Source organism: Camelus dromedarius, chromosome 6 (assembly GCF_036321535.1).
Source record: "Camelus dromedarius isolate mCamDro1 chromosome 6, mCamDro1.pat, whole genome shotgun sequence".
Lineage (NCBI taxonomy): Eukaryota > Metazoa > Chordata > Mammalia > Artiodactyla > Camelidae > Camelus > Camelus dromedarius.
Window position 1 is genome coordinate 33,386,130 of NC_087441.1, and position 1,008,132 is coordinate 34,394,261.

The 1,008,132-nt window shown below is 37.0% G+C and overlaps 1 protein-coding gene, 2 non-coding genes and 2 pseudogenes across 8 annotated transcripts; 2 read left to right on the plus strand and 3 right to left on the minus strand.

The window, feature by feature from the left end:
* Positions 1-22,678: 22,678 nt before the first annotated feature.
* Positions 22,679-23,265, minus strand: LOC116154258 (protein lin-28 homolog A-like; annotated as a pseudogene).
* A 17,466-nt stretch (positions 23,266-40,731) lies between these two features.
* Positions 40,732-891,465, minus strand: NKAIN2 (sodium/potassium transporting ATPase interacting 2). 6 transcript variants are annotated; one of them, XM_064486723.1, is made up of 8 exons: positions 891,193-891,465; positions 485,575-485,712; positions 419,841-419,921; positions 185,308-185,508; positions 154,136-154,195; positions 66,318-66,378; positions 46,086-46,167; positions 40,732-41,892 (listed from the first exon to the last, which is right to left on the minus strand). In XM_064486723.1, exons 1-8 carry the CDS (start codon positions 891,244-891,246, stop codon positions 41,883-41,885), a joined length of 687 nt encoding a protein of 228 aa, XP_064342793.1. In that variant the 5' UTR covers positions 891,247-891,465; the 3' UTR covers positions 40,732-41,882. The 6 variants fall into 6 exon arrangements, with proteins under 6 accessions (XP_064342793.1, XP_064342792.1, XP_064342794.1 ...); XM_064486722.1 differs by lacking the exon at positions 891,193-891,465 and adding an exon at positions 836,520-839,093; XM_064486724.1 differs by lacking the exon at positions 891,193-891,465 and adding an exon at positions 699,553-700,195.
* Positions 250,592-250,660, minus strand: TRNAP-AGG (transfer RNA proline (anticodon AGG)). Its single transcript has one exon. It is a non-coding gene; the product is annotated as a tRNA-Pro (tRNA).
* Positions 813,938-814,357, plus strand: LOC105088366 (histone H3.3A-like; annotated as a pseudogene).
* Positions 891,466-891,843: 378 nt separating the features above from the next.
* LOC116154405 (uncharacterized) lies at positions 891,844-897,435 on the plus strand. The gene is made up of 3 exons (XR_010381244.1): positions 891,844-893,853; positions 894,104-894,323; positions 896,772-897,435. It is a non-coding gene; the product is annotated as an uncharacterized LOC116154405 (transcript).
* The last annotated feature ends 110,697 nt before the right edge of the window (positions 897,436-1,008,132 follow it).

The window sequence follows — 1,008,132 nt, forward strand, 5'->3', positions numbered from 1 at the left end:
CAGAGGACTTAGCTCAAAAAATTCTGATGACTGAATTAACTCCAGCTTGGGACATGCAGTGCCTGATAAACTGCTCAAAAAAAATGTTAGGTTTTATTAGAATTTGACATTGACTTACCATTATCATGATATAAACAACTCTCTGTTTTTAGTATATGTGCTGCTGAAGTGTGCATAAAACAATCAACTATCAATTCTACGTTTGAGAAAGTTTTGATATGGACATCTGATTAATAGAGTTTTCAGTATGTGGTTGGTATGAAAATGCAAACTTTAATGATGAAAGTCTCATAACATTAGAAAATAAGAAAGCCGTTTATATTGAGCTGTTGTGTGACAGGCACTGTGTGAAGAACTTTCACATACTTTATCTCATTATTATCTCAGATTTCACATGTATTATGCCACTTTGTATGCACAAGTGTCACGTGGGATAGCACTGTTGTTTTCATGACAGAACTGAGATAAGAGAAATCCTGTTTCAAGAGCCACACAGATACACAGTGGTAGAATCATATTCAAATCCCCCAAGCCTCTATTTTTACTTCCTTGTAGAAAATGTGATTAAGCCATAATTTTGATTGGAGATTAACTTTTCCTCCTTTTCATGCTTCCACTAGTTTAACTGATTGAAGCAGTTCATGATATGATCTTCTGCTCCTGTTGTTGTGTATGTAACTATGCTGGAAATAAGTCAGAAATAATTATTGTTTCCATAGTTCCGGTTGATTTCATAAATTGTCAATATATAGGTTACAAGGTTTGACTTATGAAATTATAGTTAGATAGATAGATAGATAGATAGATAGATAGATAGATAGATAGACAGACAAATAGATACATATAGCTTCTAGGAAAAGTAAGAACCAGTCTAGTTTGACCATAAATGGATAAAAGACTAATTTTGCTGAGAATCACAGAGCTTGGGCATTTGTAAAGCCTTAGGAATGTGCCCCTACACTTTAGCAACCAGAAGTTAAACTAGCAGAAGGATGCAACAGAGGGGAAAATGACCCCACCCTCCACAATTCCCAAACATTTTAAACATCAAAAATGACATATCACAATAAGCTCGGAAAACTTTTAAATACTTGTACATTCAAACAGTAGACATGCTGTTTTATAAGCATGCATCGAAGAAATACTTTGATGTTAATAAAATTAGAGTTTATATTGCATTTGAAAAAATAAATTATTCAATACTTAAATATTGGATGAAGACAGATTTTTTATGTTTTTCTGAGTTTATTATAAATTTAGGTGTTTTGAGTTCAGAGTTTGCTTATATTGAAAATTTGATGAAGTTTCAGCTTTAAGAAGGCTGGAGTTTGTATCCCAATCTTAGTGCTCCCTCTTCTGGTTACTGATAAGTATAAACATTTTAAAATTTGATCAGTGGATTTCAAGATTTGTGTCAACATTCCTATTCACTATTTTTATAGTTAAGCTTCTGAAATGTGACTGTAAATCACCACTTTTGATAGTTGGTGATTGACCAGTTTACCTGAAATACAGTGTGTGATGATCAGGAACCATTTGTATGCACTGGAATCTCTAAGTAGCTTACATCTTGGAGCCAAGATGCTTTGACTCTTAGGGATCAAATGGGGACACCATAAGGGAAGAAGAAGGAAGAAAACAGATATAACTCAGCAGTTGATATATATTAAGTGAAGTGCTAGGTATTCCCCAGCCATCATCTCAAAAAGGTCAACGGTTGCTGATTTGACAAAAAAGGAAATTGAGGTGCAAAGAGTTTAAGTGAATTCCCCAAGATCACATAACTGGTAGAGCCAGGCGTCTGAGGTTTTCTTGACTCCAAATCCTGATCTGTCTCCATTAATACATAATAAGAGGTAGAGAAGCAGAAAAAGAGTGATGTATGACAGAGAACAGTTTGTGATTCATTTACTCACTCATTTAACAAGCATGATTCGATTTGTGAATTGTAGAGAATATATTGTTAAAAATAATTTAAATGTCTTTTAATTTACACTATTTTAGTAGGCTGATAGATTTAGCTATAAATATTGCCAGAAGTCAGATAATCTCTTCATTACACAATAATAACACAAAGTAACAAATAAGAACAACTAAGAACAAATTGCATTCTTCTTATTTCTTTGTAACACTAAAAATTGTCTTTTTCTTTTTTCCCAGAGGAAGGGGGGAAAAAAAGAGATGGATAGAAATACAATGCTGTTTACCTAGTGCTGACTAGATGCTAAGTGTTTTATTTATGTTATTTTTATTAATTGTCGCAACAACCCTGTGATGTGCAGCACTGATTTTTAATCATCCCAATAAGATAACCATACATCCTGGCTTGCTGGACAGTCTTGGTTTACTCCTATTGTCCTGGGATAATTATTAATAGTGCCTCCTTTCATTCTCCAAAATATCCCCATTTGGACAATGTATTGTATGTCCTTCCAATTATCTATGTTTTTAACTTGTGGAAACCAGGACCCAGAGAAGTTAAACAACTTGTCCAAAGTGACCAGTTTGCAAGCTGCCACGTGAGGCCTGGGGGAAAATTCTGCCTGACCTTAAAGCACATACACACGCTTCTTGCCGAGCCAAGGTTGTGTCTGTCACGTCTTCAGAATTTCTTCAGGGCCTTTTTGACTCTCCCTTGCCTCCTGAGGCATATGCTTTCATTCTTGTCTTGTAGCTTTATAGGCCAAGTCATAACTGTGATTAAATTTCTCACGTAAAATATAATTCCGTTTTCAAAAGGAAACCCAGATCTTGCTGATAGGACCACCCGCGAATGCTGACAGCCTTTGTAACTGCTGCCTTGAGTTCTTTGTAAAGCGATCACCATACAGTGCTTAAACAGTTCATATCAAAAGGTTCTTGTGATACTGAAAGGTTGTGCTTGCTTTATTTGATATTCTGCCCTTTCTGCAGTGCTCTCTTGGATCAAAGTGTTAACCTTGTTGAATAAAAATTTTACTAATGAGTTCCTGGTAAAATCATGTCATTGTTAGAGGGGAGAGAATCCTTTGTGTTAAAACCTTCAGTGCTGGGATCGTCAAGTGTCAAGTAAGTCGGATCCTTGCAATTCATCCTCAGGACACTGGGCTGCAGGTGAAGCATGCTGTGTGAACGCAGAGTCGGAGGTGGAGGGTGGGGAGTAAATTGAAGCCAAAACGTTGAAGCCAAAATGCAGCAAGGACACCCTTGGGGGAAGAACTTACAGAAAGTCATCGTAGGGCCTGTATAGAAGGTGTGTACCTCTTTTGCTTCAAGATAGCTGAGGGAGGGGGCTCTGAACAGCCAGAGAGTAAAATACTATACTTATAAAACTCATCAACTTTAATGTGACTTAACACATTTCTTCTCCCAGGAATATTTTAAAAACTGAGAATATAAACAGAAATTTCAACTTCGGTTGACAGCCTAGACATATTTCAGTGAGGGGTCTACCTGGAAAATCTCAGTTCAGAGGTGAAGGCTGTCTACACTGACAGTTGGTAGCATGCCTCTCAGGGCAGCAGCATGCATTTGGATGGGCTAAAAGAAACACCGTGAATGACGATTTTTAAAAGCTCCCTTTCAGGGCACTGTTCCTGACATAAAATTCTCAATTATATATGCCTTTTCTTTTCTCTCTCTTGACTTAACATAACATATACATAATGTAAGTGTATCATAAGCTTTCTCCCTTTTGTGTGAGAAACAATTTGTGTTTTATGTAGGGAGAAAAGGATTTTTTGGGTGGATAATGAAGGAGAAGGAGAGAGAAATATTTCAAAATCTGTGCTTTGTACAGAGAAAAACCATCCTGGATTTCTCAAAAGCACAGTTACAATGTCAGCAAGCTGAGATGCTCTCCAATTTTTGCAAAATCCAACTGGAAGAATTATTTATCAGCATCTTCTTTCTTATCTTGGCTTGTTAGGGATTGCCAAAAATGTATTCCAAAATACATTTTAAAATGCCTCCTTTTCTTTTTCTGCTCACATGTCCTTGTGTCTAACCCTTAATAGCCCATAATCAGGTGAATTGTTTATGCTGCTGTTAAGTGAAGATGGTCTTATGCTGAAAGTTCCCTGGTGTGTTGCCATGGAAATGCCAGGAGCACTGATTCAGCATTAGGATTTTTGGCCATACTGTGAAGATAAGCATAGAGAGCAAGCAAGTTGAGATTTTCTTTAAAAGGATCCCAAATAACCTCAGTGATACTTGTCCCTTGCTTATGCAACAGACATGTCCTTCAAAAAGTTTATTTTTCATATATAACTTAAAAAAATAAAATCCTGTTATAGGTATGTTAAAGTAGCCTGATAGTTATAGTCAGCTATTCTGGAAACAAATAAAATGTGGTTTTTTTATTGTTACTATTGTTGTCAATGATAACAGTACCTATTTCCTGGTTATATTATTTTAGAATAATTAAATACTATAATATATGCCAAGCATTCATGGTGTAGTAGGAAGATTTCTAAAACTTCCCCTTAGGACTTCCATCCCCTGGTTATTCAACTAGAGACTAACCTAGACATTGCTCTATAAAGCAGTCTAGAAGAGGCTTTACAGATGTAATTAAGGTTACTAATCAGCTGACCCTAATATAGATTGTTCTGGATTACCTGGATGGGCCCGCTGTAATCATCTGAGCCCTTAAAAGCAGAAGAGGAAGGCAGAAACATCAGAGATGTGGCAGAAGAAGTCGGAGCTATCTGAAGTGTGAGAAAAACTCAGTCCAATGTTTATGAGCCAAGGAATGTGGGCTGCTTCCAGAAGCTGCCTCTGGACAGCAGACAGCATGGAAATAGGTTCTCCAGTCCTACAACTGTGTGAAGCTGAGTTCCACCAACCACCAAGGGAGCTTGGAAGCAGATGTCTCTCCAGGGCTTTCAGAAAGGAATGCAGCCCTGCTAAACCTTAATTTCAGCCTTGTGGGACCCAGAAAAATGATCTGACTTCCAGAACTATGAGATAATAAACTCGTATTGTTTTAAATAGCTGAAATTTGTGGTAATTTGTTATGGCATCAATAGAAAACTAATACAGGCACAAAGGAAAGATCAATAGATGTCTTCCCTTTTCTTCCCCCCAACCCAATCCATCCACTGATTCATCATTGTCCTCTTCCTCCCTTATTGGTAACCTTAATTTGTTGTTACATGCAATCAGAAGAAGTAAGAGAAAACAAATCTTACTCTATTTTTAGAGTCTTTTTCTGCCCCTGCCCTTTTCAGAGTGCTCATTTCTCCCACACTCCTTTTTCTTCCTCTCCCTAGTTTTGTTGATCCTTGTCCCCTCTTTCTCTGGCAGGTTCAAAGTGATAGGTAGGCTGTGATGAGCAGAAGTATGACCACGATTATTTAGGGCATGAGGGAAGAAACATTTTACTTGTTTCTTCTCGCAGCCCCCTTCCCTGACCCCCATACTCTGTTCTTAGGTTAAAGTAAGCTTGAATTAAAACAAAGGAAAAAGGTGAAAGTCTCTTAAGAATAACTCGTTTCTAATGTAGCACTTGCTTATTTTCGTAAAACATAGCAGAGGTGATTTGCAATCATCAGTTTGTAAGAAAGATGGAAATCTATGAATGTCCTCATCAAGGTCAGAGTCATTAGTGCCCAATGTCTGCATTTGCCGTCGAGATTTCCTCATCTTAATGGGTTGATGTTCAACATGTGAAGTCCCCAGCTCGACTGCAGTACTGTAGTGTAGATGACATCCTCAGAAGACAAATGCCTCCCTTAGATAAAAACAGCTGATGATAGAAGGATTTTGATATGTTTAAGTGGGAGGTGAAATGGATCTGGAGAGTTAGACCATATCCTGCAAGACCCTAGTAGATGTCTCAGTGTTGGGGCCTCTCTGGAAACCAATCTGTCTTGGTTGTGTTTTCTCTTCAGCATATTCAGCAGCTCAAATTTAAATAAGCAGAGGTTTTTCCAGATGAGCATTTTGGGAGTAGAGGATATTTGCAAAACATCGAGCACAATTTTGCACCATAAAGTCTAAGCTGATCATAGAGGAAGGAGACTCCTATGCTGGAAATTATCGCACTGGGGTAATAAAAGTTTACACTTGATACACGAAAGGGTGATCGAAGGACAATAGTGTATAATGCGAGAATGTACAGCTTAGAATAAAGAATTTCCTGGAGCTGGACTTTTAATCACTGTTATTAATGATACTAAAAATACTTAGTGAATGTAGAGAGCTTTAGAATTTATTTTTAAAATTCTCACATATAAAACTGTATTTCTCATAAGAGCACTGTTAGGGAGATATCATTATTATTTCCATGTTACAAATTGAAAGAAGCCAAGTCTCAGATAGTTACATCACTTGCCAAAGGTCCCTCATTAAGAAGTGGTGAAGATGAGACATTAATGCTTTCTGACTCCAAGGTGGATGCCGTTTTCTTCTGAGTTCTCAACTGCCCCCCACAAAGGTACTTGGGGAAGACTAGTGCATAGTTTTTTCTCCTCCTCCATTTAAAAAAACTGTTGTAAAATATATATATATAAAACATAAAACTTACCTTTAACCATTTTTAATTGTACAATTTGGTGTTATTAAGTATATTGATATTGTTGTGCAACCATCACCATCATCCATCTCCAGAGTTCTTTTCATCTCCCAAAACTGAAACTCTGTACCCATTAAGTAATAAATCTCCATTGTCCCCTCCTCAGCTCCTGGCAACTACCATTCTATTTTTTGTCTCCATGAATTTGAGGTACCTCATATAAGTGGAAATATATAGCATTTATCTTTTTGTGACTATATAGTTCTTTTTTATTGAAGTACAGTCAGTTTCAATGTGTTAATTTCTAGTGTACAGCACAATGTCCCAGTCATGCATACAGTGCATATATTCATTTTCATATTCTTTTTTATTAAAGGTTATTACAAGATATTAAATATAGTTCCCTGTGCTATACAGCAGAAACTTTTTTAAAATCTATTTTTATATATAGTGGCTAACATTTCTTGCAGACAAAGTAAACAATCTATGGTTGCTGGGGAAAGGGGGTGGGAAGGGATAAATTTGGGAGTTTGAGATTTGCAGATTAACTACTATATGTAAAATAGATAGACAACAGGCTGCTACTGTACAGCACAGTGAACTATACTCAATATCTTGTAGTGACCTATAAGGAAACAGAATGTGAAAAGGAATATATGTATGTACATGTATGACTGAAACATTATGTTGTACACCAGAAACTGACACAGCATTGTAAACTGACTATATTTCAATTTAAAAAGACAGAAGACAAATCCATTTCCCCAAATGGAACATTTTAGAAAACAACCATAAACAGACAATTTTTGCTGTGCTATTAAAAAAAAATGCTTTAAAAAAATACATGTATATGTGACTCAAGATAAGGTGGCTACTTACCACTTGTTAAGCAATTACTTTTTACTGGGTATTTTCTCATAACTGCCTTATAAACTAGGTGGATATTAACTTCTAGGTTGATTTCTATGAAGATAATATGCTTTAGAAAAAGTAAATTCCTTTCCCAAGATCACACAGATGTTGGATGGCTCGAACAGGATTTAAATCTAGGCATTTTTATCTCCAGTGTCCATGCTCTTACTATTATATCTTAAAAAAATTTACTAGGAAACTCTGAAATAATACCCAGAGTAGATATAATCAGACCTCATATTTGCTAACATAATCAGAGCAACTATTGAAACAAAATTTTGGATATGAATAAGAATAAGAGGTCATTAAATTGTTTAATCTTTACCAGATATTTGAGGGTATTAAAATATTAATAACCAGATATTAGCTAATAAAAGTATATATTAATGTTAAGTAATATTTTAAAATTTTACAGTCAGTGATATAAAAAAATATTGCAGATATGATAACTAAGATAGAGAAATGGTAAATAAATGGTAGACTTTCATCCAAAGATGAGTCATAAATCTTGAGCAACAGGTCACCTAGAATTGTCACTTACATTAAAATTAAAAAAAAAAACAAACCTCAACATCCTGCTTTCTGATTTTATTTGATTTAATGAATCAAGTCAAAAGATGGAAACCAGTGAGTTAAAGATAGACCCACCATTCCTAAGAATTTAAAGTCAAATAACCACAAAAATAAACATAAAATTTTCCTTGAAGAGAGAGGTATATAGAGTTCTGAAAGAAGGTTTTGCACCAGCTAGAGGAGGCTATGGGAACTTTGAGTGAGATACCTTTGTCTGCTGTTAGGTAAAAAATTGGCCCAGTTTGATGACATGAGACAACCATTTATTTTGCTCATAAATTCTGTGGGTCATGAATTTGGTCAGGACATAGCAGAATTTGATTGTTCCTGCTCCGTAAAGTCTGGAGGCTCAAATGAAAGATCCAAAGACCTGCTCTGTGTGTGTCTGTGGGTGTGTAGGGTGGATTCTAAGGCTGGAAGTCGAAGTGTCCTGAGTACTCAGTCACCCACTGGCTATAGGCTGGGACTTCTGTCGAGGCTTTTGACCAGAGTACCCACAGGTAGTCTCTCCATAAAGCCTGGACTTCCCCTGCATAATGGCTGGGTTCCAGGTGCCAGCGTCCTGAGAGAGAATGAGCCAGACAGAAGCTGTATCACGCACGGCGTTCCTTCTCCTACATCCTGTTCTCAAGGCAGCCACAATGGCCAGCCTAGGAACAAGGGAAGGGGAAATCGACTCTGCCTCTTTACAGAGAAAGGTGAGGTTCTGGGGAAGCCCACAGGGGGCACGAAGTATTATTATGACCATATTTGTAAAAGAACCTATTACAGATCTGAAGAATGAGTAGAAGTTTCACCTCATCAAGAGATTTTTTTCTCCACGATGCTTCTTGGTCTCTTAAGCCAAAAGTCCCTGCTGACCCCATCCCTCTGCTCTCCAGGCAGTAGTGGATGTGTCCTGTAGGGGCACTACCCAATGTCAGCCTGCTCCCCCCGGAGTCCCTGAGGAAGCGTGGGCAAGAGAACGTTGAGAATCTTTGGGGGACAGTTATCCATAAGCTCCGGAATACCAGTTAATGATTTTCACCATTGCAGGAATCTTAGAACTTTAAAAAATGAAACTGACTTTTGGTGAATTGTACACTAAGATTCACTGTCTTATATCTGAAGGCATTTTTTCCTCCTTTTATAATGACACATTTATTTAATATTTAAATATTTATTTACCTTTGTCATCCTTTATACTTTGTCCTAAAAATTGTCCTTTAAATCTGTAAAATGCCTCAAGCTCTTTTGTAATGAAGAAAGGATTTCAATGTTACATGAATGAACAAATGAATGAATATTTAAGTAGGTAAAACACTTTGTCTTGGAGAGTTTGCAGTGAAGACCTAGAAAAAAGAAACAATTATTTACATTATAGAGGAAATCTTTATGAGGCATCTTGAAGTTTATTTTTATGTGTATGAAAGGGAATGATGAAATAATATTGAATTTCTTTGAATACAGGGCCTCAGAAAATGATCTTGGATATTTCTTCAAACTGAAATATATTTGACATAAAACACTGTATAAATTTAAAGTGTACAACATGTTAACTTGATATTTTTATATATTGTAACATGATTGCATTGTAGCGATAATTAGCACCTGTATGATCTTGAGAAAAATCATAAATACCCAAGAATAGAATATGTACTTATTAGGAATAATTTTTGTACAAAGAAAATTGTGAAATATTGGAAAGAATTAATGAAAGTAGTTGTGATTTGGTCTTTTTAGATGATTCTTTAAAATAATGTGTTTTCTTCTGCCTGAGACTTGCAATTCTATGTGGAAAGGAAGATAGAATAGATTGGTCAAACAAAAATAATTTTTACAAATAAAAGATACAAATAATATGTGACTTTCCAATAAATTTATTTGGGGAAAATTTTTTTTATAATAGCATTTGGTTTTAAAGATAAAACTTTTGGTTATATAATAGCATCGTATCACAGTTGAAGCAATTTTTAATGGGATATTTAAAAGAAAAAATCATGAATTATGAGCAAAACAGAATAACAAGTCAAATTTATGAGTTTTTTTCTTGCTTCTGTCTCTATAGTCAGCTTGAAGACTAGTGTTCTAACTGATTATAAGTTAGACTTGCAAGACCAGATTCAACCATCCACTAAAACCAGAATGCATATTAGAGTTAAAGATGTAAAATTAAAAGAAATATTTGGGGGAAGTTCTTTTCATGTTGCAACTCTAATCAGCAGGTGGAATGTAATAGCACCTGGATTAAGCAGAAACTAATGAAGTAAAAATTGCTTCCTTTCTACGTACAAATTTTTTCTCATTTGCGCTAGGAATGTTTAAAGGGAGAAATCATTCAGAGTATATTTTTTGAGTACCTAGAAGGTATAGCAAATTAGGTGAGAGCCTCCCACATGACACAAAATATAAATGCTTTTGGATCAGAGATGAATTCACAACAAAATGTATTCTGTGGTGCCACTAGTCAGAGGCTTATCTGTGTTGCTTGTCACTTAATACACACAGATTCTCATACACCCATGCCTACTGCTGCTGCTGCTCCCCAAGATTCGGTTTCAATCAAGGGAATTTCCAGCCAGGCCTGCTCACTTGCCATGCTCTCCTGTTCTCCTCCCTTGGGACTGACCAGCTTTCAGTATGTCACACTCTTGATTGATAACTTCTTGAAGTAACTTATCTGCTGTTTCCGTAACTTCCTGGGGGACCATAAACATTAAGTCCTGTAATACCTGGTATAGTGGTTCCTGGCATGTGCAGGCTTGGACTAGACCGAGCAGTCTGGGAGTGGCTGCCTCTGCTGAGACAGGCAAACTGAGACGTGTGACTGTGTGACTGAGGACTGAAGAGGGAGTAACCACCTCCACTTAAAGCACCAACTTCCATCCAGTGGGAGCCATTGCTGGGTCACACTGCGGCATCCTTACCAATGCCTTTGTGAGCTTAGGGGAGTGCCGTTTGCTACTCTGAATTAATAAAAAAAAATTAGTCTAGGGTAAAATTAGAATATTTTCTGGATCTTGTGGTATTTATAGCTTTCAAAAATTTGTAATTTGCTTTGACTTTGTTTCTCAGTCTGAATCGTCTGATTCTAAGAGCAATATGAATTGAATAGCCTGTAAATTCAGCTGTTTTATGTGGTCAACAAATTAATAGTAAAAGGAAGAGAAAGACTCTGTTGCCTATCCCTTGAGATTTCTCATGGTGACTGTAGAACTTTTTAAAAAATTTTTAGTTTAATGTTTCACACATCATAATAACATAGTTTAAATACATTTGTTTTGTTAAGCTAGTGTTTTCTGTTATAAGATAAAAATAGTAAAACCAAGCAAGCTATGTTGTTGTGATAAAATTAAAGAACTTAAACATTTGGTTTTGGTGATGGTGATCACAGATCTTCTGATTTGCTAAATAAAACCTTTTGCTTTTAATAGATCTATAAAAATCATATACAGCTTATTTTCAGCTTAGTTTGAATCAAACATAACCTTCTAGACCTAAGAGTCTATAAAAAAATGTGCATTTCAGTAGGAACTAGTCCCTTTGTCTTATGGCAGGTGAGGTCCTGACTGACATGTCCTGTAAGAATGATGAAGGAATGATTTCACACTTTTCACTGCATAATAATTAATTTAATTTCTAGACGCTCATATGACCTTACAATCAATTGTTTTATTGTCAGCATTTAATATAAAATTTTAGATGGAATGACTGGGATGTAGAATCAAAGAATATATGTTGACAAAAAATTTAAAAGTAAGTTGTTTGCTTATTTATTTACATCTATGGAGTCTTTTAAACACTAGATGGCACTAAAATATGTCATGATAAATTCTGTTATTCATCAGGAGGAAATATTAATTTTATGACCTAAGTTGACGCATTTCTTTGCTTATACTTTTTAAACATTTAAAACAACTTAAGTGCTACTAGTGCAATTGATTATTGAAATAGGTAACAAAAATCACCAAACTGTAGAAATATATAATTTGTAATTAAAATTGTTCAAAGTATTACTTCAGTGCCCCATAAATACTGCCTTACAGCAAGCTTCTTCATCACTGGAGGTTTCTCCTCTCCCTATGCACTAATAGGAAAAAATACTTTACAAATGGAAATAATGAATAGGTTCTTGAACTGTTTGATAATCTGATTAATGATGAGGCATGATGTATGAACACATTGGTAAGAGATTTTAAGTATTGACACATAATACTCCCACCAACAAAGACAACATAAAACTAATGACATGCCACTACAGGAGGACATCATGAGTGACTCATGATTGATTTGTCATCAATCCTAGGAATATTTACAATTAGTCACTGCACAGAAGGCTTTGAAATGACCCGAAATATCACACAATTTAAAGGGTTTCCTAAATTTGACAGTGTTCCTAACATTTTATCCGTTATTAATAGATATTTTGTAAAGCTGAAAGAAACTTTTATGTCCTATTGCTAATGAACACATTTTGATTAGCTGTGCTAGAGGAAAGCCTGAGTTATCTTCCTGGTCATATGGAGGCAGGATTGAAGATTGTAGCCAGTCACTGGGGAGAGGTGCATTAGACAGTAACATAATTCAAGTGTTTCATAGTTTCTGGATCTTGTGATATTTGAAGTATTTGCCTGCTTTTAAAAGTTTCTCATTTGTTGTGATTTCTTTTCTCATTACAAATATGCATTCGTTTTTGTATGCAATTTTGTATTCTTTTTTTAAATAGGGCTCAAAAACTACGTGAGCTTCAGATCACACAAAGTAATTATGCATTTTTATTCCATTAGTCTATCTTTTTTTTTTCCACTATTGGACTTTTGTGTATATTCTTTCTGTTTTTTATGCCCTTTCTCTCAGTATTGCCTTTCTAATTTCTACTTGCTTAGGTCTACAGGATCTGGTACATATATCATTTTCTTCAAAAAAGGGTTCTGCTCTCTCTCCCAAACTTCCACAATTCCTCCAGTCAGTCAAGAGTAATTTCTCTCTCATCTAGAAAAATGTATTTTTATTTCCCTGTGACATATTTCCTTGTATATCTTGTATTATGTTTATTTATGAATATGTGTTATTTTCCCTATTGGGCTCTTAACTTCCGGATGAAAGAGTACTAAATCTTACCCATATTTGCATCCTATGTAGTACCTAGCACAGTAATTTAATACATCATAGGCAACCCGCAAGCATGTGCAGAATAAATTAATGAAAGCATGAACATTGTTTGATCTGAGGGTCACAGCATAAATTTTTCTCTCTGTTTTTGAACTCTGAATATTCTTGTCTTAGGTGTATGCTTATATTTAAAATAACATATGCAACAACCAGAGACTCTTGGAGAAAATAAAGCAGGGTATTTTCTTTTATTTTTATAAGGAATCATGGTCCTATCTTGATATCTCTATAGACAGGCAACATTACAAGACCCCAGATCCTTTTTCCTGCATATTTTTAGTCTATATCAGAAGACAGCAAACTACAGTCCTTGGGCTAAATTCAGCCAGCTGCCTGTTTCTGTAAATAAAGTTTTACTGAAACACAGCTACACTCATTCATTTTTCTCATGTCTGTGGCTGTTTTCAAGCCACAACAGCAAAGTTGAATAGTTGCGACAGAGACTATTCAGTGAGCAAAACCTAAAATTTTTACCATCTGGCCTTTTAATTTAAAAAGTTTTGCTGACCTCTAATCTAAATCTTGTTGGTAGCTACGTAGGTGGCTGACTAGAAAAGAGAGTCCAAAGCTTTTCTTTTTCAAAATGAGGTGGGAATAAGAGAACTACTAACACTTCAGTTTTAGCGCTATCACTTTTTCAGAGTGAGTGAGAGGTTAGTGTCCTCTTGGAGCGTGCTCATCTCACTGGGTAGTGGGAACTGCTCCACCGAGGGACGGGAAGGACAGAGGGTGCTTTGTAGCATTTTTGTTTCTCTTTGCTTAAGTTTGGTATGGAAGTAGGGTTAATTTTTCTTAGTGGAACCTTTGTAAACCCCAAAATAACTCAATGGATTTTACTTAGGTCTGTGCAAAGGAATAAAGTCACATTATCTCCCTTCCAATAGGTGATATATTAATAGCCAAAACATTAGTACATTAACAGGAAATGCACCATTTCCTATAGTGTTACTGTATTAGTGTGTTATAAGTTTATATGTATTTGTAATAGAAATTTATGAGTATGTGCAATAGAAAGATGACATCAGATTATAACATATATCCTGAAAGAATCTATTTCCTCTTATATAGCTTAACTTAGTGCATTAAAAATTGACTCCCAAACATTAAGTGCAAACTCCAACCAGCTGTTGGTCTCCCTACACTGTTGACCATCTCCACCTTCTTCAAACACTGCCTTGGCTTCTTACTAAGTCAACATACAAAAACTAATTTTACTCCTATGTATTAATTTCTATATATTTAATTTTTGTATTTTTATTTGTATACACACACCTATGTAAATTAGCACACATCACCATCAAATATCTTGGAATAAATCTAAAGAGAGATGTATAGATGTCTACATTGAGGAAAATGAGTTTCTGAGACAAATTACAGAAACTCCAAATAAACAGGGAGATGTTCATATTCATTGATAGAAAGGCTCAACTTTCCCCAAATTCATATATAGATGCAATGTAATTATAATTAGCATCAAGTGGATTTTATTTTAATATTTTTAAGACATTGGTATGCTGCTTCTAAATTTTATATGGAAATGAAAAGGACCCAGAACAGTTTAGGTAACCTTAATGAATAACAAAGGTGTAGGTCACTACCGAATATTAAGTTGTATTATAAACGTGGAATATTTAGGACAATGTGATATTGCTGTGAAGATAGACAGATAGACCAATGGAACAGAATACAGAGCTCAGAAGTAGACCCTCACATATACAGATACCAGATACCTGGTTTAAAACAAAAGTGCGACTGCAACTTACTGGGAGAAGAATGGCCTTTTTATAAATTGGTACCAGATCGACAGGATATTCACTTGGAAAAAATGATCCCTTGTTCCTACCTTAACTATACAAAAAAAAAAAGCAATTCAAAATACATCATAAACCTAAATGATAAAGGAAGAACAATGAAGCTTTGGAAGAAAACATAGGAGAATATCTTCATGAAACTGGGGTAGGCAAAGATTTCTTAAACAGGACTCAAAAGGCACCATCCTTAAAAGGAAAGTTTGATAGATTGGACTTCCTTTAATTTAAGAAGCTGTGTTCATCAAAAGACAATACAAAAAGAGAAAAAGCCAAGCCAAACCAAGCCACAGATTAGGACAAGATATTTACAACATATATGTCAAAAAAACTTTGTACACAGAAATATAACCAACTCATTCAAATCAATTAGATAAGAACACAAAACAAAATTAAAAAGCAAAGACTTTTCCAAAGAAGATATCCAGATTACCAATCAACAAATGAAAAGGTGCCCAACGTCACTAGTCATGAGAGAAATAGTATAAAAACCAGATTGAGACACGACTACATACCCACTGCAGTGACAAACTAGAAGAACTTGTGAACAATAATAACTGTTGGGGAAGATGTGGAGCATCTTTGCTGGTCAGAAAGTAAATTGGTACAAAAGATTGGAAAACCACTTGGCAATATCTTCTAAAATAGATGACAGATAGATAGATAGATAGGCAGTCGGACACGCAGACAGACAGACAGATACTACCAAGCAGTTTTCAAAAGAACCAATTTGTAATTGAATGTGTATCCAATACTTACTATCTATTCATCTATTTATCTACTTACCTACCTACCTGTCTCCAATAACTGAGCAACTCTACTCCTGAATATATAGCAGTTACTCTTAACAGCTTCAATCCTGACACTACCCAAATATCTTCAGTAGCAGAATGAATAATGATGTTGTGGTATATTCACACAATGGTGTATTAAGTAGCAAGAAAAATAATCAAATACAGCCTATGGAAACAACCTGAGTAATCACAGACGTAATACTGAACAAAAGAATGCTGGCACAAAAGAATACGTGCTGTGTCATTCCATTTACATGAAGTCCAAGAATAGGCAAAACTAGTTTATGATCACTGAGATCAGAGTAGTGGTTTATTTGGAAGGATAGGGAAAGGGTGTACGACTAAACAGGGACATGAGGAAATCCTGATGGAAATGTGGTGCTGGAAATGTACATTTTAATTTGGGAGGCAATTACATAGGTGTAATCAGCATAAAAACCTTTTGAGCTATACACTGCAGATTCATAGTTACTCTAGGTAAGTTATGCTTTAAAAGATCATCTGCTGAGAATGAGAAGGGATTAGCAAGTAGGAGTTTTGTGACATGTGCGGTGTATTTGACGTTGTTACTGAGGGAGAATGAGAGAATAAGCTAGCCAAAACAACAACAACAACAACACACACACACACACAAAAGGGTCATTCAGAGACCAATGCGACTGAAAATCATAGATTTTCACAATAGTTTTCTCAGTGCCTTTGATATAAGCCTAGAGATGGAGCATAGCTGAATCTCAGACAGATTTAGTAGAAATACAGTACGGAGTGAATATCAGGTATTTGCAAGAGAAGGGTTAGAATTCTTCACCTTAGAATTGCACCTGGACAAGAAAGGCATTAAAAACAGGAAGAGAATGATGGGCAGAATAGTCAAGAAATGAGTGATTTATGCAGTCAGTAAACAAATGTAAGGGGAATATCTTACTGAGAGTGCTGAAGGGAGAACGCTGTAGTTAGAGATTTGACTAAAGTGACATTTTAGACATGCAACAATTTTAGTCATTGATATTGCCACAGCTTATGTTTCCTGGGAATCAGTGCCTGAGAAAGAGATTAGAGTGCAGGAAATTTACTGGAGAGAGCTCTGGGAATTAATACCTGAGGGAGAGGGATGGAAGCAGGACTGGGCAGCCAGAGAAGCTGAACTGTGATGAAATCAAAACAAAAGCCTCAGTTAATTCTACAGGGAGCTTTGGGGTTGGGATGGAGCTTCAAAGTTGAGGCAAGGGGGCTGGGCTATTATGTCTCCATGTTGTGCAGTCATTGATTGTGGGCTTTGGTGACGGGAAGGTGGTATGATCGTGGATTAAGTGGCTCTCTTTAGCCAAGGAGATGTCCAAGGGAAGGTCATGGTAGAAAGCTTCCAGCCACTGATGCTCTCAGAAGCTAGAGTAATCATTGTTTCAGTCCTGAAGGGGGATCCTAGATAGTTCATGATATCCCCCCTCTGCTGATATATTCTAGGATTGGCCATGGGCTGGATAGCTAAAGAGAAGGGTAGGAAAGGTCCCTAAATATGGGGCAATCAGGGAACCAAGAGGCCAGAGGGTTGGGTGGATTATTCACATGGTTGGAGGTCATCAAAGATGATGTCAAGACGGGAATGTCAGGAGGAAGACTATGAGTAAGTGCCAGGTTCTCCTACATCACATTTGTCTCAGGTCTGAGATGTGGTTAAGTGCCCTCCCTATTTCCCAAGAAATGTTGCTTCACTGATCTTGCCTTCTCCAACTCCAGCTCCAGTTTTATGCTAATCTGCTAGGCTCACATCAGTTCCTCCTCATCACTGATGACCTCTGGGTCACGATCAACCTTAACACACAGAGTCCTCAGGTCATCCTTAATGACTTAAACTTCCATGTAAGTATCCCATAAAATAACCTAGCTGCTTGATTCTTTGATTTCTTCGTCTTGGATAACTTCCTTCTCCACCTCATTCTACTTTAGCCAACCATACTGCCATGGCCATATAGATGCAACAGTGACATCAGCATGCAGGTAATACAGATGATGGTCAAAAACAGACCCATCTGAGAATAAAGAGTGTGAGTTTTTAGCGGCACCACATTATTAAATCTCCTGGAATTTTTTTCTTATTCTTTTAAATAGAACTTTTGGTAGTATTCAACAAAAAGTCGTAGAGAGAAGTTTTGCTCCATGAGAGTGACTGGAAGCTAGTCATGCTAAATATTTCAAGGAACTACTGATGATCTCAGAGCCCATGATAACCAGGGACTTAAGAGAGCTGAACAAGGAACTGATAGATTGGAATAAAATGGAAGGACCCGTGGACTAGAGATCTCTTTGAGGTCAAAGGCTGCATAGAAGTCTTGGGGGCATGAGAGGGCAGTAATGACAAGACAGTATGGTCAGAGAGTGGACAACTGAAGCTTAATGTTTCTGAGATGGAGCAAATCCTGGTTATGAGAAGAACTAGGAGGCAGCCTGAGAATCACTGGAGTGGAAATGGGGGTGACAGCCCTCCTCTTAGGTAGGGCCATCTCTTCTGGTGTTTGGATACAAAAATATGAGCTCTGATTGCTGTCAGGACTTCCCTGAGACATGAATGTGTGCATTTCAGTGGTGAGAGCTCTCTACCCAAAGAAGATGAGTAGCTAATTTGAAAGCTAATCCATCTTAATAGTTTAAGAAATAAATTCTTTATGAGAGCTGTTAAATTTGTTGTTCTTTCTTTCTAAAAGTCCTGAAAATTTTATATAACTTTAATTTAGCATTTAATTATATATATATATATATATATATATTTCTAGCTGTTTTTAAACTGTTTCTTGTTATTTAATTCTTATACACTCAAATGGCAGGAAGTTTTATTTTTATTCCCAAAGACAACTTTTTTTTTTCTTTAATATCTTCTGTAATAAGCCCAAAAAAGAATACGGAGTAGGTACACAAGAAATATGGCACTTTTTTGGTGATTCCTATTCTATGATTTCTGAACTTATGTGTTTTTATAATTGTTAATCTTCTTTCATCTCTAATCCTAGAGTAGAGATGGGGACGACTGTCCTAATTGGGTCTCCTGGGTCAGCTTTACTTTGTCATGAGGTTCAGAGAAGTGATCAGGTTAACTTGGAGAACTTTGTTCTCACTGCACACTTGCTACTCCATGGACAACACTTTATTCGGAATTTACCTTCTCTAAGAAAGTATTATTGACAACATTCACCTAATGCTGATTGCTCCTTTGCTCTGGTTGTATTTGTTCTTGTGTAATGCTTCCTATAAAATTAAATATTTTTATTGTCTATTTATAAATGTATTTTTTATTTGTTTTCTTCTTTGGACTGTAAGTTGTAGGGGTGTAGCTTGATTCTTCTTCTTAAGCTTGGGAATCAATACCAAATGATTTATGCTGGAACTTGGAGCAACATGAGAGATAATGTAATTCATATTATCCACCCCTTTATTTTATAAATATGGAAACTGACACAGAGAATAAATAAATGATTCAAAGACTTGTTTATGATCACACAACCTGTTATTGTGTAATCTCATTTGTACAGTGCATATTCTAGGAAATCCCCAAAATCATTCTGTACAGTAAATGCTGTCAGAGCTAGCCCTTAGCAAAAGATGGGGGTGGGGTTAGGGTACATTGCAGCAAGTGGCTGCATTGAAGCAAGAGGGAGATCAGTTTAGAGAAGCTGAATCAGAAGGGACCCAGCAGGAATATAGGAAATGAACCCTGGATTGTAGTACAGTGGGCCAGGCTCTCCAGTCTGAGAGCTAGCCTTGGCAGAGGAATGGCTCAGCCAGTACGTTATCTGACTGGGTGTCAAAGATCAAGGTTGGATCCCATAAAGAAGTTGTGATACATATATATACATATATATGTGTGTGTGTGTGTGTGTGTGTGTATACACATACCTAAGTAATACTACTCAGCCATAAAAAAGAATAAAATAATGCCATTTGCAGCAATGTGGATGGACCTGGAGATCGTCATTCTAAGTGAAGTGAGCCAGAAAGGGAAAGAAAAATATCATGGAAATACGTAGAATCTGAGAAAAATGAGACAAATGAACTTATTTACAAAACAGAAACAGATTCACAGACATAGAAAACCAACTTACGGTTACCAAAGGGAAAAGAGGTGGGAAGGGATAAATTGGGAGTTTGGGGTTTGCAGATACTAATTAATATATATAAAATAGATAAATGACAAGTTTCTTCTGTATAGCACAGGGAATTGTATTCAATATCCTATAGTAACCCATAATGAAAAAGAATATGAAAATGAATATATGTATGTATATGTATGACTGAAACTTTATGCTGTGCACCAGAAATCAACATTGTAAATTGACTATACTTCAATTGGAAAAAAAAAAAAAAAAAAAACTCTATGCAAAGGGATAAAGCCTTGGGGGAAAAAAAAAAGATTGGGTCCCAAGGCAACCAGCAGGAGTATGACCTTGGTAGTGCAGAACAGAGACGCCAAGGGCATCTGGAGTCAATACAAGAGGAAACCAGGTTGTTGGGTGGATCGTCTACCTGGATGTTGAAGTCTGCAGGAGTAAGGATGGAGTTGGGCTGGAGAGAGATGCTGAAGTCAGCACCAAAAGAGGGAGACAGACTAGGAGATACAAGATGATAACCAGGAAGAATGGTTCCATGGTAAAGCTGACATACACTGCAGATGATCTGGGATTTTTAATAAGAATGGTTAAGTGCTATTGGTGAGAAAGGATACACCCAACCAGCATGCCTTAAGAAATGTAAGGTATGGGAATGCAAAGTCTTCACACACGAAGGGAAAGAGAGCCCTCAGAGATTTTCATAGAGGAGTGGTTTTTAAAATGTGGCTCTTGGGTAAGTGAAGAGGGTATGGTAGAAGTCAAAAAAAACGGTTGAAAATAGGAAATAGGGGAAGGGGAACACAAATGAAAGAATGCTTTAAGACCCCTACTTTGAGAAGAGGAGCCCCTGAGCTTACATTTCAGTTCCTCTTCCTGGTGCAGAGACTATTGTCAAAGATGCTTTAGCTATTTTTCTCTCAATCCAAAAAAGAAGTTTGTAAACAATAAAACCTCAAAAGGACATGGAGAAAGACCAACACATTATATTTCCACAAAGTAGGCCAACTAGCAATCGCCAAGTCAGTAACTTGTGAAGTCCTACAAAGCCCAGACAAATGCCTCAACTAGAGGGGGCAGCGGTTAATCCGGGGTCAGACACACAGCACCCAACGCGCTGTTACATTCGCCCCTTTCAACACAGTGAGGCAGGTTTGCGGTGATCTCGCAGCATGTGAACGAAACCCCTTTTCTCCCTGAGCTACCAGCACTGTTAGCTGCTGCAGCAGGGCAGGCCGCTGGCTCCTGGCCCCACGAAGAAGCCATCGCTGTCAGCTCTCTGGAAGCCAAGGAGAAAAAGTCCAGAATTTTTAAAGGGTAAGGATTTCAGTCCTTACTTCGTATATCCATCCCCGGGCAGCACCAGAGGGTGTTGTTCTTCAAACCCATCCTTATCAGGTCGCATTTTTTGGTGGGGAGAGGAGGTAATTATGTCTGTTTGTTTGTTTGTTTATTTAATGGAGGCACTGGGGATTGAACTCAGGACCTTGTGCATGCTAAGCACGCATTCTACCACTGAGCTATACCTTCCCTCAACTCTCTCTCCCTCTATATATATATTTTAACAAACGCACACACATATTCCCTGGTGTGCTTGGTAGGCCTGGCCCAGTCCAGCGAAGGATGGCTCTGGTATGTAGAGTGAGTGCTGTGCCCTGAGATGAGAGTTCTGGAACGAGAGACCTTTATCACATAGACAACCTGCAGCTATGCTTGGCTTCCCCTTGGTGCCTGGCACCTGGCCCAGACTCTCCTAACCTCTCTGCACCACCTGTTCCTGTTCAGACCAATTTCCAATCTTCCAGGAAGAGAATCAAGTCCAGTTAAAACCTACTCTCCCAGGAAACATCAAAGGTGGAGGGGTTTCAGGAGGACACTATAGCAGAAAAGCCAGCTCTCACTGGCAAAAATGAGGCAGTTCAATAGGCTATGCACTCCAGATAGTTGTTCTCCACGGTGACGGAATGACAACAAAAAGTCAAAAAGCATCCCTGCTGTGCTGACCCGGAGCTGCTGCCTACTCATGCCTGAGGTTTCTCACATACCTGAGAACGCCATGCAGGAATGAGGGTGTTAGATTAAAACACAAATCAGAATATTAATATTAAGAAAACAAGATAAAATGCTCAAGATATGCCATTTGCACACAACTAGTGCAGTTGGCATCCTGAGACAGCAGGACCCAAGGAGGTGCAGTTTATCCAAGGGAGCAAATAAATGCAAGCATACTGGCCCAGTGTGCCATGTGGGTGGGAGAGGGCACGGGACAGTAGGTCTGCAGATGCTCCCTCAGCCACCCCTTTGGCTTATCATCACAACCCGTTTCTTGGGACAGTTCCTGGCACCGTATCCCAAGAGTGGTTTATGAAGAGACAAGACGTGGAAAAATCTGGCCTTACTCCTAGGATATTCCCTCCTACAGAATGTAGTGGCTGGGGGGTTGGACCCATCAACCTGGTCGCATGCTTACTCTTTTCACTCTGGCAAAGCAAACATTATTGTTACATAGCCTTCTTTAAAAGGAAAACAACTTCTCTACTCAGGCCACTTTCAAAAGCAGGAGATTCGGAGAGTAGAGACTCTGATAAAACAGGCAGCCTCTAGAGGGGCTTCCCCCGAAGCCCTCCTGTGCGTTTGGACAGAGCGGGGTTGGAGTTCTTTGCCTGAGTACTACCCTAACCCGAGTGGGAGGAGGGGGCGATGGTGTGGACCTGACCTGTCCTGAGAGATGGGACAGTGCCAGCTGCCCCTACCCACCCTGTCCCCACTTTCTCCACTCAGCAGATGGATGGATGCCTGCTCCTCAACACCCTCCCGATGGCAAAAGGATCACCCCCACACTGAGGCTCAAATCTCCGCCTCTGGAAACAGGAAAGGGCAGTGGATCTCTTCTTCCCCCAGGAAGTAGGCTGGTCTCCCCTGTGAGCTGGGGGCTTTCAGTGGACAGGAGACCAGCACATGGCTGATTCTCTGGCAGATGTGGCACATCTGGGCCAGGGGTGGCAGTGTGCACTCCCAAGCCTGATAGTCTCAACCTCCACAGTTGGAACATCTGTCTCCCTTTGACTTTCCTCTGCATGTTCCTCCTGTTTGGCCACCTCTCACTCCCAACACCGAACACGCATCAGGGCCACTGACACTGAGAGATTCCAGTTCTTAAGGAAACTCCTTAAGAACTGCCTCACCACTGCCTCACCCTCCTTCAGGTTCCAGAAGCCCTCCAGGTGCAGTTTATTCTGGGGCACAAAGTACAGTGCAACCTTGGTGCTGGTGGTGACAAACAGGAAGCACAACCCAGGCGTCTGGTGGGACCACTTACAGGGCTGGCCCCAGGCTGCAGCAGCAGCTCTCTGCTGCCAGTACCGCGTCCTCCATGCCTCCTCGGGCGCCTTGGCGCTGCCACCTACGAACTGTTGGCCAGACACTAAGTCCATGGGAGTTGGTTGAGCCCCTGATAGGGTGGTTGCTGGCCCCTGAGAAGTCTGGGGGCAAATGAGGGGCAGGAGGAGAGGCTCCTACAGCTTCTCCAGCACTCCAGGCGATGCTTACCACATCAAGGTTTGAAAATTGTGATGTAGGTAGCGCAAGAGGGTGAGGAGCATGTTTAGAGAAGTAAATTTATAAGCATGGAAGAGAGCTTGCTGATGGCAGACCTGCCACTTCCAAAGCGCACACTGGGCAGGTTTAAGAGAGTGGAGGGAGAGTGGGATTTGAGAAAGGACTGGGTTATGGGCAAGATATCAGGTGTCAACTAAAATAAATGCGCAGCCTAGAAGTTGAGAGTTATGTTTTATTTGGCGGGAGGACTCGATCCAGGATGACAGCCTCTCAGACCGCTCTGAGGGACTTCTCCGAAGAGGTAGGGGAGGAGCTAGGATATACAGGAGCTTTAGAACAAAGACCAAGTTGTTGGAACAATAAAAGCTTACTTGTTATCTAAAGAAAACCAGGCATCTCAAGTTAAAGAATTTAGTGTTTTTCTATGCATGGGAGGAAGCAAACATTTGGGGTCATTGAATTCATTCCTTTGACAAGCACCTGGCTACCTAGGGCCAGTATCCTGTCCTTTCTTATTCTGAGGCCCCTCAGGGTGCACCATTGTGAGTGGCTGTAGAGGCCAGGCTGAGGCTTGTTTTCACTGGGGGGTGGCAGCAGCCGCTGATGACTTGATGGTTTCAGCATTCTTTGTTTACTGATACTGTTAGCAGTATTTTTCGTTCACACAGGCGTCTAGCATCTGGACTCTGATGGGCTCTGGGAGGGTGAACTTGGGTCTGGGGTGTTTAGGAAGAATCTCAGTAACAAGTATTAGAGGTGATGTGTCTGAAATAATTGAAATGAGAATAAAATTGCACTTAGCTGTGAAAAACACTCTATTGAAGATCCAGTCATAATTGTAGATCTACTAGCTCCCACCAGGTCTAACTGTGGTCGCACCAAAATTGAAGTTATTGCTCTTACTATTCAAAGAACACACACTTCAGCTTCCTCGAGTCTCGTGTTTCAAGTGTGTCTAACATGAAAACGAATGTATTTTTCTCAATACCTATGTGAACGAAAATACTGCAATGTGAATGAAAACACTGCAACCATATCAGTAAACAAATGCTGAAACTAAGTCATCAGCGGCTGCCGCCACCCCCCAGTGAGGACAGGCCTGCAGCCCAGCCTCTGCAGCCACTCACAAGGGTGCACTCTGAGCAGACTCAGAATAAGTAAGGACAGTATACTGCCCCTAGATAGCCAGGTGCTTGTCAAAGGAATGAGTTCAGTGAGCCCAAATGTTTGCTTCCTCCCATACATAGAAAAACACTAAATTCTTTAACTTGAGATGCCTGGTTTTCTTTAGATAACAAGTAATCTTTTATTGTTCCAACAACTTGGTCTTTGTTGTAAAGCTCCTATATATCCTAGCTCCTCCCCTACCTTTGGGGAGCAGTCCCTCAGAGCCATCTGAGAGGCTGTCATCCTGGCTCGAGTCCTCCCACTAAATAAAACATAACTCTTAACTTTTAGGCTATGCATTTATTTCAGTCAACACCTGGAATAGGGAACTTTTTTTTTTCCATTTTTAATTTTGAGCCCCCTTTGGTCTAAATCCTCTAGAACTAGTTAGCCAACACATAACACATGCTTGAGTCAAGCCCTCTGGCACCATCTAACCAGAACCAGGATAGAGGTTTCTGATTCTTCAACTATTCTGAAAGTAAGACAAGACAATACAAAAAGATAGAAACCTTTGCATAATTGCAAGTTATTTTGGTCTCCGCTCCCTCATCTCCTGGCCACCCTGTAGTAGCGTTAGAGCAGGCAGATAGCTAGATGGGACAAGAACCTGGAACAGCAGTTGTATCTATCGGCAACAGTAGGCTTGGAGGAAAGATACAAGATGGGATAGAAGGAGAAAAAAAAAGAGAGCAAAATGAATTTTACATTTTCTTCATTTGACTGCTTTGTTCTTTCTACTGCTTACTGATACCAGATTATGAACAGTTTGAAAGTTTTTCTATAAGTGCCTATCATCATCAAAGCTATTCTGTTTTCCCTCACTAAGACCATTCACTCTTACTTGCTTAGTGACATTGAAGGAGAATTAATAAAATGGCCACATGTAGGCTAACAGATCGCTTATTCTTATGCTTGCCCTTGCAACAGTCAACTGACGTTGACTGACCGGTTGCCACTCACAGCTCCAGGCCCATTGTGAAAACTATAAGCTATTGATCTTACTGCTTCTACTTTATTCCATTAATCAAAAGCTATAATCATGCTTGGTCTCTGAGTCTCCAGGGAGAAGGTCAGAGAACTGTAACCTTACAAAGTAGGCTAAATACCAGGAAGACCACACCTTGAGTGCTTAGGAGATAAAGAGATTGAAAAAGTGACAACCACTAGCCTCTATAGAATTGGTCACCTGGAGGCATCATGATGCCATTCTAAGTATTCTGATGAGAAAATGATTCTGTTGATTGTTATCGATGCTTTGTTGTTTGAGCTCTGGCTATATAACCACCCCACCCCATCCCCAAGTTGGGTTCACAGTTTTGCAGGCACTAGCCGGCTGTGAGTCCCCTTTGCCCGGCAAAGCAATAAAGCTGCTTCTTTTCTTCTAAGCTCCAAGACCCGGTCTCTGAGTTATTTGGCTCATCAGGGACGGGGGCTGATCTTTCGACAACAAAATTGCAGTAACATGCAAAAATCATTGAAATTTAGACTATTTGTTTTTAGCCATGAGTGGTTCTGACCAGCACGCGCATCGGTAGCACTGCATATTTACCACACATTATTAATTCTTTTGTTCACCAAGGCAGGTATCTCAGTCTTAGTATTCCTTTGTATCCCATTAGATTTACGGTATATATTGAATCCTCAATACTTATGAGTTAATGTATACAGCTGTGAAAGAGGAATAGTTTCAAATTCATTGATAATCCCACTGGGAAAAAAGGAGGGCTGTGCAATTGCACATGGATGAACATTTATAAGTGGAGTTTCTGGTGGGGAATATGAGACTAGTCTAGCAAAAATTATTTCTGAAAATTGGGCAATGAGAAATTTACAAAAGAATAGTGCTGTATTTCAAAGCTTGTCTTTATAAGATTTGTATTCTTAAGCATTTTCCCAAGTTAGAGAAAAAGATATATGTTATAAATCCTTTTTGGAATCAAACACGGTGTTTCACCGCAATCTTTGCTGCCGTTTTCTTACACAGATACTCTCCAGAGAACTTTGGTTATCAATTTCTTCTTATTGATGGAGACACAGCGATTGTTGCCTCCCTTGCCGACCACACCTTAGACATAGACGGCGTCTGTCAGTAACACTGTTCGTCTTCTGTGTGCTCCGTCCTAGGCAGTACCCACATAGGATTTTCTTTGCTTTGTTTCTGGATATAAATGTTTCTCTTTCTGAGTTGTTACATTAAACATTGGGACTATTTTGAAATATTAAGAAACAAATGGAAACCCCTTTGGCAGAGATTTTTTTAAAGACATGTTTATTACCGTTATGGGAATGATAAGAAGCTATTCTGTCTTCACTGAGGACAAAGTAATTGTCCATATGTTTAAACTGCGGAAAGTGTACCTAGAATGGACACGAGGACGCATTTCTCTGTAGGGAGAGTCATTAGGCTCTTGAATGGGTGACACAGGAGGTAAGTCACCCCAGAATAGATTTTTATTAATAAATCTTGAGTGTCTTACTTGATAAGATATGAATGATTATAGACAAATGTGCATGTCTCATATTTTAAAAATAAAACCAAAATTTCTCACCAAAATGTCCTTCCTCAAAGGCCTCAAATCTTCCCAGAACTAGTGATAATCAAAGGCAGTGGACTAGATTTCACTGAAGACCCATGAGTGCTGCTCTGGAAAGATCTTCAAGGAATTTTGTTAAGTGAAAAAAAGCAAGGTGCCCTCAGGGCATGTATAACTGGCTACCTTCAGAAAAGGGAAGTCGAGCATTAGAGGACAGGGGTGTGGGAGAGACTTTTTGATTCTGAACCAGGTGCATGTATTGCCTATTCTGAAATGAAAAGAATCAAATGTAAAAAGCCCTTCGTTACTAAACAACAATAACAAAACACCCTGAATCCATCTAATGTTGACCAATAGGGAAGTTGTTAGAAATGCTCCATCTACTGGAATAAACTCTTTATCTATTAAAAAGAGTGCGGTAGCTAGGCACAGATGAAGTAGTAAGTGAACAAAAGCAAAGTGAGGTTTGTGCAAAGTCTCATTTCTGTACATTTTTAAGAATCACTCAAAGAACATTATGTACATATGCTATCCCCTATGCCAGTGTTCTTTTCTAGAAGGACACACATGAAAGGATGAATAGGGATTAACTGTGGGGAGAGGATATAGGGTCTGCATATGAGGAGGATGATTTTATTGTCATCTTATAAATTTTTGAGTATTTCTAGTATATGTGTATATTATTTTTATTTAATGAACACTTATAAGTTGATTTATGTTTTGCTTCTGTGAAAAATGTTCGGTGACCTGTTCCATATTTTCTAAACTGATAAGAATCCAAGTGGGTGTGTTATATAATATCATAGAAAATGCCTGTAAAATTTTCACAAGGAAATAGTAGCTAATCCTTTCTGGACACTTTCATTTTCTTTTCTTTTTTTCAGTCACACAGACTTTAGAAGTGATTTATTAAAAATGATTGGATTTCCCAAATTATTAGCAACAAAATGATGCAGTGGAAATAGCAGGAGACTGAAAGTCTCACTGTGACTTTCACTTGGGCATCTTCAGCCTAAGATGCAGCAATCTTCCATGCTAAAAAGACGAGATGACTGGTTCATCTTTAAGATTCCGTTGCACCTTTGAATTTCAGGATTCTAACTTGTTGCTAGAAAGCAGAGGATTCGATGCTGATTTAAGTAGTTCAATGAACTCTGTAAAATTTTTTAATATCCTAGATTATATTACAAATCAGCAGTTAAGAATGCTGGCTCTTTCCCCAGGGTGTGTGGGGCAGTGCCTAGGCGGAGAGGTAGGTGATCATGGCTGGTAGGATAATGGCTTTCCAAAGACGACCATGCTTCACTCCCTGAAGCCCATGAGCACATTTCCTTACACAGCATTTTGTAGTCCCTTTTGCAGATGAGATTACTTGAAGGATTTTGAGATGGGAAGATTATCCTGGAATATCATAATCACAAGCATCTTTGTAAGGGGGAGGAGGTAGGATGGTCAGTGTCAGAGCAGGGAATGTGAAGGTGAAATCACAGGTCATAGAGTCAGAGAGAAATTTGAAGATGCTACACTTCAGACTTTGAAGCTAGAAGAAAGGACTTCCAGCCAAGGAATGCAGGAAGCCTCTAGAAGCTGGAAAAGGCAAAGAAACAGATTCTTCTCTTGAGCCTCCAGAAGGAACAAAAGCCTGCTGACAACTTGATTTTAGCCCAGTGAAACCTATTTTGGACTTCTGATTTCCAGAAGGGTGTCTTAATATCTTAATACGTTTATATTGTTGTAAATCACTAAGTTGTAGTAATTTGTGATAGCAGCAGTAGGAAACTAACACAGGGATTTACATCTAGAATTACAATTTGAGGGTCATAGCAATTGTGTGTTTCCACTGCCTTTTGCTACAAATAGAAATTGCCAACCAAAGCAAGACTGAAGAAGATGTGTGACCACTTACTAACAATCAATAATACATATAAAATGCTGTTGACTTTTATGGATAAAATATAAGAAAAGATAAATCAATAGGTAAGTTTTTAAAGGAACTTGCTTGGCTTTTCATTGTAAATGTACACTATTTCAGGAGGAGAAATTGCTGACAGCTATTTGATGAGAGAAAGAATGAGGGACTACCATTAAGCTGGGGATGGATGGTGGAAAATTGTAGCAGATGGTTTCAATTTTTTCCTAGCTTTCTAATGTAAATAGTCATTTAGGAAGCTGTGACTTTTTGTAGTGGTACTAAATCCTGCCTGTAAGAATGAATGACACTGGTACCAAATACTTAACAAGTCCTGGTTTACTGTCCATCCATATCCCTTTCTACTGTAGCTCAGTACTGCTCAGTTAGTTTCAAATTTAAATGTCAAGCATAACCCAAGTGGGACTTATGGAGAAGGGAATTTATAAACATATTACAAGTGTCTTGTTTTCTTTCAGGATTGACTGTGTTTACCAAGATTTATTGTGCTTTTCTTTCTCACTGTGCTTCCCCCCACCCCTCTCCCTCTACAGACAGTGAAAGAATATTGATGAGAAAGGTCCTATGGTCAAGACACTTTTAAGCCATGGAGGTCCTTGGGGAAGGATAATTCCAGAGTTTTCCTCTGAAGTCTACCCTCTGCCTAGTGTCAAAAAATCTCATTTCATTTCATGTTCCAATGAAACGTATTTGAAGGGGTAGGGTGGGTGGAAGGAAGTGAGTTCCTTGTTTAGGGTCAGGACCACAAACTCTGTGAATGAATGAATACGAATCAACTACAATCAGAGAGAGAGATCTTCTTGGATGTCAAAGGAAAACCTGGCTACTCACATCTGCCTACTGCTCTCAGGAGACTTTATTAGAGGTTAGAACTGTGGACTCTGTGGACAGGCTCTCTGTCTAAAATTTGCATTTGTCACTTAGATGCTGTGACGATGTAGAATATTGTGTGGTGCTTAGCATATCCTTAATATTATCTTACACTGCAGACTGTTGACCATAGAAAAAAGAGTAAGAGAGGTAAACTTGCTACTCTAACACTTCCGATATGTGCCCACATAGGGAACTGTGATGGAAGAAAATGCTACATCTCTCAATTACATAAAATGTATCATCTCAATTTACTCTTTTGATGCATAGTGTCTTGATTCATGATGCATTATAATTAGGTACATGTTCCATTTCTAAATTCATTTTAACAAGAAATCCGTCTGATTTTAAATGTAGTGGGCATATCCTATCACTAACTGCAAAAATTCTTATTTTGGAATTTTACTGGGAGGGACTGAGAAACAACCCTTGCTGTTATTCCTGTAACTTATTCTTAAACTCATGTTACCAGGTTGAATTAGAGCCATGAATCGTTGTCAGTGCCCAGGCACGGCACTGGATTTCAGTTATCCAAACAAAATCTCTTTCTTAATTAGAAGTGTAATAAAAACCCAACTAATCATACAAATAAACAGTATTTGATCCAATTCATTTGAAGTTCTCAAAATACACACCAGCTTTGGTATCCAAGGTATCCAATCTATTTTTTTTTAAACCATAATCATTCTTTCACTCAAAAAAATACCAAGGATATTTTTAATAATAAATGAAATATGTCTTTATTCTGTCTATCTCAGTAGCAAAATGGGGATAAGTGTGAAATGGGGGTAGAGACAGAAGAAATTTTTACTCTCAGCTTTTATAGCCAATGGGGCTAGCTTTATGGGGACACAGTGTGTATCACACATGATCCTCACTCTCGGAGTCTGGTGCTTGGTATAACGCTCTACTATTCTCCCCATGAAATTCTTACTATATAATTTTTGAGCATGTGGTGAGCAGAGGAGATACCCTAGGGGGCAGCCCACATGAATGTTTGTGATCTAGCATGAGTGCCCGGTGGCTCTGACTCAGGCCCCTGGGCACAGCAAGATACAGGCACAGCAATTGGCCTGGCCAGCCTCAGGGCAATCTCAGGAGCCACTGGGCTGAATGGGTGACTGGGAAGGGTCCTGGGACCTGAGTGTCAGTGGTGACAGTGGCAGCAGCAGCAGAAGTGACTACCGTACCCCAGGGGAAAGCAGAGGCCCCAGGCAGCCCTGGGAACTGTGGGAGGCCGGCTTGCCAGGTAATTCCCCCAGAGAGCCGGCCCCTGTAGCTTCTGCACGAATATTAACTATGCTTTCGTGCTGGGACAGGAACTGCTGGTGCTCAGGCCGTAGACTTTGTCAATAAATCATCACAAAAGAAAAGCATACACATGGATGTTGCAATAAAGCATATCAGAGCATTATTAGAATTATTCAAGGAGTTTAGAATCTCTGGGTTTGAAAACTGCTGCAACATTATAAAACAAGTATCTGCAGGCTTATACATAGAAATTAAAAAGTTTGTAGCTAGCAGTAAACAGAAGTGAGCTCTATTTTCCTATGAATGAACAAATTACTAACTAGGAAGACAGTTTCAAAATTATTTTTCTTGTAATTGAAGATATAGCATTGATAACATAAGTAGGTGTTTTCAATTATATAGAAATTATGAAGCTATTTTCAGCTTCTTGAACAACCTCTACAAGTTACAGGAAATGTCAGAGAAAATAATAAAATGTCACTGTATAATTTTTATGTAAAATTAAATTTAAATTCCCTGAAACTGATTTTATGAAAAGTTAAATCTTTTAAAAAAAATTGTCCTGTGAACCATTAGCTTAAATAAGTAAAATTTGTATTTCAAAATAATTTGTCAGAAATATATCTAGTGCTGTCACTGTTTATAAAATATTCTTCACAGCTCCAGTAATAGCTGTATCAGTAGAAAGATTCTTTTCAAAATTAAAAAATTATAAAAAATCAGTTGTGGTCCATTGGCCAAGAGTGACTGATACCATATTTATTTATATCAATTAAAAATGAATTGGTTAAAATCATACATTTTGATGACAATAAATATAGTTGTAGAAAGATGAGTCAAAAATATTATGATCCATCAAGATACCCACTTAATAGACTAATACATTTATTGTATTATTTAAAATTATAATACCAGAATATTATTTTTTATGATTTATATTTTATATTGTTATTTGTGTGACTATTACCTTTATTATATTTTATAAGTAGGAAAATCTTTTAAGGAAAAATCTTTATATTTTTAGTACCTTTAGCAGCTCTTTTTTCCTACTCTTTGAACAAGGGAACCCACATTTTTATTTTGCACTGAGCCCCACAAACTATGTAGTCAACCCTGATAGCAAGATTTAGCATTGATGCTCCCCTGCAGATGTCTTCTCCTTGAGTTCTTATTCTTTACAACTGGAACTGACAGATAACTTTGCCCATTAGAAATAGAAATGTTTCATGTTTAGGAATATTTGCCTTTTAACACTCAAAAAACACATTCACAGAATTTGCTTTGTTTTTCTATGAGTTATCAGCCTAGGCCTCAGCATCTCAGCCCTCTGGCTCTTCTTTACCTGCCCACTTTTGGAGACAGGAAGGCTAGTTTCGTGGTGTGTGGAACACAAGATTGTTGCCTCCTTACCAATGGAGGATTTTTCATAGATTTCACTCATTTTGATACTTCCCCATTGACCCCCTCATTCACAATTCCATGTCCATGTGTTTGACTTCCTCCTGAGAGTCTTGGCCAGCCTGACATAAGGATGACAAGCTCAGGTGTTCTGGTGGTCTCCAGTGTGAGGCTTGGAAGATTTATGTCTAGACAGCTGTGTGCAAAAACCTCTCTGCACATGAAGATCAACATATCCCCAAAGGATATGACGAGTAAAACTGGGAGAATAATGAAGAAAAATGACAGGTGCATGGAGGGGGAACAAACAGGGTATGCCTCTGGTAAATAACTCCCTGAAGGACTCTTAGAAAAGACTTACTGATTAATTGAATCAATCCATCATCCTTGGGGTGACAGCATCAATTTGCAATCTTTTTTGGGAGTTGTTTTATTCCATTGCTGTTACAGCTTAAATTCTTATGAGGGCAGAATGAGAGGTTAAAAATATACACCTGTTTTATTATTAAGGTACCATAATTCTGTGCTCTCATTGTAGAAAAGGCTTATAGTGATTTTAATAATGGTGTAAACTGTGTCAGAACATCAACATGTGGATTATTTCCTCTCTGAATTTGTCTTACAGAAATCAACTTTCAGTACCCATCAAAATTTTAAGCTCATTTGCTTCCAAACTCCATAATGTTTAAGGATTTTTGAAAAACAATCTTCTTTATAATTCTAGAGAATATGAAAAGATCTGTCTTTATCCCCTTTAGGAGGGACTCAGCCCCGTTTTCTTTCTGGTCACTGGCAGTCGTAGCTCATGATGCTTGTGCAGATTTCAGCAGTTAATGAGGCCCTTGAATATATTCTCTAGTTCAAGCTTTTATTGAATTAAAAGGCATAGAGTATATGCATGTCTTGGAGATTTTGCTGTCATTGCTATTACAAGTGATTGTTTCAAGACATTAGCATGTTTTAAGTTGGACATAATATATCAATCACAGATTTTGTTCTCTCCTTCCTTGGGAGTGGGTGGAAGGTAGATGTAATACAAGGAAAAGAAGACTGAACATGGATCCTAGTAAAGATTCACACATCATGAGAATGATTTTGTTAGGTAGTTTAGATAGAAATGAGCATGGGGCAGGGGGAGGGGAAGGGGAAAGGAATAATCCAGAACACAAGGAACCTGAGCTGTCAATCAACCAGAGCGTGGGGAACCTGAGTTGTCAATCAATCAATCAATCAATCAACCATGAAACCAGGATATATAAAAACAGGAAAAACAAAGGAAAGACGCCATTTTTCCTCTCTTGGAGTGGCCTGCTCCCAGTTCTCGGGAGGGTACTAGCTTTCACTATATTTTTTTATTTCACTAATAAAAATCTTGCTTATATCATGCATTTTGTCTCTTGTCAAAAATTCTTTTTTGGGGGGGTGACTAAGAACCAAGGTAATTCTTATTTCCCTTTTCTCAGTAGCATTAATTTTGGTGCCATGACTTGATGGCATGCTTAAACCTAATCTTTCCTCCTTCATCCCCCACCCCCACCCCAAGACCAGCAGAGCACAAGCTCCTGGGCGATTGGGGAGGCTGGAGGAGGGCCCCAGCGGGCTCTGCACCCCCAGACCCGCCCGCCAGGGAGCTCCAAGTGGAGATGACCAGGCTTACTCCAGAGCCACAGTAAACTGACCACTCCTGGCCTTACACTGGTCTGGCCTATAGAGAAGACTACTGACCACCTTAAACAATGTTCAAACAAAGGAGAAGCTACCAAACCAGGAAGAGAAGGAAGATGACATTTGGGGTGGGCAGCTGACCCCGGGTGCCAGACCAGGCCCATATACCAATTACTTCATCACTCACACATTTATGTTCTGGCCTCCATCCTTTGCTGAGGATCCTTACTTCTGCTTTCTGACCTCTGCTATGGAGTTCTCAAAAAAACATCCTCCTTCAATCTCTCTCTTTCTCCCACTGGTCACCACAGGGTCCTATGGCTCTGACAAGGGTTCCTCCCTCTTGGGCTATTTCTAACTTACTCTGCAACCTAAGAGGAAACTCTCAGTTCCCTGAGGCGGCTGGGGCCATGCCCCTGTTACCACTATTTCAACCTGTGGTGCCCTGGGAACTCTTATAACCATACCATTTGTCTTATTCAATGGGCCAGTAAGTATTTGGCCACCTCTCTCATACGTGGCTTGAGTAACATTGTCCCTGGTGGCCTTTTCTAGAAAACACCACTGAGGACAGTAATCATGGGCTGTAATGTCTGACTCCTTTCTGGCTTCATATCCCTCTAGGGACACTTGCTCAGGCAAGAAAACATCTCTGCCTTAGAAAACTGAGCTGCTGGAGTTCTAGCTCAAGTTCTCCTCTCCTGCTGCCTTCCCCGTTCAGGAGCTTCCATGTGGACCCTCTAAGCCTAACTCACTCTATTTTGGCTCCCCTTTCTCTGGCTGTCCCGGTAGAGCAGCTCTCCTGCTCCTGGATCACTGACCACCTGCGGGATTAAAACTATTTCCTTGGGCTGTGGAGACTCCCAGCTCATAGTAAGACTGCGGCCGCTTTCCCCATTCAGAGAGAACGCCAGGATGCCTGGTCCTCCTTCCATGGGCCAATGACCCTGGGACGCCAGGCCTTTTTCAGTCCATGGCTTCAGGGTACTCTTGGCTACAGGCAGAAGACTGAGGTGTCAGACTATAGCCTGTGGACATCACCTCGGGATGCTGAGCTCTGAAGACCCTCCTTCCCCGCAGTATCCTGCCCTTCAGAGGGAAAGCCAACAGTTGATCCCTGCTGGGACTCCCCTGGGCTGCATCTCAGCCAAAAGCATGGCCCATAAATAGGAGCATAAATTCAACCACTTTGCTCCAGATTAATCTCTTCTACAATACACAAGGCAAATGGTCTAAAATACTGTATATCCAGATTTTTTATTTGCTGAGGGACAGCAATTATCTCCTAAAGAAATGCAAATAACCACCTTGGCCATGGTTACTATCAGTGACCTGCTGTCCCCAACACCTCCTTGAGGGGGGGACTCTCTTAAACGTATGTCCTCCCCTGCTCTCCCTACCATATACCCCTCATTTAAAGGATAAATTTCTCACCCAATCTGCCCCCAATATTAGACAAGAACTCTAAAAGGCAATCCAGGAACCCAGAGTAACTCTTGATAAATGCTAACCATTGCTGCCACAGATTTGTTTGTTTGTTTTGTTTTTTCAGGAGAAGGAAAGAAGGAAAGGGGCCAGGCATGCCCAAGTGATTACAACCCTTCAAGGGCAGCCACCGTCCCTAAACCCCTGGCCCCCAGCAGCCTCAGACAAGCCTGATGATCAATACAACATCTGCCACTGACCTGGTCAGTGGGCCAAGAAATGTCCCCATAAGGACATACCTTCAAGATCTACCTGTTTTTGGTGTAACAAACAAGGTCATTGGGTGGCCCTCTGTCCCTCCAGCCAGATGGCCCATGAAGGAGAACTGGCCTGCGATCTGCAGGTGGTTGTCTGGGACTGGAGAAGCCACCTCCAAGGACCCCTGGCCTGGGGGCTTCCAGATCCCACAAGGCCCTTCCAGTTCTATGTTCATGAGAGAGGAGGAATAGCCTTGGGGGTCCTCACCCAACGGCTAGGTCCTACCCAACAGCCCATGGGATACCTCTCCAAGCAGCTAGATCCCACTGCTTGAGGCTGGCCTTCCTGCCTGAGTGTTGGGAGCCCTCTCCAGTCTCCTGGAGGAAGCTTTTAAACTAAATCTGGGGCCCCTATACGGACATATGCTAACCACCAAGTTTCTGATCTTTTAAAGGCAAGGGACATTTCTGGCTCTCAGATGCTCAGCTTCTTAAATATCAGGCATTATTATTGGAAAACCCAGATGTCACTGTCTCCGTTTGTGGGACACTCAATCCTGCTACACTATTACCATCACCAGATGAGTCTCTTCCTTTTCACCTATGTCATGAGACCCTATCCATTTCTCTAGGAGCTAGAACAGATCTCACCAACCAACCCCTGGAAAACCCTGATGAGATCTGATTCACCGATGGGAGCCACATATTCTTGTGAATCTCCTAGCAACACTCCGGTGAGACTGTTACATCGCCCTAGGGGATTATGGATCCCTGTTAGATAAATCTCTTTCTTAAATGTCTACTGGCTCTAATCTTTTCTCTTTTAGGGATCCCATCAAAGTGTTTTAATACTAATTTAAAATGTCTCTGACATAAGGGTCCCTCTTTTTACTCCTCCTTTAGTTCACTGGACTAACATTCCAACATCTGCTTTCTAAAACCTAAACCAACAAAAAGCACAGAAATTAATCTTTTAAAGACAATTTTTCCATTTAAGTAGGTGTGACCCTTGTTTGCCTCCTTCATTCCTTGGCTAGGATTAGCTCTATATATTTGACCTCTATCTTTTCAACCTTCCTATGAAATGTGTTTCTTGTCTAGAGATCAACTTCAAATGGCTATACAACAAGGTAATCAACCAATCAGCCAAGACATCTTTTATACAAGCCCCTCGATGGACACTGACCCTTCACTCACCACCTGCCCAGTGACAGCCAGCAATTCTGGGACCCCAACAAGCTCCATCATAGCCCCAGATCACCTGGAAGCTAGAGTGGTCATCACCCTATATGTCCCAAAGATTTGGGGTCCTATGACTAGAGGGGGGAATGTTAGGTAGTTTAGATAGAAATGAGCATGGGGCAGGGGGAGAGGAAGGGAAAAGGAACAATCCAGAGCACAAGGAACCTGAGCTGTCAGTCAACCAGAGTGCAGGGAACCTGAGTTGTCAATCAATCAACCAACCAACCAATCATTCAATCAATCAGTCATGAAACCAGGATATAAAAACAGGAAAAACAAAGGAATGGCACCATTTTCCTCTCCTGGAGTGGCCCACTCCCAGTTCTCTCAGGAGGGTACTATCTTTCACTATTTCTTTACTTCACAAATAAAAATCTTTCTTATATCATGCTTTTTGTCTCTTGTCAAAATTTCTTTTTTTTCGTGTGACTAAGAATTGAGGTAATTCTTATTTCCCCTTTCCCAGTAACAATTTGGGCTTCATCATTTTTTTTTTTTTTTTTTGGTAATGTAAGGATTTTAATATCAAAGCTTCCTAATTACAGGCATTGAGTGCAGTAATTTTACCCAAGACTGATAAAATGTCTGAAGAAAGATTATCTTGACAATCATAGAAAGTATTGAAGATGGAAGAGTTTAAGTAATCTTAATCTTTCTAATATTAGCTATTCATAAATGTGTTATAAAAGAAATAGAAAAACTTCTAACCCCAAAACTGAACAAAATTGGTTGACTAATATGTAAGAACATATCATATATGCATGTTTACATATGGATATGTGTTATTTGTATTTAAAAGAACTATAACATAAAAAGCATATTTAACATTGAGACTATACTGAACTTAATGCACAATGATTGACAAGCATTTCCTCATCTTACACTGCCTTAGAGTTTTCCTTATCAGGGTCCATTGTGATTTCCACAGTCCAGAGTCACTTGGCAAATCTGTTTTCTGGGATCTAGTTTATTCTATTCTGACCAGAGTACACACACTAGGATGTGTTGTAGATGATGAGGTATTTGCATTTTCATGATAAATGGTAATCTTGAGTAATCTCTTAACCTCTGTGGGCCTTAGTCTAATGTTTTTTGTAGTGAATGGGTTTATATCTCAGAAGTTTGTTCTACAAAGTGATCTATTTAAAATGAGTTTTTATTTCTGAGTTTAAATAGTCCACTTGTTATACTACAGTGGAGTGTTGAATATTTGCTTCACTGTATCAGAGATTATGTTTTTTAATAGTTACCAGATGAAGATCCAGGTGCCACATGGTATTTACCAAATACACTCCTTATTTAATGGAGAACTCCAGAATAAAGAATATTTCCTTTAGATCATATATACATATGTGCATATCCTGTGTATATATATGTACATATGGTCTATTCTTAAGAGTTGATCTATTAACTGTTGTCTCTTTTTACATAACTGAGATCTTGCATGCATTTGCCCTTGCAGCAGGAAGCACCATCCTGAAGTCATCCGCACCTCCTGCCATGAACCTGCATCAGCATCCTTTTCACATGGGGAACAAAAGTGAAAACAGGCTTGATCATTTACAAGGCTCTCACCATGTGAACTGCTCCAAGTTGATCTTCAGCTTCTTGGAATGCTGCCTCAAAGTCTTATTCTCAATCATTTCTGGCATTTCAGCTTCTGGGGGCTGGTGTGTGTCTGTGTGCTGTGAGAGGAAGGATGCAACCTCATCAGCTGGGGACAGCCCAGCCCTCGGTCCCTTGAGCACATGCAGTAACCTCAGCAGAAATTGCAGCTATTCTATCACAAATGCCAAGGGTTAAGCTTTTCTCCTTGCCTATCCTACCCCTACATGCTTCACCATAGCTGTCATCAAAGGGGTAATAAATGAATAGTTTAAATGATTTGATTTTAAGTAAGTTGGCATCCCCAAAATGAGAAACTCTACCTATGTTAACCAAAGGTTTTGAATATAGTGCCTTCTGTCAGCTATTAGCCCAATGCTAACTCTGAATTCCAGGCAGAAGAGGAAAGAAAAGTTCTCCAAATGTCAGCAAGTCTATTCCAGATAGTCTTGTAAAAGAACCCTTAGTGTCAGGAGATAATGAAAGTACGCGTTACCTATGACAGAGCTAAAATGGTGCCATGACCTGGCAATTCCTTTTTACGGCAGACACATCCCCGCACAGCATCGAACAGCAGCACCACCTCCACGTAAATGGAATAGGGTTTCCCTGTCAGTGACACTATCAAATACACTTTGAGAAGGAACAAGGGCTTTCAGGGATGGCTCAGAAACTTGATTGGTTTTTCCATTTATTTTTAAAATGCAAATTACACTAGTAAGTCAAAAAAATCACTCTGTTAAAAATACATTCAGAATTAACAAACGCAAAAAAAAAAAAAAGACACATCAGGATTGTTAACTCTTGCCTTCTGAATATTAGGTTTATAACAAAAGCTCAGCCTAGAAAAATAGCATTCTTCACCAGATTTTGAGGAGGATATAGCTGTACAACTTAGATGTTTTTTCCAGATAGAATCACACTACTGTGCTCCCTGTCCACTGATTCCTTTTTAGTAGTCAACAACTGTTTTTGAAAATTTTGGTAGTGATGAGTAGTGATTAGATGGTGACTTGGCTGCAACTTAAAGCAGGACTATGAGGGTTTATTTCTCTGTGCATTTGAATCTCTATCCATATACATGTCTTCTAAGGTGGAATCTCATCACAGCACGAATGTACAGTGAAACCTCATTCTAATAGTCACATTAATAGTCACATTAGGATAGTTTCTGGCATGTATAGTATTTATATTTTAAGACTCAAAGGACGATATATTGGTAAATATTTTTCTCATACATTAAACATGCATGTCACTATAAAATCATTATTTGAGGTTTCACTGACATGTTTGCAATTGTGTATTTTATACATGTATATATGGACAAACATATACAAACCACCGAGAAAATTCAAGCACAAGTGCTGGAACCTTTTTTTTTTTTTTTTTGTAGCTTATGTTCTAGTAGTAACCTTTGTTACTTTATCATTTTCAAATGTATATGTGTGGAGATCACAGACATCATGCAGACACAGGAATGGGACAGATTTATGTAGATTTGGATGGGTTAATATCCAAAGTAGGCTAATCCAATGACTGAAACTTCATAGAAACAAAGAGAAAAAGTTGTTTCATGCCAATTTATAACTTTTCAAGTCTGAATTTCACTGCATTTAAGGATGGTGTATTAGTTAAAAAACTTGATTTTAGTGTCTCAGGTGGATCAAAAACAAAACAAAACAAAACAAAAAACCATGACTCATCTGAGTTACTGACAAGCCTGAGCTAATTATGTTTTCCACTAATGAAAACCAAATAATGCTTGAATATATAGAACAAAATTTCCTAGGAATTCAGAATATTCCATAAACACATTGACCTACTATTAAGTTTCCAAAGGCATCTTGTTGCCAACTACTTTAACAGCACAGTTTTTTCTGCCACAATAATACAGGAGGATTAAAATACACTCTAACACACAACAGATCCCCCAAATACCACAAAGAGATCTCAAATATTTCACCAAGGTAACTATTGCTCCCCCCCCCGCCCACCCCAAAAATAATCTCGTACGCTGAAGTTAGGAAAAAAAGTTCACCTACATAGGGTCTTTGATTTGAATTAGATATAAAAGAGTAAACATAGCTAATACATAATCAGTTGGCCTCTGTTGATAGAAATCCACAGCTGTTTCTGTGTTAATAAAAGACATTTGTAGATACTTATAAAAGCACCTAGAGTGCAATAAATAAAATCAGTGAGTCAAGACATTTCTGCTCTCTGCTTCCAGTAGATTAATGAGTTTAGTAGATTAATATGTTTTACGTTGTCCCACCCAACCCCTTCAAGAAGACCTTATGGAAGAATTATAAAGATGAAGATTATTACTGTTGTTGTTATTGTCACTTGTCTCTTTTTGGCCACCATGGAGGCTCAATGGTAAAAGCACTTGGCTGACAGCTGGCAGTTTTCATACACAGACACACTGGAGCTGCTGAGCTATGCAGTCTTGTTTCTTGACGTGAGACACACAGACTTGAACTCATTCGGAATTAACAGCAGTGTGTTAGCCTAAAGGAAGTGACTGGGGGATGTCTGCACTGAGATTCTCAGGCGCACAACTTAGGTGGGTTAAGGCAAGTATGGACGGTACAGCCTTTAGGGCAAACAATCTGCCATTTGGAATACAAGGTCGTCATGGCATGTTTTGTTTGTTTGTTTTTGCAATTACATTGCCTACATAGCTGTGGTGCTGTTGAGACTTATGGAGTGCAGAAGACAGGGCTCTCAAACTAACGTGCCCCGGATGAATTTGCAGCTGGCAGAGGCCGACTGGCTGGGCTGCTGAGGAGTGAGTGACGGCCAGCAGAGGGCACCAACACGTCTCCTTATGAACTTTCCAAAGGCCTGGGAGAAAGCAGCCTGCTTTCACGAAATCCACCATGGGCGTGTCCTGCATATTTGTCTGTTTCAGTTAGAAAGAGGAGGCCAAGTAGAATTGATGTGTGCCGGCCTGGGTGTGTGTGTGCGTGTGTGTGCATGTGTATGTGTGTGTGTCCTAGTGTATGTGGAGGCTTTATGTTTTGTTTTGTTAATATGTATATATTTAAACTCAGTTGCTTCTTGCGCTTCAAAAAAATGCAGGAGGCCACTGCGAAACAAGTTCTTTGAAAGGTCCAGGAGCTGATATACGGAAGCCATTTGTATTATTTCGACCTAAGAGAGAGACAGAAAAGATATTTTTAGTCAAGAGGGAGAGCTCAGCCTCTTTCCTCACCTCTCCAAGCACAAGAGTAAGCCAAAAAAAAAAAAAAAAAAAGTCTTAAGCCCAAATTGTGCTTTAAATAGACAATTTTCCTCTCCTTTTTTCTCAGTGCAACCTTCTGGATAGAGAGGCCACTTATGGTCATATGAAATCCATTTTCTGGGGTCAAATGAATATGTATGGCTGTACAATTAGGCTACCAAAAAGAATGCAATGTTTTCAAATGTGGTCAGATGTGGTCTGATATCCCATGGGATAGCCTTACACTTACACTGCAGGGAGCCCAAACAGATCGCGGCCTGCTTTGGCACATAGGTTAGTGGTGGTCAAAGCACCTACTTTGTTAGAAAATTACCCTGTGGATGTGGGCATGTTTCTGTGCAGCAACTTCATAGTCATTATTTGTTTCAAAAAGCTTTACCAAACTAAGAAAAAATCAACAAAACCTTTTTCCTTTTTAGGTGGATTAGAGACAATCAGAAGAATTATAGGCCAAGAACATTCATTCAACTTAACTTAAAAAAGAGGATTGTCTATTCATTGACTCCAGGAACAGAAAGAGGGCTGAACGGAAGTCAGGGCAGTTTTCAAAGCTTCATCCAGGCTCTCAGCCACAGAAGATTTACTGGGTATAATGGAAACCCTACAGCTAAAACTGTGCATTGCTTTTAAGCATTTGCTTTCCTTCTAGGGAACTGCTTTTATTTCCAGTTTCTATATAATATCATTGGGGTGCTTGCAGTGGCCCATGATGCTAGATTACTCTCGCTTTATGAGAGTTCTTTATGGCAGGTTGACAGGAGAAGTTCCACCCCAAAGGACAAAGACACAGGAGATGCTCAGGTCTCTGCCTTCCAGCAGGGAATGAAGTTTATGCAGGAATCAGTTTTGGTTTTGCATAGGACTTTAATAGGCAGTGGCTCTCCCATGACTGTTTCTGAGGATTACACAGTTGAAAAAGCTCTTCAACACCACATAATGTGAAATCAAAAGGGAATAAAGGGAATGCAGGAGAAGGGGAGGGTGCAGGCACGTATGGAAGTATGACAGCTAAGTTACTGTGAGCAAGTAAAGATAAGTAGTTTTAAAATCAGGGGTTGGGGAGAGGGTATAGCTGAAGCAGTAGAGGGCATGCTTAGCATGCACGAGGTCCTGGGTTCAATCCCCAGTGCCTCCTCCAAATAGAAATAAATGAATAAACCTAATTACCGCCCCCTCATAAAATAAAAGAAAGCAAAACAAAAAACAAAAATAAATAAGATGCTAGAGCAAACTCACAGTCCATCCAGGAATTTGAAAAAAAATTTAGGGGTCAGGAAAACTGGCTGATAATCAGGGCTGCTCAACTGACAAGTTGCATGACCTGTGTTTTCCTTTCCTTTCATCCAGTTTCCTCATCTCGACGTGAAATCCTAGTGTCCTAGTACTTGAGGTCCCCTGGGGGATGTTTTGTAGAAGGGATGGTAGTAGTATTTTGACTGGTGGTTTGTTAAACACCTTAAGTATTGTGAAATTTTTAAATTTGAATTCTGTTAAACATTTAGCTTAATTCATGCGACTTGAAAGCTTTTATATAATTTTACCATTCCCAGGCAGTAAGGAGGCAAATAATATTTTTATTATCTTTGGTTTGGCATTTAAAGTGCCCTATTTAATAAACATGAGAAGTTTTGTCTCCAAGGAATTTCATGCTGGATATTAAATTTGAAGAATCCTTTCTTTAAAGATGATATTAGGATGATAAATGCCTGATTGGAAACTATATACTTGATTATGTATAATTAGAATTCTTACATTATAATCATAGCTGGGCCTTACATAGTGGTTATAGCTGATTTATTCTATTTTGATCATATGTATTGATCATTCATATTGACCGCCACAATGGAATGTTATGTGATAAAAACAGTACGCGATATTGTCAGAAGCAAGAAATTCCAGGACTCACAGGTATTCTGGTCTCTACTCTTGAGCACAGACATATTGCTACATGTTAACTTGGGCTGATATATGTGATATGTTGTTTACAGAAATCTTTTGGGAATGAAATATAGTATATGCTGATTTCTGACTTGGGAAAGTCTTTTCATGAGTAACGTCAGTTAACATAAGCATTGTTACTACAACTAATAAATTATGTTTATTAAGGTTTCGTATGTGACATGTCATACATCATACATGGTCTACAAGCATTATTTTATACAAATTCAGAACAATTACATGAAGTACAAAAACTACCATCTCTATTTTGCAGGTGAGGAAACTTAGGCTTGGTGAGAATACATAAAGTTATTCAAATAAAGTTATATGTCCAAGGTCACAAAGAATTTTATCTTATGCCGTCTGCCTTCAGTAGGTTATCTTAACCACTACTCCTTACTGCTGTGCCCTTATATTGTAATAGAACACTTTATACAAGGCTATATTACAATATTGAGAAGAATGGTAAATAGTTGAAAGGATTTATCATTTTAATTTTTGTTTGAGCTATCAAGTCCTTTTGGGAAGATAGGAAAGGTATGGCAATAAATTGAAAACAACTATAATATGGGACAAAAGAAAGAAGAAATATCAAAGGAGAAAGAGATTAAGAAATGTTTCATAAAGGAAGTACAACTTAAGATACAATTTGAAGGGTCATAGGATTCGAAAGAATGGAATTTGAAAAAAAAAAGAAATTTAGTGTCAAGAGAACTGCATGGGCAATTGGAAAAATACACGTCATATTTGCAGAAGGCAAGAGTTTTAGTTTGGTTGGAAAAAAATATATCAAGGGCGATATCAGACTACGTGTGCCCTCAATAGATGACAAGCTTCAAGAAGCAGGGGACCGTTCTTATTCATCATTACATTTCCCCAGTGTCCCCCAGCAAGACGGTTTTGGGGCAGGGGCCTAATGTAATCAGAGTGGTACCTTAAGAAGATTAATTTGGCAGTTACATGGAAGATGGGCGGGAGTTCTAAAATAAGAAAGAGACTGGAAAACTGAAAGTAATAAATGCCTGAATTAGGGCAGTGGTTGTATGGATGTAAAAGAGAGGATGTGTGCTATACTGTTTACAGAAAGGATGCTTTGAATGATGTATAGTATTGGCTGATTTCTGAACTGATAGAGCCTTTTTTTATGCGTGGTGTTACCCAATGCTTTTAGGGAACTACAAGACAGACACACACAAAATGCAGGCATGACGCATAGATCATTCTCTTTGTAAAGAGAAGCTTAAACGGGGATGTATAAGGATTACTTTCATCTCTGTGGAGGAGAAATATGCCCCCAAATCCTATATTTATTATCCTATACACTAACAATACTGAAAGGTAAAATGATTCAATGGTGGAGGACGACGACGACAAACACATATCTTCAAAGAGAGAAGCTCACATTTCAAAATGAATTGGAATCTTACTTTCTATTTTGCTCTTCGCTTGCAATTCAGCATATCACGTGATGCTGATATATAGAATTTGTTATCAGTTGTTATCCAAGGGAATTTGCCTAAACACAGATATAAAAATCAGGCTCTGATTGTATGTCTGCTGTCTTGAGTGCTAGAGTTAAGGGTCTGGTAAGTTTCAGTGTTAATATTCTGGTTTCATTTTCACTTTTCACTCTAGAACAAGGATAAAGAGTATTATTGCTCAGTTCTTCACTTTTTAAACACTACACAGAATGAAAGTGATAAGCTGTCATTTATCATCCAAATGAGAACACTTTTGTGAGTAGTAGGGAGTGCTGGTAATAATGCCACCAGGACAACCCGTGTAAACTGAGACTATACTGGGAAAACCAGAATATATGGTTTATATATCATTACGTATAACTACCTAGCATGTTATATCATTTTCAAAATACACAACTTTTGGGTAATTCAAAGAAGTTGTACATTATATTGGAGTTTTAGCTATGTAGTTGATACTTATGTAAGACTATAGGTAACTTTAGAGATGGCTTTTCTGGTAAGTTAATTTAAAAAAAGTTATGAATAAAATGTTATCAGAATTAGCTCAGTCAAAACAATATTAACAGAAGAGAAACTACTGGAAGGATATGAGGGAGCTACACGCCATCTAGCTTGTGCCACAGTCACATTTACTGAGTCAATGTTAGTATCCCAGAAGAGCATCTCCGCAGTGGGGTACTTACATGTACATAGGCTGTAGTTGTAAATGAGATGTCTTCTGAGGCCCCTGATAGCCATAAGAGTCAAAGCCACCTATGAAATCAACTGGAAAGGGACAATTGCCTTAGTTAGTTAATGTTTCCAAAGAGATAAACATTCACGATCAAGGTCTTATACAAATTACTAATATAAACCTTTTAATAATCTATTAAACCAGAAGTAGCTAATTGTGGAGGAAAAAAAGATAGTTCCTTCAAGGCAGTGATGTTTTTAGTCCCCTCAACTGTGAGATTCAAATACTGCTTTACAAGAATGTATCCACTTGGAAGAAGACATTATGTACTCCTTTGAAGCAACCAAGACCTAATTGGAGTCATAAAATTCACTTGCACCGTAAGGATGCTCTATGTCTTTTTGGTTAGCGTGAAGATTTTCTGCAACACATGACAATATAAAAAATAACGATCGCTCAAGTGCATGTATCTATCAGCAATTGCGGCACTAGTAATAATATCATGTGCTGTGAATGTCAAGTGCAAGATGCTGTGGCGGAGCTCATGTAAATTAACCCAACATGGCTGTCCCTGCCATTATGTGGTTCATGATCTCAGACAGACAATCAGAAATAAAGATGTGGAGCAAAGTCTAACCAAACATTCAAATGCAATACACACCTAGATATTTAAGATACAATGAGCTATATAACAAGAGTTACTATAGTAGGTTATCTTATCCAGAATGGCTGCAACAATATCTCCTATTCCGTATCTGCTCATAATGTGACCTTGACACTCATCTTATCCTGTGGTTTGGGTCTCTGTCCCTTCTTCTCAAACCTGGGTAGAGCTTTGTGGCCACTGTGACCAATAGAGTGTGGTGGAATTGACACTATGTGACTTCCAAAGCTAGATCAAAAAAGGTCTTGCACGTCCCTTTACTCTTGTGGGATGCTCTCTTCTGGAACACAGTCACCACGCCCGAACTAGAAGTCCAAACCGGCTGGCGTGGAGAGATCAACGGAGGGCCTCTGGGTATGATTTTGGCTGACAGGCTAGCTGAGGTCCCAGCTGATAGTCAGCATCAACCTCTGGTCACGTGAGAAAAGCTGCCTCCAAATGATTCCAGCCCCAAGCCATTGAGTCAACCCAGTGTTGGAGTCTTCCCAGCTGAGGCCCCTGACATCAGGGCTAGGAGACAAGCCAGCATCACTGTGCCCTGTCTGAATTCTTAACCCACAGAATCCATGAGCATAATAATGGTTATTTTAAACCACTATGCTTTGGACGTGATAGTAACTGGAACGGTAATTAGTGAGAGTACTGCGCAAAGTTTTGTGTTTGTTTTTTCTTTTCCATTCCTGGATGTGGAGGTTGTATGGTGGGGCTACAAGAGGCAAAACAACCAAAAGCTGACAAGATAGATGACAGGAAGGAGAAAGAAGGGGAACTATAGACTTTAGGATGCTGGAGGATATCTTTACTTTTTTCTAAAACCGTATTCTATTGGCTTAGCTTTGACTAGTTTTTGTTCTCTTTTTGGTATCCTAAGTGCTACAGGTAGAAATTGGAGCAACTAACATAAAGTCCATGATGTCTGTTGGGTGGGGAAATCTTTTTTTTTTTTAATATTTTATTTTTTAGAGCAGTTCCAGGTTGACAGCAAAATTGAGAAGACAGTATTGAGAGGTTTATTTACCCCCATCCTCATCCCCACATGCGCACAACCTCCCCTACTGTCAACATCCCACACCAGAGAGGTGCATTTGTTACAACTTATGAAACCGACACTGACACATTGTTATCACCCAAAGACCAGAGTTTGCATTAAGATGCACTTTTGGTATTTTATATTCTATAGGTTTCAACAAATATGTAATGACATTTTTGTATCCACAATTGTATCCACAATTTTAGTATCACCCAGAATAGTTTCACTGCCCTAAAAATCCTCTGTGTTCTGCCTTTTTATCCTTCCATCTCCCCTGGTCTCTAGCAACCACTGATCTTTTTACTGTCTCCATAATTTTGCCTTTATCAGAATGTCATAGAGTTGGACTCCTACATGATCTAGCCTTTTCTGATTGGCCTCTTTAACTTAGCAATATGAATTTAAGTTGCCTCCAAGTCTTATAATTTAAAATCTCATTTCTTATTTATTTATTTATTGAAGTATATTCAGTTACATTGTGTCAATTTCTGGTATACAGCATAATGTCCCAGTCATGCATATATATATATACATATATTTGTTTTCATATTCTCTTTCATTAAAGGTTATTTCAAGATACTGAATATAGCTCCCTGTGCTATACAGAAGAAATTTGTATTTTTGTCTATTTTATATATAGTGGTTAACATTTGCAAATCTCAACCCCCCAAATTTATCCCTTTCCAACCCCTTTCCCCCAGTAACCATGATTGTTTACTATGTCTGCAAGTCTGTTTCTGTTTTGTAGGTGAGTTCATTAATGTCTTCTTTTTTCCTTTTTTTCTTTTTTTTTTTTTTTTTAGATTCTACATATGAGTGATATCATTTCTTTTTATCATAAAAACCCTTTTACCAAGGAAGAATTTGTCTTCTGGTCAAAAGTGGTATAGCACAGCAGTCCCCTGTTATCTGCAGGGGGTACATTCCAAGACCCTTAGTGGACACTTGAATCATGAATAGTACCAAACCCTATATGTACACATACTATATTTTTTCCCATGCTTATGGATGGGTAGCAAACACAGCATGAATGTGCTGGACAGAGAGATGATTTATGTCCCTGGAAGGACAAAGCAGAATGGTATGAGATTTCATCGCACTACTCAGAATGGCTCACAATTTAAAACTTATGAATTGTTTACTCCATTTAATCTTTCCATACTGCAGTTGACCACAGGTAACTGGAACCCTGGAAAAGGAAACTACAGATAAGGAGGGACTATGGTATAATGAAAAGAACAGTGACCCCGATGCTAGAAGGATCAGGGTTCAAAACTGCTTTGACCACTTGTCAGCTGTGGGACCTTAGAAAAATCACGTAACTTCTTATACTTAGTAATACTTATACTATTAGTATGAGGATAAAGTAAGGAGTGTAGAGTCCTGGGTGAGACCAGGTGTGGAAGAAGAAAATTAAAAGCCCTTGAAAAAAATTCAGTGTTTTCTTTATAATTCTTCTAAGCCATGCAGGGTAGGAGAAAGAAAGACAGAAAGCATTTAATTTGGGACTATAGAACTCTACCAAGTATTTTTATCAAAAATGAGTTAAAAAGGAGAAAACTTCTTTCATTTTCTGAATTGCCCACATATGCACATTAGCTAATATAAATGATATTGGAAGAGTTGTACAATAATTGAGTGGCAACTATATTTAAAGTTTGCATTTTGAGATATTATTTTCCATGACTGGGGACTCATTGCAGATAGTGCCTAAATTCCTGTTCATTAGGGTTCACTCTTGTCAACATTGAGACTTAGTTTCCTCAGAGTTATTCACAGCATGAGAGTTTCCTCGTTCTGAGGTTCCCTTAGTAAGACGGTCCCCACCCTGGTACTAGAGAACTTGAGTGGGTTAGAGCAAGCCAAGTTCAGGGCAGATGCAACTACCATGGTCTCCTCCACTCTAAGCGAGATCCAAGTCAAGCTGAGGGTTATTAGCGTTGCTATTGTTGTTTTGAAATATTTCCTTAGCCCGATTCTAGAGATTTGAAATGGATGGCAGAAAAAGCGAGATGGTAATTATGAGTCAGAAATTGTGGAGCGAACCAAGTGATAACTTGAAGAAGGCAAGACTGAAAGCAATCTTCAGGTCCAACAGACAGAATCAGGACAAAAATGGGAAACAAAACTTGGGTCCAGAGCAATGTAGACCTTCTGAGACACAAGAAAAGGCCAGAGGGAACTGAGATGTGTCTGAGAATGTGCTGCTAAATGGAGCTTGAGTTGTCTGGGTCTTGCTCTTATTAGCCACTTGTCTGGTGGGTGGGTTGACTGGTAGATCTGGTTTACAACTACCCCACCAGGGAAGGTAGGATGAGAGCTTTGGTGGAAGGACTGCTATCATTCTGATCATTCTGATCACTCAGATCAGCTGGGGCCAGGAAGGGGCTGCCACAGCGGGTGACTCAGAACCAAGACGAGAAAAGAAGAGGATCTGAGTGTAACCAGGATGGATTTTTACCATTTCACTCACGAGGGGGCTTCACATTTCAACCAGAATCAAAGGGTGTATTTTCTGTAGTGTATTTTATATGCATGCCTGAGTTCACAGCCAAGGAACTTATGTAAGGTCAACTTCCACATATTCTCCTTCTCAGTAACTGTTTGGATGCTTTCCTAAAGACCTGAAGGAGAGGAATAAGAAGAGCTGGGTCTAACTGACCACTGGAATTAAGAGTATGGTGGTCAGGGTAGGTAGACTTGATTTTTGGTATTGTTTACAAAATGATGCGTCAACTACATCAGGAACTCTTTGGGGGATGCCATGTGGGTAGAGATCATAAGTAGAAGAAATTATGTTGTTCTCTATCCAAAAATTGAATGACTGGGTTAGCTTACATTTTTAAAACACCCTTAACACCACTTTGGTCTGTTTTCTGTTTCTTTTATATAATTACATTAATTTAGGCTCTAAAGAGGCTACTGAATATTGTGAACCTTTTCTGAGCAGTAGGAGTCATAGAACATCTAACAGGTACTCCTCCAAGTGATTGCGATGAACCTAGACATTTGGCTCATGGCTTATCTCTGCATCATTTAGAAAAGAAGATCTTTTATTAGTCAGGAATCTCCTTAATTCCTGAAAATGAAAATGAATTCCCTACAAATGCAAAATACTTGATTGTCCCTAGAGCGCCTTTAGGTGATATCATTTATCTTTACAGTATTACAGTAAGGTAGGTGGGAATAATTATCCTCACTTTACAGACAAACACAGATTTACTTGACTAGTTCTGGGGGGCACACAGCAGCTGAGGGTGGAAGTAGAAGCCAGGCGGTCTCTTTTCTTCCTAAGTATACTGAAAAGTGATTTCTTTTCACTTATGCCCTTCCAGTAAGCTCCTGGAAGTTTATCAAAGGTTTTGCATCACATTTTGGATTATATCTAAAATCTTAAGTCTATTGTTTTCTTTTCTGGGGGATAATTAGGTGTATTAATTTATACATACATATATATATTTTAATGGTGGTACTGGGGATTGAACCTAGGACTTCACGCATGTTAAGCACGTGCTCTATCACTGAGCCATACACTCCCCTCTCTTGTTTCCTCTTTATATGATTCATTTAGTGAAAGTTCTGAGCGCTTGCTTTGAGTCTTCTATTGGTTGTAGATGCCTCTCATGTTTATTCTCCAGTATCTTTCCTCTGTTCTTTCTAGAAAATTTGCTCTTTCATCTTCTTCTCATCTCCAATCTAATGTTCTAGGAACATTTTGATGTGAACAATAACTGAAGAAAAAAACAGCTGTATTAGATTTTGCCAGTAATAGCTGCTAATGAGATGCCTTGGTTTTCCGTAACAGATCTTTCAGATGAGATAAGGTGAACATCCCTCAAGTCTTACTTCATTTCCTTTGTGCCTGATAACTGATGAGGGCACCACATAAACATTCAAACAATCCTTTCTTCTGAAATCTATATGCTCAGCCCTCTCTTGCAATACTGCTGATTACAATGATGTTTTTTCAAAGTGAGAGAGGATGTTTTCTTTATAGCCCTCTGGCATAATGTATAGTTATTTCAATATTTATCAGAAAATGTGAAAGACAGAAGAATTATTGAAGGAGTGAATTAGAATTTCAAGAATGAGAAAGAAAAGGTGACAATCAGTGTGAGATCAATGGATAAAGAGGTAGAAAAAATAGGACATGCCAAGTATTTTAATTTGACAGAAGGGGAGGAAAAGGCAAGATTCAAAATCAACTCAGAAGTGTGTTGTCTAGGAGAATGTTGCTGCCTTTAACAGAACAAAAAGGAGTGACAGGAGGGACTTGGCTGTTGGCTTCATTGGGAAATGCAGCATGCAAGCTGTCAGTGGCACATACAAATGGCAAAGCCCAGGAAACACTTGGAAAAGGGAAATGTAATTGTAATTGCTGCAAGGTGACTTGGACACTTGCTGGGATTTTAGAGATGAATTTCTTTTTCTTCACCCAGCTTTATTGTGCTTCATTGAAACCTGTCTCCACCTGACATATTATGAATCTACTTTTTTGTGTGTGGTTGATTCCATCACTATAATAAAAGCTGCATGGGATTTACTGTTTACTACAGTAGGCCCAGAACCCAGAACAGTGTTTGTCTCATAGAAGACCCTCAATACATATTTACTGAACAAACCCTTTAAGCCCATTAAGCTGTAAAAAAAAAGAAAAAAGAAAAAAGAAAAAAATAAGGCAATTGATTGAAGCATGGAAGATGCTGGTAAAATTTCTAGGTGAAATTTGACTGAGTGCATTGACCCTCAATAAGGTCTTGAATGAAAGGGAAGACCTTTCACAGAAAATCTAGAACGTCAGTGATTGCTTGGGTCCTATGAGATAAAAGAAACCTTTTGGACACAAATGGGAAGGAGCCACCACTGTAGTCTCTTTGGTCTAGAGAAGTAGAAGGAAAGAGGCTGGGACATCCTTTGGCATCAAAATGGCTAGGGGGAGAGAGGCATCCACTGATGAATGCTATCGAGTGTTGCAAATGTCAATCACTGGTAGGAAAAACATTGTTTTCTTTCTGGCCAGTTCATAGCATCCTAAACAGAGGTACATGACTGAGTCGATGGTGACAAAATGAAATAAAATTGGTACTTGCTTAATCTTTGCCTCATTGGAGCGATTTGTCTTTGGTCCTTTGAAGACAACTCAGGAATGTTATCACTTTCTCTGCAATTGTTACTGCACTTTCTCTTTGCCTTAGTTTTCCTGTCTGCAATATGGGTGTGTTTGTATCTACTGACCTATGGAGGCAAGGGGAGGTCCAATTATTTTAAATGACTAAAGTGCCATATCAGTTTAATAACTATGATTTAATAACATTAATAATAGTGGAATTTAGAAATTACCAAGTAAGAGAAAAATGCTTCTGGAATAAATATTCTTCACTCTAATATGTTCCCCTGTGGTGAGCTTCCCTTCTATTTAAACCTTTTAATCGTGAACACAGAGTTCAGCAAATCAAACTGTTTTTTTTTTTTCAATACATGTTGGCAGTGAGGTATTGTAATATAAAATTGGAACTTGGTTATTAACGACAAAGCCACTAGTCAACATAACTCTCTTTTGGAGGCAGAGCTGGAAAAGACCATGAAGGGGAGTTTAAAAAAGCAGGTCACAGTAAGCCAAACCTCAATATTTGGAAGAACTCACTGAAAGACATGAAAGAATTTGTGTGGGCCTAGGAAAATAGAGTGTAAATCCATTAGCTCTGCAGGTGAGCATTTCAAGGGTACTAATCTCCAGCTGCACAAAAGGCATTTAGAGCATAACCAACCATGGGCCAGATTCAAAAGACCCAGCTTTCTCCCGCGCAGACTGATTTGGTAGCAGCATTGCAGCTTCCATGTGAGCCTGGCGTGTTCAGCCTGGACTAATATCTCTGAGTGGACTCAGAGCCTTTTTCTTTTTTTCTGATTAGGAAAACACAACCCTTGGTAGGGGTACTTTGTTCTTTGTTGCCTGAAAGGTCACTCAAGTGTGATGCTACAGAGAGCTCCTGGCAGGCGAAGCACACGTGGAATGGAATGAGACTGATTAGCTAAATCACTGCAGATGCTTCCCGTCCTAACCTTGTTCAGCAAATAACATTTTCTTGGGGTCTTAGGGTCCTACTTTCCATGCTTCCCTCTTAGTTGTATCAGAGCCAGATCTTCAATCTTCTATACGTGGTTACACATTTTACATATGCTAAAAAACGAAACTGGAAAGCAATGACCACAATGGTGTAAGAATGAAATATTTCTTTAGTTAGACAACATTTGAGTAACCACTTTAAGCTGTTGGTTTTAAAAACTTAAAAAACTAAAAAGTGAAGTATCAGTTTCCATTTGAGAAACTGTTTTGTCTTTTTGCTCTTGTCTCTTTCTGCCAATTCTCTGTGAGGCTGGTACCTTAGGTGAAATTTGAAGAAACACATGCTGGTTTTCTGCTGAGACCGGGGTCTTGCTATTGAATCATGTTCTAGTAATCTGCTGCCGTCGCTGGTACACCACAGGGAAGCCGCGAAGTAGTGTCAAGATCCAGGGCTTGGGAGTCAGAAAGCCTGGGCTCAGGAGTGCTTTCTCGTCTTACTAACATCAAACCCACAGGCAGGTCGCAGTTGCTCTGAGCCTTAATTTCTTCCTCTGTGAAGTGGGGGTAAAAAACAATTCCAACTCCACAGAGTTATACGTGTGTAATACTTAGATGTGTGTATTTTATGGACTCGCTGTAGATTTCATCTCTTTTAGCAAGGGATTTATCTAAAGAGAGTGATTCGAATTATGCTTTAAAATGCATATTTAGGTTCTTTACTGAGAGAATGAGAACTTTTCAGGCCAGGAGAGCAGGTGGAGATAAGGTACAACGAAGGGAACCTGATATTCGAAGGTCCTGGAATTTTGTGTGGAACGACGGAAGCGTGGAAGTCATCAGCAGAAGCTGAGGAGAGCGAGGTGGGTTTAAGGAAACCCTTCAGGTGCCCACTCAGTTAACTGTGGCCTGACAAGCAGCAGGAATGGCCTGTGTGACATGAGGTAGGAAAAAGGGAAGATCTTTTGTGTTTTTAAAAAACTCCACTGAACTGAGTTTCCATATTTCACATGTTTTTGGAAATCACTTTGTATATTATCTGACAGGCTGGGGAGAGGCTCGGCCTGGCCTGGTTTGTGGTCAACGAGGCTTTGGCCCAGAGGCAGGGAAAAGGAACTAGCCGATGGGGTGGGCGAAGGTGAAGACGCCGAGAGCCCACGGCCGGGCTCAGCAGAGGGGTGAGGCCAACGCTCGGCGGAAGGGTTCTCTGGACAGGAAAAGCTTAACGCGCCTCTCAGGCTGGGGCAGGGTTTCAAGACGACAAAAGGGTACTTGCCAGCATAGAGAAATGTTGAGGGTCTGAGGGAAAAAGGGAAGGCGTTTATGTTTGATGGCTTTGGTTTTCTCAGGTTTGGCTCCTGGGCTTAAGGAACCTGGAAGGATTTGGAACAGGCCCTGTGGTGAATACGGCCCACGGTCCGTGGGAGAGAGCGAAAGCCTCGCTGAGCAGGAGCGGGCCTCCGCTGGGCCTGGGCGCTCTCTCCCGCCGTGTGCGGCAGCCCAGGACTGGGAGAGGACAACTGCACCTGAGCCGTGTCAGGCAAGGCTGTTGAAACTCCAAGCATGAGGGAGGAGACCGCAAGGAAGGAAACCAAGGGTGCGCGGGAGAGCGTCACTGCCGCTGCGGACCCGGGAGCCGGATGATGAGTAGAAGGAGAAACGACGTTCCCAGTGGAGGGGAGCTCCTAAACAAAGGCGAAGAGACACGCCTCCAGGAGGCAGGCAGGAGAACACGGAGGGAGGAAAACGGGCGTTTACAGTCAGGCGGAGAACTTCAGAACCGGCGATTTTAGAGCAGCCTTCTTCCTCCGTAACGAAGGCGACCCAATCAGCCCCCTTGATGAAGGGAACCAAGCGGCCGGTGGGGTGAGCGGCGGCAGAGCTGAGAAGGTCAAGCAGTGGTAAAGCTGGAGACGGGAAATGGTGCATCCAGGTATCTTTAATACTTTCAACAGATGTGGGGGTGCGTGCAGAATATGATGAAATGACTAAGCAGAAGTGACTTTAAAGGTGCCATGCCATTTGGCTGGATGAGAGTCACCATAGATTCATCTCTATTTCGTGCTCCCCTGTTAGAACGGCTTTCAATTACAGGTGACATGCCTTTCAGTTGAAATTGGAGAGCACAGTTATTACAAGCTAAAGGCGAGCTGGTGAGACATGATAGGGCATATCTTCTCTGCTGGCATCCAGGATATATCTAGAGTGCACAGCCCATGGAAATGCGGTGGTTTTAATTAGGGTGTGGGCATATCAATGTATATATATTAAGGAAAATAAAAAATCAAGCATGTATGCTAAAATCACCCAATAGAGAACTATTCCTCCCCTTGTAATTTTTGCTAACATGATCTTCGCATCGTTTTGCAGCCTCCAGAAAGGACTGAACTTAAATGAATCATCTTTATAGAAGGACAATAGCGGTTTGAAGTAAGAGAATGTGCAGGGGCTACTCTAACATCTTGACTGATATTTGGGAAAGTTGGAACTAGATTTGCTATATGGGGTTCATTAAAAACACGTAAGATTATTATTGTGTGGATTACGGTATCCATTTGGTTAATATGGATGGAAAAAGTAGTTGTCTTTAAAAAAGACACTTATTTTTGTTAAATTCTACATCTCCCTCCGATTTAGCCTTTAGGTTTCAGTGGAAACGTCATTCCTTCAGTGAAGAATCTCCTGGTCTTCTTAACTGGATGAGGCACACCTGGGGTGTGCATTCCCACCGCCCCCTCTAGTCTCCTTGTCTGAACGTCATCACACTTTGGTGTGTTTCCTTGTGTGAACTGTGTGCTGGACTGTAAGCATCAGGAAGGCACACAGTGTCTGCTGCATCCCTAGTGACTAACACACAGGCTGCTCAACAAATACGTGTTGGAAGACTCTATCTCGAGTCTCACAGTGAAATGATGTGGGACATAGACCTGGCACCGGGAGACTTAAGTTCTGCTCCCAGCACTGCCTCCAAATGATTGACTTGGAGCAAGTCAATTTCAGTGTTCCTTTCCTCAGCTGTAGAATTAGAAGATTAAAGCAGGTAATTGCTAATATTGTTCATCGCTCTGCGATCTGCACAATTCCGTATTTGTGGGATTGGTTTACATACCGATAATAGCAGTCAAATATTTAGAATGAACAAATCTGCAAAGGCATAATGAATGGAAAAAATTAGTGTAAAGGAGTTGTTTCCCCTCTGGCTGTTACTACTATTATGCAGTGGCTTCCCTAAGCAAGTTTCCAGGGAGCTGAACTGCTGAATAGAGTATTGGAACCTGCGACATGAGACCTGACAATTCCCAAATGGAAAACAGAGTGATGAAAAAGGTGGGACCTGGGAGAGGAGAATAGGATTGACAGGTTTGGAGCCAACAGCAATACTGTTGCCCCCCATTCAATTTCCTGCCGAGACGAAGGTGTATGGATGAGTGACTATGTGCGTCATTTTGCCTCTCTGCTCTTGGGAATTCCTTTAACATCAGCTTCATTAGTTACAAAGGCAGCAATCCATATCCAATTTTCTTTTCGTGTCAGGGTTGTTCATGTATAAACTAGCCTCCTTTGTTGGAAACCTTTGCAATTAATCCCATAAACAAACAGACAAAAAATGCAAATCTTGCACTGCCCTAGCCAACCCCACTGACTCTGAGGCCGGACCACCATCTATTATACACAAAAATGAATTGAAATTTCCACTTTGGGTCTAACCTAATTTTCCAGCGATAATAGGATTCCCAGAAGCACTCGTCGCCTCTTGATAGTAACATCCTCATTTCCTTTCCTGGTAAATGTTTTAAATAAGATTTTAGCACCAAAGGAAATTAACCTTTAAATTAATTGTAATTATAAAATGCCATCACTGATTTTTGTCTTCAGCCTAATTACTTTCTATTATTTAAACAAACCTTACCTCCTGTGAGCTTTAAGTTTGTTTCTCCTTCCCTCCCTGCCACAATGCCAGCCCATCCTCACGGAGGCCTCCCTGATGCTCTGCGACTGGAACGGCCTCATTTAAATGTCACACAGGATTGAGGGCTCGCCCTACGCTGCCTATTTACAAGGCATTCTTTCGGCGCTCTGTGTTAGGCTGCTCCGCTCAGATGTTTTCGTTCCACCTACCTGGTGGCCATCCTTAGAGATGCAGTGATTTGCAGTCCTCCTGCTGTTAAGGAGATAACTAAGCCTGGCCTTCTGTTTCTATTAGATGCCATTTCCACCACGACAGCACAACTGGTTGTAATGAAGTTGGCAATGGCCAGCGTCATTTATCAAAAGACTAAGTTTGAATATACAGTCCTCTGTCTCAGCACGGCTCAGCTGTGGAGGGCGTTTCGAGTTGTTTCCTGTGCCGGCTCTTTGTCTTGTTCTCATTTGTTCTTTCAAGGTAGGACTAAGGGATCCCAGCAGCTTGACTTTGTGAGCATGCACATAGGCACTAAAGGCATCCGACTTTTTCTGCAACTTAGCTGCTTTCCATTATCGACAGGGGCCCAGGGAGAGATGGTGAGGAAACGCGTGCAGGACACCCAATGCCAGTGGACTAGGTGCTTCAGAACTGGAGGAAGCAGAATAATCAAAATGGAAGAGGTTTCTTTGAATCATTTCTGTAAATGTCACCACTTCTCCCTTTCACGTGATCCGGCTTTCTTTTCCACTGAGGCTGATTAAAACAACTTGGATATTATTCATCTACTGGATCATTTCAGTCTTCTGCATAACACACCCTCTTCACGACACCCCAGTTAAAGGTCTTCCTTTGCTAGTCTTAGTACTGTTACTTCAACATTGATTCTTCAGAAACAGGGTCCTGATTGTTTCAAATCAGCAAAGGATAGAGAATGAATCAATTTCCTTCCCTGGTATTTTTAATTTTGGAACACTGGATTTATTTAAAGACAATCATTTATTTTTAAAGATGATAATCACGTATGCACATGAGTAGGGGTGTGTGTGTGTGTGTGTGTGTGTGTGTGTGTGTGTGTGAGTGAATGTATGTGATAAGCAGTAGAGTATAATGGACGAGACATAAAGAGAGAAGGGAGAAAATACGTTGTGATTGTTAAAGAAGCAGACTCAACTCAGACCTGAATGTCCAGTTTTAAAAATAAAGGGCATATGTTTTCTCTTTAGTGACCACAAGAGGGAGCAATTTAACAGGAGGCTGAAAAAGAGACCAGCACTAATTTTGGGAGACTTACTGTAAAAATTATATCTCACTGTTAGGAAATGCTACTGTCACCAATAGAAACTCACACGTGACTGACAGGAGGCACACAAATAGGCAGGCATTGGTTTCAGGGGTTGATCGTCTCTTCTGCCTTTTATTTCTACATATGACAGCATATCTTGTTTTCTCCATTTGTTTAAAAAATGACAAAAGGTGCTTTAGTCTAATTGGTTATTCATTTACTTAGAATAAACTGGGGTCTAAGAAAATGTCACATTTCCTTAGCAGTTTCCATGTAGTCCAGGAAATGGCTGTGAAGAGCTGATTTGTTGATTCATTTACTTCCCAGATACTTACTGAGTCCTACTCCAGGCTGGGGATGCTAAATGCTGAGGATACAGCAATGGTCATGACCGGTGTGGTCCCCAATGGCATCCCCTGACACTCTGCTCTCCTGAGGGAGTCACTATGTGCTGTGTTATGTTAGAAGTTCACCGGTAAGCTCAGTGACCTTGGGCAAGTCATCAAATCTCTATGAATCTTTAAAATTCAACTGTTGAAATAGAGTGGTAGGCAGTAGTCTTCCATCCTTTCTCAACTCTGCAGTATTCTTAGTTCAAAAGAAATCTTAAGCAGAATCAAACGTTGTAAAATAAAATAAACACAGAGCTCCTGTGCTTCTGGGGTCTGGGGCAGGAGCAAGGGGACACCTTCTATGTTGGTCCCACCATGATGCTGCAGAGCATTAGCTAGAGATGAGCAGCATCTGAAGTCTGGGGCTCCAGACTCTAATAATACGTGATTCTGTCCAGAGATGGAGAATAAGAAATGGCAAATTTTGGTTTTGTGGGAGGCAGGCAGATATGGACACAATCATTTCAGTCAGTCACCTTCAGAAAAAAGCAAATGTTATATAAAGAAAACAATAATATACTGTTCTTTCATTTGCTTGAGGAGGAGACTTGAAAACTGACATAGACACATCATTCTCATAACTCTGCTTGTCAACCTCGCGCTTAAGAACTTGGCACCTTTTCTGAACTGCTAATTGCCCGCCCCTTAGGTTATGTTTGAAGAGTGATTTATAAATAACAAGAAAGCAAGCTCAGGTCACCGAAAAGAATGTTTAGTATGGCTCTAACAACCAGATAGAAAAAAGAGAGAGAAAGAAAGCAAGCAAACTAGGGAGGAAGGACAGAAGGAAGTGGGGAAGGAAGGAAGACCAGGAGACATATACCCAAATGTTAACTGAGAACCAGAATTCAAAATTGTGAAATCATTCTATTTTTCTTTTCTGTTTGTTTATCTGTATTTTCTACACATTCTGCAGTAAACTTACATTCCTTTATAAATAGAAAGAACCAAATACTTTTTAATGGCTGAGTACTCCTCCTTGCCCACCTCCACCCTTCCCCATAGGTGGGAGAGAGTGGCCATGTGCTCAAAGAATTGCATCCAAACTCAATGATCCTGTTAAACTGGAAAAATGATCAAAACATACAGAATGGAGTTCAATACACAGAAGTGTGGGCCAGCAGGCTTTAGAAGAAAAATCAAACAAAAATAACAGAAAATTATTAGCCTCAGAGAAGTGAATAATTTCCTCCAGTTTGCTTTTCAAATGAAAGGTTCTGTAAATTGATTACGACTTTTATCCCAAGGCCAGTTTATTTTGGAGAATTCAGGACATGATTTTATGCATTCGCACTTGGTTGGTGGGTTCATGCATGTGTGCATCTACAAGTTTAAACATCTAGAATTAATTTTTCAATATTTTCTTCCAAAATAAGTCCCCTTAAGATATTTTTTAAATGGCATTCTGCATATTTTCCTGGGATATTTGAATATTTAATAACATTTGCAAACACATTGGATCTGTTTTAGAAAAGACAGTGACTGCTTAGAAAAATGGATCCATTTTCTCAAGGACTGATGTTTAGTTTTAGTTTAACTGCTAAGGCAAAGGTTTATAAGAAAACATAGTAAAAATTGAGACATCATATGATGGCTTTTGTTCCTATGATGGATTAGCCATATTTTCCACAGCTGCACATCTTCCTTTTAATTGTCACATGTAACAGCACTAATGAAGCAGAAGGATAGGTTCTTAGTTCTATCTCTGTAAGCGGAGGTTGGATTCTGGTGCAGAATTGCTGAGGATTAAGGGAGAAGAGAGCTACACACCAGATGATAAATCCTGGAACATTTGATTTCCTTCACAGAATATCGTCCGAAAGAGCAAGCAGAGGGGAACAGAGAAGACTGGAGGGCATAAGGAGAACTCAGCGTGGCTGGCGACAGATGATACAGGGGAGAGCCCGACCACAGAGACAGCTCCGCCAGGCGTGCCCGCTCTCCTGGAGGAAGCCTTTTCCCCTAAGACATATCGCTGCCTTTTCATGCACAAATACAGAAAAGTATGTTGTGAGGGTTGCCCCACTCAAATAAAGTTCAAGTATCAAGGCACACCCTCTGGAGCAGGTCCCAGCTGTTTTTCTGGTGAGGAGCCTCTCATCTGAAGGCAGATCACCCCAGCCCACAACAGGAGATGCTGACCAGAACGCCTGCATCTTGGCAGGGAGCCTGGATCCGGGAGGTGGGTCTTATTACAGATTGGAGCTTCTTACCCCCAGGCGTTTGATGGGCCAGTGAGCTGAAGCTAGTCCCACTCTGTTCCCCTTAGGTATTTTCAAATAGCCAGGAGCCCCATGGGGTGTGTGTGTGTGTGTGTGTGTGTGTGTGTGTGTGTGTCTACAGATATGGGATGTTATGGACTGAATTGTGTCCCCTTCCAAATTTATGTCTTCAAGACCCAACTCCTCATGTGATTGTATTTGGAGATGGGGCCTTTAAAGATGGAATTAAGGTTAAAGAGGACATAAAAGTGGGACCCTAATTCAGTAGGACTGATGTCCTTAGAAGAAGAGGAAGAGGCCCAAGGGCACTCACAGACAGAGAAAAAAGGGCAAAGTGAGAACTCAGCCTTCTACAAGCCAGAGAGAGAGGTTTCAGAAGAAGCCAAACCTGCCGACACCTTGATCTTGGACTTCCAGCCCCCAGAGCTGTGAGAAGATACACATGTATGGTGTAAGCTACCCACTCTATGACATGCTGTCATTGCAGCCCTAGGCGACCGATACAAGGGAGCAGGAGGGCCCACATCTTCCTGGTTGAGATCTCTGGTCGAAGGGTGGATGTCACCCCCCGGGAGGCACAGCAGAGGGCAGTGGTGCCCTGTGACTGTGCACAGCCGGCCTCTGGTCAGCCTGGGGCTCCGGCTTAGTTAAAGGAAGGGTCAGAACCGTAAACTCCAAGGTCCAGGCTTTTCATTGGGAAAATAACAACTTTGCTTTGAAGTGTCTGTATAAATATCAATCAAACTGGCCTCTAGAAAAGTAAATGAGATACTATTTAAAAGGAGAAATCAGGGGAAGAAATCAGGCATTTGATGTGCCTGACGTCTAACTCCCTCTAGTTCAATGCTGATTTATGGTTATTTTGTGGAGTCTAAGTTTGAGAGTTCGCTCATGGAGCCTGGACCCTCGCCTTAGCTGTCAGGAGGCTTGAGCCCCTAAGGCTTTCTGGCCACACTTGCCAGCGAGCCTGAGATAATGCAGCTGAGCACAGAGCTGGTCTGTTTCCTACTGACGTCAAGGATACTTCAGTCTTCCAAGAGCCACGATTAGGACCTTATCTCCACAGACCATTCTCAGCACAGTTATGGAACCCAAACTATCCGCTGTTCCTCGCGAGGCTCTTAGGAATGGAAACTTAACTAATATGGCGAGTGGGGAGCTGGTCCCTCCTCCTGCACTGCACCCTCATTAGGATGCTTCACTGCAAATCCGTAGCAGATAAGGATAGTCCCACAGAGGCTCCTTTCCCTGTTTGTATATTCATTAAACTTTTCTCATATTTCAGGGTTTCCTTTCTGAGAACCTCTGTGTGTGTGTGTGTGTGTGTGTGTTTTACTTTCATCAAACCAGAACACCTTTAAAGGATCAAAATAATTTTCTTTATAATTACCAAATATTAGATAGAAATTGCAACCTTTTTTTACTCTTGAGCGTTGGAAGTCATATGTTCCACAAGGTCTGGAGGTGAACATACAGGCAAGTGATTAAAATAATGATAAAAAAGGGTAAATGTGAATCTAAAACATTTCACTGAACAAATATTCATAAATGTCTGTGTGTGACCACACACAGTGACCACAAGTAAACGAACCTAACTGGACAGAACCAGCCCAAACGAGCATCTCCTCCGGGCTATGTAGTAGTCTACTTGACTCATAAGAAAAATAAGAAAGTAGCTCATACCTCACCCACTAAGCAAAATGACAAGAATTAGAAAAATTATCTGTGAAACGTCTGCTTGTATTTTATATTAATAAAGGCAGATAAGGGGTTGTGGTCAAAATACATATAAAGACATAAGCATTATTTTTTCGAGTTTTTTGGAACATAGTTTATAAGATGCTTGAAAGGTAAACCTGATCTTCAAAAAGCTATTTGTGAGTTCATATTCCCTTGGACTTACATGGCTTTGACCAACATTTGACCTAGGGCAGAATTTCCTAAAATGAGTTCCCTGGAAGTCTAATTCTCTGGAATACTCAGATTTCTTATGAAAAAAGGTTTGATGTTCAAATGTTTGTGATATTAAGCATACTTTTAATTTCTGTAAAATGCCTTAACAGCTACAAAATGACCACTGGCTGCTCCCAAGTGAACCCTGGCTCACTGAAAAGCCCCAAACCTTATTCTCTGACAGTCACAGTGAAAAAGAATTTCATGGGGACCGCTTTCAAATTTAGCCAATCCTAAACGCGCCAGCCTGCCTCGCCTGTTCCTGTCCCTGGGAACCACAGTAAAAGTACTTGCCCAGAGTTCTGCTCTCTCTCTCTGCCTCGTGACCCACCTGGTGCTTCCCTTGAGTGGCCCGGTGTGGCACGCTGTGTTCTCCCCAGGGAACCGTGAGTATAGTAAAACCCTTTCTGGTTTCTCTCTTCCATCTGCTTCTGGCCTCACTATCTCTCACCCAATGTAATATGGTTAAAACAAAGTGTAGATTAGGACAAATTGGACATACTTCTTTATTGAAATACTCTCAGAAATGTTAATATGTAAACGTGCATTCTAAATGTTCAGTGTCAAACTTACTTGGCTTTGGAATTTTTTTTTTTTTTTTTTTTTTGAGCAGTATATTTTACAGACTAGCATTTCTGGGATCCCCTTAGGGAGGCACTAGTCTGGAGAGATACCGATTATCTGTCTAGGCAACTTGACGTGTCAGTATTTTCTGATGATAAAAATGCAGACATCATTGTGAAATAAAATCAAACATTATAGTTTAGGGAAAGCTCAACTCCCACATGAAATTTAACCTATAGACTCATCAAGGACCTGGCACAATGACGCTGAATGGTAATATCTGAGTAAACTCACATAGTTTGTGGAGTCCATACATTTTAAAATTCATGTATCTTTTATGCTTCCTAATCTTTGAATAAAACTTTTGGGGATAGGACAGGTGGCTACTTAGTGTCTTCTCATGCATCTTCATTAAACACCTCAAACTCAGTCTCCCCAAGCTGAACCAGCTGTTGCATCTCCATTCTACTTTCCCCAAGTGACATTTCCATCTGCCCATTCACTCATATCAGAAACCCAGAAATCCATCCATCCCTTCCTTGTCCTTTACAGAGTACCCACCCATGGCCCATTAGCCACTACTGTTTTTACGTTTAATAACGCATCTATCCTCTCCATCTCCAGCACTGGTCCTAGTCCAGACCCTCATCCTCTCATAGCACAGTCCTCCTCATGGTGTCCCGATCGCTCTCCCTTTCCCTAATCTTGCCCCTCCCATCCAAATCTGTCCTTCGTACTGATACCATTGTGTTTTTTTCTAAAGTGCATTTCTGATTATGTTATTCTCTTTCTGTTAACTACCTGCCAATTGATTTGCCGTCATGCTCTACAAAATAACCTCCAAACTCTTTACTCTGTCGTAATCTTTTTTCTATGATCTCATCTGTGCTTGCTTGCAGTCTTCTCTGGGCACAAACCTCTAGCACAGAGAATAATTCAGTCACATTAACCTGACTGCCCAGCCCCCAACACGGCAAGCTGTGATACGTCGTGGCGTTTGTTACCTCTGGCCTGGGATTCCCTTGCTCGCACATCAGCTATCCAACAAATACCTCCTCATCTTTCAAGACCAAGCTCAAGAGCCTCTTTGTCAACGAAACCTGTCCTGATTCCTTTCTTACCCCCAACATTATACATTCTACAGGGTTTTATTATACTTCTTTGTTCACATTTTCCCCTACAAAATGGTTAATTCCTAGAGGTAAGACTGCATATTACTCATCTTCAAATATCCAGAGTCTGACATGGCACCTGATACACTGAGGAGTGTTTACAAATGCTTATTTGTAAAGGACTATCATTTCCTTTTGCACACAACATAATACAAATTATACACTATATGTTCCTGACTTTACACCACGTGTGAGGATGGCTGAGAGGCTGCTTCCTCTAAACGAATCACAGGGTACTGCCTCCTCCTTTCCAGTATGACTGGAAAGTAAAGAAGAAACACATATTTCTCTTTGGATATTTTCCTCAAATCATCCTATAACAGAGCAGTGGATTCTCATCTTTCCCTCACTGTCTCAAAATCCCAATCATTATGAATATTTTTGGCAACCAAGAAAAATGATCTCCGACCCTGACTTTTCCTCAGAGGAAATACAGCTGCATGGGCAAGTTCCCAGAGAGCACAGAAGTACTGTTGCCTGACCTCCTGTTTCAGATCCTTAGGGGGCAAGGAAAGAGTGAAACCTCCTACCTGCCATTTTTTAAGAAGAGCAGAGGACAAGGGACTCACCCAGAGGCTTGTGGGAGGGCACTGCTGTCTAAACTCTGGATCAAGCAACGGCACTGACTGCCGAGAATCTGACATAAAGGTCCAGCCATTTGTATCAAATTGTAAGAACAAAAAGGAAATATGAACATTTGGTTTTATGAAGACTAATTTCTTGAATTAATCTGAAGTCGGTTCTTGTGAGAGTTTTAGGAACTATCGTGAATTGTCAATTGTTGGGATTTGTAGTCCTGGGTGAGACTGATTCGTGACCTATATGCTGGATACTTTTATGAAAAACACTTTAGCCTGGTGAGCACAAAGGGCTTAGTCCCTGTTCTAATGATGTGTTAGGGGATGTGGTCTGAGAGGTAGCAAGGCTAGGTAGGAGGCAGTAAAGAAGATGCTCTGAACTTGAAAGAAACAGAATAGAGCTTTAATACTTACAGCTGTCCTCTTCTTCAGTTATACATTTCACAACATAACAGGCGTAGATGAACCCTGCCAGCTGAAACAAAACAAAGATGCTTTAGACACGAGGCAAAGGCAACACGACTGGAACTCACTGGGGAGTGACTTTTTGAAGGCGGGCAGTCTGTGACTAGATTCAGTGTTCCAAAATGGTTCATCAGGCTGGATCTGGACTCCAGTGTGGATTCTTGATTCATGTAATGTCTACCTGCCTTACACATGAATACAGTGCTCTGTTTTCCTCCGCTCTGCTTTTATGTGTAAGATTTGTTAATTGCCAGGCAATCTATAACGAATTATTTTAGGTCTTGAGAAAAGAAAAGAAATACGGCCATTCATTAATGGATTAACATTTCTATTTGTGCCAATCAACTTCTAATTCTCTTTTCATTATCCCAGAACCTAAGATTCAAAAATTGGACTCCTGCTGACTACCAGAAAGAAATGGTTTGAGAGAAAAATATTAAGAGGATTCCATGGAATGTTGCATGAACACTTTGGAAGTAAGGGAAACTCTTATTTAGACCAGTAACAAGAAGCGGGACATGCCAAGTATGATTAAGATGACATGACATGTTACAGAGGAGCAACGGGCCAGGCACCTTCCCGGGTGAGGAGCCTCACAGTGCACGGGACTGGGACTGCACACATCACATCGTCTCTCTGAAACATGCAACAGGGAGGTCCCTGTGCTCAGGGAAGCCTTTGCTCACTGAAATCAGGACCTGGGAAGGAGCACGCAAAGCCCTTTGACATCTACCCCTCAGATGGTGTGGTTTTGTATCCCTCATGTACTGTAATTACTTAGTCATATTAATGAGCACTGGTGGAGGGAGCAAACTAATATAATTTCCTGATATGTAGAAAACATTTTTTCCCCAGAATAATCTAGTTTGGGGGAATCCTTCAAGGTATGTCCTCACGACAGTGATGAAAATTATTCACGATGATATTTCAGACAGGCATTGATCTAAGTATTAACCCTTCATGATAATATTTGGCAGTGAGGAAGAGAATCTTAGGAAAAAGGCTACAATTTTCAACCAGGAAGCTAAGGCACAGGGCAAAAAAATTGCTGTTGTGATAAGCCTAAGAATTGTTTTCCATGAGCTGACAGAGAGCAGTCTTTCTGGAAGATGTGAATGGGACATTTTAAGTCAGAGCATAAACTGATAGGTCTTTAATCAGCAGAACTCTTTGGCGACAAAGAGAGGTCCAGGGAAAAGGAACTTTAGAAAGTCTCTGATTTGGGTTTGAGAAAGAAGCATGCTCTGGCAGGCGCTAGCTCTCTGCCAAAGAGAACTGGCACGTGGCAAAACCGTGGTTTTCCTGGCACAGAAGCAGTGACCCTGCTTGAGAGAGAAATGGATGAGGAAGAAGACCTGTGCAACCTTTCTTCATGGGCTTTTGTTTTCAGATTCCGGATGAGAGAGACTGGGGACCCCCTCCCTCCCATCCGCCAAGTGTAGTATCTGAACCATTACACAAATAATAGACAGATAGAGTACGTACTATTGATGCTACAATAGCCCTTAGGTTTTTAAAAAAATATATTAGAAAAGTCATCAAGTGAGCATTTTTCTCTTAGAATTATATGTTGTATTGGCAATAAAATTGTGATAATAAAAACTATTTTCTTATATAATAGAATCTCCAGGGTCACTATTTTTATGGGACGTGTTTTTACAGTACAGGGTACTATGTGTATGTCTCCTATGTGGCTCTAGCAAAGGTTTTGATTTGACCAAAAAAATCATACCGTGATTTGGGCATTTTCATGGGTAATGGAAAAATAGATGATGTTAACACTTTTTAATCCTTTATCTACCAGGGCCCATGAAAATGCTCTAATCACCTAGTGACCCCGGTCCCGTGGGTACTCTGCTGTGGGTACTGGATCTGACTGGCTAGGTAAAGAGGCTATGGGTTTGATTAAATCCCCTGGGTTCTGCATTTATCTCTTCCTCCACATGAAGTCCTTACCACTGTGGTTAAGTGCCATCGATTTATCCGTAATCTCTTCTTTTCAGTTTAAAATACTTACTCCTTGAATTATCTACAAAGCAACTTTTCTCCTAATCACAAACTTTCCTTTTGATTTTCACTCATCACTTAACTACTTTGAAATGAAAATCTAGGTAAATAACAAATTTACCTAGGTTGATAAATTCTGAGATTCAGGTCCAATGGGTTTAAACTTCTCATTAAAGTGTCACTAGAATCTACATTATTAACTGCACTCCTCTCCCAGAATGCAGCCAAGGTACTGTATTCTGCTTACCAGTGATCTTTTAATTGTATTCGGTGGCATTCTCTAACTATCAGGGGAGCTGCTTTGATATAAAAGTAAATCCTGCTGCATTTCATTACAAAAGCTTGCTGATTAAGAGAACTTCAGCTTTTAAATTGTTCACCTCTAAAAACAAATGGAAATTGGTTTCCCCCCAATTAATCAAGATTCATAAACCCCTGTTATGTTTCAATTTTCCTACAACAAGTAAATTTCTAATTTAATTTTTTATTCCCTTACAGCAATTTATAAATTTACCTACGGAAAAGTGGTTTCAAATATAGCTCTGAATACTTTCTATGATGTGCAACTCTGCTAACTGCTACCCAGGCTACAAAGATGAATCAACCCAGGGTTTCTCAACCTCTGCACCACTGACATTTTGGGGTTGAGTAATTTTTTGTGGGCTCTGTGGTGCATTATAGCATATTTAACTACCAACATCCTACAATTAAGAAAATTGGTAACTGAGATAATCCAAAAATGTCTCCAGACATTGCCATACATCCCTTAAAAGGCAAAATTGCCCCCCCTTAGAGCCATTGTTTTAGATACAGTCTAAAGGATTTTGCAGTCCTGTAACAGGGATACACATATAATTGTAATTCAAAGTAGATTAAGATAAGTGTCAGGAGGAAGGAAGGAAATTGATTGTCTCCTGACTGACCAACAGTAAACTGGGTTCTTTCTTGGTTAGCTCATTAATCCTAACAACCACCTTTGGAAGAACATTGTAGGTGTTTTTGCAAAGGAGAGGTAAAATGCGACTTGTTTTTCCTGAGGGACTTCATCAAGCAGGCAAATTATAGGTTGTGTTCAAGGAAGAGTCAGTAGTTCCATCTGATGAGTTTGTGGACTTCATATTAGAGCACTGGAAATAAAAGCTGGGAAGGCAGATTAGAGCCAGAATCAGAGGGCTTTCAGTGTGTATCAAATTGAAATTCTAACTATGTCATTTCTACACAATACACTTAAGGAGCATCCCATCTTCTACTGAAAAAGTGTCAATTTTTTTATAAAATACCATCTCTTCCTAATGTGATACATAGCTCCCTTTCTAGCCTCATTTCCCACCACTCCTAGTCTCAGAATTGATGCCAATATTATTAAGAGGTTAGTAGTTGGCTGACATATATCAGGTGGTTGCCCTCTGTTCTTTCACTCATTAATAGTCCTGCCAACAAAACATGCAAATGCCCTACATCTCCTCCCTTCCTTCTCCACTCAGCCTTGCACCTTGGGATAATTCGAACTCATCCTTTGAGACTGGATTAAAGTGTTGCCTTTCCAAAGAACTGGTAATCCATTCCCAGGGTAGGTGGTAGGGTGGCATTGTGGAGATAGACATGGAGAGATGGGGATGGGGGACTTTGAGAGGGAATAACAAGGGGAAAGGTGAGATTATCTTCCAAGCAGAGCTCAGGCAACCTCTGCCAAGATGTGGATTATGTTCAGGGAGGAACAAATGGCCCCAGTTCAGAGCGTTTGGGCAACGTTAAGGGGAGTAATGGTACCCAAAGCAGGAAAAAGTGACCCACGTTGTCATGAGGAATACCTACAAATAAGTGGAATTAAAAAAATATTTTATTTTGTTCCTTATTTAAGGATTGAAAAGATACATACACCCCAATGTTCAAAGCAGCACTATATACAATAGCCAAGACATGGACACAACCTAAATGGCCATTGACAGATGACTGGATAAAGAAGCTGTGGTATATTTATACAATGGAATACTATTTCACCATATAAAAGAATAAAATATTGCCATTTACAGCAACATAGATGTTCCTGGAGAATGTCATTCTAAGTGAAGTAAGTCAGAAAGAGAAAGAAAAATACCATATGATATGACTCATACATGGAATCTAAAGAAAAAAAAAAAAGAAAAAACAAGACACTAATGAACTTATCTACAAAGCAGAAACAGACTCACAGACATAGTAAACAAACTTATGGTTACTGGGTGTGGGGAAGGAGATGGGAAAGGATAAATTGGGAGTTCAAGATGTGCAAATACTAGCTACTATATATAAAATAGATAAAAAACAAATTTCTTCTGTATAGCACAGGGAACTATATTTAATACCTTGTAATAACTTAAAATAAAAAAGAATATGAAAAAATATATGTATGTATATGTATGGCAAACATTATGCTGCTCACCAGAAACTGACATATTGTAACTGATTATACTTCAATTAAAAAAAAATGGCTAGAGTAATAACAAAAGATACCAGTGGAATTACACGGGCAAACATACAATTATCCACTTGTAAAAATCCAGAATATTCCAGTTATTTTAGTCTTTGGCATTTAAAGCAGAGCTAAGCCTACATGTTTTTATTTTTATTCATCTTTTCACCTTGATACATCTAATTTGATTTATTCACTTCTAATTCACCTGATAGGGAATTACATGTATCATCTTGATATCATTACTGGCTGAAAGGAAATATTATTTTCTCTCTATGACTAAATCAGATTAAAATTCTTTTTTGTATCTACAAACCAAATTATGATTGTATGTCCCAGAAATTCACTTAGAAGCTAATAGATAAGAGGAAACTGAAGCCTTTTGGTAAGTATTTTAAAAAGATTCAATTGTGGTAATTGAAAATGTAACAACCTTAGTGCTTAACATACTATCTTTTGGACTTCTGTTTTCAGGAAGTTGGAGACAGATACTTTTCCCTATCCCCACCCGCCAAAGTACAGCTGAAAACCCTGGACATTACATACATGAAACAAACATTCTACCACTCTGAAAGGTGGAAAGAAGGTAGACTTGCTAGGAACCTTGGGAACCCAAGGAAGGACAGGGGAGTAAGTTCCCCATTTTTCTTTTGTCTCATACGTACCATTCTTGAAGTTGAAGGAGCCTACAGCCCAGAAATGCCAAGGGACACAGATTAGAAAGCCTGCTCTCTCTAACCAAAGGACCAGGAAAGGGAAACACTAATAAAACAAAACAAAACAAAAATTAAGACAATAGAGCCCTTCTTTAGCCAACATCACAGAAAAAACTGCAGCCCTACTCCCCAGCCACAGATCTTCCCACCTGGCCAGGCTGTGGTGTCTGAGAAGCCAGGCAGGGAGCCTGGTCTTTACTCCTGTCAGGAAGGAGGAAGCCCCCCTCCCTAGTGTCTGTAGAGACCACAAAGGGGGTCTAGACTTCTAACCTCACAATGCAGACAGAAGGCACCCCTCCCTTCCCGACTAGGCTGTGCCAGAGGAGGCTTAGTGAAGAATCAGGACTCTTACCAATGCTCAGCAGTAATGAGTTCAATGCCCTGCCCCCACAGTATCAGATGAGGCCAAGTGGGAGCCACAACAAGGTACTCCTACCCACCCCCTCAGCCATGGAAATACCAGTGAAGGCTGAGTAGAGAGCAGGAACTTCCATTGCCTCTGAACCTTAATGCGAAGCCCTTTCTTTCTTGGGTTTCAACAGAGTCTGAGAGGGGAACCTGGACTTCTAAACCCTACTCAGAAGTAATGAGTCAGTGTCTCTCCTTCCCCTGCCACTATCAGAGGAGCCAGCCAAACAGAAAGTTTAAGAAAGATCTAGAGTCTCATAACATAATATCCAAAATGTCCATGTTTCAATTTAAAATTCCTTATCATACCAATAAGGATAAGGTTCTCAACATGTATGAAAAAAGACAATCAACAGAAGCCAATACAGAGCTGAATGACAGAGATGTTAGAATTACCTAGTAAATATCTTAAAGTAGCTGTCACAAAATGCTTCAATAAACAATTATGAGCACATTTAAGATAAATGAAAAAGTCTCAGCAAAGAAATAGAAGATATAGAGAACTAAACTAAAAAGTTAGAACTGAAAAAAAAATGCAAATAACCAAAAAAAAAAAACCCCCAAAACCCAAAAAAACCTCAACCACAGAATGGAGGAGTCAGAGGACAGAATCAATGAACTTGAAGACAGAACAAAAGAAATTACCCGACGTGGATAAGAGAAAAAGTAGAAAAAAATGAATAGAGTCTGAGGGACCCATGGGACTATAATAAAACATCTGATGTTTGTGTCACTGGAGTACTGAAAGGAAAGGAAAAAGCAGTATTAAAAAAATACTTGAAGAAATAGTGACTATAAACCTCCTAAACTTGACAAAAGATCTAAACTTATATATTCAAGAAGTTGAGTGAAGCCCAAACAGGACAAATTCAAAGAAATTCATTCCAAGATCCATGACAGTCAAATTTTGGAAAACCAATGACAGAAATCTTGAAAGTAGAAAGATGGAAACATTCATGTATAGCTACTCTAGAAAACAGGTGGAAGGTTTCTTAAGAAAACTAAACACACAACTACAATATGACCCAGCAATGCTCTCCTGGCCATTTATCCCAGAGAAAGGAAGACATGCTCACCCAAAAACATGTACACTAAAGTTTACAGCAGCTTTATTCATAATAGCCCCAAACTGGACACAATGCAGATGTCCTTCAGTGGGTGAATTGTTAAACAAACTGGTATATATCATGGAACACTACTCAGGAATACAAGAAAGGACTATTGATATATGCAACAACCTGCATAAATTTCCATAGAATTATGCTAAGTGAAAAAAGTCAATTCCCTTATATATTCCATTTGGTTGAAATTCTTGAAATGACAAAATTATAGAAATGAAGAACAGATTAGTGGTTGTCAGGATTAAGGTGGGTAGAGAGTCACAGGATGTGGCCATAAAACAAAGCAACATGAGGGATCCTTGAGGTGATGAAACTGTTCAATACCTTGACTGCATCAGTGTCAGCACCTCAATAGTGATATTGTACTGAAGTTTTGCAAGATATTACCAGTGGGGGAAACTAGATAAAGGGTACATAAGATTTCTCTGTATTATTTCATATAATTGCATTATATATCTCACAATTATTTTCTGTGTATTTCTATAATTATTTCCCAATGAAAACTTAATTTAAAATACTATATTTTAGGCAACTGTCATTTATGTTAAAAAGGCCTTTTGTATTATAATTTCTAAATTTGCAAATGTATTTAACAAGAGGAGTGTACTTGTTTTCTTAAGTACAAAGACGCATTTTAATTCTGGGCACTTATATCAACAAAGAAGTCCATAATAGTTTTTGATGCTGATACAATATAAAATTATTATTCAACACTCTTTTCTGACTGAGAGTGGAGATGAGGGTAGCAAACATTAGTTTTTTATCTGCAGTTATCCCGTTCTCAAATAGATTAGCTCTATGTTTCAAATAAAATCACCTATTTTTGTTTAGAATTCATAATTCAGATTCTATCATCCCGTGCTTTTTGTACTATGAATTTGAACAGGATATTATGCCCTCACAAAATATACTTTTAAGTTGCAAATGATCTTACTGATTCTTTTGCATCTTATTCCGTTTATATATTTTGAGATTGCTTTTGTGACGTGTTCTAATATGATTATGTCAGTTTTATTAATGAAAGTTTTTTATATGAAGTATTTTTTATGAGGGCTGGTGTATCATTTCAGTCGTTCACTAGTAATTCTTCTCCCAAACTACTGCACTGGCTGGACTATTAAGGATCATGTTGCAAATTTTCTTTGCTACGAATAATCCAGGTGCAGTTATCAACCTGCAGTAACTCTTGGAGGATTGCCTTTAGGGCTATTGTGAATGTTCACAGCCTACTGAGTCAGAAAAGCTTTTCAGAGGATCAGAAACATACCTTAATACCAGCCTTTAGGTATTGTGCTGCATCATCAAGCATGACCGTATTAAACACTTTCTAAAAGATTAAATAAAAGTAGATGTCCATGCAAACTTGTATTATCTACTTAAGGCTGGGAAACAGACTGAGCCAAATGCCAACACTGGCTTAACCAGTAATTCCCGTTGTACATTGGTCTCTGGAGCCTGGTAGATTTCTTCAGGCCAATCTTATCAAAAAGTTACCCGAGTTCACAAGAGCCTAATGTATTAGCAACATTGGCAGAGCAAGAGAGATTCAGGCAGGGTAAAAGATGACTGATAAAATTCAAATGTCAGCATGGTTAATACCTCTCTCAGAGTTTAAATATCACATTAGTTTAAAAAATTGTGTTGAGAGCAGTGGCTCTACCACTCTGTGCAGATGCCAGCTGGGAGGTGATCAAGGCAATGGCCGATCTAGTGCAGCAGAGCTGCCACAAGATGCCTTCAGTCTTTGAGGCAGGACCCATAATGGGAGTGTGTAACCAAAACTGTTCGTTAAAAATAACCGGCATTATGTTATACACTTAAAACTGATAATATGTTATATATCCCTTACATCTCAGTTGGAAAAAAAAATGATTGGGAAATGCAAAAAAGCAATCTATCCACAACACCCTGCTATTCTGTTAATAAAACTTTAATATTGTGTATGTGTCACATGTAATAGGGACCCTGATTTATTTACAGTGAAGCATTTGAGAAAGTGCAATTTTACAGTATTTTGTACAATGTAAACAATCGATACTGTCCAACAGCAACTTTGAACAAATAAGTACATAATTCTCTTGTGAGCAAATGGTACAAATAGCATAATTTTTGCTCAGAGATAATAAGGAACCTAAAGCAAAATTAATTGTACAACAAGTGAGACATATGCCAAAATAAATTAGCCCATCTTAGGTCTGTCAACATTAACAGACAAGGCTAAATATGTTCATTGGAGAGGGTGTGATGTTCCAGTGATGACAGTGGGAGTATAAGGCCAGATTCTTCTGAAGAGACTGGGAGAACTGTACTGGAATACCAGTTGCAAAAATAACCTATATTTTTTAAAAAGGTGCTAAAACTATGCTAACATTTCTCTCTTTTTCAGAGGTGCTAGATAGAAGATAAGGAAAATGTGGAATATAAAACTCACCTGGGACTTAACATTACATATTTTTATATCATACCACCATATTTCAAGAAATCCTCAATAAGATGACATCATGAGAATATGTATATGTAAGTGTATAGAATATGCATGGAGACTGTACACGGGATCTGTACCTGGTTAAAGATCTAGACCCTGAAAAGGGCCATGATGAAGAGATCAGTTTAGAACTGGAGGACAGTTTTAAGAAGCATGCTTTAGGTGTCTCACTTTAAGTCTTGTTCTGCATGTCATTTAAAAATTCTTGAGAAAGAACAACAATGATCTGATGATCAAATTCTCTAAAATATGAAGGATGCCTGAACCAGCAGTTTGGTCCTAAGTTATCTGAAGAGAATGACTGCATGTAGAACAAGAGAGGTGACTAGCCCCACTTCCTTCGGGTCTTGTCAGTCAAAATGCTGACAGTGTTCAATGCTGGTGCCACAGCTGAAGAGATACTCAACAGAATTGTAACCACACAATGAAGGGAGACAGAGGAATGAGATATGATGAGTAAACTTCCCAGTTCATAGGAAGTTATCAATAAACATTGTGATGATGGTGATGATGTTGATGATGATGATAGAGAATTCCCCATGCAACCGATGGTTGCCTGCTTCCTGGGAACATCACTGAAAACCACATGACCCTGTGATCACTTCCTCCAGAGATTTTAAAAATAAGGAATGAGTAAATTATCATTGTTTAGAAATAAAAATTTAGAAATAGTCCATTCATATGTTTTCTGTATAGATGATGTTAAATTAACATTTAACAAAGAGAAAAGTGAACATTTCTACCCATTTTAATTTAGTAAATATACTGTATTTTTCCATGTTAAAGTAAATGTGATGAAATACAGTAGGCCAGTTAATATTTGGGTGATGGTGAATCAGACATTGTCTCTGTCTGTAAGATTCTGTCTTATCCACGTTTCCAGGGGAGTCTAGGATCCTTAGAATAACACAGCTGTATTTACGTGGGCACAAGTCCTCTGTTTAGGCAGAAGTCATTCCTTCCAATTTCATCTGAGGATACTAAGCAGATTGGACTCCACTGGAGAACTTTCTGGAAATGACCAGTTATCATCTTCCAGACTGGAAGCTGACTTCCCTTTGAGTGTTTTTTTTTTTTTTTTTTTTTTTTAACTAAAACAGGAGTTGAGTCAAGAAATACAGCTGAGACTCATAAACCTCATTGGACAAACTGCAAGTCTGACCTCAAACTCCTTGCTGGCTCTGTGGATGCTTTGTCATGGCCAGCTGGAACGTCCCCATGGCTTGCAAGCACATACTATCTTCTCATAGACCAGAATTTTAGTCCAGCCTGGCTGGTTATGTGGTGGGGGGTAAGAAAGAGCTAATGGTACCCAACTTTGATGAATCCTCATAAATCATTTCCTCTTTTGGCAGATAATGAGTGTCAGAAGAAGTGTTAAATGACAAATTCATCATTATGAAAGATATTGATTAACATTATATCAACACGATGTCAATAAGAACAGTATTCTCACTGTACTAAAAAAGAAAAAAGAAACTAAATAAAAAGGAAACATCAATGTATACTAGCTAGAGAGAAAACTTGCTTCAAAATGTTATAGTAAACTTAGATGTATTGTTAAGGTTTTGAAAATATGGTTAAATAGGACGCTTAGAGCAACTGGTCCCTTTACCATGACGTCTGTGGGAATAAGCTTTATGCTTATGAAAAGGTATTTTATGGAGCATTCAATGAAGCTTCCTTCTGAAGCCAAGTTGTTGCTGTAATATGTGGCAGGGGAGGATGAATGGGAGTGAAGGTAGTAACAGAAAAAGAACCCCCCAAGGGGAGCAATTTTGAAAGGCACAAAACTGAATTAAAGTGTCACTTAAAAGGCCTGTCAGCTCTGTCCACGGGTGGCAGGGCAATCTAGTTGGATTGAATAACTTTGGAGTCAGAACTCAGCTATGAATGGTGTTCTTCACTGTCCTCTCTTCTTTTCTCAGTTGCCTTCTTTTCAGGATAAATCCTAGATTACCTCCTTTCTACAGATCACACAGCCAATATGAGGGTGAAAGATACAGCGTCAACACCCTCAGAATAAAAGGATTTCATTAATTAACGTAACAAGATCGTTGCCATCTTGGGAATATATAAACTAGGAAAAACTGCAGCACTATTTGTGTGTTTTACTTTTTCATTTTCCAATGTTTAAACTTCAAGCAACCAATCATCTAACTAGCCCCTCACATCCTGGGAGGTAGAAAAGGAAAGGCTAGTTATTACTCTGCAGGGTAATAGCTGGCATTGTTGAAGTGCTCACTGTATTCTGGGCATAAGCTCATATCTTTACAGATTTGTCCTACCTATTCTTTCCAAAACCAAGGAGAGATTTTTCTGTCATCACCCATAATTTATAAATGAGAAAGCTGAGGCTTAGGGGAATTAAGTGATGCTCCAAGATTAAGAGAGAGTAAGGAAAGGACTTCAGTCCAGGTCTGTAAACCTGAAATCCTGTTTTTCACTCTTACATGGTATTGTTAATTTCTCTAACAGGCAAAACTGACAATACTCTCACGTGAGGGGAAAATAAGATTCTAAAACCCTAAGTGAATTCACACTCAGAAAGGAAAATCATAAAATTAAGTTCACCTACTTTCCCAAGTTGGAAATTTGAACAGAGAGGATAGTATTGAGATTTGCATTAGCAGAGCTTGGAAATCAGGAAGAAAAAACCCAGCTCAGCTAGCAGACAAACCACAGAGGAGTTTAATGCCACTCGTGGGGAACCTGGAGTATACAGGAGAACTGGAGTGTCCCTCCTACTCATTTAATTACCATTTCAGTTCTCTTACGGTGGTTCCAACTCATCATGATTTTATAGTCCTCCTCTGAATTGTTTATATACGCTCCTACACACCAGAGTGGGCTTCTTATATTAGAATATATTGGTGAGCCACTAATTACCGTCAGTTTACTGCTGGTGAGCAAGGCAAGCCTCACATTAGCTGGATGGTTATAGGGGTGGTATGGTTTTAAAAGCCTGAAAAATCTAATCAATGGCTCTCCTTGCTCATAAGATTAAGACTTGACACCAAAGCATTCAAGAACATGCACGACTGGTTCCATCTTATGATTCCAGCCCCAACTCTTGTGACTTCCCTTTATTCTTCATATTAAATCTCTGGGCAGTTACCCCCACATATATCTCATACTGTTTGATACCTTCATGCTTTTGATTATGGCATCTCCCTATCCAACAAATAAAATGTAACACTATATAGTGAGTGCCTACATGCAGCATGGGCTACTTGAAGGCTGCTTTTCAGGGAGGTATTCCTAAAATGTCAAAAGGCACAGATGGGTACTCTTTGCTCTCTACTCATATAGCACCTTGTTAAATACTGTTATACAACTTAATTCACTTTATTTTAATTTTTTTTTGCATATTAACTCTTAAACTGGGCTATGAGCATCCTCAAAATTCCCCATGAATATTTCTATTATCCCAGAAAGTTCCCTCTGGACCCTTTCTTGCCACCATTCCTCCCATTCCTACACCACCCACCAGGCAACCAGTGTTTGGATTGCAATGGCCATATAATAATTTTTCATACAAATAGAATCTCACTGCTTTGTGTCTAGCTTTTTCCATTGAACATATCATTTTTGAGATTAATTCAAGATATTGCATGTGTCAGTAATTTATTCTCTTTTAGTTTCAACTGGCATTCCATCATATGAATATTCATATATCAGTTAACTTTTGCTACATAACAAACCACCCCAAAATTTAGGGTTTGAAACAGCAACTATTCATTTTTTGCTCATTGTTCTGTGGGTTGGCAATTTGGGCTGAGTTCAGATGGACAGTCCTTTTGCTAGACTTGGTTGAGTTCACTCATGCATCTGTGGTTGACTGTCAATCATCTAGGTAGCTCTTTCCTTGGAGTTGGCTGATTGTTAGTTGAGATGATGAGAACAAATGGACCACATATTTGTGGTCTCACATATTTAATCATCCATCAGGGAAATCTGGCTTGTTCAAGTTGATATGGCAGATTCTCAGAGCAGTTAATAGTAGGCTGAACTTTCCAAATTTCTGTTTGTATTATTTTTGCTATCATCCCAATGTCAAAATGAATGGATTGTCATTACAGAAAAAAATCTCCCATGTTACCACAATTTACTTATCTATTTATCTGTTGAAGGAAATTAGTGTTGCCTCCAGGTTTGGGGGGTACTATGCCCTAAATATTTTCTAAAGATCTCTTTGTGAACATATATTTTCTTTCACCTTAAAGGGATACCCATTAGTGAAATTGCTGGGTCATTTCAGGGTAAGGACCTTGGCTGGACAGAAGAGGTCTGGACTTTTGGAAATAATTAGCAGAGAGAATTAACAGTAGATTCTTCAAGAATATAGATTACTGTTATCCAAATTTTATCTTTATTTTAAATTTTTGGTATGTTTGTACAATGTGATCATCTTCTCAACATCTCATTATGCCCTAAACCTCAGTAAAATTTTGCTCTGCGTTCTTACATTAGCAGTACTTTGGGGAACTAAAGGAATCAAGGTGACAATGTACAAAGAAGAGATGTAAAGAGATGACTGAGAATTCAATTGAAAGAGTGGAACTAGGAGTGTCAAGAAAGGCCCTAAGATTCCCCCCGGGATATTGCAGAATGCACTGTGTCTGGGATGGGAGTTTGGACTACTTTTTAATCCCAGAGAACAAGTTTATCCCAGCAGATGGAAGGCTCTCATTGGCAAACGAACAAGCATAATGCCTAGCACTTAGTAAACTCTCCAGGATTGACTAGGTTCTGTTCCCATCTAGTTCCAATCTTGCATCTTGGGCTAACTCACATAATTATACTTTAAGATTTTCTGATTAAATAGCAATAGGAAGATATGTTTCATACAGTTTACAGGTCAACGTGAAGACAAATGAAGTCATAACTATGAATGTACTTTGAGCTCCTAGGAGAATATCCTATGATTTAATCATTCACATCATCTCATCAGACTTAGACTCTATTCAACCATTCTCCCCAAGAAGGAAGGAGGTCTTTTTATTTATTTTTTTCTTGTCCCCAGATGTATTGTTTCAAGTGGTTTCTGTTTCTTTCCCCTCTTTTGTTGAACTTAAAGGATGCAGAAGTTGAAAACTGTCAGCTAATTTAGATTTGTGGAAATATCTTCTAAAATTGAAGTATAAGCATAAGGATTAGAATTGTTTCTCTTACTTCCCCAAATTTTAAAAGGACTTTGAAAGATATCTACTTATTCTTTATTAGTAAATGTCATTCATATTTCTGAGCTCAAGTATTACTATATTTATATCAAACTAATTCTATCTGGATTACTAGTTTTTATTTTCTCCCTCTAAATATTATATCATTAAAACTTTCTCATTATACACTTGTCAAAAATTATCAAAGAGAGTACAACATTGATGACTCCATTAAAGAAACAAGAGGGGAAAAGAAAACAAAAGAGAAAAAAATAGGATTTGGTAAGTTTGTAAAGATAAAAAAAAAAAGAGACTGCTGAGAATGGCCCCCATGCAACAATTTAAAAAAAAATCATTATTTAAAAATTGTGATCCAGATGCTGTAAGAATCAAGTTTTTGTTTCTTTAATTCAGCATATTCACATTTACATTGACTTGTAGCTCTTTCCCTCTAATCTGGGGAAAATGTTTTTCATTCCATCATATTATTTATTATATTTGAAAATACATAAAGGAGCGTGCTCTTCACGGCCACAGCCTCAGCTCAGAGGGAGAGAGAGCCGTCTGCTTTTTCTTACCTTTAAAGATGCTACCATTATCAGTTGTTCTCGCAGAAAAGTGAGGCTTGATGACAGTCTGTCTTCTCAATTTACCTTAATGACTTCAACATTGTTGAAACCTCATTACTGAATGTCATGGCTGCACGTGTGTATATACGTGCATATGAGTATGAATGTGGGTCTTAAGAGAGCAAAAAATACTGAGTAAGAGATGACATTCTGTTGATTTTCATGGTCTTTATGAAGGTTGACTGAGTTCTAAAATTAAGCCCCGTCTGCTTCTGCAGATCAACTTGCTAAAATTAAGACAATTTAAGAGGTACATTTTCTACCCCTAACTTCCCTCATCCAATTCAAAAGTGCCCATCTAGAATTTGTTGGTGACTAAGTACGATGCCTTCTAAATCCCCTTCTTTAGATAGCTGATTCCAATTGTTTGCAACTTCACTAGCCCCATGGGATACCATCCTCAATTTTCACAGCTTCCTGAAAAAGAAGGCAGACCTTGCTGCTCCTCATCTCTGATGAACATCTTCAATCTGAGAGTATTAATAAATAACAAAATTAACATCTTTCAATCTCCTCACAATCTTTATGAGGTAGGCATAATTATTACATCTTCTTTGTGTTCGGGTTATAGAGAAGTTAAATGACTTCCTTGCAGTCACTTGGTATCAAGGCGTAGAGCTGAGATTCAAACCCAAGCTAGCTGGCCCCAAAATACCCACTCTTAACAGCTACTCTGTGCTGCCATTCCAACCTAGGACACAAAAGACTGCGTTCTCCAGGCACTGCGGCTTTGTAGAATACTCACTTCATGAATGAAATCTGTCCTTTGAAATGTGGCCGGTTAAGAAAGGAAGCATAAATAAGTACCCACAAGCATGACATTCTTTCTGGGCTTCAACATTATTTATTAAAAACCTGAATTATTTCTTATATTTAAATGCTTAGGCAATTAAAAAAATCTGACCGCATGGCAATATATTTCCTGATTACATTTTATTTTGCTGAGGTAAAAATTTCAGGCTCAAATCAACTATTTCTATTTATTAGTCACAATCAACAAATCAAACACACACCGAAACCTCTAACTTAAGTTGCATATCTACATGTAAGAGGAAACAAACTGTGGTGAAGATGAAATATAGACACCTAGCAGTAGAAAGAAAGGAAACTTTCAATTTTCCTGAAGGCAAAGTCACTGAAAAAAAAAAAGGCACAAAAATACATGAAAATTGTCAATATAGAGTTCCTGTAATTTGACGTACTCCGCCTATTGTTGGAGAAAGTTATTGTAAATATGAATATGCTGAATTAAAGAAACAAAAACTTGATTCTTAGAGCACCTGGATCACAATTTTTAAATAATTAATTTTTAAAATTGCTACATGGGGGCCATTCTCAGTATCAGTGCTGGGGAACACAAGGCAATCATAGGACTAAAACACACGGCCACAGACTCAAAAGCTTACACTACTTGGGAGGCAAGGGAAACACACGGATATACAGACACACATACATCACATACTACTTGAATCAGGCGGAACAAAGGACTGGAGGGATGGTGCACTTTTTCACTACCTCTCTGTGGCTATGGTTCCTTTTCCCACCGTAAAGGGGTGTATTGAGTGATTGGAGGATGGATGAAAAAGAGAGCTGAAAAAATCTACTTCCTGTTCTCAGCTCTTCTAGCCTCGAATTTCTGCTCTTTTTCAAATGCAATAACGTCAGTCTCAAGCATGGTGTGTTCAGTAGAAACCGAGTGTAGTGTGCAATAAACCCCAGGGTTTCTCTGGCATTACCAGAGAAAATCCAACACTATACTATTGGGTAGAGATATGAAGTCCGAAGTTATGCAGATGCACCTGTGGAGGGTTAATGAACAACCAAGGCAAGCTAGGTTCAGTCATCTCTCACAGGGTGGAATGACTGTGAGCAGAGATCCCTGCACACCGTCTCAGGACGGAAATTCCCCCAAACCAACTACAAACAGACTCAGGAGGATGAGAGCTGATTTTCTTTTCTGCCAGAAATGTCAGCTTTAATCAAAAGGAGCCGGGTATTGAAGCTGGCACGGCAACCGGGGCACTTCCACGTCAGTTACTCAACCTTCCCAGGCTGGACCACTTCAGATTTCTTTCTGGTCCTCCTGGCCCTGACTCTTTGGATATTCTCAGTATTTCAGCAGTTTGACCTTTTTAAGAGAACAGAAATGTTCAGGATAGTAAAAGAAAAAAAAATCTTTATTTCAATTAAACCAGTGTCAGGCTGCTCATTGCAATAACCTTGACTGATACAGCCTGATGCCTCCCAGTGTTATCTTAGGATGGCAGGGTCACTGCTCAAGATGAATGAAGGACTGGAGCTACGAGCATTTTCACACTTCAGGGATAATGTTCTCTTTATGGTCACATGGAATTATAACACATTTTTTCATGATAAATTGCAAAGTTTTACCTGTATAAAACTATCCTATTCAAAGAGATTTTGGCGGGGGTTGGGGGCCGGGTACTGGGAATGAAATGGGATTAAATGAACAAAAGTGATGCAATGTTTTCTGGGCGGTCAAAGTTTCCTAAATACTTTAGAACTTGAATATATTGTTTGGAGATGATCTCCATTTATAATGTAGGTTTTAAAACCTGTCCTCTATCAATTTCTTATTTAAACCGTTAATCCAATGGGTGAAAATAGGAATTCCCTTTGAGAAGATTAAAGGCTGTCTTCATACCAAGAACGCTGCAAAAGAAATTTTGGGGTGACTTGGCCCAATTAGTCTCCTGGAACACTGTCAGATACAGAACTGGCTTCTGAGTTCCATTTTTGTCTGTCTCAAAACTGTCGCATACCTGCTCTTGCCTTTACCGTTCAGTCCATCGAATACTTAATATTCCAAAACCCTGTAGTTGAAAGAGAGGAAGCATTTTCTCTTCATGGAAGTAAAAAAAAAATGTGCTTGAGTTACTTGTTTACAAAATACAGACTGAGCCCTTTCCACATGCTATGCCCTAGAGCAGTGGGAGTACTAAGAGTTGAGAGATTGGGAAATTAACGTTTTCTCTCCTGTTCCTTTTAGAGTTGGTAAATTTGCTTTTTAAAAATAATCATCAGGTTCCTTGACAGAATCTCTAGAGCCTCATACTTGTCTTTCCAACTGCCTACCAGGCACCTCCCCTCGGGTGACCCAGTAGACATTACAAACTTCCCATGCCCCAGACTAAATTCCTCCTGCTCTTCTCCCTAATACCGGAGTGTAACCACAGCAGTTTTGTTTCAGGAGATGACATGCCATCCTTCCAGATGTTAAGCCCCAAAGCCAGTGGATTCCTCCTGAACTCTTCTGTCAGACCACAGGACCGATCTGTCAGGAAACACTGTAGGATCTGCCTCCAAAGGATCTCTAGATTCTGAACACTTTTAGCCCCTGTTGTCTCCCAGGTCCGAATTGCCATTTCTCTCACCTGGACTGCTGCAGTGGTCTCCTAATTCATCTCCCCACCTCTACCCATGATCTACTTGTAACACACAGCAGCCAGCATGACCATTATAGGATGTAAGTCAGATCATGTCACTTCTTTGATCAAAACCCTCCCTGCTCTCCAGTTTGTTCAGGGTAAAGAACAAAGTTATTACAATGGGGCCCAAATAGAACATAATCTGTCCCCTCATTACCTCTCTGACCCGATCCTTTCCTCCTGTTCCCTTTGTTCACTCTTCTCTTGCCACCATGAGCTTTCTGGCTATCGCTTGAAGAAACAGGCCAATGGTAGCCTTTAAGCACTGCATGTTCTCTCTGTACCTCTTTCAAGTTTTGTACAAATGTCACCTTCTCAGTGTCACCTTCTTATCTTAGCTGCCTATTTTCAATTGCACTTCCTTGGCACTTTCAATACCTCTAACCCTGCTCTATTATTTTTCCATGGTGATTTCATCTGATGCATGAACAAGTCCTTTTTATTCTATTTCCAAATTTAATTGTGTGGTTGACCTGGGTTATTTTGGCACTAATGATCTAGATGGAAATTGTTGGGTCTGGTTCCTCTTGGGGAAACTGAATGTAAGCTATAATTGGTCCTAGAGTCCTACTTTGAGAAAATTCCACCAAATCTCTTCTGTGTTCAAACCTACCTCCATCCCTATCCTATCCATCCTGAAGGCCTATGATTCCCTAAAGGTGGAGCCTTCATCCTCTGGGCCATAACTGATCCTTCCACCATGGTTTAGATGCTGGATCCCCCTGCTTCCTTTTTTCTTCACCTACTTTTACCTCCACCTCTACCCTTAAATGTTCCCACTCCATTGTTTTTTCCCCTCTCAGGAAAAAGCCACTGAAAATTTAAAAAGCCTTCCATTGATCTATGTCTGCCTCTGTCTATCTCTCTTTCCCATTTGCAACCAGGTTTTTTAAGGATTATTTCATACTTGCTCTTTATGTCTTTCACCCCACAATCTAGAGAAATCGGGCTTCTATCTTCTCCTCTATTAAAACTCTTCTCACTAAGACTGAAATGGAGAAGGACCCTATGGGTACTTCCCAGGACAGACCTCACCCTCCATGTCCTCTGCCTGTCTCTTGTCTGTAGAAAAACTTTAGTCACAGAATAAATTTAATCAGAGAAATAATAAAACACAGAAACAAAGGGAAATAGTCAAGCAAAACAAAGTAATAACAGTTTAGTCATCAAGCAAAGGCAAGGACCTTTAGTTTCTCCTCAAGGGCCATACATAATATTCTGAGCCATATCCTTTGGCTAGTCTTAGAGATACTGAAACCCTCACAAGATGGAAGAAGTTAACTACACGATGACCAGACTGTAGCCATGACATAAGCTGCCACAGGGCTGAGAACTGTCCTCAAAGAAATGGGAACAAACTGATGCTAGAACTGAATATTAACTGTACTTTAAAAAATTAAGATGCCATTGTTCAGGCTGCCACATAACTAATTTCAAGATGATTTTTAGAGCTGTCTCTGCTGTCTTAGGTAGCCCCCTCCCTCTGCCTATACATCCCTGGAATGCCCCTTTAAAAGCTCTTGCCCACTGATCAGTAGAGGGGTGTTGGCCTTTGGACATGAGTTCACCCTCTCTCCCAGTTGCCAGCCTCTAGAATAAAGAAAACTTTCCTTTCCACCAACACTTGCCTCTTGACTATTGGCTTTCGTGTGGTGAGCAGCTGGACCTGAGTTTCGGTAACAAGATGATATCCGATGACTTTCAGGATGCTGAGACCATGGACAATATTTAATATTTGTCATGGGCAAATCACGATTACTTGGCTTGGCTTCAGTTCCAACACCACTGAAAAATGCCTAGTGTCTTGAAATTCTCACATCCCTTCACCTTAGTGATGACAGTCACTTCTGGTTTTTCTCCCACCTTTTGATAAATTTCAGTCTTCTTTCCGAGTTCTTTTTCTATTAACAGAACATTAAGTAATTGTGATTCCAAAGTTGCCTCCTGGGCCTTCTTTTCTTCTCACTTCACATACTTCTGTATTCATTTTTACATTTTGTACTGTCTATGAACTTTGGATACAATTTCAATGAGAACAGTATTACACATAGAGAAGAAGGTGAAAATCTGATTGCTCTGGTTTGTGGTATGAAAGTCATATGAAGACACAAGTACAGAATAATCCATCAGAAACATGGCTGCAAATGGGAAGACTTCCAAACTCATATCTGCTGCCCGATCTCCCTCCAGTACTCCAGACTCTAGTGTGCAGCAGCCTATGGGCATCTTCCCTTGGGTGAGCTGGGGGTATCTCAAATGCATCTTGTTCAGTCTTGAGTCCTCTTTGCCTTCAACTCCTGCCCTCCTCTTGTACTCCCTGTCTCAGCAAATTGCACTGTTATCTATTCCATGGCATTCGCCTGAATTTCAAGCTTTACTGCTGACACCTGCAGCCTTACTTCCAGTTTACTAAGTCCTAAGTTTCTACTTACTCAGTATCTATAAGCTCTGTTCTCTTTTTTCCAAACACATTGCCACTGCTTCAGTCTGGGACTTTGCCATTTCTTGCAGAGTTTACTGCAATAAGTTGCCAATTCATTTTTCACAGTGCTGCCGGAGTGATCTTTCTGCAAATGCAATCTCATCATGTCAGTCTTCTTTCGAAAGAAGCGTTCATATTCTCTCAGGACTAAATTCAAACTCTTTCACTGGCACATATGGTATTTCAAGATTTGCCTCCTGCTTACCATACCAACTTGATTTCCTTTGCACTGTACGTTCTAGCCACACTGAGCAACTTGAGTTGTTCATAAATGCCATTCTCTCCTACAGCTCCCTCCACCTCTAACAGCCCTTGTCCCTGCTCTTCCTTCGGCCTGAAAGGGAACTCTTGTGTTCAACTTGAGAACTCCTCCTGTTTCTTCAACACTCAGCTTAGACATCAGCTCTTCAGTCTTTGTTTGGGGTCCTTACTTTATGAGAGAAAACCTTCTTTTTAAAATTTGGATTTAAATTTCATTAAGTTCATAATTAAGCTAGTTTCATTACACATAAACTAGAAAAATAGAAATTACTGATACTTCAGCCATATACTTACTCTGTCAACATACTCTTACCTATTTTATTTATTTATCTATTAACCTATCTATCCATTAAAATGTATCTATAATATACATATAAACCTATAATTTTGAAAAATGTTACATACTGTATTATATATGCTGCTGGGAGCCCACTCTTTCCTCTAAGCAAAAATGTCATGAAACTCTTTCAATGACAATAAATAGAACTCTTGATCATTTTTGGGGTAATGGTTATATTTTCTCCATTATATATATCAGTATAATTCACTCAATCCCCTATCATTTTCAGGTAGCTTCAATTTTTTTCCATTAAAGACAGCCTATTAAAACATACCTGTTGGTTAAATTATCTAATTATTTCTTTAGGACATATTTAGAATGGAATTGCTGGCATGGACACTTTAAAAATTTCACATCTTTTGCAAATTTTCATTTAATCCTTCTATAAACAATTTCAAACTGTATTTTAAACATAGCCTAAACTAGATAAATCATATCAGAATACTTTTTGAACTACTTTAAAGGTACAGGTTCTTCAAAATGTCTTATAGTAAAGAAGCTGTCTTAGACAACACCCATTTTTCTGTTGGTTCTGGATGCAATTAGACACAAGGGCTGCTGGACTGGCCAACATGCTCGTGGGACTTCAGGGAAGCCGTGGAGGGGTGTGAGAAGTTTTAAAAACTGAAACTTGGACTAACCAGTGGTTGTTAAGTAATGGTGAGGAGGGCTATTCCTAGATTTCCTCTTGTTCTGTTTGTTTTTTCACAACGTAGTGGTTCTCCTGATGTGGCAAAAGGAAGAACTGTGGATAATTTATTTATTTTTTTTTTGGATATTATTTTAGTCAAGGAGGGACAAGGGTACACGTGGAAAGAAAGCCCCAATGAGGGCATCAGACAGAAAACAAGTGAGAATCATTGGCCTAATGAGAGAGTGCCACTCAGTCCTCTGGAGGTTTAATAGTCTTTTAAGTAGCCTCTGGTAGACTCAGATGATAGGAGATGAAATAATGAATCAGAGGGCAGTTAAGAAGCAAAGGCAAATTTTAGGCAGTAAAGAGAAAACGGGAAAAAATAAAAGAAAGAGAAGAAAGGAAATTAAATGTGTAAACTACACAATGAAATCTGGAAATGGATGACCTGCAGAGGCAGCTAAAATAAAAGACATTGTCATCCTTAAAAAAAATGGAAGCCAAATCCCTTAATACCTCACTCCAGGAGGTCCAATTCTGTGCGGAAATCCAGATGGGATTTTAAGGTGTTTATCAGCACATTGTCCGCAAATACACAGCTAGAATTTTGCTAAGAGATTAGTGAAGTTTTATTACCTCCTTTCTCAGAAAGACTGAAATTAGTTTGAGAGTGTGAATGGAGACCAATAAGCGGCAAGTAGGACATTCCCAGGGGCCGGACTGTCTGGCAGGAGGGAAGCAGAGCCCGGCCGGAGGAGGGCTGAGCTTGCTCGAGGTACGGGGGAACCAGCACCAGATTGCAGATGGAGGTAGGCATTTTGAACTTTAAAACTTGGTGCTTCCATATGTTTAAAGGAGCAGTTTAGTTTGTTAATGTCTTCCTCTTCTCCTGTTAAAGCAAATATGTTCCCTGTTTTCTCTAACCCCTATTGAACGTGACTCCTCTCATCTGAGGGAGTTATTGAAGTGCTGACAGAATGCGTCTCTAGAGAGGACTGCAGCCTGCCTTCCACGGGGGGAAGACACTGAAGGAAAGGACTTAACTCCTGAATTTCCAGCAGCAGGTGAGAATTAAGCCTGCATGGACCATTCCTCCTTCTTCCCTGCTCCTAAGTGTAAAACAGGAGTGTCATTTAGAGTGTGCTCCACGGACCGAGAATGGTCTCCCCAAGGTGTGACTCTTCATGTTAGATTTAGGATTAAGGGCTTTCTTTTTAAAAAAGCAAATAGGTCTTGAAGTTGCCAGGTAAAACCATCAGTCCCTTGTAATTAATCCAGCAATCTCAACAGCCTTGAATATAATTTCAGTTCGTTTTCTGCTTTCATGCGCCTGAATTAGAACAATAGATAAGAAAAAACCAAGAAAATGAATGAGTGTATCTCTTAGGCGGGTGACTTGAAAGCGGGAAAACAGTCTCCCTCATGGGAAGACATGGGAAACTCTGAGCCCTTTTACATTCTTTTGAAGTTAATCTGGTTGATCTTCCCACACAACAGATGAAGACACGAATTCCCAGGAAGCAGACACTTAAAAAGTGATCATTTCTCCCTTTCTGAATTCTTTATTAATGTAATAGCAGGAACGACAGAGGCAGAGGATGGGAGTTGGAGGGACAGAAGCACATACAGAATGTGTGAGTTCTGTTCTGGAGAGTTTTTTTTTTTTAGCACTAAGTATTCTAAACATTTTTTTTTTTTTTTTTACTGCTTTGTCTTTGGGGAATTACAACAGAATGGTTTAATCATCTGGCTTTGGTATCTGACGGCCTAGGGCAGCTGTAGCCTTTCTTGTCACTATGTTTCGCCGTGTGTCACCTTTCCCAGACAGCTATAGGATCAGGGTAAGAAAAATTGTTTCTTTATGCTGTAGATCTAACAAAACCACAGGCTGCTCGCAGCCCATCACATGAATGCCTAGCATTTAAAATCGACCTTAATTAAATGAAGCAGTTGATTATAAATGCTAGACACTCAATTTAGAAACTGTGGCTTAAAGAAAGAAACAACATATGACTGTGGACTGTTTCTTTTGCTTGAGAGGAAAAATGTGATGTTATGACCAGAATGAAATATTTCCTGAGGGGGTGAGTGAATTCCAATAATTTTTGTGACCCAAAAACATCTTCATAAATGTGAAGCCAAAAAATGGGTATTTAAATGACATTTATATCAATATTTCCATCTCTGAAAGAAGCACAGCCCATTTGAGGACAAGGGCTGCATTTGTAATTCATATACCATTTCGATTATTAAAATACTGCAAATAAGGCAGAGAAAATCAAACCGAAGAGTTTTTTTTTTTTTTTTTAACCCTAGATAGAAAAATTTGAAGTATGAGTAGACGATTCCTCTATCTAGGAAGCGATTGAGAAGATGTATTTGGTGATTGAAATCTGTTTGTAATTACCTCAAACATGTTGTATATGAAGGTTTTGATACCACTTTTTTGGCTTAAGAAGCTCTGTAGGATCAGACTACCCTGATCTGTTATTTTTCTGATAGTGAAGGTTGGAAGCTACGTTGGAAGGATGCTTCACAGAATGGCCAGTGAGTGCTGCTATGATGACAGATTAAACTGATGTCTAGATGGAGAGGAAAGAAGTTAGCTGAGGGGCTGTGCAGCATTATCGCAGGGAAAATTTATTACTTCTCCACACTGACAGAAATGCAGAGTTTGTACATGCTTCCTTTGCAATATAATTGGATGCGGAACCTTAATAAAGGGTTCATTAGTTCCATCCTGGTCTGTTATATTCAATACTTCCGCAGATTACAGTGGTATACAAGTTAAAAATAATATAAATTTACATGCAATTTTTAAAGACATCTTCTTTAAATAGTTAGCATTTTTATTTTAAATGTCTTGGACACAAAGATTTACTTTGAATAGTATTGCAAAGATTAACATGATTATGATTTTAACTAACATAAAGCCTTTGTCATATGGTGTGATGTAAGATATTAATAGTCAGGTCAGGTAATTATTTCTTGAATATCTACTAGGTATTATACATGACATCATGTGCTGAAATATAGTAGTGCCAGGTAGAGAAATCTGTTCTTCTAGAGATTATACTTTAGTAGAAGAAGCCAGACAAAAATACAAATAAAATATGAATGGTCCAATAAATAAATGGGCAAGAGAAAGGTGCACCACCTAAAACTGACATAGGAAACCACAGCCTTATTTGCTTCAGGGGTCAGAGGATGAGTTCAGGATCTCCAGAGTGTTGGAAAGGAGAGAGCAACAGTGAAAGATAACAAAATTTACCTACAAAATTCTTTCCAGTCCTTGGTTTACCCTTTCACTGCACATATGCATATGATGTTCCAAGTTGCCCAGGGAGAAAACAATAGCTGGAAGGCTAAAAGAACTGAGAAGATATTTTAAAAACAAAGGTAAGGAAATTTGGAGTTCAAATCTAGCCAAGCTTAAGGGGCTTGGTAAATACTCAGATGTTCCACATGAAGATTACATCAAGGACTAAGTAATTTCCTTGGATTAGGAGATAAATCAACATAGTCCCACACATAAGATCAACCCCTACAAACTGAAAATAATCTGGTAGTCATTTTAACTCCCTGGTAGAAAAGAACTCAGTAATCTTCAGGTGAAATTACAAAATCTTAAGAGTTGACAACATATTATTTACAGTGTCTAGAATACATCAGGAATTAATAGGCATGTGAAGAAATAGGAAAATGTGAGAAAGAGGAAAATAGAAACAGAGTAGAATATGACCCAGATTTTGGAATTTTGTAATAAAGAATTAAAACTATTAATAATGTGTTAAAGACACTATACAGAAAGAATTTTATAATAGATGATGAGATGGGAGAATTTCAGGAGAGATTTGTAAAAAGAACCAAATAGAAACCTTAGGACCAAAAAATACAAATCTGAAATAAAATATTTATTGGATGGGATCAACACACTCTATGTAACAACAGAAGAAAGGATCATTAAACTTGTAGTTTAATAACATACATAAACAGCACAATATATATGCTATCCAAGTTGAAGCACAGAGAGAATAAAATGGAAAACAATTAAAGAAAGATTCAATAATGTTTGGGAGAGTATCACAGACATAGAAAACAAACTTATGGTTACCCAAGAGGAAGAGGGGGAAGTGATACATTAAGAATTTGACATTAATAGACACACACTACTATATATAAAATAGATGAACAACAAGGACCTACTGTGTAGCACAGGGAACTATATTCAATACGTTGTAATAACCTATAATGGAAACAAATCTGAAAATTAATATATATGTATATATATATAAAACTAAATCACTTTGCTGTACACCTGAAACTAAACACAATATTATAAATCAATTATACTTCAATAACAAAAAAGAGCGAGAAAAACTGTATTTGAGTTGGATATTATTAAAGACTCTCCTGAGAGGGTAACATTTAAACTGTGACCTAACTGGCAACAAGGAACCGGCAATGTGTAAATCTGGCGACAGTGCTTTCTGGGTATAGGGCTCAGCATATGCAAAGGCCCCAAGGTAGGAAAAAGTCTGGCATCATTTGAGCACCAGAGAGAAAAATCAGTGGGGTTAGAACTCCTTGAGTCAGTGTGTGGTGGGAGCAGGGTTTGAAAGGGAAGGCAGGAACCAGTTAGGAATTTGAAAGAAAACATGCAAGCCTTCTATTAGAATATGAATTTAACCTATAGAAGGATATTAGTGCTTGGTTCTATTAGTCATTGGTAATTTAATTTTTACATATCTGAACATAGCTGTGATTTCACTTTATTTTTAGCTAGCATAATTAAAACTAGCAAGTAAACTATTGGGACCTGTATCACTAAGCATTTTGTAAAGTTGTCTGGTTGCCTAGAATGGCAGGATATAGAGAAAAGATATGGAGAAAGCAAGGAAAGGGAGCACATGACAGAAAGACAGGGCTTGAGAAGACCTGGGTGGGAAGCAAAGCCCTGCAGAATCTTTACAAGTTGTGTGTGCGTGTGCGTGCGTGTATGAGAGAAGGAGTCGGGGGGAGCCGGCAAGGGGAAAAAGGAAGCATTTTTGAGCATCTGACATCTCACATACCCCTTCTCCAAGATTTAAAAGTAAAACATACAGAACATTCATGTGGAATTTGAATATGACAATGTCCTTAACCATGAAAGCAAAAGCACATCCTGTTGCCTCCTTCCCTGAGTATTTCTTCATGGAATACGATCTTATGGAATTGCAAAGCAAAATCTATATTCCATCGAGAAGTGTCTTGAAACAGCAGTGCCAAAAAATCAGGAACGCGAACAGTGTTGCGCCTTTTCCTTCCCCTTCTCCCTCATTAACACCCGAAGTAACATGGGAAGTGGGCATGAAGCACAGTTTGAGACGTGTGAAGCACCAAGTGTGTCCTTTGGAGTGAGAGTACTTAATAAAGGGAGACAATTCTGGAAAAGCATGTAATCTAGAGCCTGTCTTTCCTTCGTGACAACATTCCACCATGCCGGAAATTGTGTAAGTAAACATTTAAGCGAGAACTGCCGTATGGGCAGCATGTCCCCAATGTAAGGACGCTCCCTCAGGGGTGCTGGAACAGAGCACTAAGGGTCTGAATGTCTCAGCAGAAACAGAGTGTAATCTAGGCAGATACATGACCCATGATTGCGGTTTTATTAGTAGGTGGCGGAGGGGAGGGGGAGGGACAAGTGTCAGAGAACGATTAGGTTTCAGCAGTTGGAATATTTGTGAGTGGAATCAAGCACCACACCCCCAGGGCTTCTTGTCTCTGTGTCTACTATTACGAGGCAACTTGGGAGCCTTTTCCTCTCATTTTGGGCAACAAAAGTAAAGTTCATCTTGACAATCTCAAAAGTCTTAAGAGGTACTTTGGGCAAGTGTCTTAGAGAAGGCTGTCTGGTCTCCTGAGAGTCCAGAGCTTAGAAAGCTAGCACCCTGGTGATAATGTGAAATCAGCTAAAAGCTCAGTTATCATACCCTCATTCTCTTTTAAAATAACACCCATTATTTTAGTTGTGTCTTCACGAAACATTCTGATGGGGAAAGAAGAAGTTGAGGTCAAGGGCAGGATGCAAAACACAAAGCAGCAAATATCTAGATAGCTCACAAAAATTTAATTTTGTTTTAGACGTGTAGCAGGATAGGGACGGCTTCATAAAGACACAAGGTAGAATCAATTATTGATTTCCCCAGAGCCCCGTAAGAAGACCAATTTAAGAGCTCCCTTTCAGCTCCTGGCCTGATGTGTAATTCAGTTGGAGCAGCAATCGTAAATCCCACATTTACCACATGTTTTTTTGGTAGCACTATAATTTAATTTAATAACATTAAAGAGAACACTTCAGTTTTTAGAGATTCAAGTGGTGGTACAGAAGAGGAGGAACTTCTGCAAAGAAATTCGGTTGTCGACCACGGAGGCTGGGATGACCAGGCATGAAGGCTTGTGTATGTTCATATTCGCCAGCAGGCCTTCCACAGTCTTTCACAGAACATCTTAAGAGGAGTGTGACCTAATCTCAGCCTGGACCTCTTTGGCAGGAATAAAGGCTGGGGAAGATAATTTAACTGGCGAGACATCAGCGGGTCCTGTGTGACTATATGAAATGGTATCCAAGTCACACAGGCATCTTTTAGGACAGAAGGGCTGTGCAGCAGCTTGATAAAACCAGGTGCTAAAGTGAGCCAAGAAACAGCAAAACACACATTTCCCCCTTGACTGTTGAGGTGTCTCTGTAAACGCAGTGAAATCACTAAGGGAAGCTTTAAATATTGTTGAACAAACTGGTCAGGGTCTCATTGGTTAAAGCCACTGGGATTTCAGCACGCTATTTACTGAGCCTCTATTCCTTCTCACAGAAAGGAAGAGGAGCAGGTTATTTCTACTGCAACCTGCCTTGATTGCATTTTCCTATGCTCAGGTCATTTGCAAAGAATGGTAAATGTTTCCGTGAGATCCGAATATCCAAATATTTATGAAAATAATAATGATTGTAGTTTGTACTTCTACAGCAGCTGCCATCTGAGGTACTCAGACATTATTTCATTACCTTTAAAAATATTATCTGGAGGTTGGTTAAGTGGAAACTATATATTTACATTTTATCCCTCGTGGAACTCAGTTAAAGGATATGCCAGAAAGTTGCAAGCATTTAGGCAAACTTGTGATAAGTGTCTTTAATGCTGAATTTCACCTTGAAGTAATAAAAATCAAGAGAATAAATAAAGTTTTTTTGCATTAACATTTAATTGATAGAATTTTTCCTTAGTCTGCTTTACTCCTCTCAACCCGATTTCCTCCTGCCTGTTTGACTCCAGGGTAAACGAAATAAAAGAATCCATTTGCAGTCAACTTTCAAGTGATAAGAAGCTGTCTAGGAAGGCTCAGAGGCATCGACTCAAAGAAGTCTGATAAATACAGAAATAGATGGTTTAGTAGGCAAAGCACAAGCCTAAATACAGGTTTCTTACAGCAAGGAGAAGCAGTAATACAAGGCAGTTCTCTCTGCCTCCCCCTCTGTACTTGAGTAATTTATAGACTCCTTCTAAAGCATGGATTCTTAACCATTTTTAACTCATAGAATCCTTTGGCAGTCTGGTGGAGCTTATGGACCTTCTCAGAATAATGTTTTTAAAAGCATAAAAATTAAACTGAAAGACTTACAGAGAAAATCAATTATACAGAATTATAATAATCAAAATATTAAAAAGTCATCGTGGTTAGTAGAGGTGCACATTTACTAACACAATAAATAACAAGATCTAGACAATAATTGTAATGCCCTATGAAAATCTTTTTGTGTCACCCATATTTATTGTAGAAAGAAATGTTATGTTTCAGTTACAAGCTAGTGAAAGCAAAACATGGAATCATTTTCTTCTCAGTCTTCAAGAACCCCATGTTAAGAACCTATCAGTTAAAGAAAAATTATTTTCTTCAACTCCTGAGAATATTTAGTTGAATAAAGTATAAAGGGTACCTTGTGAACCTTTCACAAAGTACATGTATTTTGGAAAATTGGGGAAGAAATGAAAACAGATATTCCAGTAGATTTCAATATGAATCAATATATGACAGTGACAGGAATGTTGAGGTGTGCAGAGCAATATCATGGCAAAGCAAATAAGGTGTCAAAAACCACGAACAAGTCTATACTCTGTTGAACAAAAAGAAATGCAGGAAAAACAAATGTGGAAAACGAGAGGATGATCGCATCAGAGGCCACCTAAATAAATGATGCTTCAAATACATATTTTAAACCTAGTGGAATAAAATGACCTCTAGTATAAAATTCCAGTTTGTTAGCAGCAGAGTTCTTCTTTGCCAATAAAAAGAGGATAGTGGACAGAATTAAAAAAAGATTACAAATGAATACACAGAGTTCTGACAATTCACTAAATTTTCTTTCACACTGATTTCATGAAAAATATAGATACAAAGTAGAAAAAAACAAAAGTGAAGCAAATGATTTTTGAACATCTGTAGAAAAAGATCGAAAACTCTATGAGAGCCAAAATAAAATTTAAAAACAAAGCAACGATTTTAAAATACTTAAACGTGTTTTGCAACCACAGAGCAAAGAAACAAAACTAAATGACAGTTCTATAATACATAATATGAAGGAGACCAATGACATGAAAGGAACCAAAAGTAAAGAAAAAAGGAGCGGCTTTCAACAGTCTGAAAATCACCAGAGCTCACAGTCGAATCAATGCCACCATTCTAATCTACTGTACATTCCGTCATTGCACGTCTTGATTTTCCTTACTGTAAGTTGCCCTTCTGCCATATAAATATTCTTTTAGTATCCACTCGTATAGAGGGCTAGCATTCTTGACTTTGGGAATTTGCAGAGCTGGTCGTAGTGGCAGGATAGGTTAAGTCCTAGGTCCTAATCTTTCCCCGCTTCTCCAAAGAAATACAAATGAGTTTACTCCAGTGACTTTAAAATATCCCGTGTTAAAAGTGGAGGAAAGAACTTTTCCTGACCCTACTGCCTCACTGTCACACTAACAATGAGGAAAGGGCCTCAGGCAGCCAGCCCTGGCTTTTCTATTATTTTGGGTCTTCTAATCCAGAAATTTTGGAATAAAAAGAGGTGGAAGATCTTGGGTAACACACCTAAGCCATCACTTCTTTTGTTTGGTTGCTTAATTAATTAAAAAAAAATACAGTTGATCCTTGAACAATGGCTGGAGGTTAGAGATGCTTAACCCCGTTCCCCCCACCCCTCCACCCCGCCAGCCCCACAGTTGAAAATCCGCATATGATGTATAATCGGCCCTCTGTATTTGCAATTTCTCCCTATCCACGGTTCCGCACTTGAATTCAAACAACCACGTGTAGTATCCTAGATTTACTACTGAAAAAAGTCCGCCTATAAGTGGACCCTCACAGTTCAAATTCCTGTCCTTCAAGGGTCAACTGTATATCTTTTCTAATGAGTACATTGACAAAGAGGCACAAAATGAGTTTCGTTACGCAAATTAAGGTAATTCTCCAAATGTGTTAGTCTCAAGTGTGGGTATTAATTAACTCAATAAATATATATGTGCCAGACACTGGCTTAGGTATCAGAGCAGGAAATGGCAGGAGAGACATAATCTGTAGCCAGAAAGCATTTCAAAGTGGATGGAAGAATCAAATAAGGAACACCTTATTTAATATTTTCAGTTTTTATGCCCAGCATTTACTCAGTGACCAGCAGATAGGAGATTCTGAATAAATTCCAATTTAATGAATTAAAGGATGTGATGAGAAATCAAGTGAGACAAGGAATTCAGTGTGCCAATTAGTTCAGTTTGCTGGTGGCGTTCTTCAGAACTTTGTTTGTTATACTGAGTTTTACATTAACTACATTTACCACCGTAAATACTGGCTGAGGTCATCCCAACTGACTTCAGGTTTCCAAGGCTCCCTGGCAAATCTCTCAATAGCTTCGGTGCAGAATTTGCAAGCTCAGTTACTTGGAACCTGCTACTGAGGCAAGTGCACAGGAGAAGCAATCGAACAAGTGTTTTGAAAATTAAGCCTTTGAGGGATTTACTGAGTCATGGAAATTAGCGCTAAGGAAGATCTGATTGTGCTCTGTAATCCATCCCCTGAGGACTGGTATGAGATTGTCTTTTACTGCCTATTTTTCCATATATTTTTCTACTTGAAGTTTGAATGACTCAAACAAAAGGGCTTCTAATACTTCCAGTGGGACAATATTATAAAAGACCTCATTATTAAGAAGTGTTTCCTGATATACATCCTGAATTTTTCTTTGTTGAATATCATCCCATTAACCCCAATTACACCTCCCTGGGGCAACACTAAACAATTTCAGCTTCTCCTCTGACATTGCACTCTTCAGAGATCCCCTACTCTTCACCGGCATGATGGAGCCCGGCTGTGCAACTGAGTTCCTTTAGTCGTGTTCAAGGGCCAATCGTGGCCTTCTAATCATTTTTATCTCCTTTCTTGGACTACTCTGTAATCTCTAGGAATTGTGACTCTTGATATAAATCCTCATATGCTTTATACTCATTGTGGTCCATGCATGTGAACCCTGATCAGAACCTAAGCCATTTTTCTCCAGGTTGAACTGGCAATAGGAATGTGAAAAAAATCTTAGTGGAAATGGCACGTATGAAAAGCTAACCCGATAGAAATCACACTCTCGTTAGGATTTTCGTCTTGCTGAATACAATTTTGTGCTAAAGAGATTATCTTAGGAGGTTGTGTCTGCAGTACTGTTATTGTACTAGTTGATTTATAATCAGAGTGTGCAGTTTAGCAAAGCTGCGTCCTTCATTCAGAAAGAGATTCCGCTCTATAGACAAGGTGACATGAAACACTTGCCCTTCTAAAAGAGGATTAGAGCCTTTTACATTTTAAAGCCCATTTTGGTACAATCACTAACATGAAGCCAGTTTCCAATTTCACATGAGAAAGATCTCTAAGGCGATATCTGGCTTAATTAACCGAGAAATGACGAATAGGACACAATTTCACACTGATAGAGTGTGACTTACTATAAAGACCCTAACCTCACCTGACCTCTTCAGTGAAAACTGGCTAAAAAATAGTGTTTAAAAATTATGGCTGAATATGGGCATTAAGAGCCAAGAGGACAAGAGAGCGAGGATGAGTAATTTGGATATTTTCTTGTTCATTCTGTTGATGCGTAGTCTAGGAGACACAGAAAATGTATATATGCATGTGTATGTATAACTGAATCACTTTGCTGGACACTTGAAACTAACATTGTAAATCAACTACACTTCAATAAACATTTAAAAAAATATCAATTAGACAAAAAGAATTCATCTCATAAGTATAATTTCATAAGTAGATTTTTTTCATAAATAGAATTCACTTGTTTCATCAACAGAATTCATTTCTACCTTTATAGAATGTGTGCTTACATATATATTTTTTGTCTAACCCATCATTGTTTTATGAGCATAGGGAGATGTGCATGAGTTCTGCTGACCCAACCAGAACTCTGGCCAAGCTCTGCCAAGCAGTCATTAAGTAGTAGTGAGATAACTGTGGAATTGCTTCTCTACAAAATTGGTTGGTTAATATAAACCATCACATTCTCCAAACAGACAGGCATGCACACACACTATATCATTAATCAATATCATTTTGATAATAGGAAAGTTGATCATGTTCAGAATAGAGGAAATAATAAGGAGTGAATGGGTGTAAGAATAAAGAGAAAAAGAAAAGAAAATCTGAAGAAATTAAAAGAATATAAACTGGGAAGAAGAGAAGCAAATAACTGTTTTCCCCTCAGTCTCCACTTTTCATTTAATGCCTAGAGTATGTTTTAGGGAACTGCAGAATCAGCAGCTCTGAGTAAGTGTAACTGTGAAGAGTAGAGGGGAAAGCTGCCTAAGATACTAGGATTTAAAAATTCTTCCAGAAGATGCCTGAGGTCAATCACAATCTCTCCCAAGAGTGCTACCCTGGCTTCCTCTTCTATCTCATCTCTTCCTGCCATTAGAAGAACAGGAACGAACTGAGGATGTGGGCCAGATAGAGGGTTGTGCCCTCCGCTGCCTTTTAATTGAGAAAATGGGAGTTGAAAAACAAAACTATGTAACATTTTCTGAAGCAATAATATTTTCTGAAATATAGACACTTTTGTATATATGTTCACATGATGTCAAGTTTAAAAATCTATTTTTTAACCCTAGTATTCCTTTGCACCTAAGGGTTTGGGCATATACCTGCTCCACCTCAGCCAAGGGCTTGCTAGGTTCAGTTTGCATGTCAATAGACTGCCGAGGTGAACCAAGATGGATAGATCCCATTAAGGAATTCACTCACCCATGCTTCACCTGTTTTTCAAGGGACATTTCTAACTCATCCCTCCTGAAATACACACTTAGGTTCCCACTAACCAAGAGGGCCTTTACATTCCCCTCGGCTTGACTCAACTTTAGACACACTTCTTCCAGACTCTATGCCCCTGACCACTTACTTGAGAAAACTTACATTTGTAAATTCTTTCTCTGTCCCTTTGGGATATAAATCTTTTTTAAAAGCTTCTTGACAATTTTATAGCATAGGAATGTCTTTCTCAAGGTCCTGGGAGCCATCCCTTTGAAAAGTAATGATCAAGGAAGACAGCACCTCTATCTTCTAGTTTCTGTGGGAAGATACGAGCTTAACTTCACAGGGCACCTTCCTGAACATTGTAAAACCTTCTCCTGTCTAAAGTTACTAGAAAGTTTACTTTTTCTCTGGCTAAGGCCAATTAACAAACACTGGTGGCTTTGATGACACCAAATACCCAAATATTTCTCATTGTATTTAGGTCAGCCCTTAGTAAGTGCACCACCAAGAGCGTCAGCTCTTGTCTACCTAGAAAGCCTAAATATTAGTTTAAAAAAAATTGTAGTATCTTTTTTGACCACTCTGAACACTCACTAAGTATAGAATACATAGGCTTGTATGAATGAAGGTAACAGAGAAATGAAAGACACAACCTTTTAGGAATTTACTATTGTTACAGGGATAAAAATACAAACAGACAAGAATTGCCACTGAGTAAGCAAGGCAGTGAAAAAGATAAAAAGATAAAATAACACATAGTCAGAATAGTATGCCTACAAAACAGATATATTTAATTTAAATTCAGCATATATTTATTAAGTATGTGCTGTGTGTTAGTTACCACTCTAGGTTCTACATTAACTCCTTCATCCATCCATCCTTCCATCCATCCAAATCTTTCATGGATGACTAACTTGTACCTTTGGTTAAGTGTTATGAATAAAGTGATAAACAAGACATTCTTGCATTCAGGATGTTCGTAATATACTAGACGGCGTGGAGAGGTATAGACTTCACCCTAAAAATGACAGAACTAAATACACACAGTTATGGACGAGCCAAGGCTGAAGCTTGACTCGAGGGATCAGGGACTACTTGACAGAAGACATGGTGAGCCGAGGCCTGAAGGAAGAATGAGGTTCTCTAGGGCAAAAGAATAACATTTAATTAAGGTCTATCGTATGACATCTGTTATATGCTTTTATGTATATTATTTGAAAGCCTCAAAATATCCCTGCAAAGTAGGTTTTAATCACATTGTACTCCCCAGGCCAAGGAGGCATCTGGCAGCTTCAGGTCTAGTAAGTAACAGGGTGAGTAGTTTACATTCAAACCAAAGTGACTTCCAGGCTTGTTCTATTTCAATTACACCACATGTCCCCAAAAAGGAGAGCAGAGAAAGTTCCATCCAGGCAGGAAGAAGAGCACATGCAAAGAGGAGCAGGGAACAGAATTTTGCAAGAGTTTTGGTGGATTGGAGGCCATGAATTAGAAATCGTGAGAATAGGGGCTCAAGAGTGGGATGGGCCCAATTTATCAATTATCAGGTTTGCCAGACAAAATAAGTTGGATTTTATACTGCAGAATTTGTATCTACAATAAAGAATTTTAGACAGAGGACTAGGGTGTGGGTTATCTATGGTGGCTATCTGGAGGCTGCATTGGAACTGGAAGAGTATTTGGAGAACAATCCAAAAAGGTCGGCGTACCAGGATGATCCCAGCAGAGACCCCACCCACCATAAGGGCTCTTTGACCTTTCTGGGGAGTCCTCATATAATTAGGATCTCATCCAAAAATGTAAAGGTACTGATGTATGTTTTTAAGTTTTTATCCAGCATAAATTCATGGATTTCCTGTCGTGGTAGGCAGAATAAGGCTCCTAAATGTGCCACCTCCCATTTCCTGGAACCTGTGAACATGTTACATTATGTGCCAAAAGGATCTTTGTAGATATGATTGCAGTTACACACCTGGAGCTGGGGAAATTATCTTGTATTGTCCAGGTGAGCCCGGTGTGATCGCACAATCCCTTAAAAGCAGAGCACCTTTTTCAGTGATGGCCAGAAAGATGCAGCATGAGAAGGACTCCACCCATCATTGCTAGATTTGACAATGTAGAAGGAAGCCACAAGCCAAGGGAACCGGTGGCCTTTAGAAGCTGGGGATAGCCCTCAGATGACAGCAAGGGAACGGGGACCTCAGGCATGCCACCTCTAAGACCTGAATTCTTCCAATCACCTGAATAAGAAAAGACACAAATTGTTCCTGAAAGCCTCGAGATGCAGCCCTGTTGATGCTATGATTTCAGCTCAGTGAGACTGTGTGTTAGACTTCTGACCTACAGAAGTTGTGACATAATACATTTTTGTTGTTTTAAACCATTAAGTTTATGGTAATTTGTTACTGCAGTAACAGAAAACTGACACACTTGTATCCTTAATGTCAGCGCTGAGGGAAGCATTAAATGGTGCCAAGAAGAGATATGAAATATTTTCACAGAGGTGCAGTAAACCAAACAGGGAAAAGAGAGAAACCCAAAAATAAAAGTGCAAGAGTCCAGCATTTTTAAGATCTCGGAACAGCAGGAACCAAAAGGCCACGTCTGCTATATTCTGGAATCTTTTGAAGGAAGTGAGGAGAGCATACCAGCTACCCTAGGGGGTAGAAAGGTGTGATACATATTAGCAGAAATGTTTGTGTTCCTTATTCATTCATTCATTCATTCAATAAATACTTGCCCGGCACCTCCCAGTCTAATGAGGGTGTGCCAAACTATAAACAGTTGCAATGTGGAAAAAGCTGAGTTAAGTTTTTACTGTAATTGCTGATGACAGTGCTGTTCAAAAGCGCCTGTCTGGGAGTTGAGTGTTACTGGTCTGTTGTAATAGTGTGCAGAGCTAAATGTTAAGAAACTTTATAGCAAATCGACAGAGTGATTTTATGGCTGTTGAAGACAGTAATAAAAATGGGCTTATTTTAATGTTTTTTAAATTTAATATTCGTAGTAATTTATTTTTCTTCCACTTTATAAAAACATCTGCTGTGATGGATTGGGAAAATGAAAAAAAAAAAAAAAAAAAAAAAAAAAAAGAGAGAGAGAGAGAGTTTGAGAAGCCCTGGTCTAGAATTTAAGTTATCAAGACTAGACCAGGTGAAAATAGAGGGAAGGAGGGGAAGTCGGGGTTGTCCTCTCTCAGCTCTTGATTTGGTCTGAGTTTTTTATACTTTCAGGAAGCCACATTATAGAAAAATATAAGGAATATCCTTGCAGCAGCCAATGACTCTCTGTTTGTATGTAGGTCCTCCTCCACCATTTCTTCTGTGGGCTCAATTCTTTGGAGAAACTTGCACATTGCAAAAATGCATGCAACTATTCATCCTATCAATTAAAGTTTTTGAAATAGTTCCTGTTTAAGTAACACTCACCCAGTAGCTGAGCACGTTTCCCTCTTCACCCTCTGTCCTAGGAGCTTGTGCTAATTTTTCTGGCATTTCTGCAGCTCTGGCTTCAGCATAACTTCTCTCCTTTACACTAAGCTGTTCTCTGATAAGGTGCAGCTGGGGAAAACCATTCCTCTTTGGACCAGTCAGGTTTTCACATCAGTTAAGTTAATTGACAGAAGGCTTAACATATTTCTTAATTATGGCTACAAAGTCATTACTGGAAGAATCCTCCAAATCATAGAAAAACAGTGTTTTCTGAAACACTGGTTATGAAAATGGCACAATGAAGAAAGCAACACACGATTTGATGGGATTCTGGGAACTGAGAGTCCTGTTGGAGGTCACCATCAGGTAACTGTGTCCCCCAGCTCTGATCTTATGCCACATGTCTCCACCTTGGGTGCCTTTGTCCTACAAATCTTATGAGCTATTATATAAAAGTATTGACTATTGCTGTTAAAATTATTTTGGAAATGTAATATTATTATAAATTGATTGAAGATATTATTCATAGAGAGAAGTAGCCACTGAGTTGTGGTTTGCTAAAAATGCCTACTAGGCTTACTGCATATGAGATAACTTTTGTTGCTACTAATACTTCAATTAGTCTTTATTTTCTTTGGCTATCACACAGTTAGGAATACATTATAGATTCATAAAATTATTCAAGTGAAAGCATCCTTAGGAGGTGATCAAGTTCAATTTTCTCATTTTATAGATAAGGAAGCTGAGACTCTGTGAGATTAAGTGACTTCCCCTAGGTCACTTAGCTTATTAATGGTAGAACCAAGTCTAGAAGTTTTCTTATTTCATGGCCTGAAAATTTCTTTCTATGATTTAAAAAGTAATAAATGCTTATTGTAGAAAACTTGGGACATGCAGAAGGTGTAGAAATAAATTAAATCTGGTATAGTCCCACAATTCAGAGCTCTGCATTCTTAAAAATTTCTTACTGTACATAGATATAGATATAAAATTTTCCTCTGAAATTAGGATTTAATTCCATAGTTTTTTATCCTCCTCTTTCGTTCAACATTAATATGTCAAAAACTTTTTTCACTGTCATTAAAAAATTCTCTAGGCTATGTTTTTAATAACTGAATAATATTTATTGTCAACATGGCACAATAAGTATAAATACGTTGGTCACTGGTGAAGGGGAAGACTGTTAGCTCCCTATACTTCTTTTTAAACTAGTCTTATTACTTTCCTTTTTCCATTTTTTCCCCATTTTGGATCATATCATTATTTTCAGTGACTTAAATGTTCTCTACCTATCAAGGACAGTAATTCTCTTTTCTCCTACCTTCATAAATAGAGGATTAGAAAATTTTAATTTTTTCTTATGATTCTGGGTCACCATTTTGAATTTCAGCTCTTACCATAAGCTATATTATGGGTTAAATAACTTGCCAAGATCACACAGCTGTAAGAGGCAGACCTGTCATTGAAAAAGCAAGTGTGTCATACCAAAACCTAGCTCTTTCCTAGTATGCGACACTGCTTTCCTGTATAGCAGAGATCTGAAAAGTAGGGCTTATACCCAATTGCTGGACAGCCAATGAGAGATTTACAATACAATTGGTAAACCATTCTGACAAGAAGTAACTAGCAATTCAATAACCTATATCTTTTACTTTTCATTTTGATTCTCTTCGATACCTGGAACTGAAAAGATCCCCATATTGTTCAACATTAAGAGTGACATTTGTCTAATAACTCAACTTTTCTTTTCCATTTATGCCACAGGATGTCTCAAGATTAATGAATAACTCCATAACCTATTTTTATATTATTATTATTATTATTATTATTATTATTATTATTATTATTATTATCATTTTGATAATTGGGGAATCTAAGAGAGAATGTTTATATGGATTTATGGACTAATGATTTGTCTGATCTTTGGAACACAGCAATGTCTAAGTAAAGAATATACATAAATACAATTGAGAAATAAGTGAATCATTCATATCCTTTTTGGAGATACGTGTGTTCTTATTTCAGTATCTATGATTGTTCTAAATTTGATATTACCACAGATCTCAGTAAACAGTTTTTAAAATAATTTTTAAAAGCAAGAAAGAAACTTGAAAATTTGTAATATTATCATGTTTTTAATTCTACAATAATTTTTGTTTTGAAAAACAAGGACAATTTAAAAAGTATTAGAAATTCATAGTTCAAAATACAAGATTTTAGTAAATTTCTGATACCTATAAAATTTCCACTAATGACAAATATCCTAAATATTAGATTCATCTTTAAATTTAAGTCTCAGAAATTTTGTCACATTAAACGTTTGTTAAAATCCCACGAGGTGATGGACAAATTGAATGCCTCTATGTGTTTGTACATCTACTTTGATATTTTCATTTTTAAGCCTTTTTGTCAAATCATCTTTAACTTTATGTGAGAATATTTACATATTCTGTCATTCACTTTCCCATTTCAATCTAGTTTTGATTAAATTCCTTCCTTTGGGACCTGGCCATATCTTTTGCAGTAATTGAACATTTTACAGTATCCTGCATTAGACTAATTTATCTTCTCCACTATAGTAATAGGTGTCTGAAGAAAATTAATTGGGGAAAAAAAATCAGAAGTGCATCCAAAGATCTCGCAGCAATCTGAAAGTGGTTGGCATCCAAGCCAGGCATTTTATGAGTTGATAGAATCTTTGTTAATTGTGAGGGACTTTTGCCCTTTACTGGAAAATGGAGTTAACATGTAGCCAAGGACGACATCTCCCCTGTTTGAACTTCACCATCTTGAAGACACTTCTTGGAAAACATTTTAGTTTTATGTTTCTAAATGGATAGCATCTATCTCTTTAGTGCCAATAGGAAAGTGCTGATAAGAAGATGTTGAAAAACATCTCTGCTGAAATCTCTGTGTTCCCTAATCATCACCATTGTTAACTTAATAGAAAGGATGTGCATCACCATTTAATCAGTTGACGGGGCCCCTCTGTGACCCCAAATGCATAAAATGGACTATGCGTTATGTTATTTGGTTTCGAGATGGTTGAGAGTTAATTATTAAATTACAAGCTTTCTGGAAATGTCTGATGGCCATTACATGGGTATAAAGTAGGACCTCTCCATACCCCCAAAGTTTGAGAGAAAACAGAAAAAAATAAACAGATGTAGACCTACTAGTTTTTTTTTTAACAGAGTAGCAGAGGAAATTTAGAAAGTCACAAGTTCAATCAAAGTCATTTGGATGAAATATGATGGAGGCATTACTACAATGTAACCAGGAAAGTTATATATACTCACCATCTTAAGTGACTCAAATGGTCTTCCTGTAATCCAGATCCACCCCTCTTCCCACCAAATTAATAAAAATAAAAGTCCAGAGGGTAAGAATTTGTCTGTATTCCTCTAGCACAAAAGTACATAAGACAGGAAAATTTGTGTGCAGTGGCACCAAAAATATTATTCTGATTTATCCCTGCAGTACAAAGGGATGAATCAGGCCACCCTGTTACAATTCCATCAGCCATTAATCAGAATAATCACTGTGCTCTGTTTCCAAGCTCATCTTCAAAGAAAAGAGAAAAGCAGAAAAAAAAAGAAATAAAAATTTTTCTTGCTGTAACTTGCTTTTTAATGTATATTTTCCCAATAATTTTCCTAATAAAACCAACTGGTCACAATTACCTTGTCTGCTGGGTAGTTTTATTTTTCACTAGAAGTGGATAAATGAGTCATTATTAACATTTTTATAAGTTAATAAATACCATTGACTCTGCAAACACATTCTTCTGGCTGTGATCTTTGTCTGTGAATTTAGTGAGTCCACCGCCCCTCATCTCCTCTGGCTGCCTTGAATGTCTGAGAATCTTGAACAGTAAGCTAAATAGACTGACAGGAATGGATAATATCCCCTTCTTTGGGTTGGGGAACAGAGAGCTTACCAATACAATACCTCTAACTTCTCTAACGTCAACACGGCCTCTCAAGGGTCAAGGAATTCACAGAAGGGGAGAAACAGGAAAGAGAACAGAAACAGCTGGCTACATCTTTCCACACATGGCACAACTTTAAAAGGTGGAATAGACTGGAATTTCAAAATTGTAGAATAGATAAACAGGATTATACTGTATAGCACAGGGAAATATATACAGGATCTTATGGTAGCCCAAGGAGAAAAAAATGTGACAATGAATATATATATGTTCATGTATAACAAGCATTGGAATTTGATACAACATTGTAAAATGATTATAAATCAATAAAAAATGTTAAAAAATAAATAAAAGCTGGAATAAATGGGGAGGCAGGGATTTTTAACTCATCACACACACATTGTTCTCAAATCTTAAATAATTCATCTTCAATATTTACAACACGTTGAGGGCTTATGGCATTCTAAGTTTTATTTGTGTCGTGGTTTACTGAATCTGACAAAAATCTTTTGGGGCAGGTGCTCTTTGCTTTCACAGACTAGGATGTTTCCGTACAGCGAGGTTAGGTAGTTTGCCAAGGTCACATGGCCAGGAAGGGGCAGAGCTACGGTTTGTCCCACTGGATCTGACACCAGAGTCTGCACGATGCCTGCCTCTGAGATGCCACGGTGCCTGTTATCAATGGCCCACAACGGGCCGGGCATAATGCCGGAAGCCAAGTATGAAGCAGTGAAAAACACTCACACGGTCCCTCCTCTTGGAGGCTCAGACCAACGCTTCTGAATTCTGAAGGAATTGACTTTTTGAATGAGTTATATTTTTAATATTTTGATCATGTTATAAAATCTCCATCGTCTCTTTTGAAAGAAATAGCTCTGTGCTTTTAAAATCTGACCTTCTTCCAGGGAGCAGAACCCCAGGCACACAGAGGCCCATGGCTGGGGTGGTGTTCTGGGGTCAGGGTGTGATGGAGGGCTGAAAAGGCACACGTCAGGGGACTGCAGTGGAAGCTGCTGGGGAGGGGAGGACCCAGTGTATTTGTGACTGAAGGAGTCAGGTAAAGGCAATCTGTCTAAGTGATAAAATCAGAGCCAGGGGCGCACAGGATCCCAAGGAGGTCTTGTTTGCTGCATTTGAGAGCCTAGCTACGGCGTGGCTTACAGGAAGTCAGGAGTCAGCGAGGGCAGCATCCCAGCCCTGATGCTGACCCTGTGGGGATACGAGGGCTCCACGCTTGCTGCTGGCTTGCTGGCGGCACAAGGCAAGTCAGTGAACCTCCCGAGGCCTCTACCCTTCACCGATCAAGTTAAACTTGTACTGCTTACCCACTAACTGACTCAACTTGCTTATTACAAAACATTTGTTTCTGTGATTTGTATTCTAAGGAGGATCACAGTGGCTTACATGATAAAATAGACATGAATTAGGACAATCAAAGAGACCAAAAAGCACACAAAGAGAGTAGGCTGTGATGGATTAGTAAAATCAATTATAAAGCAGTGTGCCTTCGCAGATTGCAAGAAGAAGGTGCAACACGGAATCATAATCATGATACATAATGACAATAGCCGTCCTCAGCTGCTTTTGCCCTGAGGTTCAGTGCAAGTTCAGCCCCTCGTTTTTGGTTCTCACCTGACTTAGCGTTTCTAGTCAGAGATAAGCACGCATTGCGCTCCTGTCTGAGGGGCCTTGTACTTCAGTAGCGGATAAGTCAGAGCCTGGGTAGCGTAGTATTTGTGATTCATGCTGGTCTTATTTTCAGCATTCATCTCTATTACTTAAATATCCTGAGTTGTAGCTCCTGTAACACCAGCGAACAATTTCAGCCATATTTCTACTTCTTCTTTGAATGAATTTTAACGGCAAAACTGAGTCATTATCTTTTAATATTTAATCTTTTGGATCTAAATGCTGATGAACCCCAATTTTCTTTTTTCCAGCACCGACCTCTCCATTGAGCTCAGATTGATACGTCCACCTGCCTGCTGAGCATCTGTGCTGGCCTGTGTGGTAGACATCTAACTTGCTGTGTTCAGTCCAGAATTACTGACTCGGCTCCTTCACATCTCTCCCATCTAAATAAATACCATCACTATTTGACTGTTATCTATTTAGGAGTTATCTGTGATTTCTCTTCTTCTCATGTGGCCATTGGGGGCAAATCCCAAAATATAGCCAGAATCTGAACATTTTTTTTTTGCTGCTCCTCTGCTTTACCACTGTGGTTTAAGACATCATCTTTTCTCAGCTAACTTAAATTTGACTGCATCCAAACTGGTATCCCTTTGGAATTCCACTCTTCGCATAATGAATTCTTTACACTGTGGTTCAAAATCTTAAAAAAAAAAATCTTCCTATTATATAATTAGATCCAATCTAGTGGGTCTTTATCACAGCCTTCACCATCTCACTTGATCTGGCTTCTTCCCCAGATCTATCGCCTACGGGCTTGCTTCTCACTCACAGCTCTTCACAGACACTGGCCATCTTGCAGTTTCCTGAGAATGACAAACTCCTGTTCTTCTTTGGACTTTACTCTTGCTTTCCTCTTAGCTTGGAATTTCCTTTCCGTAGATATTAACATGGTTCACTGCCACTTTATTCAGGTCCTGACTCCAGTGTCATCAGAGATGTCTTCCCTGCCCTTCCAGATCAAACCCCTCCCAACATTTTTCATTTGTTTCTGTACATTTCTCTATTTGTCTGCAAAGCACCTGTCACTGCCTGACATTGTATTATGTATATGTTCATTTTCTGTCTCCTTCATTGAAATGTGAGCTCCAGAGGGTATGATCTTTGTCTGTCTTGTTCTCTAATGTATTCTTTGGCCCTCAGTGATTAGTACTAATTAGGCACTCAGGAAATATTTGGTGGAATAAATAAATACTTACACACATCGATTCTCTGGGTGTAGACTATGCGGGCTATGAACTAACCATGCCTTCACTACCGGCTCCTTACTACTACTTTTCCTTCCCTAGCTATTATAATACACTGCACACTTCAGTCACACTGAGATGATGGAAAGGGAAGAAGAGGGGTAACCAACCTTTGGTTATTTTGAATGGGAACCTTTAAGGGAACACTAGAGGAAATATAATTGACGTCTGGGCACGAATGGAAGCACCAGCCATTAACCAGGTGCCTCTCTCGGCCCCTTTGTCTCAGACAAAACTAAGCTGGAGGAGCGCCCCCAAGACCACAGGGCACTCACAGCTGTCCCAGGCTTTCCTTGATGACTGGAGCAGCCTGTCTCCCACCCACCTTCCTTCTGCCATTACACACTAATTGTGAGGGGGCTACTCAGACACCATGAGGTCCCTTTAGGAGAACCGACCATCTCCCACAGAGGCAGCAGGAACACCCAGGCTCTTTTGGAGTCATGAAGTGTGTTGTTCTTCTGCTGGCCTGGGAGTCAGGGTGCTGCTGGTGCTAAGCCTTTGATTCCATTCGTGGCCTGGTTGAAAAGATCATAAACTCAACCCATCTTCAAGTTGTGTATGGTGCCCCTACATTTCTTCTCAGGCCCTCAACACAGTCAACTAAGCCTTCATGCCTTCCACCTCCCCCAGTACCCTCAGAGATATGCCTCAATGACAGTGGAATGTGTAGGCCTATGCTGGCCCCAAACATCACCAGGGATGCCTCTCAATGATCACAGTATGAAAGGGCCTCTGGCCACAATGCTCTGTAAGCCACCACTGTAAGTCACTTCCCAGTTACCTGTGAAGGGTGATACACACAGACACACACACAGGGAAGAAAACAGAACTTCTAAATGGCTTAAGATCAAATTCGGTCCATGCTTGGCTGCCAATACCTCAAGAATCAAAATATGAACAGATGATGATAAGTTTTTACACATTTTTCAGTAATTGTTTTTGGTAGTCATAAGCATTATGTAAAAATAAAAATTTAAGAATTAATGAACATAATTTTGAGTTGAAAGTCACTGGGAATCATTGTGAAAAAAATCCATTAAAAAACCCAAAGATATAAATAATCACTAATGTGTGCAATACATTGCAAGTTGCAGATCATTTTCTCATACAATTTATCTGTTAATTCTTGTAACAATGTTATAATAGAGATGTTGAGCTGTATTTTGTTACGACAAAAATGAGACTGAAAGAGATTAAGTGATTTTCCCCAAATGACTCTCAGAATCAGGATGCCAATTAAGGTCTTCTGGTAACTGCTCTTCATAGATGCACAGTCTAGGTGAAGAGAAGTTGCAAAATTTGTGATTGATAAGAACAGTATGACATATTGCTAAATTGTGTGACAATATAATTTCCATTGTTTTTCCACTTTTAGACCCCAAAATATTGCATTTACAAGATAATACTATGATTTTGCTTTGTGGACTAAAAATAGGGAATGCATTTTTTGAAGCCATACATTATCGAACCACTCTTGGAGATTAAAAATGATTTTATTTCACAGCAAAAGAGAATTTGACAATGAATGTAAGTATGTTCATGTATAACTGAAAAATTGTGCTCTACACTGGAATTTGACACAACATTGTAAAATGACTATAAGTCAATAAAAAATGTTTAAAAATTATTTTATTTTAAAAGGTATTTTCATTTTTCCCTTGTTATATTTTATTACCCAAGGGGAAGAACTGTGTTCATACTATCTTGACTTATTTAATTAGACTGCTTACGTAACAACTTTTAAAATGGCAGGCATTATGCCTAGCATAGCAAAAATTTTAAAAAATAGTTGAGCTTACTGTTTATCATAGCCAATATTTCTGCAACTTTTTTAATACTCAAGGTTTAATGCTAATTGATCTAATGCCAATATCAAATAGGATATGGATGGAGATAAATACAGTACCAAGATTATTCTTCTACAGGATCTAGGCTCAGGGTTAGACCACATTCATTAGCCCTCACAGACCATTTGAACCTTAAATCACATTTTATTTTACTGTTCCTCTTTCCCTTGAAGTATTTATGTCCTCATATATTTCCATTACCCTGAACTTCCTCTGTGTTTGTGCATATTGTTACTTATTATGTTATCATAATGCCATTGGGATTTGATCTGTGGAATGGCTTCTTTAACTCAATTAAATACAGCTGACAAACTGTATGAAGTTCTAAATTCCAAGGGTTTATTTTTAACCGTGACAAGATGACATATTCTAATCGTTCCCTAGCTAAGCCAGATTGGAAGATACTGACAGAGCAGCTATCACTGGCTGATGTGTGTGGATAACTGTAACTGAGAATGTATCATGCTGTTAAGCCCAAGCAATTGGTTTGCTGCTGTTATAAATGTGGGCTATAGGTAAAAATAAGAATTCTTTTCTCAGAAGGGCTCCTCTTACCTCTTCTTCCTTATACATTTTCACACAGTTCTAACCATCTTGGAATTTTTGAGAAAAGGTAGCTGTGAATGTGTTGGTATACAGTTTGGGCTGTTTCTTACCAAGGTTAATGTTGTGCTTGGTTAACTTCCATCAAGATCAGAAGGCAGCAATTTCTTAGGACTCGAAAATTAGAAATCTACACTATAGAATCCTTTATTATTGAATGTTTTATAATTCTGCTTTCTTGAAAAGATTTTGATTTATTTCAGTCCTTCACTTCACTTGTTTTGCAAAATACATGTAAGCCTAATGGGAGAAAAACACCAAACAGCTCCACTGTCAATTGAACAATCATGCTAACTGGTCTCAAGGCCCCTAATCCTGTAGTTAGCCCCTCCCCACCACCTTGATGTGTACTTCCCGTTATTTGGGAGTCCAGAAGGTCCTCCCCAGTCCATCTCCCCTCATTCACCCTCCCTCATCAGTGGACCCCTGTAATTTTCTCTAACAAACATTTGGCAGGCAATTATCTCCTGCCTTCCAGGGCTACTTAGCTGCTTCATGGCTACATTACGCTTCTGAGTATCACGAGCCCTTTTGATATTTTCTCGTGGGCTTATGCCATCCCTTAGTGTAATGCCTAGTAATTGCTCACTTACGACTTGCTGAGTAAAGAAAATTATAGTGTTTGCTTCTTTATGTTTAAGATAGTCAGGTAATAATGGAGAAGAAAATAAGTATATCATACTTCCAAGCAGAACAGGTTTAAAACTGGGATAAGAAAACTTCCAGCACAGCATCAAGGAGGAACAGAATTCCCTGAAGGCGAGCATTTGGCAAAAGGAAAGAGAAATGGTGGGTGGGGTGAGCTGTGTCAGGAATTCTTTGTGATTTTGAGCATCTTAATCTATGATTCAGCGATTCAGATACAGATTCTAGAGGATCTGCTTCTCTGGAAAATGAGGAGGCTGGTTTAGGTCCCTCTCTTATCTGTCTATGAATCTGTGAGTATTTTAATGAAAAGTCATACTGAGTATCTCTTCGATGCCAAGGACTGTGTTAGAGAGTTTCACGGATATTATCTCAAGGTCAACAAAAATCAGAAGAAAGGTAATCGAGTTGAAAAGCACATGGAATTATTCAGGCAACTTCAGTTCTGGCCCCGGAGATTCCTATGTGGAAATGCACAAGAAACAGCCAAAGAGCAATACCCCAGATGGCAGGGCAGCAGGGGGGATGCGCAGTAAGGCGAGATGGGAAGCATCATTCAGTCAATGGCTTCTGCACAGTAGGCTGTATTTAGCTTGGAAGCAATTCTATTCTTGCCAAAAGCCATAACAGCACTCCAACCCTTTTGTGCACCCTTGCAGGCAGGGCTGGCTTCATGGGCATGAGATCCAGGCAGTCACACAAGGCCTCATGCTCAGAAGGACCCAATACTTGGCTTACACTGCTTTTCTGTCTTGAAATTCTTCATAATTTTTAAACAAGGATCTCTGCCTTTGCATTTTACATGGGGCTTTCCAAATTAGGTAGCTGGTCCCCCTTACAGGTCAGAGTGAGACTGAGCAGGGATGTCCGAGCACAGAGAGCAGACATAGATCAGCTCGAGAAGGCTGTCCAGGCCACAGCAGGTGCAGGCATTCTGCAGCGTATGCCCTGCACAGTCGAGCATCTGCAGCAGCCGCCTGACAGCAGCCGTGGGAAGGGCTGACCAGAAGCACTGAAGCACAGGTGGGGAAGGACCTGGACTTCATGCCTTCAACTCTGAGCTACTGTAGAAGGCAGGACAGAGAATGTAGGACAATCAAAATAAAATCCAAGTTTCAAGGAAATAATTATTTTAATGCAGGATGATATGGTATGTACACAGATAGGACACAAATAATAAGTGAGAGAGACAGAACTACAATGGATAAAAAAAGATAAGGATTATGTACGTGTATGACTGAAACATTTTGCTATACACCGTAAATTAACACATTGTAAACTGACTATATACGTCAATAAAAAAATAAAAAAGATATGATTTAGATATGACAATATATATCTCCACTGTTTTTCTAATGAATGAAGCATATAAGCCACATTATGTAATTGTATATTAGCTCTGCTTTGTGTTATTTATATTTATTTTCTCATATACCTGTTTGTTCAGTATATGTATGCATATATCCATATGTACACACAAAGTTAAGGTAACTAGCTCCTCTCTCTCTCTCACACACACACACACACACACACACAGTGGATTCAGTCATCACATCACTCTTTCAGGCAAGTCACCTGACTTTCTTGGGCCTCCCTTTCCTCATCTATATTTTGAGAAAATTAAATTAGACCTGTTTGGTTCTTTATATATGTAAAGGTTTGTGTTTCTTTTTTTTTTTTTTTTAATCTGAGGAAGAGAAAAAAATAATAATCTAATCTCTTTCAAAATGTGGGTATTGTTAAAAATAAGAATTTCTCTACAGGGAGTACAGAAAGCTGTCAGCTTAAGGCCAACCTGCCTAAGTTTTTGGCTGGTGATAAGAGAAATATGAACTTGACTCCTGGCCTCATGTTCCTCATGTTGGCCAGTCCTCTCCATGAATTTATGTACAGAGCACATGGGTGTTGAAGGCTTGTATACTGCAGATGTCTTTTCTGTTTTGACTTTGCTGTCCTATGATCTTTTCAAAATACAATGCCCTGTATAACTTCCACATTTACACCACTGTTAAGTTTCTGCAGCAAAGTATATTTTATGTTCTGTGAATACTTCCTGTACAGTACATTTGCACTTTTATAATCTTTTTGTTCACTTTTAATAACCTCTCTGTGGTTCTAGCCTGAATTATGCCCTCTAAAATATGTTCCTATCGTGCTTTAGGAGTTTTTCTTGGCCCATTACAAAGAAATCTCATGCTTTACTTTCATTTTGCTTGTGAATTTAAACTATTTTCAACATGAATGGAATATTTTTCTCTGAAGAACGATAAAATGTTTGTGGATTTTTCCTACAGGGGGGAACAAATAGAATATGAATCTCATGAGTCTGAATAGTGCAGCTCCTATCTGATTTGACTCTTTGTAAAATTTTATTTGCATATATTTCAAAGAGTGCTATATAGCAAGTGCATTGGCTATACAAGAGAGAGCAGTGTAACTATTCCTCCTTCCTTGAAAAGTTAGTAAAAAAACTCTCTCTCTGTGTCTGTGTGTATATACACATGCATACATGCATATAAACACATTTATATATATATATATTTATAAATATCTTGTATGTGCATATGTAAATTCTGATCTTCTCTGTAGATAGGGAGATAACTGAAGGAAGAATGCTGTATTCCTGCTGTTTAATACAGCACCAGGCCCATAGTAGGGAAAATAAACCCTTAGTGAATGCATAATGAGTGATTAGCTATGATTAGCTACTTTCTCATCTTTAAAAATTTACTACATATGGTATTTCAGCAATTCTTAGACTTGTCATTTTGAAGTAGTTGTGATGTCCCATAAGATCATTTAATATTTTGACCCTAAGGTCACCCATTTAACCTCCCGCTAACGCCCTCACTGACAACAATCTTGATACAGAACCAAATAGCATCTACAGATGTCTACCAGCAGCAAGGAAGGATGCCTGGGTGGGGGAACAAAGTCTTTGCCTTAAAGTTCCTACAGCTTTGGGTGAGGAATGGGGGCGTAAACGGCACAGAATAAATAATCAAATTGTTCTATGTCACATGAGCCAAGTGAATGAATTGGAAAATAAGTCCTATGCATATTCAGAGTAAAAGGTTTGCGGGCTTTGGTGAAGGGTCATGGAAGAAGTCCAGCACTTTTTACTGAAAAGCAGGATGCCTTGAGTGAATCTGAAAAACTGTGACTAAGAAACATAAACCAAGGCTTCGGTGTAGAGAGCTTTTCAAACCAGCCTATGGCATTCAAATGTTATATGGTGGGCACTAAAATGCTTTGAAAAGGATGGGTGGTAAAAATGCAGTGCAGTTTGGCTTGGGAGGAAAGATAGATGGCAGTAGATGCAAAGACCTTGAGGGAATTATTGCGATAGTTAAAGCACTAGCATAGTATGCACACTACAAAGAATCTGATGAGTGGGTGCAGACAATGGAGAACCAGGAACATGAAGATTTCAGAAAGGTCACCAACATGTATAACCTGGAAGAACTGAGTAAATCTAGAAGAGATTATTTGATTGAAAGTCTGGTTTTAGCCATTGTTTTAGGTTGAATTTTGTCCCCTCAACAGATAGGTTGAAATCCCAACCCCCAGTACCAGTGAATGTGACCTTATTAGGAAATAAGGTCTTGCATAAACAATCAAGACAAGATGAGGTCAGTAGGGTGAGTCCTAATCCAATATGACTGATGTCCTTAAAAGAAGAAGGAAGTTTGGACACAGAGAGGGAAATGCCACGTAACAAAGAAGCAGAGAGTGGAGTGAGGCAGCTCTAAGCCAAAGAATGCAAAGACTTGTTGGCCACCACCAGCAGCTAGGAAGAAACAAGGGAGGATTCTCGCCTTCAGGTTTCAGAGGGAGCGTGGCTAAATTCCAGATTTTGGCCTCCAGAACTATGGGATAATATATTTTTTGTTGTTTTGAGCCAACCAGTTTGTGACACTTTGTTATGGCAGCCCTAAGAAACAAAAACAGTAATGCTGAGCCCGAGCGGGATGTCTATGTGGAAATATTTACCAGGTTGTTAAACACAACAGTGGAGGTAAGAGGTGAGTTTAAGGCTAAGTTTTTTTTAACCACTTCACTGAGATATGATTAACGTTTAAAAAGGCTATACACATTTAATGTATACAGCTCAGTAACTTTGTAGATATACACCCACGAAACCATCACCACCATCGAGGTCATAGATAAAACTATCACTTCCCAAAATTTCCTCCCACCCTCATTATTATTATTTTTTAGCATTAGCATTAGTATGTATACGTGGTAAGAACACAATGTAAGATCTACTGACTTAGAGAATTTTAAGTATATGATATAGTATAGAAAGCTGTAGGCACTGTACTGTATAGTAAATCTTCAGAACTTATTTACTTGGACAACTGAAACTTTGTACACTTTGATCATCACCTCCCAATTTTCCCCTCCCCCCAGCCTCTGGTAACCATCATTCTACTCTCTGCTTCTCTGAATTTGACTATTTTTGATATCACATATAAATAAGATCACGGAGTATTTATCTTCCTATGTCTGGCTTACTTCACTTAGCATGATGCCCTCCATTCCATCCATGCCATCACAAATGACAGAACTTCCTGCTTTTTAAAGGATGAATAATATCCAATTTTGTGTGTGTGTGTATCACATATTCTTTATCCACTAATCTGTCTATAGATATTTAGGTTGTTTCATATTGTAGCTATTGTCAGTAATGCTGCAATGGACATGAGAGTGTAGGTCTCTCTTTGAGATCCTGATTTCAGTTCCTTCATGTATATTCAGTAGCAGGATTACTGGATCATATGGTAGTTCTATTTTTAACTTTGTAAGAACCCTCTATACTGTTGTCCATAATGGCTATACCAGTCTACATTTCCACCAGCAGTGTACAAGGGTTCCTTTGTCGCCACATCCTTGCCAGCACTTATCTTCTTTTCTTTCTAAAATAATAGCCATGTAACAGGTATGAGGTGATATCTCATTGTGCTTTTGATTTGTATTTTCCTGATGATTGGTGTCATTGAACACTTTTTAATAAAGCTGTTGGCTATTTGTATGTATTCTTTGGAGAAATGTTAATTCAGGTCCTTTGCCCATTTTTTAATTGGATCATCATCATCATTTGCTATTGAGTTGTGAGTTCCTTGTATATTTTGAAAATTAATTCTTATCAGATATATAGTTTGCAAATATTTTCTCTCATTCTGTATGTAGGTTGTCATCTCATTTTGTTGATTGTTTCCTTTGTCGTGCGGAAGCTTTTTAGTCTGAGATGTGGGAGAAGTCTGAATTTAAGTGAGAGTTGAAACCATGAGGATGAAAGGATTTCTTAAGGGAGGAAACTTACATAAAACCACAGTTAAGACTTCGGTCAGTGGTGTGCTGATAAATGTTTAACCACACTCTCCAAGAAAAAAAAAAGTCCTAATATCCAGCATTTGCTCATTCCATGGTATAAATAACCCCATCATGGCTGATGTCACTGGGTTGCAAAATTCACAAAAATTTAACAAGTGACTCTTTATGAGCTGGTTTGCATTGTTTTCAGCATACCATGACTGTGGTATATTCATATTTAGGGCACACATGGAGGAAATGGTAACATCAAATGAGACAACAAAGTGACTAGCCAGGCATTAGGACCAGGATAGTGAGTAATTATGAAGGAAATCATAAAAACGGTTTTTAAGAGGATGATTTAGGATTTCGGTCCTTTATTCCAAATTTACGTCTAATATTAATAGCACAACCATGCTCCCTAGGAAAACTAATCTGCAGTTTGTTTCTTCCAACGTTCTATTACTTTTATTTTTAATTCTATACCTTTGTTAGTAATGACAAAACAAAAGGACAGTGGCATTGTTTTTAAGTAACTAAAGTTTCTAGAGTGATTACTGTATGCTAAAATTCTTTACAGAAACCATTTCACTTATTCATCACAAAAATGACACTATTTTTGAGAGATGATTATCCCAACTTTACAGCTGAGGACAGTAGGGTACAGAGAGCTCATATAATACACCTAGGTCCACCCTGTTGGTACCTGGTAGAATCAAGACTCATGAAAGTCTGTCTGACTCAAACTCAAAAGTCTACAGAAGCGAGAGAGGTAAGTATTTGAGAGGATTTGGCCAGCTGCAAGTACCACTCTCTTCTCACAGAATGTTGCTGTGCATAAATATAATCTCTGAATCATAGATCTTCACATTTTTCAAAGGAAGCCAGAAATCCAGATTTAAATGTGAATTCTCCATTTTTAAAATGGTTGCTCAAATTTTTATTACTTAAACATTGTGGTGGCCAAGAAACTATAAGTATATGCCATCAGATTCCGTTCTGTCCTATAATGGTCGTGCCAGTCAGCCTTTCTAGAACAGTAGAGAAGGCAAGAGGAATAAGGATGGGGGAAACTTCACAGATATTCTAAACACATCATGTAAAGTATTTTCAAAAGTCTGAAAGAGAATTTCCATGCAAAATGTATAAAGCACATGCTCTGTGTAAAGTACATTGTTACCATCTTTTCCCATGAATCATGACGTAAGCAGAAATGTTCTTATTTCTATTTTCCACCTTTTTGAACTGATTTCAGTTCTTTTCAATAAATACTTATGGAACATTACCCATTTACTCTGTGCCTTGAACTAGATGGTGTCTATCATTTGCCTGCTACTAATTTTTCAGACATTCCACCAATTTTCCTCATTACTTTCTACTATCTACTCTTGGAGTGTCAGTCAAGATCTGTTAGAAAGTCTCTTCTGGAAGCTCTCTTTGGATGTAAACTGCTTTTGTCCTGGATTATAGGATGTCTGTGTTCTGTCAGGGAGAAAGGGAGGAAAACACTGATAAGGTAATCTGGGGTCAGATTGTAAATGGCTACATTAAGGAATTTGGGTAGGGAGGAGCCATTGAAGGGTTTTAAGTGAAGGAGCAACATAGTGAGAGCTATAGTTAAAGAGGTGATTCTGGCTCACTTTGCAAAATACAGCAAATTGTAGACAAGGCTAAAGGCAGGGGGCCCAGTTCTGAGGCTGTGATAGTAGTTCAAGGGGAGATAATAAAACCCAGCAGAGATAATAGCAAATAGGGTCAAGATCCAAGAGAGAGAAATTTAGAGTGGAATTGACATACCTGTTGGATATGGGAAATGAGGATTAAAATCCAACACTGTTATTATGGACTGAATGGCTGAATGTTTGTGTCTGCTCTCCCCGCCCCTGGCCCCCAAATTTATATGTTGAAACTCCAATGCTTTTGGGAGGCAATTAGGGTTAGATGAAGTAGTGAGGTTGGGAACCTTGTTTGATGGCATTAGTGCCTTTGTAGGAAGAGACACCAGAGAGTTTCTCTCTCTAATGTGTGCACACGCTGAGTAAAGGCCATGAGAGTACGCAGCAAGAAGGCAGCCATCTGCAAGCCAGGAAAAGAGCTCTCACCAGAGCTCGACCATGCTGGCAGCCTGATCTCAGACATCCAGCCTCCAGAACTGTGAGAGAACAAGTGCCTGTTTTTAAGCCTCCTAATCTATGATACTTTATTATGGCAGCCAGACCAGATTAATACAACTACTTTATTTTATTGTGTAAATTGTTCCAACGTTGGCCATTAATAGTTGGTGCTTGCATTTTTAACATGCCCCCAATTGTTGGTTTTAAACATATGTATACATTTCCTTACTTTGGTATTACACAGTATTCCAGGCTCACTTAATATCTCCTGTCCCAGTCCTAGAATCACTTATTTTTTCAAGGAACCCTGGTTTTTCTTAGTGGGGAATGGATTAGAAGCTAGTGTCTTGGCATAAGATGTACTCATTTCTATGGGCATGTCATTTCTTTAGGTCCTCTTAGCTAACAGCAAGGAAATATATGTGTATATACTAACATGTGTATATGTATGTATGTATACATGTGTGTATATGCATAACTGAATATATATTTATATATATAACTATACGTATCTATATTAAGCTAAACAGGGGTTTGTACTGATATCGCCAACGCTAATAGATTAGATCATTCTAATGATCTTCTCTTCTCTTTTATCTGTAACCTCCCGCTACTGCAGTGAGAAATCTCACTCCTATTATCTACAGCCATTTTCTTAATTGTTCAATTTCAGTACACATGTGTAGCAATATCAGAATTATTAAACTTTGCCCCCTCAGGAAGCAACTTTATCAACTAGAGTACAATGCTTATGCACAGTTTCTTTTTTTTTTCAGTCTCACAGACTCATTTCCAAAGTTACTTAGCACCTTTCCCCCATTCCCTTCAGTGAAGTTGTTTCATACATTTGTAATGGTTCAATTCTCTCCTCGCAGGCTGCATTTCTTCCTGGCATTGCTGAACCTTCAAAACATTTTTTCATACATTAAGGTTTACTCTTTATGCTGCAATATGGTATGGGTTTTAACAAATGTATAATTTCATGTATCCTCCATTACTATATCATAAAGAATAGTCTCACCAACCTCAAGTAGCCCTTGAAATTTACCCATTCAGTTTTACCCCCTATATCCACTCTCTCTTGGCAATTACTGATATTTTTCACTGTGCTATAGTTTTGTCTTTTCTGGAATGCAATATAATCGGAATCATACAGTACACAGCCTTTCTAAATGGCTCTTTCATTTAGTATATGCATTTAAGATCCATCCATGCCTTTTGTGGCTCATTTTCTTTTAATTCTGAATAATATTCAATAGTTTGGACATATCACTGTTTGTTTATCCATTCTCCATTGAAGGACATGTTGGCTGCTTCCAATTTTTAGCAATGTTGAATAAGGCATCTATAAACAGTGTGTAGGTTTTGTGCGGACATAAGTTTTCAAATCAGGTGGGTAAATGCCTAGTAGAATGACTACTGGATGATACGGCAAGACTGTTTAGTTTTGTGAGAAATTGTCAACTGTTTTCCAAAGTAGCCATGCCAGTTTGCATTCTCACCAGCAAATTTTTCCTGTTTTTCAGATCCATGTTGGAATTTGGTTTGCCTGTTTAAAAATTTTCTTAGCCACTCTCTTCTGTGTGTAGTAGTTATCTTAACTTTTAAAATAATTGTTATAATAAATAGAAATAATACCCATTTTAAAGGTGGCAAAATCCTTGCATTCCAGTTAATCAGATATTGGGTTATTTTCCAAATAGAAAGTTGTTATCAAAATATTTAATTTTATAGCACTTTAACTTATACCCAAGGATCAATTAAACACATTTATATAAGGGGATCAGTAGTATAAATAATCCAAAGGGAGATAATCTAAATATGAATTGTGTTAACCTTTTGAATGCATTTTATGATCCATTTTGTAATGTCAAAATTACTCTTGTAATTATGGTAACTTTGAAAATCATCATAGCTATATATTGCCAAAATAGCTAGTTTCTTACTAATTGGTTTGCATAATTAATTAAATTTAACTTACTACATTTATCTTTAACGTTCTGATCTGAGAATGTGTAGCTTCAAGTTTAGGCAAAATTAACGTAGTTTTTGCATTCTTTCTACACACCAACCAACAGGTGGAGATGGAATGATAGTTCCAGGAACTACCTTGGATTAAACAGCTCCAAAGATACTACAATATGCAAAAAGCAAGAGTTGGCTACATTGGATTTCTTATGGAAATATACTCATAAAAAGTTAAAGTTGAACTGGATGCTGAAGAAATTAAGTTCCTCTTGTGCGTATTGGTGATTTGTAAGAGCCACCTCTGTTTGTGATACAAATAATTCTACAATATACTGTTCTAATCCTAGTTGATGATAAAAGTGTTTTGACTTCAATAATTCATTATAATTATTGCTATAGTCTTAAAATTTATGATAGTGGAAATTTAAGATTCTGTTGAATATTTTATATCTATGTATATGTTTATTTTTTATGAAAATACTTCCTGTAACAGTTTTCATTGTTATACAATGTAAATTTCAAAAGAACAGCAAAATAAATATAAAGATTTCCCTGTATTTAGCTCTATTCACTGGGAAAGCAAATTAGATATTAAAGTTGGAAGATTCCCAAATGATCCATTAGAAATTGAAATTGATTTTAACTTACTTTATGCTGTTATTTATGGTGTTTTATTTCTACTTCAGCTCAGTCCCTTATCTCAACCTCATTATATTGCTGTTCTTTATGAGAGAGGTATGACTTAAATAATGGCAATTTGCTAATGATGTGTGGATTGCCACATCTACTGCCCTAACTACTAAGCGTTGTTCTGCAACATCTAGAAGTGGTGATAAGTAATATGCAATATATTTCTTAAAATAAATGCTGTACATAATGTAGTAATATACGTAGAGCAGAAATCAGTACTTGGGGTGAGAAGTTGCTAGCAAAATACTGACTTCTCATCCAAGGTGAGCTGAATGCTTACCAGGTGCCCACAAAGCTCTTGACTTTATGATCTACTTTGCCATGACTATTGTCTTCCTCTTACCAAGCCAAACCCCCAAAACAGCCACAGATAATATAATCCATACTTCCAGTGTAGAAATTCCTCAAGATTTTTTAAAAGGAGCCAGTTGATAACCTCTTTGTCTGCATTAGAAATTCATGTGAATTTAAAACCACATTCTAATCCAGACAGCTCTGACAAAGATCCCATGAGTCTAGGGAACTAATGATAATTTTACTGGTCATTGAAAGTTTGTTCCTGATTGCATTCTTTCTGTGGAAGGCCTGCAGGAGCAATAATCAAATACCATTAGTTATCTGGTACTGATCATGCAGGGAAAAAATGTGCGTAGATCAATGTGCTAAGAAAACCTTTCATGACTAATGAGTAAAAAATGTCATCTCGAAACCTCTCAGCAGTTTTCCTAAGAGACTGAACTTGCACTATATCCTGAGAACGGATGGATGTAGGTATCTAAATGTAAGCAATGAAACCACACAGGTACCAAAGACAACGTGGGTAAACTGCTCTTTAACACTGGTGTAGGGAAGGGCTTTCTATGACTCAAAATTCCAGGCATAATAATTAAAAACTCTTAATAATTTTGGCCACAGAAAATTAAATTTTTTTCCATCACCAAGAACACCATAAACAAGGAGAAAAGACCGATGAAAAACTGGGTAAAAATATTCACAACATATATGACAAAGGGCTAATATTTATAACATAAATAGATATTCCTAAAATAAATGAAGAATTCCTAAAAATAGAGGGTGCATTGTTTTACATGGTTTACCCCAAAGGTAATATCTTGCAAAACTGCAGTAAACTATCACAACCAGGATACTGACATTGATGCAATCTACCGATCCTATTCAGATTTCATTAGCACGGTTTTACTGGTACTCACCTGTGCCATTATTTTTTTAATGGGAACTACAGAAAAGGGATATTTTTCAGTCACAGTCTCTTCATCTATATAATAGGGAGTAATAATACAAATTTGCTAGACTCCTATAGGGACTAAATGAGCTAATCATTTAGCATGCTTATCTCAGTCTTGGCACGTAGTGACCATGCAAATATCCCCTCTTCCATCCATCACCATGATCCAACCTTCTGTTCTTATTTCCCTCCCAGCCCTAGCCCTGTGCTTAACTTCCCTCCTGTTTCTCATGTCACCAAACTCTGTCCTATTCCTCATCTCCCTGTAAAAACCTAAATCTCCACTCCTTGCTCTTTTTTTCTGCGGTACCTAGTATGTTCTAATGATCTCTTCCTGTCTGGAATGCCCAGAGGTTCAGTAGGATTGAGGGAGGCTATTTCCACTCAAGAGATAAAGGGAGAGATAGAGACAGTAAAGGGAGAGCTGGACATTGTGCTAAAATTGTAGCAGAGAAAGATGCATGTCTTTTATACTTATTTTGAAGTTCTATAGACTTTTCATGAGAAATACGTTGATAAATGGAGGTTACAGTGTATGACACTATTAGAATGATGATGCACCTGCATGTAGGCTAAGTAGAGTAGGCCTTTAAAGCATTGCCTGAGATTCATTTATTATAGTCAATCTAACAACCAACGTTAATTCAGTACTTCTTGTGTGTTTATTGTATGTGGACTTTACAGACACTGTTATGTAGACACTGCTTATAGTTCCATAGACGCGATCTAGTGTTATATTGTTATATAGACACAGAGGAAGCAGTGATTCAAGATCTCTTCTTGCATGTAAGGCAGGTAGATGATTAGCTCTAGCTGTAATAAAGAAAGTAAAAGAAGTCCCTGCCCCCACAAAGCTTCCGTCTTAGTTTTTATTTGGAGTAGTGTTCTAGCGTGTAAAGACCTGCTTAGACTTTCAGAACACAACCCCCTTGTACCCTGTGGAATACTCTTGCTTTAAAGGAACTGTCACAGCCAGGGATGGGTGATAAAGGAAAATCAACTTGGCATATGATATTCAGGGAAAGCTAGGAAACACCAGAAGTCCTCTTTTTGAAAAGGAACTATAAACAGAACAGGGAACAGAAATATTCTGGGGTGGTGAGAGCCCTCAAACATAGCTCAAAGCAAACACCCGAGTCAGTTTGCCAGCATCCAAATTGTGACCTAAGAGTGGGATATTTGTGGGTGATGGGAGGCACAGTGGGTAATTCAAGACAGCTAGTGAACATAATGGCTCATTTGGAAAAATGCAGAAAGTGGGTCTAAGCCAAAAGCTATAGAGAGAAGAAAGGGAGAAGACAGAATTCCTAGTAGACTTTAGGCAAATTGTAGCGGAGTTTGTGAGAGAGTTGCACCAAAAATCATTTCAGTTTTATAAGTGATTCTTCCATTCTAAGAGGATAAAATAGCTATTAAAAGAGAGTATCTCAACCTGGGACTGCAGGAATTTAGGGAAGATTATTCAGAAGAACAAGAAAGTGAAGGCCAAGGTCTGTGAAAGGATTTATGGACCAAAGAGGACTATTAAAACCAAGACAAAACTAACCCAGCAAACTCTGCTTAATTAATTCATGCATTTAGAGTTTGATTCTTTATTACATGTAACAAACTGTGCCAAACACCGAGAGGTATGCATATAAATAAAACATAATCTCTATCCTTAATTCTTATATTATTAATGAATTGCTCCCTATCTTTGTAATGATGTTGAGACAGTAACTATATTAAACTGAACTAGAGCAAATGGAAGAAGCAATGAAGAAAGGCAGGGACACCCAGTAGAAGGAGAAATAACTTTGATTTTACCCTTGGGTGAAGGCACTGAACCGAGAATGTGAATTATATCCTAGTAAAGATAATCATCACCTCTAATATCTGTTCTTTAAATACCCCTGAGAGCAAAGTTTTCCGCACTGAATTGGCAACTGCACTTGTTAAGCTATGACAGACAAGTCGTGGGGCCATCCCTTGCTGTGTTCTGGTATAGCTCAGTGGTTGCTTTGGTCAGAAAATTATTCATCAATTTCTAAAAGCCACATAGGGGCTTAGCATTTAAAACCTCCTAGAAGAGCAGACTGTTTAGCTGGAATGATATAAACTGGAACAAAAGACAGCCACTCTTCCTGGCTGCCTTGGTGTTGGCTCATTGGATTCCACGGTTCAGTGACTCATAGCTGAACAGTATGAAACTTTATCACAAAGAGTTCTATTCTGCTTTAAACCTGCAGATGAAAAGTAATTTAGTTCATATGCTGCAGTGATGCAAATCAAAACCCATAACATTTTTATTAATTGCTGAAAGCAGACCGGATTTCAGAAGCACAAAAGTACCAGCAAAGAACTACAGAAACACAATAAATTTGAAGACTAGGTTTGGAAAGATGCCCAGTATTTTGGAAGTGAAGGGCCTGCTTATACACGATTTCACAAATCTAATTTTGCTGATGCAAAATCAGTATAAGTAGTCTGAATTTTTAAAAATCCTTTGGCCTAAACTAAAGCTTCTTAATTCAAATCTTGACATTAAGCACCTTTTAGCTTATTCTTCATACACAGTGGAAACTGATTTTATTCCTGTTCGGCTCATGTCCCTACCTGCTGTCACTTTGGACACAATTTCATTTTGGTTCCTAAGGTATTCTCTCATAATAACAAGCACCTTCCCAAAAAGCTAAGGTCTAAGGCACTGTGTACTCTGTTTATAGAAAATGAACAGCGCCTAGCGTGGTAGTCAGTGTGAGGGACTCAAAACATCGGAAAAGAGCCAAAATTTCAACTCTGACTTGTACTGTTCAAAAGAAAGGAAATAGATACAAATAAAAATCATTGCCAGTGCAGAAGTAAGTCAGAGCTCATTATATGTCTCACTCACACACACACGCTCATGAAATGAACATAATGAAAGTGCTTATAATTTTCCATCAATTCAGTGGTGATAACAGTAACATTCAACAAGCACTGTAAAGTGTCCCCATGTGGCTCAAGGACTTAGTTATATTTGCAAAATTACACATCAAGAGGTTGACAAATTATTAGTTATTTCCATGGATTCTCTATTTATCCAGATTAAAAGTGAGTTTTGATAGCAAGTGTTCTATTCAACACAGTATCTATAGGACTGGCGAGGTGTTTTCTTTATTAACTTGAATTGCTTTAACACCACATCCATCCAATGAACTGAGTTCAATGTCAAAACTCCTCAAGAGAATCATCTGAGGAACTTGTTAAAATATGTTGAGATCCAGTTTCCAGATATTTAATTCAGGAATCGGAATGTTTCTAATATGTTAATTAAGTGATTCTGATGTATGGCATTTGCAAACCACACTTTGAAAGGCTGTCTAAAATCATAGGTTTAAAAATGAACTGCTACTTCATAGCTATTAGGATGGCTACTATAAAAAAAGAAAGAAAATAAGTGTTGGTAAGGATGTGGAGAAACCCTGGTGCACAGTTGGGAATGTAAAATGGTGCAGCTAGCATGGAAAACAGTATGGTAATTACTTAAAAATTAAAACTAGGATTACCATATGATCCAGAAATTTCATTTTGGATATATATTCGAAAGTATTGAAAACAGAGTCTTAAAGACATATCTGTATACCTATGTTCACAGTAGCATTATTCACAATAGCCAAGAGGTGGAAGCAACACCAGTATTCATTGACGATGAAATGGATGAATGGAAAAGCAAACTGTGGTATATACATATGATGAAATATTATTCAATCTTAAAAAGAAGGGAAATTCTGACACATGCTACAACTTAGATGACCCTTGGGGATGTTATACTAAATAAAACAAGCCACACAAATGGACAAATATTTTATGATCCCACTAATAGGACCTAAAGTAGTCAAATTCATGGAGACAGAAAGTAGAATGATGTTTGTCAGGAGCCAACTGGGGAAGAGGAATGGGGGAGTTGTTTATTTGGTACAGGTGAAAAGAGTTCTGGAGGCTGGTTGCACATTGATGTGAATGTACTTAACACTCCTGAACTGTACACTTAAAAGCAGTTAAGACAGTAAATTTTATCTTATATTGGCTGTGAAGGGGAAGTGGGGATGGACAGTGGTTGGAAGGAGAACAAAGATAAAAGGATTTCTTTTTTTGAAAGGAAATGTCTTGTAAAAGACTAAACTGAAGGAAAGGACTCAGTGAAGAGAGAAATGTTGATAACCCAAGAGAATTGAATGTAACATAACATATGTAAAACATATTTGTAATTCACAGGTAAAACTTGGCACCTGGTAGGTTTGCGATATCCTTAATCTTTTCATGTGCACTTTGCATCAGAGAGTGAATTAGGTAAAATGTCTGAGAGACATTCCAACTTTCCATACTCCCAAGACCTAAGAGAAAATGGGTGGGTATCATAGTCAAAATCCTCTCATGTGACTGGACCTGTGCTAGCACTGAAATGCTGAATGTTTTATTATCAGTTTCAGAAATGCCAAATGTAAAACGAGGTTCATGTCATTGCTCTTGCCCTGCACACTCTTATTCATAAAATGAGTTAATGATAATGATTTTATGAACAAAAAGGTGACTAATATTTCTTGACATAGTAACTTTGGCAATCTCACTATACTGCTGAGGATAAAGAACACAAATTCCAATACTGGGAGAGAGTCTAGAAATGTTCTCATATTGAAGCTTCTAGATCATCCCATTCTTTCCTCCAAATGGAACAGTCTCTCTCCCGAGCTTCTCTGGGCTCTGGGGAGGGGAGGTCATCTAGAGCCAAGGTGCTTCTTTGCACGCACAAAGCAGGACTAAAGCATTCATCTTGGCCAGCCTCCTAGGTCTCTAGAGAAAATGTAAAGAGTATTCTACACCTAGTGCACCACTGGAACACTAGGAAGTAGATGTTATTTTCAGAAGGGCACACATTGCCACTAGAAATTTCAAAATGTGCTTGACACAGGGCTGAGGAGTATTTGAAAGGTAGCAATTTAGATATTTCAAGATCCTAAATAAACCTATTTTTGCATATATTTACATCATTTAAACCATGCATATATCTTTTTCCCATTATAATTTGTTCCACTTAATTTGCCAGAGCTTACAATTAATCGATCTACTCTCCTATATTTAGTGAAAAACAACAACAACTAACTTGTCAGTTGCTGACTGAGGTGTGAAGTCCTCAAGGAGTCCAGGGAATCATAAAGAGGACTAAAATTTCCTGACAGCTATGTTGGTCTTTGCAAAAAGTCTAAGTTCTCCACCCATCTATTACTATAGAAGAATCTGACATGTGGTCCTTGTACTGCTTAATTACACATTTCTTTTCCACTCGTTAACATATTTCACTTATTTGTCATTTCTAATATTTTAGCTAAAATGATGCCATTTTCTTTCTTTCAGTTTGACTGATAGCAGGAATTCTGATTGCTGGGGAAAAATAATTCAGTCCTCTAAAGAGAAAAAATGAAGATCTAATCAACATAACGTCCTAAAAGAACCTGACATTCTCTTTAGGGGATGATTGGCTGCCCATAAATGAGAGAGCGTGTGTGGGAAACTTCCTTAAGTCTCTGTTATTTGATTAACTTGTAAAGGCTAAGATCAACTGACAAATTCAATTATACATTCAAATTATATTTCTAAATTGGCTTAATTTTTTAAAGTGATGAATGAACCATGGGGGAACAATTCCATTATAATGCGAACGAGAAAGAATAAGTCTCAATATTAATAGTGTGCCAGTGCACACAAACTTCCCTATTTCTCTTGATTAGCAGGATAGGTTTAATGAACAGAAATATCTGGTTTATAGGTCTGCTGTGGTGTTTACGTTCCAGGAAGAGAAAGCTCTCTTTAGGGTACAAACGGGAGGAAAAAATGATGGTGTCCTTGGAAAGTAATAAAAGTCCTCTTGGGCTGACTTTACCTTAGTAAAGCAGATCATAAATAAAGAAAATTATTTGTCTACAGATTGTCTCAAAAGGTACAGAATTTGCTTATGACTGCCTGGTAGGAGCAATTCAGGAAGAAGTCATTGCTGATTGTAAAAGACATTTCTGAGTTAGATTCTAATACAGTCACATAGTGATAAGTAACATGTTGCTAAACATTTGCCCCCTCTGGAGACTTAATGTACCATAGTCAGGAAAAAAAAAAAAAGAAAGAAAAACATTTCCCATATATTCTCCTATTAAAATTTGAATCATTGTCATCAGCACTTGAATATAGTAAATTTCAGTTTTATGGAATAGGTTGAGACCAAGTCTGCTACATAAAAATTGATTTTGACACAAAATAGAAATTAGCAATTTATCCTAAGAATGTTACTGAAAAAAAGTCTATGTGACTAAGATAGATGATAAAACACACCACAATTTCTCCTTTTTCCTTCTACATTGATAAATTAGTACACACAAAAAATGCAATAAAATTACATTTAAACTCATATTTAAATCTTTACTAGTCAGTCATTTTCATTTGTCAAAAATGGCATGTTAAATTGAATTTTTACAGTATTAACAAACATTATGGACTGCAGCTTTTTAGTTCTTCAAATTTTACCACAAAATTTAGGTTATTTGTTTTGACTAAGAGAAGTCCTTCTCAACCAGCCATCTTGTAAGATAGCTGTGAAGACAGACAGGATAAAATGTTCGTAAGTTTTTTGAATCTCCTACATAAACATCATTTTCTTAGCACTTATTTACTGCTAGGACATGTTGCAGATGAGGAAACAGAGCCACAGAGAAGTTAAACATTGTATGCAAAACCATACAGCAAATTGGGGTTTGAGTGCTAGATGGCATAGTTGCAAAGTTTATGATTTTTCTCATAGTACCTGATATTAAAAGACAATGAACAAAAAGTCACGCACAAATGTTCCCAGCTGCATTATTCAGAGTGGCCAAGAAGTAGGAACACCCAAATGTCTATCAACTGATGAATGAATAAACAAAATGTGGCACATTCTGCAACGGAACATATTTGCTGATAAAAATTAATGAAGTACTGATATAGTACAACATGGATGAACCTTAAAAACTTTATGCTAAATAAAAGGAGTCAGTCACAAAAGATCACATACTGTATGATTACACTTACATGAAATATCCAGAGTAGGCAAACCTATAGAGCTAGAATGCAGATTTATGGTTTCCAGGGGCTGGGGAGGCAGAGATGGGGGTGGGGGCGACTGCTAATGGGCACAGACCTCTATTTGGAGTGATAAAAATGTTCCAAACTTAAACTATTGTTATGGTTGTACAACTGTGATTACATTAAAAGTCATTGAATTGTACCCTTGAAATGGATGAATTTTATGGTATGTGAATTATGTCTCAATAAGTTGTTAAAAAATAATTTGGTTATTAAATGTCACAATAATCCCAGGATTCTTCTTCCTTCTACAATATTAAGTAGATATGTCCTCAGAGATAAAATGTAACTCAGAGATCATTTGTGAACATGCCTGGGAGTCACATCTCTACTAGAATTCTGAACAGTCAGCTTCCCTCCTCACTCCCCTTTACTCTTTTATTTTACAGAAAAAAATCCAACGTTGACCTTCCTCCTATAGAGCAGGCAGAGTGCTTTACTGATGGTCAGAATGGGAGTGCGCCACCCTCTCATGTTTATGAATCCCAGAACACACGATTAATTCATAAATACAGGCTTTTAATTGTAGCGTCCCAATCATCCTGCTGGGAGAGATATACTTGCTAATATAATGTGGCTGAATTAGTGCTATTCCTTTCAAGGTCGTTACCCAGGGTGGATCTATACATGCTCTAAATATGTCTATTGATTGTAGTGCTTATTATTATTACAATGATTGTTACTTTCACTCTGGAATTGTTTTAGAAAGTTTTGATATTTTCTCTTGAACAGTGGAAATAACTTCTTTAGGGGCTGAATTTTATTTTTGAGGGGTTTCAAAAGTTATTAGAATTCAAAGCAAATGAATATGACTAGTAATCACAGTGAGTAATGCCCTTTGGGTTCAAAAATCAATATCTGGCTTCTCCAAAGGAGGAATTCCAAATTATTTTGAGTAATTGCTGTGCCATTCACTTGATACATCACATGTATTTATTGGGTCTCAACAATATCCTTAAACACTGGGAAAATGTATTGTTATATAAGGTGACATCAGTGGAGAGAAGACTAATGAACATTTACTAGCAGTACAATTTATAAAACAATTTTCATAATTTATCTCAAAAATTCTTAGAAAAGCTGCAAGCTTTTTATATCCCACTTTAATTGTGAGTAAATTAAACAATAATGAGAGAGTAACAGAGCAGGGCTCAAAACTAGATGTGTGTACAACAGTTCTGCACCTTTCTCTTTGATTAAGATGTTACCTTGCACTACAATTTTACAAGATAACACTTGTTTAGCTACACCTACACATATATGATGGCATTCATTCATTCATTCATTCACTCAACAAATATTTACTGAAGGCCTACTATGTGCCAGGCACTGTTCCAGATGCTAGGAATACAGCAGAGAATCAAAGTATTTTGTATTTTGTATTCCTGCCTTCATGGAGTTTATCACCCAGCAGAGAAGATGACCATAAACAAGGCAAATTAGCAAAATATATAGTATGTTAGACAGCACAAGTGCTATGGAGAAAAAGAAAGCAAGAGGTGAGGGAATCTATACTAACTACTGTATATAAAACAGATAAACAGCAAGGTCCTACTGTATAGCACAGGGAACTATATTCAATACCTTGTAATAGCCTATGATGAAAAAGAATACAGAAAGACATATGTATATATGTGTATAACTGGATCACTATGCTGTACACCAGAAATTAATACAACATTGTAAACTGGCTACACTTCAATTAAAAAAAAATATAAAGTCTTAAAAAAATAAACAAAGAGGTGAGGGAAAAGGCCATGGGGAATAATCGAGGGGGAGAGTTCCAGGCAGAGGGAAGAGCCCAGGCCAAGCCCTAAGACTGGCATGCTCCTGGCACATTCCAGGAGAAGTGGGCACGGAGATAACAGAACCAGATAATGAAGGTGATGTAGACACCACACTGAATTTGGCTTCGGCTGTAACGAAATAACATGGGGGAGCCACTGCAGGCTTTTAAGGAGAGGAGCGATACAATAAAACTCATGTTTTAAAGGGATCAGCATTCAGTTGTGTTTAGACTGAAGTGGGGCAACGGCATGTTTCCTAAGGAACCATCTCTTTATTCCAGGATCACAGCTGATATTCTCAGACTCGGCAGTTTTAGTGCTCCTCACACCACAGTTTGGACTCAAGTGTCTCTGGCTCTGCCCATTCATAAAGCTCCCCCCAGCTTCCCTGCTTTAGGGAGTAATATATAAAAGTTTACATGGGAACCCAAGGTGGAAACTACCCTGTAATTCCTGTACCTTGTGGGTGCAGTAGATATGCGCAGAAGTCAAAAGAATGTCCATTACCTAAATATTATGTCCTGAACCTTGAACTATAATCACAAAGCAAGATGAAGTCTTAAATATACAAGTGTCTAGCTTCTTTTAGCATCTTAGGTTATCCCCATGTGTGTGTTTTAAAAAATAACCTTTGTTTACCAATAGACCTCAAATCCTTGATTTCAGAGCCTATTGCCATGAAAAGAGGAAACAAAAAGAAACTTTATCAAGTTGACAGGAAAATATCAAGGAATAGCCCAAACAAGGGCTCTACTTGTAGACATTGCTCTTATTCTGGGCAAAAAAATGTGCAGTGAAATTATTTCAGGGCATATCTCCTTTAACAGCCATATTTCCTTAACCTAGCCATATACAGAGCACCAGACACCTCTTCCTCAAAGAGGTGGCCGAGCAACCATGTTAGGGCTGGCAGGCCATGTGACCTCCCTGACCCCTTCACCCCACCCCAAGCCTGCTGCACCTTGTTCTGGAGGGTGGAGAGAGACTCTACAGCTGATTCTCATTCTATTATTATTATTATTATTATTATTGAAGTATAGTTGGTTTACAATGTTGTGTTAATTTCTGGTGTACAGCATGGTGATTCAGTTATATATATATATTCCTTTTCATATTCTTTTTTCATTATAGGCTATTACGAGATATTGAATATTGTTCCCTGTGCTATACGTTAGGACCTTGTTGTTTATCTATTTTATATATAGTAGTTAAAGCTACAAATTAGGGAAAGTAGCAGGCGTGACCCAGCTAGGAGAAAAGAAAACGGAAACTGTCTGTCCTGGAGAGAGCTTCAAGGGTGAAGGGCACCGGGTATAATGGAATGAAACCCACTTTTTCAGAGCATTTGCAGGAAGTGGATGGCATTAACAGGGTGAAACTGCCTAATGAATTCCGTAGCCTGGGTGCTCAGCACCCTGAACCATTCTGTTTTCTCAAGGGTCCTGGGATACTGGCATTGCTCCTCTGACATGAATAAATGCCGCCTGCCACAGCTGGGCTCTGGCTCTCCCAGTTCAAATGAGGAGACTCCCATTACTCAGTCAGGCATACCTGCTTCCTGCTTCGGAGCCTCCGTTTCTTGGAAATAACCTGTCAGGTCCCATCTGCTTCATGAAGCTGCCAGTCCCTGGAGAGGAGGACCTCCACTCTGATCTCCTGTCAGATGCTGGAAACCCAGAAGGGAATAATCCTTCCAATCTGCCAGAAACTGCTTTTGTGATATCAAGGCCTGCCTCAGGGAGCCACAATATACTACACGCAGATGGAAATTAGATTTGTAAGTACACCACTCTCTTCCCTGGGTGCCCTGCAAAACTTCTTCTCACCTTTGTTTGTAGAAAGGACTGCAAGGGCTTTAAATTTATAGCCATTGATAAGCAGGAGTCTGCTGAACACACATATTGTTTTTCTATATCAGGCAGGTGTGGAGAAAGCCGCAGCATAGACAAAGGTCTTTTCGCCAGTGAAAAATGAACGTTCAACTCCATGCCAGCTCCAAGCATGAAGTGGATTCTAGCAGGTGCAATTAATTGCCATTACATTTATTGGAACCTTGAAAACAATTAGCAAGTGTCCTAGTTGATATGACAGATTCATTAATCATTTAATATATTCCTGAAAATTGATTTATCAATCAAAGAGCTACCTCTGGTTGAATAACTCATGACTGTGCTTATGGCTCTATTCATAACTCTGGGCTGTTTTTTAAAGGAAACCAAGAGGCTTTAGCTTGATTTAGCTCCCTCAGCTTCAGCAGTTATACAGATTACATCTCAATCCCTTGAAGGTAGAGCAATTGAAGGGGTTCACAAAGCAGACATTTGAAAGGGCTGGAAATGACGTGTCAGGGTCAGGTATACGATCTTCAGGAGGAAAAGTTACATTGACAGAAAGGACTCATTCAGGAGAAGCTCTTGAGGATGATGTAGTTGGGCCTCAGGAACAGCTAGACCTTGTCCAAGTCAATTTCAAATTTGCTAAATGAGCAAAAAGGCTTCTTGGAGATAAAACTCCTCCAGGTCCCTTGCTTATCCTCCTCATAGTCATCTCTGGCAGGTGACCAGATGTTTCCTTGAATCTTGATAATGATGGAGTGCTCACTTGCATTATATTTTGAAGTGGTTTTGATGATCAGAATTATTTTTCATTCAGCGTAAAATTTTGCCTCCTACCCCTGGAACTACACAGAGTAAACCTTACACCTCTTCCGGGTGACAGCCTTTCGAATATTCGAAGACAGTCAACCTAATCTCTTGAGTTTACTCGGCTCAAGGATATGATTTTTCATGCACGATGGCTCTGAAAATCTCTTCCACATCTCCATCTTTAAGTTGTATTTCCATTTCCTAATGTTCCACCTAACATGTGATGTTCAGAAGTGACCACAGTACTCCAAATGTGAGGGGTGAGTGCTAACCACCTCTATTGTTTGAAATTCTGAAAGATTTCAATGCACTTAAACTTGTTTTGTCTTTATTTGAAACCTTCAGCACATGTTGACCCCTATTAGACTGGCTGTCAACTAAAAATCTATGAGGCATTTTATTTGATCTCTATTAAACCATATCAATCCTATCCCATACTCTGAGGCTATTCTTACAGGCTTTCTTAGGAGGGAACAAAGCTTAATACCAGTTTATTATTATTAGGGTGATTAAGAGTTTTCTGGATTTGAAAGTTTGCTTCTCTGCTTAATAGCCACGACCAAATACAAGGAATTTAATCTTGCTGAGCCTCAATTTCCTTATCTATATAAGAGGGATCATAATAACACCTATATCTGAGGATTGCTGTGAGGATTAAATGAGCTTTGTGAAGTGTTGCTTTGGAGTGTTTGATTCATAGCATCCATAAATGTACACTAATGTTATTATTTTAAATGTTCACTCTGTCATGTATATATTGGAGTTTTTTCCCCTATCTCTACTATTTCTTTACATAAGGCAGAGATAAATATTTCAAGTATAACTAAGACAAAAAACCCTCAAACACTGTAACTTAAGATCTAAGCCTCTTTTTCACTACCTACCGTGAAACTTGATCTCTTTTCTTATATAGTTAGATGTGATGCTATTCCATTTAACAGTAGAGTTTCTTAAAACAAGGTATAAAAAGAGAAAACTCCCTTTAACAAGTTCAGTCATTTTATTAATTTAATTTAGTTTAATTTAATTTAACCCTATTTTTTTTTTTTTTCATTTGGGCATTCATTATCCCAAATAAAGTGTTAGGGTCAAGTGACGATCTGGTGCCACGTGGTTGTGGTGGCCACACTGAGTGCCTTCATGCTCTTTGGCCTCTTATTTACAGTGACAGTTTTCTACCTGTTTCCACTAGCCTTGATTCCTGCATCCAGCTCCTTGAGTCTGAATTTCTTTGAACCTGTCAGTTTATTCATTTTGTTCTCTAGAATTTCCAGATTTTCTGGTACCTCTCTACCTGGATTTCCTGTCATTTACTCTTTTTTCCCTCCAGTCTTTTATAGAGCAAAGAAAACTATCTCAGCTGCTATAGAATCAGGCAGGATAGAATGTTGCTCAGTAGCATAAAAGATATAATAACAGTGGGCAGCTTAAGCCTTTGAATCAGAAAGCCTTGGATTTGAATTAGAACTTCCCCACTTAATTGGGGGTGACCTTGACTAAGGATATGGCTAAGCCTTATTTTCTCATCTGTAAAATAGAGGTAATAATATTACCTTGATCTTAAAGGCATGTGATGAAGTGAAATAAAGCATTGTAAGATATTTAGAAACTTCTTGAACAGAGTTATTATTAGTTATTATGTAATTAAATTAAAACATATTGATGTCCTACTAAGTACTAAACACTGAACCATGACAATGGACAAAACAAAAATGGCTCCTGTTCTCAGGGGCTCATGGATCCTTGGCCCTATCACCATCACCATCATCACCAACACCATCATCACCACCACCATCATCACCACCACCATCATCATCATCGCCAAGTCATCATTGCCTTGTTTTTGTTGTCATTATCATCAATTTCTTTAAAGACCCAAAGGCTGTCAACAATACATGTAGAGGAATTTGTAGGTACCTCAGTTTAGTGAGTCCACATTCTCACTAAGCTTAGCTCTTTTGCTTCATAGCTTTTAATGCTATCTTTGACTTTTTCTCTTTTTTTCTTATATATAATACATGCTTAATTAAGTTATTTCCATGAACTCTTTTCCAGCCCTACTATTTTCAGCCTTAGTTATCACCATCTCCATTAGGTGTTCAAAATTCTAGGTTTAATAGTATGTCTTATGATTTTACTGTGACTCTAAAAAGCTTATTTGTCTTTTTTTCCCTGAAAAATCTTGTTATAGCTTCTGAAAATTAGTACATAGTTTGCCTGTTTCTAATCTCCCAATGCCTATATCCTAGTAATTCCCCAGAAGTTACTGATAGCATCTCAGCAATCTCATTCACAAAGTTTTTCAATACCCTAGGATGCAATTCACTAAGCAAGAGACTTGAATCTATTTAGAGTTTCTAGATATTCTTTTATCCACCCAGGGTTCAATTCTTTTTTACCAAGGTTCTCTCTCCTCACATCAGTCTATAACAAAGAAGACAAGAACAAGAAAGTGGCTTGGAATTTCTTGCATTTTCCATGTCATCTGATACCACTTTGTCAACCATCTTAACAGCAGATTTCTCTTATTTGTATCTTGTTCTGAACATACTAAAAAGTCATTTTTATTATTCTATTTATTTTTCAAAGGCTGTAGCTTGTTCTACTTAATAATAACTAAAGTACTTCCAATCTTTTATATGTATTCCTTTTCAGTGAGACTTCACAGAGAACTCTTCGCATCCAGATCATTCATCTACTAAGCTAACTCTCCCTAGTATTATCAAATATGTCTTAGTATGATCAAGATTTTGTTCTGGGGTGCATCTAGTTTCTTTCTGAGCAATATTTGTGTAAGAGCTTTTGGCCATTGGCTCCTATCTGTCTTTCAGCAGAAACATTTTTAAGAGCAGAGGATGTATTTGTGACTCAATCACACATTTCTTTCCATAGCTGTTACGAATATTAAGATAATATTATCACATTCGCAGAGAGTTGCCATGCTTCCATTTTACTGTTAATTGGTTCCTCTTGGGTGGCCAGAATTGAGTGCAGATAACACTCCCCCTGTTGTTTCCTCTTTCTGTTGACAAGCAAAATCATCAGGAAGGTAAGTAGCGAATTTTTTAGATCCTCCAGTTCTATCAGGATATAAATTATCATAGCTATCCAGATAATGAAAGTCTGTCAGGATTAAGATATTTTGTTTCATAACTGGTATTAGGAGAATCTAACCACATAACCAGAAGGATTGTGGGGTCACTTATTTCTCAGTCTCTCTCTCTCGCTCGCTCTCACGCTTGTCTTGTGTTCCTAATCAAATGATATCCATTATTCTCCCACAGTAAGATGATTATGGTCTCCCCTTATAGTTATATATTGGAATATACACTCCTTCTTCATTATGATGTTTTGAGGAAAAAATTAGCCTTCCATTGCTATTCACTAGTCATAGACTATTCTGGTCAGTTGTGGTTACCTATTTCAACTTACATTGTTTATTTAAATTCCATGAATTGGAATACAGATATTGTAGTTAGAGCATTTATGACCAGTGAGCTTCATCTCTTCTAATTTTTTTCTAATGTTTTTCTAGGAAGTTCCTAACACTGTCTCTATTACATAGGATTATTTCAGCAAATGTTTGAATAAATACATTAATTTTATGCTTTAATCTCTGTCACATTTCTTATTGGTTTTAATTCAGAGAGGTGGTGAATTTTTCTCCCTCAAAATCTCTTCCATGCTTTAGTGAGCATCATCCCAAAAGGAATATTGGACCATCCTTGTGATTGACACAAATATTTTCTAGGAATTCCCATTTTGTTATCTGTAATCATGGTCCAGAAAAACAAATATACTGCTTTCTAGCACCAAATATGTGTATCTATATAGTCAGTTCTTTGTTTCTCTCCCTCTTCTTTAAAATTTTTTTTTTTTTTTTTTTTGGTCCAGAGGTAAAACTCAAATGGTAGAGATAAAAATCGCACTTATATGCTCCAAAGTATTTTTCTTCCCTATATGACACTGAATTTACTAAACATATATCCATATCTCTTTTGGCATATTTCCGATTTACCCACAAACTATCAGAAGTAAATATTTGTTAGTACGTTTTATATTCTCGGTAGGTTCTCAATTATGTCTCACATTTGTATTCTGGCAAGATAGCTTATCTCAACAGACGTGTCAGAGCTCGTGTGGGGTCACTTTCTTACTCCTCAGCTAAAGGCACAAACCCTGATGACTAGTCTTGCGCTCCTGGGACTAACAGCTATTTTCTGCACACTTGTCAGAGCTGCCAGTTTAAGGCATGTATAATCTTCTAGTGTTACTTTTCTCTTGCTTATAGTACCACAGCTTAAGGTACAGCATTCAACTGAATGCAGGAATTAATGTTATTAAAACACCATGTGAAAATCAAAGAAATGTGTGCATTAAGTAACTCAAGAAAATAGAATTTTCTGCTATACAAAGTCATCCTAGGCAAACAGGTTCCAAAGTTGCCCAAGAAAGGAAAGGATGATAAAGAGTGATTATTGCTCATGTTTCAAAAATTATGCTGACTTTTTGAGATCTGGAAGGAATTCTCCCACACAGTAATTTTTTCCCCCTCTTTCAGTTGTTCTCACTTTGGAGAGTTATACCCACCTCTGAAGATTCCCACAGTCTTGAAGGATCATTGGTTTGTTTGAGAAAGCAGTTTTTATTTTTTCATGACAATACATTTATAAAAAAGCTTATGACTTTCCTGACAGGCACAGTACTGGCTGAATCTGAATTTAAATATACCCAGTAGAATGATGGAAACCAGTAGTAATGCCTTTTTCTTGCATGCAATATTTACCCTATTCAGCACATGAGCTCGAGATGACTTCTAACCCACAGAGCTTATTTTTAATTCTTTTTTAAATAAAAATGTTATCATGTCAGTAGAGCAGTGAGCCAAATTTAACTTTATGAAACCATGCATTTAAGGAATAGATTCGATTTGGAAAATTACCCACATAGCACTGAAATAATCTCACGTATTTTCAATGCCATGTTTGCATTTTTAATGACCAGAGACTCTGACTGTCGCTGGGGCACAGAGATATAATGACCAGTACCAGGGCATTTGTGCTGTCAGTTTATCTTTTGACATTTTACATTTTGCAGCTCCCAGAAAGCTAATAAACATTGCTGATTTAACAGGAAAAGGACAATACTAGCATCAAGGCAGGTGAATCGGGAGTTTGATGAATTGAATACGAAAGTTGGAAAGTGTCATGAGTCTATTTTTTTTCTCCCTCTTCTCCACATTTTCTTGGCTACAAACTGCCTTTTTCTGACACTTTGCTTAAACTCTGGAATGTATCTAAAGAAGCCCTATTGTGAAAGAAAATGAAAACAATGTTGGCAAGAATTTTCTGGCTCTTCATGTTAGCTAGATACGAGATTCATGAAGACAATTCACAATGCTTACTAAACACTAATGATTCAAGTCAACAAAGGTCTTTTTGTTGTCTGTCCTTATACATTTAAGTACAAATATGTCACTTCCATAAATTTGAACTTTCATATCTAAGGTGAAGATTTTCATGAAATTTAAAACATACATTTTTTGTTTATCTATAGAGAAAATAAATATTAAATATTCAGAAAGGATTCTAAAGCGGTTCAGAATGCTATGTGTGTCTGATTTGGATATTTTATGGCATTTTTATCATGTATATTTGGTATACAGGCAGATATGTATATTTAGCAGTACTTGCATTTATTTGTATCTGTCAGTTAAATGTAACCTAATATTTCTTTTCTCTCCTTTTTAAAGGAGGCACTGGGGATTAAACACAGGACCTCGTGCATGCTAAGTACATACTCTACCACTAAGCTATACTCCCGACTCCCCCATCAACCCAATTTTAAACTATTCTCTAAGTGGGACTGTTTTAAACATCCAAACGGATCAAACTATAGCGACGTTCAAGGTCTTTGACTCTCCAGAGCCATACTGGGTGGGCTCATGTAATTCCAGAGGTCAGCATGAATCCATAGTCCAATTTGGGATGGAGAGACAGAGCTAATCTCATTCACAAAGCATCCTAAAATGGTGTGACATCTTTATTTAGATATTTTTTATTGGGTTATGCAATAATCCTGATAAATATATAAAGTAAATGGTCCTCATGGCAGAACTGGTGATGGCCAAAAGCAATTCCAAAAGCTACCAGATTCTTAATGTGAAAAATACAAAAAACTCAAACTTTGGTAATGACACAAAGAAAATCAACATATATTAAAATACGTTGACTCAAAAAAGAATATTTTGTTCACACTTATTATCATGTTCCTTTTTCCCCTCAGAAACTATTGTTAAATCAATGTTATAGGTAATAGATTCCAGTTAAGCAATTATATCTGCTTAACTTCTGTTTCTTTTAATTACTTGCTTTTCCATTTATTTTTTGATGGTATTATGTGGTGGTGTTTGGTTTTTATAAAGTTTTCTTAGATTTTCAGTAGGCAGAGAACAAATCATAAATAAATATATACATAACTAATCTGACTATTTTTCAACAATAGATATAAAACCCATATTATGGACAGATGTTTGAGGTGAAGCAGCTCAAACAAAAGAAGTCATGGTCAATGAAATGTCCCTAGGAAAGAATTTATAAGATGACACAGTTTACTTTCCTTTTCTATCATTAAAATATTACAACAGAAATGAATAAAGGAAAACAAAGATAAGACATTATAAAAAAGGAATAAAATTCCAAACTTACAGTCCAGATTTTTTTTATAGGTATGTGGTCTGGCTTATAGATGTATATATATTTAATTTTATTAACCAGGTTTTTACTTTCTATGCTAAAATTTCTAGATGACCGTACTCCATGAGTAAATAAAATAATTTACAATAAGCTTAGTTTTGAAGCTGTACAGAATTCAGTCTTCACAGTTTCAAAATTGTAAAGCACTATCTAAAAAATGTTCTAATTTCAGTATTTACATATCAGGAAGGTGATTTCTGCAGGAAGAGCCTGAGAATTTCTTTTCCTTGGAATCCAAGGAAAGTACCCTAATATTATGTTATCTGAGCTTGGGAAATGAGGTGCGTCTTTTTCCTTTAGTTTAGTCTCTGTAAAGTATCATACGTGTCACTTATTCTAAATGTCTGTAAGCCAGCTTCTAGGTAAACGTCACTAAGCTGACTTATATTGGTTTTGGGGGACACCCTTTCACATCTTTGGTCAGTGGTGGCTTCTATCATTTAGCTTAATTATTAGTTTATCTTTGAAGAAGTCTGGTAAAAAGAAAATTGTGCTAACAATTTGCAAATTGGGGCCCTAGTCAATTATCTGACATTCACAAGAGGCTGAACTGTGTTTTAGACATAAAGTGCTCCATCTTGTGACTATAATTTAATTTCTCAGTTGTGATGAATCATTTGCTTTTAGCAGAGTTACTGATGTAACTCAACACCTTGGGTTTCTATTAATGAGATTCTGAGAGAACAAAAGTAATACTAATCAATTCAGAGGGAAGTATATTTTTAAATGCTCTTTCCCACATCTTGGTGAGGTCCTATTAAAATATTTAATGCATGGGTTATTTTCCCTTGTGACTTCCATGATTTTGCCTGATTTTTCATCTAACTCCCATAATGTTCATCTGTAGAACAATGATTAGAGTAACTTACTCAAAGAGTGAAAATAGGTTATTCTGAATAATAGTAATGAGATGTGTTGGAAGTCATCAAAATGTGAAATTAAAAATATATCAGTGAATCATTTTTATAGACACATATTCCTTTTTCTATTTGCTATGGGCAAAGAATTCTGGTGGATTCTAAGTCTTACTTAAATAGCACAGTTTAAGAAAAAGAAAGCTTAATTTTCCCTTTATTTGTTTTTAGATCTAACACCAATAAGATTGTACCAATGTAGTTTATCAACATTGTTTATCTTTATTATATTTTTGGCAGTATTTTTGACTATAAGAATAAGATTTTGCATATTAAATCGAGTTCTTTTTCCAGCAACGTGAAGTTCAAATAAAAATACTATGCTTTGGCCTGAGAGCTGTTTCAATTTTTTAAAATATGATCACCTTTTCATCACTTAAGTAAGATTTGATAAACTACTGGCATTGACCCATTACAGAACAGAGACTCCCCATGCCATCATCAGTCCTCACAGCTAGAGGCGACAGAGTGCTGGAAAAGGGCACAGAGGAATGTATTGTGACTCAGCAATACGGAAAGCTGCTCAAGAGGAAAATTTACACCACTGATAGGCTATGAAGAATATGAACAGAGTGAATGATTACATATTCACCCAAGCCTGAAAAATCAGTAAATGTTTCTTTTCCCCTGTCTGCAAGAGTCGGTACAGGTTGAAAATGTTAATTTCAAAATATTGGAAAAAATGATCAGAGTTACAAATAGCACAGAGGATAAAGAGACCAGGACACAGTGACAAATATTCCAGGCTTTAGAGGGCAATATTAATATGCACCATTTATTGAGAGCTCAAGATACGTCAGGCTCTGCTCTAAATATTGGCCTGGTATTGCTAACTCATCTAATCCTCCCCCAAGCCTTATGAGGTAGATGCTGTAATTATTAGCCTGCGGCAGATTTTATTTCCCAAATTTGATTGCAATGACCTCTCCCAGCCCACATGCTCTTCTACAAAGTGATCTTGCCACTCCCTCTGTCAGGGTGTGGAGTCTAATTCTTCACCCCATGAATCTGGGGCTTAGAAGCCTAGGTCATAAAAGATTTGCAGCTTCCTCTCGAGTCTCTAAGAAGGCACCCACTTGAAATACTCTTGCCCTCCAAACTAAGCTGCCATGCTGAGAAGTTCAAGGTATGCGGAGTAGGTGAGTAGGCAGGCACTCTGGTTCACCTCCTGGCTGTGCCCCAGTGGCAGCTGGCCTCAACTGCCACCCTTCTGGGATGCCCAGTCCAGACTACTGCAGCCCCAGCCCCACCCTTCATCTGACCGAGCTCCATCAACCCACAGAACCCTCAGAGATAATACATTATTGCTTTAAACCACTAATCTTTGGGGTCCATATATAACTACAAGCAACTAGATTGCTTTCCCATTTCACAGACAGGAAAGCTGAAACACCAAAAGGTTAAAAAGTGTACGCAATGTCCCACAGCTAATAATTGGGGTTGCTAGGACTGGAACACAGGTAACAACTCTCCAGTGTTACCCTACACTCCCCTTACACCATTCTAGAAAATATTCTGTGTTGTTACTGGCAGTGACAGCACTGTAGACTGCATGGATGACTCGGATGACCTTCTGGGGCAATTCTTCTGTTCTTAAAGAGCGTCCCTTCCTTTTTTTCTATTGACAGTGACTTGTTTTTTTGCTGCTGAAACATTGGAGTTGGACAGGGAAATGAAAATGGCAAATCTGATACAGCTCTGAAAAATACAGTACATAAATTACTATCACATTAAGATGATTACAGCATAGAAGTGACAGTCAAAAGTAATGAGAAAAGGACCTCTTCCTAGAGAGCAAAGCAATTATCCTGCACGATTGTAAGTTGGCTGTAAATCTAAGACCCACTGCCTGCCTGCTTCTTACACAGACCTGGTGTTTCTATGTCATTGTTATGTTACTTAATGATACCAATTATTTAAAAATTAAGCACAGGGTACTTCATGACATGGTATTTATTATATCCAAGTGGAGATGGTTTCAGCTTTTCCTCAGGGTAGCACAGCCGTTCATGATTCCTTCCCATGTCTTTCTTATTTTCCCTGAAGCTGTACTTTTTTTTTACGCTAACACGTTTAGTGGAAATTTCTGACATAAAAAATTAAAAAGGTCAATTTTACGAGGTAGCACAGTAGCTTAGATATTCTAAATGGCACCCTAGCCTCAAGAAGCTAATTGCTTTTTCACAGCACAACTCTCTCAAGTGCCCACACAGCAAACTGGCCTAGACAAAACCCAGGAAGCATCTCTCTTCTGTCTCAAGGTCCACTGGGACTTCCTGAGCCGAGTGAAGCCATAAAAATATAGAAATCACCTGGAACCTGGGAAAATGATAATCAAGTAAAACTTACAATTGTGACAATCTTAATCCATCTGTCTCTGTGTATTCACTTCATGTTTCATCACCTGTATGGTCACAGGTGTACTTTTAATCAAATCAGAGACGGCACAACCCCTCCTCACTAAGACTTCTGAGTGTAGGACACACAGATGTCATTTCCGGACCATTGAGATTGACCAGATGCACAGCTTACAAGTCCATGTACTGCCAGCTTGTGAGATATAAGAATTTAAAGAGCAGGACAGACTGAGGCCTGGGTTCTTTCTAGAGGAAGTGTTAGAGCAGGCAGATAGCTACATATGAGCAGAGAAAGGGGGACACAGACCAAATGGCACGAATTGGGCAGAAAGGAGGGGCACAAGCCAAATGCAGGAAACCACACATCATGTAAGCAGCAGTGGTCCTTGGGCAGAGAAAGAAAAGCAGGAACCTTTGGGCTGATAAGGGATCATGGTTTTTGGGGTGACAAGTGGCCTGGAGAAGAACAAAGTAAGGTGAGAAAAGACAGGAATTTCCAGTGTCCGAATGCAACCTTTTGCTCATTATGCCCTCGTTTCAATAAAATTAGCCTTGCAGATCAGAAGTACCCATCATGTACTGACGCCATGACACTTCTGATCCAGACTAAATAAGGACAAAATTCCCTCCCCCTTAGGGAAGGTGGAGTTGGGATGATAATCAGAGAATACGACCCCAAACCCTTCCCTCCCCAGTGAATATTCTGCTCATTCATTTTTACACCCTATGTAACTAACTTGCCAATGAAACTCAGGGCAGCCGCTCACCTGAGCCTGCCCGCTCTCCCTTTGTACTATCCATCCTTTAATAAATCCTCACTTTACCTTTTTTTAACCACTACGTCTTGTCTCTGAATTCTTTCTGGGACGGGACAAGAACCTGGAACACCTGTTTAATCTATCGGCAACAGAAGTGTTTCCTGAAATAATCCTGTATTGATTTCTGTTAGTTCACAACAGAAATAGTACTATCCGTAGCTTGATAGGAATGATAACATTTAGCAATTTGGCGTAGAAACAATACAGGTAGGAAATGTTAGCTTAAGTGCTCTGAGTAACAAATGCCTGTTAACCTACATTTATTTTGCCTGAGATCCTGTGTTAGTTTCTACCGTGTTTCACAAAAGCGCTGCTTATGCAGACTAAGTATTAAAGTGTCATGATGTTTGTCATTTAGGAGAGCTCTAGTGTAATAGACACACATAAGTGTACTTATAGCTGTAATATAAAAACAATAAATATTTCATATAACGGAACAAACGATGAGCTAAGAACTCAGGATCTATGTTAGGTGTTAGGTAGTTAATGAGCCATTAGATTAAAAATCTATTGAGTAACCAAGTAGTAAGCCAGAAACATTATCTAATTAATTTAATTACCTTTATCAACACAAAACATTTTCTCCTTATTTTTCTTCTGAGTCCCACACATTCTGCCACCGTTCTTGTCCTGTGTGTTACCTTTGGCCAGTCACTTCCATTTGCATTCTGAAATCTAGTTGATTTGCTTTGGCCACGATAAAGCCGAGGGATTCTGCAGAAGCTAAGGCTATGTGTTCTGACTATTAGACTTTTAGTGATTTTACTGCACTTTAATTTTTAAAAAAAGCTTTTCAAGGCTTAAGAAGGCCCTAGGAGAAAACTGATTAATATTATGATTTCTAGTTTATAATGGAGGTGATGTGAAAATAACTCACTAAGGGTCATGCAATGAGTCAACAGACAAGAAAAGATTCCTTTTTTTTTTTAGCCTTGTTTGCTGACTGAGACACTTACTTACTATGTCCTGAGTGAGTCTGTTTAGAGCCCACACGCACCAAAGTGACAAAGGAAGAACAATGGCCTAAATGAGTCCTGGTTTTGCCAACTGTTGAACAAATTACCTAAATTGTTTTATTTCAGTCTTTTTGATCTATACAGACACTGCTAGATTTTTTCCTACATGAAATAGACCCTCTTACTTCTTTTTGTATATATATATATATATTTATACACACACACACACACTCACTCAGGCTCATGAGATAACATGTCAGTTTCTTTGATTCTCCAAAAAAGACTTAAAAGTGGTTGCAGTTTCAGTAATTTAGCTTGTTGGGGTGACAAAGAGAGTTAAGTGTTTGCTGCTGTTACAGGGGATTTGTTTGGCGTCCCATGATGATGGCCCAAGAAAAGCCTGCCATGTAACACTATTGGGCGGGAGAGGGGAATGCCCATTATCCACCTGGGGGCACATTTTCAATCCCACAGGCCTCCGGGCACTGGGGTGCGTGGCTAGGACACAGGGCAGGGAGAGAACTCTGCCTTTGGCTCCCTTTCTTCTATGAGCCAGGTGTTCTTTGAGTCCTCCCACGTTAGCAAAATTTGCCTTCCATTTTCATTTTCTCTTAATGTGATTCTAAAATGGGGTAATTTTTATGCACCATAGTCTTCTGGAAGTAAATTCCCTCTTAAGTCACAGGGAAGGTTGCCCAGAGTCCTCTAGGAGTCTTGGCTTAGGATGGACATGGTCTAGAATTTGGTTGTTTCGGCCACTGGTATCAAGACGGGACTAGTGACTTCATAAATGCACAGAACAAGAATATTGAATCCCCTTGAAGTTCTCACAAATCAAGTCAATAGGTGGGACTGCATTAAAAATATTTATAACAAAGTAGTGGAATGTTTATATTTACCTGAGATTCATTCTATTGTGCAGGGAAGACTAGACTTGCCCCAGGAAACCCCTCAGTGAGTTTAGGAAGCTGGGATTCTAGGCTGGTTCACCTCTCTGACATCTGTATGTATCTAAATCTTCTGCGGAATAAGTTATTTTCAGAAGCAGGGTAGAGAGGGCAGTTTATTAATTCCTGACAGACCACAAGGTGTTGTCCATATTGACAATCTGTTTTTCCTGGGCAGGCTATAGTAGCAGTAAATCTTATTAACCTGGTCAAAGTCAAATGAAGACATTAAGAGAACAGAGAACAGTCTTTCCATGCACTGCTGAAAAAGCACTCTCCAAAAAAAGGGGGTGGGGCAGAGAGGTTCAAAGGCATGCATTGCATATCATAAAAGTACTACTAGAAATGAAAACAAAATAAACAAATCCAACTCAAAAAAAGAAGATGAAACTTTTAGTCACCTACTTATATATTTCAGGTAAAACAAAATTCAAACATTTTTATTAAAGTTATTGGCACATTTAGCTGACTGTGCAAATGTAATCTTCATTTCTGTCAATAAATATTCATGTTAATTTTCTGGATAAAAAATCAATTTCATGCTAGCCAGATAATGTGGAAAGTGGTTGGATTAAACTATGGCTCCCGGCTACACGTTTCCAGCACCAAAAATAACCATATGGCACTGAATGTGTGCAGGTCACTGTGGGGATTTACGGTAATTATGTCATGATGTGCCTATTGTTATGGATTCAGCAGCCTTTCTTGCCTCTCTACCTGCTTTGTTCAACAGCAGCTGCTGGCTTCAAGCTGTTGTCTGTTTCCAGCACAGAGGCTGAATGAAGAAATGCTTTCTAGGGAAGTCATGTTCCAAAGCAGGAATAGCAACAATAAGCGGATTCAATGGGGGAAGATAAAGTTCACTGGACAAAAGTCTAGTAATCAGCCGGTGCTAATTTAATGCTGCCAGTTCCAATTGGTAAATAACACTGCCTATGCAATTTATGCAGAGTTGAAAGGGATGAGCTATGTATTTAATGGACAGAAGAATGAAATGCTGCTTTGCAGAGTGCCTGATTGTGATGGTTTCATTAAAATGACTGCATGAGTGACCCTCCACTACTATTCCTACTAACCATGTGTGCCAAGACAGCAGAACTGTGGATGCCGGGGTGCAGGACATTCCATTATTTTTTTGCTAAAGATTATATATATACACAAACACATATATATACACACACACATATACTTGTTTAACTACATTTCATCTATTAAGTGTTCATATACACAAACAGAAGTGCTTTTAAGCAAATGCCTAAAACACTTGATATAACGGTGTGTGTGTATGAGATGCAGATTTATGCTAATCACTTCGGATAACCGACTTCATGGCAATAGTATCTGCTTCCCTTCCTTTTTTTCTTTAATATGTTTTAAAAATTGTTTTAAAAATGGACCTTTATTCATCTTACAATTTGCAAGAAGGTAGGTCGGACTGAAACAGATGCAACTTAGGAACTTTATTTCTCACGCCAGGTCCCCCTGGATTCTTAGGGTACTTTCCCCACAAGTCCTTAGACATGAAGTGTACAAATAGTGGGGGTTGGAAAGAAGGATGTGCTCATGCATCCATGTCCAGTGTGTCTGGACCCTTTTGGCTTCTCGTGGCACGTGTCCCACAGAGCAGTCCCTATGTGCCAGCCACACAAACACTGGCTTTTCTCTTTTCTCCTTTACCTGCTGCTCCTGGACAGCTACTTCTCATCTTCAAGGCTGAGTCAGAGGGACCTTCACCCTTGTTTTCCTAATCTCAAGTGAGTTAAGTGTTCCTTATCTGAGTTCCCTTATTTTCTGAGCCTTTTCCTGTAATACTACATACAACACCTTGTAATATTGCCTTTGAAGATGCTCCCAAGGGCAGCCGGTTGTATATTTGTACACAAAATGATGCTCTCCTGACCTTGGTGACTTCCAAATGAATGCTTTTCTAAGAATGTGACTTGAGAGAGACATACAGGGTAAAGCACAGGCTAGATCATGATTTCCTAACACCTGCATTGTGATGTGGCCCCCTCATTGTAATGAGTCCAAATTATACTAATTGCTCCAACGAGCATGTTGGGTGTTTAAAACCATGAAACAATTATGTTTCCCATATCAAATGCATAGTTTATCTTGGGTTAATACTGGAGTCTGCCCCCCATAACTGACTTTTTCATAGTAAGTGATATTAATACATGGGGTCCTCAGGGCCTTCATTATATTCATTAAAAAAAAATCTTAGTTTCTATGAGAGAAACAACTACCTTATTTTTTAAAAGTAATTTTATTTCATGCCCACTTAACTCAGTTAACTTTATTTTTATTTTATGATATGGGGGAGGGTCAAATAGCACCTTTTTGAGAATATGAATACTTTAACTCAGTGACTGTTACATCATCTACAAATTTGAAGTTGTTCACATAAAAATCTGAGAAAAAATAGAAAAGATATTTTTGCTTATTCCTTCCACCCTATTTTTATGGTTCATGAAAATATTAAAAAGTAGAGCTGGCATGGAATATTACTTCTCTGATGTATTAGTGAATTATGATTTACTAGTTATAATAGGAGTTAAACCACTATTTCAAAGAAGGGCAAGTGTATTAGTAAATGTAGTACATTTTATAATACAGGTGGTTTTAGGTCCCTTTAATAAGAGATAGCTAAACATTCAGTTTTGTCCAGATAACACATTCCCGATTTTTATCCTGTACCTTTAAGTACCAAAAGATAACTAACTACATTTTGATCATCTGATGACTATAGGGCAATCATAGTACACCAGACATAGGAAAGAGGTTAGAAAGCAGTGATCTGAGTTCTTTAAGACTTATATTCAAAAGAGAAACTATAAAGCACATTAAAATTTGTCACTATGTGCCTTTTTCCACTGTGTGTTTCCTGACTGTGGTTGTTTGGTTGTTCTGTATTACAAGAGGTGGTGAATCTTTCAGAGTTGAAAAATCAAATAGATCAAATTTTTCCATGGATAATTCTGGGTATATAATTTTTCTCTAGGCTTATGTGGTCAGGATGGAGTTCCTAAAGGGTCAGCATAAAAAGGAGTCCTGCATAATGCAGAAGGGAAAAGAGAAATGTCAAGCTAGTGAATTGATGTAGGAACCAGTGGCTACACAACCTGAAGATAAGGGACAGAGATGGAAACAACATAAGAGGCCATGGACTTGGGTTTCCCTGAACTCCCAGTAAAGCCACTCATCTGAAGGGCCAGAAAAATCAATTGTGAAGAATTTGAATTTTATACAGGAGTGATAGGGAGCAAACAGAATTTGGGGACTGGCAGGCAATAAAGCTGGTTTTGGCAGCAGTATTTTGTGCTGATTGGAAATGAGATAAATTGAGAGCAGGGAGGTTAAATGAAAATTAAGTTGAAGTGGTCCAGGAGTGTAGTGATGAGAGTGGAGATCACCATCTGTTCAATGGGGATGGAGAGGCTATTTCTACCTTTTGGTAGAGGTGATCGGGGATTTTTGAACAATCTGAATGAGGCATAACAAATATGGAGGTAAAGACAAGCTTAATTCCATGCTTGGAATAAAAGTAAAATTTCCTATAGTGCAATTTGGAAAAGGGGGATGTTAAAGGGAAATATAAAAAGTTACCAGTTAATCTGCAGCCTTTTGTTTTGTATCCTTTTCCTTTGCAAGAAGTTGAGAGAGTAGCATAAGGTAAATAGACAGTGGGGCTTAAATATTTGATTCTGAAATGACAGGCAAAAGGAAGTTATGTGACAATATGAACACAGTTCTTAGGAGGAAAAGTATGACTAAGATGTATAGAATGACAGAACAGAAGAGGGAGGAAGTGGAATCAGTATCGTGGAAAAGAACGCTGTTAAAACCACCCAAGTGAGACGAGATGAGAGAGCAAGGATGGCGAAAGGGAGGAAGGCTCAACCTGAGATGCATCGTAGATGAAGGATAGGTAGGAAGAATCAACAGGAGCATAAAGGGGCTGGGAAGAATTCTCTTAATGTTAAGAAGACCTGAGGAATCAAAAAAACATGTGGCTCAAAAAGACACATTCAAACTTAAAGACAGAGTAAAAGGATGTAAATGTAAAATCTGCTGAGGTAAAGCACTGAATGGGCCAAAAGAATGACAGTCAGCTATATTGTTATTTTTGTTAACACTTGGAAAACAGCAAAACAGAAGAAAGTTAACAGAAAATCAGTGACATCATTAAACTGGAGACATTAGAAATGTTTTGTATCCAGAGGACACTCATTCTCAAGGTAGAGGACAACTGACCTGTGCTGAATGAAGTTGGCTATCAAACCGTTTTCCAGAAAAGTAATAGTCAGTTGACTGCTAGAAACAAGAAAAGAATTAGTCAGTATTGAAGGAGCAGGAGTATTGAATAAACTGAAGCTCTATAAGCTCTTGTAGCAGAGACTCCAGGCCGGCCCCAGTTTACGGTCTTACATAGGGTTTGAGTGTGGCCTGTGGCTTGCTTCTAACCAACAGAACATAGTGAAGGTGATGAGACGTATGGGATTGCATATTCACAATTATCTACATCAGATTTTAGGGCCTGCCTTGCAGGATTCTCTCTCTTTTCTTGCTGGCTTTAAGAAGCAAGCCACCATGTTGTGGACTGCCTACACAAAGATGTATCTTCGCCAGTTTGCACTTCTATAACAAAATTCCATAGACTAGGGGGCTTATAACCAACAGAAGTTTATATCTCACAGCTCTGGATGTTGGAACTCCTAGATCAAGGTCCCAGCATGGTTGGGTTCTAGTGAGTGCCCTCTTCTGTGTTGCAGATGACCAACTTCTTGTATCCTCACATGGCTGAGAGCACACAGAGCTAAAGCAAGCTCTCGTGTCTCTTCTTATAAGGGCACTAGACCCATTCACAAGGACTCCACCTTCATGACTTAAGTACCTCTTAAAGACCCTACCTTCTAATTCTATCAAATTGGGGATTAGGAACTCAACATGAATTTTGAGGGGAACACAATTAGTCCATCAACAGGAGACCCACAGGACAATGGATTGCATGCGGGCAGCCTCTGAGGCTGAGACCACTGACAGCCAGCCAGCAAGAAACAGAAGCCCTCAGTCCTATATCCCCACAGAACTGCCTCACTGAGCTTGTAAGTGAATCCTTCCTCAACCAATCCTCAGAAGAGACCACTGCCCTTGGTTATCACTGTGTGAGAAACTCTGAAGTGGAGGACAAACCCAACATATGCTAGAATTCTTTCCCACAGAAACTGTTAGATAATAAGTGTGTGTTGTTTTAAGCTGCTTCATTTCTGGGAAGGTGATACAGTAGCAGTAGATAATTATTGCAGACACCATGGTATGATGAAATTTCTGGCCTAATAAGAAAAAAAAAAAACTGTATTTTAGTAGTCAAGGTACATTACCTGTCCCAGTCATGGTTTGCCTTATTCATAATGTGAGGGAGTTGGACTAGAATATCTCTCATGTCCTTTCTAGCCTGAATTTGACCTAAATGAAGTTTTCTAGTTAAGAAGCTTTGATAATATTGTCTATATAGAGATTTTAAAATATTGTGTATTTGTATATTTTGCTAGGCACCTCTTTATATATATTTTCATTTTGATTTCTCCAAATTTTTTTATTATTACCCTCATTCTAAAAGATGAGATGGAAAGCCCAGAAATAAACCCACACACTTATGGTAAATTAATCTATGACAAAGGAAGCAAGAATATACAATGGAGAAAAGACAACCTCTTCAATAAGTGGTGCTGGGAAAACTGGACAGCTGTCTGTAAAAGAATGAGATTAAAATGATCTCTAACAACATATACAAAAATAAACTCAAAATGGATTAAAGACCTAAATGTTAGATCAGATACTCTAAAACAACTAGAAAGAAACATAGGCAGAACACTCTTTGACATAAATTGCAGCAATATTTTTTTGGAGTAATCACAACATGACTCTCCTAGAGTAATGGAAATAAAAGCAAAAATAAGAAAATGGGGCCTGATTAAGCTTAAAAGCTTTTACACAGTGAATGAAACCATAAACAAAATGAAAAGACAACCTACAAAATGGGAGAAATTTACAAACAATGAGACTGACAAAGGATTAATTTCCAAAATATACAAACAGCTCATATAGCTTAATATCAAAAAACAAACACCCTAATCAAAAAAATGGGCAGAAGATCTAAATAGACATTTTTCCAAAGAAGACATCAAGATGGCCAACAGGCACGTGAAAAGATGCTCAATATCACTAATTATTTGAGAAATGAAAATCAAAACTACAATGAGGTATCACCTCACACTGGTCAGAATGGCCACCACTAAAAAGTCTACAAATAATAAATGCTGAAGAGGGTGTGAAGAAAAGGGAATCCTCCTACGCTGTTGGTGGGAATGCAAATTGGTGCATCCACTATGGAGAACAGTACACAGGTTCCTTAAAAAACTAAAAATAGAGTTGCCATATGATCCAGCAATCCCACTCCTGGGCATATATCTGGAGGAAATTCTAATTCGAAAAGATACATACACCCCAATGTTCATAGCAGCACTATTTACAATAGCCAGGACATGGAAACAACCTAAATGACCATTGACAGTTGACTGGGTAAAGAAGCTGTAGTATATTTATACAGTGGAATACTACTCAACCATAAAAAAGAATAAAATAATGCCATTTGCAGCGACATGGATGGACCTCGAGATCATCATTCTAAGTGGAGTAAGCTAGAAAGAGAAAGAAAAATACCTTATGATATCACTTATATGTGGAGTCTAAAGAAAATGATACAAATGAACTTATTTACAAACCAAAAATAGATTCATAGACATAGAAAAACAAACTATGGTTACCAAAGTGGAACGGGGTATGGGGGAGGGATAAATTAGGAGTTTGGGATTAACATATGCACACTACAATATAAAAAATAGATAAACAACAAGATCTCACTATATAGCACAGGGAACTATATTCAATATCTTGTAATAAGCTAAAATGATTTGAAAAGAAATACATTTATACATATATATATATCTGAATCACTTTGCTATACACCTGAAACTAACACAACATTGTAAATCAACTATACTTTAAAAATAAATAAATAAATAAAACCATGAGAATGCTAACATCAGAGGATATACATATTTAACAAATGCACAGAGCTAATGTGTATCAGAGCTATGATTTGCATGCAGATCTATACAATCATCAAGTCCATGCTATTAACTGACCCCCTCTATGAGAAGATATAATGATTGGAGGATAGTTCAGACTAGAAATAAACTTTGCCTTTATGGATTCCTGAGGAAGCCAGGGCCAAGTAGATTCTGGAAGAGAATCTATGAATTTTACATGTGATCAATATGATTATTGAAATTCCTAGAGGAGCCTAAAAATCTTTAGGGTTTTTTCTCCATATTTTGGCTTTCTTCTTTGAAAAGCATCCTTTTGAAGTCACTTCACTGCCATCACGGGTTGACCAGAAAAATTCTGGAAAATGTCTTCCAGTTTCCATGTCCTCTGTGGTATGACTCAGATGACTTGTTTTGTACAACTTCTTGCGAACAATTTCATATATAATATGGTTTACAATTCTTTTGTGTTCCATTTTGAACAATGACAGATTGATCATACTTTGAGAAATACTTTGCCTTAAACAACTACATTTCATAGTTAATGTATATTTTACTATTTATTGTAATTATTCTGTATCTTTTAGCTTAAAGTAGAATCCTTCCCCTCTCCACAGGGATTGAAATAGGCAGAACTTTCATGCTGCTCAGGTCTCTGTAGTAGCCTTCCATATGTTTACTTCAAATTTCTTGTGTGATATGAGAAATATTCCAAGCACCTAATTATTTATTTAATTTGCCAGTTTCTTAACTTCAGAAGCCCCCAACCTAGTGGATTTTAAACCTCTAAACAGATGTGTCCAAATGTATCGGGAGCTCAGAAATATGATGAAGTGACTGGCTTCCTAAAGAAAAAGGCTAGAGACATAGATAGGGACCGTATTGTGAAGAACCTCATGTATCAGACTAAGCAACTTGTATTTTCACCCTCTTGGCTAGCAGAAACCCATTGCAATGATTAATCAAATTTTCATTCTGGTTTCTGTTTGATGGGTTCTTTATATGTGTTATGAAATTTCTTTCTATTCACGGTCCCCCTAAAATGTTTCAAAATAACATACGATGGGAACTGTTCGTTAACATTTCGCATTTGCTAAGGCAGGGTTGTCAAACTTTAGTGTGCAGCAGAGTTGTCTGGAGGAGTTGTTAAAGCAGATTGCTGGGCCCATCACACCATTTCTGACTTAGTGGTCTGGGGTGGGGTCTGAGAATTTGCATTTTTAATAAGTTCCCAGGTGCTGCTAATGCTCCTTGATCCAGAGGCCACATTTTGATAGACCCAGTGCTAAGAAATCTCCACTACAAGTCATTAGGCTCCTAACTGCAGTTCTATTATTTTTTAAAATGCAAAATATTTTCAGTAGATTTGTATAAATGCAAAACTTCAAGCAGACATATAGTTATTTTCTTATTGCCTTTGAAGATACCAGATTGCAAGTATAATCAATTTTGTGGAATTGGTACATTGCTGAAACTTTATTCATATGTTGAATTCCACTTTACATCACTAAGGAAACAAACTTTGGTTGAATTATCAAGAGAGAAAAAAAATTTTATGATAGAAGCACTCCTCCCTAATTCGCTGGTTTGTATGTTTTTATTGTTTTGAAACTTAATTGCTTCTTATATGGGGACTCACATGTAAAGAGCCCATTCTTCTTTAGAAATGCAGTGATTTTTCCTGGATCACAGGGGGCCCCAACTTTCTACGATACTCTCAGAGTCCCATGTAAAGGAGCCAGAGACATGTGGGTTTCATGATTTAGTGCCAAGTCCCAGATCTCTCTGAATAGTGACTGTTTTTCCCACTTGCTGGGAATAAGAACAGCTGCCCCTTTTGTCTTTGCTTTTGAAGCCAGTGCATATGCTTGAGTGACTGAGCAGAGGCTGGTGTCAGTTCTTCATGTGCTAAAGCAGGAGGGAGATCAAATCTAGTGCTTGCACTCTGGTCAAGTACCCACCCACGGAGCTGATGACAGTGTGTGACGTGCTGGTGCCCAGTTCTCACACACTGTCCTCTAGATGGGGTTCCTATCTCTCTGAGCCTTTCATGTGGAATCTGCTTGGTAGATGCATTATTAAACTCCTGGGGGAAATTTTGACATGTGGGCAGCACAGGAATGACAAAGGGATTCGGATTTAGATAAAGAGGTTATTCAGATGAACATAGGCACTTTAAAGTATATGGAGATACAGACATAGAAATCAAAGCTTTGGTTACCAGAGAGGAAAGGGGGAGGTGGAGGGATGAATTGGTATTTGGGATTTGCAGATACTAACGAGTATATATAAAACAGATAAATAACAAGGTTCTACTGTGTAGCACAGGGAGCTGTATTCTATACCTTGTTATAGCCTATAATGAAAAAGAATATGAAAAGGAATGTGTGTATATATATACATATATATATAATATGTGTGTGTGTGTATATATATATGTATATATATATATATGAATCATTATGCTGTACACCAGAAATTAACACAACATTGTAAACAGACTATACTTCAATAATAAAAAATAGTATGTGGAGATGTGAAGAAGTCTCATTAAAGAGTCCCCATTGAGTCCACACTGAAATATCTAACTTACCCTGTCACCCAGAGCAACAGAAAAGTTCCTGCTTCCCATGGTGACATCAAAAGGGACGGGAATAGGTGATCCTTTTCCTGCCAATGGGATGTGACTGCAGTAGTGAATTAACACTTTCTACTTACAGCTCATCCTGATTCAGCGCATGGCCCAGGTGACATTTCACCTGTCAAGAGTTTACTTACGTTTGTTCTAAAATGTGTTTGAGGGAAGAGGGTGGGTGGGAAATCAAGTCTGATCGTGATCAGAGAACAGGGTGCATTCTTCACGTAGAGCTGAAAATTTAGCCTGACATATGCTGACTGCACAGTCAACACTTCTCACCGCCCACAGCTTCCAAAGCACGACAGGATCACTCTGTGGGGGCTGCTGCCTCGGCAGGTGCAGTTTGCTGTGCCAAGTACAGGACTTGAGTAAGGTGGAGGTAATGCTTTGAGCTGGGCCTTCCCCGTGTAGAGTGATTAGGGAGGTTTTTTTTTTCTTAATCTCAGTTCACAAAATATTTTTTAAAAAGCATTGTTTTATCCAGTTTATAGCTCTTTAATGAGAATTGGTCATAATTTTAAGTTGGAATATGTCAACCTTTTTATTAGCGAACATGGATTTATACTACCCTTAAAATGGAGATCGAGAGGAAAAATTTTCAGTCAAGTCAGCAAATTGTGTTTGTGCTTTATCACAGGTGCTGGGAGTAGTTTCCTCTCTGGGCTGAAGTGACTTTAAATATTAGTTTGTTTACACAATTCTTTGTGAGACAATACCGAGCTGATACAATAATGCCCTATAGTTGTGAGTTCTTACAAAGATATTGGCCTCTACTATAGGGACTTTATGTCACATAGTCTTAAAGTTTCAGCTAATAGAAGATTTTTAATGTTTTTGCCCCTCGTCAAATAGTGTGACCCTTTTACAGGCCATAAACAAATTAATACTGTGACTATTTTCAAGTGTATGGTATCAGCATCTCTTTCAAATAGCCGTTTTAAAGTTTTCTAACTTATGACTCTAACTTTCTCCATTCTACACGGGATGCTAGTGATTAAAATCTGCTGTGTCTCTGGTCATAGTCCTCTGGCTATTTCACGATTAGCCATTTCATGATCATTTGTCCTCTGAATCTGCTCACCATTTTACTTAAATGTGCCACTGAAAAATTTTATTCCTAAGAGAAAAGCTTGGATGACTCCATGTATATACATGCTTTGGGGGTTTGAAGTAAATCTTCGCTTTCTGGAAGGACGTGCACGTTGCATTCTTTGCCAGTGTCTGCCCTCCTCTTTCCCTTTCTCTGACATCTCCCCCGCCTTTCTCATCACTGTGCCCCTCCCTCCATTCCTTTCTTTCACTGTGTTTCTCTTTCCTGCAAGTTTGTCTGCTTCACCGGTGCTCAAGATATCGAGTCTGAATTTCAATGATCTCTCAAGCCTTTATTTCTATTTCTGGTTTCTCACTTGTTTATAGGTGAGGGTGCTTAAAAGATAGAATTGTAAGAAACACAGAAGTTTTTCTCACATGGAAAGGAAACCAGAGGGATTCTAAATTATATCCAATTATAGATTTCCCAAGCATTCATTTTCTCTATCCCCATATGTCTCCATCTCCTCTCTTCAGTCCTATCTATAGCAGCAGAGCACATACACTACGCATATACCTTGGCCATATGCAAAGTAACCAGGATGGAACAACAATCACAACATAATTAACCCCTCCGGAAAAGACATCATCCCATAGCAAGCATCAGCCAAAGGCAGCAAAGACAGTTATCTGAAAACACCAATTAAATTGCTAGATTAACAATATACCAACATGATGCATCAAACTATTATTCTATGAACTTAGATGATTCGAACATGTAATCTATATTCATTCAGAGGTGTTTTCCTAAATAACATTTTCCCAAAAAGATGGTAGAAGGCAGTTAAGTGGTGTGATCGCTATTAAACAAGATGATATTCTTAGTGGAAAGTAGAAAAGATGGGAAAAAGATGTTAAAACAAATTTCTACTGCTTTATAGTTGGCCTTGAAAATAAATAATATGTAAATAGACCCCTAGGTCATATTTCTTACAGTGCTAACAAGATAGTAGGTGAATAATAGAAACAATACAAGGATTTGGAAAGAATATAGGGCTGTAGAATATAACTGGATTCCAGTGCAATCTCAGCCACTAATTGTTGGGCCAGCAAAATGGAGATTTTCACAGATCTGTAACAAGGAAATATGTACTGTTGGGGTCTTATTTCTATACATAAACACTTTACTTACTCTTAAATTGCTTCTTAATCAAGGGCGTTAACTAGAATACAGTCACAAGTTAGGAAATGTGCAAAAACACCTTCAGCATCTGAAACACTTCACCAATCCTATGCATTTTCTTCTTTGGGATGGCCCTCATTCTGTGACCTAAAAATGAATCATTGTTTTTTAAAAATAATTCTGATAATCTTAGTTTTCCTGTTCACAGAAGACTAAAAATAGGAAACATATAGAAGCTGGATAAGCAGAAAAAAGATGATTTTGGTCAAATGAGACAGACATAACTCAAATGACAAAAAGTGAATTATGACAGATCTATTGGAAAATGACAGACAAAAATATAGCTACCATATATAAGGACACAAAAATTCCTATCTATAGCCATGTGATTCAAGAAAAGCATTCCAACACATTTTCAATAGGCCTTGAACATGCTGTCGTATTTCAAAACAGTTCATTAAATAACTGATGTCTTTACTGAAAGTCTACTACGTAGTATCTTAATTGCTTAAAAGATGTTACTTTTAATTTAAAAAAAAACTTTAAAAACCTTTTAAATAATATTTGTAATAGCATGCAAAATATTTTAAGGTTAATATTATAATGTTCATTTTGCAGATGGAGAAACTGGAAACTGTACTGTTATTTGCTCAAGTGGCAAGAGCGAAATAGCAGTGCCTAATATTAGACAGGACCTAATTGTCTCTGAAGACAGCACTCTTTTCTCTTATATCTGGCTGGAAAACAATTTTTTTTTTAAAAGATAGAATTATATCCACTTTCCTCTGTTTAAAAAATCATGAAAATACGTCACATATTTTAGGACAATTCCTACCAAAATCATTGTAGTCATTTATAAGATGTTTCTAGTCAATATAGTGAATGGAACACAAATAGGAATTCCCTCAGGTGATATGGAATTAAAAGAAAGTCATGGCTAAGTTTAAAAGGAAAAAAAAGGAAAGCTTCAAGACTAGTGAACAATGGAATTAAAACCATCACAATGAATGGAGCTAAAGTTTTAATCTTTGGGGGTATGGAGATTAAATATGCACCCTAAGAAAAAGAGTTTCACTGCACTACGGGAACTGGGATCAAAAGACTCCAGTACAGTGAAGAGATGGAAGTGTGCTTTGTTTCAAAAAGAGAGGAGATGGAATATGGCAGTTCTGACCATGACTGGGGACTAATTTAAGGAGTGGCCTTGGATTATAGGTGGATAGGGCCAGCTGCAACAGAAAAGAACAAATCTGACTCCATAGTAGATCTGTTTCTTTGGCTTTAACCCTGTGCCCTGTTTTCTAGGCTTAGTCTTGTTAGCTCTGCATCTTTTGTAAAAGAATATTGCCTTTAGCCTGAAATATACAGGAAAGCCTATTTTCAAGGCTCTGACCTTTAAGGATATTAACACTTTTGCACTTACGTAAAGATAACAAGTTGCAGAATGGAAAATAATATTTGTTTTGTGAGGTTTTACAGGTGCACCATGATCTGATCTACATGGACAGCTACAAGAACAAAGAATTCCTACATCATGAAGTTTGCAACAACCAACCACACCCCCTCCTCTTTTTAGTATAATAGGAGCCTGAATTCTGACTTGAGTAAGACGGTCCTCCAAGACATTAGTCTGCCATCTTCTCAGTCTGCCAGCATTCTGAATAAAGTCACTATTCCTTGCTCCAACACCTTGCCTCCCGATTTACTGGCCTGTCGCGTGGCGAGCAGAATGAGTTTGGACTCGGTAACACAATCACCATGAAAACTGAAGCCCTATACTGCAGCTATGCATAAAGAGGGGGGCTAGATTTGAACCGCACACATAGCTGTAGGACACTAGGCTAGGTAAACACAAAACTGCCTTCCCACGTCAAAGCAATGGTAGAGTCTTACTCAAGACAACTCCTGATAATGAGATGCTAACAGCAATTAATTACAAAGTGTGTAAGGTACCCCCAGCTGTGGAACAGATAGCAGATACAACAAGGATCCTCAGCCTAGTGTCTAGATCTATTACCTAAAGATAACAGAGCAAATAAAGTATGCTTTAAAATGAATACATTGAAAATATGCAAAAAAGGAAGAAAAACCAAAAGAAGAATATTTAACAAATGGAGCAGATTTTTAAAAGAATTTATATAAATTTATTTAAAGGAAATTATATAAAAGAAAAATACACCTACTAAAACAAAAAGTCCATCACAGAGAGAAAAATGTTAAAAAATATGAAATAAAAGTTAAGTACAAGAAGCACCAACACACAAATGAATTTTCTGGAGGAAAATATAAAACAATATTTGAAAAGAAAATGATGTAGCATTTTCCTGAATTAAAGGAGGACGTGAAAAGGCAAGTTCTGAGTATCAAGCAGAAAATAAGTTTTAAAAATCCGTGTCTAATTATGTCCTTCAGTGATATTTCAGAATATCAAAGATAAAGACAACATTTTTAAAGCTTCTGAAGGAAATAGACACATTACCTATAATGCAATGACAAGTGGATTCAGAGCCAACTGCTTCTTTGAAACAACTAATGCCAGACAACAATAGAATAATTGTTTTAAGTGCTTAGGAAAAATAGCTATCAACCTAGAATACTACACCAAACAAATTATCATTAAGAAGTGAGGATAAAATAGACAATGGTTTTGATATATGAAGACTGAACATTCATTACCCACAGAAGCTTGTTAGAGACAGAAAAATGATATACTAGCAACAAGAAAATTGATTATAGATGAATGGAGTGTGACACTAAGAAGCAATACAAGACAGAGTTCTTCAAAACATGCAGGAAAACATAAAGAATTAAAAATAATAAAAGTAACAGTGAATTAGAAAAGTTGTAGAAATAAAGTAGATATAAAATAACAGACAGCAAATCAAAGGATACAGAAGGTTAGAGTGTTTGGGGGAACTTAGAGCATTATAAATGCATTGTATTATTCAGGAAGATGCTACTCCTGAATGTATATGTACTGTTTATAAACAGCTTTGCTGAGGACGCAGGGTAAAATATAGTGCTAACCACTAATAAAAGCAAGTTAGAAAATATAACTCCCTAAGTACAGAACAGAAGAAGAATGTAAAATTCAAAAAATCCAAATAAGGCACTCAAAAAAAGTAAAAACAACAAAAGAAAATCATAGTAAATCAAAAACACAAAAGGAGATGTTAAATATGATAAATATCTCAGTAACTCCTAAGACTTTTAAAATCCTGCTGTATACTGTTTATATAATGCCAATGATATTGAAATTAATGTAATAGATTTAGATTTGTAAGCAAATATTAAGAAAAAGGTGATGTGGTAATACTAAATCTAGACCCAAAGGAATTCAATATGAAAACATTAATAGTTAAGGAACCACTTCATAATGATAAAATAAATAATCCATGAAGAAATTATCATTATGTTACATGTTTAGAATTTTAAAATAAATTAAAAACATATAAAGCAAATATTACTGAATTGTAAAGAAAAACAATCTGTTCATAAACACAGTATAAGCTTTTAGCAAATTATCAACACCTGATATATTAAGCAAACTAAAAAAAAATTTAGGGTGTATCAAAGGTTTAAACAATAGAATAAGTAAATGTATATGATAGTGATGATATAGAAACCTGCATCCAATCTAAAAAGAATACACATTATCTAAAAAAAAAATACACACATATGGTACATTTATAAGAATTGACCATGTTGTAGGGTCATGTAGGCTGAACAGAAATATCAAAGAAAAAATTATCTGACCAAAATAAAATAAAAGTTTTGAAATAAAAAAAAACCTCCCTTATGTTTGAAAACCCAAAGCACAAACTCCAAATTAAGGCATAAACTAAGGGATAGTTTTAATGTAAATTATAAATTGCTTAGAACTGAATGACAAAACATTATTATATAACACATCTTTGGTAAAGCAGCTAATATTATCCTTAAAATTTTTAAATTAGAAAAATATGAAGATAATAGGACACAATAACACCTCAAGGAACTGGAAAAATAATGGCAGAAAAGATACAATAAAAGTTAAAGTAAATAATAAAGCTAAAAGCAAATTTTATGAAGCTTAAAAATATACATAATTAAGAAAACAAAAGGTGAGAATTTAGAAAAAATAATAGACCTCTGGAAAGACTGATACAAATAAATTGTATTAATGAAGAAAAATACACAGTAATAGTAAAAAACATCACGTATGAGCTACATATTTAAAAAATAAGATAGTATAAAATATTTTTCCAAATATTTTCAGAATTTCAATAAAATAAAAAAATTTTAGAACAACATAAATTACCAATTTCTGTAGTCTCAAGAAGTGATAGAAAATATGAAGATATATATATAACAATTAGATATATGAAATTCATAGTAAGAAGTCTGCATTTTTATTTCATTTCTAACAGAAGTAGCAGGCCAAATTTTCTTCAGGTGATTTTAATAAATTTCAAATATACAGAAAATGTCTATGTGACATGAGTTCTTTTAGGTTTTTGAAAAAGAGGAAGTGAAATCTAATGCTTTTTGAGACTCCACTATGACCTTAATACTAATACAGTGACAGATTGTACAATAGAAAATCATAGATAATTTAATCTATAAACATAGATTAAATATGTCAATTAAAACATCATAGTTAATCTATTTATTTATAACAAAACAACAACAAAATGAAAATACCTGATTTTTCTGAGGAATGCAAAGATAGTTCAATTTAGAAAATTTATCATAATTAACCACATTAAAGATTCAAAGATAAAAAATTATATGATCATCAAGGTAAATGGAAATGTACAATAATTTCACAACTATTTTTAACAAAGAAGAGAAGGAAACTTGACTTGATAAAGAGTATAATACCAGAAAAAAAACCCCAGTAAATACCATCCTTAATACTAAATTTTAGAGCACTTACAATAAAAGCCAAAAATGAGACAAACATGCCAGATTCCTGCTATTAAGTCTACAGTTCATTATCACGCTGGCAAATACAAGAATACCACACAGAGACGTAAGTCAAAGGAAAAGAGAGGAAGGAAACCTATTATCATTACTTGCTATGTCCACCTACATTGAAAATCCAAGAAAATGTTTGGCATGCTTTTAGAACATGACAGAGTTCATGAAGGTTGCTGAGCATAAAATCAAAATTATTTCTAAATCCCAATATGTACAGTTGTAAGAAGTAATAGAATTAAAAAAATCAAATTCATAGTTCTAATAACATTTCAGATACCTATTGATGTCTGCTAGATACAATAAAAGCTGTGCTAGTCTTTAGTGGAGATTATTATTAAATTTGTTGCTATATAAAAGACCTGAAAATTACAGAGATATGACATTCATAGTTGGAATAATCAATAATAACACAAAGAATTTGTCTCTACTTAACATCATAAGATATTATTTATTTCTTAATCAGTCTGGAAAGTTAGTGCAACTTCCAATACTGTTTTTCACAGAACTTGATGCACTAATCTAAAATTCATATGGAGGAATGAAAGCCTATGAAGAGCTACATGATTCTGAAGGAGAAACAAGGAATGAGGAGTTCTCCTATCAGATATCAAAACATACTACAAAGCTATAATAATTAAAGAAGTCAGGCGTAAATACAGACGTAGTCAGAGCAGCAGAACAGAGTAGAGAGCCTGGAAACAAACCCAAGCACATAGCTAAATGAAAATAATAGAATTAGCAATCAGCAGGGAAACAAAAATTGTTCACTAAACGATGTTAGGACAACTGTCTATTCTTATGGGAAAAAAAATCAACTGGGTGTTATTCAAGCATCACACTAAAAACGGAAAGTAAATTCAAGATAAATTAAAAGGGTAAGTGTGAAAAGCAAATGTTTAGAATATTTGTTTAGAATAAATAGGAGTGTATTTTTAAGATATCTAGGTGGGTAAAATATTCCTTAAGTAAGGTTTAAAAAAACACATGCCTTAAAGGAATATATTTGATAAATTTGACCACATCAAGATAAAATATTTGGCATGATGGAAGAAAACATAAAGCTAAAAGATAAGGGAAAGACTGGAATAATAATGACCTCAAAAAGATTTTTTTTTAGAATATATGCTTTAAAACTAACGAATATTTTTTTAATCTGAAAAATGGACAGAGTATGCCTAGAGAGCTCACAGAAAGTAAAACCCGAATTTCTGCAAAGTGTATGGAAAGATTCTTATGTTTCCTATTAACTAAGGGAATAGACTGAAACAGGCTAACAATGTCCATTCTGAGATTATGGAGAAACTTTTCAGTTTTACTTCTCTTAGCTTTTAAGGTCTTAGAGAGGAGAGCTACATTAGGATTTGTTGTCGTTTTGATCATTTCCTGATTGACCTGTGGGCATTTGGGGGCATCAGCAAGCTGCACTGCGGGGTGGGTAGTTAACAGGAAAGGACAAAGGGAGAAAGGAGGCTGTACCATGATGCTGAGGATGAGCCCGGAGCCTAGGAAAGAAAAATGCCAGTGCTAGCCTACTTTTTAGGTAAATCTCCAAATGGGACCTGATATAAAGCTGGCACTAGATGTGTAAAGGTTTTTTTTTCCCTTCTGAAAGGATCTGAAGAATGACCAACATTTTTAATAAAGGTAATTAAATCTTGCTGAACTCTTCCCAAGATCCCTATGCACTGAACATAAATGACTAATACAGAGAGCATCTAGTTGGAGGTCACTTTATTTAATCTCCTTTGACTCATGTTTCTTATCTACTTAAAGACTTGCCCTTTGATTACAAAATAAAGCAAAATAAAAGTGAAATGAGATTACATCATGGGTGTAATTTGTGATCAAATTGCATCATGGGCCTGCTATCTTATCCCAGACAGAGGATACGAAGGGTCATTGCAGGTTTCTCTTTTGCTGAATTGGAGTCTGGGCAAACTTGCTGAGATAGGAGTTTGAGGATATGATTTTCCATCTTTTTTTCAGCCAGAGTGAACAATGCCATTTGTGGAATACAGGAGCAAATCCCTCAGCGAATTGGAGATTCCCAGCTTTGGCCTGAGTTGTTATGGGGGCAAAATTAATCATTGAATTTGTTGAACTCTTCATCCACTCTCTGGTCTTGGTGTTATGAAATGTCCATATATTTTCAATTAAATAATCAAAGTACATTTTGGCTCAGAGAGAACTTTCCAAGATTGGCAGACTAAAAATCAGTTAGTTGGACATTCTTGCAGAGTTGTGTTTGTTATTGGACAAGGCTCTCATTTTTAAGTTAGACTCTACAGGGACAAGATTTGCAGTCATGAAGGCTTATGCTCTCTCTTTTGTTTTACTATTTGCCAGAGAGCCCCAAAAGATTCCATATACTGTAATTACTCATTCAAGATCAATCTGATGTTCAGTTTTGTGTAACATAAACATGCTACAATTAAAGATCCTCTTCTGTTCTTTGGAACTGGAGATATTTCTTTTCCTTCTTCCAAAGTTTCAAGAACATACAGTGAAAAGCACTGCCCCATTGTTGTAAACTAGAAAGACAACTGGTGAGGATTCAGAAGCAAACATACTTTAGCAAAACCTAGTTTCGGAATTTTTTTCCAGAAAATTCCTTTTAATATGTTAGAAATAGATGGAAGCAGTGCCTACATAAACATTCTTGGAGACACTTTGGCAGGAATTTATTTTGTGCCCAATACTCTCAAAAGTCATCATCTTAATGATGACCGTGATGATAATGAAGGTAACTTAAGTTTCCTGGCTCACAAGATTTGATTTCTGCTATTAGCTAAAATCATGCCTCATTGCCGATTTGTAATTCCTTCATCTAATCTCTCTGAGTCCTAGAGCAATATCTACAAGTCCTACCAAAGATGTTAATGAGGCACAAAAAATGTATAACAAACTTTTCCTTCTACATTTAAGAAACGAATCAGTGGTGGGAGACGTAAGAATGGTATTCTAGTTCACCTCTCAAATATTCAGAGGAGTTTTCTCTTTCTCTTTAAAATGTGCTCATTGTCAAGAAAAAAGAAAAGTTATTATATAGTTCTTGGTGGACAACCTAATATTAAAAGTAACTATTTCTGTACTTAAAATGACCTCAGTTTGTAACTACCTGGATTGCCTCCAGAATCATCTATAATTTAATTATGTTTATCCCAGCTCACCTAGAACTCAAAATGAAATGGTGACTTTGGTTTCTGAGGTCAGAATCAATAGCCATTAAGAGAATGAGGAGATTTCTAAATCTGGGGGGAAAGCAAGTACTTAAAAATATCCCTTGCATCAGCCTCAAAGTTCTAGGTACTCAGACAATGCAGACATGATAGAATTTTATCATGATGCACTATGTCTGGAGAGAGAGGAGTTAATACAAAGACTGATTGTCAATTATAATATGAGCTAGAAGTTCAGCTTTCAGAGTGTTCTGGACTTGTGTGGCATGTTTAGAGAGGCAGACAGATCCCAAAGACGGACTGAAATAGATGAAACCTATAGATAAGAAGAAAATTCTATGTAAGCCAAGTGTCTGAGTTAATCTAATCATGTCATTGGCATCATGTAAATGCCAGACACCATTCTGTATACAGCTTAGATACAGCAGATGTTGGCATTTAAGTATAGGTTGCTCTGAGAGAAAATTGCCCTTGAATGGAAGAGGAAGTTTACTGGCAGAGAAAAATGATTTTCTCAGTTAACAGTTATAACCCCAATAATAGAATTGTTTTCAACCAGAGGTTGCCGGGTGAGGAAGGGGGAGAGATATAATGATACCTCAATTCCTATCTAAAAGAGAAAATCAGCTTCAGTTTAAATTGCAGATGTGTGGGTTGTATACATAGAACCTTCTCCTCCCTTTCTTCTCAAACCTCAAGGCTTCACGTTAAATGGAACAAATCACATCCTTCGTGGTTCTGCTCTGTTTGGTACAGCTGCTTGCTGCAGGTGGTGCCCTAAAAATATATTGTTTGTTTATTTTGCAATATAGCAGTCTGCAGAGTGGCACCTAAAAGTGCAACAGCTCCCTTCTCCTTCTGTCAGTGAACCGCATGATGAAAGACTGAGACCTCTGCCAAGCTAGCATGGAAGGGCCCAAACAGAGGCACCGGCAGTGCTCAAGGCTCATCTTCTGATAAGTTCCATATTCTTTGGATTCATGAAGCAAAGCTGACAAGCAGACTATCTGTCATCAAAGCCTCTGACTGGGTTTCAGCCAAGCAAAGCCAAGCAACAAACTGCCTTTGTTGGGAGAATCATTATGCTTCTCTGGAGATTAACATCTGTAAGCATATGGGGTTTAAAGGGGAAAAAAAAACTGTAATGGATCACAAAAGGAAAATAAATGTGAAGATTCATTTCAGGTAAATGTTCAAGTAGATACATTTAAATAGGGCTTTCAAAGGTTTTTTTATTTGTAACTTAAATGATCAAGTAATCATTAGAGACACATTGGCAGGGCATTCAGAGTTAATCCTGTTTATTTTATTATTGGTGAATATAATAGAATAATTTGTATGTGAAAATACACACTGTAGTTAAAATAATGATACACAAATTTATATTTTCATTAATATTACTCTAGACTTTTCCCATTGAATGAAACTTTAAAAAACACTCTGCAAATTTCAAGATTTATATGAACTAATTGGGACAAAGGGATCACTGATGACAGAGTCAGGACGATTAACCTTTGGCAAGGCATTGCTTACTGTAAATCTTACTTAACATCAATGGGCTTGTGAGGAACAGATTTTATAATCTAATAGATGAACAAGTAAAATATAACACTAGAAAGGGTTTTCTAAAGAAAATTTGAAAAAAATATTGACTTACAGCCATCAAATAACTAATATTTTTCTAAAATTCAGTGATACAGAAATGCACTGGGTTATTAACATGGATGGAGCCATATTTGCAGTTAGCATTAATCAAAATAATCATGTGAGAAAGAACCATCTTATTAAGTACAATAAAATAAAATATTGTGAATTGTTAGGAGAAGAAGACAAGGGAAAAACATACGTATATGGAAAGATGTGATGTTGACTCGAAGATTTGCTGTTTGCGAGGAATTTGACAATGGGTGGGAGTCGGGACAAATGGCAGAGGGGAACAAATAGAGTCAGGACAAATGCAGCCATGGAGCCACAAGGACAGGAATAGGCAAGAGAAACAGAGAACTGGGAATCATAGACTCGGTTGTTTGGGAGGATGTGTGGGTTGAGAACAACAGGTTTAAATCTAATTTGTAGGATAGGTAAAAGCAAAGCGTACAGAAGGAACATTACAGTTGGCTCTTTTTTTTCCTACTGTGTAAACAATATTTAGCTTAAGTGTGCTTGCCCATATTTTTGTTCTTTTTCACTCAAGTATAACATGCTAAACAATAAATTATCCCTCATATTATATCTGTCATTATAAATCATCTTTACATCCTACTTTTGAGAATGCCTTGCTGTTATTTGAAAACATTAACACATTCTACTATTATTCTATCTATCACTGTGTGTAGATGTTTCTGTGAAGAGGGAATGGTCATCAAAGACTTCTTTCTTAAAAATTTTTTTTGTCATAATAATTGATCATGACCGGGAAGACATTTTAAAAGCAATAATATTATATATGATAAAGGAAGATGGTAATCTTTGTTCAAAAGCTTGTCATGCTTTTCAAAAAATACTCTATTTTATTATATTTTATATACTTATTTTGTTCTGAAATAATTTTATGATTATAAAATTAAATGTAAGAAATAGGATCATACATGGTTCAATGCACAATATTTTATGGAGATAATTTTGACTTAAATCTAATATTATTCAAGAAAATCCAATTAATGGTGATTTGCAACAGGCTATAATCCTCACTACCACTGGTATTTTTATTCCATGATGTTTCTAAGCATTGTCATAGATCAAGAGATTTTATGCGTTAGGGGTAAGCAAGTGCTTCAGACATGACATACAGAAGCAGATATTGCACATGGATGATGATGGTTGATATGGGATAAAATTTGCCACTATGTAGACCAGTGTGTCAGGACAATAAATAGCATCACAATAGCTTTAAGAATCACAGTTGTATCTGGGGAGTAAGTAAACTTAGTAGGATTTTGTTCATTTTTGCACATCACTGTGAGTTAGCCTGAAAAAATAAAGGTATGTTCCATGAGCAGTGGAAGAAACTGAGCTAAGGAGAAAATAAATAATACCACCCTTATTGTTTTAAGGCAGTTTCTTAGACATTATCTCATTTAGTTCATAATTACAAAATAGTTTATTATACAGCTGGGTGTAAGATTTAAGGATTGTTATTCCCAGACTGTGAATATTTTACCCGATATTTCTGAATTTGCCTGTAGGGAATACCAGTGAATATTAAAGGCAAAAAAAAAAAAAACAAACTTAGATTTAATTTGACTTTAGAGGCTGTTCAAGTTCTTGCGTTCTGCTTGTTCACAGACTCACAGAACTACTCACCAATTTACAAGGTCACCTTTCAGGAATAAAGTAAAATAAAATAAAGGGCATGATAACTGATTGTTCAGGGTTTATTTTTACCAAAACTTGATTGACATCTGTGGCTGAGACATTAAGGTGTTACGCTCTGAAGGGAGTGTTCAAATGAATTTGTTATTGTCTAGAGGAATTGAGAATAGATTAGAAATGTAAACATGTGCCCATTTCAAAAGTATCAATTAGTCTTGATATTTCTTACTATTTAGGGATAAATCCAGTTGGAGTTTTAAACTTACTCTGTGGAACACTGTCTATATGTTTTGCAGCATTCAACTGTGCCAAGAAAAGTCCTTTCCTGAATCTATTTAACACCTTCATTCTCCTAATTAAGCAATTTTGTCCCTTGGAAAAATCCCTTGTTTACAATTGTGATGTGGTTCTCTTTTCCTTATTTTTGTGAACATTTGTATAAACTCTTCTGATGTTACAGAAAGACAAATCACATTTTTTTTTTATTGACAAGTAGATTTGTATATCTGGTTACCCAAGTGAATAAGATTTGGAGCAGAGCATATTAATATTTGAAGCCAAGTAGCAAAGTTGTTGACCCATCCTAGGAGCTAGGAAAGATGATGAGTGCTTAACATTCTGTCCATTTCCACGGCAGGCAGCAAGCAGTTTTACCCTAAGCAGAAAACTGTTGTACAGTCTTTGACATTGGACCAGAATCAGAAGACTCAGTTTGTTTAAGAGAATAAACATGGAGATCTAAAGGAGGAAATCAAAATCATAAAATTTGGGAGAAAGGAGTAAGAAAATGTAGATTTTCTTTTTGTTCTTCTTAGGATGTGTATAAACCTGTATGATTACCAGTCTAAAGCAAATAGATATAGTAATGGGTTAAATACTTGAAAAACAGGGTAACTACAAATCAAAAGCCTACAACAGAGTCACAAAAACCAAAAAGAAAAGAAACCAAGTTAATACAAAACAAAACTATCAAATCACAAAAGGAAAAGCAAAAAGAAAAAGAAAGGAACAAAAAAGAAATACAAAATCAACTGGAAAATAAAGTTTAAAATGGCAATACAGACACATCTATCAGTAATTACTGTAAATGTCAGTGAACTAAATGCTCCAATCAAAAGACACAGAGTGGCAGATTTGATAATAAAATAAAAGCCTACAAATATGTTGCCTATAAGAGACCCACTTTAGGGTAAAGAACACACATAGACGAAAGTAAGAGGATGGAAAAAAATATTTCATGCAAATGAAAATGACAAGAAAGCAGGGTAGAAATACTCATATCAGACAAAATAGACTTTAAAACAAAGGCCATAAAAAAGATAAAGGACACCATACAATGATAAAAGGAGCAATACAAGAAGAGGATATTACACTCCTTAATATATGTGCACCCAATATGGAAGCACCTAAATATAAAATGGGAGAAATTGATGGCAACACAATAAGAGTAGGAGACTTTAACACCCTACTAACATCATTAGACAGATATTTCAGACAGAAAATCAATAAGGCAATGGAGATACTAAATGACACAATAGAACAGTTGAACTTAAGTTGATATTTTTAGGACATTACATACCCCAAAACCAGGATATACATTCTTTTCAAGTGCACGTGGAACATTCTCTAACATAGACCACATACTCGGGCACAAAAGGAGCCTCAACAAATTTAAGAGGATAGAAATGATTTTAAGCAACTTTTCTGACCACAATGACATGAAACTAGAAATCAACCTAGTTGAAACACGAGAAAAAAACGACTGCATGGAGACTAAACAACATGCTACTAATGAGCCACTGGGTCAACAATGAAATCAAAGAAATTAAAAAATACCTTGGGACAAATGACAATGAAAACATAGCCATACAAAATCTATGGGAGGCAGCAAAAGCAGTCCTAAGAAGGAATTTCACAGTAATAGAGGCCTTCCTCAAAAAAACAAGAACAATCTCAAATGACAACCTAACCTACTACCTAAAAGAATTAGAAAAAGAAGAACAAACAAATCCTAAAGCAAGCAGAAAGTAAGAAATAATAAAGATCAGGGAGGAAATAAATAAAATAGAGATAAAAAATAGAAAAATCAATTAAATCAAAAGCTGTTTTTGGAAAGAGTAAACAAAATGGACAAACCTCTGACCAGGCTTGCCAAGAAGAAAAGAGAGAGGACACAATAAATAAAATAAGGAAGTAAAATGGAGAAATTACAACCAACACCACAGAAATATAAAAAAAAAAAATAAGAGAATGCTATGAACAAATATATGGCAACAAACTGGACAATCTAGAAGAAATGGACAGACTTCTAGAAATACATTGTCCACCAAGACTGACTCAAGAAGAAATAGATAATTTGAAGAGATCAATCACTAGAAGTGAATAGAATCAGCAATAAAAAACTTCCCTGCAAACAAAAGTCCAGGACCAGATGGCTTCACTGGGGAATTCTACCAAATATACAAAGAACTCATACCGATCCTTTTCAAACTCTTCCAAAAGATTGAAAAGGAGGGAGTACTCCCAAACTCATTCTATGAAGCCACCATCACCCTTATACCAAAACCAGACAAAGACACCACCAAAAAAATAAAATTACAAGCCAATATCGTTGATGAACACAGATGCAAAAATTCTCAACAAAATGTTAGCAAACAGAATCAACAACATATAAGATAGATCATACACTATGATCAAGTTGGATTCATCCCAGGGACACATGGATGGTTCAATATATGCAAATTAATCAACGGGATACACTACATCAACAAAAGATCACATGATCATCTCCATAGATGTAGAAAAAGCATTTGATAAAATTCAACACACATTTATGGTAAAAACTCTTATCAAAGTGGGTATAGAGGGAACATACCTCAACATAATAAAAGCTATTTATGACAAATACACAGCCAGTGTAACATGCAGTGAGGAAAGGCTGAAAGCCTTCTCACTAAAATCTGGAACAAGACAAGGATGCCCACTTTCATCACTTCTACTCAACACAGTAATGGACGTCCTAGCCATAGAAATCAGACAAGGAAAAGAAATAAAAGGGATCCAAATTGGAAGAGAAAAGGTAAAATTGTCACTATATGCAAATTATATGATACTGTATATAAAAATCCCTAAACGCTCCACACACAAATTACTAGAGCTGATAAAAAAAAAATGGCAAGGTAACAGTATACAAGATTAACATATACAAATCAGTTGCATTTCTTTACACTAACAATGAAATGTCAAAAAAGGATAGTAAAAAAAAAAAAAATCCCTTTTAAAATCACATCCAAAACTATAAAATACTTAGGAATAACTCTGATCAAGGAAGTGAAAGACTTATACATGGAAAACTACAAAATGTTGAGTAAGGAAATTAAAGATGACCTAAATAAATGGAAAGATTTCCCATGCTCTTGGATTGGAAGAATTAATATTGTTAAAATGGCCATACTACCCAAAGCAATCTACAGATTTATTGCGATCCCTATCAAATTATCCAGGTCATTCTTCACAGAACTAGAACAAATAATCCTAAAATTTATATGGAATCACAAAAGACCCAGAACTGCCAAAGCAATACTGAAGAAAAAGAATGAAGCTGGAGGAATAACCCTCCTAGACTTTAGACAATACTACAGAGCTACAGTAATCAAAACAACATGGTATTGAGACAAAACCAGACACATGGATCAATGGAACAGAATAGAGAGCCCAGAAATAAACCCACAGACTTATGGTCAATTGATCTTTGACAAAGGAGACAAGAATATACAATGGAGCAAAGACAGTCTTTTCAGCAAGTGGTGTTGGAAGAACTGGACAGCTGCATGTAAATCAATGAAGTTAGAACACTCCCTCACACCATACACAAAAATAAAGCCAAAATGGCTTAAAGACTTAAACATAAGACAAGATACTATAAACTTCATAGAAAAAAACATAGGCAAAACATTTTCTGACATAAATCTTAGCAATGTTCTCCTAGGGCAGTCTACCCAAGCAATAGAAATAAAACCAAAAATAGACAAATGAGAGGCCTAATTAAAATTATAAGCTTTTGCATAGCAAAAGAAACCATAAACAAAACAGACAATCTATGGAATGGGAGAAAATATTTGCAAATGATGCAACTTAGAAGGGTTTAATTTCCAGAATATATAAACAGCTCATACAACTTAATAACAAAAAAACAAATAACCCAATCTAAGAATGGGTAGAAGTCCTAAACAAGCAATTCTCCAATGAAGACATACAAATGGCCAATAGACACAAGAAAAAATGCTCAATATCACTAATGCCACTCTTGAGCATATCTGGAGGGAACTCTAATTCAAAAAGATACATGGATTCCAAAGCTCATAGCAGCATTATTTTCATTAGCCAAGACGTGGAAACAACCAAAATGAGAATTGACAGATGACTGGATAAAGAAGTTGTGGTATATTTATACAATGGAATACTACTCATCCATTTAAAAAAAGAATAAAATAATGCCATTTGCTGCAATATGGATGGACTTCGAGATTGTCATTCCAAGTAAAGTAAGCCAGAAAGAGAGAGAAAAATACCGTATGATATCACTTACATGTGGAATCTAAAAAAATAAATAAATAAATAAACAAACAAATAAATAAACTTATTTACAAAATAGAAATAGACTTTACAAAGTAGAAAACAAACTTATAGTTACCAGAGGAAAAGAGGGTGGGAAGGGATAAACTGGGAGTTCATGATTTGTAGATACCAACTACTATATATAAAATAGATAAGTAAGTTTCTACTGTATAGTACAGGGAACTATGTTCAATATCTTGCAGTAACCTATAATGAAAAACAGTATGAAAAGGAATAAATGTATATACATGTATGACTGAAACATTATGCTGTACACCAGAAATTGACACAACATTGTAAACTGACGATAATTCAATTTTAAAAAAAGAGAGAATGAAAATAAAGATCAACTGCTGCTTCTAAAAAAAAAAAGACTCAGTTTGCAGTCCTAGCTCTACAGTGTGGAGACATAGTAGACACAGTGTAGTTACACAGATTCACAGGTTACCAATGTGATGGGCTTGGCCCTGCAGCACTGGAAAGGAAAGGACTCTGAAAGCCCAGAAAGGAGATGATGGAACAGCCAGAGCTGTGGTACCACATTAGCATATAGAATCATCTTCCTGACCAAACACATTGTGTTTCTGTGCAATTCAGGACGTTAGACGAATCAGTACTGAAAAGAAAGGTCTGGGACTAATATTTCTGGTAAAATTTTGAAAAAATATACCCATCTAGGCCCTACCCAATGCCTGAGGACAAAACTTTCTAGAAGTACGTTATGTTATGGTAATTCTTTAAACAACTGGGCAGGTAATTCCTATTCTCAGCCAGTGTTAGAACCACTGTTTTAGGGGGACGGGTAGGAGCTCTAAGGGGACAGGGGACAGGGCTGTTAGCCCTCCCTAATGATTAAATGCCTATTCCCCACTCCGTGGCTCTGTCTTTGGGGACTGTGGGGGAAAGAAGAAAGAAAGAACGAAAGAAAGAGAAAGAGTGAGCCCCTGCTTCAGAATAATTATCTTGGAACATTTCTGCTCCCATATATCCTGAAAGAAATTTTTAAATATTCACTTGAAACTATGTACATTTGAGACTCATGTTTGATATTTTTCATCATTAGTTTAAATGGCTTCAAAAGCGCTATTTATTTTGGCATATTATCAATATTAATATATTTTAAAGAGAGATATTATTTACTCATAAAGACATCCAATGGAATTTAAATACCACTATGATTTGGAGTTCACTTACTTTCATTTAAAAACATCTGTACATACTTTTCTATAATGATCATAAATTTTATGTAGTTCTATTTCTTTTTGAAATTGTATTTCCACACCACTGCTTCCATAGATTTATCACCTAATGTAGTATGTTTATTTACTTGAAAGTTTTATATTGATCATTCTACCATACTTCTCTAGACAACTATATATATAATATATATATAAATTTACATGTGTAAAATCGAATATGTATAAATTTAAATTTGATCATTCTTTCCCATGTCCATAAGGCATTAAGTGTTAAAAATGGGATTTTTTGACATTTAAATTTTTTTCAGCTTTATTGAGGTATACCTGACAAATAAAATTATGATATTTAAAGTGTACATTGTGGTGATTTGATATTCATATACATTATGAAAGGATTCCCACTATCTAGTTAACTAACACATTCATCATCTCACATATTTACCTTTTTTTGAAGGAGTGAGAACATAAAAGTATATTCTTATTTGAGCCATCACCACAATTATTATTTTACAGAATAGATCAAAACACTGTAGTCTATGAAAAATGTTGATCAAAATCATTACATAAAGGATACAAATTTATTTGAAATGCATTTCTTATTGATACTAGAATGAGGAAGAGTTCAGCATGAATTCTATTCTAGTTTGTTTTTGTTTTAGATTTAAGTATGGAAAAGTCTTGTTCTCTCAAAAACAGACAAGTATTGAAGGCCTTTTGTTATAATGACATCACCCAACTTCTGCAAATCCTTCTGAATTGGGTCCCACATTTACATATTTATCTATCATAAAAATTATTTCACATAATTTAACAACTGACAAATCTATTAGGTTTTCTTTCCATTTTAATGAAAGCAAAGAATTGGAAATTGCCCAATTTGCAAGAGTAACTTCTGGGCAATATACAAAAAATATCACCAAGACATAAAACAACCATTACACTCCTAACTCCTCTTAGAGGCATCTAGATTAACATGATGTATATAAAAAGTGTGTGGGAAATATTATTTAATTTCAGTATATTTGTTGATATAATACTTTATGTCAATTTAAAAAAATATGTGCTTTGAGTGTACTTTTATCAAACTATGGAGCTATAGGTCTGGCTAATTTAGTTTATGAAAAATGGCAAAAACCAGTAACATAACCTTAATGGCTAAATCATTTTTCACTGTGAAATAAATCAACCACATCAAACTTACTTTTTGTCTTAAGAAATCTATCTTAGTTTTTCAACTCAAATAAATATAACAAAGAATATCCACTTTGCAACCACTGCATTTCTGAATGCAGCAATAGCTGGGCAGCAGCTCATACCATTGCCCCACCTAGCCCTTTAAAAGGAGTCACAGCTTAGATTTAATATTTACCACTTTAATAACAATATTCTAGGCTACATGAAGACCTGAACCCAAATCTTTGACAATCAAACCTCTAAGAATAAGTGCTTCCAGATTGTAGGAGTAAAATTTAGCGTGAGCAATTAGACCCTTCACCCTCATGCGTGCGTAACACACTTCAGCAACATCCAGAGAAACACCGTGTGCCATGCTCACACAACCTCAAGGCAACTTGGATAAAGGCATTTGAAATTTTGCAAATTTCTTTACCAATGGTATTCCGAGGCAAGTCTTAGAAACCAAATGGCAAACGTGTATCATTAACTGGGAATAAGTGGAAACATCAGTGACTCCATCCTTCTGAAAGGCACATATTTTACCTTCAAAATCTTTTACCACAATATGTTGAACAATGATTTCCATCATTTTATGCACTTTACAAAGTACAAAGAGTTATGAGTAGGGAATAGAAATAACTGAAGCATAAACTTGACAGTGAATCTACTTTTAGCTACGAACAGCAAACCAGAACCTTTTCTAAAGTCTTCCATGACTCCTCTGATAACTTGTATACAATCCCTAAGCCAATTTTAATGGCTGTGGGAAATAGTCAGATTATTTATATTTTTACCAATATCCTCCACTGGTCTCCTAAAAAAAAATAATAGTCCATCTGCTATGAACTTAGAAGTGCGTCAGAAGTAAAGGAAATAAAGGAAAACAGAGCCCCGCAATTTTGATTGGAGAGATTCATATTCTATTTAGAGATACTGGTCCTCTGGAGGTAGCTTGAGAAAAAGGGATTAAGTATTTGCTTTTGTTTTCCGACGAGTTATTTGGAATTTTAATATATGTTTCAAAATATAGTTATTTCAATTATTGTAATAAAAGTTCACTTTAATGGTTCACTTATTATATTTTTTTGTAAAACAGACTCCCTCTTCATTTTGTTGGTTACAGGAGGTGAGGTATAATGTGTGCTTAATAAATATCAGGTATCTACACGCCTTCTTCCCCTCACTTGTGGCAGACATAGCTAATCAATCATGGCATCCTTTGCTACTGAAGAAGTCTGCATTTCTGGGTTTCAGGAATCTGTTGTCCATCAGCTGATGCTGGCATGCAAGTCTAAGCCTATTTCCTTTCATTTGTACCAGAGAAAAACTTAGCTTAGTATATCCATCCTCCCTATTGACTAGCTAAGAAATCTTGAGGAAGGCTTTTAATCTGTCCTGCTGCCCTCACAGGACTGTTACACAAGTCAAAAGATTTAATTCCTTTGAATGCATTTGTAAACCGTGCAGTTGCCATTACACACTGTTTGAAGAAATCGGATTAATTTTTTTATAATATGAACAGCACCATCTCTCTAGTTAATCTCCTCCCTGGCTCTCCCCAAACATATTTATTTTATCTATTTTGTAAGTACGAATTTTTTTTTAATTTTTGGTTTATTAAAACTGCACACCTGTATTCCTTTTGAATGCGATATTTGATCCTAACTAGAAGAAAATGCTCCTGGAGGAGGAGAAACTCGAAATTTCACACCTGGCTCGTCATTATGGTGTTCTGGCAGTCCTTTCTGCTCGGTCAGATGCTGTGTGATTAATGGCCCTTCTTCCCAATTATATGGATATTATACTCGTCTTCCTTTGGCTGGAGATAGGAGATATCTTATGCATGTGTGATGCAAATTTGGGCTTTGTAAATGCTAATTTCAAAATCAGCTAGCAGTTGATTGGCAGAAAACAGAACAATGGGGTGACAGGCTTGCTGGGGGTCAGGAAGCTGTGAAAGAGAGGCTGAGTGAAGGTGGAGAAAAAGAGCTAGAGAGATTTGGAGTTAACCAAAAGCAGTGGCTGGGACTGCAGCAGTTTACGAAAGCAGATCTAAGCCAGTTATCCTAGAAGAGGGAGGGCAGCTTTAAAGACTGGTGAAACAGAGAGGCGAGAGTTTGGCTGACGTTACAAAGTCAGGATGCAACTAAGAAGCCACGATTATGCCAGCAACGGCACCAACAGTATTCTCTGTCTACTGCATTCCCGAAATGTGTCTGTTTGCACCTGGTTTGTACCCTGAGGAACCATGCCCATTTCTGACTATGACATACTCAAGGTCAGAGATCCTGTTATCTTTTCTTCTAGATGCCAGCAGGGGCCAGGCACTCAGGAAGTGTCCACTGGATGGAACAAAATATTGGATTGTCAGGAAGATGACTTGGGTAACACATAAAGGGGAGATGTAGAGAATCAAGCCGTATTTCAGCCCTTAAACAGGATAGCAGAAGTGATCACAATGACTATAGGAACGTTGAATTGGGACGCTTCCAATCACTAGGTGGAGCAAATTGTTCAAGACAAGCCCCATTTTGGTTTGCATTTCCAAAATTCTAGTTAAGATTAGCTAAGTTTTCTGCATGGCAGATGCTTCCAGCCCAAGGCTGGTTAGACAATAGCAAACCCAGAGACAGAAAATGTGTTGAAACGTCTCCAAGAAGTTGGCTTGGGCATGCTGTCACTAACGTACTCTTTCAGGTTATCCAGTCAGCATAGCAAAAGAACGCCCCTAGAAGGCAGACCAGGTGGAAAGGGGAGAGGTGAAGGTGCCACATCCTGTGATGGCCTCTCAGACTGTTTCTCCACTCAGCTGGGGGCCATGTAGACAGGAAAAGTGAGTGCCAGCAGCTTGATATATTGGTCACATCTGCTCATAGGGACATGCCATCCATCTTCTTTGTACTCTAGCCTCTATGTCTTTACAGATGGTTTTTACTTATGTAAAAATATTTTTTCCTGGGACAGTATGTCAGCCTTAACATATGCTTCTGTGTCCAAATGTATTTTTTTTTAGATTACCTGTAAGCCAAAACTTTATGTGGGGTTCATTAAGTCTGTGAATATAGCTTATACATACACACATTAATTCAAATAACTCTCCAAAACAGTCACATATAGCCAGCTATGCAAACAAACTATATGTTTACAGCATCCCTGACACATGAGTGGAAGTTTTCCAAAAAGTGTGGGTACAGCAAAAAAGGGAGTTCCAAGGAGGGGATCATTTACCTAAGACTCCTCTCTGACACATGCATGAAGACATTTTATCTGTCGCCAAATACCAGAAATATTTTACTTTTCCTATATGAGAATGAATACTTCATGTAAATGAATTTTAAATAATGAAATGACTACTTCCATCCCGTCAAATCTAACTTATCTTTACTTTAAGAGAATCAAAATGAACAGTTTTAGAGTTTAAAACTATTTTGGAAGGTTTTTTTAAAAAAAATATTATGAAGAAGTGCTTCAGGTTGGACAGATTCAAGAGAGATCATTCATTGCTTTAGCCAAGAACATAATTCATATATTGTAGAATTTATGCTGCTCTCCAAATATTTACAGTTCTCCCTCCTTCCTGGCCAATTTGTGATTGGGTGGGGCTGGGTGCCTAGTTCTAGAAAATGAGCTATAAACAATGAGCTTCTCCCAAGGAGGAGCTGTTTCGTGCCAATGTAGGCACTCCAGATCTGCCTTTGCTCTCTGGCATGGCAACCCCATGACGATTGAGATGATGGCTTTACCACCAGCCTTGTTTCCTTAGTGACAGTGATTCTTCTTGACCCATGAGAATAAACAGTTGTGATTTTTGGTCATAGAGATTTTGGAAGTGTTTACTAGCAATAGCATACATAGCCTATTGTAATTATATATGTGTGTGTGTATAAATGTTACATAGATATTTATCATTTTAAAAAATCTAAAAACTATATATTAGTTACATAATCTAACATACACACACCCCCATATAGTTTTTTTTAATTCCAGAAGAATTTTACATGAACCAATTTATACTATTCTACCCAGAACCTTTTATGTCTTATTATTTAAGAATTGTGAGTTAATATCATTCTCAAAGTAATTAACTAAAGGCAGAAGTAAAAAGCAGATTCCACTTGTATTATTTGTTGTTAACAGTTGTAAGACTGTGCACATCAATTGCAGGTCTACATGGAGTCTAAGAAAAATTACATAGATCTACACATACACAATCTGTAATAAATAAATGGAGACATGTATAATAAAGTTGCCTTATGAATCCCACAAAATTATGCATTTAGTCTTAGTGGAAGTTCTTGAGAAGGGGGTATGTTTATTTATATTCTTTCCATAGTGATGCAGGGTAAATAATATGTTTCATGTAACACAGAAATAAACAAATATGTTCTATAAATATATAAATACAAAGGAGCTATTTCTAACTTCTGTTGCCTTCTTGTAGAGGAAGGGTTTTTTTATCAGCATAATACTATGGAAAATGGGGGCATGATGGTCTAGAAGTAGAATTTATGGAAAAGATGAATTGTTTTGTAAAAAGAAGGGAGGTCAGAAAAGGTGATGGGTAGTACCTGGGGGAAATCTAGGAAGAAGATGGAGGAAAGGGAGAAGAAAATTCAAAGGACTAGCAGCACAGCCAGAAAGAAATACCGAGGAAGAAGATATCCATTGAATCCTGTAAGTTAGGGTATGGTACCGTGTTAGTTGTGAAAACTCTCTGATCTTCCCTCCAGCATCTTTGGAAGTCTACGAAAAGCCAAATAATAGAACCTTGACTGATTGGAGTTTTTACACAAAATGCTGTGTTGATACTAAAGTCTACTTACTGATCGTTGAAGAAAATCGGCACATTCAGTCCAGGGCACGGGCTGGTCTAACCTGACAAATTCTTATTAAAGGTGGCACTAGTTAGGAAAAGCAAACAGCCACATTTTACCCACAGGTTCCGACTGTGTGCACTGACTTTGCGCAGAAGGGAAACAATTCCAGAAGCACTAGAAGGAATGGTTGGCTGTCAACACTTACTGCGAGGACAATCTGGAGGGAACTGTGAGCCACTTCTATGTACTGGTACTCCAGAAAACACCCTGACACCGTGATGTAGCGATGGTCTTCTGGGGCCCAGTCGGGGGCAGGTGTCACTGATGTCACCGTACATCCTGGTCCATTCTCCATCCACCAAGATCGGTGCATTGAAATATTAAAAGTCAGGATTAGGTCTGTTTCCTGCAAAAAGGCAATTTATAAGGAATGAGAATTATTTTATAAATGTTAGTTAGCTTATTTGGACTGACTGGCTTTGAGTTTCCCATTTTGAAATATGTTTTTTCCCCTTCCCTTTGCTATATTTTATAGGCAGAAAGAAAGCATCTAAGGTAAAACTATCAGTCCCACCTGAAAATTATGTCTATTGACTTCATTTATGAAGGTCTGCCTCACTACAATAATATAAATAAACATATTTATTAGTAAAATTATCAATGACTTACATTAATTGTAACACTGGAGAGTCAGTTTTTAGGACTTGTAAATATTACAAAGGGAGTGATTTAAACTATTTTATCAAGTGAAGTTCATCTTATTTTAAATCTGCTATTTTCTTTTTTCTCAGAATATTTACCTTTTGCTCATTTTAAATATTAAAATTATACATCAGTTTGGCAAAATTGAACACAATATTGTGGCTAGTGTTAAAATATGTAAGACCTTTACTTAATAAAACACAGTATTACTTTTCCCTCATTTTTTTTTTTTTAGAAAATCAGGATCTTTCCAATCTTGCCAACTCTTACTGCAAAGTTGGTCAGAATATTTCTTAGAAAATATCATTAGCAGATTATTAAAGGATGAAGACAGTAAATCAGCAACTTGTTAGATGAGGTTCAGGTGATGTGCAGCTTCAAATGGAAGGAAAGGAAGTTTCTGCAGTAGAGACCTGAAATCACATGCACAGATGTGGAGCTATCAGCAGGACATGGACAAGTGCTGTCTTCCGGGAAGAGAACGGCTAAAAAGAACGCATCAAACACATTCTATTATTCAGCAAGTCATGAGGGAAGATGAATCCTAACAGAGAGGAATGGTGGAAAAGGAGTTATTCAGTCTCAGTGGTAGAGCCACCAGATAATAGATGCCAACTACTCTCACTCCCAAACGAGGTGCTAGATTGACCAGGCAGATCCTGCATAGAAAATATTGATGTTTACTTACACCAGACATAGGAAAGGGCTGAGCAGAAGTGGTCAGCGAATTTGGAAATGGGAAAGGGTATTCCTTTGGAGAAAGCTGTTATGAGTCTCATTGTCTCCATAAAGTGGTGGTGGGGAGAGGGTAATTTCTTTTCTCTTCAAGCTCATTGAGAAAGGCTTCAAATATCCCTTGGGATGTGGGAGATACAGTAGACTAGTTTCTGACTCAGGACTGATAAATCTTGTGGCTGAAGCTACCTACTAAGTGGCCAAAAAAAATTGTCTGTTAATTGATTGTGTTAGTTGATTTTTGAATGGTGAACTAGTCTTGCATAAATCCCACTTGGTTGAGGCATGTAATTATTTTTGTATATTGATGAATTCATTTTGTTAGCATTTTATTGGGGATATTTGGATCTGTATTTACAGAAGTTATCAATAGATAGTTTTCTTTTCCTGTAATGTCTTTGGTTTTGGTATTAGGTTAATGCTGCCTCATAGAATGAGTTAAGAAGTTTTCCATCTTCTTCTATCCTCTGGAAGAGAGTGCAGAAAATTGGAATAATTTCTCTTTTAAATGCTCGATAGAATTCACCAATGACCCCGTCTGGGCTTGGTGCTTTCTGTTTTGAAAAGTTATTAATTTAATAATATGCATATATATATATTTTCAATTTATTTAACAGATGTAAGGTTATTCAAATTTCTTCTTGTGTGAATTTTGGAGGATTGTGACTTTAAAGAAATGTGCCTGTTTCATCTAGGTTAGCAAATCTGTAGACATAGAGTTGTTAATATTCTTTTATTATCCTTTCAGTGTCCATGGGATCTGTAGTGTTGCCCCTGCTTTCATTTCTGATATTAGTAATTTGTGTCTTCTCTAATTTTCTCCTAGTTACGCTGGCTAAAGGCTTATTGATTTTATTGATCTTTTCAAAGATCTTTTCAAAAATCTTTTCATTTGACTTTCTCTATTGATTTTTTGTTTTCAATTATATTTATTTATTTTCTAATTTATATTTTTCTTTTCTTTCGCTTATTTTCAATTTAATTTGCTCTTCTTTTCAAGTATCTTAAGGTAGAAGCTTAAGTTATTGATTTTAAATCTTTCTTCTTTTCTAAAACATGCAATCAATTCTATAAATTTCCCTTATGCACTTTCACTGCATCCCACAAAATTTGATATTTCATTACATTTAGTTCAAAATAATTTTGTTTCTCTTGAGATTTTTTCTCTGACTGATGTGTTATTTAGAAATTTGTTGTTTAATCTTCAAATATTTGGGGATTTTTATAATTATATTTCTATTTTTGATTCCTTTCCATTTTTTGTGGCATATTTTTCACTGTCACTAGTATTTTTAAATTGACCTATAGAACTGTATGTACTCATTCAATATGAATTTCTACATGATCTAACACTTCAGAATCAATCAATTCCTTTTTCATTTGTTTGCTCTCTTGCTGGATAGATATTTCTCCATTATCTTCTAGTTTTACAATTAAGATATCTGATAAATTTTGTTTCCTGCAATTTTTTATGTGACCTCTTTTCTTTCTTCTGGTCCCTTGTGTCTTTTGTTTAAACTGAAATATTTCAAAAACATCAAAAAAGTGTAGAGCATATTATAATAATATCATTATACCCACCACTCAGTCTCATTAAATCTTATGCTATTTTTGCTTAGTCATTTTCTAAACAAAATTTTACACATATAGATGATGTAATCCTCCTAAATATGATTTCTGTCTCTCTCTCCACAGAAAATTACTATCATGATTTTGGTATTATTACTTTCATGAGAGAGTTTTGTAGTTTTACTGAATATTTACACATTCATTAATAATATAAAATGCTGAATTTTAGGTTTTACAATGTATATATACTCTATGACTTATTTTGGTTTATATTATATTTTTGAGGTTTATCAATGTTGAAGATCTTTTCAGCTCCAAGTTCTGAAATTCTGCAAGACAATACCTTGATGAGTTTCTTTTTCACTTAGTTTATAGAGCATCTGGAAGGCCTTTCCATCCAAGAGCCCTTTCCTTAAATTCTAGAAAATAACTGCATTATATCTTTCATTGTTCCTTCCACTCTACTTTTTCTGTTACTATAGGAACTCCTAATAGTCCAACATTTGACTTCCAGGATTAATCTCTTACATTCTTATTTTTTTCTTTTCTATTGTTCATATCTTACATTTCTTTTTACCAAAATTTTCTTTTACTTGGAAAGTAATTTTCTTTATCTATTTTCCCACACTTAAATTGAACTATATCTTTAATTTGTAATATTTTGAACTTTTAAGAGTTAATTCTTCTCTAATTGTTGCTTTTGTATAGTTAATATTTTTGAATTGTTTCTGGGCTATAACTTTTCTTAGTTCTCTGAATATGTAGTCTTTTAAAATTATGTTTCTTACATTGTTTTTGCTTCATGCAAGTTACTTATTTTACTAAATAATTAAGCAGATAAATAAACAATATTTACCAAGGATCTACTATGTGTCATAGGCAAAGTCCTTACCCTTATGAGTGTTCATTTTGGGGTGTGGGAAATGTACAACAAATACATAAATATATCAAAATATCTATAGTGATTAATTTATTGAGAAATATAAACTTAAGTAAAGAAATTAGAATGACCAAGAATTGGGTGTGAGGGAGAGTGTAACACCATATTAGAGATAATAATTTAAGAAAAGATATCACGTTATTTTGCATTTGCACAGATTTCTGAATGATGTGTTGGAGTAAAGAGAGCAGACATTGGGAAGAGCACTCCAAGCAGAGGGAATAGCTAGTGGGAATGTCCTGAGAAATTTTCTATTTCCTATTTTCCTGTTAGAGCTGCTCTTTAGAAGTCCTTCATAAATGTTGTCCTTTCATACCAAAGAGAAACTAAGACTTGATTGGCAGTTTGTAATGCATTAGTGGTCAGCTGGTTTCCTTCACATATGATGACTGGGGAGTGCCTTCCAATTGCTTAGTCTGTAGGAATCAGTAGGACTTCATTCTGGGACCTCCAGTTTACATATGGGGTAGACACCAGACTACAGCATCCTTAGTCTGAACTGGGAAGGAGCTGATGGTCTGTCTACATAACATGTTGACTTTTTTTTCAGTATGCAGTCTTTAACTTAAAGCTCATGTAGTCAAAAACTTAGCTCAAGCGACTTGAACTTCAAGAGTCTTCCTTGTTCAGAGGAGAAGCCTGGTTGCACAGACTAAAGGGAGAGCCTGGGCCAGTCTAACTGCCCCTTGAACAGATTATTCAATTCATTACCATTTTCAATCCTGTACCTCACATACTCCTTCAACCTCTAAATCTTGACTTTCCAAGGGTTTTATAGGTCAAATCTGTACAGTGGAACCCACTGCATAATCAAAACTTTAAGGTTTTTCCACTTTGCTAAGTCACTTGCTAATCCTCTGTCTATGTTCTATCTTCCAAAAACTGTTGACAATTCTTGTCCTTTTTACTATGTGTTTTTCATTTTTTTATTCTTTAATATCACTTGGTGGAATTTCAGGATGAAATGTAAGTACATATATTCAACCAGAAATCATTAACGGAAGGTTTCTGGCATTATCTTATATCCTTATTTATTACCTTGTAGACGTTTAAACAAAAAGTCTCTGTGGGTATGTGTGCATTATTTTAACCACAAAATATAAATTCCTGCTTGTAAAATAGACAGTAGAAAGGCTTCCTTGAAGTCCTCTTTTAAATGTAAAAGAAATTCCTGAGTGTGATATGCTCCACGCATAATCAATAGATTATTTAATTCCCATATATTTTGTAAGTTTGAGTTCAAAATTATAAGGACTTCTGAGACAAAGAATGAGTCTTGATGGCACAAAATAAGGCAGAAAACCACAAACTAAATCTTGTACATTATGAATTCCTAATTCAAAACAGATAGGCTCAGAATCGCAAGATTCAAAAAATTTTATATCTAAAAAATCCTTAATAATTGTATGTCCAGATCAGTGTAATGACAAAAAGCACCTTTGTATCAATGTATTTATTCATCTCTCTTAGTAAATCTTCAAAAAGTTCAGATTAAAGGGCCCCATCATTGGTCCTGTCATTTTCCAAAATAGCAGGGTCTGATGTGTTGCATGAAAGCTTCTATTAGCACTAAAAGTTTCTGATGGGGTTGTACATATTCAGGTCAACACAAGAAGCTTAATTACTCACCAAATAATAAGCATTTGATAAAAAAAAAAAAGGTCAGCAAGTAAATGAGAAAATGATACTACTAACAACTAAGAACTTCAACAAAAAACTAAAATTTACTTTCACAGTTTATGGCATTTGAAACATATATCTGCTCTACTAGTAAGATATGGAGGATCTGTGCAGAGATTAGAAGGTGAAACTAAGAGTGAGAAGCTCTGAGTTGCAGTTTAAGAAATCTGAAATATTTTCTTTCATTTCCAGAGTTTTCTATTACTTTGTTCTTCTTTTGGAACAATATTGAAAATTGATATTTTCCTATTTATAGATTACTTAGTTACTATCTAAAGGCAAGAAATCACACTTCTTAGTAAATGACAATTAGGTTATAGTGATCAGTACAGTTACTAAGAAATATTAATTAGTCATATACCATATGCAAAGCACTCTACCAGGCCATAACTATGTGGAGAGACCTAAAGTGCAATCCCTAACATTGTGGGGCTGTTGTCGCTTTTGAGGAACAAGATGTGGAGACAAAACATAACAATACAAGGAAGCATTTGGTAGGTACCTAATGAGAGATGGGGACAATCTGTGTACAGGAACTCGGAGGGTGTAATGCCTGTGGACTCTGGTGGGACAGCCTCTTAGAGATGGGAATTCTAGCTGGGGCCTAAAGTAAGTCACGTTAGATAGGTCCACAGTCTGGGGGAAAAGACCATTTTAAGTAGAGTGGACCAAATAATCAAAATTGTAGAGCTAAGGATACTTGTATATTTAAGGGCAAGTAAGTAGGTCTTAATTTTATGAGATGAAAGTTTGAAAGAAGGAGTAGTATCAAATGCTTTGGAAAGAAAAGCTGGGGACAGATTGGGGGTGATTTAAGTGCCAGACCAAGCATCCTAGCTTATTGAAAGATTTTTGATTAGTGACAGGACATTGGCACTATCAATCATGAACCAGGAGATACTATAATAAACCATCAAGTCTCCTGCAGGACTGGACTGGACAGTGCAGGAAACACATGGTGAGACCAGTTTAGGTGCTGTATTACACAACAGTCACGATGGAGGTGATGACACAGATCCTGTGACCAATGCTTGACCTTGATCACCCCAGACTATTCTGCTGAGTTCCCTAAGAGTCCCGGGGTGTAGGACCAGGACCGTTTAGCTTTAATACTCTCAGAGAAGGAATGGGAACTAGTCAGCATTTGCCTTTCCTTAAACCACAATTCTGATGATGATATTAGAGGAATGCGAAGCAAGCAAATTTAATGGTAAGAAGCAAACTTTAACAACCACTAACATACTTTGGAAGGTCAATATATTTGTATTAATAAAAGGATATATATTTAGTCACTGGGACTAAGAGAAGTAGTTAGAAGACCTTGTGATTGAGTGACACCTATAATTAGCTCAGGATGCAGGAGTTGGGATAGTGAGGAGGGCTGCACTTGACATTAAGAATTGTTTTTTTCTCAGTGAACTCTTATTTATTTACAACCAATAAACACTGGATTAAAGTTTAAAATATCATCAGAAAGCACTGTGTTACATCTCATTGCCAATATCTACATGTAGATACTAATTCATGGGAAATCCTAAATAATTCTTCAAAATTATCATCATTTGTGGCTTATTTCCAGCTGGTGAACTTAACATTCTAAACCTGAATATAGATGTTTTCCTCTGTTAACACATGCACACATCTATGCAAACCTGCTCATACGTATAAAAACCCTAACACTGAGTTTATCCTGGTAACACATGAGAATCAGGGACAGCAAATCATAGTTTTCAAGATGCCAGGAAGTAGGAACTGAGAAAATATGGTTTTGAGGAGATAAGCAAAAGTACAAATACACTTTATTTAACATGTTGAATGAATGTTGCAGCTATAGGAATGTGGCTCAGAACAGAAGGAAGTTTCCATCTACAACTCCAAAATCCAAAGATGTGATTCATCCTATTATATGATGAACTTAAGAAAAGTAGATGGAATATCAGCTATGCATTTGTGCCCCTACTTTCTTCTGGCATCCTCAGCTATAGATAATTTTGGGATTTGGCTGACTGTGGATCATAATTCAATATGACACCATAGTTAGTGTTAACTCCAGTTCCTGGTTCCTGTCATTAGTTATTCAAGAAAGGGTTAAGAAAATATTTCTGTGAGCATGAAAAACATTATAACCATTGCTCTAAAATCAGATGAGAAAAGTCTGATGATATTAGGATTTCTAAAATCTAGAGTCTTAAAAACAAAACATGTTTCGCCCCACTATGTAGAAATATTCATAAAAGATTTAGTGTAGTAAAATGCTTAAATATCATTATTATTATACGGTTTCATTGTTTTATATATATAAAGAGCAAAATTATCTTGGTCCATTGCTTTCTTCTTGAGGGTCAAGGGGTATGTTAAACTCCAATGTAGTCACAGTGCCTGTTCGAGAAATGCATATTAGCTCTGCATCTATAATAAGAAGAGTTTTGTTTTAAGGTGGTCCTTGTAATATTCTGAAAGAGCTGGAAGGGAGGGAGGAAGGAAGGAAGGAAGGAAGGGAGAGAGGGAAGGAAAGGAAAGGAAAAGATGAAGAGGAAAAGAAAGAATTCAATAAGAAGCTGCCAAGCTATGCTGAAGGTAATAGAACCTCCAGGCTCAAAAGTCTTGATTATTTTTTTACTTCTAAAGTTAGGACTCATCAGCTATGAGTGGAAACTGAGTTTGGCAAAATGAGTCTTCTCCCTTCTCTTTCACACCCTTACTAGCAGATGCTAGAGGCAGAATTTTCTCAGCTGGTTGCAATAATGAAAGATCAACTTCTCACTGACTTTATCGTCTTCGATGTACTGAAACCTCTTCAGGCAGCTTTTCCTGCTGTTTTCTCACTTTCTCGTTTGTTCCCACCCTGTAGGTAACTTTTCCTATCTTGCGAGTGTTCCTTTCCTGTCTAAGAGCTTTGGAAAGTGATCTGCATTCACTCTAGGGGCTTAGGGAGGCAAAGACCAGGATAGCTATCTCAAGTGAAGATGTTACTGCCATTTTGGCACTCACCTGAAGGCCACCATTTCCTTTGTTTTAGAAGCACATTTATGTGGATTTTTTTTAATCCACATGGAGGCACAGTGGTGCTAATGATACTGAAGGCTTGGTAACATTTCAGGAACACTGCAGTGTCCTCAATTGTTCCCCACCATTACTGCCATCATTACCCCACCTACACGTGCAGCCCACCCCTGGTACTGACACTCATTTTCCTAGCACTGGAAATTCTGGCTTGGATAATATCTGAGCTTGCCTCCAAAGACTTTAACTTGTCAACAGAATTGAATTGGGAGACCAATCATATTTTGATACATAGTTCAAAATGTCTCAGTTAAATTTATTACCAGGAATGCTAATAAAGTTTTATGTCCTTTCACTTCTTCATTCATTCTCTGGGAGAGAACAATTCATGGGAAATGTGCAAAAATGGTAGCAAGAGGGACATGAGTCAAGCCTTAATGTTATTTATGCAGGACTTCATAGAGTCATTTTTCCATTACTGAGACTGACCATAACTAGAGATGAAATGACACTAATAAACAGAAAATTTCTCTGTAAAGTCTCTGTAAATGTTTTCATTTTGAAGATAAATACATCTCTTACTCCATCATAAATTCTTTAGCTTATTGTTAAATAGGATACAACATATACTGCAAAAAAGAAAGGAAATAAAACTTACGCATCTATTACCTAGTATATACCTCAACAACATTTAGAAATTGAGAGATTATCATCCTTATCTAACAAAAGAAAAAATGAGGCTGAGAGTGCATATATACCTGCATCAAGTTATTTTTATTAAGGATGAAACTAGGTTTCAAACCTATTTTGTCTGATTTCATGCTTTCCCACTGGGCTTTGTTGCCTCTTAAGGAAATTCTCTTGGCCACCTAATCAATCATTGCCAAAACACCATATTTGGTGTTCTTTAGGAGAATGTTCCAGAAAAAAAAAAAGATGGATTCATAATTCATACAATTTATTTAAAAATTTTCCAAGTGCTATTCAGAAACCGACACGGCACTCTACAAGACCTTGACATGTCCTCTTAGGTGGTTTATCAACACTGATCCAAAATTCATTGCACTCGGCATTTACAGTAGAGTTATATTAGTCATGCATTTGGAATGAAGAAGCTTTTACAGATATTTTAGTTGTTCTTTATTCTCATGAGAGAATTTTTTTTTTAAGTAGTAAGATTTGTCTCTTGTCTTGTTTTATCCTGGCAAGTACATAGATCAATACTGCTTAGAATTTGTGGAGACAAATATAAATAAACCTCTAAGTCTAAACAAAACACCTGTAAGTGTATGTATCTATTTCATTTGGACTGCTTCCAAAGAGCTCTTTGTAGCTTTTGTAGCACACAAGGCCAAGAGGCTACTGGTGGAAAAGTCACTGTGTAGAAAAAACATTGAGAAACAGAAAAATATTCATCCTTACTTTTATAGAGAGAGCATTTAGTTCCTTAGTCTCCTTTACAAAGAGGGGATATTCTTCCCAGAAGTATAAGGGGACATCAAAGTAGAAGCTGGGGACACAACTATGGGGAAAGAAACAATTCAATAATTTTGCTGCAGTGGTGAGAAGACGAGCATGAAGTGGGTGGATGGTGCTGTCACTGCAGCAGCATTGGTCACAACTTGGTCCCTCTTATTTAAAAAAATGTGATTCCTTCCAACTCTTTTCTTTCTTCACTTTGCCTACAGAAAGGCATTATCATTTATCAAAATGGCCTTTTCTATTTATTGATGACTATCTTCTTAAGAGGACCAAAAAATGAGAAGTCTTGTGAAAAGAGAAATAGCTTAATAATTCCCCATCCGAATGTTCATAGCCATAAGCAAAGGGGCCATTTGAATTTACATCATACATGTTAGCATGTCCAAAGCAAGGCAGGAAATCTCATAAAGAAAAACATCATGGTATAATTTTAAGTCACGGGTGGATTTTGTTAAGCTACTTCAATGAAGTGTGATATCTAATCTTCTCATTCACCTAATGGATTATTTACAGCCTCCTGGTCAGACTGTTTCAGAGTTTGCATCTGAAAACAGACACAAAACTGCACCCTGACTTTGTCCAAGGTAGTTGTAGGGTCTTTAAAAAACCATGTCATATGAGGAATTTTGAGAGAATTTGTGTTGAATTGTCTGGAAAAGACTGAAAGGATCCTTATAATTGCATTCAACTATTTTAAAAATATATAAAAAATCAGAGGGATCAGACTCATTTATAGTTAATTTATGGGAGGAGCCAATGATTCAAGCTGATGAATTTATCTGGACATAAGGCAGATAATCCTTTGAGGATTGGAAGTGCTCCCAAATAGAATGGGTGGTGTTCTGAGTAATGAATTCCTGTGGCTAGTGGTATCCAAGCATAGACTGGATGGTCCTTTATAAGTGAAGGCTGCACTCAAAACTTACAGTCTCCTCCCTCAAAATGATTCTGTAATTATGAGAGCAGAGAGAAACTAAAGATCGTATATGATATGATTATCTGTTGCCTAGGTTTATTCAGTACCACTGAAATAGACAGGCGAATGTAAACTTCTGAGTGTATCACTCTATCTAGCTCATATGAAGTAACTTACAAAAATAAACTATAGTTTTAAGTCGACAAATGACTAGTTTATGCCCAACCTGTTAATAATCTGCCTTTATTGACAACTACTCCTTTTAGCTCTTAAATATACTGGACTGTGCTGTACTTGACAATGATTACATATAAATTCTCAGCATCAGACACTTGGAGAATCTCTTTAGGAGCATAAAATCATTTAAACACTCTTATGAAAAGGAATACTTTTGATAATTTCTCACCAGTGATTGGTCACAATTGGGACCAAGGGGATGACTTGAATTTACACACTGAATCTGAAAAGAGTCCTACAAAACTCAAGCAATTTAAGAATTTAACCTAGTTAGAATATCATAAAGGTTACTTGCCATTTTAGAACATAGCTACATGGTTTTGAGTAACTTTGCACTTTAAAAAATCCAGTCACAAAAGAACTGAAATTTATTGTAGATCCTAAGGCTAAATTCAAACCTGACATATCTGACTCCTTTCACTCTGAAATGCAGTAATTAATTTTTCCTGGTAATACATTGTCACTTAGCACGGATTGAAGCTTTAGTTTTTATTAACTGTATCATTTGATTTCTCCCTAGTTGAGTCCATGTTAATCGTTCTCCATAAAGAAAGATGTATGCGCCTGTCTGAGATCACTGAGAATAAGAGAAAAGAAAAGATTAAAAATATTTCATGTCCAGGAAAATTTTGAAAGAGCTCATGTAATTCATGGCAATCATGTGTTTTCTTTTCCTGGCCTAAATTATCCAGATAATTGTGCACTTTCTCTGCTCTGTTCACCAGTGGAAACTAAGATAGCAGGACTGGTGGGAAAAGTAAGACTATGAATGAGAAAATTTGAGCTCACGGCCTCGGCCATCATTCTCTACGTTGCTCTCTCACTCCGTTATACAGAGGAGATAATGATCACTTTCCAGATAACTGAGAACAAGACAAGTGTAATAGGAATTGTTACCTTGAATTAGGATGAATTTGGTCTCAGTGGTAAAATTCTGCAGGATATGGAAATAAGGAGACTTCTGGCAATTTGTAATAATTAACCATTTTAAACTGAAGAATCCTACCTATAAATGGAAATTTGCACAAAGCTGAGAAACTTTTCCCATCACTTTGAGACACTTCCCTCTATAGCAAAGAACAGTCTTGACATGCTTTTACAGGATTAGTGCCCAGATCCTGTTCCCCTGCTACTCCACTTTGTCACTTTGTCCACGGGGCGGCGCCTGGGAGTTCAGGCCGAGCCTGGGCTACAGGAGGGGGTTTGGTGCGGGCACAGTCCGCGCCTGGGTTCCTCTGAGGAGAAACTCCAGAACATGCAACGTTTCCCCTCTCAGTCTCAGCCAGAGGAGATGCAAGAGGACTCTCCCCCATCACCCACTCTATCCTGACCTCTGCCTGAGTGCAAGGAGCCTACATTTACCTCTACACGTCTCTAAACACAATATTGGCTTACCTACCCCGCTCGAAACCTTCTCCTCTCCACTCTAACCCAACACTCCAGACTCCGTACACGGAGTCACAGTACCTACACGACACCTTCCCAGGCTAGCTGTATTCCTACTTGTAACTTCTGGCCAGCGTGATCTGGATTCCAATCCTGGGCCTATAGTCCTTCTGCGCTCCACTGCTTTCCAAGACCCCATGCGCATCAGCATAGAACCTGGTCTAATATATTCAATAACTAATTACCAGCATAAATGTCTCTAGGACACTGCAATTGTCTAGTGTACATTCTGAGTTGACATTTATTGAGTCAATAGGTTTCATGTACTCAGAATGAATATTTAATTGTCATGTGAGTGCTGTCTCTTTATAACTTGGTTTAACCTTTCCTTTTGACTAAAATGGATTGCTGGAAAACATATAACTTTTTTGCTATATCTTAATGATGAAAAAGGTTTCAAAGATTTAAACCACAAACAAAGCAGCTAAAGGAAATGAATAAGAAACTTGTGCTGAATTAAGGGAACTATATTCAATATCTTGTAATACCATTTAATGAAAAATATGAAAATGAATGTATGCACATGTATGCATGACTGGGACATTGTGCTGTACACTAGAAATTGATACATTGTAACTGACTGTATTTCAATTTAAAGAAAAATAAACTTTTGTTCAGTTAGATTAATGATCCCAAGTAAGTACAGCTTTACTTCTCTTAAGCTCCAAGGTACTTATTTTCTTCCTCAATGTAAACAGAAAACAACATTTCTCTTGTTCACATGGGTAAATTATCCCTTCCCATGGGCCAAAATAAATAAGAAAAACATCTTGATACACTAGTTTTTTGGGGGCATCCTTTGATATGGGAAATAGGACTGAGTATGCATTTGGGGGCTAGTGGAGTCTGATAGAAATCATTTCAGAACCTTCTAGACATAAAAGATAAACTGTTTATCAGTATCTGAGGAAAATGCCTAAATTTTCAAAAGTTAGTTTTTGGGACAAAAGTGAAAGCAGAAGGACTGTTCCAGTTGACTTCTGATCCCCTCCCCTGGAATGATTATTTCCCTGGGGCTTAACTTCCTAGAACTCAATAAATTAGGAGGAAAGAAAATGTACTCATTTGCCACTCTTCAGTTTTCAGAGATGAAAGAAATTCCGTTCCATTCTTCCTCAGGGAGACTCATGGGAGACGTGTCCCTTGCATGTCTGTCTCTCCTCTCACTTAGCCCTACCAGCTCCATGAAGAGTGCCTTATTTGATGGAGAAGTTTGGCAAAGGGCCTGAGCATGTGTGGCTCGGTCACACCTCTCTTATCCGGAGCTGCCCATCTGCAGGATGCACACAGTTTTTATAACTCCACAGGATGAAATCAAAGGCACATGCTACATCTTCTCTGTAGTACTATCCACATGGATATTTCATAAAAATAAGAACAGTTTTATATTGTTACCCTTTGTAAAGATATGCAAGTCAGCTGAATTTACGCCTGCAAGCTGAGTGATACTGAAATGCAGGTTGGGGCATGGAAACAGGAGGGCCAGTTTTCACAAGTATTGACCAGAAGTCTAAAACACTCCAAGGGCCCACCATGCCTGTGGCCCACTTTTGATGAATCCTGAGTGTGAGACCCAAAATCCATAACCTATACAAATGGAAATCTTATACTAGACAAGGATCAACAGAATCGGTTAGATTCTGTCTCTTGCCCAGGCTGAACATAGTACATTCAGGTAAAATTAGCTGCGTATTACTAAAACATCCATCCCCACATCATTAGGATTCTAAATATGTCTTGGTTCCTGGGAACTTGAAAGGACCTCACAATTTTATGAAAATTAACTGAGATTACAGTTCTTCTAGATAATGAAGGCCATCACTAGGAAAGATAAAATATAAATAAGACATGATTATAGCCTTCAAAGACTGTGCAATCTGATATGCAGTCAAACAGCACAAGCAATTACATCATCAGGGAGACCATGGCTGTAACCTTAGGAAAGATGAAAAAAACAAAACAAAACCACTTTTGAAGATAAGGTCACATCTGGTTGAGTTATCATGAAAGGCGTAATAAGGAGTTGATATTTTAAACTAGGCCTTAAAGAACAGAGAAGATTTAAGTAAGAAGGGAACTGTGGGCGAAGGTACAAAGGGAACAAAGTAATTCAGAAAGAAAGTAAGAAATGGTGAGTTGGGGCTACAGTGGTTTGCTTTTGCATGTGTGTGTATGTGTGGGCACAAGTGTGTAAATATGTGTGAGTGGGCACATGCAAGCATGTATATATGAGTGTGTGTGTGAGTGTGTGTGTAAATGTGTGAGTGTGAGTGTGTGAGTATGCACACGGCCCCTGGGGCATCACTGTGGCGGTAATAAGCCAGTGAGTGGGGTGTGCTATAGGAGAGATGTGAATCACAGGACAAAAGCAGAAATGGCCAAGAGGACTGCCTGCCTTGGAACCAATAAGGAAGGCATCCTTCTGAATATGATTCCCACATGTAACTGGGATTTTGAGTTGACACAGTCTAGGAATCCAGCTTGGAGGACTGAGGATTTAGACTTGCCCTGCATAAGGAAAGGTGATGGATGGAAATGACATCTGTTGACATTATCTCATCTCATTCTCACTACAGTGCTTTGGAGAGAACATTCTTACAAGGAATGAGAGAACACTGAAGCTAAGTGATCAAGTGACTTTCTAAAGGACAACCAGGACCTGATGAATGCACACTTGTCTTACTCCAAAGTTCATAGTATCCCGGCAGTACCAGTGATTTCCCAGTTTTAATTACTTGCAAAATATCTTCCTTGGTTTGCCTTATTACTATTTGCACTAGTTTCTTAATATTTTTCTTGTAATTAACATATACTTATACTTTAATTAATTTATTTTGAAAAGTAAATTCATATCACTATTTGATGTGTTGGTTATGCTTTTTCACTGCAAATGAGCGTTCTTCTATAACATAGCATCCTCTAGCCAGCACACAGGGATCACTGTAATAACCCGACGATGCCCCCTGGCCCCAAGGATACTGGCTTAGCTTAGCTCTGATTAAAGATGGGGCTTGGTGAGCAAAACTAAGACTGTATTTCAGCCTCCACTTACCCCTTCAGGCAGGTGCCTTGGGGGCAGGTCTGTATGCACAGTTGTATGTAGCGGCCCTTATTAAACCTATTAAATTGAAAACAAAAAAACCTGCCTGGCCAATGGTCCCCAATATAATCTAGCACTCTTAAGGAAGTACTGCATTTCACAGAATAAGATGGGTCTGGTCATTTGTTTTGATATCTGTGAATTCCTCTTTCAGACCACTACTTACAAAAGGGAAGCATTTAAGGAGGTATGAACCGTTTCACAGAATGGATGTCCTAGATGTTAGCACATCTTTCAATTTTGTGTGTGAAATACATGGATCTGTAAATGCTGCCTCTTTGGTCCATGAATCTCCATTGTATAAAGTTGATAATAACAGCTCAGGTATCCTTGGACCTGCTTCTTCATATGGTCATATTGTGACTCAGTGATTCATTTGCTGCATATTTTGTCAGAAATTTCAGAAATTCGTTAATTCAGAGCTGATCACAACACAATGGGACTTTTCGAATCTGGTCCTTCACCTCTGCGTTTAGTTCGCTATATTTCTTCTTAGCTCAGATCCTGGCAATTACTTCCACTTTAGAAATTCATGCAAAAAGCAAAAAATATTCTTTTTCCCATTTTCAAGTGGTAACACAAAGTAAATCTGGTGATTCTGGATATGTATTTAAAGAAGACAGTGTGTCACAGTAAAAAGAGTAGGGGCTTTGGAATGAGACTTGAATCTGGCATTTGATGGTTCCTATGTAACCTTAGCCAAGTTAATTAACCTTTCTGTCTTCCTCTTTAAAATGTGGATAATATTTTTAAGTTTTTCTGTGAGACCAAAGTAGGTGCTCAATGAAAATAAATTTTCTCCTTTCACAGTAACTTCAAATTGTACAAAGTGAAGTGAGATAAGCTATCAAAGAATTCTGAAAAACACTTTTGATGTATGGCTGGTTCACACCCAACGACTTGGTATTATTAAATGAACAAGAAATTTCCAGCCTGCTATCATTTCAAGCAACTACCTCTCACCAGATAAAAAATAAAACAAGGGACTATGATTTCACATGCCTGAATCATAAGATCCAGCATTTTCTTTCCCTGGTCACTAGGGTCACAACCTTCGGGAAGAGCAGAATCTGCTGCAGGCACCCAGCCCCCTGCTGTGGCAGTGAGGGGAACTTGACTTAAGAGACTCACATGTTGTCCAATCTCCCATAGAACTTGCGTGGTTTAAAAATTAGATTTTTAAGAGAGGATATGTCCCAGGGAATGAAAGAAATTATGCTCAACTATGATTTTGCGATTTACGTTTAGACATTCTGATGATTGTATTTACTGCCTAAGCGGAATGAAGGAAACTTTAGTGTCAGGAAGATGGAGGAGGCCAACACAGATCAATATTACGGGGGATGCTCAAGGAAATGACTTTTCTTCCTACCTGGTATTTTTAATATGTGAATGATGCATCTTAGTGATTTCATTCTTTTCATTTATAACAAAATAAATATAGAAAAGCCATATTTGAGAAACCAAGACGTTAAGATGGAACATTTTAAGTCACTAAGCAATAGAAATGAGCCACTTTAGTCTATTTAAAAGAACTAATGAGGAAATACGATGATGGATTTCATTTTTTAATTTAAATAACCTATAACCATTTGCTCTAGTGATCTTTTCAGAATTCAAATCTCTAATTTTAATAAATATGACAAACACATACCACAAATAGGATCAAACTTCTTGAGGACAACATATTGCCAGAATTAGAAGTCCTGTCTTAAAAAGGGCAATTCTGTTCCCTGCTTCTGGAAAAGTTTAGAGAATAAACAATCTTCTGACCATAATTTGTAAGGCCTCCCCATGGTTGGGATTAAAAAAAAAAGTATGCCTATGAGAAGACCTTTTGCTAAACTTATTCCTCTCATTTCAAATCATCCCACCATCTCATGATAAGTAAATTAATACTTAAGCATCAGAACTGAGCTGACTCTATTCCTATCTTCTCTGATTTGTGTAGCCCTTAGAGTCTTAACGCCACAGAGATTACAGTATCTCCTGGTAAGGAGCACAACCAGATGGAAGTCCCAAATCTCCTAAATCTTATTCCCATGTTCCTTTTCATTCTTCTAGACCAAATAAACCATGCACTCATCCTATCAACCTTACAGGGAGCATCATTTAAGCAAAATGCCCTCCTTTTTCTCTTCTTTTCTCCAACATCTGGAATTTGCTATCTGTAAGTCAGCTCGCTAACTACTTCTATTGATCCCTTACACTGATGTCTTCACTTCACACAAGTCCAAGGAGGTTTTCTCTTCTTAAGAGCATGTAACAAGGTATTTGTTTATATTTACCTGTCTGACACCCCTTTTTCCTTTTTCTGATAACAGGGTTACTACTTTTGCTTTGGTAACTGCCTTGCCACATGATGTTAAGTTGACCAATCACAGTACTTCATCCTCCTAAACACAGGGATTTGTGAAAAAGGAAAGGCCCTGTTTCAAGTAGAAACTATCAGAGCCCATTCTGGTGGGCTGAGGTGGACCTCAGAAGAGTGAGTGTCTCTTTTTCCAAAACTGAATATACTGAAGATTGTGAAAACCTGCAGAGAAAACCTAGTGCCATCTCTCCTACCATACCAGGGAGCATGTCTAAGAGTGAAGCAGCAACACAGAAGGAAACAAATCAGGACAACAAATGAAGAGAAGGAAAGACAAATTCCTGATAAGTCCATATCTTGTGTCATTGGATTCTGCCGATCCTGCAGACAGCACCAGCTCGTTACATTTTCCAGTTCATGAGCCAATGCCTTCCCTCTTTTCCTCTTAAACCATCTTGGGTTGAATTCCTGACACTCGGACTTAAAAAGTTTTAATACGATTGCATTCTTTATTTGCATCTTCAAATTTTCTATAACTAACTGTTAATACACACAGTCATTATCCTCTACAACTCTAAGATCTAAGGAACTAAGCCTCCTTTTGTTTTTCCTTTTCTACTAACATTTTTAAGTTCAGTGCTGTGTGTTAAGCCCTGAGGAACTTGTTTTTGTCTTCTGCTGATAAGCTCTGCCTGCGTAGGGAGTTTCCTCTTCTCACAAGTGAGTGTTCCCTTTCCCTGCAGATGAGGTGTCCAACCTACCCCTTCCCTTGCAGCACACTGAGGCATGTGGCGAGCCAAGAACAGTTCTCAAGTGAAAACCTATAACATGTTTTACTTCCCAGCATAAAATAAGCTGAAGGGCAAGGAGCATTGTGATGGGTTGAATGGTGGACTCCTGAAATATATCCATATCTGAATCTCCAGAACCTATAAATACGACCTTTTTTGGGGGGGGAAAGGGTCTTTTCAGATGTAATTAAGTTCAAGATCTCAAGGTGAGATCGTTCTGAATTACTTGGGCACATTCTACATCCAGTGACAAATGCCCTTGTAAGAGCCAGAAGGGAAGACACGAGATACAGAGGAGAAGACCACATGAAGATGGAAGCAGAGATGGGAGCTGTAGCTCTACAAGCCAAGGAAGCCTGGAGCTAGCAGAGAGGGAGGAAGAGCCAGGGAAGCCAGGGAAGCCAGGGCCCTGCCCGTGCCTTGATTTCAGACTTCTGACCTCCAGAACTGTGAGAGAACACTTCCGTTGTTTGTGATTTTTTTCTTTTTTTTTTGTCAGAGCCACAGGAAATGAATATGGGCATTATAAAACATAAATGTAGAAATGATTACTTTAGGACCAAAGAATATGTAGGTTGTTATTTTTGTCCCTGAGGTTCTCAGCCTAGGACACAGCCGTGGCCTGTTTTTGGACAGAATCAGGTCTGGAGCAAGGAGAGGGAAGAAAAATAAATGCAGAGCAGTGAGGAGGGGAAGTGCCTCCAGCTACAGAGTGGGGAGAGGTTTTCAGATATAAGCAGGGGCTTATTAATTCTCAAATTCTTCATTAGGTGAGAAGTATTCCCCTGCAATCGAGCCGATAACCCTTTCCTGAGACAGTGATGTGTGGTAACAGGTGCCCTATCATCAGACAGGCCTGGGTGTAAAGTACAGCGCCAGCCTCCGCTCTGAATAGTCTCTGATCCCGCAGAGCAAACGGGACTTCTGCTCAGAGTCTGGGAAAGAAACCCTTGCTCTTCTTTTACAGATTCCAGTGAGAGAAGAAGGTAGGACTGAGAGTCGCTGATTTATCTCCGGGCTCTGAAGGGACACCTCGTCTTAGAATGGAGACAACCAGAAAATTGAAACCAAGACTGAGACAGAAGTGAGACATTAGTTACACGATCTAAGATTTTGAATTCAGCTCTGCTGTAACCCCCTCTAGAGTTTTTTAGTTACAATTGCTAAAATCATATTTTGTCCAAGACACTTAGCCCAAAGAGTGTTAGTATACTATGTAAAGCCACTTAAGACAGTTCCTAAAATGAAGTGTATACATTATAAATATCAGTGTCCTGGAATTCCACCAATGTTTTTCCAAAGAAATTGCCTTGGAGTAGTGATTTTTCAGCCTTGGTTCCACATTAGAACCACCTGACCAGCTCTTAGGAAGTCCCCACACTCAGTAGCCTCCCAGATGGATAAGTCTGAGTGAGATTCAGGCCTCACTATATTCTTAAAACTCCCTAGGTGATTCAAATATGCAGTCAAAGTTTAGAACCACTGTTTTACAGCTACCTCATAAACAGGATTTGTAGGGAAAGGAAAAAAACAAAAAACAAAGAAGGCTTTTACTTTAAATAGCAACCCTAAGTATTGCCTATTTATTGTGTCAAGATTTTGAAGTTCACTACCTCTGTGGAGACAGCTTCTAATCTTGTTTTTGTTCCTCTGGCAAACTGTTACTAGTTTTCTTTAGCAGGAGTTAGGAGAATACCTTTTTAGCCTTACTAGGCTATGCTCATTTATTTTTGTTCTGTGAAAACCCCTCCAAGCTTTCGAGCTCGTTATTTTATTAGAGACTAATAAATTTAACTTGCCCATCCACACTGCCAAAAGACACAGTCTTCCAGATGAGGCAGGCCAACGGACTGTGTTATCCTTAAACCCTCCAGCTTAGTTTATGGACGGTATTAGTGCTACATTAATAGCTGATGTTAAACTGTGTGCAAATTATACATTTTTTAGGTCCCAGCCCCTATGGCACACACAATACTGGAGATCCTTATGATGACCCTAGACACGTCTAGAACAGTAGGAATCTGAAGCTCGTGTGCGGCACAAGAGCAAGCAATGGATTTCAAGTTATAAGACAGTTCTTTCTACCACTGAGTAGCTGTGTTTGCTACTTTGAGCTTCAGCTTTTTTCATCTTTAAAACAAAGTGAGTAATACTTCATCTATAACTCTTACAGGATAAATAAGCTACAGTTATTTGGATGGATAAAGTTTGTAAACCAAAAATAAAGATAAAATATGTCAGAAATTTTGGAAAAATAGAATCACCATATATGTGGGTTGTACCTGTATGGTTTGAAGAATAAAGATGCTTCAATAAATACTAAACTAATACTTGTCCCAAAGGTCATGTCTTGTGGGTCAGAGAAGAATCGAAGTCTGCAGAAATTATCTGGGTCTATGGTATCGTGTCATTTGTTTCTGTTCATTGTCAGTCACATCAAAGGGAAAGGCCTGATATTCGTAGGCATCTATAATGAGCCAGGCAGTTTTAAAACATCATTAATTTAACATTATTTATTTGAGGGCCTGATAGGTACCAGGCACTGTCTCATTTAATCCTCCTAGCAAGTAGGCGAGGAACCCAAGGGATGTTAGGAAATGTAAGGCTATATTAGAAATAAATGGCAGAATCAGAATTTAAAATCAGGTTTTAAATCTATAGCCATTTGTTGGCAATGATGTCACCCTGATTCCCAGTTCTAGCACAAAGACAGTTTTTCATCTAAAAAGAGATAGGATACACTGGCAATTATCACACATTTTTCCTAGCAATTATTTTTCATACTGCGGGTTTGGAAGGTACAATTCAATGCAGGGGATGTACTGGTGAAGATTCCTTGTTCCCCAGGACAAACTGTTTGTCGGATTTTAGTTTGTCATCTTAGCATCTCACTGAAGCTCTCATCACCAAAGAAGTAGTGCTTTTCAGAGATACTTGCCTCTGTAAAAGTAAGAGGATTTTGCAAAATGTATGCATTCTGGTTTCTAACCAAAAATACTTCTTTTAGGCATTTTGGATTTCTTTCCCGTAAGTGAAGTGGAATGACCAGGTCAAAGAATTGAATGCTTCTCTTATCTATTAAATTTGTTTCAGAGATTATACTGTGAAAATGAAATATTCTATCTCAGTTTCAAAAGAAAGATATTTGAAGCTTAGGAATTTGCAGCAATGGAAGAAACATATCTCTTAATTTGGTAAAACCTTTTCTTTACCCACAATCTTCAAAAAGTCCCACTGGCTTCCAAGGAGTATAAAAAAATGACTTACTTGGTAATAAACCTTCTCTTCCATTTTAACAGGAAGAGAATTATAATTGTTAACAGGGCACAGGTTGAGAATCTTTGCAAACCTGAGGAAATGGGACCCCACCACCCCAGCTCAGGTACCTGTCATATCTCCTTGATCCTCAGGTAATGAATCAAAAGTAAAAATAACTTTGTATTCATGTTCTAATTATGCATTGTAATTCTCTTCTTTAAATGTGATGATTAATGTGAAAACCTTTTCGGGAAATTCTGGGAGGAGAGGAAGTGTTTTGTATTAAAAAAATTTGTAGAAATCTTAGATTCAGTGCCTTTTAATTTTAAATTCACCAAAAGGAAACCGGTATTTTATTTTAAAAAACTCATTTACACAGAAACATCTGGCCCAGAAAATGATTAATGTATTAACAATGTTGCAATGAACTATTCAGAAAAAATGCTTTATGGGCATACTATATCAACCAGTTTTATCTCTGACTCCTTCGCATTTAGTGGGCCCACAATCTTGCCCTGCCACAGTCTCAAAACCATTTTTTCATCAGCTGTTTCCCCACAACCTCATCAAGTTATTTAAATAACCTATGACAATTGCTTCTCATAGCCACCTGCTTATAACTATCTTTGTCTTTTGGAATTGTAGTATGTTTTGTTCCTTTCAAAATTTAGATTCATTATTAAGAGGATTTCAGATTTATTGGCTTTTGTCTTATTTGGAGAACAACCTTATAAAGCAAAATATACTGGCAGGAACATCTAAGTATCTAACCATGGACATAAGAAAGCAATTTGTAGGGAAATGCCAAAAAAAAAAAAAAAAAAAAAAGGAAAAAGAATTTGTTTTCTTATTCAAACAATTTGCAACAAGATAATATAATATCTTACTACCAGAGTCATTCAATGAGAATTACTAAAGAATTAGTGACTTTTGAACAGGTGCTATTGATGATAGAAACCTGCACAGGAACTGTGCCCTATTATGCACTACATTCATTATTATGAATAAAGTATTTGCTTCTGTATTCATTTATCAAACTGCAAGAAACAAATACTTCATTCTCTGCCTTACCCACTCCAAAGTTGCCTTAATTAGACTCTTCCTGGAGCCCAGGTATACCTTAGAATTCTCCATTTGAATGTCTAGGTTCAGCTGGAGATTTGAATTATCCACAGATAGTTATAAATACAAAGAAAATTTAATCTTTTATTAAGCCCATATATATTAGTAAGTCCCCTCAATACAATTCTTCTAATACATGGCACTCAAATCATGGAGAGTTATAATAGTTGCCATTTGTATGACCACACTAAGGTTTTTGAATTTACAATCCCAGTTATGACTTTTATAAGCAGCGTATATCCTCTTTGTTCACTCATCTAGCAAAAGTACTGGACACGAGTGAGTCCTTGTACTGAAGGAGCTAATAATTCAGCAGATAAGGCAGCTAACATATGTCTATGAAGTACTATAATATGAGCTAGAACCTGAAAGATACATAAGGAATGTAAAATTCTGCTGAAGAGATTTCCAAGAAAGGAAGATTATAGAGGGTTCCAGTGTAGATATTATATTTAAGCTAGCCCTTAAGGGATATTTAGGAATACATCAAGTAGAAATGAGAAAAGAAAAGAAAAAAAAAACATGGTTTTGAACAATGTTATTGTACTGGGCAAGCATGAGACATGTTTGGGTTAAAGAGAACAGTGTGGTTTGAATTGTGTAGATGAATTTTTTTTTTTAATGTGAGAATAGATGGGAAACTACTTTGGAATGAGATCACAAAAGAACTTGAATCCAGAAGGAAGAAGTTTTGTTTTATGTCTTTTATTTTAAAGTAGCTACCAGTCACTGATCACTGACTATGTACCAAGCACTAAGAGAGAGATTTTATTTGTAACATATCTATCAATTCTCATAACAATTCTTTGAGATAGATATTATTCTCCCTGTTTAAAGTGATGAAACTAATATTCAGATAAATATTTTGCCTAGGGTTATATGGACAGTGACAGATCTTGAACTCAAACCCAGATTTACATGACTCAAAAGACTGTGTCCTATCCATCACATCACATTATTGGCCTTTATTCTTTAGGAAATTAAAAGATTTTGAACACTTCTGAAGAAGGGCATATCGCAACCAGAGTCATTCTCTTGCACAATCTTTAGGAAGTAACATGGCCACAGTGGTGTACCAAGGAGGATAATCTGCCAGTGGTGTGTAGGGTAAAAAGCAAGATTTCTAAATATAGATATGAGGCAAGAAGAGTTTTACCCAAAAAAGATACAGCAGAGAATAGGATATAGAAGTAATAAGAATTTACCAAAAATAGGACTTATGTGTTGAATACTTTCAATGAAAACAACAGGGATATATTTTGGTTTCCAAAATAGTTGAGTAAGCTGCTGCCAGACCAACACTTTTGCAAATAAATAAACTTTAAGCAAAATACAAAAAGCCTGAAGGCACTAGGGAGTGAAAAAAACACAGTCAAAAGTGGAGAAGAGTTGACACTTGGACGAAGGGAATGGCATATTGCATGCAATATATAAAACTCTAATAAAATTCAGAGTTTCTGGCCAGAAGAACCAGAGGACAAAGTACAGGACAACCACAGATGCTGGGAAATAGGGAGAGAATACAAAAAAAGAAGCTAACCCAAGAGGGAAACCCCCAAATTCCATGTATAAATCTGCCAAAATCTCTTGGCTGTGCCCTGAAACACAAAGGCACAGGGCAGACTCCAAGCTGTATAATGAAGAATTAAAGAACAAAATAGAGATTTGAGACACTTCTCAAGAGATGGGATTTGATTTGCAGTTTGAATCCAATCAAATTAATTGACTATTAAAACTAATACATAAATGAGATGTCAACACTCTTCAGAGTAAGATAACAAAATTCTGAGACTCCGCAATATAAAAATGACAATAGCCAGGTTAAAGTCCACAATAAATTTACATGTGAAGATTCAAGAAAATATTACTCATTCTGGGGAGAAAATCAACTGAAATCAATTCTGTGATAACTCAAATTTTGGAACTAACAGACAGAATTTTAAAATAGCCTTTATAACCATGCTTAATGATGGGAATGAAAATATGTTCATAATGAATGAAAATATAGGAAATCTCAGTAGAGAAGGAAAAGCTATATATATATATAAATTCTGGAACTAAAATATACAATATATGGGAAAAACACCCACTGGACAGGCTTAATATCAGAATAAAGATGGCAGATGAATGAGTCAGGGAACTGAAGAACAGAAAAAGCTAAAAGAGAAAAAACGACCAGAAAGAACTTTAGGAATTTGTGTTATAATAACAAAAAGTAATATCCACATAATTGCAATCCCAAGAGGAGAGGAAAGAGACTGCACTGGAAGAAAAATATTTGAAGAAATTATGGCTGAAAATTTCCCAAGTCTGGGGAAAGACATACCAATTCAAATAGGAAAGATACAAAGAAAACCACATCTAGGCATTTCATAGATAAGCTGCTAAAAAGCAAAAATAAAGAGATTTCCGATGACATACTTTGCATCAGAAACAACGGAATTGAGATTACCTGCTTAAAACTGGTGTAGCAATAAAGCTGAAAGACTGAAATAGTAGCCAGTGTGAATAGCCCCATTTGTTTATTCCACAGGTATTCAATGGCATATTCTGTGTTTCAGGCACTGCTTTAAGTACCAAACAAAGGATGATGAACAAAACCAAGCCTTTCCTCTTACATTCTTGTGGGGAATTAAAAACAAAGAAATTAAATATTTATTATTTCGTAATTCTGCTTGAAGTCTTTACATATATTGGGTCAGTATAGCCTGAAAGATATTGAATGTGCCCTCCTATTTGGGCATCCTCCTACTCCAAAATTAACTGGGTGCTGACATACATAAAATCAGATTATTTAGATTCTCTTGGTGGATCTTCTCTCTGTATTTAAAAAAAAGAACGGTTGATGAATGCAGTGCCATCTAAACAAAAGCCAACCAGGTCTGGGTAAGAATTCCCTGGGTAGTGCCTTGATTAACTGCCTCATCCTAAAATCTGGCTTTCTGCTTTGGATGACCAGACATTTCTTGGCATCTATGACTTTTCGTGCTCTAAGTGTCAGTTTATGTTAACTAAATGTCATATAAGAATGGAGTGCTTGTTTATTAATTTATAATGAGACATACACTTATATAGACAAGAATAGTCGCACTGGCATTATCTCTTCCCTGTGATCAAGCACATGAGAAGTCAAATAATAATCAGAAACTCATTTTAATTTTCCACAAGAAATCACTGATAGGCACAGGAAATATTCAAAGTGCGAATCCTCAGTATGCTTTCTTCCAGAAGGCAGACATGCATGAAATACTAGCTTATAATCAGAAGGCAGCTTGGTGAGCAGAAGTCAGAACAAAGGGAGTCCGATGAATGGAAGGTCTAAGAGCACCAGGGTAAGATAACCTGATGTATTTATCTCACAATGATCTTGTTATTGACATGGAAATACTTAAAGTGCTCATTCTCACTCCCCACTGGATTATGCTTGCAGGGGCTCTGCCACCATTTGTGCACTAACTCTCCTTTTTTCTATTCTTTGAAGGCTGATTAATTCCACTACTGCACATTCATGCTTTGGATATACTGAAACATTCAAAAAGTTACATTCCAGTCCTGCTGGTGTGAGAACCACCTGCTCCCTGTTGGGTGACTTTTGTATTTTTCAGCTCCTAAACATGTCACTTTGACAGTGTAATTCCCCAAAGATTATCCTCTTTCTCTCATTTTTGTGGTTGATTCTCCCAAAACTCAGATGTTCCTCCAGACTCTCCCATGCAGATAACAGATAATAACCACATCAGTCCTTATCATCAGAGATACATAGTTGGAAATGATTTGAAACCAAATACTCTTTAAGATTTCTACTTACTTTTGGGTAATGTGATTATATCTTTCCCAGGCTTTTTATTTTTCCTTTTAATCCATATACTCATAAAAGTGACATTAGAGATCATCTAACTCAATAGCTTCTCTTTATAGGAGAGAAAAGTTCTGCTTCAGAAATTTTGAGTACAATATATAAATTATACATACTGGAAAGTAAAGTCAGGGTCCACTGACTTTTAGCCTCCCCTATTCTCTGCTACCTTAGGGGCATAAGACCTCAAGAATTAGATTTCCCTAGAGATTTACCCTGTATTCTTCAGGCTGGTAAATCTATCTTTTGAATATTTTTGTTTTTTAATATTTCTCACCCAGCTTGAGCACATTAAACAGATCAAACCAGGCAATACTGCTGTTAGTTATATGAATTTAGTTTATCTAAAATAAATTGCTGCTACATCACAAATAATAAGGAAGAAATTTTTTTCCTTCTTTGATTAATGCAGAGAAACCTTTAGTACTTGATCCTGATTTTTTTTTTTTCCTAGCAGTTTTCAGATAAAAACTGTGTTTCTTTAAATAAGACCTTCATCTATTACAATGACATGGGTTGACTCAAATGAAAACTCAGCGCGAATTATATAATCAAACCAAAACACCTATAAATTATGGGAAGGAGGTGAATATTTACTGAAAAGTATAAACAACAGTCTTCATACGAACTTTGAGAATGGATGGCAGTTCCAAGAAGTGAGAAAAAATTCCAGTGGAAATACCCACTGCTTGTTTCTTCACCTGCGAGACTGAAATCCACTGATGCCTACACATCCTGTAGAGATTGAAGTTGATAAATAATTTACCTTCTAAACTGTACTGACAGTAATGCACTCAAAACACCCCCCATCTTGAGTCCCAGTCAGATTATGGGGATCGCAGGAGAGAATGGCAGGTGCAGTTTGGCCTCAAGAGGGAGCCACACGCAAGCTGTCTTAGCAAAGCTCTTTATATTATAAACATCCAAGGGAAAGGAGACCAGAATTTCTGCTAGTGTGTATTATATATAAATACAGCCCTTGTTATCTGTGGGGGATTGGTTTCAGGACTCCTACAGATACCAAAATCCTTATATAAAGCAGTGTGGCACAATGAACAGAGTGGCCCTCCTTGCCTACCAGTTTCACATCTGTGGATTCAACCAACCAAATGCAAAATCATGAAATTTCAATCCATGATTGGTTGAACCTGCAGGTGTGAAACCTGTGGACAGGTGGGGCCAACTGTATCTCCTTGGTGAGACATATCTACACAGATGATTGTTGCATTCTACCCTATCTATTCTGTCTACAATTTAAAACAGAATGTTCACCTCTGAACCTGTTTTTCATATTATTTATTTTCTTTATCTCTTTCTTCTCAAAGGTTAATAATTCATAATTCTTTAATGTCATTAAAGAAGATAAACAACTAATCACAACAAACTAGTGAAAATTTATTTAAAAAGAAGTAGAATTTGGATCATATTAAATGAGTTATTTCTAATTAAGAAACAGTTAAAGATGCTTGGTTGAAATATTTTCAGGCATAAAATAGTGTTCTCTAAATTTTTCTAAATGGCCTTTGATTTAATGCAAGTAAGAGTTTTTTAGACTGAAGTCAGGAATTCAAAAATGGTAAGAAAAGTCTATCCTTTATGTGTATACTTATTAAAATAGGCCAATGGTGATGTATAATATTACAGTGTAACTTATTCTGAGTCATCTTTTCTGAATTATAAATATTCTATTGATGGCCAAGCACCTTCCTTGCAGAAAAGACATAAAATATACTGCATCAGGAGAAGTACCACTTAGAATTTTATTCATTTTTAATCTCACCTACAGTGTGGTCACATTTACTGATCTCAGGGAAGTAAAGTACGTAAAGTTGTTACCTGCTTCCTCTTTCAGTGTGAACTGAGACAGAGCAAGGTTGTGTTTGGGAGATAAGGCTCCAATGATCCTCTTGCACTCTAGAAAACTAAAGTCAACAGCATTGATATTATGAACTTAGAGCAAAATGCGGGATAAAATTGTATTCAAAATTGGGAGAGTCAGTTTACTAGCGAGAGTGTGTGAAATGGTGACGTGAACCAACATTTTACCCAGTAAAGATAATGTCTCCCTGGAAAAGCTGTTAGGGCACCCCGTGCTGTGACACTTATGAAGTCAGAACTCACAGAAACACAGTATTCATTCCGATGTATATTTAATCCGAATGCAAGATGTGAAAAATGGTGAGGATCCAGCTGATCTTTTGTGAGTGTCTGTTAAGTGTTAGGCACTGGGATGAGTACTGGATAATATAACAAAAGCATAAAATCTTGTTTGTGCCCTGAGTAGCCCACAGCTTAGGATGATATGTAAGTAGATAGTACAGTACATCGTCTTAAGCATTTGTTAGTAAAAGGTCAAACATAGCAGTTTGTTTTAGAAAGCAGCTGCCTGACAGTGCTGTGAACTTCCTTTGGCCTGGGGCTCAGGCGAGCTTCATGGAGGAGGAGATGCGAGAGAGAAGGACAACAGTTAGCCCTACTCTGTGTTTCCTGCGTGGCTAGAATGCCCCCAAGTACTTCACAGCTACTACGTAATTTAAACTTCCAAGCTGCCCTGTGAGGTAGGTTCTACTATTATCGTCTTTATTGTAAAGACAGGAAACTGAGGCACGAGGTCACACAGTGCAAAGGATGCAGACAGAGAAAAATCTCAGGCAGTCTAACCCCAGAGTCTGAACTCTCAACCACCATTCTGTCTCTTTCCAGTGCTTTTAGGAGATGGGTTTTGAAAGGTGAAGAAAGGCGTGTCCAGATAGAGGAGAGTCTTAGCCACATGGATGCAAAGTATGTGAGTTCAAAAGGGATGGGCTATGTCATGGAAAAGTAAGACATGTGGGGTGTCTGGAGGCTGGGTACCCACCGGTGATGGAGGCAAGGGAGGAATCAGAAGGCCAGGAGGGGACAGAACTGGAGACTCCAGGTCATCCATCTTCCCTTCCTCCTATCCCACATGCCAAGTTCTCCAGGTGTCTTTTTAAACTTCCCCTGTATCATGACTTCTAGCAGCCCAACAACTGAATGAGTTTTAGAAATATTCTATTAAACAGTTTTTAACCATTGGAGAGTCTATGATTTCTCTTCATCACAGATTCTTTCAAAACCTCCTAAAAAACCATTCTAGAGTGAATGATGAAAGAATAAAGTAAAACTGACTTTAGCCTCAAGCTCTGCAGTGATTATTTTGGCAATCTTTCTTTTCCTTTTTTATTTTCCCTCTCTCAATATGGCCATAAGAGGATTTTTGCCTTTTCTTGGAGGTGTGAGAAACAGTATTTTTTCTTCATCAAATCATTGAAATTGAGCAGAAATATTGGTCAGGTAAGTAGAAGCATTGTTCGCATTCCAGACAAGTGAAATTAGAGGCGGCATCCCGGTTTCCTGCCTCACTCGTACATCTCCTCCCCAAGTAGCTCCTATGTTCACTTACACTGAGGTTTCCCAGCTCTTAAACCACAGACATTCCCCAACCCAGTGTCTCGCCAGACAAACCACAACAGCAAATAAGAGACAGCTGATTTTCAGCCATTATGAGACTACACACAGATTGACAAATCTTCATGGACATATGCATTTCCTTGCTCAGATGTCCTTAACGCTACCATCCTGCAGCCAGGTGACAGTGAGGTGAAGAATTACCATCTCTGGGCACCTGCCTGTGTCCAGCAGTGCTGCTTAATGAACATTTTGATCCTCTGGGTCAGGCTTTTTCCGCTTCCCTGAGCGAGAGCGAAAATTGTCAGGTCCAGGGTAGGATGTAAGCCACAGAACTACTTTATCTTTTATTTTTTCCTATTAAAATCAAGATTTATTGTCTTAGTGAATAAATGAAGAGACATTTACAAGTAAAACGTCTTTAAGTTTCTCTAGAAAACTTAAAACACATAAAACTTCCCAGGCTAAAACTTCAGTACTTCTAAGACCCAGCGGTCATGGCGCAGGGGTTCAAAAGCAGCAGTTAAAAAAAATATTTTAAATTGTTAGCCAATATTTAAAAATTAGAAGTTTCCACATAAATATTGGAATAGCTAGCTTCTTTGCAAAACTTGGAAGATTTGGCAGCATAGGGTTCTGTAGGAAATCAGCTGGAACTGAATGTCCACAGCCCACTTTAGGGAAGACACATTCCTTTCACTCTAATCACCGTCCCTTTTCGTGACTACGTTGCCTGCCTAGCCCTAGAAGATATTTGAATTATTGCCCTCTGTTGCTTCTGCTACTTCAGATGGTTACACTTTTCTCCCCTCAATATATTACCATTTATTACCTCCATCTTGTGGAGGGGAAAGATAAGGAAGGCAATTGAGTTTAATCCATGAAATACTTCCCTAGTGCCTGGTTCGTGCCAATAATATATTAAGCACTGAGGGTAGGGAGACGCTGACATGGGTAAAATATTTTTTACCTTTAAGGAACTTACAGACTAATGGTAGAAGGAAAACAAACAACGTTGACAGAAGATCATAGTAAAGCAAAAAGCTTTGATTCAATTGGTAATGAAAACATAAAGTTATCACAGTCAGTTCCCTCTTTAGCTCATGATTGTGAGAAAGACATCTATATCCATACATCTACCTATCTCCATACACATAGACATCTACTTATTCACATACAGACACACGCACATGTATGTGTGCGTAACAAAGATTATGCTTTGCCATCAAGCGGGGCAGCAGTTAAGCTGAAGGTCATAGGTATATAGTAAAATCATGCTCTACAATCATTTACAATGAGCATTAGAGTCTAGTATCTTTATAGAGACACTGAACTATTGTAAAACTGATCTAAATTATAAGTGACAGTGGGTTTTCACGGCATCCCAAGTTCACTTCTCTCTCTCTTTATCCCATTTAATTTGTGTTTTTCAGAAACAACTTGAAGTCCAAGGAGCTTCAGACTTTCCCCTCCATTTCACTTTTCTCTGCTGCTGACAGTTCAACCTTACCTTGATGGATGACCTGACAGTGCCATCTGCTTAGCAGCCTAGGAAACGATAGTTAATTCCCCATTTATGTGAGCCGATGGTTGCCCTACTTAATTGTTAACCAATTTAACTGAGGTCCTTTATTGAAATGTCATTCAAAAGTATGGATCCTAAACCCTTTCTTTCGAAGGAGCAAGAACAGAGCTGGTGATTCACTGATTCACTTTTATGACTGCTGTTTACTATTACCATTACTGACTTACTTCATGAGGATAAAACTACCGTAAGTTCTCTTTCCTTTTACTTCTCCACTTTTCCTCATTCCATCTATCTAAACTACTAGAGTATGTTTTAGGATATATTATTATTATGCATTTATCACCTACTTTAAATGCTAGAAATTGTGAAATTTTCACTTTCTTCCTCACTGAAAAGTTCTCTTCTTTTTCGATATCTCTTATAGGTGTACAACTAAAGACACTGTTGAAAAATTTTATGAAACTGTTCAGTAATGCAAAACTCTTTTAATAGTTACATTTTTTAAAAAGCTACAGTATTGAAAACTACAGCACTGAGATATTACTAATGAAATGAACAGAGCAAGTAGAGATATGATTTTGAACTTATTCAACTTTCTGCTTCTGCTCTTTCCCCCTGTAAAAAAATGTCTCCTTTGGATAGAAAATGAAGTTGGCATGAAATTAAAAAAAAAAAAAAAAGCAGAAGTCTTCTGGGAAAAGTCAGCCCTGGGATGTTATCTCCTTTTCTTTGCTCCGAGATCAAGGCATTTCCAAGAAATAGAATATTTATGAATACATAGTTGTAAGAGGTGAGAAGAGGTACTGCCACTTTGGGAGGATTTATAATACAGGACAAATGGAAATTTCAAATCTGTATAAAACCTAAATGATGAAAAAAAATAGCACCAACCTAACGTGAGACTTTTACTTTTAAAAATTCTTTCCTAAAATCCAGACTCTTATCTTTCAAAACCTTGTGTATCCCTAAAACATTTATCTCAGGAAAAAGACGTGGACATTAGGATCATCACACAGAAAACAACTGTTGGAGGCACAGGTTACCTGGCACTTCCTGCTATAGCAACTCCACCAAAAAGACTGGTCTCTGTTCTGTAAACTAAAGGCATTCAGAACAAGCATTGTCAGCAAACACAGACATTTTTAAAGAAAATCAGATTTGTTTTGTTTGTTTTTAGGTAGCTGCGGTAGCCTGTCCTAAATTCATGAAATAGGGGGTTCTTTAAAATAATACGCAGAGAAAGACTATGATATAGAAGCACATTTTCTCATCATTTTACATGGAACGCTTGAGATAAAAATTTTACTGGGGAAATACCCCCCATTATCTTCCCCATAATACCGTTTGAAATCCCGTGTCTTCCACCTTTAATTGATTTTGGCATGCTTCACTATATTGGCAGCCAGCATCAGTCTCTCCCCCTCTGACTTCTTTTCTTTCAGAATTATTAAGGAAAAATGTGCTTAATTACATACAATTTAGCACTTAGTCGTACACAGTCTTACACTGTTCTTTAATTATGCTCTGAATCTTGCCTCCCATCAAGGTTGCACACTACAGAGGAAGGAAATATGTCATGTACTTCATCTCTTTTAAATTAGCTAATGTCATTTAAAAATTTTTTAAATAGTACCTTGCTAACAGTAAGGATTCAGTAAGTACTCTCAAAGTTCCCTAACTGTATCCTACCAACCTTCTCTGAGATTCAGGGAATAAAAATAACAACCACCAGTCCATACGTTTCCTGGCAATATTTCAAATTATTTGTTTCTTCAAAACATTCTGTTCTGTTTTCCAAGTCATAACACTTACAAAGATTAAACTTTCCTGTTAAAAATATTGTCAGAAATCCACACAGAGCAGGGGTGATTATTCTGATTTATGCCATGAAAGAGTTTCTTTATGTGTTGGATTCACTCCTGAGGCCAGTGTGACACGTTAAGAAAAAGCCCAGGTTTTTCTTTTCCTCTGTTCATTCATCTGACAAATATTAATGGGTGTCTTCCCTGTACAAGACATTCTGCTAAGAGCTATTCAGGATACAAGATGAATCATCAGAGTTCTTGCCCTGAAGTCTTATGATGCTTTGTTGTACGGAACACTGTCAAAGCCAGGTGGTAAGGCCACTGAGACTAGAGTCCTGAAATCTGTAACCAACAGATTTCTTAGAGCGTTACATGCAAATGAGTAAAGTAACTGCAAGAGTGGATTTCATTGTTCAACTCAAATAGATAAAATGCTTAGAGGAGTACCTTTCAGTTGGGGAAAGGAGTGTGTATTGTCACTTTTCCATTTTATATTTTTATTAATATTTATTAAAAACACATTTTATCTTTTTCTGGTGGAAATAATGAGGAGAAATGATCAGGCATGGAAAGAAAGAGCTAATAATGACCTATTTAATTCTTATTAAAAGAGAAAGAAGGCAGGAAAAGAAATAAAAGAAAAGAAAGAAGGAAAGGGAGAGGGAAAGACAGAGACGCTGGGAAAGAAAGAATTTTAGAAAGCCTGAAAATGCTTTAATTTAATCTGAATTTATGGATTAAATGCAAATTAGTGGAGAGTTTTGATACTAAGATTGCAAATAAACGAAGGAAAGGATTAAGAACGTAGCAATTAGGGATTACATCACATTTTAGTATTTGTATTCAATATAAATCAGTGGTTCTCAAAATGTAGTGTGACTATGAATCACTTATGGATTTGGTTAAAATTTCAGGTTCTTGGGCCTTTTCCTAGAATTTATAACTCAGTGGGTGTGGGGTGGGGTCTAAAAATCATCCAGTAGTCCTGAGCTAGGAGGAGTACGAGAAATACTGCTTAAGGCTTTGCTCTGGTCTAGCCCTTGGGAGAAAGCTACGACCTTGATCCTCAAAGAAAAATGTATTTTATACACTGTTTATATCTCAGACCTACAGCTATGACATTGCTGTCCTCCAATGACAGCAAAACCCCATTAGCTGAGACTATTTTGAGAAAGTGATTAAGGCCCCTGTGAAGTTAAAGCTTGATGACACTTTATTTCCTGAGACCAGCATTGCTGAGAATGATCTTGGATTGATCCTCTTGAGTTTAGGTAAAGGGAAACAATCATATTCATTGCTGTAATGTGACTTCAGTCTCAGGTGACCATGCACCTTGGTTTTCTCCGGAGAGTCTATTTAGCCCTATTGTCCCATTTCCTTGTTCCTTCTTTTGCTCTTAAAATGTACCAGATCAGACAATAAATTATATGGTCACTTTATGTAAATATAATAAATGGGAAGAGGGAAGTGAAACTATGAAAACCCTGATTTGTGGAATAACTCAATGAGGAAAAGTGAATTTTGATGTACCTTGGTTTATCAAATATTCTATCAATTTATAACCTTAAATCATTTTGAGCTGACATACAGACACAGAATTAAAGCTAAACTGATGAAGTAATTTCTGAATTTTATATACATGAGACAGTTGAACAAGTAATTCTTGATTTATTTCTCTGAAGAGAATTATATACTGTTAGCTAAAATATATGTAATGAAAATGGAGATGCAGAAACTTGAGGGAAATTAATATAAAAATTGACTATAAACAAAACCATTTCAAATGACAGTAGTAATATGAATATATTCATGTATATTTGATAAGAGCACCATTTTCCTTTGAAATTGCCATGCAGAATCATTTTCAGAAGCAGGGAAGGGAAAGTAACAGGATACATGGAGTTACGAGATCTTATAAAGTTATGGGGCTTTTGTGAATTTGGGCTCATTTTTGGGGGGGGCGCTCTTTTTTTAAACATTTTTTATAATTTGGGCTCATTTAATCTTCGTGACTGTCCTTTTGTCTTCCGCAAAGTGGGGATCATATCTTCTATGAGGGTTTTTGTGATGATTAAATTACAAAGGTGAAATCAAGTAGTACATATCATAAATACTCTGTAAATCCTGGTTACAAAGCACAAGCTTGTCTAATCTTCATGCTCTTCATTTCCATTGCTCAGTGTTTTTGTCACTAGATGGGACCCTTTCATGATGTATGATGGTAGCTGAAGACTTCCTAGGTGTGCTGACTTTGGATTAAATATCAAGAGCAGCAAGCACATGTGACATAAGGACCCTGCAGAGATGGGGGGGGGGGTGCAGAAGGACTTGGTTTCAGGGAGGTTATGGACAATGAAAGTTCTACATAGCAGATTGTGAGTGATGCAGGTAAAGAAGTATTTAGGACATTTGAATCCTAAAATACATGTATTAGAAAAAGAAAAGTGAGTCAACAATGCCTGAGTTTAATCCCAAAGAAAATAAAATTAAATCAAAACTTCCTTCACTGTCATAGTTTCTGGCCTCTTCCTTAGCGTTTTCTTTTCTTTTCCCTTCTCATAATCTTGCCTTCCTTTCTCTTTTTCTTATGCAGAGCACTTTATAAAGGCCTTTATTTCAATCCTCAAAGTTTTTCTAAAAATGGCTTATGATGTGTTACCTAAAAAGATATTGCTCAGAGAACCCTGGTAGTAGCTGTTAGGTATTTATCATTTATACCTGTTACAAATAGAAAACTACCTCAGTAAACCAGAGTAAAAAGATGTTAAATACAAAATATAAACACAAGTTGTACGTGAAGAAATCGTAAAGGCTATTTAATCTTTACCCTATCAAAAAGGATTTTTTTCTCAAATGCAGTTTGTATGAAACATGTACTGATATAGATTCAGTTTTAAAATTGCAAGCACATGAGACCACATAAAACCTTAGAGCCACTGCACTCCATTCATTCATTTAGTCATTCATTCATCCAATGTATATTCAGATTTAGTGAGTCCTGATCATATGCCAGGGATAAAGGTAGAGGACCCCAAATGGCAGCCCATGGGCAGATTTAGCCTCCAGACAATTTCTCTGATGCCTACACAATGGTCCTAATACCTAGAAGTTGGGAGATTCACATCAGTATCCAAATGTGGGGCTTATTTTGTAGTTGGAAGGAATGACAGCACTAGTTCTAAACTCCTGCTTGGGAATAAATGGCTGAACCTGAGTTGTTGCTGCCTCCATGGGTGGGGTGCTCCAGTTTGCTACATGGCCCGCCAGTCCTCGTTATCTGACTGTCAGTGATGCCCTTTTCACTCAGTTGCTTTACAAGCCTGGACCATGTCAATTCTACAACCTAAGCATCACTGGAATTCCTTCATTTTCCCTGCATCTCCAATACCTAGATCCCAGTCCACTGCCATTATCTGCAGCCTGGATATCTTCAGTAACCTTCCAGCTGGTACCTCTGCTTTGTATCTTGCCCTGACACCCACATTTACTAATCAAACAGCTACTGTTCAGACATACTGCACTTCCTACAATAAAAACGTGACCATGTCACTATGGTTCCCTCATCCTGAGCTAAGCTTTCCATTTACTTTTGCAAAACCCATGGCTGGCACTTCTGAACTGTATACATTAACTATGGGAAATAAGCTTGAAATGTGGCATGTCTAAGAGTATTAAGATAAAAACATTTGTCTCAGATGGACAAGCTGATTAATTTGAAAAAGTAGCTTACTTGCTAATCCAGCACTTCAGTAGCACAGAATCTTGTAAGAACTAGGCAGGGTAGTTGTCAATGGACACAGGCATCAGAGCTTGAGTTCAAAAGATCAAAATCAATAGCATTAGAGAGCATTCTTTCCAAAGTATGGTAATGGTATAACTCCCTTTGGCTTTAATGGAAGTCATGAAGCTAACATGCCATGTAACCTTTTTAAAATGGAAGGATTAGCATTCAACTGGAGCTGCCACATGGCGTGTCTATTGACAGAGCATTATGCGTAGAACTTGCATTGATCAGAGTGACTTAAATTTCTTCTCTTTCCTCTTTTGTAAACTGAATGCCATATTATCCTCCCTACCTATATGATCATGATTTGAACCTTCAAAATGGAACTCACTGGGGACTCAAAAACTGCCATCTGCAGTGGGAGCTCAATTCTTTCAGTGTGTGATTCATATACTAGTAATAATACCATTTGTGATTTTTTTTTTTAGATTATCATTTGTCTGATGGTTCTTCTCCTTTGCTGATTCATTTAAGAAAAATATAGAGAAGGCTTATGAAATGCAGGGCACTGTTATTTACTGACAAAAATATTTCTAGTCAAAACTGAGAGAATTCTCTTACTCTTCTACCCATAAAAATGTTTGTTTTGCCAAAATATGTGACTGAATTATTATCTACAGGTTTACATGGAATTTCTTCTGTGACAAATAAAAATAAAAGGGGTTCATCAAAATATTCTGCAACTGTAAAAATTCAAATATCCAATATAGGCTAGACAGATTTCATCCTTTGAATCCTATTTGCTGCTACCCATGGATTCCTCAAGTACTGAAATAATTTCAAAGTAAATTATCTTGTTTTAAAGGACTAAACATAAAAATGAGGATACAAAAAATGAATTGTAAACATGGATTCCTGAAAATAAATATCTTTAGTAGGGTTCTGGAGCAGCTCACTGTCACATAAAGTGTTTAATACAAGATAAATCATGATTGAAAAATAAATTTCCTTCGTAAAAATAAAATTTAGGTTCAATAAGGTTGACTGAACTTATATTATAAGAGCACATAAATATGCCATTGGTTTCATATGCTTTTATGGGTTGCCTTGAAAAATAGTTGTTTCCACTTGAAAAAGCTACATACATGGATGGCATTTAAAACTTAGCCGGATGGTAACCTCTAAATGTTCACTAATCTGTGGGTGTCCATAAGCAGTCACTTATTACAGCCTCCTATAAACAACACCCATTACTGCAGTGATGGTGTGCAGTCCCTCCACAGCTGCTTGGTTTGCTGAAGTGAATGTTAAGACTCTTTTGCTCACTGTAAAGGTTCTCACTCAAACAGTGGCTCAATCCTTCTGCTTTCACATATATTCCCCAGGATAATGAAATCCATCCGGGAGCTCTGGAAACCTTAACCAGCAAAGATTCAAGAAGTCATGCTGCCAGACCCTGTAACAGGCTATTTGATGCTCTGCACCACTTTGATTTAGACAGAGCCTCTGACACAAACAAAGCTTGTCTCATATATTCCAGAGCCTTATATTCTACATTTCCTCATACCCCAAGGATGTCACTTATCATCATGCAGAGCTGAAAGGACAGGAGAGGTAGATGGGCTCTGCCATTCACAGCTGGGCTTCTCTTTGGCTGCAAAAGAAAGCTGCTTGGTGCCTTGTGGGCTATTTCTTAGCCATTTAATGATATTCAGAGAAGAGCAAAGAGCAGCTTTTATAAAAATGGCATCTCAACTACTCTGCCTATTTTTATTTCTAACCCTCGCCCAAGAGGTATTCACCATCCTAAGACATAAAATATTGATTCATGAAGTGATGGAGAGCTGACAATTTTATGGATCCTGATAAAACCAAAGAAGTGTTAGGCTCCTGATTCCTTATGAAAAAAAAAAGATGAAAATTATCATATGAAACATTCCATTATTTACAAAGATATAACCAATAAACATAGAGCCATTCCATTCAGCAAGATTCACAACTACTTTTTCCTGGAAATGTAATAATTAAAATGGTTTCATCTGTAGTTTCTCAGAAGTACTTTTTAAAGAAGAAGTCACTATCTAGGTAATTTTTCATAAAACGAACGTATGCTTTGAATTTTCCCAGGGAAAGTTAGACAGCTTCAAAGTTAGATGTTTTAAGAAGGGAGAACTAATGACTGTTTGACAGGTTTAAAAAGTCATACTTGACAGCATGGTTAGAGCTGTTTGATAGTAAGACACAGACGCTCTGCTCTATTGAATGTCAGACAGCAGAGCTGAAAGATCATCTGAATAACTTCTCCTCTGTAAAACCAGCAATTTTTCATTTAAAAGCACAAGAGTCCTTTTAATCAAATGATGATTCCTAATATCCCTTATAGCTCTAAAACGTTATGATTTTATGAGTTCAAACCATTTGTTCAAGGTTAGAGGAAGTCAGAATTTCACTTCTGTTATTTCTCTCTGAACTGGAAATCTGGATATCAAAAGTCCCTTAGAATTCCGGGGGTCACTCTGAGGTGGACAATTAAATGGTCTCACATAAATGTTAACTCATTAACCACAAGCATTAAATGGCTGCTATTCCCAATGCATTTCCACCACAACACAGAGTACAACTATAATTTATTTTTCCTATACAGGCTATCAAAAGAATGAAATCAGCATACCTGTCTAATTTCCTGACTCAAATTATCATTCATTCTGGTATACGAGAAAGTAGTAAGGTTGCCAGAAACAACAGGGGATGCTCATTTAAATTTGAATTTCAGGGAAATCATAAATAATACTTTAATGTAAGTAGGTCCCAAATATTGCATAGCTCCCTTAACATCATGGTCTCATTAAAGAGGTTTTTAGTCATTGTCAGCCTTTAAAAGAGTTTTAACTAATTATGAAGACAAATTATGTTCATTTTTAAACTTCTGGAATTGGAATGGTGTGGTGGTTAATTTTATGTGTCAGCTTACTGGGCCACAGGGTGTCCAGATATTTGGTTAAACATTATTTCTGGCTGTGTCCATAAGGGTGATTCTGGATGAGATTAACATTAGAATTATAGAGTAAGCAGACAGCCCTTTCTAGTGTAGGTGGGCTTCTTCCAGTCTGCTGAGGGCCTGAACAGAACCAAAAAGCTGAGTAAGGAGTATTTGCTCTCTCTGCTGGATTGCCTTCAAGGATGGTCATCAGTCTACTCCTGCCTTTGGACTAGGACTCAAACAGGAATTTACACCACTGGCTCTCCAGGACTCTGGACTCAGACTGAAACTGTACCACCTAGGTCTGGACTTCTCAGCCTCCACATTTGTGTGAGCCAATTCTCTATAATAATCTCTTTTTATATACACACTCTATTGGCTCTGTTTCCCTGGAGAACCCTGCCTAATACTAATAGGAAGAAGAAAGAAGAAATACACTCTTAGTATAACCGAAGATAGCAGATTCGCCGTGCCCTCTGTCGGTCTGCTCTGCTAATCCTGCGTATTGTACGTGGGTTTGTTGTGGGGGAGGGCAGGGACCTCAGTACGCTCTGCTCCTGGGGGGACCCAGTCTCAGGCAACTTTCCTGAGCATAGGTTGTCTCTTCTGACATTCAGCCACAACAAGCAGCCACTACCACTTGGGGTTCTAACCCAGCATACTGCTCACACAGAAAAGTGTAAACCTTTCTATTTACCCTGTAAATCTGCAATTCCTAATCCCATCCACAGTCTAGGACCCAATGCTGAGAAAACATATCAATTTTCACTTCACATACACTTGGGGCACTGGGACCTCTAGAGGGTAATATTTGATGACCTCTACCTTCCTTACCAACATTCCTCCACAAATTTAGATAGTAACTGGGCAAGTCATTAAAGCCAAGGTTAAGCAGACATCATCTGGAAGGCCAAGACATCAGTCTTTCTCTCTTGCAGGCAAGCAAACATGCCCAGTAATTCTGCTGGGGTTCCCATGCGCTTTCCCAAGGACAACAACTGGCCCAGCCTCTGGGAGGGCATGAGATGAGAGCCACTTTGGATACTGCACTTTCCCAACTGGACAGCTCTTCAAACTCCCCTTCCTCCCCTCCCAGCCTCCCCACCCAGCCCCACCCCTGCTTTAAATATCTGATGGCCAAATCAGTTTGATCTCTCTAGTTGCTGGGAACCTTGGCAGTTGTACATTAAGGAATGGACCTTCTGTGAAACTGACTCTGGAGAAGTCAGTAACATCATCCTTCCATCATTCTCAAAGCTCTGCTGTAATCTCTGCACTACTCACTACTTACCTGGGTGGGAAAGATGTCAATAAGGAACACACAACATCCTATTATCAAAAAGAGGCTAAATTTTATTAGAAGTTGCATTCCTTATCATGTTTAATTTGGTTTTTATTTTTCCTTCTCTTTTCCCTAAGTGTAGATATTAAAGTGAATTTAACATTGTACTGAAAAAAAAAATAATTTCAAGAAGTTCCCTGATATATCTAGAAATGCCCTGGGGCTTCATCAGACCAACATTGGTGATCACTTGCTCAAGAAAGGGTTGCTCTTTCAGATTCTCAGGAGGGGCTTGGCTGGGAGCCTGTCTTCAGGCAAGAGTTAGCCTGCAGTTAGTTGTCAGGACATCAGGTGGATCAGAAGTCAGGTCCTGCAGTGTTAACACGCACGACCAGGAGAGGGCAGGCAGGGTCTGTGGACAAGGCTAGATCAGCGATCTGGAGCCCCAGACTGAAGCAGTGTTGAGAAGGAGTTGACTTGGGAGACTGAGATCAAAGATGAGTGGTCCAGGTAAAGTGGAAAAGCATAGAGATCAGAATCTAGGCAAGGAGTCGGAGCAACAATCCTAGGCATCTGCAGTAAGAAGAAAGCTGCACGGTGAAAACAACAGACCTCGTGAAAAGCAGCCACCAGAAACTGATGATTTCTAACCTCAGTTGGGTCTTTAGGGCTGTCCCCAAATCTTCTTCCATCAACTTAGATAGCTCTTCTTTTATTCTGCGTTTATTTCCAACTTTTAGATTTCTCTTCAAACTTCCAACACTCTTCACCTGTCTCTCAGTCGATGACTCTGGTTCTCACTTCACTGAGCCCGTCAGGAGAAAAGTATCTCAATTTTCTCCCTTAGCAACAGTATTTATGTCACTACCTGTGTTTATCTTTTCACCTTCCCTCCTGGGACGGGGCGGAGGTGCTCTTCTTCCTGTCTAATGTCATTCCTCTTCCCTTTCTCTGAATCTCCATCCTGTCCTCTGTCCCCAGTCTCCCCTGCTCTCCTCTGCCTTACTCTTTCACACACACATACACAAATAAAAACAGGAGAGTTAAAATCCTTCCAGTTAAAAAAAAAAAAAAAAAAGAACTAACATTTCCCTCTAGCCACACTCATCTCTCTTTCTTTTTTCTCTCAACCAAAATTTGGAGAAAGAAGTCTCATTCTCTTGTTGCCTCTCTTCCACAGACCTCAACGTGCCTAAATCAGGCACCGCATCCCGTTACTCCATGGAAATAACCCCAGGTGTACTGATCAGCATCCCCCTTTTGACCGAATTCGTTACACACACTTCAGTTCTTATTCTCATTAAATTTCTGCAGCACTTTGCAGTGCTGACATTCCCTCCTTTTCTGAACTCTTCTCTCTCAATGTTTGCGGTTATCCTCTGAACGTCTGTCTACCACGTTTCACCTGTCTTAGGTTCCTCTGGCTCTGCCTCCTCCCTAAACATTGATTTGCTCAGGGCTTTGTTCTTAGTTCAATCATCATTTCACTCTATTTATACTTAGGTAGATTTAATGATTTAAATTAATGATTTTCACTGTACTTAAGACTCTTCAATACATAGCCCCAGACTAACTTGTTTAGTCGAGTGTTAGGTTCTGCACATCTGACCGAGCATCCTAGAGGGGGCCCACTTCTAACTCAAAAAGACTGAAACTCAGTTGATCATGGGTTCTTACCTTCCCTCTTCTCCCTCACACTAACCTTAACCTCCTCTTTATAGTCAGCATCTCTGCACATAAAAGTCTTCATGCCAAGAATGGTTTAAGGCACTTTAACTGTACTAGCTCATTTAATCCTTTCAATAACCCCATATATTAGGAACTCTAATTATGACAAAATATAATAGCATTAGTATTTACCTTCTTGCTCAAAACAGAAACCCTGAGGTTACTTCAGGCTTCCTTCCCACTAATACCCTAAGCTTTCCCCATGTCTTCCTTAATCTACTTCCATAACACCTCTCGAATTCTCCATTTATCTCCAGCCTAATTGGGTAGAGCCGTTAAGTCATATGCAGCAATAGTTTCTGTAACAACTTCCACAGTGTAGTCACAGGAATTTAAAATTCAAATCTGATTACTTCACCTTGATGTTCAAAACTCTTGAGTAGCTCCTTATACCTTTTAGAATAAAGTTCAAATTTCTTAGCTTAGAAAATTGTTTAAGAACTGATTCTATTTTTCTATCAATTTTCTCACTTTGGAAGGAAGTGCCTCCTTGTCTTTGGAAGGACGATGAACTTCAGCCCTTTGGAAGGTGATGTAAAGACAGTTTCTTCCTTCTGTGTCCACTGCTCCCTTCCTTTCCCCTTCTCAAACTAATGGATAAGATTGGGAAAAAGATCAGCAGAGGTTCACACTTTGGATATTTATGCAGAGTGATACATACAGAGGGCAAAAATCTTGGAGAAAACAAAGGTTTTAGGGAAGAGGGTGAAAGACCAAGGTCATGAGGAATAAGAATGCTGAGAATCCCTTACTCCTTTCCTCACCTTTTTGGCCTTTTGCTAGGTGAGGCACAGAAAAGCCCCCTCCTTTGGATGGCTGAACAGAAAGTATAGCCATTAGAAATAAAGCTCAATTTCAGTTAAGAATTCTCTGGGGAAGAAACTAAGGGTTTAGAAGAATTTGTATACAATCAAAGTGAAGTTCCAGAGGGCACAGGCATAGGATGCAGAGAACAAATGGGCAATAGTGAGAAGATGTTGCCAGAGGGAACAGTACAATGGTTTGTTGATAGAAAAAAGAAAATAAAGATCCTTGGAGGAAATTTTATTTGGATTTTGGGGGAGGAATGGCTAGTAGTTATTTCTGAGTTCTTACTATATGCCCAGAATTTGTCCAAGCACTTTACCTGGAATATTCTGCTTTCACGTTTCAGGTGACAAAAACTAAAACAGAGAAACATGCTTAAACTGGCATAGCTACAAAGTGGCAACTGCAGGAGCAAACCTAACCACTGTACGGTAAGAGAACCGCATTGTTAGGTGGGCATTTTGCTAGCATGGCTTGGGACCAAGTATTGGAATAAATATTTTCATTGCTTCTGCAACTTAGCTCTGGGTGAAAGGAGAATGTGAATTAGATCTCTTTAAAATTCCCTAAAGCAGAGCTTTCCAAAGCTTTATAGCTCAGGCAAACTTTGGCTTCCCTTATAGTCAATTTATGCCCTTTCCACAGTTAAGTGTTAGGAATCAAAATAATTATGGAAAAGATCATGCAGAACAACTCTATTATGGTTTAAATGGTGACCTGTGTATTTCCAGGGTTCAGAGGGTCCTCAATTCCTGCATTTCACCAACGACATTAACCATGTATTAATGTAAACCCTCACTGAAGTATTTTCTGGCCTGTAACAGATACCAGTGAAGAAAATATTATGTATGTTAGACTGTGATCATGTAAAAACAACTATCTAAAATTCTAAAATCTGGCCAATTCCTAAAGTATTTTTGTTGTTGGTCACATTGTTTTCTTCTGCCATCAAGCCTAATGAATACAATGTTTAGCAGACTCCAAACTTAGCTCAAACTCTAAGTTAAGGACATTTTCATTAAAGTGACCTTGCTTCATCCTCATCAAAGTTGAGCAGGCATGAATTCTTGACTCTTTTGGGTCTATTCTCTGCAGAAGAAAGATTGGTGTGGGGGAAAGTGTATTTTCTTTTTCTTATTCATCAAGTTCTACCCTTGGTTTTTACTCTTTATTAACTATGTGACCTTAGGCAGGTCACTAAAATTCTAAGCTGGTTAGGGCTTTACCTGAGACCACATCCTTGCTCACTCTTCATCCATTCCCTCTCCTGCTTCACTCACTCTGTGATAGGCATTTCTTGAAGTGTACTTCCCCAATAAATCCCACAAATCAAATCCTTGTCCCAAACTCGACTTCTAGGGAACCTGACCTAAGACACTTGGTGTACTTCCATTCTTGTTTTGTTGTTCACGTCGGTGATGGTTGTGGTGGGGATTTTTGTTTGTTTGTTCTGATTTGGTTTTCAGCTAAGAATTTCCTTTTCTGTGACCAGTTTGCTGATACTATGACCTCGACCAGTGCTTTTTCTTCTAGATTTCTGATGTACTTAGAATGCACTTAATATTGTAACAACTAGGCATTTCATTGTGATTCTGTGCACTTCTCTCTTCTAGACTGTATGTTTCAAGAGGACACTGCAATCATTTTCCCTTTTTTTAGCCTCAGAGCTTGGCAGAGTTCCTTTATTCACAGGATATGTGAAATGACAGTGGAACATACAGTGACAATGGGGAAAAGAAAGCAGAGAAAAATAGTTATTACGTATCTGGTTCTCTATTTGTTTTATTAATATCCTTAACACAACAGTATCAAAAACAGGAACAACAAAAATCTTTTCAAATTGCTTTGGTAACAGAAGAGAGGCAGAAAATTGTATGAGCAATGAGCAGCGGTAAGTAGAGACAGGGAAAGGAGCAGACAAACCAGTCTCAGTGGACCAAAAGGCAGAGTATGGGTGCAAATGACTAAAGGATGTGGAACATCCTCAAAAGAATATACTGGCTGGAGGGCTTGGCTCCCACAGTTCTTCATTCCTTCATCTTTCCATCTTTTCCATATTCAATCTCATACTCTCCCGAGAGTTTTCCTCTCTACCCTTCACACCCAGTGAGGTAAGTTCCTTCCCTACCTGTCATATGGGCATTTCTGTCTGCCTTCCCTCAAGAGTTTCTTGCCCCGGACCAGGAGTAGAACTTTGGTTACTCCGTGTTTTCCCTCACAACGATGGTACATTCCAGTTTGGGACACCATAAACTTTGAAAACTATCACATGTTTGTCATTTCTTGACTTCTCTAGAATTTTCCAAGTTCTCACAAGGAAGGTCTGGTACAAGTGTCCGTGACCTTCAAGTTCCGACTGACCTGCTCCTGAACAAAAAGCAGATCAGGGCCCCACACCCAGACCCCCACCCCGACCGCTCATCCTCATTGGTGATGGCTGGGTTTGCTCTCTGTTGCTGACACACCTGGTGTCTGTCTCACAGAAGAGAGAAATCCCAGCGTAAGTGATTATATTCTCTACTCTTATCTTGTTGATGCAGTTAGAAAAACTGGGACTTTCCAGAGTTTCCCTTCAGGGATTCTAATCACAGCTGGAACCTAGCCACCTAAGTGGAACCACGGCCTGCTTCTGTGGAGCTTAAAGACCTTGGCCAGCTTTGTTATCTACTGTCCCTGGGGTGATAGAAGTTGTTCCCTCCTTTCTTCAACTTCCAAGAAGCTACTGGCTCAAGTCCTGCTATAAAGAACTCATGCCAATGCTTCCTTCATGACTTTGAGAGTCACCCAAGACTTGCATTTCCCCTCTGACTTAAGTTCTCATTCTCTTCCACCCTCTGGAAACATCACCATAATGCTTGCCACAGATATAAGGCACAGTGCCAGGGGCCTCAAGGCCACTGGTCCTTACAGCAAGGTGAAGGTGGCACCCCTCCACCCCACGTACCCTTGTCCCTGAGATCCCAGCATACCTCCTGATAGAGTCAGCTCTGAAATGCACACCTATAGTGTTGACACTTTATAAATTTCTTTCAAGTGATGAGAGCACGGGATTGTACAAACTTCAGTAGTCTATATAAAAATTATTCCAAAATTCCTAATGCAGTTAACACGCTCTTCCTCCAAAGTGCAAGTTCGTGGTCACTGGAACATAGTCCTGACACTGGACATGACACGAAATCTCTAAGCACAGAAGCAATTGTCCCAAAACTTCAGCACTAAAGTATGGCCTTAAAGTCTCCTGGAAGAAACTGACTGCTACAATTAGCACATAATCATTGATTAATTTGTGATCTGGGTTTCTCAACTCATAGCCAGCAGCTCAGGGTAGCAGCAAAATAGGAGGAAATGGACAGGCATTTACCCCTGGAGGCAATGAAGGTGAGACGTGACAACTGAGCATCTGGTGAGGAGTGAGAGGAGGACCAAAAGCAAGAGCATTTTGCTGCATGTTGGGGAGCATTTTAAGAATTCATAGTCTGCAACTGAAGATGTAATTTCCTCCATGTCTTAATGTTTGAAATTGACATGCATGCATCTTGTCAATTAGTGTATTTAATATCAGTTTATTTCTTTAGGAAGACCTGTTTTGGCTGCAATGGTATTCCCTAGTATGAAGAAGTCTTAAAATTGAGGAAATGGGATATTTAATAGTGACCCCAAATTATTAAAAAAGTTTAAATTGTGGCCAATGTTTTTTGTTTGTTTGTTTGTTTTACTAGGGATGATCTTACAATATTTAATGAATATTAGAACATTTCCCACAGGGGAAAAGAGCTTAAGCAAGTAGTTTTGAAGATTATTGAAATTCTAGTTCAGTTATCTGGGAAATTCACTTACAGAATTCTCCAGCAGCAGCTGAAAAGGTTTATGCTGAATAAAATCTAGTGCTTCAGAAACTAGTGCCCTCCTTTAACAAGTGAAAAGAAGACATTCTGCAAAATGACCTATATTCTGTTAAAGCATTTTTGCTCAATTTCTGTTCCTTTTATATTGATTTATAAAAGATTAGCATGCTATATTTAACTGTATAAATATATATATTTCTCTGATTCGTGAGTATATCTTTTGCCTTTTGCTTTTAAATGATTGTACGGTAGAGAGATGTATCTATTCTATATACAGATGAATAAGGAACGTAATAGCACCATTATAAGAAGACATTAAAGAAGTATAATATTTTATTTACCATAATGAGAAAATACCCAAAATAGGTCACCAAAGTCGTTTCTCCCAATTGTGAACAATACTTTTTTATTATAAGTGAAGATAGGAAATATTTTCCAGAGGTTGCACAAACAGACTAAACCACAGAAACAACATTATTTCAGATATATGATCAATCTCTCTATGGTCCCCGAGGCTTATTTTAAAGGAGCTTTCAGCCGGGGGTACACTAGAAAGTCTGTGATGCATGTAATAGAATCAGGAGCTCCATCACAATCCCAAATTGGTAGCACCTCTGAGCATCTCTGGGCTCACTTTCTTGAGAAGGATATATGGGCCCAAAGTCCCAAATAACTTACCATAGCTCACCCAGTTATTAGTCTACATAACTGAAAGTGAATTTCATTTATTGAGCTGACCCGTCCTACTGGTTCATTTGAAAACCTGATGTATCATTTAAAATGGAGGCAAAAATTCAGAAATAGTGAATTCAAAGAAAACATAAAAGTGTTCAATAAATTAAGTGCATGATGATTACCATAACAATGATTAACACAGGCCTTATATTTTACAATTCTTGTATTTTCCAATTTCTAATTGTCCGTGAATATTTTTAACATAAAAATTTTCTTAAATTATGAGAATCTTAGTAAAGAATCTTAACAAATTCTTGGGAGCAGAGGGAGGTGATGGATGAAGGAAACTAAATTATAGGAGATACATATTTGTAGCTATACCATCCTTTTAACAGAAGTAATTTTTAATTAATTATATTATGTCCATGATGCTGTATTAGGCACTATTCATTGATAATTACACAGATGTATCCTGGGCTGCTGTAAAATCTGAGACCATGAGAAGTCACTGAGACTTAAATGACATGTAGTCAAGGGGATATTACAGTGGAACCTACATAATTTACTTGGGCTACATGTAAGCAATAGAGAAAGCTCATTTAGTGATTTCTTGCAGGAAAAGGAGTTTTCTAGAGATAGTGCTATTAGGAGGATTGGGCACTTGCTGCAAAAATCCTCTTTTTATAAGCCCTGCTAGTTATGGTTTGTTAGGTTCCAATATATTTAAATTTTTCATTAAAAAAAAGTGTTTGGCAATATGAGCAGAGAAATTTTCTTTCCCATTTTTGTTTCCTACAAAGAGAGATTTTCCCTGGAACAATCCAGACTCATTCCCTACCTCCTACTCCTCCAATGGAAGTGAAGCAAGTTACCTGATTGGAGGTCTGGGAGAAGACCATGGTACCTGAAGGTCAGCTTCTGCCCCAGCCTTCTCTTTGGAGTCTACTTGCAGACAGCATGTGTTCTGATCGGCATGAGTCATTCAATGGGCTTAAACTCAGCAGCCTGGCCCTGCAGTAAGGTCTGGCTCTTGCTGACCAAAGTCTGTGACTTCAGTAACTTGCCTACAGATGGACACTGCATTCTCTGCTATTAGCCTTAGCAGTAATAAAAGAGGAATTGGGATTGGGGTCTTCCCTCTACCTTGCCCCTTCCTCCTTCCTTTGTATTTTTTACTTTTCCTTCCAGTATTATTATTATTATTATTATTATTATTATTATTATTATTATTACTACATAATTTACATGCAGCAAAATTTGCTCTTTTCAGTGTAATTCTGTGAATTTTGACAAGTCAATAGATAGCAGAGTTCCATCACTCTCCACCCTCCAGTTCAAAATCCCCCTGTGCCCCTTTGTGGTCACCTCCTCCTCCTACCCGAGGGAACAACAGGTGTGTTCTCTGCCTCTGCAGTTGTGCCTTTTCCAGAATGTCATATAAATGGAGTCATATCAACGGGACTGAACCCTTTGCAGTGTGGCTTCTTTCACTCGGCATCAGACATTTGAGAGCTATCCATGTTGTAGTTTGTCCCATTTTATTGCTAAGTAATATTCCACTGTATGGAAGTAGTATGGTTAAAAGAAATACGTTTTTTTTTCAGTTATTGATGATTATGAATACAGCTGCTATTAACATTCACAGATTTTTGTGTGATCATAAGTTTTTATTTCACTTAGACAAATATTTAGGCATGAGATTGCTGGGTCACATTGAGACAGGAGGGAAGGGGCAGGGCACAACCACTGAAGAAATGACACAGCCATTGAGGACAGGACAAATTGGTTAGAACCAAGACAGCAGAAGATTCAACTTCCAGTAGACCCTGAGCCTCATAGCACCCTACAGGTGCCATGACAGTTTCTAGGCTGACCGTAAAGGGTTAAAAAGTAGGCAGGGGCCCAGTTCCTGGAAACCTCTGCCCCTTGCCCAAAGTAGTTGGAATAGCTCTCCTACTCATTAGTATATAAAATTACTGAGTCCATAAAACCTAACAACTCCACGCCTCGTGGTCACTCTCTCTCTTGCCTTCTGGGACTGCCCGCACTGTCTATGGAGTGTGTATCTCTCTAAATAAACTTGCTTTCACTTTCCTATGCCGTGAATTCTTTCCCGTGTGAGGCAAGTACCTATTTTCCAACAACAACATGGTAACTGCATATTGAACTTTGCTAGACACCGACAAACTGCGTTCCAAACTGGCTGTGCCAACCTGCATTTCGCCCGGCAGTGTAAGAGAGTTTCATTCCCTTTGCACAGTTGCCAGTGCTTGTCATTGTTGGTTTTCTTTTTCATTTTAAACAGTTTAGCCTTTTCACTAAGTCTGTAGTGATAGCTCACTGACTGTGCTTTTAATTTGCATTTCTCCAATGATTAATAATTTTGGACATCTTTCATATGATGATCTGCCATGTGTTCATCTTCTTTGATAAAGTGGCTGATCAAATATTTTGTTCATTTTTTTAACTGGGTATTTACTTTCTTAATTTTTGGCTTTGAGAATTCTTGTTACTGTCTGGCTAAAGTCTTTTATCATATATATAATTTGAAAATATTTCTCTTTATTTGCTTCTCCATATTTGAAGGTTTAAATTTTGACAAAGTTCAATTTTCACAGTTTTTTTTTTTTTAAATAGATTGTACTTTTGGTGTCTTCTCTAAGAAACCTTTGCCTAAATAAAGCTCATGAAGACTTTCTCCTATGTTGTCTTCTAGAAATTTTATATTTAAAGTCATGTAGGTTTTACATTTAGGCCTAAAATCCATTTTGACTTCACTTCTATATATGGTTTGAGGAATGGCTCTTTTTTGACTCAATACTATAGTCAATAATTATTAGTTTCTTAAAGGTTAGTTGCAATGTACAAATATTTGCAACCCTAACAGTGAACTTCCCAATGTTTGTTACAGTACAATTTACTGGTCTATCTTGCATGTTACATGGGTCTTTTACCCAATGCACAATTTTGTGAAATCATATATTGCTCATTTGGGACATACTGATTTACTGAATTCTTCAGATTTTCAAAAATCTTGACACACTTCGTTATAAGATATCAAAAAGTCATACATTTTTGGATCGCATCAAAATCTCTATATCTCTATAAATCTCTGTCATGCTCACTGTGGTTGATGTAAGTTTCAAAAGAAAAAGTCTACTTCTTGCTTGAAAGTTCAGATATTATCATTGGCATCAGATTTAAGATTTTTGCCTTCAAGTGACAGGTATTTTTGTTCTTTTTTAAAAAATGTCTGCACAACATAAGTTTGTATAACCATATTTCATCAGTTAGTTTTTTAAAGTAAATATCATTTTCTACGAAAAAAGTGGCTAGTTCAGCTTGTAGTTCAATCAGACAAATACTTTTCCTTCCAGAAAGCCACCATACTTCAGTACATGGTAGGAATGTTTTATGCATACTTCCCATTTTGTGACACAGAACACTAAAAGGATGTGTCATCCAGGGTTGAAATTTTATAAAATTAATAATTTTCACTGCTTGATCCAAGGTATCACTAAGTGGAATTGGCCTTTTCTTTTCTGTAAATGCAGGTTGGTGAAGACGCCAGTACTTACCAGGACACTTAGTGCCACTGTCTGTCTGGGCCAGCAGTTTAATTTACCACTGCTTTTGCACTTCCAATGCACATATCAACACTGTGCAAAAGGTAAATAACATCTTAGCACTCAAAAGAAAATAATTTTTACCTCAGGGGCCCCCAAAAGGAGTCTTGGGGACCTGCAGGGGTTCACGGACCACACTGAGAAACACTGGCCTCGGATATTGAAAAGGCGAGAAGAATAAAAGAGAAGCAGTACCAGCTTTAGAAACATCCACGAAAGCCCCATTTCAGGACTCTACCCAAACATAGATGAAAAAAAGAACCTTCCTTAGAAGGCAACGTTCACAGGCACAAGCGGTTCCCTAGCAGGAGGCATGGGAAACCGGCCTAGTGGCACAAGACTGGAAATGTCTGCTCACAAGAGATAGCAGAGCTGTGTCAGCTGACAGGGTGCACATTCACTGCAGAGGCAGGTGACAGAAAGTCATGGCTCAAAGGGAAAACGGAAAGTCAGGAGGTTTCAGAAGGCAAGACACACACCTTAGAAGCGGTCAAGGCCTGGGGCTCCCACGGCTGCTGGTGTCTAAGCGTTGCACCATGACAGCAACTTTGCAGCTGCCACCTTCAGAGAGAGGACAGTTTGGATGGAGGCATTTACATTTTTATCCAAGCTATGATGATTGTACACACCTGAAATAACACACAATGGAAAGGATTTTCACAGATCTAAGAAAATCCATCGCAGAAGGGCTGGGGTTTACAAGTACCTCCTGGGACCATGGCGGTCCCTAGGTCGTGGAGGCCAGGATGAATTAGGCACTGCCATCTTCCCCAGGGTTTAGAAGTCCAGGCTTAAGCAACAAGCTTACAAAAGGAAGTTGTTTGCTTTCCTTCTTTTCAGAAAAATAACTTTGCAGTGTAACTCTTGATGAGTTGGGCATAGAAATATTTTGGCATTTACATCTTGTATCTCAAGGACAGGCCTATGGCAGATTTTTATACACTGATACTGCGGTATCCCGACCCTGTGGTGCTCACAGAGCAAACGCTAATCCTTCTGCCCTTCAGAGACACCGTGAATGGATGTGTGACTCAGCATGTCTTACAATGGTGACTGGTAGATAAATAGTGAAAACTAACTAATCGACCCTTCACCAGGCACTAGGCATTTTGTGTACTTAAAAAAAAAATTAGTCACTCCAATAACCCCATGAGATCAGTGTCAAATTTTATAGATGAGGGAATTCTGGTTGAGAAAGGTTAAGGAGCCCAAGATGACACTTGCCAGTTAAAGCCTGGAATTAAACCCAGGTCAGTCAGACTCTAAAGCCCATAAATTTTCCATTTTCACCAGTATATTTTTTAAACCACAGTTTTATTTTGTTTTAGCAGAATTAAAAAAAAAAACACAAACTTGAAACAGAACACTAAAATGTTAAAGCTCCTTATATGGCATCAACATCCATGAAATCCTAATCAAATATTTGAAGAACCTCAAAAGCACTTCCAAAGGGCTCTCCAGACAGAAAGCAGCTGCCCCGCAGCTGCCTGCTCGACGTGCCGTCTCTGGTTTGACATCTGCTACTTGATTTTTCGCCTCTCTCTCGCTCGCTTTTTTAAATTGCCCTCAATGCCTAAGATTGTTCATGCCAATGCATGGAGCGTTTCCAATTTATACCCAAGCTGAAGGAACTGCTTCTGGTTATATCTAACTGCACACGAGTGGAAAAGCCTCCGTTAGCAGAGCAAATAGGCCTCGACCACTTTGTTATCCAAGCTGGAAGGCACAAGTGGCTTTTCCACCCAGCCTGGCTCTGAATAAAGTTAGCTGCACTGACAGAAGGATCTGAGTGGCGCACTTTATCTAGAAGGAGAAGTTAACATCACTGCAACATCCATGAATCTCACACTGTGCGGTCTGTCGTCTGCAGATTTGGCATTTGTTACATGATGCTGGGTACTCTGTCTATGTCATGCCAGGCCTCAGCTTCAGATCTGACAGGGATCCCACTGGGTTGTTCTGTCTTAAAATCAACCTTAAAATTTCCTTGCCACGAAGCAATAAAAAGATTAAAAACAGGAAGAAAACTATGAACAGCTTTGCCTTTGAGAAGTATTACTTTGTCAAGAATTTACATTAGCAGTTAGATGGAGATAAGGCTAGAGGGAAGAAGGCCATTTCAAAAGCCCAGAAAAAAAGGTGAGATATGAGGAGTCAGTTTCAACATTTTGACAAGAGGGCAGAAGCGGGAAGTGAATCGCGGAAAGTCAGGAAAGAGGGAATCATAGGTCTCAGTGCATGGAACACGGGAGAAATAACGGGGTAAGATATCCTTCTGGTCTTTTAGATCTTGGTTCCAACTCCAACAGGAAACACTGAGGAAGGGCATACGCTGGGGCTAGAACTTCCCAAACAATATTACGGCAAGAGTAAAAGCCCGTGCAATATATTGTTTCACCTCTTTGTGACTATACCATGCTATTGAGGTTTTAAAATATAAAATCTTTAGGTCTTAAATTCTTTGTTGTTAGATAGGACTTTTCCTAGCCCCTTTTTGTTCATGTTTCTTTGAAATACAATTTCCTATGTTGTATATAGAACTTGTATGTATTTTTATTTATTATATCTCTTGTAAAGAATAGACTGGATTAAAACCAAAATGTTAAAATCTGAGATTTCTTACCCTCTCATAAAGAAGTTTAAATTGCTTATGCTTACTGTAAAAATATGATCTGACTGTCCTTCTTTGTTTTGTGCTTTAAAGCATGTTTTAGTGCCTTTTCCCCCCTATTTTTGTCTTTTTATAAAGAAAAGAGTTTTATTTTCTATCTGTTCTGCAATGATATGGAAAAGTAGATGGTCATTTTAAAATTACTAGTTATAAACTTGTTTTGTTCATGAATCTTCTTAAATCCATATTTATTTAATTCTAAAATTTGAAAGCCAAACAATAACTTAAGCACTCCACTTATGGAAGATGAAGGGTTTAAATATTTTGCCTTCTCTATTCCATTTCCCTTATTCTGGTCCCTAATTTGGGATCAGAAATCTGATTTGAAAAACTAAACCTTCATTTTCTAGATTTCTCCAACTATTTTTGTTTCCAAAGTTAGAGTGGTCATTTAGTCTTTGTGAGATCAAGAGTTGCCTCCGCTATCTGATACCGTTTGGTTCCAATAAAGCTCATCCTGGCAAGGAGGATGGAAAGCTGCCAACATAAGAAAGTCTAAATGTATATCCTGAGAGCCAGAAAGTTCAGGCCACAAGGTAAATAAGGAGAATGTCACTGGGTAAACACCTCAGCTGGGACTGCGTCTCTGTGGCACATCCTTATGTAACAAAGCAGGATCGGGGGGGGGGCTTTTGGGGCAGACCCTTCTGCCATGGTCTCTGCTTTATCTCCTCTCTGAAGTACCAAGATAATAGATCTGATGCACAATTCCTGGCTTGTTTTACAGATGCGAAACCCTCCACCAAGTGGAAAATGTTAACAACTCGATGACCATGAGCACAGAGCCCCCAGGCTTCCTGGAGTCCAAGGATTGATATGACCCCTGTGACACTGCCCTGTTACCTCGCCACCAACCAATCAGAGAACTGTGCAGAAGATGATCACACACCCTGCAATGCCCCTCCCTCACCCGACCTTTAAAAATGCTTTCCTGAAACCCTTCAGGGAGCTCAGGCTTTTTCAGCACTGGCTGTCCCAGACCACTTATATGACCCCTTACAATAAACTACACTTTCCATCGCCACAACCTGGTTTCAGTAGATTGGCTTTACTGTGCGAGGGTGAGCAGACTGAGGCTTGATTCAGTAATACTTGAGGGGCCTGTCTTCTGAGACAGGAATGGGACAGAGAGACACAGTTAGATTTTAGACTCCATTCCTCTTGCACAGCCACATTATGAACTTTGAACTTTGACTCATTTCTTGGCGATCTTTTGGGAAACTTTCCCTGGACATTCTTCACTTTGAACTGCTCTTTTTCTACCCCTGCTACACCCATCCCCTGCAGGCACCAGGTGAGCCATTACTTCCCTGTACCTCCTCCACACTTCGTGGGATATATATATATATATATTCCTTTACTACAGATACCAAGTGGAATTCAGTGATTGTTTACTTTCAGTCACTGTGAGTCTGCCATGGTTGGGTAACATTCTGTTTAATCACTGTATCCAGTGACTGGCACGCAGTAGGTCCTCAGCAAATGGTGCTGTATTGAAAAATCACTACACATTGCTGAAAGAAAAGGTACAGGAGAAGAAAGGAGAAAATGCTCGTATGCTGGGAGAAAGACAAGAATCCATTGAACACACAGCAAACAGTCCTGAAAGGTAACAAAAGAACCAGCATAGTATAAGAATCAAGAGAGAAAAAACACACAGGGTGAGTGTTTCAACAACAAGTGTTGTAGGAGGATGAAGATTAGGAAAATGTCACTGGTCTTGGCAGTGGTGGTCACCGATCACTCTCAAAACAGAAGATTAAATCAAATGAGGGAATTGGAAACCAAATTGCAAGGGTGGAGTGAGTAGGAGAAGGGGCGGGCAATAAGCAGTAGATAAACTATCTATGAAAAGATTTCAAATACATATTAGTGCGTTATATCCTAAGAAGTCCTGCAGTAAAGAGTCTTGTAAAACTTTAACTCAGGGTTTCACAGCCATTTTTGACCACCAAAACCTTCCATTGCTTAATTCTATTATCCTGCTGAGGAAAACACTTTAGCCAACAGTGATGTCAGCTAATCAATTGTATTAATGTATCTGAGGAAATACTGTGTCAACAGGAGGAAAAAGGGATTCATTGAGTCAAAAAAGAGGAGCCCCAGAGCAATTAATTCACTGATTCATGCCTTTGACAGTTTCTGAGCACCTGCTACCTGCCCCCGCAGAACACAGCAAGTACAGCACTGCCTCTACCCACAAGCTAATCAGAGAGACAGGCACAAACTGACAAAATGAAGAGCTCCCACTCAGAACGGTGAGTGCTAATAAAGGTCTATACTGAGTTCTTTCCAGGAAGAGGAACCTGCCTCTCTACTGGACTTGGGGTAGGGCGGGGCTGAGTGAAAAAGGGAAGAAAATGCTTTATAGGAGGAGGTAGGACTTGAACTGGGCTGCCTTATCTGTAATTTACTTTAAAATTTTTGCACACAGACAGGTTGATACTAATTGCTGGTTGGTTTAAGTTTCAGGTTGGGGGGCAATCAGGATTGGAGAGAATCCTCACTCCAGTGGTAGAGTTTTATTAGAAAAGCCGTACTCCAGAGGTGGTACTGAAAGTCTTCCATTAATCAGATCTTGATCAGGACTACAGGCTTAGCAGAACTAATATATTTTTATTGCTGAATTGACTGTGTTTTATTTATCGTAAGGAATATGAGACAGAAGCACTCATTGGTGAGATTAAATATATTCAAGATTGGCTAAAACATGTTAGAGACATATCCTATCCTATGAATGGGATCTGAAGCATTTACCCTTTGGAATCAAGCTTTTAATACGCTTCCATGGAAATCCTGGATGCAGCCATTGTTAGAAAGATTTCCCGTCTCACTCATCTCAGGCCTCTTCATCCACCACCCACACCCACCAAAAGGAAACCTATGCAAGGGCAAATCATATGAGGTCAGTGTCTAACAAACTCTGGAAAGATGCAGGGATGGCATGAAACAGCCTTATAAATTCAGGGAATTCTAAGTGGTTTCACACAGGATGAAGGGAGAAGTGAATTGAAAGAGGAAGATTAAATCTTTAGCACTACCCAGGGAAAACTGGGCCTTAATCACATATTGAGATACAATATCTTTTTAGAGTGGCAACAGACACATCAGATTACAGTAGTCTGATAAAAAACACCCATTTAGACAATCCCACTGATTTCCTTTGCTTTGATTATATGCTGGCATCTCATAGAGATTGTATTAAAGTGAGTGAATGAACCAGCTAATGCAATGATTGAAGTCTCTTTGGAAATCATATTGCTCAGTAAAATGTAATGCATTGGCATTCTGGTGTAGGTTCAGTCTCTTTGGGAAGGTTAATATTGAACATTCCACTGAGTCTGGTCAATTCTACCTGCACTCAAAAAATCAAGTTCCTATACATGCAAAGCAGAGGGTCAGAACCTTGGCTCTTGTGCCTCTACTGCCCTGTGAGACTCTCCCTGAGTTCAGCGACCCTCCAACCCCCGATCCCAGAAAAATCTCCTGCTCTTATGGGAACCGTTGGAAAAATGGGAAATGTGGGAGCTTTTATATAAACTGTTGAGATTTGGGTGGTGAAATGTGAGAAGCTGGTATAGTCTGTAAGCAATAAGAGTCAGTATGAGAAAACTGGGGGAGATAGTAACTGGAATGAAAACATGTGGGTCCTGTGTACTTCGTGTATATTTAATGTGGAGAATCAGTTTCTAACAAGATGCACATCTTTCCCTTTTGCAACCATTTTGCTACTTATAAATACGCCAACCGTGTTTCTATCCTGCAAAGGGTGAGAGGAGGGTATGAACTAGAGCAGACGCAATCTGAGAGGAGGTTCAGAGAGGTGACGTACAAAGACAGGAGCAGTGGAAAACTGAATGCAAATTTATTTTAAAAATAGAAAGATTACCTTGAAATATTTTATTCTTGATTAGTGCTACTGTTGCTTTAGGTCTCAGTTTACAGCTAATCAAAATAATACTAATGTTCACAAATTATCCAGGGATTCAAATCTTTTTAGAAATCTCTAGAGTCTAGTGTAGAGGTCTCAAAGTGTGATCCAGGGACCCTTTCTGCAAAACTATTTTCATTAAAATACTTAGACTTCATTTGCCCTTTTTTTGTTGTTGTTCTCTGCTAAAAGGACAGTAGAGTCTTGCAAAAACTACCTGATATATGATATTGCAACAGAGTAAATGCAGAAGCAGATATTAAAATGAACAATTTTCTACTAAAGCGAGCAGTAAAGAGATTTGCAAAGGATGAAACAATGCCACTCTTTTCATGATTTTTTTTTTTTGCTTTGGATAATAATTATTTTTCATGAAAATATGTTTCTTATAAGAAAGTCTAATAGGCTTATTTTTATTCTTTAAAATGAATTGATAAAAATTTTAAACATTCTGCATTTTAATTTTTAATATGGTAATCAATACCAAAACCACAGCTCTTTGTGGTCCTCCATAATTTTTAAGAGGATAAAAAGGTCTTGAGACCAAAAAAGTTTGAGAACATCCAGTCCAGTCAGATAATTTGACACTACGCATTTATTTTCTTCTGTTTGAATTAAACTAAGCCATGGAGGAAAGTCAGTTTCATGTGTGCCTCTTCCATTGCAGGCTGAGACTGTTGCTCTAAGGGGGTCTGAAGGTACTGGCGAATTTGCACTTCATTTTTTATTTGAATGAGATGGTGTCTCAATGGCACTAGACTGGAGGGAAAAACCTTTTTACTCTTTCTACAGTGGTAAACTTCTCTTTTTGATGACTTAGCATATCCAGCATTCATTCCACAGTATTATGTGTATTTCCAAATGCTGAAATTTAAAGGAATTTATGTTGATTGTTAGACTCTCAGAAGTAACTTGAAAAGTCACTACACATTTACATAACTATGAACTGAGCTTTCAGAAAACTCCCAAAGGCACCAGATCCCAGAGACTTAAATCTTAATGGCAAATTTCTCTACAATGGCAGACACTAAAACAGCACAGAGATAAAATATGAGATCTGCCCAGATTGAGGTCCTTTCACTCGAATGGAAGGCGCCATGTGCATCACTTTGACTTATTATGGGAAGAATTCATGGCCATGAATTTGTTGACTGCTTTCCAGAGAGCTGACAGCTGCGGATGGATCTGCTTGTTGTTAATAGTCCAAAGTACAAAAGAGGCACCCAGTATATTTTTAAAAACATGGGCTATTTCAGCAGAAAATAATGTAAGACTTGTCTCCTTTCAGAATACATTTAGCATTAAAATAATGCAACGGCTTTACACAAAAACTGCCTCCCACTTGCTCTAGCTTGTGGGGTAAATCTTACTTTTTTTTTTCCAGCTAGAGATTAAGAAAAATAAAAAATAGTACATCTTAACCACTGTGATCCTTCTCTCATTAAGCCTTGTTACATAGAGAATTGTACTGAGACAGAGGGAGACAAAGAGAGAGAGGGAGAGGAGAGAGAGACACACAGCTAAACAACAAAAACAAATTTAATGTTTTTTAAATTTTTTTTTTCCCGCAGACCAGATTGCAATTTACAATCGTGCCATTACATCAAATGCTGCGACACTTCACAATGCCGCCTAAACGCAAAATTGGCCAGGTTTAACATAATAGCTGGCTGCGTAAAACATGAGATTGCAAATGTCACCGGAAAGAAATGATGAATGGCTGTGGGATATTTATATACACTCTATAGATATGTTGGCTAAACTGCTGAAGGAAAATCTGTTAAAACTGATTATTTCAGTTACAGATTTGGGCCCCCAACAGCTTCTTGTATTGCAGGCATCTGGGGTCCTAAGGTCTCTCCTAGGGTAGCGTAGTTTGTCTTGCTCCAGACTTTCCTCCAGTCATCACTCTGCTTGCGTCAATGTTGCTCTGTGCCCCGAAGCAAGACAATGACTCACATCAAGGCTGATGAGGGCACAACAGATAATTTAGCCTCTGCTTCTAGGTGACCTGCCTAGAAATTCTTGCCTTCGCATCACCTCTGGGTCTAGAAGGTTGCTGGGTCTGCCTGATGCCTCCTTAATCATCTGCCTACTTCTGAGGCATCTTCTAAAAAGCAGAGTCACATTCAGGACGTGGAAAGTTTCAAATGATCGTGGCATTAAATGATATACACATTCTATGTCATTTTTCAGGTCTTGATTCCAAGAAAGAACAATACTGCGTAGACTATTCCAGTGTTTCCTTTGAGATATGATGTGATAAAAACCAAAAATCACTATAGTTTACACCTCTGAATTTGAAGGTGAGATTTTTTTTCATATGAATTTAGTGTTACAACAATAATAGCCAACTCTTATATTGTGATTACTATGTGCCAAGCCTTGTTCTCATTTAATCCTTGTAACATACACATGGGTGGCCTCATTGTTATATTCATTTTAAACATGAGGAAACTGAGACACAGAGAAGTTATATAACTTTACCAAGGCCACACAGCTAACAAGTATGAGATTCAGGATTCAAATTCACAATGGCAAAGAGTTCATGCTTTTAATGATGATGATATATTGCCCTGCTAGTAAATAATACAATACTCAAAAACACAATGCCACGTTTGTAAAACCATATATAGTCATTAATCTCAACTTCTGACCTAAAGGTCCTTTGACTGGGTACTGGTGCTGAGCTAGAGGACTTGAGACAGCACACACTGAAATGTGGGCAGATGTATCAGTCAGACTGGGCTAGGTTATGTTGTGGTAACAGACAGCCTTATTATCTCGGTGGCTTAAGGCAACAAAGGTTTATTACTCACTCCTGTTTCCTGTCCGTCATAGGCTAGCCGGGGGCTCTGCTCCAAATTGGCATTGTCCTCACACCAAAACCCAGGAAGACCCAGGACTTGGTATCCACTCCATGGTAACAAGGTTGGAGGAAGAAAGAATGTGACAAAGCATTTGCCAACCATTAAAGCTTCTGCCTGGAGCTGATCTATGTCATTTTCCCTCACATTTTATTGGCCTAACAGAATCATATCACCCCATCTAGCTCCGAGAGGAAGTACAGCCCTCTCATGTGCCCTGAAGGAGAGAAAGTTGGGCTATCTGTAAACAATCCTAGGGACAATCTCAGCACGATCATGTTGAGAAGGGGTTAGTTGAGACAGCACCTGAGAGTCATCTTAGTTTCAGTGTGTCACGTCTTTGGGACAACATTTATTTATGACCACTCAACCCTAGGCTAGAGGCCCTGCTATACACTCCCGTAACACCTGCTTTTTTTTTTTCATATCACTCATCATATTTGTCATTATTTATTCTCTGCATAAGATTTTGTATAAAATCCATGAAGGCAGAGACTAAATTTGTATTGGTCATTGCCATAGTCAGCCATCCTCCACTCTACTTTGGTACTTTCTGATTCAAATCAGCTCAATAAATATTAAGCCAGTAAATATGTGTTAAGCTAGGGAGAGAAATAAGGAAAAGAATCTGTACCTGGCACCCGCTGCCTTTTTGAGCCAGTTTCACTTAAGGACCTTACCTGATGAAACAGAACCATCCCCAGCCAGCAAGTTTACACCCTAGCACAATTTTTGAGACAACCAGAAAGTTCTCCAGTTCCTGCCCACCACCACTTAGGATATCTTGAACAAGAGACCAGGTCTTTCATTCCACAAAGAGAGCTTAAAGGAATAAAAATGTAAATATCTGGGTGAGTTGTCCCATCAACATGAATTACAATCAAAGTAATTATTTTCCTGGTTTAATAGGGATATCAACTTAGAAAGCCAGAAGACTAGACTTTTTAAAGGGAAGGAAGGCCAATGTGGGGGAAAAATGGAGTAGAAAGAAGAGTCTGGAGGTGAGGTGACTAATTTGGAATTTTAAATGTTGCTATGAGCCTCAGCTTATATATATCTTTTCAACCAAGGATCTTCTGTTACATCTAGATTTTGGATTTCATGCCCACGGTGGTCTGAATACGTTCGTGGGACCCATGAGAAATGCACCAAAATCATGAACAGGACGAACCTGATGCAAAGACATAAAAGCAATATGTATGGCTATCTTTAAGTAGCATCATCATCTGTTGCTTTTCCCCCACCCAGACCCCATCACCATCATAAACTGCATGGAGAAAGATTTGGATTTAGACTACATTCTCCTGGGATAGAAGAGCTAATGGAGTTAATGGATTCTGAAGCACAAGGATACTACACTGACTTTTTTGTTTGATCTAAAAAGCAATGCATTCTATGTCATGTAATGTGTGAGTTACTAGGTCATGTGCAAATTTGGGATAATTACTAATACTTAAACTCACATTTCTATGATAATTTAAAATCACAGCACCTTCATTTTTCATCAGAACAAGTCACTTCAGAAATCTAGTAGTATTAAGTCAAAGGGATACACTGTTAATAATGGAGGGAAAAGCGTTTCTAATAAGAAAGCCTTTTCCTTAAACAATCGTACATAAAAGAACTATGTAGGAAGCTTTTAGTTTTCTTAAAGCAGTCAGGCATCATAAATTAGGCTTTATGTCTGACCTCAAATAGAGCAGGATTATCTCAGAGGAGAAGCAAAATAAACATTAAAAAGCTCAGATTACACAGGATCCTGCAGAAAGTCCCACGGTGGGAACTCGTCACTGAGAGTGCTACTTAATTCTTCTCTCTTTTCCTATCAAGGTTCATATTGTCTGTAGGGATAGTTAGAATTTGTTTAAAAAACTCAGTTGATAGAAGTTTGGGCCTTTTGTTTTGTTTTGTTTTGCTTTCCTTAATCAGCACAATTACTGGAATCAAAAGGGAGCCTTTGTGCACAGACACAATTGGAAAAGTAGGGTTACCTTGATAAAGGAAAATTGTGCCTTTTTAGTGTGGGACTCTAAAGCAAAATGTAACCACAGGAGATTTTCCTAGGGAAAGGCAAGCCATCTTTAGAAAAAAATCTCTACCTCTTTGTACTCTGGGTATTAAAGTTTCAAATGTTAAGTCTACATTTCCATTCTGTACTGTTCTATGAAACACGTTGTAGAGGCTTTCCTCTGTAATGGGACTGCTGTCACCGTGATTAACTGGAGACAATCTATGCCAACACAAGAAAAGTCATCAACATTTGCCTATATTAATGTTATGTATGAATCTTCTCCATCTTAAATTGTCAATAATATGCATGTGGTATCTGTGTCTGAAGCTTTACATCATGAAAGTTACTTTGAAATAAGGGTAAAGAAAAAAGAATATGATTTTTCAAACATTTATAAGCACGTTTTCAAAATTATTTCTCAATTTTTTTTTTTACACTACAAATTGAACAGTTAAGATTTGGTGGAGTTTTGTTTGTTTTAAAATGGAAACATTCTTGGTAGAGCTTCAGGAGCACTTGATAAAGAGTCTGAAAGCCAGATTCTTAACCCAGCCTTACCAATTACCAGTGACAAGATCTTAACAAGCTATGAAATTTTATAAATTACAGTTTCCTCCTCTGTAAAACATATAATACATATCTCCTGGAGTTTTTTATAGGTTAATTTTACACACAAATTTACATTTTATAGGTAATTTTACATTCATTATATCCTACCTACACCTCAAGAGTTTGCAATGGCTAAGAAGAACGTTTATGGAATAATGTTAATAGGTCTTCCTAAGGAAAAAATATGGAATGATTAAATGCCACATTCATCTTTGAGTTTCCTGCAAGTCAAGAGAAAAGTGGAAATAGGAAGTAATACACAGACTCATTAACAGAACGAGGAGGAAGTCAGGTAAAAGTAAACTAATTTCTCAAAAGATACAGATGTTTTCCTATTATTAGATTCTACACGTTCACATAGCAAACTCAATAATATAATGGATGAAACAACAGAAGCAAAATTGTAAAAAGTCTGTTTATGACTTTCCTACTGATAAAAGTCAAGAGCACCAGTTAAACAACTCACTAAAGGTCAAACAGTATGCGATTTAACTAGCTGATGATTTAACTTATCACATAGATAAAAGTCTGGAGGTATGGTGACACAACCTTTAGTTAACTTTGATAAGTAATTTCTTGGTCTGCTTTTAAAAGGACCTAAGTAGGAGATAATTTGTGTTTCTTATTTCCTTTTGTTCCTTTAGTGACAGCAGATTGGTCCGTATAATTTCATAATTTGGAAAGCAGTTTAGATAGGTTTTTCTGAATTATCGAGTGTAACATTTTTAAACACCTTTAAAAAATTTATTTATTTATTAGAAACATTTTTGAGGGGAGGTAATCTTTCTCTCTTTCTCTCTTTCCTTCCTTCTTTCTTTAATGGAGCTACTGGGGATTGAACCCAGTACATTGTACTTCCTAAGCACACACTCTACCACTGAGTTATACCCTCCCTGACTAAACACCTTAATATATTTTTTGTTTTTAAACTTATTTGCCTTCTATTAAACAAGGATCATTCATTTGCCTTTGGGAAAATAAGGCTACTTGAAACAAAAACACAAAGGAGAACAAAGAGATGGAACTATGAGTTAGATACACAGAAGAGAATTCCTGAGTTACAGGAATACATGGCTTTAAAATCCATGATCAAGGGAAAGAGAATATGATTTTCTATTTTTTTCACCATCTGTTTCTACATTAAGAGCTAACCACATGGTAGAATTTTACATGGCAGAGGCAGAGAGCATATCATAGAATTTTATTGCCTGTCAGAGGTAGATAGAACCTTGGTTAAGTCCTTGTCACATAGTATAGGCGGGGAGGTCCACTTCTTCAGCTCTGGGGACTGTAAGACACAGGCAGGAGAGACACAGGCAGCAGTGTCCACAGTCCCAGAGGCTTAGCTGTGTGACTGGCTTAACAGAAAGCTAAAAGCAGGAGGAACTTTCATCTTATTCTCTTTGGCATCTGGAGACTAAGTACCATGCCACCCGAGGTAGCCTGCACCAACAGCTTGTGTACACTGTGGAAGTGATCTAGAGGTTCCTCTGTAGCCTCCCTCCCCCCTAAAAAAAAAAAAATCCCTAGAAAGAAACTGGGATTCCAGGTGGGGAACATGATAGGGGTTTCACAAGAGAAGTCACCCCAAGTCCGAAGGTTTCACTGTGGGATGTCCAAGGAGCCGAATAAGAATCAGACCTACTGTGTGCAGGTAACAAGAGGTGATGGCCAAAGTCCCTGAAGGAAGAGATGACATCAACCTGAGGGATTCAAAAGTAGAGGCCAGCAGGATGCACAGAAAGACTACGCCTCCGCCTTACAGAGCAGACCAGCACACAGACCAGGGCAAAACCAGAGACTCTCCACTCACCTGCCTCTATGCCTAAGAGCTTTGTACTGTTTCTCCCTAAAGTGCAGAAATCATCTTGGGAAGTGGGAAGAAGAGAGGAGAAATAGTGCCAGTCTTGAGTTGAACTTTGAATTGGCAAACATTGTACCAAATTTAAACCCTTGTTAACCAAAAAGGGATACCGTTCACTGCCAATTTTGCAATGTGTCTTTTCTTCCCACTATGGTGAGGCTCATGAGGAAAAGCTAGCACCAGCTACGGAAAGTAAGTTTACCGTTCCACACAAGATCTGGGCTGCACGGAAAAAATACTGACTCAGAGTAAGTCAAGGAGAGTTTTCAATTCTGGTGGTCCCCTGTGCAGAAGCACAGAGAGCCAGGCTACTTGGAGTCAGCCTAGGGTCCTTCTCCAGGAGAAAGTTTAGATTGGTTTGGGCCCTTAGATAAACATTTGACTGGAACACCACACTCACATCAGAGAACACGGCAGAAACGCTCCTGGCTCAAAGCCGCTTCACGCTGGGAGAAGGGTCCCCCACACCAGCAGCAGAAAAGCTGCTGCCGGGCTTCGATGCAACGTCTGATTTAGAGCAGCACTGCTTCTTGGTGGGCCTGCCGGGAGGAGTTAGCCATGAAATGTACCCCCGGGGAAGAGAATGAGTTCACAAGCTTGATAGAGTGATTTGGTACTGACCAACTGAATTCTGAAGAGAGTTTAGCAAAGACAATAATTGTAGTTTTTGACATGACTAAAGTTGAGCTATTATTTCTGCCTATAGCGATACACCAAGATGACCTGTCTCTGGGGAATCCTCTTGGCTCATGATAGTAAAATTTTGTCATTGGCATAAAGGAGAACACTTATCTTTCCATTTTCCTCTGGTAGAATGGCACACTCCAGTCTCACAAAGAAATATCAGCGTATTTATTAAATATCTGACAGAGAAGATGGGATTCTGGTGATTTAATGAAATAGTGTTTTAAGAAGCACCTGTCAAGTTATGCCTCCTCCCCAGGCTCCCGCAGGAAAACAGTGTTTGCTGAATCTAAATACTTTCTACCAGGTAAAACCTTTGCAGTTGGACAGACTAATGATTAAATTCAATCCTGCTTTACGTATGGCATTAGTCAAGCCACGTCTCTGATGTAAACACAGCTGAAAAACAGGGCTAATGTTCCAGAATATATTCTTCATTGGATTTCTGTGAGGATCAAGTGAGGTAAGTTTATAAAACCCCCAAGTGTTTGGCACATAGTAGAAATTCAATAAACATTAGTTCTGTCCCTCTTGTTATAATTTAGGGATCATAACAGAATCCTGGACTAAATTCTGAAAACAAATCTGAAATCACTTGAGGTTCTGCCCAAAGACTCATGTTGAATTTCAAGATATTTTGCCAAAGGAATTCTGATTTTGAAATTTCTCTTCCACTTGTTATTAAACATTTTTGAGCACAAAGAAAGGACTTGGAACTCTATAGACATTCTTGTTTCCTTAAAAAAAAATTGCATAGGAAACTTTTTGTTTTTGTCTTTCAATCAAGGAGAGGAAAGAAACAGGGTTTTGTTGTTTTCTTTTTTTTTTTATCTTTCTCTTCTCCTTCTAAAGCACAGTCTTTGAGAAGTTTGAAGTAAATGACAATGAAATATAAAATTATGCAAATAATGGCACCAAAGTAGCATCTCTTTTAAATTGTTAGGGATTCCTAGTTTTGTAAATACATTCTGGGACTCAGTATGATGCCTAACCTTAAACCACTGAGATGTTAAGGTCTGAGCTATCGATTGGGAAATAAGTAATTTTTTTTTTCAAAATCTGCTTTTTGTTGGCCAAGTGAGCATCAGTATTTTTCCCCTATATAGTCAGCTCAGTGGCTTCACTGGCTTGATTACACTAGCTGTGTAATATTGGGAAACTCATTTAACTCTTTTGGATAATTTTTTATTCCTTTATGTAAAAGAATATGCCAGGATAGATGGGCTTTGATGTTTCTTCTGCATCTAAAATACTGTGACCCTATGTGCACCTAGTTGTGTGTAGAAAGAAATGGTATGAGTTGTTGAGTGACTTAGATTTAAAGCACCTGAGCTTAAGAGTGCCCCAGCTCCTCTAACTTCGGATATGAGAGAAGTGCTTGCCTGCCTTATTCCAATTTAAGTGGCTGCTGTGCATCCAGCATTACCCAGACTCTAGAATCCAAGGAAGTCTCCACCCTCACAGACTTTGAAGTTCAGATGAGAGGGGCAGATATAAAACTACTGCATACCCTAAAGTACATATAGGATTTAGAACAAAGAGAGAACGTGAGAATAATACCAGTAGTATCAATAGTAAACAACTGAAATTGAAGCTTCTGCACACCAATGTTTATTTTAGCAAACGTTCTCTCTTCAGAGCTATTAATAGTGTTTTCGGGTCAGAACCGAGTCCAGTGAGCAGAGGCTGGGCGTATCTGAGACTTCTGTTGTGCAACGGGTCACGCTCAGTTTCTAACGACCGTCAACTGGAAACCAACTTCATTAACCACTGAGTAATTACCAACACTCTCATGAATAATGGTCAAGGTAATTTTAGAAACAGCCATTTAGCTGACACATCAAAGGTGACCAAACATGTCTCACAAAGTAATGACTCTGACTAGTGAAAAATTAAACCACATCCTCTCATCAATTTGTTTTCAGATCAGTTAATGGAGTCTCCTACAGAATAGGTTTTATTTTTATTTTTCTGGCTTCATGTATATGACCTTGATTGGGATGGAGGAAATGCTTTCAGATAGAATATTGGCAATGATGCTGTCAGTAATTCTCAGGTTTGTTATTGTAGTGACCTTGTGGAAGAGCACTGTGATTCCCAAGCTAAATATCGTGTCACCTGACAGAAACTTGGGTGAGATGTCTGTGACTTTGAAAGCAGTATCTTTTTGTGTGTGCTTTAACTGTTCAGGAAATGATTGTGTTCTCACTGGAGAAATGGTCTTGTAATGCCGAGATTTGGTAGAAAAGGAGGATGATGAGAAAAAAAGACTCAAAGACTAAGACGGATAAGAGATAGGAGGTCGACTGACAAGGTCAAGGGATAAAGTCTTAGAGAGGATGGTAGCACTGCTGGTGTGGACTCTATTTAAAAAGAAAGGAAAGATCCTGATACATATTTCAGTTACACAGTCATCAACTAAATTATGTAAATGAATTCATAGCTATAAACAAAACTAATTTTTTTTCCCATGACAACAGACTGATAACACTAACATCATTTTATCCTTTTTATTCCCTTATCTAGTTTAATGCCATGGCTCACCATTACAACACTGGAACACTGACTTACAAAAACCTTCACCTCCTTTGCCCACTTCCCTTTCAATTATAGTCACCTGGAAAAAGCTCAGTTCTAGGTTAATCAAATTTATCTGCTGACTCCATGCCTGCATCGGACAACCATGCTGTGACATTTTATATTCATGCACAAATCCCAAAATGGCAATCCACGATGCTCTGCAATTCTACTTTAATTATTTAATATATTAGATTTCATATTCTCCAGCACCTTCTCTCTCCTCAATCTTCCATCACTTCCTACTTTACTTTTTTTTTTATTGAAGTAGTCAGTTTACAATATTGTGCCAATTTCTGGTGTACAGCATAATGTTTCAGTCATACATGTACATACATATATTCCTTTTCATATTCTTTTTCATTATAGGCCATTACAAGGTATTGAATATAACAATTCCCTGTGCTAAACAATAGAAACTTGTTTATTTTATATATATATATATCTCAAATCTCAAATATATATATATATATATCTATTTTATATATATCTGCAAATCTCAAACTCCCAGTCTATCCCTTCCCACCCCCTTCCCCTACTCTGGAAACCATAAGTTTATTTTCCATGTCTGTGAGTCTGTTTATGCTTTGTAAATAAGTTCATTTGTGTCCTCCTTTACTTTTAACTAAAGATCTTGCCCAATACATCACTAGCAACACCAGGAAATAGGAATTTTCTTATTTTCTACCAAAATAAAAATCTATTTGAATCTGAACCCATGTTCTCTCTTCTATTCTTTACAATGAATAGTGTCCCAGTTTCTATCAAAGGCCAACCCCTCCACCTATGCTCTGAAGCTCATCACCATTTCCTTCTCAAGGACTTTGTTCCTAAAAGTATTACCAGTCCTGCATAGTCAATTTCTTGCTTGCTTTTGGATCAAAAAGATACATATAAAAACTCTTTTATCTTTCATCTTAAAAGTCATCCTTGAGGCTAGAAGCAATGACACTCCAGTAACAATGAGCACACCTAGGGCCAGACAGTATTTTCTCAATACCATTCTTCAATAAAAAGAACTGGAGCTCCTTGGAGAACTGGTTAATCATAGGCCTAAATTAGTGAAAATACAGGCTGAACATCGTGTGGTGCCAGAAGATGAGTAAATGTACACATATACAAGTACACACGTACACACACACACACACACACACACACACACACACACACACAGAAAAGAAAATAAATTTTAAAAAGAAAAGAAAAATGAAAAGGATTGGGACAAATGAAAAAGTCCTAAGAGGCAACCTGAAAAAGCCTTCAATGGCTAAAGTAAAAACAAAGGGGGTAACAGAATAAATGACAGGATTGGATTATAAGCCAAAGAATACAGTCAATACTCTGGAGTTCATACTGATATATATAAATACTGGAGTAACTAATGAGCTACCTGGGTAAATGGGAAGTGACATCTCTTTCCTACGGAAGAATTCCAAGTAATAAATGTAGGATGAATGAGGAAAACAAAAAGTACCACTAGGACTCTTCAGTAATATTTGTCACAGGCAAGATCCACCGATGAGGCTAAAACTTACACACAAACGTTTAAGGAGAAACAGCATCCCTGCATGGTTCCCAAAGTGTCTCCCCCAAAACATTCAGTAATTACAAAGTAAAAAATAGTAACGTTACAGAGGAAGGCCGTGGCGAAGACACCACCTTAGCTGAGTAATCATGGTCAGAATAACCAGAAATAAAGTTCAACATCATGTATTCCCTGATTAGAAGCTCTGAGAAGGGCATATCATCTTTGTGGTACCCTTTTCAATAATACACACCCTCAATCTAATGAGAAAACAGCAAACAAACCCAAACTGAGGGATGCTCTCTAGTTCTATCAGATATTAACATAAGAGGGAGATGGATGAAGGGCGTATGGGAACTCTGTACTATTTTGTAATTCTTCTCTAAGCCTAAAATTATTTCAAAATACACATTTTAAAAGCCACCTTTGTCCTAATATCTTCTTCCAGCTACAACACAGCAAAGCTGCTTGAAAGAGTGGCCTGGGGCTCCTGACTCCACCTCCTCACCTTCAGTCAGACTTTGGATGGACCCATCGTCTGAAATGGTCACCAGTGACAATCTTCGATTGCCTGAAGGATCTTGGCTTTCTTCTTCAGCAATAAGGGCTGGATGAAGACAGAGGGGGCACCTGAGTTTTGTGGCTACATTTCTGGAATATTCATCATTTCCTTTTCAGTAAAAGGGAAGTCAAGATACGATCATTTCAGTATTTTCTAGGGTGATGATCATACGCCACTGGAAGAACATAATTACATTCCCTGCCCAATCCAGTCCTGTTACTGCTTCCTGTTACTGTTACTTTATTGGTAATTCCAAGACATATTTTTCTTCCTAATATATTTAGCAGGCCACACATGATAATAGGATAAGTTAGTAAGAACCCTATACAAATAAACTATTTCAAGGATGAGATTATTTCTATATTATTCCCTAACAAGTGATTCCACAGATATAATACATACTGGACTGGATCAATTCTTTGGCATATTTTGCTTAGGAAACATGGCAAATATGTTAATAATATCCTCTGCTTCCTTAAGAAAGAGGAAGTATCACATGGCTAGCATCATGAACCTCTGATGGCTCATTTTGAGACTTTCATTGCAAATTTCATATAAGAATAATGCTGAATCCAAGAAACATTAGGAGATCTGTGACATTATCAAAAAGAAATTTGTGGTTTTTCACTGACCTAAATAAATGGCTCTCAGTTTGCTTGTTATTGATGTGTGTAGAGAAAGCAGGGGTGGGGCCGTGTGGAAAGGGAGTGGGAAGCAATTAATTAAGTTCCTGTGCTTTAGTTCAGGCAGCAGTGTTAGAGTTAAACTGGCAGCACTATAAATGGAAAGAGAGGGATGGGGGCTGCAGGTACATTAGAACTTGCTCTTGCTGCCTGAGATCAAGAACACAAACTGACTTCCACCCCTTGCTTGATTCTTAAAGAACATTTTTAAACTATATTTTCAGGAGACAAAAACATATAACAAATAGTATACCACAGGGCTTTAAGTACAATTTTTAAACAACTGCCTCTGTGTATTACAATGTCAGTTATAGGCTCCAGCTGTTACAAATAGCTTTGTTCTTAAGCTCCTGGCTGAGCAAATGCAGAAGATAGATGTTTTGCAATGTCCCAGACTTTAAAGTACTTTCTATATGTATTTATAATCGAATGGTCAAGTCTTGCAAATGTTATTACATTAACATCTAAAATGCTATAGTAAAACATAACTTAGAATAATACTCCATAGTATTCAATTAGTTCGAGTATGTTAGATACTTCCACCAAAAAGCAATAGAATGTTCTCTTCCTACTTTACTTGAACTATGAATAAATCAAGAATTATAGCAAAGCCGAAAAAAAAAAAAAGGTGATACGCTAACAGTTTCTGGTATTCTTGTCCAAATGCATTTTAGGCATTTCTCTAATACCATTACAATGAATAACCATTCCTTATTTTGTTTCTCTTCAAAATTAAAAAAAAACTTTTTTCTTCACATGATCAGTTCTAAAAAGAACCACATTTTCTATATCCAAACAAAAATGTGAAAAAGGTCTTGATGTTCATATGCAATAGTCCTGTAACTTGCCAGGGATGCATTTCTATTCAGGTATAATTCCGTGTACTGAGCTGGCCTGACTTGTCCACCAGGCAAGGGAAGATTGCTGTGCACTTCACACTCAGAAGCTTCAGGGCTCCACGTACCCGGTCTGTGAGGCTGAGAATGTGCCTTCGGATGTTTTGCAATGAGTTATCCACTTTCTCTTTGCTCACTTCTCCGCCTGGAATTTTCTTCTCCTACTCACTATTGCCTCTCTTGTTTCCATCCCCACTATCTCAACCAAAAGCACCACTTTAAAGCCTACTTTCACTATTTCCTGCTCACTGATGACTTATCTGAGTTCTCAAAGTCACGGTGAGTTCCTCTCTTCTACCCGTAATTAGAATTTGGCTGCAAATATCTTGACGGTGTGCTGTGGACGGAATGTTTGCGTGCTCCCAAAATTCGCATGCTGAAGCCTAATCCCTAAATGTGACGGTATCTGGAGGTGGGGGCTTTTGAGGAGGCGATTCCCTCATGAGGGTGAAGCCCTCATAAATGAGTGCCTTAGATAAGAAGAAACACAAGGGACCTTGATGCCACCCGCTCTGCTCTCTGCCAGGTGAGGATACAAGAGTCTAACATTGCAAACCAGGAAGCAGGTTCTCTCCAGACACCAGCTCTGCCAACACCTTGATCTTGGACTTCTCAGCTCCCATAACTGTGAAGTATTAATGTGTGTTGTTTAAACCACCCAACTGTGGGATATTTGTTATAGCAGCCTGAACTGCCAAAGACAGGACAGAATTATATTTACTTCTATTGAGCCTCCCAATGAGTTCAATAAATAAAGACATGCTCAAAATACATTAAGTGAGATAGGATGGATACACACACACACACACACACACACACACACACACGTCCTAGATAACTTGAGATCTTGTTCAGGGATACCTGAGTACTGAGTTTGAGAACATGTCCTTGCTGGTGACATAAAAAGCAGTTTCTCAACAAGTCAGCAGTTGTCAGAACTCTCAGCAGACAATGTCTGTATGGAGACTATCACCTGTAATCGCCTGCCGAGTCTGGAAACTCAAGAACCCTGGTGGGGCACCAAGGGACCACACTAAAGGGGCAAAAACCACACTTACACTCTCCTCTATTCCTGTTCTATTAAGTTTGCTTGTGCTAAGTTCTGTATTCTTGGCTCATAAATCTGAAATTGGCTGTGTGTATGAGATTAACAGTATCGCTTGCACCTTGATGCACATGTTATTCTTTACCCATAATACTGTTTCATTCTATGTATAAAGCAGAACTGTGATCAGAAATAAAGATGAAGAAATCAGAAAGCAACAAATTGGTGTTTTTCTGCACTGTTGTTATTTTTTTTCTGAGAAACCTTGTTCAAAACAAAACATTAAAAATAGCTGGAGAGAGCAGTCTTTAAATGATGCTATTTACTTCTAACGTGTCACTAGAATATACAGTAACTGTCACTAACACAGAATCAAATAATCAAATTTCATGGCAGAATTCCTGAGACTAATGTTTGTGTCATTTCATTTTGTAGTTGTTCTGCGGGTAAGTGAAAGCCAATTTTACCAATTACATTACCATCATTTAGTACATTGCACATAAACAACTATATCAGTGTCATTGGGTAAAGTAGTTAGCATTTGATGGGTGCACTCAAAGGTAAGGAATCAGCTTTAATAATAAATTATAATACAAAAGAATATAGTAAATACACGTATATCCTAGAGATGTACTCTTTCCAGGTTATTTACTGTAAACTTGAAAATGGAGGAAAAGATAGTTAAATAAGTTGATGTTTGTCAAAGAGCAAACACTTAGAAAAGACAAAATAACCCATGCTATAAGCTGTCTCAGTCATGTTAAGAACCTCACCATAAGACTTGGCTGACAGAAACTAGCTGTGTTGCTGAAATATATCTGATGTTATCCCAACAGTGATCTTGTCTCTTGCAGAGATTTAATCCACTGTGTGTCTTTATGGGAAGGGGCTACAGTTTTAGCAGGGAGAAGAGAATAGCATTCTGTTATTTCCATCATTTCTAATGAAAGGAAGCTAGCTCTCCTTTCTAAGAGTTAGAGATTATTTCCAAGTCAAACAGCTTCTAGCTTTCATTTAAAGAGCAAGCGACTCAAAGTTTTAGCTATTTTCAGGGCAGGCATTGGAGCAACTCTGCATACACAAGATGTGCCACAGTAAGTGTTCAGTCGCAAATCTCTGTAGGCAATTTATTTGATGTAAAATTTGAGCATTCCCCCTCTCCTTTTTAAAGGAAGTGAGAAGACCTTACTGCATCCAAATAGAAGGGTTTTATGTCACTGCCCAGAGTAGGAGAAATATTGATTTCTCCATGATTTGCTTGATTTGTCATTTACAGCTTTAAAAGGATCTACCTATAGAACTTTTTGTCATCACATTATGTTCATCTTTATCTAGCAATACAATAAAGAATTTCTGGAGAGTACTAGGATTTCAAGTGTACTTAAAAATGTTGGTTCTTTAACCTCATAGTTCTCAATTTAAAAGCTAGGAAATACAAGTTTTAGAAAGTTTTCAAAATATCAGTAAATTATTTTTATTTAAATACAACAATTGTAATGGGTATGTTGAACAGGCAGGTGTCACTGAATTTAATCAGATACCATCTAAGTTTTTCTTCCTACTGTCACTCCGAATTTATTGAGGTGAGGAAAACATTCCCTGCCTCTGGATTAGAACACAGGCTCTTCTGTGACATTTCTGCTCTCTGTTAGTCACTAAAAAGCTCACGCTAAGTGGTAAAACCCAAATTAAATTCCACAATTAGAATGCCCAGTTCCATGTAATTTTCGAAAGCTTCATATTCATGCAAAACTGCTGTTGCTTACAAGTTCCACAGTTGTGCCTGCTAGTGGGGAGAGTCTGGGGCTGGCAAGGTCGGGAAGTGGAGTGGCTGGTCATTCTTTACTTCACAGCTCCTCATCCTTCATCTTGAAACAAGAGATTTCTGACCCTCCTGCAGCTGGAGATGAGGGGTGAGAAGTAGGGAGGCTAAGAAGTTCTTACTTGACTGACACATCACTGGCTGGTTCCCTGGTCTCAGGGTCTGAGAGCTATTTGGAGCTGAGTCTCTGCGAGTTATTCAAGGACCCCAATCCATGGTGGGTCTCTCACAATGCAGTTTACTTGACCAGTGCAAATGTACTCTCTTCCACTCCGGGATTCTAAGGCTCTACTAGCGGCTTCTTCTCTACCAAGAGCCGTTAACCCCTAGGAGACCTCATTTGGTAGAATCTAATGTGACCTGCAGCTGGTTCTCTCTGAAGACTGGCCTGCATCTTCTCCTGGGAAGACAAGGGTGCATTTTTGCCTCAACAAACACTGGGAGCAGGTTGATACCAATGTAGTAGCAACTCTTCTCACTCTTTGGTCAGTGCTACCTGACTTGTCTTCCTCTTAGAGATTTCTGGGCAGGGCTAGATGCTAGTCCAATGTGCCCACTGATAGCAGAGCTCACAGCTCGAATTCTCCAAGTCTCCAGCTGAAGGCCTTTCTGTCTTCAAGGGCACCACACCCTTTTCCGTTGGAGGAGTGGGACTGTCCTCCTACTCCACTCATATCTCCTTTACTACCTCCTCTCAAATCCCATCATCTCACCCCCTATCCACTTAGCATGGTTTTGTACCACTTCTATAAATCCAACATACAGAATTGTACCATTTCAGAACTCAACATCTTTTGTGTTTGGCTCATCAGCTAAATTTTCTACTTTAATGTTCTATTACACAATATTTATTTAAGTCATCTAACACTAGTCAATGGCAAGATTTTCTCCTTGAAAATTCTTATTAAATGTCAAATTGGGTCATAGATTGGCAAAGTGTGTTTTGTTTTGAAGTTATATCTAATAAAAATAAACATCAGTTTCCTTATTACAATGAAGGAGCTCATTAAGCCTGCAGGCAATTGGTATTGAGATTAAGTACATAATGAGTTATTTACTAATCTATATTTTATGATGTTCTTGTAAACGTATTAATTATTTGGCTAGGTAGTGAAAAGATTAGTTGTATAACAGCATGTAGAGTTTCCCAAGGAAAATGGAATACAAATTTTGATTAAGATGTCAAAACATCTACGACATTTCCTAATTTTTAGAACAGTTGGTATGCAGTGTCTACCATTTAAGTTCTATTAAAATTGTGAACATGGGGGAAATAGCTAGTAAAAAGAAATATTCTTTTGACTTCACAGTGGTATTTTGATTATTTTTATTATTATTTAATATTCACCAAGCAGCCATGCTGAGCAAAGCTCTAATTTAATGTTTATCAAGTGCTATGAAGTACTTAGATAAAGGAGACCAATCTAGGATTATTGTATTTAGAAATTCAGACTATCTATTCATCAAAATGTCTGGTGAACACATGTTTTCTTTTTTTATTACTTCTTATTTTATTCTTCTTTTAAAAGTTTAGTTCTTATAAATATTATGGATTTTTACAGCCAGATTTTTCTTTAGTATCATAGATCAGTTTAGTATGATTAGTCAAATAAGAATTCAATAACTATTGCATTATATTGATGACCATGAACATATGACAAAGTCAAAGCTGAGGGGCTCTTGCACTTGACTTGGGTCTGTGAAGACCCTTTTGAGGTCATCCAATCTTTTCTCCTGCCTTTAGCATTTTAGACAAGCAATGTCGTTATTTCGCTGAGGATTTTAAGACTGAGAAGTGCCTTTTTCTAATCTAACCCCATAGTGTGACCTGTTTTTTTAATTTTTTGTTAGACAGTAGTGAAGGTCTTTAAACAGAACTTGGGACCAGATTTGAGTATATTTGTCTGCTCCATCTTTTACAAGTTGGCCAAAACACCTATCCAAGCCTCTATTTCTTCACTTAAGTGAGGCTACAAATATCAAACTTTCAGAGGCATGAAATAATTTATACGAAAACTACAAAATTGTACACCAGTGTTAAGTATTTTTATTTTTTCACACTTGCCTACCACCATACGTTATCCTCCTTGAACCTAAAAGATAACAGGAGATGCTAGAGTATTTTGACTTTTAAATCCTAGTTTTATTTAACCTAAAATGAATGGTGTAGCTATGACTACACCATTAAATTAAGAAAATAAGGCTGCCCCTTAAAGATAAATAGTATATTTTTGGAAAGCATTCCATTTTCCTTTTACCTTAAATTTACAACACTGTGTTTATCTGTATTCCTTATTTTTTGAAAATCATGGTCACTTTTATTTATATCTAAAATTTAATCCTGAAATAAATTTCTTATTCCCAGATGGTAAATTGTTAAATATATAATTATCTCTTTTCTAGATAGTCAATATACTTAGTCATCATGGTTGTATCATTTTAAGAATGGGTATATACCTAGTGAAGCATTTATTTATTACAAACAAGCTTAAAGATAGAATGAAAAGCAAATGTTATACTGTCTGTCAATGAAATGTAGCAAGAGGCTGATCACATATCGGTCCTATCCAGATGCAACTTGAAAGATGTGAACACAAGTCTCTGACGGATGCCTCCAAGGAGACGGATGCCAGTGTTAGGAAAATGACTTCAGCAACTGCTAACTGGGGTCTCCTAATGTGTGTCACAGATGGGATTGGCAGAAAATACTGGTGTGTGTTTTAGAAACATGACCTAATCTCTCCCTAATTGAGGAGGTTTCTAATTGTGTAATAATTGGTTTTCACAGTTGAATGTCACAGTATTTAAGACATTTGCCAATGTATTAGCTCTAACACCAAGCAAAGCACGTACTTTCTCCCAAATGCATCTTTCTGTATACATTTTCCAAAATATGTTTTATAGGCTATATACACACCCACACCCACACCCACACACACACACACACATTATATATTTTATTATATTGGTCATAATTTGAGAAAGTTATGTTAAATGAATACTTACTATGTTCCCTTTACATTAATTAATCCACTCAGCAACTTATATAGTTCCATTATCTTTTTCATTGTAAAAATGAGGAAATTGGGGCTTAAAGAAGTTAAATTCGTTGCTCATGCTGTCCTCTATCTCAGTCTTCTATGTCTGACTGAAATGCTCAAGATGTCAACCTCTAAAATACACTGCCTGACGTGCTAAAATGTTGCATAGTTCTCCTCTGGAGAAGATTTTTAAAGTCAGTAAGACAATGTTTTTTTAAATAGTCTTTGGTAATAGTATCCATATTTTAGAAATACAGGCTAGTACAAAGGTGTCTAGGTGTGTGTGTGTAGAAGTGGAAATAACTAGAAAGAGCAGGGTAAAATTTATTGAGTTCTAAATACTTGATAACACATTATTTCATTTTCTCTTCATAAAAACACTGTGGCGTATATATTCTTATCCCGATTTCACAGACTTGTAAATGGAGGCTTAAAGAAGTTGTGTAACTTACATGCCACCATATAGCCAGCATATGGCTAAGCTAGGATTGAAGCTTAGGTCTGCCTGAATGCAGTAATTTTGTTCTCCATCACTCTAGTGAAAAATATTTCCTTAAAAGAAAAGGAACGGGAATCATTACAGATGTGCAAAAATCACCAGTGATAACAGGGAAGAAAAAGATTGATAAGTGCTGGCATATTTAATTGAAGGAAACTGTTTTCAAAGAAAAGAGCAAATTGCAAAATTGGCTGATTTAGACCTATGAACGTTAATTTCTTAATTTGAATTTTTAAATTGCCTATCTGTACATCAAAATGACTGGAGCTGTGCTCTGTGAGGAAGTTGCCTTGTCATAGGAAATTTGTCTGAAATTTAATTCATAAAACTTTTAAGTATTTGCACAAATTACTTAAATTGGTTTCTTTATAGCCCACTATATTCTGCTATGCTTTCTGGGTTACATCATTAATTTGCTTAGAAATCAAATGTAAAATCCACATCCTTTCTGCTACAGAAGACACTGAGCATATTTAATGCATAAATATTTTAAACCTTGGTGTTTAAACAACAAATTTAAGATTGACTAGAATATGGCTTGAAAATCCATAATGGGTTTTGTCATTTTCTTTCTTTAATCACTATTAAATATATTTATTAAAACAACTGAATAAATTAATTAAAACATAATTTAAAGTGTTCTGGCGTAATTTTAACAAGCTATTTATTTTAAAGTAACAAATACATTATCTAGATTTAATTTATATTATAAAATATAATGCTAAGTGGATAATTTATTCCAGATAATTAATTTGATTAATCTGTATACACGTAAAAGAAAGATCCTAAAAATGAATGAAAGCGTACATGCATGCTTGAATAAATAAATGACTGAACGAAAAAAGAGTATCTTGAGGCAGAACAGGATAAAGGCAGAGGGAGTGACATTTGCTTCACTCACGGCTCTGACTCAGGAGTGTTTGTTTAACTGAGAAAAGTGATGCAATGATCCTAAATCACAGTTCTCTTAGCACTGAACAAGAGTAGTAGTGAACTATGTATGCCCTAAACTCTGGACGAACATTAAATATCTCCGATTACACAAAAATAGGACGTTGATAACTTTATTCATTGAACGTTTTTCTGAATCACTACTAAGTGTCTAACTTACGCGATGCATCAGGAATGTAGACGTTTAAAATAGGACCCTGGCCTTACCATTCATTCCAAGTGAATAAAGTTCATGGAAAAGGCTGACAGAGATTATGTAAAGGAATATATTACAAGAACTCTGATGTGACAAATGAATATGTCACTTCCAGTAGCATAGAGCAATATTAAAAAACAAACACAAGCAGAAATAAAACAGGAACAATTGATTATAAAATACGAAATGAAATATTTTGAAAAAATATTCTCATGGAGTAAATAGGAACTAAATATAAATAAATATAGTTTAACTAAGCAAACAAGAAGATAAATGTATCAGAATATAGCCCAGCAGAATTAATTCTGAACACAGCACGGAAAGACACAATCATTAAAATTACACTAGAAAGCAGCTGAGACACAATTAACGTTATGAGCATATTTTCAAAGGCAAAAATGAGTTTTCAATCAAGAGAATGGAGGCAGTGGTAGAGAAACAACATCTGAAGAATAAAAACTGTGGATTTTCCAAATGGATGTGTTTTTGAATTGCGTTTGAAAAGTGTTTTTCAAACAGTAGGTGGATGCTACATCTAAATATAACAAAATGACCTTCAGCATTAAAAAAAAAAAAAGAAAATGAAAGAAAGCCGTAGACGAAAAGGAAAGATTATTTGCAAAGAGGCAACAATCAGACCAAAAACAGATTTTTTTTTCACATGCTAGAAGAAAAGAGTAATGTCTCCGTACTGCTAAGTAACTTCAGATATTTTTGCCCTGCTAAACTATCATTGGAATGAAGGCAAATTAAAGCTATCTCAGAAAATATCTAAGGTAGTCATCCCTACAGACCATTCCTCTGCAAAAAAAAAAAAAAAAAAAAAAAATATATATATATATATATATATATATATATATATATATATATAAAATATTCACTTATCCAGAGGAAACATAGACACAGAAGAAAAGATGGTCTTTAAGAAAGCACAGGGCACATACAAAATTAAACTTACATAACGTGTTAAATTTAATTAGCCATAGTCTGCAAAAGGGTGGGGAAAAGATAGCATTAAATAAACCATTTGAAATAAGTGAAAATATAGCCATAATGACAACAAATATAAGCAGATTTGACTCCCCTTTAAAAGCAGAGAATATAAAAGTGAATAAATAAAAAAGATATTATTTATCATTCCACTCACTGCTTAAAAAACACATCTCTAAAAAGATAAAATTACATAAAAATACTAAAAATACAGTAATTAAAAAGACTCACCAGGTAAATACTAGTAACAAGAGCATTAGTTACCACCAAAATGTAGCTGTATTATTCTCAATCAATACAGAATTTAAGCGAAAAGCACCAACAGGGGTAAAATGACACAGTACATATGAATAAAAGGGAATATTTACAAGGCAGATACAATGATCATGAACTTGTGTCTAACACATGGCTAAATACAGAGACAGAGAGATAAACAGGAAGAAAGAATCTGGCAGAATTTGACAAAGCAATTGACAAATCAACAGTTAATAGAGTCAGAAACTGAAAAATCAGGCACACTCAAAAGACAGTAAATATAGAGATTTGAACAACACACCTGTTTTAATGCCCATGGAGATACACATGCATACACCTGTGTGTGTATAAAAACTATTGTGCCCAATAAAGTGAAAAATGTGTATTTTTTAAAATATAAATACAACATTTACTAAAGCAAGCAACAGAGTTCATGGAAGAAAGAAAATCTGTGGGGCTACACCTAGGGGCACTACAACCAGATTTCACCAAGAAGGGGACAGTAATGAGTTTGTGGATGTTCATTATTTAAGTCAATTTTATCACATGTTAAACAAGCTAAATCAAGGTCAAAAGAGGAACACTCCAGCTACTCAGTATGATTTGAGGAAATTTAATTTCTTCTTCTCAATTTAGGAGAATTTTCCTACATTCTTTCTGAAACACTTTGTTAACAGGAATGAAGTAGCAGTGAGCTTGTAGTGTCTACTTGTGGGTACACAGCAGCGCAGTGGCTTTGTAGACAAAGATGTAAAAGTGACCACCTTTTGCTTTTGCCCCTGTTTTATAGAAACTGCTTTTTCCCTTCCCTGTGGTCACAGAGGTGGTGGCTGAGTTTGGCATTTGGAGTCGGGGCGAGGGCAGCCTTTATGATTATAGCTCACCCATCCTTTTCTCATAAAGCTGAAGTTTCAAATGAGTGAACCCTGCCCCTGGTTGCTAGCTGTGTAATGTGTACTTGGCTGTGAGTCATGCTTATTGGCTTCTGTTTCCCACTTGTTCTGCCTGTGTGTTTATTTGTTTGTTTGCCACATGGATTCCACAGAGGACAGTATTTCACAGAGACAGAGAGGAAAAAAAAAAAAAAAGGAACTGAAATCCTATGAGATGCAGCAAAAGAGCCTGAGAGAGAGCCTGATAATCTGCAATTCCAGTCTTTGAAGCCTGGCAGCTCCCCAGCCCTTGAAGTGCATGAAACATCCCTGCATCCTTATGATAAATTCTCCTTTCGGGTTAGCTAGCTCATGCATTTTTCTGTTAGTAGCAATTGGGAGAGTCCTAACTAATTCTGGCAGGGCTCGAAAGGAATAGGGACAATGTACGTGGAAGGGGTCAAAGAGGTGGCAAATGTTCAGGGCATGAATCACCCGCACACCTCTGGAGCATCCCTGGACAGGACACAGGACCTGGGCATTCAGGGGGCAGCACGAGGTCACAGAGGAGGCTTAAGATGACCCCGGCTAGAGGACCTGGGGAGGATGCTGCAGTGATGATTTCTACTTTAGGAGCTTTGCCCAGGGCTGGCCAGCTGAAGGTGTAAACAAATGAATAAATCATACACAGTAAAGACTCAGTGGAAGAGCTCCAGGGTAGAAAATACTTAGGGAGCCCTGCTAAAGAGAAACCATTTCATGTCTCCAGTTCTACCATTCTTTCTCATTTCCCTTGTTTCTTATGTGTTTCTGGCGTTCGATAGTCATTACTTGGGAGTTTGAATGTTTTATTGAGCGATTTCCAGTTCAGTGGTTCTCTTCCACTCGTAAAGTCCAGCGTCGCCCTCTGCTGTGTCGCTCCGTGGAAGGGCAGTCCCCCCCAGACCTGCCCTCTGACCGGCCGGGACCAGCTGCCCATCACTAGGTGGTGCGTCAGCATCCTCTGCCTTATCACAAAGTAGAATCATGGTTCATTACTTCCTTAAGCCAGAACTGTTGCTTCAGGCCGGAGGCAAGCGGTGAGGAGGGCAGGAGGGCGTTCACAGGCCTGTCTTCCTGAGCTGCTCCCATTCCTTCTTCACGAGGCCAGAAAAAGAGAGACTCGCAGGCTGCTGTCAGTGCAGCAGTTGGAGCTCCAGGCATCCTTTAGCAAAAATTGAACTTTCATCAGAAGCAAACTTCCACGGCAATTATTTCAGGTCACTGGTGTTATCATTGTATTCTTCGGTGTAAACAGGCACATGGAAGTGACAGTAAGTCTAATGAACTATTGGGTTCAGAGCATTTAAACGGCAAAAATCCAGTATTTCTGAAGGGCAACCTGGTGATTCATGCACTGTAATTTCAAAGGCTTTCTCATTAAAGGAAGTCGTTGGCTTTGTTTACTTTTTCATTCCAATAAATGATTCAGAGATTCCACACCACTAACACTCTGTAGCACAACCGTCACGCTTTAAAGGCCAGTGGTGCAGCATTTCGAAATAGAACTACTGACTCGAGTACTGACTACAAATAAACTAGTAAGTTGAACTACAAATTTAGACATTCAGTGTGATTTAATTAGTGAAACACTCAGCCAGTCTTTTCTGAGTCTCTGGTGGACTCAGTGGTGTCCTCACTCTTGCCCTAGATAAAGCATGGATTGGATGTGATCCTTGCCCTGGGGCAGCTTAAAATCTAGCTGGAAAAATATAATTAGTACAGATAAAGCCTTAGAGAAAAAGGTAAGAGCCAAATACTATGGCAAGACTGTCAAATGCAGTAAGAGGTGGGAGATGACAATGTGGGCTGGGGAAAAGAATAAGCTTCCTGAAGGAGGTGGCCATGAAAGGACTGATGAAATGGGACAAGTGAAGGAAAGCAGATAGGGGACTCTGGGCAGAAGGAATCATGTGAATGAAGTCCAAGCGTCTTTCTTACATATTCCAATCTTTGTGTCCTGGCACAAAACACTAAGGTATCCTGAAATCTAAACCAACATACATATCATTCTCAAAAATAGCTATCAATTCTTGGCTTCACATGCATTTCATAATCAGCTATTAATCTCCATGAAGCAATAGGCTAATTTGGCTAATTTCAACCTAATTAGTTAGGGGGAAAAAAAAACCCAAACACATGCACCACAGAAGCGCCGGTGGTTATTATTTAAGGGCAATTATAATAGCCCATAAATGCAGGACCAAACATCTCTGTGCTGAACACCAGGCTAAGTACTTCACATACATTATTTATTTTCCACACTCTGAGTCAAGTACTCTTATTAGATCCACTTACAGATAAAGAACCTGAGATACTGATAAAATGCCATCAGTCACTTAGTGGTGGAAGAAGATATAAATTCTCGCCACTAACCTAGCCTCCCCCATTCATGGAAGCAATATCAACTAATCAGCAGAAACTTTAAAATTGCCATAATCTGCTCAACACTGACCAAGGTGTTCAAGTGAATACAAAATATATTGTGCTTTACTATGCCTCGAGCCCTTATGATTTACCTGAGTTAAAATGAACATATGAGAAAGCTAGTGATAAGTATGTATTACTAATGGAAGCAGGCAAGAAATTTTGAAGGAACTATAACAGAAGCAATGTGGATTCCAGTGAGAAAAAAGACTCAGATGACTTAAACTTTGAAGGATGTGGATCATTTAGAGAGTTGGTGGAGACAGGTATTTAAGTGGGAAGACCAATAGGAGCAGAAGAGAATACGAGCATAGAATACGCATATGACCTTTTCTTAGAATAATGATTATAACCAGGAGACTACAGGTAACCCACACTAGTCAAAGTGGCGGGGATTTGTTCGCCTGGGACACATCACGTCTTTCAGGAGCAGCATCAAATTAAGTGCAAGGGATTGGCTAAGCCAGGAGAGACTACGAAAAGATAAGCAAAAAAAGGCAAAAGAGCCAGGAGCAGGCCAGTCGCTAAAGAGCTAAGTGTCCAGGTGAGGGACGTGTTAAAGTGTAGCAGACAATCGGCATTAGACCTTCATGCATGGGATGGAGCTTTCAAAACCCAGGGAGCAAGGCTGGTGTACTGGAAAACTGGTCTCCACCTCACATTCTCTTGGCCTCATTTCTGACTCCAGCCCTGGTGGCAGCAGACAGTTCCAATAAGGCTTCACTGTATGCTGACATCATCTTGTCTCAGATGTGCATTCCTGTCTTTTATTTTCTGACCTGGAATCTTTTGTGTGAGCAGGAATGTCTGTGCCCCAAAGGAAAACCCTCTATGTTCACGGCGAGACCCACAGGGACATGCTTCTCCCTGTCACTCTCAGGCAGTCTATAGTTTCCTCAGAAGGTCCTGGTAAGATCTAGCCCCAGTTACCCTGAGAACTCAATAATTCACCCTCTTATTAGCTTTTCTCCTTCTTTATTTCATTTTCCTGGCTCCTTATTCCTGCTCCCTGGGGTCTCTTCCCAGATAGCTAACTGCATATATGTCTTTGTTCATTTTCTGCATTTGAGGAAGACCCAGCCTGAGCATTAAGCAAGAAGAGACCATAGAAGGGGGGTTCACGTATTAGGGGACTAGTCAGGCCATGGGGAAGGAAGAAGAAACCTGATGTGGTTCTAACTCTTATATTGTAGACACACACCTATTTTCTTTGCAGGAATCATGAAACATTAGAGCTGAAAGAGATCATTGTGATCCCAGTATCCTCACTATGGACAAGAGGAACCCCATGGTGGTGAATACTAGAACTAGCACCTTGGTCTCTGGAATCTGAATCAGCGCACTGGCCATGACCTCACCATGCCTCTCCACTCTCTCATGCTGTCTCTAATAACCTCCAGCTCTGGCCACCCAAGGATTTGGGGATTGCATGTAGAACGAGATAGAAGTACCTGTCTGGATTAGGACAACAGGGGCATTTCCTCATCAGGAACAAGTTTTGGTCTGAAAAAAGCCCTAACTCGATAAAGCTGATTTTGATGTTTGTAAGAGTTGGCACAGAGACAAGGAAAAAATCATGAATGATAAAGACAAGGAAGGAGGAGAATCACAAAATGGCAGTGTAGAGGACATCTGATGTTTCTACCAGACCATTAGCTGTCGCTCCTTCTCTTTCTGCTAAGGCCACCAGTGCTTTTCTTGGGGAACCACCAAGTCTCATTCCAGGTGGTGCTAGTCTGCTGACCAGGAGTACGCGTGTGCTCTGCACCTGGCCAGTCAGAGCTTTCCTTCCCTCAGACAGCGCCGCTCTGCAGGGCGGCCTGAGTAGAGCCTTCGAGGGAAAGTAAATCTGGCTCTGGTGGCCCCAGGTGGTTCAAGGAGACCAAATTCTTAGTGTTCCGCCACTACTGGGCAAGAGAAGCTGGTTTCAATTTCCTGAGTTATTTTGCTGATTGATTGAAAGGAAAACCTGCCTGAGAGAGAAGCCAACGCAGAGGGATAAAAAGAGAGGTGAAGCCTTGGTGACACTGCTTGAGCGCCTAGATCCAGCTGGGCCCTGGGCTTTCTGGTAACATGAGCATCCCCTACACTACCCTGCCCGCAACTTTGTTTGATGGCTTATCCTAGTTTGAGGTGAGTTTCTGTTACATATGCCTAAACAGCAAATGTGAAGGCAGAAGCTGATGCTAGGCACTAAGATTAGTACCAAAGGTGTAACAGATGATTTCTTTATCTAAAAAGAACATATAATTTGCTATTGCCATGGTAGTCAATCATTTAATTGAGTCAAACATGAATATAATTTTATAGTGAAATATGCCCCAAACTACATTTTTCAGCATAGAGGGTATGTTTTCCAAGTTGTCTGGACTCTTTAAATTCACAAAAGCTCTAGCTTTATCCCTAACTAAATATTTCTGTATGAACACTTGATTTCAGGGATCCCTTCTAACTCTAAAATTCTATGGGTCTGTAATCTTAGTTTATCCTAATGGTATCTCTTAATTTAAAAAAAGATAATCTTTGTTGGTCATTGATTTTTATTGCTAGGTTCTGCAGCGTGAATAACAGCTCATCTTTTTACTTGATTAAATAGTCAGTACAGTTGAAAAGACATTTTTTCTAATTTATTGTTTTCCTTTGAGGATTTCTACATACTTGGTTTCTTTAAAGGATATAGAAAGTTATTAATCCTCCAAAAATTTGATGGTTTCATATCCCCCCAGGCACAGATCTTAGAGAAAATTACGACCCCAAGGACTTGATCATATTTTTCTATGTGTGATAATCCCAGTTGAAACTATTACAGGGTAGCAGATTTTTTTAGGACAATGGGCTAAAATAATCCAGTGACATTTATATTTAAGTCAATTATATTTAAGGAACTACCTTGAGGGAGCAAATGCTTAGCACATTTTTGCAAGGTATCAAGCTTCTGGTAAATGTTTCCTTAAAAAGACAAAATACTGTACCACGGCATTTGACCCATTGTTTAATAAAAACAGAAAAAATATCCATCAGCATATATAAAAGAATCTCAGGTAAATAGAGGACAAAGCAAGGTGTCGAGATAGAATGAAGAATTTAATACTTTCTGTAGCAGAAACACCTAGATTCCCTTTGATTCTCATTTCTTCACAGCTGTTGAACACGTCTTTCCGTCTCCGTCCCACTGGTACTGTCTCTGCTCGGGCCATCAGCATCTCTCTGTGCGCTGCTTTAACAGCCTCTTAATGGATCCCACTACTCCAGTCTATTCCCTCCAAGCAGATCTCACATTGCCACTGATCTTCCCCAGCGTGAAGCTAATCATGCCACACTCCTCACGCTCCTCCCCTCCAAGTCCCTTTCGGGTGGAGTGTAAACTTCTTGGCCTGGGATGTAAGATAGTTCATAATCTGGTGGCTGTTGAACTCACCAACTTCACCATTTGCTTGTAAATACCGTCCAGCTCCCTTGCCCTGTGCAGCCTCCAGTTTAGGGGTATGTTATGCCTTCCCCGGCATATTCCTGTCCACCCTACTACACTCAGACTGGGTGATTTGTGTCACTTTAGTGGCCCAATGGCTCTCTATTGATGCAAAATCATACCACTCATCATGCTTTATAATGTTTGCCTTTCCCACATGATTGCAGGACTCTGTGCTATGGGTTACTGTATGCAATCAACATAGCTAAATTTATGATTAAATGAATAGTTTTATTTAAGTAAGTTGTCCATATAACAGATGAATGCGGAATCCATCATTTAACCCCCACAATGAAAAAATACGTATATAATGTGAAACAAACATCAGGAGCAAATTCTAGTGTTAATGATATGCCTTAGAAATGCTGGTCATTTAGAGAAGTTCGGGAACAGTACACGGTGTTGCTGTAAGAGAGACAGTGACGCTTTAGGCACTTTGAGTATTTCAGAGCAGTTGTTTTGAACAGGGCTGAGAATAAGAACACAATGGCAAGGAGAAAATCACATTTTTTCTGACATTCTTAAATGTCATGTGACACTTTCGCCAGAATAAGCACAAAAGAATAATAATTCAAGTTATACCCTACCCCTCCAAAAAAAACCCAACTAAAACTTCATTGTGGCTTGCTTTATTCCACATGGAACTGTATTGACCATGCATTCAGTGATTCTGTAAATACAAGACCCTGTATTGATTTGCCTGTTTGTTCTAATTACATTAGACTGTGGGTTATGTAACAGATAGCTCTGGGTAGGGTACTTACTTCCAGTTTTCTACAGGAAGGAAGGAATGCTATAGTAGTAACTTCCAGGTTTCTAGATGACCATGGTTGCTAAGCGCTGTGGTACTTAATTCAAGACACAAAGTACACAAAACCTATTCTTACAACAGCTGAAGTTAATAAGGAATAAAAAATCAGACCGGAAGACTAGTACTGAGGTTCTATCTTTGTGGCTACTGTGTTGATAGTTGAGTATCACACATTAACATATAACTCCTTACACACACACACCCCTCCCACCTCTCCATCAGTCATGAAGAAAATGATATTTGCCCTACCTTTCTTTGACTCAGGCATAATGCTTACATATTGCCTTCTAAAGATGGTGCTTAATAAATTAGTTGACAGAGTCATAATTTCTGATTATTTGCAGTTGCAGCTTCCTCCTAGTTTCCTGGCCTCAAAGATCACAGATTCATTTTTTAACCATTCTCTTGTCTCTGACTCTATCAGACATAACCTATTATTGGCTTCTATTATCCTTTTCCTGGATGTGTATCTCCTTCTATTTATTTTAAGTCCTCTAATACTCAGCTTCAATTATCATGTAAAAGGCCTAAAGTCATTCTCCACTTCCATTTGGCAGAAAGAAAGAACCTCACATGGTACTCAGTTTATCAAGTACCCTTTTCTTTTCATCAGTAAGATGTATTTAACCCATGTAATTGTCATGTTCAAGGCTTTTCAAGGGCTCCCTTTGCCTACCATATTAACTCTAAACTCCTAACCATATTAACCTAACCTCCTATGTTGTCTGCTGTTAATTCTGCCCATCTCCTGTCCTGCTAATTGCACTTGCCTTACAGGTTTATAACTTCGTTTTCAGAACCACTCCTCTATCCTAGCTTCTCCTGACGATCTCGTTCACATGGCTCACCATGCCCTGCTCTTGCACCTTTATGTATATCATCGTTCCTTCTATCTAGAACGCACCCACTCCACGTTCTACTTCACATGCAACACCTACCTCAAAATTTGAATTGAAATTCACCTCTCTGGTTAAGCCTGATCCATCACTTTATCAATCACTCCTTTTTTCCTTTTTTTTTTTTTCAAGTACTGCTGTATCTCTGCATGCTCTGAACATCCTGGAGCTATGTTGCCTTGCATGTGCTGATACAGAACTTGGTAAGTTCTCCTAAGCCATTTCTTCTTCATTTATTTCATTTTCCCAATATAACTTTTTTGAAAGCTGCTCAGGTTGGGAATCACAGATTCCAGATTCTTAGCATCTTTTACCCTCAGAGAACCTCTAATAATGTAGTGTTTAATAAAGTCCTCACTCTTAACCCTGTATTTTCTGCATATATAGCTTAATATTTTAAAACAAAACAACAAAAAAACCCCTCTGAATTATATTCCTTCAATGCCTATACATTTATAGTAGAGAAATTAAAACTAACCTCTGTTTATACATTATTATAACAGAGGACAACATTCTAATCCATGTTTAAAAAAGGAGAATGTCATGGTCACATACGTCTCTTTCCACCTCTCATCAAATTATTATAACGCACATGAAGATGCTAGAATCACTAAATTAAAAGTTGTACAAAGAGCTAATTTCACTTTCTGGCTAGGTTCTAGTTTTGTTTTACTTACTATGTTACATGAAAAAAGCAACTCATAAACCATTTCTGCCATTAATAATAGATATGAATTTTATCAGAAAATATCTCATTTGGGGTTTTTTTACATAGTGTAAAAAAAGGTTAAAACTCACTCCCTATGTGAAATAAACAGACAATTCTAATTAATAGAAAAATCAATTCTGAGCCCAGAGAGACACACACATACAGTGTATAAGGTCCTGGTGGTGACCTTTCAGATATTCCCTCACATTCTCCTTCTGTCTCTCTCTAAGCTGTTGTCTCATTTTCTGTCAATGGTTCACTGGGTTACAAAAGATTCCCACAGAGCATAAAAAGAAACCCATCCTTTTTCTTCAGAAACCAGTTGTGTCACTTAACTGCAATTCTCATCTTCCAAGTCTAGAAAGCTTGCAAGTCTCACCCTGAGGAATGCTTGCCGGCTGGGCTGTTGTTCACTAGTGCAGCCTCGCCGCGGTGGGGCTTTTCCTGTCCAGGTACAGAAAATGCGTGGACTGGGGAGAGACCTAATGCCTCTGAAAGTTCCTCAGCCTTGGAGCTTCAGACGCTAGCTCCTTTGCATCTTACACTACAGACAGCCAGTGATAATGTCAAAATTGCCTACGGTAATCACTACGACGTGAAAAAAGTACACTTATTCAATTAAGCAGAGAGAGACGTCATGGGGAAAAGGGGGATGTAAAAAGCTAGGGAGTCTGACAAGCACATGCAAATTTAAGAAAGTGGATCAGGAGTCTACGTCTGTCACCAACTGGCTCGGTCAGTTTAAGAAATTCCCTTGAATTTTTGTCACTCAAATGTACTCATCAAACAAGAGGCTAATGATACCCTACTTTTTCTGGAGGTTTTTCTGGGACACAAATCAACAGTGCTTGTGAAAATATTGGAAAAACATTTGCGGATAGAGATATGTATGTACAGTGTGAGCTTTACATAAAAAGGTAGTATTACTACATTCCTATTTTCATTACTTTTGGTAAAATGGCAGAGTGAAATTTGATACATTAAGCAGTATTGTAACAGTAAATTATATAAAGTTGTCTTATGTAGACCAACAACATTTCTCCAAGCACATACATAATTGTAGTGTTTGATAAAAAAAGTTTACAACATTAGGAAAGGCTTATTTGTATTTTGAAATGAACAATAAATACACTGTAATGTATAAACAAATTTGAGCTTTTCTTGAAAAATTTGTGCTTATTTGCTGGTAGAATAAATCCAAATTTATTTTTCTAATAACCTAGTCACTGAGTAACTGTAATACCTATTGATCTTGTTTCAGCCAAATCAATACCACCTTGTCAAGACGGACTCAGTTTTTCTATATACAACATCTGAAAAAAAATAGTAACTGCTGAGTGAAAATATTATTAAGCTCTTTTAAATAAGTAGTCATTTATGGAACATTCTAAACAAAGCATGCCATTCCCAGACTTTCTCTACATACAGCTCTCTTTGTTCCACTCATGCAGAACTAGATTACTACAGAGCTAAGAAATTAATTCACCGATTAATCCACAGAGTGTTGTTTGCTATGGCTTTACAATATTACAGATACACTACAGTAGGAATATTTTTTAAACACATGTAATAAGTGAAGATTTGTGTCTTCTCTGAAGACCTTCTGATCAGGGTAATACTTCTATAATCCATGCTTCAAACCCTTATGAATACTGTTCTTCCCCCCCACTTTCTTTCCTGTCCTCTTCTGGTCTATGTTTTCTGTCAGTTGGCCAGAGTTTGTGTAGAGAGAACAGAGCATAGTTTCGCTTCTTCACATATGTCTCAGGAGATAATCTCCTTTTTATACATCAAACTGATAAAATTTTATTAAAGTGTTTTTAATTCTGCCAGCTTTCAAATCACAGTAAGTAACTTACACTAATAAAGTGATTAGATGGTGTCATTGTATCCACCATATTTATTTCATTTCTACCCTAACTTTTCATTACGACTCTCGTTTGTTTCTCATTACCAGTGAATCCTCGGGGAAAAGTGTGAAAATGGTATTTCTTATAGAAAAATTCTGTATGGGTATAGTCATACTCTATGGCTCCTAAAGACAATGATATTGCCCAAAACAAACAAACAAACAAACATGGTAAGAAAGAAGCACAAAGGAGTAGAATGATAATCATTTTCTTGTACCAGACAGTATGAAAGGACCTATTCCATTCATTTCTATGAGGCAGGTAAAACATATGAACATAATCCTGAACTTGTTTTGTGATATGGAATATGGCTATTGTTAACCAAAAAGAGGATTATGGAAATGAATAGTGAGATTGTAAGAAAACAATACTTATAAGTAATTCTCTGTTAACCTACAAAAATCCGTCATAAAACTGACATGCCCTTTCTCCCCTGAAATAGTAACAGGAAACGAGTTTTATTGAAATAGATTTTCCATCTTGATTTAAACGGAAGCATTTATTTTAAACTAATGAACTAAAAGAAAACCCTGCACAGGGATCAATCAGAGGGTTCCTACAGAATCGCAAATTCATATACAAGACAAAACCTGTGGATAGTTTGCATCTTTCTAGGCTTCCATTTGTAATAGAAAATAAGAGGAAACCACAGGTTTCCTGTCACTTAAGTAGGTGACACTATAAGCTGACAAGAAAATCATAGTACCCAGCTGGAGAATAAACTCAGTGGTAACACTCCATTCACCGAAGCATTTTATATTTATTCATGTGCACAGCCACATCCCAAGCCATATTATTAATGCGTCTACCCCCGAAAGAATGCTCACCACTTCAGGACATGTATTTCATCACACTCTCCTGTGAGAAGCCCTCACAACTACACTAAATGTCATGCTGTGTGTAATGAAGAGCATATATGAGATTGAGTAGTAACATTTTATATCCTAGATCACATGAAAGCAGTTTTACATTACTTCCACACTATTCTTACTAGAGAATATAACATAACTTTATAGATACTCCATTATATATGTTAGTGACTTTATACACTGAACTCTGGGTCAGAAAAATATCATTTAATGGTTTACAGCAATTCAGCAAAACAATCCATCATTCCTAATAAAAGATATCATAAGCAAGTGAGTTGTATAGGAGAGGAAAATAAATAGAGAGCAGAAAGCCAAGAAGCAGTAGAAATATCCGGTGGGTTGTTACTGAGAAAGGTTCACTAAGCAAGATATGGTTTCATTTTCCATTGGTGATTAGGAAACCAAACTGAAGGTGGCTCATTGAAGAGGGAAAAAAAAAAAATGATTTTAAGGGCAGGAAAATGTATATATACACACTGAGATATAAACATATACACATGCCTCTAAATAATTAATTTGCTAAAAAAGAGCATTATATCTCTGTGCTTGTGTAGTTTTTAGTACAGACACATGAACTGTGTCTACTATTCACTTCTTATACTTGAGAATTTCAAGGGAATAATTGGGCCTGTATACAAAATATTTTACCTAGGCTTGATTTCAGAGTTATAAGGAGAAAATCATATTCTCAATTACTTATGAATATAATTAATTTAAATTAGTTTTCATATATTTGCAGAAACAAGAGCTGTACTTAAGAGATGGGAAACAAAGCATGTAGCCTAGGGAACTGTGAGCACTTAGCACAGTGACCAGCATTCATGTATTAGTCATGGAATAGGTATCCATTAATTTCCTACTATATTCCAGGTACTATGCTAAATACCAAGGTATATGGTAAAGGAACATTTAGGGAGATGAATGCAAATTAATAGTCAAAATATTAAAGAATATAAACCACATGATCATCCCAATAAATGCAGAAAAAAGCATTTAGCAAAATTCATATCCCTTTATAAAACCAATTCACTGCAAACTAGTAATAAATGGAAACTTCCTAATAAAGAATATCTAGAAAAAACCCACAGCCAACATCATATTTAATGGCAAAACACTGAGTGCTTTTCTCTTAAGATGAGGAACAAGGCAAGGATGTCTGCTCTCACCACTACTATTTGGCATTGCACGAGCAGTCCTAGCCAGTGCAATAAGGCAAGGAAAATAAATAAATGTAATAGAGATTGGGAGGGAGAAATAAAACTATTTGTAGACCCCATGATTTCTCTACAAAGAAAAGCCTTAAGAATCTACAAAAAGCACACTACTAGAAATAATCAGTTATTTTAGCAAAAACCTAGAATACAAGTTTAACATAAAAATCAATTGTTTTTCACATGGCAGCAATGAACAACTGGAAACTGACTATTTAGGGGTCCGGGTTTAAAGATTCTGTTTATCTTCTCCTCAGAAATTGAAATGATTTTGTTCAGGTCAAATCAACAAAAGGTGTATCTTCATTGCTCAAATTATTTAATTTCCAGTTTCTTCTTTGTGGAAATATGATAACCAAGTCACAGAAATTGGAACAGGAAGTGATTTCCCTTTATGTAAATAATGAATAAGAATTCAGAGAAGTAAAGTGACTTAGCAAACCCACAAAACTAGTTCCAAAGCTTAGACTACAATTTTGTCATTTTAAGTCACTGTCTTATTTGAGATGTTTCTCTTTCTTATGGTACTTGCTAATGTTGGCAAATATGCTGATGCATAAGTCGAGTGGCAATACATTTCAAGTCTTCTTCTCCTCTGTAATCTTTTAAAAATAACTGCGAAAGTGGTTAGGGTTACTAGAGTTGATAAAAGTACTGCAATTTTAAAATAAACTCGGTGTTAATGTTAAACAATTTAAAAATTACTAGAAATTATTAGTAGTCTACTCATAGTTCTTGGTAAGAAAACTCTCTATACAGTAATTTTTGGGACCTCACAGAGGTCAATGGAAGGAAATTTATCTTTCATCGAAGACAAACAACCTAGATCTTAACAACAAACATCTTAATCGAGAATGACATTAACAGGATCACAAGCATCACTGAGGAAAAACAAATAAACAGAAATGAGAAAGGGCTCACTCCGCCTTTTAGCCTCTTGTTCCATTCCTTCCTAAAAAATACATTGCGCATTTTGAGAATACATAGGGAGGGCTCCTTTTCTTGTTGGCCTTTCTGGTTTTCTGTCTGGCTAGGCAGTTTAGTAAAGCAGTTAAAAGTGCTTGCAGCAGCTGTGCTCTGACACTCACCAGCCTGTGACCTTGCTCGAACCCTCTAGCCTCAGTTTTCTTATCTCTGAAATGTGTAGTCATAGTCACCCCAATTGAGATGTTTTACAGATTAAATGAGACCATGCCTATAAACAACCTGATATGGCACTGGGTACCTGATTAAAGCACACAAATATTTTATATATTATTTCTCTTCTTTTGGGGGTCTATATGTAAGTAGTAAGATATAAATATAGATTTCTTCTTCTATGTCCTCCATAAACTAGAATTGCTGACTTTCAAATTTACTACTTACATTCTTTTAAAATACTTAAGCACTATTGCAGATACGGGATTCATCTTCTCTATAGGTACTTATTAATTCTTCAACATTGTAGTGATTCTTAATTTAATTCAGACTCTGGAAACTTGAATTAAGCTTTCAAAATCTGTAGAGATCATTATGTTTATGCAGAAATTTTGAGTTGCTTAGCTACAGTGACGTTGTTCTCAGTAGGCTGGAGAAAGTAAGAGTGTGATTTCTATATCTCAGATATGAGATTCTGACTTCATACTTTTTACACCTACAAATTACACAGATTCTCTTTAACAGTGTAATATTTTTGTGCTGTTTTTATTATCCTAGAATGCTCAGTCCAACTGTTAACCCACACATATTTCCATCAATTCACGGTCAGTTTCTCTTGACTGCCAGCTGGGGACTACATCCTGCTAAGAGACATTCTAGGCAAGTTTTTTTTCCTTAATTCACCCATCAAAACCCATATAACTCCTGTACTTATTTACTTATTTGGGTTTTGGTTTTTTTTTTTGTAGTACCTTCGTTTGCCTTTTTTTTTCCCTCCATCTCTGTGTCATTTTGGTTAAGACATTGACTTAGTTTCTGGATTTTGTTTCACTGATCTCACAACCCGTATCCTTTCTTCAATCACTTTCTGCTTTGTATTTCTTGGTCTGATTTTGAGGGAATTGTCTGTCCACACCTGTCTTGATGACCTCTCCCCCTCATCCACTAATTCCATCCTGGTTCTTCTAATTCTTCTGGGTCCAAGAAGAATTCACCTTCTTTTAGGAATTCCTAAACGTTTGCTGGATGAACAGTGTTCTATACAGAACATGGTCTAAGGTACCGAAGACCACAAAGATGTACGTGTCAGTATATCAGCTGAATCAAGTGATGATCTCTCAGTGTCCCCTCACTCTGTGTGTCTCTCTTCACGTGCTCAGTACTGTCAGGATGATCCTGGCAGGAAGAAGCATATGTGCACAACACTGCAGGGAATGTCCTCCATTTCATTCACACTAGAATCTGAAGCCCTGAGCCTCTTTTTTCCTTTTCTTTCTTTCTTTTTAACTAGAGTCTACACTGCTTACTATAGCAATGACCTAGGCTTTATGAATTCTTATATTGCCAATTATCCAAATATGGTCACCTCAACGAAATGTGCAGAGAGAATTTCTGCCCAAGTTCACGTAATTAGTATCATGATATAATTAACTGCTCCTTGAAAACAAACAAACAAAGGACTTACCCTTCACGATACAATAAAATTTGTAAAGAAATAAAAATCTAAACTATGCATTTTAGAACATATTCATTGGAAATCTAAAATAAATTTTGTCTGAGTAGATTTTCTCTGTAGTCCTCCTGGAAATTTTTAACAACATAAAAATGTCGCCAATTTAACATGAATGTTTAAATTAATTCAAATCAAGTGTTATCTGAATCTCCTAGAAAGCTTCATGTAAAAAAAAAAAAGTTTAAATGGAGAATGGTAAATATTAGAATTCTCTCTCTCTTGTAAATACAACAAAATAATAAGTAGAAATAATTTAACACTTATTTGTATTTGAAATCCAAAATCAAATATAATGATTATATTTCTTCTGAATAGTTGCTTTATAGAAATTTGCAGTTGAATAATCACTTTGGGTGAACATTGCAAAATAAGTCAGAGCTGTCTAGGAGGCAAAAGGCAGGACGGCCGAGGGGCAAGGAGCAGAGCCTCGGCCTTGCTTTCCCAGTTGACTCTGCCAGCAGTCAATTTCCCTCAAAGCCTGAGTAACAAAACTGATCAGTACTGTTGATGAAGGGCATTGCTATGGGAGTGCCGTTTGGAGTACTTTGGGAATAAATCTGGGAAACAAAAAATAAGTCAGTTCTGGGACTACACATCATATTTTTTTTTGCACACGCAATCTGAAGCCTATCAGTTACTGTACCAAATAAAGATAGAACTATAAATTAAACTACTCTTCTGCCCTAAAGAAGGTTTTATATTACTGCTCCCTCTTTAGTTTCTGAGTGACTCCCTAAAGGACCACTTCTAATTACTGAAGATAAAACAAGATTTATTTCCAATGTTATATATACACTCATGACCAATAATTTAGCTGCATCACCTGTGACTTCTGTGAATTTCACTTGAACTTAAGGGCTTTAAGATATAATTACCAGAAAAATGTAATGTGAAAATCTAATCACAATAAGCTTCCCAAGGTACCTCTAAAACTGAGGGTGGGGGCTGTTCCTTAGAGCGCATGGGAAGTAATGCTAACTCAGAGTGTATCCTCTGTGCTGGCAAAAGCTAGCCAAAATGCTCCTTATAGAGTAGATTCAGTATAAATTTATGAGATTAATTAATTAATTGAATTTTATGTCTGAAGATATTTTTATGTACCCAATGTTTACAAAAATCAGTTTGAGCCAAAAAGTAAAGCCCCATGCAACTCCAAGATTCTAGTCAAAAGCCACATTGACTTGATTTAGGTGATTTGGTTTGAACTCTAAGGAGCAGAGGAAAAGAGCATTTGGGGACATGGTATGACTCTACCACAGGTGTCTAACTGGTTGTGATACAGGTCTCATTAGGGTACTCTGTGTGTGACTAAAACCTACACACACAGAGAGACACATACACACAACCTTGGGCTGCTGAAAACTGTTAATGTGTTTGGTGAAAGACAATGTAAATGCCTGCTGAGACGCTGCCGATGACAACACAGTAATAACATGAACTTTGTGATTTCCAGGTGCACCACGGAAAATGAACAAAAATGAACATCCTAAGGCAGGAATTAATCATTAGCTTAAAAAAATCTAGTAACATGGAACAGGTTGAAAGATGGGAGCAGAGCAGTCTAGAGTGATCAGGGAAGCATTGCTATTTTCTTTACTGTAATAAACAAAACATTAAAAAGTATTTGTTGTCCAATCTTTCATGAAACATACTACCTGATATGTTCTTCCCTCAAATAATTGTACTTCCTTCAAGTCTTGACTCAGATTTTCCCTTCTCTATGTGACCTTCCCTAAACACCCCGTGTAAAATTCCCATTCCTCACCCCTGTACTATCCATCTTCTTTAATCTATTCTGTTCTCTCTTTTGATAGCATTTATCATAGTCTATATTTTCTATCATGCTCTATACTGTCTTGCATGTTGCTTATTGATTGCCCCTTGGTTCATCAGAGTTAAGCTCCCTCAAAGGCAAGATTTTGGGATCTTTTGTTTCCTAAGTACCTACAGCAGTGCCTGGAATGTAATAGGAACGCAAAAAAACTTTCAAAGAAATTTGAAGAGATCATCATATGACTATGAAAATCACCATGACCCTCAAAAGAGTTGCTCAGTAAATATTTAATAGTGTGATCATAGAATACTGAAGCTTCCGAAAGAAATCATTCTGTGATGGCAGAATAAGATTATCAGGTGCTAAAGGTAGAGCAGGGGACAACCAACGGTTGGAAAATGAGGAAAAAGGGGAAAAGTGAAGAAATAGGAAGTAGGAATGCCTCGAAGAAAAGAGAACAGTTTATTCAGATGCCTCAAGGTTTTGATAAACGTGAGTATAATGTCAATAATGATCCTAGATAGACCCTTAATCTTCCTGAAATATTTATGCTGCTCAGTCATTACAGAGTAAGATTCTTTAGGGATATCTCTAGATAGAAGTCTCAAAAATGCTACATAACCCAGGAAAAAAATTCAATATATTTTAAATATATATTTCCCTTTGTTTCTTTTTGCTGTCAAAAATTGTGTCCTTTGCCAGCTCCCATAGGATCTTCGTGGGAAGAGGTTGGTGAACCACTTTCTTGCAGTGGTATCAAGTTTGACTGCAGATTAGGATGATCTGGGGAGCTTCTAAAAGTTCTGAAACTGTTAAGTGAGAACTCCAGGGGTGAGATCCAGGGTGTTTTTTCTTAAGCCACCCAACACACAGCCAACTTGGACAACGACAGTCATCCCTCGATATCTGTGGGGGATTAGCTCCAGGATTCCCACCCAAGTTCCTGGTATAAAATGTCCTGGTACAGTCGACCCTCTGTATTCATGGGTTGAATTTATGGATGTGGAACCCACAGATATAGGGGATGACTATACTGAAAATTCCATATTTACTAACTTACTGCATGAATCCTTCAAACTCCCTTTACTGGAGAAACTTTTGAATCTGGTGGCTATCAGCCATCTACCCCGAACTCAGGCTGAAAAACAAACACTGAAGTGTTTAGCCTGCCCTAGAGTTACCTAGAGAGCTTATGAGAGTGAGGATTCCTGTGTCTTCTAGAAATTCTGATTCAGTAGGTCTGGGGTGGGACTTGAAAATTTTCTTTCTAATGATCTTCCAGGTGATCCATTTACAAACTTAAGTTTGAAAGCCATTGCCCTAAAGAAAGGGCCCTGTGGGACAGAGGTCATCAGCCTGCTCTGGTGGCTCTGGGGGAACTCCAGGGGTGGGTGATCATATTTCCATTCCAACCTTCCCATTATGAATCTCCAGTGAACCTCAACAGCTGATTTCTCAGAATCCTAGCTGACTCAAATCTTCAAGGATGGCCCAGTTCTAAAATGGATTATTTGTAAGAACCATAGGCTGGACAGTATACATTCTCCCATGTGTAATTAACAGAGCCATCCCCCACATCAGTTACATGCCCATGTGTGATGTGTTTCCAATTCCTGTGATATGTTTCTGATTGCTAGTCCTCTCTATGTGCCAGTAACATTTGGCTCATGGATGTCTCCGTTCAGGCACTTCAGGAATGAAGCCTAATTCGCATCTCTCACCCTTGCTAGATTCTGCACTGCTTGGAGCAGGGCCTGCCATCTTCATCTTCAAAATCGCACTTAACAGAATATTAAGCACACATTATAGGTCTAAAGAATCCTTCATGGAAATGTCCATGATTCCCACATTTTGAATTATGATTCCATATAGAAGCTAGTAAGATAAAAGGATATAGAATTAGCACTGATTAAAACAGTAACTATTTATATAACCAGCTCAATAGCTCATCAAGGCAAAAATGGTTCTCAGCTTTCCATGTGCCTCTCAAATAGACACTTTGTGATTCTCTTCCTATTAAATATTTCTTTTATTGCCTTTAGAGCTTTAATTAACCCACATAAAATTATTAGGGAGTGCAAAGTGGTTTTCCTAAATGTATTCATTGGTAAGCATGGTCCTGGTAAGCATGATTACAACCCATATGGGATGACATTTCTGCTTGGAATGGTCTTGAACAAGATCATTGCTTCAAACAGAAAAAAAGGGAGTCTCTATTTGAGGCTAAACTAAGGAATTAAAAGAAGTCCCCAATGACACCAAGAAAATAGCCTCTTGATATAATCACTAAATTGCCACTAAATGCTAATACGTGTAAGGGGAGGCTTTGTCTTTTGCTGTGTACTTTTTGCACTTGCCAAATTAGGCACCTTCTTACACAGATGTGTTTGAAAGGAAAAATTAAGGACAGGATTTTTGCCTAGTAGAAATTCTAATGTTTCTAATACTAGGGTATAAGTAATATTAATACGAGATGAAAATTCCAAATATCTCTGAAAGTGTGAATCAACATACCTTAGTCATATATTAGAAACTCTTCACATCATTGCAGTTTAATATTTTTTTATAATACTTAGGCTATTGACAAGATGTTTCTGTGGCCACAACACCAGACTAAAGACTTTGCGATTCTTTTCATCTGATACATAATGCTTTTATCTCCTGGAGAACATTTCTGCATTTTCAGGTGATGAACTCTGACTGGAAAAACACCTGTCATTGTGCTGGTTTTCTTAAGAGACTCAGGATGCCATAAATATTGTCTTTCTTTCAATTTTGAGTCTTTTATAAAATCTTGATTTTTTTTTTAACATCTTGTAGATTTAGAAGCCTGGGACTACCATCTATCCGCACTCCTAACTAAATGTCCCTCTGGCCAGTAACAACAAAACAACATACAAACTGCAGCAAAATTCTTGGAGTGACCCACCAACTTTCACCCATTGTTGACAGTCCTCCCACAGGTTTCCACCATCCCCCCACCAAAATGAGACACAGACCACATTTGCTTGTAGGGGTCTGGGTGCAGGCGGCTGTGTCTGCGTCGCGGGGCGCTGGTTAGACCGGCTGTGGCTGTAAATGGAGACCGTATGGCAGCAGGCTGACTTCTGCATTGAGTCCTGCTCCTGTTGCTCAGTGGGAGGATGCTCTTCCAGTGTTTATGTTCTTAGAGCTATTTTAATTTTCTTCATGGCTACTTCTCTGTGACTCACTGTTGGCTTCCTGTTCTCTCTGACTACTTTCTAAAATTCAGATAATTTAAGCAACTGAGAGTCGTTCAACATAAGTTTATTCGGGCCTCGCCTCTCATCCATTTACATTTATTTTTAGTCTTAGTGGAACATAAAGCACACGCGTTCTTGGTTAAACTCTTCTCTGGTCTGTCAATGAGAGATGAAGTTGAAAAATCTGTGGAAGGAAGTGGAGCCTCTCGGAGAGATGAAATAGGAAGATGACCACCCCATGGCATGTTTGGGGGCCATTCTGCTTCCTGTGAAGCTGCAATTTGTGACACGACTTGTGCATATTGTCAAATCACGTCCTTTCCATTATTCTCCAAAGGATGACTACTGTAATCGATCTGTATACAAATGCTTTTACGTAGCTGTGTTAGCCAAGGGATCAGTTAGGCCATATTTAAATTAAAGTAGAACTTGGCATAAATCATCCCTAAGGCAAATTCAAGAATAAAATCAGTAGAGAGAGCAAAAGGAAATTACTTTTGAACTTCTCGCTTTTTCACACACATGAATGGTTTTATAAATACATTTGGAGAATTACTTCAAAAGTAGTGAGCCCTTTTGAGGGTCAGCAAGGGTGCAGGTTTGACATACTGCATTTGTCAAATTGAGGAAATAATTGCTCCCCTCTCCTTAAGCGTACTTGGCTGCTGCGTTACAAGGGACAACAGCTTGGAAAGGGGGTTCAGCAAAATGAGGTTTGGTGACCATTTCCTTGCTTGTTTGTTGTTGCTGATTGACTCAGTGGAATCTGGGGAGCACAAGGATGACCCCTTAATCACCCCAAGTATTTCCTCCCTTGGCTTGCTCATGCCTGAAGTCTCTCAAGACCCAGAGGATGGACACTTATTAAAGTACCACCTAGAAAAGTGATGACTCATTCACATATTAGTTTGAATTACTTTCAGTTGTTTGTATTCATATTATTATTATTGTGAATTATTTTTGTCAGGTATTTTCTGAGAACAGTATTTGGAAAAATGGTACTTAAAGAAAATAGGAAGGCAGGATTCACTGGGGTAGTATTAGAGATGCACAGAAAGGAGAAACTGAGTAAACCACACACAAACCGGACGGAGGGAATCACTTTTTCTATTTTTAATTGCCTTGGGCTCTCGTGTGTGGGCAGTCTTTAGAAGAAGGTACAAAGGGACATGATTTTCTGTCCTATTTGAAGAAAAACACCCTAAACTCAGGGCACAGTCAGCTCTCAGAACGGCTCTAGGGTAGAACTCATCATGTTTTTACCAGACTTAAGGTTAAAAATGGCTTTAGCCTATTTTTCTCTCTACTTGATCTAAAGTTGCATTTATAATCTCTAAACTAAGATACTCAAGATATGTCATAGATATAAGTTTGCAGATTTTAAAAACCAGTCTCTGGTCAGGAAATAAACTGTAAGTCAATTACATTTATCCTGCTGAGGACCTAGGATGCATTATTGGGCTTTGTTTTTTTCAATCTCAGCACTGCTGGTGTGACTCATTGAAACTGGTACCATTGATTCTGTCCTCGGCAGCACATAGTTATCAGAATATATGCAGAACCTTGTTTCCAGGTCTTCTAAGAACATATATGTGTATTGAGATGAAGTTATTGTCTTATCATCAAACAAATATGTATATTTTAAAAACTCATTTTACATATATTTAATAGGTAATGCTGAAAATATGCATCTAGAATTTTCCCTCAATATTTTGTGGGAAGGAGTTACCTGAAATATTTTCTAGATATGGGTAAAAATAGAACTGTTGTTCAACAAAATTCAGTTTTTGAGGAGTCAGATAAAAAAACAATTATGACAAGAAAAGCTGTTAATTAAAATATCATGCATAGCCTCTATACCCACCATTTAATTCATAATTAGCTGAAAATAAGCTGAAAGGACTGACAACTCAAATGTCCATACTTTATAAAATGTCAAGTTAAACGCCTAACTGTGAACCAGACTGCTTACGATACAGGCCTTTCAACTGTAAATATCAAATGCGTAAAGGACAGCATGAATCTTTTAAACTCCATAAAGATGGCATGCAGACTCTAACATTTTGGGAAAATTAAGTCACTAGCATTTATGAGGAAGAGTGCATTTAAGCATTACACTGGATCCCTCTTGATCAATTATATATAGGTCAAAATGTCATACAGATTCTACCATGATGTTAAAGGTCCTGGTTAAAGAAAAGACTCAGATAACTTCTCGAAGTAATTTAAAACAGTATTGAATATAACATCTTATTCAAATTCCCTTAGACAACAAGTGAAATTCTGTCTTTAAAAATAGATTGAAGGAACTTGAAAAAAAAATTAACTGTTAGACTTGGTCATTTCTAAAGTTCTATGAGATCCAGCATTCCATATAATTATAAATGTTATCATTTCTTTTACCAAAGCTCTAAGATTTTACTAAATTTCAAAAACCACGGTAATTATTGCTCTGAGGGAGTTGTCCTTAGTCAGGGAACAATGGGAAAATGACAGAGATTAAATGAATTGTTCATGTGTTAAAGTTTTTTTTTTGGTTTGAATAGATTTAGAATAACATGCCTTTGTGTACGTCTCGGTGGTTAGGTAATGTTTCTTCCGACACTTGTTCTAAAGAACAACTCCAAATCCCAAATCGCCATTTACTTGGATCTTCATTTCGAAAGAGCTTAAAATTAATGTCTATATTTATTCGGTTATAGCTTCTTTAAGTCTAATTTTTATGATGCAGCCCTTTAATATGCTGCTTTTTAGAAATGTATTCAATCACATGATTAGAACAACAAAATAACTGAGGGTAGACTTAGAAGACATCAGCCAAACCACCTGGCTCTGCATCTTGCCCATTTTAAGGATGATGTGAGAAAATTAATTGCTTTAATCAAGCACCTTGGCATCTTACTCACAAATTACTGGGTGGATATACGTGTAAATGTGGTAATTTCCTGAGTGAGTGGCAGATAGTTAGACAAGTCATGGGCTTAGAAAACACTTTTGTTCAGAAATGCAAGTGTACTGGAACAAAATATAGAGTTTTAACTAGCCAGATAAGCCACAGGAAAAGGAATTAACAATAACTAACAATGACCTATAAAATGGCAGTCTGTTAATTATATTGATAGAAGAACAAAACAAAGCGTATATCCCCAAAGCCTTGGGTAAAGTTTACTACCCATCCATAGAATTGGCATTGCCTTCTTTCAGTTCTCCAGGATCATAACCTTTGCAGTTATTCATTAACTCTTTCCTTCCTCCACCATTTCTAACTCCTGTTGATAATAGCATATTCTCCTGAATTTTAACCACCAATGGAACTGTCTTCATGCTGATTGCTCAGTGAGACATATCCCCTCGATCATTAAGTTGAATTTGTATTTATCTGCTGGGGTGAGGAAGGGTGTGGAAATCCTTCTTATGTGGTTTCTATTGTCTTATTTACCAGTGGTAAGACTGTGTGATTCTCCTGTTAGGGAATCCAAAGCAATCAACAACTTCAGTCTCATCTGGGTCATCCTTTTGCCTTAAAGAACTCTGTTTGGGGTTGGATTTTGTCTTCTGAAAATAAACCTGGAAGTACTAACCCCTAGTAGCTGAGAATGTGACCTGACTTAGAAACAGAGTCATTGAAGATGGAATCAATTAAGATGGGGTCATATTTGTGCAGGGTGTGCCCTTAATCTAGTAAGAGAAGAGACACAGGGAGGAGAATGCCACATGGAGACAGATACACAGAGAGAAGACAGTCATGTGACGATGGAGACAGAGACAGAAATGGTGCAGCTGGAGGCCAAGGGACACCAGGGGTTGCCTGTAACACCCAGAAGCTAAGAGAGATAACACAGCTCGCCTGACACCTTAATTCAGACTTCTGGTTTCTAAAACTGTGTAAGAATAATCTTCTGTTGTTTAGATTGCTGATCTTTTGTTACAGAAGCCTTAGAAAATTAATACAAGTTCATTTAGTTTCCTCTAATTGGGTACTTTCACATGTAGCTGAATCTGTGTCTTAAATCTAACTTAAATTTTTGGTTATATTGCAACCTCCCTAAAAGCAGAGCCCCTAAATTCTATTTCCTTATTTTTTCCTCACTTTGAATCCCTTTTTTACCATGCCACTCGGCTTGGTGTCATGTTCAATGCAGGGATTCAGCAGATTTTGTTGTCTCACTGAACCTCATATGACAAATGCGGTAAAGAGAAATCAGAATGTAGTGGAATAATAGAAAAAATGCTAATATTTTGAGTGTTATGATCAAATCCTCTTTCTTTACTGTGTGTTTATAAAATAAGTGATATTGAAAGCTGAACCCCTTTTATATCTCTACTCATTATAAAAATATACATAGAATGCTATAGGGATTCATATTATAGCTGAGAATATGAGAAATATTTAGACACAGTACAATATGGATAAGATAACTACCAAAAAGCATATATTTAAACCTGGCATAAAATCACCATAATTAAAATATCATGGTACTGATGTCAGAATAGAAAGACATATCCATGGAAAAAAATTCAAAATTTAAAACTCTATATCAAAAATATAACAAAGGCAGCATTTCAATTCCATACAAAAAGAGATTTATTCATTTACTGATTCTGGGGAAACCAATTAACAATTTAAGAATTATGAAAGCTAGATCCTTACCTCATCATACACCATATGGATTAAAATTGCAACTTTCACAACTAAAATAGTAATAATGCCCAACACCGACAAGAATTAAATTGAAACGGACTCTTTCATACTCTGCTGGTGTAAATAAATACCAGTTAGCCCTTCTGATTTTGCACTACCAGGTGAAATCTGGTAACGTGTGCAAAGAACTTTTAAAATGCTTGTTCTTTCTTCTTCAGTTATTTTATCCTTGCAGCAATTAACTTTAGCAAGTATTGTAGTAGCAGGATAGCAATGTCATTTCCACCACAGCTTTGGAGGCTTCAATGTGCACATGAGTCCCCTAGAGATCTTAAGACTGCAGATCCTGATTCAGGAGCCTTGGAGGGGGAGCCGAGATTCTGCATTTCTGCCTAGCTCCCAGGTAATGTCTATGCATCTGGTCAGCGGGGTCACATCTTGAGTAGCGATGCCTTCTAGACCATCGCCAAAATTACCCTGCAAAAGCCCCAGTAACATCTTCAGACACACACATATGAAGTCTAAATAGTTAGTGAAGTACATGTATTTCTTAACCTTGTCCCTCTTTCTTCCTCCCACATGGAACTCTGATATCAGTGGTTTACAGAGAAAATAGTTCTGCTAAAACAATGTCTCCTGGGCTTTGGAGCTCATTATTTCTTTGCCCTGGGAAAGTTTCCACTTGCAACTGCCCTAAAAACATTCTTAAACTTGACTGCCATCATTGAGTTAAACTCTACTGTCTGTGAGGGAAGAAAGGCATGAAAAGCTCAATTGGGGCCATTCTGGCAAATTTAACAGCTCTTCAATTCACTGACCCTTTTGGGATGTGCCAAATCCACTCTCACTCCTGCGGAGAGACTGCACATTAAGGTGCACTTGATCAGCCCTGACTGCTTTGCACTCTCAACAGCAAAGCTTCATGGAACACTTCCTTTGACCACCTCCAAATTTGAACTTGACAAGGATGCAGTTCAGATATAAGGTAATATAAAAAAGCAAGAATAACTTTTGAATATATCTTCCATACTAGAAAAATGAAAGGTTCTGTTTTATACCTGAACATACCAGAGGGTAACAATCCTCAGAGTGGCTCACTAAAGCTGTCATTAGAGGTGCTGAGTGTCAGGGCAGGCAGTTAGCTAAAGGAAGAGCCTACAGAAATTCTGGGGAAGGCCAAAATAATTTGAAAAATACCTCTGGTGATTTGAACACATGCTCCACTCACTTGAACCCAGAATGCTTCCCTGTGGGTCCAGAGCCACTATCCCAGAAAGTGATGACAGAATGAAAATTTCACTGTGTTAAAAGAGCATCTGAACTTATGTCCCTCCTTTTTTGGATTTAAAAATATTTGACAGATTTAATATGGTGATAGAACTTAGTCATTTACAAAAAGGCAGGTCATTTACCATCCTGAATCTCATGCTGGCCTTGAACATAATCTCTAGACTAGTAGTAGTTCTCAATTAAAGAGCTGTCTCAGTATGGAATTATTTCAACAAAAGCTTCTTCTTTCTACACAAAAGTAAAAGTCTGTGCCACAATTATGAGTGGCAATTTGGTGGAAGAGGTTCTGATATTAAGAGACACTTGACGTCTTTTCCCTGGTTGGCTTTATAACATATTTTCATTTAAATACATTGAATTTGCTAGACCAGCTATGCAGAGCTCTCTCAATTGAAGAAGGCCAAATGCTACTTGAACTTCAAGGATACATTAGGAAAGTGAAATAAAGCAGAGTATTCCACACTACACTCACTGAATATAAAATACAGATAAGCATGAGCATTTTTTTTTTCACCTCAAATGTGGAATGGGACTTCATTTAGTTTTTATTTCTCTAATACATATGTCAGAACCTGTTGGCATAGGTTTAATTTTCAGTTTAGATCTAACTGTCACCTTGTATGAGTTATATTCTGATATGTAATGATACAGTTTTGGGATGACTTTATAAAGACTTCCCTTCTGTTTCCATGATCAGGGCATCATAAGTACCAGAGTTGGAAAGCAGAGTTGATGAGCAAGTCCTTCAGTAAAATGCTCATCCTATAGGACAATGTGTCCACATAAAGGACATGCAAGGATGTAGGCAGAAAGCACAGCTTCCTTAGCTGCTACCCCGGCCCCTCTGAGTCCTCTGATGTTAAACGAGGCATGATTATTCAGTTCATACTTTCCAGAGTCGACTCATATGCCTAAAATCACTTATCTTGTAATGGTCTGCAGCAAAGGATGTTTAAACCACTGGCTTTTAAACTCTTTTGATTGTAACCCCACTACAAAAGAGCTAATGCACACTCTAGACATATAGCCTTACTCTTGCTGTGTGCAATGCCTGTGGATACTTTCAACTCAGCTCACTTCAATTTTGTATTTTTTATTCTAATATGATGGGGCATAGTTGATTATATGAAAACTGACTAGCTTGTGCTCAAAATAATTTAAAATGTTCTCATTTTAAAATTTAGAATTCAGTGTTGAGAAACAATAACATGAGTGTGCTATCGATGAGTTATTCTTCCTCCATCTATTTGTGTTCAAAAAGCAGTGAAAGAATTTTAAAGGATTTTATAATCATTATAAAGCAAAAGTTAATGTCAAGATTTCTTAAATAACATGCTGTCATTCTTTTGCAGTGGTACTGGAAATCAGCCCAAGTATAAAAAAGAAAAAAGTAAATGAAGCTTTATCAATGTTGTTAAAGTATAATTCTAATAAAGTTCAAAACATCATTCTCATGCAAAAATATAGTCAGCATACATCAATGGTTATTTAGTGTATTAATGATGGAACCAACAGAACAGTAAAGCTGGCTCAAAGGAGGGTACAAGAAACTGGAAGTGACTCATACAATCATACACATTGTTTATACATATACATATTGGTTTTATATATATGTATATGTGTGTATATATATATTCTCTCAGTGGTGAAAAATAAAGAATGCTGGGACAGTAATAAAACAATCTCTGTGATTTCCTATTAGAAATCATTTATAGCTCTACTGCACAAAAAAAAATCACTTACTATTTATCAATCTTCTCAGATTAACACATAATTTATTAGAATCTATGCCCTTATCAATAGTACACAGCAAATCAAACAAAATTATCTTCCCATTTAGAATGTCAAATTTTCCTCAGAATGCTCTGCTATGATATTGAAAAGGCAAACAGAAATATTTTATTCTAATTTCGAAGACTTAGACTATTGTTCTTAAAAATATGAAATGTTCATTGGCAATGACTGAATCAGATTTTCTTCTTGTATCTTCAGGACCTAGGACAGCTACTGCTATATGGTGGATATTTGATATATACTTCTGTTTTAAGGGAAGAACTACTAATTCATACAGAAACTAAGGGGCCTTCTGATTGACATAAAGCTCTACAGAAGGACATTTGAATGTTACTGTACGTCTTCCTTACCTAATACCATTTTTTATCTATACAAACTGCTTCACTCACCTAGTTTTTATTTTGTGAAAATTTTTGTTTGACTCAATATTGTGTAAGTAGAAAATATTTTGGGGTAATTTTGGGCTCTTTTCACCTCAGCACAAGTAACCTTATCACTATTATTTACATTACAAAACTAAGAGTGTGCCAAATAGAAATCATAGCCTGGGGACACCTGTGAATGTATCCAGAGGATCTTTTCCCAAGGCAATTTCTGAAAGTGGCAGTCTTTGATAAAATCCCTATAATGTTTGTTTTAGACTTGGCTTGACTGGTTGCATTTTGGGCAGGGGTAGAGAGCTCAATGTAATGTACAAACACTAGTTAAAGGTTATAATTGATTAAATGCTTCATTAAAATCGGTAACAAGACAAACTAGGAATGTGCAATATTCCATGTAAAAATCCTTAAATGAACAATGAAAAAATAAGAAGATATACTATTTCCTTGGACAAGAAGCTCAGGGTTATGAAGGTGTTAACTATCTATCTAAAAATTAATGCCTACATTTAATGCCATTCTAATAACACCATGAATTTTCTTCTAATCCTGGATACTAGATACTAGTATTCGCTTAGAAATGAAGATACTGGAATTCATCTAGAAAAATAAGAAGTGAGAATTGCAGGAAAATTCTGGAAAAGGCTGGCAAAAATAAGTGACTATCCTTAGCAGATGGTAAAACATTTTATAAGGCATAACTCATTGAAAGAATGGTGATGCACATGAATAGATTAAACAGATCAATGTAACAGCAAAGAAAGTCCATGTAAGACTGCAGTTTGAGATTCAGGGAACATTTCAAATCAGTAGCAAAATAATGGATTTATTAAAGAAATAGTAAAACTTCTGAAAAAGTCAGGTTAGATCAACATCTTACATCTTATACAACAAGCATCAAAAATTTAAATATAAAAATAACCCATAAATGTACTAGCTTGGATGAGAATATTTTCCTACAATCTTAGAGTAAGTAAAGTCCAACCATGGACTTCTTAATTCAAAAAACATTGACAGATTTGATGGCATAACAAGTTACACATTTCTGTAAGTGGGGGATTTGCATATGTATATAGTTCTCTCAAAATGCACAAAGTTTATCTAGAAGAATTCACAATAAACTGACAGTGAATCACTGCAGGAAGGACCCTCAATGGGTGGCAGGGGGACTTTTCATCATACATCGATTTATCGTCTGAATATACATCACTTATTATTTAAGAGGACTGTAGCATAAGGGAAAATGCACATATAACTCTGAGACAGCGTGAAATGATCCCACATTTAATCTGCAGTGTAACCAAGACAACCCACATCTGAAAGAAAAGCTTCCTTCTTGGCATGCTGCTACGCACCACCCTCTTTCAAGTCATTTCTTGGTATCTTTACACACAACTGCAAAAGGTCTCCATGTCTCTAAATTTATAGTATATGCCCCGTGCTAATATGTACAACCAGACAAAGGAAGAAAGGGGAATATTCCTTCATGGGGGCTATCCCTCCAGTAGGAGTTCATGGCACTTTCAGGCATGAAGATTGTAGGGAAGGGAGTGGTGGGAGAAAAAAATAGAGAGGTGGGTCAGGACAAACAGGACTCTGAGATCTATGTCAAGGGGTTAGACTTGATCTTGGGGGCTGCAGAGAACCACTGAAGTGGGGAATAGAGTCATCCCATTTGCATTTTAGAAAGGTAACTCTGGCTGAGAGTAGAAAACTGATTGTATGGAGGGGGCGGGGAGGTAGCAACATCAGAGGAGTAAGGGGCTGCCAGACGGTAGACTGGACTATCTCCCATACTACAGTAGTTCACATACTCTATTTAATTAACACCTTGAAGTGTTTCTCCTTTCTTTCCCTTCCATCACATTTAATCGGAGCTAAATTATTTGTGGCACATTAATTATGTGGCATACACTGTTCTAACACTGCTTCACATACTTCATTTATACCTTGCAATGACCTTATGGCATAGATAACATCCTTATCCCCATTCAGCTGATGGAAAACTGTCACTGAAGGTTCACAAATGAGCCAAGGTTCATGCAGTAAGTGATGGAAGGAGCGTGTGGACCAGCACATGTGTCCAGAACCACTCCTCTCCCCCTCTAGGCTGCAGTGGTTCTTCATGGGCCAGGACTTCTTTGATGACAACTTGAAGGTCTTCTGTGTCTCTTATGACTGCCAATTTCAGCTCAACCAATCAGCCTCTTTTGAAGGAATCTGCATGAAGCCTTGCTTCATCACTTCACTTTTCTGCTTTATGTTATAGGAAGCAATACTGCTCATCACTGAAGTTTTCTTAGTTATTTAGCATCCCTGTGTCCAAACCTTTGCGTATAGTGGAACTCCCAGTCCTTTAGACGCACTCAAATTCAATCTCTCCTTCAAGGCCCCCATTTTGATAAATCATGACAATCAGACTTTTACTCTAAAATCCTTTCTCCTATCTCCCACAAGCTAATGCACTCAGTATTAAACACTCCAGCATGTATTATCTTAATTTTATTTTGTGTGCATAAGTCCTATTTTCCCATTTTACATTTTTTTAAAATTAGCATCTCTGTCTCATTTCTTTGCTGCAGCCCCGACATGTAGCAGGAAGTCAGTACATACACAAGTAACTGAAATGTTTTTACTCAAGAGCTTTTGCTAGATCGATGTTTCCCAAACTTGGCTCTCAACTCATCCCTTGAAAACAAGACTGTTCACATTTGAGGAAAAAAAATAGTTAAAAAATGTAAACAAGTTTTTCAGAAACTTTCATATGCTAACAATGAAGTGGGAGACAGAATAAATTGTATTTGATTTCACTACAAAGCTCCCTCACTTCTTTTAAAAGCACAATATAACAACAGCAATAAAGATTAGTAACATTTATTGAATGTAGACTATATTTCTGATACTGTGTTAAGCCTTTGCCATTCATCACCTCATTCAGGACTGTTTTGTAACTCTTGGAATACTACCACTTTCAGAAAGATAGCTTAGAAAAAGCTCATCCAGATATATTCATAAAGACACTCAGGTAATGACTTCTATTTGCATACTCTTTTTCTGTCCAACTAAGTGAATGTGGAGAATAATTAGGGACCTAAACTTGAAAGCAGAGTATATTTTTAAACAAATTACAGTAGTGGGAATTCTTGGCTTAGAGAGTCTTTCTTTCTTCCATATACATAATGCTATATAAATCCTTCACAGAGCTTTGGATATGATCACAAAGACTCATAAATCTAACTGAGACCAAGGGTCCTTCCATTTTTGACCTTTTTTATCCCCTGGAATCCCAAAGCCTTGTGAAGGGGTGCAAAGGTTTTCTTCCAGCTTTAGCTGAGTTACCCATCTTTCACCTACAGAGAAAAATACTGGCTGTAATAAGTTGGCCTATGTGTCTGAGATGAGCTGTCTAAACAGTAATATGGTCTTCATTTCAGCCAGAAACACAAGAGGAATAAGATAGCTGGGATAATAATAAAGAAAATTATTTAAATGACTTGGTAATTTAATAATTTGTTAACTTTTGACTTTTCTTAAGCCCACTTTGGATATGGAACTCTCTTAACTTGTGGGGTTTTTTGTTTCTGTTTTATCTTTGCATGGACTACAAGAGCCACAATTTCCAATAAGACTTGTCTACAAGTATTTGGGGTATATATATATTTATGCCTATAAAAATGGAAAGCCAAAAGTTATTTTAAAATGTTCAGAATTTATGACTAGGATTACAAAATATTACACCTAAAAAGACTTGTAACAATCATCTAATCCAGTCTCTCTTTATGTGAAGACTTTACTTAATGACATGGTAAGTTAGTAGATGAGCCAGGTATAAATCCTGTTATCCTTGTTTATCCAATGCCCTTTTAATAACAATCTGTTTTAGCAGTACTTTAATGAAAAAAATTATTTTAAAATATACATTAATTACCATAAATGTCCGAAGTACCACCCATAGCATTTAAAATAAGAGACTATCAGACAGTGAGTAACACTGACATACAGCGAAAAGGAGAATAGTAAGAATGGCTAAGATAATCTCAGACATGATAGAAAAATCTTTCCCCAAGAAGACATTCCGATTTTCTTTGATTTTTATCTTGACAAAAATTTATGTTTTCACTATCAGAACACTAATACAACTGTGATTATGTGTTTTGCAATGTATGTATCTGGCTCCATGCACTTCTGAGAGCTCTACCATATTTCAGCCAATATAATTATCCCCTATTCTGGGTCGTTATGTTGAGACGCTGTGTAGTTTCTATCATTCAGGACAACCCTACCTCTGCCCTCCTAGGAAAGAGATGTTTCTGAGAATTTGTGATGTGTGACTTCAGTGGAAGTCCTATTAGACTTCTCACTTGCTTTCTTCTTTTGCCTATTTTTGTTTCAATTGGTATAATTTAGTAGTAATTTAGTATAACTCATTTACAGTTGGTAATAATTACTATCAAATGCAGTACAATGAATGTTTAACAAGGAATTCAAAATGTTTCTGTAAGACATTTTTAAAAAGCTTCAGAATGACTATTAGCCAATTATCAACTTGAGAGTTGGGGCAGTCAATACATAAGAAGCACCTACTGTGTGCCAGATCTCCATGTGCTTCACTGGGAGGAGGGCAACAGTAAATGAAACAGACACAGCCCCTATCCTGTGAAATTCCCAGTCTCTCCGTCGGCTAACAATCGCATGCTAAGTGCTCACTGAGCTCTGCACCTCAGTTTTGCTAGTTTCTACAGCATATCCATGCTTATATCTGCCCCTCCTTTCCTGCCAAGTCCTTCCCTTCACAAACAGTCAAGGGCATTTCTCTGTGCCCCATTACTCTAAAGCTTCCAGACTGAGAATACAATTCAATCTGCTTTCTTGGCTTCCAGGCCCTTCTAGCAGGGCCTCTGCCAAGCTTTGCACTGCCCCTCTGCCACACATCACCTGATACACAGTACTGCCACCTGGCACACTCATCACTGTGTGAATGAATGAATGACTTTTTTTGTAACTTTCTCCTACTTCAAACATTCTTGCCTTTCTTCCTCATTTAGGCTATTTAAAAAATGGGAAGGTATATTACCCATCCTGTCCTTCTTTACTGTATATTTTCTTCCTGAACAGTTTATATGGCCACTTGGTGGGGTTGGAGAGGGGGAAAAAAACAAAAAGTGGAAATCGACATTTTTAGGATTTCTTATATGTACATACTGAGATGCTCACGTTTCCCTTAGTGTGGAGACAAACCTCTTTAGAACAGAACAGTGAAGATTTTTAAATCTTTGCCTATTTTCTTCTTCTAGAGATAAATCTAATACCTTAAAATTTGAAATGTTTTTTCATTAAAATTTCATAAAAGTATATTCATTAAAACTTGCCTGACAATTATTCGTTTTATCTATTAATTTTATTTTATTTTTTAACTTTAAGGCTGGGTATCAATAAGGAAAAAAAAAAAACCCAGAAGAAATAGTACATAGCATGCAGTAAATGTTGAGAATATTACTTTACATACATTGAATGTTCTATCTCAAGACAATTATTTTTCCAACTTCTTTTGCATTGTGTTTCAAATCAAACTCCTTCCACTTTTTTGTTACTGAATTCTAGAAAAAAGTGCCAGACATTAATATCTCAGCTGGAACAAGCAAGACCACGTATTATTGAGGTTTCTTATTAAAAGTGGCATTTTCATTAAAATCTCCCTCTTTGCTGTGAAAAGCCGTGATGATGTATTATCTATTTTGAACAAACGTGCTGCAGAAAGTGCCTAGGAGGTAATAACACAGTTTAAGAAAAAAATTAAATATGATGGCTAGCCAAATGCAATTTACACATTTGTGTTTTTTTGGTGGCAAGTCATGTATCTTGTAAAAAGGAATGCACCTGAAGCAGGAGGAGAGGAAAAAAAAAGCTTGTAGTTTTACAAAAATAAAAATACATCAAAAAGGGCTGCATGAAATCCAGCTATTTTAGAACAAAAAGTTCCTAAGGCAAACCAAATGAGTGTTAAATGATACTTTTTTTTTTTTTTCAGATAAAAACCTGTTGCCTTTTACCCACTTTCCCTGGAGTGTGAAGTGACTGTCTTTCCCTCCCTCCTCTGAGCCTCCAGGATTGGGAAGGGGCCTTCAGGCTGCAGTGAAGGGGCAGAGTTAGGCTCTACCACAGCACTATTCTTGAGGGCAGAACTGGGAGCCCCAGTACTGGGTTGAAGATACAGCACTGCCCTTTATAAGCCTTCTGACCCTACTCCAGTTCTCTCCTCTTCTGGGCCCTCACTTTACTCAGCTGTTAAAGAAGACTTTTAGGGCTGTGAGTACAAGTGTAAGCCCTCCTCTTTCCAGCATCACCCATCTATGTTCCAGTGTCAACCCGCTTTCTTCATGCTTCAAATACAACAGCCGTAGCCACGATAAAAATAGATGGCATTCTACTTACTCCTCAAGCAGCAGCCCTAGTTCCCCAGCTCCATAATGTGTAGCTCCTGCCCCTACCCCCAGCTCTAAATTCTACTCATTTTCAAAGTCCAGCTATGAAGCTACCGTGCTATCGGGACTTCTACCCTCCCACAGACTGCTCTGGGCTGGAAATCATCACACGCTTTGATAAATTCTCCTAGTATGTGATATGTAACTCACTGAAGCACTTATCCCTTTCTACCTTTCAATTCACATGCATGCTTTTCTCTCTCTGCTACATTATAGGTTCTCTGAGGGCAGTGCCATGACTTACTCATTTTTATATCTTCCTTGGTACTGATCATAGCCTAGCCTGTAGCAGGAATTTAATTACTGCTTATTGTGTCACTGAATGTAAAAAAGGGTTATCTATACTATTTTATTCCGTAGGAAGATAAGAAGATATAAGATCAGAGTCGTGAAAGCCTTGGGAAAGTAAAAGTTTTATTGAGACGAAAGGGATGATGGCTGGAATACTATACAGGCACGTTTGACAAGGAAATAAAAATCCTTGAGGGTTATTCACAACTTGACAGAACTCTGAGGTGTGACTTGGCTACTAAAGGAATTCCTGGGCTGTAAGTATAGCTTTACAAGAAATTGAGATAACATGCTCGGAGAACATTGGAAGAAGCAAAATGCCAAGAAGAACAGCTTTTTCAGAGCTGTCAAGGCGTCTTAATTTGTTTTCATGCAGAGAGACTTGTCAAACTGCCACTAACTATCTTGCCTTCTCGTCATAGAAAAGTTTCTATACATTGTGCCAACTGCACTTTCTTGGTAGCTACAAAATGTCACCAAAGTTTGAAAAAGCCGCTGCTGCAGGCCAGTGTGTTAGAGGGTCACTGCTCAAGTTGTCTGTGCTTTGGCACCATCCCTGGTGGAAAGGCAAAGGAATCAGAAATGAAATGCTGATGCTGAACAACTGCTAAGAGGTCCAAGTCAGGGAGAACGTCACAGTAACTCTGCAGAGGCATCATCCCTTGAAATCATTCAAAAGTTCCCTTATTTGGAAAGAATTCATGTAAAGACTAAGTCTGGGTCTGCAAAGGATAAGCAACTCAGACCTGTCTCCTCGAGTGTGGTCTGCAGACCAGCAGCCTTGCCGCCACCCCGGGGCTACTTAGAAATGCAGACTCTCAAGCCACCATCCACATTTACTCAGTAAGATTCTGCATTTTAACAGGATCCTATGTGATTCATACTCACATTAGACTTTGAGAGACACCACTCGAAGGCAGGGGATGGCCAAGAAAAAGCAAACAAACAAAACACCAAAAGTTTTTGTACCGCATTTTGATTATAAAAATTTTTGAAAATATAGAAGCACAATTTCTCAGTCAATTTATCTAATGAAGATATTTTTAATTGAAGAATACTTTTCAAACCTAAAGAAAATAAAGCTGTATAATTAAAAGAGAAACAAAGGAGAAAATAAACCTGTACCCTAAGATATTGCTTGTGATAATCAGTGTACTTCATTTCCTTTCAGAAATATTGTCATCTGAGTACAGAATTACTGAAAATATATAAGTGCTTGTTCAGAACACCCCAAATTAGCCATTAGACATGCTGGTTTCCTGTTCCTTTCTAGTCAATTATAGTTAATAGGCATTTATTATACATCATCATAATGCATAGAGTTAACCAATCACTATAGAATATTAATTCCATTGCAATTACAGAGAGATATTTAAAATCCTAAATACAGTATTTTTTATAATAGTGAGAACAAAATGACTTTGGAAAAGTATTTATATAATGAGTTTCCTACTTTCCTAGTTTGCTAAGGCTAATGCCTGTTTTTATTTTTTTCCTAAAGAAATATGGATTTCAGAATCAGGTTTTCCCTCAATCAAAGCAACACTCATAAAAACAAACATGTACTCACTTAAAATATACAAAAGAATTTTAGATGGCAATCAAATGACTTTTAGGTACTCACATTATGTTGTTTGGAGTTCAGTTCAAAATTAAATATATTTTGGCCTCTTATTGTATTTCAACCTAAATGGAATTCACTATTCACTTCAATAAGATTTATTTGCCACTATATAATAATAAAAATAATATATACATATATACTTACACAATATTGTTTATCAAACTGCATATGTGGTATTCTCCCATTAAGTGTTATATTAAGTTCATGAGAATCCTGATTAAAAGGTCACAGGTTTAATAAAAGCCAAACACTCAGATTTTAAGGAGCAGTGTAAGATTTGTTTTGAAAATTAGAATCTTAATTATACTTGAAATACTTCTGTTTATATTTAAAGGCATTTGTGAATATTCTTGTGCATGTGAATAAATATATTTTAAAATGATGCAATCTTAGTGCTACCATAGAGGAGCATATTTTGAGTTATTCACTCAACAAACATTTACTTAGCAACTGTGTGCCAGGCACTATGCAAAACTTTAAGAATCCAAAGACAATATGACACAGTTCCTTCTCTCAAGGAGTTCAGTCTTGTAAGTAAAGGAAGGCAGTTAAATCAGTGCATTTTGCATTACAATAGAGGTGTTGAAACAGGCACATCCATGATGGAGTCTGCTGTCTAAGGAGTGGTCTAGAGAAGTCAGAAAGTTGTCTTGGGTTACATTTTCTAGAAGCAGAGCCTGAGAGATTCTTGAGAAAGTGATTTCTAGAAAGAATGCGCTCCGGGGAGGAGGAATGGAGAAAGCGGAATAGGAGTGGGGATAGCTACGCACGGATGTGGTCTCATCTGAAGAAAAGTTCTAGCCTGGTCTCCAGGGAGGCTCTTACCTTAGTTCCCACCGTAGCAAGGGGCTGTGTCAACCGACAGGCTATGGACTACTGGTGGAGGCGGGGGGCAGTGACAAGGTTCTCTCTAGAAAGATTCATGGGACTAGTCATATTGGAATTTATCAGAGTGGGAAAAAGAAGACACATCTAGCATAGCAGATTGTATAAATAAGGTGAAGATGTAGAAATAGGAAATAATAGTCCCTATATGTAATGGTCAAGGAATTTTCAAGAAATACAGGGAAAAAGTCATTTCAACTGACAATTAGCTATTAACCATAGAAATTAGTTCATGTAACGTTAGCAGAAGAAACCCAGAGGACATGCTTCCTGATCATTATCAGTCAATTATATGATAGCACATCTAATACGGTTTGGATGTTCAAGACAAAACCTATTTCAATTTATATTATCCTGAACCCACAGGAGTATTTCCCAACAGAGATAATGCTTAAAGTGTACTTCTTCTTATTATCATTTCTATAATGGAGAAATAGTTCTATGACATTTCTATAGGTTAGGGGTGTCAAATTCACTAACTGTCAATAAACTGACATATTCATCTGAAGCCTTAATATGTGCCAAGCACAATACTCAGGCTAAATAAGCTCTTATGTGCTTCTGATCTAGCTCATTATGCTTTAATAAAGCTCCATTGTAATAAAATAATGTGTGATTGATTCAATTTTCCCTCAAATAGTCTCAAGAATAATAATAACAGCTAATATTTTACAAGCATACTTACTGTGTGCTGGGTATAGTGCTAAATCCTTCATATTTATGTTCTAATTTAATCACTGTAACAACCCTATTAATACATACCATACTTAACTCCATCTTACTGATGAAAAAGTAAGCTTACAGAGGTTAGCGTCTTCCCTGAACTCATCCCTTTGGTGTGCAAGTCTGTCTGTTGACCATCACAGTGTGCTGTTCCCAAGAAACTAAAGGGACAGGAAATGACTGGAGGCAAAAATTTTCAGTATGTTCATTTTCATTCAAGTTGATCTTGGATGATTCAAGTTACATTTGACATATGTGTGTGCATGTTAAAAATTATGTCTTAAATTATTTGAATATGGCATCTGTGAAATAAGGTTATTTTACACTGAATATCCCACAGGTTGTAAGGACAGCCTATTGTAAGGATCAAAGGAATGGCATATAGTAAATTAATTAAAACTCTAGGATATAGACTAAAACATAATACCAAGACACGCAAAAATATATTACTTATCAATTTAAATTATCTGCCCACTCCTCAGAAATCTGGCTTCTGTCCCAGTGACACTAATGAAACTATTCTTTTAGAGATAATACATACTGCACAAAGTTGTGTGAAGATCATGAAAATATATTAAAAGGTTTTGTAAGCTATACATGCCAGTAACAGGTTAGCTATTACAATCAAATTCAAAGGCTTTTCCTCTACTTTATTCTCTTGTTTTTACTGACGTTAATCTCGTTCTTTTTTAATCTGTCATCATTATCGGCTTTCATGTTCTCCACGCACCATGACTGTTGGTCCTAATTTTCCATTTTAAATTTAATCTAAGCTCCGGAGGACTTCCCCAGACAAATGTGAACATGTCCTTATGCAGATGCTACTCTCTGGTTTTTGTTCTTTAAAACAACACTTTACGTTTCCTAGAGACAACCAATCAAAGCAGTCAACTGGTTGTGACTTTCATACGTTGTCACGAATCTCAGGTACAAACTTCATTACTTGAGCTTTTTGGAATGGATGACATTCTCTGTCATATCAACTTATCTAGTAACTTATAAATCTTAAATTTATTTCAACATATTATTGAACATTCTCTTCAAAGATGGTTATAGGATACACATAAATCATTTATGTGATTATTCCTTTGGGATACGTTACCAGCTACGGAAGTGCAAAGTTAAAAAAGAAAAGGATACAAAAACTATTAGGGCCCTTGATTCATATTTCCAAATTGCCCTTAGAAAAGATTATGGCCATTTGCATGCCAAATGTAGGACACAATAGTGTCTTTCTCATAGCAACCTCAACAACATTCCACAGCATTTCTTTTCAGTAGTGCTAAGCTACCCATCTTATCAGAGAATTGAATTTCATAAAGATTACTGTCCAATGAATAAATTAGTAGATTTGAGAACAAAACATAGAATTCAGGGCTAAAGGACAGCATAATACAACACAGCTCAAGCTCTTGAGTCACACTAGTGACTAGTGAGTCATACTAGTGTCATACAGTGAGTTCTAATCCCTTCCCTCCCATTCACTGGCCTGTGACTCTGATCTTCTCATCTGTAAAATGGACATAACAGTAACTATTTATAAGTTATTTTTGAAAAATAAATAGATAACACATGTCTAGCATTTATCAAATGCTTGGCTTACTAATGAGGGCTCACCATTTTCTAAAAATTGGTATTTATTTTCTCTGAAGATATTAATTTTAAGGAATTTTAACCTAAACATTGCAGTAAGAATTTTCTAAATGTAGAAAATAACGTATTGCAACTTGGCATATATACTCATGATAATAAGAGAAAATAAGTAAGTTGTTTCTAAAAAAAAATGAACTCTTTCCAGAAAATATCTTCCCTCCTAGAGCTTCAGTTGAATATCAAATATAATCTCCAGGTCTTAGAAAACATCATCAATTTTGAATAATATAGTAATTAGACAAAATGGTCTCCAGCTCGTTGCTCTGATTTACAGGAAGATAAATACAAGAACAATTTTTTCCTAATGGCATGGCACTGAGTTCTCTTTTACTAAACACTGTCAATTTCCATGCATAGGGATTATAAAGTAGAAGATATTCTAAATGAGATTTTCAAACTAATTAGCCTCCTGTCTGACATACTCAATGACAAGAAAAATAAATAGTACATCATGATTTATTTAAACTCACACGACTGAAATTAATGGTATTACTATCTGCTATTTTACCACTTGGGAGAATAATGTACAAAGCAACATAATCCCACTACTGAACATTTGATTATTTGTGTTTAAATACAATTTTTTTCACATTTTAAACTATTAGCTATTAATGTGATAACAATCAACAGTGAACATGATCAAGCATTATTAAAAAAACAAATGTATGATTCTATATATTCTTTATCCTTTGAGAGAAATTCCACAATCCCTTGGCACATGCATATAACTCCATTTAGAAACAACTCATTTGGCCTTACTCTTTTCATTAATGATGATAAAATATCAACTCATATTCTACTGGGAACTGACCTGTTTTCTTTCTTGTTTTGTTTTTGTTTCTTTCAGGATGTTCCAAGAACCGTGATTGACTCACAAGCACTCTTGCTGAATTTTTTTTTTTTTTTTACAACTAATACTATGCATTTGAAGTTCTGCTGAACAAGGTCAAAGTGTAACCAGGTCCAAGTAACAATCTAACTTTGGCCTTAAGATTATAACTAGTCAAAACATAGCTCAGTCCCAGAGACAGACATTCAATATTTCTAGAAATATCTGTTCACCTCCTGTTTTCTGTTGTCAAATCCAGTTCTTGTGTGACTGTAACACTACATATAACTTTAAAAGGTGAAGTGCAAAGACAATGAGGTCATGAAAGATCTCAACTGTGCCCTACTTGGTATCCGTCATGGGAAAGAGGGGTCAGGAACACAGTACGGTAATTTTCTTAGAGATCAATATTCTTTACCGTGATAAAGAAATGTGAATATGTTGTGAATATATATGTTGACTCCTCCATCCATAGTTTTTCAATACCCTGAGTGAATTAGACAAGGCAACAGTTGTGATCAGAAACCAGGACTTAAAAGCAAAAATTTGCGGTCCTAATTTTCTCAACACTAAAAGTGGTGGTGGAAGGTACAAATTACATGACTGTTCAGTTCCCACTACTAAGACTTTTAACCCACACAAGGAAGTTTTCCAGAACTTAAAAGTGAAAAAATAAGGTTTAGAGTTTGTAAACCATAATATCTGAAAAAAATCTCATTTCTTTCCTTAACTTTTATCCTTTTGATAGATATTTATTGAGAGCTTATTTTGTACTGTGTACTGCACTAGCCACTTAGTCGTGAAGTAAATTATAGTTCCAACTTCAAAGAACTTACTCGCTAGTGGGAAGTCAGACCTGAATATATTACTGGTTATAATATATGACAAATGCTATCAGATGTTACAAACAATCCAAACAATAGAGAGGAGAAAATAATTAATCCTTTTTCCCCATTTTATTAACAAGCACCCCCTTCTAACTCTAATTACTGTGCCCAGGGGAAAACAGCACATACCCAGTAAAATAATCCATGCAAAAGTCCCAGCACAACACAAATTTTATGAAAACTATAATGAAGTAGTAATCAAAAAAAGCTAATTTCATTATATTGCTTCCAGGATTCATAGCTGTCTCTCAGAATCTCTACCATCCCATGAAATCAAACTAGTAATCTCTCTCCATCTGCCTATAATCTTAAAATGAGATTGGAAAAAAACCAAAAGGCATGCAGATATGCTTATTTGAGGCAAGCATTTTTATCCCACACTGTGCTCTGCTTTTAAATTTAACAACCAGTTAACAGAGATGCATTAAATGGTAATTGCTTACATCAAGAGATTTGTGATGGACATACCTGGAAAATGGATTGATAATCCCAAGCAACTTTATTTTCCTTTTGAAAACTTATAAATGACATGGTTGATTGAGCTGTTTGATTTTTTTATTCCACTGTGGTTTCTGTTCTGAGCAGATAATATGGTTACAGAAACAAAGTACGAATACCTCATATTGCCTGGATAAGGTTATGGCTTAATTTAATTATAGTAATTTACAGCCCCATTGCACAAGGTTGTTAAAAAAATGTGCTGCTTGCAATGGGCAGTAGGTTGACACAAACTAACAATGTACATTTAAACTAAACTACCTCATTAAATTTTAGGATGCCATTATTCCTTGTCTTATTATTATTCTAAATACAGTATTGTGGCTTCTATGACTCACACACAGCAGTTCATGACAGAATTAATTTTGACGCATGCTGCATTAGTCATACTTTTTTCTCAATTTAATGATGTACAATGTCACATAGATGGCTGTTAACTTACTTAAGGAAATTTCCAGTGTATTAGCTGACATTGTCATTAACACCAAGAATATAAACAAACACCATTCTGAATAACTCTTGGAAGAGAGGAAAACAAAATCACATGAAGGGAATCACAGGGTAAAGGGCAGAGCACTGGACGTGGCAAGAGGTCCGATGCTTTCACATTGTTAATTTCCTCTGCAACCTTGGGCAAGTACACTTTCTGGGGCTTAATACCCTGGGAATAGATATTCTCTGAGCTCTCTTATAGTCTTGTTACTTCAAAACACCACGAAGGCATTATAAGAACCTTATAAAAGAAACCTCTTGTTTACCTCTAAATATGAAATAGAAACATTAAGGTACGAAGAGCATGATCTCCAATATGCAAGGATCCTGTCATTTCTCTTTTATAAGGAGATATATTAAATCTCTAACAATTACTGCTGGAAAAGAGAAATCCAACTGTTCAAACAGATATTCCTCATGGACTTGCCACATGCTCTGCAATTCTCCTATTAGTCACTCCTTGGAAATCCCTTGTTAAAAGGTCATGTCATTTGCGAAGATTAATATATTAAAATTCTTAGTAAATTAAACTGTTGGAATTTTAAGAGTGGGCATATTTGCATAGTTCAGAAATTTTCTAAAAGGAAGAGTTTCTTGGACCAAATGGCTGTCTCCATAACCAGATAATTGCTATTCTCATAAGGCTGGAGTCTCATCTTCTTGCATGGTATGATCGGTTTTGTGCATTGAAAGGACCTTGGTAAATCAGAAGACTATAAGCTTCTAGAGTAGAGACCCTCAATGGACAGAATCATTGGAAACAAAGAATATAAACATATCAAGAACGTAAGTGAGAAATTTAGAGACCTCTGGGCACAATGACTAATAATACTGTTTATGAATGGGAGGGGATATCAGTTTTTTTCTATGATGATTTGTTTTATTAAATAATTTAGCATAAACTCCTTAAATTCCCAAGTTATAATAAAGCACACTGCTTGAAAGTTACTGGGAGGGGCCCAGTAAACCTCCCCGTGCTTCCTTTGATTCCTGTCTTGAGCTGACTTTATGCATTAACTACTGAAGACTTATCTATCACCTTGGGAAAATATACATTTAAACCGCTATCTGAGCTTAAATTAGATTATCATAGTAGTCAGAAATAGGATTTGTGAAGAAATATACATATGATGAAAAATCGCAATTCAGGTGGTAGGCAAACAAGAGCTGGACTTGGTCACATCCAGTGAGGTATCCCAGTTGGTTCTCTGAGGAACTAAGCAACCGCATGAAGGGGATGGGTACGTGGGGAAATAGAAAAGATGATAAAACTAAGAATAAACTTTTTTTTTTTAAATTTTGTAAAGGATAGGTCCTAAAATCTTTCAAAAAGTTTACTGACTATAGTAATGAAAAACATCAGGAATTCCTGGAATGTTAGACAACATTAAGAATGGGTGGCACACAACCTATAGACTTGTAGCTCATATCATGGTGTTGTATGGCTTTTAAAAATGTTATCTTAGTATAAAGCAGGAGAGAAAATTGGTAAAGCCAAGATCAATAGTCAAACGTAAAGGAGAAGAGCAAATAAATGTGAAAAAATAATCTTACTAAAAACAAACAAAAAGAAATACATTGCACACATTCAAAATAGAAGAGTAAGAGGTTTTCTATTTTATTTTTTTTCTCTTTCAGTATTTCCCTGTTGGAGACATTTATCTACTTCTCATTTCTATTTCTACTTTATAACCTGTCCTTTTTTATTACACCAAATATTTCACAAATGCATTATGAAATTCTGCTGTCGTAACATTCTGATGTTGAGGAGACAAACTTCATATTTCTTTCAGCTGACTAGCAAAGGAGTTTTAGGAAATATTCAGCACACTTCCTTTGTTTCAATCTATTTCATTTTGTTTTATTGAAGTCCCTACTCTCTTATTACTCTCTACTCCTTATAATAAGCAAGGGAGGAGTGAGAAGAGCCCTGGGTTAAGAGCTAACACCAACACTGAGAATGGAAACTCAGCAATCTTTAGAGTTAGCTTGTTAAAGATGAAGGTGGGTCAGAGACAATAAGTAAGATATCACACTTCCCCTCAACTCTAGGAAAGAAATCCACACTTGTTAGACTTAAGAGGCAGAGTTCTCATCCAGGTCACTGTACTTCTTTCGGGTTTCACAGCACCAACCTAGTTGCCTGTACAACTCATAGGACCCCAGACAGAAAGCAAGAGCTTTGATATTGACTTGAAGATATGCTCCTGCCCAAATGCTTCACTCTACAGATGGGGATTTGAGTTACTGACCAGCTCATAGGCAGGGCTTTCTTAGAAGAGGGTTCAGGCAGAGACAAATGGAGATCAGAGAGCCAGGAGGTTACCTGAGGGAACCCCATGAGAACATAACCAGGTGTCTGATGTAGGAGAGGCAACATGTAGAAGAAATAAAATGTATAACACCAGGCTGAAGAAACTTTTATTCTTTAGAATACACAGATGCCCTCATAGCTCCTCAGCATGGCATGGTAAATCCTCTTTGGTTGAGAAGTACAGAGAAGAGGAGAAGGAACAGAAGGACGAGTAGGAGGAGGTCTGCTCTCTCAAACTACTTATCACTTGTGGGTGTAATGGGGAGTGGAACCTGGTGTACGGCAGTGATTCTCAAACTTTACCAAGCATCTGAATCACTTGGAGGGCTGATGAAACACTGATTGCTGGCCTCATCCAAGGGTTTCTGACTCAGAAAGTGGAGTCAAAAGTGGAGTCTGAGAATGTGTATTTCTAACAAGTTTCCAAGTGATGCTGCTCTGCTCTTGGGACCATCCTTTGAGAGTTAGTGGTGTATGGCATACAAGAGGTAGAGCGAGAGAAGCTTAATATCTAGCAGAGCCATTTCTGATGCCCAGCTTAAGGCATGAATAATGGCTGAAACCCAGTAGCCCTGGGGACTGGCTTATATATATAAGCCAGGAGGCAATGGCATCTTTTGATAATGTACTCATTCAGAAGGAGCTTTATTTTGTTACGTACACACGGTGCTTTATATGCTACCAGAGGCCTTACTGAGAACAGTATAAGCTATCTTGTTTAGGGCATTTTTATATGCTGGGCACATTGCTAGAACATATACACAGAGCACATGTTCACATGTATGTACATATTCAAGTATACTTGTCTATTCATAGACACACCTATGTATACTCATTCAGACATGTATGCATGTACATATATATTTTTGTATATATTCTTTTATCTCTGAAAAACTCTGCCTCGGAAGATTTTTATACATATGTATATATGTGTGTGTGCATGTATGTACAAGCATATGTCAGAGATATCGAAGGTTCAGTTCCAGACTATTGCAATAAAGTGAATATCGAAATAAAGCAAGTCATTTTTTGGTTTCCCAGGGCAGAAAAGTTTATGTTTAACCATTGACAAAATGAAAAGACAACCTACTGAGTAGGAGAAAAAAATTGCAAATGATATGACTGAAAAAGAGTTAATACCCTTAGTATATAAATAACACATACAACTTAATATAAAAAAAAAAGTTAACAGAAGACCTGAACAGACATTTTTCCAAAGAAGATACACAGATTGTCATCAAGGATGTCAAAAGATACTCATCATTGCTAATCAGAGAAATGAAAATCAAAACCACAATGAGATATCACCTCACACTTAGAATGGCTATCATCAAAAAGACCACAAATAACAAATGGTGGTGAGGATGAAGAGAAAAGGGAACCCTAGTACACGGTTGGTGGGAATGTAAATTAGTGCAGCCACTATGGAAAATATTAGGAAGGTTCCTCAAAAAACTAAAAATAGAACAAAAATATGATCCAGCAATTTCACTCCTGGGTATATAGCCAAAGAAACCAAAAACACTAACAGGAAGATACATGTACCACCTTGTTTATAGGAGCATTATTTACAATAGCCAAGATATGGAAGCAACTTAAGTGTCCATCATCTGACGAATGGATACAGAAGACGTAATGTATATATATAATGGAGTATTACTAAGCCACAAAAAGAATGAAATTCTGCCATATGCAACAACATGGATGAACCTGGAGTGTACTATGCTCAATGAAGTAAGTCAGACAGAGAAATAAAGATACTATATATTATAACTTATATATGGATTCTAAAAAAAAAATAAAAAGGAATAAATATAACAAAACAGAAACAGACTCACAGATTTAGAGAACAAACTGGTGGTTGCCAGTGAGAACAGGAAAGGGGGAGGGGCAAGATAGAGATGGGGAAATATGAGATACAAACTATTTTATATAAAATAAATTAGCTACAAGGAAATATAGCACAGGGAAATATAGTCATTATTTTATAATAATTTTAAATGGAGTATAATCTATAAAAACATTGGATCACTATGTTAAACACCTGAAACCAATATATTGTAAATCAAATATATTCAATAAGAAAATAAGAAGTAAATGTTATGTTTGCACTGTACTGTAGTCTATCAAGTGTACAATAAAATATGCCTAAAAATGTACACACTATAATTATAAAATACTTTATTACAAAAAAAGCGCTAACCATCATCTGACACTGCAGGGTTGCCACAAACTTTCAATTTGTAAAAATGCAATACCTGTGAAATGCAATAAAGAAAAGGACAATAAAACAAGGTATGCCTGTAATCTGTTATCTCATAGAAACCTGCCTTGGAGGTTTATACTCTATTTTACAGTAAAGAAAATGACAGTTTGGAGGCAGAAATTAAATCGCCATAGTTACCCAACCATCAAAAGAAAGCAGTGGAATTCTGACTCAAGTCTATAACTGCCACAGAATCTTTTTTCTTACTACCGTCTAAGGTGTTGATGCCAGATATTAGTAACTTGTCTTTTTCACCTCCACATGGGGTTGGAAGCCCAGAAATTCTGATTGAGGGATAGAAACAATAATTAAAAAAAAAAAAAAAACTAAACAATAACCTGGCCTTCTGATTGGAGCAGAGAATGATTTAGGAACGGACTTGTGATTCTGGATCACTCAGAGAGTTTCAGAGTTTAACCAATTACATATGTAAGATTCCCCTTGAATTTAGGTGGTTGACTTCTCCTTGAGTAATCTTGGATCCACATGTATTGTATATCATAAAGGTAATAAAGTAAAAAGATTCCATTTGATTTCTGGTTCAAAATACAAGTTTAGACAATCCATGGTACTTGGAATAAACTTGGTTTAGAAACACAGATCATAAATATCATAGATGAAAGAAATCTTTAAAGTAATTCCAATTCAAGGTCCTTGAATCCTTTGTCCATGAAACTAATGGGTCCTGAAGTTTCCACAAAGTGGCTCCAGGGACACACAGAAACTTTTTGAAATGAAAATATTTTTGAGCATGTGGATTTTTCTGAGGAACCATCCCACAGCTAATACCATTTTTTCAGACCTGGCCATGATCTAATGATTTCAGAAACATGCATTAGTCCAACTACCTCCTTTTAAAAAAAAAAAGGGAAACTTACCAAGAGATGTCACTCTGGCAGTTAGCTAGTGCGCCAGTGACTCTAGTCTAGGATTCTTGACGTGTCCTGCGTTGACTTCTAATGTAAAACTGTCGAAAATGTCCTAAGCTCTAGAGCTGTTGAAGATGTCATAGCAAAATGCTGGGAAGTTATCTGTAGTTTTAATCAATATTTTGGTTTTGTAAACATACCTATTGGTTGTAAAATATTAAAAAGCCATCTCATCTAATTTTATTTGATTTATATAAAATATTATTTACACCATTTAATAAAATTATTTATTTATGATCCTGGCTGTTACTTCTTTTTGCTACTCTACATAATTTTCATTTCCTTAGAGAGTCTAAAATATCAAGATTCCGATATGGTTTCCACTTCTGTCCTTACACAGACTTAAAATCCAATTTTATGAACTGTGATGGATTATAGAATCTATATTCTTATTCATAGTTTATCTCATTATTCATATTTGTTTTCTTTTTTCTATTGCATGACATGTTTCTAGTCATAAGTACAGACTAAGCAGGTTTCTCTCTTTTCCCAGGTCTGAATTAGGAAGTCAAAAGTTTAAAATATATTTACCTTCATTTAGGTGGAAAATATGAGTGCTAAGAGATATAAGTCTTAATGCTCAGAGTTGGAAAGATAAGCTGTAATGCTATTTTCACCCTATTTTCTGACTTGATTTGCTCTATTACCCGCACTTACTGTTTTGTGACTCAATTCCCACTTTCTTGGATGTGATTATGTCTTAGTGAAATGCATATGACACCTAGATGCAAAACGTATTTTCTTTCCTTTCTCTCTTTCATGGCTATGGCATATGAAGTGATGCTGGCAAAAAACAAAATTCACATGATCAGAACTTGACAGACCCACTGCGATAGAAGCATTTTGCAATGATGCGGTTCTGATTGATGCTTTGTTAGTATGACTGGTATTACAGAGTGCATACTGCATTTCTGATAGAGTAGAGCTGATTGCCATTGTTACCGGCAAAAATGCTTAACCTAAATAACATAAAAGGAAAATTGCTGTCATACGAAACCATTTGGTCATACACCACCTGTATGTATTTTCAACAGAATCAAATATATCAGAATTGCACATCTTCCTTGATAATGATGCACCAACAGAAGCAAGTCTTTAAGTATAAGAAAATTCTTAATTTTCTCAAATATACCTACAAAATGAAATAAGTTATGAAGATGGAAACTGTTACTTTCCCTTAGGTTTTGCTTAAAAACAGAATTAAAGGAAAAGATCCTCTCAAAGAGTTCACCTGTCAGAAAGTAAAACTCCCAGGAGTTCACTAGTCCACACAGACACCCAGTGGAGATGGAGAAGCGTGACTTGTGTGTCGCAGAGTTTGGTTTAGTTCCTGCTTGTGTTTCAAAAGGCAGCTGGACACACTGTTAGAAATCCAACGTTGTAGACATCCTATTGCTATTAAATTATAAAGGATTTTTTTTGCATACTTTAGAAATACACCAGACTAAACCTGTTTTTAGAGCCAAAAAGAGATCATTTAAACTAAAGTCAATGATGAAGTGCCAACCATACTCAGTTCCTATCAGGTTCCTGTTAGTGTGGTTCAGTCCTTGAAGGGAATGCGAGAGTTAAAGGTCTGTCTGCATGCTCATTATAAGTCTAATTTTTGAAAGTTTTGTAACTCAGGCAGTTTAATTTGCTTTGGGAAGAGACTTGGCCCTCTGCTTTCTAACCCAGATACATTTTGGAGGGTTTAAAAATATATATTTAAATTGCTTTGGCTTTTCAGTGATATGACTTTTTCTTCCTTATTGTCCCCCTCACAAACCATCGAGACTTTTTTTTTCTAATCAGTCTCCATAAAATTGTAATACTACTGATATACTTATATCTGTTTATGTATGAAGGCTCTTTGAAAGTCTTTAAACAACCATAATAGCTAAATTATTTTTTTATCTTTCCTCAATAAACCAATCTTTGCTGTCTTCAGAGAAAACAGCACCCCTCCTTGAGAACACGCATGATCTATGAAAACATTACGGGTCGCTGGGGATACACAGATTTCAAGATTTCTCTATTTATTAGTGAATATGTAAAGGAATTTTTTAAAGTCAGAGAAAATGATTTAAGAATGAAGTTCAGTTATGACTTGCTTTGATATAAAGTTACCTGGTAATAAGAACCTTTCAAAATAATATTTCATTAAATCTTTGAAATAGAAAACACTTCTGTACTTAAATTTCCCTACTGATAAAAGTCGGTATCAAAGATTTGGGAAATAGAATTTAGAACAATTGATTTATTAGTAGCTGATTAAAATACTGTCATAGATTAAAGTGAATTGCAACTTTCTATTCGATAATGGCAGATGTGATTCAACTACTCTTAAGCAGATTTCACAAAATGATATATAGCACTAATTATTTTGTAGAGAACAAACCTATCTGCGTTTATAGAATAAAACATTTTTACAGCTGGAACAGATCTAACAGCGCATTCTTCCCCAATTCTTTAAAAATGATGTAGAATTTGAGACCCAAGGGTATTATGAGTCATACAATGCCAGTGCGAGGCTGGGAGTAAGATTTTCTTCTTCACAGTCCAGAGTACTTGTCATAATTCTTAAGATAATTTCTTTCCTTTGGAGTGTCCCACCTGACAAAAATTTGGTAACTCTTAACTTGCCAGGAAATAAATCACTTATAAACAATTTTCTTCTAAGTGTCCAGTGTCACCTCCCATAAGGGTTTACAAGCATCTGTGAACACTCTTTGGGTTGCAAAGTCTCTTCTTTGATGTGTATAAGTCTTACATTAACTGACCATTCATAAAGGAACTTAAAGCGTCATTCTTGTTAGATTCCCTAAAGTTACTGGGTTTCAGAAATTTGTCATTGACAGGCACTTCACACTATCAAGCAGTGTCAGAAATTACAGTTTTCTAGTAACATATCTATAATAATAAGTTAAAGAACACCAAAGAGTTTAAGAATAAAAATATCCCTAGAGACAATTTTTCAAAGCAAATTCAAGGGCAGGAATTTAAGGTCCTACCTCTAATAAAGTTGATGATAAAAATAAACCATTAATAATTATGATGAGATGATAATAATAATACTACAACATCTTGGAGGGAGAGCAAGCCTAGAGTTGCATTTTCAGTTAGAAAATACTATAAATTCTAGTAATCATCGAGAATAGAGAGGTATGAGCTGAAAGGTCAAACACTGGCATCTCTCTGAACAATCTCTGCTCCTTCTGTTTCACATACTCTTGTCTTTTCACACACTATAGGCTTTTCTTAATGTACTTGCAAACCTACAAACCTCGGCCTTGAAGGGGCTGTAAGAGCAGCCGATGTTGAACTTGAGTTTTTTTCTCTTTAGAGCTGATGAGTGGTAAATTGTAGCTGGCAGTAAGCCACCTGTTCACTAAATATTTTAAGTCCTGAAACGAAAAAGCCTCTCAATATGTTGCGCAGACATTCAAAAACAAAAACAAACAAAAAACCCCAAAACCTTCATTACCTCACTTACACTGAACGGGCATTTAACAAGGTATGAGCAAAGTCTACGCGTTGTAACGCACAAAAAAGCGAGTGGCCTCAAAAGGTGAGAGACGGTGCCAAATTCTGAACTGCATCCAAAATAAGAGTGTCTTTTCCTCTGTAATCTGTTTGATGCAGAATGCATTAGTGTCCCAGCACTGCACAGCTGTGATTCCATCTAAGGAGAAGAATGCTTGCTCTTTTTTTTTTTTCTTTTTTTGGTTTTTGTTCTTGGTTTTTAATGTTTTGTCTAATTGGGTTTAGTACCTTTATCAGTATTCAATCTACTACGGGTTTTGTTGTTTGTTTGTTTTTCTTTCTTTAAAAAAAAGAAGACAAAATGCACACTAGTATTCCTTTACATGCCTGAATAGGAAAAAAGTAACTTTAACAGTAGTTATAATTTCTCCATAAGCTCTCAAATTATATTCTATGACAGACCGTCAAACAAAAGAAGCCAAACTACCATTAAAGAAAACATGCTGCTTGAAGATTTTCTTTTTTACTTTCTTGCCATATATTGATTTAAGCACATAAGTGATTCAATAAGAAACATTACAATTTAAAGCTTTTCATTTTAATCCTCTCCCAGGCCATGCTTTTTGCCAGTGACAGAATTCTTTGCACCACACCAGTGTGTGAGGGCCTGTCTGGGGGGCTCACCTTTGCTGAGACAACATGGTGGGGCGAGCTTAGTGAGGTGCCCCATTCCACCCCATATGTTGTTTGGTTAGATTGTTTGGTTACCATTTGGACTCTTAAAATAAATCTTTTATTTTAGGAAAGCCTTAAGTGTACAGAAAGGTTGTGAAGATAGTGCAGACAGGTGCTGTATACCTCACAACCAGGTCCCCTGTTACTAACATCTTACATCAATCAGCATGGTTCATTCGTCACAACTACTGAATACATACCAATATGTTCTTATAACCAATATCCACACTCTATTCAGATATCCTTAGTTTTCACCTAATTTCCTTTTTCTGTTCCAGGATCCCATCAGAGAACCAAGTCACATTTAGCTGTCATATCTCTACATAATCCTCTGGACTGCGACAGTTTCTTAGCCTTTCCTTGCTTCGGATGACCTTGACAGCTCTGAGTACACTGGTCAGACAATTTGCAGCATGGCCCTCAATTTGTGTGTATCTGTCAACCTTATGATGAGACTGAGGTAATGTGGTTTCTGGGGGGAAGACCACAAAGGGAAAGCACCCTTCTTATCACATCATGTCAAGAATACACGCTCCCAGCACGATGTATGGCTGTTGATAGCAACCTTGATCACCTGGCTGAGATGGTATTTGTCAGGTGTCTTCACTGTATAGTTACTTTTTCCCGCATTTCCATACCATACTCTCTGGAAGGGAGTCACTGTGGACAGAAGTCACTGTGGACGGCCTATGCTCTGAGAACAGACAGTTTTGTTCCACCTCCTGGAGGGCATAGTATCCACAAATGTTATTTGCGGTTCTTCTGCTCAGGAGACAGGTCTGTTCTCTCTAACCTGTCTACTTAATCACTTATTTAAATTGGTACAGACTCATCAATATTTACTTCATACTTTGGGTTATAATCCAATATTTATTTTGTTGCTTAAATTGTTCCAGCTTTGGCCATTTGGAGCTCTTTCTGTTAGCTCCTATATCCCTCTGACATGCCCTCACTGGGGTGTGTGTGTGTGTGTGTGTGTGTGTGTGTATGTAACACTTTCTTACTTCCTGCGTACTCGGTGTTTCAGGCTCATCTCGCATGTTCTTGCTGTAACCCAAGAATCAGCCATTTCTTCAAGGAACCCTTGGCTCCTTTCATGTGAGAGTGGTATTTTAAAAAGACAGATCTGTATGCCAAATGTTATCACCTACTTTTTATTTGATAAATACAGTAATTTTTTTCAAACACTGTTTTCTGATCTAACAGTGAAACTAGTATTAGGATAAATACCCTTCTGTTAAAAGACCTTTTCTTAAACCCGTGAATACAACATATATGAAACTTAACTTCTAAAAGCTGGGCTTTAGAAAAAAATGTTCTTTGTGCTTTCTTTAAGAGAAGGGCAATCATTCTGAGATGAGTATAATATTTGTAGAAGGAAACTTACACGCTTGGGCTAGAATTTTCCTCTTCACTTTTCACCCATGTTAGCAGATAAATTGGCTTTGTGCTCATTGCCTCAAGGAAGAAATTGTAGCAGGGCAGAAGCTCAAAATAACTTGTCAGTCTCCCTGGATTGTGTTCAAAGCAATGAAGGTCTTTGTAAACGGGTAATTATTGGCATCTTTCAGAAAGTTCTGAGCAGATCATGGGAGAAAACACTGGAATTCTCTCCCAAACATCAAAAGAGAAAGGGAGACAGAGAGAGGGAGAGAGAAACTGTTTGAGAAGACTAGGCAGGCGTAGCACTACTGGGGAAATGCGCGACAGACACCCCCAAGCAGGCAGCCTGGCAAAGGATTCTTGGCTCTTGCAGGCATCACTAAGCAGCAGAAAACCCACAGGCTCTTAGAACTGGAAAAACAGGCATCTCATTGATAACCTGTATGGGTTAAGAGCAGATGGTCCAACTCCCTCCTCCTCCCCAACAACTCGACACTGTGGAAGACTCCAGGGATAGAGCAGAAACCTGGTGTGGACCCTGAAAGGGAGGGTCCGAGTTAGAAGCTAAGTTGGGCTTTGGAGCGCTAAGGCATACTGCTAGCTTATTAGCCCTTGTGGACTCAGACTTATACCCACAGTAGCTCTTACATTCTTCTTACTTTGGTTAAGGATTAAAGCAAATCTATCACCCCTTGAAAGAGCTTTATAAGGCATGCCTTTTAAGTAGCTGGGATGTTTGGCAGAAAGAATTAATGCAGAGTGGTATAGCTTTCTCCTTTCTTTTTCAGGATTATTTAATTTTGGTTGGAAGTTCCAGGCCCAGAATTTATAAAGTGCTTTCAGCTCAAAGGGTGACAGTGATTAAGGAGGTTAAGTATGTAGTTAAGAATAAAGATTTTGATGTTGTCAGAATAATTGCAATAAACAGAAGGTTGCTTAAATTCCTATCTGAGGTCCAGAATTTCATGAACTGTAGGAACTTGGGTTGTCTGTGTTTCAATGTCATGTGCCTAAAAGAAATAAAATAGGGGTGCAAATAGTCTTCACCTCATTGTATTAAGAGGATTGAGTGAGTTCATGTTTGCAAAGAATTAGAGTATAGTAAGCAAGATTTAAGTGATTGTTAAGTAAAAATAAGTGACTTGAACTATGATGATTTGATGCTGTCTTCACATATACTTCCTTTGTTATCACAATGCACATAGCATTGCTTTAAGAAAGGAAATTCTTTTCTGAGCAATGTAAAGTCCTAACACTGACCAATATTTAATTGGTTTCTAACTTGGTATCTGAGAATTTTGATTAGATTTTTGCTTCTGATTGCTTTAGCACATTAGAGCATGCCTTAAACGTGCCTGTCAAAAATCAGAAGAGTCTATTTTTTCCTTATGTTCTCAAACATGTGCATACACACACACACACACACACACACACACACACGTGCATGTACGGGTGCCTGAGTTCAGTAAAAGAAACAGATTTGATTGATTTAAAGCTTCCTTCAAGCCTTGTAAATGAAATTCACATACCTCAGAATTTGACCAAGAGGAAGATGCTAGTCAAAGCTTAGCTTACTTGTAAGATGTAAACACCAAAGAGATATAGTGTTAACTTCTTGGCTGAAATGATTTCCACATCTTGCCAATTAGGAGAAGCTTTATTTTAAAGTCCAAGGATGAGAAATTCTTTTTCTATGCATTCTTTACACACGCACACACACTTCAGGTCTGGGAGCTCTATGAACAGGTGTCTTCATATTCCGGAATTAGAAAAAGCTATCTTCACATAAATGTCTGAGAAGCCCTTTAAAAATCAGTGCTTTAAGTTTTTCAAAGTTTTATTTATTTATTTATCTGCTTGCTTGCTTGCTTATTTATTTATTTATGTAAGAAAGCAAGTGTCTCATCAGTTCTCTCACAAAAATCTTCAAATGCTTTTGGGAAAGAAATGAATTTTAAAGTGTGTTCAGTCATACTCTATTCAAGTAAAGCAGTGAAAAAAAAAAAAGTCTTTGAATCAGAACTACAGCTCGCCATAATCTGGTTAAAATTATCTCCAGCACCACCTGTCATTATTAATATGCAGGAGAAGGAAAACTACGTTGAGCCTGAGAACGTGGTCCACCATCAGTACTCAGTCTTATCACAATGGCAGTGCATTTTCAGTCCTTCTTGAACTTTCATATATTTGTGGAAGGCAGCTCATGGTTTCATTTAAATGTGTTTTAAGGAACATTTCATTAGCATTTACATCTACTCATGGAAGAAAATCCACAGGTCTTTTACATTTTCTATCTTTAGGTGCTGTTAAATTTGCAAGCTTCACCATTTTGCTTGGCTTAAAAAAAACTGTTAGGTTGTTTTAGAAAGTGATATTATGCTGTAGCATAAGTATTAAGTGTTAGACTGATTCTTAGCAGAAGCCAGACACATGTGCTCTAGATGCCTGGTACTGAAAATAATTCATAATTAGAAAAAGACAGATACAGTGAGGCCATCCTGCTCAGGCCCACACAAGAGAGATGCACGTGTTAACTGAAATCCATCTTTTAATTTTGGTGATTTCTCTTCATGTCAAAATCAGTTGTGTGGCATATCTAATATCCAGTTCTTATGACTTGAGAAGTTTGTCCACAAACTTTCAAAGAACTTATTTTGGGATAGCTCTAGAATGTTCTAGTCTAGACCAATGTATTCCTTGATGTCGATTGGATCAAAAGAACTATGGATCTACTCTTGAACAGATTACCTATATGTAAGGAATAATAAAATCTTCCTCTAGCTATGTATAGGAAACATATGTCACAGAGAGGCCCCAAAATAGTTCTGTCACTTACAACTTGTAAACACAGTTATTGACAAAATTTATGTCAAAGAAAGTTACTTAGACACCAACATTTATCAAATATTTAATACCTAGTATGTGTTAGCCATACTTTTTTTGGCCTTCTTTAAAATATCTATATTTTTTCATTTTTAATTGAAAATATCTATGTGCATATAAAGAAGGTTTTGCACACACATGCATACACACAATCACATATATACTGCTGCAACAAACATCCTGAGGACAAATATCACAGGTATTTTTTAATGCTGTGGGTGTCTCTGAAGAATCACTTAATTCTCCCAAATGGGACAAAGAGATGCATTAATCAGCTTGTATGGCCTGCTCATGGGAAATAGAGCCCAACCCCAGGAGAAGCAAGCTCAGGGGGTGTTTGTTTTAATTTAGTTTGTGTTGATTTTGCTCAATTTGTTTATTTCCTTTCCCTTCTTTGTGATAAAGAACTTAAAATGCTCACAAAGGGGAAAGGGCACCACTGAAATAATGAAATTTGACAGGTACTACCTTGAACAATTTTTTTCTTTTTTCAACTCTAAGAAAACCTAAAGCATAAATATTTACTGATACTATACTTTGGCTCCCACTGATGGGCAACAGTGATTTGTATTAATAGATGATAATGCTGACTTTGATGATTTCTCATACATGTGCGTGTAGTTGAAAAGAGCTGTTACAGGTTAGTACCTGAAGATTGTTCTTTTATCTGTGGCTATAACTGCTGCTTTTAATGACTCTATTTACCAACTGTGTCTTAAGAACTTTTTGTTTTCTTTTGCTCTTTCCCAGGTTTTCACACAAAGTTTAGCATAACTGATAATGGTACATTCTGTGAGTTCTACATGAATGGTTGGATATGGGAATGAGGGTGGACTGGTACCTCACAAGTCCACAGCCTTAGACAAAAGGTCCACAGAGTTTCTTTTCAGGACAGCCACCTAATTCCTCTGCAATGAGGCATACGGAAGAACACAAAATTCTCACAGGACGTTTCCAACAGCATTTTACATGTTCTATTTAGTCTAGTGTATTTGTAGAGCATTAATATAAGGAAAAGTACCAGCAAACATGAACATTTACTCTTTAAGAATTTGCCCTAAATCTCAAAAAATGATTACTACAATGAATGAAATAAATAGCAAAGCCATAAATGTTTTTGAATTTAGGAACTGCATTTTGTGTATCTTATTAGATAGTGCAGTGCTTTCTCAAATTCTAAAGCGAAGGAGCACTTTGTTTCAAAGTCAATCTTACTAAGAACCGTACTTGTAACAGTTTTTCCTGTGGAAACTGCTCTAATGGTAATCTGGCCATCTCATCCTTCTCACCTCCTGGTCAGCTCCCAACTCTCTATATCTATATATTTGTGCCTAAATTATTAAACAGAAGTTCTCACTGAGTTCCTTGGATCCACAGACTATCAGAGTACTTAGCATAAAAGGTAGACTCTCAGCAGTGTCGATGCTCTGTTTTTACCTTTGGGAGGACAGCTTTTATTTATTCCTCACTGAATCACTTAGCCTCAGAATACATTTTGGAGTACAAATATTCTACAAATATTTTAATAAGCCAGCTAATGCATTAATATGAAATGTGTACTATAAAAATTGAGAGTTACATACACGCAGTTGTCTTGGGACTAGGCCCGCCTCTGAATGTGTCAGAGATTGATTAATGAGTTATATATTAGAAAAAGAGAAAAACAACAGAAAGCATAATTTAAGAATGGTGGACTAGAAGGATAGTTATTCCAGGGCCCCCAAAATATATACAAAATTATGTTTGTTCTAAGGAAACAAGAAATTCATATTAAGGCAGAAAATATAGTTTTTCAAAAATACACTTTGTTATTATGTATTTAAAATTTAGTGTTTTGAGGTCCCATGCACAGCCAAATATTTTAAACTTCATAGGCCACATAGTCTCTGTTGCAACTCTTCCATTGTGCCTTTGCGGCCTAAAAGAAGCCACAGACAAGAGGTAAACGAATGCGTCTGGTGTGTTTCAATAAAACTTTGTTTACAAAAACAGACTGAGGGCCAGATTTGACCTTGGGCAGTATTTCATCAACCCTTGTTTTAAATAGGAAAGAGTGAATAAAGGACAAAAAATATTATTTTAGTAAAGCTAAGTGAGTTTAAAATGGTTTAACTGAGGGATTGTGTTTTACAATAACAGAGTTCACCTATCTTTTCACTCGACTAATATTATCCCAATCATTTAAAATTATGAGAATATTTGCTACATAGCGTGGAGAACATCTTCACGTTTGGGACTCGTTGAGTTTCTCTTCTCCCAATTACAAATATAATGATGACTGGGTAGCCATTCTCTAACCAGAGAAAAGATTTTCTGTTTCTCTTTGCATGCCCATGTGTGTTCAATATATTGACCTACCATATCTCTTCTGATTGCAATCACAGTTATGCGTCACACCTCTTTCAACTTTCTTACACAGTTTAGTCTTTCTCTTGATTCACTTCCTAAAGAGCCCTTGCTGTATCCAACATCACTATTTTTTGTCTAGACTCCTGCAAGTCCCCCTTGATTGGAACCCAACCCCATGCTTCCTGGACACTCCAGCTTCAGTGGTAACTTTCAAAAGATAGAGCTACTCTGCCTAAGTTCTTTCCCTTTAATTAATATAAAAAGTGACACCCTTCATGAGGCTCCACAGCTCTGCTTGACTGGGTTCCTGCAATCCTCTCCTGTCTGATCTCTCACATGTACAGAGAATGCTCTGTCCTTTGGTCACAGTGGCTTATACTTGGTTCCTCATACTTGTCATCCTCGCTGCCACCAAAGGACCTTTGCACATTCTACTTTACCTAGAACAGTCTCCCTCCATCCCCTTACCTAGATAATTTCTACTCATCCTTCAGAGCTTATCCTAAGTTCCACTTCCCCAGTGAATCCTTCCCTGACCTCACTGACTAGTTCAAGCCTTTCCTATTTGGAATCTTTGCACCATTAGAGCCTGGACGAAGGTGGGACACCTGAAGCACTAAGGATGCACTCACTCTCAGGGCCATGGGAGTTCAGGGTTATTGTCTTCAGAGAGATAAGAAGAGGGGACCGAGAGCAGAACACCTAATCATGTGTAATTCCAGACCAGTTCAGGATCCACAGTATGGAGATGAGAAATAGGTATCACTCCTCTCCCTCATGTTAAGCCCACATTTTATATTCTGTTGTGGAGTCTCTGGGATCCTTATTGTAAAAAGCTGCCCCTGTAAAACTGACAAAATAAGATCTAGAAGGAGGGCTCTGCACGGAGTTTGGGTGAAGCGTGACTTTTCTATTTTAAAATGAAACGCTGCTCAATTTTAAACACACTTCTAAGCAGGTACACAGCACAAGAATATATTATATCACTGTTTCCATTAGCAAAAATATTAAAAAGGACCAGAATAGGCCTTTGTTATGTGCAGTGATTGTCGTGATCACCCTGAATAAAACTGGTACGATTTAGAACCACAGAGATTACTTTTCATTCCCTGAATATGTACAGATTGAATATATTCATCCACACACACTCACACATGTAACTTAGACCCTTATATTTTGGCTGCAATGACAAAGTTCACCATCTGGTTTTGGAGGGAAGAGTACAAAGATACAAGGAGATAACATGCATTAATCAATTAAAATGTACTATTTGGAAGAGATGACTTGATTTCTTTAAAGGGTCATATGATTATATTGACCATGGGTCTATTAATATATATCCATTCCATCACGAAGATCTTGGATATCTTGAAAAAGAAAACCTCACCAAGCAGAATTATATTTCATAGACTAGTTGAGTTTTAAGTTGTTTTATCTTTTTGTTCTAAAATTTATTGCCAAAATACTATAACTTTGTAACACCACAACTTTGCACACTGCTCCACAGGAAGGAAGAAAGGGAGGGAGGGAGGAAGGAAGAAAGGGAGAGAGGGAAGAAGGAAGGGAGGAATCACCCAAGGGAACGTTTGTAGGCAATAGCTACTCTGAGAAAAAACTAAGATCTTGGAAACAATTCAAATATTCAGAGCACATGGACACGAGCAGGGCGGCTACACTGAGCAATTCCAGAAACACCATCCAGTGGTATCCAGTCATCTCCTCTTATCTGTGGTTTAGCTTTCTGCAGTTTCAGTTACCTGTGGTCAACTGCAGTCCGAAAATATTAAATGCAAAATTCCAGAAATAAACAATTCATAAGTCTTAAATTGCTCACCATGCTGAGTAGCATGGCGAGAGTTTGCACCCTCCTGCTCTGTCCAGCCCAGGCCGTGGATGTGAATCATCCCTTGGTCTGGCGTATCCTGCCCACTAGTCACTTAGTAATCGTCCTGGGTGTCTGACTCGTTGCTGCAGCATCACGGTGCTTGTGTTTAAGTAAACTTTATTCTACTTAATAACGGCTCCAAGGCACAGTGATGCTGGCAGTTTAGATATTTTTTTACTGTGCTAATTTATAAATTGAACTTTATCACAGGTATGTATAGGGAAAAATATAGCACATACCCTTGACCCTTGAACAACATGGATTTGAATTGCACAAGCCCACTTATACAGAGCTTTTTTCAATAAACATTTTGGAAAATCTTGGCAGATTTGTGACAATTTGAAAAAAACTTGCAGACAAAAAACTGCATGACCTAGAAATATGGGAAAAATTAAGAAAACGTTAGCTATGTCATGAATGTATAAAAAACATATATAGATAATAGTCTATCCTTATGAAGGCATAAGGTGAGTGATATTTAATATACAATTAATAATGTGTTAGTTTTCTTACTGTTTTATAACTTTGCTTTCAAAGAATTACATTACTGTATTGTACGCCTCTCTAACTGGAGGAACTGTTTATCAGCCTATCATCACAGGCAGGTGACTGCTTTTTAAAAATGTAACAATGTTTCCAATATTGTATTATGAATATGGCTATAATAATATATGCCATAAAATTTTATAATGATTTACTCATTAGTGTGTAACTGGAATACTGTGGAAGAATTGTATCAGCTACACCAGGCACCAAAAAGCAATCATACTGCTGCTTCTTCATTATCAATTCCTGAATCATTATATCTGTAAATAAATATGAATTTCTTTTTCACATTATCTTTTCATTTTTGATGTCTAGTGTTAGTATATGTGTAACATCTACAGCGTTTTATATCATGTAAGACAGTATTGATGTAGGCACTGGCAGATAATTCACCTTGTAAACAGATGTTGTAAACCTATGGAATCAATAAATACAGTACTGTAAATGTCTCTCTCTTATGATTTTCTTAATAACATTTTATTTTCTCTAGCTAACTTTATTGTAAGAATACAGTATATAATACATACAACACACAAATTATGTGTTAATGGACCATTTGTTATAGGTAAGACTTCTGGTCAACAGTAAACTATTATTTAAATTTTGGGAGAGTGAAAAGTTATACATGGATTTTTGACTGTGCAGGGCAATTGATGACTCAGTGTTGTTCAGGGGTCAACCGTATAGGATTTGGGTACCATCCATGGTTTCAGGCATCAACTGGGGGTCTTGGAACATATTTCCTGGGGATAAGGGGAAACTACTATAATCTGGGAATATTGGTCTTTGTAGTTATATGATGTGGGTGGGTGGCCCTGAAGGGCAGAATTGTTATAAATAGGTTAGATCTTGTTGGAAAGTAAGACAGAAATTTATCTTGAGCTTTTACATAATTAAAAGATAAAAATTAAATTATCAAAAGGATAAGCCACCTCTCAGTTTTACTAAAACTACCTGCTCCTACGTCATAACATTTTCTAGTCTCATACATAGTTTGGTTCAAAATGCCAGTTTATTTATTTGCTACAGTATAATTGCACTCTGCCTCAGGATGCAAGCTCCACGCTCCAAAAGCAACCTCACCCATACAAGTTTCATTAGTCAGTGTTTCTTATATACTGTTTTTCAGTATCTGATAGAACTAAATGCATAATGGAAATAATTAGTAGAGTTATCATGTTTTTATTTTTCTTTCAAATTATGAAATCAGTGGAGCAGAAGTCTAAATATATGTGCATCCTATAAACACAAAGATTAAGAGAGTAGAGTAATAACTGTTATTTTTATGCAATTTGAGCTAAAACAGTTTAGGTAAAGACATTTCCCACCGTAGAACAAAACATCAGAAGAGTTTGAATTGCAAACTTTAGCTAAGATAAACAATACTATTATGGACATCAGTTTGAGAGCTGGATAGTCAGTGCCACCCTAACATCTAACTGGGCATCTGGCACATATTAGGCTCTCAATAAATGATGAATTAATCAGCATAAGAATTCTTGAGTTGTCTTCCTGTCTTGGCTATTGTAAATTACGCTGCAGTAAACATAGGAGTGCAGATATCTAGTTGATACCCTATTTTCATTTTTGAGGATATATATCCAGGAGTGAAATTGCTGAATTATATGGTAGATTTATTTTTAATTGTTTTCCATAATGGTTGAAACTTGAACAGTGTACAAGGACTGTCTTTTCTCCACATCCTCACCAGTACTTTAAATCTCTTATCCTCTTGATGGTTGCTGTTCTAACAGGTGTGACTTGATAGCTTACTGCGGTTTTGATTTGTATCTCCTGATCTTCAGATATTCACATCTTTTCATGCATATATTCGCCATTTGATATAAATGTCTATTTAGTTCCTCTACTCACTTTTAATTGGATTTTTTTCTTGTTGTTATTTAATTTTGTGAGTCCTTTTTATATTCTGGATATTAACCCTTTATCTGATATATGCTCTGTAAAAATTTTCTTCCATTCTGTAGATTGTCTTTTCATTTTGTAAATTGTTTCTTTTGCTGTGCGAAAGCTTTTATACAACAGAATATTTTCCATCCATAAGGAAGAAGAACATCCTGCCATTTGCAACAACACAGATGAAAGTTGAGCACATTATGTTGAGTGAGACAAATCAGACAGAGAAAGACAAGTATTGGTAACTTTATAATCTATATGAGAAACCTAATAAACCAGGTCTGTAAAAACAGAATGAAACAGTGGTTACCAGGGACTAGGGTGGGGCAGGGGTGGAGGATGGGTAGGACAGATGTTGTATAAGAGCCAAACTTACACTGAGTAGTAAATAAACCCTAGAAATCTAATTCACAGCATAGCAAATACAGACAACAATATTGTATTATAATCATCAAACTTGCTAAGAGACTAGAACTTAATTATTCCAACCACTATAACGAAAGGATAGTTATGTAATGTGATAGAGATGACAAGTATCACTACAATGGCAGTCATATTACATTACATAAATGTATCAAATTAACATGTTGCACACCCTAAATTTACAGTGTTATATATCAAATATACTTCAATTAAAAAAAGAATTCTCCTTGAAAAGTGTAATCTAAATATCTAAAGTTATTTCCTCTGAAATAAAGGGTAGGATTATTAGAAGAGTTAAATAAGAGAATACGTGTAAGGCATTTACTATAATTTTGCTGGAGCATGACATAAATGTTCAATAAATTTAGCTATTTATATTTTTATCATTTCCTCAATTCTAGATTATAATGCTCACTACTATCCTCCCCCTTTCTTTCCTTTCACTATCAGCATAATCTCTGCTCATTGAGGAATCTTCTAAATCAAGATTTCAGAATTTTGCTATCCTTTTATTTCCTTTGGTTGATATTTATAACACTTAATTGGTCTGGGCTATGAGATCACTCATATCTACATCACCCTGCTCAAGTTTATCTTAAAAATCCTACTGAGGCTTTAAGTAGTTTAAAATAGGTTGCTTCCTTTATCAATATTGGAAGATATAAAATCTGTGCATTGGATTCTTAAGACATACTCATATTATTCCATGTGAGTGTCAAAATAAAGTTAGAACAATTTTGAATTACATTTATTGAACACTTACTATGTACTTAGCGCTACATTCTTTACTTTAACCAAGTAGCATTTCACATTTAATCTTTACAACAGTCTGATGAGTAGGTTCTATTATCACAAGCTTATACATGAGGACACTGAAGTTTAAAGAGATTAAGTAATTTTCCCAAGGCCACCAGCCAGAAAGTAGTGAAACTGGAATATGGATTTTTTCTGAGTTGACCCAGTCTGAGTTTTGACTGATTAAATTTCCAATAATATTTTCACAGTAAACACTTTCTTTTAAAATGAATAAAGCATAAATGTTATAATTACTATCCTTTTGATGTTTTATTTGGACCAGATGTTAAGAATATACTTGCTCTTCCCAGATAATTTTATAGTTAATAATAAATCGGTGTATGTGAGATTGGTTATTGCAATGTTAACGGAAAGATAATCTTGCATTGGATTATCATTAAATTTCCCTAGACCCTGAGTCATTTTTGGAGAGCACTGTCTGGCTTTTCCTTGTAAATGGAGCAACTTGTAAATAGACAACAACACTGGCTTTGGAGATGTGGGGATGCACATGTACGGCTTTAGTTACAGGAAGCATGGAGAACACCTGCCTGTAGTGGAGTCTTATTCACAGATAATGGTCTCACATAAAGCTGCTATTAAATAAAATTACAATAATACTGTTTTTCTTTTAATTTAGTCAGACTAAATCTCTGTAGGCCTCAATTGTATCAAAAGCCCTTTAGTCTTAAATTCATGAAACTCATTCTTAGTCCTGATACATATATATATACACACACACACACACACGCACGCACGCACACACACACACATATACACGATTTTTTTTTGGTTGGATAATTCTAGAAGGGGAATAAGAATTTACCTGGTGAACATTATGCACTTCTACAGGTTGCTTATTGTGAAATCAAATGATACTTTCATAAATTTTCCATAGTGTTCTGGGATCATGTGAATTTTCCTTAATACACTGAAAACAGTGAAATAATGTTGATTCTTAGACATTCAATACTGCTGCTACGGCAGTGCTCATTATATACTTATTATAATTGTACATTTATTATCATAAAAGCAGTCCTCCCTGGGGTTACTTAGAAATGTCCACTTACCTTTTAATATTTTTTAAATTACAATAATGAAAATTACATCATTACTCACACCTTTTGCTAATATCTCTATTATCCTTTTGGGGATTCTTTCTAGAAAGTCAGAGTTTAAAATACTTCATACCCTGAGATGTAAAATTTTTATAAGACTAGAAAAGAAACAAATTACAAAATTGTTGACTTACATTAAAAATTTTCTCAGACGATTTTAGTTGATTTTTAGAAGATTTAACATCTTTTACTTTTTTTTTTACTATGAGATGAAATGAATTCTCATTTTGACTCCATATGTTACTTTGACAAATATTACAGAATGTCTGCAGTGATAGGATCTTTTTTTACATGTCTTATTACATGTTGCTATGGGTCTCCACTGAGAAGCCCTATTTTAATTCTCATTTTCAGACTCTCTCTTGAGAAGGAGAGCTGGCATCTTCTTTCAAGGTCACAAGATTTGATGGATGAGGAGTACTAAAAGAGATCCTAGTTTCATTCCAACTTGTAAGAACAGAAAAGAGGATTAACCTGTCCCAATTAAGTGGGAATGAGGCCAAGGGCAGGCGACCTTTTAACAACTGAACACTATAGTTTTAAGCCTGAATTACTGGTGTTTATTTTTCAAGCTCCTTGTGACGGCAATTTAAAAGTAGCTTATAATTTTATATAAAAGTCTTCAGTTTTCAACACTTTGCCACTTGGAGTAGCCTGTTCTCTCACTGAGCACCGTATTATAAGAGTTATAATATCATGGTTAGCTATAAGTGACTCCCTTTTACAAAACTTGGAGAATTTAGTTGCCTTAGATCAAGGACCAGGGATTCCTGGTGCTGTCCAGGGATTTGTGCTTGAGTTGGGATTCTTAATGAAATTGCCAATTACTGTCAGCCAAACGTGTAAAACGTTACACTTATCCCATTAACAAAGATGGCAACCTGTTAAAGAAGTATGATTCATGATTTAGAAATAAAGAGGATGTACAGGAAACGTTGATATGTGTCTTTATCTGTGAGTTTGTTTTCAGAGAAGTCTTTTTCTTGTACGGGGAATCATCACTCCGCTAGCTGATTTTCTTTGCTGACAGCCTTCAATCACTATATTTTCTTCCATTCCTGGCTCAGAGGTTCAGCGTAGAAATGTTTTGCAGAGTTGTGGGATAAAGGCTCAGGATTTTCTTCTTAAGATTCACTTTACTTCCATTAGGCAGATTTCAATCATAAGTCAGAGTATTTTCTGATCCCTGCAAGTTATAATATTCATATGCTACATCTTCTCCAATATAGTTCTCAGTAGAGATATGCAGAAATGTACGGATTAAAATACGGCAAACATTTTGCAAGAAATGTTTTGTAGATGAAGTCCTCTTCTCTAAAATCCTAAATAAGCACACTGCGTAACAAAGTCAAAGAAGTACTTCAAAAATTTGATGTGAAAGAAGGTTATAATATTGAACTATCAGGATGCTTGTTCTAGATTAGTGCAGCCAGCCAACCTGAGTTAAATAGAAGTGGTATTTCCTATTGAACGCTGGTACCTACTTCCAGTTTGGGAAGCGCCAATACGAAGGTTGAACAGGAAGTAAAAATCAGGGATCTTACATGGGGAGTGTGATGCTTTTTGTCCTACGGGGGGAGGTCAGTACTTGGGGAAAAGGATGAAGAGGTCTATACTCTGAAGTAAATGCATATAGCCTATTAAATATTTTTTTCTAAATGCTTATTAAATGTACTGGTTTAAAAAATGCTCAGATTAACAACAAAGTAAGACTACCCTCTGAAGTTAAGCTTAACTGATTAAAACTGAGAGTTTTGGATTATGATATTTTCAGTCTCTTTGGACAGTATATTGTCTGTCATCACATGCACTCTCTTACTTTCTCTTTCCTTCCTTCTCTTCCCTTCCACCGTTCTCTCAATTTCTTTGAAAGTCATTTTTTAGAAGCCAGAATGTACCTTCTCAGGGAACTAAGACTGTAAATGACAGATTTCTCCCAAGATAAGCATACTGAAAACATTTGGAATTTATGCTGTGGCTGAAATATTATGTCTTTTTGATAGAATTCAGTATTGCTATTGTATCAGCACTTAGACAAAACAAAACAAGAAAGAAAGAAAAAGAAAATCTCAAAGTCTCTAATTCAGAGGATTGAGGTTAATGAAGCATAAAGAAGCAAACAAAAACACTGGGAACCAGAGGAGATTTATGAGTATGTTCTAAGTGATTAAAAGTAGATGACAGCTATATAATTTTTCCTTTAATTTCAAACTTTCTGTTTTAATTTTCAATGTTCCTTTTCCTATTAGTATAAAGCCCTAGATGGCAGGTAGCAGATCAAATTTACCTTTACTTCTCCCAAAGCTCCTGATAAAAATACGGTAGTGAAATTAAGCCCTCCCTCTCTAAGTACACTGGCCAATTAACTCCTGTCAATACTCCAATGATCAAGGCATTCTCAAGGGTTTTCATGATGACAGTATTGCTTTTCATTATTCTAATTCAAAAATTACAGTTTAAAAATGTATATATAATTTTTGAAGTACAAAAAGCCATCATTTTGGAGACACTTTTCTTATAAATTGAATGGAGAGGTCAAAATAGGGAGTGAGGAAGAGAATTTTCTAAAAGTAATGCAGGAGGAGCTAAAACACAAAACAGATTAAGAAGAAGGTTGTCTAGTATTAAATCAAAAGTTCTCTATCAAATTTAGGGGAGGAGGAAAACATGCACAAGAAAGAAGTAGAAAGATGGAACAGCATAGCCTGCATCTCCTCAACTGATGGGAAATTTGGAAGGAAAGGAACCTTTTCGTATATATGCATGTATCTACACACACACACACATGCACGTGCACAGTTCTCAAAGAGTTATAATTAGGCTACACTAAAGAGAAAATCCTGTACGTGCCCAATAATTTTGTTGAGTCATCTTATACTTTCAGCACTTTCCTAAGTCAGGGTGATTTTGATGGATCGAGGAATTGGCAGAGTTTTGCAGTTTCAGAAGCTTTTGACATCTGGGCGTAGCATGAAATCACATCCTGTGTGACTACTTAGTGTAAAGAATTCAGCTAAATCTAGCATCATGGCATACTGAATTAATACAAATGGCCCCTCTCTTATTACCAGTACCTAGAAATGTTGAATAAAATTTGACTTTAAAAGTTTAAAAAAACCATATTTCTGAGAAGGAAAGGAAAAGTTCTAGGTATTAGAAACCCAAAGGAACCACCCAGAATGCAGCAAGGACAATTAAAGGGAGGGAAAATACGAAAGTGTGGTTAAGTGAAATAGAAGCTGAAGTGACACACATCTAATAGGAATTCCAGATGGTGAGAACAGACGGAATAAAAGGGAGGCAATAATCATTCAGAAAATGCGCAATTAATTTTTAGAGTTGAAGAAAGGCAAGTGACTTCAAGTTGAAGTAGCATGCCAAGTTTCAAGTATAACAAAACAAATCACTTTTAGGAAACCACGGTGAGATTTTAGAACACAAACAAAAAATCCTTTAAAAGCAAAACAAATAAAAATACATCATCATAATATCATGATGAAGAAACAGACAGCAGCAGTAGCATCTCATCAGCAACCATAAGGGAAAAACAGAATGAAATATGTGAATAGTTCTGAGTAAAGATAATTGTTAGCCTATCAGTTCTGAATTCCATACCCTGCACAGCTAGCTAGCATTGAAAAGGATGAAGGCTAACTAAAGACATTTTTAGAGGCAAAAGTGTATTACCATTTACAAACCCTCATGTAAGGAACTTTCTAAAGGATGTACTTTAGTAACAAGAAAACTGAACTCAGAATGAAGAAATAGGATGAAAGAAGCAATTGTGAGCAATTTAATCATTCAACTTATTGATTAGTGCAAAAAAAATACATTGGTAAAAGCAAATGACTAATTTGGAGAGCTTTTAAAAAGTGAAACTAGAAAACAAAAAAGATAACATTGAGTGGGGTGTGTGAAAGTTAAGGTTAGAGAAATTTCATTCCTCGTATTACTTGGAAAGAACACAGTGATAACGATCAACCATAGGCCTATTAAGTAAGTACTCACATTAAGTGTAAACCTGGAAAAAGAAATAGAATACATAGCTTCCAAACCACCGGAAGAAGGAAAAGGGAAATTAAAAAAACTCACAAATCCAGTATAAAGTGGGACTAGATAAAAGAAAATTAAAAAAGAACATAATGCATAAACACATACATCTACATAAAGATTCACATAAATTGTCATCTATATCAATAATAATAAAAAATATAAATATAAATATTAGACTTGTCTCTTAAAAGATGGAAACTGTTTAAAATGATAATAAAATAAAATCCAGCTGTACACTGCTTATAGTACACAAACTTTAGCAAAATGATCTAGGACATTTTACATTAAAGGTAAGAAAATGAGTTGTATTATACCAATTAAATGAAAGCTGATGAAGCAATATTAGCATCAGGGTAAACAAATCCTAAGGAACATGAATGCTCTCTCTTCATAATGAAAATATGGATCATAAGACAAATTTACAGAACAATACCTGTTATAAGTAAAATTATTCAGAACACAGATAATATCATCACTTAGGTGGCAAGATTTTTTTAATCCTCTTTAAGTTGTCATTTGTGATTACTACTCCACTTATAGTAGTGAGAGAACGAGATTTTTAACATGACACTTATCCTCAGTTTTTTTCCAGATAGTATGCCAAAGATTTGCAATCTTATAATCTTTTCATATCATGTCACATTTTAATGGAAATGTGCTAATGCAATTCACATTACAATGCATCAGCAAGATGCTTTGTTCAAGGACAAGTAAGCCGCAGGAGCCAAGCACTGGCTTTTTTGTGGACTTTGTTCAGGCTACTGAAGTCACAAACATAGGACTGAATGAGCCAATCAGTCTCCCAAGGCCTAGGTTAATTTGTTCTTTTATTTGTCCCTGAGGACTTTTTCTTTCTACATCTCAGTGGCCAAAAAAGTTGTAATGTTTAGAATAAATTTTCTAAGATACAATATCAGGAGGATATTAATGTTTCCACTTTATACTTGCCTTTGGTGATCAAAAACTAGAAAGTCAGTCAACATTCACTATAGATCATTAAATTTCAGGGACCATTAATCTGGTGGCCTGACCCACAGGTCTGAGTCAGAAGTCATGAGGACTTATGGAAGGAATTTATTCAGTCCCTGCAATGGTTGTTTCTTTATGGTAGGGATCAAGGGTCTGCTTGGCCCCTTTTCTGCATTTGATCACTTGAAACTGTGCTAAGACTTCAAAACATGTTGCCAGTAGGCAGCTGTGAGGGTCAAGGATGACATATTTCTTTCTGGTCCTCAGCTTTCAGAGTAGGATAACTATCTTTTGCAAATCTCTAGATGTGTATTGTTTAGGAATAGTCTTAAAAGCAGATACCTCAGAACATTATAGCCCTATAGTTTTTCTTATTATATCTGACACTATCAAGATTCTAGATTGTATTTTTCTCTATATATGTATTTTTTAATTTTGCTTCTTGCAGAGTAGCTCATTTTAAATGTAAGCATAGCGAGTCTCATTAATGATAATGAGGATGGTACAGAATGAACAGATATGTACCGTGTTCTTTCAGTGGGTCATAGTGTTTGCAGTGAGTGATGTACAGACCCCACAGCAGATTAAAAGCTACAGTCCTACAGTTGCTCCTTTCATCCAATACACTGCTGTAGTTTCCTTTAAGAGTGCACAAAACAATGGTACACTTTTCAGTTCCTACTACTATTAAATATCCTGTCAGAGTTTCAACAAAAAAAGAATGTTAAGTCTGCTGCTACCGATTTATTTAGATTTGCGTTGAGTTTATGTTCTCCCTTAAAATATTTAAGTCACAAAACAGCTCTACAGAATGGCTCCTTGATCATATGGCTTATTTACTTTTTAAATGACTCTGTAATATTTCAATAAATTGCATGCTTTATTTTTGCCATAAACTTCCATAGAAATGTAGGCAGTAAATCTACATAAACCATACTAAATACAGAGCTCTGAAAATAGAATTCTTTTAAGCAAATATGATACGGAAACAACTTAGGTCCCAATTTAAAGGCTATCAAAAGACAAAGCATAAATACTTCTTACACTGCAAAAAAGGTAATTTTCTAAAAACCAACAAAATTCATCCCTTTAGCATCTTGCGGTATTAAAACACTATGCACCATTCACTCACAAAGGTTACTGAATAACTGATTCAATTAAGTGGATTTGGCTCTAAAATTAAGAAGTGAATTGTGCTCCCCACACAATGCTGAGGTACTCGGGGTCCTAAAGGAAGGCACCTGGTCTTATGTGTCTGTATGCTTAGCACCTTCCTTGGCAGCTGGCAATGGAAGCAATTAACACTGTTAACTACTACATGTGTATCTGGAGCCAAAGCAAGAAATACTGTCATTGTTGAAAATGGGTGTTAATAGTATATACATCCTGTGGAATAACTTGAGAAATCAAGATCTGCATATCATAGCATGGCTTGGCCTCAGAATATGATATTTCCTGAACATTAGAGAAGAAAGGAGATTCAGAGATCATTTAATTCAGCCTTTCACAAGTTACTATTTTTTGTGGGATTTTCTGAGGGGAAAAAAAGGGTAGGTGGTTAGATAAGTTTAAAAAATTCTGTACAATACACGTCGATTCACAACACATATAATTGTAATGGCTTCGAGAAGGCACATTGTTAAAAGCAAATAAAACTCTCTCATACACACCTGTCTCTCTTTCTTTAATCCAGCATTTCTATCACTTATTTCACTTTCATTGTCTTAAAATAAACACCCAACACAATCAGTGCCTGGGAGAAGACAGTTTGAGAAACGACAGGGAGATTGATTCTTGACTTCTCAGGAAAGAAACTGAGGCCTAGACACTAAGTTACTTTAGCAGGGTTACTAACTAGTAACTGGCTGAGAAAGATCTAGAATCTAGACAATTTTCTGCCAGCATTCATTCTAATAAATAGCCCTACTTCCTATGAAAGCAGTACACAGAGCAGATCCTACAAGGAGTTGCAACTTAACCTAATCCAAAAGGTAAATAATACAAATTAAAATACACTCACTGAGAGCTTCCAATGTCCCAGGTACTTATCTAAATGTTTTAAACATACTGACCCAAGTAAATCCCTATTTTATACCATATACCACAACAGATAAGAGAGATTAAGGACCCAGGAATTAACCAACAAACCAGTTAAGTACTACAAACACACAGGAGAAATTTGTCTGTAGTATGTGAGTAAAGAGGATATTTCTAAGCATAAGTCATAGCTGCAGCTACACTGGCAGATGAGAAAACCTCATACTTCTGTGAAATACCTTTTTATCTCATATTAATAATGTGGCTATTATGTGGGTGCAGGATTGCTATAAGAAAGGCTACCTACAGACTTTCATATGATATGAGAAAAGGCAAAGTCATTATATGACACCTTAAAGCAAAAGGAAGGTGAAGGAGCTAAAGCTGGAGAACTTAAAGCCAGCATAGGATGGTTTGATCATTTTAGAAAGAAGTTTGGCTTTAAAAATGTCAAGATAAAAGAAGCAGCTTCTGCTGACTAAGAAGCAGCAGACACGTTCCCAGAGCCATTAAGAAAATTACTGAGGAGAAAGGATATCTGACCAGACAGGTTTTTAATGCAGATTAAGGTGTATTTTCTAGGAAAAAAAAAAAACAAAACTGCTACAAAGGACATTTGTTAGTAAGAAAGAGAAGTGAGCACCAGCACTGAAGGCAGGAAGGGACAGGATAACCCGACTGTTTGTGGAAATACAGTCAGGTTTATGAACAGGACTGCTCTTATCTATAAAGTTGCTAACTCCAAGCCTTGAAGGGAAAGAGAATCACCAGCTGCCAGTTTCTGATTATTTAACAAGGAAGCGTGGACAGCAAGAATGCTTTTTCTGAATTGGTTCTATCCATGCCTTGTCCCTGAAGTTGAGAAGTACCATGCCAGTAATAAACTACCTCTTAAAGCTTTTTGGTATCGGACAATGCCCCTGGCCACCCAGAACCCTGTGAGTTCCGAAGGTGTCGAAATGGTCTGCCTCCCCTCAAACATAGTATCTCTAATTCAGCCTCTAGATCTAAGGGTCATAAGAATCTTTAAGGCTCATTACACCCAGTACTGTTCACGTCATTGTTGAGGTCTCCAGTCAACAGCAGGCTATCAGCAGTTAAGTTGTGGGGAGTCAGAAGCAATGTGTGAACTTTCAGTTGTATGGGAGAACAACCCCAAGCTGTTCAACGGTCAACTGTATATTCACATAAAAGTAGATTTTTTTTAAAGTTGTATCCAATAACAAAAATCCAGGAATAATGGAATGATCACTAAAAAGGGAAAATGAAAATAAACTTTGGTACATTGTAGTTAATGAAATACTATCCATTGGTGAGACAGAGAGAAAGAGTTTTACATGTTTTGACAATGAAACTGTCCAAAATGTATTAAGGGCAATAAGCAACAAGCAGAAACAGATATGCACTATTATTTTAAAAGTTTGCGTGTATGTCTGGTGACACTTGTGTGTGTGTATGTATATATATATATATATATATATATATATATATATATATATATATATATATGCATATGGGTATACCAGAAAGAAAAAACAACTTAAAATAACCCCTGATGCTGTTTCCACTGCAGTGTCTCCACCCCTTCACCACCTCCATCACTCTGCCAAGCAGCCCTTCACTTTAAAAAAAAGAAAAGAGAAGAAAAGAAAATCTGGGGAGGAATCTGTCCAGACTGCACTGAAGGAGATAGGGCTTTTTAATTTTATTTTTAGACTATTAAGCAATCTCAGAGGGCTTTCAGCCATGGGGCTAATCAGCCTGAAGGGACAGCTGTTACATTATATGTTTGTTTATGTTTGTGTACTTATATGGATGTACACAAATGTCTACAAGGATGCATGCCAACCTAACATTATTAACGTGGAGGGCTGGGGTAAGCAGTATTTTTTCCATCATTTTTTAATACTAAACTTATTGCTATTATAATTAGAAGAAATATTATTTTATTTCTAAAAGAAATAAAATCAAAAATGCAAATGGGAACTCTTAGGCTTTTCTCTAACGTCATCATAGTGGTTTCCCATCCATACGTTTCCTTGATGAACACTGTTTACAGCTGAGGGCTGAATTACAAATTCAGGGCTTCTCTGAAGAATAAACTATTCACTTTCCACTTGCTCATTTTCTCTAAGTGTTCAATACTGTTTAATAAACTAGAACAACATTATTTGTATTTCCTAAGTGTGTTTGTACTTCAGCCAGTAGTACTTTTGTTTTCAAGTGTTTCATCTTAAATTCTTTAACTGACAAGGGGCTGCACCCATCTGTGAGGGCCGGGCAGCTCATGTTCAAGGGCCAGCCTATTCGCAGGCACCCACCATCTTCATAGTGACTATTTCCAGACAGTAGGTACATTTGTATTTATCAAAAGTGAAATATTCATTGTCTCTCAGTGATGCCCGACATGAACACTGTATGCACTTGTCTCAGAACATGACTGAGTAACCTGTGCAGGTAAAGTTCAAAACTTCATAAACCTGATTTCAACACACATGACAGTGCTAAGATGACTGTATGTGTTTGATTTTAATATTTTAAAAGTCTAAATAGTTACAGGTTGACAGAAATAGAGTGTAGAATAGACAAAATCAGATTGCCTATGCTTCATTCTCCTTTTCTGGTAACTTGTGTGTTATCAGGGTGGGGTGGTGATATCTATGGACATACTTAGATGCAATGTCCAATGAGTAAAGAGAATATCATTTATTTTGTGTTATTAAATTGTCCTGAAAGAAACTGAATGGTAATAGAATTCTAGGTTTTACTCATATACATTCCAATTCATGACAAGACACCACCACCCACTGTCCACTCATGCCATTTGTCCTACAACACAATGACAATCATTCAGTCATTCTCTGAGCAAGTTTTCAGAAAATAAAATCCTCATGGCTCTCCTCAATTTGTTTACCTATGTGCTATCATTCACCTCAAGCAATACAAAAATTATCACTTACATCAGTATAAGGCATTGCATCTGTCACTTCACCTTACACTCTAAAATTTTATTTATACTGTAATCACCAGAGAACTTAAGTATACATGAAGAGCACAAGTAAATAAACATTATTTTTATGATGAAAACTAGATACAAACATCCTTTTAATATAATCACCATCCATGTTACGCACAGGTCTCAAAGTGGTCTAGATCTAAGTCATAGTCTGGTCTACATGTACCCAAGAAAGTCAGCATGTAAACCAGTAATTCTGAAAGAGGGAAACATACTGAGTTAAATATATTGACATAAGTAGGCTCTTTTGGTTTAGTTAGGAACAATCTTTGGCACAGCCACTGGATAACATATTTACTAGATAGTGTTGATCCTGATTTTCTGGCTTTGAAGTTGTTTTGGTCTTTTTTTTTTCTCAGCGTAGTCCCAATACATTTACTTTTATATACTTAATATTAGTGTTTTGTCTTACATACACCTGAAAGAGAAATCAACACTTTCTTCAACTATGGTGGTGCTAGATCTCTTAATCAATGTGTGACTTAAAAAAACTGTATCCTTGTAGATGAGGAAAATCCACTGCCCTCATCCAATAATTTGTTTCATTGATTTCTCTTGATTTTAAGTACTTCAGAAACACTTGATCATAAAGATGATATAAAATTCCAATGTCATTTGTACTGTAGGTAACAGTACTTCTAACAACTCTGCCAAGAGCTCTCAATATTAAAAACTAAAAATGATTGTTTTTTCCTCTCTTTTAATAGTCTTTGGGTGAAGAATGCTGAATAATGGAAAGGATGTTTTTGAAACATTTAGCCAAAAATGTTCACTTTTTTGTCCTCATCATGTAGAAAATCTTTCCATATTCAATATAAAAGCAAGAGTGACATTTATTTACGTAAATTGCATATCACACAGTTACAGTCATATTCTTTCTTGTATATTCATTGCTTGATTGGAGTCTCCTGATTGACTTTGGAAACTGTGTATGTGTGTGCACGTGTGCGTGTGCGTGTGTGTGTGAGAAGGAAAGAGAGAGAGAGACAGAGGTGGGGGAGGAAGAGAGGGGTTAAGGAAGGAAAGAGGAAGAGAGAGAGAGAGAATGCAAGTGAAGAGATGAGGGAGAAAAGAAGTTGGAGCAAGAAAAAATAAAGTAAATAACTCTCAGGAAGACAAAATTAAATATGGTATTGTAAGATGTGAATGCCCTCTGAATACTTGAGAGTGAAATTCGACCATATCCATCACTGAACTTGGCAGGAAATGACCTAAAACTGTCCTTTTTGGGTTCTGAGATGAGAATTGTTGTCCAAGCTGTCTCTGTTCTTGGCATCTACTGAACAAAGACTAAGATAGCCAATTAAGCCTAATTGTGATAAATTATGTGCTTTATATTCATTTTGATGGAGAATTACTGCCTAGCAGGTAATAACCCCAAACCACTAAACTAATTGTGGTTAAAACCTTGGGTTAGATGTAGAATGACCCCAGATGTGAGAGGGTAGTGCTTCATCTACGATGCCATTATTACTGCATCCCAATTTACATACACAATTAATTTTGTGACAGTGTATGAACCTATTAACATTAATACGGCTAACAAGACCTGTCCTTCCACTGTACTCTCAGTTTTTCATCCTAGCATAGTCTTAGTGGCATGAACTTGAAAACTTTAAAAATCTGAAGGTTAAGTTGTCTATGAGTCGTACTCTATTTCTGTCATTAGATACATGAAATTCCAGTGCAATTATTCCAAACTAACTTCCCTCTACTTCGTATCTTCATTTGTGTGGTCCCCAAATTATTTCTTTATTTTATATCACATCCTTATCAATGAAAACACTTTGGCTATTTATACATTTTAAACATTTACAAATCTTAATCATGTGTACCTGTACTAATGGTCTACTGATCATTAAAACATATAGAAGTAGAAAAGTAGATAAAATAAATCCTAATTGGAGTTTTAATGCTTTCATGCTCCATCCCAAAGGGTTGTCTTGCACACACTATGGGGTGGGCTCACTTCTCTTTGTAGAGGGAAGCTCTGGTCAACAGATTGAGGTTTGCAAAGGAGAAATTCAGCACCCGCTGATCCTTTTATCTCAATACAATTCAGATGCATAAAATTAAGAGTTGGAAGGGATCTCAAGGGTTCACCCAGTACATCTCTTCTACCACCTCCATGACAGATGGAAAATCAGTACAAGAAATACTGTATTTTATACTTGAATTTTCCTAAGAGAACAGATTATAAATATTCTCACTACACACACACAAATGGTAACTGTCAGGTGATGGATATGCTAATTAACTAGATGGTAGAATTTCACAATGTGTATGTATATCAAGACATCATATTGCATATCATAAATATAAATAATGGTTGTTTGTCAATTTTATCCCAATAAAGCTGGGGAAAAGATTTAAACAAACAAAAATAAATCCATCCCTTCCCCTGAAACCCTCTTCTTGTTGGACACCACTGTTAGGATGTCCACCATTAGACTGATGAACTTAGGGTCCATTTAGAAATTCCACTGTCTGTTTAGCAGTCATAGGTTTGGTCATCTATAAAGAAACCAATCTAGTCACTCTTTTTCATGGTAGCCTGTCACATATTTGAAGAAACCAGCATAAGGCTCCTCTTACTGATCTGCCTCCAAGTTGCACATATTCACTTGCTTCAACTGTCCTTTATGAGCTATATTTTCTAAACCACAATTGCTCTCTCTCCCATTTTTCTCTGAGCATCACTTGCTTATGAATATCTGAAAATGGGAAACCAAGAAATGCAAACATCACTCTAGATAGGGTCTGATCACCTCAAAATTAGAGGCTTATAACCTCCATTTATCAATAATCCATTTTATACAGCTAAATTAAATGAATAGTTTTTTTGGAAATGCAATTATTTGTCTTCATGAGTCTCAAAGGCAAACAGCAAATTTATTACATCACAATGTTGCATCTTAAACATCTACTGTGGCATGTTATTAAAAAAATAAATAAAACACTTGCAAGGAGCAAAAATCAATGGACCTAAAATAAAATGGAAAAGTAAATATGAATCCACTAGGGCCCTACAGATAATGCAGTTGACTTTTCTTTCAATGAATATAGATAAGTTATTTCATGTGGAAGGACCTAGAATAATCACAATAAAATTACTTTATAGAAAGTGTGCCTGGGCTAAAATGTTGTATTATTTCAACAGATTTTTTTTTTTCTATTTCTGGTTTTATTGCTGTATGTCTTAGCCTTTTTTTTTTTTTTTTTTTGGTATTCCTGCATAGCTAGGTTAAATAGTTTTTATGAATCATTACTGACTTTTTATATTATCTTCCTAGGTTGCAAATTTACAAACCTTAAGTAATTTGAATCATACATATTTAAATATTTAAATTACATGGAGGTAAGCAATTGATGGAATTCAAACAAACAAAAAAATCATTCCTTGAGTAGAAATGTTAAGTTATTTTGGTCAAAATTAACTTAAAATTATGCTTTGTGAAAAAAATGCTCAATCGTCTTAACAACCTCAGGTTCAAATGTGAGGAAGAAATTGATAGCTTGGTATTTCCACTGTATATTTAAATGTTTAACCAGTCTCAGAATCAATTAATACTTCTATGAAGATATGCAGAATCTATTAAGTGAAATTGTCTCTTCTTTTGCTCTCAATTGTGAAGAACTTATTTTCGTTATGGGAAAAAAAGTCATCATCCTTACAGAATTGAGAGTGACAATTATAACTGTAGGCTTACATTATTAATAAGAATGTCTTATTATATGGCAGTGTTGATGTGGATTATTAATGTTTAGATTAATATCTTTAATCATACAAAACTTGGATATCAAAAATTTATCATACATGCACACACACAAGAAGGAAGTTTTCATACTAAAATAAGCAAAGTTTTAAGAATTGCAAATAGCCTACTTTTAACACTTAGAAAACATACAAAATTATATCTATGTACAGGCACATTCTAAAGTTTTTCCTGTGATATAAGATGACGTAGAAAATAGAAAATAAAAATAGGTCAAAAATTTATTCTATTAATATTTGGTAGTCTTCAAACTGGTTGGTTTAGTGGATCATAAAATCTAAATGTTGTATTTTGAGAGAAGTGGTAACGAGGATAAACATGAAAGGGAGAAAACAAGTACAACTGAGTGAAGAGTTGATATTGAAAACATCTGTTTCTTCCCACGTGAAAGCAATTCTTCCCTTCAATTACAATAAGAAAATCCAAAATTAGCATCGCAAGCTGAAGATTCATTCTGGAGATTATAATTTACCGATTGTACCTATTTAAAGTCAAATTTATTCAGTTTAAATTACTTCAATCTTTGTATATAAAGCAAATAAAACAATCTAACCAAAAATCAACACCATACAGTCAATCTGGCACTTGCAGCTAATTTATAACCCAAATCCAAATATCATTTCTTGATATGATCTACAGTGCCACGTATTTGGTCATCTAAGTATTCTAAACTATCAGGACTATTTTAACAGTTATTTTACATTACACTGGATATCCTCTTTAAAACTTCATAATAATTCACAAGTTTGAAATTTGATGTGTAACTGTACGTGTAAAAGTTTCTTGAAGTTGAGGGATGTATTACTCACAAGGTCTAAGCATAAAACTGTCCTTTCTAGCACCACAATACTTAATCTTCCTCTGCACTAATTTATGTCCATCTTTTCCTGGCTTGAAAAATAACTCGTTGACTTTTCAATCTCTAGATTTGTCATTTATCTATATTGTTGGTCACGTGCAAAAATGGTGCATGCTTCTCTACTGCTTTCTACTTACAATATTGGCTGGTTACATCTGAAAGATATCCTGGGCTCTGGCTGGAGCACGTTGTTCAGCCCTAAGGCTACTGATTCCTGCTTAGATATGGCTTTGTTTTGCACATCGTTCTTTTCCAAAATATAGCCATTATAGAAACAGAAAATCATTGAAACCAGATTAAATTATATTTTATGGAAACAATTTTGGAAGCACACCGTAGGTAGACAGCTACTTTATAAAACTATGAATTACCACTAAAAAACACTAAAACACTGAATATTTCTTATATTAAAACTAGGTTTCTTATCTGAATTCTTGTGAGTTTTTTAAAAGGCTTAACCTGAATGTAAAAATATTCCTTAAGAGAGTCCCCTACATATTTATGTGGATGCCTCTGAGTATTATGGAATGTATTCAGTAAGGTAGCCTTATGTATCTATTTCCATTTATTTAAGATTTATTTAATTAATAATTCCTTCTCCTTCAAAAGTGGTTACATATGTATTTTCCCCCATATATATATAAAAAGCTTGATCAGGCATGAGTTAAGGCATAAACAATCAATCTTTAAATTTAAAGAGGCCAGATGTCTTTTTGTACAAGTCAGTAGAGCAGGTAGGGACAGGGATTGATGTTTTAAATTCTGATCAAGAATTCTATTCACTCTACACAGAGACAATTAGCAGGCATTTGCTTTTTTAAAAAAAGTTAACATCAGATTTGGATCTATGCCTCAGGGCCCCAATTCTGCTCTCAGGATTCACTGTTTCTTCAAGTCAGGACAGCCAGTAGAGACTAAATGGTTAATGATGCATTAAAAACATCCCAGTAAAGGAAATCTGTAGCTTCCTATATATTCAGCTCAATATTTCCTGATTCTATGCTGTGGAAGTATAACCAAACCCCAAAATAAGCTTATCTAGAAGTTGAATTTATTAACTTGCCAGGCAAAAGAGGGCAGTGTCCCTCTGTTGGTTACTCACTCCCCCTGAATGTGGATTGTAGGGACTAGATACAGGGTAAGAAGGAGTAAATTCCCCCCAAATAGAAGAAGGCATTTTTTGATTGGTTATTATAGCGGACTGGTAAGTCTTTCTTAGTATGAATCCCTATTTGAGTGCAAATTCATTTGGGTGGGCAATAAATTAACCTAGTTCTCAGAAAGGTCCGATGATGAATTGTTTGAAGATCAACTAGGCTTAGCGTCAAGCCATGACCAAGCCCTCATGTGCACATGCAAAATTTGAGCAGAGATTTCCTTTATCAATACTTATCACAGAATTAAAGGAAGTTGGACCTATGAGTAATCTTAGAGAACATTTAATCCAATGCCTCATTTTTCAGATAAACTGAAGCACAAGGTAGCAAGTGACATGCAAAGAGTCATTCAGTGGACAAACAGCAGAGCCTGAACTCAGACCGGGTGTTTGACAAGTGGGGCGTACACAGCATTGCAATGGAAATGGAAAATAGATGCCAGCACTAGAGAAACTGGAGAGCCTGATGCACTGCATCGCTTCACACGTCATATGAGTGAATTTACTCAGTGCAAAGGGCACCCTAATGGCTTGAAGGGGTGATGGCCCCTTACAGAGCAATGCGGAAACAGCGGGTCACAGTGTTAATGTGTGCCATGGGGGTGAGAAACGAAAAGAATGAGTTTCAGTTACATGTCCACAAACTCATTGGAATGTAAAAACTTACAGTCCTAGAGAAGCTCCCAGAGTTACTGTGCCTGGCAGAAATGGGAGGCTATTAAGCAGAAGTCAGGGTGGAATGACCTCAGGATAGGAGAATGCTTAAAAGAGTTGAAGGCAATTAAGATTCTACGACCTACTCTTGTGTCATCTCTGGGCTACCAGAGTGCCATCCAATCACTGTATTTTACATCTTCTGCATAATGAAAACACCTGCAACTGCAGAGGCTCTGATTTAACTTGCAAACAGAGCACTTCTTTGTCGTGATTGGAATTTTATTTCCTGTAATAGGTCATCTCCCTCACTGCTACCGATTTCATAATAGTCACCTCCTAGATCCATTACAAGAATAACTGTCAAAAACATTACCCTTCTTTCATGAAAACATCAATCAAAATTCGAATATATTTTAACCTTTAAAATTTTGTCTTTATTCTGTTACGGGTCAACAAATAGTTATTGAGTGGTTACCATCTGCCAGGCACTAGGGTTTCAGTATCCCTGAAAGAGCTCAAGGCCTGGTAGGCAAGATATATATGCTAGTAAATATTACAATACAGCATTACATCGAGGCATTCACACAAGAGTTCTATGCAAACACTGACGAGGGGTCACGTGAAAGGAAATACTTTAAACATAAGTGACTATGTGGTCAAGGGGGAAGGGCATTGTAGAAAGAGGGCATTTTCATGAGAATGGCAAGTGGTCTGTGTGATTTAGGGGCTGAGCAAGATATGGAAAATAGCAGGAGTTAAAGCAGTCCAGTAAGTATATCTCAGCCTTGGTACTACTGACTTTTTAGACCTGATAATTTTGTTTTTGAGACTGACCTGTGTATTTTTAGCAGAGTTTAGCAGACATTCTGGGGTCTACCCACTAACTGCCGGTTGAACATCTTCCCTCTCACCCCCATCACCACCATAGTTAAGAAAATAAAATGTCTCCAGACCTTTCCATAGGTCCCCTGGTGGACAGAAATGTCCTTAGCTGAAACCATTGGACAACTGGTAGAAGCTAGGTCACCAAAGGTCGTACACGCCATGAAAAGGAGTCTAGGTGTCATCCCATACATAGTAAATGAGGAGACGAGATGTCACAGAGACCCCACTGCCTTTCCAGTCCAAGTTCATACAGCACTTGACATTTTATGAAATTTTACAAAACATGTATATTTTGAATATACAGTTCTGGAGAGGGAGGCTTGAGCTTTGCCCTTGTCAAAGGGGATCTAAATTTCTCAATTATCATGAACCACTAGAAATGTTGGTGATTACCAAATACTCCCCACAAATGCAACCTTCTTATGGAAGCAAATGTTAAGCAACAAAATAACAACTTTCAAGACAATGGGAATAAAATAATAAGCAAGATGTGAGTCCTGCCGCTTCTCAGTAAGCAGCACTCCAGATAGAGCAAGACACCCAAAAAGACCAAAGCTGTGCAGTTATTTCACATTAAAGTAAGCAATTTATTGTACAAAGATTCTTGCCCCACCTTATTTTGAATGCATATAAAATTAAATGAAAATGACACTTCTTTGTTTTGATATTGATGAATTCTTACAAAGCAAAAAATGTTCTAATACGAACAGCAAGAATTAGCCAAATGAGTGGCCCACTGGCAATCTTTTATATATATATATATATATGTGTATATATATATATATATATATATATTTTTTTTTTTTTTGCAAAGACAGCAAGGAGGCCACATAGCACCCTTTGATGGCATGCCAAACATGGGTAGTAGCTCCTGGCTTTTTGTTTCTGGTTTTGTTTTTCTTTTTAATGTCCCAACACTTGGCAATAATCCTTGGTTTTCAGTCAATGCTTCCTTTGGCATTTATTATGTCATTGTTGCTATGGGAAAAAATTAGAGGTGTTAAACACAAACAAAATGTTGTTGCATGAGATTCTGAAATCTGACCCAACAGCGGTATGAGAATTGAGGAAAATTTTGGTTGCATGTATAACACTGAAACAATGGTAGAGTCTTATTAATTCTTTTAGAAAGCTGCTCTTTCAGAGAAAATCAAATATTGAATGATCTGATAAATAAAATATAAAGTATTTTTAGATAACACTTTAGAACTTCATTCCTTAACACAAATTGGAATGTTTATGTTAATTTTTTTGTTTTCTGAGGTAATGGAATGATAAAGTGTTTAAACATTAAAGTAATTTTTTACAGTAAAAGTAGTATATGTACAACATAAAAGCTCAAACAGTAAAGAGAGGCAAAAAAATTCTTAAAAAGTGAATGGTATCCTCCCTTTTCCAACTCCAAATCTTTTCCCCAGGAAGTATTAGCAAATTTTATATACCTTTCCAGAAAATTTTGTTCTCACAGAAAGGACAAATCTACATAGTGTTGCTCTGCACCTTGCTTTTTCACTTAAAAAACATGTTGCAGAATTTTCATATTGTAACTCATTTATCTACTCTACTCTTTATAATGACCTCATCATCTGCAAAATATAAAATGTGGTATATATTCTATTGCATGTGTGTAGTATTTGTTTTTAACAACTCCTTTTACAGAAAGTTACAGATTTCAGTTTCTTTGTGTATGTATAATTTTTGCTATAAATTTTGTACATACATCCTTAAGCTGTTCTCTAAAAATATTTATAGAATTTATTCCAAATATGAAATTTATTCAATTTCTTCAATATCCAAAATGCTCTTTGAATTAGACACTTCTTACAATAAGAAATTATTCCTTTTTGTCTAATTTGGGTTTGGAATTTCACTGGGATGCAAAAATCTTAGGAGCTAGAAATTCATGTTCTTACATTTAATATGTCCTAGAATGTTATATAATATACCACATATAGAATGAAGACCTAATTCAATAATATAATGTTTAATATAAGAAATTCAATGATATAATGTTTAAATAAGAAAGTTTTATAGTTTAGATTAGAATAGTTATTATTGAACATAAGTGAATACACTGACCAAATAAACGATTTAAAACACATAGAACATGCTTGCTCTGATTTCCTTCAAATAATCTTATATGTGTGTCCTATGGTTAAAGATAGTTTGAAAGCATCAGCCATTACAGCACAATCATTCAGTTAAGCATTTAAAGTGACTTTGAGCTATTCAAGCTAGTTAAACATGAGTTTGGCAAAAATATGTGGAATATTTCAAATCTGGACACCATTCATTGTCAAAAATATTTGTGCCATCGATACTATGTACCAGGCACTAATTAATTTCTTTTTTCATTTTGAGGTCTTATAAATCAATTTTTGTGAGACAGAATTTGAAGTTTCTAATCAAAATTCTAGTGCACCTCCTGATACATTAATATTTTCATGTTTTTCTTTTATATAAACTATATAAATGCTGACATTAAATACCGATTGCATGCCAGGTACTACAGTAGATGCTGTAAATACAAACATTCTCCCTGCGTTTCAGTGAAATTACAGTTTAGTCAGCAAAATAAATATTACTCAAATAATTATGCAAATAATGATAAAATCAAAACTCTGCTATACACTGAAAAGGAGAGTTACAGGCCATATAAGAGAACATGATGTGAGAATTTACCTATTCAGGAAGATTTCTCTCACTTGAGGTTTAAAGTATAAATAAGAATTAAAGAAGCAAAAAGGGCAATGGACAGCATCCCTAGAGAACAAATAGCATCTGCAAAGACCTTGTGAGGGTCGTTTACCCAGTCCCTGAATGTACAGCTGGGATGGACAGTCTTTGTCGTTGGGAAATTCCAAACACGCTCCATGGTATGTGGGGCGAGAACTACTGTAGAGGAAGTCCAAGTGGACACCTCTATCAAGAACATAAATGAAAAACAGCAGCACCTCCTGCAGGAAATAGCAAAGATTAGAGCCACCCTTCTGATGGCTCTATCACACCTCCATATGATTCATGAGTTTGGATTCTAGGAAAGCCATAAGGGCCAAGTGGTAGCCCCAGTTGCAGCCACCATCTCAAACATGGTATCTTTGCTAGAGCAGTTAACACTGCCTCTGGAAGGTCATATATATTCTTCTCTACCCCAATCAAAAATGAGAATCAGAAATAGCATATTATATATCTATTCTCTTGCTCCAGAGCTATGTGAATTCTTCCTGCTTTTGTCAAAATATAGTCTGAAGGGAACTGGTTTGTTGGAGATTCCAAAAGAATATCACATTGATCCACTACACTGACGGAACCATATCAATAATATGCTAACCAAAACAGATGAGGAAAAACAGCAAATACAATGGATGCTTGGGAAGTTACATGTGGTATGATAAGAAATAAGCCCTAGAAAGATTGAGCGGCCCAACACATAAATGAAGTTTTAGAACTCCAATGGTCTATGGCTAAATGGGACATTCCCCGAAAGTAAGGAGCAAATTATTTCATCTTGCAACCATCACTACCAAGAAGAGAGAGACACCTTGTGGCCCTCGTCATCCTCTAAACGTCACATATCTCATACTTGGAAATACAACTCAAACCCACTTACCATATGACAAAAAAAGGCTTCCAGCTTTGAGTGGGACCTAAAGCAGATTCAGGCAGTAATGTAGATGGTCTTGTCCCTAGGACCATAGGATCCAGAAGACTTTATAATACCAGAGATATCTGGCAAACTCAAAAAAAAAAAAAAAAATCATAACATACATCTTTAGGGTCCTGGAGCAAAACTATACCATTTACAAGACCATGCCAAAAATGTAAGACTATGCCTCTGAGATGCTCCTGGGACCTGGAAGAGATGAAGTGCCTGAACAGGGAACACAACATGACTATGCTGTCAGAAGTGCCTACCATGATCGGGTTCCATCAGAACTGCTAAGTCATAAATTAGGTAGGGGCCCAGTGACAACCCACTGTACGGTGAAAGCAGTACTTCAGGGGCATGAATAAGACTAGAGGTTACCAGATGCATGAGCAGGCATCCCACACCCCATGGCCATCCACAGGTTTTGCACCAGTACCTCTCAGCTGATATGGCTAAATGGGAGGCCCCTTATAATCAGCTGAAAGAGGAAGAAAAAGGTCAAACTTGGACCATGAATGGATTGGCTCATTCATTTGTGAGTACAAAACAAAAACAAGCACTAACTACACTGAGCCCGTGCCTGGAAAACACAGCAGTAGGAGGAAATTCTCCAGTCATTAGCACGTTTGCAGTACGTGGTTGATCGCTCTGGAAATGCAAGTGGCTCGAGGTGAGAGCACATACTGATTCACGCGCAGTGGCGAATGGTCTGCCTGGTTCGTTAGGGGTCTGGAACAGAAAAGCTGGACGGTGAGGGATAAGGAGGTCAAGGACAGAGGGATGTGGATGGGCGAACGAGAATAGGCGCAATGTATAAAGATCGTTGTGCTAACATTAATATCACCAGAAAGCATCTGCCAAGCAGACAGAATGTCTCAGTACAAACACCCCAAGTGCCAGCTTTATGCGCTAAGACTCGGAGCAGGGTCTTGACGGCCGAGGCAGAAGCTACTCATGGGTCCAGGAGCACAGGCTTTTATTCACAAAGACTTATTTAGCTACTGCCACTGTCAAATATTCAATCTACTAGAAATAGAAAATACTCAGCCCCTAATATAGCACCATCCCTTGAAAAGACATTCTGTGAATATGGTAGAAGGGTGGCAACATTGGACCCTTTCCACCTAGAATGGGCAGTAATTCAATATTTTGGTTATCCACTGTCTCACAGAAAATCATCCCAAAACTAGTAGCTTAAACAATACCAACATTGATTTTTCTCATATATCAGCAGCTATTCTCTGTTCCACTACACATCAGCTAGGGCAACTCAGAGGCTGGGGGATGCAATCACCTGAAAGCTCACTCACTCACTCGCGGTGGTTGATGCTGACTGTTAGCTGAAACTTCAGCTAAGGCTGTAGCTGAAACTTCTTCATGCGATCTTTCCATGAAGCTGCTTGGCCTCCTCAGAGCATACTGATGGGTTCCAAAGACAAATGTCCCAAAAGCAAAAAAATATCATCTTTTCTAACCTAGCTCTGGAAGTCACTCAACTTCACTTTGCCACATTCTATTCATTAGGAGCAGGTGACTAAAGCCATATCATATTCAAGAGAAGGTATATTAGATTCTACTTTTAGATGGAGGAATATCAAAGAATTTGTGGACATGTTTTAAATTCTCACATTCACCTTGATTGGAATTCAGGCATATTCTGAAAATAGATTATTCTTTCCCATCTGCAGGAACTTAGCACCACTATCTGAATATTTCTAGGGTTTGATTCTTGACACAGGATCCTGCATAAAATCACACTGGATGAACTGATCCACTGTATAGGAAACGAGTGACAGTAGTAGGTATAAACCCTAAGATACACTGGCTATATCCTATACTAGCCATTCAGAAGCTGCCAGGTTTACAGAGGGAAGCAATGACTTGTTAAACATGATCTTGGAGATGACACCCTGAAAGAATGACAATGTATACTCTGGATCAATTTATGGTATATGTATAAGTGTATGGTACTGTGTGTCCCCTTTAACTGGAATTCATGTGTCTGGAAACTAGAGAGCTGAAGCCGGAATGGTCCCACGTACCATCATTCCCAGTGAACAACTGGGGGTGTGGGGATTTGTGTTTCTCACCCTCACAACTCTAGACTGCATGGATTTCCAGGTCTCGATTCTCAGAGAGGGTACACTTACACCACAGGACACAATAAAATTCCCATTAGGTCTCAAGCTTTAGGTTTTGCCCAGTTACTTAGGACTCCTTGTTCTAAAAAACAAACAAACAAACAGAACAAAAAACTAGCAAGCAAAGAGAGAAATCCATGTCCTAGAAAGGCTAAATGACACTGATCATCAGGAAAAGGTCAACTGATGATACACAATGGATCTAGGACAATATACTGGGAAGTCAGGTGATCCAGACGAGCATTTCATGGTATTCAACTGCCCAGTTTTGATAGCAAATTGAAATGTGCAGCAGGTATGGCTTGAGAATAATATGGTAGTCACGAGTTCAGACATCTCATCGGGCAAGCTGAGGATGAGAACATATCACCCAAAATATGCTGCTTTGGCATACTGATTATTTTCAGCCGAAGGCACTTAAGAACAAGCATACACATGAAGGACTTTCTGACCTCCCCCTTTCTACCTAAAAGCAGGTCGTAAAATTTCCTGTGAGAAAAGTGCCCTTCTTGTACCATGAAAAGAAGAACATTCTTATCACAGAGACTGATAGTCCATGCCAAAATGGATCTGCACAAACAAACCCTTTAAAATAATCCTTATCTTCCATTAGTTCTCCTCATGTATTTTCCACTGTCCCACAATTTATTGCCCCTAGCCCAAACCACTTTGGTTATTTCTCTACAAATTTATTACTTCTTTGTCTAAAAGGTATAAAACCTCTTGGTCTTAACTGCTTCTTTAGTCTTCATTTTCCTTATGAAGAATCTCATATGCATGTAAAAATATTTAATACAATTTGTATGTTTTTCTCCTGTTAATCTGCGTTATGTCAGTTTAATTCTCAGGCCAGGCCAAAGAATTTAAGAGAGTAAAAGAAAGTTTTTCCTTCCCTCCACAACCCATTAATTAACAATGTGTCTTATATCCAAAACATAGTAGATTTGACTAAAGAAAAAATAAAGCAAGGGAAGAAGAATTTAGAATCCAGACTTGCTGGAGTTTGGAGGATTTTTAAAGGGTTTCATACTGATTCTAATAATAAGATAATAAGATAAGGCAAAAACATTTCAACTATCATAGGACGAAGTAAGGACTGATAAACTCATGTGCAGGCCTCATGTAGTCCATGCCAAAAAAAGAGAGAGAAGGTAGTGATTAAAGACAAGCAGACAGATAAATCTGAGAGATAGATATTTAGCAAGTGAAAACTGTAGCAAGATTTAGAATAAACATGAGGAGCAGGCAGTGAATCCTGTTCTTAGATTAGCAACCAGGTGACTGGTGGTTCCATTCATAAAATAAGGAACATTGGATGCAAACCACGTCAGGTTTCTTCAGAGGGGAAGCATATATTTGAAAATCGGGAGCTGTTTAACACTGTAACTTTGGAGATGTCATTAGCTATTTGAGAAGAAATGGCAAGTAAAATGTTTTTTATGTCATTCTAAGGTTCAGCAAAGAAGTACGTGCTAGAGATACAGTTTTGGAAATCATCTGAGCAGATCAGTAAGAGGCAGCTGAAGCTCCAGATGTGGATGAGATCACACAGGATAGCATGAAGGAAAACAAAACAAAACAAAAAAAACAGAGAAAAAAAGGAGGCAGCCTAGGACCAAGCCTCTCCTAAGCCCAGGATTTAGCATCTATTTGATTTAGAGAGTCAGCCAGGCTTATTTCCTAGAGGAAAGACATCCCCAAGATGAGGGAACAGTAAGTGGAAAAGTCCTTAGTCTGTGAGTCCAGGGTGTGCTTGGAGGGCTGGAGGCCAGGTGATTAAGTGGAGTGAGAAGAGGAGAGAGTAAGGTGTACACGGGTTGGGGAGATGCAGCAGATCAAGGAAGGACTGCAGACTTCTCCTTGAGGCAGTTGGAAGCCATATGAGGGTGTTTAGCAGAGGAGTGGCATGATCTGGTCTAGACTTAAAATAAAGTAACAGCTCTGGCTGCTGCATTGTGAATAGAAGCAAGGGACCAGTGAGAGGACAGGAAAGAGATAACAGTAGCTGGGACCAGGGTGGCAGCAGCAGGGGTGGGGGAAGTGGTGGGGACTCTGGACACACCTTGAGGGCAGAGTGGAGTCAGCTGTAGGGAAGAGGCACCAGGAGAAATCTCCTTCTATCTAAATTCCAATACTGGGAATGGAAGTTTTATTCAAGTATGTTTCCGTTTCTGAAAAGCAGTCATTTATTTGTATGAATGGACACAAACTTGAAACTCTTTTTATTGCCGCCTATTACTGATTATTATGAATTGGATCAGCACTGAATTTGATAAGTAAAAAACCATACTGTATTTTAAGATATTTTAATGGTAGAAAAACTAACATTTATGGATTTGGAAGACTGATTCTAATTGGAAAATCCTCATTTCTGACTTAAACTTCTTCTAAGAAGGGGCTAAGAGGAGCATCTCAAATGATCTTATGCAAAGGAACATTTGAGGGTCTTTTTTGGGACTAGTTTTAACAAACGAAATTTTGTCATCAAATAAAAGTATGTAGACTATAACAACACTCAGCACATCATTTACATCAATGTACCAAATGGAAGCACTTAAGGCATAAAATATTTTAATTGTTGATAAAGCAAAAAGATAAAATTTCATGGATTAAAAATAAAAATAAAATTTTGCCAGTTTAATGCCTATCATTTGAATCAATTTTGTGGTTGGCTTAAGTTTAAATAAGTGATAAAATCCAGTAATTCTTCCACTGAGAACTTTACACTGGGAATTTTGAATTAAAGAACTATAAAGAAATTACTCAGATGCAACCCAGTGTTTTCATTTTATAATTTGTATTTCTGAAGACCAGACTTCCCACTGGATCTCTCTGGTCGTCTCTTAAAAAGGTTAGGTTTTGAAATTTTTTAATACAAAGGATTCATTAAGCCTATGAAAGATGCATTTGAGAAAAACGTAACACTTTATTACTGTTTGATCTCAGTGGCAAAGTTGTACAGTCACATGCCGTTCAGAAAAAAAAAAAAAACAATCCAGGAAAAACTTCCTCTCAGTCTGTGACAAATCTTCCAGTAAGGACATGGGCTTTGGCGTCAAAACACCGAGGTTCAAATTCCAGCTCAGCCATTTACTGACTGTGAGGCTGGAAAGTCCATTTAAACTCTTTGATTCTCTTTCCTCCTGTATCGTAAGACGGTTAATAAAAATACTGACATCATAGGGCTGTTGTGAGAATGTAAAGATTTACTGTATAAATAAAGCACTTAGAACCATATTTGACACGTCATAAACACTCATTTCACATTAGCTATAATGGTTGTTCAGAGTACTTATCAAAAAAACATTCCTTTTCCTTTTTAAGGAAGCTTATTAAACATATCTGACTCCCAGGGGTCAGAAAGAGAACTTGAGGGCTTCGGCTCTAGACCAACTTAATGGCTTACTGAGACCTCCACGGTCTGACCTCAAACTTTCTTTTGATTTCTCAAACATGCTAATCAGTTCCTACCCTAGGGCACTGTGCTAGCGATCCCTCCCCTGGGAATGCCTTTCCTGGAGAGCTTGGGATGCCATATTCCTTCTAGTCATTCAATTTTCAGTTTAAGTCACAGCCTCAGGGAAACGTCCTTGACTCCCAGATGGAAGTCAACAGCCAGTCACTCCTTCACCTCGCTTTCATTCATTCTGGCCCAGTGTCTGTGACTTTCTGAAACTTTTCTTGATAATTTGTTTTTATTTCTGTCCCTCTTGATTAACTTATAAGCTACAAAACTGAAAACTCTATTCAGATGAGCAAGAACAGTGATGTACACAATATTTCTTGAATAACTGTTTGTTGAACAAATGAACAAACGAGTTAAAACTCAAAACTTTTATTTTCTTAGCTTCGACTTTTCGGTCCGCCCTTTGCCTCCTTGACTCTGCGTGTCTCACAACATCGCCCCATGTAAGCACCCGGCTCTGGCAGCCTTAAACGTGTACTGCTCGTAGATGAAAGAACTCACAGTGCAGAAACAATGGGTGGTCAGCGGCCAGCAGCGTACTCACATAGGGGAACATATTTTTGTTCAAAATTTCACTAGACTGAATTTTAATTTCTCAAGAGAAGCTAAAATTTCATGATTCAATGATGCAATCTGCTTATGTAGTGCCAGTAGAAAGGCAAACAAAATATCCAGTAGCTCAAAAATTTCCCCCTTATTGTATGCCTTAAATTTCCCATATGTTCCCAAAGCACCTCTCATTATCTTTTTGAACTAGTACGCCAAAGATTACAATTGGGGAAAGAATGAAATAGATAAGGCTTATTTGAAGTCAACTAGAGATGATTTTGAAAGCAAAAGAAACACTAAACTTCCCCCTAGAGATTTTAGAAATACATTTTCCTAGCTCCAGAGAGCAAAGTTTAACGTGCTTTCTTTTAAAAATAACCCAACCCATATGAAATGCCAAGGTAGGCTCGTCTCCCACTGAAAACAAATGTCTCAGGCAAGAGGCCTATAACAGTTTAGAATTTACAAAATTATATATTTTGACTTCAAAGAAAATCAACAGGAACTATTTTTAGGCCTGATCTAAATCTATCTCCACCTCTCCACCTTTTGTTTTCCTTGGGAACACAGCAAATGCCATAGATCAAAGTCTGTTTTCTCTGAGCACACAGGGGCTTGAAGGCTGTCCCCTCACTGCCACCGTATCAGATGGATAATGACAGATGTGATGTAGATAGCATCTCGGTAGATGAGGGATTTTTCACTTCATCCATTGAGGACGGCAGACAATGAATTAGAGTACCGCCTGCACAGGCTGCCAAGAGGAGCACGCCACCAGCTGGAGCAGCAAAAACAAACAATCCCAAATGCCTTTGTGGTTTACAAGTGGTCATTTTTCAAAAAAAAAAGCACGTGGGTAGAGTGGAGAGGCTCTTGGCAAATGGAAAAAAAGTAATGCTGTGTTTCACAAGCATTTCTGGGAAGACACTACCATCAAATATTCATGGTAGCGTCACGTCTCTATGAGCCTGGCTGATAGAATAATAGTGCCGATTCACCTGGCACCAAATCTCAGCCCCCTTCCCATTCTCCAGCTAGTAAATCTTGGCTGTCAGTGATGGGAGCTGATGGGAAATGATAGCCTTATTGAGCTGCCTCATGAACTGTAACTCATTTGTTCTCAAGACCCAGACTGACAGCCCTTGCATTTTTTCCTTCCAGCAAAATTGAGCATAAATCACTTTATCGTTTTTCCACATGACAGTTTATCAGAATTCTGGAATTCTATATGAAGTCGTAGAGGCTGGTGATAGAAAATGAGACAAGTTCTATCCTGTAGCTGAAGAGGACTGTCCCTCCAAAGACATTAATGCCACCATAAAAATACAATCGCGACTCAACTAAAAACAAATTCTCTCCCCTTTGACAGACCCCCATCAGCTTTATTTTTTTTTCCTCCAGAGCAAGACAAAGATGAGGAGAATGGAGTTATGGAATATAATTATGCCTTTGTTCTAACATACCCCATCCAGTTTAATGCTGCTTCTACCTGCTTCCAGCCCTGTTGTCTTCAGAGTGAGAAGGGTCAGAGCATTGGGAGCTGATACTGAGGCCTCACCAGGTTTACTGTGAAGAAAATCTGTTAAACTTATTTAGAACAACCTACCAGTGTGCCTTCCTTACTTCAAAACTATTTTACAAGTGCGTCACTCTGCTGCCAAATAGGGATAGCAAAACAACGGAGATGTTGGACTATTTAGGGGCTCCCAGGTTCATTGGTCTGGAGTGGGGAGTTGGGAAGGTATATCTACAAGGAGGATGCACGCAAAGGGCATCTGGTACATTTGAGACACAGGAGGGATGGTCAGTTGTTGGGGTGAGGGAAGAAGGGGTCAGGAGACTCCTCGAAGTGGAGTGAGTTTAAGTCCAATCTGGGATGATAATTCAGTCTTTCCACCAGGCAGACCAGTGACTCTCCTAGTGGTGGCCACAGGAACTGGAAGTCTAGTGAGTTTATTTTACCTTCATTGTAATCTAAACTTAAACCTTTCTCTAGTCAATGGTTCATTCAAACTGCATAATTTTGAAGAGAGTCCTCTAAAAATGCTCAACACAATGTAAGGTTACACAAACTTGTATTCAAGATATACACTGAAAATCTATAATATCACACAACTGAACACCCTAGTAACGAGACAGAAAACACTGCACGTGTGGTGTGACAATCACATTCCAGGACTCACGATCCTAGCATTAAACTCTCCTTTATGGCTAATGGTATGTCATGAACATTCTGACCTGAATGTTCTACTTGACCATCTAATCTGGAACTTGACTCCATACGACTGTACCATTAGATTAAAGATATACCTATAGGGCATGCATTTCACCAGAGGTGACCTCACCCCTAAAGAGGAAAAATCAGTTCTTGGGGAGGGGATATTATTACTCACCTTTACGTATGAAGCACAAATATGCATATAACACAAACAGACATAAGGACACCTGCAGTATTAAACTTCATAGAAGAGGGAATCCTTAGGGGACAAAAATGGGGAAAATAAGATTGACAACACTGCCATGGGTCATCTGTAGCGGTCTCAATGAATAGTGAGTAATTATCTTTTTTAATAAAATAATCCTGGTGACTGTTCTGGCTTTCATGGTTTTATTTTGATTTTCAGTGGAGTGATAGTAGCTCCAGTCATTTTTCTGAAGAGAGCCAAAAATAAGGCATAAATATAAAATCTACACGTGGAAATCTGGCCAGAGATACTGCAGTGAGTAAGTAGAGAACAGGGACCGGGAAAAATCAGTTATCCCATCAAACCAGCCCCTGGATGCAAAACAGTTGGCAGTTTCTGTTTCCCAAGCAACCTTTGCCTGTGATAAAGTGTCAGAGTGAGTCTCAATCCCATTGCAATCGTATGCACTTTATAAAATCTCTCTAGGAATTAGTCTCTCTAAAAATAGGCAATAAAGAAGTTATTATCTCATTCTAATTTATTGTCATTTTCACTTGATAAAGTTCCATTTAAATGCCTAAGGAGGTCATGCACATAAGCAAGACATGAGCAGTTCTAAAAGCATGTCTGAATCATATTGAAAATCCATGACACCCAAGTAACTGAACGTTTGGAATGAATTGTGTGTGGGTGTGTGCGCATGTTTTGATCTGTACTTAAAACCAGCATATGATGGTTTTAAATGTCTGCCCATCAAGAGAAGGATTCTGTCACTTCCCCTTGAACTTGAGAGGGTTTTTGTGAAGGTTGATAAACAGATATGGTGGAAGTGACACTGCATGACTTCTGAAGCCATAAGGGAAATGCACCTCCACTTTTTGGGGGATACACACCTTTGGAGCTCCAAGCCACTATGTCAGAATTACTCCTGGAGCTGCCATGTGGGAGAAACCGCACGGAGATACTCCAAGGAGACAGAAAGAGATGCCCAGGTGGTGCCCGCTCGCAGCTGAAGTGCCAGACGGGAACGCGCCTTAGGCGACTGCCACCTGACTCACCCTCAGACTGCAGTCACGTGAAGGACCCAAGTGAGAAGAGCCAACCTGAGTCCGGCCAATCTCCATAAGAGGTAATGATAAAACACCTGCTGTTGTAAATCAACAAACTATAGAATTTGGGGGTAGGCTGCTATACAGTGGTAGATACTGGGAACAGGTGATCTCACATACCAAGTGAGAGTGATTCTATGATGCTCATACATTTCCAGAGAAACTTTTTTTTAAAAAAATAACTTGAGCTATTTTCTGGAATATTATTGCATAAATGAAGATTTTTTTTTAACCTGAATGGATCAATCCTCTATATTGTAAATTGCATCAAAGAATTATTCCAAAAGTTTATTTTCCTTAAAAAATAACTGAACTTGGTAACTTACATTATATATTTTATCTAAAGTATTTCAAAACTTTAAAATATTTGTCTTCATTTCATAGTCTTTTCTTTTCTTTTTACATTTTCCACCTTGGACTTTTTCATTTCCTGATTTCATCTACCTGACTTCAATGTCTCTTCGACCATGCAGATCATCTTATTTTAGCTCAGTTCCTGCTGCTGATTCTTTCCAACATCAAGCACTTTTTGAAAAAAAAACATATTCACATGATGGCAAAGCCAGACTCCGCAATAATTCAGGATTGGCTGAGGGACACGAGGAGCCCTGGCAGCAAGGACAGGAGTAGCTGCCAGAGACCAGCACGGTAAACTAATGTCTGTGTCACCAGTGCCAGCATCAGCTCATTAAAGTCCCCCAGAGTACTGCACTTGTTTTCTGCCTCTTGAGGTCCCACGTTCCAGGGCTGTTCATCTATTTACTTAGTCATTCATTCATTCATTCCACAAGCCTATAAAGAACACTAACCACAATGCCAAATCCTGGCTTAGCACCAACAGTAAAAAGAAAGATAAAATGTTACTCCTGTCTGTGAAAGCTTCCTTCTGAAAGAGCCAACTCCAGTGATTCTGGTGAATGGCGGGGCGCAACAGAAGTACGCATGGAATGCTGTGGGAACACAGAGGAGGGAGTTCCCACGTCAGCCTAGAGAGACTGGAGAAGATATTGCAGATAAAGCAACACCGGAACTGATAATCAAAGAATGGAAATGGAAATTCAAAAAAAAAAAAGAACATGAGTTCACATGCATGAGAACAAGATGGATACCAAAAGTTCACGTTTAGGGAATAAACAAGTAACTGGGTCTGCTGAAACCGGAGGGCTTCTGAGGGGTACAGGAGAGAGTAAGTTTGAGCCATGCTCTGGGAGAACAAGTGAGTAAGGGCTGGATGGTAAAAGCCTTGCACACTCCGCAAATTCTCTGTTCTTTGTATATAATACACAATTCCACATAGGCACACGGGCACATGCATGCGCACTCACAGATGCACATATGGGTACGGCTGAGGTGTCATTCAGTGTTAAAACTGATGTAGTAATGCCAGAGACTCACGTTATAACATACTGGTTCTAACTTAGAAACGATGTATCTCTTTCTTTCTATCTCTTCCAAAGACAAGATATTATCCTTAGCCTTAAGTATTTCCTCAGGTTCCCTGAGAATATCCTCTGAATGATTAACTCACTCTACAATTATGAAGGATTTCCGAATATTTTGCCTCTATTCTTCCCTCCTGCAGCTTTCACTTGGGCTGCCCTCCCTGACAAATGAGGATCATCAACTCCTAACTTATTTATAACATCCTTTTATATATTTGCAGGAGAACTCAGGGAGCAATTCAAACAGAAATGCAGCTGCTTCCATCGACTAAATAAAAATCCAAGCCTACTTCGTTTGGTCCCTCAGATATGGCATCTCAGCCCAGTGACACTGTTAATGAAACGCTGTATGTAGTGTGGAAGAATCTTTGTTACTGCCAGAAATCTGGGGTTGGAGGGAAACATGTCTCCAGCTCTTTGATGCTATTTTCTGTTTTATAAGAAGTACTGACTGCATGGAAATTTATCTTTACAAACTTAGTTTATGGTACTTAAGAGATGGTATGAGTGGAAGGAATTCCAGAATAAACAATTCTTAACAACAAAAAAATCGCTGAATGGTAACTGGCAATGGAACAACCGCTGGCTCCACTATTTGTAGGGATATAGAAGAGGCATTCTGTTGAGCTAAGGAATGTTATACTGCCATAGAATCTAGACAGAAAGTAAATGAGGAGATATGGAAAATGTCTTTAGAAAGTTCAGGAAAATATGTTTTTAGCATTCTGTCCTCTTGAAACAAAACCTCATTTCAAAGTCCAGGTCATTCTCAAATAAAATTAAAAAAAAAAAGAAAAAAAAAAGAAGAAAAACAAAAAAACAAAAACAAGGTCTAGGTTTTTCTGAGTCCAGAGTCCCCTCTTTTCCTGCTATGCTTGACTGGCTGTAAGATCAATGATTGCAAATTCTTCTTCTCCTTATTATTTATCAATTAATACTCAAAGTAATAGTCCACCCAAACATTTAATAGGTTTCATCACTAAAAAGTGAAAAAAATGGAAAATGCAGTTTTTAGTATTGCTTCATCTCTCTGAAGGCTCACAGGAAAGAGCCCAGGTGGCATCTGTACTTGACCATCAGTGTCAGCAACAGAAATGTTTAAACTGTTTGGACCTGCAAAAAAAAATTGCACTTAAATCCAAATATTTTCTCGACTAGTTTGTTAAAATGTATGTGTGTTCTCACATATACCTCGGGAATTATTTGTTATTTTGGAAATAATTTTCTTTTGTATGACAGGAAGTTGAGGGTTTGGGGATTTTCTCAACCATTTATAATAGGATCCTGAGGAACTCATAGCAAATACTGAAACAGCCTCAGACACATCCTATCTGTGGGAAAGGTCAGAACCTCACAGGATTTTCACTGAACCTTAAAAGACAAACAATTTCAACACAGGCACTGCTACGTCTTGTCTCAACGCAATCCCAACACAGTTGAAAACTGTAAAATAAAGAGGATATCTGATCCAGGTTGCAAGTGAGCTACTTTTGTTGTTATGGTTTTGGTTTTGGTTTTCTTCACAGGCTAAAGCCAAAGACAAAATTCAGTTCGTTCATTAGTTAGGCATGAATAACCTACTAAGCTTAATTTGAGTGTGCTAATCTCACTTTTAAATTCAAAACAAAGACCCTCCCAAAATAGTCTTTCTGATGTAGCACATAGTAATAACTTAAACAAGGGAATTAGTAGCTAAATAAACCCTGGTTATGTTAGAGCAGGCAGGTAGCTAGATATGAGCAGAGAAAAGGGGACACAGATCAAATGGCAGAAATTGGGCAGAAAGGAGGGGCACAAGCCAAATGCAAAAATACACACATTGTGTAAGCACCAGGGGTCCCTGGGCAGAGAGAAAAGCAGGAAACTTTGGGCTGATAAAGGGTCACACCTTTTGGGGTGATGGGTGGCCTGGAGACCAACAAAGAAAGGTGAGAAAAGGCAGGAATTTCCAGTGTCCGAATGTAACCTTTTGCTCATTATGCCCTCGTTTCAATAAAATTAGCCTTGCAGATCAGAAGTACCCATCATGCACCGACGCCATGACACCTCTGATCCAGACTAAATAAGGACAAAAATCCCTCCTCCCTTTGGGAAGGTGGAGTTGGGATGAAACTCAGGGAATACGACCCCAGATCCTTCCCTCCTCAATGAATATTCTGCCCATTCATTTTTACACCCTATGTAACTCACTTGCCAAAAAAACACAGGGCAGCCACTCACCTGAGTTTGCCCGCTCTCCCCTTGAGAGTGTAACATTCATCCTTCAATAAATTCTCACTTTACTTTTTTTAACCACTACATCTTGTCTCTGAATTCTTTCTGGGACGGGACAAGACCCTGGAACACTGGTTGCATCCACCAGCAACAGGCGATGCCGGCAATGAGATACATCTTTCTTTGTATGTTCTATCTTTATAAATGCCTCCCAGGTTTTCGCAGTCCTTCTCTTTTGGCCCTTACAAGTATGTGGATTATCTACTGTTGTCTTTTCAATTTGGTAAAATAAAATTAAGACAGTTCCCAAAGAAGCCAGTCATCAGTGTGTCCTATTCAGCTGCCACTCAAATAACAAGTTCAGTTTAAGTGTGTGTTTTGGGCCAAATGGCAGAGCAAATGAAACTAATAATAAATCACAATAATATCATTTAATGTTGATATTATAAACTATTTAATCCTACCACACCAAGTCATACTTTTGCTTTTCCTGTCACTCTACAGGGCTATTTCACTTGTATCTTGTTTCAAACTCTCCCCTTAAATTCAATTCATTAATTTATTTAGAATGATTTACAATTCAGTGCCAGGCATGTGTTAATAATAATTAACAGTTCCCATTATGTAGTAAACACTTCTGTTTGACTACTATTAGCATATTGTCATTTGCTCTATGGAGTCCATCTCTGTAACTGAGAAATGTCTTCTGAGTTGCATGTATAGAAGCAGTGGGCACTGATGAATAAATCTGATAATGCACAACAGCTCAGCCTTAGTATTACAAAAGAAAAGAGTTTTTTTGTGAAGGATGACAGGCGATAGTCCATATAAAGTGAACTCATGTTGCCTGTTCACTGTTGTACTTTAACCCTGGTATGAGTTACAACACTGAATCCCAAAAGATTATCCCTACTAGTCCAGAACAATGAACAGGAGATAATCCATTTACTGAAGCACTTATTAGAAATGTTACAGTTAAGTCCATGTCAGAGTTACTGTGATAAATGCTGCTGGATTCAACACAAAGGATTTTGTAAGAGAAGTCAGCATATTTCTAATGTGCATGGATGGCATGCAAAGACATGCCCCACAGAAGCAGCTTCACAGGAATAGATTTTAGGTAACTCTCAGAAGTCATCTGCATGTTCAGTTACTACTAATGCCCCAGGTGGGTCTTAATACATACCATTTGTTAGAAGTAAAAACCATCTCCTTCTCCAAAATTTGAGGGCAGTTACAAGATTCAGTAGTCTTTTGAATGCCAGTAATAGCCAAGCCCTCCATGTGAACAGCAGTTGGAAGAAGTAGGCAGCCCTTGCTTTCTGAAGAAAAAACCAAGGTTGATTAACCACTCACAACATTTTGTCAAGCATAATGGGACCAACTGAAAGAGAGTATATATCTTTTCAAGTTTTCACAGTGGCAGCACTGTCTGGTCCTCTAAAGTTTTTTTCAAAATGCTATTTATTGCCTAAAACTCTGATAGGGGATAAATACAGGAAGTGAATATAATATTATGTATGTGTGTCATGAAATACTTGTTGTAGGCAGTTACTTTTTTTCTGCTTGGAAACCCCAGACAGCAGAATGTGTAATTATAATTTTATTTTCACAGTGCTTTATTAGTAATTCTATACTATTAGAAAAAATATAAAGCTATGTAAAAGCCAAATGAAGCAGAAACAATATAAGATAATCCACATACAAACAGAACCTCATCATTTGTCCAGATTCTTTGGATGTCTTTGTTGTGATTCCAGAAAGCAATTGGATTAAGCAATATAGTTGGCCAATCTGAACCAATCTGGGGCAGTCTTGGAATATTCAAAGAGAAAGTGCTTGGCACACAGTCAATTGCTAATTGTTTTACTGTGCAGATAATAAGCTTCTACACATGGTTCCTTAACAATTTTAACTACTGTGAAGCTTATATTTTTGTTCTCTTAGGAAAGAAATTACCCTATAGCTTTATTCTTTTCTTTGTAATTCTACTCAGTTCTTCTGTATTTGTACTCAAGTATTGTGAGCAAATTTAGACTCTACCTACACATAAACAAAAAACTCATTTTGTTTAACCTACCCTCACTCCACTTCTTTCTATAATTATCTCTTATCTGAAAACCAAATATGTTACCTTAACTGCACTTTGATGGGCAAATGCCTCTAGGAGACTCGGTTTCTAGGCAACGATGGAGAGACTAAGGGCAAGATAAAGCAAATAGTTCCCTATTTCAACTGTCAGAACAAAAGGGATTCCTTCATAATGCATTAATGCCCACAGAGCTGGTGGACTATTTGATTTAATTTTTCATAAGCTGTCATCAAAACCTGTCTTTTCGAATAACTATTTTTCTAAAATTATTGTTTGATTTGTCTTTTCTTTAAACTGTATTTTACAGAGTTTAATGATCTTTAATTCACCCTGGCTAATTTAATTGTAGTATTTTTTAAATTCTTCTTCATCAATTCATCTTCCCTTTATAAGAACACTCTGTTCAAATGATCATATTCCAGAATAACCAGGACATAAAGGGAGAAATCTTGCTGACAAGACAGTTTGCAACCTCTTCACACTATCAGCAGGCTTCAGAATCTTGTATTTGCAATTAAAGGTATTATAAATACAATGAGATCACAATTAAGGTCATTTTCTGCTCCTCTCTGTAGTAAGATGAGGGACTTTTAAAAACTAACCTGTGCAACAGAAAGGTTAAAGCACTGCCAGACCTGGAAAGTAATTCAGGCAGGAAGAAATAGCAGATGTAGACTATTTATTTGCAATGAAGTATTATCTTACGTCTTCTATTGTTTCTGAATGAATGGGTCATTTCAAGACTAGGAACTTGTTGCTTTCTGAGTAACAACAATGGTTAATCCACATCATAGGAAAAGATAGGAGTCTCCTTAACCAAATTGTATGTGCATGTTTCTGGCATAAAATTTGGGATTCAGTAACCGTCAGTCTTAGGTAACTGTGCATTTGCAAATTTTAACATGTGTTTAACTGAACCAAATCAAAGTCCTAGCTCCCTAGCAGCAATGGGTGTACATTGCTTGGCTAATAACAGCCCCACCAAACTACAATGAACAAAGCCCCTTAGCTAATGAGTTTCATTTCACAATGAATTTTACGGAATTTGTCATGACTGATGAGGGATCAGAATATGCCACCCTAAAATATGCCGCTTTAGCATAAGGATTATTTTTAAGATGAAGGCAATTCAAGATTAAAAGATGTAGGAATAGGTCTCAGCTCTTCCCCTTATCTGCCTAAAAGCAGGGCATAAATTTCCCTTTAAAGAAGGTGCCCCACCTCATACCAGGCAGAGGAGAGTGACTCTCACTGTGAAAGACAGAGAGTCAACACTGAGGTAAGTTGGCATAAACAAAATCTACTACAATAGCCTTATCTTCCACTAGATCCCCCATACTTCCTAGTCATTTCCCCACAATGTAGCCTCCTTTGAAACTCAACCTCTTTTCCTTTTTAAAGGAGTATATAATCACTGAATTAACCACTTCATTGAGTTGCACTTCTTTTCTGTAAAGTCCCATACACATAAGTATTAATAAAGATTGCGTGCTTTTTCTCCTCTTAAACTGTATTTCGTTAGTTTAATTTGCATGGAATCTAAGAGGGTAGAGAAAAGTTCCTCCTCCCCAACACTAATCTGGTATTAGAGGCGTAAAATGGTACAGCAGGTGATCAGGTGTGACTTCAGAGTCATTGTTTATACACAGACAGTGCTTCTAACAAAGCTAACTTTAATAGATTAGTGGAGGAACTTTACAAGTAACAGAGCTCTGGAGTTTGGGGTACGCAGAATGGCAAAGGATAATCAAGTAGATGCACACAGAAAAGCCGAGAAGATGGAGAGAAAGTGTGATGATTGGCTGTATTCCTTCATGAGGCATAGCTGCTTTTAAAGGTAACATTAAACTTATTTGGTCCCAATTTGTCTCAGAAAAAAAAATGTTAAATGGTCAGAGTGAATGCCAATCACAGTATGGAATATGGGTACACAGATAATGGATTCTCATTCACAGAGAATCATTTTAGTTAAACAAAAATACAGAGGAAGAATTTTGAGAAGCATATGGGAAAGACGTAAAGCCGTTTCATCAATAGTTTGATGTAGATTATATATAACATAAATCATTCACATATGCAAAAGATTAAGCACTAGTAAGAGAACCAAATCAAATAATCCATCATTCAAGCCCAGGACAAAGTGGGATAAGAATGCTAAGGGCACATCAATGAGCAACACTGGGATAACATATTGTCCTGGGAATCCAAAGAAACAGAATACCTTGTTCTCTTGGATTCAAGGGATGAGAAAATGTTTTTGGTTTCTGAACAAGGAAAAAGTGCACATTATTATTAGCATGCATTACAAAATATTTTTAATTTGTTGTATATTAGATGCTCAACAATATAGTAATGCATGTACTTCCCATTTGAAAGTTACTCTAACAAAATGATAAAACTCTAGTAATACGTTTAGTTACTCTAACAAAATGCTGTATTGTCCTCAGAGAGTCCCATGGTATTGATGTGTAAAAACAGCCTTGAAAGATTCTACCTATTTTTTATAATAAAGTACAATTTCATGTTCAAGAAAGAAAGAAAGACTAGGTATGTAGTTGCCTTACAGAATTTTGTCTTAACCTGGTTTCAAAGTAGTTTTGCTTTACAAGTTACTCTGGTTCTTCAAATTTGTAAGATTTTTCTTAGTTGTTTTCCATGAAATAGAAAATGGAACTGACATTTATTAAATGACTAATATTGCCTCTCACTTTGCTAGACTTTTACACATGGGAGACTGGGTCATGAGCAAGTGGTTAAGCACCTTGTCCAGTATTACACATTCAGGAAGTGAGAGTGGTGGAATTTAAACTCTGACTGATTCGGAATCTTATTCCCCTCACTACCACTTTGTACTTTCTCCAAAAACAATGGACATAAAGAAAAGGAAATCGGGCAATTGTCTGTCTTTTAATTCCCTGCTACCTCAGATTATCATATAGCAGCATTTGAAGAGGGAGTAAAACAGAGAATGTGAAAGAGTCTCTGGAATTTCTGCTCAACAATTCTGGGCCAAAGAAATCCTGAGATGGATGAGCAACCTTTGTCCACTCTGATTACCTTCAAGTAAGGTGATATAAGCAAAGAAAGCTACATACAATTATCCCTCATGAATATACATAGAAAAATTCTAAACAAAACTTAGCACATAGAGTCCAACACTATATACAATGGACAATTTCCTAGGAACGCAGCATTTGTTTAGAATTTTAAATAAAAATCAATGTAATTTATGATATTATCAAACCAAAAACGAAAAGTCATTTGATCATCTCAATAGATGAAGAGAAAGCTTTTGATAAAGTCTATTTACCCATTTTGATAAAAAGTCTTGGCAAAGAAGAAATGGAAAGAAACTTTCTCAACCAGATAAAGAATATTTAACAAAAGCCTATAGCTAACATCAAATTTAACAATAAAGGAATGAATACTTTCCCCCTAAGTTCAGGAATAAGATAAGGATATTTACTCTCAGCACTTTAATTCAACATGGTACTGAGGTTCTATCCAGTGCAGTGCAATAAAACACACAAGCAATACAACAAAGCACGCAGGCTGGAGAGGAAGAAGTGAAATCCTAAAGGATTTGTAAAAAATAAATCACCAGATCTAATCTTATGAGATGGTATGATTGTAGAATACGAATTAAATATTAAAAATCAACTGAATTTCTATATATTAGCAATGGACAACCAGATAGTGAAGTAAGAATATCATTTACAATATGGTCAAAAATACAAAATACTTAGGTATAATATGATAAATGATGTGAAGACTTTGCATGCTTAGAGGTACAAAACGCTACTGAGGGAAACTGAAAGTAACCCACGTAAATGGAAAGACTTATGGCTTTTGTAGTTCAGAATACACAATATTATTAGAATGTCAATTCCCACAAATTTTACCTATGGATTTAGCATAATCACCACAATGGAAAAATGCAGACTAATTTATAGTAATAGAAAAACGAATGACAGTTGCTTTGGGATAACTTAGGTGTGTGTGGAGCTATAAGAGTGAAGATTACAAAGGGATATGTAGATACCTTTTAGTTGTGATGGATATATCCATTACCTTGATTGTGGTGATGGCTTCTCAGGTATGTACGTATGTCAAAACTTACCAAATTGTACATTTAAATATGGACATTTATTGTATGTTAATTATGCCTCAAGCTTTTAAAAAAACTATATAGATTTACACATACACACACACAGTGGCAGTAATTAATGGATGGGGTAAAAGGAACAGGCTTACAATGAATCCAGTTAAGTTGAGGCTAGCCTATCTTAAACTTAATTTAAGAAAAATTCTACTTTTAGACAGGTAGGACTTCTTTCAAAGGCCTAGTAATGAAGTCATGTTACCTGATATTTTTCTGCTGTTGTTTTATACTACTTTGTCCTAGAAGTCTCAGGTCTGGCACTGAAATATGCATTAATCTTTATATTATTTGAATTTAAATAATATTTTCAGGGGTATTCTGTACTGTTTCACTAATAAAAGAATCAATCTGTGTCTCCTAATATTTTAGAATAATAAAAAAGTTTCTATATTTATCTTGGTGAAACAACTTCACTACTAAGGCTTTAAAAATAAATACTCCTTCTTACATATCTGGATAAAGAAGAGAATACGTTTTAAGGTCTGAAAATTGTCCCACAAAAACTGTGTACCATTTCCATGGGTTCCTCAGACTTATGATAAGAACCCATGAATTCTCTAGCAACATATTTATTATTTTCTGTCAAGAATCCAAGTATCATTGAGATTATCTGTGGTTTTTACCATACTTTGTAAAACTTAAGCTAAAAAAGATATATATTTGCATATATTTAGAACCCAATAAATCGTGAAAAATGGCCTTCCACTCAACTATGCCTATAATTTACGTTAGAAAATTCTTCCAGTATGATCATCAACCATTTTTATTGAGCATGCAACCTGTCAAAAACTGTTGCAGTAGGCATAATTATAGAAACAAATAGTTTGAACAACAGCATTCATTTACTTAACAAATATTCATTTGAGTTTCCCATGTGGACCAGGGTAGATACCACTATGCACTGGGACATAAGGGTCAACAAAAAAAGACATAATCCGGGACTTCATGGTGTTAACACTGCAATGGAAGGATGAAGACCAAATAATTTTTCCCTACTAAGTATATTTCATTAAGAATGAAATTAATTAAAAGACTCTCTTGATATACTGGATACAGGATTTACATCTTAATTATATAGTAAAAAATTAAACATATCTTAAATTCTAATGTAATCAATATGAATTTAATGTGGTTAAAATATGTATAGGGCATAGTTACTGTATAACTTTTGAAAGTATATATAAAGTATTAAAAAATAAGCTTTTTGAGAAAATTTAATTCTAGTACTCTTTCATCTTTTATACAAACAAATAATTCTTGAAGACTTCCCTTCCAGTAACAGTGAACTAGGTAACTCTGACCAACTCTCCTACTGAGTACTTCCAGAAAAACAGAACAAGTTATAAAAGCACCTGAAGGGATCTGAGATCTGACAAGGTCAGGAAGGATTACTGAGTAAGGATTTAGAAAAGAAAAACATGTCAGGGACTTGGTGGCACCACTCCTTTGCAGGCATTTGCTGATCCCTGAGATGGGTGCTGAGAGGAGATGTTAGCAGCCTCTCTTGGCTTGGGCACAGTGATGTTGTTCAGGGGTCACCAAGAAGTGTTCCGTAGTGAACCCTCCATCCTTTGGATTAAGATCTCAAATAATCCCCCCTCTCACCCTACCCCACAAAGATAAAAGTTAACCAGAAGTAGAGTTCTTTTCAGGAACAGTCATTTACCTTCCAATCATCTTCATTTCTAAAAACGGGTAAAGGTGATCCAGGATTGCTAGTGCCCAGAAAACTAACAGAAACAAATGTAAATCCTCTATAAATGATGATAAAACCATCCTAGACTCTAATTTACTTCTACAAATATTTTCAGATACAATATCTGGTACATATTTTAAAACAACCATATATGATTTCATAATGATGGGTACATGTCATCATACATTTATCCAAAATCACAGCATGTATAACACCAAGAAAGAACCATAGTGTAAACTATAGACCTTGGGTGACTATGTCATTATAGGTTCATCAATTGTAACAAATGTACCAACTCTGGTTGGGGATTTTGATAATGGGGGAAGGTATGCACATTTGGGGGCTCAGCGATTTGAGGAGTCTCTATACCTTCTCCTCAATTTTGCTCTGAACCTAAAACTGCTCTAAAAAAATGTAGTCTTAATAAAAATGTAAAAACACACACACACACAGATATACAAGGAGGCAAACATGAATTAACAGAAACAGTAGAAAATAAAAACACACCCAATATTCTCAATATTTAGGTGCCTTAAATGTTAAAGTTTTATATATAAATATATATAAGAAATAAAATGCAAATTTAAGAATTTTGACACAGAAATAGAGATAATAAAGGAAAGGACAAAATAAATTTGAAAAGAACCAAACTGAAATCCTAGAACTGAAAAGTACAGTTATCAAAATTAAGAACTCAAAGGATATGTTTAATAGCAGATTACACACAATGGAAACGAAAATGAGTAAACTAAAAGCTGACATAGAAGAATATATACAGAATAAAGCAATTTATTTTCTCCATTTATTTGTTTTTAGTTATTTCCTCCTACCAAAGTGTAAATTCCCTGAGTCCTAGGATCATGTCTTGCTCACTGTGGTTTCACTGGTGCCTAGTAGAATTCTTAGCATGTAGTGAATATTCATTAAATGATTGTTGATAAAAGAAGTATTTGGTTAGGAAATTTCACTTCTATCCTAACTGTCAAGGCAATAATCTTGACAGAGAGTGTGTTGACTAAATATGGTTGACTATACTGAAATAATTTTACAGAATAATTCTTAAGTGGTGAAGGAAGGGGGAAAAGGAAATAAAAGGTACTGAGCAGGGAGGAAGAGAGGAAGACAAGACTGATGTTATTCACACATTATATCATTGTGAATGTATGATAACCAACGTGGCCTGCACGTAAGTTATTAGAATTAGTGGATTTAGAAATGTTGCTGGATTTAAGATCAATGCACATGAAAAATCCAAATTCATAAACCTATGCTAGAAATAAATAATTAGAAAATGGAATTTAAAGAGATGTATAAGAGTATCAAAATGTGAAACACCTGCAAAAATATTAAAATACAATGTGTATGCTACCCAACAGAAAAGCATTAAAATGGAAATAAATTACATAAATTCTTAACGAGGAAGAATGTATAAAGGTACTACTTATACTACTAGAGGGACTTTAGCTAAACTGTAAATTTAAGAGAGGGCGTTTTAGTACAAGGACAGAAGGCCAGACAAGTAGACTACTGGAATAGCATGGAAAACCCAGGGAAATTTGTATACATGAACACTTGACTTATCACAAAGCAGATGTGACAGGAAAGGGCAGTCATTTTAGTAATTCATTCTAGGACAATCAGAAATGCATACGGAAAAAAGTGAAACCTGAATACTACTTCACTCCATTCATAAAATTCTTTATCAGACTACAGATAATGTAAGTAAAGGAAAGTGAATACATCTTTTAGGATTGGGTTTCTCAACAGCAGACTGTTGCCACTTGGGCCAGATAATTCTTCATTGAAAAGCTGTCCTGTGCCTTATGGTATGTCTGGCAGCATCCCTGGACTCTAAGCACTCAATGCCAGTAGTACATCCTCAGTCGTGACAACCAAAAACGTCTCCAGACATTGACAAATGTCCCCTGGTGCAAAACTGCCTTCAGTTAAAAACTACTGTTCTAGGAGAGTATGTCAAAGAATACTTATTATTTGGGATAAAGAACAACTTCTTAAAAAGGACACAAAATACTCTAACCAAATGTAAAAAATTCTCAGTGTGGCTACTTTAAAATAGAAGAAATTCTGGTCACTGAAAACATCTTCAGGAGAGTGAATAGGCAAACCATAGAGAGGGAGAAAGTAAGAGCTGTCTAACTGGCAAGGGGCTCACAACCAGATTTTATAAAGAACTCAATGAGAAAATGATGAAAACAATAGAAAAATGATCAAGAGACCTTCACAAAATGAAGATATCCAAACAACCAAGAAAGATACGGAAAAGTGTTCAGAATCACTAGTGATGACGCTCACAGAGAAAAAAAAAATGTGACAATGAATATATGTATGTTCACGTATAACTGAAAAATTGTGCTCTACACTGGAATTTGACACAACATTGTAAAATGATTATTACTCAATTAAAAAAATGTTAAAAAAAAGAATCACTAGTGATGAGGAAAATGCAAATAAATCAAAAGGAAATTCTACATCTCCATCAGAAATGGCAAAATGAAAAGCCAACAACACCGAGAGTGACTGAGGACGTAGTGCAGGGGTCAATGCACTTTAACTGTCAAGAGATGGATGGTATTTTAGGCATTGCAGGCTATATGGTCTTTGTCAAAATTACCTAATGAGGTATCACTTCACAGTGGTGAGAATGGTCATCATCAAAAAGTCTACAAATAATAAATACTGGAGAGGGTGTGGAGTAAAGGGAACCCTCTTACACTATTGGTGGGAAGGTAAATTGGTGCAGCCACTATGGAAAACAGTATAGAGGTTCCTTAAAAAACTAAAGCTATACTTGCCACTTGATCCATCAACCCCACTCCTGGACATATATCTGGAAAAGATGAAAACTCTAAGTCAAAAAGATACATGCACACCAATGTTCATAGCAGCATTATGTACAATAGCCAAGACATGGAAGCAACCTAAGTGGCCATTAACACAGGAATGTATAAAGGTGATGTGGTGTGTATACATATATACACATACATATAATGGAATATTATTCAGCCATAAAAATGAATGAAATAAAGCAGTTCTCAGCAATGTGGATGGACCTAGAGATTATACTAGATAAAGTAAGTCACACAGAGAAAGACAAATATCATATGATATCATTTATATGTGGGATTTTTTAAAAAAAATCATACAAGTGAACTTGTTTACAAAACAGAAGCAGACTCACAGACGTAGAAAACAAACTTATGGTTACCAAAGGGGAAAGGGGGATGGAGGGATAAATTAGGGGTTTGGGATTAACATATATACACTACTATGTATAAAATAGATGAACAACAAGGACCTACTGTACATACAGGGAACTATATTCAATATCTTGTAATAATCTATAATGGAAAAAATTTGAAAAAGAGTATATATGTATAGCTGAATCACTTCACTGTACACCTGAAAAGAACACAACATTGTTAATCAACTATATTTCAATTTAAAGAAAAGTACTCAATTCTGCTGTGTACCACAAAAGCAGCCAAAGAGAATGTGTAAATGAATGAGCATCGCTGTGTTCCAAAAAAACTCTTATTCTTAAATATCAGTGGCAGGACAGATTTGGCCAGCAAGCCATAGTTTGCAGACTTCTGGTGTAGAACAACCAGAATGCTCATATGTTGCTTGTGGGAGTGTAAATTGGTACAAGAAATTTGGAAAACAGTTTGTCATTATCTTCTAAATTAGATATCCTTCTACCTCATCCAGGCCCTCTCAGCAATTTCCCTCTTAAGTTATATACTTGTCAGAAGTGTAAGCAACCTATGTACTGAGAGAAAGGTACAAGAAATTATTGGCAGTATTTTTGTCAGTGAAAAGGAATAGAAGTATCTCATACATCTATTGATGATGTCCCTTTGGTCAAAGGGACACATATACTGTAATGCACTAAAAGTGAAATATTTTACAGCAACAAAAAAAGACTAAACCAATGAGTTAACTCAAACAACCATAATGATATTTGAAAGAAGCCAGACAGAAAAGAGTAATTTCTCATAAACTGTTATCAAAAACCTGTCTTTTATTCTTTAAAAAAAAATACATGAATGTGTTCAGTAATAGTATAGAGTTTAGCAATGCTTACTTAGTCCATAAAAAGCATTCATAAAAGGAAATATATATTACCATTAATGTCAGGATATCATTGTAAGTTTGGGGGAAGGAACACTGAAGAGTTGTGAGATGTTATCTTTTTCCTGTTTCTTGACCTGGATGATGCTTGCACAAGAATTTGCTTTGTTTCATGCACATACTCACATTTTTGCTTGAGCGCTAACTTTTCAAATAAAAATAGTTTTTAAACACAATTTACTGACATTGTATGATTTCCTTCTTCTTTGTTGTTAAGGTGAAAGCAGTATGAGTATCCATGTAAGGCAGACTTGGATTACAGCAGACCTCGAATAAGAAAGTTTCCTCTCCTACAAGGATGTTGGATGCAGCAGCCTGGGCCAAATTCACGGCATGCCAAGTATTTCTCTTCTCCTGTGATTATATCAAGCCAAGTAGCAGAATCTTACAAACAAATAAAAAATTGGTAATATAGTTGATTTTTCCAATTTTTCCATCCTTACTGTGTGCATTTTGCTCAATGCTTTGAGTCACTGGTCCTATGAAAAAATATGGTTTTGTACTAGTTAGCGCTGAAGTGCTGACATTTATCCATCTCATTGGTTCTCAGCATATTAAAATCAACTGGCAACTTAAGGGAAAAAAAAAAAATCTATGGCCTAAATCTAGCTCAGACTAATTAAATCAGGCTCTCTTGGGGTGTGGCCCAGGTGTTTTTAAAATTCCCCAGAAAGATTCTAATGTGTAGCAGGTTTGAGAATCACTGATCTGTCCGATGGCCCCCTCTGAAGTATGCATAATTAAGTCAGAAATGTTCAGTTTGCCTCAGTGTAGAATTAGGCAGAAAAAAATAATGATTCTGATAAAGGCCAATATTTCTCACATAGCAGCTAGTTTATTTTTATCAATGATGAGAAGGCATTTTTTTAAAGCTTACAAATTAAAAAATACATATATATGTCTCCCCTTTCAGAATATTTAGCATTTATCCACAAAAGTTGTTAAAAAAAAAAAAAAAAAGATTAACTGATCCATGCTATCAGTTTCTTATTCCTTTGGCCCCAGCATGCTACTTGCGTCTTTCCAATGGTCTCCTTTACCTGCATTTGTCAGGAATAGTTTTCATAAAGAGGAGACCATTCATTGTGCCTAATAACTTGGCCAAAGCTGTCCTTCCTTTAATTTTGCCCTCTGCTTCACTAAGGAATTCCCGTCTGTTGGTTGCACTTAGATACCATGAGAGGTAGTTTGCCAAGACTTGCAGTATAGTTTTGGTACGTCGTGCTTCCCTGATCCTTCTTCCCCACAACCTAAACCCTTTCTCTACCCTCTGAATACCCATCTTGCTGACCTCATGAGAGCTTTCACCCATCTGAAACCTAAATGGCCTCACCCAAGTTTAACATCACAGGAAGGCTCTATGGGTTGCTGAAACTTTCTCTGCAAACCCTATGACCCTATTCCTTAATGCATCCTGTAGAATTGGATACTGCCACTTGGCCCTAGAGGAATCCAGTAAAAAAGATTCAAGAATCCCAAATAATTGACCTTCAACTCTTAAAAGAGATTCCAAAAACACTAGGTAGATCCCACCCATTGTAAGTTGGAGAGCTGCCAGGACTGACAAACATCATAAACATAAAGATACATGCAACTTAAAACAACATTTAAAAACTACATACACACACACGAAGAGCACTTAAATTCTGACTCTACAACTTAAAAACAGTGGTTTTGACAATTCATTAATCTTCTTGAATCAAGTTTTTGTGTTTGAAGGGAGATAATAGCACCTGTCTACCTGACATGCTTGTCATATGGATCGATAAAAAAAATTCCATGAGAATAATATTTGACATATATATAAGTTGAGTTTTTTAAGTTCCTTTTCCCCCCAACCTCATTTCAGCACCACTGGTGCAAATTCTTGGGTTCAAAACCTGGTTCCAATGGAAACCTAATCAGAATAAATAAATACATAAATAAATAAACTGTCCATGCCTCAGTATCTCAATCCATAAAACAGGGACAAAACCAACATCTATTATGAAATGAGACAAAGCACTTAGCCCAATGGCAGGTACACAATAAATGCTCAACAGCTGTTAGCCATTAAGAGCCATTTTTATCACTGTTACTCTTAGAGATCATTACTATTGGTAAGCACTGAATAATGTTTGAATTGATTTCTACCATAAAGCACTTTAGAAAACAGTAAAGAACTATCATTAGTTGCTGAAAAAGTATAATTATATTTATCTGTATTATTTAAATTATAATGCAATTTATTCAAATTCTAAGTTAATTCCCTTGAACGAAATTTCAAAGGAGGGACACTATGCTGTAAATGTTCAAATCATCAGCATAATTCATCTTACTGTGATTACTTAGAATTATATTGAGGGATATGTTACATAATTATCCCACAGACATGAATAGAAAACAAAAGACCATACTTATTTGATGAGACCTGCTGAAATGTCAACCAGTACTGTCAGTGGTTTGGTCAACTGCTCCTGTTCTAGCTAAAGAATGAAATTATTTTATAATGCATTTCAGTATCTTCACAATTTATAAAAAACATAAAGTTCTAATGTTCCAATGACAACTAACACTTCTGCATAAAGAAGTCTCAATGATGCCTGTTGTAGAGTTAAAAATAAATTGTAAAAAATTAAGTTCCTCTCTTTTCTATGTAACATTTCCATCACAGTGGGATGTACTCATCTAAGATGAGTAACTCTGTAAGACATCTTTGATTCTTCGTACTCGTACTCCTCCCACATATAATTTTCATTCAACAACATCTCTAACCGTTATTTCTTCCTTTCCGTCTCTACACATTCTTAATGATCTCTGGCCTGAATCGCTGAAACATATTCTGAATCAGCAGCTCTGCTTCTAAGCCTTCTCCCCTCTAATTAAACCAAAATGACATAGCTAAAATCACATTTTTCTGATTCACTATTGTATTTCACTAAAATGACTCCCCTGAAGTCTCTCCACTAGTCAGCTGATACCCTTCTATCAAATTTGGGTAATAAAGCTTACTCAAACCTCCATGCATTTCCCTGCATTATTTTTCTCCAGTTCCTTTCTCATTCCTCAGACACCCTCTCTGCTCCAAAAATTATTCTTCATCTCTTGGTACTACCTTTCCCTTTTTAACATTCCAGCCTTATTTGCAATTTATTTTAAATATTCCCCTTGCCTCCTACATGGTGTAAATGGCATGTCCAACAAAGTACTGTGAGGCATACATTGTTTTCTTTAGAATGGAGAAGTACCTCTAACCTCCGGTGCTTAATAAGATGGAGTTCTAGAGGGCAAAACAAGAGTGCCTTCTGGCCGCACCTGGGGCATGGGAAGGTGTATGCAAGTACAGAGCACCATGAAATCCAAGTAGAACATAAGCTCCTGAGGGCAGGAGTTTTGCCTGTTGTGTTCACTGCTGTAGCTCCAGAACCTAGAGTCTTAGCATATAGTAGTCACTCAGTAAATATTTGTTGAGCACATGGAGTGAATAAATGAACACATATACCCCCGCAAGATTGATCTATACTCCCCATACAGAGACTCTGTACAGAGCATGTGGTAATATTCTCAGCATGAAATGTAACTACACCTACTTGCCTGTGATGCAAGGTCAGCAGCTATTCATTCAAATACTTAACACATTCCACATATCATGCTGTATGAGAAAGCAGTGATCTTAGTATGTTTGGTCTGCTCTAACAGGATGACATAGAGACTGGGTGGCTTATACCCAACAGAAATGTATTTCTCACTGTTCTGGAGGGTGGAAAGTCCAAGATCAAGGCTGTGGCAGATTCTACGTCTGGTGAAGGTCTACCTTCTGATTCAAGAGAGCTGATTTTTTTTTTTTTTTCCTGCATCCTCACATAGTGCAAGGGACCAAATAATTCTCTGGAGTCTCTTTAAGGGCACCAATACCATTCTTGAGGGCTCTACCTTCGTGGTTTAACCATTTCCCAAAGGACCCACTGCCAAATACCATTACATTAGGGATTAGATTTCAACATGTAGATGTTGGAGAGACAAACTCAGCAGTAGTCAAGGGACTAATCAAATGAAAATTTAAAAATCACTGATGTCGCTTCACCTAGAAATGGAATGGGGGTAATTATCTTTTAAAATTTGAGGGAGGGATTTAATTCTACATTCCTGTAAGTCTCATGCCAAATTATCAGTTGTGGCCAAGATATTTATCTTTCCAAGTCAGGCAGTATTAGAAATATCCATGAGCATCATACTTTTATTAATCTTTTTTTTCTCTTTTGGAATATTAGAATGCAACATTACATGTTTGCTACTGCATCTGGTGAATTTGTAGTGTTGTTAGTCACTTATTAGAAATAAATTGTTAGATATATCAGTTACAAATAAAGCATACACTCTGTTAAATAAAAAGAAAGATTTTTTTTTCAAAAAAATTTTTAAAAATCTAAAATTCAACAAATGACAGATGAAAGCATTTCACACAAGATTTCTGCCTTCGGTTGCCTAAGACTCAAATTGGGTCTGGATGGTCATTCTGTAGGAACAGAGGACAGTGCTGACTATCAAAAGAACAGATTAAGCATTTTGAGAATATCAGCAAAATAGGGGCACACCCTCAAAACTTAAGCATTGAAATAATCTTCATGAGAAGATCAGACTTCTTTCCATTTCTTTGTACCTATTTTTTGTTTTAGTGTTTTTTTTTTAATTTTAAATTATACACCAAAAAAAATATTATAAATTGTCTCTAATGGTAGCCCACTGAAAGGTCTTATTCTGGCCCTCTGTGGCGGGGGGAGGGGTTGGAGAAATCAAACTGCCGTTCAGGAAGTCTAAGCCCATATTGTTACTCATCTTCCTGATGTCTTCAAAGCCATGGACAGAGACAGTGTCTCTGAACAATTAAGCGCTGTATTCTGGGGGGTGGGGGGGTGATGGTTAATTTTATGCGTTAACTTGACTAAGCCATGAGGTATCTGGGCATTTGGTCAAACATCATTCTGAGCATCTCTGTGAGAGTGTTTCTGGAGAGAAGTAGCATCTGAATCAGGAACCTGAGTACAGCAGACTGTCCTCCTTAATGTGAGGGGGCACCATCCAATCAGCTGAAGGTCCAAATTGAACAAAAAGGCTGAATTAGAGGAAACTCCTCCTGCCTGATGGTTGAGCTGAGACACTCTTTTCTGGCCTTTGGACTTGGATTGAAACATTGGCTCTGCTTGAGCTTTGAGCTTGCTGGCACTTGGACTAGAACTTACACCCTAAGTTCCCCTGGTTTTCAGCCTCTGGACTCGAACTGAAACTACACATCAGCTCTCCTGGTTCTCCAGTTTGCCAGCTGCAGATGTTGGGATTTCAACTTCCATAACTGCATAAGCCAATTAATTATAATAAATATTCTTTTAGACAGATAGATATAGCTATAGTGGTTAAACAAAGGTATATTTCCTCTTGGTTCTGTTTCTCTGGAAAACCCTGATGAATACAAGGGGCATTTTTATATTAAGAGGTCATGTTTTATTTTATTTTTTTGATCCTATAATATTGTTAAAGGAAGCCAAGAAAAAGTGAAGAAATTGACTGAGAAAGTATGCTTATAAAATTCCCTTACCAGAATTATAGAACGAGAAAAGCTAGAGAGAACAGAACTAAGTCATTTTACAGATGAGCTCATGGAGCCCAATTTCTTCATATGATTTTCCAAAGTCACTTGTGCAGAGTAATGAATCATTAGAATAAAGCAAAAATAAACAAGACATCTACACATTAAAGATATGGCTCTTGAAATATTAGGCAATATAAGTGCTATGCCCAGAACATAATATCTAGGTTGGCATCCTTAAGGTGTTTAGGCCCTGAGTATACCAGGAAATAGCATAGATTTTAGACTTAAGAAGATTGGATTTCATTCTTTCGCTGATGCAAAGAAATTGTCTAACCTTAGTCAACTGATTTTACCTCTTCTGGCCTTCATTCCCTCATTTATAAAGTGGGGAGATGACATTTACTTTTTATGTGTATAGTGAGGGTTAAATGAGACAATATCAAAATTCTCACTGAGTGGCACATAATGGACACATGTGCTTATTACAGTTGTACAACTATATTTTACAGCCATTACATATGTGTGATGAATACTGGGCTCCAGTTGGAATTTACAGGTGCTCTTTGCTGGGTATGGAGTGTTTGCAGGCAGGTGAGGTTTGAAGACTTAACTTCTCACCAGTTCTACCAGTACCTGGCATTTCATTATGATTCATTCCTTTAATTATTTACAGTAATGGAATTCTTTTCAACAATCACTCAGTTTCATATTTGAAATTTCAGAAGTGCTCTGAGTATTATGTTTGTCTTAATTTTATAAAAGAAATTAGAGGAAAATGATTTGTCCATATCATAAACCTAGCAAATGTTTTAGCTTAGAAACCAGATCTTTGGATTCTAATTCTTTCCATTACCCATAGTCTTGTTAATATATAAATATATCATGTAAGGGAGATTGCATGAGATATTTCCACAAAGAAATAAAACATAGTGTATTAAGTGCCATAAAAATTATTCTCATCAGCTGACAGTTGCATCTCATGTATTGGACCATTTTGTAACAAACAGTAATGCCAATAAATGAGTAACTGTGTAGGGCTTTATAAGTTAATTAGAGGTGTGTTGATTTCACATGCCTGACGGTTTTTCCCTGTTGCTCAAGTAAGAGAGTCAAACTAACCTGGTTTTCATTACTTTTAACCCCAACAATGCTCTATTGAGTCACAGCTGTTTCCAACTTCTCAGTTTTATTTACTTAATGACAGTCTGACAGGGAGCAAGGTCCAAAAAAAAAGGCACAAAGAGCAAACTTTCTAGAGAAGGAGGACATAACAAAAGACTAGGAGCTTGGCGTCCCAGCTAATGACTAACCATAGACCAGAGAACCTATTTTTCATAAGACCTCCAGGCTTTCATTGAATAATTTTAAAATTCTGCTAAGTTTCTGACATTTCTGTCAAATGTAACATCTTTTAAATTGTTCCGCCCTTCAAAAATCAATAGAAGGAAGAACTGTATTCTCTTCTATCATAAATATACTTTTTCTATGTGATTGGGGCAAAGCCATGAAAAATCCAAGTACAGTGAGTATGCTTTGACAGCCCTTCTGATGGTGACTGCCACCATCAAGCTGTCTTAAACTCTTCAGCTCAGAGCAACAGAAGTACTCCTCACTATGCCTTCTGCTAGAAAAGTTCTCACCTGATCTTTCGAGGACTGAAAAACCAACCTCTGCTTTGCATATGATTTAAAACCTTAAGGAGTCATTTCTGTTCAGTTTATTCTTCTGTGTCCATAGCTAAGAAGCAATGGAGGAAACAGAAGCATCACAAAAGGCATTCATTTGTTAATTTAGCAATTACTTACTGAGTATCTACTACGTACACAGCGTTAGAGTTGGTACTAGATACTACGGTAAACCAGAGCAGAGGGTCCTTACAAAGCTTACAGTCTGTGTGAACTATTATTCTAAGAACCCAGTTGCCCTGAATGAAGTCTAACTGTCTTAAAGTAATTAGAAATTTAAAATATATCAGAATGTATTTTCCAGTTTTTAAAGTGCTTTCAATATGGGGGTGGGGTAACGGTGTCAGAAAAGAAGACATAAATACCACTCACATAATAGACAGACACACTGCCCTGAGTCCTGCCCTATGTAAAGAAGCACAGATGTTCAGTGTACTTGATGGACCTTTTATTGGTTGCCTGGCATCAAGGAACCAGATAAATCAGTTTTTACTTCGAGGCTCTAGTTTCAAAGAAACGATCACAAGGGCCGGATTGCTAAACAGAGATTAGTAACAACAGAATCTATCAGACCCTCTCCCTGAGGTAGGGAGGTGGAGGGTTAAAAACACGGCTGTTGAGGGTTCATAAGACCACAACAAGTTCCAGTTTTGACCACATTCTGTGCAGCCCCACAAGTGATTTATAAATAGACTCAGTCTTATCACATTTTTTTTCCCTGTTCTTTGAGCTTCCTCTGGGACCACTGAGCTGAAACTAAGAACTCTGAATCCTGGAAGACAACTTGAAAAAGTTATATTTAACCTTAGGCTCTACAGTCACTGGGGAATTTTGACTGGATGGAGTGTTCCCTCTCTGTGTTCTGACTCTCGGATTTCAAGAGGCAAGAAAGCAGAAGTGATTTCAGAACGTTCAGAGTCTATTGCTCTGCAGAGGTATATGCTCCCAGCTGTTAAAGGGATCCTTGTTCACTGAACAAATATTTGTTGAGTAGCTACCCTGTGTCAGGACTTGGTGAACACGAGAGGCAGAGTCCTGGACTTCAAAAGGTTATGTCATGCCAAACTGCCAATGACAGATTAAGAAAACAAAAAGCCAGAAGGCCAGAATGATTACAGATCCCTGCTAACCCCTTTTGCCCACACATATAAACACATCGCCTCATCAGCCGACAGGTATGTGTGCGACAAGAATAATTATCAGAACATCAGCCCTCACTGCAGTCTGCGTCTATCTGGGAGCTTTAACCGCTGCTTCTCGGTGAGCATTGGCATTTGCACGGTTTTATGCTGGGTGGCATGGCTTTCATTGCTCAGTGTGCATGTATTGATTGTCTACCCCTGTGCACAGCACAGTGCTGCAGTGCCATTATTCATCTCATAGAAACCAGGGCCAGAAAGTGAAAATTTCCTTCAAACATATTGTATCAACTAAGAAGAATTTTTCATCATAATACCCAACAGTTCCTTAAGTTTGTCTTTTTAACATATTTTTCAGATGCTTCTATGTTTCTTTTTCACTAGTTCCCCTTAGTACTTGCAATGACCTTGTGCCACATGCCCTAACTTCCTAGAGTCTATGATAATAGACCCAGGAGCAGACTAGTCCCTTCCTTAATCAATAGACAAATTCTGGACTTGCCCCTCTCATGCTTTCATCCACGACCTCAGTTCCGTGCACGTGGCCACGCCCACCAGTTCACAGACAGGCCCTGAGACAGAGAAGCACATGGCCGCCTTCTGGGGAAGGTGCAATGAAAAGCCGCCTCAGTGATTCTACTACGTTTAACTTCCCTGCAAATTACAGTGCTGAGCCCTTCCAAATCTCTTCCATCGTGAATAGTTCTTAAACTTCTGTTCTTAGAGTTTTGTTCACTTAACCTTGGGACTGGAATGGAAAACATGAAGCAGGCTTCTGTCTGCATTAAACAGTTTTCATCTGCAGATGGCATTTCTCCCACTGGAAAAGGCAGATGCCAACTCTAGTGTTCAGATAGCATCCTAAAGGATACAAGCCAGTTTTCTTCTGGTTAGCACTTCTCAGACAGAATAATGCTCTGATTTGGTAAACCTGTCCTCATAGCTGATCTCCAGCCTGCTCGCTTCAGTCTGTCTAATTGATACAATATTGAAATACTTCCCAAACGGTTAGTAAGCAGCACTGTGCAAAGCTGTCCCGCGCTCCCTGCGTGCTGTGCCGCTGTCCTGGCTCCTCTTCTCAGACGCCTCCCCCACACCCTCCTAAGGATCCAGAGACTACAATCCATGCTTAGCACAACACAGGGCTTCTGGGATCCTGCTCGCTCTGTGGTTGGCATCAGCTCTGACTGCTTTGTGCTCCAGCAGTATTCATGTGTTTTGTTCATGTTTGGAATATTAACCCTGTTTATCTCAATAAGAAAAATTCATTAAAATCTTCTGCTTCAGTCTTAGGTGAGAATAAGCTCACGAAAGCTACATCCCCCCCAACCCAGCCGCCTCTGAGTTTTTGATATGAGCTCTTTTGAGGGAAATCACTAAAGGGAAAAAAGAATTTTGCAATGATGGTAAAGATGAAAGAACATTATACATTTTCAGAGCTGTGGGAAGTCTACCAGGTATACTGCAGTTGGCCCTACATCATCCTGTCTGGCTGACACTGTCAGCATAACCTAAGCCTTCCAGTGTCTTCAGAGGGTGAAAGATGGTGACCCCCCATGCAGTTTTTCCACAGCCCAGGAATAACCATTACCATGACCTCTTCCGTAAGCAATATCCACCTATGGGAGGTTTCTACTCCGAGGCCAAATGTCCAGCTCCAACTAAATCTAGAATCCAGAAATGCACAGGGAAGGAAAATGAGTACACTGTTTGGCAATTAGTGTCATGTTGATTTGTTCCCCTTTTCTGACATGCCAATAAGGTTCACTGCTGCAAAAGCACTTAATTCAGTTGAACCATATAATTGTTTCAAACCCATACAGAGAAAGAGAGAGAAGGGAGGGAGGGAGGGAAGAGGGAGAGAGAAGAGGGAAGAAAGAAATAGGATTTAAGGACTTAACCTTTTGCCAAAGGGGGAAAAATACATTCTGTTATTTATCCTTTAACACTGACTTGTGAGGTGGCCTCTTTCCTCAGGGCTTTATTTGATTCCGTGGAATAAGCAAACTAATCCATGCTAACACTGTGAAGTCTCTCTACAGAGACAACGTATTTGCATTTGAATTAATTTATCTAGTGGTATTTAGTAAACACCCATTAAGTACCCAGCACTATGCTTAACAAAGGAGAGAACGAAAGAATATAAAACACAAACCCAGCTCTGCAGGGCATTACAAAGTCACAAGTCACCACTCCTATTCAACATAGTCCTGGAAGTCCTAGCCACAGCAGTCAGGCAAGAGAAAGAAATAAAAGGGATCCAAATTGGAAAAGAAGAGGTAAAAGTGTCATTATATGCTGATGACATGTTACTATATATAGAAAACCCTAAAAGGTCCACACAAAAGCTACTAGAGCTGATTGAAGAATTCAGCAAGGTAGCAGGTTACAAAATTAACGTTCAAAAATCAGTTGCATTTCTTTTCACTAACGATAAATCAACAGAAGAAGAAAGTAAAGAAACAATCCCCTTTAAAATAGCACCCAAAGTAATAAAATATCTGGGAATAAATCTAACCAAGGAGGTGAAAGAATTATACACAGAAAACTATAAACCATTGATGAAGGAAATTAAAGAAGACTTTAAAAAATGGAAAGATATTCCATGCTCTTGGATTGGAAGAATCAATATTGTTAAAATGGTCACACTGCCCAAGGCAATCTACAGATTTAATGCAATCCCTATCAAATTACCCAGGACATATTTCACAGAACTAGAACAAATCATAATAAAATTCATATGGAACCATCAAAGACCTAGAATTGCCAAAGCATTACTGAAGAGAAAGAAAGAGGCTGGAGGAATAACTCTCCCAGACTTCAGACAATACTATAGAGCTACAGTCATCAAGACAGCATGGTATTGGTACCAAAACAGACATATAGACCAATGGAACAGAATAGAGAGCCCAGAAATGAACCCACAAACTTTTGGTCAACTCATCTTCGACAAAGGAGGCAAAAATATACAATGGAATAAAGACAGTCTCTTCAGCAAATGGTGTTGGGAAAACTGGACAGCAGCATGTAAAACAATGAAGGTAGAACACTCCCTTACACCATATACAAAAATCAACTCAAAATGGATTAAAGACTTAAACATAAGACAAGATACAATAAACCTCCTAGAGGAAAACATAGGCAAAACATTATCTGACATACATTTAAAAAATTTTCTCCTAGAAGAAATAAAAGCAAGAATAAACAAATGGGACCTAATGAAACTTACAAGCTTCTGCACAGCAAAGGAAACCAGAAGTAAAACAAGAAGAAAACCTACGGAATGGGAGAAACTTTTTGCAAGTGAAACCGACAAAGGCTTGATCTCCAGAATATATATAAGCAGCTCATACGACTCAATAAGAAAAAAATAAACAACCCAATCCAAAAATGGTCAGAAGACCTAAACAAGCAATTCTCCAAGGAAGACATACAAATGATCAAAAAGCACATGAAAAAATGCTCAATATCACTAATTATCAGAGAAATGCAAATCAAAACTACAATGAGGTATCACCTCACACCAGTCAGAATGGCTGTCATTCAAAAATCCACAAATGACAAATGCTGGAGAGGCTGTGGAGAAAGGGGAACCCTCCGACACTGCTGGTGGGAATGCAGTTTGGTGCAGCCACTATGGAAAACAGTGTGGAGATTCCTCAAAAGACTAGGAATAGACTTACCATATGACCCAGGAATCCCACTCCTGGGCTTGTATCCAGAAGGAAATCTACTTCAGGATGACACCTGCACCCCAATGTTCATAGCAGCACTATTTACAATAGCCAAAACATGGAAACAGCCTAAATGGCCATCAACAGGTGACTGGATAAAGAAGAGGTGGTATATTTATACAATGGAATACTACTCAGCCATAAAAACCGACAACATAATGCCATTTGCAGCAACATGGATGCTCCTGGAGAATGTCATTCTAAGTGAAGTAAGCCAGAAAGAGAAAGAAAAATACCATATGAGATCGCTCATATGTGGAATCTAAAAAACAAAAACAAACAAACAAAAACAAAGTGTAAATAAAGGAGAGAAATAGACTCACAGACAGAGAATACAGACTTGTGGTTACCAGGGGGGTGGAGGGTGGGAAGGGATAGACTGGGATTTCAAAATTGTAGAATAGACTACACTGTATAGCACAGGGAAATATACACAAAATGTTATGATAACTCACAGAGAAAAAAATGTGACAATGAGTGTGTATATGTCCATGAATAACTGAAAAATTGTGCTGAACACTGGAATTTGACACAACATTGTAAAATGATTATAAATCAATAAAAAATGTTAAAAAAAAAATACAAAGTGACAAGTGCATTGCTGCAGGGGAGTCCTTGATTGCTTAAAGAATCCTGCAGGTGGGAAGGAGCTTTTTAAGCATAAAGAAAGGAAGCTTTTTGTGTACAGGGCAGTTGGAAAAAGTAATGGGGAAGGTGGATGAGAAAGTTTTATTTACAGTTGATTTGTTACTTTGTACTTGCAGTAGTTATGTTCTATAAAGTCCCTTAAAGCACTGAATTAGTGAATACTGAATCATTGCTCCTACAGGAAAAACAGGCTTAGGTTCCTATGAGCCCCTGTCACATTTTCATTAATCTTGTTTTATGTGTGTTTCTGTTTAAAAACATCTTATTATATATACATATAATATATATATATCATTATATATGATAATAATATAACATATTTAATATATAATAATTATATATTCATTAACATTGAACTCATGGCCAACAGCACTATAACTCATGCCTGAAGGAAACTTATCTAACACAAGCATTTTTTCCATAAGGCACATCAGAGTCTTCATGTGCTTAGAAACACTAGTCAGCACTTCTGTAATATGCTTGGGGGGTATTTTAACCAGAAAAATCACCAACGAAAAGCACACAAATGTAGAAATACATGGCACTAAACAGACTGTAAAAAAAAGGGCACATGTTTTCAGTATGAGAAGCAAAAGCAGAGCATTGCCTTGTTCAACCTCAGCTAAGAACATGTACATTGGATGACTCATTTTTTTTCAGTGATCTGCACATTTCCATGAATAACCATGAAAGCACCATGAGTATCAATTCTGGGGTCATAAAAAAATTTTAGTGGGTAGGCAAATTTGGAAATACAGAATCCACTAATAATGAAGACTGGTTGTATTTACAAAGGGAAGCCAGCAGTCTTCATCAAAAATAATTGGAAAGATGGAGAGAGGCACGGTAATTTGAGGACTTTGTGAAGAAGTGGATCATCTTGCTGTAGATCAGTGTTTTTGAAAGAGTGATACCTGGATCAGCAGCATCCGCTGAGGAGACTCCTTAGAAATGCAAATTCTTAGGTCCCACCCCAGACCTGCTAAACTCTCTAGGGAAGAAACTCAGCAGTCTATGGTTTAACAAGTCTTCCAGGTGTGTGTGGTTCAGAGAACCACCACTACGGATGGATCTAGTTGAAGAGTTATAATAGGAAATAAGGGCAGTAGGTTAGGGTGTAATAAAATTCTCAGTGTCCTGATGGCCAAGTCAATGAAACTAGTCTTTATCCAGTAGTAATCAGATTGTGAGCAGTTTTTGGTTTTGCTTTACAGAAGGAAAACAAGTTTGTAAAATTGATAATTAAAGTTGAAAAATCAGAAGTAATCCAGATCCAGAGTAGCGATCTAGAGCAGGAGCTCTCCACAAAGGCACTACTGACATCTTGGGTTGGACATTTTTATGTTGTGAGAGACTGTTCTGTGCCTTGTAGGGTATTTAGAAGCATCCCAGGACTCCACTCACTAGATGCTAATAGTACCTCCCCTGGATATGACAACCAAAAATGTCTCCAGTTACTACCAAATATCCCCTTGGATGAAAAATTGCTCCTGGTTGAGAACTACTGACTTAGAGCAGTGCTTTTTCGTTTATTAATTTACTCAATTTAATTCAGCTAGCATTTATTAACCACCAATTAGGTCTCAAACGGGGCTGAGGTTAGAGATGCAGAGATAAACAAGGCACAGTTTGTTTTGACTTTTTTCCCGGAGGTTTTCAATCTTAGAAACCAATTAACCCATCTTTAAAAGGTGGGAAATAAGTGGCCTTACTCAAATTGTATATAGATTAAGCCATCAACCTATAGATTTAGTTGTTGGCACTGTAGATGTGAGAAAAATCCAATTTTGAAACCACAGAGCTGTCCACAGATGTTAGACTGGCACTCTGTTACTGAGACGCTTCAGTTTTTGTGTGGCCTGTTTTGTCATTTCAAGCTTCATCTAATCTTTGCCATCACTGAACACAAAGCAGTGGGTAAACAGGATGAGGTAATCAGCCAGACATTAGCATACTATTCCTTGCCCTTTGGGTCTGATGCTTCGTTCAAATGACTAGGCGCTGGTGCTAAACATTCTGAAGCAGTTCCGTTCATGAATTCAGTTTCAAGCAAGGGGGCAGGGGAGTCCTTTCGTTCACTCTGCAAGAATTGTAGTGATTGAAGAAAACTTTAATTAGGCCAAAACTTCATTTTATAGAATAAAATAGTGAGGAACCAAAACAACATCACTGCCTGCTTATCATTTCTCTACTGTGAAATCGGAGTCAAAATATGCATATATATGCAGTTATGCATGCATATGTCTATGTGTATATATATGTATATGTATGTGTGTGTGTGTGTATATATATATATATGTATATATATATATATGACATATCAAAGGAAGTTTTTAGCAAGAGTGCCATAAACATAGAGCATATAAATGAGAAACAGTAGTTGAGAGGAAGTCTTGATCTTGGCCTCTCAACAGAATTGCCTGTAGATAAGGTGGACAAAGAATTTATTTCCAAACCAGGTCATGTTTAGAGTGAATTACAGTAGAAAAAAAAGGGAAGATGAAGACTGAGCAGGGCAAACAGAATTTATGATCACTTTAGTTACAGAGAATTAAAAATTCAATTTCGTAGTTTTGGGAGATACTGATTCAATGAGTCTGGCCAGGACTCTGGGAATCTTTATCCTTAAAAAGATCTATCAGCAGTTATAACCGTGCATTGCTGAGAGACAAAGTCTGGCTGCGTGGGTACAGAGAGACACTAGAGGAGGGAAGCCTCCCAGCAGATCATTAAACAGACTCAAGGAATTGTGAGAGGGCTGTCAGTGGGGAAGGGACTCCTGTTTCTCCTTTCAAAGCACCCTGACATGCCCAGTCCTGCTGATGGTCTTGTCCTACACCTAGCCTTCAAAAACATCCAGCAGAGCAATACTGGGTGGACCTGGAGATTGTCATTCTAAGTGTAGTAAGCCAGAAAAAGAAAGAAAAATACCATATGATACCACTTATATGTAGAATCTAAAAAAAAAAAAAAAGACACAAATATACTTATTTACAAAACCGAAACAGACTCACAGACATAGCAAACAAACTTATGGTTGGTTACCAGCAGGGAAGAGCGTAGGGAGGAATAAATTGGGAATTCAGGATTTGCAGATACTAACTATTATATATAAAATAGACAAAGAGAAAGGTCCTACTGTTTAGCACAGGGAACTATATTATTGAATCCCTTGTAATAGCCTATAATGAAAAAGAATATGATAAGTAATATATGTATGTACATGTATGACTGAAACATTATGCTGTATACTGGAAATTGACATTGCATTGTAAACTATACTTCAATTAAATTTTTTTTTAATTTTTAAAAATGTCCAGCAGAAACTTTTATACCTTGTACCCAGGTGTGGAGCCTTTTCCACTTGAGACACAAGTCTCACTTGGCCAGATACTTGGTACCATGATGTTATTTTCTCCTTTGGATGCTATCCTTACAATTTCAGGGATGTTACTTTTAAACAGTCAGCAAAAGTGGAATTAATGAGTCTTGGCCATTCACCAACATCAATGGCTTATAGCTAGAAGTCAAGTTAAAAGGAATTTAAAAAGTGAGTAAAAGAGTCAAGCCACTGTAAGCAACTGTGTATCACAAGCAAACACTGCCCTTAAAACATTAGCCCTTGTTCACCTCAATACTTTTTGTGATTCATGTGGGCTATCGATTGGACCTGACAAAGAGGCACACAATTTAATTATCAAGTGACATCAAATTATCAATAATTTAATTATTAAGTGACATTAAGTTATCAATATAATCTTATACACTCTTATATAGCACTATTTATTCTTGGTGAAGATAATCCAGAGTAACTTTGTACAATATTTTAATGTGTCTTTAATCCAATTTAATACTTCTCAATTCCCTGCCCATGTCAGATATTTTAAGTTGCTGCCATATTCTACTTTTTTTTTCATTTATTCAAATGACATATATTGATTTCCCATGACATGCGAGGTGATGAGATTATAATAGTGAATATGTTTACCAAGTTCACTGTTCTATGAATTTTAGTTTCTGGGTCTAGGGAGACAGATATTTAATACATACAGACAAGACAATTTCAGAGAATGATAAGTACTATGAAGACAGCTCATTGGGATAAAACTATTTCTATCATGTTCTCAGAGAATAGGTAATACTAATAATTCATGTTTATTGAATCACTATATGAGCCCATAACTAAGAATGTTACTCCCATAAAACTATGTCAGATTTACATAAACTTTTTGAAGTTAGTATAATCAATATTTTTTTTTTTTTTACTAATGGTGAGCCTAAGAGAGAAAAGAGCAACTAAAGTCTCATTCATATATTAAGGGGAAGAGCCAAGGTTTAAAGACAAGCCAGATAATGGTCCAAGCTTCTCATGCAAGTCCATGTACAGAAGATAGAGTGATGAAAACAAAACAGCTGAGCAGTAAATTTATGACAAGTATAGACTGGAATGGGGTGGAAACATAAGAGAGGAGCATCAGAAAAACTTCCCTGGAGATTGACACTGGAGCCAAGTGAGCGGTTAAACAGAGTTTAGCCAAGAGAAGTAAGGATGAAGGGACACTGCAGGCAGAGGGAACAGCATGTGTGTGGCGGCAAGAGCCTGTCCATCCCTCCGGTGAGACAGGAGTGTAAGCACAGGAGCTGCAGGAGGTGGGGAGGTCAGGGAGGGTTGAAAGTAGACACAGGCAGAGGTCAAACTGTGGAGGGTCTTGTATGCCATGTTAGAGAGTTTGATTTTACTCTGTAGCTAACAGGGAGCCACTGAAGTGTTTCAAGCTGGTAAATGACCTTATACGATTTGTCCTTTTAGAAAGATCACCCTCTTCCTAGTGTCCAAAGTAGACTGGAGGCAGACAGGCAGCCAGAAAAAAGTTTGGGAAAGTTTATCTGTGGGTCAGTAAAGGGTTGATGATTTATGCTGTACACCAGAAACTGACAACATTATACACTGACTATACTACAATTTGAAAAAAAAAAAGAATGATAACTTACTATCTGGTCAAATGAATAACTCTTTTGAACCATTAAAAGAAAGAAGAGTTGGTGATTTATGTCAGCCAGCAACTGTGGAGATGGTCATCATCTCTGGTAATGCTATGAGGGAAGCAGAAGCATTACAACTTAATGCCTGCGGTGGGAAGGGGGTGTGGGGGAGCAGTCACGGTGGATTCCCCAGTTTCTGGCTTGAGGGACTGGTTGAATGGCAGTAACTAATGGAGGAACAACAGAATCGGGTGAAGGAGATCAGGCAGATTGCTAACTGCTAGGTTTTGGTTTCCTCATCTGGAAGATGAGAAATACCACATTTACCTCACGGATTGTGGTGAAGACCAACGCGTTGTAAAATATCTCAGCCATTTAGGATAATTCTGGGCCTCAGCCAGAAAAACCATTAACTCTATCAAAGACACAAGCAACAGATTGTACATAATTTTGCTGCATGCTCTTTCCCTCACAATGGTTAAGGATCACTTACATTCATGATTAAGTTATCGCCCCCAAATAAAGTTGACAATATGAAATCTGAAACTTATAAGAGGAAATCACTGTTGTTGCTTTCCTGGGACATTACATTATATAGCATGTTTTAGTCCCTTTAATAGCTATGAGAGGATTATTCTGTTTACTCTGCATGTGGGACACAGTTGAGGACAGAGAAATTCCATAGCTCCACCAAACCTGCCTGCTTTACATTCTCTGTCATTAGCTCTGAGCTTCTGACAGAGAATCTTATGACATGAACCACCTCAATACTGTGTAGCTCGAGCAGATTTGAAAAGACCTATCAGAGCATATCCTCAAGATAAATCTTCCAAGCCATGAGCACTTTATCCAGAGCTGTCCCGGAATGGGACTGAACCCATCAGACAGAGGCGTTTTAGCCCACATTTGTTTCAATTTGGCTAGGCGCCTATCTGCTGATGACTTCAGTTACAACTGACAGAAAGAGAAAAGTTGGAAAATGAATAAAATATAGATTACCCATAAATTAATTTTTCCCTTTTTTCCTCTTGGAGAAGATGCATCCATCAAAGATATAAACAATATAAACTGCACTTTCTTCTTCCCACAGTCAGTAGTCTTTTAAATAATATATTGATTGGATATAGGATTACAGTAAAGCAATTGTCTTATACCTTTTACATGAATGCAAAAAGAATTAGGTATCTGCATTACCTCAATCATAAATCTGACAAAGAGATCAAAGGAAATACTGTTCCTAAAAACTACCTACAGCCTAAGATACCTCTAAATGCAAACACACCATTTTGGTTCCACCATTTACAACTGTAAATAAGGTGATCGATTAATTTGAAGTGTCTGAAAACAAAGAGAAGACATACTTTACCTTACAGTGAGGGGATAAGGACAAAATATGTGTGCTCATACGAAAGCACTGAGAAGCTTAGGCTGGAACAATGCATATGTTATAGTATGCAAATACATATGTCTGGCTTAAAAGTAACATTTACAGATGAAAATTCCTGACCAGCATTAAGTGGAAATTAAATTACTTTTTGTCCCTAAAGAACACAAGTATTTAGTATTTTTAAAAGTTCTCAAGACCTTTTCTTTCTGCTGATTTTTATTATTCAGCAACATCAATCGATTTTCCTTACTGGTAGACATGAAGATATTCAAGTCTGTATCAACTAGGTGCTACAGACAAGTTCAATGTATGATATCTCACTCTTGGATATGCAGTGGGGACCCCAAGGGTGTGCCTTAGTTAGAATATAGTTAAATGATGTAACATGTAGACCCCAAAATATACAATGCCTCAAACTCGAGTTTATTTCTTGTACCGTTAACAGTTCCCGAGCTACAAGTGGTTTTCTTCCACAGCAGTGGGTCTCAAAATTTTTTATCTCAAACCTCCCAAACAGTTATATGGTGAGAAGACTGATGTTGTTTTACATTTTTGTGAATTTCTTTAATTTCCGGCTTAATAGAAGAAGCTGGACTTCATGCGTGTTTCTTCATTTAATCTCTTGTAATATATGCTGTTTTATCACATTACAAATAGAGTCTCACAATGAAAGCTACTGAACAAGGGAAGAGAAATTTCACAGCCCTTTCAGATATTTATGAATATATCAAACACAAGTGGATATTCTTCTCTGATACTATACCCAAACTTGACAGGTGGTAGTTTTTAAAGGTTAGTTGCAATGTGGAATCTGGACCATATCAATGAGCATTCATACTCTTTTATATTAATATCTGTTGGTGTTTTGCACTTTGAATGGATCTTTTACCCCTGGTTGATTTGTAACATCCTGTGTGGGTCATTTGGAAATTACTGGTTTGTTGAGTTATGCAATCTCCCAAATATTAACTTATTACACAATATCAAAAAGTCACATTTACTAATATCACTGATTTTTTTTTCCAGTGTTATTAAGAACATAGTTTTGAGTTTGCAAACTTCCTGAAAGGATCTCTGAAACCCCCAGGTGTTCTCAAATAACACTTAATGCACCACCACCCCATATGATGACTCAGAGACCTTGGCTCCTAGATTGTGGCTTCACTGTTCTCTGCTAAGACCTCATCATTTTGTCTATATCCAGCCAGTTGAAGAAAGAGGCTAGATAGCACACTTGATTCTAAAAAAAAAAAAAAAAAAAAAAAAATTCATTTCCCTGAAATGACACACATTATTTCTGCTTGTATTCCATTAGTGTAAACTATTTATATCATCACATGCAGGTGTAAGGGAGTGGGGCCAGAAATGTAGCCCCTGGGAAATATCTTATCATCTTGTTGCTAGAATGCTCTCATATCACAGCTGTACGTGCGTAGGGCAACAGGAGGAATTCTTCAGCCTTAGCTTCTTGATAAGCCCAGAGTTACTTCTTAAGGAAGTTCTAAATGTGAGTGAACAAAGAGAAGGTAGGTCTTCACAAATGAGATGTGGCCATAGACCTGCCTCTTCACTGAATCCCCGGGACACAAGTAGCCTCGTTTCTGTTCATTCTTACATTAAACATCCAACCATGCAGCAGATTTCTCAGGGTTTCTTTCTTGCAATTTTATGAGAAAAGTAATAAGTGCATGGAGTAAAAATGTGTAAAAATAGTTTCAAAAATATACTAAGTTGAAAAGTAAAATTCTCCCTCCCCTTTAGTAATTCATCCTTTACCCATCCCTTTGGTAAGCTCAGTGAAACTTCTGGCAGCTTCTCCTAGAAGTTCTGTTTATTTCCTTAAAACTTAAAAAGTCACACTAACAGAAATTACTACCAGAGATAGGGAACATTGGGATCTTACAAGATAATGGGGCTAGAATAATATTTCACAAAGATAAGGCAGGTTCCTTTCATAATGTCTTTCCAATGCATAAGTGACATTGTTGCTCTTGATAACTTTTAAATGGATATCTGGTACACTTCCTTCTGTTAGGAGTCTTTTCTTATTATAGAAATAAGCAAGTACAGCATTGATTCTGCAGTCAGAGAGTTAAGCTTCTGCACTCCCAGACTTCTTTCAAAGCTACAGGTAATATCCTGCCTTTTTTCTGCTTTGAACTGCTGTGCCATAATCTTTACTATATCTAAAACCTGTATCAGTTAGGGTCCAATCAGAAAAAGAGAAAGTACTCTAGGAGTTTTGTAAACTGAATTTATAAAGAAGGGAACTGATTACATACATGATGGCAGAATGGAGAAGTGGCACCGGAAATGTTGAGGACGAGCAAAAACTAGCAGGAACAGAAAACCACTCCCAGTTCCAGACTGGAGACAGAGAACAGAGGCAGTGCTGATGGAACCCCGACCGGAGGCTTCTGCTAGAACCTGCAACCACAGTTAAGTACAACCAGCAGGACACAGAGGAGATGGGGTCATGCCTAGGATCGCTGGCATTCGGGGAGAGGAAATGAGATATATGGATTCTCATTTTTTTTTTTTTTTTTGCCAATTTTCCACCAATCAGAAGAGCACCACTGGCTAAACTTAGAGAGAAGCCAGGTGATATGGAGCCTGAAAAGGTCAGGTCTCTTGAGATTTAAAGCAGAACACTAATATCCCAGGGTCCTATTCCCGGTTCACAGAGATCCAATGACAGGAGACCCGGCAGGGTAGACCAGCATGAGCCTAGCCAATGCCCAATGGTCAGAGAAGGGCACAGGGCCATTGACGTAAAAATCTGAGGATGGAAAGAGGACACAGAGTGAAAAGAAAAAAAAAAAAAAGACGATGGAGGAAGTGGATCTGAGTATCAGAGGTGGTAGGATCTAGACCTCCTGCGTTTAGCCTCCACTAGCAAAAACGATGTTTGATAGATGCCACATTGTTTGGGTCTTGCACCTATCAGAGCATGAGGAATTTCCATCAGGCATAGCTGAGACACTGCTTTCCCTGTGGAATCAGCGTGTCTACTCCAGCACCCAAGCTGGCAGCTAGACCAGAGGCTTCAGCCTTCCCACTACACGACAGAACTGACCTTGAGGATAGCCCCGGCAGTTCAGGTAACACATTCCTTCTCTGCAGCTTGTGCAAAATCAGTGACTCTGCTGCAGCCGGGTTCATGAAGGGTTTCACGTTTCCCAGGGAAGGACTTGCACAAGCCCTGTTACCTCATGAGGAGGCCTTACTTCGCCACCCCTGCTTGGACAGGCTCATGACTACCTCGGTCTTTAACGGAACAGAAATTTAAAACCACACAGCTGTGTAGTGCCACAAATCCAAACTGCAGCTGCCTCGCCATCTCCATCCCCACCAACCAGGAGGGCATCAGTGCTGGTGCAAGGGGCATGGTTGACACACGTGCAGAGTTCAGATAAGCCCAGCTTTTCTCTCTGATTCTAGAAGGCACAGACACCCCAGACATGTAAACGAAAGGAGGCTGGGGTCTAATGCGAGCTCTTAGAGTCCTTCTCTGAACTTCAGTGAGGTCCTAAAGTCATTTCCATCTTAAAAAATGCTCTATTATGGTACTCATCACACAGCACTGCAATTACATTTTAATTACTCATCTTCCCTGCTAGACTAGAAAATATGAGCAGAAGACCTGGGTCTGATTTGCTTGTTGCCATGACCCTTGGGCCTAGGTACAGGATTAATGCTCAAAAATATTTATTGACAAAAAGAAAGGAACTGAGGATTGCCATGATAGAATATTGGTGAATGACATGATATGAAGATTTTTGAAACATTGTTTCAAAGCATCCAATGTCAAAGACGATGCTGACATTGAATGACACCTGTTTTTAGTGATAGTTTATGTCTTCCATCTATAAGGCTTGACTAAACTTCTTGCTAAAGCAACATTTTGCTGGCTCCATGGATCAGGAAACTTTATTTGTAATCCAAAACCCATATTAAATGAATGACATAATATAATATTGTTTACCAAGCATCCATCAACAGTGCTGACAATACCAAAGTTCCTTCACTGAGAAGGATTTGTTGATTAAGAAGTTAATTTGTAGGGAAGTAAGGTCAAATTTAACCAATAGATCCATTTTAAAGGCAACATGTCTTCTTTTATAAATTAGAACACCTCTAGATAAAAACAAACATCATTAATAGCCTGGATTTTTATGTCATTTTCCCATAAAACACTAAACATCAAAGATAAATTATACTTAATATTAGACAAATACTTCTTAAAAAACGTGGCTCTAAGAGGCATCTTATTATTTATCTTGTATTGTGTTGGGAAGAATGGAGCTGGTTGTGAGGAGGGCATTTAAATGTGCGGCAAGCTTATAGGCACTGACATAAGAACATTTATCCCTGTCGTATGTTCTTGGATTTAATAAAGAGAAAAAAACCTTCAAATTTGAAAATATGGATCAAATTAAATTTGCTTTGAGGAAATATATAGTGCACACATTCGAGACTAATTCTCCTTGTAAGGAGGTATTTAATACAATCTTTTAATGTACGAATGTATTTCACACTGTGGGGTTCTATCTGCTTAGCATTTGCCCATTTTTTTATAAAAACATTTTGCATTATTCAAACCAAAAAATAAACAGTAGATCAAAAACAACTTATGTTCTTTGCTGTAAAAATTGTTGACTCAAATGTATTACAATAATCTCACTGAGAAGCCATTTTCCGAATCTCATTTAATCATACTTGGATAAAAGGAAATCATTTTGTATGTCTTTGCATGTATGCATGTGGCTCAAAGGAAGTGAATATGGTATGTGATTTGTGTTTTAGCAGGGCCTGGTTTTTGTCAGAGTTGTGAATTTGTAACTTTTTTTGTTTAAGCAGTATTATATCTCCAGTTAGGGGGCTCTGAAATATCTTCAAATTCCTCCCCAAATCTTAAAACTGTTCACTGTTCCTATGGCCTTTCCTGCTACCTACAATCAGAATTCTTCCTTACATTCTACATTCAGACTCCAGTATAAGCCACGCACAGGCACCCGTAGATGCGATGTCTCTCGGGGGGTCTATATTTGAACCAAGAGCAAAGGCTTAACCTAGAGATTAAGTTCTAGATAAAATGCAAGGCAGCCCTGAAGCTTTTGAGCCATTAGGTTCCTGATGGAGGCCTTGGAGTCATGCTCTGAGGAAAGAGGTGCTTCCTCTGACTAGAGAGTTCTCTGCTTCTTCATTCAGAAAATGTCCTTCTCCCCTTTCTTCCTGAATTCTGCATTTCTTTCACTTCCTAAGATGATGATGGTATCAACCATATCGTCTCACGAACTGATGGAAGCTAACAGAGAATATCATTACCCTGGCTGAATGAGAAACAGCTTTTCCAATTATCATCTGCTCTACCTCAATATTTTTTTCTGGTTTGATTCTTCATCTGTTATGTAGAATCTGTGACGGTTCTTTTTGGAATAGGTACTGATACCTAAATGAGATGAAATCCATCTGGCTGAGCAAAAGCAGATGTCAGAGCACAGTAATACCTTTATTGAGCTTATTAAAGTGTTACCACTTCATTAATTCACGTTAATGCAATATTCATTTAATTAATGCATATAATTGATCAATTTGTTAGCCTGTTTATGTAACAAATATATAGAGAGCACCTACTGGCACTGTTCTCAGTGCTTAGAAGACTCAAATGAAAAAGAAAAGCCCCTTTTTTAAAGGGAGAAATAGACATTACACAAGTCAACAAATAAATGTAAGAAGTAATGCCAGACTACGGTAAGTGCTATCATTAGAAGTAAAGATAGATAACAGAAGTGAGAGCTGGAGGAGCCATTTTTGACCCAATAGTCTAAGAAGATCTTTTTGAAGAGGGGACCCTTTACTGGAGGCCTAAATGAAGCGTCCTCGGGCATGAAAAGGTCTGAGAACAAGGCTCTGGGCTGAGGAAATTACCCATAATAAGGACCTGAGACAAGAATGTTCACGGAGGGTTGAGGAACAGCAGAAGGGAGCAGGCTGGAGAGGAGGCTGCAAGGTGCACAGGGGCAGGAAGAAGCAGCGGAGCCCAGCAGGAGTCATTTCAGATGGTGCCTTGCATGCCATTGTGTTAAATGCTTTCCTACAGAAGAATCTTCCTTATTATAGCTTTAGAACTATTTTTCTGATTTTAAAAGGACGGTAAATTAAGCCACATATGGGTAACTCATATCTTACTAAAACATACTCTAACTGTTGGATATTTAGGTTGTTACCAGATATCCCCCCCAATATATATGTGTAAGGCTTTTACAACTTTGCACATAACACTCTGTCCCAGTTTCTAATTATAGCTATGGCAGGACACTTTAAAGTTGCTTCTTAATTACCAATAACTTGTTTAAAAACAAACATGACTTAAAACCTCATTGTAGAGAAATAATATAGAAAGCTGACGCTAAATAAGCTTATTCAAAGTCAGTTCTCTGAGTCTAATTTGCTTAATTGGTTCAAAAGAACATGGTGCTAAAGCAGTAACAGTTACAGGCGAATGGCTGTGTTGGCTTACAGCACTGCGGCTCAGCCTAACCAGCAGGCATCTCTAAGTTTCATAGGTCATAAGTAACACTTGTCAACCATGCTGATGGCTCAGCATGTCCCTATCACTATTATTAGAAAATCAATGTTAAGTCCATTCTCCTGGCTCAATCCATCCATAGACACTTCCTCTCCGCACCCCCCCCCCCCAATCCCTGACTCCTTACCCCTTTACCACCCAGATGGATGATTCATGCCTTTTATTTTACTGGAGCACATTGAAACAACTGAAAGAGTTTGTTTATTGTCTCACCACCAAGTCTACCAGATTGCCTGCATCTATACCCATCAGCTCTGAATTTTCTCCTTGCAGTAGATGCACTGCCCTGTCCCTGTTCCTATCTAAGGTCAAACCCTCCACCTTAGCACTGGACCCTGTCTTCTCTCAGCTACTCAAGAACTTAGTTCTTACACCAATCATTTCTCCCCCTCATTAGATTGTTTCCATCAGCATGCAAACGTGCTACAATATCTGCACTCAACAAAGCATATGAACACAAGCAAACCTCCCTAGACGTCCCTCCGTCTCTCGCTGCAGCCCTATTTCTCTACTCCTTACAGTCCTTGAAGAAGCTGGCTGTACTTACTGTCTTCATTTTCTCACCTCAGCTCCTTTAATAAAGCTTTTGTTAGTATTCCTCTGCCAAATTCACTGTTTGCAAAGTCAAGGATAACTTCCACTTTGCCATATTTAATATTCAGTTTCCAATCCTCGTTCTTCTCACAATTTATCATCCCTCTCTCTAGGAAGGGCACCTCCTCCAGCAAGTGGAGAGCTTCAGGAAAAACAATTGCAGATCCAACAGACTCTGGAGATCTAAGAGGTGATAGATGTCACAGACAGACTGCCTGCCTATGCTCCAAGTCTTTCCTCTCCATGTTGTTTTTCCTTCAAACACATTCTGGGAGAATATAATTTGAAATTCGGTCCAAAACATGATCAAATAATGATTTGGATTACAGAATATTCTGTGAGAATGTGAAATTCCAAGGCTAAATTTCTTTCATTAACAATATTTTGTATGATCATTTACATTACTTTGTCGTGAGAGTTTTTTGTAGCACCAGTGAATTCCAGTTTCTTCTTTTTTCTGAATATGCAATTTTATTTTCCTCCTTTTTCAAACTACCTATGTCTTCAGATTGAGTAATTCCAGAGTTGTCAGGGAAAATACTAGGGTTTTCATTTCATTTGCATTTTAGTTTGACTGTTTGATAATCTTTTCCAAATGGGATCATGTCCCTTCTGCCCCCGTAGAGAGATTTTGATCTTATGCAATACTCAAGAGAATGGAATCATTCAGAAAATAAAATACTTACAACCAGGAAAGTGATCTAAACCTGGAAAATATTATAACCCTTATAAATCACATTTATGATGTCTTTCTTTCTTTCTTTCTTTTTTTTTTTTTTCTCGCATGACCTGGACTGGCTTTTTTTTTGGTTGGGGGGAAGGAATTAGGGTTGTTTATCTTTTTTTAAGTAGGGATTGAACCTAAGACCTTGTGCATGCTAAGCACACACTCCACCACTGAGCTATACACTCTCCTCTCTTTTTTTCACTTTTCTAAAAGAAACCTATAAAACTGCTACAACTCTCATTTTTAATAAATGATGTAATTAGTCACAGACGGGGGGCCCATCTTTCCAAGGTTAGAAGATTGCAGCAAAACACTCTTTTCTTATCATTGCATAAGCAATTATGAATTTTTTTACATTGTACATTCACATCCATTATGCCTATTAGATAACATGTTTATTAGATAATATTCTATTAGATCATATTCTGCTATCTTTCATTATGCTGATTAGATAATATTCTGCTATCTTTGTTTTGAAAATGGTGCTTCTGGCTTTACAACTTTTGAGGAATATCTTAAAGAGAAAAAAATTCCCAGTAGTTCTGATTATTTGGTTGTTTGGCAATATTAAACTCAGCTTTTTTTTTCCCCCATTGAGAAGAAGGAAACAGGAAGCAAAAGGACAAGAAGAATTGGACTCATTACGCCTCACGCTATGATGCCACAGTTAACATACTATATAAATGCGTTAAAAAGTCAGCAGTAGGGGATCTGGATGTACAGAAAGTTTAATGGATTAATTTTTGCGCTCATGAAGTTGGAGTGCAAAAGCTCCAATCCATCCATTTCGCAGGCTGCCTGACAAATCTAGTGCATGGGGCGCACCCTCATGGGGACCTCAGCCCTTCTGAGGGCCTCGCCAGCTACAGCTCTCTTCAGGAGCAACTGCGGAGTGTGCCAAATTGTGTGACATTGGTTCCCCTCTCGGGACTAACTGAGAGCACCAAACTCATTCTCACTTGTGATTCAAATAAAAGATTTGAGGACCTGTCACTGGAGATTTTTCGGGCAGAGTGGAAGAGGGACAGAGTGTCTCTATGGTATCAATGCAGCTCCTTCACTATAAGATGCCTAGTTTTTACACCATGAGAAAGGATGACATTTCTTGAAATACCTCCTAATTACTTCAGTTTTATATATTATACTACCTGTGAGTGTGAAAACCCTAGAGTCCTGCAATTACCATTAGACTCGTTCCTCTAGCAGGTTACATGTGCTAATGAAGGAAAAAACCTAATTATAATTCTATAAATGGCTGTTTATCAGTGAGTCACCCTCCTCCTTTTACCCTTCTAAGCTACTTTTCTGGCTGCATCAGGCTGTATACACATTCTGCTTTTTTAAATGTTGAAAACGAATCTTTAAAGAGGAGAAGGGGGAGTAACACTTCGAATGCTACTTTGGAATGTAGAGCAACGTCAATATTTTAAAATTTCTTCATACAGTTCTCAATCAGGAAAGAGATTCAAAGAGCCTCATTTTCTTTGTATTGCTTTACATCTAATCGCGGTATTTACTAAACATTGCTCCCTGGTTACCTATAGTGAAATGAACTACTGATCCAAATGTTTAATTGCATTTTCCATGTAAATTTTAAATATAGGACAGAATAGAGGAGGTTTGTTACCGTATCAAAGGCATGGAACTTATTTGCTCTTTTTGGCCAAATAACCCTGGCTGCTAGAAGCAGAAAAAATTGATTTATTTCACTATTTAATATCCCTTGAGTTGTATTTTTCTATAATTTCCCACAGTTCATCAAAGCATCAATTGTCCCTGAGTGAATTCACAGACAAAGAGATTGACATTCTGCCCTCCAAAGCTAATCTGGCAACTGTCAATCCCAATTTAGTTGCCAAATGAGTTCCAGGGGTCATGTTAGGATGATGCTTTACATTGAAGACGGGGATTTTGATAAGGTTATCCCAGCCTGAAAACACACTCAGGGCTGGGGTGGACCATCCTGAATTGGACATAATTCTTTAGTAAATTCTGTCACTATTTCAGGATCTAAGAGCCCACTTAATACAAGATCATTCTAATCTAGACAAATTATTTCATAGTTTTTAAAAAAAATTATAGTGGTTTTCAGTTTCTTTTTTAAATCCAAATATTTCTAAATTTAAAGCCATGGAATTCTTAATGCAAACAAATGCTTTACTTTTACACGGCTTTCTGAATGATAAACCCAGAAACAGCATAGCTGTTTTAATGTGGCACAGAATAAAAAATTGCTGTTCTAGGTGATCCCTGACTAGGCTTTGAAGACAAAAGGGATGGCAATTACTTAGACCACATTTGTATCTGTTTTCTTTTTATTTCCAGCAGGATGCTATCTTTGAATATTTATCTCTGTGCTTTTATTTTCCGTACTTAACTTTTGCAAACTTTACCTGTTGAGTCAGTGACATCCTTCTTGCTTCAAAGAGAATTAAACCATTGTTTTAATAAGAATGCAAAAAGAAAAAAAGTGGTTGATGCTTAATCATTTGTTTTGACCTCCAAAAGAAACTCTCAAAGCCCACATCAGAAATAAAAGCTTTGAAACCAAAGCTTTTGATTTATAAGAGAAAATAAAAGGTTAACTGAAAAAAGTTTGGGTAAGGAAAACTGCACGTAGTGTACTTATTAAGAATGAATTAGAAAGAGAACAGATAAGGCCAAAAAAGCCCAAATCTAGGGAGAACAGATTAGGAGGAGCTGGAGTAGCGGGGAGAGGATGTGCCTTTGAATGAGTAGAAGCTCTTCAACGTGGAGAGCAGCAGAGTCAACATTCTGAGGCTGTCACGTTGAACTCTGCCAGCAGCATGGAGACCCAGAGGAGTCAAGTCAATACCTGGAGACCATTCTGCTATTCCAGGGAGCACAGGTTGACTGTTCTCATTGCTCTGCGGGAAGACCTTCTACCAACATCTTACATGCATGGCGCCTGTGAATCACCCAATAGAAACAGTGCCTGCTCACGCCCCAAGACTCTACTAATACTCACGGAGATTCTACCGTGTGGAAGGTTCATTCTCCTTTCAATACCCAAGATGCTTTTAAGCCCCACAAAAGAAAGGATGAGATTCTTAACACCCACAGGGGCCTTTGACGGGGGAATTACCAAGAGGGAAAGACATCAAAGTAAGAAAGTACAAATTAGGGCAGCTAATTTACCAGAGTCACAGACACTGTGTATGCCATCTAGCTCTTGTGGAGAAAGAGAAAGCAAATCAAGTATTAGAGGAAATAGTAGGAATGTGAAATGGTTTACACTGTTTTAACCACAAGAGTAAGAAGGCAGAAATCCAAGCGAGAATTCTCAGTACCTTTGTGACTCTCAATGAGGGCTTCATGGAGTATATATAAGACTTCTGTAACACTGGGAATAGGTGTCCTCAGCTTCTGGAAATTCAATTATAATTTTTAGAAAAGTATGCACATAAAATAAAATCAGAGGCATGGCCATTCATGGTCTAGTCAGCTATACTGTGTACAAAGGTATGGGGAGGTTTCTGGAAAGGATTCTGCCACATAAATGAAGAATATGTATGATTTGGGTATTAAAAGATGAATTGAAGCACAAATTCTCCCCAGAGCTCTGGACAATCCAGTTTCTTGCTTCACTTGACACCTGGGTTAGAGTCAGTGTTAAGTAATAGAAAGAAGCCAGAAACCAGGAACATTCTTTGTGCTCTGTCTAAAGGTCCCAGGTAATTTAATCCTTACAAAGCAAAGAATATTCAATGAACAAATAAGAACGTCATCACGCGGGAGTTTGTTAGGGGTAAAACAACTCAGGCCTCACGCCAAAGGAGTCAGCACCTGTACTTTAAAAAGACCTCTAAATGATTCATATGATCGTTACTCTGGAGAAGTACTGACCAGCTGCTCAGCTTTTTCCTTGCCCTCCTACCATAGAGCGCTGGGCACAGCCCTGACAGATGCAGATTCCATGCAACAGTGCAGTAGGAGGGAGCAATTCCAGCAGCTTTATTTGGGGGAGCTAGACAGTTACTGAAATCTACTTTACTACAATTTGATTTCATCCCAGTGAACACTGTTCATATATCTGGCATTTCCCTTTGTCTTGAGGATGAATGAAACATGTTCCCTACATTGAAGAAGGGACAGTTAAGCAAACAGGTCATTAGAATACATTGATAAGAGCAACCTGTTAACATTTGTTTTATGATGTATCAAATGGGCTTATTTAGAAACATCTAAAAACATTTAATCCAGTAATCTGTAAGTTATTTGACAATCACATATGTCTCCAATAAATGTTATATTGGATTCATAAGATGAGATGGGAGACATTCCCATCTCATTCTTTGAAAAAGTTTGTGTAAATTTACTATAACAATTTTACATGTTTTTAGGAATTCACTAGTGAAGCTATGTGGACATGATTTTTTTTTCTGTCAAAGGGTTTTGATTAATGATTCAGCCCCTTAATGGATAAAAGAGTATTCAGGTTCATAATTTATTTTAAGTTGTATTTTTCAAAAAATGTGTCCACTTCATTCTGATTGTCAGATATATTGGCTTAATCTTTTTCATAATATACTCTCTCACTACCTAATCTATATGGTCCTTTGTAATATTAGTAAAATATGGTTTTACTTAATTTTCCCTTGATCTTTCTTGATAGGGTTTTTAAAAATCAATTTTATGAACATTTTTAAAGAAATAATTTGGCTTTACTAATTTTTTTCCTGCTGTATGTTCATTGAGCTCTTCTCTAATCTTCATTATTTCAATCCTTCTACTTTGGGGGGAGTTCATTTGCTGTTCCTGTACTAACTTCTGGATAGGGAAGCTTAGATCATTAATTATTCAGCATTTCTTCTCTTTTAATATCTACATAGAAGGCCATACAGTTTACTCTAAGTAACTCTTTAGCTTCATGTCCCCAAGATTTGATCTGTTCAAAACATTTTTTAATCTTCATTATAACCTATTGGGCCCATAATTTATTTGAGAGTGTACTGCTTAATTTCTAAGCAATCAGGTTTTCTAGCTTAATTCCACAGTGGTCAGGGAATGCTGGCTAAATAATGGTAAATCGTCCTGTATTTTGACAATTCTATGTTTTGAATCATTTTATAACTGAATATTCTATATGCCTTTGAAAATAATATATTCATATTTATTTTTTGGTATAGCATTCTATGTATGCCAATTAAGTCTGCTGGGTTATGTATATATATTTCACATCCTCTGAATTTTGATCTGATTGATGTATTCAGAGAGGAGTTTTAAAATCTCCCACTGTGATTGTGGATATGGCTATTTCTCCTTTTAATTCTGTCAATTTTTGCTGTATATATTTTGAAGCTATTTTATTCACGTAATTCTGATGGCAATTATCTTCATGTGGATTGACCTTTTTATGACGTACCCTCTTTTTAGTTTTTAGTAATGCTTCTTGCCTTAAACACTACTATGTGTAATATGAAAATTATTACACTTTTTGTGTGTGTTCCCATGGTATATATTTTCTAAACTTTTTAATTTAAATACTTATATTCAAGGTTTATCTCTTATAGACAACATATACACAGGTTTTGTATCTTCATCTAGATTGACAATCTTAGTCTTTTAACTGGAGTATTTTATTTATTTACATTTAATATAATTATAGATATATTGGGATTATTTCATCTATCTTGGTATTTTTCTCTTGTTGAACTGCCCTTTTTTTGTGAGCTTCTCTCCTTAGTTCCACTTGTTAATCAGTTATTTCTATTTAATTTTTTCACCCATAGTTGGTCTTTGGTACCTATGCTTTCTTTTAGTCACTCTAGAAATTATTAATCTTTGAAATATTATAATCTAATATAAACATTACCTTTACCGTTTCTATAATGCTAGAAACTTAGAACACTTTCACTCCTTTCAACCTTTTGTATTATTGTTGTCACCCATTTTAGTTCTACAAAATATGAATTCTGAAAGATTTTACTAGTAAGATTTTGTGTTTTTTTACTCACATATTTATCCTTTCTATTATCTTTTTTCTTTCCTGAAAATTCATTTATCTCTCTAGGATGTTTTCCCTTCTGTCTGAAGAACTTCTTTTAGTATTTCTTTTAGTGCATGTTCGCTACTAATGAATTATCTTAGTTCTTGTTGTCTGAAAATGCTTTTATTTCGCTTTTATTATTGAAGAATATTTTTGCAGAGTATTGGATTCTAGGCTGTCACTTTTAAAGCACATTACAGGTGCCATTCAATTGCCTTCTGGAGTCACTATTTCCGTTGAAAAGTCAATTGTCGGTCGGTCTCTTTGTAGTTCCTTTGAAGGTAATACGTATTTTATCTTTGGTGGCTTTTAAGATTTTTTTCTTCGACTTTAATTTTCAACAGTGCTACGAGTCTATACCTGGATGTGATTTTCTTCATATTTATTCCACTTGAGATCTGAAATTCTTCAATCTGTGGGTTGATGTAATCAGTTTTGGAAAACTCTGTCGTTATCACTTCAGATGTTGCTTCTGTCCAATTCTATCCTCTCCTTCAAGTGATTCAACTATTTGTATATTGCATCTTTAGCTGAGTCCCATATGTTTCTGACATCCTTTTAATAGTTTTATTCTTACCTTTTTGTGTTTATCAACCTCTCTCAGGGCTTCAGTTGGATACTTTCTATTGACCCATCATCCTCCAGTTCACCTATCTTGTCCTCCACCATTTTAAATCTACTATCAAACACAGCTAATGTGTTCTTAATTTTAAATATTACATTTTTTCAGTTATGGAATTTCCATTTTATTCTTTCTTTAGATTCCAATCCTCTTAGGGTAAATTCTTCACCTTTCAATATATTAGTTCTAGTTTTTCCCATTTTTTCCTTCAACATTTTAAGAACTTACCAGGTAATTACAATGTCTGAGTCACCTGTTGGTCTGTTTCCATTGTCTATTTTTTTCTTCACTCTTAGTACTGAGGTTCTCTCTTTTAGCATGTGTAGGAACTTTCAGTTACCTGATATCATCCATATAAATAAATTATAAGATGATGCTATCTTTCTAGTAGGGTATTTTTCCCTTTCCCTATGCTAGACAGAAAAAGTGATGGCTGATTAGCTTTATTTCACTCAAGGACTGTGCTGAGTTGAGCCTGGATTTTAGCCCTGGTAATGTTTAGTGTACCTCTCCTTTCTGCCTGACTTGTTACCCAGGATTTCTCAACTGTAACTCTAGTTTATTCTGCATAGCCCCTCTCTGATCTTCAATCTCCATTTTGTAAGATTGTCAAAAAATTTTAACTCTGCTTTTCAATCTTTCCATTTAGACTTTCAGCCTTATACAGAATTCATCAAACGCCCTAACAAGAAAATCGTCTGTGTGTTGGAGGCCCTTTCCCTTAAAGCTATGCTGATTTATACATAGCCCAGAAATAACCTTCTGTGGGTTTCAAGCTGGGATTCTTAGCCTCCTTCTCCAACCAGAATCAGCAAATGCCCCCAGAGTATAGCACCTTCTAAAGGTTACCTTGTCTTTTCCCCAAGTATCATTACTTCAGCACATCTCTACTGTTTTTGATTTGTTGTTGTCCAAGGTTTACAACACACACACATACACACACACACAAACACTATGTAAATAATAAAAACATGTGCTTCTTGCTTCATCTCATGGTCAATTTGTAAAGATTTCTGTAGCCTCTCCAACACAAAAATTTTTTTCTTCTTTTATTTATTTTTTGAAATGAATTTTGCATTTTTTTTCTCTTCTTCTCTGAGTAAGAAGTGAATTAAGGCAGTTGGATTCTTTGGGGATGATGATAAATCTTTTTGGACATGTTGAATTTAAGGTGACAATGGAATTGACATGACACAAGCAGAAAGTTGGAGATGTGTGATTTTAACTTAGCAACAAGGTCAGGACTGAAGATACAAATCTGGTAGATACATGTGTAGAGATGATAGTTTAAATTATGGCAGTGAATTGCATTTTCAAGTAAAAGACTGTAAACAGAGAAACAGAAATGTCCAAAGACCCTATTCCTCATTTTAGGGGTCTTAAAAGGAAGTGGAAAAAAGTAAGCAAACAAAAGAGACCTGAAGAAGAAAATGAGCAGTTTAAGTCAATGCACTATTAACAGAAACAAGAGAATAGAGGCAGTTACAGTTTGGCCAAATTATCATAAGTTGGTTCGTTTCTATTTTGGGGGGAAATTATATCATATTTAATTGTTAATAACATGTAGTACACTTACCCTACATCCGAAAGAAAAATCAATATTGATGATTGGAAAATAAATTTTTTCTAATTTATTTAGAGATAGTTAATTGAAGTTTTCTTAGACTACCTGCATTTTATAGTAAGAAAAGTAAAATATTTTAAAAAATGAATCTAATTAATTACCTCTTTTAGCCTTAAATCAATTATCAGAGGTATTCTTCATTAGTAATTGCAAAGATTTTTTACTTTTTGAAGAACAGCATCAATTCAAATAAAAAAATGACTATAACAGATGTCTCTCCCTACCACCTTTTTCCATATGAAATCATAACAGCAAATTTTGATACAAGCATTGATTTCATTGAGAAGAAAATATCCAAACAGCAGATGCCTCTCAAATGAATAATTCATTTTTTATACAAGGAATAAAACTGGGATTGTTGCAATAGTACATTGTTCCACACAGCACTCGCATGTGGTTTTAAGGATTTATTTCCTATTTCCTACACTGTATGACAGGTTTTTTCCTCTTCCTGTCTCTTACATTTGCAAGACTTTCATTCCTCAAAGCTTAAATAGGCCACATTCTTACATGGCCTTTTTATATACCAATTTTTTTAAATAAAAATTTATATCTAGATCTCAGAAGCAACTATCAAAATTATTAAAACATGACAGCTTCCCCGACGTTGCTATTAAAAGCATTCATTAGGTTTAATTGATTGCTTTAGGCTATGTTTAACAAGATAAGTTCCTGACAATATAATGAAGCCTGAGAGATATATACCTGCATCCCTAGTATCAAAGGGTTAAATACCAACAAATTGGGTTGTTTTAAGTGTAAAATAATCCCTTGGTTACTCCTTCATGATCTGTAAGTTAATTGCCTTATTTCTAAAGATAGGCAGTACATCATTTATTAACCGTGCCCATGACTTACAAAAGTAGAAACCTAGATCTCAAAAGAGTCATATAAAAAAAAGTGTTAGGGTAGAATCTCAGCCTATGAGTAATTTACAATTGTAATACCAATTTCAACAGAATACAGTTTTTTCAGATACCACAAGAGCACTCATTTTATCCTGTGTATAACTATTCAAAAACTATTTCATAAATTTCATTTTCCCAACTGATGTACCTAATAGGTGAGTTGCCGTGTTCTATGTGTTTTCCTTCTAACAATGTACTTTGACGTTAACTACAGAACAAATAGCAGATCTCTTCTATTTTCAAAATTACTCAACTAAGTAGATAGTTGGAATTAGTTCCTATTTCTCTCTATTTGATTTGTGAGCAAGAGAATCACGACTAACCAGAATAATACCACAGAACAATAAGACTATTTACATGAGGAGTTCTCAAAACTATTAACCCAATAGAGCAGGTCACATTCAATACTCAAAGGCAGCTGCCTACAAAGTTAGCAAACACTTTGGGTTATAAATTATGCCATCTCTGTTTCATTAACAGAACATCTATTAAAATATCATCCCAGAAAGTAACACACTGTAGAATGTTTTAAGATATTTGGTTACAACACTAATATCTAAACCATTAATGGAAATAATGTGGAAATAATTATTATGCAATATATATGCTTATTTGTTGCTGTCATATTATGTACTAACTTATGATATTCCAAAATTTTTTTGATATCACTGAGATAAAATTTTTTAAAAGCAGTTTCTCGAGTTGATTTGTTTTACTTTTTCTTAAATCTCATGGGTATAATAATTAAAATGTATTAATTGATAATTTAATAGTAATGCTGGATTCACATAGAATTTTTGATGAACAAAATGTATTATCTATACAGTTATGTGTACGAAGAGAACTGAAGGTCAGCCAGGTCAGTCCTGTGTATCATATTATTGTAATTAAGTCATTTTCATTCCTAACCAGGTTGGTTAATGACGCTAACACCCGTCCCTCTTATAAGTACATGGCAGGCAGTTTATCAGTAAAAGCAGAAAGACACTGGAAAATGACAGCACAAAATTCTAACCTTTAAGGGATGACTAAAGTTTGCCTTACTGTTTTACCTCTTTTCATCACTTCTTGCCAATACTTATTATGAAGGAATCACCTCTTTACAAAATGTTTTACGGAAATAAATACACTTCTTTCGCCTATATAAAAACCACAGAATTTCCTCCCTGATTCTACTTCCCATATTTCTCTTTTAGCCTCAAACAAACTGACCCATTCATATGGTCAAACGATTTTATTTTTTTGGTGAGGTGAGGGAAAAAAAAGCAGTTTATATTCTGTAATCTAAGTATTATCAGCAGTTTCAGAACTCCCATTTTTGAGCTTTCATATATTGGTACATTTTTCAATCACCACTGCTTCCTTCTGGCACTGTATTACTTGAAGAATGTGAGGCAGTTGCAGAAGCTAAAGAATTAAACGGCATAAATACACCTTTCTCAAACCCTCTGAGTAGGAAAGGGAGGAAAAACCGGTAAAGATAACAATATAACTTTGCCCTTTATGGTTTTCCTTTAGATTATTTGTTAAAAGGAAATTACTAAATTTTCACGTGCTCTGCAGAGCCTAGCCTTGGTTTATAAGATGAAAAGTAAAGGAACTATTATTAACTGCTTCATTGCCACGGGAGAGTCATTACCTGCCTATGTGCATCAGAAGAATTCTTACTCGTTTGGGTTGTAACTGTCTTGAACCCTAATGTTTAGGATGTGCCCTCACTGTGGTTTCAATGCCCATGTCCAAGGTCACGAGATCGCAAGCTTTATTCTGTGCCTGCAGTCATCGTGTGGAACAATAAGCAAAATCACAGAACATTTGTGCAGCCAGGTTAGCTCAAATCTCTCTCCATTTTTTTTTAATATTAAACAAACTCTCTGGTCTGCTGGATCATTTTACTCAGCCAATAAGCCTGAATACCTGTCTTCCAATTATTGAGGTGATTATTTAAAATCAAAAATGTCATTATAAGTCATTTTAGTGAGGAATCTCTTTGAACAAAGTGGATTATACAGCAGAGATGTATAAATTGGGTAAAGGAATTCAAGTCTCGGGAAGCACGTTTGCTTTCCTGGCATAGAGGGAATATGAGTTTGAAGTAGGAAATTAAGTGTCCTTCCTAGATCTGCTTGAACAATTCCTTTTTATTGTTCACGGCATCTTTGGGAAAGGACTACCTGCTGCTAAGAGCGTGCAACACGATGCCCAGCAAGAATCGCAGAAAGGCCATCCACCAGGGCAGATTTTGCAGGAGGCCACAGTGAGGACTTGTCCAAAATCTTATTATAAAACTATAGGTTCCAAAAACGTTGGGTCTATCTCATACTATAACATTAACCTCTTATTTTATCCCTCATCATTTTCCATTGAAAAGAAAAAAAAAAGTTAAGATTATTTATATTCAGTATTGCAGTTGAATAATAAATACACATACCTGAAAATGCTCAGTGTGATTTTTGAAACTCCTGGATGCTAGATTATAAATGTGTATTACCATTATCCCCACCCCCTTCCCCACAAGATACATAGTCCTGCAAAGGTAGTTTCTGGCAACTTTTTAGCTGTTTTAGCCTTTTAAAGCAGATTATCATCTCTGGGCTTTAAAAATGTCAACATCTTCACAGGGTCTTCCTGCTCTAAGGGACAGAGAGGTAAAAGAACATTTTACAATATGTATCTTTGAAAGTCAGTATGAAGTAGTACAAGTCTACAACTCTCTCAAGTGTCTCAAACAAGATTAATTACTATTCTGAATGGATTATCTCATTTGATTTATATGCAGTCAATGGCGTTCCGACAGAAGGATGTTGGTTTTAGAACTCTACAAACGGCATTATTTCAGTAGGAAAGCCACCGATGTTAGAAATATAAAAGCAACACACTCATTCAAATACAAAAACACACTCACATGAGGACAGCACAAAATAAAGAAACCTAAACGAAAAAGTATTTTAAGTCTTTCCTAGACTATTTTATATCATTTATGTAAATAAATTACATCCCTCTGGTAATATTTTATTCAAATAAAACCCATTAATTGTTTGAATTATTATGCTACTATTTGGGTCCAATCAGGAAAAATTTTTTAGAGTAATAAGCAAACTAAGTGATTTCAAAAACCTTCAAGATTTTATCTCTGAAAAAATTCCTATTCTGCTTCAGAAATCTCTCATCAGTCAATATCTTAAAAGTACACAGCATGGTCATTGTAATAATCAATATTTCACATTAGTTTTGTGTAAGATAATAAAAACACTTTTTAATGACACACTGAAACATGTCTTGGATGGGAGAAATGCAGAGAGGTAGAGGAAGACACCTTTCAATTTACCTTCATTCGAGGTGCATCTAAGTGACAAGAGCAGGGTGAGACTCTGCCTTACTTAGGAAGAGGCTTGTTAACACACAACTGATGACTCAGGCAAATCAGATGGCAAATTACCTTTGAGAGGTCCCCAGCCTCCAAATAGAAGCAGATAACAAACACGTTCCATGTAACCCAGAGGACCAGCCAGACAGCATACTGCAGAAAAGCAAGAGTGAAATAACGTATAATTAATTTTGAATCAGCTGAGTAAGATTTAAATAGAACTTGAACTTTTGAACACCAGATCTTAAGATGAGTGGGAAATACTAGATATTGCTTCTTTCTAGGGAATAGGATGAGATGTACATTTATCTCTAGTTTGATTTTTTTTTCTTCACTGTTATGAACGCTTACAATATTACAGCTCAAATTTGCTTAGGGACAATTATTTTGGGGGGGTTAGACAAAAGAAACAGTATCCCACATTTCTGTTTTAAGGAGGAATGCTTATGGTTTCCACACATCTACAAACATGATGCCCCAACAGATATACCAACCACAATTTGTCAGAAAGAGAACCCTTATCTTCCTTTAGCAAGATCAGCCCCATGTGCGATAACATAGAATCTTTCCACAAGTTATCTAGGGTCATCTTCAAATCAGTCTTCATACCTCTGTCCCATCTAATCAGCTTTCCCTCTCTGGCATCTTCTTTTCATTGATCTCTTCGCCTTCTTATTTTTTTCTCTCATGATCTCCCATTACATTGATCATCTAGTTTTTATTCCTGATTTTATTCTGTTGTCTATTCAGTGTGCTTTCTTCACCAATAACAGATTTTTCTTACCAAGACATAGTCCTGAGCATTCAATTAACTAAAACTTATTAAGCCCCTAGAAGGAAACATGCTAGACAGACACTGAAGACACAAAAACCAATGATAAATTCTCTGTGAATTCAAGTCAAGTGAAAAGACAAGAAAAGAGACGATTCTTACACAAGAATTATAAAAAAAGGTATGTAGTCTGAGCTCAAGGAAGGAAGACAGGGAGGAGTGGTTAACCTATCCTGAGAGAAGGTAGTCCTGCAAAGTTTAACAGAACTTTCCACTTTCCATAAGAGGTGGACCAAGTTGACTTACGAATTTTACCAAATAAAAATGTAAGGGGTCAGAAGGGCTACAGTGGTGGGGGTGCCGTAAAGAAAGAAAGCTGCAAGTGTAAATTTTTAAAAAACGGGACAAGAGGCTACCATGTCAGTCCTCTGCTAAATGAATATCAATGGTGCCCATTCTTTATATGGTGAGATCCAAAGTTTTTATTTTATAGTTCAAGGACCTCCATGATCTTGTGCCATGTTATCTTTCCAGACACGTGTTTTAGTTCATCTCTCAAATCATTATGGATTACATATACATTGGATTACTTGCTGCTCCATGCACATGGAAAGATATTTCTCACCTCTGTGCCATTTTGTATGTTATTCTTTATCCTTTAATAATTTTTCTTTTCCCAAGGTACTCCTCTTACCACCCATCAATATTTCATTTTTCTTCAGAGGTCAATATAAATATCATCTCATGAGTGATATCCAACTGGAAACAGCATACTCCTACTACAATAAGATCTTGCTTCCTCAAATTTCATTCCAAATGTCTTATATCTAATTGTGTATTTTCTTCCAGTGCACAATGATAAGCTCCTTGAGGGAAAACAATTATTTCAATTTATGTTTATATCCCCACGTTGCTAACTTAGTACTTTGCACAAAAAAGGTACCCAGAAAACACTTTGTTAGTCAATAATTGAATGAGGCACAGCCTGGAGAAAATCTTAACTATTTTCAGAAGCAAAACTCCTTCCACCCCTCCCAGATCAGGCTTTTATGAGAACACTAAGATCATTTATGTAGTGTGAAGACTGAGAGCCCTAAATGATGAGTTTATGTAATAATAAATTGTGACTCAGCTGTTTTCCAGGTGATGCGTTCATCTGACTGCTGAATATGTGCATTGCTCAGTGAGAATAAAGTAAGGGCAAAATTAAATGGTCCAAGACAAAAGAAGGGGTTTGGGAGGTGAGGGCTGTGGACTGGAAATAGGGTCAAGAAGCTGAACAGGCTGTGGTAAGGAACTTCAGTTCTAGAACAGAGATCTCATGAGACATCTAAGTTTGCTCAGCATTATAAAGTGTGAATTCACCTCACAAAATTTTTTTAAATGCTAAAATCTAAACTTATTGGACTGTTTTTCAGATTTTGATATTAGTTTTAGAATATAATGGAGCGCTGTGTCCTACTTTAAGAGTAAATAGGTGAAGGGGGAAAAAGTGCCCATAAGTTCCTGTGATTTGGTTTAAGTGTTTGTAAGAAAGAAAGAAAACATGATTGGTCGAAGTGTTTTATCATGTTCTTTGTTCCTCGTGACACACTTTCCCTACCTTACTTTTAAATGGAGAGCTAAATAAGCACAATTTACTAAAAGCCAAAGTAGCAGGATAAGTAAAATACTTGGTAAGGGTGGTTGAAACAGACTGTATTACATACATTAAATATTCCTGAAAACTTGTCATTGGTAGGCAGGTTTCCTAATGAGGCATTAAAGAATGTCAATAGAAAAGGTATAGCTTTTCTATTTTGCAACTGAAATTATATTCTAAGATCGTAAAATGCTGAAAATATTCTCTGTATCCATGTAGTACCCACGGCTATAATCACTACTTCACTATATATTAAATACATAATGAGAATTTGGAATTTTCATTCAGATTAATTTAAATATCACTCGTACGAAGTTACTTATAGCCATATGTATGTGTATGTGCAAATGTAAATTATACTTAGTTTTGTTAAAAATTTGAGCTGAAAAATTTATGCTGTAGTCACCAAAGTTAATAATTTTATGGAAAGATAGGTAAGATAATAGGTTACATGCAAATAAATTGCGTGTAGAGATTAAGAAGAACTTGGGACCAAAAGTCTGGGTCACTTAGGAGCTCTGTGGCTACATTCGAGTCTCACTACAGTTTACTTTCCTCAAATGTAAAACAGTCTTAGTAATAGTAGCAAACTCATGTGGTTTGTATGGAGATGGATTGACAGAATGTTTGAAAGTACTCAACGTTTGAGTTCTTACTACATGTTGCTATTTTATTATGATAATTACATTACATCATCTCCTCTCCTTATTTCAGTAATACGTCAGTAATCTCCAAATTTTTATTTCTTTAGAATACTAAAAAATATACTTTTTACATTAATTTATGCAAAATATTTTTCCATCTAAATGAACTTGCATGAAACATATTCTTCCCTAGAATAAGTTTCTTTTTTGATACATTAATGCTAATATTGATGGATGAAACAAATCTTTTTTCATTTGGCTTCATTAAAACAATAATTTATTATTTCTGATTAGCCACACTGCATAATTATAAAGCATTTTCTATATCATACTTTATGAGTTGCTCTGTCACGGCATTTACTAGTAACAGTTTTGTTCTTTTTTGTCCCATTTGTCCTACAGTAATCCAGCATTTACTTGCATTATTTTCATTTTATTGCATACTTCATTACCAACCAGTTAGCCTGCAATACACTCTACTTCATTAGAGATTTACAAAAGAGAATTAGCACCTTTAGTGGTGTGGCACTTTAATAACACACAGATGCCCATACCAATGCTATAGAGGGTAGTCCTGCATTTGGATCATTATCCAAAGGAAGGGTTTTACCTAATTTAACTTTATCTCACTTAACTTGACTCATTAACTTTCTCTCATTTAACTTTCTTATACTTCCTTTGTTCATTCCCTTTTCTTTTTATTATCCTTTTCTGTACTTGCTTTTCTCATTTTAGTAGTGGCATTTATGTAAATAAAATCTTTTCTAATTGGATGGTGCTTAGTTGTCTAAATATCGATGAGGAGTTTGCATTCCCTTGTAATTTGGCCTATGAATGACTTTTGTCAATGAACTCTGTCATTCACACTGTTCTTAAAATTGCTCAGCATAATTATTTAAGCGTAAAGATTCAGTACTAACTTCCCAGGTGCTACAGCTAGTTGATGTGATATAATTGACAATTGCTCAGTTTGAATATAATTGAAAATGATGTCCTGCCTAGGAGAGATCAGCTAACATGATAACAAAGTACCACACTTGCCAGACAGCACGTAACTTGTTTTCTGCTATAAGACTATGTTTTTTTTAGCTTAAACTTTTCTTGTAAAAAAAATGACATTTTATGTTTAAGCTATGAGATATTATCTGTGATGATAGACTAATTCATTGTATGATGAAATTCACTTTTTAAGGGTTGATTTCTGTAGGACTAAGTAGACCAGGCGAGAGGTTGATTCAACTTGAGTCTCCAGCTAAATGGCTAAAATCACCAGCTGAAAAAGGTTGAAGTGAATCATCATGGATTCCTTGTTGTATTTGGGGCTCCAGTTGTAACTGAGCAGGTCCCTCTGGGGCCTTCAGTGCAGACCCTTGTGCCATGGTCTCTGCTTTATCTCCTCTCTGAAGTATCTGATGCACATTTCCTGACTTGTTTTACAGAAGCGAAAGCCTCCACCAAGTGGAAGATGTTAACTACATGGTGACCATGTGCACAGAGCCCCCAGGCCTCCTGGAGTCCAAGGGTTGATATAACCCCCGTGACACTGCCCTGTTACCTCGCTACCAACCAACCAGAGATCTGTGCACAAGCTGATCACACAGGCGACCGCTCTCCCTCACCTGGCCTTTAAAAATCTTGCTGAAACCCTTCAGGGAATTTGGGAGCACAGGCTACCTGTCCTTGTGCTGGTGCCTTTACAATAAATGCTGCATTTCCCTTCACCACAGCCTGGTGTCTGCAGATTGGCTTTGCTGTGCCCAGGTGAGCGGCCCCAAGTTTGGTTAAGTAACACAATGACAAAGTCAAATTAGCTGTATAACATGAAAGTTAGTTAAGGCTGTCAATCATGATAGGCCAAAATATTGGCCAGGTCCAGAAACAAGGTATAGTAACCATTGTATGACTTTATGTCGTTATTACATAATAATCAGAAGGATGGTGCCTCAAACTGAAAGCCTGATAAACATTTTATTGGAAAGTAATGAGTCACATCTTAATGACAGTGCCACCGTTTTCCATCTCTCTCTCTCTTAAAATAAAGCTGCCTGAAGTCCGTATTTATTTTTATTTTTAAAGCATATTTAACATACACAAAACATAAGTTTTAGCATCAATTTTTCAAATTTTCTTGTACACACATACACAGATACAGTTTTTCCATTTTTATTTGAATTACATTCAATTTATAAACCACTTTGAGAAAAACTGGAATTTTTATGGCATTGTATTTCAAATAATTCCTTCTTCGAAAAGATTCTGGTAAAATGAGGCTATTATTTAAAACAAATGATTTTTCCTATCTTTCTCACTAATTCATACTAATTCTAAAATCAATTTCTGGAGAAACCAGAGTTGCCTTTATAACTTTAATGGTTCAGAAGCAAGCATTACTTGAAATGGAAATTTAAAATTAAATTTTTGGTGTATCTGGCTTTTAAAATTTATAATCTGTTTTTCCTTTATGTCTGGAGATGGAGAAATATTGGAATAATGTATTAATAGAAAATATTACTTTTTTCAAAGGAAATTCTTTTTTTATTTAGGCATTTTTTTGATACCAGAGAACTTCTCATGCAAAACGTTACTAAGTTAAATACTGAATAATAACTATATTATTATTCTAATTAAGTTTAACTTGCACCTTTAAAAATGTTTCTGCATGAAAATGATTTTTCTTGGATTCTCAAAGAAGTATCTTTCTTACAAATTTCTCTTTTTTATTATTTGTTTTCTTTCTCCTTCATTTCCTCCTTCCTTTTTTCCATTCTTTTTTTTTTTTCCTATAATACATTTAGGCTGCAGTTGGACTGCAAACTTCTTGAGGGTAGAGATTCTATTTTTGTTAGCATACACACACAAAAAGCCTAGTATAACATATGTATGAGAGAGTGAGAGAGGATGAGAGAAAGAGAGAGAGAGAGAGAAAGAATGAAACATGTAAATATATATAAACAGTTAAATTATATTAGTGACTTTCTCTTAAAAACTACTACAGTTTAGAAAACTATTATTCAATAATATTATCATAATTACTAGAAGATACAAATGGCTAGTACAATTCAAGCATCAGTCACGTTATTTAATAAATGCTTAAAGTAGAAAAGGAGTTGTGGCATTGAATCAGTTCATATTTATTAAGCACCAACTGGAGGTAAGTGACTACAACTGATGCTGGAGAGAAATATTACAGGATGTAACTGAGTGACTTAACTTCCCTAAAACAACTTGTGTTTATCATCAATGTGCAGTTGGTGCGATCTATGGAAATGGTTTCAGGTATGATTATTTTTACCGGGAAATAACACTCACATCAGCTCACCAATATCACTGATATTTTGCTGATAGTACAAAAGTGTAAAGGTAATCAGGTCTAATGAACTGTGATAGAAGCACTTCTAAGGAGCACTGTATTAGCAAATTATGTCTTAAAAAAACAACTCCTTTAAGCAACAGTTTAGAATTATTAACAATCAAGTGTTTTAATATTTTACCATGAAAATATTTTAATAGATATAAATGTATGCTCACAAAACAAATATCCCTGGTGAAAATGATTGGACTATATTCATCTTTTGCTCAAAGTTAATTCTATTTTCGCTTTATTTCCTCATCTTCAACAGCAGCATCATTTAACCTGCTGAGGCATTCTCGTAACTTTCTCATCTATTGTTAGGATAAAAAAGAACACAAGTGGCCCCCCAAAAGCAGCTTATTTTCTAATTTTTGATGATCTTATGACCAATGACTGTCTGCTTCATGATGTAAATACTGTCTCCTAATTCATAAATCCTGTTACATCAGCTTCATGCTATAAAGATCTTCACTTAAGTGAGATAACTAAATAAAGTAAAATACTCTTATAATTATTTGTTTGACCAAGGATGAAGGCTCTGATCAAGCAATCAGTCAGAATCTGATAAAATTCCAATTCTAATTATACATCATGCTGCAGATCATAGAGGAAGACAGATTTCTACCTTCTTATTTTACCAATACTGCTATAATATGTGTTCAAGCGTGCTTGTGATTTTTTGTTTACGTACATATTTTAAAACATATAGCTTTTAGTTCATTTTATAATAATTTATTAAATTTTCCTTCAGTTATAGAAATTTGTTTTTTTAATTTTTAAGAAAATCTTATGGTTTGGGGGGAGGTAATTATGTTTATTTATTTATTATTATTTTTTAGTGGAGGGTAGGGGATTGAATCCAGGACCTCATGCATGCAAGGCATGTACTCTACCATTCAGCTATATCCTCTTGCCCCAGAAATTTCTTACTGTAGAAAATATTTAAAATTTTGAGCATCAGAAATGAGAAGCTAAGAAAATTCTATACTTAGATATAATCACTGGTATCATTTTAGTGTACATGTTTCCATTCTTTTTTCTATGAATATATGTTTAAATTACATATGTTTAAATTAAATAGGTATCCCTTGCTCTATATTCTGTTACCTGATTTTTTTACACATGATTAAAATGTCTCTGAGTATTCCGCAACATATGTTGCAGTTCAACAATGTGCTAGGAAACATTCAACTAATTCCCTATTATTTAAGTTCTTGTGCTTTTCTTATTGTTCTATTTTGTTCAATTCCCATAAATTTGGATTTTGCTTAAAAAATGTTTAGTTTACTTTGACATATTAAATCATACCTGAAAAGATTTTGCTTAAATGGGCTATTTCTAAGACAGATTATAAATGTTAGAATATCCAACAGGCATTATTTTAATGAACATATAAACATGGCTATTAAATTTTACACAACTCCAAATAAAAACAGAATCCCCAAAGGCATTCTATTCTTCTTGAAGCAAAAAGTAGAAAAATAATTCCCTTTGATTGAAAAAACAATGATACTCATTCAGCATGAAGACACCTGTATATAACTAATTTCCTTCCTTTTAAATCATGCAAAATATTTCAAAGATATTTACAGCCCTACACCCCTAAGGCTAGAAGAACTCCACTGAAAGAACTTTTGATACTAAATAATAATAAATCAAGTTATATTGGAATATTCTAATTGACATACGCAAATAAGAGATTTGAAGGGCTAATAAAACATAAGAACTAGTGAGAAAATACCAGTCTACACTTTTAAAAGCTGAAATTTGTGCAGCTTAAGAATAATATTAATTTTATTTATGTATATTTGTTCATATAGCAGGGTTTTAAGATGTAGACATGTAATACATAGATCTTAAAATGATACGTGAGAGAAAAAGATCTCCTTCAATCTACTGAAAAATATTGTCACATTTTCACACCTCATGCTTAGAAGTGACATCAAACAGCAGTATTCATTTTTTTCCAATCAGCAAATAATTTAGAAGTCATATTTATTGATCGTGATTTTTGAAATCTCAGTTAAAGAACTCTAAAGAGTGGTTTTTCCTGGGTTGAAGCTTCTTGAGCTAGCCCAGCAACACTAAAGGAAATGAAATTGCCCCTGGTTCTCGTTATCTAGGAATCTGAAGATCACAGTCAAGGCGATAATATAATTCATTAAAAAAAATTATCATGTGAATTCAACAATTTTTATATATCTAATACTGTTTTTATTCCATTACTTTGATGTCCCCAACTTTCTGTGCACAAAATGGCAGACTGAAAAATGGCCTTCCCAAGGGTATTCACATTCAAATTCCTGGGACTTGTGAATGTTACTTTACATAGCAAAACAAACAAACAAAAACTTAGTAGATGTGATTGCTAAAGATTTTGTGAGGGGAGATTATCCTGGATTAGCTGGGTAGCCCCAAGGTAATCATGTATATCTTGTAGGTGGGAGGCAGATGAAAAGCTTACACACATAAATAGAAAATATGAAGAGAGCAGACACATTTAAAGATTGTAGTGATGTGGCCACAAGCCAAGGCATCCTATAGCTACCAGAAGCTGGAAGAGGCAAGAACCAGATTTCTCCTTAGAGCCTCTGGAGGTATTGAGCCTTGAGTCGGGCTCAGTGATAATGACTTCAGCCTTTTGGACTCCAGAAATGTGAGAGAATGAATTTCTGCTGTTTTAAGTCACCAAGTCTGTGTGAATTTGTTATAGCAGCACAGGAAACTAATACACCCATCCAAATCTTCCCTTCCTTCTTCCATTGACCTATCAATGAAATGCAACCCTAAATACTTGTGGAGAAATGCAATTATCTTCAAAATTAAGATCCACTCTTTTGGAGCAATTATATCACAGCTTCAGCAGTAGTCTATTGCTAATCTCTGAATATCATGCAAATATAAATACCTTGTTTTACTTACATGCCTTATGCAATTCCTGTAACAAGCCTCTGATGGGAAATGAAGTATTTTGGCTTTATGAGTTTCAAACTGTTTGTAGTATATTTCCAACATTCTAACAATATAAAGTTGTTTTATGTTTTCAGAAATTATTGCATAAAGTTTTAAGATGCAGTAATCAATATACTTAGAGTCCTGAATATTTACAGACTTTAAAAAAAATTGTCAAAATGAGTTTAATACCTGGAGAAAGATACAATTCAAGTAACTGTTTATTACAACTAACTTTGGAAGCAAGGAAAGAGAAAAGCAGGTGATAATCAATATCAATTTCAATAGATTGATAATACTTAGTTGGAAAAATGAACTGCATGATATCATTAAGATATTAAAAATTCTAATAAACAAGTAGCAGCCCTAAATTTATCAGCCATCATAATTACCTTGAAAATTTAAAAAGGTGTTAAATTACTAATTACTTAATATATGTCAATCCAAATACTCTTCAGTAGCACTTTTTAGCAATTTAACAATTATTAGCATTTAACCCTGAGTGAATATGGCCATATCTGACCCAGTAGATTGAGTGGAATGTATTACTTTTAGCTACATGCATATATTTTTATGACTATTTTGACCACTTTGAAGCCATCTATGATTCTAGTCGATTAATGTACCCTAGGATACTTCAAAATGTTGACTTCCCTCTCCTTATAACAAATAATTGATTCAAAATCATGAATTATCATCCATATATTGAATTACAGGCTTTCAACTGTGCTTTATCAGAGAATTCATGGCACACATAGACGATGGTCCTACTTGCAAGGCCAGATGATATAAACAAAGGCGGTGGCTTGCAACTGAAAGTCACTGACTCACGGGCTCTGGACACCCTACTTTCCTGAAGAGCTCAACATACCAGCACATCTGCCAACTATTAGTTGCAACACTGTTGAGAAGTTCTGCCCAGAAAAAAAAAGTATACACTACATATTTTCTTTTCAAAAAGATGGTCTTGTTCATGCATCAAAAATAAACTCTGCCTGATTCACCTGCTCAGTATGGTATAAGTCTTTACACTCCATACAGTCATCTAAAAGGTGGTTCTGAATATCACACTGGTGATCCAATAAATTGTGTAGCAATTGTAGAAAATCAGGACAAATCAATGAGACAATGTTCAACTCAGTAGCCACCTGCAAACATAAATGTATATTTATAGTACCGTATTCTGAACTAGGTGTTTAGCTACTATTTTTTAGATTGCAATATTTATGTGGAGAATGAAGTTCCAAAGTTATAGATACTAATATATCTGTACATGGATCCTTATGAAAAACTACATAGTTTTTTTTCCCATCTTAAAAGCACTTTTTTTTTTCAATTTGTCAAAAAGCTTTCCATTTACTATCTCAAAAGCAGGGCTCAAGTCTATCAGCTTCAGGATCACTTTGGTAAGATGGATAAAAGTGAAAGCAAAACAAAAATCACATCAGTTAGAAATGCTTTAGGTTGCAAGTAACAGAACAGTAAACTACAGGTGGTTTAAATACTAGGGTTTTCAAAATCTTTTTTTTTCCCATATGTGAAGTCTGGAAGTGGGCTGCTGTTACCTCCATGCTTCCATGGCTCTTGAGCTATACCTTTGGGATTTTCTTTTAAATTCTCACGTAGTTAATGCACCTTGCAAGCAGAAGGGTACTGAGCAGAAAATATCCCTTCCTCTGCAACACTTTGCTCTTTCAGGAAAGAGAAAACTTCCCAGGTACACTAAGCAGACTTCCTCACATCCCATTAAGTGGAACTATGTCACAAGCCTACTTTCCTGAGCCCAATCACTGGCAAAGAGGATTAGGATTATCATATTTGTTTTATACCAATTATATTTCATCCTCTTGACCTAAGAGAAAATCAGACCCCACTGAGATCTCTGCCCATCCAAATATCTGGACAATATTGGGATTCTTTTAGCAGAGAATGGGGAGAATGCAGAGTTGTCTGCTACTATAACCTATGCACAACCTAATTTTTTGTTTCCTTTATATACAGAAGTGAATAATTACTATTTAACATTTCTTATGTGTCTCTTGTTTCCTAGAGAAGTACTCAACCCTTTGCTTCACTAAGACTCTATATATTAAACTAAATAGAGAAGTAATTTAGTATTACACCCAAAGAAAGTAAAGATTTCAGAGCATGCATGGAGGAAACACATAAATCAAATGGAGTGTTTTATAAACAATGTACAAGATTCAACTTAAGAAATATGCAATGAGAAAAAGTAGCACACAGAATGTTAGTTGTTTCATTGGACATGTAAAACATCTATGATTTGAGAAAGAAGAAAATATTATGGAAATATTAAGAATTTTAAATCAAGGAAAACAGGACCCTGTAAAGAATTAAAAGTAGCAAGTTAACAATGGCATTTTTAAAATTGATATAAATGTGCTTCACTAAGATGTGGTAGCTATGTGGCAGTTAAGAATTTTGATTGAGTAAGCATACTCTACCACTTTTCTTCCTTTTAAAATTAGAAAATATCTTGTCTCCTTCAACCAGAAAGGTTTTAATCTCTTCTTAGCTTTTCTGTCCCCTTTGCCTTCATCTCAAATTCAAAGCAAGTCTAATAGTCAAGTAAACAACTGTCTAAAATATGTAAATTGTCCTAATTGAGGTATGGTAAATCTATTAATATAACCTTTAAAAATGTCTAGTTGCTATGCTTGGTTTAAAAACATTCAAACAGATACCTGTATATATTATACAGCTCAAAAATAATATAGATATTATATTTGGTCTTATTTTAGGCTGACACATTAAGGAAACTTCATCCCTCTTGGGTCCTTTGTATGACATTAGGTTGTAAGTGTAGGATAAGTATAAAGATCTTCCAAGCATTTAAAATTGATACAATAATACAACATCCTAACTTGCTTTTGGATAAAAAGATTTCTATCAAAATTTTTTGGGAAATTTTTTTTCTGCCTACATAAGTGACAAGATAGTCATTTACCAATATGTCATGTGGTATGTATCTTATGAATAACTGTCTTCCCGTGGTTGGATATTATCAATAGTAAAAGCTTAGTCATGCCATATCTGGTGAATACTACTTGCTATACTGGTATTTTGGGATCAAGAGTTCCAATGTGCTAAGAAGCCCAGAGAAATGAAGCTTCTTAAAGAGATAACCATATATTCAAATCTAAATGTTAGTAACTGAATGTTAGAAAGAAGGCTTAAAATCACTAGACTTTTAATTAGTTAAATATCTATATTTAAATATACACTATTTAAGACAGAAGCATTAAATATTATAAAACACTTACCCTCATAACAGCTAAAATGAATCATCATGGTGATAGGAATTTTTTTTTTAAATCAGTTGGTTTAAAAGGGAAAAGTCTGTTACAAGCACTTGGTCCGATGAAGATCATAATTTAGTTTTAAATTATGCATCTTTTCACTGTGTAAAAGATATTCTGAAAATAACAGTAATAGTGTCCAGTACGTCCTTTTGATTTCATTTCTGGCTTTTAAGAACATAAAGGTAAAGTTATAGGCTTACCTTCTTCATTAAGTCTTTAATTCTAAGAGCAAACTTTGATTCATAAATGGAATACTAATTCACAAAGTGCGTTTTTAAAAATTAATTGAGCCGTTTTCTTCAATTCGTTTCTTTTTTACTTCTTATTTTAACTGCGGTGGGCAGAATGATGGCCCCTCAAATATGTCCCACCCTACTCCCCAGAACCCGTGAATACGATGAACTATCACTCCCATGACTGTTTTGCCATAGGCAGTGTTGACTGACATGAGGAGGTTATCTTGGTGAGCCTAATCTAATCCCACGAGTCTTGCGAAGCAGATAGCTTTCTCTGGCTGGTGGCAGGAGAAGACAAAGATACAAAGCACGTGAAGCTGAAAACAATCCCTGGCAAATAGTCAAGAAGGAAATGAGGACCTCATTCCTGCAAACAAACAAATTGAATTCTACCCCAAACCTGAATGAGCTGGAGGAAAACTGAACCCCAGGGGCCCCAGACAGGAGCCCAGGACAGTCACTATCTTGATTTCTGTCCCCTTAGACTCTAGGCACAGAAATCAGCCGAGCCCACCTGGACTTCTGACTTAGAGAACTGTGACAGAATAAATGAACGGGTGTTACCTGAAGTTGCTAAGTTTGTGGTAATTTTTTTTGCAGCAAAAGGAACCTGACGCATTAATACTGGGGTTTTCACTTTTTAAAAAACTATTTTTAACTGTCAAGTAATTTCCCGCAAGGGCTAAGTGCTATAAACCCATTGTATGTTAAATACACTGGATTTAACAGCATCTTTCAGGCTGACTTTTGACACATGTATTTTGTTTTGAATTTTCAGATATTTTGATATGCTACATTAATTTGCCTATACTGATTTACAGAAATAAAATTGTTATGATTATTTATTTAAATCAGCTTTTTATAGAGAGGTATATGTAGAAGTTAGGAGACCTGGGTTTAAACCCTAACCCCATAATGAATCTACCTCTATAATCTGGACAATATTGGTATTTCAATCTAATTTGGAAACTAATATTACTGGATGAATGCAAGGTGATTTTATTGTTATTTTTTCCAGAGAAATATATCCTTTCTCACCTAACAAGTGTTAGCTGCAGTGCCCATGGGCTAGTCCAACAATGGCGATAGCAATAAACAGAATGTTTCACCCCTTATGTCAACCGCTTAAGACAGTCAATCATTTTTATTGGATATAATGATTGCAAAGTGGTATCAACCAAAAGCATTAGCACTGGCAAGCACTTTTTGTAGCATTATACAAGAACTCTTTTGTAAAGAATGCATTCACCATTTCTTAAGGAGTATGTCTTAAAAAAAAAAAATCAGCCTTCTTAATGGCCATCAAGTAGATACATTCTTTGCAAGACTGATATTATTTGATCAACTATGTTGTTGTTGGTAGATAGTGCCTTGGAGAATATGTTAAAATGATTCCCCCAAATGTGTATATTTTAATGTACATGTAATACTAAGATGCCCTTTGAATGAGGGCTTAATATAGATTAACTTTTCAGAAAGATGAAAACAAGGTCAAATAATCTGCGAGTCTCAACAATGGACAATTATGTCTCATTATACATATGAGTTTCTTTCAATCTTGTGTTTGTTTTTTAAAATCACCCTATGGCTAAAATGACTAATTGTCAGCTTAAACATGGGACTCAACGATAAAATTTTAAAAACTATGCTCTTCTTAAAAATGTTTTCTCCTCCTCTAGGGTAAAGTTGAGTTTGGTCCAAATCAATCTAACAAATCAAGTTTTATATTTGGCTCAGAAATAGTTATTGTATCTTCATCAAATTAGTATGCAAATCTATGACTATTTAGCCCAAGTGTTTAGAGTACTTTACTAATAAGGCCATGGTCTTGCATTGAATGCACACATAGACTCCTTAGAGTTTTTTCTGCTCATTGTTTATGGAACATAAATCTTAGCAGAGACACATGCTTTGTAAATGTAAGGACACAATGTGTTACAAGGTAAGTGAATGTGAAGAATGGTGAAAATCCATCTGAATTACTTGTAAAACCATGTGCCCTATTTATAGTTGGTTCATTAATAGTGTTGCATTCATATAGAAATGATACTATTCTAATAGATCATATATGTAGATTGAAAAACTTTTCATCAATGTATTTCAGGACAAACTTATTTCTGTATAAAATTTCAGGGTAACAAACATGTATCTGAAACAAATAGAATTCAAATAAAGCATTTTAGAACTCACTGAGGTGGATACTGTCTGGTGGGTGGGCACTGCCCGGGTGACCCTTTAGGAGTGAAGCACTAATCATTGTCCAGCTGCCAGAATTTTATAGCTCACACCCAAGCCCTTCTCAGTAATTACCCTTGGTCAAAATGAGCTACTTTACTTATGATTTATGCTCACCTCCAGGAGTAATCTTCAACTCATGAGTGGTTACTGCTAAAGTTCAAAGCTCCCAGGCTTTGTCTCAATTCTGGACATTTATGAAAGACCAGTGCAGCTTCAGGGCTCTACGTGGGATCAGCTGAGGCTTCTGATGCTGCTGTACTGAAGATCAACTTCGTCGGACCGGCCTTACTTCCCTCACTCCATTACAGGTGTTGTCCCTGAGAACACTCCCCTATAAATGACCTGCAAGTGAATCCCCACGTCAGAGTTTACTACCAGAAAACCTTGACTAACAATGATTGAAAACTGGAGTGGTCCTGGAAAGCAGATGTTAAAGGAGAATTTTGGACCTAGATCCTGATGGCTGGCAATGAGGACCTCACGATTGGAATAGATGGTGCAATGATAGCTCTTGGAATACAGTAGTACTGAAACTATTAACTTTTGTACTAGTGGTGAACTGGAATGACTTATTTAGCCACCAATGAATAACTAACCTGTCAGCAACAGGGCAATGCTGAGTCCCTACTGTGTTACTACTCCTTGAGAAGACCAAAAGCCAGTCTGTAACAGATGGTTACATTGGACCCCTTCTACCCTAGAAGTGGGAGGGATTTATCTGGCATAAACTGAAACATTCTAAGCATGGATTGTCTTTCCTTCTTATAGGCTTTGGAAGGACCACTTACTAACTGAGCTCTTAAAGGATGTTTGATTCACCAGCACAGGATCCCCAAAAGCACTGCATTGGTACAAAGGACACACTTTATAGTTAAGAAAGGTGAAAGTCAACAAATGCCTATGGGATCTACTGGTGTCATAGCACCCAGAATTTGTCAGTATAACAGACAGACCCATCTTGCTTTTGAATATGCAGATGAGGTGCTAACTTGGAGATGATACTGTACAAGGCTAAGTGTCTTCCTTCAGGATGTAGTAAATGCTCTATTTGAATGACTATTATATGGTGTTGGGTGTCCAATAGGTAGACTACATGAGTCTGGGAGTGGAGGAGTAAAAGCAGGAGTGCCTCTGCTGACTGTCACTCACAGTGATGTATTTAGAGAATTTCTGCTTCCTGTCCCCACAAGTTAGCCTTTGTGGATCTATATGTCTTGGCTTCCAAAGGGAAATGCTCCGACTCAATGAAAAAGCAAAATTTCCACTAAATGTAAGCTACGGCTGCCACCCAATCACTTTTGATTCTCTGATTCAAGAGACCAGCAGCGATGAAAAGAGTCATCATCCTGACAGGGGCAGTAGATGCTGGTTATCAGTGGGGCCAGGGAATAATATGTTTGGCACCCTGGCAAAACAGTGGGGCATCTCTTACTAATTCCCTACCCAGTTTTGATGGCAATGTATCAGAGAAGCAGCCATGGCTTGACAAGCATTGTGAACAGTGACTTGTATCCCTTAGGGCTGAGGGTCTGGATTACACCAGTAGGTAAGCCACCTAGACAGAAAGATCCTTGAGAGTCCAGAGAATTTAGACAAAATGAATAGTAAAGAATGCTCCAAGGCCAACTCCAGAAGTTTGTCCCACTCATCTTATAAGCTTACCTTGGAAAAAGAACCAACTAGTAGAGGGGATGTTTCTAGATGGGATGACAGTATTATTTGAAGCAGGGGATGGATCTGTGGAGTGCAAGAAATTCATGGTATTGTACCTAGATCACTCCCTTTAGCATTAAGTGCTTATTCTTTCAGAGTGATTAGTTAATGTCTCACAGCTAAGTCCCTCTAGAGTAATCACCCCCTGGTTAAATGGAGTTGCCTAACTCAAGGTCCTGTCCCCACTCCTATAGGCAGCATATATCCAATGACAGGTCCACAGGGGAATCCAAAGGTCTGCTCATCATGCTCCCAAATTTGGACATATATGAAAGATCATCATGGCTTTAGAGTACCCCATAACACAAAAGGGTTGCAACTGCATTGCAGTTCTAATTTTTCAACTCAGTCCTGTTCTTAAGAGCACACTCCCATAAACTTGCAGCATATAAACCTCTGCCTCTGAGTTGGTATCCCAGGGAAGCTGACCTATGTGCTGAAATCACTACAGGTTATAGAAAAACAAAAAGCCCTCTGAATTTCTTCAGCAAAAAAATGTGACTTCATAAATCACTTTGATGAAAATACCATAAGCATAAATGAAATACTAATGACACCATAAGAAATAAGCAAGAATAGGGCTCAACTACATGTGAAAATTTAAAAGCCATGATCAATATCTAAAACACCCTATTATTTTACAAATATATTACAGATATTTTAGAAAATCACACAGTTTATGACCATTTAAAGGTTATACCGTCCAAATGTCCAATAACATATTAATAACATCTGTACCATAATCTCAATAAGCTGCCCCCAGTGTGTGGTACACACAGCCTGTTCCTAAACAATATTTTTTTCCATTCCCTTTTGGCTTCTTCAGCTGGGTCTTCCTTTCCATTTAGATTTTTTTCCCTTTCCTGTCCTTTCACTTCCCATACACACCTATAAAATCATATGCTCACCCCATACTGTAAGGGAAGTGATAATATCCTGTACTTTAAAATTAGTTATTATTTTAAATATTTAAAAGTGACTAGTTCTATTTTTGAAGATAATAATATGAAAAACCACAATTCATTAAATAAATCACTATATATCTATTTTTTTATTCCAAACATATTCTCTTTCTCAGTGCAGAGTAGCCCAAAGTAATATGGTTGTTTGTGAAGGCATCCACATACATATTCTAATTATTATTTCCTAAGCCCTTTAATTTATCTCTTCCACTTTATACTTTAATGAGTATAATATACAATGCTTGTATTGATGCTTAAAGATACAAATAGCTATCATTTATTACCAATTCAATATGTACTAAATACTGATAAAATAATTTTACATGATTGCCTTGTTCAATCCTCAAACAATCCTATCAAGCAGGTACCATTATGATTCACATTACAAAATTGAGTGAATAGATACAATACTAGAATGCTTGCTACTACTTTTCCTGTTCAACATTATACTATATAACCTAGGCAGCACAAAAGAACAAGAAATAAATAAAAAGTTAAGAAGAAAAAAAACTAAACTTTCATTATTCACAGATGATATGATTACTTACAAGAGAATTGGCAGAAAAAAATTATTAGAACTAATTAAGAGTTAAACAATGAAGGATGATCAATATAAAAAATCAATTGTGTTCATATAAACAAGGAAAAATAGCAGGAACATTGTCATTTTAAAAGCTATTGGTTCTGGATTTCTGGCTTATACATGAGATGTAACTATGCAGTTTTTTATTCTTTCCAACATTTCTTTAGAAACCAAACATATCAACCAGGGTAGGGAAAGAAAATACATAGCATCTTCAACAAGACTTGCTGACAAAGATTCACCATATATAAACCTCAAACTATGGGTGGATGTGGCCAAACCATTAACAGAGCAGAGCAATGGAAGTTACAGGAAATGAAAAGGAATGTCTGATAAATCCCATGGGCCACAGAACCTCTAAATCATAAATAAAACCTATCTCTAGAAGTCAAGGACCTCACACTGAACATAATCCTGGGCTTCAGGTTTTTGGAAACGTCAACCAAATATGGGGAGTCATGTGTGGGTGCAAAAACTGAGTGGCTAAGGTAATTTAGTGGGGGAAGGGAGGTAGATGGGGAACATGGATATAGCTGTGGCCATATATATCCTCCAGAGAGAATTACCTGATTCTGCAAATAAAACATTGTATGGAACATCTTTACACTCAAAAAATTGTTTTCTATTGGAAAATCAAATTAAACCAGGCATCTATATTTTATCTGGTAACTCTACCTCCAGAGTATCAGAAATGTCTAGAAGTACAGAACCTCACACTGAGTTAACATCACTGGAAGTCAAACAAAAATGAGCAGAGAAAGAATACTGGAACTGAGAGAGATAAATACTAGAGGGAGTAAGTCAAGAGATAGGAGATCTCCCAAAAGCTTGTAACTACAATATCTACCATCCAAAGATTGGACCTCTGTCTTCAATCACAAGGTTATCTTAAAAAGTTAACCTTCCTGAATTAGGCATAGCTCAGAGACAGAGACATGGTTACACAGAAAGACCATAATTTGAGGAGAGGCACTCCTAGAGTGGTAAAGCATTAAAAGCTATTTTTGATCCAACTCTGCATTCTTCACAGAAGCCTCTTCCTAAAAGTCTTGGAAATTCTATTTTATTCAAGCTAGAGGGAAAAAAGGATGAAAATAAAATCACCACCAAAACATGTAGCCACAAAAGGAAAAGCTAAATTCTAATTGTCCACAATAAAATAAAAGAAATTAAGAAAATAGACCAGAGAAAGAATGGGAATCAAAGAAATAGAAAAGCTCAGAAAATGGATGATTATAGAAGAAAACACTTGCAAAATAAAAGAACTGACAGTTCTCAAGGAAGATTAAGAAAAAAACCTTCGGAAAGGACGATAGACTTGAAGGATGCATAGTCAAAAATAAAATTGACTATAAAGTAAACAAGTGATGTATAGAAAAGTGTAAAGGATAAAATACAAAAAAGAAGGAGTTCAAAATGATTTAAGTAAATTATACACACACAGAGAGAAAACAGGAGTCACCAAAGAATGAAATCAAAGAAAGGAATAGAAGAATATTTAAATCCTTAATTCAATAAACACTTTCTTGAAATAAAATAAAACTGAATTCCACATGTTGAAAACCAAAATCAACTTAAACATAAAGGAGAAATACACCAGTAAAAGTATTACTTTTGTAAATTGAGATAAAATTTATATGTGACAAAATGTATACATTTTAAGCATGCAGTTGTATTAATTTTGGCAATTGTATAAGCCCATGTAAGCAGCACCCCTAATAATCACCCCCAACATAAGATTCTACTTTTTTGATTTTATCAGTATAGCTCAGTTTTCCTTTTTCTAGAACGTAATGTAAATGGAATCATAAGGGGTACAATGTCTGCCTTCTTTGGTTTCACAAAGTGTTTCTGAGATTAATCAGTGTTATTGCATGTGTCAGTAGCTTGTTCTCTTTTATTGCATTACATTTTATGAATACATCCAATATGTTTACCCATTAATCTGTTGATAGATATTTGTTTTCTTTCCTGCTTTTTAGGTATTATGCATAAAGCTGCTATCCATATTCATGCACAAGACTTTTTGGTGACATAAATTTTCTATTTCTCTTGGATAAATACTTAGGAGTGGGATTACTGGGTCATAGAGTATGCCATTTAAAAACAATTGCCAAACTATTTTCTACAGTGTTTTCTACAATGTTTGAACCATTTTATATTCTTACAAGCAAGGCATGAGAATTCTATTCGCTGCAGATCCTCTCCAGCAATTGGTATTGCCAGTATTTTTAATTTTAGTTATTCCAGTTTGTGAAGAATATTTAAAGTTCTTCACAAATAAAATTCTTCAGAACATTTAAAGAAGACTTTAAAGAAGATTTAACACTGATTCCACAAAATTTCTTCCAGAAAATATAAGATATAGAAACACTTTCCAATTCATACTATGAAGTCACTATTACCCTGATAACAAAACCCCAGACTACAGTGCTAAAAAACAAACACACTAACAAAGATGAAAAAACAAAGGAACAGAAACAAAGAAAATTGCATAAAACTGTATAAAATCCTTATAAATACAGATGTAAAAATCCTACAAAATATTAGTCCATGAAATTCAGCAATATGGAAATATAATAATCAACTATGACCAACTAGTGTTTATTCAAGGGATGTAAGGCTATTTCAAAAAGTGATCAATGTAATCCATTACATTAATGGGTAAAAATAACATGATTATACAAATTAATACAAAAAGGCATTTGACAAAATTCAACACTAATTTATGATTTAAAAAACAGGAATAGAAGTTAACTTCCTCAGTGTGATAAAGACCATCTAAAAAATGCCTACAACTAAAATTGTACTTTATGGTGAACTACTGAATGTTTTCTCTCTAAGAGTGGTAATATGCCAAGAATGTTTGTTCCCACCATTCCTATTAAACAAAGTATTGAAATTTCTAGCCAAAAGAATAATATAAGAAAAGTTAATTAAAAAATAAGATCAGAAAGGAAGATAATTGCCCCTACTTGTAGATGACATGATGGCGTATGCAGAACTCAGAAAGACTCTACAAAAATCCTCCTAGAATAATGAGTGAGTTATGGTAGATAAAAGGGCTACAAAATAAACATTTTGTATTTCTGTATACTAGCAGTAAACATAAAAATTTAAAATATAAACCATTTATAATCACTCAAAAACCCCAAAATATTCAGGTGTAAGTCTATAAAAACATGTACAGAATTTATATGATGAAAATTATAAAATGCTGATGAAAGAAATCAAAGATGATCTAAATGAATGGAGAGATATACCATATTCATGAATTGGAAGATTCCAAATTATCCTCGTTACAGATTTAATGCAGTTGAAATAATTACTGTCCAAATCCCAGCAAGATCTTTTTGTACATATAGACAAGATTATTATACAATTTATATGGAAAATTAAATAAAATAACTAAAGCAAACTTGAAAAAGAAGAATAAAGTGAGAGGAATGACGATACTGATATATTTACAGTAATCAAGACAATGTAGTCCTGTCAGAGAGATGAACACAAAGATCAATGGATCATAACAATGAACTCACAAAAAGCACCACACAAATATATCCAACTAATTTTTGACAAAGGTACAAAAGCAATTAAGTTGGGGAAGGAAAGTCTTTTCACAAATGTTATGAGAGCAAATAAATTATCCATAGGCAATAAATGAGCTTGAACCTAAACCTTACACATTTACACAAATACATTCAAAATGGATCATGGACTTATATGCAAAGCATAAATCTATAAAACTTTTAGAAGACAGGGTAGGAGAGAGATCCTTGGGAATAAGGACTCGGTAGGGAGTTCTTAGATGATACCACAAGCATGATTCAAAAAAAAAAGGATAAATTGGACGTCATCTGATTTAGAAACTTTCTTCTGTGAAAGACTGTGCTGAAAGGATGAAAAGATTAGACGCACAGTGGGAGAAAATATTTTCAAACCACATATCTGACAAAGAACTTATATTTAGGATATATAAATAACCATTAAAATTCCGTAGTATAAAAGCAAACAACACGATTAGAATATGGGCAAAAGATATAAGAGACATTTCACCAAAGAGGATATACAGATAGGGGAAAAAAACACAAGAATAACATTACTAACATCACTAGACATTAGGAAAGTACAAATTAAGAACATGATGAGATATTACATGATGAGATATTACTACATTATCTTAGAATAGATAAGCTTAAAAAAATCATAACACAAAATGCTTGTGAGGGTGTGGAAAAATTGGATCTCTCACACATTTCTGGTAGGGTTGTGAAATTGGACTGCAACTTTGAAAGTAACTTGGCAATTTCTTAAAAAACAAAAACAAAAGAAAACAAAAAAACTACTTAGTATCTGATATAGTAATCACACTTCTGAGTCTTTATCCCAAGAAATAAAAATCATGTCCACACAAAAACCTGTATATGATTGTCCATAGCAACTTTATATGTTAACAGCCTGTAAGTGGAATCAAACTAAATGTCCTAACAATGGGTGAACGGCTAAACAAACTAAGGTACACACATATCATGAAATACATATGGTACATACATATCATGAAATAAAAAGGAACAAATTACTGATACACACAACTACTTGAATAGATCTCGAAGGCCTTATGCTGAATGAAAAAAATGTCAATATCAAAAGGTGACAAATGATTCTATTTACACAATATACTAGAAATGACACAATTACAAAGATGAACAAATTAGTGATTGCTAGGGTTAAGGGATGGTGAAGAAGAGGAAGGTGGGTGTGAGCATAAAGTATCAGCATGACAGGGATTTCTATGGTGATGGAATTGTTTGGCATCTTGATTACAGTGGTAGGTACACAAATCTGCAGAGGTAACACAATGGTATGGAACCACACAGTGTGCCAATGTCAATTTCTCATTTCTGATATTGTACTGTCTCATTTTATAGGCTATAACCATTAGGGAAAACTGAGTGAAAGATGCAGGAGATCCCCAGACTATCTTTGCAACCTCTGGGAACCTACAATTAATTCAAAATGTTAAGTTAAAATCTATTTTATTATCTTTTTTAGTCAGTAATTGATGCTTACTAATTTGAGCCAATTTACAAAATGAACAAACTCAAGTGTAATGCTTTCTAATTTTCTTTTTAAATAAATATTTTCATCTTAAGAAGCAAAGAATATATTCTAATGAACCTGGTTTATAAAGATTTTTAGCACAATATGTCTATTCAAATATAAGGTGCTTATATTTTGGCTGGAATTTTATTAATATGTGGCTCTATGATCTTTTTTGAGACTCTCTGTGCTTCTGGGACCTGGATGTCTGTTTCGTTTCCCAAATTAGGGAATTTTTCAGCAATTATTTCTTCAAATAAGTTTTCTGCACTCCCCTCCTCTTACTGGGACCCTTATAATTGACTGTTAATACACTTGATATTGTCTCGGAGGTCTCTCAAACTATCCTTTTTTTTTTTTTTCTTTTTTCTTTTTACTCTTTTCTGTTCAGTTTGGGTGATTTCTCCTACTCTGTCTTCTAATTCACTGATTCATTCCCATGTATCATCTAATCTACTGTTGATTCCTTTTAATGTGTTTTTTATTTCAGTTATTGTATTCCTCAGCCCTGTTAACTCTATATATTTTCTCTTTGTTAAAATTCTCACTGTGTTCATACATTCTTCTCTCAATTTCTTTGATCATTTTTATGATCATGATCATTACATTGAACTCCTTACCCTGAAGACTTCAGATCTCCATTTCATTTAGTTCTTTTTCTAAGGTTTTTGTCTTGTTTCTTTGTTTGGAACATATTACTCCGTCTCCTCATTTTGTTTAATTCCCTGTGTTTATTTTGATGTATTAGGTAACACTGGTTACATTTCTCAGTCTTGGAGAAATAGCCTTATGTAGGAGACATCCTATGGGACTGAGCAGAACACCCTCCTCTAGCCACCAGAGCTACATGCTCTAGGGGTGCCCCTATGTAGGGGCTGCATGGGACCTCCTGTTGTTGGTGGGCTGACTACTGTGGGTGCCTTGGGCAGTGTCTGACAGCTTGCTAGTTGGTGGGGCTGGGTCCCCACATGGCCTAGGAGTTCCTGGGACTGGTGTGGGCCTCCTGGTGGGTGAGTAATCCTTGGACACGAATAGGCTTGAGGGAGGACTCCAAAATAGCAACTGCAGGGCCAGTGTCCTTAAGACAGAATAAGCTCCCAGAAATGGCTGCTGCCAGCATCTGTGTTCCCAGGGGGAGGCCCGGTTGCCTCTGGCCTCTCTGGGAAGCTCGCGAAGATCAGCAAGTAGGTCTGATCTATGCTCCATTCAAATTACTGCCTCTGTGCTGGGACTTGGGAGTGTGTGAGGTTTTTGCACATACCCTGTAAGAGAGGAGTCTCTATTTCCTCCAGCTCTCCCACACAGAAGCCCAACTGGCCTTCAAAGCCAGATGTTCTGGGGGCTCATCTTCCTTTTGTGTGACCCTTAGGCTGTGGGGCTCAATGTGGGGCTCAGACCCCTCACTTCTACAATTGTGATTATCCTCCCATTTTCGGGTTACCTACCCAGAGGTGTGGGTCTTCACTATGTCACATCTCTGCCCCCAAATGCCTATCTACTGCAGTCCTTCTTTATAGCTTTAATTATGGAAAATCTTTTCTGGTAATCATGAGGTTATTCTTCTGAAGAGTTGCTACAATTGTAATTTTAATGTGCCTGTGGGACGGGGTAAACCCAGGGTCTTCCTACTCCACCATCTTGGCCATCAACCTATCCCTGATGAGTTTCTTAGGAAAACAGTAAAAGGGTCATGGAAAATTTTAAAGTAATCAGTGAAAGAAGAGACCAAAAAAAGTGATAAAAGGAAGGCAAGACTGACATGGTTTGGATGATTTCAGTGAAAATATGTATTCCAGCCATTCTGCAGTTCACCAAGTGCCCAAGAAATACTGAATTATTGATCACTTGTTTCAGGCACTCTGGTAGGTGCTAACTCTGAGACAAAACCTCATACACTGCCTGCTCTCACGTGGCTCATAGTCCATACTCAGCATGGAAATGCTGGATAGTTACAGATTATTTAGTAATTAGTATGTTATTTAGATCAGGTGATAGAAGTTAGCTCAGGAGGCACTGGAAACACTTAGGGCCCTAACAATGTATTGCTGTCAATGTGAAGACTCACTCAGGTCGCCTCCAAATTCAGTGAGCCAACAAGTCTCTATTTCCTAGCTAAAGCTGCCTTTAATGTCCTCATTTGTCATCCTCTGCACAAAAGCAGTTCTGGTTTAGAGTAGAAACTATTAGCTGTTTGAGAACCCACAAGCACCCTAAAAGTCTTCACAGCTCCATCAAGTTCACCACTTCAAACAATGGATAAGGCAGTCATTGGACCTCAGGGTATTCACTGACTATCATGGATGAAATGTTTTAAATCAAAATGGTCAACTATTTTTGCTACATTCTCACCATTATGGCTAAATATTTATTCTCATAACAAACATTTATTGAGTCCATAAATTGGGCTGAGAGCTGCAGCTACAGCAATAAACAATAAGCATTTTGCCTTCAAAGAGCTCAGTCTATTGGGGGAGGTGCAGGCAAGTGAATGGGTGATTTTCATATGTGGAAACATGTTACGAGGAATAAAGGGAGTAGCTTTTTTTGGTTTAGAATAAATCTTATCCTTAGGAATGTGTAGAGGATTGCAGAATGTCATTACTCAACTGCTTTTTATCTCTTCTTAATTTAAAGACCTTCCAAAGAAGAAACATTTCAAAAATTCTCTCATTTGAACTAGGCTCTCGGTTTTGTGGAACTGGACAGCAATTACAAGAATGTTTTTCTTATGACATTAGAGATAAGTGCCATTTTGGATAAAAATTTAACTCAAAAACCTGATAGGGCAAGAGGCAACTAAATATGAGAGCAAACAGCTGACGCTTTAAATAAAATGGGAATATATCCAAATGTCAAGACAGTATTGATGATTTTAGCAATTAAAAGAGCAGTAGCCTTGCACATATTTTGCAAAAGAGCAAGTTCAGCTTTGCTTCAATTAACCCAGATTTCTATTCAAGGGCATAAGGCTCATGAGCCAAATGGATCCTCCACAAATCCCATAGTGAAAGTGCAGTGTATTGGAGCTGATCACCTTTTTTTTTTTTTTTTTTTAAAGGTCTGGTCATAATTTTTAAAGCCTTCTTTTTAAACTGTTAGTTTATTGCTGCTGATTTCACTATCGAATGATCTGGCTGCCACTAATTAAAAAGCTTAAAACTAAACATGAAAAATACAGAATTAGAAATCCATAAAAAAGGAAGATAAAAAGAGTTGACTTTGATTTTTCAAAATAACAAAGGGCAGAATGAAAATGAGTTTGTTCTGCCCTTGTACCCTGATGCATAATAAGAGATTGAGGGGACAAACTCAATGAAATTAAAGGGCAAGATACTTAAAATGAATGGACATATTTATTTGCCCAGCACGTATAATAATATTTTAGCACCCTCAGTTACTGGAGGTCATGGAAAACAAATAAAAAATACTTGGGATTCAAAAAGAATAGAATAATTTTCTAAGTAATGAAAACATTTATAGCAAAGATAATGGCATAGTTAATTATATTGCCATACTTCAGGGAACATTAAATAAATCATCTAACAAAAATCACCCTGTCAGCAATGAAATGCAATATGGGTTCTCTACATGTCTTCGACGTCTTCAGGATTTTCTGTTGCTGAAAGTGAGGAGGTAACTAGACCTCTCTGATTTGTTAGCTGATAAAATATGTCCCCATATTTTTTGGCAAAATGGGTATGGAATCAGCCGTTGAATACCGAAAGGAAACAAGCTGAAATTTTGGCTATGACTGGAAATACAAGTAGGCATGAAGTTTGATTTTGATTTAAATGTGTGCTTTTCTATGTACTGTTTTTATAATTTTCAGAGAGTCACAGATTCTCTGGGCCATAGTGTTCCTATTCGTAAAATGGGTTGATGGAGGCTTATCACTTCCTTCTGGGGACTGGGCGGACAGACTGCAGTTTGGTCTACACAGTGTATGCTAACTCAACAGGGCACGTTGACCTTAATAGGACCTGTAGCCCAGAAATAGCCTGGATAGCCCACCACTGCTCAAGGTAAACAAGCAAAGCACCTCTAACAAAATTCTGTGCTAAATACCTACAATTATAGTAAACAAGAAAAACTCCAATAAAGCAAATGTTCACTAATGCCTCTCGGTTCAGTATAAACTCCAGAGTTGTGCACTCAGTGAGCTTTACGATCTCTTTTCCTTGGGGTCAGAGTATGAAATGCAATAATTTGCCTTTTTACGTGAGGGTCAGGCTTTGACCAAAATAAGTTAAACTACTTGCTCCTGTAACTGGGCTACACCCTGTTTTTCTACATTGAGCATTATGATTCTGTCATTTTAGTCTCAGTACAACTTTCCTATTTGATTTAAAAAGACATTTTTATTTCTTTTGATTGGGTCATCAGATTCTTAGTTAAGTTGAAAAGTTGAAAGTCAAAGAAAAATAAATTGAAGTGGAGAAAATAAATGTGAAGGGACAGGGGAAATTTTAAAATCAACAATAAAGGATAAACAATCAGGTTAAGACACTATCTTAAATATCTTAAATATTCATTAAATGTAAAAAAAAGAAACACTCCAAAGTCTATCAAGAGGCTATCCCTATGTTAAGAATTATTGGGAACAATTTATTGGTAGATGAGGAAAATGTTGCTAAAGTGAAAACCCATATTTTTTTCACTCTCTCCAAAGATGATTTAGAGTAAATGTCAGAAACAGACATAACAGTCAACAAACAAGATAAGTAATTATTTGAATGGCTGAGGGAAATCATGGAAAATCTGACAAAATTTCAGAATTGGTGGGGTCTAAACCTATAACAAGAATAAAAGAACAAAATATCAGTATTCATTTCTACTACATTTATGATGTCTTCAGGTCCTGGATAATATTTCTTTTACAAGGAGAAGCATTGCTCACATTTACTATGCAATCTATGAAAAACTCTATAAATGCCAAAACTATTTCATGAGGCTTTAGCAGAGGAGATGGTACTGAAATTCTGAATAGAAATGATTTTTACTTAGCATTTCTCTGGCATTACAGAGATGATTGGAATTTTTTCTTTTAATTAAAACTGTCAGCATGGAAGGATTTAAGGATGATCAGAACAAATCCAACCAGCAAACTTCATTAAACAAGAAAGTTACAGAAAAAGTAAAAGGCACCATTTACTAGTGTTATAAAAAAATGGGCCTACGTATCAGACATATTTGGAAAAGTGCTCATAAGTATATTGAGTCAATCTTGAGAGACTGTTGGTGAATTTGTCAACTAAAGTTCCACAAGCTGTGAATAGCCCAGTAACTTAATGATCAAAATATATGAAAGAATATTTTGCTCTATTATTTCTCTGAATGTGACCTGCAACTTATGAAAATCAGATATTTTTCTTCTCTCCTATCTAGTTGGTGTAAAAATATTACCTATGAAATGACAAAGAATGATTTTTATCATAACCTAACTCAATGACCCCAGTAAAAATCATAGGATGGGAAAATGGTGATGAATTCACAGATCAGCACACATGTTCAAAGCCATGAGAACAGCCCGCTTCGTACAGCACTAGCCATATCTCCTGTCATGTTGTTAATGTCATCTAAGTAGTAGAAATGCAAGCAGTCCTTTAGAAACACTGAATTAGTACCTAGTGTCCAAACTGGTCTCTCTGAAATTAAACAACAACAACAAAATAAACCCCAAAATCGAAGAAGAAGTTCTTCCTTATATCGTATAAGAGTTTGTTCAGGATAGACTTCAGTTCAAAGACTTGCGTGGAGTTACACCTCAAGAGGTGCTTGATGCGTCAATATGAAAATCAGAATTCAAACTTGAGACAAGACAACAGTGCCTTGTTCTAATAAGCTTGGAAATAATGCTAACCAGGGCTTGCCTTCTCTAAGTTGCAGGCACCTCTCCTGAACTCTGCCTCCGCAAGAGCTCAGCACAAGTCTCCTTAAATTTACTTCAGTTAGAGCCCTGCTGCTGGTGAACCACAGCTGCTCCTTCCCATCCACGATCGCCAGTGGGAAAACATGGAGCAACATAGCGCATGTCAAATATAATGCTGCTTCCCCAGCCCACCTGACTCCTTAAATTCTGCAAGGTACTCAGAGTGGAATGAGTCACTCTATTGCACTTTAACTGATCTCTCTAGTAGCATATCTGCTACTAACAACTAGAGACTTTTCTAGAATGTTATAATTGCACTGGGAAATTTTACCTGATATCCCTAACTTTTCTTTTTCTTAACTTTCTCTTGTGATTTTTATAAAACTATCAATATCCCTCTTTTCCACTTTCACTTATCTTTATAGTTTTCATGAATAGCAACTCAAAGACCTACTTCTCTAACCTTATAACTTTCAGAGACTCAGTATATAAAATTTGACTGTGAAGATTATTGCATGTCTTAATGAATCAGATGTGGATATAACATACAGCCTGCTTTATTTACATTAATTACACTTACTCTATCCACCCACCTATCAATCATCTCTTTCTATATGTTGATGTTTGTTTCTGTCTCCTACAAATATACCTACAGTAATTGAGATTGAATACAAAATTTAATGGCTAGTTGATTACAATTCAGTCTGTTGACTTTTCTTTCTTGATACGGAGCCTTCCAGATGCAATATTTAAGGAAAAAAAATCACCCATCTTGTGACAGAAATATTTTAAGTTAGGTTGACCCCATCAATTTTGAGTTTCAAATAACTGTTTTAATTTTAACAGGAAAATAAGATCTGTTTTGAATAAGAAGACATACAAGCAAATAAGAGTTAATGGTAATACATCTGTACATTCTCCATTTCTTCCCAGAATACAAAAAAGGACTGGACATTGCACTAAATGTGTTATTTTGGGAGGCAAACCAAGGACATCTAACAGGATAGTGTCTTTTCTCTACTGAAATCAGCGGAAAAGGGCCGGTGCAGTATAATTTATATTTGGAGATTCAGCACTTCGGAACATTAATCCTCCGCCAATTCTATTCATATGCTAAGCCCTTACAATTGAAGTCATGTCTTCAATATGTTGATTCTCTAGAAACCAGAAAAGATTTTAGGCTCTTAGCAACTTTTGATCCATGAATAATTTTACACATGTCAATTGCTTCCAAAACTGTAAGAGTTTCTTCAGTTTTATGAGGTTTTCTTTTTGTGCTGCTATCCTGAGAGAAATCAGCTTTTAGTGTTTTCACTACCTTCTCTAACACTGTAACTATTTCTTTCTATAAACGGTATCTGCTCATTTGCTTTCTGTAACATCCTATTGGAAAAACTCCATAGCTTTATCTCCGAATTCTTGTCACTTTGTCACCATGTGCCAGGGAAGCCTGGATGGCTTTGTTGATTAGTTAACAAGCACAAGATGCCAGACATGCTGATTCTGGATGCCCTGAAGGTCTTACAAATGTAGATGCATCAACCTTATCATCTATAAGAGAAATTCAGCCCTTCCCAAAACACAAACTCTAGGGATTTTCATTAATAATTGTATTCTGAAAATACTATGTTATGCCCGTTACCACTTCAAGCTTATATTAATCATGTTCTATATAAAGAACTAATATGATCGTTATATTAAATATCCCAGTGAGAATTTTCATTTTATAGTTGGAGAAACTGAGGCGAGGCCTCCTTACATAAAATGATATATTCACACTATGTCCCAGGCACTCATGTGATAGGATATCTGATTAATGTATGTTCAAACAGAAGCAACTTATTCCAATGGAAAATTAGAATGAGTTCATCACTCTCTGTACCATTGGACACGGATGTGGTGTCCTTCTGCGTCCCCTCTGTAGGTAAAGGCACTCGCCCAGCTCCTGGGAATACTGTCTGTGGGAGGCTCATGGCTAAGTCTCTCACTGAGCATGGACCCTGGCCTCAGGGAACTGCCTTGCCCAAGGCTGCATCCCTTTCATGGGGACAGGACTCAGCGCCTGACTGGCTGAACTGGGCAAAGAAAGGCTTCAGCCTTGCCTTGCCTCAATGTGGCACAATTCTGAAGGGCTATGGCTGCTCCAGAAATCCTCATAAGATGAGCATTGCAGCTTCTCCCTCTGCCCTGTCCTGCCTCCCTGACTTCCCTGTAGGCGTGTCTCCACAGCACCTCCCAGTCAGCGCTCTGCACCTCGAGTATGTTTCCCTGTAACACAATCAAAGAAAACTTCTAACCCTTGTCATCTGCCAAACTTCCCAGGAGTAATATTTAGGGGCAATTTGTTCAAAGAAAGCACCAAACACAAAGTGTCAAACAAAAAGTCCTGCACGTTTGACTCATTTTCCATGAATGACTTACTCTGCTTTAAAAGGCAAAGCAAATCATTCTGTGATTTTCTTTAATTTCTGCTTATGTAATGGATGCTGAGGAAGACTTTTCCAGTAGTCTGCACTATCTGACAATGCTAGGAAACAAAGACAGGGAGAAAGTACCTCCCATTCTAAAAAAGGCAAAAGCAATGGGTTTCTATACCCCTGGCAGCCCATCCACCTCTACTCCCTCAATCTTCACCTCAGTCCTCTCCTCCAGCCTCTTTAAGCAGAAGCTGAAGGTCTGAAGAGGAAGCCTTGGTCTAGGTAGAGACTGCCCTAGCTTTCCCCAAACTTCTACCTCCCCTGGGAGGTCCAAGAGAATCCCTTGCAGAGATTGAGATAATCACAACAAAGAGAGGCTGGCATCTCATTCAACAGGACATTTTGGCAGGCAACCTGCTGATGGCCCTCAGTCCCTTGAAGTTGGAGTTGGGAGAAGAGGTTAAAAGACTTGGACCCAGAGTGGATTTTCTGCCATGAAGGCTGATTTTGCCACGGTGAGATTGCTGAAATGACACAAATAAAAAGTGCATAATTCTGTGTTTCTGTGTGTTTTCTGTATTTCTCTCTCTAAGTTTAAAACTAGAAGTAAACCGTGGCTAAGAGTGGTTATCAGGCTTACTTGGGTGGGAGCGAAGGGAGACTAAGTTTTTGCTTTATTTATGCCATTTCCATTTTTTGATAACACGTATGTTTAACTTCTGAAAGTAAAAAATAGTACATATTTTTAAAAAACATGAAAATAGATCAAAGGAATAGATTCATCAGGCAGGCAGGGGTCTGTTGTCTGCATGCAGGTCTCTTCAGACATTGGTGAACATGTCATGACTCTATAATCACTAGAGATACCAATTAAGATGGGGCTCTACCGAGCACATAAAAGAAAATCCAATAACAAAACATGCCTGACACCTTATTAACTCCATGGTTCCTTCCTATTTGCTTCTAGCTTTCTGCTTACATTTGGTTTCACATAAATTAATGTAGGAGGTATGGACTTTGGAAATGGGCTAATCTGCCATTCCCTATTTTAAAAAACATGAAAACAAATCTATACTTCTCGATGGTGGCAGTGGACATACAAATGCTTCCAGGGCGGCCCAGAAATGTTACCACACTGGGTGCAGGTGAGCACCACATGACAGCAGTGAGGCTGGATGACTGGGGAGTCTTCTTGCTACACCTTTAATTCTATTAAAATGGATTTCTAATGGGAGTTTGTGGCATTTTCTTCTCCGCATATTTTTGAAATAGGATATAGTTTTATCCATCTGTCAGTGTTACTATAAGATCCTGTCCAAAATCAGGGTTTCTCAGTATTTCCAGACCCCACGGAGGTGTCCTGAAGCCACTGCTATGTGCCCCTGAGGCATCTCACAATGTAGGGGGGGTCTCTTGTGCCCTCCTTCTGTTTTCACCTGAATATCTCCACTTTTCTTGGCTCTCTATATTAAAATCTTTTAATAAGTTGATGAAAAAGGGAATCGGCTGTTCAAACTTTCATAGAAGGAAATTTGAAAACCTTATACCTGCACAACTTCATATTTGAGGAAACACAGTTTTTGTTTGAGTGTTTTGTTCAAAGGATTCAATGCCAGACACTGTGATGTAATCCCAGGGCCGTGGCATTTCACCCTCAGGTCAGTGAGTTCCACCTGATTCTGCTGCCTCCCTTTTGCCTCTCATTTCATTGTTAGTATCACTTCTATCTTCCAAGGACACTTCTATCTTCTGAATATTTTTGGTCAAAATGATTGCGAGAAGTGGGCCCCGAGAATCTAGGAGTCAAGACCGTAGTTGCTCACTAAAACCACCTCTGACTGCAGTAGAGATTTTAGTCATATTTCATAGAATAGCTACTTTCAGATTTAAGTCCACTTCCTAATGAATGTATTCATCCTGTGAAAACTGTATGGTCATGTTCCAGTTGCTCTGTATGTTTCTTGGCTTCCAAGAAACAATCATATTTTGTAGTCAATTCTAATGAACATAACTCAGGGAGATATATTTGGTGTTTCTGTGAATTGTAAGTATAACAACAACAACAAAAAAGAATCTGCAGCCCCCATTCTGTTTGGTAACACATCAAATGTATTTCAAATATTAACTTTCTAATCACAGCTTCAAAACAGAGTATAAAGTAGTTGCCTTATAAAGTTTAAAAGTCAGCACTAGTGACATGTCAGCAATGCCATTATAAGCAGGGATGGCAATTCAAGGCCCTCCCAGTGCCCCTGCACAAATAGTAAAACTAAAATCACAACAAAACTTATCTGTGTAAGTGAACGTGCTAGCTTAGTCATGTAAATCACCTTCTACCCCACGTCAACCCTAGCAAAATGGATATGATCCTTTCAATGCACTTTTCTCCGTTTGGCTTAGTGGTTTGATCTCATTTTAGCGTTTAATTGGTTGCATGCTTCTGTAATGAACCCAATGTCTTTTCACCAAGCCCTATTAACCTGACGAATGTAAAGTTTCTATGAAGAACAGGTATTTTAAAACGACCCATGTATCCAAAAAAGGTTACCTACGTAGTGTGACCTTTTTTACTACTGTTTGAGATTGTAAATCCCAGGAGTGAGAAGGAAAGTGAGAAGAGACCAAAAGTAAACGCTGAGAAGAGAGGAAAGACATGTAAGTAACAAAGGAGAAAAAGTCAGAGAGAAGGAATGTCATTTGACCAACATCCTGGGGTAGAGTGCATGGATCAAGGAAGGCTGGAATGTGTCATTAAAAGGGTCCAATAAAAATGCCAAAGAATTATAAAATACTATGTCAATTCCTGTGGCTGTAATAAGTCTATAGAATCACACTCTTCAACTCAATCCATTCACAACTGAGAAAAAAAAGACCTTGAGAATGTGGTTTTGCCTGAGATCATACACTTATTTTGTAGCAGAGCTCTAAACTCTAAACTCCTAGTGTCTAGTTCAGGATTCTGGGTAGAAAATCAAGAAATATAAAGAGAGAAATTGCAAATAATAATGAATTGTTTAAATAAATATATGCAAAGTAAGCTGTCAGAATGATAGTTGGAAGACTTAATAAAATAAAATAAAAAAATTTAGCAGGTATAGACAATGAAAAACCTCAATAAGAGAAGTGAACATAAAGTTATAGTTTCATTAGTCATTAGAATGCCAACTTGATCTCAGAGATAAACATGTTGTTATTGCAAAGTAATAAGTTAGCCAAACAGATTTTTAATTTAGAAAACGCTCTTGGTGTGACTTACAACTTCAAATAGCCTGGTATACTTGAAAAACTACCAGAGAACAAATTCTAGGCTTGAGTCTTTTATAAGCTCTGTACAGTTTCAGCAAAATGATCTACCCTTTTTCAGCTTCCAATAATTCATCTAAAATTAATGGTTTGGAATTGAGGACTCTTAAGTTCCCTGCCCACTTTAACTTTCTATAAATTAAATTAGTATAAACTTTTTTTTTTAATTGAAGTATAGTCAGTTACAATGTGTCAGTTTCTGGTGTACAGCACAATGTCCTAGTCATGCATATGCATACTTATATTCATTTCCATATTCTTTTCCATTAACGGTTACTACAAGATATTGAATATAGTTCCCTGTGCTATACAGAAGAAATCTGTTTCTTTTATACATAGGGGCTAACATTTGCAAATCTCAAAACTCCCAAATTTATCCCCTCCCACCTCCTTTCCCCAGTAACAATAAGATTGTTTACTATGTCTGCTAGTCTGTTTCTGTTTTGTAGATGAGTTCACTAGTGTCCTCTTTTTTTCTTTTTATTAGAGTCCACATATGTTTGATACACATGGTATTTTTCTTTCTCTTTCTGACTTACTTCACTTAGAATTACAATCTCTAGGTCCATCCATGTTGCTGCAAATGGCATTATTTTATTCTTTTTTATGGCTGAGTAGGATTCGATTATATAAATGTACCACAACTTCTTTATCCAGTAACCCAGATGGACATTTAGGTTGCTTCCATGTCTTGACTATTGTATTTAGTATAAACTTTTGATTCTTCTAGATTTAATACATTTCTTCTTTCCAGAAAAAAAAAAAAAAAAGCCAGACTTCTAAGCTAAAATCTACCATGAAGGGTACTTTTCCTCAGTTTCTCTAATCTCATCTGTTTTTTAAGTCAAAAGGTATTACTATTCTGTAGTAGTGTGTAATAGTTCAAATTTTCAAATAAAAGGCTATGTTGGCATAATGGATTCAACTACACCATCTGTTAAATCCTCTGTGATTTGAATGGAAGACTCAAGTGTTGTCCTTTCCTTGTTAGGAGATTTTGGCCCTGAATTCATTTGCCCACATCCCACATGAATGAGTATAAATGTGAAAATGAAATAGGTAAGATATCACTCTAATATCCAGCTATGACCATAAGATGGGTGAAAACGTTTAAGAAGAGAATGTCGATCTATTTTCCTAAAATAGGCAAGAGAATGCTAAGATTAAATAATTGAATCTGAACCTTTTTCTAAAGTAGAGCAAACCTTTGTTTTTCACTCCAACATTCACTGTTGTGGGGAATAACAGACTCGGGTCAATAATTACTCAGGAAACATTTCAGTTTTGAACTTTATATCTGTTTACTAAATATTAACTTTGATTATATTTAGATCTCATGTAAACTTGGTGTATATTTAGCAGATGAATATTATTCCTTAGGTGTGTAAGCATTGTGGTTATGGGGTTTGATGAATCCTCTATCAAGTAACACAACAGTCTATAACTCATGGTGGACTAGTTGCTTATAGTTTTCATTTAAAGCTATAAATACATTTTCTACCATGCTTCACATATTATATGTTGAAATGACAAGTTCTGATACTTTACTATTATATTTAGAAAGAATACCTATATTTAGTTTCAACAAACTTGTTAAATTTGTTAAAGATTAATATGAAATTTCTGAGAAATGCTCACTTTGAATAACTTGTTATCTGACACATTCAGTTTTAAAAGTACAAAAACTGCAGCATATTTTAGTAGATAATTTCAAAACATAGTAATTTGCATTGCTGTAAGAAGATATTTTCCTATGGATTATGGTAATAAAGAACAAGAAATTCAATTATAATTGTCAACCTTTATGTATATTAAAAGCTTTCCACTTCCATCAGTGACGACCACAGGATACATATGGTTATTGATTGTAAGCTATTTGTACAGGATGGATTAATGGTTTCTTCTCCCGTAAATATAAATATTTCAACCTGAGCTCATCAAACCCTCAAACTGTTAAACATCCATTAACAATATCCAATCCCATTCACCCACCTACCACTTTTCCCTAGAGGTTTCTTGAAATAGTTCCTTGTGGAATAAGAAATAAACTGATGAACAATAATTTAAACAAAAGCACATTAATTACACATCCTGATACCTGAGCTGTTCAAGAAATCATATTTTTCTAAACCTTTATTTAGCCAGGACATTTGACAGCTTATTTTTATTAGTGAATTGTTAAAATGTCTGCTGGCTGCCTTAAAATAAGCATGGGCAAATCCAACTCATTTGCCTTTTCTCCTATTCAATATATAATCTGCTATCAGAGGAATCATCTGATCCATATTAACTAAGATATGTACTGAATTTATGTCAGAAAAACAATTTTCATATAGAGGTCCTCCACATTTTATAGCAAAAATTAAATTATTGATTTTTATTTTCTATTTAGTGATAAAGATTAGATTAAATTAAATTAGCAGCAAAAGTTTGACATATACATACATGTATGTTATGTATATAACTATGTGCATGTATATAGTTTTTTAAATGGAAAAATCACAAGCCCAAAATTGTGTCACTTGTACTAAAGCCCATGATACCAAACTTAGATTAATACCTAACCCAACTGCAGTTTTGACCTTTCCCAGAAATATAATCTTAACCAGTTTGGAATTTTCTGGTCAGCACCAACGAAGTAGTCAGTCAGTCACCTGTACCCTCTCCAGCCCCCGGGGGGGCGGGGGGAAACAAGCCATCTGTATGATTAAAAACCAAACAAACAAGGGAAGAGTGTAGTTCAGTGGCAGAGCACAAGCTTAGTATGCAAGAGGTCCAGGGTTTAATCCCCAGCACTTCCATTAAATAAATAAATAAATAAACCTAATTACTCCCTCTTTCCCCTGCCCCAAGAAAAGCAAAACAACAACAAAAATTTTAAAAACAAACAAACGAAAACAAAAAAACCCCACCCATTCCCTCTTCCCCTAAAAGATGTCCTGACCCAAAATAACCTTTTCTTTTCCTTTGCTGATGTGACTTCCTCACCCCACACCCCTTTCTATAAAAGCCTTCCATTTTGCACTGGTCCTCTGAGCACCCTTCTAGTTACTAGACGGGGTGCTGCCTGATTCAAGAATCATTTTATAAAGCCAATTAGATTCCCACATTTACTCGACTGAATTTTTGTTTTTTGACATACTCATATGTTAATATATGTAATATATTCACTAATATTTAAACAATATAAACTGATATCCAATGATGAACAAGAAAAACAAAAGTACTTCCCATAAAGGTTCACATACATCAAGGACTTGACCTTGGGTTGAGATCTGTGTGCATTCCTGGTATCAGGATACTCAAAATAATCTCATGTGTCCATCAAGTTCCCTGACACTAGACAAAACTTTATTTGAATAATGTCAGAACTATGGGCCTCTGATTTTCACCAATATCTTGAGAAACAATGACTTGTTCTAGTATCTGTAATCATAATCAGTACTAGTTAATCCTGTGACTTTGAGCCAGTTAAGATTAAGGCGTGTCCATTTCCTCACTGTGATAACAGAACCCACTTAGTATATTGGAAAGATAAGCATGGCTTGTGTAAAACTCCTGACAATTGTTAGACATGGAATGAATGGAAGTTGCAATAATATAATAATAATAAAGAATACATATGCCATGGCTCCATGGCTAAGCATTAGGGTGATCTGGTACCTATTTCATTTGCACATTTAAACCCTCAGCATATAAATTTCAAAGGCAGGTATTATATTGATCAGTAAAAGTGCTGAGTCATGGCAGATTTGTTTTTCTTTAATCATAAATTGTTTAGATTGGAATGACACTTGTTCACATTAAAATTCCTGACAGATCTACCTTATGCATGAGGAGTTATGGTCCATACTTTGTTTTTTAAATGGTAAAAGCTTCTTGCTTTCATTTTCACAATGCTTCTCCTATACACATCAAATATACATATTCACATAGGAGTACGTTATATAGGTTATAAAGGCTATTTGCAGTTTACAGATGTAAAGGCTAGTGAGATGTTACCTAGCCACCTAGTCTTTCCTGTGCCTGTGAAAGCTGAAAATTGGAATCCAATGTAGAACATTTATTTTCCAAAGCTCCGCTCCCTAATTTTCTTGCCTGTCAACTCTTGAGTTATAAGAAGTGATTTACCATACCAGAAAAGTAAAGAGACCTCCTTCCTTAAAACATATAATACTTTATTTCAAAATGCGTTTGCTCAATAAATGCTTGTGGATTTTGATTGTGAAAATCAAGTAAACTAATTTGGAGTTCCAGCAGTGTTGGTGTTGGGGGTAGGAGTAGTGATTGTAGAAATCATCTATTAGTACCCTGAAGAGCAAGGACGGTTGGCAGGAACTAAATAAAAATCAGAAGCCCAAGATTCCTGAAGGGATAAGAAGAAGGGAAGGGGGAAGGGAGAAGAAAGAGCCCAAATGACTCCTGCTACTTTAATTCAGAAGCCCTGGGCAGGAGTCCTTTTAATCTTATGACAAGTTCTTTCTTTCCTCTTTGCCTCTGCATAATCTGATTTCCTTCTTAGATTCTTTCCTGACTGGCCAAAATACTACGCATTCTGCTAGTTACAGCCCAAATTTGACCTTCTCTACAGAATCTTTGTTAGCTCCCTAAGAGAAGCGTGGATATTTCTTCTTCTTATGTTTCTCTAATATGGTACCTGACATTACTGTTTATTTGTTGTGTGAGCCTTTTGAAGTTGAAAAAGATATTTTAGATATTGTATACCTTGTATGTAGTAAAGTATATGCCTGGAATATGATAGATAATCATTTTTTGTGTATGTTGCTTTAATTAATTTTCACCTGATGATAACAGTGAAGACTTAACTATGCAAAAATCATAGAGTTTCTTAGTTTGAATGACAACGCTATTCCACGTATAAGATGACTTTAAAGCATCACCCATATTGACATGTTAGTATATTCAAAAAATCATAAAAACAATATAATCAATAAATAATGATTAGCAGACAAATCTTCATTAAAATATTTGCAATCTATTGTCTGTGTCACAGAAGAAAACTTTGTAAAAAGTCATTATAACATCCAGAAATACAGGAATCAGAGGATTTGCAGGTGGAAGGAATTCTAAATATCATTTCTTCCAAGCATGCTGCCAGTGTGTGAATCCTCTATCCTACATTTCTGCCAAGTGAACATCCAGCCAATGCTAGGTCTCTCAGCTATGCCCCTTGAAGGCTGAGCTGAGCAATGCCACAGTCATAGAGCAACATCAGAAAAGGTTTTGAAATCTTCCTCTTACTGTGAAAGAAATGTGAAACTTTTCACTTAACGAAGTACAACACTCTTAATTGGTGAGTTATACTTTTAAATTAAGCATTTTTATAGATTTTAGTAAACAACTTTAAGAAACTTTTCACTGAATAATTAATTTTAACAGAATTAACGTCAGTCCTTATTCAGAATAGAAAAAAATAGAGGATAACAGAAAAGAGAACTAGAACTAGAAATAAGTGGTGTGAAAAATTAACAGGATCTTCAACTAAATAGAGTCAGGAGACCAGAAGGGGGAGCTCTCACACACTTTGACAATAGCCAAGACCAACAGGAAGAAGAAAGACTCCTCTTCTTTCCTGGCAAGTACTCAGCCAATGAAAACTCCTGGACTCCTTTTTACCATAGCCCCCCACCCCCAACTTCCTTTCCTCTCTATAAAAGTGTCCTCCTTCCCTTGCCATGCAGGAAGTTAAAGTGGCTCACCATGGTTGCAGACCACAAATTGTAATTTCTCTGCCAATGCCCACTGACTCATCTTTACTGGAGAAGTAACAGGCAGTCTATATATTTCAGGTCAACAGTGGTAGTGTATGCTTGTGGGGGAAATGTTGAAGAAAGGTTATGGAATTCGGAATATATGCACACTGATATCTATGATGGTCTCTTTTTTTATGACATAAAAACAACGCTTTCCTTACTATTTCAAACAAATTTGCTTGTCTTCACTACTGTCAAAACACAATGTACATTGTGAAAGATCCCTGGAAATGCTACATTTAGGAAGATCAGCTTTTTAAAACTGCCATTTTTCTTTTCAGAGCAATGGTCTGATTTAGAGAAAATATAGGAAAAATATATCTAAATGGAAAAATATCACTCTGGAATCTAGTAATATTTAAAAGGTTCACATTTTATCAGTTTCAATACTCAAATTATAGGTGATGGGAAATTCATAGAAATCTATGTGATTCCTAAAGAGAATTTTAGAAATCATATTTACTACAATTCTGTTTCCCTAATTTTCTCATTTATGTCTTGTAGGGACTGCTATTCTGAGCTCTCCTGTGCTTACTATTCTTGTTGCTATTAATGCAGTTAAAGCCCTTCCCAAAGAAGCCTTGTATTCTCCCGGTGGTGGCCGACTCTCCGTAGGTGTTTTCTAAACTTAATAGAGTGTCAACACCTCTTTGCGCCTGGCACAGGGCCCCCATTGCCTCCATACTCAATTAGATCTAAAAATATTTAAGTGGATTAAGATGCTTATTCACTCAATTCAGCAACTTGGAAGACTTTCTTTAGTGATCACAAGGCCCCTCCAAAAACTACCACACATGATTACTCTGGAGAGACACTTGATACACCCTTAGCCCCGGGCATACTAAAACCACAAGACTCTCTGAGGACTCCACTAAATTCCTGTGGCACTCACCACAGCACTACATGCAACCATTGGCTGTGTTATTCTAAAATGGTTTAACAACGCATCTCTACTGATAGCTCGTTCACTGTACAATGGTCTTCGATACTTCCAAGCATTACCAATTCACGCATTATCTGCTGAGTTCACAAAAAAGGAGATGCTGCTTTTCTGGGATCTTTATTGTTTTACAGTTAAAATTATATATTATTTTTGGTTCTGTCATCCCAGATGATTGCATGTGGCCTTATCATCTATGCCTGAGTGTAGACAATAACCCATAAAAATAATCCTCAAATAAATAGAGTTGTTGATAGGTAAATTATGGAAATGGTGAGCAATGGACATTTTGGAACAACTTTAGTACCACAGTTTACAACCATACGTGTTATTTATCTTGCTTTTCAGTGTCAGATTGAAAATGTTTCATTCCTGCTAATGGTACCCATGACAAGAAGCAAGGTCTGAAAAAGCAGTGGTCCTTTTTCTGCTAAGCCCTGAAAGTTGGAAATCATAATGGAAACATTAAAAATGGAAAGAGATAAAGAGGGGGAGGAAAGCTCGTCTATTACTACTCAAAGTTTTGTTATAAAATCGTGACTAGGAGATACGTAAAGAACATTTTTAAATAAAGGTCTGGAAGAAGAGTATTGGAACCCTATTCAGAAAAGGACTTAATTTTGAATTTTGATTATCTCTTAGTTCAACGACTTTCTGATTCCTAGATGATACGTCTCTGCTACTCTCTAAGTCTCAGCAAAGCATGGTCAAGGGTGGTGCTGAAACAGACAAAGAAATGAAACTTTTTAATGTGATACATAATCATTTGAGAGCCTACCTGTGCCAGGCACATGGTCAAAATTTAATATTAATCTTTCATTCCATACTCACAACAACTAATAACTGGTATGAAGAAGAAGGCAAAGCTTAAAGAGTTTATCTGTTTTGGATAGGAATGGGCAAGCCAACACACTGCAGAAATAAGAGCCAGATCCTTATTTTCACACTGCAAAAAATCATGACTCTTATCACATTTTATGATTTTTACGGAAAAATATGTTAAGTGAACTGGCAATTTCAGACAAATGTCCAATATTTTCCCATATGGAGAGAAAGTCATAAAAATTACTGACCAATACCATTCTATTCAGGAGGCATGTGGTTAGTGTTCAGATGCTCTGCTGGATCACCTCCCTGGCTTATAGACTGCGCAGGGGAGGCTGGGCATTAAAATTATTGAAGAATAAAAATGGCTATCTGGCTAGAGGGAAGGTCTCTGTACTATTGGGGCAGACACTCCATTAATTCTGTGAATACAATCTTTTAGTTATATGAGCCAAGCACACACTTAAATTCATTTAAAGTCAGTGGAGAAAGTGAAATTATAACAAGATCTAGTTTGGTCAAACAAAGGCAAATACTTATATGCTATTGGCTAGTATGTAAATTATTCAATATCCCCCCACCACCGCCAGGAATCTATAAGAGTCACTGTATTGACAGGCTAAAGTCATTCCTGAGAGGATGGAGACTGAAAGGGTCTCCATCCACTTCCTTTCCATTTGAGAATCAATATCCTTTGAATCTGCCTGATGTACTACGGTAGCTCCAGGTAACAATAAATGAGAGGAAGGAAAACAGGGGTCCTAAGAGGAAACTCAACATAAGAAAAATGTGGACTAGTGACCCAAGTGCAATGCTAGGGCTGAAGAAATCAGAGGGAAGTGCTGGGTCTAAGTAGAAGCTCTAACTGCCCTGATTCTAACCCTCCTCCCTGAGGCACTCTGGAGGAGCCTTAGGGAGCTGAGTGAATGGTGACAGTCACAATACTTGGCACAGGCAACTGACATGTCCAGGGCAGACTGGGCATGGTAGAGCTGGATGGGGCTCTTTGAGGACCGATTGGCATCAAAACCTGAATCACTCGGCAGGGACCTACCCTAGTGACTGAGGAGGCTTGGAGTAATTCTGTGACAGCAGGTATTGGGGACACTAATCTCTGTCCCCTAGTAGCTATGGCAGCAGCACAGATGGAAAAGGGCAGATTAACTGGACTGTCTGGGTGCAGTCATCCTGCTGCAGCGGGTCGTGGTACTGAATGGCACACCCATTGTTCCTGGTAGAGACTGTGTGGTCCTTCAGCCATGCTGTAGTGTATTTGAGTACCGACATCATCAGTGAGGTAAAATAATCAGGATAACTTCTGGGACACGGGTAAGCAGCCCTGGGCATGCTGGGATATAACATGAGAGGGCATGATGGAGTGGAAGAAATTGCACCTTGCTCTAATCTAGGTGGATGTGAATTTGGAGTCCTTATAATATGGATATTAAAAAACCTATAATTTTATTTTGTTGCACACTGATGAGATCAAGAGGCACCTAATTTCAAGTAAGTAAGTACATGTAAAACCATGGCAATTCTGTTCCTCGGCAGGTAGCAGAGTTCCCATGAGCATTCCATATTTAAAGGATTATGATTTAACAGCACAAGCTGCATTGTTATATCAGCTAGACTTGGTTCAGCAATATTTGTTTTGAGGGCAAGTTAATACGTAACCGGGACTTTTTTTTAACCAAGTTCAAAATACTGTCAACAGAGGTGTGCATTTAACAGATTCTTCTTCACTAACATTTTAGAGGTGAGATTAGTAGACAGAATTAAGACAAATATACACCATCACTTTTAGTTAAATCCCCACAACCTGGATCAAGTTTAGGGACATATCAAATGTATTGAATATTTTTATGTAAACTTTGACATGAATTATTTTTTCTGATGTGTTCATAGCTCAATGAAGTAATCATCTGTAATGCCAGTTACAAATCACTGTTCCTGTGCCAAAGGTAAAGAGAAAAGTCATGGAGACCTGCCTTTCAATATGACAGTAAACTGTCTACTTCTCAGAATATTCACTTTATGATTTAAATGACAAATCCTACTGACAAAAGAGCAAATAAGAATATCAACGGGAGTCAATTTAAATAATGAAACAAATATCAGCTGATTGCTATGGGAATATTAATAGTCACAATACTTAAATTTCATATATCCATTCTCACTAAAACAGAAAATACCCTTGTCTGACTGTGGAGTCAGAGTCAGAGGATTTGTCACAGATGATAAGGTGGAGCTCTTGGGAAAAAAAAAAAGCAGAAAGTAAATTATTGAAGTCAGGGTAACCATGACCTGACCGACTGAAGTCTGCTAAATTGTAGCTGAAATCCTAAACGCAGGAGCCAAAGCCTGTCACCAGGGCCTGGCAGCCCGCAGCCTGTGGGGCTGAGAGTAAAACACAGGAAGGCTTTGAGCCCTAAATGGGTAGTAACGACTGCCTTCATCTGAAGGCTTTCCCTTTGGTAATTCAACATTGCCAAAAGCTGTCTTCACTTTTATATAATTTGCATTTCCGAGACTGAACATTTTTCTCTGATGACACTAAGTTTTTAAATAGCAAAACCAAGTAAAATCCAAGTTAGTTTAGGTATAAACTGCTCCGAAGGCTGTGACTCTAGAGGAGGTTCCTACAGGACAACAGTGAGACAGTCTCTTCCTCTCCCTTCTTAGGAAAGCAGAGAAAATATTCAGTACCTGAATTATAAAAAAGTAAGCCAGAGCCTTACTTTTAGCTAAGACACCTAAAAGAGTATAATCATAAATAAAAATAATGAAGTGACTGATCAATTTACAGATTAATTTAAAAAATCTATTTTCCTGAAATATATTGCAGGAAAACAAAACAAGCAAAGCAAACAAACTAAAAACCTCTTCTAAGTCAGCCCTCAAAAAAGATGTCATAAATCATTACATTACAGATTTACCTGGAGGGCTTTGTTTCAAAGCTGCAGGCTGGCCTCCCGCTTCCAGCTACTAACTCAGCAGGTGGGGCTTATAGGTAATTTGCATTGCTAACAGTTGCCTGGGGATGCTCTAAGAACCACTGTTTTAAGGAGTCTTAACTCTTTCATCTGAGGGATGGTAATTCTGTCCAGCAACTTGAAGAGTTAGGGAAATCTGTGACAGAAAAACACTTACATACTGACTCATTGTTTGTTAGCCAGATGCCTGAGATCTCATCACTTAAAAACAGCTCAGTCTTTCATGGTCTACACAAGCTCCGAGTCTTGGAAGAATTCAAAGAGGAGAAGTTAATTGAAAAGATTAGTTTGTACTGTGAAAGTCCTCTTAATTAATTTTGGAACAAAGTAAGGATATTAGTAAACCAATTTATAACATACATAGATAGATCCAAAAACAATGCTGGAATTGGAAGGAATTAAAAGTATATTAAAAAATATCTCTGAAGAAAGTGAACCTATAAAGACAAAAGGAAAAAAAAATGGTATACTGTTAAATCATCTTACTCAGAACGGAGCTTAATTTTTTTCCTTTATTAAAAAAAATTGTGTTTCATTTATTTGCAGTCAACTTCCACACCACAAATTTAACATCCTCTTGCTTTACCAAGAAATTAAGAAAGGTACAAACCTATTATCTTCAAAAGCTAAAGAAAAAAGAACACAAGTAATCCTGAAACAACATGAACACTGTTGACTAGAGAATTACCTGTCCTGAACTTACTTTGGTATCATGGTTATAATGGACCCACTAGACGATGATGATATTAACCAGCAGGCTTGAGAGTATCTGTAAGGAAGAAAGGGGAGCAAAAAACAGGAAGAACTAAAGATGTATTGTTTCTATGGTGATAAACAGGGAGCCTGTCTCTTCCCAAGAATGTATATTTTGACTTGCCTATTTCCTAGAATATGAGATTGAATTAAAATAAAAGTTCCTATTTACTATATGTCACAGCCATCAATGTATAAAACAGAAGCTAACTAGATGAAAATATAAGTATAATAACAGGTCAGGATTTCCTTAACTGTTGATTACTAACAAGACAAAATAAAAGCAGTAGGGGGCTTGACTGCTTCCATATTCTTAACAATTAAATTGTTACCAATATCACATAAACAAAATTTTATGCTGTGAAAAATCATCTAAATATCAAAAATGGTTTTCATCATAGCATTTTTAAAAATTGAAACTTTATTATTTAATAAGTGAAATGAAATAATTCTAACTTTTCTACTTCTGAAATCAAAGCCCAGCAATTCTAAACTGATTTCACTTACTAAAAAAAAAAAAAAAAAAAAAAAAGCTGCCCTATCTCTCATTACTCCACAACCCCATGTAAAGACAGACTTTGGAAAATGTATCAATAATTTTTGAGAGAAGAGATATAGTCACTGATGAAAGAAGATAAATGTATTATATATAACACTTATAAGGGCTGACTCATCTATATTCTGATTCCTCTGAAAACAGTATCAAAATTTTTCTTCTTTATTTACTATGGTCCGTTCTGTCCAGATAGCAGAGCTGTAAATATGCTTATATAAATATGTGAATCTGTTCAACTAGTATCATATAATTATTTTGCAAATTCTCAAATATATTTGATGAATATCATCTTTGTATCCCTGTCTACCTCTACAAAAGAGCTTGTAAGAGGTGTTTCTTAAAAATTATTCTTCTCCATGTAAGGATATAATTACCAAACTCCCATAACTCTAATTATTAAAAATAGGTTGTAGGGACAATAAAAGATAAATTTTGAAATCAAATGTACTAGGGGATATAAAGGAAAAACAGTATTAAAAGTACAGGCTCTTCACAGAATAAAAGCATATGGGGTAAATGGTACATGAGGGTTATAACATAATCTACACTTAAGTTTCTTTATGTTCTTAATAGACCTTGCAGCCCTTCAACTTTAATATGATTAGAGAGGTTGAAAATGTTCAGATAGCAAAACAAAGTGGCTGAAATGCAGGAAAGCATTTTGTGAGTTAAAGAGGAAAGAAGGAGGTACTTTCTATGTGGAAATACACTGAAGAAAATAATGTAGTAAGTAGTCATTAAATTGCATTTTGAATATCAAACCAAAACAACACTTAAAATAGGTCTTAAAATAGGTCTTTGGCTATTTACTTGGCTTTGGCTATTTGTCACTTAGCAGCATTTTCAGGTTCTCACCCTGGGAAACTGTTGATTTACATGGAATTCCATTATGCAGAGAAACATAATTTTCTTAATAGACATGCCATTGATCAGTCATAGGAGCAGAAGCCTCCTATTGCAGCATTCCAAGTATTTGTGCTTTATACTTTATAAGGTTTTTTTCTACCTACTCTTGGTGGATAGAGTAAGCCTTAGCATCCCATTCTACAGGTTAATAAATTCAAAGAAACTGAAGTAATTGCCCCAGTGTAATCCAAGAAACTTCTAGAAAAGAGAAGAAAACAATGTGTAGCCACAGTTGGGGCTGCTAACAGGAAGTAACAATGAGGCACAGAGAGTGAAGGGGGTGTTTCCTTTCCTACCTACTGAGCCAGCAAGGCTTTTCAAATCTATAACCTCAACAATTCAGTAAAAGCCACATTGTGCACCAGGTATTAGCTGAATCTGTCTACACTGGAGGAGGGAGACACAACAACTCTACAGACCTAGAAAGATCTGTTCAGGAAAAAATGGGAGCAGTAATAGAGCCACACAAATAGAGTCTGTGAACCTGTTGCTTGATGATTTTCTTGTAGACTTTAAGGAATCGGAAATGTAAATGCTAGGTATTCTTTACTGTTGTTCTTTCAGCTCTGAAATCAGAAGTAATCAGGCTGATACTCGGAAGCATGTACACAGAAGCACAGCACGCAGAATTGGGGCCCAGCAGGAGTCGGAAGGCAGAATTCGGTCAGATACCGTTTGTGGTTCAAGGTTTCAGTGACGTGTTAGCTGTGGGAATTAGTAATTAACACCAGACACCACTTGTGACTTTAGTATGTCATTAGCAGTTTGCCTGGGTGTGTGTTCTGTGTCATAAGCTGTGTGTGATTCACTGTTGTGTGCCCTTTCATTCCTTGGAGAGGCCATGTAACTTGGAAGAAAAGGTAAAAATTCTGAAAACAGATAGACCTAGGACGAATCCAGATCTTCGACCTAAAGGCAACCTGATGTTCTGGGGATGTTACTTAGCTTCTCCGAGCATCAGTTGTCCTCTATAAAATTCAAATGCTACCTCGAGTGACTATGCTGAAGGCATAGGAAGATCTATATATACATGAAAGTTTCCACTACAGTGAATATTATCACGTATTAGGCATCACAGTAATTGTTATTATTGTCATTATTTCTGGTTTAATGAATTTCTAGTAAAACATGTGCAGTATTTCCTAGGGAGGAGGAGGAGGAAAGAGGGAAGAGGAGGAGGAGGAAGAAAGGAAAGAAAAAGAAGAAAGAGGAGAGAGGGACTACCCTTGTGCTAGTTTGACAGATCTCAGTACAAAGTACACCATGAAAGATTTTGCCTAACCAAAGACGACTCCTTTTTTGCCTGTGTGCAAATAGTACACCAAAAAGCTGAAAACAGATCCTGGATTTTAGTTCAATGTTTTTCTTCTAAATAATTCTTATTTTCATAATTTTATTATTTGCTCCTAATGTTTGTGGGAAAAGTAAATATTAATTTAAAATTATTTCACTGCTGTATAATTTATTCACAGATCACATTGGGAAATATGAAAACCTCGGTATTTTGATGAGATTCGTTTGATAGAGTCTTTATGCTTTTTTTTTTTTCCCCTTCCCACCCTCCACCCCCCTGGTAACCAAAAGTCTGTATTCTCTGTCTGTAAGTCTATTTCTGTCCTGTATTTACTCTTTGTTTTTGTTTGTTTGTTTGTTTTTGTTTTTGTTTTTTAGATTCCACATATGAGCAATCTCATATGGTATTTTTCTTTCTCTTTCTGGCTTACTTCACTTAGAATGACATTCTCCAGGAGCATCCATGTTGCTGCAAATGGCATTATGTTGTCGGTTTTTATGGCTGAGTAGTATTCCATTGTATAAATATACCACCTCTTCTTTATCCAGTCACCTGTTGATGGACATTTAGGCTGTTTCCATGTTTTGGCTATTGTAAATAGTGCTGCTATGAACATTGGGGTGCAGGTGTCATCCTGAAGTAGATTTCCTTCTGGATACAAGCCCAGGAGTGGGATTCCTGGGTCATATGGTAAGTCTATTCCTAGTCTTTTGAGGAATCTCCACACTGTTTTCCATAGTGCCTGCACCAAACTGCATTCCCACCAGCAGTGTCGGAGGGTTCCCCTTTCTCCACAGCCTCTCCAGCATTTGTCATTTGTGGATTTTTGAATGACGGCCATTCTGACTGGTGTGAGGTGATACCTCATTGTAGTTTTGATTTGCATTTCTCTGATAATTAGTGATATTGAGCATTTTTTCATGTGCTTTTTGATCATTTGTATGTCTTCCTTGGAGAATTGCTTGTTTAGGTCTTCTGACCATTTTTGGATTGGGTTGTTTATTTTTTTCTTATTGAGTCATATGAGCTGCTTATATATATTCTGGAGATCAAGCCTTTGTTGGTTTCACTTGCAAAAATTTTCTCCCATTCCGTAGGTTTTCTTCCTGTTTTACTTCTGGTTTCCTTTGCTGTGCAGAAGCTTGTAAGTTTCATTAGGTCCCATTTGTTTATTCTTGCTTTTATTTCTTCTAGGAGAAAATTTTTTAAATGTATGTCAGATAATGTTTTGCCTATGTTTTCCTCTAGGAGGTTTATTGTATCTTGTCTTATGTTTAAGTCTTTAATCCATTTTGAGTTGATTTTTGTATATGGTGTAAGGGAGTGTTCTAGCTTATTGTTTTACATGCTGCTGTCCAGTTTTCCCAACACCATTTGCTGAAGAGACTGTCTTTATTCCATTGTATATTTTTGCCTCCTTTGTCGAAGATGAGTTGACCAAAAGTTTGTGGGTTCATTTCTGGGCTCTCTATTCTGTTCCATTGGTCTATATGTCTGTTTTGGTACCAATACCATGCTGTCTTGATGACTGTAGCTCTATAGTATTGTCTGAAGTCTGGGAGAGTTATTCCTCCAGCCTCTTTCTTTCTCTTCAGTAATGCTTTGGCAATTCTAGGTCTTTGATGGTTCCATATGAATTTTATTATGATTTGTTCTAGTTCTGTGAAATATGTCCTGGGTAATTTGATAGGGATTGCATTAAATCTGTAGATTGCCTTGGGCAGTGTGACCATTTTAACAATATTGATTCTTCCAATCCAAGAGCATGGAATATCTTTCCATTTTTTAAAGTCTTCTTTAATTTCCTTCGTCAATGGTTTATAGTTTTCTGTGTATAATTGTTTCACCTCCTTGGTTAGATTTATTCCCAGATATTTTATTACTTTGGGTGCTATTTTAAAGGGGATTGTTTCTTTACTTTCTTCTTCTGTTGATTTATCATTAGTGTAAAGAAATGCAACTGATTTTTGAATGTTAATTTTGTAACCTGCTACCTTGCTGAATTCTTCAATCAGCTCTAGTAGCTTTTGTGTGGACCTTTTAGGGTTTTCTATATATAGTAACATGTCATCAGCATATAATGACACTTTTACCTCTTCTTTTCCAATTTGGATCCCTTTTATTTCTTTCTCTTGCCTGACTGCTGTGGCTAGGACTTCCAGGACTATGTTGAATAGGAGTGGTGATAGTGGGCATCCTTGTCTTGTCCCAGATTTTAGTGGGAAGCTTTTGAGTTTTTCACCGTTGAGTACTATGCTGGCTGTAGGTTCTTTATGCTTTTTTATTTGTGTCGCATACTGCCATTATTTTGTACACCTTTCTCTAACTTCTATGTAACCAGATTTTAATGCAATTTTTAGTTATATAGTTTTTCTTTTTTATATATATCCACAAGTTTATTTTCTTTACTTTTATTTTAGCTTTGCTCTATAGACTCAGTTAGACTCAGTGGTCTGTTTCTTTTTTTCTTTTTTAGTTATATAGTTTTTGCACCAGTCAATTAATAAATATTTTGCATGTTTCATGAGAATATCTGAACTCATGAACTTTCCTACAATCCAAATTATAATATAATTCTGCTTAGGCATTCATTTGTATACACCTAGCTGCATAAAATGGTAAAGGAAACAATAGAAACTACAATATAAAATATTCTCAAGAACTATCAGATAAAATAGGGTCATCAAATATAGTTTAAGAGAAAACATAACTAAAGATACTTTTGCCCAGCAGTGCTGTCTGTGGCAGTGTTTCTTGCTTTATAAAACTCAAATGTATCTTATTTTGTATATATATCACTATGACTTAAAGCAAACTAGCAGAAAAAAATTGAGTTTATGATGCTCTGATATTCAAGGAGAAGTAAAGACTGAGTGGATGCTTAACCATAAGTAAATCTGAATCCAAGGTGATCAGTGCTAAAGAAAAGCAATTTGGTGGAAATAATGATACATTACCTAAATCATACTGGAAAGCTAAAATTAAAAAATCTTTAAATTTGTAAAAAAATAATAATGCTATTCTTTGTGTATTAACAGTGATGTTGCATATTGAAAATGTGGTAGAGTTATACAATAGCAGATAGTCTTTTTACTGTAATGGTCGGGATGGGGGCAGCAATGTTACAGAGGAGGAGGAATCACCAGCTAAATGATGGATGTTTCCTGAAGTCCTGTTTATTTTTACTATTATTTGAAGAACAGTGAAAATGAGTTCAAACCAGAAAATTGCCTTTGGTGAAAAAGAAATACAATTTTTGAAACCTTTTCCAAGTTCAACATGTATTTCTTAGTTCAGAAAAGGCTTAATTATATTTTGCCTTGGGAACATGGGTGAGTATTAGACAGCTAAAGACAAGTGTGCGAGTATTGAAATTCATTCACGCTCAACCCTAATGCATCGACAGCAGTGGGGGAATCGAAAACATTACAAATGACACCGATTTCCCCTTGAATAAAACTGTATCAAGATTGTTAAAATTGACTGATGTATTTTCAACCTCTTCTTTATCAGTGAGTCTCATGCCCACAGCACTCACTCTGTACTGATGCACAGGACTGGTACGAAAAAGTATCTTCACATCATTGTTCTAGACTGAGCTAATGGCGCTAAGTTTGTCCTACTTTTACTAAGTTGCTAGGTGAATATCACCATGCCAGACACCCCTCAAAATGTCCACACACATTCCCATGCCTTTGGTTAAATGTCCTGCATTAAAATCATACTAATGAAATAATAAAAGTAATAAGAAGAACAAGCAAAAGAGGATGAGGAGGAAGAAGAAACAACGGTTTTAGAAGATGGAATGGCAACTGTGCCAAATTATAATTTGTCCTCATTATAAAGTTTTAGACACAAACACTCAAAGTGTAACTTTAAGTGTAAATGTAAGTATTTGAGCCCTTCATCAAACACTAACATTTCAAAACAATGATAAGATAATTAAAATTCAAGATGTCTCCTGTTTCCAATTTTACTGGGCTGTGAAATGAAATTATTTAGAAAACAACAGGTTACATCAGGGGGCGTCTTCTTGCACACACTTGCCAATTCTTCACTCCATGGTGCCCCCCAGAGAAAAAAAATTTAGAATAAATGTGTTTCATACATGTAGCAAAACATTTCTTTTATAAAATTCCTTCAACATATGTGGTGCATTTAAAAGGGGTGGGTGGGAAGGAAAAAAAGAAATTGATTCCATTGCTTTTCAGAAAATGACAGGTTTAGTCAGGCAGAGGTTTAACTGTGGAGTTTAGATAACATGTTCTTGAGCATGGAGTTCCCAGATGAGTCAATGTTTCCCAAAAGTACTGACAAGATGTCTACAAATACAGCACAGAGATGACCAGGAAAATGACAACTATTCCATTAAGGAGACAGCTGGGCAATCAAAAAGCATCTTGCAACTAAAGCTGTTCACAAGGTATCTGAAGGGTCGGCTTCAGAGTACTCTGTGACACTGTTGCAAAGAAAGATTTATTTTAAAATCAACAGTATAGGGAATATTATACAAAAATTATTTTATAATTATTATAACCTTCAAATACTATTTGTTTATTTAGTGTCAATTTTATTGACAGGGTAAAATGAAAATTACTAGAGAATTTCAGAATTAAATAACTTGAAGCTGAATCCTTTGTTCAGTCGCATCTCCTATTTTTCCTCTTAAAATGATTGTCTATAATTGTTATTTAACATACAGACTAAGGTATGGAAACCCAAATCAAGAAAGTAATAAATCCACATTATCAATTTGCTACATGTATTACCATCAAAATTGGCAAATATCCTACAGGTGATACCCATTCTCTGTCAAGATCCTGCCTCCTTTTATTCCTGTGGAGTAAGGGAAGAGGGCAAAAGAGAAATGAGATGCATTTGATATTAGCTGTTTCTTTTATTCAGAGATAATAATACATAGAGTGAGAAAGAAAAAGGAATGAGAAAAGAGACAACCCAGGAATAAAGAAGAAATTTTAAAAAGAAATAAATCAAATATTACTGGAACTCTAAGATAATAACATAAAACAAAGGCTCCAGAAAATAGATGCTCTGTCAAAATTTATATTATCAAAATCATGCAAGAAGTGGAAAACTTGAACAGACCAATTACTGTAGAATAGATTGGAAAGATGATTAAATAGTTCCCATTCATGAAAGTACTAGGACTAGACGATTTCACAGATGAGTTCTAGGAAACACGAACAGCTCCAATCCTACTTGAACTATTCCAGATCACAGAAGGAAATCTCCCCAATTTATTTTATGGAGCTTATATAATTTTCAAAATATTATAAGTGAAAAGCTATGAATCAATCTCATTTTTGAAGAAGATATTAAAAAATTAAACTAAAAATATCAGAATAGAATTTAGTAATTGAAGCAAAAAATAATATATTACAAATATGGTATAGTCTAGTAAAGGAAGGTTTGGTTAATACTTAGAACATTTATCAACTTAATTGAATATATCTGAAATTTTAAAAAGAAATATTATCACATTAATGTAGGTTCAAAAACATTTAATAAAATGCATTACCATTCTTGATAATTGATGGAAACTATTTAAATATGGTAGAGGCTATTTAATGAATACTAATAGAAATCACACAATAAAATGTGAAATAATAAAATCTTTATATTTAAATTCAGGAACTTGACTGAGATTCCTGCAATTGCCACTTATATTTAACTCTGTCTTAGAGAGTCTTGTGAGCACAATTAGGATATAAAATAAATACTACTAATATTAGACATAAAATATTTTTAAATATATTATTTAAAAAGCTGTGATATTTAAATATGAGAATTTGAACATGATAAATATACCAAAGCAATATATTTTCTCTATTTTCATAATAAGCACTTAGAAAGGGGAAAATATTCCATTCACAATTGTTATAAAACATACAAAATATACAGAAATAAACTTAACAAGAAAAGTATAAAATCTATATGAAAAAGTGCACAAAGTCTTATTGAAGATCAAATTAAAACAAGTGAAATTAGAATGAAGGGGATACCAAGTTGTTGGATGGGGACCCTACATCTCATGAAGTATCTCTCTCAAAAAATTAACTTTTAAAAAAAAGTGATTTCAACTCTAATCCTAATAGGAGAAGAGAAAAGAAGTTTTCCTCCCCTACAGATACAAGAGAGACATTTTTCTGTGAGTCTGTTGATATCTTTATAATAAATAAATGTCATAAGTCTGTTTCTCATAAAATCACTTACGGTAATTTTACTGACATATTGCTAAAATGCAATTCAGAAGTAAAAATTATCTTGCAAATCCTAAACTGATGCTGTACACATGTGAAGTGCTGTTTGTGTGGGACGGGTCACAGAGTCCGGCAGAACAAATGGACCACTTATCCTTTAGACGATTCTCCATAGATATCATCCTTCTTATCTCAACTTTTGATAGGTATTGAGTGGCAGTGATTTTGAGGTTTTCCTGAAAAGCACTAGGCATGCAGATAGTCTGTAATACTGGTTAACTGGGGGCCCAGGGATTTTAATGGACAGTTGACTGGTGGTTAGAATGATACCAGGAAGCTGAGAATTCAGACAAACTTGTACTTGACTAAACCACCCACACTTTGGCACACAAGCAGGCTAATGAAGGTCAACCGCAGAATCATGGTTCTGCTCTACAGAAAATATTGGGTTTATCCTTACAGACAAAAGGACAATCTGTGTCCCACAAAATCTATACCATAAAAATTTGCTGCATTTCACTTTAAGCTAGACAATTATTTTCAGTGCATGTAGTCAAACTCCTTTAGTCATTAAAATAAAACATAACAAACAAACAAACAAAAAACAAAAATCAAACCAAAACAAAACAGGATGCCTAGATATAGGCTGGCATAACTTGCAAAATAAATTGGTTGTAAAATGTATACGTAAGTAATTACATGATACAACTCTCTGCATAGGGTAACCACATATAGGCTTCCCCCCAAATACTAACTATAATTTTAGAAAAATAGAATTGTGTAACTATATTTTGATACTAATTACTTAACATACCAGATGTCCAATAAAGATACTCATTAGAGGCACTCTTAGTTTAAGATGACAAAATCACTCCCTCTACATACTAAGTAACATTTACTATTTTTATCTAAAATTGGTGTCAAATGATTCAGGAACAGTCTCCAAAGGGTCTGGGACATAAACATATTTGGTCACACCCATGTAACTAATAAGAAGTTGAAAAGTTCAGAACTGAGTTCTTAAACTTTTCCCCCAAGTTGTTATCCTTCTTGCTTTAATCCCTGCCTTGTCAAATGGCTCCACCATTTCCCAGTCTCTTCTTGAAAACATCTACAAATACATCTGTCTTTTCACTTCCCCTTCCTTGCCACGATCTAGACACTTAGGACCACTACCTACATAAAATCCTACAGAATGTCTTATATAAACCATTCAGTATGGGCAAGTATTTTCTCCACAATCTGGTCCTTGTCTACAAATTTTTCTTATCTTCAACCAGCCCAGCCTCTGTGTAGCATCCATGTGGATCTAATAAAAATTAATGAAAATACAGTTATATTTTTAAACACCTCCATGCTTTCACTTCTGTTATCATTCACCTGAAATTCTCCCCTCTTCCTGTCTTCCCACTGATACGCTACTCATACTCTAAGTCTTAGCTCATGTGTCATTTCCTCTATGAAGCGTCTCCTGAAACTTCCCAGTCCTCAGGTTGACTTGCCCAACCTGTTCTCGGGGTCTTATTATACCCTGTACATACTTCTCTCATAGGATTTATGAAAAGTGTTTACTTGGTTAAACGTTCCTTTCCCTCTCCATTAAAATGTAAACATTCAGAAGCTTTGTTTTTATGGTATGCCTTGAATGCAGCATAGAGCTTACCATATAATAGGCACTTAACGGTTTTTAAAGGGTGAAGAGATTCTAACAGTCATTGGATTTTCACACCTTTGTATAACAAAGCCATTTGCCCAAATCTCACTGAAAAAAGAAAATGATTCCAAAGTAAACCATGTTTAATGCACTTGTATGGTTACTGCTCAACTTTTGATTCAACAAGGCAAAGTGAGCATGCAACCTGCACAGTCCTACAGTTATTAACAGTAAAACATCAGCAGCAGAGCTATTTCAGCCAATTGCTGGAAGAAGAGGACCAGACATTTAAGTACTGATTCAGAAGCAGAGTGGAACAATCGGCAGTCCACAGTATGTGTTTGGGGTGGAGCGGGGAGGCACAAAGGAAGCCTAACTTCCAGCCAGATTTCTCTATAACCTGGAGCCTTGAGGAAGGAATGTATGAACAACAATGAAGGTAAAAGTGGGCTGGAAAACAGGGTAATCCCTCCACCACATTTAGAACCAGCCAAGTATTAACTCTACTAGAGAAAAAAAAAAAAAAAGAGAGAGAATTTCTAATAAGGAAATAAACAAACAGCTATAATATAAAACAACTGTTAAATGAAATTTTCTGGGGATGACAAAGTCAAATGTCTAAAGCATAGAGAATCATCAAAATGATACATGCAAAGTTCACAGCTGAAGATATTCATATTTTCAAATCAAAAGGGCCTACAAAATTTTAAATTAGGTCCACACTTAGACCCCTCATTTGGAAATGGTAAGACAAGTATGAAATGAATGTTTCAAGAATTTGTAAAAAGTTATCTACAAAATTATGAAGAACAGCTTGATAGCAGCCTTCCCATTAGTAACACTGCTTCCTAGAATACAGCCGAACAATTATTCCAGTGCTCAAGGGAAAAATGACTCTCACCCCAGATTCTGCATCTAGTAAAACTCTTTCTCACGGGCGAAGGGAGGCTAAACTCGGAAAGTTTACTTTGTGAACATGCTTTTTCAGGAAGTTGTGTGAAGAGTATCAGAAAGAAAACAGATCTAACAAAGCTCGGATCTAACTTGGCGGGGTGGAGCGCAGGGAAGATGCAACAGGCCCAGAGAGCCACTGATGTAGGTGGGGGCAGGAGAGGGTCCTGAGACGGAACTCTCCAGGGGAGAAGGGCACAGCCTTCAACAAAAAGCTGCAGATAAAATCGTGGTCAAATGTAAAGCACACGGTCTAAATTCAAACAGGAAAGCAGTGGGTTTCCAAAATACGAGTAGAATGAATATCAAACAATAGGTAAAATGAGTAAAAATTGGAATATACTTAGGATATAGTAAGAAAAACAAACTGTTTTCTCACTTTCAAGAATAAAAGAAAAACAAACTCTGGGAGACGGGAGGAGTGGGCTTGGTAGGGATTGTAAAAACAAAGCAAGGCATGATTCAAAAATAAATTAGACTAGTTGCTTTTACAGACCCTCTGAGATGTCTCTATATATATATACCACAGACGAACTATAAAGAGATTAAGAACAGCAGTTAAGGGTAAAGACTAGGACTTTTATTTTACGTAAGTCACATTTTACTTTTTCATTTTAAATAAATCTTCATGAATTAATTCGATTTTTTAAATTTTAGTGAGGTAATGCATACATATATGTATGTGTGTGTGCGTGCACATATATATATATATATATATATATATATATATATAACCACATGATTCTTCTCAAATTTTTTTCCAAAATGATCAGGTGACTCACAAACATGAATTTAGACTGCTGAGATGTAATTACTTATATTTGCCATGTTCGATAAATCTTTAGTCACAGCCTAATATCAGAATGTGAACACAAAGAATCTTCTTGTAGAATAAATGGCCCACACTTCCCTAAGGGAACACATCCTTTTGAGAATAAATTGCATTCACCATGTTGCATTATTACATTTATTTTAGGACTACAGGCTAAATCCATAAAACTTGTAATGATTTTTTTTTTCCCCTCCCAGGCTTATGGGAAAAGACTTATTTTCATGACTACTCTTAGTCATTAGAGGCAATGTTAATTTACTACTATCTCAAGTCTTTTCATCTCTAATCTATATTGATTTTCTGTCCTAAAGAGAAAGTGTGCATTTTTAATGCTTCAGCTGTAATACATTTTCTTCTGGACTTTTTTTTTCTCCTACAAAAATGTAATAAAAGAGTCAAAACAACTGCCTAAACACAGATTAATAACTTCCTAGAAATGACTGCAAGGAGCACACACATTTTTAGGGAGGTAACATTACTATCGTGAAAGAAGGACAATCACCTGGAAACAGGGCAAATGGAAGGTACTCCTCATCTATTGCTGTTGGTCCCATGGGGACCTGAGCGCCATGAACCCTCAAAATTCAAATCATGGCTGATCATCAATAAATAGTGCTTTCAGAAATGTTGCATTTTTTTCCTCCCAACACAAATTGAGTTTGTGACTACTTGCTTTTACAGACTCTCTAAGGAGTCTAAACATTTCTCAAATTGTCACATCAGAATGTTTTTATAAAATAGGTCTTAGCTTTGTTTTCTCGTGCTCCAGTCACCACGTGGCCCTCAAGACTTGCCCAGGATGACACGGGGATCCTTTCCTTTGATATGCTGGCTCAAGGGAAAGCGGAACTCAAGGAAGTCAAAGCAGGTGATGCTTTGTTTGAAAATGCCTCACTGTTGACTTTCTATGCTGTGCCCTCCCTCAACAGGGAAAAAGGATGTGTGTCAACTGGCAAAGCAACACTCATTGACAAGCTCATATAATACGTTGAAAAAACAACTGTAGTAAAAACAAAACAAAACAGAATGGCCCAAATTGAGGAACCAAAGTTTAGTGCTCAGTGACAATCAAAAGTTATCCATCTAAACTTTCATATGTAAACTAATAGAAGTATTTAATTCTTTATTACTTTGAAAGAATGAGTAGAGGTATAATGACACAGTCTAATAGTTCATTATTTTTAAAACCCAAGGAATGAAGATTCATGAATATTGCCTTCCCTTTCTAACCATCGCAGCCCTGCTTTCTGAAATTAGCTTTAACTACATTATTTTACTCTCTTGCTGTTTTCCGAAACAAAACAGAAACCAGTCCCAATCTTTCCCTCTCATTTAATTTTGGATTAGTTATTGTAGCCTGAACTGATGTCATGGAAAAACTCTGCAATAGGTATAATAATATACTTCCATACATACTTTTGGTATATAATATGGGTGTTTTTTTCAATTACATACACAAAATTCTTTCATTAGTTATTTAAAGCACTTGGCAAATAACAAATGTGGAAAGAGATATCCTTATCCTTAATTAATATATAATGATAACATACATTAGATATAAATTATGTTATATACACATATGTACATATGCATACATGTGAATCACCATCATCAAAGTGCTGATTGCTATGAGAAAATTTAAAAAATACCATTCTAACTCACTATTTCTGGAAATTAAGCATACCCTGTGATATTGTCCTTCTGCAAAAATAAAATGTCCATCACTAAAGGTTTTGTATTCTCAGTTCTTGAGATACACAGTCATTTCCTCACTTAAATACAGAGCTAAAGCCACAGTCCTTGATATGGGAATGCTAGACTATGATTTAAAATCTAAATGCTCTTCAAATTCAAATGCCATGATGGATTTTGAATTTGCCCACAACTTATCGAAACCTGTCTTCATTTGTCAGATAGACTGTGGCCCTCTGAGCTGTGCACCTGAGAGGCAGTTCAGCACAGGGGTTAAGAGCAGGGGTTTGGTTAAGAGCATGGGGTCTACATTCTGACTCTGCTGGTTCCTAGCCATATGAGTTTGGACAAAAGTTTTGAAGTTTATAAAGCTTGTAGAGGAAAAGCATCTAGTAGCATCTGTGGAGGGTCACTAAAGTGGCAAGAAAAAAAAGAAATGTGATTCTTATGAAAACCACTGTGATTTTGGTATGCTGTCATTTTCTCTGTTTTTATGAACTCTGAGTGATGGATTCTCACCTATTTTGAATTTATTTCTAGTTTTGGGATTGGGTTTCACTGATCAAGCCATTTGGTCCCAGCTAGAAGGTATTCTTTTTTTCTCTCAAAATAACTTGGTTAAATAGAGAGAAACAAAGGAAAGGAGGGAGGGAGGCCAGAGGGAGGGAGGGAAGAAAAAACAGAAAAAGAAAATTATGAGTTATGGCAACATGTCCTGCGGCAATATCACCAAAAACCTGCTGTGCTTTTAGCAGTGAGAAACCTTTTCACTCCTCAGATTATTCTTAGGCAATTTAAAGCAGTACAACTCGTTAAGGTTTTTTGTCTGTGTGTGTCATTAACTAATAACCACTGGATATCTCAAATCATATTCTCCTTGCCAGTGTCTTTAGCCCAAATGAAGATGAATTGGGCAATTCCATTTATGACATAAGGTAATGCTTTCATGGGAGCGATTTGTATGTATTTATTTATAAATTATTTCACCAGAGTTAATCTGGCCTTTTCTTTGGGACTCTTGATGCTGTAGAGAATTATACAATACAGAAGCTTTCTATGGATTTTTGCTTCAGATTTCCTTTGCTTGGAACTAAAATCATCTATTTAATTTTCCTTCAACATATTATATTCCTTGAAATGCCAGAGGCCCTCAAAGGGTACTAATGAGTTCTTGTTCCAATTAACTGTTTTAAATTTTTAAATATTTCTTCTTTGCTCTTATGAAAGAGAAGATTAGCAAAGGAAACAAAACTTGTTACCAGTACTCTTTAAATTTTATTTGTTGTTTCTGTGGCAGTTTTTCAAAGGATGCCCACATGCATTTTTGGCGGGGAGGCTATTTTCGATTAAATAGAGTAAAATACCCCATCAATAAATTGAAACTCTTTACAAATAGCAAGTATAGAAAGGGACACTTTTTCCTTAGACTCTATTTCAGGGCATCTGCCTTTTGGTTTTAACAAAATTAAACCTAAAGATAATGAGGAGTTATGCTTTTCAAAATGACATTTAAAACAACAGAAGATATCATAAAGGGAAAAGGAGTTAATTTTAATAAGAGAAAAATAATAAAAATCAAAATGAAAATTGATGATATTTAAAGGGTAAATATCTTTACTGTGTGATCCATATATAAAAATCGTTATGATAAATGCTAAGACTCTGGGGGAAAAAAATGAGTGGAGAATACCAAATGAGAACCCCTCAGAAAGGAAATAAAAATGGTTAATGAACATATGAAAAAGTCCAACTCAATAAAGAGAAGAAATTCAATTCAAAAAAATGACATTTTTTTCTCTAAGCAGATTAAAAAAAATATGAAAACAGGTTAGCAAGAAAAAGGTTAGCAAGAGTGTAGTGAAGTAGACTCTGCTGTACACTGGTGAGAGGCTAATTCAGTAAAATGATTTTGAATAGGTAATTATCAATTATATACTAAAAGGCTTAAAATTATTCATATCACTTAGTTATGCCTAGGTATTTCTTCTAAGGGATTAAATCAAAATGAAGATGATAGTATTTTTTATGGCAATGATTACCGGGAAATATTTTTTATAAAAACATGGAAATAGTATAATATATAATAATATATAACACACCATAATATATATTATATGTTTTGTTATATGGTATAATATATAACAGTAGTGTAAAAGGTTAAATGAACAATGAAATAGCCATATGAACTTCAAAATTGTTAGCTATCACATTAAATAGACACATTTTAAGATGTAATAATCAGAAATGTTTCAGTTGCACATACATGAAGGAAATATGCAAAAATATCAATAACTAAGTTTCAGTTGGGAAATTATGAGTGTTTGCATATCTCTATTTTTATACCAAATTGTTTTATATTGCAATATAAAATGACAAATAGAGAAATCATAAAAGCCTACATCTTCAGGGGAGAGGAAAGTAAATTTCGTTGTTAGTACCTAAGTCTCCAGTGTACAGAGTGCCCGTGGACACTTCTTATTTGGAGCAGCACAGTGTTAGTTACAGCTCATCCCCCATGATGTGTTTTCCCTCTAAACCCAGATCCTTCACTGACCAAAATTTCTGTCATCTCTGATCCCATTCAAGTTTCTTTTCATTGTAATTCCTTTTGCCACCTTTAGGCAAACTGAAAAATCTAAATTCCATTCTTACGGCAAATTCTCTATTTTCCTGAATGTCCTTTTGACTTCCAACATGGTGTCATGGCCATTAGATTCCATAAATTTTATTACATAGAAATGGTTTGTTATACAGAAATTGCACAGAAATAGATTAACTAGAACAGAAACTGAGTGGTCTATAACACAAACCTAGAACACGCAGCATCGATTCTGAGACAAAGTGGCAGCTGGAGTCCAGAAGGGCAGCAAGAAGACTATCAGTGAAGACAGGAAGAGCAGTAAAGAAGCTGGCTTTGAGGGAGGGAAGAGGACTCACAATAATCACTGTTGGAACAATTAGCTTAACTATTGCTTGTAGTAACTTGGAAGGTAGAATATAGGCCTGTAAGCTTGTGGACCTGGCTAAGGGGATTTCCAAGCAAACAGTTGACAGTGTTATTTGTCATCTTTTAGCCACACATAACATATCACAAGAGAGATGAGCTAAAGAAAGAATAATCCCATTTTTGAATTTAGAGGCTATCCTGCTAACTCAGGACTTGATACGTTGGAAAATGCAAGTTTCACGTTTACAGCATCTCCAGCTGGCAAAAGATTTTCCAAGTTAGACATTGTCTCAAAGAAAAGATCAAACTCAGAGTGCTGTCTGCAAACCAAGATCAAATCAAATAAGTGGCTCAAAGACACACTGTTAAGACCTTAGAAAGATTTCAGAGATGCTCTCAGTTACATGAAAGTTCTAACAATCTTAAAGGTGTCTCATGGCATCCTAACTCTAATGTAATACTAGACAGTGTATCCAGCCTTGAAAAGTTTTGTGGGTATGTATTTTATTTAAGGGGATGGGATTATAATTTGGCACACAGAAATCCCACAAAAGTTTCTGAGAGCTAGAGCAGCTTCAAATAAAAGGGGCAGAAGGAGTTCAACTAACAGCTTAGAATACCATGGTGTATTTTAAATTGCCTCTCAGCCTATTACTAGTCTATACAGTTCAGTATTATTTTCAAATGATAACGAAAACAATAAGCAGGAAAATATTATACCTATCATTTACTGAACACTTTTTAAATACCAAGGATTGTGCTAAGAACATTTTTATAGAATATCCCACTTACTCCTCAAAAAAAAAAAAAAAAAACAAAACAAAACTTCGAGTTTTTAAACTGTTCAAACATTTTGATCCACATCTAGATTTTTATCCCAGGACTTCATCAGAAATGGAGATGACACATATTTATATGATAATATTCAGAGCAATATTATTTATAAGGATAAAAATCATGAAGGAGCCTCAAAGCCAAATGAAAGAAGAAAGGTAAATTGAGAATCTTTCACGTAATGGTTTATAGTGTTCCAATCAATTAAAGCATATGAGTTAATATAATTATTACTTTCATTTTAAACGTAGGAAAACTAAGGTTGTGCTATCAAAAGTCACAGAGAATTTGGTAGATGAAAGATTTCACCCTTGGTATGATTTCAGAAAACCCACTCCCAAGCACTGTTATTACCTTTCTTATATTGGTTCAAATCACAATTTATAAAAGAAAATGAACACTGCCATCTTATCTTAGGCATTGAAAAACTTCACTCTGCAAAAGAACACATCCTACTTGTAGCCTCGTAAAAAAGATTAAGATTTACATGAGAACATACCCTTAGAGGTGACGTACACTCATTTCTGGAAATGCACCCAGAGGAGAAAACCATGGGTTTCTCGCTCAGCTTAGCCAGACAGTGGACCCCTTGGTCCCAGCTGCCACCACGTTGCCTGTTTCAGCATCAGCGAGCTTTATCTGGGTTCCAGATGACAGGGAGAACAGGTCATAAGAGGGCACCTTTTATGTGGAGGAGGCCTTCGTGAAATCCGAGAAAGCCTGCTGGTTTGTGTCAAATAAGGCGGCTATTTAGCTGCACAATCTTATAAAAACGCCTTTACCACAAACTTGCTTTATAATTTTAAATAAATGCCTATAGCTTTTTCCTTTGACAAAAATAGAAGAAATAGAAAAAAAATGATGAAACTTAAAAAAACCTACATTAATGAAGAGCTATAGCTGAGATCTGAGGCACATACGAAAGCAAAAAAAAAAAAAGCATCCTAAGTTATGGTTCCCATAGCAACTGTAACACAGTTGGATTTCACTTTTATGTTAAGTAAGTTTAACTTGAGTGGGAATGCAAAATTCTTTCTCTGAGCCAAAAAGAGAATTATGGAGAACACAGAGACTATGGTCCTGACTATTCTGGCTTTCAAGTATGTCAAATATTAACTCTAACATGTATTAACATTTTCACAGCAATACTGTATGTTCATTTGTATCAATTTTAAACTACTTTTATTCAATTTATAAAATATAGTTATTTAAAATGGGAACAAGTCCCATTAAAATCTGTTAAATCAGAAGCCATGACTTTATAATTTATACATTTAAGGGCATAGTTCTGCTTGTAATTACAAGCAAATATTTGCCAAAAATGCAATTTATGAAAATACAATCTGATTACATTCACTGCCAAGTGTTTTAAACTTGACATTCTTGATTACTGTAGATACAATCTGAAACTACGTAAACAAATACATATTTTAAGGAGAAGGTATACATATAATTGTTCGAGACATTTGTAGTTTGCACATCTTTCTCTATTTCAGTAAAATTTTTAAAAGGCAAGAAGGGTACTTACTCCTGTTATGTAACGAGGTCTGTATTGAATAGTTCCAAATAAACCAAGAATGACGATAATAATATGTACAAAATTTGCCAGGATAGGTGCCCACTGGTATCCAAGGAAGTCAAATATTTGCCTCTCCAGCACACAAACCTAGAATAGCAAAACAGGATATACAGATAAGCACAGTGGTGACAGAAAAAAAGCGTCACACTGATGCTATAATTAGCAATTATAACTGTGTTACCATATCTGGCATTTGTCTTATTAAATGTGAGAATGACATTTTCAGGTATATTTCAATGGAAGACTATGGAAGCTGTGGATCCAGAAACAGCAACAATCCTTTCAGGGATGGTTTTATGGAGGCATCAAGTAGTATTCACAGGATGTCATCTGTGCAGTCACAGGATAAATTATACTGTCACATGCACTGTCAAACACTTGAAGTCATCAACCAGCAAGTTCAGGAAATTACGTCTGCACGAAGGGTTTGTTGTTAGGATCTGCTCAAATGTCATTATATATGTTCGAAATAGAACAAATGGGGTTGATACAGAGGGAAAAGACTTCTTCTGCAAGTCCAGAGACCAGATTTTGAATGTAGATCGGCCACTTAGCAGCTGCGGTGCCCAGGGTAAATCATTTCCCTTCTCCGAGGATCTGATTTCTCGTTTGTAAAATGTAAGACTGACTAATGTCTAGGGTCCTTCTTACCTTAATAGTTTAGCTTATAAATCAAATATGACTTTTTTTTTTTATCATATCCAGTTACCTATAGTAACCAGGAAAAAGAAGGGCTCTAAAAGGAAATTAAAACAATGGAAAACAAAAATAAAAACAAAGCATAAGTCTAAAAATAAGAAACGTAAGGCATTTCAAAGTCTTCTATATTCATCTGTGCTTACAAATTTGCAATCAAGTCATATGTAAAATCTGAGCAGTGAGAAGAGAAAAGTAACACCCATCAACCAGCCCACTTACCAAGCAACCAACCAAAAACTCTGAGATTGGCCAGCAGTACCAAAATGCCATCTTACATTGACAAATGACACCTGGAGAGCTGGTAAAAGACTCTCATCAGTTCTAACAAAGCAAAAGGGAATGGTGTGAGTTAAACTCAGCATTATTTTTCCTGCCTGCCCTCAGGTGGAATGATGACAAACTGTTCAGAGTGAAACGCTGTAAGAGGACCTGCTGTTCTGCGCGGAGAGTCAACACTTTCTCTTCAGTTGGCTTTTAAAAGAAACTGTTTTAAAACCCCTAAGTTACAAACCATGCTTTATCACTCTGCTTGAATGATATTTCATGTCAGAAGGACATACGAACTCTTGAAATAGACTGTTTGCTTTTAAATTAAATACCTGTAGCCCAGTTTGAAGACTTCTTGAACAATCATTATTCCCACAGCATTTCTTTAACTGACAGCACATTTTCTCATCAGGTATTGAAACAGAAAATAAACTCATGACAACTGTTTGCACAACACCTCTATTTCCTAAGGCGCACTGGGTGCCAAGCAACGCTGTAACAGTAATAGCCCAGCCTAGTCAAATCTTCATTTTCATTTAGTCTTGTCAGTGAATAAAAAAAAAAAAGACATAGAGAGGATCTAGGTCTGTTCTATCCTCATATTCTAAATCCAGAATACCCACCAGAGTCCCAAGAATGGAACACAATATTCTAATTGATGAACACTCATAGAACATTGCATATAACCCCAGGCTCGTAAACCTTGAATTTGTCTCCTGATGAAACATTCCTTCAACTGTTACCATGCAGTCAACACTTCTCATCAAGGAGACCCATTTGTGATGTTAAGCAGTAGTACACATGCCTTATTGGAATCAACCAATGTTACCAAAAGCTAAGTGGTTGTTCTCAGAGCACTGTTGCTAATCATCTATGTAAAAGCTCCCTCCAACGCAGAACTCTCTTATTCTTATCCTATGAATAAGCAGTAAGTAGAAATGTAAACCAGCAGCAAGAAGAATCTAAACTCTATAAATTTTGAGCATCATAACTGTGGGGACACAGCAGGGAAAGAGTAGAGAGGATGAAGCGCATCAGTCAAACAGCGGGAAATCTCCCAATAAATGCTCTAATTATGGAAGAAAATAGCAGTACCATCGTTAATTGTAACAAATATATAGACAATAATATACTTGCTAAGTCTGCAAGGCTAAAATGAAGCTGCATAAACATTTATCAGCCTTTTCCTATGACAGAACTAATAGTTCCATCAAACATTGCTCATGAAGTTCTGCAGACCAAATAAGCTAATGTGCCATTCTTCACATATAATGTTTCTGCTTTCTTCCCTCTTTTTGACTGGCTCTATTAGCCATCCTACGTAGCTTTATCACAGGTTCTGTTATTTAGAGCGAGGGCTGAAGACTGGAAGATTTTCTGAAAAATTCAGTGACTATAAACGGAGTAACAGCTTTCAGAAGTAGGTGCAGTCTTTCCTAAGAATTCCTTCCAACAGGAAGTGTATTAACTATGAAATCACTAGGAGGTTGTGGGGTTGGAGGGAAGAGAGTGGGTATGTCTTAAAACACTTACGATGTACCAGACATTCATACTATCCTGCAGACATAAATGGTCTTACTGATGCTACATGAAACCTGGGGAGGTAGATATTACTGTCTTATTTTTCAGACTAAGAGATCGAAGATGTAGAATGGCTAAGTGGTCTCAGAAGTGGTATATGCAGGCCTCTGTGCAAGACTCGGGCTGTGTCCCTGCTCTTGAACCCACATTTAGTCCAGGAAAAAAAGAAAAAAGAAAAAAGAGAAAAAACAAGCTTTCAGAGATTCTGTTGGCAGCCAATGCTGGGTACAGGTATAAGCTACCTTTTTTTTACCTAACTTATTTATTTTGGATTAGTGTAGAGAATCTCTTTGATCATACTTGTCACTTCATGAAATTATATCACCATTGGTCAAGGCAGAGCTCTGTTTTCTTTTCTTTTGTTTATTTTCTTATTTGCCTCCTTTAACCTATGTCTGCAATATTATCCCCTCTTGCCCTTTGGACTCTCTCTAATATACTTACTTTATGCCCTTTCAAACACCTGACACCACGTATGCATTTGGCCCTGGGAAACACTGCTGTTGTTGTCTGTGTGTGAGACAGATCACAGAAGTCGTATGGAGTATGTCTCTTTCATGCAAGTCTATTTTGCTGTATATAAATTTTGGTTCTTTGTTGTTTGGCTTCTGCATAGTAGACCATTACAAATGCATAACTTGCTGCTTTCCACAAAGAATTCTGTACCCTTCCACAACTATTTTTATGAGGCTTTTTCTAGACATAAATAGAGGCTAATCTTTGTCAGTGATTATTTCTGCATCAGAGATTGTCACGTTATTCTTTTAGATCATTAACGTAAATGCTTATATTGACAGCTTTTGCCGGGTTCAATTATCATTTTTTTCTGAGAAAAATCTCTCCTTGAAAGAGAACATTATTTTTATCACATTTTCAGTTCAGGTTAAATACAATTTTATTTCAGAGCATTGTATTTATAAACTGATGTAGAGTTCAATTTTCTTTTTCCCTCATTCTCTGATCCTGTTATAAAGGTTGCACTGGCCTTGAAACATACATAAGGCTCAACATTTATTTAGACACATAAACTCTGAAGAAATCAGCCAATTCTACTCTCTCCCCCCAAAAGCAACCTGTGTCAACCTAGGGAAACACAGTGAAGTTCATAGATTTCAGGAAAACACTGTTAGGTAGACGCCAGCAAATAGGTGTATACATGTTATACATATATACACACACACCCACACACATATGTACACACATACATATACACACAGATATATATTCTTTTCATTTCATTTTATTTTTATAAATGAGATTGCAATGTAAATATGACTTTTCACCTTGCCCTCCTCACTTAGTAATGTGTTGTGGAGGTTTGTCTACATTAACACATTCTGCATTCATAGGTCTACCTCCTTATACCCTTATTTAAATAGTCCACTTTAATAGATATTTAATCTGTTTCCAGTTTTTGAGTTTTACACACACGGGTGTATTAAACAACCCTGCATATGTGTGTTGCTATATCCAGAGGCTAGATCTCCAAAATTGGAAATTCTGGGTCAAATTCTAGTTGTAAAATGTCAAGCACTGTAACAGCTGTTATTAATTATTCTTTGGTATGTACATATGTACTGATAAGAGAGAAAATTTACTTTTCTCTTTTGCATTCTAGTAATTGTGAATTCTTACAGTACTGTAATTCTAGTAGAGTATGCTTAAGCCAAAAAGTTTTCAAAAACCTTTCTGCTAAGTACCATTAAGTAAAATTTATCTTACTTTCTATGACCACAAGTGTTCATAAAACATATCTGTGTAATGTCTTCATGATAAATAAATTAATTGAGTTTTCAAACTGGAAGAGACTCACTCCACATTCAACAATTTACATCTGAGAAAACTGGGCCCCATTAAGTTAATAGTTCTTTAAAATAAAGTTTGACCTCTTAGTAGGAGAGTATTCAATCTGAAACAAATCTGCTTCAAATGCTTGCATGGCAAATGGGAAAGTCTTCATATTTCCTTGGTAGATATTGTCATTTAATTTTTTTACAAGGAAATTACATGCAGGTGAATATATTAAAATATGTATTCTTTAAAAACTCTAATTATATATTTACAGATAGTTGTTTTCAACTGGTGGGATGTGGAATTGGTTTCCTTGAGATATTGCATTTTGCTAATTACAACTGAGATTTCTCAGTACATTTTTCTCCCAAATATTGCCATAATTTTCTTATGTCCTTAAAATTTAACTTGTGAGTTATACAAATAATCCTAAATAAAACTTAAACATGGTCTTTGAGAGAAAAGCAATAAGATTTTATTCTATTGTGACAGAGCGTGGGTTCCTTGATTAAAAAAAAGATGAGTGTGTTGTTAAATGCTAGAAACAACCAAATTAAATTTCTACTATAATTCTGCTAAATTATAAATTGAAATTGCACTTATCTATGGGTATCTTTTTCTCCTCTCTGTACTTTCTCCCTTTTCTGTGTCTCCTCTCCCCTTCAGGAACGTGAGGTTTCAGATCTTCTTGTTAGAGCAGGCAGATAGCTAGATATGAGCAGAGAAAGGGGGACAGAGGCCAAATGGCAAGACCTGGGCAAAAAAGGTGGGACATAGGCCAAATGCAGGAAACCATACAACATGTAAACAGCAGGGGGTCCTTGGGGATACAGACAAAAGCAGGAACTGGATTGATAAGAAATCACACACTTCGAGGTGACAAATGGCCTGGAGGACAACAAAGAAAGTGGGAAAGGGCAGGAATCTACAGTGTCTGAATGTAACATTTTGTTCATTATACCCTCATTACAATAAAATTAGCCTTGCAGATTAGAAGTACCATCATGCATCAACACCGTGACACTTCTGATCCAGACTAAAGGACAAAAGTTCCTCCTCCCTTCAGGAGGGTGGAGCTGGGATGGAAATCAGGGAATACATACGACCCTCAACCCTTCCCTCCCCAGTGAATATTTCACCCATTCATTTCTATACCCTATGTAATCAACTTGCCAAAGAAACTCAGCACAGCTGCTCACCTGAGCCTGCCCACTCTCCCCTTAAGAGTGTATTATCCAGCCCTTAATAAATCCTCGCTTTAATTTCTTAACCTCTTTGTCTCGTCTCTGAATTCTTTCTGTGACAAGACAAAAACCTAATTGGCACCATTCTCAACTCTCAAGTCTCTGAGAAAAGAGATAAGGTAGACTCAGATTCAGATGCTAGGCAGGTATGTTCCCCTACTCAAAGTTTCTTTGCAACGTCAAAGACAAAAAGAAACGACAAAGTTACTTAAAAGTTAGTAACACATATACTGTGAAATTTCAGGAATCAATAAAGAAATGATTTGTATTTTAGTTGTTTGCAGAAGATAACTAGTAAAATTAGCTTTTAGTATAAAAAAATAGGACACAAAAGGGAAAATCAAAACGATAATTAAAATAGGCATTAAAAGTTCCCACAATGGGTCCAAAGTTCTTATTTCATTCATAAGGACAATGAAAGTTTAGATAAACGTCCAAGCAGACATAGAGTAGTGCTATCCGTTTGTCAGAATTTTGTCGATAGAAATTGCTGCTAACTGTTTCCCCTACACTCCAGTAGAGTATGGTCAATTTATTATTTCTGGTTGTATTCCCTCTTTCCTGTCCCAGAGAAAACTTTAAAGAACACTGAAGAAGATGAAGAAATAGTTCTGGTACTGCCTGCTTGATCCATATACTCGATCTGTTCCTTCAGTAAGATGCTCCTGTTCCTGCCCCGCGATCTTGCCTCGGATCTATGTTTCTCCTGGGTCTGAATCCCTGGTGCAGCATTTTCTGTCTTTGCTGTCAGCTCATTCCCGTAAAGCTGCTAATTCTGTCTGTGTTTATCCTGCCCCTTTGCTGGATCTTGCCACACTAGACCTCATACGCAATCTGGTCACTTACCCTCCCCTGCAGTCTCCTACAGTGAGCTGTAATCTTGTGCGTACTCTGGACTTGTCTGCTCCAGAATCAGACAATTTGGCATCTCTTTTGTTTAAGCCAATCCCCAAGGAAGCTCAAAAGACTTCAGAGGTATTCTGGGTCTTTACAACATTGCTGGGGTGCTGATGTGCAGGTGAAATACTAGAGACAAATTTCTTTCATTTCACCAAGTGATCTATCTGATTCACATATGAAATGAAGAGAATACACTTGAAGTAGGGTCTGCAATGATTACACATGTATATGGACAAAACTAAGCACAGAGTTTTACTTAAAGAGTTTTAGCTACTCTTAAGTAACAGGAATTATTCAAGTGTGTGTGTGTGTTTATGTATATTGGTGTATATGTATTTGTTCACTAAAGGGTACAAAATGAAACTCTAAGATGTTTGGTAAAAATGGGTCACAAATAACAATTTATCCTAACTCAATTGAACCAAGGATTTTCTGTCTCCTTCCACAAAACTGCTTTTCTTTAAAAGCAAAATAAAAAAATTAAAAAACAACAACAAAAATACCACCAAAAGGACATTTGGCTTCAATGGCTCTGATTATAATAGAAATCAACGTGTCATAGTGGTTCAGAACTTGAGTTTTACAATTAGAAAATCATGTTTGAACTCTAATTCACTATGTTACCACAAGAGGTACCCTAATCTATGAATCTCAGTTTCTTCATCTACAAAATGAGGATACTGCAGTACATAGCTCCAAAGACTCCATGAAGATTAAATAATGTACATAGAATACTTATTAAAATGCCTAGGTTGTTTCCTAAAATGGCTGCTATTGCTTATATTTCAACAAATTGTCAAACAACAATTTGGATACTAGACTTTAGTGAAAACGTCATCCTAGACTAATACTCTTGACTGAATATTTCAGTTAGAGATAGTCACATATTTCTCATTCTCTTGGTCACAAATGCAAATAATAACATGGCAGACATGGATAACCTTAGCTATTCAATTAACCCCCTGTTCAAAGGGGTCTTTCTTAATGTTTTCCTGCTTGTTTCAATATCCCATGTATCTAATCTATTGTAGTACTATTTGTAGTACTATGCTAAAAAAAACAGTTTTAAAAAATCATTTCCTCTGTTATTTTCTGTCATTCTCCTCATCTTTCAAATGGGATAAAAATCAACATATATTAAAAAATACTCTATCTCCATATAGTTCTGCAAAGTAAAGATTTAAGGAAAGTTCTGGTGAAGATTTGGCATAAGCTCAAAGGAACTAAATGAAAACAAGTGTTTACATTTCTTACGAAAGTACATTTTCTTATACGCTGCATTACCAAAACACAATACATGGTGTTTCTACAGAGCTTTATTGAAATGCAGAGTCAGTCACATATTTCTGAGGTTGAATTAATAGGGTTATTTAATTGACCCACATAGGAATCAAATAGTATATTTTAGGACCTTTTCCACTGTTTTGTGTAATACAGCCACTTATATATAATTCTAAATATGCCAGCTAACATTCTAGCTGTTTTGATAACGGAATCATTTATTATTTCTCACAGCTGCTCATTCTGCATAGCAATTTATAACTATTTCATAGTGAACACTCATGCTATCAAAAGACAAGTTGATGACTAGCGTATTACATTAGATTCTGAAAAAACAGAAAATATTCTACAAAGGTAGCACAATAAGTTAACATTAGAACACAAATAAAACTATTGTTTGGTTGTTGTTGAACTGAACTTACCAAGTCAAATGATTGCTTGTTCTGTGTGTTCATACACCAAATTGTGTGTGTGTGTGTGTGTGTGTGTAATCACTAAACATTTGATTTTCAGTAGTAAGGATTTAAAAATATAAACAATACCTCTTTATGATAACACATGTCTCTGCCCTCTGACTGAATAAAGAGTGAGTTTGGTTTCTGGTATAGTAATTATTCAAAATTCACTGAGTGTTTATTATATCCCAGTCAATCTCATAAGCACTTTAATCTAGCAGTTAATGCTTACTTAAAAATTTGATTTCTTTATTTAATTTTTAAAATTTTTTATGCTTACTTTTAAATCATGCATTCTACAAGGATTATCTAACATTATCTTTATTGTATAGATGAGGAAATAGATCCATCGTTCAAGAACATGGTTATAGAGCTGGGATCTAATCCTAGTCATTCTAACATGAATGTCCATGTTTTCAGCCACAAACAATTTACAGCTAAACACACTAGAACCTTATGGGTACTAATTTCAAAAATTTAAGGGCATCAATTCTGCTTCACTACCAATACTTCCCTAATTAAACATGTAAACATAAAAAAATTTTGTTTTCAGTACAAAAGATCAAAAGGATATACTAGCAACTATTTTTATATATAGCTCTATGATTTGACTCACAGAATCATTATGACAACCCCATAAAATAATCATCATTATTTTGACTCTATTTCTACAAATTATGTAATGTACTCCACAGACAAGTTTACAGTTAAGACAGAACCTTTTTGAAAATACACTGAAAATGTATATTATTGATGCAGTTGGTAGACTAATGATCCTGCAAAGTCACAGCAAAATGACATCTATCTGGAGTTGTGCTGTGAAGAGTTTTCATACCTTAGTGGCCAAACTCTCATTTATGAAGTTTGAAGTCTCCCTATGTTCATATAAAATGAGCTAAAAAGATTACAGTCCAGGTCCTTTGGTAGATGGATCACTGTTTTGATTTTTCCACAGAGTCCATCATTTTACTCAGTGGAAATTTAACTTCCCAGAAGAATCAGAACACATCAAAATGACAGCTGTTCTAGGTAGTTTTCATGGAGCCCTCAAAGCACATGACAGGTATGAGTTAGAATGCATCCATCTGACCTTGAGTTTCCAGTATGCCAACAAAAATGTCTTAACTGATTTAGGGTCAAGCTAATGCACAAATGGTTTAAATATTCACAACATAGGAAGAAAATGCCCAATATTCAGAAGACCTTGGCCTTGGATTTTTAAATCATGCATCCTGTGAGCACCGATGGTGTACTGTAGGTACTGAGCAATGCCGAGTACTGTTTGAGGCACTAGTGAGGTGTGGGACTGGGATAAGATGAATCAGACAATTTTCATATTGCCTGGCTGAACTAGCCTTACACTATGAGATACGAAAATATCTGAAATGGTTCTTAAGGCAGAAATTCTCAAAACTCTCAAGAGGGCCCAGGTATTCAAATGGCACTCCTGCTGTGACCTATATATCTGGTTCTGATCCACCTAGCAAGTGTATATAAACAAAAAACATCACGACATGACATATTACCGATACACAGAAAAGCAGATGAGGGATGGGATGACTATTTTAATAAAGGACTTAAGGAATTGGGTAGAATAAGTTGCTAAGTTCCTCAGTGGTATCATCTGTTTGTTCACTACTGATTTTGTTATTCATTAAGAGCTCAGTGAAATCCAAATAATAAAAATAGCTTGCAATGTTCTTATTTTCATGTATCATATGGTATCGCTTTCTCATAGCAAATGACTTTCTCTAGAGAAAATTTTATTGCTATTTTTTAACAGCACAATCGTATTAAACATATTAAAGCTGCCATCTGGAGAATCTGAAATTTGTCAACTAGGTGAAAATGCAGATACACATCTTTTTTTTTTTTCTGAAAAGCTGATAAAGAGATCTCATATATCATTATCAGAGAAGCGATGTCTAGGCAGCTTTCAGTTTTGGTCCTAATGTTTGTGTATATTTGTAAAGATTTTTATTTTGTGAATTCAAAATAAGTTAAAATGTCACTCCAGTCCCCCTGGCCTCCCCATTTAAGGCAGTGAATTAATAATATGATTCCTGTCATCAGTGTTCCATGTTAAGCACATGTTGTACAGGATTGGAGGTGGAGTGTGCTTACTGTCACGGGGAACAGAGTGGATGTCACAGAGTCCAGCACTCTGGTGTCTTTCCCGGCTCTTTCCCTCCCATTTGCTCTTCCCCTACTTAAACGAAGGCACCAGAAGAGACTTCAGGGCACTGTTTCTTTGACTACAGTGAGGCAGCCATATGGAAGATGTCAATCAAACCTCTCAAACTCTAGGTTACATCTCTTTCATAAAATTCAATTTCATAAGGATGGGAGATGGAATGACAGCCTCACTTACTCTGACTGCTAAAGGCCAATCAAGAGTTGAAATGAAAGCAGAAATGTTATCAAGATCACTACCATATACTGGCAGTCACTGTGGCAGTGGGTTATATCAGAAATTGCAAGTAGGAATACAAGAGAATACCATTTCAGATGGCTACAGGCACATTTTAGAATTTGTCATGAGGTACGCTATTTCTGGCATGGTAAATACCATGTCTTCTGTGCCCTTCAAAATAACCATATTATTGAATTCAACACAGATATGGAGATGCTGTTCTGAAAAGAGGCAGTCATGATATTTGTTGTCCTGTTGACAGGAGGTGTCTGTGGCTGTCCATGGCTGAATGTAATAAGAGATGATATTTGCCATCAGCTTTAGGAGTTCTACCATAGACTCCATTAATGTAGCACAGATAACTGGTACAGGCTTAAAATGATAAATTTTGTTAAGCTATGAAGTATATTTCATACCTTAGACTTAAAAAGTCAAAGCATTACAGGCACTCCTAAATCATATACATGGTTTCTCTGGTCATATGCACACATATTTTATACACTACACTTACTACTCATAGCACAATTCCAAGCATTTTATACATAGGAGCTCATTTAATGAGGTAGATAATATTATTATCATCCTTTTAAAATGAGAAAATTGAGGCAGAGAGAGAGATTAATTTTCTCAAAGAAATATGACTATTGATTGGTAAGAATGATTTGTTCAGAGTCCAAGCTTTGAACCACAATCATATCACCTCTCATGTGATACTAAAAATGTATATGTCCGTATAGAATATATGTGTGTATTTGTGTATCACATGTATGTTGTTATACATATACAAATGTATATATACATTTTTGTCATACTTTGTTTCAAAATTTTTTTTTAATTTTTAGTTTCATGAACTCATCATACCATTTCTTTTCAGTGGGTTCATTAATAAGTTGAGGAAACCACATCAAACACCTACCTAATACAAATTTTTAAGTAATGGAGTTCTTTCCACATAATGTAGCTCTCAGCATGGTACCATATTCTTGCAATGCTAGGTCTTCTATTTCCCAGTGATATGCAGTTTCATTCTATTGGCAATGGGGGATAAATCAGACAACAACTCTGAAAATTAGGATGCTAAACCTTTTTAAGTGGTTCAAATTACTTATGGGCTTTCCAAAGCAAAAAACTACTTACAAATATGAATCTTCTACTGTTGCCTTGAGTTCAGTGTCAAGCAGTAGAAGTTCAGCAAGACTTCATCATAAATAATAGGCTGCCAGACTATTCCCACATGCTTTTGTTCTGATTGGTTGAACTGAATGCTGAGAGTTCTACCTGCATGTGTTTGCTCCCATCACCTGATTTACTTGTTTATATAGTGTCAGTTACAAACGCAAACTCAAACGTGGTTATATGAGTTGTACTTGTAATGTGTACCAGCATACAACTTAATTTTTACATATGCAATTAACTGAGTGCAAAATAAAGATTTTTAAAAAAATAAAAACTATATTTAACATTTTGGAAAGATATAAGGCATAAGAGTGAATTTCTAAAGGATATTCATAAAAACAATGAAGAAATCTAAAAGAAATATCTTCCCAAATGATTTTATGTCTTTAAGTTCTTATTCCACTGTGAAGAAACCAACACAAAAAAATCCATAGACAATAAATTATGGATTTTTGTATATAAAAAGGAAATGCCAGTTACTGATTCCACATACAAAGAAGAGTCTTTAGTCTTACATCAAAAGAAGAGCCTTTTATAGTCTGAATTAAAGTAAAGTGTGTCAGGTGTGTATGTTTCACTGTCTTAAAAATATTTTAGATTAATTGACACAATGTCTAAAGGAAAGGTTGTATTCTACCCTTGTTCTGGGACACAACACATTTCTTATAATTCTGTGTATAAAGTAAATAACATATCTACTGCATTACATCATAATCTAAAGCATTTAAATAATTCTCTAGAGCTTAATTCATTATACTGTTTAGGAAAGACAAATTTGGACCAATATCTCATACTATGGAGCAAAGGGATGCCAGAAGAGTAGAAACCAGAAGCATTCTTGACTTCCTTCATGAAAATGGTTTTAACTTTTTACAGTTAAAAGACAAGGAAATTCTCCCATTACTTAGATTGCCTTTTCACTTTGGTAATGGTTCCCTTCACTCTGCCTAAGCTTTTTAGTTTGATGTAGTCCCATTTGTTTATTTTTGCTTTTGTTTTCCTTATCTTTGGAGTCAGGTCCACAAAAACACTGCTAAGACTAATGATAATGAGGTTACCACTCATACGTTTTCTTCTAGGAATTTTATGGTTTCAGGTCTTATATTGAAGTGTTTAATCAATTTTGATTTAATTTTTGTTTATAGTGAAAGACAGAGGCCTAGCTTCTTTTGCACATGGTTATCCAGTTTTCCCAACACCATTTATTGAACAGACTGTCCTTATTCCATTGTATGTTCTTTGCTTCTCTGTCATGAATGAATTGACTATACGTGTATGGGTTTATTTCTGGGCCTTCAATTCTGTTCCATGGATGTCTGCCTCTGGTTTTGTGCCATCATCATGGTGCTTAAATTATTTTAGCTTGGAGTCAGGCAACGCAATACCGCCCGCCTGGCTGTCTTTCTCAAGACTGTCTTGTCTATTCAAGGTCTTTTGTAGTGTCACACGAATTGTAGAATTATTTGTTCTAGTTCTGAGAAATATGCCATTGGAATTTTGATAGTGATTTCACTGAATCTGTAGATTGCCTTGGGTGGTACAAACATTTTAACAATATGAATTGTTCTAATCCATGAGTATGGAATATCTATACCTAGCTATAGATAGCTCTCTGTTTGTATATTAGGTCCATTTGGTCTAATGTGTCTTTTAAGTCCAATGTTTCCTTATTGATATCTCTCTGGATGCTATACAAGTTGATGTAAGTGGGGTACACTGAAGTTTCTTTATTCTTCAAGTATGATAACCACAGAAGAGAAAGAAATGCTTGAAAATGATGAGTAAGCAGCCCTTTCCCTTGTGTGTTGATTAAGACCAAGAACTGTAAATTGTGTGTGTGTATATACACCAATACATATTATATATACACACATACACACAGACACTGTTAGTTGGTATCTCATATAATTATTTAAACTTTCAAGACAGATGTCAAAATTCCCATTTGATGGATGAATAACTGACTAATCTGAAAATTACATATCTTACTTAAAAAAAGTAAGCAGTAGAGGTACACTTGATGACTGACATCCACACTCTCTCTCCATATGATATTACCCCAATATGCCAAACAGTGTTTGAGAAACTTTGATCTGTATAAGAGTCTTGTATACCTCAAAGATTTCTTCTATCTCTGTTTTAACCAGTTACATATCTTGGGAAACGGTTTGCCCAAAGTAGTAAAATGTCATTGGCAAAAAGGCAAAAATTTCCATTAAACTTATTGTGTACTGTAAACTCTTGAAAAACAGTCTAAAGCTTATCTATCTAATTCAACAAAGTTAGGAGAAAATATCATAGCAAGTAAAACTATATATGTATATGTATATGTGTACATCTGTGTGTGTGTGCATGAGAGAGAGCCTTCCATTAACACTGAGAAGCCAGCTATGTCCCAGCCAGATACATAATGTTTTACCTGTTAGAGAGATCATACTCAAAAAGTTACAGAACATTTGTAAAAAATTATTTGTCAATACAAATCTTTAAACTGTTTCTTTATATAAATTATCATTACAGGTATCATGGGTCACAGGTCACAAACCAAATTTTATGATTTAGTTTCCAAAAAATATATTACCTTAAGTAATGCAAAAAGCGTTTTGTTTCACATGTGAACAATCAAGTCGACACAATAAAAACTGCAACCAAGTCGTGAAATAATGCTGTTTCCTGCTACCTTGACTTTTTAATCCCAGGGTTTGTTGCTGTTGTTTGTTTTGCTTTTAACTTTCCCTGACTGGCTTTATTTGCTTCGCTGACAATCACATTTCACATTCCACTTTGAAGGGAACAATGTGAGTCCCAGACCTCAGTCCCCGGGCTCCAGCTGAGCTCGGCCAAGTCCTCCATTAGTCACAATCTCAACAGTTAATTTACGAGCAGGCTTTCCTGGTGTGACATCACCAAGGTGCTGTCCTCTCCTGCCTCTTTCCCGTGCCCAACTGTTCCAAGAGAGTGGATCACCTTGCTGGCCTGGCAAAGTCTAAACCCTCACTGTAATTATAGTTCCGGAAACGCACAGAGAATCAAAGAGCATCATGGTGGGAATTAGAAAGCAGCCTGGTCAGTAAAGCACACTCTACTAATTACTTTGCACTGATGGTTTTTCTATAGGAAAATAATCATGGGTCTGTGGATAAAAGGCAGCAACATTGCCTGAACTCCCCTCTGTTATCTTGTTTCAAAATATGTTGACAATTTTCAGCTATCTATTTCAATTTATCCCTTCTAAAAGTTCTAAGTTTGAATTATACTCTAAAATTGGCTATATTTACAGTAATGATACGTGCTAGAAGTCCTGCATGGAGCTCACTGAGCTACTTTGGTACACAATAGTACTGGAAAAAACTGTAAGAAAATAATGTGTTCATATTCTAATACATCTAAGACAATGATAATTTTTAAATTAAATTGTTTAATGTTGCCTGTAGTTTTGGAAATACTCATGAATGAAGTTATTTCTTAAGAATTCAAAAACATGAACCAAAAACACAGACATAAGGTAAAGTTTAACCAACATAATGAAAATTATGTAAGATATCTTTCTATTAATTTTAGGATATTTGAATGAAGCTACTAAAAGCTAATCAAACACCATAGGTTTCAATGAATTCTGGAAATGCATATGTATATATCCAGATTTATTTCTGTTTCTATTATCTACATGTATATAACCTATGTCTATATCTATGTATATAATATACATGCAATTTATATTTCCATATACTTTGTGTGTGGACCTGACTGCATGAAATAATGACATTAATGCAGTGACTTCTATCAACAAACAGACTATGCAAATTAAAAGGTATAAATTATAACATGATATGTACCTAGACTCAATATATTAAGGGCTAGAGCAATGTTTTATTCCCCAACTATAGAGCTGGCACACAAAAGCCCAAATACTATTGATTTTAAATATTAGCCAACATTATAGAAGTTACACATTTTCAAAATAGCAACCAAAAATTAAAAACCATACTTTGGTGCTGGAACTATTCAAGAATTCACCAAATGATAACTATGTGAGGTCAAATGGTAACTGTGTGATGCCATGGGTATGTTAATTAGCTTGGCTGTGGTAATCATTACACAAAGTATACTCGCATCAAAATAGCATGTTGTTCACCTTAAATGTGTTCAATTTTTTAATTTGTCAATCATACCTCAATAAAGCTGAAACTTTTTTTTTTAATTCAAAAAGTACAAAATTGATAAGGCATTCCAACCTGCTATTCAGCCTCCATTCTCACTGGAGTTCAATCTCATTCGAAGGTTCCTGAGTCATGTCAGTTTTCACATTCCATAACGTAATTGAGATTTAGTGATATAGGAGACTTTATATCTATTTTACAGAGCAATTTCATCGAAAGTATATGGCTGGATGGAATAACTATAGATTTTTTTTCTATGTTAGGCTTATTTTTAATTAGAAAAGTAACATGATTGCACACACAAATCAAACTAGGATTTGGAACTATATAAAGAAAAAAGGTAATAATCTTTAATCAGTATTAAAAGTTTGATGTATATTTTCCTGCTATGGCTTATCATCACACACACTGTCCAGTTAATGTTTTGGAGCCTGACTTGAGCAGGACACCTCTCAGACTTGGCCCTGACAGAGGCCGCGGTACGAGTGCACACAGAGGGTGCTGAGATACAACATCTGCATACTAGAGGCTGCGGAATTTATGATCTGAAAGGAGGGTTTAAACAAGTTGCTACTAGATAAAGTCAAATGCATAATTTTAACATAACTCTCCAATTTTGAATAGCTTGTCATTCCACTTACCCCTGCTACACATATACATTGGTATTTTGAAAATGGAAAGAAGTTTTTACTCTGTGAAGCTGGGATGCCTTGAACCCATGTGAGCTGGGGAAATGCAAGACATTAAACTTATAACTGCAAAGGCTAAGAGAAATATTAAGAGATAGTTAGGTCCTATGCATGAGGTGACCTATATCCCTCATTCTCTACAAAGAAGACAGATTTTTATGAGCTCCTTCTAAACATTTCTGAAATTGCAACTTATAACGGCTTCAAAATTGCCATTTTCTATTGTGTGCACTTCAGAAACAAATAAACCTCACCCATTATGAAGCACTTGACAAAGCATAGGTACTTCTCAAATTTGAATTTCCTCATTGACCAAGGAATATTGCGCCTGTCTGAGGAAGGATATGACAAAGAGTTACATGTCTGAAAAGAACCGTGGGGGCTATACAACATTCGTAAAGCTGGCAGATGGTGTTGTCACCTGTTATGATAAACAAATGGAAAAACAAACAGACACTGCAGAATAGATCATATGATTTATAAACCAGGAGTAATGTTGACCTCATCTGGGCTGTTAGTTTGATAGAAAGCTAGGAATTAACCACATGATGAATTTTATTTTCTTCTTGACAAGAAATGCAATTTTGTTAAAATGTCAGAACATGACCATATTGTGAAACGGAGGGTCTCCAGAGAGTGCCTCTTCAGTGGGCAGCTGTGAGGTAGGCACCCAGACAGGCAGATGGGGGTTGTCTCTGCACTGCAAGGCCAGTGAACAAATGTTACCATTTATAGTCTATACTTTTCAGTTTTACTGTGCCAAATGTTATTTTCTAAAAATATCATGTGGTCACTTAAGTTCCATCCTAATCTCGTGAATTCATAGCAACTGTAAAGAGAGTGAGCAGTTTCATAATTGCACAAATATAATAAATCCAATGAATTCAAAATCCATTAATAGGTATTAATAAATTGGAAACCTTTATTTCACCCATCATCTTGTGACCTGCTGTATGCATATTTAACATGTAAACACATGAAATGCAGTGATCGACCATCATAATAATTTAAATTCTGGAAGCCTTAGTATTCATATCTGTAAAATGGGTACAAACACTGCATCTCCCTCATGGGGTTTTTATGGTGTTTGAATGAGATATTGATGACAATAAATAAAACTTATCAAGTGCTAACTATATTTCATGCACTTTATATACATTACTTAATTTAATACCTAAAACGTATGTAGGTTTCATTATTATCCCCATTTTATAGATAAGAAAATTGAAGCACTGAGTAGTTAAGTAACTTGCACAAAGTCATGGAGACCTTAAGTCAAATCCAGATAGTCTGCATCCAGAGTCCACATTCCAATCACAACATCACACTGTGTAATATCCCATCATAGCTTGTTATTAACTTAACTGGTCGCTCAGTATTCAGTCTCTTCCTTTTCTAATCCAACCTCCATATACCACCAAAATGACCTTTCTGAAATACAATCATAATCCATTATTTTTTAATTAAGTTTCACTCTGTTCTCACTAGATCTCTGCAGTCAAACTTGTTTTCACGTCTGATAATATCCGTTAGCTTCTGGCTGAAGTTCTCATTCCACTTGCCCAATAAGCTCACAAACACAGCCTAACCTTTCTCTTAGGAATCAACGATACATTTCACCTTATACCTTCACAGCTTTCCATATCCCGTGCACATTTCCTGGAAGGAATTTTCCACTCTTCACCAGGCAAGCAATACCCACTCTTCAAGATACTGGTCAAACTTCCAGTGAAGCTTGTCACAGTCTCAAGAGAGTCAGGTAGCCCTGAACTGGGCTGCCCATGTCTCAGATTAAACTTGCTATGGTCACATCCCACTATATCAGTTTTCAGATCTCTCCCCATCACTGGAGTGAGCTCTTCCAGGATGAGAATGGAATTTGATGCAGTCTTGGGTGAGAAGTAACTGATATCTGGCAAATATTTGACCCTCAAAAGCATTTATTCAATGCCAAGTTGTTTTCCATATGAAACTTCTTTAAGTACCATATTAACACCCAATTCAATGATTCAGTTCAAAAAACGTTTATGTCTGGCCGGCACTGCGGTGTGAAACGCACATGGCCCTGCCCTTGAAGAAACGGCAAAGCAGCCCAGGCCCCTTCCCAGTTAATTTTGACACTTTCCACTAACACAGTTATTCACAGGGTATTAGATAGACACAGAAGAGGGCCACTTAGCCCAGGCTGAGGAGGGAAAAAGAGAGCATAGATATTAAGGCTATTTCCTCTCAACTTGCCCATTTAAACCTCAATCACTAATAAAGTGGAATGCTTTTCACCTAACAGCTGCAGTCTGCCCACTTCGTCATAACCATGACAGTCAGGTTGTTACTAAGGTAGTTCCATCGTGGTCTGAGAGATCCAAAGATGTAACTAGTCCTGTTGAAGTGTGCACTCCCTGATCATCCCAAAATGGAAAATGGATAGTCATCCACAAATTTAGCGATTTGGCAAACTCCCCAATTATGCTGTCGACATAGATGTCAACAAGCTTAGTTTCCCTTCACAATGAAGAGAGAGGGAGAGAAGGAAAAAAGAAGAAAACAAACAGAAATGAAACAAGACGATTGGGCCAAAGACTTATTTGGATATTTCTCATATACATAATATTTGTAGACGACATTCGAGGCCCAAGCATTTTTGTCGGAGACCTGCACAGCCAGAACGCTCAGCCAGTCTTTGTTGTTTTCCTTCTCTGTCAGTGTTTTAGAAGCCTGACCACTTACTTACATGTTCTGTCATGGTTTCTGAAACATGATGTTCTCTCGGTTCATCAGGGTTTCACTCTCAGTGCCAGGAACCGCATCTCACACTTACCACCCTCAGCCCAATCACTGAGTACCGAGTAGAAGTAGTTACAAGTGTAAAAGTCAGAATTTCACTTTGCAAGATCCTCAGATTGCAGTAAAACAAAAGGAGAATTTATAGAATTAGAATTCAGTGGGTCTCCACTACATTAAAATGTCCTCTATAATAGCTCATAAATTAGAAATTTTCTTCATGCCCTTGTTCCTTTGCAGTCTCTTTTCAAGACAAAAGCCAGTGTGATCCTCTTAAAAAATATTCAGATCATGTCACCCTCCACTCAAAATTCTCCAAGGCTTTCCATCTGGGAATAAATGCAACGGCCTAAGTCCCTCCATGACCTGGCTCGCTACCCACTTCTCTCCTCTTTGATTCCACCTACAACTCTCCCTGAACTCACTCCGCTACAAGCATGCTGGGCTCCGAGCTTCCCCAACACAGCAGATACTCCCCTGCTTCAACGCTTTCACATGTTTCGTCTTCTCTGCCTGGAAAAACCCTTCCCCAGATACCTGTATGCCTCACTCCGTTATTGCCTTCAGTTATTAACTCAAAATTCGTCGTCTCATTCAGGGCTTCCTAATCACTTTATCTAAATTTACAATCTCACCCCCACCTTGCGTTCTGAACCTCCCCAATCGGCTTTATTATTTCTCCTTAGCACTGACTACTTGCTGACACATTGTGTACGTTACCTTTGTGTCTTGTTTATTTCCTGTCCTCCCCACTGGCATGTGAGCACCATGAGGGCTAGGGTTTTCCTCTTTGGCTTACTAATTTATTCTCAGTGCCTAGAACGGTGCTTAACACTTTGAAGGTGCTTAGTACACATTCCTGAAGGACTGAATGAATCTCAGTAATAATAAGAAAATATTTTTTGAAATAACAAGCTAAAAATTAGGAAGAGTACTTGCTTGCTACTATAGTGATTTACCGATTCTGTTCTAACTATAACTAGCTGTATAAGCATTACCGATCTCTTGGTTCACTATCTTCAACAAAATCATTACCAGTGAGAATCAATAAAGAATATTAATCATTAATCTCATCTATCCTACACTTTGCCAGAAAGCAGAAACCCCTTGGTGTTAGGATGTCTTATCCTTAGAATGAATCTACAAAACTATATTCGTGTATAAGCTTGAAGAATTATGAAAGGGAAGAAGGCACCAGTGTCTAGAGGGAGATCCCACCTCAGGCAGGAGTAAGGATAGTCAAGAATCACCAGGCATCAGCTCCCCTTGGAGAATTAGGTGGACCCATTCTGCCTTAGGCTTCATTTTAAGGGCATGTGTCCTGTCTTCTGGTCTGTTTTTCTTTATTTATTTACCTACCAATCATTATTTACCAATAATGACAATGAAAGCAAGAGGAGCAGTAACCAAAGCAATCGTTTATTGAACACTGACATCTTTAGGTTAAACCTTTGAGCAATATTGAGTAATATCATGTTTTAAGATATGTGTCTGTACTTCTCTCCTTCCTCTATTTTATTTTCCTCTTTTAACATCCTCCTCCCTGTTTCACCTGCTCTCATCATTCCCTCACACAGGTGTATGAAAGAGACAGGGTTAGAACTAGCCAGGGAGTTGCTTGAGACTCTGTGTTCAAAAGGCTAAGTCCTTATAAGACAGAGAATGCATGAGCACTAGATTGCCTTGGTCCTCCCCTGCAAGTGCACACATCACCACCACCACAAAATAGAAAGCGTTTCCATCTAGGATGGGGAAGCCACAGGATGTGAGAGATCTCTGGAAGAAAGTTACATAATGACAATGGAAATATGGTAAGATCGGAAGAGGAATTATCAGGGAGCCAGCACACGTGAGGAGGCAGGTGGACAGCTATGATAGATGCGTCACTGGGACACTGAGTGAACAGACGACTTACTGACTGGAGGTGACCACCCCTCCCTCTCCACTCCACCCCCACATGTTGTTGTTAGTTAGATGCAGTAGCCCTAACCTGGACGGAAGGCTCAGCTTTAATCTGGGTTTGCAAAGGATCTGATAGAAAACTGAGAAAGTATCAACTATTCAATTATCCTGATAACCTGATAAATATCACCAGAGGGACTGCCACTGCTCTCAAAATAACTTGACTCTACAAAGCTACTGCAGCCTTGACGAGAATGCACAGAGGGGAGAACTCCTCAAATGACTTGGGTTAAATTTTCCCAGTTAAGAAGAATAAAAATTCAAAACAGAAATTCAGGTTTTTGTTGATTTTGTTTTGTAGAAAGTAAAGAATAGATCCCATGTGCACCTGAGATTCATACCTGCTACATGTGCACTATTTTACTTCCATTCCAAACCAGTCCTATGTAGGGGGAGCTCCTTTCTTTTTCTAGTTTACAGTTGAGAAGATTGGTGCCCAGAAAGGTTGTTACTTGCCTAAAGGTCTAACTGGTTCAGAGTCATGTTCTTAATCTTTGCAACACATAGCTTCAAGTCTTGTTAATTTTATACTGTTAGATATTATATAGTTTCAAGTTATTATTTTGCTTTCCATGGTTCCCTGGATACACTGAATCAAGAAGCTGAGAAAACAAAGCCTTTTTTAAAAAACAAAATAATGCCTTTATGATTGGATATTTTTGCATTGACCTAAATGTTTGCACCAAAAAATTAAAGAATGAATGAAGATCCAATCCATGATGCAAGTTCTGATTCTTCATTTCCTTTTGAAGTAGGGCATAATGGAACAACTGATTAATGCAAATATACACAGGTACAGAGTTGTATGAGGGCCGACTCTGGGGACATGTTACCAGCTTCACTGTTTAACACTGCGTGACTGACGGATTTCATTCCTCTGTCTATACTCAGGTTATTCAGTATCACAGTAGCACCTACTTCATATGGCAGCTTGAGAATTAAATGAGCAAACCTATGTCAGGTGCACAGAGGACCACTGGCAACTTGTGAGTGCTTTAAGGTGTGGGCTAGGTTTTAACACAGGCAATATTTCAAATCATATTCTCTCATATCTGGGAAATATAAGTAGGCCTTATGTAAATCACATTTTATCCTGTTTTATTTCAAATAGATCTCTAAAAATGGTTCAGGAAAATTAAGGAATTTTCATTAACACTAGTAATTTCTAATTTGACAATCATGAAGACTCCAATTAAATATGGTATAATCCAAGAGAAAATTCACTGGTCTGAAAATACTGGTCTCATAAATTAGTTCTGGGTGATGTGCAGGATGAATTCCATGCTCTGAGGCTGTGAGAGCTCTAGGAAGTTTGGGCAGCCTGATTCCTGAAGCAAATCGTAAACCACAGACCTGGAACCTGGCTCCATCAGTTAGGGGTTCTGTCAATGAAGCATTTTCAAGAAGAGTATGCAAGAGCATGGCAGGCTCGAGGGCAGAGACTCACAGAGCGTGTTTCCCCCTTTGGTTAGTTGACTATAGCATAACGGAGGTGATAAAAAACATCAGCTCAAAATTCGTCGGTCATCTGCTTTCATCCATCTTGACAATGGACTGGATTTTTTTAGATGACCAGCCTGATCAGGGATGTGGAAAGTGATCCTTTGGAAAAGAAATTCATTCAGTGACACAGCCTAAGAGTAAAAGCATGAGCAATCTCAGGCACACAATTCTATTGCTCACTTCTAAAAGAATTTGTTGCTTTTAAATGCTGCTGTGTATTGTTTCTTACGTAACTTTTTATCAAGAAAAGAATGCTAATGAGACATTGTTTATCCTAGGAGGAAAGACATTATGGAAAAAATAATGTGAAGATGAATTCTATCCTCTTGACACACCCACACATAAATTTTATTTGCTATTGTTTATTAGTGTTTAAAATGCATCAGGATTTGGAATACTTACCTTTGCTTTACTCCTCAAGAATCCTAAAACATAGGCTATTAAGCTGTTGCTAAGATGAAGAAACCGAGGCATAGATATTTCAAGTAAAGTACACAGGACCAAACATCAGAGGAGAAATTTGAAACCAAGATTTGCTGAATTCTGACGATATTCTCTTTTTTTTCTAATTGAATTATAGTCAGTTTACAATGTTGTGTCAATTTCTGGTATACAGCATAATAGTTCAGTCATATATAAATATGCATACATTCGTTTTTATATTCTTTTTCATAATAGGTTACTGCAAGATATTGGATCTAGTTCCCTGTGCTATACAGTAGACTTGTTGTTGATCCGATTTAGATATAGTAATTAGTATCTGCAAATACTCTTACTAGCCATGCTAAGCTATTGGGGAAAAAATGTTTCTGGTATGCAGCTGTTAGATTTAGGATTGTATTTCTTTTCTTTTTCTCTTTTTCTGGTAGTGGTGTTGAAGTTACAGAAATGTGTTAATGATTGTCAGTTTCTATCTAGTCCCTGGGTTACCTTTCAACGGGCTCTGAAATGGCAGTGGTGGCTGGTTACATTTAAGATTGATCAGACTGCTACACATTCTTTAACAAGATTATGAATTATACATCGACATGCAAGGGCTCTCCACACTATCTCATTTTTCACAGAACTATGTGAAGGAAAACCACCCTTCATCAGAAACCAATGCAGCTTTCCTAAGATAAATCTCTGATCTGTATCTGTGGGTGAAGACCTTTGGATTTTTGCCGCAGGAACACCTCCCTATCTTCAAAGTATTTTGCCCAAATGATGATCTTAGAGCCCAAGGATTAAAGTTTCCTTCCTGCCAACTGACTTGCTGAGAATAGAGTAGCGTGTCAACACTCCAAGGGGTAAGAAACTCTTGTAAAGGGATGGTTTAATTAGATATCTGAAATAAACTTTTTATTCTGTATTCATTTCTTCAGTGGAGAGGAGCCTCAGAAGGCAGGTGATGCTGCTCCTTGATGATAATGAAAGGTTTTGGAGAGCAGCAGGCTGAGCAAGGAAACCCGCACCACAGAGTGTTTACGACGTGGGTAGATAAAGGGGAAACAGAACGGAGGCTGTGGGATCTCTAAAGCAAAGGACAAGTAAGGATGTATTTTAAAGCAAGTGTCCTGTAACTGACTACAGTTAGGGTGATGGTTTCAATTAGATGGTTTGAGCAACAGGACTTCACAAGGTTTGTTTGGGTACCAGTGACAACAAAAAGGACTCTGGACATTCTGATCACTGACTGTGACGGGATTTCTCTCACTTGGTGATCACAGGTGAGCCTCCTTTCCTCTTATTCTCTGTCCGCAACAAATTTCTGAAATGAAAGCTTTACTTGTATTGCTCCATGCCTGTCTGCATGAAAATGCAGCATCCTCTGTGAGATGCAAGGATCACGTGGCTACCCAGCAGCTCTGCCTTGTTCAAATTAACATGCACGTTATCTTTACAGAGTGAAGATGTAGACAACCACTTTGCCTTCACCCCCAAGGTGTACACTGTTCAAACAAATGTTTGAAATTAGACAAGTGTTCTTTATCCTGAGCAGAATATGGAAAATTCACAAATTCTGGTATACGAGCACATAAACATTTTACTGTTTTCCAAATATACAAGTGTGAAATGATTGCCATAAATACGAATGTTCATAGCTGTACACAAGACGGGGCCAACTGCACTACAGCAGCATGCCTTCTTGCATTTTATCACGGCACTAAAACATGCAATTCCTTCCCTTGAAAAAGCACTGTTCTGGGCATTATAAAGAAATGAGCCACAATGTGGCCTGAGCAATTATCACTCTGGAGGGAAACACAAACGACACAACTGAACAGAAAAGCACTTTAGACAACCGGACACAACCAGTTCACTATCAGAGTCAAGGGGTCTAATTCACCACCTGGCCTCAATTTTAGAGAATTCCACTCAGTGTGAGGACTAAGGCAGTCAGGGGGCTTAACAAGAAAGCATATTAAGCACAATCAAAAGCTGACTATAAATAGAGGCGACTACATTAGAGTAATGATTAGATGTTCATGAAAAGATGAGGCATGGGTTAGGCTGCACTGTTGTTTTGTAATGCTTCTTTGGTTAAAGAGTTTTATTACCTACTTTTAACTTTCAAGTATCAATATTTAAGGAAAGAGAGAAGCAGCGCTTAAGAGGAAACTGCATCAAACTGTAATGTCCATTTAAAGATGGAGTAATATAAAGACTTCCAAGTCCTTCCTGCGGGGCTTCTTCCTATTCAAAATCATTATCTCGGGCTGCACCATAGCTATATTTGTCATAGCCTCTCATTTTTTAAAAAACTACCATGATGTTGGCTTTTATAGTGAAACCAACAAAACCCACCACAGAAGAAAAGGAAGAAGTACAAATCAATATACACAGCACTGCTATACTCTCTAGGCCCCCTAAAAATAAGAAGGAAGCAATTTACCATTTCCTAAAAGCCGCATCTTTACAAAGCAGATATTTGGCAGATGCTGGTCTCCTAGGGATGGCCTCCAACATCAGCCATACAGAACAAAACAGGAATGAGAGTTTGCTAGATTGGGAAAATGACTTCAATTGAAAGTAGAACATTTAATAAAATAACAGCTGCACACAAACAACAAATGTCATTGAAACGATGATACAGAAAGACACGCAAATTCTAGAGTCATAGAGTGAGTTATCAAACGTCTCCTAGAAGAAAATGGGTATGCCATTGCAATCTTTCAAACAGCGTCCACGTTCTTCATGCAAATTTTATAATAAATGTGATTGGAAAGTAGTCAAGGTTCGCTTCTGATTTTCACAGTAAATAATAGTAATGATTTGAACACACACACACATGCTCTTACCACAAGAGGTAGGGAGCAGGTAAAGCGACCTCCAAGCTAACAAACTACCCTGGATGTGCTGATACTGAATCTTCGTTTTGTCAGAGAATACTCTAACAATATAATTCTTTCCCCATCTTATCTTTTTCAATTCCTTCATTTGGGGAAAAAATAACATTATCACTATTCGTAGAAGACATGATTTCCTATGCAGAAAATTTTAAAAATACAGAAAATTAATAGAATTAGAATGTGTGGTTAGCAAATTTGATGCATATAAAAGCAAATGGTATTTATACTCAGCAACAACAAGTATTTTAAAACAACATTTTGAGAAAGATATCATCTCAACAGCAATGGATTTAGAAATTCATAAACATTATTGAAATGTCTAACCTAAATAAGCATAGGGATAGACCACAACCATGAACTGCAGAGCCCAGTATTGTCAAAGGTCAATTCGTCCCCAAACTGGTTATAGGTTCAGCGCATAACCAACCAAAATCTCTGTTGATTTTTCACTATCTTTATTATCCTACTGATTTTGAGAAGTAAATATGTAACTGTGCAAGAAAGAAGACAAGTGGATTTACTTTTATAAATTTTATTTACCTAATTTGTATATAGCTGGTGCTCTGTGGCAGGTATTGCTCTGAGTGCTTACAAATATGAACTGATGTGACCCTCATAAAAACCTCATGAACTGGGTACTGTATTACCTCCAATTTAGAGATAAGGTTACTGAAGCACAGAGACGCCAAGGAGCTTGCCAAAAGTCACAAAGGTAGTAAATTGAACCCAGAGTTTCTGAGATTTTGCTTTTAACCACTAACACTGAAAAGTGAAGAAATTCTATGATAAATTTGGAACGTACTACATGTCTAACTTCCTTTAGTACATGCTTAATTGTGAATTAGACATAAAAGTTTATGCTATGCATTAATATATATATTTTATATATATATATATCTTAAATAATAAAATTTATATTTGAAATATACATTTTAATATGCATTTTAATAATATATTTTATTTTAAATAATGTTTTATATAATTATATATTTTTCATATTTTAAATATACATATCTTAAATATGTATTATTTAAATATATATTATATCTTAAATAATAAACTATATATATTTTTTAAATAATAAAAATATATCCTTTATATATTTTTATTTTTATATATATGTATTTTAAATAATAAAAACACTTATCAAGACTAAGAAATAGATTATAGCCAGTAACTCAGAAGCCCCCCATGTCCTCCCCCATTTTATAATCTCATCTTCCTGCTTTAGGAAACAACTATCCTGAAAATTTTTAAATGATTTTACTACCTTTTCAATAGTTTCTGCCACCTATGTTTGTATCACTAAATAATATATTTTAGTTTAAGCTTGTATTATGTGTTATAAAATGATTTGCAGCTGAGATGTCCTTCTATGATTTGTTCTTTTTGCTAGGCTTTTGATATTGGTCATATCATGCATTTAGCTGTAGATTTTCATCCATTTCACTAATGAATACGATGTGTATTTATCCCTTCTCCTGTTAACAGACTTCTGCATGGTTTCCAGCTTTGGGCGTGTATTCATGTGTGTGTGTAAGCATGCATAAGCACACACATGCAAACCCACTGTTACAAGTGTCACTGTCAGAAATATTCTTACATATACCTTCTTCACAGGTACACGCATTTCCATAGGCTTCAAATTTTGGAGTGGAATTGTTAGGCAGTAGGACCCATAAATCTTTAATATTTTTTAGGGAATGCCAAACATTTTCCCAAAGGGTTCTGTCAGCTTGAATTCCCACCAGAGGAGGCGGAGGGGTCCCTCTGCTCCATATCCTCGCGAGCACTCATCGCCAATATAGTGCACGCAAACGAGACCAACAGCATTGACTGGCTTTATAAAGCTCCCCAATCTGGTGGTTTAATAATGGGTTCTCAGTGTAGATTTAATAATCATTTTCCTTATTGCTAAATAGCTTTAATATCAACGCAGGTGGTTATTAACAATTTTAAATTCCTCTTTGGTAAAATGCCTGTTCATTTCTTTAGCTGAGTGTATTTTCATAGATGCTGTTTATGTAGTTGACAAATTAATCTTTTCATTGTGGTGGCGGTCATGTTGTTGAAATAACTTCTAGATTTGACATGCCTTTTTCATTCTTACGTCATTTGACTAATAGAGATATATGTTATATTACCTTTGGATAGAATTTATATGATATGTATTCTCCTGTCCTTTAGACTTTCAGTCTCTGTCTCCTCATATTTTAAGTTTAGACCGAATATAGCTGAATTGTTAAAAAAAAATGCAGTCCAACAATTCTTTTCTATTAACTAGAGGCATTAGTCAATTTACATATATTATTTCTAAAAACTTGCTATTATTATTTCTACAAAATTATTTTATGTTTTCTATTTCTATCCTTTTCTTGTTTATTGCCCTATTTTGAAAGAATAGAATTTTCCCCATTTCATGTTTTCATTCTGTTTAGAAAGTCTAGCCCTTGTTTATTTTTTTGAAAAAATTACCTTTGCTGTTTTAGAACACATACTTTATTTGCCATCATTTAAATTTAATTAGTATCTTTACCTTCCTTCAGATAACACCAAGTCTTTAAATACCAAGACCTCCGATCAGCTCTTTCCAACATACGTACTGTTGTCACCACCCGGCTCTTCTTCCTCTTCATGAATTAGAGATTAGGACTAGTTTGTATTCATTCAATGTTTACTTCCATTTACTCAGCATTTGCCTGTATCATCACTCACTCTGTCTTCTTAAACTTCAGCCCGTAAACCTGTGAGCATAATCCTTCTATCTGACGTACTTCCTTCAGACTTTCCTTTGGTGTTAGTGAGTATAAATTCTCTCACTTCTTGGTTGTTAAAAGATCTTCATTTTTACCTAATGCTATCAAGACAGTTTTCCTGGGTATGGAATTCTGGATTCATAATGATTCTCTCTCAACAGATTGAAGGCACTGTCTTCTTATTTACATTGTTGCTACTGGAAAGTCTACCGTCAGCTGAGTTACTGATACTTTTACACCAAACGATTTTTTTCCAGGAAGTTTTCAAGATCTTCTTTTTGTATTTGGATTCTACAGTTTTACTCTGATACATCCAGTTTAAAAACTATCTTTTTATTTATTCTTCTTGGAATTCTTTGGGATTAATACATTTTAGGATTGGGATCTTTCAAAACTTCTGTTAAACACTTTCTCATTATCTCCTTTTCTCTGTATCAGTGTCTTTAGAACTCTGAATAGTCATAGATGAGAACCTTTCATTTGATCCTGCCTATCTTCTCATTCTCCTTTCCTATTTTTCATCTTGTCATTTCCCTGGACTTCATGCTGCATTATTACTCTGAATCAATTTTCCTGGACGTGATTTCATATCTTTATTTTTGTCTAGCCTGCTGTAATTCGTTATTATCTTCTTAACTTCCATTACTATATTTGAATTTTATTCCATTTAATAATCTTTTGGTCTGCTTGGTTGTTCTTTATAGTCTCTTGCCCCTTGTTCAACCAAGAAGATGTATGCATTTCGTACTTCATCATTTCCAATATGCGAAGTCTCTATCGATCTGCTTCCCTGGCCTGTTGTTTCTGCACATTCTCAGTTATATTGTCTTGTTAACTTGGTGTATTCTGCAAACTGCTCTTATTCATTTAATGAGAACTATGGTAATTCTTTGAAACCAGGGTAAAGCTGAATCCCTGCAAAAGGAACTGTATGCTTTATTGCTGTTGGCTGGTGGCACAACAAAAAAAGGACAACTTTAAGTTAAATTCTCCCATGAGATTCATCTCTGCTCCTCAAATAGGTGGTGTTATTTGGATTAAAAAGTAGCATAAAGATTTGTGTGCTTATGAATCCTCACCCACCCAAAATCTGTGGTTATGATTCTCAAAGTACACCTTTTCCCCTTGTTCTGCATCCAGGTTGAGAAAGGGAAGTTTCTTTGCTATCACCTTCTATATGATGGGATGTGGCCCTCCTTCACCCTATACAAGGAGGCAGTCTTTGGGGTTTCCAGCTTTTTGTTGCAATCTCGATTTAGATCCCATACATTCGGCTAACTCTAGGTCTTCACTCCTGCCCTCTCCTCAGGCAGCCTTTAAAATATAGACTCCAGGTCATGAGACTTCAGTGAAAACCCTCAGGGTGAAAGAAATCTTGGTGTTCACACAACTTCCATAGTTCTAAGTCCCATTTTATTTCAGTATTCTTGGATTCTTGTGTGTGTGTGTGTGTGTGTGTGTGTGTTGCCCAACCAGTGCATTTAAACAAAATTTTATAAAAATTTTTATCCAGCATGTTATTGTTCAATAAGAGTTGCTCAGGACATCTAATCCATCATACTAGTGGAAAATGGAAACCTCATCCTATCTTCTTAGTAAGGAATCTAGAAATATGAATAGACACGTATAAAATATTTACTTTATTGATCCAATGCAATGAGACCTATAGAACTAAACTAAACCCCCACACCTCTCCTTAGAAAGAGTCTTTTGCCACCAGCAGCCGCTTCTAATCTGAGTATCAAGAACATCCTTTGATTCTTTGTAATGACCTCTATTTTGTAGAATCCATTTACTCTGAAAGAGGAAAAAGCAGGTACTTTGTTGTCAAGCAAACCTCATATCCCGGTGCCATCACTTCATGTCTGAAACACACTTTTCTCAGAGGAGGCTAATCCATTGACAGAGGTGCTACAGCCACACAGTAGACACTTAAAAACTGTACTAATTACGTGTCAATGGGCTCTGCCTTTATACTTCATGATACCTTGCCTTAAGGACTGGACCAAACAGTTCCCCCTTCGCTATTTACTGAAATTTAGGACCTGAGGATGTCCTTTATCTTTTCATCAAACCATTTAATCCATTTGCCTGTTATTCTCACTTTATTTTCTAACATCTGCACATAGAGTCTGATGCTCTGCAGGGATGGTTAGGCTCTGAGGTTATATAATATCTAGCACAGGAGGATGTTTCCTATGATTCCTCCCTTTTTTTGTGCAACGTTAGCACAACATTGATTTTAGATCACGAGCCTGCATGACAAGAAACATGCCTTGGAGAGCCAAGCAATGCATTGTAGGTTAGGATTTAGGGTGTACTGATTAGAAATAGTTCAGTGACATTACACAAGGGTAACAAAGATACGGTTTTACCCCTCAATCTACTATGGGCAAATTACACTTGTGTGCATTAAATTATAGCTAAACATAAAGTCATTTATATTTAATTAATGAAAAATGTATCACAGGGACTAAGGAATTTGTGATAGTGTTCTAGGCAGAAAAGCATGCCTTCAAAGAAGCTTTTGAAAACATCCTTGGTGTTTACAAGTAATGAGCATAATTATTTAAGTCACTTTTGAACTATAACTATATAAGCAAAGTACTTATGAGATAAATGGGGGAAAAGCAGGATTTATTAAAAAAAAAACAAGTGTATTAAGTCATCGCTTAACAATGGACATTCTATGCATAAGAACTCCTCTAAGTGAGCTCTGCCCAAGCACCAAGACACTCCATCTAAGTGGAAAGTAATTCAAAAACTATTTTTTTTCTATTCAATCCTATTTTAAAGGTGAAGAAGCTGAGGCCAAGGGAAGATTAATGGAAGAATACTACCTGAACTCTAATCTATCATTTGAGCACCAAAATTATTAGAAAAATAATCTCTTTATTAGAATTTTGTTAACATAATGTATTGCGGAGCTCATGTCTTCTTTTTTCCCTATTACATATGTTCACAGGAAATTCTTCATAATTCTAATGAAGCAAAGGCTACAATTTTTAAGAGCATAAAAACATTCAATTTTTGTTAAGGTGCTCTGTGCATTAATTATTTCAGTTACATCTTACAGTTCTTTAATTTGCCTTAGAAAGAATCATCTTCCTACTTGATTTGGTAAAATCAATAGTATAGTAAATCCTTAAATTAAAGATGCTTGCATTACAGCAAAGGAAAACTTATGTGATCCAATTCAGTCTGCTGAATGCATACAAAATATAGTTATGTGAGTTTCCCATTAATATGTAATTTAATCCACAGAACGAAATAGAAGAGCAGGTGCGTCACACAAATACACACTTCAGATTCCATCCTTAGGCAATCTTGCTGTTAAAAGTAGGAGAGAAAGCCCACTCTTGCTGTTCTCACAGAAAGAGCAGTCACCTTCCATTCACCTCCTGCACGTCATCAGGAGAATCCTCCTTTCACGTGAGAACCCCAAGTGTTTCACATCATGATCCAGCAAAACCATATAGATCTGAACACCTGCTCACTCAAATTGTTTTGTATTATTGGAACTAAATGAAACACTCTGGTTTATGAGGTTGAATAAAATTTGTAGAAAATAAAAGAATTCAAACCCCTTTTTAACTTCACTATCATTTCTTGTTATTAGTCAGTATCTTCTGAGTTGTTTTCAGAGAACACCTTTTTTAATGTCTAAGCACATACAAACGCAAACAGAACTCTCAACTTTCATATTCCTGAAAAGAAAAATAAATTATGGCAGGTGGCAAGAAATATAGGTATGGCAGGTGGTAAGAACACTAAGGGATGAACAAATGTTACTCTCAAGCACATTTTTGGCTCTTCACTGCATCACTGGTAACTGCTCGTGTTAATGCGTCATTTTGTATTTATGGTACCTAGAATAATGTCTCCCTCAAATGTCCATGCCTCAACCCTTGGAATCTGTGAGTACACTGCCTTGTATCACAAAACTAATTTTGCAGAGATAATTAACATTAAGGACATCAAGATGGGGAGATTATTCTGGATTCTGGGTGGGGTCAGCCTAAACATATGAGCCTTTGCAAGTGGCAAACCTTTCCCAGTTGAGGTCAGAGAGATGACAGCCTGAGAAGATGGCAGAGAAAGACGGGAGCGTGATGACCCATTCTTGTTGATTCTAAAATGTACGGCTATGTGCAAAAACCTCAGAGGCCTTCAGAAGCTGAAAAGGGTAAAGAAACGGACTGTTCCCTTAATCTTTCAGAAAGGAACATGGCCTTGCCAACACCTTGATTTTAGCCCAATGAAACTCCTGTTGAACTTCTGACCAACAGTAGTATAAGATAACAAATCCGTGTTGTCTTAAGCCATTAAATTTGTGGGACTTTGTTACAGCAGCAAGAGAAAAACTAATTCAGCCCGATTCCCCAGAACAACCTTGTGAGGAGGGAGAAAACAGTTGGTGTCTCTTTTTTTAAAATTGCAAGAACTAGTTCTCAGATCACTGAGAGAATTTCTCAAAGGTCCCTCTGCTAACGGGGAGTGGTATAAGGACGCAAGGTCCTGCCACCTAAACCCAGGTCCACTGCACTGCTTCTCCAGGGAATACCTTTAAGGAAGAAGTGTTGAGGCAACGCTGACTCATTCAGACTACCCCCAAAATACCAGGTCACAAAGACAGTGAGGCTGCGAAACACAGACACGGGGACAAGTGAATTACGGTTGGTCAAGGCAGACTGGGCATCGTCTCAGAGGTGCGGAAAATCAACCTGTTTTGGAGGAACACCTGGAGGAGATCCAGGGTCACTGGTCCTTGAGAAACAGGAGGCAGGGGTGAGGTTGGTGATGGTGACATGACTCAGGTTGGGCAATAGTGAATGCTATGGTAAACATATTTGCTATGTTCAACAGACAGTGGAGAGGTATCAATGTCTCTTGAACAAGAGCGTGCCTTCTTAAACATGTGCATGAAAATGACTGACCCAGTGGCACTCTGGAGAAAAAAATGCAGTAGGAACAGACTATAAATAAGAAATCCCTGAACTATTGGGACACTATGTTATTAGTTCCAATAAACTGTAATGAAAACTGAAACTATGACTACGAAGTAGAGGGAATGGCAGCTTTGAGATAAAAAAACAAACAAAAACTGGTTTGAAGAGGAATGCTGGATGCAGGGTACAGGGGAGAAAGGACATTTCATTATCTGAGACTTCTACCAACCATCATTTTGTGACCATTTACCAGGTACTCTTTTAACCAGCTTATATAAATTCTATTAGCAATTAACATTTCACTAAACACTGTTTTGGACTCTGCTTTAAGTACACTTATTTTCTCACATTCACCTCAGAACAGATTTATGAGAGAGGTACTAGTAATATGTCCCCTTCACAGATTTTGATACTGAGGTGCAGAAAGGATGCAAACTACGCTCGTGATCATGAAACTAGTAAATAACAAAGACAGGATTCAAGCTCAGAGCTATCTGAGTTGGAAGTCCCAACCATTAAACTGCAGACGTGGTCTGCCAATTCTTGACACAATGTTGTATTATGCTTTGGTAAAGCTTTGGATTTCAGAGGAAGTTAATTTTATTATTTTGAATATCTCTTACTGGAGCATTAGAAGTATTTTTTTTTTTTTTACTCTGGTTTATCTGTCAGCTAGGGGAAAATACAAGTTCAAGCTGGGGAATAGTATGAATTTCTTTATTTTTTAACAAATGTAGATAGCCTAGTAACTTGTAGCAGCTAAACTGCAAGATTGAAAGCTAATGAAACCATAAATATATATATATACCACTCCTGTGGATTCTAAATTCTGTGCTAAATCAAGTCAAAATTATGGAATTGGTATAAATTGCCAAATTTTATTTCTCCCAAGAGTGAGACACTTTAAAAACTCACTAAGCTGCTTAGTATCTTTTGAATCAAAGAACTTTTATAATACACTGAAGTGACAAAATGGGATGTGTAAGAGCTGATAAACCACATGGATTAAATGTCTCTCAAAATACTATCAGGTTTAAAAGCTAAGAGAAACACACTTCAATGAAAAAAAAAGAACATAAGAAAATGTCACTATGATTGACCAAGAGCAAATATCTGAGAAATAGCGTGAGACATATTTCCAAAGTAAAAATGTTCTGGCTTATCTCTGTCTAATTAATGCACCAAAGAAGTAGAACTTTAATTAAAATACACTTTGAGGAGGGAGCAAACATGCAGCAGGAATGGATAGAGAGTGGTTGAGCTGTAGATTTTAAAATTACTGAGCAGTTTTATTTTGAATTTTTGAGGAACCTCCATACTGTTTTCCATGATGCCTGTACCAAATGACAATCCCACCTATAGTGTACAAGGGTTCCCTTTTCTCCACATGCTTCCCAACACCTGCTACCTTTTTTTTTTAAAGCCATTTAACAAGTGTGAGGTGATGTCTCATTGTGGTTTTGATTTGCAATTATTTGGTAATTAGGGATGAATAGTGATGCTGAACACCTTTTCATATGCATGCTTTCTTTGGAGACATGTCTATTCAGTTCTTTTGCTCATATTTAGAGTCAGTTATCTGCCTTTGTTATTGAGTTGTAGGAGTTTCTTATATATTTTGGATATTAACCCTTTATCAGTTACACGGTCTGCAATTATTTTCTCCCATTCTGTAGATTGCTTTTTCATTTTGTTGATGGTTTCCTTTGCTGTGCAGAACTTTTTAGTTTGATAGTCTCACTTTTCTATAATTGCTTTTGTAATGCTTGTGCTTTGGTGTCATATCCAAGAAATCACTGCCAAGACTAATGTCAAGGAGCTTTTTCCCTATGCTTTCTTCTAGAAGTTTTACAGTTTCAGGTCTTACATTGAAGTGTTTAATCCATGTTGAATTAATTTTTGTGTGTAGTTGAGGTGCAAAATAAATGTTCCAATTTAATGTTTCTGCATATAGATATCCAGTTTTCCAAATACCATTTTGGAGAGACTATGCTTTCCCCATCGTGTGTTCTTGGCAACCTTGTAGCAGATTAGCTGGCCGTTAAGGCATGGGTTTATTTCTGGGCTCTGTATTCTGTTCCATTGTCCTGTGTGCCATATTTCTGGGTATACATCCAAAGGAATGGAACTCAGGATCTCAAAGAGGTTATCTGCACTATGATGCTCTCCACAGCATCATTTACAAGTCAAGACACAGAAGCGACCTAAATGTCTATCAACAGGTGATGGTTAAAGACAATGTGGTATATGTGTACAATAATGTTATTCAGCCTTAAAAGAGAAGAAGATTCTGACACTTGCTACAGGCTGGAGGACATTACGCTAAGTGAAATAAACCAGACACAGAAGGAAAAATACTACATGATACCACTTACATGAAAAAATCTAAAATGGTTAAGCTCAAACAACCAGAGAATAGAATAGTGGTTGTTAGGAGCTGGGGGGATGGAAAACATGGAAATATTAGTCAAAGATTATAAAGTTTCAGTTATACAAGATGAGTAAGTCCTAAAGATCTACTGTACTGCACAAAGCCTATGGTTAACAATACTGTATTAAATACTTAGAAATTTGCTAAGAGGGTAGATCTCACATGTTAAGGGATTGTCCTACACACATACACATAAAATAATAACTAAAGAACATGGGAGGAAACTTTTGGAGGCACCAGATATGCTTATGGCATACTAAAACTCTTTTCATATCATCACCATTGTAAATGATAAGATATTGCTGATTCTCACAAAGGACTTGTCATGATATTTTGAGAAATGAATAGTACTTTGGAACCAAAATCTGGCATGTGATTGTAAAATCCCTTGTACATAACATGGTGACTCTGTGCACAGAGTCTACAATAGATAAGAAAAGCAATTAACAAACTAGAATTGCTGAAAGTTTCACCTTATCCAATAATCTAGGATACTGTTCTGCTGCTGCAGAGTGATTGTAGGAAAAGCCAAATCAATAAAGATGAGAGTTTGACTGGAGGATTCATACAGTCCTCACACACAAACAATTACTATAAAACAACAACAACATTTATGGAGGCCATGGTTCCAATAATCTCATCGATTTTAAGATCCATGAGGGTGACATTACCAATATCCTGGCTGCCAAATTCCTCATCTTTCTCAATTTTGACATCTTCCTCTCCATTCTCTCCTCTTTAACCTTCTGTTTCAGAACATATCCCACTTGTTTGCAAACCCACTTCTGTCCCTGAACCTCTCTCACCAAATCCCTTCTGAGGATCACTCCTCTTTCTAACTTTTATCTTCTATTTCTCCTCAGTTTTCCTTCTCGTGCTTCCTATACTTGAGGAAAGCTTTCCATGGGAAAAATAACCATAAATTCCTCCACCGTAAGATACCTTCCTTTGTAAAATGTATTTAATATCACCATTTAAAAAGCACTACCATAATAAAAGTGAAAATGTGTGACAGATACAAGGAAATGTAACACTTGATAGTGATGAAACATAATGCAGAGGTAGGCTTATTAAAGATTTTTCTCTATATGGTAAACTAACTTTTTTTTTATATTTCAAAACCTTCTTTTTATAAGTTACCCTGTATTTTTTCACAATCAAAATTTCAAAAAATAGTCTATATTCAGTGACTTCCACATTTGCTATTTGCCTGACATTCACTTTTCACCTATTTTAGTCTTGCTTCCTTTTTTTCTACTTAATTAAAATAGCTCTCATGAAGGCATCAAATGACATTAAAAACCATAAGATTACATATTTAAATTTTTTTTCCTTGATTCTTAATATCTTGGCTATGTTTCTATAATTAAATACTGTCATCTCCTTGAAATCTCTCCTTTTTCAGTTGTCTTGAATATCTCCAGGATTTTCTCTTTCCCTAATTCCCATTTCTTCCCAGTTTCTCCCTTGTCTAAGCTTCATCCTACCTACCTTTCAGATGTCAGAAAATGACAAGGTACTACTGAGCTTTTTCCCCGTCTCTTTTTCTCTACTTTGTCATTTGTTTCATTTTATCATATTTCATGGGTTCGACTCTCACTTCTTTGCAAATGACTGTTAAATGAGTCTCTGGGAACACGCTGGTTCCCTTGAGCTACATACATTCAATTGTCTGCTGGACGTATCCTGCAGGCGCCCTCATGGCACCTCAAACACCCCACCCCCCAAGGCAATCACATCATCTTTCTCCTCAATGCAATCCCTCTTTGTGCTTCTAATCCTAATAATAGCATCATCTTTTCATTAGTTAGCAAGTTCAAAATATCAGGGTTATGTAAGAATCCTTTTCTTGCCCCATACAACCAAGACATTGCTATAATGTTATTCAAGCCCCATACGTTTTAATTTATTTTAACCATATTTTCTTCGTATTTGTATTTTTTTTCTTTAGACACTGATTTGCCTGTGGAAGAACTCCTCCCACCTCGTCAATGCTATATTCCATTGGAAAGCTGTTTATACATCCATACAGACACACACACACACACACACACACACACACACACACAATCACACACATCTAGCATTCCTGGGTGTAGTTCTTTTGGTTATGTTTTTTCTAATAGCATTTTATTAACTTCTTGTCCTATTGTTCCCTTCTGCAACAAAATAAAACAAAAAATAAACACTTTCTACACCTCAGCCTCCAGTTGCCAACTAGTCACTCATTCCTTAACCAATTGTAATTTGTTTGGTTCCAGGATTGCAAATGAAAAATGTTCTTCCTTGAGTAATTCTTGACTTTCAGTACAGCAAGTCTGAACCTTCCTAAGACTCCCCTTCCTCAACCGTTTTGTGATGTTCACGTTGCCAACTACACCCAGTTCCTCAAAGTCCATGCCTGATCTCTACCATGTGCATTTCTCTACTGGTCCTACTAGGTTAACACATCTCTTTCTACATAGATTACTCTCTCTTGATTCATTATGTAGAAGTTGTCAAAATTCTTAATTTGAATTGTTTTTCTACAGTTTCTCTCAGATCGTGTGTTTCTATGTATGAACCTAGAATACTCAGGTGGATCATCCAATTTTTTCCCTCATTTTTGACTGTCAGAGGTGTGATCACAAGTACCTAACAGACACCTCTGTCTTAAATGCAACACATGCAAAAGCAATTTTATATTCTAGGTCAAACCCAGTAGCCAGTTGACTACCTATGTCTACCATTCCACTCTCCATGTCAGTAGAAACTGTTGTCAAAAATACCCCAGTTTTCCTTCTTCCCACATAGCCAACTTCTTGCCAAGACCTAAACATGCAATGTGTCCGATGTTTATTTCACATGTCCCTCTTCTCCACTGCATTTTCAGCGCCACAACCCATTTTTCCTCACACCAGAAGAATCTTCTGAAAGTACTCTTCTGTTAATGTATCATTTATCTTTTCAAAAACCTTTAGTGTCTTAACTTTATACATTATTTGGCACATAGCACAAGACTTTATATATTATATATTATATTAAAGTATTTAATAATTGTTTAAAAAATAGAATTACTAGATTGAACCCACTCATTCAGATAAAGTTACTTACAAGTAAACATATTAAAATATATGTACGTATTTTTACTATTTGCTATCTAAGAATACTCCCTAATTATTCAGAGAAAGAAGGGCAATTTCCCTACAAAAATTTTATAACAACATATTTTCTGCCTCCTTTATGGTTCTTAAATTTTACTGCATTATAATGGTACAGATAGCCTATATTTTTTAAAAAGGCTCATGGAAAATTAAATAGGAAAAGAACTAAAATTTTAATTCAAAAGCTCACCATTCTCATCTAAAATAGACAATATTGCCCCTTGTATGCAAAATTTAAAACTGGCAGCCCTCCATCTATTGTAAGTTATGTTCTTTGTAAGTATTATAATCTTGTTTCCATAATGAGTACCATCAAAATCTAAACCATACAAAACTATTAGTAATAACAAAGTGTGGCTGTCTTTAATGTCTTCAACAATTCAGTGTGTATGAAGTATACCCATCTTATTTATATGTATTACTGTTTATGGATACATACATTCTGCTTTTTGTAAATCTTTTAGAAGATATTTTCCAAGGATAAAGCGTAAAAGCCCAAGCCAGAATTCAGCTGTTCATAAGGAATAATGCTGGGAGCTTTTTCAAAAAAAGGTGAGGAAAGATGAGCATGTGATTTTGACCTTCACGATTTATAAGTCTCTGTAAGCTAAAGTATATAAAGAAAAAATGGTGTTTAGATGGAGAAAAGTGTTTGAACAGTATATAGCAAAACACACACTGCCCTTTCAGCCTTGGATAGAAAGTAGAGAACAGATGGAAAATTCCATTGTGTGCTTTCTCTGCCACCTGTCACCATCTGAATGGTAGCCAGCATCACAACTCTACCTTATTAAGTCGCATGATGGAAAGACTGGCACTACTGGGGAACCATTCTTCTTGAAGTTAATGATAATTAAAGCTTGTTATAAGTATCAAAATACAGACTGCACTTGTAATGAAAAGTTGGTAATCCAACATTCTTCATTCAATTAATAAAATTTTAAATGTTTACGATGTTTTTGTTAGTTACAGAACATGATTTAGAATGTATGGAGAGCACTGAGCTAAATGTACCGTTAGTAGAGCTTACATGGACAGACTCCATACAAGCTGATTACCTCAGGCAGATTAACACTGGTGGAGGATGAAGAAGAATGTTTTAACAGATACGAACATGAAGTATGCGAATGGTTAACATTCTATCAGTACGTACAGAGACATGCATTATATCCATCTTGTGTGGTGGCTTTAAGGCTAGGGTCGTGATGGGCAATTGGTTAAATATAGAGAGATGAATGAGGATATAGTACTTACCTTTCTAACGAACTTTTGTAAATGCTAACCACCATTTATAAAAGTAGATAAAAAACAAATTGCTTCTGTGTAGCACAGGGAACTATATTCAATATTTGTAATAACCTTTAATGAAAAAGAATATGAAAATGAATATATGTATATATATACATAACTGGGATATTATGCCATATACCAGAAATTGACACATTGTAACTGACTATACTTCAATTAAGAAAAAGAATACATGGTACACATAGCAGAACTGAGCACATGATTATGCACCTCTAATTGAGCTCTCTCATTTTATTTAGAATTATTTTTTCCTAACTATACCTCCTGGTTATTAAGGGCTTATCAATGACTGTGAGGCCACAGCTAGCCTTGTGTTGAATCCAAATAGATGATTCATAAAGTTCACGTTGAATTAAATTCTTATTTGCCCGAAAAAGGACTGTGAAAGAAACAGCATTTCAGGAAATGTGTGAAGGGAGGAGGAATTAAGATTTGGGGAACTATAGCATTGAAGTGTCATATTCAGACTCAAGGATGCCTCAGAGACAGAAATGTTTGGACAAACCTGATGCTGAAAAGTAAGTGTGCAGAGACTCCTTAGAGGAAGGAACAGTCACAAAGAAGAGCTGGAGAAAGCTGGAGAGTTAGGTTGGCCTGATGAAGTTCAGAGTACATACAGATGTGACCCAAATTCCAGGAAAACTGTGAAGAAGGGAATGAGCTGCAAAGCCTAATAAGACACCAAGGAAAAAGTGAATGATATTAAAAACTGACTATTAAAAGCAAAGCTTTCATTGATTAATAAAGGAAATACTTTAAAAACAAATGGTGATGCTATTGGAAAGATTCGGGCATGTTAATACAGAATAGCAAGTGTGCATAATTTAGCATATAAATGGGGAGGCTTTAGAAGATCTCACTTAGGTTATTTCAGAATTTTTTGGAGCTCTGTCTACTTTTGCTGGGCATTTAGAATTGACATCACATGAAAGTAAAAAGGTCATAAATTACAAAGGTCCTGGGAACATGGAGAATAAAACCTATACAGATTCAAAGTATATCACATCTTAAAATGTGAAGGAAGTAGAGATGACTTGTTTGGACCCATTTCCACTAAGTTTTCTTATACATAAGTGTGAATCCTGAGGAAAGGGAGACAAATACAAAGAAACAAGCATATTCCTAGCTCCATCCGAAGCCTGGAATAGGAAGATGGGTCACAGGCAAGATCTGACTCATCCTGCCTTGGCAGCATCACAGTCACCATCAGGGCTCACAGTCGGGAACAGAACTGCAGAGCTAGGACACCTGTGTATCCAGGAGGCAATGGCTCTTGTCAAGGAGGCAGTGGATCCAATCTATTGTGTTTCCATGTTAGTGCAGCAAATGTTATGATGTTACATAATGATGATCTGTGCAGAATTCTCAAAATCAAAATTAAACATAGAACAACTTCTGTTTTCTCATAAAAAGGCAGCTTTGTTTTCTATCATTGGCTCAAGAAGGATCATTTCAGAGGACTAACATTACAGTCTACTAGGTGATGTATAACACAAAGAATTTGATATGGGAACACATGCGCTAATACTATGGGACTTCATAAGCCTTCCAACTATAAAGACTGAGTAGTTCTTTCTCAGACCCAGACTGGCTCCCAAAGCACCCCAATTGTTCAGACTTTTTGCCTTCTTCCATTTAAAGGTCCCACCCAGTCTATTTCTTGTGTCTTCCTTCTCTAAAACATCAGCATGGAAAGAATGTAATCTCCCAATATTACAAATAACATAAAACTGTCATATATTAGTTGCAAGGTGGAGGGATCTATACGTCTTCTTAAGTTTGTACAATGAGGAGACTGAAGGAAGACCTGTCAGCATCATAACATATTGGAAAATAGTAGTTGCAGTCTCCTCCAAACATGGTTGTTTTTCCTCAACAGTTATGACATTCCTGCAGTGTTCTGAATTACAACATTCGTAAGCAGTGCCGTTGGAGGATATTTATCTAAGCAAATTTCAGAGGAAAATACATAGACTTAATCAGGGAAACGGGGATGGGTTGTTAGAATAAACACAGACTGGGATTAAGGATCAGTGTCTCTTCCTTTAATCGCCAGTTTCTTTTGTACTGTGCTTCAGCTTCTAAGAACTGTTTGTTTCTCTTAATTCTAATCGGCTTGTTCTTTCCACTGAATTTATATACATATCTTATCTCAAAGATCCTGCTCACTTGTAGTTCTGCCTTCCTTAGTACTTAGGCTTGTCATGATTTTTCATGGCATATGCTCTGTTATGGCTCTTCTCTATATATTTCCTTTTAGCCTAATAACCATTGTGTTCACTTGGCATTTTCTAGTTCATTCAACAAATATTTTCCAACCAGGCCATCTTATAGGTCACTGAGTACCCCATGGATGAAACACCCTTGAGCTATTTGCCCACTGAAGTCCCGTCAGTCATAGCCAGAGGGATCGCTAGGGAACTGGAAGACTCCACAGCTGGCATGTCTAATACGACCCTGAGAAATTAGAAAGGGAAGGGAAGAAAATTCTTGAATGATGACAGATTTAAAGAAGTTTGGGAGCTCTTGTCTAGATCATATTTGCCTATAAATACAAAGTTAAGGGATTTTGATATCTAAAATGTTATATTGTAACAAGTTATAGAGGTTAAAAGAGGGACAACAGAGAAGGTAGGATCTAATTAAGAAATGAATTCATGTCTTTTCTTTATGTATTTTAATTATTCTTTCCAGAAACATGTGTGTCTATGTGCATTAACATCTATCTATCTATCTACAGATATAGATATATATATGCAGATATTTTTGAAAATACTTGGAAATAATGTGAACATGATACACTATTAGAAAATTGTATGATTTTATACATCGTGAGACAACTTTTCATGACATATTTAGAATTAAAGCCCCGTACTAGAGACTGTCTGGTAGGCAGTCCATCTACTACGAAGACAAGATGAAGTGAATCTTCCACTGGTTGCACTTACTCCGTAGTGAATAGCTGCCCACCACAACCACACGTTTCCCTTTATTCATCAGCTATTAACTCGTGACATGCTTGCATTCTCCCGTTTCTTTTACCCTTTGCTACTGTTCTTCCATCTTCTCTGCCAGTCAGAAGATTACTATCTTTAAATACGCTCATCTGAGCTGGGCTATTGTAGGAAATGCGTTGAAGTATTCTGGATACCTCTCTGTCACTACACATCGTTTCCTAACTCTGTGCCCACTAGGATGTAATAAATACACCTTCAATTGTGCTCTGTTTATTATTTGACTAATAGTATTATGTGGTCTCTCAACTCATAATGTAAGGGTTTGGTTATTAGCATGTCTTCCCCTATGTTTTTGTGATAAAAAGCTACCCACAGTGGAATGAAAAATATCAGACATTAGACACTACATATTTTTTCTGTTGTATACATCTTTGCACTGGTGAATACTTTAAAAATACCATCTCATTTAAAAGTGATTTTGTTGCATATTAAAGATTGATTTCAGTGAAAGGGTAAGGGCTGGATATACACCTACAGTAAATACACAAGTGGGTAGCAGAGTTGCTTTCTGGAGTGTAGGAGCTCCCACTCAACAGGACTGCTGAGCATGGAACAGACTTTTAAAGAAGGACAGTACATGCTGTAGCAAGTAGGAGCCAGGAAACTGGCCACTACCATGGTTAGTCCCATATTTATTTTCTTTGCTCCCCTCCACCACGGGATTACTTGTGTATTCCATGTTAGCCCAGAGCCCACCTTCCCTGAGCTGTGACGTATTATCTCCCATGATCTAAGAAATCATCACTGAGCCTAAGTGGTCACTACAGGGATGGGCTGGGAAAGATGCATGGGAGCTGAGTCTACCCAAAACAGCAGGTCATTAATGAAAAGCAGATACAGATGAAACTTGTGGCATCTTCAGAAAACTGGGTGGTTTATGATTATCTACTAGAGGTAAGAATGCTCTCTAAATCTAAAATTACAACACTGGTATTAATACCACCCCTTTAATTTAAGGGTATTTGAATCTGCAAATATTCTAACTGTTTTACAATAAAAAACAGATTAAAAGAAAAATAGTCATAGAGCTTACATAAACACAGAGGCATTGAAATCCTTGGAGGAATGTGTGTAAATGTAAATGCCAGCTTCAGTATTAAAATAGTTTTGCAAGACAGCAAAGTTATAGTTCTACTTTAAAAAAAATCAAACATATGAATCATCTCGTAGCAAAAGCCTCAGCTACACAGGGTCTAAACTGTACGAAAAATCAGTCCACAATCAACAAGAAAAGGATCTGAAAAAAGAAATATGCGATCAGTCCCTTTAAGTGGCTTAAATACACTCAATAAAGAGGTTTGACTTCAGGCCATCAGATGCAGAGTATTATTTGCTTTTGGTTTTTTTTGGCTTTCAGGAGAGCAGTTATGGTGAATCTTCCAAATCTGAAGAGACATTCCTTTCAAAGAGTTAAGCACACAAGAATAAAAATATGTGGTTTCAGCAGCTTCCCCTGTGAAATGGGGGTTGTAAATACTCTATTTCTATTTCTTACAGGGTCACTGGGAGAACTCAGATATTTGTAAAGTGCTTCTTACTAAAAGGCTCTTGTGTGTAAGTGCTAAATTCATCAAAAGTATTAACACAATAAATAAAGTTGAAATACTTCCCTAATTACCCCCTAACATCTTACCTGGAAGATTTATTAGCGTTGCTGGAAACAGTTCTTATTTGTTAAAAGAAGACACCACATATTCTTGTGGTCAACAAAGGACGGAGGTTGGCCCAAAGTCTAGTCCCTGACACAATGACTTGTCAAATAAGGGGATGCAGGAAAGTGTCGAGTCAATAACTAATAAAATAAAAATAGAATATGAAGAAGACGAGAGAGGAAGAAGAGGAAAACGTCAGAGGTTCAAAACAACGTGGACAGGAATTAGATCTAATCACTGGGGGAAAACCATGCCTTTGATAACAGCAGTGGCACATTATCTGTTGTTAATGACTCAACAATAGAATTCTCAGAAGGACACCCAGGTCTTGAATATCAGACAGAACACGTGTATAATCGTGTGAAACTAAAGCAATTTTGCAGGAAATAAACTTATTTTCAAGAAACACCACTTCTTGGAAATGTATGTATTAACTAAATTGCTATGAATAACAACAAAAAAGATTCTGACCAAGAAAGGATATCAAATCTCACTGACTTACTACTAAAAGACCTCTTGGTTTTGGGAGTTCTTTTACAACCTACCAATGTATTCCACAAATAAGTAAATGGTTCCCGGAAGATAGTCAACTGCCAAGTTCACATGAAAGTAATTTTTTAAAAAAAGTTCACAAAATACCCACTGACCTAACAGCTTACAGAGGAAAAAAATACAAATTAAAGGTTATTCTAATGCTTTTAGTAGTGAAAAAAAAATCCTGCCTGTGCTAGAATTGAGAATATCCATTCTCTCCTATCACACCTGACTTATTCTTTGACGCCATCAATTATTTTAGTTCTGCTTTCCAAGTCTCCCAACATTTTATAGTTAGCAGAAGGCACAAAATATAACTGATGTTTCCCCATCTGTTTCCTTAATAACTAGCCTCTGCTAGAATGACCAGTGTACAAACAGCAAAACAGAACCACTCATCATACCCTATACCTCACGCCACCAGAGAAAAGAGCTTTGTTTTGATAAGGGTTTTCTGGCTGGTGTGACATAATTCTTCCCACGTCTCAGAGGTATTTGGGCATCTGGACAAGAAATTCTTCAACTGAAATGGAAAAAAAAAACTGCACACTAGTAGATGGCTTATATTTTGTAGGGGTAGTATACCCACCTGAAAATAACCAGTAAAATGAGTATCTTAAATGTTGTAATATTTATACGTATATTTTCCATATTCAATTTCATTGCAAATACATTATTATGACTCTTGAAAATAGCACATGATTTGTAATGTCATAAAGACTCCGAATTACAAGTTATAGAGAGAAGTAATTTACTTTCTGATCTTTAAGCCAAGTTGAAATTAATGGTGACTCTAAAAGACTTTCTTTGAATGGCAGGAATATCTTAGGGAAAAATAATGTTTAAAATTGATTATTTTATAAAATGAGAGCAGGCAGTAATAATCAAGTAGAACAGAAACAGTCTCATGATTTCAGATAATCAAGAAGAAAACAGTATGAAACTTTTATAAGGACATAGTATCATAAATGACTAGGAAATAAAAACAGATATAAAATTAAAATGTTGCTGCCATTTCACACTATCCTCAGAAAAAAAGAAGTACCATTAAGGTAAATTTATCAATTTTTTTTTCTTGAGAAACCTGGCCTCCTAAAAATAAATTAAAAGATTTGAAAGTTATGTTTTAATTAGGAGAAAATTTATCACAACAAAGAGTTGGAAGCATTTTAGTTGAATATCTTAAAATTTCATCTCTATTTTTAATGGATAGCGCAACACAAAGCAATCCATGCTGAATGCCCTACAAACATGTACAGAATGAATGAAAGAATAAATACATGATTAGTAGCTGTAACGACTAGATATGCATTTTAACCTAGAGAGGAAGTCTTCATTTTCTTAGTTACCTCAGGGCCTAGTGTGGTACTTGACTTGAATATGATGAGAAAAGTAGCTTATAGCCCCAAGTCAGCATTTATTCTAGTTCAAGGGGTGGAAAATCCTAAAATACTATACCTAATGTCCACAAACACTAAAAAGTGTCCTAAATGCCTAGAACGGGTTCAAGGTTTTCAGAGATTTCAGAAAACTGAGGACATCACTTCTGTGAATGCCAGTGATCCACATCTAGGGACATTTTTTTGGTGTAATTTGAAAAGACAAAATTCCTTGAAATCTTTGGACAGAAAATGAATTCAAAAATCATTCTCTAGTTTTGTTTATTCAAGGCTGAAAAGGAGGCATCTGAAAGGTTGCTTGCTATGCTGGTCATCAATCAGAATTACAATGATTTTTTTTTTCCAGAACAGTATTTCCCAAGCAGGTGTACTTAGGCTATTTCTGGGGAGTTACAAATTGCTTACTAGCACTTAGGAACAACACAAGACTGAGAAAAATATGCAGTCCTCAGACAGGGGATTCTATTGTCTTAGGCCACCTAAACTGATGTTTCCAAAAGACACACAAAAGCAGCCTTCATTAATCAATATATGTTTTAATGACTTGTCCCTCATGTATATTAGCAGGACCAGTCCCACAATGACTTTGGGTCAAATAATTCATTTGAAGTACGGCTATATTTTAGTACAATTGTGATGTTTGGTATATTACCAGCTTCATTTATGGAACTGAATGTTTTCAAAGAATCAGTTACTTAGTTTAACTAAAAAGAATAATCATATAATGAAACTAACTAAACTAATATAAAATAGATAAACAAGAAGTTTCTTCTGTATAGCACAGGGCTCTATATTCAATATCTTGTAGCAACTTATAATGAAAAAGAATATGAAAACCAATATATATATGCTTATGTGTGACTGAATCATTATGCTGTACACCAGAAATTGACACATGTAAACTGACTATACTTCAATAAAAAAGTCAAATGAAAAAAACAAAAACAAAAGAATAAAAGAATAGTTTACCCTTACTTAAAACATAGATACAAATATGTACACATGTGAAGGTATGCACATATATGTATGCATGCAAGCAGCTGTGTATGTGTGTATGCATACACACACACACACACACAAAAGTGTTACCCTCCAACAGTGCCTTATTCTTGACTGTGACAGAATGGAAGCTCAATTAATAACAAACTCCAAAATCCCATACTCCTAACAACTCAAATTAGATTAACAAAACTATCCTCCCCAGGGACCATCTCATTTTCAGCATTTTCTATCTGCATTTTTTTTTCTGGACATGAATATAAACAGGCAGTAAATACTCTCATTCTGTATTTCTCTTCAGATCTCAATATTTTCATTGTCTTTGTCATGTACTAATAGGTGGTAACTATCCCAAGTCAGCAGATGATTCACTGGAAGCAAATGTTCTAACTGAATCTCAGTAGGAAAAAAATGTCTAAATGGGACAGCAAAAATAAAACAACACTGAGTTCAATTTGTCCATGCAAGCTGCCAAAAGAAACAAAACAAAAAACTAAAGCTAACTTTATATTTTGTATAGAACCCTCAGAGTTGTCCAAAAAGAAAATTGGTTTATGTTCCTTTATCTGTTAATGTCAAGTCCCAAGTAGAATTAAATCACAGAAAAATGCCTAATGGAATTCTTGCACATGCTTTTACAATTGTAACATCTTGTATAAATAACAGAACAAAAGCAAAGATTTCAGGAAGGGTGGGGAGAGGATACCCAGTCACACCCTAGATTCTACTCCCTTTTACTTTGCTTTGGGGATCTTGCTTTAGTGATTCTTCCCTCTCTCCTGCATCATCAATCGTCCTTCTCTTTACTGGATCTTTCCGATAAGCACACGAAGATACCCTTACTTCTCCTCCCAAAAGGAACAACAGCAAAAAAGCTTACTCTTGCGCCCATTTCCCCCTCCAATTACAGCAGCAAAATTCTCTATCATGCAAAATTCCTCAATACTGGCTATACCTTCTCTCTACCATTTCTTTCTTCCCACTCTCTTTGGAACGTGTATCGGTCAGGCTTTCACTCCCACCGTGGAACAAAAAGCACTCTTGCCATCATCACTGACTGTCGCACAGCCAAAAGGTCGATTCTCAGTCTTTTACATGCTTTAGCAGAAAGTGACATAGTGACGCTGCCTTGACACACCTTCACTTGGCTTTCCATACACTTGGGTCTCTTCCCACCTCACTGGGACTCTGTCTCCTCATCAGTCTCCTTTGCTGGTTCTACCTCATCAACTTGACCTCTTGCTGTGGGGTGACCAGAGCTCAGTTCTGAGTAATCTCATCAACCTCCTTGCTGGGTCTATGGTCTTGTTATTTCCATTTTCCTTAAGTGTTCACTCACCCCATTCCCTCTCCTCCCTCAGCTCTCTACCCAAATGCCTCTTCTCAGTCAGGCATTCCCTGATTATTCAATTTAAATTTGTATCCACTCCCACCAATACTCCCACCTCTTTCCCTTTCCTCCATAGCACTATTTACCATCGGACACAACCTTTCTTATTATGATGGTATATATGTATGTATATATGTTTATATGTATTTAGTTAATAATTTGCTAAGTTTTTAGCTAGTTTATTATCTGTTTTCCCCAAACTAGGGTGTAATCTCCATGAGGACAATATATTTCTTTTTGTTGATGGATGCAACTAATACTGAATGAAATGAGGTAATGACTTAGGTAAAGCATGAGTGCAAAACCGCCCCACCCTGGGTCCTACATAAGTCTTGTCCTTGTCCCTTTCAGCATGGAGCAATATTGAATTTAACAAAAGAAGGAAACAAAACAAAAACACAAGTGACTTATACTATGGGGGTATACTTATCTTTTCCTTACTAGATAAAAAGCTCCTTAACAATCAGAGATAACTATTCTTCTGTATTTCGCATGTTTTTTGTATTTCATGAGTGTAGAATATTTGCTTCAAAGATACAACTGCTATTGCACTCTGGCAGGCTGGCAAATTGCTATCATGTCTGTACCTGTGTTGGCTTGTCAGCAAGGGATTCACCCTGTAACAACCACTTGCCTTTCCTTGTTCCTCTTGCATCATAACACAGATTTTCTAACAGGTTTATTTAAACCAACTGGACTTAAAAATCCATCACGAGCTGCCTATCCATATAATTCTTTATGGGACAGGTAGAAGTTAGCTATTCTGATGAAAATATATAATGTTAAAACAGGAACTGAGGTCTTGTCTCCTATCGAGACGTAAAAGACAGAATGAAAGAGAACAAATGCTCCTCTAGGAGATACTAATTTTTCAGTGAAAAGGCATAAAAATATCTGATTGATTCCTGTCCAAGAGCATATTTTTCTCAGAAAACAATTTTGTGATAGAAAGACAGTATTAAGCAAACAAAGTAATCTCAGTCAACCAGTATAAGCTGGAGCTAATACTCTTTCTAATGGTGAAAATCTGTTTAATTCTAAACATGTATAGTAGTGTTTCTGTAACACGCATCTTACTAAAAATTAATTCTTCCTGTGAACACCCTTAACAGAAGAGAGAGCAAAGAAGATAAAGATAGCATCATAATTCCAGATGGTTATAGCCCCTACATACATGAAATTAAGGTTCACAGAATTCTGTGATCCACTTTCTAGCAACATTTCTGACCCTTTATACCCAACAGCCTGTTCTGTGATGCTAATATATAGTGCTCTATACAAGTCAGTTTTGCTGAGTCCCAAAACCTCTTACTGAAAATTCCCTCTTCTAATTACCTGTCTTTCTATCTAAAAGCTAAATTTCACCCCCAGAATAGTTTCCATTCTTAGCACTTGGTTGGAGTCATATCTAGATACATTCCTTTGAAGAAAATTTGTGTTAATTATTTTGATTTCTCTCTAAGAAAGATTACTTATTTTACACAGATCAGCGAGATTTTGAATCCAAATATGCGGATAGTTTGGCTTAAAATTAATTCCTTTAAAAATTAATTCATTTGAGCAAATAAGTATTTATGGACCTCTTACTATACTCTGGGAAGTATTCCAGGCCTGTTTGAATTAAACCAAAGCTTCCCATCCTCATGAGGCTTACATTCTGGTGGGAGAGAAAGACAATCAACAAATCAACACACACATATATTGCTACAACTCTTTACATATAATTTGGGACAAATTTACTAGAAGCAATTCATCAATAAATAAGAAGGGACTTAGGCCATATTCTTTGATGACATCATTAAAATTGTACGATTTTAGGAAAAATCGAGAAGGCACACAAGATATATACAGGCATAGCTCATTTTATTATGTTTCACAGATACTATGCTGGTTTTTTTTTTTTTTAACTTTTTTTACAAACTGAAGGTTTGTGGCAACCCTGTTGTCAGAAGATGGTTAATAATTTTTAGCAATAAAGTATTTTTAATTAAGGTTATGTACATACTTTCTTAGACATAATGCTGTTGTACACTTAATAGACTATAGTGTAAACATAACTTTAATATCCACTGGGAAAACAAAAAACGTGTGTGATATCTGCTTTATTGCGGTGGTCTGGAACTGAACCTGCAATATCTCTGAGGTCTGCCTGTATTATACATATGTGTACATATACATATGTTAATCATCACAAAATATATCAGTACCATTTTGTAAATAACTTACATGGCCAACAAAAGGGGATGGTGAAATGTGAGGGCACATACAAAACAAGACCGTAGATTAGGAAGCCTTTCCACTTGGTGCTCTCCAAACTTAAAGTCATGGAAAGATGCTTATGAGATAATGTAACCTGAAACACAGGATAGCACATACTATTTTTTTGCATTCCTTTATCTTTCATATCTATAATTTATTTGATATTTCCTCTCATTTTATTATGTTCTTTAATTTGCTCACATATCCCTTATCTTTCAAATCAGGCTATAAGTAAGGGTGTTGGAATAAATAGGAATGTCCTACCCCTGAATCATTTCACTGATATTGTTTCTAAGGCTTCAAAATGTACTCTACCTGAAAGCCAACCTTTAGGACTCAAGGCATCATCTCCTTCCTATAGGTTCCCACAGTCCCCTATCATAGCAAGATTAACACTGTGGTATTTCTCATGATTTTATTTATCTTCTGCCTTATCCTCGACATCTAGTAGATCCTTGAACTACAGTGCATATTCAATACATGTTTGCTGAATGAGCTAAGAAATAAACAGTCTTAATATAATTTTTTAAATCTGAAATAGAGTTCTAGAAATGGATCACTGTGCATGCCCACTTTATGGCTATCACCAGGAGTTACACTTGATTTAATTGTACTGTCACGAAACAAAGAAACTCAGTCTAGTGATTTTTCACAGAACTTACTAATTCAATCTTTCTATTTCATATTAAAATTGATCACGGGTTATGTCAAAACAATTCAACTCCCTAAAACAGTCCATAAACCCACTGAAAATAAATATCAAATAATGTGATTTTTATATCATGATTTAGCTATTTGTCATTGGTAAACTAAATTTCTCCTTTTCAATCAGTTATTTTGTTCTTTTATGGATGCAGCTCCAGACACTGCATGAAAATAAATGTGCATGGAAAAAAAGGTGTTTTATGAAGAATAAAGAAACGTTTTTCATTCTTTTTTTTGCAAAACAAGATGTTGGAAAATGTCATTTATTAGAGAATAAATTCAAAATGAAACTCCTTTGTTTCATCATCTTCATCAGCCAAGCAAGAATAAACTCAAACCAAACTGAAAATAAAGCAGGAATTTTCATTTACAGATTACTTTTACTTTTATTTTTCATTTGTGTAAAAAAAAAATCTCCACAAATAGGAAAACAATTTTCATATTCTATGCCATTTATTTTTTGAGCCCTAATTATATTTAAATTATTCTTCAACTCTTACTACATTAACATAATTGTGTGTCAACTAGCAAGATGTACTTACTGAATGAGGTATTTTTAGAACACTCTGCAAGCCAATAATGCCTTTTCCATTTTTTATATATCACTTTGCCAATTATCTTTTACTAGAAGAGTTGCTTTTTCCTTTTGTTCCTCTGGAAATGCAGCTTTCAGAACTTTCAACCAAGCTATTTTCCATTCTTATTCCATAGAAATAGTGTTAATGGTATTATGTGAAGCTCAATTGATTTAGTTTTATGTATATCTTAGAAGCTACCGGCAAGAATACTTCATGTAAATTTGAGTTTTACATCTGCCAGCGGAATTTCTGCCAAGATGCAACACTGCCTTGTAATACACGACACAATGGAAGACTAAATCCAGTAGGATCATTTATTCATGCAGTTGAGAGTGTAAATTGGAATTCTAAGGTAAGATAACGATCTCAATAGTCATGCTTTCACAATAGCAAACACCCAAAATGCTTTTGAGTAAACAAAGCAAATATACAAAACCCAGAAATGTATATATATATATTTATCAATATTTAATCTCCATTTTAAAAAATGCAATCATATAACATCTTACAGATGGTTTTTAGTGTCACCAAAAAAAAGAAAAACAAAACAAAACAATAAAACCTCCAAACAAATTTTCTTTCCTTCCATAGATTAAAAAAAACAAAAAAGCCTGTTACTTTAAAATCCAAAGTTTTGTGTAGCTGTGTTTTAAGTTTTAATTATATTATCAAAAACTGTTTTTATTTTTAAATTTTTTAAATATCAATTTATTTCTCTCAAGCAAATACTTACCTATGATTTATAACCACATGTAATTTCAAAAATTTACATTACAAACCACATTCTCCTACCTCACTCTTTCCCATCTCCTAGTCTGCTTCCATAAACCACCACTTTCAAGTCTTTGTTTCTCCTGATATTAAAGTACATAATTACAAAAATTATGCTTATACTAGTGTTTCCTGACATTAATTTTAGACATTGCCTATTTATTTTCTATTTTTGTCTTCCTTTCTACCATTTTCTCAGCATGGTTATCTAACACACTTTAATCATATTAACATCAAATTTATATTTTTATATTTATTAACAAAAACTGTTCATTGTCAGATCATATGTTATAATATACAATTAATTATTGTTATTGGCCATAGTTCCATTTTATAAAGTAGCTGCAAACACAGAATTAGTGGACACTGAACCATTGCTCCTGGGTACAATACAGGGTTAGGTTCTTGCAAGACTTCTGTCACAACATAGCAATCAATCAACCTTAATTATTTAATGATACTGTTGAAACACTGACACTGAAGTCACAACCAACAGCCCTACAGCTAGTGCTTGAATGAAGCTTCTCTAACACCTGCATTTTCTCCATGAAGCACAGCTCAGCCTTCCTGCACTTAGGAACACTAGATAGCACTTCAGCACTACACTTGGAGGTCATGTGAAACAGTGAAATCACAAACAAAAAATATTTTAAAAAATGGCACTAGATACACAGAGAAAAGGACACTTAAGTCACAAGAGCAAAAACAAGCAGAATATCTACGTGTTTGATCTCAAATGGGAATGTGCACGTCAAGCAACTCAAATTAGCTGCTCGGCGCTCGTCTGTAAGTGAATGTAGATGTGCCATGAGTATTGATTTTGAGGTTACAAATCAACTGTAGTGATAGGCAAATCTGCGAATACAGAAGTAGTGAATAATGAAGACAGACTGTACTTAGAATTCTTCCTGAGGAACTTCTCTTCCCTTTAGATTTCACTGGTTTTCAACCCCTAATTCTTTTCAAACTTTCACAGACATCTCCTAGCATCCCTAACTCCCAATAATGCTCCTACCTAGACTGGGTACTACTGGTGTGGTCTGGGGACTACCCAGCCTAATGGGTGTCATCATCTAGTTCCTTAGTCTCAAGTCTTTTTGCCTGATTTTGTGAGGACACCTAACAGTGGCTTCCTAAATAAGAACAGCTTATAGCTAAGCATGTTCAGAACTTAAATATGTGAGAGAATCTTTATTATACTCTCTTAATGATGGTTAAGTCAGGTGTAAAATTCTATATTGAGAATAATTTTTCTTTAGTTAAAATTTCTTGTTTTGTTGACTTGTAACATTCAGTACAAAAACTAAAAGCTTTTCTTATTTTCAGTCATACCCGTTTTCAGTTTTAATCTTTGCTTTTTCCCTATGGACACTTTAAAGATCCAGTGACTCTGATGTGACAAAATGATGTACCACGTGTAAATCTTTTAAAATTTATAATATGTAGCATACAGAGATGGAGCTCTTCATATTGGAGATGCTTATTATTTAAATCTGGAATTATTTCGTGCATTGTGTGAAAATCACTTTCCTCTGTTCTTGTCTGACTTTATAAAATTGCAATAAATTAGATATGGGATCGCCTTGATTGATCTTCTAATTTTTAAAAATCTTTCATCCCTTATTTTTCAAATGATTTGGTTACATTCTGAGAGATTTATTTTGGTTGATGTCTCAAATATTCTATTGATCTTTAAAAAACAACTAGCCATGAAATTTGAATTCCAAAATGTTTTTCCGGTTTTCTTATTAAAAATGATCTATGATTATTGTTTTTCCAGTAGCATCGTTCTCTTGTGTCATGCAAACATTTCCTGCATCTCTTGACTGAGTCCTCTCACTTCTTTTTCTTGCCTGTGAGTTTGTTTTTTGTTTGTTTTGTATTTTTGTTTCATATATAGCAGGCTTTTCTTAGAAGCTGCTCCTTTCGGTTGGCTCTTTAAACTAATGAGTGAAGCTCTAGAAAACTGACTAGACTCGATGGACACAGACAACAGCTTGCTCCTGCAGAAACAGAACGGATAGATGCCTGACTGCTGGTGTGATGGGGGTGGGGCTGTGGATGGGGGTGGGGCTATGCATGGGGGTGTAGGGAGGAGAACACTTAGAAAAGCCTTTCTAATCATTAGCCTGTTTCTTTCCCACCTTCAAGCCCATTTTCTGTGAGATCAAATGTGTTCAAGCAGGAATTGTGCATGTTTATTGCTAAACACAGCAATTATTAACATATTATATGATGTACTGTCAAATTATATTAAAACATAAATATGTGTATGCAAAATAAATATATATTCTAAACTCATCACTTCCTAATTATTTTACTAACCATTTTACTACTATTATTTACATCTATTCTGTGTGTGGTTGAATAACATTTTAATTTTTTTTATTTTGGGGGAGGTAATTAGTTTATTTATTTATTCTTTTTTTTTTAATGGAGGTACTGTGGATTGAACTGGACATGTGTGTGGATGAGGATGCTGCATAATGGTGAGCTATTGCACATCTCTTCCCAAATTCACATCCAGTGACATCACTTCAATAGCTTGGAATTGACCAAGGTAGGAGTGTTTACAACATAGAAATTGGCAAAGGCCACAAGCTGGTACTTGATTAATTGTTTTGTCAATTGTCTAGATGTAAGAATGATGAAGAAAATGTGGATAATACAGATTAAATTTAAAATGTTAGCATCTCTGGAGTATTACATTGTGAATAATATATAACAAATTGAGGAAACATTCTTCCAGTATTTAAAAGCTATTCCACTTCAACAAGGAACTTGCCCACATCATTGTTTAACAGTTAAAGTTCCCACAGATGTACTCATTGCCTAATTTACTTATGCATGTAACGATAAATGTCAACACCATTCATGTAAGAAATAGACCAGTGCATTGTCTGCCACAATACATTGGCTATGGATACCAGGATTTCGCAAAAATCAACAAAAACATTCCGTTAGAATAAAGTTACTGTATAGATTTTACAAAAAGGATGTTTACTTATTATTTAATGCTAACTATTAATATATTATTTTATTATTACTATAAACTGTACTAATAAATGTAAGAACACATACACATGCATAGTTTTTCTAGAGAGCCAGTTGTTAAATATTCAATAGCAATGTAGGCACTTATTTGAAAGCTTTCTCCCTCTGATCATCTGTTTAATTTCTATAAATTCCATGTTTAAAAATGTGCTTCTCGCCCTCCTCTCCTTTCATTTCTCATCTATTCTCTTTGTTCTAGTGGGTGTGGTGTTAATGTTAGGGTTCTTTTTTAATCTTAGTGGAGTTTCATGAGGAAGAACAAAAATAAAAATGTTTGTACACAACTATATTTAACTGAGTCCTGTAACTAATGTAATTTTAATATAGCTTATTCATTTGTTGTTACTTGACAAATACTGAGTACCCAATGTAGATTTATAAAATACAAAATCTGCCCTCAAGAAAACCAAAATAGAGAAAGGATAGAGGTATGCAAATACTACAATGAAAGGTTAAAAAGTGATATATACCATAAAAGGTACAGATACTGTGCCAAGAGAAATTCAGAGAAGGTGATTATTAACAGTTGGGGACATCATTAAGCATCCCATTAAGGTTGATGTGATGTAAGATCTGAATTTGAAAAAAATAGGTAGGACTTGGATATGGAGAATGAAGACCCACAGGCAGAAGGCGTCACTGCTTCAAGGAGGGTGAATAAAGGCACAGAAATATGCAAGGTTATAGTGATTTAAATGTTGAGCAATTTAATTTCCATCATGAACATGCCCAGAGGAGAGCTATCAATAAACTGATTTTTGTTCTCTCATTTTCTTGCATGAATGCCATTCCTGAAATCTTTACTACTCTAAAGAAGAGCGGAAGTTTCCTGATTTTGAGTTTAATTACAAAATCAAATGAATATTCAGTAAAATAATCAGAAAAGTAAATAAAGCTTTAAACACTGTGAGGACCATTTTAATCCATGATCCAATGCTTCTCTTTACGTGAAAAAGAGATACTGCAGAGAAGCCAATGTTAATATTTGAATCAATATTCATACTAGATTTCTTTAAAAATAACATATTTGACTTCTGAACTTTAACAGCGCAACAAGACAAGATTTTCTGACTTGGAATTGTGGAGATCTAAAACGATGACTAGGAAAGGACAGATGTGGCCTGTTCCAGATGCCAGTTGTGCTTCACTGACACCGAGCAGGGCCTTCACGGGGCCTTGCTGGGACGCTGGCCTCCCAGTAGCTGCCAGGGAGCCGCTCCCCTGTTGAGAGCGTCATAAAGCAAAACTCTCTAATGCTCTATTAACTAATATTACTGAGACATGATTCAAGACTGACCAAATTATACTAAGTATTCTGTAATGACTATGGTTCATGAAAGCCTCAGCATTACTGCATTTTAAAGGCATCCCTTTCCCCCTCTTTATTAGATGGTTTCAGTTGAAATCATTAAAGATAATTTAAAAGAGAAGCATATATTATTTTTTAAACAAAAATAGGAAGGATAATTAATTTTTAAAATGTGCTTAAAATAAAACCACACATAATGACAAGGTGATTAGAATGAATGGTTTAGGCAAGGCATTGCAAATGTCACTGGAGAACTGAACTAGGTCCTAAAAGTCACCTGATTGAACAGGTACTTTTTAAAAGCAATGCATTCCCATGTGTACTATTCATGTCTTATTAAAAACAAGTGGTTGTATTCTATTCTCAGTCAATAAACTGCAAACCTCACAAAACTGGGCTAAACAAACACAAAATATTCCATTAGAGACAAAAGCCCATTGTCCTAAGCATGTGTTAAACATGACTAACACTGTATTTGAACAATACCAAAATCCAAAGGAAAGTGAATATATCAACTTGATTTTCAGAAATGGTGAAACATTTGTACACTTAGCATTATTTAAGCAAAGCTCACATTTTATTGCCTTTTTATATTTTCCATTAAAATATTTTGTCACTGCACAGGCAAAAATCCAAAGATCAATTATAGTTTCAAATATGAATAGCCATCCCTCTATTCACTGACTGAAAGCACAGGTTTCCTACCTAAATCCCAATTTTAATCTATTTGCTGACGAATCATCCTGTTAGGAATAGGCTACTGCCCCACCAAGACCTCAAAGAGCCTCTCAGTCCATGTGTGAAGGGAGCAAAGAACTAGACAGCTGCAAGATCTAGGTGGATCATGCCACCAAAAATTAAAGTGATTTAATTTAAAATATACCTTTATCTTACTTCCTGCCAAACTCAGTTTGTGCTAATGTCTGGCAAATATTAAGTACTCTGAAATGTTGATGATTTCTATTATCCCAGAAGAAAACTATGTAGACTCAGGAAAATAACAACTTTGGGGAGATAATCTGAATGACTTGAAAGATCAGATCTACTTAGTTCTGTAACATTTTCTGAATACCTACTATGTTCAAAGCTTTTTTGAAATTTCCCATGAGAGAGGCTATTATACGCTGTGAGAAACAAGATCATCTTATTGGCAAAATTGGGGGTTTTCTTTTTTGAAGAATCAAGGAAAATTCAATAAATATTGAATAGCATCTAATTTTTTATTGTTACTGTCATATTTATCATAGTGTCACCTTCTAGTTACATTTTAAATCATTTCCCCTATGCATGCAGGGGAATATATATATATATAGTTCCATTCAAATACAATTCTTCAGAAAATCACCCAAATATAACAGAAATAAAGATGTTTTAAATTAAATATTGCATAGGCTAAAATATTGTCTAAAACAACATAAATATAATATAATATGATATAATATAACTGGAGTTGTTTCGATTTATTAACTGGAATTGTATAACATCCCATCTTATTACTACCTTATTAATGATAACAAATGAAATATTACCATTATATCATATAGAGATCCAATCCTTCCATTTCTGAGAGCAGAAACTAGTCTGGCCAATTGACTGCAGTCACTGAGCTAACCCTGTTTTTATGGATTGTTTTCTATTTCCTATCATTTGAACATAGCTCCTTTAAGATCATCTTTAAAAGGGAGGTTAGGAAAAAAAAAAACTTTAAAAAGGCACAAAAATAAGAAAAACATGAATTGTGAGCAGAAGTAGCAATACGACTCTGAGAAGAAAAAGGTAGGGGATATGAATCCATGTAAGTGAAATTTTTCTAATATTGTGATGATTCAGGTTCAGAAAAAAAGAGTGATAATAAAGAAACTAAAAATAACAATATAGTACTCAGTAGTGTTTAAAATTTTTAAGGTCTATTGGAAGCCTACAACACACCAATATTACACACAGGCAGAGTTTATTAATATCAAAGAACAATTTCTTAAATTTAGCATTCTTGGAATCTGGTATACTCTCAACTGGAAACCTTTCTGGTTTATTAAAGGATCTGTGTTTCCTCAGTTAAAAAAAACTACTTTCTAGTTTGTTCATACCCTAAATCCTTTTTTTATTTTATATATTTTGCTTTTGACCTCATTGAGATCAAAGACCACTGTATTAAAAAAATTAAAAGAAACACATATACAATGAGACTACTGGCACTGCAAATGGTTAAGTCCCCAGGGATGAACTTGTGCTTAAGGATGCGTGAACAGTAAACAGAAAGCTACACTTAATGGCTACACATGACACTCAGAGACAGGAGTGCTGGAGGTGCTTACACACACTTCAAAATGTACTGCTGGAGTTGCGAAGGAATTATAGGTTCCCACTTGGGTTGTATGTCTCTGTTTCCAGAAGGATTTCTAGATTGTGACCATTTATGACCATTTACCTCAGGAAAATCAGAATTAGGGGAGTAACACATGTTTTATTCCAGTGCATGCATTTGTTTACTTTGCTTTTGCACACATACTAAAGTATACTATAGATAACATTAAATCTGTTCTTTAAAAAAAGAAAAAGCATGGGACATTAAAGATACTTTTTGTTAATCATAGCAGTTATGTATACTTACACAAACAAATGTGTAGGGCAAATTTAGATTGATTCATACATCAAGGAGGGCTATGTTCTGAAGAGATTTTCAAAGACTTCAGCCCTAAGATATCTTCCTCTTTACTTTCTTATTGTGAGATCCATGCCCTTGAGTTAAAATATGATGTCACAAAGAAACTTCTTTAAATCTAAATATCTTTAGAAGAGTCACAAGTTAACCTAGCAGCCACTCATTGTGAATAAGAATAGCAGCTCGGTTTATAGGTTTATATATAGACTGATTGAGAGGAACAGTCGATTTTGAAGACTGAGTAAAGGACATGGATGAATGAGTGAAAAAAATCAAACACTTGAGATGCCTTTTGGAGAGTTAAACATGAAGTGAGTGGCTTGGGGTACCAGCAGAATATGAATTCTGAAATGCATGAGTAAGACACAGAAGGATGACACAAAGAACTGTCAAGGCATTACATAAGGATTATGTAAGACTGCCAGCGAGATGCCAACTAAGGGACCTTATTTCTTAGGACTGAAGACAGTGCAAAATAACCCAGAGTAGCCTATAATTGCTGTCCAAACATTTAAAAAACCCACTACTACAATTTTGAAATTTCCTATAAAAACAAATCATGGAACATATCCAGATAAACTGTGACCTTCCCCAGGGTATTGTCCATATCTTATTCATCTTAACAACTAACTTCAACTAGCATGGTTGTCTGGCCTATGGTCTTTTCTCAGTATATCCTTTGGAAAATATTCAAATGAGCTAACACACTGCAGTGTATAATTGTAAAATGGTTAACCAGGATGTTTCTTTTTATTTGTTTTTGCCGTCTATAATGAATCAATACCATAATAATAATAAAAGTTGGCACTTTAGGTACTTATATAGGTACTTTTTATTTTATTTATTTTTTATTTATTTATTTTTTTAGGTATAGAGGATAAGTGCTTGATATGAGTAAAGTTAATTATATTAAAAATCTCTTTCATAATATTCCCTATAGTTGTTAGGCAAACAGTCTATATTATTATAGTATTCTGCTAAGGAACTCTACTCTCTGGAGGAGTAAGAGACACTCCACATTAGCAACAATTGGTAAGCACCAGATATAACCTGGATTTGAATTTTGTGATTTCCAGTTCATCCTTGTCTGAGAGAAGTTTCATTTTCGTAACTAAAATATGCTGACAATCTAATCATGAACAATTTTAAGGTCACATTAGACATTAAGTCTGATATTAGAATATATTTCCTGATTAACAACTATACTCTAGTTCATCACATCCAATGGTTAGTATAGTTGTCCCATTTCTTATATTACCACTTAGTCCAAATAAAGAAAAAATAAAAGAATCAAGCCTGCCCTTAGCAATATGTAGGTACTGATCATTATTGTCTGCGTTTAATAATATCACACTTAATGAGTTATTCTAAAGAAGTAACCTCTTAGGCTCATGGTCTCAAATAGAAATTTTGCATATTGTTATGTTTTATCATAATCCTTTTGTCAGTTACATCTTTAAAGTAAGTCATTAAAAGTGTCCATCTGATTTAAAACCTGAGATCTGACCTATTCCTGGCCCCCATATGTAAATGTTTTATTTTTAGATGTTATATTAACTGCCATTGGTTTATTTGTTGCATTGTGTGCCAACACCACTCTGCTTCAGCTACTGGGGAGTAAGACAGGAGAAAGAGATTACAGAGAGAAATTCAGATGTATCTATAATCTTTTATTTCTTAAAAATAAGGCTACCTGAAGCAAATATGTTAAAATGTCACTATATAAACCTGAGTGGTGAGTTTGTGATAGCGTTATGTTAATTTTTAGACTTTCTTCTGTTTTAAAATATTTCATACTGAAACATATAAAAATCCAGTTTGGACTGAGCTAGACTGTATTAGGTTAAAGCTTAAGAAAACCTGTGACTATTTGACCAACATTCTTGGCATGTGAAATTGTTTAACATCAGAGATTTTTTGTTAAATTTTAACAATTCTCCAAGATAAATATTAATGAAGTATTTTTTTAATTTTAAAATTATTAGATATCTTTATTTTAAATCTACTTTAAAAAATTTTTAGTTTTGATTTATGGTTGCCAGTGAATATGATTATATAATTTTTGTTTTTCAGAAAATTTCCAAGTTTTCTTATATTCCACTAACAAATATGTCTTTGCATTTTTCCACTGACAATTCTTTTTAAAAAAGAATCATTCTTAAAGTAAAAAGTTTAACATATATTTATATAATCAACCTTACTAACTATATAATCAAAAATATTTAAGTATTCATTTCTTTTTTCTTTTTCTTGATCAATTTGATCTTTCAAACACTGAGTGTGGAACATTTAACTCCCTCTACCATTAAGATTCTGAGAATTTCTACTTGTATTCTATCCAATTTTTAAATAAATATATTACAATACTGCATTATAAAATACATAAAAATTCTTAAGGGTTCTCAAATATAGTTGATTCCTTCATCAATACAAAATATCCTCTCTGTTACATTTAATGGTGTTCTTGAATCCTATGCTGTCTGATATTAAAATGCCCACTCTTCATTTCATGTTTGTGTTCATCTGCTATACATCTGTCACCATTTATATGTAACATGTCATTTTAATATGTAAGTGTCTTGCAAATTGCATAAATAGTATACAGTTTTGACCCAACATGTAAGTCTTTGATTTTTAATAAGAAATTTTAACATACAACCAGCTGTTTGTTCAACTTATCTTGTTTTCTGTTTTTACTTTTCCTTCATGTTTCTTAATAATACCCAAGTAATTGGGCTGTTGTGAAGACAAAATAAGCTGATATTTACAATTTCTGACAAACAGGGTTCACTTAATAAATGGTACTAATGTATTTGTTTGCCTTTGTCCTTCCCTGCCTATTCTATGCTTTGGTCTCTATAACCTTGGAAGGTATGAATGATGGTATAAATTCCACTGAAGGTAACTTTTTAGTTTTAAATGATATATGTGTTTTCAGTACAGGGCAAATTATCAATATGGAAAAACTGAGGTTAGATAGAAATTCAGTTGTATTTGTTTATGTGTGTGATTTATTCTCTTCTCTATCAAAACCATTTCTCCAACATATCATGAATTAATATAAAGCTATTTTTATTTACCTGTCTTTTTTCCTGATTTTTTTCTTACACTAAATTTCAATGATTTACTGCAGCAAACTTTTACAACATACAGAGTGTCTCTTACTTTAGAATTTATGTTTTAGTCTTATGCCCTCATTCATCTTGAGACAAATATAGAGAATGTGTGCATCAGCAACTGACTTCTCTTTCATCAGACATAGGGTCGTTGAAGTCTGTAGTTTAGGTGCAATAAGAGAAGCAGGATAAGGATATGAAGCCAAAAAGTTAAATGCATGGTTTGCACTGGATTTATCTTTGTATTGGAGCAGAGTCTGCAGTAGCATGAACACCACAAAACAGTATTGATCTCCTGTTAAATCCTTGCTTATGAGTTTATGATCCACTCAGAAGTGAGGCAATACTTCTATGAAATCACTTAGCAGTTTTACACATCTATTAAATGATCTTATTACCACTTTTAAAGAGGGCTCAATTTGTTACTTTTTGGATATCTCATCTTTCATTGTACTCACACCTACTAAGCTGGTACTTCAAGAAAAAAAGAGAATGTATAATGTTATGAGTGGCTATAATTTGCCCAGGTTTCACACTGTATCCTCTCTCTAATTCTCACTATGACCTTTTCAGAAAATGCTTGACCCATTGCTGTTTAGCGGGAATACCTTGGATGTTCTCCGTAACAGCAAATTACAGATGTATCCTCGGAACTAAACTAGTCATTCAAACAATCCACATCACCCTTACATTCTTAATGTCCTTTCTATTTGTGCACATTTATTTAGATTTACCTATCAGAGCTAAGATAGGCAGAATTTGCAATAAAATTCTCTGAAGGGAAAATAAGAAAATTAGAATATTTTCCTAATTAATATTTTGAATTTTACCTGGGATATACATTATGAAGCCTGTGATGACCCCTTTGATAGTCCCATGAAACAGCATAAAAACACAATTTTAACATAGCTCTCTCAATGACAACAGCCTATTAACACAATACATGGTTCTTCCCTTTTCAGCTCTTCTCCATTCTGAAATCAAGCATTGGACATCACTGATAATCTCATGGGTAGAAGGGCCAGGATAAGGAATAACGTTCCAGCACCATGTAGACCCCTCAACAAACCAACTAGCAAACTACGATTCTAATTGGTATTCATATTCTATAGGGAATGTATCTTAACATCTATCAAAATACCAAACAGACTAGTGGGGCTGGAAGGGAAATTTTAAATCACATGTAACATTCTGCTTTCATATTCTGTTTTGAACATTTAAGCAGACATGATGCATTACATGACAAAGCTATAATACATGATAAAGCTTATTTAAAACTCTAACCAACAAATATATCACGTGCCTATGATATTGCTTTCGAGATCACACAGCCGTAGTAGCACTCTCATAGAAGCCCAGATCGCTACCACCAATCATTTTTTTCTTTCATGTCTTCAGCTAAGAAAAGCTACAAAAAGCCTACAAGAATCCTATATGTAATCCATCTCATAAGTTTCTCCTGAAGCTCTTGTGATTCTTGCTAGGTCTGGAAATCTTCATTCATTAAAAAAGAGCTATCAATTGTCAAGAACGTATTGTGTGAAAGAAGGCACTTTTTCAGGCATTTCAGAAACAAGATGTCCAACTCTTCAAACAATTTGGCACTATTCTTTAGAAAGACAAAACTGAGATTCAGAGGTGTTAAATGATTTTTCACAGCCAATAAATGATGGAACCAGAGTTCCAAACCAGGCCTGTCTAATTCCAAAATCTGGACATTTTCCCTGCAGGATAAGACCTTTCATCCAGATCTTATCTTAAACCCATTCCCTCAAGGATTTTCTCTATGTTAGAATAACAGTTTAACAGGTTAATGGCTTTATGTTCTTTTATTCATTTATTCAGCATGAGTGTGTGCACTTAACGGTCTTTGTTAGGTCCGGGGCATGAAAAAGAGAATTGGACCTGGTCCTTGTCCTTAGAGGACTATAAACCAATTGCTGTGCTACTAATACTAAGGAGGACTGGGAACAAGGGTAGATTAATAGAGGAACTGGTATCTCACGTGAGTTTTTTTCGGAATAAAGTAATGTACTGATGGGTGCTTAGCTTAAAGGAAGAACGTGTAATCTTGGGAAATATCACATTCTTTTTTTTTTTTTTCAGGGACATTCCAGAGCCCCTTAAGTCAAAATAATAGTCCTACATGTTAAAAGGTTCATATTTTTTAGGAATACTCATTTTATGGATAAGCATATTTCAGTGTTTCTCCAGTCGTATCACTCACTGCCACTTTTCCCATAAGCAAAAATAGTCTTAAATATTTTTTACATGTAGTATAAAAATTATAGCTAAACACATTTGTTGATAAAATATACTTTTAAAAAAACTCAAACGTTAATGGAGATTTGTTCCAAAAACGTACCAAAGAAAAATGGCATACAGAAAATAAATAATACGTTATTCTGTTCAACATAATTCTTCTCCCACTTTCATAGAAAACAAGTCAACATTTTAAGTTCCAAACTGAAAACATTTCACTTAAAATAAATCATATAACAATATAGGCAGACCACTTAGCTACCATTTGATGAGAATTCTTTTATTTCCCTCATCTTTGTAGCACGTGCTTGAAAAGATGTGAGGAATAATATTATTCCTCTATGTATGCCCACAGGAGTAAAGTGTTATCCTCCCAACTCTTCCGAGGTTTTAATTATGAGAGTAATTATGTTGACATAATGTGCAAAATGTTGTGATATTTCATTTTCAATTATTTAGCACTATTGGCAGACTAGGGCACAAATTACAGATATGCGTACATTCATGTTTGCTAACAATCCATTGCCAAACATAACTAAATTTTTAAATTATAGTTAACAACAATAGGTAACTAATTTCCCTTAAGTACTTCTCCAGCTAGGATTCCTACTAATTAGAATCACTGGAGCTGACTTGAATTTTAACACTAATATATGCCTTAAAGTGTTTAAGTTTTATTATTTATTTTACCAAAGAGTTAATTCATGGGTCACTGAATTTAAAATTACAAATACCGTGCTTTTTAAAGCTAAACTTTACTTAATTGAGCATTTGGTCCATCTATCTCCCAGCGCTGAAAAGCAAAAGAACCATAAATACAGACTTATTTTAAGTATGTTTCTATGTATAGTTAATGTAATATTTTAACCCCTCCCTCAGGTATGTTAAGTCTCAGAGAAAATAAGATGCTAAAAGAAAAAGAGCCAGTTAAAAATACATACTAGTTTATAAAAGGACTGTTTTTTTATTTATGCTTATAACTTTATTATGTAGGTGTGTAAAACAGATAAAGAAGTACAGTTAGTCTATGTTTTATTTGAAAATTACTGCAACTTTTCAAAGTGCAAACTAAATCAAGAACCACTGCTGACAGCCAACTTTGACCCTGTCCTTGTGATCTTCTTGGCAACATAATTTGCACCCTGTAGAAACGAAGATGACTTCTTCCTATGACAAGACTGTGTTCGACACTGGTTAATTAGCACGCAGATGGCAGGGAGGCTGCCCATTTTACCCCCTACTATACAAACCGCACATTTATATGCAGCACATATTGCAAAGTGGAATATTTGCACAAGTCGTATGGCAGTAATCAGGTCCTCACTTTTGAAAGTTAGAAGAAAAAGAAGGTAATGATTATGAACTTCAAAGTACAGTGCACTCACATAATTGGACAAGCTTCATTGAGAAAAGACTAGGCACAATTTATTGTGCTGTTCTTATAATTTAATTCTTAATTCTTGGAAAAGGAAATGTACACACGAAATTTATCTAAGATACTCATGATTTGATTGGCAATGTAAATATATTGTGGTTTAAAGGAAAAGCAGAGAAATACTATATCCATTTGTCTTATCTTTTAAAATGTTTTATGGGGGAAGTAATTAAGTTTTTTTTTTTTTTTTAATGTAGGTACTGAAGATTGAACCCAGGACCCAGGATGAGAATTAAATTTTTTTTTTTTTTCTTGGGCAGGGAGGTAATTAGGTTTACTTAATTTTTTTTTACTGGAGGTATTGGTGATTGAACTCAGGACCTCGTGCATGATAAGCATGTACTCTACCACTGAGCTATGCCCTCCCTACCATAATAGACTTGTTTTAGAAATGCAATTTGAGTGTTTTATTTGAATATAAAAATCTGAAAATAATAAACACATAGTACTTCAAATGGGAATGAGGGACACTGAACAAAAGAGTAAGGAAGAAAATCCTTCCTGAGAGCAGCACTTTCCTGTTCCTTACTCTATACCCGCGATAGACAGGGTTTCCCCTTAACCTGAAGAAAGGTTATGAAAAGTTTAAATATTTATGCTCTTACAAAAAATATTCCCGAGTTTAACAAAATGACTGTTTTGTTATCTCCTGAGCCATGGGCTGCCTTAGGCAAGTGAAAGTAAGTAAGCAGGTGGTAAGGGTTCATTGACAATTCATAGTTCACTTTATTTTGTTGTCATCTGGATGCGGATAATCAAAATATGAGAGAGCTTACATAAAACACGCAACGTTCAAGTCTTAGCTATTTGTGAACAAGGTCTTTTCTTTATTGATTTTTAACTAACTTCCCTTATATTCTTCATCCCTACTTAAATTTTTAAAATCACTTAAAAGAGGATTTCAGAATGTTAAAGTATAATATTTATAAAAGATTTGAAACAAGGAATATTTATTTCAAGACTCTATTTCTCCTTGAACACATATTTGTTTTGGTTGACCCATCACTAGTCTTATGAAATATGCTTTGGTACACTCTGCTAAAATAATGTCTCAGCAATTAAATCAAACAGAACTCCTATTTCTTGATTAAATTCTAAGCACCGAGTTAATTTTTGGATCACTTATTTTCTAGTTATTGCATTCAAAATGCTAAACTCATACAGTTCCATCCCATATTATAAAATTTTACAAAAGGTGATCTTTAAACGATTAAGAGAGAGCAAATTCTTTATGTAGAAATACATGTGAATACTTTTCTCTCATGTTATTTTTTTTGCTGCAATAAGATCAGACCTTTCTGTAGGTTTTCCAAGGCAGCCTTTGGGACTGACTATATCTTCATGCTTCCCTGGCAATGACACTTTTCACTTTGAAGATGTCAGACGAGGAAAAGCAGCATCACATAATTTAGGAGTGAGAATGAATGTGAGCCCTGAATACTGGTCATCCTTGAAGCAGAAAACTTAATGTGTATTCCAGACAAGAAATCTGCTGCAGAGGGCAAGGACATGGGACCACAGCCAGAGTTTAAACTCTCCTGTCATGATTCTTTAAAAGACCACATTGTACCAACTCATTTGGAAGGAAACTTATTACTAATGGAATGGATTTTTCTATTCCTCCCCAACCCCCTCCTTTTCTTTTACTTCTCAGTTCAAAAGAATTATATGCAGCCACATTTTAGGTAAGGTACTGTCACTGCTACTATTTGTGTGAAGTATAATCCTGTCGTCTAATTCAAATTTTAATAGAAGGCTTTGAAAAGTAAATCCAAAACTAGCATGTTGAAGAAATAAATTGGGTGACACCCCACTTCATTACTATAAAGGAATGTTGCTTAGAATATATTTGTAATTAAAAAGTGGATTATGAAATCATACAAGGAGGAGGGTGTAGATTCCTACTTAGGATACAGAAAGCTGCAAAATTGTCCCTCCCACCCAAACAATGAAAATAGGTCAGATATCCTCCTACAAAATAAATTTTCTTGAATCCATCAGAAAGCTGTAGTCATCATGCAACCAAGAAATCTGAATTCCAAAGAGAGACAAGCCCCTCTGATGAGATACAGGACTCACAAACTGTCTTGCCTGTCAGAGAACATGGAGGCTTGACGCAAGGGCCTCCATAAGTGAGACCCGAACAACATTAGCTAAAACTTTAACAAAGGAGACCAAGAAGTTTGGGCTAAGTGTATCCATTTGGAATACTGGGAGATCCTAGACACAAGGGGAGTCTAAACTCATTTGCACACTCTCTCCAGTTAGTGTACACTTGGTGCTCATTAGAAAGACTGGAGGCAGGACAGGAGTCTGAAGAAAGACATCTTAGGTAGGGCAGGGTTCTGGAGGAGGTCAGCAGCTGTGGGTATAAGTCCAAATGCCTTGTAGTTTTCCAGACTCTTTTCTTATGCCAAACAAAAGCCTTAAAACACATGAGAGAGACAGCAAAGATGCATTGTGGGTGGGGAAAGAGTAGAAAAACAAAACCCTCTAGGCTTAAGGGAGGGGCAAGAAACTGTCTTGGATCTAAGCTCCTATACCCTACTCAAAGCTTAGATCTCCTATCACTGAAGAAAGAACATAAACACTCATTCAAGGTCAAAGTCAACAACAGATGCATACAAGGCAAGGGAGTCTGACTGACAAGAGGAAGAGTGGTAGGCATGCTGAGAAATCCCAGCCAGAACTCAGGGTGCAAGTCTTTCCCCAAACGATGGCTGAGCCAGAACAACAGAGAACCACTGCTCCCACAACACAGGCCTATCACGGGGTACCAGGCAACGGCAGTCTACCACTGGGGAAGCAAGAACATCAGCAGAACGCTGCCTCTGTGCTACAGATCTGCGGGGATGACAGAAAGGTGAGGGTGGAGAAGACCCTCTATCACCCCAGCTCTCACCTTAAGCACAAGGCAGAGATAGCCCATCTCGAGAGGAATTTCAAGCCAGCAGTATACCACCAGGAAACATATCAATGTCAAAACCCAAACCCAGCAATTCGTAACCAGAGTGACTCAATCTACCACACCAGTGGCCTGGCAAATGTTGAAACCTGCCCATCCCCAAAGGTAAATATCGTATACATCAGTAGCTACTGAGTTTCTACAGCCATACGATAGAATGGCATCGGTAATAAAAAGGAGGCATTGATAAATAGAGCAATATAGTGAATCTCATAAGCAATGTAAAAATGCAAAAAAAAAAAAAAAAACCACAAACAAACAAACAGAACAACAATGACAACAAAACAGGCATATAAGACTAAATGTGTCATTCTGAAAAAGGCAAAACTCTAGGTATAAAAAATGAATCCGTGGTTGCCTGGGTTGTCAAGGGAAAGGGATACTGATTACAAAGGGACATGGAGGAACTTTTTCGTGTGATTGTAATATATTCGGTTATCTTAACTGTAGTGGTATTTATATGGCTGCATATGTTGTCAACATTCATGTAACAGTAATCCCTAAAGGCTGAATTTTACTTTGTGAAAATAATCTCAATGAATTTGACTTCAAAAATCAATATAAAGAATGTAGTACACAGAAAGCCACAGAAGAAGAAGACAGAAAAAGAGACAATAGGAGTAGGGATAAAGAAAGAAGAAAGGAAGAGGGGAAGGAAATCTACCAACATTTCTGAATTTTGGACAAAAAATTTGTTAAAAAATACATACAACACTTTAAAATAAAAGCTGGATATAGAATTCAGTTGTGAAAAGAAATATTTTTCATATTTTGTACCTTTTAAACAAACACATTGCTAAGAAAATTAGAAAGAACATTGACAAGGACACCAATAAGCTTACTATTCCACAAGTGAGAAATATTTTATTTTTCCTCTGTATTATCGATAACACTCCTCTTAATACTTTTACTTACTTAAATGAAGAATTCTTGAATATTTTTCTTACATAGTCCTGTATCTCATGGCAATGAATTCAACTGTGTGTAGTAAGAAAAGTCCACAAATTTTAGTCCAGTTACTTCGTGTAACAGTCAAAACTAATTAATAAAGAAAGCTTTTATAAAATGAACTAAAAATGACCATGATAAAATATATTTTACTTTGAGTCTTGTTTGATGATCAATACTAACAGAGTTCAATGAAGTTTGCAAAAATAATTAACATCAAAATATATGATTTCAAATGTTTTGGGAATTTGGACAGTAAAGACCTTTTTTAAAAGCTAGTGTAAAATTGAATGTGTGAGAATGTTAGTGCAAAAAAAATAACAATCTGCCTGTCTAAGATGCAAATGTTGAGTATACAAACAAGCAAGTTGAAACCTGTTCCAGGATTAACAGGTAGCAGAAACATGGTAGTTGGAAGACTCAAGTTCAGGCTCAGGGGTAAAACCAGCTCTGTTTAAATGATGACTGTATCACTTACTATATGAGTTACATTGGTAATTTTTACAGTCTTTTCAAGCATCCGTTTCTATATCTATAAAATGGGGATATAATAGTACTTTTCTTATATATAGAGCTGTTATGATGAATAATGTGTATATTATAAATAACTTAGAAAGCATTCAATGTATGTTAATTGTTGCTGTTGTGTTATCTATGATTAATAATTTTGCTAACATATAGAAGAGTCAAGTGTTGATTTCGAGTTACGTTTACTTGGTAAGATAATTACTTATTTATTCAAGATAACCCTTTGCTTGTCTTGAATAGTCATTGATAAATGAAAAGGAGCTAGTATTTCAAAAATATGTTTAGATATAACAAGACTGGAATCTCAAATCTGGGAATGAGGTTTAATCACCAATTTGTTATAAAGGAGCAGATTTTCTTAAACCCATAATTTTTAGTAACATATGTATATATCTTCATTAAGGACTGAAGAAATTGTGATACAAATTAAAGGAAAATTATATATTGGAGAAATTAGGGTTAATATCAATGTTTCTTAAACAAACTGGAAGTAGCAAATTAGGTGAGATAAGATGAGAGTGAAGGAAAGGGAAATGAATATAAAACACACACAATAGCAGTTTAAAGTTATTCATCGAGGAACAAATTAACCTTGCAACTCAATAGCTCATAGATCCATCACTTTTTTAGGTCGTGCAAAAATTAACCTCCATTGAGAAATTGTTAGGAAAATAAAATAGGAGAGGAAAAGTGAGAAAACCTTGCTTTACTCAAGTCTCACCCTATGGTGACTTCACTGTCAAAAAAATCACTCAACTCTTTGGGGTTCAGTTTACTCAAATGCAAATGAGAAGTCTTCAGGGATCCTTTCAAGGAAGTATATTTGTATGTGGAACTCTTAAATCGAATGCTGTGCAAGTGTTTGAACATTTTGCTATATCTTTTGGGCAAGATACTGAATAGAAGGGGAAAAACACTGAATTTCTTTCTCATTGTAAAGAGATTCAAATTTGTATACACTTCATTGAGGTAACTAGTTTTAAGAAAATAATACAAGTTGTTATGCTTAAACCTGACAAAGTAATCTTTAGGATAGGTGCATTCTATGAAAACTGATCTAGATTTAATGAGATCTCACAGAAGAGACACAAAATGGAACTGCTTTGCTCTATGATCACTATGGAACAGAAGCATTTTATTTGTAGAGGCTGATTTACTTTTAAAACTGTATTTGAAGGAAGACAGAAAAGCTATTCAAAGAAATATAATAAATACAGTAAAAATGTATTACTCTTATTTAACTTAAATTATAAATTTATTTTATAAATATTTATTTAATAGAAACTGAATAATAAAAATTCATTCCATCTCTTTACATTGCTACACATAAAGATTAAACATGAAAAAAGTTAAATAATATTTAAAAACAAATAATATGAAATTTTCACTTCTAATTCTCACAATCTTGTTTGCAGGGTACTCCTTGACATATTCTTTTCAATATTTTACAGGTATCTCAAACTATATATGTACAAAATTGAATCCAAGAATTCTTGCTTCTCATCCTCCAGTGTGAATGAGAGTTTATCAAAAATGTGAGAGTAATTCTTAACTCCTCTTTTTCCTTCCCACTATATGTAGTAAAATGGAAAAAATATTTCAAATATCTTATAAATTACTCAGGTAACAGTGCATGCAGAAATAACACATGGTAAACACAAAAAAGATGGTCTGGCTTTATTAACATTTAAATAAAATCAAGACAAAATATTATGAGAGAGTGAGAAATAATGAAAAAAGTGGCAATTAATCAAGAAGACATAATATTATATGTGTATATAATCTAATAACAGAGTTTCAAAATGCATTAAACAAAAGCTGGTAGAGCTAATGAGAAAAATGGACAAAAATCACAGTTTTGTGATAATGGGATAATGGCAGATATTAAAATTCCACTCTGTGACCCTGAGATAACACACAGGCTAAAAATCAGTATGGATACGTATCATCTAAACAATAATATTGATCACCTTGACCTAATTAACTTTCATAGAACACTGCACGCAACAACAGAAGAATACACATTCTTTTCAAGTATAAAGAAAATGTTTACCAAAATAGACCATATGCCTGGCCATAAAATAATCCACAATTTTAAAAGACTGATATCTTACAGAATACATTCTTTGATCAAAATAATTCAATTAGAACTCACTAACAATAAAATGTGTGGAAAACCATCAAATAATTTGTAAATAACATAGCGTTAAATAATTCATGAATCAAGGAAGTCATCACAATGAAATACTAGAAAATCTTTCCAATAGAATGATAATAAAATACCACTATCAATGACTGCATGATAAAGCAGAAAAGGAGAAAAGTTTTCAAGCAACGACCTAATTTAAAACTCTAAGAAGAAAGTAAAAGAAGAACAAAGTAGTCTAAAGTAAGTGGGTAGAAAGAAATGATTAAGAACAAAAATAAGTGAAATAGAAAACAGACAAATAATAGAGAAAAATTAACATAGAAAATATTAATAAATTTGATTTGCAAGAATAATTCAGAATAGAGTGAAAATAAAAATTACCAATATCAACCACTTTGGATCTTACAGATATCAAAAGGAAAGAGGATATTATGAACAACTTTAGGCCAATAAATATGATAACTTACATATAACGGAAGATTATGTGGGAGAAAAAAGCAAATTATCAAAACTAACAAGTGACAGAAAATTTCATTAGCTCTATATATTACAAAAATTTAATTTGCAATCAAAACCTTCCATACAAAGAAAACTCAAGGTGCAGGCTCTTGTGAATTCTATGAAACATTTAAGAAAAAACAGTATCATTTTTATATAAACTCTCTCAGAAAACAGAGGAGTTGCAATATTGACCCTGATACCATATCTGTTAAGACATTATGAGAAAGGAAAATTACAGACCAAAAACCCTCATGAAAATAGACATAAAGTCAGAAGGAATAAAAGCGTAAATTTTGGAAAGGAAGACACAAAACTTTATTCTCCAGTGACATGACCTTCTCTGTAAAGGAGCCTAAGTACTAAGACGATAACACTGGAATCAGTAAATAAGTGTACAAGGTTGTAGGATGTAAAGTTGATATGCAAAAAAAAAAAAAAAAAAAAAAGCCTTTCTTTAACAGTAGAAAAATTTCAAATTTAACTAATAAAAATATAATTTATAACACCAAAAATATCTATGATACATTTAACAAAAGATGTCAAAACCTATACTCAGAAAACTGTAAAACATTGCTGACAGAAATTTTAAAAGATCTAAATAGATACTCATACTGTACTCCTGGACTGGAAGACTACATATTCCATGCAATTCCCATTAGAATACTTGCAAGGTTTTTTTGTAAAATAACAAGAGATATTAAAATCCAAAGGACCTGAAATAGACAAAATAATTTTTAAAAAGAAAAAATTAGAGGACTTATCTTTCCTGATTTTGAGATTTACTGTAACACTCATGTATAGCATTGTCACAAGGACAAACATAAGATAGTGGAAAACAATAAATAGTCCAGAAATAGACCTAGGCATATACAGTCAATTGAGTTTCAATAAAAATCTCAGGGTAATTCAATAAAGGGGGAAAAAGAACTTCAGTCTCTAACTCTAAATATTCCATATATGAAATACATCATGGATCTAAACAGAATATTTGAGTCCTTGAGATAGCAAAGAGTTTTAGAAACAACACTCAAAAACACTAACCATAAAAGAAAGAAAATTCTATTTTAGACTAGGTGAAGCCACCTAGATGAAAAACAACTAACAAAAAAATATGGTATAACCCAGTCACACATCCACAGACTGAAAGAGATTCAAAAACTCATTTTATATACATTTACCAGAATGTGCAAGGAGAGGTATATTATTACTTATTGTTCCAGAGTTTGTGAAATAATTGATTTATGTAACTCTAATTATATAGAAAATTAAATATTTTTTCAAGTCTTTTTGCATTATCTTAGATACAAGTTTATTTTTGAAATTTTTATACACTTTAAAGATGAACACAACTAGAGGAACTATATGAAAAAGAACGGCAATACTCTGATGAAAGAAATCAAAAAAGAAATGAATGGAGAGATAGTCCATGTTAACGGATAGGAAGATCGGATCAGATTTTAGTTCTTCCCAACTTGACCCATAGATTCAATACAGTCTCAATTAAAATCCCAACAAGTTATTTTGTGGATATTAACAAAGTGACTATAAAGTTTATACGGCGTCTCAGTTCCTTTGGCTGCTATAATGATATACCATCAACTGGGTGGCTTACATTCAACATACATTTATTTCTTAACAGTTCTGGAGGCTGGCAGACAAAGATCAGGGTATATCAAGGTTGGGTGAGTGCCCTCTTCAGGGCTGCAGGCTTCCCATATCATCACATGGTGGAAGGGGTGAGAGAGAACTCTAGGGCCTCTTTTATAAGGACACAAATCCCATTCATGAAGGCTCTACCCCCATGACCTAATCACCTCTCAAAGTCCCCATCTCCTAATACCATCACCTTGGGGGTTAGGTTTCAACACAAAGGTTTGGGGGAGACACAAACATTCAGACCATAGCATAAAAAGAGGCAGAAGACCCAAAATAGCCAACACAATATTGAAGGAGAACAAAGTTGGAGGACTAAAACTACATAACTTTAAAACTTACCATAAAGCTACAGTAACCAAGAATTTGTGGTACTGGTGAAAAATAGAAATAGATAATGGAACAGATGAGAGAGCCCAGAAATAGAGCAGAGTCAACTGATCTTTGACAAAAGAGCAAAGGCAATACAACAGAGAAAAACTGTCTTTATAATAAACAGTTCTGGAACAGCTAGACAACCACAGGCAAAAGAAAAAAAATCTAGACAGAGATCTTACCCATTTCACAAAAATTAATTCAAAATGGGCCATTTACCTAAATATAAATGCAAAATTACAAAACTCCTAGAATAATAAAGAAGAAAATCTAGATGACCTTGGGGTTTTTAGATAGAACTCAAAAACTGATAACATTAAAACTTCTGTCCTTTGGAAGACAATTTCAAGAAAGTAAAAGGACACATATCGGCAGAAAATATTTGCAAAGGTCATATCCAATAAAGAACTGTTATCCAAAATATATATAAAAAAATTCTTAACACTTGACAATAAGAAAACAATACAATTAAAAAATATGTCAAAGATCTTAAAAGACACCTCACCAAAACAGACATACAGATAAGTATATGAAAATAAGTATATGAAAAGATGCCCCACATCATATGTTATCAGGAAAATGCAAATTAAAACAAAAATGAGATATCAATACACACCTATTAAAACAGCCAAAATCTAGAACACTGACAACCCCAAAGGCTGATAAGGAGCAAGAACTTTCATTCACTGCCAGTGGGAAGGCAAAATGTTACGGCTACTTTGTAAGACAGTTTGGCAGTTTCTTAGAAAATGAACATACTCTTACAACATGATCCAGCAATTGTACCGCTTGGTATTCATCAAAAGGTACTGAAAATGTACATCACACAAATCATTGCATATCAATGTTTACAGCAGCTTTATTTGTAATTGCCAAAACTTGGAAACAAGCAAGATGTCCTTCAATGGGTGCGGTACATCCAGACAATGAAACATTATTCATCACTAAAAAGTATATAAGCTATCAAGCCATGAAAAGTCATGGAAGAAACTTAAATGTGTATCACTGAGTGAAAGAAGCCAGTCTCCAAAGGAATATAATCCAAAAGGTTAGTATGATTTTGACTACACAACGTTCTGGAAAAGGCAAAACTACAGAAATAATAAAAAGACCAGCGGTTACCAACAGCATGGCAGTAGAGAGAGATGGATGAATATGTAGAGGACAGAGAATTTTCAGGGCAGTGTAAACCACCATGCCTTATAGTATAACGGTGGATAAATGTTAGTATACAGAGAATGTACACCAAGGATGATCCCTAATGTAAACCATGGACTTTTGGGGGATGATGATATGTCAGTGTTGTTTCATCAATTGTACCGAATGTACCAGTCTGGTGGGGGATCGCTGATGGTTGGGGAGCCTGTTCTCATAAAGAGGGAAGAGGAAATATGAAATCTCTATTCTCTGTTCAATTTTGTTGTGAACCTAAAATGCTCTAAAAAGAAATAAAGTTTAAAAAAAGATTTTAAAAAAATTGACCACATATCTAACAAACAGTGGAGTGGAAATGGCAGGGTAGGAGGTGTCAGAAATAAATTCTCTATTAGTGTCTTAATTTTACATGTAATTTGTCTTGTCTGACACCCTGTCATCTGAGAAGATGGTTAATTTCTGGTTCTATTTTACACTGAATCACTTACCGCTGTATAAGCTTATTAACAATCTGGGTATATGCTTATTAAAATTTGCAGCTCCCCAAAATATGCCATACTAAATATATTTAAAGCAAAAGGAAATTTTAAAATGTCAATTATAGGGCCAGTGTAAAAGGAACGCACTCTTCCAACAAATGTCTTCACAAAACAACCTGCCAGACTAGTTACTACTTGACAAAACGTTCCAGTATGTTCAAAACAGTTATGTGATGTCAAGTTTCCACAAGACAAGTGAGAAAAATCAGTCATTCAAATGGTTTGTCTATAAGATGCCAAACATCTGCGTACAAGACTGTATGCCTCACTTTTCATCTGCGTGGTTAAAATCTTCTAATACAGTTATTAACGTTTGGGTTGTGCTTTATAATTCACCAAGTGCTTTACACACCTCACCTCATTAAGCCTCTAGAAATCCCTGCAATAGGTAATAATTAAGCCTATACCTAAGTAAAGAAATAGAAGCTTAGATTAAATGGGGTGGGGCGGGGGGAGATCTGCTAACTCAATATAAAATTTACAAACTGGAGATGGTCTCCTTGAAGAAAAAGCCACAAGAGGAGCAACCCACAGGCCAAGATCTCAGTCTTTTACTATTTCTTGAAATAGTAAAGATTTTGTGTGTCTGTGTGCATGTGCAGGGAGTTTGGGAACAAGGAAACCATAGTTAATACATCTAGCATAATTACATTTTTAGGAAAACTGCCCTCTGATCCTCATGGTTTTTAGTAAAAGGAATATCTTCAAAAAATAATATGGGCATCAAAGTACCAAGTGTCCATGATGTGAAGGCTCATTGTGCTCCTGACAGCCTGTTTTACCACGTCTGAGTTGGAGAACAACGATGAAAAGCTTTCCTCTCTCCATGTACAACATGCAAAAGGATGGTAATTACCACAAAAGAGGGAAGACATGCTTGTTTCTGGCATTTTGCTGTTACTAATTTGCCCCAGGACAGTTTTGCATCAAGTGTTTTGCATTCTTTTTTTTTTAACTGGATAACCACATTTGCACAGTTGGCAATTTTTTCTGCAATATTAACAAGCAAAACAGAATTTGGTCCAATATGGAGTTCCACTTCTGTGGGTTGTACTCATTTAAATGGTCAAAGGACACAGCTGGTTCAGAGACAAAACCCTTAAAAAACATTCCTATTTTTTACACCAAACTTATCGTGTATATATTTGTGAATTATTATATTTTTTCAACAATCTCATGTTTTGTTACTTGGATGATTTCTGATAGCGTGGAATTTTTTTTTCCTTTTCATGTTAGCACCTATTAATACAAAAGAATCCCTAAGTATGTATGCTTTCCATTGACAACAAAAATGATGATGTGGCTGTCATGTGAATCAGTGATATACTAGGAAATTGGATGCTTAGTTAAAACATTTCTCCAAATTATTATAAATACTTCAGGAATAATGCTTTTTAAATACTGCCCAGAGCTCTTTGTAAGTAGCTGTGTTTCCCCTAATCAAGCAGTTATAGGAAGAATCAGGACAAAGCTAAGAGATTTTCTTCAACTGTTAAATATTTAATTATATTGAACATGGCATTTAAGTATGGATTTTGATGACTCTGAGAAAGCCATTAAAAGACTGGAAACACAGCTATAAATTCTATCAAACTATTGAACAGGCTCACCAGCATATCATAGGCTTATAGTATTCTCTGGAGGAATCATTTCCAGAAAAAAGATAAACTTAAGCAGGCATTTCAAATGCATAAGAACTTCAATTTAGTCAACAATTTACTACAAACACCAATACACAAAGCACCATGTCAAATAAATAGAAGTTCACATTTTGCTTGTGATGATCTTTCTGATGTGTTAACTTGGCTAGACTGCCATCCTCCATTACTGAATCAAATACTAACTGTGATGTTGCTGTGAAAGTATTGGTTAGATATGATGAAAGTCCACGATATGTTGACTCAAGTAGGGAGATTATTTTAGATAATTTGGGTTAGCCTGATTTAATAAGCTGGGAGGCAGATCTAAGATTCCCTGAGAAAACAAATTACCCCTGTAGACCAGAAGCTTCAGCCAGTGCTTGAAAGTTCTAGTCTTCTCTTCTCTGACAGCATGCCTTTAAGGATTTTGGACTAATGGTTTTGCTTTTCTGGTTGAATCTCTTACAAGGCTATAGGACTAAATTCAGGTGAAATGTAGAATCAATGAGTTTTAACATACTTTTAGCTCTCAGCCCTAGAATCATGGGACATTTTAATTTTCTTCAATAATTATATTATTTGTATGTTTTTTGAAGTATTGTAGAAGAATACAGTTATTAAATCTATGGTAGGAAGACAAAGAAAGCCATGATGGTCTATTGATTCCATGACCCAGAGACAAGTAATAATATGCAGTTTCATTTTGAGCATGTTTCAGGTCAAATAGCATCATTCTTATTGAATAGGTCTTGGTTAAGGAAAAGGAAAGGATTGTTAAAACAATTGTGGAAATAGTTAAGGACATGTAGATATTCCTCAACAGGGCAAGAATTCAAAATGGCTTAGTGAAAATTCTTAGAAGGAAGGTCGAGAGGAGTAAGATGGTTTGGACAGAGGAACACTGAATTTGATAAGAACAGTTGTGTGGGATGTAAGAAGTGATTTCACAAGCATGAAATATGGGTGGCAAATTTAGGTTAAAAAGAATAAGAGGCAGGCAGTAAGATGGTTGACAGAGAAACATAAAGTCAACTAAGCTGTTTTGGTAGGCAAAAATATGCTTTTCCAAAAGTGGTCTTCAAACTTTCCTTGAAAACAATGTCAGGAATGCAGTCTCCTCTACCCTGCCTCCAGAGATTCTTATTCAACATGTATGTAGTAGGACCCAGAAATCCTGAGTCTTTAAGCAAATGCCATTAATGATTCTGATGCAAGTATTAACAATGATTATATTTGAATCATAGATTCAAACTCTCTGCTTTTATTTCTGAGTTACAAAAAAAAAAAGCATGCCATTGTATACTATATACACAACATCTTATTAACTATTCATCTGTTGATGGACACTGAGGTTGCTTCCATATCTTGGCTATTGTAAATGATGCTGCTATGAACATTGGGATGCATGTATCTTTTCAAATCAGAGTCTTCATGTTCTTCAATAAATATCCAGGAGTAGAACTGCTGGATCATATGGTAGTTCTATTTTTAATTTTCTGAGCAATCTCCACACTGTTTTCCATAGTAGTTCTACCAATATACATTCCCACCAACAGTATACTAGAGTTTCCTTTTCTCCATATTCTTGTCTTTTTGATGGGAGCCACTCTGACAGGTATGAGGTGATATATTATTGTGATTTTTGATTTGCATTTCCCTGATAATTAATCATGTTAAGCATCTTTTCACGTGTCTGTTGTCCATCTGTATGTCTTCTTTGGAAAAATGCCTGTTCAGGTCCTCTATCCATTTTTTAATCATGTTCTTTTTTTAACATATTGATTATACGAGTTCTCTATGTATTTTGGATTTAATGCAATCCCTATCAAAATACCAATGACATTGTTTACAGAACTAGAACAAATAATTGTAAAATTTGTATGGAACCATAAAAGATCCTGTATAGCCAAAGCAATCTTAAGAAAAAAAGAACAAAGCTTAAGGTATCACATTCCCTGACTTCAGGCTATATACTACAAGACTACAGTAATCAAAACAGTGTAGTACCAGCACAAAAACAGACACACTGATCAATGGATCAGAATAGAGAGCCCAGAAATAAATTCTCCAGAGTACGGTCAATTCATTTACAACAAAGGATGCCAGAGTATATGATGGGGAAAAGACAGCCTCTTCAATAAGTGGTGCTGGGAAAACTGGACAGCTACATGTAAAAGCATGAAATCAGAAAATCCTCATATACAAAAATTAACTAAAAATGGACTAAAGACCTAAATGAAAACCTGAAACCATAAAACTCCTAGAAGAAAACATAGACAATATGTTCTTTGACACTGGTCTTAGCAATATATATATATATAATTTTTTTTGGATCTGTCTTCTCAGGCAAGGGAAACAAAAGTAAAAATAAACAAATGAAATCTAATCAAACTTAAAATCTTTTCCACATGAAGGAAACCATCAACAAAATGAAAAGGCCACCTAAAAAACAGGAGAAATTTCCAAATGGTACTCCTGATCAAAAGTTTAAAAATCCAAAATATAGTATGTATTATTTATCTTTCAACAGGGAATTACAATCTAAGGAGAAAGTTTTGCCATTTGATTTTCCATATGTCTTCCCCAAATTACTTGATGTTGGTATTGTTTCTATAAAATATGCAATACTGTCACACAAGGAATTCACCAAACTTAATTCCAAATAAGAGGTGCCGCAATAAACAAACAGCTTCTTTTAACCTCATAAAGAAGCAGATGTACAATTCTGGACTATCATTATGAGCTTTCATATATATATATATATAAATAACAAGTACATTTACACACACATAATGCCTATTTTTGAAAATATATTAAGGGAGAAGAACTGTTACATTCCTGAATTTTCTGGAGTTAACTTCCTAAGCAAAGTGCTCAGTAGAATAATCATACAGATTAGACTCTTCAGATTTGTTATAGGACAACTTAGTGCAGACAAAATAAAACAGATATTAGATATAATCTTTTACCATTCATTATATTTAGTGCAGACAAAATAAAACAGATATTAGATATAATCTTTTACCATTCATTATATAAAGTCCATCTTTCTTTGAGCACAAAGGACATTCTTTGCATCAGCCTTTATTTTTATGTTTCATTGGGGGATGTATCTCTGTTAAGATCCCTAGGGCTTTGTAGCTGACGCAGGGTATTTCTATAACTTCTACAATTTAAAGAATTCCCCAAAGAACCAAAGCTCATTTTAAACTGCATTATGTGAAAATTGAGAATGTTTTGTTTTAGATACAGTACTAACAAAATGAATAATTTACTTGCATAAAGCTACTGTAGGATAATGATGTATCTGAGAGTTCCATAATATAAAAGAGTTCAATTGAAGTTTAAGATATTAAATATAGTAGCATTTTGTCATAGATGTCATTTCAAAGTCAAAGGGCCCTGGCATAGCCCAAACACAGATAGGTTTTACCCTCAAATTGTTATGTTGGAAGCTAATGAACACAAACATCAAGTAAATGATGTATTTCAAGATAGAGGAATTAGTATGTCATAAATTTTAACGTAAAGAAAATGCTTTCATTTGTTCTTCCAACCAATGATAGGAATAGATGTACCCTGTATGATAATTAACTCCAATTTCTACTAATTAATTCCCTTATCCCCAGTCTATTGCTCCATCCATTTAAATCCATGGTTCACAGTTGTTGAAGAAATATAATTATGTAAGTCTGTATTGAACAAAAATGTATTTTAGGTTTGCCCAGTCTTTTTAATTTGAGTAGTGAGGAAAGATGTTTTGTTAGAGCTTAGATTTCCACCCCCCTCCCCCAAATTAAGAGGACATCTTTTTTAGGCTCCATAGTTAAAGTATAGACCTGCATAAGTTGTTTCTCCCTCCAGAATTAAATCAACTAATTATGAAAATAAGTGATTTTACAGTGACTCCACTAGTGTAGTCCTATTACTTCTTTTAGCACTCTAAAAGGGCAATGTCCCTCCAGGAAGGAGAGTACGGACAGATAACACCAGATACTCAGAGCTCTCTGCTAAGATACCAGTGGTGGAAGATCAGTGGATCAAGGTGGACTTTAGGTAATGATAAGAACAAAGCTAACTGGCTGATTATTCAGCCCAGTATGACATAAAAACAAAATAAAACAAAATGTTGCTAGAAGGAGTATGACAGACTAAGGCATAAGGAAGAGTCTAAAAGTCATGAAGTTATTGAATAGATGTGTTAAGCCTGGGTGGAAAATGAAGTGCAGGGAAATGATTTTAAAAAAGACGGGAACCTTTGAGATCCTCAGCGTTCCAAGACAGAGATATCACCTAGTTTGCTGAAGACCTGACAGTATAGAGGAGGGAATGAACATGGGAACTGAAGAGAAGCAGACATTTTGAGACCAAGATGCTTAACATATTCTCAAAGCAGCAGACACATTTCATAAGTTAGATTCTTCTTAAAGTTTCTAACAAAATAGTGTTTTCTCTGCATAATTTGAATATTAAAAGATAAGAGACAATGGCTTTTCATCATTCTGTGAGCATCTGGCCATTTCTTACTGTCTGATCAGCTCTTCCTTTTCTTGTTTTGATGATCTGACAGGATACGCATTAGGCCAAAGTAGAAATAAAGTCATTATCAGTCTGCATGCATGGTGGCAGATGTCTGTACTCATCACTAGTTCTGAGGTTTTAAATGACAATCAAACATGCATCATAAGAAAAACATTTTCTGTACTGAAGGTGACAGTGTAAAATTTCAATCGTGAAAAACTAACAGGGTTTTCTAATGAGATACATGCATCTGCAAATGAAATAATCTACCACATTCTGATACTTCATAGTTACGTGGAAAAACTTGTAGGACATGAAATTTCCTGGGTGAAACCCAGCAGCTCAGTTAATTAGGAAGGATATAAAATGAACTCTTGAAAACCATCAAAAGATGCTACATCAATTATTTACAGCTTTGAAGGAAAAAGAGGCAATGTTTAGGAAAAGGAATTTTAGGCAGAAATTCTAATAAACATTAACATCAAAATTAGTCATGATCCATCAACTACCAAAAGTAAATTTATACCTCAAGAAAATGAGACTATTCTTTAGAACATAATAGATTTCTTGCCATGCAAGAAACGTATATTCAAGGATTAAGTTCTCAAATGTCATTAACAGACTCAATACAGAGACTATACTCAGTCTAACGATTTACTCTTTGCTGATCACATTTATGAAGCTTGCTAACATAAATCAGGTCAACTTGTTGCTCTACTTTTATTAGTAATAGAAGAATAGAACAAAATATATAAGCACTAAATTAGTAGTAAGTATAAATATTTATATTTGTGTGTGTATGTGTGTATTTGAACAAGATCATGGAGGTGTAATCACTAATTTATTCCTAAATTCTCACTAGTTGCTTATGATTGTAAATTTGGATGTCTATTTCCTCCTTCCATTATTATAAACCTATTCAGCCTCTTTTATGCCAAGACCTGAAAAAAAAAAGGATCTTTGACCGCTTAACTCCAACGTGAAAATCTACCCAAGAGATTCCTACCTTGGCTCTTCCCATAGGGCAGACAGTCAAAACTCCCTATCTACATTTTCCAAAGGCAGTAAAGGTCATGAATTAGTGGACAGGTGCTAAATTAAAATGATGATAAATAATTCCTAATCTTGCAAAAATATATCTTTCATATTTAACAGTTTGATTCTAGTAATGTCTAGATTTCATAGTTGTAATAAATAACATGGAATCTATTAATAGCTATATTTTGGAAATATGAAAATAATAGAGCATAGAGCATATTTTCAGACTTCTCATAAACTGAATGTTTTCCTACATGTATCTGCTTGATCTATCTATACTTTCCCAATAATTCTTAAAGTGTTTAGAACAGTGCCTGGCATAGACATCCACTATGAATGTGTGTTATATAAAATATAATAACCATCTGCCAACTGAATTACTTTCTCAATCAGGCCTTTTAGTTTCAAGTTCAAAATATTAAAATATGGATATAAACAAGTCTCTCTGATCCTACAAGGAGCAAAGTTGGAAGTAAATTATTGGCTTCTTATTAAGCAAAACCACCTAGAACTAAAATTTCCCATATGCAAATACAAGCAAATTTAATTTCATGAAAATCACTTGCATAATAACAGTAAAAAATATCAATCCATTTCAGCAACTCTTTATTGAGAAGCTGCCATGTTTAAAATAGTTTGCTGGTAACTTCCAAGAATATGCAGTTGGACAAGATGAAGCCCCTTTTTATGGTACAGTATGGTAACAATTATGGGTTATTTATTTTAATCCATAAGAAGATAGTGATTTTTTTAAAAATCTGCAATTATACAGTGATTCCTTATTACAAAACTCAATTAGACGTTTATATCTTATTTAGACTGATCTATCAATTAATTTATCTACCCACCTACACATATCTATCCATTTACCTATGAAAAGGCAAAAATCCATTTGAAAAAGTGTCATACAGGGCACGGCAGTAGGACATTTATTCAGAATCTGTGGCTGTAAGCAATGTGCAATATTTAAATCCCTTGCTTCTCTAAATCAAGTAGTGTGTCAAGCTCTTACAGAAAATAAAAGTTCAGTTGCTGCCAAAATTAGACACAGCTAATTATTAAAAATGACAACTAACATCTTCAAGTGCCATCTATTATTTAAGGAGGATTCCAACTGAGGAGTACTTTGATTCTAATAGGAAACTTCTTTGATGTTTGCACATCACTTCACAGGAAAAGAAACCAATGTAACAGTCACAATAACAATTCCCCTCAGAATGTAAGACTGTGGAGAAAAGATCCAATATCCAGGGTCTACCCAGGGGTCATCAGTGAAATGGAGAAAATACACCCTGAGTACTGTACTACTCTCCCTGTGGTCCCTCTGCTGTCCTCACTGCCTTTCTCCTTCCCTGCTTCCCTCCCTTTTCCCTCTTGTAACTTCTCTGGCTCTCCACTTAAACTTTAATTACCGAATTAATTAAAATTGTATAGAGCTTTACATTTCTGTCCATTGTTTTTACATGCCTTTATGTTATCTCTACAACATAAGACAGGCGCTATAACACTTTAAGACAGCTAACTTAAACTCACTGTATTTGAGTTCACTTCTTTCCAATTCCAAATTCGTCACTGCTCACACATGAGATAAATGGACGAAATGCTCAGTTTTCAATAAGATAAGAAAAGTCTGCATCGCCTGTATCAGTAATCTTTTCCCTTCTGGTATGTCCAGGTCTGTAGTTCATTGGTCTTTACTAAGTTGTGCTTAGACCTGGTCATGACTTGGCACAAATGTTATATGTAACATGACAGTTCAATATTTTAATTCCTCATCATGGTTTTAAATTCCTGACCTAGGAATTTATTTTATTTTATTATTTTATTTTTATGTTCAGGGTAACACTATTACAATCTTTGCTAATTGTAATAATGTTCTAGTACCTATGTGGTGTACCAACTGTTGGGTCAGTGATCAATATCTGAAGCAAAAGCACATTCCCTCACCAAATATAGTACTATACCTGGTATAGGTTACTTAAAGTTCTTAGTTTTGTACTATATTTAAAAATCTGAATTCATTCTTTGTATTCTAGTCAGAATTGGATCTTTTCTATTTACGCACATTGTGCTCAAAACATTTCCTGAATTACTCTTCCAATCCAAATGAGCCAGTCATGTGGAAAGCATAGTCTAGAGCCAGACTGCTTAGGTCAGAATACTGGCTTTCTGACAGCCTAGCTTTGTGACCTTGAAGAATTTTCTCAACCATGCTATGTCCTGGTTTCCTCATCCATAACATGGGGCTATTTCATAGTATTTGTTTCATAAGGATGATGTGACAATTTAAAAGTTAATGTATACAGCACACTTAAAATCATGTCTGACAATCTACTAAATGGGAGAAAATATTTGCAAATGATATGAGCAATACTAGGTTAATAATCCAACATATTTAAACAGTTCATACCAACATTACAGAACAACCTGACTGAAAAATAGGCAGAAGAACTGAATAAACATTTTTCCAAAGAGGAAATGCAGACGTTCAATAGGCACATGAATAGATGTTCAACATCACTAATAATCAGGGAAATGTAAATCAAAACCAAAATAAGATATCATTTAACACTTGTCAGAACGGCTAGCATCAAAAAGAACACAGATAACAGATGTTGTCAAGGATGTAAAGAAAAGGGAACCCTTACACACTATTGGTGGAACTGTAAATTCATGCAGTCTCTATGGAAAACAGTATGGAATTTTCTCAAAAAACTAAAAATAGAACTACCATATTATCTAGCAATTCCACTGCTGAGTATATATCCAAAAACCAAAACAAAACCAAAATACTCATTTGAAAAGATACATGCACCCCTATGTTCATAGCAGCATTATTTATAATTGCAAATGTATGGAAACAACCTAAGTGCCCATCAACAGATGAATGGATAAAGATGATGTGATATATATACACAATGGAATATTATTTGGCCATAAAAAAGAATGAAGTTTGTCATCTGCAGCAACATGGATGGACTTGGAGGGCATTTGCTAAGTGAAAGAAGTCAGAGAAAGACAAATATATCATTTATATGTGTAATCTCAAAAATACAACAAAAAAGAAGTAGACTCACAGATATAGAGAAGTACTGGTGGTTATCAGTGTGGAGAGGGAAGGCAGGGGGGCAGACAGCAGTAGGGGGTTAAAAGGTACAAGCTATTAGGTATAAAATAAGCTACAAGGATACATTGTACAATATGGGGAATATAGCAATATTTTATAATAACTATAAATGGAGTATTACCTTTAAAAATTGTGAATCACTATATTGTACACCTATAACATATAATATTGTATTGTACAACTATACTCAACAAAAAAGTAAAAAGAAATAAAGAAAAATTAAAAAAAAATAAAATCAGGTCTGATTAAACAAGGATTAGCTTTTATTATACTTCCCATTTTCTCCAGATAATTATAATAATGTATGATATGTTAGTGTTATATGCTATATAAGTGATAATATGCTCAAGTCATAGATATTTGTTTTAACAAGAGGTTCTGAAAATCAGTATCTGAGCCACAAAGAAGGATGCCAATGGTGGTCACTTGCAGAACTGTGGCAGGGTCACCACAGAAGTGTCAGTCTTGAGGAAATCACACTGAGTCAGGAGCCACCAAACTCTAAACTCACAATTGTGCAGTTCATGTTCCAGACTTTGTTTTTCCCTTATTAGGAAATGTCTAAACCTTATATGTGAGATAAAATTTACTGTTTCTGTCTATGCTTCTTGAATCTACTTATCTCCGAGAACACTAAAATTGCTCAGATTAAAAAAAAAAATGTTACTGTCAATTTATTAATTGTAATTGGTCTAAAATTCTCCTGGATTTTGACTTCAAGGTTTTGTAACATTTCCAAAAATACTTTGAGAGAACATCCTGACATTACTCACTTTTTATTTTATCATGATAGTACACTTAAAGCAGAATGTGAAGCCAAAACAATAAAATGAGGAATAAATTTTATGCCACAGAGTTTAAAAACTATAAGGAAAAGCATTAAAAAAACAACTGGAATATAAATCACACTTGGAAACACTTTCAGGTGATATAAAATAGGCAACAGGTAATAGTCTTAATGTTAAACATTGCATATTAATGGATAAATACAAACACAAAAATGAAAAACAGACAAATATATGAATAACAAATTGACCAAAGAATGCATGCAGGAAACACAGGAAAGATAGTCAATCTCATTAATAATCAAATTCTAGTTAAATTATAATGTGATGTCCTCTATCATACATTGTGACACAGACATATTATTTTGTTTTTAAACTATGTATTAACATGCCCCAAATTTCCATGCTTAGCTTGTCTTCTATAAAGCTTTTGTTTATTTATTTATTTGTTTCTTTGTATAAGGAATATTCTTACTATAGAATAAGGAAGGGAAAACAGTTCAGTTGGAAACACTATTTAAACGCATCATATGTTTCCCCCTAAGACTCCTAAGATCCGAAACAATAAAAAGATGTCTGTTCTCACTGCTCCTATTCGATATTGCACAGGAAGTTGTAGCCAGAACAATGTAGTAGGAAATAAAAGATATCCAAATTGGATAAGAAGAGGTAAAACAATCTCTTTTTTTGAGAAGACATGTCCTATATATACAGTAAATCCAAAGAATCCACCAAAAAACTTGTCGAGCTAGTTGTTAAAGACGGGCTAGTCCTGAAACCCCACGAATTAAAGGTTTTCTGATGAGACAGAAACATGACATAGGAGCCTTATCACCTAAAAGGAATATTTAAAAGCAGATCATGATAACTTTACACATGTGATAAACAAAAGAGACAGAGAGAGAGAATGAGAATACAGCCACACCAGGAAAACAGTTTCTGTAGACTAACAAGTTTATTTAGCAGATTGGAGAAGACTGTTGAAAACAGTGAGGCCAGATTGAAGAAAATCTGGAATGACAAGCTACGAGTTTGCAGTTCATTCTGTAAACAGAAGGGAAACAGTGAAACATTGGGGGCATGTGGATAAGTTTATTACTAACTTCCCATTGTATAAAGGTCACGCTATATGAACAATGTATGTACCTAATAAATGGGTGGTCATTGAAACGGGTGAAACAATCAGATCCCAAACATATGCAGTTGTCTTTTTCCCTTTAGGTATGAGCAGTCTGTACTACGTGCAGCTCCTGTTACATATTTTAAGTACTTGTTTTAACTTACGAATATATTTGGGGCATTCAACTACTGAAATTTATGCCAGATGAACTAAGCAAATCTGTTTTGGAATATCATCTGGACTGTCTTAGTATTAACTTTGGCTATTATAACATTCCTTGCCTGAAGCATAATGTTTTTAATTTTTTTCTATAAACGGTAATGCCTCTTTATAGATGTGCTGTCCAGCATGTGTGAGTGTATTATCTGTCACCCAGGTTGAACCACAGGTTTATACAAGCACTTCACAGTTGTCTACTAGATGAGAACCACACAGTAACTGCTGCTTAATAGAATTCAAAGTGCAAAAAAAATCATTTGTGTTAATACCATTCATCACACATATTTTAATAACTCAAGTGACAGTGACACTTTTAAAACATTTTCTATTTATTGCTTCAACTGCAAATGACCTTATTTCAATAAGTCAGATACAGGTACTCGAAAAGTAAGAGAAGAATCATTTTACTAATTGGAATTTTTATTAAAATCCCCAGATTTAATTGAAAATCATACATACATGGTTCTTCTTTCTTACTTAAGTGGTGACATGTAAGAGGTTAAAAAGGAGCTAGAGGATAATCATTTAGCAATATTAGTAATCTGCAAAGGCTTTGTAGGAGAGACTGACTAATTTGTTACCAAACTCATTTTTTCTACTGCCTGGGCACCAAACTTGCTTCCTTTCCTGTTTTCTGTGCTGGTTGGCATCGGTACCTTCCGGTCAATCAAATGTGGGCAGAATCGGTACGCACTTCTCGACTTGGCGCATAAACATCTCCCAGTGCTATCCTGTTCCCACTCTCTTTGCCCATCCCCTAGTGGAATGGACAGGACTTTCTGGAATTAGGTATGAGTACTGCCTGATTGAAAAGGATGCTGAATCCCAGAACAACTACATAGAGCAGAGTGCTGCACCTGCTCTGGTGTGAAAAGAAATAATCATTTATTGTGTTAAGCTACAAAAGGAGATGTCTTTTATATAGTTAGCCTGTCCTGACCAATACACTCCTGCAAGACAGAGAGGTGTATTTTTTCCTTCATTTTTCCTGAATCTAGAAGTGTGCCTTGGATTTAAGGAGGAGCTTAATGAAGTTTGGTTTAAAATGATGACTAATCCTTTGAACTAAAATATGCTTGTAGTGTGCAGTCGGGATGGACAATCCCTGAGCTTCCTTCCAAAGCTAAGATTCTTTGACATTGTACAAGGTGAAGACTCTAATTAGCTCGTTTTTTTGTGGGAACTCTTCTGTGGAAGCTTTTTAAAGCATTCTTTATTTATCTATTTATCATCGATGTCATCTGGCACATATCAAATATTTCTTTAAATTCTATGAACGCCTATGCTCAGTTTTCCTCTGTTTAACACAAAACAGGCTGCAATGACACTATAATGTAGAAATAATAAATTTTTCAACATAACATCTCTTTCAGCCTTAAAATGGCCAGATAAACAAATCTCTACTGCATGTTAGAAATATAAACAGAATCAAATTCTTCAGTCTAAAAGCATTAATCCCTTGTTTTCAAAGGAATATCTATCACCTTAGTAACCAATAATTAGCAAGCTGTCAATCTCAGGTGAATTTCAAAACCTGAAAAATGAGAACCTTCCATTAGTTATGACACGAATAATGCTTGCTCAACTCTACTGCATTAACCTTGAAAAACTTAAAAAAAAAATCACATGGAAACATTCAAATTATTTCACTTTCCCCATACTTTCAGAGAAAACAAGATAAAATAACATCTACTAAACTATGAAACCAACATTCACCTAAATTCAATTTTATTTTAGAAAGAATTGGATTTGTAGCAGTTAGAACATTATATCCTCCTTTCTTGTCACTTTGCAGCTTTCTACTTGAATTTCTCCACAGGACTGAAGAGTATTTTGTAAAGAATCAACTTGGTATTTTGTATGCATAACATTTTTTGTTACTTCTTTAAGGCTCAACTTTGTATGATATTTAATCTTTGTAAGCAGGAGTTTTTGAGGTAGGGGTAGCTTATGTCACTTTATAACTGCACTTAGATTATTATTTTAAAGTTGCTAGAGTGTGGAAGACAAAAGCATTTCCAGTAAAACTCCCATTCATGTGTTAAACGTAACACATGTAACGTATATTGTGTATGCTAATATACACATATTAAATGCTAAATGTATATTAAACGAATGTTATGTATGCTATGATAATGCATGTTACGATGAATGAGTAGAACAAGGTTCATGTTAAGGAATATTAAGAATAAACTCAAATGTGAGAGGATATTGCTCAGTGGTAGAACATGCACTTAGTATGTATGAGCTCCTGGCGTCAATCCCCAGCACTTCCATTAAAAAAAATTAATAAATAAAGTAAATAAATAAACCTAATTATCTCCTCCCCCCAATTTTTTTAAGATGCTATTAAAAAAAAGGGAAAAAAAGAATAAACCCAACCAGTTTTCATTTCTATTTAAAGGCTAATCATGCTTTTATAAAAGGAAGAGAAAAAATAAAGTTCCTAGACACTATGTCTATAAAAAGGTATAAGATTCAATGATACAGATAAGGCTGTAGAAACTGTGATAAAACCTATATTTAGTGGCAAAAATGCTAATCTAGTGAGAGGATCTTTATTATTTTTATCTCTCTCAGACATAAATCAAATTTCCTTATATAAAGAAATCCAGCATTATAACTTTTTTTTTTTAACAGTGAACGCTTCTGAAGAATTATACCAAATTTCCTTCACTATGGTCAAAATTTCAGCTTTGAGTTAGGAAAGGCTCATGAAGTACAGGCCAGTTAATTGTGATCAGTTCTATTAGCAAATGATCAGTTTATTGAAAAAGACAAAGGATGTGACTCCATTAGTCAGTTTAGCTAGGTATAAACACTCTAGGTACCATGAAGTGTGTATTAAGAACATCCGTGGAACTAGAACACTTATTGTTCTCTTTGCAATTACACTTTTGTGGTCTAAATCCATATACTGCTCATAAACTGTGGCTTCTTTAAGGCCAAGTTCACTGTATTTACAGAAAATATCAAAGGATTTTGTAGAATCCAAGAAGCCACAGATCTCCTCATTTAAGATAAAATCAGTTCACTGTGTGAACAGGATGCAATACAGAAAAAATTTTCTATAATGAGTTACTGCACACTTTCATCATCCAACTCTAGCTATTAAATTTAATGATTTTGTCTGGTCAGACATCTTTTGCCACATACCAGAGATACTTCTCCCTGCATGCCTTCTGCTTACTGGGGATAAATTCAAGTTAGGCTAAGTAAAGAGAGCTGTATATGGAAATGATACAGCATCTTTTTTTCAGTCATTCAGTAAGTATTTCTAGAAAACCTACTATATGCCAGGTACTATTCCAGGTTTACTGAACAAGACAAAGGTCCTATACCCATGAAATGAGAGACAGCTGCACAATAGAAAAATAAATGAACAATTAAATAATGCCAAGTAGTTCTGTGAGGAAACAATAAAACCATGTAGAGCATGGAGTGCAAAGAGGTGGGTGGAAAATATTAGATGATAAAACAGGATGGTGATATTTCAGCTGAAATCTGAATGCAATGAGGAAACAAGCCAGGTGAGGATTTACAGGAAGGAAGATACATCAAGAGGAAATGGTAAAAGCTTCAACTTAGAAACTCATTTGGCTGTGTTCCCACTCTTCTAGGAAATCCTTCCACCTTTCAACCCTTAAATGACATGGCTACAAAGGAAATTAGCTTTAATACACTTGATAACATTTACAAGAGCCTGTTACTACATATTGCATTTGCTTTCAAGATAAAATGTTGCTATTAGGGCTAATTTCATGATACTCAAACATGTATAAATCTAAGTGGTCAGCAAACAGGCAGTATTTAAAACATTCATATTATTCAAAGAATGGTTTATGACAGATATGCAATTCTTGATATGCAATGACAAATTTTAAAAAAAGTAAAGTTAACAGACTTTATCTCCTGTTATATGCATTATATCATATTTTTACATAAGAGGAAATTATCTGTAACCCGTAGGTAACTGTAATTTTAACTGTTTTTAATATTCCTTATACAGCCAAAAAAAGTTCCCTTTAAAATTCAGTATACACACAACAGTATTCCTACTGCACTGTTATATAATTCTTAACCATGATTTAAGCTAAGATAAATGAGAGATAAAATGATTCTATTGCAGTCTCAACACCCACAATGCCAAACCATTTTTAGGAGTTTAAAATATGATAACTCTGACAGCATCTGTACTAGTCAGCTGCATGTGACCTATTTCAGGTAATTAGTCCCCCAGTTACCCTAACAGGCTTTACAGAGAATTACAGCCAGCATACATGGCAACAGTAACTCAAACTGACAATGATATAATATAATCTTATTCGTTATCATTAAAAAATTTAAATGTTCAAGCGGCATGATTTGCAAAAATATCATAAGACAGAACATATACTAATTACATTTCACTTCAAACTCTTCACCTCTGATTCAAATGTAACAGCAAGTAATTTGGCTTTGAGGCAGGATAAACGCCTGATTTTTCTGTGAGCACCACGTGGCACTGGGATTCTCAAAAGAGAAGGAAATGGTTGGGAGTCCGTCTCTATGGTCACACATACTTTGATAAATTTTACCCTGCAATACTTCAGGACTCAAATTCCGGAGGCCAACTGATTAAATAAAATAAATGAATCTGCAATGCATCATTGAAGTCAAAACACATGAAATGACTTTGAGAGTTGGAGGCTACACTTTACTAACTTATCATTTTCAAACACCCCAGCATATTGGGAATATGTAACAAAAGAGCAAATTGAATAAACTGTAGAATTACATCCTTTCAAATGTTCTCACTACTGTAAGTTTTAATTCAGAATTGAATATTCCTGCCTATTAGCAATGTTTTATTAAACATATAATTAGTGATTCTAGTTTTCCCTCTAGGGACATTCCATCTCTAATTTGAAAAAAAAAACCCAAAAACCTGTTATTTAAAATAAAGTTTCTTGATATACCTAAAAGCATTTTTTAAATTTCAAACTGTTTAAAATTTTTATAAGGTCTCAATAGATGCTTTTTGCTTGTACCATAGAGACAAGAGCTATGGAAACAGGACACAGGCTACCTCTAAAGTATTATTCATTTGTGAAATTCCTGCCTTAAAGAAGTAATAAAGGAATCTAGACTTTGCAAAACAATGATAATTAATAAGAAAAACCTTCAAAACGCCACAATATCAGAAAGAGCACCTCCTGACCATGGAGGTCACTGAAGGGAACAATTAAGTTGCGGCCTTAAATCTCACATTCTGTCACAAATGTATGATAATTGAGTTCAACCCATACTTTTATCATTGTAGGCAAATTATGAAGAATTTGAGGTGTACACTGTACTTATAAAACAAAAACAAATTTAAATGACAATAAATTTTCTCAATGTTCTGGTTTCACAGTGACCTTTGTGATTTGTAATTTTTTTCACAGCACCTCATAAATTAAAAAAAAAACACAAAAATCTAACAATTCAGTTTAATAATTAAAGTCCAAACAACTTAACATTATAAGTAATTATGAGCTAACCCTTAGCAGCCATTTGAAAAACTAATGCACACGAAGGAAAGAGAAAACAGTATGTTTACTTTGTTCATAAATAGTCACAATTAGTAATATATGTGTGCCCGTTAGGAGCTGTGCAACTTCTTAAACCTTGAAATCAGATTTGACACCATCAGCCTTACACCTTTTTCCACACTGATTTCCCCATGATGCTTGTTTTGTTTTAGCACAGGAATGACTGAAGACCTAGCTTCTCCAAACCATGGGATCATCAAAAGGAGTTACTGAGTTCTAACGTTAAATCTGGACTATCTGGTGATGGTAGTCTCTGTGGGGTCTCACAGATGTCTAGTATCGCTATCCCTCTTGAAAATTAAATAAAATACTGGGTGTTCCTGTGAGTTCCCTGGGGTGCCCTGGGGTGCCTCAACACATACACTATTTTACCCCAGGTTTTCTGATTTTCATGCCATAATATAAATGCATACCGAGAGGTGACCTGAGAAGTCCATTTGAGGTACTGAAGTAAGTGCGCTAAGGTGTCTGTTAAAATCTTTTCTACAATTGTCTCTACTGAAGAGTCCTCACAAAGCCCCTCTACAATGTATGAAACTTTTTACATACATGTTTTTGTACAGGTTGAAAGGGATAAAAAAAAAAATCCAAATACTACCCATTGTGACTGAGTCAAAGAAGTAGGATTAAGGATTCAGTTCATTTACACTAAATGACCTCAAGTTTGTTTATAGCAGCCTGATCATTCATATGTCTCCCTTCAATTTCCGGTTCATTATATCTTAATTCATCATTTGCGTAAATGGAGACTGTTCTTTCTCTTCAGTATTAAAGCTGCCCCATAACTGAAGACCATTTTTACCTCTCTCCAAACTAAATGACCCCGTTTTCCTTTAATCTTCACTCACAGGTTCTACTTTTCATTCCTTTAACTGCTGTTGTTTCTCCTTTTAAGATTTACCTTCAATATCACCAAGTTTCTTCAATGAAATGAATCCTCAAAGAAAATGCACTAGATATAACGGTAAAATTATAGAACACAGCTTTATGAGATTAACTAAAAAAAGGATATGAAAGACTTCTGTAAGCCAATGAGATGTCTTACCATTTACATGGGTTATAAATATGAAAAGTTCTTGTGTTAGGATATTTTGCTGTTTAAAAACTGAATTATATGAGAAATTTTTGGAGGATCCTAGTTAGGAGTAAAGTTGTGAAAATTCTTGCATTTTTAATGTTACAATAAAAATATAGTGTAGTACATAAAAAGAACATAAATGAGATGTTCTTGTCAGCCTTTAGCAAAGGCTGACAAAGGCTGATCTTAACTCTTTAAAACATTTCTTATGGACACATTGTAGATTCACAAACAAGTATCAAGTAGCACTATCTCCTGTACTTTGAGCATATTTACCAGAAACTTTTATTTTAGCTTAGCTTCTAATTACAGTACACTCACTTCTTTCCTCAAGGAGGAAAAAAAAAAATCACTTGCTTGTGTTTTTAAAATATATTTAGGAATCAAATTTCTAATTACTCTAATTCACACAGATTAATAAGTATGTTGTATTAATGCATAGGTGATTCAAGCATCAACTTGTGTTCCAATATTAATAGCGTAAAGATCGAAGACAGCATACTTTGTTTGATGTATAAATGTGATCAACATTTTAGGAAGCAACTGTGTGACAAGGGTAGAGTCAGAAATCCAGGCTACTGCAAGCTACACAGCATGCAACTGCAACACAGCCTTGGACAGCAAAATTTATTTCTACTAGATTTAAGAACATTCCTATTTAAATAATAAATTCATATGCATCAGAACTTTGCCTAAAAGGATTTCATATCTGGGGAAGTATTACCATATTAACTGTTTAAACATAGACATAGAATACAAACTTGTGGTTGCCAAGGGGCTGGGGAGGGGGAAGGGATAGACTGGGATTTCAAAATGTAGAATACATAAACAAGATTATACTGTACAGCACAGGGAAATATATACAAGATCTTGTGGTAGCTCACACCGAAAAAAAAAAATGTGACAATGAATATATGTATGTTCATGTATAACTGAAAAATTGTGCTCTACACTGGAATTTGACACAACATTGTAAAATGACTATTATTCAATAAAAAAATGTTAAAAAAAAAGATTGGTAAGAAAAGGTACTACATATCCCTAAATGCCACTCCACGGTATAAACTGGCAGGCCACAGACGATGGCCAGCCTTCCAGTTAGCCTTCACTCCCTATGACTTCTTCCAGCAGGACTTCTCATCTTTACGTGACCTGTGGCCCATGGCAACCTTGAGTTTGTGATCAATGTTCATCAACTACCCAACTTAGAAATAGTAAGTCTATATTTCCAAGTGTTATAAACATTCTGGAAATTGAATACCTGAACAGTTGTGGAAAAGTGAGATGTTATAGCTGGCACCCAGCATAATTTCTACTCCTTTTTCTGTTATACATGTACATAGTTCAACTCCTCTATATTGATACCTTATCTGTACCATTTTTTTCCCTTCCATAGGGTAAAAACAATAATAACAAAAACCCTTCATCCATTCATGTTTAACACTATCTCTTTTGGTGAGTGTCTATTTCTTGATGTCACAAAAATAGAAAGATCCAAAGGAAATTGGATTATAAGTGGATGACAGATCAGAGACAAGATAGCAGCCCTCCACCAGCCCACTCTAACTGCTGTTACTCCTACGATGTGCTTACTACGTGTGTCGGTACTTTATACATGTCATTTCAGCTAATCCCCACATAACCGGATGAGGTTCATGCTAATATCAGTACGTCACCAGGGATAGTGTCACTTAAAGAATCATCTGACCTGCCTGAAATCAAGTAACTGGTACCACTGAGATTTAACATCAGATCTCTCTGACCTCTCCCCAAAAGAAATTTGAAATATAATTTTTATTTTCTAAGGCTATCCCAACAATCTTGGAGTCCCTATTAAACTTCAAAGAATCTTAAAATTTAAATCTCTTAGACATGTTCTGAAAGTTGGTGTTCCTAAAAAACATGTCCTGGGCATGATTTTTTTTTCAATATTTCAATATATAAACTTTTTTCAATATTTCAATATATAAACTTTAGGTTTCAATTTATGAAGGGAAAACCTTAGAGTCATTGTTATTCCCAATGGCATGAGTATTATCATTAAAATATATTTAAAATATTATTAAAATAGCAGAAATTTTAAAAGATAAAGTCAGCTCACTTTTGGATTCATTTTCTATCAATGTAATAATCTGCAACTTAATAACATAGGAACAACTCTCAGCAGTCCTTTCAAAGATAATTCCATTTAGTGTCAGTAAAACCGTGAATAAAAAGAGTTTAATTAATAATCAATATAAAGAAATTTTATATCTAAGAAATCCCTGCTGAGTGACTTTTACCAGAGAATAATTGGACCTTGAAATTCACACAAAAAGGAGTTTCGGACCTACTGTATAGCCCAGGGAACTATATTCAATTTCTTGTAATAACATATAATGAAAAAGAATCTGAAAAGAAAAAAAATATATATATATATATGTATGTATGTATATGTATAACTGAATCACTTTGCCATAACACTGTAAATCAACTATGCTTCAATAACAAACTTTGGGGGGAAAAAACAAAAGGAGTTTCTATCTGTTCATGTGAAAGTCCTGTGGGAAAGCAGATACCTGACAGATAAAACTAACATTTCATTGTAGTTTGATTATACATTTGAAATTTCAGATATTCCCAAAACCCCTATGAAAACATGCATAATACACGCTAGACATACATAAATTACCCTTCTCTTGAATCTGAAATTTCTAGATTTGGTAGTTTAGAATCAACACAGTAACATTGGTATCCTTTATTCTAATTAATCAACAACAGTTATAGTTATTCTAGTGGACTTGTATATATGCAAAAACATTGGCTTTAAATATAAACATCTGTATGTAAATTAGAAATGTATTCAGAGGCCCGATTTACTATATATGCATACATACAGTATGTAACATGTAATGATGACAATTTTTAATGTGAGAAATAGCATTATGACCAAATACAGCTGTTCCAAAAGAAAACCTAAATATATTTTACTGGTGGAATTACTCTTGTACCCTCTTGATAGCTTGTAATACAGCAAGTGCACTTGGGAGCGATCGGGCCTTGGCTTGAGTGTGAGAGTGGCACTGAAAATAGATCGGGGCTCTTAGCGTTTAGTGTAAAAGAGAAGAGACTGCTGTGTAGATGAAGTGCGGGGTTATTTTTCCTACCCTACAGCGCTGTCCCTTTTCTGCTGCAGATCACCTCGCTCAACTGAATGGATTTCCCACTAGGTATATTATCTTGAAGGAAGACTTTTCCTGATCGCGCTCTGACGGGACATGCAATCTAGTGTTTATGGCCCTCCCCCTCCCCCTGCTAAATGAGCCTCATTGCTTAGTTAGAATCAGCATCCTTACCAAGTCCCAAGTTCCCTGATGGCTTCAGAAAGAAGTAGTAAGAGAGAAAAGGGGAAGGCGAACACTGGCTGGCTGAGGAACACCGAACGCTCTCCCCCCATCATCAAGCCCTTGGTTTAATACTTGCAGCTTCCCCGTCTGGTCAGCTGTATCACAAGGTCAGGCTTATCTATATTTTTCTTCCATAGGCACAGTTTGCGATTGGACATACCTAAGTAAGTATAATTTGTGGTAAATACAGCCTCTTGCTTTTGGGTTTCTGAGGCCACTTCAAATCCTGTTTCTTAGTTCCTCAATTTTGCTGATTCCATGGCTCTGAGACCAGCAGGTGAGTTCACCAGCCACATTGGACATGACCCAGTTTCTTCCACCCCTTTCTCTCGCCAAATACACACAACTCTCCAAGGGCAGGCATTGCTAAGAACTGGCAAGAACAATGCACAATATAAGCCACTATGATAAATATTAGTTGTTTCGGGTTTGAGTGTCCCTGAGTGGTTTTACCACATCCTGTCACAATGAAATAAAATTTTCCTTCAGGTAGGACAATAAATGATTAATACATAAAGATGTTCATCCACCACTGTCTGTATACACTGGAATTATGACAAACCTAACACAAAATTCTGAAGGCCTCTGTTACTTTGAATCTGGCTATACCTTGTGGCAAAAACGTAAAGTCCTTTCATATTATTGTTAAGTTTAATGATAAACAAATTATGGAAACACCCACAAGGGAAACTGAATTAGAAGTGAGTGATTGAGTAAAAGATAGCAGTCTGCTATAGCCTTGCATCCTAATTGCCCTAAAATCTGTGCAGCATACATATGTGCACCAGGATTGACATCTGTGTCATCTCAGTTACTCCCCATCAAAACCCTATGAGGTGCATACAGACAAACCTACTTCACAGATGAGCAAACTGATGCTGAAGATCAAGTAAGTGGTACAGCTGGGATATAAACTCAGGCCTCTGTGACCCCCAAAGCATATGCTTCTTTGAAACACAGGGTTGGGTACTTATTATAACAGCTATTAAAGTTGTATCTGATGGACAAGTTCTATGCAATGTGAGGATTTGCCAAGTAGGAAAGGGTACCGGACTATAAATGCTCAATGAAGTTAAGTTGTGTTTTGTCCAACAAGATGGATATTGTATGGTCTTCCTTAGTCAAAGAGATTTAAATGTCAGGTGGGCTGGTCTTGGGGTTAACCCCCCAGCTGCTCTGTATCTGGACAGGGAGAGGAGAAAATACTGCATGTCACCAGTGAAGGTGCCTGACATCACCCTCCTCACGCCAGAACTTTAGAGATTTTACAATTTTAACTTGTTTCATTCCATTTTTCAGTGGGATTATGGGCTAAATTGTATCTCTCCCCAAATGCATCTGTTAAAGCTCTAACGCCCATCTCTTGGAACGCAACTATATTTAAATATAGGGCCTTGAAAGAGGTGATTAAATTAAATAAGGCTGTTATAGAGGGGCCTAATCCAAGCTGACTCATGCCTTTACAGAAAGAGGAGATGGGAGCACTCAGAGAGACACCAGAGACACCTGTGCCCCGGGAACTAAGGCCAGGGAAGAGGCAGCAAAGCAGTAGCCGGCTGCTTGCCAAGGAGCGAGTTTCAGAGGAAACCAAGCCTGCCGGAACCTTGGCAGTGTAGCCTCCAGACTTGTTAGAAAGCAAGTCTCTGTGGTTTACACCACTCAGGCTTCAGAATCTGTAATGGAAGCCCTAGCAAACTAATACAAGTGGGAAAACGAGTTAGACAGATTCTTCGCCCTGGATTCCACGCAGGAACTCTGATACGTAAACTGTGGCACAAAACGACAAATGTGGGCAGGTTGAGTAAATGTGGACACAAATGGATCACTTCCATCTCCAGCTAAATTTGTTCTCTGTGCTTATCCCACTTTACAATGGTAAGCAGGTTGTATGCATTCATTAAAAAAAAAAAGCAACTACCAGAAGGAAATCACAACTTAAAAAGAAATGAAACAATCTCCCATACCCCCGTTAGTTTAATTTCCATTCACATTAATGAATCAATATAAAAACAAAATAAATTTTAAAAAAAACCCTCAAGAGGCTGCATATTACAGCCATGAGTGGGAGAGTTTGAAAAGCATATATACATGATCAAAAATGGAGAAACAAGACACAAAAGGGAGAACACTCAGTAGATCCACCCAGTTAGGACAGCTTGGCCCTTCACCAACACGTCAGTTCTGAGAGAACGAGGTTTTCAGTTTCAACAACGGCTCCCTAGGTTGGGGTAAAAACTTCACTCAAAAAACAATTTTAGTCTTACTACTTATAGGGTTACTTCTTTTATTTATGAAAAATGACAGACAAAAAATGTATCACACACGAAAAATGAAAAAGCAAAGTAAAAGCTAGTTGTTTAACTTTCTTAAATAGCTTTTAAAAACCCTTAATATACGATCAAATTATCTGTATATAGTAGGTATAGTTGTGATTCATAAAAAGGAAGAAACACACTGGGCTCAGGGAGACAGACAGACACACACACACACACACACCCCTCCATGAAAAAAATACATGCATGCTTACTTATTTTTTTCTTTTTGGAAACACCTCCCATGCTACCTGACAGACAGCTCAGTTCCTATTTGCTGATTAATATACATCCCAGGAAATTCTGCATGTTTTCCGTTACTGCTTTAGTCAAAATCCATCCTTATTTCTCACGTGCACTACTCTGACTGCCTAAGTTCCCCACTTCCACTTTTGCATTCTCCACAAAGCAGTCCGATGATCTTTTAAAATGTAAACTGGAATGACTTCACTTTTTTGATTAGAGCCTTCCAATAATTGTCTCTTTGATTTAAGAGCTGGATCCCAACTCTCTCCGATGGTCTACAGCGCCCTATGGGATCTGCCTGTATCCTGCAAATCCCAGCCATGCTACTTCGCTGACTTTACGTTTTGCCAGATACACTGGATTTCTCTGGTCCCTAAACAATGCCTTAGTGCTCTTTAACTTGCTATTGTTTTTGCCTGGCACGCTCTTCGGACGGCTCCCTATATTGTTGACTACTCACCTTCCATCGTAAAGGTCACATCTTCAGAAGAGAGTCCCCTGAGTACCCAAGCTAAAGAAGTCCTTAGCTGTCAGTCTCTACGGCATCACCCTCTTAATTTTGTTACAACATTTTTCACTCAGAGATGATCTTGCTCATGTATTTATCTTGGATTGCTTATTTTCTCTCCTTTCCCTAGAATGACAGAGCTTGTGTGTTTTCCTCACTGCTGAAATCCTGGTACTTCGAGCAGTTTCTGGTGCAGGGAAGGTGTTCAGTTCAGTAAATATTGATGCCCGCACAAATCATGGATACCAACCCTACATCCTGCCTCCTCTGCTCTGGGAAAAGCTGCATAAATTAGAAAGAAACATGAAGTCCATTCCCTTTATTGCTCTCCCTTACACCTTCATCATCCATCAGTATCCAGTGATCTGCCTCCTCTTCTCCAGTGCCTAGCCTAATCCTTCTACATTTCTAAAATTAAATATTTCTCCCAAATAGAAGCCCCCAGCTCACAATGCACTTGTTGTCAAAAACAGCCTTTTACTCCTTTTCAAAAGCAACTCAACCTCCATTCACTCTGCTGCATCATCAGATCAAAGTTTAAGAAAAACAGGACTGCTATCCCTTTTTTCTTTCTTTCCCTGCCTTCCCAACATTCGCATTTCTGAGTGTCTCATTGTTACTAGAGCCTTGTTCAAAGGACTTTAAGGTGCAATTTAAAACTAAAGGTATATAGGGTAACATGGAATGAGTTCATGCCATTTCATCTTTTCATTAGCGCCCATGTCCTTGTACACTTGAAAGTAGCAGATTTAAGAATCCTCCAATCACTATACATTATCTCCTTCTGTTATCCTCACATGTCAGTTCCCCAAACTGTTCAGAAGTCATAGCATAGTCTGCTTTTTATTTTCCTTCAAATTGTTTTTTCCATTTATCTCCATATCACGTAATTGCTAAATCATATCACAATTGCCTCTCTGACACAACGTAGCAAAAAAGACAACATACATTGTATGTATACACTTTTATCATTGATCTAGAATGAGACTCTCATTATTGACATTTCTCGATCTTTCCAAACATAAATTCTAAGCATCTCCTTATCCATCTGTTCATTCTATCATTCACTAAACATTTCTTGAGCAATCTTCTGGGCACCCTGCTAGATGTGAGGATAGCCATGACAGATAAAGCAAAAACAAAAACTAAGTCCATATTTTCAAAAATGTGTCACATCCTTGTGGCTGAAATTCAAATGGCTTCTAGTCTAGAATAATCAGCAGTTCTGAAATGCCAGAACTCATCATGCAGTTTCCACTTTTTGCTTGCCTGCATCGTGATAAGATACTGTATATAAATTATTTACAGTTTGAATTAAAAGTCACATATCGATGAATCTCTCCCAATTAATACCCATATAACCAAAACCTTCTCACACATCTTTGGAAACATTTACTTTTATGTGAGTTTACAACAGAATGCTTCTATTTTTGTACATTGTTATTTGACAGATTTTATTATTTGTATATTATTATCTGTCTGATAATCTTTTCAGTTAACAATGCGATTTCCAAATTATCAATCAAGATAACTTACCAAATCAATGAAGGGAAACTTCTTCAATACAATAGAGTGTATCTACAAAAACATTTATAGATAACATCATATTTAATGGTGAAATATTGAATGCTTTTCCCCTGAGGTTGGAAACAAGACAAGAAGGCACACTATTGCCACAACTTCTTAACATTATGCTGCAGGTTCTAACCAGTGTAATAAGAAAAAAACACAAGGACCTGAAAAAAGAAGCAAAACTGATTTTATTTGCAAAAGAATCTATAAACAATTAGAACTAAGTGAATTTAATAAGGTCACTAGAAACAAGGTTGAAGTACAAAAATAATGACTATACCTATCTACACCTATGCTCCAGAAACAAATTCTTGGGAAATTAAGGAAAAATACCAAAATAAAACATACCACAAGTGTCAAATACTTGGGGAACAAATGTAATGAAATATTATAAGACTACAAAAATGAAAATTACAAAATGCTAGCTGAAAGAAATTACAGACGACTTAAAAAAATAGAGGCATACCACGTTCATGAATTGGGATACTCAGTAATGTTAAGAAGTTAATTATCTCTTAACTTGGTCTGTAAATTCAGTGCAGCCCCAATCAAAATGTCAGTTGTTGTTATGATAGCTACAGTTCTTGTTATTGTGGAAATTGAAGATCTAATTCTAAAATCAATGTGGCAATTCAAAGTATCTAGAGTTCCACTGCAATCTCTGAAGAGGCATACAAAGTGCAGGACTTACGTCACCAGATTTCAAGACTTACTGGGAAGCTATATTAACTACATCATGTGGTGGTGGGGCAAGGATTAACAGCTAGACCACTGGAGCAGGACAGAGAGGCTGGAAGTTGACCTTTACATTCACAGTCACTTATAATTACAACAAAAGGGTCATAGCAATTCAGTGACAAAGGGTCTTTTCAACATAAGTTGTTGAATCAATTGGGTATCTGGGAAAAAAAACTCTGCCTCGAACCACACATACACATACACAAATACACACACACACACACACACACACAAATAATGTGAGATAGATCACAAACCGAAATGTGAAAGATTAAGTTAATAATACATTCTCTGGAAAAAATAAACTATAGGGAAATATCTTCATGGTCTTGGGTAAACAAGAATCTCATAAACAGAACATATATAATATGAACCATAAAAAGATGATTCATTGGACTGCATTAAAATTAAGAATGTCTGTTATCTAAGAGGTATCATGTAAAAAGGCAACTGTATAGTAAACACTACATAAAAGACTCATATCTCACATACATAAATGTATTTAAACATTTCTACAAATCAATATATAGGCAGTCAATCATATTTTTAAAAGTTAGCAAATCTTAATCAAATACTTCATGAAATATTCAGAATGATTAAAAAGTGCTTACATCGTAAGTCACTGGGGAAATGAAAATTAAAAATATAGTGTGATAACAGAAAACAAACAAAAAAGACAACCTTTAAAAACATAAAAATAAAAATAAAAGAATGCATTGCAAATAGATATCTCATACTTTGCTGCTGAGAGTGTGCTTTGGGAAATTGTTTGGCATTATCTACTTACCCCTATGACTCAGCAATTACACTACATAGACATCCATCATAAATCACTGCATATGTCCCGGCATCATAGCCCCCTTATAGGAAATAATCCAATTGTCCATTAGAAATTTATATGGGAATGTGAAGGAGGAGTCTGAAAGAGTTGTGACTCTTGATGTGGGGAGTTGTTATACGGGCATATGCACAGGTAAAAATTGATCAGTAGTAAACCTCTGACTTGTGTTCAGTCCTCTATGTAAGTTATACCTCAATAAAGGAATTAAAAATCAGGTAAAATGGGTTCATGTTAATATTGAAAGAATGTATATTAATTTTGCAACTTTTGGCTAGTTATAATAAATGTTAGTCTTCCTCCCTCCTTCTGTCCTGCTACAACCCTGCCAAATGTACATGGATAATCAATCTTCTGTTAGAGATGCTATGAAGTTTCCATTAGAGAAATTATGCTGGTTAAGTGATAGATTTTATTCCTCATTTTCTAACAGATTGGTTCTCACTATGATTTCTTTATTTACATTACCTTAACAGCCAAATTATTCTTTACTTATTCTAGAATACAAAGGCCACGAGAAGAAATCTAAACACAAAAAATCTATGGAAAAGTACTCTGAGATACAAATCACCTTTAATTTGACTTGCAAAAATAAATTCATGTTTCACAACGTGATATTGTTTTCCAAATTCAGAAGTAAAAAATAATACACTTGAGAAAGTAAAAGTCGACATATGTATTACTATGGATTTCACTGTCCTATCCAAGTGTTAGATTCTAAACAGATTTCCTTTGTTAATAGCAGCATATGTAGGTTAACACTCAGGTTCCTCTTTTTTAATAGGATGAGGATAATTTCTTGATAGTGTTGTTGTGAGGAGTAAATTAGTAATTATTATTTTTCCCAAGCAAAAGAAACACCTGCCAAAGGGTTAACTTCAGTAACATACAAATAGTTTCAGTCGATTAATGCCATTAATCCAAGAAAAATATGGACAGAGGACAAGAATAGAGATTTCACAGAAAAATAATTACAGGTGACACTTAGAAATGTATTTAAAAAGGTCAGACTCATATACTACTAAATATATGTCTAGATAACAATGAGAAATGTTTACCTACCAATTTGCAATTATTAAAATTTCATAATATAGTGTTAATGAAGATGCAGGGAATCTCATAATTCCTTATAGAAAGTAGATGCCTCATAGAGGTTTCCTGAATGTTTAAAGGACTTAAATGGATGAACAAATAAAGGCCTTTATTCAAATACATTTAGGCAGGACACCTAGAGAGCAGAAATTAAAAACTGAAAATGAATGATTATAGAATAGTTATATCAAATATTGTAACCATAATTAATATATGGGGGAATTGCAATAGAAACTACAGAGGGGAGAAAAGCTATGCCCAGAGGGTACTGTAGGCCTATGTGCTTCTATGCTGAGGTGGGAGGGGACTTTATACATGTAAATATTCATGGTCCTTTATATGAAAAAAGAAACAACTGAAATTTAAGTATTCTATTACTTCAAAATATCTTCGTGCTGATAGTTTTACTAGTGCAAGTAATGGCCAATTAAACTGAAGGATTAAAGAACTAGCTTGTGGAGGCAAAATGAACAAGCTTCAACGGCAAACACGCGTCAGCTGAAGATGTTTCAAAATTACCACAGTCAATAAAAAAGTCACTTTGATAGCATCTTTCTCTGAGGAGCTCAGTTGTTTTTCTTTTTTTTCCTAGACATTACCTAATTAAATCTCAAAATATATAAGGTTGTGTAATCAACTCTCAAGGTTCTTTTGAAACTCTTATGGGAGAAGCAAACCTTTCATCTGAGCATTTATTTTAGTCCTTTTATCTCCTCTGTTCTGTGCAGAAACTGAATCTTATCATTATTCTGCGTTGATTTTTTTTGCTTTCACTTCTGTATTTGCAACTTGCTCATGTGTGGTACAGCTTGTTCTCTAGAATTGACCCTTCACCACCACAGGTCAAAAGTAAACCTGCAGCCACACAAAGGTGCAATAACTGCTGTTGTTGACTGTTCTCAGGTTAGTGAGGATGACCTGACCACTCATCATGATGGATCCAAATGTCACACCTCAGTGTATCCTGAAAGAATACACAATGTGCTGGAAAAGGTTAGCCGGAATGTTTTCTCCAAATCCCCAGCATGTTCCATCCGGCGCTAATAAGTAACGACCACATAATGAAGAGTGTGACAAGTGCAGTACAAATGTACTGAAGCCAGTGAAAAACACAAGTATTACTGGGGAAGACAAGACTTCAAAGCAGTGTCACCAACCAGGGGGAAATTTGCCCCCCAAATCCACCCACACCAAGGCACATTTAGCAATACTGGAAGACATTTTTGGTTTTCAAAACTCAGGAAGGGGGCCCTATGGGCATCTTGTGGGTAAAGGTACCGCAAACCGTATGTACTACAATGCATAGCATACCTTCCCACAATAACAAAAACTCCAGCCCAAAATACCAACAGTACTGAGACTGAGGAACCCCAATTTAAAGCACAGCCAGAGCATCTCAAATGCTATGACCATCCTACAAAGTCTTGAAAAGTATTTCCAGTAGACAAATAATTGGGTGGCAATGGTACTTTTCATTATGAAATAGATCATTCATAAAAAGGAACAGATGTAATACAGATTAGGCACTCAAAGGACAAAAATAAATCTAATGCCACTGTAACCATTATCCAACTGAAGAGCTGGAATATTAATATTACCTTTGAATTCTCCTCACCCTCTCCCCAGTCACATTTCTTTCTTTTCTCCAGAGCATAGTCCTGAATTTTATAATAGTTTCCTTACTTGCCTTGATGCTTTTCACTTATGTATTCCTAAATAATATGTTTAGTTTTGCCCACTTTGAAATTTTTGAAGTGAATTGGAACGTATTTTTATTTGTATTTTTGCTTAATATTCTTTTTTGTGAGATTCATCTATGTAGATTTGAGTATATTTATTTAACTGAAGAGTTTATTTTAATCATGAGTGGTTTTTTTTTTTTTAAACTTAAAAACTTTCAAACATTTATATTTACTACTGTGCTTGGGTCTTTGAAAAGTGCTACGGAGATTTTAAAGATGTAAGGTGTTGTTGCTTCTCCTAAGATTTGTGGAAAGCATATAATAAGATTTAGGAGATTGAGTCATCTTCTTGGAATACAGCATAATTGTTAAGTACATGGATTTTGGAGTTAAGAGACCTGGATTTGGATCCTTGTTTTCTTATTTATTTGTTGATTCACCTTAGCTAACTCCATCTTCTTTAAGCAAAATTTTTCAGTCAGAAAATGGAAGAGAAAAATATTTTATTTATTTATTTTTGTGATAATGCTTATAAAATGCAAAAATAGCAACTGAGAAAAGAATAAACACTCTATAAATGATAGGGTTTGCTATGGTTAGAATATAGATGTCCCCTAATGGGTGAGCCAAGTATTGTTTTCCTTCCTTTAGGCACAACATAATAAACTGACTCTCCATTCTTAAAAATAAAAATCATAAAATTTAAATTATTTTTTAAAATAAAATTAAAACAAATATATTTCAAACACTCATTGAATATACAAGTTGAACTTTAGCAGCGTAACATTTTGATATCCAATTGTGTGTTTTCTTCAGTTACTTTTCCCCTTTCCTCATCTTCTTTTAATAAATATACTACATTCAGGAAGAGGTGATAAAATAAGAACAATCATTATGTTCTGAGCTTTTCCATTCTTTAAAGGATGTGGGAAAGTATTTAGAAGCAACAAACATTCTTGAATGTCATGGTTGTCTGTATCAGAAAATAACTTGAGAGAAAAAAGTTGTTTTTGTTTCATTTCTGAGTCCTGTAAGACTTAAAATATAGTAATCACAGCTAAAACATAGGATGGAAAGTAATTTATGATTATCTAAGAGATATTCTCTCATCAAAAGGTGAAAAAAATTTCAGCAATGCGTAGAAAAAATAGTGATGTTACAGGATCTAGAAGATTTCTGGTGGTGGGTCCCAGAGCCCTTCCCACTGTAGAAATCCAATATGAAGGTTAGGCAAGAGTACTGAAACTCCAATACATATCTCAATAAGTTTGGGTGTAATCCCAGAGAAGAAGAGTTGTCCAGGATACTGTGTGAGATACTGCAAGTCTTACAGAGAATTTGCAACTTACATGGCACCTACGTGGTGAAAAATCATTATCTGAGGAAAGTGCCTAGATAGAGGCTGAACGTAGCCTCACTAAGTCCTGTACAAGCCAACATATTATAGGGAGAAAGGCTGAGAATTTTGAGACATCAGGAGAGTTGTGCAGTGGTTGACAGACCAACATTATCTGAAGAGACACTTAGGTTGGGTCCAAGGAGACATGGTGCATATGGACCTGAGAACTGGATGTCAGGGTGGGAACTGCTCTTCAGCAGTAGATGCAACAGGGACCGAGGGAACCATTTTTGATCTGATAAGATGAGTCACACCTCAAAAAAAGCTGGCAACAACAACAAAAAAAGATAACTAAGAATCAATTGCATGCCAGTTCCCACACCTACACTATTTAGTAAAACACTCCTGAACTCCCTAAGTTCCCAGGGGAGGGGGAAAGAATGGGCAAGGAAATAGAATAAAATCTGATGACGTTAACCCAAAATTGACTGAGTTTTAAACCAGAAGCAACTAAGTTACTATCAATGGCAACATTAAGCTTCCCTGCGTAGAGTAGAAAGGCAGACTCATCAGCCAAATTGAGCTTCCCGGCAGTATTTTACGTTTCCATACTTGAGTTTTTATAACTGTGTGAAACTCAAATCCACCACAAAATGAAAAAATTTATGAAGATTGGTTGTTTGTTTTGCTTGGGTTCGACTGCCTAAAACATTTTAAACTAACAGTCCAAGACATTTAAAGCAAAACATATTTTTTATTGTAAATCCCCCTGAAATATGCATGGGTAATCTTCACTCTTCCCAGGAAACTAAGGTCATATCTTGGTTTTTTTTTTTCCCATCTCTGATTAGACAAAGGTGAAAGCCTCTTGATATCTTTGAATGATAAATGCCAGGGACAGCTTCCCTAGCGGCTCAACATTCAATAACCCCTTGCTCAGTCAACTCAGTACAAACTCTGGGAACCATCTCACACAGCAGAGGCCGCTACGAGTTTTGGCCTAACTGAATAATTACTATTCTCTGTAGGAAAGACTATAAAAGCTGAGGGTCTCACGTTGAATTGCTATAATTTTATCCCCATACTATTAAAATATTTTAATGACAAGAGATGAGTCTCTGGTTTGCAGAAATAAATTATTACAGAATTGATTGATGCCTGGGGTCAAGCTAGAAGGATGATGATAGAATCAAAACATTTTATATTGCAGAATGGAACTGCAGATACCCCTCCCTTGTTCAAATTTTGCTTTTTGAAATTTAAAATATTTTCTACAATGAATGAATGTACACTATTTGGGTAATAAAAACAATAGAGAGATAAACATTTTTTTTTCAGAGCATCTGGATAGGAATTTAATAGTCAGCTGGCTCAAATGCCTCATTTTAGAGGCCAGTTAATTAAAGTCCAGAGAGTGTCCTGGCCCAAGTCACACTGCTGGTCAATGAAGAAGATGGCAGTTGGTCCCAAATGTTCTGTCCATTAACCCGCACTAGGTAGGAACTGGTGGAGGGAAAAAGGAAGCACACTGTTTGGATTGTTCTTGAAAAGGCAGGCAACACCTCAATAACACAGCTCATAAAACCTACTGCATAAATCATGTCTTTTTAATGTTTTTACCAGCATCTGATAATGGATAGCAAATTGCCTCACACTAAGAGAATTGTCAACAATTCTTCTAATGATGAATAAATATGATGTGTATCGTGACTTCATGCTTTTCAATCATTCACAGAACTATCGTTAGCTTTGAAACCTACGTACTAGGTATTTTGCATTAATCTTGGTACCAAAATAGAGAACTTATTCTTGAAACCATAGCAACGTTTTAGACTACTCAAAAGGAAGATCTCAAGGGCAAAGATTGATGTCTAATAGTAACATGTGATGCCTTGCTGTGCTTCGTCATCCTAATGTTGTGTTATAACTGGTTTCAGATTAAAGAATTTCAGTATTGCCAGTTTCCTTCTGAAGTTCCCACTTCTTATTTCAATGAATTTTACTTGTGATATCAACCAGGAAGTGTTGGCTGCAGCCTACAGCTGATGTTCTTCTGGATTCTGTTTTCCAGTGAATAAAATGGAAATTAATGAGATCTTAACTTTTGAAAATGTGCCATCTTATGAGACACAGATCTTAAAATTAAGCAGACATGTTCTGGCCATAAAATTTGGATTTTAATAAACTTTACTTGGGGCTGCAACTTGTATTTTCCAAGAGGGAGGGAAAGGAGTAGAAATACCCTGCTCCTCTCAAATACAGCTGCTCTCCCCTCTTCTGCATCCTTCAATTTAAGGAAGAATGAGGTGTAAACAATTCCAGAGAATTTTCAGAAAAAATTACAAAAAGACCCTAAATAGTTGTTAAAAAGATAAAAGGTAAGATTTTTATGCATAAATCTCAGTAATTTAATAATTTTCTTTATACATGAATTTCAATTTTGAATTTTTTTAATCAATTGTAATGGGAAAGTTTTATTTTTTGAATTAAATATCTATACCAGTTTTTTCAGAAAGACCACTTGTTTCCAGCTATGTTTATTTCTAAAAGTGACATCATGTGAATCCTCACATAAAGGATACTGAGTGATATAAACTAGGTTTTAGGTAAGAAATACATATCTCACATAGCTCCTTCTTTTACCAACATATGATTTGGTGGGAGACATAATTTTAAAACGTAATTCAGGTAAGGGTTTCTTATGGAAGGTAAAGTTAATGGAAATCTGGTTCATAATTTTAAGATATCCTAAAAATCATGGAAACTAATAACTAGCACAGTTCTTACTGTGCCTTTATCAGTTTTGATGGTCTTAAGCAAACCGTAATAAGACCTGGACAGACATCACGCCAAAATTAAATAGGACACTGGTAAGTACTGGTATGCAAGTCCCTTGTCACAAAACAAGCAGCTTGGTTCAGTGTTTTGGGAATCATCCTGACTTCACATCCCAGATAAGATCACGTGTATCAGTTTCTACTACCCACCATCACCTGAAACACACACATTAAACTGTTTCCTGTTCTCCAGATAATATATTTTATACATTTCTATATATGCAATCGTAATCTTTTCGTAAAAATCATTCTACAAGACAGGTGATTATTGCACTCAAGTAGTAATTCAAAGAGACTGAAAATGAGCAAGAAGAGTGATATTTGGTCCTAGATCTACATATTAGAAATCAAAATTCTACAAAAAATGAATGGAAAATGAACACAAACATTTAATTCACTTATTCCTACAGTATGTAGGAATGCATTAAAACTGTTCCTATTTACAAATACCTGGAAATATGTTGGGAGAAAAAGAGAAAATATCTAGATACAAAGTTATTTTTATATCTGGTACACATGAGATATTTAAATAGAATGTCACAGTAAAGGAGGGAAAAACATTAATTCCAGGCAGTAGTTACAACAGGTTTTTATGGATGAGACTTTGATAGATACCATGAATAATGGATAGGTTTATCTGATGAAATATACAGTCACTGTATTTCAGGGGAAAAGAACAATATTACCAACATCACACTTTAAAACATGGTTCTGGTTCATATCCTGTGACGTGGACATATCTGGTACATTTGTTTGTGCAGAGTCCTGTCCCCATTGCACAGGTAACAGCACCCTAGTTTTACTCTGGGTAGCCAGATTCCCCACACTCTTCCTCTAGGGTCTGCTCCCTTCCCCCAGCCCCAGCCCCCCTCGTCAGAGAGAGGACCATGCGGCTAGAGCTACACCAGTCAGACCTAATCGCGGACCTTGGCTAGTTCTACCCGGGAAACGCCATACGCCTTTCACTAAGATTACCATGACAGAAATCATGGAAGCTTGAAGCCCACAAAGGTCAGCATCATCACCATGTCAAGACAGCCTACCTTTGAGGAAGGAAAAGCTGGATGGGGAGTGATCCATCGTGATGCCAGTTTTTGTTGTTCTAAACCTGGAGTTGCAAACTGAAGAGTCTTTAACTGACAGGGGGATGGTATAAATGTATAAAGGAGTGTCTGTAAAACAAAATGGATTGGTGGGATCTGAGGAAAAGCACACACTCCAACCATGAACATTTAATTTGATTTTCCTCAAATATTATTCTTTGTTGCCAGATTTGTCCTGGTGGTACCAGGGGACAATCTCTGGGTGAAACTTCGAGGGTCTGATGTGATCGACATCTGGCCTTTCGGTTCTATAAATACGAATCACATTTCTTCTTTCCCTTTACTTTCCTTGGTTCCTTCCCTTCCTTCTTCCATCTCCCCTCCCTCCTTATTTCCTTTCTTCTTTCCCTTCCTTTCCTCATTATTTTCAGTTGGATTTTTGTCTCTTGGCAAAAAGAGATTACACATAGTGCAACATACAAGACAAAAAAAAAATAATGACGGAAGATCACGTCTTTAGCTAAAATAATTTTAAAGGTATTAACGATTCTATTGTAAAGTCAATTAGCCTGACAGCAGAGCTGGACATGGTTTAGGGCAGTGGGTCCCCAAGTGTGGTCACCAGACCGTCGAGCAATATCAGCCTCACCTGGAGATCTGTTGAATGTGCAAATTCTCAGGCCCCACCCCTGGGCCTCCTGAGTCAGAAACAATCACTTGTATTCCATGTGATTCTGGTGCATACTTCAGTTTCAGAAGCACTGCTTTGGAGGAGTGATATAATGGTCAGGGAGCTAGTCCGTGATTGACACATTAAGAGAGCTTGTGCTGTGTTAGGGATAGTGGTAAACGAAAAGAAAAAGCCTCAAGAGGACTGACTTATGGGTAAACAGACATGGTAATACCGTACACAAATGAATGAATGAATGTGGGTAAGACATGAAGAAGAGCAAGATGAACTTAGGATTGAAAGATGAAAAGACACAGTTGTTTGAACTATGAGGATACACTGCCTGGGATTTAAATCCCGACTTTGCCATTTCCTCCTGTGCTAACCCTCTCTCTGCCTCAGTTCTCACTTCTCTATTATGGGGAAAATAATAATGCTGACTCCTTAGAATTCTTATGGAGATGAGATGAGTTAGTGTCTGTAAAGGTCTTAGATTAGGTCAGGTACATTATATGTGCTCATTAATGTACTTAGTTTGCTAGAGTTTAGCTCTCTAGTTGCTCTGCCATATTCAGTAATGAATAGGCACAAGTGACTATTTAGATTAAAATTTAAATAAAATAAAATACTGTGTTCATCAGTTGCATTTCATTTCAAGCATTCAACATCCACATATATTACAGAATATTTCCATCATAAGAGGAAGTTGTACTGGACGCCGATGCTCTATGTTGTGAGACTTGGATATTAACGATGGAGTCAGAGAGGGTGAGGTATGGGACCTGGTTGGTTAGGAAAAAACTTACTCTCGGGTCTTCATGCTGTCATCACATGAAATGGCAACCATCAGCCTCCTCACTTACAGGGCCCAGTCCCTTCTCCAGGGGCCGGCTGTCTCCCCCTGGGACCCTGAAGCCCAGGTAGGCTGAAATGTAAACTGAACTCAAGCTTTGAGCCTGTTCCCTGGGTAAGCCTGCTTTGCTGACCAGGTCTGTCCCTCATGTGTCTCACTGAAGGAGTGAGGAGAACTTGGAGAAGCCCAGGCTTCTCCTTACTGTCGACCAAACCAGCACCAATGACTTTTCCCGCAGTCTTACAATATGACACATGAACTCAGTTTGGAAGGTAAGCAGAAAGCCGAAGGAGACATGAAACTAAGTGTACACTATTACCCAATCTCAGCTCAAAAAATACGAAATTCACTAGAAGATATTTCCATGTGGATGCTCTACTATAATCTAGTAGTTAATTCATCCTGAAAGTCAAGGCCATCAGTAAGCAGGATTCAAGCTTCCTTTCCTATCATTTCTCCTGAGCTCTTTCACGAAGCCTCTATTCTAGTTCGTCAGACTTTCTTTTTGACCCTTGATTACACCGTGCTCACTGGCTCATGATTACACCACTGCACACTTGCTCATGCTGTGTCTCCTGCCTGGAGTGGCTGCTTTGATTTTCTCTCCATATATCTAAGTCTATCCGTCCATAAATGTCCAGATCAAGAATGACCTCTCTGAAGCCATTTCTGAATAGCTCTCACATCACTGATGCTAAAAAAAAAAGTCTAAACCAAAAAAAAAAAAAAAAATCAAATATCATCTTCTGTAGATAACATATATTCTTCTAACTTAAAAACACAGAATTTGTTTCATTCCACATAGTGGTAAATGATTGCGATTTTTGAAAAATAACCCATGAACAAATATATTGTATTGCATTGTCTATTGTATTGGAGGTCCAGGTAATGATTAATTTGCTGGGACAGTATCCTTGAGCAGGAAAAATCGGTTCTAGTAGACATTTGGAGTAAGACTTCCATTTGAGCTCATACGGAAGTCTGCAATTCATCAATAGTGGATAGAGAGTAATCACAGATATGTGTTTAAATATGGTGACAAAAGCTTGTGGAAGTCTGTGACAGATTCAGCTTTTCAGTGAAGCAAGAACCAAGTTGGCCAGATAAGAAGGTGAGGAAAGAGATAGTAGAAGTTTGAAAAATCAAGAAAAAATCAAGTAAGTTTTTTAATAAGTAGGAAATAGAATGGACCAGGAAACCATGGCACCTTTGCTGCAAAGTGAGGACAAGAAAAAGATGAGATAAGTGAAAAGTTGATAGGATCAGATTCCCAGTGTAATTGAAGCACTCTGGAGATAGAGTACCAGAGGAAACAAGATGGAAAGATAATACTGTGACCAGAGATTAGGAAGTTTGGAATTGAGACTGTGGAGCAGTTGCAGGATATGATTCTGGGGTGAGAGCCTGAGTTAGGATGAGACAGGATCATGGGAAGAGAGTGAGTCCACCTGTGAAGCTAAATAACTGGATGGGTCATCTATCTGAATGTGGAAATCAACAACAGTAATGACAAGAGTAGCACTGAAGAGACTGCCATTGAGACAAAGGCTAAACTCTATAGACTATGGGGCAATGTGACCTCGGGGTGAACGAGAAAGATCATGGGTGACTTCACTTGATGACGTGTCACCTACAGCTACATGCCTTTGTGGGGGAAGGAGAGAGAAATGTTTGGAAGAGCCAGTGGCAACGAGAGATAAGGATTATACCAACCTTTCCCTGATGCTTAGCACTATAAGAGAAAAGAGCCACTGCATGCGAATTCTCCTGAGAATGCAGTGTTGTCAGAGGAGAGTAGGAAGATGAAAGAATGTTCCCAGAAATGATGAAGACATAGATTTTTACTAATGATTACCTTTTGTGTTTTTTAAATATATATGTGTGTGTATATCAACACCTTAAAAGCAGACGAAAGAAGACTCCTCCCTTTCTGTAACAGGTTCTAGAATTTAAATATTCTCTCAAATTGTTAATGCCTGCTGAAGCATGCTATAGATAAAATATGGCTTTCAAAGTAGAGGGGTACATATCTTTAGTATAAAATGTTATTAAAAGAAATGTTTAATAATGCTGCTTTTTATTCATGATAACTGGCTATTTTAGAAGAACGGCTCTGAAGGGGAATCATTTGTTCCATATTTAATTTTTATCAGTTCCTGCTTCTCCCCATCATCCCATTAGTCATCTAGACTTAACTGTGTTTGCTTTCTTAAAATATGGAGGGGATAAAAATTGATAGCTCATAAACACACATTAAAGAGTAATTTGAGATTTATAGAAGAGAATAAAGAGAGACAGAGAAGTGGCCAATGTAGGTAATGTTATCATGCGATTAAAATGAAATAATCCATACACACAGTGTGCACTTGGAAGCATGTATGAGTGCGGGTGCACACACACACACACACACAGAAACTGAATTGTGACTCAAGCACAGGAAGGTGTTGTAAATCCCCCGTAACAATCAAAAATACTTTGTATATAATTTTTCTCTTTATGGAAAGGCCTTTTTCTATATCCTTTATAGCCACTAATGTTCAAAAATATTTAGAATTGACAATCTAGCAGGTAAAACCTTATTACAGCTGAAAGGTGAGATGACTGAGCTATGGGTGATGTTCAATAAGTATAAACTCCTAGTCTCAAAGATCAATCTAAATGAAAAAGGATGTTTCAGTGACACAATGGGATAGATATAACAGATGCATATTATCTGTTATTCAAACAAAGGCAGAGATTGACTCCATATTAGCTCTATTCATGATGGAAGTACAGAGAGGCAAAAGTAATAGTAGCAACACTGAAAAGAACAGCAAACTGTAGACAATGATAAAAACAAGCCCAGATTCATTAACCTCCATAATACTTCCAAAGTAAATACCATCTATATATCTTGACTAGAACAATATTTACTAAATCACGAAGTGATGCATAAGGGAAGTGAAGAGGAAAAAACTGATAAAAAGAAACTAAACTAAAAATTATTTCAACTTGATTTTCTGTTATGGTTCACAACATGAGAAGTGGGACTTTATGTAGAACTGAGTAGAAGGCATCTTTAAAAATCTACATTCTTATCTTGGTAACATTTGTCTCCTCCTGCACTGTGCAAAGAATCAGGCTGAATGATTATCATGTGTGAAAAAATCATAGCTATATTAAATTGTAGGACTATTATTCATAATAAATAATAGATTTGTCATTTTGAAATTCTGGATAATTTAGATGATTCAAGTTTCCATTAACAATTTCCCATTAATGCTGCTTTGTAACTGGAAATGCAATAACGTACAATCTTTATAAATGACATTAAAAATAAGTGATTTATTGAGGTAACTACTGGAATAAAGAAAAGACAAGGAAGCTGCATATATTGATAGACAAATGGAGATGCTGTAAAAGCTTTCTTTCCCCCCAGGTATAAACAAAAATAAAGCACCTTTTCAAGTGTAATGTTTTAATTAAATCCACCCTTTTGTAATTAGAAATAAATAAAAATGAGATTGATAGATTCCATTATTTTCTTTAAATCAATAAATCATGAACATTCTCAGACCAACCAAGAATCATAGCATCATAGCTTCTTCCAAACGTGAAAAGCAGTAATAAGGTAAAGCATATATCTATCTATCTATAGATATCTATAGAAAAATAGATAAATAGATAGATAGATAGATAGATAGATAGATAGATAGATAGATAGATAGATAGATAGATAGATAGATAGAGATAGATAGATAGATAGGGAAAGGGCTGTAATAGTTCAACCTAAGTGGCCAGTGATATTGATGAATCAATATCCTGCATTGTGAGAACAACTAGACAATCCAATTAACCACAGTCGAGTCTTAGATCTTTCTCTCAATGTCTCTTAACATTGATTAGGCAATCAATTTTGTCTTAAAATGCAATGGCATCTCCTTGCAGTTTTGAGTGTTTCTGAGTCACCAACTACACACAGGAAAGAGCCCAGTCCTTGCTGCGAGGCAGTATGTGATCCATGAAGTCAACTTAAAGCATAACTAGGACTACAAAGTCATTATCAGAACTAAAATGAGAAGCTATTTCCTTTAATCTGTCACCATCCAATTTCAGAAATAGATCCTAGATAGTTTTTCTCATCAATTGCTTGATGACTGAGACAGAATCTCTGAAAGGACAGTCTGAGAGTCTATTATAAATGTGCAAGAAATACACATCCATGCAAAAAAAAAATTCCCCAATATATGTAGGGTATGGATCAGAAAATGGAAAATCACAAGAAAAGAGTATTTTTTAAAAAATACCATCTCTGGGAAAAACAAGAATGAGCTAGTCTTTACATACTAGAATTTCTGGCTCCTTTTTGAGTCTGCCTTGTTCTTTTTCAGGTGCTTTCCCTCCCTCAACATAACCATGGTGCCCTAAGTGCCCTCCCAGATCTACCCACCAGGCTCTATACCACCCATCCCTTTTTGAAGGCTGTCTCAGCAGCCTTCTGGCAGGTAGTCAATCATGTATTCACTAAGCAGCTATTATTTGCCCAGTACCAGAAATTTTAAAGTGACCTTTAACACATTTACCTGATGGTTGAAGGCAGTAGATTTTGAGGCACCCTGGCAAGCCAGTAAACAAGTTTACATTTATATTAAGAAAGATTCTAAATGGTCAAGCAAAAGAAAGAAGCTTATTTTGAAATATGGTATCTAATATTTATTAAATGGAGTTGGAAATCATGGACACAATGATAAGTGCTATAAATCAGTTTAATTAAATTCATTTCTAAAAGTTCTAAGCAATTCTCTTTTTAAATATCAGCATGGATATGAGATACTTTGGGAAGAGAATATTGAATTATGATGCTATAGAGACATCTTTCCTCAGAAGTACTGACTTAGGACTTGAAGAGTTTTATCAATTTGCAATATTCTTATTGATCTTTAAGGTCCAGAGACTCTCTAGAAAATATAAGTTTAAGGAGATTTCTGGAAATGATTTGAAATTACAGGGAGTCACCAGTTTTTCAGACATAATACAGAATTTTAGATTGTTACTGCCAATTGCAACCTGTACAATTTAATTTGTTCAAATTTGTAAATCTCTGGAGTCATCTGAGCTCATTGTATTATATAACATTACAAAATACAAGTTAGATGTGTAGTAATTAGCTCTCCTTTCCTCTTGCTGAGTTTTTATACAGCAGTAGATTTTCCTTAAAACCATGTGTTATAAAACTCTCCTCTCTGAAGTGAGTTGAATGGCATGGATAAACATGAGTCTCAGTTGTATGAAATAAACAATTATTTCATTGAGATAAACTATGAAATAAATGCTTTCTTCTACACAGACTAAACATCTTTTTTTAAAAAAATAATGACATGTTCACAGTATCCATTTTAAATGGGAAAAAATTTTAACTATATATATTACACGATCTCAATTTTATGTGAAAAAAAGTTCATAAAGAAAAAAAGACTAAAAACATTTCAAATTAAGTAGTTATAGGTAGGCAGATGTGCAATTATAGATGACTTTAAGTCATCTTTTTTACCAACATTTCCCAAATTTTCTTCAATTGCCATGAATTATTTTCAGAATTAGAAAAATTCATGTTTTTCAAGAAAAAATTCTTTTTCTGGAAGAAAATCATGTTTTGATTTAATGGAATAATATCAGTGAAACATGAACCCTTTGGCATTGTCGTGAAATCTTCAAATAGATATCACCCTGTAGACATGAATGGAAAAATATTACTCTGAAAAACTCATGGTTAAGATATTTGTGGGACAATATAATAAGAGATACCTAATGATGTCCATCCATCTTCAGTACCTGTAAATACATCAGAGGGACAAATCAGGCATGATTAGAGGGTGACCCAGTTAAAGGGAACCCCAACTAATCCAACAAGGCTTACAATTTGATGCTTATTATTAAGAACTCCTTAAATAAACTTCATGGTGCCCTACAATCTCAATTTGCTACCCAGATCCACCAACCCGTGCCTTTTACAGGCTGAGGAACCACCCTCAACTTCTCCTTTTCTCTCACTCTACCAACTGCCACATCTTATTAGTCAACAATCCATCAATTCCATCTCAGCCGACTCCGTCATAAGATACTATTGAATTCTTATGGTGCCTGAAATCTGAATGTATTTTACAAAAAATGTTATTGCATGCTTGATACAATGTTTATCTTTTCTATTAACAGCTGTGATTATATCAATGCTGTATATTACAATGAACAGTATGTTGGTATCCATGAAATGCAGCATGTATATATGTATATTTTTATGTTTGTGTATTTATCTGTATACTTAGAACTATTATTTTGATTATTATGTGTATTTGTTCTCCACCAAATGTTTTCTTCTAACTTACTGACAATTGTTGGACCTCACTGAACATCTTTCCAATACTCTGTCATATTTTTCCCTTTAACTAAGTGAAAGTTTGTACCTCTTGGGCAAAACCATACACAAGACTCCAGGGAAAGGTGGACAGTGATGACACGAGGACAAAGGGGATTTAGGCATATCTATTTCTTTATTAAGCACTATTAAATTTCTATCACCTTTCTGAGGACCATTAGATTATGTGCAGCTTTTATTGAACTTTCTTGGCCTTTATTGGTTCACACAGACAGCAGTTTGAGGCTAATCAGGACCTTCAGGAACTGATACAGGAAATCTGTGCCTTAAGAGGTCCATGAGTATCAGTGTCTTCAGAAACAACCTCATCAGATCATATAACATTTTAAAACTATTAAGTAGTTATGTTTCATGACCTCCTCTTTTTAAATTTGACCGCAATTCTATGAATCTACTGAACTAGCCAGATGTGTGTCTTGGAAAAAAAGAAATGAAAGGTCAACGTATACTTTCCTATTTTTATTAAAGTTTAAGGCTTAAAAGCTAGTATTATTCCCAATAGGCAGTTTATCTTTATACATAATTATGAAGTGAAATACACATGGTCTAAGATCACACTAATTTACATATAATTTGGGGCAGATGTTTTCCAGCTGTCACTGCATTGAGCCAAGATAGTCGAGTCCAGCAGCTAAGAGTAAGGGCTAAAGGTCTTGGTTGCCGTACTCAGTAGCTGTGTGACCTTCGGCAAGCTGTGTACCCTCTCTGTGCCACATTTTCATCCTTTGTTGGGCAGGGATGAGATGAACCACCTCACATTCTTGTATTAAATGAGATAATCCAGCAAAGTACTTCACTACTGCTTATACTTATTCATTTAATCTTCACTCTCTTACTATTATCTATTGATACTATTATTAGCCAGCCATAGTATAAAGTAGGTTTGGTCATCAGATAATCAGTGGATACTATTTGCAATGAATATATCTAGAATGTTCATCTTAAAATTACAAGTTCTATGGGGATTTTTGGAATGGTACCGGCAGTGTTTCCTAAATCACACTCTATGGGAGAAATGTGGTCAATGGCTAAGTGGCCATAGATGTATGAAGCATTAAAATCAAAAGATGATTGTTTAAATTTTTCTTCTTTGTTAAAATCAATTCAAGAAAGCCAAAGAGTGCATTCTTGCCTTGGAGACAGAAATATTAATATATTAAAGAATGAGGAGAGGCCCACAGGAAAGCCACCTGGTTTCTTTGCTTCTTTCAGCATCTCTAAGCTCATTTAACCGGAAATCTTTTACCACAGAACTCATATTAACTTCTTGGTTTATGTATTCTCTAAGACACTGCTCTCTGGGGTCCTAACAAGAACCATGCATGTGATGTGAAAAATAAAGTGGACCACGTATAGAGAAGAAAAAGAAAAGATGTAGACACGGTACTAAGCAGGATTTCTCATCCTTCTGGGCACAGCGAAAGAAAAGTGGCAGGACAAACTGGATTATGAGCATCAGCAGAGCCCAGCCTGAGCATCAGGAAGGCGGGCTGTGCAGGTGGGAGCTGCGCAAACAGGAGGCCACATGCCCTGCTGACGTGCACAGCCGATCACTCCCGCTCAACACTACAGGCCTAAGGCAGCCAGAGCTTCGACTTCTTTTTCTCTTCCCTAAAATCCGTATTTCCATATATAGTCACCATATGTTTTTTCGTATTTGTATCTCAGGTGCTTATACAGCCCACATTTTGCCTGGCCAATTAAATTGTTCCACATGTCACACACCATCCCCTGGCCAACAATTTGAGGCTTCTGGCATAGACTTCAAGGGCCCAAAGTATTATCTATTAATGTGTATGAATCATTCAGCTAATGGCTACGTAGTTTGCCTCACAGCAGACCTGTGAGGAAGGAATTACTACGCCCAGTTTTCTGATAAGAAGGTCAAGTTATAGACAAACAGGTGAGGTAACTTGCTCAAGTTCACAGATCAGGCAGGAGGAACCACCGAGGTCCACACCTGGCCATTCCTGGGTGGACACTTATGAGCATTTATTCACTTTTCAGTACAGTGTGGAACTTGGGGCAAAAAATGTTGACTCTGATTACTTCTACTCACTCGACCTCACTTATTCAGAGGTGAGGAAGCTCTGGTTGAATGATTTACTTTTCACCTGAAGATGTCAAGCCAGACTTCGGTTGGAGACTGTACCCTACATTACCCTTACATGGTAATAGAATTTTTGTCTCAGGTTCTCAAATTGAAAGACCCATTTGAATTTCTAATCCTTGCTTTCTAATGCTTATTAAACTTTCGTTCTGAGGAATTACAGAGACAGAGAAAACTTCCACGTGAATAAAGCCCTAATTTATTCAGATCAGGAGCAGGAAAACTGAGGTTCATGACCCAAACCTGGTTCACTGCCTGACTTTGTAAATCAAGTTTTATTGATACACAGTTACACCCATTCATTTACACACCACCAGTGGCTGTTTCCATGCTACACAGCAGAGCTGAATGGTTGTGACGGAGATCATTTGGACACAAGACCAAAAATATTTGCTTTGGCCTACAGGGATGAGTTTGCCAAGTTCTGCTGCAGATTTCTAATTTTTTATACTGGGAACAAAATCAGACTGTCATAACCCTTTGTCCTTAGAGATCACTTTTTATAGACCTTCATACAATTGCGTTTTTACTGGGTTCCACGTTTCCATCACTCACAGGCTCATATTAAATGCAGATAATACGAAAAATGCCGACAATAATTTTTTACTGTACTTCACTGGAGGGGTTTTGTTGAGGATGTTAACCTCATCACAGTGCACTCTGTGAGAACAATCTATCTATAGTTGGAACACAAGGAAAAGTCTCTGTTTTTTCCTCGTGAGAAATTAGTTTACATTAATAGCGTGACCGCTTCAAATCCTGTAAATAATTTGTTTAATCTTTCCTTCAGAAGCTGGGAATTATCAAGCCAAAACTGCCGTCCTCTAACTTACACTACTGAGCAGATCTTTCAACTCACTAACCCTACCCTCTCCTTTGTTTCCTCTCTTCATTTTATGTTATTGCAATGTGTGCATTATTTTGGCCATGCCTCATTGTTTAAAATTAACAATGGACATAAATAAATGAGAGTATCCATTATGTAGAAAAGGCCTGAAAAAAAGACACTGGCATCTTTTGCTCTATCACAGGAATCCACCCCTGTCACTGCATCATGCCCTAGCCCAGGGTTCAGTTTAAACCTCTGGAAAACACACTGACCCCACAAAGACCTCAGCTGAAAGATTCTGCAGCTGTATCTTGAGGAGAAAGAGAATCACACTCCCTGGTTAGTAAGACCATTTATAAGGTACGGCCGTCTCATCCTCATAGAGTTAAGCACTTGTACCCGGAGATCCAATGAGATTTAGGGCAGAATCCATGTTGCAATGGCAGCTTTATAAGGCAACACCACAGAAAGTGGAAGGGGGGATGACACCAATATAGAATCACACGGATGTTACTAAAACCCGACTAGAGTAGGACACGGGCAGATGTGCAGGTCAAGTCTGTCTCACTGCCAAATGAAACACGAGGATGGTGCTGATCACTCTGCCCTGCAGCTGGCTTCCCGGGCAATCCCAAGTGCTGAGAAAGATGCTATCAAACACCTCCGAGAGATCACCTGGGAGAAGCTGCTTCAAGTTTTGCTTAGAGATGAGTAATCAGTACTGCTGAACTTCATTCCGTAAGTCTCACTACGATATGCGAGGGCACTGATATTATACCTACCTGGAGAATATTTCTGTGAAAGCTTTCTCTACCTGAACCAAAACTGAATTCACTTCGATTTCAGTACTGCAGAAAAGCACCTGACTCACCCACCCCCACCTCCCACCAGCACATCATAATGGACAGGTAACAAATCAGAAAAGTAAATACATAGTCGAATCAAGAAGGCATTTTATGTACCTAATCACTTTAAGAAGTGAAACAGAACTTCATGTCGCTCCCACATCCTCCCGTGCAAATACTTCTGAATACTTCCACAGGGAAGTCTGTTTTAAAGTCCTTAGAATTTTAGAAATTTTGAAAAATTATTTTTCTCTTCATTCATAAGAAGTATAAACTGAAAGATTAAATAATGCCTGGATCTTTATCATTTTCCTTTCATGTGATATGTAATCATGGACGTGTAACCGCTGCAATTCCATGTAGCTGGCATTCAGTAATTAGAAAAGCATCAAGCCTACAAGTTAGCACCCGTCTTGCTGTAAGGAACATCTCCTTCCCAGCTACTTCTTCAGGTGCTACTTCCTTATGCTCCACCGAGATGACTTGCGGCTCAAATCCAGCTTTCTCCTGGCTATTCACACAGAAACAGTGTTCATCCAACGGTATCGTTAGAGCCAAGTGTTTAGGTTTCTTCATAAAAGAGCCTGAATTAAAGTTGAAATATCCTTAATTCAGCTGTTTTTAAAAGATAATGTGCTATTAGCACATAAGTTACAACACAATGTCACATTAATCAACATGACACAAACATCTCAGAAGCGTGCTGTTCCTGTGATCGTCTAACGTGACCTCAAGATCTCCTGGTGATACAGATGGAACATGCTGACAGAATCCATCCGTAAGCCAGAAGGCAGAAGAAGAGCGTGAACTACTTTACAACACAGCCAGAGGGACTTCTCAGTGCAGACTTGCTGAGGGTCCTGCAGACGGAGTATGAAGGATCCATGGTATACACCCTTTATAAAACCTCCATGTTCTAACTAATAGTCAGAAGAAATGGCCTCAGTGCAACACGAATAGCATTTTGCCTGGATAACTGATATCATTCCAGTAAGAGTTTGTCACTGATCTCAAAGAGCTAAATATGTTTTGAAAAACTTATTTAGGGAATACATAGAACTTCTAACTATAATAAAAAGTACAATTTTTGTGTAAAAAATTTGCTATTCCATTGAAAAGTTTATGTTTTTCCTTACTGTAAAAAAATTTTTCTTAAGGGAAATACATGAAAATGTGTGTTTGTCAACATGGTCATCAATGTGACATGGTTTGAAATTCTCTCATAACCCTGATCGCTCTTCCTTTGATATGCTCTATATGGAATATGTGAAATAACATGGTTCTTTCACAAATGTTGCTTACATATGTTAAAGTGGAATAGCTTTCCTTATTTTGGTTGCTATTATTGAATGCAGATTAAAATTGAAAATGTTTTTAGCAAATTGTTTTTGAGAAACTTTATTGGAAAATATTATCGATAATCTAATTGGCAAACCCTTACTAAGTATGCCGTCAGCTAAATCCATTAAGTTCTGTATATACAGTCTAATGTTAAATCATGACTTTCCTGGTGCAGTTAGTATATTAGATCTAAATTCAGAACTTCCTTTTTTTTCCTTGTTAATTGACAGGTTGATAGATTTAGCCTATTATTCTACTTTGATATATATAACTTTTCTAAACTGTGCATCATTTGTTCCAATGTACTTCCAAACACACTAGCCTTTCTGTCCCTTAAACGCCTTTCTTCCTGTGATCTTGTCCTTTAGCCTCATAGAGCCGCTGTTTCCACAATCACTCCCTGTCCCCCATTGCTAATAACTGGAACCCTATAGAGGACCATCAGCTTCCAGTGTCTCACTCTCTGACCACCACCTCCTGTGCCCCGAAGGCCTTAGTAGCAGTAAGCATTCCTTTAGGCAACGCTGGGCACATTTCATCACTCCCTCTCTATTGAAATCTCTTGTCTTGGGTGTAGGAGGGCCACCCTTTTGTGTGTTTCTTCCTTCCTTTCATCTTCCTTTCCTGCTTCATCTCAAAGTGTCTCCTGGTTTCTTTTAATGGATCTAATTGCGAAGCACTCCAGCTCAGTACTTAGAATTAATCTCTTTTCCACTTCCTCCACTTCCACTTTCTTCTTTAGTGGCATCATCAATGCCGTGGCTTTAAGTATCATCATGACTCCCCAAAAGACATCTTCCTTGCACTTAACTTCTCAGACCAACTTTCTACTTGACGTCTCCACCTGAACTTACCTAGTAGGATAACATATACCATATGTGATTTTTGATATTCTTTCCCCTCCTTCCATCTTGTCTTAGCTCAGTCTTTCCAATCTCAGTTAACAGACAATACAACTTTTAGTTAATCAGGCCAAAAATTCTTACAGTCCTCTTTTACTCCACTCTTTCTCTCATAACCATACCCAAATCATCAAGAAATCCTATTCATTCTTCCATAAGAAAATTCAGACAATGCCAATTAAAACACCATGATTATATATTATAACCACTAAAATTACAAAGACTAATAATGTATTACAAGGATCCATAGCAAGTGGACATCTCATATGTTGCTGGGGCAAGTATAACTGTTAAAACATTTTGAAAAACTGGAAGAGTCTTAAAATGTTAAATATATATCTACCCTGTGTGTCAGCAATTCTATTCCTAGTTTTTACCCAAGAGAAAGAAAAACATGCCCACAAAAAATAATCACAGAAGGTTTCTAGTAGCTTTATTCATAGTAAACACAAACTATGAACAAATTAAAGTGTCCATCAACAGGGACTGGATAAATAAAATGTGGTATATCCATGCAATGGAATATTACTCAGCAATAAAAAGATAGTACTACTGGTGGTCACAAAAATATAGATGCATCTCACAAACATGATGTTGAAAGAAGCCAGACTTAAGAGAGTACACAGTGTATTATCCTACACACACACACACACACAAGAATGTGCAAAACTAATCTATGGGGAAAGAAACCATAACAGTGGTTGCCTTTGGCAATATGGTGATTGACAGGATAGGGGGGTGAGGGGCCAACTGCAGGCATGGTGACCATGGTAACCTTCTATAAATTGTTTGGGTAGTTACTTGCATGTGTGGAGAGTGGTTACACTTGCCAAAACTCACGAAATTACACAATTAAGAAATGATTTGCACTACCATTGTGAGCAGATTTTATCTCAACAATAAACCTACAAGTATCCAGAAACTGAGCACAATATTGCTACCATCACCTCTTGCCTGAATTACTGCAGTAGGTCTCCGTGGGTTTACAGCATATTTTTCCTACACTCTGTTTCCTACCTATCAACCAAAATCATACCCTTTAAGAAACAAGCCAAGTCATGGAACAGCCCTGCTCTAAACCCTCCCTTGACTGTCCCTCTCAGAAGTAAAGCCAACATCCCTTAATGACTTACAAGGTTCTGCAAAATCTGGTTCTACCCCATACCTCTCCAGCCTCACATCTGACCAGCTCCCTATTACTCACTTCTAGCCACACTTGGGGCTGCTTGCTTTGCCTTAGCACTTGCCATTCTCTCTTCTCTCTCCCCACATATCTGAATAACACGTCCCCTGACCTATGAAGTCTTTGCCACATGTCAATTACTGGACGAGGCCTTACCGAGCTCTATACATAACACTGCGGGCCCTCAGCACTTTCGATCCCACTTCCTTCCTTGTGTTTTCACAGGACCTATAACTAATGTACCCGTATAGCTTATTTGTTCATTTGAGGTTTTTTGGAGCTCCCATCACACATTTAAATGTAAAAATTTACATAGGCGATGACATTTTTGCATTTTGTTGACTCATTGCTATACTCCATAGCTTAAAATAGTACCTGACATACAGAAGGTACTCAGTAAATATGAATTAATGTATAAGTGAATGGATGGATGGGTCTATAAATATGATCACTCTTTCTCCAGCGTCCTCATTCTGTTCTTCATTAACATGTAGGGGTAGATGTAGACAGCAAAGGACAGTCACAAAGCTGGTCACCAGAGAAATTCCTCAAGCTTTAACTAATTAGAATAATCAACCTTGATTTTGGATTTATTTACCAAGTTTATATCTTTCTACCTTTCCTGGGGCAACAAAATCAATGCTCTTAAGTTTATATCAAAATCAGATTTTTATTGCAGTACAACAAAGTCAAAACACTTATCAATTGCTGTACTGATATCATTCAGCAAATTTATCTTAGTCTCTCTTAGATACAAAATATAAGTGGTCTTATTTGGTCTTTAATGAAAGCATATTGCAATAGTAAGTATAGACATTTCCCAAACACTACAAGAACAACAACAACAACAAAACCCAAACTCGTAAAGAAGAAAGAGTTTTTCCCAAGCAATGTTTTCAATTCTTCCACTCATTCCAGGGCATTATATGGTCAACCGACTGCTAACAGAAACCACCAGCTACTCAATCGTGTTAGCTTGTGTCGAGGTCACTCTGCACCAGCATTAGACAGCAGGGAACTTAAGATAGCATCTTGATTTAAATAAATCACTTTAACACATTCAAGGAGTACAGTGTATTTGTTACTAATGCTCAAAGGCACATGCCATGGGATACTCACATAACATGTTCTGGTGTCATGTATTTCTCCCAGGAGGGAGCTTAACATGGAGGCTGAGCCCATGCTAACTGGGTTCAAATCCCTCTTCTATCATTTGCTACCTGTGAGGTCTTGGCCATGTTACTGAAGCTTTCTCTGCCTTTACTTTCCTCATTTATAAAATGCAGATAAAATAATATCTTCCTCATAGGTTGTGGAGATCATACAGTGAGATACTGAATATAAAGTGCTCAACAGTGTTTGCTATTACTATCACTTATGTGGAATTTTAAAGGGGACAGCACAATCACGTTTTCTATCCTCATGAATTCCCCTTCGCAATCTGATGACTTGGCTTTAAGAAATGCTAAAATAAGAAAACAGTGACAAATGCTGTGCATGTATAAGTTGAATAACTCTTGTGATAGGGTTCCTACTTGTGTTAAATATTTGGTTGCCAATTTTGACACTGGAGAGTCTAATTGTGAGCACCTGAAACCCCTCTTTCTATAAAGCAACAGTCTACCGTGCGATACGAAAGCCCCTGTGCCTCTCCGGAGATCAGAGTCAAGTCTCTGCCACATTTCCTCTCTCTGCCCGACCACTCTGGGTGGACTGCAGCCTCAACTAGCATCTTGGTGGTCGCCGTATGCCAGCCACAACGCCAGAGAACCACTGACACACAGTCCCTCGTTCTTGCTGCTCTTCCATCACCGTCAATGTAAAAACACTGATGCTACCGTTATCCCCTTCTAACCAAATCAGGACCGCTTCACTGGCCCCAGTGGCTCTATGTGAGCCCCTAAACCCACCAAAGTGCAGATTTCTAGAGATTAGACCCAGAATTAGCAGGCAAACACTGCTATCAACCTATTCTGTGCCATAAGAGCCCTTCTGAAGGGCAAACACGTTCTGCCACTGGGCTACGATTAAGCAGGCTTGCTTGGACTTACACCCAGAAAGCGTGGGATTTTTTTTTTTTTTTCTTGCTTACACAATTATACTTGTTTGGGTCACCGTACCTGTGGCGACAGACAGCGATCCCCCGCTGCTGACTATGTCAGACTCATTCCTTACAGGGAACGTTTCTCTCTTTGCAAATCTTGCTTTTATCACAAGTACCCCACAACCACAGCCCGTCAGATATGTTTGTACATATCTAAACTTCAACTGTGGACAGAAGCCCTGTCTCCTCCACTGCCGCGGTGTCTCAGTCTTTATGTTAATCAGCGCATCTAAATGGACTTTGAGGAGGGGGAGCTGCTTAGCTCCATGTGTCACAGCGCAGGGCCAGAGGGAGACCCTGCTACAACAGGAAAGAATGCTAGTGGCATGCCTTGGCTACTTTAGATTAGTGTTGTGCAATAATCATAAAACTAAGCAGAGATAAATAATCTGATTGAATTAATTTCTCAGGTTGATCCTTAGTATGAGTGCTACATTAATTCACAAATCTCCATTACTATATTTTCTTCCCTTTATTTTAGGTGCTTTTAAAAATAATTTTTATTTTTATTAACATTAATGTAACATATATGTATATATAATGTATATATAATTATATATGTATATATATAATTATATATGTATATATGTATATATAATTCAGATATACATACATAAATTTTGGAAATTTAGAAAAAATATATGTGCTAATGAAGAAAATGCAAAAAACTCACAATTCCCTAATCCATATCTAATCACTGGAAAAGAGATCTCATTCTTAACCTGAGATGAAAAATTATAGAAACATAAAAATATGCCGTTCTTGATGGGGAAAAAATATTCAAGTGAGCATTTAATTTTGTTAATACTGAAATATCACATCATATCATCATCATCACCACCATCATCATCCACCCCGGCAACAAAACAAGAGTGCTCCTCTAAAACCCTGAGGCCACAGGAAAGGACCATAACAGAGTTCAAGCTGATCTCAAAGTTTTTCTCCATGAAGATAATGACTCTAAAACTTAGCCAGGAGTGAAACCATTCCTTCCCTGCCACTTCTAAAATCTGAAGAAAAGGAGAGTGAAAGGGTAAGTTACAGAGTTTAGGTTTTTTTCTTAGAAAATCTAAACTCATGATGTGACTAAAAAAGAAGAAAGAGGTTTAGGTCACTTTTGCTTTATTCCTCCATTATTTATCATTTTGAAAATAAGAAAAAAGTACCGTTATGCCTCATAGTCAATTAATACTTGTTTTAAAATGCAAAGTAATGATTTCTATGATTCTAAGACTATTCCGTCTAGTAACTGCCATTGAAATAAAATTGAAGTCATTATCAGAAAAATAATTCCATGAATTACAGGGTCAGACGATCTTTAGCTCTATAATAACACTCCCCAGATAATTCTAATTCGTTTATATTACTAAAAATACTGATAGTAAAATGCTGTGAAGTATTAAATTAATAGAAGACAATGCAGATATAGGTTTTCATACTGCACAGGACTTCTCCACAGCTCACTTTTTCATTGTTTTTTTCTGGAAAAGTGAATGCATGTACAAACTCTTCAAAATAAATCCCACATATTGGTATCATTTAGGAAAATCATTTTGATTCACATCATATTTTTCCTGTAGTCAAACTGCAGTGTAGATCATATTACACAATGTTACTGAAAATGGGATTAGAAGCAATGCCTGGTTCCCTCCCATTTCAGTCCGTCCAGGTTATCTGAATTAGTTCTGTTTCATGCACGAGCCATTTTGACCACATACACTTCACAGTGTCTTTATTTTACAGATAAATAACCTAATCCTCATTATTTGTTCAAGTCTTAGGATTAGAACTTTTAGTCTACAAACTTCCAAACTACTGTTTTCCGAGTACAATGTCACATGTTTAAGAAGTGTTTCCAGGCAATGTGCAGAATTCTGCAGATAATCGATTGACAAAAAAGTTAATAAATAACAGGGATGTTTTGATCACATGTTTAGACTGGCACTGTGTTAGGTCTCTCCTAAGAAAAAACAAAAGCAACAGGACAGCCCTTCTTACCAATGTTCTAGGAAAACAAGAGTTACATATTTGAAACAATTAGTGACTATTAAGCAAGGACTGTTTAAATGGTCCATTACATTTTTCCAGCTGCATTACAGGATGTTTTAAAAGGAAGCAATCGATGTAACATGGAAGAGTTATAAAAGGCTCTTTGAAGAAGCACAATATATTCACAAACGAGGACACGCTTCAGAGAATTGTCGTGTGCCCAGAGTCACATGCTTCCTTTGAGCATCACTGTGGATCAATACAAATGAATCTAAAGCAGAAACGTAAGCCCAATGACTGACATCAGAAAGTAGCTTGTGTTGCGATCACAACCTTCCCTCCTGGGGCATCTTGCCACCACTCACCCAGAGAGCTTCCCCACCTCCAGACTCTGTCTTCCTTAGTGCATCACATTCATTCGCCTTTTGGATCAAATCATTTCCAGTTTCTAAGGTTAACACCTCCTGAAAGCTTCTGCATCCAAACTCCTGGCCCTTCATTTCTGATGGGAGCTGGAGCCCAGAATGAACTTAGATTTCCAAACTCAGGCAGGAAGTTCTTAGCCACAATGTCTGGCCCCAAGCTTGGGCCCAGGCTTCTTCATGGCCACCTGAACCATGGAGGCTGATGCCCAGGTGACCCGTAGCACTGAAGTGGGATCATGGCCACACACAATGTTGGGTTTCTCTGATCCTGTACCCGAGTAGCTCCAGTCTGTGGGTTCTGGGAGCTGGTTTCCTTCTCCACTGTACCCACTAGTTCCTCTCAGGTGAGAGTCTGCCTAGCACCAGACAGCCTTCTTCTTTGAAGCCGGATCCTGTACTAAAATTGTCAATTCTTTTGGTACAAGTCTTGCCACCCTCCTGCATCCCGAGTGCTGAGCCATCCTTTGAACGCTCTCCCTGCTTACTCCAATATCTGAGTGCTGACAGCTTCTAGAGTTGAGACTCAGGAAGTTTGGCCCCAGACAATGTGTGCCAACAACACCTGGTGGCTTTGGGCTCTGCAAACAAGTCATCTTTCTTTGGTCCTTGCTCTGCCTTAGTGAGTAGGTTTCCACCCAGCTTACTTGTGTACATTCAGCACCTGGGCTTGAGGGCTCGCCAGACCTGACACCTAGGTCAGCTTGACTCACCAGAAGTCAGTCACTTGCCTCCTGATCCAAGAGCCCATGACTGCACCACCCAGTAAGTTACTGCCCCAGAACACTGAATCCCATCTTAGTTTACATCCCGTCCCGAGCACCCTCATCCCAGGACCATCGTATACATTTTAGCTCCATCATAACAAACTAAGAGTCAGTTGGTTCTCAGTCTCAGTGGAGAAAGTAGATAGGAAAAAATGTTTTGTCAAGTGCACCAAGAATTTAATAGAAATGATGACTCCTGACACTCTGTGTCAGCAATGATCTAGCTAATTGGATGTTAGTGATTTCCTGGAGGATTTGCTCTTGGAGTCTTTATTTCTAAAGGACAGTCTTTCCTCCTGCCAGCTGTGACCTAAAATGGGATGGTGACCAATACATCCTGGCTGGTCCAAGTCTGAGGCCAAATTCTCCCAGGACTTTTCCTCAGGTACCTGGTAGATCTTCAGAGATCACTTTCAGGGAGAATAATCATTTTTGTCTCAGATTACTAGATGGCTCCTCTATACTTTCATGTCTAGGTGACCATCTTCGGGGGCCTCAAGGACCAACCTTAAGATCTATTATGTTAACTCTCTCACCTTGGCATGGTCTCCTCTTTGCTTTCTGAAATACATGCATATGGCTTTACTATGCGTTTGGTGGGTACTACACGATAATCGGATGACATCAGAATAGACCTTATTATGTCAATGGGGTAAAAAGCCAACCGATGTAAAATGTGAGCAATTCTACTGCACCAGTAAATATATCACCAATGGCAGGATATTTTCATTCAGATATAACCCTGCCATCTCCTTCTCATGTTTTGTCCCCACCCCAAATTCCAAGTAGGCAGCTTTTTGAGCTCTTTGAGCTCCCGTGCCTCGGCAATTTTTGTGACACTGAGCAGAAAGCAGAGCTTGCAATCAATACAGCAGAGAAGTGTGTTTGTGTGTGTGTGGTGGGGAGGCGGTGGTAGTGCAGGTAGTCAGAGAGAGGGAAGATTCTACAAAGCAAGGGGCCTGAAGTCCAGGGGCAGCACAACTATCCAAGGCCTGCCTGCCACTGAGTTTCCTGGTTCCTCCTAAAAATGGATGTTGTGACCTCAACATTCCATATAGCAGCAAGAGATCTTTATTGTCACTTTCTAGGAACAGCATATGAGGCAAATGCATGACAGAAAACCTCCTTTAACATTGATATCGTCACATCTTAAAGAGCATAGCCTCTATTTACAGACTTAAATTAACATTCACATAAATTATTCTATTTGCTGCTAATTTGCCATTAGAAGATGTTGTTAAACAGATGTCTGTTGGCTCTTTATAAACACTAGGCACTAAATGTTTGTTAAATTCAGTATGTATCAATGAGAGGAATCACACATATATATTTGGAAGGCAAAAATAAATTTTATATATCTGTATCTACTTTTCAAACACAATCAGACTAATTTTTTCTAAAGAATAGTAACTTCCAAAGCATTTTCCTTCTACATAAACTTCATTAATAGTGTTCTTTTTAGATTTAAATTACTTTCTACCTTCATTACTTGTCCTGCATATACTCAAAAATCTGCTAATTCAAAGGAAGCACTCAAGCATCCCTTTATGTCTCAAGGATCAGGAAATCTTATGAGAAACAATAAGTGGCTTTGTCAGATAGTGAATGAGGAAGAAATTTCTGCAGTAAGGAATAAACCACGTTCAATTTTAACATGTAAAAGAACATTTCCTTAACTTGCATTTAATTTAAAATCCCATCACAAGAAAAAGGTTTTTTAAAAATTAAGATGTCTCTTCTGGAAGATGATCAGTCTCCCAGAAGGCAGCAATAATGGTGGTAACTGATCTTTTAACCCAATACAAATTCAAATCAAAGCAAACAAGATAAAAAAAGAATCTAATAATGTGTAGGTCCCATCCAAAGGCATTATCCCAGGTTTTCAACATCAGCACTATTGACACTTTGAGTTGAAAAATTCTTGGTTGTTTTGGCCTATCCTGTGCATCAGAGGATGCTTTGCAGCATCCCTGGGATTTACCCACTGGATGCTGGTAGCACTTGTCCTCCCTGTCTTTGCCCTCCTCCCCCCTCCCCACACTGTGACAGTCAACAATATGTCCAAGCACTGTCAAATGTCTCCTGGGAGGCAAAATTACACCCCACTCTCACTCTGCCCCTAAAACCACTGTTTTAATCTCATTCCCTTCCAGCTAGCTTCTCAGTGGCGTTTCTTTCACACAGCTGTTTATTGAGAAAGAAAGGATTTGACTTTTAATGTTTATAAAAAATAAAAAGCTGCAAAGACTGAACAATATCTTTAATTTGGTGTCTATAACTAAGGAATGTGTCTAATCCAATCCATGGATGTCTTTTGGGTTTCTTCCCATCTGAAGAGAATGTAATTTGGTGTTTAAAGGAATGTCTGTGATTTGGGGTTAGGCAACCTAAATTCAAATTTCATTTTTAACATTTAGAAGTTGTGCAATCACGACTAACTTACTTAAATTCCTGGCATCTGTAGTCTTCAAATATCGGAAAGGCAGATAACAATAATGTCTTTACTTCACATTGCTGAAGGGATTAAATGAGATAACATCTCTAAAGGGCATACCACGTATTAGATAATCAATTATCTCATGCTTATAACCATAAAAGTATAAAAACATCACTTACTATATGTATTTTTCTTCAAAATATCATATCTTTTGTTCCCAAGGTTTTAATAATGAAACTAGGACTCTATCATTTGGAATACCCTCTAGTTTTCTAAAACCAGAAGACTACATTTATCTCAGTTTGCTTTTATGATGGATAAAGCCATAGGTAACCACAACTGTGGCAGTGGTTTCATCTTTCATCTTGGAGAATCTGGCTGTATTCTTTCCAAATACAGTATTTAAGGGGGAAAAACATTTCTTTTTCTGTTGATACAATGTCTTTAACTTCACTAAAGAATTATCTGGACTGCCAATTCTTACAAGACCATCCTGAAATCCATTCCCCCAGGCAATTTTATGAAACCAATGGAATGGCTATTATTGAGACTAACTGGAAATATATTGTGTGGTATATTCCTCAGTATTATACTCCAGTAGGAATCACAGAGGACACGCTCTATTTTGTATACAACAGTTGAATCTGTTGAGGCATTCCTCATATGTAAAAAACTTATGGTGAAAAAGAATAAGAAAACAAATACATGTATGTTCATGTATGACTGAAGCAGTATGCTGTGCACCAGAAATTGACACAACATTGTAAACTGACTATACTTTAATAAAAATATATTAAAAAAAGAAATTCAAATAAAGCACAGTCCCTGGCTTCAAGGAGCTTACACTTATCACATATTAAGTAATGCGGGAAATTATGCATTGTAATTCTTAATTTGCATTACAACCACAAAACTCTAATAAATGCATATTACTTATCAGGAAATAACTACCCAATGTAGAAACCATGTAGACAACCTAGTCACCTTTTTCAGGATGCAAGTTCCCCTCACTTTACTAAAATACTCCCTTCTTCTTTCACCAGGCTAATGTGCTACAGAGTTCCCTTGGTCTCACCCTCCAAAGTGGCTCACGAAACCAGTTAGATGATTCCTCACTTCCAGGTGACGAGTCGAGGGGAAAGAATGATAGTGTGTATAGTCCATCCCTCAGCCAGATTGAGAAAGTGCCAAATGACACCCCAGGTGTCAGACCGCAGCTTAGACGTACCTCAGCTCTGTAGGTCCTCTGCCCTGAACTTGCAACTGGACTAGGCTAGTTCCTCCAGCAGTAAAGCTTCCTTCAGTCTACAGTTGTCCTGTATAAACTTTGCACAAACAAAACATGTCCACATTTTAACAATTAGTGTCTAAAGCATAAGGCTCTGGACAATTTTATGGGTTAGCATTTCCAGGTGTAGAATTATCAACTTTTCATTGTTTGGAAATTTAGCCAGGCTGCTGGCCTCACCTAGCATTGCTGCCCAGAGTTCTGGTTTAAGGAGACACACTTGCCAACTGTACGATAGCTAACAATTAACTGAGCAGTCTGGTCACTTACAAATAAACTTAAACTCCAGCAAAATAGCATAACACCACATTGCAAATCAACTATACTTCAATTTTAAAAAAGAAACAAAAAATGATGGGCTATTTTTTTAATCCACTAGATCTATCTAATTTGGAAAACTCTACTTCTTAATACCTAAAAAATGAAATTTACATTTATTTCAACATGTGTTTAAGTTAGGTCATCACTTATATTCTGGAAGGAAAATTAAAGATAACTTCACTGACACTTCTTGTGTTGTTCGGGGTCTTGAAGGCGCCTACAATCTCAAGTATAATTACTTATCAGCTCTAAAGTATGCTTTCTTATTTAGTTGTCCTGTCGGGGCTTCATCTATTTGCCTAAATCATATTCAGTTCAACAAATATTTTTTTAAAGTCTAAATATGAATAAAAAACTGCTCCAGGTCCTGGACTAAAAAGCCTAGTGAAGAGAACAAACTCATGATGGATCGTTTTAATAACATGAGTGAAATGTGAAGACAATGTATCTACAGCCCAGTCTGGAGTTCAGTGAAGGATTCCTGGGGGAGACGAGCATGGAGTAAACCTTCAAAGATGGTAAGAATTTTTTCAGAAGAAGATAAGAAGGATTTTTCCAAAATAATATGATCAAAGCTGTAGAGCAGCACGGTGTTTAACTGTAACTAAAAACAATTTAGAATTAGGAGGACCTAAGCGTGAAGAATGGAGCTCCCAGAACAGGACGGTCTGTCTACAGAGCCATAGACTTGTTCATTAAAACATCAAAGCAGTGTGGTTTCTAGAGGAGCATCCCTTTGAGAAATAACTTTTCCAATTAGGCCATGGAATAGCTGGAAAGACTGCAACCAGCTAAAGAAAGAGAAGAGAAACTGACAATTCCGTTTGACTGATAATGTTCGGCCATCCTGTACAATATTTTAGAGAATATCACATTATAGGAAATGCAATGAAAATCCTGTAGTTTTAATAATTCACCTCCGTCCTTGCAATCAAACAGAGTAGCAAGTAGATGCTGCAATTACTTATTCATGTGAAAACTATTATTCACTTCATTAGATCAATGTTTTCTTGTTCCAAGGTTTTCCTACAGTTTTGCTTTCCGCTCTTCGCTCCTTGCTCACAGAGGAATAATTTGCCTGATCTTCTTAGGTTAATAAGATGTTCTCCTAAATCAGCCACAGCAAAGACATCCCTGGGCCCAGGGATACACATGTGTACCTGGTCACATGCATGTATGGATACGAAGATAATGCAACTTTGGATTCTGATATTCAACCATTAGCCAAGCTGTTGTGACAGTATATTTAACAGGACCCAGGGGAATGAGAAAGCTTGATGTTTAAGGCAAACCAGCTTGTTGAAAAAATATGATCACTTCATATGATGTTACAAAGCAATAAAATTAAAAAGGAGGCCCCAAGGAGATATTTAATGTATATTCATAGAGTTTATCTAACAGAAGTTTGTACACTTACAAAGGTGGTAAATGGAAGATGCTATCAGAAAACTTGTAGGCCTAGTATATCCATCAGAATTATACAGAATATGAAATATACATTTGAGTGTAACTTGAGTGTATCTATTAAAATTAGTTTGCAAAGAGCAACATCCACATTCTGCTTAAATGGTTCTATTCACATATAATTTTGAAAGGTGATATACATAGATTTTTATAACAACATAATTATACTCACATTTAATTAAAAATAAGTACATGTAAATAATACACAAATTTTAAATGAGCACCATAAGGCTTACGTGGATTCAAAATGCATTACAAGACTGTAGGCCTCCTGCTCAGCTGGGACCTGCACAGGTCTTATTAATAAGTGTATTCGTAAAACAAGGAAGACACGCAGTATTTATAAAATTAGATTCAATGAATGGATGGTGAGCGCCTGAACATTATCTAAGCAGGTTAAAAAGTTCAAACTCACCTAGCCAACATGTTTTAACTTTACCATAATTCAGTCTTTCACAGAACTATTGGGTTGACATGACATCATTCTTAGTCTTTATTAAAAAAAAAAAAAAAAGGAAGATAAAGAAAAACATCTAATGTGTAGAGTTCTGTAGTTTTTGTTTTTGTTTTTTTTTAATACCATGATTGTCCTGAGAATCAATGCAAAGACAATTTATGGGGAGTAAGGAACATTAAAGACACAATTACTATGCCAATTTTTTACATCAAATATTAACTAAAAAATATTACAGAGTTTGGATAGGAAATAAGAGGGGTTTAAAAGACATAAAAGATAAGGCTCTGATCCTCAAATAATTTTAATCTATATGAAGAAAAGAACCCTAAAAGAAACTTAAGTATACAAAAAAACTAGAAAACAAATCTCTAGTTCTCTGATAAGAGTGTTAAATGGTAGAATGTTAGTAGAAATAAAAGTACTGAAAATACCCACAAGGGGAGAAGATGAACATTTCTAAGGCTGTGTTGCAAGCAGGTGCAACATGACAGACCTGCATCATGGTTTTAATGAGACAGGCTGAGATCACCTACAGTTCTGCTGTAGTTCTGTAGTTCTGACAGAGAAACATAAGAAAGACAAAAACCCAGTTTCATATATCAAATGACTTGCTTCTCAGTTAAAGTCAGGTCCTTAAAATCACATAAACATTGATTTCTATATATCAGTTTGTTTCTTTTAGACAAGGAGAATCTCAACAAGACAGGTGATGCAAAAACAACCCTTTTCCTTCATGTCCTTGTCTTCTGATGTGTTCCATGAGAAGCCTCGTGCAGCACAGCAGGAGTGAGGTGGCAGGCGGGCTCGTCTTAGCCTCAGTGGTCTCCTTTATGTAATTTTGCATCTTCCTATTCTTTAGGGTTCTTATAGACTAAGGAAAGGAATATAATCAATATTCCCATCTTATACATTTTGCTAGAACCATGGCTTGTATATGAAACTTCATTTATTTAAACTCATATATTAGATAGGTGTACTGAAGAATACATACTTCTGAATCTTAGGGAAATAAAGCTCTGTCTTTTCCCCACTCTCTATGTAAAGGATTACCCTGTGTTAATAAGAATAACAACGACAACAGCTGACATCTGTTGAAGGCTGTCTATGTACTAGGTGCTACTTTAGCTGCTTTACCGTATGTCACTTCACTTAATTCTCATAACAACCCTACGAGACAGAGGTTAAGCACCTTGTTCAAGGTCACAAAGCTAGTAAGCAGTGGATCCTGGCCGGGAGCCTGGGTAGTGTGCCTTTAGAGCTCTACATTTACAATATTATATTCACCCTTACTTTTTCGGTAGCATCATCACAACAATAACCTGCTTATCTGAAACTGCACACAAATCAAATTTCTCTCAACCTGGGACCAAACATGTATTTTTCTACTCTTATATCCATCATGTTTCCATAGACATTCGTATCAAATCACACTTGAATTTGTAGATTTGAAGGGAGTGGCGTTCAATGGTTTCAAGTAAACTTTTAAGAAAATACCCAGAGGGAATCATGCAGCTGAGATCTGCATAAAATTTATAACATTTAAGCAGATGAGAATTAGGGACTATAAGACTTTAAAATTCATACTGGCAGGAAGTTGCAAGCAGTGATGATAAAAGAAAACAAAATGATGCAAATTTAAGTGGATTAAATAGACAGAAAAATCAGTGGGAGGGAAATCTTTAATCAAGCCAAAGTGCTGAAGACAATAGAGGTTGATGATGTGGAAATGGTTAATAGTTTTATATCTACTGAGATCAGCCCTATTCAGGTGATTTTTTTTTTCCAGTTCTTCTAGTTTTTGATAACTCACTCTGGTAAACCAAGAATATGCAGACTGATAGGACTGAGATGAATTCCACATGCAGAAAGAATTTTATTTAAAAAGGCTCAAAATTTGAGAGCTAGAAAGGAATTGGGGTATCATCCAACCCCATCAAGAAAAAAGTGAGACCAAAAGAGGTTAATTAAGCTTACTCAAGGTCACTCTAAAGTTGATTAATGTAAGCTCGAGTAAGATAGTTACGTAGTGGCAAAGTCTGTAGTAATATAATTAAGTAAAAAAAAAAACAAAAAAACTAACAGTATTCCATAAAGGAAAGGACTACAGAAAAAAATCTTTTAAAATATTGCCTCTAAGTCCTTTTGAAGATCAGCAGCAAAGAGATCATAAAAGATGGTAAATTACAATGATCATTAAAATACTTTTATAGAAAATCATTTCTTATATATTTTCTAAACTCTGATGATCTCTGCATGTTCTCATTATGTCTGGAGATGAAACCAACCACAAACATGTTGAGAACCACAATTTCTCACACCTTGGACAAGACATAAAATATAAAATGTGGGCCATCGAAATTTAAAGTTTGTAAGTGCTGTTTTGATTCCTTCAAAAAGTACTTGGGGTTTTGAAAAGGGCATATGACAGGCAGACAGGAAGAAGACTAAACTATTTAAAAAGTAAAAAGAATGACATTTAAGATTAACAAAGCACACAGCCCCAGGAAAATTAAAACGCAAACTTGTGAACAGTGTTAGGCAGCAGGGAATGCGGGAATGCGATGCCCTGAGGGAGTCTGCCTGTGAGATCCTTGACTGCAGCAGAACGTCTAAGGTGAGGAGGAATGAAAGATTTGTCTGCCATATGGGAAATAAAGAATAAGGAAATGAAAGAGCCAAAGATAGGAAGATGGACTTGGATGCACATGGAAAAGGGAACCACTGCAAATAAGCGACATGATGTAAACATTACTTGTGAGAGGCAGCAACACTATATTAAATAGATTACCGAAGTGAGGATCAAATACAGGAGAATGTCGAACGGGGGAAGCAATGCTTCAGCCTGGAGCTCCCTCTGTGAGGCAGCAAGTGACTGGCTTACAGTAAATGATGCAGAATTTGATAATGATATTCTATTCCAAACATTCAACCAATTTGTAGGACAAACAATATTATTTCAGATTCCCCACTGTCTTTGATGGAAAAACCAATATTCAGAGGCTATATATATACATATATATATATATATATATATGTGTATGTATGTGTGTGTGTATATATATATGTGTATATATATGTGCATATATATGAATGAAGCTCAGTTTTCCCATTATCAATGTAGATAGTCTACTAATAATTACAATTTATCTCATCTCTTTTACTTAAACATTCACATTCTTTGACATAAACATATGGGTGCAAACTTATGGGTAAACTAGAATATACCATTAAAGGAAAATTCTGGCCAATCACATCTCACATTTTCCAGGTAAGACCTCAAGTCTTTACATGCCTGCTTTAATAATCTTCTCAATTCACAGCCCTGAGTTACTTATTTTGTCTGCTGGATTATAATGCGGTCTCAGTACTTTAATGCAGCATACAGATTCCTTAGACCCCACAATGCTTTGCTCAGGCATCGCTTAAAATCAGTTTAATGTTTATTTCACATTCAATTTATCTGCCTTTTTACTTTGAGTTTTGGTCACACAGACCATATTAACAATCACAGGAATGTGCTATACTAATTTTCAATTCAAAAGTGTATTTAAAATGTGATAGGCTATCAGATTGTTATGACTCAGATTTAAAGCAGGGTGCAACTGGAAGAACTTAAGAATGTTTATCTGATAATATAAGGGTTTATAGCTACCACGGGTTTATAGCATATGTGCCAGGCAGAGTTGTATATGTCTTACCTTCATTATCTCATTTAATTCTTCAAATGACTCTATGAGGTATATATTGTTATTATCTATATTTTATTAGTAAATACATTGAATAAGCATTATAGTTCAGCAAGTAATATGTGAAGACAATACGCTGAGTTTTCCGTGACTTAATCTAACAAAAAAAAATGTGAAGTAGGCTGTATTTTTATCCTAGTTTCATGAGGTGAAGAGAATGAAGTGGCAGGTCCTGGCTCAGAGAGGTTAAGTGTCTTTCTGAATATACAACAGAGCTTAGATTTTGGAAGATGCTGATTTGAAAGCTCTGGTCTCAACCACTATAGCAATTGTCACTTAATCTGACACTTCTAGGTGGACAATTTTCAGACCACTCGGAACAGGGTAAAAGCTACATTATTGATCTACACAAGAGGCGTTATAACTTCTTATAACTATTTTCCCATTAAATCAAAATTATTGCAGTCAGAAAGTTTACACCCCACCACACACACCAAATTTTGCAGTTAGTATTTAATATTCTGACATAATTTTCTTTCAGATTAAAGATTCTCTGACCCTTTCTCTGTCCTCATACCAAAACTTTAACAGCTAAAGGTTCTGTTTTATATTTTTGTTATGTTTAGAAGAGCTGAAGGCAAAAGTAAAATTTCTATGAATTTCTCAAAACAAGATTACTAAAGCATTTTTATAAGACATGACACACTTATAGCTTGCCTATTCAACAATTCTGCAAGTATTCACAAAGTATCTATTAAATGCTTATTAGTACTTTGAATACCAGAGATATAAATACAATCCTCTGAGGTTAAGAAAATCAATATTCAGATGTGGGACCTAAACAAGCAATCCGCCAATGAAGACTTAAAATTGCCAATAGGCACATGAAGAAATGTTCAATATCGTTAATTATCAGAGAAATGCAAATCAAAACTACAGTGAGGTATCACCTCATGCCAGTCAGAATGGCCATCATTAAAAAGTCCACAAATGATAAATGCTGGAAAGGGTGTGGAAAAAAGGGAACCCTCCTACACTGTTGGTAGGAATGTAGTTTGGTGCAGCCATTATGGAAAACAATATGGAGATACCTTAAAAAATTAAAAATAGAGTTATCCTATGATCCAGCAATCCCGCTCCTGGGCATATATCCAGAGGGAACTCTAATTTGAAAAGACACCTGCACCCCAATGTTCAAAGCAGCTCTATTTACAATAGCCAAGACATGGAAACAACCTAAATGTCCACTGACAGATGACTGGATAAAGAAGCTGTAGTATATTTATACAATTAAATACTACTCAGTCATAAAAAAGAATAAAATAATGCCATTTGCAGCAACATGGATGGACCTGGAGCTCATCATTCTAAGTGAAGTAAGCCAGAAAGAGAAAAAAAAATGCCATATAATATCAACCATATGATAGTACTCACATGTGAAATCTTAAAAAAAAAAGACACAAATGAACTTATTTGCAAAACAGAAACAGACTCACAGACATCAAAATCAAACTTATGGTAACCAGGGTGGAAAGTGGGTGGGAAGGGATAAATTGGGAGTTCAAGATGTGCAGATACCAACTACTATATATAAAATAAACAACAAGTTTCTTCTGTATGGTACAAGGAACTATATTCAATATCTTGTAGTAACCTATAATGAAAAATATGAAAATGAATATATGTATGTATATGTATGACTGAAACATTATGCTGTACACCAGAAATTGACACAGCATTGTAAACTGACTATACTCCAATTTAAAAAAAGTTGAGACGCAGGAAAAAAGATATAATGGAATATACATATATAACTACTTGTAACACAGTTTGTAGATGTACAGTAGCAAGCTAGTTAAGACAGATGATTCTGGAAGCAAATTTTTGACTTGGATGATGACTAAGACACTTTAAAAGCCAAGTATGACTGAGAAACTTACACAAACTGTGTAATTCAGATTTCTCATGCATAGAAAGAGGATAAGACTATTAACTACATAAGGTGATACTGAAAATTAGCCAAGATAATGCTAGTGGTTGACAATTACTACATAGCTAATATATTCTATTTATTATCATGGAATGTGCTATATGTGTATGAATAAAGTCATGTGGGAAACCGGAAAGTTGGCCAATCTCTTCTTTCTAGGGGAAAAAGGGCAGGCAGCTAGTGTTAGGGGATTCTTTGTAGAGTTCTACCGTGATAGTCCTGTGCCTTGGTTTGGTTGTATGGAGCAGGAAGTAGGAATATATTCTAGAGAGAGGGAACCATCTATACAAGAACATAAAGAAATAGAAATGTATTAACTACCGGTGAAGTGGTAGTGCTCCAGTATGGTGGAGCATGGCATTTGGGTTAAAATGGTAGGGTTAAAAAGGGAAATAAAAGAAGTGCTAAGAGACAGATTATAAAGACATAGAACAAACTAAATGCAAAAAGAGCACAATGTCAGTCAGCAGGGACCCTCAAGTGTCAACCGAGTTACTAGATGCTGAACATGTCAAGGGGAATGACCATGCCTCCCAGGCCCAGCCACAGGACCAGCACTCATTTGCTGGGTAGAACTGTGGCTTGTTCAAATTAAGTGGTAAACAAAGGCTCACTGAGTAGCACTGATGAATACAAGAAAGTAAGACAACCACCAAGTGATCTAACTTGTTATGTGTGTCCTGCTGGATATATTCCATAAGTTGACAACTGAGTGATAATAGCCTGCCTTTATTGGAGTAATTTTGTCACTAACGTCAAAATTCTACAACGAGTATATAACTTGATAAGCTCATTTGATCAACATACAGTATGTCATGGGCATTTTTTCAAATACTCTTCACTAGAAATGGGAGTTTGCGTATTTCTTATAAAAGCGTGTCAATCACTTCTTTCATTTCAAACCATCAAAACAAACAGTTTTGCTATAATTCAACATAAAAAGTACACCACTTATTTTATAATAAAAATAATGTATGCTGTCTTAAATTAACTCTGCCCCTCTGCATTAACATGGACAATCAATGGTGACTTCAAGGTAATTCATATCATTATAGATAGCCCACTTTGAAGAAGCAGACCACAACTGTGTACTGCAGTTAATTTAATCAAGCATAGTGCACATTATCAATTAACTTGAAAGTAACTAACCTAAGTGTCAATTTCAAAAGAAGTAAGTCAAGACATAGATGACATGTATCAATGAAGCCAATGGCAACTGACTTTGTTTTCTATTCAGTGAAAATTACTATATCATAGCTAACTTCAACCATTTTTACCACAATTTTACAACACTTCTTGAGGAAAGAGAGGTCATTTTTCAAAAGGTTAAAGTCCTGGATTTACAAAATTCCTACAGATAATATCTACACCAACATTTCCCATCAGTATACTAAAATTAAGTCACATGAAAATGAAGTTTCTTAATGCTAATGAATAACATAGACAAATCATGTATTCAGGTACGTACTGGTGAATTTTATAAACTCAAGAATACATGTGAGATCAGAAGATTTAAGCATTTAAATCCTACTAGATGCTTTTGCTAAACACAAACGGTAATAAATAATGTACCATATGTAAATCAACTCACCATCTTATATACTCAATCAATACATCAATACTGTTTTCTTCCTACGGACTCTGCTTAAATGATTAAACTTGGTAATAATTTTCTGTATTTCTGTTTTGATCAGGTTCCATTACTTACTACAAAAAATAATGGTACTAGAGATGACTGTATTGAGCACGTGAGAGTGAAATCATTTTTTAGGAACAATGAAAACCTTTTTAGTAACCAAATTGGTAGTAGGTGAGTTAATGAGTGACTGGACTGATAGGTACAGTTCTGAGATTGTCAGGTTTCCATTTCCTCAAGTAGAGCTACTTGTCAATGTTTTGAATTATCAGCAGCAGAAACATCTGAAAGATTTTCTTCTGCAAATAACTGAATGTATTCTTCTGCAGGACATATTTCTGTGCCATACAGACCTTTCACAACATTATGTTGCTCACCTGCTTTACGACAACTGCTTTTAAGGATGTGTCACTAACATATACTGCTTATTCTGAAAGAAATCTGGAAAGCAAAACTTTGAATACACATAACATAAACACTCTCTAATAACTGAGGCAAATACTTAAGCTGCACAGTTTTGGATTCCACTGGGATATGAGAATTAAGTGGGTTCCACTGTAATAAAATCTTCAAAGAGTATTAACTAACATTTTCAACTGTGTATGATCTCAGAGTACAGCTAAAACATTTTTCCCCAAAGGAAGTCACATGCCAACTATTTATGTCTACAGCTGCTAATAAGCTGTGCTAATTTGGTTAAGATATTCGAGGTAGACACAGCACACAGGATTTTTATGTGGAACTCTTTCACTACTGTTACATAAGTAGTTGTGTGTTTTCTTTTTTTCTTCTTGTTTTTCTAACAGACTTTATTGTTTAGAGCAGTTTTAGGTTCGCTGCAAAATTAAACTAAAAATATAGAGTTCCTATTTCATCTTTGCCCTCAAACATGCAAACCTCCCTCATTATCATTATCCCCAACTGCAGTGGTACATTTGTTAGAATTACTGAAACTACATTGATAAATCACACATCATTATCCTCCAAAGTCCAGGGTTTGTATTATGGTTCATGCTTGGTGTTGGGCATGCTATTGATTTGGACAAATGTATAATGACATGTATCCACCACTGCAGTGTCATACAGAATAGTTCACTGCCCTAAAGATGCTCTGTGCTCTGCCTAGTCACCCCTCCCTTTCCCCAATCCTTGGTAACCCCTGATCTTGTTACTTTCTCCATGGTTTTACCTTTTTTCAGAATGTCACACAGTTAGAATCATATAGTATTTCTGATGGGACATTTAAGGTTTCTCCCTGTCTTTTCATGGCTTGATAGCTCATTTCTGGTTAACACTGAATAATAAATTGTCTGTAGATATCACAGTTTATTTACCAATTCACGTCTTAGTTGCTTTCAAGTTTTGGCTTTTATGAATAAACCTGCTGTAAACTTCCATGTGCAGTTTTCTGTGTGGACCTACATCTTCAATATCAAGGAGCATGATTGCTAGATCATACGGTACAAGACTGTTCAGCTTTGTGAGAAACTGCCAAACTGTCTTCCAATGTTGTACTGTTTTGTGTTCACATCAGCAATGAGTGAGAGTTCCTGTTGTTCCACATCCCAACCACCATTTGGTGGGGTCAGCCGCCCACATTTTGACCATTGTAATAGAAGAGCAGTTGAATCTCACCGTTGTTTGAATGTGCATTTCCCTGATGACGTATGATGTAGAGCATCTTGCATGTGCTTACTTGCCAGGCGTATACTCTTCTTTATTGAATGTCTGTTAAGAACTTTGGCCCCTTTTTTAATTAAGGTTTTCATTTTCTTGTTGTTGAGTTGGAAGAGTTCTTCTTATATTTGAGATAATAGTCCTTTATCTGTTTTTTTTTTTTTAACAAAGTATTTTCTCCCAGTCTATAGCCTGTCATTTTGTTCACAATATCTTTCACAGAGCAATTTTTTTTTCACTTTAATGAGGTCTAGCTTCTCAATCATTTTTTTCAAGGCTCTTACTTTTGGTATTGTTTCTAAAAAGTTACTACTACCCCAAGGTCATTTAGATTTCCTCTTATGTTATCTTCTAGGAGTTTTATAGTTTTGTGTTTTACACTTAAGTCTGTAATTTTTGAGTTAATTTTTGTGGAGAGCATAAGGTCTGTATCTAGATTCACTTTTTTGTATGTGATGTCCTGTTGTTTGAGCATCATTTGTTGAAAAAAACTATCATTTCCCCATTGAACTGCCTTTGCTCCCTTATCAAAGATCAGTTGCTATATTTATGTGGGTCTATTTGGGGGCTCTCTCTTTTGTTCCATTGATCTGTTTCTCTATTCTTCCACCAATATCTTGCTGTCAGGATTACTATAGCTCTACAACAAGTCTTAAAGCATCAGTCATCCGACTTTGTTCTCTTTCAATATTATGTTGACTGTTCTGGGACTTTCGTCTTTCTATATAAACTTTAACATCAGTTCGTGGATATCCAAAAAAATTACTTGCTGGGTTTTTATTGAGGTTGCATTAAATCTATAAATCAAGTTTGGAAGAAATGATTCCTTAATAATATTGAGTCTTCCTATTCATGAACTTTCAATATTTCTCCATTTATTTGGTTATTTGATTTATTTCAGAGTTTTGTAGTTTTTCTCATATAGAGAGGTATAAATCTAGCAACATATGTACATCTAAGTATTTCATTTTGGAGGGTGCTAAGGTAAATGGTATTGCATTTTTAATTTCAAATTCCATTTGTTCATTGTTGGTATGTAGGAAATGATTGACTTGTATGTATTAACTTTGTATCCTACAACTTTGCTATAGCTGCTTATTAGTTCTAGGAAGTTTTTTTTTTTTTTTTTTTTTGGGTCATTTCTTTTGGATTTTCTACATAGACAATTCTGTCACCTGCAAACAAAGACAGGTTTGTTTCTTTCCCTATCTCATTTCATTAGGTAGAATTTCCAGTTAGATGTTGAGAAGTGATGAGAGGAGACATCCTGGCCTTGCTCCTGATTTATTGGGAAAGCTTCAAATTTCCCACCATTAAGTATGCTGTTAGCTGTAGGATTTTGTAGATGTTCCTTACCAAGTTGATGGAGTTCCCCTATATTCCTACTTTGCTGAGAGTTTTTAATCATCAGTGGGTGGATTTTGTTAAATGCTTTTACTGCATCTATTGATATGATCATATGTTCCTTTTTAGTCTGTTCATTTGATGGATTACATTAATTGATTTTCAAATGTGAAACCATTCTTGCATATCTGGGATAAATCCACTTGGTTGTGGTATGTAATTTTTTTACACATTGTTGGATTTGACTTCCTAATATCTTGTTGAGGATTTTTGCATCTATGTTTGTGAAAGATATTGGTCTATAGTTTTCTCATAATGTCTTTGGTTTTGGTATTTGAGTGATGCTGACATCATATTATGAGTTAAAACATATTCCCTCTAATTCTGTCTTCTTAAGATTGTAGGGAATTGGCATGTTCTCCTTAAACGTTTGGTAGAATTCACCAGTGAACCCATCTGGGCCTGATGCTTTCTGTTTTGGAGGGTTATTAATTATTGATTCAATTTCTTTTATAAAAACAGGCATATTCAAGTCATCTATTTTCTCCTTGTGTGAGTTCTGGCAAATTGTGTCTTTCAAGGAATTGGTCCATTTTATCTATGTTACCAAATTTTTTTATATAGAGTTGTTCATAGTATTCCTTTTTTATCCTCTAAATGTCCATGGATCTGTACTGACACCCAGCAAATGTATTTTAACTACACTCCTTGGATTTACTTTGAAAAGCTTAAACTGTACTACACATACTTGGTAATAGTTATTGTCAACAAAAGACAAACAAAAAAATTTCTACAATATCCACATGAAGCAAAACAAGAAGAAAAAACAAATATCTATACCAAAAAAGCATACCGCTTCAGTATCTTTTGAAGTTATGTAGCTCTCTCCAGCTCCTTACTGTCATGTCTAATGCCACTGTTTTTTTACAGAAAATCAGGGAGGCAGCCCATGAATATAGATCCAAAAAATGTCATTTGAAAGGTATAGTTTATTTTGCCAGTTGACTCCACAGTACAGCTCTCAGTCATACTCAAACACAAAAGTCCAACCATTATCATCATGAAATTTTTATATGAGCTGTGTGCTAGAACAGATGTGAAAATACCTATGATAATGAGTAATTTAAAATCTATAGAGTCTTTAGAGCATGAAGTATTTCTTTAAGCATGAAGTGGTGATTGGATCAATTGAACACTATTGACCTATAGTAATGAAAATCCTTCTCCTATTTGAAAACTGATGGATCTGAAAGTTATTTTACCTCCAGAATGCAAGGACACTGATGGTGTTTAGTATGAAAGCAGATTACCCAGGAGGAAGAATATGATGTCTTTAGTTTTGTATTTGCATCCAGAAATGAATTAATTAGAAGATATATGGAGATGAATGAGATTTATAAAGAACCTAACTTTCCTCCATAAAAGTAAGAGCAGATTGACTAACTCTTTATACCCTCTTCGTAAATAAAATGTATTAAGCACTCGTGCTGGCACTTTGTGGAGCTCCTGATGTACAGGGTCTCCAGGAGGGCAGGTGTCCTTGTTCATTCAGTTAAGCATCATATGCACCTAAAGCAGTGCCTGGCACATATTGGTCCCTCAATATTTAATCCTCTTAACACCATATAAAGTATATATCACTATCCTTACTTTCCTCATAAAGAATGGACATCAACAAAGTGAACACTAAGGATACCATGCCAGACACAGGCAGATCTGGGACTTGGGCCTAAGTCTGCTTCTGCCAGATGCAAAAGGCCACCTGTTGCCTATTCCTCAAACTTGTCTATTTCCCCAGCCAGTTCCACCATAGAGATACAAAGAGATATTCTGCAAGGGTATATACTGTGCATATCATCTGATACAATGATTTTTTTAACTTGTCATTCAATGCATTTTTGTTAAATGCCAAATTCAGGATTATTTCATTTCTCTTTAGCATAAACTGGAGGTCTCAAAGTTCTTTCAGAAATAAACCTCTGGGAAATTCATGGATTTTTAAATTCAGTTGTTGCATTAAACATCCCCATTGCCACATAAATATGAATTCCAACTGATGAACATAAAATAATTTACTGAACTGTAATCATAATCTTATTTAAAAAGCTTTTCCCTGAGTATGCTTTCACATCACTGAGGATGACACACTGTGTCAGTTTTTCACTACAAAATACACTATTTACAGCATTTCTAATTCACCTATAAAATGCATGAAGAAAATTGACATGTAAGATCCTGGTGTGAGACTCCTTTTAACAAATTTTAAACTCTTTGAGCAAATATCATCATAGCATTCACCTGCTGTGCACTGCTTTTTGGTGGAAAATGCTCTTTGGGTTTCTCAGCAAGATTAGCAAAATGTTAAGCATATTTTTTTCCTTTTAGTTTTCTGCGAAGACTGGAGAGGATCCTTATAAATCTTGCTGCATTCTCTTCACGTAAACTTTCATAACCCAAAAAGATTCTTGTTGATTACAGTACAATTTCCTTGACTTCAGGTTTAGACATGTCAATCTGTATGTGTTTGATTGCTGAGTCTTGATTTCTACAGGTAAATAAATAAGGGGCATTCTCTCCTTCTTTTCTCATAGTATCTCATGGAGATGAGGCAGCACTTGTGAAACCTCTTTGGAAACTGTCAGGCTCTGTAGAAATATAAGACTAATAATACCCATAAAAGCTGTACAGGAGAATATACAGTGTTGGTCTGAGGTCTGAGAGAAATAATGTTCAAAACTGAGGGCATACCTTTCCTCTATCCACTTCAATCTGTTCTGAATCCTTTTTCTTCTCCTATATAGAACATACCCACTACGTTACTCCACCCAGCAACCTGAGCTCATCTAAACCCACTACATCTACTTCACTCCAGATACAATTATCCTAAGCAGCTAGAATGCTTATACTCTCCTCTGTATCTTTATGGTCACCACTTCACTACTGGCCATCCTCATTTCTTGTGCAGATGACTGTAATAATCTATCTACTGGGATCCTTGCCATGGCAGCCAAAATGACTTTCCTAAACAGAAAATCTAATTTCGTCACTTCATTGTTTAAGACCTTCAATTGGTCCCGGTTACTCTCAGGATCAAGTTCAAACACTTTATTATGTTTTCTAAGGTCATTTTTGATCTGGTCCCTCTTTAGTGCCTGCTTTTCACTCTAGGATACAGCCACGCTGGTATTTGCAATTTTGTGAAAACATCTTGCTTCCTATAACCTTAGGGCCTTTAGAAGTGCCATTAAACATGTCAATTGTAAAGACATAACGGTCATCACAGTCTCTCCTAGATTTACAGACAACTAGCACATTTGAGAAAGGATGTGTGCCTTTTTTGCAAATATTTGAACTGCAGAGACCCAGTAATTGAGATTTAATCCCAACTTGAATTTGGCATAGAACAGGAAAGGAAAGAGTCAAAGACTTTGATAAAAATTAATAGACTGATTTGAAATCTATGCATGTTAATATCAATGAAAGGGTATATATTAATGAAAGAACCATTGCTAAATAGAAGTTTTATATCATGAAAATTTAGGGAAATCTGGGATATAGAGAGAAATAAAACAGCCATTATCATCTTCCATATATATATATATTTACACATATAGTATTTGCTGATATTTTTATTTTTAAAAAGAGACAATGATAACAATGACAGAAAAACTAGTTACCACTTACTGAGCATAACTGCATACCAAGCACTCTACTAGATGTTTTGCATATATTGTTTAGTTCATATAATATATAATATATATGATGTAACTTCCTTTTTGGATATAATGGCTTATAAAAAGGTATGTTTTCTAGTATGAATTTATTAAGAATCAAAAAGTAGTCTAATTTTCTTCCAAATATATTTTTCACATATATTTTTTACATTTGAATATATTTCTTTGATATATATGAAACAGTTAATATATATGAAAGGCATGAGGATTATTTATTATAATAATAAAAGCTAAGTAATAATCTTAAGTAATTTTCCTTGCATAAATACCATTTGTTAATATGACTGTGTAAGTTGGACATACAGGGTGTGTGTGGGTACGTGTATAAGATTTCCAATTCTCAACAAAATTAGATTGATTTCTATTTTGTGAGCTCCTATTCAGATACAAATAACATAGAAAATCTAATAGAGAGTCTGACTTATAAGAAAAATGCACTTGAAATTTGGATTTTAAAAACTTGTGATATTGGCTCCCTAAACTTGGAAGAATTTTAATAATTACATTTTTTTTTAATATTGACCATTTGCTAAGAGCAAATATTTGGAGCAAGTATATAACTTATTTTATTTTTCTAAATGTTATAAGTTCTAATAAAATAGCTTTTTTATCCAAATTTCTATTTCTCAATGAATGAATAATAAAAAGAGTCCACAATGGGAAAACAAACGAGCAAAAGTCAATACAGTTATCAACTTAAATTATATACAAGTACATAATAGAAACCATTTCTATAGTTTATGTAAATTTCTTGCATGCAATAGGACTTACCTACATTTATATGACTGAAATTAAGTTGCACACTTACATCAATAGCTCGTAATGTTAAGTAACTGGGGAAAGAAAGGATCTAGTAAATATCTCATATGATAACACTTTGAATTTCATTGATGCTTAGCACAGGAATGTAGTGGAAAGATCACTGATGTCAGAATCTGAGGAATAATGCTTCAGATTCAGTCCTTCCCACCAATTCAAAATCCAAAATCCGGCTCAAGTCTCCATTTCTTTCTCACTACTCATGGTTGTGGTTTCTGCCATGCCACCCTGGCGTCTAAGGCTGGACTATTTGTCTCTTTCTCTGAGTTCCTAGAACTCCTTTTCCATACCCTTTGTCACACTTGACATTGGCTTTATTCCTCTGTCTCTCCCTTGAAGTCAGGGGCTGGACCATAGCTACCTGTGTGATCTATTCACCTAGCTGTGATCCTCATACAGCTATCAAGACAAAAGAGGTCAGAATTTTAATTTAATGATAACTGTTAATGATATTTAATGTAAAATAATTAGTATTTGATCCAACTAATATTGCCATCCAACAAAAAAGCCATCCAACATTTTTTGGACCTCTTACAATAGGACATGTTTTCATTGGATTTTTTTTTTAAGTAAATTCTGGTCCTGTGGATTCACATTGCAAATTGGCCTTGAAGAGTCAAATTTGTGATTCTCAGTATTTTCAATAACCTTCATAGTATATTTAAAGATTTATTCTATGGCTATACTGGAAAATTCAACTCAAATGTACTGAAATATAGTATATTTGACTAAAAGCCATAAGCAAGTATTTTTTCCTTCCCTTTAAGTTCCTTTTATAAAATGTATCTTCAAAAGAAAACAGATTTATGAATAATTACCAAATTATATCACAAGGACTAAACTTAGACATGCTAAAGATAATACCATTCAATTCTAATAGAAAGCAGAAGCAGAATGTGTTATATAAAAACAAATCAAATCTTAGGTAAGCCCTAAATACATGAAATATGGACATGTTAGTAAACTAGTAACATAATCTTATTTCAGAATGTCTTGTCTGATTCAACCAATCACATATAAAATCAATCTCATTACTATATGGAACACCATACTTATACTCTCTGCAGTTATGCTGGTAAATAAAATAAGTTCCTCAATCATCAAGAGTTCCTTGGTAAGTAAAAAGTTTGAAATAGAGGTGCCAAGTAAAAGTGGCATATAGGAACATCAATATGCTACTAAATATTTTAATATCAGACTAAATAATTCTTTTTTAAGACCAGAAAGTTTATTCTTATTTTACCTATACTATCATATGTCAATGAATAAATAAATCCTTGAAACCAACTGCCCTGCAATGCAGCTTTAATATTATGGTGATATTTACAGTGATGTAGGCAAGTTAATTTACGATCAAAAATTTACTTTATAAAGACCTCCTGATTTCTCTGAAGTTTCTGGCAATATGATATACCTGACAATACGGTACTGGAAAAAATGTTAAGAGTTCATATTCCCAGAATGTTTATTCCAAACAATGTATCTTTTATAGAAATGCAGGGAAGAAGAGAAAGTAGATAAAAGGTCTCATAATGAGCTGGGGAAAACGTTTTTGCTAGTAGTAGTGTGTGCGCTCATGAAGCTAGATTCAATCAAGGAAGGCCATTAAGTTAAAATGCTCACTATCTTCAGTTGATTTTCTTCCTTTTTTCTCTTTTTTTAATAGAGGTATTTAGTTGTTACAATGATTTTGGTATAATATATACTAATGGAAAATTTTTTATGGCTGTCAGAAGATTATAACAAACATCAACTATAGTCTATCTGCATATTATATATAAATTGGAATTCAACAAAACAAACATTTAAGATACACAAGAAGAATTTAGTAAAATGTAAAAAGTGATATTCAATTTTGTTAAAAGTATCACTGACCATCAGAAGTATTTAAATAAAAAATAAAAGTGCACCTTGAGTGGATTTTGACTGGTAGATACAAAAGAAATTGCAGGAGAACAACTAACCATTTCTAACCTTCTAGGAACCAGACAGCCTTTCATGAAAGACCTTGAAGAACTAAGCAAATGCCTGTGGCAAATCTTACGGGATCTGCAACGTGCAGATGTCAGACTCCAAGGAGAGATGGGAAAATACACTGGCCGAAGTGGGCTTAGATAAGATGCCCAGTGGAGGGAACCACCCCGGAGGCCTGACTCCTCTGAAGACTGCTGAGCTAACCTCCTGTCCCAGCTTCTCCATCAGGCAGGCTCCCTGTGGGCGTTAATCTGTATTTCACACTTCTTTAATCCTTTGATATCCAAGCTTCCTTTATCTTCTGGGTCTTTAATCCCGTTCCTCCCCCCATTTCTCTGGGGACAAATCTGTGTGTGTGTGTGTGTGTGCACGCGCATGTCTGTGTGTGTATTTTCCACCTGAATAATTCTTTCCTCTCTATCCACTAGCTTTAATTTTGCCTTGAGTATTTCCTTCTCTCGGGGACAGGAGAAAGGCAGGTTTCCTGTGTCTCAGAAGGCTGTCACTTTAGGGTAAATTGTGCTTTTATTAATACTTCCCAGTGCTATAGGCTTAGCAAAATAAATGGCGTGCCCACAACAAGAAGTTTTAAATGGACACAGCCTGTTATCTGTTTATATGCCGGCTTAGTGAAATTGCTAAGCAGAAAAAAAACGAGGATGGTTACAAGTCAGTAAACCATACCTTGCTTCCAGCTATATGAAAAATTAGAACACTTCATTCTTTTTCAAGTGATCACATTATTAACTAAGGACATAAATACTTTCAAAATTAAAATGCATCCTCCTTCTCTCTCTCACACACATACACATACATAGATGAGGAACAAATTCTAATTTATATTTTCATATATAGGACAGAACAGCATTCAAAATAAAAAAATATTTGCTGGTGATGTCTACTTCATACTGAAGAATCTTGCACCAATCTGCTAAGTTTTGTCAATATTGACTAATTTGAAGTTTGACCATTTTGATTACCCCCATTGCTAATGTCTGCTAAAGACAAGTAATGAGGAATTAACACAGATAATAAGAGGAAGAAGGAAAATTATTCAGGACACATTGATAAAAATGCAACACAAATAACTTCAACATTTTCACTAATTTAATAAATGATTTTTAAAATAAAGTATTAAATGATTTCATCAGGAATACAAGATTTAAACCTATAATCTACTATTTAAAAAAAATAAAATCCCCATTTTACTTGATTTATAATTACACACACACATGCAAGTACCACATAGTCATCTTTGGTTTGTTCTCTTAATGTGTCAATGGTAAATTAAGTACCTTATTTTCAAAACTGGTGAAAATATTTAATATCATGGGAATTAAAAAAAAAGAACTTCTTTAGACTAAGATCACAACATATGGAAGATAAGAGTTCTTCAATTTGCTGTTTCTTGCAGATAATTCACAGATTTAGTTAAATGCATTGTGTTAGACTGCCTGTGTTTTGCCATTTATTAGCTGTGTGACCTTGGTCAAGTTATTTAACCTCTCTGTGCTACAGTTGCCTCGTCTGTAAAATAAGTAGCATTTTACAGATCCTACTCATTAGCAATAGTAGCAACTATTCCAAAGGGTTTTTGTAAGATTCAGTGGGTTAATATTTGTAAAGTGTTAACAACAGTGCCACTGCACAGTGACTCTTTAAGAGATCATTTTCAGCTGGGACAAATCTTGATCAAAAGCAGTAAGTGTAAAAGTCTAACAGTGCAAAGAATAGCCCATTTGCACAGGAAAATTATATTAAGATGGTTAGCTTTCTATGAGAACATCTGTTTGCTTCACATCTTCAACATTAGTCCCCCTGCTCAGCCCCTTTTAAAAACGTACCACTCTACCAACTTGACAAGAAACAAACTACATTCTAGTCTCACAGTGCATATGCTCAAGGAAAACAGAATAAAGAAGACTGGGCAAAAATGGAATTAGTAGTCACATACAGTAAAGTGCAAATTTAAAAGAAATATTAGCCTCAGTGCTAAGGTATTTTCCATAATTAAGCTCACTTTTTCATGATGAAATAAAACTGAATTAAGGGTTTTTAAATTTGTTATATGATCTTCCTTGCACTAGCAATGAGAAAACCAAACTTTGTAATTTTACTTTATTTGGCTCCTCCACTGATGAAATGCTTTAAACCCAGCAATCAGTCATTTTACAAGGCCACAGAGAAGATCAGGTAGATGTCTTGTGGCTAATGCATTGAACTTCACCCACGTGAGTCAGAACTGAACCTCTCACCCTCTTCCTGAGAAACCGTGCATTTTGAGCTTATCCACAGTTCTATCAAGCCTCCTACATGGTTTCCAATCGAACAGCGGCTTATAAACAGCAAAACAGGAGAAGAATGAGACGATGGATACAAAAACCTCGACCAAAGTAAAATGCATGAGTGAAGGAATAATTCCTGATGAGATTTAAAGATTCAAAACACCACTGGGTATGTGTGGGCATGCGTGTGTGCTGGTGCTTACACACGATTGTCCTAATGTGCTCCGGCAATGCAGGAGGCTCATGACTGCCGCACTGCAGAACAGCAACTGACGCTCAAGACGATGGCTCTGTTTTGTCTCAAGTACACTCCATTTAACAAGGCAGACGACAACATACTGTTAATTTAGGACTTACTATGCGCCTTGTGTGGTAAGTGCTTTACAGACATTCAATCAGTAAATTATTACAAGGTGCCTACTGAGTGCTTAATTCATTGACTCTTCTCATGGCCGCATCTGAGAGTTTATGATCTCCCATTTGCAAAGGAGCTAACCAAGGGTGAGAGAGCACACAACGTTTGTGACGCCGCATAGCTGCTTGACAATAGAGCCGGAAGGTGGGACCCCCATGTCTGTGTTCCAGATTTACCCTTACCTTCACAGAGATTTCAAGGGCCAAGCCTAAACGCAGAAGACTCAGTTTTTTGGACTGCCGTCTCACACATAAGAACAACCCCACATAAGTGAAGTCTTAATGCAGCTGAGAAGTGTTGGTAAAGGAAAAACATCTGTAACTCCTATATTACAAACGTCAACCATATTAAATGATCTGTTTTTCACCTTCAGCTGTTCCATCCGAAGCATATGCTACACAGATGGCGGCAGAGGGTGGATTTACTTATTTACCTTCCTTCACCTCCACTTGGCTTTCTCTTTTGCTTAGTACTCTGCTCATAAACAGCCAGCAAGACAGAGCCCTTCAACCCAGTAATTATCGATGCCACCAGAAAAAGCCTTTAAAACAAACCCAAGTGAAAAGGGCCCTCAGGAATGTCAGTCACCTCCACACTCTTTTCCATCCGTCTCCAGCCAAGCAGCTCATCACCCCCTTTACGGAGGCCCTGCTTCCAGCTCAGATGCCTGAAGCCTGCCTCAACTTTTGAATATTCTCGCCTCCTGGGAAACTTGTTGCTGCCGTTGAATCCTCAGCCTCCTATGATCTCCTTCAGTCACAAATTCTTTCAGAATTAACTATTTCCAACCGAAACTATGAATGATAGATTCAAGAGATACGTTCTCAATCCTAATGTCTGCTGGCAGCGAATGCTGAGGGTTAGCGACACCACCACCTGCCCCCGCATCCAGCAGCGTTCATGCTCCTCCCATGGAGAGCCTGCCTGTGGGATGCCGGGTCAGGAGATGGTCTTTCTTCCCACCTCTGTCTTACGCATACATGAATGAATAAAGACGCGCACACGTGTGTGTACGTATTCCACATGACAACAGATGCAGTTTTAAAGTACCACACTGAGTTTTACAGAAATGATCTGTGACACAAATTTGAGTCACAGAGTGAGTTCTCAGTAGGTCTGCCTGAGTTACAGCAGATCTTGAAGGGTGCCTTAAAATGATGACAACACAGCTAAAAATGCCTATTTTAGTAATGGGCTTTGGAGATTTCTGAAAAATTAGTAAAATTAATCTAACTCTGATTACTGTCAATTAAGATAACACGCTTATATGCACAGATATGAAAAATAACTAAATGTTACCAAAAAAGAGAGAAGTACCAAGCAGCGCCCTTTCTGTGGCACAGTCACATGAATACCTACCAAGCCTTTCATTAGTAAGTCTATATTGGTCATATAGCTCCCCTGTGACTCTGTTAGGTTTTCCTTCTAGTTGATTATTTGCTGCTGTGGAATACTGCCTAGAGGTTTTTCAAAAGGTTTGAAGACAGTAGCAGAAGTTACCAGTGTACAATTAATACTGCTTTTTGACACCCATCTCAAAACTTAACCCAAATATTTAAATTAATATCAAATGGAGGACTCCTTGCAGGGTTATGGTCAGTAATAGTGAGTAATATTCAATGAATATTAATATAAATCTGCTATATGCCAGGAACAGTGCTAGGCACAGGAGTACAGATGGAAGGAATAAATGGGCTTTGCTCTCAAGAAGGTCAATTCTCATGGAGCATCGAGGAACATGATTAAATAACTGTAATACTCTATGCAAAGGACTCTGCTAAGGAGGGAACGGTTCCCGATGGGTTCACAGCAGGAGGCAAAATAAATCAGGACCATGGGATCCACAGACTTCCAGGAGGAAGTGGCAGCTAAGCTGCAAGCCCAGTGGGGAATAAGAATTTCGGGAAGAAAGGAGCCAGAGCGATTAAGGATAAGACACTAGCATGTGCAAAGGCCAGAGCCGAGCGAGAACTCAGTGAGTTTAGCACTGAAAGGGTCTCAGCGTGGTTGGAACCAGAGAAGCCCTTACCACTGAAGACAACGAAGCTTCAGCTCCAAGGACTCCTCACATGCGTCAGCCATTTCCAAGCCCTGGAAGGAGCCATAGCAGTGGGTTCAGACGTTTATATGTGAACGGGAAGGAGTTAACCTAGCCGGCCTAAGACCCCTCTCTGTGTAATGACCTGTTGGCAAGTCTGGCTTTTGGCTAGTATCTGGGAACTTAGCTTTCATGAGGGTTTCCATCATTCTGTAAATAAGAGTGGTTCAGTGCACCTAAATTGTTTGTAGAAACAAAATGAGTTATGCTGAACACTTGCTTTCCTTCCTCAAGTTTGGGATTTGGGTGCATGCTAGGCAGAGGATGTCTGCAGCTCCCAGTAAAAAGCCTGTGCACTGAGTCTCAAAGGAGCTTTTCCTGGTGGGCAATGTTTCCAACTTGTCACAATTGTTGCCTGAAGAATTAAGCACATCCTGTGTGACTCCACTGGGACAGAACTCGTGCACGTTGTGCCTGGTGTACCCTGGACTTTGTCCAGTGAACCTTTTCTTTCCTCGGATTTGGCCTTGGATCCTTTCACTATAGTAAGTCAGAGCCATGAAGCTGTGAGTACAATTATGTGCTGAGTCCCGTGAGTTCTCCTGCAAGCATATCATCAACCCTGGGAGTTCCTAAGATCACCAGCATAATATGCTTTATCAAATGATGAAAGGTAAAATGGTTTGTATTCCTTTTCTTAAAGAGGGACCCTAAATTTTCTAGCCTTTTAGCCTCACAAAATCTGGATCCTCTTCTAGGTAGGTGGGTAGGGGACAGTGGTGCCAGTGGAGTGTGTAATCAGACGTTAAATTGGAGACACGTGCAGTAGGATAGCCACTGCAAAGATCAAAACATGTGGTAGAAAGATACAAGTATCATTTTTTCCATAAATATAGCTACAAGATTTGTGACATAAGTTAGACATCAAGGAACAGTTACTATTACATTAAAAATGATAGAATGCTTCCCAAAGGGAATTAGCTGTTTGAGAGAGGGGAGGGCAGAGCAACATGAGGTCTTTTACAGCCTCTGTAGGTCATGGCCAAACTCGTGTACATAAACTCTGCTTTACAAAGTCTTAGAGCATCTGTAGCTATAAAACTTAGGGGCATCTGTTCCTTTGATCAACATTGTATCAGTGAGCTCGGGGACAACTTAGAAGGGCACAAACTTGCAAATACAAGGGAAGTAGGTAAAACTAATGACTTTAATTAACAAAATATAGGTGTGCAAACATCTATCATGGGAAGGTTAAAGCCCAGAAGGCTGCTGGCTGTGGGTCTTAACTTGAGAGAGAAGCCTGGGGCTCTCTGTAGACCTTTACCCAGAGTCACTACAGTACGTGAGGTCATAGCTCGGCAGACTGTTCTCAACACTGCTTAGGCGCAGTGATAAAATCTCCGATATGCTAGATATTTAAATATCCTTTATTAGAAGATGTAAGACATTTACGAATCGGTTTCAATGCATTTTAGCACAGATTTCCTGAACCTTGGACCTGCATGTATACGTGTCCTAGGGCAGTGGGTGTCATGCGCTGCACTGGCCCCTGTTTAGGACTAAAGCACTCAGTCCCCCAGCTGCAGCTCGGAGTGTTGGCTGCTGACAGCTAAGAGTAGAGTCCCTCTCAGGAACTACCTGGGTTTTCTCAAGGTTACAACCCCTTCTTGGATGCCACCAATGACTGGCCGCCATGGGGATGGAAAAGTCCAGCCTCACTGCCTCCGTTTGGAGAACACAAAATGTTGTTGAAGCCCCAGAGCTCCTCGGAGGACTGGCTGAAGCTTTCAACATCTTCTGCACAATCGTTCTTCCTTCACTCCCTCACAAGTCTTTAAAAGGACTAGTCAATAACCCACCTCAAGCAAGTCCACTTCAGGCTACATTTACTGGGGCAAATGAACTAACAGAGTCAGTACAGATGGACTAAAAATAATGTTGACATTGTCCCAGTCCTTAAGGAAACTACAAATTAAATGGAGATCCAAGTAGGGCAAGGACATCAGTTCCACAAAAGCAGGGATAGATGACACAAATGAACGAATAACAGTCTATAAAGTAGATGATGGTGAGGGTGGCAACAACAGAACGGAGGTCAAATGAGGAAGAAGTAAAATTTGGTTGGGTGAATAGAGAGATTATTTCACAGGTATATTCTGAAATAGTCCTTGAGGAATCTAAAACCTATCGGCACTTCTACAGAGTGAGTTTGCCATTCAGGCAGAAGAAACAGTGGGAACAAAGCGAATGGCCAGAGGTCTGCTGTATGGGGCAGGTGGAGGGAAGCAATGGTATACATGGCTGTGACCAAATCATGGGCTGTGACTGCCAGAGGATAACGGTATTTCTAACAGGCGACAAAATGTCTGATGGCCATTCGTAGGCGTTTGAACATAGGCGTGATATATTCAGATAGGGCTTAGAAGAAGGAACAAAGCTGGAAGTCAGACTTCAGCAGCACGGCTCTAGAACCTCATCCAGTTCTAATCCATTCCAGGATGCCATTCAGGATAAGCAGCCAGGGATAAATGCTAAGGATTCTTAGTGCGGCTAACAGCAGGCTCAGGTGAGGCACGGGTGGAAGATCAGTTTATACGGGCTGGTGATGTCTCTGTAAAAAGCACACCCAGATCCAGAATGAAGAAACATATCTAGGTCTGAGCACTAAAAGGCAGGGGTAGAAACAAGTTCAAGGAGTTTAGGGCAGGTTAGAAGTCACTGCATTATATAATGGGCTGTTTACACGCAGCCTCTGGCTCGTGGTTAGAGGCCCAGCATAGCCTCTGGTTGGGAGAATTAGAAAGGGATGTGCGCTTGTACATGATGCTCTGGACAAAAACGAGTTCATTAGTTACCTAAAACGTATATAACGTTAGAGCTCAGAGTAAGCGGCTCCAACATTTGCCACAACAGCATATGGGTTATTTTGAATTAAAGTTACTTGAGAAATAGCTGGTGGGGAAAAATGATACCCAAAAAAAAAAAAAAAAAATTCTGAAGCCTGCTTTTTCCCTGAAAGTAGGAAATAAATCCACAACGTGAAAGTATCTTCCCCTGTACCAGGAGGACAGAAAGCACCCTTATCACCAGAATCAGGGAATTCAAGGCTCAGAACGCTGTATAAACAACCTTAGTTACTTCTTCATCCGTCTGTTACCCCAAGCACAAGTCCCTTTGTTAAACCTTCACATATAATTGTTTCTTTGTCCAAAAATAATAAATAAACAGCCTGCTTTGGTCACTTTGGGGGTCCCATCTTTATGAGACCTCCGTGCGTACAAATTCAATTGTTTTTCCTTCTGTTAATCTGTCTTGTGTCCATTTAATTCTTAGACCAGCCAAAAGAACTCAAAAGGGGTATGTGGAAAATGTCCTCCTCCTTGACAATGTAAATCAATAAAGCAGAAGCTCACCGGTGGCCTAGCTGAAGGAAAGCAGTGAGCATTGTGGCTGCTACAGGTGAGAAGATATAAATGAGACATAGGCTTTTAGCTTCAAAGAAAAAAACGTTTTCACAGGGGTGTGGCTGAAAGTAAAATGTGAGTAGGAACCGATTTATCAGCTTAAAATAAAAATGACTCAGTGTCATTTTGTACCAGGGAACTGACATCCATTAGTGTGTAGAAAATGTCATAGATGACAGATACAACTATGATTGGTCACAGCTCAGCTTGGCATGGAATCTGAGGTCCCTTTCACAAGAGACCACCTGGAATTTGGCATGAGCGCCTGAAGGGAAAGGACGCCGCCTGGTGGGCTCCTGAGGTACCACAGCCATCTGTGATGCCCTTGGTTGAGGCAGGTGGCACCTACTAGGGGAGTATTAATAGCAGCATAACCTGTACCTATGGCTCTCATCCATCCTGCCACACTTGAGCCACATCTCCACAGGAAACCGGGAACTGAGCAAGCCACGGACCCAACCTGGACACGTGTGCAGGCCACCTGTCTAATCAGACACCAGGACCTGCTTCTGTGCTAGAGCCAGCCTTCCTTCTGTGGCCCCCTGAACCACACAATTGAAAATTCACACCCGGGTATAAAAAACAGAATGGAGCCACTTTCCTGAATGCCTTGAATCCAGGTTGATTTTGCATGCTCTTGACTGGCCTGCCCACAGCAGCCAGATGAGCTGGCCTGTTGCCCCAAGTGATGACCCTCATTACCTAGGGAGCCAGCCGTACGGCCTCACACTCAAAATTCTCCTGAAGCTCAGGGATTTTTAGCCAACAATTCTAATGAAGTTAGGTTTAGATGTGAAAATTTTGCCAGGTCATTGCTCTGTGGAATCGAGCTGACTGTGAAACAGTTTCTAAGGTAAAATGTTAAAAAGAGGTAATAAAATGGAATAGAACCTGAGTGATAAAGATGAAACTCCATCTGCAGTAAAACAGAGACAGATGATGTGGTGGTCAACTGTGTTTGCAGAATGGTTACCCAGAATTCCTGAGATGTAAGAGACAGAGAGCCAAGGATGTTTTCAAAGTGTGATGCTCCCTATAGGTAACTGAATTATAAAAGGAAACAAAAAAGCCAGAGTTGTGGGCTCTACTGACAAGAGCTAAAATAAAGCAAGACTAACCTACCACTGGTTCTACTCCGTGGCATTCCAAGTTGTGTCACGTCAGCCCCAGGCCCCGGGGACCCAACAACATGGGTTAGAGCCTCCACCATCCACTCCTCATCTCTCAAAGGTCCCTCCTCAGGGGCGGCTGCCATCTTGCTTCCTTTCTTGACTATCTGCTGAGCTGCCCCTCAGAAAACTACATATGACTTGGTTATGAAGGGCCCCTTCCTTCAGATGCATGATTATTCAAGTTCTTCCAAAGAAGTTCAAATGCTCCATGGGCAAGAAGATGTTTTTCCTCAGGCTGAAAAATATTCTTCCATGCTGCCCACATCCACCAACTAATTGCCCTGCCAGCCCCATAGGCTCTCGAGAGCTCCCACAAAGAAGCAAAGATGAGGTTGAGTGGTGGGGCCAGACCACTTAGGTTTGTATCCTTCATCTTCCACTTGCTAACTACGTGCCCTTAGGTAAGTCACTGTCACTCTGTGTGCCCCAGTTTTGCCACCTGTAAGTTGAGAATAACGATGCCTATTTCATACATCGCCTTCTGGATTACACGAGTCAGGACACAAAGATCTAGACTGTGTGGCATGGGATACTACTGTCCTCTCCTGACATGTCCATTTCCCCAAGTGGAATTTCTGTTCCTGTTACCTCTGGCACTTACATACCTGCCACAAAATAGGTTCCCAATAAATATATGGATAAGTTAATGGATTTAATTTAATCCCCACATTAGCTCTGTGAGGTAGATATCATTATCATTATTTTAAGATTGTAACTGAGGAATTTATGAATTCAAGAAGAAATATAGAAATCACTTATATGTGGAATCTAAAAAAAAAAAAAACAGAAATACAAAACAGAAACAGACTCATAGACATAGAATACAAACTTGTGGTTGCCAAGGGCCGGGGGAGGTGGGAAGGGACAGACTGGGATTTCAAAATGTAGAATAGATAAACAAGATTATACTGTATAGCACAGGGAAATATATACAAGATCTTGCGGTAGCTCACAGAGAAAAAAAAAGTGACAATGAATATATGTATGTTCATGTATAACTGAAAAATTGTGCTCTACACTGGAATTTGACAAAACATTGTAAAATGACTATTAATAAAAAAATTTAAAAAATAAGAAATGTAAAACATTTTGGAGGTTGCTCAAAAATTTCAAAACAGAACTACCATATCATCCAGCAATTCTGCTTCTGGGTAGACAGCTGAAGGAAACAAAACCACTATATCAAAATAAAGTTCACTGCAGCATTACTTAGAATAGCTAAGACATGAAAACAACCTAAGAATCCAATACACACACACAGACACAAACACACATACTGCACACATACTAGAATATTGTACAGCCATAAGAAAAGAAATCCTGCCACTTGCAGCAACATGGATGGACCCTGAGGGTATTTTGCTAAGTACAATAAGTCAGAGAAAGACATACATTGTATGAACTTATACGTGGAATCAAAGAGGAAAAAAACTCACAGAAACAGAACAGATTGGTGGTTGCCAGAGGCAGGAGGGAAAAGAGGTGGGGGAATTGGATGAAGGTGGTCAAAAGATACAAACTTCCAGTTACGAGATAAAGTTCTGGGAGCTGTTGCACAGCATGGCGATTATGGTCAGCAGTAAGTACTGCATTGCACACGTGAAAACTGTTGAGAAAGTAGATCTTTAAGTTCTCATCACATAAAAAAATATATGTAACTATGTAAGGTGATGGATGTTAACTAGACTTATTGTGGTGATCATTTCACAGTTCTTACATATATCAAATCATTACACTGTACATTTTAATATAGTTACATGTCAAAAAAGAAATGGAGCTAGCTAGTAGCAGAACAGAGATGGGAAATCAAGGGTCCAAGCCTTCCCACTGTAGCACACAGAGAAATGGAGCAGCATGCAAGGTCTTGCTATACAAAAAAAAAAAAAAAAAGAAAGAAAGAAACTGCATGAAAGCTTTGCTTGGGTAAATGTCCAACAACTACAGTTCAGTACAAAGTGTTTTTAAGTTGTGTTTCATTTTAGAGATTCTCATTGTAATTCGGTAATTAGGTGTCTCACCCGCAGACTTCTATTTCTAGCACGTGTGCTGTTGCTATAATGAGCACATCCAAGTGAAGCACAGGGAGGCTCAGGGTTTCCCATAATGGACTGTGGTTGGAAAAAGGAAAGCCTGTGGATTGGAGAGGAAGGGCAGGAACAAAAGCAGACGTAAATACAGACAGACTTAGGGAAATGGTCTTTACAGAGTGGCGAGATATCACGCTACCCACACCAGTGTTTTCCTGTGAGGGCTGAGCATGAGAGAGATGTGATTCAAAACTCAGGCTCTCCACACTGTTTCTGTTCTAGGAAGAATGCCCAGCTGCCGCACTGAAGTCCAACCTGCTCTGTCGGTCTGCCTCAGACTCCAGAGACAAGAACTTGGAAGAGGCTGAAAGGAGCTGTGTAGCTGACAAGAAAGCAGATTAAAAACATAGGGAGAAACCTGCCACAGTATGCTCATGGAAAATGCCCATTATAAGATGCCTCTGTCACATTTCACACATCAGCCAGAGAGAGGAGATTCTCTTCCGGCCCAGGAAAGCTGGCTTATATTTACAAATAAAGGGCATGTTGTATTTAAGATATTCTCAAGCTGGGAGTTGGAGGGTTTGCTGCTTTTAACACAAACAAAAATACACCAAGTGGAAATAGACTTTCAAGTTGTGTCAATGTGTTTCAAGGTAGGATCCTTACAATGTGCTCTGCACTCGAAGGATTATATGCTTTTCTGCTTATTAAAGTGGTTGCAGGAGCAAGAGGAAACCCATTCTAAATAACAAGCTTTGTACATATAAACACATATGGCAAAATCATATGTTATAATTTTATTTTTACAATTAAGACCTGCTGTTTCTAGTTCTCAAATACCTAATGTACTTAAGACCAATTATGGCTGATGGATTATTAACATACTATTTCTAAAAAGTTCTAATTCAAATGTGCTTATGCATATTCGAGCTATGAATCAAGATTCGTAACTCTTTTCTAATAAATCTACGGCACTGGCTGGAAGTGCACTCTAGGTAAGTACACTTTACTGCTCTGTCGAAGCAATTAATTAGCTAAAGCTGTGCACATTCCTGCCAGAGCAATCAGGAGGCACACCCAAACAAGGAGAACCAAAGGGTGCCACCGTGATCACATGGCTTGGGACACAGGAAAATAAAAATAATTATCTGCAGGTCCCAAATACACCTAGAACTCAGAAAAATACCATTCTAATAAAGTGGCAGGGACAGAGTAAGAGGTCACACCCTTATGCATTGTTCTCAGTGGGGCAAACATTTCGGACTCCTGGGTACTGAGACCCGGAGAAGGTGGTCATAAAGCTGAGATGGTACAGGGAGCTAATGGTCCAAAGCTAAGTCGTGTGTAACTTAAGTTCCATTCTTCCTCCCTTCCTGCGCTGTGTCCCTCCACCCAGACAACCACTTACGCTCTCACTTTCCCACGTGCCCGAGAAGTTACATACATGCAGATGTGTGTTACATACATGCAGAGGTATATTACATAAACACACATCTATACATACACACACTCACTTCACTGTACTATCAGAAACTATGAAAGCTTTTTAAATTATGCCCTTGGTATTTAAGAACTTAAAAAGTGTGTGGATTTCAAGTGAAAAAAATTTGAAACTGTATATAACGTGACATCTGAGTAAGACAGAGAGAAGCAACATATATCCAGTGGAAGCGCCCAGGGCAAGGAGGAGCAGGTGTACCTGCGTGCTGTGGGGAGGCGCGGGTGAGTCTCAGGAAACCGACTGGAAGTCACTGGAGCCCTTCAGTTTCTGAGGATTCACGTGTGTGCATGTGTGTCTGTTCACCAAGAGGAATGAGATGAGAGATGAGGAAAGAGCAGGTGGGTAAGATTAGGAAGTTAAAGGAAATACTGTGAAGATCTTCACTTCTGTAGAAATAATGAAAGGCTGTGCTCTGGGTAAGTCTGTGAGTGGAAGTGCCTACGGCAGTGCAGAATAGAAGAACACATAAAAGCCAGTCTGTGGGATTTTCATGGTTCACCTGCCAAAACTGTCTCACTTTTCTGTTCATTGAAAAGAGCAACCAACTCAGTACCAGGGGCTACTAAGCATTGAGGGGCCAGACCAAGCTCCATATTAACGCCCAGAGATACTGCTTGGTCCAAGCCAGGCAGAGTTGAATTCAAACAACCAAAGTTCCAGATGTAATATCATGAATGCCACCCTATGTCACCAGAGAGATGGAGAGAAGAGAGACGATGATAAACCAGAGAGGAGAGAATGTTTTTCTTCCGAGGCTGTTAACACTGGAAGCTATTAAAACAATAAGGCTACTAACAGGAAGCATTTACTTAGTGTTTATTAGGTGAATGGCAGGCACTTCTAAGTACTCTTGTTGAATTTGACCCTCATAACAGCCCTGTAAAGTAGGTATTATTATTGCCACTTCCACTGAGGGAAATGAAGTGTAGAGAGGAAGTGCTAAGCCCCAGGTTCCCAAGTGTTCATTGTGGAGCAAGGATCCGAACCGGGCAGCCTGGCTCCACACTACGCTGCCCACAACAAGAAGGATGGCTGAGCACTTACGATTTGCTAGAATCTGCTAGAAACAATGTAGCTGAATATTCTTCTGCAGTTCCGTGAGGACTGATACCTTCTTTTGTGCACGTACGTAAACTGAGGCTTAACACCCGCCAAGGTAATATACACCTTCTTAATGGCAGGGATTGGACTGAAACCTTGGTCTGTAAAATGCCCAAGGACCACCTGGGGACAGCGGTCCAAGTCCTTCCATAATCTGCATCAGCATCCCTCCTCTTCAGTTTGACATTAACTACTGACATCTTAATCGCATTTACAGCCTCTGGCCCCACTCTGGGCTCCCAGACCATTCAAGCTATTCAGCCACCCCGACCATATACCTACTGAAGTTCTTATGTTTAAAATCATGAAATATTGTATGCATATATTTCATTAAATTGCATGTGTTTAAACATTGCACATTTTATCCACCATTTATATGTATGTATTTATATATGTATATATACAAATGGTCTCCATCATTTATTTTTATATATATATATATATATTTATATTTTAAATATTTATATCTAAATTGGCATTCTCACTTGGTCCCGACATCAAAAGTCACCTCCTAGAGCTATCTTGAGGAGAATGAATTTCTTGAGAAGATTGAAGTCTAGAATATTTTGACATCTTTCCATTTGTTGGTGCTGGAAGAAATGGATGTTTTCTAGTTTGACAAACTCCACCCTCAAAAATTGCCTAAAATATTTCTGCCAAGAAACCCACAGACTGAAAGCAATTTAAATAAAGCAAGTGAAAGCAAATAATTAAAAAAAAAACAACAGATCTGGTAGGAGTTCCTTGCCCGTAAAAATTATGAAATCTAGGCATATCTGATATGGCTCTTATAAAATATAATTTGTAGCAAAAACAAATATTCTGTAACACTTGAAAATAAAATGATTTAAAATATTCATTCACATAAAATTCTATGCATTTCCTATGCAATCTGTTTACTATAAGTCCTTTTTATATGTTTTTCAGTACACAATATGTTAGTACAGTATAAATAACTATAAATATATTTGTAGTGTGTGCTACAATGTATTTCATTGCCAGGGATGGGAGGTCAGAAAACTTTTCAATTCTCTATTCTATTCCAGTAATTACATTTAGCTCTACACTAATTTATCTTAATTTCAGGAGTAATTATATATAAAATAAAAGAACTAAACTAAGACTAATTTCCTTTTAATTAGAAAACCAGTTGTCTCACAACAAAACAAAATAGTGAACTAGATACATGGTTTGGGATTTTTGTCTTACCCCCACTCCACCTCAGTGGCTCACTAAAAATAACAACATTAAAAGCCACTGTTCATTGTATAGAGCAATGATCACTTTTGACACTGGCTAATCCCTCACATATATTAATTTTACTCCCCACAACAATCCTATGAGATAACTAATCTCATAAGAAAAAAAACTGGAAACAAAACCAGAGAAAATAGTTGTCATTAATGAAAAAAAGGATAGTTAAACACCATAAAAATATTATTTTGCCCACTACCTTCGCAAAAATAAACTGTAATATATTTTGTCCAATATTGAAAAAGACATAGAAATGGGTACTCTCATTACCACTTATTAACTGTGCATCCTTAGACAAGTTAATTAACGTCTCAGGGGTACAATACCTTCAAATTCAATTCTTCAATTTCTTTCTGTATAATGAGAGCAATGATGCCATATATCTTAAGAACTGCTGTGAGAATTCAGTGCTAATTCATGTAACAGTTTATTCACAAGAGTGCTTGGCACATAAGAACTCAATAAGTTTTAACTGTCCTACACTGCTGATGACAAAAGTTATTTTAGAATATAAATTGGAATTATGTTTCAGAAGTCATAGAGGGAGTCACTGACAATAATCCATTCCTGAAACTCACTCTACCCTAAGGAAAATATACCATATTTTGAAGAAATATACACATGCACAGACACAAAGCTATTCATTGTCACAATATTTATAATAGCAATAAAATGAAGGGAAAAGGAAATGTCCTACCATAGGAAGATTGCCTAACAATGCATGGTATTTTCCCCATTAGAAGGATATGCTAAAACTAGTAGGATCTTGATGTTAAAGTCTTGATCTTAAAGGCTGTGTAAAATGTAGAAACAATTTAGGCTTTAATCTTAAAAGAAAAAAAACTGGTTAGCAAATCTCACATGTATGTTTATGTTTATATTTTTATTTATATTTACATAACACCTTAATGGACAAAGCTACTTTGAGTAACAGGTTGGAAAGAACTGCTTTACTAGTATAATGGTGGTTTTATTTGGTTGGTAGAATAAATGTGACTGTTTTCCATCACCAAAGGTGTTCCAGTGCCTGCCCTGTTTAAGCTGAAACACACACATAGTGATACTCTGTGATTTTCTGCACCTTCCTGTCTATTTCCACTTCCCTTGGCTTAATCCTGATAATCCAATGAAGAGCATTTTTTAAAAGGCTAAGATTATTTAGACATTACTAAATTTTTTAACTGAATGAGTATTATTTGTAAAAGAGCCGAAAGTAACATTTGATATTGTGTATTTATGGACTCACTCCTGAGATTTTTATAATCGATCTCTTCTTTGGCAACCGTTCTAATTGTCTAAGGTTGCTAAGTAGTGTGAGCTGTATCAATAGTTTGTAGACAGTGCCTGGGGATAGTACATCTCCCAATATTCAAATCACCTTTAAAAAAATAACTATTAAAACACGAAAGGATCTAAAGAGTAGGACGGGAAGAAATATTTGAACGATTCTCCACTTACTTTGTTTGAGTACCAAGCCCGCTTGCCTTTTCAGAAAGGACCCTAATAGGGGAAGGTCTTCTTCAGTTAAATTATATCTCAGTTAATGGAATCCTCACTATGGAATTACATGCATTATCTAATTTTTGACAAAACGGGGCAGAAAGAAAGATTAAAGACTTCTTGAGAAAGTTTGGAAAGGATGCCTTGCCTCTACTTTCCCCATAAAATACCTGTGAAGGTTAATGAAAATGTAGTAACATTTTAAACTGTTCAGGAACCAATCATTACAAACACCTACAAGAATGTCATTACTGTTGAGACTATCTCCCCCATCTCTAGCATTAAAAAGGTGCTGGGTTTCTACTTGCTTTCAAGATGCATGTGCTATCAATACCTAACATGTGCAGCAATTTGTAAGTGATCTTAGCCAATCAGAGAAATAAATGTTTAAAGCAATTTTCTAAGCCCTGTATTAATCACTATCTTTCAAAGCTTGGAGATCTTTAATCAAATCACATGAAATTTTCAAAGTGTTATGTATGCCGAAAGCTTGCTCCTAAACTACATGTACTTACAATAAAAAGCCATATTTTCATTAATCATGATAGCAATGCTCTTTTTTTTTGTCCAGCAAGTCTTTCTCATATTGTGGCATTTTTCCATTGCTGGATGACATTCTGTTTTTAGTGGATAGATATTTTCATGCCAAGGCATTTGACAACATCCCAGAGAGAACCATGTGTTGCATATTGCCTAATTCTTTTATTGTTGAGTTTCATATTTTAAAGCTCTGCTCTGAAGAATTTTATAATTCAACGTTGAAGATAAAATTGTAATTTTTACCTACAGAGTATGCTAAACTTTACTGGATGAGCAAGCCAGCAAGGAAGTAAGGGTGAAAGTCATTCTCTCATGTGATGAATATTTATTGATCCCCTACTGTTCTAGGCACTGGATTTATAGCAAATGGTATGTGAAGTAAAGGAGACATACTCCCTCTCATCGCAGCCGCCATTCTGGTGAGTGGCGTCCAGTGGGAAGCTCTGACATTAGGTACATTTTGAAATGTTTAAAAAATGAACCAGGGGCTTTCTTCTTGATTCTGCCAGAGTTAGAGGAGATTTCACTACTCTAACTGCACTTCTTTCTGCTTTTCCTCTTTTCTATGTAGCCTCAGCTGGGGGACACTGAGGGTGGGGTGGGTACAACAGACCTGGAGGAAATCATCAAGAGGACATGACCTCTGGTTGACCTGCGAGCAGCATCAAGCAACGGAAGGCTCCTAACCCTCAGCCTTGTCCTTGGAAGGTGTGCTCCACCCAGCATCCTCACGTTCGGAACTGTTCAAGGACAGAGCCTAGAGACAAGAAGGTGCTGCAGAGACCATCCGGATGGTATAGGAACTGAACCCAGTGAAGGTCTCTATATAAAGTTTTAAGATTCTGGTGGGAGGGTTCAGGTATCTCCTCCTCCTGCAGCCACCCAAGACAATAAGTAAGTTCCCTTGTTTATGAAACCTGCCACCTGCTAACCTGGAGTGGCCTGACTCTATCTTAAGTTCTCTCCTTACCTCCTGTGTACAGGGCTAGTTTGCAAATCAAGAAACTGGGGAAACTTTTATCCCCCTTTTCTCAAGCACCATAGTCAACTGGTAATAACTGAAGAGGCTCATATGATGTAAGGTTGGCTTCTATGACTGACAGTACAAATTGATCACCAAGCCAACAAAAATGCAAATAAGAAAAACCTGTGATTGGCACAAGAGCTGGCTTGGCTAGATCAAAGGATGTCTCTGAAAGCCAAATTATTTTAATATTATCTTCTATTATGTCTGTTTTTCCTGCTTATTCCATTAGCCCAGAGAGTAATGGAGAGTTAACCATACTCTTCCTTCATGTGTATTCCCTGAGCACATGCCCTTGACTGCTCCAGTGCTGTGCCCGATACAAAGAAATACAACTGAAAAGTTATGACCTCTGCCTACAAGAGTTCACACCTTAATCATGGAAACTCTTATAGACCCCAAAATTGAAAACAGTGCAGCATAAGCTCAAAGGAAGCTACTTCTTTTACCAGGTGCTGTGTTCCTCTCTATTCCTCAAGGGATGAAAATGATGAATGAATAAGGCCTGTCTTTGGAAGCACCACATTAGAAAAGGCCTGCTGAGATGTATACACAAACCAGCACAGGCAAGACAGAAAAATAAGAAAATGACAGAAACAAAGCAATCAAAGAGATATCTGTGCCCAGAGAGTCCATCTAGACCAGCGACTTCGACTAAAACTTGTGTGAAGGCCAAACTACCCATCTGGAGCCAAAGACCAGGATGAGAAAGAGCAGCCAGTGGAACCACTTATACGCTCCGCACAGAAGGAGTGGCAGCAATGCCGACGGCGCCAGGAGGACGCAGTCACAGGGACCGAGCACCCGGTCTGTGCCAGGAACAGGGGTAAGGAGTAAGCGCCAGAGGCCACGACGACATGTCAAAGCCTGGCTATCGTGGGGTTCTGCTCCCAGTTTCTGACAGTGACAGTTTGAGGAGCTGAGATGCAATAATGGAATGGAGGTCGATGCCAGGTTAGATGCAGTTAAATAGAGCCAGACTTGCAAAAGTTTGGGACACAGCGTTCCAGGCAGGGAGCACTGCAAAGGCCCTAAGAGCCTGACTAGCTTGTTCCTTTACTGGAACAGAAAAGTGAGCAGGACCCGTGCACAGTGAACAATGGGGAAAGCTGTTGAAACAGGTGTCTGATGGCAAACAAATTATAATGGAGAAATCATAGTCCAAGCAAAGGAAAATGAAGTCTGGTGGTGACTGAGGATCTGATCTCAGACACATCCTCGGCACCACTGAGAACTTGAGCTCTCTGTGAACGACACCTAACCCTGCCTTTCTTAAAACAAATCCGCCAGCTGCAACCTTATGTCTCAAGGTTGTTCCCCCTTGTAACTATGCAACCATTTCGGACCCCAGCCTATCCTGACTTAACAAGCACCCATATTTCTTGCCAGCTCCAATTATAGTCCTTGATAAACAATTCATGTAACTAACTGCAACCTTGAGGGTTTTGCCCCTGTGAGTCTCCCCCATTTTGTAGTCTGGCGGAACACAATTCAAGTGCTTCTTGAATCCGTGCCTCCTGAGCTGCAGTCTTAAGTCCCAAATAAACACCCTTTTATTTCAATCGGATCTCCGTTCCTGAAATTTTAGTTAACAAATCCAAGAGGTAGGCAGGGACTGGATTACACAGGTTCTTGTACAGAATGAGTATGGATATTATTCTACTTGGAATGGTAGGTGGATTTAATGGAAGGAGAGAAACAGTAAGATTTATACTTTAATAAATTACCCTAGTTGAAATCATTTGCATAAAATATGCTTTTTATCAGTTTTCTCACCACCCACAATTCTCGTATGTTTAATTCTTATTGCACATAATAAATATATTAAAGGTGACCATACTCACTGGCTGGCTCAGTTTGTGCCTGTTGCCTCATTCACCCTCAAATGTATCTGGGTTGAGACCAGAGTTGTCAGTCTTTTTCCATAAAGGGCCCAAGTGCAAGTAGTCTCTGTAGGCCAGATGGCAATGAAGCTCTGCCACTATAGCACAAAGGCAGCCACGGACAATATGTACACTAACGGAGGTGGCTGTGTTCCAATCAAACTTTGTGGATACATTAACATCATATGAAATTCAATTTCAGTATCACAAAATATTCTTCTTTTGATTCTTCCAATCATTTAAAAACATAAAATTCTTAGCTCATGGGCCATACAAAAACAGGTGGTGGTCCAAGGGTGGTTGTTTGATGATCTCCTGTTTAGATTATAAAAGAGATGGTGATCCTTATAATAGCTGGCATTTACTGGGGGCTTACTATGGACCAGGCAATCCTCACAACAGCTCTATGATACTACAAACTAATATTATATATGCGTTACAGTAAAGAAACAGAGTCATAAACAGAGGCAAATCTAAGGAACTCATCACCCAAGGTCTCCACGCTAGAAAGTGGCAGAAAGCTTAGATATGGGGCCAACATCCTTAACCAAATTGCTAAGTAATATCACAATACACTTCCGTTCTCTCCCTCCTAGGGACATTCTTCCTTCTCTGTCATCTTTTTAATTCTTGCATATTTTTAGATTTCCTTTATTTCTTTATTACTCTCTTTTGCTTTCTCTTTATGTCTCTTTTCCCACATTCTATTAAAATTATGACTATAACCTAGTTATATACCAGAAAAAAATAAAAATTAGATTGCACAGAATAAGGAACGGTCCTTTCAACCTCTACACTCAAATATTTCTAGTTTTCCTTAAAAGGTCTAAACATAATTGCTCCCTTCATATTCCTCAAGTGAAACCTGTTTTCCACCTAAGCACTAGATTTCTACGTAGAAATGTATCTATTATTTGCATTTCTCTTTTAACAACCAGTTAAACAACTGTGTTTGCCTTTGCAGTTGTCCTGTGGGCAAATCCCGAATTCCCTCACTCTCCTTGTATCTGTAACTAAATGGTGTCAAGTTAAACAAAATCCAGATAAGTTACTCCATGTTCTTAAATCTATGATACTCCATCCTTAGAGTGCATTAAGCTGGGAATTTTACCACTATATTGAGGATTAGAGGTTCTGCATTTCAAGTAACTCTCTTTACAAATGAATTCTTGGAACACAGGTTGTTTTTTAAATTGGGAGCTTTCAGTACACTCTGCCACAATCCTTCACAATTTCAAAGCATTTTATAAGTGTTTATTTATGGTGGCTGTCTATTTTGAAACTACAGATGGATAAAAAAAGAGGAGTATTTATTTAATGGTGGCTGTCTATTTTGAAAGTACAGATGGATAAAAAAAGAGGATGGTACTTAATTCCAAGGCCACTTTCCCTATTGAATCTTCTTGCCAGCAACAAGGCAGCAGTGAAGCTCAAATCGTTTATAAATGTCAGCAAAATCCTATGAACAAGTTACTGCCCAACACATTTTTTTTTAGTGTCTTTTATTTGGAAAAACATTTACTTTTTAAAGGAGGAGAAAAAAGATGCCATTTGATTGTTGATATACAGTACCATTTTCCACTAAATTATTGTTAACAAAGGAAAAAAAAATCAAGTTGAAGCTGCTGATTTAAGCTGCTCAATCCATGCCAATTTCTGCAAATGTTAGAGTGGCGTTAAAATCAAAGATGCACTTAAGGAGAAACATACACTTAGTTTGGAGGAATGAATGAGAACAACCTGCTTGGTTCATATTAAGCGTGCATATTTATCAACACTAGGGACACATGGGAAAGACAGAGCTGAGTGTTTATGAGCTTTCTGAGAGGATTGATTTTCACGAGTCTCTGATTTAGCTGGAAGGGGTGCCCATATATTTAGTTAGCGAAAGGGTTAATGGATTCAACCTTTTGAGAAATACACTTCTCCACATGCATATAACATGATGGATAGTTTACTGAATGCACATAGGTAAACATAGGTGAACACAAATTAATTGGAAGGTATAGGGTTTACTGTTTATTTTTTTTTTCTTGATAGATGGATCTCATTATTTTCCTTGGACAGACAGAGCCATAGCAGTTTCCAGAGAAAGGAGAAGTGACAGCTCCAGGAAACTGCTTACAGATGGACAGCCAGCAGGCTAAAAATATTACTTGTGTCCACCTCATCAATAAGCAGGCTCCATGAAGAGTGGCAATTATTCTTTCCCTGCTTGTGCTGCCCTTTGCGAGGCATGAAGACGATTATTGATAACTGGGTATGTAGAACAAAATATATACAGTAACACAAACCCATTTACTATGGCAAATCCATATCGCAGAGCGCCACTGCCTTTCATGCTATTATTTAAAGCGGCAACGTGTACCCATCAATGTCTTAGAGGATTATGCTGATACTGTGTTTTGGTACAGTCCTATTAATTATTAACGATGCACATTTATTACTCACCTATATTTAGAGAGTCTGTATTATGCACTGCAATGGGGGAAAGAAGCATTGCTGAGTTGAAGGAGGTGAGTTTTCAGTCTTCTGTGCATAAAATGTCACGAGAACTGACCTGTATCTTTCATTTGTCTGTCCCAAAGAGGATCTTTAAGTTTTTTGTGACGATAATACCAAAATAAATAAATGGAAATAAAATGTTATACAAAATCACGATCAGTGCTTGTTAACAACCAACAAGATACACAGCTTCATTATTTTTTTTTTTAATATGAGAAAAAAAATTGGAGTACCAATTATGGTGTAGAATTAAAAAAAAAACCCTTCTGAATTAAAGGCACTACAAAATAAATGACAGTTTCCAGGCATCAGCACAAAGCTAAAGGGATTTCAATGGCCTCATTACTTTTATTACCCTGCATTGCTCAGCCAAATCTGCTGCAAGGTTGTGTTTAGGCACAGAATCTGTCGCGTACTTGCAGAAATGTGGGCACTGGATCAGCTCACCTGAAATCAGTGGCACAAACACTCAAAATCAGAGCATAGCAAATGCTCTGCTTAGTTATCTCACGTTATGCAGATAGGAGAAATGGTGTTCATCAAGAAAGGAGTTAGGAGAAAACGGAAGACAATTTCAACCATAAGAGTCAAATTTTGCCATATTAGATCATATAGTTTAAGGTACTGGGGGCTATTCCTCTTGTCTCCTTTCCTTTTTGAATATCCCATTTCCTGGCATTTATAGTCTAAAACAGATGAAAATGATGCACATTTCTTGTTAATTTCAACACACAATAACAAAAGTGATTTAAAAAACAAAAGTCAGTCTCAACGAGAAAACATGCCTTACATTCTGCAAAAATTTTCAGATTCTTCCTGGGCTTGAAGGTCATGGTGATTAGCTGTGCTGTGTTATTCTCGAGTTGCACAATTATCCAGTAATCAGGGATTCCACCTAGAGCTGTCATGACTTCACTAAGGAGACCCTTGTTCCCTGTTTTCCTAAATGTCTAGTCTCTGAGGACAGAAGAGAGGAGTTCATTCAAAGGTGAACCGTCTTGCTGAGTGTACTAAAGCAGTGGGTAATTAGAAAAAACAAGCGACAACTAAATACCCTCCACTTAATTCTCAAATTGCCTGCCCATTTTTAACTTCAGTCTTGTAAAACTAATAGGTTTATCAGTCTATGATACAATTACTGTTTTTATTTAAAAGATTCCCAGAGTGCTAGTGTCTGAAAAGAAAATATTACTCATTCAATAGTGCCATAGTGTTATTATATTTTAAATTATGCATTCTTTTTATGCTGCCTTTTGTAATTTCATGAGATAGCAACTAAATGCAGTGGTATTTTGGGAGAAAGTCATTCTGAAGCCTTTGTGAAATTTAGATAAGTTATTTCTCTTACCTCCCTATGAGGAAAGAAGACAAATTCTGTTCAGGTGGCAGGGTTGTTTGTTTTGTTTTGTTTTGTTTTGTTTTATTGGGCAATATATAAGACAATCTAGGTGAAATCATATTTGAAATACATTGCACCTGAATTTAAACCAAATTTGGAAATTATTCATTCTCACTAAAAATGAACATTCAGTGGCATATTAATAAAGACTATTTACTGTTGAATTACATTGAAATATTCTATCAAGAAAATTCTTTGGTCTTTTTCTTGTCAGAGCACTTTTAATCATAAGTGACAGAAACGCAAGAAAACAGAGGGGGGAACGGTTGGTTCCTCTAATCAATGGGAAGGGCAGTGATGGAGCCTCACTTGAACCAAGGATCCAGGGACCTGAATGCAGGAAGGGTCCCTTGCCCACACCTCCCACCCTGCTTCTCATAGTCTGAAAGGAAAGCCTGGTGTGTGTTGTGTTGTGTGGGGTGTGTATGTGTTTCTAGGAAATGCTCACTGTAGATAAAGAGCCCATTGCTTTCTTGAGCTCGGTAACCAGGAATCTGGGTCACAGGGAATCAGGTTTGCTTAGAGGCAAAGTCAACCATCTTGGCCCTTTGGCTAGGGGGTGGGGGGAAGGAAGAAGTTGCCCAAAATGCAGACCGTGCTGTCCCCAGAAGTCCTGGGCAGAGAAAGCGCTACCTGACATGTTGGCTGGATGTTACCAATGGACTGAAGGCAGTCCCTGTCGGTATTTTAGACTTCCTCCTTTTATAGTTGGATCACTTATCCTAGTAACACTATCAGCAGGATTAGAAGAACCCAGCAACACTCTTGCAATATATTTACCAAATTTTAAAAAGTACTTAGTAAACTTATAAAATGAAATGTGTGTGCCCATACATGTTCCTCCTCTGTGACAAAGCCCCTTGTCTCATGCTCAATGCTGTTTCCCTACGTCTGCTGTTGATATAACCTTAGATGCAAATCCTACTATTTCCAACAACTCATTTTCATCTAGCTCTGTCCTATCTAACACCCCCAGGCCTCCTCTACCAGTGACCAGTCCACTGACACAGCAGAATTCTCTACTTGATCGCCCATCTGTCTTCTTTTAGTAACTTTTCCTTAAGAGGCAATGTGAAGTTACAGGAAAAACAAGGCTTTGACTCAGAAATGCCTTGAAACCTACCACCTGAACTTGTAATTTTATGCAAATCCCAATGACTTTCCAAGCTTGACTTCTCTTTGGAGTGCTTGTGAAGACAACAGTGATAATAGATCTAAAATGCTTTACCAAATATATTAATTATTTCTATCCATGCCATCAATTTATTACACTACTTCCTTCACTTCCTTTTAAACAGACTGTATTATCTTCCAACAGCCTTACATTTGTAAGCATCCATCTTACTGTTGTCTTCTCCATCCTCAGGGACTTTGAAATCTGGAAGGATAGCAAGTCTAACACACTGAACTCACTATTCCCAGAATCTCAGAACCGCTAGACTCACCCAGAGTAAAGCTTTCATACTTCTTGGGCAAAGTTTTCTCCTCAAGCCCTTCAGATACAATCTCATATGCTCATTCCTCCACTCATTTCAAACCTAACCACAGAGAGAAGACCATCTTGAAAAATGAGCTAATAATTCGGCAAACCAAATCCACTCCTTAGAAAACTGATCTTCATTATGCATTAACAGCACACAAAAGATCAAGCAGTGAACACTGTTTAAACAAAATAATAATGCTGCCTCTCCTTGGGGAGCTGCCAGAATCATAAATTGCCTTTGACAAGGACTTCAGGAACTTAACACTGTAACAATTCTGCTTGCACCTCTCCAGGTGTAGCAAACCGCCCGTTGCAGACGGTTCTGGTCTAGGAGAGGCATGCTCAATGGCCAATGAAATGCTGACGTCAGAGGCCAAAAAGAGGTATGTCTAAAAATATTCAGTCTCTTGCTTTCAACCACTATCGCACCTCATGTCTTGAGCTGCCAGCTTTGTCCTCTGATTTGGCATTTTTACCTACTACTATATATCATACCTGTGCCAACCAGTGCCCCAGATGTTAAATTTAAGAAGCTAATCATTTTTGCTCCTTCTCTACCTCCTTCATTCAACGTCTCATTTCCCCTTCTCTCCTCCTCCTTGACTCCCTCACTGCCTTCCCTCCATCCCTTTCCCCTCTTCCTCTTTGTTCAGTTTGCCTCCTTTCTAATTTCTGAGTCTTCCCTTGTTCATCCTTTTCAATGTTTTATATTCAGACCACTGGAGTCCAAGATGAATCGAAGGATGTAAGCCCCAGATGTAAAAGCTACCTCACACATGCCTTCTAGTATGACTTTCTCTCCTACATCACTCTAAGTGAAGTAAGCCAGAAAGAGAAAGAAAAATACCATATGATATCACTCATATCTGAAATCTTAAAAAAAAAAAAAAGACAAATGAACTTATATATAAAACAGAAATAGACTCACAGACATAGAATACAGACTTGTGGTTGCCAAGGGGGGTGGGGTGGGAAGGGACAAACTGGAAGTTGAAGATTTTCAGATACTGACTGGTGTATATAACATAGATAAACAAGTTTATACTGTATAGCCCAGGAAAATATATTCGAGATTTTATAGTAGATCATTGAGAAAAATAATATGAAAATGAATATATGTATATTCATGTAATGACTGAAGAATTGTGCTGTACACCAGAAATTGATACAACATTGTAAACTGACTACAACTCAGTAAAAAAATTAAAAAAAAAACCTTTGTCTCCTGACTGTCGTCACCCTCAAGTTAACGAAAATGGTCGTCACCATTCTCTGGATGCCTCTGAGCGCTTTTTGGTGGGTCATTTTGGGCATTTACCACATTCTGCCATCTATTACTGTTCCTTGTACAGACAGCTTCATCCTTTTCATACAGCTTTTATATTTTTGTGTTCTTGGGCAAAAGCATTTTATTACTTTGTATGTTTTATTGTATTTGTATGTTTTATTAATTTTTGTAACTTTTGTATTAGGCTATCCTTTATCAAAAATTGTAATTTCTTTGGGTTAATCATTTAATAAAACATCTACATAAATTTAATTTCTACTCTCCAGGAACTTTTGCTCTCTAACAGAAACATTAAAACAGTATTCAAGCAAAATGCTTAGAAATACACCTGTGTGTGTGTATATATAAAATCTATGCTCCTCCACATTGTTTTCCTAGTAGGGCGTGCTTTTTCACATTTGTGAACTACTTGCAAAAGGGTCTGGGTCATCTGACTGCAGTCATCACAAATAACGTAGTCTGGGGAATAGGCACAAAGTGTCAGTCTGTAATTTTAACCCTTTCTTCTGAGATCAATACACCATTGGATTGTGATATTCTGGTATCCTGTTGTTTTAAAGGATGATGATGAAAATATTTATCTGAGTGGCTATGAATATGGTTACCCATATCTGGAAAAAGATAATTAAGTTATTTGAGCTTCAGATTTGTCATCTTTAAAAATGAACATAACAGCACCCCCTCACAGAGTTGTTCTGCATATCAAATCACTGTATAAAAGTTCTGTGAAATTCAAAGTGCTATACAAAGCTATTGTTAAAATGTTATTACTGCCACAATTTAAATATTCTGTATCATCTAGTCTGGTAGTCTCCCCTCCCCCGGCCAACCCACCCACCCAGTCAGTAGCAGTTGAGAGTGACCTATTGTCATGTGCTACTTTTGACTGTTTTAAGCTCCCTCCTTTAGTGACATCACTTCCACTTCCCTTATGCCTGGAAGAAGCTAAATGCTGTAAGCTTCATCTATGTTTGGCCTTTCACTGAGTACCACCAGACCAAAGCTCACCGGGAGGCCAAGGTTAAAGTCACTGCATTCCCCTAAATGAGCTTAACCAATCAGACCAAATCATTTTGGTCCCCTTCATGGCATCCCACCCTGTATTTGGTACCACACACTCCTAGTTCCTTCCCCAAGATGACTCATGGTGAAAGAAAAGAAGACAATGGCTTGTTAACAGAATAAATGATCGTTTGTAACATCACACAATGCTATCCCTCAATGGTATTTATGAGTCACTATTAATAAAAAAAAGTTCTTTCTGAACTCTCATATAGCTGTCTTTGAAGTCAGTAATAATCATTTTAACACAAAGCTTCATTCCCTTTCTCCAAAAAGCTCTAAGCACCTGGGAGACATTATCTAATTAATCCTAATGCATGCAGAGAGGCTCTAAGGGGGTGTTTCAGAAGACAAAAAGTGTCTATAAAGTTCACCCTGATGATCATTAAAATATTATCCACTCAAATGCATGCACAAAACACAAGACTTTAGCCACAGGAATTCACTTAAAATAATTTTAGAAGCTTGTAAAATAAATCGGACTTCTATTGACAACTACGATGTGCCATAAATTTAACCTGTTAAAACAGATTCCTTCCAAGGCCTGTCCTTAAGTTATTTTGACTCACACGTATCTCTCTTTCCCTCAACAAAAGGACCAAAGTGTAAGTATGTTAAGATCTTAATCATTTGCAAAATTCCTAAAACTTCTTGCTGATTCAGTACGTATAATTGGTTTTTCCCAACCCCAGTCCTAACTTTTAGACTTTGTGTCATTTGAAACACTCAGCTTTCAGAAAGTTAGGAAAGATTAAAATGTTTTTGAATATGCTATATTTAAGTATTGGATTTAAGTGGATGAATAGCCCTACATAACCAAGGAATAAAGATGACTGTGAAAACAAATAAATTTAGTCTGCCTTCTTTGTGTTAAGGGCAAGGGCACAAACTGACCATAATTTAACTTAGTTAAACATTACTAGCTGAGGAAAGTCAAGTTACAGACCACAAAGCGAATCTCTTTGGTAGGGTTTTCCAAGGAATTCCACTGAGCCCCAGGCCAGGCTGAAGGGGACCTGCTGACACATCCATCTTTCTCAGTAATGGAGTGAGTATATTAAAATGTGGGAAAGTGAGACAGATACCCACCCTGCTACTGACCCTGCTTATTATGCCTGGAAGATGCAACCGAAGGTCTTCTCTTTAACTCCCCTGAAGGCAAGATTATATATTTTACTTCTTCTGTAGACACCTACCTCACCCAGGGCCCTGATCAGTTACCCTAGGTGAAATCTCCTTGTTATATGTTCCACTAGAAAACTACCACTGTGAATTTCTTCTTTGGCAAGACTCATTGTCCTTATACTTACTGCTTCAATGTATGAATGCTCCACAGAACTGTAATTCAGTGGGATCAAGGACAACACTCTTCAGTCTCCAATTAGCACACTGTTTGGCATATTATTTAATACATTCAGACTGAGGGGTGGACACAGGCTTTGATGGACAGATAAATGAAGTAGCTCCATTTATCAGCTGTGCCTCCAGGTGCTCTTCAGAATCCCAGTGTCTGGGAGGGATCTGGAAGAATCAGAGAGGAGGGGTCCCAGGGACTTCCTGAACCACCCTTGCATTTTAGGGCATATATTAGGGAACATTTCCATAAACTGTTTTTAGTTGAGAATCCATCAGGCCCTACTTACCATAATCACTTAGTATTCATTTTTTAACACCTGTTATATGCAAGAAACTACGCCATGCCATGTGTGAATGAGCATGTGATGCAAAACAGCTCTGTAAGAGTCCTTCCTTGTAATTTTAAATATTGGAATTTCTGCAATTATGAAAATAAAATATAGAGACTTGACTCAAAAACTGCCAAGGCCATGACACCTCCGAAGTCAATACTGACCATAATTAAGTGTGCTTTAAAAATTATGTGACCTAATAAATGGAACAATAAAAGTATGTTTTCAAGCAGATTCTACTTACTCTCTTCAAGGACATTTGATAAATTCATACTATAAGTCATGCTCAATTCATTAAGTGCTTCAGCCTTTAATGATCAATAGAGTCCAGAATAGAGACCTAACATGATTGAGAAATGCACTTAGGAAAATTACTGTAACAGGATTAAGTCTTTTGCTGTGTGTCTTCAAATCACATGGCTTTTCCTTTGTTTATTTTCCTATTGACAGCTGAACTTTCCAATAATTCTTCATATCAAGGATGAAAATAGCTTTCAATTAATTGATAAACATCACAGAGACTCAAAAATAACCCCAAGAATTTAGACCCCAAAGGCATTTTATTCTCTTGCACATTCTCAGAAGTAACCGTCAGTCTTGTGTAGATGCTGGCACATTTTCCCACTACTGGAAGGGAAGATTGATCAGTCAGAAAGAAATGTCCGCTGATACTGTCTTAACAGTAGTTGGCAGAGAAAATTCTTCCTGAAATATTTACAGCTCCCTCATTCTAGTTATAACAATTATATGGAAGCCTTTTAATCGTGTACTCACAAAGCAGGTGATATCCAGGCTGTCTTGCCTCACTGCTAATTTAGTACATTCATGGAACCATCTCAGCCACCTTCATAGCTTCTTCTACCATCTAGATGATTAACTTCAATGCTGTGACTCTATCCCAGGTCTCCTGGTCCTATATAATTCTATCAGAATAAATTTTCTCCAAACATAAATCTGACCAAATGTTTTCCCTATTCAAAATCCTACGTTGGCCCTCCACTGAATATTGGAAAGTCCAAACTCCATGCTACGTCATACAAAAGCCTCTGTCATCTGAGCTCAGGTGTCTTTGCGCTGTGCCCACTGTGCCTACGTTACATCCCAACTGCTTCAATTCCTATAAATCACAGGCTGCTGCCATCTCTCTGCTTTTCTCAGACACTTATCCCCCCTGGAGTGTCTCCTCCCACCCCATCCAGTAAGAGGCACTTTCACTTCTAGAGGGGGCCCATCCAGAGCACGTCAAGATAGAATCAGTATCTCAAATGGTCAATTTTTCTTTTGTATTTCGTTGTCAAGACACCAGATAACACAAGCGTTTTCACTCATCACATACCCTGCTCCAGGGCTCTCTTTTCCCCTTCAGTTTCGCTTTCCAGCACCTCAGAAGATACATACGGAGCCATACTATTTTCTCCCTTCCACCTTGTAACTTTTTCACATCCTTTCAATACCCCTTGGTGAATTTCACAGTGCCATAAAGTAAAAGGGCTTGAAGACAAAGCTGTCACGGAAGCTGGGCCCATTTGAATTTTAAAAATATAAGGAGCGATGAAAGGGTTGATCCATTTTTTGCCCAAAAACTCACGTCCTCAAACTGTAAGTCATTTTCTCTTTGTACAGTGTGTTGAATGATCATTCCAATATATTTTCCTGGGTTTAGAAATCTCATTTTGGCATAAATTGATTAGAAATGTCATAAAGATTTGTACTTTTCAGCTACAAGAGGACACGTAAGTCTAATCTGAATACTGCTCACATCTTTTCTGATTTTTTTTTGATGTTTTCCTAAGTTTTGGACATCTGTCTTTGTGTTCCTACTACCTAAATATATTCTATGTGTTCTTGACTTTATAATTTAATGAAAATGCATTACTTTTGTTGAGGAACTTATTAGTAGACATCTACATTTAACTGTATACATCTACTTAGTTGCTTCTTTTTTTTTTTCTGCAATGTAATAATGAACTAAGACCATGTAGTTTCAGACTGTCCCTTTTTTTCCTGTCTGTATCAATCAGCGCAAAGAATAGAGACAATTCAAGGAATTATTCATCTTAGCTATTTTCTTCAATGAAAATCTCTCCATTTTCTGGAATAACAGTAACTTCAAAAATGTACTTAATGTTAATTTTTAAAAACAACTCATTGTTTGTTAAATATTTCTCTTTGAAACATTTATAATCCAAGCAGTCATCAAACCTGCATAAATCCACAAAATGTCTTGAACATTGATGAGACATTAATGACCCCTGCAAGTCTCTAACTGTATGTGACTTTGTTTAGCTATCAAATATGCTATTTAAGTATGCTGTTTAGTATAATTAATGACTTACATGCCATGTGTAAAATGGTAATTTAAAAAGAAATAGATCATAAGCACAAATATTACTAAATATAATCCAGTCTTTCTTTGATGACTCACCAGGTCCGTTAGGATCACGCAGCACTTCTGAGACATCATTAGGAGCATCAGTTATCACTGAAGTGCATCCATATGGTGCAGATGATAGAGACACCAAGAGTCTATTTACCAAGATTTTTCAATATGTGAGAAAACATGCAATGCATAATGTTAGTCAGAACAAGCAGAATACCCATCGGGGTATTATGTTATATTCAAACATATAAAGTGTGTGAGTATGCACCCAGAACAAAATGATAGACAAATAGCCCAAATGGTGGTAACCTCTGGGCAATGGAAGTACAACCTATAAAAGAAATTCTCTTCAAGTCCACAGAAGAAGCAATTCAAGCATCAGGTATGTTTATGAAAATAAAAGAGACAAGAGTAAGAACTTAGTATAGATCACAAAAATAGTTTGATTCCTACAACTAGAGTATGGCTTAATATTCTTAATGTTAAGAGAAATATCTCCCTTCAGAAGCAGGAGGAAAGCATCTACAGACCACAGACAGATGGTGTGTGCAGAAGTGCTCTGATGGGTCGGGAGGGTCAGAAGGGGACGCTGGAAGCTATGGAGACAAGTGTGTCAGAAAGTCTGATATTCAGTCCTACAAATATATCAAGGATGCCCAAGACTAAAGCAATATAGCTGATAACTGAGAGTCATGAGCATATCACTGTGAACATACTCAAATACATCCAGCACAAAGTTAAGAACAGCTGGAATTAGTTGGTGTTTTATTCACAGACCTGGGATCCCGAGATCTGGAAGAGGTGTTCTGGGGGGTCTACCACAATGAGAAGTAACACCTCTTCCTAGGCAAGCCACTGCTTTGATTATTTCTATAGCAATAGTGTAAATATTGCTGGATGCCAAGAGACAGACTGATCAAAGGTCTCCACTCTCTCTTTATCCCTGTCAATAAATCCAGTCCCAAGAATTAGCTGGGTATGTTGCTCTCTGCTTAAGGAAGGAATTGGTCACTAACCAAAGTATCTTGGGCGCCAGAACTAACACCCTCCCTGAGTCTTTAAGAGTGGATGACAAATGAGTTGGCTGGATTTACAGCAGGGCCTCTTAAAATGCCTCCTGATAGCTGGGCCAGTAGCTCTGTTCTCCATGCAGCTTGCCTCAGTGTGATACTGTGGGACCCTGACGACGCTCTTGCCTCATTAAGATCACACAGCTTGCTCTTTGGTACATTATTAGAATAAATATTCCGCACCTTATTCTACTGTATATTTTGCTCTCCCCACATATTGTAGATACATGAAAAGCAAGCTTAGATTATCTTTCAACAAAGGGACAAGTACATGGAATTTGGAGATGAGATAGAAGCCAGCTGTTGTCAGTACAGCCTGTTTTTAGAAGAGGGCAGGGGATCTGACAGCTGCACATGGAGTGGTGCAGTCACAGCCCTGCTGGAAGGAAAGGATGTCACAAGACAAATGCAAAGAACTCTCAGCTCACAAACTGTACTTATCAGAAGGTCTTCCGTGACAGCAACCAGGTTACAAATGGTTAACAGGAAAGTATCTCATGAGGAAATAGAAAGAGTGCAGGTATTGGCCTTTTGCTCCAAACCTAAGATTGGTCCCAAGAGCTTTGTCTGACAAAGAAATGAGCTTTTTACAAAGCAGGGATGGTATTTTGAACAGCTTGGTATACCCTCTGTCATCACGACAGACACCACAGAACTACCTGACTCGACTCCCTGACAGCTTTTCGGCAAGCACTCAGAGACCAGGCGGGGGAGCCCACTCATCGCAAGGAGACGCCTGAGCTCAAAGCTGGCCTTCCCACACTTGAGGAGCTGAATCTCTTCTCCCAGCATCACACCTGTGGGCCAGTGGACTCCGACGTGTGGCATCCGTCAGAATCTCCCGGACGACTGATTCAGTCTCAGCTTGCTGGGGACCATCCCCTGAATTCCATTCCACAGGTCTGGGATGCTCCATTTTTACCAAGATCTCAGGTGAGTCTCATGCTGCTGGGCCAGGGGTCACATCATGAGAAGCACTGCTCTAGACAGGATTTGAAACGTATTTCCTGGTTCTGTGACTACTTGACCCACATATTACCTTTACCTCCATTTCTTCCTCCCTCCTTCTCTCTTCGTCCATTTTTTTTTTTAAACTGGGAAGCTGTGTCCATGGCACAAAGTTAAATAAAAGACACTTTTCTATTTTTAGTGCAGTGAAAATATTCTGTGATATCATAATAATGTACATGTCCTACATTTGCCCAAACCCATGGAATGTATATCACCAAGAGTGAATCCTAAGGTAAATATGGACTTGAGATGATGATGGCATGTCAATCCGCCGTAACCTCTCTGATGAGGGATGCTGGTAACCACGGGAGCTGCATGTGGGGAGAGAGGCGGCGCTGTGGGGAATCTCTGCACTCTCCTCTCAATTTTGCTCTAAACCGAAAACTGCTCTAAAAAAAAGTATTTGAAGAAAAACAATAACAAAAGTGCCTTCCTTATATTTAAAGAGCACTTTTTCTCTACCACACACTTAGGGAAAAGCTAAGCAAACAAACATGTAAGATCAACTCTTTATCATTTAATTCAAATTCTTCTCTGACATCTACCACCATAAGAAACATTAAAAAGCCTTATGCAGAATCAAGAAGGGTCAAGTGATCAAGAGAATTTGGGAAACTCTGGGTTAAGCAAACTTAAAGTTTCTTTGTTGAAGACCTTTTCAGTGTTAAATGAGCTAATGGGTATTGAGATTCTCCAGGAAGCAGTAACAGCTTTGATCATTTACAGAACTTGTTTCATTATGGAATACTTTTTGGGTGGAACTCTAGTGTTCTAGGAATACAATTTGAGAAATAGTATCATTTTCCCCCCAAGGACTCAGATAAATGATTGACTTAAACTAGGTAGGATCATTTTTCTTTTAAATCAGTTCAAAAAGAAAGGTATTATTTGTATATTAGGATACTGTATGTGTGTGTAAAAAGACTGATGAGTTTGTAAGATAAGAACTTCACTCTAATAGATTTAAGCCCACAACTGAAATCAGGTTTTACTAGACCTATCATTGAATCCAAATTCCTAAAAACCTGCAGGAAAAAAATGTGAAATACCTTTCTTTTCCTTCTTTGGAACTGGATAGTTACTATTAGAATACCTGCTAATTAATGTATTCTGTACTTGTTGGCTAAAATGGAGACTCACAAAACACTTATAAGTTTCAATTTCCAGACAGACCTTAAATTCTTAAACCATATTTGTGGCTTTCTTAATTATTTCAATTTAAACTTACATGAGTCTATAATACTATATCAAAAGATCATTAAGCTATTAAGCTAAACATTAGATATTTACTAAAAGGGCAGAGATTGATAAAGATTACTATTAGAAACCTTTTAAAACCATAATGTATCAATTTCAAATTACAGAACATGGTTTAAATGTCATTTATACATTGGAACAAACTGAAAACACATAATCACCATCTCCATGAATCACCACTTAGCCTCATTTCTAATCCTCCACTGCAGACGAAGGTTACTAGGCTGTGGTCCCTGCTTGCTATTTGATAAGCATTAAGTGCTTAATTTCAAGGATTTCACTGATCTCTTAAACAAGGGCAGACACAAATTGTTTTCTAAACAAGAGAGTGAAAACTGTGTTTTTATAACCACATCTATAAAGATTTCCTCTCCCTTTAAATGTGTTTAACACAAACTAGAAGTGTAAAATCAAGAAGTTCTTACCTCTCTATGTCACTACATAAATTCTGTAAAACCTTCCCATTTTTCCATAGCAAGAAGACATGCATTCTTTCATTCATTCACTCATCCGTTCAAACAGTATTTATTCAGTTCTAATGATATGAAAGGATGATGAACAATGTTCTTAAAACATGAAAAAGAAACATACTAGAATATATAGTATACACAATATGTAACATACATTATATTGCATATTACAGGATATATGTGTGTGTATGTGTGTCTGTATACACACATACTTGTAGGATGGCTTTGACTTAAAGAAATAACTGTATACGAAGCTGAACTTCATTAATGGAGAGACAGCTTTTTGATGAGCCTATAAAATTAACTCAACTGGATAATTCCAGGCACGAAGGTAAAGCTGCTACTCTTCCAAAGAATCAGACAACCCTGTTTAGGCTGCTTGAAGGAGTCGAGGTGGGGTGAAAAGCAGAAGGCTGACTTCTTTTCTTTACAGTGATTATGTAAAATCAACTTCAGCTGTACTGATTAAAAGGAAGTTTCCTTCTGAGTTCATGTCTCCACTGCAGGTAAGAAAACTACACTCTTAACATCTTTCAGTGGTTACTGGAGGATGTTGCAGAAACTACAGTAAGTGATCAGCACCCTGGAGAAAGGTCAGTACTCTGCCATAGCAACTGACCTGCAAAGTAGGAGGTCAAAAAGTACCATTTAAATTCTGTCTAGGCGAATGACCTTGTTTAAGGCACAGGGAACGAGGGAAGAGCAGAGCGCTGGGAGAGCCCTTCAGGAGCCCCGAGACCCAGCAGTGGGTGTTACAGCAGATGTGTGTCTCACACAGCAGTGAGGAGGATGGGTCCAGTACTCAAAGAGAACTTCCGGTCTTCGGGGCTGGTCGCTCACAGCTCCCGCCCACACTCAAAGAAGTATCTTATCCAAGGAGCAACAGTTAACAAGGTGGAAACTACTTCAAAAGATAGTCGCTGATGGCCCTGAAGTAAACTGGACATTTTCTGAGATGGGAGAGCGATGAGGGTGTTCTATGGAAACCATTTCTGAGGTTTTAATATTTGGGGAATTTTACTGCCTTCTCTTGCAGAAGCTTTAGAGTTTTACTATGGTTGAAAATGACTACTTTTGCTTTGGTCCTAAAACTAATTTTGTCATAAATGCTGTCTATTCAAAATACCTGGACATCTATCTTGTAAAAGCCTACAATATAATAATGAGGAAACGCAACCCGGCTGGTTAATGCTATTATAAAGTGGGTAAAAAAAATCAGGATCTGAATGTTTTACAAGGAGCCCTAGAGACAGTAACGTCTTCCTTTGTGTGCAAGATACTAAGACTGAAAGACATGAAGTAATTTGCTGAAGGTCTCAGATGGCAGATAAAGGACAGAGAGCAGGGTCTTGCTTGCCAATCCAAGTCTCTTTCTATCATCCAATGGCCACCTAGCAGAGTTTTGTGTCTAGAATGCTTGTCTAGATGTCAGAGAACTTGTTGCATTTCCGGCCTTTTGCAGTCAACTATTGGCTGTCCTGTTTCCCATTCACCAGGGAAGTCAGTGTTTAATGATATGTACGACCCACAGTTGTACAACTCCCCAAATGCATTGTCTTTAAGGGAAGAACACCTCGTTCCCTTCTATCTTCAGTGTCTGACATAGTGTCCAGTACATCCTAAATACTCAACATAGATTTGTCTGAGAGCTGAGCATTCAAGGGATACAAGCTGAGATCAAGGGATCTGCCAGAAGTCTTCTTCAAACTCCATAATATTTAAAAGCCATAAATCTAAAGCCATATGATCTCACTTACCATCTGGTTGTTTGGTCTGACAGGTGTTTAAGCATGTTCTGTTTTAAGAAGTATTATTTTAAATATTCTCAAAATGGATCTTGACTGCCAAAAGGCTACAGGATACCTTGTACATTATAAGTTTATAAGCAAAGTTGGATTTTTTTTAACCTCTTTAAAAGACCTTTGATATCTGTAGAAAATATAAATTTTAGATTAGTTGCTGTTATTTAGGGTAGAATGCAGACGGTGGACAGCTGGAAAGGTTTCTAAATTACCACTGATTCAAATAAATCTCCTGCAGTGATCTCCCTAATATTTTAGTAGAGATAGGTAAAAAACATTTTTCTATTAGAAATGTTTAATTCTTCATCAAAATAAGGGATTTATTACACGTGCTAAATATATCAAAGCACGTTATTCTATTTGGAATTAATTTCATTTGAGTTTCCCATTCATCCAAGTGGAATGAGAAATTCCTCTCAAAAAGAAAATTCTAATTTACATGGATATGATTATAAATTTTTCAAAATATAGTTTTTCTAGCTTTCACTTGGACACTTGGTATTTCAGGTCATTTAAAAATTTATTCTGACCCTGAATAGTTTTTTTAAAAGCATAAATATTTAGAAAGTAAAGTATACAATTTATTCCTGTTAACTAGCTCTATGCCGCACACAAGAGTTCTGTGGCCTAAAACTGCCCATTTCAGCTGTCTGTGGGCTTTGAGGTCTCAGAATTAGTACAAGGCCTACAGCTGCACCACGAAATTTACAGGGGTGGACAGGCAGTAAACATGAAACCGAGCAGGACCCTCCTGGGTACAAAAGCCCCTCCGTGTCCCATTTCTTGTTTGTAGGGGTAAAAAAAGGCTTTAGTCTCCGAGGCCTTCCCCAAGTTCCAAAGAGCAGGTTCAAGCAGTTAACAGGACATTTGGGTTAGAACTCCCGGCTCCTTATGAAGGGGTATAGCTAACAATCCGACGCATATCTGAATTTTCCTACAGAAACTAGGACCCCCACCGACGTGGAGGATGGTGACTACCTGCTGACCACAAGCACGCAGACCCCAGCCTGGCTGGAACCAGAAGGCTGATGACTGAGATTCCTGGAACACTACCCTGCTACCTCACCCCCAACCAATCAGAAGAAAGTCATGTGCCCTGCAATCCTCACTCCAGTTTTGCCTTTAAAAACTCTTCCCTGAAAACCAACAGGGGGGTTGGGCCTTTTGAGCATAAGCCGCCCATTCTCCTTGCTCAGCCCGGCAACAAACCTTTCTCTGCTCCAAACACCAACATTTCAGTCTGTTTGGCCCTGCTGTGTGTCAGACACACAAACTTGCATTTGACCACAACTATCCTCTTCAGAGATGTGTTTGTGGATTTTCTCCCCCTGACATGGTTGATGTGAATATTGAAACCAATTTCCATTTCCCAAGTTATGTCAAGAGCAGAATGAGGAATTATAAAGTGAGCTGAGCTTCTATTTTCTGACTTACGCAGTGCGGTTTTAGAGCCCTGAGCAGCCAGCGGCTGGGCCAGCCACCGGTGTGGTCCTGGGCGTACGTCCTAGAGCTGTAGGAACCACATGTTGAGTCAGGAGAGGTATCACTATCTCTGCCATTCTCGTAAGGTTCTCTGAACATGCTTCTTTCTCCTCTGGCTTCCAACACTGGCCAGCAAACAACCTGGTAAAAAGTGGCTCACTGTGCTACTGAGCACATTAGTAAGGGCACAAGGATATACTAGGGGATAAGTGAAGGGCCCTTCTGTTTCATTCAACGCACACGCTGGCTCACTCTCATTCATTAAGCCACAACTGAGTCCAAGCTTTCCTCTCTAGCAGTGAGCTCAACGTCATCAAAGCAGCCTCTCCCCCTCCCCATCCCGGCAACATTACCAAAATGTGGGATTTCCAAATATCATTCACATGGTGAAAACAAAGACTGTTTGCTTTCCTCCAGTTTGTTTAGAACTGAGAAGTAGCAAGAATATATATTTTTTAGGTTTGTCCAAGTCAGGAAGGGTATGGACACCTTATTACTGCAAATGATTTAACCAACTAAAAAAGAGCCAATTTGCAGAAAACAAATTAGTCTTTGGGAAATCAGATCAATGGGTACTTACTGATTAGACAAAAAATTAACTTAGTTTTATTTAATAAACATATACTTATATACATACACAGACTTATTCTTCATATATTATACTTCAATGATTTCATCTTCATCCCAATTTGAGAGATTGTGAAAGTGATGAACATATTCATAAATTGTTTTCTTTCCCTTTTTATTCAGTCATTGCAGAGATCTGAGCCAACATTTCTTCTTTATTAATAGCAACAAAAATGTTATTTTATATTGTCCAGTGTAAATATTTTATAGCAAAACAGTAGTAAAATGAACTCAAGTCACAAATATAGGGATTTTCAACTTCTGAACTGTAATAAAACTTTACTTCATTTTAGCTGGTATGAGATTAATCTATTTAAAACAGTTTGTATTTCAAAGCTGGAAACCGGTGCTAAATGTTGAATGATAACAAACCCAAAAAAAAGTCAATAGAATAAAATTAACAAAATATAAGTACTTGCATTTAGTCTGAGCAAACTCAATTTGGCCTCAAGTTTTCAGGATTTCTGTTTATCCAACACAATTTTAAAAGACAGAAGTCTCCTTTCTTGTTTCAGTTTCTATGCCCATAAGGCAGCAATGTTCTAACAATAGTATGAGAATGATATGAAGATAATTATCATTAAAAGCATAAGCCATTCTTAGTTGATAACACTGACAGGAGGGGTGGTTACACTTATGAATCAAAGGCCAATGAAGGCACAATAGATAATGAAATAACAATAAAGCAGAGGATGCTCCTACAACAATAGCTCAGTCAAAAACATATTCACTTGACTTCCTAAAATGTGGCCTGTTAATGCATAATTACAAATTCACCTCTTAATTTGTGAGCTATCCAAATGAGTAAAAGTACACAAAACAGCAAACTGGAAGTGGAATCCAGCAGTAGCGGTACAAAATGGAGTGTAAGACCTTGAACGCTGGAATCAGGCTCTGGTCCTCCCTGCCATTCACTGACTCCGTGACCTTGGACAAACATCATCATCAGCATCATAGTTTCTATGAAAACTACTTGCATTATATCATTTACTTTTCATTTCATTAAAATAGGTACCACTTTCATCCCCTTTTTAGAGATGAGAACATGGAGATTTATACTGTTAAGTAACTTGTTCCTGGTACACGGCTTTCATGATTTGTACCCAGGAAGCTTAGCCCTGATAGAGCCACATGATTAATGACAAATGTCAATAGGTGTCTCAGAGTCTTTATCTGAAAACAGCTAGATCACAGATGTCCAGGGAGTGGTCAATGATGCCATCAAGCAAGGGCTTAGCACAGAATTTGATACTTAGCAAATATTTAGCAAAAGTATGCTAATATAATAATAAAAATAGTAATAATAAATGGTGATAAATCAGAAAACAACAAAAGCAACAACAAAAATCAAAATGTCTACAAAATACTGATTATGTCTAACAGTAAGTGCTGGAGAGGGTGTGGAGAAAAGGGAATCCTCCTACACTGTTGGTGGCAATGTAGTTTGGTGCAGCCATTATGGCAAATAGTATGGAGATTCCTCAAAAAACTAAAAATAGACTTACCATATAATCCAGCAATCCCACTCCTGGGCATATATACAGAGGGAACTCTAATTTGAAAAGATACATGCACCCCAATGTTCATAGCAGCACTATTTACAATAGCCAAGACATAGAAACAACCTAAATGTCCATCAACAGACAAATAGATAAAGAAGCCATGGTATATTTATACAATGGAATACTACTTAGCCATAAAAAAGAATAAAATAATGCCATTTGCAGCAACATGTATGAATCTGGGAATCTTCATTCTAAGTGAAGTAAGCCAGAAAGAGAAAGACAAATACCATATGATATCACTCATAAATCTAAAAAAATTCTAAAAAAAAAAGAAAAGAAAAAAAAGAAGACACAAATGAACTTATCTACAAAACAGAAACAGACTCACAGACATAGAAAACAAACTTATGGTTACCAGTGGGGGTAAGAAGGTGGGAAAGGATAGGTTGAGATTTGGAGATCTGCGGATACTAACTACTATACACAAATACATAAAGAACAAGTTCATGCTGTACAGCACAGGGAACTATATCCAATATTTTGTAGTAACCTATAATGAAAAAGGACACAAAAAGGAATATATGTATGTATATGTATGACTGAAACATTATGCTGTACACCAGAAATTGTCACAACACTGTAAACTGACTATACTTTAATAAAACAAACAAGCCAAACAACAACAACAAAAAGAATGATGAAACATGATTAAGTGAGGTTCACTTAAAAAATGATTCCCCATTAGGAAATACAGTTAATAAATGACATGTATTAATAGGTTAGCCCCCAGCTAGGTCCTGAAAAAAAGGAACATACAAACTTCTTATGTAGGAACAAATGGATTCTTGAGCCAGGACATACACACATAAGTTGCTACATGCATATGTGTTGGAGGAGATGGTAAGGCTGGAGACGTATATATGTGTATCTCAACCAAAGCTAGAGTTCATATTCTATGAATATTAGGAAGCATTCTTATTATAGTAAGGATGTCCACTAATATTACAGTTGTCTGGGAAATACTGGCCACTGCAACCAGGCAATAGAAAGAAACAAAGATAAAAATAATAAAGACAAACAGCCTTATTTTTTTTTTTTTGGTAGAAACTGAGTGTAGGTAAATATCCTAAGAGAAAAAAGTTAAAAACCTATTTTTAGAAAAATGTAATTTCAGCCAAGAGAGGGTTTTACAATTAACATATAAAAAGTAATCACTCATTTACTTATTTATTCAATCACTATCCTATTGGGCATGTAATTGTAGAGAAGAGGAAATTCTTCTCTTTAGTTTAGAAAAGTGATTGCTTTTTATATGTTATGATTAAGTATAGGCAAAACCAAACAATATTTGTCAATGAATGACCAATATTATAAATGTATGTAAATATGTATACATACACACATACACATTTGAGTGTATAATACATTTCCAGTATTCAAAGAGAAACTGTTGGGTTTTTTTTTTTTTTTTGTAATTTCAAAAACACTTGAAATAGCCTTGATATTTGAAATAGAAGACTGTTGAATGCTACTTGCCCTATCTAATATTAAGTAATATTATAAAGTCATAATAATTAAAACAGTATGATCTTATGTTGCAAATAGAACCAACATACTGGCCTATCTACAGAGTTATCTCTAGGTGTTGCTATTTCAAATTATAATTCTTTATTTCACTGGTAATATCTAGCAAGGTTTTTTGTATTTTTAAAATAAGCCTGCATTAATAAATACTTTAAAACTCTGACAGATGTTTAAACGCTCATGAAAGAATGTCCTTTTTGTATGAGAGTAAAAATACTCCTATTATTCATGACCATGAAAACTTATCTGCAAAGGAGACCGATTTAAATTTGTCAGAGTTGTCAGAGATCCTCTAAGGGAGGGAAGACAGTGCTGATTAAACACCCTTGATTCTAAGTGCAATAACTTATAAAATATTGAACTCTGTTAATTTGCTTTTGATGAAACTAGAAAGTATCAATACGTACACAGTCCTAAATAAAGGTACCGAGATCTTATGTACCTACCTATTAAAATGAAACTTCTTGGGGGCATTTTATTAAAGTTATATATCAAGAGAAATTACCTTTGAATCTATCCTTATCTGAGCCAGTTACAGTACAGGAACTACACACTAAATTCATAGGCAGTGGCACGTGCTTACGCGCACGCGCGCATGTGTTGGAAGAGCACAGAGAGTGAGGGGTGGCAGGAAAGTAGAAAATTCATCATCAATATGTTCTGCTAAAAATCAGGACTCTGCATCCACCAGTGATTTCTTGTATTTTACCTCAAAACTTACAGTATAATATATAAAGTTATTAAATATGCCAATACCTCGATACAGTCATTCCTGAGTCTCATATTTCCTTTTCAAAGTATGCAGTTTGAGTCCTGGTCAGTTCCGGGGGAAGCTAGATTCTATAATGACCAGCCAAGTCAAAGTGAAACTTTGCCATCAGCTGAATCGTGGGCTATTTCTCTATAATACCCACCATATTTCAGCCTCACCTAAATTAATGTGAAGTCTGTAGTCAACTCCTGCCGATTTCAAGATCGTAAAATGAAGAAATCTCTGAAACCCATTTTCACTGTCCTCAACTCAAGCAAGCACATGATTCTTCTTCCTTCAGGGGACACACTCATCAAAGACTCAGGCCTCACCAGACAACCTGAGGAAATCATGTGACCCTGACTTTTACAAGACAGGTCTGCTTTAAAGTACACCCATATGATCCTGTGTCCCTTCTAACTTCTACCCCATAGTGGACCTTTCATATACTGCCAGGTGCTTCCCTCTCTTAGGCCACCATGCTCTTTTTAGACCTTTAAAGTTGTCTTTTGCTCCCATCACTCTACAGAAATGTACCCATTTTATCATAACCCCAGAAAATTACAGAATTCCAAAACCCAGTTGGTTCTTCTAGTCTTTGGATAAATGTTACTACAGTGTGACATCCAAGGATCAACAAAACCTTTATGTAAAATCACCCAAGTTTCAAATGTGCCTCAAGATGTTTTCATGTGTATGGGAGATGATACTGGTTTAATCTGATTTCACTTCATGATTAAAATGTAGTAGAATTCTTTTTAGGAGACAACTTCAAAGAAATCCCAAATTACACAAGTTTTCAGGAGCCAGTAATTATGAGGACTCAGAAAAAAAAAATGACATCTATGAAACATTATGTAAGCAAAATTCACTGATGCTAATTTACAACATTCAAGAAGAGAAAGACTATTGACATGAATTGCCACTGGAATGATTAACCTCCAAATTTCTCCATCCAAAAAAAAAAAAAAAAAAAAAAGCCTTTTCCTTTAGGTAGTAAATGCAATACAGCAGAAAGTTTCCAAATTTCCAGAGATTTGTGAATCTGCTTGTGCCATCACATATCTCTCCCTGCTGATAATTTCTGTGTGGCTCTCTCCCATCGTATCAAGGGCTGAAGCTGCTCTTTTGCCTTTTGGAAGTGGACACTCCCTCGCTTGTCACTAGTGTGGGCGTCCCTCTTCCTGTATGGCAGCAGGGGGGTTAACCAGCCCAGGTAGATAGGCCCACGGCAGGGAACCGAGCGCATCCTAGTTTGAAAGGACCAGACACAGGCTTGTCAGTTCTAACCTGACTAGCGATCTCTCAGGAATACTGAGCTGCAAGATAAGAACGGAGCTTTGATAATCCAAATGCACTTTGATAGAACATCAACTGAATTTAGCACCGAAGAGCAACATTTTTAAGGTTCTAAATTTTAGCTGGAGGCAGAGGGAACACCAGAAGGAAAATAAATGAAAGCTGCTCACCACTTCAAAAGCTAATCTTTGTAATGCTTTCATTAGCAGTTTAAAAAAACCACATACACACTTTTGAAGTAGAAAAGAAATGATTCTGACGCCTGATTGCTGTGGGGTGTAGTTTAACTACCCAGGCTTTCAAAAAACAGGCAAGGTCAGGAGTTTCTTTTACTGCTGTTGAGCTTGTAAAATATTTTGTTTGTAAAGGCACCAAAATAGATATATAAGACAGAGATTAGCTAATGAACTGCTCATTCAGTTCCCGCAATAAAAGATAAGTATCTGTTATATTCAGAGGGAAAAAGGTTCTTCTTTCTAAAGAAACTGTCCCCTTAGGCAGGATGTAAAGGCACTGTTTTCATTTTTAAACAAACACAGTATAAAAATATTTGGCCTAGACTGTAGAGAAGTTGCAGTGGGACTGGTAACCAGGAGACTTACAACCCATCTCCCTAAAACTTCAGCAAGGGGGAGAGGGCGGAAAACAAGTGAAATTATTGTGAGCTGAGTCCAATGGGAGAATACGTGTGTTTCAAACCAAAATACCTAACTCAAAGGCCATACCAGTTTGTAAACAGGAAAACAGGTAAAGTCAAGATCATGGTGCCAACACATATACTCTAAGAGATTTCCTACCCAAAGATCTGGCCTTGAGAAAAGTCCTGCCTGCCAGATACAATGTGGGTTTTGTGGCTATCAGATCAATGATATTATGGATAGAACATGTGGGCTGAGGTATAATAGAGAATTCCTAATTACACAGTCTTCACATAATATCAATCTTGAGGAAGAGACAATAGCCATTATTTATTCTCTCAATACCAAGTAATTCTAGGCCTGTTTTTACATTATCACCATGACCCGCTTTTCAAAACACGTTTCCAGCACCCTTGTTGCTTTCCCTCCAATACCGCCGTTAATACTCCCGGTTGACAAATTGCTCTTGGGCTCTTGGTCTGTCCTCTCTGCTATGACAAGGGAAGCCCACACATTATTTCCATCTCACAAGCAATACTAAAATACAGTGAATTTCCAGTCTTGATAAATACCGTTATCAAAGCTACAGTCTTGAATTTCTTCTGCACAATGTTAAATAAAATGCGTCACTCTTTCCTTAAGAGGATGTCATGGTTCAAATGGTGGTGAAGGGATATGGGGCATTTGGGGCAGAAACAGAATGAATCAACCACATAGTTGAGGATGATAATGATGATAACTAGCTAGCAGCTTTTAAGCACTTTTGTGTATCATCCCTATTATTTAGACCAAATCAGAGAGAAAGCAAAGGGACACAGGGACGAAGCGACTTGCATGGAATTACACAGGAAGTGGGGTAGCTAGGAAAAAACAGTGCGTATCTGAAGAAATAAGGCACAGGGAAACTGGAGGAGAGTGTCTGGGGGTGACTCTGAGGAGAGCTGATGCAGGGGCCTGAACACCAGGTAGAGGGTAAAGATCACAGTTTTACTCTACAAGTATCAAAGAGATATTAAAGGTTTGCTTGAGCAAGCTGAGGGAAAAGGTATTCCTCAAGATACATTTGCTATATCCACCAAACATACTATCACGTAATGTCAAGGCTTTCTCAGCTCATGTGCAAATGCCCTTAGATCCGTAATTTAAACATGTTAACTTTATGGTCAGATTTTTTATTTGGTTTTGGAAAGATCACATCCTAATGTGTGAAGAGTCATTTTATAGTGTTCTTCCAGCCTCAGATTTTATTAGAGTCTCTTGCAAGAGGGGCCTAATTTCTTTTTCCTGTATTTTTGTCAATTTGAATCATTATAAACATTTGTACTTATAAATAAAGCTATTTATTTGTACTTATAAATAAAGCTATTTATAACATGTTCATTTTCATGTATCTGCAGGTACTATTGGGGTCCCATCATGCTAGCATAAAGTCAGCTTTTCTCAGAGAACAAACATTGGATAGAGACCCTCCCAGGCCTCTTTCTAAGCAGCAGTGATTAAAAAAGAGATCATGAGAATATGAATGTGGCTGACTTTAACACAAACCCTCAAACGACTACGAGGAAACTCAGTTACCATATGATAATAGGTGAGTTATACCAATATCAACAATGATTAAATAGCACATGCTGTTAATCGTCAAAACACAAATTTCAACCTTTACTTGTGAAAAAAAAATTCACTTTGGATTGTAAGCATAATACTTTATACCTAGAGAAATATTTTTATTATTACTATAACAACAGAGAGGTATATGTAATTAAACCTGAACATATGTTCCTTTCCATTAATGTTACTTTTAGAAATTCCACAACAGCTATTAGACAATCAAAAGTAGCCATGCTAAAACGATTTTGCAAGTAGACTATACATTCAGTTGCATTATTCCTGTTTCCCTGACAACCTGCCAGCATTCATGACCCAACCAAATTCCCAACAGTGTTACAGAATAGGCTTTTAATAATGCAAAGGCCTTTCTTCCCTTTGACGGGATGATGTTCTCTTAGTGAGAATGGAATCAGCCATTAACAATCTGTTCATCAGTTTTCCTTTCAATGTCCCAAATGTGATTTAACCTTTGTTAACCAATTCTCAGATTATCTTACACTGGATGCTAATTAAGAAATACATTTATAACGTGATACAATGGATGTCCTAGGGCTCCAAATAGGCAGCTGCTTAAAATACAATGGCTGGCTTTCTTCCACCTGCTTATATATCACTAATTTATTTTAAATATCTTTTAAGTGTTATAACTAACATGAGAAGGGCAAAATAATCTTTACTGAGATATGTTCCAACAGGTATTTCAAAACTTAACTGGTTTTTTATATCATCATCCAAGTTATTTTAAAGCATTAATGCAACACATTTTCCTCTACATAATAGAACACTCATCTCAACCTTTTCCACGTCCCTAATACTAGACAATACGCTACTCCTGCATGCTTGTAAATGACTAATGCCTCAAGTGATTTCCATTTCTTTTTAAACTTTTTCTATTGTGAATAGCTTGCCTCCCCATTCTCTATATTTTTGATAAAAAAGAGAAACACGCTTGCTTTCCTTTGGTTCAACATTTTATATTAAAGACCGTCTGTCATGCCAGCAACAGGCAAAGTGGTTCAGTTTACTAAAACACGTAGGCTGGGTGTTGTTAATCAATGACATTGAATTGATTTTTTTTTTTTTCCTGGAGAACTAACACAAAGTATTATATACAAAAATAGGGCACTAGGCAAACAGTCATTACGTGAAAGGAAATACTGTTATGCTCTCAGTGTATAACCTTCATCGGTTTGTAGCTGTGACAATACAGTGAAGGAACAACTAAACTGTCATATGTTTCAGAAAAAAAAAAAAATCCTGCCTTTGAATTTCCTATTTTTTTAATTTTATTATTTTTCAATTGGGAAAATCAAATGATGTAAAAAGTTTTATTCCACTATTACATCAACATGGTGACCCTAAACATTTTTATATTGCTTTGTGGTCCCTGCTTTTAAATTTAAGAAATAGTGCCTTTCCCCCAGGCTTTTACTGAAGGTTCCAATATGAATGAGTTATCTATCTACCTGTTCATCTACTTTTATCAAATAGTAAACATGACAACGGGAAACTGAAAGGTATATAGAAAGATATTACTTCCAGAAGATAAAGTTTTAGAAGTCCACAGACAGATAATCATCAATTTCTTCCTAAAGACCTTTAAAAATGGGGGATCAACACTATATGTAGACACAGATTAGTGAAGATGATAGTGGAGTGATTACTTCCTGGCTATCTCCTGTTGTACTGAAACATAGGTACCAGATAGTCACACTGGTCAGCTAGAGTCCTAAATACCTGGCATTATATTTGTGCTTGATCAGTCTTTGTTACTTTCTTTAAATCTACCCACAGCTACCTCCATCCCACCCTCCATCCCCACCATGACCCTTACATATGGTTCAGCTGCCTCTTTTTTTTTCCCTTTTTGCTTTCTTCCAGAAAATAATTTCCAAAGTGCTGCTTCTTTTCATCCTGGCCCTCTGTCAGCTCTGTCACCACACACTAGAGAACCTGGTTGGTTTGTCTTGCAGAATAAGAGTCTCCACACTAGAAACAGTGCAAGAATCATTGCATAGTTACCAATCAAGAGAAGGGAGCAGGCGGCTCTTCTCCATTTTGGGTACTAGTAGTGTTGACCCCCAGTTTAGTGGAGTTGAACAAAGATTTACCGAGTACTTAGCTCATTCTAGGCACTAAGCTGGCTCTACGGGTACAGAACTACATAAGGATATGTTCGAGAACACCAGAAGCATCCTGCATAATGTTTAGTGGAGCTGTCTGCCCCAAAGCTAGTTCTGACAGGTCAGAGCTACACCGTAGGTGGTGTCTCGTCTTAAGTGAGACCAGTTCCTAAAGAAAGCACATTTGGTGCATAGAGACAAAAATATCCTTGTAAATTCCTTAAGTCACCCATGGAATCCAGTACACAACACCCTGTACACTGTCACCGTCTTAAGGATTTTGCACTCAACATTGTGAGAACCGCCGAGTAGGGCTCAAGGAAGCAACGAAAACAGGTTTTGTGGAAATGACCGAGTGGTCAGCAGTTTATTATTAATTTACTAAGTGAATGGGAAGATGGAAGATTTTAAAGAATCCCGACTAGCCTGCATGTTCGCTTGATTCTATTTTAATACTAAAAAAACTCACTTCTTTAAAGAAAAACCTTGATTTTCTTTTTGTGAGATTTAAAATATGACAATATGTTGACAAGGATCTAAGTTAAGGAAGGCCTGGCACACAGCACGTACCAACAAATGTTTGCTGGGTTTGATCTAAATCTTTACTAGATCTACAACTTTGAAAGATGCAAAGAACTGGCCACATACTTCTTTGTCTTTCCACACTGATGTCACTTACTGTGGCCCCACCTAATAGCCACCACTCCCTCAGGCTCTTGGATGCTACAGGTCAGGTCTTATTTCACTCCACATTGGGAGTTAGATTCTGAAACTGGAGCCTTTAAGTTAAATGTATGATGCAACCCACTGGGAGCAAAAAAAGAAAAAGTGCCATGGAGGTTTAGAGAAGAGCATTTTAGGCTAGGCTGAGGCCTCAGTGAAGGTTTTATAGAGCTAAGGAGACATATATAAAATCCTAGAAGACGAATAAGTTAGACTGGAAAAATAGGAGAGGGTATTCTAAACAGCGCTAAGCGTAAAGATACAAACTCATGGAACGCCGCAGTTTGCGGAGAGAACAGGGCTTCCAGGGCCCGTCCAGCCTAAGACTGGGGTCAGAACTGCATCCTGGAGGCTGCATGGCCTGAGCTAAGGATTCTGGTCCTTATTTTACAGGTATCGAGGAGGCATTAAAAGATTTTGATCGGGTGAATGGCATGGTTGGATCTTAAGATATGTTTTTTTTTTCTTTAACTGAAGTAAAGAGTGTGAATGAGGGCAACAGAATGAGAAGTTAAGATACTAGGTAGGTGGTTATAAACCTCGACTTAGGGCAGTGGTGACAAGAAATGGAAAGGGGGAACCGAATCAAGAACCACTTGGAGTTCATTTGGAACTTGCAGCTGACTGAGCTGAGGTGGAGATGTGCGACGATGATGGGCAACGCCTGTGTCCTGCACACCCGCCCGAGTGGTTGACGACGGGGTCCCCTGAACGGGAGATTAGAGGAAGCATAAATGCCATGGGGGGCTCCTGTGGGCTATCTGTCGGAGAAGATGCATCCACCAGCAACTTTGATACAAGACTAAGTAAATACCAGAGGAGAGGCTAAGGTAGGGGCTGCAGACTGGAGAGCCTTCAAGCTGTGAGTAAGAACTACAACACCGAGAGAGGCCAACACAGGACAGGTGGAAAGTGAGCGAGTTGTCAGAAGACAAGCAGGAAGAGAAACAGAAGGGGCGGGAAGAAGGAGCTGAGGAAGAGGTGGATGGATAAATGAGGTGGCAGGAGGCTAAGAGCTGCAGAATCGGTGGTCTCAGGACTATCAGGGACCCCCACCATGGCTGCCGTGGGGCAGTGCGGACAGGAGGCAGGTCTGAGCGGCCCGAGCAGTGACGCAGTGAACGTGAGGTGAGGACACTGGGATGGCTCGTGTAGACGCCCCTTCAAGAAGCTGAGCTGAGGAAGGGAGCGGTGAAGGGACAGTAAGCAAAGCACATGGTGGGCTCAAGGTCTGGTTTTGTTCTAGGATGAAAAAGTTTTAACACGTTTACAGAAAAAGGCATCTGAAACAGTTTTGTGTGTGTGCATGCCAACACTGATCAGCAGTGTCTGTGTGAGCACAAGGTCAGGGACAGCTGTGGCGCCTGGACAGTCGAGTGCCTGCTACAAGCAGAGGAGGGGAGCAGTGGCAAAGATGTCCTAGATTCACCATTCTTTTCGAGGCTTACTCCAAATGTCTGGCATTATTCAAAGATGAGACACACTTTGGACACACCGTTAAACATTACAGCTTCCTAATTATAAAAGGAAAAGAGAATTGAAGAACCAGGTAATCTTGGTAAGGCATTAACAATCAACTGAGCTACTACAGAAATAAGCTTCCCTAGGAGCCAGTAAACTGGTTACTAGAATATTAGAGAAACACAAACATGAAGGCATTATTTTCCGAATTAATGTGTTTGAATGATCTCAAAAAAGGTTAAAAAAAATAAAGAACGCCACTCATTTGAGGTATTCATTCCTTGTGGGTTTTTTGTTTTGTTTTGTTTCAGTCATTTGCTGCTTTTTATCTAGACTTTGCTACAAAGAACCTGGGAGGGGGGTTCTCGAAACTGTGTGACGTTGTTTCCCAAGCACAGTGGGTACCCTGGGCTGGAACCAGAAAGATCCTCCTGTATCACAGATCGCAATCTCCTGTCTCATCTACTGCATGTCCCAGACAATCAATACTTAGCAGGATCTGTGAGGTGAGCACACACACACACACACACAAGAATGATGGCTACCTCAAATCCTTAACCTCAGAAACAGAGAAAAGATGGAGAGAAAAATGAGTCTATGTTAGTGAGCTGGAAACAAAACTACCAAGAAATTGGCCTCAGATTAGTTAAAGCCAAACTCGTTTCCCTGTACTCTAGATGTACTATACACACAGATCCCAGACAGCCTATCCTGAACGTGGGCCATTTAGAAAATAGATGCACACCAGTAATGAATCATAAAATATACTTGAGTAATTTAATTAGGAAACGCACTCTGTTGAAATGGCAGAGTTGTGAGTTCTTTTTAACTTTTCATAGTTATTTTCTGATAATCATGCATAATATCATATAAACAATTGATCATCTTAAAGCCTGTTATATCTAAAACTGATCATTTCAACATAAAAATAAGTCAATGAGTGTATATCAAACAAGTCCATATGTTATTTTATACAACTTCTTGCATTAATTTGTAGAATGTTTAATTTTTCCTCTTCCTTATTTTTAAAAAAATGTCTTCTCTGGCTTGAGAGGACTTGTTTTCACTATGCAGTGCAGCAGTGGGGGACACCCACGTTCAGCAGGTGTGTTTTCTACAATTCACTCTCTGCATTCTAGTTCATATTATTTTATAAAAAGCTACTCAATAATGTTAAAATATAAGTGATCTATATGTGTATGCTATTATATCTAGCAAAATTTTTGAGGGCTAACCTGGAAGGCCTGATTCAATATATAGAGTAAGTGTTTATTACTTCCTGAGTCAGGGGAATATAACCTACTGACTAAAATAAATGATACATCATGCTAAAAAAATTAATCAGAAAACTGGAAACTCTCTTTTTATACTAAAGATTATCTGGACACCGTCTGAGTGCAGGACATAGTTTCTCTCATTAACAAACCTTCAGTATCCCATTTTAAAAAACTAATTGTACCCCATAATCCCATTTATTTTTATTTTTTTTAACTTAAAACATTTTGCTTCCTAAGAGTTCTTAAGGATACTATAGTTCTACTGTGTCCCTAACATTAATTTCAGGCGGCTTTTCTGTATCAAGTTTTCTCCTTTTCTGATCCCACCTGGTACTCAACTAACAGAGGCTGCTCGTAAACTCTAGAAACCACACTTGTTCTTTTTCACAATAATGCTTAGCCCAACTATGTGGCTTTACATCTTGTAGCTCTTCAGTTTCAAAACTGTAATACAAACCTATAAGTGTCTTTTTTCAGCAACAGTAGTATTTGTATTTTAGCAGAGGTAATGAAAAACTTGTAAAGTTAATCTATACTGAAATGTTGAGAAAATCTCTAGAATCTCAACTTCTTTTAAATACGTTAATACTGTTAACACTAACATTCTTAAATAACGTAACAAGATGTGTTACTAACATCAATGAGTTAACATTTCAGAGGCATACATGTTAATATACAAATGAACAAAAGTACATGTAAAAAAACAAAATAAGGCATAGTGCAAGAGGATTTAATAGCTGAAAGGTAGAAGGTGATTATCAAATAAAATAAGGGGAAAATGCTTTGAAATATACAGTAAAACAGGCGGTATGCCAACACACTGGGAAAAGTGTGAATTGAAAGAGTAGTTAGGAAAAGTTAAGCCAGAGAGGTGAGACAGGAAGGCAAGCAAGCATAGTATCATTTAGCATATGTTTGTGTATCTGCATATGCATATATTTACATACACATTATATGATATACACACATTCTATAATACAATTACATATGTGCTATATATTAACACACACATTATACATACATGACATAATACATACACTTTATATGATATATATAGATATACACACACACACACATATTTTAACTAAAAAATCACGTAGCCACACACGTGTATGTAGGGGCAGCAGAGCCCATGACGCTGCAGCAGGTGTAATAAATGTGGCTGCATGTTTTCCTCACAAACTTGCCTGCCCTGCAAACCTCCCCACTGCTTCCGGGAATTCATGCAAGGCACTCACCCTCTGAAGTCTGTGGGAGGGCAGGAGAAAGAAAGGATGGGCAAATTAGCTATAATTGGATCTTATTAACTTAGTCATTTAAATTGCTAATCTGTTTCCAAGTAGGCTCATTTGTAGATAACTCATCTTTAGCTGACTGAACTTGGCTTTTCTAACCCGTGCTTGTAATTGGAAAAGAGTAGAATAAGTTGTCATTTATCCTTCTTTTATTTCATTTCAAAAATAAGTAAGTGGTCAAAAATGTCTAAACCCACTAGAATTGGAACTCAATTTTTTTATATCTACCCAGTTAAACAGTATGATCATGAAATGACTAGATTCTACATGCGTTCAATTAACTCTGAATCTCATGCAAATGTAGATGATGTAATTAAAGGCAGTAAATTAGGGGGAGGGGGAGAATTCCTCAATTAATTTCCCAGCAAAGGCATACAAAATATATGCTAATATAGCAAACCTGTAAGGCAAGAATATCTAAAAATTAATTTTTCTTTTTAAAACAAAACTTTACATCATCTCACAATGTATTCAAATATCAAATCATTATGTTGTGCACCTGAAACTAATATAATGTTGTATGTCAATTATATTTCAATTTAAAAAAAAATACAAATTTTTACACAATTCAAAAACTCAATAGAAAATGTAAGGTAAATAAACATAAAACTTGCATTTCTTTCTGAGTCACTTTTAGGAGAGAAAATCTCTGATGATTTTTGAAAAGAAAATATTCAGTGTATATACTCAGTTACTAAGAGATACAATGTGGGAAATGCATGTTATACAAATTGAAACGACATAATATAGGTAAGAATTCTGACTAGATTTCAAGCTTTTGAGAGGCCGTATCTTCAGGAATTACTTTATCCAGAATATAGTAGGTGCTCAACAAGTATTGGCTGAATGAATATTCTTAATTCATTAATTCACTTAATAGTCAATACAAAAGAAATGTTCTCATGTTAGTTTTTACCCTCCTTCAAAAGATTAAATAGTCCTCATACAGCAATATAATATATACCAAATCCTTTCCTGAAACATATAGAAGTTGGGGCAGAAAACTCAGTTTTTATGTTACTTCTATTTTAGCCTATTCTAAAGATACAAATACAAAAATTTAGAACATCGGGAAGTGTTGACCCTGATCTCCAATTCTGGAGAACTTACACACAGAGAAATGATGCTAAGATAATAGATCCAATAAAAGTTTCAAAACTCTATTCTAATATTAATATGCAAAAGACAATGAACAATGATATAATACCCATTCATTTTGGCAGGAAAAAGATTGCTCCTTCACTAGGAGAGAATGACCCATTTTCACACTGGCCTTTGAAAGCACGAAGAGTAAGTAACAGACAGCTTAGGTCCAGACGTATGCTTCACAGGATCTCCGGGAAAAAAGTCATCTCTGCTTCCTGCTGCCTTATGTGTTTGAATATTAGGAAGGGAACAGAGAGAGCACTCAAAGTGCTGATATTATCTCAAACTGAAGTGAACAACAGTATTACAGAGAATGAATGAATAAGCAATAAGCTGCCTGTCTTCTACAGCACCTAGGCTATTCAAGTTTACTATCATTTTAACAGCTTCCATTGAACATTGTTTTTCATCAGAATGAGTTTCTAGATATAACATCTCTAATATTAGATTACAATTTCCTCCAAATAGACACCCTTCTATTGAAATTGATCCAAAGTCTTTATCTTTTCTAGATGATCCATGATACTAAGTTTTTACTAAGATACCCCCTTTTTCCCCTACAAAATGACATTAAATACAGAGTGACCGAGATTTTACTACTCTAGAAAACAGACGCATGAGGATTTATTAAAAAAAAAAAAAATCTTATGTTTTCAAACTTGACAATTTAAATTGAACTGCAAGATCAAACACTCATAAAAGAAAACAAAAAAATTCACAGATTTTCATGATTCAAATGATTAAAAAATATTTCCTTCAGTATGCTTTCTTTTCACCTCCATAGTAAAGGAGTCAGGAATTATACTCTGAAAAATCAAGGAAATCTCACTTTAATATTGTATTTTAAGAGGTGGGAACGTTAGAACATTAAAATGGGAATGTTAAGACAAATCTCATGCCACTAACTGGTTACATTTTATGATGAGAAACTGTATCAGAGTGGGTAGGTGTGGTGTTTCCACAGGCATGCTGACAGGCTCGCAGTAAGTCCTCTAACTCTGATACAAGCACTGGGCATTTGCAGCAGTACAGACCTGGCTTCAAATACTGGCTCCAATGTGCACCTTAAACAGGCAAATAAATTAAAATCTCTGGTCTTTGGTTATTTAATTTATAAAAAAGAAATAATTAAAAAACTAACCTCACATAGATGCTGTAGGGACTTTAAAAGAAAAGGTATGTAAAGAATCTGAAACTACACCTGGAACAAAATAGATGGCCAAAAAGTTATCTCCGTAGCTGAGTGATGGTTGTGGCTGTTGGTCAGGGGTGGAGCAGAGGTGACTAATTTATGTATACAGAAGAGGCCTGTGGTCCAGGGAAGCAGCCTCAGAGAAAGTGATATATCAGTAACATCAGATAAAGTGATATTATTTGAGGGAAGAAAGTTGAGCAAAGAAATTTTATTTCAAAGTCAACTTAAAAATATAATTTCAGCTTCTTCAAAACTTATTAGCACTGTGGACAGTGGCATGAATTCATACAGCAGTTCAATCTCTTTTGAGCAAAAACTGATCACTGCTTTCAGGGAAAGCATGTACCAAACTGCCAAGTGAATCAAGGTACACCAAACATTGTATATAAATACATTTTAAAAATCCAGCAATACAATCATGTTTATGATTAACTAGTTCTTGACAGTACAATTTCTTGAAGCTGTAACAAATTTCCTCAAGAGTTGTAATTTTGCCAATTTTTCAAAAAAAATTGTTCCTGATCCCTTGGCCTTTCATTAATAATTACAAGAGAATATTTGGTTTCTTTTGCACATGTAAATTTTGCTAAGAGAGGTCTGATATTGGCACTTTTTACTCCATTTATTAAATAGTAGTAACCCCAAAACTGTTGCCTTAAAATTTTAAGATATAAAATTTAAAATAAAATTTAAAATTTAAAAATTGGGAAAGCTCTAAATAGTCTTTATGTTTTGTTTTGTTTTGTTTTGGTGGGGAGAGGTAACTCAGTTTACTTATTTATTCTTAGAGGAAGTACTGGGGACTGAACCCAGGACCACCTCACACATGCTAAGCATGCACTCTACCACTTGAGCTATACCCTCCCCTCTAAGTAATGTTTTTAAATTTGCAACTTGCTCTATAAATTGATCACTGAATCTACAGATCAGAGTTAAATATATATATATATTTATATATATATATAAAAGACAGAATTTTGACTAGGGAAACCTTAGTAGTATAGATTGATAGCACACCAAGAAGTGGTGAGATCACAGGTTGGGGGGAGATGACAGAGAGAAATTAAGAGAGACAGACAAAGAGGTTTATTCCAGGAGAGAAATTCAGTGATCACATCCATCCACAGTCCTGGTCACTACAGATCAGAGAACACCCAGTGTACTTAGGGGAATGCTTAACAATAGCACACCTGGAATGGTACTTTCTCAAGAGAAGAGCTCATAAATACTGACCCTTCTCTGAGATGCACAGGGTAAAATAAACGGAACATCTTTGGACTGATGTACGTACCAAAGGAGATGTTATCACTACTAATGACCCAGTCACAGCTAATGATTTTATGGCTAACCAGAGGCCTGGGTAGTTATGCTAAACTTACAGAACAGCTTTGCAGCACCTCATGATGGTTTTTATTCTCAGCTGAACCATTTAAAACGCGGTTCTTTTAATGAACTATGAAATGATCCAATAAGATCCTCTCAAGCATGAGTCAAGCTGTGTGACTTCATGGTGATGGGATTTAAGAAGCCAAGACTCAATGTGAAAATTTAAACGAATGACGAATTAAAACTTAAAACCTTAGAAAAACTATCAGAAATGTTGATAAATGTAATATAGTTTGGAGACGGAAAGGAGTTCACTCTACCTCTTTTTAAAAGCAAATAAACCTTTTCGTAAAAAAAGATTTTGGCCAAAACTAGCTTACAGTCTCATCTCTAAAACATCCACTGACAAAGGGAAGTGGGCTAACCATGTAACCATGGTGGGCTTATACCAGTCAGAATTTACCCTCATGAAAGAGTAAACATCTTTTTCCCTAAGCTGCCAACACCCAAATATAATGTGTATTCTATAAGCAAAGAAAGTGGAAGAAATGGTATTTGAGCAGGCAGACAGCATATGCCTTTCACACTTTGCTATCCATGATCCAAATTAAAATTTCCTTGAACATAATCTGGTAATATGAACCCAAGTCCTTCAAAGTACACATTTCATTGGAAAAGGAAATGTACTTCTAAAAATGTCATCTTAAGAAACTAATCAGATAAAGTGTAAAAAATCTACATAAGACTATTGATTTCAGAAATACTAAAAGTATCAAAAATAATGAAAATTTGAAAGAGGTATGTTAAACAAATAATGGGATGTTTATACTGTTAAATAAAATGTAGGCTTACAAAATAATGACATAAAAATTTGATCATAGTTTGTTAAATAATACTAAAACTGTTTAATTCAAATATATGCTCTAAAACCAAAATCAAAAAAAAAAAAAAAAAACAAAAAACCCCAAGATTTTTGACATCAAAAGCCAGGGGTAACTTATTTTCTTATCTATACTTTTTAAAATTTTCTACAGGATTTTTGATATGCATATTTTAATCATGTAACAAACAATGGGAAGGAAGGGAGAGAAACAAGAAACTTCTAAATACTAAAGGCAGTAAGTTTATATATTTTATAATAGCAGAGGATTGTAAATAATGTCAATGTCCAACATTAGAAGCCTTGTTGGGGAAACCTGTAGAAACATTGGTATAGAAAGATGATCACAACATATAATTGAATGAAAAGAGTATGTGACAATACTGTAGACTTTGCACATTGCCATTTTTGTTTTATATGTATTTGTAGGTAGATATTATCTCTAATGGTAGGATATCCATAGGTCTATTTTATTATTTAAATTTTTCCTTGTACTCTAATTTTCATACAATGAATGTTAATTTTATAGTTCTCTATTATTTGTTGAAAAAAAAGGGAAAGTTTGCTAAGTAAAAAAAGGGGTTTTTTCCTTGTTTAATGGAAAGAACAGATTAAAAAGGAGAATATGCAAATTGTATTAGTTTTCTATTTCTGCTGTAGCAAATTACTACAAATGTAGTGGCTTAAAAATATGAATTTATTATCTCATAGATCTATAGGTCATAAGACCAACAAAGACCCCTCAGACTATCATCAAGCTGTCCACAGGGCTGCATTCCTTTTTAGAATCTAGAGGATAATTCCCTTTCCTTGCTTCTTCCAACTTCTAGAAGCCACCTGCATTCACTGACTTAAAGCCCTTCTTCCATCTTCAAAGGCACCAAGGTCACATCTGTCTAATCCTTTGTCTGTGACTGTATCTCTCTCTGATCTTTGCTAGGAAAGGTTCTCTACCCTTAAGGACTCATGTGATTAGACTGGGCCCACAAGGATAATTTTCCCATCTCAAGTTCTAGAACCTTCATCATATCTGCAAATCCCCCTTGGCATGTAAGGTAACACATTGACAGGTTCTGGAGATTAGAAAATGGACAGTCTTTGTGGGACTATTACTCTGCCCACTACACAAATTATCAGGAATGGCTGTTTTAAATATGGTTGTTACCAATAAAACTTAAATTTACAAAGAAAACAACTCATTCACTAACTCCTCCTTGCCTTCCCTCATCCTAGGTTTCTCCTATCTTAAAGATATGAAAAAGGATGAACATATCTATGTAAATCTCAGAACCTAAAGACTTCTAGACAAAAGCATAGGATAAAACCTTTGTGATTCTCGGTTAGGCAAAGATTCCTTAAATAGTCAAGAAAAGAACAGTCTATATAAGAAAAAAAATTGATAAATTATACCTCATAAAGTTAAATATTTATTCTTCATAAACACTATTCAGAGAATGAAAAGACAGTCTCGTAATATTTACAAATGAATATTTCACAGAAGACTTGTATGTAGAATACATGAAGAACACTCAGTCTCAGAGTAAAATTTCCAATTAAAAATGGACAAAATATTTGAATAGACAATTCACCAAATAAGGACTATAGCAAGTAACACATAAAAGATATTCAATATCATTAGTCGTTAGGGAAATGCAAATGAAATCAAAATAAGATACCACTAGACACCTGTTTAAATGGCTAAAAACTAAGAAGACTGAACATTTCAAGTGCTGACAAGGAGTCAGATTACCTACAACTCTCATACACTGCTGGTGGGAAAGTATTTCATAAAAAGTAAAGCATAAATACCATATAGCCCAGCCTACCATCCCTAGGTATCTACTTAGGAGAAAAGAAAGCATACATCCATAAAATAATGGTATAGGAATATTCATAAAAGCTTATTTTTTGAAATCTCCAAACTGGAAACAACCCAAATGTTCATCAACAGGTGACTGGATAGACAAATGTGGTATATCCATGGAATGGAATAATATTCAGCAGAGAAAAAGACTGAACTCTTAATATGTATAACAATATAGAATGGGTCCCAAAATCACTATGTTGAGTGAAAGAACCCAGACAAAAGCAGAAGTAATCCCATGATTCCATTTGTATTAAAATTCTAGAAGTGGGAACTATATAGTCACACAAAGGATCGCTGTTGTTATTCCAGGGGTGGGGATTGGTGAGATTACAGGGTAGGAGAACAAAGGAGCACAAAGAACCTTTTGGAGGTGATGGGTAGGTTCCTTATGTTGATTGTGGTCATGGTTCTAAGGCTGCATATACATGTCAAAATGTATCAGACAGTGTAATTTATGTACATTTTATTTCAGGTCAACTACATATATCTAAATTAATTGTTTAAAAACAAATAAAAAAGATAGGTTTCTATATGAATTGAGGGAAAAATAGATGGTCAAACAACTTTTCACAGGTTTGAATTATCCTGTGTGTAATGGGGAGCCTACTGAGATTGATAAAAAAACTGAAGTGGTCTGATCAGACCACCAAGGAATATACCCTGAAGGAAGCGTGTGGATTTTGAACTTGAATGGCAAGAATGTGGTACTAGGAACATACTAGTTAGAAAGGATGTACAATTCTTTAATTAAAATCTGATGAAGGTTAAGTTAAGCAGGGCCAATGGAAAAAGTGAGGGAGACTGATTTGAGCTATAGTCATAAAGTTTAAGAATTCAGTCTATAAGAATTGATGACCCATGAAACCTGAGGGCGTTTGGAGAGTGTTAGATCAAAGATGTACTAAGTTTGGAAGGCTCAGTACATGACAATTCCACAAGACTGGGGTATAAAACAAGGCTGAGGAAGGGAGATAATGATTGAGGTTTTGCACATGTTGAATGGATCAGGTGAAGGGATGATACTCAAACAAGACTAGCAGTCAGTGAAAAATATGAGTGGAAGTTGGGACAGAAATGTAGATTGGGGAATAAATACTTAATAGTTCAAAATAGAAGGAAGGATGACATCATTCAGGTAGAGTGTATACATCTATCAAAATTCATCAAATTATATATCTAACATATATGTAGTTTACTATACAGGAACCATACTACAATAAAGGTGTTAAAAAAAAAAAAGCTCTTCAGTAGGAAAAAAAGAAAAAGAAAACTGTGTATATGCCACCAGAAGTCTGATAATTTCCTGATATGGAAGAACTGTTCTGATAAGAAGTGGTGACACTAATGAATGTCACTTTTTGATATTGTATAATTAAATGCGTCAAAATTTGGAAGATCTATATAACTCAATGAAACAGTATTTCCCAAATGGAAAAAAAAAGGTAGAGTGTGTAAAACAGAAATAAAAGATGACCTCCTATTTGGGGCTCCAGAAAACATCATTAAGGGTTGGGTGGGTGAGTGGAGACAGAATTCAGCCAACACGAGAAGGTGGACCAGAGAAACAGGAGAACCAAAGGAGGAAGAGATGCTCAACAATGGGCAGACGGAAGCCAACTGGTCGTGAGGCAAATTTTCTGGATTTAGCAACAGGTGGTCATTACGAACTTTGTGAGAGCAGTCGCCATACAACCTTATGAGCAGAATCTGGTCAAAAAGAATTTAACCAACAAACTAGAGTTAAGGGCAGTAAAAAGTGGAGATGCTGAAGAGGGATTACTCTTTTAAAATGTATTAGTAAGGAGGTCAATAAAAATTATATAAGAGTAAAATAAATTATGACATCATCCTGAAGATTAAACCTGTATGACAAAATTAAAAAAACACAGTTGCAGCCATTTTCCACTTTGTTTTTTTTTTTTTAAACACAATTACTAAGAACAGAAAGAATCACTTTAAGTGCTACCACTCTAGCAGTTACTCTACTAAATAATTTGACTGGTTCCTTATTATGTTCCAGTCACTACTGTAAGCACACATAAGCTTTACTTTTCAAAAAGCCCCTAGATGTACAAACCATTTTTATCCCTATTTCACAAGTGAGGGGATTGAGGCAAAGAAAGGTTAAGTAACTTGTCCACAGAAGGTGACAGAGCTCATGTTTGAGTCCGAGTAACACTCTCAGCTATGACACTAAAATATAATTATTATTTGAAAGGGCTCTGGTATGACACACCCAACTCATTCAATAATTTGTCCCTAGGATTCTCTTAAATCTACAATGAAAGCATACAAAATAATTTACCTATAACATTAAAATATAAAGAAAGAAATGTAAAAAATTCACCGAGGCCAAGCTATGAACTACTGAAGTGATGCTCATTCAGTTATTATTTCATACTTTACTTTGACCACCAGTATTGAGAGTAGGTTAGACCCCTGTCAATGAAAAAAGGCCCAGGGACTACTCTGATCTGTGTTCAGGGGAGAGTAAGGTCATTTTTACAAAGTCTTTGACTCCTTCAGTTCTGCAGACAGCAAGCTCTCAATTAGAAATGAGAGTGATCTGCTCTGATGTTCAGAGGGAAATGTCTGTTTCTCACCAAAGAAAGTGTACTTCCTTGAAATTTTAAAGGACAGATTGCATAGTTTGGGTTCTGTAAGAGGCTGACTCAAAACCTGGGATGTTCACTTAAACATCAAGCCAATGGTATACTTCAGATGCCAGTCTTGTTTCTTGGATGCGCTCTGGCTTTGGGATGAAAAGGGGAGATGCCCTATTTAAAGGCTCATGCTCTACCTTGCATGATGACATTGTTCTGAAGAGATTTCATGTAGTCAGACTATTGGAAGATACTACTTTCTACAGAAGATTACCTGACTTTGTATATTCCTATTAAATCAACTTAATTTCTTTGCTGACTGAATAATCTCCATCATCACCCGTGACAATTCTGTATGTTGTTGTAAAAAAAAAAAAGTCAAGTAGTTTAATATGGAAATGTTAGACTGGCTGTTCTCAAAATTATTTGGTCTTAGAACCCCTTTGTAGTGAGGATCCAAAAGTGGTTTATTTAAGTTATATATATTGAAATTTACCATATCAGAAGTTAGAAAATTTTAAATACGTATTTAATAACAAAAATAAACCCACTATATATTAACGTATTTATGAAAAAAATCTGTTTTCCAAAATTAAAATAGGTGAGAAATCAAGGAAGACATACAAATGATCAATAGACACATGAAAAAATGCTCAATATCACTAATTATCAGAGAAATGCAAATCAAAACTACAGTGAGGTATCACCTCACACCAGTCAGAATGACCATCATTCAAAAGTCCACAAATGACAAAGGCTGTGGAGAAAAGGGAACACTCCTACACTTCTGGTGGGAATGCAGTTTGGTACAGCCACTGTGGAAAACAGTATGGAAATTCCTCCAAAGACTAGGAATAGACTTACTGTATGACCCAGGAATCCCACTCCTGGGCTTATATCCAGAAGGAACCCTACTTCAGGATGACACCTGCACCCCAATGTTCATAGCAGCATTATTTACAATAGCCAAGACATGGAAACAGCCTAAATGTCCATCAACAGGTGACTGGATAAAGAAGATGTGGTATATTTATACAATGGAATACTACTCAGCCATAAAAACTGACAACATAACGCCATTTGCAGCAACATGGATGTTCCTGGAGAATGTCATTCTAAGTGAAGTAAGCCAGAAAGAGAAAGAAAAATACCATATGAGATCGCTCATATGTGGAATCTAAAAACAAACAAACAAACAAACAAAGCATAAATACAGAACAGAAATAGACTCATAGACATAGAATACAGACTTGTAGTTGCCAAGGGGGCAGAGGGTGGGAAAAGATAGACTGGAATTTCAAAATTGTAGAATAGATAAACAAGATTATACTGTATAGTACAGGGAAATATATACAGGATCTTATGGTAGCTCACAGAGAAAGAAATGTGACAATGAATATATATATGTTCATGTATAACTGAAAAATTGTGCTCTACACTGGAATTTGACACAACATTGTAAAATGATTATAAATCAATAACAAATGTTAAAAAAAGAGTAAATAAATAAAATAAAATAGGTGAGAAAAAGTGTTATATTTTTCTATTTTTTGCATATCTTAAAATGACAGGATTTAATGAAAGGAATTCCAATTCTCATATTTGGTTCTCCAAGCCACTTGCCATTTTGGTTGAAGATAATATAGAAAATCTAGTTTCACAGACATGTGGTTGGTAAAGGAACATCAGAATAGCCTTTTAATATGTTTGCTACTACATCAAAAATTGAAAGTAGCTTTTTATAAAGTTAAGTTGCAATGCTGATCTGAAATTATATTAGTAACTTTTTTTGTAGCATGAAAAGTCAGTTGGTACATCTTGCACTTTGAATGGATTTTTTTTCATCCATGAATAACTTTGTAATATCCTGCATTGGTAATTGGAAAATAATGGTTTGCTGAATTATGTAGGTTTTCCAAAAGATAACTCATTTCATTTAACAATATTTAAAAGTCATATTCAGTAATATTACCTTCCATCTCATCATAAGGATCTACAACTACTAGGAGGCTGTCAAACTCATCATGGCAGAGACATTTTCCAAAACTGAAAAACTGAACACTCAAACTGTATCACTGACAACAAATACCGTCTTCCTTAAAGTCACAAATTTACTTTGTCCATTTGCAAGAAAATGTCTGAAAATAGCCAAGTCTAAATAATCATTGCATGTCTGTCAATCGGTTTTCAAGTAAAAGTGGCATGTGATATGGGGGAAAAAATTTGTCTTGTTCAGTTCGCTACTCAAACAACCGCACGAGTGTTTTACCTCCAGACAATCATACTTCAGTACACGGCCAACGTGTTTTATGCATGCTTTCCATTTTGTCACACAGAATATTAAGATTAAAAGATGTTTACTCAAGGGTTAAGGATTAACAAATTTATAATTTCTGCTGCTTTGTCAAGGATTTCAGTGAAATGCCTTTTTCTAAACACAGTGTTAACACATGGTGGTAAAGAACACAGTGACTAGTGCAGTTTGATGCCACTGCCTTGATTCATGCTAATGTGACTGTGTCATTGTTCCTTTTTGCAACATCAGTACCAATGTCAACAAGGTGAATAAGGAAACGTCTCAGTATTAATAGGAAAACAGTTCGGGCTTCCTGGCTCCCTTGAAAGGTCCACAAATCATACTTTGAGAACTGCCATGAGACCATAACAATAAGTGAGTGAGTCTACGTATGTATAGTACTGCTAATCCCGTATTTGACGACTCTGATTTTAAATTCTTGAGTACTGAAGAGGGGTACAAAAAGGACACCATCCCCTTTAAATTGCTTACGTCTATTTGTCAGGACACAAGAACTGTTAGTGAAATAGAGCAAGAGATTTATGGGCAAGTGCACCCACTGTGAGCGTGTGAGCGTGTGTGTGTGTGTGTGTGTGTGTGTGTGTGTGTGTGTATGAAAGACAGAAAAAGATGGAGACTGCAGACACTTTCCAAAATGGACACTTCCCAAAAACCACTGGGAAAGTGGTTTTAAAGCCTCCTCAGTACCATGTATTGCCTGGATTTATTCACAAATATTCTTATTATTTGCTTTATTAAACAACCAAAAACAATTAAATGTAGAATTAGGAAAGCTGACTGCACCTAACCATAAGCTAACTTCTGCTTGAGGTATAAGGAGTAGTGTGGACATATAAACAGTGAAAGTCACAAGTACCCATCCGGAAAAAGAATAATCTACAGGTCTCAATGCTGAGGGAGAAAGATAGGGCATTGCAAGGCATGGAGTGGTAGAAGCAGCTGGACCTCTTAAGCTGCCACCTAGCACTGTTTCCACACATTTGTGAAGGAAGCACCCCATCTGTGGTAGGACAAGCAATAAAGCAGACTACTCCGGACTTTGAGTCTGCCATAAAATGCAATAATCACCTCTGATGAATGTTCACCATTTATATATGCAAAACATAAGTTCTCTGTATCAACTGAAAAGATGAGGCAGGTAGATAGGTAGATAACAAGTAGACTGGGGACTCTTCTTCAGAGAGACACAAAGAGAAGAGAGAGACAGACAGAGACAAGAAAGAGACAGAGACAGAAGAGACAGAGGCAAGAAAGAAGAGATACAGAAAGAGAGAGGGCACTGAGGAGTAGGCACCCCAGATTAAACCAGAGAAGGGAAAGAACAAAGCTCTGCATTTCAGGATTACAACAGCTCAGCGTAAGTTTGTAATCAGCCTTAATTTTGACACATCTAGTGGAGTCCAGTATTATGTTTTATTTCTTTTAAACCTGAATGTATGTTTTTCTTTCATAGGCAGAGATATGGAAAACCATCTTAAAACACATGCGCAAACCTCACGGTAAGTTTATCACCTTTTCTCCAAGAAGAGCCACAGCGACTGGCCACATGCCACGGTGCCCATCTGTTAGCTTGAAGGGCCTCCCTGAGGATCGCCTGTGCTATTGTTCACCTGGGCTGCGTTAACCAGTTTCCCTGATCTGGCCGGTCAAGTGTCTGTTTTAGCGTGTCCTCTGGTGCCCAGACAGCCATCTAGCAGGGTCACTTTTCAGGATGACACAGATAAGATTTAAAGCTTGACCCAATTTCTAGTGATTGAGTATCTCCTTTAGAAGCAAGGGGATCAGCACGAGTTTTGATAAATATGCATCAAGCAAACACACTTTGCCACAGTCCCGGCTACTTCTAAATTACTGACTTCTTAATGGGATTTGTGCTGATTCTCTGAGACTGCTTCCCACAGCCCATCTCCTCTCCTACACAAAGGGCTGTGGGGCACACCGAGTTCTCTAGGAAATAAAAGATACAACAATGCCTCTCACATTGACAAAGATTCTCTAATATTTTAGAAAGAGACCCACATAATATAGATTTTCTCTTTTTCTAAAAGAAGACATGACCTACGATTACCTGGTTCTCTTTGAACAGAAGTGTTTACGTTTTGTTGGGTTTGTACACAGGTTCTACTCTTTAGTTGTTAAGAAAAAAGGAACTGGCGTTTGTAAACATACCCGGGGCTGGCAGGCAGTGTGCACAGAGCATGGAGGAAAGATGAGCAGGCGTGAGATGAAAGATCACATTTTCCAGTTGACACCATTCAAATCATCTGACCAAAGCAGAGCCATTGGAGAGCTTGAGTTTAAAAACACAACAAAGCCTGGGGTTCTTCACCCCAGCTGTACCTTCTGCCCTGGGCTGACACGTGGGTCATCGCTGGGTCAGCATGGCCAGCAGGACATGGTGGACAAGGGTTTTAAACAGGGTATGGTCCCATGTGCCACTGTCCATTTGCTCTTTATTGAATTGTCAGGTGCACAGCTCCCTTTCAATCTTTTATCTGTATTCATTTCTTTGCGTTTTTACCTGTGATCCCCAAACTCAAAGCCCCAGGGACACAAGGACACAGAGTTGGCAGAGTAGAGTGCGGGTCAGTGGGGTGGAGACACCCCAGTGCTCTCTTTCCCTGTGTTCTGGGCAAACAGATTCAAAAAGCATTGACCCAGGGATCCAACTTGGTCTTTTGAATCTTAAAAAAAAAAAAAAAGAGTCAATAAAGATGACAGACTCTGGAGTCAAAATGTCTGGTTCAACTTCCAGCTTGTTCATATACTTACTAACTGGGTGACCTTAGAAAAGTGACTATCAAGACTCTAAAGACTTGCTATGCCCATCTGTAAAGTGGGGTTAATAATAAACCCCTTGGGGAGAGGATTAAATGAGATAATATATATGTGTTCAGCATTTCACTACTTACCAGTCAAGAGAGAAAAGAGAGGGAGAGAGAGGGGAACAGGTAACAGTGAGGGAGTGCGAGAGAAAACTGGTGCATTCCAAACTGCTTTTAAATATAATTTTGTTAAATAAATTCAATTTCTCATTTATTCTCTGATAAATTCAGAGAGGCATTTTGTGTAAAAATATACAGATGCAATATAAACACACTCAAATCTAACTTTAAAAAGCACATAATGTAAAACACACTCAAATCTAACTTTAAAAAGCACATAATGTAAAATAACTGTAATAAAATATACATATTTACTAAACTCCAACCAGCATCTATGCCAGTAACCAAGTAGGGGTAGGGAAACACCCACATGCTTTAAATTAGTGGCTTTTACAACATTTTTAACTATGGCCCACCAAAAATACACTGTATGATGAACAAATAAGATTTTTAAAACCTGAAACTAAAGTTCCACGAAACCATCACTACACTTGTTAAATGTTTTATTTTAAAATTCTCTGTTCTATTTTGGTATCTTCTATAGTTTCATTTTGGAAAATGTGGTTATGACCCAGTAAACTGATATCATGATCCACCAATCATAATTTGTGATGTGTGTATTTTTCAACTTTAATCCATATTGTCAAAATGATTAGCCTTTGATGTGGCCTGAACAAAAACAAGCCCCACAATCATCAAATCAAGCACTTCAAGTATTACTGACGTCTACACCAGAGAGCTTAAGGGATGCAAAAAATTCGCATTTCACTGATGAAATAAGAATTGTTCAATATAAGTGATGTGTTAGAATGATGTGCCCGCCCATCAGGCTGGCGTGTTCAGACCCCCATTAGCCCTGTGTCCCTCTATGTCAAGGACGCTTTTTCACCCGACCCCTTGTAGGGTAAGCCCTACAGTCGGCTATCCTCTTTATAACGCAAGTTCCTGACTTCAGCTTTGATTGTCCAGGCATCCGCGTCAGAGGTATCCACTTCCAAGATGGCGATCTTCAACTCACTGCCAGTCTCTGGACCAGACAAAGAGCAAGCCCTCCCTCCCAAGTGCTCCAAATTTGCTTAGGTCAGTTAACTAGAGCTATGTTACTCACAACATTCTGCTGAGAAACTCAGAATGGCTTCTCTTAATTTCAATGGCCCATACCCTCTTCTGATAAAAGATTTCTTTTTCCTTTTGGAGAGTTGAGTTCTGCTCTCCTAAGTCCACTTGGTTGGAGTGTCCTGACCCCACTCCCAGCTTCAGGCCTGTGTATGGACACTGGAACACTTTACTCCGCCGGGTCCAATTAGAGGCAAGTATCGATTTGTGCTAGAACAATTAGAGAACAACAGCTCTGAATTCGCAAGCACTAAGGGCACAACTCCCCTGGGTCTCAGAGGAAAGGACAGGAGAGGAAAGAGGAAAGGGAGAATTGATTTCTAATGTTCTTTCATGTAGCTTTTTTGGCTCAGCGGGACCTAGTGCCAATTTTCCTTTTAAACTTCTTAGTTTTGTGAGCCCATAAAATCCTACCTTTTACATTTTAAGCTAAACTTGAGTTGTGTTTCTATCGGGAGAAACCGAAAGAGTACGAATGCACCCCTCCTGTCCTCCACTCCCTGAGGCTTACAGAGTTACATGCCAACTGGACATGACAGCCTGTCCCTGCACAGGCTGGCTTAGGGCCACTCAACAACTCTCTCCCACAAGTGCTGGGACCTCCATCTCAGTGTGCTCAGCGTGGCTTGAAAAAGCCAGGAGTGTTGAAACCTTGCTCAGGACATAGCTCTTCCCTGGAATATGTTCCTGTGTAAATTTTACTTGTTCTCAAAGTCCCTGCAGGAAATTCATCTTTTCGAAAATCTCAACTATCCCTCCTCTAGGGAGCACCTCAGAGCTCCCTCTTGAAACACTGCGAGGCTTTTAAATGTCTGTGACATAGCACATGTCACATATAAAATGATACATACAGAAAACTGTATAATGTGCATATAAATATGTTAAATTTAAATAAAGTTCAAACACGTTAACTTTTCTAAGAACACATTTACAGCAGTATGTTTTAGACAGTTGCAAATGTGTGTAGTCATCCCATACATTTTTTTTGTAAAAAAAAAATTGACAAAAATATTCAAGGAAGAATTTATGTGTCTAGATAAGTGGAAATAGGTTATTCCGTTTTCCTGAACATTCTTTCAATTTTTATTTACTTTTGAAACAGAGTGGTCGATAAACGTCTGTTCTTTCATTCCCTTCCCCTTTTCAGCCTGCTTTTCCTTCCTTCTTCTTTTTCTTTTCCTTTTGAACGTCCCTCCTTCTTCGAATTTTATTGCTGGCAAGTAGTTATTCAAGTAAGTTCCCTTCTTTCTCATAAATATGTCTTTGAGTGTTCCTGGGCTTCAATAAACAGATATGATTCTGACTGGTTCTTCATGCATCAGAACAGGACCACAACCACACCACCCAAGTGGCTACAGCAGGGCCCCAAAGGAGACTTGAGATGGGCGTAGCAGCCAAATAGTTTTTCTAAGATACTAAATGTGGTTCATGTACCCATTATGGGAAAGCATTTACCTAACAAAGTTAATGACTAAGAAAATAATTAGCAGATGTTACTACTTGCTTTGGAATTAGCTCAGTGTTCTAGTCCACACAAATTATGGAAATGCACACAGAAGTCCACACACTCTCTCCATGAACTTCCAGCTCTAGTCAGTATTAGAATTTCCTATCTCAACTTCCAGTCCAGTTCAGCATGCTGTCTTTGATGTCTGGAGCTCTGGCCAAAGCCTCAGAGTGATCCTCTGCCTCACTGATACCTGGGCATCATTGGATGTCCCACTGCTGAGGTCCAGTCCCCCTCTGGGATCCCCGCGGCCCCATTTAGAGCCCCTGCAGCCGTACTACTGCCCTGAGAAGGCTGCACCCTTTGTACACTGTCTTAGTCACTTCTCTCAATCTCTGAAGTCAGCAGGCAGAGGCTGTGGGTACTTCCCCCAACATCCCATCTGTTTGGCCCAACAGGATATATTCTAGGTCATTCTCACTTACTTTGCCACATCTGTCCTGTCTCGGTGTGTTAAAAAAAAAAATCACACATCTTATCAATGTCCCTAAAGACAAGATACCCAGTTACTTAAACAGTATCAGACACACATTAGTTACCCCGAAGAAATGTTTTTGGTAAACAAGGGAATTTCATCAGAAAGTTCTGGACAAGCCTGGCATTACCAAAGATGAGAATGTCCAGTGGTAGGAGATGACAGCACCATCAAAGGTGGTATTTGGGTTCTTTAATGTTGAGCACATATTAACACAATCTTTATGCATATATAGCCAGGGCAAGAATACAATATTAATTTTGAATATGTAAGATCATTCAATTTTACCATGAGTGCCTTTTAGAAACTATTAACACATGTAAGTGTCCAAATTTATGCCATCCATTAGTAAGTCTCCAAAAACGTGACTCTGGATCTCTATCTACAACCCTGATCTTACTCTTCTTTCCACAGATGAATGGCAATTAAATGAATCTTGGTGCCTCATGTTGGTCTTTTAAATAATAAAATATTATTTCCACAAAGAACAGTGGAATTTACCTGCTTCAGATCAAAAAGGGATACCAGAATAATTCTGAAAGGAGTGTGGGGAGAAAGTCCAATCATGAGGTCATTTTACCCACTTGGCTAACATCATGCTCCAAGCGGGGCCACACGTCCTTGTGTTCTTTATAACTCGCATCAGAGCTGAAGTTGGTCCAGCATGCCAGCAGAGCACTGCTCACAGCTTAGAATGCAGTGTGGGCAGTTCAAAGCCTGCCAAAGTCTATTTATAATCCATATGAAGGCCTGTCTCATTCTCAGTGGATTTGCAAATTCAAACACAGTATAATACTGCAAAGGTTGTCAATTCTTTCACTAAGCTGTTTTCATGATTACTCTTCTAATTCTTTTTTTTACAATAAGCAGAAAAATGTAGCACTTCTTCTGGATGAAGCAAAGGTAAATGAGAATGAGCCCTGCAAGCCAGGCCAGGTTTTGAACTACCTTAAACGCCAAAGTAATGCAGGTAGAACCTAAACTCTAGGGCCAAAGCAGATCTATGGAAGACTCAACTGCTGATGATATGCAAGATGGATTATGGTTGGGATAACACTTAAAAAAATAATTCAGGAAAAAATGACAGTCTGAATTAAGTGAGTAGTTAAAAAAAAAGAAGAACACGGATAGGAGAATAAATTTAAAAACAAAGAGGAAGACTTGGTTCTTTGTCATTTCTTCAGTCATCAGCACCAGCACAAGGTTTTCTCTACTTCTTCCTAGACCTGTTCATATATATGTTCATATATATTTATTTAGTTGGAACATTAGTGGACTATTTTTAGAAAATACTCTGATTATTAAAAAAAAAATAAGATGTCTATAAATAGCAAGCAGTGTATGAAATTCTGCCACGAAGGAAGATGTCAACTTAAGAAACAGTATGTTACCTGGTCTTGTTTGTGACTGTTGAAAGTATTTATATGAAAATATTTATATGCAAATGAGTTAATTGTCTTAATAGTTCTAAGATAACTGCATTTCTAATATAATTGACCTTACTAGCTCATCTCTACTCCAAAACTGCCCACCTCCTTTGCCACTTTCTCTTTATAGACATAGCTTTAGTCACAGTTTTCAGAACTAAATAGTTCTTTACGTAGTCTAATTTCTAATCTGACACTCAAAAGCCATTCCCTTTAATGAGCAGAAATGAAGGGAAAATAAAATATACAAAACAAAGTTACAAGGCAACGAAAACCCAGGTTATACTGGGAGATTCTCAGCATCACTAGATGGTATCTCCAATGTGGCCTGATCTAGAGCATTCTGAAATGATGTCTCATCACATGTCAATACTAGTGAAACCAAAGCATGAGGTTTTAATATCCTGACCACCTTTTATGTGCCAGGCTGTGTGCTAAAGGCTGGTGATTTAGTATTTACTTCAATGACAAACAAGTAGTTTACCGTTATGGATTTTTTACATTTTAATAAAACAGAATAACAATTAACCAAGGAATCACACTATGATGAGACAGAGGATACCTCATAGCAGTGTCACTAACTAACAATAAGTGTTTTGTCCTTCTGGTGTAATTTTGTACTCCTTTCTTCATAAACAACAAAAATAACAAATGACAGGATTTATCCTGCCAATATGAAGGAAATTGATTGGCAATTCACGAATGTTTGGGCTAAAGAACGCAACCCATCAACTGGTGAGAATAATATGCTCAGTATCTTGATATTTAATGGCTAAAAAATCCAATAGAAAACTTTTTAGTAGATAATTTTAAAACCCAGATTCCTAGACGCATGAGGGAAAAATAAACCAGTATCCATGGAGCTGAAATAAAATGGAAAAGAGACGACAGGACCATTTTCTTTCTTCATCTGGCTTCATGGAGTTTACATTGCTCCCCACACTGAAATCCAAAGTATTTATAGACTATGTTTGTTAGTTGCCAGATTCTGGCAATAATTGTGTTTTATCTTCTCCTGAGGCTTCCGTTACAGCTAAGCACAAGCGGATGGATTCCAAGGCAAATACCAGACAGTATTCTGCCCTGGATCCTCAGCTGATTATTCTCACTTCTGGCTCATTTCCATTTATTAAAATTCAAGTTTGGGGGACTACAACTTGTCTGTGGACTTTCTTGCTTTCATTAACAAAGTAGATGTATGTGTGGCAAGAATTGAAATTCTGAGTCTCTTAAGGATGGAGAAGATATTCCTTGTTACTGTATCCTTACCGAGCCATCAGTTGTCACTTTGATATTCTTAAGCAAGTGGCTTTTTGGTATAGAATGAGATGTTAAGTAGATCAGGGTTTTTGCTTGTGTTATTTATTAACCAAGTTCCTAAAATACATCTTATTATGGCATTCTACTAAGAAGCCCGGAGCTGTTTTTTTTTTTTAATTTAAGCAAATTTAAAATTAAAGAATTATATTAATAACCAGTATGTGAAACACTGCTGAATTGTTCTTATACGTATTTGTAGCATACAAAGACCCACTGGCAGCAATTAAATATACGAAGACACAAATACAGAGGTAGGAATCCTAAGCACCCTATTAGATGAAGCTCTAATATTCCCACATTTCTCTCTCTAATATGCTAATGGGAGAGAGTCTCTGACCTCTCATTCCCTGAAGGTATTGTCTGTGTTTAACAGAGACAGTCCTCTGAAAGTAATGTTTCAGCTGTACCTCCAAGCTGGAAAGCACTTTTGACAAAATAAAAGCAGTACTGGAATTCAACAACTCGGAGGTGATATTTTAGCTTTCACATTTTAACAATGTTGATATTGGGATGAATCTTCAGTTTATGAAAAGCCATCCTCTAATTGGAAGTACTTTTCCTTTCTTAGTGGTGTATTGAATACAGTAATCCATCTTTGAATTGATGGCACTTACAATGAATGAAATACAATTGCTCTCAACCTGTAGGGACTTCAGATATGAAAGCAAAAAAAAAAAAAAAAAAAAAAAGAATTGGAAACATAGTAGGTCAAATGAAAGCCCTGTGGATTTCCTCTGAATAAAGATGCAGCAGAACAGTTACTCTGCCCACATGTGCAGCTGATCCTAGACACACACGGACCTTTCTAGTGCACCTGCACAAAGGTAGCCCTGCCTCCTATAACAGCACCTTAGAATATCAATGCTCAGGTCTCGTTTTCATAAATAATGCAGGCACTAGGACTACTTTACCTTGATTGCTTATTCTCCATTCTCCAAAGCTTATAGCTTATACCCAGATGATGTAACCTTACCATTTGCATTAATTCATGGATTTGAAACCGACCCTCTACAGCTTCCCTGGGGTAGTTTAGTTTCATTTGTATGCATGTAAATAGCACCAAGGCTGACATAAAAATTAATGAACTATTTACTTTAGGAGCCTATGCCTAGCTCCTAAAAAGCAAGCAAATGCTTAAGTTTATTAAAATAAAATTAAAGCTATAAAGTCTTAAATACCGGAGATAGTGTCAAAAATGGGTGGTTTTTAAGTTTGAAAAATGTAAACTAAAAGCAAACTTAAGATGAGAAGGAATAATTGCGGAGTATTTTCTTCATCTTTTTGGTTGTTCCCACCAAAATATAGTCTGATTCTGGTACCACCATGGAGTTCAGGAGGCAGTCTAGTGTTAACTCAAATCAATCAGGAAAAATGGTGGTTCAAAGGGTCTGGGGTTTAGGCCAGAGATGAACAAACTTTTTAAGACTGCCTTCAACTAGTGACTATGCCTGTCACCATTTTTATAGTCCAGAGTATTACTGCCTTGTAGTATGAGCATTTTTACATGTTTTATATGTTTCGATGATAAATTCCTCAAAAACAAGAACTAATTTGACCATGTCTCTTTGAAATACCTTCCAATAGATGTCACTGCCAACACCCCACATGAATTAAACTTGGATTTGCCAATCTTCCCCATGATAATTCTGTGGAACTTCTTAACATGCCTCCTACAATGTAGCCTTAATTCCAGCTAATTCTTGTCTTGTTGAATGCTGATCTTACCAAGTGCATCTTGATTTCAGGGTCTAGATTTTGTCCCTAATTTTGAAGTTAATGAGGTTTCTGTTTTAAGTTTTTCATTTTTAAGGCATACAATACAGCATAGCTTCCTCCAGTTTCCATTGCTTTAGAGAACCAAGTTGGCAAGAGCCAAAGTTCAGCACAAAAAAGAGGACATAATTTTCACCGTTTAAGTTGACACTGCCTATATGCATATTAGTCTCTATTATTTAACATGGTACATAAAGATTTTCAATAAGACTATATAAATACCTATTGTTTTCTTTGGGAGATTTCTTCTAAGTAAAAGAAGAATATATAACTGAAAGACTCAATATTAAATAATCTGTTTACACCAACAAATTATATTACTGGCCAAGCTGCCTTTTGGCCCCCTATATGTCTTTGTATTTCAAAGTATCAAAACTTAACCAATGTGAGTCATTTAGAGAGCAAAACCCACAATTCTAATGAACATAAATGCACTTGATCAAACAAATTAAAAGCAAAAGGAAAGCAGAGAAATTTAACTGAGGTGTGGAGTATAAAGAGAAGTAGGATGAAGGCTAGGAGATCGGTACCCAATGGTTCTCATTATTCCATGTGAAGAAACCTAGGGAGGCCCAAAAGCAAATTATTCTTTCAACAAAGAACTCCAGCTAGTGACACCTCCTGGTTCACAGACAGGAGAACTTAAATATACCCACTTTGCAAAATCCCTTCTTGTTCCACGTAAGATCATTCACTGCCTCAAAGTAATTTGCTAAGTGGTGCTGGTTGACCGGACCCTTGTGGTTTGGCCCTGGGCCAAGACAGTTGGCTCTGCCTATCACCTGGAGGCCACTTGAATGTTACAAGAACAGCAGACCTGATGTTTCTGGATTCCTACCACACGGTGCAGCCATAAATGAGCAGCAATGAATTAGATGAACAATTTATAGGCTATTTCCACTTGGCCATGTTTACAGAGAGCAGTCACAGAACTATTACATGAGAAAATGCCTAAAAGAGGTCGTATTTAATGCATGGTATCTATGAAAGCTGGGGTTACTAAAAACACACAAGCCTAAAATAAATAGAATTTGATTCAAATGCCTTAATATAATACCTTCGTCTTCTGATCACATATTAGATTAGATTTACTGATACGGTTGACGCGTGCTGAAAGCTGCTATGCGTCACAGATGCATAGCCCCATTATATCCAATCTCCAGTATCCTTTATATATATAATTTGGAACACAAATCTGTATAGCTAAAAAGCTCATTTGATAATGGTATCAGATGCATCCACAATTCAAATGCTCTGTTTCCATTTATAAAAGTTTCAAATGTATTTTACCATTTTAGTAATGTAAAATGATCTGTCAAACTAAGCAGCCAAATGCTGAAACAAAGCACAAAGGACCTCTTAATCAGAAGATCTTTCTTTTAGAAATAGTTTCAAAGATTTGACAAGATATATATTTTAAGAAATTTCTCACATGTGCTAATCTCAAAAAAAATCAAGTTCAGATTTAAAGAGAAACAATCTATAATCTATAATCATGTGAGTAAGTGCAGAGCGTTTTCAGATATCCCAGACGTAAGTAAGGCAAAGGCATTAATCAATGAAATACGGGAAAGTTTTTATTAGTACTTTACTAGTTGATAATTTGAAATTCTTTAAGAAAATGTAACTTTTGAACTTTAAGCATTCAATGTAGAACATAAAATTTGCTATCAAGTATGCACTAATATATTACAAGCTTGTTAGCTAACTTTTAATTTCTAACTACCAAGGAAACCATTTTTTAATTGGAAAATAATCTGTTATTTAAGAGTACAATGGCATAATACTGACTTGAATTTTTTTTTTTGAGACTCGGAGGCTATGGTCAGCATTAATGACCAAATCCTGAGGGCCTTACTAGGGAAAAACGAATTGTTTACTATTTATCCTTATTGGTAGACCTGAGATTTATTCTGTCTTTCAGTACAAAAGAATACAAGTCAATGAAGGTAAGAAAGAAAGAAAGAAAGAAGAAAGGAAAGAGGAAAGAAGGAAGGAAGAAAGGAGGGAAGGAAGAATTAAAAATAACTGAACATTTAATGAAAAATATTTATATTATATATGTTGATTGTTTTCCCTTCTCATATATTCCTCTGTTGCTTCAAATGTTAAGATACAAGCTTTTAGACTTCATAGCTAGATCTCACTGATTCATGAAGATGGTAATTAAAAGTAAAACCTTCCCATTTATCAAGATTACAAACTAATCTGTTGAAGAGTCAAAATAAATTCATCTCAGTATGTTTGGTACTTGATTCCAGCCATACATTTCATGAATCCTTGGCTAAAATAATAACAAAGACAATAATAATGAATGGCAGAGACCATGTATACTCAGCCAAGTGGCTGTTTTGGACTGAACCTTTGGGAGTTCAGTAACTTTTAAAGCATCTACCAAGAAAATCCTCAAGAAAGATAAATTATAAACACTTTTTTTTAAAAAAAAAATAGCTATCTTGGACTTTTATATGATGGAGTTCACTGCATCACAAAAGGGCCAATTCATCTGACTACTCATTCATTTCCAATCACATTTAAATTGCATCAACTTTAAAACAGTCTGCTCAGTATTAAAGGACTAGTGTAAGGAATACAAGTGAATTCACCTTTTTCGAGCAACTCGACATACCAGGCTTGCTGCCTCACATAAGTTATTCTGCTTACCCCTCAGGAAATCCCTTAGGTAGACAAGAATTATTAACTCTATTTTTACGTATCAGGGGACAAGCTCACACAATTTAGTCATGTGAAAGGGGATTCTGTCTATTTCTCAACTCCAGGTATTTTGTTACCCTTCCCCATTTCTACATATTTTGCCTGGAACTGCCTTGTGTCACCTTTAGTCACTTGGTAGGCTCCCCCTCATCCTTGGTGTCTATGATGCTTACCTCCCTCTAAAAGTAACTCTTTGTAACTCGTCTTCCCCAGTGGACTGTGACGTCCTTGGGGACAGGGTTTTGCCTTTTTTTCCTTTGGGTTCCCAGCCTTGCCAGCAGTGCCTGGCATGTGGTAGACATTCACCAAATGTTAGCAGAATGAACCAAATTCCCTTCCCCATTTTGTGCTTTTTATGTAGAGAACTAAAAAAATGCATGTCCATATAAAAATCAGAATTTGATCTTTTTATCAAGCCGGTCGGTCCTTCCTTATGTTGGGCTCTCACCTAAAAAGTGTGTGTGTGGGGGGGTCGCATTTAACCCTCCCACAAATATGCCATACTACAAATACAGACGGCAAAAGACAAAGTTTCCCAGGACCATGTTAGGATAACAAAGCAGAGACTAACATAGTTCATCGGTTTTAAATTATTTCTGCAAAAGTAACACAGGTACACACATAGGACACATACTCAATATATACAGATGGAGATCACGTTTAATAGTAAATCAAAAGTTAATGCTTTAAAACAAAAACAACAACAATATGCTGCTTTTAGTTAAGGCAAGGGACAAGATGAGAAAGAAGACACCTGGAGTTTATCTGCATGCAGGCCATTGTGGGGTGGGGTAGGGGGGAGGTTATAAGAGGACAGCAGTGGTTCTAAATGGATCATGCCTTTCTCCCTGCTGTAAGCTGAGAGCTTACTGTCCCCTGGGGAACATGTCCCTGGGGAAAATATCTGCTTACAGAGCAGCTGAGTACGACCTACAATAAAGTGGTAAATTAGGTCTAGATCAGACACACTAATCCTACTCTTCCTTATGGGTTACAGAGAGTACAGAAATGCTTCCTCCCCAAGGCAAAATTGAGAGGAAAAAAAAATTTCTTTCCTTCCATCCACAGTAAATATTTGAGGAAGTTTAGAAGCAAATTGATTTTCAAAACAAACAAAAACAAAGCAGCCTTTCTATGCCCTCTTCAGGGTCCCCAGAGGTGCACTGAGCAGGCTGGCGGATGCTGTCTCAGAATCCAGGGAAAAAAAAAACAAACAAAAAAACAAACAAACAAACAAAAAATTTGTTTTCTTCATCCCTCTCCCTTCTCCAAACTGAAATTTATTTCAGGGAGCCCTGTAGGCAGAACAACCAAATGTAGAGCCACTATTGCCCAAGGACAAACATATTCTAGTCTCAACAGAAAACTTCCCAACGGTCTGAACTCTCTCTGGGGAAGCAGCAGAGATGACTGCGGGCAATCTGGCTCCGTACCTGTAATCTCCACTTGGCCAAGACAAAGTGAGTTTTATTAGCCACTTCAATACCAAGGAAGGTCACCCAAATGATGATTTTTACTACAATTAGCTTAGAGCACAGCCATAATATATTTCAGCTGCAGCACAGTCCTATTGGAAAATGAATGAAATTCTTTCATAATTCAGAAATATCATAAAAACTACTTCCAATGTGATCCTTAATACAAAATGGACAGTTACCAGTATAACTGAGGGCAGGCGCACGGACATAAAGGATGTCCTTTGAAAAAATATTGGCACATAAAAGCTTATATGAATCGTAAATAAAATTTACAAGCACTGTAACTCTGCGGAAAATGCAGACTGGATGTGGATCACCCTAGAAGCACTGACTTTCAAAATAACTACCTGGTTGGCTCTCATTTAATCTGTGATATTAGTATTATCAACAGCAAGAGTCAATCTTTAATTTTTTTTTTTAAGGCTAGCAAGTAAGCAAATTGGATGCCAATAAAAGACATTTTATAGTTTATACCCATACCTATCTTGAGGCCTGAAAACAAACTCCTTTTCAGTACATTAAAGAACAAAACATTAGATATATTAATGTGTTTTATAAATTTTGAAATGTATAGACTCCTATTGATCTTCATCGAATGCTGGTCAGACTGCTGAACTGAAGAGCTGCTACCATACTGATTCTTTTATAATGATCAAAATGAGTTTTTCATGCCCCAGTTGTATTGCCACTTACTATAATGAAATGAATTAGATTAATTAGCATGGTATAACAATGACAGAAAATGATGTGGATAGTGATAGATGAATACCCTTGTGCCTTAAGAACCCTTTTAAGAAAGTTAATAATAATATGTCACAACTGTAGAGTTTTTATATGCCACAGAGTATGCTAAGTCTGTTATATAATTTATCTTGCTCATACTCACAACACACCCTTGAGATAGCTGTATGATTAGCCCTGTTTAACCATGTTGGGATAAAATGCTTGGAGAGTTTATGCAATTTTCCTGGGTTCGCTAAGCTGGGAAGCTACAGAGCTGGGACTCAACCACGTTATAAAAGGACACAAAAGACCACCCCATCTTGCTTTTTAATCTATCCAACCTGCAGAAACTGAGGCTTTTCCTTCCCCATTTGATCTTTTTCATGACCTTGGAAACTTTTTTTTTATTGAGGTATATAGTCTGTTTACAAAGTTGTATTACCTTGAAAATATTTTAAGTTAAAAAATTCCAGTGATAATAGTCATCCCCCATTTTAATTGCTAAGTATTACATGGCACTGTTTCTTCCTGTTGCTTTGAAATCCCCACAAGCTCCAGGGTTTCTCCTCTAGCTATCCTTCCCAAGGTCCCTCCAAGCCTACCTTCTCCTCCCCCAGCATTATTTAATATCAGAGGACCTCACTTCTGTTCTCCAGGACACTCCTGCCTACCGCATTTCATTCCTGCCCATGACTTCAAATACCATCTCTATGCCATTGAATTCAAATAGCAGAACTAGTCCTAAAGTACAGAACCATTCAGGAAACACAGGAATCAAGTGTTTAGGTACTCATTAAGCATACACTAATCAAAATTACAGCCGCAGAGTTGTAAACTGTTTAAATAAAACATTAATAAAAATGAACATTTTTCAGATAAAAAATTGGCCCCAATTAACCTTTCACATAATTAAGAATATGAAGAACTTGGCTTTATTTCTTTACTGCTATTAATTACTTGTACTATCCATTTTCACCTTGTTATTAAAATATATGGTATATATAAACACAAAAGCATTCTGGATATCTGTGAGCATGACCTTAAGTTTATGACTTGGAAGACACTGTACTTACATTTAATGAAACAGATGATTTCACTACTTGAAATCCAACTGGTTGATTATTGCATTGAAACCAACTGTGACACTGTATTGGTGGTGTATTAAGAGTTTGTTCAAAGTGTAAGCAACATCCAGTCTAACATATGACCCAAATTTTCTGAGTTGACATCATACACACAAAAAGCATCAAACGTTTGGGATGAGTAGTGAGGGGCCACAGAAGTTCATAGAAAGGAGAGCTGCTGTCAGTGTCAGAGCTATCTGGGGCCTCAGCCCCTATACTAAATCCTTTACTGCAGCACTGAGAAAGCCAACAGTTGCAGGACTTTCCACAGTAGTCATGGTCTTCAAACTTAATGTACCCTTCTAAAGTAATTTTATAAAACTATGCACCCCTCACAGACTTTGAGGTTGGCATTTAATTTTTTTTTCTTAAAATAAAAATAGCTTAAATAGCCAGCTTAAATAGCAAGGGGTATAAGCTCTAACACATTAAAATATTAATGTTTTGGGATAAACTTACACAATTCTTTTAATAATCCAGAGTAATCTAAATACTAGTGAGAACTGCATAAACAAGATCCTATTTACAGCTGGAAATTTGACTTTGTTCCTATTTCTTTTTGAACTCAGATTTCTATCCCCATTGAATTTTATCCTAAAATGGTTAAGTTTTATGCTTGAAAGTTTTTTTTTATTGATCATATTTCTCTGCAATAAAAATATGTAAAAATGACGTTTAGAAAAATTCCTCTTGACATTATAACTCTAAGTGTAAAAAAAGGTTTCTTCTGGATTGAGTTATAAATTATTTGAAGAGCACAATTATCAACACAAATGTATCTCAAGTTGCAGTGAATAATTATTAAACAAAGGTCACAATTACTGGAAATGAATGTCATAATGACATGGATAGTTTGGCTTTTTTTCATTTATTTCATGTATTCCATGGGTGACTATTACTTAGTGCTAAAAGGAGACAGGGATCAGCATCAATTTTCTTCCCTTTTTTTTTTTTTTTTTAGTTTGTTTTGTCTTTATTACTGTAACTGTGGTGATTTTTTGTTCACATAAATAGATGGAAATGGAAGAAACTCCTTCCATTGTAGAAATGTCACTCAAATGCTTGAACTCCTTCTCAGTTACATGCCAAAAGTCAGTGATCTTTCATCAAAAATTATTTTAATCATATACTGGCTGACAACTCTATTAAAGTAGAAAATTGTAAACAACCTTACTTGCAAATGGATTTGTTACCCAGTCATCAGAGCCATTCCAACTGTCAATACTACAACTAAATTGCCTCTCTTTCTCTCTCACTCTTTTTTTGGGGAGTGGGTATCCTCAAAGCTTTGAGTCTATATACCAGTGGGAAATCCTCATATAACCCCACGGTATGCACGCTCCAGTTTAAAGTCCGCTACATAACAGCATGATAGCAATTTATATTACATTTAGATACGTTCAGTTGCCCTAGAAGTATAGCGGTAGGTAAACCCGGATCATACAGTACGTTTGAATCAAATACCTTTAAATGAAAGCTCTCCCAAGGATCTCCGTTTTATTATCAGCAAGTCAACATACACACATTATTGGTTCAAATATCTATCACAAGTAAGTCGTTTTTAAGACAAGTTATGCAGAAATCTTCCAGAGAATGCCAGAATTTATTTTTACATTCCTCAGCAAGACTGTATCAGTCAAACTAGGCAGTGAATGCATTATTAGTAATACCCGTTTATCCATTCAGTTATCATTTTTGGACAACAACTATAAGGTATATTTCCATAGCTGGGTTCTGAGAAATAGAAAATTGGCTCAAACTTAAACAATGTTTCCTGGCTACAAACACCACTTCTTAAAGAGTTACAGGGGATTATTAAGAAACCAGCCAAGGACTTAATGCAGTGTTGAGCAGTTTTCTAGCTTTACGAGGCTGGAAACTGAGGCTTTTCTCGTTCTGTGGCAAATCCACGGAACTCACACAACCAGAAATACACAGTGCAGCTAGGACACACAATGTACCAACCACGCAACCTCCAAAAAACCGAGAGTGTGTCAAATTTTCTTTGTAGAACGTAGCTCCTTTAAAAATGTTTATTTTCTATTTGGATTTTTAGCATATCTTTGTCATGAGATAAAACTGTATGAGAAATTTTACTTACTAAGGAAGAAAATAAGAAATAAGAGAGCACATGGCTTCTGCTAGACACTAAAATCACAAAGCAAAGAAAGTTTATATTTTTAATTTATGAGTTAATATCGTTCTGTGATTTTCTCCCCAATTTTTCCTACAGGAACTAAATCGAGGCAGACCTCCCCTCTCCAGCAATGTCAAATGAAAAGCGATACTCACTGATAAAGCAGAGGAGTGGTCGTCTTCTCCTGCCTTGTTTTAAAACCACCTTAACATATGTTGCAGTCCACACACCCTTTCTGTGTGCAGGGGTAGGCAGCTTTCTAAGATAATTCTCAACAACCCACACCCTTGTCAAATCATCTCCATCTTTGGTACGAGACACAGCTATGAAAACGGTGGGCATCGCTCGGGTGATTAGGTTACCGGGTACAGCTGACGTGAAGAAAGCACGAGTCTTCCCCGTGGGCCTTGTCCAATCACGTGAGCCCTTTAAATCTGCACGTAGACAGCAAGTCACAGGTCTGAAGCAGGAGAAGGAAATCCTCCTCACTGGTTTTGAAGATGGAGGGGACCACCTGATACGGAAGACAGATTGCCCCTAAAAGCTGAGAGCAGCCGGAAAGGAAAGAAAAAGCTCAGCCCTCTGAGTGCCAGGAACTGAACTCTGCCACAATCCTGGGAGCTTGGAGGAGGACCTCGAGTTCAGATGATAATGCAGCCCAGCTGACACCTTGATTTTAGCCTCATGAGACCCGAAGCAGAGAAGCCAGCCTCATCAGCCCAGTCATCTCATCTACAGAACTGTGAGCTTGTAAACAGGTGTTTTAAGGTGTCGTGGGCTTGAAAACCGGCCCACCAGGAACGTGGAGGGCACGGAGAAACTGAAGGAAGAGGCAGGCTGCTCCAGACTCGCATGTTGCGGTTTCACAAGAAAAGGAACTTACTTACGGGGCTTGTCTCGGGCAGGCTAGGCCTGAGAGATCTCCGCACCCGCCTGCCAGAATCTTAAAAGTTTCTACAGAGGCGTTAACAGGGCTCAGTCACGTACCCAGTCCAGATTGTCCCGACAACACTTTACTCTCACAAGGCTATGTCCTTGGAACAGTTCCTAGTGTGGGAACGGTGGACGGAGCAGACAATCGAAGGACAGGAGAGGGGCTAAGGTGCCTCCGGTTGCTTAGGTCCAGCTTACAGTCACCCAGGGTCATGTCCCCTTGGTGACCTCCTCCACCAGGCACTAGGTGTGCGGTAACTTACTACACAACAGCAGGAGACTAACATATGTGCATTTCTCAGATGCACCATTAGGGAGATGGAAATACCTTCAAAACGCCCAAAAGGGCACTACTCCACCACCATCCAAGGCAATACATACCCTGTCTATCTATCGGTTTTGGCTCTGCACTGTGAGCCGAAGTCCACGAGTGTCCACCAAACAGAAAATAAACTTCCTTGATGGAGAACCAAGAACTGAAGCTATACTACATTTGAAAACTAAAAGATGAAAGACACTGATTCTGTTTCCTTATTTCTCATTCTGTTTACTGAGCCTCTGAACCATGAGTGAACGACCCTTTGTACTTTGCTTCTATAAACATTCTCAATTTAACTTCCACAACTTCATGAAGTAGTGACACTCTCATTTTAAAGATGAGAAAACAGAGTCCTAGAAACTTATCTTTAACATAGTTAATATTTTCTTAATCTTATATCTCACCTGTATTTTATAGCTGAAGTATCTCTCCACCAAAGACTCCATCTTCACTTTGCATATGACACCTTTCTAACAGCCACACCCTCGACACCTCACCACCAAAGCAGTTGGTGGATTTTGAGACCTCTCATTCTTAGTTTTTGACTCGGTTCTTTGGAATTATGCATTTGAGCACGCTGTCCCCTGAGTTTGTTCATACACTGATGGTGTCAACTGGCTGAACTTCCCTAGAACAGTGATTTTCCAGTCCCAGTTGCACCCGAGAATCACCCAGGAGCATTAAAACTCTGGCTGGGCCCCAGTGCCAGAGATAACGGTTTGATTCACCTAAATGTGCAGCCTGAGCATTGAAATTTTTTCAAATCTCTCCCAGAGATTCAAAGATGGAGGCAAGATTAGGACCACTGATATGGAGTTGGCTCACACTTTGGAAGGAATTTACAGGGAATTCCTGGACTGGAAGCAATGGAAAAAGGGAAACACTAACATAGACTACGGGGTCCTGCTTTTGCCCCAAGGTATCGACCAGGGGAAGCTGAGGCCCCCCCGCCTCACTGTAAGAATCATGGAAAATAAGCGCAGCTAAACGTGCTAAATGTTTCCCAGCTATGTTGATCCAGATATTCCTGTGGTCCTTTCTATTATAAGAGTGTAATTTTAAAAGATTTACACTGTTGCCTTATTTAATGTTCCCATTTAAGCCTACTTAAAAGAAGTATCTTCATTTTCTGAAATCACTGTTTCTATTCCTCTTTTTCCTCTCCTTTAATTCAGCTTAATATACAATGTTATGCTTTTCTTTTAGGCTTTCACTTAACTGTTCACAACTTCTTTTGTCTTTTCTTATTATTTTTCTGTATCCTATTTAAAATGTTTCATCATTTTTTCTTTGTGATACATTTAGCTAGTTTCTTAATTATTTGTGCGAAACAGGAATATCTTCATTAGCAAAAAGAGAAACGCATAAAGTAGAAAGCAAATTTGCATGTATAATGCCAACCCCAAAGGTAAACCTCTCTTAGACTCTACAATCCATTCATACCTAATTTTTTCAGCTTCTTGCATACATTAAATCTCTCTGGCCTGCAGGCTTTCTTAGATGTTATTCCCTCTGCCTTAATTTTTCCCTGGTTAATCCTTCCTTTTCTGGTTTCAGTTAAACATCAATTTTTTCAGGAATGTCTTCCAAGATGGTGTGTATCTTTCCAGACTTTGAATGCATATAAATATATTTATAAATGGGATAGCTCCATACATATAGTATTTATTTTCATTCAATAGGATGTCATGAACTTTTCCAAGTCAGTACATATAAATCTAACTCATTCTTTAACTTTGTAGAATTCCACTTTTTGTTAGTTTGTTTATACTCTACCATATTTATTAATTAGCTTGATAGAATCTTTTGCCAGTGGAATTTATGGTGCAATCAAGATCCTGGTACATATGTATTAGATCACCTGTACGTTTATTTGCTTAGATCCCTCAAGTCAGGTCACTGAGTCAAAAAATTTCTCACTGCAATTTAACACTAATTTCGACACATTTTACCAGATTTTTATCCAGAAGTCTTCTTTGTAATTTATACTTCCATTAATAGTATTAATTATTATAATTTTTACCTTTTATTTTATTTGTTAAATGTTAACTCATTATCTATTTTAACTGTTATAAAAAGCCCTTTATATTTATCTTGATCAATATATGTATCAACTGCTATGAATCATTCAGTAATCACCAAAGTGATTCCTTTCACAGAACTGTGAGAATTGAATAGTGCAAAATTGGTCTCCAGGTCAAAATTTTAAATCTTACCTCACCTATCAAATTCATGAAAGATAACTGAATGGTAGTAACAGCTTTCCTAAGAATTTACATTGCTTAACTGGAACCTAATCCAGCAAAAACCTCACAGGATCTAAAATTAATTTTCACATGTAGGAGGCAAACAGTTTCAGAAGTACATGTAAAAACTAAAAATAAGATGGCAGACCCAATATCATTTTTTTTCTTTTTGGTATTATAGTGTAGGTCAGTGCTGCATTTTAGAACCTTATGTAAGATGTTTATTGCATTTATACATATGTTGAAGTTATGAATAGCATACCATTTCACACATTTGCCAAAGCCTTGGAAGTAAAAATGTTAGTATAATTACTATCAGAAAAGTGTCAACTGAAGAATTAACAGGAGCAACAACAGTAATAATAATAATTAATAATAATAATAAAACTTGAGTCTTCACTTTAGAAAATAGAGTCTCTGACAAAATATTGGTTCACCTTTATTTCTTATTAATGGCAAATTAACAACAACAACAAAAATTCATCAAGAACAACTGCATAAAATGTCCAGTTTTAATTTATAATAGGATATCCTAATATACTTAATATTGTGAATGGAAAACGTATCCTTAACTATTTACCCTCATTTGGCTGAGAATACAAAGTAATAAATGATATTTAGGTTGCAGCAAATACCTGCTAATTAAACAACTGGCTAATGGGGAAATAAAGAATATTAAGATATATTTCATAGTCCAGGCATCATCATTCACTTTAGAGGTTATAAAGTTGAAAGGAGTGATATGGAAAACAACAGATATAATAATGCTTAAGATACGAGATATGGTCACAGACAAGAAAAAGAAACCAAGGGGTGTATGTGTGTGTCCCCCTCTCATACACACAGGCACACGTACACATGCCTGTCTGCAGTCTTACAGATTTGTAGGGTTGGAGGGACACTGTATCCCATTTGGTTCAAGATCACTAATAATCGCTCATCAGAGTTCCCTCTAACACATCTGACCCAAGGCCATCTGGCCAAGTCATGTCCCTTCCTAGCAATAGGCAGTCCATTCATTCCACACGCCACGGTAATTTCAGGGAGCTTTTCAGCTCTTCACCGGGCATCTCAATAAGAAAGTCCCACAGGCATTTCCAAATCAATCTGTCCAAATTCAAAGTCATGTTATTCCCTGCTGCAAAACTGTTTCTTTTCCTAAATCGTTCCCTGTCACAGTTAATAGCCCTACCACTCCACCAAGCGAGACCTTGTGGCAACATCTCTGATCCACTCCCTTCCACACTCCCACAGCCTGGCACACAGCAGGCACTGAGTAATAATACGTAAATGAAAAAGAAAGAAAAAATAAAGGAAAGAACGGAGGAGAGGAAAAAGGGAAAGAAGAAGGGAGCGAGATGGATAGGGAGAAATGGAAGGAGGGCATTTCTTTCAATTTGGGGTTAAATTGAGGCCCAAAGGCTCTGTTTCTATTGCATTTCCACGCTGGTGACCCTTGGTCAGGCAACTCTATCTCTTATCGGATTACTGCAATAGCCTTCTAACTTGTCTCCTGCCACCTGGCCACCATTCTCTCATCTCTCTAAACAGTTCCATCAGAACAGTAGTGGTCACCTCTGGTTGAAAAATATATTTAATGGATCCCACTCTTTATAAATCACGTTCAAATTCCTTAGCTTAATTTGGGCTCTTAAATCCTATTCTTAGTATGCTTTTACATTTCCATCTTCAACAGCCCCAAACCCAACCACCTTCCTACTCCCATCAACCCCAAGGCCATACAGATGCACAAGCGGAATGAGATCAGCATCCTTGCCAGCCTTCTTCACACATGTCCACAAACTGAAATATCATAACTTGATTCCTTCTCATCTAAACTCAATACAATTAAATCTCTGCTTAACAGCCAACCTTAAAGTACATCTATGAGCTCTTCTTCAAAACTTTCAGAATCAGGAAACCCCACCCTCTTTGCATGTCTACAAAATTTTGTTAAGTCTAATACAGTATTCATTTCAGTCTAAAGGACAAGTACAATATTAGTAAAAGCACATGATCCTACAGTCCAGGAATCCCTAAGGTGACAGCTCCTCTGAAGATTGATCAGGGTCTGCCTTTTTTGCAGCTTCACACCTCCAGTGCCCAAGTCAGAGCCAACAACAGCTCTGCAAATGTCAGCCTACTTGGCGGAAAGCCAAACTGGAAACATTTTTCCAGAAAAAAAAAAATTAGATCACATAGCATTTATATTTTTGATAGATAAACATTTTGAAAGAAAATGTTTCCACTTATCAAAAAGGTTATATAGTTTTGTTTGTTTTTTTAATAGCGGTACTGGGGATTGACCCCAGGACCTTGTACATGCTAAGCATGCACTCTACCACTGAACTGATCCCATCTCCCCGAAAGGGTTATATAGTTTTAACTTGACCCTTCATACAATGTTTCAATGCTCCAGGGCTCCTTACATTTGTAATCAGCACCCCCAGATCACTCTGATACGACCAACTTCAATAAGTACTAACCATGTGAGACATACTGATCTTGACCCCCCAAAACAAACATCCCCTCGCTACCATCTGCTCCCTCTGTCTGCTTGGTCTAGCTCTACTCTTATTCTCTCATTCTCTCCCTCTCTCTTCCTTTCTTCCCTCTCTTTCTCTCTCCCAGCTACACATACACACACACACACACACCCCTCCCTCAGGAAAATCATGATGTTTTAGACTTAACCCTCTTTTATTTGGTTCAGTATTGTCTCAACATCCAGTGCTCTTTTATCAATAAATCATTTTCAATAAACAAGTTTGGACAATATTTCACCTTCTGTTGACTCCTTTTGCCATTAGAAGAAGCGCCAGCCAAGTCCTATATTATGAGCGAAAACTCCACAGCTGTACAGGAGTACCCCTGTTCTCCCTCTCCTGAGGATATTAGGTTTGATATTCATATTTGATGGAGCCAAAGTGACTGGGACGAGAAAGTGACCAACAGAAAGTAGTCTTTACCAAGGGAGGGATTATGCTAAGCTAGAATTCAGCATCGTGGGGCATGCCAAAGTACATGGGTCTCCTACCTGGAAAACATCTTCTATTTCTAGTCAGAAAGGCTCTCTAAATAATCAGGACTGCTCTGGTCTAGGTATAATCTCCATGACGAGACGACACCACTCCTTCAGCATGGGTTAAGCTAGCTACATACATTACAACGTTTGCATGCATTTCATCAGACTTGTACGATAAAGGGTTCTTCACCACTGAAGTCTCTCCCTGGTTTAACCAGCATCCACCACTTGTATGAACAGCGATATGAAAGGAAGGATAAGCAGACAAAGAAGATAATTTAAAGAAACATAGATCCCACTTAATCCCAGGATCTTTTATTCCATTCTTGGATCCCAGTTGAGCATCATGAAAGTCCACTGAAGGATCAGACATTCTACAGAGAATACGTTATCACTTAAATAATTAGACAGAACCGACCTGATCACTCAAAAGCCTTTCCTCCTCAAAGATGACACTCATTTTAGTATTCAAATCTCATGTGGAAGTTAACTCTGCTGCTCAGACTGTAGAATGCCTTCTGTTTGTAATTCTAACGTGGCTTTACTCTTGGGCATTAGTGACACGGTGTAAAATGCTAACATTTACAGGGTACTTAGCAGTGATGCCAGTAAATCAAGAAGTTTCAGTAACACTTAGGTTTTAAACTTCTGCCTCACTCACTCTCTGTCCTACCCATTAGTGGTGTATAACTGAAATCTTAATTCTCACTGACTTAGGCAGAGTCCAGCCTCTTCAGGAAACAATAATGCTATCTGACATGCATGACCTTTTTGATTAAAATAACTTGTCACTTTTAGAAAATGCCCCTTCCATATCTCATTAACAGCTTCACAACCTCCAATCTTCAAATAAAAAGACATGTATTTCAGGAGATGCCCAGAAAATTTGTTTTACTCTTGGAGGTGTTACTGGAATAACGAAGTATTTATCTATGTTATTATCAGCAATAAGGATCTGGCTTCTATTATAAAACATATAAAAATCTTAAGAACAATTATCAAAGCATCTCCAAGGATACAAAAAGTCCATAGGAACATCAAGTTCAAAAATATCTCCAATTTATTAAGAGGTCTCTGAATATGCAAATGCCCACAAAACTAATTAGACCAATCACTGTCTAATACCTGTATCATAGTGTTGACTAACAAGTCTGTAGGTAGTTGCAAGAGATAATTGGATGACATTTAATTTGCAGAGAGAGAGAAAAAAAAAAAACATAAACACAAACAAGAGCTAATCCTCTACTCAGGTTTCATTGTCAGGTCCCCATTACCCATTGTAACCAGCGTGGGCTCAAAAACATTTTACCGAGATGCAGAGAATGAAAACCACATTCTATACAACATCTCTTTGAATTAACTGAACTTTCCGAAAGGCATGGGACAGTGAGGAACATAACTTGACCCAGGGCACAGATGAAGGACAAAATAATATGGTACGATGGGGTTTTATCTTTTAACAGTATTTGTACTCAGTCCTAGCCAGGCAAGCCATCCTTCTTAGACAGAAATCAATGAAATAGCTAAAGAGAATTCTCTGGAATTTGGGATGACATAAATTACTGCATTTACAGATGATTTGGGCTCTGATATCATTTAGTATCTAAAAGAACTAAAGATTTTCAGATGCTTCAGAATACTGGTGAAGCCCAAGAGATCTTAAAGATTTTCCTGCAGAGCAGGAGAAAATTTAAGTCAGAAATATACTGTTTGTGCACATGTCTGTACACCCATACCCCATACACACTACCTCGAAAGACTGGAGCTCAATTATCTGATGATAAAAAAGCCATCACCTCACCAAAACTTACAAGACTTATCTTAAAATGATAGCTTTTAAAACAAGGTTTTAAATTTGTATCAAAAATAATATTTTTAAATACAGAAGCATTTCTGAAAGTTTGGCATTACCTGGTATAAATCAAAATTGATGTTGAATCCTTCTTTAAAAAAAGAGAGAGAGATAAAGAATATAAAAGGACTTCTCATACAGTAATACTGGGCAACAGTCACAAATATGATTGTTCAGAATTTACATTTGGAAGTGATAAATAATTATGTGTTTCATCTGAGTATATTTCCTAAGGAAAGGGTTCAGTCCATAATTAAATCCTTGCTAAAGTGCAATGATTCACCATACCTATAGGATAAAGTCCTAATCCGTTACCTACATATGCTTTGTGATAAAGTTTTAAAGATAAAAATGTGTCATCTTTGACTGAGAAGACAGTCAGTCCAAAGCTATTTAACTATGAAGCTAACTGGCTGGATAAACACTGAACTCATGAACTTATTGACAAATGACTCTGCCCTGTAGAAGTCAGTCATTCAGTTGAGAACAAGCCTTACTAACGTAAATGGGCATGTGTAATATATGTATGAGTTTCTTTACTCATACACAGACACATGCATATTTGAACTTTAGAAATTAAAAACCAAACAGAAAGAAAAAAATGCACGTTACTTTTTGTTTTGTTTTCAATTAAGTCATTCAATAATGCATTTATTTTCTGGGAAACTATGATGAGATCAAGTATCCACACAGGTGGTTAGGACTAAGATTCACCGTTTTGATGCTTGAATTTGCATGGATATCCTATTAATAATTGTTAACAGTCTACACTCTATTTACATTTTGCCCCACAGTATGAAGTTTAATTGACAACTCTAAAGTGATTTAAAGCTGCAAATTCTAATGCCTTTACAGACTCATAATTCAAGAGGGAAAATGGTATACATACTAGTAATTCATTTAATTTCTATTTTAACTAACTTTGAAAAACAAACTCTTTGGAGTCTAGCAGGTTTCTGGGACTTTTCACTTTATTGATCTAAATATAATGTGAGAAAATCAACACAGTCCGGTTGCAATTCAACAAGTAAATTCAAGATCTTATTTGGTATGCATCCAACATAAACAAACAAAAAATGATTCCTACAAGTTAAGCTTTTCAAATAAATGTATAGTGCAGATATAAGTAAAAGGAGGGGTCTTTTTTTAATGGTAATACCAAAAAATGATAAATGTTAGTGAAAAGTAGCATTTTATATTTTAAACTGATACACATATTTTTATATTTGCTTATCATGCCATCTAGTATTGCATTTTCTTCCTCAAAACACATGAGCTACACTCTGTAAAGGTTCCCTACAATATACTGTACATCTGTGAAACTTGAAGTTTTGTTCAAATAAATTTAAATATAAATACACGCTTTCATCCAATGGGAGTTAAGATAAAAGGAAGACAAATGAATCAAGTGTTTGACATAGAAATATGAATGATGCAAGTTTTTCTATGCAAGGGATGTACATTCTGCATTTAGGAAAAAATATCTGCTAACCCACTGTTATTCCTGCACCGACTGCCCAAGATGTCTGAAGTGCAAACATGACCAGGATATCAGAAGACCCTCTAGCATTCATTAAATTTACTGTTAGAGAAAGGGCTTTGCATCAGATATAGGTAATTAGCAGGGAAGTTTGTCCTACACGTTAGCGTATCTTTTCTAAATGAGATATATCTCACAGTTTCACTACTGAGTTATAGCCTTCCTCTCAAGAAAGAGAACTGTTTGATTAAAATGCGACCCTGACATGCACAGTCCTTGTAAGCTTGAACTAGTTTTATCTCTCTTCAATTTTTAACTCACTAATGGAAAGCTGGCTGTTCTGGATTCAAGTAAACATTAATGTTCATGCTAAAACACATTTCTGAATGGTATATTAATACCCCAGGTCGGTATCTGCTTTTCAATTGTTCTAAGCTAGAAAAAGTCAGACCAAAATGCTCTGGTGGAGAGAGGAGAGGGAGCATCGCTATTGTCCTTGCCCACTTTCTTATATATTCTTCTGAATCCTTGGATGTTGGAATGTACTGGTGATGACACTGAAATGATGGAAGGGGGAAAAATTCACAACTTTTTATGCTTTGTATACTATGACTTTGAACTCATTCCTCTTGTAGAAAACTTTGCTTCTGATACAGTTGTGAAGCAAGGTAGTGCATCCTAATTCTTTGTCATCTGTGAATACATGGCAATGGTGGTTAACTTTAGGCATTAACTGGAGGGTGTTTTTTGATGAGATTAACATTTAAATCAGTGAATTTGGGTAGCTTAGATGGTTTTCAATGATGTGGGTGGGCCTCACCTAATCAGTCGAAGGCCTGACCAGCACAAAAACAATGGCTTCTCCAGCAAGAGGGAATCCTCCAGCAAACTGTCTGTGGACTATAACTGCACCACTGGCTATCCTGAGTCTCCAGCATGCCAGCCCACATTGCCGATTTTGAACTCACCGGCTCCCACAATCACATGAGCCAATTCCCTATAGCGAATCTCTTTCTCTCTATATACTTACACACCATCTTATCGGTTCTGAGAAGCCTGACTAATAAATGGTGCATGGATCAGTAACTTTCCTAGATTTTTTTTTCTAAAAAATTACTTTTTAAGTCCATTATTAAGTTTTAGTGTTTCAGAATGCTCTCCTTGTATATGAGAACATCTTTTAGTCGTCGTGTGATTCATTTATGCACTCTCATATCCAAGCGGAAATAACAAAATGCCATACTTTTTTTTTTCACATTCAGATGAAGAAAGGAAAACATAAATTGAGTAGTAGATGTCCAGAGTCTTTCTATTCTTCTAAAAAATACATTATAATATTTCTTCAAAACCCAGTTTTTTCACCACTTGTTACTTCTTAGAATTGTACACTTCTATTTTACTTTATCTATTTAACCTTATAGAAAGAATACCCAAGGAGTAGTTCGATGTTTTCCATATTATGTAGAATGGGTTGTTGGTAAGACAGGTTCAAAACTTTATTTTCTGCTTCCATTTTTAGTTTTCCTCTTCCTTCCTCTTAATAACCAAACCTAAGCTAAAATGGGGAAATAAATGGATTCAGGTTCAGAAAATTAATTCTTTAATGATGTGTTGCTGCCGAGGTCAAGCCACTGACATTTCATTATGATGAACGTTACAAGTGCTTTATCTCCTCTTACCTTCTGCAGGACATACTCTCTGAGAATCAGGACAAGATGTTAATAAGAGGTGTGCAGGCAATAAACGTAGTCTTCTCTAAGTTGTATTAGAAATTTTTGTTAGAAAATAGAAGATAATGCCTGCCATGATACCACTTCCCAGTCAAGGGTCCTAACTGATGCTCTCCCCCTTCACCTGCATAATCTTACCTCTAAGTCAGCTGACCTTTCCCTGACAAGAACTGATTACTCTGAAAAGCACATTCTTCAGTTCAATGGCCAAACTTTTGCCTACACAAGCAGAAAACTCCCAAACCAATGTGGTAATACACTAGGCTAACATTTGGACATCAGCTCTTTGTCTCCTGTTATTCACAGAATCTGATACTTACATGTACAGTCTACCATCTCCATTGAACATCTCACAGCCTCTTTGAAACCAGCAAAAGATACCTGGGAGAACTATGTTAATTTTTACTTTAACAGATACGGCCATTTTCCCCTTGAATAGACGTAGTTTTAATCTAAAGGAAAAAAGAAACACAGCAGGAACTGAGAAAGCCTCCTGTTCCCCTTCCTCCAAAGTTTTATCACAAAAAGACCTTATTTCTTGACTTGTTCTCATCTTTAAGGGAAAATATCCTTTTTTAGAAGAATTACAGTTTCACTAATTTTGGAAGTTATAACGACACTCACCTCAGGCAGCCGCAGAAGATCCAGCTCATTTCGTGTGCATCCTGTAATGCTTCATAACGTACCTATTCAATTTCCTGTCTTTATTAGGATGTTCCCATTCTGATCTAATAACATTCTCTATAGATGAATGGGTAGGTATTACAGATTCATTTCCATCATTTATGTGGAAGCACTTCTGCCTTCACTTTTCTTTTTTCTTACAATGTAAAAGTTTCCTGTCTCTTAGCTGTCAATATCAAAAATTTCATGAACTTTTTTTCCTAAGTTGATTTTTAGGATACACCTCGTTCCTTTAAAAAATAATTAGATTTGGGGGAACTTCTCTTTCCTAAATAGTTTTCCTTTATTATTAGGGCTCTGAAGCTATCACAATGTTATCTGAGGAAAAGATTTGTTCCTTAACAATTCTTCAAATATTTCTGGCCAAGAATCTAACAGAATAGCTGTATTTGTACATATGTTGAAACAACTTATAGTATCAGTGAATAAAAATTGTGAATCTGGAGTTATGAATACCTAGAAACCCAGGAAGCAAACTGCCATCCTGCTATGGTGATAAACTTCGATTTTTATCCTTGAATGTGACATCTAGGAATCTTCACCGTGAATTGTCCACTGGTAACTGGTAACCATATCTTCTACATAGACAGGCCGTGGCCTGCTCCAGACACAAGAAGGATGTAGTCTGTGTAACACCCACTGCTCTCCTTTCTTACCTTTTATCATCTCCTCTCTCCCTCCTGGTGTCTCCCCCTCCCAAAATTTGCTTCATATCTCAAATCCTAGTCTGTCTCTCATTCTTTCAGGAATATATTACCTGCTGTCTTTAACTACCAATAATAAGCCAATAGCTTTTAGGGGTATGTATAACTTAACTACATGCATGCAGAGACAGAAAGCACTAAATTCTGATGGTGAGGTTAGACTTTATGGTACCAGGAAGAGAAAAGCCTTCTGCCCACATTACACTGCAGTACAGAGAAGGCTGCTTATAGATGAAGCCAGAATGCTGCTGGGTCAATTTTTATAGGTTAGATTTTTTCAAAAAGACATTATTTGTTTTGATACATGGGGAAAAAAGAAAATCTGGCAGCAAATATAAGAGCTATAAAATATATTCGGAGTGGGGGGTATAGTTCAGTGGTAGAATGTATACTTAGTAGGCACAAGACCCTAGGTTCAATCCCCAGTATCTCCATTAACAACAACAACAAAAAAAAAAACATTGATCTCTGATTTGATAGTATTAAGTCCCTGGTTTATTGGATTAATAATATTAATTATTAATTTTATAGATACTGTGTGCTTACTACATATCCGGCACTATTCCAGGCACTGTATGTGTACACGATCATCTACATAGACCTCACAACAACCATGTATCTATCCATGATAGGCCAGAATCTATGGTCCTGGGATCTGCACTTCAGGGAAGGGGACTTCCATCTAGAAGTTAAAAAGGAAACGATGAAGGCTCATAAAAATGTTCGTGCGTTTTAACACTGATGGATATTTTCTGAGTAGGAATAAAGTTGTGTCAATATTAATAGGTCAAGGGGGGGCTTACTCCAAGCTAACATTGTGCTCTCCTGTCTTCTAGAGCTTCCTACAACATGCAAAGAGTCCCACAGTTCAATCACATATGTGTCCTTCCAATCATTCAATAATATCCATGTTCCAGACACTGAGCTAAGTGGGTATTCTCAGTTACTCAGATGCTAAACCTTAGTTCCTACTGCCAATTTTCACAGCAAATTAAGACCTTTTTGTTCTGCAATTAACCTTCCACTATGCTATTTGTCACAAGAACCCCTTGAGTTCTGTGATGACCTAAAATCAAAGACAAACTAAAAATTCACATTGATTAAATCTGGATAATAATTTATATTAGTTCTCCAGACCATTCCAGAATACAATTAACTTTTAAAGCCCTTTTTTAACCTTTTTAAAGCCTTTTTCGCAATATATCAACTTTCAACCATATTAATCTTGAGTTAATATTACAAGAGTTAAACTTTCAAGTGAAAAAAGGACATACAACCTGCCTGGATCTCATTACATTTCACTCTGCAGGAGACAACTGATAAGAAAATTCTCCAAACCCTACCAGCCAACACTGTATATCCAATGACTGCTTAACAACAGAGGTGATGAGGGCACCAGCTTTCCTAAAGGAGGTACATTCACCATAGTATTCCAGGGATGTCTGCTTAGAATATTAAATGTGGAAGGACCAGACCACAGGCTTCCATCCAAACTGAGAGAAAGAGACTGGCTGAAGAGTACAGCAAGTGTCCATCCCAGCTGGACAGGAGTTCTTCTAAGAGAAGCACTGTGTGTGCAATAAGAAGTGGCAAACTCCAATGAAGCACATATAATCCTGTATTAAAACACAGGGCAGCGAAAATTATTATAATTAACATATATGCAACATATATATGATTAAAGTCATCCTTGACACATACTACTTGGGAAAATATTTTCTTATTATATTCTTTCCATGCTCAATGTTGCCTTGTCAGAGAAACTGTATCTATCCAAATTAGACTGTTTAACCCTACTGTCACCCTGTTCTGAGCATTCGCTAACCCCGCTACATTTTTTGCTTTATGGATTTATACCCTGTATACTCTTATTCTCTCTCTCCCCCAACTAGAAAACTATCATAAATACAAATCAAATAAATGAATCATTTTGACACTTTATAAAACCTATGACCTCCACAGCTTATTACTAGACAGTAAAGATCTTTTAAATCATGTCTTTTATTACAAAATGACTAATATTCTTAAAAGATCAATATTGCTAAAGAGTGGAGAAAAATAAATTTAACACATAATCCTTATCTCGCAAATGAGAAAACTGAATTTGAAAGACAGTAAGTTAAAAAAGTAACTCAAGGCTGATTCTGGGTCTTCTTCCTCATTCGATATTATTTCCTGCAATAATATCTCTGTGTCCCAGGCATTTGTGGCGATGAGAGTCCCACTTGTGTTTTTATTTTAGTTCCTTTAAATTTATTTCCAGTAACAACTGTATCTCAACTCTTATGTGTTTCTTTGGTTTTTCTTAATAATACATTAAAAGGTAGCATATACAACGAACCCCCAAATACACACTAGTCATATGTTTTTAAAAATGATAGAAAAGAAAATGCACATAAAATTGAAGTCCCATTTGTTCCTCTCCCCAGTTCCACTACCATCTTCCTTCCCGATGTAAGCAAAATGAGGCTGAATTGGTGCGTAGCTTCTAGTCGGCTTGTTATACTTTTATATCTAAACAGATCCATTAAAAAAAATCAGTACTATTTTATGTTTTTAATGCTATGAGTAGTATAATGTACATACCTGGTTTCCTATCACGCTATGTTTGGTTTTTTGATATTACATATTTGATATATACAGAAGGGTAATGCATTTTTATCAATATGTATTAATTCATCCTACGATGGAATTATTTATTTTTCTCGCATATCCCTCCATAAGTGAATGTCTCCTTTCAATTTACTTCCCTTGGTCAGTTCATTTTATGCACCCGTTATTTCTGTGGCAGACACTGCTGATTGTGTAGCCCAAAACCCATTCCAAATCCTTTGTTTCTTTTTCTTCCCTCCACCACAGAGTCTGAGAAAGCAAAACTTTCCTTTTCTCTAGCTTTCCTGTATCCACGGGAGGCCTTGTGACACTAAGCTGCCACTATATGCATCGGCAGCTATCTGGAGAGTGGACCCTATGGCAAAGTTTTTGCTTTTCTGAGAAACATGTTTAAGATCCAAGTGTGACTATCCTCCCTTATCTCCATCCTCCTTGTGTAAATGGGCCCACTGCCTGGAGCTCTGGCAGGTATCTTGAAACCAGGAGGGAAAACCAAAAAATAAAACCAAAAAAACCCAAAAACCAAAAATAAAAAACTGCACAGATGCTGGCTTTGATTTCTGAGCTGATGCAACCATGCCATCATTTATGCATGCATAAATCTGTGCTAGTCTTGTTGGTGAGAAAATTCAACCACTACCGTTAGTTATGTTTCTGTATACTTGCAGCCGAATACACTATTAACCTCTACCCATTTCTTCACCGTTATATTTATTTCCATTAGATGATCTTTTTTTCCTTCATTTCAAGAGATCTCTCTTTTAAACTCTGCCCCTTCCTCCTTATGAAAATGTATGTTCTACTTCCCATTATTTCATAGCCTGACAAGCAAAATTCTCACCACGCACAGATCTTTAGAGGAAGGGGTAAGGGAGTGCTGGCTATTTTTAATAGCACCATAATCATGGTAAGCCTTATTGAAAAGTGAGCAAAACCTGAAGATAACTGATCATATTGAAATCCACAGCTTATTTTCTCAGAAGATATTGTGATACTCTTAAAGCTACTTCACCTACAGAAGGCGGTCCAATCTTTAGCCAAACCACATTTATTCAGACACTAGTAAGTGATAGAACAAGAGCTGGAGAGAAGGAGCCTTACAGAAGAGTGGAAATGGGACTCTCCTTGCGGAGTTCACAGCCCAGAAGACAGGGAGAGAGGCAGCCCCATGACCTTGCAACGCGCTGGGTATGATATAGAGGAATGCAGGTCCTGTGACTTTGGGGAGGAGGAAGGCTGGAGGCTGTCTGGGACAATCACTGAACACTTCCCTGCAGGTTTAACCCTTGAGTTGACATTTAACGATGAGCAGAAAATCGAGAAGCAGACAAGGGCACTCCAGAGAAAAAGAAAGGCAGGAGCAAAGACAAGAAGAAAGGCAATTTTAAGCAATGGGTCATCATTTGTCATGAGCGGAGCCTCAGTGTGAGCCACAATGTAACAGAAGACGCAGGCTGTGCTGGTTGACAAGGCACAGCTTGATGGGGAAGTTCAGATCCAATTTTATAGGCACCAATAAATGAAGAATCTTAAGCATTAAGAAAAGCATCAAATGGCCTCCCCAAAGTATTTTTAAAATGTGTTCAGATATACAAAAAGAAAAATGTATATATTTAATATAATGTCTTCAGACATGGAAGAACTTGTTTAATTTCTAAAGTACTAAGTGCATAGTCCAGCTTCAACAATTCAATTTGTAAACCGTCCTGCTTAGCCCCCAGATGGAGCCATCCGGATCGCTACGAGGAATCGAGCCCCTGGCTCCTCTTTTGCACGTGTGATTAATTGGAGGCCCTAAGCCAGAGAGGCCCTGCCCAGCCCCTTTCTCCTGGTTCTCACAGCACCAGCGCTCCACTTCCTGTTTACAATCCTCGGCTTCTTTTCTTTTCCCTCTATCCTCACAGCGATGATATTCGGAACACATCTGAAAACAAAAGGTTGGGCGAGAATTCCAACAGGTGTAATTAATGTCAAGTGCTCCTGCAAGTGGCAGTGCTCTCCCGCTGCCTCCTCCACCTGCTGCCTTTCATGGCTGCCTTCCTAACGCTGCGTCCATCTGTTGAAAATGTGCATCCAGAATTCATCATTTTACAGCCTGAGAGGCACCTGAACCCTCTTGTCCTCTTCTTAAGTGAGCCCTCAGAGAGTCACTTTATAGGCACAATTAGTTAAGTGTTGCGATGCCATGGAGATCGAGCGCACCCGTTCCTCGTGGCACTTTCAGTAACTCGAGGTGGTTTGCTCATATTCAGAGAGTTGGCTCAATACAAAAGAAAAAGAGTCTCAATCCTATAATTTGCTGTTTTGCTTATAAGTAGAAAGTATATGCTAGGAACTAATATTGTCTACAAATACATATATGTCTGTATGTCTATGTATTATGTATGTACGTGTGTGTGTGTATACATACAGACACATTGTCAGCGTGTTTAACACGGGTGATGGACCATGTTAAACTCCTGTGCTCCACCAAGGCCTTTAGATGGAAGGGAAAAGCCAGTTAGGATTCTCCCAGGCCCATTTCTGGCCAAGTGGACTTCCAACATGAATAAGGACGCTAAAAGCTGAAATTACCAATAGGACAAGGCAACAAAAAATAAAATAGAGAGTAGTAGAGTAAAAAGAGGGTAACTTTGAAGTTTCTTACATGCACAAATGGTATTTGCACCCCCGTCCCGCCCAGTGCTTAGCCACGTTACTAGCTGGCTGCCCAGTGATCTAGGCTAGGTGTCATGAAGAGAAGAATCAGAGAAACTAATTATATTCATAACTGACTACAATTTAATGTGTTCTACCCCTTGAAAAGTATTTTCTATTTCAGAGAAAACCCTCAGAGTTTCCTAATATGGCTTAAAATATACATGGGTGCAACACTCACACACACAAAGTATTTCTGAGGGTGGAGCTGGAGCTCACAGTATTGGTAGATAAGGCAGTTATTGGAGGGAAAGGATGAGAAAGGTACCCAAGTGCTTCACAAAACATGTAGAAGAAATGTTGCCTATTCCAGTTACACATAAGAGCAGCCTGTGTTTACTTTTCGCTGGACAAGTACTTCAGGAGTCTTGGTGGAAGGGAACGTAAGTATGGATTTTCCTGTAATAATCATCCCTGAAAGTCAGAAGATTTTTTTTATTCTTTTGGACTGGAAGGATTTTTATAAGATTTATACAATCTATGTCCTTAATGTGTTAATAGTTAAAGCATTAAATAATAACCCTATTTCAGGTTTTCAAATTTAATAAGACCTAGAACCCTATTTGTGGTTTTCACTGAAGTATTCCTAACACCCAGCCCCTGGCACATGATAGGTGATCAGTAAATATTTATTGAGTGAGAAATAACCTTCTGTGATAAGCACTAAGATCAGCATTTTAAATACAATCTTGAGACTCAAAATTAAGTGACTTGCTCAACTATGTTTGGTGTTTTTGCTACAGGAACAAGGAGCTGCAGCATCTTGCTTCTTTGACATCACTAAGCTGCCCCTAGACTTCTTCCTAGGAAAATCCACTGTCTGTAAACTCTCCTGCTTGGAGAGCTCGGTCAGTCTCAGCTTCAATCCAGATAACAAACTACTGACCCCAAAGTGTGTCCATGCATTGTGCCACCTGCTGATGGATTACAGAGACAATCCCCTGGCCCATCAAGTATGAAGTACAACCCTATGAAAAGGCACCTTGTCAGTGAAGCCATTTACCACGTTAAATAACTGCAATTGTCTCCTACACATCACCTAGGTCCCTTCCTAAAAGTAGCAGAGGAAAATCTTGGTTAGAATGAAAGTTCCTGTCTTCTGGGGGAAAGAGATTGAATAGATGTGGAGGGGAAGAGAACAACTAGTCAGAAGATGATAAGCAACTGAGCTTCAGATAATGAGAAAGAAGAGGGTTTGCCTGCGTTCTAAGGATTCTCCCAACCAGAGTTCCCTGGGTCAGGCTGATAAAAGGGCATTAACCAAAGAGAAGCCTTCTGAAATTGCCACCATTGCCCTGGAAACTCCAGCCAGCCACAGGATCCAGAATCATCACCACTGATATTCAAGCTTTGACCAAAACCATAGCCAAGATCAGGAAGGGGTACTTTTAGCAGCCAGCCCTTCCTTGAGAACTACAAGCCAATTAGCTTCCTTGGGCTTGCCTACACTTAGTTTATTAATCTCCCAAGTGTGGGTGATAACATTTTAAGCATTTTGGCATTTTAAATATGTTTTGAGCCCCCTAATTAATTAGATTGTGTTTTATTGTACACCAATAATGCAAGACAAAGTTTAAGAATCGATTCAATAAAAGATGCCAAAACAAATTACTATGTGAATTCAAAGGAGGAAGAGCTCACATCTGATTGGAGAAAAGAGGAAATGAATCACGGACAAAGCGGCCCTTGAAATCTGCCTCAAAAGCCAAATAGTATTCCGACAGACAGAAATGAAGAGATAATTCCAAGAACAGGCAACAAAATGAACAAAGGCACCAAGGTAGCTATTGTGAGGGATCTGGGAAATAAAGCAGTACTTTAGTTTTACTGGATCACAAGATATGAGTAGGGGAATGAAGCAGGTGGGGGGTTAAAGGAATGAATACTGATTACCAATAATCTTGAATACTCTGATAAGGACTAGGAGCAAAATGCTGGCAGAACTGGGAGACAACAGAGGGTTCGGACCATGGGCTCAGGGTAAGGGTAATAAGTGTGATGATTCCCACGCTGAAATTTCAAGTTCTAATCTCTCAATCAAATTAGATCTCCAAATGCTGTAAGATTTCTAATCTTACATTTCACTATAAACTAAAAGTCACCTATTCCTGATGAATATACTGTCTCTCCTCAACAAGCAAGTCCAAGTTATCAGCGTCCAGCTTTGATTTTCAATATCTCTTGCTATCTTAGGATATTTCTGGATTAAACATAGGTGAGAAGGATGGAGCTAAGAAGGATCTCACATTAACCTGTTCCAGTAGCTAGGGACGGATGGATCTCTTAAAAACAAAAAGACCACATGTACCATCAAGACACTCCAAACACTGAGTCCGGTGGCAGCTAAAGACACAGATATTCTGCCTAAAAGGAAGACTGACAGCATAAAACTGGGACTCAGTAACAATAAACAACAAAATCCAGGGGGAAACAGTGGTTACCTGTGCAATACATTTAAGCAAGGACTTAAAATTGGACAAAAAGATAGGAGACTGGTGATGGGTACAAGGTGAGAACACGAGCAAAGGAATAAGGCAAGAGCTCAGACAACAGGACCAGGAAACATGTTTAGCGTCGATCTGTTCAGTAAAAAATGGCTTCAGGGCTCATTGAGTTTCCAGTGTGGGCTGGCCTGACTCCAGGACCAGGAGTGGAGCTGAGCCTCCAGATGGGCTGAAGGGAACTCGATGGATACTGGATGAATGTGGGGGCAGGGAGGCGGCTGGGCAACACTCCAAATCCATTTGACATGTTTGCTTAAGACTTATTTTTCAAATTTTTAATCATTTTTGGAACTTTTATATATGCTCTTTCTACATCTCCATGTCCTTTCTAAGGAAATGAGGACACTGAGATACGACATAGGAATGAGAAGGACCTTAGGTCTTTATAGCAGAGACCACTTGAAAGCAAAGTTTTCCTGTATCTAAGCTGAAGGACTAGGATTTACACTAAAGTCATCAGAGGCCATTCATACAGCCTTATAAAGCAATCCAATGCTGCTGATGCTGGAAATGGATACTAATTAAATCACATGAAACTAGAAGAGGTTCAAAAAAAGGCAACAGAAGGATCAAGGGATGAATGGACAGCTGTATATGAATGATGAAATGCAGACTTAGGTAGTAAATTCAAGGCTACCAGAACAAAGAAGGTAAAACTTGAAGGCAGAGATAGTTTTCAAATAAATAAGAGAAAGCAAAATTGATGTAGGTAATTTCTGCTTCACACCACAATGCATTCTTGGAAATCACAGCACAAAACAGCTTGTATTTTCCCCTAGGAGTAATTTTGTAATTGAATATTGTGTTCCTGAACAAGGTTTGTTTTTCAAATAAATCAGAGATATGATCAACAATATGCTATAAAGGTGAAGACAGAACAATGTTAGGCCTGTATAATACTTTAAAATATCATCATTATAGTCCTAGTCCTATAAAATGGGCATAAATGAACAGTACATGTTGATTACACCAGGGGCCCAAATGCACTATAAAACTGTACACACTACACATAATATTATAATGTTGCTGCCTTATAAATTTGACCTATCTAAAAGTGAACACATAACTAGTTATAATAAGCATTATTTAAATATTTAACCAACAACATTATATTGAGGGCCTTCTTAGAATTCAGATGGGCTATTTTGGAAAGCTAGTACCAGAACTTGAAACTGCCATAATGGAAGGAAGTTTCCTTGAATATCTGTTTCCTTCCTCCCTTCCTTGCTTCCTTCCTTCCTTCCTTCCTTTCTTTCTTTCTTTTCTTTCTTTTCTTTCTTTCTTTCTTTACCTTCTATTCATATCTATCAAGTTTACTATGGTGCTGGTTCTCTTCTAAGCATTTCATAAGTAATAACTGATTTAATCCTCATGACAACACCGTAATATCGGTGCAGTTATTACACTCATTTTACAACCGAGAGGTGAGGCAACTTGTCTGAAGTCACACAGTTGATAAGGGATACAGTCAGGATTCGAGCCCAGGATCCAAACTACTACTCTGTGCTACCTCTCTGGATGATGGCTTTTTCTCTCTGAACTTCTCTGTAACAAACAGAAACTTTCCAACAACCTCTGAGCTGTGTTCAAAGGTGGGCTCTTTCTTTTCAAGTAATCACTTCAACTTTTCTGCTGAAGACTTGAAGGGAAGAGTCGTACTTTTGGTTCTCGAGTTCACCTTTTCTCCCTTTATTTCCTCCCACCATAGAACACAAAACATAGCCTGGTCACAAAAATGCAACTTAAAGAGTGTGTCTCGTAAGCGGCTGATTGTGACGCACAAGTCTTCAGCCCCGGGAGGACGGTGCTACCCTAAGAGCATATACTTTAGGGCTTCGACATCAGTAAAATCACTGTTTTTTCTCCACTTGTACAATGAATTCCTGAATGAAGCAAAGACCACCCACCACTGTAAGCTTCAATCACCAAGAATAAAATAACAGGGATCCAATATGTGATGAAAGGTGGAATTCAGAATTTATCAGCCAGCAATGAAGGAAGGGATTGAAAAAAATAAGAAACGGTAAAAGTAGAAACTCCCCAATGTTAGGCACAGATAATTAAAGTCTTAAAGTGCTCGTAAGTCTGAGACAGTAGAAACAAGAAAATATAAGGATAGACAGGACTCAGAAAAAAAAAATTCATTGATTCCTAACTGTTCCGTAAGGAGAGATAAGGAAATGGGAAAACATTTGACTTTGAAATGACAGTCAAATGTGCTCTCCCAAAATTCATGAATGCTTCCATCAAAGACTTTTCTTCAGACACCAATTCTAAATTCTAGACTAGAGTGATGACTGGTGGGACTCCATATGAAACACACCACGACACCAACACATCTCCCCAAACACCCAAATGAAAAGCCACATATTCTTCCAGTGTAAATAAGATTTGAAAATAGGTGTTAAGTTTCTGGTTGGTGTGATAATGTTAGATGTTTTCAATCAGAAAAATTAAACGTTTATTTCCTAGTTCTCTTAAGAAATGGTTAGATTGCATATAAAAATAATTTTATCTTTTTGTTTTTATTAACACCCAGTACATAAAGGAACAATATGAATAAAGGAGATAAAGGAACAATATGAATGTCTAAGCTCTTTGATGAAGAGATTTAAGTGGTTTCTTTTTAAATTATCTATTCCTGTCTCACTGAAGTACTAATTTCAATAAATCACCTATAGGCATACTTCAACTATGTTATAAAAGTATACTTTAATCTCCAATTGTACATCCTTAAAATAACTGAATCTCTATTCACCAACAGTTTTGAAGTAACAGAGGTCAATAATGATGACTTTCAACTAAGTTACATGCTAAGTTTTGCTAAGTTACATGCACACATTATATGTATGTATATATGTATATTCAAAACTACTACTCTATGTGACTTCTCTGAATAACTGCTTATTCTCTCAAAACTTCCCTGTACCAAGTAGAAGCATTCCAATGACATTTGAGCTGTGTTCAAATATATATACACATATGTATCACATGCATACACATGCATATTAGTTATAATATGGCTTTGTGATCATATATAATAATATATATATCACACATATGTAATATATAATACAGTGATTAAATGTTGGGCAGTTATATTACCATAAATAATTTTAATTAGCCAATTTCTGAAAAGCATGTCAAATTTCTCATTAACAAGAAAGCGTTATACTGGATCTGACTGCCAATTTCATATGCATGCATGTAAACACATGCACAATAAATGTACATAAGCATCTTATTTTTACTGAGAAAAAATTAAACCCCTCATTTTAAAATAAGAGTTAGAGTATTCAATGTATGTTATCACTGAATAAAGACAAAACATTTACAGGTCCTGGAAAAACCAATTAAAGATAAAGCTTTTTTTTCTTTTCAGTTTGTTTCCTGTGTAATAATGTATACTCCAAAACATCCTGTCGCTAAAATGGAATGCTGTTATAAGGATTAGGAACCTTTTAATGTGTCCCTTCCATTTTCTTCCATATAACTTAAAACAGATTATAAATCTAATCATCCTTTCAGCAAGATCACTCCCATCAATTTTTTTTGTATCGACTGCCTATTTAAAATTGAATCACATCCTCTGTTTTACATCCTTTCTCCTTTGTATTTCTCTAAAGAATCTACATTACTATTTCCATTTAACAGTCTAGCTGCGACTTGCAGAACTTTAACATAAGTTAGCCTGCTGGTCCCACAAGTGTGGGAGAGTCTGGATATGTACTCAAATAGGACTCCGGACTTAGTGTAAAGGTTCAAGAACCAGCTTCTTTTTGTAGAAAATGTTATTTCAGGATGGGCAAAAAGCATTTTCAAGAGTTCATTCTCTCCTTTGTATGTGTGTGTGTGTCTGTGTGTGTGTGTGTGTGTGTGTGTGTGTGTGTGTGTGTGTACAGAGAATGGAATGGGATAGGCTAGGACAGGGCAGGATAGGACAGAACAGAACAGGATACTGTGTGGTAAGGAGGGGCAGGAGGGTGGTTTGCAATCACATTCACTTCCCCTGATAGCTGGACAGGTATCCAGCCTGTGAGGTGTCATTGCAGTCTTTCATTACAGAAGTTCAACACTGACACTTATCAATATTAACACAATAATATAAGAAGGTGTTGAAAGGAGGAAAAACTTTAAAAATGAGTTACCTGAGTTCTTAGCTATTGTCAAACAGAGAAAAGAATTTATATCATCCCACAAATGGTAAGCAGCAGTGGTCATTTTTGATTCAAACCATTATCTCTCCAAAACAATCTCAGTCATAAAAATAAAATGGCTTTCACAAGGCATCTAATATTATGAATATTCTGGCAAGCAAATATAGCCTTAACGCTTGCATAATAAGACTTCTGTTAGGGATTTGCATTTGTATATGCCTGCAGACATAAAATGTTCAGAAAGGGGAGTAGACTAGAACAGAAACTGCATTATGCTGAAAAATACCAATAATAATATGCTGGCAAGTGTGCTTTGATTGCTCACATTTCTTCTAAAGTGTTTTTCTAGCCCATGAGCACGTGAGCTTTAAACAAGTTTGATTACAGCCACCGATGTATTTAATGAATCAAGAATAATAGTAGTATACGACAAGGAAGGCTCTATGCGCAGTTTTAAGACTTATTTTTGTTGTTGTTGTTGTAGAAAATGGGACACAGGAGGGAACTCATGCATTATGGCACTATGTTTTTTCCTCCTGCTTTGTCTTCTTTACTAGAATGTCACTTCCAGATTTACAGTTGCCAATGCGCATTTCCGATCACCAAGAGCAATAGCTACAATTGCAAGTTACAGAACTGTACACGGGGAAACACACACACACACAGACACACGCACACACATCTCCTGCTTTGCATCAGCCACGGCATATGCCTCTAATACTACCAGGGCAGTGTTTGGAAAAGATAGTCAAGCTAGGTTATGCTACTCACAACTATTTTTTTTTTTAATTATGAACTAGAGTTCAAGACATATTTCTCTCTGCCTCGGCTCCAAAAGACTTCGACATTATTACCTAGGGTGGAAATCCCTGAAAAGAATAAACAAAGGCTAGAATCACCTACCCTCCCGACCACTTATCAGGGAAGTCCATTGTCATGGCACTCACTCATGGAGAAAAAGAATCTAAGGAATGTTCATTCAGGCAGTAGCAGGGTCCAGTGCCTAGAGGGCTTCTCATGTATGGTGATAATATGAGCCTCTACCTTGCAGAGCAGGGACACTGCTTCTATGTGATAAATACACATGGCAAATGCCTGTGTCCCAGGCATTGGAAGAGGGGAGAGCACATGAAGGGGACAGGCGGGGAAGAGAAGAGCTGTTTGAATGGCCACTGTAGGAGGACGTTAGAGTTGTAATCATGTAAAGCCCTCATTTCAAGAATGGCTCAAGGCTCAAGGAGGTGTACACCTGAGGCAGGGTCCTCCACGTACCTGTGCCCACCAGATCCAACTGAGAGCTCAGAAGAAGGTACTCTCTGGACAGAAACTCGGAGCCTCTAAGAAAAGCCTATCTAGTGATGCAGACCTTCCTGAGTGCTTTAGGGAAGAGGAATAGGGAAAATCTGTAGGAGGAGTGGTCCCTCCACAAGGTGAGTAGCAACAGCAAGGGCTTGTGGAGCACACAGGTGACAGTGGGCATGCGGAGGGGCCAACATCCACGTGCCCAGTAGACATCCTTCGGAGACTGCAAAATGATGGCCACAAGCCAATTGTAGCTCCCAGGTGCCTTTCACTTGACCTGCTGCACAGCATAGGCCTGCAAATGTTTTCTTAAAAAAGTAGAGTTAGATACTAACATTAAAATATACAATTTTTACATAATATTTCCAGTTTATTTCCTTTAACTATACACTCTTGCATCACAGCAAACTCACATGACAATAATCGGCTGGGGTTTGTAGAGTTTCTCTCTTTAGAAATGCACATTGTTCTCAGTCCCTAGATTTCCACAGCTCTTCACTATGAACCGTGTTTTATGTTTTATCCACGCCCACACATAAAAGGTAAAGGGTGAAAGGCAGATCAAGAGAGATATATGCTATAGAATGAATGTTTGTGTCCTCCCAAAAATTCATATGTTGAAATCCTAACCCTCAACGTGAAGGCATTAGCGGGTGGAGGCTTTGGGTGGTAATTAGGTCATGTAGATAGATTCCCCATGAAGGATGTTAGTTCTCTTATAAAAGAGACACTTGCCTCCTCCACCATGTGAGATGTGTCCACAGCAAGAAGATGGCTTTGTGTCAAGCAGGAAGTGAGTCCCCACAAGACGTCAAATCAGCCAGCAGCTTGGTCCTGAACTTCCCAGCCTCCAGAACTGTGGGAAATAAATTCTGTTGTTTTATGAGCCACCCAGTTTATGGTATCTCATTATAGCCACCTGAGCTATGACAATATGTCTTTGGGGGAGAAAAAAAATCTCATTTCCCTAGTCACTCTAGTCATTTGAAACCTGAGTTAGACAATGAGTTTGCAAGTATTTTCATAGTTCTATTAATATATTTCTGCATGATGCTAACCGGTTTAAGAACACACAAAACCCGATTTGAACTGGAGAATCCTTTTCTTCCTTTAGAAAGGAGTATGAATACATCCATCTGGCAATCACAAGAGGAACTGAAGGAACATGTTCGAGGACAGACAAGCAGTTTTTACAACAACCAGTTTCTGAAAATAAGCGCTGTAAAGTGAGCACAGTGGTCGCCAGTATGAAATCCGTTTCTCATTTCTCTTCCTTTCTTCACCAGTCACCTGAAGGGCTCCTGGAAATGCAGGCTGGCCACATGCAGGAAGTCGCAGCCTTCTGGTTCAATGTCTTCTGAATCCCCCTTGTACCAAATAACTCCACAACGGCACCCTAATCTTAAAGGAGGCATTTACAGAGATAGGCTTACTCCTCAGGCCACAGCAAACTTAGGACCCTGCAGCATCAACGCATAAAATAGTCCCAAAGGAAGAATGCCATCCTCTAGCTAATTCTTCTGCCATGCAGATACCTGGCAAAATCTGGCTCGTTTTCTAGACCCACAGGCCTCCTGTATATATAAACTCTCTCTCACGAACTCTTTTCTTCCCTCTCTCGTTCTCCCAGTGCCTTCCCACCAAACCTCACACTGATAACGGGAGTAAACATTTCTCCCTAGGACTGAAAGCGTTTCTGGGGTAGGTCTCAAAGAAAATGCCTCGTGGAGGTAAACCACATATTCAAGAAGAATTGCCGGTAAATTCCAAGGAAATGACTGGCCATTTGGAATTTCTTTTCTCATTTGGGACAGTTTCTTGTCTTCCACTTTATGAAGAATAAGCATTCAATCACTCGCTCCACACATATTTATCTGATTACACTGATTACGTGCCAGGCACTGCTGTAGACTCTGAAGATAAAGTAAACAATCCAGCCCACAGGCCTGCTATTGAGAAGCTTATATTCAAGACAAATACACAGATGAGGAAATAGACAATAGCCAGTGCCAAGCGCTTTAAAGAAAACTAAAATAAGGTAAGTGACACAGGCTGACGGGATACAGAGCGCTATTGCAGAGAGGGAAGGCCTTCTGAGGAGAAGACACTTGACTAGAAAACAGAGTCAAAGTAAGTGGCTAGCGTAAGAATATTCTGGTCAAAAGGAACAACAACTGGGAAGCTCCCAGAGGAAGAATGGCTAACACTACCTGGCTGGACTGGAGCGAGACACAGACAGGGAGGGCTAAGAGGTGAAATCGGAAGGCAGCGGCGAAGTCCTCTAGGATCCTGTAGGCCACAGAGAAGAGTCACATATAATTAGAAGCCACTGGGGGTTCTCATCAAATGCGTGACATGATCTGATCATGCTTCTAAAAGATGAGTGGTTCTACGCTGCGGAAGACAGGAGAGAAAGAGCATGGAAACAGGGGCCACTGCAGAAATCTGGGAGAAAAACAATGAGACTGGCTTGCACCAAGCGCTGGACATACAGAGAGCAGTAGTTGGATCTGGGAAATAATTCGAAAGTAGAACCAATAGGATATGCTGACTGACAGACAAAGAAAGTTTAGAGTTGTCATCAAATAAATTTCTGATGTAGTATATTAGTTGATCTTCTATTTGTATTCAATTATTTACTGCTGGAATATAAGAAGAAATAGAGATGGCACTGGGGCAGGTGCTGGTGTGCAAGTCCAGGCCAACTGCAGCCTTACAAGCCGTGGAGAAACAATGAACTTAATCTAATTTCAATGGGGCCATTATTTAAACCGGGCATGTTTTACATCAGGTTGGAAAAGAAAGATACGTGGACAGAGAAGAGAGCTACTTAAAACAACTTTCAATCCAACTCAAGGAACTTTAAAATTCAAGGAGACTCAGATACTAAGTACTCCAACAGGGCACTGTTGGCCTGGGAGTGGCAGATGACTCCACATGGAGTGAAGGGAGCAGAACACACACAGCTATCCCTGGGGCCTCTGGTCTCCCGGGAGTTGCCCGCAGCTGTCATGGGGATGAGGACAAAGGACGGAACAGTACATGGCGTCAGATTTGATAAACCTGTTTATTTTTCTAATAACTTGCAAATTATTTTTTTCCCTACAAAAGCTCTTTCGACGTCCAAGGTCACACATACAGCAGTCATCAAAAGGGCCAAAGAGTACCTACCTACACTGCCCAGTTTTCCAGCTATTGGGAAGCTGACAGCCTAAAACCTCGCTTCTTTCTGCCTTTTCAGGTCAGAAGTTTGGAAAGACAATAGCTATGATTAAGGGAAGACACACTGGCAACAAATATACCCCTTCCACTCCTAAAATGCTACCAGTATCATGACACACTGTACTTTGCAATTACCTATATGTTTTCCTTCTCTAAAATGCAGTTAATCCAGCCTAACCATGATAGATATGTTTTCCTTCTCTAAAATGCAGTTAATCCAGCCTAACCATGATAGTGTCCTGCCCACACTGAATATTTTAAAAGACTAGAATCTCAGTGAAAAAAAATCATATAATGAAAATACTAAGGTTTAATGTTAAGAAGAAATTTAATTTTTTAATTATATTTTAACCTCTTATTTTAAGAAACAAGGTTTTTTGTTTTTTTTTTTTTTGAGTAATGTATTAACTTAAACAATGTCATGGTAAAGACACAGTTCCTGTAAGAATAAATTATAGCACAAAGCAGATTGTTCCTAATGTTTAATTCAAGGATATTCTACTTGGAGACACTTGTAAACATCTAAATTGAAAACAAAAACTGTATCAAGAAACTAAGATGCTAACGTTAAAGAACCTTGATAATAATTAGACATATAATTACCTAGTAAAAATTAAAGAATTTTTCAGAAGCAATTAATTTGATCTACATCTATTAAATATAACATAAACCAAAAATGTTATATTTATTGAAAAATATATATACACACACAAAATTGTATTTGTTTATTCAATGTGCTTTTCTTGAGTTTCCATGATGTAACCAGCACTGTGTCCAGTGCTGATGATAACGTTCAGACATGTCCTAAAAAAGTAGCTCCAGGCTGACATTTTTTGAAAAGATTAGAGAGTTAGCAATACAATATAGTGATGATTTACTTATTCATGTATTTTCTTAAATTAAAAAAACCTTCTTGCTTCCAATTTGATTGAGTTATAACTGACATACAGCTCTGTAAGTTTAAGATGTGCAGCACAATGATCTGACTCACATACATCATGAAATGATTAACACAGTAAGTTTAGTGAACAAGCATCATCTCCTGTAGACAAAAAATAAAAGGAAAAAGAAATCCTTGCAATAAGTGATAAGATGTACTTGTTTATTTTTAAGTTGGGTTTTGGTGGAGTGTTTTAAATAACCTTTTTCTATAGGCTGACAGTATTTTTGTATGGTATGCTGGGCTTCCACAGCCAAACTGGACCCAAAGTTTTATGTATTAAAAAAGATTGATTTTACACGGAGACTTGGCAGTAGACTCATAGAAATCGTTAGCTGAATTCATTTTTGTTCTTTCAGTACTGACCTACAGAGACAGTACACTGATCCCTTCAGTGAAACACTAATAACTGCTGTCTCAGATCTGATGTGTAGCCTTTCCTTTCTCCTGATTCAGCTTCTGACTTGGATGGAATTGTGGTTGCTCACAGGAAATTCTGAGACTATGACGGGTCAGAACTGGACTGAAGAGGCAGCAAGGGAGGGGATACTCCGATGTACAGACTCATCCATCTTCCAGAATAATAACCGCCACTCGTGAAACAAGAACCAAACCCTGGCTTTCCTTTCTTTTTCTTCTCTTTTTTTTTTTCCTTCCTTCCTTTTTCCCTTTCTTCCTCCCTTCTTTTCTTCCTTCCTTCAAGTGAAGCTTCCAGGTGTATTTAAAGAAATACATACAACAATTTATATTCACTTTTAACCAGATTTATGAATGGAATAATGCTTTTAAATACTAAAGTTTAAATTTACCCCTCGGTAATTTTACACGGATAACACGATTACATGGTAGCTGTCTGCAGCTTTCATCAGTCCTCTCTACCTAGCGATGTCAGTAATGAAGACTCTGAAGGAAGGAATGATGTCTCATGCAAACGGTTCTACATATTTAAGTTCTGAGCAGCTGAGCATGAAAGCAGAGGTAGACTGAGTATATTATGAACAAAGTTTAGCACAACAATCAAATAAATTGCATTCATGATATCCATAATAATTAGTCTGTGACATGACAATTAACTACAAATGACAAACAGTTCTCATTAATTAATATAATCAGTTCCACATTTGCATAGCCATCAAAGTTTTGGACTTTTTAAAAACCATTCTTCAATATCTCCTTGAGTCGGTTATGTCTCTTCTACCCTACAACCACAAGTGTGTCATACAATGGATGCTGGCTTCAATAGGCCGATTGAGCTACTATTGGTGTGTTTAATCAGCTCTGACTACGTACGTATGTCTCTCCTCTCTTCTCTTTTATTTCTTTCTCTCTGTCCTCTCCCCATCTGTGTTTTTTTTCCCCTCAGGACGCTTCCCAGATCACAGATAACAGGTCTTGGAGCAGACTTCCCCCAAACCAGTATTTTCTTCTCTGCTTCCAGATTGCTTTACTGGAAAAGTTCTTAATACACTCTCCTGCTCCCTATTCCCTGGTCAGAAAGTTCAGCTCCTAGGTACGAAGGGCTCAAATACTGAGGTGGAAGATCAGAAAAGGACAAGGTAGTGTGACACCCACCAAAAACACAAGCCAGAGAGAGGCCTGGGAGCCTCTGGACTCAGCGTATAGGAGGTTCTGGGGCTGAGGCAGCTGCAGCAGACGGAGTAAGGGGATGGGCAGGGCTGATGAGGAGCTCTTAAAGCCCTCGCTGCTCATGCCTGCGGCTCTCTGGCGATGGCTAGAAGAAGTAGATGATGCCGGATACATGCGCTAAAGTCCTTAACAGTGTCTTGGATTAAAGCCACCTGCAACACAGGATCTAAATAACATTCTTGCAGTGTAGACAGAGGACAAGAAACATGAAAGAATATTTGAGAGGCACAAAAACAAGTTAATTTTACATGAAAATATTTGAAATGCCATTACCTCTCTCTCCATGCGAATTTTTTTTTTCAAATGACCTGGCTTTTCATGGATAAGCATGGTTACATATGTTCAGTTTAAGCTGAAAGGGGTCATAGTCAGATTCAGAAAAAGTCCAAGTATGATGTAAACCTTGATACATATTAGCTATAACATGCATGCTAGATTAGAACTCTGACCTTGAAGACAAAGCACTAGAATAACTGAATTACGCAGCCATTTCTCTTTGTCACATCAATCAGGGCACTGACCCCTGAAGGCACTGCCGTCCAGGTACAAGTGCCTCTCCGGGTCTGATACGCCATCCTTTCCTTGAATGTAGGAAACAAGCTTGGAGGGACAAGATTCACAGGAGCTTAGTGGAGACTCCAGGACGAAAGGTCTTCTTTAGGTATAATTACATCTCAAATCTCCAAGGCTGATCGTTTCCTAGTAGGGAGGAACTGTCAATCAATGTTTTGATTGATGCTACTACTCTCCCTTTGATACTAGAACACGGATACCACTGGTTTGAACTTCTCTACTTCATCAAACATCAAGAAAGGGGGGGGAGGAAATCAACGTAGAGATTTCTTAGGAATCTAAATAATTTGGCAGGTTATTACAGAATTTAAAGGTTTTACTCTATCACAGTTAACTTGTTCTTTAGAGCTTAGCAGCAATTCAGCAGGTTGCCCCCAATTCCAATTGTTTTTCCTTTGCACAATACAGTCAAGGACTTAATCATCAGACAGAAGCAACACAGTTAATACTTTAGGGAAAATCATCTTAAAAATGGTGAAAAGACTTCAAATTCCTTAAGGGAAACATGTAAGATTTCCACAGTGATAATTTCATTAACACAGTGAGAGTTTTGAAGCTCGCTATAAAATTAGATTTAAAAAATAAAGTTTAAATTTCATTTAAAGTACATCCACCCCATCAGGCACATTAGAGCAAAGTATTTCAAAGAAACATATTTTAATAGCATTTTAAACAGTCAACACTTACAGGAAAAACATAGGCAAAGAATACCACTTCAGGGAAATTAGTGATGCATGCCTCTGAAATTATAGGGGTTCATTCTTAAAATCATTATTTAAATGTAGGTTCTTTTTAATTCCTAGAGAAATACTTTACTTTTCTCTACTTGCCAACTAAATTCCTCATTAACCTACACGAGCACAGCAACACTGTTGTGCAGCTGATAACCCTCCCTTTTTATTATGCAAATAAGACTGTACAGGTGGTTACAGATTTTGAAATAACTGTTACTAATTACACATTATTCTCCAATGCCATAATAAAAGTTGAATGAACTTGATATTGACATAAGGAAAATATGCAGTTTAAAGAAATGACACGGTATCTGAAACAGATGTTATCATAAAACACAGTCTAATAATTTTGAGGGTGAAATTGTGCTGAAGGCTCAGTCATCCATAATGGATTTCTTTCTGACTTTCCCAACAGGAATCAGGGTTAAACATTCTAAATATGGTTTAATCTCACTTGAATTATATGTGATTAAAAGTTTCAATTTGACACAACTGATTATCTCAGAAATTCAATTGTTGGGTAGAAATAGTTCACCTGCAAGGCTCACTCACAGCAACACAAGTCATGAAGGTTTGCTTGGTGAAACACAGGGAGAGAGAGAAGGAAGGAAGGGAGTCTCATACACTAAAGCAGGATGCACCAAGCCATGGTGGCGACAATGCAGTCTCCAGGCTGACCTCAGAGGTACCACCAGATCTGTGGTAAATGCAGAAACCGAAGGGTACACATTCATCATCACACAGTCACTGTGGAAGAAGTTGGGGCTAACACCGAGGGGGCTAAGCAGGCCATTTAGCCTGGAAGCACCTTCTCGAAGGACCTTGGATTTAGATCTGGCTGTGATCTCTATTTGAGTTTTACCACGTAGTCCCAGATATACTGCAACAAGGGAATAAACTGAGGTGTTCATATTAAAATGCTCAATACACCATAGTTTTCCTAAGAATGGTAGACATGTCTGTATTTTCTAATATACCAGAAGTCTAAACAGTGGAAGTAGCTGGAGCAATCTTGACCTTGGAGAGGCCCCAGCAACCCAGAAACAGAGAATTGTAGATATTGAGGATAAAGTTCTACATTGTGTTAGCTTCAGGATATAGTCATCAATACCATTATTAGTAAGTTTAGTAATACCGACCATCAGATCAGGGGAGTTTAGCAAAGTAACTGCTTTCTCAATTATAAGCAGTTTTACTGAAAATAAAACAAAAGAACAAAAAAACAAAACAAAAGAAGTGAGGAAGAAAAAAACTAGAGTTCAGTATTACTGGTTTATCATCTGAAGTATTAACAATATCTTCAATTTATGAACCACCACTATTTTCCCTTTCTTTACAACTTTGTGCAAATACTGAAAATATGATTCATAAATCTTGAGGTTTCCACATACAAAATTTATATATACGTCTGCACATGTATACATCCGTGATTTGACACTTTTCTAAAATACATTTGATATTGTTCTTATCCCTTAAATATCCAGGTGGCAGAAATATAAAGGTAACAGACCTCAATAAAGTAAAGCAAATCCGAATCTTGAACCTAAATTTCAGGGTTCAGTGAAAGAGTTTTGAAGATACCATGAGGCATAACCCTGAGAAGGGATATTTAATGCAGTGTATCTGCACAAACAGCAAGTCCAAGGGATTGCTTCATTGTTTCTCTGTATCCAAAAATAAATTATCTAGTAAACAAGAGACTAATTTCTCAGGTTTTCTGTTTTACTTCATCATAGTGTTTGCTACTGAGACCAAGTGGAGCTGGGGTAGGAATACAGTTCTCCATTAGGCATTAGTAAGAGCAGGATATGGAACAAGGCTGCAACAGCATCCCCAAGGAAGGCTGGTGAGAAAGGCTTTGTCACTATGAAGATACGATTCTAGGCAACTTCGTGAAATGGTCGAGGGATAAAAGGCTACAACAGAAGGCTATCATGGTGGGGGAAGGTGCAAAAAGGACAGAGCTGGGACTCAAGCAGAAGGTTGGGGGTTATCCATTCACGTAGGACAAGATCTAAAGTCTAACTAGGATTAAAGTGAGAATCTCGTAGTCCTCATCGTCTAAACTACAGTAACTACCCTTCTGGAAGTGATTTAATTTGCAATCCTACCTTGGGTGGGGATGAACTGGAACAGAGGTTGGAAGATAAAGCTGCTTGCATCAGAAATTGGGGAAAAGGCACCCAACAAGTGACAAACAAGAGGAAGGCACAAGTACATGAAGGAAGAAAGGGCTGATACTTGTTTCTGTTTTTTGTTTGTTTGTTTGTTTGTTTTTTGCTTCAGGCCCAGAAAATTTTGAAAGAAACTGGAGTTATCCCATAGGATTTTAGAGTGAACTTCAAAGAGTCCCTTTGGAATCAATTAGTGTCTACAGATATTTATCTAAAAAGCCACTCAAAGATATTTGACAGGTAAATACTTAAACTCAATGATGTCCAATAACACATCCCTGGGAATAGAAGGTTTGTTTGTGTTTGTTTTTTTAAAGCTATTACAACACTAAGCATTTGATAAATATATGAAAATTGCATTATCAAGCTGAAGTGTTTTGACCTCCATAAAGCATCTCTAAATTACTCGTCTAGCTATTCAGTTCAGGTGCACACCTAGAACAGTGGGATAACCAATCAAGCTAAGCTTTATTAAAATCTAGTTTTCAATAGGTGGAGATAACTACCTACTAACGTCATCTTGACTCTGTTCATGGTGAAAGACTAATAGTTATGGCATACCTACTATGTGTCAGATACTTCATTTATTTTCTCCTGAAATCTTCCCAACAACCTAATGAGGTGGGCATAATTTCCATTTTACAGACCAGAACATTGAGGCTGAGTTTAGACACAGAGCCAAGAATGGGGCCCAACGTAATCCAAAGCAACTGAAATCAAGATCTCTTAGAGATACCTGCAGTCCCATGTTCACCGCCACATTGTACACAATAGTCAATATATGGAAACAACCTAAGTGCCCATCAATGAATGAGTGGATACGAAAGATGTAATACACACACACGCACACATACACACACACATGCAATGACACTCAGCCATGAGAAAGAAGGCATTCCTCCCTTTTTCAGAAACTCAGATGGACCTTGAAGGCATTATGTTAAGTGAGATAAACCAGGCAGAAAAAGACAAATACTGTATGATCTCACTTATATATGGAATCTAAAAAATCCAAACTCAGAGAAACAGAGAATAGAATGGTGATTACCAGGAGCTGGGGGTGTGGAAAATAGGGAGATACTGGCCAAAGGGTACAAACTTTCAGTTACAAGATTAACAAATTGTGGGGATCTAATGCACAGCATAGTGAGTATGGATAATAATACTGTAAGAGAGTATACCTTACATGTTTTCACCACAAGAAAAAACAGTAGTAACTACTTGATAGGAGGAAGTATTAGCTACTGATACGGTGGTAATCACTTTGCCATATACAAGTGTATCCAATCAACACCTTAAAATTATATAATGCCATATGTCAATTATATCCCAGTAAAGCTGGGGCCAAAAACAAAAAAAACCCTGAGCCTAAGACTACCTACTTCAAAGCATGTCCCCTTTCCACAAGGGGATAAAGCAAGCCTCACCTCCAGAGGAATACTAGGATTCTTAAAGATGGTACTATCATACCTTTGCAACAGTACTTTTCTTGAAGACTCAAATAACAATGCAAGTCATAAGAAATGCCCTTTAAGGCACTCTTTTACTACATAGGGCGAAAGCAAGTTGTATGTATCTATCCCAGGTTACAAGTATTTGAGGAAAGAATAACAGGCATATTTAAGGATGAGAAGCATCATAAAATAATCTAGATGTATTGTGCACATTTACTAATTATAGCTCACAGATAACTCTAGGCTCTTCTATAAGCCCAGTGGCTGTCAACCTATTATAATATAATAGTTGTCAACTGTATTCCCTTCCAGCTACTCCTGACGGAAACATGTAATTACTAAAACTACCAAAGCAAATGCAATTGAATTAAAGCAAACCACATTCTAAACTTTATGGCCATAAATTCTGTAAGGCACATAGGACTGAATAACACATAATGACTTGGCTGCTTTAGGAGAGGAAAAATATAGCATATATCCTAGCAGCTAAAACCTAACAATGGTTTAGTAAGAGTACCTGACTCAATTATTAAATAAATAAGCAGTTGCTGGAATGAACACAGATGCAGTCACCATAAAGTCTTAAATAAGAAGCAGGGCCATTAACCAATAGGCACATAAAAAAGATGCTCAATATTGCTAATTATCAGAGAAATGCAAATACAAACTACAGTGAGGTGTCACCTCACACCAGTCACTATGGCCATCATTAAAAAGTCCACAAATGATAAATGCTGGAGAGGGTGTGGAGAAAAGGGAACCCTTCTACACTGTTGGTGGGATTGTATTTTGATGCAGTCATTACAGAAAACAGTATGGAGATTCCTTAAAAACTAAAAACTGACTTACCCTATGATCTAGCAATCCAATTCCTGGGCATTTTTCCACAGGGAACTTTAATTCAAAAAAGATACTTGTATTCCAATGTTCATAGCAGCATTGTTTACAACAGCCGAGACACGGAGACAAACTACATGTCCAACAACAGATGACTGGATAAAGAAGTTGTGGTATATTTCTACAATAAAATACGACTCAGTCTTAAAAAAGAATAAAATAATGCCATTTGCAGCAACATGGATGGACCTGGAGATTGTCATACTAAGTGAAGTAAGCCAGAAAAAGAAAGAAAAATACCATATGGTATCACTTATATACGGAATCTAAAAAAAAAAGACACAAATGAACTTATTTACAAAAGAGAAACAGACTCATAGATACAGAAAACAAACGTATGGTTACCAGAGGGTGAAAGGGGTGAGAAGGGGACAAATTGAGAGTTTGAGATTTGCAGATACTAACTACTGTATATAAAATAGATAAACAACAAGTTTACACCGCATAGCACAGGGAACTACGTCCAATATCTTGTAGTAACTATAATGAAAAAGAATATGAAAAGGAATATATGAATGTATATGTATGACTGAAACATTACGCTGTATGCCAGAAATTTACAGAACGTTGTAAACTGACCATACTTCAATAAAATTTTTTTAAATTACATTAAAAAAAAAAGAAGTAGGGTCCTTAAACCAGACACCAAATGTTCCGAAGCTACTGAGAAAGTTTATTAATTTAAATCATGACTCACAGGATAATATTTAAGAAGCCAATCTTCTATGATGACAAATCACACCTCAAAATTGCCCTCATGGTCATAAAATCCTCAAGCTAGACAAGACCCTGAGCTGTCCTTCAGCTTCGGCCAACAAAATTTTATCAGCAATAAGTACTGCTTGCATTCCACCTGCAGCATAGTCTAAATGAAGGTAAATAAGGCATTCATGCAAGAAATTAACACATGGCAGAAAATAATACTGAGCTCCAGGGCAAAATTCCGTCTTGTGACAGCAAAAAAATCAAAGAATATAACTTGGTCTACGAAATCCCTAAACAGTATCTCATTAGTATAATTCAGAACTGTACTCCAGGGACACATATTTTTACAATATTTATTTTATTATGCTCTTACAGGAATTCTTCACTCTCTAGAACAATACAGAGGAAAACACTTTTCACTTGTATTCATTTAGTTATTAAATCTCTTTGTATGTCTTTTTCTATTAATATCAGTTATTATTTTGGTTATTCTTATTGCACTGTGTATGTATATATATAATGGCTTTATTGCACGGGGTGTGTGTGTGTGTGTGTGTGTGTGTGTGTGTGTATGGGTTTAGAAGGTAAATGAACATTTTGTTCCAAAATGCTTGGTTTTTGTTTCGACTCATAAACAGGAAAGTAATTTCTCACGTGCTAATTAGTAACAAATTTCAGACCAGGAAGCCACTGGGACAGGTCTTCTAAAAATGCATCAGCAATATATAAAAAAAGATAAAGTGATCAAACTTTATACACACACGTAAAGTGATGATATTAGCAGAAGTCAATTAGCTATTTTATAGTACCACATCTTGTTCTGATGCTTTCAGGCTGGTCTGCAGAACCACAGAGTAGGATGAGGTCAAACTGAAGCTGAAGCCAAGGACAGACTCTGCAAAGAAGGTCTTGGGAAGAGAAGGAGCGTCCAGCAACATTTCATGCGTCCATGTCTAAAATCTGACAGCAGAAAGGAAATCACCAGAGAATTTCTCACTTCCCTCTTCAGACTCCTCTCTGAACTCTGAAGCAGAGTAAGAAATGCCTGAAGATGTTGATCCCAGAAGTTACAGCGCGGCAGGGCAGATCAAATAAACCTTCTGCTTAGAACTGCTGTGCTGCATAATTTTAATATTAGACTCTGAAATACTTTCCCAAAAAACTCCATACGTATATATAAATGGAAGCCATGCAGTGCACAGCTTATGTGAACGTTTCCTGTGCTTTAAGCATTTCTGCCTATTTCAGCCAATGGTAGTTAGCCTGGCAGACTGTCACTTTTGGCTCATGAGGACCAGACTGCTAACACTCTCAGTCAATAGGGCTCCACAACTTTATTCTGGGTGGAGTATTTCCTTCAACGTATGTTTCTCTTGCTAATGTGTCTCTCCCGCCACTTAATTCGTGTTCTGACAAGCAGTTTGCACCTATAATGACAGACAGATACAGACTAGACCTGCTAACAGAAAGCAAGGAAAGTGCATAGCACTGGTCGTCAACATGCCTATGTTAACATGGCTCCAGGTTCCTTCCAGAAAATGGTTGAGGAACGTTAGGTAAAGATCTTCAGGAAGTTCAGGACTGGGGAGAGCCTCTTGGGAAAGCTTATGAAAGACACCACAGAATCCTGGAGCTGCAGGAACAGTGGCTGGAAGCAACTGTGGCTGGAGGAATCCCGACTCGAGGAACCAAAGAAAACCGAAGAGAGAATACCAAAATCGCATATCCAGAATAAATCGTCATAGGAACTAAGCCAGACTTTTCAAACTGTAGGGCCCGACCTATTAGTGGGTCGTGAAATCAGTTTTGTGGATCAAGATCTCCTTTTTTCCCCCACATACTATTATAATACAATTGAGTAAGATGAAAATATCATAGTACTTCATTCACAGTAAAGTTAACTATTGCCATGCAATTCTTGCTTCACTTCTAGTTTATGTCTTGTAATTTCATATGTCTATCTATGGGTCACATTTTAAAACATACGGAAGCCAACGACCTATGTATAAACTACACAAGCAGTGCTGGGTTAGCATCCCCATTCCGTGGAATGGACTCCCCACAGAAAATTGGCTGTGTGAACACAGAAGTGGCCCCTCTGGTGTTACCTAGAAATGTGAGGGTAAGGTGTTTATGTGCCTCTGTGTATTAATGTCTTCTATGCCCTGCTGAGCAATTGATATCTGTGTGCTAAGAGCCACCCATGACCACCCTCACCACTCTCCCCAGGTAAGTAACTGTATCTTTGGGCTCTGGTTCAGTTTCCTGGTTGACACTCTATGACTTCATCAAGTTTGGAGACCTATCCAGATTCCAAACTCTCTTGGTCGGAACCTTAACAGTCTACCCTAGATCCTTCCAGACATTTTAACCCATTACCTAGATGCTTTTGTTTAAATTTCCAAAGTCTGCCTGGTGATCTGCTTGGGAAATGAACTATAGCTACAAGGCCCACCTGACATCCCAGAACCACTGCCTGCTTCACGGAACCTACTTCTGTTTTATCCTAGCCACCAAAATTTTATTTCCTCATAGATAAGCCTGGACTTTACTATATTCTTTTGATACTCTAGGCAGATTGATGACTGTGAAACTGAGCAGCATCCTATGGGGCACCCCTGGGTACAAAAGTTGCTCCATGTCCCCCATTTCCTGTTCGTAGAAAAGGGCTTTAGTCTCCTAGGTTCCCTGAGATCCAAAGAGCAGCCACAGGCAGTTACTAATTAGGGAAGTGAAGGAATGCAGAAACAAAGGAAAAGCAGTTAAAAGAAAAAAGTAATGACAATAGTTCAGCTAAAACAGACACACAGTTCCTTCTCAAAGGATGTACATGACAATTTGACAGATCTCTTTTGAGTCATCTTCAGGAAGTAAGATCTACCCTCTCCACCCAGGTGGAGGACGGTGACTACATGCTAACACAAGCACTAGACCCCAGGCTTGCTGGAACTAGAGGGGTGGTGACTGAGATTCTTGAAACACCACCCTGTTACCCACCCCCCAACCAATCAGAGGAAGGTCATGAATCCTGCAGCCCTCAGACTCTCATGTTGCCTTTAAAAATGTTCCCTTGAAAATCATCAAGGAGTCTGGGTCTTCTGAGCATGAGCTGCCCCTACTCCTTGCTGGTCCCTGCAATAAATGCTGTACTTTCCTTCCCCACATCCAGGTGTCAGCAAACTGTCTTTGCTTAGCAGTGTGGACCTGGGTTTCGTTTGGTCATAACTGCTCCTCTAAGAATTAACCATCCACATGGGTCCATTCTGCATAGCCAATGCTCACTCTTCCTTCACTAACTTTTACTGTCTAAGTCCTAATATATCAGTCCAGCAGAGCCTGTCTGAATTAGACAAGTTTCATAATTTTCCATGATTTAATAGATGGACACTTGGTATCAGGCAGGTCTACAGTAGTCAGTAGATGTAGGTCATCCTCTGAGTCTCCTTCAGAAAAAGAGTTACATTCTTTAATGGTTGCCCTTGTGAAAGAATTTTGTTTCACGGCAACCACAGATGGTTCCATCCCTGGGCGCTGGACCAAGGAATTGTAAGGGCAATCCTAGGGAAGTACAAAGCACTCAAATCAACTGCTAAGAAATCAAAACAATTTTTAGAGTGAGTTCTCAGGACATTTATCCTTTCCCTTTGATCTCTTCCCTTAGTGTTAGAAATGAGCTTATTCAATTCTAAGCCATGTGATTTTAGTTAGGAATGCTTTTGGCTATAAGCAACAGAAAACCCAGCTAACAGTACCTTAAACAAATCAGGGTTTATTTTTCCACAAAAGAAGACTAGGTGGCTGCTGTTCTAGTTTAGCAACTCAAAAATATCAAAGCTGAGATTTCTGGGATTCTCTTGGCCTTTCCTCCAATTTGTTTCCTCATAAAACTCTGTACATCAGACCTATGTTCAAGGCACTAGACAGGGGAGCAGAAATGACAGTGCTGGCCACATCTGACCCCTTTCATCTAGAAGACAAACACTCCTTGAGAAACCCATCCAGCAGCCAGATGGGGTCACATGCACATGTACGCCTGCAAATAAGGCTGCACAAATTAGGAAAAAGATCGTGCAGATGAACTGAAACAGGTAACAAACCATCGCTTGTGTCGGGCATATTACCACCCAAAACAAATTGAGTTCAATTAAGAATGAAGACAGTGGAAATGAGTATCAAGTTAGCAATCAACAGTTTACCACCTAATGGCACCTCCAGCTCTGAGTCCATGGGTCAAAGGAACACAGGTATTTTCTGTCTATATCCATGAATCGTCAAGTCTTCATAATGTGAAATACAAGATCCTACCAAACATTTCTTAGTCCTTGAGTGGTCACTGACCAATTTTTAGGAAATGGCATCCTTATTTTCATATGCAATGGTGTATTCTTAATGGTTTTAATATATAAATTGGAACAATCCACTCTCCAAGAGTTGTCTAAATCTCAAATTTTAAAAGAAAGTGTTCAAATTTGACTAGCAGAGTAAATGAAAGCTTACAGTATTTGGAATTGGAACACCTAGATTCAAGATCCAATTGTGTCTCTTATCAACAAAGAAATCCTAGAAATCAAAACAGTTCCAGTGAGAGCTAAGTTGGATTTAATGATAAATCTGCTCTAGCTCAAAGTATGCTCTCCAGAATAGTTTAGGAGGTGATTCTGATGTATGGATCAGGGACTAGACATGGGGCTTCTCAAGGACCAGAGAACCATTATATCAAAACATTCTTACTGAAAAATCAATATAACACACATCTCCAAGGACCCCGTGTCAGAACAGCAAAGCCTTTTGTGGTGGTGATGATGGTGGTAGCAATGGTTTGCTGCTCCTTGTCATGGAGAACTGGCTACTGTTGGCGGGGGCTGGGGGGTGGGGATGGGCATACTACTGTCACTGAGCTAGCTGTGATTTCTCTAGGACTTACCTGGGAACCAGTCTGCAGATTCTAGCAACAATAAAAGAATGCCCATTTTTCATGAACAGATTTCCATTTCAGAAAACTGGTAGATCAAAGAGTTATTTCTTCCAGAATTACAGTATTAAAGACCATGTTCTATAAAATCAATTCATTTTGTTCCCCTGTCATCGCTCACACTGGAACATAGCTCGTTAAATTTCAGACACAATTAGAGGTAAATCATAAAATGTATTGCCACACAAATAACAGTACTTTAGCACAATTAGCCCTTACACCAGAAGTCTTGTTTAATTCCTGCCAATTAGCCAGGTCATTTCCCTCAGCTATGGTCTGAATGTTTGTGCCCCTTCAACTTCACATGTCGGAATCCTAATGCCCAATGTAATGGCGTTGGAGGGCGAGGCCTTCAGGGGTGATTAGGTCACGAGGGTGGCTTAGCGCTCTTATAAAAGATTCCACAGAGCTCACTAGTCCTTTCCACAATGTGAGGATACAGCAAAAAGGTGCTGACTATGAACCAGAAGAGAGTCCTTACCAGAAGGTGACCTGTGAGCATCATGACTTGGGACTTCCCACCTGTACAGAACTGTGGAAAATATGTTCCTGTTGCTCATAAGGCACCCAGGCTGTGGCATTTTGTTACAGCAGCCCTAACAGACTAAGACACTCTGTAATGTTGCCTTCCTTTAAACATTTAAAATACTATCTTTCTATTATTACCTCATTGAATAACTTCTTTAAATAACAGCATATTGTAGATCTGTAACTTTTATTTCATTTCTGTCAGCATTTTATTTTAGGAGTCATTTCTTCCTGCAACATCTTTTCATCACCATTGCAGATATTTCCATATGGAAATTTTACTTTTCCTTTAGATTTCTGTCCTTAAAATGGTTTATGCATTTATTTTGTTCTACATCTCGATATATAAAAGTGATAATAGGAGTAATTAATGTTTTGCTATTTCACTCCTAGTTTATGCAGAGGAGTCATTTGATTATCAAATCCATCCAGGATTTGCAATTAGAGCTGGTTCTGCAGCTGCTCTCTTCACTTTTTCCTGTAATTTCTTTAGAACTGTTGTTCCTTTCTTTAGAACTGTTGTTTTCCAATGTGTGTGATGTACAATACTCAGAGTGCATCTTCAAAATAAATGTGGCTTCCTTTTCTATCTTCAAGGCCAAAATGGGGAGCAACTCTATTGAGCTTTTCAGAATTAAAGTGGTGCTTTTAGTGCCTGTATTTGTGTGTGTGTGTGTGTGTGTGACCGTGGATGCAGTCAGCAGCTCTGTCAATTTGGTTGTCACTGTCACTTTAGGCTTTCCAGATGTTCAAATGTAAAAATATCATAAAATGCCACGGCAAGGATGTGTTTCTTTTCACTCTTTTTCTTGTCTATTTTTCCCCCTAAAGAAAGGATGAACAAAAGCAGAGCCATAGCTAGTATGACTGTCCACCAGTCTCCCTAAATGATCGAGGAGAAAAATCACAAAAGAACTTTCCAGGATGCTTTTGGCACTCATCAATATAGCACAACTTACATGGTTAGACAATTGCATTTAACATTTAAATAGAAGAGAATTCTGTACTTACCAGAACTCAGAGATATTTTATTTATACAATTGGATGACATTAGGTAACTGATATGTAAAAATATAATTTATTTTTTCTAAATTTGATATAGTATTAGAACATATCTGTCTCAAAAAATAAACCTTTTCTTCTAAATGACATGTAGTAAAATTTTCCTTAGGACTAAGCTTTAAAAAATCTACCCCTACACTTACACAAACATAGAATCATAAGATAACTTTCAAACTAGAGGGAGGTCTTAGGCATTAACTAGATATGCTGATAATTTATCAAAAGATGAGATTATTTTAATTAATTCATCATAAGAATTTCACATGCATGCAATGTGTGTGGGTTTGCTGGAGAGGAACATACCTTAATTTTCAAATTCACTTTATAATACAATGGCTTTGACAGTAATTATAGAAATTGTAAGAGAACCACTTGGACACAGCTTCATAACTTCTCACTTCCTCCCCAGGAAAGACATTACTGTGTAAGTTTCCTCAACATTATTTCATCAGGTTCCTGCCACTTGTTTTCAGCTAAAAATCAAGAAAGATAGAAAAAAACTATTCCAATTATATCTGTTTCTTCTGGCTTTAAGTCAAGTTTGCAGAAACAAGCCTGATAAAGTTATCTTTTTAATTCATTGAAAAGTGATTGTTAATTTTTTTGAAAATTCTACCTTTTAGGAAAACCACCCAAATGTTACCTGCAGGCAGGGGCTGGGAAGGAACCTTGTAGATAACAGATTTAACAACTCTTGCAGAGACTTGTGACAGTACTGCTCAAGCATCACATTTCAGATGAATTTCAATGATTTTATTTAAATTTCAGAAAATAATTAATTTAAAAAGTGCTGCTATAGTGACTGACAAAAATCAATTCTGAGTGATAATTCCTTTCTGAAAAGGACTTGGGTGCCATCAAACTTAGAAGCGGAAGCTACCTTATTTGTTAGACTTATTTATTCTTTAAGATCTTCTAGGAATAAGCACAATTCTGAGATCCCGGCATGGCTATTTTAAACCTCAACAGAAGATCAGGTGCACAGGACACATTGAATCTAGTGAGGAAGAAAGAACATGCACATAAAAGGGTAAGTAATGGCCCACTGTAGAATATTGCACATAAAATAAATGGCCTAGAACATAAGACCTATAAAAACGGAGGCAAGGAGGGTTCACCATGGGCTGGAATAGTGGAGGAAGATTTTACAGAGAAGTTAGGCTTTGATATGTATTTGAGAAAAAGGATGGTACAAAGCTCGTAAGTAGTGAGAAGAGGGTGAACACTGAAATTGGAGATAATGGTGAGAGCCATCCTGGGTAAACCAAAACAGGAAATATAACCAGACATCAAACAGTCCTAGTCACAGAAAGGGGCTCAAAGCAGAGAGGAGTATGATAAAATTAAGCAGTTAAAGAATTGATTATAAAGACCTTTCAACGCTAGCCTAAGAGAATATGGACTTCTACATCAGCTCACAGAATCACTTGTGAAGTTGCTGTTGTTAATTTCAACTACTCACGTCTAGGATCTACTCTAGAGATTCTGATTCCCAGAGGCTGGGACTGGAGACTATTTTTAAAATGACCCACAGATACAAAACCGGCTTTATGAGCATGTGACCTAAGCAGTCTCACAGGGTCCCATTCTTAGTTTAAGACTTTGCCATAGCCACCATGAAATTCTTAGTAATTTTATTATCAATCTTTTATCTGCTGCCATTTTTTGTCACTCCATACATATATAGAGTTCCCAATGGCCCATGAGTGCTGTATTCCAGTGGACTCAAAATGTATGGGAGCTCAGCAAGACTCAAAGCAAATATAAGGTAATCCGACTCCATCCATGACTGAGTGCATGGTGGTGCTGACAGCCCCCAAGAGGCCATGTTTTCTGCTTGAATCAGAATTTGCATGAGGGCAGAAGAACGCAATGAAAGGCATTTAAGCAACAGAAACCATCAAGGGACCCTGTCATATCCCTTCTTGTTCACACTACTTCTCTGTATTAGTCAACCATTCACACTGAAAATGCCGACACAGGAGGAAAGAAGGTGATAGGGCAACCTATGCTTTCCTTTCCTTTCAGTCCTTCCTTATTCATCTCTAATCCAAATGAGAGTGTTAGTAAAACGCAAGTGTCTCAGAAAGTTAAATAAAAGCATTTGAGTGAGTTTTGTTTAGCCATTTCTCTTATTCTGGTAAGGAAGAAATACATATGCACACACAAACCACAAAACACAAATTGTGTAACGTTTGTCATCAATGTTTCTGTATATGAGTTAAACGGCCTTATATTGGCATTTAAAACTGTCATTTTACAATAGAAAGATGACCAGTAAAATCCATGCTAATAATTTGCAATTTTAATTTTTCTTTACCTAGCACAACATGAAATAGAAATTTTAAAAACACCATGACAAGTTGAGAGACCATGGAAGAACAGAAAAAGTTTTACAGTCTAGTTCCTTTAATGGCATTTTTTTTTCCTGCTTTTGAAGAAGGTGCTCCACATTTTCATCTTGAACAGGGTCTTACAAATTACAGGGATGGCCCTGCCTAGGTAAATGTGATAATCAGGGCTGAGAAGTGCTGGTGTAGGTGACAGAGACAGTAAAGAACTTGAAGAGGGAGAGATTTCGAAGTTTAATATGTAGAATCCCGATTAAAGTAAATAACAGAAATGCAGGAAGACCCACTGGAAATGTTTATAACAGAAAAGTGAGGAATGAAGACATCTCTTCACTAATGTGAGTACAAAGGGAAGAAGGAAAAGGAAGAAGTTAAGGAAAAGGGCATCTAAAGAAAGCACTGGTGACTCAAAACGGCAGGGAAAGGAAAAATAAAAACCACTATATATAAAAATAGATAGGAAACAAGTTTCTTCTGTATAGCACAGAGAACTATACTCAGTATCTTATAATATCCTTTAATGAAAAAGAGTATGAAAATGAATATATGTATATACATGCATGACTGGGACATTATGCTGTATACCAGAAATTGACACATTGCAACTGACTATATTTCAATTTAAAAAATTAAAAATAAAAAAGTCTCCAAACGTCAAAACCTTGGTGGCAGGATCACAATAATGCTATTGAATTAAAGAGGAAGTCAAAGGTCTCCACTTCATACATGTGGACTTTTAAATGGAAGACAGACCTGTTGGGCGGCACATTTGAACTGAAGGGAAATCTGGCTACCATCATGGACATAAATTTTCTCTATCGAATTAAACAGAATCATAAAGAAAAGATAGCAGAAGTAGAATGCAAGTCGCAAATGCCTTATAAGCCTTATTACATGATACCGCTGCTTAGGAAGCAAGAGGAAAAAGAGATTCAGTCCTTGGAACAGAGCTGGACGAGCCAGTGGTATGAAGAGGCCTAGGAGAGCAACTCTCAGTGAAACCAAGTTAAAAGCGGATTTATTTAGTCAGAATTGTGTAGAACAGTGTTGTACGCCACAGAGCAAAGAGCATGTGATGTGAATCAAAGTGTTTTGGATTTTTAAGTATATATTCATAAGCGACCCTGGAGGGAGCAATTTCAGTAGAGTAGTTTTTCAGAAACTGTCAGACTAGAGAGAGTTTAAAGGTTGAGTGGGTGGTGATAAAACAGAGGTTGCAGTCATACTGCACATTGTTAAGATGTGCCTGGTAAGAATAAAGTTAAACAGAAGAGCGGCGATGTGAGCTGGGTCAGCAGAATCAAGTTAAAGTTTTTTTTTCAAGCAAATGTGTGATCATTATCAATATATGTTTATGTTTTTACCTCTATCTTAATGTTGCATATTATTTTTAGACCACCTAACTAACAATCCTTTGAATCATCGAGGAACAGATAGATGGATGAACCAAAGGAAAGATAAAAGAAAAACATGATGAACCATGAGCACCTGTGCAGTCTCACTGATCCAACAGTACGAATCTGCTATATGAAAGGTACCATGAGGGAAAACAAGAATGAAAACACATGCCCTCAGGGAGTTCACGGTGGGGAATGTATTGACAATTCCACTGTTAACTAAATAGCAAGCAGAATCTAGTAAAGGTCATAATAAAATGAACATATAAGTAAGGCAAAAAAAAATTTTTTAAATCCCAAAGTGCCATGTAAATATTTCACTGGTGAGAAATGAAAGAATCTAAAAAGGTTACTCTGGGATGGTCTTCAAATGGGAAGAAAAGAGACCAAGAATTAAAATATTAATACCTCTTCCTCAAAGAGCAGCAGGAAGGAGCAAGAAGATGTGGAACCACTGAGCGATGTCAGGAAGAAGAAGATGCTAGACTGAACTGTTCTAGATGAAGGAACTCAGCCAGACAGCTTTGAAGGTTGCAGTGAGTGAAGAGGGAACCTCACCCACTGAGAGAGAAGGTAAGAACAGCCCCAGAACCTCCACAGAGAAAAGATCAATACGACTGCCTACTGCCTCCGTGAATCCACCCCTCTTCTCAGGAAGAATATACTTAGTTATTTTTAAGAGCTGCTCTTCCTCTTGAAATCAGCTAAGACTGGAACCATACCCAGTAATTACCCTCCTTCCTCAATTTCTATTATCCTCATAGTTTGTTCTGCATGTTCCTATACAGCCTTCTACTCCGTTCTCTGGCTGTTTTTAATTCTGAGTCTTATCTGTGCCTGACTAGAGGCTGCGGAAAGACAGGGAGACATACCTTATTCTTAATCCGTGCCCTTCCATGAGTCTGCAGAGTAGTCTTTCAATATATATTCCCTAACTGACTGACAGAGGAGGGGAGAAGTATTACAAACATTTAAAGGGAAGATTTCTCTCTATCATTCTAGGAGATTTATAATACTAAATAGTGTGTTAATACGTGATTTTTACATAACAAGAGACCACAGAAGCTATGCTTATAGAATTCAAATAGAGACTTCATAGTTATAAGTCATTTTTCTCCCCACTAGCTTTCCAGAATTTTACAGAAAATTTTCCTTTAAGATATATTGTAGACGACAGGACCGGAGTCAGGTTTAATCACTGAGTATACAGTATAATTAAACAAAAAAAAAAAGCAGGATTTTTACACATTCTATCCCTAATTCTACCATGAGGACAAAGGAAAACTGGAAAAAAGCAGATTAAATAACTATGTGATCTGGATAATTCAAACCCAAATATACACTTAACATGTTATGAATAAAATAATTATACAAATAATTCTGGCCAAAACTTGATTCTTCTGAGATATCCAATAATTGAGAATTTCTTCCTAATTGCTAAAATTATCTCAGTTTGCATTTTATTTTAAAGTATGAGCTGATACTTGGAAATGATTCAACTGTGTCAACTATCATCATTACCCAGATCCAGAGAACAATTATTTCACTTTCATTCCAATTTTGAGGAGTTTGTGCATTGGGCTTGGTTCTAAATATTGGATGGACTGAAACTATCAAGGCTGATGATTCCTATTTATAGCAGTTTATCCTCACTATAAAGTCCCCATCAGGTGATCACTTGTAGATTATAAGTCATAAAGATCTACACAGTATGTGCTCTGTGTTCTGCAGGAAGGGAGGTGCACATCTTTCACTATGTCAACTGGGAAATTTATTTCATCTATAGTACAATCAAAGTAATAGCAGTGTAAATACTTTGTAATGGATTTATCGTTTAGGCTGTCTATTGTCAAAGCGTCTCAGAACTTTGACTTGATCTTAGCATGAACACAGCAAAAAGTTGGAATTTTCTCTATTAATTTACCCTGAGCTAGTGCAAAAGGCAGTCTCAAGAAAGACATGAAATAAAGTCCTTTCACTTCTTTCTAATTTCTGCGTAGAATGCCAGAGCTGGAGTGAACTTTGCAGACCAGAGATCAATCTTCTCCATCCTCTTTCAGAGAAGGTGACTCTCAGAGGGTCTGTCTCAGGACACCCATTCAGAAAGCCATGGAAACAAATTAAAACTGACCCATTCTAAATCCTTCTTACTCTAGCATATTAATCATTTGGTCTTTCACTTTTAAACCTTTTTTGCTGAAGAAATATAGAACAGTTCAATGAATTACCACAAAGAACCTGCAACCAACTACCAGGTCAGGACATACAACACTCAGTAAACCAGAACCCCAACTTCTTGTTTGTTCCTGGTCACTACCCTCTCCTCCACCTCCCAGAGAAACTACTAACCTAATTCTGACATTGTACTTTCTCTTTTATAATTTTATACACATAGGATCATCTGTAGGGGGCAGGTAGTCATTGTTTCTGCTTGTTTTTGTTTGGGAAAGTCATCCAAGTTATTACATGTTGCTGCAGTTTATTTATTTCCCTTGTTATATACAATTCTATTGTACTAATAAAACACAATTTCCTTATCTGTTCAGATAGTGACAGACATTTGGGCTTTATTCCCCATTCTTCAACTATCAGAAACCATGTTGCTATGGACGTTTCTGTGCCTGTCTCCTGGCAAACATGCTCAAGCATTTCTGTTGGGTATATGACAGGGTCTAGGGTAGACTACTTTCTACTTTTGTAAACATTGTCAGACTGTTTCATGAAGTGGTTGTACCAATTCACTTTCCCACCAAGAGTACTGGAGAGTATATTCTTAGATCTTTAAGGAAGCGTTTATCACATACCTACTACATTTCAGAAACTATGTTAATTTCTGAGCCTTCATATATGATTAAGGGACAGAATATTCTCCTGAGGACTTCTCAGTCAAATAGAGGTGACTGACATATAAATACATGCAAAAGACCCCAATCCAATACTTACATTAACATCTATACAAAATAAACATATAATATAAGTATCCGTATAGACTTAACCTTGTTTCTGTCTCCACGACATGAATGTGACCAACACTATCCTGGTTGTAAATGACTGTACAGGAGACAATGTAGACATTAATGATTGAGTCAAACCTGGAGACACACAGGAATCAGGAAAGTCTTCACAAGAGTAACAATGTTAAGACTGACCTTAAAGATGGTTTACTGCCAGAAGGAAAGGACTTTCTAGGAAGAGGAAAATCTGTGAGCAAACTCACCCGAGATTTTCCCAGCATGTCACAGTTAGAAAACTGGGACTCCAGGAAGGCTAATATATAGATTACAACGGGATGAAAATATACTAAAACACAGGGTAAGACCATGGAAAGCCTTTAGTGCTTGGCTAAGGATTTTGGATTTTACTGCATAGACAAAGAGGAACCATTAAAGAGCTTTTAACAGAGGAGCAAAATGAACATACTTGAACAGAAAGATTGTTATGGTTTTGAAGGATGGATTAGAGGGACACGATATTTAAAGCTCAATACCATTTAAAGATCCCCTGTCATTGTAACAGTCAAAGAGAAAGATGATGACAATGATGATGAAGGCGTGTACTACAATCTTACAGAGGGGAGGAAAGGAAAAGAGTGAACATGATGTTAATGAGATGGAATCAATACAATGTGCCACGAATCAGATGTGGGGATGAGGAATAAGGAAGTGTTTTGGCTTTTTCATTTTGCTGACTAGGTGGATGCAGGTGCTTCTTGCAAAGATCAAATAGACCATAGGAGAGGAATATTTAGAAGAAGAAATGATTTCCATTTTGGAGAGATTTAGCAGGTAATTTTACAGATTTTATACAGCCATGCAGTATGTCAGATATCACTAGCTTGCCCCCAATACCCATCATGCTCTTTTTCCTTATAATTATGGAAGGAACCAAGCTTTAACTGTGCTCACAGCCTTGCAATTAAAGACTACATATCTTGGTCTCCCTTGCAGGTAGGTGTAGTCATATGATTAAGTTCAGAACAATGGGATCTGAACAGAAGTTATCCTGCAAATTACAGGCCATGGCAAGAATGGTTGAGCCTTTCCACTTCTTCCTCCCCTCTCATTAAGCAACAAGAGAATGTAGTGGTGATGATATGAAAATACACTCAAGAATGCAGAACCACAAGACTGAAGACACACCCTGTAGAACAGAGCTGCTCTATCCTCCTGTATTGTTTTAAACTTTTACTTGAGAAATAAGCATCCTTCTCACTAAAAACTTGTTCTATTTTGGTCTGTTCAAACAATTTAAAACAATGTAAATGATATCCTAACACAGGAATACTAAAGACGGAGATCTGACATAGTTCAGTGATCGAGGCCAGGTTAGTTTCAAGTCTCTCATCATGAAAAAAGAGGTAATCCCTCATATGGGAATATAAAATAAGCATGTCTACAAAAAAAGTTTACTATTCTTGGTGATAATTTCATTGACTAATATGAGGCTTTTTGATGATCTCCATTCTGCAAAGATACGGAATTCTCAGGAATTAAACAGAATGAAAAATTAAAAAATACTGTCTAGAAGTCTCAGATTATAAAGAATTTAGTGGCTTTAAAAAAAAAAAAACTTATTTCACGTCCATAGAATAAATACCAAGAGAGAGAGTCAAGGTTAGTGGAGGCAGCTCAGTCCCAAGAAATCATCAAGACAGTTAAATTCCTTGCATCACTTTCTTCTCCATCATCAAAAATGGTTGCCTTAGATTCTAGCCAACAGGAAGGGAAAGGAAAAAAGAGAATGTACAAATGTCTTAGAGTGTAAACCCAGAGGTGTTACATATCACTTCTATTTCCATTTCATTGCCACGGACTTAACCATATGGCCACATCTGAACTGCAGAGAATGCTAAGAGTCTTGCCCTGTGTCCAGGAGGAATAGCATAGGTTTTGATAGACCACTAGCAGCGTCCTCCACGTTAGGACAAATGGGAGGTCCAAGAGAGGGGAAAATGCACGTCAAAAATGGATTTGGCTAGGAATAGACTTACCATACAGCCTAAATGTCCATCAACAGGTGACTGGATAAAGAAGATGTGGTATATTTATATAATGGAATACTACTCAGCCATAAAAACTGACAACATAACTCCATTTGCAGCAACATGGATACTCCAGGAGAATGTCATTCTAAGTGAAGTAAGCCAGAAAGAGAAAGAAAAATACCATATGAGATCGTTCAGGTGTGGAATCTAAAAAACAAACAAACAAACAAAGCATAAATACAAAACAGAAATAGACTCACAGACATAGAATACAAACTTGTGGTTGCCAAGGGGGCGGGGGGTGGGAAGAGATAGACTGGGATTTCAAAATTGTAGAATAGATAAACAAGATTATACTGTATAGCACAGGGAAATATATACAAGATCTTATGGTAGCTCACAGAGAAAAAAATGTGACAATGAATGTATGTATTTTCATGTATAACTGAAAAATTGTGTTCTACACTGGAATTTGACACAACATTGTAAAATGATTATAAATCAATAAAAAATGTTAAAAAATGGATTTGGGTCAGATTATGAAGGACTTTAGAGACTAAGTGGCAAAATAGATAAACAACAGATTTCTTCTGTATAGCACAGGGAACTGTATTCAATTTCTTGTAGTAACCTATAATAAAAAAGAATATGAAAAGGAATATATGCATATATGTGACTGAAACCTTATGCTGTACACCAAAAATTGGCACAAGGTAAACTGACTATACTTCAATTAAATAAAAAAGACTAAGTGACAAAACAAACCTTTTAAGCAACAAGGTTATAGCTGATCTGACTATATGTTCAAAGGTGGCCTGGAGGAGAACTAGGGGTAAGGAGAGCTTTTGCAGGCCACTAATTTAGATCAGAAAAGCACTGATATAGTCTAAAGCAAAGCAACGACCTTGAAAATAAAGACCAAAAAACTTTGGGCAATACTGCTAAAGGGAATGTGAAAAGAGTATTGGTGGGAGGTAGAGAGAAAGGGAAATCATGACGCTCACTCAGTTCTGAGCTCACGAAGCCAAGGTAGCAAACACTGCAGCAGGAATTTGGAGACATGAAGAGAGAGTTAGGTTTAACACAGGCTGCTTAAAGGTAATTGTGGGTCATTTAAATAGAAATGTCCCAAAGACAGTTGTAAATATTCTCCCAGCCATCCATAAAGGAGCTAGTCTTTCCTAGAGCATGGCTCCAACCATGCGTAAGCCTGAGCAGAACAGAGCAAGGAGCAAAGAGGATGAAGAATCAATAGGATGTGAGCTGCCAGAGCTTGGAGAAAAGCAGAAAAGAACAATCAGTGAAGAAAACTAAGCAATCAGTCAGACAGTTCAGAAGGCAACCTAGAAATGCTAAGAGCAGAAAGAAGTTCACCGGAAATGTCCCCTGCACCCTCAATAACACACAGTTATGATTTCAGAACTATTTCAGGTGCAAACCTAGCTAAAGTAACAAACACCAGTTTGCATTTTTATCTTTATGACTTTTTTTAATTTACAGAGGACAACTTGCAGCGTAATATATAACGCGACGAGGAAGTGCTGCAGCTTATAACAAAAAACAAACCCCCTCCACAAATCACTCAGTCTATTCATAAGCAGGTTTGAACAGATACCCAGGAGGCAAGTGTAAATTGAAAACAGTTCTAGTCAAATCCACTTTGTTGTATAGCTTTTGGACGTTTCTGAAACACCACCGGTGTTCCTGGATCCAGAGCATTTTTTATTTGGGGCTTGATCCTGAGGTCTTTTTCTTGAATACAAATTATTTATAATGCAATGTTTTATATTCAAAATTTGCATTGGGCATAAAAACATGAGCTGATTGATTTCTTTTCTTTCTTCTCCAGGGCAAAGAATTCACACAGTTAACAAACATACATTTTACTTATGAGGAAAATGAGTGCTTTCAATAAACATACCCAGTGTAGCACCTATAATAGAAATTATGGTCACTTAGCCAAGTAATTAGAAAATCAAATTAAATTCCATTCTGAATGAAAAATTGGTTGAAATTTTATATTCTGGTTCCCAAATATGTTTTCTTTTAGCTTTATTATGCTTTTTCAATTATAAAATAAGATAATAATTATGGCATTTTACTTATTAATCAAGCCTAAATACAAGGCTTACTTGCAGATAAAAACACACATGTATTAGTTTACATATGTATACACACATACATATAATCTGATCTTCAAGTATAAATGCATTACTGCCTAGTTTCATTCTTTTTGAAGTATGTAGAAAGAGCAGAAGCATTTCCTTCATTTTGTGATTTTAGGCAAGAAACAATTCCTGGAAAATTAAGAAGACAACAGGAAACTGTATCACAGTTAAAACTGAGAGCTAGACAGGACCAGCAGACATCATGGAGTCCAATCCACTCATCCAACAGATGAAGCAATGGAGGGAGACACAGATCTTAACTGAATGATCCAGGGCTCCTTAATTCTATCCCTAGTCTCTTTCTACTGTAATGCTCAATCTCCACTATAGAAATAAAAAATAGTCCTTGGGCAAAAAATAAATTCTGCAGATGATTACAAGTTCCAGAAGTAACATCACTTTATAAACATATCACTCCTTATAGAACTCTGATCTCTACTATAAAATCTATGATACGTGATCATGGAAAGATGATTTTTTTTTATAGACAAGGAAACAGGCTCAGCTGGTTAAGTGACCTACTCAAAGTCACACAGATAGTAAATTCAATGTTCTTTCTGATATTCTACACATATGCACATGCAAGATTAAATACAAAGTGGCTATTTATACCACTAAGCCATGCAAGTGAAGACAGGGCAGAGAGCAAGGGCGCAGTGGAGTTTCACAAGATGAGTCTGGCTGTCACACAGCAATCCTACTCTCCGACTGTCCTCACAGGTGAAGTCTTCGTCTATCCGCTGGCCTAAGTAATCGTCAAATGCATTTCTCCAATTTAATTGCAAACAAACAGAATGGTGCTTGACAAGAAAATTTTAAAATGTCATAGTTACTATGAATCTTAAGCATCTGTATATTTGCGATGTTAACATAGTTTACATTTAAAAAAGATTCTTGATATTGTTAAGTCCATGTGTTATCTGCTTTACCAAATTCTTTCTCTCAGATTATGATCAGACTTACATGGATATGTCTGCCTTCCATGAATGGACATTAAAAATCTGATCTATGTGTTAAATATGTCAAAGGCTTTCTTTAGAGACAGTAATACAGTGAGTGCACAAAACAAAAGAAAAAACCAAAATTCATTTCTCACAAAGCAAGTAAATAACATCCTTGGAATCACTGAGAGGAAAAAAAAAGCTTATATTTAAAAGTTACAGATGTCAATTTTAATAAAACCTAAAACACCCACAGGCTTTATTAATTGTCAGAATTATCTGCTTTGTTTTATTTTTCCCATAACCAAAATTAAGTGAATGAATTCAATAACTTGTTTCTTCAAACAAATAATATTAACTAACATTAACCTGGCTATTTACACATATTATTTTAGTTAATCCTTTCAATAACGCTAGGAAGAAGTTACTCTTATAGACCCATTAACAGAAGAGGAAAATGAAACGCAAAGGCATTAAATTTGACTGGATCACACAGCAGGGAAGACCCCAAGTACTCTGATTCCAGACCCCATTATTTAGCCACAATGCTACACTTCCTTTCTAGTTAGACACTACCCACTGAAAGAAGCTAAGCATGTTCCAAGAATAAGCCCAGTGTAATAAATAAAATGAATAATTACCTAACATCTGATCTGGAATTTACCATGAGTTAGCTGAGTTCTAACAACAGTACAGTAAATTTCTTTAATACTAAAAACAAAATAAGTGAAGTAAGCCAGAAAGAGAAAGAAAAATACCATATGATATCATTCATATGTGGAATCTAAAAAAGAAAAAGAGAAGAAGAAGAGACTAATGATCTTACCTACAAAACCGGAACAGACTCACAGACATAGTAAATAAACTTACAATAACCAGGAAGGAAAGGGGGTGGGAAGGGATAAATTGGGAGCTTGAGATTTGTAAATACTAACTATATATAAACTAGATTAAAAAAAAATTTCTTCTGTATAACACAAGGAACTATATTCAGTATCTTGTAGTAACCTGTAATGAAAAAGAATATGAAAACTAATGTATGTATGTATATGTATGACTGAAATATTATGCTGTATGCCATAAATATATTAAATATATTAAAAAATATCTGTGACTCACAGATATAGAGAACAAACTAGTGGTTGCCAGTGGGGAGGGAGTAGGGAGAGGGGCATGATAAGGGTAGGGGATTAGAGGTACAATATATACTATGTATAAAATAAATAGGCTATAAAATATATTGCATACCACAAGGAATACAGCCAATATTTTATAATAATTTTAAATGAGTCTAATCTATAAAAATTTTGAATCACTATATTGTACACCTGAAACTAATGTAATAATGTGAATCAACTATGCCTGAATAAAAGTAAAAAGAATACATCATAAATTAAAAAGAAAGACAACATTTAAAAAGAGTTACAGGAAAACTGCCACCTTAAATAAAGCTGGAGAAAACTTTTTAACTAAAAAAGTAAAAACTATAAACAAAAACAAAATCATTAGAAATAAATTATGCTTTACATTTCAATAAAGTAAACTGAGGCCAATTCAGTAAAATATTAGTTTTCTACTTACCTCCTAACCATCACTTCTACCCAATACAGACTCTCAGAACAAGAGAGTAATTGAAAAATACTACTTAGCAAACAACATAGATTGGACTCCTATGCACTGTAATTCATGTACATTGAGAAAAGTGAGCCTAATCAACAGTAAAATAGTCAGATAGTATTTACTATGATGATAGCACATTATCCCAAATTCTAGGTTGTTCTTTTCCTGCTCCCAAACAGACCAAAAGCTGTATACAGGAAAGGCTAGAACTAGGCACCCGGTAAGAAGCAGCCTGAAAAAATTGCCAGCTTACAACATCAATCTAAAAGCTTGCTATCGGTGGGGCTTTTGGATCTGGACAAAGTGCTACAAAAATTAATAAGCACCAGAAGTTCTTAAAGCCCAAAAGAACTGCCATATGTGAAATCAGCTCATTCGCTAACAATTTACAACACATACAGATGAGACTTAATCCAGGTAAGGATTTATTTTCATCACCTGACCATAAGCTCTCTGTTTTCCATTTTCATAGGCATTTCTTCTTAAAGCCTACATAGCATAAATTTAAAATAATACTCAGCAACTGAGGAGTCTGAAAACCTGTTTAGCTATTTACATAAGTTGCCTATCAACTGAAAATATTAACATTTCTCAAATAGGTAATCTCTTAAGAAATGAAAAAGAATTAAGTTTCTGGACAAGTTCACTCTGAGTAAAAAAAAAAAAAAAAAAAAAAAAAGGGAAACATTTAGGCAGGTGTCTCTGTAATGAAGAGTAAAGGTCAGAAACCCTAAGACAAATTAACAGGCACTGCATAAGAGACATACACCTTAAAACAAAAGCACTCAAAAGTTTATAAACTGTGAAAATGCATCAACAGGAGGCAATTTTAAAAACAAAACAATGGCATAATGACCACAAAGTGGTAATGCCAGAATGTGAGCTTCTCATGTTTGATACACACACTATGTGACCTCCTGCAGTGAGAAGGCATACTGCAGTTCATGAAATAAGAAATCTTTCTTTTGCACTAGATATGTCCAGTAATCATCTATTCGTCCAGCAATTGCCTCCCCCTTACCATCTCACAAACTGGACGAAGCAGGAGAGGCCAGAACAGTGAAAGACATGGAATTACATCATCTGAGGAATGAAATAAATTTTTTCAGGGCTATAGGACTTCAAATATTTGAAATTTTGTCCTATGGAAAAAGAGCTACATACATGCAGCACCTGGCATAATTTCCAAGACACTATAGGTACTCAGTAAATATTGACTCTGTGATGGAGAAGATGAATCAATTAATACACAAATCATTTGCCGATTGTTTACAGAGCCAGAAAATTACTCTAGAATCACAGAATTAGGTACACATTACAGGAAGGCAGAGTTTTTCTTTAATGTATGAAACAATATGTAATTTTTAGCTGCCCAACAATGCAAAGGGCTGTCTCTAAAGGGAGAGCACGCCCCAAAGCTCTGCCCATTTCCCTCGGCTGCTGCGGAAGGGAGTGCTCTGCAAATGGGCGGACTGGTGACTTTGAAGAGCCCCTCTGATGCTGTGATTTCCTTTCTTCTTGGAGTTTCTCTGTTATGTGCTCTCGCTTCTCACTTCAGCTAATTATTTCTGGCTTACTCTCGGCCCTGAAAATCCATTCTTCCTTCCATCCTCGCACAGGAACACATACTATTACAACAGAACAAATCTTCAGCTGTTCATCCGCTTATTCTTAACTACTCCTCCACAGTCACATGCTAAGTCCTGGTAAGCAGGACTGAAAAAGAACCAAATGGCTCCTAGACTGCAAACACTGTCCATATGTACTGGTATTTTTTTTTTTCTTTTCTGGTTTGTTTTGCAATGATATTAGCACATTTTTATCGACTTTCAAAGATGTTGATTTGAGTAATGATACAGATGTGGCTAATTTCCTACTTTTGTTCCTTATAGTCATTTGATACACACAGGGGGGTAATGAAGCTAAATAATTCAGTGCAGTCTGAACCTGTCACAATTGAATAGATGTAGCCAAGATGGGAATGTGGGCTCTATAGGAAGATTTAAGAAATCAGAATTGTTTTCCTTATTCTTGGTTGGGATGTCACGGGGAAAATGATGATCTAGACTGGGTGGTTGGAGTAAGGCTGAGAGTTCAGAAACCTTAGTTTCAGACCTGACATGGCCTCACTCTCTGCCAGGTTTCTCATACGCAATACAGGGACCAGTTAATACCTGTTCATCCTCTCTTGTATCCTAGATTTTTGTGCATCTAAAATGAAATAATAGCAACAGAAACACTGTGTTCATAGCACCGTATACAAATATCAGGGAGCACTGGCTCTAGGTCTGGGTTTAAGGTCCATGGCTATTTAAAGTATTCCCATCTAAATCAGCCCAATTTAAAACCCATCAGCGCTATCAAGTGGCAATTATAGAGCAGGACTCTATCATCATCATTCTAGAAATAAAGTCCTTATTCTGCCACAGTGTTGCTGCCACTGACTTCATGTATTTCTTTTTATTTTTCCTTAATTTTTCTTAGTGAGGGGAGGTAATTAGTTGTTTTTGGTTTTTTTTAATTTTTTTAATGGAGGTACTGGGGATTGAACCCAGGACCTCATGCCACTCTACCACTGAGCTATACCCTCCCACCTTCACGGTTCCTTTTAAGCTGCTTTCCAAAGACAAACCTAAATACTCTAGAACTGCATAAAATCTGTATCACACAGAAAACTGCCCTTATGTAAATTTTATTTCATATTGATTTTGTCTTTCCATCATATTCATTGCAAAGTCAAGTCACACAAAGAAAATCAATAACTGCACATTAAGGAAGCACTCTTCATACAAAGAGCTTACTACTATTTTGCATATCTATTCGTTTTACTTTCCACATTCTGTAATGCTGCAGGTTGAAAAAAAATGCATAACTGAATAAATTAAAGTTAATATTCTCCTGCCTTTAGAAGAAGCAAAAACATATTAAGTCCAAGTAGGATCTTTCTTTCCTTTTTTTTTTTTTTTCCCCTGATGTTCTGCAAGTTCTTTATCAGTATCAATGGCTTAAGACCATATAATCCCATGGCGGCCATTGAAATGAATGGTACTACAGCTTCCTGTTATGAAAGGGCATTTAATGATTTAGCAGGTGAGAGATTATTAAATCTTGAATTTGAAATGCTGGTGCATTATGAAACCACATACTTCAAACAACTCTGGAATCCACTCAAACTGTATCTCTCTTCAGGAGATGAAACTCCATGTAGGTTTCAATGTTCAAGTGTTTTAGAGGCTTTGAAAACTGAACACCTGCAGTTGTTCACACACGAACTTTGCCTTTGCAGTATTAGTACCCCAAAAGCATTTTTGGTGAAAATATTACATTTACTAAGCCATAGTTAATTGATTTTCGAATTTTGCATTAAAAGATGTGATGTAGTTAATATTAGCTGCTCCATACTCAGAAAACAAAAATTGTATGTCTTTCAATTGATGTTAACAATACTGGATAAGGATGATTTTTATTTCCCCATGTGAAAAAATATTTTGGGAAACATTTGGGGAAACATGAAACTTAAACAGCTCTAAACTTTTAAAAGCAAATTTCACATACACAGAGACAATCTGATTAAGAGAACTCATACACACTTTTATCACTGGTTTGCTGCTAAATATTTAACACCTAGATCTCTAAGGAAAAAATGTGCATATATATGCATATATAAGTTTACAATAAATATTAGATATAGTCAGAGCATGCAGCACACAAGTCACACACAATTTTAAAATATATAATGCTATTTATTGCAAATTCCATATAGCCAATTGATTTGCACACAACTCTTAGTTTGTTTTGCCAAACTCTTGAAACAGTAGATATATCAGTCAGGGTTTGTCAGGAAAATGGAACCAACAGGGTGTGTGTGTGTGTGTGTGTGTGTGTTGAGAGACATACGAGAGAGAGAGAGAGATTTATTTTTAGAAATTGGCTCACATGCTTGTGCAGACTGGCAAATCCAAAATCTGCAGGGTAGCCCAGTAGGCTAGCAATCCCAGGAAGAGTTGATACTGCAATCTGAAGTCAGTCTGCTGGCAGAAATCCCTCTTCTTTGAGAAAGAGCAGTCTTTTTCTATTAAGACCTTTATCTGATTGGATGAAGTCCACCCACATATGGAGGGCAATCTGCTTTACTCAAAGTCTATGGATTTAAAGCTCACCTAAAAAATAACTTCAGAGAAACATCTACAAGAATGTTTGACCAAATATCTGGGTGCCATGGACTAGCCTATTTGACACACAAAATTAACCACCACAGTAGCTAACCTGTGGTTGCAACCGACAAACAGGGCATTTCCACCGTAACTGTTACTTGATATTGTCTCTTATTTTAATGAAGACTGAGAAAATGAAAAGAAGAAAATTTGCATCAGAGCCACATGAGTGACTTCTTCACTGAACTGGATAATAGTTTACAAATACTAAGAGAATATTTCCTTAATTTTTGTGCTATTAAACAATGTAAAACCTATAGCTGTACCACACTTTAAAGTTGAATCAGCACTGTTAACACTTTCTCCAGGACTTTCTTAAGTTTAGACAATCAGCAAACTCTGATTTGGAGTATGTGCTAATTTCCAGGGTAAATACACCTACCATGGCCAGTTTCAAGCTACCAATATAATGCCACTTGAGCAAAGGTGGGATGTGCGACTATACAAGCCCCTGATAAAACAGAAACATCCTCAGGAGCGTAGATAGTGTTGAAATAATTAGCTAATACTAATAATTAGCATAATTAGGACATGATAAGCTAGCAGTAAAATCTTTGTTTTTAACATGATTTCATTATTCATAAGTTTATATTTTTAATACTGGCTGTGTTTAACAACCAGCTCACAACCATTCCCAAAATTTAACCATCAGTTCTTAGGAGCTGGTACCAGCTGGCTTGAGCAAACAACTGTAGGCTTACTTTTCCTAAACATCGTGGGTGGAGAAAATTTTACAAAAAGAACTTAATTCACTTGGATTCAAGGATTAACATTAATAAAATATAATGAATTCCTCCGGTAATGTGCCCCACCTTATCAGTTATTAATACTTATTATGAAGTCGCCTATCAGCTCCTTTCTTGAGGGCAGGCTTTGATGAACAGAATGACAGTGGGGAGACGTGAGAAGGGATATGAGAAAGAAACACAAGTGAAAAAGGAAAGAGACCCAGAAGGAGACTCTCCCAGAAGCAGAGTGTGCCAACCTGAAAATGCAGGGTAGAACTCGCCATTCATACATGGTCGTACACTGCTGGGACACACGTGCAAATACTGAGAAGTTTTAAAAGTTTTCAGTTTTACTATAAACTTTTACATAGACTACAAAATGTTTTGGAGTTTTGCCTGAAAGGACACATTCTATGGAAGGTTTGTGATTTCAAGCTAAAATTCAGGATGTGTTCTTAGGATATATACTTTTATATCTACTTCAAAAAGCTGTATTTGCCAATAAAGGATGCCAGCAGTGTAGTCACAACTTAAAATACATATGAATTTTGCTGGTATATTATATTTACGCTAATGGAAGAATCAAAAGGGGATGAGATCCTACCTCACTTGCTTTCATTCAATTTATTAAAGAACTTGCCTCTTAAAAAGTTTACAGACAGTTTCAAAGTCTGTCTTCAGAAAAATGGGTTCTAAGAACCCTAATGAAAAGGACAGGCATGAAAGATAATGAAAGTAAAAGTAGAAATAAAAGCTCCCTGGGTTCTAATTGATGACTGAGCTCTTGTCTTCACACACAGCAGGATGTTAGAGCTCCTTTTGTTCAGCAAATTCTCAATTTTAGAAAGTTTTAGAGAGGACTATGATATTGACATCATACTGTAAGTTTAGAGCCTTGATATGATTAACTTGAATAATTTAAAGATAGATAGATAGATAGATAGATAGATAGATAGATAGATAGATAGATAGACAGACAGAAATGCAAGCACAAATACACACACACACCTATATTTACATCTCAATTCTCAACCTTCCTGACAGGATTAGCTGCTAAAAAAATTGTGAACAGCATAAAAATCTTCCTTTAAATCCCTCATCTTCTTAACTATCTTTCCTTTCATCCTCTCCATTCTTTGAATTCTACTTCCATCTGTTTCCTCCCAAGTTGACTGGAGTTAACTCAGAACATCCACAATCACCCTGGTTACACCCAAAATTTCAATTCTAGTTCTTTCATGCTTCCTCTCATCTCAAAATACATCTGCCCTCAGTCAAGTTCTCCTTGTCCTGTACTCTCTGCTAGCTTATCTTTTAAACTCTCTGTGATAAAAAAAAAATTTGAAGAGGTATTTATAGATCCCTCCCAACCACTGCTCAAGTAAGCGCTTTATATTTTTAAAAAGACGTTTGAGATGTTAAGCCTCCACCAGTGAACCAGGACACACCAGCTCAGTGCAGTCCTAAAACGTGTCCACAGAACATTAGTTCCTCAAAACATCAGCACAACTGCACAGAAAACATGGTTTCTGGGAGCAAGAAGTTTGGAAATTTGTAGGTTAAACTACAGTGACAAAGTTCTTTTCTTTTTAGAGCTGTTACTATGCTAAATGTGCACTGTTAATCTCCAAGATGGAGACCAAACTGACATGTTTCCCACTCAAACTGATTGTGGAACTTTGATTGGAGTCTATCCTGGGATAAGTGCTCCATGCAATGTAAGCAGTCCATGAGTAACTGTAGGCATTAAACTTTCAAATAATTTTGAGTCAGGTGAGCTTGTCAGTTCTCCTCAAATCAAGCCAAGTGGATGACTTACCACTGTCTAGGTCATTAGGAATAGCAAAGTTAGAAAGAGGAGGACAAGGGATTCTGCCCTGAGTGAAGTGGTACATGATATCCTGTGTCTGACACTTGTTCTTGTAAGTGGGTGGACAAAAGACTTAACAAAATGGCAACCACGAAATGGACCCAAATCTTGGGTCTGGGAAAATATCCAAGGCAAACAGTGAGAGACATGAGGGGCAATGCTGGCAGTAGGAACGGATTACCTAAAAGTTAAATATATTTTCCTTGGAAAGCTGTCTTTATTTTTTATTGTGTGTGTGTGTGTGTGTGTGTGTGTGTGTGTGTGTGTGTGTGAGTTTAGTTTTGTTTTTTATTTTTTAATTTTTAAAAATTTTTTTTAATTTTTTAAATTTTTAACACCTTTATTGTGGTATGGCTCCTGTATAGTAAACTATGCATATTTCAGATGTACAATTCGATGAATTTTCACAGATGTATACACCAATGAAACCACCACCACAATTAAGAAAGCTAACATTTTCATCACTCTCGAAGAGCTGAGAGCTGTCTTTAAAGAGTTTGGTGCATGTCACCCTTTTCCCACCCTTTTAAGCAAGGCCAGTGCCTCACTCAAATATGGGTCACTTTCAAACATATGTCTTCCAACTTGAATTGGCTGTCTCTTTGAGGAATGGTGATTCTCAAATCTTAAGAGTACATATGAGGTGTCTGGGGGACTCTCAAAATGCAATGTCAGGCTGCCACTCTCCCAGGGATCCTGATTCAGTAAATTATGAGGTGGGCTTGAAACCTGTTATAGGCTCTCCTCTGAGGAAGGCTGATTTAAAAATAACCAGTGGAGACAAAAAGCACATAGAGAATTTAGAAAGCATGATCAATTTTATTCTAGATTGGAGCAGTTTTACAAGTCCTATAACTTTAAGTAAGACATCTGAATATTCTAAGTACCCTGTTTTCATCTATCCTTCACATCATAGAATAGCTCTATTTTTTAACCTTTTCTGTGTAATCTCGGGCCAGTGCAGAGGATAAAGTTATGATTAAGGACATGAGACTTGACTGAGATAGCCTGGGTTTGAATCCAACATTTATGTGACATTTGGCAAATCACCAAACTTTCTGTGTCTCAATTGCCTCTTCTGTAAATTGGAGTTGACTGTAACAGAACCTACTTTGGAGGGTGTTACAGAATGAATGTTTATTATCTCCCCAAATTTCATATGTTGTAGCCCTACCCCCAGTGTAGCTGTATTTGAAGATGGGGCCTCCAAGGAAGAAATTAAGGGTAAGTTAGGCCATAGGTGTGGGGCCCTGGTCAAATAATAAGATCAGTGTTCTTATAAGAAGAGACACCATGGAGCTCTCTTTCCATGTGAGCACAAAGAAGAGGCCATGTGAAGATACAGCCAGAAGAGAGCCTCCCTCGTCAGATCATACTGGTACTCTGACCTCAGACTTCCAGCCTCCAGGACTGTGAGAAAACACATCTCTATTGTTTAAGCCTCACTGTCTGTGGTACTTTGTTATAGTAGCCAGAGCAGATGGACACAAAGGGTTATTATAAAGATGAAATGAAATAATTCATTATAGGCCTCAGGCATGTAATAAACATTAAGGGTTGACTCATACGATGTCTTACAAAATCTTCATTTTGGACATGGGAAGAATTGTGACATTAATTATATTTAATAAAGATTAACCTATAATCACAAAAATTTCAATCACAGGAGAGAAATAAAAAAAAACTTTCTCTTTTCTTTCAGTAGCTCCAACCACTTTCTTTAAAATTAATTAATTAAATTTTTTTTAGGGGAGGAGGTAATTAGGTTCATTTATTTATTTCTTGATGGAGGTACTGGGGATTGAACTCAGGACATCATGCATGCTAAGTAGGCACTCTACCACTGAGCTATACCCTCTCCTCCCAGTAACTCCAACCACTTGTAAAAGAACAAGGTATTCCCTGAATTATTTCCAGCATTGTCATTAAAAATATGATCCTCTGGTTATTTCTTAATTAGATGGTTGATTTTAGGCACTATTAGTTTTCATGTTTCATCACGTCTCATTGGTTTAAAGCCATTCCTATAACGTACCCGCACTGTCAACCACCCCTTGCGTGTTAGCAAGTTACGTTGGATGAGCTGGGGAGCACTGTAACCTGGGGGAACATGTAAGGTTCCTGCAAACTATAGCTTCTGCAACAATATTCTCATAAGCATTTTCATGAAATTAACCATCATGTTTGGGAATGAAACTACATATTGGCCTGTACCACCAGGTGTTATAATACCGTATTCAGTATTTCCAGAAGCCTTTATTGGAATGTCTAAGAAACCTACAGGTTGCAACTTAGAGAATAATACAAATAATGCAAATAAATAAGAACATATAACCCCTTTAACACGTACCCTTAAGCTAAAGTGCAGTGGTTAATGGACTCAAGCAGATACTTGCATGAGAAGACGTACAAAAGTCAATACAATATTAGTTTAGAATTTAAACATAAAATTCAGGCTGAAAACCTGTTGGTAACTCAACTCAGACTGAAATGGATTCAGGGTTAAATGCTAGGATTTAATAACAATGCATCACACATAAATTGCACTATTACATACATACAAATTTCAAAGTATATAAACTAGTATGTATTATAAAATGCATGTTATATCTGAATTCCAATCATTAGACTTATGTTTCTTTTAACAATATCTTTGACACAGGAAAAAGATCATTCATTTCAGCAATAAGAAAAACCTTTAATCAACTTAGTTACCATAATTAGAGGTAAAACATGAGAGCTGGTTTACTAAGCAAGAAAATATAACTCACTACATTTTGGGGAAAAGAGTCTGAGCTCTAATGATTCCAGGCCATCCAGGAGGTAAGATGCATGGTTAATCTTACTTAGTATCTAATATACTATTACATAACCTAAACTATAAACTTAATTCAAAACACAAAATAAATTCAGTGAAAAATGTCTGTCAAATGGTTGATGCTCTGTTGGGAAAATATGCTCTCAGAGGGATATATACACATATATATTTATATATCACTACTTTACTGTAATACAGGTGAAACACAGTGCTTATTGCTGTAAACTATTATTGTAAAACACTAAAGATAAAGATTAATCAAACAGGGTTTTGACCATTGCACTCCAAATGCTTCTCCAAATTTGCATGAGATAATGGCATAGCAAGACATGGACAGAATCAAAAGGTTTTCAAAAGTGTTAAGTTATTAAAAGAAAAATTTATACTTATCCTTGTACTTAAATGTGTATTTATAAAAATATGCATATAATATGGTACATATGTATACAAAATGCAAACATGGCAATCTGGATAAAAGTCTAATCAACACTTGGGCTGAACACACTTATATATTATTAAAACAGTCACTGTACTAACTTTAATTATGTCCTGTCCGCTGTAATCTACATGACTACCCTTTAGCTGCAAGAAAGAGCTGAAAGGTTTAATACGATTTTATAGGACAGCAGAAAACAGCCTCAATTTAAAGTTATTTTATATTCATTATAAGTTCTTCTTCAAGTGGGCTGAAACTTCTAAATTTAAAAGCATACATCGAAGGTATTGTCCTCAATACAACTGATGGTTAACGAAACAAACATATATGATATCCTAAGGAAGTAAGCTTTAATTAGTGGAAAATCTGAAGTGCAGAACATTTTAAAGACATTTTAGAAGTTATTTTCAAGGATATTGTAAAACTCAAATTAGTGGCTGCCAGGGAATCTGCTCAGCATACTTAAATAGTTAAACCTTATAAACAGTGCTTTATCATTCACACCCCACCCCAAACGCCACTCATTTTCCCTTAACAATAAGCCAGAAAAACATTTAGAGCAGGTAGAGCAGGAAGCAGATTGAGAAAGCTAATTAATTGCTCAACTTTACACATCCAGGAAGTGGCAGTGCCCAACCAAATATATAAGGTTTCTGACTCACAAATGATAAGGTGCGTTTTTTAATTAAGAGCATTTCCAAATGATGTGGTGTTAAACTCCTCAAAGCCCATTTAAAAGGACGACCGTACTGCTCATGTTATTTTTCATGGTGAAATTTTCTTTTAAAAAATCACCTTCCCTTTAGCCCAGATTGAATAGTCAGCCATTCATTGAAGTAGAGTTATTCATTTTTTAACAAGTAACTGTTGGACACTTATTTTCTGCCAATTGCTGTGCCAATGCCTGGGAAAACTGTGGTGAACAGACAGAATCCCGACCCTTATGAAGCTCAGTGTGGGCCAGCACAGGCATCCTACTAAAACGAAGACATGTATGTTTGCACTCTGTGAGGAGAATGATGTAGGACAAGTTCAAGTTTCTGTTGGAATATATAAAGAAGACCTAACGTGGTCTGAGTGGTCACTGAAGGCACTGTTTGAAGTGACTTGTGTAAGCAGAGGGAGCTGGCCAAGAAAAGCTAGGTAGGGTGGAAAGATACATGAGGGTAGTGATGGCGAAGATTAAAGAAGACAGGTCCAAAACATATTTAGGAAGGAAATCATGAAGACTTAGTGATGGGTTAGAAATAGGGGGTGGAGGAGATAGTTAAGATTAGCGAGATTTTACACTTAATTAAAAAAGAAAAAACAACTAGAGTGTATTCATAGGACATCTGTATTCACAAAAGCTAATTGATGTTTCAGGTTAATTACTGTTCTCCACATGCTGAATTTCTGACATCGTTTCTGTAAGCATAATTCGGCAACACAACAATGGCAGAGACTGTCATGCCAAAATGAATTGCTAACATACGCAATTAAAATAAATGTCTATGAGACATAACTGTCAAAATAGTAATTATGACTTGGTGAGCTAGAAACAGTCTGAAAACTTATTTGAAACTGAATTCCTGTCCTCTGTATAGACTCAGTACATTCCAACCAAAGTGCTTGTTTTAAAAAAAAAAAATTATAATCAAACTCTTTATTATGGAATATTCAACATAATTCAGATAAACACTATATAAATTAGAACTGCTTTGAGTGGCTTAATGATTTTGAAATCATGTTCTTTCAAAATATATTTCAATTTTGAAAAATAATGAAGAATAAACCACTCTCAACTTAAAAAATTCAGTCATTTATGACATTCATTATATGTAAATAAATTTTCTAAGAGCACCACACCAAACATAGAACTTTGTGTATTAGGGAGCATTTATAAGCAACCTAGTAGATTTGGCAATGTATAAAAATCATAGTATTCCGTAAAAATATTATTCAAGCATATTCTGAAGTATACTTCTAGCAAATCTTAGGAAAATATATTTCACCAATTCTGAAACTCCGATTTTTTTTTAAATTAGTTTTTTACATTTTAGCATTTCCAAAATCAAGATGCCTCTTAAAATTGGTACCATCTTTTAAATGCTAGGAAGACAAACAAGGGACATTACACAGCTGCAGTTACCTACTCTTGGTCATAGCTAAGCAAACTGTCTTCTTGATTAAGCCATGTGCACTGTTGGTAAAATATGTGTTGAGTTTAACTGCTGTTTAAAATATCTGCAAAATATTTACAGTACAATTCATCACTGAAACAAAACTTATTGTTTACACTGAAATTCATGGCAACAAAGGACAGAACATAACTCTGGTTTTAGTAAAATATTCTTCATTGGAAGGATGACCAGTTACTGATTTTCCTTCAAAGCAACAAACATGTGCTCCATGAAACATAAGAAAGACATCCACAATTACATGAAGCTGTGTTACATTTCGTTACTGATAGCTGTGCAAAAGGGTTGTCTCACATGCCTCTCAGTGCAGCTGACGGAAGGATAAAGTTGCCTGATCCCTCAGAATAGATGAAAAAAATGTTTCAAAGCAATGAGGGACAGATGTGACGGATTCATGAATTGGGTGGGACTATCATTAATAAAACTGTCATAATTTTATTGAAAAGCTTTCTTTTTTCTTTCTTACTGGTATGTGAAATGATAATACGTCTTATAATTAATGTCATATTAGACTCAGTGTAATAACGTTATGAAAGAGCAATGAACTGTCAGACAGAAGGGTTCTGGTCTCAGCTCTTTAAACACCAGTCTGGGAAACCAATGGTCAGTTTGTTAACCTATCTGGGCCCCAATTTCCTCTCTTGTAAAATGAAGTTGTTAGGACAGATCACTGCTCAGGTCTCCACCAGTTCTATGACATTACACATTTTTATTAACTTTAAATACTTGCAATCTATTTAAAAATATATATATATATACACACACAAAAATTTAGTTAACTAAAATTTCTATTCATTTGAAATTCTAATAAATATAAAACAGAAGTGACCATTATTTTCCCTATGAATTTTGTATTTAGGCTTTTAAAAGTAAAACATGACAGTAACAATATTAATAGCAGAAATGAGCAAATAGTAAATGAAATACTGGATAAGTAAAGATTTGGTCAAGCATTTTAGATTTTTCACAACTATTTAGAAATCACTATCGTTCGTAATGAGAGACTAGATGCAATGAAGGAGAAATACTGAATCATAACTTTAGTTTAAAACATACTTGTCTTTGAGTCCTTTGAAAATTTGTTATAAATGTATTGTAAATGTTCTGTTGTGCTATATATGTGCCAATAATGTCTGTTACACCAGAATGTTTTTTAAACCTGAATACTTTATTATCCAATAATAATGAGTAAATGAGAAATTATTATAAAGTAGTTTGATGCAAAATCTCATCATCAGACAAAAATTTCCATAATAATCTACCAAAAGGCATATATCAAATTTGACTATAAAGATCTCATTTAACGCAGACAGATACAATGGGAAGGGATAAAAGTCTAGTAAGGTTAAAAGAATGTGGTAATGAATATATTTTAGGCAAAGGTAAGCTTTTTAACTTGTGCTTAGAAAGTGATGACAATTAAGGTAGATAATTTCACCAGAATTTAATTTACCAAAGTCATTGGAAGATTATGCAAAGTTATACAAGGTTAAACAATTTTTTAAATTTGGGGGAAAAAAGGAGATGAAGGGAAATTTTATACAGATATATTTATTACTATATAATTGAAGAACTAGTTGAGACTGATTTTTCATAGTAGGCTGTGAATTTCAGTACTATCAGTTTTCACATAGACAGTTAATGGAAAATCACAGCCAGGAATAGTAGGAATTTGAAAAAATTAAAAAATTATATTGTTTGAAAAGGAAAAAACAATTCCAAAATCTACCTTAATTTGATATGTATATATACGTGTGTGTATATACGTGTGTGTATATACGTATGATATACATGCTAAACTCACAATATATGAGATCAAAATGTATGTTCACATATATAGTCAAAGATGAACAGCACTCAAATTTGATGGGATGATAATGACTATTAATTCAAACTGAGGTTAAAGATATTCTCCTCTTTAAGTATTCAGAGTTAAACTATTTAGAAAATTTTATTGGTAAAAATGGCTCACATTCATCTCCACTGGCGTTGCTCTCCATATACTCCCTTTACTTTACCTGAGTCAGAAATACATACCTTACACAAGCTACAAGCTCATCAAGAGCCTGGTCTGTCCTGGTCATCCTCTTACACCAGCCAGCACAATCCCTAGCGCTTCAGTGGTACCTTGGGAGCTAGACAGCCATGGGTCTCTCTTATTTCTGTATATACTGAGAGCAGAGATAGTAACTCCCCTTTAGTAAACTGCCTCAGAAGACAATTAGTGTCTCCCAGGGAAAGAGAGGGCAGGATTGTTGACTGTCCAGTATAATCAAGATATGAGCTTTCTCCGTAACAAAGTTCAGGAAGATTCACACAGTATCCATTATAAAAGATTCAGATTTCCTAAATTCAGAATTCCTCTGCTGTGACTCAGACCAACTTACGTCTACTGGGCGAGCCTATCCGTGTTATCCCCAAAGTACTTGGAGGATCATAAAGTTTCTACAGCTTGTTGTGCTGTGAGAAATAGTCTTTGTCTAAGATCCAGAAGCACCCTGTCTTCTGCCAGCATCTGCCACGAAACTGCTGCTGCACACTAACCTGCTGGCCTGAAAGTAGGACAGAATCTCAGACTCTTCCCATTATTGATAGGAACCCAAACATTTCTCAGAAAAGGGATGGATGAATTTTTCTGGCAATGTTTCCAATTTCTAGGTTTTTTTAAGTTATAAAAGAGCAATTACCTCTTCAGCAATTATTCATACATATATAAATAACATGATTAATTTCATGACTTGATTTCTGAAAAAAATATAATTACTGGTCATTATAGCCCAGATGGATGAAGATTTACAGGACACACCCCACAAAACAGGTCAAACCAGATTGCCCCTCCAACCTGTTCGTTCCTTCTCATCCCCAGTTCAGTTAGTTAGCCTTGCATCCAAATGAGTGGGGGAAAATTTGACTGGAAATTTTAGATGGAGTGTTGCTAATTAGCAGCCAAAGAAGTCATTTAGCATGTCATTTCTGAGATGTCAAAACAAATGCATATCAGGTTCATGAACATGTTCACTGAGTGAAAAAGCTATTAACTACTTAATTACACTCTTCCCTATACACTCCCATATATAACTCTTCTGGAGAAAAATATCCAGGGTTACATTTAAGATGTCCTTGTACGTCGTGAGAAGTCATTAAAGCAAGGAAGAAGGAAGAACGCCTCAAGGGTGTGAGGGGGGTAACCTGGGAAACAACTAGCTGGACCTATTAGGTGATGACTCTATTATTCTTTTTTTTTTTCTTTTTTAAAGTTACAGAAGAGCCTTTATTTTTGTTTGTTTGTTTGTTTTTAACATTTTTTATTGAGTTATAGTCATTTTATAATGTCGTGTCAAATTCCAGTGTAGAGCACAATCCCTCAGTTATGCATGAACATACATATATTCATTGTCACATTTTCTTTTTTGCTGTCAACTACCACAAGGTCTTGTATATATTTCCCTGTGCTTCAAAATGTAGAATAGATAAACAAGATTCTACTCTATTATTCTTATGATAATGGTCAAGTTCTGCACACAACACAGGCAGATAACAAACACCTGATCAATCTGAAGATGACAGGAATACAAAGATACCCTGCCACTGCACCCCCATAACCTGCTGACATTTTGATAAACTGTCATTATGGACCAAATCTGTTAGAAAATAAAAGTTGTCCATGTTTGGTTCCTAAATCAGACACATTTAATTGATTTTTTTTTCTTGTTGTCTTCATAGAAAATTCCATATAATGGATTGGAATAGCTGTGTACAGTTTAATGTGAAAATCATCAGTTGACAACTTTCAGTGCATCAGTTTTTAATCACATTGTTAGAATGCAACTAAATTAGTGTTTATTAACCATGTTTCAAATTCCATTGATAAATGACATTTACTATACTTAGATTAGATCCTCTGCATATTGCCAGTATTTGATCTATCAAGAAAATTAGGTCTACTTTGTGAATTCTATCCTGAAAGCGTACTGTATTCCTGACAGTTCATGGTAAGCAGAACAAAATTCTAGAAAAATCTAGCCAACTGCTATGAAGTGAGAGAGAACTAAGTCTGAACAAGAGATAAATAAATGACATGACAGCTGCTAGAGTCAACCTTCTCTCTTTTTCTGCGGTACACAGCAATACCACAGGCCACTCTCAACTATTTCCACACAGAAGAGGCTGTGCTAAACTTTGATGTTGACTATTACTAAAGCGCGTGATCACACTGAGAGACCAAGAGACTAGTCGTCATTTAATATTTAATACTTCTTCAGGTAAAACTAAATAAAATCTATTCTTTCTTATTTTAGAAGGCATTTAAAACTGAAAAGCACTTTCTCCTGCAAAAAATCAAGTCTGGTGTCATGACTTTTCAATCTATGTTCCAATTTTAGCTGCAAGGAATAAATGCAACAATTAAGCAAGAGCTAAAAAGGCAGGGGTTTCGGGACAGACATAAGTTGCATTGTTTCACATTAGTGGTTCGAACAGCCATCAGAGGATAATGACTTTCAGTCGCTATCAATCAATAAATTATTCAGTTGCAATTTCCCATAAGTCATTGCTACCAGTAATCAAGTCTCCTCCTTTGTTTCTTGAAATTAAACTTGAACAGAGCAGTATGACTATATTAGCAATAGATGAAGGCTCTGTATATTTTTAAGTTGTGGTGAATTGCTAAGTAATTGCATCCATATTATTCACCCTACTATCAGAGAAGAGCATTATGCTGCCTAGATGAAGTTAGATTAAAATCAATTAAAAAGATGAGTTGGTTTTGTTTATCATGTATTTTTATAATTTATCTGACAGCTGCTTCCTGAATACTGCTGAAGAATGCATATGAAGCAGATAGAACCCCTTTGAATAAATTGACGCTTCTTTAAATCTCTTTTTGGAATGTATTATCCCCAAACAGGGTTGTTAAATTAATTCTGCAGTATAAGATTCAGATGGCACTAAAAACTTCCTGATCTTCCAGATTTTGTACTAATGTTTAATTAGGATTAATTGCATAACTGGAAATAGTGCTCTTTCAATATCAATATTAGGCAAGTCAAACTTTTGAGAATGACATTTAATATGAAAATAATAGTGCAACATATTAATATCAACAACTTAGATTTTGAAGTAGTTGAACCACCTATCTCATACTAGATGTAGGAATCCGTTTTTTAAAATTTTATTTGAAGTATAGTCGGTTTACAATGTTGTATTAATTTCTGGTGTACAGCATAGTGTTTCAGTTATAAATGTATATATTCCTTTTCATATTCTTTTTCATTATAGGTTATTATAAGATATTGAATATAGTTCCCTGTGCTATATAGTAGGACATTGTTGTTTATTTTATATATAGTAGTTAGTATCTGGAATCCCTCTTTTAATGCAAAATAAAATGAAAGTTTTTTGTAGCTTGTTTTACTTTGGTTTGGTTGAGTAGTACAACTTCTCGTGTATAGGGGCAATAAACACAGAAACTTCCATTCCTATGGGCCACTCGTGTCTATTAACAAATCCATCTCATCCCAAGTAAGACCCAAGTTTTGTGTGGTGTTGTCTATTTCCACTTGTGTGTAGCTGCAGGGGCGTCCCTAAAGGGCTTACTTCCTCCTTTAATAAAGTCATCTTTTTACAAGGCCATTTTTGCACCTGACTTACCATTTGATAAATTGTGTCCTTCAGTATTTAAATTACTCACCACCCTTTTAGATTTCCAGATCATAAATGTGAGGCTGTGCTTCCATAGAGGCACAAATAATTCTATACAGTTTTTATCTTCCTAAACTTGTCTAACAGCCAACTAAAACAAAAGTTTATTTAATATAAGTAAGACTATACCAAGAAAACTAATATCAATCTCCTTATTTAAAGTCTTTATTTCTCAGGGTAAAGAAAGGACTGTATCCCAGGAAAGGCCAATTTAAGCTCTCTTTCTCTCAGTTCTCTAAAATTATTAATCAATTATCTCTTGGAAACTTGCTTTAGACCAGTTATAACACTTCTTCGTTTATAATATGGGAATGAACAAAAGTCTCAATTCTAAGACATGAAATATGCCTGCAACATACAAAGAGAATTGTGTGATGTTTCAAAGTTCCCCATTCAATAAATTTTCACTCTCTTTGCATAAAAATGACTGATATGTAGAGGCAGCAGGAAGGGAAATGTCTACTATAAATTTATTTCTGACCCATAAGGAAATACTGATTGTGCAATGAAAACATCTCAGAATAAGACCATTCCCTACTGAAATTAGAGGGGGGAAAAGCAAACTGAAAACAAAAGACATGTCTGCCACACTGAACCACTTATGTTAGAATGTATGAAACATTTCCAAAAAAAATCAAGAAATATTAAACTGAATCCCACCATGCAAGGCTCTAAAATAAAGGGTTTCTAAAACTGCAAATACAGATGTTTAATTGAAAATAATCCTAAAGAGAAAAGAAAGTGAAATAACTTTAAAAAAAAATGCTATTTCACTGGCTACTTTCTAATAAACTCACCATGAAAATATGACAACAAAGCAGTAGGAACACAAAACAATGAACATAAATAAAATCAGAAACTTGTAAGAGTTCTACTAGGGAGACTGCAGCTCAGTATGAACTGAGACTTATGAAAAATACAAAGGCCAATCATAGTAACATCAAAGACATTTTAAAAAGAAGACAATCGAGGAAGTGATGGATCAGATGATGATATAACACTAACACTTGTTAAATCAAAACTGTAACCTCTCAGCTACTATTATCTTCCATCTTTTCAAAGACAACCTCAAATTAAATCAAATATAAAACTAAAACTTATAAATATGTTCAGTCTTTTACTTAAGTGGATCATTTTAAATATTACTATTTTTTTTCTTTTGCTGTTCCGTGCTACTCTAAGGGATCCTTTTGCCTAGGGACTGATTGAAATTTGTTTTAAATGTATTGTAAAGAGAGAAACTGAAGAATAGTCAGTTTCTGACATAAAAATATGATCAGGCAAGAAGCCAAAGCCATTAAAACCAGGAAACTCTCTGGAGAAAGTATTCTCCAAATTGCTTCATTTTCTCTTTTTTTCCATGTCAGAAACTCAACTTGAAGAACTGAGAGGTTCATAGGGTTAACCGGACTGTAGAGGACTCTTTTCCTCATCACTAATGCTTGGCGGAAAATTTTTTTAAAGGAGAAATTGATCTAGAGAGAGTAAGAACACTCTTTTCCATCGTGCAAGATTTTTTTTGTCGGAAGGTATATGAAGTAAAGGTGAGAGAACACATGTTCTGATTCCCAGTCTGGGGGTTCGACCTGTAAGGGCTGAACCCAGGGCAGGGGCCTCTTCCCTAGACATTCCTAGATGTCTCTTCCCTGCACATCCAGCCCGGTGCTGTGAGAAGAAGAGAACGAGAAAGCCAGAGCAAAAAAAAAGGGGGGGGGATGAAGAAAAGAGGGAAGGAAGGAAGAGAAGGAAAAAGGAAGGAAATCTGTGCTCAGGAGATAAGAAGATGGATTAATTCAAAGGCTCACACATGTGCCTGAGCCACAAACGTGGATCCGAATTTCAGTCTCACAGCTCACGTGTCACGGATCCTGAGAAAAGCCAACTGATCTGTCTAAGCTTCAGTTTAGCAATATGCAAAATGTGACCAATTCCCGTCTCACAGAATTAAATGAATTCATATATAATGCAAAAAAAGGTTTTATTATATACAGAACACTGACTCTAAATAGAGAGCGTAAACAGCGAGGCCTTTGTTGGCTAAAGACTTGGGAGTATTTGGCAATAGAAATTATGTGTGGTGACCAGGGAGAGGTGAATTTCTAGGCAGGGTGGGAGAGAAGGAACTGAAGCCCCGGGCAATTATGAGAACAGAGGTGAGGAGCAAGTGCCAACACCAGCACCGTGGCAGACGGAACACAATATGTAACCTGACCTACCTCAGTGCACACAGACCTTCCCAGGACCTGAAACCTTTCAGAAGGCTCAGTCTGAGTGGACTTCCCGTGAAATCAAGTCTTCAGTTTGCCCCTGAGTTTATAAAGTCAGCTGAGAGAGAGAGACAGAAGCAAAGGAGGTCCTAGGAGTGAGCCCTGCTGGGTCTCAAGAGAAAGCCTGGAGAGAACCTGAACATTCCAAGCCATGGAATTTGAGGCTCATCAAAGTTAAAAATAACTCTAAGATATAGGACGGAGGCCCAGTTAACAATTAAGACTGGGGTTTACACATGTAAACTGATTTCACAAGATACATGAGACAATGATGTCAATGATGACAACGATGGTGATGATGATTTTCTAATAAGAGCAGGTAATTACAGATGAAGCACACTTGCGGACCTGGTGCGCGTTAATTTAAGCAAGGCATTTAATTAAGTCTCTAATTACATCTTGTGGACAAGGTAGAAGAACAAGATGGGGGAAATTAAAAAAACACCCCAAGGGTCAGGAATTTATACCCGAACAATCTGCACCTAAACAATGATTAATGAATCAATCCGAAGTGAGAGGAAAAGTAGTGCAACATAGGGGTCTGTGATTCACTCTGCTGTTTATGTGTTTACATCAGCGATTTGTAAGAAAGATAGAGAAAATACACTTGTCAAACTGCAGACAATCCCAAACCTGGTTGAAAAACAAAGGTTGACTAGCTAAGAGTAATTGATTTAAATACCAACTTGAAAATTTCTTATTTAAAAAAAAATTGAACAAATTTGCAGAGTAAGGGAAGAGTGCAAGTTCTGGAGTAAGATGGAATTGGATCTCTGACTGTGGACAATTTACTTAACCTGTCTAAGCACGTGTTCTCAGTTGTAAAACGGGTATGACCGCCTGCTTCACGGGAATTCTGCTGCTTAAGGGCAAAGGCAGAAGCAGCTCACCTCTCTGCGTCTGCAGTTCAGCAGGTATTGTTAAGTCTCAGATCTTTCTCCACTGCATCTCCGTACTCCTCGAGTCTACTGTACCAGACATAATACAACATTTCCTTAATGACTCCGTGTTATCATTATGAACATCAGTTAATGTTACGTGTCTGAGATGCAGAGGCAGCTGCAAATGTAATAGAACATCAGGCGAAATGAGCCACTCGTGTAACACACAGTTGACTTGCCTAATTTTGTCGTACGCATGATATTGTATCCACAGCAGCTTGAGATGATTTACCAGGCACCCAAAAATGTGAACAGCTGCCTCTCTAAGATTTGATATTGTATAAGGGAGGCGAATGAATGTTACAGTGATTCATCAACCTTTCAAACGTTTGTTTGTTCGTTTATAGCTAACACAACTTTCATCTGTGTCTGGCCTTGTCTTTTATAAATGAAGTCTGGAATCTCTGCAGCACCCACTGCATTCCACAGCACTGTGACTCAGCTCTGTTCTACCCCACTGGTGCCCATTTTCTTACAATACCTTGTAGCTTAAGCCTGCACGAGAGATGGCAAAGAATCTCTCCTGGTTAATTTCTCATTCCAATCACTCTGATTCCCTCTGCCTAAGCACCTACACTTCATACCACTGTGACCCTACCCTGGCCCTTCCCCCAGGTGAGTGGCCCTAAAATCAACACCAGGAAGAATGGCCAGGTGACTCACAGTCTAGCATATGACACAGCCTACATGGCTCTGAAAGGGTGAGCTAAGCCATTTGGATTCTTCATTTTTGAAATGTGTAAGGGGAAACACCAAGAAACACTGCCGGTTAGCAGTGAGCTAATGATGACATAATGCCACGTGTAATCTGAAGTTTGAAAGGACCAGAAAAGATACAGAGAGGAGGAGGAGAATGAAGTCACTTTGTGGTGAGCAGAGAATAAATTAGATGTGCAGAGGGAATCAGAGTTGCTGGTGAGGAGAGGGGAGGGGGAGGAGCGGATAGGGAGGAGGGAGGTGAAGGGGCCAGAGGAGAAACACATTCATCTTTAAAGATGCCTTGAGCCCCACGAGCTTTAAAGACCTACTTCCACTCTGCATTTTCTTTTAAAATGCACTGCTTTTCCCTTCCCTGAGGTAACCTGAGGATCTTTTTCTTTCAATCAATTTAGCCTGACTGATACATTACAGTGGTATCAAAAACACAACTTACAATGCTTCAGTCAAGTTCATCGTGTATAAAGTGCTGAACTGCGATGGTTGCCATGGCTTCTGATTGACCTTGGAGATTAAGTACCTCCTCCTCCATGACCTGCTCCCTCCCCCTTCCACAGATCGCACTGTAGAGATGCTATATTCTTCACAGAACTTTCTGGGGTTCTGGGTTCTCCCTCCTCAGAAAGCCCACCCTCTGCTGTCGCCGTCCCTGGTTCTCTCTCTCCACTGCTGCTGCTCCCCCTCGCCCACTCTCTTCCTTTTTTCTCCTCTGCTTTGCTTTTCTCAGTAGCTTCAGCCCCAGCCCCGTCCTTGAATGCTTCCCGGGTTTCACAGGTCCTTTAAAAATATCGACAGCCAATCTGTGCACCATCCCGCGAAACTTCTCTCATCTTCACAGCCCGTGTGCTTCTCTGCCATTGCTGTTTCTTCTGTTTCACTAACAAGGCAACGGGTTCTAGGTTTTCTTTAGTTATTGCTGAGTCCTGAGCAAATCTGAAAGCCTGTTACGATTCAAAAGGCTGGAGTCTGGACAGCTGGAATTTCTGACAGTGAGAGCTGTCCAACCACAGAACCAACCACCAACACACAGTGAGCAGCACGTGCCTGGCTCTGTGGCCAATGGCCACGGACAAGACCCCTCAGGGCCTCAGAGAGACTCCAGCAACGGCCATTTTTGACATACTTGATACATCAAAGATAGGAAAAAATGCCAAGGCAGAGTTTAAAACAATTTTTTATATATTAACATATTAACACTTCTAACCTAAAACCATTAGATACTATTCTTATACAACCCAGAGAAAAATTAAAGTGAAACATCTAAATTTAAAATTCTAGGCCTTCTGTGAATGGAGGCTCTGGTCAAATGGGCATCCTCCTTCTGGGATAATTCTTGCCAGAAATCTTATAGAATGATCCTGGTATGAAAACCAAGGATCTTGGTATATTATAGCTCTCTATTTTCAATGGTCCCATCATAGCTTTTCATTTGAATATTTGCCTAAGTCCAGCTAAAAGGGACAAATAAGCCACATCCCTGGCTTTGCTCTACCGCGACGCAACCACGGGACGCTCGGCTTACAAGTCACTTTCAAGCTATAGGCATCCTCATCCCTTACAACGAGTGGATCAGCCAGATATCTGCACTCCCTTAGAGCTTTAAAGGCCATTTATTTGGTTTTCAATACACTAAAAAAAGAAGTCGACCTGAGAGAGTCTTTCAGAAGAAGTCGTTGTCTTCTACTAATGTGCTTCAGTGAAAGCGCCATGCAAGCTGGAAATTTTTGCCCACAAATTGTTTGAAAACAGAGGCAGGTAAGGATGCCCTATATCCAGTATAAAGAATCAAAATCCGTTTAGTTATTTCCTAATTAGCACCACAGAATTTCAGTTTGTTTTGCCTTCTGCTTGCTGTCCAGCTTGACTTCAGAAACAATACTAGGAGACTGAGCTCCACCAACGTCGAGGAGATAAAACTGAAGTCAGTGACGTCTGGAACCCTTACTCTTAGGATAGCGCTGTGTGAGAATTAAGACCAGGATGAAGAGCCTCACCAGGCAGATACACTGGGAAGATCTGGACATCCTAGTCTGTACGCGCTCACTAACGTGCTGGCTGCATCTGTCAGAAGACAGTCTAGACTTGTTTCCACACCCCCTCTATGACTGTAAAAAAGAGCATGGTCCTCCCCAGGAAGGAGTAGCAGCTAATCTGAAGGGGGAAAGCCTGACAGTCAATGAAGCATATTCTGTTAGATGGGATTTGTGTATTAAAGGTCATTGCTCCTGTGTAGCTCAGGTCAAGTACATAATGCAGTGTGACCTGCCTGTGTTCAGATGTAACAGGCAGCTCATTATTTTCTTTCACTTTTTAGGCACACCTGGGTAGGATCGTCCTGTCCTGAAAAAGAAAGAACACAATGCTCTCTCTTTCCCGTTTTCTGAGATTGGTTAAGCCTTGAAAAGCTGGCCTTGACCACAGATCTGTTCCAAAGGAGTAACCACCAGGGTTTTCGGTAGAAACCTCACTATATCATACAGTTTACCAGAATACTATGTTATGAGGGAACCACGTATTTATGACAACCAATAGTCAGGCTATTACTTTCATCTCCATTTTCTTTTTGTATCCATTCTTTACTTCATTTAGAAAATAAAGCAAGAAAGAGATGTGGCATTTCCCTCAATACCTGGTCTTCTAACTTATCAGTATGTTGACGACGAAATTTGAGAATAAATACTGACTAGAGACTCACAGAAAGATGTAGCTTATTTTTGTCCTGGGATTGTTGCTGAGGCTTATCATTGTGGTCACATCCACTCCTTCTCTCCTCCTTTCTAAAGAATTCCATTTTGCTCCATCAACTGTGTCCCCAGCCCTAGACGGTGATGCTAAGTCAGCCACATATAGCTAGGTATTCCCCATTTCTGACTGTGGTCCAAGACACATTCAGTCAGACAAAATAAAAGGATTTTAAGGTCTTGAAAGATGCTCTATGACCTCTCTCTCTATCTCACTATCCCCTGAGCCCTTGCCCACACATCCTATAAATAGAGAACACACTGCCTTAGTTTCTGTTGGAATTGTCTTATCACTACAAGAGGACCCAGCCTGAGCACAAGACCAAAATACCAATGACAACAGAGCAGAAAAGATAGAAAAAAATCTGAATCTTTAATGATATTCTCAAGTCAAAATCACTCAACCAGAGAACCCACTCCAACTATGGATGTCTTGTTTTATGTGAGGTAATAAGCTGCTCTATTTTGAAAGCCAGAATGAGATGGGGTTTCTGGCATCTGAGCTCAAAATCATCCAAATTGATCTGCTTTAATTATAGCAGAGGACTTTTAATATGGACCAGCAAATGGGCCGAACCATAGAGGAATGGCAGATTTTCATCAATGAACAGAAACAGATGAATGGTAGTCATACAAGTATGACATAAAATTTATTTCATCTTTGTGGCTTACAAGTCAGAAGAAAAATAGCAGGAACCAATCCTCAAATAAGAGGAAATTAAAGCACCCAGAATGACAATTCTATGTCTTGGGTTGGTTCAAAAAGTCAGGAAGGAACAGAATTTGTTTCAAAATAGGAAAATACATGGAGGTCAGGTGGCATGAATCATATTCCTCCTAACTTCTAGTACATCCCCAACTTCCATGAGCTGATTTAATATTATTTTAAACTTAATGACTCAGTGTTTTTTTTTTAACCATGTTCTGTTTTGTACAAACTATTATTTCAAAAAGAAGCCAGAAATGAGCCTTTCCTTTGAGTTCTTTTTACTTGAGGTGTATTGGACATTCAATCATGATCCAGGATGAGAGAATTTCCCCGCCATCCCCAAATTATTTTTCCTCTTTTTATTTGCATTTTTTCAATTTTTTTATTCCCATGGAGACAGCCTGCTCATGTCACTATTAGCAAATGAGTTGATTCTTCTTTCCTCTCTCTGGTACTTGGAAAAAAAATACCAAGAAAATGAAATTTGGGCAGAGCAAGAAATTCACTCTCAACAGAACAAACCCTGTTGTCTTCCATTTCAGGTCATTCTGGGGTAGAAAAGGGCAAAATATAATGGTCACCCTGAAACCACTCTTAGTCACTTTAAGCAGGACACCTCATTTAGAATATGCCATTCAGATCAACTAGCTCCACATATGTCAACTCAAAATGCCCCCTAGGAAGCACTCACTCTAACTAACAACACGATGATACGCACTAACAGGGGATACAGGGGATGCAACGGAAGCACGAAAAGCTGAGATCTAAACGACTCTTCTAAAATGTTCTGGTTTGGATTTATGATATACAGGTCAAGCATCACTTTCAAGGCACTCAGAAAGCATTAAAATAGAGAAAATAATATCTCTTTGGGGTCTTATCCTTTCAATGCCATTCAGCAGATTGTTCTTTAAGGCCAGGTCTATACTTGAAAGTGCACGATCCGGCTCGCCCTTCTGTAGTTGCTGTTTCACTCTCCATTCTGTTTTAAAAGCAGCCAGAGCTGAAAATAGCTCAAGAATGTGAAGGCTGCATGACGGTGAAGTTACCATTTCAAACATGCACAGAAAATGTTCGGCCTGAGGCTATTTTTCTCAAGTGTGGACGGTCCCTAAGAGAAATAGTCAAAACTGATCCCTAAAATATTCTCAGCAGACAGAGGTCATTTAAAAAAGGAGTTAATGTAGAGGGATCATTTGGCCTCTAATTAGGCAGAAAGACAGTCTTCAAACCAAAGGAAACAAATACCAGTTGCTTTTTGAAAAAGTCTGAACAAAGAAAAATATTCTTACATAAATTAAGGTATTATATACAAACTTTAATATTGATTGCATATTATTAACAGACTATGTCAATAATATCTCTCAGGGATTACTGAAGGGAAAGACAAGAGACTAAAAATACAATATTGTCAAATGTTTATTCACAAAGGAACAGAACATAAGCATTATCAGTTTTAGACATAGCTCAGTATTTATTTTTTACTTATGGTTCCTCTGTACACTTTCTGGTAAGATAACATTTTCTCTTTGCATCAGAAAGCACATATTAAAAACTATCAATTTTAAAAAGCCCCAAATGAAACATGTTTCTAAGCAATAAAAAAAAAAATGTATGTTTGGAAAACTTACGGGCTGGGAGGAGAAGAGGGGTAAGTAAGGAGGTCTTTATACCATGGCTTGTCCAAAGCAGATTGCCCACAAATTGACTGGTGGTAAAACACCGAGGAAGCGACTGGGTACAAAAGCCGCTCGTAAGAGAACGTCATCAACTGGAGGGGTGAAGAAACCTCATAGTTACAGGCCTGGTACCGTGGCACGCGGTGAAATTAGACGTATCAGAAGTCCATTGAACTTCTGATTCGCAAACCTCCCTTCCAGGGTCTCAGGACTTCAAAACCGATCTGTGCTTCCAGAGTGCAGCTATAGGTGTTTTGCAGGAGGTAAGTGAGGTCTATCTGGTTGGCCTTCTTGAAGACATCAACCTGTGTGCTGTCCATGCTAAACGTGTAACAATTTTGCCAAAAGACATCCAGCTAGCACGCTGCATTCGTGGAGAATGAACGTGCTTAAGAATCCACTATGATAGAAATGTTTCATTCATTAAAAAAAAAATTCTCCTCTTCCTGTTATTGGTAGTTCTGAACGTTAGATATTTTTCCCCACATGGGGTCAAAAGGTACCTAAGTATATGACTGCAAGTGGAAAACTAGGGGACAGAAATCAGGTATTGGCAGTTTCTCTATTTTTTTATTTGTGTGTGAATTTTTAATATAAATGCGGGGACATGAAGCATTAAAGCAAGTCAAAATGTTTCAGTGAACAAGTTTCAGCAGTTCAACTTTGTAACAATTATAAATAAACCTGTTAAATTTTTCTGGACAATACCAGCATTCGGATTTTTTTAAAAAACAATTAATTTTCTTATTGATGGTAACTTAAAAAAATTTACGAGCTGAAGATATTAAGTAAAGTTATCATACAAGATCTCTGATAATCTTTATAACTCATGTGATATGCTGCCTATATTTCCTTTATATTAAGTTAGTATTACTAAAACATTGTGTAATTAATATTAATTAATTAAAATGACATATATACATAAAGGATAATGTGTCCTCTTTGTCTAGATTGCTTTTCCTCTTGATACTTACATTAAGGAACATTATAGAGCACTTAATTTATCCCAGGTACTATTTTATACACCTTACATATATTTACCCATTTAAGCTTCACAACTGTACAGATAAGGAAACTGATGGACTGAGCAAGGTAAAGTAATTTTCCCAAAGTCACAAGGCTAACAAGGAATGGGGCCAGAATTTAAATCAAGAAAGTATGGTTCCAGAGTCCATGGTCTTAATCACCCTGCTATTGAGAGGCTTTCCTTTCAGCCTCTCAAAGAAGGGGGAAATAATGGATACTAGGGCAACAGAACAGAGGTCTAATTCTGCTTTTGTCACGAAGTACATCTGACCTTACACAATCTCCATAAATTCTCTGGACCTCTTATTCCTCACTAAGGAAATGGAAGCTCTTTATTAAGAGATCTTCTTCCTCTAAAATTCTGTAATTCAGAGCTGTTCACCTGAAATTTATTTACAATGGTTAAGAGCATGAACACACTGCCAACAACCGGGCTTGTAAAACTAAAGATACCAAGAGCTGAAGGTACGCAGACAAGGACACAGCTTGACCTGCTTTAGAATTAATGCCCTCTGTTGTAGCTTTCCACTAAGTAGTCCTGATTTTTCTATCTGGTTTTAATGTTGAAAATGGCTACTCAACGTAAAGATAAGTGTCAAACAGTGTTGTTGTAAAGAAACTAGGTGAATAAGCCAAACACTTCAAGCTAGAACAGACAAGAGTGAGCTTCTTCTTAACCACAGGGAACTACACAGCATGTTATATCTGAATGTAGACCTGGATAATGTATTTCCACTAAATATCACAAATACAGAACTATCAGAACAAGCAGCTTAGAGAAGTACTGAACTGCCCAGACTTCTTCTAAATGCCCACTAGGGATAGAGAATAGAGGATGTAATTAGTTAATGAATTCCTGGGTGATGCTAGAAAGAAATCTAAAAATGATCCAACAACTTACATGATAATCTAACTAGCTCAGTTGGTCAATAAAACGCTGTCAAGCAAACTTGCATTCTGACTTTTATAATATACCGATTTTAATACACAGGCTCACTTGAAGAGAACACCAACTTTATACAGATATTTGCAGTAAATCAATACAATCTGCATCACAATACATGGTCTCTGTGAAGCAAGAGGATTCATTTTAATGATTTCCCACTGTGCCCTGTTATTAAGTTTCACTGACTAAGTATTTTTCAGCAATATTGTTTTTCTTCAAAAATATGTCTACACAACTGCAAAGTAGTTAGTCAATATAGTCAGTTGAGGAATAATTTCATTGGGGCAACTGACAAGATGTTTTACTGTTTTGAAAGAACTGACCAACTGATTGATTTTCCTTTTTACTGAATTGATGGGCTATCTTAATGGACAATTCCATCAAAAATTAACTATCTACTTCTTCCTTCTTTCTATTCAACATGTTCTGGGTGGAAAAAATAGCTATTTATTTGCTTGAGTTTGGTTTCCATTTTTCATTTTATATGCAATTTTCATTATTACACCAAAATCAACACATGGTTGTGGCAGGAAACTCATAATCCCAGATACATAAAACAGGCAGTATTCTCTATTTTACTTCCAGATTTGTTCCTATGTACATCTATTTTTATAAGATTTAGATAGTAAGATGTATATTTGATGTCTTTGTTTCCTATTTCACATTATATACTGAGCATATTCTAATTCTTTAATATTATTCCAAAATATTTAATGACTGTAAAATATGCTTTCATGTGGGAGTAACATAGTACTCTATTAATATATGTTTATAAACAAACCATCATCTATATTTTGTCCTGTATATTTTCCTAAAAATAAAATACCTTTATCAAAAGGTTCTGAACATTTCAAAGACTACACTAATTTCTGCCAAACTGTCAACATGAAGGTTGTGTGGACCTTTTCTTTCATCAGCTGATACATACACTCTTCACCTCTACTGAAGAGTATGTTTTATCCCGGCTAATTTTGTGGATAAAAATGATTTAACCTGTCTGCCTTATTAGGAGTGAATATAAACTTGTCAACTGTTTATTAACCATTTGTACTGTGTCTTCTTTGAACTGCCTATATAGCCTTGCCATTTTTTTTTTCCTGGGAGTGTTACTTTTTCTTTTGATCATTACTCTATCAGCTGAATTTTTCACTCTTCATTGACCGATGTGGCTACAGCACCCTGAAGTACAAGTTTAGGGAAGTACCCTAGCCTAGACAAACTAAAAGAAAGAGCCATTTGGGAGTTTATTTTCTTGTCTTTGTGCACAAAATGCAACATTCATTAAAAAGTACCAGATAATGATGAACCAAACAGGACCTCTGAATGGCAGGCCAACTGTCTCCTAAACTAATATAAAAGCAATATTCTATAGCACAGCAATCCAAACGTCTCTTTCTTGTACGTCCTTACAACAGTGGCTGTTCCTCTATCACAGAAAATATATTTGCTTCAAATTTAGAATTTAGAGATTCATCACTAACAGCTCTTAAAACTCGGTAGCCATGATCATTTCTCTACCACGTGAATTATTTAAACTTGAAATTTTTAAAGCTAAATATTATTTCCGAGCTAAAACTTTCTGAGAAAACGTTTACAAAATCTGATCAACACAAAAACTTCAATCTAAACATCTTTTTCTCTTTTCAGTACCAATGTCAGAAATGATTACAGTATACTTGTTATAGAGGGACCATCAAAATAACTAATAAGAGACAGACACTAAAGCTCTAGGAGGTCAAATAGTGTAGCTGCTAATCAGAAGTAAACCTCATACAAAGTTACCCAGTAATCCTATCAGAGGCCAGCTGTCCTTGCAGCCTGATTAAAAAGTGAAATCACACCGGAACCTTTGACATTGTTCAGAAAGAAAGGTATCCAGAATACAGGGCCTGGGGGTAAATGTGCATAAGAAAATGCTAGCACATTGCTATGTGAGTAAACCCATAAAAAGGCACAAAATCAAACAAGGTATCTTAAAAATACGATCTAAAAGGACATCATCACCTCTTTCTGTCACTTAAAACTGGACCAAACTTTGTGAACAGAACAGGTTAAAACTGCTTCCTTCTTGCATCTGAGATAATGAGAAATCGAATAGGTATATGGAACACAGATAAACAAACAACAAAATGAGCTATATTTTTAATACAATCAATTATACAGAAATACACTGTTCAGTCACCCAAAATGATAACAGTACACCTGACACATTACCAGTCGCTCAGCTCTAACGGTAATCTAAGGTACAACAGGGCACTATGTTAATTTTATCACAGACTTCGTAACCAGTCTCTACCCTGAGCTGAATGCTTTATTTCATATTATGATCAATAGGTATGAATTTTTTAGAACGAATTGCTTTTACTATCTGTTCATTGTTAACCTAGGAAGTATCTGGACAGATTATCAGAATTACAAGAATGCAGGAATAGCGACCAATTTTGTCATTACTTTTCAATTCTAAATGTGTCTTACTTAAGCCAAGTTACTGGGGTATTAATTGGACTAAAATTAAAAATGTAAGGGATTCATTCAGGAAAGTTGTTAGCCGGTAACATACAAACCACACACACAGACAGACATACACACAAACTGGTTTGAAAATTTTTTTCACTATCTACATTCAGTCTTTCTAATTACTTCTTAATTCCTATGCTTATTTCCTTAAAAGAAAGAAATGTAAACCATAAGTAAAACAAAACGACAACTTAAAGAATGGGAGAAAATTTTTGCAAGTGAAACTGACAAAAGCTTGATCTCCAGAATATATAAGCAGCTTTATATATAAGCTTACTAAGAAAAAAAAACTTAATAAGAAAAAAACAAACCCAGTCCAAAAATGGGCAAAAGACCTAAACAAGCAATTCTCCAAGGAAGAAATACAAATGATCAATAGGCACATGAAAAAATGCTCAATATCACTAATTATCAGAGAAATGCAAATCAAAACTATAATGAGGTGTCACCTCACACCAGTCAGAATGGCCATCATTCAAAAGTCCACAAATGACAACTGCTGGAGAGGCTGTGGATAAAAGGGAACCCTCCTACACTGCTGGTGGGAATGCAGTGTGGTGCATCCACTGTGGAAAACAGTATGGAGATTCCTCAAAAGACTAGGAATAGACTTACTGTATGACCCAGGAATCCTGCTCCTGGGCATATAACCAGGAGGAACCCTACTTCAAAATGACACCTGTACCCTAATGTTCATAGCAGCACTATTTACAATAGCCAAGACATGGAAACAGCCTAAATGTCCATCAACAGATGACTGGATAAAGAAGATGTAGTAAATTTATACAGTGGAGTACTATTCGGCCATAAAAATTGACAACATAACACCATTTGCAGCAACATGGATGTTCCTGGAGAATGTAAGTGAAGTAAGCCAGAAAAAGAAAGAAAAATATCATATGAGATCTCTCATATGTGGAATCTAAAAAAAATAAAATTAAAAACATAAATACAAAACAGAAATAGACTCATAGACATAGAATACAAACTTGTGGTTGCCAAGAGGGTAGGGGGTGGGAAGGGACAGACTGGGATTTCAAAATCCAGAATAGATAAACATAATTGTACTGTACAGCACAGGTAAATATATACAAGATCTTGTGGTAGCTCACAGTGAGAAAAAATGTGACAATGAATATATGTATGTTCATGTATAACTGAAAAATTGTGCTCTACACTGGAATTAGACACAACATTGTAAAATGACTATAAGTCAATTTAAAAATGTTAAAAAAATAAAATAAAAACTTCTGCTTTGTAAAAAAGAAAGAAAGAAAGAAATGTATACATGTGGATTTATACACACACACACATACACAATTCAGATCCACCCCTCCCCCCCAAAAAAAAAGCCTCAAAGTCTCACTAACTTAGTTTTTGGCTGATTTTGATGTATTTTAAAATTACTGAACATCATGAGACACATTCATGTGAAGTGCAACTATATCTACATAGTTTGTTTGGCTTTCATTTTCTTTTTCTTTATTTTAACTTTTAAAAGGGTTTGGTGTGCTCTTTTGAAATACCATTAAACAAATCATCACAACTAATGAACAACAAATTTGTGCCATAAGATTTTAGCTAGCAAAACTTTAATTACACAATTATTCCAATAACATGATAGAAAATTTGCTTTTTTTTAATTAAAGGAAGGTGTTCTGCATTTTTGTTAACAAAAAAGTAAGCTTTTAAAGATGTCCCCCAAACATATACACATATGCATAAATCTTGTCTGAATACTGACTAAAAGATAAGTTTAACTTAAATAAGGCACTATGTTATTACTAAAGTCAGTTCACAACAATATAGAAGATATTCTGCATTAACATTCATTGACAGCACCTGTAAATTACTTACTTCTTTTCATTTTACATAAAGACTCACAAATGATCTCTGAAAACCAAAGTGAAATTATTGTCCTATTCTAAAGTAGTGTGAGAAAACATTTAGTCTATGCATTCTATACATGAATTCAAATATAATTCATCAAATAAAAGTTAACCCAAAATTTTCAGTATGGTCACTTCTATTTTAGTAATATGATATATTAAATCTTAATAATAATATTATGAGTAGCAATAATAACAGTAATGGAAACATAGAATTTAAGCACAGAAACTTAATAAAGATCTACAGAAAAATGTCTGGAAGTATCCTGGTCACTCTAGCTCCCTCGTGTATGACTGAAGGTCTATGTACAATCTAATATGTCTATATTTCTGTGTATCATAATAATGGTTTATAGAATAAAACATTAGTGTCATATTTCTGTCATATTAGTCACTAGAGAACTATCCTAATATGATTTCATGTTTTGAACTGCAGTATTTTTTTCACTACCACAGTGAAGCATTGTGTATAAAATGTACAACTAGGAAACATTTTTAAACGGGTATAAAAAGCACAGAACAGACTCCAGAAACAGTTCCTTAAGAAAGAAAGATAATGCATTTTCTATGCAATCAGTTGCCTAATATCTCTTCATAGAGTTAAAATCATGCTAGTTCCCTATTGAGCAATCCAAATTAGACACCAGATACACTACATCAGGTTTCATGGTAAATGGCCTCATTTCATTTCACATACTATATTGCTTCTCCTTCTGCCCACCCTAGGTTCCCATTCAGTGGTCGGAAGCGATGAAACCATTCTTCATATACACAAACTTGTTTCTATTTTTCTGACTCATTCTTTACAATGAAATCCCTAGCCACAGCCTAATCAGCACCCCATTGGTTGTCCCTGTTGGGTCTTTTCCTTGCTCACAGCTCTGTGATTTCCTAATGTGACTTTGATGGAAATCTGCAGAATCATATCTGGTAATTCCTTTCATTCACACTAAAGCTGATGTAAAATACAAAAAAAAAAAAAAAAAACACTTCAGATTAGATGCTTTTCGGGAAATATTTACCATTCTGTCAAAGACATTTTTTTACATTAAAATAGGGATTGAAGACACAAAATGAGGTGGAAAAATTTTAATGTAAATATCTTTATTGTTCAAGGCTACACTTTCTGAAAGCCAGCATTCAACTTTTGATTATACCCACATGATTCCACAAAAGCATATCAAGATATATTGTCTAAGTATTATTTTAATTCCTGCAAGTTCCAACTAACTGGTAGTTCTAAAATAAAGGCAATGCTAACTTTCTGTGCTTCTATCTTTATAGGTTTCTTTAAATACACTGAGGCTCAAATTGTCCTTGTCCAATACACAGTCTTTGAGTGTGATGGGAGTTGACACATGACCATCAAATTCCATTCTGTCCTTCACCAGTAAGACAGCTACAGCTGCCCAGCTATAATGTCAAGTCTCCCTTGCAAGTGTTCTCATGGTACTAAGGTCTCCTCAAATGAACGTAAGCACAAGAGATATGTGGCATTTCTGGGCCTGGAATGTGTCCCCTTTTCTGTCTTTCCTAGTCCTCCTAGAACACTGAGGTGCTCATGCTCCAGCTGTGACTAGGCCATCATCAGGTGATGGTGGAAAGACAGGCAGAAGGAACCTGAGTTCCTGAATAACCAAAAGGAGCAGAGCTGTGCCAATAACTTGGACCACTCCCTTCATGATTATTACATGAGCAGTAAGAATGTACATGTTCTCAAAGCACTATATCTCAGGGTTTCTTTGTTATAGCAAGTTAGCCTTCACCCTAATATGAGATGGGGGTGGGACAAAGCATGAAAGATACAATATAAAATTCTGCATTTGGGATTAACTACACCCTTGGTTTTCATATATTTGTTAAGAGATAACCATTCTTCATCAATAGGCAACACATCTATCTGAGTAAATGACTTGAAGCATATTCAGAAACAATGTCTGGATTATTTATATTGAGTTCCACTGATCTTGAACTGATGGCATAACTCTAATAGCTCTTTAGCACCAACAGTTCAACTCAGTTCTCAAGAAGCAAGCCAATAGTTAGAAAAAGAATATACTTAATATAAATTCTCAGTAGAATAAGTATGTACTATTGCTTTTCAAAGCTTTAGAAATTAAAAGATGAAAAGAACACAGTCTTTTGGAAAAATAAACACACTTTTTAGGAAAAGAAACACAGAAAAAATTATGGTATTTTAAATAATACTAAGCCTATAGCATACTAAAAGAGAAAACAAAATATACGTTTCTGATAAAATCAGGAACAAAACAAAAATATTTTTCTTATTGTCATTTGATAACTTTCTAGAAACTTTAGCCAATGCTATCAGATACGAAACAGAAATAAGAAGTATTAGATTTTGCACAGCAAAGGAAACCACAAACAAAACAAAAAAAATCTACGGGAGAAAATATTTGCAAATTATGTGACTGACAAAGGCTTAATTTCCAAATTATACAAGCAGCTCACATAGCTCAACATCAAAAAAAAAAAAAAAAACAACCAACAACCCAATCAAAAAATGGACAGAAGATCTAATAGACATTTCTCCAAAGAAGACATACAGATGACCAACAAACACATGAAAAGATGCTCAACATCACTAATTATTTGAGAAATGTAAATCAAACTACAATGAGGTATCATCTCATACCAGTCAGAATGGCCATCAACAAAAAGTCTATAAATAATAAATGCCGGAGAGGATGTGGAGAAAAAGGAACCCTCCTACACCTCTGCTGGGAATGCAAATTGGTACAGTCACTATGGTGAACAGTATGGAGGTTCCTTAAAAAACAGTTACCAGATGATCCAGCAATCCCACTCCTGGGCATATATTAGAAAAGACAAAAACTCTAATTCAGAAAGATGCATGCACCCCAATGTTCACAGCAGCACTTTTTACAATAGCCAAGGCATGGAAGCAACCTAAATGTCCATCAACAGATGAATGGATAAAGAAATACCATACATGTATACAATGGAATACTACCCAGCCATAAAAAAGAATAAAACAATGCCATTTGCAGCAACATGGATGGCTAAGTGAAGTAAGCCAGAAAGAAAAAGAAAAATACCATATGATATCACTCATATGTGGAGTCTGGAAAAAAAAAACAAACACAAATGAACTTATTTACAAAACAGACACAGATTCACAGACAAAGGAAACAAACTTATGGTTACCAGGAGGAAACAGGATGGGCAGGGATAAACTGGGGGTTCAAGATTTGCAGATACTAACTACTACATATAAAATAGATAAACAACAAGTTTCTACCCTATAGCACAGAGAACTATGTATTCAATGGTTTACAGTAATCTTTCATTTCATGAAAAAGAATATGTATACATATACATATGTATAACTGAATCACTATGCTGTACACCAGAAACTAATACAACACTGTAAGTCAACTATATTTCAATTAAAAAATAAAAAATAAAAATAAGCAAAAATTTAAAAAGGAATAAAAGAAGTATTGGAAACAAGAAAATAATATTACTGATATTTTCAGGTAATTTTTATGCCTGAAAATATGAGAAAAACAAGTATAAAATATACATTTAAATGAATAAGAAAATAAAATCAAATTACAAAAATTAATGTCTATCCTATAAATATGCAAAATTAATTAAAACGTAAATCAAGTAAGTCCTAACACAAACAGCTATAAATTATAAGAGACTTAAAATTTTCTAGCAAAATACAATGGGATAAATATATGGCTAAAATATAACTTTACAGAGGAAATCTAAAGCTAATTTTGCAAGAATGGAGAATTACCCCATATTTTGGGGTGGAAGATATGTATGAGCTGGCAGACTTCTGGGAGCATAGCAATAGTTTCCAGTAAAATTTAATGAAATTTCAGTGAGAAAAATAATTAGGGATCTCAGCAGTATTTATCTGGTAGATTAAATTCACAGAGACTAGCTAAACATATCAGAAAAATGACTAGAGAGTGTAGATACAAACACACAGTGACAATTAAAACAATGTGGTCATACATAAGAATTAACAGAATAGCAGAATAACTAAATGAGATTGCCCTGAAACTTCGTAGGAGTACATATGAACTTGGTATGTCATAATAGTAATAACTAAAAGAAAAAAAAAAAAACTTCACAAAAGGTTAGATTATTCTACAAATGAGGCTGGAAAAGCTTACCTACTAAAAAATAATAATAAAATCCTGTTTTAGAGTCTCCAAATTATATCAAATATATTCTAGATGGATTAAATTTTTAAATAAAGCTACAGAAGACAAGTAACACTGTTCACACCTCAAAGTCTCCTAAGCATAACAATATGGAATAAAGTTGTAAAGAAAAAGGCAAACAAATTATATACAAGTATCTTAAAATGTCTACATATCAAGAACAGTTTGGAGAAAATTTAAAGTTAAGTTCAATTAAAAAAAATGTTTAAACAAATATGAGAAAGGTGTACTTACCTTACAAATGAATAATTAAAATATTACTATCCCAATGAAAACCCCAATAAGAAACATAATCAAACATGGATGCAATCACAGAAGAAATACATATGTTTATATGTATATAATAAAAGATTTAACCTCATCAATGACCAGAGGAAGGCAAATAAGCAAATTAAATTTTAAAATGTATTAAATTACCAAAAATTTGCAAAATATATTATGTTTTATGCATATAGAAAGTTATTTGGAAATACATAAATGGAACCTTTAATAACATGTTCATACATTTTAACCAAAGAATTCTATTTTAAGAATTTATGATAAGGAAAAATCAGAAATGTTATTAAGTATATATTTTTAAAACTATTCATTTCAACATCATTTATTATCATAGAACAAATCAAGTTTCTAAAAATAATGGAAACAACCTAAATACCCCTAAATAGGGAGACAGTAAAAGTACTGTGGTATATTAAATATGATGCAATCATCAAATTTTCCAATGTATCTACAACTATATGGAAAATTGGGATATAAAAAGCGTAAACTCTCTAATCTCAAATTCTTAAACCCTTTGTGTAGTCATAAACATTTTTCATACATTTTACATGGATGTGTGTGTACATACACCTATATATGTAGAGAGAGAAGAGATCAAAGAATTACCCAATAATGATCATAGTTGGCTTCTGGCACTGGGATTACAAGTTGTTTTTAATTTCTTCTTCAAATTACGTATTTTTCCAATTTCCACAGTAGACATTTTTATCATCTAAAGATGCAGTAAAAGTGTTTTTATACACCCACTCAAGGTTTATGAACCTTTTTCAGTGTAATGTTGTTGTATCTCATTGTAATGAGAATCAATACTTATGAAAAGATACATTTTTAGAGCAATGAGTTACATTTGTAAATTGCATTAATATTTTTGTTTCTAATACATTATTTCATTTCATGCCAAAATAAGTGCCTTCAGGCCCTGTATTAGGGACTATGCTAATTCACAAGGCTGCTGAAATGCATTCAGTAATGATGATACAGAACTTCCATTTCCCCCTAATCTTGTCTTTTCCCAGAAAGGGCTGTAAACAGTGGGGCATGCTTCCGAAATCAAGGCTGGACATTCAAAGACAAGAGATTACTTAGATAAATCAGATAATCTGAAATGTTTATAATGTGATTTTTTAAATTAGACATAGTTTATGAATCTACAAAGATAAAGATGTAATACAATAAAATCGTGTCGCAGACTAGGATTTAGGAATTCAGACCAAGTTTTAGCCACATCTGAAGTGGGAAGGAAAGGCTCTCTCTCCCAAAGCCTGGCAGGAAGGTCTCCATGACAGAGAAGGAAGTATCCAGTAAGCCAGCACTGATGGTCACAGGACAATAGGTCAGTGCTGAAACGTGGGACGTCACGGTGTCTCTGACAATGAAACTGCCATCAATAAGACAATGTATTCTTGAAAGGAATTAAAAAGGAGCAGATGGCATAATATGAGCAAATTTTTCCTTCCTCCTCCTGTATGCCAAAAATTATTTTAACCAAATAAAATTTAAAACCAGGAAAAAGGCAAAAATCATCAGTCATGAAATACAAAGAGGATCTGGATAAACAGTTAACTTTCCATAAAATTTTTAGAGGAATTTTCAAAAATTAAAGCAGATCATGACACTGCTCTGTTTAAGACTCTCCAGTGACTTCCCATGGCTCTTAAAACAAGGTGCTAAAACACGAAATCCGTTCCCATGGCTTTCATCATTTCGTCCTCAGAACGTCATCTGTTCGCTCTGACACTCCAAACACACCGCCTCTCTCAGAGCCTGTAACCCATCAAGCTCACTCCTCCCTCTGCACCTGAGTTCCATGTTCCTGGAGTAAGTTTTCCCCAGAATTTCCCATGCTTGTTCCCATTCATGCCTTAGCTTAAATACTACCACTTCAGAGAGGTCTTCCTTGAACGTCCAAGGAGCTCCCTGGTGTTCTCTTATCATTCACTCCATTTCATTCTCTTCACAGTTCTTATCATTGTCCGATATCTTCATTTTACTCATTATTCATTCATTGTTCCCTCCCCACTAGAATGTACACACCCTAAGAGTAAAGGCCTTATCCGTCTCGTTCAAAGTGTTAACTCCAGCACCAAAAATAGTGCCTAGCACAAGGTAAGCCCTCAACAAATGCTTAAAAGAATTAATTTTTCTGCAAACATACGATTATCCAATAATAATCTTAGATGGTATAACAAGGATTCACTTCCTGGACAGCTAAAAATATTACATAGTCCCATGAGTAGCTTAGCATGCTTAAAAAGTTGTCAAATTGGGAATGGGTATTTCAGTGGTAAAAGGCTGTGGGAAACATGAAAAATCTAGGATTTACTCCACTTTAAAGAAAAGGAGACATAATTTATAGATGATGAATTATGGGTATGTTTCATGTTAGACTCTGACAAGGAAATTCAATCAGGGATTTATTATTCAAAGAAAAGACCTTGCCTAATTAATAAAAATACTGGCAAGTGAATGGATATTTACATAAATGTTTCAAATTAAAAGAAATTTTAATTTAAAAAAAATCAGAACGGCATCAGACATTTGAACAGCAATGTTAGAAGCTAGAATACACAAAAGAAATGTCTCCAAAATCCTAAGGAAAAATTATTTCCATACTGTAACTCCATACTCAGGCAACTATTAAATGTGAGTGGAACACACATGCAGACATGAAAGGTGTCAAACTTTATCTCTCGGGCACCTTTTCCCAGGAAGCTCTTGGCTGTGTACTCCATTAAAACAAGAGGATAAAGCAAGGAGAAGGAATATGTAGGATTCCAGAAACAGAATCCAACAGAAGAGAGGCAGCAAAGAGGGCCTCCAGGAGGCGCTGGTGACAGAGGTTGGCTCTGAAGCTGACTCAGAGCCAGAGATCAGTCAGGCCAAACACTGGCTGGTTGGAACGTTCCACCAAAGTGTCTCCAAGAAGAAACTCAGAGGACTCCCGAAGTGTTGAAACACTGCAAGGAAATTTATATTTCTGAGAGAGTATTTGAGGGTGAAGTGGTAAACAAGTGAAGCAAATTAACAACAAAAAAAGGCAATTATTAACAAAAGAGCATAAAAGAAAGGAAGATATCATGTAGCTTTAATAGCACTCTATAGTCACAAAAACACAATCACTGAATACTTATCTAACCACTGGTAAGATGGGGTATCAAAAGTGTACATCTACAATGGCATAATGGAGCCAAATTTTCATTAATTATACTGGGAAATTAATAGATAATGTCTGAAATTAAAATATCAAGACATGGCAACATAAGCATGTTCCTTAAATATGTGGGAGCAAATATCCAAAGAAATGGCTAAAAGAATTGAACATAGTTGCTTCTAAGGGTTGGAAAATTGGACTAGAGGGGTGAGAAAAAAAATCTAGCGTTTATATATATACATATATATATGTAACTGGTAAAATGAAACTTTTAAAAAGGGAAAAAAGAGCTTTGGGCAATTTCTCTCTCATCTAATATTGGAGCATTTAGTATTTATTTACATCCACTGTAAAGAGTAGACTGCTTTTCTATTATAGCTGATTAATTCAAACAAGGAATCCCACAGGGCACTAATCAAAAGGTAAAGGCTTTCAACAAAGCGATCTGAAAGAGAAACTCTAGATTTCCAAGTAACAATATAATAATACTTCACATTATCCAGTGTTTACTGTGTATCTGTAATGCATACTTTATCTAATTCTCACAGTATCCCTTGAGGTGGGAACATACTACAATTGTCCCCATACTAAAGAGAAGGAAACTAAGGTTTAGAAAACGTCAGTCTTTACTCGAAGTTTCACACCCAGAAAGACTTCTGTTCCCTCTGGTGGGAATGCTTGTTCCCCAGAAATCCAAGTGGCCCGCTCTCCTAGCTCCTTTGGGTCTTTGTACAAATCTCATCACATCTTAAGAGGACTTCCATGACCACCCTATTGGAAATAGAAACCAATTCTCTCCCTTGCACTCGCACTAGCATCCCCTAATTCCTGGGTGCTTTATCTTTTTCACCACACTCCTCCATCTGAAATACGACGTAACTCATTTATTTATATTGTTTACTGTCTGCCTCGTCAAGTAAATGTAGGTACCGTAAGAAGAAAGATCATTATCTCTTTTCTGATCTGTCATATCCTCAGTACTCAGATGAGCATCTGGCACATGAGTCAAAAAGTTAACTGCTGAATTAGCTGAAAATTCATGAACCTAGACTCAGAGCTCTCTACCACCATCACACTCTACTGCCAACTCTATAGTTACTCATTGTGAGATGTTGGAGAGATTATCAAGTTTTGTCAAAACACTTTCCACTTACAAAAATATGGCACGGAGGAAAACACTCTTATGGACACTCAAGCCCTACCACTAGTCCATGAAGACAGCGGCTTTTTTTGCCATGTAACAGAATGGCTTGTAGCACTGGCTGGTAAGTCAGTGGACTTCCTCTGGCTTTTACTAGGGTTATCTCTCAAAGTATTGACTTTTCCTGATAACCAACTACAAGCAAATGCCCTGTCGTGGCATGCGGGTGTCATGAGGAGAGAACAAGCCCCTCGCGGGGGAAGCTTTTTACAGGTAAACTAGAAAATCACATGCTCCCCCAAAGTCCTCCCAGCAGAAAGCACTTGAAAGTGCACAGTCATGAATCGAATTTGGCGACTTAAACCTGTCCCTGTCGATGATGAACTATGCAATTTGTTCAGCTCCCACTTAACAATGGGGAATCATTATGTTCTTCCTATTTCTTTTATGTACAAACTGCAGTCCAGAATTGATGAAAGTATAACGAGGTAATAACTTAGCTTTCTGATTTGTGCATGAACTTAGTGTCCTGGAAGGGGACATAAGGGTTGAAGAAGGGAAACCACTCATTCTGTTGTTGGCTAGACTAAAAGATGAAAAATCTATAATCTTTTCCAAACTTTCAAGCTGTAAATAGCTAATGGCCAGTGTAATAACCTCAGCAGAAGAAGAGTACCTTTTCATACTTAAACATATCGAGCGCCTTCTGATAAAAGTCAATTAAAGGGCTAGAATGGGCAAGTTTAGGCTGATTTCATGGATATAGTCACTGGGTTTAATGACAAAGGCACTGAAAGCAGATGTCATTTTCCACGATGTTTTATTTCCCTTTGGTTGAAAGCACATATCCCTGGTTTCTAATTTGTCTTTCAAGTGCTTCAGATTTAGGGTTAAATGAATTAAGTTTTCAAATTTTTCCGTTCTTTAGACATTTAGGATTTAAAGACTAAATAATAACAGACTTTATTTGGGACAGGAAAACTTCTGAGAAAATATTATACTTTATTTGTAGGTAGTTTTTCTTCTTTTCTGTTTATCCCTTCTTTTTAATTTTTTTTAACTATTCACCATCTTCGGAAGACAAATAAGAGCTGACCAGATGTTTTCTACCATTTATCCTATCATGATTATTAATTCCTAATATTACTCACAGTTCTGAGTATAGGTAGAGTGGGACAGGTGGTGAAATAACTATTTCTACATCAAATGTGAAAGATCTTAAGTGAAGAAACCAATTGGATAGTTTGGTTTGTAATCAACTTTTCTCTGTTTACATATATTCATGTAATACAAATTAAAGGCAAATATTTACAAATAATTTTGAAACTGATTAATCTCTAAACCATTTTACTTGTCTGTTCACATTAACCAAATCAGTGATACTACCAGCAAATCTTCTATGCATGTTTTACTGGACATTTTCAACTAGGGATTACATCTTATTTGTAGTCAGAAAGAATAAATTTACTTCCATTTTTAGCATTCAGAAAAATATCATAAGCAGTTTGATAATTTAAAAAATCACTTAATATGTACCAAAGCACTTGAAATGGAAAATCAACCAAGAAAAAAGTCCCTGCTAGACATACATATACATACACATACACACACACACACACACACACACACACACACACACACACACGTATCTCCAAAATTTTCATTAATTTATTCCATCAGTCATTTTTTCTGCAAATTTTAATTGAAAATCTACTCAGTACCAGCAGACTCTGGGCAATGATGCTGGAGAGTAAGAGATGCATGTGACATTACCCTGCCCCAAAGGAGCTCACAACCTCAATGAAGAACAGAATGAGCCAACAATTAGAACTCTTATAACAATGAATAGTAGAAGGATGCTCAAACACCATAAAAGCTTTCATCTGAAACACAATGCGAGGCAGGGGAAAGAAGCTGAGATGGAATGAGCTTAGGGAAAGCTTCAGAGAAGAAGAAATGCTTGAGCTAAATCCTGGACACTAAAGTGAAGGTGAGAAAGTTCATTCTTGACTGGGGAATGGTTTATGCAAAGGCACACATTTGAAATTGCATAAAACAACCTGGAAAAGACAAATAATTAACAACAGCTACCGTGTTTCTGAGTACCTATTTATGTGCCAGCTATACTAATAAACATTATTTTAACAACAATATGGTGAAGTAAATACTTTTCTTCTTATAGTTTTCATAAGGAAACAAAGGCTTGTGCAATCCACATAAAATTTAGACTTGAACTCAAGTAATTTGATTTCACAAGTTTTTCTCTTAACTGATCCACCAATACACTGGATTTTCTTAAGGCTAATACAAGAAAAGTGACTAAAGAACACAGATGCAGCCAAATAATGATCTCATACTCTGCTGAGGAGCAAGGACTTGTTCCCAACAGCATAAGCAGCCATTAATTAGATTTTAAGATGGGGAATCATATATGTTGAAGAAAAGTTACAATAATATTCCAAGTGAGAGTAAATAAGATACATTGGTAACAGTGGAGATGAAAGACAGATACCTAACGTCAAGCGATCTTTCGGAGGTAGGATCAAGAAGACTTCACAGCTGGATTTATTAAAGCTGATATCTGGAAATGTTTTATTCTATATACAGAATAAAATATATAACAAAAATAAGTAAAATACAATGCATCTATCTCTACTCTAACTCTTGTTTTGAATCAATTGTAAAAATGAAAGCACGGTTATAAGAAAAATTTAGAAGAGGTAGAGATTCCCCATAGCTTAATACATAGTGTAAAAACATTTATTACCAGAATAGACGCTATTCTATAGTTGTCTTTCCATCAGGACTCTTTCAGAATGAACTGAAATTAAAGACATCTTACCCTGATATAGTATCAGACAAAGCTTTTATTAACATTTAATGATTTTTGCAAACTTCTGCAATATTTATTGCTTTGAAAAAAATTTAAGCGTCAGGATTAAATTATCAAAAGTTCCAAGAGACTGATTTCATAAATGATACAACAGACATTTTATATATTAATTTGTCGATAGCCATGCATTGCTCATATCAAAAGAAATTGTGTTACACTTATTGACAATTTTAAGAGATTCCTAACAATATTTTTCTTTTTTGACTTAAAGGGTACTAAGAATATTTGGTCTTTTCTAGGACAGTTCATTTAACATAATTAAAAGGAACAGAGACAAATGTGAAAGTAATTCTTGGAGCACAGATGACCATAAAAATGCAATAAAGCCTCAACAAAAGCAAACGATAATTAACCAGAATATTGCTGTGTAGAAGTTTAATTATTAAAGGTTGCTAAAAATGCTTTTACCAGTTGTTCTATATAACTAATTATAGGAGGTTAACTGAGATTCAGCTAGCATTTTTTTTTTTAGTTTCAGAGGCAAAGAGAAAAATTGAATAGTGAATATGTTCGATTTATCTAATCTTTATTCTTACTATATTTTTACATTTTTAGCTTATCCATGCAGAGTCCCATCTTAGGGCCTTTGCATTTACTGTTCCCTCTGCCCAGAACATTCCTCCTCCAGATGTCCAGATGGTTCCCTCCTTCACATCATTCAGAATTTGCTCAAATGTCACCTTATCAAAAACACATGCCTTGACTTAACTGCTCTAAAAGAAACTGTACCTCCCCTTCCGAGTCTCCTTCTAACTCCTCGCCACGCTGCGTATTTGTTTAGGGCGTCTCTGCTCCACAAAGCGTGAGATCCTGTTAATGGTCTGATGTCGTGTCCCTCCAGAATTCATATATTGAAACATAACTGCCCAATGTGACGCTTTTGGGGGTGAGGGCCTTGAGGGGTGATTAAGCCGTGAGAGTGCAGCTCTCATGAATGATTAGTACGCTTACAAAAGAGACCCCAGAGAGCTCCATTGCCCCTTCCACCACGTGAAAACACAGCAAAAGGACTGCCCCTAGGAAGCGGTCCCTTACCCGATATCGAATCTGCTGGTGCCTTGGGTTCTGGACTTCCTAGCATCCAGAGCTATGAGAAACAAATTTCTGTCATTTATAAGCCACGCAGTCGATGGCATTAATAGTCAAAGCAGCCCAAGAATCGGGCTGCTCCATAAGAATCGGGATGTGGTTTTGTTTACTCCGATACCTCCAGCTCCTACAACAGCACTTGGTATGCGGAAGACAATCAATAAATATCTGTGAATGAATGAATTGAAGAATCCAGAGATGAAAAGATAATAGATTTAATTTTGAAACAGAGGGGACAGGATCATTAAATTTCACTCTGTAAGTTATCCACCTTGTCCTACCAATTTATTTACAGTATAAAGCTCACAGCACTGGAACTAATTACAGCTTCGTTACTTATAATATTTAAGACAGGCCGTAGCAATCTGAGAGATACTGACAGGTCTCCAATTTTATTTTATGCCTTCCTCATGTTTCTGACAACAGCAACAAAAGAAAAACAAAACAAGCAAACAAACAACAACAAAAAAGAAAACACAAACTCAGGCTCGAGGACGTAAAAACTGTCTTTATGAAACTATCATGTTGCTTTAATATTTTGATCTTTATAGATGAAACAAAAAATGTGTACAAATATATGAACTGTCTTCATTTAAATATACTTCCCATGATAACTATACAACTTAATTTATGACACAGCTTTATGGCTCTGGCAGAAATAACTGGGCTTTGGTGAATTAGCATCACGTTCCGTAGCTGAGATGCACAAGGTCAAGGTAGATAGAGAGGAAGACAGAGCCTGCATTATGAGATGGGGAGAGTTTACCCTCAGCACCCTGCACTGCCGTTCAGCACAGAGCATGGGGCATAGGGGCTGGTGTTCTAGACCCAGGAGGAACTTCAGGCAAGGAAGATACCAAGGAATGTACCAACTCTGCTCTGCGTGTTGCCCCCAGGCCAGGAGGGCCTGAACACAAATCAGCTTCTCTGTCGATTAATGCTGTAGCTACAACAATCACCCCAGGAGTGAGATCATTTGCCCACATCTTAGCTGGAAACTCCACAAGAGGTCAGAAGGCTTTCTCATCCCTCTACATCTTAGTTCTCCAATTTGCCAGTCCAGATGGAAAGTTCATCGATGTTGTCTATAAAAATAAGGTGGTACAAACTGAAACTTCATTTGGAAGTAAAAGTAAGAAATGGCAGAGCAGTAAGTATAAATTTGAAGTCCAGATCATGGTATTAATTGTTATCGTTACCTGTAACCCTGACCAGGACAAACACTGACACTGCAGACAGCCTCCGAACTATTACAATCCAGTTAGAAATTAAAAATCCACATTATTCAGGTTTTATACTATTATACTAGAAGCTCTTTCAATATAACCATTTTCCTCTCCACGTCTACAGAGCTCTGACCTTACATCACTGTCCTTGCGGATTCCTGCAGAGGCCACCTAGCGTTAGAAAATGACCATTTTAAAGATGTTTTGTTTATTATTATGATTTGTATACCTACAGAAACTCACAGAACTAATAGGAAGAAGAGGGAGGGCTTTGAGATCCAGCTATTCAGTTAAACAATTCTTCATTGGCCGCATGCTATGCGTACTGCCCTGGTTACTCCCAGGGACTCAACAGTAAATTTATCCATGGAGGGCTTGGTATAGTAGGAAGTATATGTGGAATGCAGTATAATAGGAGGAAAATGATAGATACATGACTGACTATAATACATGCTAGAAAAAGATAAAATATATGCCATGAAGGAATGGGAGCCAAAGTCTTGAGATTTCAAAGAAGATGGTATTACATACATTTGTGGGATCCAATAGGAAGCAGATTATGAGAAACGGATAGTAAGAATGGCTATTGTTGGAAGAAAGAACTACAGAAGCAAAAGAAAGGAATCTGGAAGAAAAACGGAAAATAAGAAGTTCAGTTTATTGGGTTACAGAGCACATGCAGTGGACCAGTAGGGAACAGACTTGGGGGGGTCACATCATAGAAGGCCATGAATACTAAGATGCTACATTTGAACTCAATAGGCACAAGACAGGATTAGGTAGAATCTGAATAAGGTAAGGGTATCGCTGTGTTATTCTATGATGAATGGTAATCCAACAGCAGTGAGGGTGAACCGAGACGGGAGAGTGAGGACACGGGATGGCCCATTAGGATGCAATGACCATAGCCCAGGCAAGCAGTGATAAGGGTCTGGAATAAACTGATGACAGTCAAAATGAGCAACAGCAATAGAACTCATACAGAAGAGAAAACTGGATTTGCAAAGGGCTGGCTGCAGGGACATTGGGGAAGGCCTGTCAGTGACAGTTCTGAGATACCGAGCTTCTGTGACATGAGGGTTACCATGCACCCTCCTACGCACTTTATGTCATTCACTTCTTGCGACAAGAAATAAACAATCCTCCCATTTTATGTGTGAGAAAACTGAGGCTGACAGAAGACACACAACTTACACTGTAGTAAGTTTGACAAAGCTGGAATCTGGATTGAAAACTGCTTGACTAAATTGTAACTTCTAGGAGGATACAGGTGGGTATACTACTACTATTAGAACCGTATTTTTTCATTTCAAAGTTGTTCCCAGACATACAGATATATAATTGACATCCAATTATCAAATGCATGATATCAAATCTATTAACTTTATTTAATCTCCCTCACTTCTGTAATACACAGCTAATTGGCAGTGTTATCGCAGAAATAAGATTTTGATGCAAATCAGGTATCAAAATAAATTAAAGGGAAATTAAAACAGAAAGGAAATTTAACCAGAAACGTGTGAAAGAACAATGCCTAAAGCCCAGACAGGAGAACAAGCTGGAGGGAAAAAAAAAAAACCTGAAAGTTGCATTTCATACCCTGGTGTTTGCTACACAGACGAAAACAGTGAAATGAATTATCTATTAGATTATTTGACACATTTTCTAGATATCTCCTCTAAGATAACAGAATTATAAACAGAAATACTTAATTTAATGTTACCTAGGGTAGAATCTCAATAAAATCCAGTGTGACTTTCAGGTTATTGTTTCTATTAGGAAATGATAAAATCTGCCTTTATCGTGTCACTTCCAAATGTCTTCCAATAGTGTATCACCGGGGTCATAAACTAATGAGACATCATCGTCTTGTGATGCAGCATAAATTTTAACCTGAAATACATGAATACATTTTACCTGACTGCCCCTTTATAGACTGATTTCGTTTTGGATACACACACAATAGAATATGAGGCCCTGAACAGACATTCAGGAAACTGTGCTCCCCACCTAGAAGAAATGCTGCTAAAATAAAATGGGCTTCCTCTTACTTGCTTCTGGCTTCAGTTTATGTTACATTTGCTGCTTCTGCTCATGATTTACTAGAAGTCCTTACTAAAGGTGAACAGTAGATTCAGAAGGTTTGTCAGCTGAGCACTTACATGGAAATCATCATTGGCCCCAAGTTCTTGAACAGGTACAGGAGGGGACATGATCTGGAGAGAACACAGGTTTGGGAGCGGGTCAGGGTGGAACCACATCACCTGTTTTAAGCCTCCAGTCCCCCACCAGACATCTGTGAAGAACACCCACCAGGCAGTGCTGGGGTGAGGAGGAGAGACTTTGGGAAGGCATCTGGCAATGCCCCTGGCACACTGCAGGCACTCCAAGAATGCTAGCTCTTACTTCTATTAGCTTCCTCAAGGAGACAAACACCAAGCTGGATTAAATTAGAGGCAAAGAGACATTACATAAGGAGAGAAGTACAAAAGGGCGAGGAGAATGTGAGAGAGGAGAGGCAGGAGAGAAAGATCATTTCATATATGGAAAGCTCCAGGGAGTTTACTAGAGATTATTATGGACATTTCCTTTAAAAATTCCGGAACACACTGGTGCAGATGATTCTCAATCAAATCTATACCCTAGCCCTGTTTACTTCTTCTGGTGATTATATTTTCTTTGGATACCTCCTGGCATATTTTTCATTCTTCAGGGGAGATGGAGCCATCACTTTGTATACATGGATTGTTCACCAACCTGTGCACGTGGGCATGGAGATGCTCCGCGGAAGCTGGGTGAGAGCATGGACCAGGTGCTCTCCTCAGGAACACAGAGCATGTCCTCCTAGGGCACTGGGTGCAGCACTAAGGATCAGACACTTTGTGTCCTCTAACTAAATAAAAGGGGTCATTTTGGCAGGTAAACCTGCTTCCCCAAACAAACAGGCAAACATCTAGCTGATCACTCCTAGCAGTGATTAATGAGAGAGTGTTACAGATGCAATGGTGAGGAGAAAACAAAACAAATGAGTATCCATTTGCTAAACTATTCCTTCTCCACACTCTTAAAAATGCTGCCGGACAAGATTTGGGGGAATCTGTTAAGTCCCGAATTGGACTGTCTCTTTAAAATGAGGTCCTGTACCTTAGCAAGCCACAGCGTGTCTTCGAACCCAGTGGTCCCCACTGGAGTATGTCTGTCATGACCAGCTCTATTGACTCATCCAACTCATCACATACTTTTTTGATTATGATTTGGATCCCATGTAGGTCTAGGTACATGGAATGAATGCATTTATCATGTGGAGTTTGTAATTCTATTCACAGTGACAGTCAACTTTTATAGTGATTCAAAAGAATAGCTTCTATTTGTGATTTAATTTCTTACATCATTCAACAACAATGAGCTCTTAACCATGTCATCGTGTCCTGTGTGGTATTTCTTTGTTCAAAATAGTAAACTAGCATTCTAGTAACTAAATATAATTATAATAACAAATTTACAAACATACACATGCAAATAATAAGACAATATATGTATGTTTATGTATATGCTTTTAAAGAGATAGAGAAAGTCTTACCCTTTGAGTATGAATGTCTTTCAAAAGAATGAGCTCACCTACCTGAACGTTTGCCGTCCTCAGAGCTATTCCCATTACCTTATTCAGCCCTGCTACTTAAAGCCTCCTGCTCAACACCCAGTGTTTCCCAGAAATTCCTGATTTTGACCTCACCGGCCTCCACAATTCTGCCTCTTCAATAGTGGATAAACCTCATTTCCTGCTCATTGCTCATTATTTTCCAATACTGGCCCAACAGGGTCTTCTTTGGATCCACAAACTCTGACTTGAAGACCGTTAGCTTAGATGCTCAAGTTCTTCTACCAAGAAGAGAACTATCTGATCTAAATGCAACACTTTATGCTTTAATGAGGTCTGGCCTGTGTCCCACTGTAACTCCATGGGATCTTCTCCCTTAAATGTACACATGTATTGGGGCTAATTATGTTTCCCCTTAAATACTCTTGGCCTCAATTTTCATATCTGTAAAATAGGTTTAGAAAATTAAAAAGATAATGCTAGAAAGGACAGTTGAGTACATAATATGTGGAAACACACTTAAATTCCTTCTTCCCATGCGTGGATACTTCTCATTTATCAGTTTCACACCTCCCTAACGCACTCTCAAAAGGACAAAAGAAACAATGCGTTCACACTATCTTTCCAAGTCATCAAGTAATGTGATACACCTTTGTTTAGCAGGTTAGCCTTGTCAGGCCAATAATCTGTGTCATTCTCACTCTTCAAATACAATTGTACTGACACATGGGACAGCTGACTACATTTTGGAGAGGTTAAATGAAATTATGACAGCAGAAGCTTTGATCTTCTGACCTGCAGTGAGTCTGATGAATACAAGAGATAGCTCTGTGCTTCGATACGTGTGGTCTTTTTCCCTAAGAAATATTTATTTAAACATGTCTTCATTAAGCATGCTGAACCTTCAGAAGAGCTATATATACGAGGTAACTGTGGGTTTTGTCCTGTGTTAAATAAATTTCTGAACATAAAAAATGTCTTCTTTTTATCAGAGAAGAACTATATTGTAACCTTTAAAGAGCACACAATTCCAACATTATTTAAAGTTTCTAGACCATAGAAAAATACCCAAAAAATTCTCAATTTTTTAAGGCAAGCATAAATATAATACAACAACTTGATAACACTAAATATATAATCAATCCTCTGATTTACAAAATCAGAGAATACACAGGCAGATTTTTTTTTAATTAGCAAACAGAATACAGCAATGTATCAAAAGATACTTCTAGACACTTCTAGAGGAATTGGAACCCTTGCTGTTGGTGGCAATGTGAAATGGTGCAGCTGCTATGGAAAACAGCATGAAGATGCCTCAAGAAATTAAAAATATAACTACCATATGATCCAGTAATCCCATTTCTGGGTATTTATCCAAAAGAACTGAAAAAAGAAGTCTTCTCATGTAAAAATTTATCATAAGTTCTTATGAGATACATCCATGTCAATATGAAAATATGCTCTGATTTAATATAAATTTTTCTCTGGTTTTAGTCTTTCTACAAACTGAAAAAGAAGAATTTTTTCAAATTTCCATGGCCTGTTGCACAAATGTAACCACATTTACACAACTGATGCTACCATGAATTATCTAAAGAATTGTATAGTTCAGGTTTTTTGTTAATTTCATAATTACAACTTTACATCCTTATAGCTCCTTAGGAACCAGTACAGACTGCAAGCAAATAATGTCCACAAGGAAAAGCCCTTGCTTGCACTGTCCAACAATGACCATATATGGAAAAAAATAAATCTCTAAATCACAGACTTGTTTTATATTAATTATGAGGCAGATCCTACTGGCGTAGGGACTCTTATTTTGGGGATCATGATGAGCCCCAGGTGTTCTATAAACTCCTGATATTGTACACAAAAACGTGACGGGCATTGTTCTGGACAGAGGTTCTACAGCTTTCCTGGATTGCTAAAGTAGCCCATCATATTCCCCCACCAAAAACTAAATAAATAATACATTAAGAATATCATACTTCAACTAGGAGAAATAAAAAGTATTAGAAAGAAGATGAAGAATTAAATCTAGATCTGATTATTGTGGTCAGAAAGGGAAAATCAGGTATCTCAGTCTCTCTCTCTCATTTTTTATTTTTTGCTTAGGTGCCAGAAATCACAAAGCTATTTATATTGCCAGTGTGACAAAATTTACTCAATTAGAGAAGGAGGGCACTGAAAGACACCAGCTATTCTCAAACTGAAGTGCACTTCATCACCCGGGGGCTTGGACATTACAAGTGTCTGGTCCCAGCCGTAGGACTGTCATGGAGCCAGGAACGTGCACGCTTACCAAGCACAGGGGGCGATATGGACACAGGTAGTCAACAGAACACCTGATGAGAAACACTACATTCCTTCCAATCCATTAACAATTTCTCCTTAAATGGTTTTTGCTATGTTGTAATCTGTAAACCAGGCACCCTGAGGCAAGATTCTGCTTATTAGCATTTTCTCCAAAAAGCAACCTCAATTCTCTTAGATGCTATAGTCCAGAGTACATTTGTGAAGAAAGAAATGTTTGTCTACAAATGCTACCTCCAACAATGTTCATGATATCAAATGATAATCTCAACACCCATGATCTTATTAACTACCGCTCATTAAAACAGGATAAATGACACCTAGATTATCACAAGTTCAGATTATAGGTTCTGTGAGACTGAAAGTGAAGTCATAAATAAAATACATTTTCTATTCCAGACTGTGTCTCAGTTTAACAATAAAATTTTTTACATCCCTATAATGTTAGGGTTATAGGATCACAAAGTTTTCAGAAAAATTATGAGACTTCTAGTTAATTCTCAAGTATTTATTAGTCTTACATATCTGAAAAAAAAAGGAGAGGTTTTATTCCAAGGTTTAAAATAAACAGGCCATATAAATTTGACAGCTCATTACAATAAACGGAAAAGTAAGAAATCTAAAGAAATCAAGAGTATAGGCAACAGTTTATCTATTGTTTCTAATTTGTTGTCTTTAAATAATTGTGATTAGAAATTATAAAATCTTGACATATACTACAGATGGGTAAAATGCACTTCATTGTAAAACTTCAAAACCATATAACCCTGATAATTGCCTAAAAATGCATTTACACCCTGCAGAGTACAACTAATAAGCCCACCTAAAATTCCTCAAAATACGCCATCATTTTAATCGAGTCACCAGAAGCCTAAGCAAGGCAATTAATTTCTTGGCACTTACACAAGTTTTTACAGTGAATGCACGTGAACTCAGACATTATCAGGCAATATTTTTGCGCTTGGTACACAAATAGCCTTGTCACTCAGGAACTGCCTCCTTAATGCACAAACACCAGCGTATCTGTCTCATTTCCATCATCCTCAGACAGGGCACATGCAGCACAATACGGAGGGCTGACAGGGCACAGCAGTGACTCAGGCTAGTCTGCAACAGCCTGACAAGGACAGGTGGCAAGTACGGTGCTCTGAGAAGTAGGGAGACACAAAGAAAGAATGCTAGCTAATATCGTTTTTCACCCATCACTCCCTGATCACTTTGCAACAGTCAAAGCCCTCTTGAATGACATTCATATAAAAATACAAATTTAAGTGTTTGCTATTTGAATTGGTTTTCAGAAACAGCAGGAAATATGATGTCACCTTGGCAGTATTTTTTATGTGATACCCAGTTTCTAAATGTCAGACTTAAAACATCCAAGAATATTTTTCACTAAGTTTGCCTCAGCCATATGTATTGTGATAGAAGGGCAATAATATTTGTTCACAATATTTTACTTCATGAAAATTAGAGATGAGATCTTATTAGGAAAATTCACCAGTGCAGGAAGTTGAAAACCTATGGCAACGAGTAATGAGGATTTCAGACTTAACGTAAATTTCGCTGAAGATATTAAATTTGCTTATGGAAAGGGATATGTTTATCCTATTTCTTTGTGTACAGTTTTATCACTTCCCAAACTCATCTCCACACGGCTGACTTTGATTTTAGACTGCAACAACATTCAGGACAAAGGAGAGGTATGAATGCTGCTCCAAAGACTGTAAAGAGAATGTTTCTGTTTCAGTGATAGGTCCAGGTCAGGATGAAAAAAGGAGCAGTCCCTGGGGTCCTGCCCCCAACAAGGAAACGCCCAGGAAACCAGAGCTACTATAGCTCTGCCTCAGTGTGCAGCATCTTTCTAGGAGAGGCCTGAAGATCTCATTAAGTTCATGACCTTACGGTTCCATCTCAGTAAAGCTCGGGAAAACCCACACCCTCTCCAGACTACAGAACATCCCCCAGGTGTCTGGACCTTCAATTGCTCACCAGTAATAGCCAGGACCTTGCACAAATTACTTGTACACCCCTGAGTCTCACCTTCCAGATGTGTAAAATGTGGATATTGGTGATTACTTTGGAAGGCTGCTTTGAAGATAAAAGGTGATAATGTATGTAAAGCATCTGGCACACCGCCTGGCATGTAAAAAGTACATAAGTGCAGCAATTATTGTTAACCAATAATCATAACTGTTAATATCTTGATATCCATAATAAGCCTGGTCCACGGAAAATCTCCATTTCCAGCAAAGAGTCAACACTGCTGTGGTGACATTTTTCCTCTATAGAGAAGATAAAGCCAGACAACTTGGCATGCGGCATGTGTTCTAAAATTGTATAAGCTACCAAAGGCAATGGAAAAGCAGATGAGAGCATTTTAAAAATTAAAATGTCTTTTGATTGCTCTGCGTTATGTCCTGTGTTGCAGAGAGGCACTGTCAAAATCAGTAGCTTTATAAATGATGGATTTTGTGCAGCATAAAAAGGCATGGCAAAGTGTATTTCAAATTTTGTTTTGAAAGCATTGATTCCCATACATCTTTGAAATTAAATTCCCCTCCTGGTTCACCTTTAAACCCCTTACCCTGCTCTACAAGAAAAATCAGAAAAGGAAAATTCTCCTTTACAACGCTATGCAAAGGTAAACTGCAGATAAACATGAGAAATCACACAAATGAATCATTTTACAAGGCTGATCTCTCTCTTGTGAATATTCTCCTCCTTTTTGTCATTACTCCAAATACTTGAGTGTCACCTGTATTTTTTTCCTTATGTTTTCGTAAATATAATAAAAAGCCTAGTGTGTCTAACATAGTGCTTTGTTTCTGTTCATCTGATAATGCAATAACCAAGATTTCATTATGGCATAATAAATGTTTGTGGACTGAATGAATGGAATGTCAGGTCTAATTCTCTGCTTTCCTTTTTATTAATATTAAATTTCCTATAGGTATTTCTCTTCTTTGTGACCACTGCACTTGAGAAACAGAGAAATTCTTACTCAGAAATTTTTTTTTATCATGTACTTTGCCTGCAAGCTGAAGATACCATTGAGTTTTTCTATTGTAGATTGGTAAAGTATGTATAAAAAGAGCATGGCATTTTACTAAACTTTGGTACATATCCATTCACGGTGAGTAAGTTACAGTGAAGTAAGATGTTTTTTCTTATCCCCCTACACACACAGGGGTAATTACTACATTCCCACTGTCACACTAGAAATCTTTTTTTCCCCCAAAGTAAAACTAACCAGTTGTAGGAAACTGATCAAACAACTTTTGCCATTCACATTAAAATATAGAATTTTATTTATTATAACTGCGTGGTGCATAGTATAAGAAAATGCTGGCTATGAGTTAGTCGTGGTGCCTGTTTAGGATGTATCAGTGATGACACTCAACGTGATAAGGATACCAGTCTACAGAGTGCTTGGCATTATCATTCTAAGTCTCTAAAAGATGCGGCAGCTTTTTTTTTTTGTATTAAATTAAAGCTGTTATCAGCACACACTTGACTTATTCTTTCCTTGATTCCAAAAATTTTTCTGAAGTGCCATATCTACTCTATACACCCAAAATTCCTTAAGGGGCTTTCAATGACAATGTGTATCTACAGTAAAGTTCTGGAAGAGACTAGGAAAATTTGACGTGAACTCTTGGAAAGAGGAGCTTCTACTAAATAAAAGGGGTGTGGTTCATGCAAGGAAGAGTCAGAGCAACTCAGCAGTGAAAAGGTTATTTCCCACAATGAATATGGGTACAGTGCCCCTTGGTTACTCACTGTCTCAATTCAAAATGCTGGTCTCTGTGGGTGACCTTAACTTGTAGACCCATCATTGGCCCATAGCTCAGAAAATTTATATAATTTGGCAACTTGCAAGTGCTGAGATCAGCAGTTGTCTTCTGGTCTTTCCCAGCTATGTAGGGGATATGATTTAGTCCTTTTCACCCTCAGTCATCTCAGGTCAGCTCCCTAATAACAGCTATTCTGGATTCCTGCCATCCTTGCTGTTTGACTGAGCCCAGGGGGGTGTTCTGTAACAAGTACCACCAGGGAGCTCTGATCACATCCAATAGCACTCCCAGCACATATATTCTGTAGCTTGATATATAGGACCAGCACAGATATAAAGAAGCACTCAAAGGAAGAATAAAAGGAAAAAAGGAAACCCTGACTCATCCACGTATCACTGAATAAATATTGATAAAAGCACTCTTTTTAATATTTTGGATAAGGTGTTATAGGGGTTAGTGAAAGAAAAGAAATGACATAACACAAAGTTTTACTTTCAAAAAAATTTCTAATCCAAGAAGTAATTTAACAGAGAAGTTAAAAGAATATGGCACCCTTGCCCAAATCCCCTGGGATCCCCTTACCAACTTTCTGCACACCAGCTCCAATGCACTGTTGCCCACAACAACAGCAACTGTAGCTCCTTGTTGGAAGGCTGCCTGCAAGGCTGCCAGAACTGCTCTGCCTACATCCATGGAGAGTGCCAGCACCTAACCTGAGCCCTTAGCCAATGAGTAAAGGGATGAAGATATAAACACTGCAGTCTCTGTGCCTCCTAATTGGGATAACTCCATGGTATGCCTCACCTATCTCAAGAACTACTCTGCAAGACCGAGTCGTGTTACCTCCACCTCTGTGGGACTCTCCTAGAAATCGCAACCTTGCTTGTCGTCCTTCCATACCATGTCTACCTCCCCACCCTGCAACTCGATTTTATCCAGAACCACTTTCACATGAATCCCATTCCAGGGACAGCTTACAGAGACAGGCAGCTATAAATAAGATTATTTCTATGATTACTAAGGGTAATTGAAAAATGATACAAAAATGAATGAGATAGTTTTCCTGAAAGTTAAACAAAAGAATAGGACTCATTGAACAAATATAGCAAAGTAAAGGGAAATCAAGTTCTCACTCAAAAGCCCTTACATGTTTAGAAAACGAGCTTGTGCAAAACAAAAAGACAACCTACAAAATGGGAGGAAATATTTGCAAATGATGAGACTGGCAAGGGCTTAATTTCCAGAATAGATACATAGCTCATAAAGCTTAATAACAAAAAAACAAACAACCCAATCCAAAAATGGGCAGAAGACCTAAACAAGATATTCTCCAATGAAGACATACACATGGCCAACAGGCACATGAAATAATGCTTAACATCACTAATTGTTGGAGAAACAGAAATCCAAACTACAATGAGGTATCACCTCACACCAGTCAGAATGGCCACAATGGTAAATGCTGGAGAGGGTATGGAAAAAAGGAGCCCTCCTACACTGTTGGTGGGAATGCATTTTGGTGCAGCCATTATGGAAAACAGCATGCAAATTCCTCAAGAAACTAAAAATAGACTTACCATATGATCCAGCAATCCCACTCCTGGGCATATATCTAGAGGGAACTCTCATTCAAAAGATACATCCACCCCAATGTTCACAGCAGCACTATTTACAATAGTCAAGGCATGGAAACAACCTAAATGTCCATCAACAGATGTCTGGATAAAGAAGCTGTGGTATATTTATACCAGGGAATACTACTCAGCCATAAAAAAGAGTAAAACAATGCCATCTGCAGCAACATGGATGGACCTGGAGACTGTCATTAGTGAATTAAGATTAGATTGTCATAAGTGAACTAAGCCAGAAAGAGAAAGAAAAATACCATATGGCATCACTCACATGTGGAATCTTTAAAAAAAAAAAAGACATAAAGAAACTTATTTATAAAACAGAAACAGACTCACAGACACAGAAGACAAATTTATGGTTAAGGGAGGGAAGGGGGTTGGAAGGAATAAACTGGGAGTTTGAGATTTGCAGATACTAACATATGTGTGTATATATCATATATTATATATATATATATATATATATATATATATATAAAACAGATACACAAGTTTCTTCTGCATAGCACAGGAAACTATATTCAATATCTTGTAGTAACCTATAATGAAAAAGAATATGAAAACAAATATATGTATGTATATATGTCTGAAACATTATGCTGTACACCAGAAATTGACACAGTATTGTAAACTGACTATATTTCAATAAAAAAATAAAGTAAAAATTAAAAAATAAAATAAAAATTAAAAAAAGAAAATGAACTTGTACCTTATTTGACAGAAAATGAGAAATTATTGGAAGGTTTTAAATGAGAGGCCATGTCATATGGTTTTCAAAGTTTAGCTTGAATAATTCGGTAGAAATGTCATTAGTCCTACAGCTTTTCTGTTCTTTATGGATGGAATGGAAGTGGGACCTCTTCAAAATTTGCAGAGATGCTCTGCTTTACAGCATCTTCCTCTCTAAATACAGATGCCGGTATGAAATATCTTGAAAACTACGGCCAACTACACAGAATTCTGTCTATTCTGAAATGTGGGTGTGCTCTGAAAGTGAGCACATGCCCTTGGTCTCTGTCAAATCACCCCCAGTCCTTAAACAGAACGTGGCAACGTATAAACATTCACACTTTAAAGTCACACGGAAGTCGGTGTCAGTCTGTAGATTCCTTATCTCTTCTTCCTTAGCATCCCATTGCTGTATATGGCTATTTAATAATCCAAACTATGTGCTCCAGTACAGGTTTCTAAAGCATCTTTCAGCCACAAGATAACAGTAAAATGTTTCTAGGCATTGATGAATATAGCTTCATAACCACAGCGTCATACTGTTCGAGGCACTATTTCCACCTTCCTCCACCGTTATGATGGCTTTCTTATAAAGAATATTTCCTATTTATTTTTTGGCTACAAATGGAGTTCATTATCTAGGCACTAAAATGTTTCTTCCTGACCATTTATAAAAGTTCTCATGTTTGAAGGATTTGACATTTAAACCAGCAATTCTCATCCTGACTGTACAGTGCAATCACATGGGAGCTTGAAAAAAATAAATAAATGGAGACTCCTAGGCTCCTTCCCATCCCAATTACCTCGGCAATGGTGTCTTTTCTGAAAGCTTTTCAGGTGGTTCTTTTTTCTGTCCTTTTTTTCAAATTGAAGTATAGTCAAGTGGTTCTTAATGTAGACAGTGTAAAGAACCAGCACTTAAGACTGATAGATCTGAATTTGAGATACATCAATTTTAATGCTAAAATTGAGTGTCTGGGGTGACAGTTGGCCCAACAGTTAAACACAATGATATGTACGTATAATTCCTGTAAGTTTATAAATAACTCTCACAAATACCATCTCTATGAGATAAAAATTATATTTATTTTAATCATTCTAAAGAAGAGGAAACAAATCCTAAGAAATTTTATGTGATATACTCAGGGTCATATTATAATAACCAGTAGAACCAAGACACAACTCCTAATTCCAGGCACAGAGTTCTGCCTACAAAGGAACATCCCACTTGGTTTGATGCATCAGAACATGACATCCTAGGGGGACAGAAGAATGAGCAGGTGGAAGATGGAGGATTTTTTAGAACAGTGAAATTACTCTGTATAGTACTATAATGGTAGATTCGTGTCATTATACTTTTGTCCAAAACCATAGAATTCATAATAGCAAGAGTGAACCCTAATGTAAACTATGGACTTTGAGTGATTATGATGCTTCAATGTAAGTTCATCAATTGTAACAAATGTACCCCTCTGGAAGGAAATGCTGATACCAGGAGAAACTATGTACAAATGGGGACAGGGTGTATATGGGAAATCTCTGCCCCTTCCTCTCAAGTTTGCTCTGAACCTAAAATTCGTCTAAAACTTAAGTCTATTGTAAAAATATTAATAATAATAACATCCTTCACATCCCTTTGCTGAACAGTGCAGCAATTTGTGTACATTAAGTTTTTTGGTTTGACTGAAATACTGTAATATGAGCTAAGGAGAAGAAACTCATTACTACTGTAGATTTAATCCCTATCATCTTTCAGCAAGTTGGCATGAACATATTGAGAATTCTCCCAAGTCAGTTTGTGATAAAAAGCCTTCAAAGACTGTAGAACATGCTTCCTCTTGTCCATGTTCATTGAGTGAGTACTTTGACTATGGTAGATACACATTCATTGACCATGGTGGTGACCCAGGCTGATTTAAAAAGATGCAAGCACATTTGGGAGTTATTAGCCTGCTAATCAAGGTCTAGAACTCTGAGTTAAAGAATTTGTACCTAGACAACAATTTCCTTCAGTTCTTAACCATCCTACACAGTGCTATACTGAATGACCCCTAAGGGCATGTTCATCCTTGTATCCCCATCTCCAAGGATACAAGGCACAGAATGCCTGGCACAGAGTGAGCACTCACTAGATATTTGTGAAAGAAGGAATAATCAAGAGACAGGTGTGTGCACGTGTGTGTGTGTGTGTGTGTGTGTGTGTGTGTGTGTGTGTGTGTGTGTGTGTGTCTGTTAATGGGATGGAAATACAATCTAGGAAAAAGATTTCGAACAGTACTTTCCATTAGCAACCTCACCAGGAAGTCTGGGTTTGAAGAATATTCTGACGGCAAGGAACCCAGGTGCAAATACTGCTTGCTACTTTTTTCTCTGAAGAATTTACTGCTCTCACATCCTGAGTGAACCTAATTTTCCTTGATGAAATATTGATATAAACATCATTTTTATTCCTGTTAACATCTGATCGCTTATGTCATCACAATTGAGATAATATCACCTCTAAAAGGCAAAACATAGATCACAAAGGATTAGAAGTCTATGCAACAGATGTCTCCAAGTTAGACTAGATGATTTCAAGAAAAGCCCATGGGGTAGAGATATTACATAAAGAGAGCGCATAGCGACCTTCAGCTCTCCCTTCCTTGGCCCCATGTTCTGATAAGAAAAGAAGCAAATATTAGGCTCATTTTTTAAGCAATGAGGCAAAAGCATTACCCTAGTTGGGTTGGCAGGAGGAGGGCAGTACCTTTAGCCTCTAAGGAGTTAAGTTAACAAGGAAAACCATTCATTCTGGCCAGTTTCACAGACTTTCCCGTCACATCTAGGTTTACATACACCTAGAAATGACAGGGTTGAAAAGTCTAATTCCAACTCAGCACACTGAGCTCTGCTCCAAGTGTAGCACATTCATAGAGCAAAAAAGATAGTCCCCTTCTAGTTGAGAAAATAAGATGCATATAAAATATTCAAGTAAAAATGTGAGCTTCCAAAAGCATAGTTATAGTGGGCAGAATTCAAAGAAAAGAGAGATTAGCATGAGTCAGAGAGACTTGGTAAAGCTTTCATGGAAGAAGAATGGAGAGTACTTGAGGAGGCTGAAAAGGAAAAAAAAAAAACTGGTTTATATATAAGCTGAATAAGAGAAACCAAGATTTTATATAACTTTGTCAAACTAGTCTTTTTATTTAGAACCTTTTCTCATCATTGATATGGCCTCTTCTTTATAACTATCAGAAGTACAGGTATAAAATAAAAATCAAGAAAATGAAGAGAAACACAAAATACACAATTCACTTGAGATAAATAATACAATATTTGGCATAAGTATAAAAGGAAAATACATCATATAAAGCAAAAATTGTTAAATCTCTACTTCTCATGTCGTTTTTGTATTACTCTTTTTGATGACTGCATATCTACTTATGAAATGTTTGGAAGTTTTTACATTTTATTCCTGTCAAAAGGCTTTTAAGTTATTTGAAATCCATGCCTTTTTTTAAACTATCACAGATGACTAAATTCTTTATATTATTGAATTGTTTCATTCCATAGACGATAACACTTTTGATAGTATTTGTATTCAGATCCAATTCAGAAATGTAGCAAGCTATCAGCAAAGGGAAAAAAAAGTACACATACTGATTATACTCCGAGTATATAAACCTATAATCAGAATATTCCATTTCAACATCTATTTGTCTCAAAAGCCCAAAATGACCCCAAAATCAGAAGGTATCTATTCAATTGGGATTTAAAGTGGTCTTCCAATTAACATCTTAACTCAGACTTCTTCTTGGGTCTTGTTTAATTCCTTCATTCAGTATTCCCTCTGCCACTCAAAATAAGTATCTAGTCCAGCTTCACTTGTTGAGATTTAGCCACAGGCCTGCCAACAAGAGCAAGTATCTCCTCACATGGTTCTAAATTGTAAATAATTCTTGACGAAGAATATAGCTCTAACACTGTATAAATACGGAAGCCATATGTGATATAGAAGAAACTCAAAGTGGTACCTTAGAAAGCATCAAATCTGTTAGACTCACACAGCAAAGCTGAGGTCAGGTGGCCTCTTTAGCTTCTTTCTAGTATGAAAATTCTATGCTGCCCGTGTGATACGAATAAATATGTAAGCTTTGCATTCAACCCTAGATTGGTTACTTCCCAGAGACAATGCCATTCATGATCAAGCACATTTATGTCCATGATGAAGCCCTGCATCCTCTCCCTTAAAATCTGCCTGGTGCTAATCTCAGTCCACATAGCCTGAAAGTTACATCCTCTGTTCAGAAAACACATATATATGTTAGCTACCTAGGAATGGCCAAGGAGGGGAGGCATGTAATAAGAGATTTGGTAGAGACCAGCAGCTAAAGGGGATTTGGGCAAGAGATGCAGAGAGTGGAGAAAAATCAACCTACAAAAATGGAGATTCAAAATCCAAGTTCCAATACCTAGAAGATGTTAGTAAAAACCAGGCAGAATTAATTCCTCCCTGACAACCCACGCTATAGCCAGACATTTAATTCTTCAATATGTCCTGTATATCCAGTTCCTCTTGTCAGAATCACTCTCCTCCCAACTCCTCAGCTAACACGACTTCATCTTCCAGATTTAAAATAACCATCAGTTTGATCAACAAGCTTTGTCCAAGTCTCCAAGTCAAGTCTGGCTATCCCACTACTTTGTTATACCATCCTGTAACCCCTCCTCATTTTAACATTTAGCACACTACACTGAAATTGCCTATTTATTTAGGTCTATTCTACATCAGAGAGTAACCAGAAAAATAAAATACCCAGTTGGCTTAAAGTTCCTGCAGATAAGACATTAGTGTTACATCCTGAAACCTGAATTTCTTACTCACAGCTGTGATATCGGAGGGCTGATATGTCCCCCTTCAGACCAAGCCAAGCACCTTCATTTTTGAACACGTATCCCATGAAGAATCATGTAACTCAGATACATCTGTGCAGAACACACATTACTTCACCTTTTCCCTATCTCCGATCACCCTTTTCCACACCTAAAACCATCGTGCTTCTTCATCCCATAAATACCTCAAGCCCTTCACCTTTAGGGAAGCAGATCTGAGATTTGTTCTCCCCTCTCCTCACCTGGTTGCCTCACGAATAAGCCCTTTGCCTGCTGTAATCCTCAGTGTCTCAGCATTTGGCTTGCTGTGCGCTGGGTAAACAAACCTGATTCGGTAACAACAGGGCCTGTGAGGAGGTGATAAAGGTTAAATGAGATCATAGAGGTGGGGCCCTAATTTGAAAGGGCTGGTGCCCTTATAGGAAGAGAAAGAGACACCAGAGGTCCCTCTCACTCCACCATATGAGGACACAGTGAAAAGGAGGTACTTGCAAATCAGGAAGAGAACATTCACCAGTAATCAAATCAGTGGGCACATTGATCCTGGACTTTTCAGCCTCTAGGATGGTGAGAAATAAATTCTGTTATTTAAGCCACCCAGTCTGGTATTTGTTACAGCAGCCTGCACAGACTAATACATATACCAAAATTAATTTTGTGTAAAATGTGTGAAAATAAACTGAATAAGGTTTGTTTGTCTTGTCAGCATTATTTTACCATCATACCAGGTAGGGAAACAGACCAAAACTGTATAGCCATTGATATATTACTAGATAAATACTCCTAAAATCACAGTGGGCTAATTAACACTTCCATCTCATCTACCATGGAATTTGCCATTAGCTACTACGAATATTCAACAGTTTAGTGGCCAATAACATTGAGCTCTCTATGATGATTTCAGAACCCATCTTGCACCTGTCATTCTATAAAAGTCATGCTTTAGCTGCTTCCAAAAATTCATGACTGGCAAGGCTGCACAATAACTGACCCAAGAAAATTCAAGCCAAGGTCTTATTGATGATAGAGGATCCCTTGGGTATCGCTACTGTTAGCTCTGCTGTTTTGCCTTTTGCTGATGAAAATGACCGAAATGTTCTAAAAGTCCTCAGCAGCCTGGGTGTTGAGGGTTATTTAGGACTGTCTCAGCAGTGGTTGAAGTAAAGTGGTTCCTCTGGCTCTTGGCTGCATTACTGTCTTCAGGAGATGGGAGCCCTCCCCAGATTGTCACATCTGAGAAACCTCCTCATCCTGTGGACAGCCTTACTGTTGATGATGGATGGATGCCATAAAAGAAAGTTATTGAGGTGTGAATTACCGTCATAACTGAATTCTTTCCCTGCTGTGATAAGGGCAGAGGCCCGCTTGGTTTCCAAAGGAGATGTATTATATAGCGCCAGTAAAGCAGGTCACTCCCTTCAGCCTTATTTGGCCAGATTTAATTACTAGGCCTTAAAAAGCATATACTATACTCTGACATCTCACTTTCATGACATTCTCTATATAGCAGAGTTGGGTATTAAGCCAGTTTACTTTGGACTCCATCCAAGAGAATTTAATTAAGAATATCTAAAGTACCTTGTTATGAGATGATCTTACCTGCAAATTGGTCCCAATGAGAGTGCTGTGTTAAAGTTTCCAAAGACATGGTCCAAAAAAAGAAAAAAAAGTTTAGGCTCTTTCTTCTTCTTCTATTTGTATACATGTCCTGCTCAGTTCACAACTCTCAGACTGGACAATTCTCTTAGTGCAGGTGCAGAAGAGCTGTTGTGCTAAGGTCCAAAGGCACCTGAGTTTGGGGATTTGTATTGGATTTGCCACTGTACTTAAAACACATAAAAGGAAGAAGTTCTACAGGTTTGCAACCTTAGCCAATTGTGAAATGGAGAGAACAGTAATAATTCTAATGGTCTAAAAGAAATAATTCATTTTGCTTTTGCATGAAGCTATAAAATACTATCTAGAATACACTTTGAATATTTTTCTAACAGCCCTACCGGAAACACTGAAGAGGGGTACATAAATTATTCAAGTACCAAATAAAATTAATGAAGGGGTTCCTTTCCACCACATGCAAGTCCCAGAATGATGAAATGAAGTCTTATTGCACATATTTCCCCTTTGTTCCCCAAAACCAGAATACATTTTGGATATTCAATAAAAGCCTAGATGATGTATTTGTTTTTCTGAGTACCATGAAAGGCTAATAATGTGTATTTCAAAACAGGAAAAGTACCTCAAATCCATGTTAGATGTTTGACATCCAGAACTCTTTTGTTTTTTATTTTGAGGGTGATAATAACTATATAAACAATTAGTTGCAATTGTAAAACTGTAATTAGGTTTTTATATTATAAAAATATAACCAAACTTATCAATCAATTGTAAGTTTGCTCTCAATCTAAAACTCCTTTTCGTATAAGTATGTGAGTTTTTGCAAGCTTAAAATCCATCTCTAAGTGAAAGAGAAACTGAGGGTTTCAGTTTTTTCCTATGTGTGTATAATTTTTTGGCACAAGAGATATAATTTATATGTAAATTTTATGAATACAACTTTCATAGTTTAAAAAAGTAAATATTTTTAGAACATCATATAATCACATAAAGAATACATCATTTGCCTAAGTACTCTTTGTATAATAGTAGTAATTAAACATACACAAACATCCATCCTTAGATGTGAAGATACACACAAAGCATTTGTCAACTACAGTCCTGCCATATTTAATGAAATCTATGGGTTATAAGGAAACTACTGAAGAAAAATGTTTTAGAGGTTATTATTTTATCCAAAATTTTATGTTAAAAATCTATGTAATTGAAAACATGGAAAACAAAAACAAAAAATGTAACAAACCAATTTATTTTTAGTCATGTCCAACTATAAGGAAAGTTTCTGAATGGTCAATTTGTCTTTAAGGGGGTTATGTTTAGTATTTTTTTTTCTTGATGTCTGAATCATTTTTCCAGGTAAATTTGCTTAAAACCTTTAAGAGGTTCTTCTGTCATTTTGAAAAGTGACATTTTGAGCATAGGAACACCTTTCATAATCATTTCTATATTTTCTCTGTTAATAAGCTCTCAGTAAATACCCTGTGAATGAAAAAGGAGATTAGAGACACTTTTAAACCATTCAGTTATTAAAAGTAGAATTATTAGCTAATAGCAGTACTGAGAAAGAAAGAAAGCGGGGTTGGGGGGTTTTAAGGATCAAAATGAAACTAAATCTTGAAAGTCAGAAAAAGACTGGGATACTAAAGGGAACTAGGAACTCTTGAGAACTTTAAAAAAATAAACAGATGCATGCTCATTTTGTATTGTCTGGGTGTAACCCTACAGAAAGAGTAGGATCGATATGCACACTCTTTCTAGACACACAAGCATCTAAAGATTGTCTGTTACCAATATTTTCATAAGTGGAGACGTTCCCTAAATCAAGTTAAAGTAAAGTAGAACTTTTACATATAAGGGGTCTATAAAGCATTTGAAACAACTCCATTATATTTTCCCTTACATTACTAAAAAAGTTATATTAATCATAAATTTTACCACTGGGAAAAATTACTTTGAAAAGGCTTCTTTATTTTTTTTTCTTTTTCTGAGTATTCACGTTCTGAAGTATCCTTATGACCTTTCAAGACACTTCTGCCTTCTGCAATTTTAAGATGTAAGGGTGTGCTCTGTCCTGCCAGCCTATGGAGCTGACCAAACAGGAAATGACAAGTCCCTTTCCCGCAGGTGGATGGGGCTGGCAGCCAGGTAGCACAGGCAATTCTGCAGGCTAACGTGTGACACCGGGGCTTCACCCACAACCAGGAAAGCTCACTGCTCGAAGCAACCTTATACATGCAAAGGAAGAAAGAGATAATTCTCTCACCTAACCTTGGGAGGTAAATTGCCTTTTTCTGACACATAAAGTGAAACCCCACACTCTTTGTAAGACACTTGATTTCAAATGTACGTTTGAGAGGCAATTACCCCTTCAAAAAAGATTCCCAGATCCCCCACCCCCTGAGTAGAACTGTAATAAGAAAAAGCCCTGCTTTAACAGAATGATCCCTCCGTGTGCTGTGTTTGCTCACTGTGTCTCTGTTGATAGACTGTTTTGCCTGAGGCACATTTATTTTTACTCTGTATGGGAAATGAAATAAATATATTAGTTATTTCTTATCAAATGGCATTTTGCTGTGTGTGCTTTTTTCAAATATAAAATCAAAAGCCTTCCTAAGAATAGAAATTTGACATAACTCAAATAATAAAAAACGACTTCCTTCATTCAGACAGCAGCAGGATATATAAGATTATAACTTTTATATCAAAGGCTGGCTTATTGCTCTCTTGATCAACAATGGAAGGACAAGGACACTGTTCAATTATATAAATCATCCCGCAGAATTTATGAGGTAATAAAAGCTGAAAGGTATAGATCCATAAGGAAGAGATTTTATGAAGTAGCATTCAAAATCATTTCAGTTAATTTCTCATCTCTGTTAGAAACAAAAAGGTTGACTTCAGAGCTTTAGCTCCTCCCTATTCATTTATTAAAACACTGTATTTACTTTAATCCAGATCTCTTTATCTCAGAGATAAAAGAGAAAATTAAAAATCACTGTTGCGTTCATGAAAGACATTTTTGGCACCTCATTTCTAAGAACAGTGCATTAGGTACTTAGCCAATCTTTTCCGAAAAATATTACTTAGGGTAAATGTTTCCTCCTATTATTATCTGCCATTGCTTCAAAGTCTTGCTGCTTCCTCAAGCCCGTATTGACCAGGTAGAGTTGCATTTTTTTAAATAAAGTTGCCCTCCCTGTCAAATTGAAGCCAGTTCCATCTACAAAACTTCCCACAATCAGTGCCGCTACTGCCAGGCACAAGGACTTCTTGGACAGAATATAATGAGAGAGTTTTCGCATCACTTTCCACAGAACAGAATGTTCCGCAGTGGAACAGTAATGCAAACTGCCTCAGATTTCCTCTAAGTAAGAAAAAGTCCAACAGTAAAATGAATAGAACAGGGGAAATTTTCAGAAAGAAAAATGTCATAGTATAGTAAGTTCTTTGCTGTTACTCCGAGTGATAAGGGACACCAGTGAAGGATTCTGAATGGGGGAAAGACATGAATTCTTATTTACACAGTCACTCTGACTGCAGTGTTGAGAATGTCACATGGGTAGAAATTGAGCAAATATCCAAAGGAAGGATGATTGGTTCAGATCAGAGCGGCGGCAGAAGAAATGAGAAATAGCTGGACTGTGGATTTTTTTTTTAATATTTTTTTAAATGGAGGTAATGGGAACTGAACCCAGGACCTCATGCATGCTAAGCATGGGCTCTACCACTGAGCTATACCTCCCCACCCTGGGTTCTGTATATATTCTGAATGTAGAGCCAACATGATCTCTTGATGGACTTAATGTGGGTAGATGAGAAACAGAGTTGCCTAGGATGAATCCCATATGTCTGGTCTAACAACTAGAAGGGGGAATTTCCACTAGCAGAATGGGAGGATGTGAGGCTGTGGGAGTAACGGATCTGGAAGCAAATAATAAGACATCCTCTTTGACATGTCAGGTCTAGTTATACATTCTTAAAAATCACTTTCTCCAAGAATATTGGAATGATGCAATATTTCTCAATCAGGCATAAAACCAAATGTGCAGTGTAACTCAAATATTTATAATATCATGCATACCAAAAACACAGTGGTTTTATTAAGTGTAAACAGTTAACACTACTTATTTCTAGATGATAAAACAAAATGTAGGTGATTTTTATTTTCTTCTCTATACTTAATACTGAACACAAACTAATTTTATAATATGAATAAATATAACAAATAACACCTCATCAGATATAATATTCAATATTCTCAGATCATGTTTTAATATGTCAACATTTATTCATTCACTTATCATGATTATTTAAGGGCATATCTTTTGTGAGGACAGAAAAATAAGCTAGAACTTGTCTTATTTCTTGAGGCATTCATTTTTTCTTATAAATGTTTTAGTTTAGAATAACTTTAGGCTTACAGAAAAGTTGTAAAGATCTCAGAGTTCCTATATACCCCTCACCAAGCTTCCCCTAATGTTACTATCTTACATAATGATGGTGTACTTGTCAAAAGCAATAAAATAACATAAGTACAATGCTATTAACTAAACCATACACTTAATTCATATCTCACCAGTTTCTCCACTAACGTGCTTTTTCTGTTCCAAGATCAAGGCCAGAATACCCCGTTACATTTAGTAATCCTGTGTTCTTATCTCATTCCAATCTGTAACAGTTACTTATCTTACCTTGTTTTTCAAAAACTCGGCAGTTTCAAAGACCACTGGTGAGGTATCTAGAATCTTGAATCTGCCTAATGTTTTTCCCATGATCATACGAGGATTATGGGTTTGGGGGAAGCATACCACAGAGGTGAAGTGTCTTTCCTGTTACATCATATCAGAGGGTATGTGGTATCAACATGCCATGTGCCCCTACATTTACAATAGAGATTTCTCTGCTGCAAAGTCACTATTTTTCTTTCCACACATTTTCTTTTATAAGCGAGTCACTGTCTCCAGCCTTCATTCACGGGGAGGGAATTAAGCTTCACATTCCGGAACGGGGAGTATCTTTATATCTTACGTGATATTTTTCGGTAAGGAAGAGTTGTGCCTTCTCTCCGTTCATTTTTTTATTCGACCATTTATTAATATTAACGTGAATCACGGCTATTTATTTTATTTGTTACAGTGTATAATTTTGATTCTTCCAAAAATACAGTAAAAGTAGGGAGGACGCATATCTTTATCAGTATTTTACAGATGAGTGTATGGTTCAATGCTTTTAAATACACACAATTCACAACAGAGATGCAGGGTGAAGAAAAACCACAGAGTGCCTCCTGAAGGGGAGAGAAATACACCACTCCAAAATACGCCTCTTTTGCATATGGATTTGGGGGGGGCTGGTTATTTTTAAGAGACAGCAGACACAGGTGCAGCTCTGAAAACCGTGTAGAAGTTAAACTTCTTTCACAGGCATTTGTATTTATAAGGGAAATCTCCATCTGTGAGAGTGTCTCCCTCTCTGTACCTGGAAGACAAGGATGACTAAATGTCCAGAAACTCTTATTAATGGAGAAGGCACTGACTTAAACCCGCATAACCACCACACCCTTTTTACTGTGCTTTGCCTGAAAAACTCCCATAACTGTTTCCCTCCACCCAATGTCTCTCTTTTGCTTTTGCTAGAGATGGCATATAAAATGGTAGCTTGAACCACTCGGAGAGTTATTCAGTTTTCCTGGCTACCTCCCATGAATACAGGTCGCATACATGTTATTAGATGTTTGCTTTTCTCTTGTTAATCTGTCTTGTATTACAGTGGCTGTTTCAGCCAAGAACCTAGAAGGGTAGAGGGGAAATGATTTTTCTTCCTCCACATTCATAATCATGAACGTCAGAGGGAGCCCCATATAGGAACCTTCCATAGCTTGGGCAGAAAAATAAATACAGTATAATAAAATTACACTTCAAGAGATATAGAAATCCACAGAATTCTAGACAATAGTTGCAGGCATTAAACCAGTTGTCTTATAGGAACTACACGAGTTCTTTCCACTTAAGTCCAGCTTAACAATCAGCTACAAGGTCATAACCGTAAAATAAAGAATACACCCATTTATGCAATATGATGTCTCTGCTTACACAAAGAGAGCCACTTCCAAAAACTGACGGGTAAACCACATTTACTTTGTCTTATGTACTGGAAAAAGTATCCATGAAAAAGAAGTTACTCTTTTGCCATGAGTGGAAAGCACATCCAAGGACGTAAGGGCCGACCTCTCCTGATGGATGGATATAGAGACAGACAGGGAGATTGGTGATAGATTAACCTCATTTTCTATTTATTACAAACTAACAACTATGACAGGATGCTTTAAGAAATGTATACCAAAAGTAAGTTCTTAGGCTGAAACCTAAGCATAATTAAATTGATCAGTTTGATTAACAAACATGGGAGGGTAAAAATTTAAGAGCCTCTCTATTTTTGTTTTGGTTTCAATAATAATAACAACTGACTGAATAAAACTGGATACAGGGAGAAATCAGTGCAATGAGCTAATGAATTTTAAATGGAATATTATTATTTCATTTCTTCACTTCAAATGAAGCTACATATAACATACACATAAATTTCATTTCTTCCTTATTCCTTCCAAACTATTATACAAGCTATCCTGATATAAACAAGGGTTAGTTGCCCTGGAACATTACATCAGTCCATGAGATATCTTAAGTCAAGGAAACAGGTTCGAGCCCAGTTCACTGTGAGTACCACGAACAAGAGGTTTCCTAACTTTACAGACACCAACTAAAGAATGTCACTCACCACCCCGTCCTACAGGGATTGAGTCACCAGCCACTGCAATCGCTGACCTTCAACACACTCTGAAGGGAGTTCAGGGCAGAGATCCCGAATGAGGCACTCTGTGCTCTGGGAAAACTGGCAGAACAGGCCTTCAGATAGCTAAATATTTTCAGGATAAAATTTTAGGGACTCCGTTCCTTGCCTCTTTCCATATTTAGAGAAGCACTAAAAGCAGTAACTAAGATGCCTGTGCCTCATGACTAGCAGTTACCTTCCACCAAGATGTGCACTTGACTGCACGTACCCCTCCTCCAAAGTCACACACGTGCTGACCTCCTCCCTTACCTCTCTGGAACAGTTCATCTGAGCTATCTGAGAGGCTGTCCCCCAGGCTACAGTCCTCAGTAAGTCCCCAAATGCAACTGAAACTCACAGCTCCCACACTGTGCCTTTTAATTTCAGTTCAACAGAGAGATACTGAACAACATCAGGTCATGGAGAACCTTAAGCAACAACAATATTCCGTCTTTCCAGAATAGCTCAGAGTACAGGGAATCAGATGCCACAGAGTTCTCTGATATTTCAACACAGCATAGAATTCCCTTTAAAGAAAGAAGACCTTTATATTCTGAAAGCAAAGAACAGTTCACCAGTGCTATAGTTCATTCTGAATCCCTAAACTCTGTTGAAAAGTTTAAAAGAATTTTTTTAATGAAAAAGCTACCCATGCTTTCTTATATAATACTCATTCTTTCAGAGGCAAATGATCAAAGCATACAGTCAATTCTGGAGACAGGGAAAGCTAAGTGGTCACCTTCCACATAACTTTACTTACTTTGTGCATTAAAGGAAAAAATGGATGGAAAATGCAAGAGCATATAGACGCCAAAAACTTTATTACTATAGAAAATCTGTACTTTCTGAACCTCAAATTGATTAAACAATCTGAAAAAAAAATTATTTTGTTTTATTATAGGGTCCAAAAGGCATCATGAAAAATGTAGTCTAAAGGCCAAGTTACTAGAAATATGTGTTTTATCAAGACTTCATAATCAAACGTTTGATCAGAAGACTCAAGAAGAAAACTGAACACATAATTACCACACTTATCATAGCTTCAAAAGATTTAAACATCGCATAAGCAGCTCATATGACACTATTTTCAGCAAATGTAATAAATATGCACAGATACATATAAACATACATATTTAGGAAATGAGATTGCAACTATATTATTTCACAACAGATAAACGCAATACTTCAGAAAGACACTAAGGATGTCACTATCTGTAGAATGTCCCACCACAATGGCAACATACGTTCCTAAGAAAACAGTGAGATGGGAAAAACAAATTTTCAGCCATGTAAAGATCCAATGTAAATCTCTAAGTCTTTATGCTCTAACCTTTTTGAGACCTGCATTGTTCCATAAATAAATCTTAAATATGCAACTGAGAAAACCCTATATCTACCAAAATATCAGGGATGGTCTAAGTTCTTAAATCAGTACCTCTTTATGCCTGTAAAGATACTGGCCCCTCATCCCTCAGTTAATAACACCACCTGATACACAACATCATTCATTCATTTGCCATTCACTGATCCATTCATTCAAAAAAATGTATTAAACTGATCACTTGTCAGGCAGTGATAAAATTTTGGAGAGAGAAAACTGAGCAAACCTCTGTCCACTAAGAAAATAAAATCCAGTGGCAGACAAAGATAGTAATCCAATAATCACATAAAGAAATGTGACAACTTAATTATCACAAGTGCTACAAAAGAGAAATACAAGTTACTTTAAAAATTCTTAATGGGTGAGGTTGACCCGATTAGGGAGTTCAGGAAAAGATTTCCATAGGAAGGGACTATGTACTATGATATTAAGAATATGTAAGTGTTAACTAGTTAGAAAAAGAGGAAAGAATTTTAAAAATGAGGCAGAGGACTATGGAGAACACCAGAAGACAGTGGGGTTAGAGAAGAGAGGAAATCATAACAGAAAATAAGATGAGGTAGAAACCAGGATATGGGTGTCACTGTAAATTACTTTAAGGAGTTTTGCCTTTATGCTAAGAGCTATACGCTGGCTTTGAAGCGTTAACAGCAAGGGGGATAATGCGATTAGATCTGCATTTTAAATGTTCACTATGGCCACAGTGTTAAGAAGACAAGAGGGAGCCAGAGGACATGGGAAGAACAGTTAGGCTGTTCTGTGGTCTATGGGAGAACAGTGGCTGCAAAAGAGACTGGAATATATTCAGGAGGCAAAATCAACAGGACCTGGTAATGACTGCACATGGGGTGAGTAAAGAGTCAGGGATGAGTCTGAGGCTTTTGACTCTCATTTCCCTAACCTTTAAAGTTCTTTATATTCCCAGATTTGGGGTCATTAATTAAAATAGCGAATTATAGACCCCTTTGATAACAGAGCTGAGGGAAAGAGGATGTCAAGAAAAATACCTATGTCTCCAGCTTAGGCAGAAATGTGGCATTATTGGAAATAAGGAACACTGGAGGAGAGCTGTCTGTTATCTGCTGGCTTGACTATTCGGTTACTTCAGGAAATTAGCTGAATTTTGGGCATGTTGAATGTGTCAGAGGTGATTAGCTGTCAGTAAAAAATTGGTGCTTATTTCACAGCAGGGAATTATCATAGGAATTAGCTGCTCTACCAAAGACTGTCTTTCCCAGCCCTCCCCACTCCTTTCCATCTAGCTGGGGCCATGCGCTCAGTTCTCACTAAAGGAATACAGACAGTAGTACTGGGCCAGGAAGCCTGAGAAGTGCATGTGTTTTCCCACCTCCTTGTTCCCCGTCCCCTGACCTCATGCAAAAGTCTGCAAGCCTTAAGAGAGACTAAAGCTACACGTGAAAGGGAGTAAGCTTCCCTACAAATGACCGTGTCGAAGGCTGCCTGCCAACGAGAAGCTCTGACTTGGGCGATTACAAGAGTGGGAAACCAAGCTTTATTATGCTATGCCCTTGGAATCTGGGACTCCGTTTGTTACAAGAGCTAGCAATATCCTAACAAAGACATGGAGGGTGATGTACCTTTGAGACATTCATGGGAAGCTGTCAGATAGACAATTAGATACAAGATCTAGAATTCAAGGGAGAACTCTGGGCTGAAGATTTTAATTTAAGAGTCATCTGGGTAATGGTAATAATTAAAGCTGTAGGCATACAGATTGTTTAAAGGGAAAACATGGTTAAAAGGGGAGAGACCCTTAGATAGTTCAACAGTAGAGAAGACTTCAGTATAGAAGTATAAAAGCATTTTCTTCTTATAGACGTTTACTAGTTAAATGGTTACTGACATCCAGAAGTATTTACTCAGTGATAGTTCAGTGGCCCCACATATTCCTGTATTTACTCCATGAATATTTACTGAGCATCTATTATATCCCAGGCACAGTACAGAGCACATGGACGCAATGTTCATCGGATTGCTTATAACAGGGCACTGGACCTGGCTGGAGAGTCAGTGGGAGTTTCACAAAGGATCTTTTAACCAGAGGCCTAAAGGCTTAGTAGGAGCTAGGCTGGCTACAGTGAGGGTGGGTGGGCAGACCATTCCTGACCTGGGTACAGCATGGAGCTTCTGAGATGGGAAGAAGCTTGAGACATTTTAGGATGTAAGAGAGCGACAATGTGGTAAGCAGGTAAGAGGACCAAAAGCTAAGTAGGGATCAGATCATTCGGGAACCCCTTAGGCTCTACATGAAGGATTTTGGACTTAATTAGAAGTGGTGAGACACAGTTTGATGGTTTTAAGCAGAGGAAGGGCATAAAATAATGACATCAGAACTTTGTTTCATGTTTGTGGTTTTTAAGTAGGCTCTTCAGAGCTATTCAACACGACAACCACCTGTTGGAGGAGCTCATCGAGAGGACGTGATGGCTGGTTGACCCACAAGCTGGACCCTAGCAATCAGAGGCTCTTCACCTGCTCGCCTGGCCTTGGGATGAACGCTTTGCCCACCATTCCTGCACTGGGATGCAGCCTTGAGACACTCATGTGTTGCTGGGACTATACAGACAGCATACAAGACTGAGCCCCATAAGGCCTCTCTGTAAACTCTCAGGATTCTGGCAGGCAGGTGTAGAGATCTATTCATCTGGTTGCCCAAAACAAACCTGCCACCTACCAATCTAGAGTGGTCTCTGGTCTCCCGTTGCCCTCCACGTACAGGGGCCTGATTCCGATTTCAACTGGGAAACTCCCCAGGTTGCGAACCAACATCACCGTATTTTACTCCCAAGGGAAAACTTCCAGTGTGCTAACCTCTTCCCTATAAGCTATTGTTAACTCACATTCTTTGTTATTTGAGTGTCACTGTCCATGCAAGTACTCTTCAGTCAGCAATACAGTGTCGCTGTAGCTTCCACGGAACTTTGCCAACACAATTTTGGACCCACCCTGTGTGCATCTTGATTAAGTTTAACCAATGATTTAAAAATCGTGCACTTAATTCAACAAACACTGACTAGACCAGGTAATACAGAGGCAAACAAGACCTGGTGTCCGCCCTCAAGAAGCTTACTGTTTTGAGATAGAGAAAAACAATAGGAAGCCAGAATCATTTTTAAGTACTCGTTAAGTACAAGTTTGAAGTACTCCCTAAGTACAGAGGATGCATGGAAGCTGCAGGGAGGGCTTCACAGAGGAGGTGATATTCAAGCAGGATCACAAAAGATTAGAGTATTAAACAGTCCAGGCATGGGATAGTGGCATTTCAAAGAAAGAGAAAAGCAAAATCAAATGAAGAATGAAATTTCATGGCAAACACAAAGAATTAAACAATGAATTGGTAGGTTGATTAAAGAATGGTCTTCTAGGCCAGGCAAAGGATTCTCCATATTGACAACCTTCATAAAGTGGCACACACAGCAAATTCCACCTTCCTTCCTTGCTTTGCTTTTTCTATCTAACATAGCACTTAACTTCTAACATAATACATACTTTATACGTATATCGCATTTATTTCATATCTTCCTTATGTTGTTTATTCACGAACTTATTAGAATGTAAGTTCCCCCACCAGGACAGTCAGGATCTTTGTTCTGTTCATTGAAGTAACTGTAACACCTAGATCTGTTCCAGGCACATTGTAGACACTCAATAAATATGTTTAATAAAAAAAAAAATCTTTTGAGTCAGCTGTCTTCAAAATGGTTTTTATCATACATACCTACCAGTTAAAACTGGCTGATTTCATATCTCAATATGTAAATGGGCTTATTTATATCTGTATTCAACCACACTAATAATAATATACACATGATAAAAGTCATACAAAACAGACATTTCCTTTAAAAAGAAATTAAAACAATTAAGGGGGAAGGAAGGTATGGCTCAGTGGTAGAGCATGTGCTTAGCATGCCCAAGGTCCTGGATTCAATCCCCAGTACCTCCATAATAAATAAATAACAAATCTAATTACCTCCCCCTCAAAAAAAAAAAGAAATTAAAATAATTAGAAATAGAGGTTCTAACAATTTCTTCCCGCAGCCTCTCTCCATTGTGTCTACTATAACTTAAAGTATGCTGCTATGGAGGGGGGGTTGTTTGTTTGTTTGTTTGTTTTTTAATTACATCCCCTCCCTTGGTAAGAAGTCACATTACCTCTCCTTACAGCCTACTGGCCAAAACCAGCACATGGCCTCCTGCCTGAAAGGGAGTCTGGTAAAGGGACTTTAGAGTTACTCCGTTGTGATGTGAGCCTATGGTGTGTGTAGCATCCAGCTAGACCAGGGAGCCATCTCCCCCTCTGTCCCCTCTTTGGGACGTGAACACATGGGGCTCTAATTCACATAGTGAAGCCTATTCTGCTTGTGGTGCCATGAATAACGCATTCCTGTCTCTGACCCTGAAGTCTCGTATCTTCCAGCAGCATCCACAGCACAGTAAGAGGGTAACTTACTAGTCTGTAAAGCAGGTGAGATCAAATCCCACACTTACAGGACACTGATATCATTCTGCTCTTTTGAATGTGACAGGGAAATCGCTCCATAATGTCATCTTTCCTACTGATTTCCTAATTCTACAAGTGTCCGAGTGTGAACACATTTTTAATGTTCTTCTGTAACTGAATTAAAATAAAATAGCATTAGGCAACTTTATTACCTAAGGGTCTGCATGTAAAATCTTCACTTTATTACCCAGGAGAATAGTGGCATTTCTCAGTGAATGAGAAATGCTCAGGGACAATGAAGGGGGAGAAGTAATGATTCCATTCCTTTTCCCAGAAGTTTAATGGGAGACAAAGAGGGAGGAAAGCAGAAGAAACACGACATAAAAACATCAACAGTTACTTCAAAGAACGGACAATTGTTTGAAGGACTTGCCAAAGTACCTGAAGCATATTTATGCAAGTGCTGAAATAAACAATTATGGTGGATTGGTGTGGCCTGCAAAGCAAGCTGCATTTTTTTAAATAGTAAAGATTATTGCAGGGGTAAAATTCTACAAATCCCTGGCTTAGAGTTCCATGGTAAAGTTCAGAAGGTAAAAGATTTAAACAGAGAACATTTTGATGCCCTATAAAATCTCTTGATCTTATTTTAAATTATTTCTAAAGCTTAAAGGTTTTACCATATTTCTCTAAAATTCAAAGTTATGAACCTTCAGTTACATCTGCTTTTCAGATTCCTTTTGGGTTCACAGGTACAAGAGAAAAAGCTTCCAACAGTAACTTAGGAGAGGAGGGTAGCTGCTTTGGGCCTGAGCAGCATTTCTTATAAAAGGAAGCAGGCTGTCCTAAATAAAAAATAAAGAAAAGAGTGACTGGCAAGGTTTTATTAATTTATGCCATTATAAATCATAACAGTCTATCACAATTACCTCTTCATCCTTACCCTAGTGCCTCATTTTTATTTCAGTGTTAAACTTTGCAGAAGATTAAACACTGTCTTTCCTTTCAGGCAACAAAAAAAGAGGTACAGCAGATTTCACTTAGCAAAATGCACGTCTTCGATTGGTAATTTTAAAATTAGCTGAAGTAAAAGTGAGAACCTTGGTGCAATCATTTAGCCTTTTGTCCATTAAAAGAGCATTTTAATTTGCTGGTTTAGACAGCTAGTCATGCTCACACATGTTTTTCAGACATTTCCAAGAAATAACCCTAATGATATCTTCCTCAGAAAACAGAACAAACACACACTACATGTTGGCAAGATTATTTTCGATTGTGAATATGTTACTTAACAGACTTGAATGCCGTTCATTCTGAAATAAAGGGAGAAAACGACTAAAATTCTAATGAAGTACTTAGAACTTTACTTTTTAAAATAATTGTAGCTTCTTGATGCAAACAGCCATTATTGAAATTACACCTGTAAGACGGTTTCATAAATGTTCAGAGGAAAAAGTAAGACCCACAAGAGATAATTCAATAATGTTTGCAGCCTGAAAATGGAGATGACGTTTTAATTGCTTCTAAATTCAAACCTCTAACCCAGGGCTCAGAGCTGGCCATCAGACATCAAATGGAGGCAGAGACATCCCTGTTCCTGTCTGCTATTCCCATGGGGAGCACCAGGGCCCAGTACAGTGGCTCCCTGGTACCTCATGGTGGTTACAGCAAGAGGCCCCATAGAGCTGCTCTGGAGAAATACTTCTTTTCAATGTTTTATTCTTTCATTAACCTCCATCATTATAATCAATTTCAGTAGCAATATGTGGTTTATTAATAAAATAATAAAGGAATAAGATCATCTTAAAGTCTCCTCACCCCTCTGCACCTTCATAATTTCAACTGTACAATGAGAGAGTTGATCTGCCATGTATAATCAGGGTCCAACATCATATTTAATTAGTAAATGTAAGATACTTATTTTCCAAATTGATACTCAAAAAAAAATAAATAAAAGATAAAGGACTGCCTCAGGGTTAACAAGTTATCAAAGTTAATAACCCCATGCACACATCCTAAAGCTTGGATTAAATAGTTTCAACGTGGTGTCCCAGGCACAGTGGGCACGCCTTTCCTGTCAATTCTCTTCCATTCCCAAGCCTGTCCCAGGTGTCTCCAGATGATACACCTCTGAATCAAGTGAATGCTTAACTTCTTCAGAGATGTCGCCTTGTCTTAGATTTCTCTGTGTCTTGCAAATGGTCGAGCACACTGCTGAGGAATCAATATATATTCAGTACCTAAGGCTGATGAAGGGATCTTTGAAATATATTGACCCTGACTAGCAGGCTCCAAAGATTTCTGATGAAAACTGTCCAGCTCACCCTGCAGATTGCCAGTTCTGTGCCCCACAACACTTCTTCCACTGTCCTGCTAGAAAGACCGCAGAACTTACAATAGCAGAACCAACATTCGCTGTTTCTTCAGCAATAACAACAAACAGCAGTCTTCAGGGATACACCAGCAGACTGGGAGGGTGAGCCCAGGGTGCTGCAGCCTTCTGTCTCAGCGGTTTATTACCAGAAATTTCCCTCAAAGCTTAAAGATAATACATGTGGAATTAATTAGGTACCTGTGTGTTACTGATCAATATTTTAAAATATAAGAAAACTTTTTAAATGGTTACAAGTCATCCTTTTTTTTACTTAAACTTCATTTCTAGTAACAAGTCCAATACATCTTTGCAATTTACAATGCATGAGGCTGCTATCCTGCGATGTTTTGAAACCCTAATTCTACAAGCCCCAAAAAATTTAATCGACAACAATGCTGGGTTTTTACAAAATTTCTCTTCTCTTCCTTTATCCGCATCTTCTGGCTTCAGACTTAACCTTTGCCCTTTCAAAATATGAAAGATCTTGGAAAACATTTTTAAATTTTTCTAGATTTTACTATGTTAATCATAATACCATTTCATTAAAAAAATGCTCAAATGCCAATGATACCTTTGTTAAAAGTACACATAAGTTAGTAATTTCACATATTCCATATTCTTCTAACTCGGATTTATTCAAAAGATCTGCTGCACAAAGTAATAATTAGTTTTCAACTCTACTGGACAACCTGATAATTCTGATTGGCTGACATTGACTTCACTAAAAGCAAAAGCTACCACACAGTTGAATGGTATTGCTTTTTTTACATACATAAGCACAAATGTCCCAGAAGCAGCCTAAATTAGGCAAATGAATAAAAGCTGCAAAACTATTCCAGAGCTGTTCTGGGGCACAGCAGACATCTGGGGCAGGAGACTCACTGGCTCAATCTGCCTGATCTCTTGCCAAGATTACTAACACTCTTCAACACCAAGCATCCAAACAGGTCTGTTCAAAACAATATTTTAAGGGTTTTCAACTAGTCACATTCATTCTTCAGATTTCTCTTGGCCATTTCAGAGGCAAAAGCTGGCAAGTGTGTCTCTTCCATGCAGTCGTTGCTGTGGGTCCGCTGATGTTGAAAGCGCGGCCCTGGGGGGCTGTCCTCTAGCAGCAGTGTTCTTCTTTTCAGGCCACTGACACCATATAATGGGATCACCCCACTAAACCCACGCATTTCAGGGGATACTGAATGTTCTCCTAAAGCACTAAAAGCAGTCATCTATTTTCAAATGGGGAAATTAATGTAACACAAAAAAGTGTCTATCAGCAAACCACAGCAGTTCTTAATCACTTTTAATCTAAATCTTCCACAAAAGTGCTTTGACTGATTTGAGTTACCATTTTAATGATACTTATTCCATCTCTTGAAATGAGATGGGCTGCTGTTTGAAAACACAGATCATTCCGAATGCTACAGAAGGGTTTTTATCATTGTTTTTAAAGCAAAGGAAGTCTTTAAACACACCCAGTGGGAGCTTTTAATAGATCACAGATAAGGTGCTTTGGTGCAACCAAAGGTACTGCATTATACAACAGAGCCAGTTTATGTGGTTTTCAAAACAAATTTCAACTGGAATTTTAGGGCATCTGAACATGCCCACTTTAAGCCATCCTGAAGCGTCTAATGATCCCTTTAATAGTATCGGAGAAAAAAACTACCCATTGTCAACAACTAGAGACTGAAATGCAGTACTTGGCAGATTTGGGGCGAGGTGTCTCAGCATTTTTCATGATTAGGTTATTACACTGATACCTACTTTTGTGTTCAAAATAGGTGCCAATATATTAGCATACTTTGAAAACAGAATTTTAGATAAATCTTATCAAGTAACTAGGAACAATAAACTATTCTAAACTAGAATATCTTAAGAATTCAATTGCTATTTCCCAAATAACAGATTATCTCTTTAAAAATCCTTTTTCTTTAGCCTTGATGACTGGAAATCTTTCAAAAAGCCTATTGTGGACATGGACTTCCTTGCTTTCTGAAACAGAGCACACTGAACTCAACTTTACATTCGGGCAGAGAGAGAAGCAGAAAGGCAGCCAGCCTGCTGTCTGACTCCAAATCAGGAGATCTAGTCCTGAAACTCAAACCCTTCGCTTGCTAACTGGGTTATGAGACAGTAACTTTTGAACTGTTAAACTACCTCAAGCTCCTGTAATAATGCCGTCAAAGGCGAGGCAGGTGGATCGGAGCTGATGGTACCCTCCCCCCAAAATGCCCCCAAACTGCTACACTTTTTAATTCTTATACTTGCTAGACTTACCTTTGCCCCTTTAGCTTTTTACTAGTTAATGGTTTTTATTGCCGTCAATGCACCTACAGTAAAGCTCTTTCTTCACTTTGCCCCGTCAAATGGCCCACTACGGTTTATGATATCAAATCATAATCATGTCTGTGTGCATTAGCTGTAATCTCTTATTTGCACAGTGCACGGGCTTTCATGCATGGATTCTGTGAGGCAGGTCTGCCTGGATGCTCGGGGGCCTCTTCCACCTCTTTTCAGGGTCCTGATTATGTTTTATATTACTCTATACATTAAGACTATCCAAAAAGTCAAAAGTGCTAAAAATTAGTACTTACAGTTACGTGCAGATAAATTCTGTTAGTAACAGACCAATTTTCAAGTTCATGCAGTTAATGGCAAATCCAGAACTAAACTCCAAGGCCCCTACCTCTCAGTTCAGGATTTTTTATCTTCTTAAAGAAATGTTCCATGTATTTTGCCTTCTTTTCCTAACTACTTATTTCCTCCTGAATCCCTCACACTGATTCTCCCCATTCTAATGAAGCCGTTCTATCAAAAATTCCCAGCGTTTCAGATCCAAATGCTTGCCCCCCCCCCTTCTCCTTGACTTTCTCTTCAGGGTGCTACCCTTCTGGGTGGTCCTTCTCCCGACTCTTCTGTCACCCCTTGATGATACACTACCCAGTCCTTCTCCAGCTCTTCCAAGTACTTCTCTCCTCTTTTCTTCAACAATTACTTTCCCTCTTCAAATCCCATGAGCGGCATTTCTGAAAGCATAGTACCCAGCCCTCTTCTTGTCTCCCACTAGCTGGAAAAGACCCAAGTTGGAGTTGCTATGCTTGACCTTGAAACCAATGCTGCAACTGCCCAGGACGGGGGGTAAGAAGGGATGGCAGTTCTGTCACCTCACTACTGATACTTCAAGCAAATTGGGAGTTCGAGATTTGCAGATACTAACTACTATATATAAAATAAACAATAAGTTCATACTGTACAGCACAGGGAACTATATTCAGTACCTTGTAGTAATCCATAATGAAAAGGAATACATGTATGCATATGTATGACTGAAACACTATGCTGTGCACTATAAATCGACACTATTATAAACTGACTATATGTCAATTAAAAAAAAAGTATTGATCTTTGAAAAAAAAAAAAGAATTCAAAACAAGTTTCTATTCATTCTCACTGAACTGGTTTCCTCTCCCAACTTGCTGGTCTCCCAATACGGTCACTCCTCCCCACCACAATCCCCGACGCCCGCCCCCATCCATCCCTGAGAACGCCAACCCGGCACCCTCTCATCCACTCTAGCCAACCACCCTGTGATTCCATCTCAACCACTGCTTCTTTACAGATCCTCCAGTATCAGCTGTGAACCCTGTCTGTCCACTCTCACCACATGATGAAAGCCAGCACCAGGTTTCCATTTCTTCATACCTCAGCTGGAGATACTGTTGTATCAACAGAGAGACTGTGACGTCACACGTGTACCATAGATACAAGCCTTGGTTTTTGTCCCCATCACTTTCGTTGTAGCTATTACCCTAGGCTCTCATTATCTTAAAACCAGGCATGTCCTACTGCAGCTGCAGAGGTGGTCTCCCTGACTGGAGCTTTCCTCCATGTGAACTAGTCCTAGATTTTCTACCTGTTTTTCATTAAATGTTGCTTTGAAGACGTCACTATATAATAAAGAAACTCTTGGCTGTCACTTATCACCTAAAACGTAAACTCCTTTGTCAGGTTTCAAAGCTCTTCATAGTGACCAAAGTTACACTTACTGAGGGTCTATCAGGTGCCAGTGACTGTTATAAACATCTTACATGTATTATTTTAATTCTCCCAACAGCCCCTTCAGGTAAATACTATTGTCGTTCTCCTTGTACAGACTAAGAAAGGGAGGCACAGAAAAGTTAAGCAATCTGTGCATCGTGACATAAATTCTACAGTCAGTATTTCAAATCTGATTCCAGTCGCTAAGCTCTTAAAAACAACACTAAACTCCAAAATTCATAATCTTAACTAACTCTAACTATCACCCATAACCCCTACTACACCCACATCAGTACTTCAGTCTAAACAAGAGGAGCCTGTCTCAGGTCAACTCAGTCCCATGCTTCCCTTTTTAACTCCAATGCTAAACCATCTAAATTTTATCCATGTTTCAACACTCAACTAGACTTCCCACATCAATGAACCTTCCCTGAGATAGTCTAATCATTTTAGTCCTGCTGACCAGATGGAAGGAATACTCCACATCATCTTCTTTCTTGAAACTGATGGGGTTCCTGACATGCTACCCCAGTATATGGCACCTTGGCAAACTGACTAATTTAGTCTGAAGGCGTCTGAGAAAACAGCAGAAGGAAGGTCACTCTGACTTTCCCCTCACCCTTCTCCCCTGAAACAGGTCATAAAACCCTCACGGAGAAGGTGCCCTCCCTATACCCAGAGGAAAAGAGCATTCTTATCTCTGAAGACGAAGAGACGCCAAGAAGAATCCTAACAAACAGGTCTTATCAAGCTTCCCCCATTTTACTCTGCTCACCTCACGCTCCTTAATCTATCCTATTTCCACACAGTGGCCCACTCTCCATCCAGCCTAGCAGACATATGCTCTGGCCAAACTGTTTTTTCAGGGCTTCTTTTCCTTGTGAAGGTGTCTGTGTCACGGAAAACTTATATCAAATAAATCTGCATGCTTTTCTCCTCTTGCTCTGTCTTTGATAGTTTAATTTCCAGACTCTGCCAGGGACTTCAGAGAGGGGAGGAAAACTTTTTTCTCCCTATTTATTCCCTAACTCCAAGCTCTGTACAAACCCCATTGTATGTATTCAATCATTATGTATTGACTAACTGATTTATCCACTCCAAAATGCATAATTCTACAGGGAAAACTTAAGAACAGCCAAAAGGGAGCTAGGCCTTCAGAAATGCCCAAAGTTAGGAAGAAAAAAAAAAGATCAGGAGACAACAGAGGCATAAAAATGAGTTGTCAGAAGCCTGTGAGTAACTTTTTTTCACAGCTACCCCACTGCAAAGAACTATGACATTAGTGTAAATCACCTGCTGGATCCGGTAAATTACCTCATTAAATGTGGTAACAGAGACAAATTAATACTTTCCAAGAAGTATTTTTAATTCCATATTAGGATTTCAAAGAGTCAATTTATTTTAAGGGGTTATTTCAATTACATATACGTTTTTCCCACTCTAAAAAAAATCTAATAAAAAAGGATGGTAGAAAAATATTCATATTCAGTTCACTCTATGCATAATAACTTTTCCTGGGTTTTCAGCTAGCTTTATTCCTATCAGCTTTAAGAACAATATTAAAAATCTTAATCGGATTCTAAAATCACTTTATCCATATATACATTCAGGGTCAAGAAGACTTTATAAGAAAACAGGATTTTTTAATTTAATGGCTCCCTAACCCTACCATAGCCCCATCCCCTTCCATACAGTGGGTTCAGATTCCAGTCCTCTCTTACAGTATGAAGACAAACATCTGGCTTTTGTTACACAACAGAATCGTCCATTTACAGAGACAGCTAATAGTGAGTGCTGGGTGTGTGAGGTAGTGTCATGGGGTCTCTGTCTATATATACCCTGCAGCTGCAGGGCTCAGTGATTCCCAACTCTCTGGGTATCATGCAAAGTCAAATGCCAGATCAAAAAATAAATTTCAGAGCCAGCAGGATCAAATCAAGGGACGCCGATTCCCTTTGCGCTCTCCATCTGAGCAGTATCTTACATCCACTTTATCAGCACCTGGCCTGACACAGCTGCTCTCATCTTCCAGGCTAAAAATAAGATGCCTGATCTAAAACTGTGAGGGACAATATGAAGAAGCCAGGTTTCATTAAAGGCTTATTTCAATCTCTTAATGAAAAGAAAAACTGATGAGACATATATGTATGCAAGTGTATACATAAGTATACATATACATGCATATAGATATAAATAAATATCCATTGGATTCACAAATGTTTCACTTTTACCCTTTGGGATCAACGTTCTTTATTTTCTTGTACATTGGAAATGTATGTGATGATCTAGTAATACGTGATTGGCTGACGTGTAATATTACTCACTAAAAACACAGTAACAATGGCCCAGATGAGCCCTGAGCAACATTGTTGGTATAAACCATCAGCTGCTTTGTTTCTGAGGCCAAATCATTTTGAAACAGCTAGAATTTTTTTCCTCTATGGTCTGTGACCTTTGTGGTTTCCTCTACGGTGTTTTTTCCTCTATAGTATCCTCTTTCTAATTGTTTCTTGACAGAGAACTATAGTTGTGATTTTAACTTGTCACGTATTATTTAAAAGTCTCTGATAGAGGAATAGGCATAATATTTTAACTTTTAAATATTAGGTAAGGTAGCATCTCCCTCTAAGCTTTAAACAAAGTAAAAATTGCTGAGGGGGGATTGCTAAATAGAAAAGGGTTGGCAACCACAGCCCAACTAATTGCTAAAGCAATTTCTACCAGATTTTTAAAAATTCAATTCAGCCACAAGACACAGAAAGAAATACACTCTGGTCACCTGTGATCCACTCCCATGATCTACGAAATGGCTGTTGTAGGGAGCTTCTGGTTGGGCAGAGCCACCTGGATTGGATGCGGGCGTGATTTATTCAGCTGTGAAGCATCTGGGTGGTCAGTGTGGAAAGGCTGAGGGGGCATTTGTGTCCCACAATGCTGGACTCTGAGGCTGCCACATAAATGGGAAATGCATCTGCAAATACGTGTCTAGAGAATTGATCGACGTGGCTAGAATACAGGCAGCGTCCTTTTAAATTCCAAACAAAAATGAAAAGTCCTCTCCTATCCTTTTTGCTCCATTGTGAAGAGCTAAGTACCAGTACTTACGGTAGTCCTAAGCATTGTACCAGAACTTCATTTTCTAGTGCTGTTGGAGAAATACTGAGTCGAGCTTGGCTACTTAAGTGGGAGAATGAGAAACTATGATTAGTTTATTTTAATTATGGTTAATTACCAGATATCCACTGACCCAAGCATCTTTGCATCGGCCACACCCTTTTCGCCCTTCCTGTAATAGCTCCTGCTTAGTCCCGTGAGTGCCATGCAGATATTTAATAAATGTTCTGAAAGGTTTTTACTAATTTATTTTGGATACAGCACTGTCCTCAGCATGGTGTAAATGTAAAGACACTGATGACAACTAAACTCCAGGTTTTTAAGGACTTACATGTGACATCTCAGTTACAGGACCCTACCTTTAGAAAACACACAGAATATTTTATCTACTTTTTTTTTTCTCTCTGAGAGAAGATGTTCTTAAGTGTCAGGTAATCATCTAAAATCTTATCAGACTGTTCCTTCTCTTTCTGCTATTTTGACAAAGTATTATTCGGGCTGAAAAAAATAAGGCACGACGTGAGTGAAAAAACTGCTTGTAGTTTCAATCAGTCGTGTTCACGTTGGTCACGCCTTCCAGCTTTCCACCATGCACTTACATTCTAGTCCAAGAGTTAATCTGGGGGCTGGCACAGATTTCTACATTTAAAAGCTGGCTCACTGGTGTCCCTTTAATGTCTCAACTGGAAGTTCAGCCTGAATAATCACCCTCCTGGCCTGGGGCATCTCTGAAGGCATGTCCAGAATCTGGCTTTCCATTGCATTGCTTTGAGAGCTATTCTTCGTGTCCACTTTTCTTTAAATTAGCAAGTAAGACTGACAATCCTCCAGACTCAGTTCAGACAGTAGTTTCTAATTAGATGATTGGAAAACTTTAATTAATAAGATGACCCCAGCAGAAAAATCAGGTCGTACTGTTAAGCACTTAGTACTTACAAATTCTAGCAAGTGCTGACTTTTGCAAGTCAGCCAACTTTGTTAGTTCTCCACAATCCTTTAATTAGGCTAGACAGAAAGTAGCAGGCACTAATGTGTGTCCTGGCTAAATTCCAGTGGGGGAGAAATGCAATCTGGCCTACCTAAGCTTCCACTGGTTTCCTGTGAATCCAGTAGGCTTCTCCTTTCTCTGTCTCTATTTCATTCCGCACTGATGCTTTACGTGGGCTCCGCTTTTCACCCTGAGTACTACAGATCATCCCATTAAAGAGAAACCTACCACATCCAGAAGAACAATGCACTAAATGCAGAGTGTATTCTAAGAAAACCCACTTCCCTCTTCACACAGATAGCCAGAACACCTAAGTCAGTTCCTATAAACAGCATCATTTTTATCTTCCCCCTTGCTCTTACCCTGCACCCACTACACCTCTCACCACACACACACTCCTTTCACACACCTAAACCTTCAAAGGATCCAAGTACGTCTTGAGGAGGATGGCACATAACTGCAAATAAGAAAAATTTCACATACACCTGGTTCCAAGTTCATTAAGTTTTGGGGGTTTTTTTTTGTAATCTTGCCTCTATTCCTGCTATTTTGCTCTGGACCGTGTTAAAGAAAAATGTGTAAGGTGCTGTGTTAATTGATCACTATACAAATATGAAGCTGGACAAGCGCCTTCTAGCCTGGATCTCCCAGAAAGAGGCAATTCTTAAATGCAAGATTTAATCATAAAATCAAGTTAAAAGGAACTTCACAAAGCCTATCATTTACTCCCCTCTCCAGGCATGTGGAGTAGAGTGCACCAAGACTGAGTTACCAAAAGAAGTCAAGTTGGAACAAGAGAAATGACACAGTCTAAGAGGAAAATTTAAAAGCTGAATCTCTGCTGTTTTACTATACTTTCTTTAGCAAAGACTGGGCCTTCTGGTGAATCAGGATATCAAATATTAAAATGCTTGGTTTGTGGGCTCACCTAAGAAATACAAATAATGTTTTTAATTGCAAGTTCCTGAAGGGCAGGAATTACCATTTGTGCGTATGTGTGTGTGCATGTGTTTCCAGCAGAGCAAGGAAAACTTTCCCAATTCTTTAGTCTTAAAAATTGTTTAATTTTTAAGTTAAAATCATGATTAACGTGTATCCAGAACTTTTACTGAATTAAGAATTCATAACTTGACCCCAAACTTCTCACACCTCACTCTTGATGTAAACAATTACACACTTACCTCAAAATTAAGATGTATTCCTTATCTGAAATCTTTCATAACTAAGAAATTTCACAAAGATATACATACTACATGCACATGTTAGCAGACCAGCAGATCCAGAAGAGGACAAATTAGAAGTGTCAAATAATCATCGATAGTCTTTACTGGCACCAAAGGAAAGATGACATTCCCTGAGTCTTACATAACATCCACCTGGCTCAAGCTAAACCGAGCAAAACAGCCAAGAATGCAAAAGCTTGGCTGAGCACACAACTGACCGTAAAAAGTAGCTTTCAAATAAGTCTAGATTCCGTGTTGCCTCTCCCGTCGATATGCCCACAAATGCCTTCTCGGCACTCCCCTTCCCTCGTGGATGTCTCAAACCACCTCCCATCCCCTCCATCTTTCCTCCCGCTGTCCCCAGAACTTCACTGCTGCTAACCCACCAGCCTGCTCTGTACTTACTAGCTGCTTGGAAACACAATAAAATCATCCAGAGAGCTCTCAAAATGTCTAGATGGCTAGGTTGCTTTCCCGAAGATTCTATACCCATAGATCAAGGGGACGACTGTGATCCAGGGCCACGGTGCTCCACAGGGCAGGACTCTCACAGGTCCACGGCGGCCGGGCTCCAGCCTTCCCTTCATGATGGCCTCCGCTGTCCTCTGGACAACGTAAAATTGTATCATGAGGAAACCTGCTTGATTTCCAAGTGCTCTTTCTCGCACCTTGCTTTTTTTAGCTCAGTGGATCTCAACGAGGGGTCTATTCTGCAATTTGGCAATGTCTGCAGACGTTTTTCATTGTCACAACTGGAAGGATGCGACCAGCATCTGGTGGGCAGAGGCCAGGGAGGCTGCCACACATCCCACAATGCACAGAACAGCCCCCACTGCAGAGAACCATCCAGTCAGAAATGGCAATATTGCTGAAGCTGAGAAACAGCTTTGTCTGCAGCCTGCCTCTTCCCTTCCTTAATCACTCCACTCATATACTCATTAAACCAACATTTCCATTCCTCCCAATTCATCCTTCTTGCCCTAGCTGCCTCCTGGCTCTCCCTAACCATCCTTCTTTTCTAGCTCCAATCACCTGCTTAAACCAAGCTCTCCCCAAATTATACAAATATCTACAATCCCCACAACACCCTTGTTCCCTCCTGGCTGTGTTCCTTTTCAGTCCCACATTTCTGATCATTTTTAATAAGGCCAAAATACAGCAGGATAGGTCTTCTATCAGCTGGACTCCGCTGCCACTCATCCTTTGAGGAAACAAAACCTTCCACTCAACGTGGTGGCCAATTAAGGGCCTTTGTATCACCCAGGGAGTGCTCTCCTCCCAGACCTAAACTTCTGTGTCTGCTGTCTCTCCCACCAGCACCTCACCTGCCACCTTTTCTATTATCTCCCTGCTGCTGTGCCCATCATCTTATTTTCAAAGGTTTGCAATGACATTCCAGTAATCTAACTACCCCTTCCTATTTTGACATCAGTCTTTCCCACTCAGTCCTACAGCTGATCGGTCATTTGATTCTCATCGACCACTCAGAGCTCTCACAGACCCTTGGTTCTGTTCAATCTAAGAACGAGGAAACTACCAATGCTGCTTTCCCATTCCAATTCTTAAAAAGTTGGGTAATGACAGAGAAGTAACTGGTTCCCCTACAAATGCACACCATCCAGTTTCACTAAGGCTTTTGATGAATTCAGCAATCCCTTACCTTACTGTGGCTTGGTCCTCAGGTTCCACACAGGGCTTGTTCCAAACCTCGGCCCTCACTCTTAACATCATGTTGTTTCTTAATCTATAAGGGAACCGGGCCATTCACCTTGACAATGAACATCTACAGAGGCACAAATCCTACAAGGTGTAAACTCCCTCCCAAAGTGCTCGAGTCCATCTACAATCTGCACCCCACCCCCACCCCCAGCCTCAGCTCCCATTTCTCCTCCAGCTGCCAGTGTGTCAGACTCTTCACTGTCCCACACATACGCTCTTTCATTCTCCCCTTTTTGCCTCCGTCATTTCTTCCTCTTGGGATTCTCTTTTCTCCAGCCTCCAGCTACCGAAATCCCCCCATCACACCCCAGCCCCTCACACCTTGTGCGACCAGCCTACGAGGAGATCACTCGTGCCTTCCCCCAAATCTCCTTGGCACCTCACTCTTTCTTCTCTAATCATTCTGTATCATACTGCAGGGATCTACACCAGATGTGTTCTCATATCTTTTACTGTCTTTGACAGAGGTCCAGTTTGCTTCCACTGCCCAAATCCACACCTGGCTTCTCCTGCCTTGCATTAAACACACACACACACACACGTACTTACATATGTGTGCATATATCTTACCAATATATTATAGTTTATATCATATGTCTTCAAATGTTCCTGAATTCAATGTAGATGAATTTAAATGACTAATAAGCAAAAATTATACTTCAATAATAAACACACATATAAATAAATATTGTTGATACGCAGAAGCTCTTGATGAAATGGTAGATCCACCTTTCCCCGCCCAAAAAAAAGGAAAGAAAACAATTTTACCAGGGATTTTTCACCTATGTTTCATGGATCAGGTTGAGAAGTTTGTAAATCTCCTCAAGTTGGATGGGTATTTTTCTGGTGACAGAGTTCATAGCTTTCAAACAGATTCTCAAAGAGTGCATGATACACAAAAAAGTTAGAAACTACTGCTTCAGACATATAAAATATAAAGACAGAATTCACTTTTTTTCTAACTTTAAGAATATCAAGAAAAAAGAATATCTAAATAATGTCTCAAATCACACTAGATAAACTACATAATATGAATATTACAAAAATTGTAATATAAATTTTTAAAAAATGGACCATGATGGCTCAGGTTTATGTCTACACCTACTTTTCACCAACACCAATCTGATTTACAGTCAGCTTAAATGTGGTCTTATAGCACATAAACAGAGAACATTACAGCTTTTTTAACTACTATCATATACTAAGTAAGCTGTATGGCTCAGTAAACTAATAAATAATAAGGATCAGGTTGCAATTTAAAATAATCTTCAATTATTAAAACCACTAGGCATTCGATCAATTTATGACAGGAACACAGCTGAACACCCCTTTCAGTCAGATCATGTTCTAATTGCCAAAAGGGTAGAAAAATATACACTTAATTTATTCAGATGTGTCTTTATGAAAATGTGTCATTTTCATGTGTGGACTTTTCACAAATCCTACTTGATAAAGCAGATTTAGTAATCACTTAATTTCCTCCCATTATTCATTCATTCACTCATCTTTAAATGATCATAACCGGAACACAGCACTGCAGGTTAGGAATTAATTCCTGCGGTTTTACTTGGTCCTCTCCACTGCCCAACACCTGGCTCTCAGCACGTGACTCACATGACTGGTAATGGGCCATCTACTGGCTGCACTCTAGTCCATCAGAAAGACTTTCAGAGAGATCTATTTTGTAAAAGAAGATATTTTATTATGGCAGAACTACCCTTCAACTCAAACATTCCTCCTGTAAATTAAGATCACTGCCCCTGCCTGTGACTTTGCTAACATTTCTCACCCATGGATTCCCCTTAAAGTTCAACAGGTAACATTTTTATTCACATTACTGAAGATTAGATTAAAAGATGGGCCTAACAGCAGCAAACATGCAACAGAACTATTTTGTGTGTAAAGTCTGCTCCAAATTCCCATATAAATCTCCAAGAAAAATCACTGGGGTTTATTTCTCTCAGCATAAGGTAAAAGCTAAGATTTTTAACAAAACCCTAGAGTCAAAGTAGTTGCAGTTAACAGAGTGATCATCACTACTTCATCCTCGACGAGAAAAAGTGAAAACCAACAGGTTTCCCCTAAGGATTAAAATAAAGTAGGCATATAATTAAAGGTCACCAAAATGCTGCTGTTAAAAGATTTACATTTAATAAATGTAAACTAAACTTATACCATTTCCCTGATTTTTAGGGCAGTTTTTTTTTTTTTTTTAACAAAAGCAAATCTATTCTGAGATAGTCTATAAAATGGTAAACCGGGAGAGCACTGTCCCATACACCTAAGAGCCTGTGGAGCTTCCCAGGAATATTTTAGATAAAACCAAAATTACGTTCTTGAGAAAATTCACTAATGAATTCACAGTTAACTTCACAGACTTCGCTAGTGTGTATGTATATATATATATATACATACACACACACACACACACACACACACACACATATCATTTTAAGTAGTATTACTTGCTTTTGAACTGTTAGACATTCAGGAGTCAGCCCCTCCCCTGTTGCCCCACTCCTGCCCATCCTATAGAAGAAAGTAGAAAGCCTTTAATACCAGGCCAAAAGAAAAGCAAAACTTAGGTCCCGAAGTACTATTGATAGTCATAATTTAACTACCATCTTTTGACTGAATAAAATGGAACCACATTTTATGAAAGATGGACAACAATGAAAGTCCATTCATTGAGAAGGGTAAGAAATACATAATCCTATACAGAGCGCCAATATTGTAGAAAATCGCATATAGATTCACTGTCACCCAATCTGTGAGCAAGCTTTATGAAAAAAAGAAAGAAGGGAAAAAGAGACCCAGGACCTTGCATATACAACCTGTATATTATCGAACCAACAACAGCTTCTAAATCCTTCAAATAGGCAGCTCGCTCAACTGCTTCCAAATACCCAGAGTTAAACACACCATAGACCCTAATCTCATATCTGCACCTCAGAGCGTTAGAGCAGGGCAAACAGGCAGCACTTGGATACACCATCTCCTGCAGGGCCCATGATCTCTGTCTCACAGACTAAGAGAATGAGGTCCACAGGGATAAATTACGACTTCCAGGATCAAGCTGTCTCCCACTGCAGGCGCCCTAACAAAGGGGCTGCTCAATGCCAAGGCAGTAGAAAGAGCCCTTCTCCAGGGCCAAGACCACAGAAGGCAGCACACCAGCAGGCCCTGATGTTCTCACTGCAGACTGTAAAAGTCCTCCCCACCTTTTCTTTCCTCATGGCATCAGAGACTCTGGGACATGAGCCTTGTATTTCTCCTAGGGCTAGAAGCCCACATGGAGTAGGGTCATATGAATTCCCTACCACTGAAGTCACATAACACTGACCCGTCCATCACTTGACACACAGCTGTCAGTTAAAGGATCTGAAACATCTCCTTATTCTGTTGTGTAATTAGCACCATACAGATGCATACAAAGAACTCTGTTAGCAGGAGAGATTTGACTCCTCCATTCCAAACTAAGACTCATTTGTTTTCAAAGAATGCAGCATTGTTGGGGTGTTTTAAATGTGTTACTGTTTTAGAGTGTATGCATTGATCAGAAAGCACAAGTCAGTATGAGGACTCTTCACCACTGGCCCTGCAAAGGCAAACGCTTAGGGTATGATGCTGGAAGAGTGAGTTTGGTTTGAGATGTAGGATACAGGCATTGCTCCTCTCCACTGCTTCTAAGAGAAAGTGCTTCCGCAGATGCCTTCCCCCAGGGGTTCTGAATTTCCAAACATCCTTGGAAACCTACTACAATGCATCATCCTCTTTGGGACATCAGCAGTTGGACCTAATCGAATTTCAAAGTTAAGGGTCGTGATTTTAGTGGCCAAGACATAATTTCAAGAAACTTCAGTAAAACATATAAAAATTAATAGCCAAGTATCTGAAAACAAGGTTCCCTTCATTTAATTATGTAATAATGATATCTGACATTCTTAACGTCTTTATGTATTATTGCTTGTTAGATACCTGTTTAGTGGGTTAAGAGTTTCATTTTCCAAACTGAATCTTTAGCCATTAAATATTACTCAGATAATAATTTAACATTGTTGGACTTTTAGACTGCATCACTAGCCCAGAATAATAATTCACTGAAAAGTGTTCCTGAAAATACTAGTTCAATAGGGGATATCAGAAAAAGAGGTTCCTTGTTTACTGCAAACTCACTGTAAGTATTTGCAGACCTAAATGGAATTAAACAGGAGTTTCTTTAGTGCAAGATTTCTAGGAGCTGCGGATATGCTAACAGGCATCATGACCCTTGGGGGCAGGAGAGAGGACAATGACTATAGTGCCCCACAACTTTAACCTCACAGCTCATGTGCAGGGGGAGCATTTTGCAGAACTAGCACCCACGGAATGCAGTTTTAGAAATGCTGACCGGTCTGAGAAATCTAAGTGTAATCCTTAATGAGCACTTAGAGTAGGTATATCAGCGTAAGCATACTGTCTCATCTATTTCAGGCTATTAGCACCCAGTGTTGTAATCCTTATTCCTACAGCCCACCAAAAATGATGCGTAGGCAAAGAAAAAAAAAATTGTTTCCACAAAGAAACTAGTTTTTGCAACAAGGGTCAAATGATATATAGGCATCCCTGCAACTACTCCCAGTCTCAGTAGATGAACAGCTCTTAAACTATTAATAATTACAAAGATTTTCTAGGTATCGCAAATAACACAACAGTAAAGCCTCCCATTTGTGAAGCTGTTGCATGTAAAGTTTAAGCACATCTTCTTGGATGCTCCCAAGCATTCCGTGGGGTAAATGGGTCAGGAATTATTTGTTCCATTTTTCAAATGAGGAAACAGCACCCAGGAACACAAACGGTTTGAGCAAAGTCACAGTTACTTCATGTTCCTGTATGGAAGCTCTAGACAAGGTCTAGAAAAATCTGCCTTCTCACTTAGTCCAGAGCTTAGCACAGCCAGAAGCTATTCCAGAAATTCAGACTGAGGGGCTGGGCTAGCAAAGAGCAGCGGCTGACACCTCCACGCATAGAGAGGATGGAATGGAGGCACTGAATCGCTTTCAGATTTTTTTCCTCTCTGTATTCATCGCAAAGACACAAATGCTGTGAAAAGACCTTCCATTTCCCTTATTTAAACTTCTGAATAGGACTAAGCTAGAAGTCAGAAATAGGCACACTTGGTCCTAAAGAAAAGTTTTCTTTCACATCAGTAACAGGCAAAAGGGAGAAATGAGCTAATTATCTAGCTGGGTTGAAGAATTTCAAAAACAGGTTCAAGCACTCCTGCAAAATCATTAAATGAAGACCTATGTTCTAGGCCAGGAATTCTGCAGCTTCAGCGTCACCTGGGAACTCATTAGAAATGCAAATTTAAGGTCCATGTCCTACTGAATCAGAAACACTGAGGTGGGGCCTGCTGATTTGTGTGGGAAAAGCCCTGCAGGTGATTCTGATGCACACTTAAGCTCCAGAATTTCCTAGGATAGTCAATACAATGCACATTTTAAATACCCTATTACTTGAAGTTATTCCCAACCACAATAATTTTAACTAATATTCTCACCAATAGTGATGTGGATGGACTTAGAATTTGGGGCATGTTAAAAAAAGAAAATAAGAAAAACAGGCAAAGCCTGCATTAGCCATTCATCAGGGACTTGTTTCAAAAAGAACAGGAATTTGAGAAAAATGAGTACATTTCTCCTTCCCATGGAATCTTTTTTAAACATACCTATCAAAGTGCCCAAGTCCTTACTGAGTGCTTATTTCTCAACGATTGGCCAGAAATGCAGACTAGCTGTAACTTTTTTTTCCACTCTTTAGCAATGACAGAAACACAGTCTTCTTATGAGAGATTCTTTCTCTAAGGTAGAACTACAAGCGTGCTTTGCAGTGTTAGGGCATACTTGAAATCTCATGGGAACGGCAGGGGACACTGACCCTGCAAGAGTACCCTCTCCTTTCAGTCTCTAGTCCACACGGTGGCAGTCCAAAGTTTTGAAACCCCAAGTCCACCTGGGCCAGCCAGGTGTGGACAGGGGCCGGGCATCAGGCCTCCTCTCTGGGCCTGATTGGTCTTGTGTTGATTACAGCGTTGGCATGGGAATCAACAGGTGGACGATACTGCCTTCATCAGTAAATCAGGTGTAAGCTACCGACATCGTTTCACGTTCCGTGGTGTATGTGGATGTGACAGACACAGTAGCACAACCTCCACCAGCTTAAAGTCAGATTAGACCCGAGTCTGAATAAAAGCTCTGCCTCTTACTTAGGGGGTAACTTAAGTAAGTTATTTGAACTTTCAGAACCTGTTTCCTCCTCTCTAAAATGGGGATATCGATATCTATTAGCTACCTCATAGGATTATTGGAAAGGAATCAGCGAATAAAATACACGTTTAGACGTTTGGCCAGGACAAGAGTCCAATAAATACTAACAGTTTTCACTATTTTTTAAGTATTTTACAAAGTTGAATTTTTAAAGCGTAACAGATTATAAAAACTAATTTTTTTCAAAGAATACATAAAAATCAGTTTACTTGTAACTTTTCAAAAAGAGTTTTTATAGGGATTTTAAAGTTTGCATGTAGGATCCATAAGTAATTAAAAAGGCAAAAATTATTAGCATTAGAAGTCACTGTATTCCTACTGCAGGTTGAAAAAATGTAAGGTCCACAGCTTGTATTCGATTAAATGTTATGACAATTTCTATCAGACCCAGTACCTGTTTTAGAGTTTAAGCAGAAAAAAGAAAAAAGAAAAAACACTGATTTTAGGAAGATGAAGCAAATAAGTCCTTTAAATAGTAAGAGCTTACTAATCTAAACATAAGTGACACATCAAAAGGAGAGAAAATCAGATCACAAATTTTATTGTCTACCCCAATCTGGAGAAATAAAAGGATACAACTTTATCTTGTGCTTTCATAATTTTAAAATGGCCTTCAATTTCCTGGGGGTGGTATGAACAAATGAACACACTTCTATTCCCACCAATAGGAGTGATCTAGGTATAAACACAGTATTTGCTTCTATTGTTGTTATGGTGAGAAAAGGGACCCTAAATACATCGTCTCTTGAGGGACTATGTATTTTACTGTATTTAAAATAAACAATAATCAAGTTTCCAGGGGGAAAAGCGACTGAAATTGGAAGAATTCATTATATACATGAAATCACAGAATTGAAGTAGTTCTCCTCTGTGTGTTTGGTTTCTGACATTTGCGCACTAAAAGGCATGGAAATAGGGGAGTAATTATCAGCAATATTAATTTCAAATCTATTTTTGGAAAAATTACACTGAGCTGCTTGAAATTCTACTAAATAACTGAAATAAATCCTTTAAAATTTCAGTGGAACCCACAGATAATAGAGGACTGACTGCCATTTTACATAAGAGACTTGAGCACCAGAGGCAAAATCCACACAGGGGTGGGGTCCTGGATACAATCCCCTGCGGATACCAAGAGACAACCGTATATACAAATATTTAATTAAGCCATAGTTTTAATTTTTTATTTCCATGTTTCTGTCTCAGATTTTATTTCTGTCAAGTACGCACATGCAGAGAATAGAAACAGACCAAGAAATAAAGACTTCCTATTTAAGGCATCTCTGGCTGCCATTCTGAAATTCTTGACTGGGCAAGTGGAGAATCTGACCCCGAAGTAAAGCAGCATCAGAGGGAAAAGCTGGTGGCAATGCCCATTTGCGTATCTGGGCCATTGCCCACATATGGGCCCCAAGCCAGAGATGCCTCTGGCATTCTGCACAGGGGATGCTGCCCATCCAAGTCTTTATTTCAGAAAGAAGGGGAAACAGCTCTGCAGAGACTGGTTCTATGAAATTTCAGGTGTATGAAAAAGAAGGTGCCACTTGTTTGTGAACCAAGAGAGCTGGAAGTTGGAAGAGGTTTCTACATCTTTTTTTGATAAACATCAGAGAAGAGTAGTGCTGAATTACCGTGAAAGAGTAAATTAAAGACAAAAATCACACATGAGGATATTGGGTTGCAGAAAAAGAAAGTGTTTAAAAGGAAGAAAGTTATCATCATCTTGTAACCTAGCAAACTCAGCATATTTTTCAATCACAAGTTTCTGAAATACAATGTGGAAATGTTTAGTCTTCTCCATGAATCAGTTCAGCTAACGACCTCAAGATTTTATCACCGAGGGCATTTGATTCTAAAACCTTAAATTCTCTGAGAGGAAGGGTTGTGACAGGTAACATTCTACACTTTTGGAGAACTTTCAGACTTGTCAAAAGGACCCTAGGAAAATCAAAAGATTCCACCTGCACTTTTCAAGCTACTTCATGTCAATGCTTTATTTTAAGAAGCCGAAGACCTTGTTACTATGAACGCTGCATAAAATCACAATCGACGCCACTGAAATACTTCATAATTATGATAAAATTTTTACTTCATCCATCTATGTATCCATGGCCTTCTCTAATAAATGTGTACCTCCAAAAATGCCTAGTAACTGTGCCGTAGAAAGCAATTGATCATTCTTAATGGTTTCAACTGCTTCTCCACACAGCTGCACACATGTGTGTTAACCTAATTGTTAGCTGCACCTGCTCCAAGTTAGCAATAGTTCATAGAGCACATGGCAAGAATGGCATTCTCAGGTGTTAATCTGGTCAATGTAAATCTGCACTTTCTTTCAATAGTTTATGACACGTTTGCTTTGTGCCATATAGGAGTCTGATGTACAAAACTGTGGGTGATTTTGAATTTCCTTATTGAAAACAAAGCTGTCTTTTCAAACTAAAATAAATTATGCTCTCCCATATTATAACTGAGTGACTTCTCACTGAGAAATATCTGAGATATCTGAGTAATTTTTTCCAACATTTATATAAAGTATTCTTTGATGCAACTGAACACTGAAGAAAGAAATAGAAACTCTTTCACAAACTGCTGAAAGTCATAAATAAGAAGTTAAATTGTTCTTGTCCTGTACCACCGTAGTCACCCCTGCAAATACAGTGATGATTTTTGCTACTATCTAACATCTTCAGTTTCTGAGCATTAAGGACAGCAATGATAAAAAGAAAATTACCTTCTTGAGATTATGAGCTTAAACTCTGGATTCTGCACATGCAGCAAATCTGTTTCCAGAGATCACACCCCTTTTTCATAGGAATCATCCAAAAATCTGAAGTTGGAGTAACCATTTAGCTCAAAGATTTTAATGTATGATACACAGAGACAGACACTTTTTCATAAAATGTAAGTTTTCTATTAGGTCCCTATGGTATGAAATCCTAATTTCTTGTCTTACAAATTGATTTCCTGGTTTTTAAAATAATGTATGTTATCCACACTTGTCTGCTAAACATTAAATTAAATGCACATTTCACATAATTAAAAGCAAAGATAAAGAATCCTGACAGGTAAGTTTCTCTGGAGCCTTTGTCTCTGTCCTTCACTCGGTAACGAATGAAACACTGTCTGCTCTGATAACATACTGACGAATAAGGTGCCCATCTCCACAATACAAATGCTACCTCACCTTCTACTAAGGTTAGCTGCAAGTTTATATAGACATAAATATTCTTTTAAGTCTAGTTAAAATACAAACACTCTACTTACAGAATTGGAGTCAAATGTTTCTAGAAACTTAACAGTTATTCAACAAAGAAACTTAATAAAGTTTCTATCTTAGACTATTTTGGCTTCAATTTTATTAAATCTAAAATTTTACTGTACAGCTATCAAAACAATGCCCAAATGTTACAAGAAGGCATAGTGAACACTTCAGAAGTAAACTGGTTGAACTTCTGTGTCCATTAATAGTACACGAGTCATAACTTATTCTGGAAACCTGGCTACTTACAAAACAAACTTTACTCATAACAGTGCAAAGATACATAAAGTTTTTTTTAAAGATTATCAAGAGCAAAGAAAAACATAAACACCCCCTCCATTGTGTGCATGTGTGCATGTGCAGTGATTTGCAACTCTTAATTCACAAAAGAATTATTTATTTAAAATTAAATACTATATTTCTAAGAAGCAACAATTACCAAGAACCTCTGGAATTCTTTAAATGTGATCATTCCACCCTATCAAATCAATTGGATGTTCTTCAACCGTTGTTTTTTCTTTTACATCTGCATTAACATGGCTGCTAATTACATTAGCCTGGTGGCATATAAAGTCTGAATGGGAAATATCACATGATTCTTATAGAACATAAATGTATGTAGGATTCAAATTTACACTTGCTTAGATTGAGCACTTCTACATTACAGCTACTTCTATTTTGTTAGAGAATTTAGCTTGGATTCAGAATTTCTTTCATAAGTGACATAGCACCTCTCTAACACACCATTGCATATATCCATGCACATAAACGCACACACACACACACACACACACACACACACACAAACCTTTAGCCTTATTATGCTACTATGTATATTCAGTTTTCCATTTGTATATTTATGTTTTTCTAAAACTGTTAAAGTTCCTGAGGAGTTTGTATTCATCACACAAAATGCCCTGCAGATCTAATGCCTACATCTACCATAATAAAGCCCTACTATGTTAAATGATTAAAAAGCTAAATCATTTTTTAAATTGAAAGTTGTAAAGAACATAAGAATGCTCTTCCCAACCCACTCATTCTCACAGTTTTATCCTTTTACACAGTGAATCAGCAAATGTCTTATTTTCTGAATCACGTATGAACATGAGAATGTTTTGAAAATGTTTATACAGTTTGGCACACTTGGCGTTACTGGTGGCTTCACAGTAAGCTCTCTCATTGTTCTGATTAGCTTTATCATTAAGAGTAAAAAACCTTTATTATAGAACTTAACTGCATATGTGGTACAGAAAAATAGACTGCTTTACACGTCATTGAGAAAATGTTACATTCTTAAAATTATATTTATAGTTCCATCTTCTTTTTCTCACAGCCAAGTGCATAAGTAATTCACAGATCAAAATATACATCATCAGACAACTTTGCTGGGAAGGAAGAATATCCTTGAGACAATATGCAACTAGAAGCACTGCTTCAGCTAAATATTAAACCAAACAACAACAACCACTCGTGGGTTTAATGACAACTGATAAACAATGAAGAACACTTAAGAAATTCTTCTGTCAGTTTCAATAGCAAATCCTTGCCCTTTTGATTACTGATGGGGCTCTCAGAAATTTTCTTTGGTCTTGTAGTCCTTTCAGCCTTTATAAAACAATTGCTGGAAATGTGGGTGGCTATTCAAGTTAATACATTCTTTCCAAGGAAAGCTATTTGATAACAGGAGGGAGCAAGTACCTCCCACCTCAAATTAACTACTTAAAGTGGTGTATTTTTCACCTCTAAACTATCCTTGGCCCCTCCTTCTATTGCCCTTAGGGAATTTAAATTCAGTGACATGACATTTTCCATTATTGGCTCCTTATCTCTTTGCAACTGTACAACATTCCTCAAAAAGTACACATAATTCTCCTTCCCATGGGATCAGACGACAGTAGCTATTTCTGGAGCAATTATACATGTAATGTAAGATACAATATTTTTCCTTATAATTGTTTGTAATAATTGTGATTTGAAGGCGACTGGTTCAGTTTGTAGCCATGCTGTTGCTGAGTTCATCTAAGTATTTCTCTTCAATCTACATACTTTTAAAACTCAGTGTGTCGTGTACATCAGACTGCTGTAAGGTAACCATCTGCTCTACATAGTGGTTTGTTAGAGCGTAATACTTATAAGACAATATATTCCTTAGGAAAAAACACACGTCAGTGAAGAAACAAAGATACTGCAAAAATTAGTATACAGAAGAAAAGTCAAAAATTCCATATTTCTCTGTTTTAACACCTGTATAGTAAATTCTGTGACAACCACGTTGTTACATTAATAGGAACGCAAAGCATAAAAGAACAAGAGCTACATCTTGCTTTGCTTAAAGAAATTAAAGACAAGTTTAACCCGCACCTGCCAAATTGTCTTCAGAGGGAAAGAAATAGGTGGGGACGGAAAGCCTCACCTCTCCTGTACCCCACGGTGAGTCTCTCTGAAATCATTTGAAATATAGGCAATATATCTGTCACCTTTTCTTTTTTCTTCCATTCTAATCAAAGGCAGACCTTTTCCTGCACTCCCCTGCCCACTATCTCAAAGGCACATTACAGAATAAGAGGACCCAAGTGTCACTTACCAGTTGCATGCCACAGATAAAGATAAGCGTGCACCTGCCACTGCAATAACCCATGGTTTCCGAGACCCCTGCCACAGCCAGACTGTCCCACGTCGGCCACCGTCGAGCCCCCACTTTATCCAATCAGATCGCGGGGAAGGACAGGCAAACCTGCGGAGGGCTCGGGGGCTCCGGGCTGCTGCTGCCAGCGTCCTGGGAAGTGACAGGCATTAGGACCTGCTGGCGCGGCGGCGGTGGCGGCGGCAGCTCCAGCCGCGCCCGCCACACATACCTTCACTCTCTCGGTGCACACGCCGCGCCGCGGGCAGCGCCGCCTGCGGAGACGCGCCCCGGGCCCGCAGGGGCAGCAGCGGCAGCCTCGCAGCGCCGCCGCGCCCTCGGGCATCTGGCCGCGAAGTTGCGCCCCCGCCGCTCCCCGCGCCGGCTCGCCCCACGCCCCCCAGCGCGGCCGCCGCCCGACGCGCGCTCGCCCCGCGTCCTCCGCGCGCCGGCTTCGGGGGTGACAGAAGCGCGCGATGCCCGCCTCCCTGCGCCGCCCGCGGCCCCTCTGCGCCCGGCGCTGCGGGGGCCCCGCGGGCGGGGGCGGGGCGCGGGCTGGGCGGGGGCGTCCGGTCTCCGCGGTACCGGGCGGCGGCGGCGGCGGCGGCTGCGGCGGCGGCTGCTTCGCGCAGTGAGGCCGGGTCCGCGCCGCGTCCTGCAGCGGCGCTGCCCCTCCCCTTCGCCCAGATGCGTTAATCCTCCCACAACAAATCCTTCAACCTGCTCCCCGCCGCCACCCTCCCAGAGCGTCAACTTCTTTCGGCCTGGCCGGGTCTGGTGCTGAGGGGGCTGTTGGCTGCGGTGTCTAGGCGGGAAGTAGCGGCGCGGAAGCGGCGGCTGCGGCGGTGGGGGCATGGGGGACCGCGAGCGAAGAGTCCGGGCAGCATGTCCGTAGCTTGCTGGGCTTGTGCTGGTTCTGCTCCTGCAGACGAGCCCAGAGCACGGTGCGCGAGCAAGCTGCGTGTGCGTGTGTGTGTGTGTGTGTTTGGGGGGAAAGGGACGAAGAGAAGGGTTAGGGAAGGGGGATGGGTGATGAAATAGGGTGCAGCCCTGGGATCCCGACCGGCCGGGAAGGCCGAGTGGCAGAAGGGTCGGAGGAGGAGGGACGCCGAGCCGCCGACTCACTGCCTGCCGCCCGGCACCCGCCTCTCAAGGACCTGCAAGGGCCGGAGCGTGGGGAGTTACGGAATAGACCCTGCTCCGGAAAAGGGACCGGGCTGCTGCTGGAGTTGGTGGGAAAACTGGGAACCGGAGGGATTAGGGAGTTACCCTTGCTGCTTCAAACTGTTGTTCGTTTTCGCTCAAGAAATTAAAGGATCGGAGACAATTTCTGTGTTCAAGTACCTCAGCCTCAAGGACCGTCCCGGCTGGGCGTGGATTCCCGGAGGTGGATGCTCCAGCCCCTGCTGTGGAACGCCGGCCAGAAGCTGTGCTTTGGCTCCTGTAACCTGCGGAGAGACACGCTTCGGAGCCCGCTGCTGCCACCTGCGGGTCGAAAGCTGAAGAGCGAAGTACCTGGTCCAGGTGGCGTTCCCTGGGGCTTAGGTATTCGGGAACCGAGGGTCAAGGTGTTTTATAGTCCTGGGTCACTTGTTAAAGCAATTCTAACCAGTTTTCCCAGGAAGTGAAGATGTGATGTAGAGGTCCGCTGAGATACCGAGTCGTTGGTATGAAGTGGCAAAATTGGTAAGAGAACGCTGTAGGAAACTGTATAGCCAGTGTCTTCCCACACCCCCTTAAGAGATTAAGACTGATGAAACCACATGGAGCAAAGAGCTTTCCCTAGGAAATGGGATTTGGCCCTACTGATAAAGTGGTATTTGTGTAGGATAATGTTATGCTGGGAACCACAAAGCAGGATCCCAAATGACTGCTTCCTTTGAGTAAATATTTTGACATATCAAAATGACTAACTATAAAGAAAGTGAATGGAACCCTAGTCTCCAGAAGCCTGGAACTGAATTTTCAGAAATGACTTGTCAGTTGTAGACAACCGAAAGGCATTTGATTTGTTACGTTTATAGAATGTGGGTATTCTATTACTATAATGAGACTGTCTGCTTTTAATCGCCCCATTTGTAAATGGACTTTTCTCTGCAGTGTCTTCCAAAGTGTAGTCAAATTACAAGGGCTCAGTATGTGCTCTTAGCCATCGCAGGCCCTAGCAAGTGAGACTGAAGCCAGAGGCATCTAGGGGCAGTGTTTCTTTTAATTATTATTATTCTGTTGTTACACACAGGTTAGCTGTCCAATAGTTGCTGGTGATGCAGGTATTTTGTATTGCCAAGCAAAAAGAAAGCTGTAAGTTGATGCTTTCTAGTGCTTGAAGAAGCTGCTGCCATGTTGTGAAAAGCATCCTATTACCTTTTTAAATTCGTAATTGCAACAGTGCATTTCTGTGGATCTCTCTGGAATCCTGCATTAGTTTCCCTGCAGCCAGCAACAGTCTGGGTGGTCTTTAGGCTGCACACGTAAAAGGAAAGCATAACGCTGGCTGTAGCTGACTCTCAGCACCCCACCCATAGTCCCTGGACTCAGTATATGGCCATCTTCCTTCTGCATGCACCTGGGACTGTCTGCAGGCTTTTTCTACCCACAGGAGGTACTTGACTGGTAGTGAAGGTAAGCCTCAAGAGCAACCCTCACCCAATAATTGGTGGGAGTTGGTGGGTAAATTCCCCAGCTTTCTTAACCCAGAGATGTGAAACCCTGAGACATGCTCCCGTCTACACCATTAACCTCCCCCGCAGGAGGGAACGCATAGTGCTCACAGTTGCAGCGGCGGTAGCCTGCTCATTCATGCACTCTGAATTAGCTTCCTTCCCTTCCCTCCTCATTTCCTCACTCCTCTGCGGAAACTTCCTGGGATCAGCTCAGTAAGCCACTTCACTCAAACCCTTGTGGCAGGGCTGCCTCTGGAGAAGCCCAGAAGAAGGCAATCTTTCAAGGGCTTTTATTCATGATCTGGCACCATTGGCACTGTGTTATTGGAAGAATAAACCAGAAGCATGTTCGGTGTTGAACATTTACTGCGTGCACCCACTGCCTTACATTCTACACTTACATCGTCTCGTTCATTACTCCGGAAACTGGTGAGTTGGTACAATGCTCATTTTAAAGGTACGGAAACTAAGATGTAGAGAAAGGAAGTAGAGCAGTTCCCCTCCTTATGCATGGTTTCACTTCCTACTGTTTCAGTGGCCCACAGTCAATTTCAGTCCTGAAGTATTAAATGGAAACTACCAGAAATAGACAATTCATAAGTTTTAAATTGTGGGCCTTTCTGAAGCGTGATGAAATCTCTCATCCACCCACTTGCTCCCTCCTGGAAGATGAATCATCCTTGTCCAGGTGTCCTTCAGTGTCTTTTACCCCCTATCAGTTATTTAGCAGTTAGTAGACTGACAGTCACGGTGTCAGGGCACTCGTGTTCGGGGTTCAAACCCTCATGTATTGGGTTTTGTACTATCAGTGGTTCCAGGCATCCACGGAGGGCCTTGGAAGGCATCCCCCATGAATAAAGGAAGGCTGCTGAACCTTGATCACAGGGGCACATGTTCTCTATGGCAGAATTAGTGTGAAGGCATGTCTGTGGGGCATCCAAATTTGCTTTTCTTTGTTGTGCTCTCATTTGGTATTTTACTGTACTTGTTCTTAGTTCTTTTAGAATTCCACATGGAAGTTATGACTTAAAAATATTTAGAAGGATGATTACACATATTCCTGTCTCTTTTTTTCCAGCCCTACTGAGATCATATTTTATTATCTCTAAACTTAATTCACATTACATCTTTTAGCTCAAGTGCCTTATGAAAAGGCGCCTGGTTAGGGATGCAGCTCCGTTCCTTATGGTGATGGCCGTACCCTTCCCCTTCCATTTCCTGTTATGTCTGGCGCCTTAGTGGGAAAGACAAGAGAGAGTCCCAACTGTCCTATAGATGCGCACAGTGCAGAGGGAGACCTCAAACTGGAATGGCAATTGCACTTTCATTTAGAAGTAAAATCGTATACTATTCAGCTGTGTAAGGTGCTAAGGGCTTTGGTTGACTAGTCTGGTGACACAGCTACTGTTAATTTCTTGTTTCTGCGGGGAGAATGTGTTACATATTCCACATCTCCAAGGTGACCTTGGCATCCTGCTGTAGAGCACATTTCAAGGTTATTTCACACCTGTTATCTCATTTACCTCTCACAACAGCTCATGGAATGAGATAGGTACACAGCCACTAAGTGAACTGCTGTCTGTTCAACCCTCAGTCACTTCAGCAGGAGCAAAAGCTCAAGCCTGGCTTTGTACTGCCACTGAGCAGCTTCACTCTGAGTTTTACTCAGTCTCCATTCATTACAGTTTGAAAACATAAAGGCAGCAATTAACTTTACAGTCGCAAAACCAACAAATTTAATTCACTGAATATTTATGCAAACGAACTTTTTTTTTCTTGTTTGGAAACAGCTATTCAGAAAATAACAGTATTTTTGAAATAAAAAATAAAATAATCACTCATAATCCTTCCACCCAGAGATAATCTGTCATTTTTGCACAAACCAATGTATTTTTTAAAAATGGGATTATATCATACATAATGTATCTTAATCTACTTCTTTTGCACTTAACAATAGATCAAGAACATATGTCCAACTTAGTAAGCTCATGGACTCTGCAGTCAGTTCAACTTCATAGTCTAAACTCTGCCACTTACCAATTATGTAACCTGAGGCAAGTCACATCTCTGTGTCTTAGCTTCTTTATAAAAGCGGGCGGGGAGTAACGATGCACATATATCATAAAGTTGTTGTGAGGCTTAAGTTATGTTAATATATGTAAAGCTTTTAGAACAATGCCTGGCCCATAGTCAACACTTTAATATTGTTAATTATCATTATTCTGCATACAACATAGCTATAATGACTGTATTACATTCAAATGTAAGCAAGTATCCCAATTATTAATTCATATCCTTTTCTTGAAAATAAAAGTTTTATGGCAGGCAGAATAATGGCCCCTCAAATATGTTCTCACCATAATCCTCAGAACCTGTGAATATGTTACCCAACATGGCAAAAGAGATTTTGAATATGTGATTAAGTTTAAGAACCTTGAGATGGGGAGAGCTGCCTAACAGTTCCAGGCTTATGGAGAAAGAGAGGCTAATGCAAGAAGGGTCAGGGAAGAGATGCGAGGTGGGAGGACAGTCAACGTAGCATTGCTGGCTTTGTAGATGGAGGACGAAGGTTATGATTCAAGCCATGTAGGTGCCCTCTAACAGCTGGAAAGATTGAGGGAACAGAATCTCTCCTGTGGCCTCCGGGAGGAATGCATTCACGCCTATGGCTAGATTTTAGCCAACTGACACGCATGTCAGACTTCTGACCTACAAAACTAAGACAATTCATGTGTTATTTTAAGCCACTGAATTTGTGATAATTTGTCATAGCAGCAACAGAAAACCAATACAGTTTGCTTCCTATGTTTCAATAGTATACATTTGAGAATTAAGTTTGTAGGCACGTTATCTCCTGTGTTTTGATTATTTCCTTAGGATACATTTCTAGAGGTGAATGTGTGAGACCAAGAATGGACAAGACTGTGGCACTTTTGATAAATAAAAACCGAATTCCTCTGAGGACTTTTATCAGTTAACATCTGTACGGAATGTACTTGCCATTTCCCCTGTGCCTTTGTAAGTAATGATATTAGCATTTTCAAGGAACTTTTTCATCTTCTATTTTAATTTGCATTTTTTGTACAGTGATTACTTACTAGATACCTACTAAATATGCCAAGATGGTCCATGGCTTTTATATCACACTGACTCTCACTTTTCTTTGGTGATTCCTCCTGAAAGTTCAAGTCAATTTCTAATAATATTATCCAGTGACAGATTCTATAGTACAGACCATAACAGTAAAAATCCATTTATCTATGTGACCAAAATGCTGGCCTTCAGAGATGTTGATAAGCCAAGATGACAGATTATACCACGATAAAAATCAGAGCTGTGTTACGATCAGTGCCTAATCATTCATGTTTTTGTATTAAATGCCATTTGGGTTATAGCCTTCTAAATTAAATTATTTAAATTTGTGATCGATGTAAACTTCATAAGATCGGGTAAAGTGCCCTGAATATGCCGAGATCTCAGTACCTATAGGCTGGTGATCAATTGCACATATTAACTTAAATATGTTTCACATTTTAATCATATTTGTCATGAGGTATTCTAAGGCATATTAATAAAATTATTTTAAAAATAATAAGGCTCGTCATTATTAGTTCAGTAAATTATCTCATTGAAAAATATGCAATTTTAGGAATAAAAACTTTTGTCAGAGATTAGAAAATGCATATTTTCATCTTTTTATTTTCTTCTAAGTTGTGCTGATTTTTTCTTCAACATGAAAAGTTGAGAAATAAGTGTAAGAATAAGCCAAGAATTTCTTGATGCTGTTTTTGTGTAACAATCCTCTCCAAACATAAAGGCTTTGTATAGTGGTTTTATTATGCTCAAGGGTTCTATAGGTTGGGAATTTGGAGAGGGCTCAGGGGGAAAGTTTCCCTGCTCCGCAGCGTCTGGGGCATAAGCTGTAAAGACTCCAAGGCCGGGGGTGGCTCTGGCTGGGGACAGGGATTACCTGAAGAGTCCTTCCCTCACACGCCTGGCACACAGGCTGGAAAGACTTGTGAAGGCCAGGACTACAGAGCAGATCACCTGCATGTGGCCTCTCCTTGCAGCTTGGCTTCCCCACAGCATGGCTGCCTCAGAGTAGTCAGAGCTGAGGGCTCCAATCACGAGGCTCCAGCAGACAAGGCAGAGGCTGCACTGCCTTTTATCACCCAGCCTCAAAAGTCACCCAGCTCCACTTCCACCGTAATCTGTTAGTTCCAAGGAAGGCACAACAAGCCCACCCCACTCAGAGGTGGGGGAGACCTTGGTGCCCACCCCATGAATGGAGAAACGTCAAAGAGGATGAGGGCCATGTTTCCAAACCTGTTTTAACCACTGCATCATAATTAAAGGGAACTTAACTGTTCCCTGAAAATTGAAATAAGTAAAAATTAAAATTTAGGCATTAATGCTATTGTGTCACAGTAAAAAAAGCTAACTTTATACTAACAGCTCAGAGAAACCTGTTGAGTGAATATGAAAGAAAGTGATACTCTGAATTAACCAGAATAAGAACTGATTCCTAATAATTTGACTTTGGGTTTCATAGTCTGGAGGAGGTAAGGAGAAAGAACATATTTCATCCATTCAAATGACTTCACATTCTCAGAAGCCAGTTAAAAGTTGGAATTCATTTCCTACAACTGCAAGATGAGGAGTAGAGTATTTAAACCATTCAACGGAATGATACTAAACAAATGATTAGTTTTTAGTAGTATTTACTATAGTAATATGTACTCTACATTTTTTTCTATATAATTAAGATTTATTGCACGGCTTAAAAGTATCTTTACTAAAAATGTAGTTACTGTATAAATTATTTTCTATGCTTTCCCCAGTTTATCCTTCTACAAGACTAATAAATACCGATTTAATAGAATATGAGAAAATGAGAGAGAAATGTCAGGAAAGTAGATGTAGTACACTTACTTTTAATAGGATTAATTCAAAATCCTTACACAGTGGCATGTTTTAAGCTTCTGAAAGGAAGAAAAATAAATCCCTAAACACATTTGTCTTTTTTTATATTTCAGATGTTCAGTAATATAAATACAATATTCTAATCAAATTTTTGTTTTCCTTTTTGAGGGAGAAGGTGGGGTGTTGAATTGAAATTCTCTTTGTAAATCTGGAGGTGGATGAAGGGAGCAGGCATTTCTGGTTGACCTTCTGTTGCTAGGAGCTGGAGTATAAGACCATGGCTTCTTTGTAAATCAGTTCAGCCTCTACTGCCCATCCTGGAACTACAGTAAAGACACAGTCATTCTTCAGTGCTTCCAGGACGCTTTGCCCAGGCATTTTGTGGAAAATATGGGTGTTCCTTTGATACCTTCTGATAATAGTCCTGAGAGGGGAGCCTAGCCAATGATCCCTCCATCCCACAGTATTTTTGTCTTCACATACGCCTTCTTGGCAAAACCACGTAAGCACTAACTTCAAATCATGATAAAATTCTCATTACTCATAATATTGTTCAGCCCAGTACCAAGTTCTCTTCATTGTCATTGTACCTCTCCAGCCAGCACTGCCAACCTGACTCAGGCTTCCTCTGTGGGGCCACAGAGGATTTCTGGAGACTGTCCACATGACTCAGGAGTCCAGGAGACACTGGAGAACTGTACCCAGGCCTTCACACTGTCCAACCACTTCATCTCGCCAGTTTTACTCTGATGTTGCTGCCCATGTTGGGGCTGTGGGGGTGGGAAATGAGGCAAAGACAGTCCTCCTTTAGACTTTGCCCTCAGTCTACACCCACCATGCAGGAATTTCAGCCTCATCCAGAACAGGTGGGGAAGAGACCATGAAACACCTTTCTGTCTGTCTGCTATTCCTACTTCTGCCGCACATCTACTTTCCATCACCTATTCAATGGCTGAAAGCGGTGAGTTTCCCTTTCTTCTCACTACCTACTCAGAACCCTCCTCTGAATGATGTCTTCTTTCTTACAAGAACGGACACTGATAGAAGTTGGGATTAAGGGAGAGAGCAGCCAGCAGAAAGGGAAAAATAGTGTCACACCTGTTCATAGCTGCAAGTTGGGCTGCAAGTTAAGTGAAACACAGATGGTGCCTTTAGCAGCTAACATTTGGAAGGTTAGGAGACAGGCTAAAAATGATCAGAGCGAAAAAGAAAAATTATTAAGAGCCATGAATCAGTTGAGCTGAGGGCTGAGGACTATGGCAGTTCTGATGAGGGAAAGTTGCTGCCACCTGGGTGAACCAGGAACAGAGAACTGAAGCTGGCTCAAGTCTTAGAGGCAGAACAATCACAGATCCAGACTCAGCAAGTAGGTCAGTTTAGCTACAGCTAAGCAAGGAGCCTGGAGGAGAAGAGAGAGCCACACGGTTGGAATGACCGGTCTGGATGTCAGTCTGAGGAGCTGGACCTTATTGAGTAGGCAATAAGGGGCCAATTAGAGTTCTTGAGTAGAGAAGACAAGAGCTGTGTCCCAGGAAGATCCCATAAAATGGATGGGAAAGAAGGGAGTATCGATGTTGGAAGCCACCAAAAGCTCAAGCCAGAAATCACTGCTCCATGTTGTACATACTAAGGCCAAGACACCCAGAAGAGTATTTTTAACATAACATATTAGATAATTCCATTTTCTCTGTGTTTTTTTAAACCCTTTGCCAAGGGAAATGCATATGATGAATTCAATTCTACACATCATTTGGCAAAATATTTTAATATGTGAATTGTAAGAATTAAAAAAATATGCTTTTCCTGTCACTTGTTATAGTCACATATGTATCACCATACTCAGATCCAAATATATCATGAGCTTCATTTCTAAATAAAACATGGAACACATTTTTGTCTCTCAATAACTTCATTATACCTTAAGCTTAAATGTATTCAGACGTGTGAAGATACTTACACACATAACTTATTTGGTTTTTAATATATTCCCATTAGGATGTGACTATTTGGATGAAAAGATAGGAATTAAATGTTTTTGGTTCAATGGCAATATATAATTAGGCATCAATGTTAGACTTCAAGAAGTGCCATTTAAAATCATAAACTATAGAATTTGTTTATGATGTGGGGGGAAAAGAGAAATATTTCCATAATTAATTTAAGACAATAAAATTATTGGGAGTTTATAATTCCTAGAGTTGCTTGTATTCATTCTAGCAGGGTTATAGTAATAGCAAATTATGATAAACACTTTATGATTCCTATAAAGCTCAAATGCCAAGTGCTTTCTCCTACAGGACTTCAAGATTTGATTGCCCAAGTGACATTCATATTGTCACATACTTTGTGAAATGCCTTATGTTAATTACAGTTTTTTCACATTTTACATGGTGATATTGTCATATTGTCTTATGCTTGAAATATTTTTAACCAAATAGTGGTTTCTGTAAAGAGGTCTTAAAAGTGGATTTTTCTTCAAAAAAAAACTTTAACCAAGTAAGAGCAAATTTTAAACTTTGGAAAGGAATTGTTTTGTTTTCTTCTTCTTTTTTTTTTTTTTTTTTTTTTGGTTTATTTGTTTTTTGCTGGAAGGAGAAGTACCATAAGCTGGTTGACCTTCCACCTGGTCCCATGACCTCTGGTCCCCAATGGCACCGATTTTTTCATACATTGAAGATTTGATTTCTTTGAAAAAAATGCCTTGTATATTCAGGTACATGAAAAAAAAATCATACTGTATTGTTAAAGATAAAAGCTTAATAAGTAGATGATACTCATGTTCAGTAAATTGGGTAATGGCTGTAATTAACAAATATATACAATACACAAAGTATTTTCAAGGTTACCTGCAAAAAAATTCACTTTTTCAAATATTTCATATATAGTCTTAGAACAAAATTCATACACTAAAAACACATATTTTGACATAATTTTATTAATATAAAGATATTCTGTGATTATGACATCAAAGTCTTATTTTTGTTGCCCACATAGAAAGCAGAACAAATTCTTTGTGCTCTCGCCATGCTTGACTCCATCTTTCACTGCTTAATATCCTGTTGCAGAGTCAAGCAGAATATAATACCTGCCACCCTCAAAACCAGAAGGACTCAGTGTCATAGAAGCTATAGTGTCTTCCAGTTTTCTGTACCTTTGAATCCAAATAATACAATGCCTCATTAGGTAAAACATTAACATGGAAAATGAATATGCACTCAAAAAAAGTGAAAATCCAGGTTTTTAACTCAAAATTAGGTAGCAATATTTATAAAATATTGTCACAGAGCTCCTCTAAAAGATGAACTCCTTGTTGTAATCTAACATCATTTGATTTACACCCAATCTTAGATTTTATTTTTTCTTTTCTGTTTCTTTCCCTTTCCTTTCTTTTTCCTTTCCTTTTCTTCCTTCCTTCCTTCCCCTTTCCTTTCCTTTCCTTTTCTTTTCTTTTTCTTTCTTTTCTTCCTCTTTCTCTCTCTCTCTCTGCCTCTCTCTTTCTCTTTCATTCTTTCATCTACAATTTATTGGGTGCTTATCAGGTTCTAAGCCCTGTGCTAATCACTTTATGTACATTCTCACTCATTTCTCACAAATGTATCTGAAATCATTATCTGAATTATATCTTAACCAATATTTTCATTCCACAGATCAGGAAACTAAAACTTGAAGACATAAAGCATTTTGCAGAAGATCAAGGAGTTAGAAGAGTCAGAGTAGGGCTCAAAGTCCAGTTTTCTGATTCCAGCACAGACCTACTAGGAAAAAATCACCAATGCCAAGCTAGGCAGTGTATGAAACCTGGGTTTTGGAGACAGTCAAGCCTGCATTCAATATACCCCTTTGCTGTTTATTATCTATGGAGCTTTAGACATCTCATTTAATATTTTTCACATCTGTGTAACTTTATCTGTAATATGACAATAACATAGCACTTACATCATATGATTTCTGGAAAAATTAAATGAAATAATATAAAATTTCCAAGGCCTCAGGGTAAGTAAGCGTTTGCATGGTATTGTTGGGAAATATTAAATAATTATGGAAAAATATATATTTCCTTTTACATTTTTAATTCCTATTTTTTCTCTTACCCTCTTACAACCCTTGCATTTAATTACAAACCTATTACTAAGTTACCATTACCAGCACTCGATAGTGGATTCAGTTCACTTCACCGTCATGTGCAACCTTACATCTAAGATGTCCGAGGCCAGAAAACCATTTTTTAAGCCTACGGAATGTATAGTAACTGCTTTGCTTAAAGACACACCAAACTGATGCTTTCCTACTTGCAAGCATGCTTACCATACCACTCCAAAACGGCAAGTAAACATAGCCACAGATCCTACAAAGAATGTTTGTAATATCACTCACAGTCAATAGAGAAGGTCAGATTCAAACCACATCCTTCCACACATTGTGGACTGAAGACACACTGGTGATATTACTTTAAATCCACTCGAGTGCCCAAGATCCTTTCTGGTGGAACATGAACTGCCAGCAGGTGTGGGTTTTATCCATGGTTCTGACTCTCCACAGACATCATTGCATCATTTATGTTTCCACTGCTTCAGTGCACAGAACTGGGATCCAGAAAAATGGGCAGCCTATATATTTGAGAGGCCACCATACATACCACATGGTATTTTATTGAGGCACCTGGGATTTTTTTTCTGAGATAGTTGGTAGTTAACACTTTTTTTAAGTAGCCATATTAGCCCCCTTGACTTTAAACAATGTGGTACTCCTACAGCCTAGAACACCAAGAGCTGGGTTTGTTGTGCTCTTAAACAAGTCATTATTATCATTAATATCTAGAACTTCTTTCATGGTCTGATGACAATCTCTTTGTTCAAATAGAGTGGCCAGTGCCTCAGTGGAGTTCAGCAGAAATTCCAGGGCCTTCAAGTTGTTTAACAACTTGGATTATTGGATTAAGAATCATGTGTGCCCGGAGTGAGATGATTTGCTATCCCATAATAATCTGAGGAGGCGAAGAGGCAAACTCAGGATTATTTTAAATCTGCTGGGCAGGAACACAGGGAAGAGATCCTGATCTGCCTGCTAGGGACCACAGAAGTAATCAATGAGACTCACTCTTGGACTTGCACATGGAATTTGAAAGAGAAAGTGATATATGGCATGAGATTTATTTAGTAGGAGCCATCTGACAGAGACACAAAGTCGGAAAGATACTGAAGAGTAATTGCAGGACACAAAGTGGCCAGAAAAAGCAGAATCAACATGATGGTACCAATCTTTCTCTAGGGATGAGACTGAGGTAATGTGTCACAGCCTCTTCTCAACAAACTCCTCATTTACTCCTTAAACCTTAACATTGTACTAATATCTTCACTAATCATCCATCATGATGCTTTGCATAAGTGATAATCTCCATTGACAGATGCTAAGATCTTTGAAAACTAAAGTAACATAAAATTCCAAAGACATTTTGGAAGCATTTAGTTTCAAATTTGAAAAAAATAGTACTACTAACAGAAATTCACACTGAGCTCACAGCTCTTCTGCATGTTCAATATATTCTGTTATGTTTAGAGGAGAGAAAATTGAAGCTAAGACCTCCTTTTAGTAATGATCGTTTTAATGTCTGCTATCACGCTGGGTAAATAATGCAGGGCTCCCAAATTTACTCATGACAAGCAATCATTTTTCAATAAAAATGGGTAATTTCTCCATTTCAGCTTTCATATAAGTGCCTATAAGAGCAAAAATATTGACCTCTGATACATTGCAAATATTAGTCTTATTATAATTCCCAAGGAGCATATCTTTGAAAGGTATCCTAAAAAATCACAAAATTTCCTTAAAGTGACAGATAGTTCATCTTAAGTAGTAAACACTGTGTTCTACCTCCTGTACTTTCCTGATAAGTGAAAAATTTTTAAAGAGTTAAGAATGAAAAAAGGTAATATATAAGCATTAATCTAATAAAATATATATATTTTAACCCTCCTACAATGCAGTATGGTGCAGCCACTGTGGAAAACAGTATGGAGATTCCTCAAAAGACTAGGAATAGACTTACTCTATGACCCAGAAATCCCACTCCTGGGCATATATCCAGGAGGAACCCTACTTCAAAATGACACCTGCACCCCAATGTTCATAGCAGCACTATTTACAATAGCCAAGACATGGCAACAGCCTAAATGTCTATCAACAGATGACTGGATAAAGAAGATGTGGTATATTTTTACAATGGAATACTACTCAGCCATAAAAACTGACAACATAATGCCATTTGCAGCAACATGAATGCCCTTGGAGAATGTCGTTCTAAGTGAAGTAAGCCAGAAAAATAAAAATACCATATGAGATTGCTCATATGTGGAATCTAAAAAAAAAAGAAAGGAAGAAAGAAGACAAATGAACATAAATACAAAACAGAAACAGACTCACAGACATAGAATACAAACTTGTGGTTGCCAGGGGTGGAGGGGGGTGGGAAGGGACAGACTGGGAGTTCAAAATTTGTAGATACTGACAGGCATATGTAGAATAGATAAACAAGATTATACTGTATAGCACAGGGAAATATATACAAGATCTTGTGGTAGCTCATGGTGAAAAAGAATGTGACAATGAATATATGTATGCTCATGTATAATTGAAAATTGTGCTCTACACTGGAAATTGACACAACATTGTAAACAGACTATAACTCAATAAAAAAAAATGTATTAAAAAAAAGTGACGGTGTTAGTGATAGACTGAGGGTGAGGGGTACCTCTTCATCACTTCTTAGGTTTCTGTTGGTTGGTGAGAGTTCCATGGTTATAGCACTGCTGCCTGTCTCAGGGCTTTCATTCACTTCTTCCTCTGCAGGGGAGGTGGAGGGGCTTAATCTGAGTGGTAAGTTCAAAAGGAGAAACTGGGCCAGTGCAGCCCAGGCACTCCTCACTCTAAGGAGCCAGCATGCCCACGTGTACCAGGCCCTAAATTTTACACACCGGCTTCTGTATGGGGAGGCTTTGATTGTTCAACCATGCTTGAGGCTTGTTAAGACTGTCCAGTTCAGTGTCAGGAACCTCACCTTCCTGCTGACATATTCTCTAATATTAACTTTATCAGTACTAAAGATGCTATGTTAGCTTTGAGTTGTCTTATTTATTGTATTATTTCTCAGTTGACACTATTTATTACACCCATGTCAACACCAAGCGACACTGATTCAGTAACTTATTCCTTCAGGACGATGCTTTTGGTCTGTAAAGTTGTAGGTGAAGGCTTGTGTTGTATTCTCTAAGCTATTACTGAAGGTTTATGAATGCCTGTGTATGAAGATAATCAATCAATTGTTAGGAAACAATAGAGAGCAGAGTCATGCACTCAGTAACTATATTTTGAGAAGCCCCTATGTGCTAGGAACATTCTGGATACTGGAATTATTGTAGTGGAAAGCCATGGTCCCTGTCTTTCTGGCATCTACTTTCCACTGAGAAAAAACAAACATGTAAATGCATACCACATACATACATGGGCTACTAGCTGGTAGTGATAAGAACACTCAGTAAAAATGTTTTACAAAGATAAGATAATCCTTCTTTAGGGAGGACAGTTAGGGAAGTCTCCTCTAAGGAAATAAAAGTTGACGAGACCTATAATATGAAGTGGTAGTCATGATCTTATCTAGGGAGAAAGGACTCCATGTAGAAGAAATAGAAACTTCAGAGGTCCTGAGAGGAAACACTTAATCAAATCCAGCCGGCAGAAAGGTGACCAGAGTGACTAGAATATAACAGAAAGGAATTGAGAAGCAGGAGACATGGACCTGGAGAGGTCAACGGGACCTAGATCATGAAAGGAGAACTTGTAGGCCATAATTTAAAAAAGAAAAATTATTCAAAAACAAAATAAAAATATATTGGAGTGTTTAAAGTTAGGAATGCATATAATCAGAATTCAGTTTTTAAATTTTCCCTTTGGCTGTTTTGATTGAAAGGATTGCAGAGACAGCAGACGAGACTCAATTGAAGTGGCTTAGGCACAAGATAACTGCTTATTCAGGGTTGTCCTTGTTGGGGTGTAGGTGTGATCCCACTTGAGAAATCCAGGGAGTCAAGAGGACTTATGTACAACAACATATGGGGTGTGAGTAGGGTTGCAACCCCAGGAATTAAGGGTAACTCCTACATTTTTATCCTGAGCATCTAGGTGAACGGGGTACAATATCCAGAGATAAAGAAGACTTTTGGAGGACCCAGTTGGGCTTCATCTTGCACAAATGGTTCTGCTTGTTTCCATGTCTGTGGTGTCCTTTAGACTACCAAGTTGAGATATCAAGTAAGCTGCTGGATATATGTGTATGGATCTCAGGGTGAAGAAGTCAGGGCTAGAGATACTTTATCTGTTGTTCTTCGCTGCCATGAGTTAGGGAATTGCTGGGAAGTAATGAGATTAATGATATAAAATATTGCTCATGGACATGTATTGTTCGACCTGCATTAGGCTAAAAGCACTATACATTTCTCATCCAATTTAATCCTCACAACAGCATCATATTAGACATGGAAAAACTGAGGTTAAACGAGAATAATTTACCCAAAGGTGCACAGATAAGTGGTAGACTAAACTTTCAATTTATGTCTCTCTGAATCTAAAGTCCATGCTCACTGGACTAAAATCAAGTGTGGAGAAAGCACCTTCACCCTGCATGCTCTTAGAGCAGGAGACTGGGTTTCATTTGTTACCTCAATTAGCTGTATGACCTGCATGCTCCGTATGATCAACAAGAAAACCCTCGAAACTCAGAGATTCTGTGTGCTTGACTTCAAAGCCGCTAAGAAAGGAATAATTTATAATTTGAAAAGGATAGTTTTGGGGGAGGACTCCTCAAGAATTGGGGGGTACATAATAATCAAGGGTTCCTAACCTAGTGTCCTGAGCTTTTATCAAATTATCTAAGGAGGTTGGCCATAAATATCAGTGTGTCCAAAGCAAACCAGTTAATGCACATTATCCCAGAATAATTATTAATAATGCCCCCTTTAATAGTCAAAAGTATCCCAGTTTTGACAAGTTATAGGGTAACTCAATGCTTATAAGTAACTGATAGAGTACAACCATCACACAGGGACCCCTCCATTCACTCTTTATATCCATCTGTTGAAGTCAACCCACCCTTCAAAGCTCAATTTGAATTAATTCATTTTTTTTCACTCAGTCTTCTCTCATTAGTGTATTTATGCCACTCCTATGATACTTACTACAGATTATTTTCTGCTGAACATAAAAAATATTTTTTCTCTCTTCTTTAAATGTAAGCTCTATGTATCTCTGAATGTCTCCAGTCTTATCAATTTAGGTATTCAGTAACTGTTGAATCAATGTTGACAAAACTGAAGTACTGTGCAGGTATAATGGGAAACATGTTTGCTAGTTATTGTTTTTTAAAGAACACAGATTAGAGTGCATGTAAGAACTTCCACTCCTTTTTGCCTTCTGTAGTACAAATCAGCACGTCCCTGAATATTAACGAAGAGAAGCTTTCACAGAATTTCAAGATGCACACAACTGGCACAGAGTTAGTTAAACTGATAAAGGACTCTGGGGACATTCTGGCCCAAATTCCAGAAACCAAATGGTAATTGAGAAAGATAATTACATAAAAAGTATAATCTGCCACAACACAACGCTCCATTGGAGAATATAATGCTGGCTTTTAACTAACTTTGGTTTGGGTTTTTGAGAACTGAAAATGTGTTTTCTTAAATTGCACATGTTATAAAAATTGCCTCCTGTAACCTCTAGTCCACTAAACTGGTACAACATACAAAACATTAGTTTTAACACTAATACAGGGAAGATACAACGTGGTTATAGGTTGGGTTCTAAGCCACTTAAAAAGAAAATACACTACTTTTTATATATATACGGCCTATAGTAGTTCTCATTTGCATTGTTGTTTGAGAACTGAGCAAGGCTAATTACAGAACAAAAGGAAAGTATATATGCAAATATTTGAACATTCAAGCCTTTTGAGGGGGATACTTTATTGCCAGTTGAATGCATGGGGGTTAGGGCGGGATCTGAAGAACTGGAAAACATTCCTTCTTGCTGACCAGGTTCACTACACTCTATTTTATTATGAAACATTGGAAACCATAAACTATATTAATTGATATGTTTATTGTCAGAGAATTAAGCAGCTATAGTAGAACAGCCCTTGGTTTGGGTTATGGCCTACTATGCTGAAGTTACGGGTGCATGTGTTAGTCAGCTTTCACTCAGTTGTCATGTATTCACAAATGTCCTGAAACTCTCAGTGGCTTCTACAGTAAAAGGTTATTTCTTAATTGGTTATATCTCACATCTCAACTGTAGGTCAGCTACAGCCTTGCATCATGTAGCTTCTACCTGAGGGGTCAGGCCTTATCTGGGTAGAATGCGTTGTTATTATTCTAATATTTCAACTTAAATACAGCTCACTCATGTTAAATACTCTTTGTGTGCTGGCAGGAAAAGAAAATGATCAATGGCAGAACCACAGGATGGCTCTTAGAGCTTTTGCTAGGATGTGGCAACATCATTTCCAAAGCAAGTCATGTGGTCAAACTAATGTCAATAGAGCATGGAACTATAACCTCTTACAGGGAGGGCAATGTATATTGGGAATAATAGTAGAATTTACCACAGTGCCTATGATACATCTTACAGCAAACACAGCATATGAATTTTGATCATGCACTAAAATAGAAATCAGGCAACTCTGATCTAAAAATCAGAGAGAAAGAAAATAGCTCTATTGGAACAGCATCTGTTTATTTCTTCTACCAACAATGAACAGACATGGGTATGTATTAAAACATGGACTGGCAAACCCAGACACACACATGCACGCATGCGCACACACACCCACACAGCTGTTAATAACCAACAGTCTTTTGAAGACTCTGAGATTACTGCCTCCCATTGTCTTTAATTGGATGTCAGTTAGGTTAGCAATAATGTCTGAGACTAATGAAAAAAAGAATTCCATGAAGGACAGCTGTTATCTGTGATGCCATGTTATAGGTTTTGTCTCTAATTGATGGCACCGATTTGAAAGGTGAAAAATGTTCCTCTTTGTAAGGGAGTATATTTATTACCGAACAGGAAAAGAGTAAGTTATTTTCCAAATCAAAAAAGATTTATAATGTGTTATTGTTCACTTTACATCCAGGAATGTTGTAGGTATTACAAGAGAATGCAAAATAGTAGTCAGTAATGGTGTCCTTATAACTTTTAACCCTAAGAAGTGTCAATCTTCCAAATATTTACACAAAACAGTCAAGTGCCCTAATTTATGACTTCAGCGTATGTTGCATTGGGTGAAAATTTAATGCTTAGAACTTACAAGTAGAAACAGGCTTGAACTGAACCTTACGGAAGAGTAGTAAGTAATAAGAAGTTCAGTATTCCATAATTTACAGAAACAGGAAGTGGAAAAATTAGTGACTGAAATAAGCCTTGGAAATAACCAGCTAGAATGAACTCATCAGGCAAAAAACTTTAACAGAATCTGAAGTTAGTATATTTTTCTCATTAGTCATCTCTGGTCCCATAAAAGAGACAATCGAGATGACATAATCCTACTTTAATAAGAGCTTGCCAAATATAGCCCTTCAAAATTAATTAGCCTACTAATCATAAAAGAGAAATGAATAGGCAGGTAGACTCTCTAACAATGAAAATGCCCTGAAGAAGTCCCAGACCCATTTTATCCTATCTAACATGTCTACTAGTTTTATCTCACATGGTACTAATATTAACATGTTGGATGATACTCTCATTAATAAATAATGTTTCTTTTTTTTCTTTGTATCTCTAATCTTCACAAAGATCCCATAGTTCAAGTCTCCACTGAATCAAGTTGGTAAATTTATTTTTTCAAAAGTCTTCTAAAAACAATCAGATGCCAAATAATCAATGGAAATATTTATAAGAATATAAGCATCTTTTTTATTGAAGTGTAATCAATTTACAATGTTGTGTCAATTTCTGGTGTACAGCATAATGTTTCAGTCCTACACATACATGCCTATATTCCTTTTCATACTCTTTTTCATTACTGGTTACTACAGAATGCAAGCATCTTTATTCTTTCTTCTCATTAATGTTTGAGAGGGAATATATGGAATAAAGCATCCTATTTTACAGTGAAGCTCTGAAGGCAGCTGAGAAAACAGATTTGGGAAAAGATGTTAGGAAATTTGGACAGGAATATGAAAAAGTGACCAAGTGGGGGAAGAAATTCAATTACCAGTCCCTATGACTCTCTATATTTTATGTTATAAGATAGCATATTTTATGTGATTTACTAAAGATCTTCAAAAAATACTGACACAGAGAAGAATATTAGGGGCTGCTTCTTCCACATAGGCTACAATTACATTTTGTGTGATACTTCAGGAAGTCTTAACACGGACGTGAACTAAGGTAACCCCAACACAAGTAACTTGTATCTGAGCTGGTGCACGCATGATGTGCCTGCACACTCAACTCACTGAGTTGCTCAAGAAATGTCCATCATGCTTCCCCCATAACAGGAATGCACTTGGTTCTGAGGTGCAACGTCTGTGTGACAGGAGGCAGTTTGGATTTGCTAGCTGGTTTGGAGCTAAAAAAAAAACTGGGCTGCAGGTATAAATTAAGTTGTCATCAGCATGTAGATGGTATTTTCAAAATGGAAATAAATCAGATCCCTGCGGAGGTAGTAGAGAGACATGAGAAGAGGATATAGGGAAACCTAAGGTAAACCAGGATTTAGGAGTGTCACAGACAGAGAGCAGCTACTGAAGTAGGAAAAGAATTAGGAGCAGTATTTCAAGAACAAGGAAGTGGTCAGTTCTGTATTAGATTCCTGAGAGATCCAGTAAAAAGAGAACTAAGCAAGGTACATTGGACGTTGTGTCACTGAGGTTGTTGGTGACCCTGACAGAATCAGTGTTGGTGGCACTGTGGGAGAATTACACAAGAACACACACACATGTGCGCACAAGCACATGCATGAACGGTTCTGAAGTCCTCTGGTAATATACTGTACATCCAGGATGTTCCGTTGTTTAGAAAGCCTGGTATTTCTGTGACCATTGTGACCATTCAAAATGCCTTAATTCTGAAGTGTCTTTAATTCAAAATGGACCTCTGATTATGAGGAAGTAACAACTTATGTTAGCAGCTACTATTTTTCCACAATCAATGTCTTGGCCCCATGGATTTAAAATAAGCTATCTACATAATTCACTTCTTATATTGCTCAAGATACTCCATAATAATTGACTGCATCTAAGACTATGAAACTAAGCATGCTCTTTCAAACCCACCAGTGAAGACTAAATGACTGAGTCTCATATGCAGATAATTTCAAAATTAGTCTAAGCACCAAGTTAGCTTTTGTATACATTAACAAATCTGTCTTCTTGACAGAAAGCCAACTTACAGTTAACCAAGGGGAAAGAGGGGCAGGATAAATTAGGAGTTTGAGATTTGCAAGTACAAATTACTATATATAAAATAGATAAACAACAAGGTCATACTGTATAGCACAGGGAACTGTATTCAACATCTTGTAATAACCTGTAATGAAAAAGAATACAAAAAAGAATATACATATATATATAAATGTATAATTGAATCACCAGGTATGCTGTACACCAGAAACTAACACAACATTGTAAATCAACAATATTTCAATATAAATAAATAAACAGATAAATCTGTTTCCTTAGTCAAACTATCCTAAAAATATAAATTCTGGACTCATTCAAAATAAACACTGATTTATCTATAAAAGAAGTCCTTGATTTGAGAGAATATAACTAAGCTCAATGTGTTCCTAAATTATGCTTTACATACTTTACATGAAGTATGCTTTCTGAAGTATCCTACCCTGTCCCCATCCACCACCACACACACATTGTTTATTCAAGTCATAGATCCCAAGACCACTCAACCAGGAGAATCAAAATTTATACAGTAGTTATAATTCATGTATGAACAACAGTGACCTCATGTGGCTAATGCTTTATGCCTGAAGCTATTAGACTAAGAACAACAAAAAACAGCCTGCGCTGTGCATCAGAACTTACATCACAATGAATGATTTGAGTTGCCCACGTCACCCAACACAATTTCTTTTTTTAAGCCTCCGATCACAAAGCCATCCCTTCCAGGGACTAGTGGGACTAGTGTGGATTCCTTTCATGTATAATTACAAAGTTAGATTGCTCAAAGATTAATATTATGGAATAAAGCGTCTTGAGGGCCAGGGATCAAATCTTAACTGCTTTGTGTCACCAAAGGATTCAGTGCTGGTCTTTGCACATTGAAAGAACTTTTCAGACACTTTCTAAATTCCATCTCATCTTCCTTGTCTTGGGTATTCCAATGTTAAAAATAAACACCTAAAAGGCAATTTAACAACAGATACCATTGGTGCTTTACTACCCAGCTGTTGCTAACTTGGTGGAATGGCTGTATTTCTCTTCTGTTTGAGAAGTTTTCTTACCCAACTTAAATGATGGTAATATGCATGGCTTTCACTCAAGGATTTGCTCAAAAAAATATTTTACTGCATTATCAGCTAGAATAACAACAGATTCAAACATATTACATGATATTAAAAATGAAATTACTTCCAGCACTTTCTCCTTTATAATCAAGGGTAATATTCTTTACCTTCTATTTTAAAGAACTGCTATAGTTTGAGCATAGGTAATTATCTAACTGCATCAGTGAGATCTTAGCTAGGGAATGCCCAGTTGAGGGTAAATTCTGAAGTAATGTGATATTCAGTAGATGACAGACTGCTGCTCCCAATACTCTGTTCAGAACTAACGCACTCTATCTCCTACCACAGTGGTAAAGAACATGACTCTGGAGTAAGAAAACCTGGCTGACAACCCTGACTTCAACATTTATTTGCCACTGGGCCATTCACTATACTCTCTTAGACCCAGAGTGCTCATCTCTTGGATGGGAGAGTGTACAAGCATGTACTTCATGGAGTGCTCATGAGCCTTAAATTAGAAAGTATTTGTATACTATTTGCTATGATTGAATGTTTGTTGCAACCTCCTATTTATATGTTGAAATTCTAATCCCCAATGTGATGATATTAGGAGATGAGGCCTTTGGAAGGTGCTTAAGCCATGAGGATAGAGCCATAAATGGGGCTGGTACACTTTATAAAAGAGACCCCAGGCAGCTCCCTAGTCCCTTCTACCATGTAAGGACAGAGAGAGAAGTCTGTAAACTGGAAAAAGGATCTCACCCACCATGCTGGCACCGTGATCTCAAACTTACTGCCTCCAGAATTATGAGAAATACTAGTTATTTTCATTCATTTACTGAACAAATACATATTAAGATCCTGCTATGGGCTCAGTACTGGTTTTTGGCACAATGATTCCAAAGTAAACAGAATAGAGAAGACCAGTTTGTTTCTGGATTTCATATTCTAGAAAGGAGAAATAGACAAGAAATAAGTAAAGAAAAAAGGAAGTAAGTAAACGTACATCAAGGGGTGTCGAGTGGCAGCAGGCACGGTAAAGGAAACTAAGTTAGGATAAGAGGGCTAGACAGTGATGGGGTATTATTTTATGTAAGTTGGTCAGGAAAGGCATCTTTTTTAAAAAAAACATTTAAAAAGGCTTCAGGAGTTATAAGGAAGAACACTTCAGGCAAAGAGAACAAGAGCCAAAGCCCTGCAGTGGAAGTAGGCTTAGAGTGTGCAAGAATTTCTGTGACTAAAGCAGATTGAATGAGATTAATTCAGAGAAATAGCAGGGCACGAAATCATGTAGGGCTCTGTGAGCTATAGTGATACATTTAAATTTTATTCTGATCCAAATATAAAAAGCCATTTAAGAATCTGATCTGTGAAGGGACATAATCTGGCTTATACTGTAAAAGGCTCACTCTGGTGTTGGGTACTTAAAGGACAGTGGGAGAGAAGATGAGAGACCAAGTAGGATGTTTTCCAATAATCCAAGAGATAATGGTGGCTTGGACAGGATGTTTGTGGTAGATATAGGGGAAAATATTCATATATCAGGTATAATTCAAAGCAAGAAATTAGAGAAACTTTTGATGAATGAGGTGTGAAATGGAAGAGAAAAGAAGACTCAGGGAGTGGAAAGGAGACACAGAAAAGAGGAATGAAGAGTTTAATTTTGATCATTTTGATTTTGAGGTATCTTTTAAATATTCAAGTGGAGATGTTGAATAGGCAATTGGGTATTTCAGGCTGGGGCTTAGGGGAAATTCCCCAAAGGAATTTAAAAATGTGAAACTTCTCAAATTATTGATGGTATTTAATTTCACGTAATTGGAAGATACAGTATAGAAATTGAGTATAGATAGAAAAGTATTTTTTGAGAGGGGAGCCCTGGGGTTTCCAGTGTTTAGAGGTCAGACTGATGAGAATGAATTAACAATTACAGTATAAATACCTGGAGTTCTGAAGCAAAGACACGTCATCTACAGGAAAGAATTATATGACACTCAAAAAGAGCCCCTGGTTTGCTACTAGGTCCTAAGATGGAGCACCTGACCACGGACAATCAATCAAATGACTGTGCTGTAAGACCTGCCCATCTTGAACTGGAAATTGTCAGATGCATCAAGCCACGTTAGGCTAGCCCAGCAGCAATACACTGTAAAATAGAAATGGGACATCTAGGACCCAAAGGCAAAGTAAGTCATAAAAACAAGTGGCCCAGACTCCTATGTCACCCACCATTGTCACATGAGCAGCACTCCACTGGCCAACATCTATGACTACATGGCGGGAGAGAGGGGTTTCATAAGATCAAACGACAAGAGAAAATGACTGAGCTCTTTTAAGGATGGACTGGTTTGCTGTGCGTCTACAACCTGAAAATGAAGAGTAGCTACAGTTCAGCTCTGCTCAAGGGAGGGCCAGAAAGACAGCAGTGAAGGAAATGCTCCCCAACAGACATTTCTTTGAATGGTGCACTTGGTTATCCCCTTTGCAAGGAAAGAGTAGTGTGAGATTAGACTATATGAAACAATGGCCATTTGAGGATAGCTAGGTGGCAAGGAGAAAGATTTGGAGACCAAGGGCAAGGATGTCTGGGGAAGGGGCATGTGGATGAAGGGGCATAGGGGAGTGGACCTGGAGTATTTGGTATCACGTATTCAAGTCCTTCAAAGAGTACCCGAACCTGACAAGATATTAAAAAATAAATGTGACAAAATAATTCAACCAGTTGACATCAGCTATGCTTTGGCATCAGCCACCCCAGTGCTGGCACAATGGGCCCATCAAAGTTGTAGCTGTAGTGATAGGAATGGAGGCTCTGAATGAGCCGTACAGCACAGGAGCCCTCTTACTAAAGACGGTCTAGCTTCCGCTGCTGCCACATGTCCAATCTGCCAGAAAAGGAAACTAATGCTGAGCCCTCCCAGATGATACCATTCTTTCAGAAGATCTACTAGACAGTTGGGGTTAAGTTGGTTACTTTGAACCCTTTTCTGTTGGTAGGGCCTCAGCCAGCACCGCTATTCTAGGCTTAGAGAGTGGTCAGTACTCTTTATGCAGTCACATCATCTAAAATAACACATGTGAGGTTGTGGGCACATGCCTATAGGGTCCACCCGTCTTACCACACAGCATCTCCCGGAAGCTGCCTGACAGAGTGATGGAAAAGCCTCTGAGGTGCCAGCTTGGAGACTACATCCTGCAAGGATGGGGCATCATTCTCCAGGACGCAGTAGACAGTGGTGCCCCCTTATCCACAGTTTCGCTTTCCTCAGTTTCAGTTACTTGTGGTCAAACATGGTCCTAAGATATTAAATGGAAAGTTTCCGAAATAAGCAATTCATAAGTCTTAAATTGTGTGCCATTATAAGTAGATTGATAAAATCTCACGCCAACCCACACCCTCCCACTCTGTCCTGTTTAGGAAGTGAATCATCCCTTTGTCCAACACATCCTGCCCCTTAGTCACTGAGTAGTCATCTCAGTGGTCAGACTGGCTGTCATGGTAATGCAGTGCTTATGATCAAGTAACTGTTATTTCGCTTAATTAGGGCCCTAACGCACAACAGTAGTGATGCTGACAATTCAGATCTGCCAAAGAGGAGTAAAGTGTTTGCTTTAAGTGGAAATGTGAACATTCTCCACTTAATAAGAAAAAAGTCTTATTCTGAAATTGCTAAGATCTATGGTAAGAACGAGTGTTCTATCCATGAAATTGTGAAGAAGGAAAAAGCAACGTGTGCTAGTTTTGCCATGGTTCCTCAAACTGCAAAAGTTACAGCCACAGTGAATGACTAAGTGCTTCATTAAGATGGAAAAGGAATTAGACCTATACAATACAATATTTGAGAGAGAGACCACATTCACATAATTTTTACAGTATATTGTTATAATTGTTCTGTTTTGTTATTAGTTGTTATTTTTAATTTCTTACTGTGCCTAACTTATAAATTAAACTTTATCCTAGGTATCTATGTATAAGAAAAAAACATAGTATATATAGGATTTATATATGTACTATGCACAGCTTCAGGCACCCCCTGGGGTCTTGTAACGTATCTCCCATGGATAAGGGGGTTACTGTACACAAGAAATCACTGACCTTATATGGTTCTGTGCCCCCAGCAGGGACAACACTTGTCTCTGGTCTGGGAGCCACGGGGAGAGGGTAGAAGTAGCCCTGCTTACTGTCACTCTCAGGGAGTCACTTGGTGAATGTGTGCTTCCCTCGCCTGCATGTCTAGGCTCTGCAGGTCTAGATGTGCTGATTCCATCAGGGAACAGAGCAATGTCCAGTTAAACGCTGAGCTGCAGCAGCAGCTTAGTCACTTTGGGCTCCTTGTGAAATGAGACTAACAGGAAAGAAGGAACTGAGTCACCGTTCTCACAGGTGGAATTAACCTTGACCCTCAAGAGGAGGTAGGCTCCCTGTTCTGTAAAGGAAGCAGGGAGAAAGTGCTTAGCATCCAAGGCATATCTCTTAGAACTTTGCTGCCCAGTTGTGAGAAATACTTGGCAAATGCAGCAGCCAGAGCCTGATAAGGGTATGGTGATCTGGAATAAAGATACCTCAAGAAGATCAGTGCTACCCACCGCTCCCCCTCTGCCCCAGGTAAGCAGCTAGACCAGCAGAGGTACTAGGCAGAGGAAATCCATAATGGACAGCAGAGGAGAGAAAATAGGAGTATCAGTCATGGCCTTAAAACCAGCTGTAGCAGTAGGAGCTATACTTTATCTTACTAATCTTCCTCTTAAAAATCTCCCAGGGAAAAAAGACCAACCAGAAACCCGAAGGAAATGTTCCTAGATGGACTGAACTTACACAAAGCAAGTGGATAGAAGAAGCTCGTGCATGCTGCGGTGTGTCCCTCAGGTTCCCCACCCCGTCCCCTCCTGCCCCCAACCGAGGCCACCACCCCAGCTGCCTGGATCACTGCCTGCTGAAAGCTCAGAGCTGAGTCCCTCCCCCTAAGTTGCCCTCAGATGAAAGGAGCTGCCTGGCCTGAGGTTAGGTCTCCTTACACCAGTCAGCTCTCATCTAATGACTGGACCATGCTGGGGGCTCATTTACTTGTCTCTTGCCTCGATATGAGATAATTTGGCACAACTCTGAAAGTATATGGTAAAAATTAATAAAGAAAAACCTAATTAAATAGTCGGGGAAGAACATGGGGTGCTCTCATACCCTGTGACAATAACAGAGCCCAAGAAGAAGAGAGACTCACCTTATTTCCTGGGAAGGACTCAGCCAATGAAAAGCCATAGACTGTTTACTCCAGCCCTCCCAACTTCCTTTTCTCCCTTCTATAAAAGAGTTCTCCTTCCCTTGGCATGCAGGGACTTGCATAAGTCTTACCACGGTTGCAGACCTCGATTACAATTCTCTGCTGATCCCAAATAAACTTCTTTTTTTTTTTTTTAGCTGAAATAACTGGTGATCTGTTTGTTTTAGGGCAACAATATTCCAGATCCAGAGGTCGCTGTGGGATAGGCTGAGGCCTCTGTTGTACCTACATCTCAGTCAAATTCTGCCTCTGTCCAATACTGCTGCCCTTGCTCCTGTACAAGCTTATTTGCGGAGTGCCCTCCCCAATAAACCTGCATACAAATCTCAATATCAGAGTCCGTTTTCTCGGGGACACAGTGTGAGACAGTAACCTTTAATGGTATTTTCTCAATTGCTTAATTTTTCATTGTAAAATAAATAGTATTTTTAAAGAATGGATTTCACATGCAAAAAAATGTAGACATAACTGGCCAACTTAATTGCATCCCAAATGATGCAAACAGACTCTCAAAGCAAAGCACAGATTTTACTGTGTTACTTTTGATTTTGGTTTCCCTTCTGATGCTGCTCTGCTTCCCACCAGCCAATTTCCTTTCTTTCCAAGTAGAGTTCCTTCTGAGACTTAGTTCTGCTTTTTTTCTTTCCTAATTTAGATTTTACCTCCAAATATGAGCTATATAAAAAGGTATTAGTACAACAGAAGCAAAGAGAAAAAATCAAAAAACTTTGTTTATTTCTAAATACCCTATAGGAAGTTGTACAAAGATTCATGCATAACAATAGAATGTAAATTTAGGTAATGATTTGGATCTTCTCCAATTGCAGCTTCAGCCTGGCAAACAACAGATTTCCTTAGAAATTCATTGTAGCTCAAACATAAAATTCTTGTTACACCATGGCTAATTGACATCGCACAAGCATATGTAATGAGTTTTTCAATAAAGAAATAAATACCTTTTGTGTAGAGGGAGAAAAAAGGCCAATATGGAAGAATATTTTAGCAAATGAGTCAAGCTAGAGGTTTGGATGTTTTAAGTCTTTTCATTTATATTTGCATTTATATCACTGATCCAAAAAATTTCCAAATGAAAAAGTGGCAGTACTCTGTAACAGAAGCATCCTTGAGTAATTATGGGGAAAAAAAACAAAAAACCCCTGAGGTCCCCATGTTTAATTAGTATAAAAACATTAGCTTTGCAAATTTACCTGGTTTCATTTATTTTTTTTTTGACCCAGGGATATGGAGAAATTAATAACTAACACATAATATAGATTAGATATGGAATGAGTTCAAAACCACTGCTTTCTTAGCCCACGTGATTCACTCAACTTGCTATTTTTAAATCAGTTTTTGAAAATCTGCTAGTTTCTGGAAGAGATTTAAGATGGCTTAAAAAACTAAAGCAAGAAAAATAAGAGCACAGGTGAGAGAGTAAATGAATATGAATAGAGAGGAAAATGAGAGTGGAATTAATAAACTAGGAATTAGGCTAGCGTACAACTTCCTTATGCTGGGCAGTACATTTAACAGAAGATTGCAGCAGCCATCGAAGAGTGAATGATGATACGCAATTCGACTGACAACCTCTTAAATGTAAGGAAAAGCACTAGATTAAAATAAGTACCATGTTCTCCTGAGCCCTACCAAAGATGCCACTATATGGTAATTTAAAAAACCTCAATTACATTTTGTATGAAAATTGTTAAAGAAGCAAAAGTTTTCAGGGGAAAACTTTCATTTCGTTAGTTGCTTGTTTTTTTCATAATGTCCCTCAACATCAGCCAATAACACAGTACTGAAAAGAAAAGTCACAAATAAAATTTTAATTTAGTCTACCCCAGATATTATTAAAGAGAAAGTTATTCTGACTTGTTAAAATGGTCAGGAAGACTTGATACTCAAGTCTATTGCAACGGAGTAGTGTAATGGAGAAAGAGATTGGGCTCAAGTCCAAATACAGTAAGGCCAAGTGGGGATTGAGAGGTGTGGAACAGGGTGATGGGGACCAGTGGATGGAAAATTACTAAAAGGAGACATCAAGGGTAGGGAAATTCTTGCTATACTGGCTTTATAGAATTCTCGCTAAAGGCAGGTCAAGGACTTAGATGACAAAGTTAGGGGATATGGTACTTGATCAGGTATTAAGGGTAGGGGGACTCTTGACAAACTGACTTAGCAGAATTCTTGCTAAGCCTGGGCAATGCAGGTTTGGCAAACACAAGATGGACTCAGAAGGCCACTTGTGAGACCTAGTCAAGGAGAGGGTTTGGTCAAGGACAGAGTCAATATCTACCATGAGCTAACGTTGAAGACTACCAAGATCTATTCAAAAAGAAGTTTGGCAAATACTTGTATTTTTCGTTCACAAGCAAATATCCCTAACACTTCAGGTTAAGAAAAAGGAACAAAGGAGAGTTATTTCCCACTCCTCATGCTTCCAAATAAAGGACCTTCCCTTAGAACTATCTTCCTCCAACTTTTTATCTCAGAGCATTGGTACACTTTTCAGTACAACTGAGGACACCAAAGAGCTTTTGTTTACATGGGTTATGTTATCTGTATAAAGAACTTAGAATCTACTTTAAAAAATACTTAGTTACTAAATCATTTAAAATAGCAATAATAAATTTTTTATATTTTAATATATATAACATAGTTTCATAAAATGACTACATTTTTCAAACCAAAACATTAATGAGATGAGATGCATCACTTTACATTTTTTGCAAATCTTTTTAATGACTGAACTTAATGGAAGATAGCTGGGTCTTCAGATTTGCTTCTCATTCCCTTGGACACAATGTGTTGTGTTGGCTGAAGTGGAATGAAGAATGTCCAGAACGACACAGACATGTGATTGAAAAGGAGGACCTTGCAGACCTTCAAACGAGGCCTCAGAGATCTTCTCACCACACTCTGAGAGCTACTCCTAATCTTTGTATCTCTAGTCATTCCCTTCCAGAGAGGAGTGTGAATTTCCTGACAGATTACACAGACAAGAAGGTGGGCTGCTCTCCATGCTGTATATTTTATAGGACAGGAGCCCCCACCCCTACCCCCAGGAGTGGTTTGGGATGGTCTAGTGCAACCTCTGGGTGGGTAAGTCTGCTGAATTCTGGGATAGCACCGTCCATTTTGTACAGAGCTAAAGACATATTTTCCTGATGAGCATTTATCAGAAAAATAAAATGTTAAATATTTATCTCCATCTGTCTGGCTGCTGTTCTGATCCCTCAACCAGTTTTGAACACAAGAGGAGAAGACATGAGCATTATTTACTGACTCCCTTCAACGCCAGCAAATGGAAGGACATATGCTGGGCTGTCCAAAGCCATATTGCCTTGAAAATACAATGTCAGATGTGACAAGGGAGTAAATTTTTAAAGGTTTCTCATTTGAGATGTTAAGTAAGATTTTAATTTTAGGGATATGTGTAATTATGTATATCAATAATCTAGAATATGCATACAAATTAAAAGAAACAAGAAAGAAGGCATATGCCAAAGCAAACAACTTTGAACAGTTTGGACTTACAAACCAAAGGGATACTTAGTGAAAAGGACACCTGTTCCTTAAGTACATAACTTTCTCTACACAGATTATGTACCTAAGTAGAGTAGGAGACCAGGATGAGAATCACCAAGTAGCAAACCTGCTGGTCCAAGTTTGACTTGTAATACACTTGTTAACACCAAACATTATTCTAGCAAAATGCTTGATACAGATGAGCAACATGAAAACAAACCACTAAAAGCATTGTTCAAAAGACCTCTGCAAAACTGTTTGTATTTTAAGGCTTCATAACTTGGAAAATAAGGCCTTAAGGAAAAAATGCATATGTACAATTACTGTGTTTTTGTGCACCAAAGAAACAATCAAGCACCTATTTCTGAGGTAAGATGGAATTTTATTGACATGACTCAACATTAATAATAAAATGACATTGAATTGTAGCCCTCCACCCAATCTTAGTCTAAGTGCTAATTAATTTACATTGAAAGGCAATCCTCTTTCTCACTTGAGAATATATTATAACTTGAGGGTTCTTAACTCAGGTCTGATTTCTCACCTACAAAGTGTGGGAGGAAAAAACATTCAATTAGGCCACAGGACTCTTTAGAAAAAGAACTGGGTCATAAGTAAATATGGAGGTTTTAAAATTCAAGGTAGAGTTTTGAAACTTTTAAATGTTTTTTCTGTTTGAATGAATAAATGAATGTTCCTTTAATATACACATCCCTTTTAGCTACATCATCACTATTTACAGTTCTTTTCTAAGGACCATCTGCACTTAACATACTTCTTAAATTGTCATGAGTGGTCCTAATCCTATTAGCCCCACTATTAATCATATTTGTCAGACCAGATGTCCTTTCCTTTAGACTAGGATGGATGTTAAAGTGAGGTGGGTATTGCAGTCAGTTGAGGTGCAAAGTTAAAAGGGGTGTCAACAAACTCAGTAATTAACATAGACGATATTTTAAGGTACTATTTTTTAAATCATAATAAACAAAATATCAACCTTTTAAATAAAGATAGGGTGCTTGCTTTAGGACTTTACATCATTGTGCAACATAAACAACAGGCTTCCAACCAGCCGGAGGTGCCCAAGTCCCCGCACAGGTGCGTTTATGAGGGTTCACAATGGTGTGTGAACAGCCTGGGAGGCATGGGGCTTGGTGTGTAGTCGTTCTACTTTACTGTAAGGTTTCTATTAAGTTTTAACACATGGGTCAAAATATGGGAGGATATTTTGATAAGTATATTAGGGATGCCACATTTGCTTTTATCTCAGACTACGATGGCTCAGCTGGGCACTGATGGACATCACAAGTTAATGCCTTCTTTTCTTACATCAACTGTGTGCGAAGAGAACACAGTTTCTCTCTCTCTCCTTTTCTTTATGGTTCAACTCTTTCTAAGTTATTTTTACTGTCTCCTTTTCCTCATCTCAAACTTACTTTTCAGCCCACTCTCCACTTTCACACTTCTTACTCCATGGGAAAACCACCCACGAACGCCTTTAAATAACAATCGTATTGCTCAATTTAATAGGTAGGCTTTTCAGATTTCTTTTCACTTCACTGCTCAACATCTTTCAGTGTTGTGGATTACTCTGTTATTCCAGAAACACTCTTTCTGGCAGCTGCCATGACACCTACTCTTTCTGTTTTTCTTCTACCTTTCTGGCTAGTTTTTACTGCAGGTTCTTCCTCTTCTACTTACCGTTAAATGTTGGCATTTCTCATGTCATTGTCTGTTCATAGTCCCATTTTATACTCACTGCTTGGCAATCTAATAGTTATCTATAAATTCACAGGCACCTATATACTCGTGACACCACATGTATTGCCCTAACTGAGATTCAGACTCAATTGCTACCTCTCTACATTCACTTGAGGCTCTGAAAGTCATTTTTCCATAAGTTTGTCGAAGACCAAACTCAACTTTCTGTCCCATTTGGTCCTTTTCCATCCAGTATCTCAGATGAGAAATCAAGGAGTCACCTTCTACACATCTCTCCCTTCCCATATCATCCAGAACTCTCTCTTCCAAATCCATCCACATTGTACACCTCTCTAATCACTTCTGAATCATCAAGCCGCTTCTAGAATATTTCAATAACCCCAGCTAGTTTCCCTGGAAAACTCTCATCTCCCTTTACAAATTGTCCACACTGCAGGCAGGGTTCTTTAAAGAAAATTATTATCTTTCTTTATTTTGAAGCTATTAGAGGCCAAAAAGACTGGTTAAGAGCATTCTGCAGTTCCAGCAAGAGAAAATAAACAGAAAGGCTAAGAAGTTATAGATTCAAACTGTTTTTAAGAAATAGAAGTGATAGCACATGGGGACTAACTGAAGGGCATTAAGAAGAGAATTAAAACAAAACAAAACAAAACAAAACAAAAAAACCCTGGCCTGTAGAATTCAAGTATCCTGCATATGATCTTATGATCTGAAAACTGTACAGTCATGATTTGAGCTCAGCTGTGCCAAATTCCATGGCACTGTGTTTACAGAACTTCTTGCATTTTAACCTGTGAGTATGTGAAAGATTTGCTCTCTTAAAATCTCTTCTTTGATCCTATGTCTTCTCTCTGTTTTGGGTTATCCATTAATTAATTCTCTAAGTCAAAAGGCTTTTTCCTCCTAATAGCTCTGGAATCTTCTCTCACTTCTCACTCGCCAATATCTTAGTGCAATCACTTACTATTTTCCATGTGCCTATGGTTTCTCTCCTTCAATTTATTTTCCACGTTGCTGTCAAATATATTTGTTATTAGCTCCACTATTTAAGATCCTTTAATGTTTAGAAACAGCCACTAGTGTTTAAAAATTCCATAATAGGACACATAAAACTTTCTCTAATGTGGTCATCTTTACCTCTCTTACTTTTCCCCTAAGAAATTTCCATTCCCCTAATACTTTCTTTCTCAGATTCATACTTTTGTAATAGACATTTTACTCTTCTTGCCTACAATGCTTTTTCCACCTGATCCTATGGTGAATTTCCATTTTTTGCTCAGATAGCAATTCCTAGTCTACTTTTTCAGGAAGCTTTTCAACAAGTCTATTAGTTACCTCACTCCTTCCAAATGCCTCTATATCACCCTATAGAATGTATTTTTTTGTAATGTACTGTCATTTTTCATTTGTCCGTCTTCTCCATTAATTTGAATACCTTGAGATCAGAAACTACTAATACTACATAATGAGAAAATATAGCCTGGTCATAAAGAGAATGGATTCTAGATTCAGACCACATGCACTCGAACTCCTACTCAGCCATTTTTTAACGGTTGATTGGTTTCATCATCTGAAAAAAAGTGTGTACTAGTAATGTATACCTAAAAAGCATTTTGTGGACATTAAATTAGATAAAGTATATAAAGTTAGCACAATGTTCAGTATATATTAGTGTTCAATAAAGGTTTGCAGAATAAATGAACTTATACTTTCTTTTTTATTCCTTGTATAGGCCAAGCTATATTGTAGTTTTATAAATACTATAAAGAATTTACAGAAAAAATTTATTTTGAATGAATACAGAAGTACATAATAGAACTACTTTCATTACATATTTTTGATCATGTCTTTGTCATATATTCAATTACTATTAAACCTCGAATTAAAACATTCCTAGATGAAAAGTTGATCCTGGCTCGATGCAATATAACTACTCATCATAATTTTGAATCTGTTTTTTTTCGTTTCCATTACCAATCCCTTCAGTTCTTTGAATCATTTTGTTTGTCTAGGATGCCAAGAAATGTTTTTTTGTTTTGGGGGGTTTTTTGCCTTTTTTAGAATATACATTCCTTTGTCTCATTGCCCAGCTTATTCTCATTTCTGCCTAAGTGGTATGGTCCTCTTAAAAGCCACTTAAAATTCAGTTATCCTTCAGAAAACATCATGGTAACAAGGTGTGCTGTGAAGGTTAATTTCAGCAGGTATGAAATTAGTTGGTGTTGGTCTGATGAAGTCAGAGAAACTAACCTGAGCCCTGGTAAAGGGTCATGTCCTGATTAATAGTGCTGCTTTGTTCCATGGATGTGAGGAAAGTTACACACCAGCCCCTCTGACCTTCCTACCTGTCCCTTAAACTCATCAAGTTCAAATTCTCCTCAGGTTATAGCATTTCTGAAGCCCTTCTGGAAATCTACCGAATTAGCTACAAACACACACACACACACAAACCCAATCACTGTGTGTATCATTTCCTTTTTTTTTAATAGCACTTACTATATCTGAAATTATATTATTTGTGTGTGTGCTTGATTTTTATATTCTGCACTAGAAATGTAAACTCTGCATTGCCAAATCTTAAAATACATGTAAACTTCTTCTCTGGTTTAGTGTGTGTGTGGGCCAGTGGTGACTGGCCAAAGCGCCTCCACAATGGCTGAGCTCTGTGTGGGAGGAGGACTGGAAGGTGAGAACAGGAAGAGGGATCCCTTTCTGAAGTGCTGCAGAGGTTCTTTCCTAAGTGCTCCAGTGGAAAAATCACAAGAAAAATATAATAAAATGAAAAATAAGAAATGAAAAAAAAAAGGAGTGAAAACAAGAAAGGAGGTATTTCTGGGGGAAAGGTCTTCCGAGCTGACTCAGCTTGTGACTCCTATTCCTGTAATCTTGGGACTACATGCTGACCTCTTTTGCCAAGAGTCAAGAAAGTTGACCTTAGCAGATCTGACTTCCTTCACTCACCAGCAGACAGTGGGCAGCTGGGACTAGGGAAATCTCTTCCTAACCACAGTCACCACCGCCAGGATAAGTTGGGGGCCACAGTGCCACAAGATAAACCAAGCAAATCAAAATAAAATGCTCAAAGCTCTGTCACTGGAATAACAGCCCAACAAAGGAGACCCGGACCTGCATGCTAAGCCTAAAGAAAGTGACTGCCTGAAAAAATTAAAGATCTCACTCAGTAAGACCCAGAGTTTCCACACAGAATAAACAAAATACCTAGGATGCAACTGAAAATCACTCATTATACCAAGGACAAGGAAAATCACCACTTGAATTAGAAAAGAAAATCAAATGACAGAAACACTGAGATAAATCAGATGTTAGAGTTATTTGACAAGATTTTAAAGCAATCAACATAACTATGCTTCAAGGATTAATTACAGTATCATTTTAAAGCAAATGAAAAAAACAGAAAAATCTTAGCAAAGAAACAGTGGAGAGATAAACATAGATCAATGAACAGAATAGCAAACCCAGAAACAGACGCACATAAGTACCCACAATCAGCTTTTTGCAAAGGTGCAAAATCAGTTAAATGGAGGAAGGCTAGCCTTTTCAACAAAAGGGGCTAGAACAACTGAAGACCCACAGGAAAAAAGAAAGAAAGACTCTTGACTAAACCTCACTTTTCATACAAAAATTAATTTTATGTTGATCATGGATTTACATTTAAAACATAAACTGTAAAACTTTTTGAAAACAAGAGAGGAGAAAACATCTTCTGGATCTAGAATTGAGCAAAGAGTTTTCAGAATTGACACCAAATTCAGGATCCATAAGGAAAAAAATTGAGAAATCGAATCTCATCATAATTAAAACTCCTATTCTCTGTAAGGCCAAGTGAAGAGGATGAAAAGACAAGATATAGGTTGGGAGAAGATATTTTCAGCATGTATCTGACAAAGGAGAGTATCTAAAATATAAAAAGAATTCTTAAAACTCAACATTAAAATAAATCCAATTAGAAAATGAGCAAGGGAGATGAACAAACATTTCACCAAAAAAGATGAACAGCTAGCAAATGCTATAGACTGAAGAGCTGCGTCCCCCAAAATTCATATGTTAAGACTTAGTCCCAAAATGTGATTGTATTTGGAGGTGGGGCCTGGGGGGGGGGGATTAGGTCACGAGAGTAGAGCCTACAAGAACAGGGTTAGTACCCTCAAAGAAGAGACCCCAGAGAGCTCCCTAACCCCTTCCACCATGTAAGGACACAGCAAGGAGAAGACAGCTGTCTATGAACAAGAGGTGGGCCCTGGCTAAACACTGAATCTGCTAGTGCCTTGATCTTGGACTTCCCAGCCTTCAGAACTAGCAGAAATAAATGTTTGTTGCTTACACTACCTGCTATAGTATTGTCATAGCAGCCCCAAATGGAGTAAAACAGCAAAAAAGCATATGAAAAGATATTCTCCTCCATTAGTCATCAAAGAAATGCAAATTAAAACCCCAACAAGATATCACTATGCATCTACCAGGCTGGCTAACATTGGAAAATAGCAACAACAATAAATGCTGGTGAGGATGCGAAGAATCCGGACCATTCATACATTGTTGATGAGAATATAAAATGGTTCACTAACTCTGAAAAACTGTTTACCCATTTCATAAAAAACTAAACATGCAATTATCATAGGACACAGTAATTTAAACTCTTGAGCACTTATGCAATATAAGTAAAAAATTACCTTTGTAAAAAAAAACCTATATGCAAATATTCATAGTAGCTTTGTTCATAATAGCTAAAAACAGGACACAAGTCAGATGTCCTTCGATGGGTGGATGGTTAAACATGCTGTGGTACATCCATACTATTCATCAATAAAACAGAATGAATCCTTGATAGATGTAACAACCTTGATGAATCTCCAGCAAATTACACTGAGCAAAAAAAAAAAAAAAAAATCAAGTCACAAAATGTTACGTATTGTATGATTCTGCTTATATAACATTTTTGAAATGACAAAACTTTTGGAAATGAACAGATTACTGATAACCAGGGGTTAGCGATGGTTGTAAAAGAATAATGTAAGGGATCTTTGCGATAGAGCTATTCTTATCTTGGTTCTTGTGGTAGCTACATAAACTCACAAAATTGTACAGAACTAAATATATACAGAGAAAGACACCACTGAGTACAAGCAAAACCCGAGAAATTTGAACAAAATTTGTGAATAATGTCAAAGTCAATAACTTGGTTGTGATATTGTACTAGTTTTGCAAGATGTTATCACAGGGAGAAATGGTAGTATGTACAGGAACAGGATGTTTCTGTATTATTTCTTAAAACTGCATGTGACTTTACAATGATCTGAATAAAAATTTAAATTAAAAAAAAAAGACAGATGAAACGTTTCCTCTAAAAGGATGTTTGGATAGCTTTTTACTTTAACATTCAAGAAAGTTTCTGCAATATAAGTGGTGATGGCGAGGACAACAGAAGAGCAAGAGGACTCTCCTGTTGCTGTCTTCTTTCTTTCCTTTCAGTACAGAGGCCCCATGACGAGGTTGTCCTCTGGTCTCCCAACTCCCTGGTTGATCTCTTTTTCTCAGGCTCTTCAATGAGATCTTTTTCTCTTGCTCTAAATTCAGGTGGTCCCTAAGGCTCTATTCTCAGATTTTTCTCATTCACATTCATTTGCTAAGATGTCTCCTTTAGCTTTAAATGTCACTGATTCCCTAATGTGCATCTTCAGGCCTGACCATTCCCCAAGACCCCAGACTTTTAGATCTAGCTGACATAGCCATTTGGATATTTAATCATCTTCATCTCATGATGGCCAACCTCCTCCACCAAACATGCTTTTCCCCAAATGCTCTCATCTCAGGAAACTGCATCATAAATCCCAGTCTAAGAATATTATCTTGGACTTAAATTTCTTTCTTACTTTTCTATTGCTCTCACTTACGTTTAAGCGGCACATCCTTTTGGTTTCATCTTCAAAATGTATTCTACACCTGATAAACGTTCACTGCCTTCCCTACTACCACCCTCGTCTCAACCATTTTTATCCCTGCCTGGTCTAACCACAAAATAGTCTCCTAACTGGCTCCTTATCTTCCACTCTTGCTCTTCTAGAGCTTATTTCAATTGTTTTTTTCCTATTGTAGCAGTTGATTCAAAGATATTGCTTAGAAGAGTCAGACTTGTGTAGCTTAGGAACATGAACTCTAGATCTATTTTGGTTCCTATCTCCGTCATTTACTGCCTGTCAGTAACAATCTCCCTGAGCTTCAATTTCTTCATCAATAAAACAATACTTACATCATAAGGTTTCTGCAAGGATCAAATGTGATTATATAGAGCCCACGGTATCCCTTCAATAAACGTCAAATATCATTATTATTATTTGTGGTTAATTCGTAACTTGCATGTAAGAGGCAATTCTACCAGAGCTTATTAGTTCTCAGACTTTCTCTGGGCCAATGGCATTAAATGGAAGGGATAAAACTCAGATATAAAACAAACTTGTTTTGTTTCACACATGAAATTTAAACAACCATTTTAATGTTTTCTATATATTTTTTTCTTTTTTGCAAAAGATTAAATTACAAAATAATCCGTTTTCATGGATTTTACCGTTATATGCATCATGGTTCTGATCTTCCTGCTCTTTCATCTTTTTAAGCTCATTTTTATTACCTGTTCAGCTTATAAATCTCTTACTGTCTCATAAAATTTTCTATTTCAAAACAGTGATTTTTTTCCCACTAACATTACTCCATCATTATTGAGCTAGGCTTCAAAATGCAAAAGAAATCTATGATTAATCTTACTGCTGATGGAAAATTATTAACTTTTGACAAGACCCATGGTTAAATAAGTTTCAGATTCCAACATCTATAGATCAGATAAGAAAACATTCTATACCTTTACCTCCATCCCCACAACCAGCCTTGACAAATATTCTTGATTTTTATATAGAAAGAATTGCACAACCTTTCTAGCAGGTAACACCTAGGATCAGAAAAATCACACTCTCAGGCCCCGAGCTGTTTCCATATTTATTTACTGAGGTGACTCTGGTACACAGTAAAGATCCTGTTTCAGGATTATCACTGGAGTTTATGAAGAGACCTATGTGCCATCTTAGCTAGGTCACTAAGAACTCTGAAGAAGCTATACAGAATATCAACAAATATACAAATATTTTAACTAACATCTGCTTTTTTTTGTCTTTAATAACTAGACAAATAAGTCACTTAGATACTGCTTCAGTTAAAAAAATTGGTAGTCTTTCTTCCTCCTGCTAATTGGCCATCTGAATCAATTTGCCATTAGAACTTTGGATAGTCAAAAAGGCAAATTTCTCTCTCAGACTTCTCAAACTTCTAAACCTACTGAAGCGATAATTGACAAAATATTTGTATCACTAAATATAAAATTACACATATCTTTAAATTTTTATTTTATATGACATTGATCTCCCTATCCAAACATCTATCATCCACGTAAATTATGTTATTAGCCCACATACTCCTTTTTTTTTTCTTACTGCTAATCTTGAAAACGAAGGCTTTAAGAAAGTATTTCTGAAAATAACCAAATACATTTCAACACTTCTGGAACCAGAAAGTGCTCATTAATTATTATTTCATAGCCAAGAAAAACATAAGTTGAAAATAGTTCAAAGAAAGAAATGACAGATAATGTTGATTCTCGTGAGGGTTGACAAGAAAAACAGCAAAAGTCTCCCTGCTTATGTGGCATTATATCAATATTTAGTATAATTTAGCGTGATACAAATTCAGATCTTCGTTATTTTCCTCTTTCTGAAAAGCTTCTATATTGTTTAAATATCATGTTGAATTAAACTGTACAACTCTCTAAATTAGCTAAGTGGTTCTACAATAGTGCCACTGCATCTAGGCTGCCAAGCAAGTGCCAACTCAGCAGGATTTCTGAATAGTTGGTAAATGAAGCGTCAAAATTCTGGAGTTTAAAATAAAAACTTTCTTTACTAAAAATCATCTCAAAATTACATGTCTGTTACAATAAAAATTCCAGGGGGAAATCCTTCAGCATTTCAAAGAGAAAGGGCAAATATTTCATTGGTTGATGAAATGGTAATTATTACATTTTTTTCATTTAGTGTAACAAAATGCTACCTGCTATGATAAGTATAATGGAAAAACATACTGAAAAGGGATCAGTTGGAACTCTTCTTCTTAATGATGCTTTAAAAATAACCACATGGCAGAATTAATCAGTGCATGAGGTCAGGAAGATAAGGATGAATTGCATCATTCACGCTCTCCTCCTGTGACAAGCCTGTTGAGGAAGTTCAAAGTTTCCTTCAATCCAGAAAAGAAGTATTCTGATCAATTTGTTCATAGTAAGAATTCCTCTCTGATGAGTAGTTTTATTTTTAAAAACTACAAGAAATCATTAAATCATGACAGTTAATCTCTATTGATTAAGGACCTAGTGTCAGGACTCAGTAGTAGAGAGTGTGTCTGACCTTTGTGCTTTAGTGGGTCCAGACCGTCACTCTTTCCTAGCAATCAGCAGGTACCGGTGAGGGGGTGGATAATAGTCGGGGAGAATCTAAATGCTTCCTGCTATCACAACTTGACATATGGAAGTCACAGAAGGGAAAAAAATCTAACTGTCTGAATCATGACAGAAAATGAAACATAATACATAAATCCACAGTGAAGAATGAAATATGCCACAGTACTATGTCTTCTGTGAAAGTGCAAACATGCAAATCTTTCATCTAGAGAGAAACCAGAAAACAAAGATAAACTATCAGCATCTCCTCTTGAAGGGAATCTTCTACTGCCATATCGACATATACTCTTCTGACATACATATCATCTTTCTGTGTATCTGTGTGCAGGGTATCCAGAGAGTGTGATAAACTGAGCAAAATGTATTTAAACACCACTATTTATACTCTGAATCTACAGACAACACCTAACTATCTTCTTGGACTAAATAGGGGCAGGAAAATTATTTATGCCTAATAACCTATACCCAGTAGAGCTTGCTGTGAATGACTCAATCTGATAAGCAGTGATACATTCAGGCAATGTACTAGGAAATACAAAGATGAATATGACAACATTACTGTGCTGGTTGACATTCTCAAATTCTGAGGGTAGACACAGTAAGATAAAATATGAAACCGATACTGAGATGTGCTAAGGAAACATATTCAGACTGGAAGAAGTGATTAATTTGTTTAGAGGGAAGTCAGGAACACTTAACAGAGGAGGCGATTTTTTAAGAAAACTCACAGGAGAAAGAGAACTATTTAATGCGTACTACACTTTTGTAGTAATTTGGATGATGTTTGTTTTTAGTATTTCATGAAAGCCTTCTTTCTGCCAACTAAATTATTTATGCTCAGAAAGAATATCATTTTTCTTTTGAAACCGTCTCAATTATAAACATGTATTTATCATATGCCAGTTTAACACTTGGCGTTTCTATTCCTGAGAACAGTAGGCTGGTGATACACACTCACTTGCGATTCTGATGAGGCACAGACTTGAATCACAGCTTTGTGAGATGGGCGTGTGGGAATGACTCATGCAGCTAATGGGTGGGTCTGGAGACCTCCCACTAGCTACAATCTGACAAGGATTTGTTGTACTTTATTATCTGTGACATCAGCAATAAATCTTGGGCTGTGAAAAAAATCTTGCAACTTCATCTAGATAGGCTAATAATATAAGGAGGCATTCAATGGTGCATGTTATTTTAGTAGTGAAATTAACCTTAATAACGTCATAATTTCTGCTCTGTATTTATTGAATGTCTTAAGCATTTGAAGTCATTCCTTAACATGTTCAGTTGTATTTTAATGTGTTTTATAGGGAACATTATATATTAAAATGTCATTGGCAAATTTGAGGAGTAACAACAGTCTGTATTATTTTCTCAGCCAATGTAAAGTGTATCCTGTACTTCCCAAACCTAAGGAATTAATATATTCTTGCTCAATGGGCACTATAAAAGCAGAAAGAATTTCATATTCATCAATCCTCCTAAAGAATCTTCATAATTTGTCTAATTGCAATGCCCAATAATGATTTTTTGGGTATAAACAACCAAAATTAAAAAACGATATGCTAAGTAGACAACTAGTTATTAATAATGACAAATTTATAATTTGGGAGTTTTAATCCTTATATATCAGTGAGGACTAATTTGTAAAATGTTTCATAGACTTTGATTGACATTTAGTAACTGGCTAACCGATTACTTCACTAATGATAAGGCAATCACAGCACTCTCAAAGGTAAAGTATTTATTATGTCAGTACTAAAAAGAGTTCCCATTTGCAATTATTTCACTGTGAAGATTAAGGATTCTGAACCTTAGTATTTAATTTGAGTTATCAAAATTCACTACTATTATGCACGTTGCTGTAATTTAATTTTATAAAAATATTTAATATCAGTAAAAACACGTTTATCATATTTTGTTCTAATACACTAATTTTCTTCTTAAATATGGCCAAATAATTATGCTGCTAGGATATATGCAAATATAATCATGAGCAGAAAGTAAACAGACATCCTTAAATAGATGCTGGATGAGCTATCCCTGATAGAGCACCTGTGAGGGAGGCTGTTTTAGTAGTGCTTTGTTCTTTTAAAGTCATGAAATATATTGCAGAGTCAAAAATTATTACTTGTGTGTGATTATTATTGACTTTAACCTAAAATTTAAAACAACATAAAAATGTATTTGAAGTATTTAGATATGTCTGCCAGAGTCACAAGGCTCAGGTCCTCTGGTTCGCCTAGGAGCCCTGTAACTGCTTTTCTCAGTCAGGACCCTTGTATCGTCCTGTTGTAGACCATTCTACTAGATTGGGATGACATACAGCCTTTTTTTGATTTGTTTGTTTATCTTTGTTTTGATGTTTTAAAAATTTGGACATGACTTTCCATTTCTTCTATTTCACACACACACACACACACACACACAATGCCAGACTTTTGAACCACTTTGTGGGTAAGGTTACTTCCATGCTGCTTATTAGAGATCAGACTTAGGTATTCTAATATTCTTCCTTCCTCATTCTGCTAATCACATGAAGAAGTTAGTTTCTCAGCCCTCTGAAGCTATGCAATGCTACACTTTCCTTTCATTTTTTCTTAATTTTCAAAGGACTATTACAATCAGACTGAAAATTCCTTATGACATGTATAGGCTGACTCCCATAGGTTTCTCAATAGTGAAAGGTCATTCCTTTTACTTTCAGGCAAAATTTTTAAAATAAGAAATGCTAAGTGGTGAACTAGTTGTTAATAATGGCAAACTGGTTATTTGAGGTTTTAATCCTTATATATTGGTGATATATCTCATACATAATCATTGCTAATACATCAGTGATACATAACTATATAGCAGATAACACTTCCTCCCTTTAGTCTCCTGAGATATGAATTACTACAATAAATAAATACTACATTTTGTATGTTTAATATATGGAAAGGGCAAATATGATATACTTATGACATAGGGGAGTCCAGTCAGAAGGTTATACCTGTAACAAGCAGTTTGAACTAAGCTTGTTTTATTTCCCAACTAGCCAGGTAGAGGACATTATTTTTGAATTTCAGTCAAGGAAGACCATAAGCTGTGATGAAGTGATAGATTTAGAAAACAAAGTTCGGCTCCATTTCAGCCATTTGATAACTATGTAACGTTGATGGTACTTGGCTTGTTTGAGCCTTTAATTTTGGGTTCTATAAATTGAGAAGAAAAAATTTCAGATCAGCAGGATAGTATACAGTCAGAGTCAGCATCTCTGAGTATGATTCCTCGCTCTGTCCTACCCTGTGTGACATCAGGAAAATCGCTTCATTTCTCTGTGGCTTGATTTCATCATCCATAAAATGAAGATAATAACAATAATGATCTACTTCTCAGTATTACTGAGGACTAAATGAGTCAGTATATGTAGAATCATGTCTGTGACATAGTAAGTTCTCAATGAATGTTATTATTTTTATTTTCAATATTATTTTTATTCAGAGGGTTGTAAGAATTAAGAAAAAACAGACACTAAAATCAAAACATTTCACAAACTTGAAGTAGTATTTACTACAAAGTGAATTTGACATTGCTATTTTGTACCTATTATTAAGAATCTTTGACTGACTTTATTTATATAATTACAGTATCACATACTGATCCCCCAGCAATTTGCTACAGTTTATATTTAATTTTCACTTAGCTCCAAAGAGTTAAAATGGCTTTCAAAGCACCAACTTTCTGATTTTGGCAACATTTTTCAAAACTTATTATTAATCCACAACAGTTGGCATTAGACCATGAACTTCTTCAGAAATAATTACAAAGCAGGAGCACTCAGCTGCCTCAAAAATAAATTCAGCTTTCTCCCTAAAGGGAGAGGATTTTAAAATAAAATGCTTTCCTTTTATCTTTAAATTGATCTGGGGACATTATAAATTCTATTTTTTTTTAAGAATCAATCAAACATAATCTCAATGAACCATATATGGAAATCCCAATAAATAGGGATAAGCTTTTAAAGATTACCATGTTGGTCACCACAAAAAAAGAATCTCCACAGAATGAAACATGCCCCTGCACAATATTACAGGTTTAAATATACAACTCAGATTCTAGAGCTGTTATTATGGTCTCAAAGTCTGAGACTGAAACTGAAAGATGCACTTCAGCTGCAAATATGTAGCAATTATCACAAAATGAACTTCATTCCACATTTTTGCTAATCACCATGGTAACCTGCATTCAATGGATTCTTTCTGGGAAATATTCCAGATTCTATCAGACATTTTTAGTTTAGAAGGTTAGAATATTTTTACTTACTTGGTTGCTTATATTGTTTTAGCAATATATAATAGCAATGATAAAATGAATGTTCTAGAATATTGAAACTGTTTGATAGCTCCAGGTATATCATAATAAAATTCTTAGGTTATAAAGGCAAGAGAATAATTGACTAATAATATTTACTAATATTTCATAAATATGTTAACAAATCCATGAGCTTACAACTTTTTACACTATCTTAAGATATAAATTCAGCATGTATTTTGACTGTGGTTAAAATATACAACATCACTTACATAGTTTTAATTTTAAATATTAAATATATAGGCTATAACACTGAGTCCTGCCAACAAAATATCAGGAATTTCTCATTCAGACAGAAAAAGAATACTCATTTCATCAATTAAGCAGTTTGAGAAATGTATTATCTTAGAATACATATGAAAAGAACAATGAATGTTGGCCCTGGAGCTGGACCACCAGCCCTCTTGAGCTTCTCAGGCTGGTGTATATGGCTTGGAAGATGGCCTATACATCAGAATCAGAGAACAAACACATCAAGAGAGATGTAAGGACTGGGAATTTGTATGCCCTATTTTCCGTAACGCAGGTAGCAGTATAGAAAATATATGCCCGGCTATCAGGCTCAGTGGCACTGCTTTAAGTAGCCAATCAGCAAACTGGTAGTGAACGAGTCCCTAATGGGGCAGGGGACTTATACAAGAGTGTAGGACACTCTCCCTCTACATCAAGGAAGCCTTGCTGTAAAAAAATGAATGTCAGCTAAGCAACCCATGTGCTTACTGATGTAGTAGATTTACATTCTGCTGCAAGCTCCTTATCTCATTGCAGACAGCGAATAGTTTATAGACAGGCACTGGAGGAGGAAAGGATCACCCAATGAAAGCCTCAGAGATATCAAGGAAGATGAAGACTGGGAAATAACCTCTGAATTGTAAATAAAAAGTTAATTAGGGGATTTGGTTTCTTTTTCAACATGTAAGGTGTTTAGACATCATCAGTTCCGTCTCTACAACAAGAAAAAGCCAGACACACTGAAGCTGACTTTTTTTTGAGCCCATCAAAGAATTGAGGCTGCAGGGCATCACCCTAAAATCTGGAGAGAAGGGCAAATCCAAAGAATCACAGCTGGAGTCTGCTTATCTGGACAGAAGCTGCTGGAGCTATAAATAGGTAGAAATCCTGAAATGGTAATGTTGACAAATTGCTTGAAGCTCAGTATGGATTAGTGTGAAAGCAAGAAACTCCTGAAGCCTTAGTGTTGGTGGCAGCAGGGTGGGGAGTTCATATTTTCAAGGGCTTTAACTCGAAAAAAAACCCCACCAGTTATTAACAGTGAAAATCAGAGAAACATCCCCGCTTAGTTCCTGCAGAGGTAGAGGTAGAATAAACTTTGTGAAATAGACCCATAGTTTTCCTCATCACAACACTGTACTCTCTTGGGGGAAATGACTATTGGAGTCTATTCAAGGAGCCATGGGAAAAGGGCATTCTTCTCATTTCAGCCCTCTTGAGCTTCCCAGTCTCACTGAAAGAGGAAGGCGTGATAAAGAAAAACTTGTGATGGTCACTGGCCAGAGACACAAAGTTACTTAAAGACTGAGACTTAATTAGAAGATTATAGAACACTGCTCCCCCTCCACACCTTACCACACCACCAACAGGCTCCAGGGACAGTGGATTATAGCTGAACAAACTACAAGACACAGACTGTCTCTGGAAGTATTTAGAAGAAACAAAAGTCTAGAGGGAGCCTATCCGCTGAATGGTCTGCCCCGCTCCCCGCCAGTTTGTATGTTGAAGTAAGACAAACCCAGCACCTCAGAATGTGACTGATTCAAAGATAGGGCCTTTAAAGAGGTGATGAAGGTGAAAGGAGGCAATCTAGGTAGACCCTCATCCAGTATTACTGGTGTCTTTATACAAAGAGATTAGGACACATGAACACATAGAGAAGATCATTTGAAGATATGGGAGAAAGGTGGCCATCAAAAAGCCAAGGAGAGAGACCTTAGGAAAAAATCGATCCTGCAGACACCTTTACCTTGGACCTCTAGCCTCCAGAATTGTAAGAAAATACTCGTTGTTTAAGCCATCCTGCCTGCAGTACTTTGTTATCGTCCCCCCAGCAAACTAACGTAGGGGAGATAAACTTGAGGACACTAGAGGGATTTTAACCTTTTAGCACTTGAAGCTACAGCAAATATTAAACAAAGCTCAACTCTTACCATGATTAACATAAATCCTCAGACTCATCTCAATTCTTACTACTCTATACAAAACGTCTGCCTTTCATCCTAAAATTATGTCATGACAAAAGGCAAGAAAAATACTCAAGACAAAGCAAACATCATAAAAAGACTCAGCTTGTCTATAATTGTTCATTTATTTTCTCATTGATCTGTAATATCTCTTTGTCATAGTTTCTAATTTGTATGAGTCTCTTTCTAAGCTTTACTTACTATTTTCTCTGATTATTTTCTCAAACTCTGTGTAAATATCACAATTTTAAATTATTAAAGAATTATAATTAGCTTTGACATTGGCATAAGGGAAACAATATTGCTTATACCAGTATCATTTCCCAACTTTAAGGGTTATTTTTATCTTGGTTATTCTTAGCTTTTTACTCTTACATCGTTTTGTCAAATTCCATGAAAAACTCTGTAGGGATGTTGAGTAGAATGTAGTAGAATCTAGAGATGAAATTTGGGGACAATTGACATCATTACAATATTGCATCTTCCAATATATAAATGTAAAAGAGTTCTCCATTTATGTATGTCTTCCTCAAGTTTTTTAAAATAAAGTTTTATAAGTTTATTATACAAGGCCTTGCACACTTTTGTTAGCTATAAGCTTAGGTTTCTTACAGTTTTTGATGCTATTTTCAAGTGTCTTTTTAAAAATTATATTTTCTTTGTTGTCGATACAATTCTCCAATTCTTCTTGTACACTGATTTTATAGACTAAAAGTCTCTTCCTTATTTAGATTTGGAATACTTCTATTACTTCTATAGTCCCCCATTATACCAAGTCATTGCTGAAAAATTATAATTCTTCACAAATAATTTTATCTTATTACATAATTTAATCTATTAGTCTTATCTGTGAACTTTTCTGAATAAAACAACTTTATTTTTTTCTAATCTAGACTTTATTTGAAGAATAATTGGATGGGAACACTTGTTAAGCTATTAAGAACCTATTAATAGATCAAGAAAATGTCACTCTCCCAAGAAGAGATGAGAGTTGCATAAGTTATTTGTAGACTCACGGGTATGGGTTTTGGCTGAACCATCTACACACCAGGCCTCTGCAAGGCCCTTTTGAAACCATCTGTACACTTGTATCTGCAAAAAGGCTGCCCACGTTAAAGGTTGTAGTCTTAGAATTACAGCCAATGATGCCAAATTGAATATCAGTCCATGGTGTGACCTCATAAATCATTCCTACATCTTTAAATAAGTTTGGCTTTGACTTTTCTCTTTATAGTTTATTAGTTAAGTGCACAGGATTTCAGTTAGACTTTTGTACTGATTTTACCTTTGTAACATCTTACTGGTCATAAAAATCTATGTTCTTACAAATTTACAACTACTTGCTTATGGCTTTTATGCTTGAAAATCAACTTAATAGTATATAAAATTCTTGATTGATACTTTTCTTCCTTTGAGCATCATGAATGCAATTATGAATTACATCATTTTATTAAATGGGTATGAATTGTTGCTGTAAAGAAATCTAACATTAGCCTGATTTCCTTTCCCATACAAATGATTTAGTCTTCTTACATCTATGCCCAAATTATTATTTTTAAGACATATCTTATTGTTGACTTTTCTGAGTTGATTTACAAGATACGATTAGAATTATCCTTCTTGTGATCTTGTACTATGAAAGAATTTAATGGAGAAAATGTTATAACTTTACTTGAGGACAGTGAAAAACATCTAGATAAATGAAAAAGTATACTATGAACTTGAGTAGAAACACTCAATGTTATAAAGCCAAAACTAAGTTACAAATTTGATACAGTCACAAATTATACATAGATGATGTCTTAGAAATTTAAATTCAGAAGTCAAGAAAATGTTTAGAAGGAAATGTAAAAGGGAAATTTTCCCTTGCAGATAACCAAATACATATAAAGTACTGTATGTATAATAAAGCCATAATAAGTAAAATGGAGTGGTGTTACAATAGGAGTAAATAAAAATTCAATGCAACACAATCAATAAAAACTAAAAGTGGAAACTTTTATACAGCGGAAATGTAGATGATAAAATTGGTGTATAAAGTCAGCAGGAAATGGTGGATTATTTGGTAAGTCAATTTAGCATAATTCATTATCCATTTAAAAATGAGTAAGCTCAAATCACTATCTCCCACCTTTCACAAAAATAAATTCTAAATGTATTAAAGACCATCAACAAAAATCAGTATATTTATTAGAAGACAGTAATAGAGAATACTGTCTCCAACATAAAACACATACAAGCAAAATACACAATGGAGATTAACACAGTTAATTACATCTAAAATAAAAGAACATGACAGAGGCCACTGTAGAATAGGTGAAAAGATAGGTAGATGGGGGTAATATTTTAATATACATGACAAAAAAGAATAGTACTCAATTACAGGTACTGAATTCCTAATAAACATAAAAAATTAGAAAAATGGACAAGTGAGCAAGTTACAGAGCAAGAATGTGGTAAAATTAAATTAATAATATGACATCACCTCTCATTCTTTTCATTGGCAAAGATAAAGAAGTTTTACAATATCAAGTATTGGTAAGAGTGTATGAAAGGAGGAACTCTCATAGTGCAGGTGGGTATGAATTGGTTCAGTTACTTCGAAAAGCAGTATCTTTTACAATTTAAATTGAGCATTCCCTGCAAGCTAGCAATCTTACTTCCTGTAATATACCCTAAGGAAAACAGCACACATGCATGCCATGAACATGGATTTACTGTAACAGTGGAAAACTGAAAACAACTTATAATCTGTTAATCGTGGAATATAAACTAAATTGGAATAGGTACAGTATTTAAGAGAATGAGATACATAATACCTAACAGTTTCAGTGATTGCCATGTATGAGACAAGGATGGCGATGTAGTTTCGGTTGAGTGGGGAATGAGATCAGAGAGATCATTAAATGGTTCTTAGAGGCCACAGAAGAAATGTGGCCTTTACTTGAATGAGATGGAAAATCTCTGGAAGATTCTGAGGAAAGTAAGGACATGATTTCATTTGTGACATTTCACTTATGACATTGGTTGCTGCATGGATAACAGATGACAGAATGTAGTTGGAGAAGGGTAGAAAAGGACCAGTTGGGAGGCTATTCCAGTAAGCTACAAGCAGGCAATGAAGACAGCAGGCTTATTTATTGACTTTCTTGTCCTTGATTTTATCTGGTGAATTTTAACTCCAAAATTCACCCCTGGAGTCCATATGGTAACTGACTGTAAACAATTTTTCTAAGTTAGTTTGAGTTAGTTTAGGTTTGCAGTCAGACAGTCATACAATAATTCAGATTTAATGAAATTTATACTTCTTTAAATACATCGTTACATTAGTGAAACTTAATTCTGGGGAGAGATTAAGTGATTTAATCTCTTTAGAAAGAAGTTTCATAGATGCTAGAGTCTTTAAATACCAGCTAACATTTGGATTGAAAATGAATCAGCAGTTGCTTATAAATTTCACTTTTGAATTTACACAATGGACATTTGAAAATGATTTTTATTTTAAGACTACTATTTTATGCATTGATATCAGTTCAGTTGATGTTTACACTGTTGGCTTTTATGCATTTGGCTTCCTTTTTGATTTATAACTGAAATGTATGCAAATAATTTTAAATTTCTGATTGATCAAACCACATGACAATAGTATTTTCACAAGTCAAACTTTGTGCATAGTACTACTCTTTCTAAGTAACGAATTGAAAGTTAATTGATAGGGTGGTGAGGATTAAAATCTATTGTTTCTTAAAATACTAACATTAAAAATTGAAAAAGAAATATATATTTTCTTTGGATAGAAATCTTGATTTGTTGGCCAATACATGTACTTAACTTGGTTATTAACTCTACAAGCTCTCTATGTAACTTATGTGCATAAGGATCTTTGACTTTTTAGGATTATTAATATACGGAGTATTTCAAATAGCCTCTTGTATTTCGCTGGCATTTACTTTATGACTAGCTGCATTTACTGACGTTAAAATATTTTAGTAGATAATTCAGCAACCATAAATCTCCAAAGACCAAAGAAAGTAGAGTTTTCCAGTGGGACTGAATACTGGGGCATAATTTTGAATTATGAAACTGTTTGCATGTTTATCATAGGGCATAATTTTGAATTATGAAACTGTTTGCATGAAGTTTGGTGTCTTTAGGATTATTATATTCATGATACAGGAGACTGTTTTCTACCTATCTATCCATCTATCTAAAATTAGAGATTGAAAATATACCTCAAGTAGACATTTTAATAAATACAGATCTTAACTATGAAGATAAGGAGGACTTCTGAAAAAAAATTTTTGTTTGGTTTCATTTTCAATTTTTGTTGTTATGTATTTCAGTGAATATTATGGGTAAAATAGCTAAATAAAATAATCAGGCAGAGTTTAATGTTGGAGACAGAAACCACTCTAGATATTAGATACTTGAACACAGCATTATAAAACACAGGGATTCAAGTGCTTTGCAAAATTGCTAGGTGGGATAAACCAGCAGTTTCTAGGCTGAGGTTCTTGGAATGACTCCCAAAATAATACAAAACTGACCCACTAGGGAGCCACCATGCCTGATGTAACCACCAGTTATACCAGACTAGGTCTGAAGTTGTGGTCAGCCTCACGACAGTCTCTAGACACAAGGGTGTCAGAGAACAGACACCTAATCCTGGGAGCTAGGGATTAGGGTTCAAGTCAAGTCACTGTACTGTTTCTTGAAAATGGGTAATGGAACCTACTACAGGGAAAGCATGGCCTTCCTAACCAGTGGTGGGAGCCAGTAATCACAGGATTACCTCCACCTCATTTGCTCTTTCCAGCTTTTGTGGAAGTGTATCTAATTAGTAGAATTTGAGCTACCTGAAAGTCTGAAATACAACGTTTGGCTTTCCGACTTCTTCAAATAGAAGATGTGTGAAATAAAGCCTGAGAAGCCAATCTAAGTATCTACGATTGCAGATTAAAAACATATTTTAGAACAAATTACAAGGAATACCACAACATTCTCAAATATATTTTAAATCAGTCAAGCAAAAATCTAGAGAATTTAGTTTTGATGTATAGCAACTGGAATATAGTAGGAGGTCAATACACATCTCTGGAATAATTTATTTTGTAAGTTGTTAGAGAATAGGAGAGCAAGATGTCATAGATCAAAAATCGCTCATTTATACATTGTTTTAATTTTGATGACTTTAGAAAATTCTCAGGCTTCCTGAAGCACAGAAGTGAGAGGTATTTAAAAGTTTTAAGTGAACAGAAAGCTAAAGACATCACTTTAAATGAAAATACATAAACTGATTATCAAAATGGCATCATAAAAATAAAGCAGAAATTTTGATGAACATGGACACATCACAAATTTATGGGTTTTCCTCAAGATGTTATAGAAACAAAGAATGTTTGAAAAATAAAACAGAAAAATCTAAAGATGAATAAAAAAGAAAATAAAAATTTTTGATAATTTCACTGTCATTTCTGGTTTATTTCCTCACAGTTGCTCTTCTATATCATAAATATTTTTTTAAATTATGGACTATCCTATTTTGTATCCTGTACTTTTTATATAGTAACACATTTAAGCATTTCACAGTATGAAAGTATTAAAAAATCAGCAACTTAATAGCTGTACAGCAATTTTTATATGCACAAAACCTAATTCATTTTCACTCTTTTGTCACTTATTTGGGTTTACTGCAGTTTTCCACTTTGTAAAAAAAATTCTCTCTCATGAACATTTCTTTTATCTAAATCTTTTAATGCAATTTGTATAATGTTTCTCACAAATTCCTTCCCAAAGATTTCTTCCCTTCTAATACTTTTAAAGGTCATGCTTTTTTTTTTTAACTTTAAAACTTTTATCTTTTTTGATTGAAGTATCTCTCATCCCATATTACTAAAAATTATCCAATTAAATTAGTTGTAAGAAAGAAAATGATAGCCTGTGAAGAGGCATGCTGGTCTATGGCCTGATGTGAAAGAAGTCAAGGATTTTATACTTGGGAACCTGAATGTGAAAGGTCATCAGCTTTAATAATCATTGAAGTTTTTCATGGAACTGAAGGTACATTTTCCTGAGAGAAGTAGAATTTTTATGGGACTATTGGTAGATAGTTTAAAGCATTAGTCCTGCAGACAAATGCTAAATTCTGTATTGGATTTTGACTTATGTCAGGTAACTTTCTTCCATCAGGTAATGACCTCAAATTTGCAAGTAATGAATTTATTCTCATTTTCACCTTGTGCTAACACATGCAAATCATTGCCTTTTTATGTCTTTCAAATGTGTCTCAGAAATATGCAAATAAAAAGCTAGCCATTATGTGTGTGTGTTACAATGGCAGTCCTATCTGCTCAGTTATTTCAAGATTAAATGTGATTTTATGTTGTTTACTTAAATAGTAACTACATAATCATAACCCTTGCATGGTAAGTTATGATTGAGGATTTACAAACTGCTTTAAAACCATTAACTTATTAATTTTTACAACTTGCTCTGAGGGCTTAACTTGGTAACTCTAAGCATTTGTGATTTATGGATGGAGAAAATGAAATAGGCAGGTGAGATTATTTGTAATAGATATTGACTGAGCTGGGAATGAAGCCAGGACTCTGGAGTGTTGTTCATTCTCTAGTCCTCTGTCTTGGTTATAGAATCTAATGATTCATTATTTTAATTGAGTTACAATAACATAGCAAGTTATCCAACACCTGACATTCTATCAAATGGAACCACACACCTACAGTCTTATATAATCAATGAGGTTAACAGTGGTATCTCTAACATTTTAAATTGAGGGCTTTCTGAATCTAAACTCAATCTATTAAATTGAAACACTAAATGGTAGTGTTACCAGTAATGCATATTTTACTTCATTATAATAATTGGACAATTGATAACTTAGAATACCTTATATAAAGACTCAATCAAATAGGCCTTTTTATTTATAGAATACTGTGAAAGATAAACACCACAAATCTATATTAAGTAAGAGACAGTTGACAGCGCTAGCATTTTATTCAACATGCAACTAATGAATCATGACGTAGTATAAGAACCACGTCATGGCAAGGCTGTTATTTGCTGTGGATCAGAAAATGCCAGACCTACCTAGTGGAATTGATCAGGCTGTGGCTCCCATGTCTGAAATGCAGCACTGTGACCTGCAGTATGGAGTGAAAAAAAACTGATTCAAAAATAGAGATGGTAATTATCTTCTGAAGGAACCGGCAAATCTAGAGGTACATATTAAAAACAGGAGTATCAGAGACATGCTCTAATTATATAGATGATGATACGTGTATCAGCTGGACAAGAGGTTTGGACCACTTACCCTAAAACAAAGACTAGGTTCTCTCAGCTGTCTTCCGGACTGGATAATTGATGACTGGCAGACTAGCATTTGCAGGTGTGTTCTATAAATTAATTTTCAAGGCACTGAGCTAATGCCAGAGAGGCTATTACTATGTCAGTTGCTTCCAGGCCAAATATTAAATTAAAAAATTAAATTCTGTATCAGGTTGCTCCAAGAAACAGAACCAATAGTACAAAATGAGTAGAAACAGAACCAACAAACATATATATATGTGTATGAATTTATTTCAAGGATTTAGTTTACATGATCGCAGGGGCTAGGAAGTTCGGAATTTGCAAGGCCAGCTCACAAGCTGGAAACTCTCGGGCAGGAACTGCAATCCTGTGATGGAATTTCTTCTTCCTCGGAATTTTCAGTTTGCTCTTAAAGACTTTCAACTAATTGGATCAGTTACACCCAGATTATTGAGGATAATCTCCCTTATTTAAAGTTAACTGATTGTAGATCTTATCCGCATCTACAAAATGCCTTCATAACAACACCTAATTTGTGTTTTTGTTTTTTGTTTTTTTTTTTAATGGAGGTACTGGGATGTCAGCCGAGGCAGGCTGGAGAGGGATTCTAGGTGAGCTGCCCAACTGGAAAAATGCGTGAGGAGCCGACGTGCCGGGAAACAGACTGCAGGAGGAGCAGACATGGAGCGAAACAGTACCTTACTCCAGCACAAGCAGGTGGTGTGAGGCAGCGGCGGCGGTGGCGCTCAACACTGTCTTCTACTTCAACAAGATGACCCCCCACCCCACAGCGTGGCGCACTTGTCCTTTTTATAATGCTGGCACATGCGTAGTATTCAAAATGCTTACTCATGCTACCAGCGCATGCGTACATCAACCTCTGACCAGGTGCAAGCTATTGTGAACTTTGGCCTGGGTCCCACGGCCTACTCACTTAAGGCTGCCAACATGGGGATTGAATCCAGGACCTTGTGCATGTTAAGCCTGCGCTATACCCCACCCCTCAATTTAGTTTTTAATTGAATAATTGGGTACTGTATGGTTAGGCCACCCAAGCTGGCTGTTCTCGCTCTCTGTGCCTCCTCTGCTCCACCAGTGCTTGCTTTACCTACACCTACTCACATGACTGACCTTCCTATATACTCCTGCCAGGCTCCAGGTAGTGATTGTCCGAACTTTAGATCAGAACTCTCCACTATGCTAATCAAAGCCATGGTGGTAAGCGGCCGTCCCCCTGCTGGTTTCCCTGGTAACTGATTAGCCAATCAGACGTCATTTCCGCCTGTGACTGTTAACTTCCCCCTACCCCGGAAGTGAAGCCTGCGCCATGTTCTGCCTGCAATCTGCACGTAGTGGGGAGTCACTCCAGGACCCTGCTTCAGATTGGTAAGCTCCCTCTGTGCATTAAGCCATTGATGTCTCTGTCGCTGACTTTGGGCTATTTCTACCGTCTTGAAGTGGACCAAGTACCGGGCTTGTAGGCCCACGGGGTGCAGCCAACAGATACTATAGCCTGGCCCTGCTGAAGTATAGCTAGCCCTCACAGCTTCCTAAAACAATTAGAAAATTGTTAAAAAAATTTTTTTTTGGAAAAACCAGTATATAAACATTTTCTAAATACTACTTGAGTTGTTTATTGAAGGTGGGTGGGAAAGAACTGAGGTATAACATTTTGTAGGGAACAAACCTGGGAGAGCAGAGACTTGAATTCGAATTTAAAACAGGGGTTTTAATTCAACGACTCATGGAAACTGTGATAAACTAATCAGTAGCTGGAAACCATAAGAGATTGTTCTGAGATTTCTCAACAGCATTCTGATGCATAAATTATTTAAGATAACTGAGGTGTCTATATTACTTTTATAGTAGCTTGTTTCTATATTTATAATTAACTAATTTCTTCAGTAATTTTTGTGTACTTTTGTCATACATATGTCCAGTGGCACTGACACTAATGTGTTTAGAGTAAACCCATGGAAAATTGTTGAGTAGAGAAAATTTGCTTTCCCTCTGTGCAGTCACTCTACTCCATCGGTTCTGTGTTTACTCAAGTTCCTATTATGTTGGTTTGGTTCCCAAGACTTTCAGGTCACGTTCCCTAGAAGCAAAGCTTGATAGAGGGATTCTTACACCTATGTTTACTGTGGGAATGCTCTCAGGAGAGAGTAAAGGAAGCAGGAGATGGTGGAGAAAAAAGAATTTGGTCCTGAGAGTGCCTAGTCTAATCTCACGGTGAAGTTTTTAGGGAACTGCATAAATTTAGACTAGCTAGGAGGCAGATGGAGCAGTCAGTTGAAAGTCTTTAGCCAAGTTCTACCCCGGGGAGATTGGATGGGACTGGAAGATAGCCTCCCAGTCAAATTGGCTTCTGTTTGGCTGAGGGGAATTCTCCAGATAGGGGAGCAGGTGTGAGTTGTTATCAGCCAACATGCGAATCAGCTGGGGAATATGTACTCTTCACCTTAAGGAGTATTTGGGCAGGATACCAAATAGCATCACTAGCATCCATTATAATCTCTCTGTACTACTCAGATCCTCTTACAGATCACATTAAATTCTTTCTGTCCCAGGACTGGGTGGCTTCACTGGTGAAATCAACCAAACATTTAAAGAAAAATTAGCACCAATCCTCAAACTCTTCCAAAAGTTTGAAGAGAGGGACCCCTTTCGAATTCACTTTATGAGGTCTGCATCACCCTGACACCAAAACCAGATAAGAATATTACCGGAAATGAAAGCTGTAGGCCAATGTCCCTGGTGAACATAGATGCAAAAAAATTCGCATCAAAATATTAGCAAATTGAATTCAACAGTGCATTAAAATGTCATACACCATGGTCAAGTGGGATTCATCTCCAGGATGCAAAAATGGTTCAACGGCCATTACATTATTAATAAAAGAAAAGATAAAAATAAAAATCCTATGATCATCCGAATACATGCAGAAAAAGCATTTGACAAAATTCAACAGGAATTTTGGATTCCTCCCACAGGAGATAAGAGCATGTTTGTGTGCTACCAGGAAGGCCCCCTGGCTTTCATAACTTAATTTTCAATTGCATATTAATCACTGTAAACTTTTCTCTATCTTTCTTTTTTTTTGAGAATGTTAATTCATACAATTCCTTATAATTTCAGTTTCCCACATACTTGTCAAATACCTGGAAAATGCCAGCTAGTGAATTCCCTTACTCAAGTGTACAACTCCAGTTCCACATAGATGGAAATTTTATCAGTGAGGCTGCTACCAGTATTAATCTGTTCTCCACTTACAGTTAGTGATGAGGCCCTTACTGCTAGCCAGGCTATGGCTGTTGACTTACTCTGAAGGCCCACTTCTGGTCCCAACAATCATAGGTAGCATTTGCTGGAAAGCAGACTCTGGGATGGAGTTTACCATTCATGGTATTTTATTAGGACGTATTCTTGGAATCCACACCTGTGGAAGGCAGAGGAAGGAAGCAGGATTGAGCAGAGAGAGAAGTCAAGCTGTAATGCAGGCCAGTATGAGTTTTGACCAACCTCACAGAGAGCTCTGTAGCTTAAATGGACTAACAAAGATGTGTAGGGAGCCATTTAGGCCTCAATTTCATACCAAGTTTTTCTTCCTTCTTTTTTTCTTAATAAAAACCTTCCTACCTTTTTAAGTTTGAGGGAGAATCTTGCCGCTGCTGTCAGTCTGTGCTATAAAATGTTGAATTGTTAAAGACATTTATATGAATGGAAAATCTTAGCCAGCACCAAACTTTTCTAATATTCTGCAAGCAAGCCACACACTCCATGTGGAGCGAGTGAGTCACGTACTCCTTGTTCTCTCCTTCTGTAGGTCATTGTTCTGTTCCACCTCGGTCTGCAGCCCCAGGTGGCACTTCAGATTCAGAACTAAGATAAAGCCTGCTTTTCTCAAGCACCTTGTACTTGTAGCTTCCCTATTACATGCCTTACTGTGTCCAGAGGTTTCTAATTGTGTTTTCTGGGCATCGGCTACTTTCCTATAAAGCGTTGCGTATGAATTCCTGGTTGAGGCAACTCTTTGTTAGCTATCATTGCTGTGGAGCTTTGCGTCTATTTTCCTTCATTCTTTGTTACTTCTTTAGTATTCCTAATTCCTGACTCCTTGTTTGTCAGTATTGATGGCAGAAAGTGGAATCAATGTTTTTAAGCAGAAAGGAATTCAATAGCAGGATTAAGGTACTTACACAATTGTCTAGAGTGAGACGTTAGAGGTCAAGAAACGCTACTGCCACCTAGCGGTAAGAAAAATGCTATACTACTACCAACATCACAGAGGCCTTTCACCTGATTTCAGTGATGTGGACAGACAGGAAGGTCTTAGACCATGGAACATCTGCTGCATTCTGCTTATCAGCCTGCTCCACTAAATAACAAAGAATGACCCTCACCTCTCACTTTCTAAACTCAAATGAGTACATCTCAATGGTAGAAGCTAATCTCATGCAGAAAACTAGTCGCAAGGGCATCTGGGAAATGGAGTTTTAACTGTACAGCCTTTGTGATACAGAGGGTGAGAGCATAAAATAGGAAGAGAGTGGAACATTCCACTGAGGTGCCAGATGGCAATACCCAACAGTTTTGTTACGCTTTCTCAGGCTCAGAAGCTGTGTGAGTATTCTGAGTTCACACCTGACAGGATACATTCTTTTTGCATTTCCCTGTCATGTCTTTTTGGTAATTCACGTATTTTAAGAAGTGGCAGCTAGCTGTTTATCATTTTTAAAATTAGTGATAATAGAATGGTATTTTCACTGCTGGTGAAACATTTGCATTATTACTGAGGCTTTCTGAAATCCTTCACTTGAACTATGGCTCTACTTAGAATTTCAGGTCCCATGGCCAGAAATATGTTCATTAGAAAGATTTTGGAGCCTTTCTGCTTAGAGCATCCATTAAAACCTGCCCTCTTTGCTCTGTCTCCAGAGCTGGTCCCAATCCTGTGTAGTGTAATATAAATCAATGTCTTATTTTGTGGTCATGAAAATTATGAGCAGTACCTTTCTATCCTGAAAATAATAATGTACAAAGTGAAAGAAAATAAATTAATTCTTCTGATATTTCTGGAAGAGGAGAGTACATTATTCATAATAATGATAACAAAACTATCCATTTCAAAAGTGACCAAAAAAGGTTTAAAAATACTTCAGAGTCAGCCTCCAAAAACCTTTTGTCCTGGCCCCTTCGATGTTGTAGTCAGTAGGAACAATCTCAGAACTGCATCCCTTCCAAACTACAAACCAGTAATTGAGAAAATGCTTTGAAGTTCCATTTTTGGAACTTGCTATTTATATGCTAAGTTTGAACTATAACATGGAATAAAAATTCTTTGAAAATATCCTCTAAATTGTATATCTCATGGTAATTATGTTCTTGATTTCTTTTTGTTTGTTCCCTTACCCATTCTTTTAGCCTTCTTTTCTGACTCGCCTTGCTTGTCTGACTTTTTCACTATGAAGATTTAAGATATTTGTTATTTTTTTCTTAAATTGGTGTTACTGTTGTTTAAAGGAAGTTGTTCATTGCTCAAATAGTTTTTTTTTTTTCAGTAAATTAACCACCACTACAAAGCTGATTTTTTTTATAAGAATAGAGCTTTTACTGTAATTGTACAAAACTCCATGATAGGAACATTATTTAAAGCAAAATATTCAAGATATTGTGATAGGACCAAAAAAGAGACCAAAGAAAAAAATGCAGTGTTTTTTTGCTCCTGGGGAATGAAAATTTGGTGTTACTAATGGTACTGATTTTTCACTGAGATACACTGTGCAGTCCTTTTTAATGAATTTTTCTTGCTAATTAATATCAGACAGTGTAAACCACGAAGGATATAAAGTGAAAAGTTTTAATCTGCCACTAAAATTAAAAAAAACAAACTCAGATTTATATAGAAAATTTCAAGATGAATACCTGTTTGCTTTATTAAACATCCAAAATATAGATAATATCTAGATATAAATTTAAACATCCATTATGAACTAATTGAAAATTGTGCTACTTACCAAACTACAAGCAATATAATAAAATGACTGGGATAATGCTTTTTTTCTTTTTGTAATTTTCCCTGAAAAAAAAAATGCCATCATTTCAATAATATGTTTAAATGTTCAAGGATATTTTAACATCTTGTTATGTGGTGAAGTCTAAGTTATTCGTGTAAGACGTGAGCCACCATGGCATGTTTATAGACTGAGGATAAAAGAGAGACGTGAGAGCACAGAGTTCAATGCCAAGTATTTTAAAGGCAACCCCGTCTTATTCATGCCCACGCCTTGTGCTGTGTATGACACAAATTGGCTTTCAGTTACTGTGTGTTAAGTGAAAAGCTGGTGCTTTAATAGCAATATTAAATACAATGTTCATTATAGATCTATTATAGCTTATCATTGGGAAAGGGTTGGATAAAGATTCAATATTTATTTAGTCCTACATTGTGCCAAGCACTGCATTAATCTCTTGCACTCCTTATTTCAGTACTTCTTTCAACTATGTGAGTGTGCACTGGTTGCAGGGAAGAGATATAGTTTATTCCAAAGTGATTTTATGGCATTAGGATTCCAACTAAAAAGAGAAAGTCAGGAAGATATCACAGAAGTAATACTTGTTATCACACCAGAAATTGTTGTCTCATCTAGCAAGAAGCAATGGGTTCTGACTGGGGAGATGCTGTGCTTTTAGGAGGCTGCCCCATGGCAGGTGTATACCGTGGGTACCATCGAGGCACAAGCTGTGGTTGCTGCTGGGCACTGTGGACTCTTCACTCCCAAGGACCAGGAGGCAGGAGGCGGAGTCACCACCATGAGAAACCAACCTGCACGGATCCCATGGGGAGGGAGGGCTGCTCTTACAGATGTAACTAAGAATGGACAAGTGCAGCAACCCTGACCAAGAGAAGCATTATCATTCAGAGATGAAGGTTTGGGTCACACCCTAGGTAAATGACAAGGTGATAGCCTGAGGAGGGGAATTTGAAACACAGTGGAGGAGGGCGAGAGGGAGGAACAATGGCAGTCCCGCTTATCAGCTATGGAGCCTGGGGCTGTCTGTTCTTCTCTCCAACCTCCTATTCAAAATTCAAGTTACTGACATTGTTTGCAGTTTCCCTGAGGGAGAGAGGCGGGTGGGAACCACAGAGGAGATTTCCTTGTATCTGTGCGGAGAGGAGTGAGGGTGACTGGGGAGGTCATCAGAGTTCAGGGGGAGCTCCAGCTGTTGCCACATTTTGGTGAAGCCACACTGCCCACAGGCTGCCCCTGCCAGTGAGTGAGTGATTGTGGCAGGGATTCAAAGTCAGGCCTATTCCTTGGAGAAGCTGGAACCTGGGACGACAGCCTTTGGGCCGCCCCCCCCCCATGGCCCTGAGGAACAAGATTTTCCTTTGAACTTAAATCTAAGATGTTCCCCCCCCCCATTGCATCTTTCCTGTCGTCGCTCCTTCAGCCAGGTCAGGTTTGAATCCTGATCTGATGCCTCCCCCTGCCTCTCTTGGCTCCCTCCCCATTTTCTCTCAAAGCTTGCTTCTGACAAGATCCCGACAAGCACACTCACTAGGTGAAAATTGCCCACTTTGCTACTGAGCAGCTTTTGCTCAAGTTGTGTAATGAGCCGGCAGCACAACAATCTTATCTTATAAGGCTGACAAGCCTCACATCTCCCAGAAATTAATCAAAACTTCAGGCCTGTTGAAGAGACCTTTGTAGTTTCTGCTGCTCCTGCAGATAATTATCTTAAATTTTGGCTCATCTCTTTGTTTAGTTCAATGTGATATGGGGAGGAAGGAGTAGGTAATGGCATTGAAGGAGAAAAGACGAGGTAATAAATAGCGTGCTGAAATTGAACATCGCTCTTTTAAATCTTTACCATTATTTTCAGCAATGAGTTAACCTTTACTCAGTTTTAATGGTTTCTCTTCCGTACCAGAACCTTTTGTTATACACACTTACCATACATTTTTCTTTTGCTTCTACTACAAAATATATTTATTAATCTCAGTATTCTTCCCTCGGTTTTGTCTCTTTTCCCCCTTTCAGATGCTTTCACTTTCTGATTACCAGTTGTATCTGTTATTCATTTAACCACATTTATTGAAAATCAGCCTCATACCAGGCAAGGAATGGGGAAGAAGAAATGAATATAAAATGGATTTATCCTCAGGAAACTAATATTGTGCTTAATCCCAGACATTCTAGAGCTTTCTAATAGCTAGAAGAGACCTAAGGAGAGTAACTGCCTGGTTTTCAGCATGGTTGTTTCTGCCTTTACCTGTGCTGTGTTACTCAGGCCATGTGACCCTTCAGAGAAGGACATGCAATCACGTAAAAAGTATAGTTAACAATTTTGTATATTATTGGATGAAAAAATGAAGGACAATTTTATGTAACTGCTACACAGAGCTTGCTATAGTAAGCGTATTTTCCCAATCAGAACTTTTTTTTTTTTTTTTTTGGTAATCATGGAAAACTGCTTATTGTGAGCACTTATTACCCAATCGAAATGATTTCTTTTAAGGATAGCGTGTGATTTTGAGTTTTATCCAATTGGAAGCTTATCATGAAGCATGATTGCCTATCTTAATGCATTATATACAATCAGAAAATATATGTTAATTAGGTGAATTTTGTTCAAGTATGTTTATGAGATGCTTGGTTTAGAAGACCTTGCATTCAAAATTGAGAAAGATTTGCTCTTGGGGACAAGGTCTATGAAAAAAAAAAGAAAGAAAGAAAAAAAGTAACATCTGTCCATGAGTGTTTCTGTGAACTTCCCTATCTTTGCCTTTTGATCAGCTGGGATTGGCTTCAAACCCAGGTTTTATCTTGGAATTTGATTTTGACATTCATCTTATGGCTGCAGTAATTCTTTGCCAGTTTGGTACTTGACTTCAGTCTATTTATTATTTTGTTGAGCACTCTACTCTATTACATCACACTCACTATTTCCCGGTTTTGCACCTGCGCCATAGCATTGCACCATGCTCTCAGATGACCCACCACTAGCCTCCACGGGCAGTTACCTCCTAGGCCTCCTGCAAATCTTCAGAAATACAAAATAAGATCATGCCTAGAGAGTGAATCCCAGGTGTAGGTAGATCTGGGCACTATACACGTTCATGATAAGAACCAATCAGAATTTTCCAAGAAAGAGGCAAATCAATCTGTCAAGCCTTAAGTTGACCAAATCTGACTTAGACCAAGTTAACAAAGCTAGTAAGTAAGGCTGGGAGCCTGGGTTACTCAGCAGGTGTATGGAAACAGTCCCACAAGGCCTTTTTATGGCCTGCTTCTGATATGCTAGATTCTGTTCAGTTGCCTGTTACGTGAGTCTTGTCTTCTGCCTGCTGTGACACTCACACTCACATGATCACTAATCCGTCATTTAAATCCCTGGCCTCCTGCAGATCCCAGCTTCTAAGAGGAGCACGTCCTGTTTTACTGATTGACTTCTCTAGGTAACTTCTTCCTGTGATGCTCCTTTGGTCCTGGTATTGTAGTAGTTACCAGCCAAGGGCTTTTTTCAGTGCTATCAGGTAACCAAGATTGAAGCGAACCACAATAGATTCCTTTATCTGTTCAGTCATTCAAATATTTATTGAGCATCTATCATACATATGTCATGCCCTGAACTAAGACCTGGGGCAGAATGTTAAATACAACTTGGCTTCTATTCAATGTCATAATATTAGATTTGAAAAATATTCAGGAAATAGTTACAACACTGTGATTGGTGCAAAGATGGAGATATGTATTAAAGAAGGAGGGGGGAATTAATCTCCTTCACTCGGAGAGCAGTGGAAAGTGGTAGAGAAGGCCTGCAGAGGAGACACGCAAATTCTGTCTTTAAGGATGAGACGTTTGCTACTGCTGGGAATTGTGGGTAAGATGCAGAAGGGCATCCAGCAAGGTAAAGCAACAAGTACAAAGACATGATATGAAGCTAAGGTGAATTAGAGGCATCTTCAATAGTTCAGAATGTCTAGATTTGTGCTACCGTGTGGCGTTGGTGGGAGATGAGTTTGGAAAATTAATAGCAAATGTTAATGGGGTAGGTGGTTCTATGTTTGTTACATGTTTTAACGCTTTACAACTCTGTGAGGCAGGTACATGTTTTTTATTGTTGCTCTTGTTTTATCACTGTAGGAAAGCAGGCAGATAAAGGCTAAGTAAACTGATCAAGGTTGTATAGCTAATAAATTGTAGAGCCAGAAAGAAAAGGCAGAGCGTTGTTTTCCTGATTTTATATTCAAATTCAGCTCTTTTTTTTGAGATAAAATGTACATGTTATAAAATTCACACTTTTATGTTGACTGTCTAGGAATTTTTGACAAATGCATTTGATATATTCATCCATATCAGAGATTCCTTCCTTTCCATTGCTCAGTAGCTTCCATTATGTGAGTTCCATAATCAGTTTATCTGTTTATTTGTTGGTAGACATTTTTCTTGTTTCGCTCCTTGATTATGAATAATATGTTAAAATCCCTGTTTTACAGTTCCAACACCCAGGTCATCTTTGAGTCTGGTTCTTTGGATTGCTGTATGTCTTAACATTGGCTGTTATTTTTACCCCTTGTTTTTTTGTGTGTGTCTCATAATTATTGCATGTTGTACGTAGTGTGTAAAGCAGTAGAGATTCAGGTAAATAACATTTACACCTGAGAAATGTATATAAATAAACTGGGTTGCAGTCATTAACATGGTTGAGATATGCTTTAAATAGAGCCAATGTGGGAAGAAAGAGTGTGCTCAAAGGAATATTACTGAATTTCACATCGGGTACTGATGTTTAATAGAGAGCTGGATATATGGGTCTGGAGATCAGAAGAGAGGCCTAGGATGGAGACAGAGATTTGATGATCATTAGTGGTATTGAAATTTGTTGATGTAAATGAGATTTCCCACAGAATGTAAAATTAGAAGTATCAAGGAAGGAGACTGAAAAAGAATGACCAGAGGAGAAAAATGGGTATCAAGGTAGAGACATGCCATGAAAGATAGGAAAGTAAAGTGTATGGGGTGGTTCGTAATGTCAAATAGTCACTGAGTGAAGTAAAATGTGGACTTAAAATGAAGCAATGGATTTTCCCAACCCAGACAACAAAGGAAATGGAGAACAAAGCCTGGAAAGGCATATTAGACACATTAAGGAATTCAAAACAAGAACTTTAACACATTGTCATCCCATATGTTTGATGTCTCAAACAAAAACATATTTGGAGGAATAAAACTGTATGTGGTATCCCAGGAATCCCACTCCTGGGCATATATCCAGGAGGGACCCTACTTCAGAATGAGACCTGCACCCCAAAGTTCATAGCAGCACTACTTACAATAGCCAAGACATGGAAACAGCCTAAATGTCCAACAGAAGACTGGATAAAGAAGAACTGGTATATTTATACAATGGAATACTATTCAGCCATAAAAACCGACAACATAATGCCATTTGCAGCAACATGGATGTTACTGGAGAATGTCATTCTAAGTGAAGTCAGCCAGATAGAGAAAGAAAAATACCATAGGAGATCGCTTATATGCAGAATCTTAAAAAAACAAAACAACAAATACAAAACAGACTCATAGACATAGAATACAAACTTGTGGTTGCCAGAGGGACAGGGGTGGGAAGGGACTGGGATTTTAAAATGTAGAATAGATAAACAAGATTGTACTGTGTAACACAGGGAAATATATACAGGATCTTGTGGTGGCTTACAGCGGAAGAGACTGTGACAATGAATGTATGTATGTTCATGTATAACTGAAAAATTGTGCTCTGCACTGGAATTTGACACAACATTGTAAAATGACTATAACTCAATAAAAAATGTTTAAAAAAAGCTATATGTGATAATGGTGTTTCATTTTTTATTTTTTTCTTATGCTTTTAGCTTGATGAAAAATTTTTAAAGTCACGTAACAAATGGAACTGTAACTTATGTATCACAATTTATTCAGCTGATCTAATTTACTGTCAAATTTTATGTTTTATTACATTTCATACAGTTACAAATACTCTCTTTCCAAAATGTCAGACTGAATATAGGACAGGGGGTGGTGAAGACCAGGAAAGTTAAAGGCTTTAAACCAGTGGGCAAAGGGGTGTGTGGGCGCACGGGCTTGCGCATTGCTGTTTCATAGCACTGAGGAGCGTAATTAATTTAGAATTAAAAGTTCTATTCTGGGAGAGTCATCTCAAATGTACCTGTTCAGAAGAGTTGACTTTTCAGTATTGAAGAGTCAATATTTGTCCTCAGTGTCCTCTCTTACTAGTGAATTTAAAATTAGTCACCTTGCCTTCCTGCATAAGACCAAATAATTTGATTTATCTGGCTTCATGGCTCCTCCTAACTGCATTTTTTCCTAAGAATGAGGTTTGCTTCTTTCTGTTTTGTTTTGGGTTTTTTTTTTTTTTTTTTGCAGATTTTAAACAATATTTCTCCTTTCTCCATCTTTTTATATTGAATAACTTTCACCAATTTAGAATTATCTCTGTTGTTGAAACAAAGGATATTAGTGCAATGTCCTTTCTGCATGTCCTTCCAAAACAGTAGTCTCTAATCCCCCATCACTCTGGCAATGCAAACCTTTCTATTCATTTTCTCCTCTTGTTTTGTTTCTGATTATGTTTAATGTAAACCTTCTATGACCTTTTCTAGAAGCCCCTCAGGCTTAATACTGTTGGCAGTGATTTTTCTTACCCTTAATTGTGCTCTTGACTTTGGTTTAGTTTGTCCCTCTCTGCTCTGAGCTTCAAGGTTTATTACTGCAAAGTACCGTCTGCTGGTCACTTGCCCTCACTCTTTGCCTAGGCATTCATAAAAACGTCTCTTGTGCTATGACTTCTGCTCTTTTTCTCTCTGGGTCTTAGGCTGGAATGAGAAATGGACTCTAATCCTTCCATTATTTTTGGAGTGGGAAGCAATAAATGTTCCTTTTACCTCCTCTGTTTGTAATCCATCTAAAATACTTTACCCTCAATTGCACTTAAGCTCTCCTTATTTTTTAGCAGGTATTAAGGAAGGACTGTTCATTTTCACTGATTTCTTTCCCTCTCTGCCCTGACAATGCTTCTTTCTCTCCATTTTCCCCTCCATCAGTTATATATAATTTATCTCCTTTTTTCCCTTCTTTTCATTAAGGTCCCTTTTCCCCTCCATTGTTTTTAGATCTCCGAGGTTTATCTTTCCTGTCATTACCTTTGCATAGGCTTCCTCTAGTCTAATTTGGGAGTTCTAAACTCTTCCTGCATGTTGGCATTACCTGGGAACCTAAAAGAATGTACCAACTTCTGGTACCATACCCAGCCAAATAAATCTGAATCTCCAGGGGTCCATTTAAAAGCCTCTCCGATGATTTTAATGTGCAAATGGGAATGAGAACCATTGATCTACTATTCTCAGTGAATTTGTTTTCTGCCCTTCCTGCTTCAAGACAGAGAAATCATTGAGGATATCCTTGTAGTGCTTTTTAGTTTGCTAGTGATAAAACCGTATCAACACTGATACTTTGCACGGAAGCAGATATGATGCTTAGGAATTACATCATATTTCCTGTCTGTTGATTAGCAGGAAAAGCAGAAAAATGAAGATGAAAAAAGGTAAGTAAGTGAAAGGAGGAGAAGGCTGAGAGAGAAAATAAGAGGAGGATGCAAGTGTGCCTTAAAGTGACGACATCACCTAGGGCTGCTTGTCACATAAGCAGATTCCTGCCCGTTCCCAGCGACCGGATCAGAGACCCCGTGGGGGCCCTGGGCATCTCTACTGTAATCATTTTGAGATAATTCTATGCCTCCTGAAGTTTGAGAACAATAATACTGGTTAACAAAAGAATCGACAAATCCCACTAGAAGTTATGCCTACTTTTAAAACAATTTATGCTATTGATAAACTACAAACATGAAAAAAATCATTGAAGGATGGTCTCTACAAAGCAGAAATTCTGCGTGTGTTGGTATGCAGGGGCAAGTGAATGGGTTTGCTTGTGGTTGTACCTAGTCCCATATTTTGTGGTATTTCCCAAATATGTGAAATCACAGGTTATTTGGACCATTTGTTAACAATTTAGATTTCTGAGTCCCTCAATGGGCTCAAAACAAAAATTTTGATGCAGTAGATCTGGAGTGGGGTCCAGGAGAGTGTGTGTGTGTGTGTGTGTGTGTGTGTGTGTGTGTGTGTATGTGTGTGTGTCCATCCATGTGTGTCCCCACAATTTCCATAGGTGATTACATTGATAAGAGAAATCTAGAAAACAATTGATCTTGGGCTATTTCAAAAGGTTTCAGAAGATCCCTCTGAACATTAAATAGATTTAAACCTGTTTTATAATGTCAGAAATTCTTTTTTTCAAAGTCATTCAGTAGTTAGATATAAAATACAGATAACTGGTTTCAAATTATTTTCTGAATGATTCAGTTTAAAGTGGAGTAAGGACATACAAACACTGTAAAGACCTGTCATGCTGTCTTTGGATTTGCGTTTTGGCTAAGTGGATTAGCTTAAATAGCCAGACTGATGTTCTAGGTGAGATGAAGACCTGACAGCTGACTCTGAGAACCTGAATGGGGAATGTTGACAGTCCAGCTTCACCTTCAGGAGACAGAGTGGAGGAAACGGAAGAGCTATCTTCCTGCTGTGCCTTGATTCTACTTGAGTCTGTAATTTCCCTCCAAGGAGATCCAGTGTTCTGCCTCTCTGTTCCCCTCCCAGTCCCTTGCATGCCTAAGTAGCCCTCTCTAAAGACGGAGTTTACTCTCTTTAGACTGGGGGCCTGATTTTTTAGCATGGGGATGAATGCAGCTCTTCATAGCCAGTGTTCCTCATGTGAGGAAGGAGAGAAGGTCCTGCTTGGCCTGCCAGTTGTGTTGTGGGTAATGCAGTTGTTAGTTGCCCAGATGATTGTACTCTGAAACCAGTTCTCCTTCCATTTGTACTCTTAACTATGAACATCTTTGAACGTGCTCTTCCTCTGGATCTTCCTTATGGTCTCCTCCTGAGCATCTTTTAAGCTTATGTGCCATTTATTTTCTATCTCTTAAGAGTTTTTCCTAATTTCTTTGATGTTGCTTGTATCCTTTATTGATTGTAAATGCTTTCTGTAATTCTAAGGGATTAAGATGTGAGGGAGGGCAGAAAAAAATAAACCCAAAATTGATCAGATATTGTATTAGTAAAGAAGAAAAAGGAAACAAAACCAAAAACCTCTGATTAATTTAACTGAAGTGAAATCCATTGAGAGGGTATTAGGAAGCTTGCAGAATTGCCCTAAATCCTGCAAAACCAGTGTCAGAAATCTCCAATGCATCTCCAATCCAAAGAGGCTGAGAAAATAACAATCTGATATTCTGAGCTTCGATAGTGGGAGGGAGACAGTCAAGGCTTTAAAAATTCTTGGCCTATCAGTCACCTTCTAGATTCACCTTCCTCTATGCAAACACAGACTAACTGTCCAGTGATGCACTCATTACCACCTTAAAAAAAACCCTTGAATATTTAACCTTGCATTATGTCAACTTGCTGATCTTCAGTAGTGAATCACTCCTCTGTTTTTCGGATTTTATTCCCAAGTTGCCAGGCTTGGCTGGAGAAACTCTCAAAATTATGCTGACTAAAAATTCATGCTAACTTAATTCTCAGTCATGAATTTGTCCATGTTTTCTCCTTGACCTCCCTTTCTTTCTGTTCATTCTTTGTCCCCATCAACTGTAGCACAAATGAAGGAGCAGGAAACTGGAAGGGAAAGACCTGATTTAACTCTAGGTGCTGTTGTGTGAGTAAGGGAAGGACTCTTAATTTCAGTCTGTCCCAGTTTGGTCTGTGACATGAGGAAAATACTTAAATTATAGGATGCTTGTGATGATAGAAGAATGTGAAATTGGCTTCCTATCTATCCTGTGCTCATATGTATTACAGCTATGTTATGCTTAATATGCAAAGCAATCCAGAATCTTTATTAAAAATATTTACTTGCGGTTTTGTTCTATGGATGTTCATTTCCAGCTCTTTCTGGACAAATAGTTTGAAATCTTCACTGACACCTCTAACTAAAAATATCTGTAACAAACCACCTCATTTCTACCAAAACTTCTCTCTGACTTAGGGCAATACTGATTAGCTGAGAGGGGCTCTTCAGTATTGCATCACCTTGTTGTGTCATTCCATCAAACTTGTATCATGACATTTTTAAACATCTTTCCTTCCGCTTCACTTCGACCGAGGGCACACTATTCTGTCCTATCAGTTTGGTGCTAGCAACCAGAAGCTATGAACTTTGTCTTGTGCACTACTTCACCACTCAAAATATGGTACAGTCCCTGAGATAAGAAGAAAAATTTTAAGTAATCCAGGCTACCTAATCACTTTCTTTGTTTACTTTTAATTTCAGTAAATCCTACAATTCCATTCATAAGCCCATTAGATTATATTTGCATAACAAATACCATATTTATATCTCTAAGCAGATTATATACCATTTTACTTGTGTTTTCTTCATTTCATTATTGGAATATCCACCTTCTATTGCTTCATTTTAATAATTGTATCTAAACTTCTGGGATCTTTATTATCGAAGGCCCACTGCCAGTGCTGTCGTCAATATGTACCTGCAGAAAATCCCTCCGTCCCTTGGGGTCCTTGCTAAATTGTATTAAATGTCTGATCCTTCCTTCCTAAAATCCTCATTAAAATCAGAAAGAATGATTCTTACAAACCAACTACAGAAGCAGGATTTGCTTTTCTTGTGTTCATAATTGAGAGGTGAAAGAAATCCGCTGCAATGTAGGTTTTAGAGCTTCCTCTTGTGAGGGCGCAGATGGAAGGTGCAGCTGCTTGCTTCTAATCAGTTTCCTCCCGTTGGTCTGCTGGTGTCGTTTTTTCCCAGAGAAATTTCTCGTTTTCTAACAGTGTATTTCCCCACACAGTCTGAATTATTTTTATACAATCAATTCTTGGGTTTTCATTTTAACACTTAGTTGCATTTCTTTGACATAAGCTTTTAGCCAAGAACGGAGGTAACTTGTTAGGTCAGGGACACAGAATCATTGAGATCCATCTGGTTTGTGTTACAGACTTTTGTATAACTTTTAAGAGAACATACAGTATTTTTCACTTCTCTTACTAAATAATAACCAAATAATTATTTTAAAAAGTATGTGTAAGGGCAGAAGAGATGCTAAAGGTCAGACGGAGGCTGGGCTTCAATGATGTAATAGCAGCAGTTGTGAGCTGCCACTGGTCCCAGGCTCTTGGTACCCGGAGTGGACCAGTCAGGTTACAAGTGTGTATCATGTCTAGGTGTTGGAGATGCAGAAATAAAACAGACTGAACCCTCCTTCCAAGCTGCTTAACTAATTGAAGGGAACAGACAGTGAACGTGAAAATAGAAAAGATGATTTCAGATACTGAAAAGTGTTATGAAAATGATAAATAATAGTAGAGAATGACACTTTAGGGTGATCAGAAATGGCCTCTCCGACAAAGTACGTTTCAACTCAGAATTGAACCATGAAAAATGGGCAGCGGGGTGAAGATCTCGGGGAGAGAATTCCAGGTGGGAAGACCAGCGAGTGCAAAAGCCCTGATCCAGGAAGCAGCAGGATGTGTTCCAGGGATGACGGCTGGAGAGCAGGGCATGCGGGAGAGAGTGGACGGACATGAGGCCAGGAAAAAAGGGAAGAGGAAGGTGGCACAGGACCTTGTAGGACATGAAGTTCAGATTTTTATTTAATAGTAACTGGTAGCCACTGCAGCTTGTAAAAAGAGTAACAAACTAATACAACTCACATTTGAGAAAGATCATTCAGGCTCCTGTGTGGTGGGTATACCTGGGGGCAAGAATAGTCCGAATAATAAACAGTTACGTGGTGCGAAATGCAGGGAGAACTGATGAGGGTTTGGACCAGAGAGAGAAACACGAGCAAAGATAGTGAGAAGCTGTGTATTTGGAAGATATTCAGAGAAAGGGCTGACAGGACATACTGGTGGGTGGAAAATAGAGTGTAGGAGGAAAGAATCAAAACTACTCACCTCATTCATTTCTCACTTTTTTTCCCCGAACTGTGACATTGTTACAAAGGAGCAGCTTTTCCTCCCCTCCCTCCCCACTTTTCAGTTCTTCTCTAACTGGTTCCATGGCCTGTCCTCTTAGCTTTGTTTTGGAACATCACAGTACAGAACTCAAAACTGAAAAGAAACAAACAAAAAAAACCCCACAAATTAAAAAAAAAAAAAGGTGCTTTTCATACTGTCACAACAAAGAAAATCATTTGTGTTTATCAGCATGTTTTCCCCTCGAAAGCCGATTTTGGCCCTCGTCCCCTGTACTGAAGGAGTAGCGAAGCTTGAGGACAGAACGGTCGCACACTTAGCATCTTCTGTCTACATCGACATTTCTAGTATCAAGATTGGAGATAGGATATTACATTCCTTTTTCAAGTGAAAGCTAATTGTTGGCTTGAGGCTAAGAAAACTACAAGAGGGATAATAACGGCGATTGTATTTTGCGTGCCTGCTTTGGGCCTGGCGTGCCTCTTCATGCTTTATGTATGTTAACTAATTTAACCCCAAACCATCCTGTGATGTATTTCAGAGATGAGAAACTGAGGCACTGAGGCGGAGAAACTTGCCCATAGTCACAGAGTTGACACACGGTAGAGCTGGTAGTCCGGGCAGCCGGTTCTGGGGCCTGGCCCTCTCCTCGCCTTGCTGCAGTTGTAGAAAGTGGAGAGAATGGCTGCTATTTCTACGCCCTCTCTAATGAGGAGATGGGCAACACAGCCTCTTCATCTCTGAGACACGAGAAAATAGCCCAGGTGCCCACTGACCTCTGGTAACAGATAATATAGGTAACTGTACATGCTAGCTTTCCAGGTGCCTCTAAACACTGAGTTTATTCTAATACTCTAGCATAAAAACGCCTCAACAAATATTCTAAAAACATAATTCTGAGTTCTGGGTGTAGGAGGTGACATTGGTATACTTTTGGTATGTTACCACCTTGACATTTCACAACAGCTCTCATAATATGTGTAGTATTATCCTGGTATCGTGAACAGGATTCAAAAAACATGAGCTTGCCTAGAGTCATGCAGGTAATGACCTTCAGAGCTAAAATGAGCACTTTTACATACATCTGAGTCCCCATGCACTTTCCAAAATAATGTGCTGTATCAGTAGAGAATTAGAGGAGCCCAGATCACTTTCACCCAGTTTCAAATAATCATACTTAAAGGATACTGTGTTTAATTGATAAGATAATAGTTCAGGAATGTTTTGAAGCCAAGAACTTTGATGTAAAAACATCTATGAGAATAGGGTTATTTCTTTGTTTTGTTTTCCCATTCATATTAACTCTCGTAATGAGAAACTTGAATGGTTCTTTAAATACAAAACCACAGTAGCATAAAATGATATAAAAGTAGGAAATCATTGTTCTGAAGAGGGAAAACCATAGAAACAATACATGTTCTATCTTTTTCCATGATTCATTCATCAAGAGCCCTGTTTTATTTTTGCCTTTCATCCACTCTGATGTGTATGTTTTCTTTCCACATGACTGATCTTTCCTATTTGTCATCTCATAATTTTGTTCTATGGAACTTTCTTTGATTGAGTGGCTTTTGTTTTGTGTTGGTGTGTTTTCATTGCAAATATAGAACCTTGCAGTAATAGTAAACTGATAAATCTAGTTTAATCCTACTGAAAATGGAATTTTCCAAAGACTTGGAAAATAACTTTAACCCAGAAGAACGAGTGCTCTGTAAGTGAAGGCGGAGAAAAATTGCTCACTGATGAAATGTGAAGCTGGACCAGAACTAGATAGGAGTAAGTCAGCTTCAGATGGGATTCTGCAAGGTGTGCTGCTCATCTGGTCTCACCGTTTTGACCATTATATTCTTGATTTCACCTGGGCAGTTGGGGTAAGTCCATCAGATCCAGACATCTATGTAAATCAGTATTTTATAAAATAAAAATCACTACTAGAAATAGTCAAAGTGACACTACAGATGGAAAAAATACATACAATCTATATATAATTTCTTTTAAATATTAATTTTATATAGACCCCCTTGTTCCAAGTTTGGAATGCTCTAGCTTGTCACAGTTTGCTCCTAATATATAGCTGTTCAGACTTTCTCTGCCACCACCCTGCTATATGCCTGGTGATTCCTACAGCATGTCTAAGCATTCTGGGGTGTGGTCTAAGTGTAGTAGCATCTCCAATGGGAAACATACTAAAGTTCTTCTCCTGGTTAGAGATAATGAATACAATTGATGGACAGAGACTTGATAAGAGTTAGAACATCTTGGACATCACCTTGTGGTCTATGCTATCAGAATTCCTTAAAATAAATGGAGAAAAACAAGACTGGACAAAAGTGTACAACTAGAGTTGTTGGAAACCAAGAACAGGAGCCAAATGTCCCATCAAAGAAGATGGAAGTGGGGTAGAGGCCCTGAGAACCAAGAAGCAAGTAAGAAGCCACAGAGAGGATAAACAGAACCATCTCAAGCAAATATCTGGAGCATTGATCATAAAACTGTGTGTTTATTTTAAGGTAGTACATGGAAGGAACAGTACATTTAAAGTAGCAAGATGGACACTATAACTTAGAGTTATTGAGTGCGCCCTCCCCATGCCAGATACTGCTCTAATCACTTTGCATAACCTAACTCAGAATAAGCCAATGAGTTCAATTTATTGTGAACTCCATTTTGGAGAACCAAAGTACAACGAGACATCAAACAACTCATCAATCCACACAGCTAGTAAGGGGGAAATTAGGTTGACGAGTATGGAGTCCAGATTTGAACCCCCCAAATTTCCAAGGCTCCATGCTACTACGTGCCTTGCTAGGTCACCTCTTCAGATGATGGAAATAGGCCTCATGCTGGGGTTTTCTTTAGATTTACTGATAGTTGTTTTACTGACTAATATTCTGGTACTTTTGTGTTGGCGATCTGTGTATTCAAAAATGTCATCTGATTTCAGAAATAAGGTTAATCTGCATAGAGAAACAAGTCACATAAAATGTATGCTTCTGAACTATTTTAATGTACAGATTTCAAGGTAAGCTTCTGGCTGTTACAAGTATCACAAGCTTTGTGAAACCCTCCATGCTCTGTGAAAGTCAGTCTTTCCTTTGTAATAGGTCTCATAAGTTTTATGAGCACAAATTTGGCCCATTTGAAAATATTGAAGTTTAGGAATACAAAATTCTATATTGGATTTGATCTGAGTAAGGAGTCTTCCATTATACAACAGCCATATACGTTCTCACACTTTTTCTGCATCACTCCTAAGCTGGAGGCATCTTAAAGTTTTACCATGTTTACAATAGAAATTGTAAATTAAAAATAAAACCTTTTATGCCAGTTTTCTAAGAAAGCTTATTTAGAAATAAAACAATCTTTTTTAATGGAAAAAGGCTGAAAAAGAAATGTCCTGGACCTCACTGAAATTTATGAATACATAGAGATCCAAGAAAACTTCCTCAGTAGCAGTGCAGTATCTGAATTTTCACTAAGCATATCTACAGCCGTATCTTCTTGGTATTTAGAATTGCTTTAGTTCATGAACTGGGAGTGCAAATTGGTAGTATCTTCTTAGGGTTTAGTTCTTCTTTGAAACTATTTACACATAAAAAAGGAGAGTGCTAAAAAATACTTTTTTTTGATTCCTCTTTACAGTTTTAGATACTTTCAAAGATCCAGTTCCACTCTGAGTTCTGAAGAGAGTAGAGTTTGTATCATGATTAGGAGCATGGAATTTGCAGCCAAATCGGGGACTGCATCTGTTTTACTTCTTTTTTTTTTTTTTTTCAGGTTTGTAATTATTTTAATTGCACTAGATTTCAAAAATTATTGAAAATTTTTGTTTTTACTTACTACTTTTATGGATTGTTGTCAAATTTCAAAATTTTCCTTGCTTGTAAGTAAAATGATAAAAGCTGTTAATACAAATAGTCATGATTAAGCTTGTTTATCAATTACTATGTGTATGTATATGCATATATATGTATATGTGTATGAATTTATTTTCAACCTCCCAATAGCAGAGTTACCTGAGCATCACTGTGAAAGAAAGAAATTAGGCTCAAGCGGAAACGAAACTTGCCCAGAATGAGATGGCTCATGGACAGAGCCAGGGCATAGACTGAGGCTGTCGGGTTTCCTGTCACTTGCTGCCGCATCTTCCTCATTGCCCCAGTATAGGGCTGGGCAGATAGGAAGCAGGAAGAAGTGGATAAATAAAGCTAAGCTTCAGGACCTCTCAGTTGCATGGACACCGTTCAAAGCTCTGGCCCTAAACCTGTATGTATACTTTAGCATTCCTTCTCTCACACGTGACCCTACACATCATGCACGTTTTTGGCTTCACTAAGCCTGGATCTGCCTCAGCTAGGTGTTCAGTAAATGTTGGCTCTTACTATTGTAAGCATCCACTTACTATTATAATAATCCCACTTACTACTTATTATAACATTCATGGAGCTTGTTTGTGCTGAAGTTGTAACTTCCCAGATACTCTCCCTTTTCTGCTGCTTGTTTGCCAGCTCCACACACTTTGATTTTTTTGTTTACCCAATTTTCTCCATAAGACTCTCCTAGCTGTACACTAGGTTACACACGCATAAAAGGCCTTGTCAAATGTGAAGTGCAAAACATACGAATTTTTATCACTGCTATCAGCAGGCATGTGCTTTTGAGAAGTGAGCAGACATCCTGGAGAAATAGGTCCTCTGGTTGCTTTCTCATTTCACCCCTCACTGCTTCTGCAGTCTACCATTTGTGATATTGAATACTGTACTTAGTGTTCTATGAATTTAGCATGACCTTGAAATCTGTAAAACTTCCATGGTAAAAATATTGAAAATCATGATGACAATAATTATACCAGAAATGGATTATCGAAGCAGTCATAGACTAAGTGTATAACTTACATTATGTCATTTGATAATTATAAAACCTTGTGAGTTTGGAATTTTATTCCCAATTTGCAGCTAAGGAAACAACATCTTGGAGAGATTATATAACTTGTCCAAAGTCACAGAGTAGATGGTAGCGTTAAGATTTGAACTCAGATCTGTGACCCCAAGGCCCTTGATCTAACCTTTGTTCTCTCCAAGCTCCCTCTCCACAGCTTTGCTCAGACCACTAGCACCTTGATTCAGCTACATTAAGTATGAGTATAAATAGTAAATTGATTCAGGAGGGAAAAAACCTCGAAAAACTCAACTCTTTATATCTGAAGTGTTCAGACAAATCATGGAGTCAATTATATATTCTAAAATTATGCAAATGATCTTTTTAGTTGTGAATTAATCAATGTTAATCACTTGAAAAATAGCTTTTACGTTTTCTTTTTTTTCTTAGAGATGTGTCAGAGTAGTTGAAATTCTCTTAGTAAGCTTCCTTTTTAAAAATTCCTTTTTTTTCCTGGCAGATGAAGACTACTTGAGTTATTTTGGTGTTGAGCAACAGTCACAGTAGGCGATTAAATTAGAGGCAGGTGTAAACCACCTAAGCGTTACCAGGGCTCTGTTTTCAGATCACGGGGGTTATGGATCAGCAGTAAATTTCTAATGCCTTTCTTTTGTGTAAGGGAAAAAGATACTAATGTGACCTGCTATTTAGAATGAGGAGTCAATAAAGGAATAGAATGAGTATTGGATGAGGAAGATATGGTTTATCTGCTTATTTGGGTATGAACGCAACGCATTCTCAGCTGTGCGTATTTCAGGTGTTCCAATTAAGAAAAATGCAAATAGAGCAAAAGAAATGGCGATCCCTTTTCTTAATCAGTAAATAATAAATCTAGTGATTCTGTTCTGTTTCAGAAGACCTTAATCTAGTGATATTGAGTAGTTTCTGAAGGTCTTCTCATGAATGAATCTCATTCCTATTTGTTATTTACTTTCATAATTTTTTAAAAACAAGAGAACTGCGGGAATACCATTGTAATGTGGGGAAGTGCTCCACACCCACCATGAAAGGGATATTTGACTCCTGAACTACTGGGCATCTCATGTTGTTATTATTTATTTTTCAGTTTGCATTTTGTGCCACAGATATGTATTTTTTCCTCCTAAATAGTATACCAAAGTAATATTTTTAACCTGAAAATTAAAATTTATTGCTCTTAAGCATCTGATGGTTTTTGGTGTGCCTTTTTCCTCTCCCCTTCCAAACACTGTATTAATTTTTTTCTTAAGTTCTTAAATGTAAATCTTTGTTTCCTTCCATGGTTTTTGTATTCTATGATTCTTAAATTCAGCAGCTTTGTATGATTTGAAAAGCAGATTAATTGTTAATCAGATATGATTTCATTTCTCCACTGAGAAAAGACTCTGTGGTGGCTTATTTAAATCCCCTAATTTCATCTTACTTTCCAAGCTTCCCACGTATCTCCATCCCTGAGTTCAAATAGACCAACTAGATCTACCTCTTGCTAAGCTCGGCAAAAACACTGTCTCAACCACATTGTGATTTTGAGATTGACTATTTGCAAGAAATGATAGCAGACAGAGCATGTAGACAAAAATTAAAACACATACACAACTTGAGAGTTGTGAGTTTCAGTTTTATTTGGGGACCTGACTGAGGGCTATAGCCCAGGAAATGCCTCTCAGTAGTTCTGAGGGGCTTGTGCTGAAGAGGCCCCTGGGGAGAGGCCAGTATATACATATACATATATGTGTGTGTGTGTGTGTGTGTATGTGTATATATATATATGAATTTATATCTGATTTTAGCTAAGGAATACATGTAGTCGAGCATACATCTCAATAGAAAGTTACTGTTAGTCATGAGGAACAGGTAACTTGGTTCATAATTTTAGTACTTTTCTTTCTATGACAAGATCCAAGAATCCAGGATCACAAATTTTTTTCCTGAAATTTCTCTAACTAAGAGGCCTATTTTGCCTGTTTTCCTGAAGCACAGAGCACCTCATCCCGTCCTTCACCCGGAATTCCTTTTAGGGTATAGTGTAGATCAGTGCCAGCGGTAGATAATGACTTAATCCTTGTAGAACCAGGTGGTGGGCAACATTCCTTGTTTCATAGCATCTGACAAAGTGTGTTGACTCCTTCCTCTAGCTGACTTCAACTTTGCTTCCTCTGTCCACTGTGGCAGGTCTCCTCCTCCTGATTTGGATAGTTCCATAACCATTCAGTAGCCCCACTCCTAGGTGGGCGGGGAGTTGGTATAGCTGGGTAGTAAATCACATGCTTAGCGTTCATGACGTCCTGGGTTCAATCCCCAGTGCCTCTATTAAAAAACGGAAAACCCCACTCCTGATATGGAACCCTCCTTGCTATACGTAATACTAGAATTTGTCATAGAACCATGCCCTGCAATTGATTTCCCCCTAGAGACACACAGGCAGCCAGAGGAATTTCTCAAATGTCCACATTCCTCACTCATCTCCAGGGAATTCCAGTGAGTAAACTTTTCTCAATCTATTTACAAAATAAATAACCATCAAACATATTGTCTTAGAAAGGTCGGAGTGTTTTCCAATATTTTGAATAGACTTTATATGTTGTAGATATCCAATCATAAACAATGAACTAGAGACCCAGTGTGGTGTGATTTAAAAATTTAATAGGTTTTTTGATTTATGTCAAAATACATTGCATGTCAAAATACATTGCATGTCAAAAGACCAGTTTCTGGATTGTATTACTTTTATCAGAATGAAAAATGCCATTAAGTGTATCATTGAAAATTAAGTAATGAAATGATTTGACATATAAAAGAAAATTTTAAAACAGTAGTTTTTCTCCTGCTGTCACAACTCATTTAGATACCAATTGTCTGCAATTGCAAATCTCTGAGTTGAAATGTCAGCAAATGGCTGCCTGTGGTGGGGAAAATGTCTCTAAGTTGAGTCTGAATATTAATAGCCAGAGTTGTATCAAGAAACACTTATGATTGGTTTACTCTTTTATTAGGATTAAAATTATGCACAAACATTGGAAAATTTGGCAGAAATAAAGTCCCAAACCAAAGCATCCCCAAGACCTTGCCCAACTATTATGTCACATATACTCCATAAAGTTTCTCAACACACTCCCTGTGACACCAGTATATCTGGAAGAAGGGGGAAAAGCTAGAATTACTCACTTCAAATTGCCCTGCCTTTGTCAGTATGTCACAATCTCATTATCTTAGACACAGGCTATTATGTGTTTAGCATGTCACTTTTTTGGCATAAGTTTTGGCATACAAAAAAAAATTACTGTAGTGTTTGAGAAGGTGGTCTTGACAGATTTCAACAAGCTCTTTTGTAACTATTATGGATTACTGAGATACCCAAACGACAGGCCTTTGAGAGAGGTGATTGCATTTCTTATAAACACTACAGCTCCATGAGTTATATAAACATATGGAGGGCATTACATATATATGCAAAAAAGGATAAATATTCCTTCATAATAAGCTTTTTAAAAATAATAAAATATGGAAAGAATGAGATTACAGAAATGGAGACTAAGCTAATTTTAGAAATTTTACTTTATGATACAAGGTAATCGAATACCTAGATGAAAATAGTTTGCTTTTATTTTCAAGCATAGAAAAGCATTTTTGAGATAATTGCTGGATTCCTTCTTGCTTGACTCTAGAGTAATTGGAGATTGGAATCTACTGAAAAGCCGTTTGGGATGTGGTTGTAGTGGGTTGAAAGATATCCCCCATGGATGCCAGATTCTAATCCCCGGAACCTGTGATTGTTTCCTGATACAGTAATATCCGCTTTTGCATATATGATTAAATTAAGGATTTTGAGATGAGTTTTATGGATTACCCAGGTGGACTCTAAATGGAATGACATGTTTCCTAAAAGTGGGGCAGAGGGAGGTTGACAGGGAAGAGAAGGTGAGGTGAAGGTGGAGGCAGTGAGTGGAGTGATGCAACCATAAGTCAAAGAACGTGGGCATCCACCAGCAGCAGCAGAGCCTCCAGAAGGAGCCTGCCCTGCTGACACTGGTTTTAGTCCAGTGAAGCTGATTAGGGCTTTTATCCTTCAGAATGGTGAGAGAATAAGTTCCCATCATTTCAGGTCACCCAGTTGGTGGTAACTTGTTACTGCAGCTTCAGGAAACTAATAAGCTTGTCATCTATCAAAATATCATATAATAAATATATAATTTCATATTTTACTAATTAGATTTCTGAAGGCAATCTTCTGTTACTTAGAATTTTCTTTCTGAAACCCTCTTTGCCAGTCAGATAGAGAAATGAACAAGAAAATAGACAGATAAGATTAAAATGTACCAAAATGTGATTCATTAGCAATATAGGAATAACCCTTTCAAAATAGTCACATAGCTATTAGAATCTACTATAAAATTACATAAATTGGCCTGGACGATGTGATATTTAACTTATCATTCATCATAACTTCTTAGGTTATATAGGAAAAAAACATTTATAGAGAATACATCACTTTTTGAAAAATTATACAAAATAATATTTGGTGAGGTAAGTTGATAATTATTAAAGTATTTAAAGAAAAATATGTCAGAGTAAAAATGTGAAACTGAATAACACCAGAGTAAAATTTCATTCAGCTTTTATCACCCATAACCACAAATAATCTGAAAAATTTGGATATAAATCTTTGCTTTGGTTCAGACCATCTTTAAATATATTGAAGAAGAAGTGATTGATATGGAATAATGGATGAGAAAAGAAATACAAAAATCCAATTACATACCAGAATATTTACTGCATCCACAAATACAGAAACTTCAAAATAAAGTGCTACTAAATAAGATTAATTGGTTTACTACAAGAATAATTATACATGAACAAAATATTTTCCTAGGAATTGTCAGATGATTTTATTTTAAATGAGAAAAAAAAGTTAAGAAATTGATAACAATTTAAAAAAGCGTAAATATGTAACTTGGGGAAAAAAGAAACAGAAATGAAATAAATAATCACTAATTATTCTTCAATAAAACATAAACTAAAACATTGTAATTTTTCCTAGCAAGTTAGCTATAATTTTTTGTTTTACTTGCAAAGACTCAGTGACAGCAAGTGTGTCATGAGATAAGCTCTCTCATGCTCCACTTACGGGACTATCATTTAGAACAACATATTTGGAAAGTTATTTGGCAATAGTTCTTAAGAGTAATAAAATATTTACACCTTTGACCCAATAATTTTACTTCTACAAATCTCTCCTAAGAGAATAATTTAAAATATGGATGCTTTTTGCTTAAGACATTTATTACTGTTATTTGACATATTAGAACTTTGGAAACAACTTTATGCATTCCACAATGGCGAGATAGTTGTGGTGTATTACATTCTCATTCTCTCTCTCTTTTTTATTTTGGTAGTTGTTGGGTGTGGTGTTTGATTAAAAATTTGCATTTGGCAGAATAGAATGAGTATTTGAGGTAAAGATATGGATATTACCAAAAGAGAAATCAATATATTAATACAAGAAAGAGTCCATAATATGCCATACTGATAAGCTAAGAGAGTAAGTCACTAAACATGTGGTTGGTTAAATAACGGCCCTCAAATATTTCTGCCTCCTGAAAGTCACCTTAATTTAAGGGTTTTGAGATGAGGGGTTATCCTGGGTTATGCAGGTGGACCAGTCTAATCACAGAGATCATTCTAAGAGGGATGAGAAAGGAGTGAGAGTCAGAGAAGAAGATACGGGGTGACAAAAGCAATGATTAGAATGACGTGCTTTGGAGATGGAGGACCCCAAGTCCAGGATTACAGACAGCCGCTAGAAGCTGGAAAAGGTAAGGAAACAGATTCTTCTCTCAGACCTGCCAGAAGGAGCCAGTCCTACTCACATCTTGGCTTTTTCCCCCAAAGAACTGATTTTGGAATTCTGTCCCCCAAAATGGTAAAAGAATGAATTTTTGTTATTTTAAAGCTCCAAGTTTGTACTAATTTGTTATAGCAAAGTAGGAAACTAATGCAACTTATGTAAGAGTAAAGTCCTTAATAGGAAGATTTCTACTTTTCTAATCAACCCACACAGGAGTATCCTGGGATAACTGAGTATGTGTAAAATTAATATGTGTGCAAGAATTCATTGGAGGAGAAAAATCAGTGTTCTGTTTACAAAATATGTGTAATAATGGCTTAGAAGGTCAGGAGGCAGTAGGAGGGGTGAGGAATATTTCATACAGAAGTCTTGGGGAACTTCTGAGAATGTGAATAAGCCAAGTCTGGTAGCATAAAGTTGTCTTATAGGCTCTCTGGATTAGGTACTGAATAAATAATTGTAATAAATAAAGATTTTCATTACTTTTATGAACCCTTAAAGTGGCTATGGCAGCCTAGAAAGTGCCTAGATACTAAACAACTCATAAATTGGACTATTTACAAATCCATGAAAAATATGATTATAAAGTAATTACATGAATCATTTTATTAAATCATTATTAACATTAAATGAAAATGTAAGAGACAAATTTATATGTACAAATGATTTCAACTAAACTATAAATATGTGTAGATAAAAGACTAAATGGAAAAATGTAATAGTAGTTCTCTGAGGATTGAGAATATCAGTGACCTGCTCTGCTTCTTAATTATATATTATTTCTCAAATTATCTAAAATTAGTATGTACTTTAGAGTCAAATTATGAGTCAGTAAAGCATTTAATTAATAATTTAGTTATATTTGTACTGTAAATTTCTAGAAATATACTTGCTTTACAATTAATATTTATATTGAGACAGAAAATTATTACAGAATTTATTTTATGAAGCAACTTCCAGAAAATCAGCTTTATAACCACAAACAATGGTTATTTTAGTAGTCCATGTCTAAGGAAAGTTGAGTTCTCAGGCACCTGAAAACAAAACATACAGCAAAATTTTAATAGTTAAGATGTACAAAATTCCGATGTGCCAGGTTCAAGAGTCTAAGTATTTCATATAGTCACTTGTTTAATCCTCAGGACAATCCTATGACTATCATTACCCACCTTTAGCAGATGAGAAAATTGAGGGGCAGAAAGATTAAATAATTTAAAGTTTATTCAGCATATTAATGGTAGCAAATGGATTCCAACTTTGGCAGTGTAACTTTAGAGACACACTGTAACTGCTCTTCTTAACTCCAAAATCTTTGCAAGTACTATTTTAGAGTAAAAATTTAGAAAAATAAATTTTATTATTTTCAATTATTATGAAGTGTGGTTTATATTAATTTTTGGTGCTTTGGCATATAAGATACGTAAGTATTACACGAGTTGGTCTTGTTCTTGTCAATAATAAACTATAAATTATATATGCATTTTTATATGTATCCACACACATACACATAATATATTTATTGTATCTACTTTTGCCCACTGATCATTTCATAGCAAATGTCAAAAAAAATATTCTGTGTGCATCTCTGCGTGGTCCACCTATTTTGTTGAAGAACTGCTTTGCACATGAGTGTGAGTACAAATGTGAATTTAAAATCTCAGAACACATTGGCCCCTTTGGGGCTATCGTACTTAGTAAAACAGATACCATCATTCTGCTGGCAGAGAAAGAATCAGGAGGTGGATGTGCAGAGGGAACCAGGGATCAAAGGCTTTGGCGAAGCAAAAAAGGGCTGAGGGCCTCCCTACTCGCCTTTTCCTCCCACCTTAGCTGGCCTCTGTTTTCTGCTCGAGACTCTCAGAAAGTGGCTTGGAATCCTTCGGATAAACACGACTCTTTCAAGCTGTGCAGGGTTCTTGTTGCTTGCATCTAAATGATCCCAGATTGAAACAATTATAGTTTGGAGAAGACATATTTATTTTAAAGAACTATAAAAATAATTTCCTCTTGCCAGCAATCTTGAGAAATTCTACATTCTGTTTTAAACTGCTTTAACAAAAAATTAATAATATGTCTAAAGATACCTTAGAGGATTTTTCTGCTGCCTAATTCTTATTAAGGAAATTTACAGGTATATATTTGGTTTTAGTATGTTTTAATGGGTTGAAAGCAGATAATGAATGGTATTCTCACCTAGTTTTCTGAGAGGGAGTGGATTTAGAAGTGCTCACATTGATATTAGTTTTGAGTGTAATGAAAGGTTTTGTGTCATAAGGGAAATCTAATATAAAATATAATAAAATCTAATATAAAATATAGAATTGTTTTAGAACTAAGTTTATTTTAAAAAATTATTCTAATACATTTTATTGTTCTCTGTGTAAACTTTATTATACAGGTATAACATTCAGGAATTAAAATTGTAAGAATTTATTTGCTTTATAATGTCCCCCATAGTTTTCATATTAGCAGTCTACATCCACGTAGAAAATTAGGAAAATATAGAACAATATTAGAAATGAAATGAAAATCTTATCCCTTTCACAGATACATATTTATTTTTATTATTTTAATTACTTAATGTATTTTCCATCAGTCTTTGTTTCTATGTAAATGTATAATCTATTTAATAAATATTGGTTGTGTACAAATCGTTTTAATCGTGCTTTTTTCACTTAATATACTTGTGAATGATTTCTCATATTATCTTTTCTATACCACATTATTGAAAGTTCTTAAAGGTTCAGTTCTACAGATGCTTATAGTTGTGGAATTTATCTGGTGCAAATCTAGTATTGCTGCAAAAAACATCATTGTACATGAAAAACTGTCAACATAAGATACCTTGCTCTCAACTGCTTCACCTATAGTTTTTTTTTTCCTAGCAAGCTTTTGTTTGTTAAAAATTGGGAATGTGCATATCAGAATCCTTTGTCTTATATTATCTAATCCTTGGAAAATTTGTATCTATTTTAGACCACTGTTATGTTTACTGTTTTCTTGAAAACCATGCCATCCTGAACATTTGCAAAATTTGGCATGGGTTTCTACTTATTTTTATATTTAAAAATGTTTATTCCCTTACCAATAAGTGTCAAATGCTGTCATCTGGTACAATTTATGGTAGGCTTTAAGATCCTACTGATTAGACACCCTAATGTTTGCAAAGTAAAAAGATAAGAATAATTATGTTCTACAATTAAAATGAATCTTTTGTCAATAGCAGATTACTTAAAACAAAAGGCTAAAAATATGGCAAATCACAACACATCTAAACCAACAGGTTACAGTTTATACATGAAACATTGAGACTGCATATGATAACAAAATAAATGACTGCACATGTAAAATTAAATTGATACTAGAATCCTAGCACCTAAGTATGGCTTACCCCCTCTCTTGTTTCTTGGAAAAGATGATTCAATCAAATCCATTTTATTGTGTAGTTACAAACTGAATATCTTGAATTTAATTGCTATATAGGTTAGCTTTGACAGGCTTATGGACTGTCAAAAGGAAAGTTGCGTGAGCAAAATTGGAGAGAATCCAAGTAGTGCCTAACATCCTTTTTATATGTTAAATAATTTCAGTAGTATTTGATAATAAACAACATATAGGGCATTCAACATTGGGAATTAAGTAACCAATACCACCACTGAGTACTGTGATCAGGAAAGTATTTGAAGGCAATTGTTGGAAGTACTATGGTACTGCCAAGTGATACGTTTACTTTTAAACCTGGGACTCACATGGAAATGGATGTTCTCCTAAAAAACGGTGTTACGTGATTTATCCGTACTGTTGAGCATGTTGAAATATTGACCACAGGTTGCTCAGGCTAGAGAGAAAGAGCTGTAGCATCACAGATCCAGTTTTGCTAGGAAATAAGGCAAATACCTAGCAATTCATAGGAGCCTGGAAAGAAGGAAATCTTTTCATGCACTTCAATTCATAATGATCCAGGATTTAAAATAAATCACGAGGAAAGACTGATCTTAACAAATGGCCTTAGAAAAGAATGATGTCTAATTGCAAAATGGAAGGGGTCTCAATGATGACAGTAAATTTAAAATGACCAGCAAACAAAGGCAAAGGAAAAGGACTGAGTCTAAATTGAACCAGAGTAGAGAACCCTAATGCACTCTGGTTAAGAACTACCATCCAATTATCAGTGAAAAAGAATGGAAATTTTTATCAGAATTCCATTAAAGAATATTTACACTGATTTATAGATGCATAATTTTGTAAAATATTTATATACAGAATTATATGTGTATATACACACACAGCTCCATAATTTCCTTTGCTTAAAAAAAAGTAGAGTTTTGTTTCACTCATTATGAAGACATTAAATTTGCCATTTTTATGAAAACTACAAGTTAAGGAAATATACTAAGCCTTGTTATATCTGAGAGTTGAACTGCTTGAAAGTGGGTTTCAGTGAGAAAAATCAAGATTCTGATAGCCAGAGTGAGTAATAAGTTGCACCCTGTGAAGACTGGTGTGTTATGACAATTGACTAATTAACAAGGACTGAGAGTTCCATGAGACTAGTGAACATTCATTGTCTTTGATCATGCAGCAGCCATCTCCCTTCTTTCAGGAGCAGCAGCATCATGTAATTTTGGCAACTTTTCTCTGTTGTAAGAAATCTGTGCCCTATTCTTTCTGAGCATGGTGGACAACTAATCAAAACTTGGACAATTGGCACTTGTATTCTGTGACATCAACTCTTGATTGGAGAGACACAAGCATATGAAAAAAGTTGAAACACATTCTAACCAAAGTTCAGGAATCTGGCTTTCAATAGCCACTGGCATAAAATTGTTAGGGAGTTACTGTCAGAATTACAGATTTTATACCACTCTAATGCTAAGCATATATTCAATGCCTGACCATTAATTAGCCTTTAGGAGAATGAACTGTTTAAAGAGGAAAATAGTAACAACACAGAAAAATGGAGACATAATTAGTAAATCCCTAGTTTCAAGGCATTTAAAAAATGTTAAATATTTCCTGCCAATTGACATTTTGTTTCAAGAACACTGGAAAGACCCATTATTGCAAACAGATGTTCTGAGGTGGTAACTTTGTAAAACATTAATAGATAAGAAGAGGAAGTTTTACTCACACTCAAACTACTTGTTAACATTAATGGACAAATTCCAATAATTTGAGGATGACTCATAGTTTCAAGTGCTCCCTTTCTCTGAAAAAACAGTTTCCCAACTTACCTGTTATGTTGGCTATCTATTTGTGGTGTCTTTAATATTTTGAAAACAGTTTTTTTCTGCCTATTGTGGACTATAAATAACAAAATGGAGTCACATGTTAAAGGGATCAAAAATGGAGCTGGAAGGCCATTAGGGAGATGAAATTTATACATATCCACAAGTGGATGCAATATAAACTTTGATTTGGCCATCCTTGGGCCACCTGAAGCCCATTTTCTTTACTCCCTAGAAATTGCAGCTTAGCAACCAATCTGCCAATTGTAATTCTGTAAATATAACCTATGTAACTTCTCTGGAATATCTTTGCTGTCTTTATAAACCTCTGCCATTTTCTACTTCCCTCAGAGGACATTTGAATTGATGATTGTATTGGTCTCTCCTGAATTGCAATTCTTAAGACCACAAATAAACTTTTTTTTTCTAATTAACTGTTTTCTGCATTTTGGGGTTGCCAATACCTTGTGTCAGAAGTGGGATACAAAGCAACCTATGTGGTCTCCACCTGCACCTCCACACACCTGACCTCTGGCATCTCCACGGATATAAGTAAGACATCTACAAGAATCCATTGTTCTCTACAGTCTCTTTGGTGGTCCCAGATCGTGGACCTACTGTACCTGAACCCCCTGTCTTTGTAGAGGTTCTACTTTATTTGGGTGTCCTCTGTGCCAACTTCTGTTTTTGGAACTTTGTTTCCCATTTTGTCTGGTTGTTATGTTATAAAGTCCGAAGTTATTCTGTTCAACACATGACAGGCCAATAAATCAGGAGATGAGGTGTCAGGGCAAGGAATAATGACTTTATTCAGAAAGCCAGCTGACCAAGAAAATGGCAGACTAAAGTCCTGGAGAACTGTCTAACCCCAGTCAGAATTCAGGCTCCTTTTATACTAAAAAGGGGAGGGGTTGTGGCTGGTTATTGCAAACTTCTTAGTGTTGGATACTTTGTTCTTGCAGCTGTCCATGTAGGTCAGGTCATGATGTTCCTGTAAACCTCCAACAAGATAAATGTTATTCTCTGTTCTGCAAGTTTTTCTCTCTATATGTATGGAAAAATGTTATACCTATAAAGATCAGAGCCTTGAGAATGGGCTATCCTGCATATTTGAGGCTATAGGCAATATTCTTTTCCAAAAGGTATAGAACCAGGATGACTAAGCACAGGAAATAGAGCACAGGGTTAGAGCTAAAGGAACAGATCTAATATGGAGTCAGATTTGTTCTTCCCTATTACAATTACTCTTGGAATTGTAGGAAGTTCCCTCACTAACGGTAAGGCTGCAGAGCAGTCTCCTTCTGGAACTTCTGGTTTTATGTGTAAGAACTATGGGCCCTCCCCCTGCAAGTATTTGTCTCATTGGACCAAATTACCCAGGAAGATTTACAATTAAATTGGTCAACTTAGGCCTCCTTGAAGTTCCTAAATTAGTTTATCCACACAGTTAATTAGAAAAAAGGTGTAAGATGAAGCAGCCCCAATGGAAAGCTTATTTCAATTGGCATTTTGAGGCCTCAGAATGTTAGTGATTCCAAAATTGCTTCCCTCCAGGATGTTAATTCCAGATTACCTAAGGCTAATTCTGAATTGTCTCAGAGATGAACTAAACCTAAAGTTCTCTACGTTCTCCTGATGCTCCCCTGCTGCAGCCCTCTTCCCCAGCTGGTGCTGGACCTGCTCTGCTCCTCTCAGACCCTCCCTCCACGAACCTACTCTTGCCAAACTTCCCTTTTTAAACTCCTATCCAGATGATTCTGAAGCCACTCTGGACCTTCCTGCCCTCATAGCACCTTGTAAATTCAAGGCAGCCTACAGCCCTAACCAGCTGTTTCCTACAGCACCTGGACTAAAGCTGAATTCCATACAATTGCTAAGGACTTCCCAAACCCCAAGGAAGAGCCCGTAGATTTTGCACAGGGATTCCTGCTTACAGTTCAGACTTAGAAGCCAGGATTTTCTGATCTTTTATCAACTTATCTGGGGATGGGGGGGAGGATATAGCTCAGTGGTAGAGTGTGTGCTTAGCATGCACGGGGTCCTGGGTTAAAAACTCTAGTACCTCTGTTAAAAAATAAATACATAAATTAAAACCTAATTACTCCTTCCCAAAACCCTCAAATTAAAACAATTTATCAATTTATCCATGTTAGTCAGGGAAGGTCTTGCTAAAGAATGGATGATGTTAGGTGGTTGGGATGACAAAGATTTTTACCTATAAGGGACAAACGGCCATGCATCATTCCTTTAAATTAGCAAAATGACTTCCTGATAAAATTCTGGGGGCTTTTTCTTGAATTATTGACTGGGAAAAAAAAATTTAAAAACCTAATGAATCTGTCTTTGATTTTTATGACAAATTTGAGAAAGACTTTAAACAGTATTCTGGTATAGACAAAATTAGTGATAAAACCTCAAAACTTAAATTCTACCCTTGTTGAAGGTTTACAGGGAGAACATGGACAGCAAATTAAGAAATTGTGCCTTAATTGGGCCACCATGCAACCTCATGATTTAGTAAACTATGCTGAACAGCTCTCCCAAGCTATTGAGAAAGATACAAGCAGTTGAACAAGCTTTAAATGCTCAGGTTCAGGCAACCCAAGTAATACCTTTTACAACTACAACTTTCTGTTAAATCAAACCCTCACAGTCCCCAAGATAAATGACAAATAAAAGAGGTTTGAAATTACTGTAAAAGGCTCAGCCACTGGAAAAGAGGCTGTTTTAAACTTAAACAATTACTGGAAAATCAATAGTCTAAAAGTGACAGCCATACTCACAAGTTCTAACCTGGCTGGTGTCAACAATAGGGCTTCTTACAGGGCAGAGGGGATATTTTTCCCATGCTCCTGTCGAATTCTCTGGGAGAAATTGACTAACTGTTGGAGTGAGGTTACTCAGACCCTAATAGATGCAACGGCCACCCTGTCAGTTCTTTAACCACCACCCACCTAGCTTCTCTGTCCCCCTTCCTCAGAGTACTGAAACCGTTCAAATGACAGGAGTATCTAACCAGCCTATGACTGTTTTCAAGTATCTTCCAGTCCCTTTTTGATTAGGGCTCATTGAAGGGATTCATCCATTCCTCTTAGGCCCTTCTGCCCCCATCCACCTATTTGGGAGAAATTCTCTAGAGGCTCGTAAAGCCTATGTTTCTTTCTTTCAAAAGAAGGAAATCTTTTTACATCTTGAAAGAGACACTGATTCTCACAGTTCTCCAGGAGATTCATCTATTACCGACTCCAGTTTTTTCAGTCTCAATGGCTGATTCTAAGCCTCTCTTAGGTACCATCTTTGATGAACTCTGGTCTAAGAATGCTACTGACATTTGTCGCATTGACTCTGTTATCACCCATAAAGATTCAGGTAGATGAAAGAAAGCCTCTGATACCGACATCCCCTGAATGCAGAGGATCACACTTATAATTGAATATATTAAACAAGTTTTGATTGTTCCATGTACAAGCCCCTGAACCACTCTCATCCTCTCTTTGTGGAAGCTGCATGGAAGAGGATGGAGGTTTGTCCAAGACTTAAGGGACATTAACAACATAGTTACACTCCAGCACCCCGTTGTGCCAAATTCCCATACCCTACTTTCAATCATACCTCCAAAAAGCACAGCCTTTACCATGACAGACCTCTGTAGTGCCTACTTCATTTCCCCTGTTGACCCCGAGAGTCATACTTGGTTTGCCTTTACCTGGGAAAACCAACAGTTCGCTTGGAGTGTTATGCCTCAAGGCTAGGCTGCAAGCCTAAATTATTTTTTGCAAAATTTAAAGGCTGATATCGCTGATGTCACCTTCCCTCAAAATTCTTCCCTTTTACAATATGTGTATGATCTTCCCTGCTCTCCTTCAGAGGATATCCTCTCCTTGGAGGATAGCCTCCATCTCCTCTGAGAACTAGTGAATAAAAGGACATAAAGTATCAAAGGAAAAACTCCAATTTTGTAAATCTGAAGTCAAATATTTAGACTGTTTAATTACCGAGCATGGTAATTAAGTCTCCTTTCAGATCCAGATATGATTCAGAGTATTTGAACTTCTCCTTGCCCAGAAATAAAAAGACAACTCAGAGGGCTTTTTTTTTTTTTCCCCAAGGACTGGCAGGATATAGTAGAAACTGGATCCCCAGTTTTTCTGCCATGGTCCAGCACTTATACTCCCTTCCTATTACTGATCAGACCAAACCTCTTTATTTGTACAAAGGAAATTCAAGGAGTTTTCACCCTTATTAAAGGCAGCCTTCATTACCCACCTGCCTGAGGTCACCCTAATGATAAACTGCCCTTTTCTCTCTTTGTCCATGAAAGGAAAGGAAATGCCCTTGGTGTACTTACTCAATGCCATGAAGACCAACAGAGACCTACAGGATATTACAGTCAACAAATAGACCCAGTAGCCAAAGGTCTTCTGCCTTGCATGAGAGCTATTGTGGCCACTGCCAATTTATTACATGTAGAAGAGATTGCACTGGGGTCTCCACTGACCATTTACACACCCCATTCCGTGGAAAGCTGGCTTAATTCTTGCCATATTCAGCATCTTTCCACTAGCAGACTAACCTCTCTGAAATTCTGTCTCCTTATGTGACTATGTCCCACTGCATCACCCTAAATCCTGTCATCCTTCTACACTCAAAAGCCCCTCATGACTGACACTGACTGACCAACTCCTAACCCCTCGAAACTACATGTAGGGGAAGCCTCTGGAAAACACTGAACTGTTCTGATTTACTGATGGTTCCTAATTGAAAGATGAGTCTGGCTGCTAGTAAGCCAGCAACGCTTTAGTACCTTTAACTGAAATCATTGAGGCTGACACCATATCAGAAGCTGCTTCTGCTCAACAAGTAGAGTTTTTTGCATTAATTGGAGTCTGCTTTTTGGCAACAGATGAAGTTGTTAATATACCTACTGACAGTAAGTAAACTTTTGATGTTGCTCATGACTTTGGCTACTTTGGGAAAGAAAGAGGGTTTTTGACTTCCTCAGGACAGAAAATCAAAACAGTTTTTATGTGGTAGGACTCTCAGATGCAGTGCAACTGCTTAAATCCTTGGCAATAATTAAAACTCAAGGACAGTTTTAAAAATTAAAACTCAACAGACATGGAGGAAAGTAAAGGAAACCATTCGGCTGACACTGATGCTAAGACAACAGCCTTCCAAAAGTTCAAAATCATACTAGAAGGACCCTGTCTACCTGTAAATTCAGAATCTGAATTAATTACTAAAATATTAGAAGCAAAACAACTTTCCCTTTAGAGAGACTGGAAAAGTTGGCTCAAAGAAGATTTTGCACACGACTCCAAAAGAAACCTTCGGTTAGGACCAAATCGTAGACCTGTATTCCCTGAATGTTTATAAAAACATACCTTAGAATATATGCGTAATCTGATTCTCTGGAATACTGATATGGTTCAATATGGAAAACAATATTATTGGAAACCATCTCTTAAAATAGCTCACCAATATACCAAAGTTGTCACTTTGTCCTAAACATAACCCGGGAAAACCCATCCAAACTTCCATGGGTCATTTTTCCTTATCCTCCAGACATTTTGAGGTGTGGCAAATGGGTTTTATCTAGTTGCTACCATCTCAGGTTTATAAATATGTATTGGTAATGATTTGTATGTTCTCTCGTTGGGTGGAAGCTTTTCCTTGTCACAAAGCCATGGTCACAACAGTAAGTAAAGTCCTGCTGGGAAAAGTTATTCCCACTTGAGGCATATCCTCTGAACTCCACAATCACAGGAGTTTGCATTTTTACTTGAACAAGTGATTCAATCTGTAAAATTTGGTCTATTTTTACAACATTTCCATTGTGCCTACCATCTCCAGTCATCAGGATTGGTGGAATGCACTAATGGAATTGTAACACTTGTTAGCTAAATTTGTCAAGTCATTTAGCTGCCTTGGCCTGGAGCAATGCCTTTAGTCTTGCTTAACCTGAGATCTTCTCCCTTTGGAAACATTAGGTTATCACCATTTGAAATGATTACTGGCAGACCCATGAGATTAGATAATGGTGCCTATGAACCTGCTCTGTTAAAAGTAAATCTCTTACCCTACTGTATTGGAACTTAATAAGGCCTTAAAAGCTAACTCACAGCTCATAGGGCAATCTTTTCACACTGTCTTCCTGGGAGACAAAGACATACAGCATCAAGGTTTCCAACCTGGAGACTATGTCTGTTGGAAACATCTTCATAAAACCTTGTTAAAAAGGACCTTACTAGGTATTGTTAACTAACCCTTGCACTACTAAACTTGAGAGTGTTGCCTCATGGACTCATATTTTTCATTTAAAGAAGGCACTACCTTCTGCCTGGGTTTCACAATCATCTAGAGACCCGAAACTAAAATGAACCAGACAAAAGCCCAGATAATGAAGCAGGAAACATCTGCTTGGGACAACTTTCCCAAGATTTGGGACCAAGACTGTATAATCCTCTTTTTTATTTGCCTCTATCCACATACCAATACTTTTGATTCAAATGTTTTTCTCCTATGGGTACAATCATCTTTTAATTTAAAAAATGAATCTAATTGTTAGATTTGTGGACAACTACCCAATCCAGTACTTCTGGGTTACCTTGGTGGATATCTCCACTACAAGGATACAACTGGTTCTGTTTAGAATACTTTACTTTAGAGGAATGAAATGTCAGTAAACTTTAGAAACTGCAGGTGTCGCTATTTGGAACCCACATGAATTTGCCCATCAACCAAACCTTAAATGACTCTGGACATCAATATTTGTTTTCTCCTAAGGTTATCACAATCTCAGGAAAGAACTAAACCAGAATTGAAAAGCGTCACATCTTATCTTTTAGGGGTTACCATTCCCCACTATGGGGCAAATTCATATGGTTAACACCAGGTTATGGACATCTAAACTCTTTATTTTGAGAACAGCTTAATCATACAAAAATAAACTCACCTAATAATATCTGGCATCTCAGACAGACACCACATGATTCCTGTACTGCAGCTATTACTTACACTCTTAAATAGAGGGTAATAATTAGCTCTTGCCACAATATTGCTGAAAAACAAAGTAACTTCGAAATTTCAGTGGCTCATAGCACAAGTATCTTCAAGCTGAGGCTATGGTTTGTTGGTCTAGGCTGGGCTGGGTAGACTCGGGTCCATGCTTCAGGTTGGGTCCAGTTCTTCTCCATGTTTCTCAGTCTCCTAAATCAGCAGCTACCCATGCATGCACTTTTTATAGCAAAAGGTAGGAATATAAAGGAAAGACCAATCGGGCAATTATATTCTGAACACTGTTATTTATTCCAGTTTGCTAATATCCCCTTGACCAAAGCAAGTCACATGGTCAGACACAAAATTAAGGGACAGAGAAATACATTCTGCCCACCATAAGGCCTTGCAAAGTTGTAGTTGTATAAAATTAATACAGCAGCTTGAAGAGTTGAGACCAATTATTCAATCTACCACTTTGAGTGAAAGGAGAAAATTTCTTTGATATTCCATTCAAGACTTGCATTAGGTAAATAATGTGAATAACTGAGAGTAGAACATGCCAGGTAGTGGGAACAGCAAGCATAAAGACTTAGAAGTAGGGACAAGTTGTAAAAGACAGCAATTTGGTGTGGTAGATGTGGAGTGAGCTACAGGAAGAGTAGTAGAATATAAAGTTAATAGGTGTTTAATGTCAGAATTATTGCCAACCTTCAAGTCCATGCAAGAACTTTGTATTCTGTTTTAAGGGCATTGAAGAGCCCTTGGAAAGTTCTGAACAGGAAATAGTTGTGATGAAATTTCTGTTTCTAAAAGATCCTCTGTAGCTAGATGAGGAATTTACTTTAGGAAAAGGAAGTAAAAATAAAAAGAGGGCAATTAGTTAAGAGATTTTTTGCAGACACATTAGGGAGAGGATATAATGATTTATACTAGGCTGTTAATCACAGAGGTGATAGGGAGTAGAATTCTCAATACATATTGCTGAAAAGACCAATATTATGGGATGATGGTCTGGATATGAGATATGACAGAAAGAGAAGATTCAAAGATAATATGCTAAGTTTTTAGTGTGAGTGACTTGGTAATTGGTGTGCCAATTATTAAATGGGAAAAACTAATGGAGGAATTAGTGGTAAGGACTGAGGATTTGTTTTACATAGCTTAGGTTTGAGATGCTTTTTGGACACCTAAGTGGGTTTCAAGTGTTGGGAGAGTGCAAACAAAATAAATTGGTGCTAAAGATGTAAATTTGGAAGCTATTAGAAAACAGGTAGTATCTAAAGCCTTAAGATTTGATGACATCACTTAAGCAATAAGGAAGGAGAAGAAGTTTAAAGATTAAGCTCTGGATACTTCCAAAATTATTATTCTAAAAGAGGTTATGTAGACATAGTAAACAATCTCATGGTTACTAGTGGGAAAGGGGAATGGGAAGGGGTACATTGGGAGTTCTAGATTTGCAGATACTAACGACTCCAGATAAAATAGATAAACAGTAAGTTTCTTCTGTACAGCACAGGGAACTATATTCAATATCTTGTAGTAACCTATAATGAAAAAGAATATGGAAACGAATATATGTATGTATATGTATGACTGTACACCAGAAATTGACACATTGTAAACTGACTGTACTTCAATTTAAAAAATAAATAAAGAAAAAAACCCCCACAAAAAACAACCAAGCAAGCAAGCAAACAAACAAAAACAAAAAGGGAGGATAGAATGGGAAAGTAATAACTGTGGAGTGGCTGATAGGGTAGGAACAACTCCAAAGATGTGTGGTGCTCTGGAAGAAAAAAAAAAAAAAAGCAAGTAAAAAACAAAAAGTAAAAGCAAGTAAAAAAAATAAGTTCAAGAAAGAGAGAGTGATCAACATACTTGACATCCTCAGAGTGTCAAGTACTGCTGAGGAAATGAAGGAACATGAGGACTGAGAATTATTCATGGATACTTGGCAAGATGTAAATCATGAATGCTTTCACAGGAAAAAAATTTATGGAGTGGTGGAGATGAAACTTTATTGGAAGGAATTAAAAAGAGAGAATGAGAAGTAAGATAAGTCAGAATGTTACACTCTTTGGAATCTTGCCAGCCTGTTAACTGCCTTCTGCTTTACATTAACATTTACTTTATTCCTTATTCTATTTTCAGTCCATTCTACATCAGATGATCACAGTTTCCAATCAGTTTTAATTAGCTTGCTATCTTGCTTTTTCGTTTGAATACTCAAAAACTCCCCAAATCTTGTCCAATATAGCTGCCATCTTTTTATTTCTATATTCAAGCAGATGAGACTTACTGAAGGAAATCACAGACTTACATAGATGGGTGCCTTTAAAAATTCATATCATCAATACCATCTGTCATTCCCCCTGTGTACTTCGAGTTACTTATCTCTCCTCTTCCATACATCTATAATTACATGGCCTACACATATGCTTTCCTTTCACAATCCTTTCATGTGTAAGAAGTGTCCTTTCTTATAACGTATCTATCTCAGTCCTGTATAGCCATTTCTTCCACCTTTTTAGTAATCTTACCCCATCAATTATCTTTTTCCTGTATCATCAAAACCACCCTCCCCACTGGCACTTTTGCATCAGTATTTAAATATTCTAAGTTACTTTCCATCATAAACACAATATTTCACCATCTTTCTTTCTACTCCAATCTTTCACTTGCCTCATAACATTGGCCAAATTTCTTTAAAGGACTTTTCTCCACTCTTCATGGCCATATTGTGCCTCCCATTTCCTATCAGGTTTCCGGAATCTGCTTTGTGGAACCCATTTCATTTTCACCACTCCATTAAAACTTTCTTGTGATTGCAACCGGCAACTTTACTAAATCTCATGGGCACTTTGGAAACCTCATCTAATCTGAGATTTTCCTACACTTAACACTGTCGAATAGTTATTGTTACTGACATGTTCTCCTTCACTGGCTTTGGTAATTCACACAGTTTGTCTCCCTCCTAGCTTCCTGACTGCTCTGAGTAAACAGCATGGCTGGCCCTTTTCCCTGCCTTTAAAGGTATTACATACTGGTGTTTTACAGGGGTCCCTCTAAGTTTGCATTCTTTTCTCCCTTTGTTTACTATTGCTATAAGACCTCATTAGCTCCCGTGACTCTAATTATTATTTCTAGTCTGATAACTCACAAATGCTTCTTCCCAGACATGTGTATCCAGTAGCCTCTTGGATAACTCCAATTGGCTGTCCCTCTGACAACTTAAGCTTAACAAGAGCGTCATCCTGTCCATTGAAACGTGCCTCTCCTCCAAGGTCTTCTATGTCAGTTACTAGAGCCACCATGCATACAAATGCTTAGTAAGGAAAATTGGATAAAAAATATTCCCTTTGTTCATACTCACACTTAATAACCAAGTCCTACTGATTCTATAACACTTTCAAATGTCTTCATTTATCCAGTCCCATCCATGCCCCGTGGGTCTACCCCAGTTGAAGAATGCTATGATCCCTCTGCTCTCTCTAACTCAGTTCCTTGCTATCAGTCTCAACCCTCCCCTTCATAATTCATGCAAATACGATACAATTATTCTGTGTTTCACTGTCTTTGATTTTTTTTCTTGGAAGGCGTCAAACCTCTTTGAGCTTTGTACATACAATTTATTTGTTGTTTGTTTGTAGATTGGTCTTTCCCCTTTCACTCTTATTCTTTCCAAATCTGGCTATATCAAACTTAGCTTTGCAGTTTCAGCTAAGGTGTCATTTCTTCCTGGATACTTCTCACCTCTCCAATTTTGACCTTACTCTCTTTATAGCATGCATCATATTGAATTGTGTAAGTCATAACCCGAGTTTCTTTAGTCTGTTTACAATAAAGGTATAGTGACATTAATGCACCTTTCTTGTTTCCACCCAACACTTTACCCAAAGGAACTCTCCTGCCCATACTTCTATCAGAAATGAGTCACTGCATCAGTCAGCAAATACTTGAGGCTCTTAGGAATAGAAAAGTGAAGAAGATGGAATGCTCAGAGGATTATGAGACACTCAATAAACACACAAACATGTACATAATTTCAGATACAGTTAAATGCGAGAAGCAGTCAAACAAAAAATCTGGCAGATTAACTGGAGTCTGAGGGGTGGAGGGAAGAGAGGGTGCTATTTTAGTTTAGAGAATCGTGCATTGAGGCCTGAATGGTGAGGAGAGGACAGCCATGCAATGATCTGGAGGAAGAGAATTTCCAACGAAAAGAACATACTAGTATCTTGGCATGAGAACAAGGCAGGCATATGTGAAGGCAGAAGTGAGAGTCTCGTAACAGCAGCATTATTCAGAGGGATAAAAAAAGAGGAGTTCAGAGAGGTACTCAGGCTATGTCATGCAGAGCTTCATAGGCAGGGAGGAAGTTTGGATTTTATTCCAGTTGCAGTGAGTAATCATTGGGGGGTTTGGGCTGGACAGGAATCTTGTTTGACCTAGTTCATTCGTTTTTATGAGGTAAGGGGACTACATGTCCTTACCCACTATCCTCTCCCAGATAGTCCATGTGTGGGTATAGCTCTAAGTTTTTCAGGGCCTTTAGAAGGAAACAGCGAAAACACAAAGCTTCTTGGAATTTCTACTTGCTTCTTGAAAACTGACTCTGTTTTTTTGTATGTCAGTAGACCCCTCTGCCTTCTAGGAGTGAACGTGGGGTGATGGCACAGAGAACCTCACTGGGTTTGACCAGGCTTCGTCTAGTGCTCCTTCACAGACCCTCATCTGTTTGAAGCTGGAAATGTTCACCATTTTCTCCCCAGGTCTAGCCCAGTACCTGGATAAGACTCAATAGCTGTTGAAGGCAGGAGAATCTATGGAGGTAGAATGGAAATTTTAATGTCTCTCCATAGGATGGTTGGCTCTTCATGGTTGGTATATATTTATAGCCCCAGTGACCATCACCCATTTCCTGGAAGGAGTGGTGCACAGCTCACTGCAGTCTCCCGATATTCAGGACAAATTACCCTATCTTCTTGGAAGAATTGAGCTTCCATTTCTTGAACCGTAACTGTGTGAGCACTCTCTATTGCTTGTATTTACTTAGATCCTAGTGCAGGGAAAGGAAAAATAAAAATCCCAAAACTAAAGTGAACTTGAAGATTGGATTTAAATGGCATAGTGTTTTTCATTTGCACTTGGAAAAGCAAGTGCCAGGATCTAGCATTCTAGGGTTGGGTGGTGATTGACAGTAATGAGTTACAATTTGGAAAAGAGAAACATATTGCTCCAGTCACAAAACTTCTTAGGCCTCCAACATTTTCCCTCTTTTAAAAATTGGCCCCTTTTGCATTAGATCTTTTTTTTTTTTTATCAGAAGAGTTGTGGCTGCCATTCCTAGCTTGGTGTCTTTTGCATTTATGCTCATGAAAAAGCAAAACTGCAAAGCACAAAAGCTCTACGTTTATACGTTCAGATGGATGAAAGGCTGAAATCCCAAACACAGAAAGATATTGACAGCTCTGACAGATCCATCTCCGGCTTTAACAGTCAAAGATGGTTGCGTAGAAACACTAACAGTCAAAAAATAACTCCTTTTGTTACAAAAAATAATGAGGAGGAGATGAATTGAAAGGCTTTGGGGCCCAACTGAGTATCACAAAGATTTTTCTAAAGTTTTGGACCTGACATTTTGTCTATTAATTTTCATTCTAAAATTTTTCAAAATGAGCCTCAGAGAAATTTGCTTCACAGGTAGCTAATTTAAGTTTGGAATAGAAAACTGTGACTTTCTCACAATGGCACTTTATAACATTTAATTCTAATTTTTCCTATTTTTCCTACTGTGATTGATACCCTGAGTCTTACCTTAACTCTATCACCACCTTTCCAGATGCAGTGCCGAGTTCCAGCTCAGCTCTTCAGTTTCACTTTCTCAACTTCACTTCCATTACTATCACCTACAGAGTATTCCTGCAGCAGAACTCTCTCTCTCTCTCTTTTTATTTTTTATTTTTTGCAAGGATGCTTTATGCCATAGTTTGATTAAAACAGAAAGTAGGATGGCTAAAGACTTGGCAGTTTTTAAGACTCTGGATGTAGCTCAGAGTTATATTTCTGTGAAACCATCAAACTGACTATTTAGAAAAGATTTTTTTAAAGTGGTTGTTTAATGGAATTTTTTATGTTCTAGTGAGATATATTGGCAGCCTATATAGCAAGCTTGATTTCTCGAAAAGTTTGACTTGTTTGAAAAAATGGACATTGTCACAGCTTAAGAAGGATTGAAACTCAGCAGAACTCATTTCCTCGTATCTATAAATAACTGTTTATTGCAATTTACCCTCACACACATTCTATTTCCTTTCTACCTATGAAGCTATCCCTGAAAAGTGCCCATCTTTCATTAATATTCATTGGAATTATTTAGTTCCCCAATTTTTTTTTCTGTTTCCTTTTCTATTCTCAAAGCATGCTGTTGCACCTTGTGGGAACTCAGAGTCATTACTGTTTGAGCTACCTTTGAGATTTAAGCTGCTTTGTGCACTTTACCAAACTGGTTCTGTGACTGGTTTTCTCTGACACATACTGGGCTTAGTCCAACAGAAGACGACAGTCGAAATGATGACATTTGGCTAATGAGTTAGCCTTTCAGAAGGTAAATAAAACCTGAGGCCATGTACTCCCTACCCAGAACCTCATCCTTACAAAAAAGACTTGAGAATTTTTATTGTTCTAAACGGCTTTTACAATGTAGCAAGGTACTGTGGTATAATTTTCAAATTAATTAATAAACATCTGTATTTTTTATTCAACTAGGTTGATCTGATATTAAGCTCACTCCATCTAACTCTCACAGGAGTCCTTGAGTAGCATAAATTACAGTAGTGAGTCAGCATCATTTGACTAGGAGAACTCTAGGAGATTTTATTGGCTCCTTGATACATCCCACACCCTGGGAATCACACTTGAGAAAAAAGAGATTTTACCCTGATCGTCTTCCTTCAATTTTATCTGTCCTCTGGATACAATAATCACTTACAAACATAGGATGTGGAGGGCATATGCTCAGTAGAAGGAATCAGAGTTAATATCTCAGGAGACCACTGGCTGTCATGACCTGACAGCTTTTGCTGCTATTGCAAATGGGCAGATAGAGAGTTGTTCTCTCTCTAAGAGCCTGGGCTCTGAGTTTGAACTGGGTTGGAACTCAGGCTTTGCCATGGATTGGCTGAATAACCTTGGGAAAATAAATACCTTCCTCTGTGCCACAGGTTCCTTATTACTAAAATAAGGGATAATTATAGAGTCTCCCTCATAGGGTTCTGAGTGGATTAAATCAGTTTTTATCAGTAAAAGCTCAAAACAGTGCCTGGTCTGTATTGATCCTATCTTCATATTTGTTGTTTGTTCAACCCTTTTGATATTTCATTTATCCTAAATTTTTAGCATTAATATTGATTTTTAAAATATAGTCCACTAAAAGATGATTTGCTTATGGTTAGTGAGTCTTTTTGCCCTCCCTTAAAGTCTGAACCCAAGATGAGTACCTTGCACATCGCATCCTAATCCTGGCCCTGTCCTTAAATCATTACCATTGCTAGCTTTCTTGATGCCTGTGGTCCAATCTGCAAAATTCTTATTCACTTCATTTTTTAAAATATTTTTAAAAATACGTATCTAGGTGATTTAACACAAAGCAAATAAATGCTTATGCAATGACCACCCAGATCAAAAGATAGAACAGCTCCAGTATCTCATATCCCTCCCCCAAGCTGTCCAAATAATCCTTTTCTCTTTCTAAAAGGCTGACTCCTTGTAAATGGTAATTGCTTCCTTGATTTATTTGATAGTTGTCCATGCAAGCATGCCTTCTCAAATATTATAACCTACAGTTGACTATTTTGAAAATTTATACACATAGAATGATGACCATACATGATATAGTCTTTTCTGTCTATCTTCTTTAACTCAACATTAGGCTTGTGAGATTTATCCATGTTGTTGCACATTGTTGTAGTTGGTTCAGTTTCCTTACTGAATAGTAATCCGTTGTAGAAATATACCACAGTTTTTTCCATTCTGCTGTTCACGAGTATGGGGTTTGTTTTCAGTGTTTGGCTATTACTAACAATGCTGCTAGGACCACTTTTACACAAATCTCTTGTAGCACATATGGTACATGTGTTTGCATTTATATTGAGTATGTGCTTCAGAGTAGAATTAGTATTAATAATGTTTTTCCAAAGTGATTTTACTGGTTTTTACCTATTAAACTGACTTGTTAATTCTAATAGTTTATATGGAGATTATTTTGTATTTTCTTCATGCACAATCATGTCAATTATGTTTAATGACAATTATATTTCTTCTTTTCCAATCTTTCAACATTTTAATATTTATTTCTTTATTATGTATTGTAATCTCCAGAACAATATTAAATAGACATATCTGTGCTTTATTCGCACTTTTGCAAGGAAAACGTTCAACATTTGACAATTAGAGAAGTTGTTTTCTCTAGGTTTTGTGTAATGGCGATTTGTTAAATTAGATTCTTAATATTCTAAACACCCACACATGCATCAAAGAATATTGTCTTATATCAAATAATTTTTCTATATTTATTGAGATGGTCATATAATTTTTTCTCCTTAATTTGGTTATAAATTATATTAATGACTTTCTAATGTTAAACCAAATTTATATTCCTGGAACCAATTTAAATTGGATATAGATGTAGTATCCTTTTATATATTACTGGGGTGGTCTACTAATTTTTGTTTAGGATTTTCATGTCTATATAAAGAATTTGCTAACTTGTAATTTTTCTTTCTTGTAATGTTCACGCCTGGTTTGATATCTTGGTTATCATGAACATTAAAACCTATTTTTGAGTGAGACTGATTTATCCACTCTGTGGGAGATTTTGTGTTAACACTGACATTCATTTATGCTTAAGCATTTGGTAGAATTCACCAGAGAAGATATCTAGGTTTGGAGGTTTTCCTTTGAGGAGAATTTAAATTAATGGATTCAATTTCTTCTCCATACTGTTTATGTTTTCTGTATCTTTTTGGTTAGTTTTGCTCATTTGTATTTTTCTAAAGGTTTATCATTTCATATACTTTTTGAATCTTATTGCCATTGTAGTGAGTAGAATTGTAATGGGTTGAATCAGATTTACACTGGGTGGCCACCAAAAAGATACGTCCAAATCCTATCCCCCAGAACCTGTGGATGTGACCTTATTTGGAAAAAGGGTCTTTGTAGGTGTAATTAAGTGAAAGATCTTGAGAAAAGGCCATCCTGGATTAACTAGGTGAGCTCTAAATCCAATATTTTAAAAATATTCCTTTTTCTCCTCTTGATATTATGCCCTCTTAAGATTCTTTTAGTGGTCTCTAGAAAAAACATTATTCTTCATTTACCAAAGCTTCATACTAATTGTTATTTTCACCCTACTTCTGAATGACTCAAGGATTTTAGAAAACTTTATGCCATTTTAAATGTATTGAATTAGTGTTTCATATGACCAGTATTCACTAAAATAGTCTCATATGCTTACCTTTTTTGCTCCCTAATTTTTTTCCTATAGTTTTCACTTTACCTGATTAAACAGTGACCTCTAGAATTTTTTTTTTTTCCTGTGCAGGTAAACTCATGATTAAGGGTCCACAATTTGTGTTTCTAAAAATGTCTTTATTTTACCTCCACTTTTGAAAGATATTTGTAGGTAGGAATAGAATTCTAAGTTGGCAGTTATTTTCTTCCAAGATTTTAAAGATATAATCTCTTTGTCTTCTGGTTTATATTTTCCTGCATAAGATTCAGCAGTTAGTCTCAGCTGGTGCATCTTTCAAGGTAACCTTTCTAGTTATCTCTTGCTGTGTTTAGAGCTCCCCCGCCCCATCTTAATCTCAGTTTTACTGATGTGTCTGGCAGTGGTTTCTCTGCATTCATTCTGCCTGTGGTTCCTCATGCTTCCTGAATCTATGAGTTGAAAACATTCTTCAAATTTGGAAAGTCATTACTCATCATTTCTTAAAATATTACCTATCTTTTGAAAATTCCAATTGTACACCTAATAGACATTCAATCATTTTTTGTCTAGTATTTTTTTCATTTGTATTTTCCAGTCTTTTCTCCAGACTGCAGTCTTTAGCCATGCCTAATCTGCTCTAAAACTATCAAATGAATCCTTAATTTCAGTTATTGGGTTTTTTTTTTTTCCAGTTCTAGATGTCTCACTTTATTACAGTTATTTGTTCTCCTTCAAAATTCTCCCTCTTGTCTCTTATCTCCTCGAACATAGTAAGTGTAATTATCTTAAAGTCAACTATCTGATATTCTGATTTTGAAGTCTTTTACTGATGCCCACTGTTTCTGCTTCTCCTGGTTCATGTTGTCTTCTGTCTTTGTGCCTGGGCGTTTTTAACTGTTCCTTCAAACTCTCTTTGCAAACACTTAGTAGAAACAATCTATGGCCGAGGATATTACCTTCCTCCAGAGAGGACTTTATATATATATATGTGTCTGTGTGTGTGTATATATTATATATATATATATATAATTGCTATTATTATTATTATGTATTATTATTATTAGTAGTAGTAGTACTTTGGCCAGGTATCTTGGGGAAATAGCTTTTCAGAATTATCTTGATATAATTTTTATATTTAATATTACATGAGGCTGAGCTGCAGTCTCTGTGGGAGCCTCTTTTAGATCCACCCTTTGATGAATTTTGGATTCACAGGTACTGCCTTTCAGTGAGGGGTGTTCATTAAATCTCTTTTCTTTTGTGAGAGCCTGTGCTCCAAATCTCCATTCTCCTCGTGCTGGAAGACTGGCAAAAGTGCAATTCAGCCCAACCTTCAGTTGCCCCTTCTGAAGTAAAATACAAACTCAAGGAAGAGAAGTTCATAAACTGAGCTCCCCTCCTCACTGGATCATCCCAATCTTCATCATTTTATTAGTTCTAAAATATAGGCTTTTAAAAATATTTGGTCTATCTTTTCTTGTTGCCTTTGGTGGGAGAATTGGTACAAATTACCTCATCTGACATAACCAGAAGTGGAATTACTTTTCATATATAAACCCATTATATCAGATAAGGAAAAAACACTGAAACTGAATCCAATTTCTTGAGGCATGTTTGTTTAACAGTAATATTCTAATTCAATTAGGAAAGCCTTTTTATAAACATAAAACCATTGAAAATAATTCAGTCTTAAAGGGTTCAAGTAAATATTGGGAAAGAGATGTCATTTTATATTTTTCACCCAAGTTCACTTTCAGTTCTATTTCAATATTTATATTATTTCCATTATAACCCATACCAAGGGCCTGACACTATGGTAGGTATTAGAGATATAATATGACTGTGTGTGCAAGAGACAGAACTCCTGCTCTAAGGAAGCTTAGAGGAAAGTGGGGAAGACACCTAGGATGAAGTGAGATAATCTGTGAAAAGTGCTTAGCACATTTCCTACTGTATAATACATGTTCAAACACATTTCTATTAATACATACACTTATTTTCAAGCAGCCTATAGTTCTGAGGCCTCTGAGGGCCTGCATCTCCTACTGGGTGGATTCATGTGGGCAATGGTGTGCAAATAGATTAGGCCATGAGGGGATTTATGTGTTATCATTGAGGAAGCTTACTGGGACATAAATGATGCTAATGACAAGAAGGGGTATCGTAAAAGCATGCACTTTGGAGAAAGGAGGAAAAGTCTTCCGGAACATACACTAGGAGTAAGAAGGACACCCCCAATTCTTCCAAGCCTTGAGGTCCAAGAGAAAATACTGCTCCTACTTGACAGTCTGTGTAAGAAAAGGTGTCCAAAGGAAAACCAATCTTCTGGAAGGCGCAAAGGTAAAGGGAACCCAGAGAAGAGATTGAGGATTTTGCTAAGGAGAGACTACTCATTTAAGATGGTATGATGACACCATTCATGTGTTATTTTCAAGGAAAATGGAAACTACAAATTAGTCCTTGCTCCCTTCCAAACTGTGTGATATTCTGGACCAGGGACAACTACCACATGTTACTTTCTTGTTTTGTTTTAAGGAGATTATTCTCTTCTCATCATTATATTTTAAGTATAGATTATTTAAATTTATTATTTAACTCTAGATTCATAATTATTTTTTTTTAAAAAGCACATAGAGACTAGGTCAGGAGTATTTCTCATCACCCAAAGGTAAATCAACTAACATGATTTTTTGTTTAGGTCCTTTGAGAAAAAAGTGGGTGTGTTTTTAATTGTATATGGGATAGCTGTATTGGTATCCTTATCTGGGAGGAAGTATGTATGATTATTGTGTGTATTTGTGTGTGTGTGTGTGTGTGTGTGTGTGTGTATTTAAACTCACATATGCAGTCAAGAGGAGACATCTATTTTGGTCAGCTTGTACTCCTTTTCACCATCTTCTGTCAGTAGCACCCTTTTCCCTGGGCAACACCTCCTCCCATTCTCCTCCCTCCTTTATTCTGGAAGTTTTTGATGAGGCTGCCAATTATTGTACTGAGCCACTCCAGCCACAAAAGCTTGACTTGGGCCAATCAAAGTGCCCCATTCTCCTGGTCACAGAGATTGATTCGGAATGTGCATGTGATTTAAGCCAGATCAATAAGGGTTCTTCTCTATAATTTTATGTACACACAGTGGGAAAAAACAACTGTGCCTTTCTTCTGGAGTCATAACCTTGAGTGATCTGAATGAGCTGGAGTCCATCTATAGCCATACCCACACAGAAAATCCTGTGATCACGTGGAAAATGTATTTATAAAGTGGGAGAGAATTAAGCAAATACGTAAATAAGAACAGGACTGAAACATGGAGAAGATACTGGTGATACTGTTCCTGGATTCAAGGATATATAAAACCACCCACCTCCTTTCAGAATTCAGAATAGACAGAAGGAATTGGGATTTATGATAAATGGAGTTCCTGTTCAAATCCCAAAAGATTAGATAAAGAAAAAAATTTGATAAAGAATATTGTAAGTAACTGTGAGCTGAGAGTCAGGACAACTGGATTCTAGTTCAAGTTTTCAATAATAATATATGTAAATGTGGACAAGTCCACTTAGCCTTTCCAACATTCAGTTCTCTCCTCTGCAAAATGACAAAATATTAGCTTCAACTGGCTCCAGCATCTTTAAAACTATGAATGTGTCTACCTGTCCTGGACACTTCCAAACTAATCACACTTTGAAAGAAGTGTCCCACTTGTGAATAGGTGCTTAGTTATTTTTTTCTTATAATAACGATTTTTCCCCTTTCCTTTGCTTTTAAGCTTTCTGTTTAAAAAGTATGAAGCTACTAGATTAATCCAGTAGAATGTAAATGTAATCAGCGACTAAATCAAACGTGCCTGTAGTCCACAACATTTCCAAAGCAAAAACAAAATTATATATCCTTCTAATTTGAACCAGCTGAAGTAACTGCTGATTTTTATAGTTCCAATGAAATAGTGAATTTTCAGAAGTGATTGTCCCTGAAGATTATAATGCTGAGCACTGATGTACACAGAGACACAGAAACCCCTACACTGAATGTAGAGGTTCTTGAAGTTTGACATTGGAAATACCCCTATTTGCCCTTTCAGTGGGGTTTCAACCCTCTCAGTCGATCCCTCTGAATCCCTTCCCAAGCTCATGGCCTGCCTATCAAGTTCCTCATCAGGGCCAACTAGGATAAACTGTAGTGGCTGCATGGAATGCTGTATTGGAGAGGGCTTCAAGACTGGATCCAGGCTCCAGGAAAAGGGTGTTATGATAGATTAATAAGCAGTGTCTACAAAATGGCACAGTGATCAAAAGATGTGGCCTTTCTGACTATGATTGCTATGTGCCATCCAATTGCTAACTTAATTTTGTATTCCAAATGTTATTTGCCTTTTAATAGAAAACTTTCAAATTCAATTTTAAATGATAGAACTGAGCCTTTGATTTGTATGTAACAGGCTTCCCTACTGGGCAATACATTTTGGGACTAGGTTACTTTCTACATTATTTTTCATATCCAACCATATATTCAACTACTGACTCTGCCAAGACAGCATGAATTTATATCCCCAGTGTCTTTCACAACTCCAATTTGTTCCCAGCATGAAATACCACTTATATTGGTTTGAAATTCTATTCTAAACTTAGAGCCCACGACTTCTGTGTGGGATGTAAAGTTGACAAAATACATACTTTTCCCTAATGCAAATGCTACATGCGTTGGCTTTCAGGTAGTCAAGCTGACACTGTTGGGGGCGTATAAGACAGAAAATAACTCCTATTAAATAAAAGGGTAAGGAGTGAAGACAGAGGAATGGATCTGTTTGTTAAAAGGAATTTTTAGAGATGCAGAGCAAATGGTTCTGTTTTGTTTTGAAGGAGATTAAGAATAAAAATAAAGTACTTAAAAGGAGAGTGAATGCATGTTAGGTGGTCAAGGAAAGCTGACAATCTGCTATTTGTGACAACATTTAATAATATTCAAATTAATTATAACATTGGAAATGGAAAACTCTGACTTGAAATGAATAATGAATAGCAAAACCAGACACAGCTCTGAGGTGAAATGTGTTTTTCATGAGGATGGGAACATTTAACATTTATACAGCAGTTCATATTCTCAAAGTCATATATCAGTGACAACTGTAAAATACATCTTTAATTTGAATTGATGAAATAGTCTGCAGGGGCACATTCTGGTGGTGGCACTCTCCTCTTCCCAAATAAAAGGAGAGAGAGAGGAGAGATGTGGATGAACAAATGCTTAAGCACTGGTTATAAAAATGGAAGTCAAATGGCCTGATATCCAATCATTTGAAATGATTTAATTCTTGGTAGGTATGTCTTTGTTATTCATTCACATGAATATTCATAGTGTGTCACAACTCTTCATGTGTTTAGCAGTTAAGGGTAATCCACATTCTGAATGCAAAAAGATTGATTTATAAATATGTACTGTAATCCTTAGACACCACTCAAAATTAAAGCCTTTTCAATCATGCATTTTCTCCCAAACTGTCGTCTCTGTACTGCTTTTCCCATAAGCCTTGCCTTGGTTTAACTTTAGCTGAAATCTTTCTGGAAGGCCACACTTGCCCAGAGATCGCAGTCCAGCTATCTACTTCTCTGCTCCAATGCTCAGCCTATTAACATGGCTATGGAGAACTCAAACATACTTCTGTGATGGAGACCCAATCCTAGGAATAGAGTTTTAGAAGGGTGGCATGACCAGCCCCAATTCTACCATCTTGTAGTTAGGTATGACCAAGAATTAGGTTCTCATCACGGACTAGAAGCAGCAGTGCTCCATGCCACTTCCAGGCCTGACCCATGTAGCCTTGCGAGCCTTTTCTGTCTTTGCCAGCTGGAGTGGTAATGACCAGACAGTTGTGGAAGCCAGATAAAGGTGATGGAGTGGCCATTATCCTGAATCACTAAATGGCCCCAAGAGAACAGCTGCCAACCAACCTGGAACTATTAACCTGAGAGGGATACCTTTTCATTTTTGTTTTGAGGAAAGTGTATTTTGAGGTCTTTTCAGCTTTGCCTCTTCGATTCCCCTAACTAATGTGTCTGGGTTTGTTACTATAAACTTACGGTCTGTAAGCCTAGCCAGACTCTCAGTAGAGCTCTCAGTAGCACTTCTTAAGAAGCTGCCTGTCTCTTTATTTCTGTAGCTTTTGAAACCTTTAGAACTTTCTTCAAGATGTCATTCTAACCCCTAACTCTTGGTTTCTCAGCAGATGACATTGATTCGCAGAAAAATAGTCCCAATGTCAATCAAAAGGCATGAATTCCTTTCATTTTCCCCTTTCACAACTCAAAACTTATCCATGTTTGTCCCATCTTAATTCTTTTTTACTTTACTAAGAATTTAACTTCTCTTATAATGTACTCTCCACATGAGCTCTAGCCTATACCTTTCCATTTGCTTGAAGCTTTCTCTATATTCCTTATCTTTCCTCTCTCCTAGATCATTAATCTCTCTCCTCTTATTCCTGTATTCCTTCCTTTAAAGGAAAAAGTGATCAAGATTCTTTGATCTTAAAAACTTTCCCTACTGTACCTCTAATTCTTAATCCATCTCACTCCTTTACTTTTCATATAAGCTTTTGTGAAATATATTTTAGATTCTCACTTCATTTTATGTCTCATTTGCCCTGCATTCTGTAATCTGGCTTCTATTTCCAAGGCTCACTTGAGATTATCTTAAGGAAACTATAATCATCACTTTGTTGTTGAATCCAGTATTTTTTAAAGGTAAATTTGATTATTTCATGTTCTTGCTTAAAACACTTCAGTGTCATTGTAAATTAGACTTAAGTCCAAAAATCTCAGTATGGCTTATAAGACACTGAAGTATCTGGATCTTTTTTATTCTCTTATTCTTGTGCAGCTTCCTTCCGAGTACCTTGTGACCAAATCTTACCGAACTGTTAAAGTTCATTATGTTTAAACCTTTATAACTTTTTTAGAGTTGTTTCCTCTACTTGGGAAATATGACCTTAATCAATCATTTATTTGAATAATTTCTTATACTTTAAGAATCAACTCTAGTATTTCTTCCTCTTAAAAGCCTTTCCTGTTCCTTTAAACCTCCTTTTCTCTCACCTAATGCATAGTGTTTACTGTACTCTAGAATTTATCATGCTGCATTATAATTTTTGGCATAACTTTTTTACTCTCCTGCTAGATTATGAGTTCCTTGAAGACAAAACCTTGTCTTATTTACCTTAGCATCACTGGAACCTAGCTTAGTGCTGAGGGCAGAGTAAAGAGCATATATGTATATATATGTATATATATATATAATTTATTTATTTAGAAATACATATTTATTGAGCATGTTATTTCCTTACTTATAAGTAATCTCACAAAGTTAGTGACTCTAGTTGGTATTCAGTTATGATAAACAGGTATAACAAATTATATAATTGATAATGCAAAACATCAAAATATAAAGAATAAGATACTGACATTGTAAATTTTTCAAAATTAGCAAATAGAAATAGGCATTTATGTTATTTTTAGAGAAAAAGAAATTTGTAATTAAGAACTGGACAGCAAATAATTTATCTTTTATAAGAAAGGGATTTATGCTTTTATAAGAAAATTAAAAAACATAAATCATCAACTGTTTTTGGGTAGCAACCAGGACCACAGACTGAAGGTCATATGTGACAGACTGCACAGCAGAGAGCAGTAATCTGAATTATGGACTCCACAGGGGCCACCCACTACAGGATACTGCCAATCCTTATAAAGAGGACAGGACAGTGGCACTGAGCAGAAGCCAACTAGAATGGAATCATTGTTAATTGAAGACTGGATTGACGTAGGCAAATTTCTGAAAGAAAGTTTGACAGTGTCAAATGTGTGTGAAGCCTGATATTGGAGACTCAGCAATTCATGAGTCAGAGTTAGAGAGAGGAAAGTTTTTAACTGCACTGGAATGCCTTCTGTCATTTGAAACGAGCCATATTGCTTGGTTTCTAAATAATCATTTGGTAAGTCAAACCTATGGAATGACTTTCAAACTTTGGTTAAAGAAATGAGCACAGGCCATTTAGAGCAAGTAATGAGGACAGAATGAGATTTTCCATTACACAAATAGAACACAAAACAGTTTAAAATAAAGTGAGCAGCAATGCTGAGATGAAGTAAGATTAATGAACTAATAGTTCAAGTGAGGCTTTTCTTGTGATTCTGAAGACTAAGTTTATCAAATGAGCTTCAGAGGAATTTCTAGGTCATGTGATGGGATTTCAAGGTCAGGTGAAAGCAAATATAATCAAATGGTCCCCAAGTTCACTTTCAGTGTTCCTAGTTTCTTCTAAATTTCTTCACTCTAAACTTTAATAAGCCAATATTTATACTTCCTGTATCTAGTTTGTCTTCACCTACAAAGCTAAAAAGTAAAACATTTCTCTTCTGTATATTTCCCCTGTAAACTACTTCAACCAAGGCAGCTCAGCAATAGCTTACATTTTGTTAGCTCATGTATAAAACTTTCTCATATTATGACATTCTGTCCTCCAGCTCCCCCCTTTTTTTCAAAGCATTCTAGTTGGTTATTTATTTTTGTCTTCTATTAAAATGAACCTGAAAACTTAGGCACACATGAAAGTTACACCCATCATTATTTTAAGATCCAAGTAAAGAGCACTTTCTATCCTAATTAGATATTCCATAAATTTATTTCTACTCTGTTTAAGCATATTATATTGTATAAAGCTAATTTATTATTTTATTTCTATTTAACACCAATTGAGGTATAGGTTATTCATGTCTGTAAATTAAGAAACAGATCTTGAGAAGTCATCCTTAAACTTCACTGTCTCTTAAATGTTTCTTGTCCTTGAGAAATAGGTGAATGGTGATAAGTAGCTATTTACTTACATTTATGTCTCTCCTCACTACTCTATAAAAAACACAAATTGGCACTGAACAAGATAATATAGTATGATCTTAAAATAATTATAATTTTGTTTTCTTTTATGATTTTTTTTGGTGGAAACCAAAAGTCATCGAAAAACTTTACTCCTTCCCTTCTGAATCTTTCTATGGTCTGAAATTCAGTGTGGACGAAGCTATTTTGTTCATAAACAAATACAGAATATGTCTTACTGATTGTTAGTTTATGATAATGGTGACAGAGCAGCCATAATTAGAAAAAAATTGTCTAAGAATATTTTGGCTGCTAACTTGAATATTTAGAACACCTGGTGAAAATCACAAGGGGTAATGACCAGTATAATCAGGTTGGAGAAGCAGCTTGGATTAAATGAAACATTTACTAGGAGAACAAACTTCAATGGTTGTCATTGACATATTAAGACCAAGTCAGTTAATAATGCATACAGCAACCAGTGTTTCCGTGTATAACACCAGGATAAGTCTCCCTATGCTGATCCTATAGAGATGGGGAATGTGAAAGAACATCAGAAGCTATTACTGAGAAGAGAAAACTGCCACCTTCAGGTCATATTGAAAGACCTCAATGAGGTCTCTTTAAACTGAATCTCTCTTAAAAATGAAGAAGAGCAAAAAAAATGAAGAAAGGCAAGTGTATTGTCTGTAATATTTCATTCTTTGAATGTCCTGAAGAATGGGATGTATACCCTTAGAAGAATGTCAGTTGCTTGGTTTTGAAAAGCTTCACAGAGTTCCATTTGAGACTCAAAGACATATTTCATGAATTAGATTTCAAATAATTTGAAAGAGTCCCAGTAACTTTTCAAAATAAGAAATATACTGATTTCTTAATGTCTAAGGAAATTCATCAACTCATCCAATAAATGGGTTAAAAAACCTTATTATCTTCCAAACATGTTTAGCTAGAATATTGTTTACTCTTTGTTTCTAGTATGTAAAACATGAACTTAGTGATTGGGAATTTGAGAGTAATGTCAATCACAGGGAATATTCTCGGTGCCTAGTCTTATTTCAACTTTTTATTAAATAAATGTTTGAAAATGTGTTTTTCCCCTCCTCCAAATTAATTAATTTTATTTAGGCCCTGACCCATGTACATTCTTAATGAGTTGCATAAGGAATTACTATTTCTTCAGTTAACTACAGTGAAATACTATGAAAGTGACTGACAAAGAGATTTGAAGCACAATGTTTTCTTCAAATTGGAAGCACTGTGGTGATACTGAGTGGAGATGCCCTTAGGAGCAAAGTGAGGGGACCTCTGCTTTTAGGCTACCTCTTCCTCACCTTAGAAAGTAGACACTAACCTAGTGCCTCATGGGGGAGGGGGAGGGGCTGCGAGGAGTTCGTATCTTTCCATCCCCTGGTGAACCTAGTTTGCCATGGTTCCCTTTACCTGCAAATGTCAGTGTCTGCAACAGTCTAACCTCTTGGGAACCGCATCAAACTTGTAGTCAAAAGCATCAGGCCCAGTCCTAGGTGTAGGATCTTGTATGAAATCACGAGTGTTACCCAGAATTATTTCCTCTTTTAAAGAGCACGTACTTCCTAATCCATGTATTCGGCTGGTATATGAAAACTTCCTATTGTTCAAGGAATTGGGGCAGCAAATACAGAGCTGCAGACACAGAGGTAAAGGAAATAGTTGTAGTGCTCTTCTGGGTCTCAAATATTAAAATAACACGTGTGACTTTGCTTTCTGATCTCAGAAGTGCCATACAAGAGGTTCTAACAATTGAAGGCAGCAAGTGAAGGCTAAAAGTTTAAACCACAAATGTTCGTTAGGTTGAATATGAGAATGAAATGAAAGATAAGTGTAGTCAACCCCTGATTATTCACAGATTGGCTTGAGTTTGTGATTATCAATGCCCTTTGATTCTCCTTCTCCTTCTAACTGCCAACTATTGAATATTTCTCTGCTCATTAACACCTGACTAGGAGTGGGAAGGTGAAATGCTAATCAGCCCATTTGGCTAATTGTTCGCTGCTCTGATCCTTTTTATATTTTTTATTTTTTTGAAGTTGAGGTAGGGAAAGTTGAAATCTTGTACTGAAATGTGAGCTGTGGACTTCGAAACTTTAGGCCACCTTCCCTTTCTTTCACTGCATAAATTCGGAGTTTTTGTTTTCAGTAAGGAATTAAAGAGAATGAGAAATCTAGTAATTCATCAGTTCTCAAGTGTCAATATAACTTCACATTACCTATTTCTCATTGTCCAGTGTTGGAAAATCTTCATCTTCTACAGGCAAGCTTCAGGATTTGATAGTTGCAACTTTAAGTGTAGCCCTATATATATAACTATACTTGCTAAGTGGATTTAGACCAATAGGGAATCAACCCGGAGAAAATGACAAGCCTCCCCTCCCCTTTGCCTCTGGTAGACATTACAGGACCCTCCCCACACCAAATAAGGGGAAGAGGAATGTTCT

Bases quoted from the DNA above. Each gene is read 5' to 3' on its own strand.
- NKAIN2 (XM_031456254.2), bottom strand. From the start codon at position 601,285: ATGTTCATGGTTGGAGTGTGTGCTTTTCCTCAGATCCCACCAATCCAT. The intron at 485,713-601,096 runs GTAGGCTGTCTT...TTGCTATTCTAG, and splicing joins CAGCTTTTCCTTCCTCAAAG to GTTTGTGTGCTGGAGAGGCA. The intron at 46,168-66,317 runs GTAAGTATTAAA...GTCCCTTTCCAG, and splicing joins AACTGAAGAAGAGGACAGCT to TTGATTTCATAGGTGGCTTT.